This window comes from Micromys minutus (assembly GCF_963924665.1).
Source record: "Micromys minutus genome assembly, chromosome: X".
NCBI lineage: Eukaryota > Metazoa > Chordata > Mammalia > Rodentia > Muridae > Micromys > Micromys minutus.
In genome coordinates this window covers 22,429,187-23,582,619 of record NC_137970.1, presented here as the reverse complement: position 1 = coordinate 23,582,619, position 1,153,433 = coordinate 22,429,187, and the positions used below count along the sequence as shown (strand labels likewise).

At 38.5% G+C, this 1,153,433-nt stretch overlaps 5 protein-coding genes and 1 pseudogene across 8 annotated transcripts; 2 read left to right on the top strand and 4 right to left on the bottom strand.

Moving 5' to 3' along the window:
* Positions 1–26,621: 26,621 nt before the first annotated feature.
* TLR7 (toll like receptor 7) lies at positions 26,622–29,762 on the bottom strand (the record flags this gene model as incomplete). Its single annotated transcript, XM_080910497.1, has 1 exon — positions 26,622–29,762. The coding sequence occupies one exon, from the start codon at positions 29,760–29,762 to the stop codon at positions 26,622–26,624; it is 3,141 nt and encodes a 1,046-aa protein (XP_080766623.1).
* Positions 29,763–67,598: 37,836 nt separating this feature from the next.
* Positions 67,599–102,092, bottom strand: PRPS2 (phosphoribosyl pyrophosphate synthetase 2). Its single transcript, XM_080909754.1, has 7 exons — positions 101,909–102,092; positions 93,767–93,950; positions 85,355–85,453; positions 83,857–83,981; positions 72,983–73,156; positions 71,674–71,833; positions 67,599–70,222 (listed from the first exon to the last, which is right to left on the bottom strand). The coding sequence occupies exons 1-7, from the start codon at positions 102,028–102,030 to the stop codon at positions 70,130–70,132; spliced, it is 957 nt and encodes a 318-aa protein (XP_080765880.1). The 5' UTR covers positions 102,031–102,092; the 3' UTR covers positions 67,599–70,129.
* A 42,344-nt stretch (positions 102,093–144,436) lies between these two features.
* Positions 144,437–145,338, bottom strand: LOC308414829 (tubulin alpha-1B chain-like; annotated as a pseudogene). The gene has a single exon. The product of its transcript is annotated as a tubulin alpha-1B chain-like (transcript).
* Positions 145,339–165,766: 20,428 nt separating this feature from the next.
* On the top strand, positions 165,767–166,309 carry LOC308414828 (FANCD2 opposite strand protein-like; the record flags this gene model as incomplete). Its single annotated transcript, XM_080910046.1, has 1 exon — positions 165,767–166,309. One exon carries the CDS (start codon positions 165,767–165,769, stop codon positions 166,307–166,309), a length of 543 nt encoding a protein of 180 aa, XP_080766172.1.
* An 18,701-nt stretch (positions 166,310–185,010) lies between these two features.
* Positions 185,011–185,711, top strand: LOC308414483 (N-alpha-acetyltransferase 10-like; the record flags this gene model as incomplete). Its single annotated transcript, XM_080909717.1, has 2 exons — positions 185,011–185,475; positions 185,556–185,711. 2 exons carry the CDS (start codon positions 185,011–185,013, stop codon positions 185,709–185,711), a joined length of 621 nt encoding a protein of 206 aa, XP_080765843.1.
* Positions 185,712–190,063: 4,352 nt separating this feature from the next.
* Positions 190,064–1,139,270, bottom strand: FRMPD4 (FERM and PDZ domain containing 4; the record flags this gene model as incomplete). Of its 3 annotated transcripts, none has more annotated exons than XM_080909714.1 (17): positions 190,064–191,388; positions 192,880–194,169; positions 194,557–195,615; positions 202,474–202,612; positions 204,712–204,894; positions 205,419–205,508; positions 207,447–207,573; positions 211,935–212,071; positions 218,004–218,123; positions 220,310–220,441; positions 224,371–224,478; positions 228,782–228,886; positions 234,703–234,748; positions 326,581–326,683; positions 331,626–331,786; positions 443,945–444,061; positions 1,139,176–1,139,270. In XM_080909714.1, the coding sequence occupies 17 exons, from the start codon at positions 1,139,268–1,139,270 to the stop codon at positions 190,064–190,066; spliced, it is 5,337 nt and encodes a 1,778-aa protein (XP_080765840.1). The 3 variants fall into 3 exon arrangements, with proteins under 3 accessions (XP_080765840.1, XP_080765841.1, XP_080765842.1); XM_080909715.1 differs by lacking the exon at positions 1,139,176–1,139,270 and adding an exon at positions 838,839–838,879 and having other exon boundaries at positions 234,697–234,748; XM_080909716.1 differs by lacking the exon at positions 1,139,176–1,139,270 and adding an exon at positions 838,839–838,879.
* Between the last annotated feature and the right edge of the window lie 14,163 nt (positions 1,139,271–1,153,433).

Here is a 1,153,433-nt window from a genome sequence, read left to right as displayed (position 1 = left end):
GTTCTTGGTGGTCATCTCATGGTACTGGCATCTCCAAATCACTGCTGTCTCATTAATGCTGCAATAAATGAACTCCAGTAGGCTCTCATAGGCTTTCTTTATGGGTCCAAGCCTCAACTCCTTTGCACAACCCATTCAGTCCTGGGCCATCAATTGAAACTGAGGACACACCTTCACAAATGGCTTTCCATGTCTTCTCACAGTGACAAGCCTCAGCTGTTCTTTATGACACCTTCATGAATCCAAAACCAGTACCACCTGGGTGACTCTTACACATAACCAAGTCTAGCCACAGCACGAGGTACAACCTTGGCTATCTCTGGAACACACTCTCTTTGTGCTCTCAGAAACACTTCCCAGAATATTGTACCTCAATGATGCTGGTCTCTTCTTAATCACCACTAATTTCTTAGCTCCATCTGACCAGCATCAATACTCCCAATAATGCAAAGATTTTGCTTTAGTAGTTCTGGCATCTTGTTAATCACAGCTGATTCTTCAGCCCCAGCTAACCAAAACCACAGAATCTTCACAATAAAAACAGCAGCAGCCCTGATAAGAGTCTTTAATCTTCCCTCTGAATTTTCACAAGCCTGGCCTCCATCTTCTGCACTGTTCTTATTAACATTATCTTCCAAGCTCCTACAGAACATCCTAAAGAACACTTAATATCGCAATGGTTCTCCTAGCTCAAAGTTCCAAAGTCCTTCCACAGTCCTCCCCAAAACATGGTCAGGTTGTCACAGGAATACTTCACCCTTGTACCAATTTGTATTAGTCGGGGTTTCTATTCCTGCACAAAACATCATGACCAAGAAGCAAGTTGGGGGGGTAAGGGTTTATTCAGCTTACACTTTCACATTGCTGCTCATCATTAAAGGAAGTCAGGACTGGAACTCAAGCAGGTCAGGAAGCAGAAGCTGATGCAGAGGCCATGGAGGGATGTTACTTACTGTCTTGTTTCACTGGCTCACTCAGGCTGCTTTCTTACAGAACCCAGGTCTACCAACACAGGGATGGCACCACCCACAATGGGCTGGGCCCTACCCCTCTTGATCACTAGTTGAGAAAATGCCTTACAGCTGCATTTCATGGAGACATTTCCTCATTTGAAGCTCCTTTCTCTATGACTAACTCCAGTTTGTGTCAAGTTGACACAAAAACCAGACAGTATACCTACCATAACAAGTCAGAAAAGTAGGGATGGGGATAAAAGGGAAACTTTCATCTTGACAACAAAAGAAGGTCTGAGTGCTAAGAACTTGTGATTTTCACTGCATCTTCTAATGACCATCTTTGTGAATGTGAATACTGGGAAATGGTTGGGACTTCTAATTGTTTTTCATAGGTTACTTCAGATTTTCTTGATGAAATAAAGTTTGCTACCTGAAAGAAAGAAACAAAGAATGAATGAAAATAAAAAGAGGGAAAAAAGTCCTAACCAGAATAAAATCCCAATGGCTAGAAGTAAAAAAATACTTTAAAATATATAGGATTAGAGCCCAATGTGTGAAGCAAACATTCATGATTTCATGAGGAGATACATATATGAATAAATAATTAAACACATGGGAGAAGAGAGAGACAGCTTCCACATTTTAAAGAATTCCAAAGAGTTCATGAAGATTCCTACTCTGCCCCATCACCCAACTGTCTATTTACATGGGCTGTAATTCATTTTCAAAGAATACATCATGGAAGCAAGGCTGTTTTTTTCACAGTTGGGAATTCTAAGTCAGTCATGTGACCAACAATGTAATATATTCAGCTGTTAGCTTGTACTTTTGATATGTATATTGTGGTGGTTTGAATGAGACTGACCTACATAGTGTTATATATCTGAATGCTAGGTCCTTAGTTGGTGTATTTGTTTTATGCATGTTCTTGTTGGAGAAGGCGGGTCACTATGGATGAGCTTTGAGTTTCCAAAGCCGACTCCAGGCCAAGTCTGTCACTGACCTGTCATTGTTGTCTCAAGATGTAAATTCATGGCTACTGCTCCAGTGCCATGACTGCCTGCCTACTGCCATGCTCCCCACCATGATGGTCATAGACTTACTCTCTGAAACTGTAAACAACCCCTCCCCCCGAGGTAAATGCTTTCCTTTCTAAGTTGCCTTGGTTATGGTGAATCTTCACAGCAATAGAATAATAGTCACTAAGACATGTTGTGAATGATGCTTCACCTATCTGAGGGTGTCCCATTTAAAAAAAATTATGACCCCAGTCTAGTCATAAGACTAAGAGGCCAAACCTTCTGATAAACTAAGGGGCTGATAATTAGCATTAGTTTCCAAGTTAGCCCCCAACAAAACCCAAGCCTAGCTCCAGTCTCCAGGCTATGCAGAGAGAAGGAGAAATTAAGTTTATGATATGACTCCCAGCAAGAGCCACTTACAGAAAAGGCCATTGTAACTTTCCAAGTAGATGTCTACACACTCACTCCCCACACCCGGTTTGTAGCCTTCGATAAAGGCTTGCCCTGTGTGTGAGCTGAGGGGTCCAAGCTAGCTCCAATAGAATAAAGAAAGACCCAGCTGTGAGTTGCATCAGATCTGCTCCTGGCTGGTTTTTTTTTGGGGGGGTAGGGTGGGGTGGGATGGTGATTGCCAATTCCTCCCTGGCACTACATGATAATCATTAGGCAAAACCAAATTAAGGGACATTTTACAGAACACCTTACTAGTATTCCTCAAAATCAAGGTCATCACAAATAAGGAAAATCTCAGCAACTTCCATTGGAGCCTAAGGAGATGGAATGAGCACTATAATGTGATATATACAGGACATTATAAATATGCTATGGCAATCGGAATAAACTGTGAGATGTAATCCGTGAAACTATATCAATATTAGTTCATCAATTGGGATTCATGTTTTTTTGTAGGAATGTAAGATATTAGCAGTTAAAAAAACTAGATGTCTGCCCAAGTATTTATTTATTTAAAATAAAATGGATGGGGGCTAAGATAAGCCTCAGCAGTTAAGAGTTCCTAGTGCCCTCAAAAGGATATGATTTCAATGTCTAACACCGACATCAACTGATTCGCAATTTCCTGTAATTTCAGTTCCAAGGCATCTGGCACCTCTGGCCTCGAAGAGAAGCCACATTCATTTGTCCATACCCTGACACAGACCCATAATTGAAGTTAAAGTAAATCTTTAAAAAGTAACAACAAAATAAAATAGATGGACGTATAAACCGAGGAAGGTAATCATTTTGGTATGTGAATGTACGTGCAAGCATGTGTATAATAAACTGCTCATTTCCTCGTTTGCAACAAATAACAGAGACAACAACAAAAACAATCATATGAGCCAGGCACTGGGGTGCACACCTACAATCAAGGACTTGAAAGGTAGAGGAAGGAGAATCAGAAGTCCATGCTCATCCTTGGCTATATGGTACATTTAAGGCCAACCTAGGTGACATGAGACCTTTACTCACAAAACCCAAACCCAAAGGTGACAACATAAGAAGAAGGAGACAGCTTTTCCCAGGAACTTTTTCTATAAAGGTAAAATGTAGAACAGGTAGGTAGCATGTTGAAAAAGCAATGGTCAGAAAAGGGCAGTGCCTCCCTATTATTGCCATATTCCTAGTTCTTTGCATGGGGTCTGGCATAAAACATGAACTTTTAATTAATTATTTATTTACCTTATTTTTATGTGTTTGAGTGTTTGGACTACATGTATATGTGTGTACCACATGTGTGCCTGCTGTTCTCAGAGACCAGGAGAAGAGGTCGGATCCCCTAGAACTAGAAGTTTATATGGTTGTGAACTACCATGTTGGTGCCAGGAACAAAACCTGGGTCTTTTGCCGTGCAAACAAGTGCTGTTATCCACAGAGCTACCTCTCCAGTCTGAAATGAACCTCTGTCACCAAGAGCCAAGTGCTGTGCACTTGCTATGTAAATGCTCTATTGACAAGCTAAACCTCCAGCCCCACAAATTGCACTTTGAAAAATACAGTGTCTCGGGTATCTCATTCTGGCTTCAGGTTCACTATTTGTCTAAGGATGACCTCTTGACCTTCTGATCCTCTTGCTTCTGCCCCCCGCCCCCCAAGTGCCTGGCTATAGGAATGGTCCACTACTCCGGTTTATACAGTGCTAGAAATCAAATCCAACACTTTCATGTGTGGTAAGCAGATGTTCTACCTGAATAAAAATAAAAATTGCAAAAAGGAAAGAAAAAGAAACATGATTGCTTCTAGGTATGGTAGAGGAGAAAGTTTATTATAGATATGTGGGAGAGCGTAGTCAGAGGCAGGGACATCCGGGAGAGTCCAGAGTGGACATGAGCAGTCTGAGAGTCACCGTGTCCAGAGGGGGCAAGGAAGAGGGGAGAGAAGAGAACCAGGTACAGCAGGCAGGAGTCCTAAAGGTACAAAAAGGGCAGATAACTAAAATGGTCGGATTATACAGTAAAAGCAGCCCTGCCTCCTCATCTGGAGGGTTCAGTTCAGGGGATGGTTGTGCCAGCCAGGATGGCTCTATAACAGGTAGGGGCTGAGAGTTGCCAGTAGAAACTAGCAGCTAGCGTCTGCTTTGATATGGTAGGTAGGAACCTCAGCCATTTGTTGTAGGTTTGAAACCTGACATTACTAACTGAGCTGCAGTCCCAGCCCTGAAGATTCATTGTTGAATCAAAGTTATGAGAACAGGGGCCAGAGTAAAGCCCAGGGAAGAGGTTGAACCAACACTGAACACAATGATGTGGCTGTGTTTCATGACTGCTCCATGATTCCCTGACTTGCCTGGACTGACCTCACTCCAGAGCCCATTGAGCCTTCTGTTTTAGAATTTCAAGGGTCTACTTCCTCCTTTCAAACTCTTATCACTCACTGATCAAGTCTCATGAAAGCACTCTGGACTGGTTTCTCCATGATGGTAAGGCTGTTCTTGTAACCCATGATACTCAGCCCTGAAAAGAAACTCAGTAAATATTTCTAAAATAAAGAGAAGGAAGAAAATAGGAACAAAAAAAAAGAAGAACCCTGTTATGGTTTCTCAAAGGAAAAAAGTGATGTAAAGAAAAGTTGAATTATCCTGGCTCCTGAGTTCATGCTCAACCATCATATAGTAGTGCAATTATGCCAAACAGTACAAGAAACTGCAGAAGTCACCTAGTTGGGCAAAGACAATTTTCCCAGGTCAGTCAAGAGAGTGGTTTTGATAGTGTGGTGCTAGAATCTAAAGCCTGCTTCTGGAAGGTTCAATCAGAGTGGAACATGACAGCCACCAATTACACAGTACCTCAGACTGACCTTTCCAAGATGTTACCCATATCACTACCATTGCAACTCACACCTTGACGTATGAATGGACTAGTGACCTGGTAGTCAGCTTTCTCAGCAGTGAAGAGCTAATGTTTTCCAACTGTCTCTCACAGTACTCCAAGGTCTCAGTTTCTGTGGCAATCTAAAGAGCTCACCGAGCTTTGGTCAGACTCATATTTCCTGGACAGGTCTCTGGAGGCTTCCAGTTAAATCATAGGCTCTCATTGTGTGACCTGCTGAGTGTCTCTGGTGGTCAGCATTTGGGACACAGCCTGTCTTAGTTCTGTTCAGTTTACTTTCGTCTCCGAGCAGATGTAGACTTTCTTCCTTCTGCCCCCAAGTGCCTGTGGATTCCTCATTAATCCCAGGTACAGATAAATGGTATCCATTGTACCAGACACTCATCTCTGACTCTTATCTCCCATATCTCACATACTTCTTGTTATTAGAATCTCATTCTTATAATAATACGAACAGCCTTGCTGAGAATCGGTCATTTACCCAAACTTCATTGAAAAACTAGAATTTGAACTGAACACCCTCTTGCACTTTTCGAGGTCTGCTCTAGACATTCTTTAGCATACCAATATTTTTGGGAGGCTGAAGAAATGGGTCAAAACGTAAGTGCCAGCATAAGGAGCTTGACCCCCAGAACCCATTTAACATGCTGGGCACAGTGGTGTGAACTTGTAACATCCTGGACTGGCGCAGTGACCATCAGATCCTTGAGGCTCTCTGGCCAACCATCCTAAATTCATCAGTGAGTTCCAGGCCAATGAGAAACCCTATCTTCAAAAACAAGTAAACGATTCTAAGAAACAAAACCTGAGACTGACTTCTGGCATCCACTTACAGATACACAAGTGAGCACGTGTACAGGCACACACACACACACACACACACACACACACACACTCACATTTTATTTTACTCTGAGATAAAGTCTCTTTACAGTCAGTCTGGCCTCAAACTCACTTTATAGTCCTGACTGACCTCAATCCTCATGCCTTAGCCTCCTGGGCGCTGGGATTGTAGGTATGTGTTTACCACCATGACCAGCAAGACTGTAAAAATTTTGAGACCAAAGAATATTGTTGTAGATTGTTCTCTGTAAGCAGGTGAGGGCAGCTAAAGAAAGACTAGAGCCTGCGATTGGACAGTAGAAAAGAAGGGCGGGCACAGAGTTTGTGAGAGGAAGGAGAGATAAGAGAGCGAGAAGAAAAGAAGATAGAGGAAGAGAAGGATGACTCAGATCCATGTGGCTTTAAATAGCCACAGGTAACTATGAATATCTTATAAGGGATGGATAATTATGGGACAATTTGTCTTATCTAGGTGGGTAGTTTCTATCACTATCAATTGGCTCTGAGTTTATTGTGTGGATGTTTTATGGAGTGAGAATTTACTGATATAGATCTGATTGATAAATTACAAGCCTCCAGAGTTTTGATTTTACTGGGTTACTGGGAATTGTGACCACTATGTCCACAGTGGGTGGATGCTGGGAATGCAAGCAGAGTCTGCAACAAGAGAGCCTCCAGATAGGCAGCCATTGCATGAGGCTGGCCACCGAGGCACTGAGACCGCTGGGGTCAGAGAGTAGCCAGTGCTAGCGTGGCCTGTTGCCTTTTACATTTTTTATTATTTGACATAACATATTGTATGTATCCAGGTCAGTTTTGTGTGATTGTATTATTATGCATATGTGTTATAGTGTTATTTCCATGTGATTCCAAACATTTAAATACAAGAATAGATGTGTGTCTTCAGGGTTTTTCCTATGTGTATGTCGTTATATAAGTACATACAAAGTACTTTTGTAAAAGTGGGGTCACAGGGGTCAAAGATGGGGCTTAGTTGATAAAGGTACTTTCTGCCAAGTATGACAAGTTGAATTAGAACGTACCCTGTGGAAAGAGAGAACTGAGTCCCTTCATGCCAAAAATAAATTAACGTTTTGCAATTTTCTAACCTTTTTTTTTTTTTTTTTTTTTTTTTTGGTGCCTAACAGTTCTGTTTTGGATATAGATATATTTTTTGTTTTGTTTTTTTTTCAAATTTAATTAATTGAGTTGGAGTGGGTTTTTTTTTATTTTTTTTTTTGCAGGGGGAGGCAGTGGTTTTGGTTTTGTTTTGAAACAAAATCTAGAGCCTAGGCTGACTTTGCATTCGTAATCCTTATTTCTTGAGTGCTGGGATTATTATCCGATTTTTAAAAATAATCAACTTAGAATTCTGCATTGATGCGGTACCACATTTTATTTCTATTGACTAATATTAGTGGTGATTTTTCAGTTTTTGAATTCAGACACCCGGTGTGAGCAAAAGGCACACGGATGGCAAAGAACAATTTTGCAACAGATGAGTCAGTTAGTTAGTTACCCAAGTGAGGAGATCAAGGAGCAGGTGTGGATGGCCTTTCAATTTAGATAGAGAAAAGCTGCCTCTTTTCTCCAGGGTTGGGAAGGAAGGCAGGCTGGGGGAGGGGCGGAGGAGGGAGAGGGGGTAGGACTGTTTTCTATCAGATGATGGGGCGATTGGGTGACAGGAGACATTTTGCAGTGGTGGTTGTGGGTGGGTGATTTGAAGAAGTGCTTTTGTAGTCCGGGAAAGGCTGTTTTGCCAGAAAGGCCAGTGCCAGAAACTTTAGATGTTTGGGATGATCCGGGGCCAGAGAGTGAAAAGCGCCAGAGCAATCAGGTTGGAGACCAGGGCTTGACATAGAGATACAGATCTGAGGAGACATTTCTGTCAGTTTTCGGTCTCATCGAGCTTTTACTTTACTTAAGGCCTCACAAGTTCCAGGAACCCTGCTTCCCTTCTTTCGACACGTTTTTCTTCTTTCTTTCCTTCTAGTTCTCCTTTTGAAGTTTCTGTTTCCGGAAGTGCTGCACACACTATTGGAGAAAGCCTCCTGCCCAAAACGACTGGAAAATCCTGCCAACTGCTAAAGAAGTAATCATCATTCGGCCACGAGATGGCGCTCTCCACCCAATAGTTTGGACATCTTACCCAAGCAGATCGCACGGTGAGGGTCAAAACCAGGACCTGCGCTGAATGCCAGGATGCCCAGGCCTCTGCGGTGATTTTGATGACTGTTCAAGTTTGAAAACCTGCTGCAATAAGATGAATTCAATTTGTTCTTTCTCCTCTTTGCCTGCCGATAGGAATCCAGCTTGTGTTTTGAAAGCCAAAGCCAAAGCTAGAGCTCTAACCGATTAAACAAGAGCCCACATAGGGCATGGCTCCCAATCATATTTTGTTTCTGTGTTCCTTTGATTGTTGCCTTTTTAGCTGTACCGGTGATTTCAAGGTGCAGCCAAATTTAAGAGTTACTGTAAAAAGAGGGGGAATTATTGTCTGAGTTTTATTGGAACTCTCTCATAGTAAAGAAATGCCTCGTCCGTGAATGTTATAATTTTATCCACCCCCTAAAACTCCGTGGTTATTTTTATTGGTGGGACGTTCTCTGCCACATGTGTGCTCACTCGGGTTTTAAAGAAGATGAAAGCCACAAAGTTAGAAAAACACAGGTCAACTGCATTCCCACCATTGTATGGAACAGTGGCTAGAAGCGATGAGCTAAGATTAGATGTACAAGAAACTGGAGAGATGGCTCAGCTGTTGAGAGTTACTTGTTGGCCACGCAGAGGACCAGGCTTCGATTTCCACATGGATGCTAACAACTGTCTTTGACTACAGTTCCAGGGAACCCAATGCCCTCCTCTGACCTCTGAAGGTATCAGGCACACCCATACCATACATATAACCCAAACACCCAAACACTTAAAATCAAATTGCAAAAACCTGTATATGTACATAAAATAAGGCATAATTACTAATCCCCTCTTCTGCCCCCCCCCCCCATGAATCAGAATCTTGCCTGGTGAGGACATTTTGACTCTCCCGCCTTTGTCAAGTGCTAGGGTTACAAGGCTGTGCCACTATGCCAGGCTCAATAGTCTGCTTTCATGAATGCCAACCAGTTGTTAGTGTCTAGGTGAGAGAGGAGCCCTGATAGTGGCAAACGTGTATGTTCAGGACATACATCTTTCCATTTGGTTTTAACTAAAATCTTTCTTTGGAAAGAGGAGGGTGAACATTCCCAACGGTAATTCTGTTTTATAACATAACTAAGCATGCCCAGAAGTTATCTTGTCTTCTTTTTTTTCCCCCACCATTTCAAAGTGTGCACCATAATTTTCTTTCTCCATGATTTTAAACCAAGCACACCCAGTAATATGCCCATCCTTTTTCCTTCTTGAACTATGGCTTAGCAATGCACTTCTTAGAGTGGGCATTCTCAGGAAGGTGCTAGTTCCAAAGTGTGTTCTTTTGTGAATATGCTTATGTTTCCTGCATAAGATCCTGGTGCGTCTGCTATCAAGGAATGATACCAGCATCTCCTTTGCCCTTTCTCCATTATGTCGCCTTCTGACTGTGCTCATTGACCTTGTGCTCACCAAGAGGAAACCCCACTGCAGTGGTAGCAATGTCAAACATGTTTGCATTTGTTCATAGGCATTCATTGTCTGAATAAAAGTATCGACTAATGAGTATCTTTGAGATTTTGATAAGATTATTTTTAACATGACATTTAGCTAGCCTCTCAAAAGTAGAAATGCAATCAGAGTTCTGGTTTCTGAGTTTGTAGATCACACATTTTCTTTTTTCCAGAGCCGAGATGTTCAACCGTATGTGGGTCTTTTAAATTTGGGGAGAGTAGCATATTTAAGACATTCACATATAGCAAACCCTCTGTATAAGGCCATCTTTTTTCCTCCCTTCAACTAACTTACCCTATGTAAAAATTGTTCATTAGTCAAATTTCCCAACATCTAATGTGTTTCAGAATCATCCAGGAGCTTCCAGACTCCTCTTCAGAGCCAGATTGGGACTCTCTAGGTTTGGGACTCTGGTCCTAAATTCTAATGCTGCTTTCTGGCGACTATATTAAATTTCAAAAAAAAAAAAAAATAAATAAAAGAAACTAACACCTGGTCACAATTTCTACACCTCCTACTCGTTCTCCAACTGGACTTTGATTGCCACCACACAGACACACAGACAGACACACACACACACACACACACACACACACACACACATTTGGGCCATCAGTAGCCTTCATTTCTCTAAATAAAATGAACATGATGTACTTCACATCTTCATTCGTAACAGCTATCAGTATGTACGTCCTTCATCTCCTAGCTGCTGTTCTTCTGGTATTTCTCTATCCACCAATCTGTCTTTTTATCTTCTTTTCCGGGCTCATCCTCAAGCCACGGAAGATAAGAATGACTCAAAGCTCAGTTCTTATCACTTTCCCTTCTTGTTTCCCTCCTCCATGCCTAACTACTCACTGGCAGATCTCAGAGGAAACTGTAAATTTATAATCCCTATAGACATTTAGCCTTGTCTGGGAACATTTTGGGTTGTCACACTTTGATAAGGGAGAGATACAGCTAACTATCACCAAATGCACAAAAATTCTTAGCTCATCTGAACAATAAATATTCTGCCAATGGAGAACAGAATTCTATTATAGGGAGGTATGGGCCTGCTTCCTAGCACCTAGACAGGACATGTTAAATTTTAGATTCTAAAGTAGCTGATCTGTGGTAGAGCCCTAGATACTGTATCCCCCAACCACACCTACCCTACCCCATGTGTGTGTGTGTGTGTGTGTGTGTGTGTGTGTGTGAGAGAGAGAGAGAGAGAGAGAGAGAGAGAGAGAGAGACAGAGAGATAGAGAGAGACGGAGAGAGACAGAGAGAGAGAGAGAGAGAGAACTGAAGGACAACCTCAGATGTCATCCAAAACCATTCAACCTTTCTTGAGACAGAGTCTCTGCCTGCCTGGAGCTGATCCATTTGTCTGGGCTAATTGGTCAGCAAGCCTCAGACACCCTCCTTTCTCTGCCTCCTCTCCTCCTCCTTGCTGTCCTAGGATGACATAAACATTCCACTATGCCTGACTTTCTTAAAATGTGTGTTCTGGGAATCAAATCTCATTTTTTATACTTCTGAGACAAGTGCTTTACCAACTTTACAAGCTGGTCCATCTCCCCAGCTCTAGATACTGCATCTTTAACAAGTCTTTGGAAAATGCCAATGTCCTGTCTCCAAAACCCAGATAGCAATACCATTGTATTGGTATCCAAGATGAGACCTCAATAGCCTCCCTCTAACTCAACTCCTCTTCTTGGCCTTCATGTCATAGACACCAAAAATGATGGAATCGGTGTCTTCTGTTTGGCTCTTTGGGGGCTCCCAAATTTAATATTACTAACTCACATTCTTTTCTTTAAACTCATTAAAAAGTCGAAGTCAGACTGCTTCTCTTCCTCCTCCTCCATCTCCTTCTCCACCTCATTCTCTTTTTCTCCTCCTCCTCTTACTCCTCCTCCTTCTTTTTGTCCTAGAGTAAGAAATTGCAATGGAAAAGAACATATCTCTTTAGTAATAATTGGTCAACAAAGGAGCCAGGCCCTTATTGCAAAGAATTAATGATTCTATTTTATTGTATGGTTTCATGTGAACATACTTTTTTTCCTCTTTTTGTATTAGATACTCTGTATTTATATTTGAGATGTTATCCCTTTACCCCGCCCCGCTCCCATCCTTCCTCCCTGTCCAGTTGCCTTCACAAAGGTGCACTCCCTTCTTCTTTTTTTTAAACGACTTTATTTTACAAAACAAAGATAAATGTACAGATTTTAAACATTTTTTGCTTAAAATTATACATTTTTGCCAGTACTATTTTTCCAGACATTGAAATAATTTTTACATAAAACCATGTGAATATATTTTTTTAGTCAGTACTTGATTTTTTTCATAATCACCCTCTCCACCCATTGCCTTGTCATTCCCCTGCATTGGGAAAACACACCCTCCCTGGAACAAAAGCCTCTTCTCACACTGATGCCAGACACTGCTATCTTCAGCTACATACATAATTGGATCAATAGGTCTCTCAAAGTGTGCACAAAGGATTGTGTTTTACTCCATGGGAGTTTTAGAGGGTTTGGTCAGTTGATAATGCTATCTTCTCATGAAGATGAACATACATTTTAGTGGTGGTTTCTTGACCAGAAGTTTGATCTGGACCCATTGGAAAATTAGGTCTGCTCCCAGGCTAGGGATTCTCTTCTTTTGATCAAGTGGTGTCTTCAAAGCATAATGTCTATTTACCTATCCACAGTACGAATTGTTCATCTATAGAGAGAGATGTGAGTAAACAGTTCCTCAAACCCCAACAATGCCGAAAACCCCAGTCTTGCTAAATAGGATTCTGAAGTTCCAAATAAGCTTCATTGAGACTAAATGTGACAGAAGCCTTGGAGGTAAAGCCTGACCCTCACATTCTTGGAGGAAATCATTTCATAGTTTTGTGTAGGTCAACCGTGGCGTCCCTCACCTTTGCATTTCAGATGAAGTTTAAAGAGAAAAGGCTACATCTAGAATATAAACACAGACACATGGTGATGAAGAAGAACACTTCTATCCAGAAAGTAAATATCATGAAATGGGAGAGCAAGGAATGGCTAGGACCATCATTTCTCATTTAGAGGTAAGGAATCATCAAAGTGTCTCATACAACTCTTTTGCATTTTCCTCCTCCTTTTTTCTCTTTTCTCCTTTCCCTCCCCTTATTTTTGTGAAGTCACAGGAAGCAGGAGAACTAACGAGATCTGGGAACTTGGATCAAGGGAAAGAGACTTTCCTAAGCCTTTAGTCAGAAATGATTAATATTCTTACTGTAAAGGAAATATCATGAAAAATTGAAAAAAATATATATTTAAGGGAAAAAGTTCACAGAGATAACCTCTGGGTATCTGAAATATTTCTAGAAAATTTGATGTAATTAATGCTATAAATAAAAAGAAATACTGACCAAACCAATATCTCTGCTGAGAACCTAGTGTGGTAATACATACCTTTAATCCCAGCACTAGGGCAGCAGAGGCAGGCAGATCTCTGTTAGAGGCCAGACATGTCTATGAAGTGAGTTCCAGGACAGCCAAAGCTACAGAGAAATCCTGTCTTGGCAGAAGAGGAAAAGGAGGAGGAGCAGAAGGAGGAAGAGCAGGAGGAGGATGTAGTAGTGGTGTTGCTGGTAGTGGTTGTAGTAGTAGTAGTAGTAGTAGTAGTAGTAGTAGTAGTAGTAGTAGTAGTAGTAGTAGTAGTAGTAGTAGTAGTAGCAGTAGTAGTAGTAACAGTAGTAGTTTTGAGCCAAGTATAAAGGCACACACCTTTAATCCCAGCACTTGGAAGACAAAGGAAGACAGATCTCTGAATTCAAGGCCAGCCGGGTTTACATAGAGATTTCTAAGTCAGCTAGGGTTACACAGTGAAACTGTGCCATAAAAAACAAAACAGCAACAAAAATCAGCATACATTGTATAGAAGAGCGAGGTCATTGTTATAATTTGTAATTTGTAACTTAGCGACTGAAGAGATGGCTCAGCAATAAAAATAATAGTGTCTGTTCTTGAGGAGGATCAGAGTTTGATTCTATAACTCTGGCCTCAGGGGATCTGATATCCTCTGAGGGCACTGTGTCCATGTAGTACAGACATTCATACAGTAGAATACCCATACACATAAAATTTAAACAAAATCTCAAAATATAAGTTTAGACTTTATGTAATATATTAATATACTACATAGAATTTTATATACAGTAGAGATTATTAGTAAAATCCTTCCAAATACTCTTTGCTAAAAGAAAAACAATTCAAAATTCACTTTATGGGGAATATGAAATTTACCTTGTGAGATGACTAATTTGATCATAGACTCAAAGCAATAGGATAAATTAATAGTTAACAGTTAACAAATCATTTGGTAGATAATCAAACTCTGTGCTGAATAGTTTTGCTAGATTATCTCACTTTGCCTTACAAGTAAAATAAGTACAAGGTAGGTTGTCATTGTCAGTATTTATAACACGCAAACAGTATACATATACACACAATCATATATTGGAAGACATACGTGCAGTAATACAGTCTCTCTCTCTCTCTCTCTCTCTCTCTCTCTCTCTCTCTCTCTCTCTCTCTCTCTGTGTGTGTGTGTGTGTGTGTGTATGTGTGTGTGTGTGTGTGTTTAAGTGTACAAAGCGGATGAAGAGAGAGAGATGAGGAACAGATGTGCATTCCATTACTACTCAACTATGGGGTTCAGTCTATAAAAACAGGAGAATATATTGCAACAAAAGAAGCAAGCTCAGCTAGCTACCTCAGGGCTATTCATCTACATAGCTGTACCCAGAAGGTCATGTATAACTAGCCTCATCTTGACCCATTAAGAGAAAAACAATGGACATAAATGATTGTGATGATTTATATTCATTGCCAATTTGGCAGCAACCACAATCATCTAGGAGCCCTTTTTTCTGGTTATGTCCATGAAGGAATTTTAGATTGGGTTAACAAAAGGGAGATGACCCACCCTATATGTGGGTATCACATAGTGTCTTTTTAAAGGTGGTTATCTGAGCACCAACATCCATCATGCTCTGCTTCTTGACTAGAGACGCCATATGCCTTTGAGATGCTGTTTCAGTGACTTCTTCAACACAATGGTCTGTCCTCTTTCCTCTGTCCCTCCTTCCCTCTTCCCTACCCTCTCTTCCTCCCTCCTTCCTTCTCTCCTTCACTCCCTCCTTCTCTCCCTTCCTTCCTATTGAGTGTTTTGTCACAACAATTTAAAACATAACCTATACAGTGGTGGGAACAGATATAGTACTCTGTGGTTCCATGTTATTTTGCCCATGTTATGTTATCAGTAAACAATACTTAGTACACATCAGACACATTGATATATAAATATACTTGATGTATACAAAATAGCTATATATATATATATATATATATATATATATATATATATATATATATATAGAGAGAGAGAGAGAGAGAGAGAGAGAGAGAGAGAGAGAGAGAGAATTGCATTTGTTTTTATATGGTATTTTCTTCCCATTTTGGAGACCCAGCTAAGGAGCTCAGAGATGGGCTATTAGCACTCAGAAGGAATATTACACTCCACTAGATGGCATTCTCTATTCTACATATGGAACTGCAGTTGGTATGAGAAGATGTTAGGAAAACCTGTCTAACTCCCACCCACTCTAATCTGTAAATGCAGTTTAAATAGCAGTTACATTGACCAGCACGTGCAGGGCTAAGATTCTATAAGCTTAGATTTGTTCCAATGTTCTTGTTCCAATTGTCTTTATATTTTATCCCTGAGAGGAACTGCAACTTCCATATAAAGTGTATCTCCAGCCCCTATTTGTGGGTTTAAGTACAGTTCTAGTCACTGGTAGTGGGATAAGAACATCAAGAGTCATAACAGAAGGGAAAGAGCTTTTGCATCCTTGGGGGCTCAAGCTTTATCTGTAAAAGGGAACAGCCACTGGTGCCCCAGAAAAAGTGTTTCCCAAACTTCCCTATGGGTCTGCTTCCTCACAAATGTTCAGGATAGTTGCTAAAGTAAACATTCCTGGGCCCTACTGATCTGAATTTCTGATCTGGTACTGGCCTGGAATGCACATTGTTTCCAAGCTCTTTGGGAAGATCTAGCACCAGATAAAATGAAGACAACTGAGTGGACATATTAGATAGAGGCCGTTCATTTTCATATTAGTCAGTTGCTTCCTCTGTAATTCTGGGCAGTAGCTTCTAGGACACCTCTGATTACTCCTTCACTTCTGATTCCTTCTGTTATCTTTAAGAAAAAACTATTAGTATCAGTCTCATAAACATTCCATGATGATTTAATAGAATAAATAAAACATTTAGTTTGAATTTGATGCTTAATCAGTATAACTTCTTCGTCTTTCCTCTGTCCTGCTAATGGAGAACAGTGTTTGGGACACCAGTGACTCCATCTTGTACAGTCTTCTTCCTCAGATACTCATCTCTTTCTCTTTGCCTGCCAATCCTTTTACTGGCCACACTCATGAACAAAAACAAAAGAAGAGATAATTTTTAAAACATATTCTTCAAGGAACAGGCATGGTGACACACACCTGTAATTCCAGAACATAAGAAGCAGAGGAAGAAAGATTACTGCAAACTTGAGTCCAGCCTGGGCTACACAGCAGTACTTTGTCTCATTCAAATAAAACCCCAAACCCCTGTCCCAAAGAAAATGAATGCATCCTCCTCATTCATTAGTTAGCCTAACCTGGATAGTTGCAATTTTCAAATATTGTATCACGATCTGTCAACAAACAGGATTAATGAATTTAAACAGTTGTGTTACCCAGAAATTACAGCCATGCTGCCCCAACCTAGAGGCAACTATACTGTAGAAAATTCAAGGTTAAGAATAAGATACACCGGTTTTAATCTTTCTTATTAAGTATCACAATGGGTAACTATTTTAGTTACTGTTCTATTGCTGAGAAGAAACACAATGACCAAGCCAATTTGGAAAAGAAAGAATTTAATTCAGGGTTTGCTTACAGTTTCACAGAGTTTGTCTATGACCATCATGGTTGGGAGCAAGGTAACAGGCAGTTAGGCATGGCACAAAAGTAGTAGGTAGTCAGAAAGTTGGAGGCAGAGAACAAGAGTTTGGACCTTGTATAAGCTTTTGAAACCTCAAGGTTCATCCCTAGTGACACACCTCCTCCAACAAGGCCACACCTCCTAGTCCTTCATAAACAGTCCACTAAGTGGGAACCAAATATTCAAATATGTGAGTCTTTGTGGTGACATTCTCATTCAAACCACCACTGTACTTAAGCACTGTACGGTGTGTCTCCATCTGGACTTTAAACAAGGATGTTGTTCACTATGAATTCAGGAGAGCAACCAAGTCACAATTATTCACAGAACTCAGGGAATTTTCATATCAGAGAGGTCTTCCTGGGTAATGGGCCACAGTTATGGGCTCATGTAGCTATCAATACACCTTTTTTTTTCTTTTTTTCAGGGGATGTCAATTCTTATACTTTGGTGCTACATAAGTCTCTGGAATGTTCATTGTACTGCATTGCCTCTGGTAGTGATATCATGTGCTTATGTTTGTCTGTCAAAAGAAAGACAGTGTCCTTGTATACATCCCTACCTACCCTCAGTTCTATGAGTTGCATCCAACTAGAATAACATTAAAAGTTATTTTCTGTCTGTGGAAGCAACCAGATGATTCCTACTGCCAGCTATTAGGTTTGAGGGATGGCCCTCTAGGACTTCCTCTGGATCCAAAGATCCTATCAGAGGATTTCTGGAGAGTATTCATTTTGAGACACTGTGACTCAAACATCTTCAGCCATTTTAAGTCTGGGAGCTTGTCCAAAAGTTTAAATTAATATCAGTCATCAAGAAGGAGCAGGGATGGGGCTGAAGAGATGGCTCAGCAGATAAGAGCACTGACTGCTCTTCCAGAGGTTCTGAGTTCAAATCCCATAGTGAGTTTAAAAAAAAAACACATGGTGGCTCACAATCATCTGTAATGGGATAAGATGCCCTTTTCTGGTGTGTCTGAAGACAGCTACTGTATACTCATTTACATAAAAAGTAAATATATCTTTAAAAAAAAGAAGGAGCAGAGATGAGCTTGCAAAGAATTGCAGTCACTGAACTGCCAAAAAACTATGTTAAAAATAAATTACTATCTGAAATTCAGGTAAACTTTAAGGACAGCACCAGTTCCCATTCAATTTAACTCCATGGTTGAGAAGAAGGAGGAGGAGGAGGAGGAGAAAGAGCATCCAGTCAGTGTTACCCAGGGAAGATATCACTAAGGTAATTATAGATAATCACACTCACCAAAGTAGGTAGGAATGTAAAATGGATTTTTCCCCACAGTCCACACACATCGATAACTGACAAATGAGGAGTCCTTTTACCTGCAACCCTGGCTACCTTTTTCTCTTTCTCGAGAATTTTCAGAGGATTGTTATAGCCTTGTAGAGTCAAAAGGAATCTGAGATGTAGGGATACATATCTGAAGAATAGAGGGAAAGAAAGAAATCTGTGAGAAAAAAATGAAGTCCCAAGTGAATGTATAGTATTGACATGTGCATGCCATGTCAAGGACCCCAAGGCCTCAAACCCATGGGAATGGCAAAGGTATTTCTGGGTAGAGTTTTGTTGATGGTATGTGCAAATAGTATCAAGCAAAGACTCCTCTTCCTGAATGACTGCAGCTTGAGATTGTTCCCCTACAGAAACTCCCAACAGGGAATAGCTAACCCACCTCCTCCTCCTCCATTGTGCTATACATAATAAATTTCCCTGCTGCTGGTGTCTAACCATTAGGATGCATAGCCCAGGAAATCCCAGCATTTCTGTGTCTGTGTCTGAGTCTCTTACTTCTTCTTTCCCCATTGCCACAGTTTGGTTAATCCCAAAGCCATGCAGACCATGGCATGAATTAGGATATGAAACTGTACTGTTTTAATGTTGATCTCACAAGAAGCCTGTGTTTCTATGATCATCAAAGGTCACCATATTATTTTATTAAGAGTTTGGGTCTTTTTCTTCTTTTTTTTTTCTTACAACTTTATTTAAAGAAGAGAGATACATGTACAGATTTTTTAAAGCATTTTGGCAATTCTTCTAGAGGTTTGATAGCATGCATTGAAATTCCACTAATTATAATAAGCATAAAGTACATGTAGAACAGAATGTAACATGGAAACAGTTTTCTTGGTGTGTATAGATTACACATAATGATCTTTGAATACCAAAAATTGCCACAAGGCTATATTTCTAGCTCTTGGATTATTAATGATTTAAGGTCTAGGTGTACCACATTCTGAGAGTGTGCTATGCACTTTTTTTTCCTAAGAAGGACTGAGGCTTTCACTATTTGGCCTTTGTTATTCTTGAGCTTCATATGGCCTGTGAGTTGTTTCTGGAGTATTCAGAGCTTTCTGGGGTTAGTATCAAATTATCGGTGACTGTATATTATGTCTGTTCTTTTGTGACTATGTTACCTCACTCAGGATGATATTCTCTAGATGCATCCATTTTCCTAGGAATTTCATAAAGTCATTGTTTCTAATAGCTGAGTAAGCACTCCATTGTGTAAATATACCACAATTTTTGTATACTCCACTTTGGTGGTTGGTTTCATGCTATCTTCTTTGCATTAACTCACTGGTTGTATACTTAGTACACCATTTGCAATTTAGCCTTCAGTTTGAACAAATAAATTCCCAGCATTCATGAAGGTGAAGGGCTAAACTTTCCATCAGGTGCAATGGTCGCCGTATCCCAAAATCATTAGTAACAGCCTACAGTTTAACAACTCAAAGATCTGAGATAAGTTTCCACAACCGTACTAACTAGTCTTTCTTATAAACAGTGTTTTCTGCTGAATATATATAGAAGAAGCAAGAGAAAAACCCCATCTTTGGCTCCATTGCAACTGTTAAAGTAGGACCATGAATTACAATGTCCTGGTTCTCTCATTTACCCTGGTTAGATAAAGAAAATGTCCTGTTGTTTTAAAATATTTAAAAAAAGAAGGTGCCATGCACCCATGCTCATGTATTAGAAGGACCAACATCGTAAAAATGACTGTCTTACCAAAAACAATCTACAGATTCAATGCAATCCCCATCAAAATTCCAACCCAATTCTTCCTAGAGTTGGAAAGAGCAATGTGCAATTTCATCTGGAATAACAAAAGACCTAGAATAGCGAAATCCATCCTCAACAACAAGATCTGCCGGAATCACTATGCCCTACCTCAAGCTATATTACAAGGCAATTGTGTTAAAAACTGCATGGTACTGGTACAGAGATAGGCACGTGGATCAATGGAATAGAATAGAAGATCCAGAAATGAGCCTTCATATATATGGTCACTTGATTTTTGACAAAGGAGCTGTAAACATTCAGTGGAAAAAGGACAGCCTCTTCGACAAATGCTGTTGGTCCAACTGGCACTCAGCATGCAGAAGAATGAAAATAGACCCTTTCTTATCTCCTTGTACAAAGCTCAAGTGTAAGTGGATTAAAGATCTCCACATTAAACCAGATACACTGAATGAAACTATTAGATGAGAAAGTAGGAAAAACCTTAGAACACATAGGCACAGGAGAAAATTTCCTGAACAGAACACCAATGGCTCGTGCTCTAAGGTCAAAGATTGACAAATGGGATTTAATGAGTTGCAAAGTTTCTGTAAGGCTAAGGACACTGTCAAGAAAACAAAACAGCAGCCAACAGATTGGAAAAAGATCTTTACCAACCCCACATCAGATAGAGACCTAATATCCAAGGCATACAAAAAACTCAAGAAGCTGGACACCAGAGAATCAAACAACCCTATTAAAAAATGGGGTACAGAGCTAAACAAAAAGTTCTCAATTGAGGAATATCGAATGGCCGAGAAGCATCTAAGGAAATGCTCGACATCATTAGCCATCAGGGAAATGCAAATCAAAACAACCCTGAGATTCCACCTCACACCAACAAGAATGGCTAAGATCAAAAATTCAGATGACAGCAGATGCTGGCGAGGATGCAGAGAAAGAGGAACACTTCTCCACTGTTGGTGTGGTTGTAAACTGGTACAACCACTCTGGAAATCAGTCTTGCAGTTCCTCAGAAAATTGAACATAGTACTATCTGAAGACCCAGTTATTCCATTTCTGGGCATATACCTCAGAGACACTCTAATATACAACAAAGACACATGCACCACAATGTTTATAGCAGCTCTATTTATAATAGCCAGAAGCTGGAAAGAACCCAGATGTCCTTCAGTAGATGGATACAAAAATTGTGATATATTTACACAATGGAGTACTACTCAGCTATCAGAAACAATGACCTTATGAAATTCTTAAGAAAATGGATGCTTCTAGAGAATATCATCCTGAGTGAAATAACCCAGTCACAAAAGAACAGACATAATATGCAGTCACTGATAATTGGATACTAACCCCAGAAAGCTTGAACACCCCAGAAACAACTCACAGACTGTGTGAAGTTCAAGAGAAAACAAAGGCCAAAACGAAAAACTATTATGTTTAATCTTTACACACCAAGAAAACTTTGACTAATTCCAGGTTACATTTTGCTTTACATATACTTTATGCTCATTGTAACTAGTAAGATTTTATGCACACTATCAAACCTTTAAAAACATCAAGTACTGACAAAAATGTATTCGTATACTTTTATGTGAAAATGCTTAAAATTCTGTACTTTTATCTTTGTTTTTTAAAAATAAAGTTGTTCAATTTTTAAAAAAGAAAACATAAAATAAATAAAAAAAGAAGGTGCTATGCAAAGGTCCAAAGGGAAGAAATAATCTTCCTTAGCTGTAGTTCCTATGAATGATAACTTTTAGCATCATGGAGCAGTGGCCCTAAGGATGCAATAGTGGTATTTATATTCTGGTGGTAAACTTGTTCTTCATTGGACCTATAGTCAACTCAGCATGAAGGAGACCATGCCTGGTACTAGAAACCTAGCCAACTACCCAGAACTAGTGAGATCATAGATCTTAGAAGAAAGTCTACTACTAAACCAGCAAAATCTCTAGCTGCAATCTGAATATTTATTCTTGCACACATGGATGATTGCATTTCTCACCCCTCATTACATTTGTTTCTCTTTACAACAGGCAACATTACAGAAAACCACAACTAGTCATAATGCAGAGAACATGTGATTGTGGGATGCTGGACACTAAATGATACATCTATAAGACCACTCTCAGTTCTAAGGCTCAGGGAACATCTTGGAAAAGGAGGTAGAAATAATGTAAAAAGAGAGAAGGCTGTGGAATATGCTCTGATATTTTGTTCCTTAGAAATGACAGTGATGAAAGAAATGAAGCCTTCACCCATGATATCTCAACAATGTGGCTACCCAAAGAGGACACAGACAGAGTACAACTCAGAAGTGGAACTCCTAGACAAGGATTTGCAAGCAAATAAGGAAATTCTGAAAGTGAAAGAAATAGTTCCTATTCCTCTAGAATGAGCCCCTAATTGGTTATCCAACACCAAGTGACCATTTCTGAAATTTGAAATCATATATGTACAAATATCACTAAATGAACAGAGCAGGTATGTGTGTTTGTATGTGTATGTGAGTGTGGGTAAGTGTGTGTGTGTGTAAAACAATAATAATTAAAGAAAAAGAAGATATGAAATGTAGAGGGAGCAAGGAGGGATACACAGGAGGGATTAGAACAGTAGGTATAAATTGGTTTAATACTTTGACCCTTTAGTATAGTTCTTCATGTGTGGTCACCCCTGCAGCTACAAAATTATTTTTGTTGTTACTTCATAATTATCAATTTGCTATTATTATGCATCATAATGAAAATATTTGATATTCAGGATATCTGATATGCAATCCCTAAAGGTGTCATCATCCATAGGTTGAGAACCACTGGATTAGACGGAGCAAAGGAAAGGGGAAAATAATATAATTATGTTTTAATTAAAAAAATTGTTCTGCTTTTTCTGTTTAATTTTATGAATATGCGTGCTCTGTTCTGACGTATGTCTGTGTTTCAGATTGGCCCAGTACCACTGTGGCCAGAGAGAGAGCATCAGAACTCTTAGAACTGTATGAAGTAAAGGATGACTGTGAATCACCTTGTGGGTTCTGGGAATTGAACCAGGTTTCTCTGGAAGAGAAGCCAGTGCTTTCAATGGCTCTTAACCCTCTCTGCTGTTGGAAAAGGGTTGTTCTAAGATTGGAGGACATGTTTTACCCCCAAAGAAGTGTTTGTCTTTATCTTCCTCATCATGGTGTCTTTGGAAATGATTCAAGTTGCCCACGTTCTCAGACCACTCTATTCCTTTATGTTCATATAGAACTGAAAGTATGTAGTACTCTGAACACAGAGAACCTGAGTCAGGGATGGTGTGCTACATCATATTCATCTTTTCTCTCCTCTACAAACTAAAGATGCTCATTTTGTCTTTTTGTCCTTTTTTTTCAGCCATTATAATGTGATTTGCCCAATGCCCAGTGTCTTGGATCATAAAAATATTCAGATCACACCAAGGTACAATATCTATCCCATATCATAAAACATACCTTTACCAGGGGGCAGGGATTCAAGGAGCTAGAAGCCAAAAATTGATGGTAGAATGAGATTCATAAATATTCTTAAGTTCCTCCTGAGATGGAGTCATCAGGCCAGAGTTCTCTGTGGAACCAGGGAGTAAATTCTTCCTGGTAGTCTGAGGTGATAGATATAATCAGCTCACTCTATAGACAACTCTTCTTCTATGGATCTCTATGGAGAGCCTTCAGATAACTAAAACAGTGACTCATCATGATAAAGGTATTCAACAATAAACATCTGTTGGTGCATTTTAAGTTGTTTTCCAACAACAAACCACTGTATTTAACTTCATGAGGAAATATACAGGTTTCTCATCTGTGGTATTTTTTGCTTCTCTTCATCTTAACGCATTTCAGAAGAGTCTTAAGTTGTCTTAAAGTGATTCATGCTTTATAAATTAGCAAGATTGCTGAAATCTTATGAACATATGTGTGTTAGTAGGAGAAAATATATGGTGGCCAGGAGGTGGTATATATATATATTTTTTTTCCTTTTGTGACATCCGTATTTTCACTGAAGAAACAAGGAACGTATTAAACACAATGAGACTCAGAGAAATTGTGAAATAACTGACTGGAGTAACTTTAATTACTTCTATGCTGTTCCAGAGGTTAGTTTGGAAATTTGCAAACTTTCTTAGTTGTGTCATTTGGAAACAATTTCTATACAATTTTTTCTAATCTAAACTTGAAGTAAAGCCTTTGATATTTTCATGTATGAAAGAAATATATTTCCCCTAAACCAATTTTTCAGATTTTGAAACCTACACACATTATTTTCCAAATGGCAAGGTGGCCATATAATCAAACTTTAAACTCATGTGAATTTATACCCATTTAACTTTATAGTATCTGTGTTCTTTTTTTATCATGAAAGATAAAATTAAAATTGATGCTTTCATGTTAGAAGAATGATAAGTTAATAAATAACTTTATTTGCAAGAGTTGGATTCTCAGAACATATGTAAAAATGCTAGATTTACAACAAAGATATATGCACCACAATGTTCATAGCAGCTCTATTTATAATAGCCAGAAGCTGGAAAGAACCCAGATGTCCTTCAGAAGATGAATGGATACAAAAATTGTGGTACATTTACACAATGGAATACTACTCAGCCACCAGAAACAATGACTTAACCAAATTCTTAAGAAAATGGCTGCATCTAGAGAATATCATCTTGAGTGAGATAACCCAGTCACAAAAGAACAGACATAATATGCAGTCACTGATATTGGGATGCTAACCCCAGAGGCTTGCACTCCCCCAGAAACAACTCACAGACTGTATGAAGTCCAGGAAATAAAGAAAACAAAAAAATATATATATTTACAAAACAAGAAGACTTTGACAATTTCCATGTTGTGTTTTGTTTTGCATGTACTTTACGCTCATTGTAACTATTAGGTTTTCAATGCATACTGTCAAGCCCTTGAAAAAATCAAGTACTGACTAAAAAATATATTCACATAGTTTATGTAAAAATTATTTTAATATCTGAAAAAACAGTACTGACAAAAATGTATAATTTTAAGCAAAATATGTTTAAAATCTGTACATTTATCTTTGTTTTGTAAAATAAAGTCGTTTAAAAAATGCTAGATTTGATGGCAGATACTCTAAACTCTAAAGAAGCAAAGACAGACATATCCCAGGGATTGTCAGACATCTAGTCCAGCTTAATTGTTGAGTTCCAGGTTAATAGGAATTGTCTTAAAAGAAGTATATATAATCCTTCATAATGTATTCTGGACACACACACACACACACACACACACACTAAAATAAAAAATACAAAACAAATAAAGAAAAAATCCAATGATTTCCCAGTGTTAAGCTCTCTCAAACTCCATGTCTTTCCCCCTCTTTTCAAAACTGAAATAAACATATATATAATTGCCATCCATCTACTTTCTTTATTGCTAATAACACTAATTGCATATTTTCCCACCACCTTTTGGACTTACTATAAAAACGCCCTAATATTGGTGCACCGTGGTTACAGATACCTAAAAATATTGGCACTAGTTCACAAAAAAATCAATTAATGAAGTTATTTTAAAGATCATTTTACTTTGCAAACAGTATTCTGGTCATGCACATAGAATATTTCAGCAGGTAAATTATCATCAAATGCAAAGAACAAAACTTTGCTTGAGGGTCCAGTATTTTCATTTTCTCCAATTATAAGTTGATCATGTCCATGGATGACAAAAAATGTTTCCCTATTTCCACAAGGAACCCATAACTGGACCCCAAGAAAAAAGTAAGAGGCACTGAAGTGGCTACCAACTGCCCAGTACCAGTAATTGCTTTTGCGGTGTACTGTATAGTGGATATTACATGACAGTGACACAATTTGCTGAGAAGTTCTCTGCACGGGGAAGTTTATTTCATTGAACTCTGGTACAGTTCAGTATCCGAGGGATACAGCTTGCACAATTTTTACCCTGTTAGTGAAAATATTAGTACTTCTAAAGGGCAAACGTGTGACTCTTCTCAATTGTATGCAGATAAATCAAAGCCTCATATTTGCCACTAGGCGTTCTTCTTCAAATATTTCATAGAGGAGCTGGGGGAGATATTGAAATGTGCATGACAGCATGCAGAAAGAAGTCATCATCTATCAGTCTCCCCTTCATAATTTCTTTGCCATATATTAATTCCCCACTAATCTGAGGCAAGTTAGGAAAATTCAGACCTTCATTTATGGAAACTTTTATGAAAAAAAATAAGGTACCCAGGCATGTCCTTGGTGGTGTGTGGAGAGCATTTTGGCGCCACTGGACAGTTGGCTGCTGAAATTTTTTACATTTACCAAGGACAATTAGAAGATGGTCAAGGCAGGAATCTGACTCTGGCTCTTTACTCAGGAAACTGGCCTGGATTAAGTATATTTACTATCATATTACTCAAGGCAATACTCTAACTTTAAAGCTCAGGGCAGAATATTTACATTTGTAGCTCAGGGCAGGCACACTGGATGTAGGTGTGGCAGTCTCTTTGTCTCTTGGGACCCTCTTGCCCCGGATCATCCCACTTAGCCCACAGAAAGATGTTTACAAGATCTTTCTTGTTCCCTGACTCAGAACTGATATCATCTTTCTGCTTGCAATTGTAGTGGTTTAAAAAGAGGACTAAGTAAAGAAAGCTGAAATCATGTTACACTTTTGACTAACTATCTCTCTTTTCTTTCAATTCTCGATCCTGCTCTGGGGAACCTCTCGTTTGATCAAACTGGTCTTGGACAGTGGTGACATTCTTCAGAGAGCTAGACTGTTTCCTTGAACATTTGACTATAAGCCACATGATTGTCTGTGGTCAGGGCATTTTTCAGGCACTGCCAGAAGTATGGATGAGCTTGGGGGTTTGCAGGCCACTCAAGGACAGAACTCCTGCAGAGTCTCTTCCGGAGCTGAAGAAACTTAGACTTCTGAAGAGGCTTTTCCAAGAATATCAAGATAATCACATCTACTTTTTCATCCATGAGCCTCTGATGGGACAAATAAAATGCCATCTTAAAACTCTCAGTCTTCGCATATTTCTGTGTCATCACAAACACTGTCTTTCTGCTGAGCTGTATGCTCTGAGAAAGGTTTTCTAGAACTGGCTGCCCTGGTAGCCAGTCTCTTTCTTCTAGACACAAATTAAAGTGTTTCTCTCTTGGATCTTCCAATTTAGCCACCAGCTCCTGCAAAACCCATTCTGTCACAGCCGAGTTTGTAGTGTCATACACAATAAAAGCATCATAACAAGACTCCATGGATTGCAGATGTTGATATCCCTTTATCTTGGCTTTCCAGAAATAATATATGTACCACATATCCCAGAAAAAGAGGTGACTTGTTGTCATAACAACCATAAGAAAGAGGACTGACGATATGGAAACTGAAAATAGAATCAGGTTTGTGAGATCTAACTCACACGTATACAGGTCCAGAGATATGACACTTTGACCTTTGTGTGCTCCTGGACCTGCACAAGTCACATCAGTGGCCAGGTATGGAATAGTAACATCTGTATGGTTAACCCACCAGACAAACCACACAGCATCACAGTTGCAAAGAAAGCGATTGTGGTGTAAAAGTAATATCTCCAGATTGTTGAGGACATTTTCTGGGAAGCTAGTCTTCTGAATGACCTGGATCTTATTTGAACTGATGTCTAGATAGCGCAACTGGAAAGCATCTTCTAGAAAGTATTTTGTTAATTGCCTGATTTGATTATGATTAAGAATCAGTTTTGTGAGACTTTTGGAACAGTTGGCCAATCTCTCAGGGACAGTTGTCAGCTGGTTGTGGCTGAGGTCCAAAATTTCCAAATGCTTCAGTAACTGGAGTTTGTCCCATAAGAATAATTTGAGCCCATTTTTGGCCAAGGAGAGAGTCTTTAGATTTGGTGGCATACCCTCAAAAACCCCAGGAGGCAAGGAATTCAGGGAATTTCTGGAGATATCTAATTGCTCTAACTTAAACAGATTCTTGAAGAAGTCCAAGTATCTGTTATCACCATCTCTCCATAAAACATCTAAATGGTTGCCTCTGAATTCCAGAATTCTAAGAGAGTCACTTTCCATGGTCCTGCTGGCTGAGGTAGAGATGTCATTATCATTCATCATGAGTTTATCTAGAAACCGTAAGTTCTTGGTAAAGTTTAGCATGTGAGTAATGCCTTCTGCTTGAAAATAGTGGCTGTTACTACTTAGATCCAGAACTTCCAGATTCTGTAACTCTTCAAAGGCTGTTGAGTAGAGTAAATCAAGCCGGTTGTTGGAGAAGTCTAAGTACCGCAACTCTCTCAATGGCTGGAGTTCACTGCCATTAAGAGTTTGGCCAATGGTGTTTCCTGACAAGTTGAGGCATTTGAGGAAAGAAAGATGCTGAAAATCAGAGGGCTTAATAAAAAATATGTTATTTCTACTTAGATCTAAGGTCTGTCCATATGTGTGGCAGTCTGCATTCAAAGGCAAGAAAGTAGGTGGCTCTTTGTTTTTGAACCTGCAGCTTCGTGCATATTCATCATATCGGAAATAGTGTAAGGATTCAAGGACCTGGGGCCCATGCCGGTCCACAGAAGTTTGGGCATTAGGACAGAAGCCAACTTCTCTAGACTCTTCTGAAGGGGATATCTTATTCACTGAAAGGTCTATGAATTTGAGATTTTCAAATTGTTTGAATATGTTGAGGTCAGCAATTTTTATGAAGTTAGTGCCAAGGTCAAGAACTTCCAGACTGGGAAGCTTGCGCAATACCGAAAGGCTGGAGTTTTTCAGCTCTTTAAAGACATATCCCTTGATATTCAGAATTTTCAAATTTCTCAATGAAGAGAGTGAGTATGGCAAAGTTATAGTTGCACGGTAGACCTGCAGCTCATAATTGAAAGACAGATCCAACTGGACAAGGTTGGGGAGATATTTCAAAAATGTGGCCTTCTCAATTTCGTTGGCCAAGTAGTTTTGGGAGAGGTCTAGTTCTTGGAGGTTTCTTGTATTTTTAAACCATTCTTTGGACACATTCTGAAGAGAGTTGCTGTGTAGACGTAAAACTTTTAATTCTGTCAGTGAATCAAAAGCATTGTCATGGATCTGTAAGGGAGAATTATTTTCACATGGTGTACATGGATATGGGACATTATAACATCGAGGACAATTACCACTTAGGTCAAGAACTTGCAATTGGTTGAGGTTAATAAAATCATCTTTTTTGATGTTCTTAATGATGTTGTTATAAAGGTAGAGTTCAAGTAAATTAGGTGGCAAAATGGTAGGGACAGCTGTGACATTGTTATCTTTTAGTGAGAGAACCTTCAAATTTTTCATTACTAGGAAAGCATCTTTTTCAATCAAATAGGAAACATTGCAAGGATTTCGATAATAACAGTTTTGACCCAGGTAGAGTGCTTCAATGTTGACCAGTTCTGTTAGATTCTCCTTTATGATGGAGAAGATATTGTTGGCCTCAAGGCTCAGAAGCTGTAAGCTGGATGGGAGATCCTGTGGTATCTCTAGAAGTTGATTTCCATCCAGGTAAAGAGATTTTAAGTCAGAAAGTCCACTAAAGCTTCCAGGCCTAATCTGCAGCCTCTTGGTACACACATTGGCTTTGGACCCAAGTAGAATAGGTACACAGTTGCATCTTAAATCGATCTCTTCCAGGTGGTTCAGCCTACGGAAGGAGTCTGGAGAGATGCTTGGTATGTGGTTGATGGTAAGGGTAAGGTTGGTGGTGTTAGTGGGAATACCCTCAGGGATTTCTGTCAAATGCTTGTCTGTGCAGTCCACAATCACATGGTTCTTTGGGGTATCTAGAGCAACATCACAAGGTAGAGTTTTAGGAAACCATCGAAACCCAAGGACTCTAGAAACTAAGATCATATTTAAAAAAAGAAACAATGGTCTCTTCAGTGTCCACATTGAAAATACCTGAAAACAAAAGACATAACACATTATTGTCATAAAATATAACAATAAACAATTCATAAGTCCCATTTACTTCCTCTCTTTTGGTACATTATTAAAACTAAGCAACATGGCCTTTTTTTGTAATAGTTTAAACAGCACCTCTGGCCCTATGACTGTACTTGTCAATCACTGAAGTTTTTGATATATTGATTTTATGTTTTGCTTATATCATCTTAGCTTTCTAGCAAAATAACTTAAAGAATTTTTTTACATTTGTATGAGTATGCAACATATATATATATATATATATATATATATATATATATATATATATATATATATATATATATATATGTCTGTGGGTGTGCACATACAATGATGTAATTGTGGAGGTCAGAGGGCAACTCTTTTGAAAGTCTGTTGTCTCCTTCCATCTTGAGGGTCCCACAGATCAAACTCATGTCATTAGTCTTGTCCACAAGTACCTTTACTGTCTCAGTCACTGTTTTTATTGATGTGATGAAATACCATGATCACAACACCCTAGAGAAAATCATTTGGTCTGGTTCTTGCCTCTACTTTAACAAGATTAGTTCATGACATCATGGCAGGAAGCATAGCAGCAGACAGGTAGGCATGACAATGGAGCAGTTGCTGAGAGCTCACATGTTATCTGCAAATTGCAGGCAGAGTAAGGATGAGACTGGGATGGGCATGGACTTTTGAAACATGCCTATCCCTAGTGGCACACTTCTTCCAACAAAGCCACACCTCCTAATCCTTCCCAAAACTTTCACTAACTGGGAACGATGTATTCAAACATGAGCCTGTAAGATCATTTTCATTCACACTACCATACTTATCCACTGAGCCATCTCCCTTGCTGCCCCAAACAGTTTTTAAGATGTAGAGGCATCATTGCATATTAGATGTTGCATAGAGCGCTGTAACAGAGAGGCATCAAACTATGAAATTTGGGATGGGGAGAAGGAATGCTAAAAAAATATAGAAACTTGAGATGAATAATATGTTAAGACTTCAATATAATTGTTTCTTTGCTATGTCTTTTTCAGAATACATGCAAAAATCTTTCATGATTGTTGAGCCCCATAATATTGGAAGGATAAAACTAAAAAAATATCCATTCTCCCTCTATTTCAAATGAAGGCACAGGTCAGCAATAGTAACTGGTTTTCTAAATGGCATTTGATTCTTAAACATCTGCTTTTGCTATTTTGTAATCTGGGTCTCTCCTTGGTTTGTTATTGGAAGTCACTGCAGAATCACATCTAAAATGATTTGTTGCGTTTTGACTGAACACTGGGTTTTGTTAGGTTTCAGGATCTGAGACATGTAGTTGGAGGGAAAAACACAGATCAACCTTCAAAGGGTTTCTTACAGCTGACAAAGCATCAAGATTTGAAGGAAAGCATTTTCCTGTTTGTGTAGAGAGGAGCCTCCTGGTATTGAAGCTTCTTGGTTAGAGCATAAGAAGATAGGGAAGTGTTGTGTCCTTGGAAAATAAATGCAAAGCTCACTGATATCACCATATTAGATTAGAAACATCTTTTTTTTTTTCTTTTGAAAACAGAGGATGTTTCTGAGGAGAATGTTTGAAAATTCTCAAGGACATCCTTGGATAAAGAGCTTCTGGAAGAACAGTGGGTCTAGTTAGTAAGTGATATATCTGGAAGTCACATGTCTATTTCCTGTCTGTTAGCCAGACTCCACTTAGGGCTTTCTTATCTGTAAGAGCCCATTCCCAGGAAACTCCCATCTCCAGGAAGCTGAAGAAGGGAGAACGGTGAGGGGAGAAAGGATGTAGCTGGGCGTGGCCTGCCAGCTTTTCTACAGTGGCTGGGCTGATCCGGAAAGACACTGCACCTGGAGGGTGTGCCTTTTAACACACTTCTATTATATAGCATTAGAAAGGTGTGAGTAGCATCAATATGGTACTGCCTAGATGGGCCAGCCTCCTATCAGCTTGCACAGCTGGTATAACTGATGATAATAGGACTGAAGGAGCCCATATTTAATCATGTGCTAAGACTAAAGAAGCTCTTAAGCAAAATGTGGTCTCTCTCTCTCTCTCTGTCTCTCTGTCTCTCTCTCTCTCTCTCTGTCTCTCTCTCTCTCTCTCTCTCTCTCTCTCTCTCTCTCTCTCTCTCTCTCTCTCTCTCTCTCTCTCTGTGTGTGTGTGTGTGTATCCTAAAGGGAATACTTGTAAGCATCCAAGTTTAGCATAGGAGGTTTTCAAGTGTGCTAAGTGGGAACCACTGAAGAGCTCTGTTTATCCACTGGCACCAACACTAAGTGAGTTAAAGCATGGGCTTGCTCTTGGGTTTCAGGAGTCTGTTAGGAGTCTCCTCTAGAATCCTCTTTATATTTCACTAGTACTTGTACTGGGATGGTGCAGTCCATTTGTTATGGCAGACTTCTAGTCTAACTACTGATTTTGTCATGCCATTGACGGAGTCTGAGAGACAGCCAATTATTAATGTTATCTAATAAGCCAAATGTCTGTATCCCTTAATTCTTCTAATAGGGGGTAAGCAAACCAGAAAATTTTCTCTAGCTTTCTCTTTCCTAACACAGGATCAGAGTTTCTCAACCTGTTGGTCACAGCCCTTTTGTGGGTTCACATATTGGATGTCCTGCACAGCAGGTATTTACATTACCATTCATAGCAGTAGCAAAATTACAGTTTTAAAGTAGCAACAAAATAGCATTATGATTGGGAGTCATGAGGGACCGTGGATTTAACAAGAGACCTTCTTTCAATAAATGATATGGAGAACGATAGTGGAAACAGTGTTGACCTCAGGCCTTGACATTCACAGAAAAACATGTGTGCCTATTCATGGACAAGTGCACACACACACACACACACACACACACACACACACACACACACATTTAGTGAGTCTGAAGGAGCTCCTTTGTTTTCTTTTTCAACATTCCTTTTGCTTTCCCAACTTTCAAGTTTTTAAAAATGTAGTGCATATGGGTGTTTTGCCTGCATATGTGTCTGTAACGCCATGGTTTCTGCAAAAACTGGAGAGGCACAACAATTGTGCATTACCATATAGGTGTTGGGAACTAAACCTGGGTGCTCTGGAAGGGCACCCAGTGTTCTTAACCACTAAGCCATCTCTTCAGTTCATGCTTTTTTTGTTGATGCTATCAGCTGTGATAATTCCAAAATGCTGTCACTTGGATCTCATGCTCCTAACCCACATTATTCAAGAAGCTTTCTAACCTTCAGTCATTGTCCTACTACAGAATGTTTTGAATGGTTTTACTTTTTATAATATGAATTTAAGATTTTATTTTGAAGCCAAATCTTGCCTTTCTAAATTAAACATTTTTTAAAAAGATTTATAGTGAGAGTAGGGAAGGAAAAAGGAAGAGAGGGAGGGAGTGCTGGGAATAATACTGTCTTTTGAAAGAGCAGAAAGCTGAGACATCTTTCCAGCTTCTACTTAAAGTACTTTGCCCTGTCATGGTCACCAACCAGAATTTTACTTATTCTTTAAATAAATATCTTATTGCATACTTTGAGAATGTTATGTCGCGTGCTTTAATCATATTCACCCCTCTCCATCCCTCCCATATCCACCCTCTACCCACTGCCCTTTTCTGTGCAACCCTGAGTTTCTTTCTTCTTTTTCTCTTCTACTGAGTCTGGATTGTGTTGCCTGACTATTCTTGGTAGCAGAGCCTGCCCAGGAGTGTGGCCATTCTATCAGAGGCCATAGAATTAAAGAAAGTTGACTCTCCTATTCCCAGCATCTATCAAATGCCAATCACTCCTCAGCTAGTGGTGGATTCCACGTCTACCTCCTCTTTCCATGGTGGGATTTTGTCTGTCATGAGTTTCCTTAGGTATAGCACGTGCTGACGAAACCACTGTTCATTTATATGCACATCACCCCTGTTATGTGTGAGAAACTGTTTCCTTGAAGTCATCTTTCACCACTGGCACACATCCAAAGGACTCAACATATCTTACTGCACAGATATTTACTCAGCTGTGTCCATTGTCATCTTAGTCACAATGGTCAGGAAATGAACATATACAGAATGAAATACAATTTGGCTGCAAAAAAAAAAAAAAAAAAAAAAAAAAAAAAAAAAAAAAAAAAAAAAAAAAACTGTAAAGAAGGAACTTTATAGGTGCATGGTTGAACCTACAAAGATTTTACTGAGTGGCATAATCCAGACATAGAACAACAAAAGCCACTTCCTCTGAAGTTCATAGCTCCAAATCTTCAGATGTGAGTACACAGCATAGAGAAATCACAGAAACTAGAAATTAAAAAGGGACATAGCTGGGAGTGAGTAGAGAAAAATAGCAAGATACAGATGATATAAAGTGACAAATATAATAATGGGGAGGGGACTCCAACATGGATGGAAGGAGGGAGGTTAGTACAAAATATATAGTGTAAATTATATATATTACATATGTATGTATGTGTACAAATATAAATATATACACACATACACACACGAATATTTTAAAAAGTTAAGTCACACTTGGGTTGACAATGCTCCCATAAGTTAAAAAATATTCCCAGTACCCCACACATGCAACCTCTTTTCTAAATGCTGGAAAGTACAATCCAATAAGTTATTGATGTCCATTCTTAGCTACCTTTTAGGGGGTTAAGGGAACCCTATTCCTGAAGACATCACAGACTTAGGGCACATGGATCAGGTGACTGCAGCTGGATCTTACAGGAAAGTCTCCTTTCTGCAGTCTAGCTTCCATGGGACCAGGAAATACTATAAAATTGCCAAAGAGGGGGAACAAACATCCATATCCAGCTGTGATGCATATGAACCATGACAGTGACCAGCAGAGCAAGATATGCATAAAGGTACAATACATGGAAATCACCTATAGTGGCACCAACAGCTGTCTAGTTAGACTTATGGTCCACTCAACAGGAGGGAAATCATATCTGGTGCTAGAAACCTAGCCAACTTCCCAGGGCTAGTGAAGTCATGGATCTTAGAAATGAATCTACTACCACCACTTTGCTAGAACAGCCCAATATCTTACTACATTCTAAATCGGATCCTTATATTCTCAAATAGCAGCTGATTGTAACGATCACTTCAATTACAGCAAATTGAGACCATCACAGAATACCCAAACTGGACACAATGCAGAGACCAACTGATTCCAGGGAGCCCAACCCAAAGTGATACATCTACTGCATGACAGCTCCAGCATCTATGGCTCAAGGAACACTTCAGAAGAGAAGGCAGAAAGAATGTAAAAGTCAGAATACTGGGAAGTCTGCTATGAAATAGTCTCCCATAAAAATGGCTACATACCAAATGACCAGAATAATGACGGTATCAATGTCTATGTTAACATGGAACAGGGAGCATCTCACAGGCTTTACATAGACAAAATCTACAGGCAACTATTGATTATTTGGAGAATGAGAACTATCCTATCCATGGATGAGCCCTCTTATTGATCATCTAATGCAATGTCATCAGCCTTCAAACCAGATACACACAAACAACAAAAATGGCCTCAAGGGGATATGTATATATACTCATACAACAAATATATACAAAAATATACATATGTTATATATGTAACACATACAACAAATATAATCAAAGAAAAAGGAGTCACCAGCTTCAAAGTGGAGGAGCATGAGAAAGGTTTGAGGGAAGGTGGCTGGGGGAGGCTGAGGTGAGAAAAAGAGGAGAAAGTGGTATAGGCACAATTCAATAAAATAGATTTTGAAAAAAGAAAAGAAAGACACTAACAAAGCTTATTCATAGAAAAATGGAGTCATAATTTAACTAATGGTGGTCTGGAATTTAGTAACCAGCTCCCTTCCCCAAAAACACTCCCTCATTTGTTATCTTGAGTTATTAGCATTTTCAATTTCTTTTCAAATATTTGTTTATTTTTTGTGTTCCGTGTAAGTGTTTATCCCAAATGTAGCACATATGGTAGTGTCCATAGAGGTCAGGAGATGGCACTGGGCCCCTGGAAGTGGCATTTAGAGACAGTTGAGGACTGCCATATGGGTGCTGTGACCTGAAACGTGGTCCTCTGGAAATGCTGAAGACTCTTAACTGATGAGTCATTTTTTCCAGCTAATAATTTGTAAATTTCAATTGTGTAAATATTACCACCTTGCCAATATTGAACTAAAAGGGTGATGGCCCAGGTGAACAGCTGGGGATAGGTGCATAAAATTTCTCCTGTGATCCAGTATTTGTTGACTCTAGCATGTCACTGGGCTTAACTCATCTAGACAAGGAATGTGAAATGTACCATTTTATACAATGACATAGTACAAATTCAAAGGCAAATTTAATCAAAAAGCCTCCCCCTCTCATTTCTCAATTCTCTCTAGCAGCTGCCCACTTTTTTCCTCGTTTACTACTATCTTCCTTTTGCAGTTAGTCATTTGCTCTCATGTGGACTCTGCAATGGAAGCTAAACTTATCTTCCTGCTTCCCCTATTCTCTAGGATTCATTTATCACGAAGCATCAGAGGATTCAACATGAACCTGAATAACTAGAGTCCTTCCTACCTACCCACTGAATAAAATACAAAGTTTCTTTGTTGTTTACATTCTGAATGCCCTTACCCTAGTTGCCTTCTGTCTTAGTCAGGGTTCTATTCCTGCACAAAATATCATGACCAAGAAAAAAATTGGGGAGGAAAGGGTTTATTCAGCTTACACTTCCATATTGCTGTTCATCACCAAAGGAAGTCAGGACTGGAACTCAAGCAGGTCAGGAAGCAGGAGCTGATGCAGAGGCCATGGAGGGATATTCTTTACTGACTTGCTTCCCCTGGCTTGCTCAGCTTTTTTTCTTATAGAACCCAGGTCTACCAGCTCAGGGATGGCACCACCCACAATAGGCTGGGCCCTCCCCCCTTGATCACTAGTTGAGAAAATGCCTTACTGCTGGATCTCATGAAGGCATTTCCTCAACTGAGGCTCCTTTCTTTGTGATAACTCCAGCTTGTGTCAAGTTGACACAAAACCAGCCAGCACACCTTCTCTGACCTCAAATCATCTCTCCCATTTCCCCACACGCCAACCATCTGGCCTGCTTTCTGTTCCACATTTAACACAAGCTGATAACCATGTCATTGTTGCCACCTGCTGTTTCCTCTTTCTGACATTGTCTTTCTCCTCTTCCTGTGGGGAGGTCATTTTTACCTCTTCAGTATCTGCTCAAGTGATATATTTTCAGAGGGAGGAGGGCTTCCCTGACCAACAATCTATAAACATCCCTTGCCATAATAGTGATACTTATAGTACTAGTAAAGTTAGACAGTACTTGGGATAGGTCAGACAGCATCCAAGTGTTTTGATATTTACAATGTCAGCTAAGGATGGACATCTACAAGTTTTCAGTCTTTTATTAATGTCACCAAAAGTAGAAAGATTTTGAAATTTTTTTGAGAGTTCAGAAAGTAACATAAATAAACCTCGTATTGCCTGATACCTAATCGGTCCCAGGAGCAGCAATTTCTAATTAAAAGCACAAACACTACTGCAACAGTACAAAGGGTTTTCTGCTCCAAGTGGGATTTAAACAAACAAATAAGAAATAGCTTTTTAGTTTGGGGCAAGATCTCCTCCATAAGCATTCGGTTGTGTCACATTGCTATCAACTAGGTTAGTAAGAAACAATTTGACATTTCAAACTGCTGACCTATAGTATCTTTATTTTATGGATAAATCAACCAAGAAGCAAAAAGAAGATTATGTTCTGTATGAGACTTAGTAGCACTTAGCACAACGAGATTGCCTAGCACTTAACTAGTGCTCCACTGTGTTGCTAAATACAAAAGTGAAGAGCAATGAGCACATGACTAAATGAATGACTATCAAAGTAAAGTGTTGGAAAGATGGCCAAGTGACTGAAAGCACTGGCTCCTCTACCAGAGGATCCAGGTTTGATTCCCAGAATTCACATGACAACTCCCAGTTATCTGTAACTCTCATTCCAGATATTTCTGTGCTCTTCTCTCAACTGAGTGGGTACTGCACATACACGGTGCACAGACATACATGCTGACAAATCATCCTTGTAAATGAAATACACACAGAGAAAAGGGTATCTTCTTAGAGAAGTTCTTCAGGCTATATCCCCATACTTAACATATATCTCCTTTTATCTCTTCTATCTACCCAAAACTTCCTGTGCAGATAAGGGGTAACTGGTTCTGCTTTCAAAATGCCCAGTTGAAGTACAACCTCTCATGTCCTATGGCACAGGGCAGGAGGATTCCACGTGGAGCTGTAGAGGGGTTGCTGGATTATGAGCGAGAAAAACTGGCTTCTTCCTAGTCCTACTTTGGTTGTTCACTACCTGTCTCTGAGCCAGATTCTTTGCTTAGGAGACTTCCCACAGGAAAATGACAGACACAGAAAAAAACCTAGTGCACATTTACATCCCATGACCGATGGACATGACGTGGCCCATAACAACAGACACAGACTATGCTGTGCTCTGATACTTTCTTAGCAACTTGATTGCACCAAATACTCAGTGAAGGAAAAATATGAGCAAATATCAAAATGCTGCTTATTAACTACTTTAAAAAATCCCAACTGGGGAAACTGAAGGGAGGATGGGTTTCTTTTGGCTCTTGGTGCCAGCAGATGTCAGTTTATCACAGCAGTGAATGTGTCTTTGTCTATGTTGGTTGGAGTATGAGGCCACATCACACTGTGTCTGCAGGCAGGAAAATACAGGGGACAAGAAGTGGGGATGGGGGGCCTACAAAAATCTCAAAGCTCACCTCCTAGGTGACCTACTTTCTCCAACAAGACTCTACCTCTTCAAGTTTGTGCAACCACTAAGGCAACACCAGCAGCTGTGTACCAAGTATTCAAACTCACGATCTTGAGATGGGCATTCATACCCAAAATACAACATTCATTTATTCTCATGCATTCTTTCATGGGTGGCCATGTATTAGTTACTTGAAAAAATACATAGTCTGTGTACTTAAGGACCTCAAAATACAATGGGAGAGAGAAACTACAGAAATCTGAAATACAATATAAAACTCCAGTAGTTTTTACAAACAAAATGGGTACCCTTTTATTAGATCTAATTTAAATATACACTCTCCTTGTTCTGTAGATGATTTTTCATACTGTCAGTTACTTCAATTATTCGTAGAGTCAGAAGATATTGTTCTCTACTTTTCCTCCTCTGACAGTGACAAAAAAAAAATCTCTATGTTTTTACACTGGGCAAATATCACTTTTAAAAATGCTTGTACTTCCGTGCGCTGTTGCAGATAAATGTGACCATGTGACCAAGCTCTTACAAACAGGATGTGAGAGAAAGACAGACACTCAACTTACGAAATGTCTTCATGAGCAGTGAAGATATTCCTCTTCCTTTGTACTTCCACGGAGCTTCTTTTAATATGGACAGTGTTGCTGGCAGCCATTTTTAATGGCACGAAAGAGAAAAATGTGTATGGTGTTGTGCAGCAACATACTGAATTATCCAGAACTTCGAAATCCATCTTTCTTGTGATCTCGTTAGGTAGAGCTGATTCAATGGCCCAGAGTTACTGATTCCTGGGTATTTATGGGAGCTTGAAGCACTGCTATGCTAAACCTGTTCATCGAATTCTCATTGCACACATGAAAACCTAATTTTAAACTATAGGATTTATAAATGGGTTGCCAACCATGAGAAAGCTTAAATTGTATGATGTTGAATTTGGTAGGCTATGGGCAAGAGAAACTCAGACATTGGAGGCTGGAAAGCTGGTAGCTAGCTTTATGCTGTCAGGAGATGGACAATAGAAGAGCAGTCTGGGCTGTGTTGAGAGGAAGATTTTGTGCAGACCAAGCTTACTTTTATGGCAAATGGTTCAACAGTGTTCACAAAGACAGTGCGTGCTGGACACTCCTTCCTGTGGTTTAGCAGTCTTGTGAGTGAAATGAACTAAAAGAGAAGTCAGCTAGTCTTCAAGGGGGCTGGCAAGAAATATAGCTTTGTGAGGAGATATTTTTGTCTGTCTGTGGCCCGGGAGTGAAAAGTTGATTAAGACTGTCTTTAATTTGAGAAAGCCACAAACAAAAGCAGACAGAATAGGGATGGAAAGCAGTGCCTTAGAGGAAATGGCCATCTGCCTGAGTGCATTGTTTGCAAGTGCTTTCCATTAAGCATTTGCTAGGAGACAATGAAAGGCAGTTGAGGGCGGAAATCTGATTAAGAATTCTGTCTTCCCTTTGTCTCACACAGCCTCAGGACCAATGATCCATTTGAGAGAGGAACACAAGATACAGAAAAGAAAGGACATGGAGTCCTTAGGCTGCAAACGGTCTGGAACTGCTCTAATGTGATAGCCACAAGTCACTTTGTGTCTATGCCACTTTAAATTGATTCAAATTCAGTTGCACAGTCACACTAACTGTAACTGAAGTGCCTCCCAAAGCCCTACCAGGCTCATGGCTACTGTATTCAAGGATACAGATTCAAGTCATCTTCATCATTGCTGAAGGTTCTATGAGGCACTAATATAGATCAGGTGCTGGCAATCTTTTTACACAAAAGCAACTATTGTTTTGTGACTTCTGAATCAGCCTAGGGTATATAGTGTAAGATCTGGTCTCAAAGGAACAAATGCAAGAATAAATACTTGACAATGTTCTTATTATTATGTAGGCACTTAAATAACTATGTAGCACATAATACATCAGAATTACAAGGTCCAGTGATAAAAATCTATGGGTCATAATCTGCTGACTCCTAAAACCAACTCTAGACAAAAAAATCTTTGCTTGTGTGTGGCATTAACTCTAAGTCCATTTAAATCCAAGTTCACAGAGGATAAAAAGAAAATGTATCTCTGGCAAGACCTGTAAATCTATTCATGTGGCTGACTTCAAAATGGTTCATGCCTCTCAATTCCAATGAGTGGACTCTCTGAGAAAGTGAAAAGCAAACATCCTGTAAGGTGTGTATGGTGAGACTCAGGTTAACCAAGGCCCAGCACTTGCTTTCCTAGGTACTTAGTATACTATTCCTCTCTCCCCATACTGGCAAGAAACAAACACATCTAAACCCCCAAACTGTGTTTTGTCTTTACATATACTCCATTTTTATGATGCCAGCCATCCACCTAGTCAGTACAAGGGAAAGATTTGCTAAGGGAGTCAAAGCCTTAAGCTTTTCAAAAATCTTCCAGAAGCCCACATTCTATTAACATAACTAGTAATGTTTTTGCCGTGATTTGTGTGTGTGTGTGTGTGTGTGTGTGTTTGTGTGTGTGTGCAGGGTAGTGACCCAGTGTGTTTCATTAGGGTTGCATACAGCTTGGGTAAGGGGTTATTAACAAGAGCACGGGCAACTCATGAGTCTCTATACCATTGAGAAAAAGACCTCTCCTTCTCCCAGTGACTACTAAGTGCATGTCAATCCCCAGGATAGAAGGTGGAGTTCATGAACCTATTCTGTCTCCAGGAGGGAATATTTATTGGCATAAGTTTGTACAGATTGAAGATGAGATTCTATCAAGGGCACATGGAGAGACTAAAAAGGAGTTGGGCTCTAAAGGAAGAACACCAGAAGAACACAGAATGACTCTCCATTAGGGACTCTATCATTATTCTTGGTTCTACCTGTATCTCCAGTGAGAGCACAGAGTTCATCTGTGTCGTCTGGGAACAGACACAGCCAAAAGGTTGCCGGCACACATGTCCTATGACCAGTGGATGAGCTCAGGCAGAACTGAGCCTTAGAAGATTATAAAACATCGGAAATGTCTCTTACCTTCTCATACATGCCTCGGACTTAGAGATACCCGCAAAGTTTGCACTGAGACTCCAGCCAATAGGAACCTGAACTGCAGTGTGAAAGTTGGGTGCTGAGCGAGCAGCTGCGGGCCAGAAATGCACTGTCTGGACAGAGCCTTTCTAAACTGGTTATTAAAGGGGAAGCATGACTTCCCGGGGCTGGCCAATTCAAAACATTGTCTGGAAGGCATGGTTTAAAACATTAGAAAAAAGATTCCTTTATTCTGTTAGAAATTTCCCTCTTTAAAAAATACTAGGAAGTTCTTGTTTAAAGCTTAAGAATATGTTAACTTTAATTAACACAATTTTAAAATGTAAAGCCAACTCTCTCTCTCTCTCTCTCTCTCTCTCTCTCTCTCTCTCTCTCTCTCTCTCTCTCTCTCTCTCTCTGTGTGTGTGTGTGTGTGTGTGTGTGTGTGTGTGTGTGTGTGTGACACATAATTCACATTATTTTGTTTTACTTGCTTTGGGAAGGGGAAAACAATTAATGCCTAAAGACAGGCTTCTTTCCGTAATTTGATTTATAAAATGGTGTACTACCCTGTGACATAGGCCTGGCTTTGATAATGAATCAAAGCTAATTACACATGCAAATGTACTGGGTAAATTTGGATGCTTAATTACTGAAGTAATTACGGTCAACTGGAAATGTGCAATTTTCTATGCACAGGTGTTTCTATTCTCTCAGTAAATCACCTCATTTGCTAAAATGGAAAATTCGGAATTCATGGGGAACAGCCATGAATCATTTGTATATGTATGCACACCCTCTGTCTAATGGCTGCCTGTTATTCTTAGTGTGTGCCAGTTGTTAAGACAGACATACCATTTGGATAGCATCACTAACTCTTCACAGTGAAGTTGAAATGGCACATAAATATGTTTGTTTTGCTGAGGAGGAATTGCAGAACTGAGAGCCCATTGCAACCTACGACGCAAATTCAGTTATGATTGATCACCTGTACATTGCCTCCTGTAGTCACAGTAAACAAACTCAGTACAACTTGCGTTTGCAGTTTTTGTTAACTTCTTTTTGGATTAAATGACTCCTGGTACTCTAATGTCTTAGGCTTGTTCTATTTAATATAGCTTGGGGTAGAAGTGTGAGACATTTTCATAAGTACAATTTACAAGTGTTAGAAAAGTATTCAGGTACTGCAGGGCTATAAGCCCACTGCTTGAGAGGTAGAGGTAGAGAGATGGCAAATTCGAGTCCAGCCAAGCAAACTTAGTAAGACCCTGTCTCAAAACAGAATGTAAAGCAGAAAGCTGTGGATATAGATCATTAGGAGAGTTTGCCTAGCATGGGTGAGATCCTGGGTCAATCCTTGGTACCATAAAGAGATAAAAACAAAAAAACTATAGAAAGTATTCTTATGTTTGGAATGAGGCTATGTTGAAGAGGAAAGAATAGAACATTTTCCTGGCTTCAGTGTTTCTTAAGAATTTCATGCTTTGCCTAGAGCTGCCTTAGGTATTTTATGATTTTGAAAGTTCAAAATCACTTTCTTAGAAGGAATCTCTATAATAAAGTCATTACCCAACAAACACTTCTGATAATTTGGTGACCACTAGATACCACTGGAAGAAAGAAAATGAATCAGGTCCTCATTCGGACCCAATTATGAAGCAAAGGACTCCACTGCCATCTTGACCAAAGCCTATCTGTTTTTATTCTTTCTCTCCCTTTTTGTAAAAAACAAAAATATACATTATTGATCCATAATAATAGGCTTTATTATGATGTTTTATAAATCCCATAATTACTTTTACGATTTTTACCTCACCTCTCTAGTCCTTTTGATTTCATGCCTATTTAGGTATGGATGGAGAGAGCTGGCTACATCTTGGGAACGAAACAGACATCTCTGCCTCAGGGAAATCCATGTGATGGAAAAATCAAAGGACGGGGCTGACCCGCCTGCATGCATTGCTGCCTGGCTACTCTTCAAACAGAAACGAGAACAAACAAGTCTTCAAAGTGGCAACAACCTCTACATTTGGGTTCATAATTTTGAAATTGTAATTATTCTTTATTTTTGAGAATCTCATACATGTTTACAATTAAACATGATCATATCCATTGCTAGTTCCCTCCTTCAATCAACTCTTACCATTTCTCTTGCAACATGTCCCCTTCCAGTTTAATAGTCTTTTTAAAAACTCCACTGTCCACTTAGTGTCACCTGCATGTGGACAGTGCCAGAATATGCTATGTCAGCTGCGGTAGGAGAAAGACTCGATGATCTGACCCAGCTGTGTATTCTACATGTCACAGCACCAGCCACCCAGGCAAGATATGCAATAGGGGCACAACTGTTGTGCAATAACTGTTTTCTCATTGGATCGAGACCTGCTCCACATGAGATGATTTCGTGCCTGGTACTGTAATCATGGTCTAAATAAAGCCCACGATCTCAATGGTTAAAATCCTTAATGTAGAAGATATTCTTTTGGTTTTCCTAAATACTCATGCTGCCAAATTGCCTTGTGAATGTTTTTGTTTCTACTCTTAGATCGGGGCTGTTCTCAACTTAGGTCCGAGAAGCTTCTGTTTACAGTGGGAGGTGCACAGTTAATCAACAAGGTGAGAGCAGAGAAGAGATGCACAGCTTTAGTGGTAGGACTCAACCTCAGACACAGACCCAAACACTCTCAATTCTACAACACCATTAGACTGCCACTCAGTGTTCACAGGCATAGATATATATATGAGTAGTGGTTGGAAGCTACAGTTACCAAACTGTACCCAACTTCATGCTTTGCAAATTTTTATCTTCTTAACATTGCTCATGATCGAAGCATGGTTGCAGTCTGAGGTGTGAGAAGGAGAGGCATGCCACTGGGAACTGGTGAATCATGAAGAAGTTGAAGTGCTTTGTGTCTCCCTACAAGTTTCACCACTGCCAGGATTTGTGAGACTTTTACTCAGGTTTATTTGTCCCAGGAGTTAACACCTTGTGAATGGGAAGCCAGCCAATCATTCTATGTTGTACTTACTCTGTGACTTTTAAGCTCATGGAAACTTATCTGCCAGTAACTATCCTCAACTTGACTGGGGGTGGGAGGTGTTCACCTCCCTCCGGAACTAACTTCAGGCACCTTCTGGTAATTGCTGTTTCAATTGCTGTCACTTGGTGGTAGAGCACATGCCTAGTTATGCTTGAGGGCCTGAGTTAGTTTACTTTCCGAACTACAAAGGAAAGAAAGAGAAGGAAGGAAGGAAAAGAAGAGAAGAGAAGAGAAGAGAAGAGAAGAGAAGAGAAGAGAAGAGAAGAGAAGAGAAAAGCAACCTTTAAACCACCATCATAATTTCTTAAGAATGGGATTATGAACTAATCCAACCTCAAAAACCTTTATCAAGCCATTCATATCCACATAGGAAACTCTTTCATCAGTTTTATTCACCACTCTGATATAAGAAGAAAATAAATTAAATAGCTGTTAATTTTCTAGAATTGTTAAAAACAGAAAACCACTAGTAACAGAGCACCAAATATTATTTTACTAGCATGTAGGAGAGGTACAGATATTGCTATTGAAAGAACTTACAAGATTCCAAATTAAGTAAGAAAAATGCTCCATCCCTCAGTAGCCTGAGGCCAAAGGAGACAGCCTGTGACGCAGGTACGGAGACCTTGTCTTCAAAAAAGAGTAAATTTTAAAGGTGGCATCAGAATGACTGTAACATATGGTTAGTTTATGACAAATAGGTGAACATGTATTTTATTGTCATAGAAAAATGTGGAAGACTGTAAAGGTCACATCAATTTTTCCCAAGCAGTGGTATAAAATATCCTTTACTATGGAGAACTCCCCCCCTCTATCTCTCTGTCTGTCTCTCTCTCTCCCTTCCTCTCTCCCTCCCTCTTCCCCCCCTCTCCCTCCTTCCCTCCCTCCCTCTGTGTGTGTGTGTGTGTGTGTATGTGGTGTGTGTGTGTGTGTGTGTATGTGGTGTGTGTTTGTGTGTGTGTGTGTGTGTGTGTGTGTGGTGATCAGAAAACAGCTTTTTAAAGCCATTTCCCTTCTTCTACTTTGACAAGGATCCTAGCGGTGGAACTCAGGTTTCCCTGTTAGCAAACACCCTTAGATCTGCCAAACACCCCTAGATCTGCCAAGCCATCTAACTGAATCTAGAAGGCATATAATTTCAAGGGTATTTTGGGATTCTCTTTACCAGAATATGTTGTTGCTGCTGTTGTTTTTATTACAGTGGAATAATTACAACCCAACAATAACTGTAGGAAATTTAAAAAGTAGACATTTTTGCATATCACTGTTTGAGACAAGGTCTCACTCCCTCCATTGTACTTGTCTGGAAATAACTATATAGTCCAGTTTAATCTCAAACTCGTGGTAGTCATCATGCACCGGACTCTTGAAGCAACAAGCATCTACTTATACCCTCCAGGAGCTCTTTTTCGAGCTTGGGATGTAATGGTGGTCAAGACAAGTAAGTTTTACTCTTCTGGAAATGAAATTTTCAAGACACAGAAAAAAAAATGTACCCATTCCAGTTTACACTGGAAGTTAGATGGTAAGTTTTATGGTTATAGGCTATAGGTAAAGGAGATCAGAAATGTACTAGTAGAGATTTGGCCATAGATATAGTGGCCTAGACAGACAACCTTACAATTTGATGTTTAAATAAATACTTGTGAAAAGAAACTACCCATGTAGATATTCAAAGGAAAAACATTCCAGACAAAAGGAAGCATCTTCTGCAATCATCCCAAAGTAAATACACTGTGGAATAGTCACACAAATGGGCAAAGGAGGAGTGTAAGTAAAATAGACAATGAAGTCAGAGAGGGAACCCAACAATGCAGGTGCATGCCTACCGTTCTGGTCTTTGTTGTGAGTGAGATGGAGAGCCACTGCATGTTTTCCAGCTGACTGCAAGCAGGTCTTTATTTTTTAGAGTGGTGTAGAGAACAGAAGGTAAAGAGCAAATGGGCAAATCTCAAGACCAGAGAGAGGCTGTTAAGGGAAAGCAAAAGACCAAGATGTCAGTGCTAGAAGTAATGGGAACTAGCTGCCTATCAGAGATACTTTGAAGGTACAATGATTTCAAAATTCCTAGAGGAATATAAGGAGAGGCTTTGAGCAGCACATGGATTTATTAATTTATAGGGGTTTCCTGTTAAGAAGAACAAAGTCATGCTCAGTGTTTTTCTTTCCTACACCCTTTCTTACCCTCTTTCTCCCCACTCTGGAGTCTAGTAAAAAGGTACCCTCTACTACAGCTGTCACCTGACAGAAGTCACAAAGAGAGAGATACCCCAGGAGCCCCCAGTGCTTTGGACCACAAACTGTCAAGGCTCCCAAGTGATTGGATCCACAATCTCTGTTTGAGTGCCACTGTAGAAGAAATTCAGTGTGAGAATTGCCCACCCAAACCCAGGCAACCCCTGACCTATGGCAGGAAGTAGTACAGAATTGTCATTGTTTGAAGCCTTTACATTTGGAGGTGTTCTATGGCTCAGTGATAATGGAACAGAGTCAGACAGGACCTATGGGTGAGGATACCCTAAATAGGTACACAGAGGGGATAAGTAGGGAAATAATCTAGTTGGTTTGTTCTCTTAGTGAAATGGGACACAAAGTAATTGGCTAAGAGTGATATGACAGGAGATGAGACACTCAGGGTTTACAGAGAGGAGAAAAGAAGAGAGCACAGAGTTAGCCAGCAGACCATGAGTTGAACAAAGGAGGAAGTATACTGTAACAACTTTGAGCACTAAGGACTCCCCAGTCTCAACAAAACTGACATTTTGATGTATTAAACCTCATTCCAGTCTTTATTGCATATACATGCATGCATACACAAACACACACACACAGGTTTGCACAGCTATTAGATGGTGCGATTATTTTCAGAAACTATCACAGAGTAGAATCCATGTTGAGACTGATGAGTCTTCACTTTTTGTCCTCTCCTTTCTCTCCCACTTTCTCTCCCTTCCTCTTCCTTCCTCTGTCTCCCCCTTTTATATTTTTACCCAACTCCACAATCAAATTATGAAAAAGCCAGCACAGTGGATGCCCCAGCCTTCAGAATATGAGATGCCCTCAGATACTTTCACAACCTTCTTTAAAACTTTCAAGCAGAACAAATTCAAACTGTCCATGTCCAAAACAAGGTTTACGATTCTCTTTTGGGGAGGCATGGAGGAAGCAGGGAGAGAGATGGACAGAGTGAAGGATAGAGGGAGTTCAGTGAAGGAATCCACCAGAAAAGCTAGACCCTCTTGGGGATCCTGGGGCTGGATGGGCTTCAGTGATCCAGAAGTGATGGCAGCCTGGCCAGAGAAGAGCAGAGAGGCACATGGAAGAAGGGAGGAGTGAAGAGACCTCACTGGAAGCACTTGAATTTCAACTGAATCTTTGGCTAAGTTGATAACACTGAATGGTGGTGTGTTAATGGGATCTGTCATAAGTAAATTGTTCTAGGGGTGGCCCAAGTACTGTGAATAAGGAAGTTGCTCTTTATAGACTGAAAACTTACTAGAAATGTCCTTAATAGATTTATGACTAGATAGCTTCTTTTCACAAGTTTTGAAATATTTCTCATCATATGCTAGTCTCTGCAACATATGGATACCAAACTCCCATTACATTACAAGAAGAAAAAGTCAAGACCAAGAATGCAACCCACTTAAAAAAAAAAAAAGCACAGTATTTTTAAAAAATAAAACATAGGCTTTCTACAATTTCAGCTTCAGTTTTGAAACTAAAAGAATAAAATAATATACATCCTTAAGTAAATAGGTGTTCCTCAATTACTATGTATCATTGTCATCAAGGACCACAAGACATTGAACTGTATGTGACCTTTACTGTGCATCTCCTTGATTTCCATAAACCACAGAGTGGAAAATTGGTTCTGCAAAAAAAGCCTTTTAGATTCTGGATGTCATATAGCTTTAGTTCATTGACTAGTTGGCCATCATAGTCCAAAAGCAGCTGTAGACTACAAACCGGAGCACTGTTCTGTGAGCATGGAAATGAGAATTGAACATTACAGTACAATGGATTAGTAACCTCCCCATTAATAAGTTTCAACTAGTTAGTTATTTCTTTGTTTAGCAGAATCGATGGTTGAACCTAATGCCTTGCACATGCCAGGTAAGTACTCCACCATTGGACTGCATTCATTTCTAGTGAAAATTCTCCATCCATCCTCACATGATCAATCCAAACTCCACCATAAACTTTGTTGAAATTATATGATAGAAATAATCTATTCTTGGGTTGCAAAGAGGTCACCTGAGTAATTTGGAGTGATAACTTTTAATTATGAAAACTTCTGATTTTTAAAAACAATTATATTTAATTAATGTAGTCAATGCCTTATTGCCTCCTTTATTTAGCCATGAAAAGCATAATTTGTACTGAAAACATTTCACTTCTAAAACTAACTTCTTAGCCACTACCAACGGTTTGGCATTTTTTTTCTTCTAATGTTGATTGATCTATTTCATATAATGAGGAACATGTTAGTAACAGTCAGCACTTTGCCAGAGGGGAGATTTAGCTTTATAGTCTCAGTCTGCCATGTAGGAACTCTGGCTTTCAGGTATCACTTTACCTATAACTGGACAGTTAGATCAGTTATAATGGTAGCTAAAGAGATGGCTCAGCTTTTAAGAGAACTTTGTGCAGAGTTCCCTTTCCAGAACCCATACCAGATGCCTCACAACTACCTATAACTCCAGTCCCTGTGGGTCCCACAGGATGTTTTTGCTTGGACAGGTACGTGCATGCAGATAGTACACATAGACTCACACCGGCACACACACACACACACACACACACACACACACACACACAGCCATGCACAGAGACATAAACACACAGAGGCATTCAAATATGTTAATAATGCTTACATAAAATAGATCTTTAAAATGGTTACAATTCAGGGCTGTTTTGCAAAATTGAGGTATATAACACATTATTTGTATAAACCTTAACTATAAATTATCTGGTGTTTGGTAGGCATCCAGCACTTATCTAGTGCATGCATTAAAAAATAATCAGAAAAGAAGCCACCTTTGTTGTCCTTTAACTTTGCCTTTTCTTTAAATTAAAATTACACTGTGAGTATCCTCTTAAATCACTCAATACTCTGTTTTCAATATATGAATTGATGGCTCTATAACATTTCATTTAATAAGTGTCTCACAGGGGTGAAACCTTTTCTCCTGGTGAGACATGTGACCTTTGTCTTGTTGAATATACCATTTTGGCAAATAGATCACCACCCACAAGAAACTCTTTAGCTAGAGTTTCTAGAAATGGAATCCCCAGATGAAAGCATATGATGTGACTATTGCTAAGACTGGATATTTTCTTTCTACTTTTAGATCATTTCAACTTCTTATGAAATTGCTTTTAGGGGTTTTCACATACAAGTACACAAACTTCCCCTTAGTTTGGACCTTTAGTTCTTCTTTTGAAAAGTGTTCTTACGATTTTTCATGTAAAAGTAAACCAGTTTCCCTTAGTTCATAGAATGCTATCACAATGAAGCTCACATTTGTTGAGTGTCACTGGGTGAAAGTGTGTGTTAAGCTTGGACTTGGAAGAACAGAGCAATCTTAGAGGCCCAGCTTCAAGGTGTGGATTACAAGAACCATGGCCTTTCTTTAAACTCTCAAGCCTCAGTTTCTTTATCTGTGCCTCAGGCCAGCTTTGAGGCCAAAACGGAAGCATGAGCCTTGATTTACAGTAAGTGGTCAATAAATTAAACTCTTTTTCACCATCCTCCTAACATGCCACCCTGAGAGGGGCAAAGACAGATGTGGGCATGTGCATGCATTAAAATAGACATCTGGGTTTCTAGGAAATGAAACTCAAAGCAGTTGTTTCCTTTGTAGTAGTGTGGTCTCGTGGGTAATGCATCATTAGACCTTAGACATTGAGATGGGCCAACGTGATGATCTGGAAATCACAATGTGCTGCTGATAAATACCCTTTTATTGAATCTAGCATGGTTGGAAAAAAAACATTTTAGAAGAAACTTTTTCTGATTTGGTTTTGGTCTACCTAATTACCACTTGCAAAGTTTTGAACAATGTATAGAGCTTCACTGTGTCTCTGTAAGATGACCAAGAAGAGATTGTAATACTCACATGGTCAAAGAAAGTGAATTCCAGAAAACTGAGCTGAAATGTACACAGTCTCCCAGCTCCACATTGTCAGACCCAGCTTGACTGAATTTCAGCCAGGCTTCTGAAAGCCCTAAGCCTTGGTAAGGGTGCTTTGTGCCTTCTTTGTTTGCTTAGCTTAAGCAGTGATCTTACCCAGTCATTTCATTAAAAGCCTTACCTTGGTTTATGATTTCACCCAACACTCTCAACCTCCCAACATTGTCTCTGACCCAGCCCCCACTGGATCTACCATTCTCACTCCCTTCTTCCCCCAGAAAATACTGCACCATCCTGGCCAGCTTCCAACATGAATTCTGCCAGGTAACTTTAGCTAGACCTCCCCTCCCACACATATGCCTCAAGTTTCCTCTTAGTAATTTTCCATACACTGACTGCCACCCACCCACCCTTTGCTTTAAATCCTATTTGTTCTGATTGTGTTAGGAATTTAGCCCAAGTGCATCCCCAGGCCTGTACCATGGATATGTTCATCCCCAAAAACCTATTTCTTTTCATTGTAAACTCTGTGTATCTTTGACCATAGTAGAGCAAGGGGTCCTCCAAATCCCTGTTCTGCATGTCTGGATCCATCCTTCCTGCATGTCACTCAGATAGCAACATGTGGTAGAAAAAGCATTAAATCACTTCAAGGACCCGCAAGACTTTAAAGATCAAACTGGAGAATTTTTTTTTAAAAAAATTGAAATTCTCAATTCAAACATCTACTCCTGCTCACTACAGCATGTATGTAGCTTGTAGGAAGTTGAACAGAGCAAATAATGACTAATCTCAAATTATGAAATACTACAGTTATTCATATTGATTATGAAACATCATAAAGCAGTCTCTCCTAGGAAACAACACTCTGGGCATGGGGCCCGAGCACTCTAGGCAAGTAAGTGTTCTTCTGCTGAGCTAGATCTCCATCTCTGGACAATCCCTACATACCTTTCTTGTCAACTGATTGCAGTTCTTAGCACAAAGATTACCAATGACAAATTCAGGTTCCATAAATTAGTCTTACCATTTTCTGTTTTTTTTTTTTTTTTTTTTTTTTCCAGAATGGAATGAAGAGGTCTGGTGGCGGAGGACAGAGCCTGGGCTAGATGAGGATCAGCCTGAGAAGGGTCCCAATGGTGTCTGGGGTGAGAAACAGAGACATCCAATGTGACACTTAAACTGCAGCAAAGACACACTGGCAACATTGTTTTACAAATGTGCTGTTGCAATACATACAGCACTGATTTCATTCCCATTAGATACAAGAAAGACAGACTCCAGAAATGGTTTCCAATATTACTAGAAGTCTGTCTTGGAGGAATTGGCATTTTAGGCTACATTATTTTTTTTTTACATTTTAAAACATTTTTTAGCATTTGATTTAGATTCCTTCTCTTCCCATCCCCACTCCCTTGCAACAGCACATACATCTACTTACTGAAATCATTCCAATTTGTTCCAAAGCTTAAAATACCTTGCTTGAAGGCATGGAGTCGTTCTATATGTGGAGTCCTCTGAGATAGAGAGAAGACAACAGAAAACCCAGACTCTCAGAGCCTTTGAACTGCATGCCGTGAGGTTTCCAAATACGAAATTGAGGCTGAGTAGCAGGAGGAGGGCAGGAAGAAGTCTGACTACTGAAGCCACCCCACACACGAGGTTTGCAGAAATACCAAGTTCCTCTTATTTATATCACCAGATTTGAGGCAATATCTCTAAATCCAAACAACCTGATATACAAATCTGTCTTTAAAAAAAAAAATCAGGGATTTTTAACTTTGCCACTATTTAGTCTCTCTCTCTCTCTCTCTCTCTCTCTCTCTCTCTCTCTCTCTCTCTCTCTCTCTCTCTCTCTTCTCTCTCTCTCTCTCTCCTCCCTCTCCCCCCCCCTCTCTCTCTGTGTGTGAAGGTGCATGTGTGTGAAGAGGGTAGGGGAGGACTTCAAGTACACATTCTATCACTCTCTATGATACCCTTTTGAGACAGAGTCTCTTACTGAGTCTGAAGCCAGACTGCAGTCAGCCAATCCTAGAAATCCTTCTATCTCCACCCCGACAGTGTTGAGATTAGGGAGATTATCCTATAATCACCACATTACTAGGGTTCTGGGAGTTCAAACTCTAGCTTGGTGCCACAAGTGCTCTTCTCTGCTGAGCCTCTTGCCAGCTCACTGTGGACATTTTTGACTGCATCATTCTTTGTTATATTATAGGAGGTTTGGTGGCATTCCTGCCCTATGTCTCTAGAAATCAACAGCACTGCCTTCTTCTATTTGTGAATAACCACAGGTGCATCGAGAGTATGCCATGAGGGGCTGTGCGGTTTACGTTGAAGGACATTGCTTTATAAATGTCTTCGAAACAAGTCAAAATTTACTTTGCTTTGTTTTTTGGTTTAGTTTGAAGGGACACTGGTTTTTGGGTGATAGAAAAGCCCCCAGTTGGATCCCTCACTTTAGTTCCCGAAGGTCAGCCATACTTGAAATCTGGAACAATATAACGAAAGATTTGCTTCTCAAAGTGTCCCCTAGAGAAGAATTCCCTCCTGTACTGATTATGGAAGCCTTTTGTGAACTCACTTTAAATTATTGTAGCTTTGTTGATGAAAGACCCCCGCTTAGCAGCAATAATGCCATTTCTGCAAGGTTGCGCGCACACAGGGCGGGCCAGGTCAGGGACCCAGGTGGCCAAACAAGTCGGTGGGCGGCCAGCTTGCAACAGACAGAGAACAGAAAGCACCCAAATAAGCCCAAGGCAACTGCTCTCAGATAAGCCCTATAAGGCAGCTGCTCTCAGAAGAGCCCAAAGCAGCTATTCTCAAAAAAAGCCGCAGCCCCGGAGCCGTGTCCTTGGAGCCATGTCCTTGGGCTCACTCCCTGGCCACATTTAAACTAACCAATTAGAACCCTGTAACTATGCTTCTGCTTCTGTACCTTGCTCCTGCCCCCCAAGCCCTATAAAAAGGAAACTGCCCCTTTGTCCGGTGCACACGTCCTCCGAGAGACTGTGTGCCCGCAGGTACCTGTGTACTTTGATCAGATAAACCCTCATGCTGATTGCAGCCAGTGGTCTCGGCTGGTTCTTGGGTCCTGGGGTCTCCTCAGATAAAGGTCCTCTAGACTAGGGTCTATCAGTTGAAAGTTATTTACTATACCTATTTTATCAAGATATAAGATACAAACATTAGCATTTGGAGAACACCTAATAATGACCAGGGTTAATATGCTGGACTGCATTGGTTCCCTAAGTTAGCTGAGAAAATATTGACTACAAGTAGACCACATCTCTTAAGGGTTTGCTATGTTAAAACATGCATTCGTAACCGGTTCATATTTATGTCATTAAATACTAAACATAATGGTGTAAATGTCTTCAAACTTTTTTTAGATTTATTTATTTATTTAATTTACATGTATAAATGTTTTTTCATAAATGCATGACGTTTGTGTGTCATGTGTTTGCCTTGTACCTGAGGAACTCAGAAGCGGGCATTGGAGTCCTTGAAACTGGAGTTGTCCTCATGGGTGCCGAGAAGGAGCCAAGTTGTATCGTTCAAGCACAGGAACCCAAAGCCAAATCTTAAGACTGAGAGTGTAACATATGAATCCTGGTCTCTGGCAAGGCAGCTACTTTCTTCTTTCTTTGGTGTAGCATGCCAGTAGCACCAGAAATAAACTTACCACTAAAGCAACCCAGATGGTACCCTCTGCTTCTGCTTTTCATGAGCAACGATGGAAATTAGTAGATTTTAGAGGAATTTAAGTTTCCTTTAGGTGACTCTGGCCCCTAACAAGGGAAAACTGGCAAAAAATAAAAAAAAAATAAAAATCAACAGCTTTTTCTCACACAGAAACAACAGCTGATCTGAAATGGTTCTGGAAGGGATGAGGCCATTGAAGCAGGAGAATCTAAAGTGTGTGTGGAGAAAAAGAAATGACAGGAAAAGCATGCAAGGATTTCCGGTGATGTAACAGATAAGGTGCTTACAGCACCATGTACTTATACTTTGGGCCTAGCACAGTCTTGCAGCCTTTCTATAGGCCTTTGGGAGGTTGGAGCCTGAGATATACAGACAACACCTTGCTGGCTGTTGCTTTCTGATTGGGTTTCTCCAAAAAGAAGCTCTAGCTGTACATCAGAGTATAGTCTCTCTCTCTCCACAGCTGCTTCCCTCTATTTGGCTGGGATTGGCTGTAACTCTTATCTACTGATGTTCTTGTCCCATCTACGGTGTTGTCCCCACTGAATGCTACTAAGTGTTCCTTGCCCTTATTACTTTGAGTTCAAATCAGGAATGCTCTCTTCTCTGAAATGCTGTGTCATCCCTTCTGATTTCCTTATGTCCACCCCAACTCTATATCCACTGTGCCGAACTCATCAATTTCTAACACGAACGTGATATCAGTTTCTTGTCAGGGCTGTGGAAGCTGCAAACACATAAGTGACATGAAATAGTTTGGCACTAGAGAGAGTGGTCACAGTCCTGCGAAAGAAATGCAAGCTTTCTTTAAAATTGATTTGTAGTTGCGGTGCAGTTTCAAGCAAATGCCAACAGGATTTCATGAGAAACTTGACAGATTGACTTCCAATGCAGACATATTGGGGAGCGGGGCGATCAGGCCTTTTTATTCAATAATATGAGGCAACATTATCCATGAATGGCATCTTCTTTTGAATAATGAAGGGCACATTAGCAAGTGTTCTGCATTTGAGTCTGATAGGGTAAGATCACAGTTGTGAACAGCCAGGTAATTACGGACAGAAAAATGCTAAGTTGAAGGCTCCCCTAGATCTATGAATCTAGTTCCATGCAATGCTAAATCAGCATGATTCTACCTTAGAAAGGAAACAGAAGAGTCAGAATTAGGAACCAACTCATATAGGGGTATTAACAGCACTTCGATGGCAAAAAAGATTACTCAAATTACTCAAGGAACTGGCCTGGAGTTTGGAAATCAGTAATGAATGATATTTATTACACTCAATTACTTTTTTAGGGTCCAAAATGTCTGCAAGCATTTCCCTCTGTATTTGTTATGCTCTGATTGGACTGAGAATGGGATCCCCAATGGAGGAGTTAGAGAAAGGACTGAAGGAGCTGAAGGGGTTTGCAATCCAACAGGGAGAACAACAATATCAACCAACCAGATCCCCCAGAGCTCCCAGAGATTAAACCACCAACCAAAGAGTACGCATGGAGGGACCCGTGGCTCCAGCTGCACATGTATCAGAGGATGACCTTGTCAGGCATCAATGGGAGGGGAGGTCCTTGGTCCTGTGAAGGTTCAGTACACCATTGTAGGGAGGCAGGTGGGAGTGTGTGGGGAGCACCCTCACAGATGCAGGGGGAGAAGGGGATGGGATAGGGAATCTCCAGAAAGGAAACTGAGGAAAAGGGATAACATTTGAAATATAAATTTAAAAATCCAATATAAGGATCCAAAATGTCTTTACGTATAAGACACAGCATGAGAGAACTAAAAGAAACCATGGTTGGGTTGGAGAGTTGGTGCAATGGATCAAAGCACTGGCTGCCCTTTCAGAACTGGCTGTGATTGCCAGTGCCATCAGAACAGCTCCTAATCAACTGTAACTCCAGTCCCTGGGCTTCCAAATACTTTCCCCTGACCCAGTCGGGCAGGCACCAGGCATGCATGGTGGTATGAACACGGGCGTATGGACAAAATGCTCATGCAAATAACATAATCAAATCAAATCAAATTAAACCTAGAGAAATTATAATTCTGAAGTGTGAAACTCCTTCTAAGTATACAGATAACAACAAACAGCAACAATCCGATGTCTTAAAGAAAAGATGAAGCATCCAAGCATTGGTGCCACATGCCTGGAATCTTGGTACTTAGGAGGCAGGGAAGTTCTAGGCCAAGTTGGCACATAACAAAAAAGTGTGTCAAAAAAGAAAAGGATAATGGAAGGAAGGAGGGAGGAAAGGAAGAAGGATGGGGAAAAAGGGAGGAAGGAATTACAAAACGGAAGGATAACCGAGTCCACAAATGACTAAAAATTAAAACTAATTACTTATCCACAAAGCGAAGAATAATGCTGTGCAATCAGAAAAGATGCATCAGAACTTCCATGCCAAGGTCCTGAGAGATTAGGATATTTTATATTCTGCCTCCCTGTATTGATATTTATCCTTGATTCACATCTTTTAGTTATCCAATGACATTACAGTCCCACAAGTCTTGTTCATAATTTCTTGTGCTTAAGAAATTGTTTTGTATTGATGGTGAAAGTTATCATGCATATCAAAACAAGTATGAATTTTGAGAGAAAGAGCATCAGCAGATTTATTGATTGAAGTGACCGGTAATCTTACTGAGGTCACTACCTGGTTGAGTTAACCAGTTTAATCAAGTGCAGGCTTCTGTGTCATTCAGAATCTGTAAATCATCATTTCTGATGCAAGTGTATAAGGTACTTATACATATTCACCCTCACCCTCCATTACCATCCCCTTTGTCCTTCCTACCCCTCCTGTTAGTCACTGTGTTCCTCAGACAGTTTCACTTCTACATTCAAGTCATCTTTACACATGTGATTCTGTGTGTCCAGAATGTCTGGGATGCATAACATAAAGGAAAGAAAACATGCAACATTTGTCTTTTGGAGACTGATTTAATTCCCTCAATATGATGATCTCCAGGTACATCCTTTTTCCTGCAATTGACACAACTCTATTCTTTTTTATAATTGAAAAATCTGTCACTGTGCATATATACCCACATTTCCTTTAGCCATCGCTCTATTGATGGACATCTTGGTTGATTCTGCGACTTGGCCATTACGGACAGTACTGCAGTAAGTGCTGCTGTTCAAGTGTCTCAGCAATACAATGACTTGAAGTCTTTTGGATAAATATCCAGAAGTGGTGTAGGTGGACCACATGATAGTTCTAGTTTTATTTTTATTTTTTGGCGAGGAGGAGGAGGAGGAGGAGGGGGACCTCCAAAATGACTACTATAGTGACTATGCTAGTTTACATTACTGTCAGCTGTGGATAATGGTTGCCTTTTGCTGTTATTCTCTCTATTCTTTGCTGTATGCTTTCCTGAGAACTGCCATTCAGGCAGGGGTCAGGTGGGATCCCATGTAGTTTTTATGTCTGTTTCTTGGTGGCTAATGAAGTCAAGCACCTTTTCCTATTTTGACTGGTTATTTGCATTTCATTTTTCATAGCCATATACTCATCCAATTAGCCCACTTATTCACTTACTGCCTAAGTTGCTTGAGTTCTTGTTCTTTGTAATATCCTCTGGATATTAATCCTATGTCAAGCGTTTAGCTAACAAAGATTTCTCCTTGCTCCGTGGGTTGTCTTTGTTTCCTTTGCTGTGCAGAGCTGGTTCTTTTTTTTTTTTTTTTTAATTTCACAAGTTCCTGTTTATCAGTTGTTGGCTCTATTTCCTAATCAGCTAGAACTTTACTCAGAAACCTCTTTTTAAAAAAAACTCTTCATTTTGTATTGCATTATATAAGTTTCCTGTATGGCTGTACAGTACCTGCTTGCCTGGTAGCCACAGAAGCCAGGAGAGAGTATCAAAATTGGAATTTCATATGATTGTAAGGGGGGTATGAGGGTGATGGGAAAGCTCTTCACTACAAGGATGTCTTAAAATGAATTCCCTCCTCTTTTTTTTTTTTTTTTTTTTCTTTATCAGCATTAAGTCAATCACTTACCTTACGGTCATTGGCCCATTTAGAGTTGATGTTTGCACAGTGTGAGATGGAGATCTAGTTGCCTTCTGCTTCAAGTCCATATCTAGCTTTTCCAGCACCATCTGTGCAGAGGAGTTTTTTTTTTTAACTTCTCAAGAATAATTTTTACATATTTGTCTAAAATCAGGTGATCATAGCTACGTGGCTTTATTTCTGACTTCCCCACTTTTTTCTGTTGGTCTGTTTTAATAGAAAATAATCATAAAATGCTTTTATGGTAAATAAATCAATTGAGTATTTAAGTAATTAAATAATAAAAAAAAAAGAGGAAAGGAAGACAGACAGACACAGAGAGACAGAGCAGCGGGTTGAATGGAACTCCTGGGTAAATACAAAGCAATGCGCCTTTCCACGTTTCACAGAGTCCAGAGCAGGACATGGCTGTTATCCTCAGTTTCTCTTGGTATTATCGTGTTGAAATAAGGCACTGAACTTGAAGCTTGCAGTCCCAGCTTATCTGGCTGGTTAGGGAGCTCTTAGAACCGGCTTGCTTCTGTCTCACAATTCTGTAATTACAAGCATGCACAGCCATGCCTTAATTTTTTATATAGGAGCTGGAGTTTCAAATTCAGGTCCTCATGTTTGCAAAGCAAGCACTCTTACCCCCTGAGCCAGCTCTCCAGTATCTCTGCCATAGTTGTATGCCCAGATCCCTTATAAACTATATTTGCGAGCATATACTTTGTTTCATTCTTGGCTTTTTAGTTGAAATCCCTTTTATATTTCAATCTGGAGAGCATCTATACTTTAAATTCTATAGCCTTTCATCACAGTTCTAGAATATTCCTTGGTCTGAACAGTCTACAATATGATTAATCTTTCTTTTATTATGAGCATATAGATAGTGTTCTAGTTAAGTTTGACTGTCAACCTGACACAGCTTAGAGTTATCTGAGAAGGGAGTTTTAACTGAGTATGTCTTAGATAAGACTGCTATGTGAACATCTTTGCTGGGCATTGCCTTCATTGTTAGTTGATGTCAGAGCCCTGTAAACAGCACCCTTCCCTGGATGGGTGTTGCTGGACTATATAAGAAAGGTAAGCATGAGCCTCAGAGAGCCCAGCAAGCGGCATTCTTCCATGGTTTCTTTAAAGTTCTGCCTGAGTTCTTGCTCTGTCATCCTTCGATGATAGATTGTGACCTAGAGATTTAAGCCAAATGAATCTTTTCCTCCCACAACTCAGTATTGGTCATAACATTTTATTACAGCAACAGAACAGGAGCTAGAGCATAGCTTCTTATTGTTGGCATCACAAACCACTTAGTACAACTCTCACATGACTTCTCCTGGGGAGCTATGTATTAAAGTCTAGTCATACCATACAGGCCCCCTATGACATACCAAAGCAACCACTGAACTCAAGCCTACCATGGTGAATGAATGAGTATATCTGGGTTGTTTACAGGGACATGGGTGAAGTATTTCTTACTGGAGTGCAAGCAACTTTTAAACAGCTATACTACTGAAAAAGTGTCCCTCTTTCTCTAACAATTGTTAATCATTTATGGGTCATTGAGGAGGGGAGGACCGTATGTAGCTCATGAACATCCTCCCTGGTGAGCGAATGAGAATGGGCTATTTTGTGAGAGTTGTCATGTAGGTTCTAACATCTGCTCTGATTTCAAGAGAGCAGCAGACACATCATGCCTGGAAGACAGAGTTTATAACAGCACAGAAACTCTAGGCACAGGGAAAGCCTTTTGTAGCATGAGCTGCAGCTGGTGGTTTGAGTGATGGGTTCTATATCATTGGCCTAATACTCTGCAGTGGAGTTAACTCAAGAGAACTTATTGGATGGAGAGGTTCTATTTTTGTGAACATAGGCTTCTTGCTCTTAGAAGGCTTTGTGTTTTCTCTTCTAAGTCTCTTTCCTTGTATATGTAGACACAACACAGTCAGGAAACAGCTCCAAGACAGGAAAAGTTTAGTGCAGAATTGTCTAAATTAAGAAAATTGAGGCATATTTCTATATAAAAAGTATCTGCTGCTTATCTTAAATTTCCATTTAATTGGATATTCAACATTTTGTCTGTCCATGCTATATGAGGGTTATATTTTAGTGTAGAAATTAAAACTTTGATGGACTCAGATCAAAGTGTTTACAATGAGAAGGAAAGTCATAATTGAACCCTACCAAGAGTGGTAACTGAACAAGGTTACATCTAGGGACAAATCCCTAGGTCTGTTTGACTTTCATCTCTTGTACATGGTCCAGAAATGAACCCCAATGTGGTTCAGTAAAAGGTCCCTGAAACCTGTTATGGTAATGTATGACTATCATTCCTAAACTGAGGAGGCCAAGAAAGGATGATTTTTAATTCAAGACTAACCTGGGCTACATGGTGAGATGTTGTTTCAAAAGTGGCAGAAGGGAGGAGCAGTGGGGTATAAGAAGGAGGAAAGTATAAAAGGAAATGTAAGGAAGGGAGACCAACTACGAAAAACTGGTAATTGAACTGCTCAAGTGGATCCAATGAATAAAAGACCCCTCTCTCTTCTCTCCTCTCTCCCCCCTCTCTTTTCTCTGTCTGTCTGTCTGTCTCTCTCTCTCTCTCTCTCTCTCTCTCTCTCTCTCTCTCTCACACACACACACACACACACACACACACACACATTTACACACACACACACACACACACACACACACACACACACACACAGACACACCTTGCCTGACTTGGGAGAACCTGTGACAGACAGACATTTCCTAATGACTCCTGTTCTTGGAGTTGTTTCTGTCCCCTGATGATATAAGCCAGATGTCCGATGACAAATATTAGACCAGGGCATGGTGACTCTCTCCTCTATTTCCAACATAGTGTGCTTCAAGCCAGCTTGAGCCACAGTGTGAGGCTCTCACTCAACAACATGCAGGCAAAACCACACAAAAGTATTTTCATAACACGCCCAGAGTTTTGACCTCATTAGTTAGATATACCTTAGGACACTTAAAGCACAATAATCTTCTATGGGATATTTGTAGACGCTTTGAGCATGCTCTTTGCAAATGGGATATGAAAGAGGAACAGGGACTACCTATGTCTTCATGTATGGTAGATGTTTGATTTTTATTTTTATTTTAATTTTTTTTAGAATTGTAAAGCTCCACTGTCATAATTAACTTTGCCTGTTCTTTGCTGTCCCTCCTTTAAACTGAAAAAATGATGTACCCCGATGCTCAGTTCTTGGGCTAAGTTTCATTTTACTAAGAAATGAAAGTGCTGTGAAGACAACTGTGGTAGGACATGCAAATTAATGTGACACACATCTTCTTTGGGGCTGAAGGCTAGTCCTAAATACACACAGGGGTTCACCAAATGAGTCTGAAGGCACAGATGTTTGGAAAGAAGGCCCCTGATACAAATCATAGAGTAGCTAGCTGATTGGTTTCAAAGAAAGGAAAGACTATTTGAGGATGAAATGACAAAAATAGATAAAAGTTCGCTACTTTTTGGAAATGCACATATTGATGAAAATCAGGGTTTAGGGTCGCAGTTCAGTGATGAATCAATTAATTAATTGCCTAACTTGAATATGGATGTATATTTGATCCATTGGGACCACAATCCTAAAAGTGAGAACTTAAGTTTATTCAATCAAAAGCAGTCAATGCATTTCTAATTAAGCCAAGGGCTTTTGCTAACATCTAACCAGTCAAACGTTTGCATTCCTTTACTTTGGTGGTTATCCTAGAGAAGCTTTATCTCTTCTTTGTGTTCCTTCTATAGAGTTCCTCAGTCACTCTGACTTGGAGCTTCTGAGGTATAAAATCTTGTTTGTTGGAATCAACCCTTTGAAAAAAAAATTCATGCCTCAGTTTACCTTTCAAGAAATGAGCTTGCCTTTCAATCAACGTCTTCATCCTGTTGATAACTCCATGGAATTAGAGGGACCATCACCCATGTAAATGTAAAAAGAGAACAGCTCAGAGGCAACAATGGTTAAACCTAATTCACTTAGAAGGAAGCCAATCCTTAGAGAAAAATAGATTTATCAATAAGTTAGACTCCTGTCTTTTAAAATTTTGAATTATGTGTACATGTCAGGTTTGTGCACATGAGTGTAGTGCTTGTGAGGCCAGGAGCTAGAAATAGGAACCCCTGCAAGTGGAGCTACATGTGGTTGTGAGGTACCCAGTATTGATGCTGTGATCTGAACCAAGCTCCTTTGCGAGACCATGTGTGCTTTTAACTGCCAATTGCTCTCTCCAGGACCTCAAGTCTTCCTTCAATGGCTGACCTTCATATTTCACTGCAACTTATGGAATCTGCCAGGACCTTAGCAATTTGTCAAGTTCTGATTTATAAGTTTAAGGATTTCTACACATATTATACAAGATCATTTTTGCTTATCTGTTGATGTGTAAAAACCAACACAAATCTTAGGATCTTAACATAGCACCAGTTTGTTTCTAATCCCATGTGTCTACTGCAGCTGTGTTGTGAGCTTTTCAGTTGGTCACAGATATGGTCTTTCAGGTTACCCTTTCCCGTAAGGCTAGCAATGAAATGGCTTTGCTTCTATCTATTGCTTCTGTGCAGGAGTTTGGGAAACAAGGAGATGGGCGTGTTGGGGCCAGACCTGCAGTTCTAGCTGCTTTGGCTACACCATCACTTCTCCTTTTTCAATGTGTATAACTTGGATTTCTTGTTATGGTGGCTAGACCCTAACAAGCATTTTAAGAGAGACCAGCTATAGTGTACCACATATGCTAAATATTTGCTTACCTCGTTCTGGCTAATATTTTATTTGTTGCCCAAGGCCAAACTCAATATGGAAAGACAGTCCATAATGGTATGAATACTGAGGAACATAGTCCACTAAAAGCCATGAAGCTAATACCCCACCTATTGGAATTTCCAAGATATCCCTATAACGAAATCACTACATCAAGATCTGTTGTTTCTGATTCTTTGAAGGATGTTGGATTGTAAACATCAATGACCTTGAAGCTCAGCTGGGCATTGCAGTGCACTATGCAATGCCAGTAGTCAGGAAGTCAAGACAGGAAGTTCACTAGTTCCCACTCAGCCTGCACAAAACACTGAGACCCTTGCTCAAAAAATAAAAACAAAGCGAAGAAACACTCTACAGGGGCAGAATAAATTGGTCAGTGGTTAAGAGCACTTGCTGTTTTGCTGAAGACCTAGGTGTAGTTCCCAGCGCCCACAGCAGACAGCTCACGACTGTTCGTAAATTCAGTTCCAGGGGATCGGATGCAGTCTTAGGGCCTCCAAGGCCACCAGGCAGGCAGTTAATGCAATACATACATGAAGGCACTCACACATACCCATAAACTTTGCCTTATTTATTATTGTTGTTGCTGCTGTTGGGAGACAGTGTCTTTTTATGTAGCCCTGCCTCTCCTGAAACAGGCTATATGGAAACTTCTTTGCTTTTTAATAATACTACACAGTTTATAAATGTGCTATTCGATTTTTTTTTTGAGATAGGATTTCATGTAGCCCAGGCTTACCTGAAATTTACTATGTAACCAAAAATGGCCTTCAACTTCTTATCCTCTTTGTTAGCTTCCTACATCCTGCAATTACAAGCATGTCTCCTGTTGCATCACACCTGACTGAGTTTATGGAGCTTGAACCCAAGGCTTTCTGCATGCTGGGCAAGCACCTATCGACTGACCACACTCCAGTTCATACTTTCAGAACATTAAATAGGGGAAAGTGTAATATTCTACAAAGTTCTAAAACAAGTATTCATTTGGATATGAATAACTCTATAGTCATTGGTAATATTGCTTATTTTTTTAATATTCCTTGCCTTGAGTTTATTAAAACATGATTAATGAATGCTGTCAGTTACTTTTTTTGTAGTTGTGAAAAGATAACATGACCCAGGTAATTTATAGAAGAAAGCATTTAATGGGGACCTACGGTTCCAGAGGGTGAGTCCATGACCATCATGGAGGCAGGAAAAGGGAAGGAGGAGGAGAGGAAAGGAGGGAGGTAGGTGGGCAGGAGCATTTCAAACCTCAAAGTTTACCACCAGTGATACACTTCTCCCAAATTGGCCATACCTCTACTTTCTTCCGAAACAGTTCTACCAACTGGGCCAAGCAATCAAATATATAAGCCTATGGGAGCCATCCTCGTTAAAGTCACCACCATTACCTACTATTGAGCCATGCAAACATAGGAGACAGTTTAGTACACTCAGATTCCCATTTTGCTTTGAGAGAGGCACACACACACACACACACACACACACACACACACACACACACACACACACTACTTGTAATTTTGCACCTGACAGCCTGGTTCCTTCATCTGCATGTGCAATGCATACATATCCTCCTCCAAGCAACTTTAAAATAACCTCCCCCTTCCATCTGCTGTGAGTACTTCCACCTCTGAACAATAGTGCTGACAGTTCATAACTTCCCACCTTAAAAGACAGGGAACCATGGCGACCAAGTGTCCCAGGTTTCTCAGCATTGAAGTGTTTCTAGAGATCTCAGACCTTCACTTCAAAGTCCCAGACAAACCAAAATCAATTGGCCATTCAATAGAGGAAGATAGAGAAGCAACTTTCTACCATCCCCTTCTTGGAAGCACAGTCATCAGTAGGTCCAACTATTTCAAGTAAACCTAGAATGATAAAATTGCTGGGGCATTGGTAACGATCTTCCCTTTCATGAGTTTCACACTGACATTTACATCTTACGGGCGTACAGACACTTGTCATGAGGTCACAATGTCCTTATAGCATGTCAGGACCAGGCTCCAGTTTGCCACATTCCTAACTGAGGGCACTTCCCACGGCTTTCCTTTTTCAGAAGTTCTCATTTCCCATTTTATCACGGCCTTAAAATGCAAAATGGGTTCAGCTGATTTATCTTATGACCACAGAACTCAACTGGGCATCACTTTCAACTGTACTTCTGATAGGATGGTGACAGAAGCCAGGAGCACAGCCAGCTTGTACAAGAGCTTTGACGAAGCAGCATCTCCATGGTCACAAGTTTACCCCTACCTGCCATTTCTGCAGCCCACTGAGAGTTTTCCCCACATACATCTACTTGTTATTGCCCCAATGCTACCTTTGGCTCAGACAGGCATATGGGAAGACCAGTGCTTACTCCTTCTACAGTGGTAGGCAAGGAAGTTGTATCCCCCTTTAGGTTAAACACCCACAAAACTAAAGACTGTCTTGCTTCTTCCTGTCTTACACCCATTTGAAGATATAGTTACAATGGCTGCTCTAAAATGAAAAGTCAAAAAGAATATAATCTGATCATTTGTGTGTGTGAGATACTGTCCTGCACTGTCACTGATTTATCCCTTTGAGACAGGGTCTCTTACTGAATCTGGAGCTAGGGTGGTGGCCAGCAAGCCCCATCCTGCATCCATTCCTCAGTGTTCGAGTTACAGGCATGTGAGTGGCCACATCTGGCTTCTTATATACAAGCTATATGACCTTGGGCCCTCACATTTGCATGTCAAGCAGTCCTCTCCCTAGTTCCACAAGGTCCACAGACTGATCAGTTATAAGTAGTCTGTTGACTTATGCACACAATTTAGATGAAGGATATGGTGATGTTTCTACTCCAAGGCCCATCTACATTGGCTACCCTCCTTCCAACACACCATGAACCACAGCCTGTGCTGGAAAATGCCTATTGCATTCTGGACAATTCTATGGCAAATTGTCACTTCTGGAACTGGTCCCTTCATTAAGCCCTTAGTGAGCTCTTAACTAGATGCAATGCTCCAAATTCTTCAGCCTTCAACTATCTCTTCCTTACTTGGCCTGATGCCTGGAGGCCATGGGTGGATTAGGAGACTTCTATTAGGAATGAAACACTTCCAAGATGTGGGGCATCATTATTACCACTGTAAAACTGGTGTGTTGTTTCCTCCTCTTTTGCAGCACCTGTCCTCTTAAGTAACCCTAGCATGTTCTTTCCTCAAAGACCTGGTAGCTGTTTTTTATATTGGATGCTTTTTGGTTGTTGTTGAGTCAGCAACCCATGGTGTAGCCTTGGCTGTCCTGGAGCTCATTATCTAGACCAACTGACCTTGAACTTGTAGAGATCCGTCTGCCTTCACCTCTTGAGTGCTGGCAGTAAAGGTATGTGTCCCCATGCCTGGACGTCTGATGATTTTTAAGGCCTTTGAATGTCCCTTTCACTCAAGCATTTCCCATACATCCACAAAAATAACTATGTATTTATCTTGTCTTGGGGCTAGAGATCTTGTAGTTTATAAGTAATGAGCTGTACAGAGAAACATGAGGACCTGAGTTTGTGTCCCCAGAACCCATGTAAAAAAATGGTGTGGCAGCAGTTTGCATGGAGACAGATTTCTGGAGCTCACTGGCTAGCTACTATATCCAAATGAGTGAGCTCCAGGTTCAGTGAAAGATGCTGTTTCATAAATAATTAAATAAGACACATAAGAACAGAGGAAGAAAACCAATCCCAACTCACACACATGAACACGTATACACAGATGGGCAGACACACATTCGCACAACAGAGACATGCAACTATATTGTATACTTTAAAGCATCACTGAACAGGGTGTAAGATGGAATATTTTAAAAGGACAGGAACCCCTTGGGATATCCTTTAAAACAAAGCACACGGATGACTTCTATGCAGTCTGCACTTAAGTTTGGACTGATCCAATAGATGGATATTGAATTTCTCTACTTTGATTTATAATATACTGTAGTGATTTAGGATATATGTATATGTGGGAGTAGACATATGCATGCTATATTTCCATGTGGTGGTCAGAGGACAACTCTCTTCTTCCACCATGTAGGTTCAAAGAACTGAACTCAGGTTAGCTTGGTGGCAGGTACCATCTCCCCACTCCTGGTCTTTAATTTGAAATGTAGTCTCTGGAATGATGAATTTGGATGTGTTCAATGGAACAGCTATGATGCCGTGTGAGGGAAGACAGCAAATAAGCCCTTCACAAAGAAAAGGTTTCAAAGCGATGAAGGACATTTTATTACTTTTATCTTTTCTTTCCTTCTACAAACTGGATTGTTAACATACAATAACAAACATTCTCAGGCACTTCATCAGCAGATGATTCAATTAAAAACAGAATTCCCAAATGATGACATGAACTATGAAACAAAGTAGTCAGTATGATTTTATTGAAATGTCTTAGTAAATGGCACTGGATCTCAAAATTCTCTAGTCTCTAAAACAAGGGCAAGCACTGCAAGGAATATATCCCTGAATTAGTCGACACTGTATCTAACAGAGCAAAGTTAGCATATGAACATCTATCACTTGACTAATAAAATTTAGGTGGAGGCTAAACAACTTTGGTATATTCACATTTTCCTGGCTCCCCCCTTTGGCTAGATATGCCTAACATACTCTCCTTTCATAGAGTTGGACAAAGTTGATCTATTTGGTGATTTCTGTTACGTTTCTTTACCACGTGCAGCAAGGAACAAGAAAGTTCTGAATTACGGCTGCTCATGAGGCAGCCTTCATCATTTTAGCCAAAATGAAACCATCAGTATTTAAAGCCATATTCCCACTGTATAAGGCTCAGTCTGGTCTAATTAGTTCACAAATATACTCATAGGTATTTTAAAATACTAACTCAGGCCAAGTAAAGGCGGAGACCATCAGTTCTCAAATTCAGAGGACAGCCTGGTAGATTTTTCTGGCAGGGTTTTAAATCTGAAAATTATTATTTTAAGATCCTCTGTACACATTCAGCATTAAATATCTTAGACAAAATGATTACCAACTGGCTTTTCATTCTGGTGGGCGTGCGCACACACACATGCACACACACATGCACAGAGCTATCTCCATGTGGGTGTGCACAAGGATGTCTTCAGCACAGCCATAAAACCCAAGAAATACATTCATCACACATTCATCAAAAGTAACAATTGCATAGTACCAAACAGGTTTTGACACACGCCTAGCCAAGGCTGTACACACTGTACCACAGAGCTGAGCATCCCAGGTGATGGGGACCACTTTCTTCAGAACAGTTATAAATAAGGTATTGCCAAAATGCCAGTTTCTGTTATAACATAAGTTATACTTTGTAGCTTTGATTTGATTTGATTTCGGCTTTTCTGAATTTGATGTCCCAGGATGTGGGTTGAGTATGCTACTCAGATGAATAGGAGTTTTCTACCTGCAGAATTTAGGGCTGGGAATTTATCTACAATACTCAGCAACGTGTGGGGGTGGGGACTTTTTTTTTAAGCATCCTTAGCTTTAGGTACATAGGCAAATCCTCTTCTCTGAGAGAAGGAAAGGGTCAGTTGTCCACTTTTAATGATGTTATAAAGAACTGCCTTTTTGGTTTGTTTTGGTTTTACGTCACATAGTCTCAATTCTACAGCCCAAGCTGAGCTGGAAGTCACTGCATAGCCTAAGCTGGCCTTAAACTTGTGGTCCCCTACCTGCTTAACTTTAAAGTGCTGGGATTATAGACACAGACCTCCACACCTCATGAAAAGATCGTTTTATCAAGAATGCCATCCACAATGAGATGCTTCTTCCCAATGTTTTTTGAACCATTTCTTTGAAGTTAATTTTAATGGATCACCTATTTACTTCTGCATCCACTGTTTTGCAGCCACCTCATGCCTGCCTTTTAGCAGCTTTAGAGATGAAAACTAGTCATTAGAGATTTAGCACTTCTGACGGCATAGAGCCAAAGAGCATTTAACTCAAACTCAATTAAACAGTGTTTGAATGAGTACATTTGGTGGCACGCTTAAAACTTCCCCATTTTATGTATGTGAAAAATTAATAACCAGCTTAAAAAGATGTGAGAGGAGATCAAGGAGTCTTTCTTCTGGTGGACATCTTCAACAAGAAATTATTGGGAAAAACACAAGGGTATAAGCTGCATCCTAAAGAGTGATTCCCCCGGGATAGACAAAGTTGTACATCAATGTGGCCAACAAACTCACTGACTACATCCTGAAATGGTATCCAAATCACAGTAATCACTGCTCATAATTTGGAACTTTCAGATAAGTTGACAGTTATGACATTATCTTCAAAGTGACAATTAAAAATGAATGATACAGCCTTATACTGTCTTCAATATGTCTAATATCTACTAAGTCAGTATGTCAGTGACTATCACAGGCTCAATAAAATTCAGTGCTGATAAAGGGCAATAAAATAAACCCAGTTATCATTAAACACTTTCAAAATTTATGATAATATAAATTTTCCAAGGTTCTCCCTGAAGTAAAGGCTATTCAGGATTTTCCCTAAATATCCACAGGCATTATTATACATCTACACAGAAGGCTTTCATTTGAAGTCACCCTTGGCAACTTCAAAAATATATGTACGACAAATTTCCACAATGAGATTTTAGGCTTCAAAGTTGTTGCCTCAAAGTACTAAAAAGAATGAGGGAAAAGGTTATTTCTCATTGACATCAATCAGTTCATTTAAAGACCAAATAACTACCACCCTTCCTCTGCCCTCCCCCGGAACTGCAGAGTAGTAGTCTTGAGCTTTAGAAGGGGAGACAGAGGGCTCTCAGAGTGTACACAGATCAGATGCTTTAGCCAGTGATCATCCTAGAATTGCTGAGTCCTAATGCTAAAACAGCAGGCAAACAAAGACAGTAAGACGTTGGAGGAGGTTTGCTCCACCTTCAATATTCCAATCCAGACTACAGTGGGACGTGGCTGAACAGATAGGACACGGATTCCCCATTGTGGGTTCTTCGAATGGCCTCAGCCAGGATCATTGAAATATCAATCACCTGAATAGCAAGGGGAAAACACAAAAGACAGGAGTGAGCTCTATTTTTTTTTTAAGAGCGAAAACGCCACAAATATCTTTTGTAGCACACAGATGGTATGTTTTGGTCAAACTTCCTTCAGGCATTTCTTTGGGAAACAACAAACAACCATGGGTTTTAGCTTCAAAGACACCAGAGCCAGCTGAGCTAAGCATGATCAGTTCTTGGGAAGATTTTCAGTGTGGACACTCAGGGGTGCTGCTAGCCATGAATGGTCCCTTCTTGGGACAGTGGTTGTTTTAAAACTCAGTTGTCTTTATTCATTTGCAGAAGTTTGTCTCTATTAAGAAAATATATGGATGTCGCCTTTAGGTAGCAGTTATTGAAGTATTATTGATTAGGCATTTAAAGAATTGAAGTTTTTAAACTTATTTCCTTGTGCTCAAATGATCTCTTTATTCTCTCAACTAGATCAGAAACCACAAAAAGCACCATTGTGTCCCACCTTGTGCTTATGGAGGGACCAGGGCTTCCAAGAACATAATGATTGGCCAGGGGCCACTGAAACTGAAGCTGCAGTGGGTGTGAAGTGTCTACCACTCTGGTCTTTTCTGGTCATGTAGACAGGAAGGGCACGAAGAAGTAGGTCATTATATATGCCTCCTATAGCCGGCTGCCCTGCCCCCACACCAATTTTAGGATACAATTTACCTAGAGATAGGTTGTTGGCCTACACAGTAGGTCCATATTTAACTTTGTTTTTACGGTTGGCCATGCTAGGCAAGCACTATCTCAAGCTCTTTCCCGGATTCTCTTATTGTTTTATATTGTGAGTTTATTCATTTGCTATTTCTTTTCTCTGTCTTGGTCTGCCATTGTTGCCAGTTACTATTTCATTGTTTGTTAGATAAGATTATATGTAACTCAGGTTGGTCTCATGACACTCTTGCCTCTACCTTTCAAGTACCACCCTACATAGATCATTTTCTGTTTCCTTTTTAAATTGTTATTTTAGAGATAATGCCTCACCCCTCCTAGGATGCCTTTGAATTTGAGGATGACTTCGAGTGTTCGATCTTCCTACATCCACCTCCCTGAGTGCAGGCATTATAGCTGTGTATCACGACTTTATTTGGTGCTAAGACTGGAACACCCAGACTAGTGCATGTAATGCAAGTGCTTTACCAATAGCATTCCATCCCAGCCTCCTTTCCTCTCCATTTCCTTCCTTCCTTCTTTCCTTCTTTCCTTCCTTCCTTCCTTCCTGTTTTCCTTTTTCATTTGCTATTTCCAAATAGTGACCATTCACCTCTCCACTCTGGCCTTTCTGAGGGATCTAATAACTGATATCCCATTGTGATGAGAAACTTCAGTCTGCTAGCATGTGCCTTAGCAAACAGAAGGCTGGATACTAATGAAGGGTCTGAAGCAGGTGACTTGATGCACGGATCTGCCCGGGGTATGCACAGTACCTGAATTTTAGAACAGTGTTTCATTTTGTCCTCTTGTGGAATTGTGTTGGTGACAACAACAGCTTCAAAGGCGGCATTATTTATTCTGGAAATAGCTGGCCCAGAGAAAATACCATGGGTAAGGATAGCATAAACTTTGGTGGCACCAGCTGAGAGTAACCTACACAATAAGAGACAAAGTTACTAGACGTAGCGTGCACCTGTAACCCTAACATTAGGGAGGCCAAGACAGGAAGACTGTGAGCTACTGAGCAAGGTCCCATCTCAAAAGAGTTAGGTGTCCACAAATGTTTAAATATTCTTGAAATAGTCTACCTTGTCTCAATATTATAAGTGAAAAGTGTGCCCTATGAACGAAAGGATGGAACAAAGTCCATCTGCATTAATTATCCCAAACTATGATCTTTTAAATGTATGTTAGCAAAATCCTTTGTATTCAGCTAAATTAATCCTGACACATATGTATATAATTTGTTTTGTCAAAGGGGGCTATCTTGTCCATTGTAGGAAAGTTCAGTAGCATCCTTGGTCCACACACTCGCAAAATTCCTATGTTCTTAAATGTGACATCCATTGGCATCTTTAGACATTGTCAAATACTGTCCAGGGTATCAACTTGTTCCGTGTTGAGAACCACTGATTTCAACCAATTGTACCAAAACATGTGGTAAGTAATCAAGTTACAGGTATTACCAGTGAGAGAGTGGAGCATCTCAAATTTTACTCTACAGTCATGTGTGGCCAAAGGCTCCTAACCTTCCAAGTATAGCTTTGTAGCCTTTGGAAAGCCACATGAGCTATGAGGCTAACCCAGTGGTTGAGCTGAAGGAAGCAAGGGTGGAACAAGCAAACATTCTGCCTTTCTGGGCCTGATTTCTAAGGAGGCGCTTTCTCTGACTCTTTCAAAAATGACCTGAAAGTCCAGCCTGGAAAATAAAAAAGTCCATGGGTTTTTGGTGGTGGTGCTATTTGTCTCCTTTGGCCTAAAACACGACTGTCAATTCATCAACAATAATTAAGAAAAATAAAACAGAATTTAATAATGGATGTTTAGCGTGTAACTACACTTGACAAGCTGAACTTGAACCTTTTGATTCATAGTGGAAAGGGAGAAGTGACCTAAACCACTGTACCATAACATACATGCCTTTCCAATGTATATGTATGCGTGCGCACGCGAGCGCGCGCGCGCGCACACACACACACACACACACACACACACACACACACACACACAAGATGTTAAAAAGATGTTTTTCTTTCCTAAGCACATGTTTTCTCGTCTTCATGAGTAATCAATCTCACGTACTTGTCTGCAGCATGGCAGATGGTACCACATGTGTCAGCCATGTCGTCCACCAGGATGGCTACACGGTCCTTCACATCACCCACGAGAACCATTCGGTCCACTTCATTTGCTTTCTTTCTCTCTTTGTGAATCAAAGCAAATTCCACATTCAGTCTGTCTGCAATTGATGTAACCCTGTGGAAAGAAGCAAGGGAACATCTAAGAATGTATTACCAGGCATTAGGCTGGGAAACTAGCTCAACTGGAAATGCTTGCCATGGAAGAATAAGGACCTAAGTTCAATTCCCTAGAACTCCATGTTATGTTCTGTCCTACATGTACTTTATGCTTACGGTAACTATTGGGATTTCAATGCATACTATCGAACCTCTAAAAGAATTAAGTACTGACAAAAAATATTCATATAGTGTTATGCCAAAATGCCTTTAAAAATCTGTATATGTATCCCTCTTTTTTAAAAATAAAGTTGTAAGAGAGGGGGGAAAAAGCCAGGAATAATGGTACATGCCTGTAATCCTAGCACTGGGGAATCAGAAACAGAGATCCCTGGGTCTTGCTAGCAAGCCATGCTAGCCTAGTTAGTGAACTCCAGGCAGGTCCTCACTGAAAACTCTTGTCACAGACTTTTCATGAGCACGTATGAGTTCCAGAGTTTCATTGCGAGCACTGAAAACAAGAAGTAAAATCTGTTTTTTGAAAAACATGTTTCAAGCACTCAGCAAGCAACCACAGTGAAGATAAAATGAAAATAGTTGTGGCAGCAGGCATAGTCCGGACTCTGTAGCACACGACCTACATGGAAAAACAGGCTATTGATGAACTGAGCCTCTACGGCAGCTTGCAACAGATGTCAGGGCACCCTAGCAGCTAGCTGAGACTGCTACTTAAACCGATGTTGCATTTGTTAGGATTTGGGAGTTCATTTAAGACAGAGGTGCAACTAAAGACAAGGTGCTTAGAACTCAATCATCTTCTTGGTTTCCGAAACCAAGTTAGGGACAAAAGTCTTTATTAGCGTATCCAGGCAATCTGCAGGCTTTTGAGAAGGGGCATCCTTGAGGCCTAATGAGATTCTGTCCAGATTTACTCAACCTAAAAGTCTGTAGGCTGCATGTAGTCAAGGGCAACTCTAAATACGACCCAACACAAAATTGTTAACTTACTCAGAACATGAGGTTTTTGGTTTTTTTTTTTTTTTTAAGTTTATTTGTTTTATATGTATGGATGTTTTGCCTGGTGTACCGTGTGGATACAGTGGCCATGGAAACCATAGGAGAGTGTTGGATTTTCTGTAACTGTTACAGATGCCTGTGAGTTACCCTGTAGGGGTTGGGAATCGAACCTTGGTCCTCTGGTAAAGAAACTAGTGTTCTTTATTAATTTCTAAACCATCCCTCAAGTCAAGTTTTAAAATAACATATGAAGTTGGGAAGGAGAAGTGTGTGTGCAGGGTGGGTAGGAGCAAAACTGGAGGTGAGAGAAGGGAGTAAGGCTTGGTGAAAAAGCAATATACACGTGTATGGCATTATTATCAAATAATATAAAACATGAAATTTCAAAATAAACCTCAATTGCATGGTTCTCAAATGGAAGCGTTCCACATGACAACAAAGTGTCACAATGTCAGAAGTTTGCCTGCGCCTGCCTGAATCTGTTTCCTCTGTCATCCAATGTGACTGTTCATTGTTGCCGACTCAGCAGAATCTGAGCAAGCATGAGGAAGAGAACGGGAAGTCAGGGTAGGGAGTGAGCCAATGCCATTTTGGGGTTTGTCTGAGAAAAAGGCACTCTGATGACGAGACCTCTTTTGAAACTGTATTAGTACGATGAGGCATTAAGGGATCCCCTGTTTTAATTTTAAAAACAATAATCAGTCACAGTATAATTCAGGTTAAAAAAAAAAAGGAGAAACTAACACAAATGCATCCCGTCTGAGGGAGCAGTGCATGGAGGGGATTCTTTTCAAGTCCTCATGTCCTCAGATGACAACCAAGAAAGGAGTATGTGACTGCATCAGGACAAAGTAAGTAGACAACTGTCTGAGAAAACTCACTTTTTGTGACTGAGAGAGCATCATGACACATACAACGTTAGTACAACACTCAGTTTACCATGTCCCAAGTCTGAAGACTTTCAACATGACTAGTAGCTTTGAAAATTGTAGTAATACACACACACACATACAGTATATGTATTTTTAAAACCATTAATTGTATTCACAACAGTACATAGCTACTGATCTCTGTCTAGTTCCAAAACATGTCACAAAACCAAAAGGAAACCCTATACTTATTAATCGTGTGGCTATGCATTTTTGCATATGCATAGATGAGCCTCTTTCTTCAAATCTGAGCATTAATCTGAGAGATGAATTTCTAGAACGTCTGGAACTCTATATACCTTACTCAGCCAGAATTCTCACAGCCTCAATAACTTTTACTCAACATAACTAAAAAAAAAAAAAAAAAGGAGACAACTTTGTTTTGTTTTTTTAGTGTGTGTTGTATGCGCATGCACGTGTGTGTGTGTGTGTGTGTGTGTGTAGGTATTTGTGCTCATGTATCAGACCAGCATGTGAACTGTCCTGCTCTACCATGCTCCGCTGTATCACTTTGAGACAGAGCTCTCACTGTACCTTGGTTAGGTTTGCAGGCTCACAACTTCCTAAGAGCTGCTTGTTTCTGCTTCCTAGTCCTGGGCTTACAGATAAGTGCAGCTATGTCCGATTTTTACATGCTAGGGATCTCAATTCAAGTCTCCAAGACATTTGAGGCTCTATTTTGGCTTTCTGGGAGATTAGGAAGCTTGACTATCCTTCCCAATAGAAAGAAGCACAAAGGAAGATGATACAGGTGCTCACCAATGCCAGAATTGGGTATCCGATCCCCTGAAATTGACTGGTAGGTGGTTTTGAGCTGCCTGATGTAGGTACCAGGAATACAGCTCTGGACCTCTACTAGAAAAAAATAGCAAGAGCTTTTAACCACTGAGCCATCTCTCTAGCTCTTTAATAATCTTAAACTTGTGCATTGCTGCTGAGACTGTTGGAGGGTGGTGGTGGTGAGAGAGTAAACCTGGGACCAAGTTGAAACAAGACTCTAACAGGAAACCCCTGCATAACACAGAGATTCACACATTTTCCATCCAGAGTAACAAGCAATGAAATCCTATCCTGCTGCCCCCGTGGGAACAGGAAGGACATTTACCCTGCCTCATTTCTGATTTGGGGTAAAGGTCAGATCTTTTTAGAACATTCTAAACCACATCTCAGCTCTCCTGATGGCTGCTTATTTCAGTTCCCATTATGTATGTGATGAAAACCCACAAGCAGAGAGTTGAACCTCAAGTGATAATCTGGGGTAGTTATTCAAGGAACCCAGAATATGTCCAAGTCCTCTCAGGATTACACGAAATCTCAGGATTCTACAAAAATGGGGAGGGGGGAAGAGAAGACATCCAAGGATAGCAAGACACCCAAACTGGAAGCCAGAAATAACTGTAACCAAATCATAAGACCAAATAATGCACCACTGGAACTAGTTAAAAATGAAGATGAAGGAATTTTTTCATGTTTTAAAATTTAAACCGAATGCCTGGATAATAAAGAAATAAAATGGCTCTTGGCCTCTCTTGCCCTTGTGCTCTTGCAGCCTTGCTCTCCCCTTTCCCTTCCCCCCTCTGTCCCACGTGCTCATGGCCAGGCTCTACTCCTCTACTTCTCTCTCTCTCTGTCTCTACCACCCTCTTAACTCTCCGATGACCTGAATAAACTCTATTCCGTACTAATAAAAAAAAAAGAAATAAAATGAATGCCAGGAAAAGAAGACAAACGTAATGGGGTATGTTCAGTCCAGGGTTGTGAGAAAAGAGCATGGTTTGTGAAATAGAAAATAGCATGTTTAAATTTTATTAAACCGATAACCACAGAGGCTAACAAAATGCAAATACCTAGACAGAGCAGATTAAAGGTGAGATGAAGTTAAGAGTCTAGAATGTAACCTAAAAAAAGGAGAAAACCGAAACATACGAAATGAGCTCAAAGTCAGGAAGAGCAGAGTAACAAAGAGGCAGGATTCCTCTGTCAAGAGAAAAAGAGAGGCTGGGAGGTAACGTGCTTGCCATGTATGCACAGGAAGACCAGAATTTGAGCCCCAGCATCTTCCTAAACACTAGGTGTGGTGTATGTGCCTGTTATCCCAGTTCTCGGAGAGGTAGAGATACGAGGATTCCCGAGGCAGGCTGACTAACTGGGGACTCGAGGTCGAAGTACAGGTAGCCAGCTGCTGAAGAATGACACTCAAGGTTGACCTCTGGGGATGAACACACACACACACCACATACTTACTTCAAAGAAACAATGCCAGAGAATTTTCTAGAACTACTGGAAGGCACCAATCCTCTGAGCAATAAACCAAATACATGAATAAATAAAAGCACGCACAATCAAACTGTGAAAGATATGATGTCTTAAAAGAGGTAAAGATAGGTTACCTAGGAAGGAATAGCAGAAATTCTCAGCATCCATCCTGGAGTCAGGCTATGAATTCATAGCTACTAAACTGTACTATCACGGAAAGGCAGGATGGAGATATGTCTAGGCAAACTATATAACCTGAAAATCAATTCAAGAAAACCACAGCAGGAACCAAAACCGTAGTCATAGCAGCAGACTCCTTCCCTTTCTACCACTGTCCATCTACCAAGTTTCCCTACTTAAAACAGTTAAGTGAAAGAAGACCATAATTTGAAGGCAGGTAGATTTTTTGCCCCATAATCATTTCCAAGTATATACTATGCACCCGCCAATTTCATAATATGCCTTTTAAACTCCAACTAAGGAAAGGCGGGCTCTCAGAACACGAGACACCTTCCCCCCCCCACCCAAGAAAAGATGATTGGGAAGATTGTGTAAACTGTAGATATGGAATAATTTGTATTTATTCATGTGGTAAGAAACAGGAAGGGCCCTTTGGTCCACAGCACAGCAGTGGGCCACAGTACAGTTTGTGGCTGAAGCTCTAAGTCCAGGTGTAACCTCATGATCCCACTGCAAACACTCAGGCAGAAAGGCAGAGAGGCCAGGGACAGAAAGTGAGCTCTGTGGTTCGTGACACTGAGACCCATAGACACCTGATCTGAGTGGAGTTCCAGGCATGTCAGTTACTTGCTGGTTCATGCCGCATTAGCAAAAGGGAAAGATTCCTGCCACCAATCCCCTGGGTCACTATAATATTATCATTTCCTGAGAACGCTGCATGTAACTAATTCCACATACGCAAATGGAGACTGGATGTGCTGCCCCTAGTAAGAGAGGTTAGCACAACAGATCACACTGAAATTGTAGGTGGAATGAGTTAGAATAAAAATTATGTTTGATTGGTGCCTGTACGTGTGGAAGCCAGAGCATGGTGTTGAGTGTCATCTTTCCCTTTCTACCTTATTGTTGGAGCCAGGCCTCCCACACAACCCCAAGTTCCCTGTTTTGGCTAGACTGGCTGGCTGGCCAGGAAGCCCTTGGAATCTGTCAGTCTCTGCCTCACTAGTGTTAACAGACATATACTGTTGCACCTAGGTTTTCTAGTGATGCTGGGCACCAATAGAAAACACAGGGCACCAGCTTATGGTACAAGCCTGTCACTCTCCCAGCAATCTCTCCATATGGCCACTAGTCAACTGTTACTTGTTAGTAGAAGGCCACTCTCATATAGATATGTTACATGCACGCACGCGCGCGCGCACACACACACACACACACACACACACACACACACACACACACACACTTACTATAGGGTGGTTTCTTTCTTATTGGTAGATGATCCTCATCAACTCAGTTAAGCTTCAAAGACTACCCAAGAGTGACATCCTGTGGCCTGACAAAGCTTAACTTGGAAAGCTTTGGCCCAAAGCTTTTCTAAAACAATCTTGGATAGTTCAGATAAACAGATCTTTGCTCTAGTGCAACATGGCTTTGCATTCAGCAAAGAAACCAACAATATATTATCATGAACTCTATGTAACTCGCACTGCTTGAGAGGATGCTCCAGAGGGACTGTCAGTGAGAGAACAGCCCATTACAAGATCCAACGATGACAAGGAAGTATAGCAGACAAAGCAGAGGTGACATAAATTCCTACATGTACTATGGATCCCTAAAGAGCCTGGAGTAGCTAAGTGTTCCGAAGAGTGTTAAACAAAAGATTTTAAACTTGGCCATTGTCTCTCTCTCTCTCTCTCTCTCTCGCTCTCTCTCTCTCTCTCTCTCTCTCTCTCTCTCTCTCTCTCTCTGTGTGTGTGTGTGTGTGTGTGTGTGTGTTGTGTGGAATGGGAGTTCGCAGGTAAATAGAAGAACTTAGTATATAATAAAAGATGCTGTTTTAAAGCAATAGAGAAAGGATAGATGATTCAATAGTTCTTGAATGACTAGATAGCTAGTGGAGGAGAGGTTGGAATTGGATTTTCATTTTACAGTTTATTTCCCAATAAATGTCAAATGCAAGAAAAATCGGAACATTAAAAGAAAAATAGAGATCTTTGAAAATATCCAAAATCATAAGCAAAGAAAAAATGTAAGGGAAAGTAAAGTACTTCACTGGCCCGGAAGCCAAAATGTAAGTATAAGATGGTTTTTAAAGTCCTTCAGGAAAGAATATAAAAATGGGAGGCCGTTAAAAAACTGAGGAATTACTTGAGACAACATGAAAAGGTAATATCCTACCTTTGCCAATCCTCAGGTAAAAGACTCCAGCTAAGACAGCAACAGTTTGGCTCATAGAAAAGCCCATCATGCCAGAAAGGATGCCTGACCTCACAACCATCAGAGTTCACAGACAGATATATACCACACAGGTCACTTGCCTCATAGACCAAATGAAACTGATAATGCACTGTGAGCAAGGCTGGATGGGCAGTCATTCTGGACAACAATATCTGAAAGGCCCACTTTGGGCTCTGTCCACCAAAACTCATATAGCCTGTGCCTTTGCGTTGGCAGTTCTACTTTGAGGAGTGTATCTTATTTAGACAAGTATGCAAAAGGTCAAAGCAAGTTTGCTAATTCTGGATTATGCCAACAGTGCAACAGTGAATATGGACGAATAGCCAGGAATCATGGGAATAATCACACACACACACACACACACACACACACACACAGAGAGAGAGAGAGAGAGAGAGAGAGAGAGAGAGAGAGAGAGAGAGAGAGAGAGAAAGCAACCAGGTAACACTGAATAACACTATCCTTTGAAATGGTTTCTTGCACTAAATAGAACAGAGGAGCACAAAGATCCAGCATTTGTGTTTTCTAACCAATGAGGTAATGCAATCAGCTGTTTCACGCACCTGATGCCACACCTTCCTAGCCTTAATAGGCTGTACCTTCAAATCACTAGGTGAAATAAATCCTCCTTCCCTTGAAAAAATGATCAAGAATATATGTTACCTAACTACGGGATTACTGATATAATATAGTAAGTTTGCTTTTTAAAAAACCTCAGTGGAGAAGTGTGTATAGCGTGCATGTTATTTTTACTGGTGTGACCAAACACCTGACACAGAACAACTCAAAGAGAAGAGGTCTAACTTTGGCTCATGGTTTGAGGAAATAAAGCCCATCAGGGTAGGTGATGGCTGCTAGTAGGAAGCGTCTTTGTGGCAGGAACAGGTGGCCCCTATTTGCCACATCTTAGAGGAACAAGAAGCAGAGAACTGAGCAGAAGCTGATCTGGGCTATAAACGACAACCCCACCATGAACTTCTAGTAACACTCTACCCTCCCAGGCTCTAAAACCCCAACACAGCTGTGGCCCAAGTGTGCAGGCAAAGGAGTCCGGGGAAAACTTGTCCACATTCAAATCATAGGAACACATTACCATCTGTGTCTATGAAACCAGGGGATGTACGTTTGAACACTATCCTAACACTGGAAAGAACTACAGTGCTTAATGAAGATGAGTTACCCTTTTTACTATCTTTCAAATTGTTTTAATTTTTTTATTGCTCTGTGTGGGGGGGGGGCGCATGTGCACGTGTGCGCCAAAGCACACGTGTGGCAGTCAGAATAAATTATAGAAATAAGTTTTCTCCTGTGAGGCTCCCAGGGACCAAACTCAGGTTGTCAGGCTTAGATGCAGAGACCTTACCTCCTGGACAATCTCACTAGTGTCTACTTCGATATGTCTGCTGAAAGCATGAATGATATTTTTGGCTGTATAGAGAGACAGTTGGGGTAAGAAAAGGGAAAGGGTCAAAAGAACTCTCTGGAATCTATTGTTCTTTTGACTTACTCGGGCCAAAGTTCTATTTTCTTTTTTTTTTTTTTATGCCAGATAAAATGGTCCTACACTGTATGATCAACTGATATGAACACATCTCTACTTGCCTTCCCATAGAAGCACAATTGAATAGCCAATGGGATCAGGGGACATGGGTGGCAACTGCTAAGGGGCCATGTGGTTTTTCCTCTTATATGAAGAAAATGTCCCGGAGGTGGTTAACAGTGAACTTTGCAGAAATCTGAAAATACACTGAGTTCCCCCTACTGCTGTTATTATAACCCAAGTTATCTAACACTCTTGGACACGTTGCCTAGGAGAGATTTGAGAGATGTGAATGCATGTTCTACCTCGTGACTTTGGGAAGCTTCCATATCAAATTTGATATGGAATAAATCCAGGAGAAATGACTCTGCAAAGTCAATCACATTGTTAAAAAGGCATTACATAGGAAAACCTCAACGTGTTGCTCCAGGTCATGTGTGTTCATCAAGCTCCGGGCTAGACATTGTACTACTGTCCCCAAGCCCATCCCTGTCATAGCTTGGGTACCTAACTGTCCCTGTCTTTCATGTGAGTCTCTTTCCTACGCAGAGGTACTTGTGGCAGCTGTCAGAGAGCCCCTCTCCAGTTACCTGCTCTCTTTCCTTATCTTCTTCACTGGAAACCAGTGGCTATTGGACAGCAGCTAAGAGCACAACAAATGAGCTCTTCTGAGAAAGAGGGCCCACAATGCATTGGGCATTGGGACTAATTTACGGTCCATCTTAAGGTTTTTGTTTTTCCTAAGTGTGATTCTAAGACTGCAAGTAGATGAACATATCAACAAGTGGGAAGAAGCTACTCCAGAATGAGTGTGCAAGCGAGTGTGTGCGCGCGTGCATGCGTCTGTGTGTATACTCTACTAATGTGTCTGTGTAGTGCTAGAGAAGAAAGCCAGGGCTGTGGGCATACAGACCAATGTTCCACCATTGAGTCACACACAAGATCACTGTCCTTTTGAGTCGTTCTGAAGCTGGATCGTCACCTTGACCCTGGACTCAAATGACAGACTCACGTTTATAAACCTCTTTACTTTAGCTGGTGGGTAGAGATCTCTCTTACCTTTGCCTTTCTCATGGTGGCCCCTACCTTGGCAATGCAACCCCACTCCACTAGGTTTTGTCTTCCCTGCTTGTAGCTGGCAAGTTCTACAAGGTTCCGGGTCATAAGCCTCAGTTTGCAGCGGGCAGTGTGTAGGATCAGCATCATCTTAATCTTGTTGCCTTCTCAACACCAAGTCCCCTAACGGTCCATGCACTCCTTGAAACTCTCCATAGAGAGGGTTGGTTGACATTGCCCCTCAGATGTGTCTCTAAACGTGTTCATTTGCCAGTCATTCCACTTCTCCTAAGTACTGGCTGGCTGTGTCTTGATGGCTATACACAGTAAGTCTGGGCCCTCAGGGCTGGCTGGCTTTGCATGATCAGACTGACAGCTCACATTGTACAGTGACTGCTCCCCTCCTAGCTCAAACCGTGGAAGTCTTTCTCCATGGCACTACTACAACCTCGGGCTAATTTTCTTAGTCCAGGGAGTTCTCATAGTCACCTGCCTTCACAAACTTGTGGCTGAATTTCTCATGGGTGGCTACTTTTTCCCTCAGCCAAAGGCCCTGCTTATTGGATAGGCATATAACTTTCAGCACCCTACTTTAGGGAAGTTTGTGAATAGGTGGGGCAGGCCAAGCTGCCATCCCTTCCCCACCTCACCCACATACCCCCAGACCACCAGAGTACAGTCCAGCCCCATCTGTAGTGCAGGCAGACTTTATCCCCTCTTCTTGTTGTTCCACGTACATTTTGAAAAGCTGGGTTCTAGTCTGCCTCTTCCAGTCAAGTGTTTGTGGATAGAAGGACTAACTCAGTCAAAGGCGTTAATTAAAATTCTTATTATCTAGAATGCACAGGCATGCCTGTTTTGCTTACATGAATGATGGGAAATGCCGAGAGCGTGATGGACTTCTATCCTGGAGGCAAAGCCAGAGACCTAGTCAGTTGCTCATTTGCAAAATAAAATGTTATATAATTAAAGGCAAACTTCCGGGGGGGGGTGGGGAGGGCAGGAATATGATCATGGTATAGCACTTGTTTAGCATCTATTGAGGCATTGAGTACTATCTCCAGCAAAACACACACATACACACAAACACACACACAGCAAGCTTTCTATAAAGGTTTTCAGTGTGCCATGCATGTATGTACACACATTATGTGGAGGTTCCAGGTTAACGTCAGGAATGTGGATTGATTGCTCTTCTACCTTATTTATTGATGCAGTGTCTCTCAATTAAATCCTGGGTTAGTCAGATAGCTCAGAGAATTTCCCCATCCCTGCATCCCAAGGCTCAAATCACAGACAGACCCTTAAAACGTACTCAGCATTTATACAAATTCTTCAGACCTAACTCCAACCCTCAAGCTTGTGGTGCAATGGCTTTAACTATTAAACTATTTCTTCCAGTGAACAAGGCATGCTTTCTCACTTAGGCTACAGAGAATGCAGATATCAGGAAAGTCATAGGTAAAGAGAGAAATGTGCATGGTGTCATGCATAAGGTACCTTTTGGCTCCTCCAGCATCTGGAGAAACAATAATACAGTTTTTCCATTCAGTGATGTTCTCCCGAATCCACTGAAGAACTGCAGGTTCTGCATACAAATTATCCACAGGGATATCAAAGAATCCCTAAGGAGGAAAAATCAATGTCACTTAGTTTACTGATTGAATATGAGATTTATTACAGTACATTGGCGGGGTTAACCACTCAGCACAGTGGGAAATCTCAGAATGCAGGGCCCATCACTGGCCCAAGAGACCATGATTAGAGACATATTTGTCCCACACTGATTGAGAAAATGCTGCTTCTCCAATAACATCTCTTCAGACTCATCTGCATTACACTTGCTGCTCCCTCTGCCCCCCCCCATCTCTGAGATGTGGATCTTCTGACAGCTGGGGACCTTGGATTTGATCCTTTGTAGGCTCTCAGTCACATGTTCCCTCCTTTGCAGGTTGGTATAATACACAAGATGGCCTGGCCAATGTGCCCTGGGGTTTCTCAGTAGTGATCTGCATATCTGTCTGAAGCCTAGACTGGAGACAAGATGAGATAAGAGACATGACTAGTCACGTCTCCAAGGTTTCTTAGAGAAACCCTATACGCAATCCCAAGGAGGATATCATTTGCAGCCACTGCACAGCAGGCTCTTTAAGGAAAGGAACTTAGCTTAGTTGGATGCAGATTTTTTTAAAAAGATAATTGCTATCTTTCAATAATATTTGAATTATTGATCCAAGAGGTAACTTTATACAACAGTCTCCCCGTGGGTAATGTTAGAATTAAATCTAACAATAATGATGTCTCAAGACATCTTCCAGTCGGGTCCATTTTCTAGCCATGCTCTGACATTTATGTGGTGGTCAGTGCACAGAGAGAAAGAACAGCACTGCAGGCCAAACAGGAAGGAAGTTGGTTTTTTGTTGTTTTCGCACTTAGCAAAAATCAAATACTGCACATTTATTATATATCATAAGTAGGCACGGGGAAATGTGGCCTGTCTTTGTGACAAAAGAGAAAGTTACGAGGAAATTAAGAATGTGTATTGCAGGACTAGCGAAATAGCTCAGTGTGAGAATGTAGAGAATACTTGTGGTACAAGGATGTAACCCCAGTGTTGGGGAAGCAGAGGCATGCAGATCCTTGGAGCTCATTAGTCAGCCAACTTACCTGAATTGATGAGCTCCAGGTCCAGTGGGAGACCCTGTCATCAAAACTTAAAATGGGGAGTGACTGAGGAAGAAATGCAATGTACACAAATACACATACTATACACTACTATGCTAACTAATTTCCAGAAGATTCCATGGAGCCACAAGGCGTATAAGAAAGCATTTCTATGCCTCTGAAATGAATTGGAAGCAAGGTGTGTTAGGTAGAAATGGTGGCATCCACAGGAAAGACAGATAGCCATGAGAGTAGCTGTGCAGACTCAAAATCTTTCAACATTAGTTAAGGGAGAGTTAGGACCTAACCTCGGGCAGAAACCCAATGCTCATACCTGGATCTGAGAGGCATGCAGGTCCATGGTAATGATGTGATCAGCCCCAGCAACTGACAGCATATTGGCCACAAGTTTAGCAGAAATTGGAGCACGACTCTAAAATATAAAAACAAGGATTTAATATCAGAAAAAGATGGAACCTGTTAGATTCCTCTCACAATGATAGTCATGTGGAAACCAAATCATAGATGGAACCAATAGGGAAAATACAACAAAAGATATATTTGATATGTTGGATTTGGTTACTAAATATATACTATTAATTGGCAGCACTGGTTTATTTGTTTCTAAACCTGGGTCTCATATAGTTCAAGCTGACCTTGAACTCCTGATCCTCCTGCCTCCACCTCCCAAGTGTCAAGATTATATGCCACTATGCTCAATTTCTGTGGCACTAAGGCTAGAGAATCCAGAAATTTCTGTATTCCAGACAAGCATTCTACTGACTGAACTACATCTCCAGCCTTACATCCTACTGTGCGGCCATGCACCTGACGCTACATACAGAATACAAATATCAAAGGGATAAAGTCAAACTGTTTCCTTCCAACGTCACAATTCTATAATTCAAATAATAAGAAAACATGAAGAGGTTCAACAAGATGGTTTAAGAAATCACTATTAAGGCAAGGCCAGACAAAGCTAGCAGAAGAGTTCTCTAGAAGGGAACAGTAACATTCATAAAATCTCCCAAGACAAAACACCATTAAACAGCTCATGCAAGGCCCCAAAGACATCTAGTTATGGAAGAATTGCCATGCCTTGACAAACAAAAGCTAACATTTCTACAAACTCAACAAAAAGCCAAATGAAAGAATGAAGACTTATAGGTAATTGTGAAGTCCACATTTAGAGAACCTGGTTCATTGTCCCTTCTGCCATATGTTTTTTCTAATGGTACCTAACTTCTATATAGATCTGTTTCCATGTCACAGGCAATGAAAAAGTCCACATCAAAGCAACCAAAGAGACTACACAGATATCTTTAGACATAGTCCAGATGTGTAGGAGGAGATCGATTATTAACAACATTGCGTTCTTATATCCTAGGCACAAAAAGAAAATACAATCTTAAAATTATATCAAAATGTTAATACACGTAAAGAATCAGAGACATTTCTAGTATCACCAGCAGATTTTCTAAAAGTGACACTATAGGGAAGTATTCTTTTCTTGTTGTTTTGAGATAGGGCCTCTCTATATAGCCCTAGCTGTACAGGAGCTCACCATGTAGACCAGGCTGGCCTTGAACAGAAATATACCTAATGCTGCCTCCTGAAAGCTGAGGTTAAAAGCATGAAAAACCATGCCTAGTGGAAAGTTTTTTTCTTGTGTGTGTGTGTGTGTGTGTGTGTGTGTGTGTGTGTGTCGATTTTAATATTAGGTGTGTGAATTTTTTGCCTGAAAAAAAAATGTCTGCATATGCCGTACATGCAGTGCCCTTAGAGGCCAGAAGAGGGTGTTGTATCCCTTGAACTTAAGAGTCCCAGATGATTGTGAACCACGATGTGTGTGTTAGGACCTGAACTCAGTTCTCTGTAACAGCAGTCTGCACTCTTTATCATTGAGCCATTTTTCCAGCCTCTTTTTCGTATTTTTAATGGTGGGTGGCTAGTTTGATCTTATTTATATTTAGACATCACAACTTACGCTTTCATCTTTACTTACCTCTCCTGTATGGTATTTCCTGTTGCCTTTGAGAAAGAATCAGTTTTTTTCAGCTTTACTATTCGAAGTCAATCTGGATGTAGCTAACTTCAAGTTGTTCTCCCTTGCCTCGGATGCAGCACCTTTCCCTGTATAGTAAAGTGTTCTCTCCCTAGAGAACACCATGGCCTTGTTTCACATACTCAGCTGCTCCAATATCACACACACTCTCTGCTACACTCACGTGTCTGATCCTTTAAATTTGGGTTCAAATATCACAATTATAGTACCTCAAAGAATTCCAGAAACCATCCCCTTTCTTGTACGGTGACACTGTTTGAGTGATCAAGAACTTCTGATTAGATAGCCCAAGAACCTAGGGTGAAACCATACTGGTCTTAAAAAAAAAAAACATAGCGATCAAATGACTCCTAATGATATGCTGCCATGATCATAGATCAATGCCTTATTCAGCCATCATCAAAGAAGCTTCCTCCTGCTGCAGATGGAAACAAATAGAGAGACACAGCCAGACATTACCCATAAAGGGAGAGAGCTGGGAACATTCAGCTCTCAATGAGTTATCACCATCGAATTCCTTCCTTCAGAGCTCAGGGAGCCTTGTGGAGGAGCCAGAGGGGCTGGAGAATACCAAGAGAACAAGGTCTTTTAAATCAACTGAGCAAAGATCCTGGGAACTCACAGAGACAGAAATAGGAAGCAGGGGGCCAACTGGGGTCCGCACCAGGTCCTCACATATATTTTATGGCTTCCGATGGAAGTTATGAAAGAAAGCATTTCATTTGGGGAACCGCCAACACTTTCAGAGGGTAAATCCATGACCGTCTTGGCAAGGAACATGGCTCCAGGCAGGCAGATGCGGTGCTGGAGCAGTACTGAGAGCTTATAGCTTATCTATAACCAAGGGGTAGATAGAGAGACAGGGCCTGGCCTAACTTGGCCCTAAAACCTCAAAGCCAACCCCCCAGTGATAAAACATTCACACTTCTTCCAACAAGACCACATTTCCTAATCTTTCCTACATAGTTCCACCAAGTTCAGAACAAGCATTTGAACATATGAACCTAGAGGGCCACTCTCATTCAAACCACCAGAAGCCTATAGAGAGAACAATCAGAATGGCATTTAAAACAGGTAAAACACTTGCAAGCATGAACAGCTGAGTGCAAGCCCAGAGTCCACATCAAGGTGCCGTGGTGTGCTGACAAATGTTTATCATCCCTGTGCTGGGAAGGTGGAGACAGGCTTGGTGCTCACAGGCTGTCTACCTGGCATGTTTCAGGCCAGTGAGAAATCTCATCACCACAAAAGGTACACAGCACCAGACACCAGAAAAATGATGTCTGAGTTCGTGCACTTACTCATGCACGTGGAAGTGTGCAGGGTTTACACAACACAGACACACGTTTCCCCAAACATACAAACACATACAAAGATTACAGGATTAAAGAGACTTGTGTCAAACACGTTGTAATTAAAATACCAACATGACCTTATACATAATTCTGAAAAAAGAAAAAAAAAAATCAAGGTGACATCCCTTCTTCTCTCTCTCAGAAGTAATTATTCCCTGCCTGGCTCAGAATCCACTGTTCTCTCCAGGGAAGAGAACTAGCAATTACTGAGTGTCTACTACAAGAGCCAGCAAATGTCAGCTGGTGATACAGACTTGCATGGTGCCTGGTTTAGAGCTAGGAATGGTCTCGAAACTTATAAAAGCATTGGGAAACAGACAAAAATAAGATTTTTTTTGTAGCATGCGAAGGTTTCATAAACCCATACTTCAGTGTGCCTAAGCGAAGCTCGAATAGAACACAGCACAGCCATTTTTTGTATAGTGGCTATGGCAATCCTTACACTAAAATGATAGAAGTTGAACTGTCACAGCCATCCAATGGGCTACACAGCCACCAGTATTTGGTGCTTTTTGGAAAGCTTGTCCACTTGTGTGTGATAGGGCTAGGGGTTTCAACTGTATATTAGCTAAGATGGTCCTTAGTCTACAAATAAAGAAATGGAAGTTGCAGAGTTTAAGTAACTTTTAAAAAGGGCAAGGCAGGCTAACCATGGCATTAGAAGTCAAAGCTGAGCCTACTTCACCGCAAATCTGCAACTCCGGGGCTTACATCATGCCTTTGACAATTACTATGACATAATTGTCAGTTTCCTGTGTGAATATTCCATTGTGTTAAGTGGTCATTTATGAAAGCGTTTCTTTCCTGTGAGAAGCTGTACTTGAGTTCTGGTCCATACAAATGAAAGCTAAATAAACTTTTTTTGTGTTCATAATGCAAAGGGTAAAAATACATGAAACAAGTTTGGAAAATGTGTTAAAGCTCTGAGATTTTTCTGGGCTCTCTCCCACTGGTACTTCTTGGTAGAGGCAATTACACAGAATTTCACTGTGTTATTAGTAGCAATGGGCAATACAGTCACAAAGGAAGAGAAAAGAACAATAGGCAGCCTGGGAGGGCTGCCCAGAGCTCCTCCTGCAGCCAGCAAGAATATTCTGTCTAGGATACGTGTAGCTTTCTATGACATTCATATACCACCTGGCTTTCTGCCACCCTAAGTGAAGCAGAAAAAAAATTTTAAATCAAAAAGGAAGTTAGGAAGTAATTTCTTCCATCCCAAATCATGATCGATGTTCTCACCCTCCCCAGACACTGGGAAATGTAACAGGAGACAAATAGTGAAGTACACTACGAGGTTCCGGTCATTTCTTATTTCTCTTACTAAAGTCTCAGTGCTCACCCAGCAGGTTCCCAGCACCAAGCTAAGCTGCATGGTTAAAGGGAAGACATCAATTTTTACAACTTTACAGAATGCAATGGCTCCACATTATGTGGCAGATGGACAGATTCAATTGGATGTGAGAATGAAATCGTAATTGTTTCCTTACTATAGTTTGTATCACACTGGCTGGCTACCTAGACCAATAGAAGTCTTGGTTGAAAGGGCTGGCCAGAAAGCTCAGCAGGGGAGAGCAAGTGCTATGCAAGTCTGACTTAGGCTTACATGAAGATGGAAGGAGAAAACTGACTCCTTGTTGCCTCTGACCACAAGTGTGCCACGGTATGTATATGTACACACACAGAGAGAAACGGGGGAGGGAGGGAGGGAGGGAGGGAGAGGGGAAGAGGGAGACGGAGAGAGGACACACACAAAGAGCAACTGACTTAAGATTAAAAACAAAGGAAGCCATGACCCCAGAACAATCTCCATGGGTCTTGACTTCCTCTAAGGCCACTTTAGGCTACAAAATGTGGTGAGAACAGCATGAACGATGGACAGTAGTTTCCTGGCACAGTCAGCCTGTGACTTCCTTTTAGTCTCTAGCGTATCCGGTAGGAAATGATCAATGATTGGAAACCAGCACTATGTCAAAGCTGAACTGAGCCTGAAAATGTTCACCTTATTCGTCAACAATTTCATTTAATGCACACTGGTGTAGGTGGAACCTTGGCTCCTGATTTAGCAATTTGGGACTCCAGAGTTGTATGAGAACACTGGGCTGCTATTTTAAGCCATTGTGTTTGCAGTCCTTTGTTGCAAGGATGCTGAGAAATAAAACACTTCTATGGTTGCTTCTTTTTTCTAACAGTAAGTGACAGTTTCCTGAGCTGTCCTTATTGTCTCTCAAATGTCATTGTGTCATTGCTGCTTGTTGATAATCTCATCTTGTGCATTACCAGGATAAGTTTGGAAAGCCATGGGACCCATGTTCAGAATGGCCTCAAATGGAAAACATGTCTAAATGTTTAACAATGGGGAAATTGGTAGATAGCTGGCTACACAGTGCAGTTCTAAAAAACAATTAAAGTCACAGGGGGTGGGAAAGGGTGGCATTAAGATGATTTAGTTAGTAAAGGCACTTGTAATGAAACCTGATGACATGCTTAATCCCTGAGACTCACATGGTAGAGGAGAAAAATGGTGCCAACAAGTTGTCCTGACCTTCAAATGCATACACAAAGACATGCCACACACATCACTATATATACATACATACATACACACACATTATATATATATACTGGAGAAGCCATAATGTAACATTATCACCCCAGCCAAACACAAAATACAAAGAGCCTGAACTTGATTCAAATTAATCATGCTGGCAATATATCAAACCCCTTGCATGTCAGTTCAATTTCTGTTGCTGTGATAAAACACCCCAACAAGACAGCATAAGAGGAGAGGGTTTAATTGATTCACAATTCTAGAATACAGGCCATCATCCTGGGAAAGTGGAGGGGCCAGGAACTTCAAGCAGCTAGTCATATCCATAGTCAAGAAGAGAATGAATGCATGTGTGCTGATACTCAAGTTCACTTTCTTTTCATTCAACCCAGGAACCAAGCCACAGGAATGGTGCCACCTACTTTCACACTGGCTCTTCCAACATGAATTAATGTAACCAAGACAACCCCCCAAAACATGCCCACAGAAAAACCTCACCTAGATAATTCCTCATAGGTTTCTCTTCTCGGGTGATTCAAGGTTGTGTCAAGTTCACAAATAAAATTAAAATTAACTATCTCAGTGAGGAACTTCCCACAAGAGTAGGTTAGAATAAAAACAATGAAAGTGGTCTATTCCCACTCAGTGGTCCCTTGCTCACACATATCCCTTCTACATGTGGCTAGTTCCTTCTGCTATACTGTGAACAGTAGCCAGGATGCCAGAGTCCAGTTGTTTGGATCTCCCAGCCTCACTAAATAAATCGCTTCATTTTATAAGTCACTCAGCACAGATCCTTTAGTTACAGTAACACAAAACTGACTATAAAAATAATGCAAAGTGAGGCTTGTGGATCTAACCTAGCCTGCTACATATGTGGGTACTGTTAATGAGATACTGAGTTTCTTTTGCATGTTTAAATGGTTGAGGGGATATGAAAATAATATTTCATACCATATAGAAATAGAAACAAGTGTCTATGAATACATTTTAATTTTGATTTGTTTTATGGCTTTGCACATGCATGCTTTACATACTGAACAGTCTTGCCTCCCACCCCTCTCCACATCTGCCATTTATATATTGTTCTCTATTTCTGGTTTTGAGGCACACAGTTGGGTAGCTGCAGTAAAAACTGATCATGTATAGAAAAAAGAGGCTGACTCTTCTGTCCATATAAAGTAAATCCCTTCTTAAGTACTGAATAGAATTCTTCATATCATCGTTTCAATGCAACACTGAATGACTAATAACTGTGTTCCTTACAGACTCTGAAAACAATTCCTGAAGATCATGGAATAATATTCAAAGAGATCTTAGGACATACATTTATGTTTATATAGCTTATTTTACTATTTTCTTTTTTTTCAAATCCATGGGAATCTTGAGTGCTGTTCTGAAACAACTGCTTCAAGTTCTCACTGTCATGAGGCAAATGTCACTGTCTCCCCCATTTCATATCTGCCCATGAGTCTGGAATGGAACCTCACTGTAAAAAGATTTGTGCAGATGCTATTAATGTAAAGATACTGAGATGAGGTCATTTCTGGAAAAGCTTAGCCCTACATCCAATGATATGTCCTTATAAAGACAGAAGTGGAGACACAGAACTAAAAAGGAAGCCATGGCATAGAGGACATAGGCTGTAACCAGAACGAAGGGATTGTCTGAAGGCCCCAGTAGCTGGGCAAGGCAGGGATGATTCTCCCCTGGGGAGAGACGGGTCTTAGAGGAAGCTGTATCAAATCATGGTGGATTAAATGGAGACATCCAAAACTCTATGTCCATATCCTTACTCTCAGAACCTATTAATACCACTCGGAAGTATCATCATTAGAGATGAAATTAATGAAGGATCATGAGATGAGATCATCCTGAATGAGGATGGCCTTTAATTCAGGGACAGTGTCACATATTCAGAGAAGTGTCTTGATAACAAAGATTGAAACAATGAGGCCACTGACCAAGAGAAGCCTGAAGATTTGGAGAGTTAGAAGAGGCAGGAAGAATTCTCCACTACAGCAAGCATGGCACCGACACACCTTGAGCTCAGACATCTGGTCTTGGAACTAAAGAATAATTTCCTGCTCTGTAAATATGCCCAGCTCATGGTAATTTGTGATAGTGCCCCTAACCAACCTTCTCTAGATTCTAGAGGCTAAGAACAATTGTATTTTCTTCAGCTTCTACTGAAAACTTACAGAGTCTCCACTAATGGGAATTTTGCTAAAATAATAAGCAATATTAATGCTGTTCTTTTTATAAGGCTAAAAAACAGAGTATCAATTTTAATTAAACTTTGGGGGAGCACTGTGACATGCAATTAGAACCAGCAATGCAGATAGATGCCCTATGGCCCCTTTACCCAATCTTACAATGAAAACCACTTATAAGAACACAGTATTGTAACTGGAGTCCTCACCTTGATCCAAGGCAGTGAAGTAATTTGGATGGTCTTCTCTTCACTTGTACTAATTGAGGGAGGTGTGTCTGTGTGTGTCTGTGTGTGTGTGTTTAGCTCTGTCCCTCTGTCTGCCACCTTACAAAACTCTATCATGACAAGGATAATAGTATTTGACTGCCTTCGAAAACATACATTGCCTATGTTGATACACATGATGGGTTCAGTGACAAATCTGAAACAGACAAGGTGAGGGTACATATTTACACGGTCATTGCAGAGGAAAGCAAATGCTTCCGGATAGTCTAATGAAGGCAATAGGTGTGGAAACTGTGGTAAGCACAGCAGGTTTCTAGGGCAGGACACACCTCGCCTACCTTGTCCTTTTTATCTTGCCGGGCATAGGGGAAGCAGGGTATCACAGCTGTTACCCTGGATGAGGATGCAATCTTGCACGCGTTGATCATGATGAGGAGTTCCATCAGGTTGTCATTAATTTCCCCGCAGCCGCTCTGGATGATATAGACATCCTCCCCTCTCACACTTTCACCGATCTCGACGCTACAAAAGAACAATGCCATCTGTCTTAGAATTCGTTTGCCTGTTGCAATTTAAAGTACTCTAAAAGAAGTGACTTTCTTTGTGCTCCCAGTTCAAGGTGAAGTCCATCATGGCTAGGAATGTAGGATTGAGAGGAGTTGAAGCAACTGCTCACACTTCACTCATAACTGGAACGCAGAATGATGGCTGCCTGCTACTTCTCAGCTCTATTCCCCACTTACAGAGTTCAGGGCTCAGACAGGAAACAGTGCTACACACTTGGGTGGGCCTTTCCACCTCAGTTATTACAATTAAGGTAACCCACCACCCCCCATTAGCAAGCTTCCAGGCCCATTTCTCAGGAGATTCCCAGATTCTGCCAGGTTGACAATTAGCCATCACAGTATTGGGTAAATATAATAGTCTCTGAGACTCCCTGAGACCACCTCCAACTTCAGTGATCCAGCAGCAGGGTCTAATCATGGGACTCTGCACAGCCATAATCCTGATTATGACTCATGAGATGGTATGGGCACTGAACGAAATCAGCAAACGGAAAAATATATGGGATAATACATGTATGACCTTCCTAAGCAATCTTCCCCAGCAGTGTCACAAAAGTCCAGCTCAAAGTGTCCAGCAATGAGCTGTGACAACTGGGAAGTGTTGTCTACTGGGGAAGACTTAGCACACTGGAAGCTGTTCATGCAGTCACCCACTGGCTAGTGCATTCCAAAATGCTAGCTTCTCACCAGGCAGGCGGGAGCTCAGTGTAAGTCACATTGTTCACTAGCTGTGAATAGTCCACACACAACGAGCCATTCTTACCAAAGAATGGTGTGGGATCTGTGTAAAGAGCTAAGTTCCCCTCGGCCAGCCAAGAGCTGACCTTTCAAGGAGCCAGTCTAAGTTCTAGGCCTTCTCTGATAATTCCTTATGGCAAGTTTTCTATTCTTCAAGTTAAGACTGGATATTGTCTTTAAAATTAAAATCACGGCAGCTAGCAAGATGGCACAGTTGGTAATGTGACTACCAGCACAAACATAGAGGAGCTCAGCTTGGCTCCCCAGAATCAACATTTTAAAACATGCCAGGAGCAATGGCACACATATAACCGTAGCACTGGGGGAGTAGAGACAGCACATCCTTAGAGCTCACCGGCAGGGCAGCCAGCCAGCTGAATGAATGAGCTCAGGGTTCAGTGAGAGCCCCTACCTAAAAAATTAAAGCAGAGGACAGAGGAAGATGGCCTTTATATGTACATGACCACAGAAACATATGTACATCACACACACACACACACACATACACACACACACACACACACACACACACACACACACACACACAAAATCAAATCATGGTGCTTCAGCCTATAATCCCAGTACGCAGGAGGCTGAGAGAAGAACATTCTTGTGAGCTCCAGGCCAGCATAGACTACAGAGTAAGAACTATCCTTCTATCTGTCTCCCTCACCCACATGCAGAGAGAGAGAGGGGGGCGAGGAGGAGGACACACTTATTCTGTAAGGCTTATAACAGTTAAACAGCCTAGAGACAAATAATTTCAATCTCTGATGGCTTTTTCAATAGAGATTTATTTTCAACTCTCCAGTAAACATTCAAGGCTCGAATCTTAATTTTTCACGAGGCATCAAGTATTGACTTCTCACTATGGAAGATGAGGATTTAATGCCTCTTCTTCCCCATCACGCAGATGAGCACTTCCACCATCACCACCGTGTCAATACGCATCAGTATTCAAGCTAAGGACTGACAGCTCCATTTGAATTCTCGAAATGATGATCAGAGCCAAGCCACGGAGGTGGACTAAGTCAACATTGGTATTTTTCTTTCATGCATGAGTTTGTGTGTATGCGAGTGTGTGTGTCTTTTACCTTAGCCTTTTCTCTGCTGAACTTCCTATTTACTACACATTCAGATTCCACCCCACACAGCCCTTTCAATTTTAACCTCTTAGTATCAGTCTTCAAGTCCATCTCCCCATCCTACCCACAACTCCATGATACGAATGGTCCAGTTGCCACAGAAACTCTCTCTACGTTTTTGCTGCACACCAGTTTTCTCTTTCTGTATTGTGTGTGTGTGTGTGTGTGTGTGTGTGTGTGTGTGTATGGTATACTGCCTTGCTTTGGTTGTTGTCATCTTGTAGCTCCTAGAGAAAAGAGTTAGTAGTAGCCAATGCTTCAAAAACCACATGTCTAAAAGTTCCACAGCATGAGGGGAGTCAGCACATCCATGTTATCTGGCTGCCACATAGAGAAGGAAACCATCATGCATTCTGGTACATCCTTCACAGAGTAGAGTATCACAGCACAAATAGTTAGACTGGCTCTGGTGGAACTCTTGTTTTAAAATGCTAATCCCGATCCAATAGTGGGAACAACTCGATGTATTTGATACACTATGAACATCATGTAAATTTTGCTTCTGTGTAATTTCTTTTTTTTTTTTTAAGTTGAACCTGTTCCTATTTTTTAAGTGATTTAATTTTATCTATGGGAGTACACTGTAGTTGTCTTCAGACACACCAGAAGAGGACATTGGATCTCATTACAGATGGCTGTGAGCCACCATGTGGTTGCTTGGATTTGAACTCAGGACCACTGGAAGAACAGTCAGTGCTCTTAACCGCTGAACCATCTCTCCAGGCCTGTGTAATTTCTTATAGTGAAATGCAATGCAGAAAACTGGGGTTGTGCACATAGCTCAATGGTAGAGTATTTTCACAAGCACATATGAAACCCTGGGGTTGCATACACTGTACTGAAAAAATAAATAAATACAGAAAACTTCACTGTGTCCCCCTGAATAGAGCCACTTAAAATACATCATCAGAATCTGGGGTGGTGGCACACATTTATAGTCAAAGCCAACCTAACTTTGAACTCCTCTTCCTCCTGTCTCCTTGCTGGGCTCTGAAAATTAGTTCTGGTATTTGCTCACACTCCTGCATAAGGTTCTCTGCTATGGAGGCTACAGTAGACAGAAAGAAACTGAAATGTATCTCCTTATTGTGAGTGCTAAAGTGTAAATACAATTCTTAGGCTAATGAGGTGGCTTTGCAGATAAAAGCAGATGCTCCACAATCCCCTAAAACCCACTGACAAAGCTGGATGTAGTGGCATGAATCTATAACCCTCCAAGTCCTATGGAAAGATGGGACACTTGGATAGGAGAAACATTTGGAAGCTTGGGGGCCAACAGTGTCGAGTTGACAGCATGGCAGAAACAAGAACCATCCTTCTTCAAGTGCAAGAAGAGAACTGACTCCTCAGAGGTCTTCTTTGGCAGCCACTTATGTGCACACATTCATGTGCACATACATGCACAGGCACAATTTGAAATTTAACAAAATTCCATTGTGCATAGGACTGATTTAATTTGGAAAGCAAGCATTGATAGCTCAGGCGCTGACAAAATATCATGTTCAACCTGTTTTTGTATATCCCCTACCACACACAAAATAGTTAGTAGTCCTAGTAATGAATACCCTCCAAAGACATTTATAACCTATTCCTTTGAATGTGTTAGATTATATGGCAAAAAGGATGTATATACCCAAATGTAATGATCACGGTAATCAGGTGATCTTAAAAAAAAGTTTATTCATAACTATTTACCTTTAACCGCATGTGATCATAGCTAACCTTCAATATGGAAGAGAAAGACTAGTAGAGTAGAAAGAGAGATGATGACTAAAGCTAGTCAGAGAGATCCTCTATTGATGAAGGTCCTGAGAGCCCAGGGCTGTGGGATGCCCACAAAGCTGAAAAGGGGGACTGGGACTATAGCTTGCTAGAATGCTTGCCCATTATGCATGAAGTCTGAGCCCCATCCATAGGCAAAATCAGGTGTGGTGACACACATCTGTGATTTTAGTACTTGAGACATGAAGACAGGAGAATCAGAAGTTCAAGGTCATCATCAACCACATTGAGAGTTCAGGGCTAGCCTGGGCTTCATGAGACTGTCTGTCTGTTAAGAGAAAAAAAAAAGAAAACTTAAAAAGACATTAGAAAAGTTTCCCTTGATGCTTCAGGAGGGAAAGCAGCCCTGCTGACCTATTCGGGGCTTGTAGCTTACAGTCCTGGAAGACATAGAAGTAACAGAGACATGTGGCACACAATGCCTAAAATATTTATGATCTGGCTCTTAACAGAAAGTTTCCCAAGTCTTGGTCTTATGACTGTTTATCCCCACAAGATCACATTTTTGGCCTGCCTTTCCTCGCTAAGGAACTGCAATCCTCCTTGGACTAGCAGTCCAGGGGGGCACAGGAAGCACCATGGTAACATTTCTTCCAAAGCCAGGTCTGCTTCTACTTACAAAGACCTCCAGAGCTCACTCTGTAGTAGAGGTCTCCAATGGGTTGTTTCCATCAGCCCAAGGATAGGAGACCCTCAAATAGGAAGGCTGAAGCATATGCTTATTGACTACGACAATGATAACACCTTTTTCTACTGTGAATTAGGATCTAGGTCCCGTCCCTAGAATCTAAGTGCCTTCCCTAGACCTAAGAGGACACTGTGTTTAGCCAAAACAATTTTATAGAAGTGATGATATGCCAATTTATAAGCCCAGGCCTTAAGAAACTTGGACTTAATTACTTCCTGTCTGTTGAAACTATCCCTTTTGGAACACAGCTTCTATGCTAAAAGGGAACACAAGCAGCCCTGTGGAGTGATTCTTAGTCAAAACATCCTGGCAAAAGCTAGACAAACTTATCAGCCACGTGGGTGAACTATCTTCAAAATTTGTCCCCAAGGCCCCAGTATCCACCCTAGCTGCAACCACAGGAGATAGAAACATGCCTTTCTTGCTCCGATCTGCAGAAATTTTAGGTCTGGGAGCCAAATAAAGACTGGTTGCTTTAATCCCCTGAGTGCTTGGCTATTTGTTACATGGCAGTAACCTGTACACTGGGTCCCATGAAACAGCTGGAATGCACCTCTGCTTGCACAGTGGCAATAATACACAGATGGAAAGGTAAAAGCAGACGGCGCCTGGCTGATCACTGAACCCTTAAGAAAACTAGGAACTTAGATGCCTGCCGAGAGCCAGGGAACAGCATTCAGACTTCTGCTCTGTACTGAAGAAAGAGTACACTGCATAAATTGAATCCATTTTCTTTTTCTTTGGCCCTTCGCTTTCTCATCTCCACAGCCAAAAGGGGGAAAAAAAATCAACCACCGCCTCTGTGTAATTAATGAGAAAAGTTAACCTTTTGAATGTTTCTATAGGATAGAAGGTAAAGGGTAGCAAGGTGGAACAAGGTATCCTGGTCCATGTACTCCGTGATCCCAGCTTGGGAGGTGAGCGCAAGAGGATCAGGAAATCAAGGGCAGACTAAAGTGACACAGAGAAGTCCAGAACAGCCTAGACCTCATGAGAACTTGATTCAAAGAAAGGGAATGCAAATCCACAACTCCATCAAACAGAACAAAACAAAAGCTCAACCCATTCAACACGAGAGACAAAAAGTGGAACTTCGACACCTTAGGATTTCTAATGAACAACCGCAGTGAAAAGATAGCACAAACTAAAGTTAAGACTACTTTCTATTTAAAATAAAAGGACACGAGCAATCACACCTGAACGTCTGAGGGACTTTTCCCTATCAGCTGATACAGGACTTGTTTCTATCCATTACTCACCCAGCCACAGATCATCTAGATTAGCCATGCCTTGCAGCAAAGAATTGCTGCACTGACATTACAAGGAAATGTTGCTTCCCTAACACTTTCAAAACCCACTCCAACCAGAAAGGTCTCCTTTATTTACATGACAACACCTTCTAAACAAAGAGGCTTCTTCTATTTGTTTCCTGAGAGCTGCTGAAACTAGGACAAGGACTAACAAAATCTTGCAATGTTTAAACCTAGCTCCATCCTAAAGCACCTTCCTTATAGTTAAGTCTATAAAGAGAGCTGTGGATGGAACTCAGTGGTTTAGTCTTCTTGCCTGGCACAAGGACCTGGAATCCATCCTCTGTACTAGAAAAAAGTGCAATGTGACCTTAAAAAGCAACAAAGAAAAACGACATGGTCTCATATGTAGCCAAAAAAACCCTGTGTAGCCAAAGATGCTCTTGAATTCCTGCTTCTCTGGCTTCTTCCACCCAAGAGCTGATAGTGTACAGTACATCCTGTTTTGATAAGGCAAAGGAGATCAAATCCAGGGTTTCATGCAAACTCCTGCAAGCACCTCTACCAAATGAACTATATTCCCTAACCCCAAAGTGGCATTCTTTTTCATTGTTGTTTTTAACTTATGGAAATGAAATCTTCACTGTTCTCAATTCAGTTTCATAGTTCATTTATTTCATTGCCGTTTTCTTGTTGCTGAGCCCAGGATGGTTTGGGCTCTTTCTTTTTCCCCATTATATAATTTATTTGGAGGTAGAGTTAGTTGGAGGAGGGGCGACTGCAATCCGAAACGTAAAGTCAGTAAGTAAGCAAAGTGATAGTTCTTTAGCCTGAACTATCCACAGCATTTCTTCTATCACCCAAGTTGTGTAAATGAAGTTTACCACATAGAAAAGGCCACACGGGATTCATATAACCTCTAGAAAAATCATCTTTGTCATCAATATTAACCTAACTCTTAGCTGGGTCTGGTGACACACACCTGTAATTTTATTCCTGTGCATTTGAAAGCCTGCCTGGGCTACACGCTAAGTTCAATACCAGCCCATATACATAGCAAAATTCTGTACCAGAAAAACCAAAACCAAACCAAGATAAAACAACAAAAGGAAAAAAAACAAATGCCCTTAACTTCACAAACAAATTCCCAATTGATTCAATCACCAAGATTTTTTGCTTTCTCGTGGAAATTTCAGTTTTAGCTTTGACATTTTTGTCTACAATTCATTTCTATTTAACTTTTGTAAATACGGAGAATGGTCCGTGTTTTGTGTGTGTGTGTGTGTGTGTTTCTGTAAAATCTGCTTAATGAATTCGAACGCCACTAAATGTAGAACGGTTGGTTTTATGTCACTGTGCACCGTAGAGTTATTTGGTCAACTGTGCTATATAGAATTTGGAAAAAGAAATTGGCTTTGGGCAAGTGAGACGAGGAAACTCTAGTCCAGCCCCGGAGGAGGGCTTCCGCCTGCCTGGTGGCACTGAATACTGGTGACTACCTCTTGCTAAATGTGAGAAATGGGTGGAATTTTTGCCAGACTAGGGTCTTGTGGCTGTGAGCAGCTAAGCTCCATAAACACAAAGACGCTATTAGTTCGAAATAATAGATGCCGCAAAGTTTAAAGGAAGGCCAGGAGCGCTCAACACGTGCGTCCCGCTTTCCCACGTTCTTTCCAATTCCCGCACAAACCCACCCTTCTAGAAAAGGCTACATTTAAAACCTGCCGGCTTCTCTAGAGTCACCTGAGCAGCTGGCAGTACTCTGAGCGCCAGCGGCTGGAAGTGGCATTCGAAAGTTCTCCCGGGTAAACCCAGTGCTCGGGACCGGTGCAGAGCCTTTTCAACCACGCAGGACTCTGGGGTTCAGCCTGGCCGACTTGGTAACTGGGGCGGACCGATCGGCCGATGTCTCCCTGCCCCCACCATTCCCAGCACCGATGTGATGCCCAGGCTGCCCACTCTCCCAGACGCTCTGGAACGGCCCCGATATCGCCCTTCCGGACTGAAGACACCAAGGCTAGGCTGTGCAAAAGAGGGGCTTGGGGTACCCGAGGGTCGACAGGTCGCCGATGTCCGGGTGCTGGGGGCCCAGCCACCAGAGGGACAACAGTCCGAGGACGCGCGCGGAGACTCCAGGGTGAGTGGGTTGGGGGTGGGGGGTTCCCTTGCTGAACTTCTTTCTCCCCGGGCGCAGCCGCGGTGGCTCTGCAGCCGCGTTGTTGCCGTCCCGCCCCGGAAGGGAGAGCACGACGCCCGCGGAGCTGGCCTGGGCATGCTTTGGCCCCTGCCTCAGCCCCAGTGAGGCTCCCACCTGGTCTCCTGGTTGCTAAACTTCTTGGTGACCACCTTGCCCAGCTCCAGGCCCAGGCGATCGGCCACGCGCTGCGACAGGTCCTGGTGAGAACTGCCGCTGAAGAGCACGATGTTGGGCATGGTGACGCACTAGGACTGAGGAGCGCGCCCGAGAAGGAGAAAGCGACCGCAACGCAGACTGCTGCTACGGTGGCTGCTGCTGTGGCTGCTGCTGCGGTGGCCGCGGCTGCTGGTGAAGCGGGAAAACGCGGTAGCGAGAACTAGGGGAGGGGAGGGCTAGGGGAGGAGCCAGAGGGAGGAGGAGCAGCTGGAGGGTGTTGGGAGGCTGCTTCTGCCCACGCAGACTGGGCAGTAGGGTTTGAAGCTCTGGGTGGTCCCGAGGCACCCAGGTACAGTTGCTGGGTAGGGGAGCTCGATGCTCCACATGCTTCCTGACTTGCTTTTAAGTGGGGCTCAACCAACCAGATAAAGTGGGTACAAAGAGCCATTGCGGGAAGGGGCCTTGTGGTGCCTAACAGCCAAGAGCCGCCTTTCAACCCGGAAGCTCAGAACCCAGAGGTGATACCTGGGCTTCAAGTGTACCCCGAGTGTATGTGAGCCAGACCCACACAGCAACCCGTATTTGCACACGAGAGTGAAGCATGTTTGCACTTCAAAAGATGACATATACTGCTTTTGAAAATGGACTAAGAAAAGGGTTTTCTCACCAAGGAGAAATTTTTCTCTCATTTAATTTAGATGTATATTTTTAAAAACTGAGCTAAAATATTTTGTTTTCCTTTTTTTTTCTTTCAACAAAAGCTGAAAATTCAGGTGCTTTTTTTCCTAATTATACAAATGTCTATATAATTTCTTGTCTTTTGCTTCTTGGTCTACGAAGCCTGAAAATGTTACCATCTAGTTTCAAAATGTTTGTTGCTCTGTAAAGTTGCCATTGATGAAAGCCACCATTTGAACCCCTAAGCTCAGGTGCCTGTTTTCAAGCTGTCTGTGGGCTCTAACCAATTGTCTCTGAGTCCTTATTTTTATGTAGATAAGCTGCTCTCTGGTTCCCTTCAAAACTTCCTGTCCCCCTTGAATTCTCTAGGACCAGACTCCCCCAGGAGTCCACTGCTTTCCCTGTCCCCAACCCCCACCTCAGCATTTCTGAAGAAGGTAATTTGGTTGTCAGAGCCAATCTGGGTATAAAACAGGCACAAGGAAAGGAGATTCATCCTCAGCTCCTGGAGGAGTTGGGAGCTAGTGATCCCGAATTACATGCTTTTTTTAAAAAGCCTCCAGAGACAGATTAACATTGCCAGATAATTGGTTGGGCTCCCCCAATGTACCGCCTAAAATTGGCTTGCCATCCGCAGCCAAGACTACTGAGTTGTAGCGCGCTCTAAAGGCAGGCGCTTCTTGAGATCCTGGGATTTGGGAGAGTATCTAGATTGTACATATCTTTGGGGGTCTTGCTTCTAGGTCCTTCCTTGAGCTTTGCAAAAGTGTCAGTCATGGTGGAAAAGCCTTTAATCTTTGCGCTCTGGAGACAGAGGCAGGTAAATCTCTGAGTTCAAAGCCAGCTGGTCTAGTAAAACCAAGTCTCTCAAATCCCCTAAGCTCCCTCCAACCCAAGCAAATTGGATTTATGAAAGGGTTGCTTTTGAAACTCCAGTGACCCGCTTAACAAAACGTTCTCCAAAGCGCCACTCCTGTTGCATTTCTGCCCCCTTTCATTCTGCTTACAGAGATGTAGATGTCCTACTGTATTTTTCAAAAGAGCCAAGGTGATGATATAAATATTCTCATCAATCAGAAAGTTAAGGCTTGGGGACCAAGACTCCCAGGCCAGCCTATGCTGTATAGTGAGACTTTGTCTCTACAACAACTTCAGCAACAACAATCTACCTACAGTGGGTTTTAAACTACACCTAGTATATGCTGTATAAAAAGATTCAGATGGTACACCACACCATTAAGATTATATTGCTTAATGATGTTCCAGACGTCTTGGTTCATTTATGTATACTCTACAGTGCTTCCACCACCGGGAATTAGCCTTATGATATATTTCTCAAAACATTCCACATGTTCAGTGGCAAATAACTGTATTTTAGAATACAATTTGCATAATAAATTACCACCCAGATGAGATTTAGACTCACATCCAAGCATATGTCTAAACATGTTATTGACGGAATCTGGTAACATAATTATACTTAAACTTACCTAATAAAATTCATCATCAGCAATTTTACTGTATTTTTTTTTTCTGTCCTTAAATATTTGTCTCATAGGCAAACTTTATCACTTACGGCATTTCTCTAAATTTATGTGTACATAGCGTGAGATGAAACATCCCCATTGCCATGACAAGGACTACGGTTACTCAGGAACTGTGCTTCTTGAGTGCTGAGTGTACACGGGGCAGATTGTGCTTACAACTGGTGCTGATACTAATGGGAGTCAACAAGAACCATCTTAAGTCACAGTCTGAGCACAAAGTGGACACTGAGAAATGTACAGGCTTAAGAGCAGCTATAGATTGATTATGTGTGAACAGTTTCTCTACCAAGCACCTTTGATCCACAGGGGGCAAACTGTGGAAAAACCTTGACCTACAACTGTCTCTCAACTGATTTGATCTACAACCGTAGCTCAACTGACAGACTGGGTAACTCTTTGTTGTGGGGGCTTTCCTGCCTGTGCAGGTTGCTTAAAAGCATTCCTAGTCTCAAGCCAGAAGAAACCAGTAGTCCTTCTTTAGAGTCTGACAACTAAAATTGCCGCCAGGCACATGTAAATACCTCCCCTCAGGGCAAACTGGCCCCAGGTAAAGAACCAGTTGTCTGGGTGAACTTCTGGCCCCTTTCTCCTCCGTGTGCACTTTTCCTCCTGGCTTTCCAGGCTTCCTAACAATTTATCTACAGGGTTGCAAGAAGGAGTCTTCCAAAAAAACAATCGTCAATGATAAATGAATAAATGAGAATACATGTAATGAGATCCATTTTGTATTCTATCAACAAATTAATTAAAACTAAGATAAGTTTTGTGAGCAAACACGAGCGCTCTGCGTGTATCTCTCTTGTTAATATCCTGCTGCCCAAAGCAAGTCACATGATCAAGATCAGAGCTGGTGCTGTGTGAATAAACCGGAGGAATTGAACATTGGGTCCACTAAAGGTCTACCACAGGAAAAACCTAACCTTTCTGAGTGGGGTTAGGGGCTCTGCTCACACAGTCACTGCTCACTGATTAAATTCAGAACAATAAAGGACCACATACTCTGTGCACATAGGTTTTTATTCCTTGCCCGTATTGTACAATGTTCATTAATTTCAGATGGGAATATTTGTGACAAAATTACAGTGGTAAGCATTTCCATTGTTAATATGTGATTTCACTTATGAATGGAAAGGAATGAACCTGGGGACAGGTTTATATTTTGTATTTTCTGTTTCATTTTGCTCTGATTTCTTCTCATGCAGTGAGTTTTCTGTATGTTTGCTGAATGATTTCTCACCTAAGACTAATGTATGGAATAAATAACTCAAAATTGCATAGCTATTCAAAGGCAGCAAAGGAATCAGACCATGAGGGACCCTGCACAGTCTATTTTTCCTTTAGAACAGTGCTGAGCCAAGTGCACTATAAACTTTTTATGTAACTACATTTTGAAAATAACATAAAAAATAAAGTGTCATCATTTTAATAATACCCATTATTTAATACAAAATATCCAAACTAGTATAACTCCACCATATAATCAACATGAAAAGATTAATGAGGTGTTCATTGTCTTGTTTTGGTAGTAATTTCTCAAACTCTGATGTACATTTTATACCTACGTAGTACACATTGCAAGCTGGAATGTGACTTTGCCACACCCAAGGTGCTGGACAGTCAGGGTTGGTTAGTAGCTGCTGATTTTCAGCAATGAATTTCAAGAGCACTCAAAGCCAAGGTCCCCAGAAAAGTCCATATTCTTAGCAAATAATGCAGAGCTAACTATAAAACATTGAAGCTCATCCACAAATTAGTTTCAAAAGAACGTAAGGTGGGGCCTCAAGGATGGCTCCGTGGGCAAGAGAGCTTGCTGAGTGCCCTTGAAGACAGGAGTTCAGATCCCCAGCACCCTAAGTAAAGGCCAGGTAAAAAAGCTAATTTATACCCTGTTGGATGAATGGAGACAAGAGGATTTCTGGGGCTTGTTGGCTGCCAGCCAAGCTCCATGTTCAGTTAGAGACCTTGTCTCGAGGAAAAAGAGGAAGGGAGGAGAGTGGCAGAGCAGGACACTTTGTCCTCCTCTGCACACATACAAGCACATGTGTGAGCTGTTGCACGTACACACACTGCAATGCATCTTCACATGTCCTAAAGTGGTTGCAACTTTGTTCCTCTACTAGAGACATTTTTATTTGTCATCCCTTGCTTTGCTAATTTTAATTTCTTTTTATTTACGTTTTTGCTTGCTACTTACAAAAAAAATTGTTTCAGTAAACTTTAGAAATACATGCATCATACACGTTTTGCAATAGTTAAGATTGTTGCTATATTTTCTTCCAGCTGCTTCAGAAACAGCTAAGATATCTTTCAGGAGATGAAAATCTAAGTAAATTATGTAATGCCCAAGTGATGGTATACTATTCATGGATAAAGGAAAAGAAATCCAATGAGATGGGGTTCATTCGGGGTGGTATGGTTGGTAACAAAAGGAAATAAATCATCAAACTATGAAAAGTCATGGAAGACAGAGCTGAGGATGCCCCTCAGTTGGTGGAATGTTTGTCCGACAAGCATGAAGCACTGAGTTCCATCCCAAGCATCCAATAGGGCATGGTAAAGCATGCCTATAACCCCAACTCTTGGGATATGAAGACAACAAGATCAGACGTGCACGCCCTGGTTTGGCTACAAAGTGAAATCAAGATGAGTGTGGAATATATGAGAGGTTGTCTTGAAAACTAAAGTCATGAAGGACACTCACATGCATATTACCAAGTGAATATCATTAATCTGCACAACTTCGACCGCATGACAATCTTGGAAATATGAAACTGTAAATACAGGAAGGAAGATCAGTACATGCATGGGAGTTGAGGGAAAGGAAAGATGAAAAGAAAATATATTTAGGGAGGGGAAAGTATTTCTTCTGTGGAATATGTGTGCTTGCACATTTGTTAAATTCACAGAAGGTACAGTATTGAGAGTGGATTCTAACATCAACTCTGAACATGATGTGCTACATAATGTGCATGCAATGTAGGATGTGTGCCCCTCTAGTGTGCAGTAGTTAGTGTGCTGAAGGCTATGTACATGTGTGACTATGGAGTAGTGAGTGTGCTGAAGGCTATACACATGTGTGACTATGGAGTAGTGAGTGTGGTGAAGGCTATGCATATGTATGAGCAAGGGGGAGGTCTACCTTTTATTTCATTTTTGTGTGGGTATAAAACTTCTCTAAAAATAAGCCCTGTTAAGCAATGGGGAAAATACATAGGGAAAGCACTTGATTGAATATGTCTTCAAAAAAGATACACAAATAACTACTAAGTTAATAAGGTAACAATCATCATCAAAAAAACGTTAATCACAAATGTTGGTAAGAGTGTGGAACAACTAGAGGGATGTAAAATGGTTCATCTGCTTTGGAAAGGGGTCTGGCTGCTCCTTCAGCTCTGAACAGAGAGTTACTCTGAGCCAGCCATCCCATTTACTGGGGTATCCCAGAATAATTGAGAGCAGGCATTTGAGTACTCTCAGCAGCAGGATTCAAAATACAAGACATAGAGAGAGAGAGAGAGAGAGAGAGAGAGAGAGAGAGAGAGAGAGAGAGAGAGAGAAGCAACCCAGCTGTTCGCCACAAGTATATAAATGAAATGCATATAAATGTGACAATTTAATAGACCTTTTCAGCAATAAAAATATATGAAGGACTAGAGGGATAAGTCACTTAAAGGCTTGCTGAGTAAACATGAGGACCTAAGTCAGAATCAACCTAGATTTCCATCACCTGGCAGATGAAGATGTGGAACAGTCAATTTCATGAAAATGAAGAAATTGTAAAATCAGCACAGAAACAGGACTGAAAAATATTGTATTAACTGAGATGACTCAGGCTCAGAAATGCAAACAGTGCTTGTTGTCTTTCATATGCAAATCCTAGCCTCTATTTTTAATACTTGTACTTCTGTGGGAGTGAGTGTGTATGGAACCTAGGAAGCTAAACAGGGATCCATGGAAGGAGAAAAGAAGATCCTTCCAGAGAGAATGTTGGGAACACTAGTGTACCTGAGACAGATGAAAGGGGCATAGAATGAGGAGGGATTTAATGGGATGGGTATCAGCGGGGAGTCATGGGTTGGAGAGAGGGTCAACCAAAACTAAGTATGCATGAAAATGCCATAAGAAAATTATGCTATTTTACCAGCCAGTAAAAAAAAAAAGAAAAAGAGTCATGCATGATAGTACATATTTCTAATCCCAGCACTAGAAAGGTGGAGTCAGGTAGATCCCTGGGCCTGTTTGGCCAACCAGCTGGCAAATTCTAGGCCAAATGAGGACTCCTGTCTCAGCAAAAGGACCAAACTAAGAACAACAAAAAAGCCAAGTTGGATGGGTCCTGAAGAAGGACAGTAGAGGTTATCATCTAGCCACTGGGTGCCTCCATGCTCACATGTGCCTACAGAACACATGTCCAATAAAGAAATGAAGTTCTAATGCATTGTACAGAATATATTAAAGCTAAAAACATGTGAGTGATAAAGATCCAGACTACATACTGCATGACCTCATTTATGTGAAATGTTTGGAATTTACCAACCCATGAAGAGAAAGTAAAGAGGTTGGCTGCCTGGCAAGATGGAGGGAGGGAGAACTATCTCTAAGGGCTGTGGAGTACTTGGTGAAACTGGAAAGAATGTGTTCTGACATCAGTCATGGTTCCAAATCTGTGAGTACACTAACAGCCATGAGATTTTACACTTTAGTTGGGCAATTGAATAGTACATGAATTGTATCCCAGTGAGCTTGTTCAAAGCAATGCTACTTACAGTAGTTCGAAGGAGAATGGTTCCCAGTTGGTGAAAGTGTTTGGGAGAGATTAAGAGGTATGTCCTCTGAGGAAAAATGTCACTAGAGGCCAGATAAGGCCATGGCATTCCTGATAGCTCTCTGCCTCTGGCTGTGCATGTGGATCCAGATGTAAGCTCTCAGCTAGTGCTCTTGTGCTATGTCTTCCTGTTTTCATATCCCCAGCCATGATAGTCATGGGCGCTAACCCTCTGGAACCATGTACCCCAAATTAATCTCTTTCTTTTATAAGTGGCTTTGGTTATATCTTACCACAGCAATAGAAAAATAACTAAGACGGAAGAGACATTATTTTTGTTTCCAACACCATGGTGCCATATAATGTACTAACACATCAAATTCTCCTGCAGTTACAGAGAGTGAAATCCATTACTGTTTTTTTTTTTTTTTTTTTTTTTTTTAATGCGGTGATAACTAGTCTCTCTCCACTGTGAAGCTATTTTGTAAACTTTCCCCCAAATACCAACTTTCTAATCCTGTCAATTCTTCCTATCTACAAGCATTAGCAGGAATTGCTTAGTAAGGTGCTTCCCTTTCTCTTCTGATGACAGATAAGTATCCTAATATTTGGTTTAGATTAGAAAGACACAATAAAGGTTTACTTTTTAACCCTGAAAGGTTTATGTACTACTTCTATCTCTAAGGAAAGGAATCTGCTGTCTTTGGAAGTCTGGTTAATTCAAGACCTGGGGCAGGAATGGATGGGATGTGAGCCAGGACATGTTTCCTTAGGTGCCTCAAAGAAAAGAGTTAGATTACAAAAACAAAAGTGCCTGTTTAGATCGGTTACTATGAATCCAAGCTAAGACAATGCGAACAAACCCTAATTCAATTGCATACATGTATGAAGTTTGTAAAGAATAAAATATAATTAAGTTGCAATTGCTTAAAACATAGAAAATACATAAAAACCAAGAAGGCAAAAATATAGTCACTCAAAAACAAACAAGCAAACAAACACCCAAAGCCTAACAAACTAAATGAAGAGCTTCATTAGATTCACGTGATATCTACTATTTTACTTTCAAACTAATTTCTTTTCATGAAAATTGGCCATTAAAGTCTGTTTTCTTGAGGGTTGAGGTGAAGTTGGAATGTCACTGATATGATACCTCCAGTTGGCTCATGGAATCTGATGTTATTAATGAGACTCATTTTCACAGGGACTGCACCAGCCACTTCTGGAAATAAGGTCAAATATGAGGAGTCTGGTGACGTCTTTTGGCTGCTGATAGCTGAATACAGGCTGATAGTATGCATAATTCATGAGGAGGAGGCCTGTAGACAAGCCAAGTCTTACAGAAATTCACAACCTGTATACAGATGGGAGAGTACATAACATGTATAACAACCAAGGTAAAAGGTTCTTGCAGGGGGTCTGTCAACAGTTCATGGTTTGGAAGTTTGGCCCCCAGCAAGACAGTGCTGGGAGACTGTGTGGAAACATTAAGTGCCAAAACCTTATGGTTTGTCTCTGCAGCAACTTTCCAGGAACAGAAAGGTAGCTCTTGTGAGACTCTCAGATGGCTCCAAGGAGAGAGTTGTTATAAAACAAATCAAATCAAACAAACAAAAGGCCCTTTGCTTTCCTGCCACATGGGCTCCCTCATTATGACGTCATCTGCCATGAGCTTAGTGCAGACAACAGGGACAGATCTAACTTTACTGGGAGACAAATGAATAGAGAAGTGGCGTGTCTAAGTAAGGACCAGTAAAAAGAAGTTGCCTTGAATCTTTTCTAGAATAAAGTAGATTTTAAGAAAAGAAACAATGATGTGCATGTGTGGATCTCTTATTATGGGGCTGACTTTCACACTGCCCTAGGATGTGAGAGAACTCTTTGTTTGTTTGTTTGTTTGTTTTTAGTATAGAATAGAGTTTAGTTATGTTATGGGGGAGTTAAGAGGGTAGTAGAGGCAGAGACAAGAGAGGAATAGAGTAGAGGAATAGAGGAGTAGAGGCGGGCTATGAGTACGTGGAGAAAGAGGGCTGAAGGAAAGGGGAAGAGGAAGGATAAGGGGAGAGACAAGGGAGCAAGAGAGAGAGCAAGAGAGCTAGAGAGCAAGAGGGAGAGACAGTGAGAGAGCTCTTTGTTATGGCTCCCCCTGCCCCTGTCTCCTTCACTTCATATAAGTACTAACAACAGAAGCAATTTGACTTCACTGTAATTTAAAAAAGAGAGGACTTCTCTTTTCCTTTGACAGTAGACTCAGCTTCAGCTTCTAAATAATTCTAGTGTGTGTGTGTGTGTGTGTGTGTGTGTGTGTGTGTGCGCGTGTGTGTGTGTGTGTGTGTGTGTGTGTGTGTGTGTGTGTTTGGATGCTTATGTTGATACATGAGCTCATGTATGTGGAGGTCAAAGATCAAACGAGTGTTCTTCCCCAGGCTCTGTTTTTTGCTTTTTTTTTTTTCTTTTTTAACTTCTTATTTGAGGCAGTCTCTTAATGGCTTGGGCCTCAATGATTAGGCTGGCATACTACAGAGGAATAGGGATCCACCTGGCTTGTTTTTATGTAAGTTTTGAGGATAGAACTAAGGTTCTTATGCTTGAATCTCGTGTACCTTACCTTTTGAAATATTCCCCCAATCCTCAGAGATGCAGTTTTGATGAAGACTGTCCCACAAGGCAAGAAATGCTGGAATGCTTGCAAACATGCTCCTATGCCCCCCTCCATGCCTCCAAGGTTCTGGTGATGAAACCCAAGGATTCGTACATGCAGGCAAGTTTTCCATTAGCAAACTGTCCACACTGGCTGTGAGCCTTGGCTTTTTAAATCTTAGTCCTTTACAGTCACTTGGACGCCATCAAAGCCCATCACTTAATCCTGATGACGTAAGTGTTTATGGTCTGAGCTTGCAGCTTTGCTGTGGAGGTTAGAGTTTAACATACGACTATACCTTCAAAGGTGAGCAAATTGTGGCCCAAGAGTGGGATCCTGTTTTTACATTGCTCTGGAAAAGCAAGTTGTCACATTTACGTACCTGCTTATCCGTGTGCTTTCTGTGAGTCTTCTTATGCCACCAAGACACAGGTGATAGACTGGAGAAATAAACTCGTTCTGGCCTGGAATCGTCAAGCCTGGTTTCTTTTCCATTTTGATTTTGTCAACTTGGCTTAGAAATGTCACATCCTTACCCTCCCTACACACAATTGTCACTCCCCCCCATTTCTGATACCATTTGGCTTTATCTCATTGTTCTTTGTGGACTACCTTTATAACATTTACCTTAATCTATGATTCTCTTGTCTTTAGTCATGCATTGATTGTCTTCATCATTGTAACTGAAATGTATGGAACAGTAGTTTGATTTTCAGAGTTTGAGCTTCAGAATCCCATGCACAGTGCTAGGTGAGACAAGAGATATGCTTAGCTTTGTAGGCTATAGGCCTCTATCCAAGTCAAGTTAGCCAAGATAAAGTGATTGTGATTGTGTTCCTACAAAACATTATTTATGAATACCCAAAATTAAATTTTATTTCATTTCAATGTGCTACAAAACCTTTCAAAAACGTATTGTTTCTTTCTTTGTGGAATTTCCTTCCACCATTAAAAAAAATCTAGATTAAATATTCTTAGCCGAAAGACTATATGGAAGTGGAACATGTAGGATTTGGCCGTAAGTAAGTAAGCCTTAAGTAGCTTACTGTCACTCACCTAACACAATGACGGACAGATTCACATAAAGTCATTTCTTTTCTAAATAAAGAAAGCATGCAAAGCTGGGCAGGATGATACATGCCTATAATCGCAACTCTCAGGAGGCCGAAGCAGGAGGATTGTGAAGTTTGGGAAGGCCCAGTAACATAGTGAAACTCTTTCTTAAAATGAGTGAAGAAAAGAAAATCACATGAAATAAAGAATGTGTGTAGTCAAGACCTTAAGAATCAGAAAGAGCCTCCATCAGATACTCCTTAAGCTTGCTTCTTGGAGAAAGCATACATAGTACATGTTCAAGTGAAACCATGATTCTTTTGCAACTGATGTGATGTAGGCAGCACCCAGGAGTTTGTGATGTGTTTGGAATCTTTGAGACACAATTTTTCTAATTCTAGGCAGACACAGCCACTCTCAAAAATATTTACTTGTAAAATACCAGCTGGGGCTTAGTTATCTCTAGAAAAGAAACTTCTTAGAATAGTAGGTGCTAGCAGAAGCAAAGGGTACCATTCTGATCATAGTGTCCTAAGGCACACACAACTGAAACAGCAGCAATCTGGCTAGTTCTACTACAGGGGTTTTGTCCCTCTAGATTCTCAGTTGTTTTTTCCTTGTCTTGTCTTTTCATTTCACAAAGAGAGGGATGGTGGAGAGCCATTGAACAGTGCCTCATCTGGCTTTGTTAGAATTCTGCATGGTTGAAGCTTTATTCATGATCTCAAACATTTAGACCATCCTTGTCTCTTCCTACCACCACTGGGTGATTAGGACTAAGGTTATGATGTCGTTTCTCCTTATTGACCCATGTACAGCATAGGTTGCAACTTAAAGAACAGAGATGCCAGCTTAAAAAAAAAAGACATTAACTGTAGCCAGAGATGGCAACACATGCCTGCAAACTTAATGATTTGGAGGCTATGATAGGAAGATTATGGGTCCATGACTAAATTATATATATATATATATATATATATATATATATATATATATATATATATATATATATATATATATTGCATTTAGATCCTGCTTCAAAAAAAAAAATAAAAAGCTAGTATTATGTATACAAATGGTTTCACCAAGTCAGTGGGGAATCAGTAAAATCAAGGTTTTCTTAACATTTTTTAAACTGTGTAAAAATGATATTATTTTTAAAAGGTTAATATTTTCTAAACATTTATTTACTGCCAAAAGAATGCAAGAGATAAAGGAGTTCAGCATGTACTCTTGGAAGCTCTATCATTAAACCAGAATTAGATTGCACCCACAGTTTGTGAACAACAACAAAAAATGTTTTTTCCCATGGATGCCAATTTGTTTAAAAAAAAAAAAGCTATCTCCAAATGGATGCTAAAAAGTAAGATGTGGTTTTGTTTCAGAGCTTTTTGAAGAAGGATTAATGTGACCTTACTCAGGCTTGAAAAGCCTCAGCTCAAGTGTCTTTGGGGAAAAAGCTCTGCTTAGTAAATGATTAACTTCCCTGGCATGCCTTCAAGGTCACTCTGTCACGGGTAAGAGAAGAACTGGCCAGCCACTACCAGGGATATTTGATCAAACAGTCTTCTCTATGCTACTACATAGACCCTCAAAATTAGATGCTTCAGATGAAGCCATTAAAGTATATTGTGTGAAATATAAAAACTAGGCATGTTATCATTCCAGTACAGAAAAGGTTGATCATTCATCCATTCATGGATGGGACCCCAAGAAGGGATCGTGAGGCCTTATAGTGTGCTTAAGTTCCTTTCATACGTGAGTCTTCAGCAGCCTTGCTGGGCATTGCCTTCCACTAAGTTCAAATGAAGAAAATGAGGCTCACATATAACAATACATCCAAGGTACACTGAGCTAGTATTTCTTCCTTTAGTGTGTATTCTAGATACAATTAAGAAAAACTGCATAGCATTTATTTCAATGTATATTTGGTGAAGCAATGCCATGCCGTAGAAATAGTCCCCTATGCCACAGTCAGGAAACCAACTTCCTCTATTCTGTTTTTCTGGTATACATGGATGAATTTTGTTGTTGCCTTGAATCCAGTTGGCGAGATGCCAATTTTTAAACTATGGAAGATGCATGTATATAAACACCAGATCTGTGACTTCCACAGTAGTCTGCCAGTCCTGCAGCTGGAACTGACACCTTTGTCTGGTGCCCCATCCTTCCCTTTAACAGAGACTGTAGCAGCAATCTCTATGTTAGTTTTATCTGGGCCAAATGTGCATTGTACTTGCCTGCCTCGACTATGCTTCAGCTTGCCACTGAGCCACGGACTACCCTACATGATTCTTCAGCTCTCACAGGCATCTGCTTTTGCCTGTTTGTCTCCAAGCCTCAGGACCTGCTTAAATTAGAGGGCAAATAGCTGCCTGTCTCCAATTATACTGGGCTGCAATGCAGCTCAGGACGTGCACAAGGCTTGAGAAATGTAATTATCTTCCTGAAAGAGGGTGCTTTCACTATGCTGGGGGAAAATCATATAAGGAACATAGCAAGCAGGCCTGCATAGCTGTTGTCTATGGCAGTGGTAGTGTTGAAGCTCTGGATTCTGAACTAGTCTTATTAAAACATCGAAGTGAAGACCAAAGGTAGGGGTAGACTTCCACAGTGGCACAGGGCCGTTCCTCCTTATAGCAAAGGGTCTTCAGACTGATTTGTATTTTTAGATTAATAAAGTTCCCATCTGAAAATTAATAATGTAAGAAAACAGGCAACAGCAGCAGGACTGTGGACCTATTGACTTGTCTTTCAGATGCAGCTCTGAGGTGACTTTCTGTTTCATATGAGTCATAGCTATAGGAAACTGGAGACTTGCAGGTTTTGCCTAGGACCCTGGACAGTACTTATTTTAGAACATACATCTATTTTAATTGCTTTCCAGTAAAGGGATTTATCAAATTGTCATGGTTTGAATATTGTGTCTACGATCTGGAAAACTTAATGTATGGAAAGCAAATGGTATTTATGGTAAAAGCCTTTAGTAAGAACAAAAACTCATTATCTTAACTTTCTAAAAGAAACTTCCAGGGAACTTGCTTCTTGAAAAGCAAAGGAAGTTTAAGAAAGTATTACCTTTTGGTTATAGGACTCATGCATTATAAAACTTGCAGTTTGGAGGCAAACAAAAAGACTTGTCATGAATTAGATATTATATTACATAAATGAAACATTCAATTGCCCTATTAAATACATGCTTGAGGGCAGCTACTATTCAAAGGCATACATGTATATATGAATGAACACCCCTTCTTTCTCCATATATATGTATGCACACACTCACACACACACACACACACACACACACACACACACACACACACACACACATTTAAGTGAGATCCCAATTTTTTTCTTAAAGTAAATTACTGCTTGGTCTCTGGTCTTCTTGGTACCTGTTTCCTGACCAGATATCAAAGGTCTGAAGCAGGGGATTATGAAAGTAACTGTGTGTGTGTGTGTGTGTGTGTGTGTGTGTGTTTAATTTTATTTTCATTCCTAAAGGGATTTGGACTAATTTCAAGACAGAAAGCACAAAAATAACTAGACTAAACCTTACTAACACAGATTAAAAATGACCAAATTGATTTTGGAAGAATTATGTTAGAAATCCAAGTTAGAAGAAAACACTTGAAATGCCAAATAGCTCCAAGCTTCCAGGCAACCATGGGAGGCCCAGAAGGAAACAATGGCCTCATGCTGGCTGGTAGTGAAGAGAGGAGTCAACAGACTTGGGCCTTCCAAAGATGGTTTAGTTCCCACAAGTTTTGATGACTTTAGCACCTATGTTCTTATTACAAGCATTCTATGCATTTTTTTACTCTGCTGGAGGACAAACCCTAAACCCACAAGGCAAGACTGAGTCAATTTAATGGAGGAAAATGAGCTCTCTCTATAGGAGGCAGGGAGAGATTTGTACTTACAAGTCAATCTTCTAAAGACCTTCAGAAACAAACTGATTCAATATATGGAAAAAAGATCAAGCTGAATACAAGAGAAACCAGTTTTTCAAAGAGCAATGCTGGTGAGTTATATCACTGAAGATCAATTAAAGTACACAGTGTACAGTCAGATAAGTAAGACAGTACATATTGTCAATGAAGCACTTCAGATCTAGGGTCTAAGCAAACCATAAATCTTTAATATGGATGAACTGGAAGAAATATCATTTAAAAAATACATTGTGGCCAGGAGAAATCACACAAGGTTTTACCCCAAAATAAAGAGCCACAGATAACCAATGGCTGATGAGAGAGTTGACTTTCCTCCAGAAATTTGGCCCCTCATTTGTTCTCCAATACCAAGTGTTCAGCCCTAAATACATACACATATTAACAACATTGAATGGACTCAATACATTGTGTAAACTCACATACACATGTATGTTTGGATGGATGGATGGATAGATGGATGGATGGATAGATGGATGGATGGATGGATGGATGGATGGATGGATGGATGGATGGATAAATGGATATGCAACAATAATTGAGGAGGTCATAAATTTGAGAGTGAGTGAGTGAAAGGCATGTTAGGGCTTGGAGGAGGGAATACACTAGTTAGATTCAGTGTTATATAACCGTACACACATATAATACACACACACACACACACACACACACACACACACACACACACACACACCAGGAAGAGGCTATAAATTAGAGAGGAAATTGGGGGACCTGGGAAGAGTGGGAGTATGAGAGACAAGGGTGAAAATGATATAAATATAGTACCAATTATAAAATTTTCAGAATAATAATTTAAATTTTTAAATTTTTAGAATAATTATTTAAATTTTTAAAAAGTTGTACAAGTATGTGATCTTACAAAAACAAAAGAAATATATACTCTTTATATGAATAGAGAATTGACTAGCTTAAAGCCACCCTAAGCTAAACAGGCTTTAATGTGGTAACTGTCCAGGCAAAGCAATCACTCTGTTTCATTCCCATTACCCAGTCTATCAGGAGCCCTACCTTACTGTCTGCATAGATGTGATACTCCATGCATTGCACAAAGTGTCCCCAGAACCAAAAAACCCTAAAAAAAAAAGCAGATTTCTTTGGCTTTCAAAGTGGTTCCCTTTCAGCCTTATAGAGAAGTATGAAAATATAGAAGCAACGGCTTAGACTGGGCAAATATTAGTATTTTGGCAAGCTTAGCCTTGATGCAAAAAAGTGGTTGCAGAGGAAGATGAATCCAGAATTGGACTTTCCCAAATGCACCATTTTTATTAATGTTTTTGAATTTCAGATAAGACACTTTGATCACACATTCCCATCTCTTCCAAGATCTGCTCCCATCTCTCCTCACCCAGCTTCCCCTTGTTTTTTTTTTTTTTTTTTTTTTTTTTTTTTTTTTTTTTTTTTTTCTCTTTTAAACATGTGGAGTGCAATTATTTGATGTCCAGGTTGCAACTTTATTTTCTATTCTTCTCTCATATATTATATCCTAACTGCAGATCCCATTCCCTCCATTCTCTCCTCCCAGTCCCCCTTCCCCACATCTCCCCTTCCCTTCAGATCCACTCCTTTATTTCCCATCACAAAAGAGCAGGCCTCCCAGGGACATCAGCCAAACACAGCATATAAAGTTGCAATAAAACTGGGCCCATAGTTTATTAGGCTAGACGAGGCAAGCCAGTAGGAAGACGAGAGCCCCAAAAGCAGGAATAATAGTCAGAGATAGCCCCTGGTCCTACTGTTAGAAGTCTCACAAAAAGACCAACCATAATATATATGCACAAGAGCTAGGTTAGACCCATATAGGCTTCCTGATTGGCAGTGTGTCTCTGTGAGCCCCTGTGAGCACTGGTTAGTTGATTCTGTGGACCATTTTCTTTTGCTGTCTTTGACCTTTCAGGTTCCTACAATTCTCCACCTCAACCCACCCCACATCTTCTAAAGGATTCCTGGAGCTCTGCCTAATGTTTGGCTGTGGGTCTCTGCATCTGTTTCCATCAGTTGTTGGATGAAGCCTCTCTGATGAGAACTATGCTAGGCTCCCATCTACAAGCATAACAGAGTATCATTAGGTATCATTTCATTGACTTTGTCTTTGTTTGCTTAATTTTGTTTTTATTTAGCCAGTTGTGTTTGGTTCTATCCTAAGTCTCTGGACTATCTGGCCTTCCAAGCAGTGTCTAGTGTGGGCTCTCACTTGTAGACAGAAGGAAGAGGGGAAGGAGGATGGAGGAGGGGAGGAAGATTTCTCTTAGGTAGAGCTATACTAGATTCTTATACCCCGATAAGACAATTTGTACATAAATGTTTTCTGATGTCTTCTCTTAAAATTTCCTTGTGTGTGTGTCCTATGCAATATCTCAAAACATGTGGTTGAATGACATGTCATTTATACATCAAATATTTTTGAACAAATGCTCTTCATTAAGCATTTTTTAATTTTTATTAATTTATTCTCTCATATACTACATCCAGACAGTTTTCACTCACTCCTCTCCCCAAGTCCATTCCCCCTCCTCATCCACTCCTCCATTTCCCTTCAGAAAAGGTCAGGCCCTCCAAGGATATCAACCAAACATGGCATAGCAAGCTGCAAGAAGACTAGGCACCTCCCCTCATATTAAGGCTGGATTAGGCAACCCAGCAGGAAGACAAGTGTCGTAAAAGCAGGTGAACATGTCAAAGACAGCCTCTACTCCCTCTGTTAGGAGTCCCACAAAACTACCAAAATGCACAGCTGTAACACATGCAGAGGGCTTAAGTTAGGCTCATGCAGGCTTCCTGGATGTAGGTTCAGTCTCTGTGAGCCTCTGGTTAGCTGACTCTGTGGGTTTTCTTGTGGTGTCTTTGACCCCTCTGGCTCCTATAATCATTCCCCCTTTCCACAGGATCCACTGAGTTCCACCTTTTTTTTTTTTTTTTTTTTTTTTTTTTTTTTTCTCAAAGCTCACTTCAAGGAAAATATATTTTAAATTTCCACAGAGATTGGCCAAGTCAAAGGAGATACTACTGATTTGGCCAGTAGATGGCAGGACTTTGTAAACTAAAATGAGCCTCAAGTCCATAATAAATCTAGCATTCATCCTACAAAACCAAATAGGTATTTGATAGCTGAGGAAGAGAAGACCTTAGGTAATATTTTATTTTATTATATTTTATTTATTTATTTTTATAAAGAAAGCATTTATTTAGGGCTGGTTTACAGTATAGGTTTAGTTCATTATCCTTATGGTGGGAAACATGGCAGCATAAAGGCAAAAATGGGGCAGGAGAGGCAGTTGAGAGTTCTGTATCTGATCCAAAAGTTCTAAGAAGAGAATGCCACTGGGCCTTTCTTGGGCTTCTGAAACATAAAACTTTACCCCCTGCCCCCATGACACACTTCCTCCAACAAGTCCAAACCTCCCAATAGTACCACTCCTTTGAACCTATAGGAGGCATTTTCATTCAAACTATTGCAATACCATGTTTTATATATGATTCAAGTTGTGGGTAAACACAGGTAATAAATAATATCTGTCCTGGCACTATTATTGAGTTAGCATCACTTTCCTTCTCTTCCTCACCTATGAGGATCATGTGTTAAATGAGCTAAAAACACTAAGTTAAAAAGTTTAATTCTACCACAATACAATGAAATAAATCTAGGACATAATTATTTCCTTACAAACGATCCTCCCATCATTGCTCTCCCACTCTAAGAGATCCCTGCTGAATCTTTTACATGATAGCATTGTCATCTAGTCTAGCCTGATAAAGTCATTTGGGGAACTTTGTGTGTAGTGAGATATTTTCCACTGCAGCTATTAGATTACTGCCCTGCTACCTCTTTAAAGGTACAGAGAGAAATATTCTAGATACCCAAGGGATTTAGGCACGCGAGAGCAAAAGAAAGTTAGTGACAAGTCAGGTTCAACAAAGGAATATTAAATCCATTATTCTTACACACTAAGGTTAGTAAAGAATCTTAAATCCCTTTCTACTTTTCATACATTTTACTTTCTCTCTTTTTTAAAAAAAAATATTCTTCTTTCATGTATTATATCCCAACTTCAGTTTCTGCACTTTTCCATATCCTCAGTCTCTCCCCCTTATTTCCCCTAAAAAAGAGCAATACTTCTAGGGACAGCAACCAATATGACAAGATAAAAGAAGCCCCCACACACATTCATGCATCAAGACTGGGCAAGCAAACCCAGTAGGAGGAAAAGGGTGCCAAAGACAGGCAAAAACGTCGAAGACAGTACCTGCTTGCACTGTTAAGAATTTTGCAAGAACAGTGAGCTACACAACTATAGAATTGTGAGATTTCAAATAACAACGTATTCCAGATTAAAATTATAGTATAAATAAAATTAATGAAGAGTGGATATATGATAGTATTTGGTGGCCTTAAAGACACAAAACCTGCATATTTCTGTTAATTTCCCTGGCCAGTTGAACCTTTCTCCTGTCTCCCCCCATATCTGATCCGGCCCACCTATTCTCCCTCATCCTCCCCTCTCATACCCAGGTCCTCTACACCCCTCTCTTTTGTTTTCTCTTCGAAGTAGAACCTAACCATCCTCATTTAGGCCTTCTTTCTGTTGTGAAAAGATGATGTTCTGAGTTTCAGCACCAATGTTAGGGGAAGGATGAAGAGAGTGGAGGGCATATGGCTCGTGGAGGTGCGGCAAGGCCTGGGGGCAAGGGAGATGCCTCTGAGGGGTTCATGCTGGGAATCCCTTCCCCCTGAGGGACCAGCATAAATAAAACTAGAGTTTATTCAAGTCATGGGAGAGTTAAGAGGCAGAGAGAGAGAGAGAGAGAGAGAGAGAGAGAGAGAGAGAGAGAGAGAGAAAGAGGAATAGAGAAGTAAAGGCCAGCCATGAGCATGTGGAGAGAGAGGGGAAGAAGGGAAGGGGAAGAGGAGGGGTAGGGGTGAGAAATCAAGAGAGGAAAGAGAGCCAAGAGCAAGATAGAGAGGAGGGGTCAAGCAGCCCCTTTTATAGTGTCAGGTCACTGGGGCAGAGTGTACCTGGCTACTGCCAGGTAGTTGAGGGGTGGGGTATACCTGGCTGTTGCTAAGTAACTGAAGGGTGGGATTACAGAATCCCAACACCCCCCCCCCCATTTTGGTTTAATTAAAAAAAAATAGAGGTGATTCTGGACCAGGAAAAGGGTCGTTGTGATCTCTTGACTGCTTCATGCTTGTTTGGGGTGACATTACTAGAGAGTCCGGAAAAGTGGGGATAGGGATGTTTGTCCAGTCTTAGAGTTGGCTGTTCCATTGTTGTCCAGGGTCTGTGGAACCATGTGAGGATAGGTCAGAAGGAACAGGTCCAGTATAAGCATCTGTGTCTGGGAGAGAAGGCTGAAGCATCTGTAGGTTGCTTCTCTGGAACTGTTTTAGATGCAATGAGCGCCTGGACTTGACAAGATGCTGGAACACACATATGTATACACTATAGGTAGAGATTAAGTGCATTTGGTTTGGAAGAAAGAAATTTTTTTTTCAGGAGCAATCCCCTTTTCTTATCGTAAAAAGGATAAAAAGGGGAGGGGGAGGCCAAAGGTGAAAGGGCAATAGGGGCGGAGAGAGTCTCATTAGCTACTTCCTGTTGTCTTGGGGCATCATAGGGGGTGCGGCTGGCTTTCACCATCAGGGTCCTCCTGGCAAATGTTCACATCAGGCTCCTCTATGGACAGTGGCTGGTAATCTTGTAACAGGAACTGATTAGTGGTTTGGTTAGAATTTTTGTGTGTCTATCATTGAAGTAGACAGAAGATTGATAAGGCTTGGAGCAAATTACTACAGAATGTGTCCCCGAGGTCTTCAAACAGTTTGTCATGCGATGAAGAGGGATGGAGGAAAGGTGTGGAGTCATGGCAACGTCAGAGTCAGGGCAGATGAATTTTGATAGTAATTACTGGAGACCCTGGTTGGTTTTTACAGTAGAGCTTACCAATAACTTCTGTCTCCCACCTGGAATCTCATGGATCTTGTATTTGGAAAAAGAGCTGTAGGAGTCTCAAGAAACACCTTAGAAGGGTCCTGGTAGGGTCTAGTAATTGGTCAACAACAGGAGAATGTTTAGCAACAGAGGGATTTTTGACATCTCAGACTTGGGAATCTACCTGAGAACCTGGTAAAGGAAACATGTTTGAGTTAGGATGATGGGCTAGAAGAAGGAGCAGAAGAATTGCTGGTGAGTTTGGGTTCAGGCGAATGGTGGGGAACAAAAGAAATAGATGCTCCCAGCTTAGCTAGAAGATCTTTTCCCAATAAGGGGACAGGACATGTAGGCACTAAAAAAAAAAAGTGGTGGGGTCTGGTGAGGAAAGTAAGGTTGTCCTCCTACCTGACAATAGGAAAGTGAGGAGAAGTGCATCCCCAAAACTGTCAGGACCGAGTAAGTGGCCCCAGTGTCCAAGAGGAAGGAGATGGACTGCCCACATACCATGATAGCTACCCGTGGCTCCCTGTTTGTGATGGTACTGGTCAGGTCAAGGGAGCCTGGGCCTCTTCAGTTGTCCATAGCCAAGCCTAGAAGGCTGGAGGGTTATTTGGGCATGATGTCCCTCTGTCCTGCGTGACACAGGCAATCGACGCCCAATGATCCTCTGGATTGTACTTAGGACATGGCCCCTTTGACTTGTGAGGGCTGGGGCAAGCTTTTGCCCAATGATCTGATGACCACATCTGTAGCAGGGGCCCGGTGGTGTAGGAGTGGCTGGGGCTGGTCGGGAAGCCTTTGCCAGCATATGGTATTTGTGAGCCTTTTTACCTTTCTCATGGTACACTTTAAAGGCCAGCACCAAGACTTCTGCCTGTGGAGTTAGGGGTGCCCTCTCTAGCTTTTAGGCTAGTCTCTTATGTCGGGGTAGCTCTAGGAAAAAAAATAGGTCATTAGAAGTTGTTTACCTTTAGGGTCTAAATTAGTGTCTATCTGTTTGATGGGTCTCGTCTGCATGCATTTTTTTTTCTGCTCCCAAACTCGATGGCTTTCCACAGGAAATAAATCATTAGTAAGAGTCACATGTAAATCAAGGAATGTCAAGTTATAAGATTGTGGCACAGAAGAGGATGAGAAAGGAAAGGAAGGGGCATCGGCAGTGCTTGAGGCCTGCTAGAGGTTCTGGCCATGGGGCAGTGCCACCCGACCCCTTGATGGGCAGGGGAAGTACCTGTGCTGTCACCATGGGGGGGACCACGTGTGTGATCAGCTAAGCAGCTGCCTCCAGGAAGCCCGCCTACCAGCAGGCTCTATTGGATCCTGGCAGTTAGCTCCGAATTCCTGCTGCGGGCCCAAACAACCAAAGCTGTGCCTCTCGAGGGACCAGATGCTGCCCATCAGCTCGAAGTGGACAGAAAAAGTCTGGGACAGAGACCGGGACGGAAAAAGCACACGTGGGATGGGAACAACTAGGTCTAGCAAACAGAGTCTCAAGCAAGGCTAGGGGCGAGGCCAGACCCGCTCTTCACACAGAAAACTAGGCAATAGATCTCTAGCAAGGGAGTGCCGTTTATTTATTTCAGTTTACTGTAAATTAAACCAAAGCATCCCAGGAAATAGGACAAACAGCTGTGAAGATGAGCCCATGGGTGAGGATAGGGATAACTGCATTGGGGCTAAACTTGGAGGCGGTACTCCAGGATGAGATCTGCTTATCCGGGCCCGGCCTAGCTTTAGTAAAAGGAGGTGGGGGTCCCAAGGGCAAAAGTCCTAGAATGAGGGTCAGTAAAAAAAACCTCTGTCCTCAGGGGTAGCTCAGGAACTCTTCCCTGGGACCACGCACGGATGCTAACTCTGACCAATGTGGGGAGGGAGCTTACCAGGTCTTGGGCTAGTGAGCATAGGGATGTGAACCTGCATTTCTGGAACTGAGTCACAGTCATGGCATGAAAGGAAAAAGAGATATCTGGTTGTGAGGAAATCTAATCTCCTCACACTGGGCACCAATGTTATGGAAAAGATGACGTTCCGGGTTTCGGCACCAATGTTGTGAAAAGATGATGATGTTCTGGGTTTCAGCACCAATGTTGGGGAAAGGATGAAGAGAATGGGGGGCATATGGCCTATGGAGGTGTGGTGAGGCCTGGGGGCAAGGGAGATGCCTCTGAGGGGCCCATGTTGGGAATCCCTTCCCCCTAAGGGACCAGCCACACAACGGTATAGTACAGAATAGAGTTTATTCAGGTCATGGGAGAGTTAAGAGGGTGGTAGAGGCAGGGAGAGAGAGAGAGGGGGGGGGAATAGAGAAGTAGAGGCCGGCCATGAGCACGAGGAGAGAGGGGGGAAGGGAAGGGGAAGAGGAGGAGTAGGGGTGGGAGAGCAAGAGAGCCAAGAGCAAGAAAGCTTAGGTAGTATTTTAAAGGAAATTCATTTATCATCCACACTGTCTGAATTATAGAATTTTTGTTTCCCTTTATCCACTTAAGAAAAGGAAAAAGAAAAAAAGAAATGGCAGTGCATGTTCCCTCTTGCAAGCTTTGCTCTGGTATTCTCAGTGCTCAGGAGAATGGGGAAGATCCAGAAAAGCAAAGGAAACTTAAGCTAACCCCAGGCCACTTATACCAGGCTGGTGTAAATGCTTGTTTGTTTTTGTTTTTGTTTCCCCATCTTTCTTTAAACCACATTTCTCCCAGGCAACATTGCAACCAATCATACCAGGAAGGGAGGATGAGCTTGCTGGCGATACTAGATGAATGTTGTATCCAGATGTTGCTGTTGAGGAAGCCAAAAACGTGTGGTATGGAAATCAGCAAGTGCACTGGTCTCAGCTCACAGACCACATTAAGACTGGAATTGTCCCCAGGGGTTCTGCACAGATGAAAGGTAAAGATAGGCTGAGTTATCCTAGATCATTACTGTCTGTGCTCACAGACAGATGCAGCTTTTGTGTTTCTTTTACAAATTATTTATTTTAGTTTTAGGTTAGGTAGGTTTTCTCTACAGCCCTGAGTTCTCAGAGCCACCATTTTAATCCTCCCCCCCCCCTCCCCGCATTTGCTTTTGAGCCCAGCATGTTTCTTACAAGTCTTGTTTCAGCACTAAACATTTTCTGGAACTATATTTTGCTTTCGTTTGGATTCCATTGTTTTAGAGGAAAGCTTGCTATCCACTGGCAAATGATGTATAAGAAATATATTTTAGAGGTCCTGAAAGTCTGAAAATATCTTGAGCACACTTAAAATTTGGCTGGCTGTAGAATTCTTGATTGAAAATTGTATTTCTTCATATTTTTATGTTAGCATCTTCCATTGTGTCTATCTAGAGGTCCAAAATTAGCTTGTTGTTGTTTCTCCTCCCATCTAGAGCCATCTGTGAGCTTCTCCTTTTTCCTAGAATGTGTCTTAGTGGAATGATAGTTTCCACTTCCAGACCACACTCAGAGGACCCTTGCCATTAAGTCTTTCAGTTGTGGAGTAATTTGTTAAATTTTGTATCCTTCCTTCTCATTTCTCTCTAGTCCCTGCCCCGACCTGGAGTTTTTTCTTATTTAGTAGTCAGACACCCTAGATAGTTCTTACATCGTTCCTATTTTTCATTTATTCTTCTCTTTCCCGTGTTTTCTGAGAAATTTCTTCTGTCTGTGCATGTGTGTGACTGTGTATGTGTGTGTGTGTGTGCACATGTGTGAGTAGGTTCATGTGTGGATGACAGAAGTTGACATTAGATATTATCTTACGGCTTATTCTTTTGTACTATAGTGTTCTGTTTTGTGAGACATAGTTTCTCTGTGTGACCCTGGCTTGTCCTGGAACTCGCTCTGTAGACCAGACTGGCCTCAAACTCACAGATCCCCCTGCCTCTGCCTCCTGAGTGCTGGGATTAAAGGTTTGTGCCACCACCACCTGGCTTTCACCTTAATTTTTAACACAGAGGTTTAATACAGAACCAGGATCTCCAAGGATCTGCCTGTCTCTGCTCTGCTCCAGCTCAAAGCATGTGTTACAGAAGACAGTAAACTTGCTCAGATTTTAGGTGTGTTCTATGGCTCTGACTTTCAGTCCTCCTCATGCACTCAGATCAATCACATTACCCACTGAGCCATCCCCACACCCTCCTTAACTTTTTATTTTATTGAGTTTTTCATTTCTGGGTTCATAGGATGCTGAAGCATAAAATTTCCAATACTTGAAGGTTGTGGTCTTTAAAAAAAGATTTATTTATTTATCATATATAGCTGTCTTCAGACACACCAGAAGAGGGCATCAGATCTAATTACAGATGGTTGTGAGCAACCATGTGGTTGCTGGGGTTTGAACTCAGGACCTCTGGAAGAGCAGTCAGTGCTCTTAACCACTGAGCCATCTCTCCAGCCCAAAGATTTTAATCTCAAGAATATAAATTCCATATACTTCAGACTGATATTCTTAATTTTCAAAAGCATGTTTCTGCTTTCTAATGTTCTTCTGCTTTGACAGTTCTTATTTGAGGGCTAAGTCTCTACTGTTATCTCTCTAAGAAGATATTAATGACAGGCACATTTCATCTTCCTGTGTTGTCTTTCAGCAGCATGTTCTTGGCTAATCTTGTTCCCTTTTACATTAAAAAAGTTTCCTAGAATGACTATAAAAGCAGACACTATTAAGTCTGTTCTCTGTGTTAACTCCATTCATCTTAACAACAGTCCTGTGTGGTAGGGGTTTTGATAGATGATGGTAGCTAAGGCCCAAGTGCATAAGCTCTTTTCCAATAGCCACAGTGTAGCACCAAAGAAAGAATGCCAGTGAATGGGAGCTGTCAACTCTGACATCCTGCCTAGAGTCAGAAAGCTTCTTATGCTTGGCTAAATAATGATCCTGAGGATGTCTACACTCTAATAACTGGAACCCATGAATATGTTATCTCACACGGGGAAAGGGAACTTTGCACAGGTGATTAAGTGAAGGACTAAGATGAAGAGGACTCCCTGTATTATTCAGATGAGTCCCATGTAATCAAAAAGCCCTTTGAAGTAAAATAGGAGGTTAGGTAACTAAGAATCAAAGAAAACATGGCAATAGAAGCAGAGGATTGGGTGCTGTGGACCCCATGAGTCAAGGAATGCAGAAAGCATCTAAACACTGGAAAAAGAAAGGGAGAAAAGAATTCTTCCCAAGCTAGGTTTTTGTGGCTATAATAAAATATTTGAAGCTAAGCATTATAAAAGAAAGAACTTTATTTAGAGGGTTCAGGTTCAAGTTTGGGTTAAGGTTAGGGTTGTTCATAGAGGTAGGAGTGTGTGTTAAACAGAGCACATGCAGTTGTCTGCTCTCATGAAACTTCGTTTAAAAGAACACACTCCCATAAGAACAGCATCAATCTCTTGTAAGGATTCAATCATATCCCTGGCCTCGTGTGACTCACTGTTAGAGCCTTGCCTTAGCATTTACCAGGTCTTGGATTCCAGACACTGCGAAATGAAGATCTGATTGCCTCTCACTAGGCTCTTCCCCTTACAAGTTGCAGATGTGTTGCACTGAGGACCAAACTTCATCATATTTACTGCAGATCACATCCAAATAATGGCATCTAGCTCCATTGACATCTTGATTTTAGTTCAAGGTCGCTCCTCTTGCACTTCTATCCTCCCAACATATAAGACAATAGATTTGTGTCATTTTGAACCATTTGATCTGTAAAGGCAGCAACTGAAAACTTGTATGTGGTGATTCTGTCACAAAATCCCTAACACTGCTCACTGTTTCTTTTTCTTTCCCCCCTCCCTCCTTATTCCCTCCCTCCTTTCCTTCCTTACTTCTTTCTATTCTTTCTTTCTTTTCTGATAGGATCTGGTTGTAGCCCAGGCTGATCCTGAAATAATGATTCCCCCTACTTCAGCTTCCCAAGTGTCAGCATCCCAGACATCACTATTATTTCATTTGTGTTAGAGGAATTTTCCAGGGATGGATTTTGAAGTTCCTTGTCTGAATGTGCATAGCAATTTAACTTAATTCTGTTATTGCTCTGGTGCCTTTATCTTGAACCATAGCTTGTATCTGCAAGGGCAGGGGACCTTTTCATTTTCTTAGTCAAGAACACGTAGCTGGTTCTTCTCTCCTGGTAGATGAGTGGATGACCCCTGGTTCCATGATCGAGGAGCAGGGTGTGGGCAATCACTTGCTTCCATGAATTTTCCTATATTTTCAATTTTCATCTTGCATCAGGATCCAAGGATTGCTGTAATAAAGAGTCATAGAATTGGCCACTTATGCAACCAAAGATTTATTGCATGACAATCCTGGAGGCTCAAACACTGATGTCAAGGTGTAATTTAACCCAGGTATAACTTCTGAGCTCTGTAATCAGTGGGTCCATTATAAGCCTTTCGATGTGACTTTATTGTCTACTTTGTCTAAGTCTATGTTCAACTCATTTCTGCATATTAACACACCAACTGAATAGTCTTCTTAACTTGACCACATCTTTAATGACTTCAAACACTAGTCATCACCTCAGGGACTAGGGGACAAAGCTTTAGAAGGTGGAGTGGGGAGCACAAGCATCACTCATTATCCTTTTTGTCTCTCCTGACATGAGAATCTGGGATTACCGGTTTCTGAGCTTTCTGGGGGCCTGCTTCTTGACATCTGCTCCACGGGGTTAGGATGTGGCTGTCTCTAACTACCAAATCAGTTACTATTTGTCTTTCCAGTTTTCTACCTCCAGTGTGGTTTTATTATATTCTCTTTTCCCATTTCCTGTGTGTGGGTGTATGCCTAATGATGTACCCTGATATTTTGTTTATGGAGAGTTTTGAAGGGGACAGAAATAACCACTTCATTTTAATGGCCCACTTTTCACTGAAAATCCTGGTTATTCAATTGGTATTTGTGTGTCTGGCAGGAGCAAAAGAAATTGGATATCTGATGTCAAAAACCTCAGGTGGCATTCCTTAAAGATGAGCCAAATTAGCTAGATTAATATCTTTTCTGTGTGTATTTCTTTCTTTCTTTCCTTCTCCAACCCCTTCCTTCCTGTCCAGAAAGAGTCTTACCGTGTAGGAAAGTTGGCCTCAAACTCATGGTAATTGCGCCATCTCAGTTTCTCCAGTGTTTGCATTATAGGTGTGTGTTAAGTACTCCCGGCTTTCCATTTTCTTTAAACAGTTCAAAAAAAAAATTCCAGAAGAGTTTTGAATCAGCCTCAAATCTTTGTTATATTCAAAAAGGATGGGTGATAATTACCTGGAGAACAAGCAGCAAGAAACTATTGGCAGGTCTTAATTTATTTTTAAATAACTACTTCACTTAACTTCCAAGAAGTGTAGTTCTTTTTAATTGGTGTTGTTTACATTTTAATTTAACTTTTGCATTTATGTAAGAAAATTATCAAATACATCCTCACTTCTCCTCTCCAATTCCACAACGATCTCCTCCACCATGATTCCTTCCCATCTTTATGTGTATTTTAAAAACCAGCACTGGGTCTACTTAGTGTTGCCTGCATGTTTATGGACATGGGACCATACTGAAGCATGGAGTAGGCTTTCAGGTGGCATATCCTTTAAGACAACTGACTTTCCTTCCCCCAGAAGTCATCAATTTTCAATAGCCCCTTATCCAGTGATTGAACTTGTGATGTCTCATCTGTTCATGTATGTTTGGCTTGATCTTGTGCAGGTCTTATGCCTGTAATCATAGCTGCTATGAGTTCCTGTATGCAACAGTCTTTTCTTCTTCAGAAAACATAATTCTACAGCATATATGATACAATTTTCCCATCTTTCTTATGCAGTGACCCCCCAAGCCTTGGGAGAAAAGGCTATAACAAAAATGTTTTACTTAACACTGAGATCTCCAGGTTTCTTATTTTCTCCTCAATGGCCAGTTGGGAATCTCTGTATTAATAGCCATCTATTACAAAAAGAAGCTCCTCTGGTGAGAGTAGAGAGAACCATTTAATCTATGGATATAAAGGTAAGTACTTAGTGAGCAGTATAACACTATGCTTATTTAGCAAATAATAACAGGCTTTTACCTAGGTCCTATCATCCACTCAACCATGAGTCTTAGGCTTAGAAATTAATATGAGGCATGTGTTTTATATTCTGAAGGATGCCTTAAATCAATTCAGAAAATGGTTGTTTACTCTTATAACACGGACAAGCAAGCATATCTTGTATTCAGAGGACCTATCACATACACATGCAGGCTCTATGATTGCTCTGTCAGTCTCTGTGAGGCCCTAGGAGTTATACATAGTTGTTTCTGTGGGTTGTGTTCTTCAGGTGTCCTGGAACCCTCTGGCTCCTGCTCTTTTTTGGGGTTCTCTAAGATCCACCTAACATTTGGCTGTGGGTCTCTGTATCTGTTTCCATTGTTGGGTTTTTGGGTGAAGTCTCTCTGATGATAACTGGGCTAGGCACTGATATATGAGTGTAGCAGAATATTGCTAGAGATCATTTCATTTACTTCCTTTGGGGGTTCAGTCATATTTGGGAGATCAGTCAATGCTAGATCTTTGAGCCATCTGGCTGGAAATTCACACATTGTCAGGCATGAGTTCACTCTCATGGATTGGGTTAGTTTATTTATTGGAACTTCATATTCTAGTGATGGTTTGTATCTGCTTAGCCCAGGGAGTGGCACTATTAGAATGTGATGGAGTAGGTATGGCCCTGATGGAAAAGGTGTGTTACTGTGGGTATGGGCTGTAAGACCTTCATCCTAGTAGTTTGGATGTGGGTATGGGCTGTAAGACCTTCATCCTAGCTGCCTGAATGTGGGTATGGGCTGTAAGACCTTCATCCTAGCTGCCTGGAAGACAGTATTATGCTAGCAGCCTTCAGATGAAGATGTATAACTCTCAGCTCCTCCTGCACCATGCCGGCTTGGATGCACTAAACCTCTGAACATGTAAGCCAACCCCAATTCCATGTTGTCATTATCAGAGTTGCTATGGTCATGGTGTCTCTTCACAGCAGTAAAACCCTAACTAAGACATCTATCTAGCCAAAGAGCTTCCCTTTGTGATTCCTTGTTTCTACTTCCCTAGCAGTAAGATGACAGGTAGCCATCATGCTTTGACTCTCTTATCATATACATACTGGGAGTCTGAGCTGTGGTCCTTAAACTTGTACAGGAAGTGCTTTACCCACTTAGCCAGCCATCTCTGCACCTCCAGAATGTTTTACTTTTTCAGAGTAATACTGGAACAGTGGTTCTCAGAGTGTGGTCCTTGGACCAGAAACTTTTAACCCAGAACTATTAGAAATGCAAAATTCCCACTCTGTCCCATACAGACAGAAACTTGTGATCCAATTGTGCTGAGAGTTCTAACAAGCCTTGCAGGGGTTGTCTTGCCCAGGAAGGCAACTGTTGGAGGACTCAGGAATAAACGAGCTCAACAACTGACATAGTGCTGACATATTGAAGATACTCAATAGATTCTTCAGAGAAGGAACCTTAAGAAGCAGTGACTGGAGACACAAGCTGTTGGAAGACACAGCCTACTGGGCATAGCTTGTCTTTAATCATTACGCAGGATCAATAGAAGACTCCCTCATGCAGACAGTCAATGATTATTGATTAAGTATACTTAAAGATATCATATATTTTTTGTGTACTCAGTGTCCTGTTGTGATAAATGAGCTTATTTTAAAGAAAATGTTTGTCCGTGAAGAGGAATAAAAACAAAATTCAAAACCCAAGACTGTCAGGAAATTCAGAGCTGCATAATAATTTTCCACTTCCTTTGTCCTCTTCACATGGATCTTTTTGTTCCTTAGACATTTCCTCATCCCATTTCCCCTCCCCTTGACTGTGTGTTTAGCCTCAAAGGCATTGGGAATAAGTAGGTTACAGATTTTTGATTAAAATTTACATAAAAGGTTGAAGTCTGTTAAGAAGGCAGAGGCAGGTAATAGAAGCCAAAGCTGGAAAAGTGAACACTGATCACTCAGTTTTATATTGAACACTGAGGAAAATGCAACATGTGGGGTTTTGACCAGGGGCTTGTACTTAAGAGCAAGTCAGTTGGGCAGAACTTCAGGATACTTGCTGAGATGAGAGCACATGATACAGAATAGAGAACTAACCAACCAACCAATCAACAACCAACCAACAACAAACCTGGACAAATAGCAACCACCAGCTTCTGAATAGATCCTGTGTATCCTGATCTGGGGTCTTGAACTTGTAGATTTCCTGTGGTTAGCTTCCCAAGTCCTGGAATGACAGGAATGTGCCACCATATCTAGTTTATGTAGTGCTGAGGATTGAACCCAGGATCTTGTGCATGCTAGGTGTCTTAGTTAAGGTTTCTATTGCTGTGAAGACACATCATAACAATGGCAACTCTTATAAAAGAAAACATTTAATAGGAGCTGGCTTTGGTTTCAAAGATAGGTCCAGTCCTTTATCTTTATGGTGGAAAGCATGATGCCATGCAGGTAGATATGATGCTGTTGAAGGAACGGAGACTTTTACATCTGGCTCCATAGGATGCAGGAAGAGAATGTCATACTGTACATGGCTTGAGCATGTGAGACCTCAAAGCCTACTTCAACAAAGCCCAATAGAATCACTTCCTATAGGCCTATGGGGACATTTTTATTCAAATGGCCACAATAAAAGAACATCATTTTAAGCCACAACTTTAGCATGTTTTGCTATGGTAAGAGCGTCTACAGGATCTGTCCATATGTGGCCTATAGGTCTCATGTCACGTTTTTATCCATGTTCTATAACTTCTTCCTGCCAGTCCCTTAGATTAGATAGCTTGTAGGTGGATATTTTGCTACTTTCTTGAGTTCTTTTACCTACCTCTCCTCTCTACCCCATCCCCTGCAACACTAGATAAGAGAGAAAGGATAGAGAGTGAGAGAAGAGACTTCTTTGTCATTAAACTACTTTTAGCTGATAAGGGGCCTAGAGTCCCTTCGGGGCAAGTTTGATCTTTATTATCAGAATATCTCCAACTAACAACCAGCAACCAGTAATCAGCAACAAGCAGCAGCAGGAGCAGAAGGAAGATAAATCAGTGTGCTTTTAGATGAATGTAAGATAACCAGGCTGGATAAAAGTAAGAACAGGGCCCTGGAACAGTAACATCTGCTACCATCCACCAGGAGGAAATAGTCACTTTTCTGCTTTTTAAAAAAATACTAATTAATGGCACTATATACACTCCACACACCCAAAGACCTTCCCCGCCCCAATACTTCCACAGAGGGAGAGGGGGAAGGAGAGGAGGGAGAGGGGATGGGAGAAGGAGAGAGAGAGAGAGAGAGAGAGAGAGAGAGAGAGAGAGAGAGAGAGAGAGAGAGAGAGAGAGAGAGAGAGAGAGAGAGAGATGGGTGTGCACTATGGAATGCATAAGGAAGTCCAAGTCCAAAGTGCGGGAGACAGTTCTCTTTACTGTATGAGTCCTGGAGTTGGAAGTCAGGTCAAGCTTGGAAACAAGCTCCTTTACATACTGAGTCATCTCACCTCATCATCATTGTCTTTTCTTATACTCTTGCTTCTACTGCAGCTAATTTTGACAGACTAAAATTTAATAAATATTACTTCTAAGAAGACTGCCTTCAAACACCTACAGCCAGGGAGCTAAATATGAGGGAACCCAAATGTGGGCATTCCACAGTCTGGGGTCCTGTTGTAACAACAACAACAACATCATCAACAACAACAATTAAGGTGAAGTGAAATGAGAACCAGCATCCACCTCTCTCTGCTTCCTCACTGTGGCTTCATTGTGCACCAGCTGCCTCGTGCTCCTATCAATTCACCCTCAAAATGTGACACAAACTAAATTTTTCCTCCCTTAAATATCTTGTTATTTACCTGGTCAAGTATCTACTAAGTGAAAAAAAGTCATAAAGATGCCATAATGTTCTTCTTAAAATAGGAGCTATATTTTATGGGTTCTGCAGGATGCCCCCCCCCGCCTTCAATTTTGGTGCACTTTGCTTCTGATTTTGAGTACCAACCATCTTCACTGAAGGTCTGCTGTTGGTTCCATATGGTTCTGGAATCACAGCAGCAAGACCGTATGATCACTGACAGCATCTGTTCTTTTTGAACAGCTGTGGTAGCAGACTGACGAGGCAGGAGGAAGAAGCTCTGGCTCCTTTCCCACAAAGTAGAGCCTGTCTGAAGAGCAAATACACACTCCAGAGTCCACCATAATCCTTTAGGTGCTGAACAACTAGGAGAATGAAACCCGGGGAGGCTGTCTGAAGGGTTGAAATGCTCTGATTTTGCCCTCTTGATTATGCATAATGTATGGAAATAAGTGAACTGGAAATGTTATAAAATTGCTCAGAGGTTTTCCAAGATCACATTTAGGCTTTCAGATGTCCTATTTATTATCTTTGAGATCTTGTCACTGTGTGCATTAAATTTGTATATATTTATAGTATATTACCATATGACATTTTATGTTTCCTCTGTATGTTACATGACACACTTTCTTCAACCCACTGTCCTCTATCCTCAGTTCTCTACTCTTTGAAAGTCATCCTCTTCCACTCGAAAAGCAGCTGATTCCAGAAATAGGAAGATGGCATAAGAATATAAATGCAAGAATTAAAATTTTGGCTTTCCTAGATCTGAATGGTGAAGTTAGTTCTATTCCTGAGCAATTGGATTTCTCTGTGTCACATCTCCTGCAGCTGTTATATTGGGATTCTAATAAGGTAGTGTCCTAATGGAATTGGTGGGAAGCAGAAATGCATACAATTTACACTGCCCATGGTCGGGAGACTGTAACATATTAAATGTTTAATATATTCCTGGGACCATTATACTTTGCCCTGACTTCTCAGTGCCATCTTAGCCAGATACTGTATTTTTCATCTGTAATACTTTTCTCTTTACAATTTATGGATGCTATTTCACTTTCTTAATTGCATGAGGAAAGTATGACAGCCATTATGGGAATTGGTCACTTCTTCCTATATTGTAACGTTTAGAGTTGCTTATAAAAATTCTGATGCAAATTCTATTTTTATAAGTAACCTTTTTGTCACATTTTGGGCTTTCCTATTTGTGTATATATATATATATATATATATCGTGTTGAGCATATTACTCTCATGACACTCTTCTTGTATCCCATTACCCTCCTGTTTATTACCCTCACTTTGTCTTGTAGGCAGTTTTACTTCTGTTTTCTCATCATATAAATGTCGTATATGCTTTAAAGAACATATATGAATATGACTTTATGTAATCATATACAATCTAGGAACCAGAAATGAGAGACAATTCATGTCATGTACTTGTCTAAGATTCATTTAATTTACTAAATATGTTGATCTCTAGTTGTGTCCACTTTCCCGCCGAAGTCATAGCTTGGTTATTCAATACAGAAGAAATGTATTCTTTGGGTGTGGATGCATTTTCCTCTTCTGTTCATCCTGCTGTTGCACATCTACTGTGTTCTATTGCAGTCTGAATAATGCCTATAAGCTCCACTCTGTGTGTCTAGAGACTCAAGAACATTATCCTATCGCTGCTACACAAGTCTCTCAGATTATCTGGACTTCATTGAGCCTATTCAGTGGACAGAGCAATTTTTCTTCATCCCAGAAAAAAAATCTTCCTTCTATCATTTCTTTACTTGTTCATGCCCCTCCAGAATCCTTTTCCTTACCAGGAGCCTCATTATCTACACAGTGCACTTTTCCCATTAGTCTTTGGGAGTTTCATCTTGCTCCTTCCCTTTCTGTTTGGGTTCTCTTCTCCTGAACTTTTTTCATCTTTCAAAGCTGGATTGCTGTCCTTTTTAAAGGTATTTCCCCTTCTTCCTTAGATTGGGAAAACTACCCTCCTATTTTCGGTCACTGTGAATACCAGCACCACATACAAGTGGAACTGTCCAGTACCCATCTCTTTATTGTGTGCCAGAGAATAATGTCTTCTAAGTTCATTCATGCTGTAGCATACACAAATTTAGTCTCCTTAAAGCTAAATAATACCTCATTGTCTGTGTATGGAATATAAGTATTAGCTTTTGATCTGTTCATGGACATTTGGGTTCTGCCCACCTTTAGCTTATTATAAACAGTGCTAGTGATATGCTGGTGTCTGTTTATCTGTTCATGCCACAGACTTCAATGGTCTGAGCATGTACCAAATATGGGATGCTTGCACAACAATATAATACCACATTTAATATTTAGAAACTGCAATACTATTTTTGACAATGGCTGCAATGCCAAATTCTCAGCAGCAATGCTAAGATTTCATTTTTACATATTCTTAAGGGTACTTGCTGTTTTCTGGGATTTAAAAAAAAAGTTTTACACAATAGCCATATTAATGGATGTGGGATTAATTGTAGTATTGGATTTTCTTAACTGGCATCTTCAGTCCAGCTACCCCAAGGTAAATACATTTTTTGAGACAAAGTTTTATGTACTCTACAGTGGGTTGAAGGATGTAACTAGGGATGTCCTTGAAACCTGATCCTTGTCCCTCCACTTCCTAAGTGCTGGGATTACAGATTTGGGTGACCATATCTGATTAGTGTAGTGTTGGGCATTGAATTCAGGTTAGGAAAGCACTCTATTAATTGAGACACATCCCCAGCCACTGTCACTTCAGTTTTACCCACTAGATTTTATTTATTTAATCCTTGAGTATTTGTGTACTTACTCTGGAGTGAATATAATCATTGAATTCTCCTTTAAAACTTGGACATGTATTTGTTTTTATTTCCAGAAAGTCCTTCTCTAGGGCAGAGGGGATGATTTGGAGATGGGATCAGCCTAACCTACTTGGTGAACTTTCAGGACAAGTAAGAACTAACATATGGCATTGGAGGAAAGATACTCAAGGTTGTTCTTCTTATCTCTACACACACATACACATATGCATAGCTATACCTGCACACACACATGTAACTATATGTATAAGCACCCCCATGTATGTGAACACATGCACATTCCCATCCACAAGGGAGTCTTCTCTTAGTATTAAAACTGAACTAGTTGAAGTATATCTTCTTTGGTCAGTGGTGAGATTCGAAATTACAATAAATAATGAATACATATATCTATTCTTGCTCCCTATCTTAGGGTTTTTGACTTAATTCTTTCGTCCTGAGTGTTGGAGTCCATTCACTAAGAGCTGGCCTTCTATAAGCAAGGAAATGGGGTTTATGACAAAATGGGCTCTCCATTCTTAGGTGGTAGAGCTAGCTTTCTTGTAGGTTGGTGGGGAGATAGCATTCTTTCTGCCAAGTTATCCCTAGTTGTAGCTTTAAAAATCTTTTGATTATTGTTTCCTGTTTTTTTTTTTTTTTTTTTTTTTTTTTATCTCAGAGACAGACAAAACCTGTCTCACAAGAGCAGGTTTCACTTGCTGGTCTTTTTGAAGATAAAACGCCAGGAGGTTCTCCTAAGATACTTGGGCAGATAACATACTTTCCAGGAGAAGTCCCCCAGGGCCTGACACTGTTAGTGATGCTGTGGTGTGCTTGCAGACAAGACGTAAGTATGGTGCAACAAGCAGCTGAAAGAGTCGGATGAAGAAACTAGCATTCAAGCAATGGACAGAAGCCAGGAACCCCTGTGGTTGAATTGGGGGAAAAGCTGAAAGAAGCTGAAGAGGAGGGCGGCCCCATGGGAAGAGCAGCAATCTCAACTGATCTGGACCCCTGAGATCTCTCAGACACTGAGTCACCAACCAGGCAGCACACACCAGTTGTTAAGAGGCTCCTGACACATATACAGCAGAGGACTGCTGGGTCTGGCCTCAGTAAGAGAAGATGCACCTAATCCTCAAGAAACTTGTGGCCCCCAGGGAGTGGGGAGGGCTGGTGAGGTGGAAATGGGGGGTGACGACATCCTCTTGGAGATGGGGTAGGAAGGAGGAGGTATGGGATGGGGTCAGGAGTGGGGGCAGACTGGGAAGCAGATGAAGACTGGACTTTAAAAATGTTTAGAGAATTTAAAAAAAAGTCATTCAAAGTGGCCAGATCTGGAGTTTTTAATTTGGTATTTGGTAAAGGAAGCTGTGTAGCCACAGTGTCTTCACGTAAAAGCCAACATAACATTCTAATTGATATTTTGATGCCATCTTGTTCTATGGCAGCATCCAGTGATGATTAATTTTATGTATTAACTTGATTGGGCCATTAGGTGTCCAGAAAATTTCCAGACACTGTCTTGGGACTATTGGTAAGGACTTTTGTTGATGAAGTTTATGTTTTAACTCTTTTCATAATGTTGATAGGCCTCACCCAATTAGCCAGTCTAAAAACTTGACCAAACAAATAGACAGGCCTTTTATAAAGAATAATACTGCCTGGCAGCCTTTAAATATGAAGATCTGATGCTCTTTATTCTATTGCATCCTGATGACTGTTGGGCTAAAAGTGGTGTGTCAATTCTGCAGATTCTCACCTTGCCAGCCTTCATAATCTCATGAGCCAACTCCATTCAATAATACTTTGGTATTATTTGATTTTGTTGCTTTAGGAAAGCATGTGTAATGCATACCATCTCTACCGATATCTGGAGAGTTGACTTTCAGCTATGTAGCTCCATCTTCTGTTTCTTTGTTCATTATGGGGGTTGGGGGGTGCGGCAAGTCCTGTGCCCAAGTTGAAGAGATGGCCCAGCACTTAAAAACATTGAAATTGGCTTCCAGAATCCCAATGACAGCTTACAGTTATATGCAACTACACTTCCAGGGGATCTGATACCCTCTTTGGGCCTCTGAGGACACCAGGAAAACATATAGTACATATACATATATGTTTCAAGCACTCATATACATGAAATAAAAATAAATGCTTTAAAAAAAGAATTCAATTTTATGGGTAAAACATTCCTCTTAATTGAAGGAAGGTATGAGTTTACTTATAAATTGTATGCACACAATACTCCTACATAAATTAGCATATATTTACTTATAATTAAATAAATGGACTATTTTGTTAATATATGTAATACAAAGATGAAAATAACTACAGTTTCTCCTTCACTCCAGGTACTTGTCTTGCAGGATTTCTGGGGTGTTTTTAGCCCATGTGGTAGCCTACTGCAAACCTGCTGAGACCAGGCCAGGGCTGAGCTATGGCTGGCAGATGTTTTCCTACTCTACCTCTTTTGCAAAGATTAAGCCTCAAGGACATCAAAGTCATAAGACACTATGTGTATAATATGGTTGTCACTTGATTTCTACTTTTTTGTTATGTCTATCCAGTCACATAGTAATATTATCAACATGACAATGTAGTCATCACATGGTAACCTTGCTATCTGCCTTATAACATAGGGAGCTGAGGATCAGGTTAGTAGATTTGCAAGTCATTATGGCTGGGGGCCTGGGGTGATAACAGAGTTGGTAAATCACTTGCATGTAATCATGAGGACTATTGTTGCATCCCCAGAACCTATGTAAATTGAACAACCCAAAATGCCAGGTGTGGTGGTGCCCACTTGCAATTCCAGCACTTTGGAGACAGAGACAGGTGAATCCCTGGGTCAAATCAGTCAGCATAGGGTACTTGGTGAATACTAGTCAGTAACAGTACCTGTCTCAAAGAAAGAAAGAAAGAAAGAAAGAAAGAAAGAAAGAAAGAAAGAAAGAAAGGATGAAAGAAAAGAAAAAAGAAAAGATGTGGGTGATTGATATTGAGCCTGAGATTATCAACAGGCAAACATACACATATCCCCCAAAATGAACACACTCAATTAAAAAAAATGAACTAAAATAATAAAATAGGGGCTATAGAGTTTGCACATTGTTTAAAAACACTGTCTACTCTCCAGTGGACCTAGATTTGATTCCAACACACTCATGGTGGCTCACAACTGTCTGTAATTCCAGTTGTGGCCTGTTCAGCTACCAAGCATGCATTTGTGCAGACAAAATACTCACACACAAATATTAAAAAGCAAAAAGATAAGCAGCATAACTGAGTTTTGATTCCCTATCTCTACATCTTCCAGAATCCTAGTTCCAGGGAGAGTTCCAGCTATTGTAACTGTCAACTGAACTGTTGGGTTTCTTATAGCTTCTTAATTAAGGAACAGACCTGTCCACTCTACCTCCAAAGTAAACCTGGTCTTAGCAATTAACTATTTATTAGCTATTGCTTATACACAGCCTATGAGAATATGCAGTGCTGGAGACAGGGAGTTTTGGTTTCTAAAAGTAAAAATAAAACAGGTTGCATAAAATTTAACTAATGTATTCAATTAAAATGGCTGTGGGAGTGAACATGTGAACATTACATATTATCAGATTTGGTAAGTATAAATAATAAATATGACCAGAAATTGATAAATTTGATAGAAATTTCTGTGTATTTTGAACATGATTTAAAATTGGGCTTTGTCCTTTATGAAGTACCTGAGTGTTTATGAGAAGAGCCAGGAAATTATGGTCAAATGTTAATTGGATGATTACTCACAGTGATCATTCCAAAAGAAAATTACAAAAACATTTTTTTTAGAATGAAAATGCTTGCTTAGTATGAGGGAAAATGACTTAAAATTTTGCTTTCCCACTTTTTACAGAGAAATGTTGGAAAAAATATAAAATGATCCCCACATATACTCATCACCTAGATTGAACAATTGGCAACATTTGTCACAATTTGCTTTACTTTTTAGGCACTTATGCATAATTTTTGTCAAGACTTGAATGTTGCAGTGATTATAATACATTACTCATCTGTAGATGTTCCTGAAGCAGTTCATATTTTAATGTTAATTCCACTTCCCTTAGAAGGGCAGCCTAGTTACGTACTCCTGAGGTGACTTCCTCTGAATCTTCCCATTTTAATTAATAAAATAAAGGAAAGCCAGTAACTGGGCGGGGTAAGGGAGGGGGAGAGAGAGGATTAGGGGGAGAGGTCAGAAGATGATGGAGGAGCGAGAGGTCCCAACATGGAGGTCCAGAAAGACAAGCTAGATCCAGATTGACTTAACTGGCGTTAAATAGCTATGAACATTTAAGAATCTTATAGGTTTAATATCTCATATAGAAGGACAGTTTGTATCTTTGTCTATTTGATGTAATCTTGTTGTGTAGAGGGTTTGTAGATTGAGAATTGAACACATAAATCTGTATGAAAAACTATCAGGCTTTAGAGTTGTGCTTGTGCTGAGTTTTAGAATAAAGAAACACCCTGGGATGAAGGCGGGAAAACAAGTGGTGGTAAACTGCCAGGTAAGGGAGTCACGTGGACAAACTTAGACCATGGGGTGGCTCGGACCAAGCAACAGAAGTGCACAAGGCTCCATACTAGAAGCTGTGCCCACAGAGTTAGACAGGGGGCCAATAAAGAGATAAGCCATTTTTATTTTTTAATTTTTACTACAACACTCATCTCCTAAGATATGGGCATTTAAAATGGTGTTCTAATTTATTCTTTGAAAATTTCATAATGATACAATGTATTTTGATCATAGCTACCTCCCTGTCCCTTTCCCCAAATACTTCTAACTAGCCCCCAACAAATCTCTCTCCAAACTTCATGTCCTTTTGTTTGTTTTTTAAAAGATTTATTTATTGTATATATACACCATTGCTATCTTCAGACACACCAGAAGAGGGCACCAGATCCCATTACAGATGGCTGTGAGCCACCATGTGGTTGCTGGGAATTGAACTCTTCAGTACCTCTGGAAGAGCAGTCAGTGCTCTTAACCACGGAGCAATCTCTCCAGTCCTGTCTTTTTGTTTTGTATTAACCCACTGAGTCCATTTGGTCTGTTCATATGCACACAGGTCTGGGACCATCCATTGGAGAATGAACAACAAAGGCCACACTTCCGGAGGGAAAAAAGATTTTCTTTCTCAGTAGGCCTTATCTGCCAATACCTCTTTTACTAAGTGTAGTGCCTTGGAAGCCTCTCCCCTATCAATGTTGGAGTTGATTACTGGCTTAATCTTGTGCAGGGTTTTTGCAGGTAAGTGTGAGTCCAGAAACACCTTTCTGGAATTGCCAAGACACAGGGCTGAGGATGATGAGTAGCCTAGGTCCTGGGAAAATAGGAACTCCAGTTTAGGTCATCTCTGAAAGTCCTTAGCTTAGAGGTCTGGAAGCAAAGAGAGGTCTTCTACAGGAGACTTAGGGTGCAGCTCTGTAGGGAAAACCTCCATGTTCCCCAAAGCAAAAGTTTTGATGGAAGAGACAAACAGTCCATGTTTATCCACACTGTTTATTGACTGTTTATTATAGAAAATGAATGTATATCAACTTTTCAGGGTGGACCAGTGATTAAATACCTTTTGAAGGATGTCCAGGAAGGAAATGTTATTGGCTAAATCCTCAGGGCCTCTAGATATCTCATTAACATTGAGAACTCTGTTCTGGGCTACATGACCAATGTGGGGAGTGTAGTACTTGTTCCCGGCCAGGAATCTAGTAAAGATCAGGGAGGCACCTACTGTCTTAGGTGTGTACCTGAGGGTCAGAGTGTTGGACCAGCTCTCCTTTAACAAGTTACCTGGCATGGTCTAGTATTCTACAGGTAAGTATGGCTGCTTTAAATTCAGGTGTGATACATCTATGCCCAGTCCAGTATGAGCACCCACAATTACTTACTCTCAGCACATTGAACAGTTACAAGTCTGCATAATCACTGTCTACTACAGAAAAGAAACTTCTCCAACCAAGGATAACAAGATCACAGATCCATTGGTATGAATATTTAGAAGGCAATTTAACATTAAGAACAGTTATCAAAACAAGAGTAGATACCTGCTGTAGGACTTTCCAAGCCATAGGTTATTGACCAGCTTTATAGTGTCAGGCATAATACTGTTGAACAGGCCTCAAATCAAATCAGAATGCAGTTGATTACCTTCATAATGATATGCCAGTATTGTACCAGTGGGTGTATCTTGACTGACAGATCAGTACTGTAACATTTAAGGTCCAGTGTCAAAGACATTTTCTCCCCCAGAAGTCTGTGTAGTGTCTTTTGACACTATGAAAGCTAACCACCATGGGTAAGTTTCCCAGTAAGTTTGAGATTTATTTATGTGCTGTAATCAATTTATATGGTGTCTTCAGCAACAGAGTATACCATCTAGTTACGGTGGACAACCATGATCAGAGGCAAATAATAGCATTTGTTGTGTTGGGTACCTGTATTAGTCAGAGTTTTACTGTTGTGAACAGACACCATGACTCAGACAAGTCTTATAAGAATAGCATTTATTTGGGACTGGTTTACAGGTGCAGAGGTTCAGTCTAGTATCATCAAAGCAGGAACATGGCAGCATTCAGGCAGGCACAGTGCAGGAGGAACTGAGAGTTCTACATTTTCATCTGATGGATGCTAGCAGAATACTCACTTCCAGGCATCTAAGGCTAGAGTATTAAGCTCACACTCATAGTGACGCACCTACTCCAACAGGATCACACCTTCTAATAGTGCCACTCTCTGGGCTGAGCGTGTATAAACCATCACATTCCACTACCTGCTTCCCATAGGCTTGTTCAAACACATGAGTCTATGGGAGCCATGCCTAAACATAGCATACTAAAAAATACATTTGGCCCAACTACAAAAGCCCTCATAGTCTATAGCAGTCTCAACAAAGAGTCCAAAGTTCAAAGTTTCTTCCGAGATTCATCCAATCACTTAACTGTGATTCCCAAAGGAATACAGGAAACCAGCTGGGCAAACTTGCATCTCTATGGCCGATGTCAAAGCAGTCTTCAGATCTCCAACTCCATTTTCATCTTTGTTGAATGTAACAAGCCTCTTTTTTTTTTTTTTTTTTTTTTTCTCTTAAAGCCTTTACTTTGAGACGTCATGGAAAACTTAAGAGGTACACATGGGGAAGGCATGATCACAGAATGAAAACAGGACAGAAGCATCAGTGACTGCAGCTAATGCTGGGGCTGGAGTTTTGAGTTTGACATGATACAGGTGCTGGGGGATGAGCTAGTATTTCTCTCTCTCTTCCTCATCCTTGCCTTCCACATATTCCATAACAACCTCTCCATAATCCTTCTCAGGGTGGCTATGTCCTCAGGGGCTTCAGAGAACTCCCCATCTTCCATGCCCTCTCCCACATACATACTTTGTGTACCAGTGCACAAAGGCACGCTTGACATACATCAAATTAAAATCTAGGCGAGCCCAGGCTTCAGCAATGGTTGTGGTGTTACTCAGCATGCACACAGCTCTCTGGACCTTGGCCAGGTCACCACCCAGTACTATAGTGGAAGGCTGGTAATTAATGCCAACCTTGAATCCAGTGGGACAGCAGATCACAAATTGGATGCTGTGCTTGGTCTTGATGGTGACAATGACAGTATTGACATCTTTGGGAACCACATCACCAAGGTAGAGCAGGCAGCAGGCCATGTATTTACCATGGAGATGGTCACATTTCACCATCTGGTTGGCTGGCTCAAAGCAGGCATTGGTGATCTCTGCTACAGAAAGCTGCTTGTGGTAGGCTTTCTCAGCAGAGATGACAGGCGTAAGTGGCCAGAGGGTAGTGGATGTGTGGGTAGAGCACCAGGTTGGTCTGAAATTCTGTCAGATCAACATTCATGGCCCCATCAAATCTGAGGGAAGCAGTGATAGAAGACACAACCTGGCTAATAAAGCGGTTAAGGTTAGTGTAGGTTGGGTGCTCAGTGTTGAGGTGTCTAAAACAGATGTCATAGGTGGCCTCATTGTCTACCATGAAGGCACAATCAGAGTGCTCCAGGGTGGGTGTGGGTGGTGAGGATGGAATTATAGGGCTCAGCCACAGTGGCAGAAACCTGGATGGGGGAGTAAGTGGAGAATTCCAGCTTGGACTTCTTTTCATACTCAACAGAGAGCCACTCCATCAGCAGGGAGGTAAACCCTGGTTCCAAGGCAACATCAGTGTTACAGCTTCTTGTTTCAATATCTGGAATCCACATGTGATTGTCTGAGCTCCTCCAAAGGGCTAGTGTCACTTCTGCAGCTCTGTAGCACTCTAAGCTCAGGTTGATCCACTCCACTGCTGCTGCTGCTGGTGGTGATCATCCCATGGTACTGGTATCTCTGGTACACTGGGGTATTCCATCACAACTAGGTTTCACCTGTTGTAAGACCCTGAGGAGTCTTAGCTCAGGAGCGCAAGCCACACAGAACACAATTAGATGATAGACTGCTGTAATGACAAGGGGTTTTATTTCATGTACATGGGGCTTTTTATCCTCGCAGGGAGAGTCAACCCCGAACTCAATAAGCATACATCTTTTATACTTATTTTGTGAGGGGAGTGAACTACTATTTTACCATTGGTCAGCAATATAATTTTTAGAAAGAGGAGAGGAAGTGGGAGGAAAGGGGAAAGAAATTTTGGCAGTAAGGTTGTTGACAGTTTGCATTTTCTTTGGAATTCAGTACAGGGAGGGGTAGGGGAGCTGTTTCTAAAGTGGTCATTTTTGTTTTGTCAGTATAGCTTGACCTGGATACTAAAACTTTGTTTTTACATTTTAAGAAACTTTTTTATATATTTCAAAACTTTGAGGGGTTTTGTCCTTGTTTTATTTCTCAGAATTGGGTGATTAGAGCATGAGTTAACTATGACTATGACATGCGTCAGGACCCTATCTAGGGTCTTCTAGAGGGCCAAGTGGCTATCAGTCAATATATTCTGTGGTTTGTTTGTTTATTGGGGGATTTTTTTGAGAATTACTCTGGGCCATTGTTTGTCAGGCACAGGCAAGATCTCATAGCCTTGGGATGACTGGAAAGTCTCTGAGTCTGACTTTAATCATTTCTGTGTCTTTAGGGTCTCACATTCTAAGAATAGGATGTTTTGGAAAAGTCTCAGAGCCCCTAAAACTTTGTTTCTTACATCACACCAAAAGCCTCTCACAGGCTCTCTTCATGGTGCCAAGCCTCAACTCTTTTGCATGACCCCTTCAGTCCAGGGCCATCAACTGCAACTGAGGCTTCACTTTCACCAGTGGCCTTCCATGGCCTCTTACAGTGCCAAGACTCAGCTGCTCTTCATGACCTCTTCATGCATTCAAAACCAGTACCTACTGGTTAACTCTTACACATTACCAAGTACACCTGCTGCAGCAGGTACAACTTTGGCTATTTCTGGAACACAGCTTCTTCATGCTCTTAGAAAACAATCCCCAGAAGATTTCACCTCAGCGATGCTGGTCTCATCTTAATCACAGGTAATTTCTTAGCTTCAGCTAACCAGCACCAATTGACCCAGTAGTCCACTTCTCCTCCTGAATATAAAGCTAAAAACACATGGCCAAAGTTCTGCTGCTTGTAATAGCTGAAACATGGTCCCCGTGTTCTAGTATATCATCACTAGCTTCCTCTTTTCCAACTCCTTCACTTCCTAATATTGGCTGTCCTGGTTCTTGCTCAGTAGATTGGCCTTGAACTCAGCGATATGCATGCCTGTCTCCTGGGATTAAAGGTGTGTGCAGCCATGCCTGAATCTAAGTTTATGGGGTAGGATCTTGCCCCAGGAATCCACCCTTTTAATTCAATTAATGACCTTGAACACAGGATTCAGCTCCATTTCACTTCTGGGTGTCTCTTTAATACTTGAACCATATATTTTATGTTTCTCCTTTCTCAGTTTTGCTACGTTTCTTCCAAATGCTCTTCATCAGAGTTAATCATAGAACAAACTCTCTGTTGGGCTTTGTTGAGATTTCCTTTGTTGATGCAATTAATATAAATCTTTTTAACTTAGCCTTAGGCAGTCTCTTCAGACAATGGCAAAAAGCAGCTAGGTTCTTCACCAAAACATCACTAAAATAGTCTCTTGGCCACAATCCACAGACCACATGAAGCTCAAGAAGAAGGAAGACCAAAATGTGGATGCTTCAGTCCTTCTTAGAAGGGGAAACATGATACTCACAGGAGAAAATACAGAGACAAAGTGTGGAGCAGAGACTGAAGAAAAGGCCATCAGGAGACTGCCTCACCTGAGGATCTATCCCATATTCAGACACCAGACTCAACAATATTTTGGATGCCAAGAAGTGCATGCTGACAGGAGCCTGATATAGCTGTCTCCTGAGAGGCCCTGATAGAACCTGACAAATACAGAGGCAGATGCTCACAGCCAACCATTGAACTGAGCAGGAGTCCCCAGTGGAGTAGTTAGGACTGTAGGAGCTGAAGGGTTTTTGTAACCCCATAGGAAGAACAACAATATAAACCAACCAGACCCTCCAGAACTCCCAGAAACTAAACCACCAACCAAAGAACACAGATTGAGGGACCCATGGCTCTAGCTGCATAAGTAGCAGAGGATGGCCTTATCTGGCATCAGTGAGAGGAGAGGCCCTTGGCCCTGTAAAGGCTCAATGCCGAAATGTAGGGGAATGCCAGGGTGGGGAGGTGGGTGGGGGAGCACTCTCATAGAGGGAGGGGAGAGGGGATGAGATAGGGGAATTCCAGAGGGGAAAGCAGGAAAGGGGATAACATTTGAAATGTAAGTAAAGGGAATATCCAATCAAAAAACAAACAAACAAACTTAAAATTCTTCTCCATTGAAACCTCTTGGGCCAGCAGGCCTACACAATTTGAATGACCCTCAGCACCACTATCTTTCTTACCCCCTAACACACTCACAAAACTTCACACAACACCGATAGCTGGAGATGCTTCACCTCACTCATCAGGATAGACTGAGTTTCCCTGGGGTATTCTGGTTGTCTTTGAACTCTCCTGTAGCTATGTCTTACAGGTAATCCATGTCCTTCTGTTTCCGGAAACTTGACTTGCTATCAGACAAGGTAACAAATGCAACTTAATCTTTATGTCTTTCTTCCTCTAGCCGGTTTACCTGAGATCACCCAAGCCTAACTACAGAAACTACGGGAGAGACATCTCTAATAACCATAATTCTTTCCTGGGTCTCCAGTACTGTTAGACCATTAGAATAACTTTTCCTTTATAATTTTAGTTACCCATAGAACGTGAGAAGCAAGAGTGACTTATTAATTATGCAATATTCAGTTAAGCTCTTCGTCTAGCTGGTTTTCTATGTTTTGTCTACCTTTGTACCTTTGGGCAGTTGTCAGTCCCAACCAGTGAGCAAGAAAGGTAGCCGAAAGAATTTTGGTACATTCAAATGAAGGGCCTTAATCAAGACTTGAGTTTTCTATTGAAAGAAGATGAATTCCCTACCCGTATTTATACATATGTTCTGAGTTTCAATTCAACATGAAATTCAATACCAGAACCATGTTTCTGCCCTGATAATCTTTGAAAAGCTAGCTCATTTCTTACAAATGAGAAGTAGACAGAAGCACTGAATTCCTTGGAGGATTTAAGGAACATAGTTTTAATAATAACACAGTAAGCCTTGGGAATCATTTTTAAGACAAGCTGATGCAAGGAACAAAATAAAACATCTCCAAACTCTTTTTTTTTTTTTTTTTCCAAAATTGGGGGTTTTGTTTTCGGTAGTTTTTTTTTTTTTTTTTTTTGTTGTTGTTGTTTTTTGTTTTGTTTGTTCGTTTTTGAAATAAGGTCTCACTATGCAGCTTTGGCTGGCTTGGAACTTGCTATGTAGACTGAGCTGGCCTCAAATTCACAGAAACTACCTGCCTCTGAGTCTTCAATATTGGGATTAATGGTGCATATCATCATACACAACCTAATTCACCTTCCGAATTACCTGGAGTGAAGGAAACCCCTTTCTATGTTGTCTTAATTAGACATGTGTGGTGACAGCATGAACAAAGCAGCTTATCAAAAAGAAGCTTGTAATTAGGGCTGGCGTACAGTTTCAGAGTGTGAGTCCATTATCATTATGGTGGAGAGTGTGGCAGCAGATAGAAAGGGATCGTGCCGGAGAAGTAGCTCAGAGCTTACAGATGATAAGCACGTTTTCTGCAAAGAGAGGGTGTGAGGGAGGGCAGGAAGGAGGAGGGAGAGATGGGGAGATGGAGAAAGAGAGAGAAAGAGAGAGAGAGAGAGAGAGAGAGAGAGAGAGAGAGAGAGAGAGAGAGAGAGAGAGAGAGAGAGAGAGAGAGAGAACACCTGGACTTGTGTCTGGCATGATCTTTTAAAACCCCAAAGCTTACTCCCAGAGACATACTTCCTCCACCAAGGCCACATGTTCTAATCCTTCTCAAATAGTGCCACTAACTGGGGACCTAGCATTGAAACGTACAAGCTTATGAGGGCTATTCTTATTCAAACCACCACACATGAACTCATCAAAAGCCCCCACCAAGACTGTTGCGTGGCTTAAAAAGCAAACTGTCAGGCCAGAGAGACGGCTCAGTGGTTAAGACTGTTTTAAATGTTCTGATTTCAAATCCTAGAAACCACATGGTGTTTCACAACCATCTCTAATGGAATCTGATGCCCTCTTCTGGTGTGTCTGAAGACAGCAACAGTGTACTCACATACAATAAACAAATAAACTTAAAAAAAGAGAAAAGTAAACTGTCCTTTTAGTGATAAATAGACATCACAGATCATAGTCTCTAGCAAATTTTTCATTTTATTCAATCATAAAACATTTTTTCTTTGCTAAAGCTTATTATATAATGATACTTTTTGAAAACATCTCTTAATTAATATGTAATATAAAAAACTGTAAAATAGGAATTGTTTTCAAGCACACCTACATGGGATGTCTTACCAAAATAGTAACAACAATAAAAACCCAAAGAGACAACTTTATAACTTTCGACTCATGATTTCACCAACAGAAAGGTGAGTCTAAGTACAAAATGACGCACAGTCTAAATACCAAACACCCATAGAGAATATTGTTTTCTTTAGTAAAAATTCTCATAACAACAAAAGCAAGGCCCATTAGGAACGCTCCTTAATAAAGCTCATACTAAAGAGCATAAGTTAAAATATTTAGCTCCAAAAATAATTCTATGTATCATTAAATCTGAAATTAAAAACAAAACCAAAACCAGAAAAACATTCAATACTCAGCAGACTAAAAATCTATTTCTCTCTGGAGAGTCATATTAAGCAGTGAATTATGCATCTTTCATTCCCAGGACTACTTGGTAGGGCATTCTAGCCTAATGATAATTTAAAGCAGCTAAAATGAACAAATTTACATAAAGTCAGGTCCTAAAAGGGCTATTGGAGCTCAAGGTTTATTACTTTTATTCATTCAACAGTAAACATTTAATGAGTTTATGTTATTTGCTGTTTACTAAGGGTATTTCTACTTGTTCCTGCATATATATATATATATATATATATATATATATATATATATATATATATGTATATGTGAATATTTATATTGTGTAATTATATATATACATATATGTGTGTATGTATATATACACATATATGTGTGTATTGTTTGCATATATGTGAGTTTATATATATATATATAGTATATGATTAAAGCACATGCTTGGATCTGTGTAATGTTTTAGTCAAGAATTAGGTTCCCATGAGGCAGGTGCTTAGAACAGCCTGGGAAATCCCTTGGAGTACAGAACAAGGTCAGCTGAGGCTCAGAAAGCAGATATTTTATAGATAAAAAATTGAGAACGGAGAAGTTTTAATAATTTCTTCACAAGTATTAATCTAAAAGATTGAGGACTAGAAGCCAAGGCTTCATATAGGGGACTTAGTACCCCTTTCTCCTTATAATGTGAAAAAATGACTTTTAGTATAATGGGTCACTCTACCATGACAGGTAACTCTATGGTAGTCTAATGTGTCCATCCGGTGTCTCATAAAAAGTGGTTAGACTGTTACACTTATGGAGTGTCCATAGATTATAGATTATGGGAGCTTGGGCACAAATCTTAGAATAGTGGGTCCAGTAGAACATACAACAGCAGTAATCTCATGTGGGAACTTTCCAGAGATAAAGATTCCCCTGCATTAAATTTACACCTGCATTAGTAACTGTGGCCTAGGGCCTTACTCTCATGCATTCCCAAATCTCCCCAGTAAATCAGATAAAGAAATGTTGGTTTAAAGACACTGACAGATGCCAAGATGCATGTTGTATATTTCTATGACAGACTGACAGTATTACATTAATAATTATATATAATATATACAATAAAATAAATAAATATGTAATATATTTATGAATACATATTTACAAATATATAATATATATTTATAAATACATATTTACAAATACATAATATATATTTACAAATATGTATTTACATATATATATATATATATTTTAAGCTGGAGATATAGTTTATTTAACAGAGCTGGTGCCCATGTTTAATCTAAGTACTTATTAGGTGGAGGTTAGAAGATCAGAGATTCATAGCCAGCCTTGACTCTACTATAGGTTTCAGGTCAGCCTGAGATACATATGAGCCCCACTTTTTTTTTTTACTTTCTTTCTCTCTCTCTCTCATATTTTTGTCTTTAGATATGTTAGATATATCTATATCTATAATATATTATACATTGTAAATAATTATATATTTTATATATTATAATTATATATTAAACATAATATATGTGTATTATATATAGATGTAACATATATATAATCATATTTTATATAGTATATAGCATATATATTATAATTATATAACATGCATATATCATATATGATATAAAATAATATATCATATATGAATCACAGAATATATAAAAAGCACATAATATATACTTATATATTCATGTGTATAATTATATATGATACAATATGTAATATGATTTATATTATAAGATATAATATATAGCATAAGACATAACATTGATGTTATGATATATATAATATCTATAATATAATTTATACAATATAATATTTACTGTATATATCACATAATATATGGAGTATAAAAGAATATAAAATATATGATGTATAATTAATGTAATGTAATTATACATTAATATAATGTGATAATATATTATATTACATATAAAATATAATACATAATATATAATATGAAATTCATAATATATAATTTTGTTATATTATGTATGATAAATGAATACAATATATGACACAGCATATATGATATGCAATGTACAATATATTATATATCTATATAAAGTAAAGTATATATTATAACATACTGTATGATACATGAAATTTGATACATAGGACATATACTATATGGTAAGTAGTTTATGAAATATATAAATAATATATTATGAACATAAACATAAAAATATAATATACAATATGCCATATATAATATAAAATATATGATTATAATGTACACTATATGCTATAGGATATACAATATGTGATAAGTAACACATGACTTGTGACATTTACCATGTAACATGTAATATAATATCTAAAACATAATATGTGATATATCATATGTTATGTATAATATATAATCTATAATATATAAAATATAAAATATACAACATAAACTATAAACTATGATATATGATATACAATACAAGATATAATATATATGTAAAATTATAATATATTTTGTAGTACATAGTAAGTACTACATAACAGTTAATATATTTAATATGTAATGTAATATGAATTATATATATTGTAATTATAAGTATAAATACTTATAACATACAATATAGACTATATGTATGCCACTGCAGTTTCATTAGTGTTTTATAAAGATAGCCATCAAATTTCAAAAAACTTTTTTTATTTTTTGTTTGTTGCCTGTTATTTAGTGACAATTATTTTGTTGTTTGTCATGTGCTACATACTGTCAGTGCCAGTTACATGTGCATATACTCTACCAAAAAAAAAAAAAACATTTAAAAAAAGTTAGTACAGTGATGAAAGCATTAAGGGCCCATAACTGAAAGGATAGCAAGTAACTTTTGAGTGGTTAGAGGATCAGGTACAAGTGGCAGCCCAGGAATCTCAAATTGATTGCAAACAGGGGACTGGAGTAATTGTTAAGCAGTTAATAATATGTAGGCCGTTTCTGAGGATCTAGATTCAATTCCCAGAATCCACATAGTGACTCACATTCATACTTAACTCTAGTTTCAGGGGACCTAATGCCCTCTTTTGTCCTGCTTGAACATGAGACATACATGTAGTACTCAGATATACATACGGGCAAAACAATCATACATCTAAAATAAAATTAAATTAAAAGAGTAGGCTTTCACACCGGAGCAAAGCAGAGGAAGGACACTCCAGATCCAGGACTCATGATGAAAGGCACAGTCACAAGGAACAGTTGGGGATAATCAGGGGAGACTATACAAGATTTTTATGGAGGGGGAAGAATATAGCCAAATTTGCATTTTAGAACAATCATGTTAAAGCAGTGACATCACCAGCAAAATCTGGGGCTCTTGTGTCTCAGTGTACTGTGATAAGATACTAACCAAAAGCAACTTGAGTGTTTATTTAAGCATAAGAGGCATATTTCAGTTTTGAGGGAAGTCAGGGAAAGAGTATAAGGCAGGAACTTGGAGGCAGGGACTGAAGCAGAAGTCCTGGAGGAGGCAGGGACTGATACCGAAGTCATGGAGGAGCTCAGCAAGCTTTTGACGGGAATTAAGGACACTGGTCTTTTCTACTTTTTAAAAAATACTTTCAAGCTAGAGGCTAAAAGGTTTCCTTTACTATATTCTGACACAATGCATTGCCCCACCACAAGCTGAAAAGCAATGGGACCAGCGAACTACGGATTGAAATCACCAACATTATGTCAACAAAACAGCCACATTTTTTTTCTTTGCAATTACAGAGTGGTATTCAGTTAACAGAACAAAAATTATCTTTGTATAAGCTTCATCAGAGACAACTGATGATGAAAAACAAACAAAAGAAAACCAAAATAAAAAAAATCGGAAAAAAAAACAACCAAACTACTTTTCCCATGTATAACTAATTTGAGTTGTACACTAACAAGAGCCTACTTTAAATTTTCATGCCAATTTACAACCCCCAGAGTGTACCAGGCAAGGTTGGTGGCTATTGAAAATACCACCAGGACAGGGCTATCTAAAGACACATTCCCTAGTGTGTTAACTATACAAAAAATAAAAAGACACTGTACACTTCAAAAATAAATCTTACACAGCCTTTCATTCTTTTTTCTTTAAAAGGAGTAAGTTGTGTACAGGCGGGTTAAATGTTTTATAGAAAAGAGAAAAAAATACTGAGCTAGAACCAACTTATTCATCTTCTTCTTCATCATCTTCATCTTGCTCTGCTTCCTCCTCTTCCTTATCCTCTTCATCCTCCTCCTCATCTTCCTCTTCCTTCTTTTTCTTGCTCTTTTCAGCCTTGACCACCCCTGTTTTCGCTGCATCAGGGTTTCCTTTAGCTCTGTAGGCAGCAATATCCTTCTCGTACTTCTCCTTCAGCTTGGCGGCCTTCTTCTCACAGGGCTGCTTGTCATCCACGGCAGTGTTGTTTCACATCTCCTCTAGTTTCTTTGCACCATCACCAATGGATAAGCCAGAATGTTCGCCTTTGATTTTTGGGCGGTACTCAGAACAGAACAAGAAGAAGGCTGAAGGAGGCCTCTTGGGTGCATTGGGGTCCTTGAACTTTTTGGTCTCCCCTTTGGGAGAGATGAAGGTTTTCATTTCTCTTTCATAATGAGCCTTGTCAGCCTTTGCCATATCTTCAAACTTCCCCTTTTCTTTAGCAGACATGGTCTTCCACTTCTTTGAGCACTTCTTGGAGATCTCTGAGAAGTTGACAGAAGCATCCGGGTGCTTCCTGTGCTCCTCCCGGCAGGTTTGCACAGAGAACGCACATGAGGACTTTTTGCCTCTCAGCTTCTTAGGATCTCCTTTGCCCAAGTTTAGTTGATTTTCCTCCGCGAGGCACAAAGTCTCCCAGTGCCCGTCCGGCTCTGGCTTGCCCCGGCGCTGTCTCTATTGAGCTCAAGGTACTGCAATTATTTGTTTGTTTTCTGAAAGTGTCTTACTGTGTATCTTCCTGTAGCCTGGAACTAGATTTGTAGACTAGGCTGACCTTGAAATCACAGAGATCCGCTTGTCTCTGCCTCCTGAATGTTGGCATCTTCGTTTTTCTGAAAGTTTGAGAGGCTCTGCAATAAGCTTTAGACATGTTCCTTGTAAAGCAAGTCACTTGTTTTACTATACTCCAGGGCAAAAATGATCAGCAATCCTTAGCCAGCCATAACTGTTAGCTCATTTGTAGCATGACTGTGGGCAACTCTCCATGGGCTTCTTAATTGCATCATTAAAACAGTGAGCAGGTGTAGTTTTGAGAGAGGTTTCTCACAGACTATGTGATGCCTACAGAATATGTAGATCTAAGTAAAATTAAAAAGCATGTAAAATGGGCATAAATTGTTTTCTGTGGAAATCGTAGCATGTCTGGAGCTCATTACAGAGTGTTGGTTTGATGTTATTCGTTGTATACATGAAAAAGGGAAGTCAAAACTTTGAGCTTAGTGCTAAAGGTGTTTCAGGTTTCTAGAGAAATTGAAGTAATGGGCTTCTCAACCTCAGAACTTCTGATGTTGTGGGTCTGATACTTTTTGTTGGTATGTGAGGGCCATTTTAGGAATTGTAAGATATTTTAGTTGTGTGTGTGTGTGTGTGTGTGTGTGTGTGTGTGTGTTGCATTTGCACATGCATATACATATGAAAGCCAGAGGTTAATGTTATTTTCCTCTACCAGTCTCCACTGTTTTGAGAAATCTCTCACTTATCCTAGAGTTTACCAGCTTGGCTTGGTTGGCTGGCCACCGAAACCTGGGAATTTTTCTGTCTTCATTTTCCAGTGCTCAGATTACTATGTGTACTACCATGCCTAGCTTTTACATGGATGCCAGAGATTCCAATTCACATCCTCATGCTTGTGCAAAAGGCCCATTATCCTGCGGAGACATCTCCCCAGCCTTCATGCTAAGAGTTTTTTGAGCAGTATCTCTTGTTTTTACAGACTAGTATTATTTCACGTGTTTTTGTATATGAAAATAAGAAATGTCTCTAGACAGTTCCAACATTGCTCATGACAAGCAATTGTCTCTAGCTGATAGAGCCTCTGGAGTAAGGATTTTATAGTCTGAAACAGCATTCTTTGTTACATCTGTCTACTAAATCTGCTGAATCACAGGGGAAGCCTGCTTCTTGGGTGATTAGGGTGCAATTTGAGATAAATTACAAGATGATGTGGCAGATTTGAGGAGAAGAACAGAATGAATAGATTTGATAGAGACAAGACAAACAAGGAGTTGAGTCAACTCCTGATGTAAACAACTCCTGTTTGTTTCCATCATATGGCTCCGTATTAAAACTGAGTCATTCTGTAAGTACTATATGGCATCTCCCTAGTTTCCTGTCTCGTGGCATAAAAACCATAGATTTCTAAACTCTTGCTTTATATGGCAGAATCTCTCTCCTCCAGTGCTGTCTGTCTGTCTGTCTGTCTGTCTCTGTCTCTGACTCTCTCTCTCTTTCTCTGTCTCTGTCTCTGTCTCTCTCTCTCTCTCTCTCTCTCTCTCTCTCTCTCTGTGTGTGTGTGTGTGTGTGTGTGTGTAAAACAGGAGGGGTAAGATGAGAATAGAGGTTACCTTCAGGTGTGATTCTTAAAGCACTGCTTTTAAGTTTCTGTAAGGCTAAGGACATTGTCAAAAAACAAAACGGCAGCCAACAGAATGGGAAAAGATCTTTACCAAATCCACATCAGATAGAGGCCTAATATCCAAGGTATACAAAGAACTCAAAAAGCTAGACACCAGAGAATCAAATAACCCTATTAAAAAATGGGGTACAGAGCTAAACAAAACATTCTCAATTGAGGAATATCGAATGGCTGAGAAACATCTGAGGAAGTGCTCGACATCCTTAGCCATCAGGGAAATGCAAATCAAAACAACCCTGAGATTCCACCTCACACCAGTCAGATTGGCCAAGATCCAAAACTCAGATGACAGCAGATGCTGGCGAGGTTGCGGAGAAAGAGGAACACTTCTCCACTTTTGGTTGGGTTGTAAACTGATACAACCACTCTGGAAATCAGTCTGGTGATTCCTCAGAAAATTGGACATAGTACTACCTGAAGATCCAGCTATTCCACTTCTGGACATATACCCCAGAGACACTCCAATATACAACAAAGATACATGCACCACAATGTTCATAGCAGCTCTATTTATAATAGCCAGAAGCTGGAAAGAACCCATATGTCCTTCAGTAGATGAATGGATACAAAAATTGTGGTACATTTACACAATTTACTCAGCCATCAGAAACAATGACTTAACCAAATTCTTAAGAAAATGGTTGCATCTAGAGAATATCATCCTGAGTGAGATAACCCAGTCACAAAAGAACAGACATAATATGCAGTGCAGTCACTGATATTGGGATGCTAACACCAGAGGCTCAGACTGCCCCAAAAACAACTCACAGACTGTGTGAAGTTCAAGAAAAAAAGAAAACAAAACAAAGCACTGCTCTTTTTTTTTTTTTTTTTTTTGAGAAAGGGTAACTTGAAGCCTGCTAATTTGGCTAAGTTCTAGGAACAGAGTTCAGGTCTTCATTTGTATATAGCAAATAGAGCTGTCTCTGTAGCTTCTATTGAATCTCTCTCTTCTAGCTACGGACTGGCCACCTGTGCTACTGTCTATGTGAAAGCCCACGTGTATGTGCTGGGTGCATGGGGAAGGCTGTGGAGGACATTTTACATGAAGGCTGCTTGTGCCAGAGGAACTTTCACTCGATACACTGAAGCAGCAGGGAGGTTAAACATGTTACAATCTGCTTGCCACTGGACTAATGGTACATGGTCTCTGCTACCAGGTGGCAACTCTGCAATAGATACTTTGTCTGTCTGTCCAGAAATGTATCAACAGGGCGATTGCTTTGTGACACAGTGTTGTTCTCATTTGGATGACCACACCACTAACCCATTTGGGAAAGCTCATTTGTTATGTGACTCTCTCAGGTAGTGACCCCTGCATACTACTTCCCTCACAACAGGAAGCTCGGTTGTTTCTAAGGAGCCCTTGTTGGCCATTTTGAAATGTTTCTGAGGGAACCCTGCTTAAGCCATGTTCTGTGAAGGAAAGGTACAGCCTTGAAAAGCCAGAACAGTTAACTGTTGACAAGACTTTCCCCAGTATATTTAAGGTTAATTTTTAAATTATGATCTCTGTAACATGCATACGCAAACGTGACTGAATTAGCTATGTCTAAAACAATGAGTTTTTATAGAGCAACCAACCAGGACATGAATTAGGCTATGTCTCATAGTACAGAGCCTCTGCCATCCCTCCACCACTTTTCAACCACATCCTCCTCCCCTCGTAGAGATAACCGCTCTCTTAATTTCATTAGGATCATGTCTCAGCCTTGCTTCAAAGCTTTACTACAGACAAGTGCATCATTGCCCTTCAGTTTTGCTTGCTCAGCAATGCCTATTAATGTTAGTCCCTGATATTTTGCTTATTCTTTAACCTTGCATAGCATATCCCTCAGAGAATTTCCTTCAGGATCATTTTAGATCAATTATCTCTAAGTTTAGAAAACAATTGATTTTTAAAAGATACATTTTAGGCATTAGCAGCAAACAAAAAGCATTCACAATCCCATGAGGTTGAGATTAACCACTATGGAACTCAGCTTCCAACATGGCCTCTAATGATCCTTGCCTCCTACAAATCATGCCTTTGTATATCTCATATAACACTGTACCACAGTCTATGCAAGTAACTGACAGAATACAGTTGAAGTTGTAATAGATGGCTCCAAGATGACATGTCTTAGTGTTTTGTGCTGCTGTGACAAAAGACCCAAGAATAAATAATTTATGATAAATATCATCTTACTTCTAAAGGTCTGAAGGTCAAGAAGTCTAAGGTTGAGGCCCCATCGTTTAGAAAGAGTCTTCTTGCTGCAGTGGTATCACATGAAATGAAACAAAAGGGCTATAGGGAGGCAGAGATGGGCAGAATAATTTCTATAAAAATCTCACTACTAAGGCAACACATTTACCTTTGACACCAACATTAATCCACATATGAGGTCATTACTTTTATGACACAAACCTCTCTTTGAAGCTCTTCCTCAAGAATGCCTCGGGTTAAAAAAAGGGGGGGCTGGAGAGAGATGGCTCAGCAGTTAAGAGCACCGACTACTCTTTCAGAGGTCCTGAGTTCAATTTCCAGCAACCACAGGTGGCTCACAACCATCTGTAATGGAATGCGATGTCCTCTTCTGGTGTGTCTGATAGCTACAGTGTACTCAAATACATAAAATAAATATAACTTAAAAAATAATGCCTCAGGTTTGTAATACGTATGCATGACATTCTAGGGGACACGTGAATCATAGCAGTAGCCCAAAGATAAAACTACCTTTTCCCTTGTTCAACTATGCAAGTTCATGCTTCAGACACCCTGGCTTCCACAAGTCTCTTCCAAAACCATTGCAAAGGCTTTAGTAATATATTTTAATGATTATAGATGTGTATACAAAAAGTATTGCAAATAACATACACATTAGTTAACAATGTTGTCTCTCCACACTCTGATATTCATTCTGTTATTCCTTTCCTCATTTTCTATAGCACTGAACAGAAATGAAATAAGTATATTTAGCCTGTGCATGTAGGTTGTAGTTACAGGATTCATGGCTGCTTCTGTGTGCACTTGAGTTAGTGCTTACTGTCTTGGTGTAGGAAGAACATTGAAGAATATTTCTCTTTCGTGTTGACTTTACTCACTTGACAGTAAGGTGAGGGTTCTATCTTAGTGTAGGTAGGCAAATAGCACTCTCATGGTCTAAATCACCAACCACTGAGCACACATGGAGAGTTCCATGGCTCCAGTTGGTTATGTAGCAGAAGATAGTTTTGTTTGGCATCAATGGGAGAAGAGGTCCAGTGAAGAAGAGTTGAGAGAGGGTCTTGAGAGCGGGTGCACCTTCATGAAAACAAGTGGAGGAAGAGGGGATGGGAGGGGGAAGGGGATAACATTTGAAATGTAAATACAGAGAATATCCAATTAAATCATTAAAAATGAAAAAAAAAAACAGCAAAGAGAAATAAAACTAGAAATATCTAAAGTCTGAAGTTAGTGTGTGGAACAAAAAACAATTATCCAATGTGTAAAATTATTCAAATTATTCAAATGTGTAAAATTATAAGCAGAAGATTCAAATTTTATTTTCAGCTACTTAAAAATGTAATTTCTCTCCTGTCAGAAATAAACTTGTTTAAGAATTTATTTCTCCATGTTTTGATATGAGATTTTATCAAGTGTTGAAGTCTCCCACTATTATTGTGTATGGTGTAATATATGCTTTGAGCTTTAGTAGACTTTCTTTTATGAATGTGGGTGCTCTTGTATTTGGAGCAAAGATGTTCAGGATTGAGAGTTCATTTTGAGAGATTTTACCTTTTATGAGTAAGAAGTGTCCTTTCTTATCTTTTTTGATGACCTTTGGTTGAAAATCTATTTTATTCGGTACTAACATGGCTACTTCAGCTTGTTTTTGAGATCATTTGCTTGGAAAGTTTTTTCCCAACCCTTTACTCTGAGGTAGTGCCTGTGTTTGTTGCTGAGATGAGTTTCCTGTATGTAGCAAAATGCTGGGTTCTGTTTATATATCCAGTCTGATAGTCTATGTCTTTTTATTGGGAAATTGAGTCTATTGATGTTAAGAGATATTTAAGGAAAAATGATTATTGTTACCTATTATTTTTGTTGTTAGAGGTAGAATTTTCTTTGTGTGCCTTTTTTTCTTTTGGTTTTGCTGCAAGAGGATTATTTACTTGCTTTTCCTAAGGTGTAGCTTTCCTCTTTTTGTTGGAGTTTTCCATATATTATTCTTTGTAGGGCTGGATTTGTGGACTGATATTATGTAAATTTGGTCTTTTCCTGGGATATCTTGGTTTCTCCATCTATAGTATCCGAGAGTTTTGCTAGATATAGTAACCTGCATTGGCATTTGTGTTCTCTTAGGGTCTGTACGACGTCTGTTCAGGATCTTCTAGCTCTCATAGTCTCTGTTGAGAAGTCGGGTGTAATTTTGATTGGTCTCCCTTTATAGGTTACCTGTCTTTTTTTCCTTACTGTTTTTAGTATACTTTCTTTGTTTTGAACATTTGGCGTTTTGACTATTAGGTGTTGGAAGGAATTTTTTTTTCTGGTTCAATCTATTTGGACTAGCCCTGGGTGCAGATGGAGGCCTGAAGGGCATAGATCCAAGCAGTAGTGTGATACCTGCACCTTGAGAGTCCCTGGAGGGCTCTCCCTAGACAATCAGTGAAAAGAGAGTGTGTGCTCACTTGTTGGCTCAGTAGGGAGAGCACTCCTGCATCTCCCTTGTGTGCTCAATTCTCTGGAGGCAGGTTTCGGGTCCTGATGGAAGTGTGCCTGATCTGCCTGTGGCTCTGAGCCAAGAGGGTGGCTGAACCAGCCTGATGCCAGACTGCACTGTGATCCCCTCCTCCTGAGAGTTCCAGGAGGTTTCTCTTCAGACAAGCAGCAGAGAAAGAAACTCAACTGTGGACTCAGTAGGGAAAGTGCTCCTGTGTCTCCTCTGGGTGCTCAGTTCACTGCAGGCAGCCCTTGAGTCCTGATGGCAGTGCGCCTGATTGCCCGAGGCTCTAGGCAGAGATTGAGGCCAGACCAGTCTGATCAGAAATTGTCATTTTTATGACTCACGTTTATAGTATTTACCTGTCTTGGGGGGAATTTCGCTGCAATTTTTCACATCATAAATAAATATGTATTTCTTTTTATTATAATTTCTGTTTCATAACATATTTAAGAAAATAAATCCACTGTACTAGTTACTTCTCTAACTGATGTAACAAAATGAGAAGGGATATTTTGCTTCACTATTTTAAGCTACAGACCTTTCTGCCTGGAAGGCCCAGCAGCAGGCTCAGGATTTAGCTGCTCAGCTGACTGCCTCTATTTTATTCAGGTCAGGACCCCAGCCCCTGAGATGGTTCTGCCCAAATTCAGGGTAGATCTTCCCATCTTAGTTAACCCAATCTAGACACTCATTTGCAGGAGTTCACACAGACATATTTCCTTAGTTATTATAAAGCCAATCCAGTAGATGATGATTAATTATTGTACCATTAATTCCTATAAGTCTGGAAAGGACACTGATAGACTCAGTCTATCAGTGGGAGAGACTTCTTAACTCCAGTCTAGTGAAGGTTATGGTCAGAGGCTTTTGCAGAGTATCAATGTGTATTCTGGCCTTTTTAAATAGCCCTTCCTACTCAACCCGTCTTCTGCCCAGCTTACATGACCCTCTAGACTCCAACCATGTCAGACCATATTAATGTTCACAGTGTCTGTGTAAATGGCTAGACAGTTCACCAGTCTGAGTAGGATTTTCCATAGACAACTAAAAGAGACATTTGGCAAAGACACTGGGGGCCAGAAAGTAGAAATATAAGTGTCATCTGTGAGAAGGTAAACTATTTCACTGAAAATGTGTTTCTTTGGCATATCTAGTGTTGATGATTCAAAAGAGGTATGGCCATCTGCAGATTGGGGATGATTCTCCAAGTTGTGCTTTTGTAAAAATAAATGTGCATCTATCTATACATTGGTAAAAGAAACAGTGAGTGTAGATATGACCTTTTCTTCTCTATTCACTTCCTGCCTAAGAGAACTTCCCATAGGAAGAAGACATTGATAGTCTGACATCTATTCAGATGAAGATGGCCACAGGCAGATGCTACCTAGAAGGCTGTTCATCTTTCTCAGTCAACTCTTGCTCAGTGTGTATCTTTTTTCCAAGCTTTCCATAGGCTGTGTTACTTTCCTTCATCCCAGAAGACCAAGGTCTACATGATAATCAATGTGAGTTGGGTATATGGCTCAGTACAGAGTTCTTTACTGGGAAATTGAGGCCCTGGATGTGGCTCTGAATACCACAAGAAAAGGTAGAACAATTATTTTGACCCTTGAGAATTTAGTATTTGCATGCCTTAGAGATGTAATATAATTTGAGTACACTTACTGTTTTCTATTGTACATTTATTTCATAGATAAAAATGGCTAAAAAATCAGAAGGAAATGAATAAACTGAAAATGTTCCATACCACAAACTAACTTTGAGCCACTTCATGGTTTTGAATAAAAATATTCATACATATATATGAGACATTATAGAGCAAGGGTTTTGCTCATATCAAATTCATTATTATTAGTTAGTAGAACTATACCTTAAATTATATACTATAATGTTTTGAATTTTCTGGATTGTTCATTATATCTGTATTTAGGTTTATAAGATACATTAAAATGAACTTTGGTTGAATGCTATGGGAGTTTGTTTGGTTAACTTGACTCTACTCTTATACATTTTTATATTCAGCTGATGTGCTTAATAAAGAACCTGAATCAAAGGATTTTAAGTTACTAATGGTATAACAATATCTTCTGACCTGAATGTATTCTGTTGTGGTAATTTAAATGACAATGTCTCCCATATACTCATTGCTTCAACACTTGGACTCTAGTTAGTGAAGATGTTTTGGAAGTATTAGGAGGTGTGGCCTTGTTGAAGGAGATGTGTCACAGGGAAGGTTTTGAGGTTTCAAAAGACTCATGCTATTTCACTCTTTCAGGCTATTTCTCTTTACACCAGGCTTGTGATTCCAGATGGAAGGTTTGAGATGTTCATGCTACTATCATAGACTCTTACCTGCTGCAATGTTAAGTCCAATTAAATGCTTTCCCTTATCAGTTGCCTTGGTCACGGTGTTTTAACACAACAGTAAGAATGTAACTAACTGAGCTGGACCCAGTGAGTGACACAAAACACTTTCTGAAGACTTTAGCGATTTTCCTGGGAAGTGACCACTTAAAGTCCTAATTAAAAATCAAGATGCATTGATCAAAAATATGAATTATTATGATAATTTTAACTTTAATGATTTGTGTGTTGATGAAGCAGGATGTAAATATAGGAAAAGACTTGAGGGATAGAAGAAAAAGAGTCCTCCCTTGTCATCACCATTCTTAGATCTGACAATTTTTATGTTCCCAGGATTTTTCTTACTATGTCAAGGGTTTCACCATAGTTGACAGGAGGCTGGCCTACATAATAACTGTACACAGAAACCACACTTTTCCTGAAATACCATAGACAATACTATTAAGGTGACCAGTGAACCATATTTATTATCTTATCTAAACATCTCTTTTAGTAGCTTTATGTGGCACACTTACATTGATATTTTTATTTTCATATATTTCTATCTTAATCAGTTTTTTCCACATACTTAGGGTTGCCAAGTGCTTTCATAAATAATCTTATAATTTAATTCATAAAAAATTGTTTCATAAAGAAGTGAGTACACTAAGATATTTTTATTCTCCCCCAACTTTAAAGATAAACTACTTCAAATCATGTACTCCCAAAGCCCCAAGATTCCTTCTATAGATTATACTCAATATCTCAGATTTCTATCTCTCTCTTGAAGCCTACACTTGATTCTTCCCCTTATTAAAAAGCTCACTGATTTTGTTTCACTTTAATTGCTGAATTTGAATAGATGTCCCTGTGGCTCTGAGACAAAGCACATCTATTTTTATCACCCAAATGGAGCTGTGTTCTCCAGTGTCAGTGACATTGCTTTACTCTAGTGAATGCCTGTCTTCAAAGATAGATCAAAGCAAAACAAAGCACAGAACAAGCACAGACCTGGCAGTGTGCAACTGGAGTCCCCATACTTGAAAATTGGAGGCAGAATGACTATGTGTTTGAGGCTAACCCAAGTTACATAGCGTATACCAGGGTACCTAGGGATACAAAGCAAGTTCCAGGACAGTCTGGGATATACAGAAAGTTTAAGACTAGCCTGGGCTGCTTAGTGTCTTAGTTATGGTTTTATTGCTGTGAAGAAACAGCATGACCACTTTAAAAAAAAAGATTTATTTATTATATGTGAGTACACTGTAGCTGTCTTCAGACACACCAGAAGAGGGCATCAGATCCCATTACAGATGGTTGTGAGCCACCATGTGGTTGCTGGGATTTGAACTCAGGACCTCTGGAAGAGCAGCCAGTGCTTTTAACTGCTGAGCCATCTCTCCAGCCCTATCAGTATAATTATGACATGCTATTTGCTATTCACTTTTATTGCATAATGGAAAATAATTCTAAACTATCATTTTTCACTGATAATGTGATTATGAAACAAAAAATTTCCTTGGCCTCCAGGGTCCCATATCTGGCTTGGGCAGTATGCAGGCCCTGATACCTCAGAGGGGTACCTCTAGCCTCCAGGCCTGCTGTGTGTTAGGTTTTGGTGACCTTAGGTCATAAAGGCTATTGCTAAGTACCAGACAGAGAAAAGACTCAGCTGCTACTCTGGAGTCTGTGGTGTGGGCGAGTGCAGTCAGACTGTCAATGGCAGGATATCAGCTCTGGTCACCCTGGACCCTCCTGGAAGAGAATTTGCAATGGCTGCGGCACACAAGACCTACCTTTTCTTCCAAACATCCTTTTAGGTTCTCACCTTACTTCCCACGGAGCCCTTCTGATTTTGAAGTACAAAGGTGCTTTCATGAAGTTGCTGTTGTCTTGGAGAGCCCGCGGACAAGAGCTGCAAAGAGCTCAGATTTACCTGGCCACCCACCTGAGCCACAGAATGTAACAGCAGCCAAGAAGAAAGGAATGATTAGGAAGCCCCAGCCCATCTGCCTCATTGGATTGGATTCAGTCTTTGGCAGGCCTATTACAGTCCAGCCACCTAAGTGGACTGGAACCTTCAAAGTTTCTTATACATCAGCCTTCAGCAAAATTGTCAGCAAAGAGCAAAGGTGGCCCACTGGACTCAAGGATCCACAGATTGAGATGGCAGTGGCCATGTGCAAACAGATGCTTCGCTCGATTCTTCTGCTGTACGAAATATACAAAAAGTGCACCTTTGCCCTGCAACACTCCCAGTAAGGGGTTTCCAGCTGACGCCAGTACTTCATATCATACTCCATGGTATGTACTGGGGCTTCCAAAAACCTCTTTCTATAAGTTAAATTGTGATCTCACATCTGATATTTTGCTCTTCTGTCAAGCTGGAATAGCCTACAAGTTCCTCTCCTCCCTTTCCTTTCACAAGCAGGGCCAAGGGGACTGAACAAAGAACATTTCTGCTTGAAAGCTGAATGGACATTTCAAAGTTAAACTACCATCCATCAACATGCTCCTGTGATACGGAAGAGTGGCAGGGCAGTGTGAACACACTCAAGGCCCAAAGAGCTCAGGGGAGAAAAGGGAGAAAGGGAGAAAATGTGTGTGTGTGTGTGTGTGTGTGTGTGTGTGTGTATGTATATATATACATACACACACACACACACATATATATATATACATACATACATACATACATACATACATACATACATACATACATATATATATACATACATGCATGGATTTTCCTGAGTGCCAGAAGTTAAAGCAATCAAAAGTCAAAATCTTATTGTTGGTTAAGGATTAATTTGATAACAGGTGTCTTTTGTCAAACAGATTATGATTACTACAACTCTAGGACCCTAATAAATGTGGGTAAAAATGTTAAAAAATAATAAATCCTTACAGCTTGACAAGGATGAAACTGATAGCAGTTTGGAGACTTGACATTTTGTTGGAAGACAGGAGAGTCCCCATTTTAGCTCTCAGTGTTCTAGTTCCAATAAAACCACCATTGTTTTATTGAAGGAGAGATTAAAGTTTCTCATTTTAAACTGTAATATAGTCCTAAAAGCAGAATTCTTATACAATGAATCAAAAAAGAAAGAGTGGTAGTTTCATCCTAATGTAACTGGGTTCTGTTAAAATTGTAAATTTAAAAATGGTCTGGCAGATGTCCCATGGTCTCTGATTGGAGTGCTCCAAGCTCCAAATATTCAGATCTGAGTACATAGCTGTAGTAACTATAGGAGTCAGGAAAGTAAAGGGGGGGGTGTCATAGTCAGGATAGAGGACTTGGGGAGCAATAGAGAGGGGAACAGCAAGGTGAAAATAGTACGATCACAGAAATTGGAAACGGGGATTCTTTAGGGAATGGGAGAGAGGCAAATACAAAAGAAAGTGGAAAGAAGGAAAAGAGGGTAGTTGGATAGAGTGTTGTGATAGAGAAAATGGAAGGGGGCTTCATATGGAGTGTGAGGGGGGTATAGAAGGGAGGAGGGTAAAGGGAAATAGAATACAAGTGATCTGGTAAAGTGCAGGATCATCAGAAAAGGGAAGCAAATGTGGGAAGAGAAAAGGAGGTAAAATAATATACATGACTGGAAAAGCAAGAAGACATCATACTTTTAACTATTTACCCCAAAGTCCCTATAACACATGTACTTAAGTATATAAATATGCACGCATAGTTTTAATGAACTGTTCTCATCTGAGCTGATGGTGCTTCCTCAAAGAGTTAAAGACCCCCTAACAAAAACCCCAATACAAGATGTGGGAAGACCTCCTTGAGTTCTTTGTCAGGGCTGCCAAAGGGAGCCAACAAAATATAGCCTATTGCTGTTGTCTTTGGTTAACAACTCCCAGATGCAGAAGGTAAGTCTCTATTGCTGAAGACACCATGCACTTCAGAAACGGGTTCCAGAGACACCGCAAGTAGAACTGACCTGAATTTACTCTTCCTGAGGAATAGCTTTCATGGTACTAGAAATTGCCATACAAGCTTCCAGAGAAGAGAGGCAACAAATAGTCCCATCTAGCTCCACATAAGAATCAAGGCAGCGGTGCCTCCACCCACACTGGGCTCAACCCTCTCACATTAATCCTTAATTAAAATGCCCTAAAGGCTTGACTACAGCCTGGTATTATGGGATAATTTTCTCAATTGAGATTCCCCCCACCCTGATGGCTTTGCCTTGTTTTGTTGACATAAAACTAGTCAGTAAAGCTGACATCTTGTTCACTTGACACACAAATACATTGCTTCTCAGTTAGAACTTTTTTTTTTTTCTCATTTATTCCCAAGATGGCATGTTAATATTCATATCACAATATAAAGTAAAAAATTGAAAAGCCTCCTGGTCCTTACAAATTTAAACACATTTAAACTCCAGTCTTGTTAAAATATCTTATCTCTTTTAACAAAACCTATAATCTTCTTTATTTTTTTATTTTCATAACAATTAAGATTTAAAATTTATTTTCTATTTTCTTCTGTCTGTGACCGAAGGTAAATTTGTTTATCCATTTTATTGGATATTTTCTGTATTTACATTTCAAATGTTATACCCTCCCCCCTTCCCTGCCTCTTCCCCCTCAACTTGCTTTTATGAAGGTGCTTCCTCTCCCAATCACCCTCTACACCCCAGTGCCTTGGCTGATGGTGATGTTGTTCTTCCCATGAGGGTGCAAACCTTTCAGCTATTTTCTATAGCTCTTTCATTGGGGTGCCTGTGTTCAGTCTGATGTTTAGCTGCAAGCATCCTCATCTATATCCATATGACTCTGGGAGAGCCTCTGAGGAGATATCTGTATTTGGTTCCTGACATTAAACACTTCTTGGCATCAGCAATAGTGCTTGGGTTTGGTGGCTGCATATGGGGTAGTTCTCCAGGTGAGACACTGTCTGTAGATCTTTTCTTCAATCCCTGCTTTTCTATTTTACCTTGCATTTCCTCCCCTGTTTTGTTCTCCCTTCTACTCTCTTGTCCTTCGACAAACAGCATAGTTAGGGGAACCATAGCAAGTTTGGGAGGAAAGGCTTTATTGTCCTACACTTCTACATCACTATTCACCAAGTAAGGACAACAGGAGAGGAAGTCAAGCAGAGCAGGAACCTGGAGGCAGAAGCTGATGCAGAAGCCATAAAGGAGTTCTGCTTACTGTTTTTCTTCTTATGGCCTGCTTAGTCTGCTTTTTTATAGAACCTAGGACCGCCACCCCAGGGATGGCACTACCCATAATGCACTGAGCACTGCCCCATAAATCACTTATTAATAAAATTTTCTACAAGTTTACCTACAGCGTGGTCTTATGGAGGCACTTTTCTCAATTGAGAACTCCCACCTCCAAAGACTCTAGATTGTGTCAAATTGACGTAAAATCAGCTAAGAAGTGACATCGGCAACAAGCATGGTAGAATGACCTTATAGGTACAGCAGTACCTTGGCAGTAACCAGTAGCTCTCTAGTTGGACTTAAGACCCACTAAATATGCCTGGTGCTAGAAACCTAGCTAACTACTCAGTATTAGTGAAACCATGGATACTGGAAGCAGATAATCTATAACTACTAATATAATAAACCAACATAATCCCAAACAACAGTCTATAAAAATTCATCCTTATACACACAGATAGGGTTAGTATTCAACTATCATCAAAGAACTTCCCTTTGCAAAGTATGAAGACCACTTAAAACACACACACACACACACACACACAATCAATGTGTAAAGTTGTAAAGCCCTGTCCTAATGGATACATCTACAAAATACTTTCAATCCTAAATCTCAGGAACCACTGTTGGAGACTGTGAAAGCCAGAGGATCAGGGAGTTTTGCTCTGAGTTTGTGTCTGGTAGTAAAATTAGAGGCTAAACCCATAAAGTCTCACCAACATGACCCTGAACTGTAAGCTGAACAAGGAGGACACCAGGGAACATGCCAAACTGTGTAGAGAAAAACCCATGACCCTATACAAAGAACTGCAGACAACTAAATACATCTGGGAGCAAAAGAGATGGTTCTCCCTCAGCGAAAAGCACACTAATTGGTTGTCCAGTGCTAACTTGTCAGCCCTGAAAACATGCATACAAGTAACATATAGATTCTTGATAAGATCAAAAGGTTATATTTGGGAATATTGATGTATATACAACCATATACATGAAATGAATGCAATAAAAATCGATGAAATGTGAGTCCATTAATCTAAAGGAGAGCATGGAGTGGCACATGAGAGAGTTTTGAGGGAAGGGAAAATTTTTCGATTAAAATAAAATTGCAAAAATCAACAAAACAAAAAAGTTTTAATAAAGGATGGAATTTTTCGCTGAATGGAAATGATCTTTTCTTAATCCCAGATGATTTTTTCAGCCCCTGATGATTAGCAAACACAGATTCCCAATTCAAAATGTGACCCAAACATCCCATAGTTATGTTTTTATTTAAGTTTTTGTTTCACTCTGAAACTTGAGAAGTCAGGACTCCATAATACACATTTATCCTGGTATTACTGTCTTCCAAGCACCCACCAGAATACACCATGAAGGTTGGACATTTCTAGCCCACAGTTCTAAATACATATACAACTCCTCCAACACAGCAATGTCCCACTTCTGGAACCAAGTTCTGTCCCAGTTTCATTTTGTTACTGAGATAAAACATTTTACCCAAAAGCACCATGAGGAGCAAAGGGTTTTATTTGGCTTACACTTCCATGCTACAGCACATCATCTAGGGAAGGCTGGGTAGGGACCTGAGGCAGTAACCACATTCATAGCCACATGGATTGCTAGCTTTTTTATACATGTAAGGCCACTTATTCAGAAAAAGGTATGACCAACACTGGAATGGACCTTTCTACATCAACAAGCAATTAATTGAGAAATTTTTAAATTGAAGTTTCTTCTTCCTGGGTGACTCTAGGTTGTGTCAAGTTGACAATAAAAGCTAACAGTAGCTAACAGTTATAAAACAGCTCAATTCAACCAGGCCCTGACTGCTGTGGTGTCTGGTGACTACTATGAGACTTTTGTTTTTCATGAATATCAAAGTTGCTTTCTCAGGAATATCTGGTGCTGTTCTATATGAGTTCTCCAATAGTTTTGCCCAGAGTATGTGACTACCTAGTTCTTCTGTCTCAGTTCATTCTTTTTTTGGGATCTCCTTTTAATATGTAGGTGGAGAGGACCTCAGCCTTTTTCCCATGTCAATGTCACAACATAATTTATGTGACAAGTGAGAGTATTTTCTCCAGAGAGCCTCAAGTGGACCAAAATCAACATGTGTATAACTTGGAAGTGATACTAATTGTTATTCCCAACCTATGCCAGCCTCATCCATCTTAAGCCTCAACATGTGTTTCTTGTCCTCTAGGGTCTGTTCAGAGATATAATGATGAAAACTTGCCTTCCTCTATGGAGAAAAATAAAAGGAAACTCTGACTATATTTCATAGACTGTAATTCAGATGCATTAAAGGCCTGCATAGGAATGGTGAAACTCTAAATTAAATAGAACAGACTGTGAGAGAATGTATTTCTCATGAAGAACTGTAAAATGACTTTCAAAAACAAGCTTTACTACAGATATAATTATCAATCTTTATCCTTACATTATGAACCTTTCTGTGTTACAAATAAAACAATGTACAAAGCTTACAACTAATGTACTGGAAAAAGATACTTGGATTGCTCCAGTAATGACCTTGTGTCTTGACAATAAAATACTTGAAATTAACAACAAAGACGACAACGACGACAACAACAACAACAACAACAAAAGTAGAAGAGTCTATTGAAAATAGCATTTCACTAGCGATAGGGGATGGACTCATGTGGTTATTCCTCCCTGAGGGAGAGTTGACATTTAACAGACTGGCCCAAAGGGTATCATTTTCTGTAGTGGTGTTACCACTGAAAAGTAGTTGAATGTCCCAGTCATGACCATGCAATCAATCCTAATTAAACTTGTGAATATACACAGACATGAATATTGGAATGGGCCTTCCTGGGAAGAAGTGTTTCAGCAGAAGAAGGAGGGGGCTAGGAGAAGGTAATGGGAATAAAAGTTCTAAAAATCCACTATCTGCATGTATGAAACTGTCAAACAGTAAACAAAGAAGAAAGGTAATAAGAAAATGAAAATACAAGGAAACCATTCAACAAACATAAAAAGAAAGATACTTATAATTATTGGAAGTCTGAGGCTATAAATTAAAAATAAAAAATATAAACCCATCAAATAGGGAAAGCAATGATGAATCTGGATTATGAGTAATATTAAAATGTTGGTGGGCTAAAATGAAGTAATGTTCTGTGAGAATGTAGATAAGGTGAAGCCATCTTGGTTAAGTGTGTGTGTGTGTGTGTGTGTGTGTGTGTGTGTGTGTGTGTGTGTGTGTGTATGCTTGTCTGTATTCATATAATTGGGCTATATTGAGAATGTTCACTCTAGTTTTGTTTAGAGAAGGAAGTTGAAAGTCTCTCGTTGAAAAAATAGTGTTGATGGCAGATGTATATAATGAAATATCATACAGTGATTGCAAACTTGTTTTCTGCCAGGGAGTTCGTAGAACAACATGGGACCTTTTTTTTTTTTCAGTAATGACACAGTAGCCATACAAATAATAGTAGTTAAAATGAGATTCAATTTCAAGTTATTATATACACACTAAACATCACTGTGATTTTTCTAAGATATATTAGATGATTGACCTCCTGAATTAATCAGTTTCTTTTCTTCTCTTTCTTCTTCTCTTTCATAACTGTCCATTTGCTTTAGCCAAGTGTGTTTATGAAAGTTAGAAACATACAGCAACAAATGTTTTTCTATGTTCTAGTCATGCTGTTGTGGAGAAAATATTTCTCATAAAAATAAGAGTTAGGGGACTGGAGAGATGGCTCAGTGGTTAAGAGAATTGTCTACATTTTTAAAGGACTCAGTTTCAATTACCAGCACCCATACCGTAGCTCATATCCTTTTATAACTGCAGTTCCAATGTACCTAATGCCATCTTTTTGCCTCTGTGCACTAGGCACGTATGTTTTACCCAGCTATGTGTGACAGGCAAAACATTCATAAAATACTAAGTTAAATTGAATTCCACCTTAAATCCTTGGTGGTCTGCTAGGATACAAAGGGTTATTTCATCTTATTTTGCATCTGTTGAGGCTTTCTTTGTGACTGAGTATGTGGTCAATTTTGAAGAAGGTTCCATGAGGTGCTGAGGAAAAGATATAATCTTTTGAGCTTGGGTGAAAGGTTTTGTAGATATGTGAGGTCCATTTGATTTATTACTTTTGTTAGTTTCATCATTTCTCTGTTTAATTTCTTTCCCAATAATCTGTCAGTTTGGGATATTGTGGTGTTGAAGAAGTCTCCCATTATTAATGTGAGGGTTTGATGTATGATTTAGTAATGTTTCTTTTATGAATGTGGGTGCTTTTGCATTTGGGGCACAACTGTTTAGAATTGAGACATCGTCGTGGTACCTTTTTCCATTGATACGTGTGAAGTATCCTTCCATATATAATTTGATTACCTTTGGTAGGAAGTCTATTTTATTAGATACTAGAATGAATACTCCAGTTTTTTTTTTTTTTTGGGTCTATTTGCTTGGAAACCCTTTTTACAGCCCTTTACTGTGAGGTGATATCTATCTTTGCTTCTGAGGTTCCTGTTTACCCATCTATTCTGTTAGCATGGGGGAATTGAGAAATATTAATGACCAATCATTGTTAGTTCCTGTTATTTCAATGTTTGTTGCGGTACAGTGTGTGTGTGTGTGTGTGTGTGTGTGTGTGTGTGTGTGTGTGTGAAAGAGAAAGAGAGAGAGATAGATAGATAGATAGAGAGAGAGAGAGAGAGAGAGAGAGAGAGAGAGAGAGAGAGAGAGAGAGCAAGCGTGCATTTGAGAGCCCGTTCATACCCACCTGCTTCTCTTCTTTTGGATTAGATGGTATGGAATTATCTATTTGTTGTGATTTCTTGTGTGTAGTTCTCCTTTTGTTGAAGTTTTTCTTCTACTATACTCTCTCTTGCTGGATTATTGTATTGAGAAAATCAGCAAGATAGACAAACTCTTAGCCAAATTAACTAATTCTTTAATTTCTTTTCAAAGAATATCTTCCGTTATCCAGTGATCGTTGATTAGATAGCTGTTCAGTTTCCATGAGTATGTAGGCTGTCTGTTTCTGTTTTTGACATCCAGCTTTGTTTTATGTTACATCCAGCAGTGTTTCTATTGTTTAGAATTGTTTTAGCTATCCTCACTCTTTTGTGCTTCCATATAATTTTAAAATTTTATTTAAAAAATATTTTAATGGAAATATATTTATAACACTTTCCCCTTCCATTTCCTTCCTTTGGTCCCTCCCAGGTCCCTTCCTAACACATCTCATGTGCTCCACCTTAATTTGATAGCCCCTTTTTCTTTTATTACATTGGTTACATATATAATTTTTTTAAAGATTGCTTTTTCAGTTTTTTTTTTTTTTTTTTGTGAAGACTTATACTGAGATTTTGAGGGGTCTGGAGAGATACCAAAAGGGGTCCACCTTCTGAGAGAAGATGTGGAGGTAGCATGTAAGGAACAATTGTGTGAGGGGGGACTGGGAAGCAGGCATCAATCAGGATGTAGAGTGAATAAATAAATAAATTATTGGAAAATTTAACATGCTCAAATAAGTAGTCTTTCTTTATACCATAGAAACACAAACTGAAATAAAAATCAGAGAAATGATATAATTAATAATGACTCACAAAATATCTTGGCATTAATCTAAATAAGGAAGTAAAGGACCTCTGCATAGAAAACTTTAACCACTGGAGAAAAATTGAAGATATCCAGAGATGAAAGGACTTCCTATGTTCATGGATTCACAGGTTTAATACTACAGAAATGGTGATCCTACCCAAGGCATTCTACAGGTTCAATGAAGTCCAGCTTTATTTCATGATACTAGGGGTTATTTTCAAACAGAGAGAATTCAAAATGAGTTACATTCTGCATAATCTTTATGAGAAAATTCCTCAAGGTAGCACTAGGTATGGAAAACTTTGGACTTTATCATGAGAATGGAGGAGGGGGGAGGGAGTTCTAGCATAGTAATTATGCAGATTAAAAAACTGATTCATACTAAAAATGGAAATCAAAGCCACCAGGCACACAACTTATTTCATGGAACAGATAAGGCAAATGAAATTCCAGATCATGTTGAAGCTTTGTTGCCTTGTGCAGCTCCTGTTTGCCACAAACTTGCTATATGTCAAGGATTACCTTGATCTTTTATTGGCCTTCTTTCATCTCCTCAGTGATATTACAGGAAAGAACCACCATGCCCAGCTTTATGACAGACCGGACATGTAGTTTAGTTGGTAGAAGGCTTGCCTGGCATTCAAGTAGTCCTGTATTTGATCCCTCACACTACATACACCAGTATGGTGACACATGTCCATAATTCCAGTAGCCCAGTGGTGGAGGCAAGACAATCGGAAGCTTAAGGTCATTCTCAGTTACATAATAAATTCAAGGTTAGCCTGGGCTATGGAAAGTACATATGCTCAATTAAAGATGGTTTCATTTTTTGCCAGTCCTCCAGTTAAGAGGAGGAGAATCTTTTCCTTTTGCTTAAATATGTCTTTGTTTGATGACTCCACTCAATTACAATTGAGATTAGGATGGATGAAGATTTAAACCTTCTTCCTGGCTATTTTGGGATTCTCAGACTGAAATTCTTTATTCTTTGGAGCTATTTATCATGTAAGTAGTTCTGATATTCTCCTCATTGCCATGCTTGAAGAAAGCCAAGTCTTAGGGAAATGGCCCTAGGTTAGACAAGATTTGGTACATATATCCTGACAAGACTTGGTATATATACCCAGCCAATCTGTCAGTCCAATGGTGAGAATAATAAACAGACCTGTATCAAGGTGCAGTGCATTCTGACTCCATCATCACCCGATTTCAAGTCCTTTGGAGTTTTCAAGTCCTTGGGAGATTAGACATTAGGGCCACCCAGCTAAACCCACTGCTACCTCCAGGAGACTTGACAGTAACTGGTTCTTTAAGCTACCATATCTTGGTCTGCTTTTCATTGGTTGGGTGCTTTTATTTTGGCAATGCTGGGTGATTGAACACAGAAAACTGTACATACTAAATAAATGTTCTATAGCTGAAAATGTCCCTCGCCCCTTGTAGTGGTTTCTACTGATCCAGTAGGTATGCACAGTGTGTTTTCATTTTGTCAGTACAAAAAATGTAATATCTACAGAAACTTCAGGAAAAATTAAAAGCAACCTCGCAAGTATTGATTCAAGTATCATGGAATCAAAGCATGGTGTGGTTTTGAGAAACTGGTATACTTTGATCAGACAAAGTAAAAGAAAATCAATTATAGTTCAATTCAATAAACATCATTTCAAATTACTTTGAAACCATGTTATTGAGTGTGTAGAAATGAGTCCATATAATGCAATGATAATCATAGCAGAAATATTGATCAATGGACTAAGAAAACCTAAACCAAAGCACAGATGATTCCTCTTTGATCAGGAACAGGGCAATATTATCTACCTAAATGTGGAAGCCACCACATGGTCAAGTTCCGACTTTGGAAGGAGCTTCAGTTAAGAGAACTCTATGAAGCACACACACTGAACACTTATTTGCTAGGTAATATATTGACTGGTTTTGTGAGTCAATTTGACACAGCTGGAGTTATCACAGAGAAAGGAGCCTCCCTTGAGGAAATGCCTCCATGAGATCCAGCTGTATGGCATTTTCTTAATCAGTGATCAAGGTTGGAAAGGCCCATTGTGAATTGTGCCATCCCTGGGCTAGTAGACTTGGGTTCTATAAGAAAGCAGGCTGAGCAAGGCAGGGGAAGCAAGCCAGTAAGTAACATCCCTCCATGGCCTCTGTATCAGCTTCTGCTTCCTGATCTGCTTGAGTTCCAGTCTTGACTTCCTCTGGTGATGAGCAGCAATGTGCAAGTGTAAGCTGAATAAAACCTTTCCTCCCCAACTTGCTTCTTGGTCATAACGTTTTGTGCATCAATACAAATCCTAAGACAGAAAACATTGCATGAAGATTGTCTTGCTATGGCATGTGTAGATTAAATAAATTTCAATTTGCATTCCATCTCCAGGAACTAAATCCTTTCCTCTCTGGTTCAGTCTGCCTTCATTAAAGTTCAGTGATGATAACAACATGACCTGGTCATATTGACATAGCAACATATTTTCAATCTTAGGGACAGCATAGCGAGCATGGCATTGTCAGGCTTTGACCTTTGACCCATTCCCTCTGCCTTGCTAAAAACCATTAGATTATATTCCTAAAGCTATCCCCAAAGTCCTTATTTGTCCACTCTCTCCTCCTGAAGCTGACTGCCAAGGTCTGCTTATAAAAGTATTGAAGTCTGACAATCAAAAGCCCTTTTTGGTTTACCAAATTAATATGCATAATCAACATTAAATACCTAATTTTAACAAAGAGTTTCCCTTTTTACCTTTGTAGGCTGCCATTTGCCTATGAGCCATGACTGTCTCCAGGTAGTCCTTTGTCTCTCCTGTCCTGGGACAAATACACTGCCTCCTCTCCCTTACTCTCTTTCCCTTTTCTCTTTTCCTCTATCTCCTATCTTTGTCTCCCATTCCTTACCCTAAGTCACTCTGGGGCAAGTAAATTTTTGTTGTGCTGAGAAGTTTGTCTTGGGGATCCTAAGCCAATACTGATCCTTTCATACTATGTTAAAAAAATCTACTTGCAGTAAATTTATGATGAGAAAAGTTAAACTTTAATTTATTGCCTTATTTGATTTTCAAAATAGTCTGTAAGATACCTCTTCTGCAGACATTACACACTTTTTGTAATTTTCAGATATTGAAGATTCTTTGTTTTTTTTTTGTCATATACAAATATAAGTAAATGCCTACCTCCACCCTCCCACCCAGTTATATACCATATAGTTTAATTTCTTTTGTGGAATTCATTACCATCTTACAATGCTGAAGTTCTTTTGGAAATAGTAATCAAAGCCTTTATGTGTAGATTTAACTTTTGCAACATAGTATAAATGATTTAACTTACAAGACAATATATAATGGCATAAACGTTCTTGGATCTTAAATTGTTTTTTTATTATTCACTCAGCATGCAAGTCTCAAACATGCATATGCTTTAGAATCATATGGAAGACATGCTAATCCTCATATGTCTAGATACTACCATTTCTTAGGTCTTTGGTGAAGCCTAATGGTTGCCTTTTCCTCCAAGTATCTAGATGGTGCTGATATGATTTTTGAGGGGCTACATTTTGAGATGCACTACCTTACATGTAGTCTATTAAGTCAGCAGCTGTCTTTTCCTTCCATGCCTAGTTCTTTTTGCTTCATCCCATGGAAGAGCTCTGGATAGGCTTGTGAGGTTTGTGTGTGTTTTTGTGTATACATGTGGAAGCTAGAGGTCAAATTTGATGTCTGTTATCAAGCCAGGTCATCTTTTGGAAACATGGTTATCACTGCTCTGAAGGTTGCCTAATAAGTTAGGTTAGATAGCCAGCAAGCTCCAGGGATCCTGCCTGTCTCCACTTCCCCAGTACTGAGATTAAATCCTAGCTCACCATGCTCACTTTATATAGTGTAGTTTCTGAGGACTGAACTCAAGTTGCCTGGCTCTCTACAAACAGATTTCTTCCTAGTCCAAGTTCATGGTTTTGTGAAGAAAGTTGACTATGTTTCTTTCTCTTGCTGCATTGGTTTAAATAGAAAAGATCTCCTAATCACCACAGAAAGTAGTATTATTAATGACAATACTAATTATATAAATAGGAAGAAATTTGGCCTACGATAGAAAGAAGGTGTAATTAAATGGTGGGATGGATAGGTGGGAAGGGATGAGGCAGACACAAAATACTTCATTTCTCATAGGTTAAAAAAAAGCAGAGAACCTAAAGAAGGTTGAACAAAGACCAACAATATAATGATAGAATGTAGATGTCCCTATGGAACTTTTGTTAGAGGAAAGGAAGAGTGAAGGGTGATAAAATTAAGTGTATTTATTATTTTTCAAGAGTAGTTAACAAAAGTCATTCCAATGTCATCAAGTCATGAAGATGGGTTAAGTATATCTATGAAAAACTACACAAGAGAAAATGAAACTGGACCAGGCTAGGATAGATCATGTGCTTAGCATGCTGAGGTCCTTTCCTCCAAGCAGGAATCACCAAGTAAACAACACTACTGTAGATTGTCCTGAAGCTCTTTTATTTTAATGTTAATTCCACTTCTCCAAGAAGGGCTGCCTAGTCACAAGACTTCAACTGAACCTTTCCATTTTAATTAGTAAAATGAGGAAAGCCAGTGACTGGGTGAGGCAAGGGAAGTAGAGAGGGCAGAGAGCTCTGAGGAGGTCAGAGGAAGGAGGGTGAAGGTCGTCATAGCAACATGGAGTTTTCCAAGGACCAGCTAGACCCAGGTGATATTAATTGGCATTAAATAGCTATGAGCATTAAGAATTTTATAGGTCTAGCATCTTATATAAAGCACAGTTTGCGTCTTTGTCTATTTGATGTATTCTTGTTGTACAGAGAGTTTGTGGATTGAGAGTTGAATATATAAACCTGCATGAAAAGCTATTGGGCTGTAGAGTTGTGTTTGTGTGGGATTTGGGGGTACAGAAATACCCTGGGACAGAGGTGGAGAACAGGCGGTAGGAAACCGCCAAGGGAAGGGAGTTGTGTGGACATGTTGGACCGTGGTGGCTAAGACCTGGAGTCAGAGGTGCGTGTGGCTCTGTATCAGAGTCGGGCCTGAGGAGTGAGACCTCAGGGCCAGTAAAAGGATAAGCTGATTTTTATTTTTTAATTTTTACTGCAACACACTACCATCTAGAGAATAGATGAATTCAGGAATTATCTCAAAATAGAGACTGACGATGGGATGGAAGATGGATGTTTTGGGTTGTGAGTTCTTTGGCAGAATTTATCTATTTTGTGTGGAAGGAGTTCTACCTAGGGAATTTAGACCAGCCTAGACTATAGGATGAGACTTTGTCTTACCCCATTCTCCCTAGTGTAGGTAGATATAGTTTTCAAAAGAGCTTGGGATGTATAGAGAACTTACTCCATACTCATCTTTTCTAGAGGGCAAAAGAAGGGAGCAGCATCCTCACAAGGTACTTTGGGAGTTCCAAGAAGAATTTGTTGAGGAACTGAACCTGAATGCACTGGCTTTGTTGCCAGATGAATAACGTAGGACCAAGTGACCTGAGCTGACTTCATCCTCATTCCCTATAAATACTAGAGAACAGCATAGTTACACTAAAGTTCAGCATCTTCAATAATTCACCTGTCAGGTTGAATTATTTCATGTGCGCTGATCTTGACGTTATAACTTGACTCTAAAACGAATGCTGTGAGAAAAGTCACATTGCCACAAGAAGCTTACCTATGGATTTAGCACTAATAAAATCCTGATCCACACAGGTCAGTACATCATAATTATTGGGCTTTCCATCCCCGGGGCAACTTGGCATGTTAACACAGAAATATTTCTAGAGAATGGGCCTGAGCCAGGACAAAGAAGGCCAAAAATGTCCCCTGTGGCCTTTAATAACTCACACAGGGACTGTATTTCTGCACTAGAAGAAATGTCTCTATTGCTCCTTCTGACTAGGAGAATATGTGGTCTGTTGAGTCTGTAATTGAGGCAAAAATCCTTGGACAGTATGCCATGATTCCTGTTCCTGGTGTTCTCGCACCATCCAAGCTTTTCCCATGCAATATGAAGAGGGTCTGTGCATCATGTGCCACTAACTTAGCATAGCATACAGTAGAGAAGAAAGTTTAGAGACGGACTTAAAGTTCCAACTCTGTTAGTTTTAAAGATAATCTGGGTATTTGTTAACTTATTTATTTGTGTGTGTGTGTGTGTGTGTGTGTGTGTGTTCATATGTTTGAGTGAGTGTGGGTGTTCAAAGAGGACAGAAAACAGCATTGGATCCTCTGGGCCTGTAGATATAATTATTTTGAGCTGTCTGGTATATAGGTTCTGGGAATTGAACTTGTTCCCTCTGCAAGAGCTACAAGTGCCCTGTAATGGCTGCTCTTGGTTGTCAACTTGACTACAAAGGGAACCAAAAACTCCAAATAGAGGGCACACCTGTCAGGAATTATTGCTTAATTTAATGTGGGAAGATCCACTTATAATCTCTAACTTTGAGTTAAGAAGGCACATGTTTAAACCTTAACTTTCAAGGAAGGAACACACACACACACACACACACACACACACACACACACACACACACACACCCCTTTAATCTGGGCCTCACCTTCTGCTAAAAGCCTTTTTAAGGACATGGAAGAAGGAAGCTTTTGTTCCTTGCCTGCTTGGCCTCATCTTGCTAGCACAACCATTCCTTCATAGGCATATAGCCTACTTATTTGGGAATCCAGTGTATACTGAAGACCAGATGAGATATTCAGCCTCCTGAGCTGAACAACTACTGGGTTCTTGGAATTTTGGTCAATAGCAAGTCATTGTTGGATCAGCTGGACTGCAGTCTGTAAGTCATTCTAATATATTTCCTTTCTATATATCCGTAGATTCATTCCATAAGTTTTCTTACTCTAGAGAACCCTGACTAATATATACTCTTAAATGCTGAGCCACCTCTCCAGCCCCAGCTTTTAGAAACCAAAAGGAAAATTAACATTAGCCTGGCATGATCAGATAAAAACCCTTAAAAGGAGCCTGTCTTACTTAAAGTATCTCTTTAAGTAAGACTTCTTCCTTAGGGCTCTATAATATATATCCTACAGAATGGTAAGCAGACTCCAGTTTTCACAGCCAGCAAAATACCACAGCTGTAGGGAAATGGTTGTAAGGAAATATAACCTTCCAATAACTTGCAGGAGCTCAGAAACTGACTCATCATCCACCATGCCTTCAGATGAAATTTCATCCCAGATATATAATCTTGATTGAAACCTTGTGAGACCAGCTAGGTCCAAATTCTTGATTCAGGGAGACTTCAAAATAATTAATATGTGTAACTGTAATTTTTTTTTGGACTGGAACTCAAACTGAGAGACTGCCATGCTAGCTGTCACTGGTTAAAGGACGAATTTTGCCACAAACCCCAAATTCACTACATAAATAAAATGTGTGTGTGTGTGTGTGTGTGTGTGTGTGTGTGTGTGTGTGTGTGGTGATGGTTAGTAGCCAATCATATCCTTTCAAAGGCTGATAGTAGTAACTCATTGAGGACCTGTTGGTCAGTTCCTGCACAGTGAGCAGAGCCTGTAGTTGTGCTGCCTCCTTTGGTTCCCTGAGTGATGAGGCCTCAGGCATTTTTAAAAGGGGAAACACTGGAAGAAAGAATTAGTCAGCCTGCCACGAAGAAACCGAAAGTGTCTATGTTGCAGAAGTATGTCTGTGCTGAGAGTGTCTTCATTTGGGGTTAGAGAGGTGCAGTCAGAGACACAAAGAGGAGTGCTGAAGAGAAAAGAATGAAGCTGTCTTAGAGAAAGTGATTTTAAAAAAGTCACATGAAAAGAACTCTTGGAAATATTTCACAAGACTCAAAGCACAAATGCAAGAATTCATGGAAGCACAATCAAATTTAGAAAAGGGCTTGACAATTTGTTGAATCACTTAGCTTTTCAAACTCCTCTTGATAAGATTTTACTGGAGGGACTTGCTTCAGTTCTTTTGGTTTCTGATGGCGTGTGCTTATTGCCTGCACCTTTGAAAGCATTTTATAAAAGTGTTTGTACCCAATTCAATTTTTAAAAACTTTTTTCTCTTCTTTTGTTAGATACTCTGTATTTACATTTGAGATGTTATCCCTTTACCCTGCCCCACTCCCCTCTCCCTCCAGTTGCCTTCACAAAGGTGCACTCCCTTCTGTTCCCCCTCTCCACCCCATTGCCTTGGCATTCCCCTACACTGGGAAAACATGTCCTCTCTGGAACAAAAGCCTCTTCTCACTGAAAGCATTTTTAATTGGTATAAATCATTGATCTTAGTGAACAGGCTTGACAAAAAAAAAAAAAAAAAAAAAACAAAAAACAAAAAACAAAACTAATTCTCTCAAGTATATCTGATTACTTTGATTATATTTGCTATTCTAGATTATTTTATGAGGAATGGTTCCACTAAAGAGACCAGATTATGCTCACACCTGGCAGTCAAGTAATTTAAATTCCTGGAAAGCTAGACATAGTGATTCTTAGCTAGAGTCTCAGAACTCAGGTGGCTGAGACAAGAGGGTCACAAGTTCCAGGCCAGTCTAGACTACTTAGTGAGACCCTCTCTTAAAAAACAAGCAAGCAAGCAACACCCAAACAAGTTTCCCTACATTTTCTAATGTCCACAGCCATTTCCAATTAACAGGAGAATATTCAGCTTTTGACAGCTTTTTTCCCCCATAGCTGTAGGTTAATCTGGTCATTAAAGATGGATCTATACACGTCTCAACTTGTCATCTTCTCATCCAGATGTATCATGGAAATGGAGACTGCTAGGATGACATTCTTTCAGAATACCTCTTTTGGCAGAGAAACTTAAAGGCTTACCCATTCTAGAGTAGCTCTGACATCTTGGACGGAGGTTGATTGGTCATGTCAATCACTGTGCCAGCACAACATTTGCTCATATTAGGAAGTTATTCATAGGTGCTGAATGAGTGAGTAGAATCATTCTGCTTTTTAACTAGGAGAAAACAGTCATGGATCACTGATGAAAGAACAAGCTAGATAGATATCAGGCACCGATGAAAATGCAAACACCAGGAATGGCATTTTGTTGGAGTGTCTAAGAAACCTCCTGCTAAGATCCTGTTATGAAGCTTCTATAGTATTAGGTTTCCAGTTAGCTTTTTCTACGATCTAAAGTGCTAGTTTTCTCTCCTTATACTCCTGCACATCACATGGGAGTAATCAAAAGTCTTATTCTCTTGTGACCTAATAACTACTGGACTGGCAAGGTGTTCCCACTTCCACAAATGTTATGGACATAACCAAATATTTTCTGATTTGATTGAAGGCCTACTCTATAGAACTTATGCCTTGTGCGGTTAATTGAGCCAAAAGCCCGTGAATGGATATAGTCATAAACCACAGGAAGAACCTAATGATTTTTATTCTGCTAAATTGACATATTATGACACTGCCCCCTAATTTCTTATATCCATATTGACAGATCTGTTGACCCACATCAGAGAAGCTGTTTTCTTTGTTTGTTTTTGTTTTGTAGTTGATAGCTACACATACAGGAATCCGCAACTGATCAGAATCCAGAAAATAAATTACCACGGAGTGCTCAGTTATAAATGGGACACCTGTATCACATCTCTGCCTCCCAAGACTCAAGGGTCATCATGGAAGAGGAATCAGAAAGACTGTAAGAGTTGGAAGCAGTGGGTATTTGCTGTGAAACTGTTTTACTGGATGTGAGAAGGCTGTTCCACAGATGAACTTACAGTGGCTGTGACTGCATACACAAGAACAGTTTAGACAAAATCTCCCCAGGAATTTGGGCAGGGCTCATGGACTCCTTCCCTTAATTGAGGAGCCATTGGCAGCTGATAACTGGTGGCAGAGGAGTCATATTTCTTCGGGGAATCATCTCTATGAAAGGGCACCATGCACCAGTAGCTAGTCCTATAATCATGCACATAAAGGCAGCACTAAGTAGACTCCATGTGGTTAAAAACAGAGCACATAGGGAAGAACATGATGGGGAGTTAAGGAGGGTTGGAGGGGAAAGAATGGGTTGGGATTGATCAAAATACATCATATGCATATATATATATATATATAATTCTCAGGCTGCCGCCCCAAGATCCTGACCCTACTCTCAGCCCTGGCTCCTGTTGTCCCTACCCTGCTTGAGTGGCCGCTGAGCACGCGTGTTCACGACCCACAAGGACCCGCGAGCTCCACTGCCGCTGTGATGAACATGCGCAATGCTAGGCCCGAGGACCTGATGAACACGCAGCACGGCAATCTTCCCTGCCTGCCCGAGAACTACCAGATGAAGTACTATTTCTATCATGGCCTGTCATGGCCCCACCTTTCTTACATTGCTGAGGATGAGGATGGGAAGATGGTGGGGTACGCCTTGGCTAAAACGGAAGAGGGTCCAGATGATGTGCCCCACGACCATATTACCTCACTGGCTGTGAAGCGTTCCCACCGGTGCCTCGGCCTGGATCAGAAGCTGATGGAACCGGCCTCTCGAGCCATGATAGAGAACTTCAATGCCAAATATTTCTCCCTACATGTCAGGAAGAGTAACCGGGCCACCCCGCATCTCTATTGCAGCACCCTCACCTTTCAGATCAGCAAAGTGGAGCCCCAATACTGTGCAAATGGGGAAGACGCATATGCAATGAAGCGGGACCTCATGCAGCCCCAGGTCTGGCTCCTCCTTTCTCCTGTTTGGAGACTTAGGCCCTGTCTCTTTCCACCCGCTTCCCTCTGGGCTCCCGGAGGCAGCTGAGGCGGCACGTGGAGCTGAAGGAAAAGGGCAGGCACATGGTGCTGGCGGCCATGGAGAACAAGGCAGAGAACAAAGGCAACGTGCTTCTGAGCTCAGGAGAGGCCTGTCTGCTGAGGATAGTGGTGGGGACAGCAAATACCTCAGTGAGGTAAGTGAGACCACAGAAGCTACAGATGTCAAATATAGCTCAGAGGCCTCTCACTCTGCCTCCTAGAACCTGCCCCACCTGGACCCAAACTTACCCTATGTGCTTTTACAATAAATGTCACCTAGTGGCCTTGGGAAATTTGTGAACGTGAAAAAATAAAGTTCTCAGACAATAAGAAAATATAAAAGTACAATAACACACACACACACACACACACACACACACACACACATATATAGTGAATTTTAACTATGTATTATGAATAAGCCATCACAAATGGCACAGAATTCCAGGTCAGGATGGGAAGTATAAATGGAGAACAAAGAGAATGAAACAAAACAAGTCTAAAGCTCTAAAATGAATATGTACGAGATAATTGAGATGTAATTTTAAATATGGTGAAGAAGACCAAAAGATCTCAGCTGAAGGCACTGGGTTAATTTTATAAGCTACCTAGTATAATTACCTATTTTTTTCCAGCTGAGTAGAAATTTCCAGCAGAGTAGAAACTTATTTTATTCCATTATCTTTTGCAGCAACAACATTTAGTAGACAGAACATTTTTTCATGGATCTCTTATGTAGGGTACTTGAAATTTATCAACCCTCCTTCCAAGTGGGGAGAATGTAAGAACCTGAGAACGGGGAGGAGTATTATGAAATGCTGTCCTGTGGTCATGATATGGGAAATTCATTCATGAACTCACTTTATTTGTGGTCAACTTCACAAGATCAGGCCAAATAAAATTTCTTTTCCAGCATGGGTGAAGGAGGAGCTCATTAGGTCCTACCTCTAACTGAGGAGTTATTATGAAGGTAGGAGGTGGATGCGTTGGAGCAATCTGAAAAGAAGTTTGGATAGAGATTTTAATATATATTCTATGTGTATGTATATATAACATACATACTCAAAATGTATATATAACAAAATTCTCAAAGGTAAGTTTTAAAGTGTCTTAAGTGAGATTTGTAGCCAAGAAAGAACTGGAATAACTAAGAATATCAGGTTTAGTGATGCTAGTCAAGTTGTTATGAATATAAACAGTTCAAATGGCAGATTTCTTGCTTCTGCATATTGTAAAGCTGAGTAGCTATTACTGTAACCTAGCTTTAAATGAGAATCGGTTACATTATATCTAAACTTCTTTTTCATATTTTATGTACCATCAGAGAGAAAACAAGTATTAAAATCTATAAAGCCAGATGGAAAGCTAGTCTCATACACAGGCAGGCAGGCAGGCGACCCCACACACAAAGTGACCACATTAAAAGCAAACAAAATCAGATTAGAGACAATGTAATATTCATGTACTTTGATTCCCTACAAATCTTCCCTCTCTGTGTCTATCTCTCCTCCTTTTATTTCCCCATGTGTTTCCTCTTCCCCCACCTTCCCTTTCCCATACAGGCTGAGAGGTGGTGTGCAGAAATGAAGCAAGTAATACTGATCAGGAGTTGATGTCCAAGGATTCACCGGTGGCACCTTTGATCATTGTGTTGCCTTTCTGCACACATTTGTACCGTTTTCAATGACAGGTAAATAAAAGTGGGAAGTGAGATACTCGGGAAAACAGGCTGGACTCTGAATGTAAACACACTTTAGTGCCTGTTCCATGTTCTTCACACTTTAGTGAATGTAACTCTACCTGTGGCGGTATTTTGCATACATGCACCAGGCTTATGCTCGTTTATTTATGTTTATTTATTTATTTAAAATTATGTACATGTACCACTGTACTAGTATGCCATTATAAAACATACACAAACATAAAAAAACTAGATAAAAATAAACACAAGTATCATTCTAGAATGTTCTTCCTATACTCTAATGGACACAAATTTCAGTTAGGAGCCTCATGCTTAATGAAGGTGAGGGGGCCTTTTGAGATTTTTGAATAGTAAAGACTTTGTTTAGGAAAACAGAAATTTACGAGAGAGTAGCCACAGGAAATGGGAGATTGGCTCGAAAGACCCAGAGCTATTTCTCTGAGGCTTCTCAAAGAATCACAATGGAATAGGAAGTTGTTCTAGCTAGATTTGCAATTTGAAAAAGGACCCTCATTTCCATGTCTGCTTCTTTTCAGACTATGCACTACACATAATGTGTTCTGCACACAGTCAGGATACAATATGCATCGAAAACAAACATCCTCCACACAGTATCTTGGGCAATATTTTTAACACAACAGTTATGATAATTATAATATCTAACATTGAATACTTATTCTCCATCAGATATTACAGTAAGAACTTTACAGTACACACTTTTACTGAAAACTTATGAAAACCCTGTGGAAATAGATCTCATGACTGAAGTCCATTTCACATTAAGGAAATCAAGACTAAGCAAAAGACAGCTTTCCCAAGATGAAAGGGCTAGGGAATGGCAGGACCAAAACTTAAATCTAGATGTTTCTGACCCCAAGCCCCACATTTTATCACTAGTAAACCATAATGCCTTCAGAAGGAACTAATGATAGTGTCCAAACCAAGAGATCATACAGATGATTAAATGAGATAATACATGTGATAATAATGTTTAGCACATTGTCTGACACAGAGCACACATCCTATTATTGTTTGTATTATAGTACACAGAATATTTGCTAAGATTTTCCACAGTAAACACCACTAATGTCTTTCAACAGCAAAACACCAAATATATAGAATTGTAATGAAATAATGTTTTCTTTTTTAATCAAACATTATTTATAATAACACATGTCTGAACTCCTTTCGTTGGTTACAAACTATAAATCTGTGGTGTTGCGTTTGCTGAGTCTCTGTGGAAAGAATGGCTGACCAAAGAGAAATAGCAACTGTAGACCTTGCTAGGTCTCCTGCATGGCAGGCTACACAATGGGAAATATTGGTTCTTGCTATACTACTCTTATTCTAAGCCATTTACAGAAATAGGTATGTGGGGAGCTTGACTACAGAGTGATCCAGAAACTACATATGTACATATCAATTGAACTTATGACTGAAGAGTTTGCCTTCTTTTGTTTTGACCCAAAGATATAATTTGAGTGATGTCAGTTCAGAACACACCCTTTGTATTCCCCAAGTTTCAATTGAAATAGTCAAATTTGATTTGCCACGTTTCTTCAGATTTTGTATTTCTAACAGCCAAATAAAATACTCATTAGGAAATACTACCTTTTGAATCATGGTTTCAATTATGAGAGTAGTCATCTCACCTTGATTTTCTGGAGCATTCTAGATTTGAAATTTTGTCCCAGTAGTAGGCTGTCCTTCCACATTTTGTTGCTAGCCATGCTCCTGTAGTAGAGGAGCCACATGAAGCCCTTCAAAGAGCTGAGGGCTAGGAGCTGAAGGCTGAGAAGTGATTCCCAGTTGCTGGGGTGCACTCTGGTTTACATTACTGGGTCTGCACTTTTTGAGCTCATTAAATCTTCTGATTTTGTGTAGTTCTACAGACACTTTACTAGGTGTTGCCTAAAGGAAATTGTAAGCTTTATGGTTGAGTTGGAAGGAAATAATGCCTTTGGTGTACATATTTTGACATTGAGTCAAAGCAGACCTCTTTTTTTCATCAAACAATTTAATTTCGGCATTACTAATTCCATTTATTTTATGTAATTAGACAACCCATACCTTTAGCTCTTGCCTAGGATCCTGCCTATCGTTTCCCCTGTTCTTTTATTGGGGGAAACATTTTAAGTCTAGAAATACTATAAGGAGCATTTATGCTGACACAATGGAATCTGCCCATCCCCGCTAATCTGTAGCCCAAATAGCATAAATCAAAATTGAATATATGGGGATTCTTGGAAGAAAGCGTCCAATAACAAAACACTATGAGCAAAAAAGTTAATTTATTACATATATGTTCTAATAATTCATAATAGCGTCTTGAATTTTAAATATATTTTTGCTACTTCCAATGTTTAAAAATTATATTTTTAAAACACAGGTACTGTTTTATATACATTTTGATTTCTTTTCTATTTTTCTTTTGGCTTTTCTTCTAACTGTGAATGACAGGGTCTCCATGTATCCATTTGTTAGGAGAAAGGGATAGGATTCATTGTTTTCCTCTAACAATGTAGAATTTAAAATTTCATATATGCTTGGAATTTTGACTATATGAAAAATAGCCAAAAGCCATCATTTTCTCATATATTCCTTCTACATGTATATATGTATAATATAAACAGAATACATCTGATTAAGACTTTTCAACATTTAATCAATGTTACTTCTATCTCCTATTTTATATAAAAGAACAAAATATACAGAGAGAAGAAAGGAGACATCTGTTCATTGTGCACAGAAAGTAAAGAAAAGTTCATGTATGGCTTTGCAAAGATAGATTATGATGTGACTTTCATATTTATTTATTTAAAAGCATCTTGAGAGAACGTGTTAGTGTGCTTACAAGAGCGGCCATGGTGGTTGAATGTCGCATCGATAGTCCAATACTAGGATCACCAGTGGTCTTGCCAGTGGCTGCTTCAGCAGCTTTCAGGAGACAAATATAGTTTATGACCACTTCATCAATCTTCTCTACAATTTCTTGCCGCTGTGTTTCAGAGTTCACGACTTTCACTAACCGCATGCAAGCTTCTGTTAGGCAACAGAGCACTTGGAAACTGGAACTCATAGCTAGGAGCATCTCTTCTGGGCTTTTCTCAGCCATTGCCATTTTCCTACAGGCACTTCCCAACTGTCTGGACTCAATGGATAACAGTTGCTTGTACTGAGAAAGTGTAAGGTCATATGCTTCAGGGCATGACTCTTCCCTCTTTGCCTTGGTTGCCCTCACAAGGCAGAGCAGCTCATTGGCATCATTCTGGGCTTCGAGAAACCCATCGGGCATTCCATATGTGTTTGCTTTTAGGGCATTTATTCTTGCAATCCTGGCATCAAAAGCCAGACTGCTGAAGTCCAAGTCATCTGGGCCATCTGGGTCTTCTGTCCAGACCTTCAGCACTGTCCCTCTGGATAGTTCTTCCCCTCGCTTCTGCAATCCGACAACCAGGGATGAGTTACTTGGTTCTGGCATGGCTTGGGTTATCTGTGGTCGATAGAGACAAGAGACCCGAAGGGTGGCCTCTCCTTCCTCTTCATCCTCATCCCCATCTTCATCCTGCCCTTGGTTTAGAAAACAGTAGCTGAAGGGTCCTCGGCATCTCCAGTTGCTGCTTTCCAGCTTCCGTAAGGGTAGGGTCCTATACACCTTTGAGTCTTTATGAGACGTGGGGGACCTTTTGTGAAACTTTCCCTCAGAAATAAAGTGCATTGAGCTTTGGGAAAAACTTTTGGTGAGCTTCTTCCCCAGAGGGAGTTCTGCTCTTCTTTCTGAACTGGCCTCCTGTGCTTCTGTGATACCTGGATACTTCATGCTGACTACACCCTTGGTTCTCTCTTGGAAGGTCTCCAAACCTATGGGTCCTGAGAGGATACTGCTGCTATGTCTGAGAGCCCTCTGGCTGGGGGGTGTCCTGAGGCTCCCCCCTCTCAGATCTGCTGGCCGCCAGCTCACAGCCTCTCCGAATGCCTGGTTTCCTTGGGAGAAATCATTAGGGTCTTGATTTGGGCTTGGCACCTTTGATTCCAAGTGAATATTTGATGGTAGCAGGATGGGATCAGCTTCAGGATGTGGAGACCAAGCTGAAGGCATGCCTCCTTGTCTCTCCTTCCCAGGCTCTGTCAAAGCTACACTAGGGGTAGTAGAAAAACAGAGTCGTTAAGCATCCCTTGGGTGGACATTTTCACTTTCATCTATGTGATATCTCTCATTTCCCAGGAGTCCATTTTATAAGAGGTGCTACATGTCAGGGCTACCCTGCTTTCCAAAGATTACTTCCTAATAACTCATCCATGTCAATGGATGGCAAGAATACCCAGGGTCTATTACATCTGTAACTACTGGTACAGTTGAATTTGTCTAGAAATCTGAAGCATTTGTATGGAGACAATTGTAGTTCATGAATTTCTTTGGTACAAATGTATTAAAGGTTAGATATATAGTTAGAAAATAAGCATCCCATTGCATACATTATCCCAGCAGGTTTGAGATATTTAAGTTTCATTTTAAAGGAATTGTGTTGATACGGGCATGGGTTATAATCTTTAAGTGTCCTAATTAAATTCTTGATAATTAACTCAGCCACCAGTTTTAAGAGGACAGCATGCGTTGTAAAGTTTGTTTGGTATAGGGCTTGAGGTCAGGACACTAGACAAGTTGCTCAACTTTTTAAGGAAAATAACATGCTATATGTAGAAGAATAAGAGTTAATGGAGTAAAAAACTCTTTGCAAGCCAAATGAGCTGGGTAACACTCACAGATGATTTGTCCAGAGTAGGCAATCAAAGCTAATCGTGAGTTTGGAGGCAATGCCATGATATTTTGAAGACTCTTCAAGGCATTTGTAAAAGGTAGGACTAGAAATTAAGCTATATGAGATCTCAGTAACCTTTAAAGGCCACACTATGAGAAAAAGTCTATTGTCATAACATGAAGGATTAAGAGCATCTGCTTGGGTCATATGATGATCAATCAGCTAAATAGGTCAGATGAGGGTGAGTCTGCTGGGGAGTGGAGTATAGTGTGCACAAAAGGTGACTGGGTTATCTCTTGGTACAGATTTTATTTGAGGGGATCATAACTCTTCCAACTTTTTTCAACACATGTCTATTGGAGACATGAGACTATGACTTTAGGAAAGGTGTCTCTCAAAGGTAAGGGAGGAATGCATGACTTTGCTGAGATACATAGACTCTTGGCGAAACCCTCCAGTCTCCCTCACTGCCTGCTCTATATCCTTCTGTAAACATGACATCAAAACTAGAAAGGGGTGATCTCAGCAGGAAGGAAAGCAAAGTGCTACGTGATCTTAAGCAATGCTCTCGTGTAGCTGTGAGTCATATGGGGCCCTCTGCACTCAGAATTTAGAACAAAATTTATGACTCCACCAAATTCTAACATAAGAGCAAAGGGAGATTATAATGGGAAAAGTCTATTTCCCACATTGCCCCAGTCTCAAAGCCCACTATTTATTGTCAATGGGTCAATAACTGCTACTAAACAGCTCCATGATCTTCCCCTCCTTTCTACCTTTTACTCTGTATTTTTATGTTTGTTGTAAATAAGGTCCCCATGCTCCTGGCATATAAAATAAAACACTAAATCCATCATTGCTGTACCTGTGGTTTCCTTAATCTTGGGCAGTCGATGGCATCCATCTCTCAAAGTGCCAAACAGGGGGTCGGCATTAATGGCTGTGTGCAGAGCAGGCACTGTCATGCGTGGACACATCCCTTCTGTCTGTGGGTGCAGTTCCTTGAAGGTGGTTCCATGGTTGGGATGGCCAGGGGCTCTCTCCTCTGGTGAAATATAACTCCCACCTTTCCCAGAAGCATCTGGAATCAGGTGCTTTCCCATGGATGGGCAGAGGGGTGATTCCACAGGAGTGGCGCAGGTACTGCTACTGCTGCCCGGGCCACAGCCTGTGTCCACTGAAGAGCCTTGAGAGCTCTGTAGAGAAAAATGGCCCTCACTCTGCAGGGATGACATTCGCTTGGCCAAATGGTAGTCACAAAGGCGGGCCACATTGTCTTCAGGCTCGGGAAGCTTAGTGGCATGGTCACAAGTGGGAGAGTCAGTCTCTTCAGGGTTGTCTAAGTCTTTGGCTGAGGCTACACAGGGCATGTCTGTTAGGAAGCGTTCCCCTTGGCCAAGTCCTGAAGCATCATCAGCCTCTCCTTCCACCGTGCCATCCTCTTTTCCTTCACCCTCTCTGTTCCCCAGACCTGGACCTCTGGAAAAGGCTTTCATGGCTGGTGCTCCCACTCCACTTTTCTCTACCACCCCACCATCAGAGGCCACATACCATCTTTGGCTGTCCTTGCGAAAGGCAGTTCTCTCCAGGTTAAAAGTGCTGAGGTGTGGATTGTCTCTTGAAGACACAGTGCCAACTTTGCCTTTGGTGTCCTCCTCCATCTCTGCTATTTTGGTTCCTTGCTGTTTTTTCCCTGGTACATTCCCACTCAGGGGGCATTTTCCCTCTCCCTCAGCAAGCTTGCTTTTCCTTTTGCTGGTACAGGAATATGCCACTGACCCCATGTGCAGTTTGCTAAAATAGTCAGTGACCGACTTGGTCTCCATGGTTTCTGGCTCCATTTCCATGTGGTCTGAGTGAAGGATCTGCTTGGAAGGCACAACTTTGGGTGGGAGGTCGGTTGCTGAGTGAGCAGCCAGGCCATGGGAGGACTTTGGAGGCAAGCCCACAGAGGGGGCTTTGGAGGTGGGGAACTCTGTCTGCTCTTCTGCCAGAGGATGATAGCCTTCATGAGTGGCCAAGAACATGCGGGAGAGGCTTTCCGACTGCTTCTGTGCTGCAGCTAGCTCAGAACCCTCTGTCATTTCAGAAGAGTTAGTCTCATTTCCCGAGTCTGATGAAGACTCGGGGCTATATGCCCGCAAGATGGCTACACCTGTATGCCATAAAAAACAAGAAGCAGTTAATGGCCAGAGCAGAGGCACTTAGAGACATGCAAGAAAATGTGACTTGTTATTATTACAAAAATGAAAAAAAAAATGACAAAAAGAAAATTAAAAAAAAAAAACAAGCATTTTCCCTTTTCAGTAAGGACTATGATTTTATTGCATAGTTGTTCCAGAAGGGGGGAATATATATTTTTTTAACCTAGCAACAAAGGAAACCATCTAACAAAACCCCCCATGATGGTAGTTCAGCATATTTATGTAATGGGACATGTATGAAATGGAAACAGCACATAATAGGACTCCAAAGACAAATGACTCAAAAGGATGAGATGACAATGGTTATCAGTGAATAAATGTAACAATGGTGAAAGAACCTGAATTTTCACTCTTCTGCTGTTCTTCCGAAAGAGCATCTAGGGCATCCAGTGTGGAAACGACGGCAGGGTCCAGTCCCTTCTCACACTTGCCCTCTACACTGGTGGGCACAGCATCAATGAGGGACACAGGGATCTCCTCATTCTGCAGGCTGCTGCTCTGTTCTTTGTTCTCATGGAAGGATGTTGCCTGGCTCTGAGTGTCCTCTTCATCAGAACTGTCTCTAAAGCCAGGTGGTGGAGCAGCAATGGCCATGTTCAGAGAACGCAGGAGGAAGTCATCCTCATTGTCATCTCCTTCTGGAGGAGGCAGGGTTGTGAGGTCAATAATGTCATCACTTGACCCGGACAGGTCAAGGATGGTTGGTTGATTCATCTCACTCACCACGAGGTCCTCCTCGCAGCTTACCTCATCTTCATCTTCTGCATCGTCTGTGTTTTCAGCATAACAGATATCATGTAAGAGGGGCTCCTCTATCCCCTCAGGGGCCTCAAAGTTCTTCACATCACCTATGTTTGCATATACAGAATTTGCCACAAATTGGATGCTGTCTGTGTCTGGAGTGAGGTCCAGGGTTTTCATGTCATTGGCACTGCTGATGTAGAGATTCCTCTGCTTCTCCAGCATTTCCGGATTCTCATCTAACATTCTTTCATAGCCTAGAGTTGGGGGACTCATGCCATCATCTAAGGCAAGATCTCCAAAAATAAAGGACACTTTAGCTCCTCGCGGAGATTCCTGTGCTTTCTTTAGAGTATCTGGTCCTGAGAGGGTCAAAAGGGACCGCTGAGCTAGGCTTCTATAGTCGGCCTCACAGGGGGCATCACCTGGCTGAGTCAGCGGCTGGCTAAGTTCATCTGAACTGTATGTGTTGTCAATATATAAGTGCCGGTGCTCTTTGGGACACAAGGTGCTGTCTGTCATCTCAACTGTCTTCTGCTTAGAATCTATATATGTGATCTGGGCTTCTTGTTCCCCTTCACCAATGAAGGTGGTCATCTGGGGCATGCAGTTCCAATCAGGACCAAGGAGATTATTCTTGCCTTTATTTTCTGTTCCTAAAGAGAAAGAATCAAATAGGTAGGTTATTATGCTGTCTTTTCTCAGAAATGCTAGAGGTTTCTCTCTCTCTCTCTGTCTCTCTCTCTCTCTCTCTCTCTCTCTCTCTCTCTCTCTCTCTCTCTCTGTGTGTGTGTGTGTGTGTATGTGTGTGTGTGTATTGCATACACTACATACATATGTTCTTATGTAGTTATGCTCAACAATTAGCATGTACACAGAAGCCAGACAGCAATGCCTGGTATCTATCTCTATCGTTTTTCATCATCTAGTTTTGAGTCAGGTTCTATCATGGAACCTGGAGCTGGCTGACCGGTGAGCTGCTGGGATCCAATTGTCTCTGCCTTCTCAGTGTTGTGGTTATAGATGCACAGCAGCAGACATGGATTTTCATGTGGGTATTAAGGATCCAAAACTCAAGACTTCATGTTTGTACGACAAGCATTTCTTCTAGGAAATCGTCTTCTCAGCCCTGCCTGTTTTGTACGTTAATCACTCTGTGAGCATGGTTATTCAGCATTCCAAATGAAGTTTATGTAGGCCCCAGGAGAGAGATTACTTGGTTAGGAGACTTAACCAAATTGACACTGCAAGATACTGCACAAAATCGAGTTGCAGTTTGATAATGTGTACCAGCATCTGGGAGGAGAGAGTGATATCTTAATTTCTTCCAGCCCCTGCTTTTATTATTGAGTCTCAAAGGTATCTATGAACAGAAATATATAATAACTTTTATTACCCTTACAGGTGATATTATAATGCATGGTTTTCCCAGAAAATACTCCATTCACTTTGTGAAGTGTGATCTAACATTCCCTAGTTGGTAAGATATGATAATGTCTTCATCTTTCCTGAGTTATGAGATAGTCAAGGATCTTCATACTTCTACATTTATTGGGAGACTAAAAGTGGTACTTCACTTTCAGCATCCTTGTACCTTAGTGGTAATAATATATTCATGTTTAAATGTTACTGTTCATATCTATATGAATATGTATATGTGTATATAGTATACAAGCTGTATCCATCACAGGACTTATTTTCAGCTATTTTTAGTCACAGTTAATATTTAGGCTTATTACAACATTCATTGGCATCACAGGGGTGTGGGAAGATTTGTTTGATGTTTTACACCAATTAAAATTGCAAAACACGAATTTAAATATGATTGTTTCATTTGCTCTTCGAGGATCTTTTAAGAGTAATTTACATGTGGAGATTTGCTCTGATATTTAACAAGAGTGAGAAGTAGGTCATTCTCTGGCTATTGTTTTGTTGATTACAAAAGCAATTTTCTAAGGAAAAGTAGGGCCCTACTAGTTTTCTATCTGTTCTTTCAGACCACCCCTGTCCCATATTTGGGGCATACTGACACGCATGGTGTTTGGAAAAGAAAATCATTTACTGTAGTAGTGTTTTCTCCCCAAATTATATAATTCTGAACAGTATTCAGCTGTATTTTGCTACATTTTTATAAGCAATAGTAAGTATATACTTTTATGAACACCAAGTTAGACATTGGCCATGTTGGCATCTTACTTTACAGGCAGTATACCTTTCATGACTTTAATATCAACAACAAAAATAGACTCTCTCTCTGCCTCTCACTTCTTTCTCTCTTATGTGTATATGCATGTGGGGGCATGTGTGTGTGTGTGTGTGTGTGTGTGTGTGTGTGTGTGTGTGTGTGCAGGACAGACTGTTAGGAAACAGACTATAGTTAGAAGAGATTTATTGTAACAGGGCCCCAGATTTATACTAAAATTTGGCAATGACTTTCTAGAAAGAAGAGCAAATAGTAAATATTTGATGTTTTTTAGACCATTTTTTTAATACAAATGCAGCCATAGATCATAGCTACATAAACACATGGGAGTATGGGTGGAATTCTGGTCCACAAATGGCACGTGCATTTTGAGAAGGTTTATTTATTGAATATGTGACCATATTTGGAATATCATCATGCATATTTAATTAAGGATCTTGATATGAGATCATACTGATTTATCTGTGCAGTTCCTCAATCCAGTGGCAAGTAGGTGTAAGGCAGGAGAGAGAGAAAAAAAAAAGAATCTAACTTGGTACAGCTACAAAGAATGCTGACAAGCATCAGTGGCAGGAAGATGTAGGATACATCCTCTTTTAGATTTGCTGGAGGAAGCCAAGATATGTCTATACCTTGATTTTAGACTTCAGACCTTCAAACAGAAAGTCAGTTTCTGTTTTATTCTCCAAGCCACCATATTTGCAAATATTTGTTGCCATAGTTTCAGAAAAGGGATATAATGTGTATGGGTGAATTTCAATAAAACATTATTCATAAGAATAAGAGTCAGTTCATTAATCATAGTTTTCTAACTTGTGGGTTGGAACAACAAAACTAAATAGGTCTGAGAAACTGAGAGAAAATTATACTTATTCAGTGTCTCATAAAACCTTATAAATATGTAGATATGTGGGATCAGGGGTTTTGAAAATACTTAAAGGTAAAATTTTAATATAGAATGAAAAATGTTAGCTTATTAAGTTCTTATTAGGTCTTGACTAAAGTCCACCTCAATTTGTAATTGTGCTCAGTCTGGGCTTCCTTCCTAAAGTATATACTGTTTACCTTCTTCGAGTGACTCAAGAGTCATAGAACACTTTGGGGTGGGAATTGGGGCTTAATCTTCACTGGACTGAACATAAAAATATGATTAATCTTCATCAACAACTTTACTGAATTTACAGCCACTCGGAAGCACACCTTCAGGTGTTTTTGTGGGTGTTTTCAGAAAGATTTAACATAGAAGGGAAGACAAAACCTGAATGTGAATGACACTATCCCATGGAATTGGTCCCAAGCTAAAATAAAAGAGAAAGTGATGAACACTAGCCTAGCATTCATCAGTCTTCTACCTCCTGACTGCAGCTCCAATGTTCTCAGCTGCCTTATGTGCCTGACATTATGCCTCACCTGCCATATTTAAGGACAGTATTCTCAAACTGATAGCCAATGTAAGCCCTTCCTTAAGTTGATTGTTGCCAGATATTTTCTCACAGTAATGTGCAAAATAACTGATCTCAGAAATGTACTGTTTACTTTCTTATATCTCAGGAGATCTGAGAGTTTCCAAAGGGGGTGAAAGATGGTACTAGGCACAATATGATGCTAATGGTCCTAGTTCACCCTGACAAGAACTAAATTCATGGAGAAAAGGTTGATTTTTAGCTCACGGTTCTAGATTACAGTGCAAAACAGACGGGGAAATCAAGATGACAGGAACATGAAGCATCTAGTTACATCATATTCACTGTTAAGAGGACAATGAATGCATTACTGGTACTCAGCATATTCTACTGAATATTCTCAGCATATTATTATACTCTTATATAGTACATTACATAAATCTAGGGAATGGTGCCACCCACAGTGGACTGGGTCTTCCCATGTCAATTAACATGATCAAGAAAATCTTGCTCATACATGCCAACAAGTCAGCTTGATCTAGAGAGTTCCTTATCAAAATCCTTTGTGGTAGTTTAACTAGCTATACCTCTTATAGGTTTATATATTTGTGTGCCTAGCCCTCACAGAGTGATAGCACTTAGAAGGCTTAAAGGAGGAGGAGCTATTGCCTTCTCAGAGTAGAAATGGTCTTTTTGGAGGAAGTATGGTACTGGAGGTAGGCTTTGAGGTTTCAAAGACCGACCCAGGCTCAATGTCTCTCTTTCACTGACTGTGGATTCAGTTGTAGAACTACTTCTCCAACACCATGTTTGTCTATTTGCTGTCATGGTTCCTACCATGATGAGAATGGACTAACCTTAAGAACTGCAAGGAAGCCCAAATTAAATCCCTTATTTTATAAGCATAGTCATAACCATTGTGTCTTTTTACAGAAACAGAACACTGACTAAGACATTCCCCCAACAGGTGATTCTAGACTGTGTCAACTTGACAACTTATTTTGTATCCAAGGCCTTAACCACTGGGATATCTTGGTACAGACACAAGCTCAGCTGAAACTGACTATCAGTCTAGGTCCCACACTATTAGTCAGCTTAGGCCTAAAGTTCCACCTGGGTGCTCTTTGGGTGGCCTGTCCATGCAACTCTTCCGTTAGAGTGAAGAATGTGTATGGAGCACATGTTTGTATTTTCACACTTGCTGTAGAGTTTAGCAAAAACACTGAGAAGCTAACGTTCTAGTCTTTCTCCCAATGATAATGCCTTTAATAACAAAGTCATTTTGCCTCCCACTTGTAACTGAACATCATAGTATGTGCTACTAACATTGGAACCACACTACTGCTACTATACCCATTTTTTTAGAGTGGTAGGCGTCCTTTTGTCCTTGCACCTGTACAATTTGAATAGCTCACAGGGGACAAAAGGTTTTCTTTTCTGGGTAAACTTTATGATTTGAAAATAAAAGGCCAGACACTGGTTTTCCAATGTGAAAAGACTGCGTTAAATTGCCCAACAGCTCTTTGGAATCTCAAAGGTCATCATTGAATGGTTGTAAATCTCTCTCAATGAAAACATGGTTGTAAAACTGTTCACTTCAAGACTCTCTGTATGTACTTACCACTTCCTTTTCATTCTGTTCCTTTTTAATTTTTTTTTGTTGTTGTTATGTGGTCCTGTAGATGGAACTCAGAGTCTTGTGCATGACAGGTAAGTGCTTTACTACTGAGTATCCTGGGCCCTTTCCCATCAGTTTTAGTCATTTTTATCTGGTAGGCCTCCCATTGCCTCTTTGTATATTCCTTTCCCCTCTGCATTTCTTTGAATTTCATTGTTATTTTTTGTATTATCCCATCCCCACTGACTCTTATTAGAATCACTGAACATCATTTTGGACATTGTACATAGACTTTTATCCTAAAGCTTACTTCTCAAGATAAAAGTTTAGCTGAATTATATGAATGAGAAAACTCAAACTTTGAGAAATTTGAAAAGCCATACAACTTAAAGTGGTCTGGTACATTAACGCTACCTTGTAAGCATGTTTTGTCTATCTTTCCTTCTCCTTCTTTTGTATAGCTGTCCCTTATCCACACTTAAGACTGCTTTTATTCAGCCTGCCTATGATAATAAACATCACATGAATCTATATGTACAGCTATATATCTACATACTACAGTGAAGGCTTATTGTTTGGGGCTCAGTTTGAAAATAAAACAATGTTTCATTTGTCTGCCTTAGAGATAGTGATAAAGAATTTTCATGTATGTGTGTGCACATGTGCATGCATGTGTGTGTGTGTGTGTGTGTGTGTGTGTACATATGCCATGGAAAGCATTTGAAGGTCAGAGAATAACTTTCAAAAGTTGGTTCTTTCCCTCTACCACCTGGATTGTAGAGATCAACCTCAGTCTTAGCAGTAAGTGCCTTTACCCACTGAGCTATCTCACAAGCCCTGGAATAGACTCAACCAACTCAACACATATCATCCTCCTTGCCCCAACTCTGGGAGTATTTTCTCCTATTAAGTAAGTGGCTGGAGTGACCTCTGATAGCTTTGTCATCTCAGTGGCATAGCATGGATCCTAGATTACACCTGGATGGAAAAAGTTCTTTCTAGAACTTCCAAGTCTAGAGTAGGTGTGGTGGATAAACTGAGAATCCTAACACTTTGGAGAGTCAGGATTGCCATAACTTGAGATCAGCCTGGGCTACATTATGAGTTCTAGGCTAACTTGGGATACACACTCTGTTTCACCAAATACATGCATGCATATATACTTAAGTGTGTGTGTGTGTGTGTGTGTGTGTGTATGTGTGTGTGTATGAGTATATATACATATACATAAGTAAATTTGTATAATTTAGTGAGTTTATAAGATGTCAAAACTCTAGCCTAGGATTTTAAAGAAAGAAAAAATCTACATCAGGGGGCTTAATTCTCAGGGTCCCAGCCATTGTAAGAGCGAGGCAGTGAAAATGTAGGCACAGGATCATGACAGCAGCTTACTGAGTTTCTGTTTAGTGTATATGACTAGATGAGGGCCAAACACCAAGAAAAAAAACAATTAAAAAAAAAAAAGAAAAGATGGTCAAAGTTTCACAGCAATAAAACCACTGTTTTTGAAATGAGCTCTGGTCATTTCCAAGTGACTTTCCAGATGAAATGGGTATATCAGCATGCCTACTTTTAATAGTTAATCAATGTCACCAGTACATAAAGGTTTGGTGTTACATTTGGAAGTTAGATTTTTTATAGGTTCAACCCTATCTTTTCTTTTTTTCTTTCTTTCTTTTTTTTTTTTTTTTTTTTTGGTAGTTTGTGATTAAAACAACGCTTTCATATTTGGTAGGCAAGCACTCTACCACATTTTTTTGTATGTGTGTATATGCATGATGTATGTTTGTATATTTGTATATACACACATATACACACAAATTCTTGTATTCTGTGTGTGTGTTGGTATGTGTGTGTCTGTGTGTATATGCAGATATGCATGTGCTATGGTGTGTATGTGGAAATCAGGGATCAACCTTAGGTGCTGGTTTTGTCCTCTTCTGTGATTGAGGCAGGATCTCTTTGTTGGTCACTGCTGAGCTGTGTACTCTAGGCTAGCTGGCTCATAAGCTCACAGGTATTCTTTTGTCTCTGCCTCTCTTATTGTAGGGACACAGGGGATACAGTCACATATTATGTGCCTAGCTTCATGTCCATCCTGACCCTTGGGATTCAGGTTTAAGCATTCTGACCCATGCTTGTGTGCAATGTATTTCCTATCTCCATAGCCCTTGGAATCAGCAGTCTTAAGTATAGCAGTTTAATATTGAATTCTGTTAGTGATTATTATTGCTGGGTAAGTTCTCAAAAGATGTGTGGAAAGAGGCTGAAGAATTTAGAAAGAAAATACCTGTGTCCTGTGTGCCTGCATTTTTCTTGTTGGCCATGTTAAATATTGACCTCCTGGAGTCCACAAGCAACCGGTAGTATCCAGCTGTCAGACAGGCCAGGTTCATGGCATCTGATGACTCCATAAGGAGTGTAATCGGCTGCACAACAAAGAAATGCACAAAAAAGAAATTTTAATTAATGTCTTTCTGCCTAAAGTATTTATAAGTGCTTATGAACTGTAAGGTAAAGAAGATATTGAGCAAACATTCCACTGGAGATGCATAAATGAGTCGAGAACTTCAGAGATAACATAAGGTACCTTACTCAGAAAACATTCAGGTGACACAATTTTCAAAGCCTTTTGCTTCACAGAGGAACTGACACTAAACATTAGGAGAGCTCTAAGAAAAGAGAGGACCTGGCTTGAGCTACATTATCAGATAGAGAGGAATAGGAGGAGTAGATAAAGGGTGTTAGAAACCATGTATGAAGTTTTCTGTATCTCAAATAAGAATGCACCAGTTTTCAGCAGCAGGAAAGGTGACCATAACAGAATCTACATGTGTTCACTGTGCAAACGGGGATTCATGGACTGAATTTATAATGGCCTTCCAACTCATTGTGGAATGAATCAAGTGCCAAGCCCCATGAAACACTGGCTTTCTTTTATAATAGCTAAGTATCTAAAGAGTATTAGTTAAGGCTGACTTATGTCAGTCACCAAAATTTAACCTCACAGTGCAAAAACCTTGAGATTTTTAAAACTAAGATTCATGGGGCTAGAGAGATGGCCCTGGTTAAGAACTAGGTTTCTTGCACCTTCATCAAGTAGCTTACAACTGCTTGTAACTCCAGCTCCAGGAGAGCCAATGCCTTCTATTCTTGTTTGCAAAAGCACCTCCATGCACACACATACACATATGCATTTTTAAAAATATCTTTAAAAATGTGAGATCTGTGGTGAAAATAAGTGTTCAAGGGAAAGAAATCACAAGTCGAGATGTTGGCTATAAACAGTTGGGAAGCATGAAAAAGACCTGAGAAAAGGATGCTTCTAAAAAGAAGTTGTCAATTTACACAACGGTAAGCTGGAGCTGAGAGCTGGGAAGAGACATTGCTCAAAATGGAAACAATGAACTCCTAAGAGGCCATGTAACTTGGTGTGTGGAAGGAAGTGCTGATAGCACAGTCATTCTCTTTGGCTTTGAGGGATGTGTTATTGTTGAAATAAAGAGCAAAGGAGGCAGAAAGTTAGAACAGAAATAAAGCAAACAACAAATGAGGCTAAGACAGCAAAGGAACAGCTATCTACCTACTCTCAGCAGGAGGACACTGGTCATTGGAAAAATATTGCCTACTCGAAATCCTCAAACTGTCTTTTCTACCTGAATTGACATCTTTGCTCAGCCTCTAAGCCATCCCACCAGTAGTTTGTTTAGGTATGAGACCATCAGCAGGATCTCCTCACTCATTTCGGTGTGGGGGCATACTATTCCTTTTACTAGTGACAACATCCAGCTCACATTCATGGTGGCCTTTCTCTACAATATAACTGCTTTTCCAAGCATCCTGAGACATGAGCTTAAAATAGGCATTCCAAGAATCTTTCCACACTTGTGTCTGGCTAAGAAGTCAATTGGAGCCAACGGGTTAAGGTCATGCCATCCCATGTGCACAGGTGACACATGAGCTTCCACGCTGCGTCATGGTAGCATGTTCCTGCTGCAGTACATGCCGGTGCATTCTGACTTGCTCGGAAGAAGTTCTTTACAATCATCTCAGTGTTTCTGGGATCTATTCCTCCAACTCTACCAGAGTGGGCCTGGTGTTGGGAGCTGGGTATTCCAATTTAACCAAAGAGAATGAATGAGAATTCGAAGAAGCTGGGGGGAAGTCTCACTGACTCTCCATGGAGTAATCTAGTCTAGAAAGTGTGATGGGAACATTTTCTCCTTAGTGTTATATGATTCAGTATTCTACAGCCAGAAGGGATTGAAAATGATGTGACTTTTTTTTTTGTGTGTGCATAGATGGAGAAACTGTGCCTAAAGAAATATAACAACCTGTCCCCAAATCACACAGCAATTTAATGAGGATTAGAGCTCGTAGACTGGGGTTGTATGAATTTATTATTTACTGTTTTCCATATGACATCTTTGAGGCCATGCACACATTAATTCTTTCGTGCATGGTGAGTACCACTGAGGCTATCAGGAAGGAGCTGCTCAAGCCAGTGCCATGGGTCTGAAAGGCTCACCTTCACGTCCAGCACATGCAACTCCATCCTCACCAGGCTCTCCTCTTCTGTAAACATTTCAATCCTGTTGACGTGGCTGAAGTCAGCTAAAAGAGCCACCAGATTGGTTTTGGTGTTTATGACATGGCTTATGCCATACCGGGGGCCAACCAGAAGAGTCACTTCTGAGCGCTTTTCTGCCTGCTGAGGAAGGAGAATGACAGAATATTTCAAAGCCCAGACTTTTGAAACATCACTTAAATCTTAGCCCGAGAGACTCTTTTCATAAGATCACGATATATTCTTTGGAAGTTTTTTTTTTTTTGGGGGGGTTACACTGTATTAAATCATCCAATTAGCTGGACTCATATATGAGTATATGGAGGTACCAAAAATGATGCATAACATAGAAAGTAAATGTTATCATGGTACAATACATTTATACACATCAAAAGCTTTTAGAAGTGAGAAGGGTTTCCCCCTTCTATCTCAGTGATTGAAAAGACACCATTGATAAGAGTCCTTTGATTCCATTTTTCCCCCAGGGCTGCTCCAGCAATGCTATCTAGATTGAATATTTTTCAAGGTACCGTGGTGAAGTATTGAAAACAAGCAAAGAGTCCTAGCTTCTTTATGTTTATCATTCAAGACAATTCCTTGAAGACAGCCTGTGCTGTGCTGTTTCACAGGCCTCTGGTTCCAGACAGAAAGAAAGAAAATAAAATTACCACTAATGTTGCCTTGAAGACACGGCCCCCATACAGTCGCAGGTCACTGAGGAACTTGAGATAGTGGACCTTAGCTTGTAGTGCAGAGAGCTGAGGAGAGAGAAGAAAGCTCAAATGTGGATTACCCTGGGTGGGACTCTTTCTACTGTGGAAATAAAGGTACCCAACATTTTGTTGCTGTATAAACAAAATGCTTTGTCCTTGTTTTAAGACTTTGTTTCATGTATCCTAAGCTATCTTCAAATTTTCTACTTAGCTGAGGATGACCTTGAACTTCGGATACTCTTGCCTTCAACTCTGGAATGTTGGAATAACTGGTGTGTGCCACCCTGCCCAGTGTATGCAGTACTGGGGTAGAATCCGGTACTCTGGGTTCTCTACCAACTGAATTGCACCTCCAGCCTCAGCTTGGAAAAAAAATCAAATCAAACTACTTAACAGACATCAATTTTGGGCAAATCAGAACAAAAACTATAAAATGTGTATGTGTGTGTGTCTGTCTGTCTCTCTTTCTCTGTGAGTGTGTGCATGTGCGTGTTTGTGTGTGTGTGTGTGTGTGTGTGTATGTTTGTGTACATGTATATGAGGGTGGCATCTATGTGAGTGCATGTGTCCATGGAGGACAGAGAATATCACATGTGATTCCTCAAGAGCCAGTTACTTTGCTTTATTTGAGAAGGTATTTTATAGGCCTGCAGCTCATGAAGAAGGCTAAGGCTAGTAGGCCAGTGAACCCCAGTGAACTCCAGGCAGTCTGGGTCCATCTGCCCAGTACTGGGATTTTAAGTATTAGCCAGCACATATAGTATCATTACATGGGTTCTGGGATTGAATTCAGATCCTCCTGCTTGTGTAGCAAGCCGTTTACCATCTTCGTCATTTCTCCGCCTGTGGGGATTGTCAAACTCTTGACCCATGCCATCTTTCTATTTTTCTGAAGCTGAGTGCTCACAGTGAGGTAATAGGGGACATTTTCCATTGAAACTGAGAAAGATAGTGTGGACAAGAGTACATTGAACTTGATTATATGTTTTTAAAAAAACGTTTATAGGGTGAAGCCTTATAAAATGACAGAAAATAGGACACCAGGACCAAAGAACTACTTACATGGGTGGTGAATTGTATTAGGGTCAGACAAGTTTCAATAGCCCATATCAGCTTCAGTGTGTACTCAGGTTGTTTCCCTTTTAATAGGCTCAGAGATTTAAGGCTTCTTTCTACTTATTGGAATCTTTGCTCTTTTATGACTTCTAAACCACACCTTTCTTTCTTTTTCTTCTGACTAACAGAATACTTTTAAATGGTCTTTGTGCTTCTCTTACTTAATAAAAAAAAACACAGAAATGAATGCAAATATTTTAACACCAACGACGACGAGTGACAAGGGTAACTTTTCTTTCTCTTTACAAAGTAGGATTCAATCCAATGGTAATCAGTGGTCATGGTGGTGGCGGCGATGATTTTGTTCCTTAGGGCATCCATGTTAATATGTGGACACATGTTTAAGAATAATTAAGGGACACTGATGCCTGGCCAGTACAGATCAAGGACGATTCATATGTCACAGTGTCCAGCACAACACCTTATACTTCAGCAAGAAACAACCTCTTACCAAATGTCAACAGCTCCCTGGGAGATAATCCTAATGTAATGAATACAGTAGCTGGCCTGCAGGGCCCCTTACTGGGTGCTTTGCATTTAAGCTGGTCTGAGCAGTAACCAGTCATAGGATGAAAATGTGCAATTATCTTGTGATTTGATCTCCTAGCTGCAGACTCAGAAATTCTCTCATGTGACTACCCCATGCCTCCTGACCCACATAATAAGCAGTTTCCACCTTGTAAAAAAATAAACAGATTTCCAGAAGGATTGGTATTTTTGTTCCTTTTAGACATAGGTGTATGAAGTTTTTCTGTAAATACAGTGTGCCCAGTAGGTTCTTCATGGGCTAATTTTAAATATCTTCTTAAATGCATACAAGCCTCTCTGCTTAAAACTCTACATTTTGTTAAGATGTAAGAGGGATACCTTTTTACCCGGTGGTACCAAGTTTTGATTGGCTTTGACAAGGTGGGAGAGTGCTTTCTTGATGTTCTTCTCTTTCATGCTCTGCAACACGGCAGATGGAAGAAAAGTCTCTAGTCCCCATTCTTTCCTGCAACAGAAAGCACATCTTTCAGTCCTTATTCTTGTGATGATGACAAGTATAAAACCAAACAACATTCTGCTGTGTGTTGGAACAAATGGAGAGGGAGGCAAATTTTAATCGGCATGCAGCAAGCATACTATCAGATCATTGATACATATGTTCACACTTAAAAGCAAACACACACAATCTTCATTCTATAGAAAGAACTCTACCAATGAACATGAATGAGACATTTTTTAACACATTTCAGAGTCTCAAATACTTTCTACAACCAAATATTTCCGATATGTTTTCTTTAACACTTTCAGCTTGGACTTATTGTCTTCATTGGTTGCACATGGTTTAGGGCTACTTGTGTCTTTATTTTAAAATACACAGAAATTCACAGGTGTACACACACACACACACACACACACACACACACACACACACACACACATACACACAACAGTTCTAGGGCTCAGAAACCTAGGGTAGTTCTTCCTGCTGATGGGAGCAGATGCAGAGACCACAGAATCAACTACTCAGGGCTCATAGGGGCTCACAGACACTCACAGAGCAATCATGGCGCCTGCATGGGTCTGCACTAGGTCCTCTGAATACATGTTACGGTTGTGTAGCTTTCAGTGTTTGTAAGACTCCTAACAGGGAGAATGGAGATGTCTGATTCTTTCTTCCCCTGCCCCCAGGAACCTTTCTTCTTACTGTGTTGCTTTGTCCAACCTTGATATGAGAGTTCGTGCCTAGTCTTATTGTATCTTGCTATTCTGTGTTTGGTTGATATCACTTGGCGGCTTTCTCATTTCTGCAGGGAAAAGGAGGAGCAGTGGATCTGGGGGAGAGAGGAGGTGGGGGTGACACTAGGAGGAGTAAGGAAGGAGGGGCTGTGGTAGGGATGTAGTGTCTGAGAGAATAATAAAGAAACGGAAAAATTCAAAATAAAGAAAAATAAAATACACATATAACACACACATATATGTTGTATGTATGTATAACACACCTATAAATTCATACAGATAAAATTGGCTGTCATTTGAAAAGGTGCCTATACAACCTCCTATCTGATGGAAATGCTATATATAATGTTCAATCAATACTTGGTAAACGAACTGTTTGCTACCAACACTGTTGTAGACGACAAGACTTCATATCTATTTGGAGCCCAGTGCTTGCACAGGAACCCAGGGCCACATTCATGCTGGCCAAGTGCCCTCAGCCCTGTATTATTATCTTAAATGACTATTTTTCACATCTTCATGTCTTTTAAACTATGTTCTCTGGGAGTTTTTACAACATGTCTTGATCACAGTGATATCCACTCCTTCATTTCTCAGATTCACCACCTCCCTACTCATCCTGTCTCTCTACCCCCTACTTAACCCATAAAGACTAACTACTGCTGTCCAGATATTCTTGGATGTGTGCTCTTCTAGCAGCATATCTTTATGTCTCATCTTTATATTCAGATCCCAACTTTCTCGATGGTCAGGATTATATTTTATACAAATCAGTGCCTTCTACTATCTGATGCAAATGTCATATACAATGCTCAATCAATGCTTTGTAAAAGAAAATTGATTGCTGCCAATATGGTTATAGACTACAATGCTACTAGTTAAGCTAGTTATCTCTGAGAGGTTATGATCTGTACAATGTTCCACTTGAGAAGAAGTGGCCAGAGAGTAGGGGCAGAAAAGTATGCTAGTTTTCTAAAGATAGGCTCTCTCACTGGCCTAAAACTTACTGATTAAGCTAGACTGGCTGCCCAGTGGGTCCCAGGGACTCACCTGTGTCTGACTCCCCAGTGCTGGGATTGTATGTATATTCCACATGCCATGACCAGCTCTATAAATACAGGTTCTGGGGGTTTAAATTCTAGGCTTCATGCTTATCCAGCAAGCACTTTAGTGACTGGGCTGCATTCCCAGTCACCCAAATGCATTTTCGTTAGATGAGTATGTTCGCAGGTTGCAAATGGCAGCCAGCTTCTAAGGACTTCAGATAGGAAGAGAAGGCACACATGAATGTGTTCGGCCAATATGAAACTTGGTTTTGAACAGACAATCTGTTAAGACTATAGTCACTAGGAGTATGCAACAGGAAAAGATGGAGCACTCAGACAGCTGAATCACATGGGAGGTGATTCCTTCTCATCACTTAGGTGGCAATGGGTAAACTGGGAGTTGACAAGAACAGTGACATTGGGGGGTAGCAAATTGGAGCTCTAGTCCTTCCCAACCCAGCCTCTAGGTTAGTTAGTGGGGCATCATGGTACTTTACAAATGCCCCTGAGAAAGTAAGTGCCTTTGCAAAGTGGGATTATATTCATCTATCCATGGTTTGAGTGCAGATCAGGAGAAACCAAAGGGTTTTAGAAGGGCATAGAGGTATGATTTCAATCTGGCCATAAGCTCCTTTATGTTAGCATAAGGAGCTGCTGGGATGAAGTAAGTGGTGTTTGCTTTAGGCCAGTGTATCTCTTGCTGAGATTCGGAGCATTCCCTCTTAAAAGATGGCCCTTAAGTAGATCCATCAGCTGGAGGCAATACAAACCATCCATTTTCTAAGAAAAAAGGATCTTTCTTGGCAGAGGGACGGTGGTGGTAAAAAGGCACACTCAGCAAGAGAAGGCATTCATAGTTTACAAACAAGTTGTGATTCACAGAGACACTTCATTGTGTGACATTTTTGCCAGCCACTTCACAGTTTTCTTTCCCCCCATTCTCCTGTACAGATACCAAGATCCTATGGTTGTGTCACCCCCCCCTTTTAAGATTTAATGTGTATGACTGTTTTGCCTGAATTTTTGTATGTGCACCACATGCATTTCTGGTGCCTAGAGTTGCCAGAAGTGGGTGTCAGTTTGCCTTGGGACTGGAGTTACAGGTGGTTGTAAATCACCATGTGGGTGCCAGGAACTAAACTCAGGTCTTATAATAGAGTAGCAAATGCTTTTAGCTATGGAATCATTCTCCAGACCACCCCCCTTTATTTACAAGATTTTACTATATACTTTAGGCTGGCTTCAAACTTGTGATTCTCCCAAGACTCCCTCAACACGAAGATTATAGGTGTGAGCCACCAGGCCCAACTTTGGACATTACTTTGGACCCTGCTGTGAAGATGCTTCAGAATAAGGCTCTCTATAAAAATGATTCTCAACCTTTAACACAGCTTCTAATGCTGTGGTACACCCCAACTATAACATTATTTTTGTTTCTACTTAATAACTGTAATTTTGTATGGTTATAAATCTTAATGTAAATATCTGTGTTTTCTGGTGGTCATAGGCAACCCCAGTGAAAGAGTCATTCGATCCCCTAAAGGGGTCATGACCCACAGGTTGCAAACCACTAGTCTATCCACGCTGGCAATAGAGGAGGAATCCCAAAAAGACACTTGTGCCCATCTTTTGTGCTACCAGGCTATTAAGACAAATGGAATTATCGCAGGAATTTCATGCTGAAAGGAGGCAGAGGCCAAAGCCTGTGCCATCCAGAGGAGGAACTTGCCTCCTAAGAAGAAATTTCACACAGTCCCCACAATTTATCTGAAAACTGCAGCAGAGAGCAGACAGGATGAGTCAGCGGTGGGCAGGACCAGACCTTGCCTAGAATGCTGAGTTACATACACCTCTGGCCCTCCGTTTAAACCTAAATCTCCTAAATAGCTATCTCATGTCGGGATCCTGAAGACAGATTCAGAGCTCAGTAGCTCCTTTACTTGTTTCTCTTCTCAATTGTGCTACATGAAATTAATCTCTTCTTTTTGAATTACTTGTCTCTTTGGTGCATTTTTTAAAAGAATGGCTAAGCCTAACTAGGCCCCAAAACCAATTCAGTCTATCACATAAACTAAGGCAAAAGAGTAATCCCACTGCCTGGATTTTAACCATGCCCCACTCCTACCCCTGTTATATGACTTGGGAAAGTAATGAGCAACTTAATCGTTTTGTGCCTCAGTTTACCCATTTATCTTTGAAACAATTTCTGTGTGCTAAATGTGCTCACAGTCATTTCCCCATCATTCTGAGATGGGATCTCAGTACATTTCTCAGCTTGGCCTTGAACTCACTCTAACCCTAGAACTTGGGATTCTTACTCGGCTTCATGGGTAGCTGAAATTACAGGCCTGCATCACTAGGCCTTACACATTATTTTTAAAATTGCCCTTCACCTTGACTACAATTTTCTAAATGTGAGTAACTTGAGAAACGCATCCCTTCTATTACAAAAGACAAAAAGCATGTGCACATTTTGCCACTAGTTTACCAATAGTCTGCCATGAACAAGATGAATTCTGCAAACAGATACAAAAGAGTAAAGAAAAACCCACAGCATCTCATGACACCAAGTGTGACCACTTACTCAATGTACTTGAGGGAGATTTTCTGCGTCTGTTTGGTGGTGACAGTAGCGATGTACATTTGTAACGCGGCCAGCCGCAAGGCAATGTCATATTTCAGCTCTGGGCCAAATCGCTCCTGAACGACATCGTTACAACTCTGTGAAGAGACCAGCAGAGGGCGCAGTTGGTTAGAGCATGAGCTGCCTTCTACCGCCTTTAGAGGAACAGGTGACAACCATTCCCCCAGTGTTTCAACCTTCACTTCTAAGGCACTGAGGCTAAATGTAGAAACATCCCCACCTTGTTGCTTGGAGCCGAGTCAGTATTTAATTGCACAAACACAGAGACCACACAAAACATTTAACAGTCATCGACAAGCTGTTATTTAAATATTTAGCTTTTTGTAAAAATAATTAGGAATTTAGGGATGGAATTGCCAAACACAGGTGCTGCAAACGAACAGGGAAACACTGCTGGAGGAATGTGGGTTTCACAGCGAGGCTGCCGCTGAACTTGGAATCCTGGCTTTTAATCTTTATACAAATTCCTAACTTGGTGGGGCCTTGGTTTTTCTTTCTTTAAAATGGAGTGATGACTTTTAAACACAGGGTATTTTGAGGACTAAAATAGTTGACAACGTGAAGACCTTGAACAGTACTTGGCATCTGTAAGCACACCTCTAAAAATGTATCTATGCTATTCCTATTCTTACTTTGTGTGGCTCTGGGGGCTGCAGTCCTGGCTTTGCCTAAAACTCCCACGTTTGAAACATTAGCATTTATTCAAACTCTTGCCCTCTATCTGTGAGGCTCATAGGTGCCACTTCATTAGGGCTGTGTGAGGCTTGCATGAGATGTGCTTTATCTCGAGGCACTGGTGAGTGCTATAAGGGTATTAATTATAAAACCTCCCTTCCATTTCAGCGGCTGCAGCTCTCCCATTGCAAATGTGTAAGCAAGTGGGTGTTAGTCCACATCTCTTGAATTAGTTTATTTAACTCACAGAGTTTGTGGCTAGGGCCAAAATGTAGGCCAGGTATAGTGTTACAGCCTATAGTTTCAGCTACTTGTAAGGCTGGGGTAGGTGGATTTTCTTTTAACTTTTCTGGGGCTTTTCTAAGTACTGTGAACAAGGCAACTTCTAGAAGAATGAACTTATGGGGGTGTTACAGTTTCAGAGGGTGAGGGCATGACCTTCATGGTAGGGAGCATGGCAGCAGGCAGGTAGGCTTGGTGCTAGAGCAGTAATTGAAAGCTCACATCCTTATCAAAAGAGGGAGGCAGAGACCTAACTTGGAATGATGTGGACTTTTGAAAGCTTAGAGGGTACCTTCAGTGTGTCACCACCTCTAACAGGCACAAAGTAATCCTCCATAAACAGTTCTACCAACTGAGGACTAAGCATTCAAATATATGAGCCTGTAGGGACTGTTCATATTCAAACCATCACAATGAAGGCCAGTCTGGGTTAAATACAGTAAATACTGTTGAAATACTGTTCCCGGTTACTGTGTGTGGATCATACTCATGTCCTCATGTTCTTTATGAGCTTAGATATTGCCCCAGCCCCAGAATCTGTTTGGGGAGAAGTCATTTTTCAAATAACATTTTTTTTTTGAAGACGGATACTGCATACAGATTTACAACAGAAGCTGCTTTTCCTTTCTTTTTGTAAAGAATTTAGATATAAAAGCTAAGGTTTGATAGGAGGTTCTATCAACTACTAATTAGCCATAACATGTTAGGATTTCTTTTTCTTTATCTAAAAATGTGTAAACCCTTAAGAACAACCGAGTTCAGAGCTAACAAAATTGAAAGGTTTTAAAGGTAGCCCTAAGGTGATTAATTCATAAAATGGAATGCACTATAGAAACATGAGCCGTATTTTTACTTTTCTTAAGAACTCCGGCCATAGCCACTGTTTTGATTTCTGTTGTGCCTTGCTGTAGTGGTTTGAATAAGAATGTCCCTCATAGGCTTATACATTTAAATATTTGATCTTCAGTCTGTGGAACTATTTGAAAAGAATTAGGAGTTGTGGCTGTGTTTAGGCAGGCATGTCACTGGGGATGGGGGTGGGCTTTGAAGATTCAAAAGCCCATGCCAGTCTCAATTTCGGTTTCTGCTCCAACAAAATGTCGTCCTGTCTGTCACCATGCTCCCCGCCATGATAGCATGAGCTCTGCGACACTGTACGCAAGACCCCAATCAATACTTTAAAAGAAGTTGTCTTTGTCATGGTGCTTCATCACAGGAATAGAACAGTAAAGATGTGTATTTTAGCAGACTACTGGGTAAGTCTTTTGACAAGGCAATTAGTCACTTAATTATTATATAATTAGTTAGAAATGACCCTGGAGAGGGAGAGGTAGTTTGCAGTATGAATTATATGTGTATGTACATGAATATATATATATATATATATATATATATATATATATATATATACACACACATATAATTTTATGTGTGTTTATGTATATGTGTATGAAAGAAATTAATCATTATTTTAAAAGTTTAAATATATCATATAAGTATGTTCTCACAAGCGAATAGTAGAAGTCATAACAGGATCTAGTATAGGCTTATAAAAAGTACATTTGTGATTAATATGTGCTTAAATGGAAGACAACACATGTTTGCCAAAGACATTGGTAACTCAGAACTTATATCTTTTTTTTTTTACTAATTTGTATAAACAACTTTTTTTCTGAACAGAGTGGACAGGACAAGCATCAGCAAGCATATTATCATTATGGATTACCACAGTCTGGATTATTAGAGTTTACTGTTAATATATATAGTAAAATATGTAAAAGTCCTCATGGGGCATTAGCGACTCAGAGATGAATACATATTATCACCACTGAAATTGGTTTGCAACTTCATGCTTCATCTGGCCTAAGGTGACTGTCCTCATTAGGAGCCGGCTAAGTTAAATTGATTTTAGTCTTGTAAAGTGCTATTCATGGATTCTGCTTCCTCTTCTGTTCTCCAGGCAAGTTCATTGCATCTCTGCAGTAGTCTAAAATCAACATAGGCACACAGGAGACCTGTTGACTTCTAGTGACAGATGTGTTATTTTAGACACACCACATGTTCTGCTATACAGTCATTTCTAAGTAGAGTTTGAGGCAAAAGGAATGTTCATATCCTGTTCTCTGAGGGGGATATATAAAATGATAGTAGCTTGATTTTAGTCCCCATAACCCACAGTATATGACTATGCATCTCCCCCCCCCCACCTATTCTGTTAGGAGGTAGATAATCTACCACCTACATGGAAATCAAGGTAGGAAAACAGAAACATCATCAGTCTTTTTCTTTCAGTCCCCAGGCAAGCTCTCCACACAAGTTGTCATATTTTGAGGCCAGTCCCCTGGTAGAAAAGATGTCTTTCAAATGAGAAAACTCTCCATGCATTTGATTTGAGCAAACATGCCTTAAACACAACATAATCAGCTTTAGTGACTCCTTGTCTCCTTTCTCTAGGACAAGCACAGCTGTGGATTTTTTTCCCTCTTTACAAAGGCAGTGGATTTCTTGTGGTCTTTAAACAGAAGCTGAATGATTTTAAAGCATCATCCTGTTATCAAGATGAGAATGCAATTATAGAAAACAACACATACCTGCATTTCACTCTCAACAGATTTATACTAACAGCTACCTGGAGCTATTCATTTGCAGCTAACTAGCTAATAATTGTAGCACAAGGTCTTAGCTGAGATGACCTAACCTCTGAGTGATGCTCAGCAGGGGTATAGAGAAGATGCAGGAACCAATAAGCTGAGGCTCACACTTTTTGTTTCATTCACTTATAGTTCCTACTGGGGGAACAGAGCCTACCGTTGCCAATTAAGGGGTGCATGCGACTTAAGTTTACCACCAAGAAATCCCAGAACATGGTGGTCTCACTGTTTAGGTTGGAAAAATGCACTATACATTTACAATTATGTTTGATAAACAGGATGTATACATTAAACAGGGTAGACTTATTTTTGGAAATGCAGGGCTATCTTTATGAACATTAATCACACTCTCTCCAGCTAAAATAATAATCTTGTCCATACCCCACAGAGGTAGTGAGACCTATTGGGTTCTTTTCTGAGGATCCTTATATACTAGAATGTAGTATATATTTCTTCTTTCTCTGATGTCAATACTGATCTCTATGGATTATTGCCAGTTGATACCAACATTCCTAATTTGCCACATGTATCTTCTTTGTATCTCTCTTTCACCTTATATTTACTTTCTTTTGGCTTATATTTGGGTTATTTTGTATATATGACTGTAAAAGACATGCTTATAGACACTTAGTGTTTCTATTACTGTGTCCTACACATTAAACAAATATATTCTTTTCTGAGATTGTATTTTTATGTGTATGGGTGTTTTACCCACACGTATGTTAGGATACCACATGCATTCAGTGCCCACAGAGGCCAGAAGAGGTTATTAGTTCCTTTGGAACTGGAGTTACAGGTGGTTCTTAGCTGCCACATAGATGCTGGAATCAATTTTATGTGTTCTGGAAGAGCATCTAATACTCTTAATGGTTAAGTTATGTCTCCATTTATAATAAAGGAATTATTAATGTTTATTCCAATTGCATTGTAAAAGTTTAGTGAGCACAGTAAGATAGATTCACAAAAATACAAGAATAGCTCCCAAATATTGAATCACGTAAACTTATCCATATGTTATCTTTATCAATAGATTTCCTCTGGGGCATATAATTCCAAATGCTCATCCCTGGAAGTTTTATTTTGGGGATTATTATATTCCAGAATAAAAGATAAGATTAAAAATAAAAGATAAGATAGACCGTCTAAATACACACACTCACACACACACACACACACACACACACACACACACACACTAAGATTCTAAGATATGTGTATATATGTATATATATCTTAGAATCTTAAAATTCTGAAAATTATTAATTTTATTATAATTATTATCACACTATCTTAGAGAAATTTAAGTACCAAAATGGATGAATAAACATTTGGAGAAGAGACAAATCATATAGTATGCCAACTGATCAGTGAAGAGAGACATAATGAGATTAGACATGTCATTTTAAATCATGATAACAATAGATTCAAGTAAGAATCACCAATTAATACTATTAATAAAAATTAGTGGGTGACAATTTGATGAAATATAAGATGATAGAAGTCACAAATGACTTGCTACAAATTTCTTATTATAAAAGAAAAGTGATTAATTTTTACAAAGACACAACCCACATAAGAGTCAAAGTTAGCCTCACAATGAAAAGGATAAACTGGCACCATGTAGCTCTTCATATGATATACTGAAGAGGACACCTTCACTTATATCATTCTTTGAAAATTCCTAACTTCAACCTAATGAGAACATAATAGAGAAACTCAAATGGAAATGTCTTTAAAGTATCTGATTAGTTCTTCTCCAAACTCAGTGTCACAAAAGTAACAGAAGGGGGATAAGGGATTACACTGACTTAAGGACACTAAAGGGACAAGAAAACTAATTAGATTCCATGGTAAATTGTATTCCAGAAAACAAACAAACAAAAACAAACAAAAACAAAACTCAAGGCCTAAATGACATTTGGGGGAAACAGGCATCATCTTTAAGGGAGATAAAAGATGAGATAAGGAACATGCATAGATGTCCTATTTCTTGATTTGGTTAATTGGACAAGAAATTGTCCTTGTTATTGGAAAATACATATTATATTTAGAAGGAAAAATCATAAATGGTCCAAGTAACTAGCTTTCATGTATTGTAGACAAAGAATATGTTTATGTATAAATTTCTGTGATGAAAAAGACAAGGAGTATATACCTGCATCAAATATCAAGTTCATGGGAGAAAATATTAATAATGGGTAAACCTGGGTGGAGGGTATAGATCACTATTCTTGCAACTTATATGGGAACAATAAATACTTTGAAAATCGAATGTGAAAATGGGAAGAGCATAACCTACTTATTTTATAATTCATGAAGCTGAGGGGAACATGGAAAGAAATAAATACAGAGGAGGCCAGTCAGGTACATTCATGTAGAATAATATAAAAATATTACCTACCTGAACATAGAGATACTCGAAAGCAACCGGATCTCTCCTTAACAGGTCAATGGGATCCTTGGGAACAAAACTGATTCGGAAAAGACACCTCATCTTATGGGAGCTGGGCCTCTGGGTCACCTGGAAGAGCAAACCCATCATTTAAGAATCCATCAGTTCTGACCAAGGGATGAAAATCACAGAATCAAAATACCCCCTTCTATGTCCATAAAATCTTCAGATGAGCCTTTGTGAGAGACTGGAGTTCCTAGAAGCAGGCTGGGAGGTAAGGAGTTGTACATGCAGGGACTTGTTTTAGGAAAGTTTGAAGGGGAGGCTAGGAAATAAAAGAGAAAGCAGCACAGGGGAGGAGAGACGACAAGAGTTCATATACATACAACAACATGGCCTGGGTTCTTATCCTGTTCTGAGTCTGCAATGGCTGCATAGTATGGGATGATTCAAAAGTAGTAACTGCTTTCTTTCAGGTCATTTAACCCATTTTCTTAAGTTTTGGATATGTAAGACCAAGAACAATTTTGAAGCTTTGTTCACCTAAATCACCATAAAGGTTCCCCATGGGCCCATGGAGTAGGCAGGAGTTTGAAAAGAACTATAAAGAGAAAAAAAAAGTTGTGGACCTTTTCATTAGACTCGGGAACAGGTGGCTGGTCACCTCTCTTTGTCATTTACTATCATAGGCTAAAGGTCATTTACTACATGGACCTGTGATCATTTGATGGAGCAGAGGTTTGAAGAATCTTCAGGTACAGCCTATCATCAGTGACAGGCCAACTTCTTGCTCAGTATACCCAGGTGAAGTACCACTGACAACTGTCCTAAGTTGTTCCTCAGAGCTCTCTTGTAGCATAAGACTCCAGGTCATATGAAAACTGGCTCGATGAGCCATTTTTATTGACTTCCCAATTTGACCCATACCCATCTCCCACTCCTCTCCCAACTTTTCTCATAATCTCTCATGGGATTTCCACATATTCAAGGCTTGCTCAAGTTCTGCTTTTTGAGGAACTTAGATACACACTAAGATTTCAGCTTAAAGGGTTCTGAATATAAGTGGCAGTTTCCCTATGACATCCCATAAATTAAGCCATCCATTTCAAAGAGTATTTTGCCACATGGTATTTTACAAATGACTTTAAATATCCCTAGGTAGATTTAAGCTTGATGAACAGCATAGGTCAAGTTTAGATACAGAAATAGAAATCAAAAGGCAGAAACTTTTCTAATTCATTGCATCCCATTGGACTCTATCAAAAGAATAAGGTGATCCAAGGGAACTGATGTGTGGCATACTAGTTTATGACTTTTGTTTAAAGAATTATTTTCATTGTCCATTATGTGTGTGCATGTGAGTTCACCTCCCTGAAGAGGCCAGACGTGTTGGATCACCTGAAGCTGGAGTTTAAGGCAGTTGTGAACCCACCTGATGTGGGTTCTGGGAATTGAACTTGGGTCCTCTAGAAAAGCAGATCATGTTCTAAACTGCTGAGCCATCCCTCCAGCCCCCAGACACTTGCTTTTAATTATGTATCAAATAAGCACTTTAGCAGGACAGTGCTTCGTGTCCTTCTATTCCCCTGGTGGTAACTGGCTGCTTCAGCTGCAGATGTCCTCTATGTCCCCTTATGTTCTCTTTTTAGGACTATCTCTCAATGAACTTTCCTATGCAAGTAAACTTTGTGGCTACTTAAAAACTCAAACAAAATGCTCAGCCTTTTTACAGTTAAGACACATGAAGGTAGTATATTGGATACAGCAGCAAACATTTGGCATGCCTCTTGTGAGAAGAAATGGGGTAGAATCTTAAGAACCAGGAATTGGGACACATAGGTAGATCACATATTCACAGTGGGCAGGAGTAAGGTAGTGGTTACAGGCTTTCAAATATAGCCTTGAATATGTATCCAGAACCAAAGGCAACAAAGATAACTTTGACTTATTCTACATAGTCTCAGGATCTATTGTGTTTTAAATGATTTTGAAGAGGCTAGAGATCAAAACAAGTAACAAAGCCATTACAATAACAGAAAATATCACTCTGCAGAGCTACATTCTAGTATCTGCCTGGCCTTTGAATAAGAAATTTGGGAGATCAACTGAAAATCTATGACAGACTGGCAAAAGGGGTACCGTCTTCTTGAGGCATCAAATACATTCCTTGTGAAGGCAGTGCTTTCATTAGAGAGGACCTAGGGTATAGAGGAGCTACAGGGAGAGGACTGAAGAAAGGGCATCCTGAAACACCACAGACTGTTTTCAGCAGCCACGGCAGCAGCAGCAGTGTTCTTGGGGTGTACATCACAGACCTGAGTGAGTGTCTCCTGTTCGTGCAGCAAGAGCAGCTTGGTGCCGGCCCCTTCAGTTCTCTGTTCCAGCATGAGAGAGAAGTGCTCAATGCCTTTGATGGACAGCTTCTCTTGCAGGGTTAAGATGACATCCTTACAGAACAAACAGGGACATGAAGAGATCAAAATCAACACTGTCCACTTTATTTTCTAGAGTCTACCAGGACCAGAAAGTGATACATTTATTTAGGCTATACATCCTAAATTAGAAGAGGAGCTCGTTGACCATATAAAGGTCTTATTTTTTTTTCTCTTAAATGTATGTAGGTGATTTTCCTGAGTATATGCTATGCAGGATTTATATGCCCAGTGCCTAAGGAGGCTAGATGAGGGCATCAGATGGCCTGGAACTGAGTTACAGGCAGTTGTGAGCCACCATATAGGTGCTGGGAATCAAAGCCAAGTCCTCTAAAAGAGTAGCCACTGTCCTTAACCACTGAGCAATCTCTCCAGTCCCCATGTAATGTTCTAAATTGGAAAGGATTTTAATGGATAAAGTTTTAGTCTCCTCATCTATAAATGAGGAAACAATTAAATCATCTCTGAAAGTGCTTTACCCTAGGGACTGGTAAAGTATGGCCTGCATGCCAAATCTGCTCCACCACCTATTTTTGTAAATAAAGTTTTATTGAGACAGTTAGTCCATCTCTTGTCCATGGTTGATTTAATGTCCATACACTGCAGAAACAGAGTTGTGCAGTGGCCCGTGTGGCCTGAAATATCTACCATTTTACTCTTGCCTCCAAATAGTATGCTGGCCCCAGCCTATTCTGCAAGAGAGCATGGTAGCTATGAAGCTCCTAGGAAAGTATCATTTCTAACCCCAGCTCTTATTTGTATAAACTTCACAGCACTGGGTAGTTATTCAACATGCAAGTATCTCAGTTTCCCTACCTGTAAACTGGAAGTGGTAATTACTGCTGCTTTGGAATGGATACAGGAATCAAATGCGTTCATACTTACAAAGCATTTATTATGATGCCATTTACTCAGAGAACACCACCATAACAGTACATATTCATTTTACATTCCTGGGAAAGGTGAAATGAGCAAGCTATGTCTGTAATCTTTTATAGCATTAAACATTTATAGTCAGAAAGTATTGACTACACAAATAAAGGCAGTGCTGCAATGCACAGCTTATCTCCTCAGTCTTTCTTTTTTTCATAGATTTGAAACTAGCAAATGATATTTCTTCAAGATAAATGTTGTCATGTGTCTAAGTTCTATAGAGCAGAGTTTCTCAATGGGAGGAAATGGTGTCCTACAGTGACATTTGGACATTTTTGGAGATATCCTTTAGTTGGCACAGAAGGGTTGGGGATGTCATTAGTGGGTTGAGTAGGAATAATGCTAAGTGTCTTAATGCACAGGGCAGTCACAACAAAGAACCATGTATTCAAACACTCCAATAGTTGCAAAGGTGGAAAAATATTCTGATATATGAAGTGGGTTTTCCATGGACTATTCTTTGAGTCAACTTGATTGCCCTTTTGGCCCCATTAAACTAACTCCACAAAAGCCAACCACGCCCCTACCCCCAAAAGAATAATTCTTTGATTGTAGTGAATGTGACCTAAAAGATTTCCTGCTTTATAAATTTATTTTTTGCACAAAGTCCAAGAAAGAGAAACACAACTCAGACTTTGTGTGGCTATATGAACTCTGTGTGACATTTTTGTGAACCAGTAGCAGGGACAGTAGACATGATTGTGATGCTGCTCCTTATCATAACTCTGTAATGAGAATGCTGAAAACTTGTACTCAGCAGGAGTCACCTTCCTTTCATCACTGCACTATTTCTACTCTGCCCAACAACCAGTGTCTGCCGTGCTAATAAGGCTGTTAGGTACACGATAGGAGAGCTTCAATTTCATATGAACTCTTTGTACAGCTCCTGGTTTTCTCATTGTCAACTGTACTCCACTAGGAAATCAAACTCAGTCTAATGTGAGATTCTATAATAAAGAGGCCCAGAGGAATGAACAATAGACCTTTTCTTCAGTTTCCATTGATTTCTGGTAAGATATGTATTTAAGTCTTAACACAAGTCTTTAAGTGAGGTAGGGGGTCTAACAACAAGGAGCTGAGCAGCTGGGAACACAGAAAAAAGTCTGTAAGGGCACAGAAATCATGGGTTCCAAAGTCTGCAGAACAATGGTCCAGAGAATCATCCCCATTTGCTCACAAAATGTGTGTGCAGGAATGGACTACCCTTGTCTAAAGAAAGATATGACTCTGCCATCTCACTCCTAGGAAAGAAACTTAGGTCTTCAGTGCCCAGCCTGGCAGAAGTTATTATGCTTCAGCTAAAGCCCTGGACCATACATATAATTTTTGTTAACAGCAGCACCCAAGTAGACTTAGGCCTTGCAATATCAACTTGATGACTAGAGAGGTAAGGCACCAAGGGCAGCCTTGTGACCAATCTCCAGTAAAAGCTCTGGACACTAAGACAAAGGGGAGTTTTCTTAGTAATACACTATGCATACTGCTATATCATTTCCAGGAGAATAAAACACTGCCTGTATGTGACCATGGGGAGGGGGCACTGGCATAATATATATATATATATATATATATATATATATATATATATATATATATATATATATATGTATGTATGTATGTATGTATTACTTCTCTTGGACCACGCCTATGGGCTGACTTTCCTTGTTGAACCCAGCATTTCACTCTCTGTTAAAAGTAACTAGAGGTGACGGGACAAATGGTTGAGTGCTGGGTGTTTCTCAAGAAGGTCATCTACAAATAGGATGGTCTTAAGGATCTCTCAATGCCCCATCTCTGTGTCTGTCTCCTGGATGCAATTAAAGAATCCAGTAATTCTTACAGACATCAGGTGGCCCCTAAAGCCTAAAATGGTTACTCTCTTGTTATTTTCAGAAAGAATTTGCAGAGCCCCCTGCTTAGTTGATCAATTGTTAAAAAAACTATTCTCTCATCATACATTCGCATTGAATAGGAAAAAACAAAAACTATTTTCTCAGCCATCACCATTTCAACGTAGCAGTCTTATATGAAGGGAACTAGTATTTCATCTGGGGTAATTAAGGATGACTTAGTGCTCCTACATCCATCTACTAATATTGTGCCTTCTACTGCCAACTGAATCACCATGTATTTAAGGCAATTTAAATCCAGCTGCTTGCTCATATTATGACAGTAAGATGCACAGCAAGTGGGCTTTGTAGAGCCATTTGAACAGGTGAGGTCTACTCTGAGTCCTTTCAAACACAGAGAATTAATGGTTGACTATTGATAGACATTTTAAACACAGACTTGATATTCTCTTGCTAGATTATGGTACAGATCATCAGTAGGTACATTTTTACCTCCATAAAATCTTTCTGACTGTGCCATTTGAAGAAAGCCTATTTTAGGCTGATGAGACATTAGGGAGCAATCAATTTCTGAACATACTTTTGTACGACAAAAAGAAAAAGAAAGAAAGAGAATATGCACTTTACTTTCCCAAGAAAGAAGCATGGGGGGCCCCCATATGCTTTGCTATCAAACCTATTATATAAAACTCACCCGTGGATCTGAAATTCTGGGATTGCATGGTGGCACTTACTTTAACCCTGTCCCTGAGAAGAACACCTCAATTTTGACTTGTTATGTAGCAATCTTGAGCAATTGGTTACAGCAACCAAAAGTAATTTTTTTTTCTATAAGTTACTGTGTCCCTTGTTGCTGGACACCAAAGTGGCAGATATTCAATTAACAGTTAACATCCTAATCTTCTTGGTGGCTGACATTTCTGGGAAATCCTGTTGGCTTTGGGCGGGGTGCCAGACTTTCTTGGTTACTGACATGGCATGTTAATTAACCTGCTGTTGAAGTAAAATGGCTAGTCCTGGTGTTTCTTCATAGATAACATGTCATATTGTTTATAGCACCCATAGGGACAAAAAGAACAGAGCCCTTCTTAGTTTATGCATTCTGTCTTGGTTTGATTTGACATAATGAGTACAGGCCTAGAGGTCTAAGTGCCATCTTACCTTGATGGAGGTGCTGCAGTCAAAGCGGAAGGATTTGGTCTGTCCATTTTCCAAATAGACTTTCAAAACATTTGGCATAAAAAGAAGTGAATTGTCTTTAACAGTTTCCTGTTTAACAGCAGAGGAGAGAAATAGTGGCTGTGAAGGTCAATCAAATTAGAATTCCACTCCTGGCAGTAGCCACATGTGTCTATTGTTTATTCTTATCACAACAGAATAAAGAATAAACAAATAAAACGTCAAAGGCCGACCACGTATTCCTTTCTTGGTATCTGTACTACGGTACTATTCATGCTAATATTATTTTCCAGCTACAAATAAAGCACAAGACATTTTGATCATCAGAAAAATCAGAAGCCTATTTTTTAAAAAGCAAGATTCCCCAATGGGAAACATTATTACAGACATAATTCCTTTGTAGTCAAGCATCTGTGTTTGGATCCACAAGCTCTGACGTTTTCAGATCAGGATTAAATGAACAAAATGAAGACCTTTAATGATGTTGTGTGACAGGAGACTGCTGGTCCCCGGTCGTGGTCATGTACATGAGTCACACGCATGAAGAAGCTCAAGGGTAAAGTTTTTTTGAAACTCTTTGTAACCCAGTTAGGAATTTTTCTCAACTCAAAAGGAAAACATAAGAGTCACACTAGTGTGCTGAAAGAGAAAAACATAGGACTGAGGCTTTTAGCTTAGTGTTAGAGCACTTGCCTGATGTCTTAGTTAACTTTTCCTTGTACAAAACAAAACAAACACCAAGGCCAAAAGAACCTAAAGAGGAAAGGGTTTGTTTTAGTTTACAGGTTACAGTCCATTGTTAGAGTAAGCTAAGGCAGGAATTCATGGCTGGACCTTGAAGCAGGGACCGAAAGTAGTATTTTTTTTCCAGGCTAACATTCAGCTTCTATTCCTATACACCCCAGGAGTACCTCCTCATGTGTGGCAGTGCTCTCTCCTCCATCAATTGGCAATCATGTGAATCCCAGAGACATGGCCACAGGCCAACCTGATTGCAACCAAAACTGCATTTTCCTCTTCCAAGGTGTCTCTAGTTTGTTTCAAGTTGACAAAGCCTATCTAGAAACCTGGCACATGGGTTGGTTCTGCAGTACATTCCCAGGGCCACAAAATATAAATCAAGTGCTAAGTCTAGGCTATAATGAACAGCTCATAACACCACAGTCTAGAAATAACTCCAACAGTGATGCCAATTTCAAATATGACTAAGGCTGAACCTGAGAAATGCATTGCTTAGGATGCTTTCTTTAATTGGATACCATGAGAAGTGATGAAAGAGATAAAGCAGAGAAGTAGAGACATCCATGAAAGATCCATGAGTCCTTGCAGTAAATTATGTCATTCCAATATAGTCGATATTACAGAGTCAAGACGGTTGCTGGGGACTTATAAATAGCAAAGTCATGTGTCCTTTGGCTTGAAGATGAAATAACTGAAGACCACATACATAGATATTTATAAGTGTTTTAGAGTCTGGGCAAACTCAATGCTTACATATCGCTAACTGGTCCCCTGACTTTCACAGCCTGTTTCTTTTTTCTGAAATTCTTCTCATTTCTACTGCCATAGCCTTTCCCTGTGAACTCCTTGCTGCCTGATTCACTGAGGAAGCTTGACTTTAAATTCAGAAAACAAGGCATCCTGTGACTGAGAAGAACATATTAGAAAAAATGAAGTCTCATGTGCAGAGAATTAGATGTACAACTGAGGGTTCTATCTTAAGAGTATCCTGGCAATAGAGGCTGCGGGAGACAACGGGCCCTGCAGCAATGTCTTCACAGGACAGCTGCCTCACATTCACTCTGTTCTAAACAGGGTTGAAATGACACTATCCCGACAGCTTCTAGACTATTATACTCTCTTTTAATGGCCAGTCACAGGCTGAGAAGCCCTGGAGTGGAAAGGCAATTTTCTGATGAATTTTTGATGTGATATATTTTTTTTTTTGGTTTTTTGTTTTTATTTTTTTTAGTTTTTCTTTCTTTTTTTTTTGTTTTTTTTTTTTTTTTTTTTTTTTTTTTTGTTTTGATTTTAATGCTAGGAATCTACCACTCCTTCACAGGGGAACAGGATTCTGAATTGATGACATGTGTTCACTATGTGCCTAGATTGATGGAGATCTATTTCCGTGAACAGAGTGTGTCAAGTTCAGAGGGAAGTCCATAATTCCCACAGGCTAACTGTGACAACCTCAGACCTTTCTCACAAGTGAGCCAACAATTTGTCAGATTGACCTGCCATGATACTTAATCTTGATTGTCAACTAGTTTTGATTGAGAGCCTCTAGGTATACTGTGAGGACATTTTCAAAGATGATTGGCAGAGGGGAGAAGACCTGTCCTGTATATAAGGGGTGCTATCAAATAGCTTAAGAGCTCAGATAGAATAACAGGGGAAAAATGCCAGACCCCTATGTTTACAGATTCTTCTTCTCACTCATATTTTTGATTTCCCTTTCTTTCCTTTCCCTATCCATCTCTATGTCAATTTGTCTTTTCTTTCTGGATGCTGTGAGCTGAGTAATCTTTGCTTGTATAAGTGATGTAAAAGAACAAGGTTTTTTGAGGTTCTGAGACTTTTCCAAAATACCCCATTCGACATTCTAAGACACAGAAATGGTTAAAGTCAGACTCAGAGATTTTTCTAGCCATCCCAAGGCTATGAGATCTTGCCTGTGCCTGACAAATAAAAAATGGCCCAGAGTAATTCTCAGAAAAAAAAAAAAACACAGAATATATGACTGATAGACACTTGGGCCTATAGAAAGCCCTAGATAGGGTCCTGACATATGTCATAGTTAACTCATGCTCTAATCACCCAATTCTGAGAAACAAAACAAGGACAAAACCCTTCAAAGTTTTGAAATATATAAACAAGGTTCTGAAAATGTAAAAACAAAGTTTTAGTGGACAGGTCAAGCTATACTTACCAAGCTGAGTTAAGACAAAACAAAAATGACTGATTTAGAAACAGCTCCCCCACCTCTCCCTGTACTGAATTCCAAGGACTATGCAAACTGTGAACACCCTTACTGCCAAAGTTTCTCCTCCCTTTCCTCCCCCTTCCTCTCCTCTTTCTGAAAATTATAAGGCTGACCAATGGTAAGGCTTCACCCCCTCATAAAAAAGTATAAAAAATGTATAATTTTTGAGTTCCAGGTTGACTCTCCCTGCGAGGATGAGCAACCCCACGTACATGGAATAAAAACCTCTCGTTATTACAGCGGTCTATTGTCTATTTGTGCTTTGTGGGTCACGATCCTGAGCTAAGAATCCTCGGGGTCTGACAACATAAGCTCTTCTTGCCTTTGTATTCTGCCTCACCACAGGCCAAGAATAAAGACCCAAGGAACATGGACTGAACACACTGCTACCCCAAGATTATTTCTCCTTGAATCTGTCTAGGCTTGGTATTTTATTCCAACAGAAGGACAATTACCACATATTTTAATTTTCTATTCTCCAAGTTGGATACCCCTAGGTTGGGCTAGTGATAAGAAGATTTGTAAGTTCCTTGTCCAGGATATGCTCATCCACAGCTTTTAATCCAGATCCAGGGATAACTTCAGGAAAGAGTTTGAGATCCACAGCAGACAGATCACAGATGAAGGTTGATCTTTATAGATTCATTACAAAAACAAAAACAAAAAACAAAAGTAAAAACAAAACCCAACCAACCAAACAACAAATCCAAATGCCGAGCAGAGCCAATAACATTCAACAACAAAAATCTGGTATTTCCAAGGTCTTCAAAACTATTAGTACTCTAGGTAAAGGCTTCCTAAAAGCTAAACCAAAACCAAAACCAAAAACAAAACCAAAAAGAGGCAAAACAAAACAAAAAAATAAAAATGAAAATGTACCCACTCTTCCATCGTCTTTGGAAAAGGTTGATTTTTGCATTATATATGTTGAAGGCCTTTTTGTAGGTATTTGGGGCTTCATTCTTCAGTTATAGCTTTATATACAAAATCTGTACTTTTAATTAATTTGATATTCACAGACACACACACACATACAAGGGAAACATAGTTCTTTTCAAATATATATAAACGGCTATTCTGTGGAAGCATGCTTCATTGGCACAAGAAGTAGAAATTTCAAAGGAAGCTCATTTTACCAAATATAACTGAGGCAAAGTTAGTGCTCCTAGATCAAAGCTGTGAGTATCATGCAGCAAGTGTCACTGAGTTAGACCGTATTCTGGTTGTGTCAGAACTGAGAGGCAAGGAGGTGGTAAGGCAAGCCCCTTTCCGTCTTGAGACTTGAAACCCACACACAAGACAAGAAGCATGTCCAGAATGAGCATTCTAGTAGCACTAACGATTGACTGTAGCAAAAAGCCCCTGCTTCAGTGATTCTCTGTATAACAACAAAGCCAACTTAAAACTTACCGACACTTGGCCATTGATGATGACCTCTTCTGAAAAGCGCACTTTGACCGGATTGGACTTCAATCTTGCCTTTTTAGCAGCACTGATAAATGCTGATTTGGGAGACTAGAGGAAACGGAAAGATTTTTATTGGATTACTGGAATTCTAACACAACCTTGTGACAGTTATTTTTTCATCTTTATCCTCAAAGGTATGCAGCATTGTTGATAAAAGGTAAAATATTCGGTGCATGCCCAATTCAAGGACAAAATACAAAGTATGGATGTGATTGAAACTCTGTCATGACTGTAAATTAATAACCTTGATTTATTGACCAGACCAGAAGCACAGCATGTCCTACGTTCTTACTATTCACAATTCCAAATATCTTTAATCTTGCTTTGAATGCAGATCTCTGAACATAATAGAAAGTAGGCACAGTTGTTTTTTTTTTTTTTCTCCTGTATGTCTCTACAACCTGGCCTTCAGCTTCATCCTGGTAATCTGTGATCTTGGATCTTACTGTGCAGGATAGGGAGGAGACTTTGACTTTTAATTTAGAGCTGAATTCTGGGCTTCATGGTCATTCATATATTACACATGCATTGTATTTGGGGATTCTTCCCCGTTTCTCTGGGAATTAAGGGATTAATGGTGCAGCTCTTCCACAGAATTGTAAGTGCAATAGAAGTATCTACCTAGAAAGGTGATGGGAAGAAGGGGATCCCTTCTGCATGGTCTTGGTCAATCCAATTCATCTGAAAATCATCCTGGTGTAATATTTTATAGTGAAACTTAAAAAGAAGATACCTCCCTTCCATCTATTGACAGCATCACTGATTAGAAAATGAAAGAAACCTTCATGCTCCATTGTATTTAACAGGTAATCAGATGATTACTTGTTTGTGAACAGCACTGGTCAAATATTGTCAGTTGCTAAGCGTGCAGACTTATTTGCATATACCATATTCTGCAGGTATCAGAGCCTTTGCCCAACACATTCTAGTAACTGACCTGTGGATTTACATAAAAGCTTAACCTGATATATATTATATTCATCTCATGGCCTCAAAACTAGTGATCATGACCCATACTTTTCTTTTTAAAGTTAAATAACAAGAAAATTCAAAGTATTCCCAGCCTTAACAAATACATACATTCTGAAAATCAATTAAGTTATTAAAATGATGGAATGGACATGCAAAATGTGGTATGCCCATAGTATAGAATATTGGTCAGTCATAAAAATGAAGTATTGATCAATGCTATAATCTTGAAAACATGGTAATTAAAGACTCAGAATCAGAACAAATATTATATAATTATAGTTATGTGAAACAGTGAGAACAATAAAAACAGACAGGACGTGGCAGAAGAAAAAAGGAGGAATGAATATTTAATAGATATAGGATTTCCTTTAGGAGTGATGAGACATTTTTTTCAATGAGATAATAGTGATGCTTAATACAACTTGGATATATTTAATACTGCTGAATTGTACACTGGAAATGGCATACTTCATGTAATGCATGAAGATTTTATTATAATACAAAATCATTGTTAAAGAATATGCAATAACAAATATGGATGCTTTGGGGTAGATAATTTGAATTGATATTGGGAAAATACCATTTTTGTTTCTTTATTTTGAGACAGGGCTTTGCTATGAATTCCCAGGACCTGAAATAAGAAATGTAGCTTATTGTTCCCTCACTTCCCTCAGCTTGCAATCCTTCTGGACCACCCTTCCTTGCACTTGAATTAAGGTTTGTAGCACCATGGTAGATGATGTTGTTTCTAACATCCCCACTGCACACCTTTCTACATCTACTGGGACCTTGAACAGTATCTTAGAAGATTTGGTAGATGGATGATTTTTGTTCGGAAACTTCTTATTCATCTCCTTACAACAAGCCATTTTAAAGAGATGGCAGGCCACTTAGTAAAGAAAACAAAACTCCAAAAGGACTCTGAATGAGTACCAGTGTTCAACAAGCTCTGTGTGAGTTTTAGAAGTCATACTGCAATGGTGGAGTGAGGTGACAATGGTGTGTCTCATCAGCGTCTGTGTAATTATAGGCCAACTTTAGTGATGATTAACGAGCAAATCATACAGTGCTGAGTTGATTTGCTTTTGAAATGCCTTTTTTTTTTCTTTTGCTGAAGGGGAAACATGATTCTTCCTTAATGATTCTGAGCAGCAGTATCTACACTGGCACAGTGAGTTTAGCACAATCAGAGTGGCCACAACAAAGACACCAAAAGAGGCATGACTCCTAGGCTGAGACATCTCAGTGGAATAAAGCATGACTTCTCCAGCATGGTGAGGCAAAAACATATTTGACTCACTCAAGGCACCATATCCTCAACTTTGAGTTCTTTGTGAATCCGGGGTTTTCACCATAGTAACTTCCTGTATTTTCCTAGAATGATCTGTACAAGTCCTTGCCTCGGTGAAAAGGTATACTGAGATTACATATATATTCTCATAATATATATATATATATATATAATCAGAACTGACTTTTGAGATGTGTATCACTTGGTATAGTTTTGGAAGTAGAATGATGTCACTTAGGTATGGGAGGACATTTACAGAGGGTCAGGAAGTTGAACAGAGGTGTGTAGCAATTGGGGATGGGGAACTGGGGTTAGCCACTAGAAAGTCGCAGATGCCAGGAAAGCAAGAGCCTCCCAGGACCACATGGGGATGACATTAGCTGAAATATCCCACAAAGGAGAGGGAGAACTGGTTGAGACCATATCCAGAGGTTAGGCATGAGCCCCTGGTTGAGGGATGGGGGGCCACTCACACATCTTCAAAATTTTAAACCAAAATTGCTTTTGCCTAAAGGAAATACAGGGACAAAAAGTGGAACAAATATTTCAGGAAAGGCCATCCAGACTGCTCCACCTAGGGATCTATCCCACATGCAAACACCCATCCCAGACACTATTGCTGACGCCAAGAAGTATGTGCTGACAGAAGCCTGATACAGCTGTCTAAGAGAGGTTCTTCAAGAGCCTGACCAATACAGATATGGATGTTTGAAGCCAACCACTGGACTGATCACAGGGACCTCAATGGAGGATTTAGGGCAAAGACTGAAGGAGCCGAAGGAGCCTTATCTGGCATCAATAGGAAGGGAGGTCCTTGGGCCTATGAAGGCTTAATGACCCAGTGTAAAGGAATGCTAAGGCAGCGAGGAGAGAGTAGGGGTAAGTAGGTGGGGGAACACCCTCATAGAAGCAGGGAAGAGGGATGGGATGGGGGTTATTGAGGGGAAACTGGGAGAGGGAATAACATTTGAAACGTAAATAAATAAAGTATCCAATTAAAATAAGAAATATAAAAACAGCATCTGCAAAACCAAAAGAAAACAAAACAAACAAAGAAAACCCACACAAATAAAAGGTTGGAGAGATGGCTTAATGGTTACGAATAGCTGCACCTCTTACAGAGGATCCTACTTCCAGTTCTCAGCACTTACATCTGGCACTTTGCAAACACATTTTGTCCAGTTCCAGAGGATCTGATGCCCTCTTTTGGCTTTGACCACACAAGCATGCTTACACACATACAGTTATGTAAAAAATAAAAAAGAGAAAACAAGTAAGATTGATTTCTGACACTTTACAATATGGCCTTGAGCTTTCAGCACTTGGAGTCTCATCATGGCCTATAGCTACGAAGTGACTTGTTCTGTAATTCCCACAAAGCAGACACTAAGAGAAGGCTTCATAGTATGGCAGCTAATATGGGAGGTACTTCCAAGAGATACAGGCACGAAGGTGGAGAAAGGAGAAAGAGGGAATAGCCCATAAAGTTTTCCTTATTAACTAAAGCACTACTATAGGCAATTGGAACTTATTTCTATTTAGAATCTCTGGGAAGCAAGGCTGACCATATGCCCCAGAGTTACAATGTTCAAAGGACAGAGGAAGGCGGTGTATTGGTGTATCTATCTGCCATCTCATCCAATCACTAACTGAATGCCTATTCACATAAATTGACACCTTTTGTTTTTCCGGCATGTTAGCATTTCAACATCAGGCTCTGTGCATCCAGTCTAGACAACTGGGCACAAAATTGTGAGGAGGTGCTCCTACCACAAATTTTCCTTCACATCTACCCTGACCTTTATGTTTTTGGTGTTTAAAAATACTAATGCAATACTCTTACAAATTTTCTTTCTCCTCTTTCTCCCCTCCCCCCACCTCCTTCTTATTCTTTGATAGGACCTTGCCTAGGCTGGCCTTGAACTATTGATTTTCCTATGTTGGCCTCCAGAGTACTAGCAACATAGGCATATTCCATCACAGCCAGCTCTCTGAAACTTTTCAAGTGTGTTCTACTCTCACTACCAATCAATGCATTTGTCGGCAGGTCTCTCCTCTTTCTGTTTCTTCACCTACTATGTTAAACCCATTGCCTTTCATGTGACTCATTTTTGGACTCATAGGGACTTGGTCTCTTTCAGGCCTGCAGTTGTAAGAATGTTGTCTTCCTGTTCATTTCCTGTGTTCTTTCTTGTGATTGGTACTTGACCTTTATAATGAAGAACACAAAACCCTGTCCACCAACCAAACATATGTAGCCAAGGACTGCTTCAGCTGGCATCAGTCGGAGAGGAGGCACTTGTTCCTGTGTAGGCTTTATGTCCCAGAGAAGGGGGATGCTAGAGGGGTAAGCTGGGAATGGGAGGGTGGATGGAGGAACATCCTTTTATAGGCAAAGGGGAGGGAGATGGGGTGGTGGGTTTGTGAAGGAGAGACAGTGAAGAGAGATAACATTTGAAATGTAAACAGATGCAATGATTAATTAAAAAGTTCTTATAGGTTCTTAAGGTATTGCAAAGTAAAAAGAGAAAATTCGGGGAAAATAATGAAAAATTGAGAAACAGCAGTAAAAACAGCACCCAACATCACATTGTCCAACAAGATAAGTGGACGTGAAGACGTTTTCCTTGGGACCCTGACTTTTACAAGTAACAACATGCCTATAGAAACAGAGACGTTAGCAGTTGCCTGGGATGGATGGTAGGAACATGGATTAAATCAAAGTAAAGTGAAAATCAGGGCTTATAGAGGGGTGACAAAGTATTCTGAAACTGGACTATGGTAGTGATTGCATACTTCACTGTTTTTCAAAGACCTTTGACTTACACATGTGAAAAAAGTGAATTGCTTATCCTGAGGGATTATGATTTTTTAGAATTGGTTTTGACTTGGGTTTCAGGGTGTAGCTCAGTTGGTAGTGTTCTAGTTTAGAATAAGGCAAGGATCTGGGTTCAATTCTCACTACTTTATGTTGTAATGAATGTTCATAATCCCATCACTAGAGGTTCACATAGGAGGATCTGAAGTTCAAGGTCATCCGTTGGCTATAGAGCAAGCTTAGACCAGCCTGAAATACATGAAACCAAGTCAAAGAGAAACAAAACCATAAGAAATGAGAGCAGTGTGACTGTAATCAGTTTCTCCATCGTAACCAAGATATCTGAACTCGAATTCTGACTATGGCATCCCTCTCAGCCCTCGTTTGAAGTGGCCTTAATTATCCAGTTCTCTACCAAAATAATTAGATGGGGACAAGAATAAAACTTTCACACAACTTGCTGTAATTAGATATTCCCATGAGACTTGTGATTTGGAAGCTGGCAAACAAGAAAGTCTTAGGTTTTGTATTAGTTGCAGATGTGAAATGCTCACAGGCCTGCAGAGTTGATTGTCTTTTAGGATATTTAGGGAGTTTGGTACTTTTCACTCCAATGAATGGTTTTAGTAACACGGAACACAATAGGAAACGATCAAGATTGTTTAAGCTTGCATTGTGAACACATGTTATTTGTCTCCACTGTTATTCCTCCTGGTGGCTTTCCTCAAGTGAGTTGAGGAGACCAGAACATTGAGTGGCACTTTTTTCTCACAGAACACTTACTGGATAAGGCTGGATGACAGTGAGCAGGATCGATTCTTTGCAGCTCCTGTAAGAGAGAAAAACCAAACAGATTTACCTAATGGGCAAAGCACGGACGCAAAAAGGGACAGTTTTCTTTTAAGAGGAAATGTGTGTGGTGTGTTGGCAAATATGCCTTGGGCTTCCAGAGCAGAGTAAATGAAACAACTCAGAAGAGGGCTTCAGAGCACAGAGAAACCCCAGCCAAGTATTTCTTGAGTGCACCAAACCATCCAATTGACAGCTTCCAAGGCAGTTCTTACTGGCCATCTGATTTGTATGACCACGAAATGGAGTCTCAGAATCAAACCTAGTGAGGGAAGAATGATTTTCGAAGCACTGAACTCAGCCTCTAGACAGTTCTTGGTTCTGAAAATTGATTCACCCTTTCTGATTTTCCTATGGCTTACTTTTCTCTGCTGCTTGAACATTTCTGTTGATTTCTTTGAGGGGAGATATTTTAAAACATTCTCTCAGTGCACGAAATGTGTTCTGAGAAAAAGCTTCATGGAAGAGAATCGTCCCTGAAGGTTGTTTACTTTAAAATGGTAACACTGCCAACCACTGTTCCTCATATTGCACAACTCAGTTTGTGAAATGCCCAGGACCAGAGCTGCTAAGTATTTCTGACAGGCAACAATTGGGAACTAGTGTTCACAGTAGGAATCACTTCACAGCTAGAGCAGAACAATGGACTAGAATGGCTTATTTAATTTCCCCCAAGTAACCCAAACCCTTGAAGAAAAATCATATTACGGGGTATAATATTCTCTTCCTTCTTTCTTTTTTTTTGTTCTTCTAAAATCCTAAGTAAAAACCACTTGCTATTTTGCCAAGAGAGAGAGAGAGAGAGAGAGAGAGAGAGAGAGAGAGAGAGAGAGAGAGAGAGAGAGAGCTGACAATTTCTACTTTAGCATTCAATGAATTACCTGGTTTTGTGTGTGTGTGTGTGTGTGTGTGTGTGTGTGTGATTTATTGGCCAAATAAGTAAGGTGAATTCTGTTCCAGTAGAGACACCACTGCAAATCACATTGCTCACACTTGTGCAACTGTCGCTCAGCACACTCATTCTGCACTGTCAGACTGTGATCTATTGACTCCTAGGAGATGAATGTATGGCACTTGAGCTAGAGCGTGTGGTGGGGAAGGGAGGTGTGATGAGAAGGGGATCTAGATCTCCAGCTCCAGGCAGAAGCAGCACACTATGGATGTTGATGATACTGACAGGCAGATAGCACAATGCGATCGGTCTGAAGACTCCAATTCCTCAGTTTTTCAGGCTGGCCGAGTGCCCAGGAACTTCAGTAGGCAGAGCAGCAGTATATAATCAAGCCAGGTTTCAGTGGGTGTGAGAAAGCATCATGTATTACTGGGGGCTGTGGGGTGGAGCCACTTAGGATTCATTAGGTAAGGTTTGGTGGTTTAAAATAGTCAAAAAAAAAAAAAAAAGCCAGTGCATCCTAGCTTTGTTTCACAAAGGAATTCTGACTTTGAAGGAAATGTAGATGACAGTGGTGTCCGTATCAGAATGTGTGGTGGTGACATGCTAGAAGGGTAAGGGTTATCCATTTTAGGGGTAACAGATAAAAAGCAAATAGGCAGAAAGCAACACTAAGAGAAGGAAAAGACTGTGGCTTAGTTTTCACTTCTTGGACAAAGGAAAAAAATACACGTTCTACAGATAAGAAATGCATGTAATATAGGAATGAGCAGAGAGCTTAGTCAATAATGTGTTTGATGAACAAGCATTAACACCTGAGTTCAAACCCCAGTAATCACTCAATCTCTCCCTCTCTTTTTCCCTTTCTCTCTCAACCTCTTTCTCTCTTTTTCTCCTTCCCTCTCTCCCTTTACCTCTATCTCTCTCCAGCAGGTGGGTGCTACATACTTTTATAATACTAGCACTGGAAAAGGTGAGCGATGTAGATTCCTGAGGCTCACTAGCCATATAGCCTAGGTTACTTGGAGAGTTCCAGACCAATACAAGAGAACTTATTTCAAAATAAAAGTTCTTTTGGAGACACCTGATCCACACACACATTCACACAGCACATGCATATGTACCTTTACCCACAAGAGCACCCCCACACAGGTCAACAACACGTATATACACATGCAAACAGATAATAATACTCATAGATCCGCGTATCTCTCAACCCTTATTAGAGAAGCTTCTTTTTGAAGTAGATGGTGATTAACACAGACACCTACAACTGCTTAATGTGCAGAGAATAAGACTGTGGAGTGCTCAGCTTGAAATATCACACCTTATCCCCCCCAAGTCAAGGCTCAGGAATAATTACAGAAGAGAGGGCAGAAACTGTATAAGAGCCAGTGGTGGTTTTTTGATTGCAGTAAAATGGTATCTTCTGGATACAAGGTTTCTGCACACATGGGACTATAGGTGCAAGACCTGCACAAGGTCAAGCCAGCCACAATCCTAACATGGATGACTTAGGTGGCTCATGAAATCCTACCCCTAGCTAAAGAGCTATTGGCAGTTGATTTCGGGTAGGCAGATGGAGAGTCAGTTTTCTTCAAGTATGCCACTTTTGAGAGGGTGTGCTCATAGGTGTCACTGTATCATGCACATACTGGCAGTACTAAGAAGGTTCTGGGGTTGAAAAAAAAGAGTACCTGAAGTTGGGAAAGAAAACATGCTGTATCAACATGTTCTCATTTTAATGCTGGGGAGAAGAAATGTGTTGGTTGATTCAAACATTCACATACAATCAGCTGGTCCCTGAGGATGAATCCCCAGGATCCACTAATGCGCGCGCGCGCGCACACACACACGCACGCACACACACACACACACACACACACACACACACACACACACACCACATGTATGAATCAATAGCTAGTTAGAACTGTGCACATACAAGAAGATTCTAAAATAGCTATTCACTTCTAATATATAAACAAAACTATGGAATGCTATTTATTTATAAAGCAAATCCATTCACATAAATCTATGCTACTTGGCCTATTCTGCCAAAACTTGCTCCAGAGATCTCAGTATTTGGCAAAACATCCTGGGGACTCATCCTCTGGGACCAGCTGATTGTATGTAAATGTTAGAACCAACCAATCAGATTTCCTCTTTTCAGCATCAGGAGGAGAAGACACAGCAACTAAGAGAGCTAGATTCCTGAGAACAGTCCTGACTCTGTCATTCCTGGGTGCTGTTTCTTCACTGCTCCATCAGAAATAAAATAATTGATATAAAATTTCTCCATGTGATATCTGTCATCATTCAAGGGAAGAGCTTTTACCTTTGTTTCCTCTCATCTGCAAGTACTTAATCATCACCTGCCAGACAAGAAGAATTAACTCCACAGAGTTTCAGATTCCTTAGGATTCTTCACCCAATTTTAGGATGAAAAAATAGACAATCAGTTCCTTCTGTGTTCATGTGTTAAATGATGTCAAAATGGATTTAGACAGCTTTAGTGGGCCCCACGCCAATAGGCTAGTCATCTCCACAAGCAAAGTGAGGGTGCTGTGTGACATTAACTGGGGATATTGAAAACCAGAGTTTGTAATATTAACACTTTACTCTCTTTGCAGTCTATTTTGTCTTCCTAAAAAAACAGGCAACAGGGAGAGACATTTGAAGCAGCAAATTTCCAGAGAGCAGAAGCTATATTTGTGAGATGTCTGGCCTTCCACTGAAGTGTGATACCTGGGGCAAGTAATAGAAGGCACAGTGTCAGTTTGGGGTCAGACCATTTTATGAAGGCATCCTGATAACTTAGCTGCTAATTCTAGGGACTAAGATAGCCTTGGAAGAAATATGTGAAAGCTAAGATACTCTAGCATAGCAGCCCTTAGTCTGACCCAAGAAGGCAACTAGTGAAAGCCTCTTAACAGAGAAGTCATCCAAGAATCCAGAAAGGACACCCACAAGAACCAGTGATGGTTCTATTCAATCGATAGAGGAAACACGTGTTTAGTTACACCAGTGCCAATAAAGTGAGAACCGCCTGTCTTTTATGTCACCACTCTGGCCAGCTTTATGATACTTCCAATGAATCCAAGCTAGAAAAGAGTGTTGGAAGACAAAGAAAACATCATCCACGATGTTCCTCAATGCCCTGCAGGTTTCCCAGGCTCCAAGCAGGACAAATGGGAACTTTTGTGGAGTTTAACCATGGTATCACAATTGAACATGTTAATTATACAGTACAAACTGTTGTGATTACAAATCTTCTAATTAGTGGAAAATATTATGAACCTGCTTAGTACATTTTGGAGACCATCTTACGACTTTTTCCCTCTTTTTTTTTTTTTTTTTTTTTTTGGTGTTGTTAGAATTAGACAATGGACAATGATGTAAAAATCCTATCGCCTTGTGATTTCACATTCTAAGACCTGTTTGCCATATTTCTCCCAAAATTCTCTTTAATATTATGTTTGAATAAATGATTTTCTTTTCTTTGAATTCAAGCAATTTTTGACTAACTTGCTAGAATTCTAACAAGGAGTAATGGAAACACGAGTATGAGATTAGAAGCTAATGATCAGAACACAGGGCACTGGGGAGATGGCTAAATGGATAAAGGCTTGCATTACACTAAAGTCAGACACAGAGATAAGAGGTAGAAATAGTTTTCCAGAAATGTGCATGCCAGCCAATCTAAAATACATTGTGCAGCAGCAAAAGCAAGAAGTTCCTCAACAAGATAAAAGAACCAGTTAATAAAAGTTACCTCTGACCCTCACACATGCACATCAACACCCTCCCACACACTACATAAAGTATTTTCAAAGATCACTGCAGCTCATCAGGCAATGCATGCAGTAAAGCATGTGACAGTGGATAGAACAAGAACTTCTTTTCCTTCAAACAACACTCAGTATTAACATATTTATTTATTTATTCTGGCTAGAGGAGCTGACATTCACAGACCTAGTGCATCAGTTTTTGGGAGTAAATGAGTCAGTGGACAAAGTCTCTCATTGCTCATCTTAGATGTCAATAAACAAAACAGTGTAGCTTTCTACTGTCCCTATAACACATTAGTAAATATTGGTAGCTTAAGATTCAAATTTACTATCTTATATTTGTGAAGGTCAGAAGTTAAGATTTTCCTGTGCTACATATGAAGGTACACATAAACAAAGACAGCATTTACAGGGCTTGCGTAGGTCTGAACCAGACGGAGTCCTAAAGCTGAAAGAAGTAAACATATGTTCCCATCCCCAACTGATAAACATTTACAAATAAAATTTTACTTTTTTCCAAGGTAGTCTCACTGGGGAAACAAACCTCTTTTAATGGTAGGTTACCTATCTACCAATAGACAGCCATTAGAAAACAAACTCAATGATGTCTTTGGAGGTTTTGTCTTAAAACATCATGTCAGAGTTTGTCCATTCTCTTTTTAAGAAGATATTTTATTTTTTTATTTATGTATTGTTTCTCTGTTTAACCTACACATCTTTTGCATATATATGTGGTTTAGAGTTGTAATGGGTTTCTTGGGTGTGTAAGTAAATGGGTCTCTGTCTCTTGTGCCTTCTCTTGGGTTCTTTTCCTTCCTGTTTGTTTTGTCCAATTCTGATGTATTAGTTTTTGTTTTATCTTATATTATTTTATCATAAAATACTTTTGTGTGCTAAATCAAAGTGCCAGAGCTGCTGGCACCCACAAATAGTAGTAGGAAGGATGAATTTCAACATACAGAAAAATGAAGTTAGAACCTGACCTCTCACTCTACACAAAACTCAACTGCAAATGGATCAAGAGCCTCAATACAAAACTGGGTACTCTAAGTCTGCTTGAGAAATCAGTAGCAGATACATCTTGCTTTACAAACAAAGGAAAAAAAAAGGTTCTAAAGAGTACTTTTCCAGCTCAGGAAATAAGACCAGTAATGGATCTCATGATACTAAAAATTCTTTGTACAGCAAAGGGAATTGTCAATGTAGGAGGAACGGATGAGCAAATATAATGAGAGAAAATATTTTCTAGCTGTACATTTGACAGAGGGTTAGTATATATATATATATATATATATATATATATATATATATATATATATTGCATATACATATATATGTCAGATATTATATATATATTCTTTCGTCTGATAATCTGTCAGAGGGTTAGTATCTAAAATATACATATACACATATCCCTCTATATGATGTATGGCTAGAAAATATTTTCTCAAACTCTGTTTTCTATACTTCTCCTCCATTGACAATTCACTTTGCTGTACTGAGGCTTTTTAGTATCATAAGATTGGGTGTATCAGTTGTTGGTTTTATGTCCTTTGCTGCTAGAGTCCTATTTAGAAAGTTCATATATGGCTCTCTGCTCCTCCCTGTTTCAAAGAGAACCACTTCTTCTCATGCAGTGACAGCCTCAACCCTTAGACAAGGTTGGTGTGAATGGATTTGGTGGTATTGGGTGCCTGGTTACCAGGGCTGCCTTCAGCTCTGCATCTGGAAAAGTAGAGATTGTTGTGATTAACAACCCCTTCATTGACCTCAACTATATGGTCTAGAATGACTCTACCCATAGAAAATTCAATGGCACAGTCAAATCTGAGAATGGGAATCTTGTCATCAACAGGAAGCTCATCACTATCTTCCAGGAGCAAGATGCTGATAACATCAAATAGAGTGATGCTGGTGCTGAATATGTTGTGGAGTCTATAGACATCTTCATCACCATGGAGAAGGCTGAGGTTCACTTGAAGGGTAAGGCCGAAACGGTCATCATTTCTGCCCCTTCGGCCGATGTCCCCAAGTTTTTGATGGGTGTGAACCATGAGAAATATTACAACTCACATAAGATTGTCAGCAATGCATCCTGCACCACCAACTGCTTACTCGCCGCCACCCCCTACCCCAGCTAATGTCATTTATTACAGTTTATGCCATCACTGCCACTCTGAAGACTGTGGATGGCCCCTCTGGAAAGCTGTGGTGTGATGGCTGTGGGGCAGCCCAGAACACCATCCCTGCATCCACTGGTACTACCAAAGCTGTGGGAAGGGTCATCTCAGAGCTAAATAGGAAGCTCACTGGCATGACTTTCCATGTTCCTACCCCGCAATATATTTGTTGTGGATCTGACATGCCACCTGAAGAAACCTGCCAAGTATGATGGAATCAAGAAGGTGGTGAAACAGGCAGCTGAGGGCCCACTAAAGGGCATTCTGGGCTACACTAAGGACCAGGTTGTCCCCTGCGACTTCAACAGCAACTCCCACTCTTCCACTTTTGATGCTGGAGCTGGTATTACTTACTTTCTATGAGAATTTTGTGAAGCTCATTTCCTAGTATTTCAATGAATATGGCTATAGCAACAGGGTGGTGGACCTCATGGCCTACATGGCCTACAAGAAGTAAAATACCCTGGACCACCCATTCCTCCAGCAAGGACATTGAGAGCAAGAGAGAGGGCCTAAGTTACTGAGGAGTCCCCATCCAAACTCAGCCCTCAACACTGAACATCTTCCTCATAATTTTCATCTCAGACCCCCGTAATAATAGGAGGGGCCTAGAGAGCCTTCTCTACTATCTTGAATACCATCAATAAAGTACCACTGCACCTCAAAAAGAAAGTACATACACACACACACACACACACACACACACACATACACACACACACACACACACACATATATATATAATACTAAAAACATGAACATCAAAAAATAAGGAACATAATTAGAAACAGGGTTGTAGGTCTGATTAGAAAGTATTCAAACAAAGGAGTGCAAATGATCAGGAAATAGCTTTAAAAGCTTTCTTTTTTCTTAGTTATTAGGGGAGCACAGATTAAATGTTCAGTTGATCCCCCACTAACATGTAATATGACAACAAATTATATCATGAATATTGGTGAAAACAGGCCTCTTATACACTGCTGGAGGGAGTATAATCTAGTCTAGCCACTCTGAAAATACATATTAAGGTTTCTCAAAAACAAACAATAAGAAATAAAATTGCATTATGACCCAGCAATAGTTCTCCTAGGTATAGCTCCAAATGTCTTTGAGATACTTGCAGGTCCATTTTCATTGCTTCTCTAGTCACAGTAGCTAGGAAATGGAATCAATCTCTATGCCTATATATTTGTGAATGGTCAATGAAATGTGGTTTATATATACAATGAAATATTGCTCAGGTATAAGTAACAAATTGTAGGTAAATGAGTGGAAATGAAAAAAAGTTATGCAGAGTGAGGTCATCCCATTCCTACAAAATAAGCACCACGTTATACCTCATAAGAGATGCTTCTAGCTTCAAATTTTATGGGATTTGGGGGGTATAAAGTAGCATATATATGGAAGCTTGGAATCTCAAAATGGGCCACTGATATAGGGAATGCATTTAGGGAGAAGTAGTAGAACATGGGCACAACAAAACTAAAGAAGGGGAATATGAGGACTGGAGCAGGGGAGACGGTTTCCACCGGGAGCAGTGATGGGGATTGGGAAATGAGGAAAAAGGAGAAATGTTAACCAGAATGGAGTAAGCATGAAGATGCTGCATGGCAACCTGTGGTCTTGCAACCCAGTACATATAGTAGAAGATGGTAACAGGGACACATGAGATATGCAAAAGAGAAAAAAAACGGTAACAGACTAGGAAAGTACAGCAAGCAAAGATTTAAGCAGAGATGGGAGAAATGAGAGAAACTGGTAAGCTAACCAGAATTTAAATTTTTCTAAACTGTATAACAGCACTCCACTAGTTTTTGGGTTAATTAAAGTACTTTTTTATAGGGAGAATAAACAGAGGTATCACATATAGACAAAATTGTTCCTAGAAGAAATGGTGCCAGAAAATCTCAGTGCCAGGCATTGGTTTCCTCTTTATGAGTACCAAGAAGAGAGGCCCTGGAGGCAACCATAACAAGACAAGCTATTACCGTTTCCCTTGGTTTCCTGTGAAAAGTAGCTGATAAGGTCCAATTGCTGATGATACCACACATTTTGGGACATAGAGATGTCAATTCAACAGGGCTATCTTTTTCATCAAAGCCTGTTAGAGAGCCAGTAGTATGATAGGTTCAATGCGATGTAGCATCATTACAGAAGTGGCATGATCTTTACTGTATTTTGTTGGTTGGAAACAAGTTATGGGCCCAAAAATGTAAAACATATAGAGGAAAACATAATGATATGAATACAAAGAAGCCAGGATCTTAGCCATCCTTATGCTCTGTCTGCCAGGATGATAAAGGAGGACCTGTGACCAAGTGTCTTAGTTTCTTTTCCAATTGCTGTGATAAAACACTTTATTAAAAGCAACCTAGACATATTAGTTTCTTTTCCTGTTTTCATGATAAGACACTATAAAATGGCAACTTAAAGAAGGAAGAGTTTATTTGGGCTTATAGTTCTGGAAGGATAAGTTTGTAATGGTGGGGGGGGCACAGCATAGGTGGACAGGGACAGCAAGCTAAGGACATCTAGAACCATAAGCACTATATGAGGCCTTTTTTGTTGGTACTCATAAAGAGGTATGAACAGCTTTGTTTATCCATATATGTTTGTGTATGTGTGTGTGTGTGTGTGTGTTTGTGCATGCATTCGCGTGCGCATATGCACGTGTGTGTCTAAATGGCATAAGTCTTTATGCTTTCAAAGCCTAACCTCAGTGACATACTTCCTTCAACAGGTCCACACCTCCTAAACTGCTTAAACAGTGCAATCAACTGGAGACCAAATCTTCAAATACCCATGACTATGGGCAGGAAGCACTTCTCATTCAAACCATTATGCCAAGGAAAATAAGAATTTATCCTGGGTTCAAGAGCCCAGTTCCAGTCCATTGTTGCAGGGATGTCAAAACAGTAATAGCGAGGAGCTTGAAGCAGCTGGTCACAAGGCATCACAAGCAGAAAGCAGAGAGCAATGAAGCATGCTAATACTCTTCCTGTTTTCTATTTAGTCTAGGATTCAAGTCAAGGAATGGTGCTGCCCACACTGGTAAAATCTTACCAGTTCAATTAATGCAATCAAGATAGATGCCCATAGGCAGGCCCAGAGGCCCTTCTCTCAGATGATTCTAGATTTTGGCAAGTTGACAACACTAACAATCAAATGTAAATATTTCAAGAGCACTTTCTACCTATGACTTCTTCTTATACAGATTTATTTTCCTGCCAATAACCACAAGAAGCATTGATCATCACACCTTGTTAATTTGGCAATAGGAAACACTTAAAGATGTGTTCGTTCTGTTAAAAGTCTTTGTGCATGTTGTAATGTTCTGTAATTTGCCTAAAACATAACCTAGATTGATTTTCAATTTCACAATTTACGGCAAGCAGTCATCTAAATTGAAACAAAGTATTATAAAGTGATATTTGTCATTAAGACTGGAGATATGTTTCTCTTGCATTTTTTTCTCATCTAGTCATTATTTAATTATAACCTGCCAGGAAAGAAAATTTAACTACACAATATTTTGTATTCCTTAATATTCTCAATAATATAATCCTAGGGTAAAATATAAGCCACTTTAAAATTGTCTCAGCAGAAAGATAGAATCAGTAATGGAAGAGTGAACATTCAAGCAAGCAGATAACCTCTTTTTAGGAAGGCCTAAAATAGCTTGAGGCTTTTAAACATCCAGGCAGAAGCACATTTAGAGAAGTATTTTATAATAAGTTCCAACAAAAATTTCTACTTTTGAGGAGTAATTTCAAGTTTCACTGCCAATTTCATTTTATTTTATTTTACAAATCTGGGTTTGTTAAAATGCTGACTTGCCAGTGTGGACAGGAGAGATTCTACATAGTCCAAGGCCGAGATGAAAAACTATAGGTATTTAATAGCTGCTGAGTGATGGAGAATTGATTGTGTCCCGGAATAAGCTCATGCATAGGATGTACCAGGTGGTTATTTTCAGACACACGAAAATAGGGGTAACTCTAAAGGAACTGATTAGATTGAGTGTGTGTATGTGTGTGTACATGTGTGTATGTATGTCTGTATACACAATAATAATTAAACAAAATATCCTTGTTTAGGAGACACAGAGGGGCTTGATGAGTTGGAGACTGGTGGAAGTTTTGTAGATACAGTGTTTATGTACAAATTTCTCAAAATTAAAGAAAGATAATTTGAATCCCTGAATCATAGTTTTGTCCCACAGGGGAAAATTCAGTTTAACCCTCCGAGATTAAGGTTGCCAAATTTACTCCCAAATTCCTCTATTTTCATTTCTTTGACAGAAGCTTTGTCCTTTAGTTCCGTTTGGGACACCCAGCACAATCATATGCCTTGTATAGTTTCAATGGATGTGATTGTGTAGATGTTAGCAAAGAATGTGAAGAACTTAATTAATTTTTTTCATTAATATATTTATTCACTTTACATCTTTGTCACAGTGCTACATCTCCTTCCAGTTCCCCCTCACACGGCCCCTCTCCTATCCCCTCCTTTTCACCTCTGAGAAGGGGGAGGTCCACCCTGGGTACCAAGTCATCTTAGCCTTCAAGTCACTACAGGACTAGGACCATCCTTGAAGTAAAACTTTCTGTTCTGTTTTTTTTTTTTTTTTTTTTTTTGGTTTTTTTTTTTTGTTTTTGTTTTTTTTTTTTTTTTTTGAGACTAAGTTAGTTTGTAATGATATTTTGCTGAAGCAGACACAGATAAGAGGATGTTTTGCTGAAGGAGACATGTGAATGTCTGATGTTTAGAAAGAATATAAATACGACCACAGATGGTAGGACAAAGCTCATGCTTCTGTTTGCCTTGATCTGCCTTACTAGTCTTCTCTGATGACTATGGTCTTGTATCAGTTCGCCTTACATGTGTTGCTGATCTTCACTTGTTGTGACTTCATAGAGAGTAACTCACCCAAGAACTTCTTGTGATATTGCAGCGTTTTCTTACTGCTTCCACATACTTTTGCTGATCACGTGGAGCCTTGCAGGTTATTCTGAATTAAGCTGCCACTGTTTACTTGTATGTTGTCTATGCCATGTGGATGGCAACTTCTGCTTCATGTTTGATGGTTTGCTAGTAGACTGAATTGCTGCTATCCTAACAATGAAGATTGGAATTGACCCAAAGAACTATTTCTAAACAGTTCCATTTCTCACATGTCCTATTAGACTTTCTTATCTACTACCTCTGCTGAGTGGTGAGCTAGAAGGGAAGTTCAAACATATTAAGAACCCTTATTAAAGTAGGTTATGAAAATCTAAGCCTATACATTTTTTCCCACTGAGGCCAGACAGGACAGTCCAGTTAGATGAAGACCAAGCTTCACATTTTTTATATATGTGAACAGGCCTAGGTATAGCCCATGTATATTCTCTGATTGGTGGTTTAGTCTCTGGGAGTTCCCAAGGGTTCAGGTTAGTTGACCCTGTTATTTTTTTGTGGAATCTTTATCCCCTTATGGTCCCTCCGTCCTTCCCCCTATTCTTGTACAAGACTTTTGAGCTCAATTCAATGTTTGGTTGTAGGTCTCTGTTTCTATATTAGTCATTTAGGTGCTGGGTGGAGCCTCACATACATCCATCCCATGGGCATGAACCAATCTCTGACATTATTAGTGATATTCTTTTATGCTTACAGACGTGAGCTTAGCATAACTGTCCTTTGAGAGATTCCACCAAGCAAAACCTTAGATTTTAATGAGGTATAGTTTTCTACATTAAATCTATCTGAGCAACCCCCACTAGCACTGGGGATTGAAACCAGACCCTAGGGTATTCTAAGCAAGTGCTCTACCACTGAACCCCTAAATTCCCTCTGAACAATGAAGCTCAGATGGCACTCTCAATTCCTTAGAGCAACACAGTTTGGTCCCTTTCTCTAACTGCCTTTCTCATTTTATAGTTAGACTATTTTAGTTTGTCACTGTGTAATCATATGAGCCTGTGCAATTATACATTTCCTTTCTACACCAACTAATTGGATCCCTTGATCCAATTCAGAGACTTATATGAATTTAGCTGCATCTAGATTTCCTCAGAGATTATAAAAACGAATGGAAATAAAACTCAAACAACAGAAATCAACAGGACATTATTTATAGTAATTTAAGTGTCCCTTCTTTAAAAACTTAAATCTAGACAAGTAAACAATTCGACTTTCAACCTTAAAACTAGAAGTAATCAATCTGGGAAGTCTGGGAGGTTAAGATTTAAAAGGCAAATAAAGAGGTAATTTAAGGCTGTGGATGAAAGGGTTTTGTAAATTGTAAAATGACATTTTAACATAACTCAAGAGACGTTCTGTAGTGTTATTTGGAAGGCAGTGTGGTAAGGCACAGCAAGAGATTTGATCTTGCACTTCTACGCTAAACAAGCAGAAATATAACATTCTTATTCTCATACTTCAGAGTTCTTAAAAGAGATTAGAAAAATTATTCTTTCCTGCATGTTAGTGCATGCCAGTTCTTGAACTCTCAGCTTGTGGGCAGCCACTATTGATGGCAACAATAACCAACTAACAGCATTTCTCCAATGACCTGGTTCAAATAGGTATTCTCGTAGTCCTGGGGTATACTGAAATAGAGCCTCTTGCTTCCCTTATATTTTATCAATTTGAACCAAGACATGGGAAATACACAAGAAGATTCTTCTGTCTGAATAACCAGTCACAGCACAGTGTCAGCCTCATAAGTCACTGACAAAGTTGGAAGAAGTAGTGTTACCAGTCACTTTTAGAAAAGTAACTACAGGACTAACGTTAGAATGGGTTCTAGGGTTCCATCCAGATGACCCCTATAGCAGTCTGAATGGACATTATAATTATCCACTGAATCAATTCCTCAATAGGTATTGAAGCTATTACTCAGAAAGAATGGAGATGTCCAGAAAAGAAGTGAGCCTTCAGAAAAGGTCAATCAGTTAGAGCTGTGCTCTAACCTGATCTTGATGAAGCATTCACTCTGCCTATTGTTGCAGAAGTCTGCCATTTCAGTTATATCAGCAAAGGAGAATGATGAGATTATTCTTCATCTCAGTTATGTTCTAGTGTCACTGTGAAAGAAATTATGCAAAATAAAGTCACCATAGTCATATGGGTAATAAAGGTAGACAGAAATTAGATCTAAGGGTCCACTTGTGGGCTGGGGCATTGGCTCTTGCAGAAGACGCAGATTTAATACCCAGAACTGACATATGGTTGTAACTCCAGTTATAGGGCATCCAATACCTTCATATAGCCTCTTCAGCCACTTGGCATACATTCAATACACAGTGTATACATGTAGGCCAAACACTCATATACATAAAATAAAAAATAAAGCTTAAAACACTGAGCTTGTGCAGTACAATTGGTTTGACTTTTACCAATTATTCTGACAATCTCTTTCCCACTACCACTTTCATTCCTGAGTGAGAAGTTTCATTGGCAATTAAGAAGACCACCAGTTTAGTTACCAGAATCAAGCAACGGGAATTTCATGAAAGTTCTTTAGGAGGCAATACATTCATTCCTTAATACTCAATGACTGTATTAATGAACATTTCCCATTAGTGACAAAAAGACTTCAAAGATGGACCTTAGTCATATCTAGTATTCACACCCTCCTATATTCTATGCCTCTTGACCCTTAATTATCCATGTGAGTATCTTGAACATATAGAAGATTATATAAAAATGGTAATGCACAACCTCCAGGTCTTGTTTGGAAGAATTTGAGAAGCTTTGTAGCATCCACATCAGTATCTTAGAATGCTTGATTTGCAAGAAGCCAGATACCATGTACATAGTCCAGCAACCCTGTGACCCCATGCAGTGAAGTTGTTAAGTAAAGCAGTTTGAAGAAAGAGCTGATGCCTGGCCTCACCCAGCTATGTCAGATTTCCAACCCCTGTGAATGTCTGGCTCAATGAAGCCTTTAGATGAGTTCTACCACAGCTGTCATTTAACTGTAGCCACACTTAAGAGACCTCACTAAGAACCATCTGGATGAGAGGAGTCACTTTATTTAACTAGGAGGGTAATAAATGATTTTATTAAGCTATCATGTGTATTTGCTAGACATCAAGAGATAATCAGAACATCAATTTTCCCAAAAGAATATGAAGAGTATGTATTGAAAATAATAGGCAATCAAAGGGCAAAAAAGATTTGAAGTGGAACATATTCCTATTATCAAGCAGGAAAAAAATACCTAAGCTAATGGCTCTCCAGTATGTTGTAAATATTACCTACACTTCAACAAACAAAATACAAACCAAACAACTGAACAGAAAATCCAAGACCATCTTACACAAACATGTCATGAAGAACATAATGTTTTTATTGTTGGGGACAGGGTTAATACAACTGTAACATTAATTATGGACTTTTGAAGATTGTGGTTGAAGAAAGAAAAAAATAACACTAATAACATTAGGGGAGAGGACCAGACTCAATTAACATTTTGGCAGAAAGCTGTCCTCAAAGAGTAATTTGGAGAGCACAAGTGGAATTGCAGTGTAGTACACAATCTGAATTGTAAACAGAAAGGATCAAAGTCCTTTGTAATTTTCAGGTTCAATCTAAACATACAATCAATGGCTTGAATAAAACCAAGAGAGAAACGAGATTCATTTTCAATATAACTTCACATTAATATATATATATATATATATATATATATATATATATATATATATATATATATATATATTTCATTCATGCTTGATATCCATGAAGATAGGAAGATAGGAACTGGAATTCAAGATAGTTATAATCTAACATGTGATATTCGGATATTTAACCTGGGTCCTTTTCCCCTCTGAGCCAACTTTATTTTATTGAATTTTTAAGTAACTCTTGCAATAAATTTTAGGTTCTGGAACTTGGAATTTAGAGACTGTTGCTAAAAAGACTTTGTTTACACATGATCTTTTTTTTGTTAGACATGATTGTTTTGCTCATTAAATTTATGAATGAATAGTGTCTTTGGCTTTTGGTCTACTCTTTTAGCTAATGGAAGGAAATGGCCCTTACATTGAAGATGTAGCAGAAAGTAGGTTCTGCCAAGGGAACACTATCTCATACAAGTATAATACAAAATAGTTCTCACTTGAATCATCCCTTAACAAATGCTTCCTGAGTTCCTATCTCAGGCCAGGCTTTTGAGAAACATAAGTGACTCTTAATAGTGGGTAATTTCACCACAAGGTATAGGCATTTAGAAATGTCATGAGGCATAGCTGTCTGCATGAACTAGAAGTGCTAATAAGTAGGCCAGGTATGCGGATATACATACTCAGATGCTGAGGAGAGAAATGGGGAGATCATGCTTTGTGTGTATGATGACCTGAGTTTAATTTCCAGAACCTATGTGCAAAAAAGTTTAACATGGTAGTGGGCACTTTGAATCCTGGTGCTAAGAAAGGGAAACAGGAAGGTTTCCTGGGTCTTTCTGGCCAGTCAGCTTAGCTTAATTGCAGAGTTTCAGGCCAGTGAGAAGCCTTGTCCTCCAAAAAATGGGCAGTTTGTATGGTATCTTAGGAAAGACACCAGAGTTTGTTCTCTTTCCTTAATACTCATGTAAATATGTATACACAAATACAAGATACATAAATACACCATTAAATATTGACAATAATTATATATTGCACATAATACCAATAACAAGAATGGTAGATCTTTGAAGTACATTATAAATAGAAAATTGACAATGGAGTGCCTAATGTGACAGACTTAACCTTCCAGAGACGGAAGACATTCAACTGAAAATAATGAGATCCAAGAAGTCTTCCTTGATTTTTGATTGATATTTCAATGTTCCCAGTAGACATTTAAAACTATGGATGATATAGAAGCTTACATAGTATCTGAACATAACCTTGACAATGAATCTAATACAGAAGACCAATACCATGGTGAATTGCAAGAGAAATGTCGCCCACAGCCTGGAGCATATTCACACTTAATATCCCACTTTGGTGTCATTAATAGAAAAGTTTTAGGTGGTGCAGCTCTGCATACTGGAGGAGGTCATCACTTTGGTCAGTCTTTGAGTTGAAAAACCTCTCAGTGCTTCATATTTTCTTCTACATTTTGCTTTCTTTTAAGGATGCAAGTTTTCTGGGCACTCAAAGGAAAAACAAAACACATGATAGTTTATCTAGACGAGGAGAAAGCGTTTGACAAAATTCAACACCCCTTCATGTTAAAAGACATGAAAAGGTCAGGAATTCAAGACTCATACTTAAAGTGAAAGCAATATACAACAAACCAGTAGCCAACATCAAACCAAATGGTGAGAAGCTTGAAGCAATCCCACTAAAATCAGGGACTACACAAGGCTGCCCACTCTCTCCTTACCTATTCAATATAGTACTGGAAGTCCTGGACAGAGCAATTGGAAAACAAAAAGAGTTCAAAAGGAAATGAATTTTAAAGGAAGAAGTCAAAATATCACTATTTGCAGATGATAAGATAGTATCCTTAAGTGACCCCAAAAATTCCACCAGAAAACTTCTACAGCTGATAAACAATATTAGTAAAGGGGCTGTGTATAAAATTAACCCAAACAAATCAATAGCCTTCTTCTACTTAAAGTACAAAAGGGCTGAGAAAGAAATTAGAGAATTGACACCCTTACCAATAGTCACAAAGAACATAAAATACCTTGTTGTGACTTTAACCAAGCAAGTGAAGAATCTGTATGACAAGAACTTCAAGTCTCTGAAGAAGGAAATTGAAAAAGACCTCAGAAGATGGAAAGATCTCCCATGCTCATGGACTGGAAGGATCAACATAGTAAAGATGGCCATTTTGCCTAAGGCAATCTACACATTCAATGCAATCCCCATCAAAATTCCAACTCAATTCTTTATAGAGATAGAAAGAGCAATTTTCAAATTCATTTGGAATAACAAAAAACAATGAAATAGCATAAAAACATTCTCAACAATAAAAAACTTCTGGGGGAATCACCATCCCTGACTGAACGCTGTATTACAGACAAATCATGATTAAAAGAAAAAAAACCTGCATGGTATTGGTACAGAGACTGGCAGGTAGATCAGTGGAATAGAATTTGAGACCCAGAAATAAACTAACACACCTATAGTTATTTGATCTTTGAGAAAGGAGCTAAAAAATTCAATGGAAAAAGGACAGCCTCTTCAACAAATGGTGCTGGTTCAACTGGCAGTTAGCATGCAGAAGAATGCAAATCGATCCTTTCTTACCTCCTTGTACAAAGCTCAAGTCCAAGTGGATCAACAACCTTCACATAAAAGTAGGTACACTGAAACTAATAGAGCAGAAATTGGGGAGGAGCTTAGAACACATAAGCACAGGTAAAATTTTCCTGAACAGAACACCAATGGCTTATGCTCTAAGACCAAGAATCAACAAATGGGACTTCATGATATTACAAAGCTTTTGTAAGGCAAAGGACACTGTCAAAAGAAAAAAATGGCAACCAATAGATTGGAAAGAGATCTTAACAAATCCCACATCTGATAGAGGGCTCATATCCAATATATACAAAGAACTCAAGAAGTTAGACTCTAGAGAATCAAATAATCCTATTAAAAATGGGATACAGAGCTAAACAAAGAATTCTCAACTGAGGAATATTGAATGGCTGTGAAGCACCTAAAAAATGCTCAACATTCCTAGTCATCAGGGAAATCCAAATCAAAACAACCCTGAGATTTCTCCTCACACCAGTCAGAATAGCTAAGATAAAACAAAACAAAACAAAACAAAACACAAACAAAAACAGGCGACAGCAGATGCTGTTGTGGATGTGGAGAAAAAGGAACACTACTCCACTGCTGTTAGGACTGTAAACTGGTACAACAACTCTTGAAATCAGTCTGGCAGTTCCTCAGAAAATTGGACATAGTACTACCTGAGGACCCAGCTATACCATTCTTCTATACTAAAAGAAGCTCCACCATCTAACCAGGACACATGCACAACCGTGTTCATAGCAGCTTTATTTATACTAGCCAGTAGCTGGAAAGAACCTAGATGTTCTTCAATAGAGGAATGGATACAGAAATTGTGGTACAAATACACAATGGAGTAATACTCAGCTATTTAAAACAATGACTTCATGAACTTACTAGGCGAATGGATGGAACTTGAAGCTATCAGCCTGAGTGAAGTAACCCAGTCACAAAGGAACACTTATAGTATGTACTCTAGTCCAAAAAACTTAGAATACCCAAGAAACCATCCTCAGAACTTATAAATCTCAATGACAAGGAAGGACAGAATGTGGACACCTCAGTCTTTCTTAGAAGGAAGAACAAAATATTCATGGGAGAAAAGATCATCCAGAGACTGCCTCACCTGGAGATACACCCCATATGTGCCCAGTAAACCCAAGCACTACTGCTGATGCCAATTAGTGCTTACTGGCAAGAACCTGATATGGATGCCTCCCCAGAGGTTCTGTTAGAGCCATACTGATACAGAGGAGGATGCTTGCAGCTAACCATCACACTGAATAAGAGGACCTCAATGAAGGAGCTAGAGAAATGACTGAAGGAGCTGAAAGGGTCTGCAACCCCATGGGAAGAACAAAATTATAAACTAACCAAACCTACCACAGCTCCCAGGAACTAAAACACCAACTATTGAGTTCCCATGGAGAGACCCATGGCCTCAGGTGCATACACAGCAGAGGATAGCATTTTCTAATATCAATAGGAGGAGAGGCCTTTTGTACAACGAAGGTTCCTTTTCCTAGTGTAGGGAAAGGCCAAGGTGCTGAGTTGGGAGAGGGTCATTGGGAGAGAGAGCACCTTCATGGAGGCAATGGGAGGGGAAGGAAGAATGGAATAGTGGGAAAGGGATAACATCTGAAATGTAAATGCAGAGAATTTCCAATTAAAAAGGATGCAAGTTCTCAGCTTCATGTCTCCGCCTCCATGTTTGCTATTCACTGCCATGCTTCTATGATCCACTCTTGTTCCTCTGTAACTGCAAGCATAAGTAAGCTCTTGATAGATAAGTTGCTTGGTCACGGTGCTTGATAACAGCAGTAGAAAAGCTATGAATACAATTCCTGAGTGCCTTATGGATAGGTACCCTACACTGTGTAGCTACATGTGCATTGAAGAGATAATTTAAATCTCTCAAGAGATGTAAACAGGGCAGTCTAAAGTTCCATCAAATTACTCAGAGGAGTGTGCATAATTTAAATCTTTTGAATGTTCACTCCTGCAATGTTCAATTTAATAGTTTCAGACTGGGGTTGACCACAGGTGACTGAAACTATGGGAAACAAAAAGGGAGAAAAGCAGAGACACAGTGGAGATACAGAATGATGGGCAGTTTAGATGGGGTGGTGAAAGAGGCTAGGATGCAACTTATTCCAGATGCAGAAGTTGTAGTGAACAAACCTGAACATGTTAATAGAGCAATATGCTAATAGATGCAGAGTTCTAGAAGGATACCAACTATAAGAAAACCTTATCAAATTGTACTCCCCTCTTTGAAAACAAAGAACATTACTAGCCTTAAAGATTCATTTGTACAAAATTCTTAAGAAAATGGATGCATCTAGAGAATATCATCCTGAGTGAGATAACTCAGTCACAAAAGAACAGACATAATATGCAGTCACTGATAACTGGATACTAACCCCAGAAAGCTCTGAACACCCCAGAAACAACTCACAGACTATATGAAGCTCCAGAAAAACAAAGACCCACCAAAAAAAAAAGAGAAGAAAAAGAAAATGAAAAACCATTATGCTTAATCTTTACACACCAAGAAAACTTTGACTATTTCCAGGTTACATCTTGTTTTACATGTACTTTAAGTTCATTGTAACTAGTAAGATCTTAATGCATACTATCAAACCTTTAAAAATATCAAGTAATGACAAAAATGTATTCATATATTTTTATGCAAAATGCTTAAAATCTATACATTTATCTTTGTTTTTTAAAATAAAGTTGTTCAATTTAAAAAAAAGATTCATTTGTAGATCAATGGTATTTATGTCTAAAACAGAAAACACTTTGTATGTTATGTATCTATTTTTGTTCAGGATTTAATCTTTCCATTACAAGCTACTTATAAAAAAATTCTTTCAACAGTCAGCAAAGTTTGATATTAATTGAGTAAATCCTTTAGAGCTGATAAATATAAGATAATATAAATATAAATAAATACAGTATAAATTAAAATATAAGAGAATTATGGCGTGTGAATAAAAACAGGCCACTTGTGCATGTTAAATAGGATAGACAAGTCAGATCTCATTAAGAGGTGCATCTGAGTAGCAATCCAGGAGCTACGGTAGTTGGTTATACAAATGCCTCAAGAAAACAACTCTCAAAAGTATGGCATTGCTAATCCACAATGACCCCATACAGAGCCTGCCAAGAACGTCTAAGGAAGAGCTGGAATGAGTAGCATGCTATGGTGAGACTGAACTATAAGAAAGCAATGGCAAATGCATCTGGGGTAACATTACAATGTATTGGTCACTTTTTTCGTTGCTGTAACCAAATAAGGAACGACATAGAGAAGGTAAAGTCACCTTGGCTTGTGTTTAAGGGGATACTGTCCATCATGGGGAAGCATGATGTCAAAATTAGCAGTGAGAATGTGCTCAGTTCATGGGATCAGGAAGAAGAGTGAGGGCAAGGCTGTGTTCTGCAAGCATTCTTACCATTTATATTTTATCAAGTCCATGAGAATGTAGCTGCCTAAATTTATGGCATCTTCGATCCCTGTTAACACTTTCAGAAAAGAAGTCCTTACAGAAATACCCAAAGGTATATAGCATGGAGCGTGTTATTTTTTTTTTTTTAATTTAATCGATCTGACAAAAGAAATTTAATATCTCATCAGTAATTGTTAAATCACTAAATGAAAGTCTGAAAAGAAGGTCTTACAAATGAGCCCTTCTTATCATTTTTTTCTCTTTATTATCATTGATGAAATTGATAAAGCGAACACTGCTCTTTTAAATTGTATTTTATTTTTACCATTTTAAAATATTTTTAGTTGAGATAGAATCATCAGCCTTTTTTATAAACAACATCAGAAGGAACTAACAGAGCGAACTGAAAGAACAAAGAATACTTGGGAAGAAATGAAGGCAGATTATTTCTTTCAATGCTTTGCTAGGACAAAGAAAAGTGTACAGCAGGTGAAAACCTGTCACTACATTGCATGACCGGAGTTTGGAACAAGCAATGGGGGAAAAATGGAGTGTCTATCAAGAAAGAGCCACTGGGATTTTTTTATAAAGAAAAATTGAGTGCATTTGAACTTGTATCTCATTTGTCAACATTTCTAAAGCTTTACATCATCTAAGACAAGATTTTCCTGGTTAACTGCCTTCCTGCCCGATTCTTTTCTAATTTCCCTAAAGATAAACAATTACTAGAAACAGTCTGATCCTGTTTAACCTATTTGTGAATTGTATTATACAGCAACCATTATGATATTTATTTTCGGAACCTCTATTTCCGGTCCCTTTTAATACACCTTATTATTAGGGGCAACTTCAATATGATTGACATTCTTTAGCATCCTAGAGGTTTCCCGTTCTGGCAAATGACCACAGGTTTTGCCCAGGAAGCCTGGTGTTCATTCCAGATATGTTTGTTTTGTGTTTCAAAGCACTGTTTTATTCTATGATCCAGAATGACCTGGAATTCTCTATGTGCCCCGAGCTGTCCTGGAACTCAGGAAAAGCCTTTTTTTCTAGCCTCCTGAATGCTGAGATTGCAGGCATGAACCACCTTGCCCAGTTAAACCCACATTTTGAGTCTATCACAGGGGGAAGGCTCTTCTCTTTTTCACTGTTAGAAATAAATGGTCCCTTGCATAACTAACAAGGAAAGAAAACTCTCAGCCCTCCAGTCCTAAAAGATTTTCACAGTAATGGTGATTGTAGTTATCCACTGTAAGAGTTAAAAGGCAGAAGAGTAAAGATTGATCAATATTACAGCTTCTCTAGATAGCTTAGAGGAAGAAGTGACTTTGATTCCTGAGGCCAAAGTTTAAGGACTTTTTATTAGATGAAGTCTATCTGATGGCACACTTTGAGATCCAGAGGTCACATTAACCAATCAATCATTTTAACTTTTAAGGTTAAGTATGTATGCAGAAACCTACACAAGTCTGAAGAATCAAAATATTATCAGTACTACAGACCTCCTCATTTCTACTTCAAGGATAAACACGTATAGTAATCTTATTTTTAAAACCAGGTAATAATATAACTTTATTTGAAACATAATTTAAATGTTACTGTGAAATATAAACTATTTCTCTTCCTGATTTCATACAGAACTGATTCTGAAATTTGTTTACATGTCATTTGCAGTTGTTGATTATTTCCCATCAGTGATAATGGTAGCCATTGTATCAAGGTACCAAAACTGCCACTGGAGGGCAATTTGAGTGGCTCTCAGGATGTGGTCATAAATGGTGCTGCATGCTATTAATAATTTCATAAGTGTGTTTGTGTAAATGTGCCTATGGAGTTCCATGTCACACATAACTAAGATTGAAATAATCATGTTAAAGGATATGCCTGTGATCCTATTTCATTTGGCTGTATCATTTCTTCCCAAGCCTATGGCATATGAATGAATAATTGTGTAGACTCTACTAGCCTTCTTTTACTTTACTTTTCTATGCTGTTTCTAGTCATATAGAGCCCACTTATTCCACTGACTATTAGAACATGTTATAGTCCATCAATACAGGCTGTCATCTAAACACTTATCTCTGAGTACATGTAGAGATAAATGCTACTATTACTCAAAGGCAACCTGTTGGATAAATGGTCAATTTATGTTCTATAAAGAAGAGGTTGGAGAAGAATGTCTGTAAATTAGATAAAAAGTATTTGATGCTTTGTCAGATGACACAGGGGTGCTGAAAAATAAGTGGATATGCCCTATTCAACACACTCAAGCTAAATGGAAAAAAGTATATGAAAATTACGGAGATTTCCAAGGCCCAGTGCACAGGTGGATTAGCAGCCCGTTCTCCATGCAGACATGGGAAAAAGAGTGATTCACAGAATTTTATTTATTTGAGTGATGGTATGGTACATTATGTTGATTATAAATTTGACAAGTTCTAGAAAAAACCCTAAGAAAAGAGCCACTGAATGTGCTTGGAAGGCTCTAGATATAGGTTAATTAAGATAGGAAAACCCATTCTCAAAGTATGCAACAGCATACATGTGCTGGGATCCTGACTGAATAAAGTTATAAATAAAGAATAATAAATAAATAAATAAATAAATAAATAAATAATAAAGAGGAGAAATGGAGCTGATAAACAATATTTATCTTTAGCTCTTCCTGCTTCTTGATTGTGGACACAATATGACCAGTCCTTCAAGCTCCTGCAGCTGTGCCTTCTCCACCATGATGTAACCTGAAATTCTGAGTAAAAACAATTCCATTTTCCCTTATGTGGCATTGGTCAGGGTATTTGACCACAGTAACTGGAAAACAAGCTAAGAGATTCTGGGACACCTTTGCAGTATGAAGGCTTTCTGTACTTCAGCTCATTGCCTTTGATTTTGGATGAGTTGTTTTCTGGGTTGAATATCAAAATTGCCAATAACAATCTATAGAACAGCCAAAGATGTTTCTTGACCTATATCAGTTAGAATCAAAACAATGAAACAATAAACTCCAGGTCCTCTGTTACACATGTTATATTTGGAGTAGCCAATCTCCATTTGTGGCTGGGGGCTACCCTATCTTAACACTGCAGAATGCTACCACAGATTTTCTAGAAAGAGTGAATGTCCCAGGAAAGAATAAGATGTTCCTATCACAATAGGCTAGCATGATCTCAAACCTATTTTAGAATAGGTATGTGAGGTATTCTTTTTTTTGGGGGGGGGTGCTAGATGCTACATGTTACTGTAATGCTCACAAGGATAGAAATGGTACCCAAATGCTGAGTAGGGGACTCATGCCTATAATTCCAACACTCAGGGGTCTGAGTCAGGAAGATTGCCATAAATTTAAGAGTGAGCCATGCCTGTTATCTCAACACTGAAAAGAATGCCATGATACCCTGTCTTAAAAAGGAAAGTGGGGGGAGGAAAGAGAAAGGGAAGAAGGGAAGGAAGGAGGGAAGAAGGAAAAGATGGAAGAAGAGAGATAGGCAAGGAAGGCAGGCATGTGTTCACTTATTCAAGGACAAGAAACTGCCCTGAACAATCTTCACTGAATAATCCTTACAAGAGCTCAGTTTCTTGCAGGAAACTAGTTTTAATAATGTTTCCTTACAGTCAAGACAGATTGTGTTTTATAAAATTAGAGGATTTCTAAAGATTTTAAGTATTGACGTCTCACTTTTTCACCAAAGGTATTCCCCTGTGTCTGAGTAGATACAAAACGAGGAGAAACTTGAAACACTTTTAAGCATTCCATAGGAAAACATGGATTTTCCACATTGCTTAAGAATTTCAGTAAGCCACTTGCAAGGTATTGTTATCCTCTGTTGGAGACTAGAAACGTTAGGTGCAGACAAATGGATTTGGTAACTTTAGTTTGCAGTTGAGCAATGCAGACTACATGCAGTACATGGACCTGCGCTTGTCAAATACCCCAAAACAGTACCAAGAAAGACTAAGTTAGTCAGGAATAGATAAGTCTTTTAGAAAAACAGTACTTAGAAAATGCTATGGTAGCATTGTGGCAGTGGTACCAATCATCCCATTAGGACAAGTGTTAATAATATTGAACAAGAGCTTCTGTGCTTCCTATACACTCATGTTTGGAACATCCTATAGCTATTAGGAGCCTCATTTTACCCAGAGGATACTGTATTCAGAGATGCTGAGGACTTTCTCCAAAACTCTATAGCTACTAAGGTAGTGGGAGTTTTGCCATTTATTTCACAACCCTCTAACATACTATAATTATCATAGCTTCCACTGTCAACTTGACACAAATCTAGACCTACCTGAAGACTCAATGACAGTTGAGAACTGCCCTTATAAGATTCGCTTGTGGATTTGTCTGTGTGGTATTTGTATTAATTGCTAATTAATATAGGAAGGTCTATTCTATTGTGGAAGATACCATCTCTAGGCAGGTGGTCATGGGTTAGATTAAAAAAAAAAAAAAACAAAGAAAAAAAAACCAAGCTGAGTAAGCCAGGGAAAGAAAGCCAATGAGAATTGTTTCTTCATGGTTCCTGCTTCAGTTCTTGTCTCCACATTCCTGTCTTGAGTTCCTGTACTGGCTTACCATGATGATGCATTGTAATCAGTAATTGCATCAAATCCTTTCCTCTGTCAAGTTGCTTTTCTCCATAGCAACAGAAAACAAGAATATATTTCAGAGTCACAGAAGTATTGCATATTTGTGTGCAGATGCATATATTCAAAGAGTTGTATATGAGAGTGAATATGCAGATGCATATATGCACTACTGAATTTCCTTTTCATCAATCTCTTTTCATTTTGTATTGTACAGATAAGCCTTTTTTATTGGTATATCTGTGTTTCACATTTGGGGATAACCATAACTGAGAAATATGCATACTACTTACTAATTATATATATATATATATATATATATCAGAATCAAGGGCAAACTGAGAATGCAGGCAGGAGGTTAACATTGGCAGGGGATATTGTCATAGTCCAGGAAAGCCACTGAAAGTTTACAGAACTCAGAACAATATGAACTAGGAGTGAGGGAGACCTTCTACTCTCCTCTCTGCTCCAGCATTAATTTGCTATATGGTATTGCATCCCATGTAACTCTTCTGAAATGGGGCCACATGCAAGTGGCCCAAACCATGGCTATCGGCATTCCTTTTAGACAGACTCCTCCTCACTCTAGTTACTGGGATTGTGGGCTAGGTGTCTTTTGAAGCATTGGAAACCGGCAGATTCAGAGAGACAATAGAAGACTAGAAGTTACAGGTACTTGGAGAGAAGGGAACATAATGCCATCACTTATTGCATATGGAATTGCCATTAAAGGTGATGAAGACATTTTAGAAATAGTGCTGTTATATAACATTTTGAATTTAATCAGTGTCACCAGTTATATGCTATAAAATGTCTAGAGTAAAAAATATAACTACACACACACACACACACACACACACACACACACACACACACACACACACACGCCACACAACACACAAGTTTCCTGTCCAAAAAATGTTCAGGAAGCCATTACAATCTTGTCATTATTTGTTAGAAGACGACAGCTGACTGATATAACCATTATCTAACAAGGCAGCTCGTACAAAAAGAAAATGTCACTAAATGCAAGTCAGAAAGGTAGACACGGGAATTGTAAGATTCAACATCTGTCTTGGTGAATGAAATCTCTGGATGTCAACAAATAAACTAGGGAGTGGCCTAAAGGAAGAAGTGGTAAGGCAGTTAAAAGAGATCATGGACAAGTGCCTCCTGTCATGTCAGGGTCATTCCTCTGCGAAGGCCTTGTTGTCACAGGGTATGTACAATGATTACAGGAATTTGGCATGCTGAAAATACTTCAGGATGTGAAAAAATGGGAAGCCAACAGAACTTTGGAGGCTGAACTACTAGAGGTTAGAAAAAGACAGATAATGTCACCTGTGAAGTTCATATACCCAGTCATTAAAATATTTCCTATGCCATTGAAATTGATTTGACAGCTACTTTTCATTTTTTATTTATTATTATATATATTTTTTAGTTTGGAAGATACTTCTGTTTGGTTCTTTTTTCAACATTTCCTTCAGCTCTGATGCAGAAATCCTCCAGGCTCTCACAATACAAAGGTTTAGTGAATTTTAAATGATAAAATTAAGCAGAGGTCTAGAGACTGTGATGGAATGAATGGAACAGTCACAAATGGAAGGAGGCGGTGGAAGGCTATTGTTTTGCTTTTGGACTTAAGGGGCTAAAACCCTTCAAGAAACTAAGTGTTAGCTAAGAGACTCAGTAGCAATACATGTGGCTACAAAATGGAAATAATAATAATGAAGAGGATAATAATAATAACAGGCCTGTTCAGGGGACTGTTATAAGAACAAATTAGAGATGGGTGAATTGCTTTTAGTGTCTCAGAAGGAAGGTATTACATAAATTCCAGCTTCTTTTCTTTTCATTATTTTTCCTTGAAGAGTGCCAAAAAGAAAAAGTCCTTGTGGGTGGATGCGGATGAGACTGAGAATTGGGGGACGGGGGAGAAAATATTTCAAGGACATAGGAATCGTGTGTTTGAAGTACTTCTCATTGGGTGCATTTGCTTGGCCTGCTTTAGTAAACCCCTGCTACTCAGACACCCTGCTCAGAAGGAGGTAGACTGATGGGGAAGTTTGCTTTATTCACTCTGTCCCAGCAACTATCTAGACTCCATTTCTGCACAGCTGAGCAGACCCACTCCATGGAGGGGTGACTATAACAACTGTAAATTGATCCCCCCCAGACAGGAACTGATGCTTCATGCCCAGAAAAAAAGGGAGAGTAAGTATTAAAAGAGCCATGTGTGTGACTGCTGCTTTGAACTGAATAGTGAAAAAGGTAGGTTGGACATCAGTATGCTGAAGCTTTTAATGACAACCTTTTAATTCCTATCATTGCTTCTATGAACAAGAATCCAAGTAAGGAGAGACAGGAAGCTTATGGCTTCAGCGATAATCAACACATACATTATTTTTTTAAAAAGCAATTCATTCAACAACGATACCTGAAAAAATAACTTTTAGGAAGAAATAGAGTGCCTCTATCTTCTTTTCCTCTAGTCTGTTTAGAAGCAACTGAAATTATTTTATGAAAGCATTACATTAATTAAGTCACTTACTCCCCTTCTTGAAAAACTGTCCTGAGAGAGAAAGGGTCAGTTTTTTTTTTATCCCAGGGATGCAGTTTCAAGAGGCTGCCCATGCTTCAGTAGATAGTTCTACATATATGTGCATACAGGGAGCACTAGATGGACACAGTAAGTTTAAAAAGGAACATATCAAATGGGGAGATAGTGGGAGAGGGATGGAGGGAAGGAAAGGGTGGTAGATTTGATCAAAACAACTTTATATCCATGTATGAAATTCTCAAGTAATTAAAGAAAATGGATGCATCTGGAGAATATCATCCTGAGTGAGATAACCCAGTCACAAAAGAACAGACACAATATTCAGTCACTGATAATTGGATACTAACCCCAGAAAGCTCTGAACACCCCAGAAACAACTCACAGACTATATGAAGTTCAAGAAAAACAAAGGCCAAAAAAAAAAAGAAAGAAAATGAAAAACCATTATGCTTAATCTTTACACACCAAGAAAACTTTGACTAATTCCAGGTTGCATCTTGTTTTACATGTACTTTATGCTCATTGTAACTAGTAAGATCTTAATGCACACTATGAAACCTTTAAAAAAATCAAGTACTGACAAAAATGTATTCATATACTGTCATGCAAAAGTGCTTTGAAAATCTGTACGTTTATCTTTGGTTTTTTTAAAATAAAGTTGTTCAATTAAAAAATAAATAAATACAAAAAAAGAAAAAACTCAAAACACTGTGATGATTTCCAAGTTTCTGATGACATCAAATAAAAGATTTTAACCCTTTCCTTCCATCAGTGGACATTCTTGATGGCTCTCTGCTGGAGATTATGAAGTCCATGCCTCAAAGATCTAGCAAGCTCCTACTATACACCAGAGTTTTTGAGACTGAGTGGATACACTACATACCATAAATGAATTCTTGCCCATTTTGGCTTTCCATTCTAGGAAAGCAACTAAGACAGTCACTGGAGCAGAGGACCCCCCACCACCAGATGGCTGGAAGCACTGCTCTTTATGTGCTTTATACCCCCTAGCTGTCTTAGTTTTCATTCTTGAAGATGGAAAAACTGAAAGATCCTAAAAAAAAATACACTGCCTATAGAAATACTTCCATTTGTTGAGTGCTCTATAGTATTCAAGAAGTTTGGTACAGGATCTGGGGAGATGGGTCAGTGATTAAAAGCATTTACTGCTCTAGCAGGAGGTTTAGGTGAAGTTTCCAGAACCAACAAAATGTCTCCAATCACCTGTACCTCCAGTTCTGGGACATCTGATACCTTCTTCTGATCTCTACTGCCTCCTATTTTCATGGGGTGCACATACATACATGCACTCAGGCAAGGGCACATACGCACACGTACACAACCACACACATAGATATTCACGTAAGTAAGCATTTCCTTTAAAATAAACTTGTGTAAGCTTGTTCCTATCATTTGGTGTAGGTTGTCTCTCAGATGTTGTGTGGCAGAAGTGAGATCTCTAGCACTGTGTCGCACAAAAAGTAATTATATCATGGGAGTTTGATGAACAGATTAATACTATTTCGTGAGATAGGGTAGATAGAAACTTACAAACTTAGGCTACTTCATGTCTTGGTCCCATCTGCCCCTAAGTTCCATTCTACTTCTGTACCATGTTTAGATATAATCAGGGAGACACTTGCCAAGACATTAGAGTTGTATCACCTGCTAATGCCACCCACTAGAACTAAAGGCCAATTTAACCTTTCATTTCAAGCACTCAGACTTTGCGACAGCAACACAAAATGGAGTAAGACTGTTATCCCTCATCTAAAGTGTTGTGCTAAGTGATTTTTTTTCCCCAGCAAACACTCTTTGGAAAACTGTCCAGAAATTCCTCATTTTGACCTGTTGAAGATTATTCCATTTTCTTCGAGTGTAGAGAACAAATTGGGAAAGACAAACCAAGTTGCTTGGACCATTTTTATCACAATGCAATACAGTCACAATACCCTCCCAAAAAAGCAATTTGGGGAAGGGTTTATTTTGGCTTATAGAGGATGCAGTCTATCATAGCACAGAAGTCATGGCAACAAGAGCTTGAGGCAGCTGGTCACATTACGTCTATAGTCAAGTAAGGGAGAGAGAAGAATGCTAGTGCTCAGCCCATTTTCTCTTTTGTACTCATTCCAGGACCCGAGCTCATGGAATAAATAGTACTGTCAACAGTTAAGCTGGGTGCCCCGTCCTCAATTGACTTAATCTAAACAATTCCTCACAGGCATGGCAAAAGTCCAGTGTAATCCAGAGAGTCCTTCACAGGTGTGAAGATCTTATAGAGTTCACAATAAAGTACCAACCATTACAGCTACTATGAATAAGGTTTCCCAATAAGAAGAATGAGTGACATTCAGAATCCATGTGAGGCCAAACTTATTCTCAAAGAAAATTCCAGTATGACCACTTATTTATTTCATATCTACTGTAAGCTATGTCCTAGGCAAATTATTCAACCTCAGTATTTCTCTTGTCCACATCTATATGGTAATAACTTGCTATAAATATGTCAATTAAGAGTTGAAAAGCTGAGGCTCTAGAGTTTAAAATATTTTGAACGTTAGATGCCATAATGAAAAGGAAACCTCATTTATCAAATTTATCCATTCCTGCTTCAATGGGAGGGTCCTTATAATCATGATATAACCAAAATATCAATCCTAGGGAAGGATCTAGGGAAATAATGGCGTGCTAAGGAGGGCAGTGCCTCATACATAACCCTCAATACGGTTTCATAAATGCTGGTGCATTTTGTTGTTACTAAACTATTTCTTGTTAGTAATTACTACTCATTTCTGTCTCTTGAGCCCCACACTACATGTTAGAAGACGTAAAGGACAATCTATCTAGCCCAGTAGTAGAGTTGGCTCATCTCATTGCCCCATAAGGAACGGCTCACCTCCCTCCTCTCATGCATGATACACACGCTTCTATCTGAACCCTCCATCCTTGAGTTTCCCAGAATAACTTCTGAAGAAGATTAGATGACGCTCTAGACTTTTCTCAGCCATGACTCAGAACCCTGGGGTACACTGCATTGCAAAACAGGATTCTAAAGTAAGATCTTGACACTTGTCCAGGTTGGCAGGATCACCTCCCAGGATAGAATTCTGTCTCATGGTCTGTCACTTTCTCTCAGGACTTGTCAAGTCACATAATACTGGCTCATACTCAGGGTGTGATTCTCAATCTTCCTAGCTCTGATGGAAATGTTGGGAACTTCCTGGGGTCCCTTTATCAGAGCTCTGTCAGCTTCCACTTTTTTGTTTTTCATGGCTATGCAAGCCTGGATCAAGCTGCTTGCCCCTCATCATTTTTTAGTCTTTAGAATAACCCTGCAAGGTAGACGTTGTTACTCCTACTTTACATGTGAGGAAATAGGACTCTTCAAAGAGGTTATGTACCTTGTTCAAGGTCACATAAATCATTTTAGATAAAGGGCAGAGATTAACTCAGACCATGGGCACCAATGTTCTTTCCAGTTGTCCATGATACAGTCATTGTCAAAATCAAAAGCAGCTACATCCTAGGATTTTGCCTTTATAAATTGTTTTCTGGGTGTTTCGTATTAAAACTACGTGTGGCACCATTTTTTTTCAGGTTTAAAAGCAGGTTTCTTTTCATCCTCATAGTGGCACTGAATGGCACCTTATCACTTCTTCCTTTTGGGGGTTCACTCAGTGGAGGCACAGGCAGATTAAGTAATTTTTCTCACTTCTAGCAGGTTAGATTTAACTAGTTGAAGATGGAGGTACTACAGATGTCCTGAAAACAAAAGCTAAAGAACCAAGTTCAGCTCATGGGATAAAGAAAGAATTGGCAGAGCACATAGCCTTTGAGCTGGCTTCTGAGCAATTGGTAAGAGGTAGACAAGGAAAGTAGTTTCTTGGAGTAATAGAAAATATTATTATATAAATATATGGGATCTAGTTGATGGAAAGTCTATTTTTCAAGTGTAATTTGGAGGCAAGATGGGTGGGACTGGCTCCCTGAAAAAGATGTCAGTAGAGAAATCCCAGGAAGAACCCAAGAATATCTTGTATATGATTCTGGTGAATGCTGGCAATAAAGTTCCTATAAAGTAGAAGAATTTTACCCATGGACCATAACACTTCAGAAACGTTTTTGTACATGGGACAATAAGTTGAATAGCAAGTGAACTGTCAACTAGATGGGTGTGATTTGGGTTTTGGATGACGCCATTCAGTAAGGAAGGCTCTACGGTACCTGTCACCACTAGTAGAGTCCCAAAGCTCATTTTTCTGTTCAGAAGAAAACTAGACACAAGAATAATGGTTTTCAAACTGCCTTAGTTCAGAGCCAGTTATTTATGTACTCATTTTCTCATTAGTATCCAATCAATAAATACCTTGAGAACTGGACTTATGCTGGAATATGAAGACTATAACAGGTTCCCTGTCCTAAAACACCCTAGAGTTTAGCTTGAGTATAAACAGATTTTTATAATGAAGGTGAAATGTTGAGTTATGCATAGGTACATGGAGCATGAAGAAAGAAGGCATCAAGTTTTTCCAGGATACACACACACACACACACACACACACACACAGAGAGAGAGAGAGAGAGAGAGAGAGAGAGAGAGAGAGAGAGAGAGAGAGAGAGAGAGAGAGAGAGAGAGAGGAGGGAGGGAGGGAGGGAGGGAGGGAGAGAGAGAGAGGAAGAGAGAGAGAGAGAGAGAGAGAGAGAGAGAGAGAGAGAGAGAGAGAGAGAGAGAGAGAGAGAGAGAGAGAGAGAGAGAGACAAACATACTCAGGGAAGCATTTTCAAAGTAGGAGATGCTATGGTTGATCTTAAGGGAGAAGTTAAAAAAGGGGCAAAGGGAGGAAGGGAATTACATGGTATAGAGCTGGAGAGAAGGCCATGTAGTCAGGGGTGGTAATGAAATGGCCAACACCATCCTAAAGGATGGCAGGGAGTAAGGTTGCAGAAAAGTCAGCATGACCACAGTGAGTTTTCAATCCATGGGAGAAATATAAATGCTGAATACAGTGCTGAAGAAGTTTGCCTAAACTGGATGTAGTAAGGTTCTAAATTGACTGGTAGGAAGGGACACCAATAAAAAGTTCAAAAGAAGGTTCAGTGAGCACAGAGGAAAGGGTCCAGAGAGGGGGTTTCAGGTTCCAGGTGTTTATAAAATTTGAAGAGTTCCTCTCTGTTTCAAAAACGTTAAAAAGTATGGAGACAGGAGTTCTTGCTTAAAATAGAATGATCAAAGTGAGAGAGTTAAAGAGATGAATAAACTAAGATTGTGTTTCCCCTGTGTGAAAATTTAAATATTGATATTAATCTAGCATATGGAAGAGACTTTGGAAGGTGCCAGTTCTTAAATACATGTAGAAAATGTTTCTACATTTGGAGAACTTGTGGTGGTATTATTAGAGAACATAAGTAATGAACAAGAACAAATTTTGAAGAGGAGTAGAAGAATGATGATCTATGAATTAATAATGAGAAGCTAAGGAAATGGCAGTATAAGGTAAGAGAAAACCAGGTCTAAGAAAATGGCAGAGATGAAATATTAAGATTGGTACATTTTCAATAGAAGAAAAATGACAGAAAACTCAGCAGAAAATGTTAGGAGATATAGGAGACAACCGGGGTTCCTTTCTTGGGTCTATTGGCTTGTGAGATCACTTTACAAAAGTCCATCCTAGCCATGTATGGTTCATGGAAAAAGCCAGGGATTTACTTTCTAGAGACATACTAGACAGGAATCAAAGTATGAATATTACAATTGAGTTGATCCTCAGTTGAATAATTTTAGTTTACACACTTAAATAATAATCTGTGCTACACAAGAAAATGAAGTTGTCAGAACACGGTGGCTCAGTAGGTAAGGTGCTTGCCTCTGAGCCTAGTGATCTCAGTTCGATCCCCAGGGTAGAAGGAGAAAAATAACTCCTGACAGCTATCCTCTGCATGCTCACATACACATACATAAATAAATGTTTAAAAAAAAAGAAAAGAAAATGAAGTTGTCATTGCCAACAATAATACATGGTTTTATAACTCACGTGTTTGTGCAAACGTTTAATCCCAGCACCCAGGAGACAGAGGTAAGCTGATCTCTGGATTTAAGGCCAGCCTGGTCTACACAGTAAGTTCTATTTCACTATCATTACTTTTTAACCTCATCTTCTTTAATTTATTTCTTTGTTTACTTCATATACAGGTGTTATATTTAAGTCATTTCTAACCATCTCTGGTCACTCTCCAACCCCCTCTCAGATTTATGACCCCTTCTTATACAAGTGTACACAAACAACCTAAAGAATCCATTTCATCTTGTTTGTGTGTACCTGTATTGACGGGTGACAACCAACATGATTGCTAAATAAAATGCCACAGCTGGATCATAAGTAGATCTATTTTTCGTCTTTTGAGAATTCTGCACAGTAATTTTCATAGTGGCTACAACAGTCTGAAACACCAATAACAGTGAATTGGGGCATTCCTTTCTCTGAATTCTCACATGCATTGCATTTGCTTTTAGTTGTTCCTTCTATCTTTCTGCCATTCTGACAGGAAATCTCAAAGTCATTTTAATATATTTTTGTAGCTCTTACAGATGTGAAGACTTTTTTTTTTTGAGATATTTCTCAGCTACCTTTTTTCATTCTTCTTTTAAGAATCTCTGCTCAGATTTACTTTTAATTGGGTTCTTTTCCTGATTTTTTTTTATTTAGCTTATCATATAATCCAAGTTATTGATCTTCTATTGAATATATAGTTAAAAAAGATTCTCTCTCCTTCCGTGGTCTCATTCATACAATTGATTGTTTCCTCTGTTGTGTACAAATTTGTTACTTGTATGAAGTCCTGCCTATTAATTCATAGGCCATTATTCTTACACTCCCCTTCAAAATTTGCTTTTGTTCATTACTTATTATTATTATTGACCTTAATTTCTGAGCAAACTTGGTCCTACTCATAGACTCCATTCTCACACCTGAATCATGCAGGTGTGAGAATATATTGTGTATATTTTCTTCTAGCAATTCAGTGTTTCAGGTTTTATATTAAACTCTGATCTATTTGGGATTGATTTTTATACAGGGTTTTATAGATGTGCTATTAATTTTATTCCTCTACATGTGTACATTCATGTTTTACAGCATCATTTGTTGAAATTTTCTTCATCCGGTGTATGCTTTTTTGGCATCTTTGTCAAATAGCATATGGTTGTAGTAACATGTACTCATGTTTGGATTTTTATGCTGTCTCATTGTCTATATGCCTGTTTTGTGCCAGTACCATGTTGTTTCTGTGACTAGGAAGTTTTCTAGCTTTTACATCTCTTTGACTTTATTCCTCTTCCCCTGAGTTACATTTTGTGTGAATATAATAGGAATCAACTATATACACAAAAAAATGCTTGTCTCAGAGATGGCTTGTGGGTGATCAAAATTAACAGAGGTAGCTACAGGGAGACTACCCAGTCACTGCAAAGGAAGGACCAGGTATCATGGTAATGTTGGTATCAGGGGACGTTTATGACTCTTATTAGGAGTGCTATCTAATAATGGAGAGGAGAGAGACATAGGTAGAATTAAATACAGTGGCCCTATTTTCCAGACTTATTGGTCCTATATTCTGGATTTAGAAGTACTGGGGCTTTCCAGGTATTCCTTAGCATTAAGGATCATAACCATTACAGTGTAATATACAAGTACAGCAATTGGTCTAATGTAGACCTCCTTTAGAATTAAACTTAGCCACAAAGGCAGCATTTGGGAACTCTAGTCTCAGATGGTAACTTTCACATGGATGGGAGAAGGTGAGAATCAACAGGGAAGCACTATTTTAAAAGTTGGCATGGGTACAAATAATGGCCTCAAAGAAACTTCAGTTCAAAGATAGCAACCTGCAGAGATTTATAAACTGCCATAGGACAGACTGAACTATCTTATCAAAAGGTGAAAATAGGGGTAGGGAAGCGTGGGTGCATAGTTCAAACATGACTATTCTGAAACAATCTTCTAAATCCTACAATGTCTGTCAGTGTCCCAATCCACCTGACAATTAGACAGATTCTCAGTCTATCACAATAATCACTAAATTTCTAAAGAGTGCCTTTCGGTTTGAATTTAGTCTCACTCCAGGAATATCCCTTATAAGTTGACCAGTGACTGTACTTTATCCATGGAAAAGCAGAGATAAATCCTGTTTACTGCTCTATTGGGAAATCTGCTTTGAGCGTGAACTTGAATGGCAGTGAATACTTCCCATTTTTATATTTAGAGAGTTTGTAGTTTGCATTTGTGACTATGTGAACAAACAAAGGGTTTTACTCCCGAACTTATCTATCCATGTACTACCTGAAAGACTCACAGAAAGATTACTTCTCAATAATAGATATTCATTGGGGCAAATGACAAAGATAAACAGGTAAACCAAACATAGCTTCCTGCCCACAGAACCCAAGAGCAAAGCCTGCATTGTTCCCTTACACATCCTCAAAGACAATAACACAAAGCGGTTTTGGGCAGTCTCATTGTGTGTTGTTCTTGCCACTTTCAAGGCTACATAACAGTCATCAGTAGAGGTCGTGTCTTCCATTTTTAGTGCTGTTGTAGTTTTCACTCCTGTTACCAAATGGAAGTTTAAGTGGAAACTTAGATCCAGAACTAGGGTAAATGACAAAGTATGCTGATCCAACCACATGCAATAACCTTTGGAAAAAATGGGTGCTAATATTTGCATCTTACACAAAGCACTTTTTCCCTTGAATTTCTTCAACACCCAAGCAAGATCATTCTTTAAACCAGTAAAAGATAGAAAATACTCTTTGGGGGGTGAGAATAAAAACACTCAACAAACTAAACTAATAAACGAACAACAACTATAACAAAAACTGAGGCAAAGGGTAAAGCTTCTGAACATGATCTGATATAGAATGCAATATATTTTATATAAAGAGCAGTGAGACTGCCTGACCTGGAGGGACACTCTTGAAACCTCAGCATTGGAGGGTGGGAGTTAAGGCAACAAGACTACATCAAGTTTAAGGTTATCACTAGGCTATACAGAGTGGACGAGGCCAATTAGGATTTCAGGGAAAGACCCTATTTCAGAATTCCCATGTGCACATGCACATACATACACACAAGAAAGTATATAAGTAAATTTAAAACTATATAAAAGAAGATGGAGTGTAATTTAAAAACTACACAGTCTGAATGAATCACAACACACTGGAGGATTTCACAGTGCTATACAAAAGGTGAGAGACTATTACTACATGAATTTTATTTTAATAAAAGTGTAAAGCCCTGTTTTATTTTTATATCTGCTGTTTGCTCTACCAACAATTAAAAATGCTGTAAGAATGATAATAAGGCACACACTGGAGATTCCTTGTAAAATATACTTTTCTTTGCTGAGATGTTGACAGTTCCTCCAGAGCCCACATAATGCATCATATACATCATTTAAATATAACTTTAGTGCAGTGTGTGTGTGTGTGTGTGTGTGTGTGTGTGTGTGTGTGTGTGTATGAGGGGTCCCAGGTCTGACCTTCAGGACAAAGTTTGGGGGAAATAAAATTTAAATTAACTCCACCCTAACAGCATTCTATGCCTATAAAACAGCTACTGGAAGTTGGAATGGAACAGGAAGTTACTATGTATAATTAATAACTTACTATTTACATGCATTTTCTCCATGTAGGCAATCTGTTAACTTTTTTTTAAATAAAAACTTTGCTTTCCATATAGTTTCCCAGAAATTATTCCACATTGGTTATTCTTCAGGCTTCTACCCAATAACACGGGTGGGGCCTGCTCCTTAAGACATAAGGATTTCAACTTCTAAATTTTATGTGTGTGAATTTATGTTGGTTGAGGTCAGGATACTAAGTATTCATGAGAGAGGAAAATGATTTTAAGGAGGGTGTGTGGAAGATAACAGAACATGTGTGATGATGGGTGGAAAGGGGAATACTAAGATCCAAGCTACAAATGAGATGGGGAAGAGGAGCAAACAACAGGAGAGAATCAAATAAAACTATGTATGTATATATATATATATATATATATATATATATATATATATATATATATATATATATATATATACATAAACATGCCATAAGGGAGACTACAAAAGGAACAAGTGATAATCAAAAGAAAACTCATATGGGTAGTTTGAAGCTTAAGTTTCTATTCACCTTGGGTGGTACAGAACAAGACACCAAATGAAGTCTCTGCCTATCCTTTTAGCTGAGATTCAAAGGTGACTTGAATTGGGAGGCCTTGCTAGGGCTTAACATCCTCAGAGCTATTCTTGCTCAAGCTAAACAAAGTACTAGAATCTTCTGGTGTAAAATGGGATCTGAGAAATGTTAGTGCGTGGTCCCCCACTGGTATCACAAACAAAGTAGATGTTAGGGTGACTGCAAGAATGCTAGAACTATATTAAGTCCCACAGAATATGTCTCAAAGATGTTCCCTGAACAGTTCATGCCAGTATATGTTTAATTTGTAATTGAAATATATTCACCAGTGATCTGAATCACTTGCAACTTTGACAACAAAGGTTACAATTAGCTTTTGTGAATGCATATACAAATTACATATAATCTCTGTATAATGTAAAGATAAAAGTACACGAAGTATAAGCCTTTCTATCTAAAAGACATCACTTTAACAACATCTTTGTGGCTCCATTATAATCTGCTCCAAACATTGGCAATAAGAAAATGAATATTGATTGGTTTTGTTTGCTTGTTCATTGGAAAAACAAAGACTTGATTTTCAATGCAGTCTCCAGAACTTATTAATAGAGAACTCTCAGGATATTATTATACTCTCATGGACTTATCTTATTGTTTGGAACTATGACATACACAGTGGTCAAGCTAGAACACCATGGGTTGCATTCTACTTCTTGATACCTCTCAATCTCTATTTCAATGTATACAAGTAAGTCCTAAGAGCTATACACTGGTTTTCTTTGCACCCAGAGCTCTTCTCTGAGTGAGCCAGTCTTATTCAGACTCCTTTAAGAACTTCTAATGGCTTCCGGCTTCATTCTGTACTTTCATTTTTCACAAAGGATACCCAGAATGAAATTATTAAGTGTTGATGTGCCTTATTTTATAATTACACTTATTTATTTGGCAAGAGCATGCGAGTGTAGTAGCACTCATGTGAGGGTTAGAGGGGAACTTGCAGAAGCCACTTCTCTCTTTCAACCATGTGGTCAGTCTTGACAGCAAAAGCCTTTACCTGATGTACCACCTTTCTGGCTTGAGTTGCCTTACTCAGTTTTATTGCCCAAAACTCTCTTTTGGCTTTTTCCTGCCTGGAATAAATCCCAGACTTCTTTTCATGGTTTAGACCATGGGTCAACACTCTTTTTCTGTAATGAGAATAAATAGTTTAGGCTTTGTGGGCCAGGCAGTCTGTTACATTTTATGGAATGTGTTATTGTAGAGTAGAGGTAACCACCAACAATACAGAAAGGCATGGCCTTGGTTGGATTTCAGGAAAAGTTGATTTACAAACATTGGGCATCTGGTCTTGCTCATTTGCCAACTATGACTCTCAATTGCTCTCTTTCACTTCGTTAGTCCTTGTTTCTTGTCTTTCCAACCATGTTTTCACTTATTGATTAAGGACATCCACACACCTCTTATTTCACTTTACCCAAGCTCCAGCAAACCTCATTTCCCCACTTCCTTCTTGGCCTACTTGCTTTTCCTATTTAAGTTGTAGGCTGCAGCTTAAACAGCACTTTCTCACTGAAGACTTCTCTGACTCTATTATGCCTCTGCCAATACTATCTTCTCCAGTATCTTGGTTTTTACTTCTACAACAAATGCCATAACTTGTAATCATCTATGTATTTTCTTTCATTTTTTTCCAATTAGAATTTGATACTAGTCTATACCACCAATAGAAGAATGGAGCAGATCTATTCTTGTTATTTTACATAAACAGCACCCACCCTGTGCCTGTAACACACTGGTTGTGTAATAAATAGGTATCAAATGAATACATTTTATCTCTTAGCCTTAATCTCTTCATTTTAAAAATGAAAATAATTGTTTTGGTCAAAGATGAACTTCACATACAATAATAGTGTTTGTAATGACCTTGCCTAGTGAATTTATACTATATTTTGCACAATTATCGCCCATGATGTTCACCCAGTAACAAAATCCATGTGCCCATCATTAACCAAGAGATGGTTAAATGTGCTTGCCTTAGAGGGCTGCTACGATGATTAAATACATCAAATACTTAGGGAAGTGCCTGGGGCTCAGATATTTTCATTGTGTTTAGTTCTCTTCTTCATAGATACAGTGTTAATGGAGAGGATACTTTCTTACTAACACCATCCATTCATTTAATTGGCATTTGAGTGGCTGGTGATCCATCACCCCTGTCAGAACTTTAAGGTTGCTCTGTTTGCATATTTATGACGTGAGTTAAAGATCAGAAGAGCAGACGGTTGGTTTGACAGCAATTATCTTTCTTACATTTAAATTAATTTACCCCAAAGTTGTTCCTTTGGAGATTATTGTAAGTGCAAGAGGAATCGTTGCCTCAAAACCAACTCTAGACTTAAGCATAGATGGTCTCCATTGTGAGACTGGTACATTTCTAGAAAATGGAGTAGGATCTGACATTCCTTATGCACCTTTTGTTAATAATAGTGGGAATAGAATACATGTAATGAGCAGAGAGAAAGCACGATGGGGGAGGGGGAAGTTGACATACACTGAACTAGGGTTCCCTAACTCCCAGCACCGAGCACCTAGCTTTACCTCTTTCCAGTAAATATTCTCAGATCACCAAGTTTGAATTACCTAAATGCATGGCATTGGTATGGTAAACCTGCAGGCAAGTCTATAAACCAGTGAGCATCCTAGAAAACACCATCTCTAATGGGCCACTCTTAGATGTCACGCAACGTATTTAGAATTCTCCTGTAGATGCAGTCAATGTTGCCCTTGTGGGACTTTGTGTGACACTGCATCTTTTTTCCCTTCTGACAAAGTTCTTCTTCCTACCTTCCTAATTCAGTTTTCTCATTAGGTCTTTTTATTGGATTTCTTATGGTTTCGAATCCTGGGGTGAACTTCTGGAAGCTTAGCTTGAGACACTGAACCAATGTTTAATGTTTGAATATTAACGCTGCAGTCTATTTTGGGCAGATTTACCACTACACTTTCTATTCCCCTCCTAAGAAATCCCTCTCACTTGCCATGAACAGTCCTCTTGTTCCTGGTCTGTCCTCTCCTCCCTCTCTTCTGACTCCTCCTCTTCCGTTTTTTTCCTGACTCCTCCCCTTCCGCTTCCTCTCCCTTGACCCACCTCCTCTTCCTGTCTCATCATGTATTGCCTTAACATAAATCTACATTGGATTTCTTATTGTTTCAGATCTTGGGGTGAACTTCTGGAAGCTTAGCTTGAGACACTGAACCAATGTTTAATGTTTGGACATTAACGCTGCCTTATATACTGTTATTTCCATCCCACCTTACAATTTGGGTAAAAAATTTCTGAAAATTGTACATCACCTGATACATATTTTCATAGACGTACTTAAACCTAATCTTAGAAATTCTTAACTTAAATCATTCAATAAATCTGAACTAGAAAGAGAAGATGAAGAAATAAATAAGAAATTACTAAATTAAAGGTGTAATCTCCCATGTCAGGGCCACACTGGGAACATCTTCCCTATATCAAAACATATTGAAATAAACATCATCACTAGGATCATTCTATTCAAAAGATGACTGGGAATGTTCTTTTAAACCAAAGATATGCCAATCTGCATTAGGCTTACATAAAGATTTCTCTGAGCAAAGAGGTAATTATGGCTTGACAGATGCCTAGAATAGCCTTGATTCTATGTTTCTTTTTCAATCTAGAGGTGGGCAGATAACACCTTGGTGCTTCTCAAATTAATAGCTTATAAAAGTTAGAAAAAAAGTTAATGGGTTCTAATGTTTAGAGTATATAAGCCCTGCAAGTAACTTTTTAGTCTTTCTCACAAAGGTATCAAACCCTTGGCCCATGGGCTCCATGCAGTTTAGGAGAGCTATGATCACAGCCCCACACAAAATCATAATCTGATTTAAGACCTTATGATTCTTCTTGTGGTTTGTTTTTTTATGTAACTCCATTGTACAGTTCTAAAGCGTGAACTTTGTAAATGACAACATTTTGTCACAGTGTCACAAGCCTACCCAGCTTGCAAGTTTTAACAAATTAAATGTCTAAATTTCTCCTTTAACTCTAATAGGTAGAATATTCTTTTGTTCACAGTGATTTTGAGTTCATCCTCCCTCTCCCTCCCCAATGGGATCTTGGACACCGGGATTGTAATTTCTGATCTTGGGATGAGAATCTACAAGATTTGCTTAAGACACTAATACATGTTTAATGATAGAAAGTGAACAGTCTCCTTGTAACCATCCCACTAGTGCATTTCGGGTATGATTTTCTGGAAAATATATATCAACTGACAGAGATTTTTATACACTTCTTTAAACCTAATCATGGAAATGTTTCATGCCATTCAATAACTCTGAACTATTTAGTGGAGGCATAGAACTAGCATAGTGTTTCCCAGACTTTCTGAATGCTATGACCCTTTAGTTTAGTTTCTCATGTTGTGGTGACCCTATGACCATAAATTACTTCGTTGTTACTTCATAACTGTAATTTTGCAACTACTATTAATTGAAAATCTGTGGTTTTTGATGGTCTTAGGTGAGTCCTGTGATAGCAGTGGGGGTAGGGGGTTGCAACCCAAATGAACCACTGCTCAAAGAAAATGCCCCACTACTCTGAGTACTCCATTCCCAGGTGGAAGTTAAAGAAGAATCTGTGAATTTAGTATTATGAGCAGGCAAACCATGTTCACTACTGAAATCTATTAATTATGGAAGACTTTATACCTTGAAAAATAATACCAGCAGAGACTACAAGCAGGGCAAATATTTCCCATGCTTCTTTACAGACAATTCACATTGCAGGAAGTCAAGTACAAAAAATGGTTAATTATTGTCTGATGTTCAAAGGAGCCAAAAAAAAGTCAACAACAAATAAAATGTAAATAATCATATGCATCACAAAATGTGGGCTGCTGTTCACTCTCAAGGGGAAGGAAAGGTTTGTCTCTTTCAGCATAGCTGAGTTCTGTTTCTCCGTAATGGATGATTAACATGTTCTATGTTTGTAAGAATTACCATTTGCTTAGATTGTCTTCTAGATTATTAATTACACTAAATAAAGTTTTAAATTACCGTAAGAGATATTTCATAATCATAAATAATTCTTCAAGGAATTCTTTTTTTTTTTTTTTGACAAAATCTATAGCCATCACAGGATCATGGGAAGTTGATAGAACAGTTTTTTTTGGATATCTGGACTTCTCCTTTTAAAGGAGAGAAGGTAACTAAAACAGCAAAGTAAAATCCAGGAATACCAGTCAAATGAGTTCCCAAGATATTCCCATGAATTGATGAATAAAGACCATGAACACTTTGTAGAAGGAAATTGAGGGAGAGGGCGTTGGGCTTGTAGTGTATCACAAACCAGAAAGCTTCTGGTACTGCTCATCAGTCCTTGTAAGAAGCAGAGGATTCTCAGGATGGAAACCAACCAGAGAACAAGCTGCAGATACCCAGAATAAGAGCTGCTGAATAAAAGTGGGGGGAACCAGGCACACATTTACCTAGGCAACCATGACTAATGCTATATAGGAGACAGGAGATATCTGCATCAGCTTGATTCCAACAGATGTGGGCATAATCCATCTACCCATAAGTGGGGAGAAAGAAATGTTTGTGAAGCACAGAGTGGGAAACTGCTTGGCTTGTATATATTAATGTCAACTGAGAATTGAACGAAACTGGTCCAATAGTTCAGGAATAGAGGAAAAAACTAAGAAAAGGTTACTGAGCTAAGTTCAGCAATGTGTATAATATGAAACTAATAAGAAACCACTTTGGAGAAAGTATTAGATAGGGAAGGGTCAGCTAAATTCTTATATAAATGCATTTGTTAAATGACAACCATAAGAATAAAAATGTGCCTCATTGAAAATTTTAGAAGTTATACATGTGCCTTATTTGGGGATTCTATTGCTGTGAACAGACACCATGATCATGACAACTCTTATAAAGAAAAAATATTTAATTGGGACTAACTTACAGTTGCAGATGTTTATTTATTCCATTATCATCATGATGGGAAGCATGGCAGCATGCAGGTAGACATTATGCTGGATAAAAAGTTGAGAGGTCTACATTTTGATTTGAAGGCATCCAGGAGACTATGTACTTCACTGAGTGTAGCTATATATTCAAATCTCACCTCCACAAGGACACATTTTCTCCAACAAGGCCACCCCTTCTCCAATAAGGGCACACCTACTAATCGTGCCACTCCCTATGTGACAAGCATTCAAACACATGAGTCCGGCAGGAGGTCATCATTTCTATTTAAACCACCACAACATGCATGTATACTAGCTATTATCATTTTACTTTTTCTTTATGTGCATCCATGCACGTGCATGTGTGTGTGTGTGTGTGTGTGTGTGTGTGTGTGTGTGTGTGTGTGCTAACATAATGTAGTGGATGTTAAGTGGATGTTAAACATATAGTTCAGTAGAAAATGGCATGAATAAACACTTATCTAGTATACTGCTCTTTCTAAGAGCAGAATGGGATTAAATCATATATATTCATTTAAGTAATGATAGCTGGAGCTGAGGTATAGATCAGTGGTACAGCCTCTAGCTCAAAAACATAAAGCCATGAGTTCAATAGCTATTAACTTAAAGCTAAACAAACCAAAGACCACAGGGGAGAAAGGTGAACAGGAGTACGATTTGAGCCTCTTTGACTATCTATGTCCTAGAGTAAATTTTCTGAGTCACATAAATGTTATACATAATCTTAAGTTTCAGTTAAATTTTAAAAAACACTTCTCAAATATTTCATGCCAAATGAAATGAAGAACATCCATACCCAGTTGGTTGGAATCGTTATAGTTACACATAATTTTAGAAACAAAATTAAATTAAAAAGCTCTCCCTAGGAATTACATGTGAGACAAAATAATTAAATCCGTTAATCCAGTTATTGGCAGAATGACATAAAATGGTCCTCTCCCAAGTGAATGTGTAACAGTCACGTGATACCCTGAGAGCATATGCCATGGAGAGACATTGAACCACAGTTTAAGAAACTGCTTGTTATTTTTCTTTTTCTTTTTGGTGTATGTGTGTGTGTGTGTGTGTGTGTGTGTGTGTGTGTGTTACACATCCATATGTGTTTGTCCACATATGTGTGGATACATGCATATATATGTATATATAAATGCATGTGCATATGTCTTTGCCTGTATTTTTAAGCCCAAGGTTGATATTGGGACTCTTCCTGATTGATATTTTGCACCCTATTCACCGAGGTAGGTAGGGTCTGTTAATCGAACTCAGGGCTTGCTGACAGCTGAGCATCCATATGCAGTATTTGATATTTCTATGTGTTCTATGGATCTGAACACTAGCTCATAGGTTTGCACGGCAGGTGTTTTAACCAAAGAGGCATGCCCCAGTCCCATAACTAGCTAATAAAAGTATTTTACATGTATTCTGTAATCAAGCTATTTTCAGTACTGTTGATGCTCAGAGGCTGCAGTGTGTGTGTGTGTGTGTGTGTGTGTGTGTGTGTGTGTGACACATGATGGAATCAAACAATAATGAAGTTTTCACTGAAAATTGGGATTTACAATTTGAGAAAAAGCTAAATAAAGATTTAGGGCTGAGCTGTATCTGAGTTGTCAGAGTACTTTCCTAGCATGCATAGGATCTGTATTCCACATTTAGCAACCACATGGAGATGGAGGCAGGGCTTTCCCTCCCTCAGTTTTTCCAAGATCCTTACACTTAACTGTTGAACCATCTCTCCATCTATCTAGAAACTTGTTGCACTAAATTTGAACTGTCTACATCTATGTGGGCTCCAGATGTATCAAACAGCATTCATACATCTTTTTAGTTGTTCTCTTATCAACAAGAATGCTGGCATTCATATCACTAAATGGTATTTTTCATTAATGAGAATAAGGGATCCTTGGAAAATTTACTGTTTTCAGACATAAAGCAGCAAGAATAGAAGTAGATCCTTGTTAGACTAAGAAAAACTATTGGGGTAAATTGAAATGAAAAGAGCCAGATTGAGTAGATGTCTACTTAACTGAAAATTGGCAAGTTGAACCCCTATAGCCACCTCCACATAGAAGTGCATCAAATTCTTGCAAGGCTCCGTTCTGGAGAGGGGTGGTTTTTGTCCCTGCTGTTGCTCCAACATATGAGGCACCAGTTTCCTTGCACTTCAAACTGACATTAGCAGTCCTGTGCCTCCTAGACCTTCCATCTTAGCCTGAGGCTGCAATATGGGCCTACCTACCTTGTAGGCTTCTGTCTTTTTCCTTTGTATCAGGCTACAGACTTCTTTTGTTTGGTAACCCGCAGAGAGCCATGCCATTTTATACTTGTATGATCACAGGCGCCAGGTCTACTGTTTCCAATTCTTTGGAGAACCCTACTATTTTCATCTAGCATATTCCACCACAAAGTGGCCTCAAAATAAAAATTATTTAAATGTGAAGGTCCCAGTATTGCACTACTAAATGTTCTGAAGTGAATGGATTGATTAAGAAATATGAAGTTGGTAGAACATAATTCTTGAGTTTTTGAGTAATGGTAATATTACTTAGAGAGTGATTACCTGGGGACAGAAGGGTGAGACCAACATAAGCAGAGGGGGATGGGGAATTTAAGGTAGCCACTAGAAAATCCCAGATGCCAGGAAAGCAAGAGGCTCCCAGGATCCAACTGGGATAACATTAGCTACAATGTTAAACAAAGGAGAGAGAGAATCTGTAGAGACAACATCTAGAAGTTAGGCACAGTTTCTGGTTGAGGGATGGGGCCACCCACCCATCTCAAATATACTAACACAGAATTATTCCTGTCTAAAGGAAATGCAGGAACATAGAATGGAGCAGCGATGGAAGGAAAGGCCATCCAGAGATTGCCCCACCTAGAGATTCATCCCATCTGCAGAGTCCAAACCCAGATACTATTGCTGATGCCAAGAAGTGCTTGCTGACAGCAGTCTGGCTTTCCTCTGACAGGCTCTGCCAAAGCCTGACCAACACAGATGCTGCTCACAGTCAAACATCAGACTGAGCACAGGGACCCCAATGAAGTAGTCAAAGAAAGGACTGAAGGATTTGAAGGGCTTTACAACCCCATAGGAAAAACAATATCAACCAACCAGACTCCCCAAAGCTCCCAGGGACTATGCCACCAACCATGGTTGGACCAATGGCTCTAGCTGCTTATGTAGCAGAGAATTACCTTATCTGGCATCAGTGAGAGGAGAGTCCCTTGGTCACGTGGAAACCTGATGCCCCAGTGTATGGGAATTCTAAGACAGTGAGGTGGGTGGTGAGTGGGTGGGTGAGTGGGTGAGCCCCCTCATAGAAGAGTGGGTGAAAGTGAATGAGATAAGGGGTTTGTGGAGGGGAAACTGGGAAGGGAGATAACATTGGAAATGTAAATAAATAAAATAACCAATAAAAATATCAGAAAAGAAATTAATTGAATGAAGATTAAAAGAATACACAAAAATTAAATAAGATGGAAAATGAAAGATTCCTAAGAAATTCAACACTTTCCATCCATTTTTGCATATGCCTGACCAGATCTACCTTTCATCCTTTCGAGTTGGCTGGTCAATAAATGGCATATGTGTATTAAGGAATCTTTAATTGTATTTCCATTACTTCAGACTGACAGGCTGACTAATCACAGCTACATTACTTTAGGTATTACTGCACATTTGAGAACCCAAAGAGAGGGGCCGTGTGGAGGAAATTATAGGGAAAGTCTACTTTAGGGGCTTCTCATGTATTGTGTTGCTTTGTCAAATAATAGAAACTCATAGCTCACTGTGCTTAAGAAACATAATACAGGCAGGAAATTAAAGAGGATAAGAAATGTGCCTTTTATAAAATGAATCTCTCTCTCTCTCTCTCTCTCTCTCTCTCTCTCTCTCTCTCTCTCTCTCACACACACACACACACACACATACACACAGAGTGAGTGGGGGGGAGGGAGGGAGAGTGCACATTTTTAGAAGCTTTCCATAAATTGTGCATTTTCTTTTAAGTCTCAAGAGAGGTTTCCTTGGTTTCCTTTGTTATGATGTTAGGTTACATGGATTAAGCTCTCCAGATACCCTGAAGTGCTCTACTGGAAAGAACATTCCAAATGTTATTTCTGGAATTCAAAGTGAACTGATACTGTTGATTATACTCAATGAAGAACAATCTGTTCCACCTTCAATATCCCTGATTTTACATTAAATATAAATGAAAACACCCTGGGGTAGAGTTTCGGAATGTGATGAAAATTGAGCTTTGACATGATTCTTTTCAAAATCCAAGAGTTTTCAGGCCACAAAGAAATCCCATCTATTAGATGCAGAGGTGGAGACTGTTCTGTTCACAAAAATATAAATAGAACAGCAACAATGTGCTAAAAAGGAAAGATAGATTCTAACACTGGTAAGTTCTTCCATGGATGAAGAATTTCAAAAATTTTTATCATATGTATGCTTCACTATTTGACACAGAAGTGGCAACAAAACTGCCCCTTAGTTGTTTTATGTTTGAAATAAGATCAAACTATAGTAGAATTTAAAAAAGAGACATAAAAGGCAAAGATGACACTACTCAAGTGAAATCTTATTGGGAATAATTATGTATCATAGTTGCTTCTATCAATTGTTAAGATGTACAATTTTCATATGTTTCTGTCTCACAAATCACTGCATGAAGGAAATAATTATATGAACTATCTTTTATGTTGCTATCAAATGGCTTATTAACTGCTTTTAAGTATGAGCAATATAGTGGTATATGACTTGGTGCAGTTGTAAAGGACAGATTTAAAATATGTAGATGGATGACAAGTAAAAGTGTTGAAACACAAATGAAATCATATCTAAAATAACAGCCATTTGTTAGATATAATCTTATACAGTTGTAGATGGCATTAGAATGTATTCAGAGCACAATGGACTAATGGTAGACTTTATTTTCTCCATGTTGTATGTTCTATTTAACACCAAACCCAAATCATATAAAATATATAGAATATTTACTTCATTATCTATTTAGTCCAGTTATCATATTCCATTTCTTGTTTGCTTTTTTATATTTTTATGTGTTTGCAGATGTATGTGTCCAGGCTCATGTGTAGGTGTACACAGGCACACAAATGTGGATGCATATGAAAATCTGAGGTTGATGTCAGAGATCACTTTTCACTCTTTACTGATTGAAGCAAGTTCTCAGAATCAAACTCAGAACTCACTGATACTGCTTTGAGGCTCCTGTCTCTGTCTTTGGAGGTGAGGATTGTATGTGAGCTACTTTACAACTTAGTACTTTAAGTGTTTTGCTGATCCAAATTCTGATTTTCATGCTTATATGGAAAGTGCTTTAATCTTTAAGAAATTTCCCAGTCCCCATGTCCCTTAGTTTTCACTAGACTGAGTTCTATTTTTTGAAGCTTTTCCCCTCATGACTAGGTCATTAGAAATTTGCTTCCTCTCACATTCAGAATGGGTTGTTTAGTGCAACTCCTTATGCTGTGGGGACCCACAACCATAAATTATTATTGTTGATACTTTGTAACTGTAATTTTCCCAAGATTATAAGTTGTAATATAAATATTTGTGTTTTCTGAGGGTTGTAGGTGATCCCTATGAAAGGCTTATTCAAACTTCTCCAAAAGGGGCTGTGACCCACAGGCTGAGAACTACTGGGCTAGTAGCTAATCTCAACCTCTTACTGGTACAGTCACTGAAAGTCACCTTTATGAGCTAGCTACCTCTGGAGAGAAAGCTCAGTTCTTTCCTATACCTGCACCACTGTTATCTCTCTACACAGGTCCTCTCACCCAAAGTGCCATATGCATATGGATATGTCTTACCTCATGACCTTATCAAGTATTTTCACCTGTCCTTGAAATATTTCTAGAACTTCTTAATATAATATGGAGTTTTATACATCGCTTTTCTAATGCTGTTCCCTCAACTGTAAAGGAAGCCAATTACTCCCACTCAGAGATACGCAAAGACCAGGTCTATGTAGCCCAGAGGAGAGCTTAATAATTGATAGTTGCTTATTTTCCAGGTCCCCTCTCTCTTTCTCCTTGTCATCCCTAAATTCACTTTGAGTACTTCCTTAAGCAGCATTTGCTTACAGGAAAAAAAAAACAAAAAAACAAAAAAAAAAAAAAAAAAAAAAAAACAAAGCAAAGGAGTAGCTTGAGACCACAAAAATCTCTTTGTACCTCTTACTTGTTCAAAGAACTCTTTTCTGCCGGATCCTGCAGATATAGAAGCTAATACATGCTAGAGAGCTCATCATCACTAAAACACACATCTTTCCATTTAGTTTATAAACCAATTTGGTAGTCTCTGCTATCACACCATCTCAGTTCCCATTAGGAAAAGAGCAGATCTCAATTATTGCAACCTCCTGCTCTCTACCCAATTGTGTGGGTACTAGGACAGAACTTGTCTTAGTATCTCTTCTCTCTCTCATCAACCATATCTTCAATATGTTCAATCTTAGAACACTCTTACCCAATAAGAAACTATGTCCCTTTGGGTGAGATGCTTTTTAAATCAATCACAGTATGTTTGAAATGGAAAGTTTTAATACCATCTGTAGTAGTTTATATCATCTGTAGTAGTTCTCAATGAAGTAAGGAAAAATCCTATTGGTGAAGAGTAACACCAACACTAAGCAAAAGAGTTCATAGACTTTCAATTGTTTTCCAAGGAAGGATATATGTGTACAAAGAAGAATGATCATAGATAATTCATATCTAGAATATTAAAAAATCTAACCATCAGAAAAATCAAACAATCCAATCAATTATCAGGATAACGTAAACAGACAGTTCTCAAAAGATGAAATACAAATGACCAACAAACAAAAAATGGTCAGCCTAAATACTGATTATAGAAATGAAAATTAAAGCTATGCCAATATTTTATCTCACCCCCATCAGAATGGTAGTTATAAAGTAAAAAAATCTTAACAACAAATGCTGGTGAAGATGTGGTAAAAGACGGAACTTTGTACTTGCTGATAGAAATGCAGACTTTAAAGCTAGTATAAAGGTCAGGAATGGAAGCCTACCCAAAAAATAATAATACCAGATGTACCACATGACACAATTTTAAAACTCCTGGGTGTTTATCCAAAGGACTCTAAATCAACATATCACAAACATATTTGCACATCAGTGGTAATTGTAGAGCCACTCACCATAGCTACCACTCATACTATATAGCTCCCTAGGTTGGGAGCAACCTAGGTATGGAATGACAGAAGAATGGAGAAATAAATGTGGTTTATATGTACAACAAACTATTTTTCACCCATCAAATATAAAATAATGTCTCTTTCAGGAAAATCCATGCAATGGGAGATCATCATCTTAGGCAAATTAAGCCAGTTTTAGGAAGACAAATATATATTCTCTTTCATTTGAGGTTCTAAAATGTTATATAAGTACACCAAATCATCTATAATTACTTGACATGAAAGTTGAAGTGCAATTATCTAGGGAAACAAAGGGACTGATGGTATGAAAAAGGAAGGGGAGGGAGGCATGGAAGGAATACAGTGTTTTGTGTCTCATGATTTTATACAATGAAGCATTTGGCAGTATATAATGAATATTCATATCTTTACAAACAAAAATAAATAAATGGTATCATATAAAATGCCTATAATCTCTCCTTCCAATTGGGTGGAACATAAGACTCCAAATCTATTCTGTGTAGAAAAAAAAAAAAAAACTTCTCAGGAAATTCCTAGTAAAGAACTGGAATCTTCTCTAACGTAGAGGCAAGAATCTCCTTGGACATAATGACATCACTGCATGACAAGAAGTGGATGCAGGGAAATTGTAGAGCTTGGATAATGATACAGATAGGAGAGGAGAAAAAATGCTTATCTGTACATTGATGCTAATGATACTAAGGCATAAATATAATCCCCTAAAAGTCCTTGCAAAAGAGATAAGAAATTGTTCTGCTTTCTAAAAACTGAATTTAATTCAAAATTAGAGTTCAGTAGGCATACACATAATTCCTGTGCATGTGATTTGACACAGAATTAGGACAGCATAGGAGCAGTTTAATTTAAGAATCATGATTTAAACAACTTACTGAACATTTCATTTAACGAATGGAGCCTATGGTGACATGAGGAGGTTGAGAACAATGAAGTTAATAAAAGTGAGGCAGATGGAGATCATGCTGTGAATGACACTGATGAAGTAATGGAGAGCTTTGGAACATATGTTATGTCAAGGATAAAATCAATGCAGCCAAAACCATGAAACAAACAATGGGCCTGCTTTGGGTACAATGGCTGAAAAGTGGATCAATTAACTGTGATTTGATTCCAAAGACAAATTGCAGTCATCTTTCTAAAGGTGAATGGTTTTAAACTGATTTGGAGGTGTTCTTTCTGCAAACATTTCATTCTGTCCAATTTGGAGCTGAGCATCAGAATAGGTACAAAGGCAAACATACATGATTAAAACAGAATCAGAATAGATTCTATTTTATTCTATGTACTTGGAAAACCTGATCTCCAACCTCAGTGGATATTTAGGTGCTATGTGTAGCTTCCTGAGCAGATAGAGTTTGCTGGCTTCTGACCAATTAAAAGGGAAGAAAAGTTCTGTCCACTCCTTCAAGTAACCCTTTCCACGTCTCTTCATACTTTCTTTTCCAACTGTCATTTGACAGGACCAATTGGGAGCTTTGTGTTAAAGCTACAAGATGTGTAGGGTTTTGGTCATGGTCCCGTATGTGTTTCATTGAAGGAGAGATATCCATGTACTAAGACAACCTGTGACAGTGTTCCATGCACAATGTTCTTTTTTTCAACTATAACTGAATCTTTGCCTTTTTTTTTGCATTTGCAGCTACAGTATCACCCCTATAATGGTTCTTGTCATTAGGAATCACACAGAGTAATGACAAAGCTTACAAGTAATGGCAGGTGTATTACAGACTATAATTACAGTGTATTGACCTCTCAATGGGTAAAGATATTTCCCAGGATCAACCACGGAAAACCACCACAAATGTCTGTACTTAGTATCTACCTGTTTGCTTGCTGTTTCTTCTGTTTGTCTACTTTCTATAAAAAGATTTTGGGTAAAACTTGTTTTATCTTTATTATTATTCAAGCAGGATGTCTCTACTGAATTGTTTCTTCATCTGTATCCTTTGCATTCTTCATCTCTGCGTTCTGTAAGTTTCAATGAAGTGAATCAACAAGACATGGGGACCAAAACTAGCTCTTTTCATATCTTCTTAATTTTTGTATTGATAAGTACATTTATTTTTTCATTTTGTATATGTTAAATTAAAATAGAATTCTACCACTCTCCATTTTCTCCTTCTTCTCTCCAGCTTCTCAAGTAGTCCCTGAACCTTTTCCATATCCACCCACTACTTTCAAGTTGATAGCCTTTCCTTGAGTATTCTCTTTGTCTCTGTCTGTCTGTCTGTCTCTCTCATTCTCTCTCTCTCTATCTCTGTTTATGTCTCTCTCAAACACAAACACACACAGCTGGGTCTTCAAATGCATAAGTAGAACCTACTGAATCTATTTTTATTGTTGAGTATATATGGATTCATGTCTGACCACTTTGTATTGGATCATCAAGAATGGGTATCAGTCTCATGAGAGGCTAATCTCCCTCTCCTACTAGTCACTAATTTCCTGTCATTTTGATCAAGAGGTGGGAGCCTATGAAAATTTCCCGTTTTTATGTTAGCATGTAGATTTGTTTTTCTATTTGTTTATTTGGGGTTTTTTGATAATTTTATTTACATTTCAAATCTAATCCCCTTTCCCGGTTTCCCCTCCAAAAATCCCCTAATTCATCTCTCTTCCTCTGATTCTATGAGGGTGCTCCCCCCACACCTCCTACCTGTTGCCTCCCCACCCTGGCAATCCTCTACATTGGGGTATCAAGCTTTGATAGGACCAAGGGCCTCTCTTCTCACTGATGCCTAACAAGGCTCTCCTCAGCTACATATGCAGCTGAAGCAATGGATCCTTCCATGTGTTTGGGTGGTGGATTAGTCCCTGGGAGCTCTGAGAGTTCTGATTGCTTGATATTGCTGTTCATCTTATGGGGTTGCAAACCCCTTCAGTTCCTTCAGTCCTTCCTTTAACTCATCCACTGGAGACCTCATTCTCAGATCAAGGGTTTCTTGGGAGTATCCACCTCAGTATTTGTCAGGCTCTGGCAGAGCCTCTCAAGAGACAGCTGTGTCATGCTCCTGTCAGCATGCACTTGTTGGCATCCACAATATTGTCTGGGTTTGGTGACAGTATATGTGATGGATCCCTGCAGTCTCTGGATGGTCCTTGCTTCAGTCCACACTTTGTATCCATATATCCTCCTGTGTGTATTTTGTTCGCTCTTCCAAAAAGAACTGAAGCATCTGCACTTTGGCCTTTCCTCTTCTTGAGCTTCACATGGTCTGTGAAGTATATCTTGGGTATTCTGAGCATTTGGGTTAATATCCACTTCAGTGACTGAATACCAGTGTGGTTTTTGTGGTTGGGTTACCTCACTCATGATGGTATTTCCTAGAACCATCCATTTGCCTGGGAATTTCATGAAGTCATTGTTTTAATAGCTGAGTAATACTCCATTGTGTAAATGTACCACATTTTCTGTATCCATTATTCTGTTGAAAACATCTGGGTTCTGTCCAGCTTCTGGTTATTATAAACAAGCCTACTATGAACATAGAGGAGCATGTGATTTTGTTACACTTTGCAGCATCTTTAGGGTATGTGCCCAGGAGTACTGTAGCTACGTTTTCAGGTAGTACTAAGTCCAATTTTCTGAGGAACCTCCAGACTTATTTCCAGATTGGTTTTACCTGTTTGCAATCCCATCAACAAAGGAGAAGTTTTCCTCTTTCTCTACATCTTCACCAGCATCTGCTGTCCTTTGAGGTTTTGATCTTAGCCATTCTGACTAGTGTGAGGTAGAATCTCAGTGTGGTTTTGATTTGCATTTCCCTGATGACTAAGGATGTTGAACATTTCTTTAGGTGCTTCTCAGCCATTCCATATTCCTCAGGTGAGATTTCTTTATTGAGCCCTGTTCCCAACTTTCAATGGAGTTATTTGATTCTCTGAAGTCTAACATCTTGAGTTCTTTCTATTAATATTAGATATTAGTTCTCTATTGGATGTAGGATTGGTAAAGATCATTGTCAAACTGTTGGATCCCATTTTGTCATATTGACAGTGTCCATTACTTAACAGAAGCTTTGCAATTTTATGAGGTTGCATTTTTTCAGTTGTTAATCTTAGAGCATAAACCATTGGTGTTCTATTCAGGAAATTTTCACCAGTGCCAAGTGTTGGAGGCTCTTCTACAATTTTTCTTCCATTACTTTGAGTATATCTGGTTTTATGTGCAGGTCCTTGATGAACTTGGACTTGAGCTTTTTACAAAGAAATAAGAATGGATCGATTTGCATTCTTCTATGTACTGCCCTCCAGTTGGATCAGCACCATTTGCTGAAAATGCTGTCTTTTTTCCACTGGATGGTTTTAGCTCCTTTGTCAAAGATCAAGCGACCATAGGTGTATGAGTTGATTTATGGTCTTTAATTCTATTCCATTGATCTACCTGCCTGTCTCTGTTCCAGTTTCATACAGGTTTTATCACAAATGGTCTGTAGTACAGCTTGAGGTTAGGGGTGGTGATTTCCCCAGAAGTTCTTTTATTGTTGAGGAGAGTTTTCATGATCCTGGGTTTTTGGTTATTCCAAATGATTTTTGCAAATTACTCTTTCTATCTCCAAGAAGAATTGAGTTGGAATTTCAATGGGGATTGCATTGAATCCCTAGATTGTTTTCAGCAAGATTGCCATTTTTAATATATCCTGCCAATCCACGAGCATGGGAAATCTTTCCATCTTCTGAGATCGTTGATATTTTTTTAATTCAGAGAATTAAAGTTTTTGTCATACAGATCTTTCACTTGCTTGGTTAGAGTCACACCAATGTATTTTATATTGTTTGTGACTACTGCGAAGGGTGTCATTTTCTTAAATTCTTTCTTAGCCTGTTTATCCTTTGAGTAGAGGAAGGCTACTGATCTGTTTGAGTTAATTTCATAGCCAGCCACTTCTCTGAAGTCGTTTATCATCTGTAGAAATTCTCTGGTAGGAATTTGATATTTTGACTTTTTCCTTTCCAATTTGTATCTCTTTGACCTTCTTTTGTTGTTTAATTGTTCTGGGTAGGACTTCCAGCACTATATTGAATAGGTAGAGAAAGAATGGGCAGCCATGTCTAGTCCCTGATTTTAGTAGGATCAAGTTTCTCTCCATTTAGTTTAATGTTGGCTACTGGTTTCCTGTATATTGATTTTACTATGTTTCAGTATGGGTCTTGAATTTTACCCTGAAAGTGGTTTGAATTTGGTCAAGTGCTTTCTCAGCATCTAATGAGATGATCAAGTGCTGCTTTTTTTTCTCTCTCTCTCTCTTTTTGTTAGATACTCTGTATTTATATTTGAGATGTTATCCCTTTACCCTGCCCCGCTCCCATCCCCCCTCCAGTTGTCTCCATAGGGTGCACTCCCTTCTGATCTCCCTCTCCACCCCACTGACTTGTCATTCCCTACATTGGGAAAAAGTGCCCTTTCTGGAACAAAAGCCTTTTCTCAAAATTTGTGCCAGACACTGCTGTCTTCAGCTATGAAATGCAACTGGATCAATTGGTCTCTTAAAGTGCACACATAGGTTGGTGTTTTACTCCATTGGAGTTTTGGAGGGTTTGGTTGGTTGATAATGTTGCTATCTTCCTATGAGGTTTCAACCACTTTCAGCTCCTTAGGTCCTTTCTTTAGCAACCTCATTGCAATCCCCAAGTTAAAACCAATGGTTAGCTGCAAACATGTTCAGCTGTATCTATATGACTCTAGCATAGTCCCTGAGGGGGCATATCTTTCTGGTTCCTATCAGCAAGTACTTTTTGGGATCAGCTATAGATCTGGTGACTGCATATGTGGTGGATCCCCAGGTGAGGGGACTTCTGAGTGGTCTTTTCTTCAATCCCTGCTCCTCTATTTGACCTTCCATTTCCTCCCATGAGAGTTTTGTTCTCTTTTCTAAGAAGGACGGAGGCATCCCCATTTTGGCCTTCCTCCGTTTTGAGCTTCATAATGTCTGTGAATTGTTTCTTGGTTATTGGGTATTCAGAGCTCTCTGGGGCTAGTATCTGCTTATCAGTGAGTGCATACCATGTGTGTTCTTTTGTGACTGGGTTACCTCACTCAGTATGATAGTCTCTATTTCCACCCATTTGCCTAGGAATTTCATGAAGTCATTGTTTCTAATAGCTGAGTAGTAAGTACTCCATTGTGTAAATGTACCACTATGTGTTGCTTTTCCTTGAGTTTTTTTCTATAGTGGAGTAGGTTGATAGATTTCTGTATATTGAACCATCCCTGCATTCCTGGAATGAAGCCTACTTGATCATGATGGATGTTCATTTTGATGTGTTCTTGGATCCGGTTTGTCAGAATTTTATTCAGTATTTTTGAATCAGTATTCATAAGAGAAATTGGTCTGAAGTTCTTTTTTCCTGTTAGTTTTTAGGAATAAGTGTAATTGTGACTTCATAGAAGAAATTGGGCAGTGCTCCTTCTGTTTCTATTTTGTGGAATAGTTTGAAGAGTTTTGGTATTTGGTCTTCTTTGGAGGTCTGGTAGAATTCTGCACTAAACCCATTTGGTTGTGTTGGGTTTTTTGTTTATTTTTTGGTTTTATTGTTTGTTTTTTGGTTGGGAGATTTTTAATGACTCCTTCTATTTCTTTGAGGTTTATGGGGCTGTTTAGATGGTTTATCTGATCCTGATATAACTTTGGTACCTGGTATCTCTCTAGAAAATTTTCAATTTGATTCAGATTTTTCAGTTTTTTTCAGTTTTGTTGAGTATGGGCTTTTCCATGCCCTCTTCCAAGAGCCAAAGGTACAGGGGCTCTGATGTGGATACATTCATTTGGCCTGGACTCTCTATGATATATTGATTTTGCATTGCGTTCTGTACCTTCATGGATATCTTGCCATATTGGCCATTATTGTGGTTCATAGGTGCTGTAGTTGTGTGTGACTACTAATTGCTTTCTTACCTTAACAGCTTGCATAGTATTTTATGATAGCATGATAGCTATACCTCAAGAAGGAGGCTTTCAAGTTAGATCTAACTTATATCACTGATCATGCATCCTAAGTGTGTGGTGTTTCAGCAATAGAGGCTTACCTCAAATAGTTATATATCCCAATACTCTACAATGATTTTGAAGTCACTTTGACAGCCTGAACAAATGTTCAACATGAGGTTTTATTCCTTCTTTTGTACTGACTGCCTCCTCAGTTGGAGCTCTGCTCAATTTTTTTTTCGTAGTAGGATATGACATTTTTTTTGAATTTCCTCAGTTTCTGTTGTTATGTCTCACTTCTCATTTCTGATTTTGTTAATTTGTATATTGGCACTGTGCCTTTTGCTTATTCTGGCTAAAAGTTTATCTATCTTATGATTTTTCTCAAAGAACCAGCTTCTGGTTTTGTTGATTTGTTATATAGTATTGTTTCTGCTTGGTTGATTTCAGCACTGTTTGATTATTTTCTGCTATCTACTCCTCTAGGGTGTATTTGCTTATTTTTCTACTAGAGTTTTCAACTGTCCTGTCAAACTGCTAGTGTATTCTCTCTCTAGATTCTTTTTGGAGGCACTCAGAGCACTGCTTTCATTGTATCCCATAAGTTTGTGTATGTTGTTCCTTCATTTTCACTAAGCTCTAAAACGTCTTTAATTTTTTCTTTGACCAAGTTATCATTGAGTTGAGCAATGTTCAACTTCCTTGTCTATGTGGGCTTTCTGTAGTTTCTGTTGTTATTGATGACCAGTCTTAGTCTGTAGTGATCTGATAGGTTGCATGGGAATATTTCAATCTTCTTGTATTTGTTGAGGTCTATTTTTGTGATATGGTCAGTTTTGTAGAAGTTACCATGAGGTGCTGAGAAGAAGGTATATTCTTTTACTTTAGGATGAAATGTTCCACACTTGTCTGTTAAATCCATTTGGTTTGTAACTTCTGTTAGTTTTACAATATCTCTATTTAGTTTCTGTTTTCATAATCTGTTCATTGATGACCATGGGGTGTGGACGTTGAGCTTTATAGTAAAGTCTCCTTTCTTAATATGGGGCCCCTGCATTTGGAGCATAGATACTCAGAATTGAGAGTTCATCTTGGTGGATTTTTTTCATTTCTTACTGCATATCAGCTGTATCCTGATATTTCCCTCCAAAGTCCCTCTCCTTACCTATGAATCCTTTGTGCATTTCTGGTTTCTGTGGATACTTCATTGTAAATAAACACATCTGAAGTTTTGGAGCAAGAAATTACAAATGAGTAATTGTTGTGAACTTTTGGTGTTTGTCTTTTTTGGCTTGAGTTGCCTCATTTAATAGAATAATTTCTAGAGTAATACATTTACCTGTAAATTTCATTGCTTTATTTTTATAATCACACAGTATTTTATTATATATATATATATATATATATATATATATATATATATATATGCTGTATATCCATTATCCATTCATTGATTGGAGAAAAATTAGGTTGTTTCCATCCCTGTATGTTTAATACCAATAAAAATACTGAGTAATATCTGTAGGATAGGTTATCAAGTCCTTTGTACATATGCCAAGGAGGGGTAGCTGGGCCATATGGTAGATTTATTTTTAAGGATTCTCCATAAGGATTTTCTAAGTGGCTACACCAATTTTCATTTCTACCAACAGTGGATGAAGGTCCTTTATTTCGCACAACCCCTCTAGTATTTGTCGTCAGTTATTTCTTGATCTTAATCATTCTGACTGAGGAGAGAAGAAATCTCAAAGTCAGCTTAATTTGCATTTTTGTATTTGCTAAAATTGATGGACACTTTATGTGGTATTTCTAGGGCATTTCTGTTTCTTCTGTTCAGAAGTTGTATAGATACATAGCCTACTTTTAATTGGGTCATTCATTTTCTTGACTCCTTGTTTTTTGAGTTTTTTATAGACAGCCTACAAAAATTCATATTCAATGTAAGAATGCTAAACACAATACTGGAAGCAATACTTTGAAGGGAAGACAGGAATAAGCACTGCCAAGAGACTATAGAAAGAAAACAAACAAAGCTATAATTTAAGGAAATATAAAGCACACCTAAGACCACAAACCAAACAAGAACATGAAAATAACTTCAACCTTCACACCCCTCAATAATAACTAACTCTAAATGTTAATGGTCTCAATGCACCAATCAAAATATTCAGGTTAACTGAATACTTTAAGCAACAAAATCTGTAGGTTATATAAAACAAGCTCATTTTTCCTTCAAACAAAGGCATCATTTCAAAGAGAAAACATGGAAAAAAAGTATTCTAAGTAAATGGGATCAAGAAGCAAGCAGGTATCACCATCCTATTATCTGCAAAACAAATCTACTTTAAACTAAAACTAATAAGGAGAGTCAAAGGAGAATCACTGGATTCTAACCAAAGAACCAACTAATCAAGGAAATACCACAATATAAATTGTACATAGAACAAATTTGGGTGGATCCCACTTTATAAAAATAATACCAATGATATCAAAGAAACAGACTAAAGAAAGCCTCCAATAATAAGTGATTTTAATGCCCTAATTTTCTCTAATAGATAAGTCATCTTGACAAAAAAGTAAACAGAGATACACCAGAAAGAAATGGTATCTTATATCAAACAAACAACAGATATATAGGAATATTCTACCCAAATATCAAAGAATGTGCATTCTACTTTGCAATATATAGAAGTATCTCTAAATAGAAGCATATTAGAAAATGGGGAACAGAGCTAAACAAAAAATTCTCACCTGAGGAGTATCAAATTGCTGAGAAGCACCTAAAGAAATGTTCAACATCCTTAATCATCAGGGAAATACAATTCAAAACAACACTGAGATCCCACCTCACACCATTCAGAATGGCTAAGACCAAAACCTCAGGTGACAGCAGATGCTGGGGAGGATGTGGAGAAAGAGGAACACTCCTCCACTGTTGGTGGCATTGTAAGCTGGTACAACCACTCTAGAAATCAATCTGAGGTTGCTCAGAAAATTGGACATAGTACTACCTGAGGATCCAGCTATACCACTCCTCGGCATACACCCTAAAATGCTACAACATATATCAAGAACACAAGCATGCTCCACTATGTTCATAGTAGGCTTATTTATAATATTCAGAAGCTGGAAAGAACCCAGATTTCTTTCAACAGAGGAATGGATACAGAAAATGTAGTGAATTTACACAATGGAATACTAAGTAGCTATTAAAACAATGACTTTATGAAATTCTTAGGCAAATAGATAGAGTGAGGTAGCCCAATCACACAAATACATATACACACACATGGTATGTACTCACTGATAACTGGATAATAGCCCAAAAGCTTGCATTACCCAAGATACAACTCAGAGAACACATGAATCTCAAGAAGAAGGAAGACCAAATTGCAGATGCTTTTTCTTAGAAGGAAATACAAAGACAAAGTTTGAAGCAGAAACTGAAACAATTACCATCCAGATACTACACCACCTGAAGATCCAGCCCATATAGAGACACCAGACAATATAGTTGATGCCTTGAAGTACATGCTTACATGAGCCTGATATACCTGTCTCCTGAGAGGCTCTGCCAGATCATGACAAATACAGAGGCAGAGATTCACACAGCCAACCATTGAACTGAGAATGGGGTCTACAATGGAGGAGTTAGAGAATGGGTTGAAGGAGCTTAAGAGGTTTGCATCCACATAAGAACAACAATACCAACCAACCAGATCTCCCAGGGACTAAACTACTATCCATAGAGTACACATGGATGAACCTATGGCTCTAGATGCCTATGTAGCAGAGGATGGCTTTTGTTGGGCTCTATGTTAAAAGAAGCCCTTGGTCCTGCCAAGGCTAGATGCCCCAGTATAAGAGAATGTCAGAGCAAGGAGGCAGGATAGGGTAGGTGGGTGAGTGGGGCACCCTCATAGAAGCGGGCAGGGGTGGGAATTGAGGTTTATGGAGGGGAAACTGGGAAAGGGTATGGCATTTGAAATGTAAATAAAATTTATCTAATAAAAAAGAGTAGGAAAAAAAAGATACAAACAAACCTTACCAAATATAGAACAACTGAAAAAGTCCCATGTATCCTATCTGATCATCATGGAATAAAACTTAAACATGTTAGCAAGGGAAACTCCAGTAAGTCTATACACTCATAGAAATCATACAGCTTATTACTAAATGATGAAAAGGTCAAAAAAATTATCAAGATATTCCTGGAACTAAATGCAATTTAAAATGCAACACCACACAGTCCTCGACATCTTAAAAACAGTCCCCAGATGGAAATTTATAGCTAAGTGCCTATATTAAGAGATCAGAAAGAACACAAATAAATGACTTAATGAAAAATATCAAGAATTATGAAAAATAAATGTAAAACAAACCCAAACGCAGCTGATGGAAAGAAATAACAAAAATCTTTCATGCATTCATTTGTGTGTGTGTGTCTGCGCTCCCCCCCCCCTCTCTCTCTCTCACTCACTTGTGTGTGCACACACTTGCATTTTTATGTGTAGGTCATAGAACTGTTTATCTCAGGCGTCATTCTTCAGATGCTGACTATCATTTTTGAGACCTAGTCTTTCACTGGCCTGGTGTTTACCTATTAGGCTAGTGCCTGATCAGTAAGCTCCAGAGATCAGCCTGTCTCTGCCATTCCTCAGCTGGGATTACAGGAACATACCACGACAGCCAGTTATCTCATTGGTTCTAGGGGTAGACCTCAGGTCTTCACATTTCCAAGGCTGACACTTCACCATCTGGCCTATCTCTCGAGTCAGTTACCTTTGATTTGGTTACTAAAATTTTATCTGAACACGGCAAAAATAATTGCTACGTGTCTTTTATGGGTACTTATTTGTGCTCCCATAGTAGAATGAAGTTGGAGACAAAAATCATATATGCTGAAACCTTTTTCTATCTGGTCCTTTACAGAGGAGATTTCTTGGGCTTTGATTTAGTTTGTTCTAATCCTGTTCATCTCTTTATAACACATTCCAAGATTCTTGAATCTGGCCACCTTTATGACAGAGCATTGAAGCCACTCGTATTCATGTCACCATGTTGCCACAAAGCGTTACCATTTTACCATCCTATTATGTTCCCACAGTCCAGCTCACTGCCAAGCATTGGGTTCCAGTACCATAGTGGTGATTCCTGGGTACCTGTGTCTCCAAGTCTTTCAATCATTACTCAAGTTTTCCCTATCCTAAAGGACTAGATTCTTGGACAGGTTCTTTTCATTGGTTTGATTGGATGTTAAGGTTTGTGCTCAATTCCCCTGCCCTACAATTTCAAGAGCAGTAATGACAACCTCTCCTGCAATGACCTAACTGATTACAAGTCACAAAGTGCCCTCCCATTTGATCCTTAGACAAAAGCTTAGAAATTATAGTCACATTTATATATGGAGAGACTAAGATCTGAGACTTAAAGCAATTTGCTTAAAATAGCTAGCTAGAGTGATGAAGCTGATAAGAACTCTGATGAGGACAACAACAGTCCTGATTTATTAAGTGCTGATCAGACTCGCAGTCTGCTTAAAGCCAGCTTGACTGTGGTTTTGATACTTCACACAATAAACTCTGTAAGCTAGGCAAGGAAAGCAGAATTATAAAAATCAAGTTCTTTCCCCAAGGTCACCGATGCCCAAATGTAGACAGAGAGGCCGGTTCACAAGATTCTGATTTTATTTTATTTTTGTAGCTCTGCTTAGTTGTCAGCCTGAATGGATCTGGAATCAACAAAAAGACAAAGCACAGGAAACACCTGTGAAGGATTTTCTTGATCAGGTTACTGAAGTGGAGAGACTTATTCTAAAGACAGGCTACCATTGAAGATAAAAGGAGATGGAAACAAAAACTGTTTTGCCTTTGCCTACTTGCATCCATTCTCCCTGGCAAAGCTCATTTTGCCTGTTGCTGCTGCATTTATTTGCTGATTTGAGGACCAGGGCTCTGTTGGGCTTCCAATAGGGATCAAAACACCAGCAGCTCTCTGAAACCCCTTCAAGCCTTCAGTGGCAGATTGCTGTTGCTGTAGCAGTTACCCTCCTGAAATGAACAACTAGTGAGTCCTCAGGTCGATTACTAGGGAAGCCATACTGGTAAAACACCAGATATGTTTTCATGAAGTTAGTAGGGTGGTATTTTGAAATCCTCTCTTTAGTTCCCCTCCAAAGCTCATTCTTTTATTTTTTTTTTCTTTTCTGCTGGCACTCAGGGATTCACCTTTGCCAACCACATTCTAAAAACAACAACAGCAACAGCAACAACAACAACAGCAACATTACAAAAAATCTAACCAAATAGCCAAACAACAAAACAACAACATTGGGGGAAAAAAAAGAAAAAGAAAAAAAAAAAAAACTCTTCTTGTTTGGTTAGATTTCTTTGCCCATTTGGTCAGCAAGAATTTGAGGACCACATACTCACAGAAGGAAGTAAAGGAATATCTGTGTTTGAAGAACTCAGGATATATCTAGGAAGCATATCCAATGAATCAGAATAAAGAATGATGTTCCCTACAAAAGAACTCATCAGTGTGGAAAATTGCATAGCTATAAGGTAAGCACAAAGGCACAGACTCATTGGGACCTATGAAAGGATAGGCATACTCCCCATCTTCTCAGAAGCCAATTCTAGAGGAAGAACTAATTAGAAATACCCAGACAGCCTTGTGTAATTAAAGAACCCTCTTTCCTAGTCAGATTCCTGTGATGAGCAGGTTCTGGAAGAAATTAGCTCCATGGAGGATTGCATGTTTCATTTTGGCTCAGGAATGGTGACTATATCTGGGATGACAGAGAGGTTGTCTGAGGAAGACTGGAAAGCAGCCATTAAGGAATAGCATCATGGCCCCTTTCTTCTAGGTGTTACCAAATACAGACTGGATTGTCACCCAGGTATCTTGGGAAATTATGGAGGACAGATGATGCTCCTGAGAAATAGATCCTTAGAAATCTCACCGCTATTTTTTCATAATCATGTTGGACTAGGTCCATCATTATGACATCCAAAATAAACTCTTCATTAAGTGCTTTTGTTGTGTACCTTGTCACAGCAATGAGAAAAGTTATTCATATATTCATCTATATTTTGTCTTTTTAGCTACTTAAAGGGCAGGCAATGAGTTGTAAATTTATATAGTTCCAAGGCATGACAAAATAATAATTATCTTCTATCACTTTTTGCTGAATATAAGTAACATGTTATGACAGTCTGTAGTGGCAAGTATATGTGATCATTGAAAACATGCCCTGATTTAAATTAGTTCTGGTTCTTCAAACCTAAATAATTACTTTCTACACATGAGTTGCTCAAAAACTCTCCTAATAAAGAGAGATTTGATGAGGGAGTGGGAGATGGTCATTAACAAAGTCTAAGGATATTAAAATAATCTAGCTGAAGCCATTTTTCATCCTGATTTTCATCATTATGGGTTATTATAGTTTTATGAACTATGAACTCAGGTTCCTTTTTCTCTTTTGTGCTCATCAGAATATTTTTTTCATACTTCCCATTTCCTGGAACCTCTGACCTATTTCTCCTTAGGGCCTGTAATTTTCAATTGTCAGAAGGCATGTATGCTGCAAGTGTGAATTAGGGGAAACTACAATTCTGTAATGTCAGCATAGCATGGGGCTACTTCTTTTGTGGTTGAAGTGAAAGAGCTTGCTGCTCTTACTCTAACAAGGTCTTATTATATCATACATCATGTATTTTATGGGCAGGTTGTTTAGTAGAGTTCTTTGTTTTGCTATTTCACTAAGTAAAACTGTGATTCAACACAGAGCAGCTGAAATTAGGCAGGAAGGTGACTTTCTTAATGTAATCAATAGACATGGTGTTCCTAGAACACCATGAGATTTGACTTTCCATTATAATTTTCAGGAAGAGGGACTGATAAAAAAGAAGACCTGCTGAGAGCTGATTTTTAGATGGAGCCCTTCTAACTGAACTTCTGTCACCCCTCTTAATAATCTTGCTGATCTCCTATTGACTTCAACTCCTGAGCACTTCCTGTGCTTGGCAAACCTAGACTAAGAAGGAGGCAAGCTGTGTGTGTGTGTGTGTGTGTGTGTGTGTGTGTGTGTGTGTGTGTGTGTGTGTGTTTTAACAATGCCAAAATAGAGTGAATCTGTGTGTCTTATGGGATAAGACCAGGTTGTAGAGGACAATTTAAACTCCATTATTTGGTTACCCTACCATGTAAAGAAGGTTTAGCATGCTTGGCCCTCTTTAGAATACCAGGGCTTGAAGTTTGTACTGGATCTCTTTTATTCCCACTGTATCTTTTTCTCCCTGCTTTGATCACCAAGAGAGTGCTCCAACCTTATCCAGCCTCAAGTCTTCCCCCTGCCTTTTTTCACTGTAAACATAATAAACAATACTTGCTCACAGAGCAGATGTTAGGAATGATTATGGTAAACTATTGCAAAGCCTTCATCCAGGAGCAGATTGGATTTGAATCTATGAATTATTCACTTTGGAATCTTGTGCAGGCTTGCATGATCGTGTGCTTCTGTTATTTGGTCTATGGATTAGAGTTAACCTGTGGACCCATGCACTAAATGTGTTAATATATAAAAGTATGCAAGAGATTAGAATCAGCTTGTCTCAATACAAAGGATGTAAATGTTTAGCAGGCTTATCATAAAATAGGGACATGGAATAATCTGTAGTGCTATCAATGCAATGTCTGTTCCTTTCGGAAATGTCAAAAAGCCATCCTCAAAAGTTATGCAGATAGGCTCTGCCAGAACCATACTGATACTGAGGAAGATGCGTGAACACAAGGAGCCCAATAAAGGAGCTAGAGAAAGAACTGAAGGGACTGAAAGGGTCTGCAAGCCCATGGGAAGAACAAAAGTATCAACTAGTCAAACCCACCACAGCTCCCAGGGACCAAAATACCAACCAAAGAATTCTTATGGAGAGACCCATGGCTCCAGGTGCATATGCAGCAGAGGATAGCATTTTCTGTCTTCAATGTGAGGAGAGGCCTTTGGTCTAGCAAAGGCTCATTTTCCCAGTGTAGGGGAATGCCAATGTGCTGAGGTGGGAGAGGGTGGTTGGGAGAGGGAGCCCCCTCATGGAGGCAATGGGAGGAGGAGGAGGGAGAGGTTGGGGGAAGGGGATAATATCTGAAATGCAAATGCAGAGAATATCCAATAAAAGAGTGGGGAAAAAGTTATACAAAACTTTGACTTTAACTGTGGAGGTAACTTGCACTATGGGTGGGGGGAGGTAGGGCTATTTGTGTTTAAGGTTGATGTGAATTTTCCTTTTAAGCATTCTTATTTGAATTATTAGACTGACCTTCCTATTATTAAAACTGGTTTACATAAAAGTAGCCAGTTTTATGTCTAGTTTTATGTCAATTTGACATAAGCTCTAGGTATATGAGAGGAGAGAAACTCAATTGAGAATATGTCTACATATGATCTTTCTTTTATTTATTTATTTATTCTTCTCCCATTCAATGAATTCTGACTGCAGTTTCCCCTCCCTCCATTCCTAACAGTTACCTCCACTTTTCCTGTCTTCCAGATCCACATTGGTTGTCTTTTCCCAGAAAAGAGCAGGCCTCCCAGGAACATTAACTAAACATGGCACAAGAAACAATAAGACCATCCACAAGTGTTAGGAAAAGGATCAAGGGGGCTGATATGGCCCATGGAGGTGTGGTGAGGCTCTGGTGGGCCCATGTTGGGAATCCTTTTCCCATGAGGGACCAGTCATATGATGATATAGTACAGAATAGAGTTTATTCAGGGCCTTGGGGGAGTTAAGAGGGTAGTAGAGGCAGAGAGAAAGAAGAGAGGAATAGAAAAGTCGAGGAGTAGAGGCAGGCCATGAGCACATGGAGAAAGAAGAGGGAGAGGAGGAGTAAGGGTGGTAGAGAAAGAGGGCAAAAGGGATCAAGGGAGCAAGAGAGCAAGAGGGCAAAAGGGAGAGGAGGGGGCAAGCAGCTCCTTTTATAGTGTTAGGTTACTGGGCCGGTGCATACCTGGCTATTGCCAGGTAACTGAAGGGTGGGGTATACCTGGCTGATGCCAGGTAACTGAGGGGTGGGCTTTACAGAATCCCAAAAATAAGCTCTTAAATCAAGGCTGGGCAAGGCAATCAATCTATAGAGAGGAAAATATGGTCCCAAGAGCATCAGAGAAACTGCTACCCCTCATTGCCAAGAGTGAGAGTGGTGCAGCTAGATTGTAAGGTATTTTCTTAATTAGCAAATGACTGGGGAGGGCTCACCCTATTGTGAATGATTCCTTGGCCTGTTGATTTTGGGTTCAATATAAAAGTAGGATGAGCAAGCCATGAAGAACAAGTCAGTAAACAACACTTTTCAATAGTCTCTGCATCAGCTCCTGCCTCTAGGAGCTGTTGGAATTCCTGTTTTAATTGCCTACAGTGATGAATTGGGGAATTGTTTCCCCACCTCCAATTTACTTTTGGTTATGTTGTTTCATCACAACAACAGTAGCCCTAACTAATACAGATTGTGCACATATATTGCTCAACCAAAAAAGTCAGTAGAATAATTAGTTTTGTCTCTTGTGAATTAAAGTAATAGTAATCATCTTTTACTCTTTTTTAACCATTTCACTGAGATTTATTTGATGCACAATATCTATCTATCTATCTATCTATCTATCTATCTATCTATCTATCTATCTATCATCCATATAAGTGTACTTATACATATGCAATGAAAAATCCTGTACAATCAATCTCGTTTGCACATCCATCACCTCATGTAGTGATGATTTATGTGTATGTAGGGGTGAGAACAGTAACCACCTATTCCATTAGCAGATTTTAGCTGTGCAGTGCAGTATTGACTATCATCACCATGGCTCTTAGTTTACTTTGTGCTATTTGTAGCAGAACATCACAGACTGATTAATTTAGAATGGACACAAATTTCTTGGCTGAAGTTTCTAGAGGATGGGAAGCTCAAGATCAACGCGACAAACCCTAGTGAAGTCCTTCTCAATGCACCACTCCATAAGAGGAGAATAAATTGCAAGAGAACCCATGATAGGAATGACCTCTCTTAAACTGTTGGCTATTTTACAACGGCCCTTAAACCCTTGCAAGAGAGCTTTGCTACCATGAATTAAACACACGTTAAAGACCTAACTTATTAATACTATTTATTAACCCAGAAATTAGTTTTGATATATTAATTGTGAAAAGTACAATAATCACTAGAACATGCTCCTGGTCCTCCATTTTTTCCTTTTAATTATATTAATATCACTGTATTCAAGGTGCTCTAATACTTAGTACATATATTTATAACAGCATCCTTCCGATGAAGTATATTTTCTCATATGTTAGATTTGAAGTGGTTTATTTTTTGTTGTGGAGGTATATATAATCATTGCTAATCTCTTCTGTTTTACATTACAATAGAATATCATATCCCATCCCTTTATTTGCAGCTCAGCTTGTGACTCAAGAACTAATGTGAGTCTCTTTGTAGATAGAATCTTTGTAGATTTCATTTTCTTTAATCCACTCAGTTGTCCTGTCTTTTGACTGGAGAATTTAATCTATTTGCATGTAAATCATTACTGGTTGGTAAGGATTAATTACTGTTAATTTGCTTATTGCTTTCAGACTCCTTTATGGTTCCTCTATTCTTCCTCTTTTATTAGAATTGTTTTTGATTTGTGGATCCTATGTGATAGTATGCTTTGATTTCTGTCCTTTACCATCTTTTCTTCTTGTTCTCTAAACTAGTTGATTTGGAACAACCGGTTTTCAAGTTTGTTTGTTTGTTCTTCTGCATAGCGGTGTCTGCTGATGAATCTCTTTATTGAATTGTTAGGTTTGTAGCTTTGTTATTTGATTTTTTTTTTTTTTTTTTTTTTTTTTTTGCCTTTTGAGGTAGGATCTGGCTGGCCTCAAACTCGATATAAAACTCTGGCTTTCCAGTGTCCTGTAGCCATCTCTTAAAATTTTAAGTTACAGATATATGTCCCCATGCTCATTTGTTTCATGCTTTTTGATGAAATATTTATACGTTAAACTTACAATTTTTGTCTTATATCTTTTTCCTGGTATCTGTGATTACCTCCATCTCATTAAGATCCTGCAACAAGATAACTATTTTGAATTAGTTCTCATGCAGTCTATAGAATTCTATTTCCTAGGGATTGCGATAGAAAGAGCTTCATTAGTTTTCTTTGATGGTGAATGTTTGCCTGATTCTGTATGATTCTTGTAGCCTTGAGTTGGTGTCTGTGCATTTGAATGAGCAAACATGTCTTTCTATTTTTATATACTGGCTTCAGTAAGTAAAACCTTTCCTTGTTGGTTCTGCCGGGTAGTCAGATTGCCTCTGGGATGGCAGCCAAGTGACACTGACACTATAGCATTTGACTGCTTCAGGATCTGCAGTGTGAACTACAACCAGTTCTATTATCAGGGTCTTTGGACAGTGTGGGTACTGTTTAGACCTGGGGCTAACTTATTATCTATCCCCCAACATCTTTGTGAGTTGTGCTGCCATTTAGAAAGCAGCCTATTTTGCTCCTGGATCATAGTTAAAAGTAGGGAGAGAATCTATGGAACACAGTACATCAGGCTTGTTTCTCAAGTATACACTACTTAGTACATCGGGCTTGTTTCTCAAGGTATACACTGACCTGTCTTCTCGTGAAGATTTCTGTATAGGAAAAACAGTTCCCAGATTAGTTAAGACAGGTTAAAGATAAGTCATGTGTAACTTTAGATTTCTGAGGTCAACAGGTCTACTATTCAAGGCATGTACAGACATAACTCCTTCTAAAGACCTTGAACAGTGGTGCCAAGGGAGGTATCAAGGCCAAATAGACAAAAGTTTAGATAAGTCCATAGGAAAACATGAGTGTTTCTGGATCAGTAGTTATCTATAGTAAGTAAACTTGCTAGCTAAATAGGCATGAATATGCTATTTTAAAAATTCTTCCTCCTTAATCCTAGATTCCATTATAGTTTTACAAACCCTATGTGTATTACAAAGATTTAAAAAAAAAAAAGTACTTGTGGTTGTGGATTGCTACTATTGAACAACAACAACAAAGCAAAAACAAATATCAAATAAACAAACAACCTCCCAAGCTAACAGGAGACCTTTTTAAAAACTAGCAGTCAGCTTTTTAACACCTAGTTAGAAAACTATCACTATTATTTTTTCCAGTCAGTTACTTTTCTTATTAAATTAACCCTACTGCCTTTGGGATTTATTTCTAATCCTAGAGTAATAGTTTAGAAACAGTGGCTGTCTCAGAGATCGAAGTTGCCTTCTGTAGTTGAATGCTCACAGTTATAGACCAGTAAGAATAATCACCATATCAAATGAAAGAAAGCAAATGAAGGGATAATTATCAGTCCTTTTACAGAGGCTGCTAGAAGCAGGGATATGTACCCTGTTTCTGATTTTTATCTTCTTATTATGAAACTGGTATTTATTATCTTCTACAGCTGCTTTAGAAAAACTAGAACTGTGTTGCTCTGTGTTTGGGTTTTCATTGTTACCTTCTGGTACTCAAGAAGGAGAAAGCATTTTCTAAGTTTGATGCCTAGGTTTTAAAACTAGTACTGCATTCTAAGCTCATGTAATATTATTCTATTTATGAAGAAACTTTATGTAGATATTGCAGGATGGAGGAAGACATTCTCCGGGCTCTGGCTCTACAATGGATCTCTAATCTAAAAAGACTAGTGCATCATATCTGAAATGAGATAGGTCTTTTTATATTACTGCCTTGAAGGACAAATTTTGAGGTTGTGCTTCAGGACAGTCTCATAGACAACAAATTTGTCTATATCTGCAACTTGGCCAAAAAAAAAAAGTACTCATTTGAAGTAGTTGGCATTTGCAGGAACAAAGGGAAACTATTTTACAATCATTTATCCACACAGACCTTTCCTTCCATTCAATGCTGATGGCTATGGTTTGCTGCCAACAATTCATTGCTCAATTTGACCTTCTATCTCCTCTAGAAAACATTTCTACCATTTTTCATAGTCATAAATACGACCCAACTAATTTGAAGCCTTCATCAGGAGAACAGAAATCATGCCTTCAGCATCTGTATATGCTTAGTGCCTTGCATGATGTATGTAATTGGTGCTTAATAATTGTTGAAGTCCAATAAATTTAATGGCTTGGCATCTCTAGGGAGAATGAAGCATGAGTCATAACAGCTCTATGAGCAATTATATAGTACGTACTCTTTTAGAACAAATTGTAAAGATGCTTTAAAGTTGTTTTTAATTGTGAAAGGTCAAAGACAGCGACCCCTTGGGTTCCATGATTTTAAGGAAAGATATGGTAATTTGTAAAGGGCATGAATTTTTCAGAGATTTGTCTTCTCATTGACCATAAAGTATAAGTTGGCATTAACAACTTAGAAAACTACAAAATGCATGGCACTCATCTAATTTCAGTGCAGCAATTATCACACTTCTTGAGATGACACACGGGGGGTATGATTACTATACAGTAAAGTTCTCTCCGAGAAACTTTCAGTTTCTTACAAAGATGATAAATGTCTATTACAGAGTAGCCAAATGATAATGAAATAATCCACAAAGAAACAAATCTCTCTGGAAACCCAACAACAAAACAACAACAGCAACAAAACCACATTCAAAAGCAAATGCTACAGTGTGATATTATGGGGACAAAACTAGGCTAAACCACTTAGACATGCCAATAGATGCCAATATTTAAAGAGAGAACTTTATGGTGTTATTAAAATGTTAAGTGTTTTTCTGAATTTCCTTACTAGCTGAGAAAATGGGATATTTTATTAAACAGAAGGGGAATTTATCTTGTGTAAGATACAGACATTAAACCACATACTGACTGAGGAGCCCAGTAAAAAGGAGATTATTTTTTAAGAGCTCAACTTTTAGGGCAGTACACATTATGGCCAACGAATGACTAAACTTACAGGAAGGCACATGGAAGCTTTGTAATGCACGAAGACTTGCATTGTTAGAAAATACACTGTTTCAATTGGATTTAATGAGTTTGAAGGTAAAGGCTAGCATGGTGTCATTGTACTTGAATTTATTTTTCATAAAATAAAGTATCCCTTTACTTTTCTGAAGATAAATATATTATCTTTAATTAAAAGGCAGCATTGTTAGGATCACTTGTTTATTGTTTCAATTGTATCTAGACTCCCTGGCTTTTAACCACTAGAAAAATTTCTTTCAAATGATCATTCTTTCTTTACTTGTCCAATGTGAATGCTTATCTGTCTTAATAAACAACCTTAACTGAAGTCATTGCTCATTGTACTTAAGATTGCTAGTGCATTAATGGGTTGGGCTTTGTTTCATTGTTCCCTGCATTACCATTACCTGAATCCATTTATTATATAAAGCACAAACATAGTGTATACATTTCAAAAGTGAGTGAAAAATTGTTTTCTGAGGCATCTATTCAATATCTGCTATTTAAATATTTGCAGTTTTAAGCTGAATTAAAAATTGAAGGGACCCAAGTAAGTCTTTAGTTTTCAAAGGGGGTCTTTTTAAAAATCAATTTAATACACTATCAAGTCATGAGCCAAGCATTGCACAAGGAGTAAGGTATGGTACTAGTAACTCATATCAACCTCTTTACATCAGAAGTGTTTCTCTGCCATATATCCATGGCACATTTGCAAAGGGATACAAGGACTACATTATAAAAAGAGCATCATGTGAATGAGACTACTTAGAAATGTCTAAGAGGAGGAAGACAAATAAACTCTGACAACTGCTATCTCCTTGCTCAACATTTTTCCTTCTACTTTCTCAATTTTTATAGAAACCAGTAGAGAATTGAAAAGATGATATGGTGCCATCAGATATTTGGTGGTCTTCTGTGACTTTATGCTTTCTTTTTACGTTGATATCTTGACAGATAGAAAGCTTTGTGGTTGTCTTATTCAGATGATCTGGCTGGGAAAATGAGAAACACACACACAAATACACACACACAAAGTTACACACAAACACACACATACACACGGGAGAGAGAGATTGAGATAGATAGATAGATAGATAGAGACAGATATATATATATATATATATATATATATATATATATATATATATATATATATATATAGAGAGAGAGAGAGAGAGAGAGAGAGAGAGAGAGATATCACTGAATTCATATCTTCAAAGGATGTGACCATGAAATAGGATGGTTTTATCAGTACCCCTGCTTTGTACCACTAAAAAATTCATATATGAGCATAAGAAGCATGTAGGTATGGGCAATACAGAGGGAGCACAGGAATAATTAATAGGCAGAAAAGCACCACAGCTTCTTGAGATTATCCTACCCAAAGTGGCAAAATAAGAAAGATTTAAATTTTCTTATTTTCCCACATGATCTTTGTTTCACAGGGGGCTGGGCATTCTGGGGGAAAGAAGGATTTTATGTATTTGAACTTTCTCATTTTACTTGTTGGATTCTTATTGCTATGTCAAAATATTTAAGAAAAAAAAAAGAGGGCAAATATGTAATTTGCCTCATAGTTTCTGGGGCCTTAATACACATTTTAACAGCTATGTTGAGTTGAGGTTGTGGCAGACATATTTGACAGAACCAATAGTGTTGTGGGGTCTATTAAACGCAAGGTGGCTTAGAATCAGATACAGAAGAGGACAGGGCACTAATATTCCATGCAAGGAAATGCCTATAGTGATATTTTTTTCCTACTGAGTTTTCAAGTTGAAGATTCTCAACCTGTGCATTGCAACCCCTTTCTGGTTGAACAACCTTTTCACAAGGATCACATGTCAGCTACCCTGTGTATCATATATTTACATTATGATTATTAATGGTAGCAAAACTAAAGTTATAAAGTATCAACAAAAATAATTTTAAGACTGAAAATGGGCCTTCGGGTTTCTGCCTGCGTCCAGAGCTGACACAGGGCCAAAGCTCTCTGTACCCAGAAGCCTCTGGGAGAGAGCTTGTCTCACAGAAGTACTGATAGTCTGAGAGTACGGGTGAGACCACCCCTTCTGCTCAAATTCCTGGACTAAAAGAAACCTGCCTAGAGCCCTCAGGACACAGAAATCGAAACACCCAGAACTGACCCAGTGTTAGAGCTTTCTATACCCAGACTCTTCTAGGAAAGAGCTGGTCCCACAGAAATGTGGACACATGTGAGAGCACAAGTAACACCACCACATCTGCTCTGAGTGACACACCTGGAGCCTTCAGTACACAGGAATGGAGAAGAAGTCTGGGACATGACACTTCCAGTTTCTATCTGCCATCTGTGCTGACGCTGTGCCACAGCTCTCTTTACCCAGACCCTGATAGGAGAGAGCTTGTCTCCTAGTAGTGCAGACACACAGGGTTACAAAAGGGTCAAGCCACAATCCACAAGACAAGCTACCACTAGAGATGGCAAAAGGCAAGTCCAAGAATCTAAGCAACAAATCTGAGGCCATTTGACATCAGAACCCAGTTCCTACACCACAGCAAGTCTTGGATACACCAACACAGCGGTAAAGCAAGATTCTGATTTAAAATCATAACTCATGATGATGTTAGAGGACTTTAAGAAGATCATAAATAAATACCTTAAAGAAATATAGGACAACACAGGTAACAGGTAAAAGCCCTTAAAGAGGAAACACACACACACACACACACACACACACACAGAGAGAGAGAGAGAGAGAGAGAGAAAGAGAGAGAGAGAGAGAGAGAAATTCTTTAGAGAATTACAGGAAAATACAAGAAAACAGGTGAAAGAATTGAACAAAACCATCCAGGATCTAAAAATAGAAATATATACAATAAATAAATCACAAGGGTGACAACCCTGGAGATAATGAAAGTCTAGGAAAGAGATCAGGAGTCATAGATGCAAGCATCAACAACAGAATACAAGAAATGGAACATAGAGTCTCAGGGACAGAAGATAGCATAGAAAACATTGACACAACAATCAAAGAAAATGCAAAAAGCTCCTAACCAAAAATATCCAAAAAAATCCAGGACACAATGAGAAGATCAAACTTGAGGCTAAAAGGTATAGAAGAGAGGGAAGATTCCCAAAGTAAAGGACCATTAAATATCTTCAACAAGATTATAGAAAAAAACTTCCCATACCTAACAAAAGAGGTGCCAATAAACATACAAGTCACCTATAGAACTCCAAATAGATTGGACCAGAAAAGAAATTCCTCATGTCATGTAATAGTCAAAACAACAAATGCACAAAACAAAGAAAGAATATTAAAAACAGTAAGATAAGAAGGTCAAGTAACATACAAAGGCAGACTGAACAGAATCATACCAGACTTCTCAGCAGAGACTATCAAAGCTAGAAGATCCTGGTCAGATGACATACAGATCCTAAGAGAACACATATGCTAGCCCAGGGTACTATATCCAGTAAAAGTCCCAATTAATGTAGATGGAGAAACCAAGATATTCCATGACAAAACCAATTTACACAATATATTTCCACAAATCCATACCTACAAAGGATAATAGATGGAAAACTCCAACACAAGGAGTGAAACTACACTCTAGAAAAAGCAAAAAAGTAATCTTTCAACTAATCCAAAAGAAGACAGCTACACAAACATAATTCTACCTCTAATAATAAACATAACAGGAAACAACAATCATTGCTACCTAATATCTCTCATCATCAATGGACTCATTTCCCCAATAAAAGGACATAGACCAACAGACTAGACATGTAAAGAGAACCCAACATTTTGCTGAATACAAAAAAACACACCTCAGTGACAAAGACAGACACTATCCCAGAGTAAAATGCTAGAAAATTATTTTCCAAGCAAATGGTCCCAAGAAACAAGCTGGATTAGCCATTCTAATATCAAATAAAATTGACTTTCAACCAAAAGTGATCAAAAGAGATAGGGAATGACACTTTATTCTCCTCAAAGGAAAAAGCCACCAAGATAAAATCTCAATTCTGAATATCTATGCTCTAAATGCAAGGGCACTCACATTCATAAAAGAAACTTTACTAAAGCTCAAAGCACTTATTGTACTAAGCACAATAATAGTGGGAGACTTCAGTACCCCTCTTTTATCAATAGAAAGGTCATGGAAATAGAAACTAAACAAAAACACAGTGAAACTAACAGAAGTTATGAACCAGATGGATCTAACAGATATCTATAGAATATTTTATCCTAAAACAAAAGAATATACTTTATTCTCAGAACCTCATGCTACCTTACCAACATTGATCATATAATCAGCCACAAAACAGGCACCAACAGATATAAGAAGATTGAAATAATCCCATGCATACTATCAGATCACCAAGGACTAAGACTGGTCTTCAACAACAACAACAAAATAACAAAACAAAACAACAGAAAGTACACATACACAGTATATGATCAATGCTCTACTCAGTGATAACTTACTTGTTCAAGGAAGAAATAGAGAAATTAATATTTTTTTTAGAATTTAATGAAAATGAAGGCACAACATAGACCAAATGATTCAACACAATGAAAGAGGTACTAAGAGGAAAACCCATAGCTCTGAGTGTGTCCAAAAAGAAACTGAAGAGAACAAACACTAGCAGCTTGACAGCACACACGAAAGCTCTAGAACAAAAAAAAAAAAGAAAAAAAGAAAAAGAAAAAGAAAAAGAAAAAAGAAGAATTTAAAAAATCCGAATAAATATGCCCAAGAGGAGTAGATAGCAGGAAATATTGCAGGGCTGGAATCAGCCAAGTAGAAACAAAAAGAACTTTACAAAGAATCAAAAACCAGGAGTTGGTTCTTTGAGAAAATCAACAAAATAGATAATCCCTTAGCCAGACTAACTGGAGGACACAGAGATACTAATCAAATTAACAAAATTAGAAAGGAAAAGGGAGACATAACAATAGAAACTGAAGAAATTGAAAAAAATCATCAGACCCTACTACAAAACCTATATTCAACAGAACTGAAAAATCTGGATGAAATGGACAATTTTTCTGGACATATATCAGGTACCAAAGTTAAATCAGAAACAGATAAACGATCTAAACTGGACCATAAGTTGTAAAGAAATATAAGCAGTCATCAAAAGTCTCCTAACCAAAAAAAAAAAAAAAAAGCCCAGGGCCAGATGGGTTTAGTGCAGAATTCTTTCAAACCTTCATAGAGGACCTAATACCAATACTCCCTAAATTATTCCACAAAATAGAATCATGTAGATTGTCCTGAAGCTGTTTGTATTTTAATGTTAATTCCACTTTCCCAAGAAGGCCTGCCCAGTCATGTACTCAAGAGTTGACATCACCTGAACCTTCCCATTTTAATTAGTAAATTAAAGGAAAGCCAGTGACTGGGCGGGGTGAGGGAGGTGGAGAGAAGAGAGACCTCAGAGGTCAGAGGACTAGAAGAGGTTGTGGCAAGATGGAGGTTCCCAAGGATCAGGTAGACCCAGGTGAGATTGATTGGTGTTAAATAGCTATAAACATTAAGGATTTTATAGGTATAGTATCTCATATAAAAGGACAGTTTTTATCTTTGTCTATTTGATGCAATCCTATTGTGTAGAGGGATTGTGGATTGAGAGTTGAATATATAAACCTGTATGAAAAAATATCAGGCTGTAGAGTGGTATTTATGTGGGATTTTAGGGTACAGAAACACCCTGGGACAGAGGAAGAGAACAGGTGGTAGTAAACCACCAAGGAAAGGGAGTTGTGTGAACAGAGTGAGATTCTGGTGGCAGCTCAGACTGGATGCATACAGCTCTGTATCAGGGTTGGGCCTAAGAAGTAAGACCTCAGGGCTGATAAAGAGATAACCATTCATATTTTTAATATTCACTACAACAGAAATAGAAGAAACACTAGCCAATTCCTTCTATGAAGCCACAATTACACTTACACTTAAACCATACAAAGACCCAACAATGAAAGAGAACTTCAGAACAATTTTGTTTATAAATATAGATGCAAGAATATTCAATAAAATAACTGCAAACAGAATCCAAGAACACATTAAAATGATCATCCATCATGATCAAGTAAGCTTCATCCTAGGGATGCAGGGATAGTTCAATATACAGAAATTCATCAACACAATTAACTATATAAATAAACTCAAAGTAAAAATCATATGATCATTTCATTAGATGCTGAGAAAGCATTTGACAAAATTCAACAACACTTCAGGACAAAAGTCTTGGAAAGATCAAAAATTCAAGGCCCATACCTAAACACAATAAAAGCAATATACAGCAAACTAGTAGTCAACATCAAACTAAATGAGGAGAAACTTGGAGCAATCCAACTAAAATCATGGACTAGACAAGGACACCCACTCTCTCCCTACCTATTCAATATACTGCTCAAAGTACTAGCCAGAGTAATTAGATAAGAAAATGAGGTCAAAGGGATACTAATTGGAAAAAAAGAAGCCAAAATATCACTGTTTGCAGATGATATGATAGTATACTTACATGACCTCAAAAATTCCACCAGGGAACATGTACAGCTGATAAACAACGTCAGCAAAATGGCTGGATAAAAAAGTAACTCAAACAAATTATTAATCTTCCTCTACTCAAAGGATAAACAGGCTGAGAAAGAAATTAGCACACTTCATGACAGTCACAAATAATATAAAATACAGGCAAGTGAAAGGTCTGTATGACAGAAACTTCAAGTCTGTGAAGAAAGAAATTAAAGAATATCACAGAAGATGGAAAGGTCTTCCACATTCATGGATTGGCAGGATTAATATAGTAAAAATAGCCATCTTGCCAAGAGCAATCTAGAGGTTTACTTTAATCCCCATCAAATTTCCAACTCAATTCTTCATAGAGTTAGAAAGAGGAATTTGCACATTCATTTGGAATAACCAAAAACCCAGCATAATGAAAACTATATTCATCTAAAAAAGATTGTGAATCATGATCCCCAACCTCAAGGTATATTACATATCAATTTTGGTAAAAACTGCATGGTATTGGTACAGAGACATGCAGGTAGATCAATGAAATAGAACTGAAGATGCAGAAATGAACTTGCACAACCATGGTCACTTGATCTTTGACAAAGGAGCTAAATCCAAACAGTGGGAAAAAACGTTAGCATCTTCAGGAAATGATGTTAGTCTAACTGGCAGTCAGCATGAAGAAGAATGCAAATTGATCCATTATCATCAACATGTACAAAGCTCAAGTCCAAGTGGATCAAGGACCTCTATTAAAAAAAAGATACACTCAAACTAATGGAAGCGAAAGTGTCAAAGACCGTTGAATACATAGCACTGGGGAAAATTTCTTGAATAGAACACCAATGGCTTATGCTCTAAGTTTAAAATTGATAAATGGGACCTCATAAAATTACAAAGCCTCTGTAAGGCAAAGGACACTCTCAATAGGACAAAATGGGATTCAAAAGATTGGGAAAAGATCTTTACCAATCTTACATCTGACAGAGGGCTAATATACAATATATACACAGAACTCAAGATGTTAGACTCCAGAGAATCAAACAACGCTGTTAAAATAGGGTACAGAGCTAAACAAAGAATTCTTACCTGAGGAGTATAGAATGACTGAGAAGCACCTAAAGAAATGTTCAACATCTTTAGTCACCAGGGAAATGCAAATCAAAACAACATTGAGATTCCACCTCATACTTGTCAGAATGACCAAGATCAAAACACAAGGCGACAGGAGATGCTGGTGAGGATGTGGAGGAAGAGGAATACTTCTCGATTTTTGATGGGATTGAAAACTGGTACAACCACTTTGGAAATCAGTCTGGAGGTTGCTCAGAAAATTGGACATAGTACTCCCTGAGGACCCACCTATACAAATCCAGGGCATATAGCCAAAAGATGCACCAACATATATCAAAGACATGCATGCCCCACTATGTTCATAGTAGTCTTATTTATAATAGCCAGAAGCTGGAAAGAACCCAGATGTCCTTTAACAGAAGAATGGGTACAGAAAATGAGGTACATTTACATAATGGAATACTACTTAGTTATTAAAGCAATGAATTCATGAAATTCTTAGGCAAATGCATGGAACTAGAAAATATCCTGAGTGAGGTAACCCAACCCCAAAATCACATATGGTATCCACTCACTGATAAGTGAATATTAGCCCAAATAATCAGATAACCCCATAATCAATTCACAGACCACATGAAGCTCAAGAAGAAAGAAGCCCAAAGTGTAGATTCTTCAGTCCTTCTCAAATGGGGGAATAAAAATATCCACAGGAGGAAATATGGAGACAAACTGCCCCACATGAACATCCAGCTTATATGCAGCCACCAAACCCAGACAATATTGCTGATACTGAGAAATACATGCTGACAGGAGCCTGATATAGCTGTCTTCTGGGAGGCTCTGCCAGATAATGACAAATACAGAGGCAGATGCTCATAGTCTACCATAGAACTGAGAGCCAGGTCCCCAGTGGAGGAGTTAAGAAAGGATTGAAGGAGTTGAAGAGGTATGCAACCCTATAAGAACAACAATCTCATCCAATCAGAGTTCTCAGGGACTAATCCCCTACCCAAAGAGTAGAAATAGATAGACCCATGGCTCCAGTTGCATATGTAGCAGAGGATGGCCTTGTTAGTCATCAATGGGAAGAGAAGCCCTTGGTTCTGCAAAGGGCCCATGCCCCAGTGTAGGAGAATGTCAGGCGTGGAGGCAGTAGGTAGTGGGTGCACCCCCATAGAAGCAGGGGGAGGGGTGATCAGATAGGGGTTTTCTGGAGGAGTAACTGGGAAAGGAGATAACATTTGAAATCTGAATAAAATATATCCAATAAAAAAGACTGGGGAGTGGTCACCACAGCATGAGGAATTGTATTAGAGGGTGGCAGTATTAGGAAGTTTGAAGATAACATGTTTAAGCTTTAATGAAGTGTAATTTTTGCATGTATCTCTGAGGAATTTTTTTCATAGTATATTAAGAGGGGAGAGGCTAGCTGGTATGGGAGAAATTTATTCAATGGGCTAACGTCCTGGAATGAAGAAAATGAAGAAAGAAAGCTGCTAACTAACCTCCCACAGTCATATCTCTGTTATGCTTTCTGATTCCCAAGCTATTCTCACTACCAGATTCCTTATATCATCTCAATCCATAAGCCAAAAGTAAACCTATTTTTTTAAAAGCTACATCTTCTTCACTATTATGTTATAGTGTTAAGAAGAGTAACTAAAAGATGACCTACAACCTAAAGGTTTCACCATCTGCTAACTGTGCCATGGAAAAAAAGAACATATCTGGGCTGGGTAGGCATGGGGCATTTCAGTTTACATCAGAATATATAAGATGTTTTAAAAAGGAAATAGAGGATGTGGTTTAGTAGACACAAACCAACTTCTTATTCTTCCAGTCATCAACTTGAACTGTTTTTTTCTTTAGAAAGGAGATGGAGTTTGAATGATGTATGTTGGAGCATCATACTGATCATCTCCAAGTAAGAGTGTTTATGCATTCCACCCAAGACAATGTTAATGGACAGGAAAGGATGATTTAGCAGCGCATAACACAATTGAAGGCAATGATAGAAGAAAAATTGTCTAATCTCATTGAATTGAAATTGCTCAGTGAATACATAGAACAATAACTGGCTTCTTGGCTGGGGAACATGAGGGACAAATAAATTGGGATGCTTTTTAGATTTCTGACATAGGATGTGTTTCTACTGGCAAAACCATGGTGCAGTTGGAATGTGTGGCACGGCGTGGTAATAGGTTAGTAAATGAGGATTTTCAGACCCTTGATGAAGAGGACTGTCTAATCACCACACAGTCTCCAGTCTTTGTCAAAACATTGTTTTCACTTGAGGTGAGGAAACTGGAAACAAGGATGGGGATTTGATGCCTCTTGGTCGGTAAACAGTGTGTGTTATGATGTATTAGACATTGATTATCTAGAGCAAGTACCAGGATGAACTAATCTGTGGTCAAAGTGAAGAGAACCAAGAATGATTTGTTCAAGCAGATATCTTACACTTCTCCCAGAGTGGGTAAGAAACCTTAACAGTTCCTTCTCTTGTCCTTTTTCATGTGAACATGAATGTGTATATAGAATGTATATGCGACCCAAAGTTAACATACTAGGTCTTCCTTAGTCACTTTCTACCTTATTATTTGATCAGGGTCTCTCAATTGAACCCAGAGCTCAGCCCCCACCATGTGACTAGTCTAGTTAGCTATTTTGCTATTGGGATTCCTTGTAACCTTTTTTCATGTGTTGCAATTATAGGTGGGTCACCATGATTACCTAACATTTACTTAGGTTCAAGGGATCCAACTTCCCCCCCCACCTCAGGCTTGATGTTCAAACATGAAGAGGTTTAAAACTGCAGAACCATCCCCCAAGAATCTTCTTACTGCTTAAGGGCTGGCTATCCCTTTACTTTGGTATCTCCTTACACAAAGGATTATAAGCCTCAGTAGTCACAAGTTTCTTACATGAACAACCCATCTTCCCAAACAACTTTTTCAGAATTACAGAAATATAGAATGCATGCATGGCTTCCAGTTCAGTGCACCGAAAACACCATCTCTTTAGAAAACATGTGGGGGTCTCACGGAAGTCACAACTATGTTATTGGAGACAGTCTGAATATTATTTAAGGCTTCTGTCTAAATTTGTCTTAACCAAAAAAAAAAAAAAAAAAAAAAAAAAAAAGAAATACAATCAGGTTTTCTTATAAGGGTCTGACAAAATGTAGCTTAGGCTTCACGTGCCTCATGTTTATTCGTGACATGTCAGCTAGGGAGAAAGCATTCTTAGATATTATGTAAATGAATGCGTGTGGTCATTTTTATAGTAAAACTATATTTATAAACTCAGAAATTTGAATTTCATATAATTTTCATGTGCCATGAAATATTCTTCACTTTACTTTATTCCAACTTCTTAATTTTTTCTTTTTCCTTTTTATTTCCAAAAGAAACAAAACATTTGATACCTCACCGTTTTTGTGAAATGTGGCAGCCTCAATTTTGATGTGCAGCTGTTGACTGCCATCTTGTCTTTATAACTGGTTCATTTATTCCTTTACATATAAAGTTGGAGAGGGTTTATATTAATGTCACTTCCCATTGACAATGAATTTAGCAATGAGAAAATTAAGCAACTTTCTTGGGGACAAAACACCTTTCTAGATGCTGCAGGTAAGACTGCTAGGAAGTGATCACACTTTTAGATAGCTTTTTCTCCAACACTGCCCTGTAGCTACCAATCCAGTCACAGCAAACCCAAACACAGATATATCATTTCTTCTACCCTTCTGGAAACACAGAAATCAATAGAACTAATCACACAGGTATGTACCTAGAGGAAAACAAAATGGGACTTCTGCCATTAAACATAAAGATAGCCCTCTAGGACACAAGCTGATATAAAGCTCAGATGGATGAGGCAGGTCCCTGCTGACAGGCATGTGCATCCCAAGACATAAGCTATCTGAAATGGCCTCAACCCAGAGGCTCTAAAAATAGCCTTTACATAGTTCAGCTTTTCTGGTCCACAGAAAGATCTGAACCATCATTCCCAGGCCAAATCTTGTTCCTGATGCAGGGCAAATATGGCACAAGTTTCAGTGCCTGTTCCCATGGAAGAATGTTCTTTAGAGATCTGGATGCCCATTGAGCACAAGTATGACTTCTCCATCTAGATGGAAAGATGTCATTATATTTGGTACAGACTAATGAATAATGACCCAGTCATCTGGGGCTATTGCAAAAATATTGTAGTTTAGGTAATTTAAAAATAACAAAAGTTTATTGCAAACAGGTCTATGGACCCAAAGGCTAAGAGAAAGGCATCAACAGATTTACTACCTGGTGAAGAATCCAGTATCGAAGACAATATTTTTTGGCATCATAGTATCACAGAAGTAGCATAGCCAACCTTTTATAATGATATATAGGAAGGAAATTTTAAAAAAAGAATCTCTACCTGGACATTCTTCGAGGCTGATTAGCTGATTAGATTGTTAATGATTGTGGAGAGGTTAGGATTTTGCAGGTTTATAGCCAAACAACACTTTATCTTCATCTGTATTTAACCTTCTAAATAGCTATTTCTTATCAACCTCTGTGTCAGACCTAACATATTGTGATGAACACATTAAAAACCCTTGGTATTTAATAACTTACTATCTTCTATCTTCCAAATATAAAGAGATTATCTGAGTTCATCAACAGATTTCCTGTTTTGCTATAACCTAACTTGTTGATCAGTGTACTTATCTTGATTTGTGACTTTGTTCTGTTATTACAAAGACATCATGAAACTGTTTCCATGTCGAAACATGGAATTTTTTAATTGAACAAATTTATTTAAAATAACAAAGATAAATGTACAGATTTTAAAAGCATTTTGCATAACAGTATATGAATACATTTTTGACAGTACTTGATTATTTTACAGGTTTGATAATGTGCCTTAAAATCTTACAAATTACAATGAGCATAAAGTACATGTAAAACAAGATATAACCTGGAAATAGTCAAAGTTTTCTTGGTGTGTAAAGATTAAGCACAATGATTTTTTTTTTTTTTTGGCCTTTGTTTTTCTTGAACTTCATGTAGTCTGTAAGTTATTTCTGGGGTGTTCAGAGCTTTCTGGGGTTAGTATCCAATTGTCAGTGACTGCATATTTTTTCACTTTTGTGACTGGGTTACCTCACTCAGGATGGTATTCTCTAGATGCATCGATTTTTCTTAAGAATTTCAAAAACTCATTGTTACTGATAGATGACTAGTACTCCATTTTGCAAATATATCAGAATTTTTGTATCCATTCATCTACTGAAGGACACCTGGGTTCTTTCCAGCTTCTGGCTATTATAAATAGGACTGCTATGAACATTGTGGTGCATGTGTCTTTGTTGTATGTTGGAGCTTCTCTGGGGTATATGCCCAGAAGTGGAATAACTGGGTCGTCAGGTAGTACCATGTACAATTTTTTGAGGAATAGCCAGACTGATTTATAGAGTGGTTGTACCAGTTTACAACCCCACCAACAATGGAGAAGTGTTCCTCTTTCTCCGCATCTTTGCCAGGATCTGCTGTCATCTGAATTTTTGATCTTAGCCATTCTGACTGGTGTGAGGTGGGATCTCAGGGATGTTTTGATTTGCCTTTCCATGATGACTAAGGATGTCGAGCACTTCCTTAGATGCTTCTCTGTCATTTGATATTCCGCAATTGGGAACGTTTATTTAGCTTTGTAACCCATTTTTTAATAGGGTTGTTTGATTCTCTGGTGTCTAGCTTCTTAAGTTCTTTGCATAACTTGGATATTCAGCCTCTATCTGATGTGTGGTTGGTAAAGATCTTTTCTCAATCTGTTGGTTGCCATTTTGTTTTCTTGACAGTGTCCTTAGCCTTACAGAAACTTTGCAATTTCATTAAATCCCATTTGTCAATCTTTGACCTTAGAGCACAAGCCATTGGTGTTCTGTGCAGGAAATTTTTTTCCTGTGCCTATGTGTTCTAAGGTTTTCCCTACTTTCTCTTCTAATAGTTTCAGTGTACCTGGTTTAATGTGAAGATCTTTGATCCACTTGAACTTGAGCTTTGTACAAGGAGATAAGAAAGGGTCCATTTCCGTTCTTCTGCATGTTGAGTGCCAGTTGGACCAATACCATTTGTTGAAGAGGATGTCCTTTTTCCATTGAATGTTTGTAGCTCCTTTGACAAAAATCAAGTGACCATATATGTGAGGACTCATTTCTGGATCTTCTATTCTATTCCACTTTAGATCCATGTGCCTATTTCTATACCAGTGCCATGCAGTTTTTTACACAATTGCGTCATAATATATCTTCAGGTCAGGGATGGTGATTACTGCAGATCTTTTCTTGTTGTTGAGGATGGATTTTACTATTCTAGGTCTTTTGTTATTCCAGATGAAATTGTACATTGCTCTTTCTAACTCTATGAAGAATTAGGTTGGAATTTTGATGGAGATTGAATTGAATCTGTAGATTGCTTTTGGTAAGATGGCCATTTTTATAATGTTGATCCTTCCTTTTGTTCTAGCTTTCAACTGTGCTGTCAAGTTGCTGGGGTATGCTCTCTTCAGTTTCTTTTCCGAAGCACTCAGAGCTATGAGTTTTCCTCTCAGTGCTACTTTCATTGCATCCCATAGGTTTGGGTATGTTGTATTTTCATTTTCATTAAATTCTAGAAAATCATTTATTTCTTCCTTTATTTCTTCTTTGACCATGGTATCCTTTAACAGAGTATTGTTTAGTTTTCCTGTGTCTATGGGTTTTTGTTGTGTTTGTTGTCATTAAAGACAAGCCTTAGACCATGGTGATCTGAAAGGATGCATGGGAGTATTTCAATCTTCTTATATCTATTGAGGCTTGTTCTATGATAGATTATATGGTCAATTTTGGAGAAGGTGCTGTGAGGTGCTGAGAAGAAGGTGTATTCTTTGGTTTAGGATGAAATTTTTTGTAGATGTCTATTAATTCCCATTGGTTCATAACCTCTGCTAGTTTCACTGCGTCCTTGTTCAGTTTCTGTTTCCATGATCTGTCCATTGATCAGTGTGGGGTGTTGAGGTCTCCCACTATTATTGTGTGGGGTGCAATGTATTTTTGAGCTTTAGTAGGGTTTCTTTTATGAATATGGGTGCTCTTGTGTTTGGAGCATATATGTTAAGGATTGAGAGTTCCTCCTGACAAATTTTCCCTGTAATGAGTAAAAAGTGTCCTTCCTTGTCTTTTTTGATAACTTTTGGTTGAAAATCTACTTTATTCGATATTAGAATGGCCACTCCAGCTTTCTTCTTGGGGCCATTGGCTTGGAAGGTTTTTTTCCAACCTTTTACTCTGAAATAGTGTCTGTCTTTGTCTCTGAGATGAGTTTCTTGTATGAAGCAAAATGCTGGATTTTGTTTATGTATCCAGTCTGATAGCCTATGTCTTTTTATTGGGGAATTGAGTCCATTTATGTTAATAGATATTAAGAAATAATGGTTGCCGTTTCCTGCTATTTTTGTTTTTAGAGGTAGAATTGTGCCTGTGTGTCTTTCTTCTGTTGGTTTCCTTGCTTAGGTATTTTCTTGCTTTAACTAGGATGTAGTTTCCCTCCTTGTATTGGGTTTTCCACGTATAATTCGTTGTAGTGCTGGATTTGTGGTCAGATATTGTGTAAATTTAGTTTTGTCCTGGAATATCTTCAACTCTCCATCTATGTTGATTGATAGTTTTGCTGGGTATAGCAGCTTGGGCTAACACTTGTGTTCTCTTAGAGTCTGCATGATATCTCTCCAGGATCTTCTAGCTTTCATAGTCTCTGTTGAGAAGTTGGGTGTGATTCTGATTGGTCTCCCTTTATATATTACATGACCTTTTTCCCTTACTGCTTTTAGTATTCTTTTTTTGCTTTGGGCACTTAGAGTTTTGACTATTATGTGTCGGGAGGATTTTCTTTTCTGGTCCACTCTATTTGGAGGTCTGTAGGCTTCTTTTATGCTCATGGTCATCTCATTCTTAAGGGTAGGGAAGTTTTTTTCTATGATTTTTTGAAGATATTTACTGTACCTCTTAGTTGATATTCTTTGTCCTCTTCTATTCCTATTATCCTTAGGTTTGGTTTTTTCATTGTGTCCTGGATCTCCTGGACATTTTGGGTTAGGAGCTTTTTGGTTTTTGCATCTTCTCTGACTGTTTTGTCTATGTTTTCAATGTTGTCTTTGGCTCCTGAGATTCTCTCTTCCATCTCTTGTAGTCTGTTGGAGATCCTTGCATCTGTGACTCCTGATTTCTTTTTTAGGTTTTCTACCTCCAGGGTTGTCTCTTTTAGTGTTTATTGTTTCCATTTCCATTTTAAATTCCTTCTTCAATTCCTTCATCTCTTTGGTTCTGTTTTCCTATAGTTCTTTGATTTCTTTGAGTGTTTTTCTTGTTTCCTCTTTAAAAGCTTCTAGTTCTTTATGCTTTTCCTCCCGTTCTTGTTTAAGGATCTCTATCATCATCTTGTGGTATGACTTCAGGTCTGAGTCTTCTTTTTCTGGAGTGTTTGGCATTCTGCTGTTTGCTGTGATGGGAGTGCTGGGTTCTGGCTTTACCAGGTTGTCTTGGTTTCCATTGGGTAAGTTCTTTCACTTTCCTATTGCCATCTTGTTGTCAGTGATTGTTTCCCATCTCCCATGTACCTTGCCTGTGTCCCTGGATCTCTGCTGTTCCTTGTGGCAGATGTCCTGCACATTTGGTCCACACACACATGCCCTCTGGGTGGAAACTGATTTCCTACAGCAGAGGTCCTGCTTTCCTGAACCAATGGTGGGGGTGCTCAGCCCAGACCTCTCTGCTCCCGGGCTACTGGAAGAACAGTTTCACCAGGGCTGCATCCCTGGATCTTTGCTGTTCTTGATGGCATTTGGCCTGAGGTTCCCGAAACATGGAATTTGAGGAGATGTAAATCTGTGTTCTTATGACATGATTACTCATATTTGGCTTCAGAATGTAATACCTATTATTATTTTAGAGATGAGAGTTGTGGGTTTGCATTTATACATGTAATGGTATCAATCACTTTCCTGAAGCCTCCTTTCTCATGATATAATTCCTTCTCCAAAAGCCTTACCTCCTAAAGCTATCACAGTAGTTATTAGACTGCAAAATATGAATTTGAATTGGAGATGAACACAAACATCCAGAAAATGGCAAATACCAACTGTTACATGTCTGACAGAATGTTCCTAGTACATGGAGGGTTTTTTTTCCTTTGATCATAGTAAGACTTGGATATTTGCTCACTCAAAAAATGACCACCAATCTTTTTCTATCTCTCTGTTTTCTTACCCATAACCTAATTCTTCCAAGGTCAGGTAACCATCCATGGTGTCTTTGTGAAGTAGAAACCAAGTTTGAAAAAGACTTTTTCTAAAGATCTCCAAAATCTTTAATACTTTTCCCCAAATGCAGTGTGCCTTTTGTTCTGAGTGAGCACACATGATTGGAGATCTCTTCTTCAGTTTAAAGTGTCACTTTATAATAGACAAATGTCATATCATCACAACTCTTTTTCCTTTAACACCACCTTATGAATGGCTTTATCTTTGTAACATATTTTACTTTACCTAAATAAATTCTAGAGATTTATTTTGTCATTCAGTTCTGGAGAAAGTACACCTCAGTGGGCCTTAATGCAGATATTTGACCAGTATTTGAATAGTTATATAATGTGCTTTCTGATTCCCAACTAAAAATATCATTTAACAAACTGTGTCTGCAATAAAATTAAGCTAATAAACAAATCATATCTTGGCTTTGACCTAATTATACTTTTGTTTCAGTTGATGATGTCAAAATGAATCACTCAGGCAAGTATGAAAAAAATCAGTGAATTTTATGTTTGTGTATCCATGAAATTATACATGTAAAATTACTCATAATGTTATGCTATATTTAGCTCTCATATTTTAGTCTCCTTGATTACAGAAAAAAAATCAATGTGTCAGTAATTTGAGAAGGAAATGAAATGCAACCTTTGGATATAGTAATGGAGATATAAGGATCATTAAAAGGATCATGAACCTGTTTCTTTGTTTCTTTTATTACCAGTTAGTATAACTGACATTTTTATAACATAAATTTCTAGGCTCATGATTCTGTACTGCATAGGCCCACAGGAAACTCTTGCTCTGACAGATAAGGCGTAAGAACCATGTATCAGCCTCTGTGGAAGAGAAGAATGAGATACAGATGAATGCAGATGCCACCTACCTGACCAGGTCGATGACCCGCTCTCTTGGCGCGGCACTGACTGGTTCATCATTAATCATTACAATCTGATCCCCTGGGATTAGCTTGCCTTCTGAGGGGCCACCTGGGAACAGATGCCAGGAAAACACACAAGTGAGATTTTTTTTTTTTTGTCCACCCACCTAAAATCCCTCCTCTCATCATGAGCAAATTATGATTTCAGCAAAATCAGAACCATATAACACCAGAATGTTCTTTGGGACCATCTGAGGACCAAGTTGCACTCTGACTTGTCTCTTTGTGTGATTCTTGAGGCAGGAATAGAAGAGACTCAAGGTGTCTTCACGTGTACTCTTCTGCAACAACCCAGGCATGGCTGGATTTGAACAAAATTGCATGTATTTGTTCATTTCAAGTATGAACAAATGTGAAACCACTCAACCATAGAGGCTTAGAAAAGACATCTTATAAAGTTTGGCTGTGTCTTAAATACTTTTGGGACAGGTTAAATGAAGTGGAGGCAAATTCTGTAGTAAGGATGCTAACTGGAATTGAAAATAGTTTCATCACAAACATTTAAAAGATTGCTTAAGAGATTAAATGAAGGGACCACTGAGCTTGAGAGATGGCTTATTGGTCCAGAACAGTGGCTGCTCTTCATTGAACCCTGGTTAAAACCTCAGCAGCCTGTAACTTCAGTCCTGGGGGAATCCAATAATTTCTTCTGACCTCCTCCAAGAGCACCAGAGACACAAGTAGTACATAGACAGACATGCAGGAAAACACACATACACATATAATAATAAATAAAATAAAGTCAATGATGGAAGGAGACCTAGCTGCGATTCAAGTTTTTAACGATGAATTTGTTCCGATGTCAATAACAAAGGGGTGTGGTTGGTCAAATCCATAAGTTTAAGTGTGCTTGGGTGTTTGTGTCTATGCTTCCAGGCCCTGATATAGCATGGCTACTGGCAGTGTCTGCTGTTGACATTTGGTCAAATTGTTTGTGATCCATATAACAGCCCAGGCCAGATGTGATGGCCTGACAGCTCTGAATGTCATAGGACATTTCACTTTTCAGCTGGATTCCTAAGGAGAAAATAACAAACTGATGTTTCTTGGACAGTTATGATGCCCACTGCTGTGAGAAGGATCTTTCATTTGGTAACCTTATTGAATATTACAATGAGTCCTTGCACCAAATGAGAGAACTGAGCTCAGCAGCAAAAGAATAAGCATGAAGTACAAATATATCAGGATGCACTGCAAGTTCAGAAGGCCTGACTTCTCTTTTGACCTTCCTCTTTCTAAGCAAGACTTAAAGCCACATTTGTATAAAATGCACAACTGTTTTTAAAATTTAAAAAAAACTAAACAATTACTCAGGTTATTCAACTATTTGAATCATTCTCCCATGTATGGCTAGGTGCAGTTACCTTCCAAATACTGACATGGTGCTATGTGGTACTATATAATTTTCACCCTATTTCCAGAGAGGTAGCACTGGGCAATAGGTGTAGTTAGAATACCATCTTCTAAATAAGTTCACTACATCATTGTTTAGCAATTGGAATGAATATTTTATGACCAGAACAAGAATTTCAGACTCCTTTGATTATTTTCCAGACACTCCAACACTGGGCAGATGTGCCACTCAAACTGTACCATCAATTTGTATTTCCGAGGAGTGAGAAAATAGGGGACTTTAAAACACACTTATATAAGTAATAGAAAACATTCATTTTGTAGCTCTAGGCACCAAGAATTTGTGTTTGCACACAAGGAATTCAGAAAGAGCACTTGAGAAACCTATTTCAACCACCCGATTATGTGCAAACAGCCACACTTATTCAGTCAAGCAAATGGTTACAAATCAAATGCTGGTTAAACATAGAAATATTTTCTGACATTCTGTTTGAAGGGGCGGGGTGCATTGGACTGTTTGCTGAGAACACCACTCTCAAACAATAGGACATATTCTTAGGTTTCACCTGTCAATTTTATCTGTTTGTTTGATGAGACAAGGTCTTGTTCCATAACTTAAACTGTCTGGAACTCACTTTGTAGCTCATGCTGGGCTTGAATTTACAGTTATCCTCCTGAATTAGACCCTGTGTTCTGGTAGTACTGTCATGAGTCACCACATTCAGTTGACTTATGCATTCAGATCAAATGGGAATATTCTTGGTTAACTAAGCAACTTGAATCAAGAACTCTGGAAGAGGCAAACAAATCCTTCCAAAGTATGAAATACTGGCCTCTTTCAGAGAATTGTTTCACCACCTTGGCTATGATGACTGGGTTGTGCCTTATGGCAAAAATCTGCTCATGTTACTGAAATCACCTTGGACTCAAGTAGAGTCACTTTTATGATAGACAGTTTATCTGACCAAAATTTTCACCTTCAAAAATGACCAAAAGTAGGACCCTTGACTCTTTCACTTCTTTCTACTCTCCTCAAAAATAATAGACAATATGTATTTTCTGATTTCTAAACAAAGAAGAGTTCAGGACACAGAAAGGAACAGGGTAGAGAATTTCCAGTGCTTAAAGTGTCTGCTTCTGTGTGTGCAGAATTCTGTCTGTGATATAAGTCTTCCTCATCTATGGAAAAGCTGCTTTGCAGAAGTATGAGTTCAAGAGTTTGCTTAAGTTTCTATACTACTATTTTACCACAATATGTGTGTGTGTGTGTGTGTGTGTGTCTGTGTGTGTGTGTGTGTGTGAGAGAGAGAGAGAGAGAGAGAGGGAGAGAGAGAGAGAGAGAGAGAGAGAGAGAGAGAGAGAGAGAGAGAGAGAGAGAGAGAGAGAGAGATGCCCAATTTACCCAGGTTATGTCAAAAGAATGGAAAATTTAAAATTTAATCACTTCCATGGTCAACTTCTGTTTCCCATCACTGCCTGACTAAAAGGCCAGATACTTGAAAATTCAGTAATAATAATCCAGAAGTTATGGAAGTATCTCTATATACCACCCCATAGCTTGCTAAATTAGATGCTATAAGAATCCACCTAACATGAATACCACAGAAAACTACAACCAACCGAAAAGCAGGGGTTGGACATGAGTATCACAAAGCCTAATAAGAACCAGAGACAGTACTCAAATTTGAGTAGTGTTACAGAAGAATCTGGGCTCTTTCTGAAATGACACATCTACATCTTGTGTGAATGTGTATGGTGCATGTATATGTATTGTAGTTTTTGTGCATATGTATGTTTGTATACCTGTGGAAGCTAGAGATTGGTGCCTAGTTTTTTTTTTTTTTAAATCTTTGTCCATCTGACTCTGAGACATGGTCACTCACTGAAACTGTGTATTTATTAGCTGGCAATGAGTCCTTGGGATCTATTCTCTAATCCTACCCCATGGCTAGAGTTACAAATGTGTGTCACCATGAATTGCTTTACATGCAAACTTTGAAATGGCTACTAGGGATATAATCTCAACTCCTCTTGCCTATGGCATATACTTTACTCATTGAGCCATTTCCCCAGCCCCCAGAATCTATCTTATTATGTGTAGGACTTTACTATTGAGTGGGACAGCAGTATATCCACATACGAGTAATTTAGATACAGTGTACTGTCATATTGTAGTATTTAAGAGCTGTGATGGCACCTCCATTGAGACCCGAGAGTCTCTCATATTCCAGGTCTCTGAGACTTTCTAGAGGTTTTCCTACCCCCCACCCCTGGCAGACACATATTTCCATTTATTCTCATGGCCCTCTGGACCCAAGCATTGGACTAAGGTTGGGGGCTCCTATGGAAGAGTTAAGGGAAGGATTGAAGGAGCTGAAGGGAATGGCAACCCCATAGAACAACAGTATCAACTATCCTGGACCCCTGGGAGCTCCCAAAGTCTAAACCACCTACCAAAGAGGATATTCAAGCTAGTCCGAGCCACCCTGGCACAGAAGACTGCCCTGTCAGGCCTCAGTGGGAGAGAATGTGTCTAATCCTGAAAAGATGTGTTGCCCCATAGAAAGGGTATGCTGAGGAGGCACACTCTCAGAAGAAAAGGGGAGGGAGGATGGGATGAAGAACTCTGGGAGGAGGACTGGGAGAGGAGGCAAAAATATAAATCTGTAATGTTAAAGGAGAGATAGAGATAGAGATAGAGATAGAGATAGAGATAGAGAGAGAGAGAGAGAGAGAGAGAGAGAGAGAGAGAGAGAGAGAGAGAGAGAGAATGTTTACTAGGATGGTTCAGGCCTGGCTTAGCTGAACACATCTGATTCAAATTACTGATTGGGTTGAACCGAGGTTCAGGCTTTAGACTAACTGGATGCTTTCCCAAGAGTTTATTGTGGAGTTGAGGCTGTAGGAATAGCAGTATCCCTGGGAAAATATACATTCTTATAGCCAGGACAGAGTTCAACTATACACATGCAATCCAACCTTCTGTTTAGACTGTATTTACCAATGTGCCATTGGCCAAAGTCATTTCTTTGATCCATATCAACAATAATGAGGCATAGAAATTGCCTGCCTTTAGTGAGAAGGAAAGAATGTGCATATTTGTAAAGTAATTTAACTGTCCTGAGACTAAATTATACTATAATCTGAACACCACAGTGTGATTTCCATCAGGTACTTACATCCATTAGAGTGCCTACCATCCACTCACTATTGCATTTCTCCATTCAAAAGTGGTACAACAGTTATCAGCGATACTACCAGTATTTTTCCTGACCCACAGGATATGATGGATTTGGGAGTTTAAAGTCTTGGAAATAAGACATGGGCATGCAGGCAGTACGATTGCCATGAACTTTATGCTAGGCAGGGTTACAGATAATCCTACCAAGAAATACAGGGCAACATAGCAAAGTTTTGTCTCCAAAACACCCCAATACATACATACAAACATACATACTTTTAAGTATGTAAAATAAAGCCAATTTTGCTGTCACATTTCTGTCTTTTTTGGCAATCTGTTGGGGGACGGGAAAGTGTCACTTCACAGTTTGATCACTCACAGAAGTGAACTGAAGTCACTCTCACTGGGTGTGACAAGTAGTCTTATGAAAGACCAAAGAGTGGGTTTGGATCCTTACCTGGTGTTACTGATCGAACGACCACTGGCTTTTCACTCCCTGCCACGAACCCAAAGCCCAGCACAGGGTCTCTCCTCATCTCCACCTTCCGTGGAGCTGGGGGAATGATTTGGCAGCTGTCAAACCGAGGATCATCAAATGGGATTGCCTGTGTCATGTGACTGTGGAAAAAATACAGATAAAAAAGATATCAATGTGGTGGTTAGGCACTGGCCTTGAAATGAAACCTATTGTCACTGATAGAGTGTAGGAAAGAAGTAGAGACTCATGGTCCTCCTTTATGGTCTATATATTTCTCCTTTGGAACTCTGTAATTCCCAGGACTTTGCACCAACTGTCCACACAATGTGGAATGCTTGTCCTACAAATATTTGCAGGCTGCACTGTTGCCTCTGTCAAACTGCTTTTCACATATTACCATCATATGTGTGTGTGTGTGTGTGTGTGTGTATATATATATATATATATATATATATATATATTCTTTTAATTTGTTTTTATTAACCTTTTAATCCTTTCCTATTTTCTCTCTCCACCAAGGCACTACTTATCTACAAATGTACTACAGAAGACATTTATTTTAATGATGACTTTTAGTTTTACTACTTTGCTTTCCAAGACAAAAATGTACAGCCTTTAAGGACAAAATACTTAGTTGTCATGTGCATGGAGATGCGAGTGGAACCTGATGCCACATGCATGCCATGTAACTGTCTGTCATTCAGCTACAGACTTAGTCTATGAACTGTATTGATTGTATATATATATATATATATATATATATATATATATATATATATATATATATATACATGATTATATTCACCAATATATCACTGTGTCTGACTCACAGCAGGTTTTCAATAGTAAATTAAATTGTTAGTCAGGGAGAAAAGTTACTTCTTTGTATAACACTATCAAATTTTAACTGAAATGCTGACCCATGGTCTCATAAAGTTATAGACATTCAGTTGGAAGTAAATATGATACTTGAGATTAGCAAAGTTAAAATAACTTTTAACTTATTTAATAATAAGTTAAAATATGGATGGTTTTAGTGGTAATGCCCTATCCTGCTACCAAATTCATTCTCTATTCCAAAAGCAATTAAGTGTCCCAGTCTTGACATTTACTTTCACAAAGAAAAAAAATGATTTGAATGATTTAAATGAACTTTTGCATTAACTGAAATTTTAGTAATAAATCAAGCACGAATATCATAAGACATTTGAGAAGTAGTCTCTTCAGTGTTGTAGCTCCTGCTAATCTGCCCTTGTTCTAATAAATAGCTTTCTGATCACACCCATGCAAGAAACTAAATAAACTCTGTGACCACATGCAGAAAGAAGACATGCAAATAGAAGGGGGCTTGTTAACAAAAATGGTTCTAGTAGGAGAGGGAGGAGGGTGAGAAGAGAAAGGATAAAAAGGAGTAATATTCAAGATATAAAAGTATGAAACCATCAGGTTTCAGAGCCCAACTCCCACAATTCCTAGTGAAGTTTTCATTCTTAACAATTGTCTAAGACAGCTTTCTTTTGAAGAAGAGTAACTTAACTTTATTCTACATTTATTTAATTATGCTCTCTCTCTGTGTCTCTCTCTCTGTGTCTGTCTCTGTCTGTCTGTCTGTCTCTCTCTCTCTCTTGTGTGTGAGTGCATGAATGAGTCTCTCTCTCTCTCTCTCTCTCTCTCTCTCTCTCTCTCTCTCTCTCTCTCTCTCTGTGTGTGTGTGTGTGTGTGTGTGTGTGTGTGTGTGTGTGTGTGAGTGAGTGAGTTTACATGTGGAAGTCAGAAAACAACTTTCAAGAATTGGTTTTCTTTTCCTACCATGTGGGTCCTAGGGATTGAACTCATATCATCAAACTTAGCAGCAAGCACATTTATCCACTGAGATATCTTCCTAGCACTCATTTTAACTTAAAATATTTTTAATATGCAAAAGAGTATCATTTAAAAATACCTTGGATGTTGCTGTTCTATATGCTGTCTGGACTATGTACTGCCCAAAGGTAAGAAGGAAAGACAGGGACAGCAGAAGGATGATGTTGTTCAGTGTAATTCGTAAATTAGGCAAGATCAGCAAAAACCCTCCATGCGCTAGATGCTAGAGATACACAACTGTAAAATCTGCAAACAGAATGTAACTGCTTGAGACATGGAGCACTAGGAGAAACAGAGTGGATAAATGTGTTGTATGCTTTTTTACCTAAGGCTCATCTGTTATGTGATTTAAATCTTGAAGACTTTGCTCTAATGGAAATTGTTTGACCCTCTTCACAAGCTCTTTTCAAAAGCCATGAGAGGAAAAGAAATGAGTACAAGAAAGAGGCCATGGCAGTGTGTGCTCTAGCTAATAGGAAGAGAGGACACAATTGATTTGGTTGACATCTCTTATAGAAGCTCATGGGCAATTAAATTAGAATATTTTAAACATCAGTGGCTTTATTAGATTCTTTCTAGGAAACAATAAAGTAACAGTATTTAAAGTTTCAATATCATTCATTCAACATCTCTCATATTATTATAATTTAATAACATAATAATAATAATGACAGTTATTAAACATCAATTTCTTACTAAGTATTATTTATTCTAAATGCTTTCCATATGTTAGTTTGCTTAATTCTTCAAGACAACTTCATAATATACTAATAATGTATTTACTTAGTTAATTTATGAAACACCCACTGGGCTCTCCATTCTGGAAATATATAAAAAAGAAAGAAATCAAAAATAAAATGTTCATTCCAGGTTATGGTTAATAAGGAGAGAATTTGCACAGGGAAGCTGGGCAGATAGCTACCGACTGTATGAGGCTGCTGTAAAGTGTTTTACCAGGGACCTGGGTAACATTTTGAAGAAGTGCTCTCAAGACAGGGGGATCATGAAGTACAATGGGAAGAAAGCATGCTTAGTGACATCTAGGGTAATTAAGGAGGTAGGCTGTGGGTTTGATGCCACCATTGTGTAATAAAGGAAAGATGGTAGAGATCCTACAGGGATGGTACAAGCTCATGTGTTTATTTGGTCTTTTGCTTTGACTAAACCAGGAGGCCAATAGAAATTCTGAATGTTAGCATTCTAACATTTATGTTATCTAATATTATAATGTAAGTTTTCTAACACCTAAAGTCTGAATAGTGGCATTCAGCTACTGTGTTGGCAGCAGAAAGGAGGGTACATAAGAAAAAGAGCACCCATGACCCATGGCATCCCTTCTGACAGATCGATCGTAACGGCAAGAAGACGTAAGTAGCAGAAATTTGAGAGCTTTTAAGTACTGTGAGAAGCCATTCTGATGGAACAAAGGTAAACCTTTTCTTATTCTGGAACTTTTCTCCTACACCTACATCTTCTCCACAAGAGTAGACCACGGGTACATGCCCTGATGCACCCATAACATCTGTTCTTCCTGTTTGCTCAAGAAACAGGATGTATATGAAAAACCAGCATGGTTGTTTGTAGTAAGACTTTGAAGCCAGGTGACCTGGCTTTGGCTTCTAATGACACCGAATAGTAACCGTATGGCCTGCTTCCTTACTTCATACACCATTTGGAAAATGATGACAGTAATTATAACAATTTTATAAAAGAAATGTGCAAAGCAGACAAGACATGCAAGGCACTTACAAAATGTAAATATTCAGAAAATGATAGCTTTTAATTTTATCTCTAAATATCAATGAGTAGAAGGGAATACTTTTCAGACATGATGAAAGTATTCCATTGTTAAATTTGAAAACCAACTATGCTGGTCAGTTTTATATCAACTTGCTATAAGTTAGAGTCATTTTGGAAGCGAAAAATGACAATTGAGAAAATGGGTCTGTGGGTCAGCCTGGGATGTATCCTCTCCATTGATGATCGGTGAGGGCGTGTCCATTCCACTATGGATATTACCACTCCTTGGCTCATGGTCCTATGTGTTATGGTAAGCATTCCATGTGAGCCCATGAAGTAACACTCTTTCAATGCCTCTCCATTAGGTTCCGACTCTAGATTTCTTCCCCGATTAAGTTCCTGCCCTAACTCTCTTCGGTGATGAAGTGTGACCCAAAAGTGTAAGAGGAAACAAAATTTTTCCTCCTCAAGTTGATTTTGATCATGGTAATTTACCACAGCAATAGAAACCCTAGCTAAAAAACCAACCTACCATTTCAAACAATTGTAGCCCAACTCTCTGGGTAACATGCCTCATTAGTTCAAGGCTTTCAATTAAAATGTTTAGATCAAATGCAATAGCAGAATAAATAGAAAAAGGACTTAAGATACCCAAGGCAATACTCTACCAGGGACACAAAAGAATACAAGAAGAAAGAGTAAAAAACAAAGAATGAAACGGTACCATGGGGCACAGGGATAAGGAGTGAGCTGGAGGGATGAAAAAATATTAAAAATATTCATTTCTGCTCTGAATCAGAGCTGAGGCAGGCAGGAGCCTCCCTTTCTTAAATACTGCTTTCCTGTGTCAGCAATATCTCAAGTGTGGTCATATAGCTGCCCTGCTACACCCTTCCCAAACTGGTTACAAACCCAGTCAAACTCAGTTTCTGGCTGCTGCTAGTTTTAGCATTTGATGTTTATTAACGACTCTTGATTCGCTTTGTTTTCCTTGTATATGGAAGGAAAGCTTCTGATAACATTACCATTTTCTTGCTCATCAGGTTACATTTTCAGATTAATGATCTCAAAGTTATCCGTCTCTCTTCTTCAGTAGACAGGTCTGAAATAAGATATCCCCATACTGTGAAATGCCATGCTGATCTTGGTAGTAAAGGAAAGAATCAGGAGCCCTTATCTTTCAAGAATTTTTTTTTGTGAGGGTGGTTGTAAGATTTTATAAGGAACTCAAAAGCCACATCTTTTCACTTTTTAAACATGCTTCAGTAAATTCTAATGTGGAAACTACAAGAATACAGTGACCAAGTACATAAACCTTCATCCCTTCCCCAGGGTTCTCCAGCAAACACAGATAAGTCAGGAATCTATGACTTAAAAATAGGGGCTAACAATTGAGGTGGAAAATGTACCCATCTGGATTAACTGCACAGTCTTGCTCTTTCTTGGGGAATTTCATTTCTAAAGGGACTGTGTGACTCCTACTGCATGATTCCCCATGACAAAAGAAAAGGAGTTTTTTTGAATTTTTGGAGCTTTTGATCCTCTCTAACAATAAAAGAATCATTAAATATTGCATTGACTGGAAGAAAGCACACCAGAAGAAAACCTATAGTCTTTTCTTGGACTTGATACACCCACTAGAGTCAGCATGATCTTTCTATTGAAAATGTGCTGAGATGAAAAATTCTAGAAGGAAGTACCAAATTTAGAAACATCACCTTTGGTGTGAATATTAAGGCATCTGAACAGGCATATGATGGCAGGTTGGTCACCTGCAAGGATAAGACTTGAGCCAAAACGGATATAAATAGGCATCTGTGACTGAGTTTAGCATGATAAGGTGACTTTAGTACCAAAAAAAGTTCAGTTGTCACTTCAGGAAAACACCAGTTACCTGCATTCATATCCTGTTCCTATCTCTGTCCTAGGAGTACTAGCCTGTGTAGGAGAGAAACTTCATCTTACTTTTTTCACCAGGCTGTGACTCACCTGCAAGGTGCCACCTTCATTTCCAGGCTTTCCATTGCACTATGCAATTTTTTCGTCCCTTGACCTTACTATAATTTTTCCCCAAAGTTTGTCACATAGGTGAACCCAGATCTAACAAGTACAGATCCTGTGTATGTTTGGGCTGGTGCAGAAGCCAAAAGTAAGATTCGGTACCTTCAGCCTCCTCTCCAGAATGGAAACATGAACGACAAAGCAGAGTCTAAACCTCCATGAAAAGCCATGGGTAGCAGAGCTGCCCAGCCTTTAGGTGACCCAAATGAGGGATACTGAATAACTGTGTTATGAGTATTATTACACTACATTGGGGGGTATGCATAAAAAACTCACAGAATCTTGCAGCCAGTACTTTTCATAATATTTAAAGAGTCTCTCTCTCTCTCTCTAGAACTATTCTTTTCATATTTCACAAGTAAATGTATTGTAGTCAGCAACCACAGTGGGAACCCTGCTATCCCGATTAGGGGAACCTATTCCCTGACTGTCTCTGCCGTCTATTCATTCAGAACTTCCAACAGCCCTGATAGGCTTTAGGTGCTCTGTGAGGGGCTTAATATGGAAGCTTTCACTAAAATCACCAAGCTAAGCAAATCCAAGTTCTCTAGCACTGGAAAAGAGAAAAAGGCAAATTGGAAGGGACAGAGAAAGCTGACTGTGGGATGCTGACAGCTTGCAACAGCAAAATGAGGTAGAGAACACTCTATGACAAGGTCTCTATCATGTCAACATTAGGGTAATGTGACAAAATAATCTATTGAAAGCATCTTTTGCTCTTTGTTCCTCATTGAGATTTTTTCTCTCCCAGGTCTGAAACAGACAGCATAAATATTTCAGTTTCTGATTTGGGGGAAATGCCTTTAATAGAGCTCAAAGTAAAAGTTGGTTTCAGACCACTCTTCCTATGCATTTTCCCCTTGAAAGTATGAACAACATGGTACCAGAAGATAAAGCTGAAGACTCCAGTGAAGAGTGGGAAAAATGAAAAGTAGCAGTTTGGTGCTTTGCCTAAGAAGGCATCAAGCCCCTCAGGCCCAGTGTAAAGAAATAGCAGAACCAGTGAAATTCAAGAGACCACATGGGTTATCATGGGAGTGAGCGATGAAAAAGGAAGACATCAAAGTCTACGAGGATTTCTGCCTTGCTGAAGATACTCAGACATTTTGAGTCTTCATCATGATTAATCATGAATGGCCAGTCCATACGAATTTTATTCAGAATCCCATTATCTTGCAAAATCCCCTATATGCATTCCATTCGTGGGCCACAGCTTAGACTGCCTTCCTGAAGGCCTGCTGCCACTTGGGAAAAAAGAAATGAGATATCCAGACCCTACCTGATGGGCTCCTAGCAAGCTCAGCAACCCTGAGGTTGTCCCCATCCCCTCTGGGCTCTATCTTCTAGTCCACAATTTTACCTGAAATCCAAGATCTGTACTTCACTCCTGGTCATAGCTCAGCCTGCATCTCTGGAGGCCTGCTGCCCCCAGAACCACAAGAGGCCCACTGCTATTAGGGACTACCAGCCCTCTACCTGAAGTCCCAGAGGCCAGCCAACATCAAAGACAACCAGATGGCCAAAGGCTAGCACAAGAATATAACTCAGAAAAGCCAGACCAACATGGCACCATCAAAACCAACCTTTCCCCTGGATATCATAACATACCTAAAGAGCAAGACAATGGCTTTAAGTCTCATCTTATATTGATGATAAAGGAAAGATTAAAGAGAAAATAAATAACTATAAATATATGAAAATATAATCAAACAGGTTAAGTATATGAACAAAATAATCCAAAAACTGAAAATAGATATAGAAGCAATAAAAGAAACATAAAGTAATGCAATCCTGGATATGGAAAAACCTAGGAAAGAGAACAGGAACAACAGATACAGGCATCACCAACAGAACATAGAGATAGAAGAGAGACTCTCAGGCATATAAAATACCACAGAAGAAACTGATATATCAGTCAAATTAAATGGCAAATCTAACACAAAACATCTGGGAAACTTGGAACACTGTAAAAAGGCCAAACTTAAGAATAATAGGAATAGAAGAAGGAGAAGATTCCCAGAATAAAGTCCCAGAAAAACCCGTCAGCAAAATCATAGAAGAAAATTCCCCTAATATAAAGAAAAAGATGGTTATAAACATACAAGAAGCTTAAAGAAACCAAATAGATTAGACCAAAGAAGAACTCTCTACCCTACATAATAACCAAAATATTAAATGCACAAAACAAAGAATATTAAAAGTTGTAAGGCAAAAAGGTTAAGTAACATATAAAGACATACTTATCAGAATTATACCTAACTTCACAACAAAGACTCTAAAAGATAGAAGGGCCTGGTAAAAGGGCTTATAGACCCTAAGAGACTACAAATGCCAGCCTAGACTACTATACCCAGCAAAATTTTTAATTACCATAGATGGAGAAATCAAGATATTACATGAAGAAAAAGAACAAACAAACAAACAAATTCAAACAAAACCTTTTCCACTAATCCAGCCCTATAGAGGATACCAGAAGTAAAACTTCAATATAATGAGGATAACTACACTTAAGAAAACGCAATAATTAAATAAATTTATGGCATTAAAATAAAAAGAAGAAACACATACACTATCTTACCAACATCAAAATAACAGAATTAACAGTTATGGTCATTAATATCTCTCAACATCAATAGACTCTGTTCCCCCAATAAAAAAAGACACAGGCTGACAGAATAGAAGCATAAGCTGGATGCATCATTGTGCTGTATACCAGAAACACATCTCAGCAACAGTAATAGACATTATCTCTGAGTCCCTGAGTAAAGGGCTAGATAAAAGTTTTCCAAGTAAACAGACCCAAGATGCCATATAATAAAATAGACTTGCATCCAAAAGTATTTAAAGAGACAAAGAATGATGAATATTCACATTCATTAAAGAAAAAGTCCAACAGAAAGATTTCTCAGTTCTGAACATCTATCTATGTCTCAAATGCAAAGGCATACACTTTTATAAAAGAAACGTTACTAAAGCTTTAACCACACACTGATTCTGACACAGACATAGTGGGAGACTTCAACACTCCATTTTCACCAGTTTATCTCTTTGAGACCTTGCTGAAATTTTTCTAAAATTGATCATATAATTGGTCACAAAGCAATTCTCAACAGATACAAGAAGATTGAAATAATCCCATGCATCTTCCCAGATCACCGTGGATTAAAGCTGGACTTCAACACCAATAGAAAACCTAAATACCATGGAAACTGAACAAATCTCTATTCAGTGATCACTGAGTTAGGGGAGAAAAAAAGGAATTTAAGACTTTCTATAATCCAACAAAAATATTTGGGCACAACCTACCCAAACTGATTTATGGGACACAATGAAAGCAATTCTAAGAGGAAAGTACATAGCAAAAAGCCTTTATAAAGAAATTGGTGAGTTCTCATCCTAACAATTTCAGTTACTCATGAAAACTCTAGAAAAAAAGAAGCAAGAACACCCAAGGAGAAGAGAAGGCAGGAAACAATCAAACTCAGGGCTCAAAATATTCAGTTAGAAACAAAGATGACAATAAAAAGAACCAATAAAACCAAGAGCTGGTTCTTTGAGATAATCAACAAGATAGGCACATCCTTAGCCAAACTAATTAAAAGGTAAAGACATGTTTTCCCAAAATCAACAAACTCAAACATGAAAATGGAGACATAACAATGGACACTGAGGAAATTCAATGCAGCATTAGGTCTTCACCAGTCAGAATGGCTAAGATCAAAACCTCAGGTGACAGCAGATGCTGGGGAGGATGTGGAGAAAGAGGAACACTCATCCCCTGTTGATACAACCACTCTGGAAATGTGTCTGAAGGTTCCTCAGATAATTACACAGTACAATCCAAAGACCCAACTATACCACTCCTGGGCTTATACCCAAAAGAAGCTCCAAAATCTAACAAGGAGACATGCTCTACCATGTTTATAGCAGCCTTATTTATAATAGTCATAAGCTGAAAAGAACCCAGATGTCCTTCAACAGAGGAATGGATATGGAAATTTTGGTATATTTACACAATAGTGAACTCTTCAGCTATTAGAAACAATGACTTTATGAAATTCCTAGGCAAATAGATAGAACTAGAAGCTATCACATTGAGTGAGGTAATCCAGTCACAAAAGAATACACATGGTATGCACTGACTGATAAGTTGATACTAGCTTCAAAATCTTGGAATACCCAAGAAACAATTCACAAACCTTATGAAGCTAAAAAAAAAAAAAAAAAAAAAAAAAAAAAAAAAAAAAAAAGAGGCTGGAAGGTGGATGCCGTAGTTCTTTTTAGAAGGGACAAAAGACTCATGGACTCATGGGAGAAAATGCAGGGACGAATAGCCAAATAGAGGAGCAGGGAATGAAGAAAAGATCATTCAGAGACTGCCTCACCTGGGGATCCATCGGTTATGCAGCCACCAAGCCCAAGCACTATTGATGATTCCAAGAAGTGCTTACTGGTAGGAACCTGATATGGATGCCTCCCCAGAGTCTCTGCCACAGCCATACTGATACTGATGAGGATGCTTGCAGTTACCCATCAGACTGAACACAGGGACCCCAATGAAGGAGTTAGATAAAGGACTGAAGGAGCTGAAAGGGGTTGCAACCCCATAGGAAGAACAACATTATCAACTAACCAAAAGCTCCCAGAGCTTCCAGGGACTAAAACACCAACCAATGAGCACACATTGAGACCCATGGCTTCAGTTGCATATGTAGCAGAGGATAGCAGTGTCTGTATCAATGTGAGAAGAGGCCTTTGGTCCTGTGAAGGCTTGTTTTCCCAGTGTAGGGGAATGCCAAGGTGCTGAGGTGAGAGAGGGTGGTTGGGAGAGGGAGCACCTTCATGGAAGCAAGGGAAGGGGGAAGGGGATAAGAGTGGAGGGGATAACATTTGAAATGCAAATACAGAGAATATCCATAAAAGCCAATATTCCACAGAACTGGAAATTTTAAATGAGATGGATGATTTTTTTTAGACAGATACCACTTACCAAAGTAAAATCAAGAGCAGGTAACCTATCTAAATAGTTCTATAACACTTAGAAAATAGAAGTAGTCATTAAAAGACCCTAATGAAACTGAAAACTTTTGTAAGTGAAAGGACATTATCAATAGAATAAAAAAACAGCCTACAGGTTGAGAATAGATCTTCACCAACCATACATCTAACACAGGGATAATATTCAAAATATATAAAGAACTCAAGAAATTAGATACCAACAACACAATTTAAAAATAGGGCACAAAGCTAAACAGAGGAGTCTCAACAGAGGAATCTTTAATGGGTAAGAAACATTTAAAGAAATGTTCAATGACCTCAGTTATCAGGGAAATGCAAATCAAAATGAGTCTAAGATTCCACCTTATACTCATCAGAATGGCTTAGATCAGATTTCAAGAGACAAGAAATGCTGGCAAGGATGTGTAGCAAGGGAAACATTCCTACATTGCTGGTTGGAGTGAAAACTTGTACAAACACTCTAGAAATCAATTTGGTGATTTCTCAGAAAAACTTGGAGAATTCTACCTCAAGACTAAACTATACCACTTCTGGAATGCTCCACAACCTTAGAAGGACACTTGCTCAACTATAATCATAGTCGTTTTATCTGTAATATCCAGAAACTGGAAAACAACCTAGATGTCCCTCAGCTGAAGAATGGATAAAGAAAAGGTTTTTATTTACACAATGTAATACTTAGCTATTCAAAACAAGGAGATTATGAATTCTGAAGAAAAGTGGATGAAATAAGAAAGTATAATCCCGAGAGAGGTAATCCCCAAATGACACACAAGGTATGTACCCATAGGTGGATATTAGTCTGAAGTACTGGATACCCACTCTAACATCCATAGACCCAAAGTAGCTAAATAACAAGGAAGGTCCATGGGAAGATGGTTCAATCTTTCCCAGATGAGGCAATAAAATAGATATCTAAGATGAATGGAGGGACAAAACAGGGCAAGAGAGTGGATGTGGAGGGGAGCAGGGTAGGGTGGATCAGGTATGGGCAGAGCAATGGAGAGAGAACAGTCATCAGTGGGGGCATCTCTAGGAGGTGCCAGAGACCTGGAATGATGGGGAAGCACCAAGGTGCTATGGGGAACCCGAAGACTCCAAGCAGTAGGGGATATAAATCTTTTAAAAATCTTTTTATTACTTCTATTTATTTACATTCCAGTCCTTACCTCCTTCCTGGTCTGCCTTTCCACAGTCCCTCATCTCATTCCCCCCTCCACCCTGTCTCCAAGAGGAGCTCCCTCTCCTGCCAGGCCTCCTCACTCTCTGTAGGCTCAAGTCTCTCAATGGCTAGGTATGTCTTCTCCCACTGAGGCCAGAACAGACAGTCCTCTGCTGTATATGTGTCAGGTGCCTCAGCCCAGGTCGTTTATGGTGCCTGGTTGGCGACTCAGTGTTTGAGATAGATCTCAGGGGTCTGGGTTAGTTGAGACTGCTGGTCTTCCTTCCTATAAGGCCAATTAGGCAGCTGACTGAGACAGATGCAGATACTTACATCCAATCTCTGAACTGAAGATGGAGACCCCTGTGGGTGAACTACAGAAAGGCTGGAAGAAGCTGAGGGGATGTTGAATTTTGAAGTGGCCAGTTACTGTAGCCAGACAGGACTTTTAGAGGAGGAATAAGGACACTAGCCCACCCACAAAACCTTCAACCAAAAATGTGTCTTGTCTACAAGATACACAGGAACAAAAAGCAGAGATGGGAAGAATAACCAGCTAATGTCTAGCCAAAATTAAGACCTACCCTATGAGCAAGAACCAATCCATGACCCTATTAGTGACACTCTGTTATGCTTGTAGACAGGAGCCTAGCATAACTAACCTCTGAGATGCTCTTCCCAGCAGCCAATGGAAACAGATACAGAGACCCACAGTCAAACATTACTTGGACCTCAGGGAATCTTGTGGAAGAGTAGAGGCCCTGGTGGAGGAATAGGAACTCCATAAAAAGACTAACAGAATCAACCAACGTGGACCTTTGGGGGACCTCAGAGACTGAACCACCATCCAAAGAGCTTACATGGGCTGGACCTAGGCAACCCATATATATGTAGCAAGCAGATGGCCAGCTCAGTCTTCATCCTTGTCACCAAACAATTGGAGTCAGAGCTGTCTGTAAAGCTGTTGCCTGCCTGTGCATCCTGTCCCACTAACTGAACTGTCTTACCTAGCAGCCTCGGTGGGACTGAATATGCCTAGCCCTGCAGAAAGTTGATGTGTCAGGGTTGGAGGATACCCAGATGGACTTCCAGAAAAGGGGAGGGGTGGTGGTGGAAAGACTATGTGAGCAGGGGACTGGGGGATGGGGGACAGTGATCTGGATATTAAAATGAATAAGTAAATAAATTAATGGAAAAATAATTCAGGGCAATATTTATACATACATATACCAGGTTAGAAATGATAAACATTACATGTGGGAAAGGAGAAATCACAGATTATAAGCAAAAGACTAGGTAAGTATACTTTGAAGAAACATTATGATAGGAGGGTTAGAAATTGCTGCTAGTGAGAATCCTAAGTCTGCCTGTATCCAGGGCTAACTCTTGTTACTGCTGATCTAGAGGACAAGGGGCACAGCTACTTGGACATTTCTGTTTTCATGTCCCTGAGTTCTATTTCTTTTACCATGCATATGTTTTATATTCAATGCCCATGTTTTAAGCAAATACATCTGTGTAAGTCTCAGTCCTTGGGAATCAAAGGAGCCAAACCAAATTCCTCCACTGAAGATGAGTTATTTTAATAGAAATAACTGCACATAATGGGTTTTCACTGCACATAACAGTGTGCCTCATTGCTTTTTGCCTTCATGAGCTTGTATCCTGTAGATTCATAAGGCCTTGACCTTCATTAATCAATTCTGCAGGCCACTGTCAGTGAATTTCCACAATTTGTCAGGAGCATTTAAAGATTCAAAGCTTAGAAACTTGCATAGTCCTTGAAAGCTAGGAAATCTCAAGATGATTAACCTTACAATCACAAACAAACGACTTTTCATTGGAGAGTTTCAGAAAGCTTTAGAATAAACAAGGCTTCTTTGCAAATGGGTAGACTAAATATGCAAAATTCAGTTCATTTTAAATTAGCTTACAGATTTGATGCTGCCCGATAAGGAGATGTGAACAGCCCCCTTTTTAAAAAATGCAATAAAATTAATTCTATTTTTATGGTATTATAAAGGAACACTGAGTGAGAAAAATTCTCTGTGTAGTCTGTTACAAAATAAAAATTCTTAGAATGGTCTGTTAGTGTCCAAAGAGAGGAGAATGCAGCCAAAGGAGTTGGGAAGTTGGCTCCATAAACTGCTTGCTATGCAAGCACAATGGCCTTATATCCAAGAGTACTTATGAAAATATTGTTCAATGGGGCTGGAAAGACTGCTCAACAGTTAAATGTGTTTACTGTTCTTACACAGGGCCTGAGTTGGTACTCAGCACATACTTAGATGGCTCACAACTACCTGTTCTTCCAGATCAAGAGTATCCAACACACTCTTCTGACTTCTGTGGGAACTGTACACACAGACACACAGACACACAGACACACACACACACACACAAACACACAATTAAAATGGGAACCAAAGTCTTATAGCCAGGCATAATGGCACATGCCTTTCATAATAAATGATCCACACTAGGGAAGCATAGGCAGCAAGGCAGCATGTGGGTCTCTGCAAGAGCAAGCTACACAATGAGACTCTGTCTTCAAACAAACAAACAAACAAACCAACACAGCAGGTGTGGATGATGGCACACCCTTGTCATTTAGTACAGGGGAAGCAGATACAGGAGGACCACTGGGGTTTATGGGCAATCCAGTTTACCCTATATACTGAAGCTCAGGTCAGTGACTGAAACTATGTTATTTAGGAAGGTGGATGGCATCTGGGAATCAACACCCAAGGCTAATCTCTGGCTGCTGTCACTGCCTACAAACACAGTGCAGTCCTGGTGAAGTAGCATTGACTACAACAAAGTGAACTTCCAGGGTAAATTTAGAGATGGTTCCTGTTGAAAAAAGTCAGTGCAACTTACTGTAGCAGAGACACCTAAGGAAGCCCACACGCCAAACATGTAGTTGCTTTGGAACAAACTAGTAGAATGGCTAGGGAAATTTATTGTTTTCCAATGGCTGTGGTTGGCTACCAGCCGACAATAAACTTTATAGAGTGGTCTTCTCAGGAAAAAGAAAAAAGAAAAAAAAAAAAAAAAAAAAAAAACACCAACAGATATTTTAATGATGAGTGAGAAAATAATTTGATTTTTTTCACATAAATTTGCATTGTGCTAAGCATGGAGGGAAACAGATGTTTGGATGTAACAGTTGTCTAATTGTTTTATTGAAAATTATGCAAATATATACAGATAGAAGCTGCAGTCTTTGAAAAAGTGGAACTGGATTTCTCTAACCTGCTTAAAAATCTTCCAATTGAAGCATTCCTGTGAAGTCATTTGGTAAATACAGGAAAAAGCAACATTTTGCTTTTGGTTTGTGAGAACAGTTGATGGGCATCAAAGAAGCTTCCAGATAAATCCAGTGAATTCTTAACATAGATGGCAAGGAAACACAACCACCAAGCAAGCAGACCAGCACCACTCTCTGCCCACTTTTCCCTTCATAGTTTTCAGTGGGTCCTCTTCTTTATTCAGTGATTTGATTCAACTCAAGAAAGGAATTAAGCTTAACTCACAAGACCTTCTTTTTTTTTTTTTTTTTTTTTTTTTTTTGCGTAATGTGATGAAGCCTGAGATTAAAAAAAAATCATCTCTAGTCACTTGGCTGTCAGTTAAGACATTAAGTGATTTAACGCAGCGATGATGCCAAAATGGTTTTAAGTAATTAAAATGTCTATCTCACTTTCATTTTACCTTGCTTTATTTGTCTTGTTGTTCCTGTTTCTTTATTTAGAGGCCGAGGCTTGCCATGAAGTCCTGGTTGGATTCAAACTTAAAATCTCTCTACCTCAGCCTCTCAAGTATTGGTATTGTGGGTTTATACCACCACGCTAAACTCAATTAATCTTTTTTAAAAAACCTCATGTTAATACATTTTAAACATATGCTTCAGAATCCTCAATACATTCATGACCTTAATTATGTATTTAACTAATATGAGTGGGTGGGAGAGATGGCTCAGTGGTTAAGAGTTTTGGCTGCTTCTCTAGAGAACTCAGGTTTGATTCTCAGCACATAAATTGTAGCTCACAACCATTTCTAAATCTAGTACTTGATGATCAACTTCCCTCTTCAGGCCTCCATGGACATTAGACATGCGCAAGATGCACAGACATACATGCAAGCAGGCACTCATAAAATTATATACATATGCATGCATATATAAACAGTAACTACAACTTTACATTAATATATATATTCATAATTGTATGTACTCATAATGTATTTTACCAGTAAAGGTATAAAAGGTAATTAGATGAAGATTATGTTACATATATTGCAGAATGTTCCTGACTCATGGTGCAAGCCCTACGGTTGGCTTACATGCTCATGAGGGCAGAGTCACCAATCTTAAAAAGATCACTATAGCTCTTGAAAGGCTCAGATTTCACATTCCACTGTAGTGGCACTTTTAGGGACTAAAGAAAATGAGGTAGAATCTGATGGGAAATGATACATTTCCATGGCTTATCTCATCATGCCCTGGCAAGCAAAATGAAATGGAATGGCCCCAGGTTTGCTTGGCAAAGGGACAGATTGACTGATGATTCTTACATAAGCTCTTTGCTCAGGGGTCCAACAGATTGAACCCTTTTGGGGGTTAAAAATTCCAATCACCCCAAATATTTCTGAAGTGTCAACATCTGTTGCTCACAGAGCATGAAGTGCTGCATGGCTGGACAGACTTTGTCTTCTTTATTGATTATCTCTCTCTCTGTCTCTCTCTCTCTCTTTTAACCTGCAGGAAGTTATGGTTTTTGAAAAAAAAAAAACCTTGATAATAAGGAGCAAAGACTTTCTCAAGCAAAAGCTAAAACTTGAAACTTTGTAATAAGGAACAAATCCTTTCTCAAACCAGGTAAAATAATCACATTAGGTTCAGCAAACTGAGTTCTAGCCACATTTTAGGGCAAGCATTGGGGGAGGGTACAGAAGAGTTTGTTTTAGTCCCAAGCCAAGTATCTCCTACGAGATACCTATATTCGCTGACAAAAAGATTTAATTATTTTATACTTGAAATACAACATAGAGGACTATGTGATACAGTGACATATAACAGGTTTCATCAGAGATTTTTAAAGAGTTGCCTAGCCACATTTTTATAAATTTCCCCCATTTTATAATCTTTACAAAATTTTTAATAAGTGATTAACTGATGAAGCGCCAACTTTGGTAACTAAATACTTCTGAGAGGAAGGGAAAGGCAGCTGATAAGACATCCCAGAAGAAAAGTTTGAGATAATATATCTGTTTGAATTTATTTTAATTTTCTTAGCTAGGCATGCTGGCTCATGCCTCTAATTTCAGGATTTTGGAAGCTAAGGCAGAAAAATTGCTATGCATTTGGGGCCAGTCTGAGGTATAGAGTGAAATTGATAAAAATGGGTAGATAAGTTGAGCCAATATAAATGAATTCCCCCTTAGACTTTTCTGTATTAAACAAATTATTTCTAGTCCTCATATAGGGAATTTGTTCTTCCTAAACCTGATGTTATGTTACTATTGTCATTGTCTTCTGCTTGTGTTTCCTTTCTTGTAATTTCTGTGCCTGTGAAATTAACTTCACCTACTATTCAAGATCCATTGTTCATTTTGTCTCTCTCTGCCCATGAAGTTTCCCTAAAGTAAAGATGGCTTTACCTGGCTGCCAGTAGATTCAAATTTTGGGAAGTTCTAGCAGAGAAAATTGGGGTAGAAAGACAAAGATTGTGGTATGATGCCACTTTTCTGATCTTGATTTTGTACATTTGCTCCAACTATTTCCTTTTATTGCTCCTTGAGGCTTTGTGGTGCTAATAGGTTTTAGCTGCATTGGTCTCTGGTATTCTAGAGTAACAAATTGGCTACCTTGTTGAGGCCAACACTTTTTTTTCTTGTCAAGAATATTGTCAAGGCATTCATTATTCATTTTCCTTCTGTGAAACAACTTAGTAGATCCCATAAAGCTAACTCTGCCATCTGACACCACCCAAGGGAAAGTTCCCTTGTTGTCGCTTCTAACTCTGGCTTCTTTCCTGATTCTCATCCAATAACAATAAGTACTTTTCCATAGAAAGTAGCACTCACATCACATATTCAAATACTTTAAAATAAATATACACAAACTAGTCATAAAACCAAACCAAACCAACCAACCAATCAACCAACCATTCAAACAAACAAATAAAATGCCACATCTCTATAAAATACGCATCCCTTTATGGATAGGGTACTTCCCTATATGGACCCCAATTTTTTTTTCTTATTGCTTAATTTGTGTATTAATATGTACATTTGTGTGTCTGAGTGATGTCTGTAGGTGTGGAATCCAGAGGTTAATGCTGTTGTGTCTTCTAATAATTTCTACATTATGTTCTGAGACAAAATTTCTCTTTGACCCTTAATTCAGTGATTCAGCTAGGCCAGCTATCTTGAAAACTCCTAGGTTCCACTTCCCCATGGAACCCCAGCCTAACCCCAGCCCTGCTTTCTCCACACCCTAGTGCTAGGATTGGAGTTGTGCAATACCACATCTATATTTGCTCCTGAGTCCTGAGCATCAGAACTTCAGGTTTGATGTTTGGATGGCAAGCACTCTATCCTCTGAGTCATCCCTCTTGTCCAGATATATATGGAACTTCAAAAACATGTTTCAACATTGACCACTATGGAATTTGTGTCTCCTTGTCTCAATGAAATGAAACAAAACTCTTCTAATCTCAATGTAGACATTACTTTGTCTCTCTATCAAACATTTCTCAATGAACTTTTATTGTTAAAATAGGCATTACCCACACAGAAAACTGAATAGACTTACCACGTAGTTTACAAGAGTGAGAACATCAGAATATTTCAGACATCAATGAACAACCCATTTTATAAGAACTGATATTCTTGTCTGGAGGATTTTGTCTACTGTTTTCACTTGATTTGGTAGAAATTGGCTTTTCAGATTATGTTTACAACAGTCTCTTTTGTTATAGTCAATCAAATTCATGTATTTATTCAACAACAATGTAATGAAAAGCATTCTTTTTGTGTTTGGTGGCTAACATGTAGCTGCTATTTAGACAGACTCTTTTTTTATTGGATACTCTCTGTATTTACATTTCAAATGTTATCCCCTCTCCCTCCACTCTGCTCCCATCTGCCTCCACTAGTCTTCACAAAGGTATACCTTCTCCCAATCACTTTCTTCACCTCAGTGCCTTGGCATTCCCCTACATTGGGAAACTCGCTCTAACTGGACCAAGGGCCTTTTTGCAAATTGATGCCAGACACTACTATCTTCAGCTATATATGCAGCTGGAGTCATGGGTCTCTGCTTCTCTGCTCAGTGGATAGTGTTTTAGTTCATGAGAGTTGTGGAGGGTTTGGTTGGTTGATAAGTTACTTCCCCTGGGGTTGTAAACACTTTCAGGTCCATCAGTCCTTTGTCTAGCTCCTTCATTGGGGTCCCCATGTTCAGTCCGATGGTTAGGTGCAAACATCTTCAGCTGTATCTGTATGACTCTGGCAGAGCCCCTGAGGAGGGCTCTGAATGATCTTTTCTTCAATCCCTGCTCCTCTATTTAACCTTGTATTTCCTCCTGTGAGTGTTTTCTTCTCCTCTTCTAAGAAAGAATTAGGCATGCACATTTTGGCCTTTCTTCTTTTAGAGCTTCATAAGGTCTATGAATTGTTTCTTGGGTATTCAGAGCTTTCTGGGGCTAGTGTCTGCTTATCGGTAAGTGCATACCATGTGTGCTCTTTTGTGACTGGGTTACCTCACTCAGGATGATAGTTTCTAGTTCCATCCATTTGCCTAGAAATTTCATAAAGTCATTGTTTCTAATAGCTGAGTATTACTCAATTGGGTAAATGTACCACAATGTCTGTATCCATTTCTCTGTTGAAGAACATCTGGGTTCTTTCCAGCTTCTGGTTATTAATAAGAAGGCAGCTCTGAACATGGTGGAACATGTGTCTATGTTAGATGTTGAAGTGTCTTTTGGGTAATATGCCAAGAAATAGTGTATCTGGGATTTCAGGTTAGTACTATGTCAAGGTTTCCCTGGAAATGCCAGACTGATTTCCAGAGTGGTTGTACCAGACTGAAATCCCACCAACAATGGAGGAGTGCTCGCTTCTCTTTCTCCACAACCTCGCCAGCATCTGCTGTCATCTGAATTTTTGATCTTAGCCATTCTGACTGGTGTGAGGTAGAATCTCAGGGTTGTCTTTATTTGCATTTCCCTGGTGACCAGGGTTGTTGAACATTTCTTTAGGTGCTTCTCAGCCATTCGGTATTCCTCAGTTGAGAATTCTTTGTTTAACTCTGTACCCCACTTTTAAATAGGATTACTTGATTCTCTGGAGTCTAATTTTTTTTATTTCTTTGTATATATTAGGTATTAGGCCTCTATCAGTTACGACTAGTAAAAATTCTTTCCCAATTTGTTGGCTGCCAGTTGGTATTCTTGAGAGTGTCTTTAGCCTTACAGAAACTTTGTAATTTCATGAGGTCCCATTTGTTGATTCTTGATCTTAGAGCATAAGTCATTGTTATTCTGTTCATGAAAATTTCCCCTGTGTCTCTGTGTTGTAAGCTCTTACCCACTTTATCTTCTAATAGTTTCACTGTACCTGGTTTTATATAGAGGCCTTTGATCCACTCGCACTTGAGCTTTGTACAAGGAGATAAGAATGGATAGATTTGCAATTCTTCTGCATGCTGACTGCCAGTTGAATCAATATCATTTGTTGAAGAGGCTTTCTTTTTTTTTTTTTCATTGAATGTTTTTAGCACCTTTGTCAAAGATCAAGTGACCATAGGTATGTGGGTTCATTTTTGGGTTTTCAATTCTGTTGCATTGATCTGCCTGCCTATCTCTGTATTAATACCATGCGGTTTTTATCACAATTGATCTGTAATATAGCTTGAGGTCAGGGTTGGTGATCCTCCTGGAAGTGCTTTTATTGTTGAGAATAGTTTTTGCTATCCTAGGTTTTTTTCTTATTCCAAATAAATTTGCAAACTGCTATTTATAACTCTTTGAAGAATTTAGTTAGAATTTTGATGGGAATTGCATTGAATCTGTAGATTGCTTTTGGTAAGATGGCCATTTTTACAATATTCATCCTTCCAGTCCATGAGCATGGGAGATCTTTCCATCTTCTGAGACCTTCCTCAATTTCCTTCTTCAGAGATTTGAAGTTCTTGCCATACAGGTCCTTTACTTGCTTAGTTAGAGTCACACCAAGGTACTTCATATTTTTTGTGACTATTGTGAAGGGTATTTTTTCTTGCTTTTCCTAGGTTGTAGTTTCCTTCCTTGTATAGGAGTTTTCCATCTATTATCCTTTGTAGGTCTAAATTTGTGGACAAATATTATATAAATTTGTTTTTTTCCTGTAATATCTTAGTTTCTTCATCTATGGTAATAAAGAGATTGCTGGATATAGTAACCTAGGTTGCTATTTATGTTCTTTTATGGTCTGTATAACATCCTTCTGGGATCTTCTAGCTTTCATAGTCTTTGTTGAGTAGTCTGGCGTAATTTTGATTTGTTTTATATGTTACTTTTCCTTTTTCCCTTACTGCTTTTAGTATTCTTTCTTTGTTTTGTCCATTTAGTGTTTTGACTATTATGTGTCAGGAAAAATTTCTTTTTTGGTCCAATCTGCTTGGAGTTCTATATGCTTCTTGTATGTTCATAGTCATCTCATTCTTAAAGTTAGGGAAGTTTTCTTCTATGATTTCGTTAAAGATATTTCCTGGGCCTTTCAGTTGGGAGTCTTAGCCCTCCTCTACACCTATTATCCTTAGGTTTGGTCATCTCATTTTGTCCTGGGTATCCTGGATGTTTTGGGCTAGGATCTTTTTGATTTTTGCATTTTCTCTGACTTTTGTGTCAATTTTTCTATGTTATCTGTTTCCCCTGAGATCCTCTCTACCATGTCTTGTAGTCTGTTGGTGATGTTTGCATCTATAACTCCTGATTTCTTTCCTAGGCTTTCTATCTCCAGGGTTATATCCTTTTATGATTAATTTTTTGTTTTTATTTCCATTTTCAATTCCTTCACCTGTTTGATTGTGGGTTTTTTTTTTTTTTTTTTTTTTTTTTTTTGTAGCTCTTTAAGTGATTTTTATGTTTTCTCTTTAAGGGCTTCTACTTGTTTATGTGTGTTCTCCTGTAATATGCTTATTCATATGCTTCTTGAGGACCTCCATCGTCTTGAAGTATGATTATAGGTACATATCTTGTTTTTCTGTTATGTTGAGAAATCCACTACTTGCTGTGGTGGGAGAAATGGGTTTTAATGTTGCCAGGTTGTCTTGGTTTCCATTGCTTAGGTTCTGGTACTTTCCTCTTGCTATCTTATTATCTGTGATGTTATATGATTTTGCTGTCTCTGACTGGAGCTTGTCTCTCCTGTGGGTATGAAGGCCAGTGAGCCCAGGAGGGAGATTGCTCCTGGATGTTCTTCTGTTTGTGGGCAGGCAGTTAGTTCTGATGGTAGTAACTTGGCTCTGTCTCCATGGGCTCAGGTGTGAGAGGACTTCTAAGGCTCTTTTGGGTGCTCAGCAGTCTATGGGTAGGGCCTAAGTACTGATGGCAGTAATCCAGCTCTCTCTCTGGGCCAGAACAGCCCTGTTCCCAGAGAGTACCATGCTACCTGCACCCTGAGTGTTCCAGGCAGTCTCTCCCTGGATGGTCAGTGGGGGGCTAACCCATGGGCTCAGGTGGCAGAGTGCTTGTGAAGTTCTTCTGGGTGTTCAGCAGTCCTCAGGCAGGCCCTGAGTCCTGATGGCAGTGACCTGGCTCTTTCTCCATGCTGGAACCTAGACAGACTCTTATATTCTCATTCAGGGGTCAGCAACTAAGAGCCCACAGACCATATCTGACCTTGAAATAAAGATTGATTGGAATACACAGTCTTCCACTTGTCTGTGCATTTCATCAGCTTTCAAGTTAGACTGGTAGAGCTCAGTGATTGTAACAAAGCTCTTGTAGTCCTAGGAACCTATTTTTTTTACTAACTGGGGCCTTACAGAAAACATTTGACAACCTCTACTTTGGTAGAAGTATTGAGATAATAAAAATAAACCAAACATAGAACTGCACCAGGAATTTTAGGGGCTCATAATGTTTAAAAAAGTGTCTTGCACTATATCCATGCTGACCTAAAACTTTTGATCCTCCTGCCTCAGTCTCCTGAGTGTTGAGATTACAAGTGATTATAATCACATCCATATTTTGATTTAGAGAGAAAGCTATATTAGCATAGTGTGGAGGAAGGAAAGCACTGCTTTAACATGTGGACTGGAGATTTCCATAGGACACTGGAGCCAAGATCTAAAGATGGTTAAAGACTCAGAGGAGAGACTGTCTGAAAGCAGCAAGACATCCCAAGAGAATGTCAAGAATATAAAAGGGCCTTGAGAGAATTCTCAGACTATATATCACTTATTCATGTATCCATTTCTTTACCCAGAGAACTCCATCCCCTCCTGCTCTTCCACTTCTCCAGTCTTTAACATAACAGTGCTGGGAAAAGAAACTGGCCTTGACCATGTTTTTCACATTCCCTGCTGCTTAGATACATTTCTAGCCCTTGGGAAAAGTTGAATGAGCATCAATTTACTATTTTCTGCCTCTATGAATATAGTGCCATTCAGTATTTATTTGCTGCACTCAAAGAAATTCCAGCCCAGTATGGGAACCAGAGGTATGCAAGAATAATAGGTTGAAGTCAATATGACTCATGGGGACAAGGATAAGAAATGGGGGTCAGGAAAAAACTGGAGATGCACATTGGAAAATATCTGGTCAGTAGAGGAGGCAAGAATGACATCCCAATTGAAGAAAATAGCAAAAACTGCCATAAAGAGATAATAGAAATGGTGTTTAGAAAAGTGCTTCATGCAGGGTACTGGCAAGGGTAGAGGCTAGGAGAGAGAAAATAGTTATGATCATGTCCGAATGTTATCCTGTATCTTCAGTATATCTTTGTGCAATCAGAACACAGGATCACTAGACATACCAGAAACTGAAAATTACAACTTGACTGGGATCCAGTGGATAATAAAATAAAAATGATGATGATGATGATGATGATGATGACAAAGATGATGATGGTGATAAAACCAGAATGTTTCTCCACATTATATGAAATAAAGGTGAAGTTTTTGGAAAGTAAAGCTAATAGAGGTCTATTAACTCCAAAGCACATATTATGAATTGTTTACAATATGTTACTTTTAGAAATAAAGTTTAAAGAATACAGGCTTTGTAATGAAACTAGGCCTACACATTTTCTCCACTCATGCTTCTAGCTTTGGAAAATGAGATGCAGTAAATCAAGGATCTATTAGGGTTTATATAATGTAATGTTTAGAATAGGTTCCATTAATTCATGATCAAATTTATCTTTCACAGGCTCAATTCTATTTGCCAATATTGCTACTTAAAAACCATTTCCACAATTAGTATTTTATCAACAGCTAGTCCACACACCCTTAGAGGTTTTTGTCACTGTTATAGACAACGAATTTGGAACCTGGGACATGCTTATTGACTGTAGAATCTGAAAGGGCAAGATGTTTGTCAGTTTCCCTAAAGCTGCAAAATCCCTACAGCTAGGCTGGTAATCAATTATACTAATTGAGTTCAGTTCAATGTGTTTAAGAGATGACTTTTATGTTCATGGCATGCTAAAGTGTAGGAGGCAATAATAATCAAGTCATGTCTTTGGGTTCAACGAGATACCCAGCAGAGCTGCTAGCTCTTCACCTCATCTCACAGGAGCAGCTTCAGAGATGCATGATCCAGAAGCTGGGGTACCCCAGTGTATGGTGCTTCAGCTTTCTACATAGTTCAAAAGGAAGGACATGGGAAGGGCCTCAAAATCATACTGGACTTCTGCCCTTGTTTTCCTTCCATTCTTCTCAAGCCACCTCCAAGCATGTCACAGACACTGGAATTCATCTCCCGTAAAGTTAGCCAGAAAATCTCAAAATAGTGCGTTAAATTTTTGTAACCTTTCTGTAAAAGAGGCGAGTTCGAAAAAATTCTCTGAGGACCTGGAGCCACCGTTCCATGTTTGAGAATATTTGCTGTTCTTGCAGAGGATCCAGGTCCAGCTCCCAGTATCCACATGGTCCTTTACAGCTGTGGAGTTAGAGACAGACCTAACACCTCTTCGGATCTCCACGGATTCTTGCCTTTTCATAGTACACATAATTTGTATCCAGACAAAGCACTCATACATATAAAGTAAAATTAAATAAATATTTTTTTAAAACCCTAAAGAAGTTCTCTGATCGGTCTTGTCTGACAGTAGGTCAACCTTACCCTGGTGTGAAGAATTCTATACAGGGAGACCAAGAACTAGAACAGGTACAGCTTGCTGAATATCTTCACTTCGTCTGCTGTATTAGATCACACCCCTGTTTTCTCAGTCACACTTCCATGGGGCTATCTATGTCTTAGTAAACCTTAGCAAAACAATAGACCACCGGTTTTCAGTCTTGGCTATCACTTCCAAACGTTCCTGTGTTACATTAAAGAAGAAAAAAAAAAAAGAAACAGATACAACGATAAAGGCTTCTGTAGTCTTTGGGAATCCTTGGTATAAAGTGTGTTAATTTTTCAAGTGTTACTGTGAACTGCATTCTTGGGGAGGCTGTGGAGCATGTCAGTTGACTCCAAGAACTTGTCCTGGAGGATAATGCAGCACAAACATGTTAGAAAAGTGTTCGGATGTAAACACAAGCTTGTATTCTTAAGTCTGATGACAGAGCCATTGGCTGATTGTCCTTTCACGACATGTAACAGAGAATCTAGCTTTTTCAAGAGCATACTCCTAGGGTCAGGAAAGTGGGACAGTGCTGAAGATAGTCATGAGGCATGAGGCAGTCCATGGGTTCTATCCCCAGCCTGAGAGCACACACACACACACACACACACACACACACACACACACACATACACACACACCAATAACAACAACAAAAGCCAAAGCAACATGAAACAAGCAAAACAAAACTATCTAGTTTTCCAACCAACCAGTCTGAGGTGCTGCTGGTAATCAAGGAGGAAATGTGTGGAAAGAAACCTGAGGATTTGGTGAGTCCACCTTCATTCAACCTTCATTCAATCAGTGAGTACTGTGTTTCAGTAGTGAGCAGAGAATAATCATGAAGGGTAGACAGATATGGATTTCTTTTTACAATGATGAATTTCACACCACCAAGCTCTATTTCAAAATAAAAGAAGCACTGTAGTTCAAGTTCAACAGTGCTGTGCTGTTTTCTATAATATTTGCCTTCATGCTGTTTGTTTTCAAATATTTCATTTTCTGATTGCCGAAGTCGAACTTCATTGAAGTTCTTTATTAACTCAATCTAGCATTGTGCAGCAATAATACTTTTAAAAGTTAAACAGATTTACTTGTTCTTATTGTATGTGCATGGGTCTTTTGCCTGAATGCATGTCTGTGTACCGTGCATATGCAGTATGCCTGGAAGTCACAGAGGGTGTCAGAGTCCCTGGAACTGGAGTTACAGTTGGTTGTTATTAGTTGTGAGGGAGCCTAGGTCCTTTGCAAGAATCAATTGTTTTCAATGTGCATCCTGGAAGTTTCTATGCAGGGTTTAGTGACCCATTTTGAAAACTACCAGTCCAGTGGAAAACATCCAGGCAAGGAACTCAGCAGGTGAGAACAGATGATCAGCGGCCATAGACATTGACAATTTCAGTCACTCTCACCACACGCCTGGCAAGAGACCTGGCCTTTGTTGTATCATGTTCATTTCCTGGGAACTTTCAGGACACTCTGAATTAACATCAAGAAGTCTTTACAGGGTTGCCACAGCGGGTTCTTTTGGTAAACAGCTTGATGAATTCTCATTTGCCATTACATTAGCATACATCAGGCCTGTCGCAAAGCATATAGATTAGAGATTAAAGGCACGTGTTTTACAGTTCCTACACTGCTCTGCTCTGAGCTGATGATGCACAGACAGAGAAGACAGGTCTCCATTTTCTAAATTTAGCTTGCTGCGCCTGCTCTTTCACAAGCTAGGGCTGAGACCTGAGATAATTTCTTCCTAAATATCCTGGAATCCAGACCAATATACCACTTATTTCTTTTAATGGACTCTTAATTCTAACAACTTGTGTTTTGATTTACTAAGAGACCTTTAAGAAAAATTTTACTTCATTTTATTTTGTTAAAGACATTCGGATAAGCTCAAAATAGTTCAAACTTTCAGAGGCCATGAATGCTTAATAGCATATTGAAAATTTTAAAGCGCTCAATTATTTTTGCAGAATAATTAACATGTGTCACCAGTATCCATTTTACTTGATGCAGATTTCTTATGAGCATAATTGATGTTTAACAAAATATGGAACATAGGCATTTTCCCATGACATATATTTAGCAATTTTATGGATGTCTAATTAGCTTGTCACAATAGTACTCATTTAATTCAATTTAAGGGCTGAAAACTACTTTCAACTTTTATTAGTATGACACTTATTTTCTGGGCCATATAATCCATGGGAGAAACAAACTAAAGACTCAAAATAAAAATGTAGAGAGATTCTGCCTCCTGTACTTTAGGCAAGTACTCTACCACTGAGCTATATTTACAATCTCCACCTCTTCATTTTATTAAAAAAAAGAATATTACAATTTTATTCCTATCATTTCTCCATACACGTTTTTCATTTTCATCAACTGTTTACATTTATTAATGTTGGGGTCTAGCTTAGCATGTGTAAGATTCTAGTTTCAGGCTCCAGTATAACAACAACAGCAACAACAATAAAAAAGTAAGTGTTTATTTTATGTAATCTTAATAATATTTGCTGAACCATGCACTGAGGTTGAGCCTGAAGAAAGGAATCATTGGCTTAATGGAGCATCTCCTTTGAACAACAAGAGGTACTGTCATTTACACTTAAATGGACACCCTATTTGATCTTCAAAGTGAATCTGCTGAGTGGGTATCATTCTTGCTGCCATTTATATTAGAAAGCACTGTGGAACTGAGAAACATAACTGGAAACTGGAAAGCTTTACATAACAGTAAACAGAGTTCCCACAAACCACTACATGATGGAACTTGACATTCTTTAAAAGAACTTGATAAACAGTTAAATGGAAGAAAAGTGTTCAGAAACAGGCTGGAGACACAGCTTGCTTTAATAGAGAGATGGCTTAGTGGGTAGAAATTCTGAGTTTGATTTGCCAGCACTGTATAAAATGGGCATAGTGATACCTACCTGGAATGCCAGCACTTGTGTGGTGGGGACAGTAGTCTCAGGGGTCCAAGGTTATTGTCAGTTATCATAGTGAGTTTTAGGGCAGCCTCTGTTACATGAGATCTCGTCTTAAACCAAGGCAGGGGAAGATAGCTCATCAGTGAAGAGCAGAAACTGCTCTTCCAGAGGACCTGAGTTCATTCTCTAAATTCACATTGGGCAGCACAAGGTTGTCTGAAATTGCAGCTCCAGGGGAAATAACGCCCACTTTGGCCTCTGCAATCCCTACAGACAGACAGACATACACACACACATACACTATAAATAAACAAATAAATAAAAGGCAGAAAATGTCCAGAAACAAAGCATAAACATATTTAAAATGAAGAGAAAGAAGACATTGTTGTTTTAAATAGGGATAACTAGGCTGGAGTGTGACAGAGTCTTTGTGTAGCATATTGGAACCTCTGGGTTATTCTAGCAGAATAAAAATAAAATAAAGTAAAACAAATAACAATAAAGTATGCTTCGCTGAATAGGTTTTTTGAAATAAGTTATAGAGACTACATACAAATTATATGTTAGCTGTAAAACAATTAAGCTATGAAACAACTAGAAGAAAATACTGAAGGTATATTCTAGATATTAGGCATATAAGTTCATGCTCAATTCATTAGAAAGCTTGAAGAAAATGACTCCTAAAAATCTTCCAAGAAGTGAAGCCAAAAATAAAAGTGTGAGAATATGAGAAAAAAGAAACAAGATGATCTAATATATAGGTAACATGAATTTCCAAAGTAGAATGAAAATAATAAGCAATAGGGGGAAGGATTTCTTTGTTGCTTTGTTTTGTTTGAATGAGTCTAACTTGTCTGAGCTGTGTGATCTGAGAACTCATCTTGATATCGCTGAGATTGATAGCAAAGGCACCTTAAGTGCTGGATGCCTCACAATGAACTTCTAATTTCTCATGGATAAAGAAATTATATCTAAAGAAATGGAAAGAAAAGGATAAAGATACCCTTAACGGTATATATAGAAAAGATTCATCATCAAGGAAGAGGAGAGAAAATCCCATCATTTGACTGTAGGCCCCAGATGTCCAAATACAATGCAGCTTGCCTAGAAGCTGCTAGAAAGACAGGCAAAGAGGTTTATGCCTATACTCACAGCATCCTGGAGGCTGAGCTGGGAAATTTGAGGTCAGCCTGGGTTACATGGTTTAGACCTTGTCTCAAGATCTTAAAAAAACATGCTAACAAACAAAATCAACTTCTACAGGACATTCATTTTTAACCTACAATTCTATGTGTAGAGGGCAGAATAAAGACATTTCTAGATATGTAGTGATTTGTAGCAGTTACTTCTTGAAACATCTTTTTCAAGTGGGTTCTGAAGGATATGCTTCAGACAAATGAAGAGAGACCATGTATGGGGTCAAGGAAACAAAGGGCCCAGCACAGGAGAACAAAAGTAGTGTGGCAGGATGGCAGTTTAGACTGAGGACACCATCAACTCAGATTAGAGTATAAAGAAGAATGAAAAACTCAAATGCCTGGGATAGACAATGCTTCCAAAGATTAGAATCTACTCCTGAGAAGGAGAGCATATTTAAGAAAGGTATGGGCGGGATGTAAAGCAGTAGGTATTATAGAGGTGGATGCTCACAGTCAACCATCGAACTGAGAACGGGGTCCCCAATAGAGGAGTTAGAGAAAGGACTGGAGGAGCTGAAGGAGTTTGCAACCCCATAAGAAAAACAGTATCAGCCAACCAGAGTTCCCAGGGACTAAACTACTATCCAAAGTGTACAAATGGACCCACCCATGACTCCAGCTGCATATTTAGCAGAGGATGGGCTTGTTGGGAATCAATGGCAGGAGAAGCAGGGGGAGGGGGATGGGATAGGGTCTTTCTGGAGGGAAAACTGGGAAAGGGGCTAATATTTGAAATATAAATTAAAAATTTAATAAAAAAGAAAAAAAAAGAATAAATAAATAAATAAATAAAATATCAAATAAAAAAGAAAGAAAAACAAGCAAGCAAACAAACAAGCAATGCCCTTCCCTTCACATTAGCAAAAATACAACCAAAAAAAAAAAAAAAAAAAAACTGCACCACACAATGAATTATAATTTTGTACTTTTTTGTACTAAAATAAACTATCCAGGTAGCATTTAATATTTACAGTGAACTTCTAGGTAAGGCACATAAGATTTAGTGGTAGTTACAGTGTGATGGCAAATATTTTCAATCTTTGTAACACTAAAAACAAAATATAAAAACTAATGTGGGACTGGAAAGGGTAAGGGTATGTTGTTATTTTACAAAGGGGCATTGCAAGAATCAGGATATTTTGTGCTCAAAGAAGGAAAAAAAAAAAACCTGCAATCGATTCTTCTGAATCACACAGTAATGGGCCGGTATAGAGGCACATGGGGAGGTATGAGATCATTTTTCCAGACCCCATGGCATGAACAAGTGAGCAACACTTCTGCAACCAAAGACAGGGTGATAAGAAGAAAACACAATGGGCTTCATTAATGAAGCTGTGTGATACATGAGTCTGCAGCAAGGAAGACTCAGAAGACCCAGGAGAACTTTCTGTTTTCAAGCGCATGTTGGACTATCATGGAAGTAAATGGAAGTGTAGGACCCAATAGTGATGGATTGCCTGGGCAAACCTAGTGCATTATTCCTGGTTTCTGCAAGGCATTTCTCTCTCTCTGGCATGGGACCACACTTCACTGAAGGGGCTTCATGGAAAGTTTGGAGGATTACTTTCTGCATGGAAATTCACATACAACCCAAGGTAGCCCCAATCAAATCCACTTGACCACTTGCACAAACCACAGTTCAATCACTGAGTCATTTTGTGGTACTGAGGCTGGCTGCTTGATTGATCACAGTGTACATTTTTTTCATGGGATTTGAACATCACGACTATCTAGCTATTTGGCTTTTAATTAATATTTTAGCATATTACCATTTTATTTTATATTGAAAATATTTATAAGGAAGATGGAAATGATCACACACTTAAAATGAAAGCTATTGACCTGGAATGGTACTGTGTAGACAAGGCTAGACTCAAACTCATACACAGAAAATGTATCTCTGCCTCCAAGGTGCTAGGATGGAAGGTGTGAAGCATCATGTCTGTCTCATATGTATTCTATTATCCTCCCACCCCTCTCCCTTTAAGCCTCCTTTGCTGCTTTCTCTAGTTTCTTGGCAGCTACCCACAGCCCTTCTCTCATAACCACATACATGCATTAGAAGTACATAGCCACAGGGGAGAGGGGGAGGGTGGGAGGAAGGGAAGGAGGGGGAAGAAACACATGGGAGAGGGAAAGGGAGAATGTTACAGTTTGCTGTTTTGAGACATTGTTATTATATATACTATAGTACTTTTCCTGAATATTTCATTATTTCATTGTTTTCTTCACAACAGAATAAAATTCTACAGTGTTATATGTACCATATTTTCATTATCCATTTATGTGTTGATGGGCATCTAGGCTGAATCTATTTCCTTGCTCTGTGAATAGATCAGCAATAAATATGAGCATGCAAGTATCTCTGCAGTAGGAAATACAGTCCTCTTGGTATATGCCCAGGAGTGGTAAAGCTGGCTCACAGAATACATGGAACATGAAAGTAGAACTGGTAATGCTATGGTAGATTGACATAAGTAGGGATGGATGAACAGGCAGACAGTTGTGACAGGTGTTGGGGGGGAGTCCAACTCAAATGAAGAATGTATGAAAATGCCACAGGAAATCTGCTACCTCGTATGCTAATTTATAATAAAATGAAGTGAAAAGTACTGTTTTTATTTGTTTGTGTGCTTGTTTCTTTGTTTTGCTAAGCATACTTTGGCACCCTGTGTTACACTGGCAGATGACGTGATGTATACAGATGTTTGTGTGTTTGTTGTACATGTAGGAGAGCTAGTGACTTAAAAAATGTTGAATGGGTTAGGGAGACTGTGACTGTTTTCCACTGAACACGACCCAACTGGATAATGTTTAAAGGAGGTTGTTCATTTCAAGGGTTACATAAGAAAGCTAAACTTGCTCTTAAGTTTTAGGAATATGATTAGATATATTAGAATCCTTGGATATGTTAGATAGCTCCCTTTCCTTATTTGTCTCTGTAGAATTAATTACTCTTTATAAGGAAGATATGAGGCTAAATGTGAATGTGCAAGAGTACAATCCCAGCTCTAGGGAAACTTAGCTCTACTCTTCTGGCTTCAAATTTGACCTTTACTCCCAACTAGTTAGAAAACAGAGAGTGTGGATAGATAAACCCAAAGCTACCAACACTAGAAAACTGTCAGTTAAGTATAGAGTTTCGAAGACAACCTTCTGGTAATTTGGATTCAGTGGGGCTGGCATTTAGATGGGAAGGTAGGGGTTTATTTAAACTACTCATGTATGCATGCATTTAAAAAAAGTTTGTATTAGGATATAGTAAGTATCCATAATAATAGGATCCAACAACACCTTCACACATGTATAGAATGAATTTGGATCACAATCACCGCCTCTTATATATGCTTTCATGTACCCTCCTCACGCCTGTTGATAGTTTTTTGATTCCCACCTAGTTCCCCTTCTAATCTCATAACTCCCTTTTTTCTCTTCATTGGTAATTTGAGGCAGAAACTTCTAGGACAGCAGGAGACTCATTTTTTCACCCTCAGGAAATCTAGAAATACTGTTCTGCAGTCACTTAATGAGTGGGTGTTATATGATAAAGCCAGACACATTTTAGGATACAGCTGCCTAAACATGCCTCTACAGCAAACCACTAAGTGTTAAAATATACTGATCCTGGGTCCAGTAGTATTTAGCCTAGCACTTGGATTAAAATACTTCACATTAATATATAGTTAGACAGGCCACTGACCATAAGAGAAAATATACTACTATTATTATGCTAAGTAGACACACTAGTAAGGAGAATCCTAATGACTTATCATATTAATAGATTAACAGACCTTTCAAACCTTACCAAAGAAGCATCTATTTCAGGTAGATGGTTAAAAACAGAGAGATTCAAGACTGGCCAAAAGACAGAGAGGATAAGAAATTAGGGAATCCTCAGACTTAAATGGACATCTAGACCATATCTCCTCATTCAAAAGCTCAGAGATTGTTGTATAAGTGTAGAAAGGGGTTGTGGGACAGGAAATACTGTAAGGGCCAGAGGTGAACAATGACTACAAGGAAATAATGTCTTCCAGACACAACACAGCAGTTGTGCGTGTAAACTCATAGGCACTATGACAGCATGGATAAGACAAGGGCAAGCTCAAGTCCAGCCAAATTTCAGCATGGAGAGTAGAGATAGACATGAATCCTTACCTCTAGGTGAGAAGGTATTGATAATTTGTAGCTTCTGGGAGAGGGAAAGTCAATTTTCCTAAGAATAATATTACCATGGTAAATTGACCATACTCCAGTGGAAAACCACATAGCCATAAAATTATATAGACAGCATAAACTAGACTTCGTGGATGTTAACAAACATAAGCAGGGTAGGGAAACACAAAGTTGGGTAGATAATGGAGGTCAATACTAGCTCCTCTGAAGGAGGGTTGACTATGACAGAAACACATTCTAAAAGAACAAATAAAGAAAAAACATCAAAATGCAAAATCAATCAATTTTCCACAGGAGATATGCTCAGTGGTAAAGCATGAGCTTAGCAGATAAGAGTTCCTGGGTCCAACTCCTAGCAGAGTGAAGGTGACACCAAAACTTTATTTAGAAAAGACACATGACTAGATTTAGACAGTGAACTGTGATTGCCTGTCCCCAGATCTAGAATATACAGGAAACCATGATAGGTCATGCTTTTCCAAATGACCAGTTAAGGAGATATTTAGCATCAGTTTCTGTCCATTTGCTCCAAGTTGTAGGGACTCTTTTATTTTCTTTTACTTGATTCTCAAAGCCCTATCATGAGCACAAATGTTCCAAAGGAGATCAAACCATTGCAATTTACCCCCAATCTTTAGAAATAAAAAGATCAGTGAATGGAATGCAAGTAAATTAGAGAGTTCCTTTAATATTTGTCCCGACCAATGAATCAATTGACCATTGTGGTCGCTTTAACACTACTAAAATACTGTGAAAACTTGAACTCCTTAGGGGTTAAATAATGTATGTCTCTTTTTTATCTTCAATCCCTGGGAGTGTATAACTTATAGCTGGTGGATAAATCTCAGTAAATACAAGGGCAATTCAGTCAAACTTTCTAGTCCAGCTGTAAAATTCAATTTAACAATATTTCATGGGTTATTACAGAGAATCCCAGAAATGTTCTGCCCCACATGAATAAATTGTAAATCTATTTCAAGTTGGGGTAGTCAACTTTGCCTTATCTAGCTAGAAGAAACAGATTATGAATCAGGGATAAAACCAAGACTCATTTAGAGCTTTAGATTTGCACAAAAATGGGTCTTTTCAATCAATATGGGAAAGGCTACCCCAAAAGCTTTTAAAATATTTTAATACAAAAGTCTAAGAGTGATATTGATAAATAGCATGTTTTCAAGATTAGTAAGAGACTAGGATATTAAAAGCTCCATTTCTTTTTTAGTTCCTGAAATTACCTTTTTTTTTCCCCCCTGGAGAAAAAGAAAATCGGAGAAAAATATCTTCATGAGGGCTCAAACTCTTGGAAATTAATAGCTTGTTTGTACCCCAATGGCAAATACCAGCTGAATGTCCATCCTACTTAGGCACGGGCACATTGCATTATATGATAATAGATAGTCTCATAGGATAATTATGCAAAACAGACTTTTGTTCAGTTTCAAGTTAAGACCTGAGAAGTATGGATTCACTAGGTGGAAGGAATAAACTGATGAATTCTTGCTAGGGAGCACTGCACACCATTAATCATCACAATGAAATGGAGTGGAGGGAAAGAGGAATTAAGGAGAAAATGTTCAGTACAAACATCTGGAAATAAATCTTACTCTTCTTTCCTGAAAAGGGCTGTCTTCCAATATTATGGCTATAAGTGCTATGTTATGGGCATTATAAAACCACACACAATTAAGAAGCAAATTAGGGATGGAAAGGTCAGAACTCTTAGACACACTTCAGTAGGCACAGAATATACGAAAAGTGATTTTTTTTCAATGTTTAAGCCAGTGATTCTCAATATGTAGGTTGTGTCCCCTTTAGCAAACCTGTATCTCCAAAATTGTTTACATTACAATTATGAAGTAGCAAGGAAAATAGTTTTGTCATTGGGGGTCATCACAACATGAGAAATTGTATTAAAGGTTCACACATTAGGAAAGTTGAGAAACACCAGTCAAAACACATCTCTCTCCTGCAGGCATGGAATGTAGGGTGTTTGGAGATAATTAAACAAGTGCCAATCATTTTCATCATACCTATATAACATGAAAAGATAAGCCCTTTCTCTGTGTGACTATTATTGCTAAACAGAATACAACACCTCTGTTATTTAATTTTAGATAGATTAAAAACCTATGATAGTTCACAACTACAAGTGGTTTTGCTCCCCATAGAATTTTCCATGAATTCACAAGAATTTTTTAAGAAATGATTAAATAAACAGTGGCTTGATCTTGGGGAAAAAACACAACTGCATCTCTCGCTCTGAATGTTCACAGAAAATGTCTAGTTTTAGTCTAAAACAGTCAAGTTAGGTAATAGGTTGATTTAAAATAAATTGGAGTTTTTCTGAGGTTCTAAGAATCAGACCTATCCAAATATTTGTGCCCTTAAAATAGTACATCATCAAATCAATCTGACATTACTCAGAAAATAATCCAAGTTATTTCAGTTTGTTTCAACCAAATATTTAGTAGATATTGGCTTAGGAACCCTTTATCCTAAGAAAAATTGAGAATGAATAATGAATCTCAAATATCTTAGACAATTCATAAGAGACTATATGCTGTTGGCAGGATGTTTTATTAATATGTGGTTCTCCTTTAAAGTTCCTGTTTATGTGGCCCAAAGAAATAGTTCAGTTGGTAAAAGTGCTCACCATGCAAGCATGACAACCTGAGTTCAGCTCCCTGGGGATCTTTAAAGCTGGATATGGTAGTGACCATCTTTAATCCCAGCTCTCCTAGGATGAGAATGGAGATGGAGGCAGAAGACCCACCTGGAATCTTGTGGGTCACCTGGTTTACAATACTCAGCATGGAAACAGAAACAAGAGAAGACCTGCCTCAAAAAACATAGAAGGCAAGAACAAACTTCAAAAGTTACCCTCTGCCCTCCAAACACATTCCCTCTCAATGCATGTATATGTATAAACAAGGCTACACTTATTCACATTTAAAACTGGCAGAAAAATTAAATTAAGAAGCATTTGAGATATACCGCTATAGCACTGTTATTCTCAGCAAATCAGTATGAGCTGTGGACTAGGATATTTTATTGTGAATTGAATAGAGTGAATTGGAAATATATGGGCTTGTTTTCACTGCATAAGATAATCTAGATTACACTTAGTGGGAAAGAAAGCAAATTGAAACGCAGAGTATGGATGCAAAACCTTGTGTTATATATGGTTAGGCTCAAACCTTAACTAGCATTTTGAAAATATGCTTTAGATCTTTGTCAATGATTGCACTGTGGGTTATTTTGTTACAGGTCACATTGGAAATTCTCACTTTATGATCCCTAAGGCAGTGGTTCTCAACCTGTGGATCATGACCCCTTTGGGGGTAGAATGACAAACAGGGTCACATATCAGATACCTGGCATATAAGATATTTACATTATGATTCATAACAGTAGCAAAGTTAGCGTTATGAAGCAGTAAATAATGTTATGGTTTGAGGTCACTACAACATGAGGAACTGTATTAATGAGTTCCAGCATTAGGAAGGTTGAGAAGCACTGCCCTAAAAGAAGGAAATTCTGGGAGCAGTATTTTATACTTCATGTAGATTCCTCTATCATTTGGGCTACCTAAGTCTTTTACGCTCCCATGAACTTAAACACAAAATCATTTCCTTAAACAGGTAAGAATGAAAAAAATCACTAATATTGGTGATTCCTCAGTAAGCACAACAGTTATCATATTACCCAATAATTCTACACCTAGGTGTCCTCTAAACAGAAACTAAGATGAACATTTGAAGCAAAAATGTACATGAACATTGAAAGCAACATTATTTATATGATCCAAAAGGTGGAAACCACTCAACTATCCATCAGTCTATACAAAATTCAACACACATAAACATGTGCCCATGTTCACACAGAATTCAGGCATAAAAGTAATAAAATGTTACCATGTACTACAACATAGGTAGATTTTGACAAGCTGGTACTACCTGAATGGAGCCAATCCTAACAGGTCACATATACTGTGATTCACATATATTAAATAACCAGAAACAGGTACTTTGTAGCTACAGAAAGGAGACTTAGTTATTGCCAGGGGATATGGAATGGGCATCTGGAAATTGGTCGCTTTATAACACAGTTTAAGTTGGCAGTAATAAGTGTTCTAGAGATACTTAACGGGGACACATAAAACATTAGGATATATTAAATGTCTCTAATGCTAATTTTTAAGATATGTATATTATACCACAATAAAAATGAATTGAAGTATCTTCTTTTGAGGAAGCTACCCCCAATTTCCTTCATATCCCTCTGAAGTTTCATGGGACATTTCCTAGGTGAACTAGTACTTAGAAGAAGTGAAAGCTCCCTCTGAGAAGACAGGTTGGAAAGAAGAAAAGAAGGGAAGAATACTTACTGAAGAAGAACCTGAAGGTAATAAAGATGCCACTGTGTTCAGTGTGTTTATACATGCATTTAATTTCAGTACTTGAGGGGCAGAGGCAGGTGGATCTCTATGATTTGAGGCCAATTTATCTACATGGTGAGTTCCAGGATAGCCAGGGCTACATAGAGAGATCTTGCATTGAAAAAAATAAAAAAGCCATTAATTCTATATTCTATGCGAAGATTTTTCAGGTATGTTTTGAGCAGTTTATTGATGTGATGAACTGCCTGTGATTACAAACAAGCTATTCCCTGCTCTGGGGTCTGCCTCAGGTCTCATATCTCTGTGAATCAAGAAACAGAGAAATGGCAGAGAAAGCTGATGTTGCAAGTTCTGCTTATAAAAGCCAAGTTAAAACAATAGGTCATAGAACCATCTCCAACCTTGCAGGTGTTCCCCAGCCTTGATGATTGTTACATTCAATAATAAATAAAAATAGCACACTGCCTAGTGTATTGCTCAGTTTAAGTATTATCTAAATACATGAAGTCCTAGGATTGAGCCCAGAATTGCATAGAGCTAGTTATGGGGTTGTTTGCCTGTGATCTGAGAATGCTGGAAGGGGAAGCAGGAAGATCAGAAAGTGGGATTCTTAGCCAAGTAGTAGTCCATTTTGGACTATATGAGAGTCTGTCTCAAATAAGTAAGTAAATGAACATAAGTTGGAAACATCAGATACTAACCCTGCCTCTCATTTAACACCACTGAGTTCTCCATAGAACTGGATCCATGTGTGGGTGAGTTACAGTCTGAGTTTTATGACTAGCTGAGACTGGTCGGTGACTGTGCTGGATCCAGCTGGGTGACACGTGACTTCCATGTTGCATTTTCAGGCTATTAGTATCTAACCAAGGGCAGATTGTCACTATTTAATCATTTATTGCCTCTGGTAATAAAGAATAGGAAAGTTCCAGTATATAGTGTGGCAAGTCCTAGCTAAAAATGACTAAATGGTGTCCGGCCTTTAGTTTCCCCTTTTATAATGCAGTGAATTTTTCTTGAATATATCTAACAGCAAAGAATTTTCTTGAAATACAAAGATGCATTCATACATTGATTAACTATTTTGAGAGCCTTTGATGTTCCAGACACTACACACATATTATTCATATCCAGCATGACCTAGATTTAGAGATATTCTTACATTATTATTTCCAATTTTTAGAAGACATAGATGAAGTTCAAGAGAACAGAATTTACAGTTCAGTGAAAGCTGATTGGATATATGTGTAATTTAACACACTTCAGCAATTGTTGAGCCCAGATTCAGAGAATCAGTGTGCTCAAAATGTAAACCTTTGAAATGCAGTGGCTTTTCCAAAGATGGGGGAATAGGAGAAGAACTCAAGAGCCGGGACATAATTACGAATCAGGAAAATGAAAGGCCCATAGGATACTGAAGCCGTTTAGCATCTGAGAACCTTCTTGAAGGTACAAGGAAGATATACAAGACTGACAAAGTTCAGCAGAAAAGCAATGTCTGTGGGGACCAGAAGAAGGTTGTGATATGGAGGCTGAAAAGTAGCCCATGTTCTTAATATTATGTACACTCATCCCCAGGGTCCCTTTACCAAATACCTGTGCCACAAATTCTGGAAACCTCAGTCTAGACAGTTAGTACTGGCAGCTAGAATATGCTTTGCTAGTGTGGATAGGCAACTGGAGCCAGTTTAGGACAAAGGGAAAGGAACCTGGAGGGGTAAATGGGGCAGCTTTATTCCAGCATTTTGCCCCAATGGATAGAGCCAATATAGTGGTGGGTCTGTACTGAGTGCTTCTATAGGACTGAGCAGAAGCTCTTATCCATGGAACTTATGTTGTAGACATTGGCTTCTAGCCATAAACAGCAATTGTATTTTGGTTATCATGCCCTTGCTAGATTGCTTCTAGATGCTTCCACATGTGCAACTCAGGACTCAGTCAAAGGCAGCAGTATTTGGGTAAATGAGGAATACTTGCTTTTTCCTTTCTCGATACACCCCCCTTTCATTGGCTATGTAACCTTCAGGCCAAATTCTACTCCCTTGATAATTAGGCAAAAGCAATATACGTTCTGTATTTGGAGTTGCAGCCGTGCTATATGGAGTCAGCTGTGACTTTCATACCTTTAGACTTGTGGCAGGTGTTTTAAAACATCTCTTCACATGGCCAGAACTTACAGTTATTTTATGTACAAAGAGCAGACTGATAGGTTTTCATAGCCACACTGGAAGTAAATACTCATTTTTACTTTTTGACAAATCTGTAATGTGAATGTTTTACCCATTCTCACAGCTGTGCTCTTAAGGGAACAGGGTATCATTTTCTTTTCCAAAGATATTTAGTACTTCGTGTCAATATCTCTGCTTTTCACCTCATCTTTCTTTCCAGGAAGCTGTAACAAGAAAGCACGAGGTTTTTTTTTTTTTTTTTTTTTTTGTTTATTGGGACTATCTTTGGGCTGGGAGAAGCAGTCATGAAGGAAATCAGATCCAATTTTTCTCTCCACCAAGAATTTAGTCAAGGCGGTAACTCGATAAACTGCTTTTGCTGTGTCCAAAACTGGGTTTTCTCTATAAAAATCCATGAATTTTAAAAAATAAAATATCAAAGCATTGTTATATAACAATGAAGGCATCCCTCAGTCATTGCCAGGCTGAACCGAGCATGCCCAATCTAGTGATTCAGGCTCACTGCATATGGCTTCTATTGGAATCCACAAAGGCTCAGAATCAAGGTCAGAATGGGGCTGCCCCAGAAGCTGAACCCCATGTAAACAACCCACTATTGGATTTGCTCAATAGATGGCTTTGCAATGCATCCCTATTACACCAGTCACTGTCTTATCCAATTGAGGAAACTATGATGCTCTCAAGAGCCACACACTACTCAGTCACACTGCAACAAGTCTTAGAATTCTGAGATAATCGTTGCATTATCATAAAATTGGAAGGGTAGTCTAAAGGTTCTTGACGAAAAGAAAACCAGAAATGGAAGAATAGATTTGGAGACTTCAGGAAGCCTTGTTAAAGAGAGCAATATCTTAACTACTATCAAATTAGCTCTAATGTTTTTTTTTCAAGCATGTCAGGTCTTAGGTTTTAGGGTGAGGAATGATTCATAGGAATTTCTATACATCAAATGGAATATTCTCAATGGCTATCTTATTTACCTTCTTTTGGTAATTGTCTATAAGCAGTTTCTTTTCTCGTTAGTTTTCATTTTTCTTTTCATTCCTTTCCTTTTCTTTTCTTTTTTAATCCCACATCTACTACTTATATATTACTTCTACTTTTCTGGTTCTTGGATGAAATCACAGGATATATACTCTTATAAAAAGCTACTTTCCATTGTCAAAAACATTTAGTTTGGGTGTAGAGTGGGAATTTTGGGAACTGAATTGCAGACCTCATATAAGCTAAGTACAAGTCATATCACTTGTTGATGTATATATATCTTGGGTGTGTGTGTGTGTGTGTGTGTGTGTGTGTGTGTGTGTGTGTGTTATTCTTAATATGGACATTGTCATTCTCAAGATTCGGAATACTATCTATAAATGGATCTTGCCCTGTTATAAGCAGGGTATAAATTCACAGAATCATATGTGGCCACTGCTAACCTAGAAAATGGAAGAGTACCACAAGATAAAGGATGTACACAGCCTCTAGAAACTGGAGAAGAACAGAAAGAACGGCTTCCTGTAAAGCAGTTATTCTCAACCATCCTAAAGCTGTGACCCTTTAATGTAGTTTTTCACATTGTAGCAACCCAAAAATCACAGAATCATTTCATTGTTCTTTTAAAACAGTGATTTTGTTACTGTTCTGAATTGTAGATATTGTTTGGAGACAGAGGTTTGTAGAAGGAATCACAGCTCACAGGTTGAGAACCACTGCTGTAAAACCTTCAAAAAGGAGCCAGCCTGAGCAACAATTTAATTTTAGTCCTGTAATATGTATTTCACACTTATGACATCCAGAACTATGAAATGGTAAATTTAGGTTGTTTAAGTAATTGAGTTTCAGCTAATTTGTTCATATCAGCAATGACGAACAAACCCAAGGCACATCCGTGTATATATATACATACATACATATATATATATATATATATATATATATATATATATATATATACATACATACATACATACACACACACAACTAGGTATTCATGGTCAGGTATAGCTGACCCCTGTGAAGCACTCCTATGGTATGTTTCTAAATAACATTCACTGTATGCCAGAAGCCAAACCCTGTGATTTCTGGTGGCTAAAGGTCTTTGAATCCACACTGAAAAAACTTACTTTTCACTGAGAGTCATATTCAGACTTAAGTGGGTAGAGTTAAATGTTCTTTTCTGTTAAAAATAAGAGCTTTAGCTTCAAGTTGGGTGAAGTTTTTTTCCCCTTTTTTAAAGTAAAACTAAAATAAGAAAATGACTTCTAATTAATCATTGTGAATTTTCTTTTTCTTTTTTTTCCTATTTTCTTTCAGCCTTGCTCTTAACAGAACTCACATTAATGTGAATATCTGAGTAATGCCTGGGTCTCTCTATCCAGAAAATTCTTTTTGTTTATACCTCAGCTCATCCTTAACTGCTAAAGGCCCTCCGGCTACATTTGTGAAACAAGCTATCTGTCAGTCTCTTCCATCACCACAGGACACACAGGCACTCTTTTGTGGGCATTCAAACAAGAAACCCAAATCCTTTGTCAGGCTTGCAGGAGGTTGACTGATATTGATGGCAAGATAAAGTGGCTGCAATTGCTCACAAAGGCCTGCTGGATGGTACCCTGGGTGCTCCAAAGAGTCTCGTTCTATACCCCCATGGTAACTCACTGCTAAATATGTCATTAAAGCCTCATAAATCATCTTTAGCACATTGTTTGGAAACTAAAAAAGAAACAGAGATCATTGAATCCAGAGTATTCAACCAGTTTTTCTGCCGCTCTTCTGTCTGCAGTAGGGAACTGTGTAGGCGTGGGTACTGACTCTGAGGCAATTTTAATGAGCTATGCCTGTCACTTGGGATGGCCAGAGGTCTTTGAGGGATTAAGGATGCCTGAATTCTGTGATGGCTTGTCACATTATACCTCTGATTCCTGCTAAATTATAAGTCCAGGGACCTGTCTTGAGATACCTACTGAATTTGAGCCTCTTAGGGAAAAATAATCATGTCTTAGTCATTATTCTTTTACCCCATACAATCAAAAAGCCTTGTATACAGATGGCAGTAATGGTTATTAGTGATTGGGAACAGAGGACACTTGAGTTTTCATTAATGGCTATCCATTCCAGCCTTGTGTTAGATGGTCTTAGTGTTACATTTGTTTGTTATTACTGTAATATATATATATATATATATATATATTACAGTAATATATATATATAATATATATATATATATTATTCTCAGTTCTGTAGCATGGGAAATCCAAGATCAAGAAGTTAGCATATGATGAAGGCCCTTTTCCTACTGTCCCCAGGGTGATATTGGCAATTATTCCTGTGACAGCCAGAAAGGGCAAAATTTGAACTACCCTTTTATTATGTTTGACAGCTGTTGAGTCCACAATCAGAATCAGTAGGGACTCTTCTTCATGTATGACCTCCAACATGGGAAAGAGAAATACAAGTGCACCAACTCCTGAACTAATAGCATGTAGATAATGACAGACATGAATACTGCAAAGAATGAAGGACTTATTGACAGTAGGGTACCAGGGTTGAGGTGAGGTGTTAAGGGTTAAGGATTTGTTGTAGCCTCAGAGATTTAACACTCTTACAAAAAAATGTGTCTTCATGTGATTTTCCATGAATAAGAGGCTAATATGAACAAGGTAGGTTTTCATGGCAGCATCGGGCTTGGGGCAGTTGGTAAATGGCAAGGTAAGGTTATTTGACAAAGTTACAGAAGAAGCTGTAAGTAGCAGTTGTGAGCTCATCCCAGGAGAAACACACAGCTAGTAATCTCCAAAGTGGCCAAGTTGGGTGACATTAAAAAGCTGGCAGGCCAAGGTCAGAATTGGAAATATAAATGACAGAAAAATTAGCATGCCACTTTCTTCTAGCGCCACCCAGAAGAAAAATGAACCTGGAAAAGAGGTAGAGTTTGTATGCCTTTATATGTTAAGAGATGGGCTAGCGTGTTGGGGAAGATAGTGGTAGGTGATCCAAAATTTAGGTTTTTAATTCATAAATGAGGAGCTTGGTAGCTGCTAACACATATACAGGGTGCTTATCCCTGGGTAGTAAGGTCTACTTTTTTGACAAGTATACTCCAGATGCAAAGGAAGAACCCAGTTGGTAGCCTAGGAACCTGAGGGCATATCCCTTATTTTCTGTTACAAAAAGGGTACAAAAACAGGTTAGGTCTGGGAGGTGTAGTGCTGAATCCCAGAGAAGGGCTTGTTGAAGCATCTGAAAGGCTTTTGTAATGGGTGTGAGAAGGGGTTTGTGTGAGGGGCCAAGAGCTGCTTCATATAGGTAGGGCGTAGGCAGCAGGGGAAATGGGGAAGAACCAGAAACATAATATGAATTTTCCTAGGAATGATTAAAATTTCTTCTTTGGTAAAGGAGACTCAAAAGGACTAACTTTGTAATGGGTAGTCCCAAGTAGGTAGACAGTTGAACATAGTGAAAATCTATAGCCATAGCTTGACAAGAAATTTAGAAGAATGGAGGTGTCAGTTTGATTAATTTGTAGGGACAGACTACAGAGTAAAAGTTCATCTACATAGTGTTAGCATTTTGTCTAAGCTCTGTCCCACAGTTACCCAGCAACAGCCAGGTATACCTGACTCACTATAAAGGGGTCTGTTCGCCCCTCCTCTCTCTCTTGCTCTCTCTTGCTTTTCCTCTTGCCTTTTTGCACCTGCTCTCTCCCCATTCCCTTCCACCCTCCACATACTCTTGGCTGGCCTCTACATCTTTCTTCTTCTTCTTCTTCTTCTTCTTCTTCTTCTTCTTCTTCTTCTTCTTCTTCTTCTTCTTCTTCTTCTTCTTCTTCTTCTTCTTCTTCTTCCTTCTCTCTCTCTCTCTCTCTCTCTCTCTCTCTCTCTCTCTCTCTCTCTCTCTCTCTCTCTCTGTCTCTCTCTCTCTCTCTCTCTCTCTCCCTCTGCCTTTCTTTGCCTCTACTACCCTCTTGATTCCCCTTCCCATGTCCTGAATAAATGCTATTCTATATTATACTGGCCATGTGGCTGGTCCCTCAAGGAAAAGGGGTGCCTGAGTATGGGTCTACCAAGATACCCCCTTTGCCCATACCTCCCAAAACATCCATTGAACATCTCTTCTCTATTTTTTTAATAAACACATAACATACTATATACATTTAGATTGGGTAAGGGGAAGGAGAGTAAATCAGAGACCAGGAGCTAGCAAATAGGTGTGGACTGTTCTGAAACCCCAGGTATAGGAAAAATGCAGGTCAGGAGAAAGGAGAGGTAGGTATCAGGACCAGTCCAGGTGAAAGCAAAAATCACTGGGTATTGAGAAGAATTTAGGTGTCCTTGAGATCTAGTACTAAAAAGTGGGCAGTTTCTGGGTGATAGTGGTAAAGAGTATATAAGAGTTAGCATCAGTTGGATAGGGTAGGACCACTGCAGAATTGATGAACTAGAGATCTTGAATCAGGTGGTAGGTCACTTTGGCCTTTTAAACTGTAAGTATAGGGGTGTTAGTGGGGGCGAAGTTATGGGGTAAAGTAAGTTTTTCTTAGGAAGTCAGAGTTCTCTGATGCTCTAGAAAGAGAGTGGGTACTGGGCTTGGATAATGTTCCCAACAGGGTTCTGTAATTAGATGAAGACAGGGAAATGTTTTTTGGCAACAGAGATGTTTTAGGTATTCAAGACTTGGGGGTCCACCTGGGAGACTGGCAAAAGAAACGACATGTTGGAATCTGTAGGTTAGGTGGCTAGTTGGAGAGGGGCTACTGGTTGGCTTTGGGTCAGGAGAATGGGGTGGAGGAGCAAAGGAAGTAGAGGCTCTCACTTTGGATTGAAGATCCCTTTCCATTAATGAGATAGTACAGGTTAGCATCACCAGAAAAGAATAACTGAGAGGGATGCTTCTAAATAAGCAATTGAATTAGGAAGTTGGTAAGGCTGTCCCCTACCCCAACAGTAGGGAATGAGAAGATGAGGTAAAGTGCCCCAAACTCCATCAGGACTGAGTAAGTGGACTTGATGTTCACAACAAAGAAATATGGTCACTCTGATACCATAATGACTACCCAGGGCTCCCTGTCAGAGATTACAGTGTTTGGGCCAGGGAGGTCCAGGCCTCTTCAGCTATCCATCACAATGCCTAAGAGGCTGGTTAAAGAAAAATGTAGGTCTGATGTCCTCACACTGCACGGGACACTGGGTAGTCAATAGTCCAATATCTCTCTTGATGGTACTTTGGACATGGCTGGGGTATCTTGCAGGTGTTAGAGCAGACCTGAGCCTAGTGATGCTCCTGACTACATTTGAAGCAGGGACCTGTTAGACAGTGAGCTTTAGGATGCAAGGGAGCCCAGGAAGTAAGTAGCTGACACTGGTTGAACAGCCTTGGTCAGCATTTTGTATTTTTTTGTTTATGGTATTTTTCATTTCTCTCATGGTATATCTTAAAGGCCAGGACTAATACTTCTGCCTTTGGGGCTAGGAATCCTTTATATAGGTGCTTAATCTTGGGCATAATGTCAAGAAAACTTTGGGAAAAGAAATAGGTCATTCGGAATTGTTTACCCTCTGGGTTTTTTTCAATCTAGATTGGTATATTATAAGAGGGCCTTTGTGAAGGTGTTCTAGCAATTGATATGGTTTTTCATGTTTGTCTTGGATAACCTCTTGGAGTTTCTCATAACTTACTGTTTGAAGATCATCCTTATAGAGATCAGCCAGGAGGCAAGGTATAAACTCATCTCTAGGTATAGTGCCCTCTGGGTTATTATAGTCACATTGGGGGATCCCTGACATGATGCTTCAGCTCCAGGCATGTGTGCTGACTTAGTTTGGTGGATTTAATCTGCATGTATTCTGTCCTGTGCCAAACTCTCTGGTGATCTTTGGGAAGTATGTTGTTAGCTAGAATCATATGTGTGTGTGTGTGTGTGTGTGTGTGTGTGTGTGTGTGTGTGTGTGTTGTAGAAAGTGAGCCTTGGGAATTCTTTAATGAAAGTAGAGGAGTTAGGAGGATAAGACCTCAGAGTTTTTTGTTTCTATTTAAGAGAATCCACTTAATACAAAAAAGATCAGGTTGCCCACCTTAACAACCTACTTCAATCAGAGAATTGAGGGCAGGAAGGCTGGATTGGTAGATATAGAGGGGTTCTACTTTGGAGCAGGAACAAGTAGTGGGGGGACAGAAGGCTGTTGATGGGGTGAAAGTGGTTACTGGAGTGGGGTGGCTAGATCAGCCTGTTGCTGAAGAGGGAGAAGAACAAACCATAGGAGCTGGAGCAGGAGCAGGAGCTATGGGATGGTGCTAGGAATGGGACAGGGGTTTGATAGCAGGATCCAGGGTAATGGAGGTTTCCTCTGGCTTAGACTTCATAGCTTGAAGGAGCTGAGTAGAGCAACAGGAAGAACAGAGATAAAGTTTAGAGAAAAGATAAGAAAAGGCTTGGACATAGTTAACCTCCCTTCATTTACCCAGTCACTGGCAGTAGTTGTAAAGGACCCATATAATATCATGATCTAGAGTGCCATTAGGTGGCCATTTGGATTGGTTACCTAAAAGGTATTGAGGCCAGATTAGACTAAAAAGGCTAAATTGAGGCCATATTAGGCTCCAAAGTTGTTTGGAGAACCTTAAATAGGTTGGTCGGTGCAGGGCTCTGAAAGTCTTTGAAGAACACTGGAAGTGGCAGGGCTGTGTGGAGGGGGGCGGTCTTAGAGGTACAGTTAAGAAGGCAGTTCTCATGGGTAAGGTAGAAGGGTAGGTCCAAAATCTGAAAGTCCAAGGCATTCTAAGGACCCAGGGAAGACTGAACAAAGAAGGTAGGCACAAGTTGTCTAGTGGATTATCACCTCATAAGGCAGGGGCAAACCTAAAAGCCCCTCCCCCAAACATAGTCTCCTGGTTCCAGGACTTCTGAAAAGGTCAAAGGGTGAAAAGTGAAAACCATACTAAAAAAGAAGCCTTACCCAAAGAAAATGATCAGTAGTGGGGGTAGGAGAAGAAGGTCAGTGGTATCCTTAAGGATATTTGCTAGGAGTACCTCCATGTCTAAGAATACCCGAGAGATGCTTGATACTTCCTCAGACCCGACTAAGCATTTACATTCAACCCAGAGTAGGAATTTACTGTTTGTCAGTGTTAGATGCGTTGCCTAACAGTTGGATATCTAGAAAGTGAGCCTGCTATAGGTGACTTAGAGATAGGGCCTTACAGTCTTTCACTGTTATCTAATAAAAAAAAAATCAGCCCAAATGAAATGGAAGGCTCAGGTTGTCAGCCACTCCTGGCATTTGCATTAAAAATTGTCCAAGGCAAGGGGAGTGGTAATCATTTTTCTAACAGAAAAGACTTGGACTCCTGGGAATTATTTCCTTTATCCTGTGGTCTTGGGCATTCAATGTCTCATGATAGCACACATCCAGAAAATGTCATGGTACACTTATGACAGAGTCAGGGTACAGAGACCAAGTAACATCAAGGATAGTGGTGACAATTGCTTTTATTGCGAACCCCTGAGTGGGTCCTTGGACATCCCAGGAGTTTTTTGATTGCATTGAGAAACACAAATCCGTTATGTATCTCAGTTAGTACTCCACAGACCATCGTGAAGTAACACTTTTGGGAGAGGGTCTAGCAACTACACATGTGGGTTAAGTTCGGAGATGAGCTGCCTTACAAAGAGCAAGTTGACTTGCATCAGGATGGGTTTTCCTTGCTGTAAATGAAGTTAGTCTTTGGAATTATAAGAAGCAAGGATAGGCAGACTGCTGCAGGCTGGTTAAACCCTTATCCTAGGCTTCTTTCTAGATATGAGTAAACTATGTTTTAATCCCTCCATTTTGGGGAAGTTGTCAAACTAGAAGATGTTTGCTTTTAAAAAGGTATTAACCAGTGAACTAAAAATAATTCAAATTCCATTTTGTATCTTTTATTAAACAAGGTGAACAGGTAGCTGTCAGGTACCAAGCCATAACACTTGTCCACGGTTCCCTGAATAATTCTTCAATTGATTTCTCCATCACATTAAGACCAACTTCAAAGGTTTTGTTTTGTTAAACATAATCTATCAGATATAAATAGGAGGAAGACAGACTTTGAACACCTTCTTGGAGAACATGACTTATAACTCACTGGAGGCTCCAAAAGCAGTGCATTTAATGGATTAATCTTTTCTTACAGGACACATATGGTATCATTTGGTAGTAATTCTCATTGCCATAATAAAGCATGGGTGAGCTACTGGCAAATATGGAATAGAAGTATTTATTTCAGTGCATGTAAAAAAAGTTTCATATAATATGTCAAGAGGGACAATGTAGAGTTACAACAAATGAGGTTATCTTGGGCTAGGGAGATGGCTCTATCCGTAAATTTTTTTGCTACACCAATATAAAGGTCTGAATTAAAAACAAAAACCAAAAACAAACAAACAACAACAACAACAAAAACAAGCCAGGATTGGCCACAATCCCAGAAATAAGGAAATAAAGATAGGCTGATCCCTTGAATTTGCTGACTACCTAGAGTTGCTAAGGCAGTCAGTGAGTGGTATTGTCTAAAACACAGGGAGAGCACCTAAAGCCTCTGACCCCCATGTGCATGCACATACACGAACATACATGTACACACACACACAGAGGTGTGAGTGGAGAAAGAGAGAGAGAGACAGACACACAGAGAGATAGAGTGAAAGGGAGATAAAGAGAGAGAGAGGGAGAGAGAGAGAGAGACAGAGAGAAACAGAGAGAGAATAGTAAAAAGTAATTATAGCTTGACTTCATCTTAGAAACCTAGCGGGTTTTATTCCTAAAGTAAGTATTTATTCTGCTTCCTTAAATATGAACTTAATCACTTCTCCCCCATTTGTACATTTTAAAGAACTTCTGTATGGCAATGTGATTACCTTAAGAAGGTTATTCACTGCAAGTTCTGAATTTAAAAAACTAAAAAAAAAATGACCAAGTAAATTACAAACACAAGAAAATGTGTTTTTCTTGAAGAGGGAGCTGACTGTTAATGGTTTTAAGAAGAAAGCTGAAGTCAAAAAGGTTCCCTTTGCTTCTGGAATCGCAGAGGGTGGGATCTAGCATAATCACCACATAATATGTGGTAATTGTAAAATACAGTTTCATGTTTAGCTTCCAGTGCTATGGATGGAACCCAAAGCCTTCTGCGTGGTAGGTGAGCACTTTACCACCGAGTTTTGCCTCCAGCCAAGGGATTCTCATTGGGAAGCTTTTTCCAGGGCTATTCCCTGCAATCAATTTGGAGCAATTGTCTCAGTACATCATTTTTCAAGACAAATCATTTCAGAATCATATGTTAGCAGAAAACCCATTGACTTTTACTATTTTTGTCTTGTTAGTTCCTTCAGTTTGGAAATAGACTCTCGTTATTCAAAAGAAATAGAAAGCTTTATTATTTTTATGGCACTATTCAATGCTGACCAAACAGAATAACCCACTTGAGCAGATTCAGAGTTGTGATGATTCCAGGATAAAGAGGTCATAGCTTGGGAGGCAGGAGATTTTCAATCAAGCAAACACCAATAATTACAAAATCCCATTTTCAAGGTCCTCCAATTAAAAAAAAAAAAAAAAACAAAAAAAAAAACGTTATCCTGTGTCACTACAAACATGCTCAAAGGAGAATGAATCAAGAATATTTTACTAAAAGGGAAAAAGAGAGGAGGGCACAGTCCTCTGCTTGAGTCTTCCAGACAAGTCAGAATATGTCTTGCTCATTGCCAATTACAGAACAGAATTAAAATTTATCATCTACAATTATGGGGCAGAATTACTGTTCTGGGCTGTAATCTCCAATTACTGTGGCAGAGGTAGTCAAGACAGAAAGGCTGAAATGGCTTGCAGGAACAAGCGGACCTGAGCAGGACAAGAAAAGGGAAATTCCACTTTTTGTTTAGTTCTCATGAAACCACACATGTCCCAGGCTATGTAAACACAACCGTGGAAAAATATTACCCACAGACCAACTCCATTTTTTGTGCCAAATATTTAAAAACTCCTTTTTGCCAAAACTGCTACCATAGCAACGTCTATCTGCAAAGACTACAACATGTTTCACTTGTGAGTTATTGTTTTCTTGCAGTCATTAATATTGCTTTCATTAAATTATTTCCTAGGCATGGGTGGCTGAGCAATGAATTGTCCCTTGTGGGGGAGAAAAGGTCAGTAATTCAAGAAGGTAATGCAGGTTTAATGTCTGAATAGAGAGAGTATTCTGACCCTGAAGTTTGGGTATGAATATCAATAGTTTACAGGCACACAAACCTAACATTTATTTGTATTTACAATGATTACAATATTGTTGTGTTTTACACTGTGGTGCTATGCATAAAGATTCTGAAAGACAGCTAAGTTCTCAGGAGTTGCTTCTGTCTAATCCAGGAGATCAGAAACCAACTGGATGCCTCATGAATGTACCAGGGGGCATAGAAAAGGTGTAGAGTTACCTAGAGATACGCTAGGATACAGTTTGAGTCAAGTGTCTGGCCAAGTGGTTTCACTCAAAGTTGATGGTTGGGATAAGAATGTAATAGTCCTGGGCCCCCAACAAATACTTTAGTTAATCTGTTATCTGAGAAGGTGTAAACAAAGAGCATATTGATAATCACTGAAAGACAGTAGCTAAAGTCACCTAACTTTACACAGTGTATGGTGTATTCCTTATTTCAATAGTTTTGTTGTTGGCTGTTTATTCACTATGTGACTGAGAATGGCCTTGACCTGCAGATCCTCCTGCTTCTCCTTCCCAGGATTACAGGCATGAATCACCCCCACTACATTCATGTAGTCCTAGGAATAGAATCCAGGACATCATGCATGCTACAAACTAAGCTACATTCTTAGCCCTACATGTGAAGTCTTTTGTAAGAGATATCTACCAAATTGAACCTATAAGACAAAACAGGACCACAGAACTCCAGGAGATTTTGAACACGAAATGGAATGGAGAATATTTATTTTTTCCCCATTTCTTTCTGTGTGTGTCTATGTGTCTACCTATCTGTTTCTCTCTCTCTGGGGTGTGTGTGTGTGTGTGTGTGTGTGTGTGTGTGAGAGAGAGAGAGAGAGAGAGAGAGAGAGAGAGAGAGAGAGAGAGAGAGAGAGAGAGAGAGAGATACAGAGATAGAGACAGACAGAGAGAGAGACAGACAGACAGAGAGACAGAGAGCAACTTCAGACTGGTCTAAAACTTGCCAAGCAGGATAGCCTGGTTGGCCATCAATCACCAGGAATCTTCTGCCTATCTCTGCCTCATACACCACAACACCTTACTTCAACACCGGTCCCCAACATGGGTCCTGGATTGAACTCAGGTCCATAAGCCCTTTGCTAGCCAAACTACATTTTCTGCTCTGAAGTAGGGATTCTTAAGCTGTCTGAGCCATTTTGAGGTATGACATAAAGATTGGCTAGGAAGGAAGATCATGAAGGGAAAAGCAATGTGGGTTAGAATAAACCAAACTTGCTTTTCAATTTCACAGTCTGAAAGTAGGAAGTGAAGTGGAAACCTGAAGTTTCTTTGGAAAGTTAGTTATGTCAAATAATATTTTGTTGGAGTATACAGGTGAAAGTATGTCTTGCTAAAGCAGATATGTGAAAGAATGATTTTCTGAAGCTGAAAAGATGTTTTGATATAGCAAACACTTGAAAGGACTTGTGATAAAGGAGTATAAATATGACCTGTATAGACAATGGGCGATGAGCACTAGGCATTGGTTTGTTCCACCCCACTATAATTCACCAAGGGATGTATTGGTTTGTATTACATAGTGTTGTTGAACTCAACTTGTGGTAATGCTGCCAATGAGAGAATCTTGCCTAAGAACTGCTTGTGAGGTTCATGTGGCAGTTTGTTGCCTCTACAGCCTCATGTCAAGACTGTTGGCAGTTTCTCTAGGATTGAATTACAGCTTCTGGTTCTTGTTTCATGTCTGCCTACTGAGAGGACTGGACTGTAACTGCTGGTTTGTGTGTGGTATCTGCTTGCCTAGAAGACTGTTCTACAGCTGCTGAGTCATATTTGGTGTTTGCTATGGGACTGACTGCTGCTAAGGAAGATTAAGCTAACCCAAAGAACTATTGTTGAATAGGTCAAGTTTTCCCATATCCTAATAACTTCTCCCTTCCACTACCTCTGCTGGGTGGTGGGCTAGAGGAGATGTTGAACACTTATTAAAAGTAGGTTGCAAAAAATATGCTTACAGGGAATTTCTTTCACATCTCTCTGGGCAAGGCTGTAAATTAATGGGCATATGGGACAAGTCTTAATACATAATAGGCACTCAACTTATTTTAGACAAGATTCATGACATATAAAATTTGATGAATTCTCCTTGTTTCATCTTCTAAAATATTATCTTCCCCTTTCAAGCTGCTAAAGAGTATTTTCATTTTTCTTTTCTGAATTACATTCGGACACAAAATCATTGAAAATATATACCCTTAAGAAGAATTGAGCAAAGATTTTTGGAGTCAAAAAGACTTCCACTGAGCTCCATAGTATACCCTGTTGTCGAGTTGGGCAAAGTGTTGACTTTAAGTTTGCACAATTGATATGTTCATGAAGTTTAAATGTATCAACAGGGTATAACATCCCAGGAAGTAACATTTGCATTTCCTATTAGAGAGATGATCATAGGATAGTTTCATACTAACTGCCACCTGATCCCCTTCCCACAGAATATAATTCATCAGGCTTGTCAGGGATTTCCAGGCTGGAGAAAGTTAGTCCCTTATTGTTTGACCACAGAACAGACTGTCTGCAGGGCAGTCACTGCCTTGCCTGGTCACACTGCCCTCCAAACCAGGGAAACAGCATCCTCTGACAAAACCCTCACAGACAGTTTTATCAATCAAAAGTAGGTCAAAAGAAACACATCATTTTCAGTGGAACACCACATGGCTCAAAGCACACTGCCCTTTTGATTCTAAGGCTATGGGACCAATTTTGCAAATTGTGGAAAATTAAGAGCCAAGCAAATCATTCCTGTCCGTAGCTGTGCAAAATCTGCCTTGTCCTGTGAGGTTCAACAAATTCCCCGTTTTCATGGTGGAGGAGGCTAATTTTGTCTCTATTTGCAGATTTTTATAAATTTTGCCATCTGTTCTTTGGAGTCTCCTTCAGCCTGGTCACACTGTTACAGCATTTAATTAATGGTCTAAGCAAACTCTTTGATATAAATTCATTTAATATTTATCAAAAAGTCAAGATTTCCCTTGGTTTGAATGTGTCCTTTTTTTTTTCAACAAGTGTTTATGAAACACTATGAAGGTTGGTGTAAACTGTCATGATGACCATATGTAGAATCACCCAGAAGGTAAACTTTTGGACATGCCTGTGGAAGATAATCATCATTATGTTAATTGCCATTGTAAGTGCCATAATAACTGTGGGCAGGATCATTCCATAGGTGGAGGACACTAGGTTCAGAAGATGGAAAATGTGAGCTGAGCCCTATCATGTGGTCATCTCTTTCTGCTTCTGATTATGGATATAGTGAACAGATGCTTCAAGTTCCTCTTCCCTTGTCTTCCCTACCATGATAGGCATGATCCAAGATGAATTATTTCTCTCCTAAGTTGCTGTTGTTGAGGATATTTGATCACAAACACAGGTGAAAAAAACTAAGAAAATTAACTACTATGTACCTATTTCAATAGTGGGTAGTGCCAATGTATGTTCCATGAGTTTGTGAGATTAAAACATTCTATCTTTAAATTTAACTTTAACATTTCTGTAGCTTAAGAATATTCGTGCCCATCTAGAGAAACAAAAATCTGCACAAACTACATTTTATTTTATGAACAGGGACTAAGCATTAACAGAAGCAAACAAAAAATTAGAAATGTTCTGAAAACTCCCCCTTTTCAGTTCTTAGCTGTACTGCTTGCAGAGTTTTAGCAGAAGGTTAAAAATTGCTTGAACATTGATGAACAGATTTATTCTCCTTTTGTAATTATAACCTGAATAACAGGGAAGAAAAAGAGACCATCTTATTCTCTAATAATCAAAGGAAAAACATTAATTTGGGTCTTATTGACTTGTAGTTTAGAAGCATTTTAATGATTATTACAGCTAATTATATTGGTATAACTAACTTTCTTGAATAAATGTTGTCCCTTGTGGACAATTCATACCGAAGAGTCTGACTCTTCAGTCAGTCGGACTATCTTTCATATCATTCTATACTTTTCACTGATAACCCATAGTCATGACCAAGCTTTCTAAAATTATAAAAGTAAAGCATGTTATTTTTACAGAAAATTTAAAATTTCAAATAGTAATGAATGGCTATAAAATAGGAGATAATATTACTTCAATCCTACAACCCCATATCCATCATTCTACACGTGGAAATAATTATATGAACATTTATATGACACACACACATATGTAATCTTCACATATACACAGACACATACACACACTAGTCCTCACATTTATCTATAAGATAAAGATCACTTGATATCACAATAGAATTCTATGAAGTTTTAAAAAGGAATGTGACCTCGAATCCTAGTCCCATAGTAGGGTACTTTCCTAGTTGGGGTTAGATACTGGATTTATTCCCAGAACCCAGAAGCTAAACTCCAGAAAGCATGCAAAGATTTAATTAAACAATGAAACAATTTGCTTTGCCTTTTAGAAAAAGTCATATATGTTACATATCTCTTTGCAGGTTGTCTTTTAAACTCATGACAGTATTTGCATCTTAATCTATTTAAGGCACACAACAATTAGCGTTCATTGAAATAGGTATTTTCCACTTATGGATTATAAATCTTGACAAGTCTCTTAGACAATGCAATGAAAATGAAGTAATGTACAGAACAAGGAGTCAAAGACTTCAAAAGGGAAGGCATCGTTATAGCATGCAATACTTTTCAGTTTTTGCCATTCTCCTTGCTATACACTAATGGGACTTTCTGAAGCTTTGCCCACTGCTAACATTTTCTTGCCAAATCAAATGAGAAATGTGTAAAGATGGAAGCATATTTTATTAAAAACACTGGAGCACCTGCAGCCTTTGAGGGACAACTAAAAGGCCGTCTCACATTACAGCCTTTATTGTATGTCTTGCTTGTGAACTTTAAAGAAAATCTACTTTTCTAGAAATGAAGATTATTTAAATTCACACAATTTAGTTGTTTTAAAAAATAATCGAGGGTATCTATTTGCTCTTGAAAACTGGGACTCTTCATGTTTAAAGCCTCAGCTGTTTGAAAATAAATACAAGAAAAAACCCCGGGTCTTCCGTGTAGTCTACAAAGGCTCTCCATAACTTTTGACAAGAGTTTAATTTGCCATTAACATGTGCAGATACTTAATGGGATTCTAGGTCATTGACCCAAACATAAGGAATATTGTCACTGGGCACTTCTTTTGTTTCTTCTTTTCTCAATGTTCTTGGCCTATGTACAAAGAATGCCTGCTACCCACTCAGCCTTTTCTGTTTTAGATTGGTATGCAAGCTCAGTAATGACCATATTATGGTGCATTTATTTTCCTGTATATTGGCACCCTCCATGAGCTAGTAATCCCTCTGCACTGAAGGGTCCACAGGTTTGTTGTTTCAAGTTTACCTCCTAACATGATTAATGAATTCACAACCATGTAGGGTAGGTTTGCATGCAATTGTAACTCGTTCTTTCTGAAGTCTATGGAAGACACTGACACTAGACAGGTGAAGAACATGTGAATTGACTAGGAGCTTTAATTTACTGAAGCTTCATACTTGTAGTATGACACTCAAAGGTGGTAACATTTGTTGAACTACAATAGAGCTAAGCAAAGATATGGGGGCATTGGTGTCTGGGAAGGTACCAAAAGATATGGAAGGTGAGGGAAGAGATGCTCATTCAACAAGCAAGTCCATATTGTGATGTAGACAGAGTCTCTCAGGCATCAGCTGTCCTTAGCTATAGCTATTTGTTCCAGGTGTCAGACCCTAACCTCTTCTCCTGGAAAGATTCCAGAGGCAGAAGGAAGGACACCAGGCAGAAAGAGCATCCTGATACACCTGACTTTGTGCTTCACAGTGGAGATTTCCTATGTAGAAACAAATTTCATTATAATGAAAGCAGCATTTCAGAATTCATCTTTGTCGGCAGAAGTCTGCAGTTTCTCCAAATATTCATTTTGAAATGTGCCAAAGAAATGTTTGAATAGATGAAGAGCTATGATTTTTCACTTTTTATTATTCTCCACGGCAGTATCAGTCCTGTGCCACAGAAACATCACAAAAGAACAGGGATATTTCTCTTAAATTTTGTGTGTACATGTGTGCACATACATACAGATGTGCGTGTGTTTGTGTGTGTGTACATGTCTGTATATATATATATATATATATATATATATATATATATATATATATATATATATAATATGTATATGATGTGAACAGGCATGCTTGTGTGGGCATATGGAAGACAGAAAAATAACCTCAAATGTTATTATTTTCCAGGTACCAGCTATTTATCTTTGATTCTTTGTGGCAGGGTCTCTCAGTAGTCTGAAGCTCACCGTGTAAGGTAGGCTGCCTAGCCAGTGAGCCCTGGGGAGTCACTGATTTCCACCTCCCCAGCCCTGGGATTTCAAGTGCAAACTACCACACCCAACATTTTCACATAGGTTCTAGGGCTTTGAATTCAAGACTTCACTCACTTTGTGCTTGCCTGTCAAGCATTTTAGACTGAGCCATCTCTTCTCAGTACCCTATTCCATATTACATAATGCTCTTATCTTGAATTGGAATTGCTCTGGGACAACCAGGTGCAGGAGGCACTCGGCACAGAAGGGGCATGTCAATCATTTTCCCTCAGAGTCCAAGGTAGCCAAGATACCACCTCTTCCTCAGAAAGTCCAAACAGGAGGTTTGCCAGGGTCACTTTCTTTAACAAGTTAGCGGATGCAAATCACTAGCAGTTCAGAGTGTAGCCCTGTGTGACAGAAACTAGCCAATTGGTAGGACAAAGTGGTGGCATAAAGAAACAGTGTGCTTTCTCTTTAAGTGAGCAAAAGAGGAAAAGTGTGCCATAGGTCACATATCACCGAAGGTCCTAGTGAAATGACAGACAGCAGTGCTGATTTGTATTTTGTACCCCTGAACCACTGGGCTACAGGCAAGATTAGTATAAAATATCCTTCAACTCTATGGGGCAGTTTGGTGAGTGAAAGTCAGGAAACACTATTTCATGCAGCTTTCTAACTGGTGTCCAAATATTCTTCAAGCAAACATGTTCTCCAGAGAGTCATAAGTCCTCAATCCAGAGAGCATTGGGAAGGTGAAATAATGACTTGCAATGAATACTTTCCTAGGCTTTTTCCTTGCCTTCAATTTGTAAGCATTTGAGACCATTTGTTATTACACTCATCTTTTAAAATTCCCTTTAAATCCCATGGGAAATGTGGTGTTTCTGTACCTTTTTCATTTGTACTTATTTCACATCATAGAAGAGTCTCTATATTTTAGCCAGTGGTGGTGCTTGCTATACACCTGTAATCCCAGTATTTGGGAGGTAGAGGCAGGAGGATCAAGAATTCAAAACAAACTTTTGTCACAGAGCAAATCTGAGTCTACACCAGGCTATATAAAACTCTGTGTAAAAAACAAGAAGTGAGAGTCCATGTTAAGGTTATGTATTATGTTGCTCGAGATATGATGAAATAAAATTCCATACTTGTCCAAGCTTTTGACAATGGGACTCTACATTGCCCTCACAAAGTTCATGTTCAAGAACTAAGCAATCTAGTAACAAGAACGATTATAAAACCATTTCATAATGTTTTAAATAAATTTACAGTTTTATGTTAGGCTACATTCATCGCCATCCTTTTATAATAAAATACCAACGTTGAGGATTCAAGAGGAAAGATTAGAAACTATACACATGCACATTCACAGACACCATATCACCACCATCAGCACACTACCAACAACAACCCAAAGTGCATGCATGTGGCTGATGATGTTATACATTTGTTTGAACGATCTGAGTTTTCCATATGTTTGCTGAGGGACATGAGTGATCCAAGACAGAGAGGACTTGAACTTGATACAGTGGAGATGGTACGGCCTGTTACCATTTTCATACTTGTGCTTTTGTGTCATTAAATTTCCTCTCATTCTTAAGGGCCCATTGTCTTCACATTTCCCTTTAGTCAATGGTAGCTAGGGACAGATGTGTGTGACAGATGTGGACAGTCTATGGAAGAGACTGGACCACGATACAGGTGCACAGTCTTCTGTATCTCTCTTGAGCCATAGCTCTGTTCAGGAGCCATAGCTCTGGAATGCTCTCTACATTCCAAGCAATTTCATAGAGACCTCCCCCAGGCCATACTTTAGAAAACACAATATTACTTCTCAACCACTCAGCACCCTGCTTTCATATAACAAAAAAAACCATGTTTCTGAATTAAAAGGTTAAAGCTTCACCTCTCTAATTTAATCAATTTATTTTGGACAGATTTTAGAGTTGTTAAGTTATCATGAATACTTCCTTTTTCTCCTCTTCTGTATCCCTCCCTTATAAATTCCAGTGTTTTTTGTTTTTTGTTTTTTTTTGTTTTTTGTTTTGTTTTTTTTTTTTTTTTTTTTTTTGAGACAAGATCTTACTGTATACCTAGAATGGCCTCAAACTCTATATCCTCCATCCTCTTTCTCCGTATTGCACCATCACAAAACAGCAGTTCCCTCTGTTTTTGACAGCTTACATTGGTATCGCATGCTTGCTACAATAAAGAGAGGAACACTGTTACATTACTGGTAACTAGGGCCCATTTCACCAGTTTTTTTTTTTTTAATTAATGTTATTTTCCTGTTCTGAGATACAGTGCAGGTGTCATCTTGTACTTTGTTATCATATCTTTTTAGTTTCCGTTGTTCTGGGACTTAATTCTTCCTTATTTTTTATGACCTTAATAGTTCTGAGACAGCCTCAAAAGATAGCTGGTAGAATGCCTGCCAAATTAGAATGTTCTCACAGTTTTTTTTTTTTTTTTTTTTTTACCTAATTGAACTAGTTATGGGTTTTATCCAGAGGATTACAGATGTATGTTCCCTCTCATTCCATTATGTCAGCAGTACATGTTATCCCCATGACTTATCACTGGTGATGCATTCATCAGTCTCCAGGCCCTGAGAACCTTGGCCAGCCTTTCTCTACTACAAGTTCGTTTGTTATGTTGATCACAAAATGCAAGTTTTAGTCAATACAGCACAGATCAGGCTAAGCTCTACATCTCAGAGGACAGAAGCAGCTATATCAATTAAGGAAAGGTGGTCTTCCACTCATTTGTTTCTATAAACTCTCTCTCTCTCTCTCTCTCTCTCTCTCTCTCTCTCTCTCTCTCTCTCTCTCTCTCTCTCTCTCTCTCTCTCTCTCTCTCTCTCTCTCTCTCTCTCTCTCTCTCTCTCTCTCTCTCTGTTTTCTTCCTTTCTTTAGACATTATATGTCTGTGTGTCTGTGCTGCATATATATATATACATTTATATAAACACACACACACACACACACACACACACACACATATATATATATATGTTACTGTTTCCTTTTATTGGAGCCTGATATAAACCCATGGTGATGACTCCCACAGGGCTCCTGTATCAGATATCTTGCATTCCAGATATTTATATTGAGATTCACAAAAGTAGCAAAATTACAGTTATGAGGTAACAACAAAATAACTTTATGGTTGGGGGTCACCACACATAATAGAACCATATTAAAGGGTTGCAGCATTAGGAAGTTTGAGAACCACTGGGATTCTTCAATATGAGAGGAATTTTAATAGAATCTATGTGACTTCAATGGAAAGTTGATCACACTTATTAATTCCAATTACAACGATTTATTAGTATAAGACTCTCTTAGTGTACTTAATAAGTGCCTATAATTAGAACTAAATATGTTATAGTTATAGAGTGTCAATCTTCTCAACCCGGCAATCTTCAAGGAAATAGCACATGGTTGAGGAATCCCCTTTCCAGATGGAATAAATAATACATAATAAGATGAACTTATGTCTCATAATTTGTAATTATTTTATCATAAGAAAAAGACCTGAGCTAGAATTTGAAAACTATCATCCAAGTAATCACTGGCTATGTAAATGTTTAAAGCAGTACACAAATCTCAAATCTGGAAAGTAAATCTCACAGAAAAATCATGAGGCAAATGTCAAGTACCTGACAAAATTTGGAAGTTGCAACTGAATTCCCACTGGGATAGCATTTGGAGGTATACCCCTCCAGGCAGTTAATTAGGTTATAAGAATGGGATTAGTTTTGCTTAGGAATAGGCACCACAGCTGGGTTTAATAGCTCATTTTCTATAATCCAAACACCCAGGAGGACTAAGAGTTTGATATCAGCCTGGTCTACAGAGTGAGACCTTGTTTCAACAATAGCAAACACAAACCAACAAACTAGCCAAACAACAGGAAATGTGGGAGAGTTCCTTGACTTCTCAATTGCTTTCTGTAAGAAGACCAATGAGAAGATAGCCATCTACAGATGCAGTAGGTTTTCAGCACGCCCTGTACCCACTGACACCCTGAAATAAGACCTTTCAGACTCCATGCTACAAGAACAAAATGATCATCTTCCTTTGTCTCCTTTGCTGCAGTGCCAGGGGTTGAACTTATGATCTTAACCATAAAATGCTGCACCACTGATCCACACTCCCAGCCCTTGATGTTTATTATTTAAGCTTCAGTTGCTTATATATTCAGTAGCTCACCACTTATAGCAGTCCGCACAGTGACACATAGCAAGTCGCATTTAGAAATCACAGGACGGACATACTGTTATTACAAATGTGGCTCCTGGCCATGTTGAACCTTATTTTCAGTAATGTAGTTTATAACTATAATTCTAAACCCAATTGTCAGGATACCCTGGGGTTAGACATACTGAGAAAGTATTTCCCATAGCCTTGAATGGTCTTGTACATAGGCATGGGCATGTCAAAGACCAATGCCTTGGCCCCTTTTGAGTGTCAAAGACTTCCCTTGGGTGAGGCTCAGGGGGGATAGTGACACTTTTTTTTCTCATCTGCGTATAGATATTGATTGTGTTTACAGAAAATGCCCACCATTGTTTTCTCCCAGATGCTATCTGCAGTCTGAAGACTGCTTCATAGCAGACAATGTTCCTACTGAAATGAGCTAAACCTGCCTCCAAGTTCAGCTCTATACCATAAACCCTGCCTTATTTTTTGTATGTAAATAACCATTCTTTCCTGTTTAGTTGTATGTGCCCTGCCTCCCTGTTCAATAGTACATGGTAATTGCACTGTGTTTCCAGACCACTGTGGCTTCTCAATTTGAGAGCAGACTCCCCGGTCCAGATTTTCTCTCTGTGTCTCAGTCATTTCTTTAGTGTCTGTCCTTGTTGCCCCTAGTCAGGATTCTGGGACCTAAGCCATGCAAGGATGTAGTGATCTCAAATCATCACTGAGGAGAGACCCAAATTTCCTTGTTTTTTAGTGAGCAGCTAATATTCTGTCAAAAATTATGTCCCACTAATAGTATGAGGTTTTTGTATGGTCAGGGCATTCTCATGAAACAACTCTAGAACTAGGAATAAAAAATGAATGAATCCCACCCCTATAGTACAATCTCAAGACTAATCCATCTTTTTCCAGAGAAGATCTCTCTTTTTTTTTTAATTTTATTTTAAAAAACAAAGGTAAAAGAAAAAAAATTTAAACATTTTTGCATAAATGTATACAAATACAATTGTGTCAGTGCTTGGCTTTTTTTTAATTTTTTTAAGGTTTGATACTCTGCATTAAGGTCTTACTAGTTACAATGAGCAAAAAAGATCTCTTAATGTTTCAGCACACTGGTCACTGTAGACTTCTCCAGAGGAGGGATTAGGAACCTAAAAGACAGATGTGTCAGTTGTCTCATGACTTCAGGGTTCCTTCTATATGGTACTAAAGCCTCTTTATTTGAACTTGTTGTCCGCTCCACCAAAACAATCTGAGGCACTGAGAAAACCTTGGTGATAAGTAGTCTGTCTCTACCTCAGAGGTAGGGTGTGTATGTGTCTGTGAGTGTGTGTGTATATGTGTGTGTGTTTGTGTGTTCACATGTGTACACACAATCATTGTATGGAGTTACAACACAGAACCTTTAGAGACTCATTCAATAGCAGAATGTGAACCAGTCTCTATGGAAGCCCAGCTATGCTTCCCCAAGTCTCCACTCCTTTAACAATATGTGCTGTTTCAGCCAGGTATCTCTGCTGATTGACCCACATGCGTATTTGAATTTCTGTTAAAATCTTGCAAAATTCACTCCTATTTACAAACACTTCAAGCTTTCACTCAGGAAATTTGCCTTGAACTTCCTTCATGCCCATAGATTTACTCCTATCCAGATAAGCCTCAGGATAAGCTGTCAAACAACTTCAGCTTTGAATGGTCCTGAACTCAGTTTCACAGTATATGGGGATGCTTCACAGAGTGTGTGTTTATGTGGGTTTTCGAGTCAATTTCCTGTGTGATATTCAGCTTCTTTTTCCCACTTACACCATTTCGGGAGAATGAAAGAACTAATCATAACACTTTACAGTTTTCTCTCCCTCTCTCTCCTTTTTTTTTTTTTTTTTTTTGCACATTTTCTCCTCTCAAGCATCTAAAACTGCTTCACATAGATTTCTTTAGAGATCACCAGACATAAATCTCTTGAGGTAGTTAGGACAGGTAGAGTGCTAATGTCTTTATAATTATTGGGATGAAGAAAATGAGACTACAAATGAGATGCTTGCTAAGTTCAGCACTAAAAAGCAGCAATATTGGGGCATTTATGGGATAGTGCAGCGGAAAATATCCAGGAGGTCTGTGTAAATCACACGAGTAGGTCCTAATCCTATTTGTAAGACAGTAAGAGAGAAGAGGCAATAGAAAATGCTTGAATTATAGAAAGAACATGACTTAATTTCAAACCCCTCTAGAGAAAAACCCAACTGCTTCTTTTCCCACACACACACACACACACAGGTTCCCTAACTAGGATGCCAGTTTTGAATTATAAATCATGCAAGTTACATTCTAATTGGAAAATGAAGGTGCAAGCCTTTGTCCTATTATTAATGTTATTCCACATGATGCTGGAGTGGTCAGAAGTAAGAGTTTAGAGGTGAATATGCGGCCAGGGATCTGTATTTGATTTAGTTAAAGTCTGTCACAGGAACAAGATCCCCTAGTTGTCTGTTAACTGGTACAATAAGAGATGTTTGCTCACCTTTTGATTTGATGGCTGCTTAATATTTCATTGTCATAAAACCTGAGAGAAGTTGTTTTTGTTAATGTTGTTTTTGTTCTTTTATCCTGCTCAAATAAAAAGTGCAGTGTTGGGGATGGAATCCAACCCTTCAATTTTCTATGCAACCCTGAGCTAGATTCTCAGAAATTTTAACCTAGAACTAAGCTCTTGCCTTTTTTTCCCTGGAACCATCCTAGCACATGTAGGGTGGTGCATGACCCTGAAAATAAACATACAAGATTCTGTGTATTAAATTTGGTGATAAGGTCATAACCTTATCACCAAATGGGCGGTGGAAAGTACTATTTGTGTCAGACATCGTCTTTATATCTTAAGATGGCCTTGAACTCATTGCAATATAATTATCAAGTATCCACTGAGGACTTTTAAAATATTATTTTCCCAATGGGCTTCGGGCCACCCATTCACTTTTCCCCGTCTTTTTCCTTTCTTCTCTGTCTTTTCTTTTTCTTCCTTCTCCTCCACCACCCTTCCTCCCTCTCTTCCTTCTTTCCCGTTTTTTGTTTTGTTTTTATTTTTCTCTATGTAGCCCTCACTGTCCTGGAACTCGCTCTATAGGCAAGGGTGACTTTAATTCACAGATCCACCTGCCTCTGCCTCCTGAATGCTAGGATTAAAGGGATATCTCCACCACCTCCTGGCTCACATTCAGTTTTAATGCCAATAATATACTATTTAGCTGATGGCATGTTACATTTTACTTTGTTCTTCACATATCAAGCTACTCTATAAAAAACACATTTTTGTCACATAAAGGCGGTATTACCCTCCAGGGTGAAGACAAGTCCTCACGCCTGACATTCTCTACCCATGGCAGCGTCAATTCTGTTCACACTAGTGATTATAGAGGGACCAATCCCAGTATTCTGACTTCAAATATATGTGATCAGATAGTCCTCTCTCTGCCCCAGCAACCTTAAGAACTCAAGGATAGACTCTTACCTATTCCTTGGGATATCCTAAGACAATTCACTCTCAGTAATGTTCTCAGATCATCATCTTGCTTCTCCAGGGACACAATTACAGCCAGTAACATAGTATATACTGTACCAGAGTGATACTATATTGTTCAGCTTGTCACCCCATGGAGATTTTCATTTGCCTTAACACTGCCATGATCAGATATCTCCACTTGAGAAAGAATACAAGCAATAATGGTCTGCCTGCATTGTTCTGTTTTGTTTTATTTTGTATTTGCTTTACTTTGTTTCATTTTGCTGAGCTTGAGATTGAACCCCCTCAAAAAAAAAAAGCTTTGTGTATACTAAGAACATATTCTACCACTAAACCTCATCCAGGCCTAGCAAGGATAGCTATGCAACAAATGTCTAGTGATTTTTATGCTTCTTTCTCAACAATCTTTTATGAAACTATGTACCTCCATGTATACAATGGAGTATATCAACAAATTTGCTCTTGAATGAATTCATGATTGACAGTGTCTATATCTCACCAAGTTTGGAAAATAATGTTTGGAATACACTTAAAATAAAAAGAATACATGAAGCTTTGTTCAAAAGCTCTTAAGAATTTCAGGATATTGAGAGTGGTGCATTAAGTAAGCACATTTACAAGTACAGGACCCTGTTTACAGGGCACACACCCAAGATGGGGTCATAGGCCCTCAGATCCACAGGAGAGGCAAGGTCCACTCAGAGATAACAAGATCACCTATAATCACAGATAACAAGATGGAAGGAGGAAAGCAAAAGAACCTAAGCAATGGAAACCAAGACAACCTGGCAACATCAGAACCCAGCTCTCCCACCACAGCAAGTAGTGGATTGGCAAACACTCCAGAAAAACAAAACTTAGACTTGAAATCATACTTCATGATGATGATGGAGATCTTGGAGAAGCACATAAATAACTCTCTTAAACAATTACAGGGAAACCAGGAAAAATCACTCAAAGAACTACAGGAAAAACACAACCAAACAGATAAAGGAATTGAAAATGGAAATAGAAACAATAAAGAAAACACAAAAAGAGACAACCCTAAAGATGGATAACAAAAACAGAAATCAGGAGCCACAGATGCAAGCATCACCAACAGACTAAAAGAGATAGAAGGGAGGATCTCGGGGGCCAAAGACAACATAGAAAACAGAAAAAACAGAGAAGATGCAAAAACCAAAAAGCTCCTAACCCAAAATGTCCAAGAGATCCAGGACACAAAGAGAAGAGCAAACCTAAGAATAATAGGTGTAGAAGAGGGCAAAGAATATCAACTAAAAGGCACGGTAAATATCTTCAACAAAATCACAGAAGAAAACTTCCCTGTACTTAAGAATGAGATGACCATGAACATACAGGAGGCTTACAGAACTCCAAATAAATTGGACCAGAAAAGAAGCTCCTCCTGACACATAATCAAAACACCAAAATTTGAAACAAAGAAACAATCCTAAAAGCTGTAATGGAAAAAGGACAAGTAACCTATAAATGCAGACCAATCAGAATTACACCAGACTTCTCAACAGAGTCTATGAAAGGTAGAAGATTCAGGAAATGCATCATACAGACCATAAGAGAACACAAATGCCAGCCCAGGTTACTATATCCAGTAAATCTCTTAATCACCATAGAAGGAGAAACCAAGATATTCCAGGAGAAAACCAAATTTACACAATATCTGTCCAGAAATAGAGTCCTACAAAGGATAATAAATGGAAAAATCCAATACAAGGATGGAAACTACACCCAAGAAGAAGCAAAGAAAAAAATAATAATCACACAAGGAAACCAAAAGAAGAAAAGCACACAAACATAAGTCTAACTCTAACAACAAAAATAACAGGAAATAAAAATCAATATTCAATAATTTCTCTTAACATCAATGGACTCAGTTTCCCAATAAAGAGACATAGACTGTCAGACTGGAGACATAAACAGGATCCAGCATTTTGCTGCATACAGGAAAGTCATCGCAGAGACAAAGACAGACACTACCTCACAGTAAAAGGCTGGGGAAAAAGCTTCCAAGCAAATAGTCCCAGGAAACAAGCTAGAGTAGTTATTCTAATATCAAATAAAATAGATTTTTATCCAAAAGTTATCAAAAAAAATAAGGAAGGACACTTGTTACTCATTACAGGAAAAATCTATCAAGATGAACACTCAATCCTGAACACCTATGCTACAAATAAAAGGACACCCACATTTATATAAGAAATCCTACTAAAGTTCAAAGCATATATTGTACCACACACAATAATAGTGGGAGAGTTCAACAGCTCACTCTCATCAATGGACAGATCATGGAAGCAGAAACTGAGCAGAAACACAGTGAAACTATCAGAGGTTATGAACCAACTGTAATTGACAGACATCTATAGGAAATTTCATCCAAAACAAAAGAATATACTTTCTTCTCAGCACCTCACAGTGCCTTCTCCAAAATTGACCATATAGTTGGTCACAAAACAGCCCTCAACAGATACAGACAGATTGACATACTCCCATTCATCCTATGAGATCACCATAGACTAAGGCTTGTCTTTAATAACAACAAAAAGCCCACATACACATGGAAGCTGAACAATGCTCAGCTCAGTGATAGCTTGGTCAAGGAAGAAATAAAGAAAAAAAAAATCAAGGATTTTTTTTTTTTTTTTTAGAATTTAATGAAAGTGAAAGCACAACATACCCAAAACCTATGGGATGCAACACAAGAAATGCTAAGAGGAAAACTCATAGCTCTGAGAGCCTCCAAATAGAAACAGGAGAGAAAATACAATAGCAGCTTCACAGCACTGCTGAAAACCCTAGAACAAAAAGAAGCAGATACACACAAGAGGAGTAGAGTACAGGAAATAATCAAACTCAGAGCAGAAAGTAACCAAGTAGAAACAAAAAAACAAAAAAACATACAAAATATCAGCAAAACCAGGAGCTGGTTCTTTGAGAAAATCAACAAGATTAACAAACCCTTAGCCAGACTAACTGGAGGGCAAAGAGAGAATATCCAAATTAGCAAAATCAGAAATGAAAGGGGAGACATAAAAACAGAAACTGAAGAAATTCAAGAAATCATCAGATCCTACTACAAAAGCCTATACTCAACAAAATTGAAAAATCTGGATGAAATGGATAAAGTTCTAGACAGATACCAGATAACCATGTTAAATGCGGATCAGATAAACCATCTAAACAGGTAAACCATCTAACACCTAAAGAAAGTACTGCCTGAAAACCCAGCTATTCTACTCCTGGGCATATACCCCAAAGATGCTCCAACATATAACAAGGACACATGCTCCACCATGTTCATAGCAGCCTTATTTATAATAGCCAGAAGCCAGAAAGAAACCAGATGTCCATCAACAGATGAATAGATACAGAAAGTGTGGTACATTTTCACAATGGAGTACTACTTAGCTATTAGAAACAATGACTTCATGAAATCTGTAGGCAAATGGGTGGAATTAGAGACTATTATCCTGAATGATGTAATCCAGTCACAAAAGAACACACATGGTATGCACTCACTGAACAGCAGATACTAGGCCCAGAAAGCTCTGAATAACTAATACACAAGAAATAATTCACAGAACTTATGAAGCTCAGAAAGAAGGAAGGCCAAAATGGGGTTGCCTTAGTATGTCTTAGAAAAGAGAATGAAACTCTCATGGAAGGAAATGCAAGGTCAAATAGAGGAACTGGGATTGAAGAAAAGATCACTCAGAAGGTGCCTCACCTGAGGATCTAGCACAGATGCAGTCACCAAATCCAAGCACTATAGCTGATTCCAGAAAGTACTCACTGGGATGAACCAGACAGAGATGCCCCCTCAGGGACTATGCTAGGGTCATATAGATACAGCTGAGCATGTTTGCAGCTAACCATAAATCTGAACTCAGGGACCCCAATGAGGTTGGTAAAGAAAGGACCTAAGGAGCTAAAAGGGGTTGCAATGTCATGGGAAGATAATAACACTATCAACCAATCAAATCCTCCAAAATTCCCATGGAGTAAAACATCAACCTTTGTGTGCACTTTGAGTGACCTATTGATCCAGTTGTGTATGTAGCTGAAGATAGCAGTGCCTGGCATCGATGTGAGAAGAGGCTTTTGTTCCAGAGAGGGCACGTTTGCCCAATATAAGGGAATGACAAGGCAATGGTGTGGAGATGGGGGGATCAGAAGGGATTGCACCTTTGTGAAGGCAACTGGAGGGGGAGGGGGATGGAAGCAGGGCAGGTAAAGGGATAACATCTCAAATGTAAACACAGAGTATTTAATAAAAAAAGAGAAAAAGAAAAAGATGGGGTCATCCTTTCAGCCACAGCAAATGGTTCAAGAGTGACACACAGAGGAATCAATATGGCAGTTATATTTCTATTTTTGGTAAGACTATTGAAAAAGTGAAGCATTCTTACAATTGGTTTCAAATCCTACAAAGTATGACTTAGAGACTGTAGGTAGGTGCATTGAGTATTTTGAATATAAACTTGATAGGATTAAGAGGTATACTGGGTAATAGTGTGGTGGTATAACTTTGAGGGCATCTCTAGAAATGATTGGTGATCTGTAAGAATTTCCTTGAATGGCAAACACATAGCCAATGACTAGGACTTTTTTTGTGAATATTTTTAAGGGACCAACGAATAGAGGAAGGTAAGTGTTGCTGTTCTCCTTCCGCTACTTCTCGATCTGTCAGATAAAATCTAACTCCTCCTGCCATACCCTCTCCACCGTGATGTGCTCCAAAATCAGAAGCTCCAAACAAATCCTTCCATGAAGTTGCTTCCTCCAAGTGCTTCCTCCTGCCATAGTGAAGTGTTGATGAGCAATGTTAAGACTTCAATGGCCAAGGTGGTAAAAGGAAGCTATCCCAGAGGAAAAATAAGAGGGTCATGGGAAAAAGAATTCCAAACTCTGGATGCAATCATTCTTGGGCATGCAGCTCTACTCCAAAGTGTGAGCCAACAAGGCCACTGTGTTCATAAGCCAGATGAGTTAGACCTTCTGTCATTTACAATCAGAAAACAAACCTACATCATAGACTTGTTGGAATGACTTGCTTACAACAGATAAATACTATACAGTACAATGATCCCTTCTTTAGACATCTAATACCAAGTCAATATTTTATATTTTATATGTAACATGTATGCATGTATATTGCTACATTGTGGCTATGACAACTAATTTTTGAGAAGAGATGTTTACCCATTTGTTTGATTTTCTTGACACAATTTGGTTTTATAGCCTAGGTGGGCCTTGTACTAGCAATAATCCTTTTGCCTGAGCCTCCCCCATGTCTGTCTCAAAGATTATTTTCCAAAATCTTTTAAATGACCCAGAAGACAACCTTTCATAGAGCAGTTGTTCAGAATCCTATAAATGTTATGTTCTTAAAAAAAGTCAAGTGAATTGATTGCTCATTTAGTACTTTGCAGGAAAATTACAGGTAAGCATGTTTAAAATGGATTTCATCAGAAGCCTCAAGTTCTTTTTGGCAAAATAAAATATTTATGGAGTTTATATTTTATTATCTCTCGAAGCTAAGGAGAGTTTCTAGAAAATACACCTCCAAGATGAACATAATACTGCATGTATTTACATTAACAATTTTATTATAAATAAACATACTGAAAATTTAACAGTTCTCCACTGACTGGAAGCAAAGCACATCCAGGAAGAGTTTTAGGTAGGTAAACCTAACAAGTTTTTTTTTTTCCTAAAGAAAAAAACAGTTTTCAATTTCCAGTTGACTGAGAAATTAGTGTTAGAGCTAAAACAGAGGACGGGGTAAATCCCAGGAGGACGGTTTCTCTGACACTGTCAGGTGGCAGAAGTCCATGCACACAGATTGTCCAGATCCATGTGCAGGCACATGTATAATGATACAGCAAGCGTTTATTGAGAACCTCTGGATATTTCAAAATGAAACAGTCTAATGAAACTATCTTTTCCAATGCTAAAACTTGATTTGATTTTTCTAGGGGACAGTAAATTTTTTTCCAAAAGTGACCTTTACTTTTATGTTTATGTGGTCATTTGCTTCACTGCCAAAAATAGAGCCTATGGTCTTGCACATACTGAGTTAACAATTCTATAGCTGAGCTCCATTATTAGGTGACGTTCCGTTCTGTCCCCCTGACTCTTTTTTGTTTTCCCTTTTTCTCCCTTTTACTTCCCTTCAATTCCTTCACTGTCTTTTTTTATAATCTCTCCCCATTTCCTGTCTTTTTTTAATTATGAAGAAAATATGTAGCCTTTAATTTTCTTAAAATTAATGGTCATCATTTTGAGGTACGAGTGCTGTACAATCTAACCCTAACCCCTTTAGGACATTCAGTTGACTTTTTGATCTTTGTTTCTGCCTCCTTTCCTCCTTCACTGAGCCCAGCTGGCCATTGGCTTCTGCAAAGGCCTAGAGCACTGATGTTATGATATGCATTTTGAAAACCTTAAAATAAAAGTGAAGAAGAGAGGAGTCTATCTCTCAGTAAAGACTTCGAACAAAGGAAAATATTAATTATGGAATATTAAGACTTCAAACCTATATGTTCACTGTGATATTTTACAGTGAGTTTGAAATCAGTGAGGGTTTGTGTATGTGTGTGTGTGTGTGTGTGTGTGTGTGTGTGTGTGTGTGTGTGTGTATTTGTGTGTGACTTTAGAAAAATGATTTTTGAATTGCTGCTAAGTGGATTCTGTCATTTTCCAAACGCAACAAATGATGTTTGAATGCACTCTGTAATTGCACAGCATTTGCAAGAACACTTTCTTTTTACCTATCTGAACAAAACCTTGGGTTTCCAGGACTGAAAAGTAAAAACAGGGAGGGTCTATTGAAAAGAGGAGACATTTTTATTCTTCAAAGAATAAAATGTAACTTGCAGACATCAACTCTTCCTTAAATTGTCAATGTATAATAATTGTTCAACCAAGCAAAAAGTCCTCTGTGCTGCATAATTTTCTCTAACTAAATGTTCACTTAAGGAATGTAGATACTTTTTTTTCTCTAGTAGAAGTTTATATGACAGTTTTAACACAGGTAACATTCATGTTTTAGTTACAAACATCTTTGGCACCTTTTCAAAACTTCCACATTTTTGTTAACCCTCTGTTTCACAAAATCTTCTAAAAAGGAATTATTCCTGCTGGCCAAATGTTTCTTTTGGGCTTTTGTTGTCTCACATGAATTAATGGTATAGTATGACATATATTTATTTCTTTTAAAAGGATTTCCATATGTATATGTATCTTTATGTGTGTCACTTTATGTGAGCATGTGAATGAATATATATGTGCATCTGTGTGTGTGTGTGTGTGTGTGTGTGTGTGTGTGTGTGTGTGAGCATGTGAATGAATATATATGTGCATCTGTGTGTGTGTGTGTGTGTGTGTGTGTGTGTGTGTGTGTGTGAGCATGTGAATGAATATATATGTGCATCTGTGTATGTGTGTGTGTGTGTGTGTGTGCGCGCGCGTGCGCCTACATGCTTGTCTGCAGAGGCCAGAGGACTGTGTCAGGTACTCTATCATTCTCTGTCTTATTTCCTGGAGCCAGTACCTTTCTCTGAACCTGAAACTAGGGTGACAGCCAGCAAGAAGCCTGAGGGTTCGTTCTACTTCTGCTTAACTCCATTTCAGTGCTTGGCTTTGTACATGGGTACTGGGGTTTTGAACTCAGGTCTTCATGCTTGCATAGAATTTTTTTTTTGCTGCTGCGCTACCCTCCCAACCCTACATTATTTATTATTTGAGTAATTCAGAGAATGAAACATTTCTTGGCCTTAATTTGGTATGGTTGAGAAAATACTTAAATCAGTTTTGAATAAAAAATAATCTGGCAAATGGCTAGACAATTTTTGATGGGTTTAAATTGAAAAGGCTGCAACTTAGTTATCAGTTTTCAACCTAGGGGTCAAAACCCTTTCAAAAGTGACAACTAAGACCATCAGAAAACACAGATATTTATATTAAATTCAGAACACTAGTAAAATTTCAGTTGCGAATTAGCAACAAAAACAATTTTAAGATTGGAGGTCGCCAAAATATGAGGGGCTGTATTAAAAGGTCAAAGCACTAGGCAGGTTGAGAACCACTGCCCAAAGTCAAATGTAGGCAACAGTATGAAGTTCAAGAACTCCTCCTATAAAATATTCACAGCCTGAACTTCAGCTGCCCCTTTTGCAGCTTCTTTCTTTAACACTTAGTTTTGCTTTTTTTTTTCTTTTTTCTGGGAGTGCCCATTTAGCAATGATTCCTAATGTTCTATCAAGACTGCTCTTGGGTATGGTGGCGCATGCCTTTAATCCCAGCAGCAAAGAGGCAGATAGAGGCAGACCAGGTAGATCTCTGAGTTCCAAGCCAGCTTGATCTACAGCCTGGTACAGGGCAGCAGCCAGGGATAAACATAAAACCCTCCCAGGTGCTATTGCTGATATGAAGAAGTACTTGCTGACAAGAGCCTGGCCTGATGCAGCTGTCTTCCGGGAGTCTCTGACAGTGCCTGACCAATACAGATGTGGATGCTCGCAGCCAACCATCAGGCTGATCAGCGGGACGTCAATGGAGGAGTTAGGGGAAGGACTGAAGGATCTGAATGGGCCTTATCTGGCATCAATGGGAGGGGAGGCACTTGGTCCTGTGAAGACTTGATACCCTAGTATAGAGGAATGCTAAGGTAGTGAGACAGGAGTGATGGGTGGGTAGGGGAGCACCCTCATAGAAACAGGGTAAGGGGGGAGAGAATAGGGGGTTTGAAGAGGGGAAACTGGAAAAGGGTATAACATTTGAAATGTAAATAAATAAAATATCCAATTAAAAAGGACTGCTCTTGTTTCTGCTTATGTGCAAGAAAAACAAAACAATGCAAAGCAAAGCAAAGCAACTACCCACTCTCTCCGTCAGCTATCTCCTTTAAAAAGCACAAATAGCTTTTGAAAAAGGTTGCTATCCATCTTGCTGTAGCAGATATTAGTAGCAAATATAGCTTATATTTTCAAGCCAGATCTCTTCCGAGGGCTGTTTTTTGAATAAAAAAAAATGCACCAAGCATCTGTTTTTTCATTGTAAACTTACAGTTGCAGGGACAGATAATTGCTGTTATAATGATGACAGCGGGACAGCTTTGGCCATCTAAACGTCTATAGGCCATTTTCTTTTTATTCTTTTTTTTTACCAAGTGCTTCTTGGACATAACCCCATTCGTTTTCCCTTTCAGATACCAGACTTTCAGATTTTGCTAGGGAAATCATATGGCAGTTTTGCATGAGCAGTCTACCTTCTGAAGGGCAAATGAAACAGGTACAGGCTCATTGCAACCCATGAAAGGCTGGACAAGTGGGAGAGATTATAATCACACAGGAAGGGTTTACATGGGGACTTTGGGGAAGAATATTTAAAACTGTTCTTTCTCTTCGTCCCTGCGCATGGGTGTATGTTGGCAAGAAGACTTCAATTTTGGAATCTCCAGCATTCCTGCCAAGTCATGTCTTTGCCATATCCTAGCTCCGTGCCTCTGGGTCACTCTGTCTCTCTGGATATGTTATCTCACCTTGTAATAGAGAAGAATGCTGTCAAAAAATGAAAGACGTTCACTCAGTATCATGGTGTCAGGTCCATAGAGATCTGCCAATAATTAATTATTTGTTAGCTTCTCCTTCCAAGGCAAGCAAGTGTATACCCTACTTCATGGCATCTATCAGCTCTTATCCAAATGCAGAAGGGCAAGCTATTCCTTGACAAATAAAATGAGTCATGTATTCAGACAGATGGAGGATTCACTGGATATAACTAGAGAAGTCCCTAGAAATGGTTATTCTACTGAGATTTTAGATATATTCTTTTTCTTTTCCTTTTCTTTTTATTTTCTTGACAGCAAGGCAGGAGGATCGCTGTGATTTCTAGGCCAGCCCAAGCTACACAATACATTCTAGACAGGCTTGGAATACAGAGAAAGATTGTGTTTCAAACTTACAAAAATACATGGTATGTATTTTGCTGAATATATATAATCCCAGGCTCAAAAATGCATAAAATGTTATAAAATCTCCTAGCATCCATAACATGATAAATACCAATGGAAATGAAAAAAGGGTAAAAGTAATTTTTGAGTTACATGAACTAACAAAGTAATAAAATACCAGAGGCAAGACATCCATACAACATCCTAAGACCCACTTTACTTAAGATCTAAAGGGAGGAGTGGGTGTGTGGGTTCGGTAGCAGGAGGAGAATGTTACAGAACTCTGGATTTGGGAGTTTTGATTTTCAAAATCAAAGAAAATAGAAGTACTATGATTTTTGGAGCAGGAGGAGTAAGGAAAATTCATAATAATAAGAAAGAGAATACTCTGGTTATGGCTTTGGCATCAAAAGAAGTGAAAGAAATCCACAAAGTGGTGAGTTAATGTGTCACAATCAGCTAGTGGCCTGGGATGGTACATGAAAAACAGCCCTTTTGACAATTTAGAGTGCCCTTGACAAGAAAAAGGTACATTTTCTTTTTTGAGTTAGTATAGGTACATAAACACATCTGCATTTATTGAGAATGAAGATTTCTCTTTTCAAAAATAAAAGCAAGAGCTTCCAAGAGCTTTTACTTTCTACTTTGATATTAGTCATATTTAAAAATGGTGATTATGATTTACTGAAATGACTTCATGAATGACTGGTAGATCATGGCTTCCATTTTACAAATACTTCTCACAGCCTTGGAAAGTACAACCTTTGGAAACACTCTTTTGGCCTATGACCACCATGGACAGTGTGGCAGAAGCTCCTGAATGCATCACCAAACCACTTCTGGGAGAAATCCTCTGTAAACAGTGACAGGTTCCATTCACACCATACCTAATTTGACAATGCAGCTACATGACAAATTTATGTTCGTATATGGAAAGAAGTTTACACCAAAACACACAAAATCTCTTATATTTTATTTTTATCAAAAACATAGATTACAGTGTAACCTATTAATGAAAACAATGAATATAAATCATATAAATATAAACTTGTATCATATGCATATAGACAGTTTTTCCTACTTGCAAAGTGTTCCTTTTAAAGAAAATTATTTTAAATGTTTTCCATGTGTGTGAGTTTGTGTGGAGGTGTGTGCTTATAAGTATCAAACAGGGGCTGGAATTATAGGCAGTTAGTTGTTAGCTGCCTAATAAGGATGCTCGGATTAGAGTTCAGATCCTCTGGGAAAATAGTGATGCTCTTAACCACTGAGCCATAGCTACAGCCTCACTGAGAATGCATTCATAAAGCATAGATAACTGCCTGCAAAACTGTCAAATGTGTTTTTCTTTACGTTTTCTTCTTTTTGAGCCAGGATCTTATCCTATAGAGCAGTGTGGCCCTAGAACTCACTATATAGAACTCAGACAGCTTCCTTCTTCAGCCTACTAGGTGCTGTGATTCTAGGCATGTGCCACATAGCATGGATTGAGATCTGTCTATTGATTGGCCTTTTAATTTATAAACATACAGACTCAAGCATATATTAAAATAACAAAAACAGAAACCTCTTTGCTGCTTCTCTTCAAGATAAAGAACTTCCGAAGCAGGCCTCTCTCATTCAGGGCTCTTTTTTTTTTGGGGGGGGGGATGGCAGAAAATAAGCACCATTAGCTTCATAGGTCAAGTCACTGTTTTTAAGTGTTACCTTAAAGTTATCATTACAGAGAAATGTACTTTGCATAATGCCAGAACCTGTGAATCAGAGCATTTATGAGAGGGTGTGATGTTTCTAAACAACCCCCGAAATGAAATAACATGGGCACATCTGTGGATGTCCTTCTCGACCAAGACTACATAAGTGCCATGTAAAATCGTGATGTCTCACACACACCTGAACTCTGTAACTAGAACAGCTTGTCTGCTTTTCAAATTCCAGAAAAAAAATCTTCATTTAAAAAATAATGAAATTAATTTATAATAGCCAGAAGCTGGAAAGAATCCAGATGTCCTTCAGTAGATGAATGGATACAAAAATTGTGGTACATTTACACAATGGAGTACTACTCAGCTATCGGAAACAATGACTTAACCAAATTCTTAAGAAAATGGATGCATCTAGAGAATATCATCCTGAGTGCGATAACCCAGTCACAAAAGAACAGACATAACATGCAGTCACTGATAATGGGATACTAGCCCCAGAAAGCTCTGAACACCCCAGAAACAACCCACAGACTGTGTAAAGATCAAGAAAAAAAGAAAAAAAAGAATATATTTTAATTAAAATAGAACTATATCACATCCCCCTTTCCTTCCTACAGCCCCTCCTAGTTTCTCTCCTATCTCCTCAAATTAATAACCTCTTTTCCTATATTATTGTTACATATATACATATGTGTATGTATATGTACCCACAAATACTTAATTACAACTTTATAAAAATGTATTTGTATACTTTTATGCAAAAATGCTTAAAAATCTGTACATTTATCATTGTTTTTTAAAATAAAGTTAAAAAAACAAAAAACAAAAAAAATACCAAAATACAACTGTCTATACCTGATATATGTAAATTAGGTAGTAGATCAAATTAGGCAGTAAACTTTCTGAAGCCAACGGAGAAGAAAATGCAGGCATTGCCTATCACATTCTTGATATGATAAACCGAGCATTTCTGAGAAACCATCCACTTATGTATGTATTCACTCATTTATGTATTTATCTTTGCAGTGTGGAGGGGCCATCTCAGGGACTTGGATATGCTTGCCAAACATTGCAGCATGCATAGCTGCTTTGATATTGAGATTAAATGGAAATTACTCTTGGAATGTTCCCTTATGAGGACGTATAGGCCTCCGTTGTTCATTTTCTGTTGCTAGAATTGAATCCCAGAAATTAGGTATTTATTTTAAAAAAGTTTTTTTCTTTCCTTTTCAGCTCAAAGTACAAGAAATTCAAGAAGATGAATCGACAGCCTTTAGAACATGTAGCGAGGGCTTTGTGCTGTTCCTTACATTGTAGAGGTCATTAAATGGGGAATCAGAGCAAGCTAGATGTGACTCAGTTTAATAATGAACACGTCCCTTCAACAACTAGTCACTCTACTAATTCACTAGTCTATGTATGGATTAACCCATTCATGAGGACTGAACCTCCATGACATAAACACTTTATAAAAATATTACCTGCTCCTTTGACATCCTCTGTCTTTCTGTCTTTCCATCTCTATCTTCTCTCTCTCTCTCTGTCTCTCCCACTCTGCTCTGTAGATCAAACCCAGGACCTTTAAATGCTAGGCAAGCACTCAACCAGTGAGATAAAGCTCTAATCCTGGGATCACCATACAGCACTTCACTAAAGAGATCACATTTCTTTAAAGATTTATTGTGTGTGTGTGTGTGTGTGTGTGTGTGTGTGTGTGTGTGTGTGTGTGTGTGTGTGTGGTCTGCATCCATGTCCTAGTATATGTAGCACCTATGTGTCTGTTGCCCATGGAGCCAACAGAGATGTTGGGTTCCCTGGAACTGGAGTTAAGTATGGTATGTGACCTGCTCGGTTGGTGCTCATAACTGAAAGTTGGTCCTGTACCAAGAGCAGCAAGTACTTTCAACTGCTAAGCCCTCTCTTCAGGCCCAAGCTTAAAATCTCTGGTAGAGGCATCTCAATCCTAGAGACAAGGTAATGGGCTTAAATGAGACTTCATAGAGCTGCTGCTTATGCCATGTAGCAAGACTGAAATCTGTTTGCAGTGACAATCCCAAGTTTAGATAAGATGGGGGAAGCTGGCATAGGAACAGGGGAAATAGATAAGTGAAATGGATCCAGATCCCTACAGAGAGGACTTCAGAAGAGTAGCAAAATGTTGAATGACACATGTTCTTGCAGGATAAAGTGATAGACCAGATTTCATTCTGGACTACAGACAGATCTTGTGATATCAGTACCATGTGGGGCAATGTGTATTAGCACAGAACTAGAAACAACCTAAAAGACCATTGTTATCTACAGATGCATAAAGGAGGAAGGAATAATTGGAGGCTGATAGCATGTGGGCAATATAAGGTATATTGGGTATACTGCTTTTATTATAGAGAACAATATATAACTAGATATGTATGTATTATTTATGCATATATCTCTATCTATCTATCTATCTATCTATCTATCTATCTATCTATCTATCCATCCATCCATCCATTTACCTATCTAAAATTAATGAGACATCAAAAGGAATAAAAACAAAAAGCAAAGTAAACCATATTTTGTATATTTCACTTTGGAGTGGTGAGATATTATAAATTGTTATACATGAAGAGGGAAAGATGAAGGATTTAAAAAGATGTATTCATAAATAAAGATCAAGGTTAGGAAAATGAATTAAATGGGAATTGGGAGAATGAAAGGAGTATAAAAGGAGGTGAAATGTTTCCCGTAAATATAAAGCACTGCAATATAATTAAACACCCCTGGGACAGGATCAGATGACAAAAGATATACACAATATGTTTAATCATTGTCAGTAGGGTGATATTATTTCTGGTTTATTTGAATTTTACTTTAATCTGTGTGTATGTGAGTGTTTTCCCTGTGTGTATTTCTGGGCATCTGGTACCTGCAGAGTTCAGAGTAGGGCACAGTGTTGGGTTTCAGACCTGAGACAATGGACCGAGGTAAATATTTAACATATTAAAGTGGTCCTGGCCTCCAGGTTCTCCCAGAACCCCCTCAGTCCCTACCTGTTACAGGTCATTGCTGGCCCACCCTTGCCACTGCCCTGTCCTGAACTTTCCAGCTGAGAGACTGGGCTTCCCCCCACCCCTGCTCAGAAGCTATTCTCTACAAAATCCAGATATTTTGTGCTCTTTCCTTCCCTCCCTTCTTCCCTTCCTCCCCCCGTCTCTCTGTCTCTGTCTCTCTTTCTCTTTCCTTCCCTCTCCTTCTCTGCACTTTCTCTCCCCTTTCCTATGCACATTGAATACCTTCACTTTCTTTTCCTACTTCTCTCTGTCTCCCTCCACATGATGACTTCTATGGCCTCCTTCCTTGGGATCAGTGAACCTACCAGAGTGTGGCTTCCCCATAAACCTGCCTTTATATATTTTAGTCGGCTCATTTCACACAAATAAAAGTAAAATACAAATAAACCAGAAATAGTGCCACCATACCGACATTGGTTAAACATATTGTGCATGTATGGAAAATAACTTATCACACAGGGCTTCCTGGGACTGGGGTTACAGATGGTTGTGAGCTGCCATGTGGGTAATGATAACCCAAATCAGGTCCTTTGGAAAATATGCAAAAAGAACTCTTAACCATGGAGCCTTCTACTAAGCCTTGGATATTGTTATTCTGTGATTATGTAGGACACAGGGGATGTTGCCAGGGAACACATAACCTGTTACTGCTTGAGACATACTTAGAAGAATCAGATACCAGAGCAGTGAGTCTCTATACAAATGTGAACTCCAAGGACACATTAGAGGTATGAAATCAGGATAGTTTTTCTTATTTTTTTAAAGAAATTGGCTTCTTAACTAAGAATGAAAATTATCTCAAATAACATCTACCCCGGTAGTAATTATTAATTGGTAATTGTTAGCTGCTAGGATTTGAGATACCCTTTTTTATTAAAAATCCATCCAGGCTTATGGGAGATATGGTTGACCCATGCAATAGGAACATAATGAACAATCTCAAATGCATTGTTTTGTGAAAAAGAAATTTGAAAAGGATGTAAAAAAATATCACTAATCATCTTGCAGAACATTAGGGCCCCATCTTATTTTGACAAGTGGAACATAACATCGAAGCCAAAGGCATTTAATTTTGTCTCCCCCCTTACTTTCCTCTCACTCTTCATGGGATAATACTCTTATTTTATTTTTCATACAATCTGTAATCAGTGTAACAAATAATTGAACAGAGGAAGCTTTTCCATATGGAAATGCCGCAGGTAATAAAAAGAGATCAGTGGATAGAGTAAAACAGCATCCTTTCTACTACCTGGTGAACTAAGGTTTAAAGAAGGATCCTCAATGGCTGCTAACATTATACATACACAAATGCTATATTCCTCTAAAGAGCAAGTGTTTGGTAATGCTAATGAAATGTTCTCCCCTCAGAAACAGAACCAAAATACAAACAAACAAGCACACAACAAAGCAAATAAAAATGAATACCATATGCCTGAAAACACGGAATAAGAGGAGTATGTTCTTCTTCATCTCTCATTTTCCTTTTGCAAAGGTTTCATACATCTCCTCAACTGAAACTGTCATACTGAAACATGTCTTTGTATGTTTTTGGAAATTTAATGAACATAGGAATGAATTATATAATGCCATGGACACACAGCCAGCAAAATACACAATATAGATAAATATATACAACAACTATTGTTCTCAAAGCATATTTGGGAAATAAGTCAAAGTACAGAGAGAAAAAAAGAGATGTCATATATATCAACCAGGGGTTATATATGATAAGACTTGCTTGTGTAATAATTTACTCAGGTGCAAGAGATATGTCATGAACTATTTTAGGCAAATATATTTAAATATTCAATGAAATCAAAGGCTGTCTGGAGTTTCCCTTCAAGTAATTTAAATGGTACAGAAGTGTAGGGGGCATAGATGTAATAAAGCTTGGTGAAGAATTCCTAAGTGCTACGGTTGTAGAATTGGCTCACAATGTTTTTCATCGGGGGCCCTCCTTCATTTCATACTTGACTTATGCTTCTACTTTCTCAAATTACAATATTCTAATAGTAAGTGAGAACCCAAGAAATGTGTTACCATATTATTTATGTGATACATTAAGAAAATATACTGAGGCGATGAAGCGATCACTTAGGGCTTAAAGACACTTGCTCATCTTTCAGAGGACTAGGTTTTGAATCGCAATACCCACATGGTGGCTAGCAACTCTCTGAAATTTCCAGTCTTAAAAAATCTTATGTGTTCTGCTGACCTCTGTGGGCACTAGAAATTCACACACACACACACACACACACACACACACACACACACACAAACACACACAGTATGCATGTGAAATAAACACATACAAAAAATAAAAATTAAATCTATAAATGATGGAAAATATACTCAGTACACAATATGTGCTTCTGTAAGATCATTATATCCATTGAAAAAATTTAGAAATATCTCTCTACAAAGGAAAAGAAAACTTGATCACAAAGCAATATATATTTTACAAGATATGTACATATAGAATACATATGTATGAAATATTTAGGAAATAGGTTTTCCTAGGAGCAAAAATATAGAATATACAGAATAAATATATTCACTTAAATAGTTATATTCATGTTTATATATATTTATGTACATTCATATATTTATACACAATAGAAAAGGGACCATAGTAAACATGCATTCATGTAACTGTATACTACATGCAGTGTAAGAATAAATAAATACAAGTCTATGAACATAGATCCAGACTTGAATCTGCTTTGCCAAGAGGAAGCCTTATAAGAGTAAATGACAATGTTCTATGATATGAGGAATATTTCTTTTATATCTAAGACCCAAAAGAAAAACAAAAGTGTACATAAGAGAATAGATTCTTGCTTAGCGATTTGGCTCAGAAAAATGAATACTTTTTAAATAAATAAGTTAAAAAAGTGCTTTCAGAAATGAAGCTACAACACCGTACAATATTTCTTGTGGCTGGCATGCCATTCTGAAATATTCAATAGCAGTCCACCTCGGTGAATCAAAAATAAATCATTCCACTTTTTATCAAGAAAAAATAGCAGCTGTAATACTGTGTGTTGTTGTTCATAAGAATCTTATTCTTCAAAAAGATGTTAACATCTTTAAAGTCATTAAAATTCTATCAGCCTACTACATTTGTTCTTTTTTTTTTTTTACTGTCACTTGGTTAATTTCCATGTGCAAACTAAACTCTAGAATATTAATGGAACCTATTGTCAATTTTAAATAAGTTAAATATGGTTAAAAATTCCACATGTCCAATCCTCTATCTCTGCCATTTTCCAAAGTGTAATTATAAGTAATTACTTCTCAGTTAGAAAAGTAATTTTTTCCAGTACTAGAGTGCCCATTTAAAAAATATATTATTTCTCTTTAGAATAAATAAAATGAATCCGGTCACATATTTAAAATAAAATGCCAAAAAATCATAGATTTTCACCTTAGAATATATAAATTTCACTAGAGATAAATTAATCTTCCCAGTAACATTCCATACCCTGAGTACTTCTAAAAATGTTTTATGTCCAAATGGTATATTAGCATTTTGTTGCCCGTATACCAATTTGATAACTGCTACTCTGAGCACTTTAAAATTTTTTTTTCTTTTATTTTTTTATTTATGTTTATTTTGTTTCTGGGGTTCAACCCAGGACTTATACCTGCTAGCCAATCCTTCTATACTGAGCAATAACACAAAGCCTTTCTCAATTCTTCTACATATAATAGTAACCAGGATGCCAAGTATCCAGGGAAAAAAAAGGTAGAAAATAAGGTAGTGTTTTCCTTGACACAATTTCCTTTCCCAGAGCTTTGTTTTAGATTAGTGTTTGGTAGACACAATTTGGGAGATGCTGTTGGCACCTGGAGACTGCCAACAAAAGCAGTATGAAGCCCATTAAACCTTGTAGCTATGATTTAGAGCTTTCATGTTCAGAAACAGATGCAGCAGTTGGCAAATTTACAGAAGAAAATTATGACCATCTATGAAGGCACATTCTGAGGTTTTTGTATTAGAGGGCCCTTATAAAGAATAGTAGCGTCTTATGAGCGTCAAGGAGAGGTACATTAATGTCTTCTGTTGTAATAATCTAACTTTACGGAAAATTAGAACAGTCAGTATCAGTTAAGGGATAGAGTCAGTATTTGTGAACATGTTTCGTATCTGACTTGGAAAATAAATAACATGTATTTCCTCTCAAGAAATTGGGAAGAGGAGTGTACATTGTTAGCATTTCCAAGCTGGATCAATAGAAGAGAGCTCTGGAGAGATGATAGCCAGGTATTTCTTATCATTGACAAAACCCATCCTGATGTGATTCTTAGTTATACAGAACCATTTTATGTTACAAATGATGTCTACCTTGTGTGGTAACCTAGGGAATCTTATGCAAGCAGACTTCCTTAGATGAAAGCTTCTTTTGCTAGTATTGGATTAGTTTTTTTTTTTTTTTCAGAAGTCAGGAAGAAAAAAGTTTTTCAAGTATAGGAAACAAATAGGATAGATAAATATGTAGATAGATAGATAGAGAGATAGGAGGGGGGGGAAGCGGGAGGGGGAGGGGAAAGGAAAGGGAGAGGGAAAGAGCCAGAACCTAATAAACTGGCTTCTGAGGGAGCCAAAAGGATTCAGAAAGTTGTGATTCTGTCCCAGGAATTGAACTACTTTAGAAAAACTCATAATGAAGTAACGAATAGGAACATATGTTTTATTTTTAGCCTTAATTTTGCTTCCAAATACAGGCATAGCTGGAGATAGTGACCTTCTCAAATCATGGTGAAGTATCATAATTGATACAATCACTCAATATCGTATCTTCTGCCCCTTGAATGTTTGATTGCTATGCTTGCCATGTGATTCCCAGTATCAGTTCTAAGTTGATTAGTCTTCACTTAGAAATTTACAGAAAAGTGAAGCAAGTAAAAACGGGACATTGTGCCTTAGTGAAATGCTTTAGCAAGAGCTCCTGGAGACTAGTAAATAGCTTCATGTGACCACAATGCCAGGCAGTTAGCAAATAACACGTTAGAAGAGTGATGGATTTGTTAGGTTATAATGTAGAGCAGTCTTGTAACTTTGGGCTGTTAACTTTTCTAAACATCAGAACTTAGAAAACATGAAGCTATCAGGTTGTAGTGGAATGAAAGGCATAAAGGTGTTTTTGCTTTATTTTTGTCTTATTTTCTTTTTAGAAAAGAAAAAAGGGGAGGTGTATCTATTAATTTGAATCCAAACTAATCTATATAGTGAGTCCCAGAATTTCAAAGAAACATAGGGAGATTTATAGCCTCAAAATAAATCTACTAAACAAATGTGTAGAAATTATTTCTATACTCATAAATGAAATTAAGAACCAAAAGACCCAGGAAACCATTCAAAGATTCCAATATACATTTAACTTTATTTTACCCTTTCCTATGATGCTTGGAGAGTCATGAGAATCCTCCTTCTTATTTAAAATTTAATGAAGCAATACCTTTCAAAGATTTTACATTCCAATATAACTTAATAATATAGCTCAGGAGAAATAAATGTATGTAAGTTTAACCATGTTAAGAATGTAATTAGAGCTGGATAAATGGTTCAATGTCTAAGAGCACTTGCTTCTCTTGAAGATGACCCAGGTTAGATTCCTTAGTACCCACATGGTAGCTCACAATTTTCCATAAGTACATCCAGGGATCCAACACCTGGTTTTGGCTGCCTTGTACACTGTGTGCATATAATACACATATAGACAAACAGGCAAAAATTCATAAACATGAAATCAAATATTTTAAAGAAAATAACCCAATTAATGATGTGACAACCTATTAAGGCTTATAATGCTAACACTCAGGAGGCTGAGGCAGGAGAACTGAGAGTTCAAGGTCAGCATAAGAAAGTTAGCAAGTGATTCTGTCTGAAAACAAAACTAAGCCACAAGAAGGTTGGGGGAGTGGCCTATTGGTTGAGCCCATGCCCCCGTCACACTACAGGTGCTAGGTTTAATTCCTAAGAGTGAAACAAAACTAAACAAAACAGTAACTGCGCAGTATGTTAGTCTTGGTCTTAGAGTTTCTTGCTGAACTTGTATTTACTTTGGGCATCAGAACGCCTTCTGTTATCTTTTAGTATTTGAAAAAACTTCCATGTACACAGTGTACTTTCTTCGCTCATGCCCATTGCCCATTACTTCCCCTACAACTCTCCCTGTTTCTTGTCACCTCTGTTTCCTTTCAGTTCCATATTTTCCTTTTTCCTGTTAGCAATTCTTTTTGTTCAGACCTTGGGACAAGGGACTGAAGTACATATTTTATACACCAAAGCAGACCTGGCCTCCAAGTTCACCCAGCATCTCTCATATCCTACCTGGCATACCCTGCCCCCAACCTTGAACTTTCTAGTCCAGGGGCTAGGCTGCCTTTCTCCTGAAGGCTCTTCCCTATATAATCTAGACATTTTGGTCCCTTCCCCTCATCTCACTCCCTCTGTTTCTTCTGATCCTGCTCCTTCTTCTTCTTCCTTCTCTAGATGCATGGCCTTTCTCTCTTTCCTCCTCAACCCCACCCCATGTGCATGGCGACTTCTCCCTGCCTCAATCCTTGGGACCAATCATCTCTCCTGAAAACTGCCTCCTAGTAAAACTTTCTTTAATATAATCTAATCTGGTTTACATTGGCTCAGTTCACCAATGGAAAAATAACCTATCAGCAATAACTAAAAGGTCCAATTTGTTCATGACATATGCACCTCAATCAGACACATTACATTTCACCATTGCTTACATGGCATAAAATATTTTTCTTCTTGACCTATAACCCTTTAGAAATGGTAAAAAAAACATTCTTAGCTCTTAATCAAAGAATGTCATGCAGTAGATTATGAGCCGCTGATCCTGAACTATAATAACAAAGAGCAGGCAGTAGAACTATGCTATTTGGTTGGATTATGCTGTATCTTAGCTTTGTAAGTTTTGGTAAGTTTCTTGTGCCAATTTCTGTGTGTTGGTCCCTCGGCTGTGGAATGAGAAAACACTCCTTTGTAGAATGGTTGAAGGGGTGACTTTATCAGCAAAGGCCATCTAAATATTTAATAAATACGGCTTTCTTAGCATTGATTATGCCATCATAGGTCCATGTAATCCCATTCTGGTTTGAATGGAGATGGGTCACCAGTAGGTAAGGAGCCATTGTACCAAGCTTGTTGAGTTGTACTGCATAGACTCTTCCACCACGTCTATGCCTTTGGTAACAATACTACATGGAATAGATCATAATATATTCATATGCCAAAAGCCCTTTTTATTTCCACCCATGGCTAAATTGTATGTTGACCAGATACCTTTTGAATAATGTCCTGGAATTTGGCCACCACTTTTCACATTATTTCTATAGAAAAGTAGGTTCTGTATTCTAAATTCTGGCTTATAAACTAATAACTGGAAAATGCTATGGTCATAAGAGAGACAGCTATTGAGCTGCCTATGAATGAATAAAGGCAGTTGTCAAGAAATAATGTTCTCACAATTGGAGACTCACTATATTTCACCAAATGATGGCTATTGCGAAAGTAAAATTCATTAGAAAACGACTTGTCAAAACTTGGACAGCTTTTTCACTGACACATTGAAACTGTAGCTCAAAATCATGTTTTGAAAGGGTACTGTTTCCCAGCTCCTATTTTCTAGCTGTTCCTAGCAGTGGCTTTAAGCAAAGCAGTTAACTGTTAGACTACAAAACCATCTCAAGTGGCTCACTGATAATGAGGGAGTTTTCCCTTCCATTTTCCTTATACTACTGAATGGAAGTGGAGTTTTTCAAATGCCTCAAATGGGAAAGAGTGCTTTTAATACAGGATTGGTCCATACCATGAAGTGCAGAGAGAGAGAGAGAGAGAGAGAGAGAGAGAGAGAGAGAGAGAGAGAGAGAGAGAGAGAGAGAGAGAGAGAGAGAGAGAGCTGCATGCATACCCCTTTCTTTCCTGCCTGCCTCCTTGCTGTTCACCAAAAGGCACCATTATCATTATCTCACTCTGTATTAATTTTTTTTCATTGCTGTGACAGAATTCCTGATTAAAGGAATTGTCTTTAAGGAAGGAAGTGTTCATATGGGTTCTCAATCTAAAGGGATGTTCTCCATCATGACAGGGAAGTTGTGGGAGCAAAAGTATGATGGAGCTCTCAATATTGCCTCTACCCACAGGCAGGACATGGAGAGAAATGGATAGTGATGATCAGCTGACTTTCTCCATTTTATTCTGTTAATGACATTTTCTGTCAATGTTATGGGATCTTTAGATTTAGAGAGCGTAATTCCTCTACAATCAACCCAAACTATCTCACTAGCATGTCTAGCGAAGTGTTTCCATGGCAATTTTAAAACACATCAGGTTGACAATCAAGGCTCAATCACACAATCACAGTCAGCTGAAATTTGGGAGGCTATAGCTTTAAGTTAGTCCTTGGTTCACTAACACAGCAGGCATATCTGATTGGCTTTTGTTTAGCAGCATGTGCTACACAATTTCTAAGGAGTCATGGTCATTTGAATTAATTCTGGAAGCCTGTGGAGTTTTCCCTTTTTTTGTTCTCAGTTCACAACAATTGCCACAGGCCACATCCTATCCAGTAAGACTTTGATGTATCTTTTGGTCCTGGTGGCTGGAGGGACATAAGTGAGAAAAGCCCTTATTCAGCTGAGGATACATTCAGGGAGTGGGCTGGGGTTGACATGCCATGGAGGAAAGCTCTAGAATCAACCAAACTCAACAATCCAATGTGATGACAAGTTGGGGTCACAGACAAGACAGCCAAGAATTCAATTCTTTCATACACAAACATTCACAAACACTGAGAATAGAAAGGAAACAATATTTTACTAAGTTCCATCTTCAAAGTGGGGTTGGGAAGATAGCTTTGTCAGGAACATCTCTGTCATATTGGCAGGAGGACTTGAGTTTAAATTCCTAGGGGCCACATAAAAGTTGGGTACCATGGTAGAGCACATCTGCTATCTGAGCACAAGGAACAGGAGGAGGGACAGAGAGACAAGTCATTCCAGAACTTCAATAGCCAGCCGGTCTAGCCAACTACTAAGTTCTAGACCCACTGAGAAACCCTGTCTTAAAACATACATTGAAGAGAAATTGAGGAAGATGCCTAACACATGTGCACACAAGCACATGGGCACACACAAGGTATTAAAATTACACAGAAAGAACATTTATATAGATGTAAAAATATGCCAAGTCAAGTTACTAAGTTGACATTTTTTTTTTATTGAAAATAAGAAAGGATCAAGTGTTACAATTATTCAATGCACATCCATGAAGGTGAGTTGTATGAGCACATACTCCTGGAAGGCTATGGATTTACCCATAACTCATTAAGTTTCCTAAAATAGAACAGGTGAGCTTCTGCCCATAAATACCAATCATTCAGTATATCCAGTACAGGGAGAAGGCGACCATTAGGTACCGTGGGACAAAATGACAGTTGGTATAAGATGAATCTCCTTGAAAGGTTGTCTACTTTTTCAAGTGTCAATTCCTAGGTGAAATGGCTGGTGGGAAGTCATCTCAGTAAAAAAAATGCACTTCACTTCTCTGGGGTCTTTTAACCATGGGAACATAGACATTAGTTGTATGTAATTAACATTTTTTGTTAAGGTGGCTGCACAGACTTGGAGCTGTCTCTGCCTGGGTAGTTAAGAGAACTATGGCTTATTTAAATGACAGCTGTGACTCCCAGATAAAGTATATAATTGATTGACTGTTTCACTCTTTTCATTTTAAGTTTAAAACAATCTGTAGGCACAGGAGAAAATTCTGAAAGTTGCCTTTGTTTTATATTTTAAGCTTAGCTTATTATCTTCTAAGATTATTTAAAACCTGGGAAGGATTTGTTAATTAATTTAAATAAGAACTGTACATTGCTTAAATATTAAGTAGAAAGAGTAAAAATATACTTGATTAAAATGTTTAAAAATTTTGAGGGTATATCAATTAGAAAAGTTATAAATTAGGTACATTTTATTTTTAAAGCTCCTTACCACTGATTCCTAAAATAGGTTGAACTCTATTTAAAATGTGAACTTAAGACCAAGAAGAAAGGCATTGATAGAAATTATTTGGTACATTGTTTGTCTAGGTAGCATAAATCCCTGGGCTGCTTCTCCAGTACAGCATACTACTGCATATTGTATACATACTTGTAACCCAGCCCTTCTGTTATGAACTCAGAAACATCAAAAGTTTAAGGCCATTCACATCTACATAGTCAATTTCAGGCCAGCCTAGGATACAGCAGACACTGCCCCACATGAACGAGTGAATAAATAAATACACGATTAAAGAGACATTAACTGAGAATGTGTGATTTTAGTATACTTTTTGAGAATTATATTACCAATGCAATGTCCTTATGCTATACACAAAGATTTTTTTTTTAACATCAAGATATGAAAGATGAGAAGAATCTTATAAGGTAGCTGATCCTAGAGGGATTCCCTCTTAAATAAAAGTATTTCCATTATAGCCACTTCCTAAGATAAGAATTTGTTGGTTGGGAATAGAGCTCAGTTGCTCATTCCTCATTTGGGAGATTTTAAACATGTTTGTGCCTTTGATAGTTTTACTATGTCATGAGCTACTTCATAGAACAAAGTTCCTAAGTATAAAAAAGAACATACAGTATTAGAAAGGAAATTGATCAAACTAAGATGTATGTATAAAATATTATATAAAGCCTATATAGTAGGTCTCTCAGTTTTACTACTAGTGAGTGGCATTTTGATCTAGAAATATGTATTTGGGTGGGAGGGCTTCTCTATATCATATCTCTCTTCTCACTAGACATCAATAGAATTTCCTTATGTTACTGTAACAATTAAAATCGACCCCACATATTGTTAACATGACCCATGTGATGAACTGCCTTTAATGAATAGACAGTGTAGTTTAGTTAAGAGGTATACTCCTTTGGTGGATATATAATGAGACAATATAGTTGAGAGTTCTATGTGTTCCAAAATTTTGAATAGAGAACATAATGATACAGAAACCAGAGTGTGACATTTTGTGCGTGCACATGTCATTTCTATTGGTCATTACATCACAGGGACTACAAATACTGTCATGTTATGTTGCTCACCCATCTGATTGACAAAATTGTTCACTAATAGTCAAAGGTCAGAAAAGATACAAATAGAACCATCCCATTAAAGCTCATAGATTCTAAATTGTGTCCACCATTGCCTTAAAAATCTAAATACTTCATGTTAGGGCCTTCTCATTGGATTTAAACACACAATAAAGGTGTGAGGTTACATTGGCTTTTATGTCATTAATTTTAATAGACCATGGAGATCACCTAAACTTAATGTGCTGTTTTACAACTGAAAAAACATTGGCTCAGGGAGAGACAGTCACTTCTTCAAGGTCAGGCAGTTGTTTACTGGGAGGAGTAAGACATGAGCTGCCTTGTGTGCAGCTAAGACAACATTCTCCAGGGACCCATGATGACAGATTTGCTCATTTGTTCTTTCTGACATGTGGCTGACCTCTCAAACACAGAAAATTCTTAGATCACATATTTTTTCTCAAACAATAGACATGATCTTTGACCCCTGAACTTTAATTGATTGTGAATATCTGAAGACTTTAAGGAATGAGTGACTAAGAACTAAACCTAAGGGCTACACACAGTATTTAGCCAATCAATACATGGGAAGGGGAAAGCTTAAAGGAGTAAAGAGAAGATCAGATCTAGCATCTCCCTTGCGGATTTGGATGAGGGCAAGACAGTGATATGTCACAGGTCCTTTCACATACTATCATTAACACAGGAGTTAAAAGTATCAGAGAAGCAGTAAACAATATATAATCACCTAGGTAGACCATGAGCAAGGACAGGAAATAAAAAAGAATCAAGCCGGAAGACAGCTGACAGCCTGTCGCCAATACCATGTTATCAGCAAATGCTGATAGTGGTGTCACCAGTGTTGGATGATATGTTAAAATCCTTATAACCAAATGTGTCCTTGAATCAGAAACATAATTACTGCCTGAAAGTTTTTATAAAATACTGAATGTCAACTCTCTCTCCAAATCTTACCAGCAGAGCCCACATTTTTCTATGGCTGTGATCCCAAGCTGACTGTGAGCAAAGCTCCCAGAGAACAAGGGCCAGTTATTAATCAGAGTTATACTCTAGTGTCTAATGTGTTAGATGATAAGTGTTTGCTAAGCCAAACACGTGTCTGCGAGACAGTTTCTAACATGGCCTGGAGTAATGTGATCCCTGTCTCTTATTATCCACTGCCTTGTATAATACCATGTCCTTTGACTTGCTTTTACCTTAATGGACTATGGCACAGTGTTGAAGAGATTACACTTCCGTGATTAGGTTGCAAAAATGATGATTTCTGTCTGCTACTCTGTCTAGTCTTTTTAGCTCGAAATTTCTCAGGAAATAAGTAGTAATGCTGGAAAATCTAGCTTGGGAAGAATTCAAGGGCTGTCTCAGGACAACTGCACATGAGAGATAGGGCCCTCTCTCCAAGTGTAACAACTCTAGAGTGCACCAGTAGCTACCAAATCCCTATGAATGCATTTATTTCCCTAGGGTTACTTTTCAAACAGCATATTCCTGTCAATCTTTTGTAGTCTTCTGAGAAAACCTGAGTTAGAAGACTCAGCGATATTCAAAACTTGCATCCACAAGAGCTATAGAATAACAAACATCTGTCTTAGACAATAATAGAAATTATGTTTATTTTGTAATGGTTAATGTTGATCATAAACTTGATGGCATTTAGAATCAGATTGACAACATATATGTGGTCATGTTTGACAGGTATGATTTCAATTGGGTAAACTCAGATTGGAAGACCTACTCTAAATTCAAGTGGAGCCATTCTGTTAGCTAGGGGCATGGAGTGAATATAAGAAAAAAAATGAGCTGAGGACCAGTATTCATCCTACTCTATTTCCTGACTGTTGCTGCAATGTGACCAAGTATTTTCAAGTATTTGGTTGCTGCAATATGTAGATTTTCCCGAAGCTGTTTGTATTTTAATGTTAATTCTACTTCCTGGAGAAGGGCAACCTAGTCCCCATTGAACCCTCCCATTTTAATTAGTAAAATAAAGAAATGCCACCGACTGGGAGAAGTGAGAAATGTGGAGAGAAGGGAGGTCTAAGAGGTCAGAGAATGAGATGTTAGAGGACTGTGGAGGTAAGAGGACAGAGGGGGAAGGTTGTCATGGAACTTCCCAAGGACCAACTAGACCCAGGTGGGATTTATTAGTGTTAAATAGCTATGAATATTAAGGATTTTACAGGTCTGGTATCTTTTATAGAAGGGCAGTTTGTATCTTTGCCTATTTGATGTAATCTTGTTGTGTAGAGGGTTTGTGGATTGAGAGTTGAATATATAAACCTGTATGACAAGCTATCAGGCTGTAGAGTATTTATGTGGGATTTTGGGGTAGGGAAACATCCCGGGACAGAGGCAGAGAACAGGCAGTAGAAAACCACCAGGGGATGGAGTTGCGAGGACAAGTTGGGCTGTGGTGACAGCTCAGACAAGGTGCCAGAGGTTCGCGAGGCTCCAAACTAAAATTGGGCCTGATGAGTGAGACCTCATGGTCGGTAAAGAGATAAACCACTTTTATTTTTTTATATTTACTGCAACAGCAATACGACTATCACCTAATAATACAAAGACTAACAAAATATATAAAAAAATGGGAAAGGTTTATTGTGGTTCACAGTTTCATAGGCTTCCTGGATGAGCTGTTTTTAAATTAGTGCCAGTGAGAATATCATATCGCAAGGAGAACGTGACTGAAGAATTTGTTTACTTCATAGAAAACAAAAAGCAGAAAAACAGAATAAAGACAGTACCTAGGATAATATACAACCTTCCAGGAGTTTCTAGAAATGATCTGCTTCTCCCCGCTATGTTCCATCTCTGAAATCTTCTACTACCTCCCAAAATTTCTATCATATTAGGAATCTATCAGCAGATTTAATCCACTTTGATGAGGCTGAAACACTCATGTTCTTTAATGGTTAGTGATAAATGTCAAACTGATAGCATTTAGCCTCAGTTGGGAGGTTAGTCCTTAGGTATTCTGTAGGTATTCTATTGATTGTGTCAACTGAGATGGAAAGCCCTGTTCACTGTGGGCAGCATCATTTCCTACCTGGGATCCTGGACCATCAGCAGCTGCTTTTAGCTACTGCTGCCTTGATTTCCTTCATGATGAACCTTGTCTGTGAACTTTTTTTAAAAAGATAAAAAAAAAAAAAACACCCTTTCACTTATCTTTGTTTTTGTTAAATTATTTTATCAAACCAACACAAGCAAACAAACAAGCAAACAAAAACAAAACCAAAAATGAAAACAAAACAAAACAATCCCAAAGAAAAGGTTCGAACATTTTCTAACAGCCTATTGGCTCTAAGTTCAGTATGAGGAAGTGCAATTTATTTACTTTTATTTTTGGCCTTTGTTTTTCTTGAACTTCATATGGTCTGTGGGTTGTTTCTGGGGGTGTTCAGAGCTTTCTGGGGTTAGTATCTAATTATCAGTGACTACATATTATGTCTGTTCTTTTGTGACTGAGTTACCTCATTCAGGATGATATTCTCTAGTTGCATCCATTTTCTTAAGAATTTCATAAAGTCGTTGTGCAATTTAACACAGAAGAATTGGAAGGGCTTTTCATACATCAACCATAACAATCATAAAATGCTGGCATAACTGGTCATTCCACAACAGATAAATCATACATTGGAAGAACAAACACAGGCCAATAAATAAGTGACTTGAGGCATTCCTACATGTTCTTAAATGGCAGGTTAAAGGAGGGTAAGGAGACCTTTTAGAGCAGAGTTTACTTAAGGACTCCTAATGCTTCTTACAGCCAGTGCTTGTGTGCTGCCCATAATATGCTTTTAGAAGAAAGATGAAGATACTTCAAAGAACAGACTTGTGCAGAGCAAGACTCCTATCTTTCTTTTTGGTCTGAGAAGTGTTTCTTCTGAGGGGAGTCCAGTTCTTATTGGGTCAGACCACAGAGGTTTTATCCATCAGTTGTGGAAGAAGTTACCAAAAGGTAGACAACAATAAAGGATAAGAGTTATCTTGATTTTGCAAGGTACTTCTTTCCTGGTCTTTCTCTTAGCTTTGATCGTCTGCTATATGGCTGTTAAATATTTTTGTTATGATATTTTTCCCTAACTAGACTATTTGCATGGTATGGAGTAGATAATTAGTGAATGTTATTTTGATAAATGAAAGAATTAAATGTATTACATAAGGAAACTTGAACTCATTCCAATGAATTGCAAACCCATGGAATCAGGGCCACACCAGGGAATTTCTCCCACTTTTCATGGTTATGTACTACAAAACATGGTACATGGTCACTCCCTACTAAATTCTTTGTTATTTATTGGTTGGTAGGTCATTATAGAAGTGTTCTCAAATGCCAGGGATCATTACATATTAAAATATTCAGTTTTTCCCATGAAGCCAAAACTATATTTTCAGCTTTAGGATGTACTTAGAATGAGAATTTAAGAAACCCTATGTAATATTTAAGGACATATTCCAGTGGTGGCATGTCAGTTCTGTAAGAGCCTTTAGCTAGCAAAATGTAACATATAAAACCAGCATGTGCATTATTGTACTCGGGGGACCATACAGTCAGAGGTTACCTGTACTGTATTTGTATCCAGTATATCTATCAAGAGCACATTGGATATATCTAGTTGCTATGAAGTTGTCAATACCAGGCAAAAGTTATTTATCCTGAATGGAAGACTGTTCAGAAATGCAAAGTAAAGGACTGAAGTAGGAGCTCCATGGATAAGGTGCCTGCCTTGCAGGCTTGAGGACCTGAGTTCAATCCTTAGGACCCATGTTAGAAGAAAAGGCATGCATGGTGACATATATGCATCTTCTCAGTGCTAGGGAAGTAGAGAGACAAGTCTGCAGCTTCTTGGCCACTTTGTTGAGTCCATCAGTTTCAGGCCTGTGACAGAACCTGTCTCAAATAGCAAGGTGACTATGCTTTGAAGAACAATACCCAAGTTTAGACATTAGTCTCTACACATGTGCATATATGTATATTTGCATCTGCCCATACATAAGAATTCCCACTTCAATTCCACCCCTCCCCCAAAAAGAACTTAAAAGATTCTAAGGGCCTGTGAAGATCTCCCCGCTTCTCACATGTACTCTCACACATACACACACTGAGTGTCTTAAGCACCTACTAACAAAGATAATTTACAGGGCCAGAAGCAGTGCTTGTGAAATCAACAGAGATGGAAAATGAGAGCAAAGGTCAGGGAACAGGAGAGGACCCAGCAGACAGGGGCCAGTATGCATGGCATTTTTTAGAAAGGTGGGGCTGTCAAAGTTACCCAGCTCAGTATTTGTCTTTCAAGAACCACACAAAGTACAAGTTTGCAATCTCAAAGACAAAATGCTCAACTGGGTTCTTATTTTTTAATGGGATTACATTATTGGGTTTTGTTTTGTTTTTCAGTTTTTCAAATTTTGATCTTGATAGCTTGTGAAACTGGCTAGGTGGAGTAGATACTGACAATCCACAGCTCACTTACTTTCTTTTGTCACTACTAATTCTAGGACTTGGCCTCTGGGGACTTCCAGAATGTATGCTATAAAATACAGAGAATTTCCCAAGTGACATCTGTGTGTGGTGCCACTTGAGAAAATGAACACAGATGTAGAAGATGACACTACCTGAAACCAAAAGCCGTGGATTTGATTTATAGAGAAAATCAGATTGTTTTCTCATAGAATATCCAGCGGCTTTTCAAATTATTCTCATGTCACCCTCTCTCCTGGAAACATTAGGTTTTCAACTAGTTATGATTTCCGTGATGCTAACAAAGGCACTTTCAGAGTTTGACCACAAGATGTCTGCTATTTGCTCAAAAAGATTGAGAGGGAATATTATGAAGGCTGGCATCAAAGGAGAAAGGGAGAGGTATCACAAAGGAGTTAAGAGATGAATGAATGTGATACTGCGATTATTTTCTGGTCCTTCAGAAATCAACTCTTTGGGGTCCATAGAATCTGTACATTATAAACTGCTAATGATGATACTTGGCCCAAGGGGCTCTTGGAGGCTGAAGAGGCAAATCTAGGCATGGACTAAGAATAATCCCCCAGGGAAGGATGCCATTGTAAGCATCTGTCAGTCACTCAGGATGCTCCAGGTTTCAGAACTAAACTTTAGTATTGATGAAGATTCAAATTAAAATTCAGGGCAGTTGAGAGCTAATATCAGACTGTATTCAGTTTTTTGCTTCTGGGACAGTGGCCCATGAAACAGTACTTTGATGAATTGGTCACACCTAGGGAACTAGTCAGACAGGGATGGAATGAGGACGGGGTAAGTCTCTGTATGTTAATCACTGGTGCTTCTCCAAGGACACATTCCCAAGGCCCAAGTATAAATTGCCTCTCTAAAACTGAGGGAGAAGGAGACTGTAAAATGTTCTAGAAAATGAAAATCGGAAATTTTATTTAAAATATATGAGGCATTCATTTTTACAACATATGGCTATGAAAATAGAAGACCTGCTTTAAAAGGAGTAGGAACATTAGATTAGCTGTTTAACAATTGAAGATCCATCAATGATCAATAGATATTATGATTAGATCAGGATTAGAATATCTCTCACACTGGGTCATGTATTAAATGTTTCTTCCTCAGCTGGTAGATAAATTCTACTAGAAGCTAGAGTTGTGCAAATCTAGAGTTGTGGGAGGTTGTGGAAACATTGGGAGGAGGGGTCTAATTAGGGGTAGTTGGGCAGGGAGGTGGGAGGGATTGGTGGTTGGTAGTGGAGCACCTCATAGAGGCAGGGGAAGGGGATCGGGGGATTCTGAAGAGGAAACCAGAAAAGGGAATAATATTTGAAATGCAAATAAAGAAAGTATCCAATTAAAAATGCACAGGTAACTGTACAGTTTCTTTATAATGCATTAATTCTACTTCTAAGTATCTATACAAGAAAAATAGTGACATATAAGTATATGTACATGAATGTATAAGTGAATGTTTTAGTGAATTAAGTGAATAGATAAGCAAAATGTGGTACATATATACAAGAGTATATTATTCAGTTGTGAAAGGAATTAATTCCTAAAACCCATTACAGTATTGATTATATTTAGAAATTAAATGATTAGACTAGGCTGGATGTCTATCAAGTCCTAATGATCCTCCTGTCTCTGCTTCCCCCATCTGGGGTTCTAGGCACATGCTATTGTGTTGTTGCTTTTTTTTTCATGTATGCTGAAAATACAAATCCAAGTCCTCACACTTGTGCAGAAAAGACTTTAATAACTAAGCCATCTTTCTAGCTTAGATCATTTTTTATAATATTTAGGTGAAAAAGGTTGAACAAATGTCATTAAATAACAGTATTCAATTATCCATAGCAAGATATATGCCAAGACCTCCAGCAGAAGCTATTGATTCCCACATATATTGCTTATTTCTACAGATACATACCTATAGAAAATCTTACTTCAAAAATAGGATAGATTGGCAATACTGGATAATAAAAGAATAAATGTATCAATCATCTGTATTAAAATTTAACTAAGTTTGTGGATTTTATTTTTCTGGAATGTTCCAGTCAACCACAAGGAACTGAATGGTGGGATTGAAAGTGAGGGATGTGCTAAAGGTATCTAGAAAAAAACCTCAAAAGCTGCCAAGACCCATTTGAGCAGATCACTCTGCAATTTCTTTTTTTCGTTTTAGGACAGATCACTGCTCTCTAACAGCCCTGTACATTTTACTTTCTCCAAGCTGTTTTCTTTTTATCTGCTTCTAGACATCCAGCCAAACTGCAGAAAAAAATAATCCAAAAACAAAAACAAACAAAAAAAAAAAACCAAAAAAACAAAAAACCAGGGATTTATAAGCTTTCTTGCCTGTCGCCTGGTTGCTCCTTACTGTTCAGCTCTACCTCCTCTTTGTCTCCTCAGAGTCAGCCTCTGACCCTGAGGATCTTTAATCCTTCATTTCCAATACTTCAATCATTTACATAATGTAATTCTGTCCAATGGCTAGAAAATAAGATCTTTATGAAATGTATCATTCTGAAGACAGTTCTCGTCTACTAAATATTTGAGCTAGAAAAAGATACTGCAAAAGAAGAACAAAAATAGAAGAATTGCTTAGCAACATGACTGAGCTTGAACTTAACTCTATAAGTCATGCCTGCAGAGCTGAAGGCATATCTTTAGTTTCCAATAATGGTGTGTGTGTGTGGGGGGGTGGCATGGAATCATTATCTTTAATATTTAACGGTATCATATCCTGTATTTCCCAAGAGCCCTATGAAAAACAAGATATTATATCAAGTTGGTGTACAAATGGAAAGAAAAGAGATTTTTATGACTTTCCCAAAGCCTTGTTACAGAGAAGGCTGAGGATCTTGATCAAACAGGTCAGCCCAGGGTCATCGCATGTTAGGAATGAAGGTGACTCTGGTAAAATTATGAAACAAAATAATTAATGAGCTAAAAAAAGGCACTTGGAGAGCTTATCTAGAACAGGATATGCAAATTATAACCCATGGGCCAAAATCCTAGCAGCCACCAGTGAGTTAAGAATGGCTTTGTTTGGGGCCAACACAGTGGAACACTGCCCTCCAGCCATGCCACAGCTGTTGCCATTTGACACCAGAGCAGTTGTAATTATGAGTAGGCACAGTAGACTGTCACAAAAGTGGGTCTGTTAATGATACCCTATGGAGGAAACATCGGCTTATGTGGTATACAAGTCTTAAAAAGAGCTTTATGGTAGGTAGCACAGATATAAGAGGTACTTACACAGGATACACAGAGAGCTCAACAATTACTAGGAACAGAGAGCTTCATCCTCTATGGTAGGGCTAATCATAAGTTTTCCATGATTGCCTAGGTAACCCACCTTTCATACTCTTGTAACATTGATTAAATTTACTGCTCCACCAAGCTTGACTTGGATAGAACCATTTCTTTGGTCTGTATTGATTCTATATCTGGGGCAAACAGATGTTTGTTCTCGCTAGGCAACACCCATGCAGGAGACTGAATCAGTGGCCTTCTAGTTTGTATCTGCAGCCTGATTTTTTTTGTTTGTTTTACTTTTTTTTTATTTTGCAATTAAAAGAAAATCAACCTTCACAATCCATGAAAAGTATACAAAGTTCAAATTTCAGTGTCTACAATGCTTTACTGGGACACAACTCTGCTCATTCACTTAATGTCTATGGCTGTTTTTATTAGATAATGGCACAGCTTAATAGTTGCAAAGGAGATTAAATGGCTCACAAAGCCTCACATATTTACTATCTGGCTATTTACACTGAAGTGTGTTAATTGTTACTATCACTATGTCACTTGCTGGACAGGATTGATCTATATCCACTGTAAGGGTGGACACTTTTGGCTTAGGCTAAACAGAAGCCACCATATGCCTCTGGCCATAGTAATTCTTTTAGTCTTTGTGGTTACCGAAGTTACATACATCCCTTAAGTTAGCATACTCTGTCTTCAAATGACAACTGTCCTCCTATAAATCTCTGCTTCTATGACTTTATATTATAGAAGTTGTAAATTGGTCCTTTCTATAGTATGGGCATCCATTAATATTGTTATTTTAATTCTTGACCTTTAAACTCTATACAAGACACAAAAGTCCATTAGTGTACCTAAAGTACATTTATAGAGATTACTATTTCTGTCCATTTTCTTTGACTAGAGATAAGCTGAGATCCTCGAATGAGTGCTTTCCTTTTTGTTTTAGTACCTTATTATTTGGTGCCACTTGTTGGAATCTATGGCTATCATGCTTGCCTGAGAAAGATACTTTTATTATAGCACTGCCTTTGAAAAGGTGGTAAATAGCTGCCCTAATTTGTGAACCAGTAATGAGGCTTTAATGAACTTTTGGTGTCTTATTATAGAATAGGAGCCTTACATAAATGCCTAAGTTGTGGTAGTGGAGCAGCTGTATGTGTAAGGTAAGGAGATTGCTAATTTTCCCTAAACTGAAATCCCTTGCTGATTTTCACTGATGTTCCAGAAATATTCCTATTGCTCTAGCCATTTAGTAGCAACCTTAAACAGGCATCTATGTGAACACACACACACACCCCAAACACTCTTGGTCACTTCCACTGCCTAAAGAATACTCCGCACAGGAGAAGCTAATCATCCTTTCTCCTACAGGTGAATAGTTAGGATTCTGTTTTGGACAGAAATCAACTGTTATCCAAATACTTACACTTGAGAATTCTTGACTTTTCTATGGGCTTTAAGGGGACAATTCAACTTGCTAATGTGGGAAATGAAACATTGAACTAAAAAGAACCAGCTGAAGAGACTTGAAAAGGAACTTCCCGTGAACATAGGACAAAAGAAAGGGGAAGGAGTCCTGGAAATTGAGAGAACAGTCTGGAACAGAACATCACCCAATGTGATCTGGGAACCTTTGTGCCACAGCTTTAGAAAATTCCATGAGGGTAATAAGCAGAATTTCTTCCAAACACCATGGACAATTAACTTTGTGAAAATACAATGGGGCTGTTTCTCTGTAGACCATTAGTAAAAAGAAGTTGCTATGTAATTTTCATCTCCCTAATAATTATTTGCACTTGATTTCGGCATGCCATTGTGACTGGGCTGGCCTACTGCTATCATTTCCTGTCCCACTAGCACCCTCCTACCAAGGTGCTGGTTGGAGGTGGGGAGCAAGTCTGAATGAACCCTGTGATCAATAAGCACCCACTAAAAGCAAGAGGGGAGAAGCACAGTTGCATATTAGAAGTTTCAGGTCTCTGCTAAATTGTGAGAATGTTCCTATTCCTAGAATATTCGTAGGAGACTGGTCATAGATGCTGGCAATATGCAAGAACCAATGGAAAACAAATGGCCCATTTAGTTTTAATCAATAAAGTCTTATGAGTCCACACCTGTATCTATTTGTTTCTGGAAGAAGGACAGAAACTTGCACCACAACAACCAGATGACTCCCAGCTCCTAAAATACCTACTATATAACTATTAATAGAAGCAATGCACTGACTTGGATGAAAGAACGCAGGGTGGGGAAAGGGAGAAATGTGTGAACCTTTCTTTTTGTGAGACAATACCTCCCATGACAGGGCATGAAGACTGAGTTAACAGCCAAACAGATGCTTTTCTTTGCCAGATCTTTGTTGAGACAGTTATATAAAATGGAGCTTTTTGTAAAAATTGGGAATGGAGGCTGCAAGATCATGACTGAATCTCATTGCATTTTTAATGTAAGAAGCCTTCTTAAAAAACATAGACAAGTAAGAAATCCGTCTTAACCTTTCTTATTCTTTCATGTCCGTGTGTTTACCAACCACTACACTAAACATGACAATAGAAAAGAAAAAGGAAAGACAGGGCAACCCAGCTTTGTTATTTTTTGTTTTGTTTTGCTTTGCTTTCATTCTGTATCTTCCTCAGAAAAGACATTGGGAAGAACCATTAGGAGAATGTACTCATATCAAGAACTAAAGTCAAAGTTGGGTACAGCAAGGCATGTCACCAATCCCAGCAATCAGAAAAACGAGGCATGAAAGCCACATGTTCAAGGTCAGCCTGCATTACATAATGAAAACCTGTCTTGAAAGCACAACTTAAACAAAAACAGATTTGGGGGGATGGCTCAGAGAGTAAACTAACTCCTGTATTCCAGGCATGAGAAACAGCACAGTCCAGCCTCAAAAACCCATGTTAAAAAATCCAGTGTGGTGATGCATACTGACTATTCCTTACTCTCAAGTGCTTGGATTACAGCCTATCCTTAGCATGGGTGAGTTCTAGGCTACTAGGATCAGGAGAGTTGCTATCTCAAAAAACCAAGTAGTTATTGTTCCTGAGGCATAATCCCCAAGGTTACCCTCAGTTCTACACATGCATGCACACATATGCATGTGTACCCTCATACACATACACACAGCAAGAAAAAAATGAAAAAAATTCAAATAATAAGACTAAAACAAATGAAAGAAAAAAATGAAAAATTCAAACAATAAGACTAAAACAAATAATAATAATAATAAAACCCAAGGGCAGTTAAAACAATCTGCTTTGCAGCATCTCTAGCATCCTAATTACAATGAAAGATATCCACATACATGTGCTATGAAATGCCAACATCAATGCCCTGACTGCAGAATTGAACTGTTCTCATTCCTGTACCTATATAGCTTGTATCCTACAATATAAGGGTGCCAAGGAAAAGTCACGATAAAAATCAACAGACCCATTCCTTTACTTAGAATGGTGTTACACAGAAAATTGAAAGAAGCAAACAGTGATGTGTTCACAGAGAGACCACAGACTCAAAAGGTCGATCTTGACACCAAGGTTACTTTAACAGCACTTGTATCCTCGTGTTTCAGTTTGTAATGGGTCTTCCAAATTATGCAGCCAGTGTTTTATGCTCAGAGCCACCTTTTAATACTGAACTGCCCTCTTCTTTGAGAGCCCTTCAAGCCCTCTCAGTGTGAGCTGTCCTTGCCAAGGCTGTACTCTGGGAACACAGAGTGAATAGACAGCTCCGTGGGATTGGAGGGCATGGACCTCTTGACTTAGATTGATCAGAGTGTCCAGTGGCACAAAACACATCACCCTTCTACTTGAACAGGCTCTTTGACAGAAATCGACCATTGAAAACAAGTTTCTATTCAGGATTTGAGAGAAGGTATAGGATAAAGACTACACAGGGACTGGAGTCTCCAGCCTGTGGGAGAAAGTCATATGGTTCTCTGACACCACCCTCCTCAGTCACTTGCTCTCTGTCTCCTTTCATGAAAGAGGACAAACAATAATGGCAAGCCACCTGTCACAAAGGTGATCCTCAAGTTCAGCTAATCCATTTGCCAGCAACACCCACTTGGAATTTGGCACAGGGCAGAGTTTCTACATGTGAGCCAGACACAGGCAGTGGCATGAAAATTGCTCTCTGCAAGGGCTGGCTCAATCCAGACAGAAAAGGTTCAAAGGTGAGTCAAAGGAATCAAGGGTGGCAGGCAGCCCCAAGCTAGGATTTCAATTACAGGCTGTGACAGAAACCTGGCTGTCCAGGTGTTTCTACTTTCCACAGCCTTGCCGGCCAAATGGACTTGGTGAGCCACCTTATGCAGACCCTTAGGGCTACAGTCTGCACAGGAGAAGAAAGAGGTGACCCTGGGTACTGAGCTAACCTGTGTCTCCCAGCTTGGACTAAACTTTTCTATGGTCAAGTGGCCCCAGAAATTTGGGGCAATTAAAATGCCATATGATTCTTTGGCCTGCTAGATAAAAAAGCCAAGGATTTCGAGCATTTGTCCCCAGTGAAGGCCACATCAAGTAAATCAACGAACTCTGAAGACACAAACGAAACAAGCTGGGTACAAGAAAAGTCTGCTTAGGCAGAGCTTGCGATCTCTATGCCAAGTTAGATCCGGAATGATAGTGTCAATTCTGAGTTTGCCTGTTAAAGCCCTTCCATCAGCCCAGAAAACCTACCTTCCAGCTGGGAGAAGCAATTATTAACTCAGCAGATAGGTGCTTTGTCAGATTCAGAAGCAAACAAATCTGCTCCAAGGAAGGGAATGTGCAGTCTCAATGGCAGCGCCAGAAGCATGTGCATTGGGGGAACATAATCACCTTTCATTTCTTGTAATGACACCAGCACGTTGACTTTGTTCCCACAGTTCCGAAATTACAGTATGCCTCCCTCCCCATGACTAGATCCTAAGGAATTTGTTGAACGGAATGCCATTTGTTCTTGCCATGAGGCAATTACTGACTTTCTCTACAGCACTCACTGTGTTTACTTTGAAACTACATTTTATTGTAGAGTTCTTCATCAAGAAAGGCAAAAGAAGGAAGGAAAGAAGAGAGAAAGACAAGAGACAGCAAATAAACAAATAAATAAATAAAGGAATCCAACAAATGAGGCAGACTGCCTCACATACAATATATTGTCAGTACCCCATTTTTTGATATTTAAACGTTTACAAAATAACAGTCAGATACCCTAAACAGATCTTTTCTGTGGGTGGGGGGTGGGTGGCAAGGTGTGTGTGTGTGTGAGTGGGTGTGGGTGTGCATGGGTATATGCAGATATGCAAGAACATATGTATGTAAGCATGTGTAGGCCAGGGTGAGTGACTGATCTCTTCCTCAGTCTCTTAACCACCCTGTGTTTGAAACAGGAACCCTCACTGAATCTGGAACTCACATTTTGGCTGGAGTGGTTAGCCACTGATCTGCCGGTCTCTGCCCCCAGGGCAGTAAGATTACAACTGTATACCACCGCACCCAGGTGGATTTTCCCTTGGATGCTGTGGATCAAATTCAGGTCACCATGCTTTTAAGACATGCACATGGCCTATTGGCTGAGCTATCTCTCCACTGTCATAATTTTTTTGTCCCCTTCACAGTTACAATTTTTGATGTCTGCTGAGACCTCTAGAACTATATTTTGAGAAACTGAGTATAACAACTTGTTTGATCTAATTAGATCCCTTTGGTCTTTATTGGATGTTCAATGTGTATGTTTAATGTAATGGGAAATTAATATCTGCATTAATTAAAAATACAGAGAGTGGCAACAAGATCACAATATCATCAACAACTGTGTGGCATTTGACAGTAACTTTTACAGAGAGAAAAGTTTAAGGGAGTTTATCACAGAGTAACAGGGAAAGAGCTCCAACCACAAATTAAATCTGCTTATAAAACCTTAAAAGTAAATGTTGCAAAAAGAGCCCTACAGCTATCAAATAATGTTTGCAGACAATCATTGACATCGCTCCTTGGGATATTTGAATTAGATTAGGTAAGTTCTAGAGAAAAGGCTGGGGGCATTCACAGGTGCATGAGGTGTGAGCTTTTCTGTTTCAGATTTCTGTGATGATGGGATCCTATCTCCTTAAGTTGGCTGTGTTCTGCTGGAGTTGATAAGAAAGCATGGCGAAGATACAAGCTACTTACAATTATTCAGATAATTCTCTTCTGGAGATAGATGAACCAAAAATACATTTCCCATTGACCAGTGGGGAGATTGGCAGATAGAGATGGCTCAACAATTTCTAAGTTGGGCTAAGCCCATACTTGAGAACAAAGTAAAAATTCCCCCAGCTCATTATTTGCCTCAACTATTCGGGATTCAGAAGTGAAGTCTATTGTTTTAAGGAGACACAGTAGTTCTATCTAATTGCCCACCATGGGAATGCTGGTAGAATATTAGAATGGGATGTCTTACTCATACACACAGAGACAATGCCTGACCCCTTCATATACAGGATGATGATGGCTAGAAAGACAAAGTCCATGGAGACAGGTTCTACAAATTTCAGCTTATAAAACCAGGTCGTAGTTTCAAAAATGATCTTTTAGTCTCCTCTCCAGCCTCCTATGTCATTGATAGCGTCCAACATGACTCATTTATTTTGCCAGATGACTAGTATTTAGTTTATTCATGTTTTAATATTTTCTCCTATATACTAAAATGAAAGCAATACATTAATAAGTCACCCATGTATTAAGCTTATAGTCACACAAACATGCCCCCACTCCATTAAAAAAATTGAAAGGAAAGTAACATGTGATGATCAGCATTTATCTTGAAACTTAAATATTTGTATAGAAGCTAAAGTAGTCATTGTTCTATTGAAACTGATGGTTGGCCTCTCAGGAAGGTGAAGCCCTTGGCAACAGCTTTTATTCCTGCCATTTCAGTCAAAAATACTACATTAATTTTTCCTTGGGGGCCTCCATTGCATCTAAAGCCAGATCTATTATTATCCTGAACTCTGAGGTTTTTAAAAACAGCAATTTGTCTTACATTTCTAGGCAACCTCAGTAGTTACTGGTACTTAATAAATACTGAGTGTAGCCAAGTAAAGCTTTGGAAGGAAGTATGTGCCCAGATATTGAAGTTTATTGGACCCCGGCTGCTGAGTGGGGAAATGTATGTTGGTACAGAAGAGATAGAGAGGTAAACTAAGCTGCACACACATTATCAGGGTTAGGTAACTGTCAAAGTAAGAATCAAAGTCCTAAGACGTAGGAAATTTAGTATGGATTTGACTCAAAGTACATGAGTCTGAACAATAAGATATGGATATTCCAGTTCTTGAGACTCTTGACTGTTTCTGCAAATGAGAAAAAGAGGCTATGTTGACATCCTCTGTTGACTGGTTATCAATTATATGAAATCTTATGTCTCTGGAGGATGTTCTTAATATTAGTAGTATATTATTGAGATTAAGTTGTCTTGTTCTATTCATCCAAACCAGAATACTTTGAGAAGAAAAAGAGGTTCTATAAATAATTTAATTATTTCAAAAACTAGTACCATAAGCAAAGATTCACCTGGATGAATGTATATTGGAAACAGAAGGGTATAAGAACCAATATATATTTAGGCAGCATGACATGCTATAGATAACCAGTGTAAGTCAGCTAATATGACTGGCCTTCAACTCTGATCCTCTTGCCTTAACTTCCCAAGTGTTAGAATTATAGGCATCACCACAGTATCCAGTTTGCCATATTTCTTAAAAATGTTCTCTGTTCCCCAAGCACTATACTTCAGGTTGGTATTGTAGCTCAGTGGTAACATATTTACACATATTAAGGCATAGGTTCTCTTGCATCACCAAAAACTTAATCAGTAACTCAGGAGTCTCTAAATAAGAGCAACAAATTTCTAAACTGGGTTCTGGCATATTTGTACAATGGATTCTAATTCTGTAAATGTGTGTGGTTTGATTAGTCAATGTTTTATCACCAGGAATATGACAATCCTGTTAGTGCGGCAAGGACAAATGAAAGAAGCAGAAAAGTACTCTAATGTAGCCACCATAGGTATTCAACAGAATCACCTGGTTGCCTCAAAAACTTTCTATTCTCAGGCTTCACCTCAGACTCAGGAGTCAGAATCTATCTGTTATTCTAATATGCTGGGACTAGTTTCCAAACTATAAAATGTCATACAAGTATTCATCAGCATAAGTGTCCTATGCAGTGTCTTTCATTTTGTCTCAGTTTTACTTTATGCATATTGGTGTTTGCTTACATGAGTGTTTGTGAACCATGTACAAGTATTATGCCAACAAAAGCCAGAAGAGAGTATTGGATCCTCTGGAACTGGAGTTATAGAAGGCTGTGGGCCAACATGTGGGAGCTAGGAATAAAAACAAATGTCCTCAGGAAGAAGAGCCAGTACTTCCCATTGCTGACCCATCTCTCCAGTCCCTTCTACATATTTTAAACTTATGGATCAGTAAGTCCATAAATAAATTATTTTTTCTTCCCTATCCTAAATAATTATGGAAATATATATAGATATAGATGATATAGATAGATATAGATATGTAGATGATATAGATAGATATAGATAGGTGATATGGATATAGATATAGATAGATATAGATATAGATATAGATGATATAGGTATAGATATAGATATAGATATAGATATAGATATAGATATAGATATAGATATAGATATAGATATAGATATAGATATAGATAGATATACCTTAAAAGTTTTGAAGTTTCTTAGGCCATGTACTGGAAGACTCATAAATATAGAGTTCTCTCATTATTTAGCTATCCAACTGTTTTGAACACACAGAGCATAATTCCTCCCACCATTTGGTCCATCATATCAGTGAAAGTTATACCTCCACCCAAAGCAACAATTTGATGCTGAGCTTATTTGCATTCTAAGTCAATATTTCAAAAAATTTAATCTCCCTCAAATGATATGTAGACAAGTGATATGTAGCAAAGGGGCTAATTACTAACCATAAGTTAGATTCATACATTTCTTTTAACTAAGAATACCAATGACTACACAAATACTCTGTAGTGCCAACCTGGGCTCCCCACAAACTGATAATCACAGTATTTCTCTGTAAGTGCCACAATGCAGTAAACAGAATAATTCTCATTATATATCACACTCGTTAGAAACAAAGAAAGAAGAAACACTTTCCATAGGAGTACTATGCTGGACATATTATGAGTTCTCTGAGAGGACCATAGAAGCTTATTCTTCAAGAAAAGGGAACTAAGCTTCAGGACTATGATGCTGGTGATTTGGATTTTCAAACCCATCAGCAGCAGTCAGAACAAATTATTTGGATAACCACTTGTCTCTTAGAGTTTGACACTTAACACTAGAGAAATATAAAGCTTAAACCCACACAGGCCTATCCCATATAAGTGTTAAAAAGGGAAATTATCTGAACCCCTCACTAGCAAACCAGTTTGAGTTTCTACATTTTCAAACAGGAGGAAAAACAAAACCTTAGACACTAGTCAGAGAAGTCTGAACTATACCTTCATAAAATACTAATTTATGCCTTAGAAGTTCTATTTTTGCCTGAAATATTTTTCTAATTTTGACTACAAATATTTGGATTACTTTAACTGAGCCAACTGAGTGCATCTATATAATGTGTCATGTCAGGAAATAGATGGCATGTTATAATATCAAACATTGTCCTCAAACTATGCAAAAGTAACAGCTTAGAATCCATGATAGGATCCAAGCTACTGGTCTTTCTTCCTGTCTTTAGAGTGTTCCAAAGGCCACATTCATGCTTCTTTTTCTGTGAGTACAACTTTAGGAAAACCTTCAAAATTAAAAGGCACTTTTTTATTCCCTGGTGTGGGTCACGTTTAAGGGAAATGCAGGTCTTCCCATAGTGTTTTCAAGAGGCAGTTCCTTGTATAGTTTTAGACTGAAGTGTGTGTGTGTGTGTGTGTGTGTGTGTGTGTGTGTGTGTGTGTGTGTGTCTGTGTGTGAGGGGGGTGTTCTTCTCTCTGTAGAAAATATGGAGAGGAGGAGGGATTTGGAGTATAAAGACTGGAAAAGCAACCACAACAATCCTGTAAGTTGCCACCCTGGTGGTTTCCAGGAGTCTTTTCTTGTGTTTGGTCTTGAGTAGGGAGTAAAGAAGACCCAAACACTCTGGACAGATACTTCTATAAAAATTATCCCACTCCCCTTATGATTTTTATATTTGCTCATCAATACACAGGCAGTTTGGCTTAAACAAAGAAAACAGCCCATGGTGGGGAAAAAACAATTTCCCTTCTTCTCAAATCTCTATTCAATTACAACTAGACTCTGGCCAACTGTGCTTCCTGATTCCAAATCTATTTCACTAATTTCTTGTAATTAAAAATATCTCAGTGATGTTGAAGCACAAAGATAGTTTGAACTCTAAGTTGTTTGAGGAAGAAAAAAAAAACCCTACAATATAAAGGATCATCTTACCAAACTGAAAAAAAATCTAGGTGGTGATAAGCTGCTCTGGAAACACACTTGTGGTATCTTAAAAAGTGAAGCATAGATTCTAACTTGTGCCCATCAGTTTCATATGGCCCTGCCATTCCAACTCTAGATGTATCCTCCAAACAAGTAAAAAGAGTGATAAAATGTGTGTGTGTGTGTGTGTGTGTGTGTGTGTTTGTGTGTGTGTTCAACCTAGGGACCTGTACATAAATATCAAATACTTTAGCATAAAGCTATACCCACAGCCCTTCAAAAGGGTATCTGTCCAACTATGCTCACAGTAATCAAGAGATTAAAATAGCATAAGCATCCTGGGGCAGATGATAAAAAAGTGTAGTATATACTTTCAGTAGAATTACATTCCATATTTAAAAAAGAATAGCATTCAATATTTAAAAAGAATGAATTCTAACACATTATAATATGAATAAAATTTTGAAAACTTTACATCAGTCAGATACAGTAGGATAGATATTTTATGACTCCACTTAAATGAGGTTCCTAGAATAAAAAAAAAATTATGGAGACAGAAAAGAGACCAGATGCTATTAGAAAATAAAAGCAGGGTAAAGAAATACTTATAACTAATCCTGTGAAACTTACCAGTGGCCACATCTACCTTCTAACTTTGTTTTACTTAGAATAATGAATATAATTAAAGTGGGGCCTCAACAGTACCTGGAAGCCATTACTCAAGCAGTTTAATCTCTACCTGGACATTTTTTTATAAACTATGACACTGGCTTGGTGGCAGACACTATCTTAGAGTGTCAGTGAACTACTTAGGAAATTTCTTTAGAGGGTTGTCCGGCCTTGCTTTTGCCAAATTTGTACAAATTAACATCATCTGAAGGAATAGAATGTCAGTAGAGAAGATATCGCCTATACATATAGGTGTATAGACACATCTGAGGGGATATTGTTTTTTGTCTGATGGTTGATGTGGGAGTACCCAGATAACTATGGGTAGCTCCATGCCTGGTAGGTGGCCCTGAGTTATATAAGACAATAGGCTAAGTCATCCATGGAGAACAATTCAGCAAAAAGCTTTCTCTCATGGTCTTTGCTTCAGTCCCTATTTCCAGGTTCTTGCCCACGTTCCTTCCTGACTTCCCTCACGATAGACTGTGACTTGGAAGTACAAGCTAAATAAATCCCCCCCAAGTTGGTTTTGGTCAGAGTAGTTCAGTGTAGTAATAAGAACTAAATGAAGACAAGGGGGTGCCAAAGTCATGGAAGCGTGCAATGGCAAATCAGTACACAACATCATGGGTACTACTAAATGATATATCCAAAATGGCCTAAACAGGACATTCTGTGATTAATAGTCATGTAACAAAAATGTAAAGAGAATCATAAAAATCTCTAATGTAAACTAATATCCACCAAACATTCACATTAAGACATTCTTTGGAAACACATAATCTTTTTAGTACATTGCTCATTGATATTCTTAAAAACTTTTGAAACAACAAGACTCCACATCATAATTTATTTTTAGACAGTGGATAAAAATGACCCAATATTTAACAGTGCACACTTCTGTTGTGAGCCAGAATTACCATACTATGGAGGTAATTACTGGTGACACAGTTATCCAGTAAGTAACCCCATACACATAGAAGAAATCCTAACTGAACTCAGTGGGATATTAGAAAAATAAAAAGACAGGAAAATAGAAAGGGGATATATTGACAAGAATATTGAAGAGGGTGTGGGAGAGAGCATAAAAGAGGGGAATAGAGGGTGATTACGATCAAAGTACATTCCATAGATGTATGCAATTGTCATAGAATAAATAAAACCCTTTTTTGAATGAAAAGAAAACTAGAAGAACATTAGACAAATATTTTCGTGGTTTTTAAACCTACTTGATGAAGTAGTCACGTCCATCTCGGTTTGTCATCATCTCCCATCCATAGGGTGGCACCTGGTTCAAGCCCCAGGTTCCTGAGGGAGGTGGCCAGCCCGAAGACTTGGTCCTGTGGCTGGAAAACAGGGAAAGTATCATCACTCCCGACTTCTGAACATACCTTTTTGAATAACTGAAACAGGATACATGTCTTATTTCTGTAAATTGTGAGGTATGTACTTAACTGATCATCTATAAAGATTGTCTGTATCCAATAACATGCTAAGCAATAGAGCACTTATTTTCTATAGAATTTACATGAGGGAAGTATACTCTCATACCATATGAATAGGAAGACAATGGTTAGTAAAATTAAACAATCTTGTATAAAGCATTGATCAAAAGGTTTTTTTTGTACTTCTGACCATTAGATACATATTTAGATATGACAGAGATTTAGGGTTTGGGGCATACACATAGATTTCACATTTTCATATAAAGAAACACACATGAAGATAAATTAATGGTTTACGCTTTTAAGGAATAAAAGCAAGCTGATGTTTTCTGGATTCCTGTTACCAAAACATGAAATGTATAACTCATAGTAAAAATATGTCTAGCAATGTCAGTCATGAAACATTAAATTAACCCTCACTGTTAACTTGCAATGAATATCCACACCTCATCTTTTCTACATTATAAGGTTTCAAAACAATGTGCCCATCACTACAGTGAAAGACTATTATGTTTTCTATATATTTGTCTTTTTAAATAAAAAAGAATGACCCAAAATTCCTGGTGACAAGCCACAGTTATAGGCAGCATTGTACACTCCCAGTCTCTAATTGGAAACCTGTAGCCAGTTTCTAAAGTGATCACCAAATGCTGGCTTGTACACTTCATCCCCGCCTTCCCAGGAACACCCAACACTTCTTCAGTCCTTACCCATGATTCTGGAATGAAGGAAGGAATGCCATTTTAAGTTTAGTCCACATCCTCTGTCATATGGCTCCTTAGATCAAAGAGAAGTAGCTCATTTGATAGCCAGCCTCTAAGATCCCACAGAGACGCCAAAGACCAGATTGTCATCAACAATACTGAGCAGGCAAAGGGCAGGAACTCAGAGTCAGTGCTGCCGCAGCCACCAGAGAGCTCTTCATACCAAAAGGAAGCTCTGGTGAGAGGTAAGCAGAGCAGCCTAGAGGGTGCAGGCAGAGCATGGATCATACCTGTCATTTGCCTCTCTGGCTTGGTCCTCTTGCACGGGATGCAACTTGCTAGCTTTCTTGCAGCTTGTTGCCCTTCTAAGGTGAGTATCCAAGGTAACGCCTCTCCTCAATGTCCTTGCCCTGCCACCACTTCTGTCCAACCTGTGACTCAACCAGTGTCAAAAGATGCAATCCCATTTCTCCATAGCAGGAGAAGATTTGCTTTATTTAAACCACCTTCTCTTCTATTTCTTTTTCTTAACTTCTATTGGTCTTGTGGCCACCTCCAATAAAGACTGTGGGTCAAAAGTATTCACAAAATTAATAGAGGTCTGGTAAATTTAGAATGCCACTGTAGGACCATTTCGTGCTCACTATTAAAAGAAAAAAAAATAAAAAAACATGGTTACCTCTTTTGTTTCCCTGGGTTATATAAATGTCAGCAGTGGCAATTTCCTCTGGTGGTTTTGAAGAAAACAAAAAAATTTTCTATTTCCCCCAGGTGAGAGATCACATGGATTCTACCCTGAAGCGCTATAATAAACAAACAAGCAAAAAAAAAAAAAAATCCCCACAGTAGTCCTCTTATATCAGCAGGGAACGCATTTGGAAAGCTCTTTAGGATGGAACCAAGAAAACAAGTTCTTAGAGCCACCAATGCAGTCTGTTCCCCTATTCTGTTTTTGAAACTTTCCTCCAAGGCTAGAGTATAGTTAGAAGGGACACAAAGACTGTTTGTGTCTTTGGGAGGAAGCTTACAAATAGAGATGTGACAATTTATCTTGGAATCCTAAATTATATACTGTGTACCTGTTAGACCCCATTAGTCAGAGGAAATGTCTTTTCCCCCCTTTAGTTTTCTTCCCTGGTCCCTTTCCACATACATAACATGAAATACTAATCACCTAAGGAACAGCACAGGCTTCCTAATGCAATTGAAATGTCGAATACGGCATTCTAATGAGAAGCTGCAGGAAGCTTAGATTTTATTTTATTTGCTGAATTTTATTATAATCCACATTTTGTCCTGGGTAAGATGTTCACAGTGTAGCAAACAAAGATTCTGCAAGATGTTTTCAAATAGTGTCTCTACCTAAAATGAAATGGCAACAGCAGAAAACCACTGCTAGACTACCTCCAGAGCATCAACATCACCCGTCCTCTACATCAAGGGGGATCAAAATAAACAGTGGGCTATTTAAAATCAGACATAGATATAGCCACTTGTTGATGAGCTGATGTAAAAATATGTGGGTTGGAAAGGCTTCCGTAGAACTGAGAAAAATAAAAGTGTAGGAAGAACAAGTGAAAACGCTTGTAAAGAATGTATCGATGACAGACTTAAGAAAAATCAAGAGCAGATGGCAGAACCAGAGAGAGGCTCCTATGCCGTATGATAACCGGGCACTCCACTTTAATAGTTTATATAGCCATGGGAGATAGTGAACCGTCTACTCTGAGGTGAAGAAAGACTCTAGGAATCTCTTTCTTCTGCAGTACTCCCAAGTGCCACCGTTCTCTCACTTCTGGACCAACCTTTTCTAACCAGCATATTCTGTTTTGTGCACTTTCAAACAGGATCTCCTTCTGCAACCCATACTGCCCTGAACTCTCTATGTGGCCTAGGATGATCTTGAACTCATGGCAATCCTCCTGACTCATCTTCCTGAGTATTGGGACTATAGGCATGAGCCTCCCTGCCTAGATCTGCAAAGAATGTTAAGAGGTAGCTCTAGAAGGACAGCAGAATGTGACAAAGTGCAAGAAAAACAGTGGATGGTTTGATGTAACAAATCCAGAAATCATGCTCAGTTCCTTAGAAGGGGTCAGACAGCTTGGTAACACTATGCAGAAATCTTCATTTGGGACAATAGTGGTCCAAGTGAATACCTATACCTATGAGAGATTCACACCCTTCTCCCCTGACAGTCTCAGAATGAATTTATTTTGAGCTCTTAGGTACAGTCCGAGGGGCTGGGGCCATTATAAAATGTCCTTCTTGAAAGGTTTTACTTTATCTGTCCAAGGGTACTTCAGACTCAAAATTATTTCTGAATGCCTAAAGACTCTCTTAAGCAAGTTCCTAGCAGTTCTATTGAACTTCCACCAGCATCACTAATGATGGTATGCCATCCTGCCCCTGCTGACATCATTTGCAGTCTGGCATCACCATTTTATAGGACACTCCATTATGTTAGAAACTTTCACACACTATTTTAAAGTCAACCTATGTCTTATGCAACACTTGGGCAATGTTGATGCCCAGTCAAGGTTGGGAATCGCCAGGTTAGAAATAGTCTTTTTCATTTATTGCCCACAACTTTGATCAAATTACTTGACCACTCTATCCTCCTTAGGACCTGTATCTGTAAGAGGCCTCATGTTAGTGAGAAAATATTAGCTCTATGGAGTAATTAGTATAGGATGGTGCCTCACAGAAAAAGAGCATAACACTGAGAATGGGAAAAGAAGGAAAGACTGTCAACTTTCTTTCCCAGTCTGACAAGAAGAGGCTGAAACAAGCAGTGACCTTTACTCATAAACTTAGAAGTTGTTAAGCTTAGCCACTTCCAAGGCAGGAGGAAAAATCAACTTTGTAGGCCAGTATATAGTGGGCCATTTCCTTCCTTTCTCAGGAAAAGCCTTGAGATCCTTGCAATTCTAATGTTCTGCAAGTCCTATCTGAGATCATGGCTGTGTGAACCACTTTCAAACACTTACCTCAGCCTTAAAAATAGCGACCTACATTGTCAAGGCTATTTAAAACATTCCAGAAACTTCCCTAGACTGACTGAACTGGTTTGCAACTTTGAGTTTAACTCATCCATTGTTTGCAATAGACAGAAACTATCTATGAACAAAAAAAAATATTCGTACTTTTTTTTTGTGAAATGAGAGCAACTATGAATGGGTCAGACAAAGTTGCAGAACTACCTGTGCGAAGATGACTGGTAGAAGTAACTGATGCTCTCCTGCTGTGTGACTGTCTCTGCTTGCTGAACTGAATCTATGATCAGTCAGTCCATCCTAAGAAAGGATGAACTCTTAGAAAGCATCATCAAGCAGTCCAGTCTATCTGGTTTTCTTGGAATAGCTTAGCAGCTCATCATCAGAAAGGGCTCTGAAATCAGGTTCCAAAGACTTGAGTCATGTAGATGCAAAACTTGCCTCTTATTACACATATGATCTTTTGGTAAATCCAACTCCACCTTGTTTCCTTCACCTACACAGTTAACTTGTTCTGACTAAGTAGTTCTCATACAAGAGTAGTTGTTGTCTCCAGAGGAATTTAGCACTGTCTAGGGACATTCTTGGTGATCATAGGTAAGTAACAGTTGTTATGTCTTTCTTTGTTCTAATGGCTAGAGGCTAGGGATGCTGCTAAACAAGGCATCCCCAAGGTTGGAGAAATGACTGGGGTATTAAGATCACTTGCAGGAGACCTACCTTAGCTTCTTAGCACTCTATGGTAGCTCCCAACAACAATTTATAGCAAAATCCTTTCAGTCCTTCTGTACCATTCCAATGCATGCTATATAAATACATTTGGAAGCTAACATGCTTTCTTGGGAAACTAGATCTTTGGGATATATATATATATATATATATATATGTGTGTGTGTGTGTGTGTGTGTGTGTGTGTGTGTGTGTATTATTGAATATATAAATATTATAAAATATATTATATTTTTATACAGACTGTTCTGGATAAAGAAAAGGACAGTAGGTGATAAGCCAACTGGAACTCATTCTAAGCAAAATGGCTACTGACATTAATAATGAATTAGAAGGGCACCCAAGGTTGACCCCTGCAGCTTCCTACTCCAAGACCCAAAGCAATTACATTACCATAATTAAGAGGGATGCAAGCTCATGAGCTTCTTCATATATTTGGTAATAATCATATAGGACTGGCAGCCAACATTACTCTGCATTCTTTGAGACTGTGCAGAGAAGTGAATTTTTATATCTATTTCAAATATGAGCAAACTGGAGGCTTATCTATCCGATTATCCATCCTTGACATTGAGTGGCACTATGGAAAATACAACAAAATAAATGTTGACCCAGAATCTTATCTTTTTTTTACTTCTGTGAACTCACAGAAATTATTTTGCAGACGAACCCAAGGTTACGCAGTGTTGCATATGGACATATAAAATGGAAATAATTTTCCCATTTCTTTGTCTGTGAAGATTATTGGTTGTGTGTTGTGTAGCTGTGTCCTACAAATTAAAAACTTCCACTCTGAAGGAAGAAGGGAAGGTCATTAAGATTTCAAAAGGCAGATGAAACTTACATGGTTTAGGAAGTAAAAAAAAAAAAAGAAAGAAAGAAAGAATAGAAAAAAAAGAAAAAGGAAAAAAAGGACTCTAGGAGTTTCTGAAAATGACAAGGTTTCCAAGAGCTCTCTGAGTTTACATAGTAGTAGAAACTGCCAGGGAGGGGAGACACTCTGACTAGTCAGCTACATTCAAATCATGTATGAAACTCTAGGGATGTAGCAGTTCTGAATCATCAACTAGCCTAGGTGGGCTTTTTGGTGATGGAGCTACCTTCGAGTCATTCATGTTACTAGAAAGAGCACCCTAGACATTAATCAAGCCCAATACACTCACTTGTTCACTCAAATGGACTTGGGTTAGATAATTTCTTTCATTTGTTTCTGGTGTCCCATGTGGCGTGAATAGATGCTTATTTATACCTCCCCAGTATAATTTCCGTGATATTTACTTATGGTATCCAAATTCACCAGATGCTACCAAGTATCTCCCAACATCAGCTTGCATTTGAAGTATTTAGTATCCATGTTTGGTTCTAGGATCATGTGCAGAAGAGTTAGTATAAAAGGGAGAAGACAGGAAGGGAGGAAAATTAACAACAGAAGATGGGTCTGCATAGATTTTAGAAGCTCCAAGTTCTGGTGGTAGCCATGATACTTTTGTACCTTGCATGGTGTACTACCCTGTGCTGGGAGAAGGACCCTCAGCATGGCCCCTAGGGAGGCTTGTCTTGTAGTCTGTTTTCCCTGGAGCAGGTAAAGACATGATTGATAGGTCTGCTAGGTGCTAATTATCACACTATCCATACACAGACATGGCCTGAATGAGGTTGAATTGTCCTCTACTTCTGAACATCACTGTCCTCTTATGCAGCCTTCAGTGTAGCACTAGGGCATTTTGATTTCACTCAGCAGGTAGCCACTTTCTCTCCTATGACCCTTTATGGGTAGGCTTCAGCAGGTACACTGGAGGAAACCTATGCCATTCAGGACACTGAAACATCAAAGCCAACCAGACCTAAGCATCCCACCAAACATTTAGAAGGATGTTACTTCTGTTGTGAAAAGGAGGCCATGGAAGTACATTAAAGAAGTAAATGCCAAGGCTTTCAAAAGCACATCATCCCAAGTACACTTGCCCCAAAATCATTTTAGTTAAGAAGGAACTTACTATGACTCAAGAGCTTAACAATGGTATTATGACATTTGAATATATAGTCTGACAATGACATTATTTTTTTTTTCTCTGCTCAGTTCTGTCTGCTCCATTATACAATTTCCTAGCCTACATTATCAAACCACTTGTGAAATGACTTTCATATCAGAAGATCAAACCTGTCTTATCCTATGCTTCCTAATCAGGAAAACAAAATCCAAGCTAACTGGGTTTCTTTCCAAAAATATTGGCAAGCAAGACAACACCATATATATATATTTTTTTAGACAGGATCTTGCCCTTTAGCCAAAGGGAGCTCAAGTGCTCCTCCTGCCACAGCTTTTTAATACTGAGATTACAGGTATGAAGCACTACACCTGTTTTAAGCCTTGGTTTATAAACAGTCCTGTGCCAGTCCTCAGTCTGATGGGACTGGGGACAAGTGCCTAAAGTAACTGAATATCTCTCACACACAGGAGTCATTATTAAAGCCACATACAGTCCTACCTTGAATTCAACTTTGGTACACTTAGATGTTTTAGGTTACTGAATTCTTCAGTCTAGAAAGGTACAGGAGATGAAGAAAGCCAGGTTTCATTTTGAAAGAGCAAAAAGAAAAAGATCCCAGAATCAATCCCTACTACTAACCTCCCCCAAAAGTTAATCATTAAGGCTGAGATATAGCATAGTTAATGGGGTATGGCCTTGTATGCAGGAAGCTTAGGGGTCAGTTCCCAGCACTGTATATAGCCGGGTGCAGTGATGCCTGAATCCACATGACAGCACCCAAAAGGTGGTGATAGAAAAGTCAGTAAATAGTTCAAGGTCATTAATGGCTATATAATGAGTTTGAGAATGGCTTGAGCTACTGAAATTATCCTTGACAATCACTCATTTTCTTCTCTGAAAACTTAAGAACTATATTAAACATAATATCCGGCTGTAGTTTAAGTGATCAAACACAGTTACTATTATAACTTTTCTCATGCATATGTTAAAATCCTGTAACAAACATTGAGTGACTAGCTTATAGCACATATTGTTTTGACTGCTGGAAAATAATCCATAAAGAAGGTGTCTGAGGAGATGTCTCTGTATATGAGAGCACTTGCTCTAGAAGCATGAGACCTGAGTTTGAATATTCAGCACCCTCATAAAAAGACACACACACACACACACACACACACACACACACACACACACACACACACACACACACACACACACCAGAAAATAAAATAGAAAGGGAAAACCAGAACTGCTGATTCCAAAAATAAGCATCTGCAATTATCACATCCAGCTCTTTCCAGCCTAGCATCCTACTGATTTTATAAGGTATTTAAACCAATGTCCTCATCATTTTGGGGACACTCACTTTCTATATTTATGTTTTTGAGTTTTTGTTTAATCCATTTTATTTCACTTTAATGCTCTGCACACCTATATTCCACGCCTTCATCTCATAGTTATCACCTGCAAGGAGGAAACTTTACTTAAAGAAATCCACTGATCTGATCTGCCTGTGAGCATTTCTATGTGATGTAGGAGGAACTAGCCTGCTGTGGGCAGTGCCATCCCTGGACAAGTTGTCCTGCATGGGTGGTATAAGAAGCAAGTTGCACAAGCTATAAGAAGTGAAACAGTAAGCAGGGCTCCTATGTGGTTCCTGTTTGAGTGCCTGCTTTGATTTCCCTCAGTGATGGGCTATCAATGTGAAAGATGAGATATACTCTTTACTTTCCCATGTTGGTTTGTTCAGGTTTTTTTTTTTTTTTTTTTTTTTTTGTCTTAGGTTCAGAAAAGCCAACCAGGACAATATCACCTAGTCAATTGTGATTTTGTTAATGGCAAGGACCTGTATGTTTTAGCTTTGCATTTCTGGAGTTCACACTGCCCTAATAATGGAAGATTTGTTAATCTGACACATGAGTTTGTCCAGTTTAATTAAAGTTTTATAAAGGAATACAAAATTGCAAAGAAATGAAGGTCAGGAGAGGTGGCTCAGGAGTTAAGAGCACTCTTTCAGAAGACCTATTCTGATTTTCCAGCTTTCACATGGCAGCTCACAACCATCTTCAAGCCCAGTCCCAAGGGCTCTGTTGTCCCCCCCTCTGGTCTCCATGTGCACCAGAAATGAACATGGTACAAGTACAATATCCATGCACATAAAATAAAATATTTTTTAAATTAGACAGAAATGGAATATTTAGCATTACCTTTAGAGGCTGATCTAAATACATGGAAGGAATAACATTTCAATCTTTCTCATTGTTAAGAAGTGGCATCTACATCTCTGGTAGAAGAGAAAGCACTGACAGGCATGCAGCCTCTCATGATTCCTTACCCATGTCTTCAGCAATAGCCAAGCAAACTGGATCTAAATCAGCTACTACTTTCTACATTCACATTATGTGTAGGATTTGGCACCTGAACACAGTGCAGTAAAAACACTTGTTTGAATGAATGCATGGCTGTCAAGTTGAGAGCATTTTACAAATAGAGCAATAAGACAGAGAGGTGGCAGGAAAGTGTATAGTTTTTAAGCCTACAAGGCCAACACTATGCTCACCATTCCCAAAAGCCCCCTGATATTGTGAAGATGATAAGTCAGAGGTCTCAAAGGAAGGGAAAGGATTCAAGTCTAAATTTTATTAATGGTCAACTTTTCAGTATTTACCAATTTTCTTGAATGTAAGGTTGCTTTCCTTTTGCCAGATCAAAGTACTTATAGCAGGGTATGTCTCTCTAAAACAATGAGTTCATGGTCCCAACTATGCCTGCTTATTTTTCCTTATTTTGAGAAATTTCAAATATATAAAAAACATTAAAAGCAGAGACCCATAAATATCCACGTTTTTGTTTTTTCCCAGGGACAGATTGTCTCTATGAAACCCTGGTTGGCCTGGAATGCCTTACATAGACCAGGCTGACTGCACACTCACAGAGATCTGACTTTCTTCATTTCCTGAGAATTGGGATTAAGAACATGTGTCACCACGACTGACCATCAAACTTGTGTTCTTCAACCATGATCTCTATTTTTGGAGCTGGGGAGATGATGTCTAGGCTAAGAGCATCTTGCTGCTCTTCCAGAGGACTCATGGTCATTTCCTAGCATTTAAATCAGGTGCTTACAATCACCTGTACCTCCAGCACTCACCTCTGGCCTCTATGGGCATCTGGACATAAGTGCACACATCTACCTGCAGACAAACGTCCATACATAACTATACCTATACATACACGTACAATACACATCTTTAAAAAAAAATAGAACTCTGACTCATATGAGGAATGATTTTGATACTCCTAATGCCAAGATCCCTGTTAATGGCTGCTGGTCTCAGTTGTCACTACCTTTGCTAAGTAAACAGAGATAATACTACTGATAACTATCTTTTATAGCACAACGTTTCATCGCACAAGAAAATGTTCCTGCTTCAAATGGCAGCAGTGTAGAGGCTGAGCAGGTTTGACCTACCAAATCTATCAGTGTCACATATACTTGTTCCCTTCTCCTTATTTATTTATTCTCTATTTCTATTCCATCTGTTCACTCCTTTAATCCCCTATCTGTACTTGAAACATAAGATTGTAACCACAATATATCACTCTGAATCTACCAGATCAATCGCCTTTAAAACTGCAAAAGCACATCCATTAGATTGAATGTTGTTATAATATTATTGAATGTATAGACTATGTCCAAATCCTCCCAATTACTCTAATTATACCCTTTTGAGATGCATGTGTGAATCAGCATCCAATCAAGTTTGATGCCTTGTATTTATGTGTCTTGTTTCTTAGTTTAATGGTTTTTTAAATGTGCAGAGCTATTATAATCTTAATACTTCACAGAGAGGAAATGCATTCTTGCCCTGCAAATCTTAGCAGTGATGATGACAGTTTATAAACCATGGCTATTCAAAAGTACAAGATGAAGCATACTGTGCTTGCCAAAGTTAATTGTCAAACAACTACCGTTTGTTAATGTAGCTAATGTGCAAGTCATTAGAATGTTTATGAAAAGCATCTGATAATTGTCAATAATGCAAATGGTAGAAAAGGGTCATACAGATAACATTTAGAATTGTTCAAAGGGTACAATTCAAAACAGAAACATCAACTGACAGTCCATCATCATTCGGATATGGAAAATGTGATGGATAACATTGACTGTGAATTTGACAGGACCGAGGAAACCTCTAAGTATGCCCAGGAGGAATAATATTGATTAGGTTAATTTGTATAGGTAGACACATCTTAAGAGTTGGTAGCACCAATCTCTGGGTTTGGGTTTCATGGCAATTAAGAAGAAGAAATCTAGAGGAATAAATGCATTCGTTTCCCTTGGCTTCTTGACTGCTCTGCAATGTGACCTGCTAACTCCAGTTTCTGACACCATGCCTTCTGAACTATGATGCACTGAACCATGGACCTGTGAGATAAAGTGAGCCTTTCTTTAAGCAGATTTAGTCAAAGTCTTCTATCACAGCAATGGAGAAGTGACTAATATTGAAAAGATGAATCATAAAAATTAGAATAATAAAGTGGATCAAGTGGAAATCAGAGAACTTACACATTATCTTTTGCTTCTAGACAACTAATATGACACAGGCAAAAAGAGTATCAAAACACTGTAGGCACAAGAGCAAGGGAGAAGAGTCTATTCAGACAACAGAGCCTCTCCCAGCCATCCTAATGAACTTGGGGTCCGAAGCATGGTCAGACACCAATCTATCCCTACTAGCTTTCTTCCAGAAAGGATTAGAATTTGAAAGTGAATCTTTTGCTAAGTGAGTTTGATTTGGCTGTTGATACAAGAGAAGACTGGCCAATTGGAGTAAAGAAAAAGGTTCTAAGTAGAAACGAAAATGTCCCAGGGACCAAGCCTCTATATACAGACACATTTCTTGTGATCTCCATGGGTAAAGAGTGACCTGCTGTGGTAAGGCTTATATATGACATAGCTACCCCATGCTGTTCTGAACCTTTGATGTCCACTCAATATAGGCTAGGATCTGGTCTAGGAGCTCTTTTACTCTGAAGTACCTATTACTTTTAAGATACTATCCTCATTCAGTCGGTCATTGACACTGGTCCCAGTCATGCAAGGAAAAGCTTTTTCATATAGACAGAGAACTTGTCTTCATGGAACTTACATTATTGTTGGGGAAGGCAGGAATTATTGCTCACCTAATCTGGCCATTGTCCCAGGCCTCAGTTGTTTCCTAAATCCTGAACTTTATCAAACATCTTGAGAAGCATCTTAGTGGAGTGGGCAGAAGTTGATGCAGAAACTCACAATTGGTCAAAGTACAGAGAAGAAATGTCTTTCAAGTGCTCAGCCATGAATAGGACATTAACATTACATCTACCCTCCCCAAAAAGGCTCAGGAACCATCACAAAAGAGGAATTGGAAATGAATTTAAGAGTCATAGATCAGGGAGGACTCAGATGAAACAGTGTCTTTGGCCATGACAGGACCACTGCACTTATGGACTCATGGTAGCTGTGTTTGCCTGCACTAGACCTGTACAAGATCACTGCAGTTTAAAAAAGACCCAGCATGAAGTGGGGAGGCGATCACAAGCCATGCCTCTAGCTGAGGAGATAACAGACAGCTGATAGGTGCTAAAGGGAGGAGAGTTACCTTTTTCTTGGGGATATGGGCCCTGGTAGACTCCATGTTCCAGTTGATGCTCCCATATCCATGGGTATATGGGCAGTACTAATAGGGTTTAATGGGTTATTAAAATAAATAAATAAATAAATAAATAAATAAATAAATAAATATAGATAGATAGATAGATAGATAGATAGATAGATAGATAGATAGAAAGAAAGAAAGAAAGAAAGAAAGGTAGATAGATATGAAGTTGGAAGGAGGATAGGGGATAGGTGTAGATCTGGGAGGAGTTAGAACAAAGAGTAGAGGAACAATATAATTAATATAATTAAAGTAAATTGTGTGCATGTATGAGATTCTCAATGAATTAATAAATGTATTATATTTAAATAACAGTTCTACGGAGTTCAAGAGAGTAACAATGAGAAGATAGGGAAAATTATATTTTATTTCATGAATGATCCCACACAAACAACTTTGAACACATCCCAAATATGAAGTGGAGTTTCCTCTGTAATAAAAGGTCTGGTCTTGCATTTAGCCTCAATATGGAACTAGAACATGTTCTCAGAACCCAACAAATGCATCCTGTCACAGACCTTGTCAGTGACTACACAATTCACGGCATTCATATTTATGTTTCACTTACTTGCAGATGACTCATAACCTAATACTGAACATGTCTGCTGAAAATACAGATACTTTCTCACTTAGCTAAAAATCAAATTTTCACTTGGTCAGAGACATGTACATATTGATGCATGGCCATTTTTGAGTTTTCATTAATTTAACATAGAAACCATTTGCTTGTTTAGACTACAGTTCAAATATCTTCTTTGTTTTGCTTTTTGGATTTTAGAATTCTAAGTTTAAAGCAAATTTAAAAACAACCTTTTAGAACATGTGTATGTTTGCGTGCGCGCGCGCATGTGTGTGTGTGTGTGTGTGTGTGTGTGTGTGTGTGTGTGTGTATTTTTGAAGAGTATGAAAGCCTTCCTGGAGTGTTCAGAAAACTAGTGGGAAACAGTTTTTTCCTCCAATCATGTATATTGCTTGGTATTGAACTGATGACATCAAGCTTAGTGGCAAGCCCTTTATTTACCCATTGAGTAATTTTGCCAAGCTTAAAGTACATTTTATTTAAGAGTTCATCTCATTTTTTTTTCTGGGCAAGAGAAAATATTAGAGGCTGGAGAGTTTGGATTCACAGCACCCATGTAAAACCCAGGTATATTTATGAGTATAAATAGGAGCTAGTTCAGGGAAGGGGTGGTAGATAATAGGAAGATCGTGGGCCTCGCTGAAGAGCCTATTTAGCTAAGCCAGTGAGTTATAGGTTCCATGAAAGGCCATATTCCAGGAGATAAAATAATAATTGTAAATTAATAGCAACAACAATAATAGTATAGAAAATTGGATGAAGCATTTTAAGAAGATACCTGGTATTGATCTCTAACATCCATTTATGCAGTAATGGACAAGTAAACTCCCAAAACACATAGATGATACACATAAATAATGCAAGTATACAAACTCATACACATACACTCATACACAAATACTCATATATACACACACAGAGCGAGAGAGTCAAAACATTTTAAAATAATACTGAGTCAGCTACAGAGAATAATAAAATGGAAATTATTAAGGAGATAGACAGAAGAAATCACTGAACTCTGTATATACTTTTTGTGAACTAGAAGAAAAAAAAAAAAGAAAAATGAATAGACCTTGAAAAATCCTGGCCGGCAAACTAGAGGCTAAGTTCCAAGCCTAATATTTGCATACATCAGATTAACAAACTTTTTCCCCCTGTCACTGTTTCAAATATGACATCATAAGAATCAAAAATAGCTTCTATGCAAGCAAGTGTCCAAGGCTCTTTTGTTCAATGAAATGTCATTTTCAAAAGAAATTTCAAATTTGGAAATCAAACTATAGCTACTGACCTATGACATACTATAACCTGGGAGAATCTTTTGCTTTCCTTCCCTAGTTTCCTCTTTCATCGAGTCAGAGTGCTAGAATCTATATATTTTTTTTTTTTTTGCCTTTAAGCTCTGCAAATGCCCACCTTCATCATTTCAATGGGCTTCTTTCTCAAAAGGTGTAATCTTTAAGAGGATTGGAAAAGGTCCAGATGCATCGATTCTGGGGAGAATCTTTTTTATTAGCATGATAACAGTCAACCACTCATGAGAAATGAATGACATTTCTGCTTGCCATACTATTTGAGCCAAAGATGGACTGTTTTCGGTGAGTGCATCATATACCTGAATATCTATGGGGCATGTTAAATCCCAGAAATTAGTGACCTCTTACAATCCTATGCTTTGGATAGATTGTATTTCAAAGATACAACCTACACAGAGTCCCAAACAGTAATGGGAAAAATGCACTGTGGTGGCTGCTTTTCAAAATTCAAATCAAGAATGCCCGAACCCAGAGAAACAGTGGTACAAGCTTTCATATAAAAGTTTTCAGAGGGGATATTATAAGAGGCTTTCACTATCAAAATAATGTGATTCATGATAATGTTCATTTATATTTTGTTAAGTTATGATCACCTAGGTAAAAGATGCTTTTTTGTGTGTTTTAATCTCAAACATAAGTTGTGTCTGAGCTGCTATCTCAATGTCTTCTGGTGATGCTTTCTCTACTGCTGATTATAATCCTAAAGATCAGATGCTTATAGTAAACCAGTTTTCCTTGGCAAAGGCAAGGCAAGGCAAGGCAAGGCAAGGCAGAGATTGTCAGCATACTCAAGCATACATGAAGGGGTTGGCTGCTAACTGTGCCACCAAATTCCCTTCTGGAAGTTTGTACATGTTGGTGATATTTTAATGGGTTATATTTAATGTAAACCAAACCTATAGACCTAGGTTGCTTTATTTTTTATCGAACTCTAGAAACGTTCTATTAGATTTCCTTTAGAGTTATTAATGGGGAGACTCCTGCCTTTAGTCCTGTACTGACATGATATCCATCTCTGCTGCAACTATACAGGGCCTTGGTACTCCAAATTTTTTGAAACAGTTAATACAAAGGCCCAAAGGTAGGCTTGCTATAAAATATGGAGACAAAAATGATTTTTAATGCTGGCAGTCTAAATATCGAGGGGGAAAACCACAGCATTTCATGACATCCTTCAATAGCTGCACATTTCTAAGGCCATGTAAATGTGTAGGAAGAGAAAGTAGAAAAAGCTCCATATAAGATACAAATACATATACTTGAAAATAGGTATCTATCATTCAGGGCTATTCTTTCTAAAATGTTTTTATTAGTTGTATTCAAATTTCATACATTATATTATGATCATCATCACCACCTCTTCCCCTATCTCCTCCCAGATTTATCACCCATTCCAAGCCTACACATTTTTTTTTTGTGTTCTTAGGCTTTTCTTTCTAAATCCCATATGGGCTGGAGAGATGTCTTGATGGTTAAGAACACTAGTTGCTCTTACAGAGGACCTGAGTTCAATGCTCAGCACCCACATCCATCTGTGATTCTATTTTCAAGGGATGGCATACTCTTTAGCCAGGCATAATGTCGTATGATTATGTACATGGAAGAAAACAGCCATACACCTAAAACCTCGAATAAATAAATCTTTTAAAAATATCCACTGAATGCAACAAGTGTTTTGGATCCCACAGTCTCCCTTACCATTTAATAGAAAAGATATTCTAGAAACATTTGAGATGTTTTGCTGATGCTCAAAGCAAATTTGCAAATACTTCCCAAACAGTGTCACATTTCTACTTGTTTTGGCTTTGTTCCTTTTTTCTTTGTTCCTTTGAGCTTTTTTCAAGAGAGCATTTGATGCATAGAATTTATATCACATAGATGTGTTAGAACCTCCTTCTTTAAGGACTGTATAATCTGCCACAAAACAGAAAGAAGGGAGGGTACCTATGGGCTAAAAATATCAGTATTGTGCCTTGGCAATCGGAAAAGAAATATCTGAACTATATTCTACATATTCTATGCTTCTAGTAAATTCTGGAGGCAATATGAAAGGCCCATGGTTTAAAGAAAAATAAAATATCTTTCATAGTTTCCCATTCTGACTTTAGTTTTCCACAACAAATCTTGATAACAATTATTTCTCTCATGACAATTACAATCAAAACTAGGCAAGATAAATGGTGCTATTAGCAACCATATTAAACTTCCTTAGTTTCATCCATCTTCTGTGACTTCCATTTAGAGTTCCTTCATCTTTTCACATCTGTTCCACATGTAAGCTTATAATCAATGAACACAGGGTAAGATCTAGAATCCCCTTGCCTTAACTCAAGGAATGGCCATAAGCCCCCTCAATTTTATATGTCCAAACATAATTATTCTGTAAATCATGTCCAAGCAATGTACTTTCTTGAAGATGTGTCTTAGAGACAAACATGAGGTGAACATACTGTGGATGCAATCTGTTTACCATAGCTCTACGTCATCTAGCAACTCTTTCCACTGCAGAGAAGAAATTTATTTACAAACTGCAAAGAAAGAAGTCTCTCTGTTGTAACGGTACGTGACATACACAAGGTTTTATTAGACACATTCTAAAAATTTCCTTCTCCATCTGACAATAATAATATATTTGTGTCTGTGAATGTTTCCAGGAAAGAGATTTTAGCAACTAGCTGACACATTTATGAGAAAAGTGCCTGAAAGCCTTTCATAACAGAACCTCCCCCCCCACCACATACACACCACAGCAGCTTCTGATCCAGCAGGCTCACAGGGCTGCTCAGAACTCTGTTCCTAATGATCTGTCAGGTGAAGCTGCTGGTCCAAGATCTATACCTGTGTAACCAGCCCAATATGATACTGAAATAGAGCAGAAACCTAGTTGCTGGAGATTTCAGTTTGAGGTATCTAGATGGATAGTGACTAGTAGGAATTTGACAGGATAGAACTCAGCACCTACTCCTTATCTGAGATATGGAGAAGAGTCCACAGAAAGTAGTTTGAGCAGGCAAACCAGGGCAAAACACATCCACAGTTATGTCAGCTTCTGATAGCAAAGCATTGTGATCACCATTCCATGGAGTTCTAATTCACTCCCTCCCAACAGTAACCAAGAGTAACAACAGTCTAGAATCCAAGCGGTTCCTTATCTCAGTAGAATTCTGGTTATAAGTGTTTACTTCAGAAGATCTGTCAACATACAGAACTCTAACCCCATACCCAATCCTTGCCCTCAATCCTTGCCTTTGGCTTTAGCTCTCTTCCAGAGCATGTCGAAAGCTCTGTCGAACTTTTCTTGACTCTTCTACTTTACTTTTTATCCAAAAAGGTCAATTGTTTACATAGAATATCTTAGACTTTACCTCATCTCTGGAAGATGACAAAATTATTGCTTGGTCCTAGTATAGGATAGGTACAAAAGCTGAGTAAACTATATAGAATTAGTTGAAAATAATCAAAATTAGCATGATTGAAAAATAGAGAGCACTTGAGAAATACATCCAGGGAGTACCAATTTGGATACTATTTGTCACACAGTTATGCCACGTGCTCCATCTTTTCTTCATCTCAGTACTCAGCTAACTATAGTTTATAGGCTTCATGCCAATGATTGGTTTTTGTAAATAAGGTTTTATTAAAACAGGCTTGGACATGCCTGCTCATCTGAGTATTGTTTAAACTTGTGTCCATGTGTTTACAAAATACCAAGAGTTGTTTCTAGTACAGAAGATATATGGCTTCCAAAGCATAAAATATTTATTGTTTGAAAATTCCTCCTAGCAATTCTACATCATATTCTGTATCATATATTATAGTCAGCTATAGATAGATCAGCCAGTAGATGAATGGGAATAGAAATATACTAAAACAAAAATCAGATCAAATCAAAACAAAACAAACAAAGCTACACTGTCACCAACAGTGCTGTTTGCTTAAACTTAGAAAACTCAGAATATTATCAATCTAACTCTGGGTTTTTGTTTAGTTTGGTTTGGTTGTTTGTTGAGGGCACAACAAAGCCCTTGATATTCAGGACAGAGAAATTTCTGAGAGCCATAAGCACACACTATATCATCACTGAAACTAACATACTGGAAAACAAATAGTCTTTGTGACAGCAAGGTAAGAAAGTATCTTACAGCCATTTTGTTTGACAGGGATTTTGCAAGAGGCTCCGTGGTGAACTGTAGCCATGAAGTAGTTGATATTAGCTATATTGATTTGTAGTGAGTCTTTACCTCCAAGTCTAGGACAGATAAATCCCACTCTAGGACCCCTTCATAAGTAGGTAACCCAAAGGCACAGGCACTGGAACGCTGGTTTATAGGCTGTGTGCTTCTCCTTCTCCAGCAACCTTATTCAGCTGGTATTTTTCAGTCTTAGCCAGACTCCAAGGGTGCAGCAGGAAAAAGAGGTATAATTGCATTTTGTAAGCAATTACTTGGTTCTTTGCTTTAAAATTAAAAGTCTTCCAGTGTGTTTACAACTTTTTAAGAATGGAGTAAGAATGTATCTGTGACATTGCCTTTAGAAGGGATGCTAATTATGTCTTCCTACTATGTGTTCCAACTCTCAGCATTGTGCTTATGGTCCACCCTTCCACAAGAGCTCCATGTTGAATACGTTTATAGTGTTTTGTTCTCCGATGGCTTTGTCAGAAACTGGTTCTATTCTATAGCCAGCGCTGTCCAGGAATTCATTCTGTAGCAGAAGCTGGCTTCAATCTTTTAGCAATTCTACAACCTCACTTTCTCACTTGCTGGAATTATGGCCTGAGCTACCACACCTGACTTAGAACACTGTAATTTTGAGTCACACAAATGCATACAGCTTTGAAAACTTGGTAAGAAAGATGACATAAAAGCTGTGTTCCTAAGAGGCTGGTGTGCTGGAGGCTCTTTAAAATAAACTAACTTGAAATTAATATTTGCAACCATAACATTTTTATACAGTTGTTTTCCTCCACTAAAAACTATAAAAATGTAGATCTCACCTATATTTAGATTTCTATACTATGGTTTTAGGTCTAAATTTAGGTGATTTTTGAAATGAATTTGTATAAAGAAGCTTCATAAGCGTGGTGTTTAAATTGAGTTTACATGACTTAGGCATGACTTACAGTGGAAACATGCATTTCATGAATAATCATTTTTAGTAGACTTAAAATTTATAAAATTCTCCTGTCATGTAAAGTAGACATTGATTCCATGAAGGATTAGACTATAAATATTCTAATGAAAGGTCTACCCCCTATATCAACATGCCATTTTAGCACAGCCAAAGCCTAATTGTTTATAGAGGATAATGAGGTGTGAATGACACATGCAGAAGAAATTGATACTCAGTAGCTTTTGATGGTTCCGATAATTAACTTTGCTATGTCTGTTCCTCTGTGTCACCTACACCCCCTGCAGGGTACATGACACTGGCTATCCATTCTCTCAAAGGCTGATTAAACTGTCATTTCTTTCCTGAAAGTTCTGTGTGCTCTATTGAAGTCCAAGTGGGGACTCTGAATATCTGTGATTTTTTTTTTTATATCATCTCATGCTTTCATTCATCCATAGACACCTCAGACGCACAAGAGTTTTCTATCATCTACATGTGAATGCTTTGGGGTGTCAGTAGGAATCTGTGCAAGAAAGTGAGTGAATATACGTAGTAGAAGCCAGGTCAGAATTGGGGATCTTCCTCAATTGTTTCTCTATTGTAGATTTTGAGACAGGGTCTCACAGGGAACTTGGAGCTTACCAGTTGAATAGACTGGCTGGCTAGCAAGCCCTAAGAGTACTCTGGTTTCTGCCTCCCTATTGTTCAAATTATAGGTGTGTGACTACTCTTCGATTTTATATGCAGGTACTAGGGCTCTACATTCAGTTTTTCATGCTTGGTAACACTGAGCCATCTCCAGGATACCAAAAGCTAAAGATTGACCACAAAATTCTTAGTCACTATTTCCAACTCATTTTTATCACTTTTCAAGCCTTATCAATAGACACCTTTTAGTTCAAGGGCATCCACAAAGTATCACATGCATTTCTTTTCCTAGACTGCCTTCTGTAGCCATTTGGTGTTTGAGCTGGCTAACCCTTTGAGGTCATTTCCATTCTTCAGAATAATTGCTTATCCTTCAGACTTAAATTCATTCTTTTTGAAGCTTTCCTTTCAAAGCTCTTTGTTCAATAAACTAACCACTCTTCCCATGTGAATCAAGATGATCTAAAAGTGTAAAATGCACATCAAAAGTTAAAGACTTAATAGGGAAGGGATACAAATATTTTATTAATATTAATACATTTATATGTTAAATTGCTGCCATATTGATTATACAAAATATACTAAAATTTAATGCCACCAGATTATTTGGTTTTTTCAATTATGTTATTAGACAGTTGTATGTGGAGAGCCAAACCTGTATTCCTAGCATTTGGAAGGCTAAGGTGGTAAGGTAGTTTGGCTTCAACCTTGGATGCACCATGGGATTCTGCCTTAAAAGATAGAGACACTAGAGTACCAGAAAACATGAATAAGTTATAGTTCTCATTGGGATTTCATTAGACTGAGCTACTATATAACCTTTGGATAGGGTTAGGTACCCTTCTCATAGATTTCTTAATAATATCATTCTTTTCCCATTGCTAATTTTCCTGGAATACTAGTCTATTTTTTCTGGGCTCTCTTCATTGCTGAAATAGGGAACTTAATATTTTCTTCAGGATTATACCTTCAACCAATGCATGTTGGGTTTTTTACATATGTCAGCTAAGTGAAAGTAAGAACTTCATTGAGAATACAGAGATGAAACCCACAGTATGCATTAAAAATAGTTCATATCTAGCAACCCTTCTGGTTTCACTGACTTCAAATATGTCATATGAGTATTTAAATGACACACTTAATCATTGGGAGTTCAGAAATTTTGAGACAAAATTGTCATGTACATACTTCTTTTAGCACCTTTCTCCAGATTTTTTAAAGTCATCACTAATGAGTCTGAAATACAGACAGTTAGGTAAAACTTTTTGCTTGCAAGGATTAGTCAGCTTTATAATAGTATGTCATCCCTGAAATAATCATATTAAAAAGAAAGAAAAAGATTATTTGGGATTGCAACTTTGATGCTTCTGGTCCACTCGAAAGAGCGCCCATTTTGTTGGGCTTGTGATATTCCATAAAAGTGGGATTCTGCGTGGTAAAACAAAGCTACTTAGCTCATAGCCATGAGAAAAATAAAAGGGCAAGGAAGACAGGATTCCCAGTAGCATTTTCTTTAACACATCCCTACTCACCCACCTTCCTTTAACTAGTCCCAGTGTGCTGGCATTAACTGAATAAGCCATCAAACTTGGTTCCTACAGTGATGAGTATCCAACCCAGGGCTTCATGTGTATGAGGCAAACACTCTGCCAGGAAAATTACATCCAAGCCTCTTCTCTTGCTGTTTTATTTTTCTTCACAAAAGATATTTTACTGTCTAGACTTATATGGTCTAAGATTTGCTGTATAACCAGACTGATATCAAATTTGTGAGAATTTGTCTTCCTTTGTCTTGTTAAGTGCTGGAATTTTGAAGGTATTCCATACCCAGCCTTAGTAGCCATTTCTTCAAGAGTCTACCTCTTTCTAATAGCACCTAGCTGAAGACCAAGCTTTGAAAATATGGGCTTTAAGAGGTCATATCAGATCTCTATATCAGGAAGTTTTATGGGCTGATTCTAATGCCAGAGAATTAATGGACTTAGTGATACTCTTGATGCACAGTGGATGCTGTATGGGCACCTATAGAGAAGGCACCATGGTCGGAGATGCCTCTCTGAATCCTGACAGTAGAAAAGTCCTTAAATCCTATGGGTAAATTCCTCACAAGCCATGTCACTGTGAGCCTTCAGGGAAGTCTGTATGCAGTCCCGAAGGACCTAGTCTCCTGTTAACTTCCTCTTTCAGGTATTAAGAAACAAACCAAAAGGACAGGCCCCAATGTCCTGACTACTAATACCTTAGCTCATTAATAGGGTTTTGAGACCCCAAACCACCCACTCAGAATCATGTGATGCTCATGGGCCTTTAAAATTATTATTATTATTATTTAAAAATAATCCTATACACTACAGGAATTAACATTTATGTGCTGCCAATTCGTATTAATGCTACTGCTATGATAAGTGTTTCTCACTCTGACTCCTGAAATAATTAAGCCCATTTGCCTTATTCATAGAAAAAAAAAGTGCTAGTAATCCATCATAATGCACAAGATAACTTGCTCCAGGCCAGTCTCATTTTAGTAAAAAGGAGTGAACTGAGAGTTGTCTCATCTAAGGCACTAGAGGATGAGTTGAAAAGGAAGGAACAGTGCCTCCTGGAAGCATAATGTATTTCTTTATGTGAAGCTACAAAAGCTGCAGTTGCTATTTATATTCCATGTGATTTCTGCCAGTGATCTCCAATGGCTAATATACGTGAAAAAAAAAATCTCTTCTGGGAAAAGGAAGAGTCAAAAACTCGAACCTTCTGGAGATTTAACTTTCTTTTTTTTTCATGTCTTTATCTTTTCCACTCTCTGCTCTTCACTGAGAATGGGTTTACTCTATCCCAAGTTGGCCTTGAACTTGCTATGTAACTGAAGATGACCTTGAACTTCTGATCCTCTTGCCTCAACCTTCCAAGCACTAAGATTACAGCATGAGCCACCATGTATTTTTTATTGGATGCTTGAGATAGAACCCAGGGCTTTGTGCATGCTAGGCAGCCAGCCACTCCACAAATTTGAGCTATCTCTTCAAGCCATCTTCTTCCCTTCCTCCTCCTGTCTCTATCTATTCCTCCTCTTCACCACCTTTTCCTTTCTTTTTTGTTTTTATCTTTCCTTTCCTGCCTGAAGGTTCTATTTTAGAACTATTCTGATCACCCCTAGAGAATCCACCCTCTGAAATCTCAAAGGTTTTTGCTGTGTTTTTCTTCTCACCCACTGCCAGCCTTTCTATAAGATTTGCCCATGTGTCCTTGGAGACAATCTGTTTATATAATTGTTCTAATTTCTTTCTTGTAATTACTTTTTACCTATTTCTTTTAAGCCTCACCTTTTTGTCCCACTTATTTTTCATCTCTCACCCTTGGAGAATTTCTTTTTCTGGCAAGCTCTCCTTGTTCTCTTTGGCAGGGTTTCACAAAAGCACAAATAGTCATAATGATCAAAATGTGCAGTTGCAGGAGGCCTCACCTAAGAAGATGAAATTGCTCTGCAGACGTTAGCTCATCAGTTTCCCCTCAAAGAAGAAGGATTTGTTTCTCAGGAGTGATATGCAAAAGTGAGTACAGCTGTACTCTGCACATAGAATTATCAATGAAGATTTTTGACAGAAAGAAAGTAAATATAAATATGTAGAAGAAAAATGGTGGAGAGTGATTGAAGAAAATGTTTATATTGGTCTCCATGTATACACATGAGCAACTAAATATACTATACATACATGGGTGGGTGTATAGTATGTAAGTACTTACTCAGCATGTCTCCCACCCTGCTTCCCAGGTGGACTTGATAACAGAGATAGTGTGCCCTTAATTTGTCAGACTTAATACCCCATTTATGGCAGCACTTCCCAATAATGGCTGGGACTTGGAATAATGCTCTACAGGGTTCTGTGTTACTCTCCATTTATGCAGTAATGCTCACAGGTGTTACTCCTCATGAATGAGGTTTCTTTTGTGTTCTGTTAAAAAAATGTTTCTTCACAGAAACACAATTTGTTCTAGCTCTTTGATACCATCTCAAATAGATACAGCTGGATCTAAGACCATTTGTTTCTTCCTGACCAAAAATAATTTACACATGTTTGCTGAAAATAAAGCAAGGTAAATCCTCCTTTGATTTATTCAGTAAACTACAATGAAATTTATACACATTCTCAAAAGCAAACATGACCAGTGGGATAACACTAGTAACACGGAATTTTCAATAAACCATAAAAATCCACTAATTTCTGTGAACCCACTGATATACATCCTCATGTATTTTATTTTGGCCACTCTATCTTCAGATGTATGTTTCTTATTTATTGTTCTATGCTTTGTCCTCCCCAAACTGTTTCATTGAGTGTTATAAAAGTTGTAGTAGAAAATTAGAAATTAATGTTTTGTTATGAGATGAAAAGCAGAAGCCTATTGGTTCCACTGGATCCTGTGGGTTTGTATGCTTGTTTTATTTTAGAGAGTGGAATGAGGTATCTCTAACTTAGAATCAGTTTAAACCCTTCACTCCCTATATATCAAATTCCTCTAGGAGACCTAACCCATAGAAAGGATCTTGTATAGAAAGCATATGTGTTTTCCTTCCTTCTTCTTCTTTCTTTTTTTTCTGCATGGGGCTAGAACAAATTAACTTAATGATGCATGAAAACAAGTGAAGTGTCATTTTAATTAAAAGATAGTAGTGCTATATCCCTTGGTTCAGCCTTAGAAAGCACTTCCCATTGCTTAAACGTAAAGTGGGTAATTTTCCCCCATGGCTCATCAACTAGACTTTTATCTTAATCTATTTTGATATGCTGGACTGGGCATGTTTACACTGAGGGCTAGCTATTCATCATGTTAAGAATTAAGCCGCCATATTTTGACAATTTCACAGCACTAAGGCTGGTCCAATGGGAATCCACAGTTAAAACATCAATTCTGATACAGAAATCAAAGGATAATCATCAGGGAACATTACTTTCTGAGAGGCAAGCACCCAGTTATGGACTTTATCAAGGTACTATGAGTTTAGTCTGAGCCTTTTAGCTTGAGCAGAAATATAGTCTTCAAGTTACAAAGGGAAAGTATTGGGGATTTTATTAAAAACCACTATAGCATAGCACAAGGAGGTCTAACACAATGACTCAGAAACAAGTGTGGGATAAAACTGTTTTGTAGCTCCTTCAGTGTTTACCTGGAAGTGTGAGAGAAAACTACACACAGTTATTCTGCATGAATTATAAATAAATCGGAAGAACAATGACAATATTGAGCAGTTCCTAGTATAGTGACCAGCTGCTTTTGTTACACAGCATACATGCTATTGGTAAGCTTAGGAAGTCAGGATGAACTGGGTTCTGTACACTGGTGTGCCAATAACTGCCTTTGGGCTACAGAAGAAATATTCCTGAGGAAGAAGTTGTGAACCCAACTGGCACACGAGAAAATTTCTGTATCAAGACACATATGTGCAGAGATCATCCACACACTATTTGGAGACTGATATACATCTACATTTAGAAACAGAAAGAAAGCAGAAGTAGAACTCTGACAAAATGAATAGGTTAAAGTACATCAACATTGCTAAAAAATGAAAAATAAATGCTTATTTATTTAATTAATTTATTTTTAAAGCTGGCTTTCACTCTATAGCTCTGGCTATCAACTAAAAACACATTCAAAGCAAATTTCACATCTCAGTGAGATTATAAGTATCAGCCACTAATGTCTGAGTCTGGTGCTCCTTTAATTGATCCTACTTTCCCTAAAAGACTGCCTGAATTATTTGCTTGCTTAATTCTTCCCAATTGTTCCCTTGCAATTCTCTTGAAAGATAAAAATCAGTGTTTGTAATTATTGGTAATCTAGTGTACATGCTCTTAAAGTATTGTCTTAAGGCAGTGCAGAGGACTATATTTCCAGACACCCAGTGAAAGCGTGTTGCTTTTCTCTGTGGTTTAAGATGTTGGGCATTCAAAATAGATGCAATTTTTGACTCTTAAGAAATTCTAAGGAAAGCAGTATGGTATCACAGATCACAAAAGAATAACATCATACAGCCAGGCATGAGAATACTTCAGGACAGTTGACGTTCCCAGTACTTTATGTCTTTAATATAGTTCTTCATGTTGTAGTGACCTCCAACCAGAAGATTATTTTGATGCTACATCATAACTGTAATTTTGTTAGTGTTATGAATCATAGCACAAGATATAGGATATCTGCTATGCAACCCTATGAGGGTTGCAACCCACAAAGTTAGAATCATTGCTCTAGGGAGAGAGTGAAAGAAAAAAGCAAACTAGAAAGGAACTAAGACTATGAACACATTTGGGGATGCAAAGGGGCTCTTAACCATGTTGTCTCAATGTATGATTATTAGCCTTTGTGTTTTGCATTATAAATATACAGGAACTAAAAGCAACAGTGGACTGTCACAAGAATTTCAGAGCCTGTAAACTAAACAGGTTTATTCTCAGATACACAGTTGTATTTTCACCTCTTTACATTTAAAACATGCCAATATTTTTTCATGTAAAATTTTACTTTAAAGTAACTAGGCTAATTATTAGTTCTACTTTTGCCATGGAACTATGCATCAAAAAGCAAAACTATGGCTTTGCCCTTTTATACACATCTTGGCTATTTCTATTCTCTTTATAATTATTGAAATGTACTCTTTAATGGTTTCATGCATGTGTATAATGGGTTTTAGTCACTTTCTCTCCACAGCATTCATTTTCATCATTCCTCTCCATTTCCATTAATTTTTCCTCAATAATAAAAAGAAAGAGAGCATATGTATGTGAGAAAGAGCACATATACATATACACATAGACACTAAGTCATGTACAAGATAGAACATTCATATATAGGAAACAAAATAAATATATCTTGAAAAGAAATAAACAAAAAGTTTCCCTTTCTATTTTTGTCCTGTGAGCACATGAATTCATGACCCACTGAGATTAATTCAAGTTTCTTCCATGAGCATTGGTGGGAGGTTATTTACTCATCCTGGGTTACTTTTTAGTAGTTATACCATTGAAGAAAGTAATACCTGTACATTATGCACCACCAATCACCAATAGCTCACTTCAGATAGAGTGGGTCTCATGTGCCCTCCTTCTTCCATGCTGGAATGCTGACTGGTTTGATTTTTGTAAAGGTTAGTTGCTGGTAGCCATAGCTGCAATGAGTTTGGGAGTACAACGGCCATGTATCATCCATTCAGAGGATTTCTCTCAGCAACTTGATTCTCCAAACTCTGCCTCTCAGTCTTTTCACCCTGTCCTGTTCTATGATGCTAGTTGAACCTTGGAGGAGGTGGTATACATATATTTAGGAGACTCATATTGAGAGGTTTAAAACAACTCAATCTAGGAAGATGGTTTCCTACCATTGCTGTTCTTTCTCTTCATCTTTTTGAACAGGGTCCACTATCTCTTTCAGGAATAAAACCAAAATCAAAACGATGGGCCAGGTGGATTATTCAATGAAGAAGAACACTTGCTGTTTTTGGCAGAGGATTGTGGGCTTACTTCCTAGCAATCACATGGCAGTTTATAACCATCTCTGGTTCCTGGGCATCAGATACCCTTTTGGTCTCAAGGAGAAACACCAAACATCACACATACACACACACACATACACACAGACACACACACACAGACACACACACACACAGACACATACACACACACACACACACACACACACACACACACACACACACACACACAGAGAGAGAGAGAGAGAGAGAGAGAGAGAGAGAGAGAGAGAGAGAGAGAGAGAGCATATTTGTATAAACAGAAAATTCATACATACTGAATCAAATAAGTAAAACTTGAAAAGAAATAAACACAAAGATCCATAAAGGAACTAATGTCAAAGTGTTTTTACAGATCACCCAAACCTTTTAGTAAAAAGAATGGGCATGTTCACAGGCCTGACAGACTTGTCATAAGAGTAATTGAGGATGAGGGAAGTTGAAGGTTCTACCCAGGCCAGAAAGCTTGGGTTCTAATTTAACTGCTTCCCTGCATCCTTTCTGCACCTCCAAATAGATGGGAAAGCTTACACTGAGAATAATAATTTCAATGCTAGAAGCTAATATTTTCTTTACTTGACCTGTTATTTATAATAACAGCTTGCAATGGTTGTAAATTCTAGCCACACTGCCCTGACTGGTCATTCTGTCCTTTCATTTAATTTTAAAGTTTACAACTTTTCCATGTCGGAGCTCATTAAAATCTGAGTTTTCAAATATTAAAAGTAGAACATCAAAGATGATTCAGTAGAACTTTTAAAGCCTCATTTCAAATCCAACAAAACTTTTGTTATGAGATGTAGAGGGCAGTGGAATATGAATGTTTTGAAAGCCACAGTTTTGGATTATTCAGTTTATTGTTGGAGCAGGTTTCTGTTTTCAATTGATTTATGATAAATATCTAGCTTAACTTCCATATTTTTTGTCACCATGACATTTAGCCCTGGTGTTTTCAAGCTGTTAAGCATGAATTCTTGAGAATCACAACCCAAGGCGTGAAATCCATTCAGGAAATACTTTCTCCTCAATCAGCAATTCCAAGAAGGGAAAACTTTTACAGATTTGGATGCTATCACTTTCCCCCAAAGAAATCCCTGTCCTTCAATACACTCATGAGGATACTGACAACAAGAAAACTACTGCATCATTACTGGGCCATACCAGAGTGGATGTGGACCATATATGTATGATTCAATCACATGTCAGTGCCCTTGTAGAGGTTTTTTTTTTTTTTTTTTTTAGAGAAAGTGAACTAAAAGTCATGGTGTCCATATAGATTCAAAATATTCTTACTGCTAGTATGGTTACTATACTTACTACATGGTTATTGTGCTTATAACAAACAGATAATTTGTCTTAAACTATCACTGGAGGAATTTTACATAAAGGACTCCATTTCTTAAAGTTTGGTTCTCTTGTCAATTTGGTTCCATTGCTTTACCTAGTTTATGCATCTCCTATCCTCTAGCACCCTTGGGATATGATAGATAGCACCTAACCCACCTGCCATGCTTACATGCTCCTATTTGAAAGTCTCACTTAATTGGATTATAGAAATAGCTACCAATAGTATACATAGTTACTGATAATGAGCATCTAAAGCAACTTTAAATGGCAAATTGTCCTTCAATGAAATATTAAGTTTTATATAGCTTCTTTGCCCTTGCTATCATGTATATAACATTATCTAGGAGACCTCGTGTAGAATGGGGATCCAACAGCACTATCCCTTAGTAACTAATGAGTGGCTTCCCTTACTTCATCAAACTGTCTGTAAAATTTAGTTTACAAAATTAAGTTCAAGGAAAATCCCCTAGTAAGTGCTCACATGTATATGTATGTGCCCAAACATCGCTGAAAAATACCTAATAATAAATGCCTGGGAGAGCCAGAATTTTCCAGTTAATAGTAAAGGGGAAGTAGTAATATCTTCTTGTTTGTTAGACACAAGGAAGCATCCACCAATGAGCAGGGCATGGTTTGTTCTCACAGGCTAATGGCACCTTAGAAACTCTTTTAATATCTTAGTGTAAACCAGCTTGCACTGAGTACTCTAAAGATGAAGCAGTGATGGACAGACAGTCCCTTTCCATTGGCTGTTTCACTTCAAGGGGCGTGGTTTGGATGCTTGTGACTTTTTCTGTCTGAGAGCCTTCTTTAATGATTCATAAATGCAATCTGGATGCTAATGCAAACATGCTTGACCTATGACCTGCGGCCATTGAATAAATCCTAATAGCTCTCAACTTTTGAAGGGGAAGTTTGGTGTTAGCTGAATTCTAGAGGTTGGCAAACACTTTGAGGAATAGGCTAGGTGTGTGTGTGTGTGTGTGTGTGTGTGTGTGTGTGTGTGTGTGTGTGTGTGTGTGTGAGACTGTGTGTGTGTGTGTGTGAGAGAGAGAGAGAGAGAGAGAGAGAGAAGAGAGAGAGAGTTTTGTAGGGATTGGAAGGTACTTGTGTCCTCTTCTGCTTATACATAAAGCCCAATGGGTAACATCTGATACCTTCCTCTAGCACCTTCCACCTGAAGCTACATCTATTTGGAAGGCTTTTCAGTCTCACTGGAACTGTGTGATAAGAGATAGTCTACACACATTTTCAGAGTCCAGTCAACAGAAAATGTGCACAGTTCTGCATAGAATGCAAAAATGCTTTGTACTTTCCACAATCTCTTTCAACCCTTAGTTCATCACACTCCCAGAGAGAATTCCTTTTCTGTATATCTCCACTAGTTGGCAATGTTTTAATGTTTGCTTGTATTATCCTCTTTTTCTTAGTAACATAGTAGACAAAAAATATATACTGCTCCTTTGTAACAAATTTCTAGACACGACCTTAACAGGGCCAGTAAAATGTCTAGGTTGATAAGATAGTTTGTTACTCTGATCATTTGGATCCAGTGGATGTACAGAATCAACTCCTGAAACTTGCCCTTTGAATTCTATACATATGCCCTGTCATGTATATTCTCCATACATTAACAACAATGAAAATTTAGCCTTAATAGCAAACTGATTTTCTAATAAAATAGATATATAAAATATTTCACTCATTGAAACACAGAAGGGGCAGTGTATTGGGCCAAGATCACTTTAAGAGAATGTGCATTTGTCTACTAAGATGTATTGAATGGTGGAAATATGGAAACAGGCAGATGTTTAATGGTTTCCTTTAAGGATATTGAAAAATTTATAACTACATATATAATAACCTCTATATCTGCACAGTTCTTAAGTTCCCCAAAAGCTCAGTGTTTATATCACATTAAAAATAAGTTCAAAACAGTGTTGTCTGTTCTTTCTTTTTTATATCCTCTAGGGAAATAAATATCTGATCTATATTTGATGGTCAGGGGAGTAATACAGTTTTAAAATTCTTTCAATTACTTCTGAGGTTTCTTCTTTGTATTTTATTCTTTTTTTCATTTACAAAACTCAAAAATGTGTTATTATCTATAAAACATGAAAGGTAGTTTAAAACACTACACTTATTTTTTTCAGGCTGGCCTCAAACTTGCTATGTAGTCAAAGAGTTCTTAAGTTTTTGGTCTTCCTGCCTCTATTTCCAGAATTCCAGTATTACAGGCATGCATAGCACTTCCAGATCCTTGCAGTGCTGAGGACTGAATTTAGAGTTCTGGGCAAGCTAGGCAAAGAGTCTACCAGCTGAGCTGTGTTTCCAGCCTCAAGCTCTCATTCACTGTGTGTACGCATCATCTCCCCATGAGCAAATGTACTGCCTCATTCCGCTAGTGCTGCAATTGACAAAAATGAACAACCTGCGCCCAGCTAATAACAATCATCTTTTAGAGGGACAGTCATAAGTGTGGCATGGTGGTTGGTATGTGCTTGCTATTCCAGCACTATGAAGACCAAGGCAGTGGTCAATCACAGCTACTAAACTAGCCTGGTCTAGAAGACAAAATCCTTTCCCTAAAGGTTGAAAACAAATATTATATACATGCCAAAGCTAAACAAATAAGTAGTGATATAAGGCATGTGTTGAGAATACGAACATGGTTTAAGGGTACAAGTTTGAGACACACTAAGCTTAAGTTTGAAATTCACCCTGAACATTTTATTCATTTTTAAAATTAACTTCCTTTTCCACTGTGGGATCCTGATTTTCAAACTCAAGTCATTAAATTTGTGTTGCAAGTGTTTTCAACAACTGAGCTACCTAGTTGTCCCCATTTTGAACTTATTGAACTACCTCATACAGGTTGGTCCAGTTTTCCTAATCTTAGCTTGCTGGGTTGTGGGATTGTATCACTATGATAACATTTCTAGGTGAGGCACAAAAGTAGAGAGTACTAGAGGCCTATGCGCTATCCAAAATATGAACAATCTAAAGCTATTTTATAAATATATCATTACACTGCTGGTCTCACGTACTACCATCTGATGACTTGAATCCCTTTGTGAAAATTCTTGACAAATTATATTACAAAGACTGAGAACAGAGAAAGTCTCAGACACAAATCAGTGCTTGATATATTCAATTGTAACATCCTCAAGAAGCATAAGGGATATAATAAAGAGATAGGGATAACTTTTTCTTCTCTTGACTTCATGGATTTCACAAAGCTTCCTTTTCCATAAAAAAAAAAACAAGAGTCTTGCTAAATACATATGCCACATGTCTGAGTGTGGGGGAAAAACAGCAATGACTTGAAGCATAATGACAGATGTTTCAATTATTATTACTGGTCAAATACAGGCCCATAAAAATATAGTCGTAAGAACCAGTCTTCCACTGAATTAAGAAAAAGGTAGAGACAGATAGGTTAACACAAGTTCTCTGAAGTGATTTAGGGATATTCAAGTCCATCTCTGTGTTTGGTGATTAACTAGGAAGACTTACTGTTCTCAACATATATTAGTTTTTACAGTGAAGATTTATCATGGTAATAGCATATCACATCTCTGTGGCAAATTTGGCTCCCACACCCTCATCATCTCATGTACTGTTACACAGATAATATTCTCCATTTAGCAACAAAATATAGAAACCTGGGTGTGATGTTCCATTGAAGGTATAAGGGTCAAGGTTTTAATTTGTGGAGAATCATGTACTTTTAACCTAAGCATTCCATACATTCTAGATTCCCAGAGAAAAATCAAGTAGTAGCTAAATATCACAAGTCATTTGTGGAAACATTGAGAGACACCTCTCCAGGTTTCAGCTAAGATCCTAGTTTGAGAGCAAACACTTCCAAAGAAGCACTTGCAAACTTGTTCTGATAACTCCCATGAACATCTCGATTCCTTTGAAGATCATTCTCCCCAGTCTTCTATGTTTGCTCTTGGATTAAGAGAACCAGTGATTGTTAAGCACTTTGGAGAGCCATCTGTGAAATGTAAAGGAGTAACTGTGTTTAGAAATCACTGGATTTTGGAGGACTTTTTGCTTTTCACTAGCATCATAATTTTCCAATGTCTCATCCTCTGCAGAAAGGAACTATAGGATAGTTACTAAATACATTCCCTAAGACATTGAATCTTAGTTTTACTAGTTAACTACCATGTTGCATAGTTATTTAAGATGGTTGTGTCTTCTTTATTTACCTTGTGGTAATGAAGTGAGTATGGGATATGAGAAAGACATCGACAATCTGTCTAGTACCTATAACATTACATGAGAGAGAATTTTGTGAAACGCCTAACAAGTGTCTTCTTCTCCAATTGCCAAATGCTTCTATCAGGATGTTCTTCTCCATGACAAAAATCAAGTTAAATATATGAGGACAAGAAGCTATTGTGAAAAAGATGGTAGTCTACTTCTGTAAAAGGTGCCAACTTTCTAACCTCTCATTAGCTTTACTATTGATCCCTGCAAGAAAATAAAAATGCACAAGTTTATGCAAATATGTCCTTTTGCCTCAGGAAAAAAAGTTCATGTCTATTCTCTCTCTGTGTCTCTCTGTCTCTCTGTCTTTGTCTCTGTCTCTCTCTCTCTGTCTCTCTCTCTCTCTCACACACACACCACAAACAAAACTCCAACAATAACAACAAAACAGCTGTGAAACCAGCTCAACTATGATTTCTAGTTGAAGAGTTTGCTGACTGACAAACTATAGAGTTTAGACAGACTTCTGTCTTGGAGTGACTGTGAGCTTTGTTGCTGAAACTGTCAAAATTGCTATAGTTCAGAGACTCCTTTAGTGAAGATAAATGTCTGGAAAGCCCTAAATAGGGTTAAAAACATTACAGCATCACAAAAGATCAATGGGAATCTGATGAATGGCAGAGTCTAATCCTGACACTGAGGTGAAGAAGCAATCTGGGAAATGACCAAATTCATTCAATCTTGAAAACAGTCTACTTACTTGCAACCTTTCTTAAAACTCCAAAGTTATATATATATATATATATATATATATATATATATATATATATATATATATATATATTCAATTCAACAATCCAACATTCTTATGTTTATCACTAATTATTTTCATCTTTCATCTACCTTTTGATTTTTGTCCAGTAATTTCTTACAAAAGGTGCAATGCTTATTTAAAATAATTCATCCTTTTGAATTTGAGATCAAAAGAGAAAATCTGTAATGCTTCTTTTCTGAGTCAATTTCCTTTGCATAAAAGGGAAAGAGGCAGGAACAGAAGCAACAGCAGGCATTGTTATGATGACAAATGAACTTAAAACCAATAACAGTATTTGTAATCTATGTTGATTTCCATGGTGTAAATGCTCACATTACAACCAATTTAATGTTACTAAAGAGTTTTCTAGTTCTTTCTTATTAGGGAGAGTTAACATCAGCACCACTAAATTAATCCATGAAGGCAAGAAAGCATATGACTTGTGCAGTCACACCACCAAGTAGTCTTGAAGTTCTTACTATATGTTACCTACAGGGATTATTTCTATCTACTCGCTATCTCAATAATATTAGTCTAGTATTCTACTGATTTATGTCCATTTAAACATAAAGAAACAGGAACCCATGTAGGTTACTAACATGCTTCCAGGTATATATCCATTTTATATATCCACTTTATTAGATGAAAATGAAGTTGCTTAATTCCAGTCCTTTATCTCCAAAGGAAGGATTTACCACCAATGCATTAACACTGGACCTGGGCACCTTGAGGCAAGCAAATCTCCTCATTCCCATAGTTTGACTCTCTCTGGTGATAGCCTAAACCAACACTCATTTTACCTTGTATCCTACAGTGGAAATCACTGTATATCTGTAGTGTTAACAATCACTCCTCTATTTTGAGCAGAAGCCAGTGATACGAATATCAGAGAAGCAAAAGGTCCCCTGGAACATCGAGGAAACATTTTATCCTAAATAAGGCAACATAGATTAATGGCATAAACTAATGACAGAATGTGATATGCTGGGAAGAAGGGTCCTCTACAACCAGCCTCTCATTTTATACTTTCCTAGATGTGGTTCTTAAAAAAAAAAAAAAAAAAAAAAAAACCACTGTATAACAGTTGATAGGAGGATCACAAGACACTCCTGGACATTAGAAGGCTAATATGGTCTGCACATGGGATGTTTATATATGTGCAATGTTTTAGAAATGCCTTTTCTTTGGTTATAAATTGTAAGGGTAATACACATACTTCCTATATACACTTGTCCAGTTTCCCATGGAAGACCCGGCCAGGGGAACAATATCTGTGGCATATCTCCATTAACTTAATTCCAGATTGCATTCTAATTTTCCTGACCTTGTCAGAACTGTTAATCAAATAACAAGACAACATGCTTAATGTCACAACCTCTATAAGTTGTTTGACTTCATAAATGCCCTTTAGGGCCTTTCATCAACTCTATGAGATTAGAAGGATAGGGGATCATTCATAAAAAAAGATGAAGATGACATTTGGTATAAGAGATAAAGCTATAAATACCTGGATTCATAACTACAAATCCCAAGTGATCTTTTAGTTAATAAGACTTGATGTTTGTGGGGGTAGGAGTGGGGAGAGTTATGCTATACTAGATTGACAAATGTGTTGTAAGGAACAGGAATCTGCAGCAAATCTCAGGTCTAAGTTCTTCTATTAGAATCTATCACCAATATATCTAGATATAGTCTTGATCATCAAAAGCTATAATACAGCTTCTGGAAGTCTCACGACATTCAGTAGTCTATGCTGTCCATGATCACAGACTTGTTTTATGTTTGTAATTTTTATTCTTTTTTTTTAAATTTTATGTGTAGGAGTGATTACCTTGCATTTGTGTATTGTGTGACATATGCTTTTCATGCCCACAGAGGTCAGAAGATGGTATCTGGGTCCCTTGAAAAAAGAGTAATGAGCTACCATATGGGAATCCAACCCTGGTCCTCTGTAAGAGCTTTTAACTACTGAGGCACTGGGCCCACATCCTTATTCCTAGTTACAAAGTGAACACAATTTGAATGCCAACTCATTGGTTTGGTGCAATCCTATGTAAGCCTGAGGAGCTATGGATTATTAAAATTCAAAGGCTCATGGGGTAATGGGAATAAACAAATAAAATTGGAATCCATGTAGACTATTAATTCATTCATATCAACAAACGAATTCTCATAGAACTAAGATTTCAGATGTTTTGAGCCCAGGCTTTAGAAGTCACATTCTGCTTTCACTGTATTCTGCCACATAAGGGTCTTGATGTTTCCCACTGAATAACTCCATGAACAAGATACTGGAATGAATATTGTCTAGTAAATACCCCAAATTCCTAGAGCACATTGTTTGATCCTTACCATCAAAATCACTCAACTCATTCAGAGGGATGATGTTTTAACAAATGGTCTCATTGTCATCCTTTCTTTACCATCAAAAACAAAACAAAACAAAGAAAAAAATGAAAAACAAAATATAAAGCAAATACTCAGAATGACTAGAGTATAATTTGCTGCTTTTCTTTTCATTAAACAAATCTCTTAGTTAAGTTTTTAACTTTAAAGGTAAATACAAAACTACAAAAAAAATTCAAAGAAGAAACTTTTTTTTTGGTTCTATCATTACTACAGATCTCTAATAGCTACATTGCTTTGGAAGTGCATTTCTTTTTCAAAGAGTACAATGTCTTATTATTTGGACAGTTGTCAAGGCTAATCCTCCTCCTTACTTGCTTAATTTGTTCTATCCACTATAGGACATTTTGAAAGAAGAAAATGAGATAAGCACAGGACTTGTAAAAAGGGCATCAACACTCCACACACTCACCAGCCATTAGAATCTTTCCTTATTACCTACCTCTATGTTAACAATGAATAATGGGGGGGGGGGCTATTTTTTCTGTTGGCGTAATGATAGCCACATTATATAATTACATAGTTTGGATGTTCTATTCTACCTTCAGTGGTGAAAACCAAAAGTAGAGATAATTACAACCCCACTGAGAAGGGAGGCCAGCCTTGCAATGTGCAAATCCCCGACAGTGGCCATCAAGCCTTCACTGTGTCTGACAAGACAGCCAGGGCAACTTGGAAGGCATATTGGAGGTGGCAATTTAAGAAGCTACAGGAAGCCCGCACAGCAGTGTGGTTTTAGAACTAGCAATTTTAGCCTCATCAGTGGTAATTTACAAGTGATTTAATGGTGCTGAATCATATGGCTGCTTTAACATTTATGAGTGGACATAAAAGTTTGGACAGGTCCTCAGTGTAAAAGGAAGATTAATGTTAAAAATAAGCTTGTTTTTAACTGATATTCAATTTGTGAAACGTTCACATTTTAATTTTCAGGGCAGGGCATAACTCTTTCAAATATAAACCCTGGAGAGAAATAATGACAGCTGAAAGAACAGAGGGAGATAAGAGTTCAGGGTACAAACAGTGCTGGTCTCTGTCATGTTTGAAAATTGACTTCAACTGGTTTCCTTATCTAGTTGGTTTTTGCTTTTGTTTTGTTCTTTTAAAGGATGTCAAGATGGGATTTGTCATCAGGAATATGTTCCAGATATTAATCAAAAGTCATTCTCTGGGCCACTGACATGACTCAGTGGGTAATAGCACCAAACCTGATGACTAGAGTTCTAACACTGAACTCACATGATAGAAATACAAAACTCACTTCCTGAAGTTGTCCTCTGTCCTTCACAATACCTGTGATGGTATGAATGCATGTGTATACAAGCACAAAATGCAATTACTGTTGTTAGGGCCAAGTACCTATAACTAGATGGCCATAGGCTTCAGGGAAAAGTCTACTAACATTATTTTGTTAAATAGGCATAGTATTAAAACCAATCAAAGTGACTTACTGTTATACTCATAGATTAGGGCATCTCTCATCCCTTATCAGACAAGCTGTATCTGGCTATTAACAAAAAGATCCACATATAGTCAAGTTGCAGAGACTAAGAGACTGTGTGTGTAATTCTCAGCCTTAAATTAGATATTATTATCACAGTCTCTCTTATCAATAATCACAGGTCACTGTGACAGAAGTGATGGAAAGACTGTAAAGGCCAGAGGTGGTAAATCTACAAACTTTGGGACATAGCAAGGCACCAGTACATACACAGTTACAACTCCAATGCTTATGAAAGCCTGCATAAGACATGTACAAGCTCAAACCAGACCAAATTTTAGAAAACTGTTAAGCAACTAATAGCTTCCAGGAGAGAGAAAATTATTCTTTATAAAAATTGGGGAACTGATAGGTTAACCATGTATGCATCTAAAAGTATATGAGTGTATGGTCAGCTCAAATTATACATGATGACTTTTCATAAATAAATATATATATATATATATATATATATATATATATATATATATATGTATATATATATATATATAAAACCTTAACATGAACATCATCCATCTCAGTGTCTAATATCTTTATTTTTATTTTTTAAAGTTTTCAACTCTTTCTATTGCCATTTCTTAGTTTGCATTGTAACAATGTTTTACTTCAAATTCTATGTTACTTACAGCCACTGTTGATTTACAGTGGTACATGTATGCTCTAGCGACTTCATTCTTTTCTATGTCTATATAGGTTCCCAGAATTGACATACTATGTAATGCTCAGGCTTACTTGTTACATCCTTATGTTATTATGGGCACAGGTTTTCCTCTCCCAATGTTATGATTGGCATCTTTATGGCTTCTCTTTTTTTCTTATTTGCCTACCAGACATATATAATATGTTAATTTTTAGAGAGATTTGCAACCTTGGACCCTTTCTTTTATCTTCTGATGATTCCTTGTCAGTTTCTATACAATTAAACAGATGGAAAATTAGTCTCCTAGAAAAACAACAGCAACATCAACCACCCAAAAAGAAAAATATCTATGAAACACTCAAAGAGGTTCTTCAGCTGTCCTTCAAACACAGTTGGATATAGTCTGACAAAGCATCATTATTTGTGTGATTGCTTATTAAGGAGAAACAAGTTTGAAGTAATATGGTTCTAGGCACAAGGAAAAACAGAGGGTAAGAAGCCAGATGGGTTTCATACATGAACATTTGAACTGAGACACAAGGAAGCTTGACAGGGAAAACAGTACCTTATAGTGTCAGAAGAGGACAGTGATGGGTAACCATGAGGGCTTCACCTTATTTTAATGGTTCATGCAATTTTACACTTCTTTTTTCAAGAAAGATGAACTTTGGTCATTTTAGTTGCTGCTATCATTTCAGCATTTTAAAAATTCCATGTAATTTTTAAAGCTAATGTTAGTAGAGAGACTCAGGGTGTTTTTATTCTAATGCCTTTTTCCCCTTAGCCTTTCTTTGTCTTTAAAAAAATCACAAATTGATGTTTTAAATAATAAATTCCCCCATAAGTAATATGAATTAAGAAAATCTCATCATAGGGAAAAAACCCATTTCAGGAAAAAAAAAAACAAACAACAAAAACAACAACAAACAGAAAAAAATCAAACCAAAACAAAACAGTTCTTCATATAATGTAGGATAATGAGCAGTGACTAACTGGCTAAATTTATCAGATTAAAAAGGCAGTAGTCTTGGCTTTGTGCATGAAGTACCATGAAGGTGTTTATAGAAGCAGCTGGCTCCCAATAAAGCATTATGCAGTGTTACAAAATCCCACTGGAGGAAACCACCACCTTGAAAACACTAAGCTGAAAGAGAATTACTTGATGTAAAATACCTCTAGTTTTCCTACCAGTTAAACATAGGCAGATGGATTGGCATCAAAGAGGCTATTTGAGTTAGATACTCCTTCAGTGATTAAAATGGATGAAATAAATTGTGATCGTTTCACAGGGCTATGGAAAAGTGTATAAAATAGCAACCATGGAAAACCTATAAATAACATTGTTATTAGTAATGGCTTGATCCATGTCAGCATTGTATTTTGCTGCATCCTTTCATCATTTTAAGAAAATAAATGTTTCATTCAGGAATTCTAACCATGCAGATAATCCAATTTTAATAACCAAAAAAAAAAAAAAAACCAACATTCCTTCTATTATACCTGTACAACTTTCAAAGCAATTTGAAATGTGACACTGACTTAGATACAATGCATGATTACAAGGTACTTAAAATGGTTCCTTTTTAACACTTTGAAACCAGTGAAGATCAAAGAGTCTCAGTAACATGTGCATAGTTACTCCGCTGGGATTTGAACAGGGGAGCCTCAGAAGTTCAGTCACTATACCTTGAACTGGTTTATCCTATGATTTTATGGTTCCCTTGGAAGGCTAAATCAGAACTCAGATGATTGAACACAATCAGTTTGGCTGAGCAACAGACTGGCTAAATCCCACAACCCAGAATTTTCAATAGTATGGCCCATTCCTAGATTACTTCAAGTGAGAACTCATCACCCATCACCCAGATAGGAGACAGAGAATGACTCCCTTCAAGTCCTTTTGTTAAGGAATGTGTGTGTGTGTGTGTGTGTGTGTGTGTGTGTGTGTGTGTGTTATGTACATTATATAATATACTATATAATCATTCAAAATATACATTCATATATGAATATGGAGCAGGGTGTTAAGAAAACCACCAGAGATGTACACCTCATCCTAATTTCACATAGAAAGGGTGGTGGGTGGAGTATGTATTGGGCCAACTACTATCCCCAAAGGAAAAGACTAGCATGAAATAAGGTATGTCTTCTCTCACTCTAACTTTAAGTAATAAATGAATAACCATGACCATATTGCTTAACTAGGAATTAAAAATATAAATGAAGAGTGCATAAAACAGAAGCACATTCATTGTAAGACACATGACCTTTGGCCTCTTGGCTACCACAAAGACAGCAGTAATTCCTATTAGTTCTTTCTTGTACAAAAAAGAAGGAGCAAACCCATTTGACTGGATAATTTAATATTTTCTAGGCATATGCTAGGAATGTGATTTCCTTTCCAGCCCAAGATTTTCTAACTAAATCAATGACAGAAATAATAAAATTTGTGAGATCCCAAACTGTATTTATCGGTCTTGAAATTGCCTAGTTTATGCTATACTTCTCAGTAACTTTTATTTAAAGAAAACGAACTTATTTTGTTGGCAAGAGGGTTACTGATTCAAGCTTTGCATAGTTATTTTTGTTACTTGTTTACTTTTTAATTCATAGAATATGATCTTATTATTCTGACAACACAAATCCAAATACTACATTTTTTGTTATTTTCAGCTTCAAGAACATGAGGAAACCATTAAAGTAGAGGAAAAGGTTCTATCAGATCCATAGGTCATTTTTGGTTTCCAGAAATAGTAACTTTTGTGAACTTCAGGGGAGGCTGATGTTCAGAAATGACGAAATGCTTGCACTTACTCAATGCTCAATCACTCTCTATGTGTTCACAGTTTGATAATTCAAAGGAGATCCTAGCAGTACTTGTTGCATAAAAGTAATTACCACTCTGCAGATAGCACCGTTGTTTCTAAGGATAATTGCTACACATGATAGCTAAATCTAAGTCATTTGCCAGCAAGGCGAAGGCAGGGGTGTTGTGGAAAAGACGGTTAGATGCAGTGGAAACCAACAAAAGAAGGCAGCATTATACACAGATTAATGAGAAAGAATAAGAAGGAGGCAGAGGGAGAAGGAAGAATACCTGGCTAAAGGGGGATGTTGGTTTTTCTATGCTGTTTGGAAACAACTGCACGCATGCTACTGGTGCACTTGTCTTGTATTGCCTTAATTACTCCAGTGGAATTTTATCACCCATTCGTGGAATCTGTAGTTTATTGTTGTGTTACACATATAGATGAACAGAAAAAAAAAAGGCTCTTGACTCAAGATGAAGCTAGATTATCGCACAACTATCTAATCTTTAATTTAAATCCTTGAACAACAGAAGTACAAGAGGCATGAATCTAGGGGGTGAGGGATGGAAGTCCTTAGGGTACTGGGATCATGTGCACAAAGTCCTGTGCTTCATATCTAGCATAACTTAAACTGGGCTGGTAATATATGACTGTAATCTTAACATTCAGGAAGTAGAAGCTTGAAAATCAGAAATTCAGGGTCATCCTTGGCTACATAGCAAATTCAAGGCCCGGCTTGGCTTACTTGAGACCTTGGGGCTTCATTGGCTGGGAAGAAGGGACATGGTACAAGCATGGACCTAGCACTTACAAAGAAAAAGACAACTAAAATACTACATTGATTCTATTTGACTCCCCAGAGGTATAAAGCATGATTACTCCAGAAAGTCTGCTTGTTTTTACTTCAAATTCTTTTTTAAAAGTTCAGGCCCAAGAGATGTTTCAGTGAGTAAAACTGCTTGTCACACAAGCCATTGAACTGAGTTCAATCTCTGAAACCCATAGGAAAGACAATAACTCACTCTCACTCTTGAAAGTTGTTCTCTGACACCTAAACATTTGAAATGGCAAGAACATGCCTTTACACATACACATACATACATACACACACACACATATACACACACATACAGATAGATGATGATGGTGTCTGATATGAGGTTCTTTTATAACTTTGGACTCTTGTTTCTCAACTGGGGTGACTTTGCTCCCTGGAGGACATTTGAAAATTTTGGAAATATTATTTGCTGGTCACAACTGTGGGAGCAGGAACAGCACTTATTAGACAATATTGTACTGTAAGTCCAGTGATGCTTCTAAGCACTCCACAACACCCACGGGTGCTCACCATAACAGAAGACCAAAATGATCTGGCTTGAAATGTCCATTAGGAAAACCCTAGGTTGAGAAATCATTCCTTGGTGAAGTACATTGTTTCCCTCTTGGTTCTCTTTCCATTGTTGAATTGGGACTAAGGTGTTGACTTATCATTGCTAAAGCACAGTAGCCCTTGTTGGAGACCTGGGCTTCTGGGAGAGCTGACTGGTTACTCATGGCATTTTCCCCACTGAGGTGCTAGAAGTATGAGGGTTACTTACTCCAGTTCTGGAAGGAACTAGTTTAGCAATATGAGGTAGCTCTAAGCTCTTTGCTACAACTGGTTTTGAACAGTCAATTGCCACAGACATGTTCAAATGTCCTAAGATAAACTAACCTTAGAGTAGAGCCTCCTAGCCTGCTCCTTCCTATTCTGTGTTTGTAGACCAATAAACATGGATAAGGGCTTTAGGAACTGAAAAAGACTTCCCCATCTGATTTAATTCCTTTGATAATCTTCCCACTTGAGGAACATTTGACTCCAGAGACTCAGAATTTCTTCTGTGCTACAGGTGATGTTGCACATTATTTTGAGTTTGTGTACTAAGCAGTGGAATACAAAAATCACATTTCTCCTCTCGGGTCATACAGGCACACTGGGCAAGCCAACATAGCAGTGCTGGGTGGCTCTAAGCTGGTGACAAGTCCTGCAAAAGAAATATACCAAAGCTCCTACCATCATCCTTCATGTCACATACTTTCTAGATTGCTACTAATTGTGCTATAAAGATAAAGGCATGTGTACCTGTCAATGTACTAGGACAAAAGTTTTAATGGTGGATTTGAATTAAAAGAGATTAGAAGATGCTAGTCCAGGTGAGCTGGTCCATTCTTGAAATCCCAAGAGGGTAACAGCTTGAAAGAAAATTTCCATTTTTTTTATTTCAGTTTGTCTTTGAGGTCACAGGCCCAAGTTATATGAACAGTAAGAGGTCTAATTCATTGATCAATGTTTGAGATAAAATGTCTCTCACTTTTATTGTGTAGACAAGCAGTACCAATTCAATACAAAGTCAATTGAGGCTTTTTCATGCTTGCTGTATTATGGTTTTAAAGATACTTTTAAGTACATGTGACACATCGTATTAAAGACTTTGTAGTGGGTTGAGGCTGAGTACCATCGCCATTGCATAGGGAGCAGAAAAGACATAAGAGCCACCAAACAATTTCCGTAATCACAGAGTGTTCATAGTTTAGATCACAATAGCACTAATCATCCTTGCTTGGCACTTCAGCTAAAAAGAAATGGAGTCAGTTTTATTGAACTTGGGTGCACTACAATGTTCTTTGAGTAACATTCTTAGTATCTGTAAATGGCCATATTGCAGATTGGTAAGGACTACAGAAGAAATATATATATGCATATTATGCTTGGAGCATATACATACTAGGCAATAACCAATTGACTTATTATTTCTGGATATTTTTGTGTATCTTCCCTCTCATTTAATGAATAAAAATGTTGCCAAGGTGGAGCATTTCAATTATTTTCATTCATATTTACTTTTCAAGCCCCTCAAAAACAGTGAGAGACAATACTTATGTGATGTGAAACAGGCTATGCTGGCATTCTCCAAGTTTAGCCCACATTATAAATCACATGGTGGATTGTGTAAATCCCATTTTCTGATTCAGTACATCTTGGGAAAGGGCTCATAATTTTTCCCTTTTACCAAGTTCCCAGGAGATGATGTTGATGCCCAGCTGGGAGCCACTCTTTGAGAACCACTGCTCCGCATGAAATTTTATGATGACTAATGCAATGTCCATTAGAAGAACTAAATCAACAGCATCTCACTCACCACAAAGGACCTGGAGCTTGATTCTGGAAGAGAAAAGAAAGTTTCTACCAAATAGGGAATGAGAAGCCCATTATAACTTTTCCAGTCAAAATCAGGTTGCAATGATTCCTCTCAAAATGAGTGTAATACTTCCAGGAGTTCGGAAAGAGGGATAAAATAAAGCCTCATACTCCTGTGCCAAGAACATCTGCAACTAGCACAGAAAGCCAAAATTCAAATCCTATGTCTCCTTTTTTAGAGTAAGCAGGAACATGAGTTACTTTCTTCTTCTCCTAAGAAAATGTCTTCAGGAAACTGTTGTTTATTCTCCTCCTCTCACAAACCTTGCTAACCCTTTTATTCTCAGTTGTCAACACAAACACAGATTCACTGAAATTAATGAGCAACATAATTGTGTTCTTGGCCAGACAAAAATGTCCATTCAGAACCTTCTTTTCTCTGTTTTTGGGAAAACTTCAAGAAAAAGGCATCTAATTTCTACACAGGCTATTTAGGTATTTTTTTTTCCTACCTCTGTTAGTTTACCTACATATGACCAAAAACTCCAGCATTTCTCCCTGAAATCAGAGGATAGACAAAAAGTGACTAGAATACCATAGATGTGACTAAGGTGTATTCTGTGCTATGTTTCAGAGGTTGAGAAAATAAAATATGGTTAGGAAAATTTAGCATAAAAATAAACCAAACAAACCAACTAAACAAACAAGCAAACACCCAGGAGCTTTGGAGTTAGATTATAGCTGAAGCCTGGAGTAATGACTCAGCCAGTTCAAGGATTGTTCTTACAGCATGAAGATCCCATGTTCAGACCCCCAGACTCCATGTAAATGAGTTCAGATATGCAATCATAGAAAAAGCCAGGTGAAATGACATATACCCCATAATCCTACTTCTGGGCAGATGAGGACAAGAGTATCCTTGAGGCTTTCAGGATAGTCAGTCTAGCCAAATCAGTAAATATAAGCTAATGGCTGGAAAGTGTTTGCAGAAAATTCCTGATGTCAACATCTGTAACATCTGTCCTACTCTCTCTCTCTCTCTCTCTGTCTCTCTCTGTCTCTCTGTCTCTCTCTCTGTATCTGTCCCTCTGTCTCTCTGTCTCTTTCTCTCTCTCACACACACACATATCACACACATATACACACACATACACACACACACTCTCTCTCTCACATACACTCTTACACTTATGAGTTCAAGCACTCACTCACACATGCACACATGTGCATAGAGCCAAGATGAGCACCGTAGGCTGACTCTCACAAAATGCAGAGATTATAGGAACAGTGAAATCTTTCGAAGACCATGTGATTAGAACACCCACATCTGGGAGCTCCAAAAAAACACGAATGGATTGTGTTAGTGTGTGATTGCTTTTGTCCTTAAAAAAAATCCCCAAACATCTGTACTCCACAGTTACTTTGACAGCATAATCAATAAGGCAAAGCAGCATAAGCAAGCTGGCCTGAAGAATAAAACATAATTAAACCACACTTTCATTTGTCTCAGTTTTAACCAAGCTCCTGTTGAAGTTTAGTTTAATTCAGCTTTCAAATATAATCTTATTATATGCACAAGACCCAGAAGCTTGCAGCTATTCATAACCATCAGTTAGATCCACACTGCCCACTACAGTAGCTGATGGCCCCATGTAGGATTTAAGCCTCTGAAATGCAACCAGTATAAATTGAGATGAGCTAAGATCATAAATTATACACCGACTTTTTAGGATAAAATAGAATAAAAAACATGAACTATTTCAGTAATTAAAAAAAAGAACTGTATGTTAAAGCAGTATTTTGGATATACTCAGTTAAATAAAATGAACTATCCAATTTATGAATCTGCTTCTTTTGACTTTTCTTAATATGGACAAATAGGAAATTTACAATTACATGTGCTGCTGGCATCGTGTGCATAAATTATGAACTTGTTAAAATGCAACTTACATTCCATACAATTCACAATTTTAAAGTGCACATTCCCAGATGAGATTTTAGTGCACATAGAGAGTTCTGTAACCGTTACCCTGACGTATTTTCAGAATATTTCATCAGACTTTAAAAATAACCCTTGACCCATCTACAGTCTCTCCCTGTTAGCTTCTTTTAGAAGCTGCCTGGAAAACACAAACCTGTTTGCATCTCTTTGGGTTTACTCATTTTGGAGATTTCTGACAATTAAAATCCTATAGTTTTTGACTGAAAATTAATAAGTTATGTAAACATATGATATTGCATTTATCCCTATATCAGTTGATGAATATGCATACTGTAATGCTGTTGTTACTTTTATCATATGAGTTTGTGCAACACTAACAGATGGCCCACTGGACCAAGCTTGATCTACTATTCTACCTTTCCCTCATTGCTGACTCAAGGTCTCTACATTCTTATAGAAACTTCATTCTTGGCTGTTTTCTACTAGCAAGAAGTAGTGTCTTATCATGGCTTATGTTGCACTGACATTTTTCTAGGAGGTTCTGAATCATGGTATCTTTACAAAAGAAGTTACGGGAACTTAGATTTGTCAAAGTTCCCAGGAAAATCAGGCTCCATGAATTCTTTCCCCAATTGTGAGTTCTCTCAGTTTATTTCCTCTCCCACCAAAGACTCACTTGTCTCCTCAGCAGTGTTCGTAGTCATGCTGTGCCCAGTGAACAGAGGTCTCTTAACAGGACAGGGCACATCACATGTCACACACAGCAAGTGATAAAATCTATGTGGCAAACTGGGAAAATGGAAGAGATGTTTCACAGCATGAAATAAATGGCCCTATGACTTGAGCCCAGCCTGAAGTCTGGAGAGATGAAAATCTAGGCATGCACATAACTATATATATGTTACTATTACCATTTATCATCTTAACTGGGACAATGGTTCTTCTGAAAGGATGTGCTATTAATAATCTCGCTGAGACTATCGACATAAAGCAATTCAGTCCCAGCAAACTGTGACATATGGTTACCCTGCCTAAATCCTATTGTGACACACTGGTTGGAAAGTTCTGTTCCAAAAAGCTGCGAGTCTCTGGACTGAGCTCATTACATTATATTTAAAACATCCCAAGTACCCAAATTTTTGTGACTAAGGGAACAATGGAGCTTTCTCATCCCAAACTATTTCAATGAGAATGTTTCCTATTGGTCAGCCTAAAGATCTGTGATGTAATTGCTGGCACAAGTGGAACTTGTGTGTGCATGTGTGTGTGTGTGAACATCAGATTAATACATTTCCCAAAGTAAGGAGAAAGGAGAGAGAGGGGCAGGGAGAGAGCTAGAGAGAGAGAGAGAGAGAGAGAGAGAGAGAGAGAGAGAGAGAGAGAGAGAGAGAGACAGAGACAGAGACAGAAATAGAGATAGAGGAGGTGTGTATTTGAGTAGATAGTGAGCATTCACATGTCTACATGCACGTGAGGGTCAAATGACAACTTGGATGTCACTCCTCAGTTGTCATTCACCTTTGGGTTTTTGAAGTGGGGTCTTTTCATTACCTAAAGGTTACCAAGTAACCTAGACAAGCTCACTGGCAAACCTTGGAAATCTGCTTGTCTTTGTCGCTCAGGCTCTGTGTTTACAAGCACACACCAGCTCCCCAGGCTTTTTAAGTGAGTTCTGGGGATCACAGGCAGGCCCTCATGTTTTCCGGGCAAATACTTCACAGACTGAGCTCTCAGTCCATCCCCCATAAAAGGGAACTTCTTGGAAATAGTAGCACAACGATTAACAGAAGATAACTTTCTACCTTTAATTGCTACAGCCTTAGTACCTGGTAGCTATGACAAGTAATTCTTCACTGAGCTGAGTAACCTTCAATAATTTGTCCCTTAAGAGCTCATTTCTCCCCAATGCTCAGTCCCTAAAAATAAATCCTCCCATGCATCTTACCCAACACTCTTCCTCTTCTCTCAGCTTCTCAGTTTGCTCCTTCTCCCTTCTAAATAATGCACAAGGCAATGGCAGTGTGCCCTGCCTCATCCACCTATCATTTTGCATACTGGGAGTCTCATGCACAAATGGAAGGAAATGAGTAAGGCACTAGAAAACCTGTCTGTTGTGGAGGCATTATTTGAAGGAGAGAAAAATGAGAAACAAAGGGGAAGACCAAATAAATGATTTCAATAAAAGTGTTCTTTTTCCAATTGTATATTTAATGATTTTTATTTTAATATTTGGAATTTTATAGGCCAGAAGACATACACAACCACCTAGGGAGACTTCCTCTATACTACAGATTTTTTTTTTTAATGTGTAATTTGGGCATCAGTCGAAAGCCATCCAACGCCTCACCATTATTTTTAGATAAAGCCATGTAGCATTTCATGGAGTTTCAAATTATGCCCCGCAGTTTCCCCACAACATGCCCTTCAATGCTAGAGACTGAATTTTATAGCTCTTTCCAGCTGGGCTTTCAGCAGCGTGGTAAAGAGAAGTTGCCCTTCATTCTCTCTGAACTCAAGCAACGCTCATGGATTTTACTGAAACTTGCAATATCCAAGAGAAACGACAATATCCCACCTCCTCGCTCAATACTAGATCCTGGTAAAGAACTGAAGGCAGAATTATGAAATTCATCATTTGCAGACGTGCAAGCCATTATTCCCTTCACTTTGTTACTAAGAATTCTACTTTTCAGTGTCCCCCTATGTGGCTATCAACCATATATGACACACTCTAGTTTTTTTTATTGATTTCAGATACATTTTCTAAGATTGTAATTAAGTATTTGTGGATACATACATACACACACACACACACACACACACACACACACACACACACACACACATATATATATATATATATATGTAACAATAATATAGGAAAAGAGGCTATTAATTGAGGGGATAGGAGAGAGACTAGCAAGGGATGTAGAGAGGAAAGGGAGATGTGATATTAATATATATATATATATATATATATATATATATATATATATATATATATATATATATATATATATATATATTTGTTGAGCATCACTCAGTCTGTGAGTTGTTTCTGGGGTGTTCAGAGCTTTCTGGTGTTAGTATCCCATTATCAGTGACTGCATATTATGTCTGTTCTTTTGTGATTGGGTTATCTCACTCAGGATGATATTCTCTAGATGCATCAATTTTCTTAAGAATTTCGTTAAGTCATTGTTTCTGATAGCTGAGTAGTACTCCATTGTGTAAATGTAGCACAATTTTTGTATCCATTCATCTACTGAAGGACATCTGGGTTCTTTTTAGCTTCTGACTATTATAAATAGAGCTGCAGTGAACATTGTGGTGCATGTGTCTTTGTTGTATATTGGAACATCTCTGGGATATATGCCCAGAAGTGGAATAACTTGGTCTTCATGTAGCACTATGTCTATTTTTCTGAGGAACCACCAGATTGATTTCCAGAATGGTTGTATCAGTTTACAACCCCACCAGCAGTGGAGAAGTGTTCTTTCTCCACATCCTTGCCAGCATCAACTGTCATCTGAGTTTTGGATCTTGGACAATCTGACTGGTATGAGGTGGAATCTCAGGGTTGTTTTGATTTGCATTTCCCTGATGGCTAAGGGTGTTAAGCACTTCCTTAGATGTTTCTCAGCCATTCAATATTCATCAATTGAGAACTTTTTGTTTAAGTTTGTACCCCATTTTTAAATATGGTTGTTTAATTCTCTGGTGTCTCGCTTTTTGAGTTCTTTGTATACCTTGGATATTAGGCCTCTATCTGATGTGGTGTTGGTAAAGATCTTTTCCCACTCTGTTGGCTGCCATTTTGTTTTCTTGACAATGTCCTTACCTTACAGAAACTATGCAATTTCATTAAGTCCCATTTGTCAATCTTTGACCTTAGAGCTTGAGCCATTGGTGTTCTGTTCAGGCAATTTTCTCCTGTGCCTATGTGTTCTAAGGTTTTCCCTACCTTTTCATCTAATAGTTTGCATGTACCTGGTTTAATGTGGAGATCTTTGATCCACTTACACTTAAGCTTTGTACAAGGAGATAAGAAAGGGTCTATTTTCATTCCTCTGCATGCTCAGTGCCAGTTGGACCAACACCATTTGTTGAATAGGCTGTCCATTTTCCGTTGCATGTTTTCAGCTCCTTTGTCAAAAATCAGTTGACCATATACGTGAGGGCTCATTTCTGGATCTTCTATTCTATTCCATTGATACACGTGTGTATTTCTGTATCATGACCAGGCAGTTTTCAGCACATTAGCCTTGTAATATAGCTTGAGGTCAGGGATAGTGATTCCCGCAGATGTTTTCTTGTTGAGGATGGATTTTGCTATTCTAGGTCTTTTGTTATTCCAGATGAAATTGCACATTGCTCTTTCCAAGTCAATGAAGAACTGGGTTGGAATTTTGATGGGGATTGCATTGAATCTGTAGATTGGTTTTGGTAAGATGGCCAATTTTTAAAATGTTGATCCTTCCAATCCATGAGCATGGGAGATCTTTCTATTTTCTGAGATCTTCCTCAATTTCCTTCTTTAGAGGTTTGAAGTTCTTGTCATACAGGTACTTCACTTGCTTAGTTAGAGTCACACCAAGGTATTTCATAGTTTTATGACTATTGTGAAGGATATCTTTTCCCTAATTTCTTTCTCCACATATTTGTCCTTTGAAAATAAAAAGGCTACTGATTTGTTTGAGTTAATTTTATACCCAGCCACTTTGCTGAACTTGTTTATCAGCTGTAGGAGTTCTCTTGTGGATGTTGTGGGGTCGCTTAAGTACACTATCATGTCATCTGCAAATAGGGATGTTTTTACTTCTTCCTTTCCAATTTGTATCCCTTTGATTTCCTTTTGCTGTCTAATTGCTCCCGCCAGGACTTCCATCTCTATGTTGAATAGGTAGGGGGGAAGTGTGGGCAGCCTTGTCTAGTTCCTGATTTTAGTGGGATTGCTTCAAGTTTCGCTCCGTTAAGTTTGATGTTGGTTGTTAGTTTGCTGTATATTGCTTTTACTATGTTTAGGTATGAACCTTGGATTCCTGTTCTTTCCAAGACTTTTAACATGAAGTGGTGTTGAATTTTGTCAAATGTTTTCTCAGCATCTAGTGAGATAACCATGTGGTTTTTTTCTTTGAGTTTGTTTATATGGTGGATTACATTGATGAGTTTCCTTATATTAAACCATCCCTGCATGCCAGGGATGAAGCCTACTTAATCATGGTGCGTGATCGTTTTGATGTATTCTTGTATTCAGTTTGCAAGGATTTTATTGAGTATTTTTGCATCAATGTTCATAAGTGAGATTGGTCTGAAGTTCTCTATCCTTGTAGGGTCTTTGTGTGGTTTAGGAACGAGGGTTATTGTAGCCTCAAAAAATGAGTTAGGTAGTGTTTCCTCGGATTCTATTTTGTGGACTAGTTTGGAGAGTATTGGTATTATGTCCTCAATAAATGTCTGATAAAACTCTGCACTGAACTCATCTGGACCTGGGCTTTTTTTTTTTTTTTTTTTTTTTTTGGTTGGGAGGCTTTTGATGACTGCTTCTATTTCTTTAGGTGTTGTGGGAATATTAAGCTCGTTTACCTGTTCCTTGTTTAACTTTGGTATCTTGCATCTCTCTAGGAATTCATCCATTTCCTCCAGATTTTTCAGCTTTGTTGGCTATAGGCTTTTGTAGTAGGATATGATGATTTATTGAATTTCCTCAGTTTCAGTCATTATTTCTCCACTTTCCTTTCTGATTTTGTTCATTTGGATACTCTCCCTTTGCCTTCTAGTTAGTCTAGCTAAGGGTTTATCAATCTTGTTAATTTTCTCAAAGAACTTGCTCTTGTTTTTTTTTTTTATTTTTTCAATGGTTCTTTTTGTTTCTATTTGGTCTATTTCTGCCCTAAGTTTGATTATTTCTTGGCATCTACTCCTCTTGGGTGTATCTGCTTCCTTCTGTTATAGAGCTTTCAGCTGTGCTGTCAGGATGCTAGTGTATGCTCTCTCCAGTTTCTTTTTGGAAGCACTCAGAGCTATGAGTTTTCCTCTCAGTCATGCTTTCATTGCATCCCATAGGTTTGGGTATGTCGAGTTTTCATTTTCATTAAATTCTAGAAAATCCCTAATTTCTTTCTTTATTTCTTCTTTGACCTTGCTATCTTTTAATAGAGCATTGTTTAGTTTCCATGTATATATGGGCTTTTGGTAGTCTTTGTTGTTATTAAAGACTAGCCATAGACCGTGGTGATCTGAAAGGATGCATGGGAGTATTTTGATCTTCTTGTATCGATTGAGGCTCGTTTTGTGTCCAATTATGTGTTCAGTTTTCGAGAAGGTGCTGTGAGGTGCTGAGAAGAAGGTGTATTCTTTAGTTTTAGAATGATATGTTCTATAGACATCTATTAATTCCAGTTGGTTCATAGTCTCTGTTAGTTTTACAGTGTCCTTGTTCATTTTCTGTTTCTATGATCTGTCCATTGGTGACAGTGGGGTATTAAAGTCTCCCACTATTATTGTGTGGGGGAAAATGTATTTTTTGAGCTTTAGTAGGGGTTCTTTTATGAATATGGGTGCTTTTTTATTTGGAACATATATGTTAATGATTGAGAGTTTCTCCTGACAGATTTCTCCTGTAATGAGTAAAAAGTGTCCTTCCTTATCTTTTTTGATAACTTTTGGTTGAAAATCTACTTTATTCGATATTAGAATGGCCACTCTAGCTTGCTTTATAGGGCCATTTTCTTGGAAGGCTTTTTCCCAACCTTTTATTCTGAGATAGTGTCTGTGTTTGTCTCTGAGATGAGTTTCCTGTATTTAGCAAAATGCTGGGTTTTGTTTATGTATCCAGTCTGATAGCCTATATCTTTTTATTGGGGAGTTGAGTTCATTTATGTTAATAGATATCAATGAATAGTGGTTGTTGTTTCCTGCTATTGTTGCTTTGGTAGGTTGAATTGTGCCTATGTGTCTTTCTTCTTTTGGTTTTCTTCCTTAGAAGTTTTCTTATTTTTATTATGAGGTGGTTCTTCTCATTGTATTGGGTTTTCCACCTATAATTCGTTGTAGTGCTGGGTTTGAGGTCATATATTGTGTGAATTTAGTTTTGCCTTGGAATATCTTTGTCTCACCATCTATGGTGATTGATAGTTTTGCTGGGAATTGCAGCTTGGGCTGGTGCTTGTGCTCACTCAGCATCTGCATGATGTCTGTCCAGGCTCTTCTAGCTTTCATAGTCTCTGTTGAGGAATCGGGTGTGATTCTGATTGGTCTGCCTTTATATGTGACCTGACCTTTTTCCCTTACTGCTTTTGTTATTCTTTCTTTCCTTTGGGCATTTGGTGTTTTGACTATTATGTGTCAGGAGGAATTTCTTTTCTGGTCCAACCTATTTGGAGTTCTGTAGGCTTCTTTTATGCTCATCTTTTGTGGTTATCTCATTTTTAAGGGTAGGGAAGTTTCTTCCAGGATTTTGTTGAAAATATTTACTGTACCTCTTAGTTGATATTCTTCGCCCTCTTCTATTCCTATTATCCTTAGGTTTGGTCTTCTTATTGTGTCCTGCATCTCCTGCACATTTTGGGTTAGGAGTTTTTTTTTTTTTTTTTTTTTTTTTTTGGTTTTTGCATCTTCTCTGACTGTTTTGTCTATGTTTTCAATGTTGTCTTCGGCCCCCGAGATTCTCTCTTCCATCTTTTGTAGTCTGTTGGAAATGCTTGCATCTGTGACTCCTGATTTCTTTTTTAGGTTTTCTACCTCTAGGGTTGTCTCTTTTAGTGTTTTCTTTATTATGTCTATTTCCGTTTTAAATTCCTTTTTCCATTCCTTCATCTCTTTGGTTCTGTTTTCTTCTAGTTATTTGAGTGTTTTTCTTGTTTCTTCTTCAAAAGATTTTAATTCTTTATGCTTTTCCTCCAGTTCTTGCTTAAGGATCTCTATCATCGTCTTGAGGTAGGATTTCGTGTCTGAGTCTTCTTTTTCTGGAGTGTTTGGCATTCTGCTGTTTGTTGTGATGGGAGAGCTGCGTTCTAGTGTTGCCAGGTTGTCTTGGTTTCCCTGGGGTACATTCTTTCGCTTTTCTCTTGCCATCTTCTTGTCAGTGATTGGTTCTTGCCTTTCCCTTGTACCTGGCCTGTGTCCCTGGATTTCCGCTGTTCCTGGTGGCGGATGCTCTCGAGTGCCTCGGAGTGGTGGCTCCCCGGAAGCCATCGGCTAGGAATAGAGGGCCTGATGCCAACGGGTTCCTGGATTCCTGGATGAAGCTGAGCAGGTAGGCGCACACTTTCTGCATGCTCCGCTGAGATCTCTCTGCCCCCTGGTTAGTCGGAATTTGTTCTCACCCTGTTCTCGCCATTCCTGTCGACACATTCCAGTTCTAAGGGCAATGTAGCAAATACTCTTCCCACCCTGCTCTGGTTTCCTCAGATTCCTTGCTAATTGTTTCTGCCTGTGACACTCTCCCATCATCGTGCTTTCAATCACCAAAGGGAATGTCCAAATCTTGGGTTTTACCTGTTTTCTGACTTTGTACACTACTAGAGAAAACAGGAACTATTTTTTAAATTATAACTAAGTGATAGACTAAGGTACTATCATGGGGACTGGGACAAAATACACAACAGAAACAATCTTAGGCAGGAAGGATTTTTTTCCCTTGTAAGTTAATAGAAGTCTGAATCCAGAGGTCTGTTTCTGGACTCAACAAGGACTCTCTCATTGTGGTCAGAAAGCACAAAGAGGTACAGAGGGGCTTGGGAATTCGGCATATCCTTCCAATATCTGTCCCCAGAGAACTACGTCTTCCATGTATGCTGCCTAAAGATTTCATTACTTTCCAAAATGGCAACCCACTGACAATGGTTTACCACATGAGCTTATGAGAGGCTTCTTATGTTCAAATCATAAAGTAAAAGGAACATCCAAGCCTAGTTCTTCTTGTTCTGGTTGAGGTACATGTTTGCTGTAATCTGTAATTTAAATATTAAGTAGACATATTGTATTTGGATTTTTTAAGTCTTGCAACTTTATTTCTGAGAACTCTCCAGTATCAGTTTAAGACATTTATTTCTATTTTGTTGAGTTAAAAAACAGTTAAAGCATGCACAAATGTAGTGGCTTTTCACAGGTTATACAGAAGGTGGCAGTTTTATGATTCACACTTAGGATCATTTATAACTGGTTTTGTTTGGTTTTCTCTAGTCTTCTTCAAATTATGAAGTTTTCCATTTCTTTTGGGAAAAGGCTAGTTGACAAATTGAAGTTCCAATGCCTCATGATTATTTTGCATCTCAAAAAGAAACTCCAAACATGGAATTTAACAAGATACTCTAGTAAGAAAAAGTGAGTTGCTTCTAGCAGAAGTATCGCATCTGCTGACATGTAATGTTCATGTCCCTTATCTAGGGCACAGAGCCCATTTTCTTTGCCATTGTATATGTCTGGCTATTAATTCAAGAGTTAGAAAAAGAAAACAGAATTGACCAGATATAAGAGGATGCTCATTCTAGTTCAGCCTGCCACTGTGGGAAATGCTACTAAATTACAGTCACCAGTGCTGGCAATGGGCTTCACCACCAAAGGTTCAGATGCCATTATTGTAGTAGCTCCATGCTTTTGAGCACTGATACAGGTAAGAAATGTGGTTAGTCTGCGCTTTGATCCACTTGGAAGCTAATATGTAAGTCTGACATATTTTCATGCTGTCTTGCAGAAACATGAGACACCAATGCCACAGGGGAAAATGGTGCTGATGGAAAGATTATAGTCAGAGTGTCAATACCTGTACCACATTCAGAGTCCCAATTCTCATGGAAGGACACAAAAAATCAAGTGACACCTGTATCTCGTGAGTTATAAGAACCCTACCTATGGAAAAGCTGAATCTTTACCTAATGGATCAAAAAACTTGCTTAAACTTAGTCTGGGAAGGAGACTTCCTCTCCATTTGACAACAATAAACAAGCTTCATCTTTGCTCCAACCCTTGACTATCCCATGTTTACTCACTACCCAATAGCCTTGTAGAAGTCTGTTTTTTAAGAGTGGCTATTGAGACTTTTCTTTGCAAGTTATACAGACAGCTGAAAGATACCCAGAAACTGCTTTACAATTAAATATATAATAGGTTTCACCTCTTCACTTTCTGCTTAGAAAACTTCCGCATGCTAACCCTTTCATTTTCTTGCATCTTTCATGATGGTTGTATAATTCCATGAGACCAATGGCAGTTATTGAAGGAGTGAGAACTTTGGGCGCAGCACCAGAACCCCAACTTTTGTAATCTCTTCAGCAAGCAAATATGCAGTGAACATTTGCTACCTACAAGGCCCCATGTAATGTAATGGAATAAAACTGGGCTGTCAAAATAAAAATAAACTGTGTTGTCAAGATTAATCTGCTTTCTCTTCCTTGAGAGGTACCCCAGTCCCTATGAGGCTTCTTTATCTTTAAACAGAGCATTCTTTGTACTATTATTAGGAATGATTGAAGTATCTTTAAAAATATTATCAAGTGATAATTTTCTCCCCAAAGTTTTCCATATGAGCCTGGCACATAAACCTAAGTAAATCTACTGTTGTCCAAATTCTATTACAAGACCAGCAAGCACATTTAATGAACAGCTGGCAGGGAGTGGCGGGGAGAGGGAGTATAAAACAATTTCCCTCCGATCCCAAATTGCAAAATGGATGATGGAAAAAAAATTAAGGTCGCTTCATTAATATTCTGTTCTAGGATGTCTCATTTAACAAAGCCTTTGTGTGCTGTGTCTGCTTAAACAGACTTTTTATAACTTCACTACAACAGTAGGAATGGTTTGCATTCTAAGGTCATCTGAAAAGCTTTTGTGGATTGGCTCACCAATGCACTTAGCTGTTAAATAATTCACCTGGATACAATCCAAATAGCTTTTAATTCTCTTTAGGGCTGGAAAATCACAAAATAATAAATCCCAAAAGGCCAAAGACAGTGTTGATTTATTTATTTCTCGTCTTTATTTTCTAGGTTTAGGCTAAAAAGAAGAGAGAGATATCAATAAATTTAGATGTCTGATCTTAAAAAGGATTTGTAGAACTTACAAATTAGCCATGGGACCTTGAAAGCCTAACAGGATTTGCTTCATCAGAAATTCTTGGACACGATTTATACTTCTAACTTCATAGGACACATCCACTTGTGTTTCACACACTTCTTTGCTAAGTGTCAGAAAGCCAAGTACAATGCAAAGAAAAAGGAGGGGGCAAAGACCGGGAAGTTAGGAGGCACAGCTGTAGAGGTACTAGCAGCAGAGTTCTCATCAAAGGAGTATATCCCCGAGAGAGAATGGAGCTTTGAATAGTTTTAGAAAGATGAGAAATTTCAGAGGGCAAACTTGCAGAAGACTCTAAAATCAACACTTGGGATTAAGAAGGAAATACGTATAACTTTATATGAACTGGATTGCAGTAAGTTTGAGGGGTGCCTTTAGGACCCATCCCAATTCAACCAAATTTAACAGCAAAAACAAAAGCAACAGCAGCAATGGAAAAAACAAAACAAAACAAACAAACAAACAAAAAAAAACAAAGACATGGGTAAAGAATAGTGTCATAACAGAGAAGAAATCTTGGCATGTCTATGTAAGTAATACTAGCAAGAAGTCAGAGACAGAGAGACAGAGAAAGAGATTCAGAGAAACACACACAGAGAGACAAAGAGCTAGAGAGAGAGGTGGAGGAATGAAGAGAAACAGAAAGATCTGTTGGTATCTTTGTTCAGGATGAAGTGGGAAATTAATATCATGCTTAGGAGAGCAAGGAGTAACTAATTTCATCTCTTTCTTGGTGGAAAAATATAACTGTACACATGGTTATAATACAAAAACTCAGGAAGCTAAGGCAGGACAATTACAATATGTTCAAGGTTAGCTTTAGTTACACATTGTGTTTGACATTATCTCTGTCTTTCTCTGTCTCTGTCTCTGTCTGTCTCTATGTTTATGTTTCTGCCTATCTGACTATCTGTCTGTCTGTCTGTCTGTCTGTCTCTCTGTCTCTCTCTCTCTCTCTGTATGTGTGTGTGAGTGTGTGTATGTGTGTGTAGGTGTGTGTGTGTGTGTGTGTGTGTGTGTAGACTGTTACCAATAGAAATAAACTGAATAGCTCAGGAAGACACAGTTTGTAGATAAGTAGGACCAATTCTTGTTGAGTAGAGTTCTTGGTAAGGTTGATTTTTTTATTAAAATTCCATTCAGTATTCGGCCATATGGCTCTGCCTAGTCTTAAACATACTATATATAATTTGCTGGCCTTAAACTTGTAACAGTCCTCCTGATTCAGGTTTCCACAAAATGGATTACATTATATACACCAGCATATAGGGTTTTGTGACTTCATATTAATGTCAGAATGCAGATAAAGCTTTGTATATTAAGAGCAGAGCAAAGTGAAGAAAAGCACAGAATCTGTTAGCCCATTAGTTCATTCAAACACTGAGCAAATTTCTAAAATTTGCAATTAAGCATCTTCTTACTATACAAAGAAGTCTAAATATTCACACATTTTCCCTAAATCACAATATCTTAAGGTCCTTTAATATGATTTTATAAAAATATAAACTCCAGAACCAATGGGACAAATCCATAAAGAAATGAAGAAATATTATGACATAGAAGGGCTGAAAAACGGAGACCTACGATGACTTTGTGAGTCAGTTCATTCATGTGAACCTTCAGCTTCTCTGTACATAGGAGCACAACCCTTACTCACTTCTATTTCTATAATACCAGTTTTAAAAAATATACTCAAGTCGTGGTGGCCACAAAGAAAGCCTTTGTTCCAACCAGAAAGCTATCCTTGTCTTGAAAACCTATTTGAGACATTTCCCTGTTTTAATAGTATGTCCTTGCCTCTTTCTTAAGCTATCAATGTCCTTTTTCTAAATGTTTATGTAAGGGTGACATCACATAGTGGCAACTGAAGATGGTCCATATTTTATAATTTCTGAGATCTTTGATTGTTTCTTGACTTCTCAAATATTTATCATCTTCCTAGATTGTATGTAAGTGATTTGAACACAGGATTTAAGGTCATTCTTTTTTAGTGTTTTGAACATACCTTGTGAAAATAGTTGATTAAATTGGATTGCTTGACCATGCTACTTTTGTGTCTATGTGTATACATGTGTGGATACATATGTGGGGGTATATGGGCATGTTTGTGTGTGTGTGAGTCTGTGTGTGTGCACATGTATGCATGAACGTGCACACCTTAATCACTGAGTGTCAATCATTAGGTTTTGTACAATTGGCTTGGTGAGATAGTCTCATACTCTATGGGAGGAGCTCACCAAAGAAAACAGACTGGCTACCAAGCAATCACCAGGACTAACTGTCACACCACCCTAGATTTCACACAATAAGCTTCTTTATGTGGCTTCTGTAGAGTGGACTCCTGTCTTCACAACAGTTTACTTACTCAGACACCTGCCTAGCCCTGAATTATGGATTTTGGCCATATTATCTGAAGGTCCATTCACTCTCCAAATTCTCAAATCTTTGGAAGTTATTTGTAAGCTGGGGCACTGCTGTGGTCATGGAAGAAGATAGAGAAATCTCTAGGCTGTATAGGGAGTTAGACGTTATCCATCCTCTTTTCGTACCAGTAGAAACAACTTGCTTCTTGTTCTACACACTTTAGTTCTGCCTGTGACTTTGTTTACAAGGAAAACTAACTCCAAGAAAATAAACTGTGCTCTTGAACATTTAGATAGTTCTTCAGTACTCATTTCAATACAGACATCTACCACAGGTTGAAAGTTAAGCCTTGAAATACGAAGGGGCAATGTAGTATATAAGAATTTACTTTATACTACACCCCCTTCCAAAAACTTTGTTTCCATCATTTCCATGTCTACTTATCATCCTCTGTACTGCAACAATGGCATTCCTTTGCACTAGGTAAAACTGTAGTTAGGAATTAACTAAAGCTGGAATTTGAATAAGACCTAGAATGAGATTTGTAAATCCCTCCCTACTCACAAAGTGCTCATCAGCACAGCCAACGTGATGTGGGATTAAATGATTTAAAAGATTATTTTCAAGTTTCATTTCCAAAAATCTCCACATTCCTTATTAAAATTTACTTTATGAGTTAAGTAGGTATTTGCTTAAGCTTCTTTTTTTTTCTTTTGCTAAAACTCATAAATGATTTTACTGAGGAATGAGCATGGAGCTATTTCACAAAGGAGAAAGCTGTTTTAATTCAAGAGAACAAACACATTTGTTAGAACAGATTCAAATGTCTGTGTCTTCCTTAAGTTAAAAGCACTATTACTTTTTATTTCTATTTCACATTATCCTTCTATCTCCCTGTCTATCTTAGCACAGTGGTTCTTAGATAAGATTCTTTTTGGCTGTCATGCCTTCGAGAACTGGCTGCTAATTAATATGTATTGAATAAAATCTGAGTATGTTGCAAAGTAGGTAGATGTCTCCTTATCCAACATCAACATAGAGTCATTCTGTCTACGTATTAATTGTACCAAGGTGGAAGAATCATACTTGGCATCTAATAATATAGAAAATACCATAATATAGAAAATAAAAAGAATAATATAGAAAATACACTTAAGTTAAAATATATCCCTCACTTTAGAGCAAAGGGAGTCCATCACAGAAAAATACAACTGGAAACAGTGTAGATAACAGTAGCTAGTATTATCCCAGCCACAGTGGATACATCTACATTAAAGTTCCTGCATCTGTGACTCAGGGAACTTTGCAAGAAAGGAATGGGGGAAAGACAGCAGAAGACAGAACACTGAGAAACTGGCTGTAAAATAGTATTTCCTAGAAATGTCTTTATGAGTAAGACCTAAACAAAGCTGTGTCATGGACATGTTAATGTGGAAAGAGAAGTCCTTGGGTTCCCACATCTAAACAAAGAATAATGGGTAGCTAATTACTGCTGAGAAAAAAATAGCCTATTCTAAGGCTAAGATTCTTATTGATTGTGCAATGCAGAGTAGTCAGACCTGAACCATATGCACACAAGTAGTAAAACAAAAGACTAATTAATCAGAATGGATTCATATCTGTATTCATACACATACACTAAGATATGTGTGTATATAACAGTAACAATAAAATAAAAAAAAGGTTGTAAACTCAAGAGTCATGGGAGACACAGTGGGGGGTTAGAGAGAGAGGCTGGAGTAAGGAAAGGGAGATAAGCAATGTAATTCTTTCAATTAAAATATATTTTGATAGTAAAGTCAATCATTAAAATGTTTTCAAAAAGAGAAAAACGGGAGGAAGGAGGGAGGGAGGGAGGGAGGGAGGGAGGGAGGGAGGGAGGGAGGGAGGGAGAGAGAGAGAGAGAGAAAGAGAGAGAGAGAGAGAGAGAGAGAGAGAGAGAGAGAGAGAGAGAAATGCAGAGTTGGGGTCCCACAGGAAAACACGATGAGATAGTAATAACAATTTATTGATTTCTTTAAATCTCAAGGAGTTTTTTAAACAAAAATTATATATATATATATATATATATATATATATATATATATATATATGCTGGAGAAAGGATTAAACACAATTTTTCTTTGGCACATGTGAATAGCTAGCATCAGCACTCTTACAGTGTGTGGCCATTATAAGTACAATAAAGGTTATTTGAGCACAAGCCTCATGCCACTGGAGCCGTCTAGCTGATAACTGAGAAAGCATTTAAATGATTAATGAGAACATATTATATACAGCCTGAATATGCTATAAAAGGGGTTGATTCATAATCCTCAAAAAGAAAGAGAAATGCTAGGAGATTTTATCATATTCCTTGGATCATATGCCATTAAAAACTTATGAGCTGTTTATTTCTGTAATTTCCCATGTGATATTTTCTGGAATATGGAAAATGAATCCTCAGAACATAAAAATGCACTTACAGGGGAGCTATTGTACTTGATGTTGGTAAGAAACTATAAGAAACTTAGTGGAATATCAAGTATAGAGCCCTTTTCTGCAGAGTAATATGTGAAGATGTATCAGGAATATAGAAACATATAAACCTTTCTCTCAGAAGCATCATTTCAAGTAAGGTATAATAAAAGAACAATCAAAGCCAAAGGAAAGAATCCTACCACTACTAATTTTAATAGTAAAAAAAGTACTGAAAAAAGGCAGTATGTCCAAATGTAATAAGTAAGGACACTATACTATTAATTTCAAACAATATATAATAGTTTAAAAATGTTCAAAATAGTTTAAAAATAGGAAATATGTAAAAAAATGTATATTCTTGATTTTGTTTCATTCACTGCCAGAAACACACATAAAATATGCACAGTCATACACAAAAGAGCAAAAAATGAAACACAGAGCACCTTCTGTGTCTCTATCTTAAAAAAATAAGATCTCATATAACCCAGACTTGCCTCAAACATGCTGTAAAGTAGCAAATACCCAATGACCACTATTTCTAAAGCAGATTCTGAGTTCCTGATACTTAGATATAAACTGACAATCATAAACCAATTGGAAAAAGATAAAACCCAAGACAAATAAAAAGAGAAATGACATATAGCCAGTAGAAAATTCAACAAAATAAAGTAAACTACTATAGCCAAGAAGGTTTATGAAAAACCTATGGAGCAAGAACAGAATGCTCCAAAATTAAACAACCAGAAAATAACAACACATTAGAAAAACCACATTATCATGACAAAGAAAGTTAAGAAAAGTATGTTTTATATATATATATATATATATATATATATATATATATATATATATATATATATAAAACAATACTCAATTAAGAAAAGCATCAGAGTGAAAGAGCAAAATAAATATAGAGTATGGAATTATCAACAGTTCTAGAGGTCATATTTGGGCAATATTAAAATGAAGTCATTTATGTATATGCTAAAATGTAGTTGATATTTAAAGAAAAGTGTCTAGAATCATCAAACACACTTCAGAATATACATGTTCAATAGAAACTACTAAAGAAAAAGAAAACAATCACCCATAACATAATGCCATTTTACTACTATCAGATTTCTCATCCATAATGGTGGTAAAATTCTAAAAAAATGAACAAAATACAAAGCCCCTTTCTGTCTACAGTTCTATCCTCTACCAAACAGGACAAAACCGATATATAGAAAGATAAGAGAACTAACTTTCCATTCACCTATTCCTTTAAAGTTACAGACAAATGGACTCAACCAGAACAAGAGCTTATATAACAAAAATGAAGAGAGAAAACCCAGTGGCTAACAACAGTCACCAGTGCATGGGAGAGTGTCTAGGACAGCTGTGCCTCAGTCTAGGAACTGGAACCGGATCTGATGGAATGAAAACAAAAGAAAACCAGCAACCATGTCTCAGATGTAGAATTGGGTGAGGACTGGTACTTTGCTCTCAGACATGTCCCTATACTTCCATACAGAAAAGATGAGAAGAAGATAACAAACAAACAAAAACAAGTGTAAGATGGAATCTGGAGAAAATAGGAGAACCAATATATTATCAAGGAAAGTATCAAAAGATAATCTATTAGTATGTAAAACAACAAGGAAATAATTAAATATATTTTCAAAAATTCAAACAACCAACAGAGAATCTAGTGTGTGTCTCTTAATTCTGTTCCATTCACAAATATTCAGCAATGAAACCACAATGTGGGGATGGAAGGAAATCTCTCAATTTCCTTATAAACTTGATCCATGGACTATGAAAAAAGGCATAATTTAAAAGAGAGGAAAGGAGGGAGGGAGGGAAGGAAGGAAGAAGGGAGGAAAAGATATAGAGAAAGAAGAATGGAGAGGGATGGAAGGAGGGGGGCAGAAGAATCTTCAGAAGGTCATGTCATAGACTGCTAGCCTGTCATATACACTCAAAAAACAAAGAGAAGAAAGAGACCCTGTCTTTAACAAGGAATTAGGTGAGGATTTTTATCCAATCTTGTTCTCTGACTTCCAAGTATGTTTTATAGCATTGCCCCCCCCCACTGTATACATATAATGATGAATAAATTAAGGTGTTTATTTTCCATAAAGGCCTTCACTGAAAGCTTTTATTGTAGGAATGTAGGAAGCAGCTTCAGTATGGTCTCTAGCACATGGACAGTTTCTTATCATCTTTAATCTCTTTTCAAAAAGTAATTGATATGCTTTATATATATATAATTAATACACACACATACACACATACCTTTGTTATTCTTTGTGGAGAAAAAGTTACTCTAAAACTTAGCAATGAGAAACATTTATTCTTACAGTTTCTATAGAAGGAGGTAGTGATCTTAAAACTATGGTCATAGTCATCTGAAGATTTCATTGGAGCTGGATATTGTTTCTAGGATTACTTGAATGACTTGCTATCAGGATGTAATGTCTTGGTGGTTATCAGCCCGAGAGGGCCTCACATCTTTTCTTGCTGTACTTTTCATGCTGTACTTTTCATGCTGTACTTTTCTTGCTGTACTTTTCATGCTCCTTGCATGGGCAAGGAAGTCAATAAATGTGAAAGATCAATCTAACTTGAACAGACATCTAAACTATCAGCCAAAAGTTGAGAACATATACATCTTCTATTTTAAAATAATGAAATTTGATATTATGATTTTTCCATTAGACAGCTGATTTGTGCATACACACAGAAAGAGATAATTATATATATATATATAATTATATTTTATTTATATATATATATATATGATTATATATAAATATATATATAATTATATATATATATGAATATATATATATAATTATATATATATTCATATAAATATATATATAATTATATATATATATATGAATAAAACATCTGTCTACTCAATCTCAAGAAATCAAGAGGGCAAAAGCATAAAAGTAAATCATGTCTGTGTGTGTGTGTGTGTGTGTGTGTGTGTGTGTGTGTCCCTAACATCCTATAAACTACTTGGCATAATGATACATTTCCAAAAGGCAACATGAAGATCTATGTCTCTTAAATACAATATTTAGAAGCAATGTGACTTCAAGCCCACCACAAAGACTTAATTCTGTGCAATTTGAATATAAATACTTCAGTGATCTACAGGTGTTACTGATATTTTACTCTAGAAAACTAATAGAAGGAAAGCTTCTGAGAATGTTTGTCATCTTGAACAAAGAGACATCAGAAATGTTATTTCCTCCTAAGATTAAAGTTATATTTGTGTGGGAGTTGTTAGGAAACATTTCACAATCTTAGAGATAAAACAGAGAGGCTAAGTGCATGTGCTTTGGCCATAAAATAAATTTACAAAACTCGAAGAGGTGATTCATTATTCATATAGCAGACTTGGTATGTCCCTACCTGTACCTTGTCATTTAGAAAGATCCATTTCCAGCTCTTGAAATTGGTCTTGGCACCAGAGCAAGAGATAAACCTAGGCATGGCACAATAATTAAAATTGCCTTTGTCATTTAGACAGTTATCTTCTAAAAGAAATTCTACACGACTGTTTGATGAGCCTGTATGAACTGAGTACACATAAGCAAAGAGTTCTACTACTGTCAAGGACAGACAGACAAGTGAGGTAGTGTCTCTCCCTCATACCTCTTCCATTTCCTCTGGCAAGATGGATGTGTAAACAGATAAACAATGTTATTACAGAGAAAGTGGGATTAACTGCCAAGCGGAAACGCCAATCTGGACAGGAACCTTGGAAGAGGCACGTCTTTTCCTCAGAGTCTCAGTTAGAAAAGGAAGTGAACCAGAGAGACAAAGGGCACACTTGTCATTGCATATATTTTGTGAATATTGCTTTTTCTACAGAATACTTTTATAGACATAGAGCAATGTTGTGGATGGGATTTTAAAAAAAAAATTCTCCCAGTGGCGCAAGTGTTGGAGGTTAGCTTCCATGTGCAGTAGAGACAGAACCACTGAGAATGAATTGTTGCACCAGCAGGGCTGTGACTACATTGGTACTTAATGTCAAGAATGGATTCTTTCGCAATGTGGTTACATTTGAGGGAGGTAGTGGATTGTCCAGAGGCAGGGTCTAGTTGGAATAAGCTTAGATACTGGTCCAGGCTCCTCCATCATTCTCCTTTGGCTGGATATAGTAAATGGAGGCTCCACTACACTGTACTGCCTCAAAATATGTCCACAGTGTAGGCAAGTGCCTAATGACTTAAACCGTGAAGCGGACAGTTAAAAGCTAATCTAAAATTTTCTTTCTCTGAAATTGTTTCTCTTAGGTATTTTGTTACAGCAATGAAGATGTGGTCATTGCAAATTATTGTACATCTTTATGGATTACAGAGCACAATTCTATTTATCTATATAATGAATAATGATTAATTCTAGCTAATATGCACTTATGCATCATTACACATCCATCATTTCCTTGTTCTGGGAACATTTAAACTTTTCTGGGAAGACTTTATTAAAAGAACTATCAAATATTTTTGCCTTATTTGTGATTCCTACATTTTTTATAGACACATAAAATAGTGTATGTAGATATTGAATGTAAGCACAAGGGAGATGATCCAGAAGAAAACCGGGGACTAATAAGAGTGGGAATAGGTGTCAAAAGTCAGAGGAGGACAGAATCTGCTCAATAGTCATTTAATTGTGCTTAAATTTTAAATGAAAACAAAGAGGGACTTTACATGCTCAACTCATAAACACGAATCTTTGGCTGGGGAACAGAATCTGTGTTTCCTGTCTTTGAAGAAGCATAAGTATTATTGAAGCACTTCCACCATCTCTCAGTATAAGGGGAAAATCATTGTAATTTATATAGCTCTTATAGCAGATGTTTGGAAGTACTTTCATATGATTAGGAAAAAAAAAATGTTGGAGGCCTTTGTGTTTTCTTGAATTCAAAGAGCATAATGACTCTCCTGATGGGAAAACTGGCCCTTAGCAAGCAACAACATTGAGGGTTATGTAGGCAATGAGTCTGATTTCCAATCTGGATTTTACATTCACCTGACTGCCAGGAGTGTGGTCTGTAAGCTGGCAGCGTCTGTTTGGGGTAGCAGCTCTGGTGAATGCAGAAGGCCAGTACCCACCCAACCTGGAATCAAAAGCTGTGTCTAATAATGTTCTCATGTAATAGCTTTGCTCAGGGAAGGCTAGGGAGTCAGACCGTCCAAGCTTAGCTTCCAAGGCCAAATGTTATGGAAGCTTCTGTGGTACCCAAGTAAAATGGAATAAAAATGTTCTTTTTCAAGCTTTTTCGATAATAGGGGATGGGTCTTTTAAAGTGAAACTCTGATATTTCAAGAATGTTATTTACATAAAAGCACCGAGAAACAGAATAAGAATAACGATCAAGTGAAGCTCTAACTGTGGATGCTTGGTCCAAAAAAGAAATCGTCTGGTTGATAGTTAACAGGATGCAGAGGGGATCTATCTGCAAAGAAATGGCAGGGACCACACTGCAAGTTCAGACTAGAAACACCTTGTGACCACTTCCCACACATATAGGAAATATTGTCTACCTCTTCCTGCAAGTGATGTGTTTGTGCTCTTCCATGAATATAATAGTCCTGTGCTAAGTGACTGCTTTTCACAAATAATCAACAAGTAACTGGAACCTGAAGATGGTCCTATAAGGGAACCATATAATTTATTTGAAAAGCATCTCTTCCTCCTCTCTGTTACCTCTTTTCTCCCCTACTACCCCTCTTCTTTTTACTGCCTTTAATTGCTGCAGTAGTTTATGAGACTACTGGGTACACCTCACCTTGTTGGACTTTCTCAGCAGTGACTAGCTGTCAAAATTCTTTATTTGATGTTGCTCTTCTATTAAAATATTAAGAGTCATAATTTCACACATGGGGTAAAGAATCAACATAAGTAGTGAGCTATCAGTCCTATATGTGAAAGACAGCATTGTGTATTATACAATTAAGAGACAACTAGATACATCTCTCAAACTACATTCCCCCAAAATATGAATCTCAGAATTACAGAGAAGGACATTCCAGTTATAACTGGAAAGTTTGTCCTGATTTTCTTTTTCACTCTACTTGGTAGCAACAACACAGTAACAGAAAATATCTCGGGAAGGTGTGAGTTTAGAATCATAAAGTTCATAATCCATGGCATGGCAGCCCAAACCATAGTTAAAGGAAAAACAGTCATTTAGGTGTCTTTTTTTGTTTAAATCTAATCTCAAAATTTTCCCCAACACTCTGAGGAGAGGCTACAATTTGAGGTCAAACTTTGAACAATGGGAGATTATTGCTAAGCAGACCCCATGACCTTATTCAGAATGAAATCATGTGCCCAAAGACTTCAGAAGTAGGAATTGTTTAAAGGCATTTTGCTCTCCCAGAGCTGGTGAATAATCCTTTAACACAAGGACATCAGGAACACAAGTTTATTGCTGTGTTTGGGGGAACCCACTGTGTTTCCACAGGCAGGATATTAAATACCCAGCTGTCAAGTAAACCCTTGCCCTCAAAAGCCTGGCTGGTTGTGAACAAACATGACATATATATTGTCCTTTCCTCCCTCCAGTGAACAAGAACACCGAGAAAGGGAACACATGTGCTCACGTGCACACACACTAAAAGTCACATCTTTCCTGGTGTTTGATTTTATTCTATCTGACTTTGAAAAAGCACAAGCAGGGATTAAGAAACAAACCAAAATAAGTGTCATAGGAGTAGCTGAAGTATCTTGGGAGTGAAACACCCTTGTTAACAACAACTCTAGCTGGAAGGCCAGAGGACTTGCTTCCTTGACACTGAGATAGCATAGCCATTCGACACATCCCGAAGACCTATTGTGTTTCTTTTACAATATTTTTTCCCATTTTAACAAAGATGCAAGAAACATTTCAAGCTCATGTTCCAATCCAGAGGCACTGGGTATACCCTTCAATTTGACAGGTCTCTCTGTCTCTCTGTTTCTCTGTTTCTCTTTCCCTCTTTCTCTCTCTCTCCCCTCTCTTCGCTCTGCTCCTCTTCTCTCCTTCCTTCCTTCCTTCCTTCCTTCCTTCCTTCCTTCCTTCCTTCCTTCCTGAGGCTGAATCTTCTTTACCCCCAAACCTGTCAGTTGGCCTCAAACATATGTAGTCATTGAACTGCCAAGATTCCTGCTTCCATTCACTTTCTGGGTCCAGGAGTTTCAGGTATGTACCAACAAGCCCTGTTCATGTGGTGGTGAGGATAGAGCCCAGGGATTTTATGCATGCTATACAAGCATTCTAGGCCTGGATTTGCAAAGTAGCACTGAAGGTCATTTTTATCTGGGCATGGTGGTGTAGGTCTGCAAAGTTAATACTCAAAAGACCAATACAAGAGAACTGCCCTGTGTTTGAGGACAACCAGGGCTATAAAATAAGTGCCAGGCCATTCTGGAATAAAGAATGTAGCTTTGTTTCATAAACAAAAGAATAAATTAATAACATAACTAATACATGTGCCATGTATTAATACTGGCATTTTATTTACACTTTGCCACTTCATTCCTTTTTTAAAGATTTATTTATGAGTACACTGTGGCTGTTTTCCAACACACCAGAAAAGGGCAGTGGATCCAATTACATATGGTTGTAAGCCACCATGTGGTTGCTGGGAATTGAACTCAGGACCTCTGATAGAGCAGTCAGTGCTCTTAACCACTGAGCCATCTCTCCAGCCCCACTTCATTCTTAAAATGCCCCTCAAGGTAGGCATTAAGATAAATTAAGATAATTTCATTATTTTCACTTATCAGATGAACAAACTGATGTTGAAGAAAGTAAATAAGAGAGGCTTAAAAAGCTTCTGTAGGCCTAGCAAGAAGGCTCAGTGATTAAGACTACATATTCCTCCCACAGAGCTCAGTTCCCAGTAACCACTCCAGGCAGCTTATAGCTGGCTTGAACTCCAACTCCAGGGGTACTATACAACCTCTTTTGGTCTCCACAATCAACTCTGTTGCCTTGCACACATGCACAAAATGACATACATATTATTTTAAGAACACACACACACACACACACACACACACACACACACACTCATGGCAAAAGGCTCTCCAATTTTTTAACCCCACACACTTATATAACCAGTATGTCTTCAGCATTCTGTAAAACACCTGAATCCAGAAGATAACAAAAACATTTTGTATGAACCAAATTGACTCAGAGCAGATTATGGGCTTTCAGCCATTCAGGGAATATGCATCACAGGAGACATAGGAGTGAGTGGTCATGTATTCCTTTCTTTCCAAATGGAGCAAAGCCTGTAAATCATTAAGCAACTTAAGTAATAAGACTGGACAGGAAAAACTTTTCATATACACTCTGATTTCAGGGCTTCGCAGCATGATACCTAAGTGTTCATGAAAATGGAGGTGTGATATAGTGCCCATACTGATGCGAAGAGAATAGAAATAAGGGAGAGTATCCACAAGATGAGCAATAAGCAAAGTGGGATTCCTTTGTGTCATTGGTCTTACTATGTGATGGATATTCAGGCACACTTTAGAAAAGTTAGAAAATGCATTTACTTCTGTTTTTAAAAGTTCACATGGAAGTCTTTTCCCTCATACCATGTAACCAATGGGAGGTTTGAGGAGAGCATGCGTCAGTGGATAAATTCTATAAATTTTCTTTACTCACTGATGAGACAGAAACAGTTAAAGGGACTTTTTAAAATATAATTTTAATGACATATTAGGATATTATTATATAACACTTTATATTATGTTTATGTTTTTAAAATATAAGTGAAAGTCATTTTGGGAAGGAATCACAAGATAAATTCCTGTTACTCATATTTTACCTTAGAACAAACTTTTTAAAACAAATTTCTATCCCCCATATTGAGATGGAATTGTAATATAGTCAAACTGTTACTGATTCCCATTGACACCCAAGATACAGGTCTTGATTGTTACAATATCCTTGCAGGCTATTAATGACATTATACCTAGGTAAGTGGCTATAAATAAATATCATTGTTTGCATTGCCATAATAAACACTCAAGATAATTAATGGAATGAGAACAAAGGTTTACTTTGATTCACAGTGTTTAGAGATTTCAGGGTAGATTGTTACCATGACTTTACAGATGGTGATGAAGCTGCTGCGCATGGTAGACACAGGACAGAGGAAAGATTCTCACCTCAGTGTAGCCAGGGAGTAAAACAGGAAGTGAGAAAGGGACCCAAACTTTCCTTGGAGGGCATCCCACTATGACTCAGGACTTAGAATCATTCACATTACTTCAGGCTCCACCACCTCCAAATGACACCAAGCTGAGACTTGGAGCATTGCATGCTTTAACATGTGGGCCTTTGAGTAACAGCACCTATATTTTCAAAAGCACCCAAATTGCTGCTTTTCTGTCCTCGGTCTACTCTTTGATTGCTTCACAAAAGGAAATCAGAAAAATCAGTTCAGGTTCAACATAAGAGATAAAACTGAAAATGTAGCTTCCTCCTCCAATGACTAGATATGGAGAGTTTGGGGATGGGTTGCAGAATTAGGCATTGCTCTGAGGAGTTCAATCTGCAAGTAAGATACAGCTGCCTTCTGTTAGGTCACTTCAAGCAAGCAATTCCATGTATGGATTCCCAGATGCTATCAGAGAGAATCCACAGAGCACTGCAGTAAAACCAGATGTGAGGCAGAGGATATAAAGATGGAATAAATACCTAGTATGGGTCAACCGGCACATCATGAATTTGAAGTGGGCAGGGTTTGAAGTTGGGAGGCTAGGATGGGTCAGAATTTGTGGCAAAGTTTAGTATTTGTGGGGTATAAGTAGAAAAAGAAGCATAGTTGCAGTTCAGTGGATGGTACAGAGCAAAGAGGGACAGGACATGACAGGAGATGAAGTGAGTAAGAAGGGCTAATCTTGAAGTAGTGGGACTTCAAATCTAAAAGGATTGAAAAAAATAATGAAATGAAATGTGTACCTTAAAAGTCTGGCTCAGGAGCCATTTTAGAAATCAGATTAGTAAAGGGACGGATAGAGAGCAATGCAGTCCTCCAACGGACAGAGACTGCGGTACTGAGGCAACAGTACCAGTCAGAGAAGAGACGGCTTGGAGGACTAAAATGATGGATGATACTGAGGTTGGAGATTAGTTGGAAAATATGGCAAAGGTAGAAGCCAAAAGCAAAACTAGAAAAGATTCCCAAGCTTCTCACTCAGTACACTAGGCAGAGGAAGAGCCAGAGGAACACAGATGAATGTAGACAAATGGATGAGGTCAAGATGGGATTTGTTCAGTCCTCCTTATAAGAAACTATATCAGTGCTGCTAGAATGAGCAGCAGGCTCCACAGAGGAGGAGGGAGAGATCAAATCTGAATACTTCTGTTTCTAACCTAGATATAGTTAACAGAACAAAGAAGTAGACATACTCACACACTAACGCACACAAACACTCATACACAAACACATGCACACACAGAAAGAGAGAGAAATAGAGAGGAAGAGGATGGAAGGAGAGAGGGGAAAGAGAGAGAATATGAAGCTTTTGAGTAATTTAAAGTCACTAATGTTGAAGGCTAAATAAAAGAACAACAACACACTATAAAGGACCAAGATTTGCTGTGGGCATAGGTACATGAAGAGGTTTGAAAGCAGGTATTAGGGGTGGTTCTTAGGATCCAGTGGGTTCTACCTTCTCAACAAAATGGGATCCTAAGGCAAGAGAAAAGAAAGGGTGAGAAATTTTTACTTTAAAATTGTCATCTCTCCTCCATTTTTTTGAAGCCCTGTTTATCTAGAATGCACCCATGGAGACCAGGCTGGCTTTGAACTCACAATGGTCCTCCTATCTCACCCTTCCTAATGCTGGGATTAAAGGCATTTTTATCCACGTACAGCCCAGGAGTCAGAAATTTTAAAAGCACTGGCTCTATTTTAACACACACAATCAGAAATAACCATGGAATAATGTCTCCTGGATAAATATACCTCACGATAAAAAAAATAACAAGAACAGTGTGTGTGGTGTTGGCAAAATTGTAAGGCCTCTGAGAATCAGAAATCCACGAAGGTCTATTTTGAAACAAACTACAACATAAATGTATCCTCTTTGCCTTTCTAAGAAAAAGCAGTAGAGCGGGTGTCTATTTTCAGCTATGTGTAAGCTAGCAATAATAGCATTGTCAGAGAATTCAAGGAGAGGAGTGCATGGTTCTGCCTCCACTCAACTCGACAGCAGCTTTCCTTTCTGCATATCTCTACCTTGTCACATAGAAACAAATACTGTTTATAAGTATAAACCCTGATGGATGCTCCAACTTACAGCTCATCAATGTTGCCTATGGCAAACTCCTTGGTTCCATTATTGCATTTTTCTCCTACAGATGGACAGCACAAGCCTTCCTCCTGATGATAACCATGGGGTCATAGCAAATGGGGACATAAAAACAACTTCTGAATATTTGTGGAGTATATCCTTAATATAGTCTGGGTTATTCTTGTAGAATTGTTACCCTTTACTGTGTCAGAACCCCTTTGCAATCTTGTGAATCTGGTGAAAGCAGCAAGTTCATTCAGGCCCTGAAACCCCTCCTTACATCTTAGGGCTTTGGAGAAGAGAGCTGAAATCAAGGGAGGAGAAAGTTCAAGGCAAAGAAAACTTGTTTAGTTCTAATCCTTTGTGGGCTTACTCATATATCAGTGGATTTCCCCAAAATCATAAAGAAATTTATTTGAGATTCATGTCTATCAAGTCAGTTGCAAGAGACACTGCCTCAAGGGTTTACAGTGGAGAGTGATGGAGAAGGACATTCGCAGGCTCCTCTGGCCTTCACACACATGAACACACAAAGATAAAAAAATACAGACATGACTTTCTTTGTTAGGTGATTAAGGGCCAATCCAATACAAGACAAACAGGGCATCCATACTTATTATTTTCAATAAGCCCAATAACATTTTACTTGGATCTTATCAAAATGGAGACCAAGTAATGCATTCCTAAGACCCTCGAAAGAAGTAAAAGTGTAAAAATGATAAACACCAGTTAAAATAGTCTCAGACCAAAATCTCTCTCTCTCTCTCTCTCTCTTTTTTTTTCTGCAAATCAGAATGGAGAATTAAGTCTCATGAAAATTCATCTTGGAGAGCATGCCAAAAGCATTAAGGTGAAAAAAGATCTTATGTCAATCTAAAAGGTGTTGATTATCCTTGCTGCACATTTCCAAATAAGAAGATTGTGGAAGCCATGGGACTCAGAGCTTCAAAGCTTTCAGCAGACAGGCTGATAATTACCATGTAAACAGGGACTGGAGTGAAGGGAGAAATTGACCTATATGAGGGTCAGCTAAGGTCAACCAGGCTGTGTGAGGTGGGAAGTCTACCATCACTGTAGCTGAGTTGAGAGAAGTGCTCTCCTTAAGGAATTTAAGGAGGAGACTTTTACTTTCTTGACTCATTCACGGTTTGTTAAATACCCAGGAAAGAAGGAAAGAAAAGGATGAGAAAAAGGAAAGCAAAAATAGGCAGGGAGCACAAACAAGGGAAAGAAAACTTAAGGGTGAAGAGAGGAGAGGGGTTGGGGTGGGATTAAGAACAGAATACCTGCTTCACAAATGGTGATGCTCCCTTAACACTACACGCCCAAGCCCAACAACTCACCATTCTGCAGGAGTCACATCGATTCTACCCTTTAACAGTGTATATACTGCCCATGATCTGTTTTTACTGGGAACTCTAAATCACTAAATTTCCTGAAAGCCCCATGTTTGCCAATAGCTTCAAATAATGCTAATATGCCATGGTCTTGAAATGCAAGTTATCCTTAGCAAGCACCAGTCTGAGAAATGTATTCCTGCAAATTCTGAAAAACAGTACGGCTAGATGAGCAAGAAATCAGGGAGACTCTGACCACCTCTGCACACCAGGTTATGAGTTATGAGCAAACATAAGAAAGACTTATCTCAATATTTACATTCACAATATGTAAATGCCAGCTTTGAACAATGTATTGCATTTCACTATTGGAGAGACCATTGGTAATCAATCTTATTCTTTATTATGACAGTCCAGAATGAAATGGTAAGGAAGATAGAAAAGCTTAAATGGGGGATTGGAAGATGCATTCTGAAATAAAATCCATCAATCAGAGTCTTTTCAAATCTATTCATTTAGTTAATTGTCCTCCCACTAAGAACTAAAGAAATGAGACACACCAGTGGAAAGGAGAGAATAGAGGTAGAAACTGGGGTTTGCGGAACTCAAAGCTATCAACATGAAAACACTTAAAATGATAGAGCAACATTAAATTTTCTGGTACACCTTTTAGCACCCTCAGAGATACTCAATAAATCTGTATTTGTAACAAAGATCCCTTAACCTCCTGAATGTGTGTTCATAAGTTAATAACTTAATAACAGCCAACTGCATATCAGTAAAGTGTTACAGTGAAGCTTGAAGAAACCAAGGGGGCCATTATAGCTTCTCAACAAGCTTATCTGGGGTATCACTGGGGTCACCATTGTAGTGTCCACTACCAAAATAACACAGCAAGCAGCAGCAGCATGAAATGTATAGCATTTTATTCTTGGGGTTATTGAACAGATAAACAGAAAAATCCTACTTTCTCTGTAATATTGAGGCATTCAGAACAAGCTGGCACTGGACTATGGCGAAACAATGATGGAATCAGATACCTGTTTGAAGGCGTTTGAAGCCAGTCTTGTAACCAACTTGATAAACATACATTTCAAATAAATTTCTCTATGCTTTGGGGGGAAATCCAGTGATATATGAGTAACCCCACAAAGAATTAGAACTAAACAAGTTTTCTTTGCCTTGAACTTTCTCCTCCCTTGATTTCAGCTCTCTTCTCTAAAGTCCTAAGATGTAGGGAGGGTTTTCAGGGCCTGGTTGAAACCCCTGCTTTCAAAAAGCCCCAGATAGTCAGGTTTTGGCTTTTCATAGCTCCGTGCTTTCTAGAAATGGGAAAATTGAAATCAATGACCAAGATGCTCTGCTATAGGACAATGCATTTTCAGGATGACATAATTATTAAATTGAGGGCTTAATTATTTTGTGTTGACCCTGGGATCAAATAACACAACAACATGAATCAATTGAGATGAAGAAACAATATATTTTCCCCCTTTCTAACAGCTTTCTAGATAATTCAAACAAATCTTGGACTCATAATCAAATTCCATGCTGAATCAATGATAGGCATTTTTTTACAGCAATCTTCAGAAAATTGAAAACAAGCAAATAAAAGTTTCATCAACAGGAATCTGTTTCAGAACACTGGTATGGGGTATGAGGAGGATTAATAAAGACCTGCCCTACTTATCTTTATTGGCACACTAACATAGAAGGAAGAAGTGATACACAGAAAATGATTACAATATATTTTGGAAAGAATTCTTTATGGCAAAAGTTTTAATGACTTTTATTTAGCCAAGATATATTTATTTTTTAAAAAAATGGCTGAAACCCCCATTCAAAGTCACAGAGACCAATGTTGGTTTAACAGGGAAGGCCATCCTGTCACAAACAGTAAATCTGTTGCCTTTGGGCTTTAATTAAAAGACATTTATCACCCAGACACTAACTGAATTGGAAAGAAAGAGAAGACCAAAATGCCACCTCTTAAACTGTTGACGGTTCTGGAGAGCTGTTGGCTGGCAGAGTCTCACATCTCCCAAATAGCACCAGAATTCAAAACAGCCCTCCAAATGGCTTAATTGGTGGGAACACCAGGTTCTCAAAAAATGAGAGTTTGCACATTTAAAAGCTGCCACACGATGTTGCATGGAGAAAAGTTTGCACGCACTAGCGTGCATGACACAGTCTTTCTGTACCTAGTACCTGACATTTCTGTGTTGGAAAAGCAACAATCAACAGACTGCTAAACAGACTTTTCTCTACTAGATCCAACCCTTCACCTGGGAAGAAACCTCTTAGTATTGCGCCAGTCCCAGAATAATGTACTGAACATGAAGTGCAGACTCTGAACAAAGATTGACTTCAGGCATGTTTGAGCCCCACCAATGCCGCTTTGTGTACCTGTCTGTGTTCCCATTTGTTTCTCTCTAAGGTAAATGTAGGACTAGCACTCCATTTGTACACAAGATTGCAGTTTGTTTTGTCTCTCATAGGAGCAAACCTCAAGCCAAAGATTCTACAAGGAGGGCAGCAAACTACTAGAAAGAGAAATCAGGGTGGGGCAGGGATGACTTCTTGAATGAAGGGCCTGTCAAGAGAGCGTAAAAACCTGATTTTAAATCTAGAGCTTTCATATAAAAGCCTGGTGTGTGCACATGTGTAACCCCAGCTTGTAGGTCAAAGGACAATGGAAACAGGAGGTCTTGAGAGGTAACTGCTTAGTTATTATTGGATAACTGCCTAGCAGGATTAATGGGCTTTGTGTTTAATGAAAAACCCTTTCCCAAGCTAAGGTGGCATGTGATTAAGGAAGACAGATATCTGATGACTGTCTTGGCACATATGTGCATAAGCACATTCAATCATGTACATATACCACCAACATAGAGACAAAACAAACAAAACTAAGCACCAAATGAGAAAGCAGACAGTGAAAAATGAATGACCTACCATGGATGGAGCTGGGTGACTTGAAGTTAATTCTATGACATTAAGTCTGCTAAAGATGGAACTTCAAATCTGTGAAATAGCAAGGAGTACTAAAACTGGATGCTTAGCCGGAAAATGTTATCAGTTGTTTTTGGAGCACTCTAAGAGCTCTAAAGAAATCCCTTAAAAAGATCTCACAGAAGCAGATGCTGGATGCTAGAAATCAACTCATGTACAAGGCCATGGTAGGACGATATGGGCAAGGCTGAATGAGTGAGTGCATTTACCATTCATGGAACCATATAAGACCCATAAAAAAAGAGCCTGGGAACTGGGTTTCCCTGTTACCACCAGCATCACATCCCACTACAGGACCACTGTGGATGTTTGCAATTGAAGTTCCTATTTTATATCATTTCATGATCCTCATTCTTATGATTCAGATTCACATAGAAGGGCTCCAGCTCTCTTGAAGTTGTCAGGCCTCACTCAGAGAATGTCACAGCAGGCTGGGTTTATTTCATCAGAATGCTAGAGGGCAATACTTTTCCAAGAAATACTGGGCATATCCTGTAGATGTATCCAAACACCTGTCAGGCATGGTTTAAGTTTCTCAAAGGATAGGAAGTTTCTCAGAAAAAAAAAAGTACTCTCTCAAGCTTTGACAGTTTTGAACTTCCTTGAGTTCAGGAAGAACCTCAGACACCAGATTACCTAGAGAAAGCCATGAATGAATCACAAAGGCCACAGGAGCTGGGTGGCACTGAATCCATACATACCACACACACTGTGAGTAAGATCATTTAAGGAACAGTCAATGGTGTAGGCAGTGGAGTAGGAGAAGTGACTAAGATGGAGGAAGCAAGCAAATCTGCCTCAAGGACCCTGTAGACTCACTCATTGGAGGAAAGACGCTTTGCTACATTAAAACACAATTGTTACATACCCAGGCTTACTTTGAATTTCATGCGATGAGAAGAATAAACTGCTGATTTGTCATAAAATCTCCTACAGTGAATCATCCTATGATTGAAATTAGGGTGGGATGGTTTGTGAATCAGGGTACATATGAATTAAGTGATTCAAATGAACACAGTGAGGCAATTCCTACTTGGTTTTTCACGGTTCAACTTGTTGATTTCATCTTTAGCATCAATGTTAGGATGTTTGCCACAGGAGAAAATTTACCCAGGGATGAGTCTCTAGAACTCAGTATCTTAGTTAGGGTTTCTGTTGCTGTGTTGAAGCACCATGAACAAAAGCATCTTGAAGAAGAATGAGTGTACTTCATCTTAAAATTCTCAGCTCATATTCTATCACTGAAAGAGATAAGGACAGGGGCTCAGGCAGGACATGAACCAAAGTAGAGGCCATAGATGAATGCTTTTTACAACCTTATTCCCCATGCTTTGCACAACCTGCTTTTTATGCCCACAGGTGATACCACCTACAGTGGGGAGGGACCTCCAAAATCCATCATTAACCAAGAAAATACCCAACAGTCCTGCTTACAGGCCAATACTATGGAGCTATTTTCTCAAGACTCCTTCTTTCCAGATAACCCACGTTGCTGCAACAAAAGTTAACCAGTTTAGTCAGCCTACTTTCAAACATTCAAAGACTTAATAATTCTGTGGTCTTTGATGGCTTTCTTTCTTCTTGGATATAAAGTATGTGTTACTTTTGCCATTGCTGGGATAAAATACCCCACCAAAAACAACTTAAAGGAGAAATGTTTACTTTAGCTCATAGCTCAGGGGGAGGGAAGACATGGCAGTAGGGACTTGAGGTTGCTGGTCCTACTACACCTGCAGCCAGAAGGTAGAGGTACAGATAAAGGCTGGTGCCCAGTCCTCTCTGTGTAATTCAGTTCAGATCTGCAGTCTGGAGATGTGCTGCTTACATTTAGAGTTAGTAATTCTACCCCAATTAATCTAATCTAGAAGCTCTGCCATAGATATACAAAGTAGTCTGTCTTCTAGGTGACTCTAGACTTCATCTACTAAAAAGTCAACATTAACTACCACATGCAGCTTCCTCCACCACATTGGAACCTACTTGACCTTGACAATGGATCTTGTATGCTAAGCATGCAAGAGCAAAGCAGGGCAAGGGTGCAAGCCTGAGGGGGTGGTATGGAACCACATATTCAAGTTTCAGCAACACCATCTGTACTTGTCTTATATAGGACATGCATTTTTTTTTAAAGCAGGATGAGCGTTACCATCAGTGACATTGCAAATTGTTCTCTATAAGCAATATTTATGAAGCTTGTGTGCTGGCAGCACACATGTGCAGTTGAAATCCCATTTAAAATGTCCTCCAAAAGGTCCCAGCATGATATAGTACTGATTTGGAAAGTCACTGGTACATAGAAAAGCATGGTGACACAGCACTAGGGTATAAAATTCACATTAAGAAGGCAAATATTTGGCCAATGGACTAAGCATGTTTTCATACTTGCTAGCAAAAAGGACAAATGCTTTCAGGTCCCAAGAAAGAAAAGTAACCATACAAGCAGGTGAAGCTGCATTATATCATGCGACCAAATGCTTGCAAAGAAGAATGGCCTATAAGAGAGCTAGTGATAAAAGACTCAAGTGTCAGGGACTTACAGGTTAGGTGCAGGGAGGGTAGCAGAAAAATCACCATGATAACAGTGGTGAACGTCCTGAAAAGTACTCAATCCCTAGAGCTGTTGATCGCATGAACAGTTATATGATTGACTAACTGTTGTATGGCCCAGTGTGAGCCTTAGCTTGTCTGCGTTAAAAGTCTCTGCAGAAGGGATGCCGAATGCTACCCAGGTTCAGTTCAGAACTACCTTGACCAATTTATTTTGCTCTGAAACTCATTTCGATATATTGTCAGGAGCGATACACTGTTTTTATTATTCTAAGCAAGTCTGAAAGAACTCTAAAAAGAATCTAAAGATGACAAGAAAGGAAGAGGTGATGACTTGAACTGTAATGTTTTAGTTGCAGATGGGGAAGAGGAAGTGGTTCTGTGAAATTATAAGCTAAATGGACTTTGGAAAGCTTTGGGGTTTAAGGAAAGCCATTTTTCTTTCATCGGGGTTGAAAGTCGGACCATTTGAGGGGCTGGTGGGCAGGATCAATCTAGAGAGTCCTGAAATAGGCATTTTAGCTGCTCTTCATAGATCGTAGCTGTTTTCCTTAGGCTTTTAGGACTCCATCATAAAGGAAGCAGAGGCAGAGTGCCAAGTACAATGTGGCTCTAAAGTGGTTTCTCCTCAGAAGCCAAGCTACCTACATACCGTGGAGTAGGGTGGGCAGTGAACATCAGAACTGGAGAGGATGCCAGGGATGGAGATTATAATTCTGCTATGAGCTGTACTGCACAAGGAAATATATTCAAACTGCAACAAATCTTTCTAAAACACAAATAGTCACTTGAACAAGTACATGTAGCTATATCAATGTACAACTCAAAATAACTACCCGGGTACATAAAGGAGACTGGCATTTGAGGCTAAAATGAAATGAAAGATTTAGTTATTTAATCACATGAGGAAGTCCTTTAGCATCACTGATCATGTGCCAGAAACTGATTAAATGATTAAGTTTGACTCCCTTCCCGTAATAGTGTCCCTTCATATTGAACATGTGGATTGGCACTTTCATTAAGGTATTTTGAGACCTTATCTTATTAAAATGTAGGAGGAGAGGGAATGTCTGGAGAGATGGGTTGAAGGTAAAGAGCACAGGCTGCTGCTCTTCTAGAGGACTGGGGACCAATTTCCAACAATCACACAGCAACTCATAACCTACAATTTTCTGTAACTTGAGTCCTATGGGATATTACGCCCTCTTCTGGCCTACATAGGTACTGCATGCATTCATGCATATGTGTGCTCTTTCTCTGTCTCTCTCTGTTTGTCTGTCTCTGTCTCTGTCTCTGTCTCTGTGTCTCTGTTTCTGTCTCTGTCTGTCTCTGTCTCTGCCTGTCTGCCTGTCTCTCTCTCTCTCTCTCTCTCTCTCTCTCTCTCTCTCTCTCTCTCTCTCTCTCTCTCTCTCTCTCTCTTTGTGTGTGTGTGTGTGTGTGTGTGTGTGTGTGTGTGTATGGGTATGTAGTTCATGGAATGTGTGTGGATGTCAGAGGGCAACCATGGAATTGGGTCACTCCGTTTATCTTTATGTGGGTTCCCAAGATTGAACTCATTGCACTCAGGCTATCAGTATTAGGTGGCAAATGCCTCATCACTGAGTAATCTCATTGACTTTATTTTAAAAATATTTTCTATTTGACTGTTCACGTTTTCTTCTGCATTCCATTAAACTGGATATATTCAAATTTTCATTTCTTCCACTAACTTATTTGTAGCAAGTCAGATCCTGGCTTAACCACACAGGAATGGATTTCTGAAGAGTCTCTGTTGTGTTGCACTTCTAGGCACTACTTCATTTTGAACCTCAGAATCTCCTCAAAGTTTAGTTGTCTTCAATCATTAAGCAGACACAAGTTTCTATCGTGTGATCTTCAGGTCTGACTTGGAGTGTCAATCATGGAACAAGGAGTGATTTCACAATTGAAAAGGGCAAATTGATTTTAGCTGGATAAAAATGAAGACTATACCAACAGACCAAACCTATCTATAATACTTCATACTAGGTTTGCTTAATATGACAGTATCGATATTCTGTGCTGAATGACACTACCCGATGGGGGTGGGGAGACTATGCTATGCATTGTCAGGTGCTATATTTCATATCTGATTAGAAGATGTCAATAACCATTCAATTCAAGGATATGTTAAAAATACAAAAATGTTACTTAGTTGAGAATGTCTGTTGTATGTACAGAAAAGGTCATAGTGAAGTTACTATTGAGAAAGGCTTGCAACTTAACTGTAACTGAAACCTCATTATTAATATATGATCTGATTATTCATGTACCTTGCTTGGTAAATAGCTTTTGATGTTGTGTCACTCACTGTTCATGTGATTTCTAACTAGAAACTAGCTTTTCATAGCCTGCTGCATTCTGCCTTCCCTGTTCTTCAAGGGAAAGTCCCCCTCCCTAAAATTTTGAACTTAAATACATTCTGACTCACCACTGGGTACAATGGGTATGAAGACTGCAAGTTCAAGCCTTCCATCCTCTCATGGCAAAGCGATTTTGTCTCTCTGACACAGTTAAAGCAACCTTATTGAAGAGTCACTGTCAAGCCCTCAGGGTTGTGACTCACTGGCTTTTCCAACTGCCCTTCTGTTTGTCCCTCCCGGCACCAATCTCCTTTGTGGTGTCTCTATATTTCTTCTGTAATTTACTCTCGAAGGCAAATTAGCCCTTTGGGGCTCTTATCTTTGTAAATACCATTTCCTGGGGACAAGCATGGAGTGAAGTAATCTCAGCTACCTTTACACATGCTCAGATGGTATTGATTGATTACCTTGAGCCCTATTGTTTTCTTTGTTCGGCTTTTTTTTTTTTCAGACAACATCCATAAACCAGACTATCCTCCAACTTTTTATGAGATCCTCCATATTCTTGGTAATCTCCCTATGTTGGCATCTCAAGTGCTGGTATTAAAATGTGTTTACCACCATACCTTGTCTATATATAGTCTTTCAGTGGTACTCTGGATTGGGAACATGCTAGGCAACCATCTAGCACTGAGTCATACCCCTTTGCTCTTATTCCCTCTGGGAAACAGAGTCAGGGGTGTGGAGCATTTCATTTGAGCTGATGTATCACAACCAGTCCTGTACATGTTGTGAACAGATACTGTTAGTTGTCACAACAGTGAAAACGAATTATTATAATATAAATTATATAATCTACAAAGTCAAGAGTGTTTACTAACCCTCCCCCACCTCACATCTCTGATCCCTGGGAATGGGGAAATAAACACATGACAGTCCTTTGTTCATCCTAGCTTGATTTGGCAGCCAAAGTTGTCCTTTGCATAGTACTAATAATGATCAAATCAAATCTAATTACATACAGGCAGTACACTGAGGGAGGAGGAAGACAGAGACCTGCAGGTGGCATGTTACCCACAAACCAATCCTTCAGCACATAGCACATGCAGGACATAGATATCCACTTACTGTCACATTAAATAGCATATACGGATGATGTCATACATACCTGGCCCCTGGCTAGCTTGCAGCAGGAATCACCATAATGTGCAAGCATGTTGTGGTCATTAGTGAACGAGAAGTGGAGCAGCTTGAACATTATAAGAATGATGGGATTGAGACTCAAAGGTGAAGAGTAGCCTAGTGTGAACGGCCAGCACTGTTAGGTAGGGTCATGGTGAGGTCCCAGCCCGAGCTGCCATGTCTGAGTCAGGGTGACTATGCAGTAATAGGGGTTGTTGGATCAATATTCTTAGCTCATATTGCCACCAGAGAACATGGAAGGCCCCTGATCACAGCAGCTGCTGGGGACCATGTGCAGGCCCAGGGGTAAAGCATAACTGACCCTGAACTCCACTGGATATTGTACTCTGGGGAGTTGGCCCCATCTCTCACCAGTGGCATCACTTGGGAGAGCAGGCCCTCTGTGGCTTGCCTGGGTAGCATAGTGAAGCTGGCCTTGGTGGCAGGGGTGTGGGTGAGCCAGCTCTGATGGCAAAAACAGGAGTGAGCTGGCCTTATCACTCATCAGCTATGAGGTGGCATGGGTGTGGGGGTAATGCCTTCCCCTTTTGCCCCTCGCCACCTGTAGCAGTGGGGAGAGCTGGCCCCTAGATGTTGAGAACTGGAGAGCTGGTCCTGCCCCTTGGTGCACTTTGCTTCAGCAGCACAGTAGAGCTGGCCCTATGTGGGGTGCACAGGTGAGCTGCCCTGAGGTTTAGTGCTTGAAAGAGCTGGCCCCACCAGTCATCTGGCATGAGGTGATTGGTGCAGGGGTGCTCTCCTCCCCTCTCCCTGCCACTGGCAAGAACTAGGTGAGCTGGCCATGGGGTCATGCGAGCAGGACAACTAGCCACTCCCAATTGTTAACTGTAGCACCCAGGGAAACGGGCCCTGCACCTAACCCGGGCAACATAGTGTGGCTATCCCTGGTGACAATGGCATGGGTGAGCCAGCCCCAAGGGTGTGGCAATGGGAGAGTTGTCCCAGCCTCTTACAGGCCAAAGCACTTGGGAGCTTGTCCAGCTGTGCTACCAGATAGGCCCAGATCTAGGGTTCTGAATTGCCCCACCCCCAAATCTGTACCATTTGTGAAAGTCTGGGATGTGTGAAAGGCCAGTTCTGCTGCTGAACGCTGCAGGATCTCCATGACACAGGGAAACAACAGAATAACCAGGAGGAGTCCCAACAAGGGTGGTGTCACAGAAGCCCGAGATCTTGATCCAGACCAATGACTCATTGCAATGAGTATTTGCAAGTGAAGATGTGTAGACAGAGGGGTATACTCTGGACCACATTGTGACATACTGCAGCTTTCACAATGAGATGTTTTCTATGCTTTGTTTTTGTTGTTGTTTGTGTGTGTGTGTGTTTTATTTGGGGGTGGAGGGTTGCAAGTGGAAGGGTAGATATAATTCAAGAGAGGGATGAGGAGGACTAAGGTACCTGATGAGACACTCAAAAGAATCAATAATTTTTAAAACATGTAGTTACTATGTGGCTCTTTACAGAAAGTCTGTTTAATCCTCATAATAGTCTCCTGGGTAACAACTGCAAACACGTGTTGAGGCTCTTTTGTATTTCTGTTATATTTACTGCTACAGGTATGTAATTTCATTGGTAACCCTCAATAATAACCCTTCAGCAGGTATCATTGGGATATCTATTTGGGCAAAGTAAGAAAATGTTTTTATGCCTTCGTTTGTGGTTGATAGAGTTTATATGGGAATATCTGACTTCTGCTCTTAGAGCATGCAGTCAAAGCTCTCTGTGTAATAAAGAAGGCAAAAAATTCAGAACATAGCATAACTAATGCTATATTTGGTTTCTTTGAAGTTTGGATATGGAGAAGAATAGCTCCCAAAGATGACCATATCTAGAGTTACAAACTTATGAAGATGGCAACTCACATGGCAAAGGGGCCTTTAAAGGTTCAATCAAGTTTAGAATAACACAATGGGAAGAGTTTCCAAGACTGTCTAGACAGGATCAGGATCATCAAAAGATCACGAGGTATAGCTCTATCCTAGACCTTTTAGAAGGAAACCAACTCGGTGGTACAGTGCATGTGTGAGGGCATGGAGTCCATTCTTGATGCCCTTTCAAAGCCAGAACAAGTAAGAGGAAGGCAGGAACAAAACAGAGAACAAAGATGCCATGATGGGATCCATGACTAAGGGATCTGTCATGGCAAGATCAGTGGCAAATCCTTGCAACCAGAGAAAAGAAACTTAAACAAACACACAAATCTAAGCAAATGTAGTCTACCCTAGAACCTCGGGAAGAAAACCAGGTGACCTTTGGATGTTAGCTAGTGAAACTTCCAACAGGTGAAGATAAGTCACTTACGTGTGCTTAAGGCAATTAGACTATGGTCATTTGTTACAGCAGCCATCAGAAACTAATACCAGACTACATCCTACTTCCATAGGCAAAACCTTATTGAACCTAAAGTGGCAACAGCAAGAAATTTGTTTTAAGTCAGGTTAAATTACGGAGTTTCTCTAGGTGCTATTAAGACACTGAGTTGGGATTCATGTGGGGAATTAACTTGATCACACTATGAAAACCTTAAACCAGAAAGCAGAAATGAAGATAGAAACTGCCTATGACCATTGCCACAGTGTCTTGTCCTGATATAAGAGAGTAGGGGAAGATTCTTTTCCTTTGGAGCTTTTTTTTTTTTTCTTGACACCATCTAAAAATCAGATTTTTATTTACTGATACATCAATGTGACCATGTTCTAGTTTGTTCAAAAATTAGTCTTGTGGGGCTGGAAAGAATATTTGCTGTTCTTGAAGGGGGCATGAATGTGGTCTTAGCCCTCCCATGAAAGTTCACAACTGCTTTTAACTCCAGTTCCAGGGATCTGACACCCTCTCTTCTCATGTTCTTGGTCATCAGGTACACATACATACATACATGTAAGCGAACACTCCCACACTGAAAACTTAAATCTAAAAAAAAACTCACAATGTTTATGACTTCACAGATCTATCATATAAGAATCCCTTTTAAATACTTGAGTGAGAAACTGTGTACATGTGACAGTGGATTAGCACAGCTCTAGGTTGCTCAATCCTAGCACGTACAGTGGGAATTGGATCATTCTCTTCACGAGGAAATGAGCTGTGCATGAGAGAGGTTGGACCTTATCCAAAAGATCTCCCTATTAGAAGCCAGGAGACGTTCTCATTCAGTGTAACGCTCAATGTGTGTGGACATTCACAGATGATATTTGGAGGGTAACTTACAAAGTGATCCCTGTTTGAAGATCACTAGTATAATTAAACAGATCTGACTTCCTAGTTCACTCCCACTGTGCCATTATGCACAGATAGTAACTTCCTAGATCTTCAGATTCTCTTCCTCCTACCTGAAATAAATAAAGGGAAGAACATGTGGCACCTCATATATAAGACTGTGAGGGTAAAAATATAGGCAAGTGTGTAGAACTCATTGTTAAGTTGTACTTTGGTTAATGATTTGTTTGGTGTGTTATTTTTTTGGGGGGGGGGGTAGGACTAGATCTTGTACCCAATGCCTTGAACATGATAGGCAAGTATTCTACCTGTGCTCCTAACCCCATAGTGCTCACTGAAATTCCTTTTTTATACACAGTTTATTAAGAAGAGATAATTAAAGTAAATAACATTTTATTATTAATTTGCCTTTAGCCTGTTCATTTAGGGGGAGTAAAGAAATAGCTTGGTATGAGGGAACAAAGGCTATGGCGTGCAGGTTGACATTGTCCACTATACTCCAAATTTCACATTAATAAAGGAGACATAATGTTGTAACTATATGACCAAAAGTGGGCTGTGCCTACTGGTACCATACACCTTGATTGAAAGAAAATTTACTGAGAATTCAAGAAATAGATTCGATCTTGCTATGTTCATTTATTTTCTAAATAACTATTCCCTTATTCATTCCATATCTCCCCCTTTTCCTTATGCAATGATTTGATTACATGTATATGTGTGTATGTATATCTGCATCACAAATAAGAGATGTTTGGTAGTATAAAGCACAACTTCTAGCCAAAAACCGATTCTCAGCTATAGTCGTCCATTAGAGTTACTTGGAGAACTATTAAAAATACAAATACCAGTACCATGTCTCCAAGTATTATGACCTAATGGGATAGAGTGGGCCCTGGGCTATTGGTAACTTTTTAAAAATCCCTCAACAATGTTAATAATCTTGACTGAACATCACTCTTTAAATCTTGCAGCCACCTGTCTCTAGAAATAAAGGCTAACTGTAGCATAACCTCAGCCATTTATGACCATATTACCTGGGCTTGGTTTCATGGTTTGAAAATAAAATTGTCTTCTTATTTTCTTCATTTTTTTCTCCTTCTTTTTTAAAGGAGGCTGTGTCTCAGGTGTTCTTCTCTGACCCTCAACTTTCTATGAATCCACGACTGTCTTAAAATGACTCATTCTCCTGCCTCTACCTCCTGAGTACTGAGTGTATAATTGTACAGGAGCACATCTGATGAGACTTGCTATTGTCTATGATTTTACATAGAAATGCTTTGCCGAGCCCTAATTTTGGACCATGGAGGCTAACAGAGGGATAGCTTGAAAAAAATAGACTTTGAATGTATTTTATAAATAAATACATAGAACAAGGACATTGAGCTTTATATCTCCTGAGCCCAGTGAGGGAATAAAGAAAAAAAAAAACTGTGAACAATCAGTTGTTTAATGAGACCTGATACACATTCTGGGGTAACAATACCATGTCTGAGGGAAACTTTCCTTACTAATATCTGGAATTCTAGCAAACCTCTAATGGTAGAGAGCTATACAAGTAATGAGGCAAATTATTAAACATAGGAAAGTAATTGGATAAGTTTAGAATCTGAGATAGTGTACAAGACTATGGCATGTGTATGTGTGTGTATGTGTGTGTGGGGGTGCTCAAGTGTCACATTGCTTGTACAAAGGGCAAAAGTTAACAATTGGGTTTCTCACCTACCACCTTTTTAAAAGATAGGATCTCCTGTTTTTTACTATCTGTGGCAGGCAAGCTGTTCTGAGGTTGAGCTCTTGGAAATTTTTCTTATCTTATTTCCTATTTCCCCATAAGACTTCTGGGATTGCAGAGGCTCATGCTGCCCCAATGACATTTACATGTGAGGATTTGAACTTAGGTCCTCGTGCTAGTGTGGCAAGTTATTTAACCCACTGAGCTTCTGCACCAGTTCAAGACTGGTTTCCTTTGAACCAGTCATTATCATTGAATGAAGGACTGGAAGTAATTTTAAATGTTCAGAAAACCCAAAACCACCACATCTAACAGGAAGTAGGCCATTGGAAGATTAAGGTTGGGAGGTATTTGGAGGACAAACTGAGAAGGTTTAAATAAGAACTGGATATTATAGGACTTGAAGACATTGTTAATTTATGTTGGCATCATATTGTAAATATAGAGGAAGATGTTTCATCTGTAGTTACAGGCTTAAATATTTAGTGTATGTAACACACAAGTATAGATATAGATATAGCAACACTGTATACAGGCCTTGAACTCTGTATGACTAAGGATTACCTTGAACTGCTAAACTTCCTGCCTCCCATTATAAATATTGTATCATACATCACTAATATTGACAGTTATCTCTGTCTTTATCTCTTTGTCCCTCTGTGTATCTCTGTAGCTCTCTGTTGTATTTGTGTGTGTACTTACGATTGGGTAAGACTAAATGCCTTATACATGCTAGCCAAACAGAATAACTGCCTAGCAACATATCCAGTCTTTGTTGTACTATTCATTGTACCTCTATACATGTTTACAAACATCAACAATGAAAGCCTTAACAAAAGTTTAGACACTAGCAGCACAAACTAGGCTACGCAGAATTTATTAGAGGCATACAGCCAATGACAACCACAGCTTCAGCCACAGTCACAGTCTAAGTAAGTGGAACATATATCAAGACAGAATTGAAAAAAAAAAATCTTGAGGAGCCTAGAAGATGAAAGCAAAATGGCCACGGGAAGGTGAGAGCATACATCTAGCAAGACTGGTATGATTGCTGTACTACTAGCCAATAGTGAATTGTTCACACATTAAACACAAACAAACTGAGCAAGCAAGATGTGCTGGAGGAAGTCAATGAGATACAGAGAAAGGTTGCACCATTAGTTGTGGTGGAAGGACAACAGGACAGGTAACATACAAGCAAACCAATAAGGAGAATGTCTCAGTACTGAGAGCCATCAGGAAACCAAATCGTGGTGACAGAAGGGAAGTTAATGGAGTTGAAAGTTGTTCAGATAGAGTGCTGGGAACAGTGGCATTATTTGAGCCCTGTGTGAAATTTAAGAGAAGAAGTATTCTAGGAAGAAAGCAAAGAATCACAGTCTCCAAGGCACAATGAAGCTCGATGCTTGCAAAAGAAAGAAAAAAAAAAGAGCATGTGTTAGGAATGCAAGTAGGGGAAAGAATGATCCTAAACAAGGCAGAAAAGGCCAGCAGAACTCTGAATGAGTGGACTCTGTAGAGCAGGATGGGGACGAAAAAGTAGATTTTAGTTCAGAGGGGATACACTAGTATATCGCAATGCAGGGACATGATATTTGAAGTGAATGGGATTTGATTAACTCTGGATCCAAGGACATCCTGCATGCTTTGCAAATATTCTACCACTAGCTACACCCTAGAATCTGAGTTTTGTTTAAAAAAACTTTCTGTTTTGTTCATAAAAGCATGAACTGCAGAGGTATGAGTTGAAACATGGAAGAAAAGCATAATAAAATAATTGCTTCTATAACTCTGATGGAATATGGTGCCTAATCAGATAGATTAAAGTACTTGAGATTGAGTAATCTCTTGTGTGTGTGTGTGTGTGTGTGTGTGTGCGCGTGCGCGTGTGTGTGTGTGTGTGCGTGTGTGTGTGTGTGTGCATGCAGGTGCACATGTATGTATGTGAGTGTATGGACATGTGCATATTCGTGAATGTGTTTGTGTTGTTAAGTACATGTGTGTGGAGACCAAATAACATGTGTTCTCCACAACCCCTTCCTACACTGAATCTGAATCACATGATTTGGTTAGGTAGGCTGGTTAGACTGACCTGGGAATTTTCCTGCCTCTGCCTCCTTCGTCCTGGCTGAGGTTACATTTTTTATATGGAGGCTATAGAATCAAACTCAGGTTCTCATGCTTAATTGCAATCACTTTATCCAAGGAAGCATCTCTACAGCCCAAGGGTGGATCATTTCTATGATGAAATGTTTCATTTGTCATAATTCTAGAGGCTAGAACATCCAAAATGAAAATGAACTTGTAGGTTCAGTCTCTACTAAGAGTTGTCACTTTTTGTCAAAATGGCATTTCCTTGCTTCGTCCTTTGGAGAAGACAGAGACTGTATTTTCATATCTTGAAAGAAAGGAAAAGATAAACAGGGAAGGCCTAAATTAGTCCCCTCATGTATTTTTCTTTTAGACGCTGTAGTGAAGCTATCCTGGAGCTAGTTAAAAAGCACAGCCTGGACTCAAAATCACAGATACATGCCTGTTTCAGTGTTCTACATGCTAGGGTCATAGGTCAAAGCTGCCACATCCTGCACACTTGAGTTCAATTATAAGGCACCAATCTACTGACAAAGGAACAAACCCATGACGTAATCATGTCCTGAAATGTCTCAAGTCTTTATGTGATAATGACAATGATTATGTTTCAACAGTTGAAATTTAGGGGACTCCCTGCAGTAAGAAGACCCCAGTTAATATATGGTGTGGACTCAATGATGTTGTTAGTGAGTGTCAGGTAAGGGAAGCAATGCAGAAGAGAAGGAAAGCAAACAGACACCTTGGGGCCTGGTTGAGTTGTGCTGGTATAATTTCTGGAATGGGAAGTCTTCTTAGTCTAAGATGTGCTTTAGAACCTATGGCATTCATTTCTGAGTTGAGAGCCATGAGTTCTTTTGCTTCATTTCTGGAGTGTGTCATACTCATATCTCATCTGAGTCTCATCTAAAATGCTACTTATGTAGACAGTTTAGTTCTGGCTCTCTGAATTCAAGATGTAGTAGATGACTGGGACTATGAGAAAGCAAAGATGATGTTAGATTTAAGAGTAGGTATAGAATCTATCACTGCTAAAGTATTAATTATACTTAGCTTAGCCACCTTTTCCTTCCCCCTCCTCCATGCCACAGGCTAATCTTATGGCTTCTTCTCCTTTTTGACCACCTCAGAGAGCCGGCCAGGTAACAAGGAGCCGTGGACTTTGTTTCTGAACACAGAGCCAGCTCCCTGTGGATTAGTCTCTCCTACCTCCACTGACCCAGAATAACCTCATCCTCCAGGTTATGCCTAAGACTAGAGAGCTCAACATACCCATGCAATGTGGGATTCTATAGTCAAAGTTACTTTTATCCTTAAACAACTAAGCAGAGGCCAACAGTTCTGACCTACCTAGCTTATTTGCACAGCATCATAATACTCTATTTTGTCAAAATAAATAAATAAGTATGACTGCAACTAAACTATTTGGGTTATAGATGAATATAATTATTAGGACCAATGAACCTCAGATTTATTATGGCATCACATGGATTATTATTATATCTACAAACTGCCATATTATAAGACAACTAAAAACTAACTGACTGTCTTTAGAAAACCAATATACTTTAATCCTCATCTGTCCCAATTTAACTAGCATATTTAGTCATCTTTTCTTGTTTCCACATTTATCTCTGGCACATTTGGTTCTCCAAAGACAGGGAGTGTTGGAAGATAAGAATAACAAGAAAATCTGGAACATGATGAAGACCAGAAATGGGGAACAACACAAGCCAAAAACTATTAGAAGCAACTGTGCTCAGACTGTCCTTACCCAACCTTCCAAGAGCTGCCAAAAGAAACCAGCAGCATAAAGATTTATCTTCTTGGTTTATACAAGAGGAAAGAATGAAGTAAGGGAGAGAAGAGTAGACATAGAGGAGAGATAGAGGAAAGGGGAAAGGAGGAGAAAAAAAGAATGGGGGTAGGAAGGGAAGAATGAATTCACTTAGCTCTTTCTTCAAGTCTTATCAAGTCCTATGAAACACTATCAGCTGATGAATTGAGTTTAATCATACTAAATTACACATTGTCTTTAGAAAAAGAGAAGCACATAAGAACATGTTTTAAATGCTAGGCTTGTCTCTAATGACAGATTTTCTTCAGCTAAGATCTCACTTAAACTAAGGAATGCTCAATTTAGGTCTTTGGTTTTTATTCTATATCTGTAAGAACAACATGAGATGTAACCCTTTCTGTGAGTCTCAGCACTAGTGGAATTATGAAATGTTTGGTGTTAAGATTCTATATGGTGCAATTTTTAGCCATCATATCAGTTGCAAGTGTTGTCTCTAAAATGTTTCAAACCCTTGCATTAATAAAAGAGAAGCCATAAAAATATGGACTTTAATGGAATGAAACTCCTACATGAAGTCAATATTTGGCCTGAACTTGTTTAAAAGCCAAACTGTTTATTAAATTAAATGGGCACAAAGGTCATATAAATTAAAGTGGCAGTTTGGCATTCATCCCATGTCACAAGGGACACCAAAAACTTCCAAAACAATAGTTAAAAATGTAAGACTGTAATGCTCTAAAAAAATCACACTTTATGGTTTTGAAGTGACAGCTTTTTCTGTGATATTTCTATAAACCAGGTACATGTGATTCATACATGATGTGGTACTTATCACATCCCAACAGGTGCTGACATGCAGGGGTGAACTCATTAAAATACTACTCCTCCAAAAAATTTAATCCAAGCACTGCCAGTTGGCATTTTCCATCCGCTTTAGGCAGATTTCCCAAAAGAATACAGTGGCTGCCTATTTTCTAATCAAAAAAATCTTGGCAAATTAAATATGACAAATAGGAAGGATCAGATGGCTAAACTTACATTTTAAAAAGCTTATTGAAGGTAATTTTTAAAATTATTTCACATGACTTTGCCTCATTACTAAATGGGGTAGCTTGCACCTATGTTAACCTTACAAGACAAGGCATTTACTAACCATGCTTCTGTCTGATAATTTGCAATAAGACTCGTTGTTGGTGTGTGTGTGTGTGTGTGTGTGTGTGTCTGTGTGTGTGTGTGTGTGTGTGTGTGTTGGGGATAAGGATGTACATATGTGTGCTTATTTATGGATGTATGTACACATGTGCATAATTATTCATGTTGAGACCACAGTTCAACACCAAGTAGTTTCCTTAGTTGTTTTCCATCTTAATTTTTGAGCTGGGGTCTTTCATTGAACCTGACCTTCCAGTGATCCTTCTGTTTTTCCCTCCTATTCCTGACCAGGAATGGTGCTATACACAGTGCTTGATTTGATATAGGGGTCTTAAGAATCAAATTCTGTTCAGCATGCCTGTGCAGAAGTCCTTTCTTTAGTGAACCATCTCTCCATTCAATGTATTGGGTTCCTTTAGTGGTTATTCTGCCATATACAATCCTATCTTTTTAGTAAGGACCTGAGATCCAATATAATACAATATTATACATAAGAAAATTCTTGGAGAAGAATGTAGTCATTTATGAATAGCAAAGCTATTTCCCACCTCTAATCATTAAAGTAGAGTGTTATAACACAAGTATTAGGGATGGCATTTAAAGTGTTTTCACATTTTGTGGTGTCATGGTATGTCACTTGTTATCATTAAATTATGCATAAAATATTTAGAACAAAGTATATCTACATCTCTCTTTCTGTACCCATAACACTACAATATCTCAGTCGATATTCATGTTCACCTATGAACCTGCAAGGAACCTACTCTGTCTGGAAATCTCCTCAGAACTAGTCACTGTCGTGAACCACTTGGAGGATCTATGGGTTTTAAACACTATGCCCCTCTAACTGCCCTGCATATGGAATGGGTAGTAAGGACTTTGTGGTAACACAGCTTTGAAGGAGCCCACAGATACATTTGAACAGAGAAGATTGAGAATGCAGAACATTTGGTATATGTGTAAGGTAAAAAGTTAGAGAGTTATCACATATAAAATAATTATAGCATAACACGTATACATGTTTCCTTATAATGTAATAATACTTATAGTTTTATATCCTCCAAATAAACAGCAAATATGGAGATGCTTCTAAAATTTCAGGAAGCACTAAATCAATAATCATAGAATAGGTCAGAGTTCAGAACTATATAGTGTATGGAAGCTAATTATTACCTTGCTGTACTGTTCAAAATATGTACATATCTTTTTCATTTCTTCTGTGGGATTCAGGAGGAGAAAAAAATAATTTTCTCAGATCAAGTGGGGTTCCTCTATGATAGGCTTTGAAATTATTCAGCACTGGATGTATCTAAATCTCTTTACAGGGACTGCCATTATTCTGAGAATATAATTATTTCTCATCATCCTCAGTTTGATATCATTGATTTTAGTTATTCATAGTCAACTGCTGTCTGAAAAAAATAAATGAGAAAACTCAGAAAAAAATTTAAGTTTAGAATTAAACACTGTTCAGAATAGTATAAGGAAATGATATACTATCTCACTTTATCTTTTGGACACATGCAATGTATCTACTCTCTCTTTATGGGCTACATTCCTGTAAGTCATTAAGTCACTATCTGAGGCATCACATTAGCTAGCATGTTATCATAATCCTTGTATCCAGAAGGTACTTATTTTAATTAACAATGGCTTATTATATTATTTTTATTGTGTTATTACATGAGTAAGATCATATTTATATAACTTTTATTATAGTATATTGTTAAAAATCACCCTATTTTACTACTAGACATTTTTGTTAATCTCTTTCTCTTCCTAGTTTATGAACTAATCTTTACCATACTTATTAATGTATATACAAAGAATATATTATGTAAAGGTATAGTAATATTTAGAGTCTAGGTATTTATTATGTGGTATTAATAAAGGTACTTCTGCTAGGTTGAACATTAGTTGTAGTACATAAAGTCAGTAAAAATAAGCTTATATTTATTCTCCCCTTTTGTTTACTTAATCAGAGTCTAGGTAAATGTTGAATGCAACTTCCCTGAATAATTAAATTTGAAAAACTTGCATTCAATAATTGATATTTGTTTGATCTATTTGTTAAAAATAAATGTGTTTTCAAAGCTAGAGGAATGGCTGAGTGGTTAAGGGCACTGGCTACTCTACCAGAAGACCAGCATTTGATTTCCAGAAGCCACAAGGCAGCTCACAATCATTTGAAACTCCGGTTCTTGGGATTCTGATGTGTTCTTCTGGCCTCTGCAAGCGCCAGACACACAAGTGATACAAAGACATACATGGAGGTCAAGCAGTCATATACACAGAAAATAAAATTAAGTTTAAATTAAAAAAAAGATTAGCTTCCAAAAGCAGTCAAATCAAAAGTACGATTCTGATAATTACCCAATTTACTGGGAGAAAGTTTACTCAATAATTAGAGAAACATCGAGAAATGATGTCTGTCCCCTTGCCATCTAGTTTCCAAAAGTAGTCAAATCAAAAGTGTGATTCTGATAATTATCCACTTTACTGGGAGAGAGTATCATCAACAATGAGCAAAAACATCAAGAAATGATGTCTTCCCCTTGTGTTCTACAGCAAAGAGTTCAGACCAGTACCTCCATATGTGTTAATTCATTTAGCAAATATGTATTGGCCTTGATATTGCTTTAGCTGCTTTGGGTACAGCACAGAACAGAGCAGACACAGTTCCTTGTCCTCCAGGCATTTACATCTGATTACATTACATTGTTAGTGTAGATAGCAACCCAGCTGCCAGCCATGTAGGCAAGGCTTGGTTTTTGTTTTTGTTTTTTTCCTTCCAGAAGCTTCCACATAACTCCAGTCTTCACTAAAGATTGACCTTAGGGGTCAATGAGCAACAGAAGAAACAAAGAAGAATGAGAAATCCCCCTTCCTCACCTAGCCCTGTATCTCTCCTATTTGCACACAGCTACCAAACATGAAATCCGTAGCCTAAAAAGAGTACATAGTAAGTAGTGAACACGTTTATATTTTTAAACAGACACAAATATAATCTTCCATCATACTGAGGATAGGTATTTTACTCTTTATCATTGTTATAATAGAAACATGCTCTCTGAATCTGTTATACACATTTTATAGAAGACCCAAATCCAATCTTTCATTATAATATGAAAACAACTGAGTATTTTCATCCCTTGATTTCCACAGCTTATTTTCTTCCTTTTTACACAGGTCTTTGATCCCCCTCAGACATACTAGCCTGTTGCTATGTGCTGTGCATCTCCTATAAAAAAATCAACAGAAGGCTAGCAATAAGGGATATGAATGCATTTGTCACAATTTGTTGTTGTTGTTGATGATGATGATGATGATGTGTATGTGTGTGTGTGTTTGTTAATCCACAGGTATTCTCATAGTAGTCTTCAGGTTGTGTGGTTATAGATCTGGGGAGCTATTATGCTATAAGGGTGGCCATAGAACATTCCTCTAGATGTGTCATTCTTTAAAAGTGATGATTTTGGCTATGTTAGGGTAAATGACCAAGGGGCAATCTAGTTCTCTAAATGAAAGCGTAAACAGTTTATGAGCAGGCATTATCTTGGGCTTCTCAGTCTGGCTGCTGATCAATTTACTTGATCAGGCTATGAACATCATCACAAATCCTGCTTAGAAAAAATGTCAAAGGAAAAAAATAAATCTCCAATGTCTGAATTATACTTGTGTTGGTAGTACAAGAAACAAGGATTTCTACAAGCTAATCAAGTCTCATTATAAATTAGCAATGGTAAGAAATTTAATGGTCACAAGGATGCAAACATTTTTTGTACAGCCATTGAAGAGAGGTTAAGAACACCTGATGCTCATGCAGAGGATCCAGGTTTACTTTCTGATACTGACAGGATGGCTCACAACCACCCATAAATCCAGTTCCATGGCATCTAATAAGCCTCTTATGACTTCCCTGGGTACCAGATATACACATAATGCCCAGACAAAATATTCATACACATAAAATAAATACATCTAAAAATGTTCCTGCAAATTATTATCTGACATAGTATAGAACCCTTAACAGTAGTCCCTTGCAACCACACATACTTCTATATACATGCAGAAACAAATAAAATCAAGGTAGAAAAAACTGGAGAAGTTTGATCTAATGCTGTCTCGAGTAATTTACTTCTTATTCTCCAGAACATACAACAGTGCACACAGATATATATCATCCAAGATTTCATATAAGAGCAAAACTGTGGAAGAAACTCAAATGTTCAGTATTGTTTAAACATGAAGCAAACTATGGTACATTCATTAATGAAACAAGCAATAATTTTTATAAAATGTGCATTAAGCAAAGAAAACAGTGACATGAAAATATATATAATCGAGCATTAAAAGAGCAGAAAAATTGTATTGATTGTTAGATGGTAATTAACTTTGAAAAATCTCACCAAATATGAATATGAGGGATGATAGAATCTGTGTGACCTGAAAGCAGAAACAGGGATGTCTGGGAAAAGAAAGGAACCACCATAGTGGTGGTAGTGCTCATGGGTGTGTAGTAGGGAAAGGCATGTATTAAAAGAAAGTACACTGAGAGATGTACAAAAATGTCATAATTTAATCCACTACTCTATGTGCTAATTCAATAGAATAATAAAAATTCCATTTGAAAAAAAATGTGGGAATATACTGTCTGCTTTTTCTGGGACAATGGAATATTTGACGTTTTCTTCATTCCTTTGTGTCTTAGGTATTTTTCTATTGTGGTGAAGAGACACTATAATGAAGGCAACTTATAAAAGAAAGCATTTCTCTTGGGGTTTGATTGCAGTTAGAGAGGGTTAATCTGTAACTATGATGACTTGGGTCATGGTACCAGGCAAGCATGGTGCTGGAGCAGTAGCCGATAGCACACACCTTGGTCCTCAAGCAAGATTCAGAGAGAACTAACTGTGAATGTATTAGGAACAAACTGGAAAAAGAATGGATATTTGAATCCTCAAAGCCCACCCCGAGTGAATACCACATTTAACAAGGCCACACCTACTAATTACTCCCAAACAGTCACACAAAGTATTGAAAACCAAGTATTTAAATCTATAAGCCCATTATCAGCTAGTCTTGTTCAAACCATGACCCTTTACTTTTCTGTATGTCACTTCTGTAATGAACAAAACTTATTTTCATGATTAATAATAAATATTCATAGTTGTTCAGTTTCTTTCATCCATCAGATAATTATGCATGCTGTTGACAGGAATTTTATAGTAGACCACAGAGAAGACATAAAAATTGTATGATCATACTTATCAAACCACGACAATAACAAAAGCTCCATATAGCCCTCAGAAGCACTAGCTAGATGACAATAAATTGTTACCTTTTATTAGCAAATCGGTTTTTTTCCCATTATAAATGTGTGTGTGTGTGTGTGTGTGTGTGTGTGTGTGTGTGTGCACTATCCTAACAAGGTATCATGTGCTACCAAGTAAAACCCTTAGTACCAAAAATGAGTCGCATATTGTTGAGTTAGTTGTTAAGAATGTTTTATAGATTCCTTCCTGTTCCTAAACACCACAGACTATTGTCAAGGCTATTAGTTACTTGGCAAGAAGTCCCTATTGCTGAGGACACCACTTATTTATGTCCTAGAACATAGAGAAACTGAGTACTCAACCAGGAGCTTCATCCTCTACTGACTAGCATTCACAGTGCTGGAAGATGCTGTAAATGCTACCAGAGGTTAGGTAATCATCAATCTTACCTAGATATGAGCCTATTACATAAGACAACCTGTCTGCAAGACCTAATGGTACAATAGTGGAACAAATGTTATAGGAGTAACCATCCCCTTCTAAAAATTGTATTAAACTTCATTATATAGAATCCATACCTGATATCATTAATGAGGTCAAGAACCTGAGACCAGATAGTAACATGCCCAATGGGGTAACCTATTAGTATTACTCTACCAAAGAAACAGAAATAAAATGGTTCCTGATACCATATTGTTATACATCTGTGCCTTGCTCATGTATCATCAGAGAAGCTTCTCCTTGCAGTAAATGGAAACTAACACAGACACCCACAGCTGGACAATGGACAGAGAATGAGAGACATTGGAGCACTCAGTTATAACTTGAAGTGGGCACATAACCAATTAACAAAGACTGTGACAGCATGCATAAGACCTGCACAAATTCTAACCAGATCAAATTTCAGCATGAAGTGAAAGTCAGTACGTGGTCCTACCTTTAACCAGAAAGCTAATTTCCATGGATATCTGCTAGGAGCAGGGAAAAAAATTCATTTTTCTCCAATGAGTTTATACTGGATTTTATCTACAACAGTTCAGGGCAGATCCAATGTTTGGAGTAGTTTACCAAACACAAAGAAAGATTCCAATTCTTTTGTTTAGTTTTACTTATTCACCATATGTTCTGCTCACTGCCCCCTCCTAGTCACCTATAAACATCATCCTTCTCACATTCCTTGCAGTGACTTGAAGGACCTGGAGGGAGAGGGATATCCAAGGGGAGGCTCTTTTTAATATTCTTTGTTGTTTTTGTTGCTTAAACATGTATTTTGGTGGATAGTGAGGAGGTGTATATACTGGGGACTTAGGGGAAGGCAAAGAATATGATTAAATATATTTTATGAGTAATTTCAAAGATCAAAATCCTGTTTCCAAAGAAAAATTACTACCAGTCTATTAAAAAATCTGTGCCTCTTCCTCCACAGTATAAAGTGTTTTTGCTGGACCCAGAGATTTCAGAACTTGATTTCTCAGATGCCCTTGGGTCTATGAATGATATGTGACTGAATTCTGATAATGATGTTTGAACAAAATGATGTGTGCCACTGTTAGGCTGTACCTATAATGCCTCCCATGATTTTGCTTCCCCACTTACAACTGACTGTAAAAACTTAGGACAACTCAAGAAATCGGGTGTTTTGAACATGGAAGATGATTCATCAGCTTTAGTGTTTAAATGGGTACATGATTTAATGCCTGGCTTCCCATTCACATTCTGCCACTAGTTAGCCTTTATGAGACATAAACACTTAGTGTTTGAAGATATAGAGATTTGGAGGTATACCCATTAAAGATGCTTAGATTGCTTCAAATAAAATCCCATTCATCTTTACAAATTAATGCCACTCAGTTCTGTTGTGCAAATAAAAAGCTGTACAATAAAATATTGAGTGATAAATGGCATGTGCTATTCCAAGAGGTGGTGATAGAGAAGAGAAAATACATGGTTTCATTTCAAGAAACTCTGAAATTGTTCACTTCAGTTCATTCTTTCTCACATTTTATATTTGTATAACAGTATTGTGAGCACTGCTTTATGTTCGAGATCTATATTGACAATTACTTTAACATGTGACCACACTTCCTCTATGAGAAAATAACTCACTAGGGGCATAATACCAAAACAGCCTAATCATGAAAACTTGATAGGTCTCAAGTAAGATGAATAAATCTGTATTAAGAATACACAAATAATCATGACAAAATTACAAAATTCATCTTTTATTGCATCAATAACTAAAAACAAATTTTCTATTTACTGTCTGGAAGCCTTGTTAGTTGAGATAGTTCATACCATCATTCTTATAGTGAAAGAAGTAAACCAAGTACAACAGATATGTATAGGGGCAACTTAAGGTCATTCATTTCCTAAAAGGCAGTTTATTTCTCCAAATCAAGCCAGCACTGCGAAAAGGTTTTCTTGGCAGCTACCTTCAAGCAAAGTCTCTTGGTTTCTAGGTTTTGGTCTCTGGAGAATGATAAATTTGCTGGTATGCTTGTCAATAAATCTTAACTAATTCTACACTATGTGTCACACAAGCATTTGGAAGCTATAATTGTAATTGGTCAGTGCCCAACACCTACGCCAACAGATGTCTGTTAGTTAAATTTGTCAACACCACCAAATAAGAGGTAATTTCATGCATTGAGTATGGCAGGCTGGAATCATATTGCCTCGAGTCCTAGAAACATTAAACAATAATACTCTGGAAGCACTAAGGATTGCTTGAAAAATTACTCAACGTGTCCTAGACAAACGTTCTTTAATATGTGGAACCTTACTCTTCCTGCCTTAGTCTTTGAAATGTGGAGCTACAGTGTCTGTATTTACCACAGAGTAACATTTTTAGAAAGACAAATGAATTCAAACAGGGGGCTAGAATCATGAGTGTATCAAAACAAAATAACTTTTGCTACAGGAAGGAGAGCATGGCCAGATAAGAAGAAGAAGAAGAAGAAGAAGAAGAAGAAGAAGAAGAAGAAGAGGAGGAGGAGGAGGAGGAGGAGGAGGAGGAGGAGGAGGAGGAGGAGGAGGAGGAGGAGGAGAATTTGATGTACCAGGAATTGCTTGTTCTCAGTAAATTTTTCTGTTGCCCAAACGTTGGGGAGGAGTTGCAAAAATTTACAGAGACATACATTATTTTTGTGAAAGCTACACTTATCTGTAGATATCTATGCATGTAGAAGACAAGTTATACTGCTCTATGAAACTGGCAGTAGTAGGTTGTTCGCTGTGGTCCATGACCCCTTATCTGGTCAAAACACAGATAATAAATGACTCTAAGGAACCCAAGCCTAGTAGTTGCCTCTACAAGCCTTAACCCTAAGGTTCAGGGAAAATGATGGCTGAAAGGAATGGAAGAACATATAGCCAAGGGCTCAGAAACTATTGATCAATTGTGGCCTCAAGACATAATAGGAGAAATGCATGCATGGACTTTCACAAATCTAGTTGCCTGAACAAAACCAGTACAATTAAAATAGCAGTTTATATTCTCAGGTAGGTAGGAGAAATTCCATATGGAAATTATGTTGAGGGAGTCTCTAATTGGTTGTCTCCATGGATAAACTTCTATATAGGTTATCCCAATCCCAAGCCCTCATCCCTGGAAACATACATATACAATCATACTCGTGCAAGAGTTATAATTGCAACAATTACCAAACATTTGGAAAGAGGAAGAATTGAAGGAGTGGGGAGTGAGAAAAATGTAGGAATTCTCAAAATAAAACATTGAATATATAAGTTTTAGCTTAGTTATCTAAAGGGCTGGAGAAATGGCTCAGACAGTATCAATGACTCCTGGTCAAAACTAAAAATGTTTAGGAACTACCTCTTCTCTTATATTCACTTCACTTCACATCCTCTCTTTCCTCCTTCCTATATTGTTATACTGGAGATGGAACCATGACTTTAAGAATGCTATGCAAACACTCTACTACTAAGTGACTTCCCCATCCCAAGAGGAATTCTATATTTGAAATGCCATGAATGTATACGTAAACAAGAAGGTAGAAGTTCCTAGGTAGTATACAGAAGGTTAGATGCAGAAAGACAAGAGAAATTTCTTTCAGAATATCCATCATTCAGCTTCATTTCTCTATATACTTAACCTTTCTCCTGTGGCCAGCTCTCAGACTCAACACAGAGATGCAGGGTCCCTTCATACCCTAACATTCCATGTTACCACTGTGAGTCTTCCTACTTTAAAGATTGATCCTTTGATTTCTGACAGCCATCACTCAGTGGTACCAATATGAGTAGATCATGACATTTCCATATTGATTCCAAAAACTACTGACTATCCCTATAATGACACATATTTGGTGGTTACAGAATGCCTCTAAGCTGCTGTCATCCATAAGTGTTCAAGTGTCTATGATTTCCTTGGAAAAGGTACTGACTTATTTTTTTTAATGTATCTATTTGACCTGTTGGGAACTATTTTATTACCTTGTATTCTCCCAGGGGTGAAAATACTGTCTTGAGAAATGAATTATCTAAGGAAAAAGATATGTGAAGATTCCCAATCTTTCTGTAGACAGACATTAGTCCAAAGGGAATGTCTCCTGCAATTTTCCTGAAAGGCCTGGTGTGGTTTACACTCAAAAGACAAAGTATGTATTCAGCATACACCCACCCTTACCAGATATCAGAGGTGTACAAAGACTTCCAAAACCCCCTGTTCTGCTTCAATTGGTCCTTAAACATTTTTTGGTCTATAGGAAAAGGCAGGCCAAGTATATCTTAATTGAGAAAAATATGGGCTAATAATATGTCTTAAGATATTACCGCTGGGGATGAAGAAAATCTTGTGAAGAAAGGGTGAATGAAAAGGACTACCTCTAAGATTTTCTATTTTGCTTTTTGAAACAACAGAAAAGCAAGCAGAATGGCTGTTTTCAACACATGGATGAGGCTGTCAGGCAAACTGCAGAACACACAGTAATATTTGAATTCCAGATAAACACCAAGTCATCCTGCATTTATGATTTTTTCTTTCTGAGTAAATCTGCCAATGCTATTACTCATCCGTTCTCTTTTGGAACTGGAGAGATTAAGGCACCCATAAGGTAGTAAGCTATTGAAGTTAACAGCAAACCTTCCAAAGAGGCTTTGCAGTCCATGCTCTGCAGACTGCTGATACAACTCGAACACATCTTAATCACAAAGTTTTGTTTGTTCCTTCCAAAATTGGTCATTTGGGCTTATGTCTGTGACATCAGAACTTGTGACACTGAAGCTAGAAAACAAGTCCAAGTAAGAAACTATATAGAAAATGCAACAACAACTAAAGAAACAATAACAAGAATGAAAAACAATATGGCTTGTGATATAGCTCAATTGATATGATGTTTGCCTGGCATGTCCAAAGCCCAGTGCTTAGTTTTCAATACTTCAGAAATTGGAATGGTGCTATATGCCTATAGGCCTAAGTACTCAGGTAGTAGAAGCAGGAAAATCAGAGGTTCAAAGTCATTCTTTGCTACATTGTAAGTTTCAGGCTACCCTACGCAACATGAGATCCCATTTCCCCTTCTTAAGAAAAAAGCAAATCATGAAAATACCCAGGAACAAACAAAAAACATAAAACACAAAAGTGAGCTAGAATAATAAATAAGTATAAATCCTTTTCATTATTTCTACTTTATCGAGCCAGAATTGTGTTTGAGAAGACCTGCATGCATCGAGGCCACTAGGACCTTCCTCTAATACAGAGCAGAGTGACAGATATTAAGAAGGATAGACTCCACTCCCAAGTCCAACAAGTTGACTTCACAACTCTCTGCTGGACTCTTAGACATTCACCTCTATCCATACTGCAGTTTCCTCATTTCTAAAACAAAGAGCAGGTACCAAAGAGTGTTGAACCATTTTTCTCTCTCCCAAATGCTCAGATTCTTTGAGTAAGCAGCAAGGAGAAACAAGAGAATAGAGGTGCAGTGAATTTGAGTACACTGAGATCTAACTCACAGGGCTCCTGCTCTATTTTCTTGTAGCCATGCTGAACCTTCAACCCAGGAGGAGTTGTGAAGTGGCCTTAGGTTTTCTGTGGATCCACTTCTCACATACAATACAGGTAGAAACAAGCCTGTCTAGGAAATTGCCCTTTGGTAAACAATACTTTTGTCTTGATAAGCAGGAATCTCTATGCCAGGCATATGGTATATATTATTTAATTTTTAATTTTAAAAATATCACTGGTACATATATGATATATAGAAAGATAGATAGATAGATAGATAGATAGACAGACAGACAGACAGATGTGGATGTAGATAGAGATACAGACGACTCGGGCACAGACACAGACACAGATACAAATACAGGAAACATGCTCTGTCTGTTTAATATTGCTCATATGTATATGTTTTGGGGGATGGCTCCTTTGTATTGGATAGTCACTTAGGGGCTCATCCTTTGGGAAAAGTGATTCTCCTCTTTTTTGACAGTCATTAATTGCATATAGCTCTTTATCTAGGGGTAGAAGCTTGGGAGATTTCCCAGTTCTCACTGGCAAGACAATATTGTTATTGTTCAGGTCTTATTTAGAAAACTATATTGCTGAGGTTGCAGGTGTGTTCCCTGTTCTGAATAGAAGATACAACCTTATAATAGATGCCTAGTACTCTGGTTGTTAAAAATCTTTCCATCTGGTCTTCTTTAATGTTCCCCATGTCTTTCATGCAAGGGTTATGTTATGGATATATATAATGAAGTTTGGCACTCCATACTCAGTTGATCTCTGCCTTTTCACTACTTGAGGGTTGCTTTAATGGCAAAATTCCAAGGGAGAAATGCAAGCAATATTGATGTTACCAAGCAATATGAATTACCAAGCTGTGATGCCTATAAGAACACAATCATGTCCAGCACAATAAGATATCCCCAAAGGTGCAATAGTGACACTTATTTCTTGAGGGTAACCAACATATATCTAACTGGATATAAGGCCACTCAATGGGAGGGAATCCATACCTGGTACTGTAAGCCTAGCCAACTACTTATTACTGGTGAGGTCCTAGAACAAAGAACCAAACACCTTGCTGAATCTTTCTTAACCTACTCTAATTTCTTACTGCATTCTAAACACTTATCTTTCCTTATATCCACAGAGAAGTATAGGTTTTTTCCCCCTTATTGAGAGCTGTGATACTTTTGTTATGATTCTCTTCCACCTCTCTAGGTTAAACTGCTCGAATGAGATGAGGGCAGAGGAGTCTTAGTAGAGCTATTATTTTCCTGTGTATCTTTCTGATTATAAAACTCTGAAGCTCTTCTAAATGTCAGTGAAAAGTTACTCTTCAAGGTTCAGAATAGACTAAGATGGAAAGTACAGATTACGTTGGAGGCCTTGAACTCCCAAAAGCCAGACTCTACTTAGTCCTAGGTGTCTAGCACTGACATCAGATAGAAAATTAAAATAAAACATATTTATATCTCAAAATAAAGATCATTATTTTATACAAAAATGTGATGATGTAATTAAAATATATATAGCTACATGCACAAACTATCGTTGAGCCAAGATGTTATGGAAAACAGAGAGAATTTTTAAATATATGCAAAATAAAATTATTTGTCTCTAAAAGTTCATCATGCCATTAGAATGAATCATCTTAAATACACAATAAAGTGATAAAAGTGGCCTTACCAGATCTTGCTTATTCACTCTTGATCAATGTGGCCATAAACAAAGAACTAGGTCCTTGGTGGATACCAAGCCAGTCATTTATCAAAGTCCATTTTTACTTTGACTTCTTCCTCAACCACTGTTCCCATGGAATCAAGTCAGGAATCTGGGGTTAAATCTCAGCACATGTGTGCAAAGTACAGTTTCAAAGGAAAACTTATTCCCAATGCACATCCAGGAAATAAGAAGACTGCATATACTATTAGTTTTATAAGGAAGAACTTAGGAAATATATGTTACAAGACCCAGTATTTTAACTGTTTGCATCTCTGCTGCTACTAATTTGATATACTAATGTATTCACCATCATAGATCATTTCCTGTTCAAATAGCCAATATTCATTATTAGAGAATATATTTTTTACATTATTATAAGTTGACAATCATGTATATTTATAAAGTACAAAGAGACACTGTGGTTTATTAATGTGATATAGAATAATTAGATTAAACCAATGTGGTTATTACCTCCACTGGGGCTGTTAAGAAGTGATGACAGAGCGTTTTCCTTTTAAAACGCTGCATAGTAGTCACTGTGAGTAAACGCTCCATTCTTTATTCCCTTTCTCATCTGTTAGTGATCACTCAGTTAATCCTACAACTTGACTATTTTTATTCAAACTGTAATGAGCACGAGCATACAGCTGTCTCTTTAACGGAGCGATTTTCATGCCTTTGTTAAACACTTAGAGATAGGATTCCTGGGTCATATGTTAACAGGGTTTGCTTTTTTTTCATTTTTATTTGTCATAAAAGGCATGACAAAGAACTGGGCTTGTGTATTTTTCTGGTCTGAAATTTACTAAGCAGAACCGATTGCCCCTGACTTTCTGGCAATCCTCCTGCCTCTGCTCTCCATGTGTGGAGATTATGGGAATATGGCTACATAAATGTTGTTCGTGTGGCATTTATTGGTTTATCTAGAATGTATCTTGTATCTATTTATGTGAATCAATTTAAAAGAATGTAGATTGGAGTGTAATAAATGTAATAAAGTTCTTTATGCATGTAAATATTTGTTTGACCAGGTAACAAATGTACATGTCATTATAGTGAATAGATATGGCCTTTAGAAGTTTCCCTCAGATGCCTTTTCAGTTGGGACTCAGAAGTAACCCTTCTTCTGACTTTAACATCATGCTAAATTAATAGCACCTGTTCTTAATCTCCCCAAAGATGGAATTATCAGATGTGCCCATTTTTATCAACCAAAAAGTATGTCTTCACAGCGATAGTTTACTCTTTGTACTGCCGTACGTTACATTAGTGAATTAAGTACTCTGCTTTTCTCCCCCCGGGACTTCTATATGTGAGATAAAATAAGGGCAGAAATAGTCAGCATCATACTGGCAACCTAGAAGAGCAATGCAACCTGACACCAGTGACAGACATACACACTGTTTATCATATGCACTAAAGCCACCACCAAGACAAAACTATTGTGTCCATGCAGAAGAGTAGAGAAAGAGAAGAGGTTGGGGAATAATTTATGATATCAAACTTTGTTGGTTTTTCTAATGTTATTGTTTTTGATCCTGGAAACCTGGGTCTTATACATGTAAGGAGAGCAGTCTATCCAATTTTTAAAAATTTCTTTTTTTATTCCTTTTTATCAACCTGCTCCCTCCTGCCTCACTACCCTGACATTCCCCTACACTGTAAGGCAGGACCAAGGTCCTCTCCTCCTATTGATGCCCAACAAGGCTATCCTCTGCTACATACACATCTGGAGCCATGGGTCTGTCCATGTGTATTCTATAGATAGTGGTTTAGTTCTTGGGGACTCTGGTTGGATGGTATTGTGTTCTTATGGGGTTGTAAACCCCTTCAACTCCTTCAATTCTTTCTCTAACTTCTCCATTAAGAACCCCATTCTCAGTTGTGTAGTTGGCTGTGATCATCTGTCTCTGTATTTGTGATGCTCTGGCAGAGCCTCTCAGGAGACAGCTATATCAGGCTCCTGTCAGCATGTACTTTTTGGCAACAGCAATATTGCTTGGATTTGGTGCCAGAATATGGGCTGGATCCCCAGGTGGGGCAACCTCTGGATTCCCTTTCTTTCAGTTTCTGTTCCAAGCTTTGTCTCCATAATTCCTCCTGAAAATATTCTTGTTCCCCCTTCTAAGAAGGAATGAAGCATCCCCACTTTAGTTATCCTTCTTCTTGAGCTTCCTGTCATCTGGGAATTGTAACTTGGGTATTCTTAGCTTTTGAGCTAATATCTATTTATCAGTAAGTGCATGTCATGGGTGTATTTTTGTGATTGGGTTAACTCACTCTGGATGATATTTTGTAGATCCATCCATTTGCCTAAGAATTTCATGTAGTCAGTTGAACCAGCACTGTTAGTTGAAAATGCTATCTTTTTTTTTCCACTGGATTGTTTTAGCTGCTTTGTCAAAGATCAACTAAACATAGGTGTGGCGATTCATTTCTGGCTCTTTAATTCTATTCCATTGATACACCTATCTGTCTCTACCAATACCATACAGTTTTTATGACTATTGCTCTATAATGCAGCTTGAGGTCAGGGATGGTGTTTACCCCAAAAGTTAATTTATCATTGAGAATAGTTTTTGCTATCCTTTTTTTTTTTTTGTTATTCCAAATGAATTTGCAAATTGTTCTTTCTAACTCTATGATAACTGAGTTAGAATTTTGATGGGGATTGCACCGAATGTGTAGATCGCTTTTGGCAAGATGGCCATTTTTACTGTATTAATCCTGCCAATCCATGAGCATGCAAGATATTTCCATCTCCTGAGATATTCTTCAATTTATTTCTTCAGAGACTTGAAGTTCTGGTCATACAGATCTTTCACTTGCTTGGTTAGGGTCATAAGATATTTTATATTATTTGTGGCTATTATTAAAGGTGAAATTTCCCTAATTTCTTCCTTAGCCGTTTCATCCTTTGAGTAGAGAAAATCTACTGATTTGTTTGAGTTAATTTTATATCCAGCCACTTTACAGAAGTTGTTTATCAGCTCTAGGAGTTCTCTGGTGGAATTTTTGTGGTCACTTAAGTATACTATCATGTCATCTCCAAATAGTGATATTTTGACTTCTTTCTTTCCAATTTGTATCCATTTGACGTACATTTGTTTTCTGACTGCTCTGGCTAGGAGCTGGCATTTGTGGTCTCTCAGGATATGTATGACATCTGCCCAGAGTCTTCTAGGTTTCATAGATTCTGTTGAGAAATCTGATGTGATTCTGATAGGTCTGCCTTTTTATGTTATTTGACTGTTTCCATTACTGCTTTTAATATTCTTTCTTTGTTTTGTGCATTTGCTGTTTTGGCTATTATGTGACATGAGGAATTTCTTTTCCGGTTCAATCTATTCAGAGTTCTGTAGGCTTTCTATATGTATGGGCATCTCGTTTGTTAGGTTAGGGATGATTTCTTCTATACTTTTGTTGAGGATATTTACTGGCCCTTTAAGTTGGGAATCTTTGTTCTCTTCTATACCTATTATCCTCAGGTTTGATCTTCTCATTGTGTCCTGGATTTCCTGAATATTTTGGGTCAGGAGCTTTTTTCATTTTCTTTGATTTTTGTGTAAATATTTTCTCTGGTATTTTCTGCCCATGAGATTCTTTTTTCCAACTCTTGTATTCTGTTGGTGATGCTTGCATCTATGACTCCTGATCTCTTTCCTAGGTTTTCTATCTCCAGAGTTGTCACCTTTGTGATTTCTTTATTGTTTCTATTTCCATTTCTAGATCCTGGATGCTTTTGTTCATTTTCTTCACCTGTTTGTTCTTGTTTTCCTGTATATCTTTAACGACTTCTACCGTTTTACCTATGTTGTCCTATATTTCTTTAATGGAGTTATGCATGACCTTCTTAAAGTCCTCTAGCATTATAATGAGTTGTGGTTTTAAATCAGAATCTTGCTTTAAGGTGTGTTGTGGTACCCAGAATTTTCTGTGGGGGGGCAACAGGGTTCTGATGATGTCATATGGCCTTGGTTTCTGTTGCTTAGGTTCTTGGATTTATCTCTCGCCATCTGCATATCTTTGGTTTTAGTTGGTCTTGCTGATTCTGACAGTGGCTTTACCCTCCTGTAAACCTGTTTGTTATCACCAGTAGGGGACCAGTTCTCTTCCAGCAGTCTTGGTACAGAGAGCTATGGCACAGGGCGCAGACAGAAACCTGAAGGATTCTGTCCCAGACTGCTTCTCTGCTGCTTTGTCCTGAGGGCTCTGAACTGGACTCACAAGCTGTAGCACAGGGTCTACTCACAGCTCAGGCAGAAACCGGAAGTCAAAATTCATTTTCTTACCATTCTATTTTATACATTCAGTCCCCAGAAACTTTGAAAAAAAAAAGCAGATGGAAGCTTCTGAAACACATGCAAGTATACCAAATGAGGTACAGTAACATCATCAATAGAATTTGCATTAAATCTCATAAATAAGCAGGACTTCCAGCATGATGTTTTCAGTGATAAATTCATTTTAATTATGTTTTTCTTATTTACCTGATTTAAATTATCTCTTAAATCATTAGACCTTATTAAAAAGCTTTCTTCATAGACATAACTTTCCTTCTTGCCACAGAGTGAGGTTCATTTCACTTTATAATCAATAAGCTTCATGTTCTGTTGTGCATCTTTCAAGCATTATTTAATCTGTCTCAGAATTTTCTAGAGTCTTCGACTTAATGTGGTGAAAGAGAAATGAACAGACTTAATTATTAGGTCTGCCCAAAATGATGTTAACTCAAGTTTAATGTACCCAAGGCCCTAGAGATATTTGTGTGATAAAAAAGATTTAAAAGAACAAAAAGTCAAAATATTTATCAAGATTTCATTTGCAAATTTGGTCACTAAGATACTTGCTGACATCATTAGACATTTATGACACACAGAAACGAAGAAAAGATGGCTTCCCTATTATTTTGTGATCTTCCAAACCTTGTAGCAGCAAGTATAAGACAACTTCATGAACACATCATTGACTCTAAATGCAGTACAGCAAAAATAGCCTTCAGCCAGGTGGTGGTAGTATACAACTTTAATCTCAGCACTTAGGAGGCAGAGGAAGGTAAATCTCCAAGTTTGAGACCAACCAGGTCTCCAGAGTGAGTTCCAAGCCAGCCAGAGCTACAGAGAGAAACCCTTACTTGAACAAACAAACAAACAGGGAAAGAAAGAAAGAAGAAAGAAAAAGAAAATATAGCCTTCAATGATTTTTAAGCTTTCCTCTATGTATTTTTGTCAATAAGTAGATGATTTTTTTTCTGTCTAGTATAAATGCGGAGTGCTCAGCAAACATTTTTTCTGCTCTCCTAGATAATTAGAATAAAACAAACTATAATGCATTGAGATTACCTTGCTTCACCAATTTCCAACCTATAAGAATAGCTGAGGTACTTTCATGCAACCTCCTTCTTCAATGGCATATTTTTTGTTTTATCTTTCCATTTACTTATTTCTGTCTTCACTGATGCACTTGATGAAAGGCTTTTGTGTGTGAGTTCTGCCTTGCCCTTCTCTTCTTCCCTGCCACGTAACCCCTTTATATCCTAGAGTACACAGTGACTATCAGTGCTTTTTAAAGTGAAGATCATGTTGTAGCTACCATGAAGTAATAACTCATTCTGCTCCTTTCTATTTCCTGAAATCAAATGGAATGGAAAAAAAATGCACCAAAGGAATTTGTAGTTGTTCTTCACGATCAATTCTGAGAGAATCTGTAGACTCCAGAATGCTGGGAAGAGCCTGTGTATCAGACATATGACTCAACCACAAAAATTAGCAAAAGGCTCTTCTACATCTTTTTGGTGGTTCATCAGTGTGCTTCCATCCACCCAGGCTATAAACTATGACATGCATATTTGAGTGCCAACTCTCCCAAGCTTCCCACACAACATAAGTCTCCCTCATCATTTATAAGAGTCATTTTATTTGCTGGTAGTTCGAGCTGCACTCATGTTTCTACTAGATGGTCTTCAGCATTGGGATACATTTCCCACTATGAAGCAAAAACAAGTCTTATTCATCTGATTTTCTAAGTACACATTTGACTCCAGAAAACTTGAAAATCATCAAGCCTCCCCCCTACCCACTAAAAAGAAAGAAAGAAACTGGAAGAGGGAGATCATGTTTGTCTTCACCTTAAAGCAGACACCTATTAGCTGGGCATATTTAAAATTTATTTAAAAGACTGTACCCCAGATTATGTTAAAGGTTATTTTATGTTAAAATGCAATTAAGACAAAAGTGGCCTTTTGATTCATTGGTCACATTAAGACAAAAGTACTAACTCACCCCATCCTAAGCCTGTTCTTGTCTGTACTCAGATTATGTATGTGAAGATATTTATGTGTTCTTACAACTCTGTCACTGTCTTTCTTGGTTTAGCTTCTTTCTCATTGCTTGTAATTAAATATTCTCTTTAAAAAATCATCTATGTTTTTTTTCTATACAAATATTTGTAAAATACATGAATTTTTTGTATGTGAAGATTTTTATGTCAAGGATAATGTTTGGTCAGTTTCCTAATTGTAGTATAATTTTATTATAAATTCCAGTCAATAAAAACATTGGCCTTGCAACAATTTTTCATAACAACTGAAAGACTGATTGGTGGGGGTCCTTGGTGAGATGAAGTATAGTCTGAATTTGTATCTGCTCAGAATTACCAGGCTGTACAATCTGAAAGTAATTTGGTTTCTATGTTGGCTTTCCTCATGTAGGTTGGAATATTTTTTAAAGTATTGAGGTTCTCTTGAAATATACTTAAGATCTTAAAGGTCTTATCTAATTTTTTATAACAAAGGTATTGGATAACTTTGAATTCATTTTTTATACTCAATGATGCTTTTGTACCAATTTCTACAGCAGTGGTTATAGCACAAAACAAAAATGGCCCAAACAAGTAAATCCTCAAATATACTCAAGCCATGATTTGCAATGGAGAGACAGCATGCAGAGTAGACCACAGGAGAATTTCAAATACTTAAGAGAGCTTTGTCAAAGAGACTTGATGGGGTGTGGTTGGGAATCCAACAGTTTACCTAAAGGTCCCTCTGAAACCTAAACAGGGATATGGCTTTTTCTGTGACTTAAAGGAGAGAGCTGGAAGGTGGCATGGCATCCCATGTACTAAAACCCTAGAGATATATTTTATCAAACAGGCCTGCTTATCTTGGTTTACTCTTGCAATTCTGTGTTGTCAAAATTCTGATTGTGCAAATGTGATTTCTAGTATATCTTTGCAACTAGTACTCCATTTGTGAAACACCCCTGTAGTTGAAAAGTCAAATGTTCACCGTATGGTCACATGTTTAAGGATTTGGTCCCCATTTGATAGTGGCATTTCTGATGCTGTGGGGCTGTAGGCATTGGAACTCCATTAGAGAAAGTGGGTCACTGTGAGAAGACTTTGAGGTTTCATAGCTCAGACACACTTTATGTTTATTCTCTGCTTTCTCACTTTTAATTCATGTGACAAACTGCCTCTCCTTCCTGCCTCCCTGTCTTCCCTACCACAAAAAGCTTTACTATATTCTGAAACAGTGAGGCCAGAATAGACCTCACTCTTTAAATTTTCATATTTTCAGGTATTTGGTTACAGCAATGAGAAAGGTGACTAAAACTACCCTCAGAGTTTTATGACTAGTGACATGCTCCAAATTACAGGTAACATTGCTCCTCCATTTTACAGATTACAAGGATTTATCAAATACAAATTCCCGGCCTCAATTTATGGTTAAATTATATGACGGCATAAACATGACTTTTATGTGTTTAACTCTACATTGGGAATGATTATAGGATGCCAATCTACTCTGCATGTGTTTAGGACTGGCTCATACACTGCTTAGCATCTCCATATAATGTCAAGACTCTGAGTTGAAATAATTCTACTCCCACATTTTGGAACTGAAGTATGAGAATGCACAGTAGTCATTTAATCTCCCTGGATTTCCATAGTTTCACTTCAAATCTGTGAGGTTGAGCTAAATGACCTTTCATGTCTCCTTCTTTGCACACATTCTATGACACAAAGCCCAGAAGACTTCTTAAATAAAGACACAGCTGCTGTGCCTCCACTTCTGCAACTTGTCATTGACCTTATTGATTATTTAATGTCAAGGCCTTGATTAGAAATGCAATTTCTAATTATAATGTTGTTCCAAAGAGGATACTAGAGCATTATTCCTGGCATCATTAAAATTTATTCATTCATCAATTCAGCCATCATTTATTAAAAATCTAACGCAGTGTTTCTCAATGTTCTGAACTCCATGACCCCCTTAGTAGAGTTCCTCAGGCTTGCGATGACCCCCAACCATATTTCCATTGCTACAGTATAACTGGAATTTTGCCATTGATGTGAATTGTAATGTATGTATATGCGTTTCTGTGCGTTGCCCTAAACATCCCCCATGAAAGGGTCATTGGACCCCTCAATTACAGCCATGCCCCATAGTTTGAGAGCCACTGGCTTAATATATGTCAAATATGCTGCTAAACTCTGGCTATACAAATATGAGCAAGATTAGCATCTGCTACCAAGAGCACACAGTTCAGTGGAGACAAATTATAAAAAAGAATCATTGTAAAATTACACATCATTGGTTTTATTTGAAATTAGGATTCCCATCTCAGGACTGTTAAGCTCTGGTATCAGCTATGGTGGAACGATTCTATACAAGTAGACATTTAGTGTCATCCTTGGCTTTTAACCACTAGATGCCAGTAGCATTTCCACCAGACACAATAACAAAATCACCTGTGATTGAGGGCTGCTAGTTTCAATATATTCTTTTATTTGTGAGGAATATTCTATCTATATTAATCTTACTATAAGTTTATAAGCATGAGCATCATGGCATAAATCTTTGGGAATGATACTATCTGTTTCTATATCAAGTGAGTATTTCCACAAGTTTATTGCAGTATTATGTTCAGTAAAAATGTCCTTTTAATCATGTAAAACTATTTGCAGTCCTCAAAAGTTGTAATCTTCATTGAAGAAGAGGTATACAAAAGAGTTTAAATAGCAATAACCACATAGAAAAGTTTGCTGAGTAGTTTGATAAGCTGAGATCTTCTTATGGATGAGTTTTCTTATAAAATATGTCTGTTCAGATCTCACCTCTGAATCACTGCATTAGAGGTATGGTTAGGATCTGACTGTGTGCAGGCAAGTCTCAAATCTTAATACATTCTTATATATCTAAATGAGAGACTCTGAAGGCTCCAGTTCAACATATCACAGAGATCTTTACACATTAATGCTTATTGTGGCACTAGTCACAATACTAAGCAGTAAAACTAACCTAGGTCTCTTCGAACAAAAGACTGAAATTATACCATTTATAGGAAAATAGATGAAGCTGCAAATAATTTTATTCTGTAAATTAAGTCTATGTCAGAAAAAAAATAACACATTTCTGTTTCCAGGAATGCAGAAGAGACATTGTGTAATAATAGAGTTCACTAGAAGTGGAAAAAAAGGGAGATGGTAATGGGATATGGGGGAAGATAGAGTTAAAGTACATTATATTTTGCATTAAATTGACTTATTATCTTATAATAATTCAAATCAAAATATACATGAAAGAAAACCATGAGCTTTCATGTCTGTTAGCTAATTTCCATGTATGTGAAATACTTATTTTTTGAAGGTGATACTTAGTGAAATAGTGAAATCTAAAATAAGCATATACATTGAGAATGTTGAAAGAGAGAGAGAGAGAGAGAGGGGGGGGGGAGGGAGAGGGAGAGGGAGAGGGAGAAAGAGGGAGAAGGAGAGAGGAGAGAGAGGAAGGAGAAAAGGAGAGGGGGAGGGAAAAAGAGAAGGAGAGGGAGACAAAAAAAATGAGCCAGTCATTGTGAGTATATGGAACCTCTGACCTCTATTTCTTAATAAATTTAATTCAACTTTGGTTAAGCTTTCCCTGCTTCAATGCCTACAAGTTGATAGATTAATGAACGTTCTGATATGCTTCCAATGTAAAAGGTTAAAAACAACATTAAATATCCTCTTCCACAGCTGACAGACTTTCCAATGGAGTGGGTTCAAAGTACAAACTTAGAAGATGCTGATGTCTCTCTCATTGCTATCTGTATTGGTAGTCACAATGTTGAGTGACACTGACCAATGTATTCCATGAGGTTACTTTCACTGCAGAAGATTATTGTTGGTGTCAGACAGATCATAGAATCCTGTAACCATAACTGGTGAGATGGGGTTCTTAAAGTTAGAAGACAATAGGGCTGAAAACCCCAATAAGCACAGTGAGAGCTCACTAGTAAGTTGAGATAAAGTGGTTTGGGGGCAAAATCTCATCCACAATCACATACCAGCCACATGGCAATATTTTGCTGTGTCATTCTTTTAAAAATTACCTCTTTTCCAGTCTCCATTTGTGCCCAGAGTTGGGGCTGTCCTACTTCCACTGGGATACAAAACCTGCTTGCAGAGAGTAAATCTCCAAGGTGTGCTCTCACTTCTAAACTGACAGATGAAACCCCTCTTTCCCTCCACTGACTGTACAAAGAAAGACCTGCCAGGAGCACACAAGGCACAGGAATTGCAGGGCTGCCTGGAACTAGACCCTTTTTGTTTTCCATCTGTGCCCAGAGCTGAGGCCTTTCTATTGCTATCAGGACATAAAACCTGTCTGCAGAGAATGGATCTAATAGGAGCACTCTTATACCTAAGCTCACTGGCTCACAGGCTCAAATGAGGGACAAGATTCAATCAGAGACAGCAAGATCAACTAACAGCACAGATAATAAGATGGCAAGAGGCAAGTTCAAGAACCTAAGCAACAGAAACCAAGACAAACTGGTGTCATCAGCACCAAGTTCTCCCACTACTACAAGTACTGGACATCCCACCACACTGGAAAAGTAAGATTTGGATTCAAAATCATATCTCATAATGATGATACAGGACTTTAAAATGGACATGAATAACTCCCTTAAAAATACAAGAGAACACAGGTAACAAGTAGAAGCCCTTAAACAGAAAATACACACAAAAAATCCCACAAAGAGTTACAAGAATGCATAACAAACAAGTGAAGAAATCAAACAAAGTCATACAGGATCTAAAAATGGAAATAGAAACAATAGAGAAATCACAAAGAGATACAGCTATGGAATAGAAAACCCAGGGAAGAGATCAGGAGACATAGATACAAGCATCACCATCAGAATATAAGAGATACAGGAGAGAATCTCAGGTGTAGAAGATACTATAAAAAACATTGACAAAACAATCAAAGTCAGCAAAAAGCTCCTACATCCAGGAAATCCAGGACACAACGAGAAGACCAAATCTAAGGATAATAGGTATAGAAAAGAGCAAAGATTCCCAACTTAAAGGCACTGTAAATATCTTCAAAAATTATAGAAGAAAACTACCCTAACCTAAGGAAAGAGATGCCCATAAACTTATAAGAAGGCTACAGAACCCCAAATAAATTTGACCTGCAAAAAAATTCCTCCAATCACACAATAGTCAAAACAGCAAATGCACAAAATAAAGAATATTTAAAGCAATGAGAATAAAAGGTCAAGTAACATATAAAGACAGACCTATCAGAATTATACCAGACTTTATAACAGAGACTATGAAAGCTAGAAGATCCTGGACAGATGTAATACAGATCCTAAGAAAACACAAATGTCAGCCCAGGCTACTATATCCAGCAAAACAAAAAATTACCATAGATTGAGAAACCTAGACTCTCCATTAAAAAACCAAATTTACACAATATCTTTCCACAAATCCAGACCTCCAAAGGATAATAGATGGAAAACTCCAATACAAGGAGGGAAATGACCTCCTAAGGAAAGCAAGAAAGTAATCTTCTTGCAACAAACCCAAAAGAAGATAAGCATACAAACATAATTCCACCTCCAACAACAAAAATATCAGGAAACACCTATCACTATTCCTTAAAATCTTTTAACATCAATGGACTCAATTCCCCAATAAAAAGGCATAGACTAACAGACTGGATACATAAACAGGACCCAGTATTTTGCTACATGCAGGAAACTCCTCTCAGTGATAAAGAAGGATACTACTTCAGCGTAAAGGCTGGGAAAAACTTTTCCAAGCAAATGGTCTTAAGAAACAAGTTGGAATAGCCATTCTAATATTATATAAAATCAACTTCCACCAAAAGTTATCAAAAAGTAAGGAAAAACACATTATACTCATCAAAAAAAATTGTTGATGACCTCTCAATCCTGAAGTCCAAATGCAAGGGTAGCCACATTCACAAAAGAAACTTTACTTAAGTTCAAAGCTATATTATACCACACACAATAATAGTGAAAGACTTCAACACCCCATTCTCATAGATGGCCAGATCATTGAAAAAGAAACTAAACAGAGACATGGTGAAACTAATAGAAGTTATGAACCAAATGGATTTAACAGATATCTATAGAAAGTTCATCCTAAAACAAACAAACAAACAATATATGCATATACCTTCTCAGCACCTCAATGTATTTTCTCCAAAACTGACCATATAATCAGTCACAAAAGAGGTCTCAACAGATAAGGAATATTGAAATAATTCCATGTATCCTATTAGATCAGCATGGACTAAGGCTCGTCTTCAGTAACAACAAAAATGACAGAAAGCCCACATACACATGGAAGCTGAACAATGTTCTACTTAATGACAACTTTTTAAAGGAAGAAATAAAGAGAGAAATTAAAGACTTTTTAAAATTCAATGAAAATGAAAGCAAAACATACTCAGACTTACTAGATACAATGAAAGTGGTGCTAAGAGGAAAAGTCATAGCTCTGAGTGCCTCCAAAAAGTAAACAGAGAGTGCATATGCTAACAGCTTGAAAGCATACCTGAGAGCTCTAGAACAAAAAAAAAGCAAATATACCCAAGAGGAGTAGATGGCAGGAAAGAAACTCAGATCTGAAATCAACCAAGTAGAAACACAAAGAACTATAAAAAGAATCAATAAATCTAGGAGCTGGTTTTTTGAGAAAATCAACAAGATAGATAAAACCTTAGCCAGACTAACCAGAGGGCATAAAGACAGTATTCAACTTAACAAAATCAGAAATGTAAAGGGAGATATAAAGCATAAACTGAGGAAATGTTAAAAGATGATCAAATCCTACTAAAAAGGCCTATACTCAACCAAACTGTAAAATCTTGAAGAAATGGAACATTTTCTAGACAGATACCAGATACCAGATACCAAAGTTAAATCAGGGTCAGATAAACCATTTAAACAGTCCCATAACTGCTAAAGAAACAGAAGTGGACATTAAAAGTCTCCAACCAAAAGAAGCCCAGGACCAGGTGTGTTTAGTGCAAAATTCTATCAAACATTCAAAGAAGACCTAATGCGAATATTCTTCAAACTATACCACAGAATAGAAACAGAAGGAACAATGCCCAATTTGTCCTTCAAAGCTACAAGTATGCTTACACCTAAACCAGACAAAGACCCTACAAATAAATAGAACTTCAGACCAATTTCCCTCATGAACATTGATGCAAAAATACTCAATAAAATTATTTCAAACCAAATCCTAGAACACATGAAAACCATCATTCACCATGATCAAGTAGGCTTCATCCTAGGGATGCAGGAATGGTTCAATATATAGAAGTCCATCAATGTAATCCACTCTATAAACAAACCGAAAGAAAAACGAATCATATGATCATCTCATTGGATGCTGAGAAATCATCTGACAAAATTTAACACTGCTTCATGATAGTCTTGGAAAGATCATGAACTCAAGGCTTATAACTAAACATAGTAAATCAATATACAGCAAACCAGTAGCCAACATCAAACTAAATGGTGGGAAACTAGAAGTAATCCCACTAAAATCAGAAACTAGAAAAGCACTTTTTCCCTACCTATTCAATACAGTACTCTAAGTCCTAGCCAGAGCAACTAGACAACATAAGGAGATCAAAGTGGTAGAAATTGGAAAGAAGAAGTAAAAATATCACTGTTTGCAGATGATATGATAGTATACTTAAATGACCCCAAGATTTCCACTAGTGAACTCCTAAACCCGATAGGCAAATTCAGCAAAGTGTCTGGGTATAAAATTAACTCAAATGAATCAGTAGCCTTCCTGTACTTGAATAAACAGGATGAGAAAGAAATTAGGGAAATGACACCCTTCATAATGATTCAAATTATATAAAATGACTCGATATGACCTTAACCAAGCAAGTGAAAGATATGTATGACCAGAGAACTTCAAGTCTCTGAAGAAATAGATTGAAGAAGATCTCAGAAGATGGAAATATCTCCCATACTCATGGATTGGCAGGATTAACATAATAAAAATGGCCATCTTTCCAAAAGCAATCACCAGACTCAATGCATTCCCAATTAAAATTCCAGCTCATTTATTCATAGAGTTAGAAAGAACAATTTGCAAATTCATTTGGAATAATAATAAACCTCAGGATAGTGAAAACTGTTCTCCATGATAAATGAACTTCTGGGGAATCACAATCCCTGACCTCAAGCTGTATTACAAATCAATTTTGATTAAAAAAAACTGCAGGGTATTGGTACAGAGACAGGCAGGTGGATCAATGGAATAGAATTGAAGATCCAGAAATGAATAAACAAACCTATGATTAGTAGATCTTTGGTAAAGTAGCTGAAAACTTTCCATGGAAAAAAAAGACAGCCTCGTCAACAAATGGTGCTGTTTCAATTGGTATTAAGCATGTAGAAGAGTGCAAATCTATCCTTTCTTATCCCCTTGTACAAAGCTCAAATCCAAGTAGATCAAAGACCTCCACATAAAACTCAGTACACTGAAACTAATAGAAGCAAATTAGGCAAGAACTAGAACACATAGGCACAGGGGAAATTTTCCTGAGCAAAACACCAATGGCTTATGCTCTAAAATCAAGAATCTAAAAATTGGACCTCATAAAATTTCAAAGCTTCTGTAAGGTAATGGACACTCAATGGGACAAAATGGCAACTAAAAGATTGGGAAAAGATCTTTACCACTCCCAAGTCTAAAAAGGGCTAATATCCAATTAGACAGCAAAAGGAGATCAAGGGGATACAAATCGGAAAGGAAGAGATAAAAACATCACTCTTTGCCGATGACATGATAGTGTACTTGAGTGACCCCAAAAATTCCACCAGAGAACTCCTACAGCTGATAAACAAGTTCAGCAAAGTGGCTGGATACAAAATTAACTCAAACAAATCAGTAGCCTTCCTATACTCAAAGGACAAACATGTGGAGAAAGAAATTAGGGAAAAGGTACCCTTCACAATTGTTACAAAAACTATGAAATACCTTGGTGTGACTCTAACTAAGCAAGTGAAGGACCTATATGACAAGAACTTCAAACCTCTAAAGAAAGAAATTGAGGAGGATCTCAGAAAATGAAAAGATCTCCCATGCTCATGGATTGGAAAAATCAACATCTTAAAAATGGCCATCCTACCAAAAGCAATCTACAGATTCAATGCAATCCCCATCAAAATTCCAACCCAGTTCTTCATGGAATTGGAAAGATCAATGTGAAATTTCATATGGAATAACAAAAGACCTAGAATAGCGAAATCCATCCTCAACAACAAGAAAACATCTGCGGGAATCACTATCCCTGACCTCAAGCTATATTACAAGGCAATTGTGCTGAAAACTGTATGGTACTGGTACAGGAATAGGCATGTGGATCAATGGAATAGAATAGAAGATCCAGAAATGAGCCCTCATGTATATGGTCACCTGATTTTTGACAAAGGAGCAGTAAACATTCAATGGAAAAAGGACAGCCTATTCAACAAATGGTGCTGGTCCAACTGGCACTCAGCATGCAAAAGAATGAAAATAGACCCGTTCTTATCTCCTTGTACAAAGCTCAAGTGTAAGTGGATCAAAGATCTCCACATTAAACCAAATACACTGAAACTATTAGATGAGAAAGTAGGGAAAACCTTAGAACACATAGGCACAGGAGAAATTTTCCTGAACAAAACACCAATGGCTCAAGCTCTAAGGTCAAAGATTAACAAATGGGACTTAATGAGATTGCAAAGTTTCTGTAAGGCTAAGGACATCGTCAAGAAAACAAAACGGCAACCAACAGAATGGGAAAAGATCTTTACCAACACCACATCAGATAGAGGCCTAATATCCAAGGTGTATAAGGAACTCAAAAAGCTAGACACCAGAGAATCAAATAACCCTATTAAAAAAATGTGGTACAGAGCTAAACAAAACGTTTTCAGTTGAGGAACACCGAATGGCCGAGAAACATCTGAGGAAGTGCTCCACATCCTTAGCCATCAGGGAAATGCAAATCAAAACAACCCTGAGATTCCACCTCACACCAGTCAGATTGGCCAAGATCCAAAACTCAGATGACAGCAGATGCTGGCGAGGCTGTGGAGAAAGAGGAACACTTCTCCACTGTTGATGGGGATGCAAGCTAATACAACCACTCTGGAAATCTGTCTGGCAATACCTCAGAAAATTGGATATAGTACTACCTGAAGACCCAGCTATTCCACTTCTGGGCATATACCCCAGAGACACTTTAATACACAACAAAGGTATATGCACCACAATGTTCATAGCGGTTCTATTTATAATAGCCAGAAGCTGGAAGGAACGAGATGTCCTTCAGAAGATGAATGAATACAAAAATTGTGGTACATATACACAATGGAATACTACTCAGCCACCAGAAACAATGACTTAACCAAATTCTTAAGAAAATGGCTGCATCTAGAGAATATCATCCTGAGTGAGATAACCCAGTCACAAAAGAACAGACATAATATGCAGTCACTGATAGTGGGATGCTAACCCCAGAGGCTTGCACTTCCCCAGAAACAACTCACAGACTGTATGAAGTCCAAGAAATAAAGAAAACAAATATATATATATTTACAAAACAAGAAGACTTTGACTATTTCCATGTTGCATTTTGTTTTGCATGTACTTTACGCTTATTGTAACTATTAGGTTTTCAGTGCATACTGTCAAGCTCTTGAAAAAAATCAAGTACTGACTAAAAATATATTCACATGGTTTTATGTAAAAATTATTTTAATGTCTGAAAAAACAGTACTGACAAAAATGTATAATTTTAAGCAAAAAAATGTTTAAAATCTTTACATTTATCTTTGTTTTGTAAAATAAAGTCGTTTAAAAAAATAAAAAAAATATAAAATTGAAAAAAAGGGCTAATATCTAATATATACAAAGAACTCAAGAAGTTATACTCCAGTGAATCATATAATCTTATTAAAATGGGGTACAGAGCTAAACAATGAATTCTCAACTGAGGAATACTGAATGGTTGAGAAGCACCTATAGAGATGTTTGATATCCTTAGTCATCAGTGAAATGCAAATCAAACCAACCTTGAGATTTCACCTTACGCCAATCAGAATGGCTATGGTCAAAAATTCAGGGGACAGCAGATGCTGGTGAGGACATTATGAAAGAGGAATACTCTTCCATTGTTGATAGGATTGCTAGCTGGTACAACCACTCTTGAAATCAGTCTTGTACTTCTTCAGAAAATTGCATATAGCACTACCCGAAGACACAGGTATACTATTCCTGGGCATCTACCCAAAAGACTCTCTAACATATAACAGAGACACATGGTCCACTATGTTCATAGCAGAATATTTATAATAGCCAATAGTTGAAAAGAACTCAGATGTTCTTCAACAGGATAAAGAAAATGTGGTACATTTACACAATAGTGTAGTATTCAGCTTTTAAAAACAATAATTTTATGAAATTTTTAGCAAATGCATGGAACTGGAGAATATCATCCTGAATGAAGTAATTCAGCTCCAAAAGAACACATATGGCATGCACTCACTGATAAGTGGATACTAGCCTAAAAGCTCTGAACCAAAAAACAATTCACAGACCTTATGAAGGTCAAAAAGAAGGAAAACTAAAATATAAATGCTGCAGTCCTTCATAGAAGGAAAAACAAGACACTCATGGTAGAAAATATGGGGACAAAGAATGGATCAGGGACTAAATGAAAGATCATTGAGAGACTGCCTCACTTGGGAATCCATCCCATATGCAGCTACCAAACTGAGTCACTACTGCTGATGCCAAGAAGTGCTTACTGACAGGAGCCTGATATGGATGCCTCCTCAGAGGATCTGCCAGAACCATACTGATACAGATGAGCTTTCTTACAGCTAACCATCAGACTGAGCACAGGGACCCAAATGGATGAGCTAGAGAAAGGACTGAAGGAGAAGAAAGGTTTTTGCAACCTCATGTGAAGAAAATCATCAACTAACTACCTCTCTCCCAGAGCTCCCACTGACTAAAACACTAACCAATGAGTACACATTGAGGGACAAATAGCTCTAGCTGCATATGTAGCAGAGGATGACAATGTCTGGCATCAATGGGAGGAAAGGCCTTTAGTCCAGTGAAGGCTTTTTTCCCCAGTGTAGTGGAATGCCAAGGTGCTGAGTTGGAATTGGGTTGTTGGGAGCATCTTCATGGAAGCAAAGCTAAGGCATAGGCGTAGGGGAGAAGGTCATAAAGGAGGATAACATATAAAATGTCAGTCAGAGAATATCCAATATAAAAGATCTACCTCATGCTTCCCCATCATCTCTATTGCTCATTGGAGACAGTGTACAAATTTCTTTTCTTTTGCTGCACTGATAATTAGATAATGTCCAAGAAACACAAGGGGCTCCTCACAAGGGGCACTTTGTGAATCTGAGCTATCACAATTGCTTAATAAGTTATATTAAGAATGACGTAAGGCAGGGCTGGCCCTTGACTTGTTTTTTGGTAGAATTCTTTTTAGCTGTTGGAACAAACTGGTTTAGCTAACCCTCAAGGAAATTAGTACTGCAGGTTTGGTCCCATTAAGACTAGGAAACAGTCTTGAATGGGCCAGACACTTGTTTTAACTTAAGCTAAATTGTCAAAAGAACAAAACCAAAATCACTTCTTTTCTCTCCTTTCTACTGTTACAAAGATGGATATTCTCTAATGAAAAGCAAGATAGATAGACAGATTTAAGACTACACTGCATCCCCTGATGGTAGGCTCTTCCATCTTGCCCTTTTTTAACTTCAGAGTATGAATTAATATGTTCAAGACAAGGCCATGTTCTTGAAAAAACACGTTAAGTCTTTGCTTTGTATATTGGCATCGTGTTATTAAAATGAAAGATACCAGCATGGTTATACCTTTGAACGTTCACACACAAGAGTTAATATAATATACACTAAATAAAAAAATTAAGAGGAAGACACACATGCAACATACACACAACACACACATACACACACACACACACACACACACACACACACACACACACACACACACATCTACCTTTTAAAACTTTAGGTCCAAAGCAAAAAAAATTGTCAGAAGTTTATACTATATTCCCTTATTAAGTAATCTTCCATTTAGTCCTCCTAGTGACAACATGGAACAAATTAGTAACTGTCACATCCAATATCAACTTTCTCAGGGAGTTTGCATTCTGTCTTCTAAATTTTTTGTCCTGTCCCTTGTCCCTATATCCTCAGATCTGACACACAATTTCTGTTACAGAAACAAGTATCTTGTTTCTTGCTGTGATGAATGCCCAGTTAATCACCAGCATTGTTTTCAAAGTGAAACATGGGGCAGTGATGCACACCAGAGCATCCCTCTTCTCTTTGACAACTAATATTTTTATGCCAAGAATGCTTGGTGCTATTACACTTCTTGTGCCCTCTGATGTTGACAAATTAACCAGCTACCAGTCTAATCTTTTAAACAAAATTTTCTGAAATATACACACACCCATACACACATAGGTATAGATCAATAAATGAAAGCTATATATCTAATAGATACATACTAGGTATGCCTTGATAACATCATCAATTATCATTATTGGTCTACTAAATTTGACTGTTAATTGAAGCAGATATCCAACACACAGCAGACTACCTTTTAAACCACAACTTATATGATGGCTTTATTAGAACCAACAGACTCCTATTGTCCACTGCACTTCAGCTCCCTGAGGGCAAATCCAATAGCTGGTTTAATTAAAAACATATCCTTCTATTTTTAATGCAGCTTGTAAAATTGCTCAGAGCACTGAACAAGAGATTTACTAGGAACTAGTTAAGTTTAAAGTTACAGAAATCCATCAATTCCTTGTATGGAGGACACCTCACCAAAATGCACTGCTTATATCCAATTATTAATTCAAACTCTGCACCCATAAAATGATTTACAAGAGATGATCCTATATTTCATTTTGTAGAAATATATGGTTTAATTTAGAATTCCCAGGTCCTTCCACCAGATCCTTGCCTAGGGGATCATGGTAAGTATCTTTAGAAATGATCTAAGACAAATGCAACATTTCCCATAGTCTTGAGCCCTTGAAAACCATAGATTACTAGAGTTTTGGAAAACAAATAAACAGACATTCTATTTCAAGCCACTGATTGAATTCTTATAGTGAGGTTTCACCTTGAGAAACACACAGTGAAAAAGGGTAGATTTACTCAATCATGTGATCTAAAGTTTTTACCATGACTCCCACAGAGAGAGCACCCATTTCAGGGGGACAAGTGCATAAAACTTTTGGGTTCCTGGAGCTGAGAAAATATATCACCCTATAGAGAAGTAGCTTGTACACTACCCTGATAGTGAGGGGCAAAGCAAAACCTCTTCTCTCGTACCAATTCACTGGCTAAGAAAATCTAAGGAACATATCATTCTCTAAGTTGCTAGATAACTGCCTCCTCCCCTATGCAATCTCCCTTTGGTAAGCACGTTCCCACAGACAGCATGCATTCATGTCTTACCTTTCACTCACTGGAGACTGTTACGGATACTTCCTGATATATCCAGCAGGAATGCAAGATGATGCGTGCACCTCATCCCCCAGTGGCATTTGACTCCACTCCATGCAATCCCTCAATGCAGTATGGATGAAAGGGCTAAGGTCAGTTTCGTGGCTCTACGGTATCTTTAGTCCTCAGAGCACAGAGCTAGAAAGCCAGTGAGCACACTGGCTGCTGCTGCCGCCACCCTCTTCTTGTTCCAACTAATGGAAAAAGCGGGCCGCAGAAAGCTTTCTGCTAGCTCTCTCTCCTCCTGCTTGCTCTGACAAAGTTAAAGGTGCAGCATTGGAAAAGAACAAAAGGCGAATACAAGGGAAACTGCCTCCGTGGAGGAGCTTTTTCTTCCTGCAAAACATTATCCACGGCAGCTTTTTAGACAGCATCTGAAGCCTGGAACTTTACTGACCCAAAGCCCTAGAGCTAAACTGTATAGGCACCCGGACATGGCAGTCATTGGCTGCCCTATCAGTGCCTAAACAACATACCTGAGGAGTGCAGTAAGGCCAGCAAATAAACATCCAATAACCTGCAGAGAATGAGGCCGGCAGCTTAACCTTGCTCCTGCCTTCAATGATGCCAAAGTGTTCTGTTTGCTTAGGACTCTCCTTTTACCAACATTCAATTTGAATGAGCCAGGGCAAGCGCACTGCTCATCAGCTCCTGAGAACAGGATGCATTTATGTGAAACACGAGGAGAATGCTTAATGCCGAGCCATCCTCTGCATTCCCAGGAGCTATTATTACAGGGCTAGCTTACATGGCACTGCACTTTCTTAGGCACTGCAACTTCAAGCCAATGTCTCTGCACACACACACACACACACACACACACACACACACACACACACACACCCATCAAATGTCAAGATTGTGGCATATTGAGGTAAGTCCCTGCAAAATGTTGTCACCTGCTCCCAGGGAAAACATTGGGGACCCTATTGGGAGTGAGCTGACTACCAAGTTTCTCTCCCTGCTTTTCATCAATGACTTTCCAGGCTGAAAGAAAGTGATCGCCAAGGCCCTGTGCAATGGCACCTTCATGCTGGAAAGGAACTCTGTTTTGCTCCTTTATTAGTAATAAATTGAGACACCTTAGAAGCAAACATGGCACCTTGGCTTCCATGCATCTTTGACATGAGACATTAAGAAAAATCTTAATAAAACTCATTATCTAAAAGTATGTAACAAAATATAGCACGCGGCCACCTAAGTACACATGGTTTAACAGGCCATTGATCTATAATAACATATTTGCAGCAGAAAGGAAAAGCAGCTCTCTTGGAATATTGTATAGTTTTCCATTTGTTCCTCCTGTGTAGTAAGTCAACGTGCCAGGACTCTATTGTTATGGTGGTTTTCTTTCATGTTAAAATAGTTCTATAATTGGTCCAAAGATTCTGCTTTGTTCTACAGGTCAAGAAACTATTGTCAGGCTGACAAGACGGCTCAGCTTGTAGAAAAGCTTGCTGACTTACCTCACGGTTGAGAGAATCAACTCTTGGAAAGCTGTCCTCTGATATCTACAAAATCACACACACACACACACACACACACACAAGTACCCATCACACACACATACACACACACTTAAAAGAAGCAATTGGCTCACCATAATCAAATAAATGCAAAGTTACCTAGAACACTCATAAGAAAATGATACAAAAAATTGTTGGAGTTTTATTTCTGTTGCTATGATAAAATCCTCTGACAAAAACTATGGAAGAAACAAAAAGGTTTATCAGAGCTCACAATTTCAGGTTGACAGTCCATCATGGTAGAGAAGTCAAGGTGGTGGTAACTTGAAGCAGCTGGCCACATGCATAGTCAAGCACAGAGAAACAATGAGCCCATGTATGCGGGCCAGTGCTCAGCTGGCTCTCCTATCTGCTCAGCAGGGGAACAGCATATGAAATGGTGCTGCTCACATTGAGAACGGGGTTTCCTATCTCACTTTGGAAAATTAAGAACATTGCTCATAGGCCAATCAGACCCAGATAATCTCTCATTGAGACTCTCTTTCCATGTGAGTTTAGATTGTGTACAGTTGACAATTAAAACTATCATATAGATTTTATTAGGAAAGAGAAATAAAAGAGATAGATATGGATGTAGTGCTAGAATTGGAGGATCAAATGGAAAGGCAGAGAGGACAGGAGCTTGTGAGAGGGACACATGGAGAGACAGCTAAAATTAAAGGGAATTTCAGTGTGGAAAATTACTACATTAGGATATATATATATATATACATATATATATATATATATATACATACATACATAAAGAGAGAGGGGGGGAGAGAGAGACAGACAGACAGACAGACAGAAAGAGAGAGACCTAACTAATCATCTCTTGTTGAGTAATGAAGATTCCAGTACCAGTATTGGGTTGGGTTACACCTAACTGAGTTCTTGTTCAAAGGAGGCTCCACTCTCATTCCACAGCAAGCAAGGGTGCTGCAAAAACCATATATTATTCTCCACAAACTGTCAGCAAGGCCCCACTGCTGAAGAAACTACATATATAACTCATTAAACATAAATATGTTGAGCTGGTGCTTACATAGAGCCTTCACTCATACATTGCATGGTCCTTGGAACAAGAAGGTATTCTGCACCCCCCCCCCAAATAGAAACCATAAACAGGAGCTCAGCCACAAATTTGTTGTCTACAATTGTCTTCTGCCTACAAGGAAATGGTGTTCAAAGCTTGCAGGACTAAACAGCCAATATTAGAATTGTGTTCAGGCCCACTCCACAATAGGGAACCAGTACCTGATCCTGCTAGGATGATCAGGAAGCAGAAATTATATGTCCCACAAATCTAGCATAAAGCCAAATAATTCTGGTCTAAATAATGGAAAACTGTAATGAAACTATGATCAGCAATGATGTTCTGCTATACTCATAGATCAGTGTCTTGTCCAGTCATCATAAGACAATCACAAACAGAGAGCAACATCTGGGCATTAAACAGAGTTCCTAACCCTTCTTCTAGAGCTCAGGGAACCCCTTGGAAGAGGAGGTGCCAGAGGGTATGAAGGGCACTAAGAAAAGAAGGCCTTCTAATTCAACATGAGAAAAAAATGCATTTGAATGTTCAGAAATGAGACAACATACACAGGGGCTGCACAAAGCTGTGCTAGGTCCTCTGCATATATATTACAACTTCCAAGTTAGTGAGGTGTTCTTTTTTTGTCTTGTTTTTTATAGGATTATGGAGTATGCAAACGAGTACGTCTCTGATTTCTGTATTTTCTTTTGGACTCTTTTCATTTTGGTTTCTCTTGAGCAATTTAAATCTGATAGTTTTTATTTTATCTTATATTTTAACTTGTTAATTTAGAAAATGAATGAATGGATGTATGAATGAATTAAATAAAACTTAGCCATTAGGCTAAAAGTTAACAACTGAACTGTCATTTATACCTGGTAGGAGAGGGAAAATCAGCTTTCTCCAGTTTGGTGTGTTTAAGTTTTTTGTTTTCTTTTCTTTTCTTTGTTGAGATGCTGTTTTATTGGTTTGGGGTTTTGTTGTTTTTATTTGATTGAGAAAAAACTTAAAATTGGAGGAATAGGCATGGGGAGAGAATCTAGAAGGGCTCAGTGAAGGAAAGAATATGATAAATGGATAGTTAAGTTGAAAATTTATTTTAAAATATGAAAATATTACAGAGATGAAGTATAATTTATAAATGCTAATTAATCCAACAATGTGTGTAGCAAAGGAAAGGTCTTTCATATAACAAAAACTTCCAGTTTTGTGAAACTCTCTAACATTTTCCTGGATTGAGCTACTAAAGAGGTAGCTTATTAATATGATTATTCCCAGAAGACAGAATAACATTAATATATAATGACATGTAGTCACAAATCAAATATTAAAGACTAATTAACAGTGTTATAAATATGTTAAAATATAATATATACATGTATAATTTTTTTCTTAATAGTTAAATTTTATTTTTCAATTATGGATGTTTGCATATATATATATATATATATATATATATATATATATATATATATATATATGTGTATGTGTGTGTGTGTGTGTGTGTGTGTGTGTACTGAATGTGTGCTCTGTGATTGAATTGATCATAAGAAAGCATCAGAAACCTGGGAACTGCAATTACAGATGGTTGTGAGTCACTGTGTAGGTGCTGGAAATCAAACTTAGGTCCTCTGGAAGCAAAACCATTGCTCTTAATTACTGATCTGTCTCTCCAGTATCAACATCACCCCCAATTATTCAAATTACCCATCTATATTATTTTCTGTCAACCTCTCTTTGAAACTATAGACGGTTTCCTCTCCATGATATAAGAACCTGTGTGCAGAACACAGGGAAGTGGGAGAAATACGCAGATATCGAGAGGAGAGGTGGGCAGAGAGAGAGAGACAGAAAGAAAGAGAGACAGACAGACAGAAAGGAAGAGAGGGAGAGAGAGAGAGAGAGAGAGAGAGAGAGAGAGAGAGAGAGAGACTAGTGAAGAAGTAAGTGTTAAGTTAGATGAATCTCATCCTAGTGTCAATGAAAGATAAAAATGTCTGATTAAAAGATTTTTATAAATAGTTCACAAATCAACAGATTAAAAATAAATTCTAGTAGAGTCCTAGACTCAACACAAGGCCTAAGTATACACAGAGGATTTCTAATCATAGCTCAGACATTTGAGGCCATTAATATACATCAGGAAAGTATGAGTGGCTATTGGGAAGGGGAAACAGATGCATATGTTAGTGCCTATGATTAGGGTAGACAAAATTTAGGCAAATGTTCTGTCAAGCTCTTTCTGAAGGGAAGCAAGGTTTTGTGATTATGATTGCTCACAGATAGCTAAGACAGTCGAATGATATGTTCCAACATTTGGGGGAATGTGGAAGCAGCTGGTAGGAAATAGTGACTATAAATACTAACTCAAAACCCCAAATAGATGATGCTCTGGATGGATGGTTTAGTGTGTACTCATGTAAGCATTTCTGAAGTGCCTCTGGCAGACCAAGATTAGTACTGCCCATTGGTGGATAGGAGTGTGAGTATCAGATCACAGCTATGAGGCCAGATGTGACTCATGGTCATAGATTTCAGGATGCTTTCCTCCACTTTCCAAATTGACTATGGAGGACTCCTCAAGAATTATTGGTTGCACCCATTCAAAACATCCTTGTGCTTCAAAACAGCTGATACGTGTCCAGGCAAATGCATTGGAGAAAAGAACTGAGGAGCAGCTACAGCTGTCCCCATACTGGTCCTTGGGTCCCTCACACTCTGGTGTTTCTTAGATGGCAAAATCATTGGTTTGAGTACTGTCTAGGTTATCAATCAGCTGAACAAGTTATCATGGATGACCTGGATAACACCTAATAAAAGGAGTGCTCTGGAAGGCACAAAAGAAAGGCAGAAGCAAAAGCCAGGGTGAAGCTCAAGAAGGATTTAGTATGCTGTAGTTTGCTTAGAAGTACAAGGATACCCATCACAAAACTCCAGACTTCAATCCTGTGTAAGAGACAAGATCTCCCACCAACTGATAAGCAAGGAAGAACATCCAACCAGAGAGGAGTCTCAGGCTATCAGACATTGTGGAATGTATGTGAGCTTGCTTTGCTTTGTTTTGTTGGGCTAAACTTGACAGATACTCCTTGTTTGTTTTGTTTTGTTTTGTTTTTCCAGCTTTCTTACTCACTTGCTTGACATGGTTTCCCTTTCTAAGCAGAAAATCTAAACATGGCATACCATATCTTTGACTGATAGGGAAGGAGATCGTGACCCAAACCACTGATGTCACAGGGAATGAGAAAGATGAGCCTAGAAAAACACTGATCCAGAATGAGGGCACTCAGACATGTGATGACGAAGTAGATGGCAAAGCAGCGTGAAGTAAAGTACTAGGAGTAAAAGAGAAATGTAGGGACACAGTGGAGTGACAGGAATATACAAGCTGCCTGAGAAATGTGCATATCATCCCTAAGGAAAACTGCCCTGTCCACTCTCAAAATGCCAACAATTTATATGAAGATGAGATCGGCCCTTTCTTCCCACGTCATTGTTTATATATTTGACTTCATTTCATACCCTCTACACTTTTGCTCTTCAAGGGAATGTCACATCCAAGAGGAACAGATTCGAAACTGGGTGAACAGTGAGGGCTAGAGCTTCAAGCCACATGAGGGAGTTACTTAATCTAGCTATTAAGTGAATGTTTAGACATGGGTAACATAGGCTTCAAGAAGATGGAGTCAATTTAATCCAGAGGTGTTGCAGTAAATAGTAAAAGATAAATTTTAAAAAGGCTTAGCTTATCTCTTTATCAGCCCTGTGGTTTCACTCTGAGGGCCCGATTTTAGTACCAAGCCATGCGCACCTCTGTCCTCTGGTCTGAGCTATAGCCGAAATTTGTCCACGTGACTCCCTTCCCTTGTGTTTTTCCACCACCTGTTCTCTCACTCTGTTCCAGGGTGTTTGTTTATCCCAACACCCAACACAAACACAACTCTACAACCCGATAGCTTTTCATACAGATTTATGTTCAATTCTCAATCCACAAACCCTCTGCACCACAAGATTACATCAAATAGACAAAGATACAAAGTGCCCCTCTATATGAAATATTAGACCTATAAAATTCTTAATGTTCATAGCTGTCTAATGCCAATTAAGACCACCTGGATCTAGTATTTACTGCAACAATTGAAGGACGAATTCTTGTTGCCCACCAATAACAAACTTCAATATAAAACTGTATAGATAAAAGTATGTCTTTATGAATATTTTAAAAAGTTGCATAAAAAAATGTTGAATTATCAGCATTATATTCTCTCATCCTAGCTAAAATATTAATCCATGTTGTATCACACCACTTGGGAAGCTAAGATGGGAGGTTTGCCAAGAATTCAGGACAAACCTGAGCTACACCTAGTTCCAAGACACTCTGAACTATGGTATGAGTTCCTGTGCCAGTAAACCAAAATAAATAGTTGAGTTAAATAAATAATAACTTTATTATCCAATTCAAAATAAAGGTACTGTACATGTACCTTTAGAGCCCATACTCTTGGCAGCCACATGGCTATCAAAATATGATATGAGCTTAAGGCTTTGGTAAAATTCAGGGAGAAATACATGGACATCATTAACCCATTAACCCAGTGAGGTCAAGTTACTTCTGCAATATCTAACAGCAGTCATGCATCTTTCAGGGACCACCAACTGGAAGATGTGATGCATATAACAGATTGGTCACTACTAGAGTATTTGCCCCTTTGAAAGGCTACGACCTTAGTGGGCTTCATTTTCTTCCCCGATAAAGCAATGCTGGTCTCCAAAATGGTGCTCAAACAAACCAGATCCCTAGTGAATAACTTCAGATTTATTTAGATCAATTTTCCCATATTAGAGACTCTTTTCACCTCAAGGTTTAAAAATAGTGGGAGACCACATAGTTTGGGCTTTGGATTATTTACAAAATGATTTGGCTTCTTTGCTTTGTTAGCTGGAATATTATCCTACTGTCAAATGGCGGGTGATTCCTTCTTTCTGTGAGGCATTTGACACAAAAGTTATTCCCAGGTCCAATTGAAACCTGCAGGTTATAATAATAATAATAATAATAATAATAATAACAGACTAAGAAGAAGAAGAAGGAGGAGGAGGAGGAGGAAGAGGAGGAGGAGGAGGAAAAGGAGGAGGAGGAGGAGGAGGAGGAGGAGGAGAAAAGTAAGGATGGGAAAAGAAAGAACTGCACATAGAAATTGTTACAGATATAGATCAAAATGGAGGAAAAGTATACACCATTTGTTTGATAAACTTGCAGCATTTATTATCTAGGACTAGGGTTTTTAAAGAGCAAACACTTGTTAGAGTTTTGAGCAATCAGCATTTGATTATTGCTTAATGACTGACTCTCTTGAAGGTTCCATAATAATTAAAATGCAACAACGGGGGAAGAGGAGGAAATGTTATTAGAGAATTTGGATTTGTAAACGCCTGAGTTAAAACATGGGAAATATAATGTTCTGTCTGCAAAATGAATTATTTCCTTTTCACTGAGCTCTTAGTTAAAACCCCACTAATTCAACAGAGCAAAGTGTCAGCCTGTCCTATGAAAACATGAAGTCATGTATATCGTGATTATGCACTTGACTTCATGAGTTGGAGTCAAAAATATGCAAGACTTTTCCACTCTGTACCTGATGAAGACTTAAATATAAGTAGGTTGTCCTGTAACTTCAGGATCACGGATAAGGCAGCAGCTGGAAAGAATCCAGTGGAACTGCTCCTCCAACTCTAAAAACTTCTAAGCTAGCCTTTTGGTCATTGCTCTAACCTATTGTCTGACATTGAGCAACTTAGAGGAGGAAGATATTTTGTCACCCACAGCTTGAGGGCACATTCTTCATGGAAAGAGTGTGTTAGCAAGAGCTTTCAGCTGTGGTAGCGGGGGTGTGATGCTTGTTGCTGGCATCCTAATAGATCAGGAATCACGGAGAGCAAGACAGGAAGCAAGGTCTACCCTGGAGCAAACTATTCTCTCTAACTAGGTACCATATGTCCAATGATCCACAGCCTCCTAAAACTGTGTCACTTGCTGAGTCTCAAGTGTTCAATTTGGGGGATATTCTATACTCAAACAATAACAATAGCTCTGTTACATGGTGGCACCAGATGATCAGGGATCAATCTTTCAACTCTCTTCCTCCCTGAGAAACAGTCCCAGGAAAATGATAAGGTTCTGTTATACTTCATCACAGATACCTTCATTTCACTGAATGATATAATTTCCCTCACCCATAGCTTATCATGCACTCAGGAATAACCTCTCTGGCAGAACAGAACAAAAAGGAAGGAGCATACTATGTGAGCTGAGAAGCCAGCATGTCTGCTTTATCATTATTACAGTTTTACCCAGATCCAAACACTGTTAATACACTGGACAATAACAGATGCCTGTGGCAGGACACAGAGGAAGAACACTGTAGCTGGAGCCCTGGGAGTGACATCATTTCACCTCAACCAAGGTTCCAGCCTGCCAGCCTGTCTTGGGGCTCTCCTCATAGCTGCTATAATGGAATCATGCCTGCTGTACTTAAACCCCTAAGTGCTGCTCCTAGAGATCCCGATGTAGTTGGACGCAATGTTCACTTGTGTCCTGACCAGCAGGAATTAAAAGTCAAAATAAAATCCCCTTTACTTGTTGCTTTGTTTTCTTTGTTTTGTTTTGTGTTTGTTTTTGTAGAGGCAGATTCTATAGTCCAGGCTAGCTTAGAACTTACTGGATAGCCCAGAATGGCCTGAGTAGCATGAGAATCCTCCTGACTCAGCACTGCACATGCTAGAACTACGTATGTTTCCTATGTTTACTATAATCATTTACCTAGAAATAAAGTTTATCATATATTGAATATTTTTATTTGCAATATATGACCACTCTCTTTATAATGAATCCTTCATGTAGTCAGGAGCACAAATTCTGATCTTGTGTGTTAGCCACAAATATTTATCATACAGTGGCACATTTATCTTTTCCAGAAATTCCAGCTGTACATATCTAGAGGTAGCTTGGCCCATAATAAAGAGACTTTTAAATGGGCACAATCTTTACTGTCCTGACAATCTAGCAACTTGCACACAGGAAGCCATTGAAATCTCCTTTATAACCAAGATTACTGCAACTATGGATTTAATCAACTCAGGATCAAAAATGTCTGCAGAAACATCAAAAGCATTATAAAAATACAATCTGAACTTCTACCTCCTTCCCTCTCATAGTAGGCCTCCAAGTCTCTCTAATACTTACATGAGCACCATTTTCCTGGAGTCAAATTTGGATACAGTGTAGTCAGACCCAGCAAAGCTGTTGCTGCAGTGGATGTCTATTGCGTTTATTGTCATTATTCCCTAAACACGACAATTTACATAGCATTTAAATTTTATTGGGTATTATAAGTAAGCTTGAGATGATTTACAGGATACTAAAGGACTGTCAAAAACACCACAGCACTTAAGAATACACTAAGAACAGAAGTCCCTTCAAAATTTGTGCACTTTGCTATAATCGAGGGAGTACTAGAACAGATGCCAAATAGATGCTGAAGGCCGACCAGACTTAACCGAAAATAAAACAAAAGAGGAGCAGGGGAGATGGCCCAGTGGGTAAAAGTACTTGTTACACAAACTTCACCACTTAGGTTCAGAACCCTAGAGTCATACATATGCCACAGCATGACCACACCTGTAGCCACAAAAATACGCATAATACACAAATTAAAAAACAATTTAATCAAATAATAAACTATTAACTCAGGAGCTAAGAAAATTTATTTAGCATATAATGGCTAATTAGAGACAAGCTAATGGAGGAGGGAGTGAGGTAATTTTATAGCAAAACTGAAGTTGAAGATGACTAATACATGACAATTTAGTATAAAACATGACTAGAAATGGTCTAGCAGATTAAAAAGAGAAGGTAAACTCAATCTTTCCTTTTTTTCTGTATTTTAAAAATCTATTAACAAAGGCATCATTTGAGAAAGAGGAAACATCCAACCCAATCACGACAATGAGATTCATGGTTTATCGATTGTTGTGGTACTGGGGATAGAAGAACGTTACCAATGGTGGACAACATTCTGCCATGGAGCTATAAATCTCAAACCTTCATTTGTCACTGCGTTAATGAAACAACTATGACTCTTAGGACAGCACAGAAGACCATGACACTGAAAATAACAAAAACATGCTCAGTTACAAACACTGTCATGAAGTCAAGAAGTGTGTACATGGTAAGAATATGTTTAGGGAAGGAAGACCAATCTCTAATAGTTTCAGAAATCTTAAGGAATATAGTTAAAGTACATTGTTACCCAGAATCCTTTCTTATTTCCATGTAATATATTTTTCTGCCCTTTAGTTCACTTAGGATATTTTCCCAGAATCTTCTAATCTCTGTTGTTTTCAATGAGTTAATTTTCTCACCCAGGGTCTGAGTCCTGGCGAGACATTGCCTTGGACTCCTGCATGCAGCTATAGGCATCCCTGCCTTTTCGGCCAAATAATTCAATGCCCCTCCCAAAGATGCTTGCCCCATCTGGTGAAGGCCAAGGGCAAAGGGAGCAGAATCTCCCTGAGAATATTCTAGATAATGAGAGCCAGAATAACCCTGGACTGTTGTGGTGTGTGCTTTGTGTTACCATTTTCATTTATTTTCCCAGTTTGAGAATTTTAAATGAAGGAAACTGTTGGAACCAAACAGCCTTTGGCCTTGTTGCTATGTGGATTGTTTTCATTATTGAAGAGAATAGAGACATTTGGGGGTTTGTTTTGTTTTCTTCTTCTTTTTGGAATTTCTTTGAACAGTGCATAAAGAAGTTGCTCAGTGCCAGAAAATTCTTTTAATGGGAAAGTTTAGCCTAATTTAAAATGCTACTTTAAGGCTATTATCAATTAAAGAAAACCAGTGAAGAATAAAGGTGGGGGAATATGATCAACGAACAATATATACATGTGCAAACCTTGAAAAAAATGGAAGAAACAAAAATTAGAAAATAAATTCTGATAAAAATGTGGAGAAAGAAGGACCCTTATTTACTTTTGGTGTGAATATAAACTTGTGTACCACATATGAAAAATTAGTATGAAAATTTCTCAAAAAAAGAAGCATATGACCCAGTATAGGATGCTTGAGACTAGACTTGAAGGGCTTTAAATTTTACCACAGAGAGAAAGAACTGCAAACCCATGTTTATAGATGTTCTATTCACCATTTCAGGGCAATGGAACTAGCCTAGATTCCTATCAGTAGATGAAAAAATAAGGAAAATATGATGTACAAACAAAAGGGAGTTTTATGTAGCCATAAACACATATAAAATCATGACTTTTGGGGATATTCGATGGAAGGATTGAATGAAATCAGACAGACTTTAAATTATATAATGTATTTATCTTGGGTGTGTGTGAGTGTGTGTGTGTGTGTGTGTGTGTGTGTGTGTGTGTACATGTACACATGAATTTAGGTCATGAAAATACAAAGAAGATCTTGGAGGATAGGAAGAAACAGGATGTCTTGGGATTTCCATTACTGTAAAGAGACCCCATAAATAAGGCAGGGTGTTATAAAAGGTGACATTTAATTGGGACTGGATTACAGTTTCAAAGGTTTGATTCATTATCATCATGGCAGAAAGCATGGCAGCTTGGAGGCAGACATGGTGTTGGAGGAGCTAAGAATTCTACATCTTGATCCTAAGGCAAAACATAGGAAAGGGAGCAGAGTAAGGCAGTACTAAACGAGAGCAAGAAGAAAAACCAGCTGGGTACACTGAAAACTCTGCAGCTCCATGTCTGATGTCAAAGACCTCTTCAGATTTGCAACTCCTTTTATCTTTTTGACTATAAAACAGTTCTTTCTCTTGTGTTGTATATCTGCACTGTTTATATCTCTCCTCATCGACTAGGAACAGCAGAGATCCAGGAACACAGACCTGGTGAGACTGTTCTGAGAGTAGCCGGGCCACAGAGAGGTCTGGGCTGAGCTCCTGGAAAGCGCCCCTGCCCCATTGGTTCAGGAGAGCAGGAACGCTGCCATAGGGACTGGGTTTCCACCAGGAGGGCCTGTGCCTGCAAACCAAATGCTCAGGCTATTTGACACCAGAGGCAGCAGAGATCCAGGGACATAGGCCTGGTGAGACAGCACTGCGAGTAGCCAGGGCACAAAGAGGTCTGGGCCGAGCGTGCAGAAAGCATCCCCCGACAACCCCTCATTGGTTCAGAGGAGCAGGAACTCTGCCGTAGGGACTCATTTTCCACCAAGAGGGTTCATGCTTGCCGAACAAATGCTCAGGTCATTTGCCACCAGGAACAGCAGAGATCCAGGGATGCAGGCCAAGTGAGATTGCACTGCGAGTAGCAGGGGTGCAGAGAGGTCTGGGCCAAGTACGCGGAAAGCACACTCCCCCATTGGTTCAGGGGAACAGGAACTCTGCCTTAGGGACTTGGATTCCACTTGGGAGGGCATGTGCATGCAGACCAAACACTCAGGCCATTTGCCAACAAGAACAGTAGAGATCCAGGGACACAGGCAAAGGTAGATGGGAGAGACAGAAACAGATCACAGGCAACAAGATGGCAAGAGGAAACCAAAAGAACTTACCCAATGGAAACAAAGAAAACCTAGCAACATCAGAACCCAGCTCTCCCATCACAGCAAACAGCAGAATGCCAAACACTCCAGAAAAAGAAGACTCAGACCTGAAATCATACCTCAAGATGATGATGGAGATCCTTAACAAGAACGGGGAGAAAAGCATACATAAATAGAAGCTTTTAAAGAGGAAACAGGAAAAATACTCAAAGAAATCGAAGAACTAGAGGATAAGAGAACCAAAGAGATGAAGGAATTGAAGAAAGAATTTAAAGTGGAAATGGAAACAATAAAGAAAACACTAAAAGAGACAACTCTGGAGGTAGAAAACCTAAAATAGAAATGAGGAGTCACAGATGCAAGCATCTCCAACAGACTACAAGAGATGGAAGAGAGAATCTCAGGGGCCAAAGACAACATGGAAAACATAGACAAAATAGGCAGAGAAGATGCAAAAGTCTAAAAGCTTCTAACCCAAATTGTCCAGGAGATCCAGGACACAATGAGAAGACGAAACCTAAGGATAATAGGAATAGAAGAGGGCGAAGAATATCAACTAAGAGGTACAGTAAATATCTTCAACAAAATCATAGAAGAAAACTTCCCTACCCTTAAGAATGAGATGGCCATGAGCATAAAAGAAGCCTAGACCAGAAAGGAAATTCTTTCTGACACATAATAGTCTAAAACATGCCAAGTGCCCAAAGCAAAGAAAGTATACTAAAAGCAGCAAGGGAAAAAGGTCATGCAATATATAAAGACAGACCAAAAAAAAAAAAAAAAAAAAAAAAAAAAAAAAAATAACACCCGACTTTTCAACAAAGACTATGACAGATAGAAGATCCTGGACAGACATCATGTAGACCCTAAGAGAACATAAATGTCAGCCCAGGCTGCTATACCCAGCAAAACTATCAATCACCATAGATAGAGAAACAATATATGCCAGGACAAAACTAAATTTACAAAATATTTGACCACAAACCCAACACTGCAATGAATTATAGGTGGAAAACTCAATACAAGGAAGGAAACTACATCCCAGTAGAAAACAAAAAATACCTAAGCAAGGAAACCAAAAGAAGAAAGATACACAGGCAACATTTTACCTCTAAAAGCAAAAATAGCAGGAAACAGCAACCACTCTTCCTTAACATCTATTAACATAAATGGACTCAATTCCCCCCCCCCCCAAAAAAAAAGACATAGGCTGTCAGACTGGAATCCAGCATTTTGCTGCAGACAGAAAACTCTTCTCAGAGATAAAGACAGACACTATCTCAGAGTAAAAGTTTGGGGAAAAAAAAAAAAAAACCTTCCAAGCAAACGGCCCCAAGAAAAAAGCTGGAGTGGCCATTCTAATATCGAAGAAATTAGATTTTCAAGCAAAAGTTATAAACAAAGATAAGGAAGAAAACTTTTTACTCATTACAAGGAAATTTTATCAGGAGGACCTCTCAATCATTAACATATATGCTCCAAATATAAGAGCAACCATATTCATAAAAGAAACCCTACTAAAGCTCAAAAAAATACATTGCACCCCACAGAATAATAGTGGGAGACCTCAACACCCTACTCTCATCAATGGACAGATCATGGAAACAGAAACTGAACAAGGACACAGTGGAACTAGCAGAGGTTATGAACCAAATGGAATTAATAGATTTCTACAGAACATATCATCCTAAAGCAAAAGAATACACATTCTTCTCCACACCTCACAGCACCTTCTCCAAAATTAACCATATAATTGGTCACAAAAAAGCCTCAATAGATATAAGAAGATTGGAATACTCCCATGCATCCTATGAGATCACCAAGGTCTAGAGCTGGACTTTAATAAAACAAAGACAACATAAAGCCCAACATGGAAACTAAACAATGCTCTATTAAACAATAGCATGGTCAAAGAAGAAATAAAGAAAGATATTAAGGATTTTCTACACTTTAGTGAAAATGAAAACACAACATACCCAAACTTTTGGGATGCAATGAAAGCAGTACTGAAAGGAAAACTCGTAGGTCTGAGTGCTTCCAAAATGAAACTGGAGATAGCATACACTAGCAACCTGACAGCACAGTTGAAAGCCCTAGAACAAAAGGAAGCAGATACACCTAAGAAGAGTAGACAGCAAAAAATAATCATACCCAGAGCAGAAATTGACCAAATATAAACAAAAGCAACCATTCAAAGAATCAACAAACTCAAGAGCTGGTTTTTCGAGAAAATTAACAAGATTGATAATCCCTTAGCCAAACTAACTAGAGGGCAAACAGAGAGAATCCAAATTAACAAAATCAGAAAGGAAAGTGGAGACATAACATCTGAAACTGAGGAAATTCAAGTAATCATCAGATCCTACTACAAAAGCCTATACTCAACAAAGCTGGAAATTCTGGAGGGAATGAATGAATTCCTAGACAGATACCAAATATCACAGTTAAACCAGGAGGACCAGGTAAACCATCTAAATAATCCCATAACACCTAAAGAAATAGAACCAGTCATCAAAAGCCTCCCAATCAAAAAAAGTCCGGGTCTAGATGGGTTATGTGCAGAATTCTATCAGATATTTATTGATGATCTAATACCAATACTCTCCAAAATATTCCACAAAGTAGAGTCAGATGGAACACTACCTAACTCATTTTTCAAGGCCACAATAACCCTTGTTTCCAAACCACACAAAGACCCTACAAGGAAAGAGAACTTCAGACCAAGCTCACCTTTGAAGATTGATGCAAAAATACTCAACAAAATCCTTGCAAACCAAATCCAAGAACACATCAAAACTATCATTCACCATGATCAAGTTGGCTTCATCCCTGAGATTCAGGGATGGTTCAATATATGGAAATCCATCAACATAATACACCATACAAACAAACTCACAGGAAAAAAAAAACATGGTTATCTCACTAGATGCTGAGAAAGCATTTGACAAAATTCAATACCCCTTCATGTTAAAAGTCTTGGAAAGAACAGGGATCCAAGGCCCATACATAAACCTTATAAAAACAATATTCAACAAACCAATAACCAACATCAAACTTAACAGTGAGAATCTTTAAGGAATCCCACTAAAATCAGGGACTAGACAAGGCTGCCCTCTCTCCCCCTACCTATTCAACATAGTACTGGAAGTCCTGCCCAGAGCAATTAGACAGCAAAAGGAAATCAAAGGGATGCAAATTGGAAAGGAAGATGTAAAAACATCACTATTTGCAGATGACATGATAGTGTACTTGAGTGACCCCAAAAATTCCACCAGAGAACTTTTACAGCTGATAAACATGTTCAGCAAAGTGACTGGATATAAAATTAACTCAAACAAATCAGTAGCCTTCCTATATTCAAAGGACAAACATGCAGAGAAAGAAATTGGGGAAAAGATACTCTTCACAATTGTCACAAACAGTATGAAATATCTTGGTGTGACTCTTACTAAGCAAGTGAAGGACCTGTATGACAAGAACTTCAAATCTCTGAAGAAGGAAATAGAAGAAAATCTCAGAAAATGGAAAGATCTCCCATGCTCATTGATTGGAAAGATCAACATTGTAAAAATGGCCATCCTACCAAAAAAAAAAAAAAAAAAAAAAAAAAAAAACCCTACAGATTCAATGCAATCCCCATCAAAATTCCAACCCAGTTCTTCATGGAATTGGAAAGAGCAATGTACAATTTCATATGGAATAACAAAAGACCTAGAATAGCTAAATCCATCCTCAACAACAAAAAAAACATCTGCGGGAATCACTATCCCTGACCTCAAGCTATATTACAAGGAAATTGTGTTAAGAATTGCATGGGACTGGTACAGAAATAGGCATGTGGATCAATGGAATGGAATATAAGATTCAGAAATGAGCCCTCACATATATGGTCACTTGATTTTTGACAAAGGAGGTATAAGCATTCAATGGAAAAAGGACAGCCTATTCAACAAATGGTGCTGGTCCAACTGGCACTCAGCATGCAGAAGAATGAAAATAAACCCTTTCTTATCTCCTTGTACAAAGCTCAAGTGCAAGTGGATCAAAGATCTCCACATTAAAACAGGTACACTGAAGCTATTAGATGAGAAATTAGGGAAAACCTTAGAACATATAGGCACAGGAGAAAATTTGCTGAACAGAACACCAATGGCTCCTGCTCTACGGTCAAATATCGACAAATGGGACTTAATGAGATTGCAAAGTTTCTATAAGGCCAAGGACACTGTCAAGAAAACAAAAGGGCAGCCAACATATTGGGAAAAGACCTTTACCAACCCCACATCTTATAGAGGCCTAATATCCAAGGTATACAAGAACTCAAGAAGTTAGACACCAGAGAATTAAACAACCCTATTACAAAATGGGGTACAGAGCTAAACAAAAACTTCTCAATTAAGGAATATCAAATGGCTGAGAAGCATCTAAGGAAGTGCTTGACATCCTTAGTCATCAGGGAAATGCAAATCAAAACAATCCTGAGATTCCACTTCACACCAGTCAGAATTGCTAAGATCAAAAATTCAGATTACAGCAAATGCTGTTGCGGATTTGGAGCAAAAAGAACACTTCTCCACTGTTGGTGGGTTTGTAAACTGTTACAACCACTCTGGAAATCAGTCTGGCGTTTTCTCAGAAAATTGGACATAGTACTACCTGAAGACCCAGTTATTCCACTTCTGGGCATATACCCAGAGAAGCTACAACATACAACAAAGACACATGCACCACAATGTTCATAGCAGCTCTATTTATAATAGCCAGAAGCTGGAAACAACCCAGATGTCCTTCAGTAGATGAATGGATACAAAAATTGTGGTACATTTACACAATGGGGTACTACTCAGCTATCAGAAACAATGAACTTATGAAATTCTTAAGAAAATGGATGCATCCTGAGTGAATGAATATCATCCTGAGTGAGGTAACCCAGTCACAAAAGAATAGATACAATATGCACTGATAATTGGATACTGACCCCAGAAAGCTCTGAACATCCCAGTAATACCTCACAGACTATATGAAGTTCAAGAAAAACAAAATACCATTATGCTTAATCTTTACACACCATGAAAACTTTGACTATTTACAGGTTACATCTTGTATTACATGTACTTTATCCTCATTGTAACTAGTAAGATTTTAATGCATACTATTAAAGCTTAAAAAAAATCAAGTATTGACAAAAATGTATTCATATAATTTTATGCAAAAATTCTTTTAAAATTTGTACATTTATCTTTGTTTTTTAAAACAAAGTTGTTCAATTAAAAAAAATATCTCTCCTCATCAAGTGTCTCACAGATTGAGCATCTCTGATCTCTTGAGTTTTCCAAGACAATCCAGGCCTTTCCTTTATAGCTCTGGTGTACAGGTTCTGCTGCTACTGTTGCTGGTAGTCATTCCATACTACTGGCATCTCTAAAATTATGGGTCTCTGCTGCAACTGGGATGTTCTTTCACCGATAGCGTCTCATAGGCTCTCCTCATAGTGGCAAGCCTCAGTTTCTTTGTATAACCTCTTAGGTGCTAGGACTTCAACAAGCAGAGGCTGCACCTTCACCAATGGCCTCTCCTGACCACTCACAGTACCTAGCCTCAGATGTTCTCTGTTACCCCTTCATACCCTTCAAAAACAGTGCCACTTGGCTGTTTCTTAGGCATCACGGATTGCTAGCACAATGTACAACATTAGCCACCTCAAACGTTGGCCTTTCTAGACTTCCATGCCGTGACACTCTTGACACATTCATGTCCTCAGCAGCATTCTTCTTTAGTCACAGAGGGAAAGAAACCCTATTATTGATTCTATAGCCAGAACCACATGGCTAAAGCTGCCAAGTTTTGCTGCTTGCTGGTGCTGGAACATGACCCGCTTGTTCACATCTTCATCAACTTTCTGTTTTTAATGGTTTTATTCCCTCCCTAAGATTAGCTGTCCTAGAACTTGCTCTGTCAAATAACCTTAAGTTTAGAGATCTGCATGCCTATCTCCTAAGTGCTAGGTGTGTACCTCTATGCCTGGACTTAAGCTTACCTTTACCTGGAACTTGCTCTGTAAACCAGGCTGGCCATGAACTCAGAGATCAGCATGTCTCTGTCTCTCAAGTACTCAGATTAAAGCTGTGTACTACCTCAAATTTTCTTAGGGGACTAGAAATAGTTCTTGTGATATTTTGGTGAAGAATGTAGTTGCTTTTTGCCCTTGTCTGAAAAGTCTGCCTGAGGTTAAGGTAAAGAGAATTAAACTCCTTTTCATTATAGATCGTTATAAGTACCACCATTAAGCCTTAAGTTCTGGATTAAATATGTAGGTCAATCCAGACCAAAATCATGTGTCATCCCATTTCAAAATCCAGATCAAAACCTGGGTCTTCCAGTCTCAAGATCTGGATCAAAGGCATGTTGTTTTCCTGCCTCAAGATCCAGATCACAGCCTTCCTCTTCATTTCGGAATTGTAGTTCATTTCAGATATAGTTAAATTGGCAGCTGAGAATAGCCATCACAATATAATCCTTGTCAACTTGACATACAATCATTTTTCCTTATGTCCAAATGAAAACAATAACCAGGTCATAATAACACCCAATATCATATAACTATCCATTGTACAAATGTAAAGTAAATGTAGAATAGGTAGCATTTTCCCTTTTCCAACATGCTTTTCACAAAATAGAAGTTTAGCTGGGTGGAATCTTGCTCCAAAACCACCACTCCCTGAATTCCATTAACTATATTTAATCTGTTTATTGCCTTGAACACAGGATTTAGCTCTTTTTCACTTCTTAGTGTTTTAATCTAAATCTCTTTACCTTAGTCCCAGGTAGACGTTTTGGACAAGGGTCAAAAGCACCCACATTCTTCACCAAAATATCACAAGAATTATCTCTAGATCACATATTAAAATTCTTCCTCCCAAAAACTTCTTAAACCCGGCCCATAGAGTTTAAGTCACCGTCAAGCACCACTGACTTCCATGCTTCCACTAGAATGGCTATTAAACTCTATTTAAGCATTCCATGTCTTTCCTAATCCAAAGATCCAAAGTCTAAATTCCTCCAAACAAAGGATTGGCCAGACCTATCACATCGATACTCCCTGGTACCAACTTCTAATAGGAAGATTTTCATTGCATTCCAAAGACAGCATGAACAGGGAAACTTTTTATTAAGCCTGATACTTAATTGGGCCTGGCTTACAGTTTCAGAGGTTCAGTCCATTATCATCATGGCAGAAAGCATAGCAGCTTGTAGGCAGAGATGGTGCTGGAGAAGCCCAGATTTCTACATCTTGATCTAAAGTCATCCAGAAGAAAACCAGGTTCATTTCTTACTAGGTATAGCTGGAGCACTTAAGACCTCAAAGCCCCACCTCCATAGTGATAGACTTAAGGCTATACCTCCTCCAATAGTGCTACTCCCCATGGACCAAGCATTCAAACACATAAATCTATGGAGGCCAAACCTATTCAAACCACTGCAGAGAGGGAGATAAGAAACTTTAATGATATGAAAAGAGACTGGTTTGGCATGAAATCTGAAAGGGAAATAATTTGGGTGGAGGAACAGAGCCAGTCAGGGGAACAGATAGTACTAAGTAGAGCAGTGAAGGAGGAAAAATGAAAACAAAGTATAATGTATAGAAATGTGTTATGAAACACATTGTTTGGCATACTCACTTAAAATACTAATTAAATAATTAAACACATTCATTTAGTCTTAAAGACAAAATAGAGGACAGATATATATTTACAGATCTAGCCTATATAATATATAAAATATTGTACATATTTGTACATAATAGGGGAGGTTGACAAGATGTCTTCATTGATTTGGGTCACTACTTATAAATAAGTACAAACTAAAGAACTTTAACTATTTGAAATGGGCTTCACCCTCCAATCACAATCTTCAGTCATAGCTCCTATCTAAATATATTAGTTGGGCCTATTATACATCCCACATATTGAGTGACTTTGCTATAAGAATAATCTTCAGGTATGATTCAAACCATAATGTCGAGCTCCACAATGATTTCAGCTTTGAGCTGTAGAATGGTAGTATTAAGATAATCGAGAGTTTAGAGGGCACTGAGTAGTCCTTAGGTCTTAAAATGTGTATCCTCAGAAGACACTGAGTGGCTCTTTGGCAGTTCTCATGAGATCTTATGAGTTCTGAGAGGCCTCTTGTTACATGAACAAGCCTTACACTTCCTCATCTCTCTCTGTTTTCTTGCACAAAATGTGACTCATTTCTCTAAGACAAGCTCCTGCCAGAGCTAACCACTATTTGCTTGGAGGTCTTCAACAGAACTGTGCTAATGTAGGTCATGTGTTATTCATCCCCCTAAACCATTAGCTAAATAGATGCTTTCTCTTTGTAAAGATACTTGCCTCTGATACTTCAATATATTAATAAAATATTAATAAAAACATTAATAAAATTTCTCTACAATTATCACATTTCTGTTCATTTTTGCAAAATTCAGATTAAACACCCAACAAAGTCTCCCCAGAATAAATAAGGCATGGATCTTATCCAATATGGCATTTTATATACCTGTAGCTGTTTTCCCAGTGTATGACTCTATTTCCTATTTTATTGCAGTGCACAAGTTTCATTTTGACTTTTCCCATTCAGGTTGAAATAGGATCAAGCCAAAGTTTAAAATGACTTGAAAGTAAAATCAGCTCAGATAGAAAGAAAGCCTGATATATTTAAGTGATATACTTTTCCCTTTAAAACAATATTTCTTACACTTCATTTGGAAACAAGCTATAATTTCAACTACCTGTATGTTAACATACATTATGAATAAATTCTCAAAATGAAAATGTTTATTTCAAATTTGATAGTTTCCAGATCAGAGAATGAAAATCTGGGGCTATGCTTCCCAGATGGATTTTTGAGTGGCTCTGATGGGTTTAGAGGGAGAAAAAAGAGGAGAAAGAAAAGGGAGGTGAGACAGAAACTGTTTAAATCAGGTCCAAATCTATTTATTTTTAATGTAGTACTAACTTACAGCTTTTATTACACAGTGGGTTGTTTGTAGATAATAGGCCATATTTTAACGTTTTTACTCTATTGATTTACAAAAAAGTAGCACAAATTAGAAAAACAAAATACATTCTACTGCCAAGTTGTAATATAGAAACCATTCTTTTCACTTTTTTCTATTTCTGTCTCAATTTAGTACAGGCTTTTATTTTATTGGGAAGAGAACTACAGTGTGAATAATTTACACATCAAGTTAGCTGGTTGTTCTAACTTCAGTGGAACCTATACTTGGTACGTTTCTTACTGGTAATTAATGTCACTTGTAAAGGCCAAATCACTGGACTGTGACATCTTCACTTTACATATTTTATTTTGGTTAGTGATCATCTCTGTGGGGAGGAAATGAAAGCACAGAGACATTCATCTTCTGAAACATAGGGAATGTGAAAAGAGTATCAAAATGGTGTCTAATTTCCTAACTACCTGTCAATAGATACAGTTCTCTGACCTCATCAGAAAATGTTTTTATGCAGCAGATATTGGTTAACATGCAAACTCATAACTGGTTTAAGTGCAGAGAATAAGTCTCAGGCGAGTGCTTAGCCACAACTGGGACATTTATAACATCTTTCTTCCATAAAAGGCTGAAGGACCAATGCAGAAAACGGAAGCAGAAAAATTGTAAAGGCCAGCGGTTGATGAGGACTTGGGTAAAAACAGTGTCTTCTAGACATGACAGGACCCTAAACTCATGAACTCACAAGAACAGTGGTTTTCTGTATCAGATCAAGACAGTCAACATTCCAGTCTAGAGTCTCCACCCCTAATGAGGTGCTATTGACAGTTTGATGGCTTATAAAGTGAGAGAGTCAGATTTCTTCAAGGATATTATTGCCTTTGGTAGGTCAATCACAATACAATAGATGTACCCACACTGAAAAATAAATTATCAGCAAAAATTGGACTCTGTTAATTATTTTAAAAGAACAAGGAGAAGGAAGAGGAGAATAATCGTAAGGTGCATATGAAGGAGAAAAAGAAAAGATAATGGCACAAGGTTGGGAGGGAATGGGGAAGTGGATGGATCTGAAAAGAATGGGATAAATAAACATCAAAATACATTGTAAGCATGTATGACATTATTCAAGAGGAAATCCAAATATTCTGGTTTTAAAAGTAAAAAAAAATATGAGAGGATATAAGAGCATCTAGAAAACTGTGTGCTAGTCTTAGAGAATATCTAGCCACTCTGTTGTCTTATTCTGGGATGATAAGTGAATGAAAGGGGGAGGTGGTATACTGCAGTGTTTTCTGCCTGTGCCCCTGCCAACAACTATGGACTAAGAACACCAAAGGCTCAGTTTCCTGATTGCATGAGGGACTATCTGGAAAAGAGGAGACATGTGATTTTTTTCTTGTCTCATCTGGTTCCTACCCTTGCTATCATACCAGTTAGGGCCCCCCACCATGGTCTGAGCATGGGAGGCCAGAGCAGGGGTCAGCCCTTTCCAGAGATAGTGCTAGCTATTTTTTTTTCTTTACACAACCCCTTACTTTTATAGGATCTATGTATGAACACCCCAGGAACTGGCCAATATATATTAGGTCTCCTATGACTCTCAGTTCATAGGACACTAGTTTATATATTTTTTTTCATTTCTTAGGGTATGCTTTACAGTATTTGTAAGTTTCTTTCAATGCTGCCCAAGTTACCAATTTTATTAACTTAACTCATGTACCTATTGGAACTAATATCTATGACTTACTAGACTCCATGGCCATTGTTGCTGGAGCATGTTTTCATATCATTATATTCTTTTAACTAGCACAAAATCCTCAAAGGAACACTAGGTAAGGATACTTATGCTAAGGACCTTCACCATTTCTTGCAAATGCATAAATGCATACAGCTTGCTAATGCCGTATGTATTTATATGATTTTCATGTCTATTCTGGCCTACTGCCACATCTCCCTGCATTCTGTACTCATTCCAACTCCTACACAGCCATAGACTGTGTTTCCTATAATTCTACCTCATCTGTTCTTTGATCTTCTTGGTTCAACCTCTTGTTGGCCCCAACAGATTCTTATAGATTCTCTGAAAGACACACTTGAACAGATGCTCAGGATAATGATATAAAAGGGTCTTTGTTACCTAACAACACTCTTCTACAGTGATTCCTAGGTCACAGCCTCTGAGATCATCCCTCCTCAATTCCTCTGGAAGACTGACCAAACTCTTGACCTGTCTTAATGTCATAAATGTCATAACATCCTGCATATAGAGACAGTCTCTTATTTTAGTTGAACTCTAAGGTCAAGGTTACACCTTTTGCTCTGTGTTTCCACATATCCATCTATATCCAAACCCTTTCCATAAGATGAAACATATCATGATGTACTGTGTAGAGATTTTCACTGAATAGTATCATTTCCTCCTGGAGACTCATGGGACAACAACAACAACAACAAAGCAATCTTAAAACTTGCAGGAAGCCCCTGAAACATACAAGATTCACAAGGGCCATTCCCAAGGCTATACATAAAAATAATAATTGCAGAGGAAATGGGACTGAGCATTTGAGCTTTCTGCATGTTTTGAAGATGGCTCCCAGGATACAGGTTTTGTGAACCATCACTCTGCCAGGGGTAGATATTTTGGCTATGCTATTGCACTGCTGTTATTCATGCTCCTATAATAATCCTTTATTGGTGCTTCAGAAGTAACCCTCCCAAAATTTTGTGTTTCGGCATGATGGGTGCTGGTGGAAGTACTGCTTGTGTATGCGTCTGGTGTCCCACCTGGAATAAACATACATGTCCATGTCTCATGTCAGTGTATGTTAGCACTCAGTTATTTGCTCCAAGTCAGAATTTTTGAGAGCAGTATAGTACTTAGGCATGTATGCCCAGTGATGAGTAGAAAACCTGATGAATCGAGATAAAGAAGGAATGATTAAATTTCAGAATACAAGTTTGTATTTCCAGGAATGAAAACAAGAATGGTACTTGGGGTAGGGTAGAACGAGGTTGTAGATATGTGACAAAGCACAGAAAAATGAAGACTATCAGCCCTCACATTTCCTTTGTCTACTGTCCTGCTCCCGGGTGGCAGCAGAGTCCATACCAGGTAAATTCTGAGGGAGGATGGAAAAGAAGTAGAGCATATATAGGCTATAAAATGTGAGAGGTCAAAATAAGGTCTGACCTCATACAGACATGCCTGGAGGACAGGGGGATAGATAGCAGGAGAGTTACAAAACTTAATAAACAGGAAAGTAGGAGGTAGGATGGAGAACAGCCACACGAGGTCAAGATGCTGGACATAAGTGGCACACTTCATGTCTGCTACTGATTAAATGTGGAAGTCAAACATCAGTACCATTAAAGTCATCAGAGACCAGAGCCATTAAAGTCAGGGATGACTCATTAGTCTTCAGAGAATGTTGTTTGTCATCCAGCTCCTTGAACTTGTTCAGAGTACAGCAAGCCTCCAATCTGTTCTCAAATGTGCTTGATACAGAAATCCAGAATCATAGCAGAGGCTGTGTCTCAGCTGATCTGCAGACAGATGAGCTCAGTCCTCCAGACCATGAAGATACTCTTTAGTAAGAATAGGAGCCAACCATTTAATTTAAGGGCTAACTAGCTATCCTTCTAACTTTGAAAGATCTCAGGAACATGAGAGATGGCTCAGCAGTTGAGAGAACATGCTGTATTTTAAAGGACTGGGTTCTGGTTCCCAGCATATATGTCAGTTGGCTTTTAAGCACCTGAAACTCCTTTCCAAAGCATCAGATGCCCTCCTGTACTGGCTGGATTTTTCTCAACTTGACAATAAACTAAAGTTATCACAGAGAAAGGAGCCTCAGTTGAGAAAATGTCTCCACTAGATCCAGCTGTAAGGCATTTTCTCAAACAGTGATGAACGGGGAGGGCCCAGTCCTTTGTGGGTGGTGCCATCCCTGGGCTGGTAGACCTGGGTTCTATAAGAAAACCAAGCTGAGCAAGCCAAGTGAAGCAAGCCAGTAAGGAACATCCCTCCATGCCCTCTGCATCAGCTCTTGCTTCCTGACCTGCTTGAGTTCCAGTCCTGACTTCCTTTGGTGATGAAAAGCAATGTGGAAGTGTAAGCTGAATAAACCCTTTCCTTCCCAACTTGCTTCTTGATCATGATGTTTGTGCAGGAATACAAACCCTGAACTCCTCCTCTTGGCCTCCTTATGTACCCATATGCATACACACACAAGCACATATGCATGTGCAGAAGCAGAGAGAAAGAGAGGGGGGAAGACAGAGAGAGACAAAGACAGAAAGAGAAACAAAGACAGAGAAAGAGACAAAGACAGAAAGAGAAACAGAGAGAGAGAGAGAGAGAGAGAGAGAGAGAGAGAGAGAGAGAGAGAGAGAGAGAGAGAGAGAGAGAGAGAGAATAAACACTAACAAAGAAATCTATCACACATCTGAAAAGATAGAAAGGAAAGAGAGAATGCTAGGGCTAGATGTTATCTCCATATTTCAGATTGTCACTAGCCAAGCAAAGCTGTTTGAAATTCAGCACATCATTCTCTGTGACCTAGGATAATAACTATGGTTCCAATATGGCTGGTTATTTTTCCTGGCTCCTTATGCTGATGAATGACATTTTCATTTTCTTATAGAGGTGTGGTGTGTGTGTGTGTGTGTGTGTGTGTGTGTGTGTGTGTGTGTGTGTGTGTGTGTTTGTGTGTGTTTGCTTGTTTATAGGTGTTTACTCTCTTTCCAGCTTTATTATCCTTAGTTTCAACATATCTGTATGACATGACACACATCAAAGTTTACATGCCTAAGCTGTCCTTCTTTTCCTTGCCACTTTTGTGATCCCAAACACACTTTAACAGATATCTTCCTCCACAGGGTATGTTTTTCAAATAAGACTCACCCAACCTAGACACTACACACCAAACAACCACTTTTTGTGAGCTCTATGTACCAGGTCATAAGTCACCTGGACCCAGTACTCCATGGCCAGAAACCAGACAATTAAGGACAGTCATTGTGCACCAGTGTCCAAAGCCTGCTCATTCTGCTTTGTTTGTTTCTTTCCTTGAGAAATGTAAAACACACTCTTGATTCCATGCCCCCCACCACCTGCCTCCCCTCTGACCTTGGTGCTCCCCCTAGTGGATCCTAAGGCAGAGCTTGCCCATTGTCTTGAGGGCCTTAAACATTAAACTTTTCAAAGACACTACTGTCATGTCCACTAGCTTCCCTGGTTTTTCTATGAATGCCTTGTAACTTACATGGAAATGCATGTATGAGGTTTAGGGAGTAGGGGCTAGAGAATCTGATTATCCACTTATCTCCTGAGTGAATAGATTCTAAAAATTCAATAAATGGATGTTTTGTAGGGGGAAGGGGGTTCTTAACTTGCAGTTTAGATGTTGTGTAAGTGCAGCTTAGAGGCTAACTCAATGTGTTGCCAGGTGGTCTGAGTCACCTCTTGCTTCTAAGCACATGACAGTAATATCACCTTCTTCTCTGTTTGTAAGATATCACTTTCTGGCCTGTCAGGCTGGCGACTTGTCACCACACTCCCCAAAGACATTCTGCTTTAAATTATACACACAACACAGCAATAGACTGCACAGCAACAAATTTGGACGCTTTTGGTTGTTTCACTACTAAATAACTCCAGTGGCAGATGCCCTCAAAGTCATTTGTTTGGCACCTTGGCTTGGAATGTTATCAGCACTGGGTGACTGCCCAGCTTTCTGGTAGTGGCTTAGGGGAACCTCATTCACTGCTCCTCATTGGGGTCCTTCTCTTCTTTTTCTTTCTTCTACTGATGCAGAGGAACACTAAAAGAACGTGTTGGCATCTCATCTCTTCAACATGTCAACTGCTTTGTAGGATGCCATAGCCCTACCTGTCCTAGGACTAAAGAGAAATACAGACAGCAGAGTGGCATTTGATATCATGCCCTAGGAACTAGATTGTTGATGAGTCAATTATTTTGAGTCACTAAAACTAATCTACTAATAGAAATATAATTTTAATTCATAGGTTGTTGCTCAGCGGGATAAGGGGAGTTTGTGCATGACAGACATTCCTCAATATTTTTGGAGATCCAGATAAGATTAAAGTTATCTCTATAGGCACTGGATATGTTTCAGCTAGCAAAAGCATTGCGTTCTAGCAGAGGACCTAGGCTCTGCTTCACTATAAACATGGTAGTTCCTAGTCATCCACAGGCATGCATGTGGTGTACATAAGCACACACACACATACATACATACATACATACATACATACATACATACATATACACATACAGAATAAAACAATCATGTACATAAAATAACTCAAAATGGCTTTAAAAAGATTTTAAATGTGACATGACATATAAGATGTTTTTACAATGATTTATTTGATTTTGGTATCTGTGGTTTAATTATGTTTGCTTCAACCAATCAGCTATATCTAAGCCCTTAATTTTAGTAACTGTGACTAAGACTAATATCTCTAATGATGTAACTTAGAGGGCTTAAGGCAATGGTTCTCAACCTCCTGAATGTTGCAACCATTTAATACAGTTCCTCATGTTATGGGTACCCCTAACCATAAAATTATTTTTGTCACTATTTTATAACTGTAGTTTTGTTACTGTTATGAATCATAATACAAATATCAGATATGCTAGATATCCGATATGTGATCTCCAAAGGGGTTATGGCCCACAGGTTGAAAACCACTTGCTTCAGGTGTAGCAGCATGCAAGTAGTGGAACACTTGCCTAATGTTTATAACTAGGCTCTATACTTAGCAACAAAAAAATAATAAGAAAAGGTGTATTAATAACCTTGGTTTGAACTCATTAGTTATTAACTAATTGAAAACTAACTCTAGTGTGTGTGAAAGAGACGGGGAGAAGGATGGAGGAGGAGGGAGAGGAAGAGGGAAAGGGAGACCTAAACAGAAATGGTCATATACAGAAGTAGAGAATGGAGCCATAAGTGAAGAAATGCCAATATCCATCAGAATTTGAGAAAGTAAGGAAAGATTCTCCATAGAACCCCTAGAGTGGCCATGGTCCTGTCTTTACAGAATTGTGAGAGACTATGTTATTACTGGGCTTAAGCCACTCTGTTTTTGACATCAGATTTAGGAAACGAATATATTGTTTTATGTATTTCATTGTCCACTTAATAAGCCATTCAAATATCTTTGTCTCAAAATATTTATAAATCACTGTCTTGAAATTGTATCTGGCAAGTTGCATTTAGTACTTATCTGTGTAAGCAGACAAAGCTTAATGAGCAAATCTTATGGGACACCAAATAGAATGGTATTCACAGAGCCTGGTACTGCATCTGTCTTCTCTTTGGCATCATGATATGCTTGCTGCCATGGTTTCCACATTGTCACAGAGTGGTGATAGCAACTTCAGCCTGGACCCTCTCCCACAGTGGCCTACTCTTTAGTCTCTCTGACAATTTGTTTACTTGTGCCTTTGTCCAGAGTAGGCTTCCTTTGATATTCCAATGGAAATCGCATTGCTCTGACCACTTACAAAAAGCCATCTCTTCACCGATACCTAAGCAATCATCTAAATATGCCTTCTCAGCACTGGGGATGCTGACATAAAAGGATCCCTGGAGCTTAATGGCCTGACAATCAATCTAATTATCAGTGAGCACCAGGTCCCAGTGTGAGTTCCTGTCTCACAAGGCAAAAATCAGGTAGCTATGCTAAAGAATGACACTTAAAACTGATAACTAATGTCTCAATCACATATGTGCACATACTCCATACATGTACACCTGTACACATGCACACACATGCTCGTGTACACACACACACATACACATACACACACACACACACACACACACACAGAGAGAGAGAGAGAGAGAGAGAGAGAGAGAGAGAGAGAGAGAGAGAGAGAGAGAGAGACCCTTCTATGTTATATTTGAGATTCAGAAAACTGCACCATCAGAGTGTATGTTCTTCCATATTTCAAGAAAAAAAACTAGTGTGTTTAGTTTGAAAGACAGTATTATTATATTCAGCTAGTATGCTGAATTTACTCTTGTTTTTATCCCAGAATATTTCCATCTTCTTCTAATGATTATAAGCCGACCAAACAAAAGTAATAATAAATGATATCTGTGATTATTTTCCTAGGATTCTGAGTTTTATTTGGGTCCAAAAAATTCAAAACACTGGTTTATTTTCTTTATCTGAGGTTGTAAACAGATGAACCCATCAGGTAACTCTGACTTTCTCCTAAGTGACTAGAAAATACATGATTATAGAAAGAGAAAGCGTTGACAGTCAGCAAACTAAAATGTTCAACCACAGACTCATTCATGTCTTGGAGTCCATTTTTAAAGATGGGACTGTTGTCTGTAGAGAGGACAATGTGACATGGACTGTGCACTTGCCAAATGAATCAGTCTGAACTTAGAGAAAATGATGCATGAGGAAATGCCAATACCTGCTTCATTTGTGTAAGGGCTGAGCAGAATTTTTATCAGTTGGCTTGCATGACTCTGAACATCACAGGAACTTAGAAACTGACAGTCAGTGACTCAGGCATGTACAAAATGGACATTTGAGTACAAGGATTACATCATATGAATCATCTTCCTCTCATTTTCCCCACATGATTGGTTTTGATGTAAAAATAATCAAGTTGGAAATGTCAAGTTTATCAGTGTACATATTTACAGATGGCCACCCTCCACTAAGTCATCGATACAGGTTCCAGAGGAACTGGGTATGTTTCAACTCATTGACTAGTTTAATCTTGAAAATTTTGCAAATACTAGAATTGTCTCACAATGCACCCTGGTCCCTCCCATTCTTAGTAGAATCACATAACCTTATTCATACTGAGATATACATGTGTGATGTCATTTAGTACTGAGCAACTTGAAGTGTCACTAGCCATTTGCACAGTGCATAAATGACCTCTCTTTGTTGGATCCAGCATGATATTCTGCCCAAAACAGAAAAAAAAAATAAAGCAAACATTGAATAAGCAAAATAAAATTTTGAGGTAGAGAAAAGTAGCATGAAGTCTAACGTCAAATCTCAGAGAAAGCTGCTTGCCCAAGTGTGACTAGGAGACTTGGTTAAGCTTCTGACCTGGTCCCAATTGTCTACAGAGGTCATGAAGCAGACTTAAGTGTCATGTATGAGACTCTGAGTGTACCTACCATTTTATCCTGAACAAAACTATACCTGAATGCATTTGAAGGACAGAAAGGGAGACAGTGGTTCTTCCCCTTCAGCAGAGCAGTGTCACTTTGCTGAGAATAAACCAAAGATTACTGGAGACAAAGAAAATAGAAAAAAAAAGATGTGATTTCCAAGAAACAGTTTCAACCAGAAAATAATGTCCACTAGAGAGATGGCTCAGTGGGGAGGGCCAAGCATGGGGGCTGGAGATCCATTCAGATTTTCTGTATCTATCTATATGCCTTAGAGTATTAGGACACACCCAGTATGTGAGAAGCAGAGACAGAGGGTCTGCAGAGACTAGCTCAAAAGGTAAACTTGATATATAAGATGAAGAACTGAAAAAACAACCAACAGCAACTCCTGGCCTCTACATGCAACACACACACACACACACATACACACACACACACACACATACACACACACACACAAACACACACACACACATACACAGGCACATTCATTAACACATACACAGGCAGAAGGTAACATTTACATTCTGGTTATAATTATAATATTTTATAATATTGACATTCCATGTAAATGTATGTACCTGTGCCCTTCTCTCAGCATGGTAAATATTCATAAGGAAAAGGAAATGGGAAATGTGCCCTGGCTTTTCATCATTTCATTTGGATCCGTGTCTACTTTTACAGCTTTTTTTAATTTAATAAATCGAAGGTCAAAAAATCAACTCTGGGCTAAGAATAGATTTCAGAGCAATGACTTTTGCAGCATCATGGAAACAGACATCACATTGTCTCCACCAAGCATTGACAATAGCTTCCAGCATCCTATACTCTTGCTTAAATGTATATAAAGAGGCAATAGCTCCCTTCAGGACAAGCTTTGAAGCATCTTCTACAATTTTTTTGCGTATTTGAAAATTGGGTTAAAAAATCATTAGGCTTGTCACATTGGAGCAAAAAAAAAAAAAAAAAAAAAAAAAAAAAAAAACCCAAACCAAACCAAACCAAAACAACAACAACAAAAAAACCTAAGTGTAAGGAAGCAAGCAAGGGAGGAGCTGCATTAAAGATACTTTCAGGTGAGAGTCCTCTACTTGTTCTTAGAGACAGTGAGCATCAAAAGTCTATCTGTTTTCTGCCTTAAAGAATATAATGCAATTTGATTTCTCTTTGTTTCATAATCTTTTCTCCATGACGTTTAAACCATGATAAGTAAAGACTTCCCTCGGAGGCTGCCAGTGATCTGAGACAGGTATTAAAGCTGGACCTGCTACTGAATTGCTGTGGCTCTTCAGGACAAACTCATCAAAGCTAAAAGTTCTGTGTTCTTGGCAGCCTCCTGAGACAAAGTAGCTAGGAAAAAAAGTGGGCTGGACAGATCAATCTCTCTTGTGCTTTTGATTTATTGTGAGAAAATACATACAACATGAAACATCCATAAAACATCCATAAAACTTACTGTTTGAAGCAACAACTAATTCAGCTCACTGGCTTTAACTACATGAACACTGTTGTATAACGGCTGCCATCATCCAGTGCCAGGATTTTTTTCCCCACCTTCCCAAACTGACTCTATTATACTCTGTACAAACCAAATCTGTATGGTTATGTTAAAGAACCAGTCCTCGTGATTTTGTTTCCTCCCAGGTCCTGGAAACCACCATTCTACTATCTGTCTCTACAGATATGACCATCCCAGGCACCATATGTAAGAAGCACATGACCTTCTCTAAGTGCCACACTTCCCTTAAAAGAATGTCTTCCTTGTCATCCATGTTGTAGTGTGCTAGAACTGCCTTCCTTTTTCAGCTTCAATAATATCCTAAAGTATTCATAGACCACATAATGATTATTCACACCCTACATACATGCATCAATGACCAGAGCAGTTCCTTGCTATTTTGTTTTAATAGTGGCTATAATTTTGGGATCCAGGACTAATGGACAAGATGAAATACCGACCCCAACCCCCCCAATGTGGAAAATGCAACCAAATGAAAAGTTGGATGGGAAAGACAGAACAATTCTCCTATTAATGTGCATACTGAAAAACTTGCTTTTGGAGGGGAATAATCTAAATGTTCACTGTTCCCATGCAACTAATATTATGACAAAAACTACCATTTACAACACTTTCATTAAAATTTCAGTTGGTCTAAAAACTAGAAACAATTTAAACATATCTGAAAGTGCTTAGGCATTTATATAGTGTAGTGTCTCTCTGCTATACCATACTACGGATACATGCTTCAAATGTAAAAACTATATTGGCAAAGTACTAGGCACATATTCACTTCTTAAGGGGAAAACATTCCATGTCTTTGCCCTTGGAGAAAAAGTAGCCAGCTACCCATACAAATGTCTTTCCCATTTCTCAAGGCAACAACACAAACATGAAAGCCCTTTATCTATGGCAGTTGAATGCATTAAGAAAGAGTCACTAATCATTGCTCAAGCCATCTTTTTTCATAGGGCATTTTGCTCATTGTTCCTTTAGTGGCTACATGGGGAGACAATGACATCTTACTCAGCCACTTGACATTAGTAGATATATTTTCTAGATCTGGGCAGAATTCTCTTGCATTACTTAATATGATCTTCCACTGAAGAATTTATATTACAGATTAAGCAGCTGCTTGAAAAAAGATGACAGTACACCAAATTTTTAAAAGACCAAAAATGTGAAGAATAGTCTCTTATAAGTAGAAAGCAAAAAGCCCAGGAAGACTTTCATTAAATAACAAAGGCATACTATCTTGGCCTAGTCCTAATTTCAACATTAATGTTATAGTCTCCATTGCTCTGAAATCTTTGTTGCAGAACTGAATGATTTGAGAATGACCACCAGAACCACAGAAATAACCTCTACTTGGTTTAGACTTTTATGGAACCAATTCTTCCAAGGTTCTCATGATTGGCAGATGAACACATTTAAACTGGACACACAGCACCATATTGACACTGCGTCAAGCTGTCCCTGTCCCATCCTGGCTGGTGAAGAGTATATAGCAGATAGCTGTACCATTTTTCTTGCTCTGAATTTTGCCAACTACATAGAAAAGTCTAATGAAAGCATGTTAATTATGTAGGAAACATGGGCCAGATATCATTTCTTTTCCAACAGTGAACACAGAAATCATGGATATTTGGGAGTGTGCCTGAGATATGTTTTGAGAGTGTTTGTCCTCTTAAGGGTGACCACTTCAACATTTTAGTACTTCAGTATTTGTAATTAAAAAGGACCAGAGCTCCACCGTTGTGTGAAATATGACCTTGGCAAACAGTCCTTATGAGGTTTCATAGCTTGCCATGAAAATTAAGGATAAGTCAGGTTTTATGGGCACACCTTTAATCTCAGCACTTGAGAGTCAAAGCAGGAAGATCTCTGTGAATTCGGAGCCTGCCTGGTTTACACAGTGAGTTCCAGGACAACCAAAGCTACATAGAAAAACAAAAACAAACAAAAAGCAAAAGTAATATGAATGTCTTTGCTCCAGGAATGTTAAGATTGTTCATTGAAATCTTTTTTTTAATTTTCATAGTTATATGAAAATGAGTATTTGGTTATTAGTGGTCACTATTCTCACTATCTTAAAATGTTCCACAACTAACTGTAGCCTTCTGTCATGAAGAATTGCTAGTCTTATTCTGTATTCTCAGTCTCTATTCTCATCCAGAGACACATAAGCAAAATCATTAGAAGTAACATTAGAAACATCTATAGGAAAGTGTTAAGCCAGGCCATCTGGGACCTGACATTTATAGAACTTTTGAGTGGGATGATATCATGTTTTCAATGTTTTAAAATGAAGAATATGAAATTAAATGAGATGTGCAAGGCTGTATCAGGATTCAGTGTAAGTGGAACACTCCAGAACTGAAGTGATAGTAGCTAACAGGTGAGTTTGTTTCTAAATAGCTTTCTGATAAGATACTCAAATGATGAACCTTACTTGAAAGGTTCAATGGATTGACTTCCAGTCTTCCACAAGGATAAAGTGACTCTCCCAGAAAGAATGACTTATAGATGGCTATTGATGGAATGGAGTGAACACAAGCCAGCCAATGGCTGACAGTTTAGCCATGTGGACATCCCACTGAGACACATTTCTCCCTGTGCTGGTGGGTGCACTATGGTCTAGAATCTTTTCTCTTAATTGTAAATAGATCCATTATCTGGTCCTAACTAGCCATCCTATCCAAATTCTTGGTGACCATCTAGGAAGCCTCAGACATATGAGCTATCATTCTTGTGCTACTTGAGCTGGTCAGTGGATTCTAGATTTAGAATATCACTCTATAAATTCTCATTCTACTTCTGTGTGAGTACTAAACAAAAACCAGACAAGAAAATACATAAGCTCTACCTACTGTGTTTAGGTCCTGCTAGATTACAAAACTATAAAATAGCATGTACACATCCAGAAAACAGCAGACATGCCCAGATCAGGAGCAGATTCACGAGGCTCCAACCCTACATGAAAAAACTACAGGAAACTTAGAAATGCTGAGAGCAGAAGAAATACTCTTCCCCAAGAAAGAGCATATCAATTGCTTATCCAATACCAAATGGTCAGCCTTGAAAACACACATACTAGTACTACCACACAGATTGAACAGGTTATGTTTAGGAATAAATATCTATACATATCAATGTGCACAAAATGATTAATAATGAGATAATTGGCAATTACTTTAAGAGAGAAATGAATATATGGGGGGGTTTAGAAGGAGAAAAGGAGGGTTGATAGAAATGTATTATACTCTCAAGTATATAAAGTATTATATAATGTATCATACTCTGAAGTTTTTGAAACAATTAAGGTTTCTGTTATGTGACAAGAGAAATGGTGTTTTTGTTTTTCAACATTCATATTATCTACATATAAGGATAGATGTTTAAAGTTAACAAACTTTGCCATGTGTTTTATTGGGGAAATAATTATTTTTTCCTTGAACTGATACTCTATAATTTGCTTACACAACAGTCCTTTTTTTTCAGAAATGCAACCAAAAACTTCAATGTGAATCCATTGTGTAAGATTTCAGAATAGACATATGGAAAGACGTGGGAGCAGGGGGCGTCACATGTGTTACAGAAAGATGGAAAAGCAACTGAGCATATACACTGCAGGGGAGAGGATACCTCATGCAAATATTTTGGAAGACTGGAAGTCAGAATTAAAACTGAGCGTGCTTGAAACACACTTTGGCCCAACAAATGCACTCCTAGATGTGCATTCAACATACATGTGCTGATATTCATTAAAGGGCATGTGGAAAAGTGTTTGTATCAATAGAAATTCTCAAATTTCATTAATGAATACTATGTTCATCCTCCTTCACAAATTAATGTCTGAGTGATTTGTGATACATTTGTTTGACGAATTTCGACAGCAATGGAAATAAACTACAACTATGTGCCACAAAAATGAATGAAATGAGACAAATTTTCCAAAAGGCACCACTAATGGATAAAATGCAGAATAGGGTTTATGTTTGATTGACAGGTGGTTCCTTGGAGCTTTCAGAGGCATGCTTGTGTTCCTCTTCTTGTTCTGATGATAGCTGAAGCACGTAATGATTATTTGACTTCCTCCATAAGACACATGTACATTTATGTGCATATGTGTAGCATGTTCATGAAGAGCTGCTTTTCATACAACCTGTCTTTGTTGAAATGATGGAGACTATCAATATAGTAGCATCACAACTTGAAGAACAATGATGTGATACTATGCAATTTCCAAGTACAGAAACCACTTACTTTATAGGCTCCTGAAAAAGTCACACATAAAGAACCAAGTGACATCTTCCCTTGTCCTAATGTAAATAAGTCACAAGAAAGAGTGACTTCCAAAACAGCTACATCAAAGCACTTCAGACCAACCTCCACTACATAAATCTCCCTTGAAAGTAATGTAGTATTATCAAATTTAAGATAAACACATTTTCTCCAATGGGTTTTCTCATTTCCTGCCATTTTTTTTTTTTTTTTTTTTTTTACTTTGGCACATCCTGCTCTCTCATGTTGTCCCCTCTTGCAAGGGCTTAATCAATAGAGTTAAGAATAGTCATTCAAAAAGAATTTTCTATGAACCCTTTTTTTTTTTTTTTTGCAGGGATCTTTCTTGATTACCTCCAGTTTTCATTTCCTGCCTCTTGACCTGTTTTTAACTTATTACAAAGTTAATTTGAAATGTCTAACCTGTCGAAACATGTAGTTCATATCAGGATAATTTTAATCAAAAACATTTTGAAAATTTAATTAAATATCAGAGTGTTTATATCTAGTTTCAAAAACAACTTTTCTTTTCAATAAAGATGAGGGCATGGTGACCAAGGCTGAAGTTAAAACCTTTATGAAAATTTTTCCATGATAAATCTGGTAGTCCATTTACTGACACCTGGCAAAGGCAACAGGTCAGGCATTTCATGCTAAAAGATTACAAGGAATTGAAGATAAAAACTTAAAAAAGAAAGTAAAATACACTCAAACCCTGCAGAACAAAGGTATTAGGGGACGGAAAGTGTTTTGTCCTATCTCTCCTTTCATATTCATAGTGGAGTTACATAATCACATGATCTGTGTTATTTTTGTTGTAATTAGGAATTATTTATTTATTGTATTTATTTTTATATCTCTGTGTGTATGTTTGTGTGTATGTGCATGTGTGTGTGTGTGTGTGTGTGTGTGTGTGTGTGTGTGTGTTTGTGTGTGTGTAAGTCATTCAGCACAGCCACTCATGGGAAGAACTTCTGCAAGCAGGGATTATTGGTTCTGGTCTCTTTCGAGGAGACCAAAAAAACCTATGTTCAGGTACTTTAGAGGTAGAGGTAGGAGAAAAGAACAATCACAAGCAAACAAACAAACAAGGCTGTTCTCTCAAGAAGATCTACATATGCTTGTGTTTATGGAGGGCTCTTGTCCAGAGTCCCCTCAGTTTAAGCCACCTTTTACTAAATCCATCCATCCTTATCTTAATGAGCAATTGCGTTTTGGTTTGTTTAGCACACTTACATAGTTGCTCCCTTGGCTGTACTAAATTGCTGGTATTATTTTCCCCTTTTATTTGCACTTTCTGCTATTAATTTATGAGGAGTAGCCATAATACTTTAACTCCATCCAACCATCCAATAGCTCCTTTCTGTCTACTTTGTTTTCATTGCTGCTGCTGCTGCTGCTGCTGCTTCAGTGAGGACCAACAACTCATCATTAAAGATATACTTTTTATTATTGTTTTATTCTGGAGGCATTTCCTCTGGTATTTGATAAACACAATGAGAATCCAGGGCAGTGTTTTCTCTTCTTACTCCAAGAGGTAACAATAAGTCAAAATCTTTTTCCCTTACTCTACCTTGGCTCGTGATTGAATTCACAGACATCTCCAATGTCTTAAATACCTTCTATCACAAGAAAGAGAACCTAGTATACAAACCACCCTATTTCGCTCTCCTTCTTATCCTAAAAAGAAGATGCACAATGGCTGTTTCTTGCCTAATTTACTTGCCATCTGGCAGAAGTAAACTCACAGGTTGACTTTGAAGGACAGAGAGTCTGCAGCCTCTAAATAGGGCAGCTGCTAATGGCAATGAAAACCTTCACATGAAATCTAAACCTTCCTTTCCAACTGTGCTTCTCTGTGGAAATATATTGCTCCCTATACAACACAAGGGATTATAAATGTTTTAGATGATAATAAATTACTTCTAGGGCTGGAAAGATGCTCAGTGGAAGAAAACATTTGCTGCCCCAGCACGGGATCTGATTTCAGATCTCTGAAGTCTACACTCACACAATCCCAAGCTGGCCACACGTACATCAGTATCCCTAGTGCTGTGGAGGACAGGCAGAAATGGAAGGATCTCTATGGCTTGCTGAACAGCACCTGAGAGTCAGCTTCTGTTAGAGACCTTAACTTAAAAAGAGATAACATATCATCAACATAAACCTCTCTCTCTCTCTCTCTCTCTCTCTCTCTCTCTCGATCTCTCTCTCTCTCTCCCCCCCCAGTGTATGTTATAAAGGCTAGTGAATTTTATTAAGTGAAGCCTTATCCTGAATATTTTGTGTGATTTTTCTAGATAGTTGTTTGCAAGCTTGATGGCCTTCAGTAAGAGAAAAAAAAATAGCCGAGTGTGCATGTATTACACATATATGTGTACTTATAAAATAATCCTTCAAAGGAAAATCAATACTGTTTATTTAAATTTTACCTGATTATGTTTTTAGCAAATCTGCAATAAGTATCAAGTGTCTATCCATATGTTATTATATGAAAAAAAAAACCTTAAGTAAACGGGAAACCAATATTATGGCAAGGTTTGTTTTACCTTGCCATATCCAAAAGAAGTATTTCATTTTGATAAGACATGTATTTACTAAAAAATTTCATACACTGGCAGTATACTACTACATTCATGCATTTAGTGTCTTCATTTTAGAATTCTACAGCACAGTACATTACTGTTTAAGAGCATATGTGAAATATTTAAGAAGATTAAGAATTTGTTTTTACTATTACCAAATTGTTATTTAATATTTCTTTTAAAAGTATTCATTTATAATTTGGCATTGATAATCAACTAAACATTGGGATGAAAATGTTTTATCTATTCCAGATGGTGCATTTTCAAATTCTACATTTTAAAATTGATATGTACTATAGAGATTCTTACACCAAAGATCATGGAAATATATTAAAACTGTAAAATGTTAAAGATGCATTTTCAGGAATGCAGGTTCTGTAGTTTGGTTGGTCAAAGTGTCTGTTTAGTGTTGGCATATTTTCAAAACAAAAGAATATAATTTTTAATATTGCATTTCTTATGCATTCTTGTGCCCCAAACTAGAAGGAGTAAGTTTTTCTCAATAGGATTATATAATTAAGCCAAATTTGCACAACCATCCTGAATAATGAATGACACCATCATCAATTAATTACCTGAAAAGAAAATGACACACTTTCATGGCAATAAAAAATATTACTTATGTTAATTACTCATCTCAGAAAATTGGATAAAACATTTCACATACTGTCATATCCTGTTTGTAAATGCCAAGCCAACTATTATGAATTAATGAAAAAGTCTCTAAAATATTTCTCTAGAAGGAATACTATATTATTCACAGAAATAATGCATGTACTGTTTTAGTCACTCAAGTTGCAATTTTTGAGCAAAAATTCTCTAATCAAAGGGGAAAGTATCATTAAACTTGTTACCCTTCTCAATAAGCAAAGAAGCACAATAGGATGAATAGAGAATAAATAAAATACAAATGCCAAGTTTGTCATAATTAATTAAGTTGGTAGGCTACACAGCTTTGTAAGAGATTCTAAGCTTGTAGAAGAGTGGAACTATGCATTAAAAATACATGGTAAACATGTTTGAATGAGAATGGTTCTCATTAGGCTCATATGTTGGAGACTTTGGTTCTAGTTAGTAGAAACATTTTGGAATGATCAGAATGTGTGGATTTGTTTGAGTAGGTGGGTCACTAGCAGTAGGCTTAGAGGTTTCAGAAGCCCACACAATTCCATCTCTCTGCTGTGAGTTGGGATATAACCTTTCCTTCCTTCTTTCCTTCCTTCCTTCCTTCCTCCCTTCCTTCCTTCCTTCCTTCCTTCCTTCCTTCCTTTCTTCCTTCCTTTTTTCCTTCCTTTCCTTACTTCCTTCCTTTCATTTAAAAAATTATTTAACTTTTCCTTTTTACAGTCTTGATTTTATACCTTCTTCCTGGTCAACCCTCTGACTGTTCCACATGATACTTTATCCCCCATTTCCACAAAGATATACTTACTCCCCTAACCCCCAGCATTCTATACCCCTCTAATCCCTGGGGCCTCTGGTCTTCTGAGGGTTAGGTGTATCTTCTCTGACTGAGTCCAGACCTAGCAGTCCTCTGCTATATATGTGTTGGGGCCTCATATTAGCTGGTATAAGCTGCTTGGTTTGTGGTTCAGTGTCTGAGAGATCTCAGATGTCCAGGTTAGTTCAGACTGGCCCTCCTAAAGAGCTGCCCTCCTCCTCAGCTACTTCAGGCTTTTCCCTAATTCAACCACAGAGGTCAGCATCTGTTGTCCATTGGTGTAAATGTCTGCGTCTGACTCATTTAGTTGCTTGATGGGTCTTTTGGAGGGCAGTCATTATAGGTCCCTTTTTGTGAGCACTCCATATCTCCCATGCTCATGAATTGGCAGAATTAACATAGTAAAAATGGCCATCCTACCAAAGACAATCTACAGATTAAAGGTAATCTCCATAAAAACCCCAACACAATTCTTCAAAGACGTGAAAAGAGCAATTTTAAAATTCATCTGGAAAAGCAAAAATCCCAGAATAGCAAAAACAAATTTAACAATAAAAGAACTTCTGGCAGAATCACCATCCTAGACCTCAAGCTATACTACAGTGCATTAGTGATAAAAACTGCATGGTATTGGTTACAGAGACAATCAGGTTAATCAATGGAATAGATTTGAAGACCCAGAAATACAACCACATACTTATGGACACTTGATCTTTGACAAAGAAGCTAAAAAGCACAATTTAAAAAAGCATCTTTAGTAAGTGGTGCCGATCTAACTGGCTGTCCATATGTAGAAAAATGAAAATAGACCCATATTTGTCATCTTGCACAAAGCTCAAGTTCATATGGATCAAGAACCTCAATAAGAAAAAAAAAAATAACATAGTGAATCTTGTAGAAGAGAAAGTGGGAAAGAACATCGAACTCATTGTCACAGGGGGAAATTTTCTAAACATAACTCCTATGTATCATGCTCTAGAATCAAAAATTGATAATGTGTGTATGTGTGTGTGTGTGTGTGTGTGTGTGCGTGTGTGTGTGTGTGTGTGTGTGTGTGTGTGTGAAAGCTAACGTCTGTAAAACCAAATAACCCAATCAAAAAATGGGGTATAGGACCAACCAGAAAATTCATAATACAGAAAGCTCAAATGGCTGAGAACCAGCTAAAGAAATGTTCAAAGTCCTTAGTGATCAGGGAAATGCAAATCAAAATGATACTGAGATACACCAATCAGACTGGCTAAGATAAAAACCTCAGGGGACAATACATGTTGGCAAGCTGTGAAGAAAAAGGAATCCCCCTCCATTTCTGGTGGGACTGCAAACTGGTACAACCCTCTGGAAACCAATCTGGGGATTCCTCAGTAAACTGAAAATAGATCTACCAGAAGATTAAGCTATACCAACTCTTGAGCATATACCCAAAAGTTTTACCACCATGCCACAGGCGCATGTGTTCCACTATGTTCATAGCAGCCTTGTTTTGATGGCCAGATGTCCGCAAACAGAAGAATGTTTACCAAAAATGTGGTTCATTTATACAATGGAATACTATTCAGCTATTAATAACGAGGAATCCCTGAGTTTTACAGGCAAATGGATGGAATGGATTGATGGAATTACAAAATATCATCCTGAGTGAGATAATTTAGACCCAAAATGGCATGCATGGTATGAACTCACTAATAACTAGATATTAGCTAAACACAAACACACACACGACAGAGGGGGGAGGGAGGGAGGGTGGATGAGAGAGAGCGAAAGAAAGAACAGAATACCCAGAATCTAGTCCACACAAAAAGGTTAAGGAGCTGAAGTGCCCAAGTGAGGATGCCTCCATCCCACTTGGGAGAAAGAAGAAACCAATCACGGGGGGGGGGGGGGGGAGAACCTGGGTTGGAACATGGATAGGAAGGGGAAGAGGAGAACATGACTGGGTATTGGGTGGGGTAAAAAGACTGAAGTCCTGAGGACCAGCAGAAAGAATGGAAAGAGGCAGGAGGTAGGAGGTGGGAGTGGGGCTCCAGAATGTATCAGAGACCAGGAAGATGAGAAACTCTCAAGACTCAAAGGCAGGGGGGAACAATAGATAAAATGGTCTACAGTGGGGAGAAGGAACCTGTAGAGGCCACCTCCAGCAGAAAGTGAGGACATCAAGTGAGGGATGGGGTTGCCATCCTACAGTCAGAAACTCTGACCCACAGCTGTTCCTGTCTAAAAGAACTGCAGGGAAAAAATGGAGAAGAGACTGCAGAAAAAAGGAGGTCCAATGCCAGTCCCAAAGTGGGATCCAGCACAAGGAGAGGCACCAAGACCTGACACTATTACTGAGGATATAAGCTTTTCACTGTTGATCTGGCACCATGACTGCCATGCCTGCCACCATATCACCACCGTGATGATCATAGACTAGAACTGTAAGCAAGCTTGAAGTTAGATGCTTGCTTTTATAAGTTGTTTTGGTCATAATGTCTCAGCACAGAACTAGAACAGTAACTAAGACTTGTGGGTATCATTATGAATCAGTTACACAAGCATTAACTGTAGTGGAGATAGGTCTGCCAATTTTAATGATATGGTGATTGCTTTAAGAAAGTATGCATATACCCTTTCAAGATTTCAGCAGGGATTTATGCTCAGTGGAGGATGAGCCTGAAACTAGGCAAAGGGCTATTTCTATGTCTTGCTGTTTATTCCTTCATTCACATTCTCAGAAGAAATTTTTAGTTTGTTTTCAACATTCAAAACTTTATTATCTTAAGTAATACTTTTGACTTATTGACTTATACTTTGGTCAGTTATAGTAATATTACACACATTATAACTTTCATTCGCCATAACTATCCAGATTCTAATAATATAGGAAATACTTAATTACTCATTTATTTTTCTACAGCTAGTTTCAAATTCTCTAATAGTGTAAGTTACTCACATTCTTGCAAGAGTTTAGATATTTAAAAATTTTTTTAAGGGAAGTCTATTTCAAAGTCAAATTATACTCAAAGCTTAAGAGAAGTATAAAGACACTATTTTTCTTAATAACTTCTAGTTCATAAATCAGCTTACTAAAGGGTGTGGAGGAGTTTCATTATTTTTTTCTAGCTTAAAGAACTGAATTAGGGGTTTTGTGCCCACTGGGCAATTTTTCTATCAGTGAAGTGCATAGTCACCCTTCAGTGGAACTTTAGAAAGTTACATGACAGCACTTTGTCATATTTCTAAACCTTAAGCATACTATAGATTTCAGTGTTCTGAAAGGCTAGGAAGAATGACAGTGTTTAATTAATGGGAATACATTTAGTGTTCAATATAGTATATAATTAGCAAGGTAAAACTAAATTAGCTGAACCAGTGAGTGATTTGTTCTCAGTTCTCCAAATCCTCCAGTACCTCACAAACTACACATATTTTTCATAAAAAGTAGACTTATCCCCTAGGGAGTTGGCGAAGGCTAACAAAACACTAATACTATATCAGTAACTCCAAGTTAAGGGTGAATCATCAAATGCCCTCCTCCTCCACTTCCTAATGAGGGTGGATAATAAGGAACAGGGCTTGGTTTTGACAAGGTTCCCAAGTAGAGACGAGGAAGAAAAAGCAAAACCAAGTATCAAAGGATAAACTAATGCACTCCAGCGCAGGCTAGTTGTGAAAGAAAAAAGGCAGAATAGAAGAAAGGAAGAAAGAGAAGAGGACAGAGGAAAAAATAGATGAAAGGTGAGGAGAAATGAGAATGAGAGCTTTAATGTCTACTGAAATTAATGGGAATTTATAGGGAGTTTTAGAAGAATTTGTGGAAAATTTGACAGTAGAACATGGAGCCCCTTACCCCTGAAACACACATACACCACATATTGGCAGGTCTTCAAGGCCTTCAAAAAGGATCGACATTATTTTTGCAAGGGCTTTTGGGAGGGCATTTGTGATTTCTTTAATGGGATACCTTACTGAGTTGAGCCTTCAGGCAAGAGTAAACAGCCTAGAGAGACAGGGTGATTTGTACTAAGAGACTTCATAAAAAAACAAAATGAACAAGGTACAAACACATACTGTTTCTGAGCCCATTTTGGGCAGTTGCTCTTAACATAGACTGTGCTTTAGAATTCCAAGTTAAATTCAGAGAATAAATACATGTATACAAGGTCAAATGGCACTGTACTATCTTTGGAAAGATACAATGTTCCTTATGAATGAAAATGACTTAGTGGCACAGGGACTGCAGGGAAAGCTGATTTAGGCTTTGTACATGAGGATGAGGCTGTTGAGGTCTTGACACTAAACTCATTTCATCCAAAGAAACAACAAATATAGAAAACCCAAAGATCAGCATCATTAGGGCTTGCCACCGTGACATGTGATGAAGTGAAGCATGTGTAGGTAAAAAAACACTGATGTGTAGAAAGATGCCAGTGTCAATTTCAGTCATCCCAAAATTTACTATGTACAAAACAATGGTCCTGCAAACTGCAATAAGCTATTTGATAGTCTCATTGTCAATCTTGAGCACTTTGTTGGAGCAGGCAGATGGTTTTGCTGTTTCTTTAATCTACCATCTTTTCTTCATTTTCCTTTCCTTCTGGACATTCCCCCCAACTCTCTAATTCCCCCTCTCACTTAACAATAGCTCCCTTCACATTTCTGGATGTCCATAACCTTGCCCTCGTTCCTGAGCCTCAGACCCAGATTCCCACTGGCCTGCTGGCTCCAGCCAGATGGAAATCTGCCGATACTTCCCAATTAGCAGGGCCCACAATGAATCCTTTTGAAAGAGTCTGCAGTTCTACCCTACTCTGTGAATTCGAAAATGGAAGGATTGGGTTAATCCTCCAGTCCAAGGTCACCGTGCAATCAGTAATAAACTGTCAGGACTTTCACCCTGAGCTCCTACTTCCATACCTTATCCCTGGTCAATGACCTGTCTTCCCTCAAGCTTACTCAATTTCTCTGATACCATATTTCCATACTCATTGACTATCTCTAATATATCCAGGGAAAGTAATCCAATGGTCTATAATCTCTAAGACATGCATGCTTTCTCCAAATTGTCCTCAGCTTAGTAAATCTTTGCCAGTCTCTACTTTTGGTGCACATAGCAGATAAAGTTTCTATCTATAACCAGGTCCCATTAGAAAAAAAAGAGACTCATATTGTAGGCTGGCCTCAAACTAGCTATGTAGCACAGGATGGCCTTAAACTTAAGATTTTTTCTGCCGCAATTATAGAAATGTACCTCTGCACTGGATTGATGCAGTGCTAGTTCTCAAACCACAGGGCTTCATGCACACTGAGTGAAGCACTACTTGAGTTATATGCCCAGACCTTCCAATTCTAACCAAATAATGCATGATAGCTAGAATCAAATAGCCTCCATTGATGACCCCATCAAAGGGACTGCTAAAGATTATGATGTCTAAATTTGAATGTTCAGCTCTTTCCTTTAAAGTTGTGATCCATTTAACATGCCTATACTTAAAATCCTGGTGTGTAGATGGAGTTCACAGAGATTGTGTCAAAATTCACAGAGGCGGCGTAGGTCTGCACCAGCTAGGATTTTAGAGCTGCAGAAGAGGAAACATGCTATCATCCCCAACCCTGAAACTATTTCCAATCGAGAGACACTTGCAAATGAAAAACATTAGTTTTCTCCAAGATAGTCTCACTGAGAAAACTAACTACTTTTTAAAGAATCGGGTCTATACACAGCAATAAATGACCAAGATAAAATGAACTCAACAATATTTTGAGGGTTCTTTGTCTTATAATGTTACATTAGGACACCTTATTATTTGTTTGTTTGGTTTTTTCTTTTACTTTAGTGTATATATTATGGCTTCCAGTTTTATGTTTTAATGGGACTTGTGTGTGTGTGTGTGTGTGTGTGTGTGTGTGTGTGTGTGTGTGTGTGTGTGTGAATTTATGTCTCTGCGTCTATATGTGATTCTTGTTCTTTTTCTTTGGCTCTTTTTCTTCTTTGGTGGTTTTGTCCTATTCCAATTTGTTTGTTTTATCTTTAATATTTTATTATTGTCCTTTAAATTCCTGACTGTTTTCTAAAGAAAGACAGAAAGGGTATAGATCTATATGGGGGGGGGGGAGGGGAAGAACTGGGATGATTATAGGGAGGGGAAACTGTAATTAGAATATATTGTATAAAATATTTTTAATAAAAGGAAAATAAAATTAATATTCCTGGGGGAGAGAGAGAGACAGAGACAGAGAGACAGACAGACAGACACACACACACAGATAGGGAGAGAGAGAGAGAGAGAGAGAGAGAGAGAGAGAGAGAGAGAGAGAGAGAGAGAGAGAGAGGGAGAGAGGGAGAGAGAGAGAAAACAAGTGGTAGTTCATGAATGTTTGCTTTAGTCTGACAAACTTCAAGTTTTATTTTACTGAAAGTCAATTCTAAGGAAAAAGATTTGCCAAAATCTAGAAGCAACGTTACTTTTTGAGAATTTATTGCTTTTATTTATTTATCTATTTATTTAATAATTTTCCTTTTTGTATAATAAGGGCAGAAAGCAATTTTGAGTGGCTTTCAAGCCTTAATTCTGAAGGCCAATAACATTCTTGTTCTTATTTTCAAAACCCATCAATGTATCAGAAGGGGGACATGACTTAAAAGCCTCTTGAATCAAGGCCTGCTCACTCCATTGTTCAGAGACATGAAAAGGACACAAAGTGATGTGGGGGAGAATCATAAAAGTCAACCAGAAGAAGCAAATGGAATAAAGAAATGAAAGCTTAAAGGTAAGGGTCAGAGAGAGTTGAAGTCTTGGAGCTGTCACTTACCAGCTGTGTGACCTCATGCCACTGAACTGCTCTGTGCCTCAGTTTCCTGAACTGTAAGTGGGGACACTAATGCCTGTCTCATAAAACAGCAGAGTGCCTGAAAAATAACAAATACTCAGTAAATGGTGTATGTTAATGACAATAACAGCAACAACAATAATAATTTGGGAAAACAAATGTGACCTTTATGTCAGCATCATTTATCAAACTATAACTTTACTTCTATTTTAATAGAAGCTAAAACTTTGCAGTGAAGAAAAAAATCAATCACATTAGGACCACTTTTTATAGTTCCCTCCCCTGCATCCTTTCCTTCTGATCAATGTTTTAGTTCTTTTCCTACAATGGTGAATTTCTAAGATATTGTTTCCTGCCTTGAGGATACAAGATGCTTAGGAGAACAAGTCTTCATGAAGAATAGATCTGATCACAGAACAAAATGCTGATAAAACTTGAAACATGAGAGCCTCAAAATGAACAAAATTTACCTCAAAAACCATAGCTCATGCCACCAATCTAACTTGAGAGCTAGATCCTTAAGTCCACTAATAGGAGGTTCACAGTATATTGGGGTAATCTGTGCACTAGCAGCTCTGTCTAACTATAACTATAATATAAAATATAATAAAATAATTGTCATTCACAACATTCATATTGAAGACTGAGTAATCAGGTAACATGAAAAATAATCTGATGTTTTGTGTTTGAAGCAATGGATCAGTATATAAATTTCTTAATGCTCAAGGATGTGTACCTGTGTTCAAATCCCAAAACCTCCTTAAAACTGGACAGGGTTGGATATATATGCAAGCTCAGAGCTCCTATGAGAAAAATGTGAGACATCATAAGAAGAATCCCTAGGAGTTTTTTAAAGGCAGGTTAGGCTGGCATACACAGTGGGAAATCGAGTCTATGAAACACAGTAGAAAATGAAGAGGAATAAACATATCTAATCACTGGTATCTACACATATGTTGTAGTTTACTATTGCCTACACTCATACAAATGAATGAGTACACACACACATTCACACACATATGCACAAGCATAAAGATTTAAACTACCTAACAACATTCAACACGTTTATGGTTTTGTTGGGCTGCATTCATAGCTACACTGAAGCAGATGTAGACTGCATGTGATGGCTTGTCTGCACCTGAAGCTGAGTTCTAGGCAATAGTCTGACCGCTAAAATGGCTGCTCAGCTTGACTACAATGGCAGTTTCACATGACTTAAAAAGACAAAGTAGAGCCCAGTGTCCAGGAAGGCTTAGGGCCCACTAGATTTCAATGTGAACATGAGCATCAGAACCCTTAAATGTACAAAATAACAATAAGCCAAAAATATCAGATTTTTTTTAAAAAGGTGTTTTTAAAACATAAAATGAAAGCAACTCAGAGAAGAGAAATTGTGTAGACCTTCTACTTACTAAAGTATAAGGTTGGGAATAAAGTTCAGTTACAGAGCACTTTCCTAGTATGTGTGAGACCATGCATACTTCAATTCCTAGTGCTTAGAGTACAGATATTTTGAAGATAGGAGACACTGGTCAACTTATCAATATGTAGTCTTCACCTAGGCATCCCAGATAAAGCCTGCACAGTTCCTAGAAACATTTCAGAACAGAAATTGCCTTCTTTCGTGGCCCCAGTTGGACTACAGTGCCGAAAATACTCCTTTCCCACTTTGCCAAAAATTTCCTCCTCACGTAGAAACCAATAGTTACTTCTCCCAAATGCCTACCCCCTCTCCTCTTTTATAAAAGTCCAGTTTCTGTCTTTATTCTATGCCAATATTTATAGACCCTTTGCTGTAACTAAGTGCACATACAAATAACACATCATGTCTTAAAAACTGTTGGATATTGAAAGTGGCATATTCCCTTTCAATGAGAAAAGTATGAATTTTCTGGGATGGATAAGAACTTTCAGAGCACACTAAGCACTATGTAATCAATCGATCAGCCTGTGCCATACACTGTAACACAATCGGCCATCTAAGAATTGAAGCCTTTCCCAAAGTTGAAGGGGAGTGGGGGGGGGGGGGCAGTGTCAGAGGGTCCTGAGAGGGGAGGCAGTATTTGAGACATAAATAAATTACTTGATTAGCAAAAAAAAAAAAAAAAAAAAAAAAAAAAAAAAAAAAAAAAAAAAAAAACCTGAAGCCTTATGTGCCATGATAGGAGATGCACATTGAAGCAGTACCATAAAATTGCAGTTGGTCAAGAAGAATAATACCAAGGAAAGGTGGCATAAATTTGCAATGGATGGATGAAGGCAGAAATAAGGGACTGCATGGGCTCCAGCCAAATGTCAGAACCTGTCTTGAATGAATTGAATGTTGTTCCTGAGGACAATATTTAACATTCTTCTCTGCTCTCCAAATTCATGTACTCACATACACATAAACATTCAGAAACACACACACACACACACACACACACACACATACACACACATACACAGGTGTCCTGGTTAATTTCTTTCTTATAAAGGAAGAATCTGACACCCAGGACATAACAGAAATGCAATAAAACCATAATGAACTATTTAACCTGATGGACATTCATCCTGCTCACTGATCTACTGCTGTCCTAATCTGAGTTGAAGTCATAGCAACTGTGACAAAGCACTTGTATCATCATTAAGCTCAAGGTCAGATTTGGTCATGACATTTTCTTTATGTTAAATCCATATCCTAAACAAACTGTCACTAAAGACACTTAAAATGTGATATAACACAATCCTAAAATTTAGGCATTCCTCTTAAACCTAACCATATTTTTTTTTAGAAAGATATTTGTGATTTTTATCTGGGTTCCTTATTGACCACTCTATCAATGTGGCCTAGTATTTCTGGATAGGGGCAATGATAATAATTTTAATTTTTGTGGTATTTTTTTTTCGTTGGAAAGATATTTAGCTAATAGATAAACATTAACAGAAAAGTATTTCTAATGAATACTTGCCTACAAAAAGTTCATCCTTAATTTCAGAATTAATCATGAGACAAGAAATGTATACTGCATGGGTTTAGTGATAACCTTTACTTATTTGCATTTTAATCGCTCCAATTGCTTCCTTATTGGTTACCATGTCAGCAGATTTTCAGTGCCTCAAGTTATTTTGCATATGCTGACCTCTTACAGCCCTGTCCTCTTTCTTTTAACCACTTGTCATCCCCACGGTGGCAATATTGGTGTGAACTACAATCATCTGTGAGATAAAACTCTGGGTGTGTCGGTGAGAGATTTTGTACTTTAGGTGACTGAGATGTGATAAACTCCCTTTGTAAATCTGAGTGACATCATTCCATGGGCATGTCAACTGGACTGTATCAAAAGAAAATGAGGAATCAGGATTTGTTTTTCTCTGCTCCCTGGCTCTGACAAGTTACTTGCCTTATGTCCCCTGTCCAGGTCTTTCCCACTATCATAGATTATATTCTTTACACACACACACACACACACACACACACACACACACACGAGCATCTTCTAACATTAAGTTCCATGGGAATCATGCTCCCAATGCTTCTCATTAGTCTGAAGTCTAACCCTGTTCTTCAGACATGTTCTTCATCACTTAGATTCAATCCATTGCTATCTCCTACAAAAACTCAGAACAGTTGCAGCTCCAATCTTCACCCTTTGGAACCCTCTTTCTGCTCATGTAACCAAAAAGGAAAAAAAAAAAAAAAAGCTTGGCTTTGAAGTTGGGCATTTTCTCCTCTACCAGCTGTGTGCCCTTTCAGACTCAGCATGGAATGAGTTTGTTGATCTAAATCCAAAATGTTAGTTTTCAAAAGTCCATCAGAGTTCCTTTAAGGATAGAGCCTTTGGCCTTTCTTCTGAGATCAGTTTACTTGTGTTAAATATTACTGTTCCCTGCACAGTATCTGTATGCTGATTGATGGGGCTTCATTTAAGAATCATCTATGTACCAGGCACTTTTCTGCGCACCAATCTCAGGAAAGATGTATTCTTCTAGCTCTAGCTACCAAATACTTTCTCTTTCAAGAAGGGTCTGGGACAGAAAAATATAGACTTCAGCTCTCTGAATCCCAATCCTCATTATTACTTGAGGAGGCCCCAAAGGGAGTCATCATTCTCCAAAAACAGGTTCATAGGTTCTATGTTATCGTAGAACAAATCATTGCATGCCACAAAACCAGCTTTGTGGCCAAGAATATGGCTCAAAAGGTAAGTGCCCTTGCTAACAAGTGTGATGACCCAGGTTCAATTTCTGGGACTCACATGGTAATAAGAGTGAAGCAATTAATTCAAGTTGTACCAAAACCTATAAGTGCACATGCATGTGAGTGCATGCGAGCATGTGTACACATACAGAGACACAATGCATACACACACACATGCAAATAAATATAATTTTAAAATAACCTTATAAAACTATAAGGCTTTTAAGAAGGCAGCACACCTTACCCAAGCTCCAAATCCATGTGTACTTCTGTTGCACAAGAGCAGAACCAACTCCTTCGAGTGAAGCAGGTGTTCATGACTGGCAAAAAGTTGCTTGACCTCACTGTGCTACTTACACATCTGAGGCATACTAAAAATGTTTTTAAGTCTCTTTCTCTTTGCAGACTCTGAGCTCCCTGAGGGCAAGTTCTACCCCATAAAATAGCTGGCCCTTAACAGGTATGCAATAAATATCTCTCCCATTGCATTTCAAGAAATGGATCCCTTAGTTAATAAGCACAAGGATCAAAACTACTTTTGCAGTTACATGTTTCTATAGAAGTGGTTTACTAACCCACTAATAAGAGTAATGCAGATACAATTTTTATGTGTACAGAGGAGAAAGACTTCTGAAAAGAGGGAGAAACACTTCTGAAGAATGCATGTTTGATATAAAGTACAGACTTGGGATATATTCGCATAGCATTTAGGTACTCTCCTAGCACTGAACACTATCAACAGTAAGGAAGACTGTACCACCACTGAGACAGACCATTAACAAACATTGATTTCTGGCACCAAACATATCCCCAGTTAGTTACATTTATCTGAAAAACAAACAAACAAACGGAGGGGGAGGAGAGCTGGAAGCAATTCTATTTGCATGCAGATTTAATAGTGAGTGATGTTTAAACGATTCATATGTTTAAACAGTTTTAACCCAGATTTGTTCTTTCCCTGAAATAAAAACACAGGACCAAAAATGAGGGTACAGCTTACTGTCAAACATACTTTGCACTGAAGTATTATAATAATGACACAAGAATCTATGAATTAAAGTTTGAAAGGAAATATTACTTTCTACACTGTCCTATAAAAGCAGATGATAGTATTATGTGTAGGGAGCCGTTTGTGCTGCACCCAAACATGGTGCCGGCTTCCCGCCGAGAACTCAGCAAACAGAGCTGTTGCCCAGCCAAGAGACTTAATGCGCATGCACCACATAAGTCACAGCCCACCCCCCGGGCACGTGATTGAGCTACAGGAGGATGCACCAATCAGGTAGCAAGACAAGTCTCTGAGGCATATATAGCAATGCATTTTCTCCCCCACGTGAGAGAAGAGGAAGACGGAGAGAAAGACCCCACGTGGAGGGATGGCGGAGAGGCGCCACGTGGAGAGGGACCCGATAGGAGAGATTGCAGGAGGTCCAGCGTGGACAGAGACTGGACAGAGAGATCGTTCGTGGGGGACTGCGCGTGAGAGGCCGTCTAGACAGTAGAACTCGGTAGGGAGTCCCCGACTCAGAGACAAGTTTCCTGCTCATGAAGCCCCTGCTCAAAGTGCTGTTCAATAAAGGTTATCTGCAGAAGAGTTTGTTCTGTTGCACGCCTGTTCCTAACGGTGGGAAGCGTGGGCGCGTGACAATTATGTATTCTATTATATGTATATTCTTAAAGATTATTTCTTTTGAATTTATGACTAGGTCAGTTTGTTGCATGTAGGCATGCCCATCATATGTGTGCCTAGTACACACAGAGGATAGAAAATGTTGTCAGAACCCCTGTAGTTAAGGATGGCTTTGAGATACCACATGGTGCTGGGGAAACTGAACCAGAGTTCTCTGCAAGCACAGCAAGTTCTGTTGACAATGGAACCATCTCCCTCACCCCTATACCTATATTCTTGAAACTAGGTATCTTTAGTTTCCAACTAAAAAATAATGTATTTGTAGATAATCAACATGCCCAAAATTTACTGGCCTGCATTTGTTGACTCCAACAAGGTACACATGTCACAAAGATTTCTCAATCATTATTAAATTTCACACCAAAAGAGGTTTGTCTGCTTAACTTCTTAAATTATACAAAGAAAGATGATGATTCTCACATTCTTACCCAAATACAACAAACTAACCTTGAATTTAGCAGAAGAAACACAGTACACCAAGATTAAGTCATTATCTTTGTTTTAATTCTCACAAATAGTTATACTTTATCCTTGAAGCATTTCCTTTTCTATTCATCTGAGCAGATGAAAACTACTTTTCTTAGCACAGATGTATGTAAAATGCTTTTTGTTCTCATTATGCATGGTGGCACATGCTTTTAATACTGGTAACTAGGAGACAAAGGCAAGTAGGATCTCTGAAGTTCTAAGAAACCTTGGTCTACATACTAAATTCAAGTTCAGCCTGAACTACATAGTAAGAAAGAAAGAGGATATGGAGCTTGAGAGATGCTTTAGCAATTAAAAACATGAGTCACTTTCTCAGGATTAAATTCTCAATGCCCATATCTCAGCTTACAACCACCTGTACTTCTAGAATCAGAGGATGTGATGCACTTTTATGATCTTCCATGCACTAGGCACAGATACCATTCACAGGAATACATGCAGGAATAACACCCATGCATATTAACACACATACACACACACACATACACACACACACACACACACACACACACACACACACACACACATTCTTTTTTCATAATAAAAACTGCTGCTTTTTATACTTAGGTTAAATTCAGTTACCTTTCATCCTGAGCTAAGAGCTCCCAACAGAAACATATGCTAGCAATGACTGCCTTATAAAACATTCGGAATGGAGAATGTTCAGTGAACCACAGGTAATGAATCATATATGCTCGGAAAATTTCAAGTACATAATTGCTTGTCCATAATAATTGTTGAAAATTAGCCAATTTCTAAAGTTTGTGCACATGGCTCATAAAAATGTCACTTTCCCCCCCTGTGATTCACAGGCTTTATTTTAATGTTAAAATAAACAGATGTTTATCTTTAAATGAAGTAGAAAATTTAATGCTTTTAAAACTTGTGGTACATTAATTATGGTTAAATATGGCACACATCTGTGGTTAGGAAAAAATAGTCTATGGTTCCATAGTCCTATGGGAAAGCACATATTAGGAGTTGACAAGTTGCAGGCACTTAAAATGCCTGGCAGTACTGGTACTTCATATAATATAGGGGAGTTAATAGGGATTGTATTTACTGAGTCCATATGTCACTCTCGCGCTACAAGGGCACCTTGCTTTGTGATGCAGTGTTCAAGGAAAACCAAACAAAAAAGAGGTCCAATTAATGGCTCTTATTTTTATCTGTAAATGGTAAATTATGTTGCTAGGCAATTTAAAAATTCTATTTTTAAGAACTGCCAGGGGGAAAATTGCTTTCCGTATTCTCAATTAATATGGGCACAAGATTCTAAAATTTAACATTAATTCCAAATGAACTTTGTGTGAAAATTAAGAAACTACAATCTACCTGTTTCCTAAAAGGAAATTAATTTGGACAGAATCACAAGAGTGACTTAGTTATATAAATGTTCACATGCTATCTTATCTTTCTACTGTATACCCAGTGAGTAGAGTTGATGACTACATATATTTTCTCAGCTTTATTGAGCTACATTTTCTAAGGCTTGTTTGAAATCCAGGAATACAAAACAGCAGGATAAATCACCAAACTTTCTCCCCAACACAAATGTTCTTTCAGTTACCAAATTTTTCAATTCTTGTCTTTTTATATCTTTCATTATTTTAAAAATACTTTTCTGTGTACAGGTGTTTTACCTACATGCATGTATGTACTCGTGTACCTGTTCAGGGTGTCAGAAGGTGGTACTGAATCCTCTGGACCAGGAGCTAGGGGTAGAGGTGAACCTCTGTGTGTGTGTGCACTAGGAACTCAACCTTGGTCTTCTACAAGAGTAATCACTGATCTTAACCACTGATATGCCTCCCCTGGCCTTTTTATTTCTAATGTTGAAATATTACATTTATTAGGTTTCTCTCTCTCTCTCTCCCTCTCTCTCTCTCTCTCTCTCTCTCTCTCTCTCTCTCTCTCTCTATATATATATATATATATATATATATATATATATATATATATATATATATATCAATAATACAGGCCTCACTATGTAACTGAGCTGGATCTAAAATCACAATCCTCCTGCCTCAGACACTACGCCTGGAAAATCACTAGAGGAATTCAATATATATATATATTTTTCTAGTATATATGTATGTATACATGTTTTTGAAATAATAACTAAATTAATTAGATGGATGGCATAACTTTTATTATCAGTAACCAACTAAATGCCTGATAAGACCCAACATGGGAGAGGATTTCTTATTGCTCCCATTTGAGAGGACACAGTTAATCATGGTGGGGAAGGCACAACAAAATTCAAGATGGCAGAAACACATGCTTGGAAGTCCTAATATCTTAAACACCCATGAAGCAAAGACAGAGGTTGAACTTGAAATAAGACTATATTAAAACCATGTAAGGTAGACCCCTGCAGTGGTCTCTTTCCTCACCTAGGCCTCACTTAAAGGCTGAATGTTGAATTCAATGGAAGCGCCACCAGATGAGGATTCTGTGTTGAAACACATGATGGTGTGAGAGATGTTTCATATTCAAACCATAATGCCTTGTTTGTAAGGTTGATTCAGATAGAAATGCATACCTATTTTGATAGACTCACAGCTTTGTACTGGGCAGTATACTTATATACAAGACTTCTTTAGTATCAGGAGAAGATCTTCATTGAAATACAGTTATTTTGTTCTTAAATGTGTCTCCTATGGTACTCCACTGAGGTTAATTTAATAACTCCCTGCGCTGCATCATTTTAAGGACAAAGTGAATAAGAGTGTCTTGTGTTTTGAAATTCCTGAAGCAAGCATGTTACATATGGAATTCTATTCTAGCCTGTGCTGTGGAATGCTACCAGCTATTAAAAACCAAAATCACAAGAAAAGAAATTTAAACATCCTAAAAGATTTTTCATTTATGCCTTACAAACCCATGAGTTTAGTCACTGTCCACTCGGGGATCAGTAAATAAAAATGCGAGGGTCACAATCCATTGTTCTATCTTACAAATACAATTTTATTGGACCACATGCATATTGCCTATGGATGCATTTATACCAAAACCAATGACAGATGAGAATAGTTGTAATATAGACTGTAAGCTTTCTCTCTGTCCATTTACAAAATACAAGTGGCAATTCCTGCTTTAATCATGGTTCTTCTCTTATTATTGGATTGTTTCCATAGCTGTATGCATAATTCCACTCAGGAGTCAACACCCATGGGTACATTTCAACAGAAGGAGAGGGAAGCCATACCTCCTACAGAAGAATAGATCTTAAGGCGCCATAATTGTGAGTGGCAACAACATTGCCTCTGAAGTAAAAGCTCTGTAGTTTCTTGGTTTTTGGTGACGTCTCAACTTTGTCCATCTAAGGGAAAGTCTATAATCACCAATGATTTCTGAACCACAAAATAGCCTGGTCCCGAAAATGACTCTACAGATATCATTTTCTCAATGCTGGGCATAATAATATATGACTGTAATCCAAGTACTTTGGAGGTGGATGAATGCAGATTAGGAGCCCAAGTGCAGGAAGTGGTATGTAATAAATTCAAGGTTAGCCTGGGCTACATTAAGATTCAATTTTTTTGTTATGACTTCTAATGTCAAATTTTCTCATACTCTGCTTCCACAGGTTTGTCTAAACCTATGGGTTCCTTTAATATATTTGTTTACTGAAGCTGGCTTATTACTAATTATGCAATTTATTTAAATTATTTAATCCTTATGGATTGTTCTCTTGGAACAAGGAAGTAAATAAAAGTAGGTATTTCTCCTGTTTAGACTACCTAATCCTAAGTTGCAAAACTTAGTGGTAATATACTGGTACCCTCAGTTGGGTTTTGGGACATAAGTTCAATTAAAACAATTCATGACACAAAGATAGGATGAGACTGATCTTTGTTTCCTTCATTTCAAGAAACAGAAACATAAGTAGACAAAGTTTTCTTGTTAAAATCCCTTCCGTTGAGAATAAACACCTACCATTCCTTCCCATATACCAATTACAGACCCAGATTTGATTCCAAGTTCACTCTGGGGAACCAGACAGAGTATTAGGCTTACTTATAGAACAATGGCTGAGAAATTACCAGAAGGAACCTGCACACTGATTGTGCTAAACTCTGCAGTTATTAGATGCCCGGATGCCTATTTAGATGGAGTTCTCTCCTCTCATTTTCCCCAACTGTATCCTCCAGCCCTGCCTAGAGACCCTTGAGGACACATTGATTTGGACAGAATTGCATAAAACTGGCAGTTGGTGTGGGTAGCTACTCAGCTGAGAGTCCAATAATCCTCTCCAACCCTCCTGCAAAGAAGGAATGTTAAGAATCATTAATAAACACAAGCCCAGCAGTGTGGTGACTTTAGGCAAGCAAGGCTAGCCAAGCACCTGACAATGGTAGCAGTTTGGCTTGGAGGACTGTCATATAATAGCTCAAATAAGGTACCTGACTTTCAGTGGGTGTTTGTTGCCTAATTAATAACAGTATCAGGTGCTTTTTAAAAATTATTTCATAATTTTGAGACACATGTAACAAGATTTCTGGCATGCATCGCCTTGTATAGTCCTCATACAGGTCTAATATCGTACCCCATTTTGCAAAGAAACAAATGGAAACTGTAAAGATGTGATTGATTGACAGTTGTACTGGAAAATACTCTATCTTTATCTCTGCAGATGCTGTTAGATGCCTAGCTTTTGACCCCTGGTCAAACACAAGGGTAGTGGGATTAAAGGGATGCATTTTAGGGTGAGAGACTTTCTGGCAGGCCCCTAGGTCAGTTTCTTCACTGATAGTGCTTAAGTGCCTTAATTGGTTCTGCAACACTGGGTTGGTCATGACCAAAGGGATTTAGGAATGCTTTCCACAGAGAAATGCTATGACCTCTCCCTGGAGAAAAGAATCCTGCCATAGATTCTGGCTCCATTTGGCCCAGTGTGCAGAGGAAAGGGCCCTGGGTTATTGGAATTTCTCCAAGACTCTAGAGGCTTATAGCACCACAGCCTCGATCTATAAACAACACCGTCATATGTATACAATGATGAATAGCAGAATCCCTTCTAATGCATGCACTTAAGCCAATGCAACTGCCCTGCTGAAGGTCGTGTAGCTTAGAAATGGTTGTCCTACAGCAGGCCACAGCAACATGACTCCAGATAGTGTGACTACTGTTTACAATAATGAATGTTTTGCTTTGACCTTCTGCAAAGAAGCCTAAAAGAGAAACTGAACATTAAGCAAAAGGATCTCCTGGGCATGAGGTCCCATTATTAAATTCAGTTATCACAAGAAGTGCCTTTTTGATTCTCTCTTAAAAATGGCAGCTTTTTCCATATGGCAAACCATCCCGTGATATAGTGACTTAAAAGTACAGACATAGACATTTTTCTTGAATGAGCTCAAAACTCTGTGGCCTGACAATTGAAAGGGGCCCAGCTGGGCAGTTGTAGCCTAAGTAAAGTATGTGCACATATATCCAGTAAAGTGCTGGCTACTTAGAAGAGTTGTCATCTTCCACCAGTCTTGCTCTCCTTTACTCTCACAAGGACTAAGATGTGTTCAAAAACAAACAAACAAACAAACAAATCAGAAGTATGTTGGTCTCCTTCTGAATGAATAAGTTACAATGCCTAGAATATGCACACACACACATACACACACACAAGTAAAGACAGAAACATGTCTGAAATGCACTATGGCACAGTATGTTCTAACAGAAGCACTAGGCTAGTTACAATATTCTTTATTTTCTATATGTCTCTGGAAAATGATGAAGTAGCCAAATGAAATTGTAAATGGCATGTTCCAGGCAGCATCTCAGGGGTATATACCACCATCAATTCTCCAGCTGACCGAGACTTACTCCCTCAGGCAACAGTTATTGCATTCAATTGAATAAACTGCAAATCTGCATACCACAAGTCCAGGAAGCAAATGGAAACCAAAGCTCCATCTCTGAGACTGACTCTGCTGATGACTAAGTAATACACAGTAGGAGAGTAAATGAATTAGGTTTGATCCAACTGAAGAGGTAGTAGAGGTTCATCAGCACTCACACCAAACTGAGTAAATGCCAGCTCTCCTCCTCATGGGACAGTCATATTATCAGACCTGACAGGGCATGCACCAATCCTGGGAATTATCTGTGGAGATTGTGTGATGTATTCACAAAATATATATGCATATGTAGACATACATATGTCTATGCATACATCATGCACTAAGTAATGAAAATGAACCAATAAGAGAACATTAATTACAAAGAAGAGTTCAAACTATAAAGGTGTATTTATTTCCCAATTCTATGTGTGTTACTCTTTGTATTCCCTTATGAGAATCAGTTCTAGGTCAAAGTACCACAAAGACAACAAATATTTGCCTCCTTTCCTACTTGAAATTACTTAAAACAAAACAAAACAAAAAGACAGAAAGAAATGGAAGAGGGAATGGGAACAGGCTGGAGGGCAGAGAGACACCATGGAGAAGTCAACACATGTTGAGAGGGTTCTAGGTTAATAAGCAAGGGCATAGCCTGAAGAAGCAGGCCACCGGGTCCTGCACTGTGTGTCCCTAGATTTGTTTTGTTGTTTTTAAGATTCACATGGAACATGGAATTGATATGCCACAGTAGATTTGAAAAGAGAATGCAGAAGACTACAGACAGATATTCTGGCCCTCTAGTTACGTTAAGACCAGTTGGGAAGGCACAGATTGTCCAGCATCCTAATAAATCAGTAGAGAGCTGCTAGGGGCAATTTTATCTTTCAGAGTACATATGACAATATCTGAAGACAATTTTCGATACTGCAACTGGCAGTCGGGTACACTATTGGCATCAAATGAGGAGAGGCAAGGAATTCTGTTAAGCATCTTACAATGAATAGGTTTACCTTTAAGAAAAGGATTATCTGGCTGCATTGTTGATAATGGCACAGCCAAGAAATCCTGTTAAGTTAGGCAGTGGCCAAACACTGAGTTTCAAAAGCCCAGAGTACAGAAATTTCTATTATAGTTACAGAGACCTCTAGGGAAGGGTCCATTGCTCTTACTTGAGGAGTGAAAACTGTACACTTATCAGGCCAGGTACAAATCAAAGGAATAGAGTACTTACATAAACATGTATATATGAAATAACTTATCCCATCCATTCCTCCAGAGTCAGAAATGCCTAGAGCCAACACTCTGCAGAACAAGAAATTGGGGGTGGGGTGGGGATGAACTATCTGAGAATGTAAAGAACCAGAATGGGTTGTGGAAGTTTTGGGTGGCTCAGACAAATAACTTCCTAATTTTGAAGGTCACAGAGAAGAAGTGGGTTGGAAAACAGCTAATATGAAGCCTCGAAATCATCAAATACTTAGTTCAAAGAGCTACCTGAGAAATGATTACTTAGCTCACTTTGAAGAGTAGTTTAGAACAGTGCACTTCTAGCTTGATAGAGTCTATGAATCTCTCAAGTGGTCATGTTAAAACATAAAATGGATGCTACATCACCAAAGATCCTTGGGAATACAAAACTTCTTATTGCTCTAGTTGTTCTTTAAGAAACAAGATGAGAGGCCTAATAATGCTGGAGTTTCCTTTTGGTAAAGTTTTGCTGGTACCCAATTAAATCCGTTTCTTTATATGTTGTCTGTCACTGCTTCCAAGTTATGAGGTAGAATTTAATACTCATGGCAGAAATCTTTTCGTAGATGTGAAAGTTACAAATGCTACAATGTGAGGGCACCGGTGATACACTCAGTTTTAAACACTGCTTTCCATGAATTTAACCAGTTGTCCAACAAATCAAAAAGTATACCTGGGTTATATTTTCTACAAAAGGCCAGGTACAAATTTAGTGAGGGAAGGCAAGGTGACTTGTGCATGCCATGTGGCATCTGTCAGTGCTTCCTTTCTTTATTAAGAGAGTCTCTCAGTAAATTGAGTTACTCAGTTCAGGTAGTTATTGTCACTATTAGGGTTTTTCTTGCCATAATGAACCACATAACCAAAATCAAGTTGGGGAGGAAAGAGTTTATTTGGCTTACATGTCAATATCATGGTTCATAATTGTATGAAGTCAGGATAGGAAATCAAAAAGGACAGGAACTTGGAGACAGGAGTTGGTGCAGAAGCCATAAAGGGGTCCTGCTTACTGACTTGCTACTTATGGCTTGTTCAGTTGGCTTTCTTATAGAACATAGGACCATGAGCCCAAGCATGGTCTCATTCACAATGGGCTTGGCTATCTCCAATTAATGACTAATGAAGAAAATGCCTTACAGCTGGATCTTATGGAGGCATTTGCTCAACTGTGTTTTCCTCCTTTCAGATGACACTAGCTTGTGTGTCAAGTTGACACATGAGTATTCAGCTCAGATTTCAACTTCAAAGCTAACTATGTAGCTACTTCAGCATTCACTCAACAGTATTTCTCAAAATATGGAGTCTGATATAAAATAATTATGAAACTGTCTAAAACCTTATTTGACAAATACCTTTCTGGAAAAGAAAACAGACCAGAGTCATGTAGATTACCTTCCTCTTCCCGCCTATTCTCTTTTTATTTTGAGTAAGAAAAACAACGCAGAAATGAGAGCAAGTGAAAAGATTTCAGTCCAAGGAAGCATCAGGAACATTGTTTCCTCTCCTTACAGAATTTTATTGAATCTGTAGAATTTTCCTTTCCTAGAAACATTAAAAGACCATAAAATACCAGTTTGTGTCTGGTCAATGTGGATTACATATATAGCCATGCCTGTTTTCTTACTTGATGAGCAAATATCTTAGCAATGGCAATTATTATCTAAATCTCCTGATTAAAGAAATGTCAATTACTTTGCATGCCTCAACAGCTGTGCTTATGAACATAGTCTCAGGTCAGTAAAAACATGAGTGACATAAAAATCTTGAAACTTACTCTTTGAGAATAGGAAATCACTCAACTTGTTCACAGATAAGCCAAAACAACAAAAAAGAATTATCAACTTTATCTGAGGAATGTTATTTTCAAACAGCTGTTCAGTACCCTGGCAGGAGCAGTCCTCAAAATATATTAATATGGTACCTAAAAATCCAGAGTTATCCATGGAAACACGTAAGTAACAAGCAAAATGTATTAATTTATCTAGCTCAAGAAATTTATTCTGAAGTATAAAGTCCACACTCAAGGGCAGAAGCTGTGTTTTGAAGACAGAATTAGACAAAGTACAAATGATCACAAGCTAATTTAGTGGTCTTGAGAAGCCTTCGGTGATGTGATTAATTTTCATCATAATCTACTGACAATTAATAAAAAGGCATATTCTGGAGTACAGAATGATGTGTTTTGACTAAGTGCAGTTCCTGGGGAAAATGTTATACAACTTGATCTGTGCATCATTGTCAGACTAAAAACACACAGTAGTGATAGAGGTTCAAGCAATTTCGGTACAGAAAAGATGGGTCTGACTTTTTTTCTGTGAGCACTGAAGAAGTAAGGTCAGAAATTGGAAGACAGACCTTGGGGAGGGGAACGCATATTGAGCCTTGCTTCAAAGCCATGACCCAGATTCCTGAGTTTCCCTTGTATTTAAGTGTTTCACGCCCCTGTGGTCATTTTCACATCTGTCTTTTCATTCTCCTAGGAGTTAGATGTTGTCATCAATCTATGATCCTACCATGTTCTCTCTCCTCTTTATACCCAGAAGCTCAGCCTTGTTGCACAATGAATATCATTTAGGTTTAGATAGTCAGGATTCTACAAATGCCAGTAGGCACCGGGACTCCAGTTGTCCTTGTTGCTAACAGAATACTGGCCTGACTCTTGTGTAGGCCCAACGATCTAGTTCTGCATAACATAGACACCCCCCTCCCAATAGCCAGATGGGCTTGTTCGTTGGTTATATCCCTGCAGTACAAATAATTCTCTAGTCAGGATATTTGAAACAACAACAAAAAGCTGTACAATGGCAGGGCCAGTTAAAAAGAGAGAAGGGGGTGATTTTAGGACACTGACTACTCCTAAAGTAGGGTGCTCAGGGCTAGCCTGATTGACTCATGTTATTCAGCATACTTTAACCTTTTTTCAAAACAGACCTTAGTAACAACTCTAGTATCCAGGGGGCACAGAAGACCAACGTTTTACTAATAGTCTATTGCAGACTAGGGTATATGCTTTGAAAAGCTTCAGGCCTTGCCAGATCTCAGAATTCTTCTGTCCACTGAACAGTCCCTCCATGCCCCAGTTACATTTGATTGTAGATGCCTAAGGTTATAAGCTTAATCACACTTGTCTGATCTAGTTGGCCAGTCTAACAACTGAATTGGTTTCCAGAGTCCAAATCCACTCATCTTTCTTCCTAATCAACCGCCTAGAATGAGGTCATCCACTTGAAGATAGTATTCTTCCAGTGCTAGGCTGTTCCAGGCTTGCTATCATTATCTTGGTTCCCAGAAGTGTAAAACATGAACTGTGAGATACAGTCAGAAATGAGTAATCGCAAAGCAACCCATTTGGCACATGCACATATAAACTAGTTATGCTGTATCCTATCAAATGTTAAATGTGAGTGTGGTCTGCTGAATAACAACATCCCCCAGAGTTCACACATTTTGGATACTTTGTCCACAACTGGTAGAACTGTTTGTGGAAGTAGAAGTGGTACAGCCTTGCCAGGGGAAGTACATCACTGGAGTGGATATTGAGGTTAAACGCCTCACACCACGTTGAGTTTGCAGTTTGCAGTCTCTTCGTTTGTGCTTGGGCTTCAAGATGTATGTACTGAGGTTTCTGCTTCTGTTTTTATCCCTGATGTTTGCTTATATGCTTTCTTTTTTTCTTACAACTTTATTTAAAAAAAAAAAAAAAAAAAAAAAAAAAAAAAAACAGGCACAGGGAACATCACTGAACTGCCTCAAAGAGGGCAAGAGATGAGGATGAAGAGGAACATTATGATACTCTGTCTTCTGGCTGTGCCATTGCTGTTACAATCCGGAACTCACTGAAGCTAAGGCTACCTGCACGTAAGATGAGATAAACTGGGATAAGTTGTGAAGAAAGATCATCAGGAGTGAGATGGGGAGAAGAGAACAATGGGGGAAAATATCACCACACATGGTGTTTATGGGAAAATGTCAAAACTTTGAAATCAATGAAAAAAAGTATAAGAGATAACATTGAAAACACAATAGATTGCTACTTCCTAGTTCTTTAATTTATAAATCATATAATTTATGTCTTTATCTGAGCCCTCAATAGACACAACTACTCATCCAGTAAGTAGGCAAAATTGCGTTTCTAGGACATATATTTTATGCCAAGAGTACATATCCTTAAAGTATCAAAACAATATACTCAGTGAACTGGAAACATTAATGACCTCCTAGGGCTTATTCTTGGTTGTGGACATAAATCTATCCCACTTCCGTAGGACTTATAAAAAATGTGAGCCTTGTTTAATAATTGATTTTCTAGCTTTGCCTCAGGGACACTGTCAAAAGTGTTCAATGTGATTAATACAGGAACAGTTCCCTATGGATACTTGGTCTGAAAATTAAAAGTTTTAATAAACTCCTAACAGAAATTCCAGGTCCAATGGATTAAGTTGGGTGCATTTCTGTTTACATTGCATTGGTTAGTCAAGGGTTCACAGTACTTTTGAAAAGGCTTTTAAATTAAATATGCAATGTAACCATGTGATCCATTACATCACTATGAACACAGACAGTCAAGAGCTCAGGCCTCTGGAGAACATGACTGAAATTAATTCTCAGCAGCTCTTTGGTCAAAGCTACCTACCTGGAATCCCCACTTAATTTTAAAAAGCAAAACTCTTTGCTTCCCAATGGATCTATTTGCATTTTTGCCATTTCAAGCAAAATATATTCATAAAGTTGGAAACAACATTTTCCTCAAGGGAAGGAGCAGTGGCTGTTTATGTTTCACTCCAAATGTCCACAGGTGTCGGTCCACATGTAGCTTGTTGTACAGGGATGGAAAAGTATTGAGCTGGGAAAAGCCAGTTGGGGGAGCTGAGAACCTTGGCTTCTCAGTCCTCAACAGTTTCTGCCAGTTGTGTAGCCTTAATGATGTCCCCTGTCCTTTCTTTCTCATTTCCTTCATTCCCTCATTTGTAAAATGAGACCAGTACCTGGCTGTGAGAATTAATGAATCGATCATTTTTAATGGCCAAGATAAAAGTGCTTTAGATTCATAAGACATTTTATAGGATGTTAACTGTTATCTTCTGAATACCCCATATATGCTGACTCTATTAAGCTTAAAAAATGAAACAAACAAACAAAAACAACAACAACAAAAACCCCAGTAGTTTCACAGCAAATTATTCTATACTAAAAGCTCATAAATTCCAGAGGCAAATGCTGATAAAGATTCTATAAACAGTGTTTACAATGACAGCCATGCAACGAACTGCAAAATAACACTCCACACCAGATTTTCCAAAATAGAATTATTATTCAAATAATCCTTTGCTCTTAAACTGGCAGGCAGGAGAGGACTCCAACCATGGTGAAACTTCTGTGACTTGCAGATCATCCCCCATTGACATTTGAATATTAGATAACTACTAGAATTGTTGCCAATGGATTTTCTTTGTGCCATGATAGAAAATGGGCACCACAGAGCTAAGAAATGAGTTGGAAACACAGGCAATAGAATCCTGTGGGGGTTAGATTTCTTCCAAGTTTCGTGAGCAGTGTGTTGTGAAGTAGCAATCTCTTTGCTTCTTGGCCCTGTGCTGGGGATATGAAAGGGAATGAATAGTTTGACAGTGGGTGCTAACCTCAAGCCACTTCTTTTCCACAACATCTGGGGTCAGTCTTTGTGATATGTCTTTTTGTCACAGATTGTAGGTAAGAAGAATACTCCAAAGCTCCTTGTAGTCAGAGGGACACTCAAGGATCCCCGGCTCATCCCACACTGACCACTTCAGAATGCTTGGGGCCTTTCAAAAACCTCTTTAGACTATTAGAATGTGCTGCCTATAAGAACCCGTAGGAGGCCATTGTGAAAAACATGGCCTGCACGGGAGTCAGTGCAGGTCACCTCATTTCCACTGTTACCCTATCTGATAATGCCAAGGGTCAGTAAACTTGATGTATAAAAGAATAAATAGTTCTGAGTTTCATAGGGCCTCGGGGCCTCCATCTCAGCTCCTCAATACTACTTTTTGCAGTCTTGGAAAATGAATACATGACAGTTCTTACAAGCATGAGGTCATTTTACAAAAGCTAGGCAGGATGGCACAGAATTGTAACTCCAGCCCTGGAATGATAGAAACTCGAACTATGGGACTCTCCTGCCAGTCAACCTAGCCTACTGAGTGATCCCAGACTGGTGAGAGTCCCTGTCTCACACATACATACACAAACCCTTGAGAGACCCTGACATACATACAGACAACAAGTAAATGAGTATGGGAGGGGTGCAGATTAGATCTCTGAATCCAGCCTTGCTATCTCAATCTAAAGTCTATCCAGCTATTTACCTATCTTATGACACTAGTATACTAATCTATGTGCACTATAAAACTTGGAGCTGAAAATTTGTAGTAGATACAATAAATGTATTCTTTCTTGATATATGATCTATTAATCATACAGAATGTAGTCCAGCAGAACCAGTCCCATTAAAATTTTACAAGGAGAAAGTTATTTTAATAAGCTTGACAAAGTTTGACAGTGTTGGTTTCATGATATGGAATGCAGGCACCTGCCCATGTGGCACTGCCTTCCCAATCCTGGAGAGGTGTCAAGCCACTGCGTTTTCTAAGCCATGTCCCTCTGTTTCCAGCCCATGCCCTCTCATCATCTGTCAGTTTGTGTTCTGAACCACTGAACCAAGTAAATTCCCACTTTCTCAGGCAATAATCAGTTGTCCTGGAAACTAATTGAGATTTGTTAATTTTCATATTTTTAATACATGGGTTTACAATCCACTGAAACCTCCAATCTAGGAGCTCTTTCAACAGGTATCAACAGTCCGTATCCAGGATTCTAATCATGCAGCTCTGAGAGTTTTAACAAAGAACACCTATCATTTTCATCAACAATGCATTTACTTCACAACATGTTATAAAGGACACACTGACAAATACCCATTTTCAAAATGTCCCAGAATTGTAAAACAGGCTACTCTTGCAAAGTCTTTAATCCTTTGCCCAGTGTTCAATGTTTTACATTGTGCTATCAGACACAACCTATGCAACATTGAAATCATTGGCTAGAACACAGGTAGCTATTAGTACTACCTCTTCTTATCAGAAAAGAATTTTTTTGGGAACTAAAGTGTAACTTTTTGATTTTGGAAACACATTGAAAGAGTTGGTATGAGGAAAGGAACAAGCCTCTGCAAAAAGGGAAAAAAAGTCATATTTGTGTGCTGAGTTGTTAAAATATCTTGTAAATTACATTGTTTAAACATTTGATTTATTATTATTATTAGTAGTAGTACTAGTAGTATTACTGTGTGTACATGCATTTGTATGTGCCTATAGGTAAATGTGTGGATGTCAGAGGCCAACTTCATGGAGTCGGCTGTCATCTTCTACTTTTCCATGGGTTCTAGGGGTTTTCCTGAACTCAGATCATTGGGGCTTGTATATTAAGCACATTTATCTGCTCAAGATTCTTTCTGGAGTTGTTTTTTTTTTTTTTTTTTGACATTATGTGATAGATATCATGGAAACCAGCCTGGCCTTCTATTCACTATGTAGCCTAGGATATCCCTGAACTTGGACTTGGACTTTTGCTTCTCTTTTGTCTACCTCCTGAGTGATGACATGTGTCTGTGCCACCATGCAATTTCCTATGGAGTTGTAGGTGTAAAATGTAAGGCCTTGCATCCTTACCAACTGAATGACAGCCCAGCCCATTTGTACTTTAAAAAAATAATGCCTCAACTAAATGAGGTACAAAACTACTGTCCTTAGAAGGAAAATGAAAACAATGAAAGGAATATAGGAAATGAGGTACTAGAGGGATGCCTAAGCAGTTAAGAACGTTGTTACTGAGTTTTTAAAGTCTTTTTTATTTGATATTCTCTTTATTTACATTTCAAATGTTATTCCCTTTCCCCCCACTTTCACCACCTCCTTGCTTCCATGAAGGTGCTCCCTCTCCCAACCACCCTCTCCTACCTCAGCACCTTGGCATTCCCCTACACTGGGAAAACAAGCCTTCACTGGACTAAAGGCCTCTCCTCCCATTGACACCAGACAATGGTATCTTTTGCTATATATGCAACTGGAGCCATGGGTCTCTCCGTGTGTACTCATGGATTGGTGTTTTAGCCCTCGGGAGCTCTGGGGTGTTTGATTGGTTGATAATGTTGTTCTTCTTATTCAGCTTCTTTAGTCCGTTCTCTAGCTTCTGCATTGGAGTCACCATGCTCAGTCTGATGGGTAGCTGCAAGCATTCCCACATGTATCAATAAGGTTCTGGCAGAGCCTCTGAAGAGTCATCCCTATCAGGCTCCTGCCAGTAAGCACTTCTGGGCATCAGCAATAGTGCTTGGGTTTGGTGGCTGCATATGGGATGGATCCCTAGGTGTGGAATTTTCTGGATGATCTTTTCTTCAATCTCTAATCCTAATACCCACATAATGGCTCACAATAGTCACGGGATATCTGATGCCCTCTTCTGGCTTCTTCAGGTTCCCTAGGCACGTCGAGTACACACAAGTCATTCCACTTGTGCATGTATAATCAATCAGATTTCAAAAAGAAAGATGAGTGATTGTGTCATTGACATCTCTCCCTGTTATAAAACTGTTATAGATGACCAGACAAAATATTACCAGATTTCAGAGACCCAGAGTGATAATTCCAATATCAGTTCATTCATGTTACTAAGATTTATTAAATTCCTTCTGTGAACGTGAAAAGCAAAGAGAAGTGCTAGGACCAACACATTGCTCCTTCCACTCTGGCGCTTCATAGCAGGTTGAATCAAAAGCTAAAGCGAGGAGGGCAGTATGCAGAGGGAATCATCACATCCACTCTCCTGTGCTGGTGGCAGACTCTGCTTTCCAGAGCCTTACTAAGTCTTCAGACCTCTAACCCAACCAGCAGCAGTCATGAACTCATGGTCTTAAGAGGAAAGACGATTCTAACTTCCTTAATTCTCTAGCCAAGTACTATTTATGCCTGGAGAGTGGAGTGGGGAAGAAGAGGCATCAATATTTGGAAAGGAAACTAAACAGAAGCATCACAGTCACATCCCAGACAATACAGGCTTTTGGAAAAATGATAATAAAATGGCACAGTCAGACCCAGCACAGCTTGGAAGTCACCTGTCATTTCACCTAAATATTCCTGACATCTCCTACTGTGTTATTAGAACAAACAGAATAAGGAAATCTGTCTCTCAATAGTGACAAGACATACGGATGTCTTTGCTATTGACTTGAAATCCTAATTCTGCCATCACAAAAGATCTTAAAGTTCAAATGGCTTCAGTATTCAGATCTTAAAATGGCAATGAGAACTTCATTAATTCAGAACTAAACATTCTTCACCGACTATAAAACTTAATGATTTTTAGTAACATATAAAAAGCTAAGGCTGTGCATGCCATTTTCAATGATGATCATAACTATAGTTATTCCCCCTCGAAACCAGATAGGGCAATCAGTGCATTCTAGCAGCAGTGAGCTTGGCCTTCAACCAATCTCTGAAACATGACAGTGCCAAAGAACCCTGATGGCATCCTATGGTGCTCTTTATAATGTTAAAAAGAATCATATCACACAGAGGATTTAGCTGAATGCCCTTGGGATAAGACCCATTTGGAAGGGAATGTAAAATAATAAAGAGAAAGAGGAAATCGAAATAGCATCAATGAAATTTACCATTGGATTAAAAGGGAACAAATATCAGCATCTTTTTCAGATGAGTTTCATAACCGGGATTATGTTTGATCGCCTTCAAAGGCCTAATGGTGGAGGATAGTTTTCACTTTGCATTTCACTTAAAAAGGGAGATCATACAATTACCATTGAAGCTAAAGAATTTTTCACAAAATCTGGAAACGAATACAAATTGCAGTAATTCACACAACTTACTAAAGCTAACAGATGCCATTTGCAATCTATGCTTGAATTCCATAATGCCTCTCCTTCCCACCAGCCTCATGGCTAAAGGAGGATGCTTTGTCATTCTTAGATCTGCAGAAATTCAGGCCAGGTAAGTCTTTGTTGTGGAGCTGCTCTGGGCACTGTGGGGAAGGGGACTCAGAAAGCAACACACCAAGATGAAGTTTCAGCAGTAGTGTGTGCTCGACCCTTTCCTATCTACTGGGCTGATCCTTATTCTGCCCCCAAGGCACACCACAGAAATTAGAAGTGATCTACTCAAATGGTGATTATAGAAACCAGAGAGACTTTTGCCTCCCGACAAGCACACAATGGAAAGAATATTCTAGAACAGCGTGATAGAATGCTGCTCATGGGCCAAGAAGATCCTGTTTCCAAGATGCTGCACATGTTTTCCTAAGCCTACAGGTGAAAATGGTGTGTTAGGCTTGAGTCTTTAGTGATGGCTCTCATAACATAGCAAAATAAGACCATAAAAGATGTTAACTGTATCTCCCATTTACCTGTCATTTATCATGGGTACATGAGTCCTGAGACTTTATGATGGGCATAAAAGGAGTCACTTGTCTTTTCTGCCTCTCCAAATCAGAAAGATCCTGAGCAGTGTCAGGCACCCACCTATGAAATGCCAGTTCTACCCCTTAAACCTTTGCTGGAACAACAGGAAATGTAACATGAGCCTATAATCCCAGCACTTGAGAGAGAGAGAAGCAGTGGGACAGGGAGTTCAAGGTCTTCCTCCTCTACACAGTGAGTTTGAAGCAAGCCTGTGACAGAAGATCTTATCTCATCAAATGAGAAAAATCAAACAAAAGTCCAGGAAGTAAAACATTTTCTCACAATTAGACAGACATGGTCATTTGTCCCCTAAGGGACAACACCCCAAGTTGAAAATCACTTCCAGAAGCCCTAATTTTTTTTTGTAATCCAAAAATGTTTTCTGTGTATCAGCTTTAGACAAGCAAATTATATCTGTAGATACTCAGGTCTCATTGCCATTTGTCCTCTGTCGCCTGCCTGTGCTTTGCACTGCAGTCTGACAATAAGCTCATGGACACATCTTGCCTTCCATAGACTTGGGAATCCACATATTGTTCAGTTTTGACTTTCTCCTCCCATTGTCCGGCACCAGTGTATTGCTGACCATTTTCGGCCTGCTTTCCCAGACCAGTCATTGACCCTGGCCTTTGTTGTATCTCACCATATCATATAAACCCACTACAGTACATGAAACGACAATACCTTGGCGATATATCCCTTAATTCATGTTTGGATGCATACATAGGAACAAGTGTTCAATGAATAATTATGACTACATTCATTCTAAGGAAACAAGATAGAGAATTAGGAAAATAGACTTTTATATAAAAATTAAAACTCATATATGTACACACACACACACACACACACACATGCACACACACACACTGTTTTTGGAATTTTAAAATAAAATGAGGTTACCAGGTTTCTATTTGAAAAGAAAACAAAATTCAACTGAACAGTCTTTAGCTACATTCTCTGGTAAGCAAACTCTAAACTTAATCACACAAGACACTAAATAGTATATTAGTCATTCGGCATAAGTTAAATTTGTACTGTTAAATCTAGAAAGCCAGAATCAGAAAAACGACAGAATTTCAAAGTAGAATTAGTAATAGCATCTAATAAATATGACATGCAAAATGTGAGCTATAGAAAGCGCTGATCCGTGGTATTCACTCAGAGGTCTGCACTGTAAAGATAAAGCATTTTCCTTACTTTAAGATTCATTAACTGTGGTACATTTATGTTACTTTAGGCAACTCAGAAGCTGTAGTTTCAAACACAAGCCTTTGAGAAATAGATTTAAATGAATATTTATAAACTTTCCTCTGGCAATTATATTTAGCAACTATAGCAGATGCCTCTACTTTCCCAATGTTAGTTGTGTCGCTAATTAGAGTCCCTCTTTAATCATGCTGTCCTCTAGTCACTTGTCTCTCAAGTAGACCACCTACACACTCAAGACAAAGAGATACACATGGATCTAACAGACGTAGGACCAAGTTTTAATGAAATGCCATGAAAGAAGCACGCATAAGTCACAAGCACTCAGTGTTCACAACCCCACATATTCCTAAAGCAAAAATTGGTATATCTGAAACTGAAGCTTTATGTTGCATGCATCTCTAAAGGTTGCAATCTCGGTAACCAGTGGATGATTCTTGGTTATACTTTTCCAAGTTACTCTGTGTATGGTCCATAACTACTAGACCAAGGCAAAAGGGACCTCAGCCCTAAAACTAAATTAGAAATTAAAAACTATCCAAACCCACCACAGCTCCCAGGGACTAAACCACCAACGAATGAGTTCACATGGAAAGACCCATGACCCAAGTTACGTATGCAGCAGAGGATAGCATTTTCTGACATCAATGGGAGGAGAGACCTTTGGTTCAGAGAAGGCTCGTTTTCCCAGTGTAGGGAAACACCAAGGTGTTGAGGTGGTGGAGGATGGTTAGGAGAGGGAGCACCTTCATGGAGGTAATGGGAGGGGTTGGGGGGAATTGTGGAAAAAGAATAACATCTGAAATGTAAATGCAAAAAAAAATTCCAATAAAGAGATAAAATAAATAAATAAATAAATTTTAGTGTGAAAAATTTAAAAAAAGAAATTATGAGCAGATAAGCTTAGAGCTGAGCTATATATTTTATTAATTTTTCAGATTTACAATATAAATGTGAGTGTTTGGCATGCAAGTATATATGTATACCATGTATGTACAGTGTCTACAAAGTCAGAAGAGAGGATCAGATCCCCTGGAAAAGGAGCTATAGTTGGTGAGGAACAGCCCTGCAGCTGCTAGAAACTAAGCACAGGGCCTCTGTAAGAGCAGGAAGTGTTTTTAATCATTGAGCCATCTCTCTAGGTCCCAGAAATAAATATTATTGATATGATCTCTAGGCAGTGGGCATGTCAAAAAACTTGTCCTTTTCTTTCTCATCCCTTTTCTTTTCCTTCTTTCCTTTCTTTCTTATTTTTAAACAGTTCAGAGCTGCTTCAGCTTTAAAAGTGGTTCTCATTCTGTGGGTCTCTACTCTTTGAGATGGTCAAATGACCTCACTAGGGTCATATGTCACTTCAGATATGCTGCCTATCAGATATTTACATTATGATTTGTAACAATAGTATAATTACAGTCATTAAGTAGCAAAAAATAATTTCATGGTTGGGAGTCATCACAACAGGAAGAACTGAATTCAAGGATGGCAACATTAGGAAGGTTGAGCACCACTGGTATAGGAGGAACTCTAAGCTACCTTCAAGCTGTTTTAAGCACTTAGCTTTTGTGTTGCCAAAACACACCAAGATCTCTTATTTCCAGTACCAACTGGAATGAAACAGACTAGGTGGTTAGTTTCCTTTTCACTCTGAACTACTGAATCAAACTGTTTTAGATCTATGAATGCTTTTTAATGCTTGAATAAGTGCACATGGTGAATACCTAAGAGAATACAGCCTGTTTTCTCAAAATAAAAGGTATATGCTTATGTCTTCTAATTTACCTTGCATTTCAGAAATAGTCACAAGAGCTTAAATGTCACCAATGGCCACAATATTTATAGACACCGTTTATTCACTGGTCCTGATTTTCATTTTCTACTTTAATATATACTCACATTTCATTAACTTCTAGAAAAGTTACGTTTTAGCTTTTAGAGACCAGGGAATTTTGAAAACTTCGTCTATTTTGAGAAGAAATCACAGAAGCAAAAAAAATGTTAGAAGGTCAAAGTTAGGAATGAGATTCATATAATAAATAAAGATCTACAGACTTCCACTCCCATAAACCACACCATCACCACCAGCAGCTGCAACACCACCACTACCTACTTACCCACCCATGAAAGTCAAGGAAACCTGGTTCAAAAACTGAATAAAGAGGAAAGAGTCTACAATTCTTACCCTTTCAAAGGAATATACTTTTTTTAAACACTGTTCTAGGTAATTTATATAGAGAAACGAACTTTCCTTTGTCTTGAGCCCTCAAGTCTTCTCTGGGTTCAGAATAGGGTGTTGGGTCTCCTGGAATTAGAATTATGGATAGTCTGAGTTCCCATAATGTTGCTAAGAGTTAAACCCAAGCCCTCTGCAAAAGCAACAAGTGTTCTGAACCCCTGAGCCATTTCTCCAGGCCTCTCTGAAACTGAATTGAAACTAGTAAAACATTGATCACCTATATAGGTCAAAAATTATTCCCTGCAATGAACTGGTCACTAAGAATCTTAAAATATTTTATGGCACAAACAAACATACAAACAAAATAATCAAAACAACAACAATAATAAAAAAAAACCAAAAAAAGAAAAAAAGCTATCACTACCATCCTGCCTTTCTTCTCTTCCTCCATCTTTTTTTTCTCCTCCTTTTTCTATTGATTGTATCTGGCTTTTTGGAAGATCAGGTTTTATATAGCATGGAGTGGCCTTGAACTCCTAATCTTCCTGACACTGCCTTATACCTGCTTGGATTTCAGACACATGACACCATGCCCAGATTCATGAATTTCTGTAAATAGTAAGCTTGAAAATTGGGCACAACTAGAGTCTGTCTAATAAAACACTATTTCTGAAAATATGCAATGACCTAGATATGACCAGCAGGCCACCATTTTGCCAGCTTCTAATACCATGACACCAGGATGCTTCTATCTCCATGCTCCATCCTGTAAACTACATATCTTCCATTTGTCATTCCTTCTGTTTCAGGAATCTTGCTTTATATCAATCACATTGGAAAGTATTATCTCAAAGGCCATACCCCCTCAGGCCCCATCCTCTTAACACTTCTTGGTACTCAAGAGTGCAGAGAGCTCAATGGCTTAGTCTTTGTTTTATATATATATGTACTTGTTGTTTTAGGGCATTTTTAATGTATAGGAGTACTTTTTCTCCCCAGCATTTATGTGTATGTACCAAATACATCCATGCCCACAGAAGCCAAAAGAGGGCATTAGATTTCCTGGAACTAGAGATAAAAATGGATGCTCACTACCATGAGAGTACTAGGGAGTAAACATGGATCCTCTTGAAGAAAAGTCAAACCTTATAACTACTAGATTGCTCTTAGCCAGGCCCTGGATTATCATTTTTAGATAGTTTTTAAAAATATTATTTGTGTGTATATGGTATGTGTGTGTGAGTGGGTGTGTATGTGTGTGAGTGTATGTATATGTGTGTTAGTGTGAGTGTGTGTGTGTGTGTGTGTGAGTGTATGTGAGTGTATGTGTGTGGGTATGAGAAGTCAGAGTGGTATCAGATCACCTGGAGCTGAAGTTACAGGCAGTTGTAAGCTTGATGCGGAAACTGCATCCTCTGCAAGAGGAACAAGTGCCCTTAACCTTAAAGCCATTTCTCCAGACCTATATTCCAAACTTGTTAATGGATTTTTAAAATTATTTTTAACTTTTCAGTGTATTTTTTTTTCTGGCTTTTCTTCCGCTAACTTTCCTAATTAAAGCTAATAATTTTCAGTACTCCACCTTCTTCTTTGTGTTGTGTTCTATTCATGGATATCATTCATATTATATACTTCAATCTGCAACAGCAACAACAAAAACCCTCTTCCAGAACTCCAGCCCTGGACCACTAGACTTCATTTTTTTGTTCTTGTTGTTGCTTGTATTCTAAATGGATCCTCTGTTATCACTGATGGGTCTTTGTCCTGAGACAGTACATTGTACAGAGGGTAGAGTTGATGTTAATTTACGGAGTAAGGCAACCTAGGAAAACACTTGGTCTCTTCAAAGCATATGCAATAAGTGCAGACAGTCTGTGATTAGGATGATGAAATCAAGTATCTAATGATGATGTGCCCATCAAAGAGAAAAGAAATGTATAAAGCAAGAACAACCTATTTCTAGTAATGAATTATCAATTTTCTGAATAAAAATAACTAAGTATAAATAAAAATTTTATCTTGAATTAACCAGAAAGAGGAAAACTATAGAAATTAATGGACTGTATTTATAAAGAAAGAAAAAATATTAATTATATACATGAAAATATTCACACTATATTTAAATAATGGGTTTTAATATAAATTAAACCATACACAATAAAGAATTAATGAACTGAAAAAATAAATGAGAAGAAATAATTGAGACTGTAGCATAGAGGAATAGTATGATGGTGAAATGTGGAAGAATGGGGTGATGGTGTAGAGTCTAGCTCAAGCATCTAACCTACAAACTAGTAGAACACTCATTTGGCAGAGGCAAACTTGAAGAAATAACATTCTACTCTGACATGACTTATGAGACCATAGTCTACAAAAGTATACACAAATTAATGAAAATAAACAGAGTACTGGCTAACAATTCTTCATCTAAAACCTTTTGGACTAGATATGTTTTGATTATTAGTTGTTTTGGTTCTTGAAAGGATTTACATAATGATATATCCTAAGGATGGGAAGAATTCTAATCAGGAAATTCATAGACACTTCAGACATACAATATGTATAAAGATTGAATACACTATTTTAAAACTTTGGTCATGTAATGAAGGTTGTAGTGTGGAATTGCACTGGAGCATCATAGGCAGCCATCACTGGCAGTAGGTAAACAAACAAACAGAAAGATGAAGGTGGAAAAGTCCTCATCCTGGAGACCTATTTCTTCCCTACTTTCAAGTTCACAAAATATAAAACAACAACAACAATAAAATAAATGTGATTCAGCATTTAATTACAAAACATAAAATTAGATGATAGTCTAATGTTTGTGCATTAATCAGCAACTGTGTATGAATGATATGGGGTTGGCAAACTTGTATCAAGGCATATGTGGAGGTCAGCAGATAACTTTTGGAAGCTCACTTGAGAGAATTTCTGCCAGGGATTCTATGGATCAATCTAAGGTCATCAAGCTTCCCTAGTAAATCTTTGGTTTTTTTAACCTCCTAGGCTATCCACGTGGCCATATAGTCCTACGTATGTTAAGTGAAAGTAACATGGGTTTTCAGGTTAAAAGATGAAAATAAAATTGTTTTAGCAATTTCAACTCTAAGCTACCTATATGAAACATGAAGGGTGTAAACGGAAATACAGTTAGGAGATAAACAATAATGAGAGGTAGAGAAGAAATACACCTGGCAAGAGAAATGCCTTAGCTAATGTATGCTAACATAAGAAATCTTCTTGTTTGCTGAGCATAGATTCTGGCTAGGTCTGGTACTGCTTGGGTTGAAACCAGTGGCCTAGAAAGCTCCAGTTCTAATGTGAACATGGCAGCATCAGCAAAATGTTCATTCTTTACTCCATATGAACTCAACATTATGCTGATCATTACTCCAGGGAAACTACTGATTTCAGCTTACGATACTGATATTTATTCATTGTATGAGACATAGGCAGCTAAACGGATAATGGCTTCTGAATTTTTGTTCCCTGGTTTTCTCATTGAGAAAACTGACTAGGACTAGAACCAGTGAGGAAATTAGGTTGACATTTTTTTTTCAGGCCATTATGACACAGGACAGTGAATATTGGTGAGTAGAATTCCTTCTGTAGGACCATTCTACATTCCTGATCTGATCAACACATCCTCCATAAGGGGAACAGAAAACAATGTGGACAGAACAGAGACAAATCTGTAATATACAGATGCATCACATGGATGGTTTGGCTGAAGGCTGTACTCAGACATCATGAATGAAGAAAGTATAATTTGTGTACTGGAACTGGACCACAGTGATCTGTACCCAAAAGTCATACTTTCAAATAACAGGCTGGAATATTTGAAGATTCCATTCCATAATTAATGAACATTTCTCATGCACCTATGGCATGAAGTTGCCTCTATAATGGTTAGTGAGGAGATGCTTTCTACTATCCTGACATAGAGTTGAACACATAATCAAATAACGAAGCCACCTGTGAATGTCTGTGGGTGTGCATATATGTATATAAATGTGGGTGCTCATTTGCCACAGTGCACAGATGAAAATCGGAGGTTAACTTCAAATGTTAGCTCTTACATTTTGCCTTGTTTTGAGACAGGGTTTCTTTGTTGTTTTTTTAAATGTGTGTTCTAGGCTGGCTGGCTGGTGACCTTCCAGGGATTCTATCTCTGCCCGCTACCTCGTCATAGGAATTTTGAGATTCCAGACACTTGGACACTGCTCCAGCATTTATGTAGGTTCTGGGAATTTGAACTCCAGTTCTTTGTACCACAATACTTTTTACCCACTGAACCATGTCCTAAGGCCCAAATTTATTTTACTATACTGTTTCTCACTTCATAAACATCTTTACTGTTAAACAATAAAATGCAAATCAAAGATTGAAAGTCTTAAACTAGAATAAATTGGTGACTTAGATGAAACAGGGGAAATTCCTATTAAACCTCAAGGCTGGATGAATCTTATTCATGGCCACATGTTTTTATAAAAAAAATTCTATTAGGAAAGTTATGATTATGGGCCTATATATTGTGTTACAATAGCAGATTTACACAGCTTTAATAAGGATTTTATAGTCCACACTAGCATACATGTTTGCTTTTTTGGTCCTTTCTAGAAAGGAAATTGGAGAAGGACTGTATCAGATATAAAAAAATGCCTATAGTTTCTTTTCTAACCGTTTTTAGATAATTTTTAAAGATATATATATATATATCTGAGTGGGCAGGTATTCACTCATGAATGCAGGTGGCTATAGAGGCCAGAGATATTGGAACTAAAGCTATGGAGCCACCTGAGAGAGATGCTGGGACCCAAACCTCTGATTCTCTAAACATTAGCATACACATTTAGCCTCTGGCTCCTTTCTTTGGCCTCTCTAGTTTCTACATACAAGCAAATGCTGAAGCACAGTGGGGAAGAAGGTGATGTCATATCTGCCATACAGGGTTCTGCCTCCTACAGTTGGCTAGGTAGTCACTAGGTGAAATTTTAATCAGACGAAACCTTTATCTCCATTTAAGGTGTGTGTGTGTGTGTGTGTGTGTGTGTGTGTGTGTGTGTACCAAACATGGCTTCTTGACTACCTGCACTGCCTTGGAGGGCCAGAAAGAGAGCATATGCTCTAAACATTATGCACATGTTATCTCCAGTTGTCTCCAAAAAGCTTGTTGCCTTTCTGTGCAAGTCTGGTTTCTGTTACCCACCCCTAACAGTCTCTCATTGCACTCTACTGTTCTTTCAAGACACTCAGAAGTAAAACAGCCAATAGAAGCATTCTTTCAAGGATTTTCTGTTTCTATCCAAGTGCACAAGCAAGTGAGCACAGCAATAGGATCTGGTCACTTGGATAGAAAAGTACATTCCACAAGACTCAGCAGTACTCAGACATACAATTGGTCCTCTGTATCTGCAAGTACCACTTGGCAGTCAACCAAACAGAATGGAATATAAAGGAGATGGATGTGTCTTTACTGAGCATCCTTTATTATTTTCTGGGGTGGAGTGTATATATGCATAGGTTATTTCTTAAACAACACAGTATGATTTCATGTAGAATTAGGTATTAATAATAACCAATACACGGTTTGAAGTATATAACAGGATATAAATAAGTTATATACAAATATTCCATGTGTATATAAGGAACTCATGCATGTTTTTGTTTTCATATATGCATGGGTCCTGGAGCCAATCCTCTGAGCACACTAAAGGACAACAGTATCTTTATAGAATAGCTTAAGTAACAGAACCCAAATGACCTTGCAAAATTAGTTAGCAGACATCAAAATTCTCTATCCATAATGAGCCTGAAAAGACAAAAGCAATCTTCCCACAACTACAGACTTAGGAATCTTCTGAGAAAAGATGATTTCTGTGTAAGCCTTACAGTGACCTTGTTGATAATGGATTTGTTTCTCTCTCTCTCAGGGTGGAGGAGTGGATCTGTATAGAATGCAAGGTGGATGCTAATGAGATACAGAGGAACACAGAATAAGGAAGCACACCCAGTTGCATCCTTGTATTGCTGTGGGTGGGAGTGAAGAAATCAAATGTGTGTGGGACATCTAAGATAACCCAAGTGGAGATAACTGCCAAAGCTTTATCTAGATACTCACAAAAAGCAAGAGGAAATCCTCATGATATGGGACACAATGTAGAATGATCTTGTATTTCTGTGAGATACTATAACAATATACAAGCTCTTGTGCTCTCATGTTTACCTACACGTACAATCTCAGAGGGCTTGCTGGTGCTTCTGTCCTCTCATTTCTCAACCATTGTTTGCCAAGCTCAAGGCTCATCAACCTCATATATGCTCCACAATCTGTTTCTAGGCTATCATCAGTGATCTCAGCTTTGGTTCCTCATCCTTCTGCAAAACTCTTCCGATAAGATTTTTTTTGGTTCTTTAGAATTGTGGTTTGAGTTCTATTTTAGTTTTAGTGGTTTACCCATGCTGTGCAGTTTATCAGTCTTACATTTGTAGGCCAATGACATTTTTACACAATGAAATTTTCAAATGCATTTAGACCAAATGATACCCCAGGCTACTTCCCTGCCAATATGACCTCATGCATGGCTCCAATCATTAATTAGCATCATTGACTAGTTTTGCCTCTTTTTTTAAACATACATAACATTTTTGAATTGATTATCTGGGAGTTTTTTGGCATGGAATCCATCCACAATCCTTTCCCAGTCCTTCCATGTCCTCCCCACCTTGCAACCTCCCCCACCAAAGAAGTAAAGATAAAAAATAATTTAAACAATGGGAAAATATCCTCTTTGTGTTATTTATATACTCACAGAATCGGTGGACAACTTCTTAGTGGTCTGATACTTGAAATAAAACTTTAGTCCTTCCCCTCCCATACCTCCACCAGTAGCCATCCATCCTGTAAACCCATTCTTTGTCATTTCTGTCACACTTTGCAAGAATTCTTTTCAGTGGCTTCCTGCCATGGATGTTACTCTTGGGGGCTGGGGGAGAGGCTTAGAGCATAGACATTCTCACAGAGCCTTCCATGTCTCTCTTCCTCTCAACTGTGTATCTTCAGTTTTCTTTATCCCAGAAAGAGTAGCCTCCTTTCAGGAGCACAGATCATGGGCCTCCACTCAGTTTCTGGTGAGAACACAGACCACAACCATGGTCACATGCTACAGCAGGATCATGGATCCAGATGAGGCTCTCAGTGGCTGCGTGGGTTATGGACATCAACATGGCCCCAAAGTGGCATCTCAGGCCACCCACATCCATACCTCCAGACGCAGCATGGCTCTTGGACATCTGCATGGAATTTGGTTGTAACTCAGACCACAGATATCAACACAGAACCTTGGTTCCCCCAGCTGCAGTAAGATCTTTGATTCTAATTTGGCCCTTGATAGCAGCAAAGATCCAGACATCTCCATTGCCTAAGGTGGCAGCATAGGCCACTCACTTTAACTTGGTCCCAAGTGGCATCAGAAACTACAAACATGAGTATAGCTTCAGGGCTTCATAGTAGAGCACAGACCATGGACATAAGCATGTCCCATGATGATACCACTGGCCATGGTCATCAACAGACTCCAGCTGTAGTAGAACCACAGGCCCAGAAATGATTCTTACTTTGCTTTTTTTTTTAAATCTTAATACAAATAAATAATATGAGTGCCATTAGACATTTTGTTTTTTGCATGTCTATGACTGTTACCCAATTATTAGTACATGGACATAATGCACAACTCTTTCATTAAGCTATACTCTTACAGTAGAACTATGCATTTTTGTTTATTTTACCATTGTTGCATTTTAAAGTCGTTTTTAATCCAGAACTATGACAAAACATGTATTGGTCTTTTACATCTCTACATGATATCTGACTTTTCTTTTTAAATCCTATTTCTTGCAGAAGCTACCAAATTATTATGTTTATGGCAATATTGCCACTTACAGAACTCATACATGCCCAATAACTTCTCACTGGCTTTTAAAATAAAACTAGCATCCTGATTCCAATAGTGAAGTGTTCCTAGACCTGGGGAGATAGCTGAGTTACTAAAGTGCTGGTAATCCAAACATGAGAATATGAATTTGATCCCCAGAAGACACATATAAAAGCAGTTCTGGTAGTGTACACCAATATTTACAGCACTGGGTAAGTTCACTGGACAGCCAGCTAGCCTACTTGATAACCACCAGACCAATAAGTGAATATCTCTAAAAATGGTACACTGTGCCTAAGGCTGTATTCTGTATTCTGGCTTCTCTATACATATTCACCCATCCATATGCACCAGTAATTTTTCAACACCCTCTCACAGAGGGAGACAGAGATAGAATAGAGTAAGAAACATGGAGAAAGAGAGAAATAGACAGGGAGAGGGAGGAGAGAGGTGTAGAGGAGAGAGGTGTAGATTGTACCATAGTACTGGTTCCTCAGCTTTCTTCACCATTAATACCTGAAGAACTTAATGAAACAAAAGACTGGTTCCTAGTCTACAGTATCTGCTACTTACACTGTGGTTCTAATGACACATACGTTGTTGTTGTTTGTTTCATTGATTTTTCTTTTGATTTGTTTCTAGAATCCCATTAGGAAAATAAATATTTAGTATTCTTAATTATTGAATGGTTTAAAAATTTGAGGATTTAGGAAAGACTTAAGGAAAGAAATGACTTAGAAGATTTTCATTTTTTGGTTAATTTTAATAAAATGAGGATTTAAAGGTCACTGACTTTTGTGAGCTTAATGAAGGAAAAGGGAATTAATATGAGTGGATCAGCACACATTCTTATAATAAATCACTTTGTTCTTTTCCAGTGTATGCTGGATACAGCAACATCTTCTTTCCAGAGCTGTGTGGTGTTGAAAGAATCATTCTCTAGTATATGTACACCTCGATCCCCCAAATTGTACAGTCTGGAGCTGAGGAGTTACCTTAGTCTGTAAAATGGTTGTCATATAGACACGTAGGGTTTAAGACTGATCCCTAGAAACCACCTAATAGCCAGGTGTAGTAGCATAGGTTTGAAATTCTAGCCCTAGGGACACAGAGGAAAGAGGATCTTTGAGGCTAACTGGTCAGTCAGCCTAACCAAATTAGCTATCTTTAGGCCAATGAGAGACCCTGTCTCAGTTAAAAATGAAAAAAAAAAAGGTAAATGGTTCTGGTGATCTATATTCACACACACACACACACACACACACACACACACACACACACACACACACGTGTGCACACATCCTCACATCCTCTTTGCCCACATCCTCTTTACCCACACACAAGAATCCAAAACAGTGAGAATTTACATATACAAACACACAAAAGGGGGAAGCGTTGACAATTAATATTTCTAATTATCAGTACTTTTGGTACCAGCATTGCCTCTGTCAATTTATAGCACACATTAGTATATTATTAGCTAATCTCTGATGGGTTAGGCAGTTTTTCAGTTCTGAAATCACAGTTTAATCTCCCATGCTCATAGATTGGAAGGATCAACATAATACAAAAGGCCATCTTTCCAAAAGCAATCTATATATTCAAGACAATCCCTATCAAAATTCCAACTCCATTCTTAATAGAGTTAGAAAGAGCAATTTGAAAATTTATATAGAATAACAAAAAAGCCAAAACAATTCTCAACAATAAAAGAACTTCTGGGGGAAACACCATCCATAATCTCAAGCTATATCACAGATCAATTGTGATGAAAACTACTTGGCATTGGTACAAAGACAGGCAGGTAGATCAATGGAGCAGAATTGAAAAGCCACAAATGAAGGCACCTATGTTCACTTGATCTTTGACAATGGAGCTAAAAATATTCAATGAAAAAGGACAGCCTCTTCAACCAATGGTGCTGGTTCAACTGTCAGTCAACATGCAGTAGAATACAAATCAATCCATTCTTATCTCCTTGTACAAAGGTCAAGTCCAAGTGGATTAAAGACCTCTCCACACAAAACCAGGTACACTGAAAATAATATAAAAAAAAGTTGGGGAGATCTTAAAACACATAGGCACAGGGGAAATTTTTTTTAATAGAACATCAGTGGCTTATGTCTCTAAGATCAAAAAACCACAAATTGGATCTTATGAAATTGTAATGTTTCTGTAAGGCTAAGGACACTGTCAAGAGTACAAAATGTCAACCAACCTACCAATGATCTTTGCCAATCTATATCTCATAGAGGGCTAATATCCAATATATACAAAAAAATCAAGAAGAATCCAGTGAATCAAACAATCCTACTGAAAATGTGGTACAGAGCTAAACAAAGATTTCTCAACTGAGGAATATCAAATGGCTGAGAAGAACCTAAAGAAATGTTCAATATCCTAGTCATCTGGGAAATGCAAATCCAAACAACCTTAAGATTCCCCCTCACAGCAGTAAGAATAGCTAAAATAAAAAACTCAGGTAACAACAGATGCTGGCAAGGACATGGAGAAAGAGGAACACTCCTCCATTGTTGTTTGGATTGCAAGCTGGTACAATCACTCTAGAAATCAGTCTGGTGGTTCCTCAGAAAATTGGACATAGTACTACCTGAAGACCCACCTATTCCAATCCTGGCCATATACCCAAAAGTCACTTCAATGTGTAACAAGGACACATGCTTTACTATACTTATAACAGCTTTATTTATAATAGCCAAAAGCTGGAAAGAACCCAGATGTCCTTCAACAGAGTAATGGATTCATAAATTGTAGTACATTTACACAATGGAGTACTACTCAGCTATTAAAAACAATAACTTTATGAAACTCAGGCAGAAGGATGGAACCAGAAGCTATCATCTTGAGTGAGGTAACCTAGTAACAAAAGAACACACATGGTATGCACTCACTGATAAGTGGATACTAGCCCCCAAAAGTTCTGAATACCCAAGAAACAATTCATAGACTTTACAAAGCTAAAAGAGAAGGAACACCAGGATGTAGATGCCTCAGTTCTTCTTGGAAGGGAGAATAAAACACTCACAGGAGGAAATACAGGGAAAAATAGAGAAGCAGGGCTTGAAGAAAAGATCATTCAGGGATTGCCCCACCTGGCGACACCCCTCCTAGTATACAGACACCAAATCTAAGTACTATTGCTGATACCAAGGAGTTCTGATGGGCAGGAGCCAGATATGGATGCTTTCTCAGAGGCTCTGCCAGAGTCAAACAGATACAGTCAAGTATGCTTGCAGTTAACCATCTGACTGAACATGAGGACCCCAATCAAAGAGCTGGAAAAAGGAATTAAGGAGCTGAAAGGGTTTGCAACCTCATTGGAAGAACATTATCAACCAACCAAATCCCCCAGAGCTCCCAGGGACTAAAACATCAACCAATGAGCACAGATGGAGATACCCATGTCTCCAGTTGCATATGTAGCAAAGAATAATACTGTATGGCATCAATGGGAGAAGAGGTCTTTGGGCCAGTGAAGGTGTGTTTTCCCTGTGTAGAGGAATGCCAAGGCATTGAGGTAGAGAGGGTGGTTTGGGGAGAGATCCCCTTTATGGAAGCAAGTGGAGGGGGCAGATGGAAGGGAATGGGGGGAAAGAAGATAACATTTGAAACGTAAATACAGAGAATATCCAATCAAAAATAGTAAACAAACAAACAAACAAACAGTTACCTAAATGCCCAGTGAGAGTATATGAAGCTCTCTCTATGCATGAGCCTTAGGTTACAAGATCTTCTAATTTCTATTGGAATTTCCTACATTCTCCAAGATATCCTTCTAAATTAGTAACCAACCCTATGCAAGTATTTGTAGACATGATTTTAGAAAGAGAAAAATTTTAATCATCAAATCACTTCAACCCGAATCAGGGTATTTCTACACATTCGTAAAGATTTCCGTAGAGGAATTTTGCTGTCTCTGACTGTCAAATTTGGGATACAAATTTGAGATTTCTAACCTTTCTCTAATCAGTGAATCTCCAGAGCCTCTAACCTGTCATGTGAGAATTCCTTTTAAGCCTATGTTCCAACTCCTGTGTAAAAATCCAAGTGAAATTCAACATTGAACTATATTTTTTACAGAATTATATTTAAATTTGGGTTCACAAATCTTCTCATAAAGTGTTTAACTTAACTCCCCAAAACTTAGCAATGGGCTGCAACTAATTGATAAAATGACAGAGTATGAACCGGTACGCAATGCTCATATTTTATTGAGAACTACCCTATTAATATTGCCGTCGATGGCATATTGTTCTACAAAAAATTATAACATGACTTCATCATGAATAATTCATTTCATATGACACACATCAACTCAAAATTCAAAATTGTGCACCAGCCATCTATATTTTATATGTGACTATAAAATAAAAAATTTCTCAGGGTGACTTTCACCTCCAGTGAATGAATGACAGGTGGGAGAAGGGGGCTGCATTAATACAGCCTTACCAGCCTCACAGTACAGTGGGAAGCAATGGGCTGCTCTTCTAACAGTGAACTGTAACATGAAGTCTGTATCTCCCTTCCCAATTCTGGCTTATTTTCTTCCCTGTGATATATTTGGGACCAAGAAGGGCCTGCAAGTTTTGTTGCTACATGTTCATTCAAAGCAGTGGTTATCTAGAATGGGAAAATTTGGTCTTAGGTTTGGTTTTAAGTTGAGCACATACATCTTATCTGGAAAATCAATCAATTTTCTTTTATCCTTTGATGCTGCCTCTTTAGAGTCTGTCTTCTGATGAGTCTGCTTTCAAAACTATACTATCCTCAGTGGTGAGCAGAACATTGTAGCCACCAGCTAAAATTATCATTCGCTAAATTTCTTCTCTTTTTAATAAGAAAAAACATCTCTTCGTAAACTCCTGTTCTTATTTGGAATTATTAGTATTTACTGAACCAATAAAGAGGAAGAAAATAACAAGCAATGACCTAAATAATATTTAAGACTATTATTTCACATATATGGTGTACTAAACAGAGAGCAGTCTAACCTGCATACATAAATATGTGTGCATATATTCCATCACCATCAAGTATAAATACAATTTAACAGCTGTCCTATATTCAAAAGTATAATTTTATTAAGCACCTCTACTACCTACTTTAAGTACCTAATGAGAAAAAATACACTAAACCTATGGTCTTATTTGATATTAAATCTCAATTAATGTCATTACTATTATAAAGTTTTAATTCAGCTTACCTTCATGCGTGCTGCCTACCTTGCTTGAAATCAAACTTCATTTTGTTTTGCTATTTAAAATCTTGTGGGGAAAGTTTTGACATCAATTTTAATATATATAATATATTTTTATTTTCATTCCCTTATAAGTGTCTTGAATCTTGAATCAGTGTTTTACTGCAGTGTTGCGAATAAAAGGTTGAAATTCTTTATAAAAATGAGCCTATCTGTTTAGAGAATCTTACCCTTGGGACAAGCCAATTCTTATAAATGTTCAGAAGAAGCCATCAAAATAGGTTCTCTCCTTTTCTTTCATTTTACAGTATATTACAAAGGAACTTGATGATCTTTATCCAATACATTTCCAGTATATACTAACCATGTAAATATTGCTGAATATTCCATGTTTCTTGCAAAATATATAGGCCCATACCCACATGCATCTAATGGCTACATGCAATACTACTAATAAATTAGAAAGGTTATGATGAAAAAGTGATGAGTTTGTAAAACTCTTGTTGTATTGCATGCTCCCAAAATGCCTGGATAAAAAGGAACTGGAAAATGCTTTATTGTAAAACTGTAATAAGTGAGCATTGAGGTCTTCTTAAGCACTTTTATAAAAGAAATATTTTATGAGTAAGTTTATCAAATAGCAGTAACATTTAACTTTGTTTGAAACTAAGTAATATATGACACACAGATAAGGTATAGACTTATTGTACAAGACCTGTAGCTGCAACCTCAGTAAAAACTGAATGACATCCAAACATGAAGGTAGCTCATTTGGTTTCATCCTACTGTACATAGGAGAAGCTCTACTTGTACACTACAGTTAGTATTTCATTATCTCTAATAAGGACAGTGGTATTTCATCTTAGGCATTTTGACTATCAGGTTAATTGTGGTAAATGAAATAGATGCTATGTCTTACCATCCTATCTTATCTATATTATATAGTCAATAAATGCGAAGCACCACAACAAATTTTCTAATATCTCAAATGATAGATTTTCTAACTTGACCCAAAAATGAAGCAAACATCAGTGAGTAATGTAGTTTACAGGCAAAACAGACAAAAGAAAAATTTCCATCAGCATATAAACTGTGAGAGTCAAACAAGCTATGTTAAATATGCAAATGTGGGTAAAGAAACCAATTCAAGAGAATGAGGCCCCAAACAATACCCCAAAAGTTAACACATTTTAAGTAATATGCTCTTATCAGAAACTGCTTGGATGCTCAACCCTCTCTTCTAAAATGTTAGTGGGAGGAAAAAAAAAAAAAAACAGAATTCTTGTATTGTGTCTGTTTTCTTTTTAGCTGGTTGGACTTTGGTGGTTTCCATATGAGCATGGAGCTTATACCTAAGTACATGCTAGATGTAAGAAAAGTCAAAAGGAACAAGTCACACGCAAAAATTCAGACTGGTATTTCTTTGTGTAAAATGTCATAATAAAATGTGCCATGTTCATCTCAGATGAAGGCAACTATGCCTTTTACTCTAATCATAAAGTTGTAAGACTCATATTCAGCCTCAATTATTAAATCTCCTTGTCTCTGTCTCTCTCTCTGTCTCTTTCTCTCTCTCTCTTTGTGTGTGTGTGTCTATGTGTTTGTGTGTGTGTGTGTGTGTGTGTGTGTGTGTGTTAAGTGTTGAAAACAAAAAATCTTAGGCTTCCTGAGAAAATTAACAGACTAGATTTTGGAAACCAGGACCAACATGGGAGAGGAAGAGAAAACAACCTGAAGAACCAATGCCAAGAACCAGAGAGTATTTATGTATTCTTTGGGGAGGAGTGTGGCAGAGAACTAGACTGGGGATACTAGGAGAGGCCAGAGAAGCAGAATAGAGCTAATAAACATAAATATTTTTGTGTTTTGTTTTTGTTTTTGTATGGGTCAACTAAGAACTTGGGACATTGTTAGGCAACCAATGAAAGGTTTGTGATAGTTATGAGAAAAGAAACACACTCAGAATTTCTTTTAGAACCAGTACGCTGCATGAGTGTGAGTGTCTGGCTCTAAGGTAAGGTCATAACCAGTAATCAGTAATGGTAGTATGTGCATATATGGTACTGTGCACAGATCAAGACAAGAGACTTTTACAAGGTGAATTTGCAGGGCTTCCAAGGCAGTGATGGTGTAGAAAAAGGGCAGATAAGGATCACTAGGGATTCTGGCTAAGGGAAACTAAGTGACAAATATCTCTAATGACTTCGTAGAATGCAGACCCAATTAGCAGGTGGGAAAGATATGTAGGTAGACAGTGATTCATCCAGTTCATGTGCAGGGCAGCTGAGCTGGAGGAGGGTGCTGAAAAATCCAACTCTTTCCATAGTCATGTGGCCTCGACATCCACTCATCCATTCTAAAGAAAACATTTTCTACCAAATCAAAAGTATAGTGGGATCCCATATCACTGTAGTTAGATTAGCCTTCTTCAAAATACTGATAGTGCTGATGGGAATGATTGAGCAAAGGGAAGTCAAGCTTTAAACACTGTTAGAAAGGATGCAAACTAACAGAGATGTTATGGGAAGCAATGTGGATTCCTTAGAAACTAAAACCTGAACTTGTATGTGATCTAGCAGCATCACTCTGTAAGAAATGTGAAAGAGAAACCTGCTTCTGCCATATTTACTATAGAATACTTATTGTAGCCAAGCTCTGGACTCATTTAAGTTGTCAATCAGCCAATGAATTTGATCAAGATGATTCAGTACATATATGAAGATGAGAATGAATGCCCTTGTTGGCAAAACAGAAATACAGGAAATCATATGAAGTACAGTCAGCTAGGGAGGAAAAGGGAGGCTTATAAGATTCTGGATTATCTCAGAAAGCCCCTACATGAGGTTAGATAGGCCATCTCCAAGTTTATGTAAGTAGGACCATTTTGAGGGATGGACTGCCCTGCAACCCATGGAGGAAAGTATGGGAATGCAGCTTTCTCAAGTTAGTGCTCATGCTGAGGTTCTGTGGCTGCATTTAAGTCATCCTTTCCCCTTTAACTAGCCCTTCACCCATACTCCTTTTATCAATTGCAATAAACACATTAAATTGGACTTAAATACAATTGCTATTTTGGTCTGCTGTGGATGTTTTTGATTTCAGGTAAATAGACATTTGTTTGCATCTCTAGGAAAAGTCAAAAAAACTCAATGTAGGCCAGAGAGAATAGCAGGAGAGGGAGAAGGGCACAATCTTTTCCCCACAATTACGTGCCACACTCAGTGGAATGGTCTAGACTAAGGGAAACCTAGGAGATGTACCTTCATAATCAGTCTCTCTTCCTCATTACAGAAGTCACAAGATAATCACAATTCATTTGACTTTTATGTAGTTGAAGATAAAGGAAATTTATTAAGGACATGGGGCTATTGGAAACCCACGAGTATTTCTTGAGAAAGGACATTGCCAGGGTTAGTTGAACCTAAATATTTCAGGAAGTTAAATAAATTTTGAAACAAGTGGAAAAAAAAAAAAAACAAAAAGAGACTCAAAAGCCATGAAGCTGAGTTTTCAAAAATTTCCAGAAACAGATCTAAAAAACTTGAAACCAACATGACACTGGATGGTATATCTAATCCAATTGTTTTGTATACAAGGTCTGGGATAAAGTACACAGTTGCTCCTGAAGCAAAGAATCAGCAACATCACAGATGTGGAACTCAGAAGAAAACCTCAGAGGCTGGCCACACCTTCTAGCTAGTTTTCAAGTATAATTTCTCTTATTTGCTGCTGTACTATATACTCTAATCTTGCTGTCTTGTGAGCTTCAAAAGAATTCTGCCTCTATCTTTCATTTAGCTGTAGAACTGCTACAATTACAGACAACTGCCACCATGTCTTCTGAGTATCTAAACTCAGATTGAGAAGCTTACATGGCTAGACATTTTTATCTGCTAAGCCATCTCAGCTCAAAAAGAGGAATTTTCTCCACTAAATTAACTATATGTATTTCCTTCCATATACCACATACCCTTTAGTTACTAGGCACTGTTATTTGTGAATGAAATATCCCTGCAAAAAAAAGCAAAACATATAAAGATTCTACAAACTGACTGGCTAACATTTCATGATTGTAAAGAGTTGGAAGCCTTAGATAGTGAGCTAAATTCATCTTGGGCTCTCTTTAGTTTTCTTAATGGTCATCTATCATCCTCTTGTGACTAAAGTGTGAGATAGCATCATTTAAAGTATGAGGGAAAGCCATTGAAATGCACTAACCTAGCAGGCCAATAGTTTAAACCAACCCCAAACATCTGAATATTATCATATAGCAAAGACATACACTGGTTTTGGTATAACACCAATATATTTGGTAAATGTCATAATTAATGAAGTTGGGATTTTTGTTTTTGTTTTTGTTTTGTTTTTTTTTCTGTGAGTATAAAATGCTAATGTCACCACTTCCACAGTATTCATAAATAGGAACATGAATCTGTGTTTCTGGGCCATGATCTCTCATATGTACTTCCAAGTATTTGAGTCAAAAGTTGTGTTTTGTGTTGACAACACTCTTGTTCCAGTAAGCAATAAAACTTACTGTAAGCTCAGATACTGAAATGATGATCCTTATTACAATCATTAAGACCAAAAAAATGGAACACTGAAATTTGAAAGTTAAACTTACAGGGACTTGGGTGGTGGCTTGGTCCAGAAAGTGATTATTCCACAATCCAAGGACTGGATTCAATCTCTAGAATCCAAGGAAGAAACTGGAACTGAGAAGAGTGGCACTGTGAACCTAGCATTAGGAAGATGGGGACAGAAATATTGTTGGGGCTGCCTATTCAGTGACCCCATCTGATTTGGAAAATTGTCTCAGTGAGACACTCTGCTTCAAAAAACAAAACAAAAACAAGCTAAATGGCTCTTAAAAAATGATGACTGAAGTTAACTTCTCACCTCCACCGCCACGTGCACATGCACTTGCACACTTCACATACACTTGCTTACACCTGCAGGTGCACACATGCATACACATCAACATAAACATACACACAATATACAAAGGGCTAAAGGTTGAAAATGAAACTTTGAAGTATATAAGCAAGGAATTAGATCATACAAATACAAACTGTCTACAAAGAGGCCAAACTCTTCAAGATTGAAGAAAAAAGCCAGAAGATTTCAAAACACAAACACACACACACACACACACACACACACACACACACAGAGAGAGAGAGAGAGAGAGAGAGAGAGAGAGAGAGAAAGACAGAGAGACAGAGACAGAGAGACAGAGAGACAGAGACACACAGAGAGAAACAGACAGAGACAAAGGAGGGTTGTCTGAGGCAGGACTTTTCCTCCATGTTATATAGGAAAGAAAGACATGAATAACATGAAGGTCTAACAACCAAGGTAGTTAAACTATAGGTAGAAGCCCATTTGTCATTTTCTCACAATGTTTATGTCATTTCACACTCATGAAAACTCTCAGAAGCACTTAACAGTGGTTTTGAAAGGTTCATTGCAGTTGAGTCAAGAACACATTGGGTAGACAAACCAGAGATAGGTGTACAGTGGTATACAACAAACAGGAGCAGCCAGAAACCATCCCAGTCTCACTCATTCTGTGACATAGCAGTGGTTGTCCCACAAAGGTGACCTTGTCTTTGTTGTGTGTCCACAAATAAAGAGACTGGTACAATTAAATGGTCACATGATACTTCAAATATGCCTCATTCAGATTCCTGGCTTGAAGAGAGTGCCTTGTGATTATTTGGGTTCTCCTATGGCTTCTCTGTAGGGAACAGTGAGCATGTCAAGCTAATATAAACCTCCAACTGATTACAGAGTTTTCATTACACTTTTAAAAGCTGAAAGTCTGATTATAATTAGGCATCTCACATACTTTACCTATAGAGAACATAGGTAATGATATAAGGAAGTGAACATCACACCTCAGCCTGTTTGAAGATGGTATATTTTTAGGTTCAAGTCAAACAAGGACACTTTAGAAGAAATCCATATAAATAATGTACACATATCTACATAAGTAAATGAGATATGTAAACTTATACTTCAATTCCATGAAGTTGATTAACAGGATTCCATCCTTGGGAGGCCAATTTGTACTTACACTGAGGACCATTTCTGATTCTCACATTCTGCATTTGAAGACCAGTTGTTTCATTAGGGTTATCACCCAACTGTTTGTATTTACTTATTAATGAAAGGACAATTGCCAGAGACTGCATCAATAAGGGAGGGTATCTAGAGGAATAGGTTCCTGTTTCTAGTGAAAGTACCCTCTCTAGTAGGGCAAATTTTCCATGTTATAGTCATAAATTGGATCAAGGGCACCAGAACAGTGGAGATCCAGGGATACAGGCCTGGTGAGACTGCACTGCTAGTAGCCAGGGCACAGAGAGTTCTGGGCCAAGCTCACATAAAGGGCCACCCCACCCCAATTAGTTCAGGGGAGCAGGAACTCTGCTGTAGGGGCTCAGTTTCCACCTGCAGGGCCTATGTGTGGGGACCAAACTCTCAGGCTATCTGCCACCAAGAACAGCAGAGATCCAAGAATACAGGCAAAGTACACAGGAGAGACAGGAACCAATCACTGACAACAAGATGGCAAGAGGAAAGAGAAAGAACTTACACAGTGAAAACCAAGACAACCTGGCAACACCAGAACCTAACTCTCCAATCACAGCAAACAGCAGAATGCCAAACACTCCAGAAAAAGAAGACTCAGACCTGAAATCATACCTCAAGGTTATGATGGAGATCCTTAAACAAGAACAGGAGGAAAAGCATAAAGAAATAGAAGCTTTTAAAGAGGAAACAAGAAAAACACTCAACAAAAAATCAAAGAACTAGAGGAAAACAGAACCAAAGAGATGAAAGAATGGAAGAAGGAATTTAAAATAGAAATGGAAACAATAAAGAAAACACTAAAAGAGACAACACTGGAGGTAGAAATCCTAAAAAAGAAATCAGGAGTCACAGATGCAAGCATTTCCAACAGACTACAAGAGATGGAAGAGAGAATCTCAGGGACCAAAGACAACATACAAAACATAGACAAAACAGTCAGAGAAGATGCAAAAGCCAAGAAGTACCTAAAGCAAATTATCCAGGAGATCCAGGACACAATGAGAAGACCAAACCTAAGGATAATAGGAATAGAAGAAGGCAAAAAATATCAACTAAGAGGCACAGTAAATATTTTCAACAAAATTGTAGAGGAAAACTTCACTACACTTAAGAATGAGATGACCATGAGCATAAAAGAAGCCGAGTGAATTCCAAATATAGAGGCCCAGAAAAGATATTCCTCCGAACACATAATCGTCAAAATTCCAAGTGCCCAAAGCAAAGAAAGAATACAAAAAGCAGTAAGGGAAAAAGGTCATGCAACATGAAGGCAGACAAATCAGAATGGTACCCGACTTTTCAACAGAGACTATGACAGCTAGAAGATCCTGGATAGACATCGTGCAGACCCAAAAAGAACACAAATGTCAGCCCAGGCTGCTATACCCAGCAAAACTCTCAATCACCAAAATGGAGAGACCAAGATATGCAGAGAATGAGATAGTGTATGTAAGTGACCCCAAAAACTCTACCAGAGAACTTCTACAGCTGATAAACAAGTTCAGAAAAGTGGATGGATATAAAATTAACTCAAACAAATCAGTAGCTTTCGTCTACTCAAAGGACAAACATGCTGATAAAAAAATTAGGGAAAAGATACCCTTCACAATAGTCACAAGCAATATGAAAAACCTTTGTGTGACTCTAACTAAGTAAGTGAAGGAACTGTATGAAAAGAATTTCAAATCTCTAAAGAAGGAAATTGAGGAAGATCTCAGAAAATGGAAAGGTCTCCCATGCTCATGAATTGGGTGGATCAACAAGAGCAAACTACAGATTCAATGCAATCCCCATCCAAATTCCAACCCAATTCTTCATAGATTTGGAAAGAGCAATGTGCAATTTCATCTGGAATAACAAAAGACCTAGAATAGTGAAATCTATCCTCAACAACAAGAAAAAATTTTCAGGAATCACTATCTCTAACCTCAAGCTATATTACAAGGCAATTGTGCTAAAAACTGCATAGGATTGGTACAGAGGTAGTCATGTAGATCAATGGAATAGAATAGAAGATCCAGAAATGAGCCCTCACATATATGGTCACTTGATTTTTGACAAAGGAGCTGTAAACATGAAAGGAAAAAAAGGACAGCCTCTTTAACAAATGTTGTTGGTCCAACTAGCACTCAGCATGTAGAAGAATCAAAATAGACCCTTTCTTATCTCCTTGTACAAAGCTCAAGTACAAGTGGACCAAAGATCTCCACATTAAACCAGATACACTGAAACTATTAGATGAGAAAGTAGGGAAAACCTTAGAACACATAGGCACAGGAGAAAATTTCCTGAACAAAACACCAATGGCTCAAGCTATAAGGTCAAAGAATAACAAATGGGACTTAATGAGATTGCAAAGTTTCTGTAAGGCTAAGGACACTGTCAAGAAAACAAAACAGCAGCCAACAGCGTGGGAAAAGATCTTTACCAACCCCACATCAGATAGAGGCCTAATATCCAAGATATACAAAGAACTCAAGAAGTTAGACACCAGAGAATCAAACAACCCTATTAAAATGGGGCACAGAGTTCAACAATATGTTCTCAATTGAGGAATATCAAATGACTGAGAAGCATCTAAGAAAGTGCTCGACATCATTAGCCATCAGGGAAATGCAAATCCAAACAACCCTGAGATTCCACCTCACACCAGTCAGAATGGCTAAGATCAAAAATTCAGATGACAGCAGATGCTGGCGATGATGCAGAGAAAGAGGAACACTTCTCCAGTGTTGGTGGGGTTGTAAACTGGTACAACCAGTCTGGAAATCAGTCTGGCATTTTCTTAGAAAATTGAACATAGTACTACCTAAAGACCCAGTTATTCCACTTTTGGGAATGTTCCTCAGAGATGCTCCAACATACAACAAAGACACATGCACCACAATGTTCATAGCAGCCCTATTTATAATAGCCAGAAGCATAAAAGAACTCAGATATTCTTCAGTAGATGAATGGACACAAAAACTGTGGTACATTTACACAATGGAGTACTACTCAGCTATCAGAAACAATGACTTTATGAAATTCTTAAGAAAATGGATGCGTCTAGAGAATATCATCCTGAGTGAGGTAACCCAGTCACAAAATGACAGATATAATATGCAGTCCCTGATAATTGGATACAAACCCCAGAAAGTTCTGAACACCCCAGAAACAACTTACAGACTAAATGAAGTTCAAGAAAAACAAAGACCAAAAAAATTGAAAAATTATTATGTTTAATCTTTACACGCCAAGAAAACTTTGACTATTTCCAGGTTACATCTTACTTTACATATACTTTATGCTCATTGTAACTGGTAAGAGTTTAAGTTATACTATCATACCTTCAAAAAATATCAAGTACTAACAAAAATGTATTCATATACTGTTATGCAAAACTGCTTTTAAAATCTGTACATTTATCTTTGTTTTTTAAAATAAAGTTGTTCAAATAAAAATAATTAAATAAAAATAAAAATAACTAAATTATATCAAGGGCAAAAGAATAATTCATTATCTCTTAAAATCAATCTCTCTCTCCCCCCCTCTTTCTTCCTCCTCCTTTCTCTCTCTTTCTCTTTTCCATAAACACAGAGAAACCAGAGATTAATCTACAATGGTACACAGCAAGTAAGAAAAGCCAGGAAGCATCCCAGTCTCACTCATTCTGCTACATAGCAGTGTTTGTATATATCTCTGGTATGTATAAATTATATATGTGAAATAAGTAATATATCATATGATATGTTATCCTATATGATCTGATGTATATCATAAACACCTATTACAATTCTTCTCCTCTTCCCCTTTTGTATATATGTTAACAGTTATGGGTTTTAGCTATGTTTTTTCTGGATTATCTCATATTTATATCATATTTTCTATATTTCCTTTGATGAAGAAATTAAATCACCTAGACCAGACTCTGCCATTTGTTTTGTAACCCCTATTGTGACACTTGCTTTTCAAAAGAATGCTTTGCTTTTTAAATTTGTTTTGTAATGACAGAATCTTACTATGTATGTCTCATTGGCTGGTAACTTACTATATAGACTAGGTTAGTCTCAAACTAAGAGATTCACCTTCCTAAGCCTTTCTCCTGATGGTACTGAAGGCATGCATATTACATCTGTTCATGTCTTAACTGTAACAATAGCTTCACAGGTCACATTAAAGCAATCAGGGCTTCATTTCAGAGCTATCAATAGGGGTGCCTTTGGCAGCCTTACCATCAATATCTTTTTAAAACAGAGCAGTGGAAAAACAGTTTATTTCAACAAGAGAATGTTGTTCTGAGGGGAAGAAGAAGAGAGAGAGAGGGTATATAGATGACCCTAATGTGAAAAGAAAACTCTGACAGTATAAATGGGCTTTGCTCCATGCTCAGTTTCAATATGGAAGCAAGGCCTTAGATCAGTTAATATGTGCAGATTTGTTAGCCAGTACTTTCTATTAAGCGCACTGTACCACTTCAGAGGTTTCTTTATTATCCTTCTCCAAGAGACTATTAATATAATTGAAATTTATTGACAAATGCATACAATATTTATTCAGCTTTATGTGGGGAACACAAGTAGGCTTGTAAAGTAATATCTATGTTTGTATAAAAAAGGGGTACATTTGTAGAAACACTTCATTCATAGCACATTACTATTAAGTATTACATAAATTTATAAGCACCAACACATGTGTTTCATAGCAGAGATACTTAAAATGTACAATAGTTTACTTGCCCTGAATTACTAATATTATTTAACATTAATTGTGAAGCCACCAGCTGTGCTTTATGCAACAAAAGGCAGTCATTCTTAATTTATTAGTTTCTTTTGTGACCAACAGTAGCCACCTAGGACAAGAACAAATTCAAGAAAGTCGAGAAATCATTTCAATATAGAAAACATTCAGGGTTTCAACGTGTAATACAGCGGACAGGGACATCACTCGTAAGTTGAGGTATAATTCTTTCAATTTCAAAGAGTGATCAATTTGCACATTTATGTTCTTATTTCCAAGACAAGTTGGAATTCTAGTTGTTACTCTTCTCCATGCAGTAATTTATATCAGATGCCAACTGCAACAAACACTACAAAAGCACTCCACGAAAGTCAATCTACTTAACAGATCAGCCTTTTTACATATAAATAACTACTATTTCTCTCTAGCTATGCTTCATATACCCTATATTCTTATTTTCACAAAAAAATGCTTAGCCTAAATGTTTGAAAACTGTGGGAATATAAACTCAGATTGACCAAAAATAGAGTTGCAATTCTCATTAGCAACAGATAATGACTAGTAAAACTAGAATCCAAACACAGTCATGGAGAGGAAACCTTATATCCACAGTTACTAGAAAATTTCATTTAAAATGAAATTCTACATTCCATAGTAGTATACTGGATATACAGGTAATTCTTTGTAGTCTTTGAGACTAAGCATTATTATTTTGAAAAAAAAAAATGGTTCAGGAATGAGAGGAGCCTAGATCAAGGTTCAGATATCAGTTATTTTTATGTGCTCTTGAGCAAATAAGCTAACAACGGTGCACCTGCTGGCTTTAGTATAACCTAGGAATGAAGATAATTCACTTATTACATAGAGTTGAATCCATGTCAAGTAATGTGCACACATAAACAGTACAATGGAAACAAAATTACCAAAATACAGAATATCTTTTTACTTTCATCTTGTAAGGTAGGCACTAAATTAATTAATAGCATTTTATTAGAAAATGAATTAATAGGAGGCAATACTGTCATAAGACACTGATTATAAGGAATAATGCTCTTGATTTACTATGTTTCAGGCAAAACTCTAAGTGTTCATTGGTGCACAGTATCCCACACAGTAACACTCATTTCCTTTTAAGAAATAATAAGCCAGCTCAGCCAAGTACAGTATAAATAGCTTGCTCAAAATTATGCAGCTATCAAGTTATTTAGTAGGAAAAGTGATACTGGAATGGAAAAATAAATACAGGGTACTGCAAGGTAGGAGGCAATATAATAGAGAGGTGAAACTTTTAGCATAATAAAACATCAGTTAGAATGAGAATGCCCACCTCTCCCCCAAAACATAAGAAGCTATGTTTGAATACTTGGTACCAGGATGAAACTGTTTGGGAAGGATTAGTAGGTATAGCCTTTTTGAAGATGGCATGATGGCATGTCAATATGGGCAGGCTTTAAGGTTTCAAATGACTCCTTCCATTCCCAGCTACCTTGCTCTGCCTCATACTTTTGTCTCAGGATATAAGCCTGCCTGCTTCTGTGCTTCCCCCACAATGAGGACTATCGACTCTAACTCTCTAAATCTGTAAGCCCTAAACAAACTCCTTCATCTATAAGTTCTAAGATCATAGTATCTTTTTGCAGCAATAAAACATAACTAAGACAGAAGAGAAACCAGGGAGAAAAGCAGCAGAGAGCATGTCAAAGAGAAAAGAGTTGCCTGAATGAGTTTAAGGCGACTCATCCAATAGATAAGAGTGGGAAGAAAAAAATCAGTCCCTGATAGCCAGAACTCTGGGCATCCAGCTGCGATTGCTGTTCTATTGAACATCAATGTATTCACAGATCAACATTACACAAGCTGACTCACATCCTTAGTGAATCAAATCAAACAATAGCACTCTGTCATCCTGACCAAAGTCAGCGGGAACATTCTCCAAACCACCAAAATGTGCAAAGCTCACCCTAACTGGCTAAAATGTGTGACTGCTGCTTTTTCTAAATAACATTGACCATGATTCACTGCTCTTCTGCACATGTGAGATTTATAATTTGTTAACCCTATCTGTTACCACATAATAGCCCCTAATAGCTAATGTATCCAATCTAGAACCAATCTCTATTTGTTTGAGCTCTCTCTATTTCATCTACCTACAGCTCTAAATCTCTCTTACAATGCTTTCTTTCCCCTGAGATACCCTTGGATTCTTTGTAGTTTATGTTCTCCCTCATTGTAAATGGGCAACACATGCAACCTGCTCAACTCCAGTCATGTTCTTACTTACTGACTGAAAGTACATTTTTCTGCCAAACAAAAGCTTATGAATTTTTATTCCCTAGGCAACTATGAGCACAAAGAAGTTTTGGGGGGGGGAGGGGCAGAGAAATAAAATAACCAGAATGGCTTAGAAAACTAACCCTTAGAGAAATGTAGTGATATGTTGAATTTGAAAGCTGCTAGTCCTCAGAATGAGGAGGGTGCAATGAGTCACAGAAAAATGGAGAAGTAAAGTAGATCTGTAAGTGCCATCAGGAAGAAAAGGAGACTTGTGATACATGTCTAAGGTAGAAGTAAGAAATCAGAATAGCCTTAGTTATTATAATGACTAGGATGCCTATTGAAAAAAACACTGGGCAAGCTCTGTCATACAAATGAGTTCTGGAATACAAGAAATAAGAAGATAGGCTGATGTTGTAGCTTGGCTATTAAATTGTGTGCACAAAGTCCTATATTTGATCTCTAGAACCAGACAAAATTTGATGCAATGGTATATACCTAATGTAGAGATAGGAGGCTCAAGATTTCAATGCCATCATCCATTACATCACATTAAATGTCAGCCTGAAATATAATAGAATTGTCTTGAAAAGGAAGAGGAGGAGAGGAGAAAGAAGATCCTGAGAACAAAAGAAAAATGGTACTAGTGAGATGGCTTAGCAGTTAGGAAAACTTACTGCTTTCTCAGAAGACCCAAGCTAAATTCAGGTGGTGGTTCATGCTGACTTCTAATTCTAACCTCAGGGGATCCATAGCTCCTGTGCTCTGAAAGCGCCTACACTTATATGACATACTCAAATAGAAATGGCATGCTTACAATAAAAAGTACAATAAATATTTTTAAAAGATAATTAATAAAATTTGGCCACTACCAAGTTGATTTTATTGTCGACTATCTATACACAACGATACCCTGAAATTTTAAACACAGGTATGAAAAATAAGAGAAAAATCCAGTGCCAAAATTTCTAGAGCAATCAGCATATAAATGATATCAGAAGCCAGGAAGAGTAAGATCTATCCAGGACAGAATATATTGTAACATCCTAAAGGGAGCCAAGCATAATCCTTGAGGGAATCATATCAACAAAGAACAATGTGAGAGTTCAAGGTAAAAGAAGATAAATGGAAGAATAGAGAACTCAAAAGACAGAAAGAATGATTCAAATGATAACCCAACAAAGAATGATACTGAGGGTTCAAGGGAAATAAAGGTAAAGTGAAGAGACAGAAATCAAAAGGACAGGATGTTTCATGACTTAGCAAAGGATAGACGTTAAGAAGTGGTTCAAGTACCATAATGATCAAAGTCTGGCTTTTGGACTTTATAAATAAGCTTGGTACAAAAAGCTTTCAGATGGTATGTCACAAAGGGGACAGAGAATATAAAAGGTTTTCCTTTTCTAATGCAGGGCACAGTTTAAGCATGTTGACTGGCCATGGGGATACATGGGGGTGTTAGAGAGAGTATTGGTTTAGAATGAGACATGATAAGTAATGTTACAAAATAGAGGAATGAGATCCTGATAATTAGTGGAAAGCTTGGCATTCTAAAAGAGAGGTTACTTTTTCCAAAGCCAAATGTAAGAAAGTGATGGCTCATTTTGATGTGTTTAAGGAAAACATGTCCTCCAATTTCTCTGTGAAATGTAAGGTTATCTATATGCACATGTGTGGGAAGGGCATTAGAGTGGGAAGAGTCAATACAAGATCACATCAGTGTCCTGTAAGTGACACATGCATCTTTCTACTTGAATAAAATTATGTCTGGAGTCATTACCTGAATCCTGTTCAGAGTGATGATTAGATTAAATCGGGCAGTTGGTAAATTCGTTATCACCTCAGTTGCTGAATAGCAGGAAGTCAGTGAGTGATAGCTCCTTTTTGCTAATGCTAACACTGACAACCACTGGAGGTAAGAGCTACTGCTTGTAGACTGTGACAGGAGAGAATATCTAAGAATGATACACCTCCAGATGCCCTCTTCTTGTACATATGTCTATAGATGCATATGATATACACATATGAGCATTTTTAACACCTTTTCACTCTGCATTATACCAACTAGTGTCAGGGTTTCCTTATCAAGGCATAACTATACATGTTGCTTCTAAACTTTTCTTAGGAAATGCTTTAGATATTATAGTTGAATCTTGGCTGAAGGTCATAGCTTCTGCAAGACATAGGGCTAATTTAGTAGTAACTTGAGTCTTCCCATGGGCTGAATAAGAGATTTCTTCTATTCAATACAATTTAATTCTATGAACTCTAAGTTTGGGATCTATAATGAGACCCTAACCTTTTAAATTTTACATCTAAAGAGAGTATCCTCATTGTCTGGAAAGCAATATAGTCCAAGCATTCTAATAGTCGCTGTGCCATGGTAGTTGGAATAAGAATGCCCCCCATAGAAGGATTGAATAGTGTGGTACTATTGGAGGAGGTGTGGCACTGAGAGTGGACTTTGAGGTTTTGAAATCCTACAATGTTCCCTCCCTCCCTCCCTCCCCCCCCCTCTCTCTTTCTCTCTCTCTCTCTCTCTCTCTCTCTCTCTCTCTCTCTCTCTCTCTCTCTCCTTCCCCCCCCCTCTCCCTATATATATTCCCCTCTCTGTGTCAGTCTATGTCTGTCTATCTCTCTCCCACTCTCCATCCCTCCCCTTCTCTCTCTCCTTCCCTCCCTTCTGCCTCCCTCGCCCTCTCTCTCCTTTAGGATGTAAGTTCACAGCTACTGCTCTAGTACCCTGTCTGCTCCTTGCCATCATGTTCTTTGCCAAGATGGTCATAGACTCTAAGCACCTTGAACCATTAACCCTAATTTAAATAATTTCTTTTGAAAGTTGCATTGATCATGGAGCTTTGTCATAAAAATAGAAATGTTGGAATTGGTGTAAATGCTTTGAATTAATCTGGCCTCCCAAATTTGGAATCTGTGTGTTCAAATGCTGATGGCTCTTGTACCCATTTGGATTTTTGATCAAGCCAATGTCTAAACAGATAGACTAAGGTAGGGCCTTTAGATTTGTGTGGGCTAGGAACTGAGAGTAAAAAAGAAGGAGAATCACCATGACACAAGGGAGAAAAATAGGGTCTAAGAGTTGCAAGAGATAAAGCCAACCAGCCATGTAAGAGTTCAGATATGTGGCTACTGGACACTTTACTGATTGGGCCTGGAGTAGCATTGGAAGGTTTAGAAGTTTCCCCAGCCTCTGAACTAGTCATGGTGTATAAAAGAAGAACACACACACACTCATAATTGTGAATCCAGATAGATCCTGGGCAGGTGCATGTGTGCGAAATGCCAGGAGCCAAACGGGTGTAGTTCAAACCCACCACTACCTAGAAAAGTAACGAAGACAGTTGTGTAAAATTTAAAGGAAAATTCCTGAGGATGGAAGAGGTCAACCCACAGATTTTTATTTTGGACACCTATAGTACTATTCATGAACAGGTTTGTGTTCTTTAAAGCACAGGGATGGCAACTCCCAGATACTGGAAAAGTTGAGCAAGGATTTCAGCAGGAAATAAAGGCCTGCATGAAAAATGAATTTATATCTCCCCTAGTTAGTAGGACTTGATTCTTTAGGCTTTGTATTGACAAGGAAAATTCCTAACTGAGAGCTCAAGTATAGCTCCTAAAATTGAGGGCAGAACAAAAATAGAACCATTTAAAGAAGTCCAAAATCAAGACAGGAGAATAGAGGTGAGTAGGTAATGACCTACTGAGAGAAAACTATTCCACAAGTGGGAAGACATGAAATCCAGTGGCTACCATGTATCATTCAGAATTCCAAGTATATAATCACAACTCAATAGAAATGAGAAGATACAAGAATGGATGCCTTGCCCAAAACTGCACTGATGGAATAGAAGTTAAACTTATTGAATAAAATACTTTGGTTTTTGGTCTGCCTACTGAGCATCAGATAATCTGATAATGACTATGTAACTCAGGCTGGTCTTGTTCTCATGGCAATCTTCCTACCTCAGCCTTATATGTATGCGCCAACAACCATGGCTTTCGAATAAAATATTTAAAGTAACAATTAGGGTTGTTGTTGTTGTTGCTATTTTACATTTTAATGCTTCTTTGCCTCATTTCCCTTTAATACATCTCCTACTTCTACATATTTGTTTTAAAGATATTTAACATGATACATTAAAGATTGAATACATTTAAAATTACTGAGTTCAGAAGGCTAAGGTGAGTAAGTAACTAAAGCAGTACTTTTTCAATATAATGTCCTACCTGATAAGGTATTAGATAAGGCAAGCAACAGAAGCTCCATGACTCTGAGGCACAGAAATAAAGATGCCAAAACAAAAAGGGGGGCAGGTGGATGAAGAACACGTCATTCAGTTGATCTATTTGAGAAACTGAGAAAACAATAAATATCCACAAAATAGTCTGCCTTGCTTATGGAGAGCTTTGTACTACTCTATTCAATCTGCTCTTCTCCACACATACCCTTCAGGTATCACCACTGAACACACATGTTTATTGACAGAAGTATCAGCAGCACTGAGACATAATGGCCAACATCTCTGTCATGCAGGCTTTCCCTAAGATTCAGAGCCAATGTGTGTGAATAAATTACTTCATGGGTAAGAAATTGTTGAAGTACTCATTTTGAAATGATAGGCATGCAGTATTCATCACTTGGCCCTATTAGAAATGAGTGCTTTTCGGGAGCCTGGCCCATCTGCCACCCGGAACGGCGGCTAGTAGAAGCTGAGCAACTGGTGGGTGGGAGACCTGGGCTGCCAGGGAGCAGAGAGATCTCTGCGGAGTGCACACGGAAAGTGCACCCCCTGCCTTGCCCTGCCCTGCCCTGCCTGATCCAGCAACTAGGAACAGAAATTTGGAACTTTTGTTTCCACCCGGCGGCGACATCAGGACGCAGAGCAGAGCCTGGCCCATCTGCCACCTGGAAAGGCAGCTCGTAAAGGCCGAACAACTGGTGAGTGAAAGAGCTAGGCTGCTGGGGAGTGGAGGGATCTCTGCGGAGTGCACACGGAAAGTGCACCCCCTGCCTTGACCTGCCCTGTCCTGCCTGATCCAGTGACCGGGAACAGAACTTAGGAGTTTCTGTTTCCACCCGGAGGCGACTTCAGGCACACCCGATTTCTCAACAGAGACTATGAAAGCTAGAAAAGCCTGGACAGACATCATGCGCACCCTAAGAGAACACAAGTGCCAGCCCAAGGTGCTATACCCAGCAAAACTATCAATCACCATCAGTGGAGAGATGAAGATATTTCAAGACAAATCAAAATTTACACAATATCTGACCACAAACCCAGCACTACAATGAATTATAGGTGGAAAACCCAATACAATGAGGGAAAATACAGCCTAGTAAAAACAAGAAAACTCCTAAACAAGAAAACTAAAAGAAGAAAAAGACACAGACACAACTCAACCCACAAAAGCAATAATGGCAGGAAACAGAAACAACTATTCCTTGATATCTATTAACATAAATGGACTCAACTCCCCAATAAAGGGACATAGGCTATCAGACTGGATACATAAACAAAATCCAGCCTTTTGCTGCATAAAGGAAACTCATCTCAGAGACAAAGACAGACACTATCTCAGAGTAAAAGGGTGGGAAAAAAACTTCCAAGCAAACAGCTCCAAGAAGCAAGCTAGAGTGGCTATTCTAATATCGAATAAAGTAAATTTCCAAACAAAAGTTATCAAAAAAGTTAAGGAAGGACACTTTTTACTCATTACCGGGGAAATCTGTCAGGAGAAACTCTAAATCCTTAACATATATGCTCCAAATAAAAAAGCACCCACATTCATAAAAGAAACCCTACTAAAGCTCAAAAAATACATTTCACCCCACACAATAATAGTGGGAGACTTTAATACCCCACTCTCACCAATGGACAGATCATGGAAACAGAAACTGAACAAGGACACTGCAAAACTAGCAGAGACTTTGAACCAACTAGAATTAATAGATATATACAGAACATATTATCCTAAAGTAAAAGAATACACCTTCTTCTCACCACCCCATGGCACCTTCTCGAAAATTGACCGCATAATTGGACACAGAGCGAGCCTCAATCAATATAAGAAGATTGAAATACTCCCATGCATCCTCTCAGATCACCATGGTCTACGGCTGGTCTTTAACAACAACAAAGACAACAAAAAGCCCACATACACATGGAAACTAAACAACGCTCTGTTAAAGGATAGCAGGGTCAAAGAAGGAATAAAAAAAGGAATTAAGGATTTTTTAGAATTCAACGAAAAGAAAAACACAACATACCCAAACCTATGGGATGCAATGAAAGCAGTACTGAGAGGAAAACTCATATGCCTAAGTGCTTGGAAAAAGAAACTGGAGAGAGCTTACATCAGCAACCTGACAGCACATCTAAAAGCCATAGAACAAAAGGAAGCAGATATACCCAAGAGGAGTAGATGGCAAGAAATAATCAAAATTAGGGCAAAAATAGACCAAATAGAATCAAAAAGAACCATTGAAGAAATCAACAAAACCAAGAGTTGGATCTTTGAGAAAATCAACGAGATTGATAAACCCCTAGCCAGACTAACTAGAGGGCAAAGAGAGAGTATACAAATTAACAAAATCAGAAAGGAAAGCGGGGACATAACAACTGAAACTGAGGAAATTCAAGAAATCATCAGATTCTACTACAAAAACTTATACTCCACAAAATTGGAAAATCTGAAGGAAAAGGATGAATTTCTAGACAGATACAAGATCCCAAAGTTAAACCAGGAACAAGTAAACCATCTAAATAACCCTATAACACCTAAAGAAATAGAAGAAGTCATCAAAAGCCTCCGAACCAAAAAAAGCCCAGGTCCAGACAGGTTCAGTGCAGAATTTTATCAGACATTTATTGGGGATATAAGACCAATACTCTCCAAACTATTCCAAAAGATAGAATCAGATGGAATACTACCTAACTCATTTTTTGAGGCTACAATAACCCTCGTACCTAAACCACACAAAGACCCTACAAGAAAAGAGAACTTCAGACCAATCTCACTTATGAACATTGGTGCAAAAATACTCAACAAAATCCTTGCAAACCGAATCCAAGAACACATCAAAACGATCATTCATCATGACCACGTAGGCTTCATCCCTGGGATGCAAGGATGGTTTAATATAAGGAAATCCATCAATGTAATCCACCATATAAACAAACTCAAAGAACAAAATTACATGGTCATTTCACTAGATGCTGAGAAAGCATTTGACAAAATTCAACACCCCTTCATGTTAAAAGTCCTGGAAAGAACAGGAATCCAAGGTCCATACCTAAACATAATAAAAGCAATATACAGCAAACCAACAGCCAACATCAAACTTAATGGTGGGAAACTTGATGCAATCCCACTAAAATCAGGTACTCAACAAGGCTGCCCACTCTCCCCCTACCTATTCAACATAGTACTGGAAGTCCTGGCTGGAGCAATTAGACAGCAAAAGGAGATCAAGGGGATACAAATCGGAAAGGAAGAGATAAAACATCACTCTTTGCCAATGACATGATAGTGTACTTGAGTGAACCCAAAAATTCCACAAGAGAACTCCTAAAGCTGATAAACAAGTTCAGCAATGCGGCTGGATACAAAATTAACTCAAGCAAATGAGTAGCCTTCCTATACTCAAAGGACAATCATGTGGAGAAAGAAATTAGGGAAAAGGTACCCTTCATAATCATCACAAAAACTATGAAATACCTTGGAGTGACTCTAACTAAGCAAGTGAAGGATCTGTATGACAAGAACTTCAAACCTCTAAAGAAAGAAATTGAGGAGGATCTCAGAAAATGGAAAGATCTCCCATGCTCATGGATTGGAAAGATCAACATCTTAAAAATGGACATCCTACCAAAAGCAATCTACAGATTCAATGCAATCCCCATCAAAATTCCAACCCAGTTCTTTAAGGAATTGGAAAGATGATAGTGCAATTTCGTCTGGAATAACAAAAGACCTAGAATAGCAAAATCCATCCTCAACAAAAAAAAAAAAAAAAAAAAAAACATCTGTGGGAATCACTATCCCTGACCTCAAGCTATATTACAAGTCAATTGTGTTGAAAACTGCATGTTACTGGTACAGAAATAGGCATGTAGATCAATGGAATAGAATAGAAGATCCAGAAATGAGCCCTCATATATATGGTCACCTGATTTTTGACAAAGGAGCTGTAAACCTTCAATGGAAAAAGGACAGCCTATTCAACAAATTTGTGTTGGTCCAACTGGCACTCAGCATGCAAAATAATGAAAATAGACCCTTTCTTATCTCCTTGTACAAAGCTCAAGTGTAAGTGGATCAAAGATCTCCACATTAAAACAGATACACTGAAATTATTAGATGAGAAAGTAGGGAAAACCTTAGAACACATAGGCACAGGAGAAAATTTCCTGAACAAAACACCAATGGCTCAAGCTCTAAGGTCAAAGATTAACAAATGGGACTTAATGAGATTGCAAAGTTTTTGTAAGACTAAGGACATCGTCAAGAAAATGAAACGGCAACCAACAGAATGGGAAAAGATCTTTACCAACACCACATCAGATAGAGGCCTAATATCCAAGGTATACAAGGAACTGAAAAAGCTAGACACCAGAGAATCAAATAACCCTATTAAAAAAATTGGGTACAGAGCTAAACAAAATGTTCTCAGTTGAGGAACACCGAATGGCCGAGAAACATCTGAGGAAGTGCTCGACATCCTTAGCCATCAGGGAAATGCAAATCAAAACAACCCTGAGATTCCACCTCACACCAGTCAGATTGGCCAAGATCCAAAACTCAGATGACAGCAGATGCTGGCGAGGCTGTGGAGAAAGAGGAACACTTCTCCACTGTTGGTGGGGTTGCAAACTAATACAACCACTCTGGAAATCAGTCTGGTGATACCTCAGAAAATTGAATATAGTACTACCTGAAGACCCAGCTATTCCACTTCTGGGCATATACCCCAGAGACACTTTAATACACAACAAAGTTATATGCACCACAATGTTCATAGCGGCTCTATTTATAATAGCCAGAAGCTGGAAAGAACCCAGATGTTCTTCAGAAGATGAATGGATACAAATATTGTGGTACATTTACACAATGGAATACTACTCAGCCACCAGAAACAATGACTTAACCAAATTCTTAAGAAAATGGCTGCATCTAGAGAATATCATCCTGAGTGAGCTAACCCAGTCACAAAGAACAGACATAATATTCAGTCACTGATAGTGGGATGCTAACCCCAGAGGCTTGCACTCCCCCAGAAACAACTCACAGACTGTATGAAGTCCAAGAAATAAAGAAAACAAAAAAAATATTTACAAAACAAAAAGACTTTGAGTATTTCCATGTTGCGTTTTGTTTTGCATGTACTTTACGCTCATTGTAACTATTAGGTTTTCAATGCATACTGTCAAGCCCTTGAAAAAATCAAGTACTGACTAAAAAATATATTCACATTAAAAAAAAAAGAAATGAGTGCTTTTCAAAGTCAACTGATACTAACATACTCTGTTCAGTATTTTTTTATTCATCACAAGAGAAAATTTCTCTAGAATGTAACAGATACAGGCCATATTATTGGAGAGGAATTCTAAAGAAAGAAGGGGGAAGTTCTATGTATAATTAAAATATTGAGATGAATTTGGAATCAGGACAAATCATGTTCCCAGGATAGTGTGGCTTTTATATTGTATCCTTTGGGTACAAGGAAACATAAATTATATATCTCTATAATATCATAGTTGACTGTTATGACCAAAACTCTAGCTAAGATGACAAAATGTTAGTATTAGTTTTTATTTTATAAGTAATTTGAATGGAAATGTCTGATATTTCAGAAAGATATACCCCCTCTTCATTTTACATAACAACTCTATCTTAAGCCACTCACATTTCTAGGTAAATGGTAATAGTTGTTTTAGGACACATAATTGGATGACCTGTCCATAGCTACATTCCCTTTCTTTCCTGTTATTAAGATTTTGAGTTGATTCAGGATTCAGATGGCATGGTGCCCATACTGTGTGTGTTACAAATTGGTCTAAAGCAGGTGCTGTTCCAATGATCAACAGGAGTCTTAAGAAATGTAGGCAAGACTGAATTCTGTGAGAAGAGAGACAAGTGAGAAGAACGTTACTCCTTGGTATGTTCCTCAATGAGTGGCAGATACTTGTAGAGATTGAATCAAAAGCTAAATTCTCTGCCGAGTTTCTGACATCACTGAGCACAGTCAACACTAACATCTAATTTCTCAATAATCGAGCCAATAATGGTTTTATTTTAAAACATTCCAACAGTTAATTTTATTTTCTTTATATGAAGCAAAAGTCCCCTAAACAATACTATTTTTTGGGTAAAAGTGAAATATTACTTTTTAAAGATTGTTTTATTTACGATATTTAATTTTCTGAGGAAAACAAATTGGGAAAAGTGCTGTTCACAATAGTTCATGTGTAGCAAGGAATAAAGCTAGCCCAGGAAGTGAAAGTTATCTACAAAAAATTTGTAAGATACTAAACACACAAATTCAAGAAGACACTGGAACATAGGAAAAATCTTAAAAGCTCATGTACTGGCAAAAATTCTACTCTCACAAATGGACAGGTCAACAAGACAGAAATTTAAAAGAGTTATAATGAAAGTAACTAAAATTAGGAATCAAATGGACCTAACAGACATCTACAGAACATTTCACCCAAATACAAAAGAACACACCTTCTTTTCAGGAAGTCATAGAATCTTCTCTAATTTTGACTATATAATTGGCCACAAAGCAAGCCTCAACAGATACAAGAAGATTGAAATAACCCCTTATATCTTATTAGATCACCATGGATTAAACAACAACAGAACACTTACATACTTATGGAAATTGAACAGTTCTCTGCTCAGTGGTCACTTGATCAGGGAAGAAATAAGGAAATAAAGACTTTTTCTAAAATTCAATAAAAATGAAGGTATAAAATACCCAAACTTATAGGATACAATGAAAGCAGTGCTAAGAGGAGAGTTCATAAAACTAAGTGCCTTAATAAAGAAATCAGATATATCTCATATTACCACCTTAAAAACATAGCCGAAGGCTCTAGAACAATAAGAAACAAACACATGCAAGAGGAGTACATGGCAGGAAATAATCAAACTCAGGGCTGAAATCAGTAAAATATTATTTTTAACTCTGCCTCTAAGCAATGCCTTCAGAAGTTCTTAAATCTACTTTTTCTAATCTTCTGATAATCCAACTAAATATAGATTACCTACACAAATGTTCTAAAAGACTACAACAATTTATGGACCCACACACTTAACAGGTATTCCCTAAGTCTTGATTACAAATGTTGCAATTTTGTGTTTTAATATCTCTTAGAGTATACTACTTTCCAAACTCAACATGCATACAAAATTGTCAGGGAGAAGTATGTGATAATCTCCAACCATGTCTTTAGTTTGTGTTCCGCTGTGTCTCTTGATATGGCTCTGAAATGCACCCATACTTCTAAGTACAGTATATTGTGCTGAGAAAGTCATAGCTTGAGATGGCTGGTCCCATTGCATCTGTATTCAGGAAGAAAGGGAGATGAAAGCTGACTTTCAGCTCACTTTCAGTTTTATTCTCTCTATAACCTCAGCCCATGGTATCATTGAGAGTTAAGGTGGTTTTGCCCACCTCAAGTAACCTAGAGAATCCTTAACAGATATGCCTAGACATGTACTTTGTAGGTGATTCTATATGATCAATACTATCCTTCACACAATTCCCTGGGCTTTGTTACTAACCTTCATGACCTAGTAATACTAAAGCAGTTGTCTTTCCTAATGGAGTCCGCACCACAGTATTCTTTCTTTAATAGTAAAATTATGTATTTTCTTCTCTTCTCTCAAACTCTCCAACCTTACCAGAATTATTTTCAAGGATGAGTGTGGTAAACATAGTGAGTGCTGAGTAAAAATGAACAACGGCAAATTTACAAACAAAACAAAACATACATAGGCATATTTACACATCCCTCCTCAGCTGAGAATCAACAAATCATGTGAAAATGACCCATTCTCCAAAATATTGTTTACTTAAGGCAAGTGAGAACTGATTCAAACAGAAAGGGGTTGGAAATATAAGATGCAGAGTCCCAGAGGGTAAGTTCATCACAGTGTGTAAGGTGCCAAATGGCATTGACATCACTTTTTGTGTTCTTACAATGAAAATCATATCAATTCCATTTATTTCTTAGTTTACAGGCTATGGAACACTTGGCTTTCTTAAATCACTACAAGCATTAGTTTTCTGACCATTTTACTGTAGAAAGTGTCCATATAATAAATTCCCTAACAAATGATCATAAGCTAAGAATCTAACAGATTTTTATCAAAGGAGTAAAGAAATAAAATCTTTCAAATTGTACAAAATCAAGTGGAAAAGTTTGTGTGCATATACCAATGGTCTACCAAACACATGATGACTAGCTTATTTTAAAAGTAAAGAGTGTGATTACTAAATTTTATGAAAATACCACAGAAGTCACAGAGTTAAAAAGAGACCTTTACATATAATATAATTCAGAACTGTGGCTTAGAGGCAGATTGTGTGCTGGCACTATGAGGGCTCTATTTATGTTTTATATGGGGGGAGTATCTTGCAATTTTAGTGAATTATACATATAATTTATACATTATATTATATAAGATAATGTAATATATTACATGTGTGTGTATTTGTGCTATATGTCTAATGTCTGTCCTGCCACAGGATCAAGTATTTCAATACTGGTTTTACTGGTAACACTGTGTTTAGAAGTTACAAACTTTCAGAGATACGGGACCTAATTGGTAGATAAAAGCCACTATTGGTGTTCCTTTTTACATTATAGCTTGGCTCTGCTGATTGTGTCAAGATGTCAGAAACTGGTTCCTCATGGCTCTGCCTCTATGGATATACCCATCCCAGAACTGTCTGGATGGACTGTATCCTATGAAACACAGTCAAAATAAACATTTCCATCCTTAAATTGTTTCTGTCAGATATTTGATCAAAATGATAAGTGACTGTGTGTGTGTGTGTGTGTGTGTGTGTGTGTGTGTGTGTGTGTGTGTATGTATGTCTGTGTTTTGTGTGTTTAAATAGTTTAGAAGTTTCATACATACTGGTAAAGTATAGGAGGAGTCCCACTGGCTATAAAAGAACTGGCCATAATATAAAATATGGAGTTCAATTGGCTCTAGTTCAACCATGTTTTATTTTTATTTTTATTTCATTCACATGACCATTTAGCCTCCATGTATGTCTGTGTATCACATGTATGTAGTGGCAAAGGATGCCAGAAGTCAATATTAGATCCCTTAGAACGGAGTTATGGAGCTGCCATATTGTTGTGAGCCACCATATTGGATCCTGGGACTAGAACCCAAGTCCTCTGAAAGAACAGTAATTGATTTTGCCTACTGAGCCATCTTGCAATCCCTAGTTACCTAAATATTAACAAGGGTCCTGATAATCAAATTCTGGAGAAAAGATTATAGAAAAAATATATAGAAGTTCAGTAGCTTTATATTCTCTGCTCTGAATCTCTTGACACTAGTTTGATTCTTATAAATGTTAATCATTCAGCAACCAGAGTACCAGCTATACAAGAAGAGCACACAATCAGATACTAATACTTAACAAACACTATCCTATGTATGCATAGCTAGGGTAGTGCTGCCAACAAACAAATCTGACACAAGAAATTTCTTGTTTTGGTCTTTGTATTCAACCATACTATAAATAACTAAACCCATAAAAGTGTCTCTGATAGTGAAACAGAGTGTGGACAATCCTACTTCTACTAAGATAAACATTAGCAGGAAACAGTAACACACACACACACACACACACACACACACACAGAGAGAGAGAGAGAGAGAGAGAGAGAGACAGAGACAGAGACAGAGACAGAGACAGAGACAGAGACCATATCACATTAGCTACCTGAGACAGTTCCTCTCATATTTATGCAGACATTTCTTAAAATTATGCTAAGAAAAGATCAAGAACAAAGGTCCTATAAGCACACAAGATGATATGTGACTTTGGAGTTTAGCCAAAGACTTGTTCATCAGACTGAAAAATTAATGAGAGAAAAATATTAGCAATGAAGCAAAAAGTATTTTCCACATTTACAGATAAATCTTATGTGTCCTACATTTTAAGTGTTCACTGAGGCTATTCTGACTCTGAAATCTCAACTACAATAAAAAGAGAATTATAAATAAATGATAGTTATGTTAAGCCTCATTTGCTAAGTGCCCAGCACTTGTCATAGTCTGTCCTCCTGGAAGCTAAAACATAAATCTGCGAAATGAATTAAGTGTTCTAATAGCACCAACAAGATTCAAGAAGACATGTTATTTGCCCACAAGTGGCAACTGATCTCAGAAACTTGAGAAACACTCATAGAAATAAGAATGTGCTAATTACAAGCCTCTCTTATCTCTTCATTAAAATCAGTCTGCCCATTTGGCTCTCCCTTGCCTTCTTTAGACACATTCATCCTTACAGCACCAAAGGGAGCTTTGCAAGGGCAGTTTTTAATGCTTCAGAATCTCACTGATGCTTCCCTTAGCAGCTGTGTGTGTGTTAGAATGAAGGAAAATAACTCAATACTTTGCTCAGGAAAACCCAAAGACTATAATTATAAAAAAGCTTTTAATACAATATGGTCCAATAGAACTTTCTACAGTGATAGCTATTCAGCACTTGAAGTGCAGCTTAATTTTAATAATGTTATATTTAAATTCAATAGTCACCTGTGGCTTATGGCTGTGAACAGAGTAGGTACAGACATTGGCTTCTCAGAAATGTCAGGACATCTTTACTGTAGACATATCCTGATGTTTATTAGCATATAAGGCCAGTGTGTGTGTGTGTGGAACATTTATGAGCCAAGTGTAAGATGCTATAGACCACGTCGGAAGTTGTAATACAAATGTTTCTTGCTGTGTAGGCGATTTCTTGTTGCTTGAGTTTTGATGATGGTCCCTTGATATCATCACCTTAAGAGATTTAAAATTTCTTAAACTCTAGTCTAGGAAGGCTCAGATGCCAAGAAACAATTTAAAATAGCAAAATGGTACTTTTTCAAGGCTTTAAGAGGGATATATGTATTTGTGTATACTTTTCCAAGAATATATTGGCCAGAAAAATATATATAAAGTCCTGCTCTATCATTATTCTGTTTACTTCCTTAAGATGGGGTCTTTCACAGAAAGTAGAGCCAGATTAGTAGTTAAGTAGCTTCAGGGATTCTCCTGTCTCTAGCACCTCAACAGCACTTGGGTTACAGGTACATGTGGAGCCACACCTTTTCATAATTTCTGGGTATTTGAACTCACATCCTCATGTTTGCACAACAAATATTCTTTGCTAACCTGTCTCTCTAGTGCATGAAGTTAGTTTTTGATTCAGCCACAAATTGTCTCTGTGTACATCTTCATAAATGTAAAATGCAAAATTATGCTTTATAAGTACATTAAAATAACAAATATTTTCATATTATATACAAATACCTTTTTGGTAAATCAATTAAATATTGTTTAAGGATGTTCAAAAGAATTAAATGTATTGTGATCATCTGTCACTGAGATGGACAAAGAAAGTAGAGCTGGACTCCTGTTTTCTCTTCTTTACCTGGGCCTGGGCATCTAATTTTCTGACACTGTTTATTTCTTAGAAGTCCATAGATAGGCCCTTAGATAGGTGCCATGGAACACCTTTGAGTCAGGTAAAAGGTGATAGAAATTATAATGGAAGAAAAAGCAGCTGAAACTAGACTTGGCAGGGACAATAAAATCCAAATTGCTAATATCATTTGAATTAATTTTTAAAAGTAGTTATCCAAAGAGTGTAATCAATATCGCAGAGATAATTCTACATTTATGGAAGTACTAGGCAGAGTTACAGTATGAACCTAGGTTTTTATCACAGAAAAATGAGTACAAGTTATGTGAGATATACAATATGTGTGTGCATATATATGTATATATAGATATCAACCATAAAGAAAAATAAAATTATGTCAAATTGGACCTAACTAGACATCATCAAATTATGTAAATTAAGTTAAATAGAGGAATACAAATATCTCATGCTTTCATTTATAGAAAGATGCATAAAATCCTGTGTGTTCATATATCTAGAAGTGCAATTGAATGAATGAAGGGTATGAATGGTAGGAAACTGGAGAAAACAGAGCATAAAGGAGAAATGCAGTCAGAGGATATTATATACATATACAGAAATGTCCTAATCAAGATATGAATACTGTGTACAATGAATATATACCTTATTAACAAAGAATACTCATCTCATAGGCCTCTTAATTTATGAACATAACTTTATTAACAACTCATCAATATCAACTTCCTAGGTAATACAATGCACATTAATTGAATTACAGACACCAGAGGGAAGCATGCAACAAGGTAAAGAGAATAAATAATGGGATCTCATTAATTCAAATTCAACCCTAGGTTCTATAATTAACAAATTTAGAAATACTGCAAACATCTTTGGAGCCTAATTTTTAAAGAACTAAGTATAAGAAATGGATATATAAAATAAATGAAGTAACCTCATCAATTGTGATGATTAATAATATGATGCATGCAAAGTAAGAGGTGTCTTTTTCTTCAGAAATCCAAATACTAATTTTAAAGTCAACAAAAATAACAGAAGGTTACTGGACTGGAAGAGGTGTATATTTATAAAAAATAATTCAAATGCGTTGGAGCGATTAGCTTTGAATGTAACTCAGGATGATTATGGTTGCTTCTTTTGTACAGCTTCTGAGATTAGAAAATATAATTTTGAAGAAGATAATAGAATTTTAAAGAAGATAATAATTCAGCCTAAAATGTAATATTCTATAGAGAACAGACAGAGAAACATCCCAAACAACAATGGCCCTTAGAGTGGGTGATGAGTACTTCAGATTAAAAAGTGGGACAGGTGGTAGGTTTGTCTTTTGCTTACTTTTTGAGACTATAATTTAATTATATTATTTTTTCCTTTTCCTTTACTCCCTCTAAGTGCCAAAAATAGTTGAAGCTTTTTTTAAGTCTCTCTCTAGTGAAAAATGAAATTGAAGCACAGTTATGACTTCTGGGACCAGAGTGCTAGAACCATGTACACCAACATGGAAGAATGTCTTCTTGCCATTCTTTCCCTATGATTACAATGAACTTTTGAGGATATTTTAATGGACTTGAATTGACCACTTATCACTTATGAGACTGTAGATCTGGTCTCTAGTATCCAAATCTACATATATAGCACCATCCCCAACACACACACACACACACACACACACACACACACACACAGAGAGAGAGAGAGAGAGAGAGAGAGAGAAGCAGATTTTACTTTTTGCCAAGAAAGAAAGGCAAGATTATTTCAATGTCTTGATGGCTGTTCAAGTTCAAGCCCAAGGATACCAAAACTCAGGACCCTGCTTCTCTCAAGACTCACCCCAATAAAATTGTCTGGGTTTCCCATGCAAGAGCCACCTCTGCTTTAGCATTTACCTTAATTATATGGCTCCTCAGATAGCTTTGCTTTTCACTTTAATTTCATATATTTCGCTGAGGTTATTTCACATGTTGGTTGCCTTATCAAATATGTAGTATGAGAAACAAAGGGCCTGGAGTAAAAATCTGACCAGCTAAGATGAATTGGCACTATCAAGCATATTAGAGTATTTAAGATATGTGTGAATTTATGTGCATATATACACAAATATACTGAGTTATAATCAAAGTATATGCCATGTACTGTATTATGAGGAAACTCATTTCATCTTCCCAACAAAAATATAATTCATGTAATTAGTTTAATTTTCTAAGTAGATGAACTACAGCATAGTGTGATCTGTTAGGAAAAAAATGGGGAGTTGCAATTAAGATATATGCCAAGACACTGTTCCTCTGTTCATGATCTGTGCTAAGAGTTGCTGTGTTCTCCTACAGACTCTAAAACCACACTCAAAGGAGTGTGACTATTCTGTGTCTTGTGTCTTATTGAGCAACTACTAATAGAATATTTTATTTGACATGCCATCCAAATGAGAAGCAGGGAATTCCCTTGTTCTATTACAGCAAGCCTGGGAAAGGCTTAAGAAAACTCAAACTCAAGGAAACTTACTTCCTTTGTCTTAAAAGGAACAGGTTAGACTAGGCTTATCTGAGCTCCATAGTGGGTAGGCTCTATAAAACAGAGACCAAGTTATTATCTGGGAAAAGCTACAAACCATTGTTCTGCCTGAAACTACACACCTATCTCTACTCAAAACAGGGCAGTCTGGGTTAAGGTATTTAAAGAGTGCCAGTATCAGTACACAACTACAAAATATCCTACTACTATTAGCTGGAGGCAGTAGAGCCCACAGAGAAGAGGGGGGGCACACAAATAAAGGAGATGAGAGTAGAAAGTTGGATCTACCAAGAGAAAAGTAAACTTTGCATTGGATCATGCAGATGAAAGAAAATTATGGAAAGGACCCTCTATTCAGAGTATCAGTCAACCTGGTGCTAGCTCATTAGCATCACTTACTATTAGGGTGTTTATAAACATAAAATATCTTTTCCCTTCTTTCCTTCTTTCCTATCTTCTTTCTTTCCTACTTTCCTTTTGCTCCTGACTCCTCTTCCTTTCTTCTTTTCTGAGATGGAGCAAAGGCTGGCCTACAACTCACTATGTAGCCTAACTCATTGTGTAACTGGGCTAATACAAACTCTCAGTAATCCTGCCTTGATGTAGAGGTGCTGGGATTAAAAGTGAATACCACCAAGACTGGCCAAAATGTACTTCCAAGAAAGACTGGCAGGGACACACTACTTAAGCTAGGTTCCCTAGATGTAGACTTGTGTACATCCTGTTTGGAAGATAATACAGGAAACTCAAATCAGGATTGTGATATATTATTGTACAACCTGTCACCTTTTTTATGAGCTGAAGGAGCTCACTACCTGGAATGATAACTTCCTGACACTTATGCCTGCCCCATGTGGGAACAAGCCAGAGAAAGCTCCATTTGTATAGCATCCCAGGTGTTTGTGTTATGGGTCCTCAGCATGTCTATATATAAAGAAGAAGTAGAATTGGGGAGGTAGTTATCCTAAATAAACATAGGAAATGAAAGATGGCCCTTACCTGGGTCCTGGTTTGCTTTTATTACTCACTGAGAGCCAAGAAACGTCCACAGAACTATTAAAGCCAGAATCACGTATGATAGAGTTTGTTTCCATAAACTTCACCACTACTGTTGAATCAATTAACTAGGACTCAGAGGTCACTCAGAAGGTAAGAGGTCTTAATGAAGACATGAATTTGATCCCTGGGCCACAACATGCTTGCCATGGAAAGATGTGCCCACAAACATTATACAAATATTTTTTTTTAAAAAAGCTATGCTCCCAAAGTTGTGTTTTCCTGTGTTAGCACTCCTATCTCATGTCTAAATCTAAGCAATGTATCTTAAAAAAATCATTAATTTGTAAAAGAAAATTATTTCAGATAAGAAGTAAATGAGCTCACATGTTTTAACTTAAATTTCAATCCTACCTACAAATTACATTTGGCTTAATTTTTCAAACTTATATATTACAACTTTTATTCAGTATAACAAGAAAGCCACCCTACCCTCTACACATTCATTATGAAGACCCCTATGTGTGATTTTGCCCCTTGAGCAGCCTGTGCCTGTGCTCATGTATTGGGGGTGAGTACTGTGCTTTTCCACCTGTCTTTTTGTCTAAGTAGTTGATAAACTCCCTAATTCTGCTTCAGTCTGAATCCTATTGAAAAATATTTCTAAAGTAGAATAAAGAAGCCAGTTTAGCCTGAGTAGAGGTCCCTCAGGGAAATGGAAATCCATCAAGCTGGTGGTTACATTATCTGGCTACATCTCCCTGATGTAGCTGACAGTTTTTCTCGGTCATATAAAGTCCAAACCTTCCCTACTTGCTTTGGCTTCCCTCCCACATAGCTCCAGTCAGATTCAAATCTCTCTCCTTCCCTCCATTTGTCTTCCCAGCGTTAGTGTACAAGATGGATTGGAGTTTTGTTTGGAAAACTTGACTGTCACTTTGTTTTCCTTCACTAGATGAAAGCAAGCCATTTCAAAGAGAATGAATCAAATAAGTGAGAGAACAAGGTAAGTGATGACCAGAATATCCAAACAAATGGGGAAGGTACTTGGAGAAAAATGCATACTGTGAGCAGGTGGCTGGAAGCATCTGTAACAGAAAATGACAGCAAAAGTAGGTAAAAATCAAATAGAGACTGGATGAAACAACATTCCTGACTATTTCCTGTCAGAGAACAGGCTTTGTACATTCTTAAAGAAGGTTTTTTTTTTTGTATTAAACTCTGGATTTCAGACAGAAAAAATTTATTGAGAAAAAGTTCTGTCTTCCTGTACAATTGGACACTGCTTGCTTCAATTTATGAAATTTTTGTTAGGAGTCAGAGAAGGGGACATGAAGAGCAGAACATTTTCAGGAAGGGGATTTGTGTGAAAAAAGCACAAAGTCAGAAGTGAAAACAATCGGTGTGCAAATAATGAAAATCTAGAGAGAGGTAGAAATCTATGGAGGGAAAACTCTATTTCAGAGACTCGTGGCAGCATGGCGCGTGACACACCATTTCACTCTTCATATTTTAATTAGCACACACTAAAAGCTAAAGCTGGCTATTTAAGACGGCATTTTCAACAATGATAGAATTAGTGTCCCATTAAAATAAATTAGATTAAAATGTTATAAGGAGATCCACTGGAGCTACTGCTAGTAAAGAATGGATGGTACTGAGCAAAGAAAGAACTTGTGGAGCAATGGAAGGACATATAGAAATCCAAAGCCTCCCATGGAAGACCGGCTTTGCTGAAAGGTATCCAATTAATTCTTACGATTCGAAGTCCTAACTAGATGAGATACAGGTGAATTTAATTAGAATAGAAAATGCTATAGTGGAAATTCAGAACTCTTTCTATTTCTCTTATTGTCCATATTATTTGGGTGTGTATGTACGTGTATATAATGTGATCTTGTTCAGTGGAAATATGTGGGACACAGCAATAAAATTTTTCTGGTAGCAATATAAAAAATTTCCAAAGAGTTTATTTTCTATGACATTTTATTTAACCCAGTAGATCCTAAACATTACCATTCCCCCATGTAATTGTAAGAAAGAAAAAAATCATCTTTTTAGTCTCTAATCTCAGCTAGAGCCCCCATAACAAAAGACAGATTGATGAGAGACTAGCAGGCAAATTTATTTTATGTAAGCTTTATGTGACACAGGACCCCCCCCCCACCGCAAGGAAATGAAAATCCAAAGAAGCAGTTACAGTTGAAGATCCATATAATAAATTAGACAAAGAAGAGTAAATTATAAAACCCTGACAAAACAAGGGACCTGGGTCAGGAGAGTTCATGGTGGAAAAGTAATTAAGAAGATAGGGTTAGTTGAACAAGGTTTGTTTTAAAAGACTTTTATTTTCAAACTTGCCTTCCTGTCTCTGGTGATGTGAATGTAATTTTCTTTCTGGTATACCATTAGTTTTATCTCCTGCTTTGGGGAAGAAAATAGAGGTGCCATTCCCTAAACCCACTGCTTTTATTAAGCCCCCTTTCTCAAAGTAATTTTTCTGCCACCATAACACGTTTTAGGGTGGCATATCATGCATAGCTTATGTATACAATACCATTAAAATTAAATGTAGCACATATATATTATAAGTTTCTCTGTAATTTTATAGATGCTGCACATCGCTACTTATGGGTCACAATATAATTCATTAGCTATGTGAAGCTGCTGGGTACCATTTTAAAGAGCTCAAGCACACAACTCCATACTGAATGAAATTTCTGGGGCTTGAGAGATGGTTTACTGTGTAAAGCTCTTGATGTGCGCATGTGAGGACATGAATCCTCACTGTGTGTGTTTATTAATATATTTTTAAGAATTTTAAAACTGATACTTGTGTTCAAATAAAGATCTACTGTTTCAGGTAGACCCTGACTATTTCAGATTGCCCCCTTTGACCCCCTGGTATAAGAATGAGCCCAGTTGGGTAGACCAACCTATGAGATAGAGACTGACCCTGATCTATAACATTGCCTTGGTGACAACAAAGAGGGACTACATAGGAACTCAAGAGGAGGGCCCATTTTGCATTGCAGCCATGGTAAGCTGCTGCCTCTTCTGGGTCCTAATTTATCCATCTGCAGTTTGAGAGGATGAGCTGTAGTCATCTCCAGACCACTGCAATATTGTTCCTCAAATGTCCTGCGTGGCTTGTGGACTCCCTGCTAAACATTAGAAAGGAAAGCTTTCCAAATTCATGCCTGCTGTTCATGGCAGGGGTCTTTCTCACTTGCATTTCATGTCCTGCATCTTTCATGCCACAGAGAACTCTCTTGCTGTCCTCCAGCCCACTTGCAAGTTTGCATTGAGCCCTTTTTTAAAATTTTTATTTCACTAAGTTTCCACACCTGTAAATGTCATGCATCCATCAATCAAAGTCCCAATGAAATGTTAGGTTGTCTGTGAAGGTTTCTATTCCCTCAGCCTACAATAATCTCAACTTCATGCCACCATGACCACCCCTTCTCAGAAAAGAGAAATGCATCCTATCTGGGCCTGTGGTTATTTATATGCATGTTTCATTTCCATGAATTGTTTTATAAACAGTAGAGCCCATCATAGATCAGAAATAGACCAGGCACTGTGCTGACAGCAGAAGGAACTGAGTCCTTCCTCCTCCCTGAGTCTTCTAACAGCTTTCAGGGGTCATCCTGGGAAGACACAAAGGACAGCTGCCTTCCTCGGATGATTGTGCTGCACACCAATCATGCAAAACTCAATCATGCTCGCTGTTTGTTTTATTGTTCGATCAGCAGTATCACTTTTCTATACAAGTGAAGAATGAATGTGCCTTTGTGGAGAGTGAAGTGGCCTGCTTTCATTCTCCAGTGGACTGACTGTGAGGCTAATGATGTTTCCATTTCAGGGTCCTAATTACAGGGATTCTTCAAAGCCTCTGGGTGGAGTTCTAGCAATTTATGTTCTTGATTTTGCATTCTTACCAACATGGGCTTCTTAGAATGTAAAATTTTGAGCTCCTTAAAAATCGGTACCTATTTTTATTTCTCTTTTAATTTTTATTTGGAAACAGTAAATATCCTGGTGATTTCTCTCAATATTGAGAAACACAGAAATAATTCAGGTGTGGTGGGACATAAAGAAAGAGAGGGAGGAAGAAGAGGGAGGAAGAGGAGGTAAAAGAAGAGGGGGAACAGGAAGGAGAAGAAGAGGAGGAGGAGGAAGAAGAGAAGGATATGCAAATAAGGAAGAAAAGAAGCAGGAAGTAGGAGATGGAAGTAGGGAGGAGGGAGAAGTATCCAAGATAACATTAAAAATCTCTCACCTTCATAGAAATTTAACTCCACATTCTACATTATCAGAAGTACACTTCCATACACAAAGACTTACCTAGCTCAGAGTGGATTAGTGTATGGGCAAATGAATGTCTATGGACACGAATGGAATTTGATGTCATTACATAATGAGGGAGGATGTTGAAACTTTACTTATATAGCAATAGAGAAATACTGTCTCCTCTGAGAATGAAGACAAAGTGAGGGTGATCATAGAAGGCAGAGGCATTTCAGTTAGGGAAGCAAATTAAATTAGATGCATTTTTCAACTCAAAGATATAAATAAAGTGAAAAGAGAAGAATCTCCACAAAGTAATTCCTGAAGGCATATATGAAAGAGTAGTATACAGAGGTAGACTTAGATGCCCCCCTCAGGGAACACACATTTAAAAGAAAAGCAGGAAAACAACCCTAGATCTCTGTGTTCTATGTTTTCCTGTGCATCTGCTAAGGCATCACCCCAAGTAATACAACTGGAAGTTAAGAGCTCTGGAAATGCCCATGGTCAAACATGATGCCAGCAGCTCTGTATCCCATATGATCATTTCCTGCATTTATATGAAGTATCACTGTATTCCTTCTTTTTCTGGAAAAATCTGTAGTTGGAAAATAATCCTTGTTAATATTCAAACAAATAAAATAATGGGGGACATTAGGCACACTAAGAATTCATATCAGAGTGACATTATAAAGGGTACATCAAGGACAGGGGAATATCAACTAATAAAACTAAAGATGTGTGTGTGTGTGTGTGTGTGTGTGTGTGTGTGTGTGTGTGTGTGTGTGTGTCTTTTAATGACATAATTTGAACAGCAGAGGTAGGTTGGTCTCCGTAACTTCCAGGCAAACTTGGTCTATATACATAGTTTTGTACTTGATATTTGGAGGCACCTTCTTTACCTTCTTAACTCTCTGCATCCATGTTTAACTCTAATCATTCAAATGCCTATTTCTTTGAGCAGCATGTCTGCACAGCAATGATATGAAGTTGGAAACTTGGAACCTTCACCTTGTGTCTCCAAGGCCATATTTCTAGGGCTTATCACTATTGAATATATATTGACCTTTGAAGCCAAGTATCTGTTGTAGACTGCCCAGTGCACTGACGAATGAGTTAGGCATATCCTTGGCCTCCACCCACTAGATGTCACTAGCATTCTTCCTACCGAGCTCATCTAGGAAAACCAAACCATACAAATGTCTACAAATCATACACAATGTCCTTTGGAGGAAAGAGTGGAAAAGCACCTCTCCTCTACAATTTGCTTTCAGATAAAAACTCATTTCTTTCCACAATGAAGCATGCTTAGAAATAGTAACTATTCATGAGGAAGGTAGACCCAAACCATGCCCCAAGCTTTTAGACCATTTCCCAATACTGCCAGTCAATTAACGCAGAGAATAAAGACTGGAGATTGAGCCTAGTAATAAATCTCACAAGATTACCTTGGATTTTTATTAACAAAGAACTCCTGGCTATCAAATCATGTAAGTATTTTTCCAAATCCTCCCAGGGAGCCACGTTGTGTGATTTCTAGTCTAGTGTTCTACCGCTAACCTGGGTGTGTTCAACATTTTTTCCAAACTTTTATCCATATACTTCAATGTACTACTTATTTTAATAATATTAATTATACATATACAATATTTCATATTGTTAAACAGCAACTGTAGGTTTCTTAGACAGGTGACATATAAAGCAAGTCATTACTCTAGGATCTCCTTACTGGAAATAGAACAGAATCAAATGGAAAGGCACAAGACCAAAAGGAAATAGTCAAATTACACACACACACACACACACTCCTTATTATATAGAAATATATTCTGACTAGGGAACCCCACCAGCTATCTCAGATCAATAGTAGAACAGGTTTAGTTATCTTTTCAGAAAGTTTTTCTTATCTAATTCACTTGAAGTTTAATATTTTATGACTGACGTGAAGTATAGGATCTAAAAGCAGATTATAAATAAATGGTAGGAAAGGAAAGCATTAAGCTGATTATTTTCTTTCTGGAGTAAAACTAGGAATCTTTATTCTCACTAAGAAGGTAAAACTCTGGGTAACATTTTGTATCAAAACTCCCTCACCACTGCACATTGTGTGCTCCAATTAGAAATATAAATTCCTGTAGAAGGCTGTGCACCCTAAGGAGCTAATGATGCAGTCTTCTTGTCGATGAAATAGAATACTTCTATTTGGAAAGAAGAATCACAGAGAGGAAATTACAGTGCAGACATGGCATTTTACAATAAAAAGGTGGGGGAGAATAGAAGAGAATGGCATGAACTGGTGGGTGGGGCTCAGTTGCCAAACTAATCAGCCTGTTATGGCTGAAAGCCCTCGCTCCGAATCTAAGAAACCCTGTCCAACAAACAAAATGAGAGAACAAGAAAAGGCACAGAATTATAATACTTGCAGACTAATATTTGAGACTGTTACCCCCATTTGATTCTCAAATCTATCTTGACATGATATGATTTTCATTTTAAGAGGTGACAAAAATGAGGGATGTCCCCTCAACTGAGCTCAAGTGCAGGCTTGAGCTTGGGATCAAAATAGTCTGTTCTTATTTATCGCTACCAAAGGTAAAGTAGAATATCCTGACCCTTTGGCTGTTCGTAACCTATGTGTTCCTGCCTATCCTTAGAGTGAGGCCTGCTATAACTCACATGTATTCATGTACGTCTCTTCTGCCTGTAAAAACAGGAGGCTATCTTTCAGTCCCCCTTCCAGCTGGACATAGATGAGCAATAAACTTAATCTAATGCAGTGGAAGAAGCAAGCATGCTGCTTGCACACCTGAGCAGTTTAAAGCCTCCTTGATTCTCTCCCAATCTACCAGCTAAACATACACAATGAACTTTTCATTATATTAAATCACTGACATTTTCCCCAGAAGGCTGGACACCCTAAGGGGCTAATGATTTACTCATATTTTACTTTTGTAGAAAAGACAACTAGGCTAGCAACACACCCATGGAAGTAGAGACTAACAGATTGTCAAGATACATCTGGGAGGGTGGTAACAGACACACCTTGCTGGAATCTCCAAGGAGAGCCAGGAGATATTTTGAGTAAACCCATCTGGCCTATGTACATTAGGAGGAAGCTTTTCTGCCTCTGCTAAAGGGTTTTTGCTTTCCAAGGACCTAGGTTCAACCTGCCTCTCCGGGAAAAAAAAAAAATTTCCAGTGACAGCTGGTTTTAAAGACAGGAAGAGCAAGTTATAGAACAAAACTATGGGAGATCCCACAGTCTTCAAGTGAGATCCCCTTTTCCTGGAAACAGTTTCCATGCAGAAGAGTTCCTGGGAACCGATAAGACGAGTAAGTGTGACCATTGCTCTGTAAATAGTAACTCAGAAGGGAACCCGCAATTTCTTGGTGGAGTTTTTAAGATCTCCGTTAATAATCATGCTTCAAAATTTCCCTTTCAAACACCCCACCTGTCTTTCAAAAAAAAAAAAAAGAAGCTATTTGGAGCAATAGACATTTTTCATGTTATAAAGGGGGATAGGCTGTCATAATAACATAGCTTAGTAAAATTACCAGCACTTAATATTCTAGAAACTAGGGGAAATTACAAGGTATATTTGAAATCATACTTAAAATATATTGCTGCAGCTAATTAGATATACCTATAACATGAAGAGAGAGAACAAGGAACTGATCACCTGGCCATCAGACTTGATATTTCAAATGAGCTGTCAGCTACTGTGAATATAAAACCATGTAGGAAAAGCATTTCAATTCAATTAGTATTTGAACAGAGAAAGACTAAACCATAAACTCATGCATGTGCACTGTGACTTTATTTCAAAGGTTAAAAAAACCTTTGGAGTGGGCATGAAGCTTAGTAGGCTGTTTGCCTATCATGCACAGATCCAGAGGTTTGATCCTCCACTCTGCAAGGTGTGCATGACTATAACCTCAGCCCTCGGAAGGTAGAAGCAGAAAGATCAAAGGTTCTTGGTCATTGCTGGCTACAAAGCAAGCTCCTGTGTCTGTTCTGCATAGAAAAACTAAGGAAATAAATAAATATGCATTTAAGTTGAATATAAGTAAAAGAAATGCTCAACTGGTGTAATAGAGTCCAAGGATGCTCCCAGATAGGGAAACTGCTATACTCTGACTATGAAGGGGCTGACCTCACTCACTGTTTGATCTGAAACTCAACTGCAGATACTGTAACCATACTGGCTGCTAGAATGGAGCAGGGGTGTTAATGAGCTCATTTGTAAGCCTAAGTATCCAGGGACCTCAGCTGTTTCCATTTGCTCACTTGTGCATCTGACGTCATGACAACAAGTCACAGCATAGCTTAGCTGAACTCTGTAAATTCAAGAGAACTAGTGACTGTCATAAGCAAATTTATTTGAGGGGTTAGCTTGTTCCACAGCTGGAGCTAACAGGTACAATAAGCTACTCATTTTGGTTTCAATAGTCATTATGGCATTTCCTTCTCAAAGGTAAAATAGAGATTTGCAAGATCTTCACAAAAGTCTCCTAAAACCCTCTTCCAAGGTCTTATTTATCACATCCCCTGCTCCAACTACATATATACTTGAATATACTTAAGTATGTATGTATGTATGTATGTATGTATGTATGTATGTATGTATGTATGTAAGAGGTAAAGGAATTTTACTGGAGGGCTATGCTGGAGATTTTAGTGCTGCACCATTCCTGCCCATGAGCCACTGGTGTTACTGGAAGTACCTCCAAGAAACTCGTTTCTACGAGCTCCTACTGATGGAATATATCTCAAGCCTATCTATTTCCTCTCTATTAGGGGCAAATGCATACTTCCTTTATCTCTTCCAGGAAAGACACAGGCTTAATACCATGGGTTCTTAATTCAGCTGCATATTTAAATCATGTCAAGGGGTTGTTGTTGTTGTTGTTGATGATGATGATAATTCTGATACCCAAGAAAAAGCCCAAGACAATTAGGTTTTAGGCTAGAATTCAGGTAGTTTGCAGGCTTCTAGGTATACTTTCTTTGTTGCGCAAACAAGAAGAATTCTTGCTTTTCTATTAAAGTGAACTCAATACCTTCTCCTCTTTCACTGTATATTAGCATAGTAATACACAGCATTAAGCTTTAATATTCCTTTATGGAAAACTAGCTTAACATTACACCTCAATTCTTTACCCTGAGTCTACTTAGGAGACTTAGGAGAGAGAACAACTCACTTCACAATTATATTTTAAAATTATATTTCATAGCAGATTTCTCTAGGCTAATTCAACGTAACTTTATGTTTTCCCATCTTCAAAAGAGAATTTATTCAAAAAGCAATTCAGAATAACTTCAAATAATTTTGTTTTTGGAAAATTAGTCAAGGAACTCTTTTAAATCAACCAAACAGTACCTCCAGGCATACTTCAAAAACATAATATGGCATAATCAAACATCTCTTGGTATTCAAAAATTTGCTATGTTAAACTAATAGACATACTCATTACTATCTTGTGGGAAAACAAACATATGGTATCCTACTCTTACATTGCACTTAATTCCAATCAACACATGTTCTAGAGAGATGGACTTATTATCAGATTGTATTTTCTACACAATAATATAGGGAAGAATTGCAATAATGCATTTACCAAAACAGTCACAGTATGAAAGAGACAAACAACCACTCTTTTATAAGCTGAGAAAGAAGGGTGTCTTGAGGTCTTCATGACAACAACTATCCTTTTCTCCTCTGACTTGAAGATTTTTGAGTCTAAGTGGAACATTTCTAACTAAAGATCTACTCAATGTTCTAACTACACTCTCCATCTCTTGCTAAGAAGGGAAGGGGGTAACTAGGGGAGGTATTTAAGAGGGTGGGACTGGGGGGTTGAAATGACAGGGTATATATTGAATGAATGAATGAATAAGTAAATAGGAAAAAAGAAAGCATTTCCTCCAACAGAATGAACTGACCTGAACCACTGGGGATTCAAAAAGACAATACAACCAACCAAAGAGCAAATCTGGGCTGGATCTGTCCCTCAAGCATTGGACATCTGTAGCAGATGTGTTGGCTGGTCTTCATGCAGGTCCCCCAATAACTGGAATGGGGCAGAAGATGTCCCTGTATCTGTTGCCTACTTGTGGATCCCGCTCCCCTGGCTAGGCTGCCATGTTTGGCCTTGGTGTATGTGGGTATGCCTTGGCCTGAAGTGACTTGATGTGCCAAGGTAAAGTGGTACAAGGGGAGGCTCCCCATTCTTGGAGGAGAGGGGTAGGGGAACTGGGAGGAGAGAAGGTACTAATATTGGAATGTGGAATGAATAAATCAGTAAATTAAAGGGAAAAAGGAAGCATTTCTGTTTTCTTTCAGTCTCAGGAAATTGTACTATTCTTCCATCAGTAACTAAAATATGCAAGGTGGCAACATAGTTTAGTGTGTAGAATATCTGCCACACAAGAACGGGGACATAAGTTCAGAGCCCCAAATGCATATAAAATCCAAGTTTTGAAGGGTCACAGCTGTAATCTCAGTGATGGGGAGTCAGAGACAGATAGGTTTGCAGGACTCATGGTCCAGGCCACCTGGCCACATCAGTGAGCTTCAGGCTATGTAAGCAACTGTATATTAGGAAGTAAGATGTAAGATGGAGCCTTTCTTTGTGCCTGTTGCTACAGCTCAGGAAGCATTACTGAATGGTTCTATCTCCCTGCCTTCTGACAAGGAAGTGAGGCTGTAAATGCAAGGCCACACAAGGTAGATGGAAGAGTTATGGATCCCAAGAAAGCTATGTCAAGAGAAGACTCTCAAACACCACATGCCCACATAACTGTGAAAATATTCTTTGTTGGTGGCACTAAATAAAACACTGAAGAAGGTCACCTGCAGGACTATTTTGAACAGCATGGGGAAACTGAAGGCATTGAAGTCATGACTGATAGAGGCAGTGGACAAAGGAGAGGCTTTGTTTTGTTAATATTGAAGACCATGACTTCACCTGGATAAGACTGATATTCATTCAGCAAGACCATCCTATGAAGAACTACAACTGTGGTGTAAGAACATCCCTGTCAAAAAGGAATAGCTAGCCTGCACTTCATCCAGTCCAGGAGGTCAGAGCATTACTATAAATTTTGGAGGTGGTTGTAGGGGAAATTATAATTTGGGTGGAGGAAGGAAACTTCTGTGGTTGGGGTGGCTTTGTCTTGCAGCCAGAAGACAGCTAAAATGGATTTGTTAATGATGAGAACAGTTTCAAATGTGGAAGAAGCTACAATGTGTTTAGCAGTTAAAAGAACCAGTCTTGAAACTTTGGAGCAAGGAAGAGAGGAAATTTTGGAGGGGGAAGTTCTAGCTCTTACAGAGATGGGGAGCAGTGCTTTTCTAAACCATGAAACTAACACAGCTGTGGTGGTTCCAGCAGTAGCATAACCTATGGAAATTGCAGGAGGTTCTACTTGATACCAAGAAACAAAACTCAGGAGGAGAGAAGAGCCAGAGAAGTGCAGGGAAATTAGAGGTTACAGGGGTATTTGTTATCTCAGCCACTCAGTGTAGTGGCAGGCCCTAGCCACTACAAAGAAGATATGTTTTAGGCAGTACTCATATATATGAGTTTTATATAACAAGTTATTTTAGTTTGTGGTCTGTAAACCATTTCAGCAAAGGGCTTTAATGCAGGCTTATTTTTCAAGGTCAGTTTTATGTGTTTTCTGCCTATCCTATGCCTCCTTCTGACTTCATCACTGGTCACTGTTCCAGTATCCTCCTCCTCCTCCTTTCTAGCCACACCTGTCTATTTGCTACCTTTCTTGCATGTGAAGAACACTCTCATTTCTGATAAGATTACCCATCGTTAGGGTAGAAACAAGGCACTGTCTTAGTAATGGCTTCTATTACTTGGACAAAATACCATGGGCTTGGGAAGAAAAGGGTTTATTTCATTTTACTATTTCAGGTAAAAATTCGTCACTGAGGAAAATCAAGGCATGAACCTAAACATGGCAAAGACCTGAAGACAGGTACTGATGCAGAGGCTAGGAAGGTATGCTGCTTTCTGGCTTGCCCTTCATGGTTTGCTCAATTTGTTTTCATTTATATTCCATGACTAAGGGGTGGCACTGCCTAAAATGGGCTGGGCACTAACACATTTAAAACACTCAAGAAACTAGACTACAGAATTGCAAATAGGCAAATCCTATAGAACCATTTTTAAGTCCTTTTAGAATAATCCTACCCTTTGTTGAATTGATATAGAAAGTAAGCCAGCACAGGGACAAAAGACTTTGGCTTGTGAGCTAGAGGACCTTCAGTGCTAAAATGAGAAAGCATTGGGCAATCCAAAACAAATTAAGCACCCCATTTTTCCCTCTGCTGGAATGCCATCATTGGAATGCTCCCTCTGCCTCGTTTAGGGCTTTGCTCATTCCATAAATGTATAACTTGACCCTCCTCCCACCTACCTATTTTTATCCCAGTTTCTTATTCCATTCTACTCTTCCCACATTATCTGAGTTTCCACTCTGCTCTACATTTTACTGCATGGTTTCATTTTTGGTCCCTCTATGAGCAGGTAATACTATCAGAAATATTTTGATTCCTGCAGTCCTTCCAGAATTTAACCAATGTCTGCCACACAGGTAAATGTGTGTGTGTGTGTGTGTGTGTGTGTGTGTGTGTGTGTGTGTGTGTGTGTATGTGTGTGTGTGTGTGTGTGTGCTGGCTGAAATAATCCTGTCTGTATACTACTCGATAATGCTCCTAGAAATATTTAGAACTCAAGATGATTAAATTAGTTCTAGGCAGTTCTAATGAATCAAATACTAGTCCTTTTGATCTTAAAATCAGTAAGATGGTTGAAAAAAAATCCCCTGACAGATGTAAAAGTTCATAATTATAGAAGAAAGAGAACTTGAAAATCCAAAGCCTAGCAAGAAGGAAAAGCTGAAAATGGGTAGTTAATGTGACTGACACTAAATATGTTTTGCTATTTTTGCTTGTATTAGTACACATTATAATCTACTTATACTTCTGAAAGTCAAACTGGGATTTATTCCAAGCATTATATCAATCAGTTATTATAATATACCAACAATCAACATTCTAATCATACAAATAACTCATGGAAGATCAAGGGGAGAGGTTCAACACATTTCATGAGTATTAAAGATAGGCAGCATATTAGAGAGAGTGGAAATCAGAAACTCAAACCACCTCAGTTCATCTACAACTTGTTTCATAAACAAATTTCTCCTATTGTCAGAACATGCTAGGAAGTCCTCCTAAAGAACTGTCTCATGTAAGAGGCAAATGTTCACTTCATGAGGAAAAACATTAGAATTCCTAATCACTTTTTCTTCTTCTCTCCTGTTAATACTACCTTTGGGTTGTAGTTTAGCCTCAGATGTGTGCATTGAGCACTCATTCCTTGTGCTTCCAAGTCCAGAACATGGGGGTCTGCAATATGCCATCATATCCAGTTTTAGCAGTGTCGGTAATCAAAATGAGGACCATATGCTTACCTAGCTATCAACTATAATATATCTCATGGCCAATGGTTTTAGTTGGAATAGTAAAGGTTTACATATAATTTAATGATCTGAAATGTGTTCAAGGGGAAAACATTGCTCTAGGACAAAAAATGTTTTGTTTTTAAACAGACAGCAGCCTTGATTTTCGAGACTGAGGACCAGACTCCAAGCTGAAGCAAATGACCCCTACTTTAAGGCCTCCTAAATACCTGCCAACCACCTCTTTACAAAGATCCCTGAGTCAGATCACCAAATAAAAGTACCCGAAAGAACATAGTAATAGCAGCAGCCCCACATTTCAGCAACTTTTCCCATGTCCTAAGGCTTTTTTTTATTCTTCATTCCTTACAATGGTCTCACACAGAGGGAGCCATTATCTCCTTTTGACACTGAAAAGGGCTGGAGAATAATAAATTACTGCTGTAAGATCTAAGGTGACACAGCTATAACCTAGAGATCATTGGTTGTTCTGACTCCAATGCTACCTCTGTGATCACACATGATATTGGTGACAATAAAAAATAAAATGACCAAAGGGTTTTCACTAGGTGAGCAGAGAGAGCCAAATCCCATTCTCGGTGCTTTCCATACAGAAACATTTATGCCTCAAAGTCATCTTGTGAGTTGGACTTGACTTTCATTCTTATATACAAAAGATAAATGCAATCTTAGGGTGACTAAATGACTCATCAAAGGGCACTCAGATGATAAGAAGCTCATGTCCCGAATCAGGGATGGCAAACTTTATCTATAAAAGGCCAGATAAAAAATGTTTTAGGTTTCATAGTCTAAATGGACTACTTATTTTTCCCTATGTCATGTGTTTTATTAAGGAAACCACACACACACACACACACACACACACACACACACACACAGAAACCATATTCCTATAATATAAAGCAAATAAAATCTAATGCTTTCTAATTATTACTAATTTTATGCTGAAAATACTTTTACAATAGATATTTTGCCTTTGATCTTTTGAACAAGTGAGATGAACAACTCCATTTTACATGGAGGAGGGAAATAGCAACAAGGAATGCCCAGCTGCACAAAGAACTCAGATAAACAGAAGGTAAACACTTACTGCAGCTAGGAGATGGAAAGGGCTGTCTGACTTTCTCATTTACCTATGTTTGAAAATTTAGTAACAACGAGCTCAAAGCATGAAGACAGGACTTTATTGCTCAATGGTTGATTGTCCTGTATAATGGTGTACAGCACTCCTCTCAGCACTTCAAAGGCAGGCATAAATTTGTGAGTTCGAGGCCAATATGCTCTATGAAGTAAGTTGCAGGTCAGCCAGAGTTGAGTGGTGAAACCCTGTCTCTAAGTAAATAAGTAAGTAAATAAATAAATAAATAAGATAAATGGAAGGGAGAAAAAAGACATTTACTACCAAGCTTAACTACCTGGGTTCTATCCCTCAGATTTACATGACAGAAGATCCAAATTCTATAGCTTATCCTCTGACTTTCAAATAAGTATGCAAAATAAATAAAAAATAAGTAAATATAATAAGAATTTTTACAAAAAGTACTGTCATCTAATAGGGTCTCAATCAACTAGGAGCTAATCCTATGGGCATGCCTATGAAAGATTTCCTAAGCAGTGGTTCTCAACATGCCTAATGCTGAAACTCTAAAATGTTATGGTAACCCCCCCAACCATAAAATGATTTCTATTGCTACTTTATAACTAATTTTCTTATTGTTATGAATTGTAACATAAACTTTGGTGTATTTGATAGATTTAGGCAATCAGTATGAAACTGTATTTAGACTCCCCCAAAAGTGGTAAGAGCCACTGGTTTAGACAAAGTCAACTGTAGCAGGAAGATTCCCCTTAAGTGTGGGGGGCACCATTCCATGGGCTGGAATACTGTCCTCTGTGTCCTGACTGCAGATACAATGTGATTGCTTGCCATTAAGAAGATGGAAATCACCAGATGATAAAATAACATGAAATATCTTTGGGCTCATGATCAACAAATGGAAAATAAACTGAGAATTGAAAAATGACTTGTGTGGGGTCCTGTGGGCACATAAGTGTGTGTTGGTATACGGTTGTACATTTTTTAAGGCAAACAAAGAAGTATAACAGCCACCTATAATGTGAAAAAAAAAAAAAAGAAAACAGGGTATGCACATAGGAACAATAAGCTGAAGATGAGAGTTCAAGACAAAAATCCTTATTGAGGAAAAAAAATAACAAGAAAGATAAGACTTGGTAAAACATAATGACTTTCAAATACTAAACAATTATAGCACAAAAAAAAATGCAAGTTTTTGCAAAAAAAAAAAAAACACTAGGCCAGTAAAATCAAATACAAGACATTAGCTCTGGGGAGTCATTTTCACCTAATCTGATAACTGATAATTAAATAAGAAGCCAGATGTTATTATTTCTAATGTTTAATAATGAACATCACATTTAGAAAATATTTTTAGGGAGTTAGCATACCTTCTCCATTGTCTCATAATGAGAATACTGAAAAATGCTAAGAGTGTATATGGGAAATGGTAGTGGAATATTTAGAGAAACAGAAATCATCAGGGAGTAATTTATAATGATGGAGTGCACTGATGAGCTATGGGTTGGGTGAGCAATAAGTGGTTTATGGTGTTTAACTAGAGATGTCATACTTTTTGGCTTTGAGAACACAGGATCACTCTCTGAAGCCCAGGTCAGCTTAGAATTCACACCACAGTTCAGGCTGGTAGCAAACCTTCTACCTCAGCTTGCCAAGTACTAAGATTTCAGTTTTGAGAGAACACACACAGTTCCTGTTCAGGTGCTTAGATAGGGGTAATCGTGTAGGACAAGTGGGTGCTCTCGGTCTTTCCCTTGGTGCATAATAAAACTCACCTATTAACTGAGTTCTTAATTCCTCATGGCCTGTAAAGGTCAGATAGTATTCAAATACACACACACACACACACACACACACACACACACACACACACACACACGAAGAGAGCGAGAGGGGGTACTATAACTGATAACAAAGAAGAATTTTATGAATAGGCCATTTTTCTGTGCTGCCTATTTCTGCACTGCTTGATATCATCCATACTTGAATACCAACAACATTCTCTCCCATGAGAACCTATCACCTAGCATCACTCATATTTGACCAGAATAAAGCTTCTGTTCAGTCTCCCAGAGGTTCAGTGATAGCTGCTCTTAGTTTCTAGCAAATAGGCCTACCTAATTCACTGTAAGCCCTAGCTCTGAAAATAGCTTCGAGAAAGATCTTATGGTATAAATATGACATCTTTGGTTCCACCATGCTCTTCTGTTTCTGGGTAAGGGTATTGGCTTGAACATGGGTATCTTGAGATGAAATATCAAAATATCTCAAATTTATTCATGTTCCTGCAGCCACAGTGAAATTTGATAGGAATACATCAAATATTTGGGTTATAAATCTGGAGGCCAATGTGTTGTTTCATCCCATTGGGAATGACCACTGATGTCCTGACTGAGAACAGCTATGATCACTCAGGAAAGACAATTAAATATTAAAGCTATTAATAATTTCTCACAGACTATCACTAAAAATGGAATTCTGTTTCTTGCATTTGGTAGCAACCTCTAAGCTCCACCCTAAACCCTGCTTTCATTTATTTGAAACCTACCAGTAAGTGATAAATCTTCAGTATTCATACATTTAAATGTTTTAAAAGCCTGAATAGAACAGAAACAGCATTAAACTTAATACATGTTGATAAATAATACTTGATAATATTTTCTTGTGCTAACAATGCAGAAATGACAGCAAATGAGAAAACATGTCCTATACTTAACATTTCTTTGCACTAAATGCTAACTGTAAGGAGAAAAAGGTTTATTTTTGGCTTATTATCCAGAGGGCCAGAGTCCACCATGGAGAGAAAAGGATGGTAGCAAGAATTTAAGGCCAGCCTGACAGTAAGTCAGGTTTAGAGATCCCATTTCATCCACAAAGAGGAAGCAGACAGTCAAAATAGGATGGAGGAGTACTGTAAACCCTCAAAGCTCATTCCCATTGACAAAATTCCTCTACCAAGGCTGACCTTCCTAAAGATCCCATAACCTCTCTAATCAATGACACCATTTGGGGACATAGACCTATAAGAGACATTTTTCATCCAAAGCAGGATGCTGATCATGAGTTGATTTCTAACTCTTATCTTCCCCATCTGTGATGGTTTTTATATGCTTTGGCCAGGGAGTGGCACTATTAAAAAGTATAGCCTTGTTGGAGTAGGTGTGTCACTGTAGGTTTGGGCTTAAGGCCCTCACCCTAGCTGCCTAGAAGTGAGTCTTCCACTAGCAACCTTCAAATGAAGATGGAGAACTCTCAGCGCCTCCTGCACCATGCCTGCCTGGATGCTTCCACCTCTGAACCTGTAAGCCAGCCCCAATAAAATGTTGTCCTTTATAAGAGTTGTCTTGGTCATGGTGTTGGTTCACAGCAGTAAAACCCTAACTAAGATAACAACCCTATACGAATATGGACTCTATATCTAATATAAAGACAAAGAATTTTTATAGTCAAAACTGTTGGCTATCTCTTAGGTGTTTTTTTGACAAAACAAAATTAAGTTTCTCATTCACTGAATGAGGAAGAAGACTGACATCAAAATGCCTGTTGAAGACATTGAACTCAGAGAGGCAGGACTGGATATCAGAAAACAGGAAGCTCTTAATGAAAAATACATGATGACTAATCATCATTATCAACTTGACTGGACTTGGAGTCACGTAGGCCATATCTGTGGGTGTGATTTTGAAGGCATTTGTCTGACAAAATTTCCTGAGCAGAGGAGACTTGTTCTGACTTGTGAACCACACCAAGTCTTTGAAACGTAACAAAAATGGTATATTTGAGCCACCAAAATAGTTTATATGTCTAATGCTGAGACAATTGTGATATTTTTTTCCCTTGAGAAGCCAGCATCCAAAATAACTCTCTCTTAACCTTGTGCTTAACTTTTTTCTTTTAATAAACAGCAACTGTCCCTTGAGACACCCATACCCATGATCTTGGGTATGCTTTTCTTCCTTTCTTCACTGCCTTTCTATATGTAATATAACACCAACTCTGATCCATATTGGCTAGTCCCAAGTTTCTCCTCTGCATCAAAGCCACAAATCCTGGGCTTATGTGTACTGGGACACTCAAAGGATGAAGAGAATTCCTTAGGCTACTGAGGGTGGCAGTGCAGGGTTGAGGTTGCATTTCTGTTTGGTTGACAGTACTAATCCTGTCCCTCTGCTTCTCTTTGCCTGCTTGGTGTGAAGAACTCTTTTGCCATGCCTTTACTAAACTATGGGCCGTGATAAACCTCTCTTCCTTTAGATTTTCTGTGTTAGGTGTTTTGACACAGCAACATGAAAAGTAACAGATGGGGTGGGTGGATTGAGTGCAGAGTGAGTGGCAAAGAACAGAACTTCCACAAAGATTCTCCAGGTAGGACCTAAAAACCAGCAAAGCAAAAGACCTTGAAGGAGGAGTCAAGACAGCTCAGTAATATGCTGGCAAGTCTGGAAAGTAACAATGTTTGCTCACAGTTGCTAGAATGTTAACTGTTCTCAGACCACAGAACTTCAAGTTAGCTCAATAAATGCCTGTATGAATAATTGTGGTTGAAAATGATGCTGTCAGTAAAACACTGCTTGTTTCCAGATCTGAGGTAACATAAAAGTTATATGACAACCAAAGGGGTTCCTGAGCATATTTGATGGAAGATAAAAGTAAGGAGATGAGGAACAAAGAATTTCAAGACCTGAGGACAAGGGGATAGCTCACCAAGTAAATCAAATCGCCTGGTGCTATGTACCTAGAATTCCAGGGTGAGGGAAAGAGAAAAGACAAAGCTTTGGTGCTCACTGACCAGCCATATGCAGCCAATTGGGAAGAGTTCAGCGGATTGTAGCATGGTTACCTTTCACTCGGCATATATGCTGTGATGGGGTAGTTTTGTGTTCTTGTGGGATTTCTAACAGTAGAATCAGGTGTTGTCTTTGACTCTTTTCCTGCTTGTAGGACCTTATTCCTCCTACCCTCCTACTGGGTTGCCTCATCCAGCCTAGATGTGAGGGCCTGGGCCTGGACTTATTGCTGTGTGTTAGGACCAATTTACTTCATGTCTCTGGGAGGCTTAGTCTTGTCTGACTGGGGTTGGGGGTGGCAGGGGTGAATCTGAGGGACAGGGACGGCAGGGGAGAGACAGAGGGAGGCAAAGCTGCATTTGGGCTATAATATGTGAGAGAAGAATAGAAACTAACAAATAAATAAATCAGTAAATAAACAAAAGGAGTTCAGTGGAAGGAGACTCTATCATTAAAATCTACAGAGTGATGGAGGAAGTTATGTTGACCTCTGGTTTTCAAAAATACTCATATATGCACACACACACACACACACACACACACACACACACACACACCAGCATATGCATACATATAGCTCAAACCCATATATGCAACACACACATAAAGAATTTTCAAATACTAATTCACACACTTGCCTTGGTCTGCCAAACCTGTCATTATAAATCCACAGAGACAAGGATGGTGGTGACTCTTCCTCTGTGTGATAATTAGGATTTGGCATCATTTCATTTGACTGTCACAGCAAGTGGACCAAGCTGCCAAACACTTTATATTAATAAATGAAAATAATCACAGAACATCACCCTTCACCTTCAAGATTCACATGTATTTTATGATCACCAGTCTAAGAAAGTAATAGCTTTGTCCCCAAATCTATCTTCCATCTCTTTTATTTTCTCTCCTCACTCAACACAAAGTCTCATATAGCCCAGGCTGGCCTTAAAGTTCATTTATAAAACAGGGAACTTGAACTTCTGATTGCCTCCAACTCCTAAGAGCTGTGATTGGAGGCACTCACTGCTGGAGTTGATTTGGGTGTTAGTAGGGTTTAGACAAAGTACATGCTGGGCAAGCACTCTACCTGATGGTTAAAATCCCCAGTGCTGCCTATATATCTATAGGTTACATTAACAAAAATTCCCATCTATTCAGACGTCAAGTTCAGTCAAGTTAATACCTGCTTCTTTACTTGCTCTAATTTTCTCTCTGTCACAGCAAAACCATTGCAATGACCTACAAAACATTACAGAGAGCCATTCCAGTGCTGCTCCCACTGTTCTTCCCTCCCTACCTCCCTTCTCACGTTTCTTCCAATAAATTTCTATTCAGACTTTTGGGTTCATACCACTAGTACTAAACACCAACTTCCTTCTTGATGTCTCCCCCTACTTTCTGGGAAAGGATAATAAAAACAGCCTATTTTAGATCCAACAAGATGGTTCAGTGGATAAAGGAGTTAGATCTCTGGAACCCAAAATATAAGGAGAAAAATGATTCTCAGAAGTTTGTCTCTGATTTTCTCCTGTGTTTCATGGCATCACACACACACACACACACACACACACACACACACACACACACACGTACACACGTGTCACACACATACACACACACACACACACACACACGTGTCACACACATACACACACACACACACACACACACACACACACACACACACACACACGTAACTTTATGTGTAACTTTAAAAAACAAACATTATTTGTATGTTCTGTTCTCCCAAAGGGTGTGCACTTATTGTTACTGGTTATGCTTCTTTGGCGAAATCTTAGAATAAAATCTCTAAGTTTTCTTTTTATGGAACAGGGTCTCTCTGTGTAGTCTGGCTTTCCTGGAACTCAGTCTGTTGATCAGGCTAGCCTTAAATTCATAGAGATCTGCCTGCCTCTGACTACCTAGTAGTAGAGCTAGAGGACTGCATCACCACTCTTGTTTTAAAAGCACCAGCAAAAGCTCTTTCATTGCAAGATACCCTTGCACCCTTTGAAATGTTTTTCTGCAAATAACCATTAGGTGTAGACCCTCTCTTGAGCCGATCACCCAGCATCTCCTGCCATCTATGCCTCTTTTATCCCCAGCATTGTGACTACGCTATTTTATATAATCCACTTATTTTAACCAAAAATGTTTGGCATAGTTCTGTCCATTGTTGTATGAGAAGTAGTACTGTTCACTGATACTTGTTCCTTGTAGTAGACAGCTACCCATAGCTTATTTGACTTCAAGACTGAGACAACTCTTTCAGTAGATTCATATACATTCACAGGAGCAGACAACTCATGACCTTTTAAAAATCTTAAGAGCACTGATTATCTTTAAATAAGAGCCACTAGTGATTATGGAAATTAAAGGGAAATATTCATAGAAGTGGGAGAGAGGCAGGATGCCCCAAACCTTTGAGTAACATCTTTGATAAGTGGGAGGTCTCTCTAGTATGGGCATCTCATACATTGTTTCTAGCAGAACTGAAAGAAAGCAAACATGTTCTCATATCTCCCTACTCCCATTTTTTCTACCTCTAACTATTCTCATAAATACATAGAGTATCCTAGACCTTATGGCTCATAATCCTCCAGGAAATACAAACATAATTTGAATTCATTTATACACCCTTCAAATTTATTTCCACTTTTGATCTTGTCATCTCAACTAGTAAAATGCAGTCACATTAACTCTGTCATAAACTGAAGACTTGACTTACTTGTACCCTCTAATGTCAACCTAAGAAAGTTAATTTTTTTCTATATACATTAAGAGATCTAACACACCTGAGGATTTTTTTCCTCCTTGTACATATGGTTTTCCATATGTCTGATCTTAACTTCTTTGGGCCTAATTAACACATACATGGATGTAATCATATGTAGATTTATGCACATGACCTTCACATTTCTCATGTGATATTTTCAAATTTCCAGGCTTAAGGGCTTCTAAGTACAGCATCATCAAAGCGCTCTCATTTCCTCCAGATAAGGATTTAATACCAGAGATAAGACTCATCTGAAAGGAAGGAAGAATCACACTTTGTGAAGGAGAACTATTTATTGTCTGAGGTATGTAAAAAAGGATTACATCCAGACTACTACTATAGTGTTCTTTCTTTTTTTTTTTCTTTACTTACTTTCTTTCTTCCTTCCTTCCTTTTCTTTCTTTCTTCCTTCCTTTTTTCCTTCCTTCCTTCCTTCCTTCCTTCCTTCCTGCCCTCCCTCCCTCTCCCTGTGTGTGTATAGAACCAACATGTCAATATTAAGGGTTCCCCTTATCATTCTCTAACTTAATTTTTAAGGTGAAACTAGATGTCTCGCGAAATATAGAAATTATCCACTGGCTAGAAAACAAGTTCCTACAATCTCCCTTTCTCTTCTCCCTACCTCTGAATTAGACCAAGGGCCATGCCTGCCTTTTGGTGTATATACTAGATATCCAATATCAGTTCTTCCTGCCTGCACAACAAGCACTCTACCAACTGGGCCACCTAGCTCCTCTGTACATTTTTAGTATTAGAGATCAGCATGTGAACTGGATCTTAAAATAATATATACCCCAGATTGCATACTACTAGATTCCATGCTGATGTGTAATGCTAGTCTGAAGCATCACCCTATAAACTATATAGCCTGTTACATGGCCACTTTAATGTCTCCATGCTTACTTTCTTCACTTAAAAAAAAATAGGGTTAATTACAGCACCTTCTCATAAATCTTTGTGAGTTGCCATAGAACATTATCTATATGTACAGATGCCTTAAAACTTAGAACTGAAATTATCTACAAAGCTAACATTCATTAATGCTTTTGTACATGCTATATATACCTCTTGTTTGTGTTTTGAGAAATGTATTTTATGTGTTTGATTGTCTTTACTTTCTGTATTATGAACACCACATGCATGTCTGGTTCTTGAAGGTCTCAAAAGAAGGAATTGGATCATTTTGAACTGGAGATACAGATGGTTGTGAGTCACTATGTGGGTGCTATGTTCAGAACCTGGGTCCTCTCCAAGAGAAGCAATGTTATTAACCACCTAGCAATCTCCGAAGGTCCAGAATATTACTTATGTGATGCTTTGGTCTGATCTCACAGAGGACTCTGGGGTATATTATGCTTCAATAGTTGCCTTGATCATGGGTAAAGGATTCTGACCTAGAACCAGCTAGTCACTGATTCATCCCACCCTGTGTTTCTGTGTGTATGTGTGGGGATATAAGTTCTAGGCACTGTAGTTCAGTGAGACAGTGTGTTGAACGTTGGTTCAAATGGTCAAAGGAAATCACGGTGACAAAAGCGCAAATCTAAAAGGGCCTAGAAGACAGAAAATTAATTTAAATGATACCAAAGCGTCATAGGTAGTCCTCAACACTGTCCACTCTGAGACCATTTTCCCAATGTATTCCTACTCCATGCAATATAAACATACCTTGTTCTATATTTGAATCTCCCCTGTGTTTCTTTTTGTTATGGTTGCTTGTTTATTTGGTTGGTTGGTTGGTTGGTTGGTTTGAGACAGGGTCTCACTATGTAGCCCTAACTGGCCTAGAACTCACTGTGAAGACAAGCCTGATGATAAACTTACAGAAATCCTTCTGTCTAGGCCTCCAGAGTATGACATTAAAGGTCATTGGCTGAGAGAGATATTTTGTGACTTCAGACAAGTTCATCAACTCAATCACACATGCTGCATTTGTGATTTGCTAATACTTTCCTGATGTATCAGCTCTTACAGAGTAGTTGGCATTCAAAAGAAAAGCAATGAATGTGATTCATAGGCATGGACTTATGAAGGCAAGCCCTGAGCATAGCTAGGCATATCTACAGAAAGTTTCAAGAAAGGCCAAATCTATACAAATCTATCAGGACTGAAGGGTAAGGGACTCTGTGTCAAGGGTATTCTAGTAGGGATTCTTGAGACATCCACTTTCTAGTTTCTAGATTTGTATTGTATTAAATATGAAATATATTCTAAGTATTTATATATTTGAACACTTGACCCTTAGTTAATAGTGCTGTTTCCTGAGGCTGGGGAATCTTAGTGAAGTAGAGCCCTGCTGAAGGAAGCTAGTCTTTAAGGAGCAGGTGTTGACAGTTAGACCAGAGCCCTTGTCCAGCTAACTTTCTGCTTCCAGATGTAATAAATAACCTTATCCTCTGTCTGCTGCAGCAATGAGGTACTTTTACCACTGTGCCTTCCTGACCATGATAGTGTATTCCCTCAAAGCATGAGTCAATATCAATGCTTTCTTAAACTTCTCATGTGCTACTTGGCCACAGCAATGATAGAGAAAATAATCCCTACGATCTACAATTACAATTCTCCCTACCTATGAGGTGCTGCTTACATCCACCTTTGTTCCTCTGGCTATGTTTAGTTTTCTATTTTAAGGGAGGTAAAACACATCACCTTGAGGAAACTGAGGCTCATGACTGTCTGGCTTAGGAAGAGAGAAGAGAAAGCATGTGTTTTAATTGGTGTATCATGTTTAGTTTAGTTTAGTTTAGTTTAGTTGTTAATCATGAAATATATATCCTTGTCTGGCCTTGAATTTACTACATAGAAAAGACTGGCTTTGAACTCACAGACATCTGCCTGCCTCCATCTCTTGAGTACTGGCATAAAAGTGTAAACTGTCACACCATGACTTAATGTTTTTTTAGTAGTTCAAAGAAAACTGAAGTTTTGATGATATAGTCCTTAAATGAAACAAATTTTAATTGTCTCTACTTGAGCAATGGACTTATTCTCTTACCTTAAGGCAGTCAACGAGGCTAAGTAAGCATTGCACTTGAGATGGCTATACTATTATATATTCTTTACAATTAATTCTTTAACACAATCTATTTCTCCTATAAGTCTGATCCCTTCATTATGTTTCTCAGAACTAAATTTGACCATAAAAATAGCTGGTCAAATCTCGAAATTCTGGCCTTGTTATAGACTATTTGCACATGATACTTCAAATAAAATTAACACAAGAATCCACAAGATTCGGGTAGTGGGTGTAACTCAGTGGTATACTGCTTGCCTCAGATGTTAGAGAGAACTTGGATTTAATTCTCAGCACTGTAAAAAGAAATAGGAAGAAAGGAAAGGTTTTATAAGGTGCATTACATCACTTAAATTTAGCTATGCTTTGTAATTACTTTAGTATTTTATACTCAACAAGATTTTCCCCCACAGGTAGGGGGCAAACTGTTGTTCCTTAAGAGTGTGGAGAAACCACTATTCTCCAGCTATATTTGAATATGGTAATGAATAGAGTTATACAGCCAGCCCTGACCTGTAGTGTAATCAAAATGTCTTCAGTTGGTGTTGTTCTACCTTTCCAAAAACAAGAACATGTAAAGTGAACTATCACTTACAACCTAAGTCAAACAAGTCATTAGCATCTTCTTTTGCCTTCTGACAACTTAATACCATAGATTTGTTTTGCCCTGGCTAAGCTCCAACTTGTCTTGCTCCCCATACTCAGCCTTGGTTTCTCAAGTCAGAAATTTGGAGGCAAGAAGATATTTATAATTTGAACCTCCAAAATTGCTTCTCAAGTGATCTTCTCTTCCTCTCATACTTCTAGACACAATGTAGGCACTACTCGATGCAACCCACTAGCCCTCAAATGCCATTGCCTAGATGCTTCCAAATCCCTCTACACAGATTCCAGTTAGTCAATGCATGCTGGGGTGATGTGGATATGTTTGGTTTTTTTTTTTTTTTTTTTTTTTTTTTTTTTGTCATGGAAGCATGATTACACAGGAAGCAAACATCGCTTCCTTTTCCACTTATCTCAGAAAGTTGAGGAAACAATGGTCACAGGGAATAGGAATTTGCCCATCTTAGAGGAGGCTTTGCCATCTTCCACTAATGCCAGCCAGTGCCATAATTTTCCTCAATTCCAGACTAACTATATTGCTCTCCCAATACTAAGTGAGCCCTACCTTTGCACTGTGGATTCTGCTCAGAACTGTGACTCCCCAAAATCCAGAGTCTAGGCATCCATCTTCCCTTTGCCTTTGAAAATTAGTTAACATAGGCAGGATTCGGGGGGTGAGTGTCATACTTATAACCCCAGAATTTTAGAAATAGAAGTAAGAGGACTTGAAATTCAAGGTCATCATAGCTGCATAGGGAGTTTGAGGCCAGACTAAAGAAAACTAGTCTCAAACAAAGCATAATATCCAAATAACAACAACACAAACCACACAAGGATCTCCAAAAAAGTCCATTCAAATACAGTGTTTCATATGATATGACATAAATACAGTGTATCTGGGCTATGGAGAGAGGCTTTGTCTCAAAAGGCATAAAAAGATATCTGCTTTCTTAGGTTGTGGCAAAGGAAAGTACTAAGGAGTTATTTGATGTAGTTCTAAGTGGTATGTTCTACATGATGTAGTTTTCAGAAAGGTAGGACAGAATCAACTGGAGACAACTTGTTTCTGTTGCAGTTGAGAGCTGGCCATGCAACTGGAAAGTGGTGGCTTTTCTCAACATCCGCATGGAACAATGATGTTTGCAGCATAAAAGATGAAAGCAATCAGGAAACATGTCAAAGTCAAATGCTGGAAAGTGCTGTTAGACAGAATAGACAGAAGACACTCCATGATTTTCAATCAGTCCTGACTGATCTGACTGATAGGAATCCACGTACATAAATATACAGGGAAAGATGAGTGGGGAAGGAAGGAAAAAAAGAGGGAAGGAGGGAGGGAGTTAGGAGGGGAGACAGACAGAGAAAGAGAAAAAGAGGACAATTATATATATATATATATATGTGTATATATATATATATATATATATATATATATATATAATCCTGCATGTTGTGCAGTGTCATTTTGAATGATCTACTTTACTTTGTGAGGTTTTATACTACTTTGCAAAGTGTTACAACAGTGTTAGAAAAAGAGCAGATAAAAAATAATGTCATCGCTATTGAATGCAAACTACAAATAACTCTTACCACCTTCTAATTTTGGCAAGTTTGCTAACATGTCACAAACCTCCTTAGCATCTCTGTGGGAAATTAGGAAATCGACAGTCTACTGCAGTAGTTGCTTACGCTCCACAAATAGGGATGCTCCCTGTGAAAATGGTTGCTCTGGGAAGCTTCCCAAAGTCCACCCTGGCATCCTGTCCTGGAAGAAGAGGAAAGCTCTAGGAAGCCACAGCATGTGCTCACTTTTATGTGCAATGAGAAAGACCCAAGCAGTAGCCAGAATTCTCAGACACCCCATAAAAGTCCCCTAAACTACAGGAAACCTCAAAAGATGTGTTAGTTTCTTTGAATGACAACTATTGAGTGAGCCAAGGATGCTGCTATGCATCTTACAATTCACCAGACAGCTCCACCAGCAAAGAACAGTCCTGCTCAAAATGTCACTAAGGCTGAGGCTGAGAATGCCTTTTCCATAAATGAGGGGACAGACAGACTAAAAAGTGACAAGAACTCCATGGCAAACATTACCTACTCTGTGAATCTTCGGAATCCAGCTTGCACACTGGTCCTTCACATCAAAAAAAAAAAAAAAAAAAATTCAGAAAGAGGACAGGTGATTTTGAATTATAGATTGTAGTAGCTGCCATTTTTGTTTACTTGTTTGAGGCTGTTATTGTTTGTTTGTGTTTCCTTTTATAAACCAAATTTTCTAACCTTTCTAGTTTTAAATCATAGACTTAAGTTGACAGATTTTCAGTCTGTAATATCTCATTGCCTTTTTTTTTTAATTATGGGAATTCTATCTCTTGGCAGATATCAGGATGCTTAGATGGTCATAGTACCCATGGAAAGCTAGGCTCTAATTTTACAGTAGCAAGGAATGGTTACATTAAAATTTGTGCTTAAAAACGTTAAACTGCTTCAGGAAGCTCATGCAATATGTATTTCTTTTCCTCTCCATTATTTCTCATCAGTACAAGAAGAAAAAAAGGAAAGAAAGAAAAAAGGAAGGAAAATTACCATAAGAATTATGCAGAGAAAAATATATGGCTTTCTCCCATATGAGTCTTAAGTGTTTTAACAGGATTATCAGAGACTATGAAAACCATAACTTTACATTAATCCTTGTGGTTAGTCTTTCTCCATCTTAAAGGAATAGACTCCAAAAAGTCAGAAAAAATAATGACTTAATTTTGGGTGCCACCACAGATCTGTAGCAGGTTACTCACTATGTCCTAGGTCAGTCATGTATCAAAAATGCAACAGAGGGACAAATTCTGGAGGCCCTCTCTACCACTTCAGCATCTTCACTAAGAATACTCAGTGAAGACCTTTCTATATCGAAAGATGGTGTAAAACTGCAGCTTCTATTTCATTTAAGTGTATGAAGATTCAGTTACTTGAAACAGCAGGATGGATCTCCTCAGATGGCTGCATGAGCTGAAACTCTATGCCTTTTAAAAGAGCTATGATCTTGCTGTGAAGGAGTCTTTGCTGAAACCCCATGGGATCCTGGGTTCAGTAATTCCAGGGAAGTGAATCCCAAGAAGCAGTGTTTAGCTGTCAAAACATCTGTTGACACAGCCAGGGGAGGTGGGGTTTGGGAATAGGGAGAAGAACATCACAGCCATTCATTCCCTGCTGGATTAGAAGGTTCTAGAACAGTAATTTCAGTGCAGGAAACTCTGTAGCAATTCATATATGGTGACTTTTTTGGTACCCTATATGATTGTGAGCCAAGCATGACAGGAAAGAAGAGGTGAACATAAGAAAAAAGAGACCAAAAATACTAAATCCCTGATGCTTACAACTCTGTGAGTAAATTGACATTTAGTAACTGAGGAAGCCTTGGGGCTAGCCACAGACATAACCTCTTTGTGAGGAAGGCACTCATACCCTGTTCTTTTTCCTCACTCTCTTGAGTCAAAGATGTATTAAGAGAAAGAAAAGAGAGGTAAAAGACTAGGTTGTCAGGACAGGTTCTCTGTACTCAGAGTGCATCTATTTAGTTATGACCACCCTCTTCTGGGCAAAGCATGCCCTCAACAGATACCGATCCAAGAAAGAACACAGAGGTGTCTTCTCTATATGTAAACATGTAGGAGTTGTAGATCCAATTGATAATCGAGTAACTCCAGTTTCAATTCTCCACTACTCATGGATAAATGTTCACAATAACACATAAGGGAACTTCAGATTAAAAAGCTTCATTTTGACATCATCCCAGAATCCCATCCATGGAAAACACCACTTAACTTCACTCAATATCTGTGGGAACATCCAAATTCTCTGTACTGCAATTCAATATGCTCCAAGTGACCATTCTTCACTATGCCCCACTTTTAGGTGCTGTGAAAGCATTCCTAGGGTTATTACACTAAACAATGTCACAGCCTCAGGTACCTAGCAAATGGTACCCACCAAATATTGATGGCTTCTTACAAAGAAGCCATGTAATAAATTAATATGCATTGTGTTCTTTCTCACAAGTACATGTTGCATGTAGCATATGTTCCTCCCATTTGTCTCTACTTTTCTCCTTTTCTTCTATAACACAACTTCCTTTACATGGCTTCATTTTCTGTTTTCTTTAAAAATTTTGTATTATAAATATTTATTAGTTCTTTTGCTTGAAATGTTGGGGGTATGCAAATTCCACTACACATATGGGGAGGTGGGAGACCACTGGAGGAGTCAATCCTCTCCTTCTATCATGATCCTCAGGTCCTCTGGTCATCATACTTGTTAGCCTTTTTCTACGGAGCCAGTCATCTTGGTTGCCCAGGTTTACATCTACTTTCCTCACATACATAGAGGAATGATTTTAAGCATCTAAAGAAAACCCAGGAAACAAACAGTAAAGAAAACACATGATATTTCTATTTCAAAGAATGGCCTAACTCACTTCATCACTATGATTTCCAGTGGCATCTATGTACCTGCAAGTAACATAGACTTACTCTTTGATACAACTTTAAATTGTTATTGAATACATATGCCATATCCTCCTTAATCTCTTCCTCTTTTCTTTTGATAGACACCTGGGTTGGATCCATAACTTGGACAGTTGTGAACAGTACTGCAGTCACTATCAATGAGCAAGTGTCTGATAATATATTGGCTTGGAGTCCTTTAGTTACACATCTAGGCATAGCAAAGTGAGATTATATAAAAGTTCTATTTTCAAAAAATTTTGGGGGTTTGGGTTTTGTTGGGTTTTTTGTTTGTTTGTTTTGTTTTTGTTTGTTTGCAAAACATACTGAACTCCATTGTGGAGAGACAAGTTTATAACCCTACCATCAGGCTTTTGTTTGTTCACAGTCTTGCAAAATTTTGTCTTTTCTCCTTTCTTTCCTCCCTTTCTTCTTTTTTTTCCATTCTTTCATATACATTTATATTTTCTTTACATGTACATCCACATACCAGAACACTGAATCCCATTGAGAGTTGTGAGCCACCAAGCAGATGCTGGGAATTGAACTCAAGACTTCTGGAAGAACAACCAGTGCTTTCAACCACTGAGCCATCTATCTCTCCAGCCCAGATTTTTGTTTCTTAGTGATTGCCATTTAGAGTAAATTAAGATGGGGTCTCAATATATTTTTGGTTTATATTTCTCTGATAAAGAACCCATGCTTTTGAGTAAATTTATCAGAGTTTCCAGGCTTTTCTTCTCTAATTTTCTTTTCCTACTCACACACTAGACCCTTCCTAGTGCTAACATTTAACAAAACACAGGATCTGACAAAACTATACACCACAAATGAAAATTCCCTAAATTTAGCTGCTCCAATAAACTACTTTCTTCCATTTATCTCTCTCTAAAAAAAAAGAAAGAAAGAAAAGAAAACCAACCAACAAAACACACACACAAAAGAAAAACAAAACAAAAAACAAAAAACAAAAACAGAAACAGCTTTCACTCCCTCAAGACAAAAGAAAAACGAATAACTCAAGTAAAAAAAGAAAACCTTTCTTATGCCTAGTAAAAGGCTTAAATGGCAGGGTGCACTGGTCTGAATGAGTACATGCCTATTTCTTCTGACCCTGAAAGGAGGTAAACTGCCAGGAAATTGAGAAACTTTAAGTGAGCTTAAGGCAGCATTTTGTGATTTGGGCAGAACTCCAAATGACAGCCAGCTTTGCCAATAATGTGGAACTTCTAGTCATACCTCATCTTTGCATCCTAGGAATGCTGTCTCTCCATGCCACCTGCTCATGCCTGCTGTGTACTGCAGCATAAAGTATGGGGACATAGAATCCATACAGCTACTGTTAAGAGTCAAAGATATAAATTTCCACCAACAAAACAACCTAGGTGTGTTCATACTTAATGGCATTCTATAATCCTACATAAGGATGAGAACAGGCCCCATGCTTTAAATTAGAATAGCAGAGTCCCTACACATATCTCTCACCTTCCACATGCATAGTGTGACAAATTACAAAGGCCCTCATGCTTACCACTTGCTAACAAAACTGAAGGCTTTCCATAATGAACCTGCATATATAAGGCAGGAAAATGCTCAGCGCTCATAGTCTAGAAGACTGATAGAGGTTGCATTGTGGTCATTGGTGAAAAACAGAAGCCAAACTGTGCTGTTTAAATACCTTGTACATAATCCTCATAGTCACCTCAACATTATGACTTGAAAGTATTTTGAATATATATATATTAAAAGTAAGGGAGCCAGGAGACTAATAAAATTATATATTGCTACATTGTGTTGAAGTAGAAAGCAGAGAAAAATAGGCAAATAAGCAAAGAGTAGAGTTAACAGCCACCCTATGTCTGCCTTCATGCCAATGCTGTGGCATTAGCAGGGTTATCAGCTAAAGAATATATCTCATCTGCCCTTCCTACCGCAGAGCATCCCACATGCTGCACATAACACCACTGATGAATCTGATAAAGATTAATTTATTTGGAAATTTCTGTTCTTCATGTTTTATGTTAGGCAGAATCCTATTGTGAGCTATAACAAAACAGATCCTTGATATTTAGAGGAAATCAATTAAAGTTTTGGATAGGTCAGAGATACATTCTTTTTCTCTTTAATATTGCAACATAAGCTTGTTGTGTGCAAAGTCACCATCAACTGCAATCTTTAAGAAGAGGTCCATTTAGAAAAGGTGCTGAGAAATGGTAAGGCCAGATAACAAAGTTTCTGAGAAACAGAACAAATGGTCGGCTATTTAACTACAAATATACGGCTGCTTGATTCATCAGTTCTGTAAAAGAGGATGATGGTTCTCTTTAATCACAAGGAGGAAAATGCCTTTCAAATAGAAACATATTTATATTCAGGCTTGCCCAAAATCTCAAAGTCAAGGAATAAGCCTGAAATATATGGAATTGCTAAAAAATATTTAAGGAACTAGAAGACAATCAAATGCCAATATACCCGAGTAACCTCTCCTTTTTATTGCTCTATACCAGATGACTGGCACTTGTCAGAGCAAGGCTGAGAGGTTAAGGATAAAATTTCTTTGCATTTATAAGAACATCTACTCCCACATGAAATTCATCCTCCAGTGAAGCATTACTCTGGGAGAGAGGCCCATTTGCCAATAACTCATAAACACCATCAGGTACAATCAGACCCAAAAAGGACAACAGGAGTAAGAAAAAGAAAACATTGCTTTGATGGATGTTTCAAAAAGCTCTTGCATGACTAACTCCATAAAAACAAAAATGAGCCTGTCAAACACAACTCAATTATGAGACGCCCCTGCTGTTTCCATCACATTCCTTACCTTGATCTTAAAAAAGAAGGACCTTAAAACTCAAAAACCAACAGCACCAAGGAAATGAAGTGTGATGAGCTGAAATAATGAGGTTGTGGGGAGAGAGAAGAGCAGAACTTGTGTGCCCTTACAAAGTTAAAATCTTGTGATAGCCTAGTTGAAGTTAAGGCTTAACACTGTGTTCACATAAACAAACTTCCTTTCACTGTAACCTATGCTGGTGATTGTCCAGTATGACTCCTGTGGCCTGTGGTATAAAAATCATTTTACAGATATTAAATTTGCTTGATCTCTTGTGAATGCAAAGATAAAAACAATTCCTGTGATATATCAACCTGTCTTCTCAAGACAATAAGGAGACCCAGAAGGGGAGAAATGCCTCTGGGACGGATACTTGGGAATGAATGTGGACATTTAGCTGCTGATTTTAAAAAAAGAAGCATGATAGACTGCATTGGCCAGCCTTCCTAACAACCATGTTGAAATACATATTTGAGTTTGGGGTAATTGTACCTGTGGAGGCACAAATTAGTTTTGCCCTATAAACCTTAACAGGCACTTCTTATTCATTTCTTTTTAAAAATATTCATTTATTTATTTTATGTAGACATACCAGAAAAGGGCATCAGATCATATTGTAGGAGCAAGTGAACCACAATGTGGTTGCTGGGTATTGAACTCAGGACCTCTGGAAGAACAGTCAGCTATCTCTCCAGGCCCTTTGTTCAAATCTTTAGAACAGAGTTCCTCAAGCTTTTTGTTAATAGAGAACGTGAGGGTTTTTTAGACTATGTATATGGTCTCTGCCACAGTTACTCAACTTGGCCACAGTAGGCATAGGCAGCAAATGTGCCAGCAAGTCTTGGAAAAGTAGAAAGAAATGTTGAGTTGTAGGCAATGTTTATGTGTTGCAGATCATTCTTTTTTTTTTTTTTTAAACCATGATGAGCATACCTCACTGACAAAATGGCTGTGTCTACCACTACCCCCCTGATACTTATATTGAAATCTTAACTTCTAGTGTAATGTTAAGTATATCATGAGATTGAAACCTTCATGAGTGGGACTAGCATCCTTATTTAAAAAAAATGATTATAGGGTACTTGCCTTTCACAACCAAGATCTTTATTCTCCCACCGCACACACTAGCATTACAAAAGAAACAGATAACATTCCTAATTCCTTCCTCCTCCAGGTATGGTAGTTTACTCCTATAATCCTAGCACTGAGAGGCTGATTTCTAAGCCAGACTGGGCTAAATATTAAGATCCAGGACAGTGTGAACTATGCAGAAAGACAGAATATACATAGTTCAACAGAAATAGATCAATAAACAAACAGGCCCTGGAGACTCTCCTTAAACTATGTGCATTCTGGCCATATGGAAGACACATGATATTAGTAACTAACCAGGTAAACCCCCAGCAAAATCAAATCTGCCACACCTTGATCTCAGGCAACCAAGATTTCTAAATTTAAGTTACAAACTTTTGTTTGTTACCCAGTCTATAATGTGCTGGTAGAGAAGCTTAAATACTCTAAGACCCCATGCATACCCATTATAAGTCACAGTGCTCGAAAAGGAGTTCTCTCCACCACCACCAAGCAGTGACATAAGGAGAAACTCCTTTTACAATGTGCTCCTTCTCAAGATTTCATATAAAAGACTGATCTAAATGACACTACATATCCTGAGTGTCATGAAGCATATACATACCACACGAATTTTGAAAAATGAAAATGTTCTTTGAAGAATTGTTGCTGCTTCCATCTGGTTCCTTCTGGCAAGCTTCAGCATTCTCCTGACTTCACAGAAGTTGTGGGCTCCTTTTCAACAGTTTAGCTTGTCCTGCTTTGTCCCCCTTTCTCTCATTTTAAACATTGCCCATGAACATTCACATGGGACAACTCTTTAAGTTTTAAGATTTGGGAACAGATCTACACAGTATCAGTGTTCCAAATTACAGTGTTCTAGTTTATATTCTATTGCTGTGGTAAATACCATAACCAAAAGCAATGTTCAGGAGAAAAGGATTTATTTGATCTGATATTCCCAGATCACAGTTAATCAATGAGGAAAATAAAGGCAGAAACTCAAGATAGGAACTTGTAGGTGGATATAGGAACTGAATCAGATGCTAGGGAGGGTTTCTGCATGCTAGCTTGCTTTTGTTGTTTTCTCAGCTTTTTAAGTGACCAAGAAACACCTGCACAAATGTGGCACAAGCCACAGAGGGATGACTATCTCATATTAATTCGGAAAATGAGGGTTGGAGAGATGGCTTAGTGGCAGAGAGCACTGGATATTCTTTTAGAGGAGCTGGGTTTGATTCCCAGCACTCGTGTGGCAGTTTAGAGCTATCTGTAACTAAAACATCGGGAGATCTGACACCTTCTTCTGACCTTTGCCTGGCGCCACCAGGCAGGCATGTGGTACCCACATAAAGATTAAGGCAAAAATCTTATACACATCCCAGATGACTCTAGCATGTGACCAGTTGAAAAAAGACTAATGTGAAATGGTAATTTATAGTTTCTTTGGAAAGCCATTTATATCAAATGATGTTTTTGTTGGGGCAGACAGGTGAAATGATATCTTACTAAAGCAGGCATGGGAAAGAATGTTTGTCCTCAAGTAGACACAGGTAAAGAATTATTTTGCTATAGCAGACAGATGAAAGGATAGATGATAGAGGAGTATAAATATAACCCAACATACAGTGGGATTGGGAATAGGGGTTGTGTTTACTCTAGCTCACCTTTTTTCCCTAATAAAACACATGTATTTATTCATTTACCTTACATAGTGTTGTTGATGTCCACTTGTAGTGACACCACCAGAGAGTTTCTCTAGCTTCCTGCCACTTCAGCAGTCTTTTGCCTGATGGCAAGGCTTGTGGTTCCTTCAGGGTTAAACTACAGCTGCTGGTTTGTGCCTGGTGTTTGCCAGCCTAGAGGACTTGTCTGCAGCTGCTTATTCAGTGTTTGTTATGAGACAGAACTCATGAGAAAGTAGATCAAGCCTGCTTCCAAAGAACTATTGCTGAACAGGTCCACTTCCCCCAGATCCGAATAACTTTTCTCTTCCACTAAGTCTGCAGGGTGGTGGGATAGGGAAGAGGTTGAACATTTATTAAAATAAGCTGCAACATATTTATGCCTACACTAATTAGCAGTGAGAGCAGAATTATCACTGTTAACCTGGGAGCATAATTAGTGTAGGTTATATATATATATATATATATATATAATCAAGTATTATATATAAGCATGTATGTAAAATAAGCATTAAATCTGTTCCTAAAATAATTTTGTCTGGGTATAATGTTACCAAAACAAAAAGCTACTGTGCTTTTCTTTTAGAAAAGTTTTAATTTTAGAAATACTTGTGTCAGTCATTACCTTTATTCACTTTTTTTAAAGATCAACCACTTTCATGCTATAAGTTTTGAAGTGAATATAAAACTTTTCATGGTTCCCTTAACAGGAAGTGTGTACCTTCATTTGCTTTCAAATAGGGAGAAAGCATGGGCTTGGGAGAGGACTCAACTGGTAAAGTGTTTTCCATGTAAGATTTAGGGAACAATTGTGATCCTCAGAGCCTATGTAGAAGGTGCAAAGTGTAGCTAGATGGCTATAATATTCCTGCTGGCGAGAAAGAGAACAGAGTCTTTAGTGCTCTCTCATCAACATAGCCTACTTTGTGAACTCCAAGCCAATGGAAGATCTTATCTCAAAAAGAAAGTGGTAAAGAGATGCTCCAAATTGTTCCATGGACATGCACAAAAATATAAGGAACAATTTAATGCCAGGAAAGGTATTGATTTCAACTTAGTGTGATGAGTTCTGAGCATAGAAGTAATCCACATGAAGTGACTTATAAAAACATGTCATTTTTCTTACCTGTACGTGGAAACACACAAAAAAAGCATTTCATGTAAAGGAACAAATTCTTTTTCCCAAGCCTTATTATTTTACTATTTACAGAATGTGCCAGACACCGTAATCAAACTCTCCACTGTTCCTGGTTCAGATTTTATAACTGCTTTGTTAATCCATAAGAGAGTATTTAAGGGCAGTAAACCTGTGCAGAAAGGATTAATTATGACAAAGTTTTGTTGTCGTATTCATGCCTTTTCCACTACATTATCTAAGGAAATTAGACATTAGAGGAATCTAAGAATATCTAAGGAAATTCTCAAGAATTATTTTTTAAAATGTCAATGAGCTCATTCATAAAATTTATAAAATGTGCATTTTATATTTTAAATATAAAAAGATATGGTGCTACATTGTGATCAAATGATAATTTGATTATTTATAATTATCAATTAATTATAATTATAGATTATTTCTAGGACTAATTAAATGTGTTTTTATAAACTATTATTCATCATTAGTTGTTCATGATTTTTTATAAGTATGGGTATTTTTCCTACATGTATATCTATGCAGTGTGAGCTTGGTGCCCACACAGCTCAGAAGAGCACATTGGATCCTGTGGAACTGGAGTTTACAGACTGTTATGAGCCACTATGTAGGTGCTGGGAATTGAACCCAGATCCTGTGGAAGTGGACCTAGTGCTCTTAACTGCTGAGTCAAGTCCCCAGACTACACATAATATTTTAAAGCCTGCTCTTGTTCTGTTAAAATTGAGCACCTTCCATGTAAAGGTACAGAAAATATTTTTGGCCTGATGTTCCATACAGTATCTACTAGTCACCTGCTTTTGCTGAAGGATAAAGGCTGTTGACAGTGCATATAGGTATCTGTGCCTATGAGCCAACAAAACTTTACTTACAAACACATACCGATGTAGTTAGTCAGAATCTATTATACTATTTCCCAAGAGGCCCCTAAGCAGTTTCCTGCTCTCTTATACCACTGGTATATGTATTGAAAGGTATAAATATAAGTATCTTTACTTTTTTAAGAAACATATACTTATTTCTCTTTGGTTCCTTATCAGTTTCCAGGAGGTTTGTGGTAACATATCAGCTTTAAGCAACTGTAAGAGAACCCCTGAGTAAAAAAAAAAAAAAAATACAGAAGCATGAAATGCTTATTTTGGTTCACAACAGAAACTTTAGTGTATACCCTTTCCCTCCACTTAATTCCATAGTCATTTTTTACCAGCTACCAGATAGAAAAGCTTTATACACAGAAATGTGTGACTTGAGAAAGCTGCTCACTCACAACCAGGAAGCACACAGTGAGGAAGAAGCTGGCTAACGCATACACCATTTGAGGGCACACACTCCACAACCTAACTTCCTCTCTCACAAGGCCCCACATTCAGGTCCTACTCTTCCAATAATACCATACAGGAAGCTAGACTTTTAATACGAGGCATACATGATTCAAATAGTGATAAAAATATTTTAATTGTGGGCTTCAATTTTATCTGTCTGAACAGAAATATTTGGGAAAAAATCACTTTGTAGAGAGATGAATAGTAGGAAATATTTTAGTGGAGAATTTTCCAGAACATAAAAGAAAGAATTCTCCAGAAATGTTAATATCGTCTAAAGATTGCCTCAGTTACTGGATGTATGGTCAGGTATGAAAGTTGTATAATACAAAAATGAAGTAGAATATGTTGGCACTAAGACTTGAAATGGAAATGTAATTGGAAATATTCAAATGAGCCTTCTTCCCCATGAATATGGAAGATATTTATTCAACGTGCTGAGAGCCCTGCTGAAATAGACCAGGCCTGATTGCTGGCCTGAAGTGTGATATGAGATGATACTTCTCTGGCAGACATCTCGTTCATGATGGAGATAAGTGGAGCCCAACCCAACACTCGAAATCAACTCTTTTCTCAAACAGCTACAAAAGAAAGTACAAAGAAAGAGTAGACAGTTCATAAAACATACATGTACACCATAGGAAGGACAGAAAAGTCTACTTCTTAAACATAAAGGGAAATGTTCAAACTGTTTTTATCATATTGTGTGAACTCATTACAGTAAAAATATGCTGTGTGTAAAATGTGCCCTCAGGCTGGGCACATGGCTCTGTGTTCTGTAAGGTTCTTGCTTCATAAGCATGCAGAGCAAAGTTAGGTTCTCCAGAAATCAAATAAAACTATCTGGGCATAGCATTATGAATTTGTGATCCCAGCACTGGGGAGACCACAGTATCCCAGGGTTCATGGGTCAGGTTGCCTAACCAAATCAGTAAGAGACCTTTTCTCATAAATTAAAATGAAAGCAACGGAACAAGACACCTAATATCAATTTTTTGCCTTAATAGGCACAGTCTTGCAGCTGGACCCACACATGTGCACATACACATGAACATGCACACAAAGGCAATGCTTCATACAGAATATACTGATTGTTCTTCTAATTGGCTTTCTCACTTGTAACACCTACTGACATTCAGACTGGATCATCCACTGTACACTGAGAACTTTATCTGAGTCTCTATCTCGTAGCTTCCAGAAACCAGAAGTAACTATTTTGCAAACTGTGACAATCAAAATTCTCTCTAGATAGGGCCAAATTTTTCCTGGGTTTAAAGAAACCTTGTTCAAATGTTGTATATACATCAATTCACATTCTAATCTCCAATATGAAGTAATAATTCCCATCAGTACCAAAGTATATTAAATAGTAAAGATTCCAGAACACAATACTGCTTAGTCATGAACATGACAAGACACTGGTTCTCAGATGTCTAATTTACACTTAAATTAACCCTCACATATTCTTTATCATCAGATCTCTGGGACATGGCCAGTTTAGAGACGATTATTGTATGTGTGAATTTTTTTTGCTTACACAATTATTGAAAATGTATTTATTATCTTGTTTTCTCTCAAAATAAATTCTGAATGTATGTATGCTAATTTATTGTAAAATCAGCAAAATAGCAAAGATGAATAGGACTGAATCTCTACATTTAAAGAACTTTTGATTTGGTACTGATATTTACCAACTACAATATCTGTTCCAGGAGAGTATTTTCTTTAAATTGGATGTTATTTATTTACATTTCAAATGTTATCCCCTTTCTCAGTTTCCCTAGTGCAAACCCCCATCCCTTCCCTGTTTACACTGCTTCTATAAGGGTTCTCCCCCACTCCCACCTCACTGCCCCAGCATTCACCTACACCTGGGCACAAAGCCTTCATAGGACCAAGGCCCTCCCTCTAAATGATGCCAGATAAGGACCATTCAGCTCCTTCAGTCCTTCCCCAACTCCTCCATTCAGGTCCCTGTGATCAGTCTGATGGTTGACTTTGAGCATCCACATTTGAATTGGTCAGGCTCTGGCAGAGCCTCTCAGGAGACAGCTTTATCAGGCTCCGGTCAGCATGCACTTCTTGGCATCAGCACTATTGTCTGGGTTTGGTGACTGTATATGGGATGGATCCCCAGGTGGAGCAGTCTCTGCTTCACTCTTTATTCCTATATTTCCTTTAGACAGGAGTAATTCTGGGTTAAAATTTTGGAGATGGATGATTGGCCCCATCCCTCAGTGGGGTGCGAGCATATCTTAGCTCTGGATATTGTCCAGGAGATTATTTTCAAACCTGAGAATAGTAATTAACATAAACTGGGTTAATAAAATGGCTAGACAAGTTTTACAGGTGTTTCTATTTCATTTTTTTTTGTTTTGTTTTGTTTTGACATATGGTCTCATGTAGTCCAGACTATGTTGAACTTAAGTTCAATTCAAGTAAGTACTCTGCCAACTGAGTTACATCTCAAACCTCAAACATTACATTTCACTCCACTTGGCAGTTTTCAAAATCTTTGATCATACAGTGTCAGTGAAATATGGGACCATATTTCTGAGTTTGATAATGTCCACTTTTTCAGATAAGGAGACAGGCATTCAGAGCTACTTAATGGCTTAACTCTCTGGTGAATGTCAAAGTTCTTAAAAATATAGAAAGTCTCTGTTGTGGTTAAGCATTTTTGAATACTATAGCCAGAAATGATAACGTCAAGATCACAGAGAACTACTGGTTCTGGATTCCAGTTTAAAACTTCTTGGAAAGGACTGAGTCACAAGTAGCTGCAACTGATGGAGGAAGAGAGGCCAAGGGTATGCATGGTAAAACCTTACGTATTCGGGATGGAGAGATGGCTCAGTGGTTAAGAGCACTGGCTGCTCTTCCAGAGGTCCTGAGTTCAAATCCCAGCAAACACATGGTGGCTCACAACCATCTGTAATGGGATCTGATGCCCTCTTCCGGTGTGTTTGAAGACAGCTACAATGTACTTATGCAATAAATAAATAAATTTAAAAAAAAAATTACTGACTCATTCAACTTCTGTACTATCCCAAGAGTTACATATATGTCACTAAATGTCACTAAACTCCATATCAGCCATCAATCAGTATCATGACCCTTGTGGCTACAGGGGACATTGCTGATGCTCAGAGACCTTTAGTGCAGACAAATTAGCAATAGCTATGACATGGGCCTTTTGGTCTCTTTCTGGCAAAAAGCCATGTGTCCTTACTCATCTAGTGATTGATATTCAGAAATGGTTCTAAATACTTTTGTGATATTGGGGAGAAAGCAGAATACCAAAACTTGCAAATAAAACAGAGTGCTGAAGTCTTAAGCCCTGGCTTTTAACTTACATTTTAAGTTTTAAATGTATTTATTTCATTTTATGCATATAAGGACTTTGCCAGCATATATGTCTATATATTATGTATATATCTGCTGCCTACAGAGGCTAGAAAGAAGGCAGTGGAACTCTTGGGACTGAAGTTATAGATAGTTGTGAACTGGATGGGGACTGAGAGACAAACCTATTTCTTCTGGAAGAACAGCCAGTGCTCTTAAACACTGAGCCATCTCTCCAGCATCCTAAAGTTACTTTCTAACCATTCAGAGTTAATATTATATGAAAGCTTAATAGCACTAATGATAGCATACATGATAATTATTCAATGTTGAAAGAGAATGCATTTGCATGTTTCAAAAAGGGTTTTATGATCTGAAGTTTGACTCAAAATCAAAATTTTCTGTGGAGGAAAAACAAAACCACGTCAAGTGCTCACTAACTCTAGCCCATTCATTAGACAGAGATTAGAAGAGCTGTCTTCATATAAGTATAAACTCTTATTAGTTAAAATTAAATTTAGGTTGTTAAACAGAACAAAGGCTTCAACCTTTCTGACTTTTCTTCACTTGCATTGAAGTCAGCAGATCTAATTTCTTGCCAAAAACTATTCACTCAGGAGAGACATGCAGTTCCCTGCATTACTGGTCTCTCACTGGCTGCTTGGATTGGCTTAGTAGATTGCAATTGCTGACAGTGGCAGCACTCCAGAAAACAGTGCCACCCGTGATGGCATCAAAAGGTGGGATGGCACTGTGGGAGTGTTGCAATAACCCAGGACAAACCCAATCCATGTGTTAAGAAATCTGATACTTAGGATGGAGTTAGTATGCAGAAAGAATAGGAAATGGAAGGTAGAAAAGGAAAAACTAAAATAAAGAGATGGAGAAGAAAGAATGAAAAAGAAAGACACAAAAGAGAGAGAAATGAACGAAAAAAATAGAGAAGAGAGCAAGGAACAGAGAAAGAGGGAGGGAGGAAGTGAGAAAGGAAGGATAATTAAACTGACCAGGATGAGCTATCATGAGACAGGTCACTACTTCAGATGGTGGTTGGAGAACAGATGTGATTCTGCATGCATTTAATTACAGTTAGATGTGGAGGTCGCTTTTGCTTCTTAGTCTGATCTATCTCTACACAGCAGTGGTAGATCACTTCAGAAGTCTTTAGCATCTGTTCCTTCTTTCCAGCCTTGCAGTACAGAGCAGAGCTGCTCTGTAGTTCCACCTGGTTTCCGCACACTTAGTCACACTGCTGCTAAAAGAGTTATATAGGATATAATTGCATTTTAAGTGAAAGAGAATTTAATTTTGTTTCTGGATATTTTTAACACTCTTGGAGGTGACTGGTCATGTCCCAGGAGGCAGTAAAGCAGAGTTGTCACCAAATGAACAGGAGATATACAAAAGTGTTGCTAGCCATAATTGTCTTGTTATGGTGTGTGGGTACTTTTGTTTCTGACACAAAGGGGGTGGGGAGGATGACATGTCTAAAATACACCAAATACTGATTCCTTCTTGTAACCTCACAACTGTGTTTGCAATTTACCTGTGTTTTGAATATTCCAAAGAGAAAGTATTTATTATAAGATAATATGTAATAAAGTATACTTAGCATATCTCTCAGGCTTTCTCTGTTATTCCCACAAACCCACCGCCATTCTTATATTTTGTCATAACACTAAAGTACCACATCACATGCAGAAATAGTATCAACAAATTGGTATGGTGCCTTGCACCTATAATAATAGCAGTACCTGGGATAAATTTACATATATTATTTTCTTCAGAAAAAAGAAAGTTTAAACTGGGTAAAAGGGGCAGTTACACTTGAGAAGAGGTACAGTGGAAATAGAAGAGGTGAAGCAAAGTATCTCTTTATCTCTCTGTACCTATATCATCTTTATATCTATTACATACATTGCCCAGTACAAACATAAAATTAAGAAGGGAAGCCCTCTGCATATCATAATAGATTGCACACACCAACAGATCCATATTCACACACACACATGGGGGTGGGAGGCTGCACTGAATACTAATCAGCACAGAAAGTCCTTTGATTGCTGGGCTGGCACAAAATCACTTCCTGCTCCTCCACTGAAATCCAGGAGGGCAGGTTGTGAACCAGATGAAGGGAATTGTGTGGATTACTGTACCCTGCTCATGGGAGAACATTTTCTTTTGAAAATGTGTCTTGCCTTCAGAGACTGAACTTTTGCCAGACTTGCAACCAAATTAATAATATGCCTTGGAACTATTTAAAAACATGTAGTCAATATGTTGCTCTATTATTATGTGCTCAGCCTGTTTAAGTTTAACCTGCTTTAAAAAAAACAATTTTCCAAACCTTACTAATACTTTGGATTTACCATAGTATATATGTTTAATCTTAAATTATGTGTTTTTCCACACCCCAGTCCAAGATAACATGTTCGTGTGTGTGTTCTGTGTATGTGTGTGCATGCATGCATGTACACATGCGTATGTGTTGTGATTATCATATGGTGAAAAACAGTCAACAAGCTGAAAGCAACCATTAATAATAAATATCCCCAAAATGTTGAAAGCAACATGCAGACTGAGGTTGATGACAACTCTCTGAAGTTTTGGGATGTAATTCTTGGTTAGTTGGAGTCTGTAAAGTAAGCTCTCCCTTGTAAAATTTTGCTATAGATGTCTGTAAAATATTTCTTATCTCTTCCCCATGACACATTTTTTGGGCTGTTCAATAAAAACCAAGCCAAGCACTTTGTCTCTCTGCCTACAACACAGAGATACAATAGACCAATCAGAAACCTCAGAAGCAGAGAGAACTCAAATTTGGACCTAACTCTTGATGGAAAGTTCTCCAAAACGAAATGTCATGGTTCATTCCTTATTACAATATTGACACATGTTGATACCTCTTGTGAGGAAGATGTTCTCTATCATTTTGATGTTTCTATGCATTCTAAGATCTAAGCAAGCATGTATGTTAACCACTAGTGGAGCAGTTTTCATCCTCTGGGACATCCCTTTTGAAGGGACACATGGCCTGTCACATGGGTCACATATCAGATATTTGTATTATTATTTCATAGCAGTATCAAAGGTAAACTTTGAAAGTAGTAATGGAAATAATTTTATGGTTCAGGGTCACCACAATCTAAGGAGCTCTATGAAATGGTCAGAGCTTTGGGAAGACTGAGAACCACTGGATTATACAGAAAGGAAAACGGAGATAGCCCCCCCCTCTGGTTTATACCCTTACCATCAGACTCTGCAGACAGTCTGCTCTCTACAGAAGACTCATAATAACCCCACTGCTTCCTGTAAAGCCTCCTGCCTCCAGGAGCACATTTTGGTACCTTAGACTTCCCGCTGAGCAACTTCACTGTGCTGGCTCCTGCTCACTCATTTCCCTGACCTCTGAGCCTCCAGGTCCTGAGCTAAGCCAGATAGAATAAAAACGAAATAAGGTAGTGTCAGTGGAGCCAAGGTAAGAACTAGCACTTTAAAGTACAACTGTAAATTAGTTCTAAAAGGTACTCCATTCAAAAATAACGCCCCCAGTGTGGGATTGCTGTAAAGTCCCCATTTGAATTTCAGATAAACAATGAACAATACTTAGTATGCCTGAAATATTGAATGAGATAAACCAAAAGTAAAAATAAAATCCTAGTTGAATTGAAATCTCAAATTAACTGGGCACCTTGTATTTTTATTTGTTAAACCTAAGAATCCTCTAAATATATCATTTTAAGAGTCCATTGTGCTAAAGATATCTAAGATTAGAAACAAAAATAGTCCCTAGCACATACCTTGGCAATAACCAACAGCTTTCTAATTAGACTTAAGACCCATTGAACAAGAGGGAAATCATGCCTGGTTCTGGAAACTTAGCCAGCTAACCCAGGCTGATGAAGTCATGGATCTTGGAAGAGCACCTACATCTACCACTTTACTAAATCAGCATATATCCTAACTACAATCTATAGTTATTAATCTTTATTCCCACTGTTAAAGTCCAGTTCTCACTGCTAATCTAGGAAATTTATTTTTGCAAGAGAGACTCCATTGTAGAAGAGCACAACCCTGAGAGGCTGTGCCAAAGTCTGACAAATACAGAGGCAGATGCTCTGAACAAACCATTGGAGTGAGAATGGGGTCCCCAATGGAAGAGTTGGAGAAAAGACTGAAGGAGCTGAAGAGGTTTGCAACCCCATAACAATAACAACAATATCAACCAACTAGACCGCCCCCCAGAGCTCCCAGAGACTACTAAACCACTATCCAAAGAGTACACATGGAGGGACCCATGACTTCAGATGCACATGTAGCAGAGGATAGAATTGTCTGGCATCAATAGGAGGAGAGGCCCTTGGTCCTGCCAAGGCTTGATGCCTCATTGTAGAGGAATGTCAAGGCACGAAAACAGGAAGGCATGGTTAGGTGAAAGTGGGAGCACCCTATTAACAGCAGGGAAGGAGGGATGGGATAGGGAGGATTTTGGGAGTAAAAAAGGAAAAAAAAAACATATAAAATGTAAATACAGAAAATATCCAAAAAAAGAAAGAAAAAAGAAGAAAGTATGTATTGTACATCCAAGTAACATTGTACTACAGAACAAGTTGTATTTGTCTATTAAGAAATATGCACACATGAACATGCATAGTGTGTGTGTGTGAGGGAGTCAATGATACTTATTTTGTTTAAAGAAGCAATAGGTTTGAAAGAGAGTAAAGAGGGCTATATGAAAGATTTTAGGGGAAGGAAAAATGGAGAAATGGTATAATTGTATTATAATTCCAAAAATATAACATAATTAAAAATAAATGCTAAAAATAAAGCCTAAATAATACTCCCCAAGAGAATCCTGACATTGTCATGGTTTTTAAAATATTTTATGTGCATGGGTGTTTTCCCTGCATGTATGTCCACGCAGCACATGCATGTTCTTTAGAGCAAGAGTCATCTATGGTTTTGAGTCACCATGTTGTGCTAGAAGAGCAGCCCGTGTTCTTAACTACTGAGAAATCTCTCCAATTCCCATTTTAATTACTTTATATAGCATTTAATGGCTAGAAAGGACTAGAGTGGAAGAACTTAAATTTTATACCATAGTGCATTTTTATGTTTCATTTTTGTTTAAGTTATGTAGACTTTAGGAGTATTACTTTCATCTAGAAAAGGAAGATGGGTCACCTAAGTAGTTTGAACTAATCCTTATTTATGTCTATGATCTCTGGGTGATTATGAATAGTGTTCTTGTAATTCTGAGAATGAACCTGGCCTGGGTGATCATCTCACTCACAGAACACTCAAGAACTCATATTTAGTCATGTAGCATGAAAATACACAAAATAGTACATAAATTCCTATATGCTCAATGCCCACGCGCAGGACTACTAACATTATAACTCCGCACATTCATGCATGCACTCTGTGCGCGTGTTAACCAATGAATGCACCTTCTGCTTTTTGAGAGTTAGAAATTTGGACAACAGAACAATATGGTAGAAAGTGCAGAGTTGTTGTCCAAGAAACAATCAATCCAGTATTAGATGTCAAAAGCACAGAGACTGTTTCCTAGGAAGAAAATCATACTTTCCACACTACAGTAGTACTTGTTTTATGCTCACTCCTGATAGAATCTTCTAATCTAGAAAATATTGGCATGGCCAGAATACCTGATTTCTTTAAGTAAAGCAGACTTCAGTACAAAGGGGTATCAAATATCTGCTAGCCTCATCTATCCATATAAGGGCTGCTTCTAAGATGCTATGTGTTTAGAAGTAAGACATTAGATGTTTAGAAAATGAGCCAAACGGGAGCCTTGTGTGTGAATCCAGGTCTGCCAGGCTTTTCTCAGATGCTGTATGAGACCATGGGGAAAAGGGAATGAATACACCAATAGGAGGCACACTATCCATGGAAATATTCTAGTCATGTGCTAACTACATTTCGAGTACTGTATCATTTAATCATTCCACAGAAAGGAGGCTGACACTAAACTAATCAACCTGTTCCAAGATGTATCTCCAGCAGAGGTGCTCAGATCTAGAGAAAATCTGCAGTCAAAAGCTGAATATACTCCCTGGGACCTACATATTTAATTTATTTGAATTAGAAACAGTGGAATGATGCCTTGCAGTTGGGTATGGCATGGGTTGGAGATGGGGAGCAATGTGAATAGTTGAGAAGATTATTTGACACACTAGCTTTATATAGATTAGAAGGAGCTAGAAACTTCATTTTGGTAACAGAAGAGAAAGAGCTAAGAAATATATCATCTTCATGCCCTGAGTTCATACATTTACCAGACAAGCTTCTCTCAAATTTGACACAATACCTTTTAACCCATACTTTGCGTCATAATGGAGCCCTCCACATCTTAATTCAGAAAAATTCATATATATATATATATATATATATATATATATATATATATATATATGAATGCTAGATAATGAGTGCTAGACTTAAAATCATCAAATAATTGGTAATGTGGGTAAAAACCAAGATGGATATCATAGTATTGCGTCCTTCATACATCTACAAAAATAGTCTGAATAAATTGGGTGTCAATGTGCCTATGCTCATAAGCAAATGTATTATGAGGATACATATTACATTCTTGAGAACTGGGAGGGTCATTTTTGAAAAACTGAATATCAGAAAGATAATCACAAAACCTGAACTTTACCACAGCCAATCTGTCTGAAGAGATTAGCCCTCCCCTAATACACACCCCTAACCACAGCCACTTCCCACATGATAATGCCAGAAAAACAGCTAGTCAGATTAATCTGCTGCCATAATTGAATCCTACTGACTTTCACAGTGTGGAACAGAACAAATGGGTTATGAATAATCTTTGTGTTAAACAAACAATAGAAGGAAGAAAAATTCAGGAAAAAGCCTGTAGAATGCCAGGAATCAGAAATGGAGCACAAGGCTAGTATAAAAGATATGCTGGATATTACAAAAGGCACCTAGAATAGAACATAGTATCAGCATGCTGGAGATGAAAACAGGATGATCAGTTAAGGAATCCAAAGTCATTGTCAGAAACATAATGAGTTCAAGTCTGGCCTGGATGAAAGATACATGGTCAATAAGAGGCAAAAGACTTATTCAAAGAGTGGTTCCTAGAATCAAACATAGCAGAAAAGCTTAGAAAAAACTGGACTTGTGATCAATCTCACAGAGGCAAAATTGTGATGGGCAGAGTTTGCTTTCCTCTGTAACATCTCATTTTTCTCATATAAATCAGGGGGATGAAGGACAGTTGTGTTTCAGCTCAGGGATAAAAGGCGGTCAAATAATTCTGTAAAAGTGGTTTCTTAGCATCTGAATAAAAACCCAGCTGCATTGGGAAGAGTGAAGCCTAGAGCAAAGGCAGGGAACAAAGGATGGAGTAAGTACTAATGGAATAGCCTGGGAAACATGTTCAAAGATGTTGGCCCAACAGTGAAGAGGAAAAGTCAAAGGAAAGAGAAGGTAAAACCAAAGAATTTTCAGGGTGAGTGAAACCCATTTAGGACAGAAACCTGGGAAGAAAATCAATGGGAGAGAGGGGGACAGGAGGGAGGGAGGGATAGAGGGAGAAAAGGATGGAGAGAGAGAGGGAGGGAGTAGAGGAAGGAAAGCAGGGAGGGAGAGAAGGAGGGAGGGTGGATGTTTTCAAAGAATAAGAAATGAACATGCCAGGAACTTGTATTGAAGGCCAGGTTACATGCTAAGCCTTGAAAACTAGTGTTCTATTTCATGTACATAACAACTTATGATATAAAAGACTAGGCAGAAAGATGAAACTGGAAGGAATATTCATGGAGTTTAATTAAGAAGTAGCAACTCTCAGTTAAAAGGCAAATGCTTCTCACCTTGTTGACTTGAATATGCATGCAAGGGAAAGAGAAGGCACGGAAAGCCTTTGCCAGCATCAAAATTTAGGCATTCTGAAATGGATCCTAATATCTAATGTAAATAACTGAGATCCGCCCTTTCAGACCACCTTCTAACAACTCCTCCAATTTGCTCGTATCTCATGTCTTCTTTTCTTTTCTCTATTGTGAGATAACTATAAAAAGGAACAGGTTTCCTATATAAAATGTGATAGCATTTATGCCAGCATGTGATTAAAAGAAAAAAGAAAAACAATTTCTCTATTTAACATAATGAAAAGCCCCCTCAATAAATCCTGCAATTCAGATAGTCTCCTAAAGCTGAAAACTAAGGCTTGATCATATGCCAAACAACACTCTGAATGCTTAGTATTTGTGGCAGCAAAACCAACCAGAAGGACCTAAGACAAGACAGCTTTTCCCATGAGTCTCCAACATTATCTTCAATGCTCATGAATTTTAAAATAAATGGCTGATGGTAAGCAAGTTTTAACATTCTATAAGCTGTTAAACTGTAAACATCTACCTTTAGGAAGGGCTGTTCAAGTATCATGGGATGCCAAGTATTGTTTGCCCTTGAGTAGATTCTCATCTATCTGTTCTAGTTATGACCTCTGTTAAAATTAAGATTAGCTACTAATATCGATATGTAAATTCTAGAACATGTTTGGTGGGCTGGACCTTTTTAAAATTTATTTTTATTGGATAGTCTATGTATTTGCATTTTAAAGATTATTCCCTCCCCCTTCACCTGCTTCCATGAAGGTGCACGCTTTCCCAATCACCCTCTCCAACTCAGTGCCCTGGCATTGCCCTACACTGGGAAAACGCACCTTCACTGGACCAAAGGCCTCTTGTCCCATTGATGCCAGACAATGCTATGTATGCAACTTGAGCCATGGTTCTGTCTATGTGAGCTCAATGGTTGGTGTTTTAGTGGCTGGCCCCTTTTAACTATCGATAAGTACAACACATAGTGTTAAGAATGAAATGTGTTGTTATTTTATTGATCTGGAAAATAAGCACAGAGAGATACTGCATGCGTACCCCCAAGAGCCTAGATAAATGCACCAATCTTTGTTTACATTTCAACCACCAGTGTGCAACTACTATGCTATTGTATTCTTTAGAGCGTGTTCACAAAACCACCAGGGCCAGGAGCCTCTCATGAAATGCAAATCCTATGTGCGAAACCAAAGTTCTCCAAGCAGGTAACATAAAGGAAGATGGGCTTAAACAAAGCCCAAGAAAGGCACTGGGAAGATGGCAGGACAAAGAAGTCTTCAGAGTGGCTGGAGATGTAAAAACCACCCACAGGACTAAGCTAACATGCAGATCATGCTTTCATAAATCTTGGTACCCCTCTCAACCATTAGACAATGAACACTTCATTACAGTTACAACTAGAAGCATCAGCCAGTATCTCCAGAGCTTCCAGCATAGTTCCTAGCACTGTTTCTGTGAGAGTCACCCTTCTTCTTCCCTTGCCTGAATGTTTATATGCAGATCCCTAGCTGCATGATGTTGGAGCTTCTTCCACCTTGGTTGAAACCACTCTGCCACATTCCATAACGCTCAGAACCACCACTGAACTCTGCCTTTTAAATGCCATATATGCTCAGCAGTCATCGATGTGCCATTATATGTCTTTATGTGTTGGTGTATATGTATGTGTACATGCATATTCACATGTATATCTGTACAGACCAGGGGTTAATGTTCGGTGTGTCCCTGATTTGTTCTCTATTTCTGATTTTGTTTCAAGACAGTTTCTCACTGAATGCAGAGCAGACTAAGTAGACTAGACTAGCTAGTCAGCAAACCCTAGTAATCTTATCTCTATCTCCCTAACACTGAAATTGCAGGTACACTGTGCTAATCCCAGCGTTTTCTGTGGGAGATCAGCTTGTGCAGTAAACACTTTGCTAACTGAGACATCTATCTAGACCCTGCCTTTCTCCTGTATCACATAATACAGCAAAAGGGATGCTTTTTCAGTATGCATCTAGCTTCTAAATGTGAATACACATTTTAGGTATTGCCAAGAGGGTAATTCTCCATGGTCAGTTTTATATTGCTATCTATGATTTGAGCAAAAGCCCTGTGTGTCCTGCACTATTCTTTACAGTGCTATATCATTATAAATAGACAGTTAAAATGGAGTGCTTCTTCCAGGAGAAGTGGGTACATCTGCTTACAGCCCAAGAAGACAGAGATAATGCCTCTCTTGGGAGTCAAGACTAGATGTGATTACTGTCCATTATAATCTCAGGGCTCCTTTACTGTAATGACAAGCATATACATCAGCGCTCCATCTGGACCTTGTCATAGTGGCCTTGGCCTGGAGAACCTGAGGATCAAAATATTTACACAGCTGCTAATCCAAGTGCTTTTCTATTTTGTCTCTAACTTAAGTGTTATATCTGCTACCAGACTCCTTGAGACTGTGGTAAACATCTTTGCCAGCTGCAAGTGAGTCCTGTCCCATCCCTCTCTACCTTTAACCACACCTTTAATCACAGCACTCTCAGCAGGTAAATAAGTAAGATTTCTGTGAGTTCAAGGCCAGTTCTGGCTCTGTAGTAAGCTCTAGGCTAACCTGCAACATACCAAGACACCTGGGAAAAACGTTCTCCAACCAAGCTCTTTGTAGTAAAAACATGAAAAATTATAATTTTATATATGTATATACACACACACACAAATAAACATACATGCATAGATAGATATAGATAGATAGATAGGTAGATAGATAGAGAAAGACAGAGACAGAGAGAAACAGAGAGAAAGAGATACATACATATATACATACATACATTGTAGGATAGAACTCTTATTCTTTTACCAGAGACAGAATATTTCATTTACCACTCACAAAAACCCAGTAGACATCCAGTAGATATTTACCTATCAGGTAAAACTACCTCAGAACATTCTAACCTTAGTAATGTTTTATCTATATGTAAAAGAACTTTAACTGCATATACAAACAAAAAAATCAACTCCTAATCAGTCCCACTTGAAGTCTGTAATTATGTTATTGTTGTTCCATTTTGAGTCAACCACAAAGGAACTCACAAAGGAGGAGGGTAGGCAGTATTGTTTTTTATTACACTTGAATGACACTGAGATTTTTAGAGCTATCAGATCTCTTATGGATAGTGGTGTTGACTGAGTACTAGCGATACTTCAGTATGTAAAACACCCTGAGAATTGCTATCCATCTTTCTCTGGTTTTGGTTAAACAACATTGGGCCAATTTATTACCAATGGTAAAGCTGATCTGCCCTCATCTTGTTTGCTATAATGTCTCCTTCTACTTCCACCTCCCTTGGGTACATTATGGCTCCTGGATACACACAAACTTGGAGGCTAATAAAAAAGATTTATGCGCATGGAAGATTTCATTCCTTCCATCAAATGTTTACTTAAGGAGGCTTTATTGCATAAAATAACATCCGTACTTGGCGCACAGTAGATTTATCTTTTTTAAACCCATTTTTTTTATCATTTCATATTTCAACTCTTAGTCTGTCAAGGGGATTTTATTTTGCAGAGCAGTTCTGACTTAGCACATTGCCTTCTTTATATACAGGATGCTTAAGAAGGGAAAAGTATTTGATTATTACTGTTAGAAGCTTAGCAACTGGCAGAGCAGCTTCCAAAGAAGTAGACGCAAAAAATGGTTGATTCAAACACTGTCTTGGGTATAACAATGCTTCCAGAAATTGGAAATAGACTTTCCCCATCTTGTACAAATTTGGAAAACAAAGATACTACACAAATGAAGTCCACACAAATAAGTTAATCTCTCATCTCGGTAATATGCTATATAGCTATTTACTGTAGAAAAACTATTTGAAAGGACAAAAAATAGAACTTTTATGAGCAGTGCAGGAAGGTTGCAAGCCTGCCCTTAAGGGCACAAAAGTAGAGACAAACATAGTAGTTCCTAAAAGGCATGGGTAGATTTTCTGCTTACTGAAAGACACTTGTACACAAAGATGAGAAGAAATATCAAAGAAGATTGTAAGGAAAGCAGGTTACCGTCCTCAGCTTTAATCTCAAGCACAGCCAATCTCTTCCGATAGCAAAACTAATCACAAGAAAGGGAATGCATTTGCAGCTGACCTCACCACTTCTTCCTTCCTTTCTGAATTTTATTCACTCAAAACACCTAGGTTCTACTTTAACAACTTACCTTTATAATCTATACTTCTTTGGAGTCTATATCAATTCACTACAATATATAATCCTCAACTTAGGATGATACCAGCTGCCTGATAATTCTTGGTAAGATCTCTGGTTGGGACAGGATGTGTACTGATGGTGTCTAGGAGACCAAAAATAAAGCTAAGTATCCTGCAATTCACAAGGCAAAGGCAGCCTCCACAAATTAAAACAATCTTAAATGTCAACAGTGTAGATATGGATGAAACACATAATAAATTATATGATTACATAATATTTTAGAGTATTTTGAAAAAACAAACCCAGACAACATATCTATAAAGATTCCTATGTGCAATAACTAGGGTGGAAACACAGATTAAATTATAGTAAGGTAGGATTTGAAGTGCACTCCAACAACAAGAATCAAACGGACAGATGACAACAACTGTTGCTCAGGATATCCTGAGGGACTGGAACTCTTGTCCACAGCTGGTAGAAATGAAATTGATAAAGCCACAGTCGAAGAGTCTTGCAGGTTTTAAAAATATTAATTGATAAAAAATTATGAGTAAATGCTTCCAACTAAGGCATTTGCCTAAGAGATGTAAGAATGTACATCTGCACATGTAATACCAACTATTCATAATCACTAATCTCCGGAAATAACCCATAAGTCCAATATATAAATAATTAAAATGAGTTGAAGAAAACCTAAAATGGGGTATTTTTGTACATCCGACTAATTCAAAGAATGTACTTTGACTGAAAAAAATAGTTTTCACAGATTCAAGTGTTTGAATGCATGGTACCCAGTTGATGGCTTGTTTTTATTTATTTATTTATTTATTTATTTATTTATTTATTTATTTATTTATTTGGAAGAGATTATACTTTTAGGACTTTGGAGCTTTGCTGAAGGAAGTACATCAGTGAGAGAGGGCTTTGAGAGATTACAGCCTTACCCTTTCCTTTTTGAGGAAGAAATATGTTCTGCCAGCTTTGCACTAGTGCTGCCTTTAAAATTATGGAACTGTATGCTAAAATAAAGTTTCTTCAGTTGAGTATGGTCATAATATTTTATCACAGCAAGAGGGAGATAAGTAATTCCAAAAAAAAAAAAAAACCCACACTACTGGCAGGTTAAACAATACTACATTAGAGCAATAAAAATAAATGTATGTTGGGTATATTGGCTCATTCTTTGAATCCTGGCACTTGAGAGGCTGAGCCAAAAGGATTACTACAATCTCTAGGCCATTACATAGTAAATTCCAGCCCATGTAATACCCTGTGTCAAACAAAACAAAAAAAGAACTAATATCACTAAGGGAAAGAAACAAAAAGATTACATTATACTTATAAGAAATTTCTAGACAGAATACAATTAGAGAGAAAGCATATCAATGAATGGTTGGGTCTGGGTACTGGAGTACATATTGACTGAAAGCACAGGCTTTAAGAAACTTTTTAGGGGATCCAAGTCATTAAAGTAAAAATTTCTAAATTGATGGTCTTGTTTCCAAGAAAACATTGACACAAATGTGATTAATGAGGAATTTTAAGTGTTTTATAAAAAAGTAGAAAGACAACCACCAAAATCTCACTTGTCACAGAAAGTTTAACTTTTGTTCTGAAGAAAGACTCATGTTGGGCAAATTTATACCTAAAGGCCATGAAAATAAATGCTTATTTCCCAAACAGTTAATGTATTCAGCACATGTAAAAAATAAAATAGCCCTGGGAAGGCACATTTCTATGTTGTTCTGTAGAAAAGTATTCAAATATGAAGCAAAGAGAAAGGAAGTCTTCAAAGAATCATTAATATAAATATTTAGCTATTTGGGAGTAAATTTTATTTCTACATAAAAATAATTGCACAAATTAAACTACAGTGTACTACCACTTAAGAGCCATAAGAAAGAATTTAAATTTTTATTTCATTTGCCAGAGCAATAAGAAGAAAAAAAGTATCATTATTTAGTCTATGAGATTGTCCTGTACCTAAAAACTGAGTACAATATACTAGAGAATCTTATCTAGCTGTTCACCACTGTGTTGTCATTTCATTTTGGGTGGGATAAGAAAATGAAAATTCCTGTGAGATGACTCCTCAGGGAAAGACACTTGCTGTCAAGCCTAAAGTCCTGAGTTCAAATCCTGGGACCACTTATAAGAGAGACCTCACCCTACATTCTCCTCTCACTTCTGCTCTGTCTCTGTCTCTATCTGCCTCTTTCTGTCCCTCTTTCTCAGAGCTGCTTCTTTCTCTGTCTCATACACACACACAAATAAAGCATCATCAGTTTTCAATGAAGTAGGTCTTCTGACAACTAATATGCTTTTAAACAGCTAAGTGGACAATCAGTCAGGGAAGAGAAAAAATCTTCAGAATGTGGAAGAAACACTCTAGCTTTCTGGCAGAGGATTAAGATCCAAAATAAACAAAGAATGTGAAAGCGTGTGTACACACACACACACACACACACACTCACACACACATACACACACACACATTTATATTAAATCAGTCTGGGACCTGAACAGAAGGTTATCAAAAGAAGGGGAAATTTTGCTAAAAACACATCTCAAAAAATGTTTCTATCACTAACAATATGTAAATGCTCATCTTAGACCATTCAGAATGGCAAAGTTCTATAAAAAAAATAATGCTGTAGCAGCTGTGAAGGATAGGAGACCCTAATTCACTGTTGTTGGGATTGCAAAAATAGTTCAGGCATTGTCAAAATGAGTGTGAAGAATTTTTACAAAGCTAAATGTAAGTTTACCATACAATCCAGCTATACTAGTCCTTGGCAGGTACCTATAAGACTCTATATCCTATTTCACAGATACTTGCAGCTCTATTTAGAGTATCTAGGACATGGAAATGCCCTAAATGTTATTCATTTGATGAATAGATAATGAAATGGATACTATTCAGCAATAAGAAAAATGAAACTATGAACTTTTCAGGTAAATGTATGGAACTAGAAAAGATCATTTTGAGTGAGACCCAGAAAGACTAACATCAAATATTTTCTTTCATCTGAGGCTTCTAGCTCCAAACCTTCAGTTGTATGTATATATCCAGGAGTAACTACAGAAACAGAAAAGTAAAAAGGGACATTTGCCAGGGATAGGGATTGGGGTGCAATAGTGAAACAAATAGCAGGGTACAAATGATCTAATAAAAATGGAGAAAATTGTTGAGTTCTAATTAGGGAGGAAGGAGTAGGAGAAAGAAGGAAGGGGGTAAAATAACATTAACAGTGTCTGAGAAAATCATAAAGAATCATACTATGATTTATCTGTTGAAAAGTAGGTATAACATGTATAAGTCCAAGTATTATATGAATTCATATTATATATAAGAAAATTTTCCATCTGGGCAGAAAATGTACCCCTCAAAAGCCAAAGACCATCTAACAAAATATCAATAATAGGTATGAGATGCCCTCATTTAAGTTGTTGGCCAGGTATGTCAAAATAAAGGCTGTTGCTATTGCCTTTGGTTGCCCCTCAGACAACCCCACCAGTAGTTGAAGGCTAAGTACCTATTGCTGAAAGTGGCATGTTCTTAAGACACAGAACCAAGATGTACCTGAGCTGAAAGACTCCTTTCTGAGGACTAGCTTTCATGGTACTAGACGGAACCATACACGTTTCTAAATGACAGAAACAACCAACAGTTCTACAGAGCTGTGGTTCGTATGAACCACAGCAATAATCAGCATGGTATGATAACCCTAAGGAAACAGTAATGGCATGAATGCCTTAATTGTAACCAACAACTCTCTGATTAGACTTAAGAATTTCTCAACAAGAGAGGAGGTAATGGAAATCTAGCCAACTACCCAGGGCTAGTATAGTCATCAATCTTAAAGGAGAACCTATAATAACTACATTACCAAGCCATCATAATCCCTAACTACATTCAAAATATTTGTCCTTATACTCCTCATGAAGGAGACTTCTGTTTGCAACATAGATGATTACAGAAAGCCACAACTAATTAAATGCAGAGTTATAGAGTCCAGTCTGATACATCTACAATATAATTGTCACAGTTAAAGCTCAGATATTATTGTGGAAGAATGGATAAAGATATAGCAAAAGCCAGAGAAACAGAGTTTGCTGTAAGATTGTGTATCCCAGGAATATCAAAAGTTACACTCAAAATTTAACCAGCATGACTACCCAAAATGAGCTCAACATGGATAATAAGAATAGACATACTAAGATAGGTGAGAGAAAGCTCAGGACACCTCAACTCTAGACAAAAACTACGGGTATCTAGGGAAAGCTGAGAGTGTGAGAAAGTCTAAGGGAAGAGCACACCAATTAGTTTTCTAACACCTAATGGTCAGCCTTGAAAACATACATGCAAGTAACATTATATAGACTGACTAGGTTGTATTTTCTATTTGGGAATACATGTGCTTGTAACAAAAGTTAAGGAAAAGAGAGAGGCCATGAATCTAAAGGCAATATGAGAGGGTCCAGAAGGAGAAAATGATGTTATTCTATTTTCATCTTGGCATATGACTGTGGTCCATGGATCTATGATCTCCCCCGAGAAATATAGTGGCAAGAGACACAAATCACATGTACACTTGAACTAAAGAGGAAAAATTCCCTCTGGTAATACTGAATGAACACTGGAAACTATTATTAAAGTGCATAACAGGTGTGTTTACATGGCATGCTTTTGTTTTTAACCCAGAGTGCTATTTACTACAATGTTCTAACTTTTCAAACTTTATGAATTGTGCATGCATGGCTGATCATGTGTCTGTATGTCATGTCATTTAGTAGTGAGTCAAGCACTATTTAATTACGTTCTCCTTTCAGGGAGAGGGTTGCTTCAATGGAGAATGCCAAAACTTGTGTTGCTTTCTTACACCACAGGCAAGATAACTGCCTAATATACCAGAAACTTCTACTTTTATTTTTAAAATAGCTTTTATTAATATTTTATGTATATGAGTGGTTTGCCTTCATATATTTTTATGTACGATATGTGTGCTGGTGCCAATGAAAGCTAGAAGTTTTGAGAAAAATGTCCTGAACATGGAATTACAGATGTTTGTGACATGCCACATAGGTACTATGAATCAAACCTACATCCTTTAGAAGAACAGCCTACATTCCTAACCTCTACAATCACTCTCTAGCTCAGAGTTATGACCTGCTATATGAGTCCAGGGAACAGAACTAGCATCCTCTATAAGAATAAAAATGTTTGTAACCCATTGAACATTTCTAAATCCCCTCTTATTCAATTTTATAGTTTATCATAATGACTAAACTTCATTTAAAACATTGGATAATAAAGTATAAGAAACCTCACTGAGAAAAATCTCATGTAATCAAATAGTACAGAAAATTATACTTTGAGGATGCACAAAAGTTTGAATATTATTAATATTCAACAGGGAATACATATGTGCAAACACACACATATATGTATATATATATGGAAATGATTCATATAGAGACTGTTCACTCATATATTTGTTAATAAATTAAAGTATTTTATCATGTTTTATAATAACTATCATATAAAATAAGGAAAAGGAATATATGTACAAAAATAATGGACTAAAAATTGTTTACTTCAATGTGATCTATAGAGTAAATTATAATATAATTAAAATTATTTTTTATAAATGACTTTAAAGGATACATACTGTCTCACCAATTCATTATTGTAGCAGGTAGAATGTTATTATATGAGCCCAAATAGCATCCATTAACTCTTGGAAACATCAAGAGTTTTTAAAGGACATTTACCATGACACAGAGTCTACTAAAAAGTAGCAAAAGTGTTTAGAGTCCTAGTTTTGTTTTGCATTTTTATTTGTTTGTATCATTTTATTTTTCAAAATGAGTTTTTCTGAGGTTTCCTTTGACTCTTTTCTTGGATTTCTTATGAACAATTAATCTTATATTCTGTTTTGAACCATGGATCAAAACAGATTATGTTATATATTATTTTATATATAGTAATATGTGATAATCTATTTTAATTGTCTAGATCACCTGCAAGAGAGTCCCTGTGAGACTGTCTGAATCTGGTTAGCCAAAGATAGTACTACCTAATATAATCCCAGCACTCAAGAAATAAAGGAAGGTAAAAAAGAAACCTAACTTCAATATAGGCTACATAGCAAGGTTATTTAAACTTGAGACCCATCTCAAAATATCCAGGTTTAAATTCTAACTTATTTTCCTAGTCTGAGCATTTGGGATCTTATAAAACTAAGTGATCTAAGGCTTTAAATGAGGGGACAGAGAGATGCCTCAAGTTAAGAGCACTAGCTACTCTTTCAGAGGACCCAGGTTTGGTTCCCAGCACCCAAATAGCAGTTTGCCAGTTTCTGTCATTCTACTTCCAGGAGATCCTATGCCTGTTCTGGCCTTTGTACAAATACACAGAGTGACTGTACACAGACACACACATAGGCAAAACAAGCTGTATTACAGGGCAATAGTGATAAAAACCTATATGATATTCATACAGAAACAGGCAGGTAGATCAATGGAATAAAATTATAGACCCAGAAATGAACCCACACACCAATGGTCACTTGATCTTTGCCAAAGAAGCTAAAAATATTCAGTGGGGGGGGGCAGCATTTTCAACAAATGGTGCTGGTTCAACTGGTGGTCAGCATGTAGAAGAATGCAAATCAGCCCATTCTTATTTCATTGTACAAAGCTCAAGTCCAAGTGGATCAAGGACCTCCACATAAAACCAGATGAACTGAAACTAATAGAAGAGAAAGTGAAGAAGAGCCTAGAACACATCAACATCAAAAAAAAAAAAAAAAAAAAAAAAAAAATCCTGAACAGAACACCAATCACTCATGCTCTAAGATTAAGAATTGACAAATGGAACCTCATAAAATTGCAACGCTTCTGTACGGCAAAGGACACTGTCAATAGGACAAAACAGCAACTAACAGACTGGGAAAAAATCTTTACGAAACCTACACCTGTTAGAGGGCTCATATTCAATATAAACAAATAATTCAAGAAATTGAACTCTAGAAAATCAAATAACCCTATTAAAATCGGGGTACAGAGCTAAACACAGAATTCTCAACTGAGGAATATCAAATGACTGTAGATGCTGGTGAGGATGTGGAGAAAGAAAAACATTCTTCCATTGTTTGTGGGATTGCAAGCTGGTACAACCACTCTGGAAATCAGTCCTTTGGTTACTCAGAAAATTCGACATAGTACTACAATCTGAGGACCCACCTATACAAATTCTGGGCATATACCCAAAAGATGCTTCAAGCATATAACAAAGACACATGCTCTACTATGCTCACAACAGACTTATTTATAATAGCCAGAAGCTGTAAAGGACCCAGATGTTTTTCAACAGAGAAATATATACAGAAAATGTGGTGAATTTACATAATAGAATACTACTCAGCTATTAAAAACAAAGAATCCATGAAATTCTTAGTCAAATGGGTGGAACTAGAAAATATCATCCTGAGTGAGGTAATCCAATCACAAAAGACACACAGGGTATGCATTCACTGATAAGTGCATATTAGGCCAAAACCTTGGAATACCCAAGATATAATCCACAGGTCACATGAAGCTCAAGAAGAAGGAAAAACAAAGTGTGAATGTTTCAGTCCTTCTTAGAACGAGGAACAAAATACTCACAGGAGGAAATATGGAGACAAAGTAATGATCAGAGACTGAAGAAAAGGCCATCCAGAGACTGCCCCATCTAAGGACCCATCCCATATAGAGCCACAAAACCCAGACAATATTGCTGATGCCAAGAAGTGCTTGCTGAAAGGAGCCTGACATGGATGTCTTCTGAGAGGTTCTGCAAGATCCTGACCAATAAAGATGTGGATATTCACAGCCAACCATTGCACTGAGAACAGGGTCCCCAATGGAGAAGTTGGGGCAAGGATTAAAGGATCTGAAGGGGTTTAAAACCCCATTAGAAGAACAATATCACCCAACCAGACCCCCCAGAATTTCCAGGAACTGCACAACCATCCAAAGAGTACATATGGAGGAACACATGGGTCCAGCTGAATATGTAGCAGAGGGTGGCCTTGTTGGGCATCAATGGGAGGAGGGGCCCTTGGTATTGTGAAGTCTTGATGTCCCAGTGTAGGGGAATACCAGGGTGGTGAGGTGGGAATGGGTGAGTAGGAGAGCTGGGAGAGTGGAATGGGATGGGGGTTTCCAGAGTGGAGTTTCCTTTCCAGGAAAGGAGATGACATTTGAAATGTAAATTAAGATAATATCCAAAAAACAAAAATGAAAACAAAAAACAAAAACCAGGAATTGTTCATGAGGTTCTTGAGGCAGCTTGCTGCCTCTCCTGTTTCTCCTCAGGCTGGTTTGCATGCCTTTTGGTTTCTTCAGGATTCAACTATAGCTGCCTGCTGTCTGCTTACTGAAAGGACTGGACTGTATCTGCTGGTTTGTGCTAGTGTCTGCCTGCCAACAGGACTGGTCTGCAGCTGCTGAACTGTGTTTGATGTTTGCTATGGGACGATACTGCTGCCAAAGAAGATGGAGCTAATCCCCAAAACTATTTCTGAACAGGTTCACTTCCCCTATATCCTAATAACTTTTCTCTTCCACTACCTCTGTAGGGGGTGGGCTAGAGGATAGCTTGAACCCTTATTAAAAGTAGGTTGCAAAAAAATTATGGTGATACTTTTGTATGATAATTTTAAAAATAAAATTATTATATTTTAAAACTGCCAACTTCCAAGAACTACAAAATCAAAAACATTAAACATCCATACCAACAAATAGCTCTGGGTTGTAATTAACTCCTAACTTAATGGTAAAGGACTTAACAAATTATTTTGGTGAATTAAAAAGAAATCATGGGCAAATATAAACAAAGATTTTAACAATTTATAACATTCCTTTAAACACTAATAATGCCAAGTCATTAAAAATTCTTATAAGATGTTTGTATCTCTGCTTTGTGCTAAGTTAAGAAAAATGGTTGTTCAAAGGAAAGTTCATTCAGTGTTTCAAGATGATTCTGTTTTGTTAAACATGTATGTTGGGCTGTTGATAGAACTCAGTGACATGTATTGTGTTGGGCTGGCAACAAAGCTCAGTGATATCTATGTGTTGGGTTGGCCATAGAGCTCAGTGACATGTATATGATGTGCTGGTGACAGAACTCACAGACATGTATGTGATAGACTGGTAACAGAGCTAAGTGGTGTAGAGTACTTATCTAGCATTAGTGAGGCCATAGGTTCAATATTCAGTACTGAAAAAAAGAGACAGAGACTGGATGGATGTCTCATTGTTTAGGAGAAGCAGAGTTTAATTCTTAGCATCCACATAATGCTCACAACTTTCTGTAACAGTAGTTGCAGGAAATTTACTGGCCTCTATAGGCATAAAGCAGATATGTGGCACACAGACATAAATGAAGGTAAAACTCCCATACACATAAAATTAAACATACACACACACACACACACACACACACACACACACACACACACACACACACACACATACACACAAACACGCACCAATAAAACAGAATTTTAAATGATAAGGTATGAAAAAGGTCTTCATAAACCAACAGCTGTGCCTTAATAGGAGAAACCAGCCAAACAATAACCAGCACAAAACAATGTTTGAAAACAAGTCATAAGCTTCCTTAAAAACCTATGTGAAGAAATACCAAAGGACAAAAAACTGTTCATTTTCCCTTCTTTTTTTCCTTCCTTCCTTTTACTTTCCTTCTTTTTTCTTTCCTTCCTTCCTTTTTCTTTCCTTCTTTCCTTCCTTTCTTCCTTTTCTTCCTTCCTTCAGTGTGTTGGCAACATATCCTAGGGAGGTGTGAATTATGTCCATTTAAAAAGTTGATTCATGAAGAAAAAAAATCTGATGATCTAAGAGAGATTACAATGACTTACATGAGATCAGCACCTATCCAAGTCTAGGACAAAGGAGGTTAATATGTTTCAGGATGGTGACAGATTAAAATGGTTTCTCCCATTGCTGTGTAGACCAGGCTCCTTCCATAATGCCATCTTCCTTCCCCACAGCACTTTGGACTTGACTCTAGTCTAAGACATGGTTCTACTCAGTCTGAATTGCATAAAAGACAATGAGCACAGCAATGGGTCACATGGCAGCATAGCTATAAGGAAATACACAGCCCAAACAGGGTTCCATATCCCATGGTCAAAGACAAGATTTAGCCTATGGACTATTTTTGTATACCCAGGCAGGAGGTTGGACACATTTGTTTATATATTTTTAAGGTAAGCAGAGTCTAGAAAGATGGCTAGTTGTTAAAATAACCAGCTGCTATTGCAGTGGACCTGGGTTCAATCCCCAATACCAATACGTCAGCGCTCAACCACAGGGTACTCCAGTTCCAAAGGAATCTAACCCCCCTCTTTTCACTTCTCAGGTCATAGCACCAACCTGCGGAACTTATTTGTGCAGGCAAAACACATACACACAATTATTTTTTAAGAAAACTTAAAAACATAATGAAAAGAACATTACAGTTATGATCTTATACTGGCTTGGGAGCACATACTTTTAATTTGGTACTTAGGAGGAGAGGCAGGTATAATCTATGAAAGGTCACAATCACACTAGTCTACACATTGACTAGACAGGACTACATAGAGACCTTGTTTCAAAAACAACAACAATAACAATAACAACCCCCCCAAAATGACAGGGACTCTGGTGTGTGCAAAATATTTGCTATCCTGCCTTATATAGAGAAATATCGGCAAGGCCTATTTTGATAGAATAAAAAAGAGATATGGGAGAAGAACAGAATGTTTCTACTGGTGACAAACATTTTGAATGTTTAGCATTATGTAAACAATTTTAAAAATTATAAACGCACAGAAGTAGTCATTTTTAGTTAAAATGAATAATCTTTATGTAATGGATTTAACATACTTTCACATATTAGTCATGGTATTAAGCTGAAAAGAATAAAAACATTGATGAGCTTAAACAGAATTTAAGACATTTCACAGAGCTTCTCTACTCTGGGAGTTTAATGCATCATGCTTTTCATGTGTAGTCCATGCTAGCCTCAAATGTGTAGTAAGATTCTTTCATTTGCCAATACACTTCGACACTCAGCAATGTTACATATACATGTTCAAATTGTTTACACATTAAGGTGTCACTGGAACTAAGTCAAATGAAAATATATTGAATATATATCTGAAGAATAAAATATTTTAGAGCACTACCTACCTTTGAAAGTTATGTCTGATTATTTAAAAGAACATAGAATTTGTTTGACTCAAATGAGTTGAATACAAGTATTTAAAAATACACAAAAAAACATGGTGCTTAATTTTATTACATTTAAAAGTAAAATGAAGAGCAGGTGTAGTGACAAGGTGCGGTAATCCTAGTACTTGAGATGTAGAGGGAGGAGGGAGAATCAGGAGTTCAAGGTCATCCACAGCTACATAATAAATTCAAGGTCAGAATCAGCTACCCTATTTCAAACTCTTTCTTTCTGTCTCTATGTCTCTCTTTGTCTCTCTGTCTGTCTGTCTCTCTCTCCTTGTGAGTTTAAAAGTTCTATACAGAATTTCAAACACTTAATACAACAGGATTTTTTTGCAAGACTAACTCTATATGCAGAGGATTGATACAAGCATTGGTGGGGAAACAGACCCCTATGTAAAGCCAAAAGGTAGCAAAGCAAGAAAAGGTTACAGGAACCTGGACAGTGCAAGAAGGAGACATATTCAAGTGTGAAGAAGATCTGAGATGTTTTGCTCAGTCTTATATTGATCATTTTCTTCCTGGGTCCTCGTGGCATTGTTGCATATCAATGAAAAATTAGAGAATCCAAAATACAGTGGATCCCATCCTGTTAAGCAGCACTATTGAATCGTGACTTAGTCCAACTGACAGACACCATGGTACTGTCGCTCTCAAGTCCTTACAGAGAATTGAAAAATAAATGCCAGAGCAATGAACAATCACCCACTGAATTCAAACACTATTTCATCCTAACAAAAGTATCTTTCAGAGAGACATTCTATTTAATTTTGTCACTTTGAAATTATATCTGGAGATTTTTTTCTTCAAATGCCTAGTTTTGACATTTTAAAACCTTTATATTTTGGGAAAGTTTAACATTTCGCTGCTTGATATTTTAAAATATAACTTACCACTCAATACTACCTCTTTAAATGCATTGAATGTTAAGGCTGTCATTTTGTGTCTCATACATCTACATTCAAAGCCCAGGTTGTCGGTTGTCTTTTCTCCCTTTTCCAGCCTGCTGGGGTGGTCTGTGGACTTCCTGTAATATCTCATGAGAAGTACAGAATATCAGTGTTTCCTGTCCACTGGGAACACTGCCAGGCTAGCTTCTCATGAATGAGAAGATACTCCTTGTATTCTTGACAAAATGAGACATCCCTTGCTCATCCTTTCTGCCTAGTCAGCCTTCTTGGCAAATCTGTATTTAGGTCTCCAATCAGAGGAGGTATTTCAGAAGGCAGGATCCTACAACACCCTGCCTTTGCACCTACCCATTCTATTCATGACCTCTCGGGAAGACGGTTGACTTTGTCACAGTCAATTTTTTATTTATTTTTTATAAAACTGCACCTGCACTCCATGCTCAACAAAGAATCTGGCACAAAGTAGGGACAGAGAATGCTTAGAGAGGTTGGGGTGGGAACAAGTAGGTGGTACCCTAGCTTCCTTTTTCTGTGACTGTGCTAAAATATCCTGACAAAAGTAACTTCATAGAAAAGGAGTTTATTTAGTTTACAATTCAAATTACAGTCCATCATTGTGGGAGAAGTCCAAGCACTTAGTCACATCCATATTAAACAGCAATAAAAGAATGCAAGCATGCATACTTAAATTCAGTCAACTAATGTACATGCATGAACACACACAAACACACACACACACACACACACACACAATTCAAGACCCAAACCTAGAACACCATGCTGCTTACTTTCAGGATGAGCCTTCCCATATCATTCTTTCCACATAATCCCCATGCTACCAAAACAAGAATTATGTCCTCCCACAGAGACACCTGCACAGTGATTTTAGACTGGGTCTAGTGTAACTGTTAAACCAAACCATTCTACAGAAGAAATGCAACTGAGTAGAGGGAAAAATGAAGTGGAAGAAAGATATAAATCGAGGTATTTCAATTACAAAATGGCTGTCTATGAAGCCTACGGAGTTCTTCCAGGATGTCTACTCAGGTGCAGACTGTCTGTCTCTTGGCTTATGCTTCAGTTAAGAATTTTGAGACAAGTCATTATGAAGCAAGGGGTTTATTAAGAAAGGGTAGGGCCATCAAGGTGGCTTTATATTAGGGACCTGTTATCAAGTTTGACAATCTAGATTCAAGGCTGAGGATACAGATGGTAGTGGAAAGAACCAATTCCTACACTTGTCCCTCAAGAACACAATTATACAGATGTGTACAATCATAAACATATCTGCATCTAGACAAAATAAATAAATATGTATGAAAAAGAAAAAGGGACAGTATGTACCCAAACATACTCATTAAGCAGATGACAACTTTTTAAGAGAGTCATACATAAATGACATGACAATAGCTATGTGTGTGTTGTATGTGTGTGTGTGTGTGTGTGTGTGTGTGTGTGTGTGTGTGTACTATAGTTGTTTTTATGACTTTGACTTTTTAAAGTTACACTGGATAATAGATGCCAGATACAACCAGCATCAAAGATGAAGCAAAAGTTTAAAAGCTAAGTAAATAAGAGGACTTCACAGTGGCAGAAAGGAGCCCAGAAGAGAGCCAGTGATCAGGCCAAGTACTGCTGAAATCAGTCTTGGTCAAGAAAGCTCCTGTTTGCAGTGATTAATACTGAAGATACTCCTCGTGGGTTAAAGTGCTGAGAATATGTGATTGTTGAGTGCTCAGCCCTTAGCACTGCATTATATTACCCTCTCAAATGGTAAAGGAAGAAGGGGAAGAAAGAATGTAAGAGACAGGTTTGCGAAGAGAACTTTGAAATATTGTCCTATGGACATGAACCTGTGAACTCATTAGCAGTGGTTACTTGCACAAGACCTGTACAAGACTAGGTCTACCAACATGTCAGCATAGATAATGAAGGAGCTAATGTGTTCCCATCCACCCTGGAATTCCTAAGAAAACAGAGTCATTTCTTTTGTGTATGGCCAGTGGTTTAGCTGGAAATGCTCTGGTAAGTAACTGCCAACACATGTTCGTGAAAGCAAACGTATTTCACTGTAGTAGATTACAAAACAACAAGAGCAACATGAAAGTGAGGGGCACTTGTTGGAAAGAAAAAGGAATTTAAAGAGAGAAGGGGTATGAATATATGAGAGGAATATAATCAAAGTAGAAAAGTATATGATATGAAATCATAATCAAATAAACTTTAAAAATAAGTAAATAAATTACAAATTTATTTATCTGCCTTAAAGAATTTCCTTTTGCAAATGAAATGGCACATTCATTTATGAAGTGAACAAAGAAGGTTTCTTGATGAGAGAAAAGCACTCATGGGAAAAACTCAATGGTCACAGATGCTTTGGTCTATAGCATGGCTCCTTAGCTGGTTTCAGAGTCATGCTTGAAATCAGTCTTAGAAAGGGAATATCTGACCCTATGGAAGGCAGTATACATAGCTGTTGTGATTCTGTCAGTTGGGCCCCATGTGTTTAAGTCTCCACCAGGGAGCACTGTGTACCAGTTTCCAGGAAATAGCTTCTTCAATTCTCCTGTCCCATTAATTTATTCTATCTCTCTGTCCTGACATAGTATCCTGATGGCTAAGAAGAAGGTGGTAGTGGCTCAATAAGGTTATGCCTTCCAGCTGATATCTATGATTTCTGAAATGAAGCCACAAATCATATCTACACACCTACACACACACACACACACACACACACACACACACACACACACAAACACACCATCATCATCATCATCATCATCATCATCATCATCATCACCATCACCATCATCATCATCATCATCATCATCATCTTCACCATCACTCCTACCACCACCACCATCATCCTCATCTTCAGGGAAAGACTTGAACTTAGGCCACTTTAGTTCCAGGAGCCCTTTCTCATTCATTCTGGTTTTTGCTCGTTCCCGCTAGTTGTCTGGCATGTGTTATTTCTCACTCCAACTCAACATGCCTACCAAGAAGACTGCAATCTAATTTTAAATTATATGTCAATCAAAAGTGGAATACTTTGAATAATACATTATATACTAAACATTATTCCTGTTTCAGTTCACATAACTTGCTTTATAGATATAGTTAAAGAAATTTTAATTTGTTTTCTTGAACTGGGTAGGGTAGAAACATACTGATAGGCTCAGTCACTGGGGAACTACTACTTTACAACTTCAGTAAACAGACAAAGAAAACCAGCTGTTACTTCAGAGCAACCCAGGGAAATACAAAAACAGCTTTCATATTTAACATGAGCAGCAAACTGCAGAAACCCACCTGCTCTTTTCAGACATAAAAGGATTTTAAGAAATAAGGTGCTGAGGTGGGAGAGGGTGGTTGGGAGAAGGTACACCTTCATGGAGGCAATGGGAGGGAAAGGGGGGATGGGATTGTGAGAAAGGGATAACATCTGAAATGTAAATACAGAGAATTTCCAATAAAAAATTGAGGAGAAAAAAAATAACCACATCTACTCTAATTTATTTTTATATACCTTATATCATTTATTAACTATTTTGAAAGTGAAAAACCATAATTTATCTTATGTATAATCAATACAATTTATTGAATAACACTAAAATAGAAAAATTAGCCAGTTTTGTTTTTTTCAAGACTTTAGTATTTTTATGCGTATGAAAGTTTTGCCTGTGTGTATATCTATGCACTATATTTATGCCAAGCCTATGGAATTACAGTTCCAGTCATTTGTAACCATGTGGGTACTGAGAATCTTCTTACATGTTTTAAATGATGGAGCCTCACTCCATGACCCCACTGTCCTCTTGCTCCTTAGATCAGACTGGCTTCAATAAAAATAAATAAATCTTTATACTGTTACATTTAGTACTATTCTACAACAACAACAAAATACCCCACAAAAATATGGGGCACTTACTTTTAGAGTCATGAACGCTAGGTTAAAAATTCTCCGTGCTATACTACAGATATTTTAAGATCATTATATATGACTGGCTATGCTTAATTTATATATTGACTTAAAATCATATGTACTAATACATAAAGGTTGAAATCTATATTACTTTGGCAAATTTGTTAATTTTTGAAGTCAAAAATCCATTACAGGTTAATAGTGATCATTAATCTTATGAATGCTTCTTAACACTAATAGTTAAAACTAGCAAATTAAGCATGTTGTTAAAAGTTAGACCACTTGCTCCTGTTAGCCATTTCTAACTGTGCTAGTGTCTTCCACTGGATTCATAATTTTGGAAACTAAATTTCCCAAATATTTTTCTGCTTCTACTGTTTATACTTCAAAGACAGACAAAAACTAAGTATTTGTGTTTAATAGAGTAGTAGAAATGCTTAAATAAAACAATTTTCAAATGTATTAAAAAGTTACTAAGATTCAGGGCCAGATCTATCTGGTTCAGTGTAGAACACTTGGCCAGAATTGTGAGATCCTATGTTTCAAATTTAACACTACACAAAAATTAAAATCAAAACCAAAAACATCAAACTTTTGTATTTTTAAAGGTGGTTTAAATGAGTTCCTGGCACCTATAGAAGTGAGAAGAGGGAATTGGATTGCCTGAACCTGGAGTTATGAATCATTGTAAGCTGCATTATGGGTGTTGAGAATCAAACTTCAGTTCTCTGTAAAAGCAACAAGTGCTCTTACCCACTGACACATTTCTCTAAGCCCCTGGACCTAATTTTTAAAATTACTAAGGATTTATTACAACTATACATTATATTCATTTTTATAGATCTTCCTCAGCTTACCATGAGGTAGCTTCTCAATAAACCCACTGTTAACTAAAATTACATTATAAATATATTTATTATACTTGGCCTAACTCATACTGTTGTTTAACCCAGGCTATTCTAATAGCTTCAGTATATTCAAATAAATATATCAGCTATACCAGTATATTATACAATATCTAATTAGCCACCCAAAGTCCAAAATCCACAGAACAAGTTCTACAGAAAGCAATATTATTTTCATGATACCGAAAATAGGAAAGTCATAATTTGAACCATTTTTAGTTTGAAACTATCAGTTGTAACATACTATCTGCCTATTTTATATGGTGGGCAAGAAAAATTACAAATTTATGAAAAAAATAGATCTTTATCAATAATTAATCAGTACCTACAAAGACGCAGTCGTAGTTGGTATTAAGGCACTGGTAAATATTAAATATCTCATTTTATTTTTTAAAATGTGTTTTCGCTCATAGGTTTTCTAATTTTCTTTTTATGTTTTTGCCATGATGGGTATGAAAACTATTGTAGCAAACATACAGGCAAGTAATCAACATTTAAAACACATTTTCAAGCACATCGGTTTGGTTTCTTATTTTATTTTTCTTTGTCTCCTTAGTCCTCATCTTTTTCCCATGATATTCAAATTATTTTACAATACTTAGAATCACATTATAGCTGTTTATTTCAATTCCTTTTCAGCTAAATCTAATATGTGAACATGTAATCATCAGATATAAAATTTGTTTTTCATTTCCTGATTAGGGAGTTTTGCTTTTGGGCTTTTTACCTATCAAGCAATTTATGATTAGCTACTGTCCATTGCTAATGTATATACAATCTGGATAGTGGTGCTTCCCAGAAAAACATGGACTTTTGTCTTAGTAGACAAATATATCAATGAAGGATCACTTAAATTCTTTACTTTTATTTGTTGATCTTCCCAAAATTGATCTATTTAAATTTCCCCTTATTTCATGGAAAGATATAGATTTCTGTGATAGGGTTCTTGCTGGTAAGGCAAGGCTACTTGGGCACAAAATCTTAAATTGCCCAGTAAGCCTGTATTACTTGGGAAGGCATGAATGCCCAGATGCATCTTCCTTTTTTTCCCTCTCTCTTTTTATTAGATACTCTGTATTTACATTTGAGATGTTATCACTTTACCCAGCCCTGCTCCCATCCCCCCTCCATTTTCCTTCAGAAATGAACACTCCCTTCTGATGCCCCTCTCCACCCTATTGCCTTGGCATTATTCCCTACATTGGGAAAACATGCCTTCTCTGGAACAAAAGTCTCTTCTCACATTGATGCCAGACACTGCTATCTTCACCTACATACAAAACTGGATCACTATGTCTCTCAAAGAGCACACAAAGGTTGTTTTCAACCATGGGAGTTTTCGAGGCTTTGGTTGGTTGATAATGTTATCTTCCCATGAGGTTGCAACCCCTTTCAGCTCTTTAGGTCCTTTCTTTAGCAACCTCATTGGGATCCCCAAATTCAGACCGATGGTTAGCTGCAAGCATACTCAGCCGAATCTATATGACTTTAGCATAGTCCCTGATGTGGCATCTCTGTCTGGTTCCCGCCAGTAAGTACTTACTGGGACCAGCTATAGTGCTTGGATTAGGTGACTCTGTATGTGGTGGATCCCCAGGTGAGGCAGCTTCTGAATGATCTTTTCTTCAATGCCCTTTCCTCTATTTTACCTTGCATTTCCTCCCATGAGAGTTTGTTACCTTTTCTAAGAAGAACTGAGGCAACCCTATTTTTGCCTTCCTTCTTTTTGAGCTTCATAATGTCTGTGAATTGGTTATTGGGTATTGGGTATTCTGAACTTTCTTGGGCTAGTATCTGCTTATCAGTGAATGCATACCATGTGTGTTCTTTTGTGATAGGGTTACTTCACTGAGGATGATAGTCTCTAGCTCCATCCAATAACCTATGAATTTCATGAAGTCATTGTTTCTAATAGTTGAATAGTACTCCATTGTATAAATGTACCACACTTTATGGATTCATTCATCTGTTGATGGACATCTGGGTTCCTTCCAGCTTCTGGCTATTATAAATAAGGCTGCTATAAACATGGTGGAGAATATGTACTTGTTATATGTTGGAGCATCTTTGGGGTATATGCCCAGGAGTGGAATAGCTGGGGTTTCAGGTAGTACTATGCCCAATTTTCTGAGGAACTGCCAGTCTGATTTCCAGAATGGTTTTACCAGCTTACAAACTCACCAACAGTGGAGGAGTGTTCCTCTTTCTCCACACCAGCATCTGCTTTCACCTTAGTTTTTTATCTTAGCCATTCTGACTGGTGTGAGGTGGAAGCTCGGTTTTTTAATTTGCATTTCCCTGATAATTCGGGATGTTGAGCACTTCTTTAGGTGCTTCTCAGGCAATGTATGTTCCTCAGCTGAGAATTCTTTGTTTAGCTCTGCACCCCATTTCTTAATAGGATTATTTGATTCTCTATAGTCTAGCTTTCTGAGTTCTTTGTATATATTGGATACCAGCCCTCTATCACATGTAGAATTGGTAAAGATCCTTTCCCAATCTGTAGGCTGCCGTTTCGTCTCCTTAACAGTGTCCTTAGCCTAACAGAAGCTTTGAAATTTCATGAGGTTCCATTTGTCGATTCTTGATTTAGAGCATAAGACATTGATTGGTGTTCTGTTCAGGAATTTTTCCCCTGTGCTTATGTGTTCTAAGGTTTTCCCCACTTTCTCATCTAATAGTTTCAGTGTACCTGGTTTTATGTGGCAATCTTTGATCCACTTGGACTTGAGATTTGTACAAGGAGATAGGAAAGGATTGATTTGCATTCTTCTGCATGCTGACTGACAGTTGAACCAGCACCATTTGTTGAAGAGGCTGTTCTTTTTTCATTGAATGATTTTTAGCTCCTTTATCAAAGATCAAATGACCAGAGGTGTGTGGGTTCATTTCTGGGTCCTCAATTCTGTTCCATTGATATACCTGCCTATCTCTCTATCAATACCATGAAGTTTTTTTTTGTTTTTTTTTGTTTTTTTTTGTTTTTGTTTTGTTTTGTTTTTTTCACAACTGCTTTGTAATATAGCTTGAGATCGGGGATGGTGATTTCCCCAGAAGTGTTTTTATTTCTGAGAATAGATTTCACTATGCAAGGTTTTTGTTATTCCAGATGAATTTGCATATTGCTTTTTCCAACTCTATGAAGAATTAAGCTGGAATTTTGATAAGGATTGTATTGAATCTGTAGATTGCCCTAGGCAAGATGGCCATTTTACTATGTTGATCCTTCCAATCCATGAGCATGGGAGATCTTTCTATCCTCTGAGATCTTCTTCAATTTTCTTCTTCAGAGTCTTGAAGTTCTTGTCATATAGATCCTTTAATTGCTTGGGTAGGTTCACCCCAAGGTATTTTATAGTTTTTGGGACTATTGTGAAGGGTATCAATTCCCTAATTTCTTACTCAGCCTGTATGTCCATTGCATAGAGGAAGGCTACTACTTTGTAGTGTTGGATTTGTGAACAGATATTGTGTAAATCTGGTTTTGTCCTGGAATATCTTGGTTTCTCCATCTACGGTAATTGAGAGTTTTGGTGGATATAGTAACCTATGCTGGCATTTGTGTTCTCTTAGGGTCTGTATGACATCTTTCCAGAATCTTCTAGTTTTCACAGTCTCTGTTGAGAAGTCTGGTATAATTCTGATTTGTCTGCCTTTATATGTTACTTGTCCTTTTTTTCTTACAGCTTTTGGGATTCTTTCTTTGTTTCAAATATTTGGTGTTTTAACTAATATGTGTCAGAAGGAGTTCTTTTGCTTTCCTCTTGCCATCTTGTTGTCTGTGATTACAGGTGCTCTTATTATTTCTGACTGGAGCCTGTCTCTATCATGTGGATCTGAGGGCCAATAGGCTCAGGAAGAAAATTGCTTCTGGATGTTTTTCTCTTTGCTGACAGGTAGTGAGTTTTGATTGCAGCGACTCTGTTCTGTCTCTGTGGGCTCAGGTGGGAGAGCTCTCGCAAGACTTCTCTGGGGGCTCAGCCCAGTGCAGGTGTGTCCTGGGTCTTGATCGCATTTGTCTGGCCCTCTCCCTGGTCCAGCAAGGTTCCGGTCCCACATTTAACCTCCCTATGTGCTCAGATCACCAGGTGTTCCCTCCATAGACTAGTGAGGGTATGTGGCATACTTCCATAGGCGTCTTCTTCGTACATGGTAAAATATCTATCTTCATCCACTACCTCCTGCTTGAAGGTAGGACCTAATATCCCTATGAAGCTGGTCTTCCTCAGCTCTGAATCCTTGATCCTCTCAGATATAGAGATGGCAAATTCATATCATCATGAATTCCTTTCTTTACATTTTAATTTTTATTATATATTAATTGTATATGTGCCTGTGCATGTGTATATACATGTATAAATCATAGAAAATCAACTTGCAGAAATTGTTTTTATCCTTTAGCAATTGGTCCTAGTGATTAAACTCATATGCTCAGGTTGGAAATAGGAACCATTCGCCAGCTAAGCTGTCTTCCTAGCCCCAGTTTTCTTCTTTAGTTTTAATTTTCCAACCATGCTCTTTGTGTATTACTTCGGCTCATGACTACTAACAGAGCTTAAAGTCAATTAAAGAAGCATAGGTAAATTTGGATGTGTCCCATTTCCACAATTATCCTCTAGACTTTGAAGTGTTTATCTTCATGTCATAACCTCCAAAGAGTTGCCTAACTTTTGTCAATCCCTAGTTTGGTAGTTTGAATAATACCACCCCATATCTTGTTAATTTTAATATTTGGTCTCTAAGTGCAAGAACTGTTTGGGAAAGATTATGAGGTGTGGCCTTATTCAAGGGGGTATATGACTTGAGGTGGTCATTGAGGATTTAAAATATTCAAGTCATTCCCAGTGTCTCTCTTTGCTTCCCGTTTGTAGTTTGAGATGTGACCTCTCAGTTACTGTTCCTGCCAATATGCCTGCTGCTTGCTGCCATGCTACCCCTCCACAATGGGCTCTTAACTTTCTAAAACTGTAAGCTAAATTTGACACTCTTTCTTTATAAATTGCTTTACTTATGGTGTTTTGCCATCACAATAGAAAAATAACTAAAGAATGCAAACAACATTTAACTATTATTTTCACAGCTGACAATTTTGAATTTATAATTATTATCAGCAAGATTCTTAATGCAATGATGGTTATACTCTACAATGTCAAGACCAGAAGGAGAACCTAAGTGATTTATTTTTGATTAACAAAAAAGTAAAGAAAGTCTTACTCTATTTTTCTTTTATCTATTTCACAGTCCTGGTTAGACATTGAAAATTTGCTGTAGATTGCAAGTGCTTTCAGGTTTAATACTCAGGTTTTAAATAGAATATTAATGAAGAACTGTGAGGCAGTTTTTCATGCCAAAATTGGTAAAGTTCTGAGTTGTTTTTTCTATGCATATGGCATTATAGGTCTTGGCAATTCTACAAGGTATATCCATCTCCCTGTCATGTAGAGCTAGCATCAAGAAAATGAAAACTGGTACACTGGTGGTTTTGTTTTCTTTGTTTGTTTGTTTTCTGGATAAGAGATGGAATTTGGTAGTGAAGGACGATGAAAGAAAGTGTAGGAAGGCCCAAAAGATGAAAAATGCAAACCAGTTGAAAGGAGATGATTACAAAGATGATTATAAAGATCTATTCAACATAGAATGAAACTATTTTTTATTTGACAGCATAAAGGCATCATTGTATAGCAAAACAAGATCATTATGATGTTTTATCCAAAGTTTTAGTTGTAAAAATCACAAAGAGAATCCAAAAAGGATTAATTAAATGTGTTTGGGAGGCTGAGGAGAGTTAGGAGCACTGGCGCTCTTCCAGAGGGGTTGGGTTAAACTCCTAGCACCTACTGTTTGTAACTCTAATCACAGGGTCTCACACCTTTTCTGGCCTCCACAAGTACTGTATGAACATGGTGCACAGATACATATTCAGACAGTCATATACATAATAATAAATGAAATATCAAAAACATTGTTATTCAAAGTACAGATCAGCAATACTAGCAATACTATGTGAATCTAAAGAACCCAGGGCCTGAATTTGAAGTCAATTCACAGATAAAGAAATAAGCAACTTGTACCCTAGAAACCAAGATACTGGATCGAACTGTCTATAGTGGGACTGTAGAAACTCTGACTTATGTCTAGATACCATGGCTGCTACCACTCATGACTCAAACCAGGAACAGATTCTGACATGGAGGTAAGATTATATCTAATAGAATGTTCATGATCTAGGATGCCATAAGGCCAAGCCATATAATTCAAGATCTAGTATTGGTGTTTCTTATTGCAAAAAATGCCTTGTGGATAGATACACAGAGGAATGGAAAGGTGTGTCTGTGCTATATTTAGACAGGAGAATATGGGTGCCTCTTCCTCATACATGGGAGTGTCCTCCCATGTGCAAAAGGAATCTGAATGCTGAGAGTTGCTCCATGCACATAATAGTAGCCTCTTATGAGATCCCTGAACCATAGAAGAAATAAGATTAAAACATTTGTTAAGTACCTATTCTGAAATGGGCCATTTGCTTAACACTGTTAGGTGGGATTATTTTATATAATTTAATCACAACAATCTTTAAGGCCAATTTCTTTCCATTTGTAAGAGTTGATTCCAGGTTCTAAGCAATCACACCATGATAACGATCAGATTTGTCACCAGGTTTACTTAAGTCAAGAGGCCCCATGCTACTGAAGAAGGCTGCTTTAAAGAATAGTTATTAGAAACTATCCTATGTCCTACATAAACGCCTATCACAGAACCTGGAGCCCTTTCTGGAACTTCCTTATTTACATGACTAAATTCTCAGCTCAACTCTTAAAGACCCTAGCAGGGCAAGACAGAATCTTCTCTGAATCTATAATTAGCCTCCATGGCACCCACATACAAAAGAGAGGCCCCTCCCTTGTTTGCTGAATAAAGTGTAAGAGTCTTGAAAATTCATTTGTGCGGTGAAAGGGATGACGCTGAGGTAAACAGAATTGCCTGGTGAAGTTGCATAATTAAACAGCTCCCCTCCAGGATATGAAGAAGGAAACAATATGACTCACCATTTTAATGCAGAGAATTAATTCCTTTCAAGAAATAAATATCCCAATATATAAGGCATCTTATCAAAAGCTTTTGGCCTTCTAACTCAGTGGTGCAGGAACACTCTGAGAGTGCACAAAATGAATTCAACTATTTTTCTTACCTCATACAATCTATCATCTGTTCAAGACACTCATTTAAGCCTGAACACCAATCCCTTTGCTGAAAGGCCCAGCTTGGCAGTTCCTTCAGATGAAAATAAAATTAAAATAAAAATCTTTTAATATGAAGGGGAAACTGTATATAAATTTCATGTATACAAAGAAAAATTTAATTCATATTTCAAAATGTAATGCTTTATATTTTTACAGTGTTGCTTTCTAAAGCAGTGCTGAGAGAGAGACTATTTGGAAGAAAGTTTTTTGTTTTTTTTTTTTTTTTTTTTTTGTTGTTGTTGTTTTTTAACAGGGCAGGTAATGGCTGGAACGGGTTGCCTGATTCTTCTCTCTAGAAATCTTTGAAAATTGGATAGATCCTTACCTATTGCATAATTTGGTCTGCCTTGGTATCCTGGGAACAGGCTTTATGGCCTTCCAAAGTCATTTCCAGCTTGAGCTCTTATCACCTACATCATTCAAAAGACTTTCTTTAGCATCTAATTAGCTGTGATTTTGTGACCAGCTTGGTCAAAGAATACTGTGGGGATGACCGGCTAGGGCAGCTAGAGGTGACACATACAGCATTCGGTAATCAGACAGAGACATTATATATCCCTTAGCTCAATTTATAAATGAAGCGTTTTGCAACCTGTATGCATTTGAAACAATTAAAATGGGCAGGGATATCGAGTTAATGCAAATTGGACGGATAGGGTTTGGAGAGAAGAAATTTCTGTGGACCACAGCTCCAGGACCAGGAAGATCTTGACAAAGGTCTGGGGCAGGGGAAGGGAAAAGAGAGCAAGTATCCGAGAATATGATGTAGTTCTCCATAGGAACTTTAAAGGCCAGCGCCAAGCTGACAGATGCGCTGCTCTCTAACTGAGGGGAAGAAGGTGCCTTTGAAGGGCAGGGAATCTCCAAATGGAAGGAAACCAAATTGCTGCTGAGAGGGAAGGGACAGGAAGGCATCATCACCCCCTCAATTTCACATTGGGAAGCCAAGGGGAGTTTTGACCTCAGTTTTCAGTGATGTGTCACCAAGGTCATAGAAGACATTATGAATGGCATTCCTAAGACTCTGAAAGCTGGTAGTCTTGACAACAGCATATAGCCAAGAAATAAAATCCCAGCTCAGAAGGGGACATGCACATACAAAACTCCTCTCACATTTTTAAGACTAAGTACCTACAGAAGTAGCATGTTGTAGCTCCAAGTAGTTGTGATGCAGAATAATTGGTGAGACTTAATAGTTCCATTGAGGAGGAGGCTGCCCGGTGCATAGTACAATGTTAAGCAGTAGCTCTGATCTTCACCCTTATGAATACCACTATTGTGTTAAACTCTTAATATGACCTAGAAACATTACCAAATAGCCTGTGAGGAAACCAGAGGAAAGCCAAAATGGCATTACTGAAACTACAGAAATAGGGAACTGACAAGATTATGTCTCATGTAGCTGAAATGAATCTGTTACTTTTCATAAAAGTGAAAGATAAACAATGTAAGCATGAGGCTTAAACCCAACATCTTAGGAAATCCACAGAATTACATTAATGAATAAGAATACATATTCAAAACCTTTGTCACAAGGAAATCCTATGGAAACATAGATAACTGATGAGTGATATGCTGTGATAAGAGTCTATAAAGCTAGAAGTCAACAAATAAACATGATGAAAAGATAGAGTCATAAAGCTTTTTAAAATAAGTTATATCAAAGAGGAGATCAAAACAAATATAAGGTTATCGTATTATTTTATATAATTTTTCTTTTATTTGATAATTTCTTAATGTGTTTTTGGTCAAATTCATTCTCCTCTTGAGACTGGACCAGCATTCCTACCAAGCTTATATGTTCTCTTTTCTTAGCTAATATTGGATTATTGAAATCTTTCCATTACTATAACTGGCCTGGTACCAATGAAGATATTCTAGACAGAAACTTGTGTGCCTCTCAGTCTGACTACCTGACTGTTGAAACAATGGACCTCACATAAATGGTATTTCTTTGGGAGTCTCATGCTAGGAAAAGGAAAGGGCTGAAGTCAGATGGAAAATTTGTCTCCAGGAATAAGATTTCATATAGTTCTAATCACCTTCCTGGATGAGACTAAATCCCACACAAGAAAGGACCAATGGTGGGCAGGACCACACCTTAACTTGAACTGTTTATATGTGCATATCCTTGGCTCTCTCTTTTAACTTTGACCTCACTTCAGGGCCAGAAAAATGCATTTGGAGGGAATCTCTGGGCACATTGAATAAATCTCCACTTTCTGTTTTCTATTTTTAATTTGTCTCCTTTAACTGGCTTACTGTGGACTGGCAGCCAGGAATGGCTTGGGGTACAGGATGCTTCACCTAAGTTTAATAACAGTGTTACTGTTTGGCCTACTGAAATTTTCTGTCCTCATTCAAATATCTATTTAATGAAAAATTTATGGCATATTTCTGTTCCTTTCTTTATTTGGAAATATTTATAGTGCTTTTGGTTTAATGTTTGCATTTGTGAATACACACACACACACACACACACACACACACACACACACACATTTGTTTCTATATGTATAGGAACAAATGATACCTGTCCTTTACCAAATGTAAGATCAATAAGACCAAATATCATTATACAATCAATTTGAAGAGCATAGTAGATTATGGTCTAACAGCCTGTATAAAATCTCTTCCCAGGAGGCAAGCTACTTCTTGTGCTAGCATCAGGTTCCTTTGCTCAGCATGAGATCCCTAGGGAAAATCCATATCATGGGGTGTTTCAGCAGTCTCCCTACTGAAGGGAAAGCACTACTATCTTTGAGCATCTTAAAAGTTGCCAGGATAGGTACATCTCCATCAGATAAAGACTAAGCCCATGAAGTTTCCCAGTTTCACTAGAGATAGTAGTGGTTTCCATTTAAATCCTGCCAATGAAGGTCACCAACAGAGAATGCTATTATAAGTGAACTTTCAAATCACATATGTATGCTGCGCCCCCACAAACACATTTTAGAGGAATTGATTCCTTTTGAAAGCAAAATGCAAGAACAGTCACTTAGTCCAATAATCCAGCTATCAAATAATGCTAAGTTTATTCACTGAACAAAGACATTTGGGTATGAATATAAATCATTACTTGAGCTAAATCTAAGAAGGACACAGAATTAACATTCAACAAATGATGTTATTGTGATATAATACGGTATAAAGGAAAGCTTTGGTATTTCTCCCAACTAAGACATATGCCCTGTCAATAAGATATAATTTGGGGACTGGAGAGATGGCTCAGTAGTTAAAACCATTGGCAAAGCAGTGAGGTTCAATTCCCAGTAATCACAGGGCAGCTCACTGTCACCTGTAATGTAACTCTAGTTCCTGGAAATCAAAAAGCCTCTTCTGGCCTTTATGGCCACTACAAGCTTAAAGTACACAGACATACATGCAGATAAAACATTTTTATAGATAAAAGCAAGTAAGTATTTTAAACGTGCATAACTGCATTGTGAAGAGGGCTCTTCAAAAAATCTCTCCTCAGCCTGGCTGAGAATTAGAAGGGAAACATGGCACACAGAAGGAGCTACAGTTTAGCACAGTTTGGGAAATTGAGGATTATGGCAGAAGTATGATGGCTCAGAGGGACATAAAGGGAAATCACCAGGAGCTGAGCAGGAAAAAAGTCTCCAGGTAATCTCTCATAACCTGGCAGATACCCAGAGAATCATATAAGTCATAAGCATGTTTGTTGTTTCTTCACAACTGTACATCAGGGGAAAGCATTGCTTAATTCTTTCAAATCTAACCTCAAAGAATTATATGTGGACATGGGAGTGATGGGGAACAAATCTCAGAAGCTTCAATTTACTCTTCTCTATCCACACAGCTATGGGCACACTTTCCCTTTCCCACCCCATGCCCACTACTACCATTCTCCCACCTCCCTCCAGGAAAGTGCTCATTAGTAAGGTTTGTTTCCTGACTTGCTCAGAAAAAGGCACAGAAAACACTAGGAAGTGCCTGGTGTGGCATTTATTGACTGTTAAAGCTAGCATGAAAGCTCACCTTTGATCACTGTATCTCGAAAGTGAAAATATTTAAAGCCTGAACACAAAGCAAGCTATGGCAGACTTACCAGAAGTAGGTCAGAAAGATAAACAATGACCACTCAGACTTTGGCCTCCATTAACCACCAATTATTCACAGTACCTATAAGCAGCAGGTGCCTGGCACACTCTGGTCTTGGAAAGTAGTAGAAACATGAGGTGACTTGTAATTCTGTTTCAGTGGATATAATTCTTTTTCCTCTAACTATGTAATATAACTACGTGGTTTATGTTCTTTTTTTTAATGTTCTCAAATACAAATAGGAAAAAGGTGAAACTAACACAAAATATATCAGCCATGGATAACATTATGTGCTTCAAACAAAATCTGCCTTTTTAAAAACTATAACCAGAGAACACACCTTTCCAAGTTGCCTGATTTTGACTGTATGAGAGGTTTGTGCCTTTAGTTCTCTATGAACTGTTTTATAACTCCATGTTTCTTTTGAAAATTTGTGGGTTTTTTAAAATTTTGTGTGTGTGTGTGTGTGTGTATGTGTATTTCCACAAACATGCATGCACATTTACCCAGAAAAGACAGAGTAAGTGGGAGAAATAACAAAAGCTCTAGTTACAGAGAATTGTAAACTATTTGACATAGGCCCTGATAATTAAATATGGGTCCTCTGAAAGAGCAGTTCATGATCTTAACCCCAGATTTTACGCATCTTTCACTTACAAGAGCTGCCTTTACTGCCTCCAACTTCATGATATTTTTAATGTATTATTATTGCGGTGAGTGTATATGTGTATTTGAATGTGGGTGCATGTACACATTTACCATGGTTCTTGTCAAGAGGTCAGAGGATAGCTTTTGGGAAGCAGTTATCATCTTTTATTATGGGATCCAGGGATGGAAGTGCAGTCTTGAGGTTTGCTTGGCAAGTGCCTGTACCTTCCTAATCATCTGACTGATATATAACTATCAGTTATAAATATTTTACCATCTCCCCAGTTCCGCCACTGTTATCTAAAGATCTTTAATGTGTTCATTGTATATCTATGGAAGTATGATTTTACCTTGCTTTGAAAACCATAAATATAAATTATTTATTCAATAGGTTCTAATGCAACAATTCTTTGGACCCTGCTGTATCCTTTTAACAACATACCATGTAGCTTTTAGCAATGATAATTAATCAGAATTTAGAATGACCACATAGTCTTCTGAAAGTCTGATCGACTGATGCTATTTTAGAGGATACCACAATGAATGTCCTTGAACAAACCTGCACACCAGTGGAATTAATTATTCCATCAGACTTTTCAAAGGAAAATTGCTTGACCCAAGCACTTGCAATTTTAAATACAGAAACGTACTACTGCCAACATGAACACAGGAACATTTCTATGGATATCATGAGAGGGCTGGATTCTAGTGTAGTGCTAGCTATTGACTGTTTTTGCTAAAGACCAATGCCTCCTCAGGTGAGCCCACAAGGTGACTAAAGATGGGTGATATCCTGGCATCCTTTTCAATTTGTATCTTTTCCTCTACATTGAGTTACTTGTTTAACTCTGAACAAAGGCCTGTTAATCACCCATGAGCAGCCTCTCTAGAAACCTGTGACACCTAACCTATCTCATTCTCCTTCAAGCATGAAGGCATCAAGAAAAGAGTAACAAGATTATATTCTCTAATGTGTTGTTCTAGACTCCAAAAGAGTGAAAAGGGTCTCTTAGCCACTGTCTTTAAGCCAGGTGGTCTTGGACTGGAGCAACAGCAGAGGCAATGGGACAGATCATCTTCAGATGAGGATAATCAGATACAATGAAACCCACACTAGGGACCAGAAAGAATCATTTCCTGAGAACTAAATCACTCTCCTTGAGTCATGATAGTCATCCTGACAATTTCTTAGGACCACCCTTCTTCAACCCATTACTACTCCTGGGACTATATTTAATGCTAAGGCCATACTCTGGAACAAAATTGGGCATGTGGTAGAAATCAAACTGAGCCTCTCAAACACAGACAGTGATACAGACTTCACCTTGAAGAAGCAGAACTGAGATGATGCTCAACCAGATCATACTCTGAACAGGGCCAGTTAATTATGCATACCCCTTCTTGTAACAGCCTGCAGAGCCAGGCCAGTTCTCAGGGGTTTGTTCAAATGTGCTCAGAAATGATGATATACACTGCTCACAAACTTCTCTGAGTCTCTCAGTACCATCGATATTCAGAAGAAGAAAGAAAATACCACAGAGGAACACACCTGTGTGCAGGTACATAAATGAACACAGACATGCTTCCTTTTAAAATCAAAATTCTATTTGATTGAGTAATACAATGTTTGTGAGAAGCTGAGTCAGAATTTTCTAGATTAGCCTAAAGTCCACATCATATAACAGATCTTCTGTTTCTTAGGTAGTTGATGAGGAGAAACCCAGCACACTGTATTTTGAGTCAGAAATGACTTATGGGGACAGGCATTATGTTTGAGAAAGAAAATTTTAAAAAAGGAAAGAAAAAACAACCTTGCTATAAACCAATAATAAAAACTTGTTTGAGGGGCTGGAGAGATGTCTCTGAGGTTAAAAGCACTGGATACTCTTCCAAAGGATTGATACCTATTCCCCATATCATGACTCATCAACATCTGCAACTCCTGCTGAGGAGAATCTGGCATAACCCTTCATCCTCTGAGGGTAGCAGGAACATAGATAGATAGATAGATAGATAGATAGATAGATAGATAGATAGATAGATAGATGATAGATAGATAGATAGATCGAAATAGAGATAGAGAGGTAGGTAGGTAGATATAGATAGATAGATAGATAGATAGATAGATAGATAGATAGATAGATAGATAGATAGATAGATAGATGATAGAATAAACAAAGAAAAATATAAAATAAATACTTTTTAAATGTTTGAATGCAGGGACCAACTTTTTAAGTACTGTATTTTATATTCTTGAAAATACATTTACCGAATACAGTTAAAAATTGCCACCTTGGAAACCCTGTACTCTTTCCTTTCTCATTTTTTCTCTAGGTGAAACATTTATATGCATTTATTTCAAAACAATCTTTTTCCCTTTAAAGGAGTCAGAGTAATTTAAATCTTCAAGGGTTCTTTTTAATTTTATGACTACAGTGACACAAAGCCTGGAGACATGTGCAGAGTCTAATGGAAATGACATTTGAATGTGCTAAGAGAGTCAAAGAAATGCAAAACTAATCAAACTGCTAAGGAAGTTAAACATCTCAGTGGGGAAGAAGTCATCTGTGAACAGACTGAAGAAGGATGTGAAATGGCACTTGAATCTCAGACCTCACAAGTCAAGTGTGGTCACTACAGACACCAGCAGCATGAGAATCCCTGGAGTTAGAGGGAAAGTTAGAACACGCAGCATCCCACCACACCCACATGCAAGCTGGTACACCTACACACACACACACACACACACACACACACACACACACACACACCTAGGCCCTCCAGAATCTAAAGCTGTGTTTTCAAAAGAAACAGCCACCACTCCAGGTGATTTGTGTGTATGTGAAATACTAAGAAGGTCTGGTCAAGAAAGCACCAAGCTACCCATAGCAATTGCACTTCTCTTCAGTGTCACTGGGTGAAAGACCCAGCTAACATGTTTGCATTAAGCTTATAATTAATTTGATATTTGATATTATAAATATTTTATGTTACTTAAGGGAATTTGGCATAATAATAGCATAGCCTTGGAATTTTAATTTTAAGTGGGTATTATTTGAATAACTGCTTTAGATCTGGTGACTGACTTCCAAACTGGAAACATTTGTAAATAGGACTGAAACATTTAAGAGAACAAAATACATCCTTGAGTCAGGAGGATCAGCTTTTGAAATGTAACTGAGATAATTGGAGGGTGTTTGTCAAACACTGTGCTTGAAAAGAAATCTAGAGATGCCATTTAAATGTTTAAAGACATTTAATAACATTAGAGAAAACTCTACATAAAAGTCAATGCAGGTTTTGCTTGATGTATAAAGATTTTTGTTTTTAAATTAAGGAGGAGAAAGCATCTTGAGTGTGTAACTTAAACATGCTCTCCATCAAGTCTGTCCAAAAAATCTGCCTAGAGAATCAGCTTTCCAGGAAGGTGTTAGAACAAGGCAACTGAGAGAAGGCAGGAGTGTTTCTCCATTTCATTTCTCACTTTTCTGCCCTCTCCAAACTTTCCTGTTCCCACCATTCACGAATCAGTCTGTGCTGAAGAGATCGAAATATCAGAAGCAGAATCTTTTGGGGTGAGTGTGTAGGAGCTGCCAGAGAAGTGAGGGCTACTAATCTGACAAGGGTAGTAATGTCTAGCTTAGGTGGAAAACTAACTTCAGCATCATTGGATCTAAGGAGCTTCCTTCAGAACTAACTGGAAAAAACAATGGTAATTTTTCAACTAAAATGCACATAATTGTGGTGGACATAGTTCAAGAGTTAAGAGCACTCCCTGATTTTGCAGAGGACTCAGATTCAGGTCCTATACCCCAAACAGTAGCTCACAATCCTCTGTAACTCCAGTTTTGAATATGATATCGTCTTGTGACTTCAATCAATATCAGGATGGCATGTGGTACAGAAACAAATATGCCAGCAAAACACTCATACTGGTGAAATAATGCAAAAAATCCCTATATATAATCAAGACTGGTCATGGTGATATGCTTGTAACTTCCACGCTGTGTAGGCAGGGCTTGCAGGATCTCATGGCTTTGAGTTCAACAGGGTCTACATAGCAAGCTCCAGGCCAAGTAGAGTTTTCTTGTGAGACTATTTAAAAAAAAACAGCATGATAAAAGAAAAATAATATATGGAAAACTAAATAGATGCATGCAAAAAGCATGATACATATGACATATATACCCTAAGGTCTGTGAAATCAACATTTGATTAAAATATCGATGGAAATTGTGTGTGCAGAATTTCTTACATGTTTCTTAAAACACATAAAAGTGTCTGTTTATCACATGCCTGCCTGGTACCATGGATACCCTGGAACTAGAGTTACACATAGTTGTGAACTGCCATATGAATGCTAGGAATTGAACCTTGGTCCTCTACAGGAGTATCCAGGGCTCTTAAGGACTGAGCCATTTCTTCAGCCAGAATTCAGACTGAATCATTTCTTTCATGATTTCATTCTATTATCAATGTGTTTCTTCCACAGTCACATTGTAGGTAATTACATTGAAAAAGAAACACTTATATTCAAATGTCTTCCAATGCACTGTTTAGAAGTTCTTTTTTCATAAGCAATGGGTTTATGTACACCTCCTATGCTCCTATACAGTCACAGATATGCATATATGCATAGTGTAAACAAATATTTAAAGGCTTGATATGTCTTTAATCCAAGCTTATTACTTCCAACAATAAGTTTTTCTTGCTTTAGAATCAATCACTCTGTAATTGGTTCTTTTATAAGGAGCCAGGCAGCAGTGAAGATATTCTAAAAAGACACTTGTGTCTCAGTGTTAATACCAGACTACTGAAAGGAAGGAACCAAAGAAATAGGAATTTTCTCTAAGAATCTCATGCTGGGAGAGGAAAAAGACACTAGCCAGAGGGGAACTAGCCTCTTGCTTGGAAAGAGATTTTGCAACACTTAACAACTTGTCAAACCAGCACACAGTATAAAACGAGAGCCTAGAGAATGATGGGTCATGGTGGTTGAGACTGCATATTTACAGGGACTATTTACCTATTTCAATAGATAGAAATTGATAGACCCTCTATCTATTTCAACGTTGATATCATTACAAGACGCAGAAAATTGACTTAGAGGTGGGAGCTATTAGATCTCTTTTGTCCCTCTTTCCAGTGGTGTCACATTGAATAATTAAAATGGACATAGGACTGGTAGCCTAACTTGTCTTGGAGAACATGTTGTGACCCTTTAATTTGATAATATTTTTAAGATGCAAGGTTACTGAGATAGAACATTTACACCATGCTTCTTTGCAGCTTCTGCAATCAAGAGCTTACAATTGACCCAAATGTTACTAAGGCCACTGTATTCTCTTATTTCTTTTTTCAGCCCTATCATACTTTATTACTATTATTAATTATTTTGTTTGTTCATATTTCAAATATCTCCCTTCCTGGTATTCCCCCACCCCCATCTCCCTCGCCTTTGCCCCTAAGAGTGTTCTCCCCAACCCACCCACCCACTCCTACCCTACTCCTCTAGCATTCCCTTTAACTGGGACAACAGACCTCCACAGGACCAAGTGCCTCCCTTTCATTGATAAGGCAGTCCTCTGCTATATATTAGGAGTCATAGACTGGCCCATGTGTACTCTTTAGTTGGTGGCTTAGTCCCTGGGAACTCTGAGGGGTCTGGGTAGTTGATATTGGTCTTCCTCTGGGATTGCAATCCTCTTCAGCTCCCTTAGTCCTTCCCCTAATGCTTCCATTGGGGTTCCCGGGTTATATCCAATGATTGGCTGTGATTATTTGCATCTGTCTTAGTCTGGTGCTGGTAGAGACTCTCCTAGGACAGGTATACCAGATTCCTGTCTGCAAGCAATTTTAGGCATCAGAAATGGTGTTGGATTTGGTAGCTGTGGATGGGATGAATCCCAACATGAGGTGTTCTCTGGATGGCCTTTTCTTACATCTCTGCTCCATTTTTTGCCCCTGTCTTTTCCTTGGACAGGAGCAGTTCTGTCCAAATGGATTAAAGACTTTGGGATAGGTGGATGACCCTATCCCTCAACTTGGGGCCATGTCTCTCTGCTGGAGGTAAGTTATTTTTGTTTGTTTGTTTTTTTGTTTGTTTAGGAAATATATTCAGGCTGTTGGGTCTTAAGGATACCCCTTCATTGCTAGTAGATTTGCAAGCTGGTACAACCACTTTGGAAAACATCTGGCAGTTTCTCAGAAAAGTGAAAATAGTTCTACCCTAATGACCCAGCTATACCAATACTAGGCATATATCCAAAAAGAAACTCCAACATATAATAAGTACATGTGTTCTACTATGTTCATAGCAGCCTTATTTATAATAGCCAAAAGCTGAAAACAACCCAGATGTCCCTCAATGGAAGAATGGATACAGAAAAATGTGATGCATTTACATATTGGAATACTATTAAGCTATTAAAAATGATGACTTCACAAATTTTGCAGGAAAATGGATGAAACTAAAAAATATCATCCCAAGTGAGGTAACCCAGACCCAAGAGGACATACATGGTATGTACTCACTGATAAGTGGATATTTTCCCAAAACCTCAGAATACCTATGATATAACTCACAGACCATATGAAAGTTAAGAAGAAGGAAGGCCAAAGTGTGGATGCTTCAATCACACTTAAAAGGGGGAACAAAATTATAACTGGAAGCAAAGCAAAGGGAGGGAGAGTCCTGGGTGGGAGAGGAGAGAGGGGAGTAAAAAGGGGAATAAAAAGGCAGGATCAGGTATGGGAAGAGACAGAAAAAAAGTCTAGCTGGCCAGGAGAATAAATAAAAATAGGTAGCAATGGGGGCTGGGGAATAGGGGAACCACTAAAAAGTCACAGATGCCAGAGATGCAAGAGGCTCCCAGGACCCAGTGATAATGACATTAGCCAAAAGATATAACATTTGGGATATAGAACCTGAAGAGATCACAATTTCTCTAACATGTTGATACACACTTGCTCCATCTTAATTAAACCTAAAGCAGAGTGTGTGTTGGACTCACGAAAATGGGCAGCTCTGTCAATGGCCAGGGAGAATATGAATGGGCTCCCTTAGCATGTCTGCCTACCAACTCTATCTCATCAATGCAAATTCTTATGACTACTGCTCTGCAACATTGATTCAGAAGCGGGAAATTGCACAGGACAGAATGTATGTAACTGTTAGTTCAGAGCAACTAGAAATGGGATAATACAGAAATTGTTAGGGTCAGGCTATAAATTGTTCTTCACGAGGTAAAAATTTTGTCATCTATAAGAAATCTAATAAATAGCCAACATTTAACTTATAGATGGGGTAAGGTCCACTTCTGATTCATTCCTTTGGGTCTCCAAGTCATTCTTGCTTTCTACAAAACATAAGTGATCAATCCAGGGCTTCATCCTTCAAAGATGCTCTCTATCCCAAACCTATTCTCACCAAAATTATTTTACCAAATATTACACAATTCTATCCTACAAAAGTACTATGAGTTTATGTCTCAGGAGGACACTGCTAACCCTGCAGGTGAGGTGTAACTATGAGGCCAGCACTGGGACCTAGCTGCCTTCTAGAAACTCAGCTTCTGGAATGTTCTTCATTGATGTTGAATTGTTGTGCCCACATGGAACACAAAACCCCAGCTTCTCTTCTTCAGAGTCTGGAATTTCAAAAGTGGCAGTTAGTAGAACTGGCCCTATAAGTTAGATACCAGGAGACTCCTAGCTTCAGAACCTCAGGTGGACTTTTCCTTTTTCTTGCAGGGTTAGGTAGGGGGCCTTTATGTGGTCTTATTGAGAAACAACAGGGTAGTTCTGGTCATGGATTCCTCTAGACTTTTCTATGCTTCTTTCCTTAGGAAGCCAACCATGTACCTTTGCTGAATAGCAATAATATAGAAAGATAAATGTAGCAAATACTGAGTTCCATAGTTCCCTCTAAGGGAAAAATACTAAAAATGTCAGCTGTCTTTGTGTATCTCAAACACTTTCATTATTTCAATAATTCACTATTTAAATTGGTATTTATACTTTCAAGATACCTAGTCTACAATTTTGAGAATTCAGAGGGTTAAAATAAAACTTTAAATTCATTGGCATAAATTGTCTACTCCATGTTATCTTTCACTTGTCAGAATAAAAACAAGACAAAGGAACAAATAAGAAAACCCAAAAGAAAGAAAAAAAGGAAAACATGTATAGTATTAAAGACGTGCAACATATTCAGTACATATGCCACGTATTAGAGTTTCTAAGTTTGAGCTGAACATCAATTGACATAAAAAGAAAAGACAGGATTAATCCAAGGGCAATATGCGTCCTTTTAACCTTTCAGCTACAACCCTTCACTCAAATTCTTTGGCAAATTAAATGATGTTTGATGAAAGGGGAGAAAGCTGGTATTGGTAACTTCCATTTTATGTTGTCATTATTTTCAATAATCAAATTCAAGGCTTGCTATTAGCATTACCAAAGTGTTGTGCTTGGTTGGTATAGAACGATGTGAAAAGAAACACCATTCCTTCTACAGAGGACTCATATCACTCTTTAAGCAAATCTTTGGTCTCATTAGGTTTTCTTAAATTTTCTTTTGTTATATTTTACATTACAGTTTATAAAATCAGAGGAACTGGAAAATGCTACAATAATTTGTGTAGCATTTTCCTAAAAAACTCACTTCAAAACACAAACATCCAATTTTTTTTAAAGCAAGTCAGTAATGAATAATGGCCAATGACTTGGGAACAAGGAATAACAACCTCCAATATCCTCCTTTATGCTCTATACCTGTAACAACACTTGATAATGAGACATAACACCCATTGCAGTCCCTCTGTGATTCACATGCAGGACTTCTTGTCACACCTCTGCTACCTGCCTTTATAAATAGAACAAAACTGTGATGTATAGATGGATATTGTTTACTTATGAGCCCACCCAATCACATGACCTAGAGACTGAGTTCATATTTAATGCCCCTTAATAAGGGAGCCACACTTCAGAGGTAAATGAGAAAAACATACATGAAATTCATTAGCATAAAATATGTACCAATGCACTGTTAAGATGACTCAGTGGGTAAGGGTGTTTGTTGTTGATTCTAACAGTCCAATTTCATCTATTTGTGCCAACATGGTGGAAGGAAAGAACCTAGAGTTTCCAAAGCACATTGTCCTTTGACAGTACCCCCTTCACACATGCATCATGAAACACATATACACACCACAGACATAAAATTTTTAAAAGTAAAAAATATATATAGGATGTGTGCTAATTAGCATAGCAGGCAAGACATTATTTTAACTGAGAGTATAAGGGATAATTCAAAAATTTAGATTCATTCTCTCTCCATACTACAAAATCTGTAACTTGAAAAAGCATAAGAATTGGGGAAATCCAATGGCTAAATACCCAAGAGTATCTGAATTACAAAATTATCTTCAGTTCATACAAAATCTTTACCCTCACTTAATTCATGACAGATTCAATAACCCATATCTACATAAAACAACAACAACAACAAAAAAAAAACCCAAAAAACTCTTTGGCCAGTTTCTGCATTCCTAAAAATACTATACCTGATCTTTTCTTTTTTCTTTCATTCTTTCTTTTTACTTCTTTCTTTCTTTTTTCTTTCTTTCTTTTCTTTTTTTTTTTTTTTTTTTTTTTTTTTTTTTTGCTTTCTGCTTCAGGGTGTGTAACTCATTGTATTAGGGTTCTCTGGAGGAACAGAATAGGTAGAATACATTTATTCAAAGGTGATTTATTAGAAGGCCTTATATGCTATGGTTCATCTATTCCAATATTGTAGTCTGTTGCTAGAAAGCCCAAGAATCCAGTAGTTACACAGCCCACAAATCTGGGTGGCTTAATTCATCTTTGTTTTATGTAGGAATCCAGAAAGAAGCTCTAATAATACTAGTGAAGGAATGCCTCAGCAGAGGGATAGTTGAATTTAGCAATGAGAGTAAGAGCAAGTAAACAAAAAGCAAAAGGTCACTTCATCCATGTCCCTTTATATAGGCTTCCATCAGAAGCTATGGCCTAGATTGAGGGTGGGTCTTCCACCACAAAATATCCAATCAAAAATAATCCCTTACTTACATGTCCTGCTGCTGGGTTTTAGTTAATTCCAGATATAGTCAACTTGCCAACCAAGATTAGACATCACACTCATTAATTATCTAGCCAAACCTGAATTTGACAAATGCTTTCATTATCACATTGGAAAATGATACCCTCTAGCCACATTATGGAGAAAAAAAATGATGAAGCTTATCTACATTTTTCTGTTTCCACATCCAGTGAGCATAGGTCTTTTGCTCATCATTGCACAGTCTCCCAAGAGCACTACTTTACTGAAAGTTCTCTATGTCTGCTTAAGTAATAGAACAGTACCCAAATAACCTAGAAATTTTGTGAATATCAGATAACAGTTTGGAAGAAGAGGAAGGCTTCATTGCCAACTATGCAAGATGGGCATCCAGTTGTGTATAGAAAATGACAAATATAAGAGATTGAATTGGGCAGCTTCAGATGATTCAGCAGCATAAAGAGCTATCAATGCAGTTTGAAAAAGAAACCCTATGATTCTAATATGAACAATGTTCTGGTCAGTATTTTTATCAACTTGGCACAGGCAAGAGTCATCTGGGAAGAGGGACTCTCAACTGGTTAGTTGTCTCCATCAGATTGGCGTGTAGGTAAGTCTGTTGACAAGGGTCATCCCATTGTAGGTGCTGCCATACCTAGGCAGTTGGTTCTGGGTTATGTAAGAAAGAAAGCTGAGCCAAGTCATGAGGAACAAGCCAGTAAGCAGTGTTCCTCCATGGGCTGTTTAAGTTTCTGCTCTGACTCTATTCACTGATAGACATGGAAATCAACCCTTTCCTCCCACATTAATTGTGGCCCATGCTATTTACCAAAGCAATAGAAAGCAAACTGAGAAACAGATATGAGTAAAAACATAAAATTTGATTTGCAACATGGAAGCAAAAGTTCCTGCCTTTCCCTTTTGGCCCTGCCTTCTACCTTAGGCGGGTTCTTTGTTCTTCACTTACATCGTAGTTGCCAGTGCCTTAAAACAAAGGGACGTCAGGGCAGAAGATGGCTCAGCAGGTAGAAGCAATTGCTGTACAAAGATGATGACCTTATTTCAGATTCCCGGAATCCATGCTAAGTCAGACTTAAGAGTGTGTGTCTGTAATCCCAGGGTTCTTTTTGGCAAATGGAATTTAGAGGCAGCTAAAATCTCCAGAAGGGCTCAGGATAACCTGCCTGAGTGATGAACAAGTATCCTTGTCTCAATCTAAGTAAAAGGCAAAGATCAAAACATGAGGTTGTCCTCTGATCTCACACATACAGCATGCATGTACAAGCATGCACACATGCAAACACACACACACACACACACACACACACACACAATTTAAAAACCAGTACAAATCCTGAGGTCCTCTCCCACACTTGCTGAGTCAGAGGCTCTAGTGGTAGTTGGCAGAAATCTGATTATAACAAACCCTCCAAGTACTTTCGAGGGACATTAAAGTTTTGGAATCAATATTTGGCATATACTGAAACAACAAAATACTCCAGACACACTGCATTCTTTAGGATGGCTAACAGATGGGAAGAAAGTTAATTACGCTGCCATACTCAATTCACAAGCCAATGTAATGATCTTTAAAATACCATACAACCTTTCACTCCACATGAAACCTAACTCCAATAGCAAAGTGGCTGTCATCTTTGCTCATGTTCTTCAATTATCAGATGTTATTTTGTTCATAGCTGTAAGCATACTATGTCTACTTATTACTAACTGACAAATACCATATTTCCTAAATACCACAATGGGAATGACAAAGTGGCAGTTGTTAAATGGTCCTGAATTTCCATATATTACCCAGTTTTATAGAGGCCCATCAAAACAATATGAGTACGGAACTCAGAACATCACACTGATCCAAATGCTCAGAAAATTTGGTTCTATTTTCAGTGTGATATGGTTCCTTCAGCTCACTGAGAAATGATAGAACATTTCAATGAAAGACAAATCCAAAACAAGCTAAGGTTTATGTGAAAGTACCTAGTAACCAAAGTGTCAATTTATAAGAATCCAGTCACTTTTACATAAACTTTATATATTCACAGTTTTTTGTACATTGCAAAGGTGAAGGAAAGGTAGAAAGACAACTGTATCTTATGGTCTCCAACACATTGAATATTTTACATTCATAAAGTCCTATAAAACTATGGATTATTTATTATAATCAGTGACCTAGCACAATATTATCATCCAATTTCCATTGGGGCTTATTGATTCTTGGTGTAGAACAAATAGATGTGGAGAAACACATAGTATTCTGTCCATCACTGTACCATCATACAGAGTAGTTGTGTTTTCATAAAAAGATCATGAGTTGTATAAAATTTTCTCCCTCTCTTTCTTTATAACTCTGACAACCAATTCTTTTCCTGATCTCAGCACTTTTGCCATTTTCCAGAATGCCAAATCATAATGATACAGTATTATAACCTTTAGAGAGGAGCTTTTTTCATTCAGTAATTTATATTATCTATGCCAATTCATTCTTTGCCAGGTCATTTCTGGTTTTGTGTAAATAATATTTCATGGTCTCTATATACTAGTCTATCCATTCACATACTCATTTTGTTGTGCCTGGATTTTAATAGCTAAATGAAGATGTTATAGACATCTTTGTTCATGTTTTGAGGGGCATATAGATTTTTGACCCCTTGAGTAAACACTAAGGAATGTTAGTAGATACTATTGTAAGTGTATATAAACCTTTGTAAGAAACTGTCAAACGATTCTCCAGAGATATTAAACAGCTGGATGCTCCCACAAACAATGAAGTTCCTGTTGTTCCACATCCTTGTCAGCACTTGTTCTGCTGATGCTCTGAATTTGGAATTTTCTAATCTGTGGAGCCATATACCATTGCTGTTTTACTTTTTATTGCACTGGTAACATTAATTGCATGGTTTCATTTTCTCTTTTGCTATCTGTCTTCTTTCTAATTCTTCATAACATTTTCTGTTCAGTTATACATTGGCATTATATGTGGCCATCAGCTGACAACTTGTAGAAGCTGGTTCTTCACTGTATGTGGGTTGCTTGACTCACACTAAGATCATGAAGTGTGGCAGCAAGCACTTCTTCGCCCTGAGCTGTCTTGCTGGTATCCTGTCTTCTTTGTTATTTTTCTTGAAGTCCTTGGCCTATTTTTAAAGTCACGTAATTTCATTATTGCTTAATTCTAAGAGTTCTTTGTACATTTTAGGTAAAAGACCTTTATCACATGTGCTTTTTGTAAATATTTTCCCCCTGGCTATGGCTTGCCTTCTAATAGTCCTGATAATGTCATTGACAGAAATGAAGTAAATCATTTAAGTAAAGTATAACATCAATTTTTATAACTGATATAATGATATAAAATTGATATAAATTATTATTTTCATGAATTATGTTTTTGGTGTTGTTTTTTCTTCACCATACACCAAATTAACTGTATCTTCTTCTAGCAGGCTTTTAGTTTTATACTTTTAGTTGTTGTTAATGTTCTCATGTGTTTGTTTATATTGAAACAGCATCTCACTGTAATCCTGACTGGCCTGGAAATCTCCTCGCAGATCAGGCAGATCCGCCTTCCCATACCATTCATGTATTAGAATTAAAGGCATGTACCACCATGTCCAGCCAGTTTTCCATTTGTTGTTTAAGGCTAGTATATATTACTTATCATACGTATTTAAACTACTTTTGTAAAAGATATAAAGTTCATGTTTGGATGCTCTTATATTTCATTTTAAAAGATCCGTTGGCCATGTTTATTTGGGTTTATTTATGAACTCACTTTTCTGATCTGTTTAAGCTCTCATCTGTATATTTGTTTATCAATATCATATGATCCCGATTAGTATACCTTTGTGATAATTCTTAAGGCTAGACTTTGTCAGTACAGTGATTTCGTATTTTGTGTTGGGACATTTGCCTCACTATATAAACTTTAAGACATTGAAATGTAAGAAATAACCTGCTGGGAATCAGAACAATTCTGAACTGAATTGATGGATCAAGTTGAGAAGAACTGACATCATCATAATATTGAATCTTCCTGGGCATAAACTTTCTTTATATATCACTCTTCATCTGGTCTTTGTTTCATCCACAGTTTGAGTTTTTCTCATATATAATATGTAATTATTATATATAAATAATACATTGTATATATTATTAATATCACATATTGTTAATATGTGTCATTAATAAATATCATTATTTATAATTATATTTATATATAATATACTTAGTTATGCTTTTAATAAATAGCAATTATTGTTATATATTATTGATATATCATATGATATATGATATATAACAATATATATTGTTCATAATTATATTATGTACACATTATATATAATTATATACATGTGCCAAGTTACATTATATATGATATATTAGATAATAGATTATATTATGTAAATATTAATATATATTATACATACTGTTTTGTGGTTTTCTTTTTTGGATACTGATATCAATTATATTGGTATGCTTTTAATTTAAATACTACTTGTTCACTACTGACGCATAAAGAAATAACTTTTTTATACGAACCTGATTACAGCAGTCTTTTTGTTGATTCTTTTGGATTTTTTTAAATAGGTGTGTCACCTGTGAACATGGATTTCTTTTTTTATAATCTTCATAAAATATTTTGATTTATATATCTTTAAATTAAGCAAAAAAAGAGTTGGTGATAGAAATGTCCCTACATCATAAAAGCAGATGAAAAAAAAATACTTTTATATTGTTTGTCCCAAAGACACCTAGGTTTAGAGAGGGGCCAGGGAGGAGGGGCTGAGAAGTAGGCAGAAAGAGTACAAAGAGTGACACAAAAGAAATTAAAGGGCAATTCAGGTAAAAATAACAAATCACCCCAAAGCCTATGAAAAGGAAACCAGAATTTTGAACTGGCACTAATAAAAAAAATCAGTAGAAATTATAAAAACATAATAAACTTCATTTTTCTCCTCATACCCAAAGGGGGTGCCAACCAGTTAGTCTGGAACTGTGAGCTCAGAGAAGAACCAAATCTGGGCTTTAAATGTCTTTCTAAGTCAGGAGGAACACCACTGTGACCTAAGCACCTATGCAAGGAAGGCTCAGCCCCTCCCATCCAGCTGAGAAGATGTCACCCAAGGGAACCTGGGATGGCAGTGGGTCAATCACAGGGTAAACCCACCATGACTGGAAAGCTAAGTTCACTTACAGGGGGCTCAGGAAATGCAAGCTTCCCAGAGATCAGAGAATAAAGTGGTGCTCCCTTCGGGGAGATGGAGGACAACTGGCTAAGTGCCAGGGTTTTAAGCACTAACCAGCTATAAGAAAATGACACCAGGGCTGGCAAAGACTTGAAAGTTGCAGATGACCCAATAACCTAATGTCATCTAACTGTCTGAACCTAAGAAACTCGAATAAAGGGAATTATACTTGGTTTCCCTATTCCAAACTGGTGCCAACCGGAGGCAGAGAGGTAGGTGGCAGGAGGGGGAGGGGGCTGGCATATGCTGAGGTGTCACTCAGACTCAGCAGCACTGCCAGGCCTAGTTCTGAGCTCAGCACCCTGATGCAGAGAGGTAGTGAGAGACCCCAGGAGCTGAACAACAGAGCTAACCAGACACCAGACAACACACAGCAAGGGCCCAGGGCCTTTGACCTAAATGTGGGGCTCAGGTCCTTGTAAGGGAAATCACACCTAAAGTGACAAATGGGCTGCATACTCAAGTTTTCCAAAATTATTATCATTTAATCTATGGACTGCCTAAAAAAAAAACACAAGATTCTTTTAATAATCAATTTGCTTTTGTTTTAAAGCTCATTTCCCCATATTCATTCTTTTCCCCAAAATTAAAAAGTGCGTACTTCTATGGTAAGGGAATTTTCTTAAAAATGTAAATGCCTCCATCTAAACAAATGATCACTTTAAAAAGCCTTTAGATTAAGAGATTAAGGAGTGAGGCCTGTAAAGCAAAGGGGAGCTGCAGGCTTCCCTGTCCCCCAGGCTGGACATTCCTGAAGTCCTCTCTGCCTACAGCCTCCCTGCATGGAGCTTATAGAAATCCACAAAGTTAAATATTTAGTTTCACAAGCTCTGTGAAAATGAGCTGCTGTGACCTACAAAATAAAAGGTACGTACATATTTTCACACAATACAATATCTTAAAAGATCCTATTTACAAAAGGAAGTGTATTCACTGAAGCACCCCTGGTTTCTGATTCAGAGTGCAGTACCTGGCCTTGGGGTTCACAGGTTGATTTCAAAGCATTATTGCTCGACCATATAGGCAAAGGGTGGCGCCAGTACTTAAAAGAAACAACGAACAAACAAACCACAATTGGACATGGATTTCTTTCTTTCCCCTTTTCTTCTTATTGGTTCATGTAGGAGCCAGCACAGTGTTAACAAGGGACACTGCACTGCTCCTGAGAACAGGAACAAAGCAATAAGCCTTACAAATAAAAGCCCTTACTGAGTTGAAAGTGTACTCTTAACTTCACTGAAGGTCTTATCAGGGATAAGTTTTAGATTTTGTTAAATATATTTTTTATCTATTAATACGATCATATTATATTCTTTAATAGCCTGTTAATTGTGTCAGATTACAGGAACTAATTTTCAAATGTTAATTCTGTCCTGCATAAGAAATAACCATTGGTTACAGTGGATAACTACATTTACATACTACTTCAGCCTGTTGAAGCTTTGTTGAGGATTTCTGTGTATATGCTGGTGAAATATTGAACCTTGGTTTTCTTAAGTCATTTGTGTGACTATAGCTTATTATTATGTGAACATAGCATAGTTGGATAATAGTCTAGTAGTGATGTCACTGAGTACATTACTTATACTGTCTGCTTCTATTTGTCCATGTGCCCCTGAGATATGCCTCAATCCCTATGATGCAAAAGAGCATCATTCTTTGACTCTCATCTATAAATATGAAATAAAATCTAAATTTGAAACCAATAGAGTAGATGAGGAGAACTTCTGAAGTATTTCTGCTGAAACTCAAACCTACTTAGAAAATTGCTATCTTTAACTTGTAGCAGTTTTGCTTAACAATTGGGAGAAAAAAAATCTATGTGTCATTCCATACAAGACAAATGAAACATTTCCAAAATTTTCAGAGTGCTTGTTGGCATAGCTGTCACCCCTGCTGCTGCTCAGATATAGGGAAAAACACCAAGATATACCAAATAATCTACACTTCCTAAAGTCCAAAGAGAAGAAACAGTGTGAGCGGGAAGGTAAAGTATATACCCAGTCATAATACAGAGTTGAGGACTGTTCAAGCATCACAGTGTTCTTGCAGCTTGACTGGGATTCTCACTTTATTCCTCATGTCATTATGCTAAATCACATTTGAACCTTGTTGTATTTAATGCTTTCACTCTGCCCAATGTGGAATAGATAAGGCATAAAAAATGTATTGATGTTATCTGTCTTTCTGTTCTCCATTATGGATGGCACAATGTAAGGTAAAAGGAAGAATCCCACGTGGGAATTTTGCATCTGCTAGCTCTGCCTCAATAGCTGTGTGAGGGAGAGTAGAAACAGATTGACCCAGGAAGTAAAGGTATTAAAGCATCTCACAGACTAGACCCCTGAATTTTACAGAGCTAGATATATAATCAGGTCTTTTTGGCACTTTTTGGAGTCAAGGTAGACGGAGTCATACAGAAAGGTCTAAAAGTACAGGAGTTTGTGTTACAGAAAAATACCTTCTCATATATTGGAAACTTTGGTTTTAGTGCTTAAGAACACATCAAATATAATCCAAGCATTTGGGTCTATGGCCTGGACATTTCTAAAATGATAGGCAGGCCAGGTTTCAGCATCACAGAAAACAAGTGCAGAATGGTCTGCACTGGGTCCAATAGTCAGCAAGTGCTGCTTCCAACAGATGCGTGATATGATCATACTTCCTGACAAATAAATGTCATCAGAAATCTCTCTCTCTCTCTCTCTCTCTCTCTCTCTCTCTCTCTCTCTCTCTCTCTCTCTCTCTCTCTCTCTCTCTCTCTTCCCTTTGTGTGTGTGTTTGCATGTGTGTATGTATGTGCTGTTTTCTTAAAGTGTGTGTGTATGTATGTGTGTATGTATGTGTTCTTGTCTTAAAAAAATCACCCAATTTCTTTTCTCTCTCTGGAACATGTAGATAATAAATAAAATGGAAACAATATTAACTATAATTTAGAAATTCCTATTTTTACATGCTGGATGTGATAGGACAGCCTTGAATCCCAGCACTCTGGAGGCAGAGACAGAAAAATTCCCAAGAACTTGAGGCTAGCCTACTCCACAAAGTGAGTTCTAGTCTGGCCAGGCTTACATACTGAGACCTTCAATTAAAACAAACAAATAAACTAAAACCATAAGCATAAAAAATACTCCTAAGGGCTGAGAAGATGCCTACTTTGTTACAGTGATTATCTTGAAAGCATGAGCATCTGAGTTACATTCCCCAGAATTACAAAGTAGACACAGAAGGATCCCTAGAACTCACATGCAGGTCAATCTAGCTGAATCTCTGAGCCTCAGGTTTGTCAAGGGACCATGTCTTAGAATATAAGGTAGAGAAGTGACAGAGGATGACACTGTCCATCGCCTGTACCCTGCATACACACGCCTGCCGGCATACACACGCCTGCCAGCATACAAACACACACACACATGTACACACACTAATAATGATAAAGTAAACTAACTAAACTCTTAAGCAACCATATAGGACCAGTTTAATAATAAAACAGCCATCCTCACAAAGAAGAAGTAGTGACTATGACTGATACTTTGTGTAATAAAAATGATGACTTCTGGCATATTAACAGGTAGGAATCTGACCACACATTTGGTGATTGTGAATTTGGGAATAACTAGTGAGCTTTTGTTGTTTTGTAAAGGACATTTTTCATGAAGTAGAGAACTATAATGCCCTGGGTGGCGGCCATTCATGAAATTGAATGCAAACAATAAAAGACATGAAAAAGTACAAATCACCTACCGTTAACACTATTTATGATACAGGGCACCGGAAGTGGAAGTATGGGTTTCTTTTTAAAATCATATAATCATCTTTAATATGTGAAGTAATGAGAGGCAAAATAACATCATTTCTAAGACCTTCAGTCATCTGTCATTCCCTGTAATCAGACTGGACTTGACAGTTGTGATTTCTTATTAGAAGGGATTTTATGACCCTGGGTAATAGAACTCAAATACTGCAAAAATACAATCCTTTCTTGAGAATATGCAATAAAGTCGTAGTGGTGTTTGATGAATGGAGCCCCTTGGGAATAAATTGAGCTCCTTAAATTATTGCCAATATTAACACTCCATTTTATTTCTTTGTTCCTTATGGAAGGCCAAAGCTGCTTACATTTGCAATGACATTTTAAAAATGACTCAGTGAACAGTTTGTCCCTCTGAGGTGTTTTCTATTCCAGGGATTGTGGGAGTAAATAAGCCAATGGCAGAATGGGCACTTGTGGGTGTAGTGGGACGTGCCTTGGAGTGAGGTTTGATGCTGCGGAAGGTTATTGGACTCATGTTGCCCCAGTGATTCCTGGTTAGATTCATTTACTGGGTGTTGTTACCTTTGAGCTCATGCACAAACGCTGTCAGAACTCTAGCTAGTGGGTGTGAGGTACAGCCTCCACTGTGAGTCAAAGTGAACACATCACTCATCTTAAAATTTTCTTTGTTGGGTTTTTGCTGTTCTTTTGGGACTTTGTTTTGTTTTGTTTGGCATTGTTGGGGGGGTTGTTTGTTTGTGATTATTTGTTTGAGACAAAGTCTCACTGTGTTCCCCTAGCTGGCCTAGCATTTGCTGTGTAGAACAGATCGGCCTCAAACTCACAGAGATCCACCTGCTTCTCCCAAATATTGGAACTAAAAGTGTGCTTCTACCACCACACCAGACTCTTGCTTTTTGACATAACCTGGCAATGTAGAGCTGTTAGCATTAAACACATGCTTGGAAGTAAGGACTTTCACCCACCAAGCCATTTTGCTGGTCAAAATGTTGATATTCGAATGAACAGAATTGAATGAACAGAATTCCTATAGCTCATGTGTGATAATTTCATACTAAATGGTTCATAGAGGAATAAGATTTTGGTTGAATGTCTACTGTAATTTCATGACTCTGATACTTTCTTTATATTTTGGCTGAGTGTTAGGAGTCTTTATCCCTTTCAGAATATCTGTCTCACTCTGTGTGTGAGTGAGTGAGTGAGTGTGTGTGTGTGTGTGTGTGTGTGTGAGAGAGAGAGAGAGAGAGAGAGAATGTGCACCAGACTTAAATCATTTGAACGATGAAATTAGGCTCAGTGATTACCTATCATGTGATTATGGTCTGTCTGGAAATGCAGCAGCAGCTCAAAGTCACGTCTGTATGAAAAAAGGAAATGTCTCTTAAAAGCCTTCCTCCACAATGAATTAACTTGCTGCTCAAGGTTCTTATATATTTCAATTTCATAAAAATTTTATTTGTTTCTTTTTTGATAGCCTTGGCCACCCTCAAACTCACTACATAGACCAAGCAGGCCCAAACTTGTAGCAAACATCTTGCCTTTACTCCATGAGTGCTGAGAATATAGCTGTGTGCCATCTTGCCTGGTAGTATAATTTAAATCAGAGTGTCTCTGTTGGCAAAATGGACAATGTAGCTTGAACATCTTAAAAATTCCAACTATCCCTGGAACTCTGGCTAGTAGATGCAATCATTAATATACCATCTCCCCGTCCCTCTTTTTCTGTTATCTACCTTGATGATAAGATCCAATTTCAATATAGAGCCCTAATAAAGAATAATTTTAAATTATCAGAAATTGTACCCTTCTGACTTTTAGGGAATTTAAAGAGAATCTTTCTTTAACTTATCCTAGGAGACCCAGCATTTCAGAGAAAACCCTGCAAGATTTAATGAGCCGAAGATAGGCACCTCAGCCCAACTTAATTTCTCCCTTGGTTCAGGGAAGTCGATTTAGAAAGCTACAAGAGTCTTCCCAACGCTCCTATTTATATTCTGAAGAACACTAGACTGGTGTGTATGTCTTTAAAAGCCATGCTGCCTAAGTGCCTATCAGTGGCAAGATAGGCTAAAGCTGTCTCTAAGGAAGACATCAAGGAGATTAAACCCTTGCACTCTAAAATTTATATGAAAAATTTTCAAGACTGGGCCGGAGGTATGGCTTGATGATAGAGCACTTAGCTAATGCTTAAGGACACACACACACACACACACACACACACACACACCTTCAAGATGAACAGAATCTAAACACAAACCCATAAAACCACAAAACACATACTGAAGGAAAGGGCACCTTGATGTAATGATCAGGATATAGCTCAATCTCCGGATGAAAAAGCTGAGAAAAAAAGAATTTTCTTTCACATGGCTTTGCTTTGCCCCTAAATATAGGTACTTCTTGATTTAATGGAAGACATTTATTTGAGAAAGATACTGGGGGTTGGGAGAGACAGGAAAAAGACTCTCAGCTTAGGTTTTAATTAATGTAAATGTATGCACTGTGGGCTTGTGAAGGATGAGCCATGTTAGTTACAAACACATTGCTGGTGGAGCTTGACCGATATAAATGTATGCCAATGTTTGTTTAGCCAAGTACTTAACTAATTGATGGCTTGTTTATATGAAGATGATGGCAAAACATCCTCATCTTATTTTCTTCTCTGGTATCCTAGTTGAATGATGCAGAAAAGATTATAGTATGGATGTGGGTAGGTGTGGCTGGGGGAAGGGCGTAGTGGGCAATTGCTAACAGGTTCAAGTACCAGCCATTGCACACAACTGTGAGCTGTAATACCATTAACTATACAAAATTATGAAATCTTACAGCTGGGAAAACATTTCAACTGGTAAAGTGTTTGCTGTAAAAGCAAGAGGAGCTGCATTTGGACCCCCAGAACTCATTTTTTAAAAGCCAATTCAGGGCTGACTGGAGGATTCAGTAGCTAAAAGCACTTGCTGCTCCTTCAAATGGCCTGTGTTCAGTCCTCAGCATCCATGTGGAGGCTCATAAACTGTAACTTCAATTCCAGGGTCTCAAGGGATATGAGGCCATCTTCAGGCCTCAAGCTGTTCACCGATATACTCAGTGGCAAAATATGCACACACAAAATATTCGCTTTCACATCCATATGTACATATATATTATATGCATATAATATATACACATAGTTGAAAATTATAAATACATACATATACATATATGCCAGTTCCAGGGCCTCAAGGGATATGAGGCCCTGGAATTGGCATATATGTATATGCCAAGACTCAAGCTGTTCACAGAGTTTCTCAGTAGCAAATCATGCACACATAAAATATTAGTTTTCACGTGCATGTATACATATATATTATATGCATATTATATATAAATATTTGAAAATTATATATATAATTGATTATATATAATCTATTGGGGGCAGGAAACCTTGTAATCCAAGACCTAGAGTGGCAGAGAGAAACTGGTCTTCGGTGCTCTGGGTTAGCAAGCTTATCCTATTGGCACATCCTGAGGCAGTGAGAGATCCTGTCTCCAAAGTTTGTGTGCACAACATTTCTCCAGAATCTGCATAGGCACACTGAATGAGCTGACTGTATTGGACTGTCATTTTCCCTCCTTGGTAAGTTCGCTGATACATTAGTGTCTACGCATTGAATTTGCCCTAAGTTTCAGGCTTTAAAGGAAATGTCAATTGAACATTTTCACTGATAGTGGTGAATTCATTACAATTCTAACTGTAAGTCTATGTGATACTAATACTACCTTGTATGGTCAGCATTTCCAGAAATTTGACGTACAATTTCACCAAAACTTGTCAACTTTTAACACAGTTCATTAAACATTGGGCTGGTTCATCAAAAAGAACTGGCCAAGTGAGAAACCTCAAAACACACACACAAACACCTGCATGCATGCATGCACACAGGTGCACCCACACTCAGGAATACATATGTATATATAAATATGTTTCTGATAAATGGAAAGTAGACATGAAATAATTAGGCTCTGTGGAATATTGCTTATTGACTTACAATAATCTCAAAGCAAAGAAGAAATGCCAGATCAAAGAATCATGATATATAATTGTTAAGGACATAAAAAACACACAAACATTATATTAAATACATATCCCATGAGAAAATTGTAATACATATGTAAAAAGATAAAATTTAACATTCAATACTGAGATGTACTTTTATTGCTAAGATGTCAACAATAAGATCTTTGGTATTCAAAGATCATTATGCTTAATCTATACTCACCAAGAAAACTGTTTCCATGTTATGTTCTATCCTACGTGTACTTTATGCTTATGGTAACTGGTGGGATATCAATGCATGCTATCAATCCTCTAAAAGAATTAAGTACTGACAAAATATTCATATAGTGTTATGCCAAAATGCCTTTAAAATTTTGTATATGTATTCTTCTTTTTAAAAAAAAATAAAGTTGTAAGAGAGAAAAAAACTAGAACTTAAAAAAAAGATATTTTCTTAAAAATGAAATCATGAACTTTGCAAGTAAAAGAATGGAAGTCAAAAAGATCATATGAGGGAAGTAATGTAGACTCAGAAAGACAATTTATTCTTAAGAGAATTTAATCACATGCTAATTCTCACTTGAGAATTCTTTTTCCTAATGTTCAGATATGAGTACATTGCCTGGAGTAACCATAAAAAACAGGAAAGTCAAACCAGACCAATCCTAGGATGAAGGGGTTGAGAAACAAGAAAGAGAAAAATCTCAAGGTAATAGTATTCTGATCAGGGAAATGGGAAACGAGGCTTCCTTGGGGAAGGGGAAAGAAATAAACACGACTGGAGAAGAAAAGAGGGTAAAATTCAATAAGAGTGTCTGTAAAAGTCATAATGAATTACATTATTAATTTTACCAAAGGAAAACAACCTGTAATGCACATAATTGTGTATATATATAAATAAACATATATAGTTTTAATGATCTTTACTCTTCTGGGTTGACAATGTTCTCTCCATGAGCCAACAACTACCTTAAAATATATACACACACAAAATCTTAAAAAAATAAAAACAAAACCATGAGGAATTGTCTTGACCTGTTAGCCAGGACTGTTCAAGAGAACACCAAGATATACAGCCTATTCCTGTTGTTCTTGGTTGTCCAGTGGAGTTGAAATGTATGTTTCTATTGCTAAAGAAATGGGATTCAGGGACCCCTGAGCAAAAAGTCTCCTCATAAGGACTATTTTGTCATGCTACCAGAAGATAATGTGCAAGCTTCTAAAAGAGAGAGATAGCCAACAGTTATAACCAACTAAGATACCCACAAACCACATCTATGACCAGCACTTCACTGTAACCCTGAGGGTACCTTAGTGGCACCCATTTCACTAATCAACAGCTCTTTAGTTGGACTTATGAAACACTTGACCAGAGAAAAAACATCCCTGGCACTGGAAATAATAGCTAAATACTTAGTGCTAGTGAAGCAAAGGAGATTTGCACCTTTACTAAACTAGTGCAATCCTTAACAACAATCTAAACATTTATCTTTATAACCACAGATATATGGAGTCCTTATAACTCTTCAAGAAAATGTCTCCGTACAGAAAAACACAGCCAAATAAAATGCAAATTTGTAATGCTTATTCCCAATGGATATATTTGTGGAATACTCTAACACCTAAAAGCGAAGGAACCATTGTCAAAGAGGAGGCAGAAGGACTTAATGAGCCAGAGGAACAGGGGATTTTTTTGTGAGGTTGTATCTCCTAGGAATGCCAGAAGCTACATCCATAAAGTCTCCCTAACATAACTGCCCAAACATAAGCTGAACAAAGCATGATCAGACCTGCTAACATGGATGGGATAAAGTCCATTTGGCCTCAACCCTGTACAGAGAACTACAAACAAGTGAAGAATTCTCAGAACATGAAAAATAATGTTCCCCAAGGAAGAACATAAGAATTGGTTATTTGAAGCCAAATTCTCATACATACATCATACATACATACATGACAATGCCAAATACTCAGCCCTAACAGTAAATGGACTGAGCAAATTATATGTAGGAATATATATGATATACATATATGCATGAAATAGTAAAAAAAAGAGGGAACATATTTAAAAGAGCAAGGAGAGGGTATATATGATGGGTTGGAGGAAGGAAAGGGGTGATATGGATAGTATCATTATATTATAATCTCAAAAAATTAAATATATTTTATAGTTTGAGTCAGTTATTCCAAATGACTCATTATCATTTGCTAAACCAAGTAGAAATCAAGTGCTGGACCAATTAATCTTTTGTTTTTTTCCATTTTATGTATAACTGTGTCTTATCTATGTATATGTATGAGTACCTTGTATCTATAGTGCCGGCAGAGGCTAGAAATGGGCATTATGTGTAGACTTGAGTTACCAGTCTTTAAGAACTTTCTTGTGGAGGCTGGAACTTGAACCTGGTACTCTAGAAGAACAAACAGTGCTCTTAACTTCTGATACATCTCTCTTATTCTTTCTTAAGATGCCCCCTACCTCATGTCAAAACGATTTCGTACTTTAATCTTTATTATAACAATAAAGGTGACTCTACTCAGAGTTCCAGAGATGGATGTTTCACCTATGGTTAGCCAAAGAGGCTATCAGCATGGACTTGGGTTCATGGTTGCGAAAAATCTTTCAAATTTTTTAGAATCACCAAATAAAAGAGCACTCTTTTGTAACTATGATATATAAAGACTTAAGCTGCCTGGGGGGGGGCAGGGAAGTGGATAGGTGGATATAAGTGAAAGTAGCCTAAGAAAAACAGTGGTGAATGCTACCGGTGTTTTATTTAAAATGAGACACCACATTTTCATTTTATACTAAGAGGAGGATAATGTGTAGCCATCCTACATACTGACTTTGAATGACTGTTTGACCCAGTCACATTCAAAATTAGACTTCTCCTGGGAACTTCCCATTGTGGAAACTAACATCCATTTTTGCATTTAAGCTTGTCTGGGCTGTATTGGCTTAAAAAAATTTCTACATGTAACTTTCTTATAATCTTCACTAGGGTAACAACAATTGATATGATTATCATTCTAACTTTTCAGCCAATCTTAGAACGAACTCTGCATCCACCTCATTTGAACCTAGCTCTTATTATTCTAAAGCCCATGATTTACACAAAACTCGCTACTTCATGGGGTGATCCATTTTAAAGCAAATGTAGTAATTTTTCTAAGTTCTCCTTTGATAGCTAATAATTCTAGTTCTACTTTCTAGGATTACTCCCTTAAATCCTCCTGTCTGACACATGACAGACCTTCATGTAGAAACAACAATAACACAGATCTGCTTCACAATCAGCACTGTTCTTAGACCCCGTTTCCTTATAGTCACACATTATTTCATTTCTAGGATTTTAACATTGCATGTGATACCCAGATCAGCAACATCCAGACTGAGAGCTGACAATAAAACTCAGTGATACAAGACTTGCCTAGCCTATGCTAGTCATAATCTCAATTTGTAACATCATCTTTTATCTTCATCATTAATCATCACCATCCCTTTTCACCATGAATTCATACCCTCACTATGAACTTAGTGGACTTGGGCTACAGCATGTTGACTAAAGTAGACAACTACTTAGAAATCAAATCAAAGTTGGGTAAGAGGAGAGCATGTAAACTATGATACAGTCAATGAAATTTGGAAATGTATTGAGTTTTAATTCCATTACAAATTCTTCATTGCACACAATAAATTCCTGCTGGGGCACTGAATGGAGTAGGTTAGACAAAGGATTGAATGCTAATTTGTTCTGTGGATTATAGGGACTCATTTCAGAAAGTGAGCTTGAATATTTCAGCCCCTGGTATCCAATCAGCTTGGCTTCACCATAAGGTTATATGCTCCCACTCAAGATTCTAGGATAACCGTATCTTAGATAATTAAGTGACATTTTATTTCAAACAGAACAAAAGAAAATTACTCTCTGGTTTTCAGATTGTGGTGTGTATTCAAGATTTATCCTCTAACTTAGGCCTTGATAACCTCCATCTTTCTAATATCCAAGTTACTTTATTGAATTTAGAGAAAGCTATGTAGCTGTGACACAATACAAAATGTAGCCATGCATTCCTCCTAGTTTATGTAAGAAGGTACAGTACAAGGTGGTTTTGTTGTTGTTGTTGTTGTTGTTGTTTCTTCATATTGACAACCAGTATTAACCATCCCATACCCTACTAAATATTTTTGCTTTATACTCAGCCTTTATTACGTCTAGCATCATTCTGAACATATAGAACACACAATTTTTTAAATTGTCCAGTAGAGGACTCACTCATATAGACATCTTGGCTAATTACAAACAATAAAATATAAGTACTATTCAACTAGCATCTCAAACATTTCCAAATATTGCAATATTATTCATTTTATACAAATGTATGACGAAACTATTATTGGCCTGTCATGTAGACCATATGGACAATGATCTGAATGCCAGATAACAAGTCTTAAAAGTTTATAGTTTTATATGTAAAAGGAGGATACAAAGTTGGCGGGAAGTAGGGACATAAGAGTGGAGCTAGGAAGAATTAAGAAAGAAAGTAGAAGGTGAATATGATCCAAATATATTATATAAAATCTCAAAGAATTAATAAAGTACTACATTAAAATATTCAGGGTAGTTTTCATGGCCCATTTAAAACAAAATACCTTGCAATGGGTTATTTTAAAAGAACATAGATTTGTTTCTGACAGTTCTGGAAGTTCAAGGTCACACAAGGCATCTGCAATATGTGGACCAAGTAAGGCATTGTTCGCTGCTTCAAAGATGCTGCTTTCCTGCTGCATCCTCAGGTGGCAGAGAGGCAAACATTTCCTTCAGGCCTCCTTTATAAAGGCACTAATCCCTTTATAGAGGGTCCTCTCCTCTTGATCAAATTACCTTCCCAAGAGGCCAGCTTAGGGGTTATATTTTGTGAAAGAAATACCGAAGACATCAGAAACAAAATACAACCATGTACTAACCGTAACAAGACAAGGAACTAACCAAAAGGTCCTCACTCCTGGTTTCCTGACAGTAGCTATCACAAGAACCATAAAAACAGAGTCTATCACAGTTGACACAAAAAGTCATTCTACAAAGGCTGCAACTATATATTTAACCTTAGACCTAAACCACTTACGTTATGGATCACTCTAGCCAATAATTTTAAAATACCGAATATAATCTCTCTGACATTTGCTTTTGAAAATCCCTTCTGACTTACACACCTTTGAACAAGCCCATAGTTTGCATACAGTCATCACAATCCTCTGCCAGTATTACCTGTCAGCGGTCACTTATAAAATAAAAGATTATTTATTTCTAATTTATATATATGAGTAACTGGCTTTATATATGTACATGTACCACACATATGAAGTACTCTCAGAGAATAGAAGGTGTTAGGTCTCTAGGAACTCAAATTACACATGTATTTTTTAAGCTGCCATGTAGGTAGTATGACTTGAAACTGGGTCATTTGAAGCACTAAGCTACCTTTCTAGCCCCAGGACCAACATTCTTCAAATAATGCCGCCCACATATATTTTTTTTTTGTAATTTAGTTTGATAGATTTAACAAGACATTGTTAGGAAATGAAGTGCCAGATTATAACAGTAGGCAAATGAAGACTTAAGAAAAGCAAAAATCTTTACAAGGAGGTGAAAAAAGAAGACAATTTATTTGCAATAAACTACAAAAAGATAGTTCTGAGACCCTTTGGCCTTTTTCTACTGGCATGAAACCAATGTATAGCCTATCCCAGCATTCAATAGATAAAGTTTCTTTATTGAATCAGCAGACTTCAAGGTAATCCCCACAGACAGCAGAGTTCTGATTTATACCATAGTAAACATGAAATAACAGAAAAGGTTAAAATATGCACACCATACCAAGTTTAGGAACACAAAGTGGCAGGTAGGATTTCTTAAATGATTCTATTAAAATTGCTTCTCTGAGATTGGTGAGGTTACTCACAGGCTAAGAGTCCTTGATGCTCTTAAAGAGAACAAAGGTCCAGCTCCCTCCTCACACCTCCATTCAGGTTTAGAACCTTCCACATCTACAGTTCGGGGAATCTGACACCTTTTTTTTAAAATTTCTGTATGCACATTGTACATAGACATATATGAAGGAAAATACAAGCATAAAAATAACATGTTTTAAGAGAGGGTTTCTCTGTGTAGCCCTGACTGTCCTAGAAATCCCTTTATAGACCAGGCTATGCTTGAATTCAGAAATTCTCTGGTCTGCCTCACCAGTGCTAGGATTAAAGGCATGTGCCCTCATCACCCAGCTACCATTTTTTTAAAAAAAAAATTGCCTTTCCAAACATGAGCATGTAAAAGCAGATATCATCATTCATTTGGGAAAATTGTGAATTTGGACTGGTAGAATGTATCTTTATTTTTCCTTGTTTCTTGAAAGCTAGAACTGTCTCCTATGTTTCTTTCCACTTTTGCTTAGCATAACATGTACAAAGCAATCTGCCTATCATGAATATTTAAAGGGATTTAGGGAGAACTTAAAACATACCTAAGAGTAGAGAGAATAAGCTAATGCACTGCCATGCATCCACATCTATTATCCCTCTTCTCATATACATGACTATTTCACAATGGATTGTTGGTTTAAGAGCAACTAAAATGCCATCACCTATAATCCAGTAGGTGAGGCTCCCAGATTTATGTGTGTTTAATGGACAGTAATTAAAAACATCTTTCTATTAAGTGATGATTTCATCTAAGTACATGAAAAATAACCTACTCCTAATAGCTTTTTATTTTTCTTCACCCACAAAACCCCAAATGTCATACTAAAATAAATGATTCATTTTAGCTTTAATCAGTTACATATTTGTTGCACTTATTAAGTCATTTTTCTTTCCAAGGATGTGAGAAATTGCATTTTCCAGGCATGACAATGGCAAAACACAGAGCAGAAAAAAAATTACCTAATAGTCTATCTTTAACACTGTGTGCATTTTCCTTAAATGCCAATTGTCACGGTACTTTCTTTGTCTTTTAGCAAAACCAGATATCACAATTGTTAGCCATTCTACTATTCAAGATATACAACACTAATATTTTAAGTTTAGGTGACATGATAATGAAAGATTTTAGAATACCTGAGACCAATTTTTACAACATATATAAAGCTTCCATAAACTTGTATAGTACTGAAAAATTATCTCATACATACATTATGATATAAAATGTTTACTTAAGTGACTAAATGAATGTAATATCTTATTTTCATTATATGTATTTTACTATCATATTTGGCCTTGTATTTACACAAGTATGTATGAGGGGTAATTGAGGGAAATAGAGTTGTTCTAATATTCCTACACAGCTATTCTTTCTGGTCTGAAAAAAATAAAACAACAGTGATTTCCCCACAGAGCAGGGTTTGTCACTGCCAAAGTACAGAAGTAATTAAAACAAAGGAGCATGAGATACGTTTGCTCATGGTTGAGTGAGAGGAATTAAGCTCATAACAAATTCACTTCATTTCTACTTCACATTGGAGTCACCTGGCATGGGGAAGGGATGGTAACAAACCCTAAGATTCAAGTCACAATCTAGATCAATTAGTCTAAAGCTAGCTTGACTCCTACATTTCCCAAGAGCTGGCAGTCTGCATGTCATCCCTGCTCTATTCACGACCATTGGCTTGAACCTGGCAATACTGGGAGTGTTTACAAGATGAAATGGGCAAATGCCACCAGCCAGGACTCCTTATTTCCCAGGAAATCAGTTAGTAATGAATCCCAGAGCATTGCTTAGTGGGGTGCAGGCTATTTCAATTTTTTTTTTTTTTTTTTTTTTGAAATCTCCCACTCGGTTTCAGTGTGAAACTAAATTTGAGGAACAATAGTCTTGCATTGGCTTTTAAACTTTAGTGCTTGGGTTAGGGAGTGCTGTGTATAGGACTGGATAGATGGCTCAGCATGTAAAAGTACTTGCTGCTCTTTCACAGCACCAGGGTTCGATTCCCAGTACTAAACAGCAGCTCATAGACTGTAACTCTACTTCCAGAGAATCTGACACCCCCTCCCTTTCTCTGCCTCTGCAGGCACTAGGCACTCATGTATTTGCATATAATATAAACACAGATAAAACCCTCATACACATAAAACAAAACTGAATATGTCTTTAAACTTCAGCAATCATCAGAATTGCCCAGGGGGTCTAGATACAACACCAACAAAGTTTCTAACTCACTGAGTCTGAAGAAGTTACATATTAAAATGATGCTTATAAAACTAGCTGTGGGCCTATAGTATGAGAACCACTAGCCTACCATTCTTAATAGGTATCAACTAATAAGCAGACCACTTAGATGTAGGAACTGAAATGCGAAAAACAAATCTATGTTATATCCCTCATGAAATTAAAGCTGGAAAAATAATATCGAAGCACTGGACATCCCTACCAGTGCCTCTCATTCCCCGCCCATCCCAGCACATGCCTACTGGTCTTGGGAATATTTGTTCACTCCTAACCCTATCTTTAATATATGTCTGGTAATACAAAATATAAATTGACATCAAAAGTTCAGAAGACACCAGATCCACTCTAGAAGCTTCCATCCTGGCAACAATACACACAATAACCAATTAAATCAATGTCTTCCCTGGCAAGGTGTCTCACACTTGTAATCTCCAGACTTGAGAATTAGAGGCCGGGAGATCTGTAATTTAAGGCCATCCTCTACCACAGACTCAATCTGGAGATATGCTGCACCACATGCTACCTGATTCAAGAAACCATAAAAATAGAATGTAAGACCTAAAAAGCAAAACTAAATGTACATTATCTTACCCTTCCTAAAATGAGCTTGCTCACACAGAACTCAGTAAAGCCCTGGAGCTTTAGAGTTGGGAGGAGTGAGTCTCTTTAAAGGTTGATAGATCAAGGAAGAATTAAGCCTCAATACTGGGCACTAGACTGCGTTGAGTGAACTGTAAATACAGTGGAGTACCTTAGGCCTGCTCTCAGCCACAGAGAAGGTAACAAATGTCTTCTGAATCTCTCTAAGTGGTAGCTTAGAAAAGGACTTTAGGTGCTTCAGGGAACACCAAGACTACAAGCTAGCTCATCAGAGACAGCAAGAGGTAACCATCTTCTGAGACTTTCTTGCACCATGAGTGCCTCGGCAGCAACACTAGCCATGATGGATGGAGACCAAAGAAACCCAGTCCATCTCCCTAGTATATTTACTCCCTGGAATTCTCAAACTTCCCTATGGGTATAAGCAAGGATTCTCTTCTCTGCACATTCCACCTGTCAGGCAGGTAGTGACTAGGTTAGATTGCATTTGATTTAATAAAGGAAAAAGCAGATTTCCCAAAACACCCAATTTGAACTTGAGATGACCTCTTACTCTATTCAGCTGGATTTCCCTGACCTGGAATGTGAAGTCCATTTTTATTTTTGTCTAGCTTCAGTGACTTGAGACCTCAGGGCAAAGTGAGGGATGCTTGGAGCATGAAGCATAAGCACATCCATAGGATACATCTTGGAACTGCATCTCAGTGTACTCAGGTTGAATGGAGCCAGCCCTGTCATGCTGCAAATATGGCACCTAGAGAGCAAGATGAATTTAATTTGCTACTCCAATGTATAAACAAGATCTGGCAATATATTTTAATTACCTGCTTCATCCAGCATAAGTAAAAGATATTTGAGGCTTCCTTTGTTTTCAAAGTGTGGTCATCAAAAGTCTAGAATTAGCAGCCTTTGGATACTTCTTAAAGAGGACACCCCCCTCCACTCAACCTACTCAGTAAAAACCTGCAAGGGAGGGAAAAAGGGAGGGAGTGAGATAGAGAGAAACTGAGTGAGAGAGAGACAAAGACGCACAGAGAGACAGAGACACAGAGAGACAGAGAGCAGTCTGTGTGTTTTCACATGCCCCCTCCCCCAGAGAATTTTTTTCTACGTACACAGAGAAAAGAAGGTTGGAAAATATGGCATAGTGTAGTTAGCAAAGACAGAAGACTAGAAGAGGCACTTTTATGATGTCATGCTATCTGAACTTCATTTAACCCAGAAAAGACCTTAACAAAGGAACTAGGTTCTGCTGGCTCAGCGTTAACCTAATCTATTCTAAGAATGTCCTATGTGTGGAAGGAAAATAATGAAGGGACATAGGACAACACTAGCTGAAAATGTAGAGGAAAGAGTTTTGTGACTAGAGCACAGGAGATGTTTGTGTGTGTGTTTGTGTGTGTGTGTGTGTGTGTTTGAGAAAGATAGTAGAATCCCTACCTTGTGGTTTTACAAATGATCCTCTGGGATTGAGCAAGAATTCAAAGAGTGGCCTTAGCTATGGATAGCCAGATATGGTTTCACTATTCTGTCTCTTTTTTCATCCTCAAGGGTCTGGTAACTATTGATATGACCATTCTCGTTTCTACAAGTTGATGACCCTAAGCAACCACCTGGCTCCCCTCAAGTTATGGAAACTATGGGGAATAATATTTACTAGTTTCCATGGAAAACCAGGCTTTAGATTCCGAGTCCTAAGTACCTTTTGTTTAACTTGCTTTTGGCTTTGAAAAAAATATGAATCTGTGACTACTGCTACCCTGCAACCTTGGCTTTTATCCCAATTATTTTTCGAAGTTATAAGGTAGCTCTTCAACCTGAACAAGCAAGATGCACACATATTGAGCTGTACTCGAAGCTGCAGCTGATTTCTCCCCCCACCTCATTTTTTCTGCTGCATGAAATAGCCTGAGATCTTTAAAAGGCCTCCAGGATCTCATAAAAGCAAAAGATGAGAGAATTGAAAGTGTTATGTCTCATTGTGAAAGCTGCTTATATAACCATGTCTGTCATGAAGCAAACAATAAATAAATAAATAAAATGAAAATTAGAATGAATAGAACTTGTGTTCCAGAAGTACATCAGTAGAAAGGCCTTACCACAGTCATCCTATTCTTACCTGATGACATTTCTAAATTGACTGCTCCTGCTCAGCCTCCTGCTAGTGTGGATCCTTTCGGTGCCTGCTTTATTTGTAGAAGGGCCATCCCAATGGAAAGTGAGATGGTTGTGAGGTCTTACCCCAAGTCTTGGGGAAATAAAAGTAAGTTTGTAGATCCGAAAATTGTTTGGATGCTTTAAGATGGGGAAGAACCAAGGGTCTTTACAGACACTAAAATTTTTTTGTAATAGAACATTGATTGGCCATGGAAGCCTCTATTAAGCATGGTGCTACAAGATAGACATCAGAGAATGGGGGAAACCCTTTCTTAAGTATGGTCAAGTCTACCAAGCAGGCTAGTGATGGAAAGCCTCTCAACGAACTCAGATCCTAGAACCCCAAGCAAGGCTTTCTCACTTGTGTGACACTGGTGTTACATAGAGAAAGGAGGAGGGATGGAGGTAAGGAGGGATGAAAGAGGGAAGAAGGGAGAGATGGAGGGAGACAGAGAAAGGGGTAGACAGAGAGAGAGAGAGAGAGAGAGAGAGAGAGAGAGAGAGAGAGAGAGAGAGAGAGAGAGAGAGAGATAGGAGTAAGGCTCCAGTGTCCACATTGGGCCCAGTAGCTTTATAAGCATGAACCCTCCAAGGTCAAGTTGCTGGGTCTTCAGGAATCAAGTTCCTCCACCTCCTCCAATAATCACCCAACCAGACTGACTCATAGGAGTTTCCAGAGAGGCCATATGGCTTGGAATCCAGAGGTTGATGATGAGCACTTCCATGAGGTATGGTAATAACTATATTCATAAAGATGTTTTAAACAGGGGGAGTTCAAGCATACAAGTAGTGGAGGACCTACAGGAACTGAAGGACACCGCTACTGGACTCCTTTTTTCCTCCCCTCAGTTAACAAGAAAGCAATCTGCTTTGTCCATTGGGAAACACACAGGGTACCTTGCAGAGTTCACAGAGTCCACACTGTACACAGGCTTCAGAATTTGAATGTCTCTAGGTTCCTGAATAGATGTATAGCTCAATATGAGGGCCACTGGAAAGCATACAATGAGGTTATGGGTTTGACTCTCAGCACTAAAAGTAAGTAACAAAATCTCATGTTCAGGGACCAGAGTGAAGGAGCTAGAGAAAGGACTGAAGGAGCTGAAAGGGTTTGCAACCCCATGGGAAGAACAAAAGGATCAACTAACCAAGCCCACCACAGCTCCCAGGGACTAAAACACCAACCAATGAGTTGTTATGGAGAAACCCATGGCTCTAGGTGCATATGCAGCAGAGGATTGCATTCTCTGGCATCAATGACAGGAGAGGACTTTGAGCCAGCAAAGGCTTGTTTCCCCAGTGGAGGGGAATGCCAAGGTGCTGAGGTAGGACAGGGAGGTTAGGAGAGGGAGCACCTTCATGGAGGCAATGGGAAGGGGAGGGAGGATGGGATTGGTGGGGAGGGGATAACACCTGAATTGTAAATACAGAGAATATCCGATTTTAAAAGATAAAAATGAAAAACAAAATCAAAAAATCAAACAAACAAAAAACCAAACTCTCCTATTTCAGCTTCTAATGACTAAAGCTTGTACATCTCTGTTTTCCAGGAGCAAGCATGAATGGATTGTCTTTCCTCAGTTACTGATGGACAACCAGAATACCACCCCCTTTTCAGGCAGCAATAGTTGTGTACCTTCTAATGGTGGGGATATAGTTTGATAACGATGTTACTGAGTGATTCTAACATTATGAAAACACTACAGATGTACTTAGACAAACAAAGATGGCTGCAATATCAGTAGGCAATAATCTCAAGAGACCACTGTCATACACACACGCTGTTATTTACTCAAATACCATTAAGCACTACACAAGTATATTTAAAGATTATCTGAGGAAAGAGTAAGAGACCTGGTCCTCCCTGAGAGAAAAGACCTTTGTGGGAAACTAATAGAGAGATAAGTACCCAAACCAAATGGGTTTCAGCAGCATATAAGAAAAATCTTTAGGCCCAAGTGAAATACTCATTCAAAAAGTGGGGCATTATGAATGCTTTTAATGACAGCACTAACTGTATTTTCTAGGAAACTGGGGTTTTGATTTCAGTTTTGAATCTGTGTTTGACAATCAAATTTGATATTTGTATAAAAGGTTATGTTTTATGGGGTTTGTGAGAGCATTCAGTCAGCACAGTGCTTCTATGAGGACATGAATTTGAGTCCCAGATTCTATGTGGGATAAACGCTTGACATGGTAACACATATGATTACCTCCAGTTTCTGGGTGTTGGAAACATGGACAAGATTCCTGCCACTTTCTGGCCGATGGGGCTACTTGGCAACTTCTAGCCACTGAGACACCATGCCCCAGAAAAGGAAAGGTAGATGGGACTTGAGTAATGACGCTCAAGGTTGTTCACTATTTTCCACACACACACATGCACAGGTACAAAGGGAAACATGGATGTAAGTAAACATAGCAAACATGTGCAAATGAGTATGTGGAGGTATACGCACAAAGGCACACCAAAAATGGTTTAAAAAATAAAAGCCTCAACTAGGTTGTTTGTTTATAATCTATTCTTTTTATATGTACAAGATGTTATATGATTAAAATGAACTCCAGATGTGAAGAAGCTAATTTGGTCACACTTTTGCTGGTAAATTACTGACCATATTGTTTCTTTTGTAATAATTCAGCCACTGTATCAAGAAAGTGGGTATAGACATGCAAACATGTGCGGCTTTTTTCTTCTCCATGACTTTAGATTTTATTAGTACTTCATGTGTGGGTATGTGTGCTTGATACATTTGTGTGAGCCTGAACAATGCAGGTGTGCCAGTCAGTATATGAACTTATAGTTTTGTCACCCTTCATCTTTGTGTGGGTTCGAGGGACCAAATCAGGTTACCAGGCTTGGATTATTGGGCAGCCAAAACTATTACCTATTAAGACATCACACAGGACCAATCGATCTTATAATTCTCTAGATTCTTTGAGTAACTCATACATGTCTACACCATATTTTCATAAAACATATTTTCAATCTTCTCCCTCTTACTTTCCTCCAGTCCTCCCCAGCAACATATTACTTTCCCAACTTTATGTACCCAATCTGTCAAACGCTTGAACAGATAAAATATAAAAACAATCAGTGAAGTAGATTTGGATTACAGTGTAATCTGCAAAATGATAATCTAATTGACCACATATTGTCTGAATATATGAAAGACACATGTGAAGATACCTACCATTCAATGGCATTTCCAATCCAAAAGAATTCAGAATGCTAGTCTTAGGAAATAAACTGCCACTCTAGGTTCCCACAATATCTTTCTTTCCTACTTAGGGCCAATCACATATACAAAATGTCTAGAAAGCTATGACCAGGTGTGAGTTAAAATGTGAGTCACATAATAAATATAGGTGTAATCACTAAATTACGGTTATGCTATGTCAAAGAAGATGAAGAAACACTTTGCATAAAGTGCATGTAAAACAGAACGTAACATGGAAACAGTCAGAGTTTTCTTGGTGTGTATAGATTTAACATGATAGTTTTTAATACCAAAAATTGCCACAGGCTATATTGTTAGCTCTTGGATTATTAATGATTTAGATCCAGGTGTACAACACTCTGAGAAGGTGCTGTATACTTATTTTTTTTCCTAAGAAGGACTGAGGCTTTCACATTTTGGTCTTTGTTTTCTTGAACTTCATATAGTCTGTGAGTTGTTTCTGGGGTGTTCAGAACTTTCTGGGGCTAGTACGCAATTATCAGTGACTGCATATTATGTCTGTTCTTTTGTGACTGGGTTACCTTACTCATGATGATATTCTCTAGATGCATCCATTTTCCTAGGAATTTCATAAAGCCATTGTTCCAAATGGCTGAAAGTTTCAAGTAGCACTCCATTGTGTAAATATACCACAATCTTTGTATCCATTCATCTACTGAAGGACATCTGGCTGAAAGAAATAGTTTGAAGTGAAATAATACCTAATAAAACCACTGACTTATTCTCTAAAAATCTCACAAGGGTGCTAAATAGCTTTCTGAAGTTATTTTCTAATGGATCTATTTTCTCACTTTCAAGCCCCTCTCTCTTCCTATGCTTACTGGACACACAAAGAAGTTGTCTAAATATGGCATTCTGGATACACTGTACTTGGTAGGTTTTGTTTTTAAATATAGAGTCTCCTGGAATGCAGGCTAGCGGCCCCGCTTGATACATGAGTAAGAATGGCCCTGCAACTTCTAATCCTCCAGTCTCCACCCACCTCTCAAGTGGTAGGATTACAGGCATGAATCATCATTCACCATGTATAGAGTGCTAAGGATTGAAACTAGGGCTACATGCATACTGGGTATGCATTGTGCCACTTAACCTAGATCATGGCTCTCTTGGTCTTTTGCTCTTTTTGTTTGGTTTGTTTAAAAATAAAAAAAAACTGGTTTACTTTTATTTAAGCTAGATGTACAACAAAAACAATTTAGAAATTTTGGAAAATTCCAGTTGAAGTTTGCTTTTTTTTTTTTCATTATGAAAGCCCAATGAAAGATGGCATGGTATGTAGAGGGGGCAGAGGCAGAAGCATCTCTATGAGTTTGAGGTCAGCCTGGGCTACAAGCAAGTTTCAAATCAGCTAAGAGTATGTAGCAAGTCACTGTGTCAACAGAATAAAACATAAAATTCAGAGAAGTGAGGTATATTGCTCTATAAATTCATTTAAGGTCCCATACATCTCCCAATTATGAGTTATGGCTATTGTCAACCTCTATGGCATGGCTGGTTTCACATAGTTGCCATTGATTACTTTAGAGAGCTGCTAGTTCATGCACGCGCGCGCGCGTGCGTGTGTGTGTGTGTGTGTGTGTGTGTGTGTGTGTGTGTGTGTGGTGGGGTGCCCTCAACAACACTATTAGATACAAAGCACACTGAGTTTTCATGCATTAGACGATTTTTACCCCCTCACTTAGAACAACCCAAAGTAATGTCCCCATATACTGTCAAGATTGGCCACCCTCTTTCTTTACTGAAAAGCAATAACGCACTCAAAATCATTATGGCCAAGCATAAAAGACAATGCATTTCTATTTTCTCTTCGAAGCCTGGTTTGTTTACTTTTAAAAGATTGCTTGTGCTGTTGCTAGAGAGATAGCTCAGATGTTAAGGGTACTTTTTGCCCTTGCAAAGGATCCAGGCTAGGTTTCCAGAACCATCTATAACTCCAGTTCCAGCAAATTTGAGGTCCTCTTCTGGCTTCTACAGGCATACACATAGGACGAACACATATGTGTAAGCAGTCTTACACATAAAATGTATGCTTTTATATCATAATAGCATTAGCTTTGTTCATCCAGTGCACAAACATGGTGTCCCAATTGCAATTAGATATTTGGTGCCTTACCTGTAAAGTCTGTTATTTTTCTTGGAACAAAATTTCACAAGCTCTGCCTTCTAGTCCAATCTGAAATTAGTTTTGTATGCATTTTGAATTTGATTCATTAAATGCAGAAACAAGTTCCATGCTTGAATTGTGGAAGTCTTTAAGATTCCAAGTAAGATGAGTTCCCTTGGGAGTTTCTCCAGCCTTCAGCAGCTATCATGTGAAATTCACACGAAACCTCCTTTAAAATCTCTCTATGATGGTAGTTTCTATCAAATGGATGATAATCATGTGTGCATGAAACTATTGCTGCAAGAGAAACCAAATTTTCTGAGACTGCCAAGGTGGCTGTTTGCTATGCCAAACCTTAGGAGCCCTGCTAATTTCCTCAATGATCTTAACCCCTTTGAAACAAGACTACTCATTTTTTTGCTGGTATTAAGGTACAAAATAATACACAAAGCCAGGCCTGTGTCTTTTTTATGTTTTTGTCAAAATGTCATGGTTGCTCAGGACTGAATAATTTAATTAAAACTAGTGGTTTTTTCCTACAGTTTGCCTATGATGGTGGCCTTGAAGATTTTCTCTGCTCAGAGCTGGCCTCAGAGGGAAAAGATACAATAGGAATGGTAAACAGTAAGATGTACAATTTGTCTACATGAGAGGCTCTAAAGTGAATGATGACATCAAATCAAATTTTAATGCCTCCAGGTCTAAAGCACCATTTTATGTCATTTATGATAGAGGGCTAGTATCCAATATATACAAAGAACTAAGGAAGTTAGACTCCATAGAATCAATAATCCTATTAAAAATGGAGTACAGAGCTAAACAAAGAATTGTCAAATGAGGAAAATGGAATGACTGAGAAGCACCTAAAGAAATGTTAAACATCTCTGGTCATCAGGAAAATGCAAATCAAAACAACCCTGAGATTCTACCTCACACCAGTTAGAATGGCTAAGACCAAAGACTCAGGAGACAGCAGATGCTGGCAAGAATGTGGAGAAGGAGGAACATTCCTCCATTGTTGGTGGGGTTTTAAGCTGGTACAACAACTCTGGAAATCAGTCTGGTGGGTCCTCAGGAAAGTGGGCATAGTAGTAACTGAAGACTCAGCTCTACCACTCCTGGGCATATACCCAAAAGAAACTCCAACATATAACAAGGACACATGATCCACCATGTATTATTTATAATAGCCTTATTTATAATAGCCAGAATCTGAAAAGAACCCAGATGTCTTTTAACAGTAATAGATACAGAAATTGTGGTACATTTGCACAATGGAGTACTACTCAGCTTTTAAAAACAATGACTTCATGAAATTCCTAGACAAATGGATGGAAATTGAAGCTATCATCCTGAGTGAGGTAACCCAGTCACAAAAGAACACTCAGTGTGTACTCACTGATAAGCAGATACTAGCCCAAAAAGCTCAGAATACCCAAGAAATAATTCACAGGAATTATGAAACTCAATGAGAAGTCCAGAAGGTGGATGCCTCAGTTCTTTTTAGACGGGAGAACCAAACACTCATGGGAGAAAATAATGGAACAAATAGAGCAGCAAGGATTGAAGAAATGATCATCCAAAGTCTGCCTTACCTGGAGCTCCACCTTATATGCAACCACCAAACCCAAGCACTATTGTTAATGCCAAGTAGTGCTTACTGGCAGGAATCTGATATGGATGCCTCCTCAGAGGCTCTGCCAGAACCATAAGGATACAGAGGAGGATGCTTACAGCCATCAATCGAACTGAACTCCGGGACCAAAATGAAGAAGATAGAGAAAAGACTGAAGGAACTTCCTGAAAGGGTCAGCAGCCTTATGGAAAGAACAAAATGATCAACTAACCCAACCCACACAGGTCACAGGGACTAAAATACCAACCAATTAGTTCACATGGAGAGACCCATGTCTCTGGGTGCATATGCAGCAGAGGATATCATTCTCTGGCATGAATGAGAGGAGAGGACCTCAGTCTAGCGAAGGCTTGTCTTTCCAGTTTAGGGGAGTGCCAAGACTTTGAGGTAGAAAAGGGAGGCTGGGAGAGGAAGCACCTTTATGAAGGCAATGGGAGGGGGAGGGGGGACTGACGGAAAGGGGATAACATCTGAAATGTAAATACAGAAAATATCCAATAAAAAAAAGAACAAAGAAAAAATGAGAAAGGATCATTAGGACCAAAGAAAGCACTTGTAAAGGTATATGGCTATGGATGGGGGGAAAGAGGGACAGCGAAGACAAATACCAATTCCTAACACAGAAAATAAAAGATGGGAATAGCTTGTTTATTCATCATTCTAGAAGAATTTCACCACAACTCCCACCAGGTCATAAACATGCCTGATTGGACTCCCACAATCTGGGAGGCTAAAGTCCCTAATTAGAAGCTAATGGCTCCATTTATCATCAAACTCTACCTTAAGACATCCCCATATTTCAGTTTTACCTCTGCACAAAAACTGTGTCCACTTCTCCTCTTCCTCCATGTTCAAGATGTGCTTAAGAAGAAAATATGAGGGTTCTACAAAGTGCTTTCTATGCAGGTATGATGAACAAGAGTTAGAGCCCAGAACCTACATAAAGTGGTCAAGTATAGTAGTATGAGTTCATAAGGAAGGAAGGAAGGAAGGAAGGAAGGAAGGAAGGAAGGAAGGAAGGGAGGGAGGGAGGGAGGGAGGGAGGGAGGGAGGAAGGAAATGTTGAAGGATTTTCCTAACAAAACAGTGATAAGATGATGAAAAATTCCTACAGAACAGAGGCTATCTTGATATTTCAATAATGGAAAAGTTTCCCAAACAGAAGACATGAGTGGGTAAGCTCTAGGCTCATCTGAACATTTGAAATCAGACACAAAATAATGCATCAGAGGATACCATTTAGTGACATTACCAGAATTAACATTAGGTTTGAAAGGAATCTCCTTACCCCAAAATGCCATGTTTGCCACAAAAAGGGGGCGTGCCACCTGCCTGGGACGGAAGCAGAAGAGTGGCTCCAGATGCATCTCCCTGGGAGCTTGTAGTAGGCAATGAGTCTGAAAGCATATGCCATTACTACTGTGACTCACTGCTGCACAGACTAATGCTCTCTGGCACTGTGGTCTTCAGTTTTAAGGGCACTAATTGGAAATGTCATTGAAAAGCAATAAACAGGGAGCAACTCACTTTAAAAAAAAAAGTGGATGTGCTTATGGAGTACTCTGGATCTAATTTCTTTTCTTTTTCTTTTTTTTTTTACAGATTTTAAAAGCATTTTTGCATAAAAGTATATGAATACATTTTTGTCAGTACTTGATTTTTTTTAAAGGTTTGATAGTGTGCGCTAAAATCTTACTAGTTACAATGAGCATAAAGTACATGTAAAACAAGATGTAACATGGAAATAGTCAAAGTTTTCTTGGTGTGTAAAGATTAAGCATAATGATTTTTCTGTTTTCCTTTTTTGCCTTTTTATTTCTTGAACTTCATATAGTCCGTGAATTGTTTCTGGGGTGTTCAGAGCTTTGGATCTAATTTCTTATTGGGAAAAAAAATCCTGAGGTAGGGATGTAAAATATGGTCCCCTAAGCACACGTTATATAGCAATGTGTTCCAAGGAGAAAGCACTGCAGTCATTTCAAGCCTCAGTTCTTTTCTTAGGAAACCCTAGGTGCTTCCATGGAATGATAATTTGTCAGCCATTTTGAAGAACTCATCCTTACTTCGATGAACTTACATCTGTGCACATTGTCACCAATTCAATAAACAGGCTTGCAATGTTCAGTGCTTATTCCCACCCTGACCTCAATTTTTCATGCTACTGAACATTAGTAACCAGACCCTATGGTCATTACTCCAGGAGAAAAAGAAGTACTTTATAAGCAAATCAAGATTGGCCTCTACAATGCATACTATTATTTTCCTCCTCCTCCTCCTCCTCCTCCTCCTCTTCTCCTTCTTCTTCTTCTTCTCTTGTCCTTCTCATCCTCCTCCTCTTCCTCCTCCTCCTCCTCCTCCTTCTTCTTCTTCATTTTTACATCTGGTGATAACCATTGTTACAAGCAAATCATAATTTATTTAATTCTGAGACAAAATATAATACAAAGACAGTATGGGTTCGAAAAAGAGATGGAAATAAGTAATAAGATTTTTATCTAGGGATCTTTGGGCATTCCAGCTGCTATAGTGGTAGTGGTAAAATAAAATGCTGTTTTGAAACAAAAAAGAGAAGAGTTAACAATGTATCTTGGGGTTAGAGTATAGACTTGGCATGCACCAGGCCTAGGATCCATACTCAGTCCTACAAAAAGAGACAGATGGCTGGGGTGTGGCTCAGTGGTACAGCATTTCACAAGAATCCAAAAGGTTCTGGGTACTATCCTTAGCATTTTCTTCTAAGAGACATAACATTACTGTAACCTGCAGGTCATGTGATTCTTAGAGGCAAATTATTGACACCACTCCTGAGTAGCATTAATTTCACCACATCCACAGAGGTCACAAGGAGAGACTCTACTTCCTTCATGGATAATGATTGATTCTCTCTCATCCTCAGTGTCCTAAGAAAAATAATGATAGACACTACCTGATTGGACTTTTTGGAAAGTCAGACATCTGAGCTATTGTATATAAGATGCTTATCAAAATTATGGGGTACAAGGAGACCTAAGAACACTTGTCATAAAGGTATAAACAGGAAGAGCAGGAGCCGTGATACCAAGATGAGTTACAAGTCCTTAGGAGTAATATCATCCACAGGTTTTAAAAGTAGAAGAAAGTTATCTTAGCAACAAAGTTTATAATAGTAATGTTCAAATTAAAATTAGTAACAGTTCTATCTGATTCTTGTAAATATCAGTATGTCTAGTGCTATGTTATTGACAATTCAAAAAGCACTATGATTACCAGTATTCACAGTAATACAAATATCTTGGGCCCTCAACATTCTTACAGTCAATTAAAATACAATGCTAAACTGATCTGTTTTGTTCCAGAAATTACGGATGCATGGGTTCTGTGAAGAACATGATGCCCTTCTATCTTTCTCTCAGAAAGGTAATTGTATCTTGAAGCGGTTTTAGGAAAAGAGAGCAATCTGCAGATTAAAGGGGATGAAAGCCACAGAGGAGCCATTGAAGTAAGGGTTATTTATGGTTTGTGTTGATTACCAATGAGGAGAAAATGCTACACTGGAAAGAATACAGAGGAACTTGTCCCAAAGAGAAAGAAAGAAGTATATTACTCTAGCAGCTTCCAAACTCCCCACCCATCTTTACCTAGAGGTAGATTACCTACTTTTTGAATAATGGTAACCATAAACACAGTGCCAGAAAATGTACAAATTAGAACTTAAAGTTTCTCTCTCTCTCTCTCTCTCTCTCTCTCTCTCTCTCTCTCTCTCTCTCTCTCTCTCTCTCTCTCTCTCTCTCTCTCTCTGTGTGTGTGTGTGTGTGTGTGTGTGTCTGTGTTTATGTGTCTCTATCTGTCTATCTCTCTCTCAATCTCCCTCCTTCCCCCTCTCCCTCTCTCCCTCCCTGTCTCCCTCTCTGCCCCTCCCCTTCCCCACTTCTCCCTCTGGGCATACATGCAGATATAAATATGCTCCAGTTGGCATATGGAGGTTAGAAGACAACTCCCAGTATTCAGTTCTTTCTGGACAACATATGAGATCCAGAGATGGAATATCATCAGAACTGCATTCCAGCACTTCTGACCACAGAACCATCTTTCCAGTCCATGAATCAGAAGTACATTGCATCAGAGAGATGTGTCTACTTATAGTGGATCACACTGTTCTAGTGCAGTGAGTTTAAGTGTAACACTTGTTTTATAAATTGAATTTCTTTCCATGGGACTAATCCATGAGAAATGGATTTGAGTACAGTGCATATTTCATGTTTCCTTATGCATGGTTTCATTTGAGAGCTGCAGTGCAGACTCAGAAAACTGCACCTTTCTGGACAGAGCTTCATAGGCCCAAACTAAAAGGACACAGAAATATACCAGCATGTGTCCTATCTCAACATTACTGCTACCTTAGTTGAAGGCGTAGGAAGAGCCATTTCACATCTGATATCACAGCTTCCCCTCCCACGTCAAATCTCCCTGCTTCCTATTTCTACCCCTCCCCAGCAACTCTTCCCACTCCCACTTCCCCAAGCAAACTCCAGAACATATGCATGGTCGTTATTTACATATTTCTCAACAATTCAATGTGTGAAAAACGGTTTTATCATTTATTGGTCTCTTATCCTTCCTTCCAATGTATCAGAACAAAAAGTTGGGGTGCATTAAAGGTTATGTTTCCCAACCATTGTTCCTGTAAATCTAGTATTTTCTTAATCACACAGCAATGCTTATGTAGTATTCTAGCTAGAGCAACTGCGTCTATCTTCCAGATCTTCTTCAGCCTAAATAAGATATATTCTACTACCAAAGTCCACTAAAAAAACATAGAGCTTGGAGTCATACAGTGATGGCCTACAGTAATGCTTCCAAGAAAACTTGATAGTCTTCAAGGTAGAGGGAGATCTTTAATAGCTTTCAGAGAAGGACAGAGGAGCTGGGAGCACAAACTTAGACCACTTTGATGCAAAGGTAAGGTACTTTCCCATTAAATGTTGGGAAATCATTTAATCATTTAAGTCATCTAATCTGTCTCACTAGGCTAAGTCTTTCTGTAGTTGCTAATTCGAATTACTTAGAGTCCATTCAGGGGAGTTTAAATCTTAGCCTAGATTAAACAAACAAAACAACAGTGAAAACAAAACAAGAAGCTAGAGAGATGGATCTGTTAGAGAGATGACTGTTAGAGGACCCAGGTTCAAGTCCCAGCACCCATATGGTGACTCACAACCATCTATATTTCCAATTCCAGGGAAGGTAACTCATTCTGGCCTTCATGTGTACAAGGCATACATGCGATAGATACATAGGCAAACATACAGGCAAAGCATCAACACATGTAAATTAGAATGAATTGTTTTTAAAATAAATATTAAAACAACAGCTTATATAAGCAATCTTACCAAAGCATGCTGGCCTCCAGTAGAATTCCAGTGGCTTCTTTGGCTCACCGTTCACTATAAACTGGAACAAGTCTCCTGGAACTGTTACCTGAAGCAGCATGTAGCCTTGGACTGACATTCCTAATGGTGTCTCACAATAGAACAAGGTTGTTCTTTGTCAGATAAAGTTCAAGATCTCTGGTCCAGTGTTTTCATTAGGCTAGGTCCCAACTTTTAGGACAGCAGCCACCTGACTATAAATTAATGGCTGAGAACAAAAGTTTCCTAAGAAATACCATGTAAAAGAAAAGAATGAAGCTCCCAGAGAGAAAACATGGGTAGAGATTTATTGGGAGGAAAAAAAAAAAAAACAAAACAAAACATGATCTGGGAGAAAACGAGATTAAGGATATAAAAAAAAGAATAAAAGAAAAGAAAAATTTGATTTGTCAAACTTTTCTTTTAACAAGTTCTTACTGTGTATACCAGGCTGGGCTAGAACAAGCAGGCTAGCCGCTGTCTGCCAGGTACTGGAATTAAAGAAAAATGCTACTATGGCTGCTGAAACTTCTATTTGAATGTTGTATGTGCATATGTCTATACAGATATACCTACATGGGCTGCATGTGTCTACTATGTAACAATGGAAAAAACTTCCATGTGTATACGTATGTATGTATGTAGTATGTATGTATGTAGTATGTATGGGGGGAATGCACATATGTCTATATCAGTGGTTCTCAACCTTCCTAATCTATGACCCCTTAATACAGTTCCTCATATTGTGACAACCCCCAATAATCAAATAATTTTTGTTGCTAATTCAAAATTGTAAGTTTATTCCTGTTACAAATTGTAATAAAAATATCTTTGGAGACAGGTTTTCCAAGGGGGCTGCAAACCACAGGATGAAAATCACTGATCTATAAACATGTCTAGGTCAGAGGAGTATTTCAGTGTCTTCCTCACAAACAGCATTATTCTTCTTTTATGCTTAGTTGTTTTAAATATTTATATAATTTTATATGTATGAGTATTTTGCCTGTGACTATGTATTTGTACCATGTGTATTGCTGGTGCTGGAACAGGACAGGGGAGAGCACTGGATCTTTAGGAAGTGGAATTAAACATAGTTGTGAGCAGCTATATGGAAACTGAAACTGAATCCAGGTCTTTTATAAGAGTAGCAAGTGAAGAGGCTTCTGTTCCAGAGAGGGCAAGGTTGCCCAATGTGGAAGATGACAAGGAACTAGGGTGGAGAGGGGGATCAGAAGGGAGTACACCTTTGTGAAGGCAACTGGAGTGGGAGGAGGGATGAGAGTGGGGCAGGGTAAAGGGATGACATCTCAAATGTAAATACAGAGTATCTAATAAAAATGAGTAGCAAGTACTCAGCCACTGAGCAATCTCTTGAGCCTCAGACCCCTTTATTTATCATTGCCCTGCATCTAGCCAGTTCTCCTAACCTGGCTAACCACCACATTCCACTATTCTTATTTATCTGTGCCTCACTTTCCCTGGTCTTAAAAATTAATGTCATGAGGGTAAGAAATGAACTCAGCTTTTCATACTTGTACAACAAGACCAAGTCATCTCCCCAACCCCAAAAGAAACTTGTTAACATGAATTTTGAAAAAAGAAGAAATTCGGGTACTAAGGTCATCAAACATCATACCTGAATGTTATACCTTCTCAGTCAGGGAATATCAAGTCTATAGTTAAGATTTATCACTGTGCTCTCAGGTATAGCTCCAGATATTGTGTGTGTGTGTGTGTGTGTGTGTGTGTGTGTGTGTGTGTGTGTGTGTAAAATGTCTGTTGTACCATATTCAACTGAAGGGAAATGCTTAGAAAGGAAAATAATATGGGTGTGAATCCCTTTTCAATATGACATCCAAACAACAATGCTGCCTGAGAATTTAATTGGTTTTATTATAAACATCAATAAAATTATTTTAATTACTTCATTGTTTATGAGGATGCTTAAAAACTTCCTTTCAGATGTATGACTAATACATGCTTGTTAGAGATAATTTGTTCATTATAGAAAAAGTGTGAAAGAAAAGACCTCTTCAGTTCTTGAAATCTCAAAGGTAGCAGCACACAGGACTCCGGCAAACACTTTTGCCTTTCTGTAAAACTCTAGCATTAAGAGTTGTTCCGTATCAAAGACAACCACTGTCATCAGGCAATGACTCAGGCTATCATCAGGAACCCATGGCACCATCTCTGCCAGATTTAGCGAATCCTGAATCCTTTCGGCTCTCCAGAACCAGTGCCTAACCAACAGTCATTTCCTCCTCTTTCCTCCTCAGGTGGCCATGTGTGGAGCTGGTGGAATGATGAGTCTAAGGGGACCTGGAAACTCTGTGTCACAGTAAAAGTCCAATCTTACTTACAGAAGCTAATACTTGCCAAGTGGGACCCCACTTGTATTTTGAATGGTACAGCTCTTCATGTAGAATGATTTTTTTTTTCTTATGGCAAGATGCCAAGTATCTCTGGTCTCCTCCCACCAATTAACCACAGCCTCATCTCCACTTACAGAACTAACAAACATCTCCATTGGCACTTGTTTATTATGTTCACCAAGAGGTGAGAATCAATAAGGCCCTAAAACAAGCATTGGTACACTTTTCCTATAAATCACTAAAACGTCGTTAAAAAACAAAACAAAAAACAAAAAAAAAAAAAAAACTTCCGTGGAGCTTATGAACCGTGTTACAACTATTCATATCACTCATTTTCATGTAAAGCCCAGCAGCTTTTATATGTAAATGAATGAACTAAGCCACTGTCTAATAAAACTTTTTAAAAACCCAGTGGCTGGGCTCAGTTTGTCACAGTCTTCAAATCTAAACCAACCATGGAGGTTCTTCTTCTAAGATAGATTCAGAAAACACGGAATATGGTGACAACTTTTAATAATGAAGTTGGAAGATTCTGCTTCAAGACAACAAGGAACAAAATATGCTGCTCATGGTTGGTCTTGTGTGAAAGCATGTTGTCTATGAAGTACTATGATCTCTATACATCCCTAAGAATGCAATCAACACTATAACACAGCACCTCAGTAGGCAAGCAAAAGGACAGACTTTTCAGCCAGTTAAGCCATCAAGAAATGGACCTTTTCTCTATTTCTTAGGGGCCACCATACATTGTCACAACCCTCAGCTATTTTGTGATCCTCTTTCTTCTTTCTTTAAAGTTCTGAAGACAAACTTTGAAACCCTAAGCACTCTACTACTGAGATGAACCTCCTGCACACATTTGTTTGTTTTTGTTATTGTTGACAATATTCCAATGCATATTCTTTCATCATAACCACAGAAAACAAAGAATAACATATAACATCATTCTACCAGAATATGAGTGTAGGGTTCAGAGGATCATATCATAGCTACCATCCTCGACTAAATAGTGGTGTTCAAGACCAGCCACAGGTATATGACTGTTTCAAAAACAAACAAAGGAAACTCCTTAAGAAATTATATATTATATTTGCCTGGGTTAGTAATTTATACATTTATCCAAGGCTTATGTTTTCTATGCTGGACACTCCAGAGTTGAAACCTAGGTTTTCCATACACCAAAGGCTAGACAGTTTGATAATGCATCCAGCATTTACCCAAATCTTCTTTGTGGTTTTTAGTTTGCTTTTATTATTGTTTTATCTATCTATCTATCTATCTATCTATCTATCTATCTATCTACCTATCTATATATCTATATATCATCTATCTATCCCTATCTATCTCTATCTATCTCTATCTAATCTCCCTCTCTCTCTCCCTCTCTCTCTCTCTTATATATATATATATATATATATATATATATCTTCTCTCTCTTATATATATATATATATATATATATATATATCTTCTCTTGTCTCTTCCTCATTCAGTGTTTAGTAGTTTCTTATTTCTTGTCTCAGTATCCTTTATATGAATATAAGTGTATTTACTGTTGTATATATTGATGTCTTTCCCGAAGAAATATATCTGAGGAATCATTTTCTATTACTACATAGAATGTTCTATTGTAATTGTTTTGTAGTTGTACAATGTTTCATTCTCTTTTCATCTAAGTTATCACATATAAACTTAATTTAAAAAATATTTATGGGCTGGAGAGATGGCTAAATGGTTAAGATCACTGATTGTTCTTCAAAGGTCCCGGGTTCAAATCCCAGCAACCACATGGTGGCTCACAATCATCTGTAATGAGATCTGATGTCCTCTTCTGGTGTGTCTGAAGACAGCTACAGTGTACTTAGAGTGAATAAATAAATCTTTAAAATTTATTTATTTTATGTGTTTGTGTGTGTTTACTTAAATATATAAGTGCATAATGGCATAAAATCCTAAGGGAATAACACATAATTTTTCATATATTAAAATGGACATAAAAGTTCATCTGACTTGTTTGAAATAAAAAAAAAAATCTACTAAAAGTACCACATATACCTACACAGGTGATCTTAAATATCAATTTTTATCATTAGTGTAACTTGTACAACTAAAGCCATTTGTCAACTGTAATGCCTCTGAGCAACTAATTTAGGAAGAATACAAAATATCACTGTAATTTTATCTTAAAACATCTTTGGACATTTATGGGTTTTAAAGTATTTGGTAAGTTATTATTTGTGTTATTTAAAAAAAAAAAGCTGTCTATGGAATCCAAAGACTTTGCTGTAAAGAAATTCATCACGTTGTTATCGAAAGCGATACACTGGAAACAATCTAAATGCTAATGAAATAGGAAATCATTAAGTAAATGCTGTTTCATGTGGTTGTTAAGAGTAGTTAATAATATGGGAACATAATATTTTGTGAAAACTTAAGTGTATTATTTCATATTTATATCAATTCTGTGAGATAAATGGAAAAACAGAAGGGTAAGTGATTGTAATAAGCTATTTTTTCCTCTGGATACTCTTTTTTTTATATGTGAATGGGAGTACTGTCTGCATTTGTATCAATGAACCACTATATGCCTATCTGATGCCCAAATAAGTCTGGATAGGCCTGAATAAGGCATTAGATGTCCTGGAACTGGAGCTACAGTAGTATGCCACCAAGTGGGTGTTAATAATCCAACACAGGTCCCCTGAAAGAACAACAAGTGTTCTGAACTTCTGATCCATCTCTCCAGCTCCTCCTTTAATAATCTAAAATGTCAAAAATATTACAATGAAGGTTTTATTTTTACAGTCAGATAAAAATCATCAAGGATATGGTGATAATGTGCTGCATGGCTTGGATTTATACAGCTATTTCATTTATATCTTTGAAACTCGTGTTTATTGGTAAACAGGTAGCATATTCCTTGGGTTCAAAATTAAATAGGAAAAGTATGAAGTAGTTGGGAATGTGGAGCCCATGGCCTCATGTCCCACATGTCTTCACACAAAACTTTGTACACTACAGCATCACGTGCTAAATATTGTTAGTATTAGTTTCTATATCTATCTAGACTTTTTAATGCAGACTTTTAAAATAGATTTTTACCTTATTGCCTGTATGCAGCAATAAATGTACCTGAAGATCTCGCTACACCACAACAAACAGCAGTGCCTTCTTGTTTTCAATAACTATATCATGTTTCTTGTTAATGTTTAAGCAAATTTTTATAATTCCATTTGTTCCAATACACTTCTGGACCTTTACTGTATTTTTTAGTATAGTATATAAAATATCAAACAAAATCTTTGTAATATTACATTTAAGTGTACAAGCCTGTTATTGTGAAGTCTTCACATATTGTATAATTATGACATAGGCTTTCTTTTGGCAGTAAATATAATATGGTTCACAAGATAATTTTGAAGTCTAGAGGGAAATGGAGAAAACAAGAACAAGAATGACAGAGAGACCCAGATGTTGAGCTGGGTCCTAAGCTGTGATCTTAAACAGTGGCTCTTAGCCCAATGTTCAATGAGTACAATAAACATGCAGTTAGGTTATAGTCTAACATGTTGAATGAAGTCCTAAAACAGGAATATCTCTGATCATTAATATGTGACAGTATAAAAACATAGTATGGCTTTACCCTAATGCATTCCTAAGTTACCAAATACTATGAACCTAGAAGGTTCCATACAATGGGGCTTCACTCTCAAAGAGCTCATAATTGAAACACCACCTAAACTATGAGTCATTCAGAGTGTCATTAATCTTGGACAACCACTGCCATCATGAAGCCACATTTATAGAAAAAGAACCATCTATTCTCCTGCTTGCAGATTTACCAGATAATACTGCTAAATGAGAATCTAGCTTCTGGGACTAACAGGTAAAACCAAGGCAAGAAGTTCTTCATATTATAAGTAACAAACAAATAGGCAACAGGCCTGGCAAAGACTCCGTAGGTAAAGAAAGTACTTACCATGAAACCACAGTGTCTTAGTTACTTTTCTATTTCTGTGAAGAAACACCAGTAACAAGCCAACTTATGAAAGAAAGTATTCAACTGCAGTTTTACAGTTCAGAGGGTACATCTATAAACAGCATGATGGGGGACATGGCAGCAGGCAGGCAGACTAGCATTGGAGCAGTATCTGAGAGCTTACATCCTTATCAACATATAGGAGACAGTTAATGAGGGAACATGGGATTTTAAAACCTCAATGGAAAACACCTCCACCAACAAGGCCACATCTTATCATAGCAAACAGTTTCACCAACTAGGGAGCAACTATTTGAATAGATGAACCTATGGCAGCCATTCTCATTCAAACCACAACATATGGTGACCTGAGTTTAATTCCCAGAACTAATATAAAAGTGAAAGGAGAGAAGAAAAACCACAAAAATGTCCTATGACCTCTGTATTAGTCGGGGTTTCTATTCCTGCACAAACGTCATGACAGGGAAGCAAGTTGGGGAGGAAAGGTTTTATTCAGCTTTCACTTCCACATGAAGTTCATCACCAGAGGAAGTCAGACTTGAACCCAAGCAGGTCAGGAATGAGGAGCTGATGCAGAGGCCATGGAGGGATGTTACTTACTGGATTGCTTCCCCTGGCTTGTTCAGTTTGCTTTCTTATAGAACCCAGGTCTACCAGCCTAGGGATGACACCAACCACAATGGGCTAGGCTCTCCCAACTTGATCACTAATTGAGAAAAAGTCTTACAGCTATATCTCATGGAGGCATTTCTTCAAGGAAGACTCCTTTCTCTGGGATAACTCCATCTTGTGTCAAGTTGATATACAAAACCAGCCAGTACAACGTTCATACATATTCAGTCATACACACACACACACACACACACACACACACACACACACACACACGCAGGCACACACAAATCATAAACATTTTTTTAAAAAATGAGCAAGAAAGGCTTTCTTCTACTAAAATAGACATTCTGTGTTCCCTATCCAAGTTACATTGACCAATAAAAGCACTGGACCAAACTCAGTCCAATGGACCAGGAAGTATACCCCAACTTTAGTGAGAGAATTGTCAGTGCCACATCGAAAGGCTTAAATTCAAGAAATGTTTAAGAATGAAGAAGAGCTGAGTGTGATGGCCCATACCTTTAATCCCAAATCTGGGGAGACAGAAATAGGTAGAACTATGTGAGTATTAAATCCGCATACTATACATAGTATGTTTTAACCAGGGAAGGTTATACACTATGACACTATCACAATGATTAAAAATAAAGGATCAGGAAAACAATGCAATATTCCATACATTTAGTTAGTGTTATGAGAAGGCTGGTGATATAGCTTACTCTTAGAATGCAGGAAGCCCTGGGTTTCAGATCTAGAAGTGCATGAGCCAGGTAGAGAGATTCATGCCTGTTATTCCAGCATTCACACAGTTAGGCAGGAGCAATAGAAATTCAGTGTCATCTTCTGCTATATATAGTGAATCTTGGATACTCGATACCCTTTGTCAAAAAATGTTATGAAAAAAACCAGACACCAGAATATGTAGGAATGACAGAGTATATAACTAAATTGAATTTTGTAACTTTTCACAACATTTTAGATGGCTAGAGCTCTGGACACTTGAAAATGGGTAGGCAGATGAAGGAATTTAGTACAAACCATAACCCTTAAAATCCTTCTACCTTGTCATACATATCTTTCCACCATCTATAAACTATACAGGACTGTACACTGAGAATTAGAGGGCTAGTATCTTCCAGGTTCCCTCAATGACTGTATGAGTAGAGTTTCCATATCCCATTAGGATCACATCACAGTATTAAGAGCCAAGGACTAGTAGAGAGACTGTCAAGACTGATTCCATGGAAGATACTGATGCCCCTTCTCCTTAGTCAAATAGGTTAACATCAAGTACATTCCTAAAGGGAACTGACAAACTGGGAAGAGAAAGAACAGTCAAAAATCACATCTGTACAAAAGGCAAGTAAATCTTACAGATATATTAGTCCCTAAAAGCCTCATGGTTTCTACCTCAACTCCGGGACACTCCTGAAAGTGGCCATAGATTATGCAGCCAGGCAGCCAACCTGTGATTCCATAAAATGTACAGTCAAAATATAATAAGTACACAAAAAGTCATGATAAACAAATTAAGTGGTCTTTTGTTTGTCAACTTGGGCCCTGTACTAGAAATGAAAACAATACCCTGAGTCACAATTTGTTTACACATGTGACTGTCTAGGAAAAAATAATCCCAGAAGCAACTAGTACTAATTACTACTGTGCCAGGGTCAAGAGTTGTAGAGTGAACCATACATTGCAAAATAGTAAAGCATTCAATTCCAGGAGGTCTTGTGAGACCAGCATGGTTACACATATGATCCCAGGTAAAACAGGCATGAACAGTTTGAATCAACTTAGCTATATATTAGCATTCTAAGTTCCACCCCACAGTTACATGGCAACAGCCAGGTATGCCTGACATTATAAAACGGGCTGCTTGCCCCCTCTTCTTTCTCTTGCTCTCTTGCTTCTCTCTTGCTCTTTCCTTTCTGCTTCCACTCTCTCCACATTCCCTTCCCCCCTCTCTCTATGTGCTCATGGCTAGCCTTTACTCCTCTTCTCTCCCTTCCTCCCTCTCTCTCTCTCCTTACCTCTCTCTCTCACTCTCCCCCCACCACCACCTTTCTCTGCCCCTACTACCATCCTAAATCCTGTCCCCATGCCCTGAATAAATGCTTTTCTACCGTGGTGTGCTTGGTCCCTCAGGAAATGGATGTCTCAACATAAGCCCCATGAAGCACCTTCTTCCCCCACACCTCACCACAACTCCATAGAACATATCCCCCCTCTCTTTATCTTTTTATAAATACATTACTGTATGTTCACATAAAGTCCTTGAACAGTAAACTATGCCAACAAAATACACTATTTAGTTGTATTCTTACATTCACTGGGCAAATTTCAACACTAATTTGGAGCATATCTGCCATATAATCGTGATTTATTTTCTACTATGAAGATTTTGTAAAACTTAAGGGCACATAAAAATAATCTAAATATAAAACACAATTCTTTAGTAAATGCTCACTATAATTTCCTTCTTCAAACTTTAAAAATGTTGCTTTCATACAAATTATTTCTTCCCATCACTCATCAGTGACTTCTTACAACAGACACCTATAAAATTCATTTTAATACAATTATAACTTTGCTTATTGAGATGACAACAGCTTTTTCCAGTCTCCAGTTGATGACATTTTAGTCATCAATCACACTGGGGAAAAATAGGCTTCATGTTTCTAAATAGAAATTAGAGTTTACACTTTGAGACCTAAGTCTTTTATTTTATCTTAAAGACTTATTTATTTTTATATGTACAAATATTTTCTTTGTGTGTATGCCAAAAACATGTATGCCTTATGCCTGAAGATGCCAAAAGAGTATACTGGATCTCATGACACTGATTATGAGCCACCATATCATTGTTGGAAATTGAACCCAGGTACTCTGGAAGAACATCTATTATTCTTAACTATTAAGTAATCCACCCCAAGGCCTCAGGACATTTCAATATTTTTATTTGTTTGCATTCAAGAAACACCAATGAATTGTCATTATTCAGCTAATTTCAATATTTTCACTTGTTTACATTCAAGAAACACCAGTGGTCGTTATTCAGCTAAATATATATGACCATGGATTTGCAGCTTGAATTAGAATGGACTGTATGCAAGTTCATGCACTAGAGTATTTGCCACATGCCAAATACATGAACCCTAAAAATGTGACAGCACAGTCAGGAAATCCTTCTTTTAACTTTGCTAGGTACAAAAAAACAAGTGGGAATGTTAACTTTGTTATCTAAAACCAAGGCTTAGATTTCTTGAAGATAAACTCAGAGCCTAAGTGCATAATGACCCTAATTGCTAAGGAAGGAAGACACACCAAGTGGAATAAAAAGAAAAGGTGTTTTTTTTTTTTTTCATTCTGAGATGTGTGTGTGTGTGTGTGTGTGTGTGTGTGTGTGTGTGTGTGTGTGTGTGTGTGTGAAATTCTCCAAAAGTAAAGTTCAACTCAATTCCATGTTGATCCAGCTTACCTGGATTCCTCTGCCTACAACAAAATCCACTTATCTAGTGTTTCCTTTGGAAACAGATTAATGAAGGTCAGTTGCCATTAGGATCAGATGGCTCAAGTGTACTGTAAGGAAATCCTAGCTATCTCCCCTTCAGGTTCAGTCTATCACCAGTTCACTGGCACCTGCTAGGGGAATTTTTCCCAGTATTACTGCCACTCATTTTCATCTAAGTTGAACAGTAAGTTTAAAAGCCTCTGAAAGGCCAGCAACACTCTGTAATTCTCTAATACAAAGAAAATAGGCAAAATGTGTAGTCAATGAATCTGCATGATTAATGTTCCCAGGCACAACCCCTTTGGGGGATGTGTGATCACTTATGAGGGCCAGGATCAAACAGCTAAAATATGCAATATCTTCAATTTGAATAAAAATAAATTTTAGATTAATTTTGAATGTTATTGAATTTGAGTACTTAATATTTTACCTGGCATGTGAGCACATGTGCCTACATATGTCCAGACAGTGACAAAGAAAGAAAAACAGGAAAAGCTGCAAGAGCTGGGACTAACTTTATATAGTAACAATTTTGGCATTTTTGTTTCTTAAAACCATACACATGTGTAAATATTATAAATTAGTGTTTTCATTTTAACCCCAGGTGTGGGATATGAGGCTGCTTCAGATTACCCACAACTGCTGACTATGACTTGGCATGTGCTCTAACAGGAGTGATTTTGCCAGCTTCAGATAGTTTTTGTAAGTATGTGATATTTCCCTTAGAGGCAGAGTGGGATGTTGGTTGTTGGGTGGCTGCTGTTGGTGGCCATTTTATAAATAGTTATGTGCAAAAATGAAAGAACTAGAAGAAAGTAAATAGATAGTAATCAACACAAAGCCCACAACTGACCAAAGTACAGGAAATAAAGCCCTAAATGAAACATGTATACCATAATGCCTTTTCTCCCAGCTCAGGGATCATTGTGGAAGAGGAGACAAATCACATAAAGAGCCAGAGATGACTCCAAAAAAAAAAAAAATACAATGTTTTCCAGACATAACAGTGTGGCTATACATATATAATATACATTCTGATAATATACCTATTGTGACAACATATACAAGTCCCAAGTACCCTCAAGCCAGACAAAATCTCAGCACAGAGAAGGCAGGTGACATCTTAGCCCAGGAGCTATATGTAAGTAGTCCTTAGCTATTGACAATGGAAAAGTCAGTTTTCTTTAAGAGTGTAGTCATTGGTAGGCCAAGGATGTTCTAGTAGGAGGAAACACATCCATAACATATGGGCAGCACATATTAGACTTAATGGGTTAAAAAAAGACACAACGTTGGGTGGGCAGGAAAAGGAGAAGTATTTCTTGGAGGAGTTGGGTGAGAGCATACATATAACCAAAATTAATTGTATAAAATTCTGAAAAAAAGAAAGACAAAATTTTAAAAGAAAAAAAATGAATGAAACATCATTTCTATGGCATGTTTTCAACTTTGCTGTTGTACAGCAAATTCAGGCACAGGCAATATAAAATGAATGGGCATGGCTGAGTTCCAATAAAACTTTATTTTTAGACACCAGAATTTTAATTTCATATTTTTCTTTTCTTTTGTTAAACCATTTAAAAATGAGGAATCCATTCTTAGCTCACAGACTGCATCCTAACAGCAAGCTAGATTTGGCATTTAAATCAGTTTTCTAACTTGATGGTTTAACCTCATCATTCTCTCTTCAATATGATGTGGTTCAAAATTATCTTGTGGGGATGGGGATGGAGCTCAGTTTGTAGAGTACTTGTATACTTGCATGAAGTTCTTAGTTTGCCCCTCAGGGCCACATGAATCAGGTATGATATTCTATCCCAGTAATCCCAACACTGGGAAGGGGAGAATATCTGAAGTTCCAGTTTTATCCTCAACTACATAATGAGTTTGAGGACAGCTCTCACTACAAGTGCCCTACCTCCAATAAAAACAAAAAGAAAGCAGCAGAGAATGTGGCATGCACCTTTAATCTCAGAACTTGAGAAGCAAAAGCAGGCAGATCTCTGTGAGTTCCAGCCTAGCATAATCTACATAAAGAGCTCTGTCAGAGCTACACAGGAAGACCCTGTTACAAAAAGAAACAAACAACAAAAATGCATGTAATGATACATGATGGTGATACATTTCAGGACTGTGTGTACATTTCAACAATCTTTTTTAAAACCTCATTGTTTTTCTCCTGCAGTTTTAAGAGCAAAATCAGTGTTTTGAATATGGCTTCTTCAAGATGATTCATTTCTAGAGATTAGAATTATTGTTCAGTGGGAGTATGCCAGGGTTTTATGCTCCATCTCTTGCATAGCAAAAGGAAAAGAAAACACAACATATGGATCATTTTCTTATCCACTACCATGACAAACTGTGTGAAAGAAGGAGAGAGAGAGAGGGGGGGGGAGGGAGGGAGGGAGAGAGAGAGAGAGAGAGAGAGAGAGAGAGAGAGAGAGAGAGAGAGAGAGAGAGAGAGATATGAAATGGTAGAGCACAAGCTATGTGCCTTCTTCCTAAATCTGAGTGACTACACTTGCGCACTGCATGCTAGCAGCCCTGGGGAAACCAAAGTTAAATATTCCTAAAACAGGAATCTAGTTCTGTTATGAAACTCTTCATCATTTTGCCTCCTGACAGCCACAGAAGTCATCAGAGCCAGAAAGGACTCAGAAGATGAGGAAGTAGCATCTTTAATAAAATTCAAATCCCGAGTCTTTGGGGGGTCTTTCACTGCTAGTCTCTAGAGCTAAATATTATCAGCACTGTTGCAAGAATTACTTGGGTGGAAAGCCAGGAAGGCTCTATTCTTTTGCCTTCTTCTTTACCTCCCTCAATCCTGGGAAATGGTTAATTCTGAGTAATATAAAGGAAAAACTATAAAAGTTTTATTACACCTAAGTGGGTTTTCTATCAAAATCTAAGAACACTACCAATCAAAACATTTTCTTCTTCAAAATTAAGATACCTGTAGCAAAATACCACTTTATTATTATTTATTCACTTCTATAGACCAAAATTATAATAGTGATAAAAGAAAATAACCCAGGAGACAAATTAAAGATGTAAAATACAGCTTGCTCTGAATTTTCTCACTACCATGATAAAAGACTCTTCATTTCAATACTTGGGATCCCATCATCAAATAGAATTGAAGATAATCACTCAATTCATGAATGCATTGCTCAATTTAATAAAACCCCTATATAAATGTGGGGTTTCAACTCACCCCTCTCAGGCAGAAGCAACATAATCATATGTTTTTCTACTGAACTGTGTTCTTCTATAAACATTTGAGAGAGCGCATCTGCTTTACAAATTAAATAGTCAACAGCAAGTGCAGTAACAATAAAAATATATGCCTATTTTTGTACTATTACCGGGTTATAAAGAAATCATCTGTAATGCTCTCATCTACAAGGATGGGCAAAATGATATATAACTGTTACCAAGGAAACAGCAATGTAAAAACTGCATGTAAACTATGGGGCAGTTTAATAACTAGAAAATTCGAATAGGAAAAAAAACATCTTCAGACAGAACCATGGTACAGTGTGCCACACACAATGAATGCAAACAAGGGTCATAACTCACACAGATGACTTAAAGGGTCACCACTACTTGCTAGCAAATCTAGATTGGCAGTATTTATTTGAAGTCACAATGATACTGACACAATGGCACTGGGTTCTTCAGTGGCAATTGGAAACTCTAAATTTTTATATGATCAAAAGGCACTGAGTCAGTAGATGAATAGTTAAGTGTAGGCACCTTGGAAAGTCAAAGCACTTGGCTTATCGATTCCAGCATAGATTAATATTCTCTTTGAATGCTCTTTAATGACCACTGTCTTTACTCACAGATTTACTTAACAGTTACAGCAAATGCTTTCCGAGACAACATTTTAAAATTGAAGTTCCTACGAACCAAAGGAACCAAAGGAAAGCCTAAGAATCAAACCTAGGGCAACTACATGTGTTTGCCTGTAAGTCAGGAAAATTTGAAGCATTCAAGCCACCAGGCTGATCAAAGTTAAATCCTTTAGGAAGATTATTCACCCTGAAATCAGGGAAATCCTGCCTTGTAAGCACTTTTAGACTTGATTTTTCTAAGGGTGTTTAACACACACAAACACACACACACACACACACACACACACACACACACACACACAGACGTCTTCTTTCAAGGGCAGATGCCATCCCTGTTCCAGCTTGAGTCCCATCCTGGAACTCACACGAGATAAGGAAAAATCCAGAGGGCTGAAAGGTTTCTCAGTGTGCACATTGGTTCAGAACATAAGCATTTTCTCCGTTTAGTGCAAACATGCCAGTGGATGACATAAGAACAAAAAATAGCATGTATACATGTTTACTGAATTTTCAACTCTTCTTTAAAAAAAAAAAAAGATTCTAGTCCCAGCCCATCCCCACTCCCCACACACACACTCAGCCTGGCCTGTTTTTTTTTTTTTTTTTTTTTTTTTAAAAAAAAAAAAACAAAAAAAACCTCGGACTAGCCAAAGTAGATACAATATAGGAGATTTCTTTTTGTTGACATACATTAGTGACTTCTCCAAGGACCCAAAGTTTAAGGACTATGTGAGGACTCTAGATGTTTTGTAAATCCTGCTGCTTTTAGCATGAAGCCACCCCAAATTCTCACTGTTACTTTAGCCCACACCCTTCACTGAACTTTTCTCTCCCCGTGTCCCATTTCCATCTATCATAGAGGGCACCCTAACATTTCAGGATTGGCCCTAAGCTCTTTCCTGAACATGGTTCTTATTTGCTATCTGTTTATTTCTCCAGGCACAGGCAGAAGCATGCAGGAAGTGAATAGGACAGTGGTGTGAAGCCATGGCCCTTGGACATGATCAGCATGAAACCAAATAATTTGTCACATATAGCCACTGACTGCTTCCCACATCGCCCCTGTGATCTGCAGGGACCTTCGTGGATGGCAGTGGGACACATTTCTCTACCACCCTAGTATCTCCAATCTTCCCAGAGTAAGTTACATCGGGATCCTCTCCCTAGAGTAACCTATGCCTGGTGTGAAGATGAACCTATATGATTGAGGGCATATGGGAAAACCAAGAGCTTCCCTTGTTGGCAATATCCAAACCTGAGGGCTCTGAGTGCCTTTGATAGGACAAGGCAAGCTAAGTCAACATATTTTTCTGCCTCGGGTTTTTGAGATTGTTCATCCTTTTTGGATGCAATCAACACATCTACTACTATCCGATAGAATAAAGGAAAATATAGTATGATGCGCCCCATATTGAAGGGAAAAAAAGTGCCTCTCTCATAGGGATTATTGCCCTAGACCTCCAGGGCACAGGGTCTGCCTGAGTCTTTCAAGGGAATAGGAAGGCATAGTTTTCCAACACCTCTCTTGTCCACCTCTCTCAGTTATTGTCCCAAGCACAAGACATGACTTGTTGGGTTCAGTGAAGGTTTTGGAAGCACAGCAGGACAGGGAATAGATGAGTACTCTGACCTTATAGTACTCCGGTAGCCCCAAAGTGGCAATGCTACTTACTCTGATCAACACTGCTGGGGGAAAATCTTCCTGATTCTGATGACTTGTCTTCAGTTTCAATCATAACACAGCTACTTAGAAACAAATTTATAAATCCTCAAAGCTTTAGATTTCCACAATTACTCCAAGCATGGCTGAAAGCCTTTCTCTTCTACCTCCATGACTTTGCCATCTGGGTCGCTGCTGGAAACATCCGGGTCAACCTTCAAACTGACTTTTCCAGGGCATGGAGGTCTAATTTAGGGGTGGGAAAGGGGGGACTTTGGGTCCTCGCTGTTTGGAAATCAAGCACCCTAGCTTGAAATACTTCTGGCTTTCCCTAGTAAAAATCGATTTCAACCATCATCTCTTGGCCTTTAACATATAGTGTGACCCCTAATCGCCACAGGGGCTTTTTTTTTTTTTTCTGAGGGAAAACAAACTGTCCTGAATATCTGGTGCTTGGTGTGGTGTGGTGTGGTGTGGTGTGGTGTGGTGTGGTGTGTGTGTGTGTGTGTGTGTGTGTGTGTGTGTGTGTGTACATGCGCACACTCTATGCTTGTGGCTGTAAAGCCCCATCAGAAAGGGAGAAATAAGTTGAAGGCAGCAGTCTCTGTTCCTTTGCTTTTGGTCCTACCTTAAGCCTGGCTGCTCTTTTAAGCTTTATGCTCTCTCCGGCCCCCAGAAAATAAAGCACCAAGTTTCTGCGGCAGCCCTAGGTGCAAAGAAAACCCGCGCGGTCCCTACCTGGAGAGCTTTGCAATCTTCACAAAGCTGAAGACATCCATGTAGGCAGCTTGGGGACCTCAGAGCCTGGAGGCTCCGTTGCCCCTTCTCACACCAGCAAAGACAGCCTCAGCAGCCCCATGGCCAGGACCTCAGTGCGCCTGGGGCTTGAGTGGCAGCTGCGGGTGGTGGCGGAGACCCAGGAGGGCCAGTACCTGGAGGCGGTGGCTGCTACCCCCCTCCGGCCGTGAGCTGCGTGTGCATCCCCAAGCAGGACCATTGATGGGCGCCCGCTTCGGGAAAACTCAATGGAGACGGAGCCAGGCTGGGCAAAAGGAGCGGGGGCGGGGAGCGCGGCCCGGGTCCTACGCCCCGCCCTGAGAGCTTTGGTTCTGAGGACCGCCTGGTGCCCTGAGGACCAGAGTCTAAGGTGAGGGGCGCTGCTTCTGCTTCCCAGTCCTTGGAGCCCAGTGTCCCACGCACCGAAGATCGCAGACTGAACCAGGAGGCGGCGGGCAAGCTTGGCACACGCGCACGCACCCCTCACAGCACTGCAGCTGCCTCCCTGCCTCCTTCGCGAAGCCGAGTCCCTTTCTCGCCTCCCTACCCCCACCCGCCCAGGGGGAGGGGGCACTCTCCTGTCACCCGCTCCCGGAGCCTCCAGATCCTTTAGATCTGCTCCAACAGTCTTCAGCGTGCTGCAGGACCGTGACACACTACCGCCAAGCCTCCAAAAACCATAGGGAGAGCAATGCAAAGGCAGGCGGCCCTAGGCTTCTGTAAACAGAACTAGATCAGGAAGGAGCGAGGACAATCAAGACCGGATCATTTGTCTGGGGAAGGGAATGGAGATACCCAGCGGAGTGGGTTTCAGTTTGGAGAGCTCAAGAGTTCTCTCTGCTTTCCCTGAACCACTGGAGCGAGATGAGGCTGTTGGGCTGGCTCGAAAGGTGTGTTCTTTGGACAGCAACACCCCAGCAGCGTCGGTGAAATAAGCACAGGATGCATTTGCAGGGTGCAGGGATAAACACAGCTGCTCCTTACTACAGGAAAAGAGAACTCAGGGTCCCAGGAGCTAGGGTGGGGGCGGGGTGCAGCGCTAATTAGGAGGGGCTGAGAATGACTGGGAAGAGAAGGGTTGCTAGTGAGGTCTGGCGGGCGGAGCAAGCTGCCTTTTTAAATTGAGGGTGGGCAAAATCCGGAAAGGGGAGGTGGAAAGAAACCTAGCCAGAGAAGCAGAAAACGAACACTGAACACTCACCTTAGACAGAGTAAACTCCAAGTTGCAGCCATTTAGAACTCCTGGGCTCTTTCTTCTCTTTTACATAATTACCTTGAATAATCACGCCTGTTCCTTAACTCACTGCTATCTTTCCTTGAGGCTCGGGCTTCGCTCAGGGCTTCACCTTTTTTCTTCTTTCTCTTAGTCTGGAGGAGTCTTCTCTCAGACTCTTCACAGTTTCTCCCCAGAGTCGGTGAAGGTCAGCTGGCTTCACTAAAGTGTGTACCCCCACAGCAGACAGCTTTCACCTGCCCACAGGGACACCGCAAGGAGCCAATGCCTCCCATGAAAGATTAGAGGCTCTGGCTTGGAGGCTCCAGCTAGCCAGTGCAAGTGCATGCCTCCCTCTCTCTCTCTCTCTCTCTCTCTCTCTCTCTCTCTCTCTCTCTCTCTCTCTCTCTCTCTCTCTCTCTCTCTCTCTCTCTCTCTCTCTCTGTCTCTCTCTCTCTCTCTCTGTCTGTCTCTCTCTCTCTCTGTCTCTCTCTGTGTCTCTCTCTCTCTCTCTCTCTCTCTGTCTCTCTCTCTGTCTCTCTCTCTGTCTGTCTCTCTCTCTGTCTGTCTCTCTCTCTCTCTCTCTCTCTCTCTCTCTCTCTCTCTCTCTCTCATTAAGGAAGAGGAAATAGGTTTAAATTTCCCAGACTTCTGCTTCTGCTGTTATATTTAAAGTCTTCAGTATTCAAACCCAGGACTTCCATGTTATTTTTAAGGCATTTCTCTTCAAATTGAACATAAAAGCAGTAACAATCTGCACATTCTAAATGAAATAAAACGCAGGCATAAATTACAGATTTTTCTTTCGAATAGGCAAGGCAATTTTTCCTTTAGCTTCTTATACGCAGCCTAGTTTAATGTAAATACTGGAACTTCTGGAGCACAGAAGGCCAGAAGACATTGCCTTTAGAATATCCTATTGTTTGAATAAAATAATTATAGTTTGAGTACGCTTTATAATTTTTAAAGCTCTTGTGTATTTGAAGCTCATAGCAACCCTGTCATATAAGGCAACAAACTGAAAAAGAGAAATCATTTCCTTTTATGCCAGTGCATTCTCGAAGACAGATTAGAAACACATCACAAATACACCAGTCGGGAACATTGGTCAGAACTTGACACAAGCTGGAGTTATCACAGAGAAAGGAGCCTCAGTTGAGAAATTGCCTCCATGAGATCCAGCTGTAATGCATTTTCTCAACTAGTGATCAAGGAAGGATGGGCCCAGCCCATTGTGGGTGGTGCCATCCCTGGGCTGGTAGACCTGGGTTCTATAAGAAAGAAAGCTGAGCAAGCCATGGGAAGCAAGCCAGTAAGTGACATCCCTCCATGGCCTCTGCATCTGCTCCTGCTTCCTGACATGTTTGGGTTCCAGTCCTGACTTCCTCTGTTAATAAACAGTAATATAGAAGAGTAAGCTGAATAAACCCTTTCCTCCCCACCTCCCCCAAAAAGGTTACATATTTGAACTGTGCCAAATCTATTTCATTTTTAGGCCAAGGTCTCTGTTAAAGAAGAGACAAATACCTAGATGCTGAGACCCTCTCCCCCATTTTCCCTTTCTCTCTCCCTCCTCCCAAACACTTACCTTGTCCTGGAAACACTGGCCTTTTTGCTATCTCCCAAATGTACCTTTCAACCTTAGGCTTTTAGCCTGAATTCCTCCCCTTTCAATGGTTACTCCAGGAGCCCAGAATATTCTCCCATCAATTTGCATGGCTGACTCTTCATGCTATCAGCTCTGCATTCAAACATTCCTTCTACTAAAAACCTGTTGAAATGGCTGAATCTTCATACTCTGGACTCCAGGTATTTATCATTGTTTTATGTTTTGTTTGTTCTTCCTGTTATATAATTTATTTTTATCATGGATGCTTTATGAATCTTTGGCTGGCATGAAAGCTGCACAACGACAGAGAACTCTTGGGCTTTGTTTGTGGTTTGACTTTTTAGGGCTGGATCTCATGCCTAGAAAAGTTAGGTACCTAGATATAGAAAGACCTTAATACATAATGTTTAATCAACTACGTGTTCTTTAGATTCATAGCCAGAGCATCCTTAGTCAAACATACCAGGTATACTTGCCTCTGTGACATCATGGCTGATTTTCATACCTTTCCTAATGACTGTTCTTTCCTTTATATCCTGTGTCCTCTTTTGAATTATTGATGAAAGTAGTGAAGACCCTGTCTTGTTCTCCAGGTATTTTTTTTTCCTCTTCAGTCCTTCTACACTGCACATAATGAAATGGAAACTGACTTCTTCCCTTCACCTCTGTTTCAACATCTGGTAGCAGAGGATCTGCTTAGCATCTATTGGCAGCAGACCAACTGTCTGATGGGATAAGGAGAAAAATCAAGCAATGCCTTTCATGGGCCGAGAAAAATGTAGCATAGTTGGTAAAGTGCTTACCTAGTGTGTAAAAGGTTCAGATTCCCATTGCCAACTCCAAATAAACCAGGCATAATGGTACATATCTGGAACTCTACAACTCCACAATTTACTTGAAAGGTGGAGGTAAGAGAATATGGGATTTGAAATCATCTTCAACCACATATAGAGTTTGGGTTCAGCCTGGGATACATGAGGTCCTGTCTAAAAAAAGAATGGTTGTTGCTTATGACAAGAGAACAATTGGAAAAACCTTGTTTAAAACAGTACGAAATTAAAGAAGAACTAATATATGGTTTATGGGTAGAGCTTAGGAGTTCAGCACCTGTCTATCATGCAGAAGACCCAGGGTTCAATCCCAGCTTTGAATTAATAAATCTATTCTAAATATCAAATAGTTATTTATTCAGCAGTGAATGTGATAGGAAATAGGCATTTTGTGTACTTGTAGAGAAAGCCTCCCTTCAAGACATCTGGTCTACCTGGAACAGCTGGCATTGGGGGTTTCTTGCTGTGCCAATTTCTGCACTACAATTATGAATGGTACAGATGCCTCCTCTACATAGCAAAACAGTCACCAGGGGAAATGACTGGCTTTTCCAGGCTTTTATTGTCCTCCAATAGAGTAATTGTCTTGCATGTTTTCTAATGGATTGATAGCATTTTCTAAAGCAAAGCCCCCTCCCCACACTTTTGTTTCCTAACTCCTGTGAAACATGCTAACACAGCCAGTTTATACCTCTGAGCCAGCCTGGCAGCCAGGATGAGAGCTGAGTGGCTGGTCTCTTAACCCCATCTGTCTCTCTGTGCCAGATGTGTGCAGCAGACAAGCTAAGAGAGATTTCTTTGTCTAGCATGAAACAGATCTTTCTAAAACAAACAAAAAGCCCCAGAGTTGAATCTTGTGGACCTCTGTGATTTTCTGAAGATTCAGCTGTAGCCAGAATAATCTCAAAGGCCTTTCTAGATCTTATAGTGTTATAAATCAGAAGCTTTTTTCTAGCCTTGTGAAAATAAGTGCTTAATTTGCTTTAATTAGCACCAACATTCTGACAGACATATTGTCAAGCTCTGTTAGATACATAAGAGTCTGCTATCAGATTCAGTGTCAAGTTCTATAAGTAGTCCTAGACTCAGTTTCCCCGTGTCTAAAATGCAAATAAAAACACAATCCTACCATCCTAAAATGACTTGAAAATGTACTTCATGGGAATTGAAGCACATGGGTACTAACTCCACAAAGATTTTGATAAGCATCTTCACCCTGGGCAGTACTGTTAAAAAAAGAGTTAAAAGTTTCTTCTTTTGAGTGTACTGTGTAATTGTGGAGGAAGCTGTGCTGGGACTAACCAAAGGTGATCATCATTGCCTACAAATTCAATGTAGAGTGGTAAGTCCAGTCACCAAGGCCAAGAATCCTGTTATATTTTGTGTCTGGGGCAAAAGAGAGGAATTTTTTCACTACTGTCCTGAGCATCCACTGTGAGCCTAGATGTTCTTCACAGGGTAGAGGCTGAGGTTTTATTTCCTAATATCACCATAGTGTAAATAAAAGCAAAGCATCCCACCATTTAATATTTATTTGTAGAGATCCTCCCATGTGCCTACCACAGATTGCTTCGGGCAACAATGTAAGATTTTTCTCATATAATCTATTCATGTGGATGGGAAAGACAAGGTTTGTGGTGGTTTGAGTGAGAATGAAAATGACTCCCATAGCATCATATACTTGAATGTTTTGTCCCTAGTTGGTGAAACCATTTTAAGAATTTGGCCTTGTTGGAGAAGGTATATCGCTGAGGTTGTAATTTCAGGCTTCCAGATCCAAAATAAGGCCTAGTCTCATTCTCTTTGCCTCCAACTTACTGATCAGGATGTGAAGTCTCAGCTATTGTTCTAGCACTATGCCTGCCTGCCTGTTGGCATTTTCTCCACCATGATGGCTCCCTTTCAGAAACTTAAACAATCCCCTCAATTAACTGCTTTCTTTTATAAGGTGATTTTGTTATGATGTGTCATCACAGGATTACAAAAGGAACCAAGACGGGGTAGACAATAGAAAATAAGGAGGAAGAAAAGGAGGAAGAAGAGGAGGAGGAGAAAGAGAGAAATAAGAAATGACTATAAGTGAGAAAATAGACTATGATGTCCAAAGAATTAATTTCAATTTTATTAGAAGAGGATGAGAAGGTGGGTACCTATGATACATTAGTTAGAGAAGAGCCCTCTAAGGAAGTGACATTGAGCCACAGACAGAATGAACAGAAAGCTGCTCCAATTCAAGGTTCATGATTCAGAACATATCATATAGAAGAAACAACAAGGACACAACAGGCACAGAGGCCCTAAGGCAAGAACATCTGGGGTATGCTTGAAAACTGAGAGGGCTGTCAGTATATTTATCTTCAGAGTATTGTGTTTGGGGACTATAGAAATGGCTCAGCAATTAAAAGTATCAGCTGCTCTTCCAGAGGACCCAGGTTCAATTGCCAGAACCCACATATTAAGTCACAACTGTCTGTAACTGACGACCCAGAGGATCCAATGCCCTTTTCTGCCCTTCACAGGCACTTCCCACACATGGTACATTGACAAAATATGTAGACAAAAAACACATAAACATTACATAAGTTTAAAAAAGAAATCTAAAAAGATTTCTGCAACTTAAACAAGTGGAATGGAGAAGGAGAAGAAGGAGAGCAGGAGGGGAGAGGTAACATTTGAAATGTAAATACCGAGAATGTCTAATAAAATAATTTTTAAAAAAGAGCAAGTAGTGGCCAAAACCAGCCCACCCAATATGTATGCTGCCAACCCTGGGCAGGTGATCCCCAGTTGTTCCATAAGAAAAGCAGGCTGAGGATGGTAAACAGATGGCTCAGTGGCTAAAAACATTAGTTGTTTTTCCAAAGGACCTTGCTTTGATTCCAAGCACTCAGAATGCCCTGTAAGTCCCATTCCTGGGGATCTCAGGCCATCTTCAAGCCTTTAAGGACAGGGCATGCACATGGTGCACAGACATATATACAGACAAAACCGTACAAACATAAAATTCAGTAAATAAAATCTAAACAAAAAGAACGACAGCAGGTTAGATGACCTATGAAGTGCAAGCAAGCAGCACTTGTCCATGGCATCTGCTTCAGTTCCTGCCTCCAGGTTCCTGCCCTGCTTGACACCCTGCTTTGACTTTCCCCAGTGATGGACTGTTACATAGAAGTATAACATGAAATAACTGAATCCCCATCTTTAAACCAGGTTGCCTTTGATTGTTGTTGTTGTTGTTGTTTTTAATTACAGCAATAGTAACTCTAATTAGGACAATATCCAACATCTCTTTTGACCTCTGTGGGCACAACACATTGAACATCATGCACATACATGTATCCCAACAAAACACATTTTTTAAAAATCTAAAAACAAAAATAATATATAAATCACGAAAATCTTTTTTATAAAAACTAAAACTAATATGTGTGGAGGACAGAAGTGGAAAGATGATTTTGTGGCTAAGAAAATTTGCTGATCTTTGCAGAAGACCTGGGTTCAGTTCCCAGCATTTGTAAGTCCAGTACCAGGGGGATCTGCTGCCCTCTTCTGGCATTTTTCCGGCCCTATATACAAACAGTCCACAAATCTACATTCATGCAAACACTCATACATAAAATCAAAATAAATAAAACATTAAAAATAGTTTCATGTTAATCAAAGAAATGAATGGATATACAAAGCAGAGTACATGAATATATACAATGGAACTTTATGTAACATCAAAAGGAACACAATTATGATTTCTTCAGGGAAATAAACAGAACGAGAAATAATTACATTAAGTAAAATAAGCCAGCCTTGGGAAAATAACTACCATGTTTTCTTTTTTACATAGAACCTAAATTTAAGTGTATGTGAACAGGTATGTATATGAGGAGAAAATGAGAACAGAAAAGGAACGACGAAGAAGAAGTATATGGGTAGGAAAATAAAGGATAATGAAATATACGTGACATAAATGCAGAATGAAGAACTATTTGGGAAAAGTTTAGCAAGGGAATATGTGTTGAGCAATGGAGGAACTAATTTGAAAAAATGAGAAATGATAATATTAATTTGTATGTATGAAAATATCATAATAAAACTATTGGGTCTGTAGATATGTCCTAGAGATTAAGAGCACTGGCTGTGCAAAGAACGTGGTTTGATTCCCAGAATTCACCTACATAGTGGTTCACAACCATTCATAACTCTGGTTTGAGGGGATCTGAAGCCATCTATTGACTTCCTTAGGTGCTGAGTATTAATACCCTGCACAAACAAGCATACAAACTAAACTCTCACACACATAAAAGCAAACAATCTTAAAAATGTTTTCTTAAAGGAAATTTATAAATTAAAAGTCGCAACAATAGCAGTGAAAGAGGAGAGGAGCACTCTGATGAAGGAATTGAAATTTGGTGACTTTGCAGCAGACACATGAAAGGTCACAGAGGATATTTAGACCAGAAAAGCTGTCTGGTCCTACTGTGGAATAAACATCAATAGAAAGACAGGTGAGAACAAAGTGACAAGCTCACCTTTCTAGGTTGACTTCCACTCTTGAGTGAAGCTACTGTGGGGGCACAAAAGTGACTTGAAAGCAAGACTTAATCATCCAAGTACAACACAGAGGTGACAGTAAGTAAAGAAAAGAATGGGACAAGAAAGTAGCATATGATTGCCACATTCGAGGAGCATGCTAAACAGGGTATGTGGATCAATAGTATATAGAAGCTAGAGAGAGAAGAAATGAGCTAACTCACTGCTACATGGTGTATTTCAACAAAGTGGTCTAATCATGTATAACATAAAATGTTAATGTTCTGTCTGCCATACTTCTGTGCCCAAGCTCCCTGCTCTCCCTCTGCTCCTTACAAATCCACATGACCCAGCAACATTCCAGGGTGTAATCCTTGATTCTGCGGCTTTCTCAAGGCCCTCAAGAGGAATCTCCTCCTTTGTCTGCAATTTTCCAAAAATGTGGAATCTTTTCCCTGTGACTTAAAACATTCACTTTTTGACATAGTCTTATTTGTTGATTTTCAGACAGTGATTCGTGTATCCAGAGCTGGCCTTAATACGTGGTATTAAAAGGGTATTGTATGTTTAAAAGGAGGACCTTGGTTTGCTGATGCACCTAACTCTAGTGCTTTCCTAGTGCTCATTACAGATATGAGCCCTCATAAGCAGTTTATGCAATGGTTGAACTTCAACTCAGAAGTTCCCTGAATGCTAGCTAGGCATTCTTGCTAGTCAATCAAGAGTAGCTGGGAAGGAGTCTCAAATGAGGGATTGCCTAGAGATTTGCACTTTGGGCATCACCACCCTGGACAGATGGTCCTAGTTTGTATAAGAAAGTTAGCTAAACATAAGCCATAGTGAGTGAGCCAGTAAGCATCATCCCTCCATATATTCTGCTTCAGTTTCCTTCCCCAGTTTCCTGCATTGAGTTCCTACCCTGACTTCCCTTAGTGATAGAGTGTGACCTAGAAGCATTAGTGGAAGGAAACCTTTTTCTCCTCTCAATTGCTTTGGGTTTTATTATTTATCACAGCAGTAGAAAAACAAACTAGGACACTAAGAACATCCCAAATGCACAGTCTTTGAACAAAATCTCTTAACACTTCCATCTTCTTCAGCTAAATCCCTTTGTTCTGCTGGAGTTTCAGCACTTCTGCTTGAGTGTCTTTGCTGACATTTATGGGTGATCGCACTGGCTTTGGTGATGTTTAATGCCATCTAAAGGTGATGCCTCTGTCTTAGAACTCTCATGGCTTCCTTATACAGCTGTAGATCTGTGGTCTAATATGTAGCTTGAACTTTATGTGTCTTTAAAGTAATTAATATAGAGAAAACCCTACTATCTGCAACTACTAACACCCACACCATCCTTCTAGCTGCTTCATTCCAAAATCCAGAAGTCAACTTTGATTTTTTCCCCTTAAACCTCACCTCAGACCAAGTCTTTTAGATCTGCTTTTCAAATGGACCAAATCCTGATCTATTTAGGAAGGGTATCGAGCTGGGCCTGGAGTGATGGTTCATATGTTACAAGTTGGTATGGCAATTCACTTGGGATTCCAGCACCTAATGGCAGGAATGGATAGGGCTGGTCAGCTAGATTAGCCACAACTTGGAGCTCTGGGTTCCATACAAAGACATTCCCTAAACAAATAATGTGGAGGAGAGTAATCAGCTTTGATACACAGATAGTCACATGACAATGTGAGACCACACACATTCAAACATGCATGGTGAGCACACACATACACACAAGAGAGTGGGAAGAAATAATACAGAACTGGATGGAGGTAAAAATGATCAGGACTGAGTGGTGATGGTTGAGAACTGGTAAGGCTGAATAAAAGAAGCTACTAAGTATTGAACTTGAAGCCCAGGCCAATGGGAATTTCCCTGAGATGAGGTTTTGGGGAAAATGCATTAGTTTGTCAGATAACGACTTCAGTGGACTGCAAAACACTCTGTTGATGTTTGGTGCCAGTAGAAGCTATGAGTCTGAACGTCTGAAAGGTGCTTGGGAGAGAGTATTTGGCCACTAAATAGGTTGTATTTAGTACAGATCTTAATTTACTTCTGTAGATGGCTTTGGCACTCACTAAGGAAGCAATGTTTCCAGCTGTACTGTATGACAAAGGGCTAAATAAAGGGACTTTGAAGAGTCCAGGTGAACAACTGAAAGAAGGCATTTTCCCCTCCCCAGTTTTCCTGCTCTCTCTTCCTTCCTCCTTTTTGCTTTTGTATCTTTCTGCCTATCTTAATATTCCACAGGGGTAGGAGGAAAGATTAGAAATTGGAAGGCAAGACAAGCTCATTTGAAAAGATTATTATTTTTATTAGTATTAAATAAGGATATGACTCATACTGTACATTTGTAAGGTTTGATTTTTCTAAATGCTTTTGTTCATTACTTCTGGAAATCACCCTGTAAGTTAGACAAGAAAGGTATTATTATCCCATTTTAGGGATGACAAAGGGATGAGACCAAAAAAGCTAAGTGGTGACAAAATTCTTATTAAATATGAGGATTGCTAAGCTATGGGAAGCACTGTTTCTTTGTGATATATCCAGCACCAAATAGGAAACTTACATATATGAATTTATGCAAGAAAAATACCTGTTTTACAAGTGCAATTCCATTTTCCCGCTTATGTTTAATTACCTTATAGGAAACTTGAAATTATTTAAACATGGGCCAGAGAGATGACTCAGCATTTAATAAAAGGGTTTTCTGCACAAGTGTGCTAAAGTTTAACCCACAGACTTTTTCTGAAAGGAGACTCCTGTACGGTGTGCCACGACTTCTACATGCCAGAAGTACTTGGTGATATATGAAAACTCGAGGAATAAAAGAACACACACATGTACACACACACCTTTAAAAAGAACAAGGTAGTGGTATCCAGATTCTATTCCCTATGTGTTCTTGTACGTGGGTGTGGTGGGGCACAGCTGCAATTCCAGCACTCAGATGTCTAGAGCAAGAGGATCTGGAGTTGTAAGTGTTCACATCTTCATCTAAGTACTTCGTGGGGACAATGAGCTGCCATGCCCCACTTCCATTCCACTCCCCAAGCAACAGAAACACAGGAGTGGCTCTTCCTAAAGGCCAAGACAGGCAAGATATTCTAAGAGCCCATCTGCTTCTGTAGCTTTGAAATCCAGAAGGAACAGATTCAAGATCAGAAACTTTTACCAATCTGCTCTGTATCTATATGACGAGGGAAAGGGACCAGCCCAGCTCCCCAGAAGATGAAATTTATGTGAGGTTAACAACTACATTTGGTACATGCATCTTTTACTAAGCTCATTAATTCATCTAATTCATCTGTTATCTTTATCCCTACCCTCTTGCCTGCAATGTTCTAGAACATACCAAAGTTTGGCTAATGTGGAAGCATAATTATGACCTTTTGTAATCTCCTCTAGTCTTATGAGCTTCAATAAGAAAAAGAGGAAGGGATCATTTTAAAGATAAATGCAGATTGTTATATGAATCTTTGCTATGGCATATCATGCAATAATATTTTAAATTCTTATGTAATGCGTTGAAATAAGAAACAAATAAAAAGAAAGAAAGATCAACTGAAAGAAAGAAGCAAAGACATAAAATACCATTTGCCTGAGACACATTTTAGCATTTTTAGACACATATTAAACCTCTCAGATTCACTTTTACTTTTATGCTAAAAAAGTTTCTGCACTTTGGCCTGGGCATAGACAAAAACTAACCAAACTACTTTGAATAGCAGCACTTCTGCTTGATGGATAAATTTCTCCAGTCCTGAAGACTAGTAGGATGGTGAACTTTAAGGGAGATGCATGAACAAGACTAGCTGACTTGGAACGACTCATTCCAGGTTTTTGAGCTCTCCTTCATGTATTGATTTAATACTTTACTGATTAATTCACTCAATTAATATTTATTGAGCCATTCTCTGTACGCACAGAGACGAAGACACACACACACACACACACACACACACACACACACACACACACACACACACACACAAATACAGCACGACAGAAAAAAATTCTGTCTGATTCGTCTTTATTTTGAGGGATAGAGCAGACTCATGTTACCTCTTCAACAGGACGGGCTTCTCCTCGGGGAAAAGAATAGGACAAATCCTGTTAGTGATTTAGCATTAATCTCATCTCTCTCTGCTTCTAGTCTCTAAATGCAGCCATGAAATCTTGAGCTATGGCTATTATCCTTTGCATTAAACATCTTTTAATGAGTTGGGGATATGGTTGCTCAATGAAATGTCTGCATCACTATTCCAGAGGACAAGGGGTTGATTTCTATCACCTGTATCAGATGAATCACAACTACCTGTAGCTCAGTCTCCAGGAATTCTCATCATCTTTGACCTCTGAGAGCACCTACCCACAGTTGACATCTACTGGACACACACACACACACGTACACACATACACACACACACACACACACAATTAAAAATAAAAATAGACCTTAAAAAGAAAAATTGAAGGTTATTTTACTCTGTACTGATTTATTAGTTTAATGTGTGTGTATAAGTCTGCATGTACTTGTATGGGGTAGTTGGTTAGGTGTATGTATGTATGTGTATGTGAATATGAATACAGGCTTCCACCTTCTATAGCAGGCCTGTTGAAGTCAGAATTAAGTCTTACTTACATCTTTTGAGAAAGGGTCTCCCTGTTCCACTGCATATAGGAGGCTATCTACCCAAACCCACGAGTGTCTATGAATCTTCTGCCTTGCCTGTTATCTTCCTTAATAAGTTAGCAATTATAGATGTGTGTGCTACTGTGCCCAACTTTCTTCTAGGTTCCCAGGGATCCAATCCTTAGTCTGCAAACTTGTGTAACAAGTACTTTATATCCTCTGAGTCATCTCCCTAGGCCTGTAGCTATTTTCTTGAATTCAGGCAACAGCAAAAAGATGGAGTGAATGACGCACAGATTGTGGCAGTGGGCTGGAAGCTAGAAAGAGTTTGACCATGGATGAGGTTGTTTTTCTAGAAATCTTCAAATTTGCATTTTACAACATAATGGAACCTCTTTCTCCTCTTTTGTTTTTTGTTTCTTTCCTTTTGCACCAGTCAAGGATCCCCTCACTAATGGGATTAGGGGATTAGTTATGAGTTGTAGATGGAGGACAAAGTCGTTAAATAACTGTAAAAGACTTAGTAAAGCAACAGTATAAATAAGTAGACTGCAAGCTGAACCCTGGCTGTGAGACCCCCCCCACCTTGAGTGAGTTGAGTGCTGTGAGAACTCCCCCCACCTTGAGTGAGTTGAGTGCTATGAGAACCCCCCCACCTTGAGTGAGTTGAGTGCTATGAGAACCCCCCCCACCTTGAGTGAGTTGAGTGCTGTGAGACCCTCCCACCTTGAATGAATTGAGTGCCCTGTTTAGAAAGACTTCTGGGCAACAATCCGTAGGGTGAGGATTGTTACCTCTATGAAACCCTGAGATGCTGCATGATGGTGACAGAGATCACAGAGAAAACAAAGTGGAGACAACAGTCCCCACACAGCAGCATTTGACCTCCCCCCTCCTCTCTCTCTCTCTCTCTCTCTCTCTCTCTCTCTCTCTCTCTCTCTCTCTCTCTCTCTGAGTTAATTTTCTTTTCTTTTCTTAGAAATTTTCAGCATTTATATTTCAGATGTTATCCCTTCCCCACAATCCCATCCCCCCTCCCATTGCATCCATGAAGGTGCTCCCTCTCCCAGCCACCCTCTCCTACCTCAGCACCTTGGCGTTCCCCTACACTGGGGAAATGAGCCTTCACTGGACCAAAGGCCTCTCCTCCTATTGATGTCAGAAAATGCTATCTCCTCTGCTGCATATGTATGTCGGGTCATGGGTCTTGCTGCTTTTCCACACTGCTGAAGCCAGCATGACCTTGGTTGAGGATAGAGTGACAAGGTTCCTGCCCATGGGACAGGGTCCCAGTGTGAGCCTGCAGGAGTGTAGATGGTTGCTATGGGCATAAGGTCTGTTTATGTAATAATGTACATATATTATGAAACAAGTACTAGCAGTAGAAGACTCTCCTTTCAAGCAATGTCCTCCCTGTTAACTTTAAAGAGTCCATGATGGTTAGAAACAGCACAGTGTCAAGGTTATGGCTATGTCTCAGCAAATCAGTAAACACTGAGACCTTCAGTACACAGCCCTTAAGACTATGGAAAAGAGCTCAAAATACGTGAGCTCAATATATATATTTTTTCTTAACTATGTAAATATAAGTATGCAATATGAATTATATGAGGGGCTTCACAAATCTAAAGAAACAAAAGCAACTGTACTATGAGCCAACTTGTTAGAAAATTAATAAGGAAAAAGATAAAGAGATTTAGGGAGTGGTGATCACAGGAAATGCCACTCAGCTAAGGTTTTTGAAAGGAGCTGAAGGTGTTTGCAACCCTATAGGAAGAACAATGATATCAACCAACCAGATCCCCCCAGAGCTCCCAGGGACTAAACCACCAACCAAAGAGTACCCATGGAGGGACCCATGGCTCCAGCACATATGTAGTAGATGATGGCATTGTCTGGCATCAATAGGAGAAGCCCTTAGTTTTATGATGGCTCATTTCCCCAAGTGTAGGGGAATGCCAATGGGAGTGAGGTCGGAGTGCGTGGGTGGGAGGGAGAGCATTCTCATAAAAGCAGGGGAGGAGGAAAGGGAGTGGAAGGGGGAACAAGTAAAGAGGATAACATTTGAAATGTAAATAAATAAAACATACAATAAAATGCAGAAAAAAAAAAGAACAAGGAAGGTAGATGGATGGATTCCTGAGTTCTGGGTCAGCCTAGAACAGAGCAAGGTATGCTTTCTGTCTCCTAAGAATCAAAGGGCCAGAGTAAAGGGATACTTATTCATAAGATAATCAAAAAGGAACCTAAAATAAATAACAGAATTGATATGTAAATTAAAAACTTGGTTTTTGGTCTAGATGAGATGAGCTAGCAGAAAGTGATAGAATTTTTCTCTAGACAGATCTGAGCTATCTGGAGAACTTTGAAGAGTGAATACAGCTCTTCAAGAATTTTTTTAAACAGGATTTCTGTCTTTGTCAGAAGATCCAATAATACTTTATTGCAGCCTTTATGACATTGGTCAGTTATCCAGATAGATTTTATAAATTTTACTAGCAGAGAGTGTTGTCTCAACCAGAAGGTTTTAGAATAGTAAGAACCTGTCTAGAACAGGGCAGAACAGAGAAAGAGAGCAGTATAAAAGTCATCTCTGCAGAACCTAGGCCACCAACTTGAACCCTCTATTTGACCTCAAGTCATTTATTTTTGTTACCCCCAGACACCCCTTCTCTTAAAACTCCTCTCCAAACCAAGGTTGGTTCTTGGCACCACAGGAGCGTGGCTGCCCACTGGACACAATGGCCAGGGGACATGAGGAAGACAGGAAAGGTAGAAATAAGTAATAGGGAGGAACAAATTGTGATCAAAGGAAGCAGAAGGAGCTTGGAAACAAAATACCTGAGAATGGGGCAAGGTGAGGTGTGGTTGGGTGGGTTCTGAGGTCACTTTTGGAGAATGATGGAGGATTTGGTAAAACAACATTCAGGAAGAAAGATCATATTCCAGAAATAATGTTGTGAAGAAACAAACCAAAGAATGCATGGAAGAAGTCTTCCTTTTGTTTAAAGATTCAAGGAGGTTTTAGGGAAAAAATGTATTATATTCAACACAATTCAGATGCTATGTAAATAAAGCATTGAATAAATAATGAGTGTACATGTTCAGTTCAAATACAGTCTTGTCTCATCCATGCTTCTCCCTCCATTTCTATACTTCCTTTCTGGACTATATATTTCTACTCATGCACACCCTGTGCTCCTCCCTTTGCCTTTCTTAGCTAATGTGTAACACGTTTTTCTATTAGAATTGAGGTCCTGAGTTAGAGAGATACAAAAGATATAAGTGACAAGTTGTTCTGCTCCAAAGATACCATTTTAGAAGGCAATGGGACCCATTGGTGACTCTACTATTGAGATGGTGGAGACAATTACCATGAGAAATTTAGCTCACTCCATTGAGCTGTGGCCCATGGGATAAAGGAGGGAGGGGGATGTTAGGATGCAGAAATTGGCAATGATGTGCTCTACTAGAACTGAATCCAGGTAAAACAGAGCTATGGTCATGTCATAGGTGAAGGCAGAACATCCAAAATACCAGAGACAGGACACAGTTGGAAGGTTGACAAGACTTTGGAGAGGAGGAATCAAGTAACACAAGGAATTCAACCAAAATAGATACAGAACTAATGAGTCTACCTGCTCTTTGGCATCCCAGGACAAATATGTATTTCATTGTATCTAACTCTACCTCCATAACCACCAAGACAGTCTCTTTTAAGCTCTATAGCAGTGGTTTTCAAGTTGGGAGTCACTACCCCTTTAGGGTAGTAAATTAGATATCCTGTATATCAGATATTTGTCTTACAATTCATAACAATGACACAATGACAGTTATGAAGTAGCAACAAAAATAATTTTATTGTTGGGAGTCACTACAACATGAGGAACTATATTAAAGAGTAGCAGCATTATGAAGATTTAGAACCACTGGTTTAGGTGTGGTGAGAGACTCATAATTTAAGTATTAAAAAAGGAAGGAATTTTTTAAAAAAAATTTCCACTATAGAAAAATTTAGTCTGAGAAGCATCCCTAATAACAACATAAAGGAAAACTGGCTCTTATCTTCTTTTGCTCCTTCCTGTTGCTTCCTTGGGGAGTCTTTAATAATCTTGCCTTTGTCTTTTCTGGAACTAGTATGATTATTATTTCAACACCCATAAGGTTTCAGTACATGAAGATTTCTCTTTTGAGCCACCTTGCTTTTTTGCTTACTCTTTTCATAGCTATCAACAAAACCCTTAGCTTTTGGAAACAATAAGATCTGTCACTCACTGTTTGCTGGGGCAAGAGGATGGAGGGAACTCTGTGATCCCTTCATTTTTAAAGCACCAACTTTAGTTTTGAGAGGAAGCCATGGTCTTCTGTCCACTATGGCTTTTCGCTAATATTACTATTATCATGTTATTCATTTTGGCTTTCCTTAGGGTGCTCCCTCTGAATTGGCAGGCAGATGTCCTTCTCTATGGTGTTTCCTGGGCCCTGCTGTGTCACTGGCTAGTGGCAAGCTGTGGCTAAGTTGTCAGCTCTCTAATTACAGGACAGTCTAATTACAGACATGTTCCACTTGCAGGGCATTATTACCCAGGCTCTGTCTACCATCACACAGAAGTAATCTAGCAAAATGTTAGCTGCAATATTAAGGGGCTGATGAAATCAGTGATGTAAATTTCTCATTTACTCCTGGTCAGAAGGATGCTCTTGGCTGGTAGGAATGGATGTACTGAACAAACAGAGCAGAAAAATCTAGAAGAAAACACTGGATAGGATTCAAGAAAGGTAAGAGGTCAGGAGAAAGGGGAAGGAGACAGGATTTCCTTTGAGACAGGGCAGAATATTCTGTCTTCTTTATTCCATCCAATTTTTGGGAGAAGGGGGCTTTGTATTTAGTTGCCTACCCAATATACTGGGACTCTTGCTAGGAAGAAGTGTGAACGTTGGCAAGTGGGGAGTTTGTTTGTTTGTTTGTTTTGATTGTTCAATTCTGAAAAAACTCGGGGATATAAATTTTTCCCTATACTGAATCCATTCCAGAACAAAGCTTAGAAAGACAGCTTTCACCTATTTAACCCAATGGTGTCTGCCAGGAAGTTCCCAGAGAGGGACCAAGAAGAAAACCATCAATGAAAAAAGGAAGGCCAGGAAATAGAAACCTCCCCAATGCCCAAGAGAGGCTGACTGTCAAAATTCAATGATTTTCAGAGAAACAATGTTGGGCACCATCCTACTGTTTCTAGTACATTTGAGATTAGTCAAAAAGGAGATTACTTTCTGTCTGGCAACACTCACAGAAAGCCTTGGATACATGGTTCCCTTCTGGTTTTGTAAAACGTTACAAAGTACCTTTAATTTAAACCCCAGGTGCCTAATATCTCAGGATGGCTAGACTTCAGGAGACTGTTCTAAAAGACTACTTGAAGATTATACTTTTCTAAAATGCTTCCCTATTATGTGTCAAATTTTCTTCTAGGCAAATATACAAATGTACAATAAATACAATGGAAGTGTTACCTTCTTGTGCATATCTATAACAAGGATCTACATTTGAGCTGGGAAAGGGCCTTCTGCCTGTTTATACTCTAGTTTTTCCAGGTTCCTGGCCATCTTGATGTAATGCACCCAGAAACTGCTATTCTCACTGGGTAGTCATCCTATCCTGATAGTCTGTCTATCACATGCAATGGGCTTTTCCTATAGGTAGCTCCAATGAAGCTTACTGGTTCACCAAAGTATCTTTGGGTAGAATCATTTCTTTTTCTTTTATTAGTACCCTATTTGGGAAGAAGAAAAGTTGTTTCTCAAGTGCTCAGAAAAGTTTAAATAACAGATGGATGCATATATCTAATTTACTCAGCTATGTGCTTTCTTTCCTTACATGTAAGGTTAGGGTAACAACTTTACCTAACTCGAAAATATGTGTTGAGATCCCATATCGACAAGAGCCTTCACCAATATCTCAACATAATGTGACTCAGCTGGAGCTAGGGTGACAGAATAAGACTTCTAATGACACAGCGCCATGTTTCAGCACCAAGTCTTTATCTTCACAAGGACCTTCCTTTAACCTAAACTGCACAAATTTTTGTGACCCAGAAATGAATTGCCTCCACTGTATAGGAATGGGACATGTTGCAAAACTGGGATATGACTTTGTTGCCTAGGTAACTAAGCATCCAGCCCAGCTTATCATGTGTCAGGTTGGGACAGATCCCAAAGTTATTTACTCTGACAGATTCTCATGTCTGTCCAATGCCTACTATAAGACCAAAGGAGGAGTAAAATATTGCATTATGCATGTGTCACCCTATTCGAAACCATGTTTCTTATATGAAGTTGTAGCCTCCTGAATCTCAAACTTAATTTTAAAAATAATGTATGATTTCACCAAATCTCCTGTTTGTGTGATCTCTAAAATTTTGTGTGTTAAAAAAAAAACAAAAACAAAAAACTAAGCGCTTATTCTCTGATGAATAAAAAGAAGGGCCAAAGAGGTGGCTCAATGTGCATGAATACTTGCAAAATGACCCGAGGACCCAAGTTTTAAAGCCAAAATCTACAGTGAAAGGAGAGAAATGACTCCTAAAATTTGCCCTCTGAGGCCAGGCATGATGGCACAAGTTTTTAATCTCAATACTCTGAGGCAGGGGCAGACAGTTCTTCATGAGTTTGAGATTAGACTGGTTAACATAGTGAGTTTTAGACCATCCAGTTACACCTAAGAACCTGTGTTAGGACAAATAAGGTTTTCTCATGGCATACAATGACATACAGATACACACACACACACACACACACACACACACACACAGAGAGAGAGAGAGAGAGAGAGAGAGAGAGAGAGAGAGATTAAAAATAACTGCAAAATAATGACAAAACACCTGAGTTCTTGTTAACCTAAATAGCATTATAAATGAAAGCTCTCCCTTTGCAAAGAAAGACTAGTGGGAAGAAGGATGGCACTGCTTTACATTTCTGTAAATGTCTTTAAGCTCTGGCTTAAAGAAGGCAGCTGGAGTCTCCTATCTGCTTCACCATTCAATCTGTTGAGATATCACATATCACACAGCCTCCAGAGAACTCCACAGACACTCATGAGATAATGAGGCTGTAAAAAAGCCAAGTCTTAGTCTTACTAGGAAAGTCCTTTTAGACCTAGGATCCCTCTGAAATGAATCTTGGTGACCTCACAATTCCCAGATCACCTGTGAGGAGTTACTAAACGTGGGAAGCAATGGAATTCAACTCTCAGTAGTCCTCAGCAACAGGCAGAAAGAGGTTTGCTTATGTTGTTTTTTAGGCATATATATCATACTGCATCCTAAGGTAGGTGTGGTATTAATATATACATTATTTCCATGAGCAGAAGAAAGGGGGCATTAAATAACTCAGATGCTTTATCTGTGCTCATATATTATGAATTAATGTCTTCAGCATTTTCAACCCAAATTTCTTGATAAATGGAGATGGCCACTCAGTCCACTGGTGGGTAATTGAGTGCATACAATCTCAGCAAAACAGACCAAAATAAAACAAAATAAAACAAAAACAAAAAACACATCATGCACAGGTAACCCTTGCTCTGGTCCACTCCCACTTATAGGCTATATTTTTAATTTTTCCTTTTATTTTATTATCTTATGTGTATGTGCATTTTGCTGGTATTAATGAATGTGTGTACAACATATATGCCTACTAATGGCTATGAGCCATCATGTGAGTGATGAGAAAAGAGCATGGGTCCTCTTCAAGAGCAGCAAAGGCTCTTAGCCACTGAGCAATCTAGCCCCCATATTTGGTATTTTTGATATATATAGCAGAGATCCAATTCTATGATTCAATGACAAGAGATAGGTACTTTGTAACAGATTTATGGAGAAATTTTGGAGTAGACTGAGAAAGGTAAACAATGACAAGATCCACAGTAACCCTTGTTATGTTCACTAATTTGAAATTCCACCATGTTTCTCAATTCCATTTCTGGTTCTCCTTGTTTTTTTTTCGTCACTCAGAACTATCCTCAGTCGTACAAGAAAATTTAGCATTTCTTTTCAGTACCTATATCTCACTCTTTAAAAGAAAACTCGATGACTGAAGAGTGTGGCTTCTCACTTAAATATCCCATAGAGAACTCCATTAATAGATTTGGTCTCATCTAGAATCACTCATTAAGAAACAACAATGGATGGAACAAGAAAATATCATCCTGAGTCAGGTAACCAAGAAAGACACACATAATATGCACTCATAAGTGGACATTAGCCATGATTTGCAGGATCATTGTGCTACAATCCAGAAACCCAATGAAACTAAGAAATAAGAAAGGCCCAGTGAAGGATGCGTAAATCTCACTCAGAATGGGAAACAAAATAGACATCAGAGGTGGATGGAGAGGGAGAACCCATTGGGTGAGGAGATAGGGAGGAAGATGGGGATAGGGATCAGGTGTGGGGAGAGAAGGCTCACGGCAGGGCTGGGAGAGAGAATGAAAATCAGTGGGAGCTTATGTGTAACTAGACAGAGACCTAAGACTAGGGAGATTCCTGGGAATCTATTTGGGGTAATCCTAGCTGAAACTCCCAGTAGCTGGAGATATGGAGATGGAAGTGGCCACTTCGTGTAGCCAGGTTGGACTTCCAGTGACTGGCGGGAGACATCAACACACCCACAAAACCTTGAACCCCAAATTTGGCCTGCCTGCAATATACCAAGTGATAAACACGAAGCACAGATTGAGGAAAAGGTCAACCAAAGACTGGGCCAACTTGAGATTCATCACATATGAGAGAGCCAACCCCTGATACTATTAATGGTACTTTCCTGTGCTTGTAGACAGGAGCCTACCATAACTATCTCCTGAGAGGATTCATCCACCAACAGATGAAAATAGATGCAGAGGCCCACTTACAAACAGCAAACAGAACTAGGGGATTCTTGAGGTAGAGTCATTGAGCTAGCTAGATGGGTCAAGGAAGACCTACAGAGTCAACTAACCTGGTCCCATAGGGACACACAGACTGAACCATCAACCAAAGAGTGAGCATGGACTGAGCCTAAGTCCCCTCCCTACACATTTATAGCAGATCTGCAGCTTGGTATTCCTGTGGGTCCCCTAACAAGTAGAGTGAACTCTATCTCTGACTCTGTCACCTGCCATTGGATTTCCTTCCCCTGGCTGGATCATTTTGTTAGGACTCAGTAGGAGATGTGCCTAGTCCTACTGAGACATAATGTGTTGCTACCCTTGTGGGGTCTTCCCCTTCTCTGAGAGAGGAAGATGGGTAGTAGAGGAAGGAATCGTAAGGGTGAGACTGGGTGAAGAGGAGTGAGGGGATTGTGATTGGGATGTCTTTTATTCTCCAGGCTAAACAAGCTTGTCATCTTCCTTATATTGAAGCTCACATTTCATTTTCTCTCCCTTGTACAACTTGCTTAGCTTTCTATTGTTTTCCTCTCAAGTTCTTTCATATGTTCTTTGAAGTTCACAATCCCAGGTTATACCCAAATTTGTATGAGGTTGATTTTTAACCATGTGACAAACAATAAGAATTAATTCCTAACTTTTTCTTGTATGGTACTAGTAACATAGTGGTAACATCTTAAGTTCAAGGATAAATGTGTATGTATTTTTATACATAATGCTAAATTGGCCAAGAGAAATATAAGGAAGCCATGAAACAGTCTTAATATGTTAAATTCTTTTCTATGCCTCACTGCCAAATCTCTGGAGCATATAGCACACTGAACTTTTCATGAAGCTTGAGGTATGCTGGGGTTTGAATGTGACCCTCATAGGCTTTTGTAATTGAACATTTGGCCCTCTGCCACTGGCATTGTTTGCAAAGGTTTGGGAACCTTTAAAAAGAACAATTTTGTTGGAGGAAGTGGGTCACTGGAGAAAGTCCTTAAGGCTCTATAGCTTGATTGCACTTTCTGTTCACACTTGACTTCTTGGCCTGGGATAAACTGTGACTAACTGTTGGCAACTCCTCCCATCATACTTTCTCTGCACTGTGTCCACTCAAACTGTGATCTGGAATACTATATCTCTAATGAGTTGTTTCTGTCAGACATTTTATCATGACAACAGGAAAAATACTTAGGGCAGAGACAAATGTTAAATTCTACTCACAAACTTCTTGAAAAGTCAGGACCAAGTGTTTATTTTGACCATATGTTGCCTAATTCTGGATATACTCCTATGGACAACTGTTGAACACTTGATCTAAAGTCATCCACTACCATCCAACTAAACACAAAGAAAAGCCTCTCACTTGAGACCCACAGACAGGGCTGTTAGTCAATGGTGGCTTGAGACTTATTAGATCATGAGTCAGGGACTCTTTTGAGCCCTCTATAAGCAGTCAAAATTGTTAGAGAGGAGGACCTCCAAGGTAGCTCCATGTCACATAAAATCACATGTTGTGGAAGTCTAATAACCTGAATTCCATCTCCAGAACCTACAGTGAAAGGAGAGATCTTGACTTCCACGTTTATGTCATTGCACATGCTTCCACATGCATATACACAGACACACAGACATGCACATATAAACAAATAATAATAACAATAATATTTTAAAACAGTAAAGATTGTTTCAGAGAAGAAACCAGGAGCAGTGGAGATAAGAGAGGTCCTAGGGATTGCTAATAGGTAAGGTAAAAAGAGAAAAAGAAAGCCAACAGATGCAGTGACTTGCTCAGTGTCATTGTCATTAAGCTTATATACATCATGAATCAGAGATTTGAGTAATTGTGTGGTTTAGTGTACCACATACCCCTTCTTGTGAGCTAGTTTGAGCAGATTTCCAATTCTTAAAATCAAATGATTTCCAGGCAAGATCCCTTCACCACCAGAAGGCATGGCCATGTCACATGCTCAGTTTCACTGCCCCCACTTCATACTCAGTAGCAGGTGTTCTAGTTGAGTTCCTGCAGACACTCACTGGGGGGAAGCCTTTCTGCTTCCATTGACAATGACAGAGCCCCAACAGTGATTTGGATATGGCTCATTACTAAGTTTGCTAATAGGCAACAGTGACCTACTGTAGACTCTTTCTTTCTTGTAATTTTTTACGACATAGTTAACAATTTGGTATAAAGAAGGAAAGTAAGTTGGGGTGAAAATTCTTCTGAGCACTATTAAGAAATGTGTGGATTCTCTGCAGTCCACTTAAGTACATGCTAAACAGATTTCTCAATAGCTCTCAACTGAAAGAGTTCCAGTGGATAATTCTATTTAACTAGTATGCTTATGAGATATTAATAAACTATAAAAATTGAAATAAAGAATGAGTGAATCATTGGGTCAAAGAGGGTCAAGAAGGCTTTAGAGACGAGGTAGGTTTTGATATAAACTAAGGGTTTTAAGAAGTTGTTAATAACTAAAATCATATTTTTAATTGTACATGATCAAGAACACACTATATAATTCTCCCTTTGCTCATTTCTCTAGGGATATTGATTGTTTTCTAGTAAAAATAATTTAAGCACCCATGAACAGCAACAACAGAAAAACCCAGATAAAAATGCAGTAAAAAAAAGTAGGACAACAGAGTATCAGGTACAGAAGATACCTGCTGAGATGAGAGAAGTTACTGTTGCTCTCTCAGTTGACCTAAGTTTGCAACACACACACACACACACACACACACACACACACACACACACACACAGAGAGAGAGAGAGAGAGAGAGAGAGAGAGAGAGAGAGAGAGAGATGCAGACACACACAGGGATCTAATATTGTCTTGTGAACTCTGCAGGGACTTGTGCATACTCAAATGTGGGTACACACATGAAATAAAATAAATCTAAAAAAGGTGTTTTTTAGTTAAAAACAAATAAAAAGAAGATCAGGCTGGGTGGTGTATGTTTGTAATGCCAGTACTCAGGAGGCAGGTGCAAGTCTGTGTGGTTGAGAAATATTTCAGGAGAGCCAGGGCTACATAGATGAACCTCATTTCAAAAGAACCAACATTTATTTATTAAATTAACTAATTAATTGAAAAGATGATTATGGTGACTGGTAGGGTAAGGGGCAAAAAGAAAATAAAAGATCTTTAAATGTTACTCAATAACCACTCAAAAATATATATGACAATAAATATACTCAGATGCTACTTTATCAGAAATAGATTTATTTATGTGCAAAGAGAGAAGGCTTCATGGACTGGGCATGCTGACAAAAATGGTGAAAAATGGTGGAGCCTGGGGTGTGGGGTGGGGTAGCCAGAAACTGAGGTGGAGAATGTGACTGGACCATGGAGGGCTCTGTAATAGTCTAACAGGTTTAAGAGATTACAGACACACCCACCAGTCACTGGAGTTAGTAGTCTGAACATGGAAGGACTGACTTGTTTGCCCTAATAGAGAGTTTTCTATCTCAGAGAAACCTCAGTCAAATAACTGACTGAGAAGTTTCTTCAACATATCAAAGCAGACACTTGCCAACAGTACCTGACACAGAATCTTGGCTGCTTTGGAGGACTGACATGAGCACTTCTTTGTTTTGTTTTGTTTTTTTCTTAAATTTTTTAATTGGAGAATTTATTTATATTTCAAATGTTATCCCCTTTCCCAGTTTTCCCTCCCTAAACCCCTTATCGCATCCTCCCCCCCTCCCATCTATGAGTGTGCTCACCCACCCACCACACACTCCGGCCTCCTCACCTACACTGGAACATCACACCTTCAGAGGACCAAAGGCCTCTCCAACCATTGATGCCTGACAAGGTTATCCTCTGCTACACATGTAACTGGAGCTATGGCATGACTTTTGTGTACACTTTGGTTGGTGGTTTAGTCCCTGGGAGCTCTGGGGATCTGGTGGATTGATACTGTTGTTCTTCCTATGAGTTTGCAAACCCCTTAAGCTCCTTCAGTCCTTCCTCTAATTCCTCCACTGGGGTCCCTGTGCAACAAGAGTTCTTCTTATCTCCTACCCCAAACCTCTATGGTCCCTGATTCCTTGCCCCAGCTTCTCTTTCCTATATAACTCAGCCATTTATTTGGCTACTCACTCTCATGGTTTTCTTCTTGGTCCTTGGCTCTTCCCTTCATCCATTTGTCCTCTTTCCTGTTCCTCCTATCTCTCTCTAACCTCTCTCCCTCCCCCTTACCCCTCCTCCTATAGTCCAGTCTATGCTGCTGACCATGTTAATCATGGATTTTTACCAGATTCTTCTGGTCATTCTATTCTCATATCTACAGTAGAAACTTCCTCAACCACACCTAGGAGCAGTCATGTTTTCTTTTTTACCCAAGAAGATTGATAGGGGTCAGAAAGGAACACTAAAAGGATGACTTAGAAGAGAAAAGAAACTACTACCTACTGCATCCTCAACCTGTGGATCACAATCACTTTGGGGTCCCATATCAGATATCCTGCATACCCAATATTTATATTATGATTCATAAACAGTAGCAAATTTATAAGTATGAAGTTGTGACAAAAATAATTTGATGGTTGGAGGTGGTCACAACTGTATTAAAGGGTTGTGCATTAGGGAGGTTGAGAATCATTGCTTTACAGAATGTGTCAGAACAATGGGGCATTCATTCCTAAGCTGATAAACAGAAATCAAGATGCAAAGATATTTCTGTAGCTAGACTATAGAGTCACAGTATACAAAGAAAAGGAGGAGAAGCCATTGGGAAGCAGGGCTTCATGCAGGATTGAATTTACATCATACCAAGTGATATCTAATAAGGCCTAAGACAAAAAGAAATTGGGAGTCACAACAAGGATAAGGAGACACTGTAGAAATGACAACTAAAGGAAAGGGAAGAAATACAAGTTAGTCTCAGATCTATGACTTTCCTCAGATATGTGTGATGCAAGGGATCATAAGAAAGAGGTTAGGACACTAAGAAATAGGAGAGATCTAACACATGGGCAGGGGAGCAAGAGGACAACGCTAAGAATTCCATGTACAAAGCTGAACAAAGGGGTAGGGATGGCTCAGATGATCCAGATATTTGCTACATCTTCCACAGCACCCTGACTTTGGTCCTCAGCTCCATCAGGCATCTTATAACTATAACTCCAAGGAATCCAACATCCTCTTTTTTTGTTCTAAGTGCTTTTTGTAGGGTTAGATATATTCATTTTATTATTTCATGTGTGTGTTTTGCTTGAAAGTTGGTATGTGTGCTACCTGATTGTTTGGTGCCTACAGAGGTCAGCATCGGGCATTAGATTCCCTCAGTCTGATTCTAGAGTTATGGATGGTTGTGCTAGGAATTGAACTTGAGTCCTCTGCATTAGCAACAAGTACTCTTAGCCAGAGTCATTTCTCTAGCCCTGATTTTTACATAATATTCATTCATTTATTCATTCATTTATTCATTCATTCATTATGTGTATGTAAGTGTGCCTGGATGAATTAATGGATATCACTTGCATGCAAGTGCCCCTGGAGGGCAGAGAGCATCTGATCTCCTTGAACTGGCATTGTTTGCACCAGACATGGAAGCTGAAAATCAATAGACTTTGTAAGAGCAACAAGTGCTCCTAAACCCTGAACCACCTCTTCAGCACCCAAACCCACATTCTCCCCCCACCACTCAATGGGGAATGCACTGGCATCTGTATACATACATGTAAACACATACATAGAGATAACTGAATAAACAAATACAATCTTTTTAAATGAGGAAGAGAAGTGACAACTAAGAAAGTACAACAACCAATTTTTTTTTTTTTTGCCCAAGGATAAACATCCTATTTCATTCTCCGAATATTCTTCAGATAAATATCCTATTTCATTATCTGAACATTCTTCAGATCATAGTCTCATAAAAACATTTGAAATGTTCTCTCCAAAATTCTGTTCATGTAGTACAGAATAATTTCATGTCCTAGCTTCTTTTATCAAGGTCTTATTGGTTTATTCCTGATTGCAGGAGAGAAATAGAGATGTTAATATTTTGGGGCTGCATTAACCACCATAAGGAAAGAATTTATCTCAAGGATTACCTTCATAATTACAGAAAGTGGCATGCATCCATTACTGTAGTGTGAACAAAGTAGACAAAAAAAAAAAAAAAAAAAAAAAAAAAAAAAAAAAAAGAAAAGAAAAAGAAAGAAAGAAAGAAAATGGGGAGGGGACTAAACAGTGAGGTGACAGCACATTCTCAGCGTGTACAATGGTCCAACATCCAAACCAAAGCAAAGTAGGCAGAAAAGACACATAAGAGGTAAGCAAAACTGGGTATAGTTCAATACACTAGGCTATATAAATAGCCTATGCTGTAGATAAGGTGGATACATAGAAAATCTCCTCAGAATTAAGGGATGAGAAAGAAATAAACATGCTGTATACCAGAAAAAAAAATGAAAATGGCCACGAAGTCTTATAGATAATTAATATCATACTTGAAAAACCATGGCAGCTTTAATACTAGTTACACTGTTATACAATTATTTTTAAATGGTTAAAATGTAATAAAAGATAAAAGATGGTTATTTCTGGCATTCTGGTTTAAGAAAAGAGTTTTCTCTTATTATATTGAATTGCCATAGATAAAAATGTTATAAAGTGCTATTTAACAAATAAGAACCATATACAAGGTAGTTTTATGAGCAAAAAGTCAAAATGGACTGGCAAAGTCATATTTCAATTGTAAGAAGATGATGTTGAAATATGTATGAGTACTGAGTATGTAAAGACTAAAGAAATATTATTGTATAAGCTTTTCAGAAAAGGAATAAAGGGCTATATTATTTACACAGCTCTTCAAGAGAAATTGCTTCACTCATTTAGGGCAGAATGGGAATTCATGTTTATTAGATGCCAATCATGAGAATTACCACAAAATATTCTGGAGAACGAAAGCATGTGAACTAAAAATTGTTTCTGAGATGTTTCCTGCCACTAAGGATGAAGAGAAAAGCAAAAGATTCACAGAGAACAAAGTAAAACCATTCAAGTTTAAGAAAGGACCACATGGTACTGAAAAAGGAATCAGAACACTTGCAGCTCCTCTGACAGGAGTTTGGAAACCAGCAGTCAAGTTTACTGGAGTCTGCAATAATTTGTAACTCTTTGTTCCGGGGATCCAAGTGCCCTCTTCTAGCCACCATGAACAGCTACATGTGCATGGCCTATACACATACACATACATAATTTTTTAAAGAAAAGGCATATATAATAAATATTTTCAAAAATGATAAAAATGGTCGGTTGAAAGGAATGAAGAAAAATAGAGGAAAAACTGTGTCAGAAAGTTCTTAAGAATATAACTGGCAACTAGAAGCAAGATATTTAAAAGGTTCACGAGTGAGAACAATGCTTTGTAAAAGAAAATTTCAAGCAGGAATGGTGGCACATGCCTTTAATGCCAGCATCAGGAAGCAGAGACAGATGGATCTACAAAAGGAGTTCCGGGTTCCCCATAGAAACAGAGTGAGAACCTGTTGATCTGTTGATGATGAGGAGGAGTAGGAGGAAAAGGAAGAGGAGGAGAAAGATGGGGAGAAGGAGGAGAAGGACAAGGAAGAGGAAGATGAGGAGGAGGAGAAGGAGAAAAAATCCCAGTTGACTTAATCAAAAGTTGCCTGTGTGTGTATGTGTTTGTGTGTGTGTGTGTGTGTGTGTGTGTGTGTGTGTGTGTGTGTGTGAGAGAGAGAGAGAGAGAAAGAGAGAGAGAGAAACAGAGAGACAGAGACAGAGATAGACAGAGAGACAGAGATACAAGGTCTTACAGTAAAGCTCTAGTTAGCTGGAAATTACTATGTAGACCAGGCTGGCATTGAACTCATAGAGAAACACTGACACTAGTGTGACCTACAGAAAACCTTGTCTCAAAGCAAATGAACAAAGATTAAGGGAGCGGAAACTCTTGGAGCTCTTTAAACTTACATGTATAATAATTTTTTAATCCTGTAAAAAATTGTAAATTTTTTTTTAAAGCAAAAGGCTCATGACTCAGTGACTAAGAACAGTCACTGCTCTTGTGAAACACTGGAGTTCAACTCTCAACACACACAGAGGCTTACAATTATCAATAGCTCCTATTCCAGGCTGTTCAGTATCCTCTTCAGACCTCTTAGACAATAGACACACGTTTCATTCACATATATACATTTAGGCAAAACATTCATACACATAAAAATAAAATAAATAAAAATTAAATGTATATCTTTCCATATTTTTAAACTGTTTTTTTACCCCATGGTCTTCAATATAGAGTTTTTTTTTCCTTCAGATTCTTGGTTTTAAGTGACAGTATTTCAAATCAGATTAGCCTTAACCAAGAAGGAGTACATGGATAAAAAAAGTATAATTTTAAGCAAAAAATGTTTAAAATCTGTACATTTATCTTTGTTTTGTAAAATAAAGTTGTTTAAAAAAAACAAAAATAAATAAATAAATAAATAAATATTTTAAAAAAAGGAGTACATGTGCTAATTTTAGTATGACAACTAATACTCCTTGACAAAGATGTTCATACACTCGTCCCTAGAACCTGGTAGTGTATTTCATGCACTGTTGACAAGAAACTTTTATTTGCAACCCCATGGGAAGAACAACATTATCAACCAACCAAACCCTCCAGAGCACCCAGGGACTAAAACACCAACACATGGGGAGACCAATGGCTTCAGTTGCATATGCAGCAGAGGATGGCATTGTCTGGCATCAATGGGAGGAGAGGCCTTTGGTCCAGTGGAAGCATGTTTTCCCAGTGTAGGGGAATGCTAATGTGCTGAGGTGGAGAGGGTGGTTAAGAGAGGGAGCACCTTCATGGAAGCAAGGGGAGAATGGGAGTAGGGGGAAAGGGCATAACATTTGAAATGTAAATTCAGAGAACATCCAGTAAAAAAAAAAAACTGAAAAGAGCTTTTTATTCATGTGATGAATTACAGATTTTGAGATGAGTTATTTGTCTTAGATTGGTGAGAAAAATCCAGTTTAATCACAATTTTCCTATAAGTAAGAAACAGCCTCAGTAGAACAAAAGCCCCAAAATTACATGAACTGAAGTAGAGGTGCCCACCCACAAGCAAAAAAAATGAAGAAACAGCCCCTCATGGCATGTGAGGGAAATGTAGTTGGTTTTCCCCCCACAGTCTCCAAAAGGAACACAACCACTTGGACTAAAAACTTCAAGACAATGAATTCGTTTATTAATACCACTAAGTTTGTAGTAGTCTGTATCTGTGTTCTTGAGGAGCTCAAGGGTCTATTTGGGAGCCTGATGATGATATAAACCTGTCTAGTACAAAAATCCCTAAGCAATAGTTTTCACTACATTGATCTAATCCCCAGACAGGACCTTCTATGTGGTTCAAAGTTTTCCTTTTCCTTAATGAATGGGGACCGTTGGATCTATGTGTGATGGTTGCCAAGCTAAAAGATGGCAATTTCAGAAGAAAATTAGGAATGTTTTTCATCCCAGACTCCTAAAAATCCCAATGACAAATAGACTTGGACTGTTATGAGTGACACCTTCTTCCTGAAGCTCTCATTATCCAGGAGGATATGGCATTTTGTATGGTTCTGGTCATGCCACATCTGTGCCTAACATAACGTGGGGGATGGACAACATAAGGTGGGGGAGGGGAAGTTCTACAGAAACTTTAGAATTCTCACAAGAAAGATTTGAATTTGGTTAACTTAGGGAAACCGGGATAGGAAAATAGCCCAATGAGTCAAGAGTTTGACATAGAGGCATGAGAGCTCATTTGGAGCCCTAGGATACATGTAAACAGACAAGCATGGTGTTACAAATGTGTAACCCTGATGCTAAAAAAGTAGAGACAGGAAGATCCTAGCTACTTTTGTTCCAGCCAGTCTAGCCAAATCAGCAAGCTCTAGGTTAAGTGAGAGACCCTGGCTAAAAAACAAGATGAAGAATAATAATTGAGGAAGACCTTTGCCATTAAAATTTTAACCTCCATAAATATAACACACATGAACACACACACAACTACAGGTATCTCTGGATTAAATTAAATTGTAACACAGTAGTTACAATTATATGCCCAATATTTGACATCAACACTGAATCTTCCTTTAAATAGTAATTTAAAAACACAATTTAAAAAAATGTAAAATGAACACAATGCTAAATTTTGATTAAATTTCTGATCTCATGAATTTCTTTAATCCTTATCCTTAATTATGGACATTGTACTAACATAAAGCTACCTATTTTATATTAACAAATGATTGGAAGACAATTATTAATTATTAATAGGCAAATCAATTTCTATGAAATTCCAATGTGCCCATGGCATCATATTCAAGTCAAGGTAAGCTTACCTTCATAACAACATGAACATGTTTTAAAAGGCCTTTGGGTTTTGGGGTGGCAGAATTCTGAAAAGTTAGTGGTGTATCCACTCAAATCTTAGAACACTAGAATTCTTCTAATAGGACAACATACTTCCCTCCATTTATTGATTCAGCATTATAGAACCCTTCCTTTCTGCTTGGGAGAGCTTAGTCCCACATAAAGATTCTGTGAACATTTCCCAGAGTGCAGTGGAGGCCATGAAGCTAAAGTAAGGTGTCTGTATCTTACAGAACAATGAGACTGTTTTCATTCTTTTCAAGGTGAAGTCTGGTATTAACAGAGCAGTAGGAAAGGATTTTAATTTATACTAAAGATTTCCTGGGTAGGATATGATGCTTGAAAATAGAACTGTCATCTCTTGCAGGGAGGGAGTCAACTTGCTTATAGTTCTATGGGTCATAGTACTTATGGGGCATACAATAAGTCAATACTGAATGAATGAGCTGGCTTCCCATTGCTGTCCACTCTTACTTGGTGGACATAAATTTAACTTTAAGGTTCTACATAAGAAAGACACAGCTATTCTTCTTCATTCTGGTTCGATATCTTTGTCATCAGCAACATGCATTTGCGGCCTGCTGCTTTTAGACATTCCTGTTGAGGGTCTGAAATAAGCCATAAATGGACAATGTGGGGCAGTTATAAGAGGCAATGCTCTTGAGATTACTGCAACTGAAGTAATAATAAACAGACATATTGTACATGTGTGTATACATACATGCCCTCACTACACACATACACACACACACACACACACACACACACACACACAGAACACTCAATTTAATAAGAATTCTAAATGTTGAAGATAAAGCAGACTGGAATGAAGCCAGCAAAAAATGTCATTCTCCTGCTTAATGGAAAGATTAATAAATCAAACCCATGAATTATATATGACGTCTCACCCAGGATCTTGGTTATTTTTAGCACTAGTGAGTAACAGGATGCTGCAGGTAGAGATTGTGCCAGCCCCTTAACTGGAGGAGCAAGTGCCAAGGAAAACTAGGCCAGGATGTCTCAATCAAGGGAAGCAGAGACAAATACTCAGCCTCCTTCAGAAGGCTTTGCTCAAGAGCAAAATTGAATGGCAAATGGGATGGAAGGAGCCCCAAGTGCAGGAGGGGAACTTCTCCTGCATATGGATAGCTATGCAAATAACTGAGGAGCTCAGTTTGAAGTGTGCCCTGCTTGTCAAACTAGGAAGGTACTACAGGGCTGGTGTTCTAACTCCTGGGATGAAGGAAAGCAACCATATATAAATAGCAATGAAGGTAGAGTTGACAAAGCTCCATCAAGTATGCAGGTGAAGGTCATGATGCTGACTCTGAACTTCAGGTCCAGGGTCACGTCCTATACTTACTCTGTCTTGGCTTGGCTAAATAAATGAACCTCTGCCCCTGATGTCATGTGACATCTCTTCCAGAAGGTTTTCAGGATTGGGTGGGTGACCATGGAGTTGAGCAAACAGTAGGGCCTAAAAAATTGTTCCTCAGAGATTAATAAAACAAAGAACAAACAAGAGGTTATATGTGTGCTGGTAGGTTCATTCAAAAAATATAAGGAATTTAACTGTTACTGAAATCTTGTGGAATATGGATAAAAACTTTTTAACATGGCCAGCAGTGGGGGCATAGGACTTTATTGCTAGCTTTGGGAGCCAGAAGAAGTTGGCTCTTTGAGTTTGAGGACAGTCCAGTTTGCAGAACATGTTCTAGAATAGCAAAGGCTACACAGAGAAGCCCTGTCTCAAAAAAAGTTTCAGCATGTGTGTTATATAATGTTAAATGTCCAAGCTCTATAGATATTAAATACTCTGGTGACAAAAAAAGAATCTTCTCTCTCAGGAGGTTTGAAAATGAAGAACATGGCAAGCCTGGAAAGAAGACATCTGTAAGGGATTATGTCACTGGCTTCTGTATCAGAAATTCCCAATCTCTCTTTAAAATATATTTGTACTAGTTTCATTTATGAATCTGTGGGAGTTGGGGTAGAGGTGTATATATGTGAGTACAGGTGTTCAAGGAGACCAGAGTTGTCAGGTCTTCTGGTGCTGGAGTTACAGGAATTGAGAGCTATGGAACTTGGGGACCACCAAGCAAACTTAGGTCCTATGCAAGAACAGGGAGCACTCTAAATCGCTGAGCCATATCTAGCTAGCTTATAAATAAGCTTTTTGTTTCTTTGAGGTGGGCTCTCACCTTTCCCAGGCTGGCCTTAAAATTCTACACAGCTGAAGATGGTCTTGAACTCTTGATCCTCCTTCCTTTAGCTCCCATGTATTCCACCATGCTTGACTTCTTATTACTAAAATTTAATGTTAAAAAGCCACATATTTACAAAGAACATCAAAACCCTGAGTATCAATATTAGAACTCAAAAATGTTCACATTCTGATTTTAAACAATATTTATGGCCAGGTTTGGTGGCATATACTTTTAAGTCCAGCACTTCAGAGGCAGAGATAGGCATATGTGAGTCTGATGCCAGCCTAGTCTACATAGTGAGTTCTAGGACAGCTAGGACTACATGGAGACATTTTGTCTCATACAAAACAACTATTTTTTTTTTTTTTGCTTCTAAGTGTGTATGATATGGCATTATCAATATGATTCTAGCTGAGAAGATATATATATATATATATATATATATATGTATGTATATTATATATATATATATATACATACATATATATATATGTGTGTTTTTAAATGAGACCTGAAGCAGTCAAAGATTACATTGATTTCATGACAAAAGAAATAAATTTAACTGTTTTTGTCTTCTTGCTATAATTTGTCATTACATTCACATGAGGATCATGATCAGGGTTTGGAACATAAAGTTAAATGTTTCAATCTCAAGCTGGTAATATTTTCTTAAATTAGTACTATAATGTGTGCTTTGAATTATTACTTCTTCACTTTATGCTGGAATTTTATGTATAAAATTATAAAGCAATGTTTGGTTAAATAGAGCATTCAGTAACAACTTCAGTCTTCTCACTTATAACAGGTTGAAACTAAAATTGATTTTGGAACTCTTATGAGGAAAATACTACTTAAATGCTAATTAATATGTATCTAACATATTAGTTACAGTTTATATAATAAAGCAGATATGTAACTATATGAATATGCAACTATGCACTTAACATATGTGAGTAGAGACTAGTCTATCTGCTGCATGGTAATTATTTTATAAAGATTATCATTGATATTTATAAGTTTTATGGGGAAGCACTCCTAAGAGTTGAGTGCTGTGTCCAAGGGCAGGGCCATGTACAAATATTACACAGTAGGGAGGCTTGAAACTTTCCACAAAAGTAGCTGCTTTTTAGGTGTCATACTGACTCTACTACTATTTTCCTTTTTTTGCTTTTGCTTTGTTGAATGATATTCCCCCTATGTTGACTCAAGCTTTGAGGCAGGAAGACAAGCCAGGAGAGCTGAGGTTGAGATCCATAGTCTTAACAATGAAGCTCAACTCTTGAGCAAAAGAGAATGAATGTCCCATTGGTTGATCACCAAGATGCTATAGGCCTAAAGGTGTCTTCAGTAGAGAAAAACAGGGAGAAAGAGAAAGGGAAAAGAATGTGATGGGAAGAGAAGGGGAAGGGAGTGCCAGGTAGAAAAGAAGAGGACAGAAAAAAGGAAAAGAATAGTGATGAGCATTTTGTGGTGGGAAGAGAAGAGGGGCAGGAATCTCAATACTTTCAAGAAATACTTTAGGTAAATTAAAAATCAAAAACAAATGTTGGAAGTAAAGCTTAGTAATAGATAAATTTCCTAGTTGGATCAAGACCAGAGATAGTGGAAAAGGAAAGGTGGGAGGAAGGCAGGATGAATGGATACCTTCGGTATATAAACAAATTCTGGATATGTCATGAGGTGACTCCTATAGGCAAACCACCATCCACCTGCCCTCTTATGAGGCAGTTTCACCATGATGGTACATGTCTCTGCACACAAGCCTTTTTAGGAATGTTTGACTTAGTAAATGTTTACAGCACTCATGACAGACCATAAGAAAACTTAGTGTGGGTCCTGTTAAAGTTTATGTCTACAATGGCTCCTCAGTGGCTCACATATTGAAGATTTGTAGCTGATGCAACAATATACAAAGGTGTGGGTCTTAGGAAGGTGATGAAAATTTCAGATCTTCTAGATGAAGGAGGCAGACCGTTTTGGTATGACTTGAAGAGATTTTGATCTTCCCACCTTGACCCAGTAGCCACAAGCGATGCCCTCACAATTTTGCTCCCTAGCGAGCTTTCTGCCGTAATATCCTAGTTCGTCACAGGCCCAAGGGACACAAAGCCAAGTGCCTACAGGATGAAACCTGCAAAGCTGTGAGGCAAAACTGAAGTCGTTCCTTCTTTTAAGTTGCTTGTATGAGATGTTTTGTCACAGTGACAAAAAGCTGACTAATCCTGATTTTATTTTCAAGAAAAAAAATATTTCAACAACAATTGGGACTCATTTTCTAGGAATCCATTGACTATGTCTCTCTGAAAATGTCCACTACCTCTGAGGCACTTATGCCCTCAGATTGAGAACTGCTTTTGATCATGAGTAGTACTTTCTTCTCCTGTAATACCTACTGCACTGTCCTGCCTCCTCCTCCATTTGGGCCTCCTTGCCTGAAGTGTCCAGTGAATTTAAAAGAAGAAGAAGAAGAAGAAGGAGAAGAAGAAGAAGAAGAAGAAGAAGAAGAAGAAGAAGGAGAAGGAGAAGGAGAAGGAGAAGGAGAAGGAGAAGGAGAAGGAGAAGGAGAAGGAGAAGGAGAAGGAGAAGGAGAAGGAGAAGGAGAAGGAGAAGGAGAAGGAGAAGGAGAAGGAGAAGAAGAAGAAGAAGAAGAAGAAGAAGAAGAAGAAGAAGAAGAAGAAGAAGAAGAAGAAGAAGAAGAAGAAGAAGAAGAAGAAGAAGAAGAAGAAGAAGAAACAAGCAAACAAACAAATAAATGAAAAGGAAAAGAAAAAGAATTGGGATCATTTCTAAGGATGGTGGAGGAGATGTGGTGCAGATATAAGGAAGAACACAGTTAGAGGCAGGGACCTCTGGGAAAATCCAGAGTGGTGACCATCCTGAGCATGCTAGAGCAGAGAAGGGAGTAAGGAGGCCAAAAGTTACAAAGAGAAAGCAACCAAATGGTAGGATTATTTGAGAAGAGGAGCCCAGCCCAGGGGACTGGAGACTTCAGTGTAGTGGGCTGGGTATGGTGGAGAGGGGTGTAACAGATATGGACTGAGGGATGCTGGGAGAACCTGGCTGCATGGTCCTCTTTGATATGTTAAATAGGCACCTCAAGCAGTTGCTCTGAGTTTGAAACCTAACACCTATCACCTTTCAAAGACCTCTGCTTATTTTGGCACTGGCTACAAAGTCTTCAATATAGGAACCCATGGAGACGTATTTTAGACAGGACCTATAACAGGGATTATAGGAAAATTTCTTAAGGTCTATGAAGAACTAGACAGTCACCTAGCCTTAAACTGGAAAACTAGGAGTGTGAAACACATATCCTCACAGCAGATAGATCTTGCTGTTAAACTCCTTAAAACACTCAGAGAAAGTCAATGTCAAAACATGCCATGTATGACCTTGAGAACCATACATACTGAGGAAGAGTGAATGAGGATATTCCTGAAAATGGGGTGGACAAGGCCTGACACACATGTGCGTGCACAGGTACAATTGCTTGCAAATCAGGACCCAACTTCTTTTTTTAATTTGAATGCTTTGGCCCTATCACAACTCATGTGTTTCTGGCTTGGGCATATAGGCCACCGTATTTGATAGTGTGGCTCTTTCCTACATCAAGTTGGTTAAAGGTGTCAAGGATGAAAATCAACAAAACTTAATGAGTTTCATAAACTGTGTTTCGTTCAGAGCAAGTGTGGAAAAGAGATACAGCAACCCCACACTTAGTTCCATTTGATGGCTTCTGTCAGTTGCACCTTGAAAAGGTCACAGTTCAATTGCCATGTATCCACTAGACAGAGTGAAATGTACAGTATGTGTTCACTATATGATAAAGCATGCATTGTGAGTACAAAATCAAGTTGCTTTGTGAACCTAGATATCTAATTTAATTCATAGAGACACAACTACAGTCAGACACCCACACAACACAGAGACAGAACTGACTGAACAGTTTCCTCAGACACTGTGCTGGGCAAGCCAGGCATAGGAGCCACACCTTTAACCCCATCACTGAGTAGTTAGATGTAGGTCTACTTCTGGCCCCCACCTTTTAGGCTTTCTAGTTTAACTACTAAGATATACCTTCCTGAAATTCATATTGTTCCCTAAGAATTCTTACCTCAGAGCTAGCAGTAAAACATCTCAACCTAGCTTCACTAGCAGTTTTATTTTTCCAAATGTTTTCTAAGGGTGGTGGTCATTGTTGACAATCTACATCTCTAAGTGCTTCTCTAGGGTGGTGATAGAATCATAATGTGCTCCAGCAGCAGTCCGAAAGAGAACAGGATTTAGTACCATGAATGACAGTTACTGCCTGGTGAGGGATTGGATGCCCCCTTAAAGTATTCATATAATTCTTAAGAGAGATGTAAGGCAGCAAGCAGAGTTGAACTCCATAACAGTATGAAGTCCAGAAGACATGTAGTCCTTTAGGCTATACCATACCAAGGTGAACCCATGAGGCTATTCTTCATGGGGGCTGCAATGGAGAAGGGGTCACCTTGATTCACATTTATAGCACCATGTGCTATCACTTTTATTAATGATCTTAGGTGAGATCATATGAGTTAGAAGAACTACGTGGATTCTGAAAGTAATTATGTTTTGCATTTCCCTAATAGGTATGGGTGTTGATGTTGACCATTTCTTCAAGTGTTTCTCAGCCATTTGGAATTTGTCGGGTCATTGTACTCTACATAGGAAGTTTCGGGCCAGCCAGGGTTAGTGATTTCTTAAATAAAATTGGACCAAAGCAATCACACACACACAGAGACACAGAGAGAGAAGAGGGGAGGGAGGGAGGGAGGGGGAGAGAGAGAGAGAGAGAGAGAGAGAGAGAGAGAGAGAGAGAGAGAGAGAGAGAGAGAGAGAGAGATGTATTCCACAGAGCTTTGAGATATGTCCTTCTTTATAGCCAGTAGCTGCTATTGAGAAAGCCTGTTGTGTCAGGACTGTTGGAGGCAGCAACTTCTTCAGCAGATTCTGCCACCTGCTTCCTCCAAAGCCCTCGGACAAGAAAGACAGGAGAGAGATGGGACAGTGGGTAAAATACAAGACCAGGGGAGAAAAGGAGACACAAGGATTATAAAGTATACAGACCAGGAAAGACGGCATCCAAGGAATACAAAACAGCTTCTAGGAAACAATTGACAGGGAGTATCTGACAGCAATCTTTACAAGTCTCATGGACCTGTTTAAAAGCCAGCAATTTTGTTTTTAGGGTTTTCAAATAGTCTGCTGAAAAATGTGAGGGTTTTCAAATAATAAGAAAGAGGTCGGAGAGATGGCTGGAGTGCTTCTAAGGCACATACTGATCTTGTAGAGGATCTGAGTTTGAGTCCCAATACCTATATCAGGTGGCTTACAACTGCCTGCCTGTACAGCCCTTTTGGTCCCAAGGGGAATCTGATGCTTTTGGTCTGGTCATGGTTATATCAACTCAACACAAGGTACAATTATTTGAAGGTGGGTACCTCAACTGATAAAAGTCCTCTGTAAGATCAAGTTCTAAGGCACTTACTTAATTAATGATTGACTTGGGAAGGCTGAGTCCATTGTGGGTATGCTATATATGGGCTGGTGGCACTAAATTCTATAAGAAATAAGTATCTGATATATGGTATATTTTCTCCCATAACCAGAATATACTGGTCCAGGATTCAAGGGATGAATAAAGAAAGAGTTCCATCCCTAGTGACCCAGTAGGCAAATTTAGCTTCCTGTTCCCATGACCTTAACTTCTGCTGGCCTAGACATTTTTTTTTTTTTTTTTTTTTTTTTTTTTTTTTTTTTTTTTTTTTTGGTTCTACAGTTGGGAACAGTCCTGCCAGGAGCCACAACAAACATTCCATTGAACTGGAAGCTCAGACTTTCACCCTGTCCACTCAGAGATTCTGATACCCTTACAACAACAAGATAAAGAAAGTTAGAAGAGGTGATCCCATCTTAACTCCTAACCCTAACATCAGAGTTAGGAGCAGTGATTGATCTAGATTAGCAAGGGAAAATTGAATTGCTTCTTCACAATGAAGAGGGAAAAAGATTAAGTCTGTCATGGTGTTTTGCCTTGTATGAGGCCAAAAGTGAGCCAGGATCTTTGGAGGTGCCCAGAAGATTGTGAATGAATCCTAGATTTTGAACATTGAATGATATATACTGTTGGGGTTTGGATTTATTTTGATTTGATTGTGACTATGTCCTAGTTCTTCCCTCTTAAAGTAAGGAAGCATTTAATTTATTTTTGCTTTGAAAGGAACCCACAGTTGAGAGATTGGATTTTAAAAGAGTTTTTTATGCTTTAAGAGAGACTTCGGATTTTTAAAAGAAATTAATTTCCAATGAATTAGTCCATGATGAAGTATACTACACTACTAAAGAGCTTAATGTGTTTGCTAATTCGTTCAAGCAGAAATCTTGGAACTATGTGTTAGAATGGATTTTGAGGGTGTGGAATAATGGCAGAAGGAAACTGGGTTAGTCTGAGTTTATTGATATGGACACTTGGAGTAAAAATTCTAGGTTTAATATGGAAACTTAAACAGTTTTTTTTAAGTGTCAAAAGTTTGTTTGAATGGCTGTCTGAAACATTTGTCAAGTGATGGCCTACTGCAAAGATTGAAATGCCTGGCATCCTTCAGTGTAGTGTTGATAAAGGGATTTTGAGGCCCAGGGAGACGAAACGCTCAGGACATTTGCCAACAGGAACAGCGGAGATCCAGGGACACAGGACTGGTGAGACTGTACTGCAAGTAGCCAGGGCAGAGAGAGGTCTGGGACGAGCACACAGAAAGCCCCCCACACTGGTTCCGGGGAGCAGGAACTCTGCTCTATGGACTCAGTTTTCAGCCTGAAGGCCCCTGCGTGCAGAACAAATGCTCAGGCCATTTGCTACCAGGAGGAGCAGAGATTCAGGGACACAGACCAGGTACATGGGAGAGACTGGAACCAATCACTGACAACAAGACCACTTATAATAACAGACAACAAGATGGCAAGCAGAAAGTGAAAGAACTTACCAAATGGAAACTAAGACAACCTGGCAACATCAGAACCCAGCTCTCCCTTCACAGCAAACAGCGAAAATGCCAAACACTCCATAATAAGAAGACTCAGACTTGAAATCATACCTCAAGATGATGATGGAGATGTTCAAAAAAGAATGGGAGGAAAACCATAAAGAAATAGAAACTTTTAAAGTAAAAACACGAAAAACACTCAAAGAAATCAAAGAACTAGAGGAAAACAGAACCAAAGAGATGAAGTAATTGAAGAAGGAATTTAAAATGGAAATGGAAACAATAAAGAAAACACTAAAAGAGACAACCCTAGAGGAAGAAAACCTAAAAAAGAAATCAGTAGTCACATATGCAAGCATCTCCAACAGACTATAAGAGATGAAAGAGAGAATCTCAGGGGCCGAAGACAGCATTGAAAACATAGAAAAAACAGTCAGAGAAGATGCAAAAGCCAAAAAGCTCCTAACCCAAAATGTCCAGGAGATCCAGGACATGATGAGAAGACCAGACCTAAGGATAATAGGAATAGAAGAGGGCAAAGAATATCAACTAAGAGGCACAGTAAATATTTCAACAAAGTTGTAGAAGAAAATTTCCCTACCCTTAAGAATGAGATGACCATGAACATAAAAGAAGCCTACAGAATTCCAAATAGAGTGGACCAGAAAAGAAATTCCTCTTGACACATAATATTCAAAACGCCAAGTGCCCAAAGCAAAGAAAGAATACTAAAATCAATAAGGCGAAAAGGCCATGTAACATATAAAGGCAGACTAATCAGAATTACACCCGACTTCTCAACAGAGACTATGAAATCTAGAAGATCCTGGACAGATATCATGCAGACCCTAAGAGAACACAAGTGTCAGCCCAAGCTGCTATACCCAGCCAAACTATCAATCACCATAGATGAAGAGACTAAGATATTCTAAGACAAAACTAAATTTACACAATATCTGACCACAAACTCAGCACTACAATGAATTATAGGTGGAAAAACCAATACAAGGAGGGAAACAACATCCTAGTGAAAACAAGAAAATACCTAAGCAAGAAAACCAAAAGAAGAAAGACATACAGGCACAATTCTACCTCTTAAAGCAAAAATAGCAGGAAACAGCAACCACTATTCCTTAATATCTGTTAACATAAATGGACTCAATTCCGCAATAAAAAGACATAGGCTATCAGACTATAGAATCCAGCATTTTGCTTCATACAGGAAACTCATCTCAGAGACAAAGACAGACACTATCACAGAGTTAAATGTTGGGAAAAAACCTTCCAAGCAAAGGGCCCCAAGAAACAAGCTGGAGTAGCCATTCTAATACTGAGTAAAGTAGACTTTCAACCAAAAGTTATCAAAAAAGATAAGGAAGGAAACCTTTTACTCATTACAGGGAAAATTAGTCAGGAGGGACTCTCAATACTTAACATATATGCTCCAAATACAAAAACACCCATATTCATAAAAGAAACCCTATTAAAGATAAAATAATATATTGCACCCCACATAATAATAGTGGGAGACCACAACACCCAACTCTCATCAATGGACAGATCATGGAAACAGAAACTGCACAAGGATGCAGTGAAACTAGAAGAGGTTATAAACCAATTGGAATTACCAGACATCTACAGAACATTTCATCCTAAAACAAAAGTGTGTACCTTCTTCTCAGCACCTCACAGCATCTTCTCCAAAGTTGAGCATCTAATGTCACAAAACAAGCGTAAATAGATATAAGAACATTGAAATACTTCCATGCATCCCATCAGATCACCATGGTCTAAGACTGGTCTTTAATAACAACAAAGACAACAAAAAGCCCATATAAATATGAAAACTATGCAATGCTCTATGAAATGATATCATGGTCAAAGAAGAAATAAAGAAATGAATTTAGGATTTACTAGAATTTAATGAAAATGAAAACACAACATACCCAAACCTATTTGATGCAATGAAAGGAGAACTGAGAGGAAAATTCATAGCTCTAAGTGCTTCCAAAAAGAAACTGGAGAGAGCATGCTCTTGGATTGGAAGGATCAACATTGTAAAAATGGCCATCTTACCAAAAGCAATCTACCGATTCAATGTAATCCCCATCAAAATTACAATCCAATTCTTCAGACAGTTGGAAAGAGCAATGTGCAATTTCATCTGGAATAACAAAAGACCTAGAAGAGTGAAATCCATCCTCAACAACAAGAAAACATCTGTGGGAATCACTATTCCTGACCTCAAGCTATATTACAAGGCAATTGTGTTAAAAACTTCATGGTACTGGTACAGAGATGGGCATGCAGATCAATGGAATAGAATAGAAGATCCAGATATGAGCCCTCACGTATATGGTCACTTGATTTTTGACAAAGGAGCTATAAACATTCAATGGAAAAAGGATAGCCTCTTCAACAAATATTGTCGGTCCAACTTGCACTCAGCATGCACAAGAATGAAAATAGACCCTTTCTTATCTCCTTGTACAAAGCTCAAGTGCAAGTGGATCATAGAGTTCCACATTAAACCAACTACACTGAATCTATTAGAAGAGAAGTTAGGAAAAACCTTAGAACACATAGGCACAGGAGAAAATTTGCTGAACATCACACCAATGGCTCATCCTCTAAGGTCAAATATGTACAAATGGGACTTATTGAGATTGCAAAATTTCTTTGAGTCAAAGGACACTGTCAGTAAAACAAAATGGCAGCCAACAGATTGAGAAAAGATCTTTACCAACCCCACATCTGATATCCAAGGTATACAAAGAACTCAAGAAGTTAAACACCAGAGAATCAAACAGTTCTATTAAAAATTGGGTACAGAGGTAAACAAAAAGTTTTCAATTGAGGAATATTGAATGTCTAAGAAACATCTAAGGATGTGCTGGACATCCTTAGCCATCAGGGAAAAGCAACCCTCAGATTCCACCTCACACCAGTCAGAATGGCTAAGATCAAAAATTCAGTTGACAGCAGATGCTGCCAAGGATATGGAGAAGGAGGAACACTTCTCCACTGTTGGTGGGGTTGTAAGCTGGTACAACCACTCTGGAAATCAGTCTGGCAGTTCTTTAGAAAGTTAGGCATAGTACTACCTTTAGACCCAATTATTCCACTTCTGGGCATATACCCCAGAGATGCTCCAACATACAACAAAGACACATGCACCACAATGTTCATAGCAGCCCTATTTATAATAGCCAGGAGCTGGAAAGAACCCCGATGTCCTTCAGTAGATGAATGGATACAAAAATTTTGGTGTATTTACACAATGGAGTACTACTCAGCTATCAGAAACAATGACTTTATGAAATTTTTAAGAAAATGGATGCATCTAGAGAATATCATCCTGAGTGAGGTAAGCAGTCACAAACGAACAGACATAATATGTAGTCACTGATAATTGGATACTAACCCCAGAAAGCTCTAAACACCCCAGAAACAACTCACAGAATATATGAAGTTCAAGAAAAACAAAAGTTAAAAAAATGAAAAACCATTATGCTTAATCTTTACACTCCTATAAAACTGACTATTTCCAGGTTACATCTTCTTTTACATATACTTTATGCTCATTGTAACTAATAAGGTTTTAATGCATACTCTCAAACCTTTAAGCAAATCAAGTACTGACAAAAATGTATTCGTATAATTTTATGTAAAAATGCTTTTAAAATCTGTACATTTATCTGTTTATTTTTTCACTAAAGTCATTCAATTAAGAAAAAAAAAGGCCCAGGGAAATTGCAATGTTAGAGTGGATACTCTGTGTAAAACTGGATACTCTGTGTGGGAGGGCCCAGATGGCACTCTTTTCACTATCCTATAAGACATTAAATTGTGAGAGGGGCACCAGCACATTTGAAGAGCTCTGTTGTCTTCCTTTCTTTTAAAGCCAGATCTTAAGGTTGAAGACATTGCTGCTCCTTTGAGTGAATAAAATGCAATGTGTTTAATTCAACCCTGAAGTAGTAGTGGTCAGGTGGCAGCCCTAAATCACCAAAAGCAATGTGATCTTAGTTATCATGGACAGTAGAGACAAAACTAAGTCCTTAATTGACTGACTCATGATGGGCAGCATAGGCAAAGTGAATTTTATGGTGGTATGACCTGTATGAACCTTTGGTACTGACTAATCAATCATAGTGTTTCCAAGCATGAAATCAAAAAGAAGCCTACCAAATATGTCTTTGGTCTTTTTAAGCAGAAAATTTCTCAGACAAATAGAAGAAAGTCTACAAAGAATTTTTGGAAAAACGGAATCTTTACCTATGAACCAAATTCCAGACTTGAGCCACTTTGGAGGGCCTGAATCCCTAGAGTGAAGGAAAGGCCAGGTTCTTCTGAATCAGGACCTTAATTAAATACCTACATGGTCTACTGTTAGTCTTTCCCCTCCCATCCTTTCCCAGAGGAACCTATAATTCTTTACAAGAGTAACTGTATACCAGTACAAAGGTAATGATCAGCCAGGCAAGGGTCTTTTGGATACTGGATCTGAACTCACACTGATTCCAGGAGACCCCAAGAAACATTGTGGCCTCCCAGTTAAAGCAGGTGCTTATTGCAGTCAGGTGATTAGTAGTTTTGGCTGAAGTCTAACTCACAGTAGGTCCAGGGCATCCCCTGAATATCTCTTGTAGTTACTTCCCCAGTTCCAGAATATATCATTGGAATAGAGATATATACTTAGAAGTTGACAGAATTCTCATGTTTTTTTCCCTCACTTGTGGAGTTGGAGCTATTATGGTCAAAAAGGCAAAATGGAAGCCTTCAGAGTTGCCTCTCCCAAGGAAAAGAGTGAATCAAAACAGTATCACATACCAGGAGAAATTGCAGAAATTAGTGCCATCACCAGGGACTTGAAAGTTGCAGGGTTGGTGGTTCTCACCACATCTCCTTTTAACTCCCACATCTAGCCATATAGAAGCCAGATACATCATGGAAAATGAAAATTGACTATTGAAGAAAAAAAAAAACTCAATCAAGTAGTAAATGTGGTATTAGATGCTATAACAGATGTGGTGTCCTTCCTTGATCAGATCAACACATCTCCTGGTATCTGGCATGTAATTATTATCTAGTAAATGCCTTTTTCTCTGTACCTACCCATAAGGACAACCTGAAGCAAATTGCTTTCAATTGACAAGGCTGGCAATGTACCTTTACAGTTTTGCCTCGAGGATACTTGAATAACTTTTCAGCCATGTGCCACAATTTATTTAGAAGAAATCTTAGTCATCCACCTTGTTCATAAATATCACATTGAGGAAATATATGGATGGTATTATGCTGATTGGATCAAATGAGCAGGAGGTATCAAACACTTTTTTAGTAAACCACTTACACAGAGATTTTTCACAAAGCCTCATTGACCCAAATAAAAATGGACACAATTTTTAAAAATAAAAATAAGTAAATCATTCAATAGAAAAATCTAAAGCTATGGTTATATTTACAATTGAGTATATGTCAATCACACATTCCTGTGTGAATGTGCCCATTTTTATGTATATGTGTACCAATGGTGAGTTTCCAGATATGTGGGAGTCAGATGGGGATATAAGGATTCTATCTGAGTTCTAGCTCATTTTATTTGTTTGTTTTTAGTTTGTGTGTGTCCAACTGAGTCTTTGATGAGATAGGGGCTCTCACTAAACCTTGTAGCTCATCGGTTTAGCTAGGCTAGCTGGTGAGCAAGCTCTAGGGATTCTCTTGTGTCTACTTCCCCAGTGCTGGATTACAAATACATGCTGCTATGCTTGGATTTACCTGTGTGTTTTGGGAAACAAATTCCACTCTTCATGCTTGTGCAGTAAACTATTTATCAATGGAATCTTCTTCCCAGCCCACTATTTCTGCATCGTCATCAACTCTCCCAGTTAGTATATGACACTGAGAAGGTTGCTCTCTCTGAAATATTTTATCTTCTACTTCGTGAAAACAATAAACGATATCTAGGTTCTTGTGACACTGGGATATTCTCCAGTATTCCAAAGTCTACATGAGATGCTGAATGCAATATAGCTTTTGTACAACAGTTGATGTTTATGTTATACCAACAGTGAAGTCCCACCAAGTATCTGAGTTAGATCTGTGAATGACAATCGTCCAGTAAAAGACTCGTTCATAAACATTTCAGGCTTTTCAGGCAGTTTGTGTCACAACTCAGTTCTGCAAAGGCATATGCTATGAAAATGAATGGACATTGTATGTCGTAATAGAACTTTACTAATAAAAGCAAACAGATGTCTGGATTTTGGGTGCTATCTTGCTGATTTCTGAGCCATATAACATCCCAAAGGACTGCAGAAATGATTGCTTCAAGTGTTGAAAGTGCTTGCTTTTGGACACATAGCTCACAAACAGAAAGCGGGCGTGGGATTTGAGCCTAGGGCTCTCTTTTAGGGACATGTTCTTTCCATCACGCTCTGTCATATGTTATTCGTATTATACTATCCCCAGCTCTCTTTAGAAGCAGGGCTGATGGTTCAGAAGAATGACTCTGTTCCATAACACAAACTGTGTCCAAATACCTCAAGCAGAACACATCAATATTCAAGGGCTCATACTCATTGTGAAATTGATAGTCTCAGAAGGATTCGTTGGTGTTATTTCCAGTGAGAAGTTGCTCTTTCCAAAATCAAGCGGAGAATTACAACGCGAATGTCAAAAAATAATTTTACCCCAAATTTTCTGGAAGACACTAGTAGATATTTTGTTATTTAAGCTTCAATAACTCAGAGGTTTGCCCTAAACAATCAGTGTGTTGCCATAGAGAAAGGAACTGAATGATTGATTCTTTCCATAACAAGAAACAGAATTGAGAACATCCACTCTGCCAATATATTAATTCTGAGTCTTAATTTGGCTTAAAGAGATCATAGGAGATACAGAATATTTACAATAGCTTTGCATGTTTTGTGTCATTTGAAATGTAAGTGTCATGTAATCTAGCCTGGCCTTGATACGTACATAGAGTTGAGGCTGGCCTTTGATTCACAGTCCTTGTGCCTCTGTTTCTCAAGTGCTTAGATTATGGGCACATGCCAGAATTATTGCCTTGGTCTCATTTTGTCTTTATTTCCAGTGCTGGGGATTAGCTGAAGGTTTCATCTAAGCTATTCTTGGCTATCCTAACTCAAAAGTAATGGTTTTGGGGGTTGAAGAGATGGTTTAATGGTTAAGGGTACTGGTTGATATTTCAGAGGATTTGTATTCAATTCCTGGCACCTACATGAGGGCTCACAATGACATGCAATTCTAGTTCTTCTGACTTCCATGGGTATATGGCACACATACATACATGTAGGCAAAGCATTCATCCATAAACAATAAAATAAATCAATCTTGCTGAAAGGTAGTAGTGCACATCTTTGATCCCAGTAGATGCAGAAGCAGACATATCTCTACGATCCAGGCCAGACTGGTCTACATATTTGAATTTCAGGTCAGCTGGGGCTACCCAGAAAAACCTTGTCTTGATAAATAAAATCTTTAAAAAAGTAATAGTTTTGTATTAAATCAGAAAGGACATGGAGTGACATATTCATCTAGAAATCCATCCCCAGCACCAGAGTCAGCCTTTGCCCTATCACTCGCAACTTCAAAATACCTGAGTTGGGCCGAGAACTCACATCTGAGCTTACATAAGTGGGAGCAACACCTCAGGAGAGTCTATTGCATCTTTATGAGCAGGGCCCTCCACTTACTTACTCTTGACACTGAGTGCCGGAGAAGCCTTGTAGTGAGGCTGTCTGGGATACAGCAGGATGAATCTTCCATGGCTTCTCTATTAGATTTCACTCACATCCTACCCACAACCATGATAAATAATGACAAATAAAAGAAAAGTAGCCCCAGTCCTGCCAACAGATCCTATGGGAATTCAAATCACTTTGATGAAGAAGAACAATGTTAGGATAGTTCCTGTCTGATACTGGATTGGACTTGAGGTTTTTTTTTTTTTTTTTTTTTTTATCTTGATAAAAGAAATATTCTATAGTTCTTGGGACCTTGAACTAAAAGAAAACCTCTCATCTTTGCCTCCTACATGCAGAGTTTCCAGGTGTGAATTTTCATACTTGGATTTTCTCACACTCAGTCTTACACACACAGAAAGAGGTGAGAGGGAGGGAGGAAGGGAGAAAGGAAGAGAGAGGGGGAAGAGGGAGAGGGAGAGGGGGAGGGAGAGGGGGAGAGGGAGAAAGGGAGAGGGGGAGGAGGAGGGGGAGGGGGAAGGGGGAGTGGAGGGGGAGGGGAGGGGGAGGGAGAGGAAGACTTAGATCATTCTTTACTTCATTTAAGATACTAAGAGCCAACCCCCAGCCCCAGCTTTTTGTAAAAGTATATCCCTTCCTGTGACTCTTTGAAGTCAATGCAAGTTGTAAGCATGTGATAACCAGCTTTCTTGACAAGATTCTTATAATGTTAAATGTCCTTGTCATCATCTGTAATAAGCTTTATGTCAACTTCAGTGTTCCAAAGATCAACAATTTGCATGGATTTATTTCACGGTGTTTTTCACACATTTGAAATAAATTTTTTTAGTTACAGGCTTTCACAATGTCTATCACTATCAGTATTCCCTAAGTGGCATTTAATGATCTGAATTTGTAAAACAATTAAAGTAACTCATTTTCAAATACATGGCATTGTTGTGTCAATTAAGAAATGACCTTGGAAGCTTGAGAGATGGCTCAGTGGATAAGAGCACTGAATACTCTTCCAGATGTCCTGAGTTCAATTCCCAGCAACTACATGGTGGCTCACAACCATCTGTAATGGGATCTGATGCCCTCTTCTGGTGTGTCTGAAGACAGTGACAATGTACTCACATACATAAAATGAGTAGATCTAAAATAAATGACCTTGGAGCTCTGGATATATAGACCAGTTGGCACAGTGCTTCCCTAGCATGCACAAAGTTTGGGATTGCTTCTCTAACACAGCAGAGGGAGTGTAGCATGCCTTGAATCTCTGAACATGAATGATGGAGGCAGGAGAATCAGAAATGTAAGTCTTCCCTCAGAGACATAGCAAGTTTGTAAAACCATGTCTCATAAAAATACATACATACAAATATAAAATATGACCCAATCTTAGATAATAATAAGTATTATGTAAAAGAGGAATAAATTCTAAGCATAATTACTAGTGAGAAGATAAAATGGTATAAGACCTTTAAAAGACACATTTGACATCACCATAAAGTAAATAATATCAGACTCAAAAACATGTTTACCAAAGATAAGTAAAATCATATGTCCACACAATAACTAGTTTCCAAATGTTCATAATACTACTAATAAAAAATTTTCAATGATATTTAATTGTTAGCTGATAACCAAAATGCAGTATCTCATACAATGGCACTCTACTTAGCAAGAAAGCAAGAATGGTTATAAAAAGAAATGTAGGCAACAGCCTGAATAAATCTTGGAAGTATTATTATGCTACCTAAAAGAAGGTGGACACTAAACAACCCATACTACATGATTCCATCTCTCTGAAATGTTAGATGCAGTCAAATCCACAGATACAGAAAATGGATTAGCTAAGCCAGGGTATATAAGTACATATAGGAATGAAGAAAAACCTGTACATATATATGGAGTTATCCTTAGGGGAATGAAAAATATTCTAAAATTATATTTTGGTGGTGACTACACAATTATATAAAGAAACTAAAAACCATTCAGTTATATGCCTTTTAAAAAGTAGACTCTTTTGATAGATAATTATATATTAGTAAGGCAATTACAGATATTTTGCTGAACCTTTGGCAAACCCTTTCCTAAAGGAAAAACTCAGTCTGAAAATGTCCACTCTCTTGCAAGTCTTCAGCCATCGGGCCTGGATGAAGATATGACAAAGAAGTGATATGCCCACATCTCTACATCCCTTGCAGTTCTAGCATTTTCTGTATCCTCCAAATTAAGGAAAATGAGACATGGCCTCAAATCTCACACAATCCCATTCCATTGCTACCAAGATGTACAACAGAATCACCAATCTATTTGCTCAAACACATATTTGTTTATCATTTTAGAAGACAACTCCTCATTTCAGAATTGTGCAGGAACTTATTTCTGGAGGTTGCAGAGGCATTTCAAGTCCTCATATTCCAAAGCATTTTCGTCTCTGTGTTATCCCCAACTGTCTTTAGTTCCTTTTTCTTAGACATTGATTGTAACCGTTCTTATCAAATAAATACTAAACAAAGTATTTTGATTAATATATCCTTTGATCAAACTAGAGAGAATATTCTAGGGGGTTGCTCAGGGCAATGCTATTATCAACACCAGAGGAGGTATGGATTCAGGGGAGAAGATAATGGCAGATTTAGCCTAGACATATTTTAACTTTAAGGCAACCTGGGTGGAGATACCTTGGAAACAGGGAAACAAATGGAGAGGTCTGGGCATGGAGATTATGCAGTATTGCATTAGTGAAGTGGGCTTGTATGCATGTGGTATCTTTATATAAGTGGAGACTCAGTAATGTTTGCTGTTCCAAATGTAGAAAAGAAAATCTATATCAATAAGAAACATTGAAAAGATCATACATTCTGTACAGATATTGGAATTTCTTTTGATATCAGTAGACATGATGTGATGGTTAGTTTTAGTTGTCAACTTGTAACAACTTAGAATTACATAGGCAAAGAGTCTCAGTGAGTGATTGCCTACATTAGCCATGACTGGGAGAGATTTTCTTCATCAACTGATGTAGGAAGACTGAGACCACTGTGGGTGGCATCATTTACTAGGCATTGGATCTGGAACTGTATGGGGCTGGAGAAATTGAGCACAAGCAGAAAAGTAAATATGTGTGCACACATTCATTTCTCTGTGCTCTTGACTATTGATCTGATGAGAATAGCTGTGTGAAATTACCGATACTGTGACTTTCCTGTTAGCATGGACAATAGCCTGGAATTTAAGCCCGAACCCCTGCCTCCCTTATGTTGTTTTTGTATTGGGGGAGTTAGGATATTTTATCAGAGGAAATGAAAATTACAAACAGGTGGCTTCATGTTAAAGTGATCTCAAAAAAAAAAAAAACTTATTCAGACTAATGACAATTTAATTGGATTAGATCAAAGATCAGTAAACTCTTGGCAAGGACCATAAAGATCACATTTTAGGGAGTATTATCTCTGTCATAAGACCTAAATATAACATTATAGCAACATAATAGTTGCAGATAACAGTGGAGTCAGTGCATATGGCTGTATCCTGATAAAGCTGCAATTACAGACTCCAACTTTTGAAATTCATATCATTCCCTATGCTATAAAATGTATCCTTTTTCTAAATTTATTTTACCAGTAATTCTCAGGTTGTGAACTGAAATAATACAACACTGGGCCATATTAAGCCTAGGCACCCATCCTTTTGTCAATCCTTGGACCTGCTTTGGTATGAGTTTGAAAAAAAAAATTATGAAAAAAACTGGGGGGGTGTCCTGGGTTTTTGTTTCTTTAAAACCAGTATAGAAGTTTGTGTGTGGTGTATACAGCTGTGTGCTAACACATGGCTTAATAGGAATGCAAAGTTTAAAGGGCAAGTTTGTGGAGTTGGTTATTTTTCTATCTTTACGGAGGCTCCAAATATCAAATTAGGTTGCAAAGCTTTTGTTACATGCACTTTAGCCATTGAGTGATCTCCTGAGCACTCAGGGCTGGTCCTGATGAACTTTTCATGCCCTTGAAACCAGAGCACAGAGGATTTTTGTAGTAACAATGAAATGCCAGTCTGTGTACTGGACGCTACCTATGGAGATCTCTGACCTGGCCTGGTTGGAGGGTTCAAGCAAAGGGGACAGGGTATGAGTAGGGAGGGGAAAGTTCCTCTGCTACCTCTGCTGCTGCTGCTGCTGTTACAGTGCCTAGGCAGCTACTGTTGCTTCAAGATGCTGCACTGGCAATACTGAGCCAAGCCTAGCTGAGCTATGTCTGACAGCAGGTGTGTACTATTGGTTTGGCCTGAGATGCCTCATCTACATGAGGAGGGACTTGTGGGCACTGTCCCTACACAGTTGGCCACAATTCTATTTAGAGGGGGCTGTGGCTTCCTGACAGGGGCCTGGATTTGGAGCACAGAAAGCTCCTCCTGGTCCTTTTGGGTGTCTGTGGCTTCAAGCCCTAGGCTGACCTTACCAGGCTTCCTTCCCCTCATGGTCCATTGCCCCATAACTAAAGATGTAAATTGATTCCTTGGTCCAGAGAGCTGGGTTCTGGAATCACTTTTCTCTGTATCCTTTCACTTACTCTAGGCACCAAACCTCCAAGATGGGTACTCTTGTGCTGTAAGAAAACTGAGGAACAGAATTTTCCTCAGTTTTACTTCAGATCAGATAGATGCGTGTAAGTACTTGGAAACAAAGTTCAAACTCCAACAGCCTGACCCAGGCTCATACAGAACATCCATCCTATTGACTATCAGGAAACTAGTATAACAATGGAAATATGAGAACAGTTGTGGACAATGTCAAACTCTGGTAAATGAGGAAACACAAGAAGCCAATTAAAGAAGTGTCTACACTAACAATAAAAATTAATTCTCTTCCAGGGTTTGGTCAGGGGAAAGCTCTGCTTCAATTTCTTTCTATTAAATGAAGTCTGGAGCTAACATCCAACTGGGTCACCAGGGGGGTTGGGTAGATTCAGTGATGTGACTAAACTGTACATCTTTTAGATGGGTACAACAACAACAAAAAGTCAAGAACAAGTAGCACAGGGCACCGATGTGTATTTATGTCTGTATGTTTTACATCATCACCCTCCTGATCTCAGAATAAACAATGGTACAGCAATTCCAGTCAAGAATATTGATATCACCATGTGAAAATAAAGCACCATCACAGACAATGTGCATTACAAGTGGGACCATTTGGAACAATGAAGAATAGCACTTTTTTTTTTTTTAAATTCTTCCCTGCTTTTGTCAACTCACAGTTCTGTCACAGAAATGACAGCACCAATTCAACCTCTGTGTTGCTGTTTTCTTTCTAACTACATAGAACACAAAGTCCCAGTACTTAGGAACTCTCTTAGCATAAAGGTAGTCTTCGATATCCTGCAAAGCACACCATGCATTAAAAAGAAGACAATAGTATATCTAAGGTCTGTGAGCAGAAGCACTGGCACTAGCCCACAACAAGTAGGACACGGAATTTTAGACACTTATTAAAGATAGACCTCATACCTCTTCACTATTTCATAGGTGTTCTTGTTCATTTTCAGTTGCTGTGATAAAATAGTATGACTAAGATCAACCTAGGGAGACAAAGATTCATTGGCCTTATAGGTTTCACAGTGCATCATGGAAGGAACCCAATATAGTCTTGAACTGGAGGCGACACCAGGGAGGAATGATGCTTACTAACTAACCATGCCCTCTTTTGTTCTTGCTAGCCCTCTTTCTTGCTCACATTTTTTACTTCATTTTATTATGTGTGTGTGTGTGTGTGTGTGTGTGTGTGTGCGTCTATGAATCACATAAATACAGTACCCTCAGAGGCTAGCAGGGGTTACTGGAACTATTGGTACTGGAGATGTAGACATTTGTGAACAGCCATATAGATGCTAGAAGTCAAGCCCTGATCCTCTACAAGAGTAAGAAGTGCTCTTAACTACTGTCCCATCTCTCTAGAACTCAGCTAGGTCTCGTTATACAGCTCAGGCTCATGAGCTTAGGAATGGTGACACCCACAGCAGGACTGACCTTCCCACATCAATCATTAATTAAAGCCAAACCACCACATAGAGGCCCATAAGCTAAGGTGAGAAATTAGGAAATATTACTACCTTATAGAGTGATTTGACTTTGTGTCAAGTTGACAATAAAATCCAATTAGTAAAATAGACCATTTTAAATTTGCTCACTTGCTAGGTTGGTGGCCTAGGCCTGCAATCCTCTAGTTCAGTACTTCAAGCTCACCCTCGGCTATACAGTATAATGGAGACCAGCATGGGATCTCAGAGACTGTCTCAATTTTGCCTTACCTTCCAAAAAATACACTGATTTTCTCGTCTAGTAACCTGGATACTTTTCTTTGTCTTGATCTTCTCCACAACTATGGTAAAACCAGTTAGGCCATTGTTTCTTGCCATTAAATGATAAGAAACAGTGAAGGGCTTGTGATGATACCCAGTTATAGAGTGATTGCCTAGCTTGCATGAGGCCAAGAGTTTGATCCCAAACATTCAACAAATTTGTTGTGGTACACATGTTTACATCACTAATGAAGCAGAGACAGGAGGGTCAGAAGGGCATGACTGTATTTTAAGCTGGAGTCCACTATAGGATACATAGGGCTCTGCTCAAGAAAGAGGAAGAAACAGGTAAATAGATAAATGAACTTTTCTTGGTTTACACCTGAAGGGAGTTATTAATGTCTGTTTTTGCCTTGAGATAGTTATAAAAGCAATTCTTCCAGCTCCTAACTAGTAGATTTTCAAACAGCCAGCTAATTTCTGACTTAAACAAACAGCATGGAAGAGCATCTCATTGGAGATAGTCTCTTATACCTCTAACTAAACTGTTTCCAACACAGCTCTCATCAGTCTGCTAATTACCTTCAAATGCATCCTTGTCTTGCCCAAACTGATAGTGACAGTTCTGCCCACTGGACTCACTGTTTTTCCTATCGAAATGCAGCTAAAACATCAAGGTTGTTTGTTTGTTTGTTTGTTTGTTTTACTTCTCTTGCAGTTCACTGTTTATCTTTCACTTTCATGGTCTATTCCTGTGGTGGTCAGACTTTCATCACTGTGACAAATTATCTTAGGAAACAACTTAAAGAAAGAAAAGTTTATTTTACTCATGGGTTCAATGGTTTCAGTCCACCAGGATGTGGCAGATCAGAGCAGAGCAGACCAGCTCAAATCACAGAAGCCATGAAGCAAGGAAGGAAAATGTCTAAGTTTTCTCCATGTTTTCAATTTACTCCAGCAGGGCTCCAAGCCTACTGTGATACCGGCATTAAGAATAGTTCTTCTGCCTTAGCAAATCTTCTCTGAAAAGGACTTCAGAGCCATGTCCAGAGTTACACAATACTTCCTAGGATATCTCAATCCAACCAAGTTGATAAGCTCAAGAATTGCCAGTCTTTTTCATCTTGACCCCAGCACTCATCTCTGTAAACCACAACAATTCACTTGTAGTTTTCTCTTGCTGCAATTTCCCTTCCTGGTTATTCTGATGGCTTTTTCTCTTGTCTCTTTCAAATCTACTAAAACTGCCATTTGGGGTTAGACTTATTTAAGTAAAACTGGTAGGGCCCTGCTCAAATTCATTTCATATCATATACAGTATTAGCTTTCTGGCTGTATTATAAATTTATAATCTATAATTTCATAAATAACAGCCTTTACCTGAGTTACTCCATCTTGAATATATGCCACAACAGAATGACTCTGTATCTTATTAAACAAGAAAACAAGCACTACCTTCTGGTAGACTATTAGGGACAAATTGCTAATTCATTTTACAAAGGTAAAGAATGACATTAGTCCATAATTCAAACCATATCAGAAAAACCAGTTGCATGAGCTTTCTTGATAATTCTTTCACCTGGAACTTTTCAAAATGTGAGGTTTTAAATCAAAATAGAGTAGACATGTTGACCTATCATGTACTCACTTGACACAAGCTTGTGCTAAGAGAATGGCAATGACAATAGATATCTCCCTTTGTCCTCATGCTCAACCTCAAATATATTATTTCTATACATGACACTCAGTTCATATCAAATTGGGTCTTTTATCCTCTTGCTATCCAGACTGACATCTAATAGTTCTATAATTGAACATTTCTGAATACACAATTCAGATAAACCATCTAAACCATCCCATAACCCCTAAAGAAATAGAAAAAGTCATTAAGTTATTCAACCAAATAAGCTCAGAACCAGATGGATTTAGTGCAGAATTCTATCAGACCTTCATGAAGACCTAATACTAATACTTCTCAAACTATTCCATAAAATAGAAACAGAAGGAACACTAGCCAATTTCTTCTATGAAGCAACAATTACCCTCATACCTAAACAACAAAAGGCCCAACAATAAAAGAGAACTTCAGACCAACTTCCCTTATAAATATTGATGCAAAAGTAGTCAATAAAATTCTCAAAAACCAAATCCAAGAACACATCGAAATGATCATCCATCCTGTTCAAGTAGGCTTTATTCCAGGGATGCAGGGATAATTCAATATACAAAATGCATCGATGTAATCCAGGATATAAACAATCTCAAAGAAAAAATCCACACAATTATCTCATTAGATTCTGAGAAAGCATTTGACAAAATCATCACCCCTTCATGATTAGAAAGACCAGGAATTCAAGGCCCACACTTAAGCATAATAAAAGCAATATACAGCAAACCAGTAGCTAAGATCAAACTAAATTGTGAGAAACTTGAAGCAATCCCACTGAAATCAGCGACCAGACAAGGATGCCCAGTCTCTACCTACCTATTCGATATAGTACTGAAAGTCTGAGCCAGAGAAATTAGACAACAAAAGGAGGTCAAAGGAATACAAATTGGAGAAGAAGTCAAAATATCAATATATGCAGATGATATGACATTATATGAGGTAACCTCAAAAATTCCCCCAGAGAACTCCTATACATGGCAAACAACTTCAACAAAGTGATTGGATATAAAAGTAACTCAAACAAATCAGTATCCTTCCTCTATTCAAATGATAAACAGGCTGATAAAGGTATTAGGTAGGGAAAGGACACCCTTCACAATAGTCGCAAATAATACAAAATACCTTGGTAAGATACTAACCCAGCAAGTAAAGGATCAATTTGACAAGAATTTCAAATCTTGGAAGAAAAAAATTGAAGATCTCAGAAGATATAAAAATCTCCAGTGCTCATGAATTGGCAGAATTAATATAGTAAAAATGGCCATCTTGCCAAATGCAATTTACAGATTCAATACAATCCCCAACAAAATTCTCACTAAATCCTTAACAGAGTTGTAAAGAGCAATTTGCAAATTCATTTGGAATACTGAAAACCTAGGCTAGTGAAAACTATTCTCAACACTAAAAGATCTGGGGAGAATCACCATCCCTGACTTCAAGCTTTATTACAGAGCAATAATGATAAAAACTTCATGGTATTGGTACAGAGGCAGGCAGGTAGATCAATGGAACAGACTTGGAGATCCAAAAATGAACCCATATACCTATGGTTACTTGATCTTTGACAAAGAATCTAAAATCATCCAGTAGAAAAATGACAGGATTTTCAACAAATGGTGCTGGTTCAACTGAATGTCAGCATGTAGAAGAATGCACACTGATTTATTCGTATTGCTTTGTATAAAGCTCAAGTCTAAGTGGACCAAGAACCTCCACTTAAAACCAGATACACTGAAACTAATAAGAGATAAAGTAGGGAAGAGTCTTGAACTCATGGGCACTGGAAAAAATTTCCCTAACAGAACACCAATGGCTTATGCTCTAAGATTAACAATTGGCAAACATTACCTTATACAACTGCAAAACTTCCGTAGGGCAAGAAGCAATGTCAACTGAACAAAACAGTAACCAACAGATTGGGAAGAAATCTTTGCCAATCTTATATCAGATAGAGGGCCAATATCCAATATAAACAAAGAACTCAAGAAGTCACACTCCAGAGAACCAAATAATCTTACTAAAAATGGGTTACAGAGCTAAACAAATAATTCTCAACCGAGGAATATCAAATGTCTGAGCAGTACCTAAAAAATTGAGTCATCCTTAGTCATCAAGAAAATGCAAATCAAAACAACCCTGATATTCCACCTCATAACAATCAGAATGCTTAAGATCAAAACCTCTGTGACAACAGGTACCGATGAGGATGTAGAGAAAGAGAAACACTCCTCCACTGTTGGTGGGATTGCAAGCTGGTATAAATACTCTGCAAATCATTCTGGTGGTTCTTCAAATACTGAACATAGTACTACCTCAGGACCCAGCTATACCACTCCTGGGTATATACCCAAAAGATACTCCAACATATAATAAGGACACATGCCCCACCATGTTCATAGCAGCCTTATTTGTAATAGCTAGAAGCTGGAAAGAACCCAAATGTCCATTAACAGAGGAATGGATACAGAATTTGTGGTACAATAGAGTACTACTCAGCTATTAAAAACAATGACTTCAGGAGAAATTATTAGGCAAATGGATGGAACTAGAAAATACCATTCTGAGTGAGGTAACACAGTCCCAAAAGAACACACATGGTTTGTACTCAATGATAAGTGTATATTAGGAATAAAATTTGGAACACCCACGATACAACTTACAGACCATATGAAGCTCAAGAAGAAGGAATACTGAAATATGGATGCTTCAGTCTTACTTAGAAGGGGCAACAAAATAACCACTATCATGGGAGCTAGAGGTAGGGAGGGTTTAGAGATGGAGAGAGGAAGTCCTGGAATAAGGGGGCAGGATCAGGTATGAGAGGAGACTTGGGAGTACAGGGGGTCAGAAAATTAAATGGAGGTATGTAGTAGTGAGGAAGGGGGAACTAGGGGAAGCCACCAGAAAGTCCCATTTGCCATGAAAGCAAGAGGTTCCCAGGACCCAACAGGGATGATATTAGCTTTAATACCCAATAAAGGGGAAAGAGAACCTGTAGAGACCCTAACACTACCCTGGGTTGAGGAATAACACCCATCCATCTCAAAAATATTAAAGCAGAACTGCTCTTGTGTAAAGAAAATTCAAGAACAAAAAGTGGAGCAGTGATTGAAGGAAAGTCCACCCAGAGACTGTCCTATCTAGGGATCCATTCCATCTGTAGACACCAAACACAGACACTATTGCTGATGCCAAGAAGTGCTTGCTGACAGGAGCCTGGTATAGCTGTTCCCTGAGAAGTTCTGCCATATCATAGCTTGACCAATACAGATGTTGATGCATGCAACCAAACATTGGACTGAATGCAGGGATCACAATGGAGAAGTTAGAGGAAGGGCTAAAGGAGGTGAAGGGTTTTGCAACCCTTTGGGAAGAACAGTAATATCAACCAACCAGACTCTGTAGAGGTCCTAGGGAATAAACCACCAACCAAAGCTTATACATGGGAGGGGGCATGGGTCCAGCTGAATATGTAGCAGAGGATTCCCTTATTTTGCAATAATTCAAGGGAAAGCCATTGGTCCTGTTGTGGCTTTATGCCCTGATGCACCAGCTAGAGAAATGTTGGTGAGGCAGGAATCAGTGCGTGGGTGGGCAAGCACCCTCATCAAAGCAGGGGAAGCAGGAGGTGATAGGGAGTTGATAAAATTTGAAATGTAAATAAATAAAATAACCAACTTTAAAAAGGAAAAAAAATTAACACAAAATCAAAGCATCTGCCCAGAGAAGAATAAAATCTCACTAAACACAGAAATTGTTCTTCTTCAATCATTTTTCATGCCATTTGATGTGGGAAGGAAAGCAGATTTGAAACATAAGAATTTTAAGTAAATGACAGAAAAAATCCTATAAAGGACAGAAAAGAAAATAAAACAAGAAAGGAAAAAAATCTAGTCTCTGATGAGATCATAGTGCAGGATATGGGGGAGGGGGTTTCATTTCATCTCAAAAAAAAGCCATCCTTCTAGCTTTCAGTGGTTTCTGTATCTTGCTTTTAAAGTCTTCTGAAGGAATTTGGCGTGACATGCATTACTGTGGGGTATACAGATATGCAATCCTAATCATAAAGGTTGCCCTGATCAGGTTCAGGGCTCCACTGAACTGGAGCATATGCTGTCCATGCCTGGTCCTCTCAAGCTGTTTTGCTCAGGATCTTTTAGCCTCACCATTCCTTGTTTACCACTTGGTGTAAGCTTACATATATTACCTTTTCCTGTGGCCTTGGCAATCTCTCTTGACTACTTTTTCAAGTGGGGCAGGGCTTTGAGGGCTTTATTCGTAACCAAGGTACAGTATGCAGGACAGGGACACTTAGAGCTGTTACTCAAGAGCTTCTAATGTGCCTGTCCCATTTCTCTACAAAACTGAAAATGACTTGCGGCAATGGCCTTGTTTGTACTTTAAAAAAATGTGTATGCATGTGTGGAGTGGAAAGGTAAGGGTTCTTTGGAAAGTCAATTGTGTTGGTGAAAGGCTAAGGCAGACTCATGAAAGAATGTTTCACTGAAGCAGACACAGGAGAAAGAAGGTTCAGGTAAAACAAGCATCTGAAAGAACATGTGAATAAGGATCCTTTGCTAACAGTAGGCATGTATTGGTCTGTGGAGTCTGGTTGGTTGATATTGTTCTTTCTAAGGGGTTGCAAACCCCTTCAGCTCCTTCAGTCCTTCCTCTCACTTCTCCATTGGGGTCCCCTGCTCAGTCCAATATTTGGCTGTGTGCGTCAACATCTACATCTGGTGGGTGGAGGGCTTCAAGGGGGTTAAAGTGTTTAAGAACCATCATTAAAATAGGATTTGAAAAATTAAAGTTACACTCGTGTGTGTGTGTGTGTGTGTGTGTGTGTGTGTGTGTGTGTGTGTGTGTGTCTGTGCCTGAGTACATGTAGGGCACACCATGGTTTTGAAGGAGCCTATGGAAGTCAGAAAAGGGCATTGGAACTCTGGATCTGGCTGAAGTTACAGGCAGTTTGAGCTGCTATTTGGGTTCTAAGATAGGAATCTGGGTCTTGAGCAAAAGCAAGAACAAGAACATAAAGTGTGTTTTCTAAGACTTATTTATTATATTTATTAAATAAAAAGTGTGTATGCCTGAAGGCCAGAAGAAGGCATCAGATCTCATTACAGATTGTTGTGAGCCACCATGTAGTTGATGGGAATTGAGCTCAGTACCTCTAGAAGAGTAGTCAATGCTTTTAATCACTGAGCCATTTCTCCAGCCCTGTGTACTTTAAAAAACAAAACAAAACAAAAAACCAACCAAACAAACAAAAACAATTTTTACTGTGTAGCTCTAACTGACCAGTAATTTGTTATATTGACTAGGCTTGTCTCAGAATCACAATAATCTACCTGATTCTTCCTACTAGGTGCTAGGATTAGAAACATAAACCATCCATGCACTTCTTATGGTCATCTTCTGTCGTACTATGCTTAGAGAGGGATCTCCTGTAGATGCAAAGCCTAGTCATTGATGAAAATTACTCCAGGAGGCTGGAGAGATGGCTCAGAGGTTAAGAATGTTGGCTGATCTTCCCAGGCACATAAATTCCAATTGCAGCACCCACATGGTATCTCACAAGTATCTATAACTCCACTTTCACTCATATCTATTCATCTATCTATCTGCCTACTTACCTATCTGTCTATCTGTCTATCTGTCTGTCTGTCTGTCTTTCTATCTATCTATCTATGTGTGTATGTACATATAGGTTTTATTATATATATATACATATATATATATATATATGTATATATATATACATACATACATAAATATATATATCAAACGTACTGAAGCACTTGTATATATACTTATCTATATCTATCTATCCATCTATCTATATGTGTGTGTGTGTGTGTGTGTGTGTGTGTGTGTGTGTGTGTGTGTGTGAAAATGTTCTCATAAGACAGCAACAACCATAACAACCACAACAACAAAAACAACAAGTAACCTCAAAAGAAATGGTTGAACCCAGAATTTTAGCACACTCCTGTTTAAGTACAAAACTCAAAAGGCTGATGTGGGGTATGACAATAGTAAATGGTATAAAAGTAGACATCCCACCAAATTAATGTAAATGCTGCATTAAATATCAGAGACATGTACGTAAAAGCCATTTTCAGAGAACGGGAGAGGAGATAGGAAGAGGGTATGTGGTTGTCAGGCAGGGGAACCTGGAAGGGTGTGACTGTGAAGGATTTAAAGTGACCAAATAAATACACTAATGGAAAAAATCTATTGTTGAGAGCTAAAAAGGTGACTCAGTGTCTAAGAACATTTTCTGCTTTTTCAGTTCCAAGCAGACATGTCAACTGGCTAGATAACACTAGCTCCAATGGACTGATGCCTCTGGCCTCTGGTGATACCTGCACTTATGTGCACATTTTCACATGCATACACCTATATCTACACATGAGTAAAAATAATACAGTAAGTCTTTTAAAATCTACTGTTGGCTGGGCATTATGATCCATTTCTTTAATCCTTGTAATTAGGAGGCAAATGTGGGAAGGTCTCTGAATTTAAAAGCAGCTTTATCTACATAGCAAGTTCCAGGACAGACAGTACTGCATAGAGAGATTCTGTCTGCAAACAAAAGGAAACACTGTTGATATTAACTATACCGCCTCTAGAACAGCTATACTGAATATGTCACAGAGCAAGCTCTGACAGTGAGTTCATGGGAACACAAGCTAAATCAATCTTAGAAAGTATTTAACAACACTCACAAATTCCTAACATACATGAATTCTGCAACTCAACAACTTGACTACTTGGTTTATTCTCCAGAGAAATGCATATATGTATTCATTCAAAAGCAGATTTTAGAATAATCGTAGTAGTTAAAATCTAGCAACCACCTAGATACTGACTATCTATATAATGAATCACATGACATCCACATCCACTAAATGAAATGTGATTCCAGAAAGAAATGTTACAATATTCTCATCAATAACAGGTTGCAGGTTTTACAAATAAAATGTTGAGTAAAAAAACATCAGACAGAAGAGAGCAAAAGATAGTGGCAATGACTCATATCTATAATCTCAGTACTTAGGAGGATGAGGCCAGAGAGTTGTAAAAATATTGAAGGCCACCTTGAGATAGCTACATAAACAATACTACCCAGGGCCATAGAATAAGAAACTGTTTTAAAAATCCTCAAAAAAGAAAAGAAAGAGGGAGGAGGAAAGGAGGGAAGAGAGGAAAATGCAGAGAAGATGAGATGGAAGAAGACAAGAAAAGGTGAGGTGAGAAGATAAGAAGGATGTGATGACAGTGGTTATTGTACAAGGGAGTCTGAGGGGGAGTTCTCTAAGAAGAGGCTGGTCTTTCATTTTTTTAACCCGACTGTTGGTTATATGGGTGTGTTCAACATGTGAGTATTGAATTATGAAATAAAAATGTGTCCCCTTTGCTTTATGTAGACCATTTTAAAACACAAAATTACATTTTTTTGGTGAATTTAAACGCAAGAAATAGATTTCAATTGGCAATATTCTGCTTTGTTTCCAGGTAGTGATTTCTGGTTTGCACACTATGTAGATAACGAAAGTCATCATTCCCTAGAGGAAGAAATCTCTAATGAAGGAACAGCTGGTCTGCTCAGACTGTCACAAAAACCCTTCAATAAACCCTTCAATTCTCCAGTACCAGTTCACCACCTCCAGTCTCCTGCTAAACACACTGGAACATGTCATTCTTTACACAGAGTGCACAGTACTTGTGAACTGCAAAGAAACACCTTTACAAACAAGAAAGCAGATAAAAAGTGGGAGTTGCTGGTCTGAAATCACATACTCAATTCAGTAGGTTGCACAGGTCTCAATGCTGATGGTCCACCCTCTCCAACACCAGGCTTAAATTCTAGCTCTTGAGAAGCTGAGACTGGGTAGAGGTTTGAGTCTTTAAGGGCTGGTAGAGTACCAATGAATGGATCAGTATCTGTTGCGGTTGGAAGGAGAAATGTCCCCCATAGGCTCTGGTATTTAAAGAATTGAGTCCCGGTTGGTGGTGGTACTGTTTAGTAAAGTTATATGGATGAACTACACTACCAAGGCACACTTTGAGATTATATAGTCTCTCCATTCCTCCAGTTATCTCTCTCAGCTTCTAGTTCCTGATGGCATGTCTGCTGCCTGCTTCTCTGCCATACTTGACTCATCCCGCTGGAACCATATGCCAAAATAAATCCTTTCGTCCTTCAGTTACTTATTTCCTTGGTATTTTATTTACCACAGCAACAGAGAAGTAACTAATATAGAGTCCTATACAACCCCCTTTCCTGGCTGACTTTGTAGAAGACACAAAGTCACAATCTGGGCACCAAAAAGCAGGTATCAGGCAACAGCAAGTCTTAGTCCTCTTGATCTGGGAATCCCCAGCCTTTCAATCAGTGTTTACTTTGTGACAATGAATCAAACAGGGACAGACAAGTGGGAATGCAGGTCTACCAACACTCTAAGTACTGTCTCCTCTACTCATAAGGAATGAGCAAAACATGGTAGTTTCTAAGACATCTCTAACTCACAGCCCATGGCCTGCATGTGACTGGAGTTAGCTATGAAAACAGCCTAATGAAAAACAAAACCTTAATAAAATATTGTGGGACAAAGAATTATTTCTTTTGTAAGTCAATTGCACGTTTTTCAATGGTCAACTTTGTAGGTGGCATGTGATTTTTACGATATGAAAGGTTGCTCATGCCTATAAGCTGGCCGTGACAGGATAAAGAAGTAAATCCACAGCAGAAGCAACAAGGATCCTCCCAATTAAAAGAAAAAAAAAAAAAACATGATTCAGTGAAAGCCTGAAATGAAACCTGTGCTGAGGGAGAGATTTATTTAATTTTCTTTGGGGCCAGTTGTGTCCTTCAGAATACAAGCATGCACTGATTGTTGCAGTGGTGCACCACAACCATAACTTAGCACGTGCTTCGTAATTATACAGGATATTGTGTTTGTTTGCTAGTTACCAGCATTGGCTGGAAGAAAGAAGACAATCACACAAGTACTAATTCTTCTCCCTGTCATTTCAAACACAGAAAAAAAAAGTTTACATTTTATATTCAAGGAAGCGTATTTAATGATGTGGGCATTTTTATTTGTTTATTTCTCCTTGAACAAGACTTATGTATCAATTCTCTGCTTAGACACAGGCAGGCAAAGCTATTGGAGAGGCCTAAGGCTTATATAACATAGCCTAGAGAGACAGACTGCGAAGCTGGCAGCCCGCCCAAATCCTCATGCTCTGCCTGGGTAATAGCAATGCTGAGAGAGGGATTCAGAAAGGAGGGCTCTGAGGATATAAACCTGGATGTCAGATACAGCCCTGAGAGCAGGGCAGAGATGAGCATCATTATAAAAGAGCATGCAAAGCTCCCTCCACCATTTTCTGACCTCTGTCCTCTGATTTTCCTATCCACATCTTCTTTAGTAGGCATAAATTGAGGTAATGTTTTTGTATAATTCCTTCCCAATAATTATAAGACCTAGATTTTGCTTCTAATTGTCCAGCTGTATCCAAACTGTGGCCAGTGACCCCAGTATAGCTACAAACGAAGGCCAACACTGAATTGCAAGTTTACTTAAAAATTATATTTGTTTGTTTTGGGTTTTTTTTTTTTTTTTTTTTTTTTTTTTTTGCAATTAACCTGGTTGTAGAGTTTTTGAGAGTAAATCTTGGAGATGACAGCATTGTGTCAGTATGCGAAAACCTGAACGCAGCTGACAGTATTTGCCAAAGGTATCGAGAAATTTCGGAGGACTTCATCTTGGCAGGTGTCATAGAGGCTTACTTATTAGACCTTTAAAAATGAAACAAATATTAAAAAAAAAAACAGTCTTGTTTATAAAAATGGGGATCGAGGGTCTCAGGAGATGATTCAGAGATTAGGAGCATTTGTCCCTCTTGCAAGAGACCTAGGTTCAGCCCTTAGCACCCATATGGATGCACCCAACATCCAATTTCAAAATACTGAATGCCCTCATTTAACCTCTGAGGTCACGAGACATACACCCCATGCACATAAGGACACGAAGACAAAACATTCGAACACAAAAAGCCAAATAAATAAATAAACTTTTTAAAGTGATTTCACATGTAGTGAGAGGGCCTTGGGTGAGCCTGGAAAAGGGTGGCATGGAGAGAAATGAAGAAGGCCTCTTGGAGCTACCATGGTCCTGGTGCATGGTTAAGAAAACAAAATAAAACAAAACAATAAACCTATGGGTCTTGGTCTGTAGAATGGCACCAAGAAAATTATCTGCCCATGCCAGGAGTGTTTTGAAGAGGACCACAAGATATGAATATAACTCAAATAACATATTCATGGCATCTCCTTATCTTGTTGCTGTAATTTAGATCTGAAATAGCCCATAAAGACCTATGTATTGGGATTTGGTCTCTCTCTGTCTGTGTCTCTGTTTGTGTGTCTGTGTGTCTGTGTGTCTGTGTCTGTGTCTCTCTCTCTCTCTCTCTCTCTCTCTCTCTCTCTCTCTCTCTCTCTCTCTCTCTCTCTCTCTCTCTCCCTCTTTTCCTGTTTGCCCTGGATTGAATGTGCATGCAAAGAAACTCCCAAAATAATGAGGCGAGACCTTTCCTCTTTTTACAGTGGCTGTCTCTTGTGCTTTATTATAGCGATAGAAAGCTGATTAACACTTGTTCCATTTTTGAAAGTGAGATATTCACATCACTCTATTTTCTTCAGACAGCTATAGGCTGATTTCTCCAGAGCCTTAAAAAGAATTGCCTATTACTGCCTGATAATTTAATAACAAAACAGTAATGACCTTAATAGACACCTATTTTAGAAACATAAATGTTCCAGTAAAACCCATCAGTATTTTTCCAGCTGTTTTTCTGAATTGCTTGTCATAGGGAAAACAAGAAAGAGAAACAAAAGAATTCTGTGATCACTTTCTTCTTCATTTTATTTTACATAAGTGTTTGTGTATATGTGGATCTCACAGATTATGTCCCAAGTACACACACATGAGAATTTTATAAACATATATGCATATACACAAAACGCGTGTATGTAAATGACTAGAATATACTCAAAGATAAGACTGTCTATAAATAATAGTAGTTATATCTATAGATATTGTATAACAATGGCTTTAAGGGTAGTTTCTCCCTCTAATATTTATAACTGATGTTTAAAATGTTATAAAAATTAAGAGGTTAGTCAGAATTTATCTAAATAAACTCAGGTAACATATTCAGTTCATTTAAATCATTCATAATGTAATCATACCAATTAATTCTGTCTTTATTAAAACAATATTCATAGCCACAGGTTTCTGTAAAACTTTAATCTCTGCTATATTTTTAAGTTAAAATACACACCTTTACATCTTTAGTTCAATAGCTGCTGTGTGGTAAACCTGCATGAAACTTTTGTTCAGCTGAACTAGAAAGCTACCTCTATTGAGTAAAAGTTGCTATTTTTATGCAGTAGTATCATAATCAAAGTCAATCATTGAACCTAGTTCAATGTCAAACAATCAGGCTCTATTTTTTTAAATTAATTTTATTAATTTAAAGAATTTCATAGATTTATACACTGTATTATATAATCTTCCTCCATTTTATTTTGTATATGTGCTCTGTGTATATGTGGATCTCATGGGTTATGTACCTCAGAGTGCACATATGAACATTTTATACATATATATGCATATACACACAAAATGTGTGTATATAAATGACTAGAAGACACTCAATCATGAGGTCATCTTCCTGTTCAAGTCTTCCCAGACCTCTCTTTTCCCTCCCCTCGCAAACATATTCTCATTATGTACTTCCAGCCCTCCTTAGACTCATTATCCTTTTGATTCCCTCTACTTGCTGCATACATACAGGAAATATTGATGTCATATACTCCCACATTCATTTAAGCTTCAATACTTTTGTTATCCTTGAGTCCTCAATCTACTAACTGGAGATGATAAGATTTGTATCCATGCTGAATTTTTACCGTATATTCTCCCAATTGTGATTCTCTTATGGTAGCGAAAGAATTGATGTTCACAATTTCCTTTTTTTCCCTTTTGCTCTGCCAAATTCCAAATAATACATCTTACATCTTATTTTTTTCATAAGGTATTTCTTTTATTATATTTATACATATTCTCCTACCCAAATTCATGGATCATCAAAAATAGTCTATATATCAGACATTTTACATTTGATTCCCTATCTGTGATGGATACTTGTCACTTGATAGAATCTACAATTGTGTGGAAGATGGGTATTATATTGATTGCATTAATTAAGTTGAGACTATCTGCTCACTGTGGGTGACATGATTCTCTGGCTGGGATCCTGGACTGTATAAGCAGACAAAGGGAAGAAATAATAATGATGATGTTGATGATGATGATAATCATTTCCTTAATGGTAATGTCAGAAATTTCTCCATTACTTTGTTAAAGTACCAAAATTACTAATATATTTTACCCAGTTACTCATTCAGAATTCTAACCTTTTTGCAACAAAAGACATAAAGCCACATTCCTAAAAGCAAATATTTTCTATGAATAAACCAGAATTCAATTGCATCTCAAATTATTATACCATTTGCCTAAAATTTTATTTTATTTCACTAGTTAATTTATCTTCTATAAAAATTATGCTTCATTTTTGAAAGAAATATAAAACTAAAAAGACCATCATTGTGTCTATACCAGGTAATTTCAGAAGCATGTTACTGATCGTCTGAATAACGTCACAGTGAGAGGAAAATATTTATGGTGGCTCCATTCTCACACCACAATTTCACAGCAACGAGGAAGTTCCTTTTGTATAAAGCAGAGGATGTTGCTGACATTTTTAGTGGCAGTAATTGACAATTCCAGACATAGTAGAAGGTTTTTGACTATTATAAAATTGAAAAGCACAACACCTAAAAGAGTCTATGTCATATATTTCTTTTTTTCCCATTAGAATCTCAATTAGGCCAAAAGAATTAAACAAAAAATATTATTTTTAAAATATATGCATATATGTCTGCATTTATCTTAGTATATGCCACATGAGTGCAAATAAAACAAGCAAGAAAAGGGCATGACATCCTTGGAGCTGGAGTTACAAGCGTGGAAAATCACCATAGGTGGGTTCTGGGAACCATTTTAAGGTTCTTTGGAAGGACAACATGTGCCTTTTACTATCCAGTTATCTTTCCAGCCCCAGAAATTAATGTTCTATAAGCAACTTTCTAGGTGGATGAGAAGGAAGCTATGGAACAGAGAAGTAATGAAGTCACTCCAAGTTGCCAGTATATAAAACCATGGCCTGATGAAGACTTGACAAAGACCAGTCTGCTGATATGCAAATGAAAAGAAAACCTTCCTTCTGTTCTCAGTAGGCTGGGCATGTGAGGACCATAGTTTCTACTGGCAGCAGAACACGTCTATCTCATGGAAATCAGCTCTACAAAAGGTGACTTCCTTTTTGGAAAGAAGCAATGTAAGGGGCTAAATAGCATGGTGGGTTGGGAAGGGGGCTTTAAATAAGCAGACATTTAAATGATAAGAAATAACTAAATAAATAACTCAATAAAATTAAAGCTGATCTACTTCAAGGAATACATTCAGGTACTATATACTTTGATATTGTTTAGTTTCTATTCCAGAACTTTAGGACAATAGTATAATAGCACTCTAAACTTTCTTAGAAAAGCAGATTAGGCCAGGCTGGGTGGTATACTCTGTGAATTTCAGCACTCAGGAGGCAGAGAAAAGTGGATCTCTATGAGTTCAAAGTCAGCCTGGTCTAAATAATGATTTCCAGGCCAGTAAAAGATACAGAATTAGATTTTGTCTCAAAAGAAGGAGGAGGAAAAGGAGGAGGAGAAACTTCTTTTTGCTTGCTTGCCTAATGGGACTAAGCAGCTACTAGATCTTTGGACTTCCTTCACAGCAGCTGCTGACCACTGTTGGGGAGTTGAACTACAGAGTGACTATATTCGAGGCTGAACTTGAACTCTACATAGCCAAGGACCCTCCTTTTCTCTTGAACATAATAAAGTTAAGGCAACTTTGGATAAATCTTTTGTACTCAAAGCTTATCAAAAGTGTTGAAATACATGAGAACATAGGTAAGACCTACACTTCTCTGTGACACCCACTCAGAGCTCTCAGGACAAAGGAACAGAGGAGAAGTTTGGGATAGGATCCTTCATGTTTCTGTCTTTGCCTGTGCTGACCCTATGCCACAGCTATCTCTACCCAGACCCTGCTGGGAAAGAACTGGTCCTCCAGGAGTGCTGACACATAGGCTTCAGGAGGGTCAAGTCACTGTCAAAATCAGAAATACCAGCTAACAGCAGAGTTAAGCAGATTGTAAGAGACAAGTCCAAGAACCTAAGCAACAGAAACAAAGAACATATGGCATCATCATGACCCAGTTCCCCCTCCACAGCAAGTTCTGGATACCCCAACACATAAGAAAATCAAGATTATGATTTAAAATCCAAATTCATGATAGTATTAGAGGACATTAAGAAGGTCATAAAGACCTTAAAGAAATACAAGATAACATGGGTAAAAAGGTAGAAGCTCTTAGAGAATTACACGAAAACAGAAGCAAAGAAGTGAAGGAATTGAACAAAAGCATCCAAGATCTAAAAACAAAAATAAAAACAATTAAAAAATCATAAAGAGAGACAACCCTGGAGATAAAAAAAAAAAAAAAAAACCTAGGAAAGAGATCAGGAGATCAGGAGTCATAGATGCAAGCATCACCAACAGAATTCAAGAGATAGAAGAGAGAATCTTAGGGGCATAAGATAGCATAGAAAACATTGACACAACAATCAAAGAGAATGCAAATGCAAAATCCTCCTAACCCAAAACATCCAGGAAACCCAGGACATAATGAGAAGATCAAACCTGAGGATAATAGGTATAGGAAAGAGGGAAAATTCCCAATGTAAAAAGCCAGTAAATATCCTCGACAAAATTATAGAAGAAAACTTCCCTGATCTAAAGAAAGAGATTACCATGAACATACAGGAAGCCTACAGAACTCTGAATAGATCGGACCAGAAAAAAATTTTCAAGGCACATAATAGTCAAAACAGCAAATGCACAAAACAAATAAAGACTATTAAAAGCAGCAAGGGAAAAAGTCAAATAACACACAAAGGTAGACCTATTAGAATCACACCAGATTTCTCAACAGCAATTGTGAAGCTAGAAGATTCTGGACAGACATCATACAGACACTAAGAGACCACAAATGCCAGCCCAGGCTACTGTATCCCACAAAACTTTCAATTAACATAGATGGAGAAAGCAAGATATTCCATGACAAGACCAAATTTACAACAATATCTTTCCTCAAATCCAGCCCTACAAAGATAATAGATAGAAAATTCCAATACAAGGAGAGAAACTAAACCCTAGAAAAAGCAAGAAAGTAATCTTCTTTTTAACTAAACCCCCCAAAAAGACAGCCACACAAGTATAATTCCATCTCTAACAACAAAAATAAGAGGAAACAATAGTCACTGGTTTATACTATCTATCAACATGAATAAATTCAATTTCCCAATAGAAAGACACAGACTAACAGACTGTATGCATAAAGAGGACCCAACATTTTACTACATACAGTGAATACACCCCAGTGACAAAGACAGACATCACCTCAGAGTAAAATGCTGGAAAACAATTCTCCAAGCAAATGGTCTCAAGAAAAAAGCTGGAGTAGCCATTCTAATATAAACAAATCAACTTTCAACTAAATGTTATCAAAGAAGATAAGGAAGTGCACTTCATACTCACCAAAGGAAAAAAATGCACCAAAGTAAAATCTCAATTCTGAATATTTATGCTACAAATACAAGGGTGCATACATTCTTAAGAGAAACTTTACTAAAGCTCAAAGTACACACTGCACTTCACACAATAATAGTGGGAGACTTCAATACCTTTCTCTCATCAATGGATAGATCATGGCAACAGAAACTAAACAGAAACACAGTAAAACTATGAACTAAGGGGAATTAACAGATATCTATAGAACATTTTATCCTAAATCAAAATAATACTTCTTCTCAGCACATCATAGAACCTTCTCCAAAATTGCCCATGTAATTGGTCACAAAACAAGTCTAAACAAATACAACAAGAATGAAATAATCCCCTGCATCCTATCAGATGACCATGGAATAAGACTTGTCTTCAATAACAACAATATGAAAGAAAGTCCACAAACACATGGAGGCTGAATACTGCTCTACTCAATGATAACCTGGTCAAGGAAGAAATAAAAAAAAAAAATTAAAGGCTTTTTAGAATTTAATGAAAATGAAGGCACAACATATCCAAATATGTGGAACACAATGAAAGCCGTGTTAAGAAGAAAACTCATAGTTCAGAGTGCCTCCAAAAAGAAACTGGAGAGAACTTACACCAGCAGCTTGACAGCACACCTAAAAGCTCTAGAACAAAAAGGAGCCAATATGCCCAAAAGGAGTAGATGGGGAAATAATAAAACTAGGAATTGAAATCATCCAAGTAGAAACAAAAAGAACTATACAAAGAGTCAATAAAACTAGAAGTTGTATTTTTTGAAAAAAAATCAACAATAAAAATAAACCCTTAGCCAGACTAATCAGAAGTCATAGAGACAGTATTCAAATTAACAAAATCAGACATGAATGGGGAGACAAAAAACAGAAAATAAGAAAATTCAGAATATCAACATATCATATTACAAAAGCCTATACTCAACAATACTGGAAAATCTAGGTGAAATGATCAATTTTCTAGACAGATAACAGGTACCAATGTTAAATCAGGATCAGATAAACCATTTGAACAGTCCCATAACACTTAAAGAAATAGAAGCAGTCATCAAAAGTCTCCCAACCAAAAAAGCCCAGGACCAGGAGGGTTTAGTGAAGAATTCTATCATACCTTTATATAAGACCTAATACCAATAGTCTCCAAACTATCCCACAAAATACAAACAGAAAGAGCACTGCGCAATTCCTTCCATGATACACAATTATGATATACCTAAACCACACATCGACCCAACAAAGAAAGAAAACTTCAGACCAATTTTCCTTATGAATATTGATTAAAAATACTCAATAAAATTTTTGCAAACAGAATCTACAAGCACATCAAAACGTTCAACCATCTCAATCAAGTAGGCTTCGTCCCAAGAATAGAGGGATGGTTCAAAATATGGAAATCCATCAACATTATCCATTATATGAGCAAACTCAAAAGAAAAAAAAAAGATCATCTCATTAGATGCTGAGAAAGCATTTGCCAAAATTCAACACCGCTTCACGTTAAAAGCCTTGGTAAGATCAGGAATTCAAGGCCCATACTTAAACATAGTAAAACCAATATACAGTGAACCAATAGCCAACATCAAACTAAATGGAGAGAAACTTAAAACAAACTCAGTAAAAACAGGAAACAAACAAGGTTACCTACTCCCTACCTATTCAATATAGTACTGGAAGTCCTAGCTGGAGTAATTAGGCAACAAAAAGGAGGTCAAAGGGATAAAACTTGAAAAGGAAGAAGTCAAATACCACTATTTGCAGATGACATGACAGTATACTTAAGTGACCCTAAAAATTCCACCAGAGGACTCCTAGAGCTGATAAACAACTTTAGAAAAGTGGCTGGATATAAATTTAACTCAAAAAAATCAGCAGCCTTCCTCTACACAAAATATAAACAGGCTGAGAAATAAATTAGGAAAATGATACCTCTCAAAATAGTCCTAAATAATATAAAATAACTTGGTGTAACTCTAACTAAGCAAGTGAAAGTTCTGTATGACAAGAACTTCAAGTCTCTGAAGAAATAAATTGAAGATCTCAGAAGATGAAAAGATATCTCATGCTAATGGATTGACACCACTAATAGAGTAGAAATGACAATCTTGCCAAAATCAAGCCATAGATTCAATGTAATCCCCATCAAAATTCCAACTCAATTCTGTAAAGAGTTAGAAAGAGCAATTTGCAAATTTATTTGGAATAACAAAAAAAGAAAAGAAAAAAGAAACAGGATCCCTGACTTCAAGCTGTATTACAGAACAATAGCCATAAAAACTGTATGGTATTGGTAAAGAGACAGAAAAGTGTATCAATGGAATAGAATTGAAAATCCAGAAATGAACCCACACACTTATAGTCACTTGATCTTTGACAAAGGAGCTAAAATCTTTCACTCAAAAAAAAGAGCATTTTCAACAAATGGTGCAGGTCCAACTGGCAGTCAGTATGTGGAAGAATGAGAATCGATACTTTCTTATCTTCTTGTAAAAAGCCCAGGTTCAAATGGATTCAGGATCTCCACATCAAAGACCTTCACATAAAACCAGGTACACTGAAACTAATAGAAGGGAAAGTGGGGAAGAGACTTGAAAACCTAGGCACTGGGGAAAATTTCCTGAACAGAACATCAGTGGCTTATGCTCTAAGATCAAGAAGTCACAAATGGAACCTCATAAAATTACAAAGCTTCTGCAAGGCAAAGGAAAATAGGACAAAAAGGCAACCAACAAATTCGGAAAAGATCTTTACCAATCCTACATCTGATAGAGGGCTAATATCCAATATATACAAAGAATTCAAGAAGTTATACTTCAGAGAATCAAATAACCCTATTAAAAATGGGGTATATAGATAGCTAAGTAAAGAATTCTCACCTGGGGAATATTGAATGATTGAGAAGCAACAAAAGAAATTTTCATCATTCTTAGTCATCAGGGAAAAGCAAATCAAAACAATCATGAGATTCCACCTCACACCAGTCAGAACGGCTAAGATTAAAAAGTCAGATGACAGAAGATGCTGGTGAGGATGTGGAGAAAAGGGAACACTGCTCCATAGTTATTAGGTCTGAAAGCTGGCACAACTACTTTGAAAATCAGCCTGGTAGTTCCTCAGATAATTGGACATAGTATTCTCTGAGGACCTAGCTACACCACTTCTGGGCATATATATACCCAAAGTTGTTCTAACATACAACAATGACACATGTTTCACTATATTCTTAGTAGCCTTATTTATAATAGCCAGGAGCTGGAAAGAACTTACATGTTCTTCAACAGAGGAATGGACACAGAAATTGTGGTACATTTACACAACGGAGTACTACTCCTCTATTAGAAACAAATCTTTATGGCATTTCTAGGCAAATGGGTGGAACTAGAAAATATCTTCCTGTATGTGGTAACCCAGTCACAAAAGAACACACATGGTATGCACTCAATGATAAGTGCAAATTAGCCCCAAAGCTCAGAATACCCAAGATATACTTCACAGACCACATGAAGCTCAAGAAGGAGGACAACGAAAGTGGGGGTGACTCGGACTTTCTTAGAAGGGGGAACAAAAATATTCTCAGGAGTAAATATAGAGACAAAGCTAGAAGCACAAACTGATCAAAACGTCATCCAAAGACTGCCCTACCTGGTGATCTAGTCCATATTCAGCAGCTGAACCCAAACATTATTGCTGTTGCTCAGAAGTACATGCTGACAGGAGCCTGATACAGCTGTCTCCTGAGAGGCACTGCCAGAGCATAACAAATACAGATGCTTGCGTCTAACCATACAACTGAGAATGGGGTCCTTAGTGGAGGAGTTAGAGGAAGAATTAAAGGAGCCTTTAACCTCATAAGTACAATAATACCAACCAACCAAAGCTCCCAGAGATTAAACCACTATCCAAATAATACTTATGGGCAGAACCAAGGCTTCAGCTGTCCATGTAGTAGGGAATGGCCTTGTTGGGCATCAATTGAAGGAAAAGCCTTTGGTCCTGCCAAGGATTGATGTTGCAGCGTAGAGGAATGCGAGGCTGGGGTGGGCAGGAGGAGGTGGGGGGGTGGGTGGGTGAACACCCTCATAGAAGCAGGAGGAGGAGTCTTGGAATAGGAAATATGGAGGAAAATCTTGGAAAGGGAATAACATTTGAAATGTAAATAAAATATATCCAGTAAAATCAGGAATCAATTATACAGGACTATACATTAATATCGTGTGTCATATATATATATATATATATATATATATATATATATATATATATGTATGTATGTATGTATGTATGTATGTATGTATGTAGGTAGGTAGGTAGGTAGGTAGGTAGGTAGGTAGGTAGGTAGGTACATAGTTACATAGATACATAGATACACAGATACATAGATAGATAAAAGATATCTTTGATTATAAAAAGAAGTAATAAAAGGGGGAGGAGGAAAAATAGAAAAAAGAGGAAGAGAAAAGCAATCAAAGCACATCCTGAAAAGGAGATGCTCAAATACTTGATTCAAGTTATAGTTCTCAAATTTCCACTCTATAAATAATTTACCAAAGTCCTAAGAGTTGCATCTTTTACTTCTTTAAGCAGTGATTGTCTATCCCTTCCACATGAGTTGGTTTTCTCTTGTGGTCTTAGAATACACCATGCTTTTACCTTCATTGCTATGTGTTAGATAAGGCCCCCAGAGAGACCTGTGTGTAAATCACCTCTTCTCATATATGTACTTAGATTACCTTCTCTTTTAACATGTCATGAAAACCACCATTAACAAAGGGAAGTAAGTGAAAACCAAAAACGCTCCAGGCCATGCCAGCTAAGCAAAGACATGAGCTCTTCTTAAGACATTGCATATAAGAATGAATGTCTCTAAAAATTAACTGGACAAATGAAGGTGGACCACATATACTGTATTGGCTGGTTTCATGTCAACTTGACACAAGCTTTAGTTATCTCGGAAAAGGGATCCTCAGTTTAGAAAATGCCTCCATGAGATCCAGCTGTAAGGCATTTGCTCAACTAGTGATCAAGGAGGGAGGGCCCAGCCCATTGTGGGTGTTGGCATCTCTGGGCTGGTAGACCTGGGTTCTATAAGAAAGCAGGCTGAGCAAGCCAGGGAAAGCAAGCCAGTAAGCAACATGCCTCCATGGCCTCTGCATCAGATCCTGCTTCCTGACCTGCTTGGGTTCCAGTCCTGACTTCCTTTGGTGATAAACAGCGATATGGAAGTGAAAGCTGAATAAACCCTTTCCTCCCCAACTTGCTTCTTGGTCATGGTGTTTGTGAAGGAAAAGAAACCTTGACTAAGGCATATCCCATCACCAAAACAATAATGCTTTAAAGAAAGCATGCAGAAATGATGTGAACATGGCTCAGTTCATTAAATATTTCCATAGCATATATACCATGCCCTGGGTTTGATACTTAGCATGTGATAAACTTGGAATGGTACACTCCTGTCACACTACTTCTTGGAAAGGTAACAGCAAGAGCATTAAAAATTAAAGGTCATTCTTTGCTGTGTAATAAGTTCAAGGGCAGCATGAGCTACAAAAACAGATGCATACCAGGACTGTGTGCATTTATAAACTTTCTAGAAAGTAAAGGCCATTGAAAGCATTAAGACTAACCATAGTGAGTCTGTATCTTAGTAACTGGAAGGAGGAAATAGAGCTTGCTAACTAGCAGGAGGAGAAACAAGATATATAGAGATGACAAATGATATTATTGCCTGCTCCTTACTGAGTTCAATACTCTAATTTCTCCAGCTCTCAGAGAACAAGACACATTACTGATTGGAAAAATATGGTGCATGATCTCTGTGAGTTTCCAAAAATAATTGGTTCAGCAACAATTAAAAAAAAAAAAAAAAAACCCTGAACTTCTCCACAAATGTGTTCATGGTCTGAACAGTACATTAAGGCATAATATATCTTTGATTTTACTTTGCATCAAAGCCCTGGAATGTAAAAGGATTCACATTGCCAAGCCAATTTCTATTGTAGCAAAAGATTATTGTTAACAGGTCTTTATTTTAAGACTCTAGTTGCAGAATAAATCTCAATTCCTATGCCCAGCAGCAGAATGACCTTACCAGGAAAGGTCAAAACTGAAGATGTTTACAAATAAAGAAAATCTTCAGGTTGTGACTGGGGAACTGGCAGGGCTTCATCCTCCATCATCTTCAATCCAAAACATTACATAATAAAGCAAAATAAAGGGAAATAATTTGTCATGGGTGCCAATATTGAGATGTATGTAGTCATTTATACAAATTTTATGGTCTATTGGATTGCAAAGTGTGGCACACACAAGTTGTATACATTTTACTATCATTTTGAGGAGCTGTATAACTGGAATTTTATGTTCAATTCCAAAAATGGGCACATGCAACTCTTTGCTAAGAAAACTTTATTTTTTAAAAGTTATTATGGAGAGGCTGGAAGTATTATTAGTCAGCTGTAGAACATATGCTTAGCATGAATGATGCCAAATGTTCAAATCTCAGTATCCCCCACACCCACACACCCCAGATAATGTTTTACAAACTATTATTATAATGGTTATAACATTTTATTCATTTTTTCTGTAAAAGGAATTATCCTAAAACTGGCAATAGTAAGTGCAGATATCTGAAGAAACAGATATATTATTAAGGCAGCAATAAGGGAAGTTTCTGTAGACAGAAAAGCATGTTTTGCAATCAGAACACTGTAACTGAAATACCCTTATCTTAGTCTTCTGTGTAAAATAACACCGTCTTAACAGATGACACAACCTGGACATACAGAAGCTACAATCAAAGCTAGTTCTCAACTTTTCCCTACCTTGGGCCTCCTGTTTTAATGAAGTTGGGAAGAATAAAAGCTTGTGCTTACCAATTTCACCCTAAATGTGGTACCAAGTAACACTTCACAAATTTCATTACAATCAGGAGATGCCCATTGTCTCTGTCATGGAAACCTGGGGAAATACCCTTTTGGACCATATCCCACCTGAGACAAATTATGCACAATCCCCTCCTAGAGACACTTGGCAAAAATATCTGGAGACATAGGAACCTGATGCAAGCGCAAAAGTGGGGATTTATGTGGACTCTGTTAGTCATAAGCTAGGGATGTTGCTAATCATTCTCCAAGGAATATGACACCTCTGTGACAAAGAATAACCCAGTCTCTAAGGACACTGCTAGGTTGACAGATATTGTGTAAATAATTTGATAATTAAACAAACTTATTTATTTATGTATTTATTTATTTAAGATGATTCTGGTAGGCTAAAGAAAAACAAATACTTTTACAACGTCTTTCTTTTACAATCTCGTTCTTGACTAGGGAAGGGAGTATAACCTGTAGTTTTGAGGTCTTTGACAAAAAGCTGATGGGTCTTTAAAAGATGTTTTTGTATCAGAAAGAAAGGAAGGAATTCTGAGGAAGCTTTTTAGAAGACTTGACTAACACCTGGACTGTTCATGGCCCAACAAGTCACATTCTTATTAAATCCATTCCTGTTGAGTGTAGACGGAATATATATATATATATATATATATATATATATATATATATATATATATAATGACTTTATATATATATATATATAATGACTTGTTTCTAACAGATAATGGAAATACTGATAGGATAATTCCCATTGTGGTGTTACATCAAGACTCTATCTTACTCCAGGCAGTGGTGGTGCATGCCTTTAATCCCAGCACTAAAGGCAGAGGAAGACAGAGACAGGTGGGCATCTGTTCGTTCAAGGTCAGCTTGGTCTACAGAGGGAGGTCCAGGATGGCCAGAGCTACACAGAGAAACCCTGTCTCTGAAAACAAAACAATAACAACAAGAGACTTTGTCTTACAAAGACTGAATTGTGAACACTGCTGCATTCGGTGAAGAAACAAGCTGCCTTATGAACTCCTGTCTGTCCATCAAGCCACAAGACTGTAAACTTTTTGAACCTTCTGTGGCTTAAGGGTAGCTTCTTCTCAACACTCAGTAAGGCACTGTTCTGGCTCCTTTTGTGTCAACTTGAAATGCCTCTATGAGAGCCAGCAATATCGCATTTTCCAATTAATGATCAATAAGGAAAGGCTGAGATCATTATGAGTTGTTCCATTCCTGGGCTAGTGTTCCTAAGTTCTATAAGACATCACGCTTAAAGAGAAAGGGAGAACAAGCCAGTAACTAGTGAGCAGCACCCCTCTGCTGCCTCTGCATCAGTTCCTGCTTTCAGGTCCCTGCCCTGTCTGAGTCCCCATCATGACTTCTTTTGGTGCTGTCAGCAATATGGAAGTATAAACTGAAGAAACACTTTCCTACCCAACTTGCTTTTTAGTCATGGTGTTTCATTCCAGCAATACAAACCCTAAATAAGACATGTACCAGGACCCCAATCCTAATACTGCAAGGGTTTCTACCAGCAACATGCCAAGCAATATACTAAGCAACAGCTTGGCATGACATCCTTTCCCACCCACCATTCAGATGAGACCAAAGACTAGGCTGACACCAAAACCATGGGCTTATAAGGCCCTGAGCAATAAGGTGTACTTAAATACTACTGTGGCTGCAACAAGCCACTCACATTGTGGCAATTTGTTACCTGGTGACAGGGATGAACACTTGCCAAAGAAGCATGTTTACAGAGCTAAAGGAAAAATGTGCAGCTTAACACTCTACTTTGTAGGTCTGACTTCCTAAATAACAGAGAGAGAAAGGGAGAAACAGAAGTCTGGGAGTGATGCTCAGAATTAGAAGCACTATACAATAGCATCCAGAAGCTGGCTGCATGCAATGAATCAAAGGGAACTCTTCACACAAGATGCTAAACAGAACTGTGCAGAGCCTTTAGATCTCACCCTCACACAATTTTTCTAGAAAGAGTTCCAGTAACCCCTAAGATTAAACATATGGAAGGTTTCCTTTCTCTTTTAAATATTTTAATAAAAAAGTATTTAGGTGTGTGTGTGTGTGTGTGTGTGTGTGTGTGTGTGTGTGTGTGTATGTGTGTGTGTGTGTGTGTGTGTATGTGTGTGTGTGTGTGTGTATGTGTGTGTGTGTGTGTGTGTGTATGTGTGTGTGTGTGTGTGTGTGTGTGTATGTGTGTGTGTGTGTGTGTGTGTGTGTATGTGTGTATGTGTGTGTGGCCAAAAGTTCATGTTGGAACCCCTATAGCCCAAGTGGTTGTGAGCTACCCATTGTGGTACTGGAAAGCCTATACAGGGGCACTTCAAGAGCAACATATGTTCTTAACTGCTGGACCAACTCTTCAAGCCCTGAGAGATGCCTATCTTGTCTTTTTCTTCTTTTAATGCAAGGCTGACTCTGTAGCTCATGATGGCCCTGAACTCATTATCCTCCTGCCTCATCTTCTCAAGTGAAAGAGAAGCTTTTACCATTAAAAATACTCTCCTCTTTCCCCAGACACTGAAACTGGTGTAAGAGAGTGGTTTTTAACATTCCTATTGATTTCACCCATTAACAAAAGTTTGTCAACCGATGGTGATCCTCAAGCATGAAATTATTTTGTTGCTACTTTATAACTGTAATTTTGTTAGTATTATGAATCACAATGAAAGTATCTGATATGTTGGATTTCTGATATTCAGTTCCAAATTAGTTAGACCAAGAGGTTGAGAACCACTGGTGTAGGGTTTTCACAAAGAAGGGGGGAGGGATTGCAAGAAAAATAAATTTCTCAGGTTTTATTGGCAAAGGTCCCATACTTATTCTTGGGGCCTTTAGAGTCCTGAATCTAAAATAAAAATGTGTATCATTTAGCCCTGAATTAGGTTTCCCAGGGGAAGATGCAAATATAAACTAAGTAAAATGAAAATGTCTGCCAATGCTATGTACAATTAAGGGATATGGTGGTCACTGCGGAGAGGTACAAACCAGAGTTCCCATTCAAACACATGCACCAATCAACAAAACTAAAGGAAATATTAGTAGGAAAATCAGTAAATTAGGATGGAAAAAGTATAAGAAGGCAATAATGAGAGTATTTACGCGAGTAAACAAAATAATTCAAATAATTCAAACTCGGTTGAAAGTAAAAAAAAAAAAAAAAAATGTAAATTCTATAATATCCAAAGGGTGGCCAGATTCAGTGGTAGACAGCCTGCTCAGTTCAAGCTGAAGCACCCGAGTAAATGACTGAAATCATAATGAACCTTGCTTAACACATGAAAAAAATGGGTTTGTACTCATATATTGCCAGAAAATAATCATAAAAAAATGAGAAAAAAAATCAGAAGCCTTTCCTTATCTTTTTTGATAACTTTTGGTTGAAAGTTGATTTTATTCAATGTTAGAATGGCTTCTCCAGCTTTTTTTTTTTTTTTTTTTTTTTTTTTTTTTTTTTTTTTTTTTTTTTTATCATTTGCTTGTAAAAATTTTTCCTAGCCTTTTACTCTGAGGTAGGTACTGTCTTTCTGAGGTGCATTTTCCACATGCAGCAAAATGCTAGGACCTGTTTATGTAACCAGTCTGTTAGTCTATGTCTTTTTATTGGGGAATTGAATCCATAGATGTTAAGAGATATTAAGGAATAGTGATTGTTATTTTTGTTGTTAGAGGTGGAATTATATTTGTGTGGCTATCTTATTTTGGTGTTGTTGTAAGATCACTTATTTGCTTACTCTTGTGTATACTTTTCCTCTTTGTGTTGGAGTTTTCTATCTATTATCCTTTGTAGGGCTGAATTTGCAGAAAGATACTGTGTAAATTTGGTTTTGTCCTGGAATATCTTGGTTTCTCTATCTATTTTAATTGACAGTTTTGCTGGACATAGTAGTGTGGGCTGGCATTTGCTTTCTCTTAGGGTCTGCATAATGTCTGTCCAGGATCTTCTAGTTTTCACAATCTCTGTTGAGAAATCTGGTGTGATTCTGATAGGTCTGCCTTTATATGTTACTTGTCGTTTTTCTCTTACTGCTTATAGTATTCTTTCTTTGTTTTGTGCATTTGCTGTTTTGGATATTATGTGACTTGAGAATTTTTTTTCTGGTCCAATCTATTCAGAGTTCTGTAGGTTTCTTGTATGTTCATGGTAATCTCTTTCTTTAGGTTAGAGAAGTTTTCTTCTATAATTTTGTTGAGGATATTTACTGGCTCTTTAATTTGGGAATCTGCTCTCTTCTATACCTATTATCCTCAGGTTTGATCTTCTCATTGTATCCTGGGTTTTCTGGATGTTTTGGGTTAGGAGCTTTATGCATTTTTCATTCTATTTAATTGTTGTGTCAATGTTTTCTATGCTATATTCTGCCCTTGAGATTCCCTCTTCTATCTCTTGTATTCTGTTGGTGATGCTTGCATCTAAGACTCCTGATCTATTTCCTAGGTTTTCTATCTTCAGTGTTGTCTCTCTTCTTTATTGTTTCTATTTCTGTGAAGGAAGAAAAGAAGTTCCCTTCCCAGGATTTCTGGAGATTGGGATCTAGAAGTAAACAGCATAGAGGCTAAAGTATTATATACAGTTGCTGGAGAAAAGATCACTGTCACTTTCAACATTAACAACAGCATCCCTCCAAAATTTGATGATAATGAAGAGCCCCCACAAAGGTAGAAGGTTGAGGATCAGGAGCTGGAAATGACATCAATTTCCAATTTTGTGGTTGAAATTGAAATGATTACTGGAAAGAAAACCCTTGTTGCTAACTATTCTGAGGATGAGATAGAACACAAAGGTGATGCCAAAGGTGATATTTTCTCTACCTAAAACATTAGCTGTCAGGCCACTAGTGATGCTCAGTAGAGGGATACAAAGTACACATTTAACACAGAGTTGCAGGACTGGGCATTGTATGACCACCTAATTTCTTTCCTTGTGGACATTGGGTAAATAACACTTTTGCTGATGAATTAGTAGAGCTCAGCATAGCCCTAGAACACCAGAATTGTATAAACTTCCTTGATGACCTCAAATGTTTTGTCAAGAGCCAGTAGAACTGTCAGAGTCTGAAGGTCTTACCTTAAATGGCAAGCTTTGACCAGTGAAACAAAGCAACCTTGTCATCAGAATTATGCTCGAAATGGCTGTCATCCTAATATATGGTGAAAAAACAAGTTCAAATTAATACTTTTATGCCTGCATTTACTATTCCTTTGGGCTTCTTCTTCTGAACAAATCTATTATTTGTAAATTTTTGTAGAACATGATGATGGACAATAAATATGACTTTATCTCCTCCAAAAAAAAAACAAATAAACAAACAAAAAACCCTCAGGTGACAGTAGATGCTGGTAAAGATGTGGACAAAGAGAAACACTCCCCCATGGTTGGAGGTATTGCAAGCTGGTACAACCACTATGGAAATCAGTCTGGAGATTCCTCAGAAAATAGGACACAGTACTACCTGAAGAATCCAGCTATACCACTCTGGGTATATACCCAAAAGATGCTCCAACATATAACAAGGACACATTCTCCACTGTGTTCATTCATAACAGTATTATTTATAAAAGCCAGAAGCTAGTAAGAACCCAGATGTCCTTCAACAAAAGAATGGATACAGAAAATATGCTACATTTATACAATGGAGCTGTTAAAAACAATGACTTCATGAAATTCTTAGGCAAATGTATAAAACTAAAAAATATCATCCTGAGTGAGTCAATCCAATCATACACACACACACACACACATACACACACACACACACACACACACACACACACACACACAAAATATACCCATGGTACGTACTAACTGATAAGTGGATATTAGCCCAAAAGCTCAGATTACCCAATATACAATTCACAGACCACATGAAGCTCAAGAAGAAGGAAGAACAAAGTGTGGAAGCTTCAGTTTTTCTTAGATGGGGGAACAAAATACTCATAGGAGGCCTGTGGTCTGTGGTGCATCAAGGATCCTTGATTACCAGAATTCTGATTCAGAGAAAAAAACTTTCCAGGTAGAAATGGGCATCTGTGGGAATTTCAACTAAGATAGTTTTTGTTTGTTTGTTTTGTTTTATCTTTTTGAAAACTAGCATTTATTTATTGTGTGTTTGTGAGTGTGTGCATGAATCATAGTGTGTGTGCAAATGTCAGAGGGCCTCATCAGGGAGTTGATTTTCACCTTCCATCATGTGGTTCCTAGGAATCAAACTCAGCCCATCAAGATGCCTTTAGTCATGAGACATCTTGGCAGTCTCTCAAGTAAGAACCTTTCCTCTGAAAGGTGGGACATTTTTAAAGGTAACCTGCAGAGCCTTTTCCATAAAGTTTGTCAGAAGACATCAAATTATCTTATAAACTTTTCTAACAGGCCAATATCACCCCACCTCACCCCCACCCTCGCTGCTTCTGGTTTAGTACACATTCATGCTTTCTGCAGTATTATCCCCGTCTAAGGAAGAGTAATGTTCCAAATGAAACCATCACCCTACAAGTCAAACAACCCTTTCACAGGGCAGGAAGTCCATTGGAAAACATGGATATTTACCTTACAATTCATAACAGTAGCAACATTACGGTCATGAGGTAGCAACATAATAACTTTGTAGTTGAGAATCAGCACTGAATGAGAAACTATATTCAAGGGTCATAGTATTAAGAAGGTTGAGAACCACTGCTCTAGCATCTGAGGCAGGAGGAGCTAAAGTTGAAGGCCTTCTTGGGCTACAGAGTGAGTTGTTCAAAGCAAGCCTGGACAATTTAGTGGCACTCTATCTCAAAATAAAAAGTAAAAAGAGACTTGAGGTCAAAATTCAGTAGCATGCTTACTGGCAGGTAATGGGACCTGGATTCAATTTCCTGTACTGAAAACAAAGCTAAGCAGAACAAAACCCCACTCTTTTCTTCTGCTGCTTCTCCTGAGAGGGCAAGCAGAGTGAAGACAGTATGTTTAATAAGGGACCAAGTACTTTATTCGTGGCGTGCATCTGATACGCTTCAGCCAACTTCCCATAAAACTGAAAAATGTTTCTAATTCTTTACCCCAAGTGCCTATTCCACATTCAGCACAGACAAGGAAGTAATAAGAAAATATTCCTGTGACTACATTTAAAAGAGCAAAATCAAGCAACACTTCCAAGGAAGATGCAAAGAATAATTTTTGAAATGTTTAATTGAAAACAGAGGCCAAACGGGTAAAAATGAGGAGAGGAGAGACCTTGAAAAATGAGAGATGGCATATTTACTATTTAATAGCTAGTCTTCCAGTATTTTCTGCAATCAAGACCTATGTAGTTCTAGAACCTATGGTCTATGAATGCTTTGATGCTAATTTTCAATTATGAATAGTCTGGAAAGCAATATGGTGCTCAATACTTATTGATGAGTTCTGGCCAAAGTGGCTAACTTTTTATATTGGGGAGGTAGAAAGTATCAACATTACAATTAATAGATTGTTTAGTTCCCTACCCTCAAAATAATTGCATAAACCCCAAATAACATACACCTGTAATCTTAGTGGTGCAGGCAAGAGGTTCAAAGTCAGCCTGGGCTACATAAGAAAAGATATGGAAGGAAGGAGAGAGAGCTACTTTTCTCCTAATGCTGATGCTGGGTGGGCTGGTAAAGGCATCATAGGCCTCCTGCTTCAGCCTATTCATTTTCCCCATTGTACTCACAACCTCTTTATTCATTCTTCTTTAAGAAGACCTTTAGAGAAAGCAGGAGAGAAGGTTTAGTAGTTAAGAGCACTTGCTCCTCTTGCAAATATATATATATATATATATATATATATATATATATATATATATATATTTATTTATTTATTTATATATTTTATATATATATTTTTATATATATTTTCTGTATATATATATATACAGAAAAGAAGTCATGAATATAAAATAAATTTTCTAAAATTTGTTTTAAAATATAGTGACTCAGACCTGTAATTCCAGTGTATGGGTGGCTGTTGTAGGAGGATCATAACATTGAGGCTATTGTGATTTTCTACAGAGTAAAATCCTATTCACCCAAAACAAAGCAAATCAAACCAAACCAAGCCAAGCCAAACAAAAAAAAAAAATGGCAAAAGTTCCAAATACTCCCATCACTACCAACAACAGAAAGCATACTCTTAGGTTTGCAGTAACAAAGAAGGAAAGATATTAAGAACTCCTACATACCACACACACATACACACACACACACACACACACACATACACACACACACAGACACACACACTCACACACTCACACCATTATTTTAATCTGCCACTAAAGTGATACATCAAAAGTTCTGACAATCCTACTTTAGCATACCAGGCACAAGTAAAACCCAGAGTATATGGTAGGGTTTATTTTATTTTCTTGGTGATTTGTCTTCTGTGAGTTTAGACAAATGTCACATCAAGTAGCTATCAATATAGTACCTATCATATGGAGTATTTATACTGTCCTACAAATGCAATGACTTTACCTATTATCAATTCCTTCTCTGCAGAATTAGCTTAAATTCCCTGGAAGCACAGGGCAAGTATAAAGGTTTTGAATTCACTCAGGTAAAAGCTCAACAGTTAACTCCAACTGGGAGAGATCGGGGGCTCTAGTGTTTGCTAGTTGTGTTTCTTTAGGCAAGAATCTTTTTTAACATTTTTTTTGTTTTTATATAGACATATAGTATGTGTCTATGTGTGCATGTTTGTGCCTAAAGATGCCAGAAGAGATTGGTAGATACCCTGGAACTGGAGTTACAGGAAATTGTGAGGACTACCCTCTCCACACATGCACACCTGCCACACTGCCTGTGTGCCCATGAGAACAGAACAGGAGTCCTCAGCAAAAGCAGCAAGTGCTTTTAATCTCTGGGCCATTCCTCCAGAGCCTAGACACAACCCAACCTTTTACTTTCTTGAATTTTCAAAACCAAATAGGCCAAGATAAACCAGGAAAAAATGAAGAGGAACCATTTTACCTATATTAAAGTCATGTCAGTATGAAATGTTGGAGGAGATACAGAAAATTAAGTCCCATGGCCTTGCACATAAAAGGCAAGACATCTACCAAAGAGCTCTATACTCAGCTTTATATGTTGTATTTGTATTTTAGCTACAGTGTATGACACAGTCAGTATCAATTCTTTTTATTGTTATTGTTATTAACATTCATCTTTAAAATATTTTTAGTTTTATCTATTTTACCCATGTAAATGTTTACTTGCATGTGAGTACATTACATGTATGTAATGACCACAGAGGTAAGAAGCAGGTGTTGGGTGTTGGATCTCCTGGGAATGGAATTAAAGATATTTATGAGCTGTCTAGCTTCCATTGCTCCTGTCAAACTTCATTGCTTCCTGATTCATGGAAGAGTTGAACTCTTCCTATTCTGGTCCTCATATGGAGTTTTAAGCATGGGTCAGATTCCACTTTCCAAGTCATTCTGTGAACTCCTTTTTCTCCTCTTTTTCTGGGACTCAAGCTAGAGTCTTTCATATACTTATGCCTTCACACTGCTGCTGTCTTCTCACATTTAGAACCCTTGCCCAAGAGCTGGGGGGGGGCTGTTTACATATGTCCCATAGAAACCCACTTAAATGACATAACTTCTTACTTCTTTTCCGTGGCCTTAAGTTGTCTAATTGTTCTTTTCTTATGTGAATGAAGAAAATTCATTCCAAGGTGTTCTGTAAAGTGTTTCTTGTTTTTTCCTACAGTTTTCTATGGCCACTACATTTATACTCCTGTATTTTTTGCAGGAAGCCTCAGAATTCATTCTGCATCAACCTTCTTGATGTCAGTCTTACAGACATGTATCACCATGCTCAGCCTTTCCTGATCTCTTTTTAAAAATCTACAGGTAACTTTCTTAAATGACTCAACTATAACCTCTGTCATTACATACCAGAGTATTACTAAGAGGAGAGAGGTAGTCCAACATGTGTTCTCTTTGCAAGTTTTTAGCCCTATAAACACAGGTACAAATAAAAATCTCTAATATAAAAGATAAAAATGTTAGCTGTGGTTTGAATGTGTACTGTCCCCCCTTTGACTCATATGTTTGAACACTTGGTCTCCTGCTGGTGGCATTGTTTTAGAAGGTTGTGGAATCTTTAGGAGGTAGGTTGCCACTGAAGAATTTGTCACTAAGGAAACAGTCGTTGAGAATTTTTTATACCTACATTCTATTTCCTACTCATTCTCTGTTCCTGACTATAAATGACAATGTGACCAGCTGCCTTATGTTCTTACTGACATGCCTTCCCCACCATAAGAGACTGTATTCCATCAAGCTCTGATCCAGCATACAATGTTCATCCATTCAAGTTGCTACTTGTCAGGCATTCAGTCGCAAAATTTTGAAAAACACCAAATACAATTCAGGATGAGCTGACTCATTTTAGATGCAGGCAGAAGCATGGACTACCTCCAGGATGCTTCCATTCTTGTACCCTGGGCTCAAGGGTGGATTCCAATTACAGCTAGCATCAGCATCAAACCTACTCACCCTCCAGTTTTTGACATGATCTGGCCAAGGAAATTGCCTTTTGCTGCCTCCAAGCTTATTGTTCCCAGGCTTCTTTCCCACTGATTACAACCCTCCTCCCACACAGGCTGCAAAATCATTCTTCCGTTTGCAATGCTGCACTGCACTTGTCTTTCCAAAGACCATAATTTAGAGCATTTGGGGGAAATATCTCTGAATGTTGTAATAAGAATTATAGGATAAAAGAGATTATCTTAATTATGTCACTTTACATGGTGCAAGACCCATGCTGAGCAAATGCATTTGCAATCTTGTGTCACTGGAGAAACATTAGCTCAACATATAATACAATTTTTGAATACTCCCACGTTCTTATTATCTCAAATTTCATTAATACAACATAAGAACCGTATGCCAAATCAATAATACGTGGTGTTGAAGTAATAATCTCATTTGTCTTGCACTGGCAAGGCAGGTCTACAACAACCCAAGTGGCTTGAATTTAGAGAGTCAAGAAAATCCTCTTAATATAACTTTCTGGAAGCTAAAATTTTAAATCAGTCAATTATGCCTTTAGATTAAGACATTAATGTCTTTGGGGGAGGGGAAATCCTATAAGCAGATACTAGGCATTTGCATCCAGTGGGAACTGTGGACCAAGATTTAACAGACAAGAGCAAGAGTGGCAGAGCTCAAGAGCTCAAAAGTAGACCAGTTGGGAAGAGACCTTGAAAAATAAGAAATGGGCTCACCTAGGACAAGGGTAGACCCTTTCTAAATGTTGGAGAAGAAGCTACAACAGTGGTGGTAGCCATTTTAAATAAATATGACTAGCTTCAGAGTAAGCAATTTAGCCTGGATATAAAAAGTACCAACATAATAAAAAATTGATGACATTTTATATAAATGATGGCAGTACCTTAAAGACATGCTACAAATCTAAGACAGAGTCAATGTGATGTTCCTATCTATCAAGAGTTATTATGTAGATTATATAAAAAGACTAAGAAGCAAGTAAAAGAGATGAAACAACTCAACAGAAAACTTGAATGGGTATTTGACACATTGATATTAGTGCGAAAACAAGAACCTAATAATTGTAGAGAGTGTCCTCTGCTGACCCAAAATGAATAGAAAGATAAACTTTCTGATTTATCAAAAATAAGCTGAGACATCATTTAACATGAATCACATTGGCAATGCATTCCAAGACTAATACCATCAAGGGGTAAGTGGGACTACTGGGGAATGTGGGTCAAAATAAATATAAAACTAATTAATTCTATTGTGAAGAGTAATTTGACCCTACCTCATAAAGATGAAGGTTCACTTGACACAGTAATACCACCTATAGATATATAGCTTAGAGCCAAGAATGGCAAATTATGGTCTATGGGCTAAACCTATCTCAAGCTTTCATTAGGAATGTTTTTCACACCCTTTTCAAGGGTTGAAGGGAGAAAGTAAACACAAGTCTTAGAATGACATATAAATGATAGTAAGTTTTAATGTCGGCATTTATAAGTGTATTTCACCAACAAATGCAATACCTGCTAATTTACATCTTTGGAAATGGCTCCTTTCATACAAGCACGGCAGAGTTACTAGCTATTACAAAGACCTCCTAAAGTAGAACACATTCTACTATGTGAGCAGTTACAAAATTGGAAGGCCCTAATCCTGAAGAACCTTTCATACATATGTGCAAGGAAGATATACAAAAGACTTTCTTAGAATGTTGCTATGTTAAAAAGAAATGGAAGATTAGGCACACCTATAATCCAAGGTGGTCAGGAGGATCCTGACTTCCAAGCAAGCATGGAATACGTAGACTATCAAAACAAAGGAGAGAGAAATGAGAGAGAAGAGAGAAAAGAACAGGAAAACAATGTGGATATCCATCAAGCAGTGATTGCATAAATTAAGCAAAGTACATTTATACAATAAACTAAAACAGAAGAAAATAGGTAAATATATATATATATATAAATATATATATATATATATATAAACAACTTAGATAAAGCTCTAAAAAACACAAATTAAATACAAAAGGGAGCAATATGAAACTGCTCAGATACATTGTGAAAAACACCCTTAGTGAGATCATTCACAATGTCTAGACATGTAAGGGAAAGAATTCAATTCTAAAACCTAGGCAGGCAAAGCTCATGTTCAGGATGCCAGGAATTTCTGCAGATATAAAAGGAGGTTGGGGCAACAATATATTTGAGTCCATAATGTTCTGTTTTGTTTCACAAAGAATGCTTGTAGCTAGAGAAAGAGAAACTCAATGTGTTTAATTTGGGCATGCATGTGTTTATTATCATAGGATATGTATCTAAAAAGTATGAAATATTTTCACAATAAAAACTATATTTCAGACTTTCAGACCCACCGTGATAGCTATTATTTCTTTTGTCCATACTTGAGCTGACCAGGGCCTTTTCAGAAAATGCCCTTTGAATTCCACAACACTTGGGGAGAAACATCAGGCAGGAGGTTGGGCTGGTGTCAACCCTGCATTGTTGGGTGCTAGGCAATGCGTACAAGCAGGCATGATTAATTACATAGTCCATAAAGCTGTGTTATCTGACTATACACCTAATTACAGTGAACACTATAGGCTATGGGTGACAAAATAATTGCTCTAACCCAAGATAAATGCTTTATGAATTTTGGAACAGAGATGGAAATGGGAAAGAATTCAGTAGTAATGGATTGTATGAGAAGCAAAGCATCTCCAATTCAGCATGGTGTTAGCACAGAGGGAGACTTTCCCAGGCATGCCTAACACAAAACAGATTCCATCCCAACAGCAGTTTCTGGATGATAGAAATGAGTTCTTGGCTCTAAGTCAAGAGGGATACTGCTATATGACATGATTAAATCCTGGTGAGAATGATGTCAGCTATGATAGGACAATGCTCAAACATTTGGAGGTGTTAGAGATTGAACAATAATGGGGCATACTTTTAGAAGGCTATTGCCCTGTACAAACAATGCATGTTCACATTTTGGCCTCATCCCATACTATCCCATGGTTTAAAAGCTTAGAAGCAGAGGATTGTAAAACTTTGGAATTCTTTATAAGACAAAATTTGTAAAGACAAAACATAATGGCTGCTTGTCTGGCTGTAGAAACTCTTCAGTGATCTCTTTTTATCTTCACTAACAGGTTGAGAAATCAGATCACAAGGCAAGATGTAAAGCGAGATCAGGGTCTTTTTGTCCTCATTGCTACATACTCTATATGCAAGCCCAAGCAAGCTTTATGAAGCCGTAGCCAAATGAATCAAAGTATATGTTAGGGCTGGAGAGATGGCTCATTAGTCAAAACTGTTTGTTGCTTTTGATTAGGTCCCCAGTTCAGAATGAAATTATATGTAATTTTAACAAACACTTTGAATACTTTATAGAAGGGCTCCTAGAAGGAATAAATGGTTTAGAAGGGCTACAGTTTGAACAGACACTGGATGTCTCACCACTTGCTTTCATTCATGTACTATGTAGCTTGGGCCGTTCTCAGGGATGTTCGAGGTATGGGTTCTTGTTTATGTATTTGGCAAGGAGGAAGTAGGAGAGATGAAGAAAGCAGATATGAAAAGCAATATGAGTTAGAAAGGAAGGTGATGGGAAAGGGGTTATTGAAAGAGAGAAGAGAGGTTGAAAGACAAAGTGGATATGATGATGGAGAGAAAGTAGGGAGTGGGGAAGGAGGGAAAGAAAAAGTCTACCTAAGGCTTCCATATTGACCTAATCTAATCAATACTCTCAGAGTCACACAGTCAGCACTACTTATGGACTCTGGGCAAGTAACTCAACCATCATCTGCTTGTCACCTGCAATGTGTGGATAAAAGTAACCAATCTTTCCTAATTGCTGGGAGATACCTTTCCAAGACTAACACTTGGCAATCAAAACTAAGCCCCAAGGGCACACATTCCTGAAAGAGCTTACTAAGCAACACAGCTGCACAATTACTGTGAGGAAACCGTGCATTGCAATATAAATGTCCAAAATGCTTGAAGAAGTCTGGCACTGTCAATGGTTTAGTAAATTGGAGCTCATCTTTGAAAAGGCTGTTTTATTACTTTGAAAATATATACTTTGTAATATATATTATAAATAAATAATATATATATATATATATATATATATATATATATATATATATAGAGAGAGAGAGAGAGAGAGAGAGAGAGAGAGAGAGATGATGATGATGATGATGATAATAATGATGATGATGAGGAGGATGAGGATGAATGGGCTCTCTTTTGTATGAAATGGTGCTGATATAAAGATAGTTTGTCCCCCAGTAAAGAGAAGGCACTATAGTAAATTAGCACCATTAACTCATTCTCATAGGACCTTTATTAAGTGACTGGCTTCAGGTATGGTTCAGCAAAATACAACATTTAACTCTTTAAAGTAAACATACTTGCACTGTATTAGAGTCTTGAAGAGCTTCTTAGTAGTGGGATTCAAGGTATGTTCTTTTTTTGTGTGTTGGTTTGGTTTTTTGAGACAGTCTCACTATCTAGATTTGGCTGTCTTGGAACTCACTATGTAGACAAGGCTGGCCTTGAACTCACACAGATCTAACTGTCTCTGCCTGCTGAGTACAGTAATTAGGGGCATAAATCACAATGCCCACCTCTACATGTTTTCTAGTAACTGACAACAACCAAGCAGATATACATAGTAACAATCATACAAGTCCAGCATTGTCTGTACATATGGATTTTCTAAGAGAGTTCCAATTTTTATTTTTCCTATCCTTTAGGAAACTTAGGAAACCATAAATTTTCTGGAATCTCCTAGTTCAAATATATGTTTCAGGTTAGTGATATAAATGTGTAGGTAAATATATTTTGCTAAGTTCAAATAATCAGAACCTAAATAAAAGATAGATGAGTATTTCAAGTATCCATAAAGCTAACATTTCTGTGGGGAAGATGAGGGCCAGAAACAGAATTGCTCAGAGCTTGCAGACCAGCTACTGTGGTATATGTGGCAGAAAAGCAACAAAGAGACCTTGCCCCAAGCAAGGTGCTAGGTGAAGACCAACACCCGATGTCGATGTCATCTTCTGAGCATCATAGGTATGAATGACCACATCTATGGATTCCCACAAGCAAATGCAAACACATACCAACACACACAGAGTATGATCTCCTCTCAACTATTTCTAAAACATGAGCTGTTCCCATGTCACTTACAAGGCCATGCTTTTCACCTGCATTTTGAACCCCACATGTATGCTGTCATTTGAGCAATGTCTTTTTTCATCTTCAAGTCCCTGCATTTGGCCAGTGCAAGCCACATTCAGAATTCCGCATGACCTTTCACATTAAAAAATTTAAAGTCTTCTTTTAGTCCCATATTTGAGAGCCTATCTCACAATAAAATTCTTTGTGTCTGGTCACAGCTGAATTCCTAGAAAGGTATGACCACCCTCAGTGTCTCCGCTTCCTGTCTCCTCACTTGATCCTGGTTCATGCAATCAACCTACAAGTCCCCTTTCAGCAGCTATCAAATGCAATGTGCTAACAACAAACAATGGTGTGGATAAAAGTAACAATATGGGTTAAAAAACAAACAAACAACCCAAAAGTACAACACACAAAACAAATGTTGAGCTCTACATCATCTCCAATGTACTGGGATACTTTTGGAAGAAGGATATGAAGATCTTGAGACTCTGTCGAGCAGCACTAGGAAATGTAGTTAGTGTCTTTCAGACTCAACAGGGAACATGCACATATGAAATCACAGTGACTGTGAAAGTATGTACAAGGCCTGGACCAGCCAGGGCAGGTGGGGGGAGGGGGAAGGTGGACCTGTAATGTAAACCAACAACCAGCTTTACCATCTTTTCATCCTTTTTTACATTCTGATCTCTTATCATTCTTTAAAATGTTTTCTCTACAAATGTACACATGTTCAGGACAGCATGCCTGGTTATCTCACTACTTCCTTAAAGTTCCCTCTCAACTTCATTTCCTCTACCTAAAAGCACGGTGGCAGCCCACTTGGAGTATAGACTTCTGCATGTTTCAGTCACTCTTAAGTAAACTCATCATGTCTCCAGTTCACCAACACCATTAATGCACACACTATCTGGAACACGTTTAAGAATTCTAGACTCACATTCTGCATCTCAATCTGATACAGGAGGATATCCTACCTGCATTGTTTGAGACCCATACTTACAAAATGGTGGCTTCTCATTTCCTCTATTATTACAAGTGGAACTGGTACATCTTGCCTGGAGTCCAATTCCCTTGACTTCTACTCTTGCCACCTGCAGTCTACTTTCCATATGGCACACAGGAACTAACTTTTAAAATGTTGCATCATAGTGCCTTCTAAAATCTTGTCAGATTGGAGACCCAAATTCTAGCCATAGCACCGATGACTGCCACCAGCCTCCATACGCAGGTGTCTTTGCATTGCATTGAACATTCTAAGCAATTTTCTAGCATTAGACTCTTACAATTACCAGAGAAAGCAATGTTGCTCACTTCCTCATTTGTTTCAGGGTCTAACCAAATATCAGCATCCTAGAGTAGCCTTTCCTGCCTCCTTGCATAAAGAACATGAACTCAACTCCCTTCATCCATCCCGCCCTTTATATTTTCTCAATGCACAGATCACCACCGGACAGGGTGGACTGTATATTTAAGAACCTGATTTATCTGTAATTTAGCTGTGCGTTATCTTAAAGGGACAGCCCCTCTAAGGCAGAGACTTTCTTTTCTTTTGTATATGCTTAGAATCAAATCAAATAAATACATTGTACACACTCGACATATATTCATGAAACATTACATTTGACATGTAGTGAACATTTATAAACTGCTGGTTTATAGCAGTCTACTCAATCCACTGATGAACCATTCCATTCTTTATAGATTTTCACACTATTTTGTTTTAAAAAATCCTTCAGAAGCCTTGGATGATTGGTCAGTGGTAGAATATTTGTTTAGCATATGCAATGCCCAACTTTATTCCCTATACCATAGATAGATAGATAGATAGATAGATAGATAGATAGATAGATAGATAGATGTAGATGTAGATGTAGATGTAGATATAGATATAGATATAGAAATAGAAATAGAAATATAGATAGATAGATAGATAGATGATAGATAGATAGATAGATAGATAGATAGATAGATAGATAGATAGATAGATAGTATACATACAGATAGGGAATGATTGATTAGCTCTATAGTTAAAAGAGAAATTTTTAAAAGAGCAATCCTGTTACCGAGTTTAATCCTAATGTATTATAACATAAAGCATTCAATAAAATTGCATGATAAGAAAGCAAAGAGAAGATAGATATAAATGTGATCATGAAAATAATCTCAATATTCAGGAGGCTGAGGCAGAAGAGTTCAAACACAGCCTGGGTTACATGGTGAGTTATGGGGCACTCCAAAATTTGTATCAATTTCAAAAGCAAAACAACAAAGTAGAAAAGGACAACTGATAGAACGCAAAGGGAAAGGATGCAGGTTAAGGGGCAAAAGATTCAAATGCAGAGACATCCTTCATAATCTGTCCATAGTGGAGGTGTCTGTTCTATTCTCCTGATTGTCAACTTGCCATGAATTAGAATCACTTGATCAGAAAGCCACAGCCAAGGAATTCCTATTGATTTTACTGAAGTGGGACACAATGCTCAAAATGTGAGTAGCAACTTCTGGAGGCAGCACAGATAAAAATGCATGGCATAACGAGGAACATTCTTCTTCTCCTGGCCTTCTCTGTTGTCATCAAGTTGGCTTGCACAGTTGCTGAAAATTTTTCACTATTACAATCTGCATTTCCAGGCTCCATTGTCAACTAAAGTCAAGAGCTCTCCAAGAATCCTCCAGGTGTGCAGGGTTTGACACTGAGGAGTTACATGAGTGCAAGTTCCCATACCAGCCAGAGGCACTGGATCCTCTGGATCTTGACTTTCAAGATGTCCAACATGGGTGCTGGGAATTGGATTATGTTCCTCTGCAAGAGCAGTATACATACTTTTTTTCATATATTCAAGTTTTAATTTTTTTCATAATATGTCCTTATATTTTTAATTGAACAACTTTATGTTAAAAAAAGAGATAAATGTATATATTTTAAAAATATTTTTGCGTAAAAGTATGTGAATACATTTTTGTCAGTACTTGATTTTTTTAAAGGTTTGATAGTGTGCATTAAAATCTTACTAGTTACAATGAGCATAAAGTACATGTAAAACAAGATGTAACCTGGAAATAGTCAAAGTTTTCTTGGTGTGTAAAGATTAAGCATAATGATTTTTCTTTTTTTTTTCTTTTGGCCTTTGTTTTTCTTGAACTTCACATAGTCTGTGAGTTGTTTCTGGGGTGTTCAGAGCTTTGTGGGGTTAGTATCCAATTATCAGTGACTGCATATTATGTCTGTTCTTTTGTGACTGGGTTATTTCACTCAGGATGATATTCTCTAGATGCATCCATTTTCTTAAGAATTTCATAAAGTCATTGTTTCTGATAGCTGAGCAGTACTCCATTGTGTAAATATACCACAATTTATGTATCCATTCATCTACTGAGGACATCTGGGTTCTTTCCACCTTCTGGCTATTATAAATAGAGCTGCAATGAACATTGTGGTGTATGTGTCTTTGTTGTATGTTGGAGCTTCTCTGGGGTATATGCCCAGAAGTGGAATAACTGGGTGTTCAGGTCCAATTTTCTGAGGAATCACCAGACTGATTTCCAGAGTGGTTGTACCAGTTTACAACCCCACCAACAGTGGAGAAGTGTTTCTCTTTCTTCACATCCTTGCCAGCATCTACTGTCATCTGAAATTTTGATCTTAGCCATTCTGACTGGTTTGAGGTAGAATCTCAGGGTTGTTTTGATTTGCATTTCCCTGATGGCTAATGATGTCAAGCAATTCCTTAGATGCTTCTCAGCCATTCAATATTCCTCAATTGAGAACTTTTTGTTTAGCTCTGTAGCCCATTTTTAATAGGGTTGTTTGATTCTCTGGTGTCTAACTTCTTGAGTTCTTTGTATACATTGTATACAAAGTTCCTTGTATAGAGCATTGTTTAGTTTCCATGTGCATATGGGCTTTTTCTTGTCTTTGTTGTTATTAAAGACCAGTCTTAGACCATGGTGATCTGATAGGATGCATGAGACTATTTCAATTTTCTTATATCTATTGATGCTTGTTTTATAAACAATTAGATGGTCAACTTTGGAGAAGGTGCTCTGAGGTGCTGAGAAGAAGGTGTATTCTTTTGTTTTAGGATGATATGTTCTGTCCATGTCTATTAATTCTAATTGGTTTATAACCTCTGCGAGTTTCACTGCGTCCTTGTACAGTTTCTGTTTCCATGATCTGTCCATTGATGAGAGTGGAGTGTTGAGGTCTCCCACTATTATTATGCTGGGTGCAATGTACTTTTTTAGCTTTAGTAGGGTTTCTTTTATGAAAATGGGTGCTCTTGTATTTGGAGCATATATGTTAAGGATTGAGAGCTGGCAAATTTTCCCTGTAATGTGTAAAAAGTGTCCTTCCATATCTTTTTTCATAACTTTTATTTGAAAATTGACTTTATTAGATATTAGAATGGCTACTCCAGATTGTTTCTTGGGGCCCTTTCCTTGGATTTTTTTTCCCAACCTTTTACTCTGAGAGATTGTCTGTCTTTGTCTCTGAGATGAGTTTCTTGAATTCAGTCAAATGATGGATACCGGTTGTGTGTACAGTCTGATAGTCTATGCCTTTTTATTGGGAAATTGAGTCCATTTATGTTAACAGATATTAAGGAATAGTGGTTGCTGTTTCTGCTATTTTTGCTTTTAGAGGTAGAATTTTGCCTGTGTGTCTTTCTTCTTTTGGTTTTCTTTCTTAGGTATTTTCTTGTTTTTACTAGGATGCAGTTTCCCTCCCTGTATTGGGTTTTCCACCTATAATTCGTTGTAGTGCTGATTTTGTGGTCAGATATTGTGTAAGTTTAGGTTTGCCCTGGAATATCTTGATCTCTCCATCTATGGTGATTGAGAGTTTTGCTTGGTATAGCAGCTTGGGCTGACACTTGTGTTCTCTTAGGGTCTGCATGATGTCTGTCAAGGATCTTCTAGCTTTCCTAGTCTCTGTTGAGAAGTCAGGTGTAATTCTGATTGGTCTGCCTTTATATGTTACATGACATTTTTCCCTTGCTACTTTTAGTATATCTTTGCTTTGGGCACTTGGAATTTTGACTATTATGTGTCGGGAGGAATTTCTTTTCTGGGCCACTCTATTGGGAGTTCTATAGGCTTCTTTTATGCTCATGGTCATCTCATTCTTAAATGTAGAAAAGTTTTCCTCTACGATTTTGTTGAAGATATTTACTGTACCTCTTAGTTGATATTCTTTGCCCTCTTCTATTTCTATTATCCTTAGGTTTGGTCTTCTCATTGTGTCCTGGATCTCCTGGATATTTTGTGTTAGGTGCTTCTTGGTTTTTGTATCTTCTCTGACTGTTTTGTCTATGTTTTGCATGTTGTCTTTGGTCCCTGAGATTCTCTCTTCCATCTCTTGTAGTCTGTTGGAAATGCTTGCATCTGTGACTCCTGATTTCTCTTTTTAGCTTTTCTACCTCTAGGGTTGTCTCTTTTAGTGTTTTTATATTGTTTTCATTTTCATTTTAAATTCCTTCTTCAATTCCTTCATCTCTTTAGTTCTTTTTTCCTCTAGTTCTTTGATTTCTTTATTGTTTTTCGTGTTTCCTCTTTAAAAGCTACTTTTTCTGTATGCTTTTCCTCCCCTTCTCGTTTAAAGATCTTCATCATCATCTTGAGGTATATTTTCAGGTCTGATACTTCTTTTTCTGGAGTGTTTAGCATTTTGTTGTTTGCTGTGATGGGAGAGCTGGATTCTGGTGTTGCCAGGTTGTCTTGGTTTCCATTGGGTAAGTTCTTTCACTTTCTGCTTGCCATCTTGTTGTCTGTGATTATGGGTGGTCTTGTCAGTGATTGGTTCCTGTCTCTCCCATGTGTTCCTGGATCTCCTCTGTTCCCAGTGGCAAATGGCCTAAGTGTTTGTTCCACACTCAAGGGCCTTCTGGGTGGAAACAGAGTCCCTACAGCAGAGTTCCTGCTCCCCTGAACCAATGGGGGCTGTACTTTCCGAGTGCTAGTCCCAGATCTCTCTGAGGCCCAGCTACCGGCAGAGCAGTCTCACCAGGCCTGTTTCCCTGGATCTCCGCTGTTCCTGGTGCCCTAGCAGTATACATTCTTACAAGGTTTTTTTTGTTTGTTTTTTGTTTTTTGGTTTTTTTTTGTTTTTTTTGTTTTTTTTTTTTTTTTTTGTTTTGTTTTGTTTTTTTTTTGTTTTTTTTTTTTGTTATCAGCCTAGGCTTTAATGGCTAAGCAATCTCACCAGTCCAAGTAGTACATACTTTTAACATTTGAGGCATCCTTACAGGCTCTGTATTAGTTTCTTATTGCTGTTATAAAGAATTTCCATATACTTAGTTGTTTAATGCAACAATAGTTAATTTTTCATCAGTTATAAAAGCCTAAAGTTTATAATTGATATCACTGGAATGAAAACAAAATGTCAGTGGCACTGTGTTGTTCCCAGCTGCTTTTGGAGAATCAGTTTCAGGTTTCTAAAGGTTATCTGTATCTCGAAGCATGGTTCTCTTTTCTCTCTTTAAAGCTATCAATATAGCATCTTCAACCCCAACCTCTGTAAATTGCCTAATCTCCTCGTTCCCATATTTGCCTTTCTAGCTCCAACTTCCTAAGGACCTTTGTGATGACATGAGATCCCCTCAGGTAATCTAGGCTAAAATCCTCATCTCAGCTCAGAAGTTTAATCATAGTAGTGGCCTCTTTGGCATGTAGGCACATTCACAAGTTCTAGGATTAGAAAAGACATTTTTGGGAGGCCACTATCCTGTCTATACCTGTCATCTATTATCGCAGGAATAGAGTCACAAAATCAGCACCTTGTTGTTATCAAAACGTTAGCACAGAAATGAGAATGGTAAGACAGGCCTGTTATCCCTGGGCATGTAAGGTATGACAAAGCCTGAATAGGTCATGAATATTTTGAAGACTCAGATCCTGTGGGTAAGCCAGGGGAGGGGAAGATTAACAACATGGTAGTCACATTGTGTTACTCTCAATTGAAAGGTGTTCACTGTGTGACAAACTTGTAATAGAACTCAAGGCTTATAATAGAACTCTGAAATCTTAACCTATTTTATACCTGTTTTGTTTTTCTCTGGGTCTTAGGTACACACAAGATAGATGATATGAAATAGAGTTTTATTCTTAAAATCAAATTCTCTCCCTGTAAATAATACTTGATGTATACTATTTCTATAGGCAATTGTAATCTAGATTTTTTTTTAAGGAAACCTAAACATGAGACATTTGGATGGTATAGAATATATGAAGTTCACTTTATTGCTTTTCAAATATTCCAAATGTCCAAAATTTTAAATGTTTTATGATTAAGTTCTTCACTTCTTATAAACATAGCCCAAGTACTTATAATTGCTAAAGGGCAAACTGTGCTCAAGTTATTTAAAGGGCAAATAGCAGCAAAGAAATTCTGACCATCCAATCAAATGTATCTGCTTAATTGATCCTTTCAATTGTTTCTGGGCACACCGTGCTCACAAAATGATGTATTTTTAGGAAGTTAAATTTCGAGGGTTCATCTCCAGTATTCGTGGAAGATTACAGAAAACAGAGACTTGGAATTTGATTTGTTTCCTTGGTAACACCCCTTCAAAGCTGGTATCAGTGCCTCATCATTTTGCTCCTACACATGGATGAGGATCCTGCAACTCCACAGTGTAAAGTTCAGAAAGAGAAATGACTTGAGCAGACAATCTAAAAGAAGGATCTAGGGTGGGTGTTATTCTGGAAGAAAATTTAATTTACTTAAGCTAATAAAAATAGCAGGAGAAAGAAACAAAATTGGAAATGGACTGGAATTTAATTCACTGCAGGATATTGTTATCTAGCAGGTTAATCTTGGGCCCCAATCAAGTGATTGAGGTCTTTCCAACACGCAAAATAGATCAGAGCTTCGCCTATAAATGATACAGTTCACAGGTGGGGAATACAGTTAGATTTACTATGTTTGAAACACGGTAGATGGAGATGAGGAGACTTTTTAGTGGGTAAAGTGTTTGCTACATAAGTATAAGAGCTTGAGTTCACATCCTGTGACCTTGTGTAAAATCCACATGCATAGCATCAGTATCTTTAATCTTAGCACTGCTATTGAAAAACAAAAGATGACAATGGGGTAATCCCCAGAGGCTCTTGGGTCAACTAGCCTACAATGTACAGAAGATAGGAAACAACAAGCAGAAATATTTTCAAACACAGTGGAAGGTAGGGAATGATGTCTGAGGTTGTACTTTGACCTCCTTATGTGCACTGTCCAACACATGTGCCAGCACACAACACACCACCACCACCACCTCCAACACATACACACACACACACACACACACACACACACACACACACCATACCATAATACGCATGTCATACCACACGCCACACACAAATACACATCACAGACCTCCCACATATACATTATACCGCAGAACTCCCCCCCACACACACACACACGATGAATTCTGCACCTAAACACTGGGTAAAGCTAAAAGTACAGTGTAATAACATGCAATGCTAAAGTATAAATTGAAATAGCTAAATATAAACTTATTCAAATTACCTTGATGAAGAGAATACCTTTCTTGTAAATCTGTAAGAACACAAAGAGTGTCTACATTCCAGTCTGGAGCACTGAAACATTTGTATTGAAAAAATGTTCCCAAAATAAGCATCAAAGGTAGTCTAGAACCACCAAGTCAGTAGTGAAGCCCTCAAAGCTGTAGTAATTACCTGCAGTAACACAAAGCAAGAAGAATTAGCTACCCTTGTTCAATGTGCTTTTGTGGGCTTCATATGGAATGACAGAGAAAAGAAATAAAAACAGAGAATCCCTGAAGTTCTGTTCTACCTAACTGACATCTTTGTAGGCAACTGCCCACTGGCCTAAAACAATAATGTGAATAGGGTGGCATTACCCCAGATGACATTATAGAAATATCCATAGGGACAGTGTCACAGAGACTGTTCCCTTCTACCACAAGCCACCATGCATTTTAGCTCCCTGCTTATCAAAGTGGTTTCAATTCTCAGACTAGTATGATGGCTTGTATATGCTTGCTCAAGAATTGGCACTACTAGAAGGTGTGGCCTTGTTGGAATAGGTGTGTCACCGTGGACATAGGCTTTAATACCCTCATCCTAGCTGACTGGAAGTCAATATTCTGCTAGCATCCTCTAGATGAAGATACAGAATTCTCAGCTCCTTCTCCTGTGCCATACCTGCCTGGATGCCGCCATGCTCTTGCCTTGATGATAATGAACTGAACCTCTGAACCTGTAAGCCAGCCCGAATTATATGCTGTCCTTATAAGTGTTGCATGGGTCATAGTGTCTGTTCACAGCAGTAAAACCCTAACTAAGACATCTGGTTTGGCCCATCTCTGAAAGCGAATAAGGCTGAGTACCATAAACTGCTAGATAAATCTATTAAAAGGTGTGGGAATCATCAATTTTCTTATAGTAGCCACTGGCTTTTTGATAAAAGCAACAGCACTCAGTTTGAAAACTAAGATTTAAAAATTGTTAGTATTTGCCAATGGAATTGGGATGCCCTTTAACAAACCCCAGAAGCCTAGTTACTCTATTTTTATGTTAATTGCCTTCACTTCCTTTAATAAATACATATCATTAATTATGCACACTGACATTCAAAATCATATAGACTCTGTGTACATATTAACAGCTTGAAATGATCAAATCATATTCTTTTCTTTATTAATTATGCCATTATTACTGAAACATAAAACTTTTTCATAATCTTTATTAAAAATCATTATATTAATCCACAGAAATGAACATGTTTCATTCTTAGGACTCAATGAATAACTATATTTAACTCTACAATAAAATTTCCTCGGGCTGGAGAGATGGCTCATAGGATAAGAATACTTGTTGCTCTTGCAGTGAACCTGGGTTCTGTTCCTAGCACTTACATGATAAGATGATTTACAACCATCTTTAATTCCAGTTGCAGAGGATCTAATGCCCTCTTCTAACCTCTGTGGATACCAGACTCACGTATGCTGCATATACATACATGCAGGAAAAACACCATGTTAAAGAAAGAAAGAAATGGAGGGAGGGAGAAAAGGAGGGAGAGAAAGAGAGGGAAAGAGAGAGAGATTTTCCCAAGGATATACTGATTGTATGATCAGAAACTTGCTTGATCTTTTCCTTTGTTTTTGCTGTGGGGATTGGTTTATGTTTTTAGTGTACATATGTATGCACATATTTTTTGTGTATCTCCATATCTTATCTATGGTTCAACAAAACTTCATAATCAAAGGAACTTATAGAAGAGAGTTTCTTGGGCTTACAGAGCATGAGTCTGTAACAATAACTCTATAGAGTAGGGAGACTGGCAGAAAGCAAGCATGCATAGTGCTGGAACAGAATCTGAAAGCTTATAGATGAAGACAGCAACCATGACAAGGTAGGGGAGGTAGGCAGGCAGGCAAGCAGGCAGGCAGACAGACAGACAGACAGAGACAGATGGAGAAACTTCAAAACCCATCCTACTGGCACATCCTCTCCAATAAAACCACAATTACCGAGTAATTTAGGGATGGCCACAATGTGGTATGGTGTTGGTATTTTATTTTGTTGAGTCAGGGTCTTATAATGTAGCACAGACTGGCCTTGAATTTATGAATTTTCTTCAGTGTGAGCTTCCTGCAAATAGAAACGAGCCTGTTCTAAGGTTGTTCTTTTTTCTCCTTTTAAATTAACTTATACTGCTTTGCAGCAAAGTTAAAGTTACAAAGTAGCAAGAAAGATGATGTGATGGTTGGGGGTCACCACAACATGAGGAACTATATTAAAGGGTCACAGCAGGCAGATAGGTGAGATGCACTAGTTTAGAGTTGGTGAGCCAAAAGCCTGAACACTGGAAATACATTTGTAAGCTTTTATGATGCCCCGGGATCATCAAGATTCCAGGCCTTAAAAATTCGAGGTAAATGCTCTGCCATCGAGCCCCCTCCCCCGTTTTTAGTGTGCCATATTTAGTTTTTGTTTTTCTGTATGCCATTTGAAAGTTGTCCTTGTACAAATTATGGAGGTCCCTAGATTTTTTAATAGATAACTCAGTTTCTTAACTTTCATTAAGCACCTCCCTTGTTCAGTTTTAGCCTGTACTTTTACAGGGAAACGTTTTAACAGGTTTCTGCCTCTAGGCAAAGAGCCTCTTTTTCAGTATTAACAGAGCATGTGCCTTGGACATGGTAGTAAGCAAATACTTTCAAAACTACTTTACTAGCCATGAAGTATATGTTGATATATGTCTCTCAGGCAAGCCTGTTGTCTTAGTAAAGAAGCAGATAGTGTTGCCACTAAAACTGATTTAGTTTGTGGGCTTGAGTCACAAAAGGAGAACCAGCATCCTTCAGAATCGAGGTGAATATGAGTCAGACAGGAGCACAAGATGGCACAGCCATTCAGAGCACTTTCTGCTCTTGGCAGAGGACCTAGGTTCTTAATACCCACACGGTGGCTCACAGCCTTCCAAAATTCAAGGTCCAGGAGCTCCACATCTTTTTGAACACCAGACATGCATGTACTACATGTATATTAAAGCAAAGCAGGTAAATAAGTGGCTATCCCATTTCATATATTTAGTTAAAAATCTAAGGCTACCTGTAGACTACCTTGACAATGTAAGAAGTGTCTCCAAAAATGTTTCAATGATTTTACCTTAGTCTATCATAGAAAGAAATAAAGAAAAAAATTAAGGATTTTCTAGAATTCAATGAAAACGAAAACACAACATACCCAAACCTATGGGATGCAATGAAAGCAGTATTGAGAGGAAAACTCATAGCCCTAAGTGTTTCAAAAAAGAAACTGGAGAGAACTCACATCAGCAACCTGACAGAACAGCTAAAAGCCCTAGAACAAAAGGAAGCAGATACACCCAAAAAGAGTAGACGGCAAGAAATAATCAAAATTAGGGCAGAAATAGACCAAATAGAAACAAAAAGAACCATTGAAAAAATCAACAAAACCAAGAGTTGGTTCTTTGAGAAAATCAACAAGATTGATAAACCCCTAGCCAGACTAACTAGAGGGCAAAGAGAGAATATCCAAATTAACAAAATCAGAAAGGAAAGTGGGGACATAACTACTGAAACTGAGGAAATTCAAGAAATCATCAGATCCTACTACAAAAACTTATACTCCACAAAATTGGAAAATCTGGAGGAAATGGATGAATTCGTAGACAGATACAAGGTCCCAAAGTTAAACCAGGACCAAGTAAACCATCTAAATAACCCTATAACATCTAAAGAAATAGAAGAAGTCATCAAAAGCCTCCCAACCAAAAAAAGTCCAGGTCCAGACGGGTTCAGTGCAGAATTTTATCAGACTTTTATTGAGGATATAACACCAATACTCTCCAAACTATTCCAAAAGATAGAATCAGATGGAATATTACCCAACACATTTTTTGAGGCTACAATAACCCTCGTACCTAAACCACACAAAGACCCTACAAGGAAAGAGAACTTCAGACCAATCTCACTTATGAACATTAATGCAAAAATACTCAACAAAATCCTTGCAAACCGAATCCAAGAACACATCAAAACGATCATTCATCATGACCAAGTGGGCTTCATCCCTGGAATGCAGGGATGGTTTCATATAAGGAAATCCATCAACGTAATCCACCAAATAAACAAACTCAAAGATCAAAATCACATGGTCATCTCACTAGATGCTGAGAAAGCATTTGACAAAATCCAACACCCCTTCATGTTAAAAGTCCTGAAAAGAACAGGAATCCAAGGCCCATACTTAAACATAATAAAAGCAATATACAGCAAAACAACAGCCAACATAAAACTTAATGGCAAGAAACTTGAAGCAATCCTACTAAAATCAGGGACTCGACAAGGCTGCCCACTCTCCCCCTACCTATTCAACATAGTACTGGAAGTCCTGGCTGGAGCAATTACACAGCAAAAGGAGATCAAGGGGATACAAATCGGAAAGGAAGAGATAAAAACATCACTCTTTGCTGATGAAATGATAGTGTACTTGAGTGACCCCAAAAATTCCATCAGAGAACTCCTACAGCTGATAAACAAGTTCAGCAAAGTAGCTGGATAAAAAATTAACTCAAACAAATCAGTAGCCTTCCTATACTCAAAGGAAAACATGTGGAGAAAGAAATTAGGGAAAAGGTACCCTTCACAATTGTCACAAAAACTATGAAATACCTTGGTGTGAGTCTAACTAAGCAAGTGAAGGACCTGTATGATAAGAACTTCAAACCTCTAAAGAAAGAAATTGAGGAGGATCTCAGAAAATGGAAAGATCTCCCATGCTCATGGATTGGAAAGATCAACATCTTAAAAATGGACATCCTACCAAAAGCAATCTACAGATTCAATGCAATCCCCATCAAAATTCCAACCCAGTTCTTCAAGGAATTGGAAAGATCAATGTGCAATTTCATATGGAATAACAAAAGACCTAGAATAGCTAAATCCATCCTCAACAACAGAAAAACATCTGCGGGAATCACTATCCCTGACCTCAAGCTATATTACAAGGCAATTGTGCTGAAAACTGCATGGTACTGGTACAGAAATAGGCATGTGGATCAATGGAATAGAATAGACGATCCAGAAATGAGCCCTCATGTATATGGTCACCTGATTTTTGACAAAGGAGCCGTAAACATTCAATGGAAAAAGGACAGCCTATTCAACAAATGGTGCTGGTCCAACTGGCACTCAGCATGTAAAAGAATGAAAATAGACCCTTTCTTATCTCCTTGTACCATGCTCAAGTGTAAGTGGATCAAAGATCTTCACATTAAACCAGATACACTGAAACTATTAGATGAGAAAGTAGGGAAAACCCTAGAACACATAGGCACAGGAGAAAATTTCCTGAACAAAACACCAATGGCTGAAGCTCTAAGGCCAAATATTAAGAAATGGGACTTAATAAGATTGCAAAGTTTCTGTAAGGCTAAAGACATTGTCAAGAAAACAAAAGGGCAACCAACAGAATGGGAAAAGATCTTTACCAACACCACATCAGATAGAGGCCTAATATCCAAGGTGTACAAGGAACTCAAAAAGCTAGACACCAGAGAATCAAATAACCCTATTAAAAAATGGGGTACAGAGCTAAAAAAAAGTTCTCAGTTGAGGAACACTGAATGGCCAAGAAACATCTGAGGAAGTGCTCCACATCCTTAGCCATCAGGGAAATGCAAATCAAAACAACCCTGAGATTCTACCTCACACCAGTCAGATTGGCCAAGATCTAAAACTCAGATGACAGCAGATGCTGGCGAGGCTGCGGAGAAAGAGGAACACTTCTCCACTTTTAATGGGGTTGCAAGCTAATACAACCACTCTGGAAATGTGTCTGGCGATACCTCAGAAAATTGGATACAGTACTACCTGAAGACCCAGCTATTCCACTTCTGGGCATATACCCCAGAGACACTTTAATACACAACAAAGATATATGCACCACAATGTTCATAGCGGCTCTATTTATAATAGCCAGAAGCTGGAAGGAACCCAGATGTCCTTCAGAAGACGAATGGATACAAAAATTGTGGTACATATACACAATGGAATACTACTCAGCCACCAGAAACAATGACTTAACCAAATTCTTAAGAAAATGGCTGCATCTAGAGAATATCATCCTGAGTGAGATAACCCAGTCACAAAAGAACAGACATAATATGCAGTCACTGATAGTGGGATGCTAACCCCAGAGGCTTGCACTCCCCCAGAAACAACTCACAGAATGTATGAAGTCCAAGAAATAAAGAAAACAAAACAAAAAAATATTTACAAAACAAGAAGTCTTTGACAATTTCCATGTTGCATTTTGTTTTGCATGTACCTTATGCTCATTGTAACTATTAGGTTTTCAATGCATACTGTCAAGCCTTTGAAAAAATCAAGTACTGACTAAAAAATATATTCATATAGTTTTATGTAAAAATTATTTTAATATCTGAAAAAACAGTACTGACAAAAATGTATAATTTTAAGCAAAAAATGTTTAAATCTGTACATTTATCTTTGTTTTGTAAAATAAAGTTGTTAAAAATTTTTTATAAGGTTTACCTTCTTTATGTTGCCATTTTCTAAATGTTATCATCTCTTACAAATTTGTGTGCCTGGTTGATTTTTTACTGTCCTGACACTCATTATGTATCTCTGGCTAGCCTTGAACTTCTGGCAGTCCTTCAATTTTAGCCTTCTATGTTCTGATATCATAGGTGTATGCTACCACTAATATGGGTACTGTCAAATAAATATACCAAAACTTATTTTGACATGATCCATATTGATAGAGATGTAGGGAGGCATTTATGTTTTGTCATAATAAATAAAGCTAGAATTATCATTCACATATATTTTTAGAATTTATGTATTTGTATCCACTCAAATGACTCACAAAATATGTTCTGGTTTAAAATAGTAAAGAGCTCATTTAAGAGTAAATTATATTTTTTGTTTCCCTGGTATGTAAATTCAATTTATTATGCTTGTTTCAAAGGAGGGTTACAGGAAGATGTCCCTTGTGTAAAAGTGAGAGTCATGCACGCCACATCTAATTCCTAAAACTCAAGCAGGCACATGTACACAAACACATACACTCACACACACAAACACACACACACACACAGAGAGACACACTCACACACACACACACAAATCCACACTACCCTGATGTTGTAGAATACATCTGTAATTCCAGGATAGGAGGTGGAAACTGGGGAATCTTCCAGAAGCTCAAGGACCAGCTAGGCTGCAGTATTTAGCAGCAGAAACAAGAGAGACCCTGCCTCAGCAAACTAGAAAGCACTCCCATAAATTATCCTCTAACTTACATGTGATCTATACACACACACACACACACACACACACACACACCATTTAAAAAATAAACAACTTTGAGTGTTATAAAATGCTTTGAAGCACAAACTAAAAACAACATACAATAATTGTATGATAAATTGAATGTGAACATAATGAAGACGGGCATTTATTTTAATTACCCAAAATTTGGCAGATGTCCCTTCTGTTTGCACTTGTCAATTAGTTACATTACTGATGATGGTGTTTTTGAACAGAGCATAATTTAGTCTCATCAGCGTCACTGAAAAGAATCAAAATCAGAATTCCTATTTTTAGTTATTTTTCTTGTGTAATTTATAACTTTTTGGCTGAAATAGAATATACTTAAATATTTACATCATGAATTTAGAGTTGGGTCTACTCCACTGATTGTTATGAATTTGTTATGGGGTTATTATTACTGGTGTATGTCAGAATTTATGAAATAAAGAAAATTGCCCTCTTCACCCCAAGTCTTATCTGGGTATGAATTATTTTAATAGAACTTGTGCAATATAATAAGTAAAGATTTATTTTAGATATTATAACATTTCCGTTGCTGTGTTTTTGAGACTGAGACTTGTGTATCTACGGAGGCCCCCAACTCCCTGGCTAGCCAAGAATAACCAATTTCTAGCCTCCAGTCAGTCTCCCAAGTGCTCATTTTACAGGTGTGTGCCACCATGCTAGGTTTTATATAATACTGGTAGGTCAAAGCCTGGACCTGACAGGCTGGGCAAATATTCTATCTGCTGAGTTAAGTGTCCAACCCAGGACTGCAATGTTTTGACTGTTAAGGGGGGGTGAACTTAAGTCAGTACACTTAAATTTGGTGTACCTTGTACACTAAAATCGTTTTTCCCTAGTATCCTCAAACAGTGGCTAAAAATTACACCCTTTGTTTTCCCCAATTCTCTTTATAGCATCACACTGGGGTGCTACCAAAGAGTTGGCTATGGTAGATTCTAGTACCATTACTTCCTTCCCAAAGGAAGCTGTCAGCAATGTTGGGGTTGAGATAATGTTTTTTATTCTACCACCTGAAGCCTAAGGAATTTTCTTAATCATTTGGAGGCAGGTAAAGTCATATTCTTCATTCACTGAGGAAACAATTTTAGGACAAGCTATTATGAAGCAGAATTGAAATTTATTAAAATACATTTGTAACATACATTTGTGACATACACATTAAGCCCAGGGGTTAATGGAAAGAGAGCAGAAGTAAAACATACCCAGGAGATTGTAGGTGTAGGCTTCTGAGAAGAGAGCTGCCCTCTTGTGTTCTGGATTTTGGAAGTTTCTGGAATTTCCATGTTCACCCAGTTTTTCTGAGACCCTCTCTTCCTGTTTCTATCCCCCTTTCAATCATTGAGATTGTAGGATGTTTTGGATGAGATTATAATTCGACAAAATAAAACTCAAAACCACTAGAGTTAAAAAAGGACATGAGGACATATCCTTTTACTATAAATGGGTCCTCTTCTTGTTGTTGTTGTTTGTAAGATACCTAGAAGGTTGCAGGTTTATGTCTGTGACAAGAGAAAGGCTTTGCAGCAACTGTTCCTGGTATTGGGGATCCTTGCTTCTTAGCTGGCAAGAGGCTTCACTCAGATCCCACCAGACTCCAGGGCAGAGGGCTCCTTTTGCCTCTATAGCCTTCAGTACTTGTATCCTGCCTGCAAACCACATTGGGCTTCACTTCATTTGTTTTTTATTTTGTAAGTACATAGACAAAGTTATGGATAACCATTCCTGGATTTTGCTATTCCACTGTGAAAATTTTGGGAATGAGTTCCTGCAGTGTGGTAAGTGGACCTCTCTCTTTCTTCTAGAGTTGTTTCCTGAGTCTACATGTTCTTGATAGCCTAGGGCTCTAGTGCTGAGGGAGGGGATATGTAAGAACCTGAATGCCTGCTTCCTGTCATAGAATTTCTGTATACTCTCTAAATTGTTTTTCTCTTTCTAGTTTCAATCTTTCCCAGGAATAGGTTCCAGACCCGTAAAATAAAATTACACAAGGAGCAGAGAGGGTGTCACCTGTCACTCAATACAGAGATACTTTGTGAAATATTGTCATAAAATAGAATTATATCTCATATGAGACTCAATCAGGAAAGAAAATGACTCTAAGCTCACTGAAGGGTAAGTAGGAGAAATAAATGCCACTGAATAAAAAACAGTACACCATATACACCATAATGGAGTATGACACTTGACTTTTAAAACATTTTATTTTATGTTGTTTGCCTCATGCCTGAAGAACTTAGAAGAAATCCTTGGATTTCCTGGGTTGGAGATAACAGACTACTGTGAGCTACCATGTATGTGCTGGGAATCAAACCTGGGTCACTTATTGACTCTGACACACCCATGCCAACAGCCTTGTGGCAAGCAGTCTATAATTTCTTCTTCCTCAATTTTGTAGGCAGGGGGATGGAAGTCAGGTCAAGAAATAGGAGGTCACTCCTATTTAATCCAGCACCACAGGTGATAGTAGGAAGCAGAGAGAAAAAGAGTTCCTCAGTGTAGCCACATTGAAAAGAAAAACTGATAAAATGTTCTAGTGATCCTCAAGTCCATGTTTTGGTAACTGACATAAACTTTAGTCTTAACTTGAAACAGAATTGGAGGGGAGGCAACAACGAAATGTTTGAGCTTCCTGTGGACTCAAGTGAGGAGCTGACATTTTTTCTTTCTTCTTTTGTAATTATTGCTCTCCCTCCCTCCCTCCCTCCCTCCCTCCCTCCCTCCCTCCCTCCCTCCCTCCCTCCCTCCCTCCCTCTCTCTCTCTCTCTCTCTCTCTCTCTCTCTCTCTCTCTCTCTCTCTCTCTCCCCATATATATCCATATCGATCCACACAAATCTAAGAAGAATACACAGATCCAGAATATATATATATATATACATTCCAGTTTAAATGTGGACCACATTTCTCCTCTATCATCTCCTCCCAGTCTTTTCCACAACCCCTCCTCTGTCCCCATCCATTCCTCCTCTCTTTCTTTTCAGAAAAGGAGAGGCCTCCAGTAGATATCAACCAATGGTGCCATATGAAGTTGTAATAAGACTATGTATCTCTTTTCTCATTAAGGCTAAACAAGGACTTAATAGCAGACAAAAGCATATAAAGCAGGCAAAAGAGTCAGAGACAGCCCCTTCTCCCACTGTTAGAAGCCTACACGAAGATCAAGCTACCCAACTATAGCATATGTTTTAGAGTGTCCAAGTCAGTCACATGCAGGCTCCCTGACCATTCATTCTGTTTGGGCCCTATAAGCCCTGGTTGGTTGATTCTGTGGGTTTTCTTGTAGCATCCTTGACCCCTCTAGCTCTTCCAATCTTTCTCCCCTTCTCCTTTGCAGGATTCTCTGAGCTCCTGAGCTCCACCTTAGCAAAAGCTGATACGAAATGTCTGCTTCTATTTTACATATAATTTAATGTGTCTTGTCTCTGAATTGCTCCCGCAGTCTCTTAGATTGCTTCCCATTTAGGAATGATAACGATTCTGTGTTTTAGTGCATAAAGCTTTTAACATTCTTTACTAAACTAAGCAACTGAAGGATAAGAACAAATAATGTTCCCTCTACCCTCCTGAATTGTTTTCACAGTTTTCTGTATCAAAGGCTGATTACTAAGGGAAAAACAAGTTGATTAACTTGGGTTCCTTGCATACACTTGGGAAGTACTTAGGGGAATGTGTCAACTTCTACTGTCTTGCTAGAAGTACCAAAGGAAGAGATGCTGAAGGGATGCCAAGGGTAACAGAAGACAGAAAAAGAGAAACACTTGGTAGGCAGTTTAAACAGCAGCTTGGGGGGGAAAAAAAAGCAGCTTTAAAAATGGAGAATTTCCTCTATGAATGGAAATTTCCCTAACCATGACTTTCCTAGGTTCAGAGGTTTCCTGGTGTCCAAAATATTATCTGTATGCCATTGAGGAGTATCATTCTCTGGCCTCCAGCAATGCTCAGGATTTGAGAAACATTAAAAGCCAAAGAGCCAAAGAAGGGCCTACACTTAAGATGAAATATTCAAAGAAACAGACAAGCAATGGCCCAGAGGGTAAAATAAAGTTGCATTTGAATGTATGATTGCTGCAAAGTAAAAGGGAGTGTGTTTTCATGGAACAGGGAGCATGAAAATAAAGGTTTTCTATGTTATGCTGTTGACATAAAAATACAGCTCTCATCTCAGGGTACAGGATAGTTTATTTTGGAGGTAAGTATGAGGGTCTATGACCTGGAGGCACTGGTTCAGATTGCCCTAATACCATGCTTGTACACATTAACAATTTTATAGTCAGTGACCAAAAATAAAGTCATAAATCAAGGCACTTTCTAAATAGAAATGGTGAAAATGTGAGTGAGTCAGGTCACAGCAAAGTGGGGTGGGCAGAGTGTCTGCAATCTGTTTTAGGCAGTATTTGATAATCCTTTTAGCCTTTAGTTGGTAGAAGTGATTGGTTCCTTAGTCCATTCTAAAAGAATGTCCCTTGGTAGGTATTAGATGTTAGGTCAAACATGGAGCTAGGCAACAAAGGGATACTGAGGACATTAAAGAGTTCCCAGGTGAGCTTGCCTCTGGATCTGCAACATTCCAGCTCTTTGCTTTCATAGGCAATGTAATCAGATTAATCAATTATGTGACATTTCTCTGGAAACTTCAGTTCAAAAGAACAAATATGATGTGGATGTTTTCATTTCTAAAAGATCAACTTAAAAATAATTTGCTTGGAGGGAAGGCGGCTGCAATCAGATCAAGATGTAAATAAATTAATTAATGAAAACAAATTGTTCTATTGTATTGACAAACAATTTTGTGTCTAAAGCTCTAGATTTAACATTTACTGTAAATTAATGTGTGTTAAGTTGGCAGATTCACATTTCACTAACATCTATTTTAACTTAATTTGAGACCAATGTTCTTGTACTCTTAAAAACACAGTTTACATCTGAAAGTCTTTTGAAGAAGGCAATAAATAAGCCCCTATTACCTTTAATATCCTTACAGTTTTTACTTGAAAAAATAAAACAATGTAAACTCAGGCTTGAACTTTTAGAGAGGTGGCTAGAATTGGGTTTTGAATAGAAGAATATCAGTGAGGCCCTGCAATAAAGCATCTAACAACAAAGCATCAGTGACTGGGGAAATGGCTCACTTGGTAAAGTGCCTGCTGTGGAGACAGGGTGAGCTGTGTTTAGAGCTCCAGGAACTTTGTAAAAATCTGGGAATGAAGGCATGTACCCACACTCTCTAGCTGTGGGTGGTAGCAGATGCCTTTGGTCTAGAACGTGGGGTAAGAGAAACATATTAAGAGCCTTGAAGCTCACTGATCAGACAGCCTAGACAACTTAATAAATTTCAGGTTCACTGAGTGATCTGTCTTTAAAAAAAATTGCAGCATTGAGAAGACTAGGAGAAAGCACCAGACATCAACCTCTGACCTCTACACATAAATGTACATATCCATGGACACATACATGCTGTGTGGTACCACACATACAATTTTTAAAAATCAAGTACTTTATCATTGGTTAATAAATTTATGTTTAATTTTTATTTTTTGACCTTCTTCTACCTACTGTACTTGGAGTACTATTGTTCTATGCTGCCTCTACACAAACTAATACACACACACACACACACACACACACACACACACACACACACACACACACACGGGGGGAGTAGGAAGGGAGGGAGAGAGAGAAAATGAGAGAATTGTTGGATGTTTCCTTTGTTTCATGAGACAGTTATAGGTATTTGTCTTTTTTATGTTCTTATAACCCTGTTTTGACTTTTTAAGCTTTCTAGTAATCCACATATGCACACAGTGCAGTAAAATATTAACGTACATATTTGGGTCAGAAATAACTACTTCTTATGATTCTTAGTCCTTCCTTCCAAGAATATGGCCAGTTTTTCTTTTTATCACTGTACTTTTGAAGCAGAGAGGTCAGGTCTGAGGCAGTGACTAATTCATAAGAAAGAAAACCGTTTGTCCTGAGAAACTAAAAAGACCCCTCCCGGGACTCAGCAGAGTTGAATTGTGCAACATCCTTCTCACATGCAGGAAAATTCTCACCACATCCACAAATTTTCCTAGATAATGCACGGGGCCCACTAAGCTTAAAGATCCAAATGGATCTTTGGAAGATCACAAATCAGTTAAGACTTGATATATATGAACTGCTTTTCCTGCAGAATATAGTGATGGAACAGACCACACATGAGAAATATAGAGATGTCAGTCACCTATATCAATGAAGTAAAGTTCCACCTCCTCTGTGAGCTCCTCTTTTTGATTTTGTAATTGAAAGTCTGTTGAATAGAAAATGGAAATAAGGGGTGTCTTGAGCTAAGTACTTGCTCATGTCTGCTCCCACTCTCTAGTTGCTTTTCTTTTTTTTTTTTTAAACGACTTTATTTTACAAAACAAAGATAAATGTACAGATTTTAAACATTTTTTGCTTAAAATTATACATTTTTGTCAGTACTGTTTTTTCAGACATTAAAATAATTTTTACATAAAACCATGTGAATATATTTTTTTTAGTCAGTACTTGATTTTTTTCAAGGGCTTGACAGTATGCATTGAAAACCTAATAGTTACAATAAGCGTAAAGTACATGCAAAACAAAACGCAACATGGAAATAGTCAGTCTTCTTGTTTTGTAAATATATGTATATTTTTTGTTTTGTTTATTTCTTGGACTTCATACAGTCTGTGAGTTGTTTCTGGGGGAGTGCAAGCCTCTGGGGTTAGCATCCCACTATCAGTGACTGCATATTATGTCTGTTCTTTTGTGACTGGGTTATCTCACTCAGGATGATCTTCTCTAGATGCAGCCATTTTCTTAAGAATTTGGTTAAGTCATTGTTTCTGGTGGCTGAGTAGTATTCCATTGTGTATATGTACCACAATTTTTGTATCCATTCATCTTCTGAAGGACATCTGGGTTCCTTCCAGCTTCTGGCTATTATAAATAGAGCCGCTATGAACATTGTGGTGCATATATCTTTGTTGTGTATTAAAGTGTCTCTGGGGTATATGCCCAGAAGTGGAATAGCTGGGTCTTCAGGTTGTACTATATCCAATTTTCTGAGATATTGCCAGACAGATTTCCAGAGTGGTTGTATTAGCTTGCAACCCCACCAACAGTGGAGAAGTGTTCCTCTTTCTCCGCAGCCTCTCAAGCATCTGCTGTCATCTGAGTTTTGGATCTTGGCCAATCTGACTGGTGTGAGGTGGAATCTCAGGGTTGTTTTGATTTGCATTTCCCTGATGGCTAAGGATGTGGAGCACTTCCTCAGATGTTTCTTGGCCATTTGGTGTTCCTCAACTGAAAACGTTTTGTTTAGCTCTGTACCCCATTTTTAATAGGGTTATTTGATTCTCTGGTGTCTGGAGTTCTCTGGTGGAATTTTTGGGGTCACTCAAGTACACTATCATGTCATCGGCAAAGAGTGATGTTTTTATCTCTTCCTTTCCGATTTGTATCCCCTTGATCTCCTTTTGCTGTGTAATTGCTCCAGCCAGGACTTCCAGTACTATGTTGAATAGGTAGGGAGAGAGTGGGCAGCCTTGTCGAGTCCCTGATTTTAGTAGGATTGCTTCAAGTTTCTCGCCATTAAGTTTGATGTTGGCTGTTGATTTGCTGTATATTGCTTTTATTATGTTTAAGTATGGGCCTTGGATTCCTGTTCTTTCCAGGACTTTTAACATGAAAGGGTGTTGGATTTTGTCAAATGCTTTCTCAGCATCTAGTGAGATGACCATGTGATTTTGATCTTTGAGTTTGTTTATTTGGTGGATTACGTTGATGGATTTCCTTATATTAAACCATCCCTGCATCCCAGGGATGAAGCCTACTTGGTCATGATGAATGATCGTTTTGATGTGTTCTTGGATTCGGTTTGCAAGAATTTTGTTGAGTATTTTTGCATCAATGTTCATAAGTGAGATTGGTCTGAAGTTCTCTTTTCTCGTAGGGTCTTTGTGTGGTTTAGGTACGAGGGTTATTGTAGCCTCAAAAAATGAGTTAAGTAGTATTCCATCTGATTCTATCTTTTGGAATAGTTTGGAGAGTATTGGTGTTATATCCCCAATAAATGTCTGATAAAATTCTGCACTGAACCCATCTGGACCTGGGCTTAATTTTGGTTGGGAGGCTTTTGATGACTTCTTCTATTTCTTTAGGTGTTATAGGGTTATTTGGATGGTTTACTTGGTCCTGGTTTAACTTTAGGATCTTGTATCTGTCTAGGAATTTGTCCATTTCCTCCAGATTTTCCAATTTTGTGGAGTATAAGTTTTTGTAGTAGGATCTGATGATTTCTTGAATTTCCTCAGTTTCAGTTGTTATGTCCCCACTTTCCTTTCTGCTTTTGTTAATTTGTATACTCTCTCTTTGCCCTCTAGTTAGTCTGGCTAGGGGTTTATCAATCTTGTTGATTTTCTGAAAGAACCAACTCTTGGTTTTGTTGATTTTTTCAATGGTTCTTTTGATTCTATTTGGTCTATTTCTGCCCTAATTTTGATTATTTCTTGCCGTCTACTCTTTTTGGGTATATCTGCTTCCTTTTGTTCTAGGGCTTTTAGCTGTGCTGTCAGGTTGCTGATGTAAGCTCTCTCCAGTTTCTTTTTAGAAGCACTTAGGGCTATGAGTTTTCCTCTCAGTACTGCTTTCATTGCATCCCATAGGTTTGGGTATGTTGTGTTTTCGTTTTCGTTGAATTCTAGAAAATCCTTAATACCTTTTTTTATTTCTTCTTTGACCCTGCTATCGTTTAACAGAGCGTTGTTTAGTTTCCATGTGTATGTGGGCTTTTTGAGATTCCTATGAATCATGAAAGTTCAAATGAAGTGAATGATTGTTTCAGTGTATCATTTCTCAGAACAATGTTACTCATTGTAGAGAGCGTGCCTGCCATGAGACCCTAAGTTCCATATCCCGTGCAAGAAAACATGCCATTTTTTAAAATGTTTAATTATACCTCCTAGAAATCTTCTGTCAAGTTCTAAACCCCTCCTCCCCCAAAGCAAGAAAAATGTTCTCCTTGTCTCCTCTTAAAGTGCTGGACTGCCCCTGGCTTTGGGCCCTTTTCTGTACTACAAAATAGAAACTAGGTATTTAATAGACTCTTCATCCATCCTGGAAGCCTGCATGCTCAATTTTCCTCTGTCCATTCTGCATTTCATTTCTAAACACTTCTAACACCATCCCATGGATTGAATTGTTAACCCCTTATTTTCTTGAATAAACTCAAAAGCTATAAACACATTTATATTTCAAAATCATGTTTGCCTCAGGTTTGTTTAATTTTGTTTTCTGAGATAGAGTTTTATTTATTCCATACGACCTTCAACTCAATCTATAGCCAAGGATGACCTTGAAGTTTTGATCCTCCTGCCTCCACCTCCAGATTACTAGGATAGGAGAAATCCAAATATGCCCAGATAATGCTGTAATGGAGCTCAAATCCAGGATTTTGTGCATGCTAAGCAAGCACTCTGCTGAGCTATTCTTAAAGGTTTAATTGACAAGTAAATGTGGCATATATTTATAATGTACATGTTTTAATATATGGACGCACTGCACAATGATTAAGCCATGCTCCTTAACACATCTCACACCTCATATAGGAAACAGCTACACGTTAATCAACTGTGACTCACATCATCATTTTGTACATTAAATATGATTTACTTGAAACCTGACAAATATTAGTCATTCCCATTTGCTTAACCTAAATCAAATATATTCCCAATGACATATTCCCATTTTCATCTTGTCAGAGTTAATTAAGTTTAAACTGACAAGTATATTCTGACTAGCTATTGACCAAAATAAAAATAGTGACCAGATAAAGATTTATGCCTTCAGGGAGGTAACATTTTTGCAAGAAGAGGCAAATTCATCAAGAGAGAACAGAACATGGTACTAAGTTATATAGAGAGCAAAAGCAAGAGGGGAAAAAGTTGTGAGGTTGGGGGTGGTGGTCAGGAGAGCACAACAATTGGATTTGTAAGAAACTAAATTATCAAGCTATGCATGATGAGGCACAAATGTAACCTTAGAAGGCTGAGGCAAGAAGATCATGAGTTCTAAGCCAGCCTAGAAACATAGTGAGATTCTGTCAAAGGGGAAAGAGAACAAAGAGAGGGGGATAATTGACAAGAGTATGAAAAGACAGCAGAAGTAGGCAAGGCCCTCACCCAGAGGCCTGCCACGGTTTTTCTTCAAAGTTGTCATAAAACCTATAAGAAGGCACCAGGTTATGAGATCTCAGTAAAGGCTACTATCTCTATAAAAGAATTTCAACAAACTGGCCATGCTCTGTTCTATCCAACTCATTCCTATGATCACATGATCAGAACAGTTATGCTTTTTTCCGGAATGGTTGCCCATTAATTTACCCTAGCAGAAAACTACACAAGTTTAACTATATTTTCAGGGCCGTCTTCCTTTCTTTCTAAGATTTATTTTGTATTTAATTATGTATATGCATGTGTGTTCATGTGGGTTTGCACATGTGTGAGAGTCAAGGTGCCCAGGGTGTTGGATCCCTTAGAGCAGAAGGTAGAGGCAGTTGCGAGCTGACAAACATGGGTTCTAAGAATTGTTCTCTCTGACCACTATCCTAACTCCATTTTATTTTAATTTTTGAGGTAAGGTTTCATGGTTCCCATTCCAAGGCTGCATTCAAACTCACTACTGTGGATCATTTTGAAATTTCTGATCTCCCTGCCTCCATCTCCCAGATGCTCAGACTATAAGAACCACTTACATGCAGGGGAACATTCTACCAACTAACTTGCATGCCCAGTCTGTCTGCCCTTCTTAATAATACTATGTCCTTTGTCAAGCCCATAGTTAACAATGACTGTGTTTTTCTCTTAGTAGTCTTTTGTTGTTGTTGTTGTTATTTTAGTGGTCTCAACTATGGGCCTAGAATGAGTGACCAAGCTCAATTTGTTTCCTTCGGCAGCTATTTGGACATATCTCCCAAATATCGTGGCACCTTGTTCACCTTTATGGCACATTCTCTCATCTTTCATTGTAGGAAGTAGACAGGCCATTACTGAGTTTGTACCAATCTTCCTCTTAACATCTTGGTATCTTAATAATTATTCTCAAATTTTTGCCTTAATATTTTTAAATTTGGGAATTGTGATTAATTTGTTCTAGGTGGCTTTTGTCAGTAAATGAAGTAATAGAAGCCCAACGACTGAGAAACATAGGAATCAAATGTGATTAAAAAATTCTTTTGTTGCTGGGATAAAAAATAATTCAAAACAACTTGGTGAAGAAAGGGGTTATATGGTTTATACTACCAGGTCACAAGCCATCCCTGAGGGGAGTCAGGTTGGGAATCCAAGTAATAACGTGAAGCAGCCACCATGGATGATATCTCCTTTCTGGTTCTCTCACCGGCTCATGCTCAGCTACCATTCTTTGCGATTATTTCCTGGAATTTGTTTTCAGGTTATTATAGTATCAAATGTTACTTCAGGTATTATAAAAGTATCTTTAATTTGCCTGATGGAATTGTTGTCTCTACTGCTTTCTGCCTGTCAGTTAACGTAGGTCTAGTCCTGGAAGCTTCTAGGCTCTGGGTCAGCCTCTAAGATTTACTGCTGCATAAGCTTACACTTTCTAGTTCTTTCTGATCTCTGGTTGTCTGGTTCAACTCAGCTGTTCTGGTTCAACTTCCTCTCCAAACCAGTTGATTTAATCTGGCTTCTCTTCTCATCCTCTCTTGAATTGCTCTGCTCCAACTCACATTAACTCTGGCAATCTGTTGTAATCTTCTGGCTCCATCTCATTCTCTGGCTCATCTGTCTTGACCTGTGTCTAGGTCATTCATTCTCTCTGAAACCTGTCTCTGTGATACTGCCCCCATAAAACTGCACCCCCACACTGCTCTCTCTTAAGTAGCTTACCTTTCCTCTCTCTTCTCACAACAGTTGGCCATACCCTATTTTGTCAAATCTTTTGTCAGTTTGTCTGGCCCTGAGTTAGAAGTCACTTCAAGCATGGGTACTTCTTTCTACAAACAAACTTTACCTTCATTGTTTGCGATTAAAGTTGTGTACTAGGAGCGTATCTGTTTTCCAGCCAGAGGGATTAAAGGTATGGGTTAAACTATACCACACTAGAAACAGTTTTCCTCAGTAAATAACACAATCTCATTGTTTGCAGTGTGATTAAATATCCGGTAGCAGCAATGTATAGCAAGTGGAACAATGGAGTGTTCAATTTATTGGAAAACAAAGACTAAGGCAATAAGGAGATAATTGAGTATGAAAGAGTAGAGAATGGATGGGAAAATACTTTCCATGGGAAATTTTGATATGATTCTGTTGTAATACTACTAAAGAAACAAGTTTACACAGAATACTGGCTATTCATTGGCTTAGGTGTATCAGTCATAAAGCTCTTGTGTTGAGCCCTCATAAAAATGGCATAGACTACAAACAAAAACGACTTTTGCAGGCATGGTCGGGTATGCCTTTAATCCGAGCACTTGGAAGGCAGAGGCAGGTGGAACTCTGAATTCCAGATGATCAAGATTGCTATACAGAAAAACCCTGTCCCAGAAAACAGACAGGCAGACAGACAGACAGACAGACAGACAGACAGACACAGAATAAGTCAAATGGCTTCAAAGAAATCATCTTCCATCAGACTTTACTTAGCCACCTAGTGCAGAGTAAAATATTAGAAAATAAATAGTATGCACTCAGAGAACTATTTGAAGATACTAATGAATTATACACTGCTGGATACATTAGATATTTATGGTGACTAAAGATATTTTAAATATTTATTAGTTTGTAAAAATCATAGGTATTCTTAAATTAACTATCAATTATTAGTTGTTATTAATAATTATGCACTAGCAGAGTGAAAAGCGCATGTTATGCTAACATGCATTATTTCATTGAGAATGTAACCTGACTAACATTTCTCTTGACAAATATTTTATGCCCTCCCTACTCTCACACCATATAAATACACTGAGATTTAAATGTTTAAACATGTTATACAAACCCATTTCTACACGAGTTTTCTATTTTAGCGCTCACTTACAGTGATGAGGTGCATTTGAGTGGTAGATTCAATAACACAAAGTGATTCATAACTGGATACATTTTTTCAAAACTAGGAATTGACATTATTTTTGTTTTAAAACTAATCCAAAATATTACGTGAATTTTACAGAAAAGATTGATTATTATATAATCACGGTATTTTTCACTTCTCTTTTCTTTTTCTAAATTCTCCCATATGCTTCTTTTTGCTCTCCTATAAATCCTTAGCATCTTTTCCTATTAATTATTAGGACAGGTATACATGATTGTATTTCTAACCACACGCTGCTTTTTATCTTTTAAGAGCTGAAAATTTGACATTGGATAACTATTTGGTGTGCTCTTACCGAGGTGTGGTGGTTTCAATGAGAATGGGTCCTGTAGGCTCATATATTTAAATGTTTGGTCCTCAATATATGACACTGTTTGTGAAGAATATGAGATGTGCTCTTAATAGAGAAAGAGAGAGTCACTGGTGGTGGCTTTGAAGTTTCAAAGCATACAATATTCTCACTTAACTCTGCCTCTTTCTCTTCCTTCTTTCTGGTTGTCTCTTGAGGTGAAAGCTCTCAACTACCAGTTCAGTGCCATGTGTATCTGCCTGTTGACATACTCATCATCATGACGGTTATGAACTCACTCTTTAGACATACAAACTCCCATAAACTATTCTATAACTTGTCCTGGCAATAAGGTCTTTTCAGAGCAATAGAAAAGTAACTATGACACTGGAAAAATTATTTTCCCCATTCTCAGCATTCCTTAGTTCCCTATAATTCTTTGTGTAGGGTTAAATCCTTGTGTGATTTCCACATATCCACCTTTGCACATCTGTTGTTGTTGTTGTTGTTGTTGTTGTGTGCTAGGGACATACTTAGATCCTGTTGATAAGATTATGTCCATGTGGGATCTGTCACCACTAGGAAACACATTCTTTTACATTTACAATTTTTCTAACTCCTGTTTTACAATGTTCCTGGAGCCTTAGGATTGGGAGTTGTTTTGAAGATTTAACCATTGGCACTGAGATCTCCAACTCTGGTTTTCTATAATGGTATCATCTGGTCCAAAGATATGGTTGCAATGAGGGGCAAGATCTACATTTATGTGTGAGTATAAGGACAGATTTTTAAATTTATGTAGGTATTATTTAGCTACCTTTTTAACACATCGTAGCATCAGTAGCCTAAGAACACTAATATCCATTGTGGGTTTGACCCTACTACCTCAATTAATAATCAAGACAATCCTTTACAAAAATACCTCTTTCAGGGAATTCTATGCTATGCCAGGTTAATCGTTAATGTAGAGTAAGATAATGATCAAACTTTCCCAAATTTAGAATATCAGAAACAGAATGGGTAAGATAAAAATCTCAAGTGACAGCACATGCTGGTGAGGATTTGGAAATAGAGGAACACTCTTCCATTGCTGGTGGGACTGCAAACTGGTTCAAACCACTCTGGAAACCAATCTGAGGTTCCTCGGGAATTTGGAAATAGTTTTACTTGAAGACCCAGCTTTACCACTCCTGAGCACATACCCAAAAAAGGTTCAACCACACCACAAAGACAGGTGCTCCATTATGGTCAGAGCAGCTGTATTTGTAATAGGCAGAAGACAGAAACCACCCAGATTTCTCTGATAGAGAAAACATAGTTCATTTATGTAATAAAATACTGTTCAGCTATTAAAAACAAGGGCATCATGAATTTTGTAGACAAATGGATGGAGCTGTAAAATATCATCCTGAGTGAGGTAACCAAGCCCCAAAAGGACATGCATGGTATGTACTCATTGGTAAGTGGATATCAGCCAATAACTGTAAAACTCCCCAGGATACAACCCACAGACCTTTAACAAAATTTTAACAAGCAGGGAGGCCCAAGTAAGGATGTTTAAGTCCCACTTAGAATGGGCAACAAAATAATCATGGTAGGCAGAGAGATGGAAGGATGTGGGTGGGAGAGAGAAGGGGGAGGAAAAAGGGTAAACAGGATCAGGTATGGTGTGGGGAAAGAGGAGAAAATCCCACAGAGGACCAGGAGAATGAATGAAAATATGCAGCTTCTGGGGGTGCGAGGAGGGAGGACCCTCTAGTAATTCCTAGAAACCTCTGAGTTGAGAGACTCTCAGGACTCAATGGGGGCAACATTAGCTGAAATGTCCAAGAGTAGGAAGAGGGAACTTGAAGCATTCCAGTGGATAGGGCCTTAAGTGTAAGCGGTATGGGGTTACCAACAGTCAAAATTTCTGACCCAGAATTGTTCCCATCTATAAGAACTACAGGGAAAATGGAGAAAAGACTGAAGGAAAGACTTTGCAGTGACCAGCTCAACTTGTGATCTATCTCATATGTGGGGGAGGCACCAAGTCCTGACACTGTTACTAATGCTATGATGTGTTTAGAGACAGGAGCTTAGCATGACTGTCCTCTAAGACGTCATACCAGTAGCAGACTTAGACAGAGGCAGCTATTTACACCCAACCATTGGACTGAAGTCAGGGACCCCTATGGAGGAACTAGGGAAAGGATTGAAAGAGCTGAAAGAGACGGCCACTCATAGGAAGACCAGCAATCTCAACTAATCTGAACCTCTGGGAGATTCCAGAGACTGAGCCACCAAACAAGCAGCATGTACAGGATGGTCTGAGTCCCCCAACCCCCCACATATGTAGCAGAGGACTCTCTGTTTGGTCTCAGTGGGAGAAGATATGCCTGATCCTTGAGAGAGTTGAGGCAAGGTCCACAGGGAAGAGAGATATCCAAGAGGGGGCAGCTCCCTCTCAGAGGCAAGAAGAAAAAGTGATTGGGTGAGGAAATCAGCATGGGGCAGGGGTCAAGGGCTGGAATGTAAATAATTAAAATAATTAGTTAAAAACATCAGGAAATACTCTATTCCTGATAATTGGATAACTATAGAATACAAAAGCTCAAATGACTTATATACTTTTTGTTGCTTTGTTGAAATAGACAATGATGCAGAACCTAAAGACTTCAAACTTATTATGTGGTTGAGAATGACCTTAAATTTCAGAACACCCTTCCTCCATCTCTTGAGTCTTGGGACCATGGGTGCATGCCATCATGCTTGGTTTATGTGGTGCTGAACACATGGCTTAGCAAATTCTAGGAAATGGCTATACCAACTCAACCACATTTCCAACCATTTTTTTTTTTTAATTTTCAGCTAGGCTTTTTCTACTACACACATTTTACTATGAATATTCCTTTGCCCGCTCAAACGCAATGCCATAAAGACATTGGAAGAATACAAGGTTCTTTTCCTGTCACTCCCAACTTTCTTACTGAGTGAGATCAAAGCAACAACCACATGAATTTCCTTGATGTGCTGGTAGAATATCAATATAGCCAGTTCTAGGCAGAAAACAAAGAATGTTTAATGACCACAGGAAAACTTTTACAAGCTTCCCTTCTCTATAAATACAACACAGTGATTCACAAAGGATTCATTTACTTCAACCTTTGACTGGCAGAAATTGACTAAAGAATATGGAGCCTAGTAAAATCCTGGTGTCCTAATTTATCAGGACAAATTTAAATGGCAGTAGATGTCATTTGACCTTATCTTCAGGTTTTTCAGAAATTCTTCTATTGTTCCAAAAATTAAAAATATCTTTGAAGTACATAATAAAGTTTATGTCAAGAGATTAGTTACAAAACTGTTCTGCTTGATGAAAGTGTGTTAGTTGAGCATGGTGAGACACACATCTAATCCAAGCATTTTATCAAACACTTCTGCCACAATTTTTAGCTAATGTTGAGTAAGAGTAGAAGCTCATGGCCACAGGGCATGACTTTGACTTACTAGATACTGGGAGATGGCCCCAAAAGTGAAAACACCAACTTCTAGATCAACAAGTATCTAAAAACTTCATTGTTGCTTTTTATTTGAAGCATGGTCTTATGCCTTCCAAACTGGCTTTGAACTTGGTATATCATCAAAGATAACTCTGAGCTTCTCATCCTCCTGTCTCTACCTCTTGAGTATAAAGTTTAATGGACATGTGCCCCCAACATTTAGCTACAGCTTTAGTTTCCAATATATGAAAGTTCTGATCACACTATATTTTACTAACACACTCTATTCAGCTTTGGATTTTTTGATAATCTCAACTTTGTCTATTTTTATCTTATTGTAACTTCTAATTAATTACCTAGGTCAGTGGTTCTCACCCTGTGGGTCAAGACTCCTTTGGGCCAGAGATTCTCAAACTATGAGTCACAACCTCTATGTCCAAAACTATTTATAAAAGTAGCAAAATTACAGTTATGATATAATTTTGAAGGAATTAATGAATAACATGTAATATATGAATTAAATAGCATATAATATATAATAAAATAACAATATATATGAATTGAAGCAATGAAGTAACATAATATATAGCAATGAAATAACATAATATATAACATGTTAGAATTTGAAATTCTATTATAATGTGTATTTTTCTTCTACAAATGCATGGAAATTAGAATTTAGATGTTTATTACCAACTTCTAGCTTTATTGCATCATGTGTATGTATATATATATATATATATATATATATATATATATATATATACATATATATATATATATATCCTAAGAATATTTATTTACACATATGTGTACACTTAAAAGTTTATGTATGACCATTCATAAATGTGTATATATACACAAATCTACTACATATATTATAATTATATTCTGTAATAAATAATTCAAAAACAACACAATACTTCAAAATGCATAGAATATGCAGAGATGGTTGGGAGGAAGTAATTTACAATTCTATGTTGTTACTATTATTAAAAAGAAAACTTAAAACTTGAAGATTGAGGGGCTCTAGTTATGATTTGAGAACAGACTGAAAGAAGTGAGAAAGAGCTAATAGATGGCAGGTATAGCACTAAAATATAATAGGGGAAACATTAACACATCAAATTACAGTTTTTGATAAGGCTATAACTTGCACACACATTTATCAACACATATATACAGGTTTTAATGAGTCTTTTTTGTTCGAGAAATATTTGCCTTTTATGATTCCCAAATGTTAATGTCCATATATATTCTCAGTGTATTTTTGTGGTGGTAAGGATAGTTTATAGTCTCATGACTGCAAGGCAAGTGAACTTTCATTGAGATACATCCTCCAGACTTTTTTAAAAATCTCTTTTCACCCTTAAAAGTGTATTTTAAAAAAATATATCCAAGGCATATGAGACATCAAAAAATAGGAAGGAAGAGAACTTGGTCTAAAGTCAAAGGTTTGCTAATCTTCAATTTGGAACTTTTTCTAATATATAAGAAATAATGTCTATATTTCTATTGTTAATAAATGGAGAAAAATTAATACTTCTTAATTTTCATTGACATTTCTCTTTCCATAGCAATTTTCTTAGCAAACACATGAAGGAAAAGTAAATCAGAGAGTTAATATTACATCGAGTCACAATTCTCTATGTATACTCTAATTATTAACTCAGTACTAATCTGGGAGAACAGAATTTAATAATGGGATTTGGGTAGTTAGGAGAAAAATGATTAAGTGACTTGATCAGAGTCTAATATTCAGAGAAGGGCAAACAAAGCCCTAGTCGTCCATCAAAATCCATCTCTGAGCTTAAGAAGTCGTACTGTTAATAAAAACGTTGCTGCACAAGCATACAATCTGAAATCAGATTGCCAGAATCAACAAAACAGCCAGGTATAATATCATGATATAAGGTAGAGACAAGAGAATCCCTTATATTTCCTAGGCCAGAATATAATGAAAGGACCCTGTCTCAAACGAGATGAAGTGTTGAGGTGTAATAACTGAGGTTATCCTCTGACCTTCAGATGGGTGCCAAGTTATGTATATGCCTACATTCATATACATGCACACACACATACACTACAAACATACTCAACATGCATACTCCCACGTGAAGGTTTAAATTGCAGATCAGATTGACCACTTCCTCACACAGCCTCCTATGAACTGTCCTCATAAATGTATCTGACACCTGAACCATTTCATCTTTGACATATATGCTACAAACTAGTTTTCTCTCTGACTTGAAAGTTCTACATGTGCTTCTCTACCTCTCGTGTCTGGAACAATTCAGATCATTCATTCACCTGCCATTTTTTTGAAATTCATACATTTTCAGGATACAGACATAACCAACTACTTAAGAATGAGCTGGCTTCTTATCACATAATCCAGGACAAATAATAGTTTATGTAATGGAGACTGGCCATGAAATTTTATATAGCTGTGGATTCGCGTACATTCCTGATTCTCTCATCTATACCTTCAAAGGGCCGAGCTTTCAGATGTGAACTACCACTCTGACCACTTCTAAAGTAATTCCCATTTTAAAATATTTATGTGCTTGAATGTTTTATCTATATGTATGTCTGTGTGCTATGTGCAAGCCTGGTGTCCACAAAGAACAAAAGAGGACATTGGATTCCCTGAACTAGAGTCACATATTGGTGAGCATTCATACGAGTGTAGGGAATCAAACCTGTGTTGTCTGGAAAAGAGAATAGTGTTTTTAACCACTGGGCTATGTCTTCAACCTCCACTAAATTAATATAAAAAGAAGGATTTAAAAGCTAGCCTGGAATGTGCTTCGGTGATGGAGAACTTATTTGGCATGTATGAGGCTCTGGGTTTGATCCCCAGTACTATCTCAGAAAAGGAAAATATATATATATATATATATATATATATCCCAAGGGTGCCTTTCCCTTTAAGCCTAAGCAAGGTTTGATCATTCAGAAAATTAGTTAAAAACTAACTCAAATAGCTAAATTACACAGAAGGGAAAGCAGCAATTCATTTTTCCCTGTCAGCTCTACAGAAAAAGCTTTTCTCATGAAGAACAAACTATATTCAATTATCATAAAATGATATCTTCTCTTTTAAAAACTGTCTAACAGAATAAAAGGGAGAAAAGCATTTATTTTATTTCTCAGAAACTGCAGTAATTTCTCAAAAAGCTACACAATAACACTGAAGGGAATTTTTTGCTAAATATGAGTGTGGTAGTAACATTACCCCATTACTAGCCATTAGTGGCAAGTGCTAGAAGTGATGGGATATTTTAATGCTAAATGTTATGATAAAATGGTTGTGTGAGGTAAAATATAGCCTTTAAATGAAATAGATGTGGATTGGTAAAGATGAATGTTAAATTTTTGCTTCATTTTTTATTGGTATATAGAAGAAAGAAAACAACTTAACAGATCAAAGAAGTTCAAGTTACTCAGAGCCCAGTGTTTGGGGATACCTAGATTAGAATATAACTGTACTGTCTTCAGGGTCTGAACTTTTAAAAATATAAGTAGATTTTGATTGTACACTATCATATTTCAGAAATGATGCATGTCCCTTGTGTGTGGCTGTGTGTGTGTGTGTGTGTGTGTGTGTGTGTGCACTCATGTGTTTTGTGGTATCTGCGTATGTAGGTGCAGGTGCATGAAAGCCAGAAGAGGATATTAGAAGCTATTCTGTTTTGTCATTTTCTGTCTTATCCCAGTGAAACCTAACCCACCTAACCCACAGCTAGGGTAGCAGCTAGCAAGCCTGATGGGCCTCATAACTCTGACCTCACATCAATGGAGCAGCTGGTGAACATTGCCATTGGTGATTTGAAATTTGAACTCAAGCATTCTTGTGTATCTGTCCAGCCAACTCTGTAGTCCTGCGAGCCCCTCTTACAGAAAAATCCCACAAAAGGTGATCAGACAGTCCTTTAACAGTTGCAGAAACTTCTTAGCTTTGTCTTAAGTTTGACTTTACATTCCAGTTTAAAGCTTTATTAATTTAATTATGTTTTATGTGGTTTACAGGCTTCCCTAGTTAGTTCACTTAATTTGTGTATTTCCTGCAAAACGCACACAAATATCATCAGGGTGTGTGTGTGTGTGTGTGTGTGTGTGTGTGTGTGTGTGTGTGTGTGTGTGTGTCTATGTGACAGAGTGAACATTTTGAGGAACTCCACTCAAACATGTAAAAGTAACTTTTATTTGCCTGAAGTAATTTTCATCTCCCAGGCTTATTGTTTTTGTCTGCTAACCTAAGCCTAGTCCTGGAAGCTACATAAAAGCTAATCTAGGCCTAGAATACTTTCAGCTTCTGAAAGTGGCTACTGAATTAGCTCATCCCTTACTAGTTCTTTGTGAGCTCTGGCTGGCTGTTTTCACTCAGATATTCTGGCTCAAACTTCTCTCTTGGTTGACCTACTCAATCTGACTCTTCTCTTGGCCTCTGAGTGTATCTACCTGGCCTCACACTAACTATAGCAATCTCTTCTAGTCCTCTGGTCCATCCTTATTCTCTGGCTCACCCTGTCCTTACCTATGTATAGCTTGTTCTCTCTTCAATATGACTCTGTACCTCCTTCTCCCTCTCTGTGCTGCTCTACTCTCCCTGTCAATTCTACTGTACTGTCTGCATGGCCTCTACTGTATTCCTGAATTTCACTCTCCTCTTTTTTTACTGTTTTGTATAACCATTCCAGTAGAACTGCCTCCTCTCCTCTTCACTGGTTTCCCTTAAGTAGCTTCACTCCCCCTCCTTATAAGAGTTGGGCATAGCCTATTCTCTCAAATCTTTCTCTGATTCATCACTTTGTCTGCCATTAAATTGGACATCATTTTCAATCATGGCTCCTTCCTTCTACAAACTAATTCAACCTTCATGGTTTGGGATTTAAGGTGAGTACTAATGGCTGGGCCACATCCTAACAAGAAACAGATTCAAATATCCTGTTACACAAACATACATCAAGCACATATAAATTTGAATCACATGGTCACAAACAAACAACCATGTCAGAGTGCCAGAAAGAGAATGTAAACAAATAGACCAGAACTTGAAAAGCTACAAAAACTTCAAGCAAAACCCTAACTTGTTCGGGTTCTACTTACCTGGATCTACCCTCATTGCCAGTGCTAACTTCAACGAATGGTGACCTTTCTGGATATGTCTGTGAAGGTGTTACCAGAGAGGCTTAACTAAGAATGAAAGACCCATGTTGAAAGATAGGAAACACCATGCCATGCACTGGAGTCCTGAACTGAATAAAACAAGAATAAAGGAGGAAGGCAGCTATGCACCAGGATACTGCTCTCAGCTTCCTATCAATACACAGTAACCAGCTGCCTCAAACTCCTGCTGTCCTTTGCCACATGGTAAACTGTATCCCTTATTAAACCTTGAGCCAAAATAAACACCTCTTTCCCGTAGGTATTTTGTCACAGTAACAAAAAAAAAAAAAAAAAAAAAAAAAAAAAAAAAAAAAAAGAAAAGAAACCTAATACACTACCCAAGAGGGTGGACATGATTGGAAGCACAGCTAGAAAGGCCACACCAGAAGTATTGTCATGAGAAGTGGCAAATTCAGAAAGAAGCAGGAAGTTAGGGATCCACCGATTTGCTACCTTGAACTTTCAGGGACAATGGGAAGCAGTGCAGAAAGTTAAAAAAGAAGATAATACAGAAATGATTCTCCTGAATCCAGACCTCACTAATTATTGACTTAATGTGCTGGTTTGAATATGACTGGGCCCCATAGACTCATGTGTCTGAATGCTTGGTTCATGGTAAATGGCACTATTAGGAGGTGGAGCTGTGTTGGAGTCGGTGTGACCTTGTTGTGACATGTTGTAAGTATGTGAACTGCTTTTTGATTTTCACTTTATAGGGGATTAAAATTAAGAGATTGCATGAATCTCAGAAGAGATTTTGAACATTGGATTTTTAACCATTGTTCAAGCTGTGGTAGACTATAGCAGCTTTTAAAGTTAGACTAAATGCATTTGCATTATGTTATAGCTACAATCCTATGGGGTATAAGGAGTGGAATGTGGTGGTTTGGATAGGTATGGCCTCCATAAACTCATTTGACTAAAGCTTGGCCTAGGGAGTGATGCTACTAGGAGGTGTGGCCTTGTTGGTATAGGTGTGGCCTTAGTGCAGGAAGTAATGGGGATAGGCATTCAGGTCTCCTATTCTCTAGATCATCTCAGTGTGGAATTCTCAGCTCATCTTGGCTGTTTTTCAATCAAGATATAGAACTTACCAATGAAATTACATCAAAGACCCAAAAATAAAAACACACATTATGGACACTTGATTTTTTTTACAAACACATCAAAACCCTACACCAACAAAAAGAAAGCATCTTCAACAAATGGTGCTGATCTAACTGGATATTTGCATGTAGAAGAATGCAAGTAGATCATACTTATAATCCTGAAGAAAAATCAAGTAGGAATAGATCAAAGGCCTTGACATAAAACTGGATACATTAAATCTAATGGAAGAGAAAGTGGGGAACTGCCTTGAATACATTGACACAGGAGACAACTTCATGAAGCTCACCAATAGCTCAGGCACTAAGATCAATGGTTAACAAATAGAACCTGCTGAAAATGAAAACTTCTGCAAGGCTAAGGACAGCATCAATAGGACAAAACTGCAGGGAAAAGATTTTCACCAACCCTACATCAGACAGAGGACTAGAATTCAAAACATATAATAAACTCAAGATATTAGACAACACCAAACGAAATATCTCAATTTCAAAGAAGAATACAGAGCTAAACAGAAAATTCTCATCAGATAATTCTTGAATGGCTGAGAAGTACTTAAAGAAATGTTCAAAGTCCTTGGCCATCAGGAAAATGTAAATTAAAATGTCTCTGAAATTCCATCTAACAACCATCAGAATGGCTAAGATCAAAAACACAACTGACATCACAGCTGCCAAAAATGCAGAGCAAGGGAACACTCCTCCATTGCTGGTAGGAGTGTGAACTTGTTTGACCAATTTGGTGGTTTCCCAGAAATTTGAGACTCAATCTACCCAAGACCCAGCTATATCACCTTTGGGCATATACCCAAAAGATGCTCAACTATGCCATACTGATAGTTGCACATCTATGTTCATACCAGCTTTATTAATAATAGGCAGAAACTCTCAACAACCTAGATGTCCCTCAACAGAAGAAGATGATAACAAAAATGTGGTATATTTACATAATTGAATACAAATGAAAACACAACATACCAAAACCTATGGGATACAATGAAATCAGTACTGAGAGGAAAACGCATAGCTTTGAGTGCTTCCAAAAAGAAACTGGAGAGAGCATACACTAGCAACTTGACAGCACAGTTGAAAGCTCTAGAACAAAGGGAAGCTGATACATCCAAGAGGAGTAGACAGCAAGAAATAACAAATTCAGAGCAGAAATTGACCAAATAGAAACAAAAAAGAACCATTCAAAGAATCAACAAAACCAAGAGCTGGTTTTTTGCGAAAATTAAAAAGATTGATAAACCCTCAGCAAAGAGGGCAAAGTGTAACTAACTAGAGGGTAAAGAGAGAGTATCTAAATTAACAAAATCAGAAAAAAAAGTGGAGGTATAACAACTGAAACAGAGGAAATTCAAGAAACCATCAGATCCTACTACAAAAGCCTATACTCAACAAAGCTGGAAAATCTGGAGGAAATGTATGAATTCCTAGACAGATACAAGATAATAAAGTTAAACCAGGACCAGGTAAACCATCTAAATAATCCCATGACACCTAAAGAAATAGAAGAAGTCATCAAAAGCCTCCCAACCAAAAAAAGCCCAGGTCCAGATGGGTTCAGTGCAGAATTTTATCAGACATTTATTGACGACCTAATACCAATATTCTCCAAACTATTCCACAAAATAGAACCTGATGGAACACTACCTAACTCATTTATTGAGGCCACAATAACCCTTGTTCCTAAAACACACAAAGACCCTCCAAGGAAAAATAACTTCAGACCAATCTCACTTATGAACATTAATGCAAAAATACTCAACAAAATCCTTGCAAACCAAATCCAAGAACACATCAAAATGTTCATTAACCATGATCAAGTAGGCTTCATCCCTGGAATGTAGGGATGGTTTAATATACAGAAATCCATCAATGTATTCCAACATATAAACAAACTCAAAGAAAAAAACCACATGGTCATCTCACTAGATGCTGAGAAAGCATTTGACAAAATTCAACACCCCATCAGGTTAAAAGTCTTGGAAAGAACAGGAATCCAAGGCCTATTCCTAAACATAATAAAAGCAATATACAGCAAACGAACAGCCAACATCAAACTTAACGGTGGGAAACTTGAAGCAATCCCACTAAAATCAGGTAAAAGACAAGGCTGTCCACTCTCCCCTACCTATTCAACATTGTACTGGAAGTCCTGGCCAGAGCAATTAGACAGCAAAAGGAAATCAAAAGGATACAAATTGGAAAGGTAGAAGTAAAAACATCACTGTTTGCAGATGACATGATAGTGTACTTAAGTGACCCCACAAATTCCACCAGAGAACTGCTACAGCTGATAAACAAGTTCAGCAAAGTGGCTGGATATAAAATTAACTCAAACAAATCAGTAGCCTTCCTATACTCAAAGGACAAACATGTGGAGAAATAAATTAGGGAAAAGATACCCTTCACAATAATCACAAATTATATGAAATACCTTGGTGTGACTGTAACTAAGCAAGTGAAGGACCTGTATGACAAGAACTTCAAATATCTAAAGAAGAAAATCAAGAAAGATCTCAGAAAATGGAAAGATCTCCCATGCTCATAGATTGGAAGGATCAACATTGTAAAAATGGCCATCCTACCAAAAATCAATCTACATTCAATGTAATCCCCATCAAAATTCCAACCCAATTCTTCATAGAGTTGAAAGAGCAATGTGCAATTTCATCTGGAATAACAAAAGACCTAGAATAGAGAATTCTATCCTCAACAACAAGAAAACATCTATGGGAATCACTATCCCTGGCCTCAAGTTATATTACAAGGCAATTGTGCTAAAAAACAGCATGGTACTGGTACAGAGATAGGCATGTGAATCAATGGAATAGAATAGAAGATCCAGATATGAGCCCTCACATATATGGTCACTTGATTTTTGACAAAGCAGCTGTAAACATTCATTGGAAAAAGGACAGCCTCTTCAAAAAATGGTGTTGGTCCAACTGGCACTCAGCATGCAGAAGAATGAAAATAGACCCCTTCTCATCTCTTTGTACAAAGCTCAAGTGCAAGTGGATCAAAGGTCTCCACATTAAACCACTGAAACTATTAGAAGAGAAAGTGGGTGAATCCTTAGAACACATAGGCACAGGAGAAAATGTCCTAAACAGAACACCAATGGCTCCTGCTCTAGGGTCAAATATTGACAAATGGGACTTAATGAGATTGCAAAGTTTCTGCAAGGCTAAGGGCACTGTCAAGAAAACAAAACAGTAGCCAACATATTGAGAAAAGATCTTTACCATCCCCACATCAGATAGGGGCTTAATATCCAAGTTATACATAGAACTCAAGAAGCTAGACACCAGAGAATCAAACAACTCTATTAAAACCTGTGGAACAGAGCTAAAAAAAAGTTCTCAATTGGGAAATATGGAATGGTTGAGAATCATCTAAGGAAGTGCTCGACATCATTGGCCATCAGGGAAATGCAAATCAAAACAACCCTGAGATTTTATCTCACACCAGTCAGAATGGCTAAGTTAAAAAATTCAGATGACAGCAGATACTGGTGGTGAGCATTCTGAGAAAGAGGAACACTTCTCCACTGTTGGTGGGGCTGTAAACTGGTACAATCACTCTGGAAATCAGTCTGGCGATTCCTCAGAAAATCGGACATAGTACTTCCTGAAGACCCTGTTATTCCACTTCTGAGAATATAGCCCAGAGATGTTCCAACATACAACAAAGACACATGCACCACAATGTTCATAGCAGCCCTATTTATAATAGCCAGAGATGAATGGATTCAAAAATTGTGGTATATTTACACAGTGGAGTACTAGTCAGCTAGCAGTAACAATGACTTTATGAAACTCTTAAGAAAATGGATACATCTAGAGAATATTATCCTGAGTGAGATAACCCAGTCACAAAAAGACAGACATAATATGCAGTCACTGATAATTGGATACTAACCCCAGAAAGCTCTGAATACCCCAGAAACAACTCACAGACTATATGATGTTCAAGAAAAAAAATGAAAAACCATTATGCTTAATCTTTACACACCAAGAAAACTTTGACTATTTCCAGGTTACATTTTGTTTTACATGTTCTTTATGCTCATTGTAACTAGTAAGATTTTAATGCATACTATCAAACCTTTAAAAAAATCAAGTACTGACAATAATATATTCGTATACTTTTATGCAAAAATGCTTAAAATCTGTACATTTATCTTTGTTTTTTAAAATAAAGTTGTTCAATTAAAAAAACAAATACATCATGAAATTTGCAGGCAAATGGATGAAACTAAAAAAAAAAAAATACTGATGGAGGTAACTCAGATCCTGATAACCACACATGATATATACTCACTTGTAAGTGAATATTAGCCATAGTGTATCAAATAACCATGCTATAATCCACAGACCTGAAGAAACTAAGTAGAGGGCAAAAGCAAGGATGCATGAATCTCACTCAGGAGTGGAAATACAATAGAAATCAAAAGTGGACAGAGGGAGGACACCTATGGGACTAGCTGGAGACCTGGGATTGGGGAGGCTCCTGGGAGTCTATGAAGGTGGCCCTAGCTGAGACTACTAGTAGCTGGAGATATGAAGACTGCAGTGGCCACATCCTATAGCCAGGCACTACTTCCAATAGAGGGATGAGGATATCAACCCACCCACAAAACCTTGGAGCATTTTTTTCCTGCTTACAAGGTTCCAAAAGGAAGACAGAACAGAGATTAAGGGAACGGACAACCAATGACTTGCCAATTTGAACCTTATCCCCTGGTAAAGACCCAATCCATGACACTATTAATGATACCTTGCTATCCTAGACAGGAGCAAAACTGCCTCCTGAGAGGTCTCATCCAGCAGCTGATGAGAACATATACAGAGACCGAAAGCATAAGGTAGAGCTTGGAGAGTCTTGTGGAAGAATGGGAGATAGGATTTAGAGAGCAGAGGGTGTTGGGAACACTAGAAGAAGACCTACAGAGTCAACTAACCTGGGACCATGGAGGCTCAGAGTTTGAACCACCAACCGAAGAGCATGCAGGGGATGGAACTAGGCCTCCTGTATATTTGTAACTGATGCACAGCTTGATATTCATGTGGCTCTCCTAAGAATTGAAGTGGGGGCTGTCTCTGACTCTATTGCCTGTCATTGGATTCCATTCTTCCAACTGAACTACCTTCCTGTTCTTCAATGGGAGAGGATGTGCCTAGTCCTGCTACAACTTAATGTCCCAGGGAAGGTGGTATCCAAAGGGGGCTTCTCCTTCCATAAAGAAAAATATCATTAACTTCATTGCAGATGTTCCCTTGACCTAGGGTTAATCTGATTTTTTTTAAACAGAGTCACATCAAATCCAGGTTGGTCTCTAAGATGTTGTGTCTTGAGAATGATGATTTTAAAGTCCTCTACTTGTTGTTACCATCTTATCAGTGCTGGGTTAATGTTTGATATTTCTTAAGATCATAATTTAGTGTTGGAGTAGGTATACCATGGAGATGCCAATGTATTCTTCAAGGTATATTATACCAGAAGGCCATGTTTTCTGTAACTAAAGGGTAATCGAGCTATTTTTTTAATACCTGAGCCTTAGTGAGGCTCAAATCCTCTTCAAGAGAGTGATAACTGATGTACAAAACCCAGAGAATCCTATAAGTTAATGTGATTCTCCATAGTGCTATGTAGAGGTAATAGCATAAGTACTCTGAAGGGGTAATGGAGGTAGGGGGCTTGCGAGGGTGGGATTGGGAAGAAGGATCTTCAATCAGGATGTAAAATAAATAAATAAATAAATAAATAAATAAATAAATAAATAAATAAATAAATGCATGAAAATACTGGAGAACTCTTGGTTCCTCCAGCACCATGTCACTTGGCATGTTGCCATGTTTCCTGCCTTGATGATAATGGACTACTGACTGAAACTGTAAGCCAGTCCCAATTAAATACTTGACTTTATAAACATTGCTATGGCTGTGATATCTTTTCACAGCAGTAAAGCTCTCCACTGAGACAGCCAGCAAGTCTCAGGGACATTTAAATCTCTCCCTTCCAATACTAGAGTCACCAGATGCTTTTCTACATGTACAGATGATGTAAACCCAGGTCCTCACATTTTCATGACAGGCATTTTATCCACAAAGCCAACTTCCATGCCTTGTTCTGTGTTTTGGATGCAGTGATGGTTGCACAGCTGTATACAGTCATGAAATACCACCAGAACTCAATAAATAAATAAACAAGAAACTACCTGTAGGGGGAAAAAATGTAGAGTTGTAATGCTCATGAAAACACACTGGTAGAGAAGGAGATCCTCCTGTGTGTGTGTATGTGTGTGTGTGTGTGTGTGTCTAAGCTGAGAAACTGGAAAACTACCTGGAAATTCCATGAATGAGTGCTTTCCCTGTGTGAGGTGAAGGCACATATATTCTTAGTAGAGTTTCAGTGGTCAGCTGATGGCCATAATCCAGAGCAGCTTGCTACATATTTATATTACCCAATGGACAGAAAAATAGACTCTAACAAATGTACTTAGTCAACCTCAGATCTTCTTCAGTGGAGTAATAACTGGTGGCTTATTAAAACAGAGCATTGTCTAAGTGAATGTGACTCCTCACATGGCTCTCTCAATGGTGACCAGATGACTGTCAGAGACTCTTATACACATCAATACTGCCAAATCAATAAACAAATAAACATCCTTTAAAATGATCATATATAAAGGAGAAAAGGCCTTTTAATGATCAAAACAGCTAGATCAAAACCAAGAAGCTCTACCCAAATGTTAATGTTCTTCATAAGTAGAGAGTAGAACTCTGAGGTTAGACAGTGACTGCTGAACCAAGGTTTGTAATAAACTTCTTTCATTTTAAACAGGCAGAATGAGTTATTTTAGTGGAATTTTAAAACAGTGAAGCAATTTCAAAAGGTTCCTGCAAATTTTTCTTTACTCAGATCTAGATTGTTAACAAAATAACATTTGAATCAGTTCATATTATCTCTTTTTTGAAAGGCCAAAATGCTCTCAAATCTCTTCACAGATGTTGATGTATTTTTATTTTTTCAAATTTTCATTTTGTGAATTTTCCTATTACTATTCATTAGGGGAGGGGAGGGAAGAGGAATAGGGAGAGGGGAAACTGTGGTCAGGATACAACATTGAGAAAGGAATATGTAAAAATATCCATTATGGCCATTTTATTTCTCTGATTCAGATCTAATATGCAATATTTACTTCTCTGCTCTCTTCACATTCTATTAATTTGCTACAGGTCATTTTGATTTCTGTCTTTTGAGACCTGCTTATTAAGGATATCATTAATTTGGTTGGTTGCAGAAGGTTCTTTGGCCTGAAATTGATCTGATTTTGTTATGTTTTGTTTTGTTTTTTGAGACAGGGTCCCATAAAATTTAGGTTGGCCTATAAGACGCTGTGAATTCCTAATCTATTTGTTACCACCTGACAGGTGCTAGGTTTAATATGTGATGCTTCTTAAGATCAGGATTTTATATTGGGGCAGATGTGCCACTGACATGCCACTATATTCTTCAAGGTCTAGAACTTCAGAAGTCCATATATTCAGTTACTATAGTTTGTAACCTGGATCATTTGGATTTTTTTTCTGTAGGGGTGTTTTGCCTACATATATATTTATATAATATGTGAGTGACTAGTACTGGTGAAGGCCAGAATAATATGTAGGATTCCCCTGATATTGAACTTACAGATTGTTGTGAGTTGTCATGTAGGTGTTGGGTATTAAACTTCGGTCTTCTGGAAGAGCAACAATTGTTCTTAAGTAGTGAGCTATTTCTTCAGCCCCTTTTAATATTTTTTATGGTAAAGGAGATCTATTTATCTATCTATCTATTTATTTATTTATTTATTTGGAGATAGCATCTCATATATTCCAGGCTGGCCTCAAACTTATTATGTAGTTAAGGGTATGTACACTACTACTTCTATTTCTTGACTCCTGGGATAACTTTCATGTACTACCATGCCCCGTTTATGTTGTACACAATACCCAAACCAGAACTTCCTGAAATGCTTAACGATTAAGCCAAATCCTCAGCCACTACAGAAGAATTTTCACTTTCTATAATTAATAAATAACCAATTAATATGTTGATATCTCTTAATTTTGTTCTGCTATACATGCCTAGTATTTGAACATTATCCCATTGTGAAATAGGGAATCTATGAAAATGAACACATTTAATCATTAATACTTCATTAGAAATAGTTTATGGACAGAGGGATACATGTAATTGCTATGCAGGCTTTCATATAGTCATGAGATTTTTTTTTAAAAAAAAAACAGATTCTTGATAGCCTTAGTTTCCATGCAACTGACTATGGAGACAAGATTGGCTTTAAACTCAGAGCTCTGTGTGCCTCAGCCTTTTGACTGCTGGATTATAGATAGATGCCACCACACCCAGCATTAATGCCAATCATTTTAAGACATAGCATTAAGTTGAAGTCGATTGAGGGGCTCTTCAGATGCCCATTTTTTTCAGTGCCAACATGAGGCTCTGTGCCCAGGAGTGTTGTTGAACCATTTCTTGTGTTTAAAATTCAAAAGCAGCAATTTTCTCTCTAGATGGAACAGAATGATTTTCCAACAAATGCCCCATCGCACCAAATATCAAGAAACCCAAGAGGCCAGACTAGATCAATAAATAAATGTCTAGCTTCTGGCCTGAGCTCCAATGATTTAGTTCCATTTATAAAGCGTTAACCTTGAAATACAGCCTGAGATCAAGTTGAACACACTTTATTATGGCACAAAGTGGAAGTGCACAGGAAACCTCATTTGCTCAGGGTTAGCATGTTATGACAGAAGGATCCCTCGAGTTTCTGACAACCAGTGATTTTAGCTTAACTTTATCACTTAAACTGGCCTTTCTGAAAATCCCTTTATTCATCTTAAAGTCAAGGCTCAGAGAACAAACTCTGTGGGGTTGTAGGAACAACAAATCATATTATACATGAAAGACCTCTGGAAACCATAAAACACTTACAAATGTCATCCAAACTGGGGGAAAACCCTTTCCAAACACAATTGTGCCGGTATTTTGTACAAGAAGGACCATTCAGCTTGGATCTGACTGCAAATAAAAATCCTTTTGTTGAAGAAGCATCAATAGTTTGGGTGTCTGAAAATGGAGCACTCGGGTTGCATGAATGAAGAGAACACAATTTTAATCATGCCAAGGTCCAGATATAGTGTTTCTTCCTATGCTGACTTCACAGAGCAAAGTATCATTTGAAGAGTGTAGCTGCCAACTTACATGTAATGTCACTACATCCTTCTCCAGTGGGTTCAGAGCTGCTTCCATACAGGGCACTGGGAAAAACTCTGTTTGCTGCTCTGATTACTTCCATGTATACCACATCATTGAGGCAAAGCAAACAATCCATTTACCTAAATGATACACCCATCAAATAAGGCCTTGGTGCAGCTTAATGAGCTCACTGAGTCAAATTAATGAATGATGAAAGAACAAGGCGGGTGAGCGTGGCTGAGCCTAGTTTCCTAGGGAAAGTATCCAATGGACTGGAGACAAATAGTCTGCCTGTATTGTTATGGCTATGTGACTCGCAAGAGCTGAAATAAGTTATGGGAAAGTCAGAGATTTCCCCTGAAAGCTTCTTGTAAAACAAGAGTTATGCTCCAGATGAAAATCTTTTCAGCTACACTGACTCCCAGCTGAAGGGAAGCTGCAGGAAGCAAGAGCAAGACGGATTGGGGCTTAGAAGGATGGATCAGCAGGAAGAATTCTGCCAAAATCAGTGGGTCAGGTGATTATGGCAAAAAGTATCAGCAACTGGAGCCCAAGAAGAGGTAACCCAACGACCATCTGCATGTTCTCCTGGCTTCTATCCAGCTTCCTATCCATCCTGACGACCATAGCTCTGAATCAAAGATGGCATTCCTTTGCATCAGAACTATCACTCAACTCAGACCAATTCTTTGCTCATCCACAGCACAATCTTCTTGAATGTTTTGGCCATGTTTGCCATGGCTCATTTCTCTCCTCTCCCACATATTCTCCTAGGGCCCCTTGGGTGAAGTCTGCAGTCTCTTCATTTTATACTGTAAGTCTCCTCTCCTCACAAAGCTCCTTGGGTAGGTCTTCATCCTGAGGCCTTGGTTAAAAATATAATTACTACTTTCAGCTGATTTAATTTCAACACTACTGCAGGGTCGAACCCAGGTTGGCAGATGTGCAAGGAAAGCATTATACCAGTAAGTAGCATGCTCAGCTCCATTTCATTTACATTGCTTCCCCAATGAATTGCATTGTTTGACATAGCCAGCTTTAATGGATCTTAGGATTCTTTTGATAAATTACCCTCCTTTCAAAAATATTTCTTTTTATGGGTAAACGTGCTTTGACTACATAAATGTTTATGCATTGTGTGTGTGTGTGTGTGTGTGTGTGTGTGTGTGTGTGTGTGTGTGTGTGTGTGTGTGTGTGCCTGGTGCCTGTAGAAGCCATGGGATGTGATCAGATCCCCTGGAACTGGAGTCACAAACTGTTATTAGCTCCCACATTGACACATTGAATGTACGTCCTCTGCAATAACAGCAAGTGCTGTTAACCACAGAGTCATCGCTGGATCCCCAGATTGCGCTCATAATTCTTCTTTTCCAATTTCACACAACAAGATTTCAAACTTGTTTTAACTTCTTCAAAATTCTTACATTGACCCTACATTTCTAGGTAATCTTGTCTTCAGCTTCCTAGAGGGCAATTCTCCTGCACTTGTCTACTTGACACTAAGAATATCATAGACTCATTAATACCCCTTATTCTGCTTTCAGTGACACAACGTGGTCTTTCTTCCAAAACTAGTTGCTTTTATTTGGGCTTCAGAGATGGCCTCCTCCTTTTCATCCTGCATTGCCCTGCTTTCAACTGGGATCAGCACTTGGCATTCTAACACACTGTATTTCTCAATATCTACTGAAACATTTCAGAGGGTTATGACAGCATAGATCTGGTATGCTAGCATTTAGGAGGTGCCATAACACGGAGTTGCGCTTGAAGCTAGCCTGAACTCAATACTGAAACACTAGTTCCAAAAATCAAATAAAGAAAATTTCTCTTGTACTAGGAACCCTGGACCAGTGGATTTCATTATTAAAATCATACACAACCAGGCATGGTGCTACACATCATCAATCCCAGCACAGGAGAGGCAGAGGTAGGTGGATCATCTTGGCATGCACCAGTTGAATAGGGCTCTCCAACAAGCCCCACCCCTCACAGTTCCATCACCAACTGTTGCCACTCTGAGAATCAACCCTCCACTATATGAACCCTTGAAGAAAAAAAAAGATAGATGCACACCTATAATACATGAAGTCTCTCCAGTTTTTATTTCCATTCTTCTCTCATTTCGTGTTAAATGAGCCATTGGAATTATTGTCTCTGTTAACATGAATGAAAATCTAATTAGGAAGTCGTCGAATACATCTAGATAGATATCAATTGCTGTCATGGACTTCCACCTCTAAAACATAGTCATAGAAGCATATTATGCAATATTTTAGTACATGTGCTTTAATTACTGTATGATGGATGTAACTCCTAAGTACATACCCTCTCATAGGTTCATGAATTTGAACACTTTGTATCTAGTTGGTGGCACAATTTACAGGGGTTATAAGACGTTTAGGGTGTACAGTCTCACTGGAGGAAGTACATCATTGTGGGCAGGCTTTAAGGACTCATACTCTCACCCCACTTCCTGATCTCTTGCTCTGCTTCCTGTATGCAGTTGAGATGTGATTGCTTAGCTTCCTGCTCCTTGCTGCTATGGCTCCCTGCCAGATGGACACTTCTCCCTTCGGATCCATAAGCCACAATAGAATCTTTTCTTCTGTAAGTTGCTTTTGGATCAGTGGATTTTTATCTCATAAGGAAAAGTACTAATAGGCCTCGTCAGTAGTTCAGACCTCAGCTTGGCTACCATGTTCTCCATGAGAATGCTCCTGAACTGCTAGGTTTGTATCAATACAACTTTGAGGACATGTGAACTCTTAGGTTTGTGTCAATACAACTTTGAGGACCTGGTGAACATATGTACCTTAGTGTGGATAGAAACACAATTTCATCTTTCTCTCAATAGAATTTTTAGAAATCATTGCTATGTCTGACACCCCAAACCTAAATGTAATGCCAAAGCACATGAATATGTACAATTAAGAACGGTCATCCCATAGTATGTATAAAAGAAATTCATGTCACTTGTATTAAGAATGATTAAAACTTTCTTGGGACTGCCTATAAGAAAGTCCTATTTGACAAAATAGTCGCTGTAAAATGAAAATGATAAGCAAAGGAAACAGAGATTTAAAACTTGGAGCTATTATGTTAAAATCCTCAAAAATGATGGCTGAGCTTCCAAATGTCACCTGAAATTTTCTGTCTGCTTCAAGCAAATACAAGGAAAATAGTCTATTATTATTGATTTTACAGAACATGTACTGAAAATCTTGAGCTAAGTGAGGAAATGACAGTTTAGCTATCTCATAAGGTGTTGCATACTTTAATTAACTAGTGCTGCCTTTGGACAAAAGGAAAACACTGAGTTGTGACTTTGTGACTCTCCCTAGGAGTAATAAACAGATACTATGGATGAATCATACACCATACACCAGTTCCATCTTCTTCCACTCACAGAATAGAAATTTCCTGAGCATGTTTTCACAACCTTAGCATTACAATATTTGAGGCCAAATATTTTTTTTTTTGCCAAAGAGGCTGTGGTGTTTGTCATATGATGCATTATAGTTCATATATGCCCATAGCAATGCCCATCCTTCCCTAAGTTGTGATAACACAGAAAACACCTGTAAAAGCTTTGGAATGCCCACTAAGGGGCAATTTTACTCCTGGTTGTAAAGCACTGACCTCTCAAGTGATAAAAAGCAAACCAGGGCTCTCAGTGTTCCATCATTCTGATGATGGTTAGCTTCCATTGGAAAAGAAAAATCTAAAAGAGGCATAGCTGCATACATTATCCCCTTCCACATTCTCACCTTTGGCAGTGTGCTAGCTCTCCAAATTTCCTTTCACCTGACCCAGACCTCTGACAGATTTACCTTTTAGAAGCAATTTTTATTAGTGCTGAAAATTGAGCCTAAGTCTGTGGACATGCTGGATATGTATTCTACCACCGAGCAACTTCTTGGGCACTTTTTCTACATTTTCTCTTGCAGCAGGATCTCATTAAGTTGCCCAAGGTAGAGTCACACTTGAAGTCCTCCTACTGCATCTGCCAAGTAGCTGGGATTATAAACATGTACCATCAAGTCCAGCCTTCTTAAAAAAGAAAAAAAGAAACTACTGTTTGTCTTAAGCAGCACTCACCACATACCACCAATGATACAAATCCATTCTTGGCAGTGTCTCCCTACATCAGGTGTGGTGGCACATGCCTTTAAACCTACCATTTATGAGGCAAAAGCTGGCCAATTTCTGGGAGTTCTCAGCCAGCCTAGTCTATGTAGTGACGTCTCTGCCAATCAGAGCTACATTGTGAGACCTTGTTTTATTGTCATTCTTCAGTCCATGCCCTATCATCAATTACAATAAACAGTGGCACTTACAAGTGCTCTTGCACTTAAAGCCTCTTACTATTTCCTACTAGAGAAACACCACCTGGTAGCATTTCTTATGTGTGGTCCTTATATGCCAGGCACAACTATGAGCCTTTCTCTACAAAAATCCATGTATACAAGCATTGTTAACATAGGTGATAGCACCCTGGAAAATGTGGCCCTAGACTACAGGTGATAGAAAACACTGTCAAAGAAGGGGTTGTATTTTATCAAAACATAGCTTTATTCCTCAACCTTATACTTTATTCCAACTAACATTTTTTCTTCATTATCTATAATACCCCAATGGCTATCTCTAACTTGTTTTTTGTTTTTTACTTTTCCCTTCTTTACTTGGGTTGACGATCAATGCCTTCTCTCTCTAACAATGTCCACAAACTTTGGTATTCAAAAGACATGCATTCTTCTTGAAATGAATCAAGGAACTGTTCAGTGTGTATGGTCCACTGCCATTCCCAGATTTGTTCTAAAGTATATACATTCTGTTTTGTCTATCTATGGTAAAAACTGATACTAAACTTTCAGACATTTCAGTTTATATGAAATAAGGCCTTCTTTGAGATTTTTCTTTCAGTGTGGAGATCTGAACCTACAGTCTCATGGATACTAACACTCTACCACTGATTGACAACCCCAGCTCAATACACGTTTTAAATAGCTCAAGACAAAGAATTTCAAGTTGATGGCCAATAAAAGGAGATCCTGAAACAACCAGACATGACCCCCAAGCAATCACAAGTTTACTTCAGGAAGTTCGCCCATGCAGAGCTCATCTTGACTGCAGGTGGGCCTTGCTTATTTTTATTTTGCTGTTGCTGTATTGATGAAGTGGGAGTGGAATGAAAGAGATTATGCCATGAATATATTCCTTTTCTGAAACTTTTAGTCTCTGAAATTATATAAAAGGCAGGAATTATTTTTCTACCGGGATTCTAATGTGCTGCATGAAGTCTGAAAATTTCCTTACAGATCTACAAACCAGTCTGTGTCTTTAACACAGTAGATTAAACAGAAAGACATATTCCCTTACTGGTAGAGAAATATATGTTACAGTTCTCATTTGACAGATGATTACTGAGAGTGGCAGAGAGATTATGACCAGAATGATCAGAGATAATATGGTAGGCTGAATTCTAAGGTCTGCACAGTTTCTAGCTCCAGATTGTATGCCCTCTTCTACATGGACATGATCTGTAAATATGATAGGAAAGGCATTCTCATGATTAGTTTATATTATATGACAAGATTAAGTGATTTTGCAGATGCAATTTAAATCAAATTAGTTGTCATCAAATCCATCAAAAATGAGATATCCTGTGTAGAGCTGAGGCAAAGAGTTGGATATTTTCAGGTGGGGGGGATACATATACAAAGGAAACAACACCAACACAAATAAAATATTGATATTAAAAGCCTCATCAATATTAATTCAAAATACATTGCAGACATACATGTTAAAACGTAAGACAGTTAACTGCCTTAATGACAGCAGGATAAATGGACAACATTAAGAGTTGTACTCTGAGTGAGCAAAACAATGATCTATGAGTATATCAGAATGTCAACAGGAATCACTTTGTTGCTATTTTGTTTGTTTGTTTGCTTGGCTTGTGTGGTTTATAAAATTTATGTTTTGTTTTATTTTAAAATAGTACTATTTGGTTTTAGTTTTACCCTAGGTAACAAGGCTATGTAGTCCCCATTTCTTGGTCACCCAAGCAGTGTCCAGTATGTGATAGATCTCATGGAGTGGGCTTTAAGTCAAAGCAGATATTGGTTGGTCAGTCCCATATGCTTTCAGGCACCATTCCTCTAGGAAATCTTGCTGGCAGGACACCATCATAGATAAAGGGTTTATGGCTATGTTGGTATTTATGCTTCTCTTTTGATGGTGTACCGAGTACCTTCCTGTACCAGAGCTGAAGGAACATAGAAGTTAAGGTTCTATGTAGGCATCATCTCAACTTCTCTATGCTCAATGAGTTATGTAGATGTTATTGTAAGAAACAGAGCCTTCAGAGAAGATTTCTCCTGCAGCAGGTGGGGAAAATACAGAAGTTCACAGCCAGACAACAGGCAGAAAGTGAAATACTTTGGAACAGTGGGTCCCAAAAGGGACATCTCTATCAATGTCCTCCCCTCAGGACTCAGGGAATTCCAGAAAAGAGAAGGCAGAAAGTGATTAAGAGCCAGAGGAGATGGAGGATACCAAAGGATGAAGGCCCTCTAAACCAACATGATTAAAGTACAAAGTACATATGAACTCAGAGGCAGCATGCATAGGTGCTTCATGCTTCTGTAGCAGGTTTTCTGTGCATATATTAGAGCATGTAAGTTTTTGTGGAATTACTGGGTGTGAATGAGTCAGTCTTTAATTCTCGTGCCTTCTCAAGGAATCTTTTCCTTCCATTTGTTCATCTTTTCTGTACTCTGATGTGACAGTACCTTGTTTTCTTATTTTATTTTCTTATGTTCTATTGTTATCCCTTAGAGCAGTGGTTTTCGACCTCCATAATACTGTGACTCTTTAATACAATTTGTCATGTTTTGGTGACCTACAAACATATTATTTTCACTACATCATAACCATTATCTTACTACTGTCATGAGTTGAAATATAAATATCTGATATGTAACCACTGTACAAGGGTCATTCAACTCTAAAAGTGCTCACAACCTACGGGTTGACAACTACTACCTTAGAAGCCTGTTTGTTTTCTAATAAGAAACAGAAATAAAATAGATCCACATGGGAGGGGAGATGGGAAGACAGAGAGAAATGGAGGAAAAAGAAACTGTACTCTGGCAAAAATGGATGAGAAAAAAAGTGTACTTTTTATAACAAAAAAGGGGAAGAGGTGGCTGGATCTTTGTAACTGCACATTATATAAATGGAAACAATTGGCTTATACTCTTAGGCTGGAGAGTGTTTCAGTTCCCAGCTCCTACATCAGGCATCTCAGAACCACCAGTAACTCTAAATCTAGTCCTTCCATTCCCTCCATGGCCACCCATACAGACATGGCATATATCCATATAGACAAGGACATATACAAACACACCCACATAAAATAAAATCTTTTTTAAATAATTGTAACATCTGGGAGATTGCTACCAAACAACTATAATAGGAGATTCTGGTTTGGGAAGTTGTGTGGTGGGAAGTATAGAAGGTATATGGAAACTGTTTCTTGTTTCGTTATGACCCTTAGATAATCACAAGGTCATGTTTATTTCTGCTCTTTTTACAACATCAAGAAAATAGAATCAGCCCAGTTGTCCGTAAAATGATGCAAGGATAAGTAAAATGTGATACATATACATAATGGAATTTTATTCAGTCATAAACTAAATTATGAAAGTTGCAAGAACATTGATGAGATATCCCTGGATCAGAAAGACAAACATTGCACAATCTTTCTCATATGCAGATTCAAGGTTTTAATACATGTGTGTATATGTGGGGATGAGTGTAGGCAGAAATCAGGAAATTAAATGGTGGCTCATGAAAGAGGGAAAAGAGGAGGGAATAAAATCTTGAAAAAGGAAAGTAGAAAGAGTAATACAGGATACTGGCAGTGGAAGAGTAAAAGCAGTGTGTAGTAGAATGAGGGTGTGGAGCAGGGGAAGAAGGATGACCAAAGAAAATATATATGAACACACAGTACTTGATGTTTTGTAGGCTGGTTAAAAATCAAATATAACAATAAAAATAAACTGAGAAAAACATAGCAGGAAACACACACACACACACACACACACACACACAATCCTTATGTTGTTTTTCAAAACAGTCTAGCCTCCAGATTCTCCTCCTGGCCCTGAAGTTGTCAACTGCTATGTACTGAGAAGGTCAAGAGGTAGAGAACTACAGAGCAGAAAGGAGTCAAAAACAGCTCTTTGCTGATAGCCAGTAGGAAATTTGTCCTCTCAGTCTTACAACTGAATAGGAATTCTGAAATCTGTTAATAACCATATCACATACATCTGCTTGAATGACACTCAGCCTAGCTGACATCTTGTTTTGAAGCTTCTGCATCCCTGAATACAGAAGCCAACTAAACTATGTATAGACTCCTTCCCCATACAAACTGTACATGTTTTAAATCCACAGGTCTGTGGCAATTTATTTTGAAATAAATCAAAACTCATCCTGAATGTTGGTACATAAAATCCAGCGGTTGTCAAGAGAATGAGGCTAATGACCTGCTTAATAAATGTGTTTCTTTCATTCTGAGGGAACCTCAAAGACATGGGCACAATTTAAACACTAGACAAAAGGATTTTCAGTGGTTCATAAGCAGATAATCTCTTTATATTCAATACTTCATTAGCCATTTATCAGGAACAAATGTATTGGCACAGATATTAATTTTATACATATTTACTTTTTAAGAGGACATGGATTAGGTTAGAATATTTCATTTGATAGCAATACATACATAATGAAGTCCAATTTAAATCTGGGCATGATGACACACACCTGTAATCCCAGCATTCAAAGAGCTGAAGCGTGAGGATCACTGCAAACTGAAGGACAGTCTGGGCTACCTACTCATTTCCAGGTGGATCTAGGATACAGACAGGATGATACCCTTTCATGCTTTAAAAAAAAGTCAAGAACAACTTAATTTATTTGTCACTTTTTTGTTTCTTTTACATTTGCAAATATTGTTTTGTGTGTATTGTGTATTGGAGTTTTGCCTATCTGAATGTATGTGCACTGTGTGCATGCAGTGCCTGAGAAGGCCAGAAGAGGGCATCATATTTCCTAGAATTGTGATTAGGGATTGTTGTAGGCACTACATGGATGCTGGTAACTGAACTGGGTTCCTCTGTAAGAAAAGCAAGTGCTGTTGACTGCAGAGCCACCTTTCTAAACCCTTTTTGCCTATCTTTCTATATATACTCAGAAACTTGGCATTCAGAAAACAAACACCAAGGACCAGGTTGATTTTACGACCAGTTTGGGCTGATCATTTGGTTACACTCCATGGAGCAAGAAGAAATTGTTTCCAGCTGATTCTAGATTTCCTCACTTAGATTGCTCATCTACATCACACAATTGTACCAATCATCCATGTGGGTAAGGAAATTGACGCTTTTTGTAATTCAAGATTTGAAAGTTGTCTCTTGCCAGAAAGAATCTACTGGACTCAAGTATGAAAAATTTGGGCTAACTTTGACTATCTAAATACAATAAAAATTCTAAAAATCCTGAATCCTAAGACTTTCTCTTTATATAAACATATAAAAAATAAAATCTTGTTTACTATTGCCCAGTTTTGGCAGAATAAATAGGTTCAATAGACAGCAGTCAAAAGTAAATAGAGGAATGGTGGGATGGCTCAGTGGAAAAAGCCAGGTCCCACAAAAGACTGGTGACCCATATTAAAGCCCCATAAGCTGGGATAAGAGAACACACTCCACAAGTTGTCCTCTCACCTCAGAATGTATACATGGAATACAATCACACACACACACACAAACACACACACACACACAAATAATAATAGTAATAGTAATAAATAATTTTAAAAATCAGAATTTTAAAAATCCACAACAACTTTACACTTGTAACAGTTACATGTGCTGCTGTGTGAGACTGTAGATTGACCATTGCTCAGAATAACTGTGCAAAAGTTATAGGATCAATAAGTTTGAAGTTTGAAGAGGGAAGTTTAACACTTCATGGAGAATAAACCCAACAAAAGTAAGTCTTGACTTTACTTCTAATATTTAAAAACTAAAATGTGATGTGTTACAGAACCTCTTATACCAATATTTGCTTGCAGTGGGGAAGAACTTATGATACACACACACACACACATATATATATATTATATATTATATATTATATGATACCATATATAATCCTATAGTTATAACATATAAACAAAACATGTAATATATAAACCATTGTTGATTAAAATAATTAAATTATCAATAATTATGATTAATAAATAATTTACAGTAAATAATTAGTGATTAGAAAATTGATCATTAATGAATAATAGGAAATATATAAATGTATAATAAATACTATATAATTATATAGTATAATATATTAAAATAACAGGTTATATTATATCTCCTTATTATATACAATTCATTTATTTTATAAGGGGAAAATTACTTTTTCTCCTTAGGTAAAAGAAGGTCTTTCTGGTGGAGAAGCAGAATACCCAGACAATGTTTTTAGTATTAGAGACAACATTCACAGTCACTCACACATAAAAAGGTAAGGAAAAAAAGTTATCAGTCAGACCTTCCACAGCCATAGCTTTCTGGATATTTGTATTGGATAGCAATGAAGAGCAAGGTAGTCTGTCATGGTAAGAAAGTCATGGTACTTAGCATCTAAAGGAGCTGGTCACATTACCTCTGAAGGAAGTAGAAATGTATGAAAGCTGGTTTTCAGCTCACTTTTTCTTTTCCATACATCTTAGGACCTTAACCACTCGAATGGTGTCACCCACATTTCGAGTGAGCCTTTACACAATAATTATCCTAATTTAGATAATTTCTCACAGACAGGCCCAGAGGCATATCTCTTTGCTGATACTATTTAGATCCTATCAAACTGATAATCAATTTTAACCTTCACATATATGCATTTGTTTAATGTTGTTTAATGTAATATCAAAGATTTACTGAATTTCTTATGAAAGTAGTTAGCAATTGAGCTTTGCCTTACATAATAGCTACATAAAATAAGAATATATATTTTAAGTAAGAGAACTATTCAGACTTCTAAAATTCTTGGTTTTATTAGAGATAGAAGTCAAACTACGCCTATTTTTAATAGGTCATTTGAACATTAAGCTAACATTTCTCATTTGAGAAAGAAAAAGAAAGAAGCTAAAATGATAAATCTATTATTTTGTTCAGTTCACTGGTTATTGGACAGGTATGAGACTAGGAAAATAAAAAGGCTCAGCCAAAATGCTTCCCACTGCATAAGCCAATCAAGGAGAAGGGCAATTTAAGTAAACAGACGCATTGACTCATGAGTGTGTGATTCTTTTTAAATGGATGAAATCTCTTAGTGTCAGCCATGAAAAGACTAATGAGATCAAAGCATTCCTGAATGGCACATGTCTCTAGGAGCTGCCTCTCTGTGAGCCTCCTAATGTCAATACCGATTCTAATGCTGATGAAATGCAGTGCATATTTGTAGGTAAACAAGAGAAATAGTGTGTAACCTGATTTTACTGGGATTTCTAACACAATTTTTTCCAGTGTCCTGAAGCCAAAGCAGACAGCATGGTTTGCAGAATAAGAAAGTAGCTCCCAGGATGTTGAGAAAGTAACAGCAATGCTACTGTGATGGCTGCAGGACTGCGGTATGGTGAGCTCCAATGTATCCATTCTCTGTGTCTACTTGTCCTCCTAAACACATACACACTCAGCTCTTTGACAATTCTCAACAGCACTTGAAGCACAATGTGGCTCAGTGACAGCACTCTGGTATGTGGAAAAAAAAAAAGGTCTTCATTTCCAAGCCTAGCCCATAAAAATCCTTCATCTGCACTTCTTTATAAGTGCCTAACTTTCCAAACAGCTAGAAGCAAGAGAACCCTGGGGTAATCTTGGAAATGTGATGGTAATACTCAGTTTAGATGTAGAACAGGAACCACGGATTAGGGTTTTAGATATAGCTCTCAAGTGGTGGAGTACTTGTCCAGCATGCACAAAGGCCTGGGTTTGAATCTCAGCACTGCATAAGAAAAGGTACAGTGGCACAGGCTTCTAATTCTAGTACTTCAGAAGTAGAAGGTACAAAACCCAAGGGTCTTTGTAGACAGCCCAAGTTACATGAACCCAGTCTGTAGGGAGCAAAAGAAAACAAAAGAAGAGAAATAAAGAAGGAAAGCAAATGAGCGAGGGAAGACAGTGGGAGAGAGGGAGGGAACGAGGGAAGGAGGGAAGGAGGGAGGTAGGGAGAAAGGAGAGAGAAAGATTCTTTGAAGCAGAAAGACCTTACAGTGACTGCTTGTATTAACAAGAGATACACTTTACTGTTGGAAGCTACTATTAATTGCAGGATTGATTTGTTACCATAGGTTGTATTCCTGTCACAGTAAGGAAATTCTTGCCATGCACCAAGCACTATGCTAAGTATTATTATAGTAGGGTCAAAGAAAAACGCCCAGAAATTTTAAAGATTTAGATGGGGGGTTATGCTTCACACAAGAGACAATGACACACTAATATAATAATACAATAAAACAGCAATAATATAGTGACAGAAATACATTAGTAGGGCCCTGGAGATAAGTGCCATGGGATCAAATTGCAGATCTACCTCTAACTATGTTGTAAAAATTTTAAGAAGTTTATTTTCTCTGACCCTCAGTCCCTTCATCTGGAAAATGGAACTGCATATATAGCTCCCTTCATAGACCATGGAGATGATAAAGCCAGCAATTACAAGGTGCTATGCACAATGTCTTTTTATACACAGTTAAGTGCTTAAAAGGTTTTCTTCCTTGTTATCATGATGTGAAAAGACAAAATGATGTCCACTCCCATGGATCAAAGGAGACTGTCTGAGGATGGGATCCGAACTTGGCATTGGCAAGTAAATAGAATCATGATTCTACTCAAACCATGGCTTCAGTACCAGGAGATGCACATACACAGCAAGATCACCATGGAATCAAAATAATGAACACTAGGGTTGGATTCAATAGAGAAGATGGGGAGCTATATGACAAAAGCATTGACAGGTCTCCAGTGCACTTGATTTGGTAGGCAATGAGGAATGGTTCAGGGAAGGGCTTAGTCCAGCTACAGAAGAGGAAGATGACTCGGCACAAAGTAAGCACAGTTGACCACTGGGGAAGCCACTGGACAGGCTAAGGAAATTATACATGTTAAAATAGACAAGTTGGCACCTAGGAATTAGGTGGAATTAGGGCAAATTACTAGAAAGTGTTTCAGAAGTATGAAATCCAAGTATTGGATAATAGTGCATAATCCATTATGTAGTATTTTAATGTGGGGATAAAAAGTCTCTAAGCTGAAAGTTAAGTCATAATTCATGTGGCAGGAAAGTGTGACTTGATGTGATGAGGTTTCGTCAGTGGTCCTCGCCTCACTTGGTGTGAATCTAGTTGATATTTCAGTAACTATAATGTAGTATTTGCATTGCTGGTACTGCTTGAAGTGTAATGTAACAGATGGCGCATGCCTTGTGCTACTTTTCTACAGTCTGAACAGCTCTGGGTGAACTGCCCAAAGTGACTCCATTTTTGTCCTCATTTTGGCTAACTTGTCTCCTCCTTCACCCAACTGCTCCCCCTGCTAACCGCATCCTGCTGAGCAGAATATATTCTCCCATACTCTTGCACCTGCACCTGCAGCATCGGGGGTCCATTGTTTTACAGCATGAAAAAAATGGTTTTAATCAATTGAACTGAAATATTCTGAACTACTGTCATTTTGCCTTATTCTGGTATGATGTAAACTCTGGATTTTAGTTTATAAAACCTTCCCTGTCTCACCACCTTGGGGTCAAGAGTCCTTTTTGGCACGAGCCTGCTCTTGTTCACTGGCAAACAAAGAACTTATTTTTTTCTTATAAAATATTTAATTGAAAAAAAATATTTCATTGGCACTGGTTTACAATTTTAGATTTTTTTTTTCATTATCATCATGGCAGCAAGAATGTCAGCATACAGACAGACATGTTGCTTCATAAGGAGCTATGGGATCTATTCTATACCTTGATCAGTAGGCAGCAGAGGAGACTGTGTAACATGCTGGGTATAGCTTGAACATATAAGACCTCAAAGCCCACCTCCACAATGAATCACTTCCTCTAAGAAGGCCACACTTCCTACCAGTGTTACTTCCTCTGGCTAAGAATTGAAACACATGAATCTATGGGGGCCAGACCTATTAGTCAAACCACCACAATAAATTTATTTTTTTCTGAGAAATTTGAATTTCATTAAGTGCCATTCTTAGGTATAACACTGGATTGTAAAACCTCCCTGGGCAAAAGGATTTTAGATTAGTGATTGATGTATATTCTTGGGTTGAATTCTTTTCTGAACAGATGTGTTGAAGTCAACTCCACCCCCACATACCTGTAATAGGGACTTCATTTCGAAATAGGGTCTTTCACAGATGTGATGATTAGGGTGAACCACTAGGATGGGATGTCACCTAGTATGACTACTGTTCTTGTCAAGAGGGAAATTCCTACACAGAAATAAACATGCACCAAGAGAGAACATTGCTGAAAGGGGAACATCTGAGATTTTGCCTGCTCATAAAACTAAATACCAGGGTCATTTCTATTCCTATCTTGCTGAGAGACAGATACTACAAACATGGCACAGGCAGGACATTCTGTTGTATGGTTGAGAAACACAGGTGTTACATACAGGCTCCCACAAATTTCCTGCTGCACAGCCTCATTTCTTCCTGCTTCTTAGTTTTAATTCTATAGACGAACTCAGTGCATTGCAAAGTCTGAGCACAGAAATCCAGGAAGCAGCAGTGGGGAAATCGGTTGTTGACAGCGGATACTCTAGAGGAAAGATCAGGAATGGATGAAAGGGAGTGGATAGGAATTGCCAACAGAAACCTGTAAGGAAGCAAATACAACTACCAAAGATCAGGGCATGTGAGGATTCCTAAGCTAGGTCAATCAGCAAGAATCAGGGGGATATAAATAGTCATGGTATATGGGGCAAGCACTATTCTAAGGCCAACAATAGACTACTGAATGGAGAAAATAGAGGAATAGTGTAAAAGCTCAGAAGGTCAGACGCCGGCCTTGGAGAAGTGAGATCAAAGCTGGCTGTGGCCTGCTCTGTGGGAAGGCTGTGTCTTGCCCTAGAGTGAAAGATCTGAGGCCAGACCTGGAAACCTTAAGAGAAAATTTCCCTTGAGGAAGGAACAGGGTGGAGAGTGCAAACAAAGTTGCTCCCTTTGTTTGGCACTTGAGCAGTTGTTTGACCTACAAACCTCACACTCCAAAAGCAGAATTCCCCTTTCTTGGCATAGGAAAATAAATAAACCTAAATAGCAAATTCCAGAAGAACATTGTGCAATCTAAGTATTCTTCTTTGGCTGGTGTTTTATTACTTCTTAGGCAGATGTACAGTTCTCAAGGTCAAGTGAGCATGCTAAATAATCTATACTACAGACGCGAAGGGATTAGGTAGAGTCACTCTTCCCCAACACAACAGCTCTTCCGGAGAAGCACATTTGCAGACATGCATTAGTCATGATTTTCCAAAAGGATGGCAGCAGACAGTTGAATAAAATCAATTCACTCCATATTTAATGCACTCTGGTCTGCTTAATGCACATAATGAGTATACTAACCACATTGGGCCTCTCTCCTCCAACTCAACCGCATTTAATACAAGAGCATTAGACAGCCCACCAACTCTCATCATTCCCATTTCCTGTAGCTTCACTCCTTCAATATGAAACACTCATGACTCTCTACTCAACTCCTGACCTCTGGCTCAACTTGCTTCTTTCCCACTGACTTCTCTAATCCTACAGTCCCAGGAAGGGGGACACAACTCTCTGACACCATTCCAGACAATGATATTATAATATGCAATGGCACAGTTCTCTTCTTTTGGTAAAACGCTTATAATCTCATTCTTTGTTATTCTTACCACTGCAAATAAGAAGCCTGAGAGGCAAAAACAGCAATGAAGATCAGCTGGTTTTTTTATTATTTTTGGGGTTGTTTTGTTTTTGTTTGTCTGAGGAAGAGTCTTCCCTATATATACCTGCCTGACCTAGAACTCACTATTTAGACCAGGCTGGTCTCAAATTCAGAAATCTGCCTCTCTGGCCCCCAAGATCTGGAATTAAAGGTTGATGCCAAAATAACTGGCTGTTTATTTTTCATATGATAACATTAAGTCCCAAGAAACAGGTGGTTCTGTTTGCCACTGAAGAATTCATTCATTGACTTTCTTTCTTTTCAGCCTTAATGTAGAGCGAGGTTCTTACTATATGCTTGTTACCTTCTCACGCAGATGCTTCTCTTCTAATATTGTGACTCTGGCCAAGCAAAAAAGAATAAGTCCAAGACACACAAAAAAAGGAAACCAACTATATTTTATGCTATTTTAAAGAGCATTTCCAAAGCCTTATCATATCATTGTTTCTCTGCTCTCTCCCTTACCACCATTTCTCTCTTCTTATTCTCTTTCTCCCTCCCTTCCTCTCTTCCTCACTCTGTCTCTCCCTTCCTTTCAAACCTACCTCCTTATGTCCAAACAGGCCTTGAAATCTCAATGTAGACAAAATGACCCGAATCTCTGACCCTACTTCTTCTACCTCACAAGTATTGCACTTACAGAAATATGACACTGTGCCTACTTTATGGACTGCTATGGACTGAATCTAGGAGTTCTTGGTCTTCAGGATTTTAGAGCTAGATCCCAGAACTCTAACTACACTAGAAAAGTGATTGACCACTGAGCTGTATGCCCTGCAATTTTTAATGTACATCTTAATTGTCAAAACTGTGTCATGTGACCCTAAAATGCATAGGAGTCTAGGAAATTTATATTTTAAGGAAGGATATCTCAAACACAAACAAAATTGGATCACTTTACATAAAATGAAAGGGCAGTAAGTATCACCCATCTGACAGTGGATATAAAAAGATATTTGTAAAAGTATACAATGGTCAGACTTGATCAATGCTAAAACTTAAAACAGTATAGGCTGATACAATATGGAAGCATCCAGGGAGGGAATGTGTTATAGGAGAGGGTAGAGGGGGTGATCTTGAATTATTTTCTGGTAATAAAACTAGATAAATATAGTGGAATTAATTAATGAAAGTATGTTCTGTTCTATACTTTTTTCCTTTTTATTGGATATTCTCTGTATATACATTTCAAATGTTATCCCCTTCCCCCCACTACCATGTGCCCCCTCTTTGCTTCCATGAAGGTGCTCCCTTGCCCAACCACCCACTCCCAGTGCCTTGGCATTTCCTCACACTGGACAAATGAACCTTCACTGGATCAAAGGCTTCATCTTCTATTGAAGCTAGACAATACTCTTCTCTACTACATGCAACTGGAGCCATGGGTCTCATTGGTTGGTGTTTTGGTCCCTGGGAGCTCTAGAGGGTTTGGGTGGTTGGTAATGTTGGTCTTCCCATGGGGTTGCAAAACCTTTCAGTTCCTTCAGTTCTTTCTCTAGGTCCTTCATTGAGGTCCCTATGTTAACTGGGAAAATGACCACCAAGACTGATTAACTCTCTCTCTCTCTCTCTCTCTCTCTCTCTCTCTCTCTCTCTCTCTCTCTCTCTCTCTCTCTCTCTCTCATACATGCACATGTACACACACCAAATATGTTAGATTTTTTTAAAGATTTATTATTTTATTTTAATGTATAAGTTAGTGGGTCTGAGTATATGTGTGTACACCATGTAGTATCCAAAAGAGGGTGTCAGATCTATGTGACATCTGGGTTTTGGAGGATTGTGTGCCCCCAATACAATGGTGTGAGGAACTGAACTTGTGTACTTGGGAAAAGCAGTTGGAACTCTTACATATTGAGCCATCTCTCTAATTTGGAATACTGCAAAATTTATTAATTTGCTTCATTTTGGTGCTGTGAATAAAACCTAGAGCAGTATATGTGCTTATATATATGACTTTGGCTTACAAATAAAACATCCACAAATGGCCGGTATGGTAGTACACACTTTTATTCCCAGCTTGGAAGGCAGAAGCAGGTGAATCACAAAAAAACACAAACAGATAAATGAATGAATGAATGATCTCCAAATACTCTTGTTTAGGGAGTTCAATGCAAAGCTGGAGTTGCTATTGAGAGATGACTAGATCATAAGTTTGCCTTATGTCTATTGGTGACTATAACAGACATTAGGAATTATTTGGAAGAACAAGGTCATGGGGAGCATGACTTTGGAAGTGATTATCCTGTGTTGGCTCTCTTTCTCATTTTTCTTGGCTTCCATGAAGTGAAAGGCTTACCATTCTCTCTCATCATGATTCTTCTGTCTTGCCAAAGGACAAAAAGCAATCAATGGAGCCAGCTGATGGTGGACAAAACACCCTTAAACTATGAACTAAAATAAAACCTTTCTCCCTATACCTTATTTTCCTCATGCATTATGTCACATTAATATATCTAACACACTACCGAAATGAAGGTGAGAAGATGGAGAAATGTCTCAGTGGGCATGAGCACATGAGGCTATAGAAGAGGACCTGTGTTCAGTTCCTAGAACCTACCAGGCAGCTCACAGCTGCCTGTGAGTTCAAGGCCAGCTTGATCTACATAGGGAATTTCAGGACAGCCAGTACCACATAGAAAGACTCTGTCACAATAAACAAGGAAAGGATGCATAAAAGGAGGAAGGGATAATGACTTATAGAGAGAGCTGTAAAATGCTAAATGTCTCAGAAAGAAGAAGTTGGCAATGAAGTAAAGCTTCTTGCCAACCACAGGCACAGGGACCAGCATTACCAGAGTTTAAGAAAATAACCTGATTCAGTTAGTTGGCATGGCAGCTAACTCAAAGTAAACATAAAACTACCTAGATATAGAGAGCCATGGTATATACAGGACCTGGCTGGGGGGAGGGAGGACACTAAGTACTATGTGCTCTGCAAGAATAGAATTTCTAGCAGAAACGTAAGTCTGTCTCTGGCCTTAGATGGCAAGAGATTGATGTTGTCTCAGGTTAATAAGGAGAAAGTAATGGGAGGCTGGAAATACAACAGAGGACTGCACTGGAATACCTGCTCGACTGTTGCTTTTGAAGAAATAGAGTACATTTTTGTTATATACATGAATAATCTCATTAGAATGGAATAGATAATTTAACGACCTCTTCTCAACCATAAGACAGCTCTGGACAATGAGATTACACATCTTGATCCAGGAATTCTTTTGCCAACCAGAAGTGCTAATGGAAGATTGCTAAGAACCATGTACTACTCAAACTAGAAAAGATGTGATACTCATATTTCTACTATTGTGTCTTCCTTCATGCTATTTCCTGAGGTAGAGTCCCTTCCTTTGCTGATCTCCACTTTTTCTTCTTTCATCTGGTCTTTATGTCTTCTTCCATGTAGCAGGCTACTACATCATTTTAAAACTTTGTATTCTCTGAACACTGGAGAGAGATATGGCTCAACCATTATGAAGTGGCATTGTTCTTACATAGGACCTGAATTCAATTCCCAGTGCCCATAAGAAGCTTATATCCACCTAGAACTCCAACACTTCTGATCTCCTCATCCACACTCATGTACACATAAATATGTAGCAATTCAAATATTACAAATTTCATATACTTCCTTGTCAAAGGAATGTTATGAAGACTGATGGATATAAGGTCTTTCCACCAAGAAATACCATGTTTATCTGCACTAATAAGTGAGATTTTGCATTGCCTCTTTAGTAGTAGCCTTAATGTGGGTATCATAATGGCTGCATCACACATAAATAGTACTGTGTCTGCCCTTTCTGACTGCCAGGTAATGGTGGACACTGTTATGTTTTATAGAAATGAAAGGAAGCTAGGGGTATGTTTGGCAGAATGAGGTATGGTGAAGTGGTAGGGAGTGCCTCTCTTTGCCCATCCTGAGGCATCCTTTTCCCCTGAGGTACCAATCGCAGGATGGATTCGATATAGAATAAAGTTTACTTGGGGCATGGTGAGGGAAGTTGGGGGAGTAGAGACAAAGAAAGGCAGAGAGAGAGAGAGAGAGAGAGAGAGAGAGAGAGAGAGAGAGAGAGAGAGAGAGAGAGAGAGAGAGAGAGAGAGAGAGAGAAGAAGAAGAAGAAGAAGAAGAAGAAGAAGAAGAAGAAGAAGAAGAAGAAGAAGAAGAAGAAGAAGAAGAAGAAGAAGAAGAAGAAATAGAGGTCATGAACATGTAAAGAGAGAGGTAGGGAGAGGAATGTAGAGAGGGGGACAGAGAGAGAAGAGGGTAAAAGAGTAAGAGAGCAACAGATAGAAGAGAGGACAAGTAGACCCCTGAGTAAGGCATGCCTGGCTGTTGCAAGGTAACTGTGAGGTAGAGTCTAGAAGAAATGCTAACAGATACAAGCAATTACAGGGCTTGTTTTCAACAGAGTAAGGAGGTTAGAGTCAAATAAATATATAAGAAAAAGTGAGTATAAAATATAAAGTAAATTAAGGCAAAAGATAATACACCTTCATGATTAACACAGTAACAGCAAAGTACTCAAAACAGAGGGACAGCTGTTCACAAACAAATAAAAAACAGCTGAGGACGTGCAGCTACTACTAGACATAATGGTAAAAGACTGACAGCCCTCCACACCAGACCAGAAGCAAAACAGTTTTTGCATTCAACATATGTATTCACCACTGTACCAGAACTACTAGGCAGGGATATTTGGCAAGAAAATAAAAGACATTTTGATTGGGGGAATAAAGATACAAAATGATTGCCATTTGCAACTGATGGGATTTTATGCATGCAAAATGCCTCAAGGCATAGAATGGTACCAATAAAATTAAAGCAATATTTTATCTCTATATGTCACTCTACAGCTTCCCCCAGAACAGTGGATCACTTTATCCTTATGACCACCTTCTAGATGTGTCCTGCTTTTTACCACATTACACATGAAAAAAAAGCAGTACTTCAACAGTAAAGTGCATATTACTGGATGCACAGTTATTAAACATCTCAACTGTTACCCAAATCTCCAGTCCCAGACTTGGAGCTAGTGCTTGCAGACTCTGTGCTTTTTTTATCTCATGAGAGCACCACAGTTCACACAGTTCAACAGAATAGTGTGTGTGTGTGTATGTGTGTGTGTGTGTGTGAAAATTGAAAGGTTCTATGTGTGTACTTACTGCTCAGTGCCCAAAGTTGCAAGTGTTACTGTATCATCAAAGTCTGTAATACAGTAAATGTGACATATGTGTACATAGCCACAAGAGGATAGTGACTATCGGGGTTGAACAGTATCATTCCAAAGCCCCTACTCCTCCACTGAATCTCACACACCTCCTCAAGGTTCTATATGCTGAGTGTCACACTGACATATTCTTCATTCTTTAGTAAGTGATAATGTGCTGTATCACAAAGGAAAACAAAGCAACCTTGGGAGTGATTATAGTGCCAGCATATACTTAGAAACGCCTAAGGGAAACCTATAACATATTAAAATGTACAGGTGTTCCAACCAAACCTAGAAAGAATGTTTTCCTGGTAATTTCACCTTAGTGCTCACTATGAGGGTGGTCAAGAACAGAGGAAATGTTAAAATGATCATATATTATTTTCCTTGCTTCCAATTCTGTCTTTACATTTTCCCAACTAATTGTTCTTCCTTCAAGCCCTTGCACATATTTCCACCCCTGTACCTTTTCTTGTTAGATTGGAAAATAGTCATGTCCATAATTTTAAATATTGTCATGGTGGCTGCTTTTATTTTACAGTGCCAGAGCTGAATAGAAGCAATGGAGACAAACTGATCCTCAAAGTTAAGGTATTTCTTAGCTATATCTGCATAGAAAATATTTTGTTGAGGCTGGATTACCATGAGCTTCTGGAATATGTTACAAAAACTGTATCTGATTTATTTATTCATTTACTTTGTTGTGCCGGGGATAAAAGCCAGGAGCTTGCACATACTAAGCAAGAACTCCTCCACTCAGCCCCATGCATATCCTGATTTATTCTTACACATCTTCAAAAAAGCCCTACATATTGCCCTACATATGACAGTAGCATCATAAATATTTTAATTGAATCTTATACTTATAGAGATTTCATCTTAATATCTGCCCATGCCTGTCAGTTTTCTATCTGTAAACAGAATACAATTTCTTATTTATTTACTAAGTTAATTCCTAACAAAATAAGCAGATGCTTTTATCCACATCTTGTACCCTTAGAAACTATAATGAATGTGACAGCCTCTTGGGCAAAGAATTACCTGGTCCCAAATATAATGCCAAGGTTTTGAAACCCTGCTCTGGACATTTCCGTTCTGTGACTCAATGAGAAAAAACTAGTGTATGGTGTATGATTCATCCATGTTTATGACTCCTAGGGAGAATCACAAAGTCACAACACAGTGTTTTCTGTTTCCTTTTGTCAAAAGGCAGTGCTAGTGACACAATTAAATTATGCATGACCTTGTGAGATAGTTAACTGTCTTTTCCTAGCAAAAGAGTATATACTTAGTTCAAGATTTTTAGTACATGTTCTGTAAAATCCATAATAGTAGATCTTTTTCCCTCTATTCGTTGAAGCAGACAGGAAAGTTGGGGTGATATTTGGAAGCTCAGTCATCATTTTTGAGCATTTTAATATAATAGCTCCAAGTTTTAAATCTTTGTTTTCTTTGGCCATACTACTAATAAGGAGGTAGTAAATTGTGTCATCAATCTTCTGGTTTGCAGCCAGTGCTACGTCCCTCTGCTTCTCCATGAGGGTAAGGAAGGACAGAGGAAGTGTTTATGTAAATGGCCATATATTGTTTCCTTGCTTCAGTCTGCTGCAGAAAATCCTTGCTTCCAAGTCTGTCCTTACATTTGCCTAACCAATTATAGTTCCTTCAACACCGTGCCTATTTTTTCACTGCTGTACTTTTTGATGTTTAACTGGAAAATAGTCATGTCCATAATTTTACATATTGTCATAGTGGCTGCATTTAATTTACAGGCCAGGGCTATGTTCTATTCTTTCACTTGAGCTATGACACCAATGAAATCCCAACCAAAATATTTATAGCTGTAACTGCTATAACTTGTGCATTAGTATTCATTGCCCAAACACGAGATGTTTAATGGCAATCCAACTATTTTTATAAGAATCAGGTACTAAACACATTTTTATTGTGGGTCTAGCAAAATGATTATTCAGCAATTAAAAATATTTGCAACTGTGATAGTGGGTCATGGTGGGCTCGAAGCATCTACATGTGGCTTACAACTGTCTATAATTTCAGTTCCAGAGGGGTTTGTTACTATATTCTGGCCTTGGAGGTCACTATACTCATGTGCTCTTACCCATTTGCACATACACAGACACACTCACTCACACACACACACACACACACACACACACACACACACACACAAGCACACACACACAAGCACACAGAAATGCATAAAACATCAAATAAATAAGTCTTTTAAAGTTAAAAAAAACTTCAAATTTTAAAAGAATGCCAGAATAATTTTCCAACTTAACTAAGAATTACAAAGAAACTTCCCCCTCCTTAATTAGAAGGACTTCATTTACACATACCCCAACTTCAAGTAATAGCTACAAATATAAATTGCTCACATGGCTCATACCGATTGGCTTGTGTTTGTTCTTCCCACAAAGCAAGCTATTTTCTCTTCTGTTTAAAAGTGTTGCCCTTCAGATAAGTGCCTTCAGATTAAATCATAAGAAACAGTAGTGTGCTTCAATGCTGAATTCAGTCTACTCAGAACAGCTTTATCTAATGGAAGTCTGCTTAGGGACACCCCTTTACTAGTCTTCAGTGGTCATTTACACAGCTGATATAAAGTACTGGTGAAAGGAGGAAAGACAGACTAGGAAAATATAGACACCTGTTTAATGCCTTCTGTACAAGTTATCTGACATTGATCTGAGTATATTAACTATTATGCTCATAATATTTTAAGTGATACTTAAAATATTTTTGCATTAATATTTGGTAACTACATGTTCTTGACACACAAATGAAGTTTTATTCAAAATACTGTTTCTTTGAAATAGATTGAATTTGTTTTATTTGTTTTGGGGGTGTTTGTTTTTGTTGTTGTTGATGCTTTCTTTTGTTTGTTTACTGAACAGTAACTGATAAGGAAAAAGTGGTATCTATTTAAGGCATTAAACTTAATGTTTGCATATAGTATGCACTGTGAAATAATCACCATAAGCAAACTAATTAGCACAGCCATCCCCCCGCCTGGTTACTATTTTCATTTCTGTGTATGTGAGAACACTTAAGATCTACTGAAATGGGTCACATCCTTTACAGTTACAGAGGGGCTACTTATTTCTGCCCAGTGAGAAGGAATAGATTCATTTTCAAGGCTCTTTAAGGTGTTACAGTCAGTTTAAATTATGCATGCAATTTAAAGCAAATGAAAGGTTTCAACAGAAGCAGGTGCTTCTCTGAGCTGGAGGCTAGCCTATTGGCCAAGCAAATCCCATGAAGTATGCATCCAGCTCACCGTAGGAACCCAGGAAATGTATAGAGATGAAAAAACTTGCATCTACGTATTTTTAAGCAAAACCAGTATTTTTCCAAGCTACTAGGAAAGGGCTATTAGAATTTCAGTAGTGTAACACATATCTAATATAGATGTGACCCAATTTCCTGTCTCATCATAATAAATTGGATATTAACTACAATCATCTACTCTGCCATACAAGGCTCTGGATTTCTGTTGAGGACAGGCTACTGAAAATCAGTACTACTGTAAATCAACCCCCCCCTCTCTCTGGTAGTTCTTCCTTCCATCCATTCTTTTTTTCCTGTGTTCAGAACACTGCATTCTTTACTGTCAGACCACTCTATATACATTCTATCTATAGAGTAGTGCATTGCCCTATACTTTCTTTTGCAGTTTAACTTTTGTGTTTGTTTAGTAATACTGTATATTCTTCTGAGGACTTTGAGCAGCCTGCAAAGACACATATGATCTATTGAAGATGACATTGTACTTTAAAATGAGACAAACACAGTTTTCTAGTACAATTCTTCTGATGCTTGACATGTGACAAAGATTAACAGTATGTTGGGAATTGGGGATACAGGTCAAGGTGGTAGAGTACTTGCCTATCATGGGCTAAGCTCTGACTTTAATACCAAGTACCACATAAACTGAGAACAATACCTCATAGCTGTAATCCTAGCATTCAGAAAATGAAAGCAGAAGGATCAAAAGAAGTTTAAGACAATTCTTCCCTGCACAGTGAACGCAATGTCAGCCTGGGGTAGGCAAGATTCTGTCTCAAAAAAAATGTTGTGAATTCAAACTGGTCTCCCTGAGGCTTTGTGCCTAGAGTCTTGATATCAGTCAAAGCTTGGGTGAACAATGCAGCCAGCATCCCTGGTTTGAATCCTGCTTCTTAGGTCTGTTAATATCATACCTTAAATACTGTTCCTTTTTTCTCTATCCATCAGCTTTTCAAGGTGTAAGTCAGTATATGCATAACAAACATTCACCTTAATTCATAGACAGTGCCACAACTCTACACAACAAAGGCCCATTCTGCCAGCAGATAGAAGGAATGTCATGTCTACTAGCTATAGCCATGATTCAGCTTTATCCCATCAGTGACTCAGAACAGCCACAGCCCGGCAAGGATAAACCATCTAAATGTATTTCTGATGTCCTCTTTATTTCCTGTTTCCCTCTGCATAGCAGTTTCTTTCTCCCTCCAAGAATTCCTCGGGGTAGTTTCCATCCTGTGGTCACTAACAGGTCAATCCTTACTCTTAGATGACTGCCATTAATCCATTAATCTGTACTCAGAATTTAACAATAAAGCAGGCCAGGCATGGTGGCACAAGCCATTCCATCACTAGGGCAGCAAAGACAAAGGAACAGGGCCAAGGTTAGTCTGAGCTACATAAGTTCTAAGGACATTCAGCAGGACCTTTATGGAAACAAATACTATCACAGGTTATAGGTATATCTTAGAAATACACTTATGTTGCTTAAAGAAAATAATAAAGGGCTAGGATTTTAGTATTGATGAAAAGTCTTGCTGTTTGTACAATGACTCAATAGCACAGTAGAACTCTCAAGTTATCTCTTGCTCTTGACTTGCCTCAAGGCAAGCTAGGCTGTAGAGTAAGTTCCAAGCCCACCAGAATGAGATTTTTTTCTTAACGAAAATGAGGAGTGAAATGAGAGCAAGAGTGGAAGGAATGGAGGGGGCAGGTGGGTGATGCTTTCTGTGAAGGAAAAGCATGACAATCAGATTCAATATCATTCTGGATGGAAAAATTCTGCCAGACCATTGTCTGCAAGGCTGTAACAGTGGAATTCTCATCTAGACCTAGAGGAGCTATGGTGTGGACACGAAAGGGTGGGGAGCGTTAATTCTCAATATTGTTGCCACATGAAGAATGACTTCCAACTTCAAATGAACAGTTATCATTAGTGTTTCTTCTCCAACTATGAGGTGGACAGGGCCATTGTCAACAGGATGCTCATTTCCTACACAGCTTCTTCACATGCTGCCAGATTGGTGCTCCTTGTTATCTGACTCTAGTTGGTCCTGATATGGGCCTTCACAGAGAACTGTTGGGGCTTCCTCATAACATGGGGTCTAGGTGTGAAGAATGAGTGCTCCTAGGAACAGGACTTTCTAAAGCAGGGGACTCTGACCTTTGAAAGTCCAGACCAAAATCAATGGATTCTTAGTTGTTTGTTTTGGCTGGTGTTGTTGTAGATGGTGGTTGTGGTGGCAGTAGGGTGTGTGTGTGTGTGTGTGTGTGTGTGTGTATGATGGTAATGATGGTGTTCAAGTGTATAAGTTAGGCTAGCCTAAAACTTGTAATTGTACTATTCCAGACTCCCAAATAAACTAGAACTGCAGGTACCCATCCCCCTGACTCAGCATTTTCTGTCATTTCTAACGTGTGTGCCAACCTACACACACTCAAATTCAAATGAAAAGCATAAGTACATCACCTTTTAATGAGAGGCATGGCAAAGGATTCATGAATAGATGTTTCTGTATCATTTTAAGTTGAAAAGGAGAACACTGATAAAAACACCAGACATTGTCTCTTCTCTCTCTCCTTGGTCACTTAAGTACAGCAGAGACCATTTAGTCTCAAGACCAGTAAAAAACTGTTTAGACTATAGGTGGGCTATATTTTAGAATTTCTTCCTTTGGCTTTATTGTTTACTTTTTGAAAACTCTACCTTCTGCTTCTTCCTGAGGTTGATGATCTCAGTCTCCTTGGACAGGGTTCAATTATAAAATTATAAGGCTACAGATGGGGCAGGGTGGATGGATGGAGTGAAGTGTGCTGTCTCTCCCAAGGGATGGCTGTGCCTTCTCTGCCACCAGGTGATGATGAATTTTTGATGAGCTTCTAAATGATGACATTTCCCACTCCACATTTACAAATACAATTTAATTAAAGGCAAAATTTGGCAACTTTTTGTTACTTGTCTGGCCATAAAACCATTTACCATCCCATGTATTTAGCTCAAGGTGATACAAGCATTCTTAAAAACAAAACAAAATAAAACAAAAATTTCTTATAGCTTAGAATTTAAAGATATCAGAGCAATCTTGTTTTCTGATATTTCTGCTTGAGTATTAAATATCACACTCATAGATATAAGTATTCATATAATATTTTTCTATACCTAAGCTAGAGGGCTGTTTTGCTAAGAATCAATTTCCAGTATAAAATTTTTATGATAGGCTTAAAGGACAAATGTTTAGCATATTATAAAATTAGGTTTGAATTCTAGGTTTGAGGAAGCCAGAAAAAATCAAAAGAACCAGAGAATTCTCTAATAAGTTGTGTAAGATAAAGTTGATTCTGATGTGAGGACCAGTCGCTTGAGGGAAGAACTGCTCTGGAAAATTTGCCTTTGTCTGGAAAGGGAGGCTTTATTGTACAAAGGCTATAATCATTTTACCATTTATTCCAACAGCCTGAAATTTTTCTTATAAAGAATCGGGTTCTTAAATTTTACACAAGGGGTGGAGGAAGAAGCTCGTGAGAGACTAATGATTTCTACTCTAAAAATAAATCATTCCTTTGTATGCGGCAGTCTGAGAGGAGACAGGATCACAGGCTCACCTTTCCCATAGTCGGGACCAGGGACAGGGTTTTCTGTCGAATTCTTGGAAACCCTCCTATGTCAGAGTCACTGCATGAGAGGCACATGGAACCATCAGCTTTTGTGGGATCCAAAGGTATATCAGTTGTCTCTATGGAGCTCAGAGGAATGACATAATGCATTTGCTAAGGGCTCAAATGTCTGTGGAAAGATGATTCATCAGGGTAAAAACTAGGACAATAGAATTCTACAGAGTGCTTCCCATGTCCAGGTTTTTAGAGATTAAAGGCAACATTGAAAATGAAATGGACTTGGCCTAGACTGGAAAGAAAAACATCAAACAGATATAAGCAAGTGTGATTCCCTTTCAGTTCTCGGTCACAGAGTTATGATGATGGGGTTCCTAAGTAGTGGTGAAGCTGAAGTTCAAAGGTAACCATGCAGCCAAAATGAAATATCTGCAATTTAGGCTCCCACTACTGAAAAATATGGCCCATAGATTGGGAGCATCAGCATGTGTGGGAAGTGCATGTAAAATGCAGGCTTTTGGGTATGATTTCAAAACTACTAAATCTGAATGTGTAGGCAGACTTTGTGAAGTTTGAGGTGTTCTTGTCTTAAATTATGTAAAGGGGCATTTTACCTGAATGTATTCCTGTGTTTCATGTTCATGTATTACTCACAGAGGCTGGAAGATGGCATCAGATCCCTTAGAGTTATAAAAGGTTATGAGCTACCATGTGGGTACTAAGAACTGAACCTGGGTCCTTTGTAAGAACAGCCAGTGAGTGCGTCACCACTGAGCTTTCTCTTCAGCCCTAATTGTGGAGTTAGTGATTAATGTGATTGAAAATTTCATACATGGATTGTTTGTGTGTATGTGTACACTGTTGACTGTCTTCTGATTACCTTTTCTCTACTCTTTTGTAAGTCCTTCCACTTCCTATCACACCACATGCTATACACAGAAACATACAACTCACTCCTATTAGTTCTATTCCCAGGTTCATGGCTTTTGGGTTTGTTTTGTCATCTATTTTATTTAACCACTGGGAAGCCGACGTGGTTATTGGTGGGTACACAACTGAAGGCAATGTTTTCCTTGCTTGGTGATTTGATCAGTAACAAATAGTTCAGCAGTGGAGGGTAGAGTCCTCTGAGCTGCTCCTCCATTCAGAGCTGAATGTTAATGGGCTCAGTCTCTTGAAGACCCACTGCATTCATCCAAAGCTGCTAGGATAGTTGTTCTCAACCCTCCTAACGCAGTGACCCTCCTTTAATACAGTTTCTCAAATTGTGGTGACCCTTAACCACAGAATTGTTTTTGTCACTACTTCATAACTGTACTTTGGCTTCTGCTATAAATCATAATGTAAATATCTGTTTTTGTGATGATGTTATGTGACCCCTGTAAAAGGTTTTTGATTGCAAAAGGGTCACAAGTTTACCGGTCAAGAACCATTGTGCTAGGACAGCATGATTTTTGCAATATCTGTCCAGAAGATTACATTTGGTAACCCTTCTATCTTCTGGTTCTTATCTGCCCTTTTTCTGCACTGTTTCCTGATCCTTATAGAGTGTGGATTTAACCAGCTGTATAGATGACTTCTAGATACACTATATTGAGAAAAGCCCCCAGTTAGAATGAATAGAAAACAATAAACATAATAGGAAGGAAATTACTTTTCTCCATATCATATAAAATGAGTTTGGTATGATGGCAAGTGTCTGTACTTGGAAGGTAGATACAGGAAGATCTATGGGAATCTGAGAACATGTTGGTCAACATAATATGTTTCAGTCCAGCTACAGTTACATGATGAGAAAATCAAATGGAAATAAATAATGTGGTAGATTTTATGTATCATTAAGGTATTTATACAATTGTTCAGTATTGTCCAGTGTCAAATTCTAGTTATAAAAACTTGATGAGTTTACAGATTTGTTACATTTACTTGTGCCCAAGTAGTTAATAGTATATTGCCAATTTCAGGATATGGTCATCATTTGGGTATGGTAGTGTACATCTGAATTTCCAGGTACTCAGAACTCTGAGACAGGAGGATTAGATAAGCTTAGGCAACATAGTAAGATCCAGTTTCAACACCCAAACAATCTAACAACCAACCAAGAAAAATCACAATGAACTTTACATGTCATATAATACAAATACAAACCAGAAGGTGGGGATAGCCCATAAGCTCAGAGTGCATACGTACTGCTCTTGCAGAGGGCCAAGTTCATTTTCAGCATCCAAGTTGGGTGGCTTACAACTGCTTGTAATTCAATCTCCAAAGGAATATATCACCCACAGGTGGATACTGCAATCATTCATAAACACACATATAGATACAAATAAACACACACAATTAAAATGAGATCTAACCTATTCCTGCTTGTTCCACTTGTTCTGGACCAACATCAAGCAGATAAAGATTTGAGGGGCCTATCTTGATTAGGAGTTGTTAAACACTTGAGTGTGAGGTAGATTAAGTCTAAAGGTTAGTATAACCATACGAGTGCCAAGTAGGCTGCATGGAGATTAATGAAGTATTGCTAATAAGAAGACATGTTGCAAATTGTTAGGTATACTGTATTTGTTTATTATACAACAATGACTGATCAAGCCCCAAACACCAATTCAACATAATTCTAAATAATCAGAATTATTGTGTTGTTTTTGTTTTTGTTTCATTTTGCTTTGTTTTGTTTTCTTTTGTTTTTTGGGTTTGTTTTTGTTTTTTCCTTACACGGTTTCTCCTACCCTGGCTGTCCTGGAACTCACTCTGTAGACCAGGCTGGTCTTGAATTTAGAGAAGTACTTACCTCTTGATTAAAGAGGGATTAAATGCATGCACACCATGCTGGGTTTCAAGCAGAATTCTAGAGCTAAAGATAAGCAGTAACTTGTACTTGAAATCAATGAGTGAACATTGACTCAGAGTGGGCTGAAACCTAAATATAATGCTGACTTAGAACAAGAGTACCTCAATCTCTGGAATCTCTTTAAATTTTTTATTAGTTCTTTGAGAATTTTATAAATGCCCTTCCTTGTCCTTTGACTCTTTCCAGATTCCCTTTGCTAATTTGTGTCCTTTGTTTTCTTTCCTATTTTTTTCTTTTCAAAACCTTCAAGACCAATTTGTGCATTACAAGTGTTCTCGAAGGTGAGGCCTTCCACTAGAGTGTGGTCAGCTTAACCTGGGGCTAAGTTTACTTAGAGAAAATTGTCTCTGTCTCCTCACAGCTTATAATTGCCAATGTCCCCAGCTAGAGGTGGTATTGTAGTTCAACTCGCCACTTTTTGAGAAAGGGTCTCATGATATACTCAAGGCTTCCTTGATCGTCTTGTTCTAGCCTTCACAGTGCTGGGATTACAACACCACACACAAAGCAATCAAAATGCAAGGTGAATATTCTCAGATCACTCAGCAAGTGATTCTATGATATATTCTGCTTTTCAGATGAAGAACAGGTGAAGGAAGGAGAGCAAAACCCTTTCCTGGCTCAGCTTGCCCTTGAGAAGTTGGAGACAAGAGAGGAGGAGGCAGATTCATGACTGGAAGCTCCACTGAGCTAATTATGTTAGAAACCTGTGTGGCTGCAATGCCCCTATGCAATCAGTTGTCTGCAGCCTGAGATAAAGTGTAATGAAAAAAATGGTGCATTTCATATTAATGATGTCCATTTGGGTGAGTGATGTGTAGATATTTTTAAGGTACATTGAAAGAGCTAGTGAAAGAAAGTGGGTGACAAATGGGAATGGAAAATAGCAGATTTCCTACAGAACCCTAATATATACTTACCGAAGTGGATTAAATTAATGGATGCTTCTAAGCAAGGCATAGTAAGGTGTAATGCGTCACTCTGCCTAGTCCTGTAATTGTCCCTATTAATCCTATTACATTCGTATTTTATAGATAAAGAGATTATACTGTAACACAGATAAACTCACAGTGATAGCACTTCAAGTCTATTCTCTGGAATCTCACACTGATCCATTACTTCAGAGTGGAATAGTAGGAAGAGCATGGCTAACTCAGTCCTATGCTGCTGCTTCTGGACTCTTAAGAGTTTGGGATTTGAGACTAAGTTTCTGGAGTGGGCAGGGCTTAATACCAAAGCAGTTTCTAGAATAGTTGGTGAACACTTCCTCAGTGTCTTCTCATTTGACTGAAGCCCTACATGACAGTTCCCCCCAAGGCCCAGGGCTATGAAGAAGAAATTCCTCCATGATTGCAATGCAGGTCTGCTGGAACAGGTCTAGTTGACATGTATCAATGCATATACATGCTTCCCAAACTCTGGCCCTCTAGGTTTGACAAATTCAGGAATGGAAGAGTTACTCTCAACCTCTCCACACACCCAATATTATGAGACATTTAAACACTGCTTAATAATGGCCCGATGTATGCTGATGTATGAATAGACAGAGACAGGGAAGGACATGCAAGAATTTCTTCGCCAGGTTCGACAAGACTGTCACACCTTATTTCATGTTGAGTATCTAAAGAATGTCATGTACCTCTTCTGGAAAATTGGATAATGAACATACATTCAGGCCAAAAGAGTTAAAAACTTAAATGCTTAAATATTAAGCAAAAGATACAGCAAACAGTAAAAAAAAGATAACTGAGCTTGACTTGGCTTCCCCATCATATACTTGTTTTAAAGCACTCCCTGGCATCTTCTTGTGGTTTGAAACACATCTGTAGGAATACTGCCCCCACATTTCTTGGAGTTGCTGACCTGACATGCAATCAAAATTGCCTGCCTCTAAACAGGCCTTGGAAAATAACTGATTCCCCGTAGCCATGTGAGCAGAAGCAGACGGACTATTGTTCCTGTAGATCATTCTAGCTGTGTGAGTAGAATTGAGGGGTCCAAGAACTCACTGGAGAGACAGAAAGTTAATTAAAACACATCTCTCATTGTCTTGAGTTTGGAAAATAAATGCTCAACGGAACAGAGCGCAGTGAAAAGAAGTCCAGTGCTCCGTGGTCACATTTTGTATCTTCCTTTTTTGGCCATATGAGAATGCACCTTAGACAAAATGTCCATTTTTGTGTTTAAGACAAAGCATTGTGTGCTTGTTCATGGGTACTCTGTAGGCAGGCACAGATGAGCCATCGCTGTTATTATTAGTTACTTAGTAGACTGGTTACATAGAAATTTCATTACATTCATGCCCCACACAAACTCATCCTTTCCGAAAGCCTGGGTCTGGGTTGTACTTTATGAATGATGGCAAGTCAATCCTTATTTAAAACCAATAATCTGAGGGAAAAAATGATAAGCTTAATAATTCAATGGTCATTCTAATGAATTCATTTACAGGGACACATTCCAAAAGTTTCATTTAATTACAACAATTAAAAACCTGTCAAGTCATTCTAACAAACCTCTTATGAGTCAAAACATTCCAAATAGAAAAATGTACCAAATACAAAGACTTTACTAGCTCAAAGGTCTTAGATTCTGATTTGCCACCTGACAGTTGCCTGTTTCTTTGTTTTCAGGAAGGCTGTTTAGAGGGCATGGTAAAAGTATCTTTGTTTTCCTAAATCAATACTGATCAATTCTCATAAAGTATATAAGCAGCGTATGGTCATTTATATAGTCTCTTCTTTGGCTACCAGAGTTCCACCTTAATTTAAACTATCTATCATCTATCACTTTCCTGTATTTTCAATTAATCTTCTGTGTGACTGTCAAGAAAATCATCAGAATAAGCCATTGAAACTGCATAACTTGCAACTCATCCCACCTTTAAAGGGATACTAGGGAGCAAGCAAATGATTGCAGTGACTCAGTTTTTGTCATAGCTGCTAGCACTGCCAAGCTTAGCTAATATAAATACTTGCTCACTTGGTGCCAAGCACTGTGCCCTAGAGCATGGTGGAAACCAGAGGATTCATCTCTCTGTTCGTTCTTACTCATGAAACTCAGCCTTTCTTTTCTGCTTTCAGACTGGTGAGATGTGCATTAGCTACTTATTGCATGATCAATTGCCAAAGAGACCTGCTAAACAGGCACACTGATATCTCTAAAGGTAATTGTATGAATATTTGTGCATACACTGAACAAAAGAAAAACTACAAATGGATTCCTATCAGCTGTTAAAATGTACCCAATGAGTAGACAGATTATATCTGTCTAAGGGTAGATCTATCGATAAATGTCAGTCTATAGATTTTATATTGCTTATAATCCCAGCCCTGGGAAGGCTGGTATGGGAAAGAACTCACAGGTGAGTCACATAGAGTGATCGCATAGGGGAACATGCCAGAGGGTGTCAGTCACATTTAGAAAAAAAGATGCAGAATTTTGTATGAGGGATTTAGAAGCTCTTTCATGAAAAGGTGATGCTTTATTTGCATACTAAACAGTAGGAACCAATTTCTGACAAGAAGGAAGAATGTCTGGGCAAGGACAACTTAGTCTAGGCAGCTACTGTGAGCCAGAGGGATGGGCAGGAATGGTTCAGCATGCAAAGCACTAATCTCCATTCTATTATCAGATTGGCATGGGTTTCTTCTGTTAAGCATGGCTGCCTGCTCATATTCAAGCTGCCTTTTCTTAGAATCACACTAGACTGTCTCTTCATTTCTCTTACATAAATCTAGTCACTAGTCTAATCTAAAAGTAACTGTTAGAATCCAGAGACATTTCTTTGTCTTCTGCACCATCTCATCTTATAATCTTTACAGGGTTTTTGTAGCCCTATAATCTCTGCCAAAATTAATAGGGGAAACGTTAGCCAAATTTGTAGCAAAATCTACAGAAAAGATTTCGTGTATAGGAGCAGAGTGAGGTAGAAGACAGCAAAACAAGTTCAGTAGATACAAATCCAATAATATATGCTGTTTTAATTATCACTAGAATGCCTGCTGGGAAGGACTTGTAGCTCCGGTATAGAGTGTTTACTTAGCACTCAGGAAAGCATGGATTTCATCCCCAGCATCAAATAAACTGGAAGTGGTAGTACATGCCTGCAACCCCAGTACTCAAAAGGTAGAGGCAGGAGGATGAAGCATTCAGTGACATCCCCAGCTACATATTGAGCTTGAAGTCAGACTAAGGCTGTGTCAAGAATGAAATAACATAAAATGAAAACAAATCTGAGCCACAGAATAGCACAGCCAGCAAAGAGCTTGCTGTGCAGGCCTGCAAATCTGACCTTGATCTCTGGATCCCACAGTTAAAGGAAAACAACAACAACGAGTTCTGCGATCTCTGACTTCCTCAGGTCATGTGTGCACCATCCCCCTTCTCTCTCACACACATAATACATTAACTAAAGGACAGGAAATCTGAATGTAATTTTAAAAATGAATCATAGGGAGTGTATTAGCTTATCCCTGAGAACTCATTTCTAAAACCTGAGCCTGTTAAATGTCAAGTTGAGTTCCTTTTTTTCTTGGTCAGTCAAGAATGCGAAGCATGAAAACTTTTTCCTCATATGTCTCTGTGTATGTTTGTTTGTGTGTGTGTTGAGAAAGGAAAGTTTATCTTTGTCACTCTGAATAAAGCTGATGCGCTTCTAAATTCAGACTCAGTGAGCCCCGGCCGGTACAGATGGTCTCATCATTGCATGAAGAGGTGTTCAGTTGGGAAGCTGGTGTCTTCCACTTGCAAATTGCTTCCTGTGACTATTTCTCTGTAATCTCCCATTCAGACTTGCCTTCTGCCTTACAGGAAGCTCTAATGTGATCAGAATTGGGAGAAGCAAATCCAGCCTTCGTGACATTCTTACAGGTGCAGGCATTGCTTTTCTGTGCTAACTTATCTACCCCCAGTGAAACTGTCAAGAAGTGCTGGAACTCCCTCAACTATCTTCCAAGCATGCTTTAAAGTCATTGTCAGAAAAAGCTACAGCCCACCCAATGGTGTACATCTTCATATCCGCACTATTGACAGAGTTGCTAAAAGCCATACATTCACTGTGCAACGTTTTCTGACCCAATGCTTAGCATTCTTGTTTCATTATTAAGACTGTATTCATCTAGAGTATATGGGTTACATATATAGCACAAGTTGCAAAGTGCTCAATAGGCCATTAGACCCTAGGTTTCATCCCCAGTACCACATAAATCATGAGTCAGTGCCTAAGGCTATTAAACTTAGTACTCAGGAGGTAGAGGCAGAAAATTGGTTTTAAAGGATTTGTTTAAAGAAACCAAGTTTCATGGGCAGGGGTGAGGGGCATTGGCCTCGGAAGAGTTGGGGGGAGTGATAAAGTGCACTGTGAAAAACATTCAAAAAATTAATTGTTTTAAAGTTAAGATTATACCTATAGATTAGTACAGCATTTAACCTTCTCTACTCCGTAGAGAAGCTTTGTAGTGAAGAGTCTAGCAGTCAGCATACAGAGTCACACCTAGGCAGAGAGCAGAGAATTCGTGCCAGTTGCGAGCTAAGCTCCAACTGGAACATCTCTATCAGTCCCTCCTCCCCAGAGTGCATGGAGGTAGAGGGGACCAAAGATTGATGCCGTGGTGTCTTATCGGCATGAAAGAGTTGATCTGCTCATAAACTCAAAGCAGCTGTAGCTGCCTCCACAAGACCTACAAAAGATCAAGCCCACCAGTTTTCCAACACAGAAGCAGGAGAGTCCCAGCTGGATTCTCTTAGTACTTAATGAATACTAAGACAGAGAGAGCCAGCTAAATTGGGTGTATCATTTCTTTATACATTGCTAATCCTCCAGTGGATAGCCTTTCCACATAGACAGTACTAACTGGAGAAGGAGGAGGCAATTATAATTAAGTCGAGAAGGATGTAGAGAGTCAGGTCTGGGAACAGGTGGAAGGGGAAAGGTTAGTATATATAATCAAAGTATATTGTATGCATATATGAAATTCTCAACAAATAAACACATAATAAATGAATATCCTTGGAGGATTAGATGTTGCATTTCTTTGAAACTAAAATATTTCATTTAGGTGGCATACTGCTTACTATGTTTTACTGCTTCTAGATTGAGTGGCATGTACTATACAAATATGACAATTGTCACAGGGAGAACAGTAGACATGAGCAGAGTCAGAAAATGTATTTCTGGGATAAAGTCAGATGGTAGAGGAAGCAGCCTCTCTAGGAGGCAGCATGTGAAAGGGCTTCCTGACAGCGGGATCCGACAGTAGTCAGATGAGCAGCTAGAGTTTGCTGTGTACCACACAGGCATGTGAAATCCTCCAAAAGGCAAATAGCTCATTCAGAAAGGGCTCCTGAGCAATTCGTGCAGACGTCATCTTTCCTATTAAGTGATGGAAAAGCATCTTCCCATTCAAACTGAAAAGCACTTAGTCAACTCATTTACGTGACTGTGCAGCTGTTCCTGATGTAAGCTCTTAGGAAAGACAAGTTGTTTTCTAAGGCAGCATTCAAAGTTCTTCTAACTTTCTTCAACGTTAAGAAATAGAACTTTTGATGCTGGGTTGCATAAAGTGATGGAACAAAGATTTTTCTTTGAATATGAGCAATGGCACATTTCTTATATTCCATGTGTGACTTGTGAATTGAATACAAAAGAGTACTCCAAATGCCCCCCTTATGGTTCGGTTCATTTTTGAGACAGGGTCTCAGTTGCGTAGTCCAGTCTAGCCTTGAATTCACAGAGATCCAATTTCTGACCCCTGAGTACAAGAATTAAAAAACATGTACCATAGTCCCTTTGTATCAGATAACGTATCTTCTTCCTGGAACAGAATATGTGACAAAGCAACTTAAGAGAGAAAGAGCTTAGTCTGGTTTATCAAGCTAGGGGGATGCTTTCCATCATGTCGAGAAAGCATGGTAATGGGAACATGAGGCTAGTTAGTCATATTTCAACTGGAAACAAAGAGAACAGTAAATGGCACTGGGCCCTCCCTCCAGTGACTCACTTCTTCCAGCAAGGCTCCACCATCCTAAAGGTTCCATGGCCTTCCCAAACAGTACCACAAGCTAGGGCCTAAGTAGTAAAATCACATGAGGTAGGTGGAACATTTAAACCTCACACATAGCACATTCAAAGAACTCCTTATATGAAAACATTTTCCAAAGTAATATTTTAAACAGCCACAAGACAGGAAAGATGATAGCTATGGTCAATATTTTAATATGGGTTTAACAAAACAATTTTATAAGACTGGATTTTCTAGCTCAGACCTCTAAACTATTAAGTTTTAAAGTAGATGATCTATGCAGGTGTACTTCAAGAAAAGAAAGTCATACCAGTTATTCATACATGGAGATTTGCTCCAAAAATCTTCACCTAATTTCTCCTCTTGAAATGAATTAATTTTTCAATCTAATTAAGCCAGGTTTGTTGTAATGACTGACCAAAGGAACAGAATTTACTTGTGCAAATTGACTTGGCCTTTGACCCACTCATTATATCAAAGAGAATAACAATCTTAGTTAACCTCATCCCTTCAGCCTAGGCCCTATATTGAGATATAGGTTAATGGGAAGCATGGAGTTCAACACATAGAACAAAACCTTGCCATGTCATAGAGAGGATTAGAGCCACTCCAGATACTCAATTGCTTAGGAACAGTGAAAGAAAATGCTTTGTTTTGTAAACCACTAGGCATAAGGGCAATCTGCCCCCAAAATATTACAATAGGAATAGCAGACAAATACATATATGTTAGGAAATATGACAATTTCTGCCTCTCCTGCTTGCAAAATCAAATGATCCAACGAGATCTTTCTTTCAGTCCTTTATTGGAATTGGTTTGGTGGAACAGACTTTTAACCAATACTCCCAAGCCTGCTTTTGCTGTTCTCTTCCACCCTGGAGTATAAAGTGTTCCTCTCTAACACTATGTTCAGACCCTATCTCATCCCATACTCTCGTGTGCCATTTCTGACTCAAATGGCCTTATTTCCAAACACTAGAGATAGTTTCATCTTTTTTACCATATCCTTAACTCCTCATGCCATACACTGTGTTCAGGCAGATCATCCTCTTCCAACATGTTTGCCTTAATTTATTTTCCTGTTGCTAGTCTAGGTGAACATTCCTTAACAGAAGCCATTTAAGATATAAAGGGTTTGTTCCAGGTCATCCTGGTGGAGAAGCTGGGGTTCTAGCACCTTGAGACAGCTGGTTATATTATATCCACACCAGGAAGAAAAGGAGCTTGAAGAAATAGTGTGCTGGTACTCAACTTGCTCTGTCCCTTCTGCACAGTTCAGGATCCCAGTCAGAAGGAATGGTGTCACTCACATTGGGCAGGCCTTCTCACTTCAATTAACTTAAACTGAATGGTGAGGAACTTAATGCCCAAGGAACATGCCCTGAACCTAACTTAACCTAGACCATCTCTCACTGGAGCACACAAGTTTGTCTCTTAGGTAACTCTAGATCTTGGCTGATTCACAGCACTAACCATCAGAAAGCTTCAGTGTTAACATTCACCCTCTCTTCTTCAGGCCCTCTGTAAGGCTTCATTTCGAGCCATCCTTTACATAGCAGTCACCATTCCCAGATTTCTTAGAGCTACAAGGCAAAATATTTCTAAGACATCTTCAGTCTACATCCTAGGGATATCTGATTAAGCATTAAAGGCTTACATGTCTATATATCTTTCCAAACCCTTTATAATTTCTTTGGAAGGCAACAGTATATCAAGTTCTATTAAATTCTCTTGTACCTACTTGAAGATCTTAGCAGAATTACTTTACTCGATAAATAATGGATATTTGCTTGATACCCTAAAATGGGCTTTTTTTAGTTTATACAGATGAAACACCTACTGTATGCCATATTTATGCTATGATGGAAAATGTGGTCTCTAAATATATCTTGGATGGGGTTTCCATTGCTGTGAAGAGACACCATGATCAAGGCACCTTTTATAAAGAACAGCATTTAATTGGGGTTGGCTTACAGGTTCTGAAGTTCAGTTCATTATCATCAAGGCAGGAGGCATGACAGCATCCAGGTAGACATGACACTGGAGAAGCTGAGAGTTCTATATCTTCTTCCAAAGGCAAACAGGAGAAGATTGTTTCCAGGAAGCTAGGAGTAAGGTCTCAAAGCCCAATTCTATAGTGACGTACTTCCTCTAAGAAGGACACACCTCCTAATAGTGCCACGCCCTGGGACAAGTATATTCAAAGCACTACAGAGTATATTTCACTTTGGCAGGGGTTATGGATATATAGATATACACATGGTACTCCTGTGTGTGGTGGGGAGGAAGCTATGTGTATATGCATGCAATACATGCCAGTATATGTAGATGTGGAGGCCAGAGATCAAAACATTGGGAGTCTTCAGAATCATTCTTCTCCTTAGTTTTTTGAGAAGGGGTTTCTCACTGAACTTGGAATTTCAGAGCACAGAGACTGACTGGGCCTTGTGATAAGACCCTGGGGTCTGAAGTTACTGATACTTCCTAACATGTCCAGCTTTCTTCCACCTCCATCTTCCCAAACTCTCTCCCCAGCACAAGCATTGTAGATCCACACTGCCACACCTAGACTTTAAGGAGGAACTGGCTTTCCAAACTCAAGTCCCCATGTTCAAGCAGCAATCAATCCATTCCCTAGTCCTCTCACTAGACTCAATTTCCCATTCTAATTTTGGTTTTTGAAGTGAACTCATAAATACGTTTCAGACTAATTAGACAATGCTACTATAAAATTCTGTTCATGTGTTCTGTTTCATTACATCTTGTGATATATATTAGCTTTTTTAAAGAAAAGGTCAAAGAAAAAAACAAAAGGAAGGGGCTTATACAGCAACAACAACTGAATATACAGAGAGAAGCTAGAGAGCTATTGGAAGAAGACATTTCATTTCTTTTGTTACATATATAGTCAATGTTTATTTGATGGGCAGACTTAAGAGCCACAAGACAAGCATGAGATGCAGTTCCTACCATCACAATCACATCTTATCCTGAGAATTTTCTTAACCTAATTGCCACTGCTCTGAGGACACAACTGCCATTACTCATTTATTTTCTTTGCAGAGGCAGTGAAGAGGGGCCAAAGGGCTTCTGGGGAAGCAATCATCTGCTGAAGCACACCAATTTCATTTCCCATACTTTTCCAAATGTGGATATTTAAATGCATTCTCTTGATTTCATCCTTGTCTTTGGATGGGCATATATCCAGGTAGCATGTACATGTAGACATATATGTAGCAAAGTCTATCATATATAAATATGTTATAAAACGTCAGGATCAGGGTTTTTAATTCTAAGTGCAGTGACTTCAATTTTTCTATCCTTTCTATGCAAAATAAATCTTTAATTTTTATTTTATCTGTTTTTTTTTAACTTGAGGACAGGAGGTTTAACTTAGGGCCTTGTATATGCTGGGCAAGCCTATACCAGTATTCTCATTTTTTAAAAATCTTTCTTATACATCCGTGTGTATGTGTGTGTGTGTGTGTGTGTGTGTGTGTTTGTGGGGGGTACACATGTATATGTGGGTGTGTGTGGATGTGTGTGCTCAAGCATATAGAGGCAAATGGACAGCTTTAGGCATAATTCTTAGAAATACCATCATGCAGTATCTGTAAAACAGTGTCTGTCAATGAGCCCGAGGCTCACTGGCTCAGCCAGAGCTAGGGGTCCTTCTGTCTCTGTGTCTCCCATCACTGGGACTACTAGTATGTTGCACCACACCCAGAATTTTGACTTGGGTTCTTGGGATTGAAGCCCTCACATTTCTGTGGCAATCACTTACTGACTGAGCTACAGTCCTGACCCCAGCCCTCAAGTCCTGTTCTTAATTATGAAACAGAAGGCACTAACAGAATTTTACAGTAGCATTGCCAGAAGAGACTGCAAAACAGGCCCGGTACACTTAAGAAAATATGAAACATGCTTGAAGACTATGCGCCCCTCCAAGAATGTCTATATTGAGTGCACATAAAGCTGGAGTTCTGGAGATTTCTAATGTAACTTCATACTAAGAATTGCAGAGGACATTCATCTACACACAGAAATTTTGTTTCCCCAGACTAAAATCTAAGGCAAAATGGTACAAAACCAAAAGAGTGATGTCTGATGAGAAGCCCATATTTCTACTGGATCAAGTCTTTCACTGACCAGGATACTAAGGTAATGTTTAATATTGATAGATACACTGACATTTTGACAATTTAAATGAATTTGTTTATAACACTGTAACCAATGTTTAAAGATCATACCAGTATGAGCTGAGAATGTAGCTTGTTTGGTAGAATACTTGCCTGTCATTTTGAGGGGCTCATCTTAATAAATGCCCAGTTCTATAAAATTAATTAATTAATGATCTAACCAATAGAGTCTACTAAAAAAATTTGGAATTTGGATATTACTCAGTGGTTAAAGCACTCACCTTGCAAACATGAGATCCTGAGTCCAGTACTCAGAAACCATATAAAATTCTGGGTAAGCTTGGTGGCCTATCTTCAATTCTACCCATTTAAGGTAGGAGATAACAGATCCTCAGAGAAGATTGTCTACTGAGACTAGCTGTATCTATGACTTGTGTGTTTGACTGAGAGGGCCAGGCTAGGGGGGTAGGTCAAAGAGCAATAGATGATGATTGGAGACATTAACTTCAGGTCTTCAAATGTACACACATATATGTGAAAACCTCCATACCTGTACATGCTACACAGATATGAAAGTAAACATGGAAAAGGAAAAGAAATCTTACCATATTAGATTTTAGTCTTTAATTTGAGATAGTATCTTTCAAACAGAGTAGACTCTGCTGTGTGTGTGTGTGTGTGTGTGTGTATGTGTGTCTGTGTTATTAAGGAAAAGACACCTGAAATTTGGAGGACTCGAGGATATTCATGGCTCAGTTGCAACCAAAATGGGAAACACTAAAAAAATAAAGATAGCAGGGCCCAGCCAAGAGTTGGGAAAAATTGGGATGACAAAATTACATTTCTCTGGGACTTCTTCCAGACTGATCTGTGACTGGAAGGAGAAAAAAAAAGTTACAGTATGCCACTGCGCAGAAACAGATGTCAGGAAACCCCAATTTTAGGGGTTGCTGCGCCTGGAGGAACATTCTGGGTGACATTCTCAGTAATCAACTCTGTTCTTCAGTTCACTTTGGAAAGTTTCTGCTAAACTTTTAAACCTGGCTTTCACTATAATGAATTCCAATTAAGCATGAAGAAGCATGCAAGTATACAGGCAAAATACATATTCTGGAAAACAGAAAGATCTACATGTTCGAGCTGTTCTGGGACGGAGGGAAGTAAGGAGATGCTCTCAAATGCTTGAGAGCCTTCGGTGAAAATGTGAGGAGGAATAACAAGGTTTACAAAATACAATAGTATTTCACATGGTATTGAACCTACTTTATCACAGACCTGATATCCAGTAAGCAAAAAGAAAATGAAAATCACAGATGGAGCTAAAGAGATGGCTCAGCCAGTTAAAGCCTTGTTCTCATCCAGAGGACCTGTAATCAGTCCCTAGCACCCACAGTCCGTGACAGCTCATACCTATCTGTAGCTCCAATGCCAGGGAACTGAACACTTTTTTCTGACCTTTGTAGGCACCAAGCATAGATTTGATATATAGGCATAGTGATGCACACATATTTTAAAAGAAAAATTATGAAAGGAAAAACACAGAAGCAGAACTGGAATGAAAGGCTTTGACTCCCTACAAAACTATTTTTTTCTAGAAGTTCATGGATGAACTACAAACCATGGGCTGCTTTAGTTACTGCATGAGAAAAACGAAAAACGCTCTGCCTGAGTAACTATAAACTGTTGACCCACCTTTTAGAAAATATTTTATATTTAATCTCTCTTAACTTTTCTATCTTCCCTGCTCTCTCCCTCTCTTTCTCCCTCTCCCTCTCTCCCTCCTCCTTTCCTCCCCCCAGCTTTCTTTTTCACACTCACACACATACACATATGTAGTCATACATGTACACATGCACATGCACAGGTATGCATGCATGCTCCCATACCTACCATTGTTTGACATCTTGTGTGCATGTAAGCCTAAGAGAGATGCTGAAGGCACCAGACATGAGGAGAAGCAACAACAACCCCACTTTAGAAACTCCTCCCTTAACTCAAAAGAGCTATTTCTAGAAGTCAATGTGCCACATATCTAAGGGCAGCTGCTAACTGCGCTTGAAGATGACCCTGAAGTTCTAATCCTTCTGCATTTACCTCCCCAATATTGGGATCACATGTGTGTTCAATCACACTAGGTTTATTATGGTGCCGAAGATCAGTTCCAGGGCTTCCTGCATGCAGGGAACTCTACCAACTGAGCTATAGTCTTCTTTCACCCTCCAATATGTCCCAAAGTTGCTATTTCTGGAATCTTCTCATAAGATCCAATGTTCTGGAAGGTCCTGACTATCCATTACCTAACTCCATATTTTGCCTACACCATCTGCTTTTTAAAGGAATGGGATAAATGTACTTTGCTAGGCCCAGAGATACTTCCACAAGGCAGTAGAAGAGTAATTATTCTTTTCTTGCCAAAAATAATTTTCCTCTGGCTCCAGGTCATCTTTTATAAAGGCCTATACCCTTCTTTATCAGACATCTCTGTCAGAGGTTTTCACCTTTGGTGCCTGGGGCTGGGGGATTTTTTTTTTTTTTTTCCTATTTGAGGCTGTCCCATGTGTTGTGGCATATTCAGCACTTCACTAGGTAAAAAAGGCAGCCTCTCACCCAGTGTTGAAAATCAAAATTCTACAGACATTGCCAAATGTCTCCTGGAAGGCAAACTCAGCAAGCCAAGACCCACTGGACTATTCGAAAACAAGACTTGTATTGCAAGCACCAACTCTTCTTAAATGCCTGGCCTGGTATTTTGTTTTTACTACTTGGCATTTGTTATGAGTCCAGAAATCATTCTTGGTGGGGGCGGGGAAAGAAAACCTGTTCTTCTCAAAATAATTAGCAGAATTGGACTCTAGTCAAGAGCTTTTGTTGTTGTTTCATGAAAGAAAATGTTACACATGAATAATGTTCTGAAGGAAAAACTCAGGCACCTTCATATTCTCTGCCCTCTGCTTTATTTATAACACTTGCAGATGTACTAAAGAAACAACTTAATGGATTGCTTCAAATTCTCTGTATCCCTTGGAATTAATATCTCAGGAAACCCAATGAAGTATGTAAATGGAAGCAAAGCTTTCTCTCACGAGATCCTAAGGTTAGATCCTTGATCTGTGAAACACAGGGTCAGGACAAATGTCATCTGTAGAAACTACTAATCTGAAATCCCACCTCTCTTCTTTGTATTTCCCAATCTCATTTCCTATTTCCTTTGGTTTCCTGAAGCCAGTGTTTCTCAAGTAGGGTCAATTTTGCTTCCCAAGAAATTTTTGTTAATGTTGAAGTATCTTTGGTGGCCATACTTATTTGTGTTTGTGTGTGTGTGTGTGTGTGTGTGTGTGTGTGTAAATAACTTCTAGTGGATGGGGTGAAGCATGCTTCTGAGTACTTCACAAGGTGAAACATAGCTCTCAACAAAAGAGAATTAGCCAGCCTCAGCTAGCCCGGCTACATAGGCTGAGAATCTTCATGCATGTTAGAATGCCCAGTTTCAAGCCTTGATTGGGTTACAGTCAGAGGATAATATTTACATTTACCAATTCTTCAGTGTCTTCTGATGATTACTACAATGCTATATCCAGTGAAAGACATTCCCGTGCTTCCTGTATCTGTATGCATTGTTATCTGAAAAATCTAATTTGTGGGAGGAACAAACCCTCTTCTCATTACTTAAAAATTTATTTGAAGAAATAAAAAGTTTGATAAATTCCTTTTTAAAATATATGCATCATATTATTTGCAAAAATAAACAAAAATCAAAACCAACACTGCAAACAATTACAACTACAAGGATCACAAAAGCCAGACACTGGATTGTTCAGTACGCATTTGAGCCTGTAGGGGGAGCTCTAGGCCCTCTTCCTCAAAAACCTTCCCTCTCCTACCTTCATCTTCCACCAAGAGAGAGAAAACTAAGGAGGAATAAACTAAGTGCCTAGGCAAATCACCAGAAAGTGACTATGTTACCAGGTGGAAGTAAACGGTTTGCTTTAAGCAGAAATGAGAGCAGTCAAAGAGAGCTTGGATTTTCATCTATCTTTAAGTCAATGTTCTCTTTTCTGGTTTGTGTTTCTTTTCTAGACTAGCTAACTAAAGTTTCTGGGCAAAACCTCTGCTTGGAGAGTTTAAGGATCTACATGACCGTATCACTTTGCTCCAAGTTCAAATAGTTATAATGAAAAATGGCTAGGCAGGCAAAATGTTAAAGGTATGGGTCCTGGTGAAGTAGCCACAGGAATGCAGATATCTACCTCTTGAAGTGCCAGAAGAGGTACACTATAACCCTTTCCCAAGTCAATAAAATAGTCACAAATAACATATTAGCTTTCGTAATAGTCTTTGAAAATGTATAAATAAACCAAAATGCTGTAAATAGAAATCCTATGAGCTCTTCTTGTGATTAAGAATTTAAAGCAATCTTCTCTTGGGCTTGAAGACTTCCAGAACAAAAAGTTTTAAATGGAACTGGAAAATGGTTAGACATTACCAATGCACCCATATTGCTCATGGAATATTTATGAGTCATGGAATGATCACTCTGATTATTCCCAGCTGATTTTAACAAGGGATTTTTCCCCCTCTCTTAATTACGTGCCTTCGTGCAAACAAAAACCTATTATAGGATTCAGAAAGAACACAGTGAATAAAATTAGAGCGGATCCATCTTTGAAATCTTTGGATAAGAGTCTAGATATAAAAATAAAATAGTCCCCTTTGATCCGGATATAAGCATGCTTGTAATATAATTTCTATACAAGCCAAAGCTTATCTCAAGTCTTCTATGTTCTTGTAACAGTTCTCAATAAAAATAAAGGTTTCATAGCCATCAGAGTTTCTCTGTCTTCTACTTTACTGGGGGAAGGTTGATTTTATATAATCTTAGGTGACAATAAATTCAATGACTCAGAAGTAAAGGTAATTATTTTTCCTTATTTCCCAGAAAAAATAGAAAACATTCAGTTTCATAAAAATGTAGAAAGGCCAGGGCTTTTTAGATAGAATCAATATTCTTGAGCTTGACTTTAAATGTCAGTTTGATGAACCTGGGGCTACAGCTCACTGGACAGAGAACTTGCCTAGCATAGGTTCCAACACTAGCACCATATAAATCTAGGTAGGGGTTCAAACCTGTGTCCCAGCCCTTGATAGCTGGAGACAGGTGGATTAGTGGTTCATAGTCACCTTTGGCTACATAGGAAGCTTGTAGCCAGTCTGGACTGCAGAAGTCTCTGTTGCTTTAATTTAATTTAATTTAATTTTAAAGTCATTCAACGCCCAATTGTACCTAAATTTAAAATCTATGCTACTGGAACAGAAGAAAGGGACTAAAATTCTGCTGTAGTATACATTTAAGGCATCTTCTCACCAAATTTTGTATTTCAAAAATATAAAAAATGGAGTGTCTTTACAGGTATGTGGGCAACAATGTGGGACAGGCTCTTTGTTTCACATAATGATTAGCCTACAAAATCATAACTTAAAAGCTATTATATCAGAAACAGTGAAGGATTGGAACCTGCAGCAGACATTCTTGACAGTGATCCCTCCCCATGATTCCTAACTCCTGTCATGTAAGCAAATCAGTATGAACAGAAACAAGGAGTTGCAAATGAAAATCAGAAGTCTCTGGGCTGGGAGAAGGCTCAGGCCATGAAGTGTTTGCCTATTAAATTTAAGGACTTGAGTTGAGAACACACATAAATTCAGTCAAGGTAGCACACAGTTGTAGTTCAACCCCTCAAAAGGGGAGATTCAACAGGAAGACCAGAATGCTCACAGTCATGAGTAGACTTACATACATACACACACACACACACACACACACACACACACACACACACACACACACACACGGGAGCAAAAAAATAAAAGTCACTCCAAGATTGTCATTCTAAAAAGGATTCTATCACAACTGGTGTGAGGCTATCCTCGTGAGGTTAACTCAGGTATATTTCCATTAGGTGTGAGAGGAAGAACCCCACATAGCAAGATACAATAGGCAACCTTCAGGTCATTAAGTCAGTGTCTTGTTGAGTGTAGCTTTCATCCAATTAGTGAACACAAAACCAGGCCTCACTGACCTGCAGTCTTAAAGGAATAAATTCAGCCAACAAAGGCAATTCTTCACTAGGCATGCCTTCAGATGAGAATGTACCCAGCGAGTACATTCACTACAGCCTGCTAAGGTAGCAGGGGAAAATGTAACACCTTCATGCTCAGACAATAGGCCCATGGAAACTGAAATTATAAATATACCTTGCTTTAAGCAACTCATTGGCAGTTCCTCACTTGATGAGAGAAATTAATACATACACCCAGAACATCATGAAATAGGGTAGTCATGGTCTATGGGCCAAGATTTAAAATTTAGGTTTGGAGTTTCCTAAATCTGTGAATGCAGAAAGGTAATAAAGAAATGACAAGGATGACAAATGAGCGGATTTCATTCTTTCTCTTTCGGTTTATTGGTGGATTTGGGGTGGGAGTGTGCGGACACATGCCTCCATACATGTGTTGACATCAGAGGAAAAGATGGAATAGTCGGTTCTCATTTTCAACCTTGTAGATTCTGGATATCAAAGTCATATCATCAAGTTTGGCAACAAGCCCCCTTAGCTACTTTGCAATCCTACCAGTTTCTGGTTTTCTAGTATGGTGCAAATGTATAGTCAGTTTGGAAGGGCTCCACCTTTTAAGCATATTATTCCCTTAGATTTTTTTTAACTTTTAAATATGAGGTGAGATTTATATAAATTTATTATTTTAAAATAAACCATTCGGTAGTATATAGTACATTCATAACACTGCACAGCTAGAATCTTTGACTAGTTCCAAAAGATATTCATCATTCTCTAAAGGAACCTGTACCCACAGAAGAGTTGATTCCCACTTCCTGCCCCCAGAGCTCCTGAAAATGATTAATCTACACTATCTCTGTGAATCTGCCTGTTTTTGACATTTCACAATGTCACAGAAATTAAGTCATCCAATCCCATGTGATCTTTTGTGTCTGGCTTCTTTCCCTTATTACGACTTGTATTTTGATTGTTGATTTGGTTTTGGTTTTTGAGACAGGGATTTTTTCTATATACTCCTGGCTGCCCTGAACTATGCTGTAGACAAGGTTGGCCTCAAACTCATGGAATCTACTTTACTTCTCAAGTGCTGGGAGTAAAGGCATGTGCCACCACCGCTGGCAACTTATCAATGGCTTAATGGTTTATTCATTGTGGTACTGAGGTGATGTTATCTCTGGTGGCTGAATAATATTATTCTTAATTGACAATGACCAGTATTTAAAAAATTCCAATATTTACCTATCTAGCCATCCTCTGATCCATCCATCACTGTCTGCCCTGATGCACATTTGATATACTTTGTACCTTTTGGGGCTATTTTATATATACTGTTACTCTGAACACATTCCTACATATATTTATTTGAGTATATTTCCACAGGACACACTTAGAAATACTATTATTGCATATTTTGATACTTCTTTGTTTCTAAAGAACTCTTGCAGTCTTTTCTATTGTGATGAAATAATTATATTTCCACCATCGACTGACATTGTTTTATTTTTCTGTATATCTCAGCAAATTTACCATTTGTTTTCATATATTTTACAGTAGCCATGCTAATATGAATAGGTGCCTCAATCATTTTATAAGTATGTGTGTGTTTGTGTATGTGTACATGTGTATATGTAGTATGGTGTGTATATGTGACAGGGCCCCCTTGCAGAAGCCTTAGGAGGCTGTTGGCTAATGTTTTGTGCTCTACCTCTCCATCTTATTTCCTTGGGACAGCGTCTCTCACTGAACCTGAAGCTTAGCTGGCATCCAGCAAGCCCCAGGAATCTTCCTGCCTCTACTTCCTCCCTCCACAATTCTGAAGTTATAGGCACAGGCCTAACTAAAAATTAGTGTGTTTTCATGGGAGTGCTGGATAGTTATATATCTTTGGGAGATTGTACATTGAAGGTTGCCTTCTTTATTGTTGAGTTGTACGAGTTCTTTTCATTATAAGGTTATTAGACCCTTAACATATCTGTGATGTATAAATGTCTTCTCTTATAATCTAGACTTTGCACTTACTTTCTTGATAACAACCTGTGGTACAGAATATTTTAAATGTGATGAAGTATAATTTCCATATTTTTCTCCTTTTGCATATAATTTGAGTTTCATATCTAAGGATCTGTTGGCAAGCCCAAGGTCATGAGGATTAATATTCATTGATTTAGCTCCTCTATGGCTTTTGCTCCTATGCCTATGTGATTAATTAAATGTGAACTAAGGTTTGTCAGTGGCATTTAGCAAGACCTTAAGAAACATGGAGTAGAAACTGGGATATCATCAACTTATTTTAAGTTTGTAGCTACTAACTTTCCCTGGGGTTACTACTTTCATAGAGACTTGGAGGACAACAGATATATGTGGGAAAAATGTAATTTTTGAAATGGATATGTTTGTGTATGCATGTGTACATATGTTATGGACATGTGTGTTTGTGCATCTGTTTAACATGCCCACACAAAAACGTAAAGGCCAGATGAGGATGTCTGGAAACCACTTCTATTGCTCTCTACCTTAGCACCTCGAGCAAGTAGTTTTTTCTCCTGTGCTGGTGACCAGTAACCCTTAGAGACTCTTGTATCTTTACACACATGTCCAAAATGCTAGAGTTACAAGTATACATGGCCATACTCAGCTTTCTATGTTGGTTCTAGGAACCCAATCTCCTGTCCCTAGGCTACTGAGACATGTTACAAGCTCTGTTACACACAAACAAAATTCTTATGTATCCCTGCCCTCTCTCTTTAAAAACTTCCCCTTGTATCTTTAAAGGAAATCCAAATCAAAGAAAGGTCAAGGGACTGAGCCAACAGACTTAGTATTATCACGGATCCAAGAAGTAGAAGATGAATCTTGTAACTTCAGGAAGTCAGGGTTACAGACTGGAAGGGTGGGGCTTCTTCAATGTTTTGCCGACCATACTCCTTGCAAAGCTTTATTATTCAGCAAACATGGAAAGGATCTAGTTAGATGTTTCTTGCACATGTACCTGAGTTAAAAATAATTTTATTTTGATTGCATCTAGGACATGGGTAATAAAGATTCTGTTGTGCCAAGAAAATTATCCATGTGCTTATGATTCATCCCAAGGATTTTCTTGAGAGTGGCAGTTGTAAAGTTAGAGGTGGCCCTGTCCTAACCTAGCTAATAATACAGAGTAGGAACGGAAGAATTAAAAGTATGCAGCTTTATCTTCAGGAGTATTTGCTTTGGAAATAAAAGGATTCTGAGATCCCACCAAAGTACATACGGTATAAAGAAGGATAAGAGCCCTTCTGAAATAGGCAATGCAACAGAGTAGACAGGTCATTATTTCCCTAAGTGGTTAAACCACTTATGGAATATATTGGCAGTTGTCAACTTGTGGGTGGTGATCCCTTCAGGCCTCAACTGGTCTTTCCACAAGGGTTAGCTAAGCCCATTAAAAACCACATATATTTACTTTATGATTCATAACACTAGCAAAATTGCAGCTATGGAGTTGCAACAAAAATAATGTGATGATTGTGGGTCAGCACAGCATGAGAAATTGCATTAAAGGGTCACACCATTAGGAAAGTTGAGAAGCACTGGTACATATGAATACAAATAACTCAGTTCATAAAGTGTTTGCTGCATAATCGTGAGAAAGAGAGTTGGATCTTCGGCACACACAGACAAAACAACTCATGGTGGAACAGATTTGTATTCACAGAGCCAAGGAAATAGAGATAGGCAGTATCTCAAAATAGCTGACGAGCTATTCTATCTACTTGATAAGCCTAAGATCAATGCAGGAGACTGTCTCAAATGTATAGATAGTGCAAAGAACTGATACCTGAGGTTTCCCTCTGACTTTCATGTGTGCAAACACACACACACACACACACACACACACACACACACACACACACACATACACACACACAAAAACACCATCTTATGCAGCCCAAGCTAAATCCCAACTTACTAAGGATGGCGGCCTTGAACTCCTGAGCTTCCTGCCTTTACTACTCAAGTGCTAGGAAGGAGTCCTTTCATCATTCAGAACGTCCTTCAGAATGCATTATAAATACCTACTACATAAAACAGCTAAGTTGGCATAGTCAGTAACGACTTACCTAGAAGACATTGGAGAAATGGTGCAGAAAACAAGGAGTTGAAAAAGTGAAAGTGTCAGGAGAGCCTTAAGATATTTCATTCATCTGATGGCATTAAATAGGAATAATGTGGAAGAAATTAGTGGCAATGACTAAGGACTGGGAATTTCATAGAACTGTTAAAAATCATCACGATCTTGAAACACTTGAGATGTCCCAGCAAAGAAAGGTGCAGGCCATTGAGTCTGATGAGCTGAGTATAGGCCTGTGGGCTCAGCCTTCATGATAGAAAGAGAACAGACTCTTGCAAGTTGTTCTCTGAGCTCCACACATGTGCCATGGCGCATGAGGCCACTTTCCACAAAGAAATATGTGCATGCAGAAACAAACCAAATAAAATGTCAAAAGAGATCTCAATCCTGAAGTGCAGTAATTTGAATGAATTCCTAGGAGAATAAATAAAAAGAAATACATTACAATAAAACCATTGTGGAGATGTATAATAGAAAATAGAGAACATCTAAAAGAAAACAGAAAATGTAGCTCATTTACTAAAAACTGCAGTTTGACTGATGGACACTTCATCAACTACAACAGAATCCAAATGAAGCTAAGAAAACAATGTTTTCACTTAGAATCGTATACTTAGCAAAACTACTTTTGAGCAATACAGTGAAATACATATACATGCATGCAAACAAAAGAAATAAAGAGGATACATCTAAATATTCACCAAAATCTTTTCTAGAAAGAATTCAGGGGGGAAAGGGGGATGGAAAGTCTAAACCACAGAAATCAGTAGTACTATGCTTATGAACAAATGTAACAAGGCATTGAATATATTAAAAAGTAACCTCTAATTTGAAGAGTTTGGAAGACAGATTAAAATGCCACTCACTGTGACATAGAAGATGCATGGAACAATTGAAAAAAAAAGATTTCTAAATCCCATTTTGTTTTTAGCACTTTGCCAAGGCATTGATAAACTTAGCAGTGTTAACATGGTACTAGAATCAGCAATAAAAATAGAACATATAACTTCAAATTTCAAGGAATGGAAAAATATATTTAAAACTGAGAGAACAAACGATACCACTCAAGGAAAAAAGAATGTGTGGCAAGGGGGGAAAAGCATGCTCCAGAAAAACATGCATGCATTTAAAGAAGGGACCAAATAGACTAGTAATTCAAATACACTTAAAGGAAGTATAGGCTTGCTTGTTAAGAAGCAAACTATGTCAGGATGGATGCAAATCAGTCTCATGCATTTTTAAAAGCACATCTAATGAGGTGGAACATGGCAGATGACACCTGTCCTCAGACCAGTAAACTAGCCAGAGAGTAAATAGAGGTTAACTGAAGAAGAGCCATTCCTGGGCTGTGGGAAAATAGTAGTTTCACTAAAAAAGAAAGAACACATGGAGAACAGGGAGTCAATTCTAGAGTGCCTAACCCTGATTGAGGGTGCTCGTGCTGCTGGAGGAAATTCAGCTGCAAAGGATTAGCTCTAAAGAGTGAAACAAAGAGGAGAAGGAAGGAGGGAGTAAGGAGAGAGAGGGGAGATGGAGGGGAGGGGAGGAGGGAGAGAGACATAAAAGAGAAAGGAAGAAAGAAAGAATAAAAGTTATGTACTGCAGCTTGTGATGGCAGAGGGATGTGTTTGAATACAGCTACCAGGGAGGAAGCAGCAGGCAGCGGTCTTGAGGTAAGAGTTTGAAGCTAGCCAGAGCATCAAAAGACAGAAAGCAAAACTGACAATTTATTTTAAGTTGCATTATATTGAGATATATTCATATCTTAATTATAACTCAAGCAGACAGAAGAATCATCATTGTAAGTTACCATTATTAGTAACACTATTTTAAAAGAAATATTTAGATGAATTTACAGAAAATAAAATTTGTAAAATAAAAAAAGATTCAATAAAAATAAAAATATTTCAAATGGTATGAAAATGGCAATCCTACAAAAGAAAACTTTTGAGATGGATTTCAGTTGATAATGAAATGGGTGTGTTCAGCTGTGAAGGAATTCACCACATTATAATAGTATGAGGCCTTCAGCATCTTACGTGTATGCTTCTATAAAAGTAATGACTTAGCATATTTAGCAAACACACACTAAATTTTTCAAGGAAGCAATACTGATTCTATAAAATATAAAATAAACCAAAAATAAGAGCAACAAAGCTCTAAGTTAGTTCCTTAGTGGGACTGTAAAATTGACAAGATGAATTTTCATGGTGCGAATCTTTAAAAGAGGTAAGGTCTCCTTACATGGTCCAGGTTGACCTTGAGCTGTCAATCCTCTTGCTTCAATCTCCAGATTGCTGGGAGGGTGGTTCTATGCTCAGCAAGATTGCACACGTAAAGTCTAAAACTGCAAAGCAGTATTCATACGGATTTAGATGAATTCACTTGTATTAAAGTCATTAAAAATTATAATTTGCCAATAATCACTGGAAGGAGAGTGAAAATGCAAACGGTAAGGCAGACTGCACATGCACAGTGTATACAAGACACAGGTTTATTATCTAGAATAAGATCCCCCAAATTAGTAACACAATTGATAACTACATAGAAAAATATAAAAGTCGAATGAAGAGCTTTTCTTAAAGAAGCAAGTTCTACTGAAAAAATTGAACTCTAGAAGATGGTAACCCCAACAGCTACCAATAAGGTAGGGGTGGGACTCAAATCATCCTAAAATATTGTTTGTGTTCCCTCACTGGCAAAAACAAATATGACATTTGTATGGGATTTAACTAAGGCCATTACAAAGAAGAAAGACTTTAGGAAACACTGGGGAAAGTATTTAATTGGTATTGATACTTTGTAATACATTCTGGCATTAGGTTGCATATATGCCCATTCTATGAACTCGCAAGTCCAATATTGAAATATGGAAGCTAGAAAAGTTTGCAACTGTACTCTAAAAGATAAGCAGAGTACTCGGAGAAATGTTATTAATTTAAAAGCATAAACCTAGGGACAAATGCATGTCAACTGGGGCTGAAGAGATGGATCTGTGTCTGTTCCCAGAAGCTATATGAGGTGGCTCACAAATGCTTGCACCAACCATCCAAGGAAATCACTGTCTTGTATCGCATGCATGCAAGTACACACACACACACACACACACACACACACACACATGCACACACATCAATACACATCAACTTTTTAAAAGTGTGTCAACTTTAGAGTGGGCAAATAATGCCCATATTTTACGATATTCTGTTGATTCTTTTAAACAATTGGCTTATTGTACCATAGTTAATTTAAAAAGACAATAGTTGACAAAAACTTATTGCTACAAAGAAAGGTGTTGGGGACTATGGATGTAAACAGGGACTATGCTAAGGAGAGTTGATGCTGGGGGACAGTGGCTGGAGAGGGAAGAACAGACTCTTTCACTTCTACATAAAACAAGTCATGAGTAGACTTACACAGACACACACACACACACACACACACACACACTGAGCCTAATGTGAATTAAGATCTTAAAGATGCTCTTTTCTTCCATCCTCTAATTTCCTAATTGCTTCAAAATAAAATGTTGTATTTGTTAGGTGTGATTTATTTTGTACCAAGCATCTACTCATTAAAATTCTATTTTCTTAGCATCCCTGACTTATAGTGCTCATAATAACCATTTCATTACTTTAGTGATTCAGTTTAGACATCTCCCACAGTAATTACTGGAAGGATTTCTTTTTCTTCACCCCAAGTCAACAAGGAACATATATTCTTAGAATTGGTTTCCAAATGTATTTTGCTTTTATTTTTTTCTTTACGGGCTGAATGCACTAGCTGTTTCCATTTTTTTCAAAAGCATATATGCTGTGTTATTCTTGGCTTTGGTTCTCTTCTCAATTCTCCAGCTCAGAGTTTGAAAAGGAGGAGCCAATCCCTTCAGAATCACGGGGAAAGACATCTATTTATCTACCTTGGGATGTTTGAAGACACACAACCAATGTGAGGTCCCAGTGAATCAAATCTTTTCAAGCACCTTTGGGAGCATTAGAGAATTGAAAAGTGGGTCCTGATGGAAGTAAGCCAGGAGTGCTGAGCACATTCTGTATCCAAGACCCAGAATCACATCAGATTCATTGTAAAAGGAAAGCATACACAAATACAGATATTTGCTTCAGTCTGTGTGCAACATTTCCAACTATCATTTCTTAATAAGAAGCACCAAGCAACTCACAGGAATCAGAATGTCTTTACCTCACCTTTTTCCATTGGATGTGACAAAAATCACCCCTTTGGCACCATTTTCATAAAGCAAATTTCATACTCTTTGTTTTGGTTCTCACAAGAATAAAGCTTTTGTGCAATAAATATTATCCAGTGCAAGGGGAAGATTAAAGTAAAACATCTAATGCAATTTTCCCCCCAAAGGGCAAAAAGTGAAACTGATCACATAACTGGTTACATCAAAGCTGATGAGCCAGGATAAGAAGGGATGAAGGACCAAATCTAATGAAGACCTCTGAATCACAGCCATTCTGAGCAAAGTTCCACACTTTGATTGGCTAGGCACCAAGAATTTTGTAAAGCATTAATTCCCTATAGAGCAATATCCTAAGTAAGAGTGAGTTTCTTAGTTACAAAACAAAACTGTGGGATCTGTAGAATGGCATTAGGACAGATCAACTAATGTATTATTAAAATCATTGCTTCCTCTTCATTTAGCAATTGGCACCATCATGTTCAAAGGTCCAACCAGAACATTGCCCTCATAGGAAAATGGAATCTTTCCCACTTAAATAAAAAATCAATCTATTGCCAAAAGTCCACTAGTTACCTGAAAATAGATATGCAGTCAAGAATGCTCTCTTTAAAAGGGGGGAGGGGTTGAACAAAAGAAGATAGCACCAGAACATTAAAGCTTTGTGACTTTTTTTTTTAGGGAAGCTTTTAGCAAAAACACTTTTATCTATTGTAGCATTTGCTCTCAAAAGGACAGTGGAGCTTTCTTATTCTTTTATGAGAATTTTGTCTTTCACGTGTGTGTGTGTGTGTGTGTGTGTGTGAGAGAGAGACAGAGAGAGAGAGAGAGAGAGAGAGAGAGAGAGAGCAGAGTTAAGGTGTAGATTATTCCAGTAACTCTCTCACCAAAATTTCCAGGTGAGCAGTTAAAGACAAATCCCCTTCCCCAACTGTACAGGTGAAAAGTACAGGAATAACTAGGAAGAGAGGGGGCTTTTTAAGGACATGACTGTCAAGTTCATGGAAGAATAGGGATGTTATAAAACCTGGCTGTTCCCAAACTGTTCTCCCATGGACCTACCACAGCATCATATACTCCTACTAAAGAGAGTCACTACCCTGAAACACTGGTCTTTTTCTCTGGAGAGCCCAGTTAAAATGCTAACATCTTGTCTGGACCAGGCTGCCTACTAACCCATTCCCCACCCATTAACTTCAACAGCACCTGGCCTTATATATAATTCAATGAATAAATAAAAACTCCTTGATTTCAGCTGAGATGTTTGCCCTCACTTAGAAGACATAGATTTTCAGGGTGACAGTGAAAGAAGCTTTGCTTATTGGTGGCCTGAGGTCTTCCCACTAACATGGAGGTGAACAGGAAAAGAGCAGTTCTAGTACATATGCTGTGTGTGGAGCTTCTTTAGAGGGGTTCTCACCATCAATGATGTGCTTAACAAAGGAAAGCACCTAATCCTCATTTGTTACCCATTAGAAATAGAGCAAGTATCTTCACGCAATAAATTCGAAAAGAATTTCCATAATAAGGCCATCATAAAGAAAATGATGGATTGGACAGTAAGTATAATTTGGTTTTGTCTTCTCCTTATTTATTTAGTTGCATCTCACCAACTCCCTGCTATGTGCTTGGGGCCATTATGATAAATTTTCCATGTGTTTTAAACCTTGCCAACAACAGTTTTCCGGAAATCATGTAGGAAGCCGAAGAAGCCCTGAATGAGTGAAGCCTTCAGCAAATGTGTGCTGTTAACACCCGGCACTTCCTTGAGATTAGCTAAGCCTGACACTTGATCCAGCTGTATACTGTGAACCCTACTTACCTGTTTACCTCAGTGTAATAGCCCTGCCTCCTTCTTCAACTGGATGCAGTAATCCTGCTTCTCTGTTCAACTCAAATGAACATTCTGAACTTCCAGAATGCTGAGGTTTCCCCATCAGAAAGACTCCATCTGCAGGACTCCAGCATTTCTGTGTTCATGTGTTTCTCTGTTTGTTTGTTTGTTTGTTTGTTTGTTTCATTTTCTGACCACAACCAGTTAGGTCCAAGTCCATGAAGCTGTGCATCTTGCTCACTGACCCTGCTATACTACAGGGGTCAACACATTGTTCCATGAATCTTCTCTCTCTAGTTTCTCTAAGAAGTTTTTTTGATGAGTCAGCAGCTCCCGGGTAGATATGGACCTCTCCCATTGACCCATTGTCTGGATGCCAGCCAGAGAGTCATTGTATAATTGCTTCAGATTCCCAATAACTACATGCAAGACACCCACCAAAAGGGGGCATTCTCATCAAGAAGGATGGTTGGAGAGTGATGGCCTGCGTGTCTTTCTTTTCTTCGGAATGTTCTGTTTCTAATCACTGTTTTGGACTTTTACTAACCTTTACAAAGCTTTCCCTGACTTTGGCCTTTGCTTTGCAAATTCCAAACCCCAGTGCTAAGCAGTGAGCTGCACCCAGCTCTGTAGCTCAAGCTTGACGTGCAGGTTTAGCCCTTCCTAGGAGCCACTCTGCCAAGTCCTGAGCTTTGCCCTGCATCTGTCATCCCTGGCTCTGTTTCATCCCAGAGCCCAAGGGAGTCTTTGATCACTGGCAGTGGCTGCTGAATCTAATCCTGGTTCTCCTCAAGATTGAAAAGAATTAATCACCTGCCATCTATACAGCCGTTGAGCTTTTGTGGCAGGAGCTATCTTTTCCTACCTGTTCCTAGAGTTGCAAGCTTTCTTTTTCAGTGTTGGCTCTCTTTCTCTTTCTCCCCTTTCTCTTAATAAATGGTTGCTTTGTCTCCCAGTGACAAAAGGAATACAAAGATGGACAAAAAAAGAAAGAACCCTTATCAGCATAAAATCAAAGTCATGCTTTCAGTCAAAAGACAAGCTTTACAGTCACTTCTTCACCTTTGTCCAAATGAGAGACAGGCTTATAGTAGAGCTATTCATATGTCCTCTTAAAACCATATCTGGCTTTCACAGAAGAAGGAGAAAGCTGATGAGATTTTGCATTCCCAGCATACTCGGCAACATCCGTGAGGTGTACTGTATTAGTTAACTTTCTTTTGCTGTGATAAAACACCATGGTCAAGGCAACTTACAGAATGAAGGGGATTTGGGGGCTTACAATCCCAGGGGGATGAGTAGATTACTGTCATGGTAGGGAGGCATGGCAACAGGTAGGAATGGTGGCTGGATGAACAAGCTGAGAGCTCGCATCTCAAACAGCAAGAATGAGGTATAGATAACACACACGGAATGATGTAATGCTTTGTAAACTCCCAGCCAACCTCCAGTGACACACTTCCTTGGACAAGACCACATCTCTTAAATCAAACCCAACAGCTCCACAAACTGAGGACCAAGTATTAAAATATTTGAGCACATTAAAATTACCTTATCTATGCAGGGAGTAGTGACATATGCTTTATTCCCAGAATTTAGGAACCATCTAAAACCATAAGTCCAAATTAAATACTTTCTTTTATAAATTGGTCATGATATCTTATCAAAACAGAAGAAAAGTATCTACATGTTCCTCCTGTTCCAGGATGTGTGTGTGTGTGTGTGTGTGTGTGTGTGAGAGAGAGAGAGAGAGAGAGAGAGAGAGAGAGAGAGAGAGAGAGAGAGAGAGAGAGAGAGAGAGGGAGAGGGAGAGAGAGAGAGAGAGAGAGAGAGAGGGAGAGAGAGAGAGAGAGAGAGAGAGAGAGAGAGAGAGAGAGAGAGAGAGAGAGAACACACATGCAGAGGCCAGACTTTAAATTAGATAACTTCCTAAATTGTTCTTCACCTTGTATTTTAAAACAAGTCTCTCACTGAATGTAGAGCTCACCAAGCAGGATAAACTGACTGGCCAGTAAACTTGTTATAGCCTTGCCTGTACTGAGATTACAGAAGTACATCACTACACTGGACTTTTTACCTAGATACCAGAGATCTGAATTCAAGTTTGTGGCTACTATTTTATTAAACTGAGCCATCTCCCTCATTCTCCTAGCTTCTTTCTCAAGCAAACCAATCAAAATTAGATAGCCTTGATCTTAATTCAGTCCAGAGCCCCTTTTTTTGGAATCAATGCATTTTATATTACTTTAAAGCAAAAGCAAATGCTGTGAACATAACAATGAGTTATTTCTTCATAGTTCTGGAAGAGATCCCAAATTAATAGAAGCAAGTTACTTCTATTAGCTAAAGGAGGAGAAAGGACACAATGTGGGTTAGAAAAATTGTTAATGTAGATGTTACTGAGCAACCAAGCAAATCAAAGCAGTTACTCAATTCTGCTGTTGAAAGAACAGAAGAGCTCGTTGGGGAGGAAGGGAAAGGCAAGACTTCAATTTCATAATGATGCCCTGAACCAACTCTCAACTCTAGAAGAAATTTTACCCTGGACAATAGAATCCAACTGGTCTACTATCTTCCTTTTCAGCTCTTTTTATTGATAGGGGAGGCTTTCTTCTCATTAATCTCCATATCTGAGACTTTTCACAACTGATCTCCTCTGTGCTGGCATGACTAAGGTCACACAATGACTACTTCTAGGTATGGCATACATTTGAAAAGAAATTGTAAATCTCCCTCGGTAGTGCTAATATTTATAAAGCATTCACTATGTGCTTTTCATATTTTGAGCTCATTTAACTGGCTGAACAAGGCAGAGGTCAGATACTCTGTGAGATTCAAGGTTCTGAAAAGGAAAGAGGTATAGCAGGTACCTGAGGTCACTAATGTAGCAGGGGCAAGAATGAACCCAGGCATCTGACTTCAGACCTGAGGTCTTCAAACACTCTACTATAAAACCTTGACATTTTTGGTTTGTGTCTAAACTGGAAAATTCTAATATCTTCTTGTAAATTCTAATGCAAATTTCAAGTAAACTAAAAAATAATGATCAGCAAAGGTCTTTAAATTTAGCCAGAAGGAACACATGAAAAAGATGCATTTGGGAGAGGGGTGTTGGAAGAGGGGGCACCTTCATGGAAGTAAGTAGAGTGGGAGGGGGATGTGAGTGGGGGGAAAGGGGATCACATTTGCAATGTAAATACAGAGAATATCCAATAAAAATCATCCAAAAAAAGAGAGAAAGAGATGTGTTTTCCACTTACCTGCAAAGCTGTCACCTGGGGTCTATACTTGATGATGATTTGGATTCTACCACAGCAACCATTTCTCTTGCTTCGTAGACTGCCTATATTTATTGATTTAGTATCCATTATATGATGTCATATTTGAATAAGCTGATCAAGGTAACTTACTCCTGTAGTCCCATTGTTGGGATGTAGAGGCAGGAGGATGACAGTAAGTTCCAAGCCAACCTGATCTACATAGCAAGTTCCAGGGCAGAGAGAGTTACATAAAGAGACCCCAAATCAAAAATATTTTTAATAGTCATATTTGAGTCACTGTGCTTTCGATGCCAAGTTTTAAAAATAAGCTGGTTTGAATAACACAGTAAACATATTAACCAGCTTAAGTAAAGAAACCACCAGTGTATTGAGAAACTAATTCCCTTTTGACATTTTACATTGAGCTGAAACTCTTGACCATGTTACCAACCAGGCTCATAGTTGGAGGGTTTTGATAGCCCGGGATTCTCAGAGCTATGAGCTTCTTTGGTACTGCCTAAGAATAGCAGTATCTCTACTTATCCTATGTTATCTAACCAAAGACGTGGGTTCGCTATGATTAAACCTGCTCTCCATTTCTTCTCCATTGTAAAATGCTACTTTTCACAATGATTGTTTTGGAGTTTGTTTGTTCAAAAGAGAGTCTTTCTTTGTAGCTTTGGACTCACTGTGCAACCACATGCCAGCCTGGAATGTGTAGCAATCTTCCTGTCTCAGTTTCCAAAGCAATAGACAGGAACAACAAAGTACATACAACTTTCATTGTTACTGTTCTTTCTTCCCTTTCAATTTCTCTCTTTTCTGGTTCTTTTGTATTAATTTAGTTTTGAGGCACTATGCAATGCTGGCTGGCTTCAAACTCATGGCAATCTACCTGCTTACTTCATCCTCCCCAAGTGGGGAGTATTGCAAACATGAGCCACCATGTCCAGATTGGATTTCCCTTACTCATTCTTGCTGTACAAGGGGTCTAGTGTGCTCTCTGTGGTATCTCCCCATAGGAACACTAACTTAAACTAGTCAGGAACTGAAGTGACCCCAAATGTGGTACCAAATGACATATCACTATTTCCCACAGAGGAAGGTGTACTTTAGGAAAACAGTAGAATTGTTCTTTACATTAGTGAATATAGACCAAAGTAGGAGATCCGATAGTAAAAGAGTCATTCTTTTATTTATTTACCAGAATGAAAGCACTTGTGGATTGGCAGCTGTGAGCACTTTTCAAGGTGCTATAACATAAATGATTGATGGGACACAACTTCTGACTTTGAATGGCTCATAGGCTCCTTATATTTAAATTGGTAAATTTCTATAAACACATGCTTTGATATAGGTAAAAAATTTATAACGTTGGTGTTGTTTATGAGGAATGTTCTACAAATAAAAACCAAATGATAATCAAACACAGGTCATAGCAAGGCCATAGCAAATACATAGAGGTCATCTTCTAAAGGCCTTGTTTCTCTGACACTAACAAAATCTGGTGCATATAAGGCAGAGAGAGAGCAAGCCTTCAATTACAGAATACAGCAAGCAGGCCAGCCTACAGCTTGGAAACACTCAATGACTAACAGATCCCAAGAAGACAGGAAATAGGGGAACCCAGGGGTTCATATCAGGATCGACAGAAGTATAGAACATCCAATAGAAAAACTTCCATCAAACTGGGACACCTTCCAGCAGGTGATATACAATAAATGATCTGAAGAGGTGAGAAACAACTCCCCAACTTCATAGGCCACTCACCATACTAATACTTTATTTTGATGATTTAAAGTGAGAATCAACCTAATAAAACTGGTTCCTATTAAAAGGCAATTGACTTCTATGAGATTCTTGGGTGTGAAACATTTCTGTATCTCAGCTATTTGTTGGAGCAGCTAAAGGATAGGCATTTGTATCATAACCTGAGGTCAAACTATCTCCATTAGCAAAACCATCAAGTGCTACAGGCAATCACTGAAGCCTTTCAGAGAAATCCATTGCATGTAGTAGAAGGGATTTAGAGATTTTCAGTCAGCAGATGGTGATTCCTGACCTGGCTTCACCACCTACTTTTCAGCTAGTGGTGCCTCTTATTCTGCTTCTTTCTTCCTCTATTTTGAGTATGGGTACGTGTGGGAACTGTACCCACACACATGCCATAGGAGTATTGGGGAATGTTTCAGGTGTTGGCCCTAGCCTTTTACTTTGTTGGGGGCAGGGTCTCCTTGTTATTTGTCAACTGTGCTATATACACCAAGCTATGATTGACTTCTGTGAGATTCCGGCCATTCTCCTGTCCCTGCCTCTCATCCCACTATTGGAGCACTCGCAGTACAGACACATTCTACTTTGCCCAGTTTGACAGGCATGCTAGAGTTCTGAACTCTGATCCTCACGCAGTAGAGAGAGTAATTTGCCCACTCTGACAACTTGCTGGCCCCTCTGGCACTTCTTTATAGATAGCATATATCTATAAAAGACACTGGCTTCTCAAGTCATTTGGCCTTGAAGCATTGTGAGTTGATTTTTTGTGGTTCAGACATAGTTTGCTAGTGGTAAGAACAATTGTTTCCATCTGTTTCTCTAGTTAGAGTCAGTGAGACTTTTTAGGTCAACCATGATGCATAGATGCTAGACAATGGAAAAGGAAAAGGGTAATCCAAAAGCTTGCCAACGGCATGGCAAAATACTAATTCCACTTGGGAATATAGAGTTAATGGCTACCATTACCTACTGCAAAATGCAAAGAGCTATAGAACGGTCATAGTATGCACCCCAGAAAGAGAAGCATGTGCTACCACAAAAAAATCCCCCATTGGTTTTTCTGGACAACCATTGATTGTTGTGGGATGGAGATTGTTATGGTGGCAGGAAAGATGCAAGTTTCTAGGTCCAAGAGAAAATGTCTGAGAGTCTTAATAATATACACCTCAGTAAAGTATGCTTCTTTGACCTGGGCAAGAGACCCAAACAGCCACTAAATGAGCAGCTTTTAAATAGAAAGTACACCGTCTCTGTCTCTGATTTGGCTATATTATCCAAGTAAACCCGCAAATGCCGTATATACTCAAGCTGAGGAGTCAAAAAAGGTTGGTGAGGGTAGAGAGAGGGGTTATTAGGGAGTAAGGAGAAGCAAGCTAAGGCTGCCTATCATAATCTAAGAAACAAATTATTTTACATAATATAAAGTGAATTGATAGACCGGGGATGTAGCTCAGAGGTAAAAAGGCCTATTATGTGAAAGACTCTGAATTCAATCCTAACACCACACATAAAAGACAGCTTTATAGCATTTTTAAATTTTATTTTACCTTATGTGTATGAGTGTTTGCCTCTATGTATGCATGCATGTGTTCAACTTGTGTGCCCATTTCCAGTAGATGACAGAAGAGAGTGTCAGATACCCTGGAACTGGGTTTTAGAAGGTTGCCAGTCACCATGATAGAGTTGGAAACTGAACCTGGGTCCTGTGGAAGAGGAACCTGTGCTGTTAAAAACTGAACCCATTTCTTCAGGTCCAACAACATGTTTTTAAAAAGCAAAGGTGATTTGTAAGGATATAGAGATCTCAGCCTTCCTGTATCCCCACACTTACCAATCCTGTCACAGATCTCATTATTTGAATGGGAACTTCTTAGTGGGCCAATAGCAGAATGGCATGCTTCTAAGTGATCCTCTTGATTGTTACAATTTGTCAAGGCAAATTTAGACCTGAACTGTTTCCAAGCCATAGGAAAACCCACCCCATTGCCTTAGAGGCTGTTAGAAATGGTAACACCTTGCCCCTTCCTGTGACCAGTGTTGATGATGAAGCTCTATTTTCACATCTAAGACCACACCCCATGGAAAGTTCCTGATGACTTCCTCCACAGGACAGCATTGCCCTGTCAGCTATGTGCTTATAGGATGTATCTCCAGGGAGGAATTCACAAAACTTAATTAGAATATTCAGAAACCTTGCCTGATCTCAGGGCAAGGATTAAAGGCTTTCCTGGGGTTTAACCAAGAGGATTTTTCAAGGCACACAGCCATGAGAAGAGAGTTGGGAAGAAACTCTTCTTAGTGAGGCTGTTTCAGAGAGAACAGAAAGAGTACTCTATCAGGGTTCCAGTGACATAGGACAGGAGGAGATAAACATACATCACCTAGACTGTTAAGGCCAAAGCCTTCACACCCAATGGCCTGCCTAGGATGGAGCGTGGTCTATTCGTCAGGCTTCATCTGGCTGCAAGTAGTAAAAATAGGCAGCTTTACTACTTCCTCTCACGGGGAAAGATGGATGGCGTAGGCATGTAGCATAGTTGAGTAACCCTATAGCTTACTGGAGGAGAACACGGGTGCTAGAGTCACCTTAAGTGTGCTAGAATTAGCTCTTTGCCAACTATAACCCATGTGTTATTTGAAACAAAGTACTTAACTTGTGCTGCCTTATTTTAAGGAAAAGGGAGGAGGGAAAAACACTAACATCCTCCCAGAGGGCAGTTGCAAACCATAGCAGTGAGCAGGAAACAGCTTGGTCATGAAATTCCAGATTCAAAGGGCCACTGGCAGAAAAAGCACGAACTTCATCTCTTGATACTCCTGTCTGTTTTGCTTCCTTTTCTCCTTCAGCAAAGAGGCTCTAGCTCCAGCCTCCACCTTTCTCTGAGTCTCAGGGGATATTTGTTCATGCAAGTAAAAGATTTCCCCAACTGATCATAGAAGAAGGGAATGTAATGCCAAGTGATGAGAGAATGGAAAGAATTGGCAGACCTCTAGGGTTAGATCATTAAGTTGCTAGTTAGAGAGCAGCGGGCCTGGAGGTTATTGGGGATGGATTCTTCTTCCATAATCAACAGCTTGTAAAACAGGGAATAAAAACTCCCAGACTCTAATTACAGGTCAAAAGAATGGGATCTAAGTACTGTCTCTGTCATGGATGGAAACTTGATACATTATACTGCCTGGAAGTCCATTAATAGATAGTTATTTAATACTTATAAGCGTAGTAAATTGAGGAAGCCATCATGATAAAAATCAAGGGCACACCATAAAAGTAAATTTAAATGGACCTGTCAATCTTCTAGCCCTAAAATGTAGATGGGCACAATGGTCTCTCTGTTCATTTTCAACTGTCACCTTTTAAAAGAACTATACATTACTCTGTAATGAACTCTACCTACTCTTTACTGTGCTCAGTATGCCATCTGATTTTTTTTTTTTCCACAGGGAGCATAAGAACCAAGGTGTCAAAGAGAATCCAGAATATGATCCCAATGTCAAAATATTGCTATCCCTCCTTTGGAGCTTCCTAGCAGTCTCCCATTTGACATTGCCCAAAGCATTTGGAAGGATCAAACCTCCACTTACCTCTGCTTAACTTCCTTTAAAATTCTCATCACTTCTGCCTCTTTATTGTCCATTTCTTGATGTTTCTGGGCTCCTATTTAAGCCTCAGTTCTTCAAGTTGAGGGAAGCTACTGAGATTCCCCTCTGCTCTAGAGTCAGGCCAGGATCCTCGAAGAGGAATGTGAGCTCAGATAATCATTGTAAAATTCGAATGATCAGGTCCCTAAGGTCCCTCATAGCAGCAAATATTTACAAATTCAGAAGCACAGTGTGCTGAATGCATTGTGCAAATCAAAGCAATTCAGGAACACAGGAGGCACATTTTCTAATTGAGGCAATACATTATAACCCTGATACTTAACAATACTAATTTTATCAGGACCTCACATCATATTACCTTAGAATCGTGTTATCCATCCAAAAGAGTTCATCACAGTCTATGCTCTCATAGCAGGTGGAAGAGCTAGTTTGGGACCTAAGTTCCAGCTTCCCTAGTATATATTTACATCTAGAGCCACCTAGAGCACATGCACAATTCAACCTCAGGGATTTTTCTAGTTACTTCTTGCCATGAGCTTGAACAAAATCCAAAAAATTAAAAGTCATATCCAAATCACTCAATTGCTCACGACTTGAGTATGAGATAGGGTGAAGTCCAAAATCAGCACATTTTAAAAAATATGCTTGAATTTTACACACACACACACACACACACACACACACACATACACACACACACACACACACACACACACACACAAAATTCTTTAAAAGAGTCAGTTACATTCATACAGGGTAGTCTCTTAAAAATAAAAAAAAAAAAGAAAAACTAGATTTAAGGGAAGAAACATTCAGGAGAATTTGGGATCAAAGCAAGAATCTGTATGAATGGAAAACAAAAAATGCAAACAACAAACAAACAAAATAATCTGAAGCTGGGCATGGTGGCTCAAGCCTTTATTTCCAGAACTTGGGAGACAGTTGCAGGTACACTGCTCTGACTTTGAGTCCAGCCTGATCTACAGAGTAGCCAGCACTATACAAAGAAACCATGTCTCAATAAATAAACAAACAAACAAATAAATGAAAGAAAGAAAGAAAAGAAAGAAAGAAAGAAAGAAAGAAAGAAAGAAAGAAAGAAAGAAAGAAAGAAAGAAAATCATAAAACAAAAAGGAAAAAGGAGTAAGGAAGGGAGGAAAAAGGAAAGATCCTCTCAATTGTAGAGGGAAAGTTAAATAGAGGGAAAGTGTTAATTCTGCTAATTCATGCGCATGGGAGGTCTCTCCATTTTCTGAGATCTACTTTACTTCTTTCTTGAGAGACTTGACATTATTTTTATATTGATCTTTCACTTGTTAGTGTTACCCCAAGATATTTTATATTATTTGTGGCTATTGTGAAAAGAGTTCTTTCCCTAATTTCTTTCTCAGCTTGTTTATCATTAGTATAAAGGAAGGCTACTGATTTATTTGAATTAATTTTATATCCAGCCACTTTGCTAAAGTTGTTGATCAGCTGGAAAAGTTTTCTGGCAGAATATTTGGGGACACTTAAGTATTTATTCTATCATATCATCTGCAAATAGTGATATCTTTATTTCTTATTTGCCAATTTGTATCCCCTGGATCTCTTTTTGTTGTCTTATTGTTCTAGCTAGCACTTTGATTTCTATATTGAATAGGTAGGAAGAGAGTGGGCAGCCTTGTCTAGTCCCTCATTTTAGTGGACTTGCTTCAAGTTTCTCTCCATTTAGTTTGATGTTGGCTACTGGTTTGCTGTATATTGCTTTTACTGTGTTTAGGTATGGGCCTTGAATCCCTGATCTTTCCAAGACTTTTAACATGAAGGGGTGTTGTATTTTGTCAAATGTATTTTCTGCATCTAAGGAAATGATCATGTGATTTTTTTCTTTAACTTTGTTTATGTAGTGGATTACATTAATAGATTTTCAAGTAATGAACCAACCTTGCATCCCTGGAATGAAGCCTACTTGATCATGGTGAATGGTGGTTTTGATGTGTTCTTGGATTCGGTTAGCAAGAATTTTATTGAGTATTTTTGCATCAAAACTCATAAGTGAGATTGGTCTGAAGTTATCTGTTTTGGTTGAGTTCTTGTGTGTTTTAGGAATCAGATTAGTTGTAGCTTCATAGAATGAATTAGGTAATGTCCCTTCTGTTTCCATTTTATGAAATAGTTTGCAAAATATTGGTATCAGGTCTTCTTTGACAGTCTGGTGGAATTCTGAACTAAATCTATCTGGGCCTGGGCTTTTTGATTGTTTGTTTGTTTAGGAGGCTTTTAATGACTTATTCTATTTTGTCATGGGATATGGGCCTGTTTAGATAGTTTACCTGCTTTTGATTTAACTTTAGTATATAGTATATGTCTAGAAAACCATCCATCTCATCTAGATTTCCCAGGTTTGTTTAGTATAGGCTATTATAGTAGGATCTGATTATTCTTTTTTTTGTAATTTCTTCAGTTTCTATTGTTCTATATCTTTTTTCATTTCTGATTTACAATTTTTGATACTGCCTCTGGGCCCTTTAGTTAGTATGGCTATGGGTTTATCTATCTTGTTGACTCTCTCAAAGAGCCAGTTTTTGGTTTTGTTGATTCTTTTATTGTTCCATTTGTTTCTATTTGGTTGATTTCAGCCCCGAGTTTGACTATTCCCTGCCTTCTACTTCTCTTGAGTGAATTTGCTTCTTTTTGTTCTTGAGCTCTCAGGTATTGAGTTGAGTTGCTAGTGTACGATCTCTCCAGTTTCTTTACCACGGCACTTAGCACTGGTTTCATTGTGTCCCATGAATTTGGGTATAATGTGTCAACATTTTCACTAAATGGCCATCCTACCAAAGGCGAGCTACAGATTAAGTGCAATCTCCATGGAAATCCCAATATCATTCTTTAAAGACATAGAAAAAACAATTCTCAATTTTATCTGGAAAGGCAAAAAACACATAATAGCAGAAACAATTCTCAACAATAGAAGAACAGCTGGGGAAATCACTATCCTTGATCCCAAACTGTACTACAGAGCATTAGTGATAAAAACTGCATGGCACTGGTACAAAGACCAATGGTGTAGAACTGAAGAGCCAGCAATAAAACCAAACACTTATATACACATGCTATTTGACAAAGAAGCAAAAAATATACAATGGAAAAAAGAAAGCATCTTCAATAAATGGTATTGGTCTAACTAGCTGTCTGTATGTTAAAAAAATGAAAATAGACCCATATTTGTCACCCTGCACAAAGTTCAAGTCCAAGTGAATCAAGGACCTGAACATAAAACCAGATACACTGAAACTAGAAGAAGATGGAAAAGCCTTGAACTCATTAGCGCAGGGGAAATTTTCCTAAACAGAACTCAAATGGCTGGCACTCTAAGATTTAGAATAGATCAATGGAACCTCATGAAACCTGAAAGATTCTGTAAGGCAAAGGATTTTGTCAATAAGACTAATCAGCAACCAAGAAACTTGGAAAAAAGTCTTCATTGACCCTGTATCTGATAGAGGGCTAATATCCAAAATATGTAAAGAACTCAAGAAGCTAACTACCAAAAAAAAAAAAAAAGAAAAAAAAAAAAAAAAAAAAAAAAAGAAAAAGAAAAAAGAAAGAAAGAAAAGAAAAGAAAACAAACAACCCAATCAAAACTGGCATTTAGAACTAAAGTGAGAATTCACAAGAGAGGAATCTTGAATGTCTCAGAAGCACCTAAAGAAATGTTCAAAGTCCTTAGGGATTAGAGAAATGCAAATCAAAACAACCCTGAGACTTCATTTTACACCAATCAGAATGGCTAAGATCAAAAACCTCAGGGGACAGCAGATGCTGGCAAGATGTGGAGAAAGAGGAACACTCCTCTATTGTTGGTGGGATTGCAAACTGTTACAATCACTTGGAAATCAATTTGGAGGTTCCTCAGAAAATTGGAAATAGATCTACCTAAAGACTCAGCAATACCTCTCTTGGGAATATACCCAAAGATGCCCCACCAGGCCACAAAGACACATGTTCCACTATGTTCATAGTGGCCTTATTTGTGACAGCCAGCAGCTGGAAACAACCCAGATGTCCCAAGACAGAAGAATGAATACAGAAAATGTGGTCCATTTACACAATCGAATATTACTCAGTCATTTTGCAGGCAAATGGATATAATGAGAAAATGTCAATTTGAGTGAGGTAACTCAGACCCAAAATGACATGCACAGCATATACTAATATGTGGATATTAGCAAAAAGAATACCAAGATACAGTCCCATGAACTCAAAAAGGTCAACAAGCTGAAGAACCCAAGTGAGGATGCCTCAGCCCCATTTGGGATGAAGAAGAAAACAACCACATGGTGGCAGGAGGGAGGAACCTGTAGGATAAAGAGCAGGGGGGTGAGCCTGAGAAACATGATCTGGTATTGGGTGAGGCAAAAGTACTGAAGCCCTGAGGGCCAGCAGAAAGAATGGAAACAGGTGATCTCAGGAGACAGAATGTTGAAAGAGCCCACCAAAATGTACCAGAGACCTGGGAGATAAGAGACCCTCAGGACTTAAAGGGGGGACCCTAAATGTAACACCCTACAGTGGGGAGGGGGAACTTGTAAAGGTCACCACCAGCAAAAACCAGGGCATCAAGTGAGGGATGGGGTTGCCATCCCACAGTCAAAATTCTGGCCCATAATTGTTTCTGTCTGGAAAAAAAAACAAAACAAAACAACAAAAAAAAAAAAACAAAAACAAAAAAAAACTGCAGAGATGGAAATGGAAAAGAAAGCTCAGCAACAGGCCCAAAGAGGGATCCAGTTCAAGGGGAGGCCTCAAGGCCTGACCCCAATACTGAGACTATGGAGCACTCATCAAAAGGGACCTATCACGAATGCCCTCTGAAAGACCCAACAAGCAGCTGAAAGAGTCAGATGCAGATATTTGCAACCAACCAACCAACAGAAGCTGCTGAACCCTATGATTGAATTAAGAAAAAAAAAAAAAAAACTAGAAGAAGCTGAGGAGGATGGTGACCCTTAAGGAGGACCAGCAGTCTCAACTAACCTGGACCCCTGAGATCTTTCAGACACTGGATCACCAACCGGGCAGCACACACCAGCAGATATGAGGCCCCAACACATATACAGCAGAGGACTGCCGGGTCAGTCAGAGAAGATGTACCTAACCCTCAAGAGACTAGAGGCCCCGGGGAGTTTAAAGGTCTGGTGGGGTGGGGACATTCTCGTGGAGCCAGGGTTGGGAGCAGGGAGAAGGTTTGGGATTTGGGACAGTAGGAGCATGGACCAGGAGGGGAAGAAAATCTTGAGTGCAAAAATAAAAGAAAAAGAAAAAAAATAAAATAAAACAAACCAAAAACAGACAGGGAAAGTGCTATTTAATCAAACTGGACTTATGGATTTGCTTTAAAATTTGTTATACTGGAGAGAAATTTGTAAATCTTAGAAAAAACTCCATTTTGAAATCTCTGATGAGTGTTATATGACTATGCCACCTATTCAAACACTTGTCGCAAGGTTATAATATTATTACATTTAATTATGTAAATGTGTATATTTATATAAATATGTCCCCCCCAAAGCATAGGGCGGGAAACTTAATTCCTTGCAGAAATGTTGGAAAGTGGAAACTAATAGGAAGTGCTCAGGTCCGCAGCAATCTACCTTCAGGAGTAGATAGAAGGTCCTGTGACTGAATTCTGTCTCTTGCTCCTTCACACATGCTTAGTCTTTTTATTTGTTTGTTTGATTGATTGATTGATTGTTCTTGCCTTTCATGTGGAATGATGGGTACCCACCCTAGACTTTAGACTTCCTAGTATCCATAATTATGGGAGATAAATCTGTGTTTTTCTTAAATTGCCTGGTCCGTGTAATCTATTACAATGGTATATAATGGACCTTGGCAATATCTTAATCCTTTGGGCACTTACAGAATACCTGAGAAAGCAGCTAATGTAGAAGTGTCAGAGATTTAGTGTTTATAGTTGTGAATACTATAAAGTCTAGGATAAAGTTACCAGCAGATTCTGTGTCTACAGAAGACTCGTTCTTTGCTTCCAAGATGTTTTTTGCTTTGTCCTGCCATTTCCTCGGGGCTCTTTTACAGAGCACTAATCCTGTTCTTGAGGTTAGAGCCCTCAGTGACCTAATCCCTGACCAAAGGCTGTACTTCTTAACTTCGCCACAATGGATATTGGATATTAACATATGAATAAGGAGATGGAAATATTCCAACCACAGTACATTATTAGTTGAAAGTGGTTTCTATAGCACAAAAAAAGCCCAATCAATTCTACACTTTGTATACTTGTTCTTGCTCTCCAGTATCTCTGGAGAGCAGCTTAACATGATTGAATCCCAGTTGTACATATATTTGCATATTTTTTAAGACTTTTAAGCCTTATCTAGGAAAGGCTTAATTTTTAGATGCCTTTTTTGTCAAGTCTAGTGCTTAATAAATACTCTCTGATTGAGTCACTAATAGAGTTCAGAAAGTGTTGTAACACTGTGAGAAATACAGGAAAACCATTATTTTCTTCATTGTGAAGGAAAAAGAAGTTCTCGCCTCACAAGATTATGGAATATAGTCTAGACAGCAATCAAATCAAGATACTATTCAAATCTAACACTTGGATGGAAATAGCTGATGCCGTTCTTTTGTATCTGTGTGTTGCTTTGCTTCTTATTTTTTTCTACTTAAGGGGCAGAGACAATGGGAAACAGCAAACAGGAAACACAGCCTACTGACAAAAGAATGCTGATGTCTAGTGTCAGGAAGAGTGATAAAATGAGAAACAGGAAGATGATTGTCCTGAATTCTATTCTGTGAGAAACTGCAGAGACTGTGGAAGTAGTGATTCATTTACAAACAATGTAACAAGCTGCATGGATCTAAATAAACAGGAAGAATTGCTTTTTGTGTACTAAGATGAGTCAAAGTCAATTAGCATGTCAACTTTCTAATTAAAAAGACTTTGAATTATGAGGCAAGTGAAATGTAGAACTCTTTGTAGAACGCTACAAAATTGAGGTATTTTCATGCAGCTTTTAGCCCAGAATCACTCATTTGACTGTTCGATTCAGCAATTAATTATTGGAAGATTGCTACAGCCAGGTACATTTCTAGTTAAAGGGAAAAGGAAAAGAAAGAGAAAGCAAAAGAAACAAACAAAAAATCAAGCTGTTCTGTCATTGTCTTGAAAATCTAATTTGGAAAACAGGTCATGCAGTGTATCTGTTGATGGCCTGATCCACTGAATCTATGATGAGTGTGTTACCCAAAGTATGGGAGAGATAAAGATGTTCACAGTTTAAACTTGTTAATTATCTCATACAACAGGAATGTTATAATCAGTTATATGAGTGGGCCCGGTATATTGTAACACCCCCAAGAAACAAAAGTGAGAGACAGAAAAGAGCCAAGGAAATGCTAGTAGCAGAAGGGCTGAGCTTGCCTTTGATAGACACAAGCCTGAGAAAGGAAGCCCAAACTGAGAAATGTGGGCCACCGAGGAGAAGGCGGAAAAAAAAAAAGAGCAAAAAAAAAAGGGGGGGGGGAGCTCTTGTTTCTGGCATACAGGAAGAATGAAGCCTGAGAATCCCTGAGAGTCACTGCATTTCTTTTCATCTGTAAGAATCCCACTCAACTTCTAGTAGCCTGCTGCAACATCACTAGAAAAGAAACGTGAGACACTACCATAGATACACAGGTCCTGAGAGTGGTAACTGTCTAGATTCAGGTAGATGGGACCATCCATTTCATAGCCTGTTAGAACTGAAAGGGATGCCTCATTTTCTTTATGGTTTTGGGGATGCTGTGGGAACCCTACTGTATTTGATGTACAGTAAGGCTACATGGAAGGGCTACAAAGCCACAGAGATTATTGAACATTCTTGGGGAACATCGTAATACTGAATCCTGATTGCACATCCAAATTATGGATATACACATTTATCTTATCCAAGAGGGAAAATGAAGAGGCAAATAGGTGCCATCAGAGAGAAGATGGAAGCATTTCTATATTCCTTGGGTCCCAAGAAGAAGTAAATGCCCACCAGAAATAAATGAGAATTCCAGTGTGCTACAGGATCACTTGATATTCTTGCCAAGTGAGGACACTTGGCCTAACCCACAGCACCCATGCTACTCAAGGACGTTTTCTCCTGTGTATGCTCAGGCCTTTAAACACTTGGTCCCCAGCTGGTGTCACTGCTTTAAAAGTTGCAGAAACTTTAGGAGCTTCAGTAGAGGAAGTAGATTGGTAGAGGTAGGGATTCTGGTTTTATGGTATAGACCCACTGCAACTACTCTTTATTTCTCTTCTGCCATGGTGGGTAAATGTGAGGGGTCTCAGCTGCCACCATGTCTTCCCCTCCATGATAGATGTCTTTTTTAAGGTTTTACTGTTGTGAGTAGATACCATGACCAAGGAAATTCTTATAAGTACAACCTTCAATTGGGGCTGCCTTACAGGTTCAGAGGTTCAGTCCAGTATCATCAAGGCAGGAGCATGGCAGCATCCAGGTAGGCATGGTGCAGGAGGAGCTGAGAGTTCTACATTGTCATCTGAAGGCCTCTAAGAGAAGACTGACTTTTCAGCATTGGGCAGAGCTTCAAAGTCCACCACAGTGAAATCCTCCAAAAAGGTCACACCTCCTATAACAAGGCCACACCTCCTATAACAAGGCCATACCTTCTATAACAAGGCCACACCTCCCAGGCCAAGCATATTTAAACTACCACAATAGAATAACTACCCCCTCACACACACAGAGAGAGAGAGAGACATATACTGCGAGCCAGAGTAAACTTTTTCATAAGTTCTTCTTATAAAGTGTCCCTTGTTGGGTATTTCATCATACCACTGAGAAAGGTAACTCACAGAGAAGGAGATCCATATGAGAAAAGGAAAGAAACGACATTTAGTTACTGTTACTGCACTAGGTACTTGTCTGTTGCTATGATACAGTTCCATGACAATGGCAACCTACAGATGGAAGAGCTTGTCTTGCCTCACAGTTACAGAGAGATAAGAATCCATCAGGACAGGGAGGCATGGCAGTGAGCAGCAGACATTATAGCAGGAGCAGGAAGCTGAGGTCGCATCTTCAACTGCAAGGCCAAACTGAGGGAGGGAACTGGAAGTGGAGGGAGGCTACAAACTCTTCAACCAAGTCCATCCTGGTGATGTACCTCCAACAGTAGACACACACCTCCTCCCCAAAGACCATGATTGACTTGGGACCAAATGTTCAAACATGTAACCCTATGGAGGACATTTCTCATTTAAACCACCACAAGCACCCCTACTGTGCCTCCACTGCCCCCTATCTGCAGTATAGGCTTTTGAAATATATTCCCTAACAAGGAACTCAGTTCAGTTAATTGCAGAACTTAGACTGTATGATGCAGCCCACTGTGGCTTTAGAACACATGTATCAAAGAGCAGCAAAATGACTCTAGGACAGTTTTAAAGAATACAAAGGAAAATTTGCTTTATGATTATATTCAGTAAGTCTTTTTGTTTGTTTGTTTGTTTGTATCCACAGATTTCCAATAAGGAGGTAATCAGAAGAAAATAAGGTAAAACCAAGCAAACAAGGCTTTGGCAAATGGCTGAGGAGTCTGGACTTCTTCCATTGGGGAGAAAGGAGGGGAACCAATCTAAGTGAAATATGTACCAAGATTGAGTGAGGGAGTGAAGATATCAAAATGAAAAGAATGCAGTGGTACCGAGGATGCAGCAGAGACACAGAGAGTTAGAGTCAACACTGTGATGAGTGAGAAAAGCAAGATGTGCACTGAGTCCTGAGCAGCCAATATGCACTGAGAAGGGTTCAGAAAGAAAAAAACAACTGGGCTGGATTTCAGATTTTAGAGGTCTCACCTAGCGTGGAAAATCTTGGGTTATTTTCCCAGCACTGTGTGTATGAGGTATAGTGGTACATGTCTATAATCCTACCATTTACGAGGCAGAAGCAAAAGGATCCAAAGGTCAAGGTCATCCTCATGAAGTCTGAAGCCAGTCTTGGCTACAGAAAATCTTGTCTTAAAAGATAATAAGATAAAATTTCAAGGACAAAATAAATTAAAACAAACTGTAGGGTTAAAAAATAGAGAATAAAGTCATATAAATCCAGGATACATATCCCATTTAGCTTTATATTAGAATTATTTTACATTATAATTTATATCTTCAGCTATAAATGGAAATCTTAAACTTCTTAATTTTATTTTAAGCCAAAAGAGTGTCTAGAAAGTTGTTCCAGGAAAGGGGGTAACTGACAATCATCTTAAAATATCAGATTCTGATATGAATCCAGTGCCTCTGGGCTTCAGGCTGCCTCTCGGGCTCTCTTTGACAGCAATACCCATCCTTCCCAAGGACAGACAGACTGCAAGTTCACCCAGAAGATGGAAGCAGCTGGCAACTGATTAACAGCATGTGAGAAACACTTATTTTTCAGCCTTTAAAAGCCAAACAGTCCCTGCCAACACACACACACACACACACACACACAGAGAGAGAGAGAGAGAGAGAGAGAGAGAGAGAGAGAGAGAGAGAGAGAGAGAGAGAGAGAGAGAGAGGAAAACCAAGGGAAGAATGGGAGGGAAACCCAGGAATGTCTGCATGCGTTAAATGAGCAAAGCTCAGTATTGACATATGAGTCCCTAACTGTGTAATCATCAGCACAGTGATATGCTTGGGCTATTCTGGGATACACATCCCAGATGCCGGGCAGGCTAACACACCTGCTGCTCACTGGGCATGCTGTTCCTTGTCAGTTCTTATGGATGAGAAGTTCTGAAATTCATCTACTGAGGCCCTATCATCTAATACACTTCCTTGAACCACCAGTAGGTCTTACTTTGTGGCATCATTGATTACTGTTTTCTGCCTTTGTATTTTCTTTTCCCTTCTGAGAAACCACATGTCAATTAAAGGTTGTTATAGCCTCTGTCAAAAGCAATAGTGTTGGGAACAAGGCGCAGCAGCTTCATTTATAAAATAGTTTTAAGAAATATAAACCTCAATAATATATAGCTTGGGCTTTTCTTTTAATAATTCTGCCTAGTGTGCAAACTGGATTATGTCCTGGGGATTTTATAGTATTTTTTTCATGGTTCCTTGAGTTTTTGCTTGTTTAGATTTTATTAATATTTATTGTTGTTGTCATTGTTGTTGTTTTGAAACAGTCTCCTGAGTCCCCACCTGATCTCCAAGTCACTATGTAGGCAAGAATAGACTTGACTTCTAATCCTTCTAGCTCGTCTTCCACTGGAATTGCAGCTGTGCACACCACATATTTTATTGCATTGCATTTAAAAAATTATTCTATCTCACATAATCCTACATTTGCATGTGGGATTTTACTACAAAGCAAACTGTGATCCTCTATGAACTAGTCACTTTTTTTGTTGCTCTGATAAAATACTGTGACCAAAGCCAATTGAAGGAACAAACTTATGGATCCAGAAAGCTAGAGTTCATGATAGTGCAAATGGTGTGGTGTGGCACTAGGAGCAGGAAGATAGATGCCTCAGTCCTTCTTAGAAGGGAGAACAAAACACAGGAGGAAATACAAGGCCAAATAGAGGAGCAGGGATTGAAGAAAAGAACTAGAGACTGCTTCACCTGGAGAAGCACCGCATATGCAGCCACCAAAACTAAGCACTATTGCTGATGCCAAGAAGTGTTTACTGGCAGGAACTAGATACAGATGTCTCCTGAGAGGCTCTCCCAGAGTCATACTGATACAGATGAAAGTGCTTGCAGCTAAGCATCAGACTAAACACGAAGACCCCAGTGAAAGAACTAGAGAGAGGACTGAAATAGCTGAAAGATTTGTACCCTCATGGGAAGAAAAGCATCATCATTAGCCAAGGCACTGAGGTGGAGAGGGTGATTGGGAGAGGAGGCATCTTCATGGAAATATGTTGAAGGGGAGGAGGGAGGGAAGTGGGGGGGAGTATAACATTTGAAGTATAAATATAGAGAATGTACAATAAAATTTTTAAAAAGGAAACATCAAAAATAAACTCTAAAGTATTCTTCCATTTAAAAAAAAAACACCCTTTGACACTCTCAAGATGTAAAAATTCATTTGGCTCTACAATATTCAGTTTGTTACTAAGTCAGGCCACTTTTTGCCTTAATGTCTCCTGAAGCCCGACTTTCCACTCCATCCTTTCTGCCACTTCCTCCCTCCAGGATTCTTTGTCTTTGACCTGAAGTGTTTCTTATTGGAAGATGGCCTGACCCTTCTGGTTTCACTTCTCAAATACCGAGATTGCAGGCATGCCTAACAGATCTGATCTTGGGTGCTACTGGCATTTAAACACAGGACACCCTGTGTTCTAGGGAAAGACTCTATGGACTGTGAGCATATATATATAGCCACAGTCCAAACATTGGAGTATGTTCTGTTAGAATTCAGACCTGGCTCCATCCTAGCCCTGTAGTTTTTCTCTCTCATCACTGGTACTTTGAAGAGCTGACCTTCCACACCAAGTTGCTGAAGTCTTTCTGCCTTCATAATTCTCCCCCTACCTACTGCCCAAATGAGCCTGACTTTGGTAACACAGAACAGGTTACATATTAAGTAAAGCTGATCCCTCTAGATGCAGGCCCTCTCCTAGGCTAGTGAAAATGTGTTTATGTGTGTGTTTGTGTGTGTATGTGTGCATGTTTTAAGAGTTATCCAAAGATAAATCAATTCTATCAATGTCTTCTTTCAAGAGAATCATTGCCAATCACGAAAACATATCTTGCCAACCAGGGTGGCACACTCTAATTCCAGCACTTATGAGACAGGGGCAGGTGATCTCTAACTAGGAGGCCAACCTTGTCTACCTAGCAAGTTCCAGGCCAGCCAGGGTGGCTTAGTGAGATGCTGTTTAAACATTTAGGAGAGAAAGATAGAAAAATATCGTATATAACTAACTGTACCTCTACTGATGGGGCAGGAATAGTGAGGCAATGTGTGTTTATTTCTAATTAGTTTGGCTGGGATGTTATATGAAAACATAACTTTTCTTGTTATAATAAACATTGCCTTTGTTTTTTATATAAATTATTCCTAAACATAAAGGCATTCTTCATGTTATCACTACTTCTTGCTAACTATCAAAACCTCCCTCACTTAATAATGTAAAACTTCTTGAATAAATAACATTAGTATATTCAGTGAACATAAGACTTGATTTATAATGTTAACCATAAAAACTATATGGGAAAAAAGCCTATCCAGTCCCATGCCTAGTCCACTATGTGTCCATTAAATCACATCAGCAAGGGTGGGAGGGGATCAGAGAAGTTTGTATAAAAACCTGGACAAAGCAAAAATGACTATTGAGTAACTGGACTGGAAACAGTATACACTAGGTAGTACATTATATTCTGGGTCATTTGAAACCATTTCTTATTTTGACTGCACTATATTACACCTCTCTAATTTGACATAGCTGATAATGGTATAAAAGAGGTTTTGCTTATAGATAGGTAACTACAACTGTAGCAAACACATAGAAGCTGCCTTTGCTTAAATAAACAAACAAACATTGACCACTTACTTCACCTTTGCCCACAGCATGCTAAAAGCAGGATGGAAAGCCAGGACCTCTGCATTGATTAAGGGTCTGTCTCCTTTACTATTTGTCACACTTTTGCTGGCTCCTGCAGACATAATAAGCACTCAATGACAGTCTTCTGTCTAGCCAATCTCATGAAAAATAAGCCATGGTCAAAAACCTGTAGCACCTGAGATGCCAAGAAAAATAAGAACCTGGCAGGCAGGACCACACTCCCACACAGGGCAATTATCTATGATGGAAGGTCGCACCCTGGAACAGGAGTTGATCATCTCATAAGAATCAGATCAATCCCCTCCAGCTATGACTATGATATCATCTTAGATACCCTTGAAAAACCAGTACTAACACAATGATTAACCAGACCACACTTTGACTAGGGCTGCTTAATCATGCAGTCAGTCCTCTTGTTTCTTGTTCTAGTTCTTCAATTTAAACAGAATATTCTGTCAGAACCCTGAAGACAGACTTGGGAGTCATTGAACCCCTTTATTTGTTTCCCCCCACAGTGACCATATTGAATAAACCTTCACTCTGTTCTTTGCCATTTATTTGTCTTTTTAACTGGGGTATTGAGACACTTGGCTGAGCCTCCTTTGTTGGGGATGCAGAAAACTGGGGTTTTATATTAAAACTCTGGTTATAGCCACCAGGAACAGCAGAGATCCAGGGACACAGGCAAGGTACAGGAGAGGTGAGAATCAATCACTGATAACAAGACTACATATAATCACAGACAACAAGATGGCAAGAGGAAAGTAAAAGAACTTACCCAGTGTAAACCAAGACAACCTGGCAACACCAGAACTCAGCTCTCTCATCACAGCAAACAGCAGAATGCCAAACACTCCAGAAAAAGAAGACTCAGACCCGAAATCATACCTCAAGATGATGATAGAGATCCTTAAACAAGAACAGGAGGAAAAGCATAAAAAAATAGAAGCTTTTAAAAAGGAAACAAGAAAAAGACTCAAAGAATTCAAAGAACTAGAGGAAAACAGAACCAAAGAGATGAAGGAATGGGAGAAGGAATTTGAAATGGAAATGGAACCAATAAAGAAAACACTAAAAGAGACAACCCTGGAAGTAGAAAACCTAAAAAAAAAAAAAAAAAAAAAAAAATCAGTAGTCACAGAAGCAAGCATCTCCAACAGACTACAAGAGATGGAAGAGAGAATATCAGGGGCCGAAGACAACATGGAAAACATAGACAAAACAGTCAGAGAAGAAGCAAAAGCCAAAAAGCTCCTAACCCAAAATATCCAAGAGATCCAGGACACAATGAGAAGACCAAACCTAAGGATAATAGGAATAGAAGAGGGCAAAAAATATCAACTAAGAGGCACAGTAAATATCTTCAACAAAATCCATGCTCATGGATTGGAAGGGTCAACATTGTAAAAATGGCCATCTTACCAAAAGCAATCTACAGATTCAATGCAATCCCCATCAAAATTCCAACCCAATTCTTCATAGAGTTGGAAAGAGCAATGTGCAATTTCATCTAGAATAACAAAAGGCCTAGAATAGCGAAATCTATCCTCTACAACAAGAAAACATCTTCAAGAATGACCATCCCTGATCTCAAGCTATATTACAAGGCAATTGTGGTAAAAACTGCATTGTACTGGTACAGAGATAGGCATGTGGATCAATGGAATAGAATAGAAGATCCAGAAATGAGCCCTCACATATATGGTCACTTGATTTTTTTCACTTTTTTTTAATTGAACAACTTTAATTTAAAAAACAAAGATAAATGTACAGATTTTAAGCATTTTTGCATAAAAGTATATGAATACATTTTTGTCAGTAGTTGGTTTTTTTTTTAAAGGTTTGATAGTGTGCATTAAGATCTTACTAGTTACAATGAGCATAAAGTACATGTAAAACAAGATGTATCCTGGAATTAGTCAAAGTTTTCTTGGTGTGTAAAGATTAAGCATAATGGTTTTTCATTTTCTTTCTTTTTTTCTTGAACTTCATATAGTCTGTGAGTTGTTTCTGGGGTGTTCAGAGCTTTCTGGGGTTAGTATCCAATTATCAATGACTGCATATTATATCTGTTCTTTTGTGACTGGGTTATTTCACTCAGGATGATATTCTCTAGATGCATCCATTTTCTTAAGAATTTCATAAGGTCATTGTTTCTGATGGCTGAGTAGTACTCCATTGTGTAAATATACCACAATTTTTGTATTTTTGACAAAGGAGCTGTAAACATTCAAAAGGACATGGAAAAAGGACAGCCTCTTCAACAAATTGTGTTGGTCCAACTGGCACTCTGCATGCAGAAGAATGAAAATAGACCCTTTCTTATTCCCTTGTACTCAAGTGCAAATGGATCAAAGATCTCCACATTAAACCAGTTACACTGAAACTATTAGATGAGAACGTAGGGAAAACCTTAGAACACATAGGAACAGGAGAAAATTTCCTGACCAGAACACCAATGGCTCAAGCTCTAAGGGCAAAGATCGACAAATGGGACTTAATGAGATTGCAAAGTTTCTGTAAGGCTAAGGACACCGTCAAGAAAACAAAATCGCAGCCAACAGAGTGGAAAAAGATCTTCACCAACCCCACATCTGATAGAGGCCTAATATTTAAGGTATACAAAAAACTCAAGAAGTTAGACAGCAGAGAATCAAACAACCCTATTTAAAAAATGGGGTATAGAGCTAAACAAAAAGTTCTCAATCGAGGAATACTGAATGGCAGAGAAGCACCTAAGGAAGTGTTTGACATCCTTAGCCATCAGGGAAATGCAAATCAAAACAACCCTGAGATTCTACCTCACACCAGTCAGATTGGCTAAGATCAAAAATTCAGATGACAGCAGATGCTGGCAAGAATGAAGAGAAAGAGTAATACTTCTCCACTGTTGGTGGGTTGTAAACTGGTACAACCACTCTAGAAATCCTTCTGGAAATTCCTCAGAAAATTGGACATAGTACTACCTGAAGACCCAGTTATTCCACTTCTGGGCATATACCCCAGAGATGCTCCAACATACAAAAAAGACACATACACAACAATGTTAATAACAGCCCTATTTATAATAGCAAGAAGCTGTAAAGAACCCAGATGTCCTTCAGTAGATGAATGGATAAAAAAATTGTGGTATATTTACACAATGGAGTACTACCCAGCCATCAGAAACAATGACCTTATGAAATTCTTAAGAAAATGAATGCATCTAGAGAATGTCATCCTGAGTGAGGTAACCCAGTCACAAAAGAACAGACATAATATGCAGTCACTGATAATGGGATACTAACCCCAGAAAGCTCTGAACACCCCCAGAAACAACTCACAGACTATATGAAGTTCAAGAAAAACAAAGGTGAAAAAAAAAGAAAAATCATTATGCTTAATCTTTACACACCAAGAAAACTTTGACTATTTCCAGGTTACATCTTGTTTTACATGTACTTTATGCTCATTGTAACTAGTAAGATTTTAATGCACACTATCAAACCTTTAAAAAATCAAGTACTGACAAAAATGTATTCATATACTTTTATGTAAATATGGTTTTAAAATCTGTGCATTTATTTTTGTTTTTTTAAAATAAAGTTGTTCAATTAAAAACAACCCTCTGGTTACAAAAATCTGTCCTGTAGCATTTTCATTGATCCTTCAACCATGCCTCAGTGGAACAGGAGCATATCTAGTTTATGTCCACTTATAAATTCACCTCAATAATCTTTACTCTACATAAGTCCAGGGTTCATTAACTCAACTTGAACTGGCTGGAGTATGGTTTGATTAATGAGTTATATCAAATATTTTATAGACTCATTTTAGGTTTGCATGAGGTGCATGGATTTAGCATTTGTTTAAAGTTATCCTTTAGGACTGAGAATACAGTTCAGTCAGCAGAGAGCTTGGCATACACATATTCTTCAGTTCAATCTCAGGCACCACATAAATAGATATGATATAGCATCCATGTAATCTCACCATGAGAGAGGTGGGAAAAGAAGGCTCAAGGGCTCAACATCATCCTTGGCTCCATATTAATTTCAAAACAAGCCTGGACTACATGAGACCCTAGGGACAGGGGTGGTGAGGGAGACCTAGAAGAAAAAAAAAGAAACTTTAAGTTCTACTCAGGATGTTGTGAATATTTGCGATATCCATGGGCAGATGACACAGAACACGGGATTTACCTAGGTCTTTCCCGTGGCTTACCATATTATGAAATCCCACAGATTTCCTAGAAAACTATGCTATGAAGATCAAGCAAGTATTCAAATGTTCTTAAAAGTCAAACCTGTCGGTGTAAACAAACAAATTGCCACTGTTGTGTTCATAAAGCAGCCTATTGGGAGTGAAATCAGGCTTCTCATGTGGGCTGACTGGCACAGAGCACCACGTAGTCAGGATTTCTGACACTACAAACCTGTGGATGCGATCCTGAAGCTAACTTGCTTCCTTCTGTGAAATTCTATCTCAGTTCTAACTTTAAGGTGAAAAAAAAATCCTAATTCTCTAAAAGTGTTCTAAGTTTATTTAGTGAAAGGCCAAGGATGAAAATGAGAAAGAATAAAGATGCTACTTAAAACCGGTACAGAGGCATGTTGCAAAGAGTTCTCCAAGCCAAGAGAAATGAGAAGGCATGTGAATGTCCCACCAGCATGAAATATTAGGCAGTTCTAAAGGCTTGTATTAGGCATCCATTCATTCACTCAGTTATTCAGTTTCTCTCAAGGCCAGCCATCAACTCTAGATTCCTTCTGTCTCCCCTTCCCCTGTACTGGGAAGACAGGTATATGTAAACATGCCTGCTCTATGCTGTGCAGGTAAAGGAACCCAGCGCCTCTTTTTGCCAGGCAAGGACTCTGCCAACTGAGGTACACCTCCAGTCCTATAGGCTAATATTTAAATGACACAGTTTATTATGAAATTATAGCACCCCAAACCCCACCAAGGAGTAGCCTAGTTGTATGTTGACTGTGGTGTCAGTGCCTTCATTGTTGTTTTGCTGTGTTTTATGTCTGGATTCATATTCTGTAAAAAGTTGTCTCCTTGCCAGTCCCTTATTAACTGAATTGATCATGATGCATCCTTTTGGTAAGCTAGAATACAGTGGTGAGAGTCATGGTAACTTCCAATCAAGCCCAAAAAAAGAGAGGCCTGCAATGGGGAAAAAGAAGATGTAAACATCTAGTGAGAGTCAGGTGCAGTTCAGGGGCTTATGAACAGCTTCACTGTGATGGACATGCCAGAGATTAATCCCACAGCTGCGAAATGTAGACCTGTATCTAAGGACTGTTCTGCCTCACCTCCTGCCTATGTCAGATCTGACTCCATAACTTCACAGAGATGAGCCATACCCAAGAGATGCTGGAATTGAAAATCTGTCCGTGCAAGAATGGACTCTGTAATTCACTGTGCTTTCTAGACATTTCTTAAAATGACTGGATTTAATGTTAAGTAAAGTCAACTTAACAAAGTGCCTTAGAGCTAGAGCGCTGGCCAGTGTGGTAAGGGTGCTTTCTATACAGATACTAGGACCTGAGTTCAAAGCCTCAACACTTAAATCAGGGCACAGCTCCACATGCCAGTAATACAAGCATTGGGTAAGTGAGGACAGGTAGATCCCGAGAACCCACTGGCTCTCTTGCCTTGTTAAACTGATGAACTTCAGGTTCAGTGAGAGACCTTATCTCAAAGCAACAAAATAGAAAGCAACAGAGAAGGACTCCCAATGATGTCTTCCTCATATACATACAGGTAAATGAATCTGCATGTACACACACACACACACACACACACACACACACACAAACATACACACACAAAGTACCCAAGGCAGTGCCTGAGTAATATTTTGTTTACTTTAAAAAACATTTTAAAATAATTTTAATTATTCTTTTTTATTTTTAATTTATTGTTTTTAATATCTATTTTAGTCTATATCTGTGTGCCTGAATTGGAGTATATGGGATCATGTACATGTGGGGGTACTTTCCTGCACAATGCACTCTAGGGCTTAAACTCTGGTCATCGGGATTTTGAAGCCAGATGGGCCATTTCACTAATTCAATTTGGAAGGGTTTTGCAGCTATACATGCCTATAAGATGTTCCAGTTCTGCCAAAAGGTTCCCATCACCATATACACCAAGATTAGGAACAATTTCCAAAGAAAAATTTGAAGTTTGTGCAATCAAGTTATGGTCCTATAATGTAGGACACAATAATAAAGAATAGCAATGTGAAACTGTCCAATACTATAGCAAGAACTCAGGATTAATTAGAATGCATTTATTTATTATGTGTATGGGTGTTTTGCCTGCATGTATGTCTGTGCACTATATGTATAGCTGTTATCCAAGGAGACAAAAGAAAAAGACATTGTATCTCCTGGAACTCATACTAGTGGTGGGCCTGAGCTGCCAAGTGGGTTTTGGGAATCAGACCTGGATCCACTAGAAGAACAGCCAATGCTCTTCCTCTTGGAGCATCTCTCCATGCCCTAGGAAGCATTTATATTACTATATAGAGATGCAGTCTGCTGGTGTTCACAGATGACTACAGCACTAGACATTTTTATACTTAAAAAAGAAAACTCAGGCAAGGGAATTGACTTAGCAGTTAAGAGCACTTACAAAGGACACAGGTTCAGTTCTCATCACATACACACATAGTGGCTTAAAACCATCTTTAACTCTTTTAATTAGTCCATCAGGTTTCCCTAGAGTCACCAACCTTATGGAATGAATGCCTCTAAAGGGAATTTATTGGAATGGTTTACAGGCTGTAGTTCAACTAATCCAACAATGGCTACCTGTGAATGCACAGTGTAATAATCTACTAATTGTTCTGTTCCACAAGGCTGGGTACCTCAGCCGATCTTCTGTATGTACTGGAATTCTGAAGAAATGGGCTCCCATGTTGGTGAAGGCAAGGCAAGGGCAAGCAGGCTAAGAGCATGGTGTGGCCCACATTAAAGGTGTGTCTTCCTGCCTCAAGAACCCAATCAGTGGTGTGTCTTACTACCTTAAATGTCTAGACTAGAAGTTAATTCACCGAGTTCAAATCAAGCAGAAAGTCTCTCATAGGTGTACCCTCCATTTCTAAATTGTAGTTCACTACAGATACAGTCAAGTTAACAACCAAGAGTAGTTATCACACTCCTCTTCCAGAGGACACGACACCCTCTTCTGACCTCTGCAGACACCAGGCAGGCACATGGTGCAAATACATACATGGATGCAAAACACTTGTTCACATAAAATACAATATCATTTTGTAAAAAAAATATTAATTAGACATATCCCTCCCTAACCTCTGCATACTTTTTCTACCCATAGCGTTCTTTTTCCCCCCCACTATGCTTTCAATTATAGGAAAGTAGAAAATATTTCAGCCATAGTGAATCCTTTTAGACTATGATAACATTACTGTTTTTAAGGGGATCCAGTACAAGAAAAGGCCAATGTGACTACTCCACGATAAGGTTCGGGATTGCATTTTACTTAAGAGAGAGCAGAGAAAAAAAACAACACACTGGCCATGACAGAGTGGATGTGACCAGGCTATCTGTGAGAGAAGGAGAGAGAGCAAGAGGTAGAAAATAGAAAAAGGATGGTGAGAAAGGGTAAAGGCATAACAAAGTAAGGAAGGGAGAGTAAGTGCAGGGATGGGAAAGAATATGGGTTATGTGTGTGATGCATAGCTGGGGAAGGGAAGAGACAGGAGACTGGCGTGGGGGCATTGCAATGTCTAGCAAGTATTTGTGAACAAGGAATGAGGGAGCCTGAGGTCAGGCATAGGCTTTGATATACCGAAAAAGTCAATGGAGCTATATGTTCCATCTGCCAGAGGATAGGGGAATGGCTCCTTTGGCAGATGGAAGACAGTTTCACCAGTTCTTGAGGAAAGCCTCCTATAGTTCAGTTTCAGCTTACTTCTGAATATTTGGACAGTGGAAGGCCTAACAGTAACAACCGGGATGTGCCCTCAAACTCAGTATTCTCTTTCTAGTTCAACATATTATGCATACCAGATTTACGGTCACGAAGGAAAAGAAAATACTTATCTTTTTCGGTTGAAACTCCTGTACTCCAGCTTTGATCAGTTTTCCCATTTCACTCCTCAAAGTATGTTGATAATAATAATAATAATAATAATAATAATAATAATTTTTAAAGATCTGGGGGCTCAAGAAACAGCTCATTGGTTAAGAGTACTTGTTTCACAACATGAATTCAAATCCCAGCACCCACATAACAAGCTATATATCTTGCAAACACCTATTAACGTCATCTCTGAAGTATCTAATACCCTTTTGTGGTCTGTGCACATGAATGGGTACATGCACCTGCACACATAGATGCACATATGTACACAAATTAATCAGCAATTCTTTTAAAATATGTTACACATTTGTATGTACTTAATGCTAAGCATGGCCATGATTTTCCTAAATGAGAGGCTTAGCAATTATCTAATGAAGCCAATTCCCTTTAATTACACAACAGATAGGATAATCAAATTAAAGTCAACAACTATGTTTTGTAATTAGAGAGAATTGCTTTAATAGAGAAATGATGGGAAGTTTGTGTTTTAAAACTGACTATGGCCTGGAGTAACCCACACCTATGTTGAAGGTTCTGCAGATTACCTGATGAAGAAACTTCCTGACTGGGGACTATTAGACTGCTTCTAAATGACGGCTAACTTTATATTGTGCTATCTTTATTTCCCTCAGGAGTCACTTAGTCTGCACCTCTGTGTCTTATCTAATAAAACCCTTTCACCTACCAGGCGAAACGTTTGGAATATATTAAGTTAGCAGATTGTTGACCCAAAAGATAATGTCATTAGATAGCATATGCATTCATGCATACACACACACACACACACACACACACACACACACACACACACACACACACTCCTTGTTCATTGTCTTACTCAGGTTTTCTATTCCTGCACAAAACATCATGATCAAGAAGCAAGTTGGGGAGGAAAGGGTTTATGCAGCTTACACTTTCACATTGCTGTTCATCACCACAGGTAGTCAGGACTGGAACTCTAGCAGGTCAGGAAGCAGGAGCTGATGCAGAGGCCATGGAGGGATGTCACTTACTGGCTTTCTTCTCCTGCCTTGCTCAACTTGCTTTCTTATAGAATCCATTAAGTACCAGCCCAGGGATGGCACCACCCACAATGGGCCCTCCCACCCTTGATCACTAGTTGAGAAAATGCCTTACAGCTGGATCTCATGGAGGCATTTCCTCAAGGGATGCTACTTTCTCTGTGATAATTCCAGCTTGTGTCAAGTTGACACATAAAACCAGCCAGTACATTCATGTAGGCCAAAGTCATATATAGACTTTTCCAATTTCCATTTGCGATCATGGATGCTGAGCTGAAATGTCAGTCCATCACTGCTGACAAATCTGGACAAATGGACAAATATTTATTAACACTGCCAAAGTACCCAGCAAGCAATTCCTTGGGTGACCATCTGAAGAAATATCTATAAATAAGCTAGGCCATTTTCTTCTCACCCTGATCTACAGAATCATTTTGTTCTACTCATGGTACTGTGAACAAAACTCCTACATAAGAATGAGTATTCTACAAAGGATACTGATAGAACTTCAATGATTATCTAGGTTTGTTGTTGCATGCCTTTGATCCCAGCACTTGGGAGGCAGAAGCAGGTAGATATCTGAGCTCAAGGCCAGCCTGATCTATAGACTGAGTACCAATACAGCCAGGGCTACACAGAGAAACTCTGTCTCAAAACAAATAAGACAAGCAAAACAATAACAACAAAAACAAACAAACAAACCAAAGTAAATCAGAACTTCAGTGGAGAGGTTGGAATTCTGCAGATCTGAGCCTGAGTTGTCTTTAGTCCCATAAATAACCATTCATTGCCTATCTCTGAATCTGACCTAATATCCCTGTGAGTGGCCTATGAGGTCTTTTGGGATACATCAATCTAACAGATGCTTAGCACCCACCAACCCCAAAGTGAAAATTTTCATCACATAACATCTGAGGCCCACAGCAGAGTTTGCCCTGACTTCCTGTCACTTTACTAACTCATATTTCTACTAATGTATTGGAAAGATTGTTGATTTCTGACTTTCTCTGTTCTATTAATATTAAAAAAAAAAAAACTTCATAAAACTGCTACTACATTGGAACATGGGATTTGAGGTAATAACAAGCTGTATTCCCAGGAAATAGTCATGCATATTTGGCTCAAGAACAAATTGTTGTTTTCTTCTGAGCTGAAAACAGTGTTTGGTAACATGGTCACTAAGTTCTTATGAAGGAACCTTTTCATCTGCTTATGGATCTGATGATTTAACTTGTCTCACAAACTTCTCCTCTGTGCTGCAGCTGCCTCCTCCTTACCACATTAAGCCTATGGAAAAGGGTTTCCTTTCCTTTTTAATCTCACCCTGGTTTTGCTTTTTTATTCCACAGCGGCAATCTGTACCAGAGTTTCAAATAACACGATGATCAGGCACTCTAACCTTCTCTGCCCCGTTGTCAGAAAATCCCACCCCTGACATGGAACATATTTAACGAGATTTGTCATCAAATTAGAGTTGTATCTCTAGGTCAACTTGCAGGGTTAAAGAGATTCTCTTAACTTTCTCCCCACTATTTGTTTTATATCTTTTCTTCATTGAATATATTTGCAAAGAAATATGCACAGAATTTCTTAAAAGGAGGAGGACATTGTCAAGCATAAAACAGCTGCAGGTACTTGAGTACAGGAGTCAGTCAATTCTTTCTGGATGAAGGTGATACAGGACAGGGGGAATCTCAGGAGTTTTGTTTATTCTGCTTATCTCTCTCTGTGGGATCATCACTAGAATTTGGAGGTTTTATTCTACTCTAGGTAGGAAGGAATATATCCTACAAAGACACTTGCCCCAAGCTGCAATTTCCCCAAGGATCCCAGGCTGGAAAGTAGAGAAGGTGGGAAACCTGCTACCAGACATAGTACTTTTTAGGATAATACCTCTTCTAAAAACAGATAAGACATGGTGATACCAATATGTCAGACCATCTTGCCATAGGGAGTGGAGCCCACTCAGTGATGGATCAAAGATGGATGGGACCAGACCAGACTAGGAATGCTCAGTTTATATTATTTTTTCCTGTTTCAACACAAACCTCTTGTCAGAACCACAGTGATGGACTTGGGGATGTACTCACCATACTTCTCTTGTTTCTCATGTGGTCATATTGAACAAATCTCCTTTCTCCGCTTTTCACAATTCCTTGCCTCTTTTATAGGTCTGATGAGGGTGGGTGGAGAAGCCTAGCTTGTTAGGATCCACAGGACTCAGGCTCTGACTGTAACCCCTGCAATAACAGTCCTACTTGATCAGGAGTCTTCTCAAGTGGGAACCATAGCCACATTCCCTGGCGTGCATTTCAAATGCCTGGACTCTCCTGATATAGGGGTGGATGCATTTCTAACAAGTTGCTAGGTGAGCCAGATGTTGCTGAACATCTGAGTTGGAAATGTCTGCTCATTATCCAGCCATATCTGGCCAGGGCAAGCCAATCCCCTGAGGAGATATTTGAGGAGATGTCTAAGAAGAGATGAGTGATAGCTGAAAATGCATCCCCAGGGTGACCTTTGTCCTTTCTAGCATCTCTAAGAAAGGGAGGTATTTTTTAAGACAAATAATAGAATTTACTGTTCTCAGTCTCAAGCATCTACTTGCTGAGAAAGGAGAGGATGAGAGGCACTGGCTGCCAGATGCCAGGTCCCACCATATTTCAAGACTGCAATTGGGCTCTGGGGAAGACAGAATTGATTCTCTTACCCTGAGATGTAAACTGCAGCATTGCAGATAAACTGAAGGAAGAGGTTACCCTGATACGAATGACAGCCAGAGACAACTTCGAAGATTCCAGATTCCTCACCTTGCCATGTCAAGAAATGAAAGTAATGGTCTTGCCTGGGACTGACTTTGTAACCCTGTGCTAAATGACAAGGAACTGCATGCTATTAAAGTGGATGGATTTTTTATGCTCTTTGAATTTCACCTTGTGGTTTTGTTGGTATTCCTTCTGTTACTGGCAACAGGTTCCTCCTGTCTCTGCTTCCTGAGAACTGGCATTACAGACTTGTGCTGTTACATCCAGCACTTTTGAAAAAGAAACAATCTGTAGTGGTTAAAATAGGGAAATAAGATCAAGGGTAGAGACATGGTCAGTAGTTAAAAGCACTTGTAGCTCTTGCAGAAAATCCATGATCAGTTCCTAGAACCCACATGGCAGATCACAGTGATCTGTAACTCCAGTTACAGGACATCCAATGTCCTCTTCTGTCTTCCTCAAGTACCAGACATACATACACTATTCATACAACACTTGTGCTGGCTAGTTTTATGTTAATTTGACACAAAATAGTCTCATCAGAGAGAAGGGAGACTCAATGGGGAGGGAGTCCATAAGATCAACTCTAGGCAAGCATTTATGACATTTCCTTAATTAGTAATTGATAGGATAGCGCCCAGCCCACTTTGGCTAGGACCATGACTGGGCTGGTAATCCTGAGTTATACAAGAACCAGGCTAAGCAAACCAAAGGGAGCAAGCAAGCAAGTAGCACCCTTCCACAGCCTCTGCATCAGCTTCTGCCTCGGGTTTGTGCCATATTTGAGTTCCTGTCCTGATCTCCTTCAGTGACGGAGTAAGATGTGGAAGCATAAAGAAAATACACCAAGTATATGTTCAGTGACTGTAGAGGCCAGAAAAAGCACTGTATGTGTCATCACCAGAGGAAATAGTATTGAGTAGGTGAATGTTTTCATTTGTGCTCTATCAAACAAATGTGTTCTATCATGGTTTAGGGAAAGAACATCTGCTAACTTGACCTCTGATATTTTGAGTTTATTTTATCACTACCACCACTACCACCTCTGCCACTGCCACCACCACCACCACAACAACAACAACAACAACCACCATCATCATCTTGTGTGTCTGCTCTCCTGGCTTGATCTGTGGAAATCAGAGGATAACTTTTGGGAGTCAGTTCTCTCCCACTGTGTGGGTTCTGAAGCTCAAACTCAGATCTTCAGCCCTGAGCAGAGAGTCATCTTGTTTGCCCAGCATATCTTGATTTATAGCACTTGGTCCTGAGGATCTCTCTAAAATATATCATTCTGGCACCTTTTAAGATTTTTATTGGTGCTGTTTGTTTTCTTTCTTGTTTTGTTTGTTGGTTTGTTTGTTTTTATCAAAAGAACCCTTTCCTTAAACCAAATCTTAAATGGAAAGTTTCAAGTTATATCCAGTATTGATGATTCAGGCTTTCATACTGCCAATTTATTTTCAAGAGCTCTGACCTCTACCCAATGTGTACTATAGAGCTGCTTTAGAATCTATAGGTGTTGGCCAGTTAGGGCTGCTCTAACTGCTAGATAGTTATACAGACAGTAGTCAGCATGGAGTTCACCGAGGATAGGTCTCTGCTTCACAATGCACTTTGGACCCCATTTCCCATTTCGCTGGTAGCACTAAAGAAGAAAGTGTGACAATTGCTTCCCCTAAAGATGTAAAATGCCAGAAGAAAAGGTGGTTTCAGGACTTTGCTGAGGCCCATTAGTGAAAAGTTACTTGTTCCTGGTCAAAAAATAGAATCGAAGTTCTACCTCTGGCCCTGGAAGAAGATATGGCTTTCTTTCTGATTTTCCCCAAAGATTAGAATATTATATACGATTGTCCTCTCCCTTCAGAGTTAATCCAGCTAAGGTTGCCAATCGCCTAGTCAAGAGACAACTCCTCAGGAAGGGATTTACTTGAACACTTACTTGTTAAGGAGATGAGAGGAGTTCTTCTCTTGATAAGGATAATAAACAGAAGAATCAGTGCTAAGCCTGACTGGTTTTCTAACCCAAAAAGCATAGCTTTTCTTTTCTCCCTTTTTATCTCTTCATTGGATACAAGCCAAACATCCTAAGATGCTTGCCCTCTCCCCTCACACCGTGCTTTCTTACTGTTCTTCTAAAGATACCCCCATCTCCCTTTTAATACAGCTACAAGCCAGCCAAAAGCAGGGATCTCAAGACTATAAGCATGGCTCAGTGGCTAAGAGCTTGTACTGCTCTTGCAGAGGAACATAATTTTTTCCCACCTCAGAGCCCAAAACTACCTCAAAGAACAGTTCCAGGGAATCTGAAACCTCTACAATGTACAGATATCTGCACTCACATACACATACTGCCCCATCTCACACACACAGATGCTTTAAGGTAATAAAAAATAGATATATTTTATTAGATAGAGAATAAATGTATTTAAATAGATAGAGAATACGACTTTCTCTTCCTTTGTCTATCACCCTTCTCCCTATTGTTGCTGGGATTAACAGCTTGCCTGCCTTGTATGTTTTCTTTCAAGTTCTGATAAAATGTTTCTTGAGGGTTTCCTTCTGAGTACATTTCTAAATTCTTTTATCAATAAGATTAAAACCCCAAAAAGGAAACCCCAGTTACCAGGTAACATAACAATATGCAGTTCACAGCATGGCTACAAAACCATAGCAATTTGTTTATTTATTTATCCTTTTCAATCAACTATTCAACTCCAGTGTTGACTTCTGCTGGAAATACTCTTGTAGACACAGTTAGAAATGCTTTACCAGCTATTAGGACTCCCAATGCCCAGTCATGTTGACACATAAAATTAGCTGTTACACAAAACAAGCACCAACAGGGACATTTCAGGCCTGTGTTCCAGGGGGAAAGAGAGCTCGAGTTAATTTCAAACTTTAATAAATGCTTTAAAATAATATTTATCACATCTGCTAACATTAGCCAAATCAATCATTGCATGATCATTTGTAACTTCAAAGGAGAAGCAAAATACAACCTGACAAGATAGAACTATTTTATATATAGCCTTTCAAATTTCCACAACCCCAAGTGTACTAAACACAATAAGTTAATTTTTATACTCTAGGAGAAAACAGACAATTATAATGGCCACACATTGGTTCTCTTTACGTTTTGTGGTTCAATAAATTTGGAGGCCAGGTTTATAGAGGCTTTTCAAGCCTTCTTAATTTGTATGCAGGTTTGTTGACACAGTCTCTCAAGGCATAGCCTAGGCTAGAGCTGGAACTTGCTCTATAGTCAATACTGTTTTATATTATAAACAAAACAAAACAAAACAAAAAACCTCTTAGCTCAGCTTCCTGAATGCTTAGAGTGTATGTATATACCATCATTCCTGACTGTGATTGAGATTCTAGAATTGTAGGAAAGGATCATAGGCTTGAGGTATATATAGAGAGTTATGTTTTTACTCTACATTTTATTGAAATTGAATTCTTTTCTACTAAGTCACCAGTCATCTGCAAAATTAAATGATGAAGCAATATAGCCTTGACGTGAGTCCCTTGCGGATGAATGGTCTGCTGGCTCTGCAACTTAGTTCCTTTTTCCCATTTTAGAAATTAACTTCTTGGGAGCTGGGGAGATGGCTGAGTGCTTACGAGTACTGGCTGTACTTCCAGAGGACCCAGGTTCAATTCCCAGCAGCCATATGGGAGCTCACAGCTGTCTGTAACTCCGGTTCCAGAGGATCTGTCATCAACACTCTGATGTCAGTGCAGGCAAAACATCAATGCACAAAACAATTAAAAATAAACAAAAAAAGGATGAAAAATTAACTTCTTCATACCTTTCAGTTTTGGGGGTTTAGTGGAATTATATGAAAATATATAAAATAATTTCTGAATTGGAACTATGACTTATTAAATGACATAATTCTCATATGCTTGTGATTTTGTTGCTAATGTTCTTGAACCATATTTATACTTTATGCCTTCCTCAGTTTCTCTCTCAAGTTAAGACACACTTGCTAGTGGTTCTAGCTTGGCAGCAATCAGTGCTTCTGAAGAAAGTAATGTATCAACAGGAAGTCAGCCTAAGGCTTTGCTTTCAATTGGGAAGGGTCATGTTGGTCATATATGCAAATAAATCACTTGGTAGTGTTATTAATAATCTTGCCTGGGCAGTGTGTTCGCACAGTCCCATGTCCACTGAGTAAAGTACAGCCTGGACACCTCAAATTTTCAAACTTCCGGTCTGCTCAGAAAGATGAGGCATTTTCTTCAGGATCAGAGCCCCTTTTGCTAGTTGAAAACACAGGAAACAAAGCTGCACTGTCTGTTGTTTATCTGTTGTTGTGATCAAAACACCACAAGCAAGGAAACATAGGAGAAAGAGTTTTTGTGAGTTTACCGTCCCAAAGGATTAGCTTTCAGCATGGTGTGAGAATTTCTACGGGGTAGCCATCCTGATGGCAGAAACGGCTAAGAATTCATATCTTGACAAACAGGTAGAGAAAGCACTTGGGGAATGGCTGAAGCTTTGAAACTTCAGATTTATCCCCCCAGTGACATACTTCCTCCAACAGTCAACACCTCCTAAGCTACAGGAAACAAAGTTGTGTACTGGAGGCCAAGCATTCAAATACCAGAGCCTATGGGGATCATTGTCATTCAATCTATCACACCAGCCTTCCTTTGCCAGACACTAGGTACCAAACCAGGAAGGGAGGGGGGCTGGGAGCAAGTCTTGTTCTTTGGAAAGTACATGCTACTATTGTTAGACTTCAGTCCTACTGACTGACAGTTATTTTCGTGTCCTGTTACCAGTATGCTAAAGAGTCAGGGATGTGAGGCTTAGCAGTTCCTCTTGAGGACCTCAGTTCCTGCTGTGTGTATGTCAGCAAAACACCATTTCTAGACCATCAAAAACAACAAATCTCTGACAGTCAGAGTGCTTTTCTCCCCACGCTTTTCCAAGTTAGAATCCAACACTGACCACATTGCCTAAAAATCTATGCTTTGTTAACTTTACGTGGCATCACTACTATAACTCCCAGGAAAAAGCCTCACTTGTCTTGGATCTACATGTGTGCTGGGTGTGGTGCTACATACCTCTAACCCTAGTTTGAAAGACAGAAGCAGGTGGACCTTTGTCTATCCAAGGGCAGCCTGGTCTATATAATAAATTCTGGGTTAAACGGGTTCACATAAACTGTTTAAACACACACACACACACACACACACACACACACACACACACACACAGGGTTTCACAAGGTTGACTAACTTTATTTATTTGACTTATATATTATGTATTATTTATGGTGGAGGCACATGAGTGACATGATACATGCATGGAAGTCTGAGGATAATATAAAAATTGGATCTTTCTTCCATTATTGAGGTCCTATGGATAGAATCTAGCTTACTAGGCTTAATGGCTGGTACCCTCACCTACTGGGCCATCTTGCCAGCCCCTGACTGTTTAAAACTTCTGTGATTATGGAAAATTGAAAATGTACAGGTTTCGAGCAAATGTCATGGGTTATCTTCAATCTACTCCATAGCCACTTACTGCCCACCTCTGTGTGTGATATAATATCCTTGCGATTTTCATATGAAACTGTTTGGAGTATATAAATATAACTCCAGTTTCTATCAACCCAAAGGCTAAGGATGTCATCAGAAAGCATCTGAACCGTTTGCTAAAATATTTCTCTTAGAAACAAGTTTACAATGAGAGGAATTAGTATAGTTATGTTATACTCATCAAAGAAAAATCCTAGCTGGGTGTGGTGAAGCAGAAGACTGGGGAAAGGGGCTGGAGAGATGACTCGGTGCTTAAGAGTACTTGTTGCTCTTCCAGCAGACTTGGGTTTGGTTCTCATTACCCACGTGGTAGCTCACAACCATCCCATCCACAGCTTCAGTTCCAGGGGTTTCAATGGTCCTGACCTTTGCAGATATCAGGCATAAATTTAATGCACACATATACGTGCAGGTGAAACACTCAGACACAGAAAATATACCTTTCTTTCAATGTTTTGAAAGAAGATTACTGTTAAAGCTCAAATGCCAACCTGAATGGCATGGCAAGATCCTATCTCCACAAACACGGAATAGATACACTGAATTCAATTCCCAGTCATATTCAGACTCTGTCTATCTTCAAAGCAGTAAAATTGTAATGCACGTGGTTAGTGTCTCTTCCTGTCTCCATGACACAGGCCCTACCTGGAAGCCCCTGGTCATTTCAGATGAATAACAGTTGATAAGATTTCTACTAGGCTTCCAATTCCTGGCTTAGCTATGATCTTTTGGGGGGAAAGGAGGTTACCTGATATTTTAAGCAGAGCAGAAAAAGCTTTCTCACTTATGGATTGAGAAAACATGCCCCTTCATGATTTCAGAAACACATAAAAACAGTATTCCTATGATTTGGTCTCCCTTGTCTAAATCTCTTAAACTGCAAGATAAATCTAAATGCTTACTTGAAGGTAAATGGGTTTCTTCAAACCTTGAACACAGGATTTATCACTACAAATCTACTGCTCTCCCTAAGCTTTTAAATACTTGAGAAGGAAATACTTTTTCTTAAGCAAATCAAGTGTTATCTATGCCACCCCCTTTTAGAATGAGCCATTATATGTGAGAGCTGTTTTTCTTCTCCAAGGCGGAGTGATTTGTAAGAAGTCTACAGGGATTAAATGGCATGTGGCTAACTGGGGAATAAGGAACAGAATGGGTCCATAGTCCACCACGCATTGACTGAAAATACCATGATGATGTATAGGTAAATGTATGCCACTTCTTAAAAGCCCTCAAAGTATTATGGAAAAAATCCCTAATTGTTTATGGTCATGGTAGAAATCCAGTGTCTCCAATAGTCAAGTTTATAGACAAACTGCTGTACAGGAATGATCCAGACCTTGGGCACTCACAAAATAGGACCAATTGCCTGTATGTTATATTATAAGGTTTTATAGTTTTTGTGATATGGAACAGATATATCTTTCTCTATGAGCAAGTTAAATCAAATAACAACTACAAAAATGACCTGGGGTAATAACGGCCACTATCCTCAACGATGGCATTTACTTGTTCAGCATTTGACCTACATACACAATTGAATGTTTTTCATTTGTCATTCGATCCATATATACTGTTATTGTTATTGTTCATTTGCTCAGCATTAAATCTCTATATACTATTCAATATGATGTATTTATCCATCATTCAATTTCTATACTATTGGATATCTTTTATTTGTTAGCATTTAATCCACATTTATCATTGAGAGTCTCAGGGATACAACCATGGGAGAGATACAAACTGACCATCTCAAGGTTTCTAATCTCGGCAGAACAGAGAAAGCTAAGTAATTACAAGCAAGTGACTGTTTTAAAAGACAGGGACTTCTGATCGAAGAAATATCTCAAAATATAAAGTTCCTCCCAACTGTGTTCAGTAAAACCACATGGTCCTCTTTGTAAGGACACAGTACACTGCTCCATGTGCCATCATTATGTTTAGCAAAGAGTTCCATGTTTATGAATGAGTTCAGTAGAGTGCCCTCACCAGAGATGTTCCTAGCAGTAGCACAGGGTAGGAATCACTGTCCAAAGCTGCCATGGAAATGTCCTCTGTTTTCTAATGTTCTCCATATTGGTGCTCTACTTGGGGAAAATGAAGGCCAAATGCCCCTTACAACCCTCACATTCTATTTTGATTTCTATGGAGGAAAATGTTTCTGAAAGATCTGACTATATACAAGGAACTCAAGCACACTTCCAGTTTTTGGGCAGAGGAGACCCAGGTATGCCAGGAATGGTGATAAATTCTTTTTTTATGAATTGAGTAATTTTTTATTAGATACTCTCTGTATTTACATTTGAAAGGTTATCCCCTTCCCCCACCCCCTCCAATCACCCCTCCCCCTTCACTTGCCTCCACAAAGGTGCACTTGCTCCCAATCACCCTCTCCACCTCAGTACCTTGGCATTCCCCTACATTGGGAAAACATGCCGTCACTGGACCGAAGGCCTCTTCTCACATTGATGCCAGAAAAAGCATCCTCTGCTACATATGCAACTAGAGATATAGGTCTCTCAGTGAGTGCTCAATAGTTAGTGTTTTAGTCCATGTGAATTGTGGTAGGTTTGGTTGGTTGATAATGATGTTCTTCCCATGAGGTTGCAAAACCTTTCAGCTCCTTCAGTCCTTTTCTTAGCACCTTCTTTGGGGTCCCCATGTTCAGTCAGATGATTAGATGCAAGCATCCTCAACTGTATCTCTATAACTCTGGCAGAGAGCCTCTGACTCGGTATCCATATTAGATTCCTTCCAGTAAGCATTTCTTGGCATTAGCAAGTATCAGCAAACCCAATAGTACTTGGGTTTAGTGGCTGCATACGGGGTAGATCCCCAGGTGAGGAAGCCTCTCAATGATCAAATGCTCCTCTATTTGACCTTGTATTTCCTCCCATGAGTGTATTGTTCTCCCTTCTAAGAAGGATTGAGGCATCCAACTTCTTGCCTTCCTTCTCATTGAGCTTCATAAGTTCTGTGAGTTGTTTCTTGGGTATTCAGAGCTTTTGGGGCTAGTATCCACTTATCAGTGAGTACATACCATGAATGTTCTTTTGTGACTGGGTTCCCTCACTCAGGATGATATAGCTTTGAGTCCTGGTACACAGTGGATTGACCTAAAAGACATACAGGGTTCTTCCTATCTCTCTACCCAGATTGGAAGAGCCACACTTTTCACTTGCAATTCTTTCAGACTGAGATTACGAGGCAGTAGCCCCATGGCCTTGTCCTCATATCAAACCATCTTAGTAAATACATCAAACCTTTAAGAATGATGAGAAAGAAAAGTCTGAGCCAGGAGATCTGTGTATAACGCTATGAATAAGTGGAGACTATTTAACTGAAATAAAAATTTGACAACTTCAGCTCTCATCTGAAGAGTTTAATTTAGAAAGAAAATTAGCACAGAGGCAAATATAAATTCGAGGGCAAGGCTATTGCATGCCCATACCAGATTTATCAACTGAGTCATAATTAGCAGCCCTGCCACTGAAATAATGCAATTTGATGCTACATTTACTCTAGTGAGAAGTTAGTTGTCCCTAAAGAAAAGATATCTTCAATAGTACCACCAAATATTTTTGAAAGTTTAAAGTGTTTAAATGCACCTAATTATTTGCTCCTACTAGGGCATAGGTACACTTGGAACCTAAAATAGAACTGGCATGTAAGGTTCTGAAACTTGGTGCTGCTTCTTATCTTTTAAATTTTCTGGACACAAATTTTGGCATGAGGAGAACTGAAAATTACTCTGTAGCATTCAGAGGAAAGGGTTTAATCTTCTGATGATTTTTCCATGGTTTACGGTGACTCCACACATCTGGAAAATTTTATATGATCCAGATAAGAACTATCTCCAGTCAGTCACATGAGACTGCTGAGTTAGCTCCAAGTATACTAAAAGGAATAGGGGAGGAGACAGAGGAGGAGGAGTACCTGAATATGCACAGGTAATGTGAACAGATAAATGCTGATCATTAGCAGTCTTTTAAAGAGGAAGGAACTATTATCTCTTATGATCCATAAAAACGAAGCCAGTCTGATACTGGCAGTCATTGCCACAATGAGTATAGTTGCCTCTCTGTCTAGAATTAAGGGTCAATATGTTTCAGACAGATTTCTAAAATATCAACAGTGTTGACCTCTCTCTTTTGTTCCTGTGTACTGGGATATAGAGTGACTTTTAGAGGACATGGTCTCATGAGTAATTCACAGATTATTTATTGAGCAACTATTATGAGGGGCATGGTACTACAGGGCTACAGGTGAGAAAGCAGTGAGTGTGCTTTCAGCACACAAATTGTAAACAAAGATCAAACAACTTGATTTATGAAAAACTAAGAAGAATTAGCCAGTGAAAGTGCCTCTGGTAGCTATGGAGAAGTCAGTTCAGGTCTTTGAATGGAAGGAGGAGAATATAAAACAATGGACCAGTAAAAACACACAGGAACATGGGGCTGGTCATGTAGCTAAGTTAGTAACATGCCTGTGACTTCGAGTCTCATTCTCAGCAGCACATAAAACTGGGCATAGGATTGTACTTTCAGTATTTAAGGGAAGACAAGGAGAAACAATAGTTCAAGGTAGTAAGTTCAAGGCCAGTCTAGATTATATGAAACCTTGACTCACTTAAAAACAAACAAACCATTAAACAAAAAAAAAAAAAAAAAAACCAAAAAACAAAAAAAAACAAAAAAAAAAAAAAAAAAAAAAAAACATAGGAATACCTTGTCAAGGCATTTTGAAGGCTTTTGTTTCATTCTTGGGTCCTTTGGAGAACTTTCCTTAGTTCAAATAGGCGAATATTTACTTTGAACATTTCATTCTTGCTATACTAGTAAACACATTCAAATCAGACCATTGGCAATTCCATGGCTACTTGAACAGGTGGCCAATCTTTTACTTTGAAAACCTTTCCCCAAAAGCGATTAGCATTTACCTTCTTTGTTGTGATCTGACTTTTGTATAACTGGTAGTGTTTAACTCAAGTTATGTGGTATTATGTTATTGAGATAGGATCTTGTTTTATAGCCCTGTTTGACCCGGAAATCACAATGGTCATTCTGCCTCAGACTCCTGAGTGTTGGGATTTCATACAACTGAACTTTTGGTCTAGTCCTTGTTAGCTCAGGCTGAGCTTGCACTTGAACTTGAGGCAGTCCTGCCCAGCATCCAAAGTGTTGGAATATTAATAAGTGCATTTTATTTCTAGTAATGAGCACTGAACCCTCAGCCTTGTGCTTGCTAGGGCAAGGCCTTTGACCAATAAGCTAAATCCTCAATTCCAAAACTGTATCCTAAGTTAGAAAGTTTGTAAATTTCAGAAGTCCTATCAGAAGAAAGACAGAACAAATGTTAGGAAGCATTAAGCAAAAAAAAAAAAAAAAAAAAAAAAAAAGAAAGAAAGAAAAAGATAACTATGACTAAAGAACTCTACATGAAAAATGAGCTGAAATATTAATTTAAAAGCTTTTATCTGGAGAGGACTCATATATAATTACTTCATGTTTAATTCATGCCCACAAGACTTTTCCTCTGAGTTCTCACATGTACACCATGGATCTCTCTCTCTCTCTCTCTCTCTCTCTCTCTCTCTCTCTCTCTCTCTCTCTCTCTCTCTCACACACACACACACACACACACACACACACCATGGATGCAGATATACAAAATAATTTTTCAACAGAAAATGTAGTGTTCCTTTGTAATAAGATTTCACACTAAATGTCAGAGAAGTAGATTAGCACAGAAGCCACCTTGGCACAGCATTGCAGACTGTGTACACCCTCGCAGATTAATAATGTGACTTAATAACTCTACATCAGTCTGACATTAAGCTTTTAATGAGCTGCACAGCTTCCCTCCTCTTTTCTAACCTCACAACAGTGGAGCTAGGCAATGGCCCTCCCTATCTTTTGCTTGCCACAAAGATATTCTCTTTGTCATGAGTCTTAGCACTTCTGAAATATCGTCATCTCTTGGCCATATTGGCCTATCTGCATTCATTAAATCCATTCATCAGATGTTTATTAAATTCCTGAAAAATGTCAGAAATGCAGCTTTTCAAAAACCAGTCTCAAAATGGCTGATAAAGCCTTTGCCCTTCCCATCCAGAGACAGAAGAAATTTCTTCTTTGCAAAGTTTGCTTGGTGTGACTTCTTTACCCAAAGGGATACATCAGATGTGAGGCTGTCCTGCCACTAATGAAGCTTTTAAGAATACTACTAGATGGTCAGCCTTGTTGTCTCTTGGGTTGGTCACAATTAAGGTTCAAGTAAACAGTCCTACAACCTTCTTTAGAGACAGCATGAAAAATACCCATGGAAAAAACTGGGGCTACATGGAAAAGGAAAGTGTCATAATCACCCTAGTGTCCCGAGGAGCTTTCAGAATACCCTGAAACCATGTATTACCAGACTGCAACTATCCAAAACTCCCAAGAAGGCCAACATACATCTGTCCAACTGAGCAGAATATTCTTGCTAATGTACAAAACAATATGTATCAATTTCATCTGTGTGGTGTGGTTGTGCACAGTATTGTGTGAAGGTACAATTAGGTCTAAGTGTGAGGTCAGAGAATGTGAGGAAATACAATGGATGCCACACTCAAGCAGAATAAAAGCTTCTCTCAGCTCACCCACATCTCTCCAACTGACTTACACCCTCATCCCCAAGCATGGCTATTTTTTTTTATAGATTTCATATTTTTTCTTTCTTTAATTCTCTTAGACTGCACTGTTCCATGATTTTTAGTTTAAAAAAAATGAGACCTGAGTCTGTACCTCTTGCCTTGGGTGATGACATGACCTTTTTGACCTGCCAGGAAGATTATACAATTACTGTCTAGAAGAGTGATAAGTGATAAAGGACAAAGCCATACTACTGTCCCCTTCCATAAGAGTTCATTCAAAATTGCCTTGTGGGTTAGCTGGGCAAGAAATCTCCCCTCAAGTAATATGTCTTGGTACTTTTTTTCATTTACATTTAATTATTTATTCAGTGTGCATGTGCCTGTGGAAGTAAGAGGACAAGTTGTGGGCATAGGTTCTTTCCTTCTGCTACAGGAGTCCTAAGGAGAACTTAAGTTCTCAGGCTGGGCAGTAAGTGCAACCTTTCCTGAGTCTTTTAAAAATAATATATAAAGCTAACTGAACTGTCTAGTTCAGGGTTTTGTTTTGGGGAAAGGAAGAGAAGAAGGGGCCAAGAAAAAGACTTGAAGATGATGTTCTTTATCAGACAATAGATCCTTAATGATGCCTGCTACCCAGAAAGGCCCTGTAGCAGAGCTTTAGGCCTATAAAACAAAGCAACTCTCTCAACCTCAAGGTTCTCATCTGAAGCCAAAGTCCTATACTACAAGAAAGCAGGGAAGATGTGGCCTGTGCTAGGTGAGAAAATGTGGTGGGAATATTAGGCTATCTTTGAGAATGAATGTCTTTTTTGAAGAGCTAGGGTCACAGAAACTTGGTGGCCACCAAAGCCACTGCTGTTTGAGTTCTTGTCTCTCGAATTTGATTTACAGACCATAGAAGGTGAGTTTTAGAGAGAAGTATATTATAGATTGGTAGCTAGGTAAGAGAAAGAAAAAGGATCGTGCTGTTTGAGTTAGGTATGTAGCTCAATCAATCACGTGCCAGATAAGAAGCACCCCCATAGGCGCACACACACACACACACACACACACATACACGCACACGCACACGCACACTTATGGTACAAGAAGAGATTCAGATAAAGAGTGACATATTCCAAACTACCTGAGAAAGTTTGTGTAAGCTCTGACCACCATCCAAAACGAAACACAAAGGAGATGGAGAAGAAAAAGTTCACCAGACTCAGAAAAACAGCTGGACCCACTAGAACCTCATGATAGTTCACGGGGACTGCACTGGAAGGGCTGAAGATTCTAGGAAGGACAAGTATTTTCTATCATTGAATCAATAAGGGATAAATATCCCTCCTACCTCTCTAGCATACTTTAAGGTGGACCTGCCTTTCTACGGGTGGTCCCTTGGCCAGATGTTTGATCTCCAATCTGGATTAACTCATAAAACAGGACACAATGGAATGTCTCCATCCAGAGTTACATCCCTTTCTTTACTACAATAAAATCAATGGGACACTAAGCTATGTGGATGAATCAAATAATAAAAATATAAAAAGTCACCATCTCACACTAGCGCCAGCACTGGCAGGCCACATGGCACCAGCGAGGTATTGTCATCTTGGTCAGCCAAACTCAGCAGACTCTCTGGCCCAGAGTTTTTGAAAGGTCTCTGCCTGACTCGCTAATTTCCCTTGGTCACAGCCATGCCAGACCCATGCATCAACCATTTGCTCTCTGCTGCGGACTCTGCTCAGTCAGAATTCCCAGTAACCCTGTAAAATCAAAACTCTAGAAGTTTGTAATTTATCAATCAGATTTATATCAGTGAATTCTCACCCCACAAAACGCCCACACAATAAACTCGGAGCCAATTGATATTAATACAAACTGCTCACCTAGATAAGATCAACTGTCCTGTAATCACCCATCCTTTATAACATATTCATAGCTACCTGTGGCTATTTACAGCCACGCAGATCTGGGTCGTCCTTCCCGTCCTCCATCTTGGTTCTTCCCTCTACCATGGTCTCTGGCCCCATTGCCCACTCTCCCCAGGAGATTGTTTTCTTCTACAATACACTCTTTAGCCATGTTGTTGTCACAGCCCTAATAAATTCCTTCCTCAAGGCTACACAGCAATATATAAGGATGACAGTCCCCTTCTATAGTAGCTGAGTAAATAATTAAGGTCAGTTTGACACAAGTGAGTTGATGCTTCTTCCTGACACTCCTGGGTAGCTTACCCTGCCACTTTAGAGCCCCCAATGAGTCTTGTGCCAAGGAAGAGCAAGGGAAAAAGAGTACAAAAAGATAAACAAGCCTTTTGCCCACCTATCCATGACTGTTTCCAGTTTCAAAGCTCATAGAATTAGTAGTGGCTGTCCCCAGTAGAAAGACACTTGTCATAGCTCCACACATTTTTCCTTGGGCCTGGGATTCAGCATATAACACAACTGTGGTCTTGTCCAAATTACACCAAGTCTGAGTGTGAACTCACTTAGGTGTCCAATGGGGATACTACTAAATGCTTCTAAGAGTTGCTTTGCAAACCAAATGAAAGTAAGTCCTGGCATCAGAGAGGTTTTCGTTAAGGATATTTTGTTCTTCATATTCCCTAGGACTATATTCATTCATACTTTACTCTGTAAGAAGAAATCTGAGTGTATATGTGACTAACTGTTTGCTCTGAGCTGCTCTTCATTCCCCATCTTTTCCAAACTGTGACTGCTGAGGAGGAAGTCAAGGCTGGCTTTGGTCTAAGTGGAATCCTCCTTCCGTGCTACACAAAGAAATGATACGTAGAGGAACTAGAATCCACCTTTCCTCCTAAAGTGAGATGATGAAAAAAAATAGAGGCTCAGAGAGGAGATTATCCATCTACTCTCTAAACTAGAAATATGACAAAACTAAATAAACTTCGAATGGGTGGACTGCCCTGTTTTTTTCTTCCTATATAATCTGCTGCCTGAAGTTGAGTTGAGAGACTGGATTTTGAGAATGGTAATCCACCATCTTCTTAGATTGCCATCTTTCTGCAAGGAAAAAAAACCCCACAGTTTAAATATTCAATTCCCAATATTTGCTATATGTTAGGTGGCATAGACAGGCTATGATTTTTTTTTCTAGGCTTCTTTAGGAACTGAACAATAAAATTATTGAGGGGAAATACAGATTAGTGTGTTTCACATTTTGGTCATGTTAAGAGAGTTTTGCTCCTTGATTAAAAGTGTCATACTTCATCTTGGACCCACCTTCCAGGAGTTCCTCCAATGGCAAAGAAAGTAGTTATCAGTCTGTAAGCTGCACAGAATGGGAAGGGGAACAGGGTGTGACAAGTATGCTAAGGAAAAGAATGGAATCAGGAAGACACTTCCCAAAGTTATATATATATATATATGTGATATATATATATATGTGTGTGTGTGTGTGTGTGTGTGTGTGTGTGTGTGTCTGTGTGTGTATGTGTATGTGTATGTATATGTATATGTATATGTATATGTATATGTATATGTATATGTATATGTATATGTATATGTATATGTATATGTATATGTATATGTATGTATGTATGTATGTATGTAAAGAACAAGGTAGAACATGTGCTCTCCGACCACCAGTCCCACCGAGTACTTAAAAGTAAGGAAATATCTATTTATACAACTATACCATAACCCTTAGGTGAAGTTTTTCAAAGGCTAATGAAATATTCAATGAATGAAGTTGTATCTAAGTTTACATGTAACAGCCTACATAAAAGAGCCATGCTGGAAAGGTATGAAATATCTCATATAGTCAGTAAAAGCCTACATCTTTCATTCAGTAGGCCATTTGTGCTACCAAAGGTTTTTGCTGCTGCTATTGTTGTGGCATATGCCCTCAGAAGTTTATCTTTTCCTAATAAACTCTATGATTCTTCTATAATTGTAGCTTTCCTGCATTCTCTGTTCTGGAACTGGAGTCTTATATGGCATGTTCACCAAACCCTGATTATCAGGACCAAGCTGTGTACAGATAAAGATGACTGGAGTCATGTATAGGTTCACAGTACAGCTAGCAGGAGTTCACTTGTATAGCAACATTGACAGTAAGCTACAGGTGGTAGTGCTGACCTTTAAACCCAGCACTCCAGAGGCAGAGGCAAGCAGGTCTTCCTGGACTTTGAGGTGAGACAAATTAACATAAAAAATTTTAAGCAAGCCAAGAATAAGTGATAAGACACACACTGTATCGCTCTCCTAAATAAAGTTGGCTGGGCTCCTGTCAACCAGCATAACAGAATACCATTAGTAGTATCAGAGGTTGGTGCTTTGGTACTAGCTCATGGGTTGTGTCTTAGGGTTTCTATTCTTGCACAAACATCATGACCAAGAAGCAAGTTGGGGAGAAAAGGGTTTATTCAGCTTACACTTCCACATTGCTGTTCATCACCATAGGAAGTCAGGACTGCAACTCAAGCAGGTCAGGAAGCAGGAGCTCATGCAGAGGTCATGGAGGGATGTTACTTACTGGCTTGCTTCCCCTGGCTGACTCAGCTTCCTTTCTTATAGAACCTAGGTCTACAAGCCCAGGAATGGTACCACTCACAATGGGCTGGGCCCTCTCCCCTTGATAACTAGTTGAGAAAATTCCTTACAGCTGGATCTCATGGAGGCATTTCCTCAACTCAGTCTCCTTTCTCTGTGACCACTCCAGCTTGTGTCAAGTTGACACAAAACCAGCTAGTACAGGCTGGGTTTCCAGTTGGACAGGTTATTTCTTGGCCATTTCCTCAGGCTCTGTTCCATCACCTCTACCAGCATTTCCTGCAGACAGGGTAGATTTGAGGTCGAAAGTTTCATGGATATGTTGGTGTCACTATTGATCCACTGGAGTTCCTGCCTGGCTACAGGAAGTAGCCTCTTCAGGGTCTACATCCCCACTGCTGTGAGTCTCAGCTAAGGTCACCCCTATTGATTCTTGATTGCCTCCCTTATCTAAAGTCTCTCTGCCCCTCCACCCTTATCCTGCTACTGATTTCTGTTCATTTTCATGGCCATCTAGCCATCTGCCCTGTCTCTCCCCACTCCACACCTGATCCTGACTACCCCCGTTCCTCTTTTTACCCCTTTTCCCACTCAGTTCCCTCCTCCATCTGCCTCCTAGGACCATTTTATCCCCTCTTCTGCGGGAGATTCAAGTATCTGAGCTTGGAAAGTTCTTCTTGTTAACTTCTCGAGCTCTGAGAAGTTCTCCCCAGCGGCTGACTCAAACAGTTTTAGAGACCAACAGCCAAACATTAGATAGAGCTTGGAGACTATTCTGGAAGAGTTGGGAAAAGGATTGAGGGCCCTGAAAGAAATAAGAACTCTATAGAAAGACTAACAGATTCAACTAACCTGGACCCTTGGAGGCTTTCAGAGACTGAACCACCAACCAAAGAGCATACACAGGCTGTACCTACACTCTCTAGCTCCCCCAACACATATATATAGTAGATATGCAACTTGTGTGGTTTCTGAGCAAGCAGGGAAGGTGCTATCCCTAAAGGACAGGTGTAGCCTGTCTGTGGAATCTATTCTAAGTCGATTGTTTCTTCTGGCCTCAGTGGAAGAAGAAACGTCTAGCCCTGCAGAGACTTGATATGCAGGATGGGGAGATTCAGGTGGTGGGATCTCCATTCTCTCGGAGAAGGAGAGGGGGGATGGGGACCAGGATGGAGGAACAGCAATAGGGATGTAAATGAATAAACAAACAAACAAATAAAAACTTGGCATTTAAATGAAGATATTAATGCTAATCTTCCATTAGCATTAAAAAGCCAAAAGTTCCTTTAAAAGCTAAAGAAATACTGAACATCCCCCCCCCCCTTTCCCCCTGGTCTTAGCACTAAAGAATCTTTTTTATTACTTTCTAAATAGATTTTGATTTTTCACTATTATTGCTGTGTATGCATGTGTATGGGGGGCAGGGCAGGGCTGGCAATGGAACATACATGCTCCAGGAGGCCTGATATGAAAGTCAGAAACAACTTTTAGGAGTCAGTTTGCTCCTTCTACAATGGGATTCAGAGACTGAACCCCACTTGTCAGGCTTGAGGAGGAAGTACCATTACCCACAGAGCCATTCCATCAGTCCTAAAATTGCAGTGGTTCAGAATAAAATTTTTCTGTGTTTACTAGAAACAAAAAATGGGTAGAGAAATCTTGGAACTTATTTCAAGAATTTAGAGAGTAGTAGGGAAGAAAATTTAATGTCCTTGTCTAGTGTATCATAAAAGGACAGCAGCTGTGTTGTTTTTCATTCAGGAATTATAGGGCTAAAAAGAGATTTACTCACTAATAAATGCCCATTCCCTTATTCTTCCTTGCTATATTGTCCTTCAGCAATTCATTACTAACTCCTGAATAGTTTAATACATAGCCAGCAGACAGAAAGCTGTGCTGCTCCAGATCCTGAGCTCTTTGCCATATGGAAACTGACACTTTGAAGAACAAGGAAAAGAGGCAAATGAAGAGAATGGGAGGGGAGGAAAAGGAAGGGAATGGGAGAGGAGGAAAGAACTATTGGACACTATAATATGAAAGGGAAACTGGATTTCTCCATATGACTCCTGCACATTCATCCGTAAATGAACAGAGATTGTCACTGGATATGCAAAGCTAACCACCAAATGTGACTTCTGTTCCCTACACTTCCCGTGGAAGTTTCTGGAAGTAGTTTCACAAGATTCACCCTTCTTCCACATCCTTCATGACCCTTGTTTGCAGCATCCTCTCCCATACACCCTGTTCTCCTGCCATTCAGGCAATAAGGGTTATAGGTGAGATTCCAAAGGACTTGATCACTAATAAGTCCTAGCAGATTTCTATATGTTGTATAGAGTTTGCTCTTTAGATTTTATCCAAAACCTTAGTCTAAAAATATTGTTGTTTGTCTGTCTGTTTAGAAGCGGGGTGTTCTACAACCAAGGGCAAGTTTCAAACTCACTATGTAGATAGGAATGACCTTGAACTTCCAATCTTCCTGTCTCTACCTCCAAAGAACTAGATTTCAGGTATGCTACCAAGACAAACAATATAAAGATAAACAGTTCTGGGAATGAAACCTTGGACTTATTACATACAAGGCCTCTACTAATTGAGCTATAGCTCCAGATCCAACATATTCTTCTTGACTGAAGGCAGCTTTACCTCCTGGGTAGTATTAAGCAATGTCCATACATATTTGGGGTTGAAAAATATCTGAAGTTAGGCATGAATGCAGGTAAGGACTCCACCATACACAAGGCAGTCTAAAATGCCAACAATGCCTGTCCTGGGAAATCCTGTTGATGATGGGTAGTGAGACTTCATAGAAGATAAGATAACTGAAATATTGTTTTCTATCAAATCAACTTTGTAAAAAGTGATCAGGAGTTCAACAAGAAGAAAGGCTGCTGGGAAATAATCACTAGGAAAATATCCATGGTCACTATGTGGACTTTCAGGTTTTCCACACTGCTTTCCCATTCTGTAAATATCATCTTCCCAGCAGCTCCTATTTTTTTTTTTCAGTGCAATTTCATTGAAATTAAAATCATATTGATTTTAATACTATTTATCTTCCCTCTTTTGTGAAAACATAAACTCTACAACCAATCTCTTTAAAATCGACATGCGTATGCACTACATGGATTATCTTACCTGCACCCCCATACTGCATTGATGATTTGCATATATTATGAGAATGGCTAGAACATGCAACATTGTAAATTCAGTCACTTCTTTAAAGTCACATTCAATTCATTTGTATGTCTTTATCTCATAGACATAATGAACCAGTCAAAACAACACCTTTTACTCCGGGCACTCAAAACTTCTAATTAATAACCCTATTTTTAACAACTAAAGTCAGATAAGCATCTCATAAACCAAGAGAATATGATTGCAGAAGTGCAAGCACTATATACATGATTCTTTTTCATTTGTTAAGGTGACTTTAAATGAGTCAAGAAAATCCAGATCTAATGGGGGGGTGCCTAGTGAAGGGGGAACATGAGATAAAGAACAGATTCTAATTTGGTCCTGAGTCTCAACATGATCAGGACTGAATCACCTTCTAGGACTTCATCAGAGTGCTTAATTAGTCACAAGGTGGCATTCACATCTCAACTGACACATTCTCACAGAACAATCTCTTAAGGCAGAAAGGGTAGGAAGCTTCCTTTAACTGTTCTTCTGTGAGGGAATTAGGTCTTTGTACATCTCTGGCCCCACTAGTTCCTCAGTTTAAATCAGCCAAGTAGACCCACGTTTCCATTCTGTAGATGCAAGGAAGTCTGGAAGTACAGGTGCTTTGCACTTTGATGCAGCTGAGGACTCTTTACAAGAAAGAGAACCTTACTTCTTGACATTTTTGTTTACACTCATAGACAAATATTACTTTTAGTCTTAATTAGAGAATCTTTATCTTTGTAATACATGATGATGAATATAGAGACCCATGGCTGTTCTACGTTCAGAGACAAAAGGATGGTTGAGTGCACATCCTTGGAAAAGACAATTACTACAAAACTCAACTACCAAGGCTCATAGAACAATAAGGAAGATGGGGCAGAAAGAATGTAAGACCCAGAAGTTAGGGAGAAAGGCTATGAAATAACATCTATTGGACATGACACAAACAATGAATGCACAGTGGCTACATTTGCCTGCACATGAATTATCAACAGGCAGTCAGGAATGGCTTACTCGTGGATTTCTCTCTTCTCTTTCCTGCACAATGACTGACTTCTGATAAACTTAATTAACAGTTAGCAAATAAGAGAAAGAGGGCAGAGGGGAGAGAAGGGGGAAGAAGAGAACCTGGGGAGATTGATTGGTTAATAGAACTCTGCTCTTTAAGACTTGGATTTGTTGGTCAGCACCTGCATGCTTACATGTGCTACATGCATGCTCACACAGACACACAACACATACACATAAATTATAAAAATAATACATTGTTTTTTTAGAAGAAAAAAATGTGAACATGCCTATAAGAAGCGACATGACTGTGTTGCCATGGCTTCGTTAGTCTGTTCTTCATGGTTTAGAGACTGACAGGTCCTATAGCAAACCACGGAGAGACTCACATTAGCATAGGGTTCATAGGCATTGCCATATGGAGCTACAGGGTAAGACACAAAGCCAGGAGCTGTCAACACTGTATAGTGAGGTCAAGGAGCCTTTGAAAGTCCCTTCTAAAGTCTTCACCAAGTTAAGCCCAAGGAGTTGTTTTCAAAATCTCTCTTTCCACCCCCTCTATGTATTTCATGCATCTTCTCACCTTACCTATACTCCTCTCTTCTTCTTCCTTCCTTATGACTGCTCACCACCCCTTTCATCTATCTCCCACCTTACCACCGTGGTTCTCCTTCCCAAACTTCTACACTGTTGGAGCTGAACCTTATACTAGGTCCTTGTGTTTTTATAAAATACAAAACAAACAACAAAAACCCAAAACTATCCTCCCTAGGCTGGTGCAGAAGGTACAAATGCTTTTTCTTCAGCTGCCTTTTAAAACCCCTCTCCTGCAGCTTCCCTTAGCATAGACAAATTAGGTGAGTTGGTATTTTCTAGATGTATCCCATAATTTTCCATCTCTATAGGAAATTTTGCTCAGGCCATGCCACATACCTTCTCTCCTGTGTTCATATCCTTTCTTATTAAAATTAATCACTCTACGCCCACCATTTCTATGAATCTTACTTTACCTCATTGAGTAAGAGTTTATCTGAGTATTCAAAGTTCTACAGAACCATTCCACTAAACTATTGTATCTTTTTCATGGAATTAAAAAAATGCATCATGTAGGGGCAGGAGAAGTAGCACAATGGTTAAGAGTACCCAATGCTCTCACAGAAGGCTGAAGTTCAATTCCTAGCAAGTATGTCAAACAGTTCACAATTGTCTGTAACTCATGCATGTGTGTACACACACACACACACACACACACACACAAACATACACACACACACTCAAAAAAAAAAAAACACTTTCAAAAAATTTACACATCAGAGAGAGAGAGAGGCCTTCTCTCTTCTCTCTTTTCCTCATCCCCTCTGTCTCCCTTCTCATGACAACTTTCCTGGACTTGTTCTTTGGGACCAGAGAACTCACCCTGAGAGTGGTTCCCAATTAGCCCACCTTTATATATCCTCTAATCTGCCTTAATTTTGGCTCATTGTGCTGACAGAGAAATAACTTATCAGCATGCACACACAAATAAAAACAAATGTTTTTAAAAGTGCATTATGAAGGAGTGACTCTGGCCATTTCAAGCATGGTGAACATGGCTCTGCCAGGTCTTATCCTTCTCTCTTATTCCTTTGGCCTTGCTAAAAAAAACATTAGACTATATTCCTAAAAGCTAGCTACCAAGTTTTATTCCCTTTTTTGTCCACTTCCTTCTTCTGAGGCTGACTGCCAGGTCCAGCTATCAAAGTACTAAAGTCCAGCAATCAAAAAGCCCCCTTGATTCACCTAATTAATGAGTGCAATTAAAGTTGGACCGCTCATACTAATTAATGCAGGATTTAGCTTTTTACATGTATAAACCAAAATTTGCCTATGGGGTCTTTATCCAGAAGCAGGTCATTGTCCTTTTCCCTGCTTTCCAGGACAAATACTCCTTCCTTTTCTTCCTTGTTCCCTATCTCCTGTCTTTGTCTTTTATTCCCTGCCCTCTGTTCTTGTGGGGCAAATAAATCTTTGTGCTGAGAATTTAGTCTTAGAGATCTTGAGCCAATACTTTTCCTTTCACTTTATAGGAATAACCCCATTCAAAATTCAAATCATCTCTCTATAAAAATATTCCCATTTGACAGTAGAGGAAAAATGAGGCAAAGTAATCTTAAGGAGTTCTTCTGAGCTCAAATAAATGGGGAAGTACTGCATTACCTATCCAAGCCAAATCAGTCCAACTCTGAAGGGGAACTGAACTACAGGCCTGTCTACTAGCACTTCCGGGATATAGAACTGGTCATGAGACCAATGTGACTGAGGAACTGAATTGTCTTTTCTACTGTGTTGTTTTGGTTTGTTTGTAGGGTAGTAGTGATTTGGCTGGTTTGAGCTCAGGCTGATCTCAAACTCCATACAATCTTCAGATCAGTGTTGAAATTATAATCATGAGCCTCCCTATACAAACAAAAACTGGAGTTTAAGCCCTAGTTTATTGGTTTTAATCAAACCAATTAATTAACTTTAAGTCTAATTGACCATATGTGACTAGTAACTATGACACTTGATAGTATATTTCTATGCAATATGCTTCCCTGTGTGTAGAGAGTAACTTTTTTGACAACCAGCTATCTCCAGGACCCAGGCTACATGTTGGTTCAATTAAAATTACCAGTTTTTTTTTTTTTTTTTTCCTTTCCAACCACTTTAACTGAGGAAAAATATTATTTTGCTGAATCATCACTTTGTCACACATGCTGAACTATACTTATTTTTAGAAATTTGGCTTAAACATTCTACTTGAAAACACTTTTAAAAAAAGTTTACTCATCAGTGAGGTAGGGGAATGTCTTTGGAAACCAGGGAGAAAGGGAAGGAAATTATCAAAATATACTGCATGAGATTCTTCCCCACCCCAGACAGGGTTTCTATGTGTAGCCTTTTCTGTCCTGAAACTAGCTCTGTAGATCAGGTTGGCCTCAAACTCACAGAGATCAGCCTGCCTCTGCCTTCGGAGTGCTGGGATAAAGGAGAGCCCCACCACTGCCAAGCTTGGAATTCTTAAAGAGCATATCCAAACATTGCTTTTTAATTTTTTATGTCACTAAAACAATTCACCACATTCTAAAGCACAGTTTCACAAATGATTATTTTTCTTCATATTCAGAGGGTCAACATCTAATAATCTTTCCAAGATCAGAGTATTTAGCAAAGGGATAGAAAACAAAAAAAAAAGAAAAAAAAAGAAAAAAAAAAAGAAAAAACTCAACTCCAGGCAAGGGAAGCACCTCCACAAAGTTCTTTGCTTCATTTTATGGTACCAGAATTTTTTTTATTTCAACTCTTAAAAATATACTTCCTATGGAGATTTATCCCTAGAAACTTTGGCAGATATATGTATCAAAAAGTTAAATTAATTTAAATTTCTCAACAGTATTCAAAACTCAATACAAAAATGTCTAAGTGACAAAGACAGCATATGTTGTGTCTACAGCATGTTATTTAATGTATACATGAAAAAAAAAAAAAACATGTTTCTTTTCTTCCCACCCAGGACAGTACGCAGAGAATGGTAATAGCAGTAGAAATATTTTCTCCCATATGTTTAGCTACATCTGTGACAGTTTAAAGGGCTGTTTGTTTGTTTTCTTTCTCAGGGGGCAAAATGAGCCTAGAAACAAAGCAGCATTTAAAAAAAATGCAATGAAGAATTACCAAATAATTCAATGGTTTGTAGCGTTAAAGCTAAATAATACAGACATGAAACAGGATGCTAGAGGATCTTAGTAGCCCTTGAATGTGTTTCATATTCCTGAACAGCACCTTTTTTTAAAGATATAGGTATGAGGCTGGGTTATAATTCAGTGGTAGAGTGCTTGACTACCATTCAAAAGACCCTGGATTCAATACCCAGTACCAGCAAAAGTAAAACCAATAAAATATAATGTATGTTTCAATAGTTTCTAACAAGGCTCTCTCATGCCAATTATTTCCATAGGGTAGAAGCAATAGCAAATGGCTTTGTAAATTCTTGATTTTAAGAGGGAAAGGGGAGCGGTCTGTGTTAGAATGGGCTAGGATAATTTGCTAAGTTATGCTTGGGTGTTTTAATTAAGAGAATCAAAATAATAAATTTTGACTGCTAGACCTTAATGTTTTGATAGTTGGACCTTGGTGACCAGCCTCAAGAATGAATCAGGCATAATAAAGGGTCTAAATAAGGCAATAGACCTTAGTGGCTACCTTTAGGAATGTAATCTAAAAGTGTGGCAAGGGAGACAGAAGGGGACTAGGCAAAACGTGCCAGTGCCATGTTTGCATTGCTTGGGTCTGCTAGAGCCCTTCAGTAACCACTCAAATGATGTCATTGTTTAAGGACACTGAGATAATACTAATCTGATGGATGCAGCATGCCATGTGCTTTCTATTGAGTCTTTGCACAAGAAAAACACATTGATTTTCCCCATCTATGATGCTTCCATTCATCTGGAATTAATTCATCCATGGGGTCTTTGGGGAATAGAGGCTTCTAATCTTTAAACCATGTACATCAAGTCACAGAATTCTCACTACATGACAATATGGGACCTACTGGCAACCTTTGCCATCTATCTTTCCTAAAATGACTTCTATAATCATATACAAAACCACAAATATTCTTGTTCTGTTTTCTTCAGCATTTAAATATGTCACCGAAATAGGAAGCTTGAGGAGGGGCAGAATCCATTCCTCAACACACCCTTCCTTCCTTACCTCATGCTCCTCCCCCATTTGGCCTCCTCATTTCAAGACAACTCACTGTTTGGTTCTTTTGTTTTTGTGATGGAAGAGATGGCATCCAAAGCTTCACACCTGCTAAGTGAGTATATCACTGCCAAACTACAAGCTCAGCCCAGCTTCAGAGGCGTTCTGGGTCTCTCTAAAGTAAGCACTAAAACAAACTCAGATTCTATGAATGTTGTATTTCATTGTTGCTTGCCAAAAAGACGATGCTATTTCAAATTTCACTACAAGAGGGGACTGGTGACCATCCTATCATTCAGTAATGACACAGAAGCTAGAACATGTGGGGCTAGAGACTCACAGCACCCACCGTCCATTAGACTATGTTAGAGGAGACACGATTTTAGACTTAAATATTAGTTCCAGGGCTCTGCTACATGTAATCTGGGGCAAAGAGGTCAAATTCTGGAAATAGGCAACTTTGTAGGTTATAGAGACCTTTAGGTTCAGATCAGCACTCCTTTGCAGGAGTAGTTGTCAAACCTAGGTATACCTGGAAAACTGGGAATCAATCACCTAGCTCACTGAAAAGTTGCTACAATGGGCTTTTAAGGATTGATGACTATATATTACTCAGTTCTCTCATAAATCTGTGAGTGCTCTAGACACTACCATGCACTAGACAGAGTAGAGAAAAGGAAGATGACTTTGAAGAGAGACAGGCATGGGAATCTCAATCGGGCCACTTAGAAGCTGTAGAATCCTTTTAAAAATTCCTTTTCTGGGTGAGCTGGAGAAAGGGCTCAGGGGTTAAAAATACTGTGAAATCTTGAGGGTAAGTTAGGTGTCCCATGAATGACTATAAACCTATCTCTGATGAGGCAAAAATGGGAGGATCCCTGGGTTTACAGAATTGCAGCAAAGCTTAAAGGAAAAAAAAACAGACAAAACCAAACCAAACCAACTGTGACTTCCAAGTTCAGGGAGAGACCAGGCCTCAAAGAAGTAGATTGAGAGTGAGTGAAGGACAGCCTACAACACCAACCTATACATGTGTACACACACACACACACACACACACACACACACACACACACACACACAAACATTTTAGACACAGGGTCTCAAGTAGAACAAGGTGGCATGTAGGTTGACCCTGAGTACTAGGCTTTTAGTACTCACATGCACACACTGGATACCTCTGGCAAGGTTACAGAAGTTCATGACCATGCTCAGTTTACTTGTACTTTCTTGGTGTCTGTCTTAGTCAGGGTTTCTATTATTGCACAAACATCATGACCAAGAAGCAAGTTGGAGAGGAAAGGGTTTATTCAGCTTACATGTCCAAAGTAAGTCAGGACTGGAACTCAAGAAGGTCAGGAAGCAGGAGCTGATACAGAGCCCATGGAGGGATGTTACTTACTGGCTTGCTTCCTCTGGCTTGCTTAGCTTACTTTCTTATAAAACCAGCGTGTGTCAAGTTGACACAAAACCAGCCAGTACAGTGTCTGTATTGGGCATAGTCAGCATTGCTCTCAGAATTAAAAGAAACAAAATAAAGTCATAAAATGTAACTTTCAATCCCATCCCCTGGTGAAGAACTGTTAATCTATGCATTCTGATCCCTATTTTATATTGTGTGGAAAAAACTATCACCCTACTCCCCTCCATAATCTTATTTATTCTTCTAAAAATATCAAAGGCAAACATTAGGTCTCATGTTCTACAATTGTGGTCAGACATCAAAGTGCTTCTGCATAGTTTTAAAAATTGAAAGTATTGATGGGGCTTCTAAAAGTTGTCTGTTTTAAGTAAAAGGTCACTCACAGGCAAATCTCTGAATCTTGTTTTATCACCATATACAGGTAGGATTTTTTTTTCTCTACAGAATGAGAGATGTTCAGTAGCTTTTGAGACCAGCAGACTCATCTGTCAGGAGTATTTGTCCTGGGAGAGATTTGAGCCTCTGTGTTTCTTTTATGTGTTTATTATTCCAACAAACCACTTGCTAGCTAGCTTATGAAAGCAGTAGTCTGCTAAAACTGTCTGCTCATTGTGTTGATCATTTAGATGGAAGCCAGGGAGCTAAATATATTTCCTGTAAATGATCTCATTTTGATCACCAAGGAGGATAAAAGCAGGAATTGCTATTTCCAAGGGCCACTTCCGAAAGCTGAGCTGCATAGAAAGCAGAGTGTAACCCATCATCACCAAAATTTTCAAAGTAAGGACCAAAAATATAAAAATATTTTAAATTTTTTATTATGTTTATGTGTATGGGTATCTTGATTGCATGCATTCCTATTACAATGGTTTGCATATACTTGGTCCAGGGAGTGGGACTATTAGAAGGTGTGGCCTTGCTGGAGGAAGTATGGCACTCCTCCTAGCTGCCTGAGGGTGCTTAGTTTGTTCCTGACTTCCTTTGGATGAAGATATAGAACTCTCAGCACCTCCTGCACCATACCTGCCTGGATGCTACCATATTCTTGTCTTGATGAGAATGAATGGACCTCTGAACCTATAAGCCAGCCTTAATTAAATGTTGTTATAAGACTTGTCTTGGTCATGGTATCTTTTCACAGCAATAAAACCCTAACTAAGACACCTGTGTACCAGAAGCATACCTAGTACTCACAAAGGGCAAAAGAGGGTGTCAGATCTCCTTTAAGTTCTGAGCCATCAGCCAGCATCAGGAACATTTCTTTTTTAAAGTTACAACACCTAGACCAAATTAGAACTACCATATGTTTTCATAAATATTTTATTGATACAAAGTTGTATTTATTGGGTTACATACTGTCCATGGTTGTTTTTGCAATACAATAACAAAGTCAACTAGTTGGAATACAGAGTGCATATTCTACCTCATTGATTATTTATATCTGCACAGAAGGTACTTGCTGACCTCTGGACTAGACTAACAGCAATGAGCCCAAAATAAGCTGTAAGGACTCTTAAGCATAATAAACAACCCCTTTGTAGAGAACTCTGGTAACGAAGTAATAAGACAAGTTAAATACAAAGTTTTCCAGAAAAATTAAGAGGGTGGTGTCCAACTAATTTTATGAAATGAGTTACTCAGATACTCGGACAAAGATGTGAGAAAAAACTCTGCTAATTAAGGTTGAAAACCATGATGAGTGGATAACCTCTGGACTAGGTGCAATATGGGAGACCCCCTTTATTACCAAGGGTTCTCCTTCTCTGACTTTATCTAGGGAATTCTAAGCCCCCAAACATGCCTTTACCTAAAGCATGTCATACAGCCTTAGTTAGATTATAGGATCAAATTCTTTTCTACAGATAAAACCTTTTCAGGGAGCACCTCAGATTCCTGAAATACTTTTCCTATGCTAATAAAGCATTTCAGATACCCTAAGCTCTTATGACCTTTAACCATCCTGGTTATTGCTACTCTCAGTCCCCCAATACTTTAGAAGCCTTCAGTCAGCTTAAGTAAAATTGATCTGTCTCCTGATAGCTAGTCCAGTGTGATTATATGACATACACTCACAGGGCTTCCAAATCCCCCATTTGGCATCTCTACTCCCATTGCCCTTGTAGACAGAATTGGCCAATGATCCATGAGAGAAGGGAGACCAACACAAAGATTTAAGAAGGTAAAATTAGAATACAGTACCACGTTTAGACACATGCAGGTAAATCCTTGATGAAATATCACTAAATGAAGTAGGACAATATGCTGTCTATGGTAGAACATGACTGTAATCTCAGTACTGAATGGCATAGTAATCTTTCTATTACTACAAGTTTAGGTTTCCTGGTCTACCCAGTAAGGTTAAGGCTAGCCAGGCAGGAATGCATGGGACAATATTGTCAATAAAGGAAAACTATCAATCAAGAAATAAAGTTAGAATGTGGGATTTATACTTCTTATGAGGAAGAAATGTAATGATCAGATGTTCCAGGGTGCATGAACTGTGTAGGAGTTCCATCCTAGCCTTTACTACTTGATACTTTGCCTCAAATAAATAAATAAATATAATTAATTTCATTAATCATGGCAATTTATAAAAGGACTATGTGTCATAACTAAGCAAAATTATTCTAGTGATGAAGTATTTAAAACCAAAATTTATATTAGCTCTAAAAGAAAGACTTTCAATAATATCAGAGTAAAGAAGTCAGAAACTCTCTTCCCCAAATAATTATAAAACTAAACAAAATTGTGAATGGTTGTTATTTCAAGTCTCTCAAAACAAAGCAGGGATATATAACGTTAGATATACTTATTCATGAAGAACTAGTAATCCTGAGTGAAACAGTGATCTCAGGGTCCTCATTGCAACATTGACACACAGACACACACAGACACATAGAGAGACACACAGATACACTCACACAGATACACACTGCCCTATCATCTCACCTGGTTTATCAAGAAAGTGGCACTACTTTTTATTCTAGAGCTAAATTTGTATACTATCTGGAAATCCAGAAATAGAACAGGTAAGATTTTGGAATTGGAGATCAGGGGGAGTGAGAGTCCTACATAGCCCTCTGATATATTTAAGCACAGAACTAACTGGAGAAAGTATGAGCTCTCAGTAAAGACTTAGGGTGACTGCTTGCAAATGGGAGGAAACCCTGAGGTACAGGAAATAATTGGATACTGACAATTGTGCCAATGTTGAAGGTGACTTTGTGCTGACCCCCTAATCTGTCAGCAGAAGGTAAAATCCTTCCTGAAAGAGTGGAGATCAATGGTTAATTAAGTTGCAGGAAGCCACATTAATGACAAAACAAGAAGATAAACAAACATGAAACAGTAGAGTTATTCCAGCCCACAGTCTGGGGACTGAGACAAGAGTAGAGATGATTCTATATCAATGGACAGCGAGTCAAGAAACAAAACCAAAAGAAAAACAAGTCATCAAAAACAATCTAAAGGGAGAAAACCTCAAAATCTAATAGATTACAATATATTATACATTGTCCAATAGATTACAATAGACAAAGTGTTTGTATCCCCCTACCAAATCCATATGTTCAAATCCAAGCTGCCAATATGATTATATTTGGAGGGAGATTGGTTATTCATCAGATAATTAAAACTTGGGGGTAAATTCCTCCTGAATAGAACAAAAACCTTTATAAAACATGTTTTAGAAAGTTCTTTCATGAAGTTACATTCTTCCTCTCCCTCTTTCTCTTCCTCTCCCTTTCCCTCCTTTTCCCTCCCCCTCCAATAAAGACTGGACAGTTGTCAGTCTATAGCCCTCACCAGGACCCAGTTGTACTAGCCCACCCATCTATCAGAAGACCAACAATGAAAGTATGTACCTTCAAAAGTAGAGTTTAGGAAGAAAATAACAGGAGAGCATAATTTATAGTCAACACAACAAAGGGAGTTTTAAGATTACCAAATTAGTGGCCCTGAACAGATCTTGTACTTAGACTTGACAGCCTTCAAGAGAGTTATTGTCAATGTTTTGTTTTAAAACTGAAGGGGAGGGCTGGAGAGAAAGGCTCAGTGGTAAAGAGCCTTCTCTTCCACAGGACTCCTTTTCAATTCCTGGTACCCATATAGTATCAGTAAGTTCAGTTCCAGGAAATCCAACACTGTCTTCTGGTCTCCTCAGTCACCAGACACAATGATGTTGAAAAGACATACAAGCAAGCAAACCACTCATATATGGAAAATAAAATATCTAATCAATAAATAAAAATTAGGGAAAGATAGGTTTCTCTGAGATTTAAAGAAAATGATAATGACTATCACCAAATGAAGAGTATGAGTATAATAACAGAAATTATACTGAGAATGAGCAAATGATGATGATGTTGGTAAGTACAATAGCTGAAACTCACTGGCATTGTGATCCCTTTGGCAAACCTCCATCTCCAAAAATATTCACACTATGATCCACAACAGTACCAAAATTATAGCTATGATGTCAAAACAAAAACAATTTTATAGTCAGTGTCTGAACAACATGAAGAACTGCATTGAAGAGTTGAAGCATTAGGAAGGCTGAGAATGACCAGTAGGAGAATTGGTATGGGACATAAATCTGCAAACTTGAATTGGATAACTGAATTATACAATCTGAACAAAAGAAAAAAATGCCAGAGACTCTAATACCTAAGGTAGGCCAAAAGGAAAAAAAAAATGTATTTTCAGTCTGTTCTGTCAAAGTCTACCCTTATCTCATTGGTCAAGAATCATGAGGCTACCTACTTTGTAAGAAGGGTAAAAAAGGAATTATTTGTCAAAGGAAATGGAATTGTCACACAGTGTCTTAAAGAATCAGTTTAGAACATTGATTTAGACTCATAGCCTAGGGAGGCACACATTACTGCCTACGTAAAATTGAGCTTCATCTTGTGCCAAGAGAGAATCAGAAATGTTACTCTGAATTCAACCAGCCAAGCCTAATATAGAAAAGAATACAAAAACATAACCTTTGTTATTTGAGCAGTGATTTCTGTTATCACCAAAATTTTCTATAAAAAAATGTCTCATTAAAAAGGAAACCCAGCCAGGCCTGGACATATACCTTTGATGCCAGCACTTAGGATGCAGTGATGGGTGGATATCTGTGAATTCAAGGCCAGCCTGGTCTATGCAATGAATATCCAGGGCTACATAGTGAGACTGGGTATAAAAAGATAGTTGATTAGTTAATTGAATGATAAAATAAAATAAAATAAAAATGCAAAGTGGACAGTCAACATGTCCAAGTTCCAACATAGAAGTGGAAAAGCTACCCAAAACCATAATGGCTTTGTCCTTGGATTGTCACTGTTGATTCTGAAAGATAGCAGATGAATACTAGCCTCCCATGGGATGCTGAGGTCCAGACTGATGCACAATCAATTCTGGCTTGCTTCCTGAGAAGGATAAAAGACATGAAACTCGATATTTTTTCAGAGTTAATTGTATGAACCCACTTGATGCTATGGAGGCAGAACAAAACAGAATGACAACTTAAAACCCATGTCAGTCTCTTGTCAATTTATGGCCAAGATGCTAATAATATTCCTTGACCTTCAAGAAACTTGGATGAAGATCAAATGGGCAGGTACAATGAAAGAGATAGTGATCTTCCCAGTTAGGCAGCATATTATGAAGTTTACGTTCACCAGAGAAGGCTCTGTATATTGCTCTTGGCATAGACACTGGTACTGGGAAAATGGATCAGTGTGTAGAGTATTTCTCATGTAAGCATGGGAACCTCAGCTCAGACCCTTCAGCATTCATATAATATTTGAGTGTAGTAACACATACCTGTAACCCTAACAACAGGAGAGGTCAGGACAAGTAGATCTCTGCAGCTCACTAGCCAGCCAGTATAGGTAAATTGATGAGTTCTACATTCAGTGAGAGACCCTGCCTCAAAAAAAAAATTAAAGTCATGCCTAGTGGCTCCCACCTTTAATCACAAAACTTAGGAGATGAATCTCTCTGCATTCAAGGGCATCCTGCTCTACAGAGCAAGTTCCAGAACAGCTATGGATACACAGAGAAACCTTGTCTTAAAAAACAAACAAACAAATAAGGTATATATTAATAGAGGAAGATGCCTAGAATCAACCTATGCCTTCACACTCAAATACATGGACAAGTGCATTTATATATCCAGAGAGAGAAAGAGATGAAGGGAGAGGGACAGTGGAAGGGGAGAGGAAGGAAAGGAGAGAGAGAAGGGGGAAAGGAGGGGAGAGGGAGAGAGAGAGTGAGAAATAGACACCAAAAAAGTAAAGACAGAATGCTTTCACTAGATGGGAAACACTTGCATTGCCTGTTTGAAAGTGAAGTGGGGAGCTTTCATAGTAAATTGAAAATCCTTTCACAATACCCTGAAATTTTACACAATAATCTCAAAATCAGACATGGATTGTGTTAAAATGCAGTAGAACAGACTTTAAAATAACAGTCACCAAAGAAGAGAGGGAGAGGGGAGGAGGAAAGGAAGGAAATGGAGAAATGGAGCTTTTTTTTTTAGCTAAAGAGTAATACTTGAATTGTAGGTCTAAATTTCAATTATACATTACATTTGTAATAACTCGGCAACTTTATTCTTTTTAATTAAATGTCTTCATAGTAAACAAGAAAACCTGGAATTTAAAAGATGGAATTTGAGAGAAATAACTTTTGTTGTTTTGGTCTAAATTGGAAGAGAAGAAACTGGACTAGAAAAGGTTGAGAATGAAATTCCTATACTCCATTAGTACTGCACAGCTGCAATGACTATTTTGATCATCTGGATAAAGGACATTGCATTGTATGCAAATTCAAGCTGCTCTAATTCACTCTTAAACTAAAGTTTTACTCAATTTGATCTTCACTAAAGGTATATTAGCATACATATTGAACTGAAAATGCTATCATTTAGAAAAATTTAACAACATAATCTGTTCAATACTTGAAATCTTTGTTTAAGATGAACACATAAGCACGTGCAGCCTCAGCCTTCCAGCATAGAAAGATGTAGAAAGGGTTCAGTAGTCATTACTGGTGTCCTGTCTCTTCTTCTGCCTTCCTAAGATTTATACTACAATGCTTTCTTCCAATCCTTTAGGGGAAAATTCTTTCAATCACCCATGATCTACATCATACAGCTATTAAACTAGTTATCTTTCTGGTTGATGTGCCAACGTATATAACAAGTACAACATGAGTTAGAAAGGGTTTATCCTGGCTCATGTTCTGAGGATATACAGTCCACAGTGATATGGAAGTCTTGACCAGAGGACTATGAAGTGGAAACAGAGAAAAAACGAATGCTCATTTGATTTTCTCTTATTGCTCTTTTTATTTACTCAAGAATTCAACCTATGTGGTGGTGCAAAGTCCAGGGTGGTTCTTCCCTCCTGGATAGAATATCTCTGGAGATAAACACACCTACATACCTATATGTCCTATGTGATTTCAAGTTCAGCCAAGATGACATTGAAGATTAATATATCATAGTTATCCAGCAGTGCTGTGGTTTGAATGTAAAAGGTCTTCCATAAGCTCGGGTGTTTAAAAACTTGGTTCACAACTGGATGATGGTGGTATTTTGGAAGCTCCATGAAACCGTTAAGAGGAAGAATATTAGCAGAGGAAATGAGCCCCTTGGATCAGCTCTCTGCTTCCTGATTCCAGGTACAATGTGAGGAGCTACTCACCCCTTTCCTTCCATGACTGAGATGACAAACTTCCTTCTTTCAGGTTTTATTTTATTGTTATGGATTTTTTGTTTGTGTTTTTTTGTTTGTTGGAGGTGGGTCACAAATTGTGTTTCAGACAAGGAAAGTAACTCATAGAATCCACAACTCTTAGTAGGATTACATTTGCAACGTATCCACAATCCTCACACTTCTTACAAACCTACAAAAAGCTCAGATGTCTCAGCTTCCAATATCAGTCTTCTGGCTTCTTGGCTTCTGGGTGTTCTATCTTGGGGGGATGAGAAGACAATAAGAAGCCACTGTTATTTCTATGCTAATTTAATCCTAAGATTGTGATTCCTGTTCCCAATGACAATAGCCACAAAGGATATTTTTAAATGAGAGTTACACAACAAATGCCACTGAGATGTGATTGTTAAGATCCGATTAACAATCTTCCCAAGTCATGGGACAGGATTCTTATGATGGAGTTGGCCATATGATGCTGTGGTGAGAAGGTGGCTGTCTGAGATTCAGGCTAGATATCCTCAATATCAACCCGATATGTTGTTATATTGACCCATGGACTTGGAGACTTTAGAAATGTGAGAAATACATACTATTTAAGCCACACGGTCTATGATCTTTTATTATACTGATCCAAGATGAATAAAATAGCAACTTAATTTCTGTCAAATTATCGTATCTTTCATATAGAATTACTTATAATTGGAGAAAAACACAAAAGAGGAACAAAGAACTCACCTCCTGATAGACCCGAAATAAACTATGGAAAATTGTTTAGAAGCCTGGACCTTTGAATCACTAATACAGCATTTCTTTCAAAGACATTTGGATAATTTGTTAATACCCAATACCTTTGTATTGCTGCGGGCTGTAATAATAGCAGAAAATGACTGTAAGAAGTATAATGGGATAGTGATAGTGAATAATAAAATTATTGAAAAATAATGAACTACTGCCTATTTGAAATTGTTCTCTATGCTGTTGGCACAAAATAACCCAGTAGCTGACCACAGAAACTATTACACACCAATAGCCAAAGTAACTGAACATATAAGTCTATTCAGAACTTTTATAAATATGAAAGTATTTTCTTGGTAATTCAGTGGCTACATTATCATGCTCTATTATCTACATTTAAATTGCAACCTTTACCTGTCATGAGAAGATGGGGAGAAAGAAACCAGTGAAATGACAGTGAAATGCAAAAGCAAATAAAAAAGATTTGAAGCTGGTGCTGCAAAGTGACAGTTTAAAAAGAAAGTCCACATCATCCCTACGTCACAGCAAGAGAAAATTAGATTAAGATGGATGCCAGGCTTGGGGTTACAATAAACTCTTCACCATTTTAATCTGTAATAACAAATTACACTGCAATATTCCCCTTACTACAGCCGCCAGCCGTGACAGGAAGAGAACCAAATACATTCTCCATCACCCAGGTACATTTTCAGCATGAAAAATTAGGATGCCATGGAGAAGAATGGGTAGCATATTGCTATTACTTGCCAACATCATACAAAAATGTGCTTAAAAATGTACAGGTCTGACTTCCTATACTCCTCAATACCTTTTCAAATTTGATCTGATGAAAATCCATTTTCTGGTTTTTCGAAAAGCTATGGTGTAGTCATAATGCCCAGCTTTAAGGAAGTTGATGTTATTATTCGCTGCAGACTTGAGAGCTTATGAACTAGGCTTTAAATTCCAGCCTGGATACCCTTAGCTGTCTTTCCATGTCAAAGGCAATACCTGATTTCCATTTCCTATACCCCAAGCCTTGGAGTGTTATTCAGTTTTAGTCACTTCCAGAGCCTATATTTAATTAGGCAAAAATCCTTCAAATTACACTTTTAAAAATAGTTAGAATTGTCTCCCTACCTCTACAACTTTCACATATTTCTTGTGGCTTCACATTAATTTTTCTTTTGGTTACTATTGCTATAATGAAACATCATAATCAAAAGCAATATCGTGAGAAAGGAGTTGATTTGCTTTCCCTCGCAGTCCATTGAGGGAAAGCAAGGCAGAAAGTCAAACAGAGCAGGAGCCTAGAGGCAGCCTCTGATGTAGAGGCCATGGAGGAGTGCTGATTACTACTTTGCTTACAGTTTCAAAGGCTTAGTCTAGGGACACCATGGCAGGGAACATGGTGGCAGGCAAGCAGGGCACTGGAACAGTACCTGAGAGATTATATCTGATCCACAAGTGGCAAGCAGAGAACAAGTAAGCCTGGGCCTTTTATAACCTCAAAATCCACCATCGGTGACACACCTCCTCCAACAAGGCTATGCCTCCTAATCCTTTCTAAATAGTATATCACCTGGGAGTCAAGCGATCAAACATATGGGCTTATGAGGACAGTTCTTATTTAAACCACCACATGGTCCAAGAACTCCCCTTGGGTGGCAGGGCTTACAACCTTATTTTAAAGTGAAGATGTTTAGAGAGGAAAGGAGAGCTAGAACTGAAGAGGGTGTCTATGACTAAAATTAATAGGGTATGGAGTGATATATATATATATATATATATATATATATATATATATATATATGTGTGTGTGTGTGTGTATATATATATATATATATATATATATATATATATACATATATAGCACATGAGAGGGAAACACAAGGGACAGATGAAATGAACACAGCAACCGGTTGACATGTTCCCCTTTCCTCTAGTCTCACCACTAGAGTCTGTTCTCAAACCAACAGGAAGACTACACCACACTGAGCAATGTAAAAGCCCAAATCATGGCACTAGCAAAGACTGCAGTTTACTTCTTTGTTCATTCTCTCCTTCTACCACATGAACACTACCGTCTCACAGAGAACAATACCTTATCCTCTTTGGTTGGAACTTTGAACTGCTTCTGCTTGTAGCTTTTTTTCCTGATAATATTTTTTTTTTCTAAAATGCTATAATGCTATCAGCTTAATAGGATTTGGAATCACGCAGGAAACACATCTTTCAGTACATCTGTGAAGACATTTTCAGATAAGCTTACCTGAAGAGGAAAGACCCCCCCCCACGTGTGACCTGAATGTTGGTGGTCCCATCCCATTAGCTAGAGTCCTGACTGAGTAAAAAGGAGAAATTACACTGAGAAATGGTAGCATCATTTATCTTTCTCACTACTGCTTATCCACAGACACAATGTAACCTGTGTCACTGTGCCTTCCTCATCATGATGCTTTGCAGTCTATAGAACACTATGCCACAATAAACCCTCCCTACTTAAGTTCATTTTTACCATGTGTGATGGTTTGTATATACTTGGCCCAGAGAGTGGCAATATTAGGAGGTGTAGATTTGTTGGAGTGGATGTGTCACTGTAACTGTGGGCTTTAATACCCTCATCCTAGCTGCCTAGAAGCCAGTCTTCTCCTAGCTGCCTTCAGATGAAGATGTAAAACCCTCAGCTCCCCCTGTACCATGCCTGCCTGGATTCTGCCATGTTCTTACATTGAAGATAATGAACTGAACCATTGAACCTATAAGCCAGCCCCAATTAAATGCTGTTCTTTTAAGAGTTGCCTTGGTCATAGTGTCCATTCACAGCAATGGAGACCATAACTAAGACACCTTGGGAGCATGAAGCATCTGGTTCTATGATTTCTGGAATAAGAAATTACAGGAGGTGAATGCCAGTGGTCAGCCAAGTTTCTACTTTTTATTAAGTCTGGGAACCCAGAGAATGGATGGGGTTACTCACATTCATGTTTTCCTTTGAAACCAAACCAGTTCAGAAACTCTCTCAAAGTCCTGCTCAGATGTATGTCTTCTATGTGATTCTAGGTCACATAATAAGTTGGCAACTACTACTAATTATCACAAAGAGAGCCACCTCGAGTCCTCTGCTCCTCAAGAAGCCTCCCTAAGTCTTATCTCTGACACTTCCAAACCACTTTGGCATTTCTGTCAAATAATGCATGGTATATTTACTTAGCTATTTTGGTAATCTGTCTTCTACCCTAACAAAGCCAGTATCATAACTATAGGGCAGTTTATAGCCTTTATTCCTTGTTGCATATTCATTATGATAAATTAATCTATATTATATTAAGAAAGAGTCTTTGATCATGCTAGTTCCTCTGACACCCACTTAAATCTTTCACAAGAAACATTAATGTGAACTTTGTCTTACATTGATTTCATTGCAGTTTGGGCCAAGAAGTATTCATTCACATACAGAGGTGGAGAACGACATGTATAGGCCACACACTCAGTATTAGGCCAGCCTCTATAATCACTAATGCACAGTTTTGTTTAGGTATACTCACATCTCCTTGGAGATTCTTATGAAGTGAGTTAAAAGATTCAGACTTATTACTTGTAAATGTATCCATACTAAATGTAAGCAATAAGAACCATTATCACTCTTAACAAGTTTAGACAACTCCATAATCACCACAAACCCTAACCCAGGTAACCCACTCATCTGACAGCTGTAACTCTAGTTCTAGCCAATTTTAGCATTTGACAAAATAAGGCTAGGAACATGGATCAGTGCGTAATGTTGTTGCCTTAGAATTACAATAACCTAAGTTCAATTGCCAGCACCAACATAAAACACACACACACATACACACACACAAAAAAAAAAACCAAACAATCAACAGCAGCAGTAACAACAACAAAACAGGCACAGTATGAATGGTTTTAAACCTAGTGCTGTGGGGGCAGAGACATGTAAACCTTCAGAGCTCACTAGGAGCTAGCCTCCAGATAATACTACCCAGTCTAGCCCAGTTGCAAAGTTCCACATGAGAAACTTTGTCTCAAAAAACAAGTTGAATGGCTCCTAAGGATTAATGTCTCTCAGGTTGACCTAGACATTAGAAAACACATGCATGTACTCTAGAAGCCACATATGCACCCCCATGCACAAACACAGAGACAGAGAGACAGATAGGCAAAAAATTAACATGCAATCATTCCATATATTTTGTGAGTGTGCCTAGCTTCTCTGGCTCAGCATAATGTTTTTGCAAGTAACCTATGTTTCTGATCAGAATAGAGAAGTAGAAAAATTGAGCAATAATTATCCAGGTTTTTCAGGAAAGCAGGGTATGGTGGCTTGAATCAGAATGGCTCTCATGTGGTTCATATGTTTGAATACTTGGTTCCCAGTTGGTGGAATTGTTTGGAAAGGATTAGGAAGTGTGGCTTTGTTGAAGGCAGTGTATCACTGGAGGCATACATTGAGGTTATAAAAGCTCACACTATTCCCATTTAGCTCTCTCTGTCTCCCAGTTGAAGATCAAGATGTAAGCTCTCAGCACACTGTATTAGAGCCTTGTCTGCCTGTCTGATGCCATGCTCCCTGCCATGCTAATCATGGATTCTGCATATATAAATAAGATTCATATTTCTTAGTTTTGGAGCCTTAGGGATTCTAAGATAAAGAAAGGTAAGGGTCCCACTTTCTGGCTCAGGCTGTGCTCTAACCTGATGGTACAAGGCAGCTCTCTGAAACTGGCTCTAATCCCACACACAGACACTTAACCTTGTGACCACATCACCTTCACAAACCTCACCTTCTCATATCGTTGGTGAATAGGTTTTCAGTATCTGGGTTTTTGAGGGACATAAACCTTCAGAGCATGGAAGTTTGATACCTTTGTAAATACTGGAGTTTGCCCTACAGGCAAAATGATAGGGAACCCCAAAGAGGAAGCAACTAATGGGGTCATGTGTGAATTCCCTTCTTTAAAATACTCCCCTGTGCCTCTCAGATTGAGGAAAGCTAATTGGATTTCCTGAAACTACAACAGCCTGAAGAGCTTAAGGGTGTCTGTGCAATTACACAGGGGAAATCACTCAGAACTCATAGCTGGAAGCCTGAAATGGAAATGCCTCATGCAATGCATCAGTATCAGTATCGGATAGTTCTTTTAAAGAAAAGAATCCTTGAGCTCACTTGTATTCATCAAAATCCAAATGGGTAAATTGATTAAAGAGGATTAAAAATACAGTACAAAAGATTTGTGGGGTGGGAAGGGAACAGCAACTTCTAAAATGCCTCCTCCTCTCCAAGGTGTAAACACTAGCCCAGCTGTTGGAAGAAAACAAATTCTATGAGGTGGGGCTCTGTCTATTACATGGTTGACAGGTTTCTAGAACAAGGCACATAGGCCCTGGGTAGGCAGCTAATGGAGGACTAAAAGTCAGGAGACTCCCTGGGTCTTAACCCAGTGTAAAATGAATGTGCACACTGCAAGAGTCAAGCTTCTTATCCCTCTCTGTGAGGCTACCATCTCAGCAGAGCAGCCCTGTTTCATCTTCTTCCACAGAAAGTGCAGGGAGCTTTGAGCTGACTTTAATAAGCTTATTACCTTTGGATGAACTCATTTCCTTTCTCTCCTTTTTAGCTTTTAAGTGCATGTGTGTTTTGCCTGCATGTATGATGTAAACCATGCATGGACCTTGTGTCTGGAGAGGTCATAACAGGGTAACTACCATGTTGGTGCTAGGAACCAAAGCTAGGTCCTCTGTGAGAACATCCAGTTCCCTTAACCGCTGAGCCAAAGTCCTCTAACCCCCATTGCTCTCGTATCTTTCTGCCTATTAAACATGTGCTCCTGTTCTCCAGAACAGGGACTACCTCTGTTATTCACTCTGCTAACAGTCTACATGAATTTTCTGTCTAGAACTCAGCACAACAGCCCTATGTTAACACAAGGCTTGCTTACTTCAAAGGTTCTCAAATGGAGGCAGCTTTGCTCATCCAGGCACAGCAGGTGCCAAGGGAGTACTCTACCACTGAGCTACCTACCACCTAGCCCTTGGTTACTTTTTAGATATTCTTGCTGTGTGGCTCAGGTTCAATCCTGCTGCTCAAATGTATCTTGGTGTTTTCTTTAACCGTGAAAAATCCCAGGCTACCATCTTAAAACTTCATATCTAAATAGAATTCATTCTACTGCGTTCGCCAGTTGTTTTACATATGGATTTTATGTATAGGTCTTCCTGGTCATCACATCTTTCCACAAGATATGAAAGCAAAGGAGCTCATCGCTGTCAGACATCAAGGTCTTGAATGAACTAAGATGATAAAGGACAATGCATTCCTTTAACCCAGCACTTGGGAGGTAAAGGCAGGAAGATCTCTCTGAGTTTAAAGCCAGCCTGATCTACACATCAAGTTCCAGGACAGTCAGGACTACAAAGAAAGAACAGCTCACAAAGATAAAATAAATAAACTTTAAATGTAAAAAAAACAACAACAACAAAAAAAAAAAAAACATTAAAAAGGAATACTGCTCCCTCACCCAAGGAAGACTGCGGCATGATTGCCCTGGTCCACAGTCTGACCATAAACAATAGTAATAACTGCATTGATAGAATATGCCTTGAGCTGGAGAGATGGCTCAAAGGTTCAGAGTAATTGGTGTTCTTTCGCAGGACTCAGGTTTAGTTCCCAGCACCCACACGGTAGACTGCAATCATCCATAAGGCCAGTGGGATCTGCATCCTTCTTCTGAATTCCACATGAATATATGTGGTCTATAACAAACATGCAGCCAAAACACAAATAAACATCAGATTAAAATAACATAAATATTTTTATTACAAAAAGACCATATGTAACTACCAACATTCTACTATGAGTCTGGAAAGGATCTATTTAGATAAACTTTGAAGTACGATTTTGAAATGGAAGACAACATAAGAAACTAGAAAAGAAAAAGAGGGGGGTTCTACGGAAAACTGATTTATCACTTATGATTAGCTAAACAATACTAACCAAATTTTAGTGTTGTTTTTCTCTTTTTCAGATTTATTTTTATTTGTACTTCTCTGTGTGCCTATATGAATGTATGTGAGTGTGTATGTATGTCCATCTGTGTGTATGCCAAACCTAAAGAGGCTGTCTGAGCCTCTGAAACTGTAGTTACAGGCACTTGAGAGTTGCCTGATAGGGGTTAGAACAGAGACCAAGAGTAGCAACACTCCTAACCGCTAACCAGTCTTTCTAGCCTTGTCCCCATATACACATTCTAGTTGTACTTACATATTTATACAAATTACCTAAGTGCAGAACTCTTCCTCCATTAATTCTCTGAAGAGGCATGAAAATAACTTACAGAACTTGTTCACTGACAGCCTTACTCATTCACTCATTCATTCATCCATTCATTCACTCACATAATAAGTGGGTCCTAGGAACTGCTTTTGTAGAGGGCAAGACAAAGTTGCTGTCCTCAGGAAAGCTTTAAAATCAGTAGCTAACATTTGATCAAACATATACTGAATGCCAGCCCTGGACTATGTAATTCTTTCACATATATTACTCCATTTATTCCTTGTAGCAATTCTATAAGGAGATAAAAGGACTTCCATTTTCCAGATGAGAACCCTAGGGCTTAGCAAACTCAAGTCACTTACCCAAAGAAAGTAATAAACACAGATTTAATCCAGAGAGAGTAAGAATAGTACCTGAGCTGTTGTTACTTCCGTTCAGTGCAAGATGCCAACTGTTCACATCTACTGTGCTAGCCAAATGTGCTGATTGGACAAAACCAAACATAAACACTGCTTTATTTCTTTCTAATGTAAAGGAATTCTTTCTTGCTGGGCCCTTTCTGTACACAGCTTCTGGGTCTGGGAAGACAAATGTCCTTGCCTTATTCTTGGTCCTCATCCCTCATTTATTCCTCTGTCATCCCTGGGCAGCAAACAGCAAGCAGGAAATTGTCTCTCCAGCCCACACACAGCTGGTCAAAAATACCCTCGTGGGCACTAAGCTCTCCCAAAAGAGGGGATCTGGGAGGAGCCCCTCATGTTCCTTCCTTTGGCTCCAGCTTTTTTTCAAAGTGCTGTATACACATGACACCTGTTGTAAATTCAAGGTTCCACAATAGATTCTTGGTTTAGTGCAAACAGGGCTCTGGCCAAGGTGATGACCTGGAAAGCAGAGGGAAGATTTTTGTCAAAGGGGAAGCAGGGGAAATGTTGGACTGAATTCTCTGAGCAATGGCCTTTGGAGACACCCCAAGAGGCAGCTGCCCAATTGGCAAGGCCTGTGTCAGGCAGCTGTGCCCAGGAACAGGGAGCAGCATGCATACGGCAGAGTGGGGCTGTGCCATCTGTCACACATGCGTGCCAACCTCTTTACTTGAGGCAAGTTGGGAGTGGGAGGCTTCAGGAAGGTAGTGATAGCTCACCAAGGTAGCCACATGCCACAGCTTCCCACTGACTATCTATTCCTCTGAACATTCAGACTCTTTGACTGGTGGTAGTTGCCAATGGTGACCATGTAGTAACTATGAACAGAGTTTGATATTAGAAAACACTAGGTTCTGAGTCTCTCTGTGGAAGTTTTGATAACCCTAGTAAAGTACTTGACCTGTGTCTAAGCAACAGTTTCCTGTTTTGGAAAATAGAAGATATAATGGCTCATGCATGTAATTTCAGTATTCAGGAGGCCAAAGTAGGAAGACTGTCATAAGTACAAAGCCAGACTGAGTTACTAAGTTCCCAGAAAATCAGATTTATACTATTAAAACTACTGTCTTTAAAGAAAAAAGGAAGAAAAGAAAAGAAGGAAGGAAGGAAGGAAAAAGAAGAGACAAAAGAAGTCCAGGACAGGTAATGTGGCTCAGTTGGAGTGCTTGCCCAACATGCAAAAAGTTTTGTGTTTGATTCCCAACACTGCATATAATGGGGGCATAGATGTATACATTTATCTATAATCCCACAAATGGAAGATGGAGACAAGATCATCAGTAAAATATCATCCACAGCTTTATAACAAGTATCAGATGACCTAGGCTACATCAAACCATATCTCCAAGAACAAAAGTACATACTTAAATAAAGAAGAAAAGCAAAGAGAGTTTTTATCATGAGTACTCACAGTTGTTATGAACCTTAAATTCCATAGCATCTGCAAACTAAGACTAGGGCTTTTAAAAATGTAATAAGCCAAAAGGAAAGTAAAGCCCTTTTCTTCTTAACTGAGTCTGTAGTTGCAGCATGGCCTTCTTTGTTGGCAGTATGTTTTATCCTGCAGTTTTGAAAGTAAAATTAGCAATGGAGTTTCTATCACACCTTAATGTGCATTCTGAGTCCCTGAGGATACCAAGGAGGGCAGATTCTGATTCAGGGACTCTTGTAAATGAGCTTTCAATGGTGTGGGTCTTGCTTTTCTGGGTACTGTATAAATGGATAGGTTAGGGCAACAGCTGTGGGATACTGAGCAAGCCATTTCACATCTGTAAGTCTCTGCCTTCTCTGAAGCAAGTTTTTCAGTACATCTAAATCATTTCACATCCTCTTCAGGCTACCGTGTTTTGACAGATTATCTGACAAAGAAAATGGCTGCCAATCCTTCCACTCCAATGTCCTTGTGCAATGTGATGCTATAGTTTCTCCCACAGAGAGGGACCAACCCTCTGAGTTGTCCTATGGCTTCTTTGGATCAGGAAGCTGTGGCAGATATCCAGCTGTATGGCTTCCAAGGCCTAGTACTTAGGAAGTCTGGCAGCTTTCCTGAATAGTTTCCCTTCTTGGGATTCAGCTACCCTAGTCTACTCAAAGAAATAAAGAGAGTGAGGGACCCAGCCAGGCTATAGCTCTGCCAGACACTGAAGCTAAGGTGCCAGATGTGTGAGTATAGCCAAATCAGGCACTACAAATTGGAGGAACACCTAGCTTCATGTAGCCATACAAGAATTCAGCTAGGATCCTGGAAAATAGATGAACCACCCTGCTGAGTCCAATCCACAGAATTATAAGAAGTAATAAGTCACTATTTTAATTTATGGTGATTGAGGGTAGTTTTTAACATAGTAATTGATAGATGGTATATATACATTCAATGAGGGAGTGGACATGATCAAAGTATATAAGGAAGAAATGTCACAATGAAAATCATAGTTATGTTGAATAATGTTAATATAAAATATAGTAGAAAATATTAAAGCCAGAATATGGAGAGGACCCATTAAGAATGTATCAATGGAATGGGGACCAAAGAGATTGACAAGCAAATAATAGCACTGACTGCTTTTGGAAAGGACCATGCTTTGATTCCTAACACCCACTTGGCAGTTCACAACCATCTGTAACTCCAGTCTCAAGGGTTCCTATGCCCTCTTCTGGTCTCTGAAGGTAATGCACCAGTATGGTGTACATACATACCATAGGCAAATTACTCATACACATAAAATAAAATAAGTAATCTTTTAAAAATGTATCTATCAACTAGAGAACTTACTTTTCTCTATATAGAAATCTTTGGCAAAAATCTCTTTTTTACTCAGTTCAATTTGATAAAAGTTCACTTAAGGTTATTGGGAATGTGAAAAAAAAATGAGGGCAAAATTCCAAGAAACTTGGAGTATAATTTAGAATGTTAGTTTAATACTAAGAAAGCATTAAGACAACATAAATCCATTCATTCATATAATTGCACTAAGCATATATTTGTGACTCAAAATATTTTAGCATCAACAATGAAATTCGCTATTCCTAGGAGGAGAACAGTCAGGTTTGCTCATGTTATCAGAAGATATTTCAGTGGAGTAGGTACAACTTCAATATAAATTTGTGGAGTGGTAAAGTAATGGTGTTTCTACTCAAAAAAAAAAAGAAAGAAAAAGAAACAGCCCTATTGGCATATAAATTCTAAAATTTCCCATGATGCTTTACAGAGAGAATTTTGAAATTCTTATTTACTGTGGTACATGTTAATTGTGGAAATGAAAAGATACTGTAAAATATCTGCAGCCAAAAAGTAGAGTCTCAGAAACAATATGAGTAACATTTGTGTAGTATCAAAGCAAAAGATACACCATGGGACTTTGAAGATAAATATACACAACATAGAATTAGAAGACACATGTAAAGGCCTGAGTACAAGCAGCGATAATTTTTAGCCATCTCACATACATCTCAGCTTTAATGTGCTTTTTGGGGAAAAAAAAACCTCTCTACTTACTAATTGTTCTGGGTAATATGAAATCTCGGAATGAATCATTTCCAACAGTACCTCAATAAAATGTCTCAATGGTTAAGAATGAGATATAAAATATAAACAAAATTAGACTTGCTTTTATGGCATTTTCTGAAGCATGTTGTAAAAAGGAAACTATGCACTTACAAACCATGTCTCAACTATACTTTCTCAAAGGGCACACTCAGTAGAGAAAAATCAGACTTTCCAGCCTCATCTTATAATTAAATCTTCCTTCAAGCATACCTTCCTTTATTCATTTAACAACAAAGCTACACCACTGTCAGTTTGGAGTAAACAAATATTCCTGGGGGAAGGCAGACAATAAACAAACATACACATAAGGACACTGGTTATATGTGAGTCTTTTGAGAACAATAGAGCCTTCCAAGGCTTAACCACACATGCCTGAGGATCAACAGTCCCCAAAGCCATGCCAATCTCATGGTTTTCAGATTTTATTTTATGTTTTGTCTCCTGATAGAGAATGAGAAACACAAATGAAAAATAAGTGAGTGAAATATATTTTATTAAGGAAAAGGATAAAAAGGACTTGTACAGGGAAAACTTCTCAAACGGCCCTTTTAGGAATTTATGTTGGAAACTAGAGATTGAGGTCATCTTTATTGAGATGATTTTTTCTTCAAGTATATTCTACGACAAAGCAGTGACGGGCCTAAACACAATCTATACATGTCACTCAGCCAAGCATGGGAGCCGGTCACAGTTAGCTTGTCCCATTGTGGGAATTGCCATATTATAATCACCCTTGTAAGCCATTTCTCTTAACTGACTTTACTCATGTCAAAAGTTATTGATGTACTCGATTGAAATTTTTGTTCTCTGGATACACGGCTGGCTTATAATTTATCAAGGAACCTTGCCCTTCTGAAAAAAGTGAACTCTTGTCTTACTAGGTGATTAGAAGGCTAAAGAGATACAGCTGCCTCAAAAGGCTAGTAAACACACCAAATACTTACCAAATGTGATCAAGGAAAATACAACCTATAAAAAGGTATTGCAGGGAATACTGAGAGAGGGAACATTACAGAAGGGAACAGTTTACATAAAAGTCTTAGCCTAGGAAGCAAGGTTGCTACTAAGAGGTAATTACCAGATAAATCAAAGTGATCCAATAAAGGAAAAAAAATATGGACTATTAAAATTGAGCTAAATGAAAATTCAGAGCTGAGTTTATAACTCAGTTGGCAGAGTGCTTGCCTAGTCCACAGGAAGTCCTGAGTTCAATTCCAAAGAACCACATAATCCCAGAATGGTGGCCCATGACTGTAATCTCAGCACCTGAAAGGTGAGGAAAAAATCAGAAGTTCAAATCATCTACAGATGACTACAAAGTGAGTTGGAGGCCAGCCTGGGCCCCAAGAGGATCTGTCTCCAAGTAAATTGATTTAACACTGCGATACCTGGGGAAGGTTTGGTGTGTAGAAATGTGTGTACATATTCCTTGCACTGGGGTTTTGAACTCTAAAGTTGGGAAGGTGCCGCTGTGTAGCTGGGGATGGGTTAGAGAGTCAAAGAAGTTACTTGAGTTGCTATCAAACTGCCTAGAGAGAGACTTTATGGCATATAGGTTTGGTTTGTCAAAGGACAACATTTGTCTGAGCTTTAATACACAAGAAAAAGATCTATCTATATGGATATCAACCTCTTCTCCAAAAGGCTATTACATTTCCTAGTTATTTCCCACAAAAATACTGTTTTTTTTTTTTCTTTTTTAGAGTTTACTTGTGTGTGTGTGTGTGTGTGTGTGTGTGTGTGTGTGTGTGTGTGTGTCCACATATGAGCAGCAACAAAATGAGTACTGGGAACCAAACACTAGTACTCTATCTACTCCTTGGAATATAGACCATGAATGAACTCATGCAAAGGAAATTATGGGTGCTGGTGAGAAAATTCCAAAAAAAAAAATAAGACAAAACTTTTGTGATCTCAGTTTCTTTAAAAACACAAAAATTGTTTGTAGAATGTGCTACTGTGCCCATCCTGGATGTAGTGAAGTAGAATGAGTTTACTTAAATTACTCATTACAACTGGATATTATCATTTGCTTATATGTCTCTATGAAAGAAAAAAAAAAACATTTTTTCTACAGCTTCAACTCATCAAGTCTTTACTCAGGTGAATGTTCTTCACTCTCAGGGTATCAAATGTCTGATGCTCTAAAAATGTTGACTGTTCCATGAGACCTTAGTCTGAACAATTCTGAGATTCTCTTCTTCAATGTTCCAAAAACATTTAGAGCAGTAAATACTCTACAAATGTAGCAAGTGCTCTTAGCCACTGAACCATCTTTCCAGCATCTAACTTTGTTTATTATAGTACCAGATACTCCCTCAATCACTGCTATGGTGGTTTGAATAAGTATGGCCTCCGAAGGATGGTATACTTGAATGCTTAGTCACCAGGTAGTAGCATTATTTGAAAGAATTATAAGGATTAGGAGGTGTGGCCTTGCTGGAGTAGGTGTAACTTTATTTGAGGAAGTGTGTCACCATGGGTGGGCTTTGAGGTTTTAAAATCCCTGACAGGCCAAGACTCACTCTCTACTTGGAGAAGAGAATGTAGCTCTCAGCTACTTCTCCAACACCATGCCTGCCATGTATCCTGCCAACATGATGGTAGACTGAGTCTATTAAAGTATAAGAAAACCCCCTATTAAATGTTTCTTTTATAAGAGTTGCTGTAGTCATGGTGTCTCTTCACAGCGGTAAAGCAATAACTAAGACAACTACTTGAAAAGTCTTCTGAAAATCCTGGTACTTCTCCTGGAAAACTGATTAGTATCAGTTGCAGATAGGATCTGATGTATCATTTACCAATGGTACAGCTTCTTAGTTTGTGTGGGAAAAGCTGAGAAGCTAATAAGTAGCATTACTCTGTGGTATGCACAGCCCTGCAGAATTAAGGTATAATCTAACATGGGTATCTCCCAAAGCTGCCTTGCTTTTGAAATAATCTTCCCATGAAATAATAACCACTTCTAAAACTACAGATGGGATAATAGATAGCATTAATGAGCCTTAATAAGATTTTTCTTTATTTGGTTATGTCTTCAGCTCAAACCTTGGAAATAATAGCTTTTATGTGCATTTAATTTAATAAGGTCTATTTGCACATTTAACTTAATATGATCTATTGAATAGAAATAATCTATTAGGCAATACTTCTAAGCCTATTTTTATGGGGTCAGGTAGGAGGGATCATATGGTTCTTTGAGAAACTGAACTGGTACTGAAGTGATGAGCCCATTCCACCAGAAAAAGACAAAAGAGCTTAAGCAGTTAAGAATTTGTATTAATCAGGCTAAAGGGATGAACCAGAGGTAAAGAGCACTAACTGCTCTTGCAGAAGACCCCGGGTTCCATACCCAGCACTCATCTGGCACCTCACAACCAACGTAAAGTCCAGTCCCAAGGGTTCCAATGCCCTCTTCTGGCCTCTGTGGGCATGACATGCACAATGTTCTCAAGCAAAACACCCTCACTCATAAAATAAAAAATAAATGTGAAAAGTTTTTTTTTTTCTTTAAAGAATTTGCATTACATTTTGTCCTAGTCAGCATTCTATAGCTATGAAGAAACACTATGACTGTGGCAATTCATATAAAAGAAGCCATTTAATTGAACCTGGTTTGCAATTTCAAAGGTTGAGATGGGGGAGCATGATAGCATGAAGGTAGGCATGGTGCTGGGAAGTAGTTGTGAGTTCTACATCTGGATCTGCAGGCAGCAGGCAGGAATAGACAGACTCTGGGCTAGGAATGAGCTTTTAAAAGCTCAAAGGCCACCCATAGTGACACACTTTCTCAATGAATGTCATACTTCCTAATCCTTTCAAATAGTGCCATTCCCTGGAGACCAAGCTTATGGGTGGTACATTCTTATTCAATCTACCAGGAGTATCAAGGAGTTCACTTATCCCTTCAATCTACTCTTGAACTCTGATTTATTAAGAGAGTGCAAAGAATATGACAATAACAACACCTCCAATCTCTATATGCAAGCAGGCAAGTTAGTACAATGGCTTTTTCTGAAAATATTTAAATATATATATTGTGGTAGATGCAGAAGATAAGGTTCAATTGTTAAGAGCACTTACTGCTGTTGAAGATGGCCAGAATTAGGTTCCCAACAGCCATATAACAGCTTACAACTGCCTGCAATTCCAGATCCAGGAGGTTGGGCTTCTGGTTCCCAGGACACCAGGTACATATACATACATGCAAGCAAAATACACAGATTAAAATAAAGATAAACAAAGGTATTATACAAGTAAGTCTAAAATAGGTCTCAGTCATTTTTATAGTGAGAAATTCAGTACTGATAGGTATATTCACATTGTTGTGCAATTAATTCCAATAACACTTTCATTAATCAAAATTGAAATGTTACATTGAAATGAAAATTACAATGAGTAATTTCCTACCTGCCTTGCCACAGCCCCTGGCAAACATTATTCATTCTCTTTCTATTAAATTAACTATAATAAATACCTCATTTAAGTAGAATCATACGGTAGTTGGCATCTTGTGACTGGCTTCTTTCACTTAGCTTAATGCCCACAAGATTGATCCATTGTGTGTGTGTGGGGGGGGGCAGTCATGTTTCACCTGTTGATGGACAGTTAGATTTCTTTCACCTTTTGGCTGCTTTGAATAATGCAGCTGAGAATTTTTATGTATAAGTATCATTTGATACGCCCTTATCTATGGTCTCTTTCGAGTTTCAGCTACTTAACAATTCTGAGTTATGTCCTTTGTCAAAAGAGCCTTACAAAAATGTGAAATTGGTGTCTCACAGCCAAGCCATCTATACTAAAGATACCCTTGATCTTTATTCTATACTTAACTTCCCAATTATACAGATTTTACTTTTTCCTTTAGTTATTACAGCATTTTTTGATTTTTTACAAGTGTGAATTAGTTTTACAATAAAAAGGCAATAAAGATTTTAACATCTATTATAACTAAACTTCAAAGTGTATTTCAACTATCTCTTAAAACCACCAATTCAAAGACAATTTATAATATGAATATTGTTGAATGAATATTTTCTACTGAAGAACTGATAGAGATTTATGTGAAGGACAGTATTCCTATGCAGTGAGAATCTGTGAATAAGGACAGAAAAGTCCCTCCTCTCATATCATACCAGAGTCTAATGTAATGCTGACCAATGAAACTGAGTGTAATGAAGAAGCCTTCCAAACAGCAGAGATGGCTTAACCTCTATTGTCTCAGGAAATGGGACTATTGTTACTTTCTTAAGGTGCCTAATGCATAATTAAACATGACTATAAAAGGCATACACACATTGTTAATGCAAAAATAGAGATCTTACCTCAAAGGAAGTGAGAAAAGGTTTATTCTGGAGCCAAATCTGAGTGAAAATGACTGAAAACATAGATTTGGGTTTTCTGAAAGAGTGTGTCACTCGTGGAAGTAGTTATGTGAGATTTGATTAGTTTCAGGATGAAGAAAGTCATAAATGAAATTGCTTGTAAATCTATCGGTGATGGAAACAGATAGCACACAGCAAAGCAGAGATAACTCTGCTATAGGTTTAGTGAATATCCAATGGAAGCCTTAACTCTTGGGTGAATGAAAGCCAGGGTCTATGAAAATAACACTGTAAAATTTTGATAGTCGGCAAGATGTTAGGTCAGACACAGGTGTGGGAAATAGATGGCTTTCAAAGAGTAAAAATAGAAAAGATGATCTGGTTGTGGTCCACAACATTATAACCCTCCATAAGGTTGAAATTCAGGCACTAGGCCTTGTAGATTCTTTAACACAGATGCACCTCTCCCTCTTTTCCTCTCTCCATCCTTTTGGGAACTTCAGATATAGCAGATATATGTGTATACATATGCACACAGACATACACATGGTACTTTTGATACGGATATGAGGATTTGAGCACAAAATATGTAAGTGATATTTAAGTAATTGTTTACTTAATATAACCAAGTAGATCCGTGGTAATTTTCAAAGAGAAATTAACCAACTCGATGGGTAAACTATTCATTCAAGATGTCTGTGACACTGTAAAGGATAAACAATTATTCAGCTTAGAATATCCCTTTACGGGTGGAAGGGAAAGGCTAGTGTGTAACTCCCTGTCATGGCATGTGTGCTGCTACAGCTAGTAGTTGGCCTGGCAGCTGGTTCCTATATTGTATAGTGTATCAGCACTTCTCTACCTCATTCTATCCCCATCCTGTTACAGAGTAAATGAGGCCTTGGGTTATAGAAAACACACTAAATTTACATTATCTTATCTGAAGAGTTGGAATGTATGTTTAATTTTTTGTTGTGTATACATGTATATGGTATATGTGTGAGTCCACATATGTGGCAGCAAAGCCAAACTTTCAGGTGTCACTTTTCCTTCCAGCCTGTTGAGGTAGGGGTTCTCTTGTATATGCTAACCATCTATTATTACAGACTGTATGGCTTCCAGGTGATCGTCCTAAATCTGCTTCCCCTCTCCTCATAAGAATGCTATGGTTGTCTAAGCATGGTGCATATGCTTTCAACTTCAGCACTCCAAAAATAGAGGCAAATGAGGTTGAGGCCAACCTAGTCTGCATACCAAGTTCCAGGCCAGCTGTAGCTACATAGGGAGACCCTATCTCAAACAAACAACAGCAAAAAGAATGCTGGGACAAAAGATATATGCCATTACAAATAGAATTTATTGATGTTTCAACAAACATTCCAGGGACTGACCTTAATATGTTAAGCTTACATGGCAAATGCTGTTACCCACTGGGCCATTTTGCTGGCCATGCTTTTTGGCTACATTGGTTGGTTGCTTGCTTGCTTGCTAACATGTAGTGCTAAAGATTAAATGCAGGGCCTTGAGCCTGCTAGGTAAGTGCTGTACCGCTGAACTGCAACTTCAATCCAAAAGGCAGAATTTTAATGATTTGTATTTTGGCTTACCTCAAAATGGTGCTAGTAATAGTTACTTAATGATGTTTGAAGCACTGCCTTAAACAAGATATATATGCTATTCCCTCACAGAAGAGGGAGTTGGAAAGAATGTAAAAGTCAGATTCTAGGGAGGGAAAGCCTACAAAATGGCATGTTCTAGCAAGACAAGGCCATTATAATTATGAATTCACAGTCCCTAGGGTTACGTGCAGTGGGCGTGCACAAGATTACCCAGATAATCATCAGTCAGAGATGGTGAAGGAGCTTGTTGGACCCTATCACTTACTGCTGAACCACTGGGTACTAGAAAAGGGAGAGTTTTCAGTGGTGTACTCACTGATGAGCCCACCAGGCTTTGTTGTAAACTTCTAAACTCATGGTCACACAAGCAGCCCTAGTTGAATTCAATGGGTCACAAAACAAAAACATATGAATGTGGAAAGAGATTTATGGGGAGGAGAGAAGATTGATAGGAGTAGTAGGGAAATAGCATGCATCATACATATATGAATGGCCAAAGAACAAATTTAATTAATAAAAATAATACTTAAGTCACAGTATGTCTAACAGCACAGTTGTTCAATTTTTTTTTTCATTGAAAAATCACCTTTAAAACATCACATGGCCATCTATGTTGGTAAAAGTCAAACTGAAGACCTTGTATGTCATTTATAGTTGTGGAGTCGCATTACCCAAAACTGGTTCAGAACATGCTCCTTTGGAGAGTGTCCTTGTCCCTTCTTTTACAGCAGTGTCTATGCATGCATGCTGGAAGGTAGTGCTTTCTAAAACACCTAGAAATTCTCATGGTTTCCTTTTGGTTATTCTCAGGCACCAAGGGCATTTATAAAATATTTAGATCTGATCTTTCCTTGTAGATTCTTTCCATGTTTTTAGAATAGGTACCAAGTCTACCATGTATTTCTTGCTTGCACTGAAGCTTAAAAAATAGTTTGCATGTCAGAAACATTTGGTAATTTGAGAGAGTCTCTGCTGAGAAGTGAAAGATACTCATTATCAGCATGTCAGATTTTTATTTAGTTTTGTTGGGTTTTTTTTTCCCTGTTTTTGAAAGAAGAGGGTCTGAAGAAATAAATGTCTCAGAAATTAAGAATGCTTACTTCTTTTGCTCAGGACTTGGGTTTCCTTTCAGCATCTCTATCAGGCTAACAAACACCTGTGAATTCAGTTTTGGGGGATACAATGCCCTCTTTTGACGTCTGAACTGTACATATACTCGTGCAGATGGACACACACAGACATAAACACACACACAAAGTATATAAATAAATGAATGAATCTTTAAAGGACAAGAAAGAGGATATGTGAGCACCCATGAAACTGTGGCATAAACTTGATCCATCTCTCTTCTCACACCAGGACCAGCTCAGTTGACAAATTCTTTTCCAGAGACAGCATCGACATTAACTTATTCAGCTTCTGAGGCTTAGATTTCTAAGCCTGAGCCAGTGTCTCTTGCTCTGTATTTTCAGCCCAGACTGCTGATTTTAGCAGCTGCCATCTATCAGGTGCTGTTAACATGGATGTTTCAGAGGCTGTTCACACTCTTAAATTTCCCCAAAGTCAAATTTCTCCCTTAGCTCTGAAAATATCAGCTCTGTAAGGCTATCTGTGTTGGGTTCCTGGGTCAAGAGAATAGTGATTTTTTTTTTCAACAAACAATAATGAATGAATGCAGAAAGACAGGCAGGGTCTTCCATTTGTGTCATATAACTTGCAAAAGACTTCAGTGGCATTTGCCAGGTGTGGCAGTTTGAATAATAATGCCCCCCCATAGGCTCAAATATTTGAATGCTTACTCATCAGGGAGTGGCACTGTTTAAGGATTAGGAGGTGTGGTCTTGTTAAAGCAGGTGTGGCCTTGTTGGAAAAAGAGGTGTCTCTGAGGGATAGGGTTTCAAAGCCTAAGCTAGGATCAGTGGCTCTCTCTGTCTCCCTGCCTCTCTGTCTCTGTCTCTCCCTGCCTCTCTGCCTCTCTCTGCCTCTCTCTGTCTCTCTCTCTCTCTGTCTCTCTCCCCCACCCCCGGGCTGCTGCCAGTGAATCCAGATATAGAACCCTCAAGTACTTCTCTAGCACCATGCCTGCCTCTATGATGCCATGCTTCCGACTAAGTCAATAATGGACTAACCCTCTAAACTATAAGCCAGCCTCAATTAAATGCCTTATTTGATAAGAGTAGCCATGGCTCTGGTGTCTCTTCACAGCAATAGAACACTGACTAAGGTGCTAGGTAAGACCACATCCCATTATCTCTTCCTTCCAACATCCTCTTTTTCTGATCTAGTGTCTGTCCTCTGGTACCTCATCTCCACTCCTCTATTTGCTCAGAATCAATTATCACATAATTGTTCCTAGATGCACCTTCATCTGGACATCTGTCCATAATTTCACTTTGCACTTTTGTAATTTGTTATTGTAACTTGTTTTGGTTTTTGTTTAAGATTCATTGATTTAGAATACATGGGAGAAAAAGGGGAGAAAAGAAATGGAGACAGTGAGTGAAGGAGAAGAGAGCAGGTAGGTTCTTGCCATGGTGAACGGTGGAGTTCTGGGGGCAACTTAAAAAGACTCAGTTCTCTCCATCCACCAGGATCCATGACTCTTGTGCTTTCTGTCTCTGCACTGAAGATAAGCTTCCAGCAGATTCTCTTGTCTCCAATTTCTATCTTGCTGTGATTGCAAATATGGAGACCCCCACATCACACCTTTATATGTGGGTTCCAAGTCTCAAAATCAGGTCATCAGTCCTGTATGCAAATATCTTTGCCTAGTGAAATATTTCATGGGAACGTGTTGGGTTATTTTGATTTCATTCCATTGCTTTCTTTGTGTAGTAGGATTTCATTTGTTCCATACGTGTCTTGAAATTTGCTATATAGCTGAAGATGGCACTGGATTCTTTATCTTTCTGCTTCTGTGATCTTGAATAACCTATAGCTCCAAACTACATGCCATCATTTATCTCTTCTGTGCCTTCCTCATGAGATAACTTACTGAAATATGTATGTTCCCTGGAGACTTATGTTTACAAGGAAATGGCATAAAAGTTAAGATTACTTACTGCTAGGATCTGGGATGATATTACACCCCTTTAATCCCAGCTATTGGGAGACAGAGGCAGGAGGATCTCTATGAGATAAAGTTCAGTCTGGTCTATATCCCCTTTCCCAGTTTCTCCTCCAGAAAGCCTATCCCATTCCCCCTCCCCCTGCTTCTATAAAGGTATTCTCCCTCCCACACACCTACTACCGCATCCTTGCCCTGGCATTCCCCTACACTGTCACATTAGCATTGAGTCTTCAAAGGTCTAAGGGCCTCTCCTCCCATTGATGTCCAACAAGGCCATCTTTGCTACATATGCATCTGGAGCCACGGGGTCAATCCATGTGTGCTCTTTGGTTTAGTGCATGGGAACTCTGGGGGGGTCTGGTTGGTTGATATTGTTGTTCTTCCTATATGTTGAAAAGCCTTTCAGCTTCTTCAGTCCTTTCTCTAATTCCTCCATTGGGGACCCTGTCTGCAGTCCAGTCGTTGGCTGTGAGCATCCCCATCTGTATTTGTCAGGCTCTGGCAGAGCTTCTGAGAAGACAGCAATATCAGGCTCCTGTCAGTAAGCACTTTTTGGCATCCACAATAGTGTCTGGATTTGGTGTCTGTAATATAGGCTGGATCCCCTGGTGGGGCAGTCTCTGGATGGCCCTTCCTTCAGTCTCTGCTCCACACTTTGTCTCCATATTTCATCCCAGGAATATTCTGTTTCCCCTTCTAAGAAAGACTGAAACATCCCCTCTTTGGTCATCTTTCTTCTTGAGCTTCATGTGCTCTGTGAATTGCATCTTGGGTATTCTGAGCTTTTGGGCTGATATCCACTTATCACTGAGCACATAGATTATTTTTCTAGTTTCATCCATTTGACTAAGAATTTCATGAAGTCATTGTTTATAATAGCTGAGGAGTACTCTAGTGTGTAAATGTTCCATATTCCCTTTATCCATTATTCTGTTGAAGGACATCTAGGTTCTTTCCAGCTTCTGGCTATTATAAATAAGGCTGCTATGAACATGGTGGAGGATGTGTCCTTGTTATATGTTGGAGCATCTTTTGAGTATTTGCCCAGAAGTGGTATAGCTGGGTCCTCAGGTACCATTAAGTCCAATTTTCTGGAAGTGACAGACTGATTTTCAGAGTATTTATACCAGCTTACAACCCCACCAACAATGGAGGAGTGTTCCTCTTTCTCCACATCCTCGCCAGCATCTGCTGTCACCTGAGATTTGATCTTAGCCATTCTGACTGGTATGAGGTGGAATCTCAAGGGTGTTTTGATTTGAATTTCTCTAATGACTAAGGATGTTGAACATTTCTTTAGGTGCTTCTCAGCCATTCAATATTCCTCAGCTGATAGATTTTGTTTAGATCTGTACCTCATTAAAAAACATTTTTTAAGGCTGGGTTACAGTTCCAGAGGTTCAGTCCATTATCAGCATGGCAGGAAGTACAGTAGTGTGCAGGCAGACATTGTGCTGGAGGAGATGTTCATAGCAGCCTATTTTAAAAAGCTGGAAAGAACCCACATGTCCTTCCACAGAGGAGTGGATACAGAAAATGTGGTATATTTTCACAGTGGAATACTACTCAACTATTAAAAACAATGACTTCATGAAATTCTTAGGCAAATGGATAGAACTAGAAAATATCCTGAGTGGGGTAACCCAGTCACAAAACACACATGGTATGCACTCACCGATAAGTGGATATTAGCCCAAAAGCTCAGAATAACCAAGATACAATTCACAGACCATATGAAGATGAAGAAGAAAAAAGACCAAAATGTGGATGCTTCAGTCATTCTTAGAAGGGGGAACAAAATGCTTACAGGAAGAAATACAGGAACAAAAAGTGGAACAAAGACTGAAGGAAAGGCCATCCACAGACTGCCCCACCTGGGATCCATCCCATATAGAGTAACCAATCTCAGTCACTGTTGCTGATGCCAAGAAATGCTTGCTGAAAGAAGCCTGATATGGATGCCTCCTCAGAGGCTCTGCCAGAGCCTTACTGATACAGATGAGGATGCTTGCAGCTAACCATTGGACTGAGCACAGGGACCCAAGTACAGGAGTCTCTTCCCATGAAAGATGCCTCAAATGCAATCAGAAAGTAGTTGTTTACTGTCTTAATTAGGGTTACTATTTACGGTGGTTTGAATATGCTTGGCCCATGGGAAGTGGCACTATTAGGAAATGTGGCTTGTAAGAGTAGGTGTGACCTTGTTGGAGAAAGTGTATCACTATGAGAGTGGGCTTTGAGGTCCTATGCTCAAGCTACATCCAGTGTGGAAGAGACACTCTGGCTACCTGTGGAATACAGTCCCTTCTGATGACTGTGGATCAAGATGGAGAACTCTCCTCTCTACCCCATTTTAATAGGGCTATTTGATTCTCTGGAGTCTAACATCTTGAGTTCTTTTTATATATTGGATATTAGCCCTCTATCAGATGTAGAATTGGTAAAGATCATTTCCCAATCTGTGGGTTGCTGTTTTGTCCTATTGACAGTGTCCTTTGCCATACAGAAGCTTTGCAATTTATTAGGTCCCATTTGTTGATGGTTGATCTTAGAAATTTCCACGAGAGTACTACACCTGATAAACAACTTCAGCAAGGTAGCTGAATATAAAATTAACTCAAACAAATTAGTGGCCTTCCTCTACCCAAAGGATAAACAGGCTGAGAGAGGAATTAGAGAAAGAATACCCTTCAGAATAGTCACAAATAATATAAAATACCTTGGTGTGACTCCAACCAAACAAGTGAAAGATTTGTATAACCAGAACTTCAAGTCTCTGAAGAAGAAAATTAAAAAAAGATCTCAGAAGATGGAAAGATCTCCCATGCTCAGAGATTGGAAGGATCAACAATCTATAGATCCCAGTGCAATCCCCATCCAAATTCCAACTCAATTTTTTATAGAGTCTGAAAAAGCAATTTGCAAATTCATTTGGAATAACAACAGAACAACAAAACCAGAATAAAGAAAACTATTCTCAACAAAAAAGTAATTCTGGGGAAATCACCATCCAGCACCTCAAGCTGTATTACAGAGCAATGGTGATAAAAACCGCATGGTATTGGTACAGAAACAAGCAGGTAGATTAATGTAATAGAATTGAAGACCCAGAAATAAACACACACACCTATGGTCACTTGATCTTTAGCAAAGGAGCTATAACTGTCCAGTGGGGAAAAATAAGCAGCATTTTCCTTTCTTATCTCATTGTACAAAGCTCAAGTCTGAGGGGATCAAGGGCCTCCACTTAATCCAGATACACTGAAACTAATAGAGGAGGAAATGAGGCAAGGGCCTCAAACACATAGGCACAGGGGAAATTTTCCTGAAGAAAATGCCAAAATATATCTACTTTATTTTATGTGTAGAAGTGTTTTGACTGCATGTATATAAGGAATGCACATGACTATTACCGGGAGATGTCAAAAGAACATGCCAGATGCCCTGGAGCTGGATTGTAGATCTTTATGAGCTACTGTGTGGGTGCTGTGCTCCTCTGCAAAAGCAAGAAGCCAAGCTTTCTTAACTATAGCTTTCTTCTTCTCTTCCTCATCCATTGACTTCCAAGATATATGCTGCTTCCACAATGAATTTCCTCCTCCACTCCCTAGTCAATAGTGTGCATCTCCATTCAAATGAAAACATGCTGAATGAAGAAAGTGCTTAAATGACTTCACTTAAGCCAGATTTCCCCAAACATTTCAGGTCTTAGAATGTAGACAAAAATGCAAACTTACTAAGTGTTGTTACAATGTTGATGACAAGAGGTTTGTGATAGTTAATATCATCATAATGACAGGATCTCTAGTCAGGATGCAGGGACAATCATTTGGGTATTTCTCTGAGTAATGATCTAGATTGGTGTCATAGTGGTGTGAAGATGTGCCCTACGGTGTGACACCCTTTCATGGGGCGAGATAATCAACTAAACAGAAGGGAGGAGAGCTGAGCACCAGTATTAATGTCTATGCTTTCTAACTATAGATACAATGTGACCAGTCACCTCAAGCTCCTTATGCTCTGACTTCTCCACTATGGTAGATACTGTGAACCAAAGTAAAGCTTCCTCTCTTTAATTTGCATTAGTCCAGCATCAGCTATTTTGTCACAGTAGCAGGAAAAGTAACTATCATTTTATTTCATGGTCACTCCAGTAGATTTCTATAAGGAAAAAAAAACATGCTACTTTGGGGGATTTTTTTTTTTTTTGCCTGTCTGTTTTTGTTTTGTTTTTGAGACAGCATCTCATTGTATAGCCCAGGCTGATCTGGAACTTAATGAGACCAGGTTGACCTAGACCTTACTATGTAACCCACAAAGATCCACCTGCTTCTGCATCCCTGGTGCTGAGAATAATGGTGTAAGTGAGCTAGCACATCCAACTAGAGATCATGTGGACCATTTAGAAAATGTATGGCTAACATCATGAGAAAGTACGCACCTCAAAAGTGGCTGCACTACTTAGCTAGCAAATTATACTGGCACTCTACGAAAGTTTCAGTCTTCCTACATCTTTGTCAGCACTCAACAATGCTATATTTCTATTTTAGCCATTCCAATAGGTATGGTGTTGTATCTTTTTGTTTGTTCCCTAGTACCTGTATACAGTCTAACTGAATATTTGCTGAGGTGAAATAAACTCATTCTATCTTTATTTCTGTTCCATTTTTATTTTTTATTCATGGTGGCAGTATTGAGAATTGAAGTTAGGTCTTTGTGCATGTTAGGCAGATGTTCTACCATTGTATGCATCCCTGGCACCTACTTCTGCTTCAAAATCAGCTGGTAAGGGGATCACAGTTTTTATTACTCTTTCAGTAAGATTTGCATGTAAAAAAAACAAACCACAAAGAACCCATAAAGCACAGAAGTGTTCAAGCCCCTTTTATGCTCTGGTTCTAAATGAAATCACTTGCCCTATTAGAACAGCATTATAACAATGTAACCCCTATGCTTCATGCCAACAAATTGAATGAACTTGAAGGCTGTCAACAAAATTGCTTATGAAACATCCTACTCTTACTGTTACTGGAATTACCAAGAATCATTATCAGTAGTTACAACATTGAGTGAGGGAGGCACTGTGTCAGGAACTGTGCCTATAGCTCACTCATGCCTTCAGACTCACTGTGCAAATGCAAGCCTGGCATTTCATGATGCTGGCATGCTTGCCTAAAGCCATAGAGCCAATATGTGAAGGCTAGTAGGGTACACAGCAAAGACAGGATGATACTTGGAACTTAACCATTCTGTGCAGCTAATTGACTGGGTAACGGGGCTAGCTGATTTCTTTAATCAATATGAATACCATGCATTGTTTTAGTTCTGGAGAGGTACAAAGTTTCAGGAAAGCAAACCATGCCCCTCTCCTCAGAGTTGGGGCTGCCTCAGTGTTGGGGCTGCTTCTTCAGATCAGCCAGGAGGCACTTGGATGGAGGAGGGTGAAGATATTTGGTCTAAGAAACTTAAAGTGCCTGATGGGAAAACCAGCTAATTCGGGCCTTAGTCTTAAGAAGCCAGCAGTACAAGTGAGAGTCAAATGAGCAAGCTGACATCCTTGAGAGCATCTTCCCCTGGAGCCTGAGTTACAGTTATCCTTCCAGCAACTTTCTGTGTTGCTTCATAACAGCACAGTAGCATATACATGCAAATGACAAAGCATAGTGGCATTTTTGCATCCCTATAATCTTAACATGCAGGGGATAGAGCAAGGAAGAACAGCTGACCAAAGTCACCCTTTCTCCACTTTAGAAAGTTCAAGGTTAGCCTAAGCTACATGGGACCCCTGAGGCAAAAAATATGGAACCTGTATCATCTAATGACTCTGGAGTGAGAAAACACATCCAGGGATAACAAAGAACTGAGTCTGAAGAGATATATCTAGTTCTGACTATATAAAAAGAAATAACATATTTCAGTGGACACATGTTACCTATGTTCCTCCAAAACTATTAAAACTACACTTTGGTGAGTTTACAGCTCAATTTATTTTTTTAATAAAAATATTATTAGGTGGACAAGATAAGAAGCATACCTGCCAAGCTCCCTTGTCTTGAGTGATTACTTTCCATAGCCCAGACATCAAATTATTTCATTTTTCAACCATGAAATTAGGAAGAAATAGGATTAAAAAGTTAACTAATAAAATGATATTGCCAGCAAACAATCATTTCGAGGATCCCCAAACGAGTTCCAAAATGTCAAGTTCACATGTTTTCTTCTCACATAAAGACACCATCTGTTTCTAAATTTGCTATACAAGGACCCACGTAGAAAGAGGCTTCACTTCCTCACATCTCAAAATCACTCTAAACAAATACCACCTCCATTGTGATTGTCGTAGAAAATGATGGCAACTCTGACGGACATTTGGCTCAAACTGGCAAGTATAAAAAGTCATGAAATGATTTTTATGAACCTGGAGAGTTTTTCTTAGGCTGGAGAAATCCTGGCGCACTTGGACCTGCACGTAATGTTCTTAGTGCAACATTTAACCACTCAGTAGATATAAAACACATGGATTCTCACATAAACAAATTCATAAATGGCTTACAATGTACAGTGCCAGTGATTAATGAGAAAATGTTAAGTTGCAATGTGACCGGCAGCCTTTTAGTCAGCACCCCAAGTGGGCACAGTACTGATGAATCTCCAACACTTGAAAGTTATACAGTTCTAAGGAGGAAAAAACACACATTTTAAAAATCAGAAGCTGCTCAGCAATCACCTGAACTTTCTACACAAATGTATATATTTTTTCCTTCAAAGGAGAAAAACTTCCTTAACAAGCCCACCAAACAGAAATAAGCAATTAAATACAAACCAGTTCCCATAGCCAGCACCTTATTGCTTGTTTGAAGATCAAAACTTTTCATCCTGACAGGTACATTTGTCCTTGAGAAGACACCATTTTTAAACCAAAATAAAGAGAGCAAGCCAATTTCTCCAGTAAAAAGTGCTGTCAAAAGTTTACCATGAATTATAGCCTATTATTATACCATATATAAGAACAAGCAGTTAAATTTCCTTTCTTCCAAAAGTGCCTCTAGATATTTATTCTTAAGGAAATAAAACAGAACAGTTTTGAGGTTTGTCTTTTTGATTTGCTTGCTATTTCTGGCCACACTGCCATTTTTTTTCTCAACCTGAGCCAAATTCTGAAGGACCCCAGCCTCTTTCTATCCAAGGCACTATTCTCATAAAATTTAGAAACATGCATTTTATCCATTTTTCATATAAATTCATCCTAGAGGAAAACATCTCAGAAAACAGAGACAAGGCTCCAGATAGTCCCACCTGAAGACCATTACTCACCGGCAAACATGTTCTCTGTTATTCTCTGCTGCCTTGCCAAAGCCCCAAGGAATAAAGAAGGTCGACCAATTTTGTCCGTCAAGGTCCTCCTCCATGGTAGTAAGCCAAAACAGCCCACTTTTCCTGAGGATGGAGAGAAAGAGTCTTCTTCTTTATTTTTTCCTAAGAAGAATGACTCTCTCATAAGAAACAACTGCTAGGAGAGAGGGAGGAGGGAGGGAGGGAGGGAGAGAGGGAGAGAGGGAGAGAGGGAGAGAGGGAGAGAGAGGGAGAGAGAGAAAGAGAGAGAGAGAGAGAGAGAGAGAGAGAGAGAGAGAGAGAGAGAGAGAGAGAGAGAGAGAGAGAGAGAAAGGCAATCAATATTAGCTAGCCAATCATATTTCATCACTTGGCTACTTGGAAACCAGATATGCATAAACAATCACATGTTCCAGGAGGGTTCAGGATACAGAAAAGGAACAGCTATGCCTTTTGTAAATTATTAACAGGATTTTTCCCCCTCTGATCATGATCAAAGATGCAGAGGCCACTTTTTTCAAAAGGAAGCCATCAGGGTAGGCAATGGACAAGCTCAAGAAAGATGCTCTCTGAGGATTGCTCTGCTGCTGACCTTCCTGAATCAGGACAACCCCGTGTAGTTGAAATCAAAGTGATATAACACTCAGAGTGAAATGGCAGCTTGTGGAGGTCTGAAGAGGCCAATCTGCAATTTCAGCATTTGCCTCAGATGAAAATGAATACTTGCTCTTTCCCATGGGAAAATTCACTATGGGGTATTTGGCACTCCAAGATGGAATGAAGCCACCTGCACACACTTCTCACATGCTTCCTCGATTTCCAAGTGATGCTGCACATCTCCACTGGCGTTCTTGAGCTTCATCCAAATTTGAGATTTAACACATCTACCTTGGAGCAATTTGAAAGCTGCCAATTCTAATACTAGACCCTGCTCAGTAAGTTCAATTCTGTAGGAAAATGCTGATCCACAAAGTGTTGAAAAAGTACCAGCTTCCCATAAGAGAAATCATTTGGGTAATGCTCTGTTGGGTGATAGGCAATGGTTTCTTTTCTCCAGACCTGGAACTCTCACCCTTGTCAGCATTAGCAATAAAGGCTGGCGACTTGTTCTTGTGGTGAGAGGCTGTCCTATGTATTGGCTATTCAGCAAAATTCCTGGACATTCTTCATGGAATGACCATAACATTTCTTCTCTTGTGACATTAAAATTGTAGTGGGCATTGTCAAAATACTCTCCTGACCCCTGGGAAGCAGAATCAACTCCAGATGAAGCCACTGGGCCAGACTGCTTTCTTTCGTGCAGTTTGTTCCAAGGAGGAAGAAAGTCCCTGTGAAAGCCTTCTAGCTGAGATAGCTTTGTGTCTAAGGCAGATGTTAGGCAAACAGTCGAAGCTTGGGGTGAAACACGCAACTCATCTGTCCAAGTGCAGGTGGCTAATTAGACTTGTCAAAATAGAGACACATTTAACATGAGGGGGAAAATTCCATTCTCCAGTGACATTTGCCAACTTTCTTGCTGTCACAGTGTGCAAAAAAAAAAAAAAAAAAAAAAAAAAAAAAAAAAAAAAAAAAACAGATCTGGAATATGCTCATTTCTCCTTGGTTCTCCAGTCATTATTTTACCTTGGTTGCAATCATTTCACCTCAAAGCTGCCTTGTTCCAGAGAACTCTTCATAGCTGATCTTTGACAGCAAAGCAAATGAAGGCACAGATAATGAGGAAGTAAAGCCTCAGCCTAGTTATGTAACCCTTAGCCAACCCTAGTTCGGACAGTTCCTTGAGAACCTTAGATTTCTGCACAAAAGGGTTTGGGGAGAAAAATCTTTTCAATTAAATACATTATCAGCAGTCTATCTCTGCTGGGAAAATGAAGTGGATGTTGTCACAAGCAAAAGCACATTTCAGAGAACAAGCAGCAGCGATGGCACCTCATTAAAAAGAACGGTATGCCTGAGGGAGAACCACAGCAGAGGGGAAGGTTTCTGGAGACTGGGGGTGAGCAAATTAAAGGTAAGTTCCTCAGATGGTCAGCTGTGTCAGGACAGGTCTCAGCTCACTTTGGAGGCCACTGAAGAACGCAGTCAAGGCTTTCCACCTCTAAAGGTTTGTAAGTTTTCCTCCCCTTATCCACTTTCCTTCTGCTGATTGAGAGTCCATTCCCTATGCTGTCTTCCACATCTTCCGAAAGAACAAAGCATCCTTTCTCAGTGCCCCTGAAGGACTTTGCAACCTCAGTCAAAGCTTCCATCCACAGCTGCCTGCACTCCCTATTTCTGATGGAGGACAAGCCTGCTGGTAGTAACACATTTTCGTTGTTAGGTTTTGGTGTGTGTGTGTGTTGAGTTATTGCTGTTTGTATCAGTATATAAAGTATTAGGTTTCATTGTAGCTCTGTTCAGAACCATTGTTTTTGATGATTCTCCTCCCTGTCTCCTCTCCTCCTGCCACTCCAACTACCACCAGTAGCCTCCTTCCTCCCTGTGGATCACACGTGTCCATTTGCCTCTCCCTTCACAGCCTGTTCCCAATTTCACGCCAACTTATACATACATAGAAACATCAAAACTCAAGACCCCAAAATGAGAGATGTGCACTTATCATTGTGCTGAGACCGGGTCACATTGCCTACTAATATGCTAAGTATGTCCCACAAATGATATAATTTCATTTGTCTTAACTACTGAGTAGAATTTCATATGGAGTCTATACTGTATTTCTTTATACCAGTAGTTCTCAACCTTCATGTTGCTACCCCTTTGGGGGTTGGTTGAAAGACACTTTCATGGGGTATCACCTAAGACTATGAGAAAACACAGATATCTGCATTATGATTCATAGCAGTAGCAACATTACAACTAAGAAGTAGCAACAAAAATAATTTTATGACTGCATCACCACAATATGAGGAACTGTATTGAAGGTTTGCAGCACTAGGAAGTTTGAGAACCATGGTGTTATACAATCATCTATTTGTGGATATGGAAACTGGTTCTTGTTTTTCCTTTAGTTTTTGGTGCTGTTATTTTATTTTGTTGTTGTTGTTGTTTTGCATGTGTGAGTACTCTCATGTATGCACATATGTGCATGTGTGTACACATGAGCCACAATTCCCAAGCCTTCTTGTCTACCAATGCTGAACTTTCTCCAAGCTATGATATTATCAAAGAGGAGCACAGGGTGATTGTGCTGAGGGAACCCAACTCCTCAGCTGTTGTGAGGACCACGGTGATCAACATGCCCATAGAGGTTCACACATCTACAAGTTTCTCTATCACTTTCTACCTTTAACAGGGTCTTTCACTGAACCTGAGACTCATCAATTTGTCTAAATCTGATGGCCAGAAAATCTCCAGGATTCTCCTATCTGCACCTCCCCAGTGCAAAGATTATAAGCATGTACCAACATTGCCAGCTTTTTCCACACTGCTAGGGGTTCAAACTCAGATTCTCATGCCTTTATGGCAAGCAGTTTACCAACTGAGCCACCTCTCCAGCCCCTCCGTGAAGTTACTGTAAATATTGCAACAATGAGTAAGCATGAACATGCAACTATCTCCATGGTGGAATATACAGTCTTTAGAGTATGTGGCCAGGGATGGTACCACAATTTGTCACTTTGTTCATGAAGTCCTGAACTGTGAACTTCCCCATAGCAAGCTTTCAGTTATAAAATCCAAAGTAAATAAATGATTATATTTCTTGTTATAATATGGAGTCTCCAATGACAAAAGAAAAGACAAGACAAAATTTATCACATAAGGCAGGAGAGGTATCTCAGACCTTAAAGACATGAACTTAAGCCAAAGAACCCATGTATAATCCAGATGATGTGCTTGTAACCTGATGCTATTGGTTTATACAGGGCTAGGGATCTGACCTAATGTTCAGATTCTGTAAACTCCACCGCTCAGTTACTAGCAATAGCTAGGTATGCTGCACCCCAGTTACCTGACACTAGGCTGCTTGCCCCCTCCTCTCTCTCTCTCTCTCTCTCTCTCTCTCTCTCTCTCTCTCTCTCTCTCTCTCTCTCTCTCTTTCTCCTTCTCTCTCTTACTCTCTCCTGTTCTCTTGTATTCTTGCTCTCTTGTTCTCCAGCCTTGCCCCACCTCACCCCCATTCATTTCGCCCCCCCTTCACATGCTCAAGGCTGGCCTGTACTTCTCTACTCCTCTCCTCCCTCCCTCCCTTCCTCCCTCCCTCCCTCTCCCCCCCCTTTTCTGCCTCTATTACTTTCTTAACTATTCCCATAACCTGAATAAATTCTATTCTGTACTATACCATCATATATAGGCTGGTCCCTCAGGGGGAAGAGATTCGCAACATGGGTCCCCCAGAGAGAATTCCCTTGCCTCTGCCCTTGCTTCACCTCCATGGGCCATGTTGCCCCTCCACCCACCCCCAACTCTCTCCATCTTTTTCATTTCACCTAGAGCTTGAGAAACACTAGATAATGACTCAACTGAGCTACATCCCCAGTCCCACTGATGATTATTTGTCCTTGAACTTCCACCAAAAAGAGTAATTACTTTTCTCTAACAGAGAAAGTAATGAAAGTACATTTCAGAAAAAGCAGGAGCCATAGTCTACAGGCTCCCTGGCTCTATGGCCAATGGTCAAAAAACTGGAAATCATCTATCTTCAGCTGAAAGGCCAATAATGGGGTCTTATGTCCCTCGGGGTAGTTTACCATACCACTTGGGTTTTAATCTAATAATTATTGGCAGTGTCTAGCTCCCAAAATTTTCCTAAGGCTTTGACCCTTTAGTAAAGTTCCTCAGGTTGGGATGAGCCACAACCATAAAATTGTTTTCACTGATACTTCATAACTGTAATGTTGCGACTATTATGAATCATAACGTAAATGTTTTTTTTTTTTTTTTTTTTTTTTTTTTTGAAACAGAGGTTTGCCAAAGGAATCATGACACACAGGTTGAAAACCCCTGCTTTGGAACATCCTTGCAAGATGTTCTTGTCCCTAGCACACCTGAATCCCTCTGTTTTTTTTTTTTTTTTCTTTTCTTTTTTTTTTGTCTTACTACTTACATTATTCTTCATGGGTGTATTTGCGCTCCATAGATTTTGTTTTGTTCTCAAAGCATGTTGTTTTCATTGTGTAGTGCTAATGTCAATTGAGTTACAAAAGTCCTTTTTATAATCAAGATACAATTCTTTTGTTGAGTACATGCTTTGCAAATATTGTCTTCCAATTGCTTTTTCATTTGTACAAGTATCTTTTGAAGTGCCACTATGGAAATGATCAAAACTTATGATATCTGTTTTTCCTCTTCAATAATTTTTAATAGCAAAAACCAAAACAAAACCTGATATGGAGAAAACTACCAAAGCCAAGTCCACAAGAGTTTCTGTTATGTTTTCTTCTTTCTTCCCTCTCTTCTTCCTCTACCTTCTTCTATTTGGTGTGTGTGTGTGTGTGTGTGTGTGTAGGGGGGGTGTGGTGTGGTCCGATAGAGAAGTAGATGGGAACTTCCTATGCAGACCTAACTGGTATGAACTTGTATAAACCAAAACAGTCTTCAACCAAGTTTTTTTTCAGTTTAGGGGTGAGTGTATGTGTGTGTGTGTGTGTATGTGTGTGTGTGTGTGTGTGTGTGTGTGTGTGTTTGGTGCATGGTTGGTACATTTGGTACATGCATTCATGGAGAACCATTATCTCCAATATGGTTATCCAGTTGTTTCAGCCTCATTTTCAAAGAGATTGTCTTTTCTCACATTGAATTTCCCTGGCCATCTTTGCATGTCAAAACTTAATCTTGTATGTGTGAGTTTATGTTGGCACTTTATTTCATTCTATTAACCCAACACTCCTACTTTTCTACAAGTTACCCTGTTTCTAAGAAAAATAGGGTCTTTTCTTTGGATTCTTGATATTGTTAAAAAAAAAAAAAACATAAGATTGAAGTCATTTTGTTAACATTTAAAGAAAAAAAGCACTGAGAAAACAAGCTGCCAGGAGGAGGGGCATGAAGAGGAAGCAGAATGTGCGTGTATGTGTATGAGGGGGTGATGGGAGTCAGGCTAGTCACATGTTTTTCTTTTGTTTAGTTTTGTTTTGGTTAAAACAGGACTTCTTTATGTAGCTCTAGCTGTCATGGAACTTACTATGTAGACCACGCTAGCCATGAACTTACAGAGAACTACATGCTTCCAACTCTGACTCCTGAGTGCTGGGATTGAAGGCATATTCCAACATGCAGAACATGATACTTGTGAGTTTGGCAAGCATCCATGTAGCATAAATGAGGTGGTTTCAGAGAAAGAGTGAAAAGGGGTCCAGTGTACCAAAGAAAGCATACATAGACTCTTACTTGCAACCAAGAAACAAAATGAAAAGAGTAAAATGAAAATGATATACCTTTCTGAGACTCAATAAGCAAGGCTGACTTCACAAAGTCACCTCATGGTACCTCCATAGCACCTTCACACGGAGCTGGGATTCTGGGAAAGAGAAGTACACTATCCCATTAAGGGGATAATTATTCCTTTCATCTTCTTAGCATGGTGCTAGGTCAAACTGCTTTCCTGAGGAGTGGTCCTGTAGCCAGCCTAAGTGACTGGTCTAACTGATGAATGCTTAAAATTTGTGTAGCTTGGAATGTTAGGTCTCTACCCGGGTCAAAGACAACAGCTTTCCCTCAATGGGTCCCAATAGCACCCATATGAAGGCTACCGTAATAATGCAATATCTTAGTAACTACAGTCTAGAAATCCATTTTGTTCTCTTAAAATTGTTTTGACTCTTACACACCCTTCATAGTTCCATATGAAATTTACAATGATCTTCTGTAAAATAGCCTGATAGATTATAACTGGGATTGTGCTGAGTCTGTAACTAGTTAAAGGTAATTGACATCTGAACAATAGACTCCTCTGAAACCTGGGTATAGTATATCTGCTTGAGTGTGCAGGTCTTCAGTTTGCCTCCATAATATTTCATAGGGTTCAATGTAAAGATGTGGTACACTTTTCTTAAATTGATTCTCAGTGTTTCATATTTCATTATGATACTGTCACACGTAGTTCTTTTAATTTGATTTCTAACTGTTCATCACTATAGTAACACTGTGTTATTTAGAGACACTCGTTTGTCTTCTACAGAAGTCATCCAGTCAAGTTGAAATGAAATCTACATGGCTTTATTTTATTTCAATCCATTTCCTGACTTGCCTTGATACAAGGGTCAGAACTAACAAGAGATGGAGACCCAGAAGCCTTACAGAAACGCTGCTACAGAATTAGCATATAAATCCACAGCACCCTGTCCCCACTCCATTCTCTGCCATGTAACACATAAAGAAAACACATTCCAAAAAGCTTTCCTTCCAAACTTTTGGCTTCCTCATTTTAAATGTAGCTTTCTCTAAAAAGCTGCTCCTGTTTCTGCTATGGTACATATATCTGTCTACTTCTTTGTTTGGGAGCACAAGAACCTATCCATTTTGGTGGGTATCCACTGAACCCTAATATTTGCCAATATCAAGACCCCCCATGGCTAAGTACAAGTCACAAAAGCCTAAGTCCATCACCTTAAAGGAGAAGCATTCTTTTTATATTTTTACTGATTTTATTGGATATATTTTATTTACATTTCAAATGTTATCCCCTTTCCAGGATTTCCCTCCATATCGAGTATTCCATCACCCCTCCGCCTGCTTCTTTGAGGGTGTTCATCCACACACCTACCCCTCCCACCTCCCCATCCTGACATTCCCCTACACTGCAGCTTCAAGCCTTGGCAGGACCAAGGGCTCGGGAGAAGCATTCTTAAATAATCCAGAGAGTTGACAGGCTGAATTTGAAGGAAAAATTTTTAAAGTATGTAGCCCTGGGGCTGTTTAAAGGATATACCTACATCACAGATGCTGTTTCAGGAAATTTTAATGGTTGCTATTTTTGAGGAATCATCAAACTGCTCACTGCTAAGGCTACACAGTTCTCCACAGCCTCACCAAACCATATGGTTTTGCTTTTGTGTGTGTAGATACTTTGGCATTTTATTCAGTTCAGTCATCACATATTTACTAAGGATCTGAATAAAGTATATCTGTATTGGTATATCTCACAAGATTTGGACTTAACAGACCCAGACTATTGCCCTTTTCGAGTGGCTAAAATATGGCATTGACTCAAATAAATGAGTGAACTTTGACATCATCCACAGAATAAATTATCCTACAAGAAACTATCTTATGGGAAGCAGCATTCTTGCATTCTCAAAACTCATGGAATGTGAACAATGGTTGTGTTATCTACCTACTGTCATCTAGTTTTCAATGTCCTTTGATTTCACTCTAAAAAGGTAAGGAAAATACCATATAGCTTGCTGAGAATAAAACGAATTTTTTTGACTCTGAACTTACAGTTAGAATTAATGGACATAGGATAAGATGTTATTCCTCTTATCCTTCTGGAAGAGAGAAAAGGACATGCCACTAAAAATATAAAATTGATTACAGTCTTCTGAAATTGAACTAAATCTGTTCTCTGTAAATGCTTCAGAATTTTTTGTTCAAGGTTCAGATAAGTTAGCTGTTAAATAAATTAGTTTTGAACATATAAGTGGTATTCAATAACCTGTCTACCCCAAAAAGATTTAAGTTGCATTGTACCTGCAATGAAAAATGAGGAAAGTATTAGTAAAGCTCATTGCTTAAAATTCATATACCAATTCTCACTTTTCTATGCATCTATAATCAGATGCAAGTTGTTGCTCAGAAGTGCCTTGTGGATTTTAAGGGAGTACAATTTCAATAAAACCCAAATGGCATAATTTGTGTCTTCATCAATCTGCCCTCCATGTGGTTCACTTGGTATTTACTGGAAACCAAAAGTACACCAGGCAATGTGATTGACAGTAGGGCTAGGGAAGTGAATGATGCCCATTCAAGGTTCATAAGTTTAGCATCCCCCCACAACCACCATATGCTGCACATATCTGATTGTAGCTTGGTTTCCCTGACATTTGCCTCCCTGACTGATCTCTGTGAATTGATATATCTGGACACTGAGGTCAATTAGCATAGAGAAGGAACACAAATGGAAACTCGACATACTGTGGTGGATATGCAACAGCATGTACAGAAGGATCCTCTGTACAAATGTCTCTATCTGATGAACACAAACTCCATTGAATCTTTGATCTTTCCCTGCTTCTGACCCACTCTCACCCCCTATAAATACCTTTCATCCTTAATAAACGTTATTTTTCTATCTATTTACATGCTTCTGTCGAAATCTTGCCCAGAGATGCAATAACCTGAAAGTCTCAGTGGGTACCCACTAAACTCCAGTATCTATAGAAATACTTTCTTATCCTCCAACACATCTACTGCTTGCTCCTTTTTGCTTTTGTAAATGGTTACACGTAGCCTAGGCATGTCTTTAATTTGCTGCATATACTGGATGACCTCCATCTTATTATGCCCCTGCCTATATTCAGAGGAGGATGTGGGATCCCCTGGGACTGGAGTTACCATTTGTGGTGGGCCGCCATGTGCAGTCTGGAACCTGAGCACTCTGCCGAAGTTCTTAACCATTGAGCAATTTTTCTAGTCCCCACTATTTGGGTCTTGATGGAACTCTACTTGGGACTTTGACATTTAGAAATGATTCACTTTGTCTGCACTCCACCCTCTAAGTCAGTCTCAACTCATCCTTCCTCCTCTTAATTGTGGAATTCATCCATACTACAAGACCCACTGCTCTCAAGAGTAATTGGGATTTAAAAAAAAACAACAACAACAAACTAAGTGTAAGACTATTGCATTATTTTAGTATTTCTTGTTTTATCATGAGATAGGGCTTTATAATATAGCCTAGATCAGACTCAATCTCTCAATCCTCCTGCCTCAGTCTATAGTACTGAGGTACCATTATGTCCTTTCTATTACATTGAAATTTTCAAGTAATGCTTTTTTTAGTATTTCTCACACAATGAAGAGAATAGGCCATGTTGAGTGGTTAGAAATTAGCAGCTAAAAGATCATTGATGTACTCCTCTCTCACAAGCAGATTCAGACCCCCATGCCCCGTGTCCTTGAGAACATACTCCTTGTAAGGAAGGAGGAAAATATCACAACTATCTCTCCTTACAACTATAAATACCAAGTAAAAAGGCAGAAATGATCACAATTACTGTCCTTACATTCTAAAACAATAGGGATGGAGACATAGCTTAGTTGATAGAGTATTTACCTTGCATGAAGAAAGCCTTAAGAACATGAAATGACCCCAGATGTGTCTGCATGAGAGGTAGATACAGGAAGACCAGCAGCTCAAGGCTATTCTTGGCAAGCTCCAAGCCAGCCTGGCACAAGGGACATTTGGGTAGCAGGATTTGGGGGTGGGATGGGGATGTCAATTTCTACCTCCTAATACATGGATATTTTTATAGAATTATTTTCATTTTTCTAAACATTCTGCTTTTTATTTTGTCCCTTGTGTTCTGAGAGAGAGAGAGAGAGAGAAAGAGAGAGAGAGAGAGAGAGAGAGAGAGAGAGAGAGAGAGAGAGAGAGAATGTGTGTGTGTGTGTAGGGGTGTGTGTGTGTGTGTGTGTGTGTGTGTGTGTGTGTGTGTAAATTTTTGTTCTTGTGTGTGAGTCCAGGAGTGCAGATACATGAGTGCCACAGAATACATATAGAGGTCAGAGGACAACTGACTTAGTTATTGTTCTAGTACTAGGAAAGGGCACTATGCCCAAGGTGACTGTTCTAAGAAAAACCATTTAATTGGAGACTTGTCTAGACTATTAAAGGGCTAGTCCATGATAATCAAAGCAAGAAGCAGACAGACATGGTGCTGGCACACTAGCTGAGAGCATTATATATTGATCCACAGGCAATAAGCAGAAATTGGTCTGGTGTGAGTTTTTAAAACCTCAAAGGCTACCTCCACCAACACACTTCTTCCAAGAAGGCCATACCCCCTATTTCTTTCCAAACAGTTCTACTAGCAATGGTCTAAGCATTCAAGCACATGAACCTATGTAGCCCATTCTCACTCAAACCACCACAACATCCATGGGTATCTAGCCACACCTTGCATGTTGTTTGAAAGAGTCTCTCGTTTGCTGCTTCTGAAACCAGGCTACCTAGCTCACAAAGGTTTCAGAGACATTTTCTGTCACTGCCTTTCACCTTGTGGAGGACAGACTTACAAATACATGCAACTGGTCTCAGTTTTTACATGAGATATAGAAAGTTGAAGTCTAGGCCTCATACTTGCACAGCAAGAGATTTGCCCACTGCGCCATCTCTTCAGATCTTTAACTTATCTCTGGATATTAGGAAGGTTATAAGGATTTGAACTGAGTTATTTTACTTGTACAGAAAGCACCTTACCTAACCCACTGAGCCACCATTTTAGCCCATTAATTTAAAAAAAAATATTCTTTTAGCTGATCTTTTTTCTCTTTACTTAAGAGTTAATCCAAATGGAGATATGGCTCAGTGACTGCTCTTCCAGAGGACCAAGATTCAATTTCATTGTCATGCCAGTTCTGGGAATATGATGCTGTATTCTAGCCTTCATGAATGCTGTGTGCACATGGTACACATACGTAAGAAGATAACACACACACACACACACACACACACAGAGAGAGAGAGAGAGAGAGAGAGAGAGAGAGAGAGAGAGAGAGAGAGAGAGAGAGAGAGGAGAAGAAAAAGAATACAACCATCTGAAAAGCTGTTTCTTTTAAAGATTTTAAGAAAAAAAAAAAAACATGAAGCCTATTTAAAAATGTAAGTTGGAACAATGGTCCCTCAGTACACTGCCCTTTCTTACCCCTAGAATGTTTTCTCTACAGCAGTCTTTTGGACCACTGTCCATCCTCATGCCTCAAGTGTGTGCCCTGTACAATCATCTTTCTGGGTATTGTTCATTAGATCCCCATGGAAGTGTTTTCCCGTGCAGTGGTTCCAGTGCCCATTCTTACCCCTTTGCTCTAGAATAAACTCAGCCCTATGCCTGCATACCTGTGTGACTCATCTGAGACCATGCAGGCAGGATGCAGTTGTGGGTGCTTCAAAAATTTATTTAGGGAAACCCAGAGCAAGATCTCAGTACCAGGAATTACACTTAATAAGGAAGAACTTAGGTAGAATCCTTCCTTTTATTTTTATTTATTTATTTATTTATTTATTTATTTATTTATTTATTTATTTTGTTATTGCTAAATTGGGAAACCCTCCTAAGACCAGGCAAAACACATTCCTAAGAAACTGGCTCCAGGGGATTAATACATCTACAAAATGAATCTGAATAGAATTCCCTTGAGCCTGGACTTCAGTTGCATTTCCTGGGTGTAAGCCTGAGAAAAAAAGACTAGAGTGCAAAAGGGATATTTATAAGCTGCAATGAGAGGAGGAAGAGAAGGGAGCCAACAGGCTGCAGAAACAAACAAGTTATTGCTGTGGGTGGGTGAGAAGCAGCTAGAAAAGTGTGTCTCCCAAGGGACAGCTGTGTATCTTCTTTAAACTCACGATGTGGCATTATTTAAGGATTGCTCTCAGGGATTTATACTCTTCTGCATTTCCAGCCAAGCATGGCTTGGAAACAGTTGAAGGCCCTGGCCCACTCACACATCCTTGCTGTGAGCCAGAAGAGACCGTGAGCGCCAGGATGACAGGAGAAGGTACTGCCATGACAGCATCAGCAACCAAGAAATCACTAGAGCAGGACCCTTGTATAAACTGATATCATCTGGAAGTCACAAAGCAGTCTACAAATATGGCAAGGGAGACCAGAGAGCAACTTCTAAGATGCAGGCCTAGAGAGTGGTCTCAGCAACTAAGAGCACTAGCTGCTTTTCCTAGGGATATAGGTTTCATTCCCATCATTCACATTATGCACACAACTCTCTGAGAGTCCATTACAGGGGATCCAGTGCTTTTTTTAGGCCTCTGTGGACATTCAGACAAAACACCTACACACATAAAATAAAAATAGATATATCTTAACAAAGGAAGACCTAAAAGATACTTTGATCCAATTCCCTTATATCATACATCAGAATCTTTATGGATCAAGAGAATTTCTGTTCTAATGACAAATATCCACCTATCATATATCAAATATTCTCTTTTTACTACTTTCAGGACACCGGGGAAAAACGATAGTTAATCTTAGTTGAAAATTTGATTCCATATGACATCAACTACCGGGTAGGTCTGCCAGGGTCCGTCCCAGAAGTACTAACAAGGGGTAAAGAATGGATAATATAGAGATGAGATTTATAGATGAGCTTTGTTTATACAAAATAATTTTTAAATAGGTATGGTTTATTTTTTCAATAATTTTTTAATTATTTTGGTGGGTGGTGGGTTAGAAGGGAGGTTAAAATATTTTAGAACTATTATTAAAAATAGGGTTCTGTCAGTAGGCCAGATGTAAGGATCTTCAGAGGAGAAACTATTTTTGCCTGCCTTCTTTCTCTTCCTGCTGACAAATACATCCACTCTATTGCTGCTACTGCTACCATCCTTTACTAACAAAAGAACCCAGCTTCTTTGAGCTTCCAAAATGAACTGAAGGCTTACAGCATCCCATGAATATTTAGGCCTCTATCACCAGATTGGGAGTGCTGAAGTACCCAACCCTGTAGAGTGAGCAACTACCATAGTCACAGTTCCTCTAGGGTTACATATAGCCAGTGATGCACTCCATATCCCAAATCATGTAAGTCACTTTAATAAATCCCCTTTATAATATATTTTTATTCCATAATTTCTGTTTCTCTGGAGCACCCTGTCTGAATATTTACATTTCACAGGTTCCTGGTATTTGTACTGTTCTACATTTTTCAAGGTGACAACCCTATACATTTGATTGTGAGTAGGTTAATGAACTAACAATATGTTAAGCTGGCACTATGTATGTCTACATGAACCTTTTTGATTGTGGGTAGAAAACCTAACCTCCTGCCTGCATCTAGGATATTCAGAGCATGTTTTTTTCCTAGAAATCCAGACTTTAGCATTCAGAGGTTATTTTATTACAATGCCATATCAATTTCATTCTCAGTCTCTCTGTGTCTCTGTCTCTGTCTGCCTCTTTCTCTGTGCCTGACTGTCTCTCTACGTCTCTGTCTCTCTATGTCTCTGTCTCCATCTCTCTGTCTCTGTCGTGCTCTCTCTTTCTCCTTCGCCCTCCCCTTCTCCCTTCCTCCTTCTTATGGATCTAGATGTGAGCACTCAGCTCTTCACATAGCCTGGCCTTTGT

Coding starts and splice junctions, on each gene's coding strand:
- PRPS2 (XM_080909754.1), bottom strand. CDS start 102,030: ATGCCCAACATCGTGCTCTTCAGCGGCAGTTCTCACCAGGACCTGTCG. Junction 85,454..93,766: donor GGCAAGATAAAAAGGACAAG/GTAGGCGAGGTG, acceptor TTTATATTTTAG/AGTCGTGCTCCAATTTCTGC. Junction 70,223..71,673: donor AACACTGTTCTAAAATTCAG/GTACTGTGCATA, acceptor CTTGCTATTCAG/GTGATTGATATTTCAATGAT.